This window comes from Pleurodeles waltl, chromosome 4_2, assembly GCF_031143425.1.
Source record: "Pleurodeles waltl isolate 20211129_DDA chromosome 4_2, aPleWal1.hap1.20221129, whole genome shotgun sequence".
Taxonomy (NCBI): Eukaryota; Metazoa; Chordata; class Amphibia; order Caudata; family Salamandridae; genus Pleurodeles; species Pleurodeles waltl.
Window position 1 is genome coordinate 522,025,020 of NC_090443.1, and position 1,153,433 is coordinate 523,178,452.

General features: G+C 45.8%; 2 protein-coding genes and 2 long non-coding RNA genes across 4 annotated transcripts; 2 read left to right on the forward strand and 2 right to left on the reverse strand.

Annotated features, from left to right (window-relative positions):
• The first annotated feature begins 47,044 nt into the window (after positions 1-47,044).
• Positions 47,045-47,973, forward strand: LOC138293908 (putative nuclease HARBI1). Its single transcript, XM_069233195.1, has 2 exons — positions 47,045-47,492; positions 47,591-47,973. Exons 1-2 carry the CDS (start codon positions 47,045-47,047, stop codon positions 47,971-47,973), a joined length of 831 nt encoding a protein of 276 aa, XP_069089296.1.
• A 171,667-nt stretch (positions 47,974-219,640) lies between these two features.
• LOC138293043 (dimethylaniline monooxygenase [N-oxide-forming] 2-like) lies at positions 219,641-744,763 on the forward strand. Its single transcript, XM_069232032.1, has 6 exons — positions 219,641-219,839; positions 529,567-529,755; positions 664,488-664,684; positions 680,133-680,485; positions 710,121-710,193; positions 744,208-744,763. Exons 2-6 carry the CDS (start codon positions 529,630-529,632, stop codon positions 744,560-744,562), a joined length of 1,104 nt encoding a protein of 367 aa, XP_069088133.1. The 5' UTR covers positions 219,641-219,839; positions 529,567-529,629; the 3' UTR covers positions 744,563-744,763.
• On the reverse strand, positions 614,750-616,145 carry LOC138293044 (uncharacterized). The gene is made up of 3 exons (XR_011202885.1): positions 616,049-616,145; positions 615,616-615,737; positions 614,750-615,175 (listed from the first exon to the last, which is right to left on the reverse strand). It is a non-coding gene; the product is annotated as an uncharacterized lncRNA (long non-coding RNA).
• Positions 744,764-1,005,299: 260,536 nt separating the features above from the next.
• Positions 1,005,300-1,006,451, reverse strand: LOC138294174 (uncharacterized). Its single transcript, XR_011203242.1, has 2 exons — positions 1,006,172-1,006,451; positions 1,005,300-1,005,440 (listed from the first exon to the last, which is right to left on the reverse strand). It is a non-coding gene; the product is annotated as an uncharacterized lncRNA (long non-coding RNA).
• Between the last annotated feature and the right edge of the window lie 146,982 nt (positions 1,006,452-1,153,433).

Genomic DNA, 1,153,433 nt, shown 5'->3' on the forward strand with positions numbered 1-1,153,433 from the left:
ATGCCACTTTGAGAAAGTGAGCATTTCTCTGTGCTTATTGCTCGTGTTTTGCAGCTTGACTCCAACCCACGTCTGGGGCAGAGTGACAACTGGGCTTTGTGCATAATTTTCACACAGCCTGTACACAGGGAGGGTGGAAGTGTCACAGAGGTGCATCTACATATTGAGTGGTCTTCCTGGGCTGAGAGAAGTGAAGTCAGGGCACACCTGCATTTGTAAAGGCAGTGTCCTGGCATCACACAAAGGGCTTGTTTACCCCAAACTGATGTCTGGATCCTGTGCGGGAGGAGAGAGGGGACCCTCCTGGAACAAGTTGTAACTGGTTGGAACCTCCTCGCCCTCTTTTTGTTAACATTGTGCAAAACTGAGTATAAGTACAGGGGATTTTCCCCATGTAAGGGAGACACTTTTAACACACTTGGAACTGGACTCAGAATGCTCCTGGAGGGACTCACCAGGAACCGCCTTGATGTTCCTGTTATGGGCATTTATGTTCACTAGCGCAAGTGCATTGTTATTAACGCGTTTTCTGTGACGTTATGCCTTTCTGAAGACATGTGTTTTTAACATAATATGTGCATTATTTTAGTAATCTTTTCCTGACTACTGCTTATGTTGCGGAATAATCAGTAACCTATGTGTTTTATGTGACTACGGCTGGTTTTCACAGAGTAATAGCACTGTGTAATGTTCTGACAACTGCTTGGGTAGCAGGGTATTACTGACATGTGGTGTTTGGTCTAATGATGTTGTGTACAATACAGTTTATTTTTATATAACTTGGTGTTGTGTTTCCTTTGAGGTGGGGATAGTGCGTCACGTGTGTTGTGCGAACACTTTACACATTACCTCCGTGTTAGGCCTGACTGCTCGAGCCTAGCTACCAAGGGGTTGAGCAGGGGTTATCTTGGCTGACTAGAGTGGGTGGGTTCTGCCTGGCTTAGGTGCATACCCTAGCCAACCAGAAACACAATTTCTAACAGATTACTACACACATATCCATTCAGTGGACACATACCCTTGTCCTGGGTGACACCAGTCTTACCTATAAAGTCAAATCTTGCCCACCACAGCAAATGGATCAGCAATCAGGGTGAAACACACACAACTGTAGGTATGCAACACAAATTACTCAGGAATAACAAAGAGGTTGAGAAAGAATGCGAGAACAAATATGTACTGTTTGACTTTTTCCCTTATGCAAGGTCATCCCCAATCTTTTTGCCTCCTGCCTCCTATTTTTTTCTGACCTGTGTTGTTGGCTTTGAGCTCTGAGCACTTTACTACTGCTAACCAGTGCTAAAGTGCAAATGCTCTCTGTGTAAATTATATTGTTGATTGGTTTATCCATGACTGGCATATTTTATTTACTGGGTAGTCCCTAGTACAATGCACTAGAGGTGCACAGGGCCTGTAAATCAAATACTACTAGTGGGCCTTCTGCACTAGTTGTGCCACCCACATTAGTAGCTCTGTAATCATGTCTCAGACCTGCCACTGCAGTGTCTGTGTGTGCAGTGTTAACCTGCCAATTCGACTTCGCAAGTGTACCCACATGCCAAGCCTAAAACCTTCCCTTTTCTTACATGAAAGACAACCCTAAGGTAGGCCCAGGTAGCCCCATGGGCAGGGCGCAGTGTATGTTTAAGGTAGGACATATACCAATGTCTTTTATATGTCCTAACTGTGAAATACTTCCAAATTCGGTTTTCAATGTTGCAAGGCCTATCCCTCTCATAGGTTAACATGGGTACTGCCTTTAAATATGATTAAAACATAGATTCCCTTTGGGAGTGGATAGAAATGTGGAGTTTGGGATTCCCTGTCTGGGTCAGTTTGACAGTTGGGCTGTTTGCACCTCTCTCTAGACAGTAACGCAAAGGGAGCTCAATCAAACAATCAAGGATTTGTAAAGCACACTATTCACCAGTGAGGGTCTCAAGGCGCTGAGGAGGGGAGGGGAAAAAGGTGGGGGGAGGTGCTGCTACTACTCGAACAACCAGGTCTTGAGAAGTTTCCTGAAGGGAGGGAGGTCTTTGGTCTGGCACAGGTGGGTGGGAAGAGTGTTCCACGTATTGGCGGCGAGGTGTGAAAATGATCTACCGCCGGTTGTGGTTCTGCGGACGCGTGGGACAGTTGCGAGGACGAGGTCAGCGGAGCGGAGATGTCAGGTCAGGGTGTAGAAGGAGAGTTGTTTGTTGAAGTATTCTGGTCCGGTGTTGTGCAGTGCTTTGTGAGTGTGGGGTGTAGCCTGCATATCCTGATGAGCCATCTGTTCTAGGAGGGAGGGGAGGAGTGGTCACTTACACCTGAAAGGCTGTGCCTGCCCTTACACAATGCAGTCTCCAACCCCCTGGTGTGTGTCTGGGGCCTGGCCTGAGCAAGGCAAGATTTCACAAACAAGAGAGACTTTCCTTTGAAGTAGGCCTACTTCAAAGGCCAAAATGGGTATCAGAAGAGCACCCAAAACCACAGACTTTAGATCACTTCTGGACATCAAGAGGGACCTCTGCCTCGAGAAGGGCTGAAGAGCTGAGGAGAAGTGCTGCCCTGCCTGTGACTGTGCTTTGCAGAGCTATCCTGCAGTTGCTGCTTCTGCCTGTGCATGTGGACAGAGACTGGACTTTATTGTGCATTCCTGCTTGTGAATAAATCTCCAAGGGCTTGTCCTGTGCTTGCCTCCTGTTGCTGAAGTCTCAGGGTTATCAAAGACTTCCCCTGCCAGCACCTGGACTCTCTGCTGAGACTCCTGCCCTGCCAAGTGGTGCCCTGTCCAGTTCCTGGGCTCTTGAAAGGCGAAGCTGTCAGACCAAGACTGAAAATCCACGCATAGACCGCCGTACGGGGGAAATATCGACGCACCTTCCGAGACGCGGCTGAAAAACAACGCGCCGTTGGCTTTGCTGCAGAAATCAACACTCCACCAGCATCACTGCTGGAAAATCAACGCACATAGCTGGAAAAACAAAGCGCAACACCCGCTGACGGAGGCTGATAACGTTGCAACCCACATTGCACGGTTTTGCTGATACCATGTAGCAGGATTTTTGACGCAAACCTTGCTGGGCACGAGAAAATGACGCAATGCCTGTTTGGACCCGAGTGCTGCCCAGATCATTGCATTGCTCTCCTGCTGGGAGGAAAACTGACACACGCCGACCCGACCAGAGAAGGAGAAATGACGCACAATCTTGCTTGCGGATAAGAAATCGGCGCACCATTAACTTTTTTCAATGCAAACTTGCCCGTTCGTGTTATTTTGACGGTACCCAGATACTTTTCAACGCTAACAGTGTTTTACCTATTTACAAAAGGGTTTAAGACTCTTTTGCTTTCATAATTAATAACTTGACTTGTGTATGTTGGATTTTTGTCGTTTTTATCTTGTTTTGTTTATATAAATATTTCCCTTTTTCATGTCATTTTTTATAATTTTCATTAAGTTACTGTGTGTGTTGGTACAAATACTTTACACACCTAGAACTCTGAAGTTAAGCCTGCCTGCTCGTGCCAAGCTACCAAAGGGGTTAGCGGGGGTTAGCTGAGGGTGATTCTCCTTTACCCTGACTAGAGTGAGGGTCCTTGCTTGGGCAGGGGGTAACCTGACTGCCAAACAAAGCCCCCATTTCTAACACATACCCAAAAAACAACACCTTGGGTTTATTGTGATCAAACAGTGAAGATCAAAGGGCATTGGCCAGTTCATGTGTCAGTCCATGCATGGCATTGTGTACCAGTTTGCCTTTGATCATTGCCAGAGAACCTCCACAGGAAGGGGCATCAAGTGGGTATGCAGGCACATCATGGATTATTTTTTGGTGGGGTGGGTCAGATTTGGGATGGGTGGGTTTGGGTTTGGAAGGGGTAGGGTTTTTCTTAGGAGGGATGGGCTTCTTCTTTGGGGTGAGATTGGTATAAGTGCATGCAGTGAGGCAGGTTTGACAGGGAAGGACTAGGATCTGGAAGAGATGGGTTGGAATGTGGGTTTTGGGAGGGGGTGGAGGTCACAGGGGAAAGGGCAAGTTCAAAAAGGAAACTTTCCTTGGGGAAAATGGGTAGTGACTTCAGAGGGGATTGGGGTTTGGGAGGTTGAGGGAATGGTTGTCTTGCCTGTGGGTGTTGATGCTGCTGATGTGTGCGTGTCTGCGGTGTGCTTGGGTGGAAACTGTTGCATGTGTGAATGTTGGCATTTGCGTGTCTTGGGGTCTGGGAGGTGGAGGTGCTGGATGATGTGGGAATGATGGATGTGTGTGTGTGTGTGTTGGGGTGGTGTCCTGGGCTATGGTGGATTTTGTGGCTGTGTTTGTGGGTGTTGTGGTGGTGTCTGGGGTGGATGAGGTAGCTGTGTCTGTGTGTGTTGGGGTATATGGGGCTATGGTGTCTGAGGTGTGTGGGTTGTGAGATATTGTCTGGGTGTATAGTGGGTGTGGTGGATGTGTCACTGAGTGTTGTGGTGATGTCTGTGGTTATTGTGGTTGTACTGTATGGGTCGATGTGGGTGTTGGGGTGTATGTTGGAATGGTCGGTGTTTTGGTGTCTGTGAGTGACTCTTGAGTGTTTACATGCCAGTGTGTTTTGTAGTGCTTGTCTTTATGCATGCTGTTTGTGTGTTTTGAGGTGGGTGGGTGTGTGCAGAGCTTCCTGTGGCCTGTGTGCTTGGGACAGGGGGAATAGGGATTTTGGATTGGGAAGAGGTAGGCAGTGGGGGGAGGATTGTGGGAGGGTGGACAGCTGGCATAAGTGAGGAGACCAGAGCCTAGAAAGATCTCTGTGGGACAGATATGGCATTATGAATGCCTTCCAGGTACACAAACACCTGCTGGAGCAGGCTGCTCTGCACCTGGATGGCATTCAGAATGGCAGTCTGACCCACAGGATTACTGCTCAGAAGGTCAATAACCTCTTTACTCAACGCAGCAGGGGTAACCGGGACAGAGGGTGAGATGCTTGGGGCGAAAGAGACACTCACCCTCTTGGGGAAGAAGGCACGGCCTTCTACATTGGGGACAGCAGGGAGGGGGGGATGGAACTGGAGGTGGAAGACAAGGGTGGAACAGCAGCAGGTCCTGATGGGTCTGCCACCACTAGGGAGTGGCCACTGGAGGTAGATTCAGAAGATGATGAGGTCAATCCTGTGTCCTCTGTGGCATTGTCCTCACCCTCCGCACCACTGGGTCCCCCATGTCGGTCGTCTCATGACTGGATGTACCATAGCCAGCTACTTCCCCACTTGGTTCCACTCTTTCTCCTCTGCTTGCCTGGGATTATGCTGAAATTACAAAAATAAGTAGGGTCACTACATTTTCCTGATCACACTTGAACAACAGCTGTGATTAGCAAAAATTACCATGATGTACAGTGGCCCCCAGCAACAAGCGCCACCAAAGAACATTTGCCACACCATATGCATGCATGCTACATGAACTGTCAACAGATGGCCTAAGGAATTTCAGAATCACAAACAACTCCAATTGCATTGGTGAAGTTGTGCAATCACAGTACCCATTGAACAAGTAAGCGACCTTATCACCTTCAATGGTTTGCCTCATGTAGCATTCCTCAGTTACCTGTTGTTATGCAATAGTAGGGCAATGGCAAGTTCATTTACACAGATCCCACACAAGGTCATGCATCCGGCTAAGCTTCATATACCCAGTACCACATCACGAAGAAATGATGGTAAAAAATCCAGCCATGTTTCTGACAGAAGTACAGTAACCTGAAGAAGGTGACATGGACATACCTATGTCACACTGAAAACAAATCAACAGTGCTCACTTTACTTTGTGTAAATTGTCCTAATGGAGTCATGGAGGTTGTACTAATGTTGCTCAGATAGATAACACAGCTTGCACAGAACTGTACACTGGAGACTAATTGCGCAAAATGTCAGGGAGATGTGCATACAAAATCCACACCACAATAAATCAGCTAGGCCCAGGGATTACTCATCGCTTGAGTTGGTACTCCTGACAATAACATACTCCGATTGCATCAGTAGAAGACAATAGTCCTTTGAATATTGGAGAAGTCAAAGGGATTCTCAGGTTCTTGTAGAAAGCCCTCAACATGTTGCCCAATGGGAAGCCATATCGCTGCCTCTTTTTGTCATGCAAACACAGATTCCCTTGGATGAATGGTTGTACAATTAGCATATGATTCCAACATAACTGCAAGTTACTCCATGATGCATGTCAACACTTAGGGCCAGTTGTAGCAAAGTAAAATTTTGCGAGTTGCAAATTGCGAATCATACCGACTTGCAATTTGCAACTCGCAAAATTTTATGCAGAAAGGTGTCTCAGACACCTTCTACGACTCGCTATGGGGTCGCAAAGACCCACCTCATGAATATTAATGAGGTGGGTCGCATTTTGCGACCCCATAGCGAGTCCATGCACTCACAGGGATGGTGGCCTGCTGGAGACAGCAGACCTCCATGTCTGTGACAGCTTTTTTAATAAAGCAGTTTTTTTTTTCCTTTTTGCAGCCCGTTTTCCTTAAAGGAAACGAGTTGCAAAAAGAAAAACTTCCGAAACCATTTGGTTTCAGTTTTTTCGGCATTCACAAAGGGGAAGGGGTCCCATGGGGACCCCTTCCCTTTTGCGAATGAGTTACCACCCACTTCAAGTGGGTGGTAACTGCGAGTTGGTTTGCGACCGCATTCGCGGTCACAAAGCAACTCAGCATGGCGATGCGGTCACAAATAGGAAGGGAACACCCCTTCCTATCTGCGAGTCGCATCCCCAAATTGCGAGTCGGTACCGACTCGCAATTTGGAGATGTGCATCGCGTTAGGCTGTTTGCATGGCGCAAACTGCGTTTTTCGCAGTTTGCGACATGCAAACAGCTACCTGCATCTGGCCCTTAGGTAACAAACCTTCCCCATTTCACATGTGCAAACCACTTTGCTACATGATTCTACTACATGATTCTACATCGATGACATCAAAATTCACACTGTGGATAAAACTGTAGTCCTTTCTGTCACGTCCTTCATTGCTACTGCAGCTGTACCTTCCAAATTACATGCAATGATGGCTAAGGGTATGTGTGAGCCACCAGTCAGTGGTGAAACACTCCTGTCTGTGGCCCCACAAGAACTGTAGCCCCATCACATGTCCAATTCTGAAAACATGTTGGCATGCATACATATGTGAGGGAATTCAGACATCATCCCATTAAGACAGGTATACCATGCATGAAACAGCAGTTAAAATGAGTTGGCAAAATTGAAAGGAACACATGCAAACATTAAGGGACAAGGAATGATGGCAACAGTGATGTCACAAAAATCATGTCAATGGACATTCACCACTTACCAAGGGAAAGTACTACTCTGTGACTGCACACAAAGAGCAATGCATGCTCTGTCACATGTCCTCCTTCACATGGCAGACAGTAGTGAGGCATCAACACTCTTGACACACTGAAGACAAGTGGTCTCTGGGGGACAGATGCCAATATACTCACTTGAGTAGACACATGACTCAGGACAGTGATCAATAATTTCATGTTGTTTGGGCTGTCACCCTGAAGAGTAGTAGACTGTGAGTACAAATTAAGGCCAGGGCAACAAACAACATTACCTGATTGATCGCTGTACTCAGCCATGTGTTAGCCCTGGAGAGTTAATCGGTTGTGGACTGTCTTTGGTTGTGTCCTACGTCACTGGGCTAAGGGCAAGGCATATCAGCATGCACCAACTTCCAAATCTAAACAAACAGTTACTCATCTTGTGTGTCACACATCGACCATCCCCAAATTTCAGGGGGAGATGGCAGAATGTAACACATCAACTTGGAAATGTTACAGGCAGGAAAATGCTCTGGACTTACCCCCTTGTAGCTGCTGTGCTGCCTTCAAACGCCCGTCAAGCTCAGGGTAGGCCACCACCAGTATGTGGGCTATTACGGGCATAAGGCCCTGATGTGCGCCCCGCCCACAATGAGAGGGGAGCCCCAGCTGGACCTCTGCGATCTTCCAGGTCCAGTGTCACAGGTCCTCCCACCTCTTCCGACAATGAGTGCTCCGCCGGCTATGGACCCCCAGGGTCCACAACTTCATGGTGATGGCTCTCCAAATTCCCTTCTTCTGATGGGCATTTGCCTGTATGGATGCAAAAGACGAATCAAAAGGTTAAAAACACTATTTTTTGCCCAAATGGTTGTGCCACACACATATCTGAAAAACAAGCACAACATTTTAAACTTGTCAACATACCACAAGTGCAAAGCACAAAAGTGCAGGGACATGACTACACACTTTTAGAGTCCGATGCAGACTAACCCACTATCCTGCTCATGGCTTACAATGACTAAGCAAGCCTTCTGACATCAGGTAGCCCAGGCTCAAGAAAAGTACTGTGATGTGAGCCATAATGAAACACAACACACAATTGTGGCTTTCTGAAAGGGAAACTCCTTGGGTCTAACAGGCAGACATCTTTGCACTCTGTAACATTGACTTAATGCATACAGGGCCAGATGTATGACTATTTCATTTTGCGAATCTCTAATTGCAATTCATTGCGAATCACAATTAGAGACTCACAAAATGAAATGTACAAATGTGTCTCAGACCCATTTAGTGATTTCCAATGGGGTCATGTTTGTCACTTATGCAATATGCCTGTACTGGACAAATATGACTTATGAACAGGTAACAACAGAGGTGTGGGAGTAAAGACCTGTCATACATCAATGACACACATTAACAATGATGCAAAATGCACATAAGTAGTAGGTCAGGGATTCACCTCAGTACTCATTCCTAATCTAGTCAATGGACTAAGGCATTCCGGACAAGGTCTGACACTAGAGCCTCATTTTGGCCACATGCCAGAATCTGCACGTCTACAGGGAGTGGGCACTGTGCCATAGTTGCATGGCCACAATAACTGTACCCCAGCATGGACTATGTCCCATAGTGGGAGATACATTTGACAGGCCATGGTTTCTGCAGGCTGAGCATACAGAACCTACGTGGCACTCACATTTCCATCACTTCCATGCATGACAGTACATCATGTGGTCATCATCAATGTGGTTTGTGGCTTGTGTGGCACTCTGAAGGGCACAGTGAGTCATTATATGCTTCTAATACAAACGTTTGGCAATGCCAAATGTCGGCAGAATGATCTGTAGGACTACACACATTGCTCTCAAGATCATCAAATGCCTCAAACAGTACACATACACAGCTCATGGTGTCAAGCACACACATGTTGTTTGACATTTACAACCATCACATCCATTGATGTGTCATTGTATGGCTGGAAATTCTCCTTGCTTAGATATATGAATGCAACACAAGGATGAACACATCACACAACATAATGTTAATTTTGACCCTGTCACCCGGCAGGTCGCTCCCCCCATCTGCCCCGCAGCCCCCTGTGGGTTGAACCTCCGTTGCCGCTTTGCCGCCTGACTACTCGCTCCCTTTTTTTTGTACCCCTGCGCTTGGCTTCTGTGCCACTTCGTTTTTTCATTCTGTGCCCCTGTGTTTTGCTTTCTGTACCCCTGTGCTCTGTTGTCCCTCTCCCGCCGTCTTTTCCCGCCGTTTTTTCCCCGGGTTTTCCCAAGGGTTTTTCCCCAGCATCCAACCCTCCACACCACCAGCCAGAGAACCCAACCACCTCCGCTGCATCCTCCTCAACACCCGCTCCGCTCGCAAGCACGGCATCGAACTTTGGGACCTCCTAGATTCCACCGCCCCGACGTCGCCTTCTTGACGGAGACCTGGCTGAACGCCACCTCAGCACCAGACATCGCCATAGCCATCCCACAGGGATACAAGATCTCCCGCAGAGACCGCACCAACGGAGTGGGAGGAGGAATCGCCGTCATCCACAAAGACTCCATCAAAATCTCAACGAACACCGATGACAACCTCACCACCGCCGAGCACATGCACTTCCAGATCCACACCGACCCCAACACCACCCTCAGAGGAACTCTCATCTACAGACCTCCCGGACCCCGCCCACAGTTCAGTTACACCATCGCCGACCTCATCAGCACCCATGCCCTCGCTTCCACGGACTACATCCTCCTTGGGGACCTGAACTTCCACCTCGAGAACAACAACGACGCCAACTCCACTGCCCTGATCGACAACCTTGCCAACCTCGGACTCAAACAGCTCGCAATGACACCCACTCACGCCGCTGGACACATGCTCGACCCCATCTTCTCCGCAAGCCCCCACGTCTCCTTCAACCACACTACTGAACCACACTGGACCGACCACAGATGCGTCCACTTCACCTTCAGAAAACCCACCACACACCACGGCACCCAACAGCTACCACGCTGCTGCTGGGGCAAGGTCACCGAGGACCAACTGACTATCGCCCTCGCCCTGAGACCACCCACCGACCCAGACACCGCCACGACCAACCTCACACAGTGGATCAACGACTGCGCCAACACCCTCGCCCCTCTCAAGACCTTTACAACCAACCACACCAACAAGAAAGCCGCCTGGTTCACCGAGGACCTCTGGATCTCCAAGCACTCCTGTCGGAAGCTGGAGAAGAAATGGCTCCACGACCGAACACCAGACAACCACACAGCCCTCAAGAGCGCTATCCGCAGACATCACCAACTCATCAGGACCGCCAAGAAGACTGCCTTCAAGGACCACCTAGACAACAACGCACACAACACCAAAGAGCTCTTCAGCATCGTGAAAGAACTCTCCAACCCCAGCTCCATCACCAACGACATCCCGCCATCTCAAGACCTGTGCGACTCCCTGGCCACCTTCTTCCACCGCAAGATCACCGACATCCACGACAGCTTCAACCCCGACCCCCCCGCACCCACCACTGAGTCCACCACCCCTGAGACTACCACTCGCACCAGTCGCCTGACCGTCTGGTCCAGCATCAGTGACGAAGACACCATCAAAACCATGAACTCCACCCACTCCGGATCCCCATCGGACCCCTGCCCTCACCATGTCTTCAACAAAGCCAGCGCAGCCATCGCGCCCCACCTCCGGAAAACAATCAACTGTTCCTTCGAGACAGCAACCTTCCCAGAAAGCTGGAAGCACGCCGAGATCAACGCCCTTCTGAAGAAGCCCAAGGCGGACCCCAAGGACCTCAAGAACTTCCGGCCCATCTCCCTGCTCCCTTTTCCGGCAAAAGTGACCGAGAAGATTGTCAACAAACAGCTGACCCGCTACCTCGAAGTCAACAACATCCTGGACCCTTCCCAATCCGGTTTTCGCATTAACCACAGCACCGAGACCGTCCTCATCGCCGCCACTGACGGCATCCGGACCCTGATGGACAAAGGAGAAACAGCCGCCCTCATCCTCCTGACACGCCTTTGACATGGTCTGCCACCGCACCATATCAGCACGCCTCCATGACGCCGGTATCCAAGAGAAGACCCTGGCCTGGACCACATCCTTCCTCTCCGGCAGAACCCAGGGAATCCGCCTCACACCCTTCCGCTCTAAAACCACTGAGATCATCTGCAGCGTCCCACAGGGATCCTTCCTCAGCCCGACACTGTTCAATATCTACATGGCCCCCCACGCCCATGTCGCACGACAACAAAACCTCAACATCATCTCCTACGCCGACGACACCCAGCTGATCATATCCCTCACCGAAGATCCCCACACCGCCAAAGCTAACCTCCACCGAGGAATGAAGGCCGTAGCGGACTAGATGAAGGACAGCAGACGGAAGCTGAACTCAGACAAGACGGAGGTCCTCATTCTCGGACCCACCCCATCAGCCTGGGATGAATCTTGGTGGCCGACGTCACTAGGCACAGCCCCGGAACCCACGGACCACGCACGCAACCTGGGGGTCATCCTCGACTTCACTCTCTCCATGACCAGGCAAGTCAACGCCGTCTCCGCGTCCTGCTTCAACACCCTCCGTATTTTCAAATGGATATCCCTCGATATGAGAAAAGCCGTTACCCAGGCCCTCATCACCAACAGACTCGACTACGGGAACGCCCTCTACTTAGGAATTAGAAACAAGCTCCTGAGACGACTCCAACGCATCCAGAACGCCTCGGCCCGACTCATCCTCGATGTCCCCCGCCGCAGCCACATCACACTCCACCTGAGAGGCCTGCACTGGCTCCCCGTCAACAAAAGGATCACCTTCAAGCTCCTGATCCACGCACACAAAGCACTGCACAACACCGGACCCACCTACCTCAACAACCGACTCAGCTTCCACACCCCCACCCGAAGCCTCCGCTCAGCCAACCTCGCCCTCGCCACAGTCCCCCGCAACTGAAAAACCACAGCCGGCGGCAGATCCTTCTCCTACCTCGCCGCCAAGACCTGGAACACTCTCCCCACCATCCCACGACAGACCCAGGACCTGCTGGCCTTCAGAAGACTCCTCAAGACCTGGTTCTTCGCCCAGTAGCACCCCCCTCCCCAGCGCCTTGAGACCCTTGCGGGTATGTAGCGCGCTTTACAAATGCAGTGATTGATTGATTGATTGATTAATGTGCAATACATAGAGTACTTTTCTCCACTACCTGAACCACGTACATTCCATTTATGCCACACAAAATGTGACAACAGGCACACAAGGATTCTAACTGGCACACAGGCCCACATTGTATCCTGTGAGGAGGGAAAGGATGGTGTTAAACAGCCAAACGTGCCTATGTTCTTACCTGTTTCTTGGTGAGCCATAGAGCTGACCATACAGGAGAAGGACCTTGTCCACAAGCTTCCCCAGCTACTCTGGAAAGAAGGCAGGGGGCCCTTTCACCTGCTGGCCATGGCATGATTGCTCCCAGAGGCAGCACACAGCAGCTGAAGTGGTGGAGGTGTTGATGGCAGCAGTGTCAGGGTTCAAGTGAGTGAATTTGCAAAACGCAGCGTACATGTACGCCACATTCACGGTCATAACCGCCGGTAGTCACACCATTGGTCCACAACCACCAAAAGCAACAGCGTTTGTCTATGGCTGTGTGCACCGCAGTTGAAACTGGGCGCGGGAAGTTCCTAATGTTCAGTAGAGTATATCAGGCATCCACCATTTTGGTGCAGGCATCCACCATTTTGGTGGTTGGAAATACATTTGTGGGCCCTGAAAAATATGCCACATCACAACTATATCTGTATGATCATCACCTACACCTGCATCCCATAGCAGCCTTGATGTGTTGGTTTCTACTACACAATTAACAGTGTGTGTTGCCGGTCACAGATGGCATAGAACAGCCGTTTGCGGTTAACTGCCGGTGATGGTATTTTTGGTGGTCAGAATGGACCATCACATTTAGAGGGACACATGAGGAGCAGATAGTTGGGTGGTATCCAAATCCATGTAGTAGACACATGTGAAGATAGCCATGGGGTCACATTTGGGCCTTGAGTAGTACACAGTTTGGATGTTTAATGGGTGTAATATTATTCCAGTCATTCCTGCATTGTCACATGTACTTTTGTTGTTTACATCATGTATGTTTGTGTGTACACATTTGCTAATGTTCCAACTCATCTGATGTCACAAATAGGTACCCTGAGAGAGGGAGGAGGCGACAAGGTCCAGTCTACCGTCTACTGCCAGACCTAGTCACCTCCCTCATATGGTGGAAGCCATTGATGGGGCACATATTGCTTTGGTGCCACCTCAAGTCAATGTCAGTGTACAATGTGTCTGCTTGTCAAATCTACATCTCAAAATTGTCTGCCCTGTTACCTGGATCAGCCCATGATTCCTTTGTACTGCAGAACAGCACCTTACCCCAGTTGATGTCACAATTGCAACCATAGAGGACCAGTCCGGTTGGTAAGTCCCATCTGTCCTGATATTGTTTGTGCAACGTCAGGTGCTACAGTCGTGAAGTGAGTGACTAATTGTGGCACCAATGTCTCTTTCCCAAAACAGGAGACTCTGCATACCCAAACCGTCCTTGGTTGTGAACATTGCTGAGGAATACGACTACACCATGGGAAGACTGCTTCAATGAGGCCTATGGAAGAACATGACGGGCTGTGGAGTTGGCTTTTGGGCTCCTGAAGGCAAGATTTTGCTGTCTGGACAAGACTAGGGGGGGCCTCCTCTGCTCACCAGGGAAGGTGTTTCAGATCACCATGGCATGCTGCATGCTCCATTACATGGTCCTGTGGAGGAATACCTTTACATCCCAGAGGAGGGGAAGCCTGATGTGACACTGGGAGAGAATCCTGGAATGCCAAATAAAGATGATAGTGGTGAGGAGGAAGGAACTGCCTTGTGACAAGATCTCATCAACAGCTTCTTCTCATGAGTGTAAGCATTTTTTATGAGACGTCATGACTTTGTACATTGAACTTTAGTTGTGATAACGTTTGGAGCACCTTGTTAGTAATAGTCTTTGGAGCTCATGCTCATGCAAAATATGCAAAAGGATTTTTGATGAGCAAGCTTTTGACCTAATCACATTTTGATGCTGTTGCTTTGTTTGTGTCTGATTTTTCTGAATGACTTTGTTGTCCAGACATTTGCTATGTGACCTGTATTATGTGTATGCTTTCATAACTCCACTCCTTGATTTGTTCTTTGTTCCGGTACCTTCACCATGACATCTTCATTTGGGCATTTCAGAGTTGTGACATTGGCAGGTACATTGTGCTGTTAGGTCATACAAAGTGGACGTTGATTTTCCCTGGGAATGTGCATCACAGATGACCTGTGTCAAGACAGCTAGCACAGTGGTAGGATGGAAGTGCAGAAGACTCCACTGGACTTGTTCATTGCAGTGTGGTGGCCATGATGCATCATGTGTGCCAAGATGTGGTGAGTGAAAATGTTGCGGTAGGACACTTTCATGTTAGTCCCCCTTCACATTGGCTAAACAGTCTTTTGGTATGAACTGTGTGTGTCTGTTGATGTGTTTGATTACTGTTGGCCAAAGTGCCTGTGGCACATTACTGATAATTAATTATGTAATACCAGCAGAAGCACTGGAGTGAAATGACCCAGTATCATGTACTGTCGTACAGTCATCTGTCTGGGTGTTGCATTCCATGAGGTGCGTGTCCTTTTGAGAGACGGGTGATCTGGCTCCAGCTGACGATATCAACTATATCCAACTTTTACCTGTGTTACAGGACACTGTCTGATATGTCCATTGCTACAATGTTCTGAGTGTCTGTACCTTTATATTTTGTGGTCTGCACAGTCTGCTATGGTCATGTCTCACTTTCATAGTTACTGACATCTTGACAGCACATGTGCTGAACAAAATACCAAGATTTCTTCTGCAACAAGACGACTGTACTTATGTGATGGTGTATAATGGTTGTAAACCTGAGGTAGACAAAGTGTGCCAGATTTAATGAAAAATGAGGGTGCGTGGTGCTGCGCCGAATTTGGCAGCGTCATGCACCGTCATTTTCAAAACACAGGCATGCGCCATATTTAAAATAATACAACGCACCCTGTGTTTCCCCCTGCACTGACACTGTGTTTTCTGCCGTGTGCCAATGCAGCAACCCTTGCACAATTATGCAAGGATGGCTGCGTTGAGGGGGAGATTGTTTTTGTGCAGGAAAGAACACATTCCTGCACAAAAACAATCTTAAATGGTGATTTGTTCTTTCTATGCCTGCAGTAGAATGCAACACCCATACAAAGAGCAAAAGAAAAAGAAGAAATGAAAGCATTTCTCCTCGTTGCGCCCTGCTAACGCCACACCTGGGGTGGCAGTAGATTTTGGCGTTGCCTCAGGTTTACGAAAACCTGTAAATCTGGGGTAGTGTCAAAATGCAATGGGGGTTGCTGTACCATGCCCACAGCAACACCCATTGCACACCCTTTCCACACAAAGGCGGTCATTCTGACCGCGGCGGTCGGCGGTCGCCGCCCGCCAAGCGGTTCCAGCCGAAAGACCGCACCGCGGTCAAAAGACCGCGGCGGTCATTCCGGCTTTCCCGCTGGGCCGGCGGGCGACCGCCAGAAGACCGGCGGCCGGCCCAGCGGGACAGCCCCTTCAACGATGAAGCCGGCTCGGAATGGAGCCGGTGGAGTTGAAGGGGTGCGACGGGTGCCGTGGCACCCGTCGCGATTTTCACTGTCTGCTAAGCAGACAGTGAAAATCTTTGTGGGGCCCTGTTAGGGGGCCCCTGCACTGCCCAGTGGCATGGGCAGTGCAGGGGCCCCCAGGGGCCCCACGGCACCCGTTCCCGCCATCCTGGTTCCGGCGGTGGCCACCGCCAGAAACAGGCTGGCGGTAAGGGGGTCGGAATCCCCATGGCGGTGCTGCAAGCAGCGCCGCCATGGCGGGTTCCCTGGGCCAGCGGAAAACCGGCGGGAAACCGCCGGCTCCCCTTTTCCGACCGCGGCTTTACCGCCGTGGTCAGAATCGCCCAGGAAGCACCGCCAGCCTGTTGGCAGTGCTTCCGCCGCACTCCACCATGGCGGTCATGGACCGCCAAGGTCAGAATTACCCCCAAAGTCCTTTGTGTGAAGAGTCCGTATTCACACAGTGTTTTTTGAGCCACAAAAAGTGGCTTAACACCACCTTGTAAATATGGTGTAGTGTATAGCGCCAATGGAACATCACTAAAAGTGACGCTCTGGTGGCTCTATGGGGGACTCTTAAATAAGCTCCTGTGTACCTGCTACATATCTCTGCTTACACAAGTAGCTTGTATCTGCATCATATGGTTCACATGGTCATGCATATCTGCATAGCTAAATGTGAAATTAAAGACAGCAGACAATGAGTTGGTGACAGGCGTATTTATTTCAGTGCACATACATAAAATATAAATTTGCTCATGAATGAAAATAAAAGTGAAGTTAAGGGTCAGTTATGGTGGATGAAATCATTGGAGTAAATGCCACACTATTGAAAATCCAAAGTCCGGATACTCCTCCCATTGGAAATATAAAGTGGTTCAAGATCAGTCAACAGAGTTAATGTGTGGCACACAAAGGAAGACATTATGGAAAAGGTCACTTGCTGGCAGTGGCGGGTTTCTTGCCATCTGCACCTCCTTGAATTTTTGCTGGGCATCCCTGTTTGTGAGGGGAGGGATCAGCTGCTGCAGAGGTAGGGGTGTCTGAGACTGGTTGTGCCTCTGGAAGGTCCTCCCTTCCTGTGGGTGCTGTAGATGTACTTGGCTGTGATGTAGTTGCCACATGGGAAGAAGTAGTTGGTGAAAGGAAAGCCCTGCTCAGGGTGGTGTTGATTTCCCTCAGCACTCCTGTTAGGGTGCCCATGTTGTTGTTGTGGGCATCCATTTTGTATATTATAACCCTCTGCAGCTCCCTAATGTCCCTGAGTTCAGTCAATACCTCACCCATCACGCATAGGGACTCCTGCTAGACCTGCAAGATGTGGTGTGAGACCAAGATCTAAAATAGAATTGTCATGGAAACAGGATTTCAATCAAAATTTTCCTATATCTACATGGAAACAAATATGGTCAAAACTCCATACAACATCCCATTCAGCATCTACAACCCAAACATTATTTTATTGTTATAATCGGTTGTATTATACTCCTATAGATATTTATAAATTTAAAACTATTACAGACAGTAAGTGCTGGTCGTGTTCTAAAGAAAATAGCCATTATATGCACTTGTTTTTTTAATGTCCTTCAGTCCATACTTTTTGGAAACAAGTTTGGGATAAAGTCAATCAAATTTTGTCTATCAATGTACCCTTCAGTATATTACATATCTTTTGGGGTAATACCTCACCTATTTGGCATTCCCAATCCCTGCTTGGCAAATTGGCTGATTAACTCATTGCTAGTGCACTGCAAATTATAACTTCTAATTGGAAAGACGCCACAAAAATATCTGTTGTAGCTTGGTGGAATCTGATTTGCTATAATCACAGAATGGATCGAGCAAATGCTAATACTACTCAACTGTTAATTAAAAGAGACAAGTTATGGCTTCCTCTTACATCTTTTTTTTACAACACAAGACCTTTCATGCTATTGTTAATATTGCTTTTGAACCTCCTTGAATGTCCTTTGTTTTGTTTGTGTTCTTTCTCTTTTTTTCTCTTTTATTTTTTTATTTAGAATTAGTGGTTGCTCTATTGAGAACATGTGATCTCCATTTTGCATTGTTTTCACTTTTCTTTTCTTTTTCTTTTCTCTTTTCTCTTTCTTCTTTACTAAAATATAGCAAAAATACTAATATTTTACGGTACAATATTTTATTCTGATTGTGTATATAAATTGTTTTTATAGGTATAATTATCCTTATGACTTTTTTTGTTCCAATGTAGTTATCTTATTTGAAAAAAAAATAACAGCCCCTGTATAGTTATGTGTATTTAAAATAAAAATGCAATTACAGAAACTAGAGAAATGGTGAAAAATAAGGGGGAGTAATAGGAGCTTTCTGAGGCCGGAAGGGGTGACTCACCTAGAAGACATGCAGCCATGGAGCATGACTCGAAGAGAAGATGGAGTTCATGCTTGAAACTGCCATGGCCGCGCGATGTGAAGGGGAGAGACAAAAGCGAAAGTAGTGCACCCACACTAAAGTATATAGGTGATCATGCAATACGCCATGTAACAGGGTCAGTCTGTAAGGCGGTAATAAACTAGCCTCAAGGCAGGACAAACGCAAGGCATTTACCAACAACATCAAGGGATTTTTGAAAGATAAGCCCAAGAACGAATGAAAGTGATGGGTGTGAGGTGGGCTAGGGGAAAGCCCACAGATAGATAACAACATGTTGGAAAGCAGCACCTGTGCGTCGCCATGCTCAACCTAAAAATGTGGCTCCCCTGCAGCTGACTATGTGCACATTTGTCACTTACCCAGAGCTTTCATGCTTTTGGGCTGCAGTAAGTAGATTATTTCTGAGGTGGATGATCAGAGACTGAAGCTAAGCCCAACTATTGTGTTGTTTGTAATGGATATTGAGATTATGGAGAAAAGTAACTGTAGGAGGCTTGCCTGGTTTGTAGTGGCTACCTTGGGTACTTAAACCTTACACCAGGTCCAGTTATCCCTTGTTAGTGAAAGTAATAGTATTCTAGCAGCTTAGGCCGATAGAGGTAGCTATAGCAGAGCAATTTAGGCTGAACTAGGAGACATGGAAAGCTCATGCAATACCACTTATAGTTACAAAGTACTTATGCACAAGTAAAGACAATACTTAATAAAGGTATTTATCTGGGTGACACAGTACCAAAAATATCTTAGAGACAATACTCCTTCTGGAGGTAAATATTATCCACAATAAATACACTAGACACCAAAATTAGACAAGTAAATAGTCATAGAACAATGCAAACAGTTGGCAATCCTGTAGAATGCAATCGGCGAAAATAGGTCTAGGGGCAACACAAACCATATACTAAAAAAGTGGAATGTGAATTCCACCTAGACAAGTGTAGTGTGTGCAGAATCGCCCGGAGAGTAAGAATACAGTAAAGTTAAGTAAATTACCCCACCCCAGAGCCCAGAAAAGCAGGAGTAAAGTACTGCAAGTTTCCTTAGGACACACTACACCTCGTTTTGGGGGTTTTGTAGCAACCAACCAAGTCTGCAAAGAAAAACTGCTGGATTGTTGGACCTGAAGACCTGAAAAGGAAAGGGACCAAGTCCAGAAGCCGAAAGATTTTCCAGGAAGGACAGGAGCCCCTGCCAACCCAGAAGAGGGTGCAAAAGAAGAGTTCCTGGTAGAAGACTGCAGAAATGCACCCTAGGAAGATGCCAGTGGGTTTCTGCATGATGCAAAAGATGTCCCACGGCGTGAAGATTGTTGCAGATGAGATTTCATGTTGGAAGGCGGCAACAAGCCTCGGCTATGACAAAAGTGCATTTTTCATCAAAATGGTGCTGGATGGACCCAAGAGGGACCTGGGGCCTCAACTCTGTGTTAGGAGGAAGAGGGGGCTCTAAGCACTTTAGGGAGCCCTCAGGATACCAGCCAGAGCCCCCAGAAGCCGCAGGATCCAGGTTCAAAGGAGGTACAAAATGCAGTTGATGCAGCACAACAAAAGAAGGTCCCACTCCGCCGGAGAACAACTCAGCGAGTTGAGTGTTGCAGGGTGGAGTGCTGGGGACCTGGGCCAGGTTGTGCATGAAGGAATTTTGCAAACAGTGCACAGAGGCCTCAGGAGGCAAAGAAGACACAATACACAGGGGTGCCATCGTTCTTGGGGAAGGCAAGGTTTTCACCTCCTCTAAATTGTGTCAGCAGAACCTCAGGACAGTCTATGTCGATGGTGTCCTTAGGAGCATGCTCTTTGCCGTGAGAGGAGTCCCTTAGTACTGTTTGTCGCCTTAGAAGGTGCTGCTTGGAGCAAGGGAGTGACTCTGTCACTCAACAGGAGATTTCTTCCTTTGGTCCTTCTGGCAGAGTGCCCCCACACCTTGCAAAGCAAGATGGCTGAAGTCTGGGACACACTGGAGGAGCTCTGGGCACCACCCCTGGTGTGGTGATGGACAGGGGAGTGGTCACTCCCCTTTCCTTTTTCCAGTTTCCCGCCAAAGCACGAACAAGGGGTCCCTGAACTGGTGTAGACTGGTTAATGCAAGGAGGGCACCATCTGTGCCCTTCAACGCATTTCCAGAGGCTGGGTGAGGCTACCACTCCCCAGCCTGTAACACCTATTTCCAAAGGGAGAGGGTGTAACACCCTGCTCTCAGAGGAAATCCTTTGTTCTGCCCTCCTGGGGTTGGGCTGCCCAGACCCCAGGAGGGCAGAACCCTGTCTGTGAGGTGGCAGCAGCTGTAGCTGCAGTGCAAGCCTCGGAGAGCTGGTGTGGCAGTACTGGGGGTTCATGGTGGAGCCCCCAGGATGCATGGAATTGGCTCCCTAATACCAGATTTGGAATGGGGGACAATTCCATGATCTTAGACATGTTACATGGACATATTCGAAGTTTCCTTTGCGAAGCTTCATATAGGTATTGACCTATATGTAGTGCACACTTGTAATGGAGTCCCCGCACTCACAAAGTCCGGGGAAATGGCCCTGAACTATGTGGGGGCACCTTTGCTAGTGCAAAGGTGCCCTCACACTTAGTAACTTTGCACCTAACCTTCAGCAAGTGAAGGTTAGACATATAGGTGGCTAAGTTACTTAAGTGCAGTGAAAATGGTTGTGAAATAGTGTGTGCCCTATTTCACGCAGGCTGCAATGGCAGTCCTGTATTAAAGTTTGTCTAAGTTCCCTATGGGTGGCAAAAGAAATCCTGCAGCCCATATGGATCTCCTGGAATCCCAATGCCCTGGGCACCTAGGTACCATACACTTGGGACTTATAAGGGGGTCTAGTGTGCCAATTGAAATTGGTAAATGAAGTCACTGGTCTACAGTGACAAATTTAAAAGCAGAGAGAACATAAGCACTGAGGTTCTGATTAGTAGAGCCTCAGTGACACAGTTAGGCACTACACAGGCACCCACATTAGGCCACAAACTATGAGTACCAGGGTCTTGGCTAGCAGTATCCCAGTGAGACAGGCAAAACACACTGACATATAGGTTTTTATCTATGAGCACTGGGGTCCCGGCTAGTAGGATCCCAGTGACACAGTAAAAACACACTGACACACACTCACAAACAGGCCAAAAGTGGGGGTAACCATGCTAGAACGAGGCTACTTTCCTACAGTGAGGACAGGAAGTTGTTGTTTTACTTTATGTTGATCTCCAGACATATATGTAAGAAGCGGGTTGAACAGTCTCTGCCAGCCAGCGAGGACTTGTTGAAGGAGATAAGGAGAGTTAATATCCTGGACCGGGGCTGTTTTCTGACCAGACGAACACAATTATAGCAACAGCTAACGGAACAGGTATAGCGCTAGAAAGCCCCAGTGATTATACCAACATGGCACTCACCAAGATACATACAGTTAATGATCTCCGCCTGTAACTCGGTGCATTGCAGACCATCGAGGCACATCAATCAGGGACCCAAAGAGGCAATATAATGAATATGGCATTAAGGATCGATTGAACTATAGAGATGAGGACATAAAAAAGCATATAAACATCACTCAAGGTGGCACTTACCGCTTATCTTGACTTGTGCGAAAGGGGTTTGCTATAAATTGACATCTTCTTGCTGCAGTACAGCAACACCACTCATTTTTTGTGACCACATTGCTCAAATTATTTGAAAATTTCCTGGGGCAAGGAACACCACACCAAGCTTAATCTGTCAGTAAGGCCATTCTATTTTTATCAGACCACTCTTCTTATGAATATCCAGGATGATTGGGTGGAAAAGGAAATAAAGCAGTGTCAATAAATTGGCACAACTTGATGCTGAAGCTGGTTTATAGGTATTTCCCAGACCATTACGTTTGATAAAAGTAAGCGCATTGATGTCATTTATTGAATTACACGGACATAAATGCGTTACTTGGTTTGCCATGAAGTGTCACTCATAATCATGAATAAGACACTGGAATATCAGACATAAACTCACTGAATATATGAAAATGTCGCACGAGTAAGCTGAACACTTTGCAGCTTTGTTGTGAATGTTAAAAAATGTTTGTTTGGGAATAAGCATTTGTCCATGGAACCCGTGAACACTCTTAAAAAATAAACTTTTCTTTTCAAATGCAGACAGTTTCCTTTAAGGAAACCGACTACATTAAAATAATCCATTTTTATTGATAGGGATTCACAGATATGGCGGTCTTGTGATCACACCAGGCCACCATCCCTGTAATTGCCTCCAAACATAGTGAGTCACTATTTATACCTCAATAATATTAATAATGAAGGTCCATCTGCGACACACAAGCATGCAGAATTTTAAGAACCGACTTATTAGTATATTAGTCAGTCCTTAAACTTCAAATTTCAAGCAGTTTTTTGGGACCGGTAGATAGTACACCTGTCCCTTGTTCATTTTAAGCTAATACTTCAGGTCAGTGGTCATATAATACCTCTCAGTAAAGATCATCTCAACTCCTATCAATTTAATCCACCACATACGAACTGGAGTAAATGTATGGAATGGTTTCCTTGAGAGCACAAGACAGATCACAGTAATCATTTAAAAAAACACTAACCTTGGGTTCCAGAACAGCATGCTCCATGACCTAAAGCACTTCAAGGCCTTATCATAGCAGCAAGCACAATATAAATGCAATTACAATGCAATGTAATATTTACCCCTCCTGGCCAACACTAATACTAGTACCATAAAGTTCTGTGGTCAGATAGTTGATTATAGTTCATATAGGCTATATAATAATTAGGGGAGGAGGAACTTGTGGAGTTTCACTCCACAGAAGTCTGCTGTGTTACAGAACAATTCTGTGAGATTCAGTGGATTCCATCAATGGGCAGAAAATATGCAAGTCATCTTGCTCGCACTGCAATTTAGTGCTGGTAGTGCAAGCAGCACTGCAAATCTGCGTGAACGCCATCATGTGTGACACAATAGCACGTGGATATTCAAGTTGGTTTTGCTGCCTCTCGAGTAGAAAATCTACTTGAACGTCACCCCTCTGACCATGACTGCTCGTGAACGCCGATGACCACCCATGTTAGAAAATTGTGCTCGGGGATGCCAGATCTTGATCGCCTGCTCACACATTCTTGAGCCTCAGAGAAGAAAAATTCCACCATGTGGCGATTGGCAGAATTTGACTAGAACTCGGCATGAAAAAAAAAGTAACACAGAGTGGCCAAAATTTCGCAATTCCGGAGGTGGAACTGAATATTTTCCCACACTTAATAATATATCCCTCATACTGATTGACACTCTTAGATTACCGTAAAATATGAGTCATGTCCATCATCCAGTACCATATCAATTCACGGTACTTAAACCACCCATCACCAACTGAACAGTCATTCAATAACTGAAGATATCTGCCAAATGCTGCTGGCCAATGGAAGACTTAATCCACTACTACAGGTCCCAATAAGCTATATACTGTGACAGCTTCTTGCCATCACACTAACAGTGAGAAATTGGATAATCTAACCCAGCAAAGCTTTCTGCGTTTATACCTCCAGCTTTGCCCGCTTAAGATCATAAACATTAAACATAATATGATGATCAAAAGAACTACAATAAATGGACCTGTGAAGCTGCCGGCTTAATGTCGACCATAAACTGTGTGACTCTTTGACTTCTGCATCCACCACACTGTTAACAGCACCTCATTTGTCATCATATAGAATATGGAATTCCTACCACATAGGATCAAAACAGAAACAACACATGTCAACTATACACCTTAATGCCTTAGCAAAGTTCCCATTGTGGTAAGTGCTTCAGTACCCCAGATAGGGATAGTAGGCACCATGTCAGCTTTGCGCTGCTGGATTTCCTAAAAAGGAAAAAATTAAATGATAATAACATACACTACGTTATTATCATTTAGTTTTTCCTTTTAGTGCGGGGAGAGGTTGGCGTGGAGGGAGGGGCCTGAGGAGGGCTATGTGAACATAAAGTGTGCATGTCTGTTTGGCCGCCCGTGTTGGCCTGGCCAAAAAGACATGCACACTGTGCATGTTCTCTACCCGGCTGTGCTATAAAGTCGGGAAGAGAACATGCCCAGGCTCCCATTCCCAGTCTGAGCGGCGAAGCAGGCCGCTCAGACCAATCATGATGCTGCTGTCAGCAGCGTCGTGATTAGCTGTGAGCCTGTGCAGCCGGGAAGAGAGAGGAGAAACAAATAGGTCTCCCCTCAAAGGTGTTTAAAAAAAATTGTCCCTGTGTGCCCTGGCCCGCCCGCCACCCCTGTTCAGTGTAGCAGGCACTGCACTATATGAATGCTGCGATACAGTTCAATACCATGGAATCTGTGATCTCTTTTCTTTCAGGCACTGGAGCATCATATGCCATTTGTTTCACCACACTGCCTCAGCCCCAGAGCTCCTAAAACATGTTTTAACACTTGCTCTTCCACAAAAGCTAAAAGCTGTCTCCAAGATCCCACAAAGAATAATTATTGACTTTATTTCAGGTGAAACAGTTGCACACTGACAAAAAGCCCAGTGTGTGCCACCTCTGTCCTCACATGAAGTACCTGCATGGAATGAACTTTCAAGCTCAGGTAGCTTTGGCTATGGTTTATGGGTGATTGTCAAGCTAAGTGGTTACATAAGTCCCATTGATACATATGGGAAAATAAATACAGCATTTATTTAACCTGCAGGCTTTAAAGATTTGATTAATCTTCATTATCAGGAAAGGAAACTGGGGCAAGAAAGAAGTACTGCCAGAATGTACAAAGTTGAGCATGAGCTGCACAGTGGGAGGGTCCAGTCAAGCTCTCCGCCCAACCCGCAGTGGATGGCCATCACCCTACAAGCATAAAACTCATATTTTGTTTTTATTTTATTTTAAAAAATGTTGTTTGGTACTGAAGAGCTCTGGCTGTATCGATGTCCAAGATTCACCTCTTAGGTACTGAGGGCCTGATTTATGAAAACTTAGCACCTCCTTTACGTCATTTTTTTAACGCAAAAGCAACGCAAATTTACAAAATATAGTTATATTTTTCATTTTTGCAACAAATTTGCGGTGGAGCCACAATTCCATAGTGAAATTTTAAAAACAAGCTCAGACTCCACGAGCGTCAATCCCCCCTTACACAGGATGGGCCAGAGCCCAGGTGGTCTATACATCGTTAAATTAGGAGAGAGGGGCATGTGCCCCCTCGCCCAAGCTTCTGATAGGCCTGGTGGACCCTATGCCCCAGTGCCAATATCTTAATGAAAGGAAGGGAGACAGTGTGGCCCCCTTTCATTGAGCCTAAAAAGCGCCCAGGGACTCCATCCCAAGGGATTGAATTCCTAAAAAAAGGGGAGGGGAGAAGGCATCCCTCCTGTCAGTGCCTTAAAAGACATAGGGGGTCATTCTGACCCTGGCGGTCCATGACCGCCATGGCGGAGGGCGGCGGAAGCACCGCCAACAGGCTGGCGGTGCTTCCTGGGCGATTCTGACCGCGGCGTTAAAGCCGCGGTCAGAAAAGGGGAGCCGGCGGTTTCCCGCCGGTTTCCCGCCGGTTTCCCGCTGGCCCAGGGTATCCGCCAATGGTGGCGCTGCTTGCAGCACCGCCATGGGGATTCCGACCGCCTTCCCGCCAGCCTGTTTCTGGCGGTGTCCACCGCCAGAACCAGGATGGCGGGAACGGGTGCCACTGGCATGGGCAGTGCAGGGGCCCCCTAACCCGTCGCACCCCTGCAACTCCGCCGGCTCCATTCCGAGCCGGCTTCATTGTTGAAGGGGCTTTCCCGCTGGGCCGGCCGGCGGTCCTCTGGCGGTCGCCCGCCGGCCCCGCGGGAAAGCCAGAATGGCCGCCGCTGTCTTTTGACCGCAGAGCGGTCTTTCGGCGGGAACCGCTTGGCGGGCGGCGACCGCCGACCGCCGCGATCAGAATGACCGCCATAGTGGGCCTCATTCCCTGGGGCAGGGTGTATTTATAAATATAAATAAATGAAGGTCTGGGGGACCCAATCTCATGAGGCCAGGTCAGTTTCTGTGTTCTGGGAAACTAATCACCGGGATACAGTAGTTTCCCTGCCCATATCAGTGCACACAGGGAAACATACCTTTGCTCCCACCTGGCAGGAACAATATTAAATCTCCCGCCAGATTGTAACAAATATGCCTTTCCTGCTATCAGCAGCGCAGGGAGGGAAGGCATATCTGCTCCCACCCTGCAGGATTTTAAACTTTCTCCTGCCAGGTGGGAGTAGACTTCTATTTTCCTGCCCACTCTCCTGGAGGCAGGGAAACAAATACTGCTCCTGCCTGCAAGGAGCAAGCTTAAACAGCTGTTCCCTGTGGGCGGGAGCAATGCTGGCTTCCACACCATGCAGTGAGCCTGCTGAGGCCGCAGGGCCCTGGGACTGTCCCAACATGCTGGTTGGGGGTGCCCTGGGGAACACACCACTAATTAAGAAAGTCCCCAGGTATGAAGTCTCTGGGGCAACAGTAAGCTTGGGGAGGAAGGCCCTGTGGCCTTTCTACCCTTTATAAGGACTTGTGACCCCTGGGGATGGGGTTGCCAGAGCCTAATAAGGCTGTGGGGAGTGGGGATCTGTGCCCCCCACCCCTTTACTATGGTATCCCTGAGGCCGAATAATGCCTGAGGTGGGAAGCCAGATTGCCCTCTGCCCATTAAAATGTCATGTAGCCCTGAGGCTTATTAGCTGTAAAGTTCTCTTTTTAGATATACTTGGGGTCCCAATATTAAAGGTGACAGGCCTGAGTACCCCAAGGCCTTTTTGTTTTGTTCTGGATTCCATCATCTGTCCAATCAAGCATGATATAAGAAATCCCTCCTCATTTCATCTACCAGGAGTTCGAGTCCGCCCTGGTGGCATTGTCCTACCAGGGTGGGTAGCAGTTGCTGAGGATGAAGCATGACACAAGTAGTGTGTGAGGCTTCTTCTCCCAAAAGGAATGGCTTTCTTACGTGATCTGACGGGAAGACTAGGGCTCATATTTATACTTTATTTATACTTTTTGACGCAAACTAGTGCCGGCGCTGGTTTGCATCAAACAATTTACTGCCATTCCTATGCACCAGGTGGGCGCATTATTTAAGGATTGACGTTAGCCAGCGCTGCGGGCAGATCAAAGTAAAAAAAAAAAGACTCAAACCAGGCAGCGCCGGCGAAGGGGAAAATGGGGGTTGTGCGTCAAAAACGGTGCAAGTCAGGCATGAGTCAAAAATCATGGCTCACACCGGATTTGTGCCATTTTTTGACGCACAACCCCCATTGAAATGACTCCTGTCTTAGCAAAGACAGGAGTCATGCCCCCTGCCCAATGGCCATGCCCAGGTGACTTCTGTCCCCTGGGTGTGGCCATTGGGCACAGTGGAATGTAGGGGGGCCCAAGTTATGCCCCCCTATGCCACTTAAAAAAAATAAAAAAATGATACTTACCCCAACTTACCTGTATCTACCTGGGATGGGTCCCCCCATCCATGGGTGTCCTCCCTGGGTGGGCAAGGGTGGCAAGTGGTGTCCCTGGGGGCAGGGAAGGGCACTTCTGGACTGCTTCCATGGTCAGAGACCATTGAAGTGGGCCCACAGCACCTTTAAAAAACGGCGCACATTTTTTAAGGCCCGCCCCCTCCTGTGCATCAATATGACACAGGAGTATAAATAAAGCGCACAGACCTTAAAGTCATTTTTTGGATGGGAACGCCTACCTTGCGTGTCATTAACGCAAGGCGGTTTCCCGCATCCAGAAAATGACACACACGGAGGGATTTTGACGTTCTTGGAGTCGGGCGTCATAGTATAAATATGGGGCAAGGTTTGCGCTGAATGTGCGTCAAAAGGTTTGACGCATATTCGGCGCAAACAGTATAAATATGCCCCTAGGTTATCTAAGTAGGGCTAATACTTATACCTCTAAGTAAGGGATGAAGTCTTTGTAATTTGCCCATCTACCATGCACAGTGTTCTCATAAATTATGTAATTTGAAGTGACATGAGTGTTATTATGAATGCTATGATTTAAAATGCTATAAGTGATGTAATATGATCTGATATAATCAGTGGGTGGAAAAGGCACGAATCATAGTTCATTCAGTCTGCCTAGCGACTTCACGACATTATGGCCCTCATTATGACATTGCCGGTCAACTGACTACCATGCCGGTGATGGCGGTACTGCCGTCGCCAGGCCAGCTGTGAAGACCTCCAAGTTATGACCATGGCGGTGATCCCTCCCATAGACAACAAATGTAGCACTTGAACCGCCAGTGCGGTCCGTCCACTGACCATGGCGGTAGCCATCTTCAGGCAGATGGAAGACAATGACCCGCACACCGTATTATGACATAGCAGACCGCCAGGATTTCCAAGGCATGATCACCGCCACCAAAAGCGTGGTGGAAATACATCATATAAAAGGAGACACTCACCTTCAGGGACACAGAGGAGTTTGCGACTGCCATGGAACCCAAACTGGAAGTCTTCCCGATGTTGTACTGCGTGATGGCAGTCCGGGAGCGCCAACGACAACAGTGAGTTCAGCCACCTAGAACACAAAGGAGGCAGGGGAGAGTGACACACACACACACAACGCACACCATACACACACCACACAGCGAAAACAATCTGCAGAGAAATCCCACACCAACATAATCCAGAAGTAAAGAAAGCCAGGACACCTACCTCTGGCCCAACCACTGTAATCATGTTGGAAAATGTGCTCAAATTGTAGTAAATAAATATTTACAGTTGTACACATGTACAGCAAGGGCCATTGGCCAGTCCAAAGTCATCAAATGGCCACAGGGCAACATCCAAGGCCCCACTTGACTCCTGACAGCCCAGTCACTCCACTGGGCAGGGATATCATGGGGATGGTAGACAGGCAGCTTGTGGGGCGGGGTGAGGGTATAGGGGAGGTTTCTTCTTGGGAGGGGGGGTCCTTGGGTTTGGTAGGTGGTGGGTCCTTGCCCTTCTGTTTAGGGGCGGAGGAGTGGCCTTGGGACGGGGGGCGGAGTGCCACTCTTTTTCCCTTTAGTGGCAGGTGTACTCTTAGGGGGAGGAACAGGGGTCGACTTGGAGCTGGAGGTATTGGGCTGGGAGGTTGGGACTTTTCTCTTACAGGCAGGATGGGGTGGTGGGGGAGGGAAGAAGGTCAAGGTGGGAAAGGAAAAGCTTCTTAGGACCAATAGGGGATGGTGTGGGAGGAGGAATGGGAGTGGAGGTATAGGGAGTGGTTGTAGGAGGAGGAGGTGTGCTGGACTTGGATGCAGGTGCATGTACAGTGTGTGTGTGGTGGATGGCTGTTGGGTGTCTGAGTGGGAGCGTTTTTGTGTCTTTGGAGGGGGCAGACAGGGTGGGGAAGGGCAAACAGGACATGTGTATGTATCTTGTGGTGTGTCTGCAAGTGAGGTGGGTGTGTCTGCATGAGGTGGTGATAGTGTTGGTGGTGACTGCGCATGTGGTGTGTGGGGTGCATGTTTGCGTGTCTGCTGTTGTGGTGACTATGGGCAAGGCTGTACAGGTAGCAGCATCTTTGAGTGATGATGCAGTGCATGTAGGTGTGAGTGCTGATGTGACTGTGAGGGAGGAGGGGGAGGGGGCAGCAGTGGAGGCAGTGGCAGTTGTAGTATATGCATCTGGTTGTTGGCCGTGTGTGTGCTTGTGGAGTGAAGTGTGGTGCCTATGTTTGTCTGTGCAAGTCCTGTCTGTTGTTTTGTGTGCATGCTTGTCAGATTTTGTGTGTGGGATGGGTTGGGGGAAAGGGCTGTGGGACTGGGAACAGGTAGTTGAAGGGGGGACGGAAGAACCAGGGACACTGGCTGCCATCAGAGAGGAGGACAGAATCTGAAATGATCTCTGTAGGGCAGCCAAGCCACCATGAAGGCCCTCCAGGAAGGCATTACATTGTGGGCATTTGAGATGCCAGCCCCTTGATGGCATTCACTATGGTTGACTGCCCTACAGAGATGCATCTCAGAAGGTCAATAGCCTTCTCACTGAGGGCACCATGGCAGACTGGGGCAGGGCCTGAGGTGCCTGGGGCAAAGGAGATACCCAACCTCCAGGTTGAGCGGGCACGGGCAACTGGGTGGGGGGCTACTGGGAGGGTGGTGCTGGTACAGGGAGTGGTGGAAGATCTTGTAGCTGGGCTGGTCCCAGAGGGGTCCGCCCCTACCAGGAAGCTCCCATCAGAGGAGGAATATGAGTCTGTAGTAGTTGCTCCTGTCCCCCCGTGGAGCTCCACTCATCCTCCAACCCACTGGTCCCCTCAGCATCTGTGCTGTCTGCCTCCTGTGTCCCGTGGGCTGCAGCTCCCCCACTCGCCGGTGCCCCTGCTCCTTTGCCAGATGATGCTAATGTACACATGGACATGATGACAAAAGGAGAGAGAGGGAGGAGAGAGAAAGGTAGCACAGGGTCAATCATACATCAACAGCACATATGGCATACACATCACAATCAACAGGACCACACAGGAATAGCTAAACCGGCATATTGGGGCATCCTCTGACTAGAACTTTGCACCCAAACCCCATGGCAGGCAACAAATAAAAACTACCCCATAGTGTGTACTCACCCCCTTGTGGCTGCTGTGCTGCCCTCGAGTGCCCATCCAATTGTGGATTGGCCACCACCAGTATGCGGGCCATTAGGTGGGGTCTGGCTCCGATGGGCACCCCTCCCTCATTGGGAGGTCGTCTCCAGGTGGGCCTCCAAGTTTTTCCGGGCCCAGCGTCTCAGGTCCTCCACCGTTTCCTGCAGTGGGTGCTCCGCTGGCTATGAACCCCCAGGGTCCGCACTTCCTTGGCAATGGCATGCCACAACCCCGTCTTCTGATTGGCACTAACCTGCAGAGGACACACAGACAGAAGGACACCATGAACCATACAATCCAGCCTGTGACACAAATGGCTTACATACTGCATTCACCCTTCATCAAGCACACACATGACCCGTACCTCTGCATTCACATTGCCTGCAGCCATACCCCTCCAAATGTCACACTGCTTTCACACAAATACATCTACATGCAGCCATGTCGCATCCACCGTACCCATGATGTACTCACCTGTTGGTCTGGAGGCCCATACAACTGCCCATAGGGGTAGGACCCCATCCATGAGCTTCTCCAACTTCTCCGACGTGACGGCTGGGGCCCTTCCCCTGTAGCACGGGCCATGGCAGGTTCCAGACACAGGTCACAACAGCATACACAGTGGAGATGTAGTTCAGTGGAAAGTCAGGAATCAAGTAAAGTGGTAGTAAGAAAATTATGGTTATGTCCACGGCAGTGAACTTCGTCAAGGCCGGCATTGATCATCATTGGTTCCTGTACTCCCTAGAGCCCCATGTTAGTCAATGAAGAATTGCATGTCAGTGCAGACCACCTTCTGCCATGACGCCTAAAGCCAGCAGAGTGAGGTCACTTCTACCTGTCCGTGCATACAGGACAGGTGGTTGCCATTTCCTACTGCTAGTTCTCATGTATTGAATTTATATGTGCAACATTGGTGTTGACTGTACACACCTAGACAGTTCTAGTGTCCTACATACATATGTGCTCTTTGTACTATCATATGTGTCCATAGGTCCGGTTGTCACACCCATTTTACTTTTGCCTCACTTAGATACCAACCCCTGTGGAGGAATAGGAGAAGGAGGCAAGCACCCGTGTACTGACCCCTTGTGGACTTGGCTACACTGGAGGACCGGCACATCATACTCACCTATCGTCTGGACAGGGCCACAATCACAGAGCTGTGTGCACATTTGAAGCCTAATCTGATACCTGCTATCCGTAGCACCACAGCAATTCCCCCTCCTGTGCAGGTACTGCCAGTGCTCCATTTTCTGGCAACTGGTTCTTTCCAGGTGACTGTGGGCTTGGCTGCAGGAATGTCACAGCCAATGTTCTCAATTGTGCTTGGAAGGGTTTTGGCTGCCTTGCTCAAACACATGAGCAGCTACATCGCATTCACCCAGGTGTTTGATTTGCCCACTGTGAAGGCTGGATTCTGCACAATGGGACACATACCACATGTGATTGGGGCCATTGACAGGACCCATATTGCCTTAGTCCCTCCCAGGTCAAATGAGCTGGTGTAAAGAAATAGGAAGAGTTTCCAATCTCTCAATGTCCAGATGGTGTGCCTTGCTGATCAGTACATCTCTCATGTCACTGCCAAGTATCCTGGATCTGTGCATGATGCCTATGTCTTGAGGAACAGAAGCGTCCCATAGGTGATGGCATGACTACAGAGGCAAAGAGTGTGGCTCATAGGTGAGCATGAGTCTTCACACAATGTATGTAAGTGTATGGCAACTGGAGATGTACTCCATGACAATGTAAATGGGTATTGTGTGTCCCTCACTACTTCCAGGTGACTCCGGCTACCCAGACCTATCCTGGCTGTTGACCCCTGTTAGGCATCCAAGAACAGGGACTGAAAATCGGTACAATAAGGGACAGCGGCATACCAGAAGGGTTATAGAACGCCTATCTGGCTTACTGAAAGCCAGGTTCAGGTGCCTCCATTTGACAGGTGGGTCCCTATGCTACACCCCAAGGAAGACCTGAAGATTGTGGTGGCATGATGCACAATTTGGCGCTCAGGCGCCATGTGGCCTACCTGCAGAAGGAGGGGGGTGACAATGCACCTGTGGCAGCAGTGGACACTAAGGACAGTGAGGAGGAGGAGAATGTGGACAACAGGACACATATCGTACAGCAGTACTTCCAATGACACAGGTAAGACTGTAGTGCTGTTCATTTTTCCATTTCTGTGGAGTGCTGTGTGCCAGCTGTGTTGAGCCAATCACTGCATGTTTGCTGGGTCATTCTTCTGCTGCAGAGGGAGGGGTGCTAATTGCCTGTGGGTCCTGTGGCAGGTCCTCCTGTACACTAGCTGCAGAAGATGTTGATGGCTGCTGAGTGGAGTGGCCAGTGGTAGTGGGCAGCTGGTGTGCTCTCTTCTCCTTCCTGGTGTTGTCCATGTCACACAGCACCCCTACAATGGAGGCATTCCCCAGGACATGTGTGAGTGCCTCTTGGGCTGCCGGTTCCCTGGGACTGCCCCCCGTGCACAGCTGACCTGCCACTGTCCCTGGTCCCCTGTGCCTGTGTCCCCTGAACAGTGCGAACACTCTCACTCACACCAGGACCTTCTTCATCTTGCTGTATGGTGTTTACTCAGGTCCCTGTACAGGTGGGCACACTATTGATCAACTTGTCCTGGGGGCAAGGGATTGGGGATGCTGGGTGGCTGCTGTGGTGTTTGTGTCAGAGGGGGGGTACCCTGTGGTGGACTGACTGTAGTATGTTGAAGCTGACTGACCTCTGGTCCCTGCTACTATCACCCACAACTCCTCATCTGTGAAACAGGGGCGCTTTTGCCTATTGTGTGTTGTGCAGAGGGCATTCAGTGTTGTGGTGGTGTGTGCGGTGTGTGAGTTGTGACGGATGTATAGGTGGATTTGGTGTGTGTGTGTGCAGTTCTCTAAGGGTTTGGCCTGGCAAGGTGTGGCAGTCTTTTCATGTTCGCAAGGGATTGTGGGTTGTGGGGGGGTGTTTTATAGTGCTGTTGTTGCGTGTGTAGGGTGTGTCTTTATGTGCCAGGTTTGGGGTCTTTGAACTGGCCAATGTTGGCTCGTAGTGGTGATCGGTGCCCAATTCTGCTGCAGAGGTGTGCACCACCAATGGTTAACCGCCATTGAATGTCTGCTGTGGTGATTCGTGGGTCATAATTCGGTGGGTGGTGTTTTGCCGGCGTAGCGGTATGGGTAGTGGATTGGACAGTTTTCCACCCTAGTTGGGTATGGCGGACTTGTGGTTGTGGCAGTTTTCTATCAGTTTTGTGTTTGTGTGTCATAATCTGGTAGGAGGGTTACCGTCTCGGCAGTGCTCTTTTGGCGGCCGTCACCACAGTGGTCTTCTGTATAGACTGCCAATGTCTTAATGAGGGCCGATGTAGGGAGGTGTATGAGTTATTTTAACTTTTGTGTGGTATACAATTTATAACCATAAGTTAGAATTACAGCTGTAGAATTTCTAATGTTTGTGTAGTTTAAGTTGGTTTGGTATACAAATAAATACGTTTTCCGAACCATACCTTATCCTCAACCTTTGTTTTTTTCATTGACTTTCTGTTTGTTTTTAATTTGTTTGTCATCTCATATTGTTGATTATGGCATGTATTCTTTAATATAGACATTATTTTGTTCATTTCATTATTATTGCAGCACTTTTTTGTTGATAATTTACCATAGCGTAAAATACAGTAGAGTTGCACAGCGTACAGTGCTGTGGAGTGGCGTAAAGTGGAGTACAGTAAGCTGGACAAGAGTGGCATACAGTGCAGTGGGGTACATTGGCACACAGTTGAGTAGAGTCGTGTAGAGTACAGTGGCATAGAGTAGAGTAATGTACAGTGCAGTGTTGTACAGTAATGTGGCAGAGAGTAAAGTGGGACAGGTTGAAGTGGGGTAGAGTACAGTGGTGTACAGCAGAGTGGCCTTGTGTGGAATGGAGTGCGGTATAGTGGCATACAGTGGCATTGTGTGGAGTGACAGGGTGTGGCGTAGAGTGGTATGGAGTGACATACAGTACAGTGGAATGGTGTACTGCAGGTTAGAGTGGACTGGCATAGAGTGAGGCATACACTACAGTAACATGGAGTGGAGTAGTGCAGAGTAGAGTCCTGTAGTGTGGAGTTCAGTGGCATAGAGGAGAGTGGTATAGTGTGCAGTGCAGTGGCGTACAGTGCAGTGGCATAGGATAGAGTGGTACAGTGCAGTGACAGGGAGTGCAATAACATGCAGTGCAGTGGCATAGAGTGCAGGGATCCAAAGGAAAAATAGAGTGTCATACAGTGCAGTGGTGTAGAGTGGTGCAAAGTAGAGTTGCATGGAGTGCATTGGCATACAGTATAGTACAATGGGGTAGAGTGCAGAAGCATAGAATAGAGTGGTGCAGAAAGAGTGGTACAGAGTGCAGTGACAATGAGTGCAGTGGTGTACAGTATAGTGGTGCTGAGTAGGGTATAGTACAGTGGAATATAATTCAGTGAGGTACAGTACAGTGGTGCAGATTAGAGTGTAGTGTGTCAGACTCCAGTGGAGCAGAGTGGAGTAGAGTGCACTGGCATAGAGTAGACTGTTGTACAGTAGTGTGGCATAGAGTGTACTGGCATAAAGTAGAGTGGTGCAGAGTAGAGTGACATAAAGTACAAGGGTGTAGAGTGTAGTTGTGCAGAGTAGAGTAGCGTAGAGTGCAGTGTCATGGTTGCAGTGGAGCAGAGAACAGTAGAGTAGCATAGAGTGCAGTGGCATAGAGTAGATTAGTGTACAGTGCAGTAGTACAGAAGGCAGTGGCATAGACTGCAAAGGCTTAGAGAAGAGTGATGCACAGTAGAGTTGTGCAGTGTGCAGTGCCGTAGAATAGAGTGAAATGGCATAGAGTGCAGTGGCGTACAGCAGATCTGTGCAGAGTACAGTGGCGCAGAATATGTTTTGTTTTACAGTGCAGTGGCATAGACCGCTATGGTGAAAAGTACAGTAGAACGGCATAGAATGCAGAGGTGCAAATTTAAGTACAGTGGTGTAGAGTCCAGTAGAGTGGGTTAGCATAGATGCAGTGGTGTAGAGTGCAGTTACATAGTGTGCAGTGGTGTAGAATTCAGTGGTGTAGAGTTGATTAGTGCAAAGTTCAGTGGCATACAGTAGAGTGGTGCAGAGTAGAGTGTCATAGAATGCAATGGCATACACTAGAGCAATGCAGAGGGTATTATAGTGGCGTAGAGTGCAGGGGTGTAGAGCCCAGTGGTGCAGAGCAGAGTAGCATAGAGTGCAGTTGTTTAGAGTGGTGTGCAGTGCAGTGGCATAGCATGCAGTGGCATAGAGTGCAGTGGCATACAGTACAGTGGTGCAAAGCAGAGCAGAGTGGTGTAGAGTGCAATGGTGTATAGTGATATAGCACACAGTAGAGTGGTACAGAGCAGAGTGGCACTGAGTGCAGTCATGTAGAGTGCAGTGATGTAGAATGCAGTGACATAGACTGCAATGGTGAAGAGTACAGCAGAGTAGTGTAGTGTGCAGTGGTGCAAATTAAAGTGCAGTAGCATAGAGTGCAGTGATGTAGAGTGGTGCAGAGTAGAGTACAGTGGCTTAGAGTCCAGCGGTGTACAGTAAAGTGGTGCAGAGTACAGTGCAGTGGAAGAGAGTACAGTGGTGTAGAGTGCAGTGGTGCAGAATATAGTGGAGTGGCATAAAGCTTAGTGGTGCACAGAAGAGTGGTGCAGACAAAAGCAGAGTGGGGCAGAGTGCAATGGCATTTAGTGTAGTGTAGTAGAGTGGAGAGTAGAGTGGAGTGTTGCAGAGTACAGTAGCGTAAAATGCAGTGGCATACAGTAGAGTGGTGGCATAGAATTCAGTGGTACAGAGTAGAGTAGAGTGGCATAGTGTGCAGTTTCATTGAGGTCACTGGTGCAGAGTACAGTAAAGTAGCATAAAGTGCAGTGGCATAGAGTAGAATGCAGTGGCTTGTAGTACAGTACTGCAATGTAGAGTAGAGTGGTGTAGAGTGCAGTGGTGTACTATAGAGTGCAATGGTGTACAGTGCAGTGCCATAGAATAGAGTAGTGCATAGTGCAGTATTGTAGAGTGAACTTACATGGAGTGCAGTGGCACTGAGTGCAGTAGTGCAGATTATAGTAGAGGGGTGTAGATTACAGTGATGCAAAACAGAATGCAGTGGCTTAGAGTTTAATGGCAAATAGTACAGTAGTGCACAGTAGAGGAGAGTATTGTAGGGTGCAATGGCATAGTGTGGTTTAGTGTAGATTGCAGTAGTGTAGAGTGCAATGACATAGAGTGCAATGATGTAGAGTACAGTAGAACAAACAATAATTTAGTGGTGCTCAGTGAAGTGGCATACAGTGAAGTAGAGCAGAGTAGAATAGAGTGGCATAGAGTGCAGTAGTGTACAGTTGAGTGGTGCAGAGGAAAGTGTTGTAGCGGGCATAGAATGCAGTGGTGTACAGTGGTGCATGCTAGAGTATAGTGGAACAGAGTGCAGTGGCATATAGTGCAGTGGTGTAAAGTAGAGTGATGCAGAGTACAGTATAGTGGTGTAAAGTGCAGTAGCATAGAGTGCAGTGGCATACAGTGCAGTGGCACAGAGTAGAGTGGCATAAACTGAAGTACTGTAGAGTGAAGAGGGGTAGCGTATAGTAGCATAGAGTAGAATGGTGTACAGTTCAGAGGTGTAAAGTACAGTGGCCTACAGTACAGTGGCCCTGTGTAAAGTGGAATGGGGTAGAGTGGCATAGAGTGGAAATGCATCGAGAGTAGTGGTCTGGTATACAGTAGAATGGAGTGGCATAGAGTGGAGTGGCATGGAGTGGCATAAAGTAGAGTAGCGTGTAGTAGAGTAAAGTGGACTGGCATAAAGTACAGTGGCATAGAGTGCATTGGTGTACAGTAGAGTGGTACAGAGCAGAATGCAGTTGTCTGGAGTGCAGTGGTGTAGGGTACATTGGTACACAGTAGAGTGGGGCAGTGTACAGTGTAATAACATATATTGCAGTCACATTGAGTGCAGTGGCATTGAGTGGAATGGTGCAAATAGGGGTGTGCAGCCCCTTCCCCGAGCCTTGAAAAGGCCTAGGGGCCCTATCAAATAGGACTAAGTTCTATTTTTTTAGGGAGGTGAGTGTGTGGCTCCCACTCCCCCAGACAAATTAGGCCACAGGGATTCCATCCCCGGGACTTGATACATATCCCCTGCCTGTGGCGGAAGGAAACATTTCTTTCGTTCCCTGCCTGCAAGTGTGGACAGGGGAGAATATTTGGCCCCAATGGGTTATAAACATGCAGGTTTCCCTGGTGGGCTCCTGGTATCCACCCAAAAAAACAAAGAGCTAGATTTACTGAAGGCTTGCATTGCCTTTGCATCATACAAGGCAATATAAGCCCTTTACTGGGATTTACTGAGCAATGCAAAGCCTTTTTCTGTGGCTCCGCATGGTTTAGTAAATCCAAGGTAATGCAAGAGAGCACATTTTACTGTGTGGCAGGGAGGCATTCCATGGGTGAAGTCTGAGTGTTCCACACATCCACCCATGGATTTTGCCACATTCTCAGATTTACAAAGAGTTGTAAACCTTGAAATGCTTCAACATTGTGTGCCTCTTAGACCCACGCATGAGGAAGAGAAATATCGGATTTTGTTTTATTCATGAAGGTAACCCTTCCTGCATAAAACAATCCTTCTCATAACACATGGTGTATGGGTGTCTATGTTGGCGCTAGGCGGCACTCTGTGTGCCAGAGCAAGAAGGCAGCAGAAATGTGACATATCTTTCTAGATATGGAGCTTTTCTGATGTCTCTCTTTCATGCAACTCTCTGCAGTAATTTGCCTTGCTGCACTGAGTTGTGTACGTTTTTGGTAAATCTGGGCCAAAGTGTCTAGCTCCCACCTGTGAAGGTGGCAGAGGCTGTGGGGGCCTTTGGGCTTCCCTGGCAGTCCCCAATGTATTTGCCATATGTGGGTGTCCTGGGTGGGCACTGGGGAACCCACTAAAAAAGTGTCTGGTTCCTGCCATCAACCTCAATTGGTGCTGACCGGGGAGCGGGTAGGAGCTGCAGAGGCCCTAGGGCTCCTTCTGTTGTTCTTCAAAAAAAGCTATGGGTGTCCCAGGTGGGGCCAGGACACCATCAAGTATAATAAAAAATACAAACAGAGAGAGGATAAAGAATAACAAATGAGTGTCTCATTTATCATTTACTGCTCCACAAGCAGTGCCCCAAAATTCCTTTTGTGGGCGACTTTAAAATACATGTTTGTGCATGGTGGTGCCCAAATATGGCCTGGGGTGCCACAAACATTTTTTAAGTGTTGTGGGGGCATGCAGGGAGTACAGCACCCCCCAGAAATACTTAAAAAAATAACCTTATGTTTCCTATAGTCTCTATAACATGATCCTATGAAAAGTTGATTATTTTTTTCAAGCATCCCCATAGCTGGAGCTTTTGTTCTTCAGCTTTGGAAATACAGGGGCCACATGTGGTTGGTCTTATGGTTGTATTGTATGGTTTGAGAAGTGTAGAAGAAAGTTTCTCACAATTGTTTAATGTTGTTTTGACTAACAATACTTCATATAAATGTTTATTCACTGTGCAAAGGGCAAGAGTCAAAGTGCTGCCCCTCGCAGTGCATAAGGGGCAAGTCAGTGCATTGGGTAGCCCAATAAGATGTAACTAGGGAACCTGGGAATGTCTGTGTTGTACATTTCACAAATCTTGACCAAAACATCGTCCAGTTTTGTTGAAGTTTGGGGCAGTGACAGTGCCCAGATGACAGCACTGCCACCAACAACCATCCCCCCCACCTGGCTTCTATCTAATTGTTCGGGCAGCGTATAGTACCAGTAATGCACAATTTTGAGTAAAGTTTGTGGCAAGAAGCACTACAAGCAGATGTGCTTGATGTAGAATATCTGTCCATTCCTTAGGGATGTAGCTGCGATCACACTCTAGTAACCATATGTGCTATGCCAGGTTTTGGCAGGAGCCATCAGGGCATTAAGGAAGGCATATAGATCAGATAGGAGTCTGTGATCCATGTCATGGGTGAGAAGCCACTGTTCAAAAGCAGTGAGTGTGCGGCTTGAGTGAGGTCTTATGGATGGCTGTGTAAGCCAGTGTCTAATTGCGATGTATTTCCAGTGTGCGCTAGAATGAATGATATCCGTGGCCTGAACTTGGCAAAGTCCATATTGCCATTTACAGTTGGTGCCTTGCCAGTTCGGGACAAGTGAAGAGGACCATCACTGAATGCAAGAAGCACTAGCACGATAATAAGTGCCAGACAAAGGAGAAATTGGCCAAGAACCAGAAGGCAGAAATGCAGTCTGGAGGAGCGGGCTCAGCACCCCAGGAGGAGCTGGATGTCTTGGAGGATATGGTGGCAGCTGTCATCCCAGATGAGTTGGTGGCTGGAGTCCCTGGACATGACAGTGCAGCACGCAAACAGCAGCCACAGACAAGGTAGACATCAATAAAGGGCAGTGGGGACAAAAATGTCATGTTGAGCAGTGCAGCAAGCTAAATCTCAGCACCCCACTGCGCTATCGGCAGGGCAAAGAGCAAGAATATTAGTTGGACCGCTCAGTCACGCTTTGTCATATTTATCCATTTCATGTGTATAGGGCAGCACCAGTCCAGGTCAAGCTTTGTATACTGGCACATGTAGTGCAGTGCACAACATGAGTAACCAGAACTACAAGTAACACAATACAAAATGAAAAAAATTGAGTCCTATCACAAGATAAGTGGTGCAGAGCAGCGATGCACTGCCCTGTGCCACATAGAAAGGGGATGATTGGCCTGTACTGACAAGATAAGGTGCATCCCTGTCCTCTCCCCTGCCCTGATGCACGCTGGGCAGCCTAGCACCAAACGCAAGCTCCCTTATCCCATGTTGCAAGGATGCCTGTGTGGCATACATGATTGTCCCTGTGCAGGAAGGTACACCTTCCTGCACAAAAACAATTGTCAGGGTTTGTCCTCTTCCTATGTGTGATGCAGAATACAGCACACATAGAAAACAAGGAGAATAAAAGATATCACTCCTTGATATGGCTCCCTTAGAGAGGTTGCATTCCACGGTTCACTGATCCTTGTAAATCAGGGAATGCAACAAACCCCTTGGGGTTTGCATTTGCAAACCCACTGCAACACCCATGCCCCCCTGACACAGAATAAAGCAACATAGCGGCTTGTGCTGCCTTGCCTCACTCCATATCTACAAGGCCAGGCAAAGCCATGCAAAGTGGCCTTTTGAGTCCTTGTGACAATGGGTCTGCAGCTTGCTCTGTCAATGTGTCATAAAAAAATGACATACCGGGGTTGGAAGCTGCAGGAAAATATGCCCCATAGACTGGAACAACACATCATGCATGGGCACCTGAACCCTATACAACCTGAGGGTAATAATTCCAGCCCCCTTGTACTGTGAGGCCACTGTGTCATGCATGGACCAATAAACATGAATATGCACTGTAACGGAAACCAAGGGCATGTGCTTTTCAAAGGAAAAACAGCTTACCTGAGAGCGTGGTCAGGTGTGGGGAATGTGAAGTATCAACACATAGCAACATACCAACAGCCACATGTACACTAACTGCCATGGCAATACATAGTACACAGCTGCCCTGATGTGTGTGGTAAGACAACACAGCTGTTGTTTGTCATGGTAAGGACTGACATAACTCATGCCATATACCAAATCTGACAGGGTCATAGTTAATGCAAGTGATGCACATCAGGGGGCCATGCATGCTGAATCCAAAGCTGATCTGTTGGACTGGTGAACCCATGGGTAGGCAGTGCATTGTAAGTGCTGGCTGAGTAGTTTGAACTTCCACTGTGTCTGAATGGGGATACATTGCATAGTAAGGAGGTCAGAATGGATACGTGTACTGCAAGGTACCCAGACCAGTACACATGCACTGCTGTGACTGACAGTGTCACACCTGTTTTGCAGCTGGGACGGGATGACAGAGAAGAGCCCATTGGTGTACAACCCCCTACATGTGATCCTGGTGAAAATGTAGCATGTGGCAGGAGGGAGTCTCAAGGGAAATTGTCTCACCATGCCATTTATGTCTCATGTAGACTATGTGAAATAGGGATCTGTCATGAGACATGAAAAACGATTCTAATACCACCCAGGGCAGGAGTCAGCGATGTTTAGAGACTGAGGTGCATGTGCCCAATCATGTAGCAAACCTGGCTAGATACAGGTCACGAATTCCAGAACTACTGCCATGTGGGGAACAGCTTCACTATTAGCCCTCAGTAACAGCCAGACATGTCTTTACATTGAACCTGGCCACATATATTGTTGGTTTTGTAGGCACATAAGAGTTCATCTATGATCTGGATAAAATCACTGTGTGGCAGTAAGTTGGATCCCTGGGCCTAAATAAGCATTGGCAGAGGAGGCATGTACATGTACAAGTGAGTGGGCCTGAGTCAAAGGATGTGTCACACTATGCAGACACCCAAATCTGGGAATTATCAACTGGGGTTAGTGTCAGTGCTTAGCAACCTACATAGTGTGACAGTGCCCATAGCCTCAGATTTGGTACACACTGCCCACTGTTCACAATGATGTTGCGAAAAGTGTATCCATTCAAATCAAATGAGGAGACAGAAATATGAAATACATGGTTAGTACATGCCCTCACACATCCCTACAGTCTATTAAGGATTTTTTTTATGTTTAGAGTTGTGCAGGATAAGTGATACAAAATCAACCCTTGCCCACATGAATGCACAATGTGCATAGTAGACAGCATGTATAGTACCAGTCAGAGTGACATAGTATATAGTGTGAAACACAGATGACAGGATGATTACAAATTGATGATCAAACCACATCACCTACCCCAGGGCAGTGGGCTGAATAGTGGCCAGAGGGAATGCAGGCACCCTAGGGATTCAACGCAATCTGTACAGTAGTGGTGTCAACATGTGAAAACCCAATCACTATGGGCATCATGAAAAATAATGCAAATCTCCTTGGCAGACGTGGACCTAATCTTTTCTCATAAATCCAGGAATGTTAGGCCCAGTGACCTGTGTATTTATGTTGCAAATTGTGCCATGACACAAAAAATGTGCCTTGTCACACAGTGGTCATATTAGGAATGCAGAGATACTGCCATCTGAAAGGCAACTAAAGTACAACTTGGACTTTATACCTCAAAGTAGCATACATCCTATGCATCAATTTTGTTTTGAAAATCAAATATTAGCAAATCAGATTGTCAGATAACTCATGTCAACATCTAACATAGGACACCATTAACATTGTTCTCTCTCTGATTGCAGAGGATGTACCCACACCCCCTGAGCAGCTGCCTGTCTAGAATGACGAACTGGCTGAGAATGACAGCCTGCCAATCCTTGATCAAGACACCCTCTAGAAAATCCTGGCTTCCTTTGAAACACCATCTTCGGGTTTGGGAAGGGCTCACAACATTGCAGGGACTCCACAGGATCTACCCAGCACCCACCAAACACCACTTGGCACCCTAGCCCCACCCCTGGACTCTGAGGACCTACAAGTAGAATTCCAGCATTGTGCAGTAGGAGTCCAGAGGGAGATGCTGGTGTGGTGCGGATGGGATGGAGACCATAGTGGGCACCCTTGAGGCAGCACATAGATGCCTCAATCCAAATAAGGTCACCTCATCTGCTATACGAGGCAGCTACATCCTTCTCTGTGGACTCCAACAGTCTCTGGCTGACATCACTGGTGTCACGAGGCAGAGGCATAAACAACTGCCCTGCTAAAGTGGTAACAGCAAAGTTGCCAAACAGCTGGGGGTGATGTGCACGATCCTGGAGACTATGGAGCGGAAGCAGGACGCATACATCACCACAACAGGTGCCTACCACCACAACCTTGGTGCTGTGCTGGCCAACCAACTTCTTCACTTGTTGGCACAGAGAAATGCTGCTGCGGACTGGGGATCCACACCTTCAGCCCTTGATGTGTGTGTGCCTCTATAGCTTCCAGCACGTACTACACCAACCTCACGTGAAGCACCACAGACATCAGAGGAGGAAGATGTGGACTTCACCTCTTTCCAGCATTTCTCTGTGCCAAATTGCCAGTTTCTCAATTGCCCAGTCCTGAAGACCATGCCAGGAAAATTCACAACTGGTATTGTCCTCAATTTGCTGTTCCACCTGTTGTTCTCACACATTTGAGGACTGTCAATGTGCCCTATTTTCCCTATTGGCAATTTGTTGATTCTCCTCCTCGCTGAAACACGCCTCTCCTCCACATGGCACATGCATTGGATCACCTATGGACTCTGGAAATTCAATGGCAAAAACAATCTGTTAGGGTTGGCCTCTGCAGTCTTCTAGGCCCAGCATCCGAGGTCCTTTCACCTCCTCCGACAGTGGGCGCTCAGCCGGCTGTGGAACCCCAGGGTGTGCACCTTCTTGAAAATGGCTCTCTATATTCCCTTCTTCTGATGAGCATTGACCTGCATGGATGCAAATGACAAGACATCATATTATGTCCAGAAGCCCCATACAAAATGGCTGAGTCACATACATGTTAGTGCACCAAGCTAATAACATCCTGTCTTGACCATCTTCTCCATCTGTGGCACATAACTGTCATTGGACACAGGGACATGACTACAAACAGTCCCCAATAAGGTGGACTACACCCCCACCAGCTCAGGCCCTGCACTGACCAGGTAAGCCAACTGTGATTTTATGGGACATGAGCCAGCCACATGACATGGACCAGGAACACAATGGAACACATCACACAAAGCGGCAAGTGACATGTAAACCACCCAACAAAGAACATGCACAAATATCCACTACCTATGAATGTCACCCACTGCATACAGTCCCCATGGGTCACAGCCAGCCTAAGGACTAACCCATTGTGCTTGGACCACAATGAAAGAAGTGACATGTTGAGCACACAAAGAGTCAAGGCTGTCCATGTGTGGACATTTACAGACACAGATGCAGGCACCCTCTACTTCAGGGGGCAGGGGTCTGTGTGTCACATCAACATAACGAAACCACAGAGTCCGATATCATTGTAAATCAGTTAACATCACACTGTTTGCAGATATGCAATGTCCAAAGTGCAAGGAGCATGCACAGGACACATCAGAGCTGGATGAAAGAGACAACAGGGCTGTGGAATCAAGGGACCTGTCAAGGTTATGTGACACACATTTTCAGAGTAGAAAATAGCACATCATTCACAAATCATAAGCCTGCCCTCAATGCAATTCCCATATTAATCAGTGAACAGAGGCTCAGAAAGCTGCATATTGGCAGTGAGTCATGATTTAGCAACATCACATGCTGTGCAGGGGTACAGGGTGTGGGCACAGTGCCACACTTGCAAATGGGAATTGATACCCGACCAGATTTGGACTTTTGCTGTGAGTAACAATAGGCAGGCCCAGGTTTCTGCAGGCTGAGCAGACAAAACCTACATAAAACAAATCCCATGCATCACAATACATCTTGTAGCCTACAGCCAATTGCCATTGGGTATCTACGTGCAGAGCTGAGGGGCACTGTGAGTCATTACCTGGCTGCAGAAGAACAGTCCAACAAGGCCAGAGGTGGCCAGAGATCACTGTGCAAACACAGAAAGAGCTCAAATACTGATCAAGGGACACATGCAACATGCGTTCACACCTCCTGCTATCATGCAATCACACGTGACCACACATAAAAAACATATTATGGCAAGAGTTGCCTGTGGATGGCTGTCATGACACCTCACCTAGTCATGTGCATCCAAGACAATATGGGTCAGGGAACACCCAGTACACACACACCACATTGTCTCAGGACTCTTAACCTGTCACTTGACATAGATACATGTCAATGGACTCAACAATTATTGCACACTATGAGCCCCTACAGGGCTTTGAGGACACAATCTGACAAGCTGGGCCTAAGCCTAGGTTGGCTAAAGCTAAGATATGTATAGGTAGAGAGAATATTGTGCACATAGGGCGCTTACCTGCTCCTCTGGTGCACCATATAGCTGTCTTTATAGGGGTAGGACCTCATCCACCAGCTTCTCAAGTTCTTCTGGCAAGAAGGTAGGGGCCCTATCACCTTTTGGATGAGGCATGATTGCTCCCAGAGGTGGTACACAGCAGCTCGAGGTAGTGGAGGTCTTGCTGGCAGCAGTGTCAGGAGTCAAGTGAGGGATTCTGCAGATGATGGCGGTCAAGTCCGCCATGTTCTCGATGATGACCACCAGCGGACACTGCCATTGGCCCAAGACCACAACAGGTAGCAATCCAATGGCAAAGTTTGCCGTGGTAGCATCCACCTACCGCCATGATGACTTCTGCCAGCGGTCGCGGGCGGTTCCTAACGTCCAGTGGAGTAGGTCAGGCAGCTGCCATTTTAAAGGCATGCAATGTAATGTAATGCAATTTCAGATGGATCACAATTTTGAGAAGTGGTGTCCTGGCATATCTTGTGTGCTGGCCTTCTCCTGTCTTGTAGGTCAATCTTTTTAGTGTACATATTGGTACGTGGTCCAGCACATTTAACAACGATTGTGGGGAGAGCAACCACCCTTTCCCCACATGCATTCCAGGATTTGGGGCATTGAATCAGAGTCAGAGTTGCAAGTTAGATGGACATATTGTTGCTGTCCAGATAGAGGATGTGTACACATATGTTGAAAAGCAAGGGGGTAACATGTTACATAAATGTAACAATGTTAGTCTTGATAAATGCTGTGTATCATGTTTTCAGTGACTCACATGACATGTCACAGTTCATATCTGACATGTATTATGTAATATTCAAGGTACACAATGAAAGATGACCACAACTTCCTTTTCTCCCACATAGTTACCTAGGATGGTAAGGATCAGACAACCTCCTGTTTACCGTCCACTAGCAGACTTGCAGTCCATGGAGGATAGACATGTCATCCAGATTTACCACCAGGATAGGCAGACAATCGTGAATCTTTATCATCAGTGGAGCTAGATCTTATGCCAGCCATCCGTCATCCAAATAACATGCAACCCATTTCACAAGTCATGTCAGTGTTGCTCTTCCTGGCCACACGGTCCTTTCAAATTACAGTGGCCTTAACTGCTGGGATGCCCCAGCCTATGTTCAGTCTGGTCTTCAAGGATGTTCTCACAGCAATGTTGAAACACCTGAACAGCTACATCTGTTTTCCTCAACGTGAGGATTTTGGCCATGTGAAGACAAAGTTATATGGTTTGGCATACATCATACATGTTGTGGAAGCCATTGATGGTACCCATGTAGCCTTGGTTCCAATGCATGGCAATGAAAAGGTCTATCGTAACAAGAAGAACTACCATTCCATCAAAGTCCAAGTAGTTTGTCTTGAGAACCTCTACATTTCCCAAGTCTGTGCCTGGTACCAGGGTTCAGTCCATGATGCCTTTCTCATGAGGAACAGTGTTATTCCACAGCTGATGACAAAACTGTACCCAGAGAGGGCCTGGCAGGTTGGTAAGTAACATATGTCATGTATGTTTGTTTGCTATGTCTGCTGCTAATGAGACGATGCTTTGAACTCATGGTTGCACACATGTCATATTCTCTTATAGGGGGCTCTGCATACCCAAACCATTCCTGGTTGTTGACACCGGTGAGGAACCCAACTTTGCCAAGGGAAGTCTGCTTCAATGAGGCACATGGAAGAACACAGCATGTCGTGGAGTGGGCTTTTGGGCTTCTGAAGGCAAGATTCAGGCCCATTGACAAGACAAGTGGAGCCCTCCACTACTCACCTGCAAAAATGTTTAAGATCATTGTGGCCTGCTGCATGCTCCACAACCTTGCCCTGAGGAGAAACATCCCATATATCCCTGATGAGGGGGAGCTAGCAGTTCCACCAGGTGAGCCTCCTGAAATGTCAAGTGAGTATGACAGTGATCAGGATGAAGGTAGAGCCATGCAGGCAGATCTCATCAATCAGTACTTCACTTGAGTGTAAGTATGTGATGTTCTGTGATTAGTGTGGCTGCATGGGGTCCTGTAGTGGTCAGTTTTTGTTAAGAAGGTATCTCTGTCACCATGATACAGGGAATCTCATGCTATGCATCATACAGTCCTGGTTTAATGGCAACATCAGGCTTGAAGATGTGACTCTCTTGAGGATCTCCTTTGTTTGTTTGGAGCAGTCATATTGCACTGTTAATGAAACAACTGAAGTTTGAAATGAGGTTTGTGTCTTATATATAGTCCTTTAGCTGTGTAAACTCCTTGTATGTCACGTATTCCTTCCAGGTCTCTCCACCATTTTATTCTCATGTGAGAATTTCAGAGTTGTGTCATTAGCAGGTGGCTGTTACTTGTCTGACATGCGATGTGCACATGGATTGATCCAGGTACTGTTTGTCACAGATTTGTGGTGTATGAGTCCCACGCCCAGGCTGCCTGGACAGCGGGAGGGCAGGAATATGAGCTACACAATCGACCTTTGTGCCGTGATGTATTGGTCCAATGGTCTCAATGGTGTGATCATGTGCCCTTGTAACCTGTGATCCTGTGTAATCCATTCCTTCTTCCTTCACATTGTGATGACATCGATCCTGTATGACCTGTTAGTGGCTGTCAATGTGCTATCTCATTGAAGGCCAGTGTGCCAGTGTTCCTGTGCCACACACAATACTGAAACAGGTTAGTGATATTTCACCAAGTGCTTGCTTATTGTTATGGGAAGGGCCTGGGCTCAGTCTCTGTTGTACCTCCCCCTGTCTGTGCCATGGTGTAAGTTGGTAGGCCTGGTTTTGGTATGTGTTAAGGGTCAAACTGGAGAGAAAATTCCCTACTCTCTTTCCCTGATCTACAGGACAAAGTCTTCCAGGCCCTTTCTAGTGTGGTCTGGTGCATGTTAGGAATAGGATAGCAGGCCTGACTCCATATGGCTGGGACATTCTTGGCTATGACTGTGCAGGCATTCTATACACCTTATGTGCAATACAGTACAATAAAACGTTTGATGTGACATTGTGTTGCAGTCATCCTCAGCATGACACTACCTGAGACACTTCCCTCCATCCATTGTCTCCAAATGTCTTCAGCATGTACATGACATTTGATTAGCATTCAACATTTCAGACAGATAAAAAAGAGAGGTAGTGTTTTAGTGATGGGGTGTTTATTTACATTTCAACAAAAATTAATAGTGCTACGGGATTCAAATTCATTTAATGGCATGGTTAATTAAAAGCATCGCAATTCAGACATACATTCTTGTATAAATACTTAGCATACTCACTGTATTAAATAGAAACTCATAAAACATTTAAATACATGTTTAAACTAAAACTTATCATAGTAATTAATTCTGTGTGGCTAAAATGTTCTCCACTGATTCCTACCTTACTCTTAATCATAAAATTAGGACTTTCTTACTCCCATACAAAAACTGTAATTGTAGCTGAGTGATGCTCATGGAATATCCTAAAGTAATTAACACTAAGGGCCTCATTCTGAGGCTGGCGGGCACCGCCATATGGCCGCTCCGCGGTCGAAAGACCACGGAGGCCATTCTGGCTTTCCCGCTGGGCTGGCGGGCGACCGCCAGAAGGCCGCTCGCCAGCCCAGCGGGAAACCCCTTCCCACGAGGAAGCCGGCTCCGAATGGAAGTGGGAAGGTGCTAAGCAGACACTGAAATTCTTTGTGGGGCCCTCTTACGGGGGCCCCTGCAGTGCCCATGCCACTGGCATGGGCACTGCAGGGGCCCCCAGGGGCCCCACGACACCCCATACCGCCATCCTGTTCCTGGCGGGCGAACCGCCAGGAACAGGATGGCGGTATGGGGTGTCGGAATCCCCATGGCGGCGCAGCAAGCTGCGCCGCCATGGAGGATCCCTGAGGGCAGCGGAAAACCGGCGGGAGACCGCCGGTTTTCCTGTTCTGACCGCTGCCAAACCGCCGCGGTCACAATGCCCTGCGGGGCACCGCCAGCCTGTTGGCGGTGCTCCCGCCGACCCCGGCCCCGGCGGTCCTTGACCGCCGGGGTCGGAATGACCCCCTAAGTTATACCTGAGACTGATTTCTGGCTGCAGCTTACCTATTGGGATCTTTACTAACATAAAATAGTAACCCATGCACACTCGGCTTAGACTTTAATTCTCTAATTCTTTCTGGGCCAGTACCATAAATGCGTTCCCTCAACAAGAAAGCGAATGATGGCCGGCCTGCATGAGCGTGTATTCAATGTTCTAAAAATATTTTCAGATGCAGTGTCCTGTGACCTAGCAAAGCCAGGGCAGACACAAAAAATGTGTTCTCATGGCTCCTGTCTGTACCCACACAGTTGGCAGAAATGTGCCTGTGCCCTTACAGTTTTATATGATGGTATTACAAGTCCAGGCGTGCTGTCTTCTTTCCAATTTTTGTCAGAACTTAAAGACTTAATCTTAGTGACAGCAATTGCCTTCTGATAAAACTCCTTTTTGCCCAGGTTCCACTCCCAGGCTTCTGGCAGACCTAGCACTTTAATACAGTTGTACTTGATTGAAAAAAACTGCCTCCTTCCCCAACATGATTTCAGCGTCATAAGTGACTGTGGGCATTAGCCATGCTGCCATTACAGAAAGCAGGTGAGTATATGACAGGCAGCTCAGTTTTTGATTTAGTACTTTGAAGCCATAGGTCAATGAAAGGGCTTTATCTTGGGCAACAGCAAACTGTGGCTTGAAAGTCAAGAGGCGATCCATCGTAAATCCGAAATATTTGTATGAGGGGGCAACCTCCACCCGTGTTCCATTTATAAGCCATGAAGCAAATTTATACTTCTTATCTAGTAGGCGAACAACCTTAGTTTTACTCAGATTCAATTCCAGACCTTGCATTGTTATATATGTATGAAATGCGTTGATGTTATGCTGTAGTCCAACTGGTGTTTGGCTGAGTAAAACTATGTCGTCTGCGTACTGTAGCCATGCTATCCCTTTCTTGGTCAATACTGGCGGATGGTAATTTACTGGTGCAAGGGCCTCGGCTAGGTCAGCAAGATGTAAATAAACAGTGTAGGAGCTAGCACACACCCTTTTTTTAGTCCTTTTGCCATTAATATTAATATTCTGTTGGTGAGGTGGCCACCTTCTCCGATTTTTACTTGCGCCCAAGTTCCTGTGTATAAGTCCATCATTGCATTGAGAGGACTGCTAGGTAAGCCCCAACTTTTCAGTTGCTCCCATAGGCGGGTTCTAGGTTTGCAATCGAAAGCTGCCTTTAGATCGATAAAGCATGCAAATAGCCTTTTCTTTAGCCTGGCTTTGTTTCCCAGCAGGGCCAAGGTTGTCAGGTTAGTGGAGACTTCCATACCAGCTCTAACGCCTGTCTGGCATTGTGGAATTAGATGTTTATCATAAATCCATTCTGTTAGTTGTTGCAATAGACAGGCTGCATAGAGTTTTGCTTCCACGTCTATCAGTGCTATTAGCCTGTAGTTTGAAGGGCTTTGTATATTGGATGAATGATACTGCCTTTCCATGCATCTGGTAGTTCCGTGGTGCCCTGGAGGTCATTAAAAAGCAGTGCCATATAATGTGCCCAGAACGAAGCGTCTCCTCTAAACAAGGCATTCGGAATTCCGTTCTCACCAGCTGCCCCTTCCAGTTTTAATTTCTTGATAAGGCTTGTCAGCCTTTCAATGTCGATGTTCATTGGTGTGTACTTTTGTTCATTTTTGTTTAGAGGTATGTTCAGCCTGCGTTGTCAATCTGAAGCCAAAGTTAATCTTACTTAAGTCATTAGCTGCTTGAGTGGCCTCCTCCTTCACATAGTGCTCTGGGAGTGGGAACATTTTACGTGGGCTTCCCATGTGGCCGCATCAATACCGGCATTCATATGTTTATATTTTCCCTGATTTAGGCCGTTTAGCAGTTCCCAGAACTTTTTTTTATTTTTCTGTTTATTGGACATGAGAAGCTTAGTCCACAAACCCTCATGATACCCTTGTTTTGCCATCCAGCAATTTTAATTTTTATTTGGCTCTTAGTTCAGAAATCCTTGTGTTATCAGATTGGCTTCCCCAGTGTGTGTCCTTTAGGACTTTTTTAGATTCTCTAGAGACTTGATTTTTCTGATTACGCAATGTTTTTTAAACCATGGTTTTTCTGCTCTGCCACTCTTGTCTTAGTTTTTTGTCTCTATGTCCGAAATTGGAAGATTTTTTCATTAAGGAATCACATAAGTGTATCGTTCTCCTGGAGGATGATCTTATTGTTCCTGCATTCTTAGGCCCATATTTATACATTTTTAGCGCCGCATTTGCATCATCTTTTGACGGAAAAGCGGCGCAAACGTATAAAATACAATTGTATTTTGTAAGTTTGCGCCACTTTTGCGTTAAAAAGCGGCGCAAATGTGGCACTAAAAAAGTATAAATATGGGCCTTAGTGTTTCTTTAAGCTCAGTACTTGTGCTAGCGGTACACTTCTTCCATTACTTTTCTGAGGCCCGGCCCCTTCCATTTCAATTTTTTTGTATCATAAGTCACTGGGGCTGAAATTATGATATTAGCGGAGGGGAGCCGATTCCATTCATTACTGATCTTAATAAGTTGTGGGAAGTGGTCGCTTTCTGTGCGTTGTTGGATCCTATATGCTAGGACCAATGGTAGTGTGATTTCATTTATTAATGTAAAATCAATGTTGGATTTTTGTTGTGCCACTTAAGAAGTTTACTTGTGCAGATGAAGCACCTCGGGGAGAGGCATCAGGCAGCGCAATCCCAGGATTTCAAGCTTTGCGTTCGTGTATGTTCCGTTAAGGGATTCTGTGCTGTCTTTTTTCAACTCAAGGTTGAAATCGCTGGACAAAATGAGGATTGCATCCTTGTTTTGCTTCTGCAGCATTTTAACGATGCTGATCAATGTTTCCACATTTTCACTATTTTGCGTTTTATTAGGGTGAATATATACATTGATCAGTAGTAAGGTTCTGTTGTTACCTGATGGAGCCCGATGTTCTAATTTTATTGATAGCAGCCAGCCAATTCCCAGGTCGTTCTGTTTGATCACCCAGTTGATTCTCGTAGAACAGTACGTTGTGAGGTCCCCCTTGGGGTGTCCATGTCTTTGTGGTTGTTTTACAGAGACGTCTGTCCCAGAATATCCAGAAATTTGTAGGAAACTTAGGACTGCCTTGTCGGTAATAATTTAGACTGGGAGTGTTCCAGGAGCATATATGGATGTTTCTGGGTTTTCGTCAGGACCAATTATGATTGTTGTCATTTAAAGTTTGCCTTCTAACCTGTTGGACTGTCTAGGGTGTGCCAATGAAGATCTGTTGGTGCATGCCGTGATGAAGCAAGCTTTGATGTTTTACTATTGTGAAGTGTTCTCGACTACTTGGGGAGATTTCTACTCCACAGCCCCTTTTAAAATTGAGCTGCACTTCTTTTGTTGTGATATCAGAAGATTGGGATATCTGGGCGGCAAGATGATGCCCCATGCACTAAAAATGTTGTGATATGCTAAAATTTGGTCAATTATGGCAGACGTGGCTCAGGATGTCAACTTTGCCTCTTTCTCTTTATTATTTGGATGTGGAATGAACTCAACAGTCATCAGCTCTGTTGTTGAGATGTAACCCAGAGGCTGAATCGCATTTATTAAGTTCAGTATGGTGTCTCTGTTTAGTATGTCAAAAGCCCCCTTCGAATCATAGCAATGGATAAAAAGTAATTTATTATCCTCTGAAGCCTCTTTATCCTGCGATATCTGATGTCCTGGAATTCTCTTTTATGCTGAACTGTTTGTGCAGTCATCTGACCAAAGATAGTAACCGTGATCTAAAATCTGTTTGTTTTTACCTACAGGTTAGTTTGTTGCGATCATATTATGTGCGGAGCTTGCACATGGAGGGTTATGTTCCCTGAGTTTGGTGGTTTCCAGCCTGTCACTAACCTGCTGAGTTCCCTGTTCTTGGCACTGCCTGATGAGAGTTCTTTTTCCCTGTAATTCTCTTAAGGCCGTCTCACCATGCAAGAGGCTGCTACCCCGTTTGTAGCTGGAAAGAGAGGTTTTTGGAGACTGTTGTTGTGAAGTTAATTGATTACATAAAGCACTTAATTCACACAAGGGATTTTCCTCGCTAGCTGGCTGTTCTTCCCTCATCTGGCTAGATTTAACCAAGCTTGCTGTTTTTTTTACTGTTGTCTATTCTTACTGGTTCCTTACACTGAAAGCCATTAGATTTAGCGAATAATTTCCATATACTGTGTTGCTGGGCCCCCTTAGATTTTTTCTGTGCTTTCCTTTTTTGTTTCTTTTCCCGTTTCATGAGGGAGGATTCCTCCACTACTGAATTGTTGGGAACTAAGTCCTTCGATCCGTCTGTGGAGTATCCTGTTTCTTGTGTGCTGAGGCATGGTCCGCCCTCTGTGTTGCTCTGAGACCTTCTCTGTCCAGATAAGTTATTTTCCCTGAAATTATTGCTTTCCTGTTGGGGTTCCTCCACAGTTTGTGTGGTTTCCTTATTCTCTGGGATTTTGGGGGTTTTCTCGCCACTACTACTAAAGTGCTCGTGAGTTCTGAGGGTCTGGACTCTTTCCTCTTTCAAGATGTCGTTTAGGATTTCCAGGGTTCTTTGTGAGTTGTTGCCTATAGTGGCACACTGACATGCCACCTGCTGGGTGTATGAGTGTGTTTGAGCCCTCTTTATCAGATCATTCAAAGATTGTAGCTTGTTGTAAATGCTCACGATGTGGATGGCCAAGATGTTAAGTAAGTCTACCTGGGTGTCTTGCTTATCTGCTTGAAATTGGATGGCTGCTGACATCGCGTCCATTGCTGATAGCAAGGCCTTCCATGAGTCTCCAGATGTTAATGGTTCTACATTTGAATTGGCCCCCGTTGTGTGGTCCAATGGGTCATCAGATGCCTCTTGTTGCTCCGTTGCCCTGGCAGCTGAAGTTACATGCATGTCAGATCTTGTTGTGGTTGTTATTTTACAAAATGAGCGATCTTTTCTTGGTGAGCTTGCACTGCAGATGGATCTCAATTTTGTTTTGTTATTTGTGAACTGATTTCCTTGAGTTGTGTCTGAGCAAGTATCTGAAAGATCTATCAGCGTAAATTCCTCTATTATAATGCAGTCAGTATCATTCTCTTCTTGCCAGGGTTGTTTGGAAAATTAGGTGCAGCACGGACTCTCCCTCCCAGTTGTTCCAGTTACTGAGATTTAGGTGGAAAAGTATCATTTTGGTAACATCTATGAATTTCTGCATTGATTGTTATGCCGGTTTTATTGGGCTGAGGGATAAGTGTGTTTGTTGTTCCCAGGTCAACACAAATCCTTTCAACATCCTGCACAGTCTTCACTTCATCCGCGCCTGTTCTCAGGGTCACTGGCAGGGTCATTGGCAAGAGCTGTGCCTTTTAGAGCACTGGTGGAGGTCAACTCCTTCTTAGTGAACAAGAAGTCCATGATTTCGTAGCCTGCCTTTCTGCCCTGGCTTGGAGATTTATAAGGCAATTTTGTTGTTTGTGCCGGATTTGGAGATATTTTCCTTTCTGTGGATTCTCTTTTTGGCTCAAACCAACCTTACCCTAGGGAGCCTTGCCTTTGCCTCTTTGCTGCTTTTTTCCTTCCACGTGTTAGTGTTATCCTTGTTACCACCCCTGAGTTGACAGGCTATATCTGAGTATTCGGCTGTTGGTCAATTAAATTCTTGTGTGTTTACAAGTCACGTCGGTCTATTTGCTGGCTGCTCCTGTACTGGAAAAACAGCCTACAGCAGCCTACAGCCAAGTGCTCTGAGTGCTCTGTGTGATTCATGTCCCCTGGCTTGCCACTATTTTGCCAATTTACCACACAGTTTATCACGCAGTCTGTGAGTTTCCCTATGTTTATTCTATGTTCTATGTTCTGTATTCTGTGTTCTTTTCCCCACTGTCTCCGCACTGTGTGGTCTAGAAATACCGGGGAGCCTGGGAGCTGAATATGCACACCTCTGTAAGCCCCTTTATGGCATAAGACTACAACATCAGATGTCCGGGGGCACTCTCTGGGTTCTATCCCTCTCTCCTCTAGCCCCTGGTGCCCTTTTCCGGCACCTGTATACAGTTGCAGCACAGCAGGGGAGCTGGGAGCATGGGTGCGGGGGGCAGAGGGCAGGGGCAGGGTTGCTCAGCAGAGCTGAGTACACAGCGAGGGGATGACACGGAGGGATGAGCAGTGGCTACTGGATAAACAACAATACTTAAGGTGAAGGGATCAGTCATGGTGGATGCAATGAATAGAGAAGAGGCCACAAAATTTGGGGTCCAGAGTCCAGTGTCCTACTAGCATGGAATATGGAAAGGGGTTAAAGAACAGTCAACAGAGTGAGTCTGTGGCACACAAAGGAGTGACATAAAGAAGTGGTCAGTTGCCGGCAGTGGTTGATGTCTTGCCACCTGCAACTTCTGGATGCTTGGCTGGAAGCCCCCGCTTGCAGGGGAGCTCAGTAACTACAGAAGCAGGGGTGTCTGAGGTAGGTGTTTCCCCTGGTAGGGCCTCCCTTCCAGTGGCTGACATTGATGAAAGGTCTGGTGTGGATACGCCAAAGTAAGGGGTGTGATGTTGTTGCCTATCCCTGCTCATAGTACTGCAAATATCCATCAGCACCCCTGTTAAAGAGGCCATGTTGGAATTGCAGGCCTCCTACCATTCCCCATCTCACAATGGAAAATTCCCCTGTAGCTCATTGATTTCCCTGAGTTTGTTCAGCAGCGGGCCCATCACTTCTTTTAAATTGGTAGGCACCCAAGACCTGGCTGAAGGTATCATGGCCAAGGTCATCTCCAGCAGCCTCTTGGCTCTGGGCCACACCATACCTCCCACACACCCTACCTCATGTGCCTGAGCCCTTCCACTGGTCCCAGATCCAGCATTGTCAGGGTTGGCAGGTTGTGACTCAACAACCTGGACTGGGGGGCACAAGATGTTGGAGATTGTTGTGGGGACGCAGATCTGGGGGTGACTTGTACCTGCGATGTTGATGGCACAGGGCTGGGAGGAGTCGATCTGGTCAGGCTGAGGCTGACCGGTGTCATCTCCCCAGGTTTGCCGGATGGTCCAGAACTGTCCTCCACGCCCAGCGGTCCAGGAGTGTTTGTTTTACTGAGAACTTTATCCATAGGGGTAGTGGCAGTCTCCTCTGTGGTGGCAGTAATAGCATTCCTAATTATAGTGACAGCACAACCTGTTGATGTGGAGAGATAATGTTAGTGGTTGTATTGTGACATCTACTTCCAATAGTTGACAGTGACAATGGGCTAGGGCCATGTTCACATTGTATTTGCTGATTTCCCTCATGTGACAGGTACACATATTGTGATTTGTACTGAGCTGACATTGTGGCAACATACCAATTCCTGTTCAGTAACCTAGCCTCAGACTGTCGGAAATTCTTAGCTGTTGGAGGGATGATAATAGACTCATGTCTTGCCAGCAGTGCAGGCATGACATTGGCTGGGCAGGATGTTGTTTGAGTCATCTTGAAAGCTATTTTTTGGCATGCAGGCATTGTCAGGACCTTGGATGATGTGTGGCCATTGTCATCCTATGGTCAGTGCATTGTGGAGGTGACTGCTGCCAATACCATAGCAGGGTGCACCATGACCTGTATCCTTGTCCCTCCCAGGTGCATCACATTCATTGTGGGTTCAAGGACTGTGACACAATAGCATCTGGACAGTGGTCCGGTGTTTGGGGTTGCATGTCCTGGTCCTCCTTAAATTCATTCAGACATTACTCCTGACACAACTCACAGTTCAACTTGTCTATCCTCTGAGGTGAGTGGACTTTCATGTCAAGTATACTAACAGGGATAATCTGTCATATGCAGAGTGCACTAGGTAAATGTTGTATATGGTAGACAGAGCATCCTGGCCTCAGCAGTCACGTGGCTCCCTGTACTACATGCAGTTTTTCAATTAGACTCTCCCAGGAATATATACGTCATGAGTGGGTTTTCAGGTAAAGGAGTATTTTGCAGGTGTACTGTGGCTCAGAGTGCGAATAAGGGATCCTCCTATGAGTAATAACAATTTCAATCCCTGTATTTCACACACTATAGAGTTGTTTTCCTGTCAGGTGAGTACTGTTGTGTGGCTGATTAAATGGAGAAAGGTCATAGTAGCACAGCAAACAGTTGTGGCTGAGTGTAGTGAGGGTCCTAGTGCCTCCTGGCCTTAGCATTCCTGTCATTGCCTGTCCTACCCACACACTATACAGCTGTGATCCCCTCAGGTGAGTACAGTTGTATGGCTGATTAGCTGGAGAATGGTCATAGTAGCAGAGCACACTGTTGTGGCTGAGTGCAGTGACGGTCCCAGTGCCTCCTGACGTATCATTCCTGTAATTGCCTGTCCTACCCACACAATATACAGTTGTGATCCCCTCAGGTGAGTATAGTTGTGTTGCTGATTAGATGGGGAATGGTCATAGTATCAGAGTACAGAGTTGTGGAGCAGGTTGAATAGTGTCAGACTCCTCTGTGCCTGCTTCTACAATGACTGGCTTTTTGCTCTCATCCTCATCATCATCCCCTTCCATGATTCTACAGCTTGCAGGAACTTTTCTTTTCCCTTGCCTCTCCTGGTGTCTCCCCGACTCTGTCGGGGTCCAGTCCATGTCCCTATCATTTTCATCAGAAGTGATGCTTTGAGAAGATGGTGAAGTAGAACCCTTTCTTTTTCTTACTGGAGATCTGGAAGCCTTTGATTCTAAAAGAGGAGTTTCTTGCTTTAAGGAAGTTCAAACTCCTGTTCTGCTCCAACTTCAGGAAAATTTACTATTGCTGGCTGCGGCTGCTGTCTACTTTTTCCTGAAATGATCGAGTACTACTTTGCAAAAGGGACAAATCCAACTTAACGTCACTGCTTGCTGGCGTCGCCATGATTGCAGTGGCTGGTTCACTGACAGACATGGTCTTGGGCTTCAGTTGGGTAGTGCTGTTGATCCAGGAGTGCTGCTCCCAGGTTCCTTCCTGGAGGCCTGCGTGGCAGGCACAAGTCTCCTGAAAAAGGATGCATTTGGCACACCACTAGTGGAAAGCTGCCTCTTCTCACTGACCACTTTCTTCGGGGTAACATTCTTTGGGGCCATCTTCAAGCTCTAGTACTTGCGGTGATGTCTCCTCTTCTCTTATGCACCAAAAAGCAGCCAAGCAAGAAAAACATGTTGTTAGTGAAAAGTGGCATTGTTGCAGGTTGTAATATTACAGACAGATGCAATATTAGTGCAGTTAGTTACTTATGTAATAAATACCAATTTATTCAAACATTGTAAAGTCAGACCTCACCACCATACCATAAAATGTAATTTCAAATCAGGCAACACACCATGCAGATATCGCTCTTCGCTTTATCTCCATCTGTTTTAAATGAGACACCTGTGGTAGTTAGAGAGAGGTGCATGGGTAAATGGAATAATCCTTAAAAAACATATGGAGGCAAGGTGATCTAAGGGAAATGGAATAATCATTATGCTGCTGATGTGTCTGCACTGCTTTGCAGACAGGATGTACAGGAAAAAATTAATTATACACCTAAAGAAACTGAATGCTGTAGTATGGCTGTGCGCCTATGGTGGATGGATGTATGGATGGAGGAATAAACGAATGGAAGGATGGATCAAGGCAAAATGCAGAAATAAATACATTGAAAGAATTTTAAAAAAACATACAGAAATATTAAAATATTGAATAAAAAATAAAAAAGTAAAAAACAAGAAATTAAATAAAAAAAACTAAAAATGTAAATATAAAATTGAAATAAAAGCTTAAAATAGAAACTTAAATTAAACAAATGATCAATAATTGCCGATGTTGTATGGGGAGACAAGAAGAAAGAAACCTATTGTGAGGAAAGACCGAAGGGGGTGCAAAAAAAATGCAAAAAAAGGAAGGAAATTATGTAAGCACTGTTCATCAGAATCGTATTCTTTTAGTATGAATATACTACAATGATCTCCAAGCACATCAGTATTAAACTGGTATCTCAATAATCCAGGCATGCCTATGCCAAAGGGACACTAGCTGGATGCACAAAATGGCCACCAACCACACGGTCAAACAACAACAACAAGGAGCAAGGAGGCATGGGGAACAAAGAAAACATGTAAACCTATGGCAAAAACACACAGGCTGGATGCATAAAATGGCCGCCAGCCACATGGTCAAACAGCAAGGAGCAAGTGGGCATGGGGAACAAAGAACACATGGAGGCTTGTGGCAGAGGGACACTGGCTGCATGCACAAAATGTCTGCCAGCCACATGGTCAAACAAAAGCAAGGAGGTATGACTGGGCTATTCAAATTTCACAGCAACACATATTCTCCTAATCCATCATATATTTCTCAATAACATATACACTTTTTGCATAAAAAATGAAATGCAACCAATAGCCAACATTTGTAATCATCCAATGTCACCCCTGCCCTAAATTAAGTTTTAAAAACATATATCAGAAAAACATTTATTTCATTCACTGATGACTACTAATACTAGGCCTACTGGCTAGATGGCCCTTTGAAATCCTAGACTACATAGTAAAGTAAATGACTATTGCAAATGTAACAAACATAGAAAAGGCACTGAGCTCTGCAACAATTTTCCTTTACAAAAAATGGAAATTCAAGAAATGCAAAATAAATAACTAGGCCCATACTTAAACTCCAGGCCACCCACCACTATAAAATTTAGAAATCAAATTAAAGTTCAAAGAAATACTGGTGCATGCCCAAGCAAACCAACAACACCCTTATACAATAGGCTTTGAACTTACTTTTGTGATATCACAAAAACAAAATCTTTAAATCGAAAGGTATATCTAGGAGACAAAGAAAGTGATCCTTTTACCTCGAAATACAAGTCATAAGTGAGGAGATGGATGAAGCACTGGGAGGAGCCTGCTGGACATGAACAGGAAGTTAGAGTTTCTGGTGTGCTTCCGTCCTCTTTGAAAAAAAGGCATCTCCCACTAAAAAAACAACTGGAAGGGCACATTAGAGAAGAAAATCCAATTAATAACCTCTTTTTGACTAGATTTAGATGCATCTAGAGAAGAAAATGTACTCGAGGTGCATTCACACTCGCAAGCAGCACTGTTTTGGCTGCAGCTGTGGCTGGAAGCCACGTGAGTGGGTGCAAAGTCTCATGCGCACGCGCTAGCAGCCCACAAATTGCCCAAAACAAATCTTGCACTTGTAACCAGAAAAAAAACTCCACTTCGCACCAGATATCGTGGAATTCGGACATTCAAGCCTATTCCACCTACCACAAAGTGCCCGAATTCCAAAAACTCCACGAGCGGAGCAGAGGTTTCCTCCTGGGCCAAATAAACATGTCAGTACAGAGAATGCCTAGGAACAATGCTGTTGTGCACACATGGTATAGTACACATATCCCTGTTACTGATCATTTGTGTCCCTTGTGCAGCCTGCAATGGGCTTGAGTCCATGGCCATTATTGAGGTAAGTCGAGCAATGTCAGGATAGTACATGCATGGTGTTTCAACATTGTGTACCTGATATAGCAAGGACACATATCTGGTTACATTGCTACATGGAATTACCATGTCCCTGGTATTGGAAATATGAATGGAGGCTGGATAGCTAACTCACATCAAACAGATATGTCAAAAGCATCTCCTATATAGACTAATGTAAATCCATGGTGTCCCATGCCATTCCTCATCACATGCAGGCAAAGTAATAGCATGTGTCCCTCTACACAGCCTGGTGTCTGCCCCTACATGTCAGCTGTTAATGTCATCTAATGCATATTATCACTCATAATATCCATGTGATGGGTATGTGGATACATGCTGTACATCTCATCTGCCCAGGTATCCTGTGACATAAGTAGCAAGTGTTAGCCAAAGTGTAAGCCTGGGTGATAATAATTTGGAACGCTATCATGGGTAACACCACCAGAAGGTGAACTGTGTAATGGACAGTCGGATGACTTTGCTGTACAGACATCCCTCTGGTGAAACATACCTTGGCATTTCTTTTCAGAAGACAGCACAAAGGTATGTCTATGTATCAAATGTTGAATATGAGGCCTTCAACTGCATTAGCACGTGTGGAATGCTGACATCTGGGCCTGCAGCACTTCCCTTTTCCGTATTCACTGAGGTGTGAAATCCTCACATCCTGTGTGGTCTAGCCAGACAAAATTGACATAGAATACAATGTAGGTGACTACAGTAGCAATGTGCATCTTACTTGCATTGAAAGGTTAACCATCCGCAGCCATGTTCGCCTATGAACCCGCTACCACATATGTGAACAGACTATGCTATTTTTGGTCATGGCTACTCTGTCGGCCCATCTATCAAGTGGTCCTGCAGGGATTGGCACTATATGCAACTTGACATTTGTCAGATGTTAATGCACATGCAACTTTGACAACTTTGATTTATGAAGTACCATGCCTGGAACTTATAATTACTTTGGCATTGGGATGCCCATTGAACATGCCATTGCAAACATTATTCAACTTCACACACAATCCTTGCACAACACATTAACCATTCATGATGACACTCACTGGTAGCATCTGGATCCCTGAAGCTCTCCACCTCACCCGTTGTGTATGCTGCTGGTCCATCTACAAGACATAACATGGTACATTGCACTGTGAATGTAGAACACAAACACTGTGGACATGAGAAGCACAGTACATATCATTAGCAATTGGCTACCTTAGTCTGCATGTTGATTATAAAGCAAACAGTACAGTTACTGTCTTCATGATACACATAGGTAAGGCAGGATGAAGTGTACACAGTTATGATGTGCCTAATCATGCATCTGGTGGCCAGATTGCGGAACAAGTTCAAGTACATCACTACTTACAAAATGGCACAAGGGAACCAATCTTTCATGGGTCTGTGAATCTAATGATTTGACTTACTACGCTCTGCAACGTATTACATCAGCCGTGCCTTTCTCATATCTTTACATGTTCATGACAATGTGTTAGCCCTAGCAGATCTTGCTGTGGTTTCCCTGTACTTTTTGCTTCTGACCTCCTGTTTTAGACACTGTGCAGCAATTAGTTTTGGCTGGTTTTGATATTCTGTGCACTTTACCACTGCTAACCAGTGCTAAAGTGCAAGTTCTGTCTCTATAAATTGTATTGGTGATTGGTTATCCATGATTGGCATATTTGATTTACTAGTAAGTCCCTAGTAAAGTGCACTAGAGGTGCCCAGGGCCAGTTATTCAAAAGCCACCAGTGGGCCTGCAGCACTGAGTGTGCCATCCACATGAGTAGCCCTGTATATCTCAGACTTGGCACTGCAGTGTCTGTGTGTGCGGTTTTAAACTACCAATTCAACCTGGCAAATGCACCCACTTGCTAGGGCCAAACCTTCCCTTTTACTACATGCAAGTCACTCTTAAGCTAGGCCCTAGGTAGACCCATGAGCAGGGTGCAGTACATTTAAAATGTAGGACATGTACTGATGTGTTTTACATGTTCTGATAGGGAAATTAGCCACATTTGTTTTTCACTATTGCAAGGCCTATCCCTCTCATAGGTTAACATGGGGACTTCCTTGAAATATCTTTTAAGTATAGTTTCCCATTGGGAGCAGATAGAAATTTGGAGTTTGGGGTCTCTGAACTCACAATTTAAAAATACATCTTTTGGTAGAGTTGGTTTTTAGATTGTCTGTTTGAATATGCCTTTTTTAGAAAGTGGGCATTTTCTTGCTTAACCATTCTGTGCCTCTGCCTGCTTGTGTATTCCATGTCTGGGTCAAACTGAAAGTTGGGCTGTTGTGAATTCCCTCTAGACAGTGAAACAAACGGAGCTGGGGTGTAGCCTGCATATCCTGATGAGTCTCCTGGGCTAGAGTGGGGAGGGAGAAGCCAACACTTACACCTTAAAGGGCTGTGCCTGTCCTCACAAAATGCAATCTCCAACCCCCTTGTGTGTGTCTGGAGCCAGGCCTGGGCAAGGCAGAGTCTTGTTGTAGGAGGCTGGCCTGGTTTGCAGTGGGTACCAAAGGTACCTAAACCTTATACCAGGTCCAGTTATCCCTTATTAGTGAAATGTAAGCAGTGTCTAGAAGCCAGGCTGTCTAGGGGTGCCTGTAGCTGAGCAGCCAAGGCTTATCTAGGAGACATGCAAAGCTCATGCAATACCACTAGTCACACAGTACTTACACACATGAAAGAAAATACCCAGTGTTACTTTATTTTGGTGACACAAAGGCCAAATACACCTTAGAGACTATACTCCCTTAGGAGGTAAGTAATATACACACTATATACACTAGAATTAAGAAATATCTGTAAAACAGTTAAAAAACAGTGCAAATAGGAAAATCACAATAGATAGCAATGAGCCTAGGGGAACACAAACCATATACTAAAATAGTGGAATGCGAAAGTCGGTTTCCCACCTAGGCAAGTGTAGTGTGTTGAGAGACACTGGGAGTGTAAGAAAACACCAAAGGTAAGTAATAGAACCCACCCCAGAGCCCAGGAAAGCAGGAGTAAATCACAGCAAGTTTCCTAGAACACACAAGACCACGTGATAGAAGATAATGCAAGAACAAGAAGAGACTGGAAGACACCAACAATGGATTCCTGGACCTGAAGACCTGTGGAAGAAGGGGACCAAGTCCAAGAACCACTGAAGAGTCCAGGGAAAACATGAGCCCCTGCTTACCCGGATGAAGGTGCAAAAGAAGAACCACCGGTGAAGAAGAACAGTCAGTACTGTACCCAGGAAAACAGATGCGGGTTCCTGGTTGGTGCAGATTATGTCCCATGCCGGATAGATGGTTGCAATCTGGTTTGCGTTGCTGGATTCCACCAACAAGCCTTGGCACATGCAAAGCCCTCGGTTGGAGGAAAATGGCGCTGCCATGGACAAGGAGGTACCTGGTGGACTCTACCCAGGATGGGGTGTCAGAGAGGGCTCTCAGCAACTCAAAGAGCCCTAAGAAGACCAGGCAGCACCCACAGGAGTCCCACAGCATGGGGACAAAGCGGGTGCTAAGGGAGGACCACGCAGCACTACACAAAGGACTCCCACGTCGCCTGAGAACCACGCAGGAAGCAGTGTGTCACAGGGAGGAGTGCTGGGGGCCGGAGCTGCACGGTGCACAAAGAACTTTGTGGAAGGATGGCAACAAGCCTTGGCAACTGCAAAACATACAGTGCAGGTGGGGTACTGTCTTGCGTGGGGAACCAAGCTTTTACCTCCACAAAGTTGGACAGCTGGACCTTAGGACCATCTGGACCACCTCAGTTGACCACCTGAGTTGCTGGATCCGTGCACTTCATCAGGAGAGGGGACCCACGCCTCCAGTCGTCACCACAGAGAGGTGCCTACTGAAGCAGGGAAGTGACTCCTTCACTTTAATGGAGATTCCTTCATTCTTCTGGTGCGGGCTGAAGACACGCAGTCCTTGGATGATGTACAATCTGGAAACAGTTGCAGTTGGTTGCAGGAGCTGAAGCTACAATGTTACAGAAGTCTTCTTTGCTTCTTTGTTGCAGTTTATAGAGTTCCAGGCAGTTTTGTTGGTAGAAGGTGAAGTAAAGGATGCAGAGGATTCCTGCTGGAGTCTTGCAATCCGAATCAGAGGAAACACCCAGGAGAGAGACCCTAAAAAGCCCTGAAAGTGGGATTGGTCAGCTACAGAGGTGAGCACCTATGAGGGGAGGGCTCTGACGTCACCTGCTGGCACTGGCCACTCAGATGCTCCCAGAATGCCCCAACACCTTTGGAATCCAAGATGGTAAAACCTAGGGACACACTGGAGGAGCTGGGGTTGTGATGGACAGGGGAGTGGTCACTCCCCTTTCCTTTGACCAGTTTTGCGCCAGAGCAGGGACTGTGGGTCCCTGAACCAGTGTAGACTGGATTATGCAAGGAGGGCACCATCTGTGCCCTTCAAAGAATTTCCAGAGACTCTGGGAGGCTGCCCCTTCCATGCCTGTAACACCTATTTCCAAAGGGAGAGGGTGTAACACCCCTCTCCCAAAGGAAATGCTTTGTTCTGTCTTCCTGGGCTCAAGCTGCTTGAGCAACAGGAGGTCAGACACCTGTATGTGAGGTGGCAGCAACTGGAGCTGCCTGAAAAACCTCAGAAGGCTGGTATGGCAGTACTGGGGGTCCCCTGTGGAGCCCCTAGAGTGCATGGAATTGTACAACCGATATTAGAATCAGTACTGGGGTACGATTCCGAGATGTTAGACAGCCTACATGGCCATATTCGGAGTTACCATTGTGTAGCTGGACATAAGTATTGACCTCTTTCCAGTGCACGGGTAAAATGGCATCCCTGCACTCACGAAGTCTGGGAAAATGGTCCTGGATTAAGTGGGGCACCTATCCCAGTGCAGGGGTGCCCTCACACACAGGTACTTTACACCTAGCCTTCAGGGTTGTAAGGCCTGACATATAGGTGACTTATAGGTGACCTGGTGGAGTGAAAATGGCTGTGAAAGCGTGCATGCACCATTTCACGCAGGCTGCAATGGCAGTCCTGCAGAAGCCTTTGAATGGGCTCCCTATGGGTGGCAAAAGAAATGCTGTAGCCCATAGTGATCCCCTGGAACCCCAATGCCCTGGGCACCTAGGTACCATATACTAGAGACTTATAAGGGGGCACCAGTATGCCAATTATGAGTGGAATACTGTGTTAACAGTATTCCAACAACCAATTTTAAGGGGAAAGAGCATAAGCACTGGGGTCTTGGTTAGCAGGATTCCCAAAGACACAGTCAAACACACTGACAAACAGGCCAAAAATGGGAGTAAACATGTTAGAAAGAGGCTACTTTCTCACACTTGTGAACAACAGAGACTTTCCTTTAAAGTTTGCCTACTTTATAGGCAGAACTGGGTGTCAGTATGGACCCAAAACACCACATTTTCAGATTACTTCTGGATCAAGAAGAACCTCTCCAAGGGAAAAGAGTTTAATGCTTGAGGAGGACCTGCCACTCTTCCTGTTGCTTTACTGTGCTGGCCTGCTGCTGTCACATCTGCCAAAAGAGGGAGAGAAATGGACTTTGCTTTCTGAAATCCTGCTTGTGAAGGTTATCCAAGGGCTTGGATTTAGCTTGCTCCCTGTTCTGAAGTCTCAGGGTCGTCAAAGACGTAGGGGGTCATTTTGACCTCGGCGGTCTTTTTACAAGATCGCCGAGGGACCGCCGTGTGGAAGACCACCAGTGGTGGCGGTTTGCCGCTTGGCCTATTATGACCGTTGGCAGCTCTCCGTCCTTTTACGGACGGAGAGCCGCCAACAGCCATACTGGCGGGAGGCGGGGAAGTGGAGGTTGCTCCACCTCCACCGCCACGCCAACATAACACCGCCCAGCGAACCACGTCCTGTGATTCGCCGTGGCGGCGTTCTGTTGACGGTGTGGTGTCGGCGGAGCAGCCCCCATGGCTCCCGTCCCCTCCAGGAGGATCGTCGGACCAGGTAAGTCGATCGTCCGTGAGGGAAGGGGGTGGGGGGGTGTTGTGTGCGTGCATGGGGGTGTGAAAGTGTGTATGTAGAGGGGGTGTGTGAGTGCGTGTATGCTTGCGGGGTGTTGTGTGTTTGGGAATGAGTGCATGTATGTCTGTGGGTATGTCTGTATGGATGTGTGGTTGTATGTTTGAATGTGGGTGTGCGTGTCTGACTGTGTGTGTGGATGTTGGCATGTATGTCGGTGTGTGTGCGTGTATGTGTGTTGGTGGTGCCTGTGTGCATCTCGTGTGTGTATGAGTGATGTTATGTTGGGGGTCGGGGTGGGGAGGGGGTCCTGCCACCTTTGGGGGGTGGCAGGGGTGGTGTGGGCGTAGGGGAGGGAGTCGGGGTGGGGGGCGGGGGTTGGGTATAGACCCCTATCAGTGGCAGGGAAGGAATTCCCTGGCACTGATAGTGCTCACCGCCATGGATTTCATGGCGGTTTCAAACCGTATGCAATCCATGGTGGTCAGCCTGGTCCAAATACCGCCGGTGGTATAGTGGTATAATACCAGCGGGCGGAACGGAGAAGCGGCGGATGACCATGGCGGTAGCCGCCATGGTCATAATACAAAAAAAAAGACCGCCAGCCTGTTGGCGGTCTTACCGCCGCTTCTCCGCCTTCCGCCAGGGACATAATGACCCCCTTAATCTGTGGTGCCTGGACTCTTCTGCTAGGCGTCCTGACTCGCGAAGTGGTGCCAAATCAAGTTCCTGGACCCTTAGCAGTGGAAGCTGGTAACCTGCTGTAGGAGGCTGGCCTGGTTTGTAGTGGGTACCTAAGGTACTTACACCTTATACCAGGTCCAGTAATCCCTTATGAGCAAAATGTAGGAAGTATCTAGAAGCCAGGCTGTCTGGAGGAAGCTGTAGGCAGAGCAGCCAAGGCTGAACTAGGAGACATGCAAAGCTCTTGCAATACCACTGTAGTCACACAGTACTCACACATAAGAAAGACAATACTCAGTGTTACCAAAAATAAAGGTACTTTATTTTAGTGATACAAGGACAAAAATATCTTAGAGTCTATCCCCCCGTGGGAGGTAAGAATTATACACAAAATATATAATAGTAACAAAAATCAGGTAAGTACGCAGTCATAAAATAGTGCAAACAGTGAAAATCACCATAGGTTAGAATGGGCTTAGGGGCAACACAAATCATATACAAAAATAGTGGAATGCGAAAGTCAGTACCCCACCCCAGAGCCCAGGAAAACAGGAGCAAAGTACAGCAAGTTTCCTCAGAACACATTTGGAGTCGTGGTAAAGGATTATGCAAAAACCAAGCAATTCCTCACGGATACCCAGCATGGATGCATGGGCCCTAAGCTCTACTTCAGCCCAACCTGAGGTCTCTAGGTCATTAACTAAGAGACATTCTACAGGTAAGCTAGGTGATACCACCACCTGCTTTGGGCCAGTAACTCCACCCCAACTAAGTTGCACTACAGCTAAGGGGAGAGAATGAGTGGAGTTATTGACATCATTAACCTAGTACTTCTCTCCAAGGAGGTGTTGTGCAGGTGACACCAGGTTTTCAGTCACCAAAGTGATACTGGCACCTGTGTCCCTGAAGGCCTGGGCCTCAACACCATTTATTACAATTTTACTGCTTCTACTTGTCCATGTATAGGGGACAAGCAGACAAGGTGGCAAGGCCAATGCCACCACGTGTGACAGAAACTGTCTTGGGAGTTTCCATACCAACCCCAGTTTGTATAATGGACCCAAAAGTGAACCCAACTGCACCTTTTGTTTGACTATTGCCAGTAGTCCCACCACGATTACTACTACTGCTAGGGGCACTAGAGTTTGAAGTGGATGTATTAGTGGTGGTAGGCTCAGGGGCTTTACCTGGGCAGGACTTATCCCCTGGCCTATGGCCTTTACCTCTGCACACATAGCACCAGGGCTTTTTATTGTTTGTGGAGTGTGAAGAAGAGGAAGTTAATTTATCCCCACCCGAGAGGAGTGTTTTGGACCTGAGGAAGGATATTTCTGTTTATTTTATCCCCATGCTTATCCTAAGATTTTTCACCATCTTTTTCTTTTCTTTGTCACCCCCTGTATGAGCTTTTCTGCTAACCCTTATTCTGACCCATTTGTCTGCCTTCTTTCCCAATTCTTGGGGAGAGGTCAGATCTGTGTCCACATAATACTGGTGTAACAAATCAGACACACAACAATTCAGTATACTCTCTCTCAAAATCAGATTATACAGACCCTGGTAATCAGATACTTTACTGCCATGTAACCACCCTTCTAGGGCTTTGAAGGAACAGTCCACAAAGTCAACCCAATCTTGTAAAGATTCTTTCTTGGTTTCCCTGAACTTAATTCTGTACTGCTCTGTGGTGAGCCCAAACCATCAATGAGTGCATTTTTGAGAATGTTGTAATCATCTGAGTCCTCCTCCCTAAAAGTGAGGAGTCTGTCCCTCCCTTTATCAGAGAAGATCAACCAAAGAATAGCAGCTCGCTGCTTTTGAGGGACCCTTTGAACCTTAAAGGCCCTCTCAAGTGCAGCAAACCACTTTTGAATATCATCCTCCACCTTGTATGGGGGAACAATGTTATGTAAGCTTCTGGAGTCAAATGTGTTTTCTCTGACATTGTAACTTCTAAAACTGCTATTGCATGCTGCCACCATGGGGAACTCACCCCAAACCCTGCCTTTCCCTTTCCACAGCTAGGGATTCCCTATCTAAGGCCAACTGCTGCTGTTGCAGCCTCAGTCTGTCCTCCTCCAAATGCAGCTTTCTGAGTTCCCTATCTAGGGTGTTGTCCTCAGGGTTGGATGTGTGGGACACCTCTGAGACAGAAGTGATATGGGAGTGGGCAGAGGTTGACCTCTCTCTAACTTGTGTAACTCTAGTGACCTGGCCACTACCAGCTGCACTAGGAGGTTTGTTAAGGGAAAGATCAGTGGAATGACTCTCCCCTGTATTTTTAGGACCCTCTCCTGAATCTACCTGGTTGCAATCACCCTCAATCTCCCCGTCTGGTTCAACATGACTATCAGAATGCTCCTGATCATCCTGCAAGAGGAGATTTAAGAGGAAATCCTTATTGGGGTTCTTCCCAATCCCTAAACTTCTTTCTAAACACAATCCCCTCAGACTTTTAAAGTTAAGGTTCTCAGAGGTTGTCTTGATAACCCTAGGGGTGGCCTCAATAGAAGACATAGGTGGTCATTACAACCGTGGCGGACAGTGATAAATTGGCGGTAAGACCGCCAACAGGCCGGCGGAAATAAATGTGCAATTACGACCGTGGCGGAAACCGCCAGCAAAGACAGCCACTTTAACACTCTGACCGCCACGGCGGTACAAACAAACAGCATGGCGGTCACCGCCAACAGACAGGCAGAGGACAATGTACTGCCCACACTATTATGACAGGCCAATCCGCCACCTTTTCCGGGGCGGATTCACTGCGGATAAAAACACGTCGGAAACAGGAATTCCGAAGGAAAAACACTCATTTCTACAGACCCCACGAGGATCTAGGACACCATGGACCCGGAACTCCAAATTCTACCTGCAATAGTCTTCTTGCTCCTCTACCAGGAGCACGAACGCCGGTGGCGAAGACCACGGTGAGTACTGCACCTACGACACAGGGGAGGGGGGAGGGAAAAGAGACTGACACTCACATGCAGCACGCAACAACCCCATCACCACCCACTATAACACACACACTAATGCATATCAATACATCACAGTTACACCCCCCAAACCACCCGGAAGAATGCAAAGACAATAGAAAATGAGTGTAACCATTTTAATATATAAAAAGCAAGTAGGCAGAAATATATATATATACACCATGTACAAAATATATACCAAGCATAGTAGTCTAGATAGTGCTCTAATTAAGTCCGTGGAACACTGGAACCACACGGTATGGGCGAGGCCCACACAAGATACCCGACCATGAGGGAGAGAACACTGCAGGGGCATCAGAGAGCAACTTAACAGGCACCTCAGGGGGAAGGAGAGGGGGGGCACCTCAGCCGATTGAGTGCATGACGCCAAGTCCACGATGGGGCCACATGCCCACTGTTCCATCCTGGGGGGTGCAAAGCCACAGTCTCTCAAGTCACTACAGTGGGTGGCTTGCCCACTGTTACATCCTGGGGAGTGCAAAGCCACAGTCTCTCAAGTCTATATAGTGGGTGGTTTGCCCACTGTTCCATCCTGGGGAGTGCAAAGCCACAGTCTCTCAAGTCTATACAGTGGCTGGTTTGCCCACTGTTCCATCCTGGGGAGTGCAAAGCCACAGTCTCTAGAGGTAGTGGATGGATCTCTCCACTGGTTCTGGAGGGGGCATGGTACCCAGAGTGCTTCATCCTGCTAAGGACAGAGGTAGTGGATGGATCTCTCCACTGGTTCTGGAGGGGGCATGGTGCCCAGAGTGCTTCATCCTGCAAAGGACAGAGGTAGTGGATGGATCTCTCCACTGGTTCTGGAGTGGGCATGGTGCCCAGAGTGCTTCATCCTGCTTAGGACAGAGGTAGTGGATGGATCTCTCCACTGGTTCTGGAGGGGGCATTGTGCCCAGAGGGCTTCATCCTGCTAAGGATAGAGGTAGTGGATGGATCTCTCCACTGGTTCTGGAGGGGGCTTTGTGCCCAGAGTGCGTCATCCTGCTAAGGACAGAGGTAGAGGGGGCTTTGTGCCCAAAGTGCTTCATCCTGCTAAGGACAGAGGTAGTGGATGTATCTCTCCACTGGTTCTGGAGGGGGCTTTGTGCCCAGAGTGCTTCATTCTGCCCGTGACGGACTCAGTAGCGTCAGTGCCCTTGGCGCTCATGGGCCAGCGGTGCTTGAGGCGGCGGTGCCCTGTTCAGCGGTGCTTGAGGTGGCGGTGCCCTGTTTAGCGATGCTTGAGGCGGTGGAGCCCTGTTCAGCGGTGCTTGAGACGGCGGTGCCTTGTTCAGCGGTGCTTGACACGGCAGTGCCCTGTTCAGCGGTGCTTGAGACGGCGGTGCCCTGTTCAACGGTGCTTGAGACGGCGGTGCTTGTTCAGCGGTTCTTGAGACGGCAGTCTCCATTGCAGGGACTCAGCTGCTGGCGGTCCTCCATGGCCCAGCGGGGCTTGTGCTGGTGGTCCTTCATGGCCCAGCGGGGCTTTTGCTGGCAGTCCTTCATGGCCCAGCGGGGCTTTTGCTGGCGGTCCTTCATGGCCCAGCGGGGCTTTTGCTGCCTGTGGCCTCCTGGGCAGCTGGGCTTGTGCTGGCGGTGGCCTCCTGGGCAGCTGGGCTTGTGCTGGCGGTCCTGTGCTGGGCAGCTGGGCTTGTGCTGGCGGTCCTGTCCTGGGCAGCTGGGCTGGTGCTGGTGGTCCTATCCTGGGCAGCTGGGCTGGTGCTGGCGGTGGCCTCCTGGGCAGCAGGGATGATGGCGGTCTTCTCCGCCGTGCTGCTCTTCCCAGACTTGCCGGGTTTCTTGTGGCCCTTCCCCACCTTGGAAGGTGTCACAGCTGACTCCACACTCCCACCGGGACCCCTTGGAGCGGCTTTGGTGACTGGAGTCTTCTCCCTCTCCTGCCGGGCACTGGCCAACTTCTGATGCTTCACAGGTGGGGAACTGTCTGTGCTGTTGCTCCGTGCCACACTGGCTGTCCTGGTGGCCGGTGCACTCCAGATTCCGGTGACTACAGGCACCACCTGTCACGGAGATGTTGTGGCTGAGGTGCTAGTTCGGGACCTATGAGACGGACGGGGTGGGGGAGGTGTGGGAAAGAGGTCAAGGTTGGACAGGAAAAGTTTTTTTGACACACTGGGATGGGTAGCTGGAGGGGGTTTGGGAGTGGAGGAAGAGGTTGTGGTTGTGGGAGGTGTTTGTTTGCTGACTTTGGGTGAAGGTGCATGCGCTAGAGGCTGTCTTGAGGTGGATGGCTGTTGGGTGGGTGTGTGCCTGCATTTGTGTATCTTCAGAGGGGGTGTCAGAGGAAGTGTGAATGGTAGTGGGGGTGGTGACTGCACGTGAGCGGGGTGTGGTGGTGGGTGTGCTGGAGAGGGACGTAGTGGCTGTAGAGGTAGTGCATGCAGGTGTGAGTGTAGACGAGACAGGGAGGGAGGAGGGAGACGAGGAGGAGGGAGACACAGTGGAGGAAGTGGATGTTGGTGTGTCTGCATGTGTGTGATGCTTGCGTGAGTGCCTGTGGGATGTGTGGTGCTTATGTTTGCCTGAGCTTCCCTTGTGTGTTGACGTGTGTGCATGCTGGTCTGTAGGTGTGCTTGGGATAGGCTGAGGTACAGGGGATTGGGTCGGGGTGGAGGAAGTTGGTGGGGGAAGGCTAGACACAGGGACAATGGCTGCCATCAGTGCTGAGGCCAGAGTCTGAAAAGCTCGCTGAAGGGCCGCCTGACCAGAATGAATGCCCTCCAGGAATGCATTTGTTTGTTGCAACTGCCTTTCTACACCCTGGATAGCATTCAAAATGGTAGACTGCCCAACAGTGAGGGACCTGAGGAGGTCAATGGCCTCCTCACTGAGGGCAGCAGGGGTGACTAGGCAGGGCCTGAGGTGCCTGGGGCGAAGGTGATGCCCACCCTCCCGGGTGAGCGGGCACAGGGCGGTGCTGGAAGGGGGGATGGCGGCTGTACCTGTAGATGGGTGTGGCACAGATGTTGCCGCCACCACAAGGGAGCTCCCATCAGAGGACGAGTCCATGTCACTGGTCTCAGCTCCTGTCCCCGCCGTAGAGCTCCCCTCACCCTCCGTCCCACTGGTGAACTCCGAGTCTGTGGTGTGGCCCTCCATGACCATGTGCGATGCAGATCCTTCCTGCTCCGGTGCCACTGCTCCTCCGCCTGATGATGCTAATGCACACAAGAACAAGGAGACCACAAAAAGGGGGGGACACGCAAGAAGAAAGACTTGTGCATGCATTACTGCTAGCGTTGGCGCACACGACAGACTCAGAAGCCCTCTGCACTATGCCGCGCTCTTGGGCTCCACTGTTCAATTCCTGGGAAATGGCCTACAAGGCTATGGACGACATCTGCACACAAAGATGACGCAGGGGCATGACTAGGTGTAGTTGTCACTCTACAGAGGTGGGGTGCCACATGGCCTGCCTTACGGAGGGACCTTGTCTACGGAACTCGCCCTGGCCTAGGGAAACCCACAGCCCACCTCCCCCACCCAGACCCCTCCACTGCGCGCAGTCAGCAGAATGCGAGTGTACTCACCCCCTTGTGGCTGCTGTGATGCCCTCAAGCGCCCATCCAACGCCGGGTACGCCACCGCCAGGATCCTGAACATCAGGGGGGTCATGGTGCGACGGGCACCCCCCCACATTGGGAGGCCATCCCCAGCTGAGCCTCCACCGTCTTCTTGCTCCAGCGGCGAATGTCCTCCCATCTTTTCCGTCAGTGGGTGCTCCGTCTCTGGTAGACCCCCAGGGTCCAGACGTCCTTGGCGATGGCACGCCAAATATGTTTTTTTCTGGTGGGCGCTGACCTACATGATTTGTACAGGGGGAAGAGAAAGTTATTACCAACTGCACTGTCAAAGTGATTGGCCCCCATCCCTACCCTTGCCATGTGGCACATGCAATCACCGTTGTTTCATGCACGCCGCACTCTCCCCCCTTCCTTCTTACATCCACCCCTCTCCACACAGGCATAGCCCATACATCATGCTCCCAGTGTACTTACCTGTTTGTCTGGAGGACCGTAGAGTAGCGTGTACTGGGGGAGGACCCCATCCACGAGTTTCTCCAACTCCTCCGATGTGAAGGCAGGGGCCCTTTCCCCAGACACTCGAGCCATTGTCTCTTCCAGACCGAGGTCACAGCAGCACTTGCAGTGTAGGTCCTCTCCTGTCGATGATGAGGTATCGAGTGATTTAACAGATAGAAAATGGCGGTCACGTACGTGGCGGTGCGTATCGTCACCGCCGGCGTACATCGTCATTGGCTCCTGGGACCCATAGGGTCCAATGTTAACCAATGCAGCTTTGCGCCGCGGTCTTCGACCGCCTACTGCGACGGTATAAAACGCCAGCGCAGTTACCTCACATCCCATTGTCCCACTTTACTGGTCAGGCAGCCGCCATTTCAGAGGCCCACATGGCTTCATTTTCAACTGCGTCACACATACCTAGGCCTAGACTCAACACACATACAGGCCACTTTTTGAGTATGAATGGTGTTCTGTGTGAGCTGTGGGTACGTACCTCTGAGTTGTTTGACTCTGTGCTCGCTGTTGTCCTTCATAGGCACCGTCCGCTGGGACATGTGAGGAGATGGCGGCATCCTCCGGTGTACCGACCGCTGGTGGACCTGTTAACAATGGAGGAGCGACATTTAATCATCACCTACAGGTTTGACCGTGCCACAATCCATGAACTGTGTACCCAGTTGGAGCCAGACCTGATCTCACCAATCCGGCATCCCACAGAAATACCCCCTAAAGTGCAGGTGCTATCAGTGCTCCATTTCCTTGCAAGTGGATCATTTCAAACAACTGTGGCCATGGCATCAGGGATGTCCCAGCCTATGTTTTCCAACGTGTTGTCCAGAGTGTTGTCTGCCCTGCTGAAACACGTAAGGAGATACATCGTTTTCCCTCAGTTGGAGGATTTGGCTACAGTGAAAGGTGACTTCTATGCCCTTGGACATATCCCCAACATCATAGGTGCTATTGATGGCAGCCATGTAGCTCTGTTCCCCCCCCACAGGAGTGAACAGGTGTACAGGAAACGGAAGAGTTATCATTCCATGAATGTACAGATGGTATGTTTGGCAGACCAGTACATCTCCCGGGTGAATGCTATGTTCCCTGGCTCAGTGCATGACGCCTACATCCTGCGGAATAGCAGCATCCCTTATATGATGGGTCAACTCCAGAGGCACCGGGTGTGGCTATTAGGGGACTCTGGTTACCCCAACCTGTCATGGCTATTGACCCCAGTGAGGAATCCCAGGACCAGGGCAGAGGAACGCTACAATGAGGCCCATGGGCGGACTAGGAGGGTGATCAAACGCACCTTCGGCCTCATGAAGGTCAGGTTCAGGTGCCTCCATATGACAGGTGGTTCCCTATTCTACTCACCAAGGAAGGTGTGCCAGATCATCATCGCCTGCTCGATGCTTCACAATCTTGCTTTGCAACGCCAAGTGCCTTTTCTGCAGGAGGATGGTCCAGATGACGTAGTTGTGGCAGCTGTGGAGCCTGTGGAGCCTGTGGACAGTGATGAGGAGGAAGCTGAGGAAGAAGACATAGACAACAGGGAGTCAGTCATACAGCAATATTTCCAGTGACACACAGATGAGAACATTTTTTTTACTATTACATTCACTTTCACACTTCTACCTCTATCATGTCTGTCAATTAGTAGCAGTATTTGGTAATTGAGTTGTACCTTTCCATTACGGTTTCACAGGTGTGGTTACCAACGTGTGTCATCTGCTTGCATCCTTCATGGACTTGTGATGTGTGACATAGGTATGTTGGCATTACAATTGGAAACACATTTTGACACTGTCATTGCTAATATACATTTTCTAAATCACAGACTGACTCCAGATTGTTTTGTTGTTCAAGGGTTTTTATTGAAGTGCTAATTATTGGAGGGGGTGGCAAAATGGTGATGGGTGATGGTGGAGGAATGTCCATGGCAGAGTCCAGTCTATTAGTCACACAGGTACACTGCCCATATGGGCATAGGAAGTGGAGCTGGGGCAGTTCCAATCTGGACAGGGTAACAAAGTGGGACAGTGGTAGGACAATCGGGGTGGTCTCATTCCTGGCGGGGGTCTTGCCATCGTGCTCTGTCCTGTTCCTGGATCTCAGGGACCGCTTGCGAGGTGGTTGTCCGTCTGCAGGGGGTGGGGTGCTGGTGTGGTGTTCCTGTGGCGGGGCGTCCTGTCCACTAGCGCCGGCGGAGGTGGGGGGCAGTTCATCGTCCATGCTAGTGTTAGGGGCCCCTTGGAGTGCCAAGGTGTCCCTCATGGTCTTTTGTATGTTCTTCAGCACCCCTACGATGGAGCCCAGGGCAGAGCTGATGGTTCTGAGCTCCTCCCTGAACCCCAAATACTGTTCCTCCTGCAGGCGCTGGGTCTCCTGAAACTTGGCCAGGACCGTAGCCATCGTCTCCTGGGAGTGGTGGTATGCTCCCATGATGGAGGAGAGGGCCTTGTGGAGGGTGGGTTCCCTTGGCCTATCCGCCCCCTGTCGCAGAGCAGCCCTCCCAGGTCCCCTGTGTTCCTGGGCCTCCGACCCCTGGACCGTGTGCCCACTACCACTGCCCCCAGGTCCCTGTTGTTGTGGTGGTGGGTTAGCCTGGGTTCCCTGTAGTGGTGGACACACCGCTGATTGACGTGTCCTGGGGACGGAAGTATGGGCCCACTGGGTGGGTGCTGTGCTGGTGTTACCAGAGGGTGGAAGGTCAGTGTTGGGCTGTCCCTGTGCGAGGGGAACCGACTGTCCCGAGGCCCACGATGGTCCGGGCTGGTCATCTGGATCCAGTTGGTCAGAGCTGCTGTCGTCACTGTGGGCCTCTTCTGTGGGTGGAGTGGAGATGTCTGGACCCTCCTGTGTGGTGACGTTCCGTAGTGGTCCTGCAGGGGTATAAGAGCATGATTATTGCATGTGTGTGTGTCATGATGTGCAATGGGTGGGTGTGCGTGTACCCCATTGCAAGCATTCCTGTGGGTGGGTTTGTATGATGATGGTTAGGAGTTGTTATGGGTAAGTGCAGTGAGCATGCTTTAGTGACGGCCATGCTTAGTTGTTGCATGCAGGGCTTGGTGCTGGGATGTGTGGTTTGTGTTATTAGTACATTAGTGAGGTGTTGGAGTGATAGGGAAGGGGGTGAGGGTGGGGGTGTGTGATAGCATGCAGGTAGGGTGGGGGATATGATAGTTAAGATTTGACTTACCAGTGTCCATTCCTCCACCGACTCCTCCGAGGCCCTCTGGATGCATGATGGTCAAGACTTGCTCCTCCCATGTTGTTAGTTGTGGGGGAGGAGGTGGGGGTCCACCGCCAGTCGGCTGAATCGCGATGTTGTGCCTGGAGACCACAGAACGCATCTTCCCCCGTAGGTCGTTCCACCTCTTCCTGATGTCCTCCCGATTTCTTGGATGCTGTCCCACAGCGTTGACCCTGTCCACGATTCTGCGCCATAGCTCCATCTTCCTGACTATGGAGGTGTGCTGCACCTGTGAGCCAAATAGCTGTGGCTCTACCCGGATGATTTCCTCCACCATAACCCTGAGCTCCTCCTCGGAAAACCTGGGGTGTCTTTGCCGTGACATGGGGTGGTGGGGGTGATGTGTGGGGTGGTGTATGTGTTGATGAGTGTGGTGATGTGTAGTGGTGTGTGGTGTTTTGTGCTTGGAATGTTGTATGGGTGATAGTGTTCTGTGCCTCTGTGTGGTGGGGCTCTCAATTGCTGTGCTCTCTGTCTCTCGGCTTCCTCAAAATTTCTGGTCGTAGGGGTTTGTGGGTGATGTGGGTGTGTGTTTTATATTGTGTTGGGTGTGTGGGAGTGGTGTTTGTATGTGTATCAGGTGTGTGTATTTCGAATTGTCCAATGGGGCGGTGTTTTGGAGATGTGTGTGTATTTTGAGCGCGGCGGTGTGTACCGCGAACGGAATACCGCGGTTGAAAGACCGCCGCGTGGATTCGTGGGTCGTGATAGCATGGGCGTGTTTCTGTTGGGGTGACGGTGGAGATTTTGTTTTCGACAGTTTAACACTGACCTTTGGTGTGGCGGACTTGTGTGGGTGTCTGAATTTCGGCGGTTTACGGTATGTGTGTCATAATAGCTGTGGCGGAATTCTGCGGCCGCTGCGGTGTATTGGCGGTCTTCTGCACAGCGGTAAGCGCCTTTTACTGCCAATGTTGTAATGACCCCCACAGTGCTAATGCGTCTTGTTTTTTGACACAATGGCCCAAATGTGTATTTGACTGTGCAGTGTGTGGTGCAATACATGTACACAATTACAGGGATCAGCGTATTACATATAAATATTACAGGGGACATGCTTGATGTATTTGAATGTGTTGCATGTACATGTTCAGAGTGCACATATGTGTGACTTCTTGAATTACTGGTGCCCTACAACTTATGGTGGGCACTTTCTCTGTTTGCGTAATGGCACTCCTAACAAGAGGTACATCCTTCACAAACTGTGAAAATACACACTATTTGCACACTATTTAATTCAATGCACTTTCCCCTTTCCCAGGTTTGGGGAAACCTGAATTGTCCGTGTGCCTACACATTTAAGTGTAAAACGGAGCCACAGTGAATGCCCAGTCTGCAATTTGAAGGGGGATCACAAAACCTCACCAGGTGAGTTTAGTGAGTAACTGCACTCACCTGCAAGGGATTGTCTGGGTGGGCCCATATGACCTAATTTCACACCCTCCAGAGGGCAGGCATCAGGGGGCACACTGACAGTGCACTTAATGACATCTTCTTTGCCTTTGCGCCCGCATTTTTGATAAAGCACAGACACAAAGGCTGCAGCCCCGTCTGGCATTTACAAGTGCACCGGGGAGGGGAATGGGACAAAGAAGGGACAAACAACAAAGGCCTGTCGTGCCACCGCTGCACTTCTCTGGTACAGCCCCTGGTGTGAATAATGAGGCACATAAAGTATAATTTTTCTATTTGCTGGCATGTGAAAAGGCCTGTTGACTAATCATTGAAACATTGCAGTGCAGTAAGGCATGTTGATGCATTGCATTGCTTGGAAGGGAGAGGGCAGAAATGCCCCATAAATATGAAGATATTGTGCTTTTCTTTTGTCTCCTTACGCTGATGCAGTGCAGGCAGCCTAGCACAAACACAGACACCCTTGAGCAATGGTGCATGGGTGTTTGTGTTGTTGGCACAATTATTTATGTGTAGGAAGGGACTCCTTCCTGCACAGAAGCAATAAATGGAGGTGTTTTTCTTTTTCCTGACGGGCTGAAGCATGCAGCACATATAGAAAGAGGCAATGACAATGTCACAGACATATTTCTCTCATGGTTAAACCATCCTCCATGATGCTTGAAGAAATCATGCAATCCCTGGGGTACAAACCTTCTCTAATTTGGTACTGCATGAATTCCGTGGGTAGGTGCATATGAATGGCCATGTTCCTCCCATTGAACACCTTACAGAATTAAATGTTATTCATTGCAGCACTTTGCGCTGACTTGCAGTAACTTTATTTCAAGCCTACACAAGGCATGGCAGATTGCCCCTTCCTTGGCTTTAGGGTTCTCTACTGGCATTTTGTGTCATGGATGTGAAACAACAGTGGGGCAATGATGACACAAAATGGTAGGTAATCTAGCAATGAGTGTTCTTCAGTTGTTGATATTACGGGGCTCATATACAAGGATCCTGCCCCCACAGGAGACTCCCTTTTTTTAAACATTAGGATGCGCAGGACTCTCACTCATACTGATGTTGCAGTGCAAAGCCATCATGCATGCCCATGTGTGACCTTGTAATCATTGCGCAAGGCAAGGGAGTGTGAAGCACTGCATTGTTTGACTATCCATCTAGAAGGTGTTGCATGTGTGTTGCAGTGGGTGTTCATATTCAGCACCCATGGAGTTTGACATTAACACTGGTTATTAGACTCACATGAACCTAGTTCAGGGGCAAAAATGTACATATCCCCTGAAGAGGCTTAACAAGGTGATTTTTAAAAAAAAATCCTTGGCTTTACAATTCTGCCTCACACATGGAACATGCTGAACAAGTTCATGTATGGTTTATGGTCAGGAAGATGCAGAGAGAACTATGATGAAATTTGATGTCACATTGGGTGAAGCCGTAAGCCTTTTCTACAATACCATGTTTACATCCATAAATGTACAGCAGTCATCCAGAATATCCATGTGTGTTGGCTGGAAAACCCCATCCGCAAGTCCCATACAACACACCCATGACACAGAGTAGATCAAGGCAGCCTATTGAGGTGCTTTGATTTACTCCATAGCTATGAGGCCAGGATGAGCCACACAGGGTGACTTGGCTTGGCCTTATGGATATGCTTGAGATGCTTATGCCACCTGAGATCCATAGTAGTGGTGGGACACCAGTGGAACCTGACTGTGGTACATTCAACCCTATCTGTATTCATTGCTCTACTAGTTTGTGTTGCGGATGCATTACCCACTCAGGAAGTGACTAGTTCAGCTAGTCTACGGTATATGTGGCATCTAGGGGACAGATTGACTGTGTAGATTTGCAATGGATGTGTCTAAGCATATATGACACTTGTTGATAAGTGCATACAAACAGGAAACAGAGAGTCATATCCAACAGCCATCATATCCTGTTGTGGTACACACATATTTGCTGTATGAGCTTGGGTCTGGAAGGATATGTGTTGCATGAGCACAGTGCCAATACACATTTGTTTTTGCCTCATTCCTTTCTCTACATTTTGGTTATCATGAAGCCAGTTTGGCTAGTCAAAAAATGTTTGATACATTCCAAGGAGGTATCTGTTTACTATTGGCATGCATCACAAATGGTTGCTATATTGAGGGGTTACTTGCACTTAGGATGTGGGTAAGCTTTCACACAAGATGTTCACTTGTGCATTTATTGCCACATTCTTCCACTCTGACTTGTAATGCATTAGTGTATGGTACCTTGGCTGGATTCACCTTGCATTTAGTCACCACTGCTGTGCAAAAGTTTCGTAATCAGACTCTTATTGTTGTGTTTTTACATTCACACATAAAAGTAGCTGTATGAGTGAGTCCACTGTTTGTATCTGAGTGCAACACACAAACATGGTAGGAGACATCCCTGTCTGGTACATTTTGCATATTAACCTAGTAGTGCAAGTGTACCAGCACTGGTACTTGGTAGTCAATCTTGTACAAACATGCTTGAGTATTTTGCATTTGTATATGTGTTATGATATGTCACAATGTATTTTATATGTGCCTGTACACAGTGATGTAGCATATATAGACTGTATGGGCTGGACTGGGTTCCCATGCACATACTATGGGGCATATTTATACTCTGTTTGCGCCGAATGTGCATCAAACATTTTGACGCAAATTCGGGGCAAACTGTGCACCATATTTAAACTTTGACGCCCGAGCCAGCGGACGTCAAAATTCCTTTGTGTGCGTCATTTTTTGGATGGGGAATGACGTTAATGACATGCAAGGTAGGAGTTCCCACCCAAAAATGTACTCTAAGGCCTGTGCGCCTTATTTATACTCCTGTGTCATTTTGACGCACAGGAGGGGGTGGGCCTTAAAAAACGGTGCACAGCCTGATGTGCGCCGTTTTTTAACGCCTGGGTGAGGGCAGGAGTTAAGGGACCTGTGGGCTCACTTCCATGGTCTCTGACCATGGAAGGAGTCCAGAGGTGCCCTTCCCTGCCTCCAGAGATACCTCCTGCCACCCTCACCCACCCCTGAGGACACCCATGAATGGGGGGACCCATCCCAGGTAAGTACAGGTAAGTTGAGGTAAGTATTTTTTTTTTTTTTCTTTTTTAAGTAGCACAGGGGGGCCTAATTTGGGCCCCCCTACGTGCCACTGTGCCCAATGACCATGCCCAAGGGTCAGGAGTCCCCTGGGCATGCCCATTGGGCAAGGGGGCATGACTCCTGTCTTTGCTAAGACAGGAGTCATTTCAATGGGGGTTGTGCGTCAAAAAATGGCCCAAGTCCGGTTTGAGGCATGATTTTTGCCTCAAACCTCACTTGCACCATTTTTTGACGCACAACCCCTATTTTCCCCTACGCCAGCGCTGCCTGGTTTGAGTAATTTTTTTTTTACTCTGACCAGTCTGTAGCGCCGGCTAACGTCATTCCTTAAATAAGGCTCCCGTATGGCACGTAGGAATGGCGTTAGCCAGCGGTAAAATTTTTGACGCAAACCAGCGCCGGCGCTGGTTTGCGTCAAAAAGTATAAATATGGGGCTATGGCCCTCATTCCTACATTGGCGGGCGGCGGTTGCCGCCCGCCATGCGGGAACCTCCAATCTGCCGCCATGCGGTCAAAAGACCGCTGGTGGCATTCCGACCTTCCCGCTGGGCCAGCGGGCGCTAACAATGTTAGCGCCCGCCGGCCCAGCGGGAAGGGGGCCTGCAACATTGAAGCCGGCTCCGAATGGAGCCGGCGGTGTTGCAGGTGTGCGACGGGTGCAGTTGCACCCGTCGCGCCTTTCACTGTCTGCTAGGCAGACAGTGAAAAGCAGGCTGGGGCCCTGTTAGGGGGCCCCTGCACTGCCCATGCCAGTGGCATGGGCAGTGCAGGGGCCCCCAGGGGCCCCAGGACACCCGTTCCCGCCAGCCTCTTCCTGGCGGTGTAAACCGCCAGAAACAGGCTGGCGGGAAGGGGGTCAGAATCCCCTGGGCAGCGCTGCTTGCAGCGCTGCCCTGGCGGATTTGCCCAGCTAGGGGAAATCCGGCGGGAAACCGCCGGACCCGGTTTTCTGACCGCGGCTTTAGCGCCGCGGTCAGAATTCGCAGGGAAGCACCGCCAGCCTGTTGGCGGTGCTTCCTCCATTCACGGCCCAGGCGGTCTTTGACCGCCAGGGTCGGAATGACCCCCTATGTGTTTTAGCCGACAGTTAACTCTACTATCCTCCACAAGTATGGGGCTGTACAAATGGGTAGCTGTACAACACACACATTCATTGGACAATATTTACCTTATCACATATTTTTTTATGTGTTTTGATGTCTGACGGTCATTACACTGCATCAGAATACATTATCATGAGCTGTCCAAACTTTGCCACATTGTAATCTCTGTTTAGTGTCTGTATTCCCAATGGAACGGCATTTGGCACAGGTCATTGCCATGCACACATTTTTTGGATTAAAAAATGTTGTCCAGCCCTGTTTGTTGCACATTGCTGCATATCTCTGTTGTGTGCCAATTACTAGCATGTGTAATGTGAGTTTTTTTGCGGTTTACAGTAACTTGGAAGCAAGATTGCTTACACATTGGTAGTTGTTAGAAATGGTGTCTCTGGTTGGCAATCAGTTTTCACTCTTTCCAAGCAGGGACCCTCACTCTAGTCAGAGCAAGAGAGATACTCACTTAAGACAACCCCTCACCCCCTTCATAGCTTGTCACAAGCAGTCAGGTTTATCTCAAAAGCAATGTGCAAAGTATTTGTGCCAACACACACAGTAATACAGTGATACCACTACAAAATGGACATCACACCAGTTTAGAAAAATTGTCAATATTTATCTAAATCAAACGAGACCAAAGCGACAAAAATCCAGCATACACAAGTAAAGTTATGGATTTTTAAAATAATAGATTCTTACCCCATAGTAAACAACAGAAACGTTGCTACACAAAGTGACAGGTTTGTGTAAAAAAATGAAGCCGCACAGGCGATCATGTGTCGAAAAAGTCAGCGATACATCATTTTTCTCTCCCTCAAGGGAGCCATGTATCGATTTCTGGACGGGGCACCTCGGGTCCGTGCAAGTTCACGTTGATGTTGATGCCCAGTGAGGATGCATGCTAAATCCGACCACACAGTGATGGAAAACCGTGCTGCGTGGATTTGCATAATTTTCACCAGCTGCAGCTGGGTGTTCCATCGTTTCTCCAACTGCGATGCAGGTCATGCATTGACTTCCCAGCCGCGATGCAGGTGGTGCGTTGAGAATAGCCACGAGGCAGGTGAGGTATCATTTTTAAAGCTGTGTTGCAGGTGAGGCATCTAAACTTTCCCTGCTTTACTTCCTGTGCATGGATTTCGGTTTTGTTTCTACCAGCTTCACCTTTCAAAGGTGCAGGGACTGGATAGGGCACCACTTGGTAGGGCAGGAGTCTCAGAAGAGAGTCTAGGTGCTGACAGAGGAAGTCTTTGATGGCCTTGAGACTTCAAAACAGGTGGCAAGCTCAGTCCAAGCCCTTGGAGACACTTCACAAGCAGGAATATCCCACAAGGTCCAGTCTTTGTCCTCTTTCAGGCAGAAGCAGCAACTGCAGGCCAACCCAGCAAAGCACAGTCAGAGACAAAGGGGCAGTACTCTTCCTCCAGCTCTTTAGGTCTTCTCCTTGGCAGAGGTTCCTCTTAAATCCAGAAGTAATCTAAAAATCTGGGGTTTGGCTCCATTACTTCTACCCCTTTCTGCCTTTGAAATAGGAAAACTTCAAAGGAAAGTCTCTGTTGTTCACAAGTTCCTGACTTTCCCAGGCCTGGCCCCAGACACACACCAGGGGGTTGGAGACTGTATTGTGTGAGGGCAGGCACAGCCCTTTCAGGTGAAAGTGACCACTCCTCCCTCCACTCTAGCCCAGATGTCCCATCAGGATAAGCAGGCTACACCCAGTTCCCTTTGAGTCATTGCATAATGGAGATTCAAAAACATCCCAACTGTCAGTCTGACCTAGACAGGGAATACACAAGCAGGCACAGTATGGTTTAACCCTTTCCCTGCCAGGCCTATTCCCCTCCTGTGTCGAGCCTTTGTTTGGCTATTTGGGGTAGTTCGCGCTTAGGCACTCATAACCTTTTCTCCACATAAGCTACCCATGCCAAAATTGCGTCCTTTTTTCCAACATCCTAGGGATTCTAGAGGTACCCAGACTTTGTGGGTTCCCCTGAAGGAGACCAAGATATTAGCCAAAATACAGCAAAAGTGTCATTTTTTCCCAAAAATGGGAAAAAAGGGCTGCAGAAGAAGGCTTGTGGGTTTTTCCCTCACAATGGCATCAACAAAGGGTTTGCGGTGGTAAAATCACCATCTTCCCAGCTTTCAGGAACAGGCAGACTTGAATTAGAAAACCCAATTTTTCAACACAATTTTGACATTTTACTGGGACATACCCCATTTTTACTATTTTTTGTGCTTTCAGCCTCCTTCCAGTTAGTGACAGAAATGGGTGAGAAACCAATGCTGGACACCATAAAGATAAACATTTCTGAAAAGTAGACAAAAGTCTGAATTCAGAAAGGGGTCATTTATATACATCCCACAAGTGTTTCATGATGAAAATAACAGCTGAAATAAGAGAATATTGAAATTGAGGAGAAAAAACAGCCATTTTTCTCCACGTTTTACTCTGTAACTTTTTCCTGCGATGTCAGATTTTTGAAAGCAATATACTGTTATGTCTGCTGGACTCTTCTGGTTGCAGAGATATATAGGGCTTGTAGGTTCATCAAGAACCCTAGGTACCCAGAGCCAATAAATGAGCTGCACCTTGCAATGGGATTTCATTCTACACCGGGTACACAGCAATTAATTTGCTGAAATTTAAAAAGTGAAAAATAGGTATCAAGAAAACCTTTGTATTTCCAAAATCGCCACAAGAAGGTGTTGAGAAGCAGTGGTTATTTGCACATCTCTGAATTCCGGGGTGCCCATACAAGCATGTGAATTACAGGGCATTTCCCAAACAGACGTCTTTTTTACAAACTGTCTTACATTTGGAAGAAGAAAATGTAGAGAAAGACAAGGGGCAATAACACTTGTTTTGCTAGTATGTGTTCCCCCAACCCTACCGATAAAAATAATACCGCATTTGCATGGGTAGGCCTAGCGCCTGCGACAGGAAATGCCCCAAAATACAATGTGGACACATCATATTTTCACAAAGAAAACAGAGCTGTTTTTTGCAAAGGGCCTAGCTGTGGATTTTGGCCTCCAGCTCGGCCGGTGCCTAGGGAAACCTAGCAAACCTGCCCAGTTTTAAAAACTAGACACCTAGGGGAATCCAAGATAGGGTGACTTGTGCGGCTCTGACCAGGTTCTGTTACCCAGAATCCATTGCAAACCTAAAAATTTGGCCCAAAAACACTTTTTCCTCTCATTTCGGTGACAGGAAGTTCTGGAATCTGAGAAGAGCCACAAATTTCCTTCCACTCAGCGTTCCCCAAAGTCTCCCGATAAAAATGGTACCGCACTTGTGGCGTTAGGCCTAGCGTCCACGACAGGAAATGCCCCAAAACACAACATGGACTCATCACATTTTCACAAAGAAAACAGTGCTTTTTTTTGCAAAGTGCCTAGCTGTGGATTTTGGCCTCTAGCTCAGCCGGCACCCAGGGAAACGTAGCAAACGTGTGCAGTTCTGAAAACTAGACACATAGGGGAATACAGGATGGGGTGACTTGTGGGGCTCTGACCAGGTTCTGCTACCCAGAATCCTTTGCAAACCTCAACATTTGGCCAAAAAACACTTTTTCCTCTCATTTCGGTGACAGAAAGTTCTGGAATCAGAGAGGAGCCACAAATTTCCTTCCACCCAGCCTTCCCCCAAGTCTCCAGATAAAAATGGTACCTTGCTTGTGTGGGAAGGCCGAGCGCCTGCGACAGGAAATGCCCCAAAACACAACGTGGACACATCACATTTTCCCAAAGAAAACAGTGCTGTTTTTTTGCAAAGTGCCTAGCTGTGGATTTTGGCCTGTAGCTCAGCAGACACCTAGGGAAACCTAGCAAACCTGCACAGTTTTGAAAACTAGACACCTAGGGGAATCCAAGATAGGGTGACTTGTGGAGCTGGGACCAGGTTCTGTTACCCAGAATCCTTTGCAAACCTCAAAATTCGGCCAAAAAAACACTTTTTCCTCTCATTTCAGTGACAGAAAGTTCTGGAATCAGAGAGGAGCCGCAAATTTCCTTCCACCCAGTGTTCCCCCAAGTCTCCCAATAAAAATGGTACCTCACTTTTGTGGGTAGGCCTAATGCCCCCGAAAGGAAAAGCCCCAAAACACTATCTGGACACATCAAAATGATCAAATACAAAACTACCTGTTTTTTGGGGGCGGCACCTGCGTTTTGGTCCTGGGCTCAGCAGCCATCTAGGGAAACCTACCAAACCCAGACATTTCTGAACACTAGACACCAGAGGGAGTCCAGGGAAGTGTGACATGCGTGGATCCCCCAATGTTTTCTTACCCAGAATCCTCAGCAACCCTCAAAGTTAGCTAAAAAATCAAGTTTTTCCCACATTTCTGTATGGGATCACCGCACTGGATAAATTTCATACCACCCAACGTTCCCCTCAGTCTCCCGGTAAAATTGATACCTCATTTGTGTAGGTTGGCCAAGTGCTTGTGACAGGGAAGAGCCAAAAACTTGTCGAAATTGAGGGGAAACCAAAGCGGCTCCAAAAGGGCAGTGTGAAAAAAAATAATTTTTAGGTTGACACGTGCAGCAGAATTTTTATCGGTATAGATGAGTTAATGTTGGGTGGTAGGAATTTTGTGGATTCCTGCAGATTCCAGAAGGTTTCATCACAAAAATGAGTGAAAAATGTGTGATTTCCAGCAAAGTTGGAGGTTTGAAGGGCATTGTGGGTAAGAAAATGGTGCGGTGCATGTGAAACACACCACCCTGGAATCACCCAGATGTTTAGTTTTCAGATGTGTCTAGGTCTTGTCGATGTTTCTACATGGCAGCGTCCCTAAGTCCATAAAGTGCAGCCCTCACCATTCCAAGTGGGACGATTTTGAGAGTTAGCCAAGCTCTCATGGCCCAAATGTAAAACCAAAACTCAAAATAATTAAATGTCTTCTTGCTTGCTGTGGGATAAGATGTTTTAGTGTGCGGAGGAGAGCTGAAAGACTGTTACCCCATTAGGTTGGGGTGGGGCATTACCAGGCCCATACTGGTTGGTAGCCCCCACCCCACTATTTTTTTTAAAATTCCCTGGCATCTAGTAGACTTTCTGCCCCCCTGGGTGTGGATCAGGGGTAATTGCCCCATCTGCTCACTGGTGGGCAGAACAAATTTGGCCACATTTATTTGGGGTGGGGGAATGGCCATATCCCCGCCCTCTTATTTTGGAAAAAAAAATTCCCTGGTCTTTGGTGGGCTTTCTGCCCCTCTTTGGGGCCAGATGGGCCTTCCAAAAATAGGCCGATCTGCCCCCAAGCGGGGCAGATATGGCCAACAGTAATGTGCCCCCACGAGGAGCGACCCTTACCCAAGGGGCTGCCCACCTAAAGAAAACACACACATACACCAATCCCTGGTGCCTAAGTGTTTTCTGCCCCCCTCCTGAGGGCAGATCGGCCTAATAGAAATACGCCAATCTGCCCCCAAGTGGAGCAGAAATGGCCTAAAATAAATTTGCCTGCCAGGGGAGTGACCCTTGCCTAAGGGGTCGCTCCCCTTGCGTGAAATTGGCATTAAAAAAAATCCCCGGTGCCTAGTGGTTTCTGCCTCCTTTGGGGGCAGATCGGCCTAATAGAAATATGCCGATCTGCCCCCAAGGGGAGCAGAAATGGCCTAAAATAAATTTGTCCCCCCAGGGGAGCGACCCTTCCCTAAGGGGTTGCTCCTGTGCGTGAAATTGTTGCAAAAAAAAAATCCCTGGTGCCTAGTGGTTTCTGCCCCCCTTGGGGGCAGATTGGCCTAACAAAAATCGGCCAGTCTGCCCTTAAGGGGAGCAGAAATGGTCTAAATACAATTTGCCCCCTATGGGAGAGACACTTGCCTAAGGGGTCGCTCCCCACCTCTAAAAAAAAAAGAAAAAAAAAAGATCCCTGGCGCCTAGAGATTTCTGCCCCTCCGGGGGCAGATCGGCCTAATAACAATAAGCTGATCTGCCCCCAGGGGGTGCAGAAATGGCCTAAAATACATTTGCCCCCCCCGGGGAGCAACCTTTGCCTAAGGGGTCACTCTCCATGCATGAAATTGGCACAAACAAAAAAAAATCCCTCGTGCCTAGTGGTTTCTGCCCCCCTTGGGGCAGATTGGTCCAGCAAAAATCGGCCCCCAAGGGGGGCAGAAATGGTCTAAATACAATTTGCCCCACAGGAGAGCGACCCTTGCCTAAGTGGTTGCTCCCCACCTCTAAAAAAAATAAACATGATCGTTGGCTCCAAGAGGTTTCTGCTCCCCTGGGTGCAGATCGACCTAATAACAATAGGCCGATCTGCCACAAGGTGGGGCAGAAATGGCCTAAAATAAATTTGCCCCCCGGGGAGCGACCCTTGTCTAAGGGGTCGCTCCCCTTCCGTGAATTCACCGTCCAGGGCGATGGGGAAGTGGCCTCTGGTGGCATCAGACATCACTGGGGGGTCGGGAGTGGAAGGGGAAGGGTTTCCCCTTCCATCCCTGCCTTTGTCCCTCTGAGCTCCAGGCTGAGGACGTAATCATTACGTCCTCGGCACAGGAGCACTGTGACGGTGGACATAACAATTACGTCCCCGGCACAGAAGGGGTTAAGCAAGAAAATGCCCAGTTTCTAAAAGTGGTATTTTCAAACAGACAATCTAAAAACCAACTCTACCTAAAGATTATTTTTTAATTGTGTGTTCAGAGCCACCAAACTCCAAATCTCCATCTGCTCCCAAAGGGAAACTGCACTTAAAATGTATTCAAAGGCAGTCCCCATGTTAACCTATGAGACTGATAGGCCTTGCAATAGTGAAAACCGAATTTGGCAGTATGTCACTGTTAGGACATGTAAAACACATCAGTACATGTCCCACCTTTAACATACACTGCACCCTGCCCATGGGGCTACCTAGGGCCTACCTCAGGGGTGGCTTACATGTAAAAAAAGGGAAGGGTTGGGCCTGGCAAGTGGGTACACTTCCCAGGTCAATTTGGAAGGTTAAAACTACACACACAGACATGGCAGTGGCAGGTCTGAGTCCTGTTTACAGTGCTACTCATGTGGGTGGCACACTCAGTGTTGCAGGCCCACTAGTAGCATTTGATTTATAGGCCCTGAGTCCGCTAGTGCACTTTACTAGGAACTTACTAGTAAATCAAATATGCCAATCATGGAAAAGCCAATTAAACATGCACTTTACACAGGGAGCACTTGCACTTTAGCACTTGTCAGCCATGGTAAAGTGCTCAGAGTACCAAAACAAGAAAAAACTAAGTCCACACACAGTCAAAACATAGGAAGCAGAGGCAAAAAAGACAGGGGATATTACGCAAAGGATGCCAGATCTAACAGTAGTGTTCAAACATTATTTGTCATTTTATTACCCTTTTGCATGTGGTCCACACATTTGTGATGCATTGATGCGTCTCATGCATCTGAAAAGAAATTGTGTACAATCTGGTTCCTCCACTGTGTCCCAGCAATTTTTGCTACATTTTGTTGTTGGTTCTCATCTTCCTCTTCATCCTCAGCCATGCCTTCATGGTCCACATTTTCCTTATCCCATAGGACATTGGGTCACACACACGTTGTGCAAAATTCAGCACACAAGTATTATCTTACATACCATGGAGGAGGAGTAGAGTAATCTCCCGGACATATCAAAATAGCGAAAGTGTGACTTGAGTACTCCAAAATTCTGTTCCACTTTGGCCTGGTTCTGCTGAGGACATGGCTGTTGCTGCGCTGTGCCTTCAGTCTGGGAATAATATGGAGTCATGAATCCTGGCTGCAGACCATATCCTTGGTCAGCTGGAAAGACAGGAGGGGAACGGTCAGACAATGGTCATGATGGTTGATGTGCTCAAATTCATGTTCATTCAGTTTTATGTAATGAATGACTTAATCACTTTTCAAACAGTATGGTAGGTGTACTGACATTAATTGGCATACAAACACATTAATTTTTATATGACTGGCACTGTACTACACATACAAGTGTACTGCCCTGTGTGTTACCCTTACTATTTGTAAAACTTGTGAGGGCCAATGCCACGACTGTGGTGACTCATTAACAGTATTGAGAGTCAGTTAGCCATTGAGGAAACCCTTCTCTCACACTCCTAAATAATATTTGTTTGGGACTAGTGTTGGCTTTTCTGAAGTAACACATGTTAGATTTTGCATATTTTAGCCTGGCCGGTGATGATGTCACATTCATTCACACATATTTGTATGTGACAATAGTAGTCACTGTTGTTCATTAGCTACTGCCATAGAGAATTAATGAGTGTATGCCATTGTGGGACATGAAAGTACGCACCTGCCAGTGCACTGTGTCCACTATGTTGACAGTACAAAAGGGAGGAATATGTTGGAGTCTTCCGCTGTACAGTGCAACTGTTAAACTCTCAGAGCAGCACTGCATCACTGATTGAGGACACTGTAGGACCTGACTTTTCTACTTGAGGCAGATAACTGCACTGGCAGACAATGTGCATCATAGTACCAAGACATCCACAATATGGGAATGGTGAATGTGTGGCTGCCTGTCCTATGAGCTGTACTTTGTGCATGCGGGTGTATGCGCACAGTCGGAACCCTTGAATGACTGATTGAGTAGGTTTGTGTGGCACAAAATGGAGCAGACACAGAATGGCAGATGTATTATTATGACAACTAAGGTAATTTCCAAAGGTACACAAGACCTGGGTCGGGTCAAATATTTGGTACTTTTTTCAGTTTCGGATACATGATATGACTCATGGCCATGGGAGTTACCTGGGGGCACACAGACAACAGAAATGGAGGCCCATCCTTCTACACGAGTATTGTGATGCAGCATTTTACATGGTGTTGCATTTCTGATGATCTTCCCTCCTTTTTGAAACACACAGGGCCTCATTTCCAGGTTGTTGCCAAAGGGCAGCACAGAAATTCACTTAGCTCACTGCCCTGCGTCAAATGAAAAGGGCATGAATGTGTCATATTGATGAAATACAACACATTTGTGATCCTTCTGCATGTACAAGATAACAGATTGGTGAATAGGGACAACGCATGCCCCCTTGCACCCTGGTGCGAGAGTGTCTGCGTTGTGGTCTCAATTGCTTTTATGCAGTAGGGGACACCTTTCTGCACATAAACAAAGAACCAAGGCTTTTGCCTCTTTGTATGTTTGCTGCAGACTGCTGCACACATAGGAAGAGTAACTGACAAAAGACAAATTAAGTCATTTCTCCTTGTTACACCTCCCATGGGGAGGCACACATTTTTACACATTTTCAGGTTCCCATGTCTTGGACATCTGGAAATGTTCCAAATGCATTTGGAACTGCAGGGATAAACTCACCGTAAAGCCCATGGAACGCATCCTTGATGTAGACTAAGGCAATTCAGCACTTTGCATTTCCTTGCCTTTGTCTATGTAAAGGCATGCAGGGTGACATTGCATTGCCTCATAGATATGATTGAGATACCTGATCCACCAGAGCATCATGGAAATAGACACCACAGCAGTGCAGGGCTCTTGTACCTGAGACGCACAATGGTCTAACAGGTCTTGACATGCATGACTTTGTGGGTTATATTGCACATTTGCCATGTGTTATTTTGGAAGTATGAGGTGCACACCAGTTACACATACACTGTCTCACTCAGGGAGTGCAGCTATGCCTATTCCTACTGCTGTGGAAGTTGCTGTGAAATAGGGTAATCTAATGAAATAATTAATTGTGGTATAGGTTTGGTGGGCTACTGAGAAAAATGTTCAGATACCACACATCCACCAGTACAATGTCCTTTAAGCACTGAACGCTTGCAGTCTGCCCAGAACTCTGTGGTGACGTATCCATATTGACATCTGGTCCAAATTAAAGTCTCTCTGCAATAATGTGTCTGCGTCGGAGGTTGTCATCACCCAGCCATAGCATCCAGGAGGAAAGCCTCTTGGTGATCATTTAGGGCATAGATGTTAGCTATTGTGAATGTGTAGATGCTGAGTGTGATGCAAAGTGCTAGTAACCTCCCGGTATCTTTGCCTGTGTTTGAATGACCCGGCCCGTTTTCCCTCACCTGGAGAACAGTACTGCCCATCAAACCATCGGGATTCTAGGTTCTTCCAATCGGCTTTAAGGAGATGGGGTTCCTGAATAAGGCAGACATTGCATTTAACATCTTTATGCAAAGAAAAGCACCAGATGTTTGATTGGAGAGTTAAGGCCTAGAGAACAATCAAGCTAATTATTTTGATCCTAAACAGAGGGGATAACTAAGGCACCAAGTTGGAGACCAGGTGCACTACTGTACCATCTCCTAGACGCAACTGTGTAAATTATAATGTCCGCCATGTGTGTAGCTATGTGTAAGGTGTCTGGCATGATGGAGTGAGAAAAGGTGGAAGGAAACACAACTGGGACTTTCTCTCCAATGGCAGCATAATAATGTTAATTGGGTCCATGTCGCTGGCGGTGGATCCTCTCTATGGCAGGAGGGCGAGACTCCGTCGCTATAGCTGGAAATACCAACTAGGATGCAACAATGCAACTGGAGCACTAAAACTGTATTGGGGAGCCAACATTGGTTCAAAAGTCCAGAGAGTGCTATGTAAGCAATGTGTTTATTACTGTTAGTTGCCAGAGTCTGAACCGCTGCTTCAACGCTGTAGTTGGTGAAGTAATGCTGTTTTTTCCGTGTGGCTTTACAGGATGGTTGGCTTTGGAAGATGTCTTTTCTCTGCTTGTGATTATCTTTGCAGTTTAGCGGAGGAGTGCGGTGGACTGCATGATTGAGGCTGCCGGTTCTCGTCACCTTGAGACTCTTCAAGGCCCCAAACAGAGTGTCCCTCTTTCATGATGTGGACAACATGGTTTTCTTTGTTCCAAAAAAAGATGAGTTGGAAGGGGTGTCCCTGCTTATACTGATCCTGTTTCTCCTATAGGAATGTTGTACCCCGACAGAGTGCCCTACCGCAGTGCAGCTTGATGGGGAACAAGTCGTGGAGCAGCCACAATTTTGAGCCCTAGAAGGTGATGGCATTTTGGTCTCACACAGCTGCCATGATGATGTATTTTTGTCCATAATAGTGTAGACAGGTCAGGATATCTTGCAGCATGCCCAGCGATTTAGCGGGTCTACCCGCCCTATGGATGTGATCCAGCACAATGTCCTTGTTTGCCAGTTCCGGTGCCACATATCCAACCAAACAAAGAACATACTCTTCTAGGTTCCCAGGGTATGCTTGCAAAGGAACTCCCTTAATTCAGACGTTGGATCGACACAATTGATTTTCAAGGTTGTCCAGCCAGTACCACAGCTCCTCATTGTCATCCTGCAGTTCCCGTTGATGTTTGTCCTTGTGTGAGTCATTGGTTTGTTCCAGGGTGACTATCCTTTGGCCCAGATACCCCAACTCTCTCCTAATGGCTTTGATGTTCATTGCCATGTCCTGTTTAAGGGCCAGGATGTCATCCCTCAAGGTAGGAAATAATGTCTCTAGGAAGACGTGGGTAACCGGTGGCCCTTCATTGTATAAGACCTTGGTATTTACAGATGGATGCGCACTGGCCACAGGTGAGCCCTCCCAAGACCATTCATGTTTTTTTTACTGAGCACATATTTGATGGTGGTGTCTTTTTTGTTGCAGTTGCTGGCTATTACTACGTTCGAGAGAACTTCCAAGAAGTGGAAATTGGCGACTAGTTGCAACACCACTGGGAGTGCCCATGCAGGGTCTTTTGTTGCCCCAGTCTCTCTCAGATAGCAAATGGCCAGGTTCAGAGTTACCATTCTGTAGCTGGACACATGCTTCCCCTCACATACAAAGCCCAGTGAAAAGGAACATTAGTTCCTAGGGGCACCTCTGCTCATGCAGGGGTGCCCTCACTCACAGGGACCTGCATCCTGTCCTCTGGGCTAGGAGGGCCTACCACAGCGATGACTTGCTGTGACCTGACGCAGTAACCTGTGATGAAAGGGTGAATGCACCTTTTCAGGCAGGCTGCAACAGCAGACCTGCAGACACATTTTGAATGGGCTCCCATGGGTGGCACAATACATGCTGCAGTCCATGGAGAACCCCTGGTGCCCCAATGCCCTGGGTACCTAAGTACCATATACTAGGGATTTATAAGGGGGCACCAGTATGCCAATTGTGGAGTTCACAAAAGTCCTAGGCAACCAAATTTAGAGGGAGAGAGCACATTCACTGGGGTACTGGTTAGCAGGATCCCAGTGAAAACAGTCTAAGCACCAGATAGCAGGCAAAAGGTTGGGGGTAACCATGTCAAAAAGATTGACATTCCTACACATAGGTCATGTAAAGTCTTCCATAAACTGTCAATTTTTGAATGTAATATACCACTATAGTTCTATGGACAAACATGAGAATCCTACGTTTTTCCCAAACATACCACGCACACCCCTGTGTCAGTTTGTACCATCCCCCCACCCACCTGGAAGTCATTAGCCAATCACAGCCTGGCTGCAGACATAAAAGCTGAGCTGCCACACACAAACTCTTTTAGACTTTTAAACATGTCCCTGAATGTTTTTGTTGGTTTGTCCCTGCTCATGCAACAGAATAATGTGATGAGAAGGCGGAGGATTTGGAGAGCAGAGAGGATCTTATAGAAAAGGATTAACCTCTTTGGGATGTCCAGCCAAGATGTCAGCTTCAGATTCAGTTTTTCGCCTTGTGTCATCTTGAAGATGGTTTTTGAGTGGGAGCAGGATCTTGATTCTTTGATCTACCGCTCCCACTCCATCCCAGTCTATGTCGAGATCCTAGCAGTTCTCCATTTCTTTGCACTGGCTCATTCCAGAGGGTGACCAGTGACATTCTGGCCATATTACAGGTAAGGCAGTCCCGATGCTTGCATCAGGTACTGCCCTGCATAAATTGGAGAGTGCATCAGTACATACGTATGCCTCACACACTGGCAAGAAGGAAAAGAGCTGCCAACGATTTTTACATCTTATCTGGCTTCCCACTTGTGGATGTTTCAAGCGATAGCACTCATGTAGCACTTCAGCCACCTTGCCACTATGCCTACATGCAACAGACACTGCTGGCACTCTATCAATATGCAGGGCGTGTGTGATGCCAGTGGGTGCTTTATGAATGTGCATGCAGTGTTTCCTGGTGGTACACATGACAGGTACATATTCTGCAGGTCACCTCTGGCCCAGCATCTGGCAGCTGTAGAATGTGGCAAAATGTCGCTTCTGGGTGTGTACACAAATTACAAAGATGTTTGCAGATGTGTGAAGTTTTTTCATACACATCCATTGCAATGTAATTATTCCTTGCTACACATACATAATGCCAACTAACACTGCATGTACCATTTCATATCTAAGTAACGTAGGAAATGCAACAGGGACATTCACCAAAATCTGTACTGTTCCTTTCACAGGTGACGCTGCATATGTACTCTCCCCTCATCTACTCACACCATACTGATGCGCAATCAATGTACCTCAGCAGATGTACAATAGGACACACATACGGATACAGGCCATATTCGAGCATACTTTTGGACTCCTAAAGTCATGTTTCAGATGCTTTGACTATAGAAGAGGTGTGCTGCTGTACCCCCCTAAAGTTGTGTGCAAGATTATAGTAGCTTGTTGTGTCTTACACAAAATTGCAGTATGTCAGGGCTTACACATATCTCTGAACCCTCACCTAGGTTTGAATCCAGGGAATAGGAGCAGGGTATACAGGTGCGTGACCAGCTGGTTGACAGCAGCTGCAGCACACATCAAAAGAGGAAAAGCCTTCCAGGATTGCTTTTGTGCAGGAAGGTGCCCCTTAGTACCCAAAACAATCCTGCATGCAACACAGATACTCTTGTACCATGGTGCATGGGTTCCTGCATTGGCACTAGGCAATGTGCCGTATGCTATAGATACAGCACATTCCTGACATTTCACCATGATTCAGGACAGTGCTGCCAGGTAACTAGCTGTGCAGCCCTGTGACAAATCCCCAAAAGTATGCCCCCAAGTGTCACAATGAACAATGCCTATGCATGGAGTTTTGCCGCTGTGTACAAGAAGGAAAATTACACTTAGAATTGAAACTGAAAATTGTACAAGCAAATGTCAAGTTTAGATTTTTGAAGTGTCTAGACACCAAACAAGCACACCTTCCCCATTGTTTAGGGGAGCTTTGCTGTGTGGCAGACTGTAAGGTGGAAAATGGCCATAATACACATATGACATAGCGGTGTCAGGCAGTGTTATGAGCATGGGGGCATATTTACTAAAAAGTGGTGCAGTGCTGCTTAGCAAGTCACCTTGCTGCACTGCACTGAGTGATTGAGAAATGTCAGGAAGGCACCATATCTAAGGGATATGGCAAAGTCCTGTCCTCTACCTCTGCATTGGTGCAAAATGGAGAGTCTAGTGCCAATGCAGGCACCTGTGCATCATGTGTTGCATGCAAAACTGCATTTGTGTTGAAGGAGGCACCTTCCTGCACATAAATAAACCTTGTGGCTTTCACCTCTTTCTATGTGTGTTGCAAGGAAGAAATAATGATTTGGCTCCTCACTGTGCCTCGCTTGGTTAAGCATATGTTTTTTGCGATTATCCAGGGTAACATGGCCTTCTAAATCTGGGAATGTGTTGAAATCCATGGGTGATTCATGGTAATAACCACTGCAAGTCAGGGCAAAGTAGTGTAATGCAGCAACTTGCACTGCGTACCGCTACTTCTGATTTATGAGGCCACTCAAAGCCACTTAAATTGCCATGGTGTGGCATCATAGATCTGACATTGAGTCTTGCATGTACCACTTTGCTTGGTACTAATATGATGCAATGCTCTCATACACATGTTTCTTATCACTTGTCCTGCCTATTTCAAGTGCAGGAGTGTAGGGATCCTTTGTCGATGGTGAGGATGGCTCATAAAAAAATTAATATGGCTGCATGTAATGTTAGGTACTGTATTTTTTGCTTTTTTATTGCATGAGTATCTTTGTCTTCAGTAAATCATTATTTTGCAAACTGTCCATGGAGTGTCCGCCCCGAGTGCAGAGTCTCTTTTCTGAGCGCATACTCTACACACACGGAGCAGAGACTCCGCACACAGAGCAGAGACTCGGAAGTTGGGCTGGAACCCAACAATATCATTCAGGGTATGAGAAGCAGGAAATAAACAACAGGAAGTTCATAACTGGAAGATGCTGACAACAGCCACTTTACAGTCATTGTGAGCCATCCTCACCTGAAAACAAGATCCTCTGCCATCCTGCTGCTCTGTGCACCAAATCTGTCCCCAACAGGGACTTGGTGACAAGGCACTCTCTTTCAGCGAGGCAGAATCAAACAGATGGCAGGGTGCTTGATAAGCATTCTCAGCTTTATAGGGACCCTGAACAACAGATGAGTATTTATTGCAACATGCACAAGATTCTGGGAAGACATCACAGCGAGCTGCAGTACAGTGGGTGATCGCAAGTCAAAATGTGTAAGAAGTGATGGGAGGACCTGCGACATTGGGCCAGGATTATGCCTAAGAACTATTGGGCCTGTCCACCCAGTCACATGTACATAGGCCCCACCTCAGCCCACAGTACCAAAGAGCCCTGAAAACAGCCTGGCCGACTCTCCATGCTCAGTTAGATGTGCATGAGCAGCAGAGACCTGATAAGCGCCTGAACTGCTTTATGTGTCTGGTAGTATGATGTGAGTTGTGAAAGAGATGTTACGTCATGTTTATTTGTCAGCCTTTACCCTACGTATGTAATGGTTGCAGTATTTATGAGGTCTACGGTGGTCATTTTGAACACATTGGGATTTCCCGCCGTGTTCGGGCTGGCGGTCTTTCCATCGACCGCCAGCCTCCTGGAAAACCCGCCGGCCGTGTAATGATATCCCCGCCGGCCTGGCGGGGAACACTGCCGCAACATTGAGGGCGGCTCCATGAGGACAGTGACATGCGCAACGGGGGCCTGCACAGGGGCCCCTGCACTGCCCATGGAAAGTGCATGGGCAGTGCAGGGGCACCCCCTCCGCCAGCCTTTTCCTGGCGGGACATCCTGCTAGGAAAAGGCTGGCGGCATTTGAAACATCCGCAGGGTAGCGCAGCTACCCTGGCGGATGGTGTTTCATCCCGCCGCCAGGCTGCCTGGCGTCGGGAGCATGGCGGTGGGTGATGGCTGCCGCTGGCGGCCGTCAACCTATTCATTATGTGGCGGTTCGGCCCGCCATGCCGGCTGGAGCCTTTCGCCGCCACTGCCTGCATGGCGGGCCGAACTGCCAAGTTCATAATGACCGCCTATGTCTCCTTAGAGTAAGTGTAAGGCTGCTTTATGAGGGCATTCTGAAACTTATAGTGTGGTAAACATAATTGGGAACAGTTTCATTTTTAGTTGCATTTTAATGAATAAATGCACTTATAAAATCATTACTAGTCTACAAAGGACCTCAGAACTGTTGATTCCAATGAGGAAGGAAGGGCTTGCACACTGTCTAGTGTTGGTGTGTGAGGTGTTTGGGTGTTGGATGCTGCTTGTTGCATGCTTGTTGCGTGTGAGTTTTGTCAACATTCATCCTATGTGTGAAATGGCTACAGTACTCATGAGGGCATTCTGGGACTTGTAGTGTAGTAAACACAACTGGGGAAAATTTCACATATAGTTGCATTTTAATGAATAAATGCACTTACTCAATCATGACTAGTATACAAAGGACCGTATAACTGTTGTATAAAATAAGGAAGGAATGGCTTGCACAGTGTTTGGGTTTAGATGCTTTCCCATGCATGTGTTTTTGTGTTTATATGTTAAGTAACAGATTTTGGCATAATGAAGTAAAGGCTGACTTTGTGATACTTGTCTTACTCAAAATCATACAAACATATCAAAGAGGACATACACATATCTTCAAAGCAGTGGCACATATGCAATTTAGAATGTCTAGGTCAAAGTCCTAACTATGCACATGTGGTCACCAGTATACAGCACAGACAAAGCTGTCTTGACATGCTACATGAGGCACATGCCTCGTACATTGACTGCTATTCCCTAGGGATTTTCCACTTTTTTAAATCACATCTTTGACTAGGTCATATCCAAGGCCTTATTTGTATCTGTAAACCCTATTTTGTACCACTGTAGTGCTTTCACATGCTACCCAGCACATGACATTTGATAGTAAGTGTATGTCTGTTGAAATTGCACATTACACGATAATCCTGCATCCACCTTTAGTGGTGGATTAATCCATTCTGACTGTGCTCTATCCCCACTTGTAAGATTTTACATTGAAAGATAACTATCTTTCAATGTCCAGAAACTCACTTCACACCAATGCAGAAAGTGAGGGTTAGTAAATACTGAAGATGATACAGAGAGTACTTGAGACAGATTACAAATTTTTTGGGGGTTCCAAATTCATTACATTGTCTCGTGAGATCAAGAGATTACAAAAACAGCACTTGCTTAATGTTGTTGTGAGCGTCTTTATGATTTGTATACCAACTACATAATTATTTGCCTTATGTTTAAGTGGACCCAGCTGGCCAACAGACATCCATCCATGACTAGGGGCAATAGAATGGAACCTCAGCTAGTAGGCAGGTAGGACCTCTCGATGGAACCAGCAAGGAGGAGGAACAAGTAGAAAATCAAGGTAGTGGAAGTGCACCCACCAGTAATGAAGCTACAATAACAATACCATCCTAAAGTGGGGGGTGCATCGAGAGGGACACAACCAGCCAGGGGTGGGAAGAATATGGGTCTCCCCCTAGCACCTAAGAACTGGATCGTGATGTGATGTCCCCAGGGCAGGATGCATCGCCATCTGTGTCTACCACTGACCCCTACTTAACTCCTGATGCCCCATCCCATCAGGGCCTGCAGCGGCACCCCCTGTCACTAACCCCACTCCATGTGCCTGCCCTGAAGAGCTGAGGGAGGCACCTTCCCCCAACACCCCACATCCCTGTTGTTCAACCCAGACCTCTCGATGTATGGTGATTCCTTGGGCTACATCTGAGGAACTGGAGCTAGTATCTGACGTTGAGAAGAATGTGTCCTCTCGGATCATACAGGAGATCAGGGATGAGCTCTGTATGTTCTGAGAGCACATTTCCAAAACAAGAGGTGCCTCAGTGCCTCCATCACTTCCCTGGGGGCAACACTATTGTCTGTGTTGGCCCAACACTACCTCCACCACTGCAGTTGTGTCTCAGAGTGCATCTACCCTCTCTGTTTTCCCTGAGACCCCTGGTACCCCTCATGTTGCCCGCTCCCCTGGGGTGTCTGGTCCTGCACCGGCAGACCAAGAGGAGTCCAGGGTGCAGGGGATTTGCACATTGTTATCAAGGACAATGAGAATGGCCAGTGACTGAACATTGTTCAGACTTGTGACTTTTCTTTTCAACTCCTTGTACATAGACTGGTTCCCCTGATGCGCCCTTCCATGTTTTATTTATTTAACCCAACCCTTCCAAGTCCCCATTTCCGCATTCGACTTATAATCTTATTTGATTTCCCTTCTTCCTTTCCTATGGACAGGTTTTTTTCAATAATTTCTCTGATAAAATTTAAAAAAATGTACATCTCCTTGCTGTGCTGTGTGTTTCCTTATATTTGCTGTGTTACAATTATTGAAGTTGCATTGGTAGGTGTTTAGCTATGCTTTCAATATAATATATTGTACACAGATGGATCTACTAATATACGTCTTACACACATGTATCAACACATATACAGACTATAGCCAGATTAACCAACTGACCTACATTAACTATTACTCATCTCAATTGAATTATGGAAGATATCTTTGATTCACAAAGTGTATGGGGGATCTCTATTGTGCCTTTGCAAGTGTGGTGGTGAAGATCTCTGTGAGTAAGTGTGTTTAACGTGTTGGCGCTCAAGTGTGGGTTGGTGTAGTGTCTCTGCCTGTACAGGTGGTAGAGGATCCTGTGCAGGGCTTGAGGTTGGCTGCACATGTGGTGGATGTGCCTATACAGGGGCTTAGGGTGGCTGTACAGGTGGGAGGTACCTGGACATGGGTGCCTATACAGTTGAGAGATGTAACTGGGCAGGGTAGACAAGACTGTTCAGTGGGGGGGGGATGTGCAAGGGTGGTGGTGCCTGTGAAGGTTGGGGGTGTGCCTGTGGAAGTTGTGGTACCAGTGGCTAGGTGTAATGTGGTGCAGATAAATGTATTGGGTTCCCCTCCTTGTGTTGACTGTGAAAGGTGAGTTTGAATCAGTTTGAGCATGCCCTCTATCATCTTCCTGGCCAAGTCATTGTGTCTTGCACTACTCTCTTCCCTATGGATGAATATGATCTCATTTATCTTCTTTGACATGTCTTGTGAATATTTGTCCATCTTGCCCAAGACCTGGGTCAGTCTCTCAACCATCTGAGGGAATTGGTGTATGTCCTGTAGTGAGTCAGAAATATCAGACAGAGTAGCCCCTATGGCACACATGTCCTGCCTCACATCAGTCTGCTGGTGGAAAAAATACCCTTCCCACTGGCAACCATGAACATCCGACAGCCCCCTCCACATGGGACAGCCTCGGATACCACTGTCAGGTCCAACAAGGGTGGTGGGGGCAAATAGGAAGCTATGGGCCAGAGATTGGTGCCTGGGGGATACCTGCTCCCTGCTCCCCACCAGGGGTGGTAGGTCCCTCAGATGGTGGAGAGAAGGCCTGGGATGCATTATCATGGGAAGAGTGTTGAATGCTGGGAATGAGCACTCCTCAGGGATGGTGTGGGAGGCACTATGCTGACCGGAGCAGGTGTGGGCTTAGATCTTTTGTCCAGTGGGCCAACAATGATGGGCAGGGGACCAGCCTCATCATCCTCTGCAAACAGAACCAGATCTTCTTCAACCTCCTCTACTTCCTCCTCCTCCTCCTCCTCCTCTACTTCCTCCTCCTCCTGTGCATTACTGTCAGCTAATAAGGCTGCTTGGAGGAGGAGTGGGTTCTCCCCTTGGACTGGAAGTCGCCTGCCACTGGTAGATGGTCTTTCCTCTAGAAGCTACTCATCGTCCTCAGCACCAAAAAAACAGAGGTTACAACAGGATAAGTATTTTCCTTAGAATATCATGTGATGCAACACAAGGGTTGAGTAAAATGATCTTTGCATCAATGGATGTTCCACATGTGATCTGGTTTGTGTACACCTACACATGACAGCTCACACCTTAACATTAAGGTTTTCACATTCAGAGGTGCAATGCAAAAGCACACTCACCAGCTCCAAACACAGCTCTGTGTGGTATTGAGATCCCCCCTTGATGTCAGCTGCTGAATCTGGCTCATCGAGTGTGTACCAGAAGATGTGGTACTCGATCCAGCAGCTTGAGAAGGAAGTGACACCATGATTAATGTTCTGCATGAATCATATGTGAAAATCCACACTTGGTGCACACATCATGCACTATGTTGGAAACATTTTACACAACAACTTCCGATGCTATGTAAAAGTGGCTATATCTGCTAATGTACTTTCACAAAGACTTGGCTATTGTGAATGATTTGGGAGTCAATAGCTTACAACACTATATGCATGCTTACCAGATGAACTGATGTTAGTGGGTTTGACTGCTGCATCCAGGATGTCTCCCAAACCCCTGGATGGTGTCTTCAGGATCATTTAGGAGGTCCTGAAAGTAGCTGTGATGTGACATACATGTCCATATTTAAGTGTAAGGAATGATAGTAATTATTTTACATGTATATGTCATGCTATAGACCAGTGATATATAATTTACGGGGGATGCATAAGGCCCTCCTCAACTTTGCATGTGGCCCCATGGTCAACAGCAGCACTAGGCAGCTGCTTACTCAACATGGCACCATCATCAAGCAGATATCACAATAAAAGGCAAACATGTATGTAAAGTTTACTGATAGTTAAAGGCAGGGAGTAACTAGGGTGTCCTGCACTGCCTACCTTTGGATACACCTTCATTTTTAGCGGCATCATGCGTCATAAGTATGAAGTGGCCTATTTTCTAAAGGAATGTTCCTCAACATGCAGAACTGTTTCACCTTTGCACATCAGATCTTGTCAGTGATTTGCAAATCAATATGGATATGTATAATTGTCTGCAACGATTTGGGATTCATTCATAACTGCCCCCTCAGCCCTGGGATATCAATACCCATTGTGGACTGGAAGGTCAGATATTTGGCTGTGCCCGTTTTGTGTGGCCTGTATTCCCCTTATACATGAGCAACATCATAGTCTATTTCACCTGACACTGGATAAGGTTTTGTACAGCACAAATCCTAAAGTCATGTATATCAACGTTTGCTAATATGTCATTATGTAGGTAGAGGGTACAAAGTGAAAATCAACAATTAGCTAGGATCACACATTTTGGTCAAGTGGTGATGATGGGATGATCCCCACCTTTACTGTTTCACATTGTGCAGTTCCACCACCATATGTATATGTTTCACTTCCTCTATAAACACATTACCAGCCCCAGCTCCAGCCCCCCTCCCCAAATGCAACCCTGCTGGCATCACCGCAGCCTTCAGACACAACATTTACCATACATTTTGGGTCCTTAGATGTTATTAGCAAGCATCCATGTCATGGTCTTTCAAATCAATTGTTTCTCCTCATCTTCATAAGAGACAATATGACCAATTAGGTAAGCACTATACTCACTTACCACACATTTTCAATCATCCTTTCATTAGGCAACATGTTATGGAGTGGTATATTGTTATGAGCCATATGTGAGCATATGGAGATGAGAGACAACGGTGACATTAGACACACACCACATACAGCTGACATTTAGTCCACTTTTTAGAAGCATGACACTTTGTTAAAGTCATTAGTATGTATACTTAACAGGATCCTGCATCCACCCAGTGTGTAGTGCCGGACCAGGTGTCACATCCGTACGTGTAGTAGAGATAGCTGTATGCTGTGGTTTTCAGGACAATTAAATATGTGTTTCCAGTTTACATTCATGTTGACACATGTGATTCACAGAATTACCTAGTTCAGTTCAAAGGTTTGGGACTAGTACCAGTTTGTGCTGATGGTATGGGTTGATGTGCCCCATGATGTTGCCTCAATGGTGGAGTAGGGACCTCTGCTGCAGTGGGTAGGTGACTGTACTCTGGCTCTATTTGGCAATAAAAGGGGAAAGTCACCAGACCTAACTGAAACATGCTGAATATGTGCAACTTGTCATATATTAACACAATTGCATTTACATGCCAACAGTAATGGTAAGTGAATGAGGCACATTATCTATTGTCATTTACCAATGTTATGTGAATACTCCAGCAGTGATGATCCAATGATTTTGACTGAATTTGAAGTTGCCATTTCTATCACAAAGGATTCTCTGACTTATAGTGCAATTGACTAAATAAAACCCATAAGGGTCTGACTCACCATGCCATTTACACTCTCCTGGAACAACACCCATAGTCACATTTCTAGTGTATTGCAGACAATCATCATGTAATGTCACTATTAGATTCATCACATATCACCTGGTACCACATTGAGGTGATCACTCACAGGCAGCCTGGGAGTGAATGGTGTTGAGGACACCCCTCAAATAGGGTGAGATGGAGGCGGGATCAAGTGGGCACCTTTATCCTGCTGTACTTCTCCTTTACCTGCTTCTTCTTTTTCTGCTACTTCTTCTTGATGTCTGTGACTGTACGGGCATCCTTTCTCAATGCAGTGACTGCAGTAGCCAAATGGTGCCATAAAGATGCCGTCTGTGTGGCACTGCTGCTGTAGGGGGAGACCATGTAGTAATTTGTAGTGCTTCACTATGGAATTGAGTATCATGGTGGCCTTTTCCTCAGTAAAAATGTTCCTCCTCCTCAAAGATAGCATGCTGTCAGTTTTTCCAGGCACAGGGCTGGCAGGCGCAGTTTCAGTGTGGAAAGACCAGCTCCTTGAATGTGCGTTGCTTCTATGTGGTTTGTAGTGAGGGGTTGCAAGTAGTATTAATTGCAAGCAGGAGCATGAAATTTCAATTACTCTATCCCGAGTGAGGATTTTCCACCCTGAGTGTAGAGAATCTGCCAGAGTGCGGAGAATCCTCCACGAGTGCGGATGTAAAGATACTACTCATAAATGCCCTCAGTGAATTACCAAAGTTGGAAAGTTAAACCTATGGTCTACGCTTAGACCAAAAGTCTAAGCTTATCTTTGTGAATCAGGCCCCAAAGTATTTCTACCACACTGAACAGTAGAAACTCAATTTATGTGAGCAAAGCTTTGTTTGTCTTTGCATTCTTGATTTAAATGCCTTAGGGATTTTTGTTTACAGAGTATATTGTGTTTATACTAATGCAAGGCATTTCCTTTCTCAGGATTATGCTGTGGATGAGGTTGATAAATCTTTTCACCCAGCATAAGGGTGTGGACAGAAGGGCATCAAATTTCAAAACAGTCAGTTTAGAATAACAGCATACAAATAATATGCCAAGCTGAAATAAAGCCCAGGGATTTTTATCACATATTAAGGCTCGGAGTAACATCGATAATTCCCTAGACAAGACTTTAAAGGTATGGAATCATAATAGGCTGCCCAAACCTCCTAATGAAGTTCAAACAAACTAACATTAAAAAGACAAAGCATTCAATCAATGCTACACATAACAGCTGTATGAAAATTTGAAAAGGAGAAAACAACCACTGTCTTATTCTGTTAATTTTTTTGCAATTTCAGGCCCATATTAATACTTTTTTGACGCAAACCAGCGCCGGTGCTGGTTTACGTCAAAAAGTTTACTGCCGGCTAACGCCATTCCTAGGCGTCTTGCGGGCGCCTTATTTAAGGAATGACGTTAGCCGGCGCTGCGGACTGGTCTAAGTGAAAAAAAATTACTCAAACCAGGCAGCACCTGTGTAGGGAAAAATGGGGGTTGTGCGTCAAAAAATGGTGCAAGTCAGGTTTGAGGCAAAAATCATGCCTCAAACTGCACTTGCACCATTTTTTGACGCACAACCCCCATTGAAATGACTCCTGTCTTAGCAAAGACAGGAGTCATGCCCCCTTGAGAAATGGCCATGCCCAGGGAACTTCTGTCCCCTGGGCATGGTCATTGGGCACAGTGGCATGTAGGGGGGGGCAAATTAGGCCTCCCTATGCCAATAAAAAAAAAAAAAATACTTACCTCAACTTACCTGTACTTACCTGGGATGGGTCCCCCCATCCATGGGTGTCCTCCGGGGGTAGGCGAGGGTGGCAAGGGGTGTCCCTGGGGGCAGGGAAGGGCACCTCTGGACTCCTTCCATGGTCAGAGACCATGGAAGTGAGCCCACAGGTCCCTTAACGCCTGCCCTGGGCCAGGTGTTAAAAAACAGCACACATCAGGCTGTGTGCCATTTTTTAAGGCCCGCCCTCTCCTGTGCGTCAAAATGACGCAGGAGTATAAATAAGGCGCACAAGCCTTAAAGTCATTTTTTGGGCGGGAACGCCTACCTTGCATGTCATTAACACAAGGCAGTTTCCTGCATCCAAAAAATGACTCACACTGAGGAATTTTGATGTCCCCGGGTGTCAAAGTTTAAATATGGTGCGCAGTTTGCGCTGAATGTGCATCAAAATTTTTGATGCACATTCCGCGCAAACAGAGTATAAATATGCCCCTAAGTTTCACAATTTAGTGACTTAGGCAAGGGGTAACCATACAAATTAGCAAGGGCAAATTAATATGTGTTGGGTTAAACAAATGCAGGCAAAAGAACAAAAAGCACACAAAGGGCAAAAAGAGTTTGGAAAAATAAATATGGGGAGCAGGTGAGTAACTAAGGCTGGCAAAAAGTAGATTAAATGGGAAGGCATCAGCATTTCAGAAGCTCGATTAACAGCCTTCTTGTGTCAATGGAAAATCAAAGCATTTCAAACAGGCAAGAGTAGAGAGGATGGGAAACATTACTTACAATGCGGCAAATGCAACAAGATGCATCTACCATGATGCCTTTACAAGGCATATGTGTTTACCAAGCATGGCTTTAACACAAATATACCCTTACCACACATGCCTTTACAACAAATTTTGTTGTAAAGGCATGAATGGTAAAGGTGTATGCGTGGTAAAGGTTTAAAGGTAAGTACAAGTAAGTATTAAATTGATTGAGTGTTTTATATATATATATATATATATATATATATATATATATATATATATATATATATATATACACATATATACACACATATATATATATGCATATATATATATATATATATATATATATATATATATATATACATATCTATATATGCATATAAATGGTGTTTAGGGTGGGTAACGGTTATTAGTGGTAAAGGCATTTTTAAGTTTTAGGATGGGTATGGGATTTGGAGTGGTAAGGGCATTTTTCGGTTTTAGGGTTAGCTTTTTGGATTGTAAGGGCATTTTTCGGTTTTAGGGTGGATATGGCTTTTTGGGTGGTAAGGGAATTTTTAGGTTTCAGTGCCGGTATGGGTTTTGGGGTGGTAAGGGCATTTTTAGGTTTTAGGGTGGGTATGGCTTTTTGGGTGGTAAGGGGATTTTTAGGTTTTAGGCTGGGTATGGGTCATTCAGTGGTAAGGGCATTTTTAGGTTTTAGGGTGACTATGGGGTTTGGGGTGGTAAGGATATTTTTTAGGTTTAAGGGTGGGTATGGGTTTTGGGGTGGTAAGGGCATTTTTAGGTTTTACTGTGAATATGGATTTTGGATGGTAAAGGCATTTTTAGGTTTTAGGGTGGGTATGGGTTTCGGAGTGGTAAGAGCATTTTTAGGTTTTAGGGTGGGTATGGGTTTTTGTGTGGAATAGGCATTTTTAGGTTTTAGGATGGGTATGAGATTTGGGATGTTAAGGGGTGTTTAGGGTTTAGGGTTGGTATGGGATTTGGGGTGGTAAGGGGTGTTCAGGTTTTGGGGTGGGTATGGGTTTTAGGGTGGTGAGGTCTTTTTTAGGGTCTAGGGTTGGTAGGATTTTTGGGTGGAAAGGTGTGTTTGTGTATGTGCATATATATATATATATATATATATATATATATATTTATATATCTGCACACACGCACATATATATATATATATTTATGTCATGTATATATATATATATATATATATATATATATATATATATATATACATATATATATATATGATATGTCTGTTGTACTTACCTCTACTGTTTACCATGCATATGCCTTTACCAAGTATGCCTTTACTTGAAAATGTTCATGGTAAAAACATGTGTGGTAAAAGCATATGTGTGGTAAAAACATTTTGTGGTAAGTGCATACATGGTAATTCCCATGCATTGTACTTACTGCATTGTAAAGGCATGCGTGGTAAGTGCATGCATTGTTCCATCATACATCCAGAGAGGACCCTACCTCTCAGAGCCCAAGGGCTTCAGTTCCTAAAAGGAAGACTAGAAGACTCACTAAAATCAAACTGGAGAACAATATATTAAAGTTCATAGTGCAAAATAATTCGTCCATCCATCACTCCACATCATGCAAAGAGGTAATTGCCCAATGAAAGTCAGGCAAGCCACATTGACTGCAACATCAGAGAAAGTTCTCAGGTTCACCATGAGAAAGGACACCCACCTCAGCTCATCCGTGTGGGTTGAAACAATTGCATACATAGGTCATTCCACAGTTTCTGAATGTACTGTGTTAGTTTCTCAGACTCACTATGTGTAAAACAAAAGAACATCTATTTCCAGGCTAACATTCTCATAAGAACTAAGGCCCATATTTATACTTTTATAGCGCAGCATTTGCGTAATTATTTGATGCAAAAGCGGCGCACACTTACAAAATACAATTGTATTTTGTACGTGTGCCCCGCTTTTGCATCTAAAAGCGGCGCAAAAGTGGCGCTAACATTTTTTAAATATGGGCCCAAGTCTGAAAGAAAAGTTAATGTTAGCAAGAATGACTAAACATTTTCTGCACAGTCAGGATATAGAGCCTTGCAGATCTAATTAGGTTAAGTAAAATTAATTAAAACAGCACATTCATTAACCCAATTAATACACAAAAACATTAAAAACTATGATTTCGACATTAAAGAGCTTTGCCAGTGTTCATATTACAGTAGATTCAAAATGAAATCACTCTGCTCATACATTGGTTTGAGTATGATTCAGACCTTTTTTATATGTAACATTTTAAACATTTCTCTTCATAAATCTCTCATCACTTTAGTGAATGCTATTAATTAACATTATGAACTACAACATAGAATTGGATTAATTGATTTAACACGAAGTTTAAAGGCTAAACCACAACACTTTGTCTAGTGACCTACAGTGAATATGCATTAATATGGCTTTTCACTGTACCACTTTACAACCTAACTATTAGCACTTTTCTAGCAAAATACATAGATTGTCATGTAGAGATGATTACTGTGATGTCAGGGACAGTACTCAGATTTCTGCTACATCACTAGCATTGTTGCAATATTGTTATTAATTATATTGACATTTTCTCTGAAACACAGACACCTTGCAGGAACTTGGAAGTGTTCTCTGATAAATTTTGGTGCATCTCAAAACACCACCTAATGTAGTTTTTGCATGCAAGCAGAAATGTGAAATATATAAATCGTCATAGCATTTATACAGCATAAAACATAAAGTTCATATGTAGCGCTTCCTATCACAGGTAGTGTTTCGATGTGGTCTCAATAACAAGTGTTGATATTGCACAATTTAATGGTACTGAAATGTCTGACCTTGGAAGGGTGGAAGATTGAGTCATTCCTCCAGAAGTTTCCTTTATACACTAGGCTACATTTAAAAGCAGTATTTGACCAATTATGCAAGGTAGAACATTTCTTTAGGGCAGGGTTTATAAAATGAATGCACTTATAATGTTAGACTAGATGCAAACTGGCATTGGCCCCGCCCATCATAGCTTCTTTACCTCACAACTCCAACCCTTTCTGTCATCCCTCCTACCCTCAATCAGGTTCTGGGCTCAAACTGTTTATTTTTCCCTTATTAAACATATTCTGCACCGCATGAACACAAATTACACAACACATTTACTTTACATAGTCAAGGCAGTTTGACTTCAACGGTGCTTGTTTTGCATTGGTAGTGGGCTCACATTTTACAACAATATAGTTTTACAAAAATCATGATAAAACAAAAGAAGCATTAACAAAGTCAAAAGGCTGGTAGCCAATGTTAGACTTATTTGCTTTGTTGATGCTTGTTATTTTTGGAGGGAAGACAATTTCGTTTTTTTGGTTGCCTTCATGCCTGGACGGGGTAAAGTACACCTGGCATAGTCACTTCGTAAATGTGTCCGTCTACTAAGACAGCTTCAACATAGACATTTTTAATTCAAAAGAAGGTCAGTTTGGGATTCTCTAATTAGGTGTGTTGTGCAGAATGCAGATTTAAGAGAGGCAAAGAGGCAAAACAAGCATTGGCAAAGCCAACAATTCCTGTGTTGGCTGCCAGCCTCTTGGCTTTGCCATTTTTTTTACTGATATGGTAAAGCTTTAAAACAAAAACATGAACACAAAAGTCTGGTGGTGCATGCACATGCATGCACATGTAGAGCAAATCATCTTTGGATGTTTTTGTAATACGGTTTTGCAAAAATGTTTAAAATTGGCCATGCATGCATATACAAGCTGACATCTTTGAATATTTTGTGATAAAGATGAACAAAAGCACTGAAAGACATCAACCCTTGCATGGGCATGCTCATGCATGGGTTGCCATTTTGTAATTGGTTGAATGCCCATTGAGAGCTTACTTTCTCTGCATGAATGCACATCCATGTGCAAAGGTGACCATTTAGCAGTTGTCTGAAGAGCATTTCAAAACATTGTGGCTGCAAGCAGTGAGGGTTGTGCACGACTCTGTGTCATTGGCCGTGAGGGCCTGATTGCAGTGACAGGGTAGCTCCTGAGCCAAGCTGCAAAAAAGTTTAAAAAAAAATAAATACACTAAAAAGAAGCCCACACAAGTCTATAAGTTCCTTATACCGAGAAGGACTTCTTTCTATGTGAGTAATGACATTGTTCTTGGACAGAATATCTGCACTCACAGAGTATGGAATCAGTGGTACAAGTCGGTAAACTTATTTCCCAATTTGTTGGTGTGGAAAACAGAAGCAAAATGTTAATAACAAGTGAACAAACAAATGTATGAAGAGGGCTAGCTGAAAGATCCTCTAAGTAAGTATGTTATACATATAAATGTGTTTCAAAAGTTTTTCTTCAAATGCACAGCGATGTGCATTATGAGAGAATAGTTTTTTGAGAAGGATAGAGAGGAAGCCACTTGTAGGTCAGCGGGCGCCATCACAAATCTCAAGGTGAGGGGCGGGTGGACGGAGATGGAGTGAAAATAATTAAAACAAAAAAAAACTAACTTCCACCGCAATGCAACTGTCTCCTGCCACCTCCTGCCTGGATGTGGTGTCCCAGCATTCACTGGGGCACCAGCACAGGCTCCCCTGAAATCCTGGCGCTGCTTTCATGCTAAAACTAGCATGAAAGCAGCACCAGGATTGGTCTGAGTGGCTTGGCCAGCCACTCAGCCCTGGGGGTCTGTGCAGTTTCTCCAGCCCGACTGGTAAACACAGCCGAGCTTTGGAAAACTTAAGGGGGACGGCCAAACACACATGCGCACTTAGGTGTACTCTCTCCTCTTCCACCTCCCACCTCCTGTGGCCCAGCCCCACCCCTCCCTGCACTGCTGGCAGAGCCAGCAGCAGAAAAATATAACAATAGTAAACTATTGTTTTATTTTTTTGCTGCTGGCTCAGCCAGGGGGACGATGCTCCTTCACCATAGCGAAGGAGCCGCCCCTGTTGTAGGTTAGCATGCTGTAGGCCTGAAAAAAGAGTTCTATTATCTTTATTGTGAGCATGTGGGAAGTATGTCCTACTACAGAAAAAAAGCTAATAAACCATTGGCTAAATCAAATAGATTTTGAGGTTTATATGAATAAAAACATGGAGTCTCAGCAATACAAGTTATATTAACCATTTTGTTACTAGGCAGAACTGTGTTCTCTGAAGCTGTGTTAATTTCTTTCAATTATGGTTGAATGAAGACCTGGTAAACGTGTAGGCTTTGAGGATGTTTTGAAAAAATGATAAAGTTTTCATCATGTTTTTATTAATTGTCAACTTGTGTACCATAAACTAAAAGGGAATTCTAATACAACAAAATGTTTTCAATTGTGTGACTGAATAGTTGACAAGCTATGTTTCTAATGTACTCTTCAACTTCTTGTTTATAGATAGTGAGTCTGATTTTTCTTTAAAAAGTGGGAGCTGACCCTTCAGATCTAGCTATGGGCACCCTTCTTTATTTCCTTTTTTGGCCATATTGTTAGAAAAAATACTTAATCATCAACTCGGATAATACGTGGAAGAGAACAAACTATCAAACATAGTGCAGCCCGGATTTAGTTGGAATAAGTAAAGATCTCGTGATTACCATGTGAACACTGACTTTTTACTAATAAATATTCAAGTATTCTGAATTATGACTCTGCATAGAATGTGACTTAATATAGAAAATAATGTTTGACTTGGAAAATGTGCCCACTTGAGTGATCGCCACTAATCACGAAGTGTCCTTATTAAATGCTTATTAATAAAAATGTAAGTGCTCATGTTTAGATGAATGTAGTTGTGTGTTATATTAATGATTACATATTATATATTTGGATTATTAATTGTACACCTTAAGTTAGCAAGCTCTTGGGCCTAGTTGTACAGCCTCATGTTAAGCTGCACTGTTAAGATAACGCTTTTCTCATGAGAACTGCTTGCTAGAATGCCTTATATTAGTTACTGTTACATTGTATAGTTTAGTGTGTGAGAAAACGATGTTCCCATGAGCTAACAATGGATGCACTGACAGGAGGACTGAGGGGTTCAAAATTCTTACCTGACAAGCCTGACGATGGGAACAGGAGAAGAAAAGCCAATCATCGACATGTGAACACACAGTTTAGTTATATCTTAGATTTGAAGTTCTAATTCTATTGAACTAAATGTAAACGCATGATTCTTTGACCAATGGCAAAGTGTTTTAGATGATTTTATATTAGCCGAACTGCACAGAGAGAGAAGCACCCAGTACCCTTTTTCTGTTTCCCTGCTGAAGCGGCGTGCTTATTCCTATTTTGATTCTCCTACTTAGAGAATTCTACCTTTAACTTTATTGCTTAAACGTCTGATGCTGAATGTTGATCTCTTAGACTTTGCTTTCCATAAGAATCAGATAACTTAGAGCCCCTGGTTCTGAACCGTTCCCTTTCATGGTCCAATGATGATGCTGACCGAACAGATTTCCAGTTGACGAAGATAATCGCAGCTTGCTGATCCGTATTGAGGAGAGGTATAACAAAATGCTATTGTTCTTGCTGCAATTTGTATTTTGTTTCTAGGTAGCAACCGCTATTTTGATAGGGCCCTAGCTAGACGTTTTTTCCAAATTTATGTTGGCTAAATTGTTTTGCATGAAGTCCAAACATGCTATTCTAATCAGAAGGTTAGTAAAGGAAATCCTAAAATGCTAATAGTTTGCTATTAAGAAATAATTGATGTTACTCAGTTGCTGAATCTAAATGTATGCTATTTCTATTGCGCAGTTGTTCTTGCTATTGATCTGTACTGTAACTCTTGAGTGCGTAGTAATCCATGGTTTAGTTAAATTGAGTTTCTTTAGAAGGGTTGGCCAACCAGTGTTTATTTTGTATGTATGCCATTTGACTTTGAGACTAGGTTATGTTATATTAGCATTGTTAATATAGGGAAATAAACATTCTAACTTTGCATAAAAGGGTGGATATTCATGGCCAAAGGGGTCATGATGCGTAAGATTACTGTCTCCAAAGATTATTGATATTGCTGATTGATATTGTTAATGATTTGTATCGAAATAGAGTTGTATGGTGGGACTTGCTTTAAACGGAGTCACAAGGTCCATCGAACCTCTGACACGTCCCCTAAGATAAGAACCCAAATAAGGTCAGACGCGTTAACAGAAATGGTTGCAGAGTAGGATGGTTTGTCTCCCTAAGAGCCCATCATAGGGCCAGGTACATGGTTTGTCTCCTTAAGAGCCCATCATAAGGCCTGGTACATGGTTAGAGTCCTTAAGAACCCATCATAAAAAGTAGAGAGAAAATGTGTCCCTAAGAACTTAGAATGACTTTTCCAGAACCTTGGAGCTTGCCAATGCAATGTTCTCTGCGTTCTAGGAACAGTGTGGACGAAATAGGTTTTGCGCTTGCACAGCTTAAGCAAATCGCAGGTGAATTGTGATGGTTTGTGAGGGTTTAAGGAGTTTGCGTACTCCGAATGAAGTTGTTGATAGAGTTTGCGTACTCAAACTTGTGAGAGTGGTGAAGTCATAAACTTTACATGTGTGTGGCACTTTGTTCTAAAAAATTGTCCATGTGGTTGTTGGTATACAGACCCTCCGTGGTCTAAGACTCCGGAGTATATTGAAAAGTGTATGAGACACTTGGGGCCAGATGTATCAAAGGTTTTTGCGAATGGCCATTTGCGAATGCAAAAATACCTTTCAGGATGTATGAAAGGCATTCGCTATGAAATTTTAAGGAATCGCTAAAATAGAGATTTCTTAAATTTGCGAGCCCGTTTAGAGAATCGCAAATTGCGATTCTCTAAATAAGGAATCGCAAATAAGGAATCCTTATTTGCGATTTCTTAAGCACATGTATCAAGCTTTTCCTTAATGTGAATTGGGCATTAAGGAACAGCAATTACCACCAAGTAAAACTTGGTGGTAACCATGTGCAAAATTTAAAAGTGCATTAAAAATGAATTTTTAAAATTGACATGTAACGCACACATGCCCCTTTGGCATGTGTGTGCCTTACATGTCAAAAAACGTTTTGGGGTGCAGCAGGGGGGGCCTTAGGCCCCCACCACCCTGGGGTTTTGCCTTTCCAAAATTGCAAATTCCAGTTAGGAATTTGCAATTTGGGAAATGCAAAAAATTTGCAAATATGGGCCCATAGGCGCAAATGGGGCCGGTATCGCAATTTGCGATTCGGTAATAGCATTTGCGATTTTTAAGAAATCACTATTACCGAATCCCAAATATGATACATACCATTTTGCGACTCAGAAATATCGATTTCTTAAAAATCACTATTACCGAATCGCAAAAAGGTTTTTTGATACATCTGGCCCTTGGTTTATTGTTATAATTTGCCTAGTTTAATAGGTCAATCGGCCATGGTTGACAAACTCGAGAGTACGTATTAAAGTGAGTGAAAGGTTTTCGACTGATACTTGACAGGTCCTATGTGCACCAGGACAGACCCACTGATCGGTTGAGAGTAAAATTTGCGGGTTGAATTTTGCTTGTGAGTCAGGGAAACTGAAAAAGAAAGAGTAGCTGCAAGAGCAAAAGGCATTCAGTGAAAAATTTGAAGCAATTGTGTTACCCTACCTGTTGTAAACAGACAAATTGGGCTTTCATTTTATTTAGTGCTCGCAATAAATTTTTCGTGAGTTGGAATTGAGGAGGACCACATTAGAGCCACGCTGGGATAGGTCGATTAGTTAGAAGGGTCGCACACGGATTGACGGACAACCATGAAGCCCAATTGGTTGAGAAGGTCAGCAAAAAGGATTTTGGGATTGAAGGTCACTTCCTGATTGGGTTGAAAGTAGCGTAAAATTACAGAGATTACATTTTTCAAGGCCTCAAAGAGTGCCCTAAGGGGAGATACGTACATTCAAATGAGAATAGGAGAAATTACACCGCCACATGGTACACCCGCCTATACTGCATTCGAAGATCAGGGTGCTGTGCCATGCCTTTGGCTGAAACAATGGTGCAAAGTGACAGAGAAAGATGGGAGCTTAGTGTTTCCTGCCCATGGAACTTTTAATCTGAGGAGCTTGAAGAATTTGAGGAGAGTACTGTATAATTTGAAAACCCTTCTGAGACCAGCACAGTTCGAAGCATTAGCAATTTGGGAACTAGTGGCTAGACAGCAGCAGCAATTGACATTCGAGAGAAGAATGAGAAAAGCTGACAAGACACTAGCAGAGTGATCAGAAATTCTGGAGAACTGAGATTTTACAGGGAATTAGGCTGTTTCCTGCAATTACACTAGAAAATGAGAATAAAGCTAGAAAGAGCACTATAAAGAGGGATTTGTGTCCTTTTAATGATAAGAGCAGAAATCCACAGAATCTAGGAAGTCCTTGACACACGATGAAGAATCAGATGATGATAAATTCAGTTTACGGTTATCGAGAAATCGTCCCCTGCCATATGCAGCACATGAGAGAAGTTCAAGCACCAGTGTCAATCCTAGAGATTTTATATCACTTGAATCGACACAGAGCCAGATAGAGGTTAGTCAACTTGTTCCAGTTACTTCGGTAATTCAAAGGCCTGTGCCGCAAATACATGTTCCTTGAATTTACCCCAACGTACCTATTGTAGATACTGCAACAAAGTTGATAGTGCCACCGGGACAAGTTCACCAGAAATCAACCTTGGTTCAGATAGAGTCAACCCCAAATTTGATGTCCCTGATACAGACACAGACTATCCCAAGATACACCTACTCAACAGGATCACAGACAGAAATGTCCACTTTGACAAGTCGAAATACAGGAATAGTGCACCCACGAAACCCAAATGTCAGATCAAGTCCAGATGCAGTGTCAGTACCAGTTACCATGGGTCCGGAAATACCATTGTTTGTCCAGGGAAATAACAAGAACAGTGAGCAGAAAACTCTGATCCCAAATGTAGAAAGGGAGAGATATAACAGAAATGCAAGAATGATAACTCCCATGATACCAACATTTGATGCAACAGGTCCGTTAATTGATTTAAGTCCTTTTAAGACCTCTCCAAATAATAAGATGAGATCAAACATAGGTCCAAATCCAAGCATGGTGACATCAGAAACCCCAAACCTGACATTACAGCAAGTGCCAGGAGTAAGTTACAACAAAGTTACATTACAAAGTTTGACAGCTCAGCAATTAACTGAATGGTTAGAGAGGTTGAGTAGCGCCCAAGGAGATCCTAGCAGAGGAAGTGCCCTGGATTTTACCAGGCTTAGACTAGAGGAAGAAGACCTAATTGAGGGAACAATGTAATTAGACAGGATTGACATATTCAGAGAAGATGAGTTGCGTTGCTTGTGCAGGCTGATTACTCATAAAGCAGGAATATTGCATTGGAAATTAGCAGACCTAGCCGAGACGTATGACATAGATGTTGAGAAAACAAAGCACTTGAAGAGGCGTTACAGATTAGATTTTGATTCAAAGGAATTGGAAAACATGAGCATCTCAGGAATGAAAATTCACTTTAGGAAATTAATCCTGAGCATTGAAACATGGGAAGAATTAGACAAAGGGGAAAGAAGAAGGGTGAAGAAAAGAGACAAGAAGAAAAGGGATTCTGCTAATCTTACTGCAAATGTGCATCAGTTTGAGGACCCAGTGAAAACAGTCAATACATGCCTACCACAAGAGTTTGTTACAGTCATTCAAGCATTACAGTGGTGCAAAGTCATGATTCATTTTGTGTTCCGAGTTGTTAAAGGATTGAGACCCGAAATTAGCCAGTTGATTAGGAATCATTTGATTTGCTAGCAAGCAAAGCCAATTGGTGAAGTATTGCAGTATGCCAAGTACTGTAGTGATGAGATTGAGCTAAAGCATAGAAAGTTGAAAGAAAAGGCAATGATGTTGCAGATTAAAATGGCACAAACAGGAATGCAGGGACGTTTTCTGCAACAGCAGCAACAGGGAAACATGGTGTTTCAGAATCAAGCAAGAGGTAGAGGTCGGGCTGGGAACGGAAAAGTGAACAATAGTCCTGATTTGAATACTGTGGTGATTCAGAATGATGTGCAAGGAATTAAGAGATTGTTGCCATGTCGTGTTTGCGGATGCCTCGGACATTGGAAACGGGAGTGTCCAATGTTAGTACAGGAAGGTGTTGTTCAGCAAACGAGCAATATCAATTCTTTCAAAACATAAGGGGACCGAGAATGAGAGGTCAAAATCCAAATTTTCAAAGCAATGTGAATCAGATGCAAAGTTTTCAGCACATGCAACAGATGCAAATGCCACATTTGCAGATGTCCCAGTCCCAGCAAATACAACAGCAAGTTCAAATGGTAAATTCAAATACCTCAAGCCCCGATGGAGCAGCAGCATGTGATGCTTCCTTTGCAGGTCACAAGTCAAAGGTTTAATCAGAGTAATAACACTGTGCACAAATTCCTTTTACACAGTGAGGATGGACTAAACGATGATTGGATGAGTGAGAGTTCGGATGAAGAGTAATGTTTGTTAGCAGCTTCACTAGAAGTACATCAGTAAGGTCCATACTTAGAAGGAAAGGTAGTGGGTCACAAGGTTTCATTCTTGGTTGACACAGAAGCTACACACTCTACAGTAAAAACTGCAGACATTCCAAACTTGCCCCTTTTAGGGAAACAGTCCAGATTTTTGGAGTCACGAATCAGTATTTGAAAAATCCAATTACAGAACCAGTTCAGGTTAGGATTGGCAACTTTAAAGGATTACACAAATTTATAGTTTGTGACTTGAGTCTGGTATCCTTACTCAGAAGGGACTTTCTATGTAAGACCAGATGCACTTGCTCAAATGATGGAATAGAGATTCAGACAAACAGTGATGATGAAGATGACCCGACCCCAGAAACAGATTGTGACACAGTAAATGAGGAGTACTCTTTAGTTTCTTTCCAATTTTCACAGTGAGAGATCTTCTTTCTGACTTGCAGGGAACAGTTAAAATGAAAGTGTGGGATTTTACAGAAAAAGACAATGGCCTAATAAAAGGAGTTGAACCGGTTAAGGTCCCAGTCAAGCCAACTGCAATTTCCCCCCAAATTCCTCAATACCATGTGACACAAGACACAATTGAAGGGATTGTACCCATAATTGCAGAATTTGTAAACCAAGGAGTTTTGAAAGAAGTGTTGAGCAGTCCATGTACTTCACTGATAATGGGATTGTGAAAGCCCTGTGGGAAATTTCGAACTGTTCAGGATTTGAGGAAAGTAAATTATATTGTAATTAAATGTTGTCTCGTAGTGCCAAATCCAAGAGTGATTTTGTTTCAGATTCCATGTGATGCTGAATGGTTCACCATAATAGACCTGTCACAAGCATTCTTTTCTGTACCTCTTCATGAGGATAGTGAATTTCTTTTCTGTTTCAAACTTTTGGATCGAGTCTACTGTTGGTGTAGAATTCCTCAAGGGTTTTCAGAGTCACCTCCTATTTTCAACCAGATCTCGAAAAAGAAAATAGAGTCATTGGAAATGCCTTTACAATCAACATTGATACAGTACATTGATGATTTGTTGTTCGCATCAAAGACAAGAGAAGCATGCAAGTATGATACTATTGCCCTACTGAATCATCTAGGGAAGAATGGACATAAAGTGTCCCCAGCGAAATTACAGTACTGTCCGAAAGAAGTGAAATATTTAGGTCACCTAATTGAGAAAGGAACAAGAAAAATCTCCAGAGAAAGGGTCACAGCCATATTGCAGATAAATCCCCCAGCAACCCAGAGAGATGTCAGGATGTTTTTGGGAATGGTAAGCCATTGTTGCCATTGGATTCCCAACTTTTCAGTCATTTCAAAGCCATTGCATAAGCTGACTCACAAAGAAGTCACTGATCCCTTAGTGTTAGATCAGGCCTGTATGAAAGCATTTTCAGAGTTGAGAGAAAGTCTGTGCAACGCCCCAGCTTTGGGAATGCCTGACTACACAAAACCCTTCATGTTGTTTTCTCATGAGCATGATGCATGTTCTTTGTCTGTCTTGACTCAAGTCCATAGTGGTGTACACCGCCCAGTAGCATATTTTTTAGCTACTTTGGACTCAGTCGCAGCAGCTTTACCAGGCTGTCTGCATTCAGTAGCAGCGGTTGGACTGAGCCTTACTCAGAGTGAGAACATTGTGATGGGACATCCTTTAACTGTCATGGTCCCTCACTCCATTGAGGTTTTGCTTACCCGAACCAAAGCGCAGTACCTCACAGGTGCCAGGCTGACTTGTTATGAAACTATCATCCTGGGGTCCCCAAATGTGTCACTGAAAAAGTGAACAATGCTTAACCCAGCAACATTACTCCCAAAAGAGAATGTTGAAATTGACAAATTGAAAGAAGTTGAACATGACTATCTCAAAGTAACTGATTTGTGTATGAAAACAAGACCTGATATTAGAGATACCCGATTGGAGGAAAATGGCCAAATTATTTTTGTTGATGGTTTCTGTTTACGAGACAACATGGGAACACTGAGAGCAGGATATGCTGTGTGCACAATTCCTGGTATACTTGAAGCGTCCCAGCTTCGAGGAGTATATTCTGCACTGGTGGCAGAACTGGTAGCCCTTACTAGAGCATGCTATTTTTCTGCACCGCTTAAAGTAACCATTTATATGGACAGCCAATATGGATTTGGAATAGTCCATGATTGTGGCCAACTGTGGTCACAGAGAGGTTTCTTGACCTCTTCTGGTTCACCAGGCAGAAATGGTGAGAGAATTTATGAGTTGTTTCAAGCTATTCAAATGCCTGAGAAGACTGCCATGGTGAAATGCAGTGCACTCCTGAAATCACAAGATTTTGTGTCAATGGGAAATGGATATGTGGATCAAGTCACAAGGTTTTGCGCATTGAACTGTATATCGTTCAAAGATAAATGGGAACTGTTATCTGATAACGACGAAATGTGCCCAAGTTATACATGTCATGTTATAGATACCTTGGAAGAATTGAAAGAATTGCACGATATTGTTGACAAAGATGAGCACAAGGGTTGGGTGAAATTAAAATGTGTTCAACATGAAGATGATGTTTGGATTTCAGGGGAGGGACAAGTGGTCCTGCCAAATAGTTTGTTGCCTCAAATGGCTAAATATTATCATGATCAAACACATGTTGGGAGGGATGCTATGATTCGAACTTTCGAGCAGTACTGGTTCAATCCAAAGTTTAGACAGGTTGCTGAAGCAGTTTTCCATTGTTGCATCATCTGCCAACAAATGAATGTGGGTAAAGGAACAGTGGTCAATTTGAGCCACATTGGGAGAGCTAGAGGTCCATTTAGCAGAATGCAGATGGATTTCATTGAGATGCCTGTGTGTGGAGGATTGAGATATGTGTTGGTGATTGTTTCATTGTTTGCATCTTTAGTCATTGAATTGAAGCTTACCCTACACGAAGAAATGACAGCCTTACAGTAGCAAAGTTACTGCTTAGGAAGCTGATACCATGTTTTAGGTTTCCGGTTTCTTTAGAATCAGATAAAGGAAGTCACCTCAACAATGAAATAATTAAATTACTATGTTCAGCTTTAAACACTAAGCAGATGTTGCATTGTAGTTACCACCCTGAAAGATCTGGACTTGTGGAGCAGATGAATGGTACCTTGAAATCAAGAATGACGAAAATGTGTGCCTCTACGAATCTGAAATGGCCCGATGCACTGCTGTTAGTTCTGATGACAATGAGAAACACACCCAACAGGAAAACAGGATTGTCACCGCACAAGATCTTCATGTGCAGTGTGATGTGGTTCCTGCCAATACTCTTGTGAACATGACAGATGATATGGTGTTGGACTACTGCAAAGGTCTGGCTGATGTGGTGCGCTCTTTCTCTCATAAGGTGGAAGCTACCACACTGCAACCGTCTCAAGACCAAGGACACAACCTGAGAACAGGTGATTGGGTTGTGGTCAGAAAGCATGTGAGGAATATGTGTTTTGAGCCCCAATAGATGGGTCCTTACCAAGTAGTGCTGATCACTATGACAACTGTGAAGTGCGCTGGAGTTCCAAACCTGATCCACGCAAACCATATGAGGAGAGTACCGTGCCCGTTGGACAATGAAGAAGACTTGTTTGGAGTACCAATAACATCCAGACCAACTTCAGAATTGGAGAGAGGAGAAGGAGAATCAGAGACTGAATCTGAGTAGACCGCATCCAGTAGAAACACTCTTGTGAGAGACAAAGGAGAAGGCCTACAGGAGAGTGAAAGTTAACCGACCTCAACTCAAGTAGCAGGAGAGTCTAGTCAGAGGAGGGCTCTCCCAGAAGCAGACGGTCTTGAAAGACAAACAGAGCAAATGACAGATCACGAAGGGAAAGGAGATGAGGCAGATCAAAGCCAAAACGACCTGACTCCTCCTGAACCAGTCGCAGGTACGTCAAGAGAAAATCCTGCAGGACAAAGAGAAATTACAAGTCCGACACTGAAAAGAGCATTATCGAAAAGTCCACTGACAGGAGATAAGTGGCCGAAGTCACAAGCAAAGAGAAACAATGCAATCACAGTAACGACAATTGAGGAAGAAGTAGACATGACAAGGAAAGAAGATTTGAGGGATAAAGAATTAAATGGAGATCGAAGATTGAAAAGAAAGAGAATTGCAAGTTGAAGATACGCTGGTCCTGACTGGGCATATGCAGCAACATGTGAATGGCAGACATTCGACGTCAATGTTTTTTTACACTTGAAGGAAATAAATTAACTGAACTGTTGAAAACGGTAAACTGAGAAAGGTGCAAGAGAGACTATTAAAAGTGAGTGGGAAAAGTCTCTTGATAGCCTCATTTGACAAGCTGCTAAACTGATTTTGACAAACTACCTATTTTTGACAAAAGGGTCCTGGGAGAAAGACTGAATAGACTTGCTCCATAGTTATAAATGTTTCTCTTCTACTTTCTGATTCTTTACAGATTACGAGTAACCTTAGTCAACAGGGTAGGAAGAATAGGTGCTGTAGATGCTGTAGATACATGAGTATTGGTTTGGCGATTGTATGCATGACATTGTGTCTGGTGTTGATTGTGAGTATGACTCTTCTTGGAAAGAGTGTAGCCAGCCATACCTCAGCTTTAGAGACAACTACAGCACTCACAGAAGTGGATAGGTTTAGGTTAGATGAGAAATATTTACACGTAGATAATGCCCAAGTAGAAGTTTCTTCTAATGTTTTCTATCGCTTATTTCATGAGTATGTTGAGACGATGGATGCGAAAGATTGTTTGCACGCAGAGTCCTTCATCAGTCGAGGAAGGAGTTACTTACCATAGTTTGCTCCTTACTTGTGGAATAAGGGCCAGATGTAGGAAGAAACCAAATTGCGACTTGCAATTTGCGAGTCCGTGTGACTCGCAAATTGCAACTCGCAATTTGGTATGCAGAAAGGTGTCTCAGACACCTTCTGCAACTCGCAATGGGGTCGCAAAGACCCACTTCATTAATATTAATGAGGAGGGTCGCATTGTGCGACCCCATTGCGAGTATGGGCACTCACAGGGATGGTGGCCTGCTGGAGACAGCAGACCACCATGTCCGTGACTGCTTTTTAATAAAGCAGTTTGTTTTTTTCCATCTGCAGCCCGTTTTCCTTAAAGGAAAACGAGCTGCACTTGGAAAAAAAAAACGAAACCTTTAGTTTAGTTTTTTTTTCAGGGCAGGTAGTGGTCCATTGGACAACTGCCTGCTCTGAAAAAATATTTATTTTTCCAGTCACAAAGGGGAAGAGGTCCCATGGAGACCCCTTCCCGTTTGCGACTGGGTTACCATCCACTTCAAGTGGATGGTAACTGCGATTCCATTTGCGACCGCTTTCGCGGTCGCAAATGGAATTGAATTGCATTAGGAGTCGCAAATAGGAAGGGAACACCCCTTCCTATTTGCGAGTCGGAAGTGCATTTTGCGAGTCGGATCCGACTCACAAAATGCATTTCTGCACAGCAAAGAGGCTTTTGCGCCTCGCAAATGGCGTTTTTCGCTGTTTGCGAGGCGCAAACACTTTGCTACATCTGGCCCTAAGTTGTAGTCTAATACTAACAAGATTCTATAACCAGGAGTATATTCTGCATTTCTATTCCAATTACGATGTTTTATTTTCGTTCCCTATAGTTAAGTACCTGATTAGATTCGCTAAGGAAAACGCCACAAAATCGTTGAGAGGATTCTTTTAACCTACATTGACATTTGGCACAGCTTATGCACATAGAAACAACCTGACATACTTGCTTACACCTATGGAAAAGAGCTTCTTAGATCAGACAGATGACAGAAGAAAGGCATTAAAGGAAAAATTAGAAAACAGCTTAGAGAAAAGGACATTTAGAAATGATTATGCATTTAGTGACATAAAGACACAAGAAAGATTAGCTTTAGATGCACAACACGTAGAAAACCTTTGTGTAATTAGGGCTAAATCTAGAACTGACACGTTGTTTGTGGGAACGGTTGAATGTAGACATGTGTTCTTGTTTCAGAGTAAATGGACGTTCATTTTGAATGTACAGGATCCGGCAATACCAGGAGTTTATTAGATCTGTGGATCAAATGCATATTACCGTCTTCCAAAAGGATGGTATGGCACATGTTACTTGGGGATAGTTTTCCCAAAGATTTTTCAACTTGAGAATCTGAGTAAATTAGCTAAAATTACTGAATTGCATCATGTTAGACAAAAGCAAAAATAATATTCTGGCATAGTTGGAGACATATTTGGAGCAATAATTCATTCAGTAAGAGTTATTTTGAATTCATTAAAAATTCAAAAGTTGTCTATTATTGTGGAAACATGCTGACACATTTTTTGGGAGCCATGATCCTGATCGATACAGAAATGGCTGCGGTACGATCTATGGCTCTTCAGAACCGCCTTGGATTAGACATTCTTTTAGCAAAGCAGGGCAGAGTTTGTAAAATGCTGAACTTGCAACATTGTTACTCATATATTCCTAACATTAGTGAAGAAATTAGAAGCCTTATTGACAATCTGACTAATGATAGTGCTGATTTAAAAGAGCTAAAAGAACAGGAGTTTGGGAAAAAGGTTGGGAAAGGTTTTGCTTCCGTGGAAAATTAGCTTGTCAACCTAGGAAAGGGTATAATATTAAACATAATACAAGTGATATTGATTATTGTGATTTGCAGAATTGGAGCATGGGGAATATGTAAATTGTATCATGTGATTAAATTAAAGAAATTGAATAATGATCAGAGGAGGGAAGAAATTAAAATGGAGAAAGTGTTCAGGGAAAAATCGAAAAGGTAAAGAAGAAATAAAAGCTATACGGAGGACAAATTTTAGGGGAGCAAAAATTTGTGTGAGAAGATGTGAGTGTGATGACATATTTAGTCATCGGAGGAGGGATTGTGAACAGTGACTTTTTACTAATACATATTAATCTATTCTGAATTATGAATCTGCATAGAATTTGACTTAATATAGAAAATAATGTGCGACTTGGAAAATCTACCCAGTTGAGTGAGTAATCACAGTGTCCTTATTAAATGCTTATTAACATAAATTAATGTGCTCATGTTTAGATGAATGTAAATGTGTCTTGTAATATGTTTACTTATTATGTATTTGCTTTATTAATTGTAGGCCTTAAGTTAGCGAGGTCTTGGGCCTAGTTGCACAGCCTCATGTTAAGCTGCACTGTTAAAATAACGCTGTAAGAAATGTTTGCTTGAAGAAATTAATACGTGAACTGTTTTTCACTGAGTTGACCAAACGCTAGCAGATGTTTTTCTTTTCTCATAAGAACTGCTTGCTAGAATGCCTTATACTAGTTACTGTTACATTGTATAGTTAAGTGTGTGAGAAAGCGATGTTCCCAGGAGCTAACAATGGATGCACTGACAGGAGGCCAGAGGGATAAACATTTTTTACCTGACAAGCCTGACAATGGGCACAGGAGAAGAAGAGCCAATCATGGACATGTGAAAGACAGTTTAGTTATATCTAAGATTTGAAGTTCAAATTCTATTGAACTAAATGTAAACGCATGTTTCATTGACCAATGGCAAAGTGTTTTAGATGATTCTATCTTAGCCCGACTGCACACAGAGAGAGGCGCTCTGTCCCATTTTTTTCTGTTTCCCAGCCGAAGAGGCGTGCTTATTCCTATTTTGATTATCCTACTTAGAGAATTCTATCTTTAACTTTATTGCTTAAACGTCTGATGCCAAACGCTGATCTCTTAGCCTTTGCTTTCCATATGGATCAGATAGCTTAGAGCCCCTGGTTCCGAACCATTCCCTTTCATGGTCAGATGCTGATGCTGACCGAACAGATTTCCAATTGACGAAAATAATCGCAGCTTGCTGATCCATATTGAGGAGAGGTATAACAAAATGCTATTGTTCTTGCTGCAATTTGTAATTTGTTTCTAGGTACCAACTGCTATTTTGATAGGGCCCTAGCTAGACATTTTTTCCAACTTTATGTTGGCTAAATTGTTTTGCAGGAAGTCCATATCATGCTATTCTAATCAAAAGGTTAGTAAAGGAAATCCTAAAATGCTACTAGGTTGCTATTAATAAATAATTGATGTTCTCAGTTGCTGAATCTAGATGTATGCTATTTCTATTGAGCATTTGTCTTTGCTATTTATTTATACTGTAACCCTTGAGTGTGTAGTAATCCATGCTTTACTTAAACTGAGATTCTTTAGAAGGGTTTGTCACCCAGGGTTGTTTTTGTATATATACCATTTGAATTTGAGACTAAGTTATGTGATATTAGCATTGTTAATAAAGGGAAATAAACATTCTAATTTTAAATAAGGCGTGGTTATTCATGGCCAAAAGGGTCATGGTGCATGAGATTACTGAATCCAAACATTTTTGATATTGCTGATTGACTTTGCTAATTATTTGTATCGAAATAGAGTCGTATGGTGGGACTTACTCTAAGCGTAGTCAAAAGGTCAGGCCCATTGAACCTTACAAATTAAAAATAAGAACCTAAATAAGGTCAGACGCGCTAACAACTACATCAGTGAATGGCCTGTAATATATAATGGATGACAGGGGTGAGGAGATTTTAATTTTGTGGGAACTATGTGCTGTCTTTGACACTATAGATAATGGTATCTTGCTACAGAAATTAAATAATATTTGAGTCTGAGGTAGTGTCATAAATATTTAACGTCTTTTTATTGGCAAGAACACAGATAATATCACTTGATTAGTTTAACTCAGTAGAGACAGCATAATTTTGGGGAGTACCACAGGGCTTCATATTCTCCTCCCTTCTTTTTAACCACGCACTACCTCCCTGTTGCGGGTCACGACCAGTGGCAGACACCAGTGAGGGGGTTAAAAAAAAAACTGAAGACACAGAAGATCTTCCGGGCCTCCCCCACACTGCCCCTTTGTGACATCAGTATGCCGCAAGGCAGCACAGCTGTGATCAATGGGCAGGAAACCCCCTCTAGACAACAGGGATTTCACTTGGGGAGTTTGGCCTCCCTCAGATAAAGGACAGCATCCTACTGGGGCATTTGAAAAAAAAAGGTAGATTTTCCCCAGGGGGGGGGGGGGGTAGGGGGGGGAGCACGATCACGCGTGATCATGCCCCCCAGGGGTTACCATTTAAAAATAGATAATAATAATGAAAAAATGAAATTGAGAGGGGGTCGTCCGTGAGCATTAATCTTTTTAACAGCTGTATGGTTTCCCTGGGGACCATTATGGCCCCCAAGGAAACCATACAGATATTTAAAAAAATACAGATTTATATACAGAGAGATCTATATATAGACATATCTATGTAGAGATACCTATCTATATAAATCTATAGACCTACAGTTTTCAATGTAAAAATTTGATGTGTCTATGTTGTGTTTTGGGGTGTTTCCTGTTGCGGCACTAGGCCTACTCACACAAGGGAGGTACCATTTTTATCAGGAGACTTGGGGGAATGCTGGGTGGAAGGATATTTGTTGCTCCTCCCAGATTCCATAACTTTCCATTACCGAAATGTGTTTGCCAAATGTTGAGGTTTGCAAAGGATTCTGGGTAACAGAAGCTGGTGAGAGACCCACAAGTCACCCCATTCTGAACTCCCCTAGGTGTCTAGTTTCCAAATGTATAGGTTTGCTAGGTTTTCCTAGGTGCCAGCTGAGCTAGAGGCCAAAGACCACAGCTAGGCACTTTGCAAAAAACAGGTTAATTTTCTTTGGGAAACTGTAACAGGCTCATGTTGTGTTTTGGGGCATTTCCTGTCGTGGGGACTAGGCCTACCCACTCAGGTGAGGTATCATTTTTATCGGGAGACTTAGGGAAATGCTGGATGGAAGGAAGTTTGTGGCTCCTCTCAGATTTCAGAATTGTGCAGCACTTAAATCTGAGGGAAAAGTATTATTTATTTTGCCAAATGTTGAAGTTTGCAAAAGATTCTGGATAACAGAACCTAGCGAGAGCCCCACAAGTCACACCATTCTGAATTCCCCTGGTTGTTTAGTTTCAAAAATATATAGGTTTGGTAGGTTTCCCCAGGTATAGGCTGAGCTAGAGGCCAAATTCCACAGCTAGGCACTTTCCAAAAAACGTGTCAGATTTCAATGCAAAAATGTGATGTGTTCATGTTGCGTTTCGTGTCACGGGCATTAGGCCTACGCACGCAAGTGAGGTACCATCTTTACCCGGAGACTTGGGGGGAACACAGAATAGCAGAACAAGTGCTATTGCCCCTTGTCTTTCTCTACATTTTTTCTTCCAAATGTAAGACAGTGTCTATTTGAGAAATGCCCTGTAATTCACATGCTAGTGTGGGCACCCCGGACTTTAGAGATGTGCAAATAACCACTGCTTCTCAACACCTTATCTTGTGCCCATTTTTTAAATACAAAGGTTTCCTTGATACCTATTTTTCACTCTTTATATTTCACCAAATAAATTGCTGTACACCTGTCATACAATGAAAACCCATTGCAAGGTGCAGCTCAGTTATTGGCTCTGGGTACTTAGGGTTATTGATGAACCTACAAGCCCCATATATCCCCGCAACCAGAGGAGTCCAGCAGATGTAATGGTATATTACTTTAGAAAATATGACATAGCAGGAAAAAGTTGTAGAGTAAAACATGGAGAAAAATGGTTGTTTTTTCCACCTCAATTTCAATATTTTTTATTTCAGCTATTATTTTCTGTAGGAAAACCTTGTAGGATCTACACAATGACCCCTTGTTGAATTCAGAATGTTGTCTACTTTTCAGAAATGTTCAGCTGTCTGGGATCCAGCACTGGTTTCACACCTATTTCTGTCATTAACTGGAAGGAGGGTAAAAGCACAAAAAATAGTGAAAATGGGGTATGTCCCAGTAAAATGCCAAAATTGTGTTGAAAATGTGGTTTTCTGATTCAAGACTGCCTGTTCCTGAAAGCTGGGACGATGGTGATTGTAACACTCTAAACCCTTTGTTGATGCTATTTTCAGGGAAAAAAACACATGCTTTCTTCTGCAGCCCTTCTTCCCATTTTTCTGAAAAACAAAATTGTTGCTATATTTTGGCTAATTTCTTGGTCTCCTCCAGAGGAACAAACAAACTCTGGGTACCTTTGGCATCCCTTGGATGTTGGGAAAAATGGCCGCAAATTTGGCATGGATAGCTTATGTGGACAAAAAGTTATGAAAGCCTAAGCGCGAACTACCCCAAATAACCAAAAAAGGGCTCAGCACTCGGGGTTGGTGGAGGGGAGGCCCAGCAGCTAAGGGGTTAATATGTGGTTACGCCCTTCGGTTTTGTTCCCGAAATACCTTGATGTTCAGGTGTACTCTTAGGCCAACAACATCTAGTTTATTTTTTATTTAAAATGTAATCAACCTGATTACAGGATTCCAGTTGTAAAACAAATCTCTCAGCAGAATCCTTTGTCTTTCTTTCGCTAAGGTATGAAGAACTGTGAAGCTCTGAAACAAGAATTGTGGCACTATATCAAAAAGTAGAATTAAAATAACTAGAACAAGCATGCAATGCAATGGGTCTCGCATTTGCTTGAGTTAGAGCTATTAGGGGGTGATTCTAACCCTGGCGGTCGGTGTTAAAGTGGCGGCCAACCCGCCAACAGGCTGGCGGTCCAAAAAATGGAATTCTGACCCTGGCAGGAACCGCCAACACAGCCCGCCAACTTAACACTCCGACCGCCGCGGCGGTACAGACAAACAGCGCGGCAGTCACCGCCAACAGGCAGGCGGCAGACAATGTACCGCCCACACTATCATAACTCACCAATCCGCCACCTTTTCCGGGGCGGGAGCACCGCCGATAAAAACACGGCGGAAACAGACTACGAACGGGAAAACGCTCACCAAAACACACTCCACGAGTACGGAGGACAGCATGGAACCCGAATTAAACATCCTACCTGCTCTCGTCTACCTTCTCATCTACCACGAGTACGAAGTCCGGCGCAGACGACAACGGTGAGTACTGCACCTACGACACACGGGAGGGGGAGGACGAAAGGTTACGGGCACACACATATGCGACCCCCCCCCAATCATGTACTCACCAATGCAGAGCACCAAGTCACAGTGACACCACCCAAACACCCCTGAAAAATGCTAGGACATAATCATATTTGGAATAAATATTTATGTACCAAAAAGCTCCAGAAAATTAGCGTACAACCATGAAAGATATCCACAACAAAACAAATGACATACACATCAGTGTATAACTGAAGTACCAAGTCCTGCACATCCTATGAATTCAGCATGTCCGTGGGCCAAAGTCTTGAGAAACAAGGGCAAAGCCCACACAGGAGACCTGAGTCCTTTGAAGAGAACACTGCAGGGGCATCAGATGTAAAAACTACAGGCACCTCAGGGGGAAGGGAAGGGGGGGGCACCACAGCCACATGAGTCCACGACGCCAGATCCACGAGGAGCCACCATGCCCACGGGACCATCCTGGGGAGTGCAAAGCCACAGTCTCTCAAGTCTCTGCAGTGGGTGGATTGCCCACTGGACCATCCTGGGGAGTGCAAAGCCACAGTCTCTCAATGTCTCTACAGTGGGTGGGCTGCCCACTGGGCCATCCTGGGGAGTGCAAAGCCACAGTCTCTCAATGTCTCTGCAGTGGGTGGGCTGCCCACTGGGCCATCCTGGGGAGTGCAAAGCCACAGTCTCTCAAGTCTCTGCAGTGGGTGGATTGGCCACTGGACCATCCTGGGGAGTGCAAAGCCACAGTCCATCAGGTGGATGACAGTCTCCACTGGTCAAGGAGGAGGCATGGTGGGCACAATGAACCATCAACGGTGCTTGAGACGGCGGTGCCCTGTTCAGCGGTGCTTGAGACGGCGGGGCCCAGCGGAGCGGTGCTTGAGAGGAAGGGCCCAGCGGAGCGGTGCTTGAGAGGAAGGGCCCAGCGGAGCGGTGCTTGAGACGGCGGGGCCCAGCGGAGCGGTGCTTGAGAGGAAGGGCCCAGCGGAGCGGTGCTTGAGAGGAAGGGCCCAGCGGAGCGGTGCTTGAGACGGCGGGGCCCAGCGGAGCGGTGCTTGACAGGAAGGGCCCAGCGGAGCGGTGCTTGAGAGGAAGGGCCCAGCGGAGCGGTGCTTGAGAGGAAGGGCCCAGCGGAGCGGTGCTTGAGACGGCGGGGCCCAGCGGAGCGGTGCTTGAGAGGAAGGGCCCAGCGGAGCGGTGCTTGAGACGGCGGGGCCCAGCGGAGCGGTGCTTGAGACGGCGGGGCCCAGCGGAGCGGTGCTTGACAGGAAGGGCCCAGCGGAGTGGTGCTTGAGAGGAAGGGCCCAGCGGAGCGGTGCTTGAGAGGAAGGGCCCAGCGGAGCGGTGCTTGAGACGGCGGGGCCCAGCGGAGCGGTGCTTGACAGGAAGGGCCCAGCGGAGCGGTGCTTGAGACGGCGGGGCCCAGCAGAGCGGTGCTTGACAGGAAGGGCCCAGCGGAGCGGTGCTTGAGAGGAAGGGCCCAGCGGAGCGGTGCTTGAGAGGAAGGGCCCAGCGGAGCGGTGCTTGAGACGGCGGGGCCCAGCGGAGCGGTGCTTGAGAGGAAGGGCCCAGCGGAGCGGTGCTTGAGACGGCGGGGCCCAGCGGAGCGGTGCTTGACAGGAAGGGCCCAGCGGAGCGGTGCTTGAGACGGCGGGGCCCAGCGGAGCGGTGCTTGACAGGAAGGGCCCAGCGGAGCGGTGCTTGAGACGGCGGGGCCCTGTTCAGCGGTACTCTTCTGCACCGCGGGCCCTGTTCAGCGGTGCCTATCTCCACGGCGGGGCCCTGTTCAGCGGTACTCTTCTGCACCGCGGGCCCTGTTCAGCGGTGCCTATCTCCACGGCGGGGCCCTGTTCAGCGGTACTCTTCTGCACCGCGGGCCCTGTTCAGCGGTGCCTATCTCCACGGGGGGGCCCTGTTCAGCGGTGCTCTTCTGCACCGCGGGCCCTGTTCAGCGGTGCCTATCTCCACGGCGGGGCCCTGTTCAGCGGTGCTCTTCTGCACCGCGGGCCCTGTTCAGCGGTGCCTATCTCCACGGCGGGGCCCTGTTCAGTGGTGCTCTTCTGCACCGCGGGCCCTGTTCAGCGGTGCCCATCCAGCAGGTCAAGGGAGCCAGACCTGGCCTGGACTCCCTGTTCAGTCGCCCTCGGACCGTGACGTTTCTGGACCCTTCGGGGACGGACTCCTGGCCTCCTTAGTGTCCTCCTTCCCAGCTGGGATGTGGCATGTGGGGTCCACCTTCTCCGCGCTCCTGCTGCCCTTCCGCTCCTTTGATGGGGCTCTCGGGCCCTTGCCTCCCCCAGATGGTGTGGGTGGTGAAGTGGCCGCACATTGCTCCTTGGGGGCAGCCCTGTCGGTCCTCGCACGGCGGTCCTTGGTTTTGCGGGTCCTCTTGCCGGGGGGGGGCTGGACGTGTCCTTGCTGCTGATCGATGTGTCACTGCTGGCAAAGGGTGGGCTCCAGAACCCAGGCACAACAGGGACACCCGAAGCTGGGCTGGTGGTGGCTGCGGTGCTCTTGGGACTCTTTGAAGATGGATGGGGGAGGTCATCGGGGGAAAGAGGTTAAGGTTAGCCAGGAAAAGTTTTTTAGGGCCAAGGTAAAGGGTAGGAGAAGTGGAGATGGAAGTGGAGGTAGAGGAGGTGGTTGTAGGAGAGTCAGGTGTGCTGTCATTGGGTGAAGGTGCTGGTGCTGTAGGCTGTCGTGAGGTGGATGGCTGTTGGGTGGGTGGCTGCCTGCGTTTGTGTGTCTTGGAAGAGGGGGTGACAGACACAGTGGGAGAGGACACAGGGGACGTGTACATGGCAGTGGGGGTGGTGACTGCACGAGTGTGGACTGTACTGGAGGGTGAGGTGGTGATGGAAGCACTGGCTGATGTTGGGGTGCATGCAGGTGTGAGTGTAGACGTCACAGGGAGGGAGGAGGGAGACGAGGAGGAGGGGGACACAGGGGTGGCAGTGGCTGTTGGCATGTCTGCATCTGGGTGTTGCTCGGGTGAGTGTTTGCGGGATCTGTGGTGCTTGTGTTTGGATGAGCTGCTCTTGGGTGTTGAGGTGTGTGCAGGCTGGTCTGATGGTGTGGATGGGATAGGCTGAGGAACAGGAGACAGAGACAGGCTGGAGGCAGTCAGAAGAGGGAGGCTGGAAACAGGGACAATGGCTGCCGTCAGTGCTGAGGCCAGAGCAGTGAACGCTCGTTGATGGGCAGCCTGACCCGAATGAATGCCCTCCAGGTACGCATTGCTCTGTTGCACCTCCCTTTGCACACCCTGGATGGCATTCAGAAGGGTCGTCTGCCCAACAATGAGCGTCCTTACCAGGTCAATGAGCTCCGCACTGAGGGCAGCAGGGGCAACAGGGGCAGGGGCTGAGGTGCCTGGGGCGAAGGAGACGCGCGCCTTCCTGGGCGAACCGACACAGAGCGAAGACTGAGGGGCTGCTGGGAGGGCGGGGCTGGTGCGCTGGGTGGCGGCTGTACCTGTAGAGGCGGGGCACGGATGTTGCCGCCACCCCTAGGGAGCTCCCATCCGAGGACGTGTCGCTTTCGCTGCTCTCACCAGCGGTCCCCGTCGTGGTGCTCCCCTCGCCCTCCGGATCACTGGTGCCCTCGGTGTCTGTTCCTGGGCCCACCGGGGCCTTGTGTCCTGCAGCTCCCTCGTGCTCCGATGCCATATCTCCTCCGCCTGATGATGCTAATGCACACATGCACAAGAAGATGAAGAGAAAGGGTGGGGGGAGAAAAAAGAAGACCAGGTTGAGTGCATGCAATGTCAACACCGTTGGCGGAGAGGACAGACACAGGTGCCTAATGCACTAAGCCGCGCATTCGGGGTACACTACTCAGTACTACTGACTAAGACAACAGGCCAAGAGACGTCAAACGCGCACATGGGAGATGCTGGACCTTCAATGGCTGTACTTGTCACCCTACAGAGGTGGGGGCCGGGGGCACAGGGCCATGCCTAAGGGAGAGGACTACACTACAGAAAGCGCCCTGGCCTAATGTCACCCACAGCCCTCCTCCCCCACCCAGACGCCTCCACTGCGCAGAATGATAGGAGAATGTGCTGATACTCACCCCCTTGTGTCTGCTGTGATGTCTTAAAGCGCCCATCCAATTCAGGGTAGGCCACCGCCAGGATCCGGGACATCAGGGGGGGTCATGGTGCGACTGGCACCCCTCCTAGGTTGGGAGGCCATCCCCAGCAGTGTTTCTGCGGTCTTCCTTGTTCCACGGCGGATGTCCTCCCACCTCTTGCGGCAGTGGGTGCCCTGTCTGTTGTGGACCCCCAAGGTCCGGACTTCCTTGGCGATGGCACGCCAAATCTCGATCTTCTGATGGGCGCTGACCTATTAGACATGTACAGGGTGGAAAGGAGGAAATCATCAATGGCCTGCATGTTAGATGTAATTGCCCCCCCCCCACCCACTTTGCCATATGGCACATGCTCTCATCTGTCGGGCGTTGCACTCCTCATTCGCCCCCCACCCCACCAACTTACATCCACCCCAATCCACACAGGCATAGCCCATTCCATTAGCACCCGGGGTACTCACTTGTTGGTCTGGAGGACCGTAGAGTAGGGCATACTGGGGGAGGACCCCATCCACGAGCTTGTCCAATTCTTCAGACGTGAAGGCAGGGGCCCTTTCCCCAGTCACAGCAGCCATTGTATCTTCCAGACCGAGGTCACAGCAGCACTTGCAGTATAGGTCCTCTCCTGTGGATGATCAGGTCTCGAGTGATTAAGCAGATAGAAAATGGCGGTCACGTCCGCGGCGGTGCGTACCGCGGCGGTGCGTACCGCGACCGCCGGCGCACTTCGTTATTGGCTCCTGAAACCCATAGGCTTCAATGTTAACCAATGCGGCTTTGCGCCGCGGTCTTCGACCGCCTACCGCCACGGTGTGCCCCGCCAGCGCAGTGACCTCACATCCCATTGTCCCACTTCACAGGTCAGGCAGCCGCCATTTCAAGGGCCCACATGGCTTAATTTTGACTGCGACACACAGGCCTAGGCCTTGCATTGCCACACATACACGCCTTTCAACCCATTGCCATTCTTTAACTGTGCAAGCTGTCTGTACGTACCTGTGGTTTGGCTGACTCTGTGCTCCATGTTGTCCTTCCTAGGCACCGTCCGCTGGGAATTGGGATGAGAAGGAGGAATCCTCGCGTGTACCGACCGCTGGTGGACCTGTCGACAACGGAAGAACGCCATATAATCCTTCGATACCGACTTGACCGTGCCACTATCTATGAACTGTGTGCCCAGCTGGAGCCAGCCCTGATGTCCCCCATCCGCCAACCCACAGGGATTCCCCCTCTGGTGCAGGTTTTGTCAGTCCTCCATTTTTTGGCCAGTGGGTCATTCCAGACCACAGTGGCCATGTCATCTGGAATGTCTCAGCCTATGTTTTCAAAGATTTTGAGCAGAGTGTTGTCTGCCCTGATGAAACTCATGCGGAGCTACATCATTTTCCCCGAGGAGGGTGACTTGCCCACAGTGAAGGGTGATTTCTATGCCCTTGGACATATCCCCAACATCATTGGTGCCATTGATGGGACCCATGTGGCTTTGGTACCCCCAAAAGACGATGAGCAGGTGTACCGAAACAGAAAGAATTATCATTCGATGAATGTCAGGTGGTCTGTTTGGCTGACCAGTACATCTCCCATGTAAATGCCAAGTTCCCAGGGTCAGTGCATGACGCGTATGTGATGCGAAATAGCAGCATCCCCTATGTGATGGAGCAGCTACAGAGACAACGTGTGTGGCTAATAGGTGACTCTGGTTACCCCAACCTGCCGTGGCTACTGACCCCAGTAAGGAATCCCCGGACAAGGGCAGAGGAACGCTACAATGAGGCCCATGGGCGTACAAGGAGGGTGATTGAGCGAACCTTTGGCCTCCTGAAGGCCAGGTTTAGGTGCCTGCATATGACTGGTGGATCCCTAATGTACTCACCAAAGAAGGTGTGCCATATCATCGTGGCGTGCTGTATGCTTCACAACCTGGCTTTGCGACGCCAGGTGCCTTTCCTGCAGGAGGATGGTCCAGATGGTGGTGTTGTAGAAGCCGTGGAGCCTGTGGAGAGTGAAGAGGAGGAAGACTCTGAGGACGACACAGACAATAGGGACAGAGTGATACAACAGTATTTCCAGTAACACCCAGGTAAGAATCACCCACGCCATTTCACAATTGCTTCTAGCCTCCTGCATCTGTACATTCTGTAGTTCCCCACAGATGTTTTTTATTAATTTATGCCTTTCCCTTCCCTTCTCAGTGCTGTCTGACTCAGTACCTGACTTCTGCTTGGTTCGCCCATGAAATACAGCGTATTGACATTGGTATGTTGTCATGACTAATTGACAGAACAGAAATTGAACAGTGATATGTTATCCCTTTGTTAATAATACAGCATGACTCAAAACAGGTTTGTGTGCAAAATGTGATTTATTTACAGTGCTAGATACCGGTACATGTGATTCTAAGGGTGATGGGTGGGGGTGGAGGAATATCCATGGCAGAGTCCAGTTCTCAGTCTCACAGGTGCATTGTTCTTTTGCCTGTGGAAGGATGGAGCATAGGCAGTTCATGGTTGGACAGGGTGGCAATGTGGGACAGTGGGAAGGCTTGAGGGGGTATGTCCTGCTGGCGGGGGTCTTGACATCCTACTCTGTCTTTTTCTTTGGTCTCAGGCTCCTCTTACGGGGTGGTTGTTCTTCAGCAGGAGGTGGGGTTCTGGGGGGCTGTCGAGGTGTTGGGACCTCCTGTCCACTAGCGCCGGCGGAGGTGGTAGGCTGTTCCTGGTCCGGCCTAGTGACAGGGGCCCTGTGTGGTGCACCATGGTCCCGCAACGCGTCCTCTATCCTGTGGAGGGCCAGGACGATGGTCCCCATTGCGGTCCCGATGATTCTCAGCTCCTCCCTGAACCCCATGTAGCGTTCCTCCTGCTGTGCCTGGATCTCAGTGAACCTGGCCAGTACCGTCGCCATCGTTTCTTGGGAGTGGTGGTAGGCCCCCATGAGGGTGGTGAGGGCCTCTTGGAGAGTGGGTTCCCTGGGCCTCTCCCCCCCCCCCTGTCGCACAGCAGCCCTCCGAGCTGCCCGGTTTCCCCCGGCCTCTGTCCCCTGGCCGGTGTGCCCGCTCCCACTGCCCCCAGGTCCCTGTTGTTGTTGGGGTGTCGGGTTAGCCTGGGTGCCCTGTAGTGGCAGACACACCGCTGATTGAGCTGTCCTAGAGACAGAGGCATGGGCCCGCTGGGTGGGAGCTGTGCTGGTGTCGGCAGAGGGGGTCGGGTCTGGTGTGGCCTGTGTCTGGGTGAGGGGAACCGACTGCCCAGAGGTCCCCGATGGTCCGGGCTGGTCATCAGGTTCACTGTCGACAGAGCTGCTATCCTCAGTGTGGGCCTGTTCCGGTGGTGGGATGGACACTTCTGGACCCTCCTGGCTGGTGTGTTGTCGTTCGGGTCCTGCATGGGGTAAGAGAGTTTGGTTATTGTTTCTGTGTGTGCAATAGCATGCGTGTTGTGGGTGCCCTTGTCCCCCAGTGCAGGCATTCCCTGGAGGGAGGTGTTGTGAGGGTATTTAGTGGGGGGGAGGGGTTAGTGCAGTGGTCATGCTTAGGTGATGGGTGCCCATGGTTTGTGTTGGCATGCAGGAGTTGGTGTTGGGATGGGTGGGTTGTGCTGGTGAGACATTGTCAGGAAGGATGTGTGCTGGGGGGTTGGGGGTGAGGGTGGGGGTGTGGGTTGGCATGCTGGTGGGGTGTGGGGGATATAGTAGTTGAGATGGGACTTACCAGAGTCCATTCCTCCGGCTACTCCTGCGAGGCCCTGAGGATGCAGGATGGTCAAGACCTCTTGCTCCCACGATGTAAATTCGGGAGGGGTGGGTGGGGGTCCGCCGCCAGTCTTCTGGACCGCGATGTTGTGCCTGGAGACCATCGACCGGACCTTCCCCCGTAGGTCGTTCCATCTTTTGCGGATGTCCTCCCTATTCCTGGGATGCTGTCCCACCGCGTTGACCCTGTCCACGATCCGCTGCCATAGCTCCGCCTTCCTGGCTATACTGGTGTGCTGCACCTGCGAGCCGAAGAGCTGGGGTTCCACTCTTAGGATTTCCTCCACCATGACCCGGAGTTCTTGGTCCGAAAATCGTGGATGCCTTTGGGGTGCCATGGGGTGGTGTGGGTGAGGTGTGGGGTGGTGTATGTGATGAGGAGTGCGTTGGTGAGTGGTGCTTTGTGCTACTATGTGGTGTGTGTGATGGTGTAGTGTGCCTCAGTGTGTCTTGCTTTGGATTGTCTGCTGTGTCTCTCTCTCCTTCTCTCAGTAATTGGGGTCGCAGGGGTTTGTGGGTGATGTGGGTGTGTGTTTTATAGTTGGTTGATTGTGTGGGAGTGGTGTGTGTATGTGTATCAGGTGTGTGTTTTTCAAATTGTCCAATGTGGCTGTGTTTTGGTGATGTGTGTGTATTCTGACCGCGGCGGTGTGTAGCGCCAATGGAATACCGCGTTTGAATGACCGCCTTGTGGATTCGTGGGTCGTAATGGCATGGGCGTATTTCTGTTGGCGTGACGGTGGAGGTTTGGTCATCTCCAGTTTATCGCTGCCCGCCGATGTGGCGGGCTGCAGTGGAGGACGGATTTTTGGAGGTTTGGCCGTTGTGGGTCAGAATGACCGTGGTGGTTGACCGCGGCCGCGGCGGTGTTATGGCGGTCTTCTGACCGGCGGTAAGGGCATTTTACCGCCGAGGTCAGAATCACCCCCTTAGTGTTGTAAATTTTTAACTGGACTTTTTTTGCTACATAATTTGGTCAACCCTGCCCCATAATTTGATGTTTTCCTGTCACACAATTAAATTGGCCCTGCAAATAACTAAGGGCCAGATGTATGAAGAAACCACTGCGATTCTCTAATAGTGATTTTTTAAGAAATCGCTAGTTCTGATTCGCAAAATGGCATCTATCATATTTGAGATTCGGTAATAACGATTTCTCAAAATTCGCAAATGCTATTACCGAATCGCAAATAGCGAATTTGCAATTTATGAAATGTAAAACCCCAGGGTGCTGGGGGCCTAAGGCCCCCTCTGCTGTACCCCAAAAAATATTTCAGGGCATGTAAGGCGCACACATGCCAAAGGGGCATGTGTGACTTACATGTCAATTTTAAAAATGCATTTTTAAAATTTGCACATGGTTACCACCAAGTTTTACTTGGTGGTAATTGCGATTCCTTATGTCCAATTTGCATTAAGGTAAGCTTGATACATGTGCTTAAGAAATCGCAAATAAGGATTCCTTATTTGCAATTTTCTTATTTAGAGAATCGCAATTTGCGATTCTCTAAACAGGCTCGCAATTTTAAGGAATCGCTATTTTAGCGATTCCTTAAAATTGCATAGCGAATACCTTTCATACATAATGAAAGGCATTATTGCATTCGCAAACTGCCATTCGCACCGTTTGCGAATGCAAAACGCTTGATACATGTGGCCCCAAAGCACTTCAATTAACCTTCTTCTTCTACCTGCAGCCAAAAATTAAAATGTTGCCATTTAGTATCAAACCGGAAAGTGTCCAGTTTCTCGCCCATCTGGCACTAGAAGGGGACTGGGAGAATGGAAGATGAAGGCATTAGGATGGGGAAATATGTTGTTTTGCAGAGTAGACAGTTCAACAAGTATCACGAAATTCCATCTGACTTTGGGGCACTTATCAATGTTTCAAGAGGGACTCAGTATCCCATGATCAGTGCTAATTGTATGTTAGCAATCCAGTGTTAGTGCTTCCATAATGCAAGTTGTTATACCTGACAGCCTTAGGGTGGTCACCCGTAACTTTTTGCCTGCCTCCCTCCACTTTTTGGACACTGTTTTTGCTGATTTTAGGACTCTGCACACTTTACCACTGCTAACCAGTGCTAACGTGCATATGCTCTCTACCTTGAAACATGGTAACATTGGTTAATACCCAATTGGCTTATTTAACTTACTTATAAGTAGTAACCTAGTAAAGTGCACTATATGTGCCCAGGGCCTGTAGATTAAATGCTACTAGTGGGCCTACAGCACTGATTGTGCCACCCATGTAAGTAGCCCCTTAACCTTGTCTCAGGGCTGCAATTGCAAGGCCTGTGTGTGCAGTTTCACTGCCAATTCTACTTGGAATTTAAAATTACTTGCGATACCTAAAACCCCTTTTTCTACATATAAGTCACCCCTAAGGTGGTCCCTAGGTAACCCATACGGCAGGGTCCGGTGTAGACAAAAGGCAGGAAATGTACCTGTGTAGTTTACATGTCCTGGTAGTATAAAACTCCTAAATTCATTTTACACTGCTGTGAGGCCTGCTCCTTTTATAGGCTAACATTAGGGCTTCCCTCATATACTGTTTGGGTGGTAGCTCCTGATTTGAAAGGAGTAACAAGGTCGTATTTAGTAGGGCCAGAATGGTAATACAAAATCCTGCTGACTGGTGAAGTTGGATTTAATATTACTATTTTAGAAATGCCACTTTTAGAAAGTGAGCATTTTTCTGCACTTAAATCATTCTGTGCCTTACAATCCACATCCGGCTGGGTTAGTTGACAGCTCCCTTGTGCATTCACTCAGACAAACCCCAAACACAGGATGCTCAGCCACACTTGCATACACCTGCATATTGAATTGGTCTTCCTAGGCTGGGAGGATGGAGGGCCTGAAACTTATATGTCAAAGGACAGTAGCCTGGCCTCACACAAAGGACTGTTACACCCTCTACTGGACCCTAGCAGACAGGATAGTACTGAAAGGGGACCGTGTGTACTTCTAAGCCACTCTTTGAAGTCTCCCTCACTTCAAAGGCACAATTGGGTATTTAAGCAGGGTCACTGACCCTACCAACTCAGACACTTCTGGACAAGATACCACTGGAGAAGAAACCCTGAAGCAGAACCTGCACCCTGCCAAGAAGAACTTGCTGGCTGCCTAAAGGACTGTCTGCTTTTCTGAGAAGGACTGGTGCCTTGCTGTTGCCCTGCTGCCTTGCTGCTCTCTGGCTGTGCTGAGAAGTGTTCTCCAAGGGCTTGGATAGAGCTATCCTCCTGTTCCCTGAAGTCTCAGGACCAAAAAGATTTCATTCCTGCAAAAGAACTCCGTGTGCGGTGAAAAATCAATGCACAGCCTGCAAGAAACAACTCACAGCCTGCATTGCGGTGAGAAAATCACTGCACGCCAAACCGGAACGACGCAGCCCGATTTTGCAAGGAGAAGATCAACCCAGTGCCAGCATAGCGACTGGAAATTCGATGCACGGCCAACTGGATCAACGCAAAGCCGGGCCAGAACCACGCAGCTCGACTTGCTGAGAGGAATTGACGCAGCACCTCCGTGCAGTAGAAATTTCCATGCAACGCCCATCGGATCGTCGTAGCCCTTGTGACTTCGTCCTGCAAGTGCTGGATTTCAACGCCTCGTCCCCGGGGCATCCGAAAACCCCACACCCCGAAGAGGATCCCAGTCTACGCACCGGAAATCGACGCAAAGCTTGCCCAGCGTGAAAACTCGATGACGCATCACCTGTGTGCGCCAGAAAAATCCATGTGCACCTCCCCGTTTTCCACTCATCTCTGCGGTCCCTTGTGGAGAATTTGAACTCAAACCAGGTACTTTGTGCTTGCAAGAGATATTTGTTGCTTTCAAGAGACTAAAGACACTTTGGCCCTCATTACAACATCGGTGGTAAAAGCCGCTTACCGCCGTGCAAAAGACCGCCAACACACCGCCGCAGAAATCCGCCACAGCAATTATGACCCACATCTTGGAATCTGCCAAAAGTCAGACACCCACACAAGTCCGCCACACCAAAGGTCAGTGATAAACTGGCAAAAACAAAACCTCCACCATAACGCATCAGAAATACGCCCACACTATCACAACACGCGAATCCGCGGAATTCCATTGGCGGTACACACCGCCGCGCTCAAAATACACCCACTCTTACAAAACACAGCCACATTGGACAATTCCAAATACACACACTTGATACACACACCACTCCCACACACCCAATACAATATAAAACACACACCCACATCACCCACAAACCCCCACGACCAAAAATTCAGAAAGAAGGCCAGAGAGAGACACCATCAGCAAGAACACCAGCATCCACAGGCACACAACACCATCACCCACACAACTTCCACGCACCTCAGACAACACACCACTTCATATCACCACACTTATCTCCACACACTCCACCCCACACATCACCTACACCACCCCATGGCACGGCAAAGACACCCCAGGTTCTCGGAGGAGGAGCTCAGGGTCATGGTGGAGGAAATTGTCCGAGAAGAGTCACAGCTATTCGGATCACAGGTGCAGCACACCTCCATAGCCAGGAAGATGGAGCTATGGTGAAGAATAGTGGACAGGGTGAACGCAGTGGGACAGCACCCAAGAAATCGGGAGGACATCAGGAAGAGGTGAAATGACCTACCGGGGAAGGTGCGTTCCGTGGTCTCAAGACACCACCTGGCGGTTCAGCGGACTGGCGGCGGACCCCCACCTCCTCCCCCACAACTAACAACATGGGAGGAGCAGGTCTTGACGATTCTGCATCCTGAGGGCCTCGCAGGAGTAGGTGGAGAAATGGACTCTGGTAAGTCAAAGCTTTACTATTACATCCCCCACCCTACCTGCATGCTATCACAAACCCCCACCCTCACCCTCACCCCCAGCACCCCAACTCCTCACATATGTCCCAACATCACAAGCCACACATCCCAACACCAAGCCCTGCATGCAACAACAAAGCATGGACGCCCATCACCAGAGCATGCCCACTGCACATACCCATACACCCCCCCTAAACCATCATCACACAAGCTCCCACACAGGAATGCTAGCACTGGGGTACACGGTCACCCACCCATTGCACACCATGACACACAAAGATTTAATAAACATCCTTTTATACCCCTGCAGGACCCCTACCCAACGTCACCGGACAGGAGGGTCCACACCAACAGAAGAGGCCCACAGTGATGACAGCAGCTCTGTCCAACTGGATCTAGATGACCAGCCTGGACCATCGGGGACCTCTGGACAGTCGGTTCCCCTCACACAGGCACAGGCCACCACAGACCTTCCCCCCTCTGGAAACACCAGCACAGCACACACCCAGCGGGCCCATACCTCCGTCCCAAGGACACGTCAATCAGCAGTGTGTCCACCACTACAGAGAACCCAGGATAACCCACCACCCCAACAACAACAGGGACCTGGGAGCAGTGGTAGTGGGCACACGGTCCAGGGGATGGAGCCCCAGGAACACAGGGGAACTGGGAGGGCTGCTGTGTGACAGGGGGCGAACAGGCCCAGGGAACCCACTCTCCACGAGGCCCTCTCCTCCATCATGGGAGCCTACCACCACTCCCAAGAGACGATGGCAACAGTACTGGCCAAGTTTCAGGAGACCCAGCGCATGCAGGAGGAACAGTATATGGGCTTCAGGGAAGAACTCAGAACCATCAGCTCCACCCTGGGCACCATTGTAGGGGTGCTGAAGGAAGTACTCAACACCAGGAGGGACACTGTGGCACTACAAGGGGCCCCTGACACTAGCATGGACAATGAACTGCCCACCACCTCTGCCGGCGCTAGTGGACAGGATGCCCCGCCACAGTACCACCATACCAGCACCCCACCCCCTGCAGAGGGAGAACCACCCCGCAAACGGTCCCTGAGATCCAGGACAAAGACAGAGCACGATGCCAAGACCCCCGCCAAGAAATGAGACCACCCTGATTGTCATCCTACTGTCCCACTTTGTCACCCTGTCCATAATTAAACTGCCCCAGCTCCACTTCCTATGCCCATATGGGCAATGCACCTGTGAGACTAATAGACTGGATTCTGCCATGGACACTCCTCCGCCATCACCCCTCACCATTTCACTACCCCCTCCAATATTGAGCATTTAAATAAACACACCTAAAGCACAAAACGATCTGGAGTCTGTCTGTGATTTCGAAATAGTGTATTAGCAATTACAGTGCTAAAATGTTTTTTAAATAGTAATGTCAACATACCTATGTCACACAGCTCTAGTCCATGAGGAATCTAAGCAAATGTCACACAGTGGGACCCACATCTGTGAAATCGTAAGGGAAAGTGACAACTCAGTGACCATACACTGGGTGAAAACGACAGACAGGAGAGAGGTAGTAGTGTCAAAGTACATGTAGTAGGCAGGTTTGGATTCCTACCTGTGTCTCACTGGAAATATTGCAGGATCACTGAGCCCTTGTTGTGCATGTCTTCTTCCTCTGCTTCCTCCTCATCACTGTCTACAGGCTCCACAGCTGCCACAACACCGCCATCTGGACCATCCTCCTGCAGAAAAGGCACCTGGCGTCGCAAATCCAAGTTGTGAAGCATACAGCAGGCCACGATGATCTGGCACACCTTCTTTGATGAGTAGAATAGGGATCCACCTGTCATATGGAGGCACCCGAACCTGGCCTTCAGGAGTCCGAAGGTCCACTCGATCACCCTCCTAGTTCACCCATGGGCCTCATTGTAGCGTTCCTCTGCCCTTGTCCTGGGATTCCTCACTGGGGTCAGTAGCCATGACAGGTTGGGGTAACCAGAGTCACCTGCAAATGGCGAGGGACAACTGTTAGACACACACTAACCTGTAGGGATAACCCCAGACCCAGACAACCATTCCCAATGACTTGCTTCCAGGTGCTCACCTAATAGCCACACACGGTGCCTCTGGAGCTGACCCATCACATAAGGGATGCTGCTATTCCGTAGGATGTAGGCGTCATGCACTGTGCCAGGGAACATGGCATTCACATGGGAGATGTACTGGTCTGCCAAACATACCATCTGTACATAAATAGAATGATAACTCTTCCGGTTTCTGTACACCTGTTCATTCCTGAGGGGGGGGACCAAAGCCACATGGGTCCCATCAATGGCACCTATGATGTTGGGGATAAGTCCCTGCGCATAGAAATCACCTTTCACTGTAGGCAAATCCTCCACCTGAGGGAAAACGATGTAGCTCTGCATGTGTTTCAGAAGGGCAGACAACACTCTGGACAATACGTTGGAAAACATAGGCTGAGACATCCCTGATGCCATGGCCACAGTTGTTTGAAAAGAGCCACTTGCAAGGAAATGGAGCACTGACAGCACCTGCACTTGAGGGGGGATTCCTGTGGGATGGCGGATTGCTGACATCAGGTCTGGCTCCAGCTGGGTACACAGTTCCTGGATTGTGGCACGGTCCAGCCTGTAGGTGATAATCAAATGTCGCTCCTCCATTGTCGCCAGGTCCACCAATGGTCGGTACACCGGAGGATGCCGCCATCTCCTCACATGTCCCAGCGGATAGTGCCTATGAAGGATAAAAGCGAGCACAGAGTCAACCAACTCAGAGGAACGTACACACAGTTTACACAGAACACCATCCATACACAAAAGGTGGCCTGTATGTGTGTTGAGTCTGGGCCTAGGTATATGTGACGCAGTTGAAAATGAAGCCATGAGGGCCCCTGAAATGGCGGCTGCCTGACCTGTAAAGTGGGACAATGGGATGTGAGGTAACTGCGCTGGCGTTGTACACCGTCGCAGTAGGCGGTCGAAGACTGCGGCGCAATGCTGCATTGGTTAACATTGGACCCTATGGGTCCCAGGAGCCAATAACGATGTACGCCGGCGGTGACGGTACGCACCGCTGTGGACGTGACTGCCATTTTCTATCTGTTCAATCACTCGATACCTGATCTTCGACAGAAGAGGACCTACACTGCAAGTGCTGCTGTGACCTCGACCTGGAAGAGACAATGGCTCGTGCGTCTGGGGAAAGGGCCCCTGCCTTCACATAGGAGGAGTTGGAGAAACTCGTGGACGGGGTCCTTCCCCAGTACACGCTACTCTACGGTCCTCCAGACAAACAGGTAAGTACACTGGGAGCATGTTGTATGGGCTATGCCTGTGTGCAGAGGGCTGGATGTAAGAAGGAAGGGGGCAGAGTGCTGCATGCATGAAAGACGGTGAATGCATGTGCCACATGGCAAGGGTAGGGATGGGGGCCAATCAATTTGACGATGCAGTTGGTAATGACTTGTCTTTTTCCCCTGTACATTTCATGTAGGTCAGCGCCAACCAGAAGAAAGATATTTGGCATGCCATCGCCAAGGACTTCCGGACCATGGGGTTCTACCACAGACGGAGCACCCACTGCCAGAAAAGATGGGAGGACATTCGCCGCTGGATCAAGAAGACGGCGGAGGCTCATCTGGGGATGGCCTCCCAATGTGGGGGGGGGGCCCGTCACACCCTGACCCCCCTGATGTTCAGGATCCTGGCGGTGGCCTACCCGGAGTTGGATGGGCGCTTGAGGGCATCACAGCAAGCACAAGGGGGTGAGTACACTCTCATTCTGCTGACTTTGCACGCAGTGGAGGTATCTGGGTGGGGGAGGAGGGCTTTGGGTTTCCCTAGGCCAGGAAGAGTTCCGTAGGCAAGGCCCCTCCGTAAGGCAGGCCATGTGGCACCCAACCCCACCTCTGTAGAGTGCTAAGTACAGCTATTCATGCCCTTTGTCATCTATTTGTGCAGATGTCGTCCATAGCCTTGTAGGCCATTTCCCAGGCATTGAACAGTGGAGCCCAAGAGCGCGGCATAGTGCAGGGGGCTTCTGTGTCTGTCGTGTCCGCCAACGGTAGCAGTAATCCATGCACTCAACATGTCTTTCTTCTGTTGTTCCCCCCACTTTTTGTGGTCTCCCTGTTCTTGTGTGCATTAGCATCATCAGGCGGAGGAGCTGTGGCTCCGAAGCACGAAGAGCTGCATCCCACATAGCCCTGGAGGGCGAGACTACGGACCCGGAATACACCAGTGTGACGGAGGGCGAGAGGAGCTCCACGGCGGGGATAGGAGCTGAGACCAGCGACATAGACTCGTCCTCTGATGGGAGCTCCCTTGTGGTGGCGGCAACATCTGTGCACCCCGCATCTACAGGTACAGCCGCCACCCCCCTACCAGCACCGCCCTCCCAGCAGCCCCTTACCCTTCACCCTGTGCCCGCTCACCCAGGAGGGTAGGCATCACCTTCGCCCCAAGCACCTCAGGACCTGCCCCAGTCACCCCTGCTGCCCTCAGTGAGGAAGCCATTGACCTCCTCAGGTCCCTCACTGTTGGGCTGTCTACCATTTTGAATGCTATCCAGGGTGTAGAAAGGCAGTTGCAACAAACCAACGCGTTCCTGGAGGGCATTCATTCTGGTCAGGGGGCCCTTCACCGAGCTTTTCAGACTCTGGCCTCAGCACTGATGGCAGCCATTGTCCCCATCTCTATCCTTCCCCCTATAACTTCCTCCACCCAGACCCAATCCCCTGTACCTCTGCCTATCCCAAGCACACCATCAGACCAGCCTGCACACACCTCAACACACAAGGGAAGCTCAGGCAAACATAAGCACAACACATCCCACAGGCACTCACGCAAGCAACACACACATACAGACACACCAACATCCACTGCCTCCACTGTGTCCCCCTCCTCTTCATCTCCCTCCTCTCTCCCAGTCTCGTCTCCACTCACACCTGCATGCACTACCTCTACAGCCACTACGTCCCTCACCAGCACACCCACTAGCACACCCGACTCCCGTGCAGTCACCACCCCCACTACCATTCACACGTCCCCTGTGTCCTCTCCCAGTGTGTCTGTGACGCCCCCTCCCAAGATACACAAACGCAGGCACACACCCACCCAACATCCATCCACATCACGACAGCCTCCAGCGCATGCACCTTCACCCAAAGTCACCAAACGTACACCTCCTACTACCACCACCTCTTCCTCCACTCCCAGATCCCCTCCAGCTACCCGTCCCAGTGTGTCCAAAAAACATTTCCTGTCCACCCTTGACCTTTTTCCCACACCTCCCCCACCCCGTCCATCTCATAGGTCGCGAAGTTGCACCTCAGCCACAACATCTCCGGGACCAGTGGTGCCTGTAGTCACCGGTATGTGGAGTGCACCGGCCACCGGGACAGCCAGTGTGGCACGGAGCCACAGCACAGACAGTCCCCCACCTGTGAAGCATCAGAAGTTGGCCAGTGCCCAGCGGGAGAGGGGGAAGACTCCAGCCACCAAAGCCGCTCCCAGGAGTCCCGTTGGGAGTGTGGAGTCAGCTGTGACACCTTCCAAGGTGGGGAAGGGCTACAAGAAACTAACTCGGCAAGTCTGGGAAGAGCAGCACAGCGGAGAAGACCGCCATCATCTCCGCTGCCCAGGAGTCCACCGCAAGCCCCATCCCAGCTGCCCAGGAAGCCACCGCCAGCCCCAGCCCAGCTGCCCAGGAGGCCACCGCCAGCCCAGCTGTGCCAGGAGGCCACCGCCAGCCCCAGCCCAGCTGCCCAGGAGGCCACCGCCAGCCCCAGCCCAGCTGCCCAGGAGGCCACCGCCAGCACCAGCCCCGCTGGGCCATGAAGGACCGCCAGCACAAGCCCCGCTGGGCAATGGAGGACCACCAGCACAAGCCCCGCTGGGCCATGAAGGACCGCCAGCACAAGCCCCGCTGGGCCATGAAGGACCGCCAGCTGCTGAGACCCTGCAATGTAGACCACCATCTGAAGCACCGCTGAACAGGGCACCGCCATCACAAGCACTGCTGAACAGGGCACCGCCATCTGAAGCACCGCTGAACAGGGCACTGCCATCACAAGCACCGCTGAACAGGGCACCGCCATCACAAGCACCGCTAAACAGGCAGAGCACCGCCATCTGAAGCACCGCTGAACAGGGCACCGCCATCACAAGCACCGCTATACACAAGCACCGCTGAACAGGGCACAGCCATCTGAAGCAGCGCTGAACAGGGCACCGCCATCACAAGCACTGCTGAACAGGGCACCGCCATCTGAAGCAGCGCTGAACAGGGCACCGCCATCAAAAACACCGCTGAACAGGTCACCGCCATCTGAAGCACCGCTAGCCCATGAGCAGCAGGGGCACTGACGCAACTGGGTCCGTCACGGGGTGAGTGATGCACTCTGGGCACCAGTCCCCCTCCAGAACCAGTGGAGAGATCCATCCACTACCTCTGTCCTTTACAGAATGAAGCACTCTGGGCACCAGTCCCCCTCCAGAACCAGTGGAGAGATCCATCCACTACCTCTGTCCTTCACAGAATGAAGCACTCTGGGCACCAGTCCCCCTCCAGAACCAGTGGAGACTGTCATCCACTACCTCTGTCCTTCACAGGATGAAGCACTCTGGGCACCAGTCCCCCTCCAGAACAAGTGGAGAGATCCAGCCACTACCTCTGTCCTTCACAGGATGAAGCACTCTGGGCACCAGTCCCCCTCCAGAACCAGTGGAAAGATCCATCCAATACCTCTGTCCTTCACAGGATGAAGCACTCTGGGCACCAGTCCCCCTCCAGAACCAGTGGAGACTGTCATCCACTTCAGAGACTGTGGCTTTGCACTCCCCAGGATTGAACAGTGGGCAAGCCACCCACTGTAGAGGCTTGAGAGACTGTGGCTTTGCACTCCCCAGGACTGAACAGTGGGCAAGCCACCCACTGTAGAGACTTGAGAGACTGTGGCTTTGCACTCCCCAGGATTGAACATTGGGAAACCCACCCACTGTATAGACTTCAGAGACTGTCGCTTTGCACTCCCCAGGATGGAACAGTGGGCAAGCCAACCACTGTAGAGACTTGAGATACTGTGGCTTTACACTCCCCAGGATTGAACAGTGGACAACCAACCCACTGTAGAGACTTGAGAGTCTGTGGCTTTGCACTCCCTAGGATGGAACAGTGGGCAAGCCACCCACTGTAGAGACTTGAGAGACTGTGGCTTTGCACTCCCCAGGATTGAACAGTGGACAACCCACCCACTGTATAGACTTGACAGACTGTGGCTTTGCACTCCCCAGGATGGAACAGTGGGCAAGCCACCCACTGTAGAGACTTGAGAGACTGTGGCTTTGCACTCCCCAGGATTGAACAGTGGGCAACCCACCCACTGTATAGACTTGAGAGACTGTGGCTTTGCACTCCCAGGATGGAACAGTGGGCATGTGGCCCCTCGTGGATTTGGCGTCGTGCACTCAAGCGGCTGAGGTGCCCCCCCTTTCCCTCCCCCTGAGGTGCCTGTTTTCTTGCTGTCTGATGCCCCTGCAGTGTTCTCTCTGTCATGGTCGGGGATCTTGTGTGGGCCTCGCCCATACCATGTGGTCCCAGTGTTCCACGGACTTTCTTTGTGCAGTACCTGGACTACTATGCCTGGTATTTATTTTGTACATTGTGTATATATATATTTCTACCTACTTGTTTTTAATATATTCTGATGGTTACACTCATTTTCTTTGGTCTTTGCATTCTTCCAGGGGGTTGGGGGGTGTAACTGTGATGTATTGATATGCATTAGTGTGTGTGTTGTGATGGGTGAGGGTGGGGGTGTTGCGTGTGTGTGTCCCTGTTTTTTCCCTCCCCCCTCCCCTGTGTCGTAGAAGCAGTACTCACAGTGGTCTTCGCCGCAGGCGTTCGTGCTCCTGGTAGAGGAGCAGGAAGACTATCGCAGGGAGAATTTGGAGTTCCGGTTCCATGGTGTCCTCGTTCCTCGTGGAGTGTGTAGAGGTGAGAGTTTTCCCTTTGAAATTCCTGTTTCCGCCATGTTTTTATCCGCAGTGAATCCACCCCGGAAAAGGTGGCGGATTGGCCTGTCATAATAGTGTGGGCGGTACATTGTCTCCCGCCTGTCTGTTGGCGGTGACCGCCGCACTGTTTGTTTGTACCGCCGTGGCGGTCTGTGTGTTAAAGTGGCTGTCTTTGTTGGCGGTTTCCGCCACAGTCGTAATTGCAATTTTTTACCGCCGGCCTGTTGGCGGTCTTACCGCCGCTTTAACACCGACCACCAGGGTTGTAATGACCACCTTTATATCTTTTTTACAGTGATATTTCAACATATCCTTATAAAGTCCTTTTAACCTGCATCTTATCAGATAAATATTATGGTGGTCATTACAACCCTGGCGGACGGTGTTAAAGCTGCGGAAATACCGCAAACAGGCCGGCAGACAAAAAAAGGGAATTATGACCCTGGCGGAAACCGCCAACAAAGACAGCCACTTTAACACACCGCCCGCCACGGCGGTGCAAACAAGCAGCGCGGCGGTCACCGCAAACAGACAGGCGGAAGGAAGACAACGTACCGCCCACAGTATTACAACCCGCCAATCCGCCACCTTTTCCGGGGCGGAATCTCCGTGGATAAAAACACGGCGGAAACAGCTTTTGCTATGGGAAAATGCTCACCTGAACACATCCCACGAGGAACGACGACTCCATGGAGCCGGAACTCCAAATACTCCCTGCCCTTGTGTTTCTGCTCCTCTACGACCAACAGCTACGTAGGCGCCGAAGACAACAGTGAGTACTGCACCTACGACACAGGGGAGGGGGAAGGCAAAAGTTAGGGGGACAACCACCAAACACCCCCACCCTCGCATATTACAACATACACACCAATGCATTCACAAAAATCACAGTAACAACCCACAATCCCCCCGGAAGAATGAAAAGACAATGCGAAATTCGGTCAAACATTGTAATGTGGCAATATACATGTCATACAAAAATATACAGATATATATTTGAAAATCAGTCATAATTATATACAATACGAGAAGTAGTGCAGATATGTAAATAACAATGTCCGTGCACCAACAGTCCAAAAATGCATGGGCGAGGCCCACAAAGGATACCTGACCACAATCGGAGAGAACACTGCCGGGGCATCAGATAGAAATACTACAGGCACCTCAGGAGGAAGGGAAGGGGGGGCACCTCAGCCGGATGACTGCAAAGCCAGATCCACGACGGGGCTCCATGCCCATTGATGTATCCTGGGGAGTGCAAAGCCACAGTCTCTCAAGTCTCTACAGTGGGTGGCTTGCCCACTGTTCAATCCTGGGGAGTGCAAAGCCACAGTCTCTCAAGTCTCTACAGTGGGTGGCTTGCCCACTGTTCAATCCTGGGGAGTGCAAAGCCACAGTCTCTCAAGTCTCTACAGTGGGTGGGTTGCCACTGTTCAATCCTGGGGAGTGCAAAGCCACAGTCTCTCAAGTAGATGCAGGTCTCTACTGGTACTGGGGGGGACTGGTGCCCAGACTGGACGAGTCTCCCCGTGAAAGTTCCTATCCTGTCACTGTCCCAGCTGCACATGGGATAAGGATGCCTGATTTGGCGGGCCATTCATTCCTACCCGGTGCTTGCCCTGTTCAGCGGTGCTTTGCCATGGCGGTCTTTGCCCTGTTCAGCGGTGCTTTGCCAAGGCGGTCTTTGCCCTGCTCAGTGGTGCTTTGCCATGGCGGTCTTTGCCCTGTTCAGCGGTGCTTTGCCATGGCGGTCTTTGCCCTGTTCAGCGGAGCTTTGCCATGGCAGTCTTTGCCCTGTTCAGCGGTGTTTTGCCATGGTGGTCTTTGCCCTGTTCAGCGGTGCTTTGCCATGGCGGTCTTTGCCCTGTTCAGCGGTGCTTTGCCATGGCGGTCTTTGCCCTGTTCAGCGGTGCTTTGACATGGCGGTTCTGATACGGACCTTGGTGTGTGGCATGACGTTCTCTACACTGGGCATTGGTGTGTGGCATGACGTTCTCTACACTGGGCATTGGTGTGTGGCATGACGTTCCATCATTGCCCAGCGGGGCTGTGGCAGCCGGGGCCCTCCAGGGCACTGACTCCGGCGGTGGTCTCTGGACCAGTGATGATACTTGTGCCCTCCTTGGCTGTGACTCTGGCGGTGGTCTCTGACCAGTGACGATACTTGGGCCCTCCTGGGCTGTGACTCCGGCGGTGGTCTCCTGACCAGTGACGATACTTGGGCCCTCCTGGGCTGTGACTCCGGCGGTGGTCTCCTGACCAGTGACGATACTTAAGCCCTCCTGGGCTGTGACTTCGGCGGTGGTCTCCTGACCAGTGACGATACTTGGGCCCTCCTGGGCTGTGACTCCGGCGGTGGTCTCTGGACCAGTGACGATACTTGGGCCCTCCTGGGCTGTGACTCTGGCGGTGGTCTCCGGACCAGTGACGATACTTGGGCCCTTCTGGGCTGTGACTCTGGCGGTGGTCTCCGGACCAGTGACGATACTTGGGTCCTCCTGGGCTGTGACTCTGGTGGTGGTCTCTGGACCAGTGACGATACTTGTGCCCTCCTAGGCTGTGACTCTGGCGGTGGTCTCTGGACCAGTGACGACGGTGCTGGCGGTTGTGTGTCGACCGCCGGAAATGATGGCGCACTTCTCCGCCGTGACACTCACAACAGGCTGGGCAGACTTCCTCTGGCCCTTCCCCACCTTTGGTGGAGTCACAGTTGACTCTCCAATCCCCTTGGAACCCATGTCAGTTGTTTTCCCACCAGGAGTCTTAACACGGTCCTGTCGTCCACTCTCCAATTTTAGAGCCTTTACACTGGGTGGGCTGCCAGTGCCTTGGCTCCGGGTCCTACTGCCTGCCCTGGTGGCCGGTGCACTCCACAAACTTTGAACAGGCACCACTGGTATTGGAGGCTTTTTGGCTGAGGCGCTACGACGGGACTAATGAATTGGATGGGGTGGGGGCAAAAAGGTCAACTTTACAGAGGGACAGTTTCTGACGAACACTGGGATGGGTAGCTGGAGGGGGTCTGGGAGTGGAGGAAGAGGAGGTGGTTGTCGGAGGTGTCACTTTAGGAGTTTTGGGTGCAGGTACTGGAGGCTGTCGTGAGGTGGATGTCTGTTGGGTGAGTGACTGCCGGCGTTTGTGTACTTTGGGAGGGGGTGTCACAGACACACTGGGAGAGGACACAGGGGACGTGTAAATGGCAGTGGAGGTGGTGAGTGCAGGTGAGCAGCTTGTGGGGCTGGGTGTCCTTGTGCGATTCATGGTGTCTGAAGATGTGGTGCATGCAGGTGTGTGTGTAGATGAGACTGGGAGGGAGGAGGGAGAAGAGGAGGAGGGGGACATAGTGGAGGCAGTGGATGTTGCTGTGTCTGTACATGGGTGAGGCTTGCGTGAGTGCCTGTGGTGTGTGTGGTGCCTATGTTTGCTTGAGCTACTTGTGTGTGTTGACTTGTGTGCATGCTGGTCTGTAGGTGTGCTTGGGATGGGCTGGGGTACATGAAAGTGGGTCTGGGTGGAGGAAGTTGGAGGGGGGAGGCTAGACACAGGGACAATGGCTGCCATCAGTGCTGAGGCCAGAGATTGCAGGGTTCGCTGAAGGACAGCCTGACCAGAATGAATGCCCTCCAGGAATGCATTACCGTGTTGCAACTCTCGTTCTACACCCTGGATGGCATTCACAATAGTAGACTGCCCAACAGGAGTGACCTGAGGAGGTCAATGGCCTCCTCACTGAGGGCAGCAGGGGTGACTGGGGCAGGGCCTGAGGTGCCTGGGGCGAAGGTGATGCCTACCCTCCTGGGTGAGTGGGCACGGGGCGAACGCTGAGGGGCTGCTGGGAGGGTGGGGCTGGTAGGGGAGGTGGCGGCTGTACCTGTAGAGGTGGGGGGCACAGATGGTGCCGCCACCACAAGGGAGCCCCCATTGGTGAACGAGTCCGTGTCGCTGCTTTGTGATCCGGTGGCCGACATGAAGCTCCCCTCGCCCTCCGTCCCACTGGTGCATTCAGAGTCCGTGGTGTGGCCCTCCATGGCCATGTGGGATGCAGCTCCCTCGTGCTCCGGTGCCACTGTACCTCCGCCTGTTGATGCTGATGTACAAAAGGACAGGGAGAGCAGAAAAAGGGGGGGAGACAGAAGAAAGAGAGTTTTAGTGCATGGATTACTGCTACCGTTGGCGGACAAGACAGACGCAGCAGCCCCCTGCATTACGTCATGCTCCTGCCCTCTGCACATGCAATTTCTGGGATATGGCCTACATTACAATGGTGGACATCTGCGCACATGTATGCCACAGGGACAACTGTACCTCGACTTGGCACTCTGCTGAGATGGGGTAGAGTGCCACATGGCCTACATTACAGAGGGGCCTTGCCTACCTAACTCGCCCTGGCCTAGGGACACCCACAGCCCACCTCCCCCACCCAGACACCTCCACTGCACACGAAGTCAGCAGAATGAGGTTGTACTCACCCCCTTGTGTCTGCTGTGATGCCCTCAAGCACCCATCCAACTCCGGGTAGGCCACGGCAAGGATCCGGAACATCAGGGGGGTCATGGTGCGACGGGCACCTCTCCCACATTGGGAGGCCATCCCCAGCTGAGCCTCCGCCGTCTTCTTGCTGCAGCGGCGAATGCCCTCCCATCTCTTACGGCAGTGGGTGCCCCGTCTCTGGTGAGCCCCCAGGGTCCGGACCTCCTTGGCGATGGCACGCCATATGTCCCTCTTCTGGTGGGCGCTGACATGCACAAGGGAAGAGGAACAGTCATTACCAACTGCACCGTCGTTGTGAGTGGCCCCCTCCCTACTCTGGCCATGTGACCCATTCATTCCCATGCATTGTTGTTCCATGAACTCTGCCCCCTTCCCTCTTCCAACCAGCCCTCTCCACCCAGGCCTAGCCCATACAACGTGCTCCCTGTGTACTAACCTGTTGGTCTGGAGGACCGTAGAGTAGCGTGTACTGGGGGAGGACCCCGTCTACCAGTTTCTCCAACTCCTGTAGAGTGAAGGCAGGGGCCCTTTCCCCAGACGTAGCAGCCATCGTTGCTTCCAGACCGAGGTCACAGCAGCACTTGCAGTGTAGGTCCTCTCCTGTCGAAGGTCAGGTATCTAGTGATTAAACAGTTATAAAATGGTGGTCACGTCCGCGGCGGTGATGTCTGCGGCAGTGCGCATCATCACCGCCGGCGCACCTGTTCATTGGCTTCTGGGACCCATAGGGTCCAATGTTAACCAATGCTGCATTGCGCCGCGGTCTACGACCGCCTACCGCGACGGTGTGCAATGCCAGCGCAGTTACCCCACAATCACATTGTCCCAGTTTAGAGGTCAGGCAGCCGCCATTTCAGGGGCCCACATGGCTTCATTTACTACTGCGTCACTGTATTGCTACATACACTACGTGCATGCGGCAGCACTACGTGCAAGGTAAACAGTGGTGCAGAGTGTGGACCATTGGCCTCTGCTTTCATTGGCCTTCGCTTCCATTTTGGTTCACGACTCCATTTTGTCGAGTCTGATTCGGTGCGTAAGGCACTGTTCTGTGTTTTTCCACAAGCTTCGGCAAGCTGAAGGGTGGGGTGTTTTTCTGCTCAACTTCGCTCCATCTGCCTGGTACGAAGGGCGCTATTTACATTCCACGAGCTATCAGTTAGAACAACAGGGGGATGCGCCTGTACACAAGGAGGAATGCAAGCTTCACCTTGGAGTCCTCTCCTGGGAACTTGGCCCGTTCTGAGGAGACGTCTCGAAGGGTGAACAAGGTACCGCCGATTGCACAATTTGTAAAGGAGGGGGTCTTTTTCTAGAAAAGACTCCTGGGCGTTAGTAGATACTATAAAAGTTGGGGGGCTGGATGGGCTGGTTTAGGAACTCTCTTCTGGGTTGGACGCAACGCCAGGAGGACTGATTGTCCCGAACAGAGGCTCCCTGTGCCAGCTGATTTGGGTTCCCCAGCTTTGTGTACGGCGGAGGGATGCAGACGCTCTTTTCGGTGAAGCTTTTCAATTTATTAAGTGTATTGTGTGTGTGCGCGTAATATGTACTTATTCTTGCAGTCATTTTCATGCTATTGAGCATTGAAGTATATTGTGTGTGCGCGCGTAATATGCACTTATTCTTGCAGTCATTTTCATGCTATTGAGCATTGAGGTATATTGTGTGTGCTTGTATTATATGCACTTACTCTTGCAATTATTCACAGAGTGCTTATATCTTTATCATTATTCTCATGTTATTCTCCTGATGTATATATATATATATTAGTGTGGTTTAGTTTTGCTAGCTGAGAACTTGCCCCTTAAATAAACTTGATTATTCTACTTACGAAGGTGTTTGAGAGTGATTGCTTTACATTGTGCCTTAAAATATCCTGAAGTGCATAGTTTTGATATTCTGAAGAGTAAAGCAGCACAAATTGGCGTAGTCGTTTGCAGGATTCGAAAAAAAAAAAAAAGGGAAAATGCTTAATAAGATCAAAGCGAGCTCAAAAGCAGGTTCTCATGTAGCAAATCCAGACATAGAAATACCGGGATGAGAAACCGCCCCGTATAAACTTTTAGCTCAGGAATGGTCACGTTGTGCTGGTTTGTGTGAAAATTGGAATGCGTGTATGTTGAATGTGGAACCTGAAGATCTTCTTATATGTTTACGGAAAGTTTCAATTGACAAGGGAAGGGAGATTTGTGCGTTGGGGAGGCGAGGCTGGATCTTGCTTTCTGCGTACCGAAAGTTGTATGAAAAATGTTTACAGTTACAAAAAGACCACGAGCAGCTGGAGAAGGAGTTAGTAGAAGCCCGAAATTCCTCTACCATGCTAGCTTGTCAAAATAAATTATTAAGTGATAAGTTGGAAATGTACCAACTGGTTGCGGAGAGAACGGCCGTTAGCGTAGCTAAATATAAACACAAGAAACGAAGAGGGAAAGTCAATAAAAAGAAGGTGCATTTAGCTATCTCTCAGGCAGGATTAGCCTTTGACCCTGAATTTTGGGATGGAAACATCTGGGATACATCTGATTTTTCAGATGGGTCCGGGGGCGATGACTGCCAAGATGTTAGACAGGAGAAGACAGAGCGCAGGAATGTTGTCCGTGCGCAGCCCATATATCGGCGAAAGTTACAGCATAGCCCAGCTAATCCTGGAGGGGTGATGTTGGATGCCCTGGAGGATTATACACAGCAAGAACTAAGTGATGTGATAGACAGATTTCGACAGAGGTCTGGGGAAACATTGCTTACGTGGTTGGTGCGGGTGCACGATATGGGGGGCCAGGGGGTCCAATTGGATCACGGCGACGCCCCGAGGCTTTGTATGTTAAGTACAGACCTGGTTATTCAAAATGAGTTTAGAACCTATCCAGGGAATGGTCCCATGACCAATTTGTCAGAGCTAGCTGCGCAAGGGTGTGCTCAGAAGTATCCGACAGAGTCAGACTGGCCGCCTAATGATAAACCTTGGTATACTTTGAGAGATGCAGTACAGAGATTGAAGGAAGAAGGGATGAAAACAGCTATCTTTATGGGTAATGCCCATGATTTGATGAATGGAATTTTAAGTGTGTCTGTGCGAAACCGGCTGATTAGGGCCGCTCCTCCTGCATATAAGCATGTCATCATGACTTTGTTAATTAATCAGACGGGTAACCCATTGTCTCAGGTGGTAGAAGCGGTGCGTGAGTTAAGTGATTTAGGAGAATGGGCTAAGCCAGAGAGGAATTCACGGTCTGAGAATCGTACTGATGACAACAGGGTGACAAGGCGAGACATGTTTCAGGCCTTGCTGCGAGATGCGGTGACCAGGAATGAAATTGATGGGATAAGCACCAAGGACCTGTGGGAAATGTACCGCAAACGCGGTTTGGATAAAAAGGAGGGGAGCAGGAAAGGGAACAAGAAGGATAACAAAGTGGTGAATCAGAGAAAGGTAGGAGGGGAGGAGCGTGAGGGTGAAAAGGGAGAGAGAGGGAGAGAACCCCACAGTAGAGAGAGATCCCCAGAGGACGGAAATTGGGAGGAAGAGCACCGAAGCGCAGAGGGAACCCGGAGCAGGGAGAGAGACCGGGAACTGACAGGTTCTGGGAAAACTCGAGGAAGATAGCGGGAGAGGGAGCTGGTTGCGAAGCAGAGACAGGGAGGAGGAGTTCCCTGAGAATTACCGCAAACTGTATCCAGATTTGACTTGGGCAGACTCTGATGTACGCAGAGTGAAAATAGATTAGGAAACAGGCCAAACTCCGGTGCAGGGATGGGCTCGCAAAGATAACAGACCTCATGTCAAAGTAGAAATTTATTGGAAACGTGGAAATGTTCAAAAAGTTCGAGCCCTCGTTGACACCGGAGCGGAGGCCACTTTGATTCATGGTAATCCAAGAAAATTCAGGGGACAGTACTTTACCATTACGGGATTGGGCGGAAAAGAAACCCCGGCAGTGCAGATAGTGGTTCCCATGAAAATAGGGGCACTTCCAAAGAGAGAATACACTGTCCTGATTGTGCCCATTCCCGAATACATTATTGGAATTGACATTTTGAAAGGGATGACCCTATATTTGGAAGATGGATGTTATCAATTTGGTTCCAAAAGATTTATATCAATAGCCGCCGCAAGGGTGGGGCTGTTGAAGATTCCTCCGGTAACACTTCCCCAAGCTACTAAGGTGATTCAAATGAAACAGTACAGAATACCGGGAGGACATGAGGAGATTAGCCAGACTATACATGATTTACTAGAGGCCGGGGTAATAGTTCCCATCACCACTGCGTGGAATAATGCCCTCTGGCCTGTTCGTAAAAGTGATAACAGTTGGAGGATTTGCATTGATTATCGCCAATTGAATAAACATACACCTCCTCTGACTGCAGCGGTCCCAGACACCATTACCTTGATTGAGAACATACAGAAACACAGTGGGACTTGGTATGCAACCATTGACATTGCCAATGCCTTCTTTACGATACCAATAGCTACGGAGAGCCAGCCTCAGCTGGCATTCCAGTGGGCGGGGCGTCAGTACACCTTCTGTAGATTACCCATGGGGTATTTACATAGCCCCACTATCTGCCACCGGCTGGTGGCAGAGCATTTGGATGAAGTACCAGTGGTTCCTGGAGTGCAAATTTCTCACTATATAGATGACGTGATGATGCAGGGAGAGACGCAAGAACAGGTGCGAATTCAGCTAGACAGGGTGGTGGAACATTTGCAGAATCAAGGGTGGGAGATTAACCCCGAGAAAGTGCAGGGACCGTCTCAGAGCGTGAAATTTTTGGGCATTCAGTGGAATCAGGGACACAGAGAAGTGTTGCCAAAAGTGAAACAAAAGATTAAGGAATTCGCAGTACCGCGAAATCGGAAGGAAGCCCAGAGTTTTATTGGACTATTCGAGTATTGGAGACAACATATACCCCATTTGTCTCAGATTTTGGCCCCATTGTACAAAGTTACACGAAAGAAAAATGCGTTTGAATGGGGAGAGCAGGAGCAGCGCGCGTTTGAATTGGCGAAAGACGCCATTCAGCATGCTTTGGATTTGTGGCCGATTCGAGAGGGAGACATTGAGTTGAATGTGACAGTCCAGGGGCAGTATGCCAATTGGAGTTTATGGCAAAAACAAGGAAGAAAGAGGGTGCCCCTGGGATTTTAGACAAAGAAGTTACCTGAGGCAGGAGAGCGGTATACTCCCTTTGAGAAGCAGCTGCTGGCCTGCTATTGGGCCCTGGTTGATACTGAGCAAATTACACTGGGACACAATGTGATTTTAAGGCCTGAAATTCCCATCATGCAGTGGGTGATGAGTTCCCCAAAAACTCATAGAATTGGACATGCGCAAGAAGCCAGCATTATAAAATGGAAATGGTATGTCCAGGACAGGGCACGAGCGGGTCCAAAAGGGACCGCCGTTTTGCATGAGCAGGTAGCGCAGGCTCCAGTGGAGAATTCCGAAATGTTGCATGATGTACCTTCAGTGTGTGAATCCCCAGTAGGGTGGGGCCAGCCGTTCGCAGACTTGTCTGCAGATGACAAAAAACATGTGTGGTTCACAGATGGTTCAGCAAAATATGTTGGAGCGAAAAGGCACTGGAAGGCAGTGTCCTATAATCCTGTTACCAAGAAGCTTTTGACAACTACAGGACAGGGAAAAAGTAGCCAGTATGCAGAGCTTTATGCCGTGTATTAGGCTTTAAAACAGGAGCTACCCGGAAAATGTCACATTTATACAGATTCCTGGTCTACCGCCAATGGGTTAGCTACTTGGCTTCCCACGTGGCATGCACATCAGTACAAAATCCATAACAAAGAGGTATGGGGGAAGGAGTTATGGCAGGAGATCTGGGAAATGTTACCTCAAAGCACCGTGACTGTCTATCATGTGGACGCTCACTGTCCAACTGATTCATTAGACCGATGGTTCAATTGTCTTGCAGACGATCGAGCCAAGATTCAAGAGGCTGAAGTGGAGGCGCAGAGTTCTGATTTGGTGGGAATGGCTAAATGGGCACACCAGAAATGCGGACATCTTGGAGAAAAGGCTACTCACAGGTGGGCTGAGATTAGAGGGATGCATCTTCCCCTAGATTTGATTAAAACAGCGATCATTGAATGTCCCATTTGTCAGCATGTACAGCACAGACCGGTCCCACAGGTGGTGAGAGGCCAGCTAGGTAGAGGTAAATTGCCAGGACAGATTTGGCAGATTGATTACATTGGACCAATGCCAGTGAGCAGAGGGTGTCAGTATGCCTGCACCGTGGTAGACACTTACTCTGGTTATCTCATAGCCTTTCCCTGCAGGCGCGCAACTCAGCAGAGCACCCTGAAAACACTAGATCTGTTGATTCTGTACTATGGGGTGCCACTCCAGATTCAAAGTGATAACGCCAGCCACTTCAAGGGCAGACTAGTGCAGGACTATTGTGCACAACGCAATATTGAGTGGATTTTTCACATACCTTACTACCCACAAGCAGCGGGACTGATTGAGAGAATGAATGGGTTGCTGAAAGAACAATTGCGTAAACTGAATGATGGGACACTGAAGGGGTGGAGGGATAATTTGTATGATGCTTTGCAAATTTTGAACAACCGACCCCTAACAAATGCCGAGACACCTCTCATGAGAATGCTGACACCTGCTTTACAGATTAATCCGTTTACAACGAGCAATACCATTGTGTATTGGGAAACAGCTCTAGGAGCTTTGGCCCCATATCGAGCTACACCAGAATCTGCAGGACTTGACTTACATGCTTTACACATGCATCGATTGAAACCTAGAGACATCACTCTGATTGAAACTGGGGTGGGAATTCAGATTCCCCCTGAGCATTACGGTCTGATCGCCCCTCGATCTGGGCTTGCCTTGAGGGGCATCCAAGTTTTAGGAGGCGTGATAGATGCAGACTACCAAGGCGAGTTGAAAGTCATTCTCTTGAACAGTGGTGACACAGACCTAGTGGTGCAACCTGGTGATCGCGTTGCCCAAATTGTCATTATGCCGGTTTATGGAGGTGTTGTTCAGAAGGGGAGCGCCCCAGCTCTTCTCACTGTGAGAGGCAAAGGAGGGTTCGGATCTACTGACAAGAACCCAGGGGCCAAGGTGTGGATTGAATCCCCAAATAACCCTCCTCAACCCGCTGATGTCATCGCCACTGGACCAGACAATGTCCTGGTAGTTATGCGACCTGGTCAAGACAAATGGGAACATGTTCCCGCCGACAAATGCTATCTGCGAGAATGATAATACGTGTTTTGTCCTTTGTTCTTTTCAGATCATCCTGTGGAGTGCCTGTGCCATGAGTGTGGTGTATGGAGCCCGTTCGGGAGACTCCACCGGGGAGCGGGAGGGGCTCATAGCCCAAAGATTCAACCGTCAGCCGCAGATGCCAACGCTGCTGCATCAACCGAACAATGTTTGGATTCATCTAGCGCAGGAAGTGCTGAATATATCTCACTTCTGTATGAGTAACATGCAAAGCGTTCAAGATTTGATTACCACTTGTCTAGTGGCAGTGCCCACTCCTGCTGCTGTATTATTACACATCTTTAACAATACAAACCAGGATGGAATGGTGGATGTGAGTGACGTTCGCTCCCATCTGTCACTCTATGAGTACTGCCGTCATTGCCCGGAGGTGGGCAGGAGGTTGTGGAGGAACATGACATCTATACTCACGTTTAACATCTCAAATGGGGATGTGTGCTATTCATTGACCTGTGATCCTATGAAAATAGGTAAATGTGCTCAGCTCAAATTGGAGAAAAGAGACAAAAACTTAACTGCTGCACAACGGACGTTGTGCCACTCACGGACTGACCTAACCTGTTTGAATGTAAATAATTCGATGTTTTGCCAACATGTGGTGCCTGCTGCCAGCCACATTCAAAATGTTAAGTTGCCTAAAGGTTGGCTCTTTTCTTGTGGTAATCTTTCTTTTACTTATATTCCAGCCAATCTAACCGGAGGGCCTTGTGCCTGGTCACGCTTAGGCTTTCTCATGTTTCCTATGGATACTGCTCTACACCCTCGCTATACCAGAGACACTATTCAATTACCTACGGACTGTGATTCTGAAATTTCATTGCTGTCCAAAACAGAATATGTTAGTTTAGCTGGTTCTATCGTAGGGGTGCCAGGACTTGCAGTATATAATACCAGAGTTATTAATAAACTTGCATGTTTAGTAGTCAAGAATATTAACTATACATCAGCTGCCTTAGCTGAGCTGTTATTAGATGTACAGGGAATTAGAAGAGCTGCTTTGCAGAATCGCGCTGCTATTGATTATTTACTGCTTAAACACAACCATGGCTGCAGTGATTTTGAAGGATTATGTTGCTTCAATTTATCCGACCACTCCATATCAATCAACTCCCACATAGAGGCCCTGCATAAGTTGGTGAAGGGGGTGCAGCAGGATGTTGACAAGGGGTGGTGGGATTGGGCTTTTGGATGGCTGCCTAATTTAGGCCAACTGCGTTATATCTTTGGTGTAATCATTATCATAACAGTTATTTTAATTTCAGTATGTTGTTGTATTCAGTGTGTGCCTAACCTTCTATCTCAGTTTCGCCCAAGAGCATTGCCATTTCAGCTTATAGGATATACTTAGTTGTAAGTTGGCCAAATGGTCCAAGGGTGGAAATGTATTGCTACATACACTACGTGCATGCGGCAGCACTACGTGCAAGGTAAACAGTGGTGCAGAGTGTGGACCATTGGCCTCTGCTTTCATTGGCCTTCGCTTCCATTTTGGTTCACGACTCCATTTTGTCGAGTCTGATTCGGTGCGTAAGGCACTGTTCTGTGTTTTTCCACAAGCTTCGGCAAGCTGAAGGGTGGGGTGTTTTTCTGCTCAACTTCGCTCCATCTGCCTGGTACGAAGGGCGCTATTTACATTCCACGAGCTATCAGTTAGAACAACAGGGGGATGCGCCTGTACACAAGGAGGAATGCAAGCTTCACCTTGGAGTCCTCTCCTGGGAACTTGGCCCGTTCTGAGGAGACGTCTCGAAGGGTGAACAAGGTACCGCCGATTGCACAATTTGTAAAGGAGGGGGTCTTTTTCTAGAAAAGACTCCTGGGCGTTAGTAGATACTATAAAAGTTGGGGGCCTGGATGGGCTGGTTTAGGAACTCTCTTCTGGGTTGGACGCAACACCAGGAGGACTGATTGTCCCGAACAGAGGCTCCCTGTGCCAGCTGATTTGGGTTCCCCAGCTTTGTGTACGGCGGAGGGATGCAGACGCTCTTTTCGGTGAAGCTTTTCAATTTATTAAGTGTATTGTGTGTGCGCGCGTAATATGTACTTATTCTTGCAGTCATTTTCATGCTATTGAGCATTGAAGTATATTGTGTGTGCGCGCGTAATATGCACTTATTCTTGCAGTCATTTTCATGCTATTGAGCATTGAGGTATATTGTGTGTGCTTGTATTATATGCACTTACTCTTGCAATTATTCACAGAGTGCTTATATCTTTATCATTATTCTCATGTTATTCTCCTGATGTATATATATATATATTAGTGTGGTTTAGTTTTGCTAGCTGAGAACTTGCCCCTTAAATAAACTTGATTATTCTACTTACGAAGGTGTTTGAGAGTGATTGCTTTACATTGTGCCTTAAAATATCCTGAAGTGCATAGTTTTGATATTCTGAAGAGTAAAGCAGCACAGTCACACATAGCTAGGCCTACACTCAACACACATACAGGAAGGGTTTTGTGAGTGGTGTAGTCTTGTGTGTAACTGTGGGTACATACCTGGAGGAATAATGACTGGTTCTTCGCTGTTGTCCTTCGTAGGCACCGTCAGCTTGGACATATGATAAGATGGCGGAATCCTCCGGTGTACCCACCGCTGGTGGACCTGTTGACATTGGAAGAGAGACATGTGATCGTCACCTACCGGTTTGACCGTGCCACAATCCAGGAACTATGGGCCAGATGTAGCAAAGGATTTGCACCTCGCAAACGGCGAAAATCGCCGTTTGCGAGGCGCAAATGCCTCTTTGCTATGCAGAAATGCATATTGCGAGTCAGGACATACTCGCAATATGCATTTCTGAATCGCAAATAGGAAGGGGTGTTCCCTTCCTATTTGCGATTCTGAGTGGTATGCAATACCATTTGCGACCGCCTACGCGGTCGCAAATGGTGTCGCAGTTACCATCCACTTCAAGTGGATGGTAACCCACTCGCAAATTGGAAGGGGTCCCCATAGGACCCCTTCCACTTTGTGAATGGACCCAAAACAATTTTTTCAGGGTAGGTAGTGGTCCAAGGGACCACTACCTGCCCTGAAAAAAAACCGAAACTAAAGGTTTCGTTTTTTTTTTTTAAGTGCAGCTCGTTTTCCTTTAAGGAAAACTGGCTACACTTAAAAAAAAAAAAAATGCTTTATTGAAAGCAGTCACGAACATGGAGGTCTGCTGACTACAGCAGGACTCCATGTTTGCGAGTGCCTATACTCGCTATGGGGCCACAATTTGCGACCCACCTCATGAATATTGATGAGGTGGGTCATTGCGACCCCATAGCGAGTCGCAGTCGGTGTCTGAGACACCGTACTGCATACCAATTTGCGAGTTGCAAATTGCGAGTCGCATGGACTCGCACTTTGCAACTCGCAAATTTTTTATTTGCTACATCTGGCTCTATGTACCCAGTTGGAGCCAGACCTGATGTCACCAATCCGCCATCCGACTGGAATCCCCCCTGACGTGCAGGTGCTGTCAGTGGTCCATTTCCTTGCAAGTGGGTCTTTTCAGACAACTGTGGCTGTGGCCATGGCATCAGGGATGTCCCAGCCTATGTTTTCCAACGTGTTGTCCAGAGTGTTGTCTGCCCTGCTGAAACACGTAAGGAGATACATCATTTTACCTCAGGTGGAGGATTTGCCTACAGTGAAAGGAGACTTCTATGCCTTTGGACATATCCCCAACGTCATTGGTGCCATTGATGGGACCCATGTAGCTCTGGTCCCCCCCCACAGGAGTGAACAGGTGTACAGGAACAGGAAGAGTTATCATTCAATGAATGTCCAGATGGTCTGTTTGGCAGACCAGTACATCTTGCAGGTAAATGCTATGTTCCCTGGCTCAGTGCATGACGCCTACATCCTGCGGAATAGCAGCATCCCTGATATGATGGGTCATCTCCACAGGCACCGTGTATGGCTATTGGGGGACTCTGGTTACCACAACCTTTCCTGGCTATTAACCCCAGTGAGGAATCCCAGGGCAGAGGAACGGTACAATGAGGCCCATGGGCGGACTAGAAGGGTGATCGAACGCACCTTCGGCCTCCTGAAGTCCAGGTTCAGGTGCCTCCATATGACAGGTGGATCCCTATTCTACTCACCGAAGAAGGTGTGCAACATCATCATCGCCTGCTCCATAATTTGGCTTTGCGACGCCAGGTGCCTTTTCTGCAGGAGGATGATCCAGATGACGGTGTTGTAGCAGTTGCGGAGTCTGTGGAGCCTGTGGACAGTGATGAGTATGAAGCTGAGGAAGAAGACAACGACAACAGGGAGTCAGTCATACAGCAATATTTCCAGTGAGACACAGGTGAGAACATTTTCATTTTAGCATTACATTAACTTTCACACGTCTACCTCTATCCTGTTTCTCAATTTAAATCACTATTTGAAAACTGAGTTGTACCCCTCCATTACGGTTTCACAGGTGTGGTTACCTACGTGTCAACTGCTTGCATCCTTCAAGGACTTGTGATGTGTGACATAGGTATGTTAGCCTTACAATGGTAAACCCATTATGACACTGTCATTGATAATACATATTTACTAAATCACAGACTGACTCCAGATTGTTTTGTGTTTCAAGGGTGTTTATTGAAGTGCTCTGAAATGTGAGGGGTTTGTAAAATGAGTATGGGTGATGGCAGAGGAATGTCCATGGCAGATCCAGTCTATTAGTCTCACAGGTGCACTGCCCATCTGGGCATAGGAAGTGGAGCTGCTGCAGTTTAAGTATGGACAGGGTAACAAAGTGGGACAGTGGGAGGACAATCAGGGTGGTCTCATTTCCTGGCGGGGGTCTTGCCATCTTGGTCTGTCCTGTTCCTGGATCTCAGGGACCGCTTGCGTGGTGGTTGTCCGTCTGCAGGAGGTGGGGTGCTGGTGTGGTGGTCCTGTGGCGGGGCGTCCTGTCCACTAGCGCCGGCGGAGGTGGTGGGCATTTCATCGTCCTGGCTAGTGTCAGGGGCCCCTTGGAGTGCCACGGAGTCCCTCAAGGTCCGCTGTATGTCCTTCAGCACCCCTACGATGGTGCCCAGGGCGGAGCTGATGGTCGTGAGCTCCTCCCTGAACCCCAAATACAGTTTGTCCTGCAGGCGCAGGGTCTCCTGCAACTTGTCCAGGACCGTCGCCATTGTCTCCTGGGAGTGGTGGTATGCTCCCATGTTGGAGGATAGGGCCTCGTGGAGAGTGGGTTCCCTTGGCCTGTCAGCCCCCTGTCGCACAGCAGCCCTCCCAGTTCCCCTGTGTTCCTGGGCCTCCGTCCCCTGGACCGTGTGCCCACTACCACTGCCCCCAGGTCCCTGTTGTTGTTGGGGTGGCGGGTTATCCCGGGTTCCCTGTAGTGGTGGACACACTGCTGATTGACCTGTCCTGGGTAGGGAGGTTTGGGCCCGCTGGGTGGGTGCTGTGCTGGTGTTACCAGAGGGTGGAAGGTCGGTGTTGGGCTGTGCCTGTGCAAGGGGAACCGACTGTCCCGAGGCCCACGATGGTCCGGGCTGGTCATCAGCATCCAGTAGGGCAGACCTGCTCTCGTCACTGTGGGCCTCTTCTGGGGGTGGAGTGGTGTTGTCTGGACCCTCTGGTGTGGTGACGGTCCTGCAGGGGCATAAGATCATGATTATTGCATGTGTGTGTGTAATGGTGTGCAATGGGTGGGTGTTTGTGTACCCCAGTACAAGCATTCCTGTGTGTGGGTTTGTGTGATGATGGTTGGGGGGGTTCTGGGTATGTGCAGTGGGCATGCTTTAGTGAGGGGTGTCCATGCTTAGTTGTGTCATGCAGGGCTTGGGGTTATGATGGGTGGTTTGTGTTATGGGTAGATTAGTGAGGATTTGGAGTAATAGGGGAGGGTGTGAGGGTGGGGGTGTGTGATAGCATGCAGGTAGGGTGGGGGATATAATAGTTAAGATTTGACTTACCAGTGTCCCATCCTCCACCGACTCCTCCGAGGCCCTCAGGATGCAAGATGGTCAAGACTTGCTCCTCCCATGTTGTTAGTTGTGGGGGAGGAGGTGGGGGTCCGCCGCGAGTCCGCTGTACTGCGATGTTGTGCCTGGAGACCGTTGAACGCACCTTCCCCCGTAGGTCGTTCCACCTCTTCCTGATGTCCTCCCTATTTCTTGGGTGCTGTCCCACCGCGTTCACCCTGTCCACTATTCTGCGCCATAACTCCATCTTCCTGACTATTGATGTGTGCTGTACCTGTGAACCAAATAGCTGTGGCTCTACCCGGACGATTTCCTCCACCATGACCCTCAGCTCCTCCTCGGAGAAGCGGGGGTGTCTTTGGCGTGACATGGGGTGGTGTGGGTGATGTGTGGGGTGGTGTATGTGGTGATGAGTGTGATGAGTGTAGTGGTGTGTGGTGTTTTGTGCGTGGATGTTGTGTGGGTGATGGTGTTGTGTGCCTCTGTGTGATGAGGTTGTCTATTCTGTGCTCTCTCTCTGGCCTTCGTTCGTGATTTTTTGCTCGTAGGGGTTTGTGGGTGCTGTGGGTGTGTGTTTTATGTAGTATTGATTGTGTGCGAGTGGTATTTGTATGTGTATCAGGTGTGTGTATTTGTAATTGTCCAATGTGGCGGTGTTTTGGAGATGTGTGTGTATTTTGAGCGCGGCGGTGTGTACCGCCAATGGAATACCGCGGTTGAAAGACCGTCACGTGGATTCGTGGGTCGTAATAGCATGGGCGTGATTCTGGTGGCGTGGAGGTGGAGGATTTGTTTCCGCCAGTTTATCACTAACCTTTGGTGTGGCGGTGTTGTGTGGGTGTCTGAACTTCGGCAGATTCCAAGATGTGTGTCATAATAGCTGTGGCAGAATACCGCTGCCGCCGCGGTGTATTGGCGGTCTTCTGCACAGCGGTAAGCGCCTTTTACCGCCAATGTTGTAATGACCCCCTATATATTTTCCTAAACACAGTGTGGTGTATTTTTGCAGTGCTAAACTGTGTGAATGCATGATTTATTGCACAAATACTTTACAAATTGCCTTCTAAGTTAAGCCTGACTGCTCAGTGCCAAGCTATCAGAGGATGGGCACAGGATAATTTGGATTGTGTGTGACTTGCCCTGACTAGAGTGAGGGTCCTTGCTTGAACAGGGGGTAACTTGACTGCCAGCCAAAGACCCCATTTCTAACACAAGTTAAACCTTGTTGTGGTACCAAATTACCGAAAAAGGCTGAAAATTGCCTTTTGCTGTTTTTGAGGAGTGCTCCAGGATGCAAAATTATATTTTGCTACATCCTCTCTGTTACTTTGCACTATTGTTTCAGCCAAAGACATGGTTCAGCACCTTGTTCTTCAAATACAATATAGGCGGGTGTACCTTCTGGCTGTGTAATTTCTCCTATTCTAGTTGGAATCTCCCTTTAGGGCCCTCTTTAACGTAATTTACTCTACTTTCAATCAAATTAGGAAGTGAATTTCAATCCCAAAATCCTTTTGGCTTACCTTCTCAACCAATTACGCTTCAGGGTTGTCCACCAATCCATTCGCGGCTTTTTACACTAACCGACCTATCCCAGTGCGGCTCCAGTGACATCACACTCACACGTACAGCGGCTGACAAAGCCTTTCGGCTAGCCCTGCTAAACTCAGATCAGCGCAAAACTAAATGCAAATATTGCACGCACTAAATATATCAACACACAACCTGTCTGATTTTTCACTGTAGCATTTCCCTCTGACAGATACTCCTTCTATCTCAGTTTCCCTGACTCACAAGCAAAATTAGACTAGCAAATTTTACTCTCAACTGATCATTGAATCCTCCTGGTGCACATCGGACTCACAATATCTCCGTCAAAAAACTATCAATCTCTTTAACACGCACCCTCAAGTTTGTCAACCATGCCCAATTGACCTACGAAACAGACAAATAACAACATAAACCAAGTGTCTCATACACTTACTCAATACTCCAGAGTCTCAGAACATGCAGGGTCCTTGTACCAACAACCATGTGGACAATGTTTGAGCACAAAGCGCCACACACATGTGAAATTCAACAACTTTCCTACTCTCACACTTTGGAGTTCGCAAACTCGCTAACCAACTTTATATGGTGTACGTACACTCCCTAAACAACTTCATCTGGAGTATGCAACTGCCTAAACGCTGTCAAACATCACAATTCACCTGCAACTTGCTTAATCTGTGCAAGTGCAAAACCTATTTCATTCACCCTGTCACTAGAAACGCTGAGAACATCCTCAAACAAACTCCAAGGTTTTGGGAAAGTCACGGTAGGTTCTTAGGTAGACAGAGGCCCTTATTTTGACCCTGGAGGCCAACAGGCTGGCGGAGTATGCCGCCATATTATGAGTGTGGCGGGTTGGCCTCTGCCAACCTGCCACATCTCCACTCATACCGCCATGGCGGTATGAACCACCAGGCTGGAGATGTGCATCTTTGACTCCGCGGTTTACACAAGACCTCCGGTGGTATAATGAGCCGGCCTACCGCCATGGTTTCCGTGGTGGTAGCACTACCACAAAAACCATGGCGGTAGGGCTACCGGAGACAGGGAATTCCTTCCCTGTCACCAGTAGACTGCTCCCCCACGCCCCCTGCAATCACCAGATCCACCAAACCCCCCCTAGAGTAACAGCGCCCCCACCCCCTCTGGAGTAACAGTGTCCCCAACCCCCCCAGAATAACAGTGCTCCCTAGAGTAACAGCACCCCCACCCCAAAACGCTCACCGCATTCACACACCCACACGCATATACCCATTCACCACCACTTCCATACATGCATTCACTCACACATACTCACATGCATTCACACTGACATATTGAAGCGCATTCACACTGACACACTCACACGCATTCACACTCACATACTCACACACATTCACACATGCAGACACCACACACACATACACGTGCACACAACCCCCCCACCCTCCCAGCCCCTCCCCTGTTGGACGCCCAACTTACCTTGTCCGGCGAGGAGGTCATCCGGCTGGGAACAGGAAGGGGTGCTGCTACTGCCAGGAGCACCCGCCCAGCAGGACACTGCCAGGCCATCTGTTTGGTCAAAATACAGCTGGCAGCATCTTTTGCACGCTCCGTAGTAGCACTGCCCAAGCACCTCAACCTCCAGCATGGTTATTGCCGGATTTCCGCCCTAGGTGGCAGAAATCTGGCAGTAACCATATTATGGCAGAAGAGCACCAGCACTGGATGTTTTCTGGCACCCGTGGCTTTTCTCGGTCTTGCTTTGAGACCGCCAAAGTCAAAATGAGGGCCATAATCTTTCGTTTGCACTACTAAAATCCAAAAAATTATAGCCTTTACAACTGGGGGATTATAGTGGTCTCTTAACACACCATCCCATTCTGTAAGCAAGGTCTGAGGAGAAAAAGGACCTTATGGTGGCCTCTTAAGGAGACTAGCCATTCAACTTTTCTACCAGATCTGTGAATTATAGTGGTTTCTTAAGGAGACCATCCATCTAACTCTAGTGGGCTCACAAGAAGACAAACCATCCTCTGCTACCAAGAACTGTGAGCGGATCTGACCTTATTTAGTCTGTTATAATTTAATTTATAAGGGGATGCGTTAGAGGTTCGATGGACCTTTTGACTATGATTGTAGTGATTCCACTATGAGTTTCACCTCTAAACAACAATCCTTTCAACATAATCAATAAACTATCATTTCATCTGGAGTCAGTAATCTTTACGCACCATGACCCATTTGGCCACGAATAACCACACCTTTAAGTAAAAGTTAGAAAGTTTATTCCCCTTTAATAACAATGCTAATGTCACGTAAATTAGTCTCAATACCAAATGATAAACATACATGAATAAAACCGGCTGACCGAATCTTCTAAAGAATCTTAATTTAACCAAAGCATTTGCAAATGAGCATTCAAGAGTCACAGTACAAATTAACATCAAGAATAACTGCGAAAATAGAAGTGATATACATCTAGTCTCAACAGGTAAACAACATCAATTCTTTGTTAATTGCTATGTGTTAACATTTCTAGTGCTCCCTAACTAACCTTCTGATTAGTATAGCATGTTTGGGCTTCATGCAAAACAATTTAGTCAAAGTTAATTAGGAAAAGCATTTAAACTATGGCTCAATAAGATAGCGGTTGGTACCTAGAAGCAACAAACAATCTACAACAAGGACAATAGCATTTTGTTATACCTCTCCTCAAATGGATTAGCAAGCTTTGATTTCTCTTTGTCAGCTGGACATCAGTCTGGTCAGCTTCAGCAACGGGGTAGTGAAAGGGAATGGCTCAGACACGAGGGACTCTAAGCTATCTGAACCATTTAAGAAACAATATTTAAGGGATCAGCATCCAGCATTAGAAACTTAATAAAGTCAGCAGGAACGGTTCAGCTCCTCAAACACAACCACTAAGGGGAAAAATCAGAATAGAAAGCGCTCCCTCCTCCCTGTGGGAAAAATAAACTTCACACCTTGTCATTGATCAGAAAATCGTATGTTTACAGTTAGTCTAATGGAAATAAAAACCCAAATCTAAGATATAACTAAGCTGTCTTTCACACATCGATCATTGACTCCTCTTCTCATCGCCAGACTCATCAGGTACCCATTTTGGTGCAATTCATTCTCCTGTCAGTGCATCAATTGTTGGTTCCTGGGAACAGCGCTGTTTCACAGATCAAACCTTACAAAATTGCATTTTCAAATACAAGACATTTTAGCAGGCAATTCTCATGAGAAAGTTGAAGACATATACAATTTTTTTGGTCAGCACAGTGTGAACAATAAAAACAATAATTCTCTGGTCATACATTCCGACTATTGTATTAGACATTGCAGCTTAATATAAGGATGTGCAGACTAGGCCCAAGCTCTCTAATTTAAGGCCTATAGTAAAATAAGCAAATACATAGTATGAAATCATTAGTATGATACACTGCTACAATTTTCTCTACACCTGCACTTCAAGTAATAATAATATGCATTTACTAAAAGCACTACGGATTTAATGGCGGTCACTCAAGTAGACACATTTTCCAAGTCACACATTATTTTTTATGTTAGCTTAACTCTATGCAAATTCTTAACCCATAAAAAATGAAAATCATTAGTAATTAATTCAGCTTTCCCAATAAGAATGCCTAAAAGGCTTGCATCTTTCCTGGAGTTGTGCTATCAGTACACAAAATAGGGATTAAATGGACGAATAAACAATACCTTGTTGTTGAAACATCTTCTTATTGATGAGAATGTATTTGTAAATCTTGTCTCAGTGTGTGCCATGCTGTTCTATGCAAGAAGCCAAAACACTCTGTTCAGTGTGCAAACGCACTGTATTTTACTATAGTTCACAGCCATTCATCAAGCCTTATACGCTCGAGGGAAGGTGTGGCAAAGACGTGGAATGGAAGAGGTTGTTCTGCTTACACTGCAATTATAGTTTAAACATGACATGAAATTACCTGGTAACAAGCAATGACATGGAAGGGGTGTTTGGGATTGGCAGACACTAACAGGAAAGTGAGCGACAGAAGGGAGGTGCTGGGTGAAGGCAGTGCGAGCCAATTAGAAGCGCCATGCCATGAGAAGAGGATACAGAAAAAAAACAAGCATTTTCAATGCAATAGTTCTTGCATTCGCAAAATGTTGAGCTATTGGTAATACAAATGATTAATGCGTTTATGTTTGCACTAAATAAGGCTTATTTGTGAATATTTTATTTTTTTGCTATATAATTCCAGTGATTGTGTATATAATTTAATCATTTTGTTATCTGAAACAAAATATAATTATGGTGTTATTTTGTATTTTAATTTAAAATGGTATGCAAATGAAAATAGAATTCCACTTTAACTACTGGATACTTCTATTTAACAGTTGGGCAATAATGTAATGAGGATGTTATGTTTGTTTACTTAATGTCGAAATAGTTATACTTTTATAATTTTGTTATATATTTAATTTATATATATGTTGTTTATAATTGCTTATTTGAAAAACAATTGCTAATATATTGTAATGGTTAAAAATGTTTTTTTTTTTTTGCAAGAAATATAGTTCCGTATTTTTTTTGGTGGATGAGGGTATTATTAACCTTTTCGCTGTCAGGCCTTTTCCCTTCCTGTGCCTTGGCTATTTGGGGCAGTTCGCGCTTAGGCCCTCATACCTTTTTGTTCACATAAGCCTCCCATGCCAAATTTGCGTCCTTTTTTTCCAACATCGTAGGGATTCTAGAGGTACCCAGACTTTGTGGGTTCCCCTGAAGGAGACCAATAAATTAGCCAAAATACAGCAAAAATTTCGTTTTTTTGAAAAAAATGGGAAAAAAGTGCTGCAGAAGAAGGCTTGTGGTTTTTTCCCTGAAAATGGCATCAACAAAGGGTTTGCGGTGGTACAATCCCCATCTTCCCAGCTTTCAGGAACAGGCAGACTTGAATAAGAAAACCCAATTTTCAACACAATTTTGACATTTTATTGGCATACATACCATTTTTACTATTTTTTGTGCTTTCAGCCTCCTTCCAGTTAATGACCGAAATGGGTGAGAAACCAATGCTGGATACCAGACAACTAAACATTTCTGAAAAGTAAACAAAATTCTGAATTAAAAAAGGGGTCACTTGTGTAGATCCTACAAGTGTTTCCTACAGAAAACAACAGCTGAAATAAAAGAATATTGAAATTGAGGCGAAAAAAACTGCCATTTTTCTCCACGTTTTACTCTGTAACTTTTTCCTGCAATGTCAGATCTTTGAAAGCAATATACCATTACGTCAGCTGGACTCTTATGGTTGTAGTGATATATAGGGCTTGTAGGTTCATCAAGTACCCAGAGCCAATAAATGAGCTGCACCTTGAAATGGGTTTTCATTCTATTCCAGGTATACAGCAATTCCTTTGCTGAAATAAAAAAAATGAAAAATAGGTATCAAGAAAACCTTTGTATTTCCAAAATGGCCACAAAATAAGGTTTTTAGAAGCAGAGGTTATTTGCACATCTCTGAATTCCGGGATGCCCATACTAGCATGTGAATTACAGGGCATTTCTCAAATAGATGTCTTATTTACACATTGTCTTACATTTGGAAGGAAAAAATGTAGAGAAAGCCAAGGGGCAATAACATTTGTTTTGCTACTCTGTGTTCCCCTATGTCTCCCGATAAAAACTGTACCTCACTTGCGTGGGTAGGCCTAGCACCCGCAACATGAACTGCACCAAAACACAACGTGGACACATCACATTTTCATAAAGAAAACAAAGCTGTTTTTTTAAAAGTGGCTAGCTGTGGATTTTGGCCTCTAGCTCAGCCGGCACCTAGCAAGCCTCCGCAATTCTGAAAACTAGACACCTAGGGGAATCGAAGATGGGGTGACTTGTCGGGCTCTGACCAGGTTCTGTTACCCAGAATCCTTTGCAAGCCTCACAATTTGGCCAAAAAACAAATTTTCCTCTAATTTCGGTGACAGAAAAATCTGGAATCAGAGAGGAGCCACAATTTTTCTTCACCCAGCATTCCCCCAGGTCTCCCAATAAAAATGGTACCTCACTTGTGGGGGTAGGCCTAGTGCCCACGACAGGAAAAGCCCCAAAACACAACGTGGACACATCACATTTTCACAAAGAAAACAGAGCTGTTTTTTGCAAAGTGGCTAGCTGTGGAATTTGGCCTCAAGCCCAGCTGGCACCTAGGGGAACCTAGCAAACCTGCGCAGTTTTGGAAACTAGACACCTAGGGGGGGAATCCAAGATGGGGTGACTTGTGGGGCTCTGATCAGGTTCTGTTACCCAGAACCCTTTGCAAACCTCAAAATCTGGCCCAAAAAAAACTTTTTCCTCTCATTTCGGTGACAGAAAGTTCTGGAATCAGAGAGGAGCCACAAATTTCCTTCCACCCAGCGTTCCCCACATCTCCCGATAAAAATGGTACCTCACGTTTGTGGGTGGGCCTACTGCCCGCAAAATGAAATGCCCCAAAACACTATCTTGACACACCAAAATTATCAAATATAAAACTACCTGTTTTTGCGGGGGGCACCTGCGTTTTTGGTCCTGGGCTCAGCAGCCTTCTAGGGAAACCTACCAAACCCAGACATTTCTGAAAACTTGACACCCGAGGGAGTCCAGTGACGTGTGACTTGCATGGATCCCCAGAACCCAGAATCCTCAGCAAATCTTAAATTCAGCTAAAAAATCAAAATTTTCCCACATTTCTGTGTGGGATCACCGCACCGGGACAAATTTCAGACCACCCAACGTTCCCCTCAGTCTCTCGGCAAAAATGATACCTCATTTGTGTAGGTGGGCCAAGGGCTTGTGAAAGGGAAGAACCAAAAACATGTCTATATTGAGGAGGAACCAAAGGGAGTCCAAAAGGGCAGTTTTACGATCCGGCTTTTGAAATGCTCTGAGACTTCAAAGGGAAGGAAACTCCTTTCCTTTGAAGCCTCTCAGAGCCCCCATCACATGATCGGAAGAGAAATAAAGCATTTCTCTTTCGATGGGGAAGTGGCCACTGATGAGGTCAGCACACAAATGCGTGCTGACATCACCAGACGTCACTGGGGGGGTCAGGGGGGTCGGGATGGAAGGGGAAGGGCTTCCCCTTCCATCCCTGCCTTGGGGGGGTGAGAGGGAAGCCCACAGAGGGAGCGCTAGTGCTCCCTCTGAGCTCAGTGCCGAGGACGTAATGGTTACGTCCTCTGCACATGAGCACTGTGCCGGTGGATGCAACTATTACGTCCCCGACACAGAAGGGGTTAAATGAAAAGATAATGGCATTAAGTCACATAGAGTAAATATATTTAAAAAAAAGATAAATACATTTTTGATTTTATGTTTTGTGGATGAATGAAATAATAGTTCAAATAAGGCATTTAATTGGAAAGTTTCTTTTATTAGTGAAATAAAAGTTTTAATTATGATATATTTGTAAAAGTGATGTAATATTGGGAAAGATTTGTTTTTAGGTTATTTATTAACCTAGTTTGTTAGTGTAGAGATGAGTTAGATATAAATAGTATGTTGTGTTGACTGTTTTGGTGGTGGTTTTATTGTAATCCGTCTCATAGAAGGTGATTTGTGAATATAATTTTTTGTAAAAAGAATGTTTTGGAAAGTATTATGGTACACTTTGTTTTGAGCATAGTGACTATTGTATTGGCAGCAGTGTGTTGTTAATTTTAAGTATGCTACTAGAATGTTTTTTTTAAACTCTTTAGATTGTTTTTTATTTACATATTATTAGTATTTTTTTTACAAATAGCCTGTAGTGGGGATAACTATATGAAATTTGAATGGCAGACAGGAATGCAATTTCATTGTATATTTTGCTAGAATGGTATAGTGTCTCCTATGTTTTTTTGTGATACTGTAATATTATTTTAAATAAGGACCGGATATTGTTTGTAGTTGTGTAAGTAATTCTTTCTAAAGTATTATGCTGTTCTTATTTAAGTGTAGAGTATAGTGTAGTGGCTGTAGTTTTTTGAAAACAGCTTGTAGAGTGTGTGTGTAAAATGAAAATACTATGTTTGTGAAATATAGACATGTATTTATATAGTGAAATTTAAGTAAGGGTAATTCTATGAAAATTATTAGTATAAAGATATTTGTATAAGTATATGCAATATTTTCGGACAATAATGTAAATAAAGTTTAATTTTTTTATATTTTTATTTTGCAGTATGTGAATCTTATAACATTACTTTTTTTAATTAAACTTTACACCATAGATATAATAACATTTGCATAAATGTTTAAATTGTTCCAGTTTCTTTTACAATGTCTTTAATACATCCATTGCAGAAAATTATTTCTAGAGTGGTTGGTAGATGTTCTATTAATTCATCATCAACGTTTTTTGATTGTGGATTGATAAAGAACCGATCTATTAATAGTTCATTTTTAATGTCCGTAGATTGGAAGGTTTCATTATTTTGTATTTGCATAGTTAATGTTCTTATTTCTTCTGTAGTTTTTTCAATTCCATATATGTGGATTGATAAAGTTTCTTCTAGTGGTTGCATTTTCTGTGAATGAAATATAAGAAAATATTTAGATTTATGTTGCAATATATTTTAAATCGTAAACTAGCAGCTTTTGTGATGTTAGTAGTAGGTTTATATTATATGTGTATATCTTAAATATGTAAAAACCTTTTGTAGGTTCAGATGGATGATAGATGGGTGATAGATAAATTTGTAGATATAGATAGATAGATATATAGTTAGATGGTAGCTTGCTGGATAATGGTAGTAGATATTTTGATGACAGATGTTTGTAGAATAGATAATTATTTGGTAGATGTTAATATGTATAAGGTAATAGATAGTAATAGATATGTTATGTTGATATATTATTTTTGGGTGCTAGTATTTTATAGTAATAGATATATTGATACTTTTTAGATGGTTAATAAATATGTTACTGGTATGTTTATAATGCATAATTGATAGATAGATAATTGATAGCATTGTAATAGAAACTGTGTTTGTACCGGGTGAGGTGGTGGGAAATTTGTGATGGCCCCGGTGAATTTATGAAATTGTTAGCTAATAGTTTGTTTAATAATTCATATTAAATAATCTGTTGTTAAAATGGTGTTGAATAATAATATGTTTAATAGTTTGATGAGGAACAGGAATGTAATAAAAAGAAATTGTATTGTGAAAAGCTTTTTCAATTGATAAGAGATTTATTAAACTTTTTTACCTGCAGTATGCTGTGTTTAGTTGTGTTTGAACATTTTTCTTCATTGAATTGATGTACAGTAACATGACTTATTTTAATATAATCTCCAATTTTGAATTGGAATTGTGTAGCTTCTCTCTATAAAGTTATTTTGGCATTGTCGGTGGTGTCCTTTATTGTCATTGATTTTATTTCTGTTTCTTGTCCTCCAATAAAGACTTTTTTATATTGTCCTCCTGTAAAAATTGGAATAGTAAAGATACATTTATTTCAAAAGAAGTGGAGAAAGGTATAGAAAGAAAGAGATAAATTGAGAAACATGAGAATGTGAGAGAAATTTTAATAGAAAGAAGGTAGACAGAGAGTGAAATAAATAAATTGTGAGAGATTGGGAGGGAGTGAGAGATATATAGAACAATAGTTAAATATTGTGAGATAAAGAAAGAGAAAATATAAGTGATAGAGAAAAGAGTGAATTTGTGAAATAAAAATGTTTGTGAAAGTGAGTTAGAGAAAGTAAAATATTGTGAAAGAGATAGAGGAGGAAGAGAGGTTTTTGAAAGTTAGTGGTAAAGAGAGGAGAAGGCTAGAGTTAGAGTGAGTGTAAGCAAATTGATTGAATGAGAGATATTAAGATATAGCTAAAAAGCTGAAGATAGTTAGAGAATGAATGATTTAAAGTAATAATGAGTGTGATAAAGAGTGCAATAGAATAATGAATGGAAGTGTGTGAAGGTGATAGAGGAAGAATAGAATGAGAAAGGGAGAGTAGAAAGAGATATATTTAATAAAAGAAAATAAAGCAAGTGTGGATGAAAGAATGAGTGACGTGAATAGAATTTTAAAGTTTAGTATGTTAACTTTGTGACTGTGCCACAAACTGTCATTAGTGTCTTCATTTGAGCTTGTTTGATGTCTTTAATTCGTGATGTTGGTGGAGCTGGTGGTTGTAATAACATTTTTGCTTCTTATGTAATTGAATCTGGAATTGTTAATGGTGGTACTCTTGTTATTTTAGTTTGCTTTGTTAATAATAGGGTTTTGTTTTTAACAAAATAATTGCAAATTAGGATTCCATTTATTTCTTTAGTTAAACTGTAATAGTCTTCATTATAGCAAGTTTCTTTAATACTTCCAGTTGTCTCTGCTAATGCTAAAAGATATAGAACTTTGTTTTCTTGTTTTGCCATTTTGTAATACATTTTAACTGTACAATTGATGATGCTTGTTTTTATTGGTTTTTTATATGTTTTGTTGTCATCTGTTGTTTTTTCATGAATTTCTTGAATTGACAGCATCTGAAATCAGAACGAAAAATGTTAGAACATTACTTTTTAATTTAAATTGCTACCCATAAAGCTTTGTGGTCACTGTAATGCGATTCTAAAGTTCCATAGTCTTGTATAAGGTCATTAGTGTAAATGTGATCTAATATTGTTTGGTAATTTGTGGTGTAGGTATTGATTATTTGTTAACATTGAAAGTGTGTGTACATAAAATTTTGTAGTAAGGAACTTTGTTGGCATTTGTTATTTAAATCTATATTAAAATCCCCCATAATGATATATGTATAATTGGGGTAGAAATTAATTATAATTATTATTGAGTCTAATAATTTTTCTATTTGTATATGTGGTGGTTTGTATAATATGATAATTAAGTAGTTCTTGTTATTATTATATAGTGTGAAATGTAAGATATCAATATTTTGTTGTTCTTCGTAAATAGGTAGTATGAAAAGTTATTTTTTGTAGTAAATTGCTATGCCATGATTTGTTTGTTCATTGTTGAATCTATCAAATAATATATGATGATATTGCTGTATTGAGAAAGTATCATAACTTGCTTTTCTAGTAGTGTTTATTTCTGTTAGGCAAATAATGTCTTCATTCATGATGTTTTGATCAGATGTTACTGAATTGAAATGCATTTGAAGTGAACGTATATTTTGCACAATACTATTTAATGTGTTGCTGTATGCAGCTATTTGTGGTAGTGATATATGCAATGGCATTTCTGTTCGTAATCTTTTCATTTCATCCTTCACTTTTTGATGTACAATTATTTTATTTTCATCAAAAAAATTTATGTATATATTTGTTATTGATTTTGCTCTGCTTATAGCTGCATAATGCAAGTGATGTATTTTGTTATTGTTAATGTGTATATAAAGTGGTTCTATAGTTTCACCTTAGGTTCTATGTATTGTTCTTGCTGATGCTTGGTGTAATGGAAATTGTTTACGTAATATAATCATGCTTTTTTTGTGTATTGAAATTATCTTGTAATGGAATGTATGGGTGTCCAATTAGTTGAAATAGCTATGTGATATAAGTGTTTGTTATCTCTTCATATTTTTTTGCCAATTTCTTCATTATCAAAGTTTATCCAAACTATAAATGGTATATTGATTATAACTTCTATTAATTCTACAACACCAGAAGCGCCATGTGTTAATCCATTATTAACAGTGATATTACATTTAATATCATAGCGTAATTTTAAATCTATATGTAAGGTGTACAAGTCCCATAGTTTTTGTAGGATCTGTGCGTAACTGTTTTAATATTGTTTGCTTTACTTTTTCTGTAAGATCAGAACTGTGTCATTTGCTATTGTTGTGAAAACTGGATATTGTTGCACGTGTTGTTGCAAAACTTTATTGTTAATGTCATTTACCTCTTTGTTTGTTGACATGATATATGGTATATTTTTGATAATAGTTTCATCTGGAGTTATTTCTCGTTGTTTAATTTTTGAAATATCTGTTTTTGTATGTTTTCCTTCTCTTAGTCTGTTAAGCAACTCTGCAAATGGTAAGTCATTTGATTGTCTCATTATTTTTGTAAGTTCATATATTTTAAAATGGTTTTTAAGTTATTGCTTATTGGTTCATATGAATGTTTTGAATTTTCAAATATATATGTGTCAAAAACTGGTTTTAAATTATAAAAGTCTCCTATTGCTAAAATGGAGATGCCTCCAAATGGTTGATGGGATGCTTTTATTTATTGTAATCTGTTATGTATGAAATTGAACATATTTGTACCAACCATAGAAATGCCATCAATTGTTAGTACTTTAAGATGCATTAGTTCATTTTAAAGAACAGTTCTGTGTTCATGACTTAGTGGTTTCTAAACTAAGGTTTGTGATACTGTTATTTTGAATGTACTATGTAGTGTTTTCCCATTAATATTATGTGCTGCTTTAACTGTTGGTGCTGTAAGCAATATGTAAATGTTATCTGGATTTTCCCCTCCTTTAGTATTGTAGTAACTTAATAAAGATTGATAAAGTGCTGTAACAAGAAAGCTTTTTCTAACTCCTGCTCCACCAGTACAGAATGTATAGCATGGTGTTTTTTGGTTTTGATCCAATGTAAATGATGGTAAACAAATTTTAGCTGTTCTTCAGTTAAATTATGCATAATGTTATAATATGCGTTACTTGGTAATAAGAAATTAGTTCGAGTTTCATTGTCATTACTGCCTCTGATACCTAAATCTAATGACAGGTCATATAAAAAGTTGGTTTCAGTATTTTCTTGATCACTTGATGTGGATTATATGGTATAGTTTTGAGTGTTATATTAGTTACTGGAAAAAGCAGATGTGTTAATGTTTTATCGTTGCTGTTAATATTTAAGTCTGAAATAATTTTATTGTTTTTATTATATTTGTTATGAAGTTCATCAACTATGTGTTTTACTTCAAGATATCTTTGTAAGTATGTTCTGTTGTTTGAAATTTTATTTTTCTTCTCTCCGTGGATAGTATAGCATTAATAATTCTCTATAATAATTGTCTAAGTCATTGGTTTTATTAAATCTGCAGTAACGTATATTTTTTTTTTTGGGGGCACATAATTAAGCTTCCAGTTGTTTCTATGTGTACATTTTCTTTATCATGGTTTACATCTTTGATTTCAATTTCTTCCTCATCTGAACTGTAGAACTGTGTTTCAGTGAGTAAATTCTCATTGTTATTTCAAAATTTTGTTTGTTTACTTGTGTTTTTATGATTAAACATAGAAGCATAATCTGCTAAAGTACATTGTTCTAATGCTTGTGTCCGTTTGTTATATTTTAATATAATATTATCAAAATGTATATTAGTTGATGAATCAGGTAATGAATGTATAGTTTCTTGGTCTTTCATTAAATAGGTTCTTTTTTCTGGAGGGTTTGTATTTATAAATGCAAATGACCATGAACTTTTACGTAATGGTATTTGAAGAATAAGGTAAGCAGCTTCTTGAGCACTTATTTCTGTGCAGTTTAGGAATTTGTTGCTTATATGCTTAAGTTGTTCTTTTATATTACTATTGTAGTAGACTTCTTTTGCTGCTTGTGCAATAATTTTACTCATGCCTCTTTGTGATTTACTGATATATGAAATAATGTAAACTGCACAAGCATAAGCATCTAATATAAACTGTTAATCTACGTTTGCATTCCAAGATTGTAAAAGGATTGAAATATAGTTATTAATAAAGCATTCTGCTGGAGTTCTCCATTAAAAATTGTTGTTTTGTCTAATAGTGATCTTATACACATATTATATTCTTGTGTATTTAAATGTATAATTTGTCAAAACTTTTTAAAACTTAAATGTTGAAAATTTGGTGTACTCATAGTTTCATGAATGTTTTGAATTTGTTGTTGCCAAAGTTTGTCTTTTGTGTGTAGTTCTAAAGGTTCAAGGATTATAGTTTGTGGCATTGGATATTTAGGATATTAATATTTACATGTTCTTTTATCTGCAATTTTTGGTGTGTGCATGTTTTTGTAGTGGTATTAAATTTTGTATTTGTGGGTCTTCAGATTTTGCACTGGTGATATATTTATTTATTAATCCAATTACTTCTTCTATGTTACTTTCTTATAAATATCTAATAAGTGTCATGCAGTTTTCAGATATCCTTCCCCGCGTGACACTGTGCCCAATGTAACAGATTCAGGGGGTCATTCTGACCCTGGCGGTAAAAACCGCCAGGGCCGACGACCGCGGGAGCACCGCCAACAGGCTGGCGGTGCTCCCATGGGCATTCTGACCGCGGCGGTACAGCCGCGGTCAGAAACGGAAAACCGGCGGTGCACCGCCGGTTTCCCGCTGCCCTGGGGAATCCTCTGCGCCGCCATGGGGATTCCGAGCCCCATACCGCCATCCTGTTCCCGGCGGTTTTGGCCGCCAGGAAGAGAATGGCGGTATGGGGTGTCGTGGGGCACCTGGGGGCCCCTGCATTGCCCATGCCAATACACCGTAACAGGGCGCCACAAAGATTTGCGGGAAACCCAGAATAACCGCGGTGGTCTTTTGACCGCGCAGCGGTATTCTGCCGGCGGGACAAGGTCAGAATGATGGCCTCAGTCTCTAAGGTGCAAATGATGAATCAGGGATATGCACATTATCCCCACTACATTAATGATTAAGGTAGTTCTCCAGGGTTACAACCACACATCCATCCGCTCGCCTTCAATTATCTAGGAATCTGCGTCGCTGACAGTGCTACTTCTTCCACCTGCCATTCTGTGTTTCACGAATTGATCCAATTTCTTGTGGCCCGTGAAAAAAGTTGAGCTGCTATCCACGTCAACTCTTAATTTCACCGGGTACAGCATTCTGTAGTCAAGGTGCATATTCCGTAGTTGTTTCTTCCCCGCGATGAACTGTCTACGTACTTCCTGCACTTGTAGGGTCAAGTCCGGGTACAGCGAGATTGTCATTCCCTCATATTGCAATGCACTCAATTCCCTGGCATGGCGCAGGGCGGTGTATCGATCTCTATAGTTCAGCAGATTCGCTATAATGGGGCGAGGAGGGGCCCCCGGAGGCGGACGAGCCATCAGGGATCGATGTGCTTGCTCCAAGACAAACAGGTCAGAAAAAGGAGCGTGCCCCAGTAGTTGCACCAACAACTGTTCAACAAAGCTTTCCACATTGTCAACCGCGGTGGACTCTGCGATTCCCACTATTTGCAAGTTATTCCTCCGGGAGCGTGATTCTAAGTCGTCTACCTTTAGTCTGAGAGTGCTTCCTACTTTGTTTAGTTTTACTTGGCTGGTAGCCAGTTCTGTTTGACCGTCTTTCAATACAGACACCCGCCTCTCTGACTGATCCAGGCGCTCCGCGTGTTGATCCAGGCGTTCTGACATTCTATCCATGCAGTACGAGAGTGAATCCAGCTTGCCATCTATCTGCGTTAGGCTATGTTGCATTGCCCCCAAAATTTGACATAAGTCTTGGTTCTCACCTGAGGTTGTAAAATGACTCCTCTCGGGCCCCACCTCTGCTCCTTCTCCTGCTGGACTGATCGTTTTGTGCCGCTCAAACTGCAACCTGGCCTGGGTCTTATCCGTCTTGCCCATTGTGTAGTTAATTTACTCCCGTCCAGCGTCGCTGGAGTACAACAGGTATATTCTACTGTGTCAGCCCAACTCTAGGGATAAACCTGTACCAGTAAATATGAGTGTACCTCTGCTGCTCAGTGTCCCACAAGCCAGTCTTGGCCTATCGCGCTGTTCAGGCATCAAGGATCGTGACGTGCCCAACAACCCCTCCGAGTCTTTCTCCTACTCGCACGGCCACTGTCACCGGCCAGTCTCCCCTTGGTCTCAGAGACTGGTATTAGCGTGTGGGCTCAGGGTTCCAAAGCCTGAAGAGTCTCTGCAACGAAAGGCCAAACTCCCAATACAAGTTGCATCATGCACCGCCCCGGGGCCTCCAATGCTCGTTTTCGCTGCCAACTTTGTACCTTGCCACTGCTCCCTGATGGGCCGCTCCACTCTCCACGAGACGGCGCATCCTGCGGCTCCCGGCCAAAACAGGGCTCATCTTGCACATCTCATATCTTCCTACCGTCAGTAGTGTTATAATATTTAGTCAGGAAGGGTTTGGATTGCAGGATTATTTACGGATTTTCAGGCTGCCGGCGGAGCTTTGTGACAACGAAGCCATCTTCCGGCTGGTCAAGCTCCGCCCCCCTATATTCTTCATATTGGGATGCATTTTCTATCCATAATAAAGCATGTATATGTGGAGACCCACTTTGCTGAAATTCTATTCCATAAAAGTAGTCAATTATTTTGCCTATGGGTTTAATTTTATGCATTAAAATGGTATTGAAAAGTTTTCGAACTTGAAAGTGAAAATGTCTTGCACATGTAATAGGATCTTGTTGTATTAATTTACACTTAGTTTCCCAGGGCATTTTCTCAAACTCATCTTTTGAGTATTCATTTACTTTTTGTATTCTTAGAAGTATATTTATTAACTGCTGTCAGTTTCAGCTACAGATAAAGTTAGGAAAAATGTTGGTATTCCAAGCAGTCTTATCATAGCAAAAATATCTTTTTTGCACTGTTCCCAATATGGTGGGGAACTGCGAATAGTTTTTAGTATTTTATATCCTTCATTGTATTGAAAAATGTCTTCTAAATTACATTTTATGTCTTTAGCAGTTATACATGTCCCATTGTTAAAATGTTTCCTAAGTGATATGTTTATTTTACCTTGTATTTGTTTTATTTACAATTTCTTTAGCTTAAAGAAAATATTGGTAATAGATTTTGCCACTCTTCTGTCCCAGCTCCTTAATTCCCATTGACATATTGTACTGTAATGTACAGGTATGAGTCTACCTTTATTATCAGGTTTTCTTTCTCCTCCAAATATTGTTGGAAAAGCTAAAAATTCGGAATCTTTGTCTTTGTATAATCCTTTTGGTGTGTTATGTTCAGCAGGTGCTGAACTTAAGATATTAACACTGTCAGTGGTAATAGTTTCATTTGTTAACATGGTATCTAAATTTCCTGCTGCTATGTTGTCAGATTATCAGATGAATTGTTTGTTTCTGAATTCTCATCACAAGACTGTATTTATTGTGGTATATACTTCTAATGAGGATTTACAGTGACTCCATATTTCTTGTACATGGTACTATTAATTGCTAAACATAGTGCAGCTGCTTTTACTTCCTCTGGTCTAACATTTCTGAAATGTGTATAAGATTTATAAGCAAATTTTCTTTTTAATTCAATAGGGATTGTCATGTCATCATTAATTTGCCTTGGTAATATTGTAACTGTTGTCATCACATCTGCTGGTACATTAACAACTGCTCCTGATTATGATTTTTGTGAGCCTCGTGGCAGTGTTTTAACTTGAAGGAAGGGAATCCTTGGGGATACTATTCTTTCTTCTAAATTATGCAAATGTAATTGTATTGGGACATTTATAAACTTAATTCCATTAATGAAAGAACATGGTGGTATTTTATCATTGATAATGTGTGTAAAGCAAGTGTTGCATATATAGTTTGTTATTCTTTGGCTTATGTTACATTGTATAAATCTTGAATGTGTACTAATTCTGTGGGTATTCTTTAATGAATGGTTATGCCATTATTGATTGCAAATAGTACAAATGTACTCAGGACCATATAATATTTTGTTGTGAAATTTGTTAATTATAGCATTTGTTGTTTGTATGTGTAAATCACTGTTAACTCTATTGTGAATGTTTTTTTGTACACTATGTCGTTTGTTGCCACCTAGCTGTTCTGATAAGTACATTTTGCATCTTCTTTTTTGAGTTTTGGGTAATGTTTTTTCTAAATGAGTAAATTGGTTGGTATTTTGATTTGCTTGTGATGTACATACTGGTGTTGATGTTTGCCCTGAATTTTCTGTAATATTTTTGTTAATATTTTTATTGGCTTTTTAGTTTTTTATTTCTGTAGTAGGGATTCCTGTATTGCTAACTATATCAGCAGATGTGTTAGTTTTATGTACATATTTTTTTTTCATTGTTTGGAATCCTGCTGTATTTCGTTTTTTTCTGTAGTGATTTTTGCAGGGGTATTTTTTGTATCGTACTTATATTTATAGGCGTTAATTAAAAAGCAAAATAATTTTCATTTGGTACTTTTATACTGTTTGCAAGTTCTAAAATATATTTTATTAGTGCATCAAAAGTTATTATTTGAATTGTTATACATGTACCATCAGTATGAGGCATTCCTTTGTTTTCTCGGCTACAGGATTCAAATACAAAGTATGTATTCATATTTTTGAAAATCAAAATAACATATACATTCATGTAAAGTAGTATGCCTGAATATAAACTTAGTGATGAATTTAATGTTGTTTTAATATCTGGATACAAAGGATCAATACATAGTAATACATTACCATAAGAAGGTTTACATAGCTGAACTGAATATATGTTGTTATTGTGTTCTATATAATTAGGTAGGTAATCTGGATGCATAAGTATTTGTTTAAAATGGGCTTCATTTCTGTATATAAAGTATCTCCTAGATCCATAATGCAATGTAAATCATGTAAATTCCATGTATTAGCTGGTTTATAGTAGTTGTGTATAATTTAAAAAGTACTATTTGGTAGGCATTGTTTGCCTCTAGAATTACTATGCAATTTGTTATGCCCTTAATGATAACTTGCTTGTACTATTTTATTCATAATATATGTATGTATGTGTGTATATATGTAGGTATTATAGTAGCTAGTAGTTTTTTTATGATTGTATGTGTTCGTTTGTGATGTGTTTTATTATATAGGATTATTTTTTTATAGATAACTATATGTATGGTTGTGTATTGGATTATAAAAGTGAATGTATTAGTACATATGTTGATTAATGTGTATTTTATTTGTATTTGAAAAGTTTGCTTACATTTGCAACTTTTGCTAAAAGAAGTGGTCTGTTGAATTAAAAATAAGATGTATTATTACAATTTTGTTGTATTTGTTATATAGATGTTAGAATTTGTTTAAATATACTTTAAAATAGTGTATGAATTTAATTGTAGACAGGTAAAGACAGAGAGAAAAAGAAAGAGAGAGCGAGCTGGCCCTGTAAAAGCCCCCCTCTGCTGTTTTATGTTTACAGAGTGACTTGGTGGGGAAGAGGGACTGAACACACCCACAGTGTAAGACGAACAGGCAAATGCTGGAAAAAAAAAGTCCACTACAAAAGAGATAAACAGGACATAGCGTAATTATACAGTAATTGGTGCTGCTCCCAAAGAGAAAAAGGCAGGACAAAGAGGCAGAACTGACCACTAGCAAGCAAGGATTTTTGAAGAACATTGCAACTAACAAATCAAATAGCTCTGAACCACAGTATAAGTATACTAAAAGTATACAACACGTCGAACGCTAACGCTCGACCTAAAATGTAGTTCGATCGCAGTAATGCAGTAATCTATGTTGCAGGGTTAGTCTTCCCCAAGGTTGGACAAACGTAAAGCATTTACCACTAACATCAAGTGATTTTTGAAAGGCAAGCCCACGAACGAGTGGTTAAAAGTCCACAATACTTACAGCTTGAGCGCTCGACGTAAAAAAGGATGCAACTCTTCGATTTTCATTAGCTTTAGTGTGTAATTATACAGTGGAATGTTCGCTTTTCTGGTAAATACTTAACTTTAACAGAAACACGATGGCTGACGACTTGTTATTGTACTTCTTGTTCACCATTTTGAGGAAGGAGATTCTGATAAATTGTAAACACAAAAGCCTGTGCTCTTCTAGATTGCTCATTGGCTCTGGAACAGCTAATCATTTCAGACATTTGTCTGCAGTGAGTTGTGCGCTAATACGCTTTCAGATGTTCCTTTCATAAAGTTGTTTTATTGTCACTACCACCATCAAAACGATTACTTTGAATCTGAAAAATACATATTTGTAAATACAATGAGAGAATGACATTTAATTAGTTATTTGCATACATTTCCACGTTAGGTGTTCTTGAATATTATAATGTTTTACAGACTGAATAAAGCAAACTGAATTAATGTGAGACAGTGCTACACAAAGGACCACTCCATGTAAGTGTGGCAAAGGCTGCTTTAAGGAAACAAGTGTATATCACAAAACAGTTTCATACAAATGTTTTCCAGACCAACTACCAACCTAACTATATATCAAGGTCATCCTAACTATGAATCCCACCCTTAATAACTCTCTGGGTGAACAATATACTTCTCACCAGGTGAGCAACCAAGACATCTGGACAACCCCTAACTTGAAACAAACTTGCTAACTACAGCAACAGCTGTCCTCAATGCAATCCATCCACCATGAAACCTGTGCCCTGCAGTCATCAAAACCAAGCTGACAGCCATGTTTCCTGTTCTCTGCTTCTCTCGATGCCCATTTAATAAAAGAAAGGCCGCATATCGAAATCAACATTGCCACCAAAACTGAGCCAGCTATTCAACATAAAGAAGAACAAAAATATTAGAAACCTGCAGAAAACATTACCTCAGCAGCCAGTCTGGTCTTGCATACCCCTTATGATTTCTAGATTTCCACCTGAATTTTCTTTTATAGCCTCTTCAGAGCAACTTTTGATACCTGCTTCTGCGGCTGTATCACTCTGAAAAAGAATCAGTACATCTGCAACAACCAAAAACTGGTCATTTGTTATGGTTTTTACCTACAAAATACCACTTCTACATTGTGTGAACCCTGCTGCATGCTCCCTGCCACAAAGCCACATTACAAACCTGGACCCTTGCAGACTTGTGCAAACAGAACCAGATTACCCACCGGCCTCTGATCAATTTTACCCCTCCTCAACCAAATTTGTACCCCCCTCCCTGAAGTATTTCCATCATGTTTGATCCCAATAGCCCCACAATCCCATTCAACCCCTATAACTCTGCCCTGAAAAACCACCAAGACATGAGCAATGAAAACAATGCCACTTCCTGAAGATTAAAATAAACCTCCAGCAAAATTCCTACTAAACACTTTTAAAACTGATCTGCTGTTGGCCTCTACACTTTCCTTGCTCCAATTCCCTTCCTTGCCAAAGCTTCTATAGTCCTCCCCCATCTCCCCCGGCAGACGGTACATCACCCTAAATTTTTTTAGAATTGTATGCAGCTAGAGCAAATACTCTCAATGCTGTAAAACTGCTAAACCCTAAAATCCTTTGCAGACTGCGTGCTTACTATGTGAGCTCCTAGAACGTTAACATTGAACAAAACTTTCCTGTCCTCGAAGTACCCGCCCCACAACACTAATGCATCACCGAGGGAAAAACTAAAGAAATGCAATGCTTCACCCTTCTGCTTTCAAACCTACTGATCTCTTCTCCACACATGATTTTCCTTGGCAATACAATTTTAATCCTCTCCCTCTTGCTGCATCAGAAAGAATGTGCATATTCCATTCCGCATCACTCCCAAATTCTTCGAATGCATGCTGTTGAAATGCCTCAAAAATGTCACCCACATCCTTAAATCTGCCCTCAGTCCTGCAGGCAACCTTACTCTGTGATTTGGTGAACAATGGCCCTACAGTGCCAATCCCAACTGGCCTTAAAGTGCCATTCCTGATTGCCTGCCTGTGCTCACTGCACGAAATGCACAATTCAAGTATCCCAACAGCACCTGTACAAAGCACACCTGCACCATTCTCCTTTCCACTATTTGTTCCAACAAAGCAATCATCACTACTTTCTTGCCCGTTTGGTAACCATACCTCTACAATGACAGTCCATCTTTATTCCCATATCTCTAAATTAGACAAGGAGTGTCAGCATGTGGCAAACTGTCATAAGTGCTGGTGCTGACATTTAAGTGCTGTGTCAAGCACCAGAACCCACAGCCTAAAAATAAGCACTGCAGCCATAAATCCTGATCAAATTTCTCCCATTTCCCTTTTTGCATCTTCTGCTAACCTTTGCTCTAAGTTGCTCATCATAACTCACATCTATCCCTTACATACATGTCCATATTTTAAAAAATGGGCATCACACCTCCCAAAATATTTCTCACAATAACCATTGGCATAAATGAGAAAGGTGGCAATACAATTCTCAATCATGGCTGGAACTTTAGAGCATCTCAACCTCTTCCATTCCTTCTCTTTTCAACCCTCTTTGGCTCTCACCTTCCAATACAATTGTTTGGAAAACTCTGCATATTCGCCCTTCCCAATTTTTCCCTTTGTGGTAGACATCAAGTGTCCCCTCAAGGACCACTCCATTTTAAGGTATCTTTTTGTGTTTAATTTCTTTACTCATTTTTTTCGTCACCTGTTTGTTCTCCACAACTTCCTCAACCCCTAACACGTGGAACTTAACATCCTTTTTATTCTACACCTCATCTCATCCTCTTCGGCATAAATGGCTTTTCCAATCACTTATTTTCCTTTCCACAACTTTGTTTTTACCAGCAATACACCTCAATACACCCCTCTCCAACACCATTAGAGGATATTCCTTAAACATCTTTTTTTGCCTCTAAACATGCATGGTTTCAAAACCCAAACCCACACTGATACCTGCACCACAGTCCTATGCTCCTTTTGATTCTACTTTGAGGCCTGCGCAGCTCCCAGGTCCTGTAACATACAAACATCACCCACCTTGTTATTTGCCTCCAGCCTACAGTTCCCTTTGAAGTCTTCCACCTACCAGTGCCACTCTTCCTGCTGAGTCCACACAGCATCATTACATGGACTCCCAGCAATTTCACATTTCTCCCATTCAGCTTTCTCCTCATCGTAACCCAAGTCAATATCCTCTGCTTCTCTCTCTCACACTATGAAACCCTCATAATGGGGATCCCACCATCTCCTACAGCCTTACTTCCAAAGCTACACAACTTAATAGGTATTCCTGTAGCATCCCTACGGGCAGCAGTAAACCCTCCCCAGTTTCATCCAGCACCGTCATATTCCATCACCAGGCCAGACTCACTTGACCATACACATTCTTCTGACTGGTCTTGCAGGCTACACAACTCCCCCCCCCCCCAGTTTCTTGTAACTTGATGCACGTTTTCGCCATCTCAAGCACAACTCATTAGGCACCCCGCTCAAGATTGCTTGCTAGAGAGATGCGTCCAATCCAAATTTCATTGCCCACCAACTCACTGTCGTCCTCTGCTCCAACCCACACCCATCTAGCTGCAGGACCAGTCTGTCCATAAGTTGCTTGCTCCTAACCTGACCCTGCACCTCTCTTGGTAAAAATCCTGTCCCAACTCCAACCTCCCTTGCCTCATTCTTATTGCCTTCAATTGAAACCTGTGAACGCAAACCCTATGGCAGCAGTTTCCTCTGTAGCTCACCCTTACAACATGGTGCCTAACTCTCCAGAGCTATAAATTCAACTTTGCTATGTGTCCTCCTCCTGCAATTATTGTCTACTTCTTCTTGCTACACACTGTGCCCCCATAACCTGTTTGTTCCCCATCATTAACCAAATTGTCCAGTAGATTGTCTATCAGTTGCTGATTGCAGCTGAGGCCGCTTTTTCTATTCTGCACCTTTTCTGCATCCTAATTCTCCACCCTTCCTTATATAACATTCACATTATGGCCGCAGGGCCTGGCTTTGCTATGTGCACTTCCTGCTACTCCTGCGCTGCCACAGCACCTTGCTCTTTTAGGTCTCCTGGGTCACGTCTCTCTCTCTCTCTATCATCTCTCCTTCTGCACCCACCCCTGCACTGATGGGTCCAACCATACCTTTCTTTGAATGAGGAGGTCCACACAGCTGCTGTCACCTTTCCAGCCATCCACCCCAGTGGAATCCCACCTGTCAGCACTCAGGCCTGTTTTAACACCCCTGGAATTAGAAAGGTCTTGCCTTCCAGTATCCCACAAAACCACAAGTACTTCTTCTACTGCCTTAACCTTTTCACCTTCCATAATTCCAAAACAATATCAACCCACATTTTAAGGCAAAGAGACAAAAAACGTGGGGCAATCTTTACCTGCAAGTAACCTTTCCAATACCTGCCCAGAAGAAGATACTTGCACTTAATCTCGTGCTCTGTCACTAAAACTCAGAAACTAGAGGCCCACAACAGTCACCCTGCTCCTGATTCTTCAGCCACAACATCTGTCAGAAAAGCCCAGGAAAGAGCTCTAAACATTACCTCCCCCCAAACCCCATTCACAGAAGTGACAAAAAGGTATGAGTAGCTGCTTGACAATGTCTTTACAACACACATATATTTCTGAAGGAATCAATTAAATAGAAAATTAGACAAATAGTTTATGAATGAGTCAAAGGGAATGTGTACAGTGTAACTTTCTTCATAAGATATATTTTATAGGTAAAATGCTTAAGCAACTAATTGACTGAATGAGTGAGAGCGTACTCTATCTCTCATGAAAACATTTCAATGGGCCTCTGTGGAGCAGCATGGAGCATTAGATAGCAACCACGACCCCGGCAAAGACCTGGTATGGAGCTTCAGAAAACGCTTTATACTGTCACAAGTGAGTTACATGGATCAGTCAGTGTATGAGCATGTGGAAGGGCTTCAGGAAAAAAAAAATGCTTTGTGTCTAATGGCCTCCTTACGAGACTGGCGGTTCTAGGACCTATGCCACGTGATGGTGGTTGGACCACCCCATTCAAGGTGGTCTGACTGCCAAATTATGACCTGACTATAGACCACCGTCCCCGCCACAAACATAATTCCTGACGTGGTGACAACAGTCGAGGTTGTACTCAACCAGGGTGGCGCTGAACTCAGACATCTGGCTGATTACAACCCCCCTGTCCGTCAGCCTTTTCATGGTGGAAAGTGAGTGCCGGGGACCACCTGCCCAGCACCGTTGGAATGAGCACTGTCTTCTTTTGCAGACAGTGCACATTCCGAGGGTGTTGATCGGGCCCCCTCTGTGCTGGGGTATAAGACTCAGCTCCCTTAAGGCAGCTGAGTCCTATATATTAACACTCTTCCAGCCAGACTGAATGGTGGGAATCCGTTTTGCAATATTCCCACCGGCCAGCTCGTCAGGAACATTGTAATACTCAAAGGGGTAGGGGACATCACCACGATGGTGGTGGCATCCTCCCCATGAGTTTGGTTGCCCCGCGATTGGACCGCCAAACTCCTAATGAGACCCTAAGTCTTGATCCTAGTGCAACAAAGTGTTGAAAGAGTACAACACTTAGGCCCATATTTATACATGAGGACCGTCGGGACCACTTCAGTCCACCACCCGTTATGTGGGATCCACGCAGCTCAGCAGGAGAGGGGAGCCACGCAGCCAGTCGTTGTTGCAGTAGGTGCCTGCAGAAGCAGGGGAGTGACTCCTTCACCCCAAAGGAGATTTCTTCGCTCTTCTGATGCAGGCTAAAGACGGGCTGTCCTCAGAAGGTGCACGACCGGGAAACAGTTGCAGTTGCTACCCCTCCCAAGCCAGTAACACCTATTTCCAAAGGGAGAGGGTATAACACCCCTCTCCCAAGGAAAATCCTTTGTTCTGCCTTCCTCGGCTCGTGCTTTTCAAGCAACAGGAGAGCAGAAACTGGTCTGTGAGGTGGCTGCAGCTGGGGCTGCCTGGAAAACCTCAGAAGGCTGTAATGGCAGTACTGGGGGTCCTCTGAGGAGCCCCCAGAGTGGACGGGATCATACAACCAATACTTGCAAAAGCATGGGGGTATGATTCCTACATGTTTGAAACCAAACGTGCCTATGTTCGGAGTTACCATTATGTAGCTGGGCGTAGGTAGTGACCTAGTCTAATACACTCGTAAAATGGCGTCCCGCACTCACGAAGTCCGGGTATATGGTCCTGAAGGTCGTGGGGGCACCTCTGCTAGTGTAGGGGTTACCTTCACACACAGATACTTTGTACACTGCCCCCACAGCTGGAGGGCCTGCTATAGGGGTGACTTTTAAGTTACCTGGTGCAGTGTAAATGGCAGTAAGAGGGGGCTTGCACCTTTTCACACAGTCTGCAATGGAAGTCCTGCAGAAGCCTTTGCATGGGCTCCCTATGGGTGGCAAAATATATGCTGCAGCCCATAGGGATTCCCTGGAACCCCAATGCTCTGGGTACCTAGTTACCATATTCTAGGGACTTATAAGGGGGCACCAGTATGCCAATTATGGGTGAAATACTGTGTTAACAGTATCCTACAACCGATTGAGAAGGAGAGAGCATAACTACTGGGGTCCTGGTTAGCAGGGTCCCAGTAGACACAGTCAAGCACAGTGACATCAGGCAGAAAATGGGGGTAACCATGCCAAGAAAGAGGGCACTTTCCTACACCTGCTTCCTGTTGTATAGCACTATACATTTTGAAAACTCTGCCTGCCTTCACTCTTCAAAGTGGGATTAGGTTTATCTTCTAAGCTGATGTGAAAAAGACAGCCTCTCTTGCAATATTCTAATAAATTGAACTGCAACCTTTGTAAGAGCTACTATCAGAGCTTTACCACTTGCAAAGCACTCCTGGCAATCACTATCTGTTATTTAGTCAAAGATACAAGCCACGTAACATACTATCATCATATGATTATGTCCTATTTTATGCGTGTGTGTCCCTACCAGCAAAGGAATTCTGGAACATATGGAAGTTTTTGCAATGGAGTTTATCTATTTCTGGCAATCTTATTACTGCCCAAGCACTGATGTTGCTACCTTTGTGCTTTTACAGACTTTTAACATTGTAAAAGCATGAGCACTTTATCAATATTCCAGTGATCATTCATGCAAAGAATGTCTATAGCTGAGTACATACTTCATTATTCAGGGCTCTTGGTGATATTGTTTACGAAACTGGTAGGAAGAGGTTCATATTATTCACTTTCACATGATCAACACTCATGTGCAACATTATAGTCCCTAACTGTGTCAGCTTCCTTCATCTGAATGTAAGCAGCACAATGGTATACTTTACCACAACTATGATGGTGCTGTATGTGTTTGTTGCAAACACCCTATTTTCATACTATGAAAATCTATATAGAGAGAAAAGGAAGGAGAGTTGAAAAACAAAAAGAGGACTTTAAATGTAACTTTCCAAGCTTTCAAAATAGGGCAATGATTTTAAAGCACTCCTACAGTTCTGAATGCCCCATAAAACATCTTGGCCGGCACAGAGTTTCCAATTCCTATTTCGTATGGCTTACCGACTTACTAGACGTTTATTTATACATTAATTGCGCATGAGCCCTTCATTAAAGTACTTTGTAGTTTTTGCACTGTCGCATAGTCCAATTCGAGATTGGCTCAGCTATATTGTTAACTTAACCATAAACTGCGTTAGTAGTTCTATGTATGCCCATTAAGAGCGGGAATAGTTTTATCCTAAATTGGTTGCAACCTTTATCCATATGTTGCTTGTTATAACTGAGGATGACGGAGCATTCGAAATGTTTCTAGTTGAGGGATAAAGACAAAAAGGGGTTAATATCCAGCCACACAAGTATTTGCTGACATTGCCGGAAATCTAATCTAAATTCACTTATGCATTTGACAACCTTCCCAGAAAGGCATGCCTGAACTCCTCCTGGCAGAACAATATTTGGAAATGAGGGATAACTGCTCTAATAAGTCAGACTTTCAGTAACAAAGAACTGCTGCAGGACAATCCTTTGGTGACCAAGGAAAAGTGATTGAAATAATCTGCAAGCAGCCCCCTTGGAGGTACTAGAAAAAAACATATTGAATGCATCGCCTTTGTCATTATCTGAACCACTTTGTTAAATTGGATTAAAAACACTGGGCTTGATGCACAAAAGCTTTTTTTGTGGTTACAAAGACAGCTTCCTATTTGCTTCCCACAATGCTGGCTTCCTCAGGGGAGTACTGTGAGACAAGAGCCACCCTCAAACATATGGGAAACTAACTTCAAATTCACAGTGGGTCTTATTCAAATCATTTAGACCTTTGTCAGCTAAATTAGCTGAATGCACTTAACGTAAACAAGAAATTAATATCATGACCACCAGACATTGTTATATGCAATAGTTGGACGTTTCTATAAACTTTGCATATTCCAATTGCTCATAAAAGTGCGATGTGCCGGGTGAAAAAAGCAAAACCACAACCAAGTGCATCAAAACAGGTGAAAACACATTATAATCATAATTCCATTTTGTGTGTTTCTCCAAACAAACAACAAGGTAAACTAATAACTATCCAGACCAATAGCTATGTTCTACCTGTCAGTACATGACTTAATTATCATCAGATACAGTGCACACTGCACTGCTTTCTTCAGAGTATTCATAAAACACTCAACAAGTCCATTGGTCTGTGGCCATAGGGGTGTGATCTTATAAAGCATAATAAGGGCGTGATGTTTTATATTCAGATTCTCCTGAGATTCTTTAAATTCTTTGCTATAGAAGTTTGGACCAATGTCAGAATTCACAATGGCTTTTAATCCCCATGCTGCAAAGATGCCATGACGTTTTTGATTCCTCACTCATGTGTCATGTGTGAGAGATCTTCAGCCAAATGTAAACGTGAATATTAATCTAAAATCACCATCAAATTGTGTCCATTTTTATGTGGACCAAAGAAATTGATGGCTATTTTCTCTCATGCATGTTTAGGGAGTTCTGACATTTTCATAGTATGTTGAGTGACTATGCTTGACAGGCAGTTGCACATGACAGGCTATGAGTATGTTTTCAACTCTTTAATCTAGGTATGGGAATCACATTCGGCCTCTCTTTGTAGAACAAATGTCCTTTGTGAGCTACTTCAATCATATTTTGTTGCAGACTCTCCAGAATCAGGATCCTCGATCCTCAAAGTATAACTCCTTCCTGAGATATGAACGATTCGTCTTTGACATTCTTGTACTTTTGATATTCACCATCATTACTGAGATGTCGAACATGATTGTTCTATGGCAGATGTGTAATTATGTCTTTTAACTTTAGCAGGTCATTATCATGACTCGAAGCAGTGACAATCAGGGCTAACAATACAGCAGCTGGTGTACTTGACCTGACAATTAAATTGATGAATGTAATAAAAAAGAGGTTCACCCAACAAACCCTACCTGACCTGGGTAATGGAACAATTTGATTTTGACCTAGCGTCTGAGCATTTTCACTTCCATAATCTGTTAAGCTTGTTTGAGGGGACCGTGAGCACGGTTGACACATGAGTTGTTTCAGCCATCATTCCTGCGATTACTTTAGATCCTGCTAAGCACCCCGTCCACAGCATGGCTATGCAGACTTACAGATTGGGGATCTATGGATTTAGTTTGGCACATAATTTGCACCGGGTGGCCAATTGTTTTGCATTTTTAAGTCTTTCCTAGTGCTTTGAGCTTATTGTGTATATTTTGGTTTATCATTAGGCAAAATTGTCCCTCTCTAGTCCTGATGAGGCCCAGAATTGAAGGGGGCGAAATGCATCGACATGTTTTGGATTGTGGCGAGGTTGGGTAAAAAGCGCATTGGACCCTCCAGAATTACATCACACAGTGCAAGGAACCCCAAGAAGAAAATCAGGGTCTAGCACTTGTGGGCAGAGCTATCCACAACCATCGCTTTTGAGTGGATTACAACTTTAACGGTGGTCATTTCGACTTTCCCGCTGGGCCGGCGGGCGACCGCCAAAAGATCGCCCGCCGGCCCAGCGGGAAAGGCCCTGCAACAATGAAGCCGGCTCCGAATGGAGCCGGCGGAGTTGCAGGGGTGCGACGGGTGCAGTTGCACCCGTCGCGATTTTCACTGTCTGCAATGCAGACAGTGAAAATCCTTGTGGGGCCCTGTTAGGGGGGCCCTGCACAGCCCATGCCAGTGGCATGGGCAGTGCAGGGGCCCCCAGGGGCCCCACGACACCCGTTCCCGCCATCCTGTTTCTGGTGGTGAAAACCGCCAGAAACAGGCTGGCGGGAAGGGGGTCGGAATCCCCATGGCGGCGCTGCAAGCAGCGCCGCCATGGAGGATTCCCCCAGCCGGGGGAAATCCGGCGGAAAACCGCCGGACCCGGCTGGGCGACCGCGGCTCGGAATACTGATTGAAGCACCGCCAGCCTGTTGGCGGTGCTTCAGCCGGCCTCCACCCTGGCGGTTATAGACCGCCAGGTTCGGAATGAGGCCCTAAGTGTCTTTTATACCACTACCTCCAGGAAATTCAGTTGGGACAATTTCCAGACAATGTATTTTTGTTATGTTTTATGACTGATTTGTATTTAAGCATATGTTTCGTAATTGTTGATATCGTGTAAATACATCCTTGACGCTATGTTCCAGCTGTGTTGGGACATTCCGTCTCCTTGAATTTTTCTCTCTCTACATCCTGCTTGAATTAATGTGAATACGTTTGTAAAGAAATTACTTCCCGAAGAGAGTATTTATCACTTCTCTTTGCAGAAAAAAGAGTTATTAATCCTGGCCTTTCGACCAATTTTGTGTTATAAAATAAAATTGATGTAGGCAGCAGCCATTTGACCTTGAACAGGCACTCTCAAAAAGTATTTAGCAGGATTTTGATCCTTTACTGGTTGATGCACAATTGTATAATCATAGTCTTGCAATCGTAGTCCTCATGATTCAATTAAAGGCAATCATATTGCTCATCATTCAGTTCAAGGATGCTTTTTGGCTTTTGGATTGCCAAAGATGGACAGCAAAGCTTTATGATCAGTCACCAGCATAAAAGGCTTTCTGTATAGGAATACATGGAAATGTTCACAATCCCGTGCTACAGCCAAACTTTCCTTTTCAGGCTGTGAGTAAGCACGTTCTGTTTGAGACAAACGTCTACTAGCATAGGCCACAATATGTCATCTTGCATTTGGGCATCCACTATGATGCGCAATTATAGTGCCTAACCCAACTGGACTAGCGTCAACTAGAATCTCGGTGTGGAGCTCTGGACTGAAGTACACCATTTCTGTAGCATTTTTGATGGCGTGTTTGACTGACTCAAAACTCTTCACATTCTGATGACCATTTAAATGAAACATTTTTCTTTGTCAACTCTCTTAATGGAGCACTGAAAGTGGCAAAGTCTTTTATCTGTTGTGAACAGTAGCTGGACATTCCAAGAAAATAACATACCATTGAAACATCTTTTGGGGGTTGAGCATTTGTTAAGGCTTGTACTTTTGCAGGATTAGTCATCATGCCCCCACCAGAAACGATATAGTCAAAGAATTTAAATTTTATCTTATTGAACTCACACTTGTCTGTGTTCAAAGCCAAACCTGCATCACTGACTAATTGACATAATTATGAGAGGGCTCTATTGTGCTCCTTCTGTGTAGCTCCAAAAACCAGCATGTCATTGTTATAGTAAAATACATTCACAACAGGTTGTATGACTCGTCGCAAGTTTTGCAGTCAATGACACACCAAAACTAAGGCCCTCATTACAACCCTGGCGGTCGGTACTAAAGCGGCGGTAATACCGCCAACAGGCCGGCAGAAAAAAAATGGAATCACGACCATGGCGGAAACCGCCAACATAGACAGACACTTTAACACTCCGACCACCACAGCGGTAGAAACAAACACTGAGGCAGTAACCGCCAACAGACAGGCGGAAGACAAAGTACCGCCCACTGAATTACAAGAGGCCTATCCGCCACCTTTTCCGGGGCGTAACCAACGCTATCAAATGCATGGTGGAAACAGGAGTTGGAACGGAAACCACTCACCTCTTGACACCCAACGAGGAACCAGGACGCCATGAAGCCCGAGTTACAGGTGTTACCAATGCTGGTGTATCTTCTCATCTACCAGGAGTACGAATGACAGCGGCGATGACCACGGTGAGTACTGTACCTACAACACAGGGGAGGTGGGGGAAGAGAGTAACACGACACACACACGCAATACCCCCACCCCCACCATCACTCACAACAACATACACACAAATACATGCAGCAACAGTACATATACACCCCCCCCCCCATCCCCTGGAAGGACGCAAGGACCACAGGAAATGATTGTAACAAGTGTAATCATTGAAATATCAGATAGTCAAAAATCACAATTCAGTATATACAACTATGTACACCAACTACACAAGTCCGGATAGTGTACCAAGTATTGTCCGTGGACCACTGGTTCCAAAATGCATGGGCGAAGCCAACAATAGATACCTGACTGGAAACTGAGAGAACACTGCTGGGGCATCAGATTGAAAGGAAACAGGCACCTCAGGGGGAGGGAGAATGGGGGCACCTCAGCCAGATGAACGCACAATGCCACTGCTGCACAAGGGGACTCCATTCCCATTGCTGTATCCTGGGGAGTGCAAAGCCACAGTCTCTCAAGTCTCTCCAGTGGGTGGTTTGCCCACTTCATTATCCGGGGAGTGCAAAGCCACAGTCTCTCAAGTCTCTCCAGTGGGTGGTTTGCCCACTGATTTATCCTGGGGAGTGCAACGCCACAGCCTCTCAAGTCTCTCCAGTGGATGGGTTGCCCACTGCATTATCCTGGGGAGTGCAAAGCCACAGTCTCTCAAGTCTCTCCAGTGGGTGGGTTGCCCACTGCATTATCCTGGGGAGTGCAAAGCCACAGTCTCTCAAGTCTCTCCAGTGGGTTGTTTGCCCACTGATTTATCCTGGGGAGTGCAAAGCCACAGTCTCTCAAGAGGATGTGAATCTCCTCTGGTTCAGGAGGGGGCATGGTGCCCAGAGTGCTTCATCCTGCCAAGGACTGAGGTAGTGGATGTATCTCTCCACTGGTTCTGGAGGGGGTTTTGTGCCCAGAGTGCTTCATCCTGCCAAGGACAGAGTTAGTGGATGTATCTCTCCACTGGTTCTGGAGGGGGCTTTGTGCCCAGAGTGCTTCATCCTGCCAAGGACTGAGGTAGTGGATGTGATACTCCACTGGTTCTGGAGGGGGCTTTGTGCCCAGAGTGCTTCATCCTGCCAAGGACTGAGGTAGTGGATGTATCTCTCCACTGGTTCTGGAGGGGGCCTTGTGCCCAGAGTGCTTAATCCTGCCAAGACAGAGGTAGTGGATGTATCTCTCCACTGGTTCTGGAGGTGGCTTTGTGCCCAGAGTGCTTCATCCTGCCAAGGACTGAGATAGTGGATGTATCTCTCCACTGGTTCTGGAGGAGGCTTTGTGCCCAGAGTGCTTCATCCTGCCAAGGACTGAGATAGTGGATGTATCTCTCCACTGGTTCTGGAGGGGGCCTGGTGCCCATAATGCTCCACATGCAGTGTGGCCGGTACAATTCCCTCACCTGGGTGTGTGTGCCACGAGATTGCCGAGATACAGGTAGCATGATACGCCATGGAGGCAGAAACATGCCCCACACTGATGCGGCTTCTCCTTCCACCTGCAGGTGCAAACATTGATGAAAGTCATGCCTCATGGAAGCTGCCCAGAGTCCCGGAACTCTCCTCCAGCCTCAGATGACTGACCACTGGGGATGGTAGCCATGTCAGCGGTGGTGCCACTGTCCGAGCACGTCGCGGGGCTTGTGGCGGTGCTTGCGGCGGTGTCTGTGGCGGCGGTGATGGGGGTGGTGCATGGGTCAGCACCTGCTGAGGGACACAGCTGGACGTCTCCCGCTGCCTCGGACGGCTGCCCACTGGGGAAGAGGCTGGGGACTGTCACTGAGGCTGTAGACGTGCCGGTGGCTGTGCAGGTGGCTGCGCAGGTGGCGGTGCAGGTGGCGGTGCAGGTGGTGGTGCAGGTGGCAGGGCAGGTGGTGGTTGTGGTGGAGGTGCAGGTGGCGGTGTTCGCCGCCATACAGGTTGGTGTGGTCGTGGACAGAAGGTGTGACACTGGTCCCTCAGTCGTTGCGACCGTGCCCTCTCCTGACCTGCTCTTGTGGTTTTGTCCCTTCCCCACCTTTGATGGTGCCGCAGTTGTCTTGCGACTATCCCCTTTTGTTTTTGCTGAGCCCTTGGTGGCTGGTATTTTCAGCTTCTGTCTCCAGGATGTGGGCACCTTTTTCACAGCTGGCAGGTGGTAGAATGTCTTTGCCCTCGCTACGTGGCACACTGACAGCCCTGATGGGTGGCACACTCGATGACCCCGCAGTTGCTGGCACCACTGTGCCTGGGGATTTGGTGGCTGAGGTGCTGGGCTGGGACCTGGATAGCCTGGCCCTAGGGGAAGGACGGGGGAGGAGGTGTGGGGAAGAGGTCAATGTTAGCCAGGAAGAGTTTTTTAGACACACTGGGACGGAAAGATGGAGGGGGTTTGGGAGTGGAGGAAGAGGTAGTGGTTGTAGGAGGTGTACATCTGCTGAATTTGGGTGAAGGTGCATGGGCCGGAGGCTGTTGTGAGGTGGATGGCTGTTAGGTGGGTGTTTGCCTGCATTTGTGTACTTTGGGAGGAGGGCTCACAGACACACTGGGAGAGGGCACAGGTGATGTGTGAGTGGTAGTGGGGGTGGTGATCGCACATGAGCGGTGTGTGGTGATGGGCGTGCTGGTAAGGGAGGTAGTGGCTGAGGATGTAGTGCATGCAGGTGTGAGTGCATACGAGACAGGGAGGGAGGAGGATGACGTGGAGGAGGGGGACACAGTGGAGGCAGTGGATGTTGCTGTGTCTGCATGGGGATGGTGCTTGTGTGAGATGTGTGGTGCTTATGTTTGCCATGTCCACTCTTGTGTGTTGATGAGTGTGCATGCTGGTCTGATGGTGTGCTTGGGATAGGCTGAGGTACAGGGGATTGGGTCTGGGTGGGGGAAGTTGGAGGGGGGAGGCTGGACACAGGGACAATGGCTGCCATCATGGCGGAGGCCAGAGCCTGAAATGCTCTCTGTTGGGCCGCCTGCCCAGAATGAATGCCCTCCAGGTATGCCTTTGTTTATTGCAAATGCCTCTCGACACCCTGGATGGCATTCAAAATGGTAGATTGCCCAACAGTGAGGGATCTCAGGAGGTCAATAGCCTTCTTACTGAGGGCAGCAGGGCTCACTCAGGCAGGGCCTGAGGGGCCTGGGGCGAAGGAGATGCCCACCCTGCTCGGTATGCGGGCACGGGACACACGCTGAGGGGCTGCTGGGAGAGCGGTGCTGGTAGGGGGGGTGGCAGCTGTACCTGTTGATGTGGTGGGCTCAGAGGTGCCCACCATCGCAAGGGAGATGGCGGGCACCCCAATCAGAGGAGGAGTCGCTGCCCTGGTGTATGCTCCAGTCCCTGTTGTGGAGCTCCCCTCGCCTTCCGTCCCACTGATGGCTTCAGACTCCGTTGCTTCACCCACCAGGGCCAAGTGGGTTGCAGTTCCCTCCTGCTCCGGTGCCAATGCTCCTCCGCCTGATGATGCTATTGCACACAAGAACAGGGAGACCACAAAAAGGGGGGGGGGAGACAGAAGAAAAACATGTTCAGTGCATGCAACACCACTACCGTTGGCAGACACAACACACAGGGAGCAGCCCTCAGCACTACACTATGCACTAACAGTTCCTAGATAATTCACCTGACCATGGGGCACGAGGCCTAAGCACAATTGCTGCACACCTGGAAGTCACAGGAGCCTGACTAGGTGTTGATGGCTCTTACCACTAGTGGGGTTGGGGTGCCACATAGCCTGCCTCACAAGGGACCTTGCCTACCTAGTTCGCCCTGGCCTAGAGGAACCCACTGCCCACCTCCCCCATCCAGACGCCTCGTAATGCGCGCAGAGTCAGCTGAATGAGAGTGTACTCAACCCCTTGTGCTGCTGTGATGCCCTCAAGTGCCCATCCAACTCCGGATATGCCACCGCCAGGATCCTGAACACCAGGGGGGTCATGGTGCGACGGGCACCCCTTCCACGTTGGGAGGCCATCCCCAGCTGGGCCTCCGCCGTCTTCTTGCTCCAGCGGCGCAGGTCCTCCCATCTTTTCCAGCAGTGGGTGCTCCGTCTATGGTAGACCCACAGGGTCCGCACTTCCTTGGTGATGGCATGCCAAATACCCTTCTTCTGCTGGGCGCTGACCTAGAGGAATGGTACAGGGGGAAATAACTCACCCGTCCGGACCGCCATACTCATTGCCCATCAGTTCCCACCCATGCCCTGAAGCACATACACTCACCATCCGCACATGTAGGCCTCTTCCCCCCCATGTATCTTCCATCCACACCACTCAAAGCAGGCATTGCCCATGCAGCATGCTCACAGTGTACTCACCTGTTTGTCTGGAGGACCGTACAGTTGCGTGTACTGGGGGAGGACCCCATCCACTAGTTTCTCCAACTCCTTCAAAGTGAAGGCAGGGGCCCTTTCCCCAGCCACTGTAGCCATTGTTGCTTCCAGACTCAGGGCACAGCAGCACTTACAGTGTAGGTCCTCTCCTGTTGAAGGTCAGGTATCAAGTGAGTGAACAGTAAGAAAATGTCGGTCACGTCTGCGGCGGTGTGTACCGTCATCACCGGTGTACATCGTCATTGGCTCCTGGGACCCATATGGCCCAATGTTAGCCAATGCAGAATTGTGCCACGATCTTCGACCGCCCACCGCGACGGTGTACAACGCCAGCGCAGTTACCTCATATCCTCTTGTCCCACCTTACAGGTCAGGCAGCCGCCATTTCAGGGGGGCACATGGCAGGCCAAGTAACTGCATCACACCTATCTAGGCCGGGAATACAGACAGATACCGGCACATTGCGGATTCATAACGTTTCTGCAAATAACACATTGTGATACCTCAGTGTTGGATGACTCTGTGCTCGCTCTTCTCCTCTATAGGGCACGTCTGCTGGGGCAGGTGATGAGATAGCGGCATCCTCCGGTGTACAGACCCCTGGTGGACCTGTCGACAATGGAAGAGAGACACATCATAATCACATACAGACTTGATTGTGCAACAATCTATGAACTGTGTGCCCAGTTGGAGCCAGACCTGATGTCAGCTATCCGCCATCCCACAGGGATACCCCCTCTAGTGCAGGTCCTGTCTGCACTCCATTTTCTGGCCAGTGGGTCTTTTCAAACAACAGTGGCCACGGCATCAGGGATGTCCCAGCCAATGTTCTCTAACGTGTTGTCCAGAGTGTTGTCTGCCCTGCTGAAACACATGTGCAGCTACATCGTTTTCCCCCAGGTGGAGGATTTGCACACAGTGAAAGGTGAATTCTATGCCCTTCGACATGTCCCCAACATCATTGGTGCCATTGATGGTACACATGTGCCATTTGTCCCCCCGCAGGATTGAACAGGTTTACAGAAACTGGAAGAGCTACCATTTGATGAATGTGCAGATGGTGTGTTTGGCAGACCTGTACATCTCCCATGTCAATGCCAAGTATCCTGGCTCAGTGCATGACGCTTACATTTTGAGAAATAGCAGCATCCCTTATGTGATGGGGCAACTCCTGAGGCACTGTGTGTGGTTAATAGGTGAGGCCAAGGTCCCAATACAGTTGACATAGTTGTCTGGGTATGGGGTTGTCCCTAAGGGTTAGTGTGTGTCTAACAGTTGTCCCTCGACATTTGCAGGTGACTCTGGTCACCCCAACCTGTCGTGGCTACTGACCCCAGTGAGGAATCCCAGGACAAGGGCAGAGGAATGCTACAATGAGGCACATGGGCGAACTAGGAGGATTATAGAGCGCACCTTCGGCCTCCTGAAGGCCAGAGTCCGGTGCCTCCATCTGACAGGTGGTTCCCTATACTACTCACGAAGAAGGTGTGCCAGATAATCGTGGCCTGCAGTATGCTGCATAACCTGGCTTTGCGATACCAGGTGCCTTTTCTGCAGGAGGATGGGCCAGATGGTGGTCTTGTGGCAGCTGTGGAGCCTGTGGACAGTGAAGAAGAGGAGGCAGAAGGAGAGGATATCGACAACAGAAACAACATCATCATGCAATACTTCCAGTGAGACACAGGTAAGAAGATGTCACTGCTTCCCACATCTCATACTATTGTTGGAGCTAGCATAAGTCTGTCATTTTCACTCAGTGTATGGACCCTGACTTGTCACTTTGATTTTCCATTTCACAGATCTGGGTCCCACTTTGTGCACTCTGCTATGTTTGCTCCTGGCCTACAGCTGTGTTACATTGGTATGTGAACCAGTACATTGACATTGCTATATTCCATTGATATTGCAATTACACATTTGTGAAAGCACAGACTGACTCCAGATTGTTTTGTGATTGAAGTGTGTTTATTTCTGTGCAAATAAGTGGAGGGGGTTGTAAAATGGGCTGGGGTGATGCTGGAGGTTTGTCCATGGTAGAGTCCAGTCTATTTGTTTCACAGGTGCATTGTCCAAAGGGGCATAGGAAGTGGAGCAATGGCAGTTTAAGCATGGACAGGGTGACATAGTGGGACAGAAGGGTGACATTCAGGGGGGTCTTATTTCCTGGCGGGGGTCTTGGCAATGTTCTCTGTCTTGTTCCTGGATCTCAGGGACCATTTGCGGGGTGGTTCTCCATCTGCAGGGGGTGGGGTACTGGTGTCCTGTTGTTCCTATGGCGGTGCCTCCTGTCCACTAGCGCCGGCGGAGGTGGAGGGCTGTTCATTGTCCAGGCTAGTGTCAGGGGCCCATTGGTGTGCCACTGTGTCCCTCCTGGTGTTGACAAGGTCTGCCAGGACCCCTGCAATGGTGACCAGGGTGTTGTTAATCGACTTCAAGTCCTCCCTGATCCCCAGGTAGTGTTACTCCTGCAGCCACTGGGTCTCCTGAAACTTGGCCAGTACTGTGCCCATGGTCTCCTGGGAATGGTGGTAAGCTCCCATGATTTTGGCGAGTGCCTCATAGAGAGTGGGTTCCCTGGGCCTGTCCTCCCCCTTTTGCACAGCAGTCCTCCCAGCTTCTCTGTTATCCTGTGCCTCTGTCCCCTGAACTGTGTGCGCACTGCCCCCAGGTCCCCGATCGTCCTGTGTTAGTGGGGTTGCCTGGGTTCCCTGTAGTGGTGGACACACTGCTGATTGACGTGTCCTGGGGAAAGAGGGATGGGCCCGCTGGGTGGGTGCTGTGGTGGTGTTTCCTGACAGGGGAGGCTCTGTGGTGGTTTGGCACTGTGGCAGGTGAACCGACTGTCCAGAAGTCCCTGATGGGCCGGGCTGGTCATCTTCATCCAGGTGTGCAGAGCTGCTGTCGTCACTGTAGGCCTCTTCTGTGGGGGGACTGGATATGGCTGGCACCTTCTGTCCGGTGACGTTGGGTAGGGGTCCTGTTGGGGTGTAAATGCATAGTTATTGTATCTGTGTGTTCCATCTTGTGCAATGGATGAGTGACCCTCTACTCCTGTGCTTGCATTATTGGCTTGGCTCTTGTGTGAATGGTGATTTTGGGGCATGAGTGAGTCTCTGTACTGGACATGCTTTGGTGATGGGTTTTCATGCATTGGTGTACATGCAGGGCTTGGTTTTGGGATGTGTGTGTTGTGTTAGTGGGGTATCTGTGGGTTGTTGGGGTGATGGGTGTTAGGGTAAGGGTGTCCGTATGTGATGGCATGCAGGTGGGGCGTGGTGGATAAAGTAGTAAAGGTATGTCTTACCAGAGTCCAGTCCTCCTGCTGCTCCTGCGAGGCCCTCAGGATGCATTATTGCCAAGACTTGCTCCTCCCATGTTGTTAGTTGTGGGGGAGGAGGTGGGGGTCCACCTCCAGTCCTCCGTACAGCAATCTGGTGTCTTGGATCCACGGAACACACCTTCCGCCATAGGTCGTTCCACCTCTTCCTGATGTCATCCCGTGTTCTTTGATGCTGTCCCACTGCGTTGACCCTGTCGACAATTCTGCGCCATAGCTCCATCTTCCTTGCAATGGATGTCTGCTGCACCTGTGATCCGAATAGCTGTGGCTCTACCCGGACGATTTCCTCCACCATGACCCTGAGCTCCTCCTCAGAGAACCTGGGGTGTCTTTGAGGTGCCATGATGTGGTGTGGGTGATGTGTGAGGTGGTGTCTGTTGTGATGTGTGATGGGATCTGTTGGTGTGTATTGTTTGAGGTGCGTGGATGTTGTGTCAGTGATGGTGTTGTGTGTCTGTGGATGCTGGTGTTGTTTTAGGTAGTCTCTCTCTTTGGCCTTCTTTCAAAATTTTGGTACTAAGGGTTTGTGGATGATGTGGGTGTGTGGTTTATATTGGGTTGGGTGTGTGGGTGTGGTGTGTGTATGTGTATCAGGTGTGTTTATTTCGAATTGTCCAATTTGGTTGTGTTTTCTAAATGTGTGTGTATTTTAAGCGCAGCAGTACAATGGATTACCGCGGTTGAAAGACCGCTGCGTTGATTCGTGGGTCATGATACTGTGGGCGTATTCTTGTTGGCGTGACGGTGTTGGTTTTGTTATCGCCAGCTTATCACTGACCTTTGGTGTGGCGGACTTGTGTGGGTGTCTGTATTGTGGCAGATTCCGAGCTGTGGGTCGTAATACCTGTATCGGAATTCCGTGGCCGCAGGGATATGTTGGTGGTCTTCTGCACGGCAGAAAGCTGGATTTACCGCCAGGGTTGTAATGAGGGCCTAAGTCTCTTGTATCTAAAGAATCCAACATGTGTAGCAAAGGTTGTAATATATTGGCAGATGTCTTCTAGTTCTAACTGATGGCAACCTTTATTCAAATCAAGTCAAGAGAAGAGTTTGGCACCATTCAATTGCATGATCATGTCAGCAATGTGCGGCCCTGGATAACGCTCTTGTTCACTTGGTGCATGTCAACATATGTGCACAGCTCCTTCATGGTCCTTTTTATGCACTACTATTCTGGGAGAAACCGATGGAGTTGGACCAGTGGAATGTTCAATAATGTCATGCTTAAGTTATGATTCAAGTTACTTTTTCATCAGTATCTTGTAAATGAAAAGCATCTCATCTATGTTTCTGAGCAACAGGACGGACATCCTCATTAATATGCAGTCTTTCTTTCATATTCTTCAATTTTCCTAAACCATGAAACAATGGAGGGAATTGTCTTACTATCTCATGATGAACATTCTTGTTGTAATTCACTGATGTCAGTCCCATGTCAGCAGCCATGTTGAAAGTGGACAAGCAGGTATGTGACGCTGTAGCTTGACGAACATGGATCGGTGCTTGTACCTTTGTAATCTTATGTTTCACTGTCGCCATAAACAAACCTTTACTCTTCAAGAGTGTTGATGCAACCCAATTATACACGCTGGTCTTTGCGTAAGCCACAGTAATGGGGACAGCTCATTGTACTTTTCTTCAGGCATCATATTTATTGAAGCACCACTATCAATAATGAAAGGTATTGAACATCCATGAATTTTCAATGCAATCTTTGGACAGTGTTTGTAGACATGTCGACTTTTCTTTGACAGACTTTTTTCCTCACAGGGCACCAGTCCAACATATGGACTTTTCTGCTGCATGGCCTTGTGGGTGTACATTGAACATTGCCTCTGAAACTTTCTTGTGGCCATTTTATCTTTGTGTCATGATGCATTTACTTCTTTCTTCTCTCTTCACATTGTTACAAAATTGTTCTCTTTACCACGGCCCTTGCATATCTGACCTATTGTGGGACATTTTCCTTTGTGTGGAAACGCAAATCCACACCGGAAGCACAACTTATTTTTACATGAAGACATCACTTTATAACCTTCAATCTTTTTTTTAAATTACTTTTCACACTGACTCGCTCTGTCATCTCCAGCCTTCATGTCGGTAGCTTGTCTCTCAGCACGTTCCTTAACTCCAGCAGCCATCAATACTCAGTGCAGACTAAGAGTTTCTCGCAGTATTTGTCATCTGAATAAATCTGACAAGCATCCATTGATCACTCTAAGCCTCGTGGCTTCATCATTGAATTAATTGAACTTACAGTGTTTGGCGAGTGTGTTAAATCTTTCAGCTAATTCATTGATTGTTTAGCCAACTCTTTGACGTTCTTGACTGAAATCATATCATCATAATTGATGTATGGTACTGGATTGCAATTGAGAACCAACACATTTTTAATCTGGTTTTATGTGACTTCGTCAGTTCTTGGCATTTTCTTTATGACTTATTTCACACTTTCGCCAGCAAAATGTTTGTGATATTTGATATTCTTCCTATTATTGGTCTCCTCAAGTTTGTCTATGAAATCTTCAAATGTCTCTATCCATGCAGTCCATCAATCCCCAATATTTTGCTTTTTGGCTTTGTCAAATGGTGGTGGTGGTTGGAGGCAGGCAACTGTGTTGTAACTTAATGGAAGTGGATGACGTTGAGGGTGGAGCTTGGTGAAATGCTGTTGACTGTCCCTGGGAAGCTGTATCATCACTGAGGCTCGATGGTGTTTTGGCCTCTTGGTCATCCAGGACAGTCCTTCGAGTTTTGATCTTCCTTTTGGTCTCCATCAAAACCCTTTCACTCATGAAGACCTCTGAAGTTGTTCTGAGTCACCACCCAGCAGCTTTGATGGTATGCTACTTCAGGCATTAAATAACTCAGTAAGCACAACCCCAGTGCTTTTCTTGGGTCTCCCGCTGGGTATGGAGGTTACAATTGTTCCACTTCTCAAGACTCAGATCTGAGTAATAACAGCATGTTTCTTTTTACTTGTTCTGTCATCCAGCATTATTTCTAATAACTATTTTTGATTGCACTTTTGAAACCTGGGTGACTAGGCCTTCAGCATTAATGCTCAGTTTATTTTGTGTGGTAACGTGGTTCCTTTTTGTAAGATCTTGGTCACAGTTTCTTGACTAACGATGTGTAGAATTTTACGTGAAGCTCTCTTTTCATTCACTTGCTTCACATCGGCTGGAGTTGCTCTTTGACTCCACATATGCCAACAGTCAACTCGGCACTTCAACAAAGGCAACGTGGCACACATGAGCAGTGTGCTTGGATAAAGGCAAACTCTCAAGGAGAGCTCTTTCTTCTTTAGGTTCCCATTCTTGTCTCTGATTGTAGCATCTTCCCCAGCCTGGTATCCCCTGAATAGCTAGGCCACACACCGAGCTGTAAAATATATGTCTTTATTCCTGTATGTATACCTGTGAACCCTAACATTCTAAATCATGCTCTCATAAGTTCTGTTCTAGCGATTATGTCACAATGATACAGATCCTTCCAGGACCCAGAAAGGTTCCGTTTTAAATCATGCAAGACATTACTTCCTGTATCACGTTGAAGGGTTGAAACAACGTTGACATGTGGCAAACAAACAAAAAAGAAATTGGACATTGGTCTAATAGTTATTGATTTACCTTGCTGTTTTGTTTTTTTTTCAAAAAGGAACACACAATATGGATTTGTGATCATAATTTGTTTTCACTTGTTTTGATGCACTTGGTTGTGGTTTTCCTTTTGTGACTGGGATACATCACACTTTTATGAGCAATTGGAATATGCAAAGTTTATAAAAATGTCAAAGTATTACGTATAATATATGGTGGACATGACGTTCATTTCTTTTTTTTTTTTTTAAGTTCATATAGCCAATTTGGCTGGCAAATGTCTAAATAATTTGAATGAGACCATCAGCGGTTCAAGGGATGACTGCTGGTTCTCCGAATATGTTCCCCAATGCAAACAGCAGCATCTGTCTTATTAATGGACAATAATTAGGCCCCATATTCCTAATAAAAAGAGGATTCTAAATATAGGGCAAAAGCTGTGCTCTAAGCTTTTCGTGGCCTTTAAGAAAGGGGAAAAACTGTGGTGCCACTTGTTCTACACCAGATCAATGGAACAGAGGCTAGACAAAGGTCAATTTACACGGTTGACCTCTCATTACTATGGGACATTTCACTTGCGGGCTCTGAGTAACATTTAACCATAAAAGAAATGCAAAAAAGGACTCAAAATCCTACATACTTTCTTAACATACCTGTGTAACAAATTTTACAAACTACATCTCTGAGCATGAATGCAGGAAACAGGATGGCTAGGAGACATGTACACACAATGCATCCTGAAAGAGAGAGACATATTCAGTACATCATACATGCAACGACACAGGCAGAGACATCACTGGTTATTTAAATGTAAGCCACTGGTAGGTGGCATTCATGTTCAATGGTGGCAAATAAATGATTTACTTCTCTTGTGATAAAGTGTCACTTAAACTGTCACACATAATGTACTGAAATATCACACATAAGCTCATTAACACACTGAATACATTAAAATGTCACACATGAGCATGGTGAAAATTTGGCAGTTTAATTGTGACTGTTAAGATGTTTATTAGAGAGTAGGCATTTGTCACCCAGACTACTGCTCACTCTCAAAAATACAAAAAGCTTGTCTTTTAAACTGCAGCTTTTTTCCTTTAAGGAAACCAGGCTGCATTAAGAAAAAAGCTTACTTTATTGAAAGGCAGTCATAGGCCTGGTGACCACCATCCTTATGTTTGTCTTCAATGCATAGTTAGTCACAATTTGTGACCTACCTCAAACTTATTCATTATGTAAGGCTAATTGTGATGCACAAGAATGCAACATTTTAAGAACTGACCGATAAGTACATTGGTTGGTTCTTAAAATTGAAATTGCGAACAGTATTTTCTGACCAGTAGATAGTACACCTGTCCCTAATCATTTTAAACTAGCCAATAAATTCACATTCCCCGTCCCTATAAAGATCACCCCCTAACGCCCATTATTATAATCCACCCTATACATACTGAAGTAAATGCATGGAATGATTTCCTTAATACCACAAGAATAATCCCAGAAAAAGCGGATTTATTTTTCCGGAACAGCACACTGCTCGACTTAAAGCACTAGGCTAGCAAGTACTATATTAAAGCAATTACACTGCAATACAATATATAACCCTGCAGGCCAACACGAATACTGGTACCAGAACTTTCTATGGTCGGATCAGTTAATTATAGAATTCATAGGCAACACGAATACTGGTACCAGAACTTTCTATGGTCGGGTCAGTTAATTATAGTACACACAGGTTGCACAATTCTTCCCTTATACTGATTGATAGTCTTCAACTACCATAAGATAAGACTGATATAGGTCATGTCCATCACCCAGTACTGTACTAACCAAAGAAATGTAACCACCCACACCAACTGAACAGGCATTTTATAACTGAAGGCATCATCCACATGCAGCTGGCCAATGGAAGGCTTTAATTTAGTCCACCATTGGAGGTCCCCATAAACTACTTACTATGACCACTTCTTGCAATTACAGTAACAGTGAAATATGGAACAATTAAAAAAAAAAGTCAAACACATCAGATCTCTCCACCATTTAAACCTCCAACCTTGCAAGGAATTCACCAACCCACCAGCTGCAACCCAAACCATCACCCCTACACAGGAACTCTGAAACACTCTCTCCAACGTCTTCCGCAAAACAATCACCAAGATCTACAAGAACTTCGAAACCCAGCCATCCCCATCGACCTTCCCAGCCTGCTAACTTTATCAACCAAAGACTACCAACTAACAGCATAAAACCCTCTATCCATCGAGGACACTGCCGCAATAATGAAGACAATCCACTCAAGGGCTTCCATAGATCCCTGTTCCCACCATACATACAACCTGGGAAGAGGCATGATCAGCGATGCACTTACTTCCATCATCAACATCTGCCACAAAACTGCCACCTTCCCAGATAGCTTGAAACACGCCATAATTACCGCCCTCTTCAAAAAACGTTAGCCAGTCCTGAAGCAACTACCAACGGATCTTGCTGTTCCCCTTCCCAACCAAAGTCATTGAAAAGACCATAAACAGACAGCTTTCGGACCACCTAGAATGCCCCAAACTCCTGGAAGACTCGAATTCCGAAACAGCAAAAGCACCCAATCAGCCCTCCTGGCAGCCAGGGACAACATACTCACCTTCCTCGAACCATGGACCGACTGCAGCCTTCATCTTCCTTGTACTCTCCTCCACTTTTAACACCATCTCCCACAATGCACTCATCACCAAACAACACACAGTGGGAATACAAGGACCAGCACCCAAATGAATAGCTTTGTTCCTCTCTGGAAGAACACGAGTCAGGCTCTCGCTGTTCACATCAGAACCCAAGGAACTCATCTCAGGACTCCCATAGGGATCATCACTCAACCCCACACTTTTTGACATATACATGACACCTCTGGCAAACATCATTAGATCCCACAGAATCAACATCATCTCCTACACCAATGACAATCAGTTTATTTTTTTCCTCTCTGATGACACTGTCACCACTGAGACAAGCTTCAAACAATGCATGGCCAGTGTGACAAATTGGATGAAGGAAAACTGCCTCAAGATTACCACCAACAAAACTGAAGTGCTGATCTTTGGGAATAAGTTGGTCTTGGACACACACCCACCCTAACTGACCACAATAGGATCCTAGGCCTGTTTCTGGACACCAACCTCACCATGAAGTCCCAAATCAAAGCTGTCACCTCTCATGCTTCCACATTCTCTGCATGTTATGTAAACTCTTCAAGTAACTCACACGTACCATCACACAGGCCCAATCACAAGCAAATTGGACAACAGCAACGCACTACATGCTGGCATCCTGACCCATCTACTTCACAGACTTCAAACCATCCAAACCGCCACCGCCGAACTGGTTCTTGACCTCCTGCGCCAAACCTGCACCATACCCATTCCTTGGAGAGCTCCATTGGCTCTCCATCCAGAATTGCTGCTTGTTCAAACTTCTCACACATGCATTCAAGTCATCACAGAACATGGGACCTGCATTGCTCAATCACCATCTTCACTTCCAACAACCCACTAGACAACTTCACTCAGCATCACTGTCACTCGCACACACACCCAGCATCCAAAGAAGCAGAATGGGAGGCAGATCATTCTTTTACCAAGCTGCCTATTCCTGGAATGACCTGCAAGAAGCTGAGTACCTGGCTTTTCAACTACGCTTCTTGCAGGACAATCAACACTGCCTGTATTTATGCCCAGCCTCACCATACGCCTGTACTCACCTACTCAGCACCAGGATACCCTAAGGGGTCACAAGCATTGCTTCACAAATCCACCTCACATTACAACCTTTGCCTGCTTAAGATCTTAATCTTCAAACAAAATATTTCAGAATAGAAAAACAAGTGCAATAAACTGCTAAGTGGACTTTGAGGAAAAAAAAACAAAAAAAACATAAAGACCTGCAGAACTGTTCAAAGCTGCCAGCTTACTAAAAACATAAACTGTTTACCTCACATTTTTTCAGCTACCATACTGATAACTGCACCTCAGTTGTTGTCACGCATAACATGGAAACACTTCCCATATAGAATAAAAACAAAGAAAACACATTTCCAACTATTCACCCACACACAGCGTAGCAAAGCATCCATGTAGGCATTCGCTTCAGAACACCAGATATGACTAAAACGCCATTTATAAATGCTGCAATACAGTACTATGAAAACCATGTTCTATCTTTTTTTCAGGCACTGAACCACCTTATCATATTTGTTGCATGCCACCACTTGCCTCCAAGATCCTACAAAGAATGATTGTCGACCTCGTTTTAGACGAAACTTTAAAAAATGCTGACAAAGGCCAGTGTTGCCAGCTCTGATCAAATGACACGCCTCCACTCAACGAACTTTCAAGCTCGGGAAGGTTTGGCTATGGTTTATGGTTGATTGCCAAACTAAGTTGTTATGTAAATCCTGCTAATGCAAACACTATTGGGAAAGTTTGTTCAACATTTCTTGAGCCTGCAACCTCCAGAGTGCTGAGGAAACGGCATTATCAGGACAGAAAAGGAAACTAGGTCAAGAAAGAAGTGTTATCAGAAGGCGAAGAGTTGTGTCCAAACCAGTGAGTATAAGTCGCACCTCTCTGTGCTTCGGGTCATCTCTTCTCTGCTGTTTGGTGTCAGCTCTATTTAAAGTTAACTTTTGAACCAACCATTTGAGCTTTTATGAACGTTTCTAGGACTTTAGTAAAGAATATGAGATTTGGTACTAACTGTTATACGTAAGTTTTTCGTTGATTGTTACTTACCAGTCCAGACCTATAAAATCTATCCAGTGCTTAATTTATAAATAAAAAGGTGCTGGTGCTAAAAGCTCTCCTCCTAAACACGCGGCTGCTGCAATTAAAAGCGCGAGCACATAATACTGAGGCAGAGTAATCCTGAAGTCATCTCGGGCCTCTTCAATCCATTAACAGCCACTCCCTGCTCCTTCAGCTTACCCTTGCAGCTGCCTGCTTTTACCCTTTCTGACTCTTCTTCTGTTTTTCTCTTCCTCGTCTTTCCCACGTGTCTTTTGCTCACAGTAAATGCCTGAGACACAAAACTAAGCGCCGGCCCTCAGAAATAAGTGCCGGTGCTCAGCACCAGAAACAACAAGCACAAATTAAGCACTGAATATATCTATAACATACTGTAAAGTTCGAGCGGAAAACAATGAAAGGGTTATAATAACTGTTTGCCATCCAGTCATATCTTTTAATTGTAATTTTCTTAATGTGAAATGTTAGATAAGTAGACCAGGTTGCTAAACTGTTTATATGACCCTTGCAAGAAAGTTAAAATAAAGGTTTAAAAACTATTGCCGCTGATATACTTTATACAAAATTTCACAACTTATAGGTCATCCAGTTATTAGGAGATGTCTTAACACAACTTTCACAGACACTAGCAAGGTATTCCCCCTATCTTTAGTTGCAGGTTCAAATCTTGGAAACTTTTGAAGCAGATTTTTTTTTTCACAAGAGGGGGATTTTGCCTTATCACAGATTGGTCGGCGGGAGCACCGCCAACAGGCTGGCGGTGCTCCGCAGGGCATTCTGACCGCGGCGGTACAGCCGCGGCCAGAAACGGAAAGTCGGCGGTGTACCGCCGACTTTCCGCTGCCCATGGGAATCCTCCATGGCGGCGCAGCTTGCTGCGCCGCCATGGGGATTCCGACCCCCTCACCGCCATCCTGTTCCTGGCGGTTTCGACCGCCAGGAACAGGATGGCGGTGAGGGGTGTTGTGGGGCCCCTGGGGGCCCCCGCAGTGCCCATGCCAACGGCATGGGCACTGCAGGGGCCCCCGTAAGAGGGCCCCACTTTGAATTTCAGTGTCTGCTCAGCAGACACTGAAATTTGCGACGGGTGCTACTGCACCTGTCGCACACCTTCCACTCCGCCGGCTCCATTCGGAGCCGGCTTCATCGTGGAAGGGTGTTTCCCACTGGGCTGGCTGGTGGCCTTTTGGCGGTCGCCCGCCAGCCCAGTGGGAAACCCAGAATGACCGCCGCGGTCTTTTGACCGCGGTACGGTCTTCTGGCGGTCCCAGCCAGGCCGGCGGCTACCGCTGCCGGCCAGGGTCAGAATGACCCCCTTTGTCTTATCACAGACCCCAAACTTGTACGATTGCCACAGCTAAAATTAGCCGCTGATCCATTTATTGACTGTTTAGTAGTTCTTGCACAGTAAATGTTAATACATCATCAATAGATCATAATAAATCATTGTTATTCACATTAATGCACATTAATGCATAACCTTGGGGAAGTCGTCAAGTTTTCACTGGTACGGTTGACGGTTAAATTGATGCTATAGTTAGGTGAAACTCAAAGTTTTAAACTCTGCAAACCAGTGAAGTGCACTAGTTATTGTTAACTGAAGAAACTATTGCACCCCTTCCATTCACAGTGTTGCCATAAATGTAATTTCAGATGTCATTGGTGATGTTATTAATGTCGTCATAGGGCAAGTCATGGTTGGTGTTAAATGTGAGCGCATAAGCAGTGTATGGGGAGGGCATGAGCTCCTATTTACTCTCTGATTTGAATATCTAATATACTTACTTCCCTGTCAGGGAAAAAGCTTTGCAAACAAAACATGGATAGATTCTCCAACCTAAATCTCTTGTACAATTGCAAATGATAGTCATGAAATCAGAGAACAAATTTATGAGAGCTTCCATGAGCTAGAAAGTCTTGTTTCCTGTGTGCCAGTAGGCAAGCCTTCTTTATTCATATGTGCTAATTCAGTGTGGATGATAAATTCCGCTCCGCCAACAGAGTTGGCATAATTTCACCCATTCCAAGTTACCCTTGTTTGCAGAGTCCTGGCTAAATTCCACCAACTTCCGTGTGGAGGAGTTTTTTCTCATACATGACTCGCCAATGTAAAGTTGATGAGCATGAGTGAGAAGTGGTATACCCTAGTGCGATGGAGGGCACCTGGCAAGATTTTCTAATGCGAAACGGTTGCAGACGGTCACAACCATTTGTGGTGAGCAATCTGCCACTCACGCAGAAAATCTATTAGAACGGCATCAAAATCAACTTGAGCAGCAGTGACCTCTGGAGCACCCCATGGTGGTATTTCTGCTGATTGTTCAGCACAGAACGAGCTCCTGGCACGAAAAATCAGTGAGAGCTGTGTGACATGACAATTTCTGCTTTGCCAAGGCTTGTTTGTAGGAAATTGAGTTAAAACTTGGTGGGGGGTCGGTACCTACCTCAGATAATAACCACAGTCCTTGTTATTGTGAATCATTAAAGTCACTAAATTAACCTGAGCTCAACCTACTGGTATCTACAGCACAGAGCAGACAGGTTTAACTTGGAGTTAATTAGCAAGGTATTTTTACAGTACTACAGCAGTAATAAAGTTAAAATGCAAAAGAACAAAACGTCCCAACATTAATTGGAAAAATAGAGTCAAATTTAATAAACAAAATGAGAAAAAACCAATAATGGAAACTGGATATATCAATTTTTAAAGTTTTATGTAGGAATATCACCAAGAAGCAAAAAGTGGCAATAGTAGTCAATGGAAGTGGTAGAACAAGGCCTCTGTGCAATTTGACACTGACAACTTTGAAGTGAATGCAGGTGTTGTCTCGCTGTTTGATAGAGAAGCAACCATTAAATCTACTCGCAACAGTGGTGCTCCAGGCCCTAATGGCATTCCAGCTTCCTTTTTTAAATCTATGGTGGATCAACAGATGACAAGTTTATGGCCTCTTTACCACTCATGCTTCACTAACAATATCTTGCCAGATAGCAGCAGAGACTCGCTTCTGGGCCCTATACATGAAAAGGGGTCAAACAGATAACCTCAAACGTTTGCCTCATTGCTTTGTTGGTTGTCAATGGCAAAGTATATGCAAAGTTGTTTTTAAAAGAGCTGGACAAGTGGGCCATGGAGAAAAGACTAATTCCTTTTTTCCAAACTGGATTTGTCAAAAGCTGTAGCACTGAAGACAATTTACTCATGCTCTCAATCCTCGCGGAGAACACCCTGGGCAGTAAACAGAACCTGCTACATGCATGTTTATAAATTTTACCACAGCCTTTGACAATGTCAATACGGGTAAACTTTGGGCAAAACTGAAAGAATTTGGCATTCTGCAATGCCTATTGAAGGCTATCACTGGTCTATACTCAAATATGTGGTCCAAACTACCTTCCAAACGTGTCACATCAGAGAAAATATTTACAAACATAGGGCTGAAGCAAGATTGCTTATTTTTCTCCCCTCCTATTAACTTATACCTTGCAGACTTGTGAAAAGCCCCTCCTCCAAAAAAAGCTTACCCCCTAAAATTTGCAAAAGTAAAGATCAACATTCTACTGTATTCTGTTGGTTTTAACCAGAGTGGGCCTCTAAAAGCAATTAGATCAACTTATAATATATTGCACGGGCAAATACCTCAGAATCAACAAGTCCAAAACAAAGATGATCATTTTTGAAAGAAAGAAAAAAAAAAAGAATGGTCTCTAGCTGTTTGGTATCAAATCCATTGAGATGTTGTCATTCTACAAATATTTAGAGGTTTGGTTTGAGGAGAGCGGGCGTGCAGTACTGCAGAAAACATTATTAGGAATGCAGCTATCTTTCTACGCACATTTTGCCATCTCCTTAAGAATGTTTCATGCCATGATATAAGTCAACTGTGTAAAGGGATGGAGCGTGAATTTATTCCACTACCTTTACATGTGTTTAAAAAGTAGACTGAGTGACTGGCTTGAGATAACACAGTGTGAGTGTAATCGACATGCAATTGAGACTCCCTCATGCCTCCTACCAAGCACAGGTAAGACTAGAGATGAACATGACTAGATGTAAAGCAGTCATTCAGGCCAGATTTCTTTCTTATTGTTATAAGTTAAAAAGAACGGACCTGACCATTTTGAAGGTTTATCGTTGGTCAACGATAAACAAAAGGCCCCAGTTGGTTACTTTATTTTGAAAGCCCTATAAAACAATCTGAAGTCAGGGACCTCTGAATGAAGGAACTACTTGATGAACTGTTTTCCAAAATACTAAACAAACAGGCTAAACAGCTATCAGTTAACCAGGATGTTGAAGATCTAAGCAAACAATTGCATATTTTGTTGTTTGCCATGTTATACGATCTTCGGAGGGTTCCACGCTATCTTAAGCAGCCTTGGTCACTTGAATGAAAAATAACATTTATGAGATATTGTTTTGCAATGATTCCATAGAGAGCATTTTATATGCCAAGGTTCAGATTGTTCTTGTTGTTTGTGTGGAGCAAAATCAGAGTTACTGAGCCATGTCAACTGTATCTGCCCTAGCCTTGGTGTCGGAAATGGCCCTCTCTATAAGGTAACCTCCAAAACTGTTGCCTTCCTCCTCTAACTTTTTGCCGGCTTTTTGCTTGTTAACCTCAGGACTCTGTGTACTTTCCCACTACTAACCAGGGCTAAAGTGCTTGAGCTCTCTCCGTAAAACATGATTTTATTGGCATACAACTGATTGTCATATTTCATTTACATGTAAGACCCTTATAGAGTGGTATACCGTGTACCCAGGGCCTGTAAAATAAACGCTACCAGTGGGCCTGCAGCACTTATTGTGCCACCCGATTAAGTAGCACTTTACAACATGACCCAGACCTGCCATTGCAGCCTGAAGGCAGAGTCCCACTGCCATATCAATGTGGCATTTAAAACCCTTTGCCAAGACTTAAACTACCCTTTTACTACATATAACTCATCAAAAATGTAGGCCCAGGTAGCCCAAATGGCAGGGTGCTGTGTAGTTAAAAGATATGACATATACTTTTAAGCTCTACATGTCAGAGTAGTGAAAAACTCCCAAATACGTTTTTCACTACTGTGAGGCCTATCCCTCGCATAGGATAACGTAGGGGATTCCTTATTATATTTAATTTGTTGTAATTTCTAAACCAGATGAGATAGCTTTGTCATGTTTGGTACCTATGAACTTGTAATGATTAACCCTCTTTAATGGCAAAGTGAATTTATCATTACAAGTTTGAAAATGCCACTTTTAGAAACTTGGCATTTTCCTCCGCTTAGCTCTCTGTCTCTGCAGCCTGCTGTAGGTCACATGATTGGGTGTGACTAACAGTTAGAACTTTGTGAATTCCTCTTAGAAAGTCACAAAATAGTGGGATTAGTTGAGCCTGAATGGGCCATTAGCTGACTTCATGGGGTGATGGAACTAAGCACAACCTCACTTACACCTGAATAGGCTAGACATTGAGACCACAAAATAGGCCTACCTACTGACTGTATTGTCAGTAGAACCAGCTAGAAGCCAGGAAATGGGAAGCAGGAACCTCCTGGAACTTCAAATAACCCCTATGGAACCTTCTTTCAACTTCTAGGAGCAGGGCACCAGGGTATAAACATTAGAGTCGTAGACCCACTCTTCATTTTATTACTGGACCTGTGGAAGGACTCTAAGAAGACTGTCTGCTGCTCTGACCTGCTGTGCACTCTGCCAGATTGCTGCTATACATGGAAGGACTGCTTTGCTGCATGGAAACTGCCTTGAACCTTCAGACGCCAGCCTTGTTGTGGAGCCCAGCATCTTCCGCTGCACCCAGGACTCCAAGGGCTAGTTTTGCTGACCTCCTGTTAGAGCCACAGGCTCCAACATCTTGAACCCACACCTGGACCCAGCCTGTGTGAGGCCTGAACTTCCAAGTGGACTCCACCCACTTCTGGACCCTTGGATGTGGTGCTATAGGTGCCTACATGGCCATTTTGGAAACTGAGGACTTGATATTTTGTACCTTAAACTTAAAAAATAACTCAAGTTCTACTAGTTGGATTTTGTGATTTTGGTGTCAGATAATTTATTAATATGTACTCTATTTACCTAAAATTGGTTTTGGTTGCAAATAATTTATTAATATGTACTCAATTTTCCTAAATTGGTTTAGGATTTTTATTGTGTTGTGCATGCACTGTATTGCTTTTTGTGTGCTGTATAAATACTTAGCACATTTCCTCTAAGTTTAGCCTGACTGCTTTTTGTGCCAAGCTACCCATGGTTAAACACATGTTAATTTAGTGACTTTTTGTGTTTCAACCAGCAAGTGATTGTGGCTGTTGCTTGACCAGGACTCACATCCCAGTCAACCAGCGACCCATTTTCTCCCACACGTTACACCTTGAAAATACTGGCTTCAACCAATGTTTAGATAACTATCCATTAGAGCTTGTCAGGTAGCAATGGAGAACTGCCACACAGGTAAATCCAGCCAGTTTCCCTCCCGCTTCTTTAAAATTATTACTTTTTTTTCAGAAAACTGAACAATTGTGAGTAGCCTCTTTCCCAATTTTTAATTAGAATCTTAATTTTATTTTGCACATGACCTTTTTCATGTTCATTAAGTATGTGATTGCACAGTGCCACTTTTGGTCCTTCTTTCATATTCAGGTGATATAGTGAATTTCAGCATCAAGTGTCTGTAATATTTATTTCAGTTTTTTTTTTTACTAATCAGCGATTTGATTTTTAATTTACTTTCTGCCTATGCTATCAATCATATGAATATTTCAATTCTGATGAACTCTGCTTGTGACTCCTGCTGATCCATGCTATATAAATGTTTTGCAACAATTCTAATTAATGCTTGCAGTAAAATATTACTTACTGACACAGACTGTGGTGCACCACAGGTCATATACACTATCCAGGTGTGTCCTGGTCAAGGATTTTACCTTCTAACTTTAGTCCTTGCAATCTCCAACCACCGGAGGAGTGCACTTCTAAAGCCCCCAGGACCTCGGGGAGATCCTTAGAGACTCACAGGGTGGCAGGCAGAGTCCACTCCAGATCCAGTTATCACAGATCAGCTGGTCACTTGCAAGAAAGGCCTATTGGGCCTAGTGGTATCCCTGTAGCTTGAATTGGAGATCAGCCCTATGATCCTTGGAGTCCACTTCTTTGTCCTGGCTACAAGAAAGAAAGCAGGTCCAGTATTCCAGGGCTTCCCTCAAGTTGCAGACAGCAGGGTTAGTTCTCTTCTGATATTCCTCAGGTCACAGAATGTTCTGAGATGGGTGCCTAGAGATGCCACATTTATGTTTGGCACAAACTAGTATGTGGGAATGACCCATTTGGACTCCCTTACCTATGGGATAAAGGTACCCTGAGCTAACTCTAACCACTTTAGGCATTTTCAAGATGGCCAAAGTCTTCATTCACACTAAATTTGGGTTCTGGGGACTTAGGGTGTGTGCAGGGAGTGTACTGTGGTAATCATTGTGTCCTTCCACATCAAACACTTGAATCCAGTTTTGGACAGGCCCTATACCCCCAACAAACCCAGAGACAGAATAAAGGTGGGCTTTCAGTAACCACACCATATTTCACACTTGTCCCTCTTTTGAGGTATACTCCACATATTATATGCAAATCCAGCTGAACTGACAAATAAACTGTTACATTGTAATGTCAAAAATAGGCCCACTGGGATTGGGGCCTGATGGCTTGGGAAAAAAAGAAGGACCCTGCCCACGGGTCAGTGAACATTTACCTGTGACAGCGGAGGCCTCTTTGAAGTGCACCCCAAGTATCATATGAAATACCCAAGCAACCAGCTAAGCAGGTCTTGACATTCCAGCAGGAGCTAGCTCTGTGATGATATGAAGATGCCCACTGTGATGGAGGCCGTCTATCTGGTGGGGGATGGGCGGGGACAAAAGAGGGGTGCAGGCCTTAAGCCTTAGTTGCATCTGCATGTGATAGGATAAGCCTATTTGAAAGTTCACAAAGTCCTCAGGCCCAGTCCACAAACCATCCTGTCAAGGACACAACAAAACCTTCTGACACCCAAGGCCTTTTGTCCCTGTCTTAGGGTAAGTCCTGATTCATGCCTATTGAGATGATAATTACTGGCTTGTAGAAGTGGGAGAACAAAATGTAGATTTACCTTCCAGGAATTTCAAGCAGTTTGAAACTTTTCTTTACCAAATATATATTACAAATTCACCTTCCTCAGTGAATGGGGCTTGTAATGTATATTTCCAGAGGTCCAAAAATGTTATTTGTAGCTGTTTCCTACACAGAGATGATGTTTATTAAACTTAATATTGGATCCCAGTGCATTCCTTTGGAATGGCCAACCCTGCTACACTGAAAATAGTTTTAAAACATTTTCGCTGTAAGGGTATGTTTACCATCGCACTTTACATGTCCTACTTTTAAATACAATGCAACATGACCTATGGGAAATATGGCCTAATTAGAGGTGGCTTGTTATATTTTTAAAGGAAGATTTAGACCCGTAAAAAGGATTTATTTTGACAGGTCAAATGTGCAGTTTTCAAACATTACAGCCAGGCTGCAATGCTAGATCTTCAGCATCCCAGAGAGGGATAGCAAGTACTAAATAAATGCTGCAACTCAATACAATACCATGGACATATATGATTTCTCTTTCTTTTAGGCGATGGATCACCTCATGTCATTTGTTTCACAACACTGCATCAGCCCCACGTTTACTAAATCATGTTTAACACTTGCTCTACCTCGAAAGCTAAAAGCTACCTTCAAGATTCCATAAAGAATGATTGTCCACTTTGTTTAAGGTGAAACAAGAAAACCCTGCAAAAAAACACTGCAGTGCGTGGCAGCTATGTTCACATGATGTGTCTGCATGGAATGAACTTTCAAGCTCAGGCAGATTTGGTTATTATTTATGGGCGGTTGGCCAAGCTAAGATATTGTGTAAATTCTTCTGATGCAGATACTGTTGGGAAAGTGAATCCAAGCTTTATTGAACCTCCAGGCTCCAGAGAGTTAAGGAAACTGCACTGTCAAGACAGGAAAGGAAGCTACGTCAAGCAAGAAGTGCTATAAGAAGACTAAGGCCCTCATTACAACCCTGGCGGTCGGTGTTAAAGCAGCGGTAACACCGCCAACAGGCCGGCGGTAAAAAAAATGAGATCACTACCACGCCGGAAACCGCCAACATAGACAGCCACTTTAACACTCCGACCGACACGGCGGTAGCAACAAACACTGTGGCAGTCACCATCAACAGACAGGCGGAAGACAATGTACCGCCCACACTATTATGAGAGGCCAATTCGCCAGCTTTTCCAGGGTGGTACCAACACCATCAAAAGCACAGCGGAAACAGTACATCGAAGGGGAACCACTCACCTTTCAACACTCCACGAAGAACCAGGACTCCAGGGAGCCTGAATTGCAGATCCTCCCCATGTTGGTGTATCTTCTCATACACCACGAAGTAGAAAGAAGGAGGTGGCGGTGACACCGGTGAGTAGTGCACCTAGCACACAGGGGAGGGGAGGAGGAAAAAGAGAGTGACACACACACGCTGCACGTAACACCGCCACCCCCCACCCTCACCCACAACATACACACAGACATCCAACAACAATACTGATACACCCCGTCACACCCTGGAAGAATGCAAGGACAAAAGGAAATGAGTCTAACCAGTGTTATATTGGAACATTCAGATATAGCAGTAGAATTTAAATAAACATTACATACACATTTTACATTGTATACACAAGGCCATACACTGTCCCTTGTAAATGTCCATGGACCAGTGGTCCAGAAAAGCATGGGCGAAGCCAACACATGACATCTGCCTCAAAACAGAGAGAACACTGCAGGGGCATCAGGCCCAAAAAAACACAGGCACCACAGAGGGAAGGGGAGGGGGGCACCATAGCCAGAACATGGTACGACGCCACTACCCCTCGAGGGGCCTCCATGCCCACTGCTTGGTCCTGGGGAGTGCAAGGCCACAGTCTCTCAAGTGGGTGGTTTGCCCACTGTTTGGTCCTGGGGTCTGCAAAACCACAGTCTCTCTAGTGGGTGGGTTGCCCACTGCTTGGTCCTGAAGAGTGCAAAGCCACAGTCTCTCAAGTGGGTGGGTCGCCCACTGTTGGTCCTGGGGAGTGCAAAGCCACAGTCTCTCTAGTGGGTGGTTTGCCCACTGCTTGGCCCTGGGGAGTGCAAAGCCACAGTCTCTCGAATGGATGCCTTCCTCCACTGGTTCTGGAGGGGGCTATGTGCCCAGAGTTCTTGATCCTGCCAAGGTTTGGGGGAGTGGATGCATCTATCCACTGGTTCTTGAGGGGGCTTTGTGCCCAGAGTACTTGATCCTGCCAAGGAGGGGGTCAGTGGATGCATCTATCCACTGGTTCTGGAGGGGGCATTGTGCCCAGTGATGCTGCAGCTTGGGTGTGGCAGTTACCCTCCTGTCACCTGGGTGTCTCAGCCACGAGATGTACATGGAGCAGGTAGCATGATACTCCATTAAAGCAGAGCCACACTCCATCCTGCGCCGACTTAGGCTGCCAACAGCTGCCTGTGCCAGTGCTGGTGGTGGTGCCTCAAGTGGCGTGTCCAGGGTCCAGGATGCCACCTGCATCCTCGGACAGCTGCCCACTGGTAATGCTGTTGACGTCCGATAGAGTGGTACCGGCTGGGCACGTGGCGGTGCAGATGGTGGTGCAGGTGGCGGTGGGTGCAGCGGTGGGTGCGGCGGACATGCTGCCGGTGCTGACCGTGGTGCAGGTGTCTGTTGTGGTGAAGGGAGACACCATACTGTCTCCGGCAGGATGGCAGTTCCTTGGGGAGGATGCTGCAGACTGACGTTGTGGCAGCAGCGGTGCAGGTGGCGGTGCAAGTGCCGGTCGTTGCGGCGGTGGTGACTGTTGTACAGGTTGCTGCCATTCCTGAGGAAATGATGGTCACCAGCCCCTCACCAGGAGGCATCGTGCCCTGAGGTAACTTGCTCTTTGTCTTGTGTCCCTTCCCCACCTTGGCAGTCACTGCTGGGACCTTGGCACTGTCCTCTCTGTGTTTTGCTGCGGCCTTGCTGGGTGGGTGGTGCGACTTTCCCCTGCTGGAAGCTGGCCCCTTTTTGACCTTGGTAGGTGGCGGAATCGGGTGCTCCTTCACATCTTTAGGTAGCACACTGGCAGCTCTGACGGGTGCCCCCTTCAATCTGCACGGATCACAGCAGACACTTATGTGGTGGCTGAGATGATGGGCTAGGATCTCGACATCCTGGCTCTGGGGATGGGCGGGGGGAGGTGTAGGGAAGAGGTTAAAGTTAGCTAGGAAACGTTTTTGAGACACACTGGGATGGGAAGATGGAGGGGTTGTTAGAGTGGAGGAAGAGGTAGTGGTTGTAAGAGGTGTACGTCTGCTGAGTTTGGGTGAAGGTGCATGGGCTGGAGGCTGTTGTGAGGTGGATGGCTGCTGAGTGGATGTGTGCCTGCGTTTGTGTACTTTGGGAGGAGGGCTCACAGACACACTGGGAGAGGACACAGGGGACGTGTGAATGGTAGTGGGGGTTGTGATTTCATGTGAGAAGTGTGTTGTGATGGGCATGCTGGTGACGGAGGCAGTGGCTGATGATGTAGTGCATGCAGGTGAGAATAGAGATGAGACTGGGAGGGAGGTGGAGGACGTGGAGGAGGGGGACACAGTGGAGGAAGTGGATGTTGGTATGTGTGCATGGGTATGGTGCTTGTGTGAGTGCCTGTGTGATCTGTGGTGCTTATGTTTTCCAGAGCCACTTTTGTCTGTTGATGTGTGTGCATGCTGGTCTGAAGGTGTGCTTGGGATAGGCTGAGTTAGAAGTGATTGGGTCTGGGTAGTGGAAGTTGGAGGGGGAGGCTAGACACAGGGACAATGGCTGCCATCAGTGCTGAGGCCAGAGCCTGAAATGCTCTCTGTTGGGCCGCCATGCCAGAACGAATGCCCTCCAGGTATGCATCTGTTTCCTGCAAATGCCTCTTGACACCCTGGATGGCATTCAGAATGGTTGACTGCCCAACATTGAGGGACCTCAGGAGGTCAATAGCCTCCTCACTGAGGGCCGCAGGGCTGACTGGGGCAGGGCCTGAGGTGCCTGGGGCGAAGGAGATGCCCACCCTCCTGGGTGAGCGGGCACGGGAAACACACTGAGGGGCTGCTTGGAGGGCGGTACTGGGAGCTTCCATCAGAGGAGGAGTCGCTGGTGCTGTTATCCCCTCCTGTCCCGTTTGTGGAGCTCCCCTCGCCCTCCGTCCCAGTGGTGCCTTCACATTTCGTGGATTCACCCTCATGAGCCATGTGGGATGCAGCTCCCTCTGTCACCGGTGCCTCTGCTCCTCCACCAGATGATGCTAATGCACACATGGACAGGGTGACAAAAAAATGGGGGGGAGAGACAGAGGATACACTTGGTCAATGCCAGCAACACCACTACCGTTGGCGGATACAACACAAAGGAAGCAGCCCTATGCACTAGGACATGCACTACCAGTTACTAAGATAGTCACCAGCCCATGGGGTGCAATGCCTAACACCATTAGCTGCACACCTGAAACCCACAAGACCCTGCCCATTAGAATATGCCTACTAACATTATTGGGGATTGAGTGCTTCGGAGCCTGGCCAACAATGGAACTACCCTGCCATGTTTGCCCTGGCCTAGGGGCACCCACAGCCCTCATCCCCCACCCAGGTACCTCCTAACGCACGCAAAGTCAGCTTTCTGATTCTGTACTCACCCCCTCGTGCCTGCTGTGATGCCTTCAAGCTCCCATCCAACTCCATGATAGGCCACCGCTAGGATGCGGGACATCAGGGGGGTCATGGTGCGACAGGCACCCCTTCCACGTTGGGAGGCCATCCCCAGCTGGGCCTCTGCCGTCTTCTTGGTCCAGCGGTGCAGGTCCTCCCATCTCTTGCGGCAGTGGGTGCTCCGTCTGTGATAGACCCCCAGGGTCCGCACTTCCTTGGCGACGGCACGCCAAAACACCTTTTTTCTGGTGGGCGCTGACCTAGAGAGAAGGTACAGGAGGAAAGGAAATTACTTACCCGTTATACCATTGCCCACCAGTTCCCACCCATGCCCTGACGCACATATACTGACTATCCTCACATGCAGCACTCAGCCCACCCCCCAACATGTGGCTTACATCCACACCACTCCAAACAGGCACTGCCCATGCATCATGCTCACAGAGTGTACTTACCTCTTTGTCTGGAGGACCGTAGAGTAGCGTGTACTGGGGGAGGACCTTATCCACCAGTTTGTCCAACTCCTCCGCAGTGAGGGCAGGGGCCCTTTCCCCAGACACTGTAGCCATTGTCGCTTCCAGACTCAGGTCACAGCAGCACTTGCCGTGTAGGCCCTCTCCTGTTGATGGTCAGGTATCAAGTGAGTGAACAGATAGAAAATGGCGGTCATGTCAACGGCAGTGCATACCGCCACCGCCGGCGTACATCGCCATTGGCTCCTGGAACCCACAGGGCCCAATGATAACCAATGCGGAGTTGCATGGCGGTCTTCAACTGCCTACTGCGACGCTGCACAACGCCAGCGCAGTTACCTAATTTCCCATTGTCCCTCCTCACAAGTCAGGCAGCCGCCATTTCAGGGGTGCACATTGCATGGCACATAACTGCGTCACAGCACATATTGGCACTTATAGGGACTCACGATTTCACACATGGATTGTTTAACATGACCTCAGACACAGTTCTGCTAACTCTGTGGTAAATGACTCTCTGCTCACCGTTCTCCTCCATAGGCTACAACCACTGGGGCAGATGATGAGATGGCGGCATCCTCCGGTGTACAGACCCCTGGTGGACCTGTCGACAATGGAAGACAGACACATCATAATCACATACAGACTTGATCGTTCCACAATCCAAGAACTGTGTGCCCAATTGGAGCCCGACCTGATGCCATCTATCCGCCAAACCACAGGTATCCCCCTCTAGTGCAGGTCCTGTCAGTGCTCCATTTCCTGGCAAGTGGCTCCTTCAAAACTACAGTGGCCATGGCATCTGAGATGTCTCAGCCAGTGTTTTCTAACGTGTTGAGCAGGGTGTTGTCTGCCCTGCTGAAACACATGCACAGCTACATTGTGTTCCCCCAGGTGGATGATTTGGCCACAGTGAAAGCTGACTTCTATGCCCTAGGATATATCCCCAACATCATTGGTGCCATTGATGGTACACATGCAGCATTTGCCCCCCCACAGAAATGAACAAATATACAGAAATAGAAAGAGCTACCATTCGATGAATGTGCAAATGGTATGTTTGGTGGACCAGTACATCTCCCATGTGAATGCCAAGTATCCTGGCTCTGTTCATGATGCCTATATCTTGCGGAATAGCAGTATCCCTTATGTGATGGGCCAACTCCAGAGGCACCAGGTGTGGCTAATAGGTGAGCCCAAGGTCCCCACACAGTATGAGTAGGTGTCTAGGTATGGGGTAGTCCCTAAAGGTTAGTGTGTGTCTAACAGGTATCCCTCGAAATTTGCAGGTGACTCTGGTTACCCCAACTTCTCATGGCTACTGACCCCAGTGAGGAATGCCAGAACATGGGCAGAGGAAAGCTACAATGAGGCACATGGGTGAATTGAGAGGATGTTCGGCCTCATGAAGGCCAGATTCTGGTGCCTCCATCTAACAGGTGGCTCCCTGTACTACTCACCAAAGAAGGTGTGCCAGATCACCGTGGTATGCTGTATGTTGCACAACCTGGCATTGAGACGTCAGGTGCCTTTTCTGCTAGAGGATGAGCTTGGTGATGATTTTGTGGCAGCGGTGGAGCCTGTGGACAGTGAGGAAGAGGAGGCAGACGAAGAAGATATTGACAACAGAATGAACATCATCATGCAGTACTTCCAGTGACACACAGGTAAGAGACTGTAACTCCTCTTCACATTTCAGTATACTTTAGGACATTGTACATCGCAGCCTCTTAACCTCTGTCTATGGACACTGACTGTTCCCTTTGGATTTCCTTTTTTCAGATCTGTGTACCCCATTCTCCCTTCTGCTATGTGTACTGCTGCCCAACAATGTCATACATTGGTATGAGTAAATGTATACTTACAATACAAATTTTTGCTAATGTTGTGATAATACATTTGTGAAAAATCAGACTGACTCCAGATTGGTTTTTGATTAAAGGGTGTTTATTTAGGTGCTAATGGGTATAGGGGTATGTGCAAGGGGCTGGGGTGATGGTGGAGGAAGGTCCATGGTGGAGTCCAGTCTCTTGGTATCACAGGTGCATTGTCCAAAGGGGCATAGGAAGGGGAGCAATGGCAGTTCAAGGTGGACAGGGTAACAGAGTGAGACAGAAGGGTGACAATCAGGAGAGTCCTATTTTCTGGCAGGGTCTTGGCAATGTTCTCTGTCTTCTGCCTGGATCGCAGGGACCGTTTGCGGGGTGGTTCTCCTTCTGCAGGGGTTGGGGTGCTGGTGGCCTGTTGTTCCTGTGGCAGAGCCTCCTGTTCACTAGCGCCGGTGGAGATGAAAGGCTGTTCCTCGGTTTGGCTAGTGTCAGGGGCCCTTTGTTGGCCCACTGCCTTCCACATGGTCTTGCCCATATCAGCCAGCACCCCTGCTATGGTGACCAGGATGGTGTATATTTTGGTGATGTCCTCCCTGATCCCCATGTATTGTTCCTCCTGCAGCCGCTGGGTCTTCTGAAACTTGGCCAGTACTGTGCCCCTGGTCTCCTTGGAATGGTAATATGCTCCAATGATGTTGGAGAGTGGCTGCTGGAGAGTGGGTTCCCTGGTCCTGTCCTCCCCCTGTCGCACAGCAGTCCTCCCAGCTTCCCTGTTATCCTGTGCCTCTGTCCCCTGAACCGTGTGCCCACTGCCACTGACCCCAGGTCCCTGATCATCCTGGGTTAGTGGGGTTGTCTGGGGTCTCTGTAGTGGTAGACACACTACTGATTGACGTGTCCTGGGGACAGTGGCATGGGCCCACTGGGTGGGTGCTGTGGTCGTGTTTCCTGAGGGGGGAGGCTCTGTGGTTGTTTGGCACTGTGGCAGGGGTACCGACTGTCCAGAGGTCCCAGGTGTGCCAGGCTGGTCATCCTGATCCAGGCGTGCATAGCTGCTGTCATCACTGTAAGCCTCATCTGTGGGGAGAGTGGATATAGCTGGCACCTTCTGTCCGGTTACGTTGGGTAGGGGTCCTGTTGGGATGCAAATGCATTGTTATTGTATCTGTGTGTGCCATCTTGTGCAATGGGTGTGTTTCCCTGTATAAATGTGCTTGCACTGTCGTCTTGGCCTCGTGTGATTGCTGATTAGGTGGGCTGGGTGAGTCTATCTAGTATGCATGCTGTGGTGATGGGTGTCCATGCAGGTCTGTGATGGGTGTCCATGCATTGTTGTTGCATGCAGGGCTTGGTATTGGGATGGGTGGGTTGTGCTAGTGGGGGTATATGTGAGGTGTTGAAGTGAGGGGGTGAGGGTAGGGGTAGCAGTTTGTGATGGCATGCAGGTAGGGTGTGAGGGATAAAGTAGTAAAGATTTGATTTACCAGAGTCCAGTCTTCCTGCTACTCCTGCGAGGCCCTCAGGATGCAGTATTGTCGAGACTTGCTCCTCCCATGTTGTTAGTTGTGGGGGAGGAGGTGGGGGTCCACCGCCAGTCTCTGTACAGCAATCTGGTGTCTTGAAACCACAGAACGTACCTTCCCCCGTAGGTTGTTCCACCTCTTCCTGATGTCATCTCTGGTTCTGGGATGCTGTCCCACTCCATTGACCCTGTCAACTATTCTCTGCCATAGCTCCATCTTCCTTGCAATGGATGTCTGCTGCACCTTGATCCGAATAGCTGTGGCTGTGGATGATTTCCTCCACCATGACCCTGAGCTCCTCAGAAAACCTGGGGTGTCTTCGAGGTGCCATGATGTGGTGTGGGTGATGTGTGAGGTGATGTGTGGGGTGCTGTGTTGTGATGTATTATGTGATGTGCGTGGATGGTGTATATGTGATGGTATTCTGTGCCTCTGGATGATGGTGTGGTCTTTGCTTTTCTCTCTCTCTCTGCTTGTTCAAATGTTTTCGTTGTAAGGGGTTGTGGGTAATGTGGGTGTGTGTTTTATAGTGTTGTGAGTTTGTGGGTGTGGTGTGTGTATGTGTGTCCGGTGTGTGTATTTTGAATTTGTCCAATGTGGTGCAGTTTTGTAAGTGTGTGTGTATTTTGAGCGCTGCAGTGTGTACTGCCAATGGTCATGATACTGTGGGCGTCTTCCTGTTGGCGTGACCTTTGGTGTGGCGGACTTGTGGCGGTGTCTGTATTGTGGCGGATTTCTCTGTGTGGGTCTTAATACCCGTAGCTTAATACCGCCGCGGTCACGGTATGTTGGTGGCTGTCGGCACGGCGGAAAGTGGGATTTTCCGCCAGGGTTGTAATGAGGGCCTAAGACCTCTGTCTAAGAGAATGAGTATAAGTCACATCGCTCGCTTTGATCTCATCTCTTCTCCACTGTTGTGTGGTTTTGGATCTATTTACACCTAACTTTTAAACAACCTACTTTCTAGGACTTAGATAAAGAAGATGAGATTTGTTGTTAATTTTAATAAGTACATTTTTCGTAAGATGTTACAGATCAGTAAAGACCTCTAAAATATATTTGGGACAGTTTTAAAAATTAGATCGGAAAACAATTAAAGGGTTATAATAATAGTTTACCAGCCAATCATATCTTTTAATTCTTGTGTTTGTAATTGGGAAGTTTAAATAGGTTGATATGGCTGGTAACCTATTTTCTATGACCCTTCTAAGAAATGTATAATTGATGTTTGGAAGCTATAACTGGATTTGATATAAATTATAGAGAACTGTAGAGCTTGTAAAAAAGTTTGAACTGCTATTTATAAAAGTTAAACAATGCCAAACCTAAAAAAGCTCCTAAATACTGTCCATGATTATATTATCCCATTAATGCAAGGTGTCTTACTGCAAATTTCACAGAAATTGGCAAGGTTTTCATCGCCATCTTTAGTTGCAGGGTAAGTTTTAGAAACTTTTGAAGCAGACGTTTTTTACAAGAATTTCAGAGAGGGGACTTTTTCTTTCTCGCCTACCCTTAAATTGTACAATTGCTACAGCTAAAATTAGCCATTGATCCATTTATTGACAGATTACCAATTCTTACAGAGTAAATGATAATCAAACATCAATATCAATAGATCATCAATAAATCATTACGTATTATTTACATTAATGCATAGGCTTGTGGAAGTCGTCAAGGTAGTTTCCTCTTGAGTGTCCACAGATGCACAGATGAGATCTATAAACACAGAATTCATTTGTGTAAAATGGGTCAGTTGAATATGTGAAACAAAGGTTCCTTCAGAGTGGACATAGATAGATCCATGTATCTTTGTAATGGTAAACTAAATGTATATTCACTGGAAAAAAACAAAGAATATAGGTACATTATAGTTAGGTTCTGAATCTACCCGCACAAAACCATAGACGTTCAGCAGTGATAGTTATTGTTAACTCAAGTAACTATAACTCAAGCCCCTGCCATGTACAGTTTTCTCAGCAATAATTTCATTGTAAATGGTGCAATAATAATATCAATGATGCCATAGAAGGTGTCATCACTGATGTAATATGTGGAGTAATAAGCTGTGCATGTTAAATATGTGAGTAATAGTTACCTGAGGCCATGAGTTGTAGTTACTTGTGTTAACCATAACTATAACTCTGAATTTCTATGGTGTTGTGCACCTACATTCAGAACATAACTATAATGTCCCTATAACCTTAGTTTTTTCAGTGAATTTCCATAGATTTTTTAGCACACACACATGTAAATATAAACAGCTCCACATATAACCTTTGGCAGTGCACAGTAGCCAACCCTACTTCATGTACCCAAACTGTGCATGGCCTTTGGCATGAGGTTGAATGCAATGGGTGTTTTTTTCAGTTTTTCTCTGGATCTGTGTACCTATAGCGTGGTTCTGATTGGATTAAAAAATAAATTGGGAAAATTCTTGCCCATAAGAGCACCTAAAGTACTCCTCTATGTGTCCTATGGGGCCAGGATACATGTATCCTGACCCCTTATGTGTTTTTGCACTCTTCTTTTTCCACCCCCAGCCGATGCAACAAACAAAATGACTGCTGCAACTTTTCTGTCAGGTTGTGGCCAGCCAATCAGGGCCTGCATTTTTCCCCGGATCTATGGATCCAACGCCAGATCCACGGATCCGGATCTGCAGATCCTCTGCGTCCCTGTATATCTATAATTTTAACCTTACATAGCTCTGAATCTACTGAATAGATTTACACCAAAAAGCACAATCTGCGTACCAAGATGTAGCTTCCTACCAAATTTGGTATAATTCCATTCAGCAGTTCAGGCTGTAGGTGTGTCTAAAGATCCTATGGGAAAATGAAAAGGGAAAACATGTTTTGGGACCCCATTTTCAGACAGAATCTGAACCGACTGCAGAATACGTTTTGAAAATTTCACAAAGAGTTGTTAAGTGGCGCCAAAGTTATTGGCAAAACAAAAAAATGCTCTCCAGTAGGTAGTTGGAGTTAGGACCATGTTTTAATGGAAAAAGCGTTTTTTTGACTTGTCTATATCTTTGTCACCGTTTGATGAATCTTCGCGAAATTTTCCAAAAAAGTGTCCCAGTGATTCTAGGTGCAAATTCTGGGGTGATCTGTCAAGCAGGGGCTGAGAAAAAGGGGGCTCAAAAAACATTGCGTTTCCCAAGTTAATTCCTATAGGATCTGTTATCACAAAAACAGCCCAAACCACTAGACAGAATTACACCAAATTTGGCAGAAAGCTAGCTGTGGGCATGCAGATTGTGTTTTTTGTTAATTGGTGTAAATCCATTCAGTGGTTTTTGAGCAATTTAGAGAAATTCAAATTTGTATATCTCTGGCCGCGAAGTATTCGCAAACAAAAAGGAAATGCACAGCTCTGATTGGCTGCCAACACTTCAAACCAGGAGCTGGAAATGTTGGCTGAACCGAGTCCCAGAAAAAAAGGTTAAATTAAAATAAAAAGGGCACGGCTAGAGATAACCTGACCTCTTAGAACTTGTGTGGGGGTCCCAGAGCAAAAAAAATAATTTTTATTATTTTTTTGCGGCTCGTTCGCAAGATTCACAAATTTGCTGCAAATTTTAAAAAAAACAAGTACAGGCTCCCAAGCATGTTTGTTTTATTGTCCCCCTGGTGGGCCAGGTCCTAGGGGCATTTTGTGTGGGGGAGCCTCCCTGCCCCCCCACAGTTCTGGGGATCACCACCTCACCAGGGCTTCAATTTTTATCTATGAGGTGGCCCACAATCCCCATCCTACGGGGACCATCACCCCGAGGTTTTGTAAAAAATGCATGCAGGGGCCCTCAGCCTCCCCATGCCCTGGCGAACACCACCCCCAGGGCTTCCATTGCATCACATGCCCCCCGCTGCCCTGGAGGCCGCCACTTCTACAGGTCTTATAGCTGAATATATGCAGGGGCCCATGCCCCAGGGACCACCCCAAGGCTTTGCTTAAAATAAATGTTGGGGGAACCGCAGTCCAGTGCACCCCGGGGACCACCACCCCCTGAGGCAAAGTGAAAATATAGCGAAGGGGGTACGGGGACCACCACTCCCTGGGGCTATGCCTACATTGGAGGGGGCCGAGCGCCCCCCCTCGAGGAGCCTCTGATTGCCCTAGGGACAACCACCTCCAAGGGCCAGCGCCTGCTATGTCTTGAGGATACCAACACCCGGGAAAAAGCTGTTTGCTATGGCTTGGCTGCAGCACTGCAGCCAAGCCACAGCAAACATTCTGCTGTTTGACACAGGACCTGTAAAGTAGGTCCCATTGTAAACAGCAGAGCTTTCATCTCTGTCCTCTGCACACGTGAAGTGCTTCAGCAAGCAGGAAGCTGCTGTCAAAGCAGCTCTCTGCTTGCTGAAATAATAGCACTGTGGGTGAAGCCTTAAGGTTTCCCCCACAGTTCCAGGTAGCCTGTCAGGGCTTTTTAATAAAAACAACAAAATACATTTAAAAAGTAGAGATCGCAGGGGGGCCCTTGAGGACTCCCTCGTGGTCCCACTGTCGCGTAGGCTCTCATTATTCTAATGAGACTACTGGATTTGAGCGACGGAATCACTTGCACTATGAGGGACTGAGTCTAACCCACTCCAGGTGACACCTGTCGGCCTAATCTGGGTTTTGCTCCGGCTAACTAGCAGTGCCTCATCTCCACCCAAGAGTAGGGATGATTGGGCAGCTGAACGCATGACACAATTGATTCCTCAAGGAAATCATGGTCACTCAGGTCGCATCCGTTTCTCTCATTTCCATTAGTCTCTCATATACAAGGACAATCAGGGGCAGTTTATGTTTCAATAAGGTTTTTATGAAGCAACTGCATCTTAGATAATAAAGCATGTGCTGCAATAACCAGGACAATAAAGCATGAAAGGATTAGAATTGTGACAAGGAGAGTGAAGCATCATCAAGAAATTCATAAAAATAATTCCTACCTAGGCTATGTTAGAGCACAGCATGTTGAGCTCTAGTTCTGTCCTTCAGGTTTCCCTGGGAAGACATCATCCCTCATACCTGAGCAAGAGGCATGTAGTCTACATAAGCAACTGTAGCGAAACGTTCAATAATCAGCATACAGTTATGGTCATCTGGCTGGAATCTCCCTCTAATGTGTATGGGATTGAGAAGTGTTTTTATAATTAAACAGCTGATGTCCTGAGAAAATGTCCCTACGTAAGAATGTGTATGTTTCTATGAACACGAGAGACAAAGCGTTACCACATTTACCGGCAACCTATCTTACTGCAGCCTTGAGAAAAGCACAGAGTGAAAGAAATGTCTTGTTTAAAAACACAGTGTTGGCCTAGGCGAAGAACAGTTACATAGAGAGAAATAAAACAAGACCACAAATGCGGCTATTGGTAAAATAATAAAAGGAGATGAATAAAATATATCTAGGTTAAAGTGCAAAGCGGCAGGCCTAGTTTGGTAAAATAATATATATATGAAGCTATAACTAAAATGGCTACACAACACCACACAGCCCGTAGAAAGCTTTTTATTAAAAAAGAAATATATTTATAAATAAATAAAAAAGTAGAGACCGCGGGGGAGCAGTTGAGGGCTCCCTTGCAGTCCTACCATAGCCCTTAAAAGGCTGGGACCTTCACACTGAGCTATGGGGGTTTGAGTCTATCTTGACTCATTTCCATTTTTTTTAATATATATATATATATATATATTTTTTTTTTTTAAATATTAAATACATTTTCTTAGTAAATCCAACAAAAATATCTCATTATACATATATGAGATAATAAAGCCTAACAAAACTATTTCTCTTTCTGTCTCTCTTTCAAACCATTTCTCCCACTCACACACCCACTTGGACACTTATGCACCCACTCACAGAGCCACTCAGACACTCACGCACCCTCTCACAGACCTATTTAGACACTCACGCACCCACTCACAGACCCACTGACACTCTCATGCACCCACTCACAGACCTGCACACACACTGCTGCACCCGCTAAAACACTGATGTACGCACTCTCACACCCAGACAGACAATCTGACAGCCACTCTAGCCCTCAGATATACCCACTCACACCTATTCTCACACCCAGGGAAGCTGCATCTAACTCACTGCGCATGGCAAAAGTGCTGTGCACAGCGTGGGGGTGTTGGCTGCAGGCCTGGTCTTGCAGGCAACCTCTCCTGCGCATGGGTGAAGGACGTGCACGGTTGGGTGCTTAGAGGGGGTTGGCCATGCACAGTTTTCTCATCAATAATGTAATTGCAAATGTTGCAGTGATAATATCAATGAGTTAATAGAAGATGTAATGAGGAATGTGATGTGTGGGGTAATAAGCAATGCATGGCAAGAGCGCTAGTTATAGTTATCTTAGGGCACAAGTTATAGTTACCTGAAATAACTGTAACTATAATTTATATGGCTTTCAGAGTTTCAAGTATTACATTTTTACTGAACATTTCACCTAACTATATTGTTACTTTATCCTTTGATTTTTTCAGTGAATTTATAAGGTAAATATTCCAGACATAGGGGGTCATTACAACATTGGCGGTAAAAGCCGCTTAACGCCGTGCAGAAGACCGCCAATACACTGCCGCGGAAATCCGCCACAGCTATTATGACCCACATCTCGGAATCCGCCGAAATTCAGACACCCACACAAGTCCGCCACACCAAAGGTCAGTGATAAACTGGCGAAAAAAAGACCTCCACCGTCATGCCAACAGAAACACGCCCATGCTATCACAACCCACGAATCTACGCGGCGGTCTTTCAACCGCGGTATTCCATTGGCGGTACACACCGCCGCACTCAAAATACACACACATCTCCAAAACACCGCCACATTGGCCAATTCGAAATACACACACCAGATACACATACAAACGCCACTCCCACACACCCAATACAATATAAAACACACACCCACATCACCCACAAACCCCTACGACCACAAATTATTGATGAAGGCCAGAGAGACTGCACAGCATAGACAACCCCACCACACAGAGGCACACAAAACCATCACACACACAACATCCACGCACAAAACACCACACACCACTACACATCACCACACTCATCACCACATACACCACCCCACACATCATCTACACCACCCCATGGCACGGCAAAGACACCCCAGGTTCTCCGAGGAGGAGCTCAGGGTCATGGTGGAGGAAATCGTACAGGTAGAGCCACAGCTATTTAGATTACAGGTGCAGCACACCTCCATAGCTAGGAAGATGGAGCTATGGCGAAGAATAGTCGACAGGGTGAACGCAGTGGGACAGCACCCAAGAAATCGGGAGGACATCAGGAAGAAGTGGAACAACCTACGGGGGACGGTGCGTTCCGTGGTCTCAAGACAAAACATCGTGGTACAGCGGACTGGCGGCAGACCCCTACCTCCTCCCCCACAACTAACAACATGGAAGGAGCAGGTCTTGACCATTATGAATCCTGAGGGCCTCGGAGGAGTCGGTGGAGGAATGGACTCTGGTAAGTCAAATCTTAACTATCATATCCCCCACCCTACCTGCATGCTATCACAGACCCCCACCCTCACCCCCTCCCCTATCACTCCAACTCCTCACTAATGTACTAATAACACAAACCACACATCCCAACACCAAGCCCTGCATGACACAACAAAGCATGGACACCCCTCACTAAAGCATGCCCACTGCACATACCCATAACAACCCCCCAACCATCATCACACAAGCCCCCACACTGGAATGCAAGCACTGGGGTACACGTTTACCCACCCATTGCACACCATGACACACACAGATGCAATAATCATGCTTTTACACCCCTCCAGGACCACTACCCAACATCACCAGACAGGAGGGTCCAGACATCTCTACCCCACCTACAGAAGAGGCCCAAGGTGATGACAGCAGCTCTGGCCAATTGGATCCAGATGACCAGCCCGGACCATCGTGGGCCTCGGGACAGTCAGTTCCCCTCACACAGGCACAGCCCAACACAGACCTTCCACCCTCTGGAAACACCAGCACAGCACCCACCCAGCGGGCCCATACCTCTGTACCCAGGACACGTCAATCAGCTGTGTGTCCACCACTACAGGGAACCCAGGATAACCCACCACCCCAACAACAACAGGGACCTGGGGGCAGTGGTAGCGGGCACACGGTCCAGGGGACGGAGGCCCAGGAACACAGGGGAATTCCTACCCTGCCCCCTTATGTCTACTTTTTAAAAAAATTAGGACTCAGGACTAAGGGCCTGATTTTGAGTTTGGCAGAGGGGTTTCTCAGTCTCAATGGCTGTGCACATACTGTCCACTAAAATATAAATCCCATTGGATTTAATAGGATTTATATTTCGGTGGACTGGATATCCTTCACTGTTGTGACCAAGTAACCCCACTTCCAAACTCTAAATCAGGCCCTAAGTCCCTAATCCTAGGATGGCTGCCACCACTTCCTGATTTTGGTTGTGGCCGCCAATCTTAATTTTAGATTTGCCAGCTTTGCAGATTCTCCATGGAGTGGTATATGCAATTATTTTTAACTTCTCCAACATTACTGAGCAGATTTACACAAAACCACAAAACACACTCTTTCTGGACTGAGATCTAGCTTTCTGACAAATTTGGTATAAATTCCAAGAGAAAAGTAAATGGGGAAAACACGTTTTGTACCTCCCCTTTTTCTTGGCCCCCGCTAAACAAATCACCCTAAAACTTCCCAGGTGCAAACTTGTCAAAAGGTAGCACTTTTGAGGGAAGTTTCATGGATATTCATCAAACAGGGTCAAAGATGTCAGCAAAGCACAAAATGGATTTCCTAGGGAATCATGATCCTCACTTAGAAATGGGATCTCTAGTTGGCAGAGGTATGCACCCTCGTCCAAATAGGGACCAAAATCCTAGTCAGGGTAAGTCACAACACAATCCAAATTATCCTGTGCCCACCCTCGGGTAGCTTGGCACTGAACAGTCAGGCTTAACTTAGAAGGCAATGGGTAAAGTATTTGTGCAATAAATCATACAATACCATAGTGAAAACACCACAAAAAACACCACACAGGGTTAGACAAATAGATAATATTTATCTGAATAAAATAAGGTCAACACGACAAAGATCCAGTAAGTACACATTTGTTGGAAAATGGGTTATTGGTAGGGCAGGTAGGTACCTACACCTAGCAACAAGCCACTAACCTCCACAAAAGTACAGTTAGGTCTCAGTAAATTAATCCCAGCTCTACCCTTGGTAGCTTGGCAACGAGCGTCAAGGCTTAACTTAGGAGACAAAGTGTAAAGCATTCAAATATCACAAAACAGTAATTAAATAAAACACAGGAAACAGTTTAAAAATCCAAAACCAATTTATAAAAATAGCTTATATTTTTATCTTTAAAATGACACAAAAACGATTAAAATCGGTTCAGGGGAACCGGAGATATGAATTTTTAAAGTATTATTATTTTCTAGCGCATAGAAACAAAAAGCGCCAATCGGGTCATCTGGTTGCACCAGGACCGGGACAAAGTCAAACTTTCAGGCCGACTGCGATGGAGCCCTGCTCGGCTACAGGTCGCGGGAGGCCTCGGTTAAAAAGTTACCTTCTGACTTAGTCTTTATTTTGAAGTTTTTCTTCACCGGGACGAACCTGCAGTTGGATCCGACCTCCTGGAGCCCTTGTCCGGATACGCGAAGTCGGTTTCCTCGGTGGTGATTTCTACCTTCGGACTTAGTCGTTTTTTCGAGATGAAAATCCTTCGACCGGGGTAAACCTGGATCTTGATCCGACGTCCGTGGAGCCCTTCTCGGATACGATGGCTGGAAGGTCCCGGTCAACTTTTTACGTTCGGACTTAGTCTCTTTTTCGGATGTTTTTCTTGACCGGGACGAACCACGAAGTCAGGCCGGGTCGCGGTTGAGGCAAGCCGGCTAGAATTTCCGCGTCGAGTCGGTCACTTTATGGAGCTTTTTTCTAAAATTTCTCCAATCTTTTCCAAACTTCTGGGGCTTCACCCAGATGTTCTTTTAAGGTTCTTTTGGGGTCCACAGCTCACCCCAAGGGTCCAGAAGTTTTGTGATGGTCCTTGGGGGTGCGGACTTCAACTCCCAGAATGCACCTGGAGCAAACTCCTTTTTGGCCACTGGGCAGTGGTCAGCTGGTCGCTTCTTTCAGGAGTTGGTGCAGGGGACTCTGGTTAGCAATTTTTCACCTGTAGCAAACAGGGAGTCCCTCCTTGAACCAGTTGAAGCCAGGCAAAGTCCTTCTTGTGGTGAAGCCCAAGTGTGCAGCTGGTGCAGTCCTTCTGAGTGCAGGGTCCAGGTGCAGGCCAGGGGTCCAGCAGGGCAGTCCTTCTTCTCCTTGTAGTTCTTTCTTCTTGAAATTTGGTGGGGATCTGAGGCGTGGGTGCAGGTCTGCCAGTTTTATCCTTGCTCCTGGGTGAAAAGCAGGGGGGCCCTGGTCCTCCAATCAGGGACAGGGTCGTCCCCCTGTGATGACCACTTCCTGGGAAGTGTGGCAAAAATCCATCCCAGAAGGCAACAGTCTCTAAAAATCCAAAATGGATGAATCTGATTTTTAGAGGAGAGATCTGGCTGAGCCCACCCACTGGTGTGGCTAAAAATCATAAACACACCCCTCTCCTGCCCTCTCCTAATCTAATCAAGGGGGCACCTAGCTGTCTGGGGTTGCAGGATGTGGGGGTGTTGCTGGGTGCTCCAGATGTCCTTCTCTGCCTTTGAAGACCAGTTTGGCAGCCCTCCCCCTTCCTGCTTCCCCATCTGTTGAGGGGAGATTCTCTCCCCCAAGCACATTCCTTTGTGTGAAGTCAGGCCACTTCACACCTCATTAAAGTAGCCTGGCAGAAGCTGCTGCAGGCTGGCCAATCAGAGCACAGGAGCAAAAACAATGCAGAGCTGAAATTGGCAACTTTTTAGGTAAAGTCTAAACTTTTTACCTGCACTAGTTATATTAAATCCAACAACTGGAAGTTGTGGGATTTATTATAACAATCAATTTGATACCAAATTCTTGGTATGTAACATTTAAGGAGACTTTAAAATTTAAAATAAAGTCTGCCCATTCTAGCCTATGAAGGCCATTTACTTCAATGAGGGAAAAACGAATTTGGCTGTTTTTACCTCACCAGGGCTTATAAATCTATTTTTATAAAGTCCCTGCTTATAGTTACATGGCACCCAGCCCTAGGGGCACATAGGGCACACCTTAGGGGTGACTTATATGTAAAAATAAGGTAGTTTAAGACTTTGGAAGTACCTTTAATTCCAAAGTCGAATTTGCATATAACTTTAATTTAAAAGCAGCCAGCAAGGCAGGCTTGCTTTTAAAATGACACTGGGCACCTCAGCAATGCACCTAGGTGTGCACCACCTATGCTGTGGTCCCTAAACCTACATGCCCTACCATATACTAGGGACTTATAGGTAGGTTAACTTAGCCAATTATAATTAGCCTAATTTGCATATCCATTTTACACAGAGCACAGGCCCTGGGACTGGTTAGCAGTACCCAGGGCACCATCAGAGTCAGGAAAACACCAGCATAAAGTGGAAAATGGGGGCAAAAAGTTATGGGGCCCTTGCAATCAGCCCCAGTTTCTCACACAACCCCCCCCCAGCCCACACGCCCAGGAGACTCAGCCCAACCCTGGGAGAGTCTTCCTGGCTTGTTAGGCGAGGAAGACAGTGAAGAAAACTGGCTGTCCCTTTGCAGGGCCTACTCTGCCTTATATCCTCCTGTCAGGGTCACTCCCTCTGGGTAGTGAACCCACCCCAACAATGAAAGGACCCATTTCAAACTGAAACTTCCCTCTAGGGGGGTCTTCCTCCTCTCTCTCTGCCAACTTGGGTAGTGAGGTGCCCACCTCCCCTACTCCTAACTTTGCTAGGGCAACACCTAGCTTACCCAAAGAGGTCACCCAACACTTGAGCAACCCCACCATGACCAATAGGGTCAGGGGGCCTACTTTGCTATTGGCCCTGGGGTCTGCCTCCCAGGCCAAGTACAGTGCTGCCAGGAAGGCTAGCACCCAGAAGAGGCTACTGACAGCTGTCAGTACCCAGAACCACACCCTAAGCTCTCCACTGACAGGTGGCTGAGCTGCTTTAGGGGCATCTTTGGGGTCCTGGTACCCCTCTTGCTGTCTAGAGTGGGGGGCTACCACCTCCTGTGGCAGACACCCTCCTTCCACTCTCCCTTCTGTCAGTGCAGGGGCAACACCTTGCATCTGGACAGCTGCCTGACTACTCAGGACTTCCTTGGGGTCAGGTGAGGCCTCACCAGTGCCAACTCTGGGCTCCCCCCCTACTGGGGCAGAAGGCCTTTGGCTCCTTGGAACTCTCTTTAAGAGTGGCCTACCCTTCCTTTTCTTCTTTCCTTTTCTTGGGGACCCCTGTCTCCTAACTGTAGGGACTGACTCCCCAGGACTTTGGGTAGGGGGGGCGCCCTGGGCGACCACCCCATCTGTGACCAGACTCACCTCTGGGAGGTCATTGCCCAGGATACAATCTAGGGGAAGGTCAGCACTGACTACCACCCTAATCCAGTCAAGGATACCCTCCCTCTCTAGGGGCACTATGGCTACAGGTTTGGAGGTCACCTCCCCTGTGGCTATCCTGACTTTCTTTGTCTTTCCTGGGACATACATGTCTGGGGTCACTAACCGGTCACTCACTACAGTGTGACTGGCACAGGTGTCTCTCAGGCCAGTGGTAGGGATCCCATTCACTTGAATGTGGTGGAAGTGCCTACTCCCACCCTCAGGGATCACCAGCTTACCATCTGGTCCTGTCTCCCAGCACAATGCTAGGAGGACTTCATCATCTGAGGAATCCTCCTCTATGGCTACACTGGACAGCCCAGTGCTAACCACCTTCTTTGGACAGGCTGCATCTCCTCTGAAGTGACCTGTCTGCTGACAGTCAAAGCAAGCCCTACTGTCCAAGAGCTTTTTTAACCCTGGGTCTCCCTGTCTCTGCATGTCAGAGTGGGAGTGGGATTTACTCTCCTCCTTCTTAGGGTTCTGGGGTACAGAGGGAGTCTCTGTGGTGGGCTTACCACCTCCCTCCTTAGGTTTTTGGGGACCTGTCCCCCCCTTCTTGGAGTCTCCCCCCTGGGACTTGACAACCACCCTGGTTCTCAACCACTCATCAGCTGCCTCCCCTAGCTCTCTAGGGTTGGTCAGCTTAGAGTCCACTAGATGCTGGCGTAACCTTTCTTGGATACAATTGGTCAAGATGTGCTCTCTCATGATCAGATTGTATAACCCCTCATAAGTATTTACTTTGTTGCCAATAATCCAGCCCTCTAGTGCCTTTAGTGAGGTGTCCACAAAGTCAACCCAAGACTGGGTACTGACCTTCTGGGTGTCCCTGAACTTCATTCTATATTGCTCTGGGGTCAGACCAAACTTCTTGACTAAGCACCTCTTCATACTAGGGTATGAATCTGCCTCCTCCCCCCTTAAGGTCAGAAGCCTATCCCTCCCTGAGTTGGATACCAACTCCCACAAAAGGGAACCCCAGTATTGAGGCTTAACCCTTCTCATTTGGAGTGCCCTCTCAAAGGCCCCTAGCCACTTATCTATGTCATCCCCCTCTATATAAGCAGGAACTACCCCCTTGGGTAATCTGGGGCAAACTCCCCCACCCATGGACACCTCAGCTTCTTTATCGCTGCTTCCATCTCTTTTTTCTTTGTATGCCCACTTTTTCTTCTCTAGGGCCAGCTTCTCTGCTTCCAAAGCTATGTAGGCTAGCTGGGCTTCCAGCTCTCTTTCCCTGATGGATGGGTTCTCTCCTCCTGAAAGGACCCTCTTCCTACCACTAGCTTTGGGTCTGCCCCTAGTGACTGTGTCCAGTGAGGACCGTTCCTCCTCTTCCTCACTTGGGGTCTGATGCCTTTCCTCCCCTGAGTGGTTAGAGTTAGCATCATCCTCTTTTGGTTCCTCCTCTGGAGCTTCCTCTGTCTCTACCTCTTGGGCCTCAGCCCATGCTGTCAGGGATTTAATCAGGATTTCCTTCCTGAGATTAGTGGTTGCAGGCAACCCCCTCTCAATACACAACCCCCTAAGCTGGACTACTATCAGTGTGGGTAGGCTAGCCAGATCAAGCTCCATGGTTCCCTAGTTTTGTGTCAACAAAAACTTTTTGCAAAAATTGGAAACAAGAATTTAGAAAAATTACAAAAATTCAATAATTGAAATTAATCCAAATTAATTACAAAAAAAAAAAAAATTAAAATTAAAAATTAAAAACAATTTTTGCACTAGGACAATTTAAAGGATTTTTAATTTGTTTTATCCAAAACTGTAACGTGATATTGAACACAAGTACAGGATCCCGTCGCTGCTTCCAATTATGTTGGAAAATGGGTTATTGGTAGGGCAGGTAGGTACCTACACCTAGCAACAAGCCACTAACCTCCACAAAAGTACAGTTAGGTCTCAGTAAATTAATCCCAGCTCTACCCTTGGTAGCTTGGCAACGAGCGTCAAGGCTTAACTTAGGAGACAAAGTGTAAAGCATTCAAATATCACAAAACAGTAATTAAATAAAACACAGGAAACAGTTTAAAAATCCAAAACCAATTTATAAAAATAGCTTATATTTTTATCTTTAAAATGACACAAAAACGATTAAAATCGGTTCAGGGGAACCGGAGATATGAATTTTTAAAGTATTATTATTTTCTAGCGCATAGAAACAAAAAGCGCCAATCGGGTCATCTGGTTGCACCAGGACCGGGACAAAGTCAAACTTTCAGGCCGACCGCGATGGAGCCCTGCTCGGCTACAGGTCGCGGGAGGCCTCGGTTAAAAAGTTACCTTCTGACTTAGTCTTTATTTTGAAGTTTTTCTTCACCGGGACGAACCTGCCAGTTGGATCCGACCTCCTGGAGCCCTTGTCCGGATACGCGAAGTCGGTTTCCTCGGTGGTGATTTCTACCTTCGGACTTAGTCGTTTTTTCGAGATGAAAATCCTTCGACCGGGGTAAACCTGGATCTTGATCCGACGTCCGTGGAGCCCTTCTCGGATACGATGGCTGGAAGGTCCCGGTCAACTTTTTACGTTCGGACTTAGTCTCTTTTTCGGATGTTTTTCTTGACCGGGACGAACCACGAAGTCAGGCCGGGTCGCGGTTGAGGCAAGCCGGCTAGAATTTCCGCGTCGAGTCGGTCACTTTATGGAGCTTTTTTCTAAAATTTCTCCAATCTTTTCCAAACTTCTGGGGCTTCACCCAGATGTTCTTTTAAGGTTCTTTTGGGGTCCACAGCTCACCCCAAGGGTCCAGAAGTTCTGTGATGGTCCTTGGGGGTGCGGACTTCAACTCCCAGAATGCACCTGGCGCAAACTCCTTTTTGGCCACTGGGCAGTGGTCAGCTGGTCGCTTCTTTCAGGAGTTGGTGCAGGGGACTCTGGTTAGCAATTTTTCACCTGTAGCAAACAGGGAGTCCCTCCTTGAACCAGTTGAAGCCAGGCAAAGTCCTTCTTGTGGTGAAGCCCAAGTGTGCAGCTGGTGCAGTCCTTCTGAGTGCAGGGTCCAGGTGCAGGCCAGGGGTCCAGCAGGGCAGTCCTTCTTCTCCTTGTAGTTCTTTCTTCTTGAAATTTGGTGGGGATCTGAGGCGTGGGTGCAGGTCTGCCAGTTTTATCCTTGCTCCTGGGTGAAAAGCAGGGGGGCCCTGGTCCTCCAATCAGGGACAGGGTCGTCCCCCTGTGATGACCACTTCCTGGGAAGTGTGGCAAAAATCCATCCCAGAAGGCAACAGTCTCTAAAAATCCAAAATGGATGAATCTGATTTTTAGAGGAGAGATCTGGCTGAGCCCACCCACTGGTGTGGCTAAAAATAATAAACACACCCCTCTCCTGCCCTCTCCTAATCTAATCAAGGGGGCACCTAGCTGTCTGGGGTTGCAGGATGTGGGGGTGTTGCTGGGTGCTCCAGATGTCCTTCTCTGCCTTTGAAGACCAGTTTGGCAGCCCTCCCCCTTCCTGCTTCCCCATCTGTTGAGGGGAGATTCTCTCCCCCAAGCACATTCCTTTGTGTGAAGTCAGGCCACTTCACACCTCATTAAAGTAGCCTGGCAGAAGCTGCTGCAGGCTGGCCAATCAGAGCACAGGAGCAAAAACAATGCAGAGCTGAAATTGGCAACTTTTTAGGTAAAGTCTAAACTTTTTACCTGCACTAGTTATATTAAATCCAACAACTGGAAGTTGTGGGATTTATTATAACAATCAATTTGATACCAAATTCTTGGTATGTAACATTTAAGGAGACTTTACAATTTAAAATAAAGTCTGCCCATTCTAGCCTATGAAGGCCATTTACTTCAATGAGGGAAAAACGAATTTGGCTGTTTTTACCTCACCAGGGCTTATAAATCTATTTTTATAAAGTCCCTGCTTATAGTTACATGGCACCCAGCCCTAGGGGCACATAGGGCACACCTTAGGGGTGACTTATATGTAAAAATAAGGTAGTTTAAGACTTTGGAAGTACCTTTAATTCCAAAGTCGAATTTGCATATAACTTTAATTTAAAAGCAGCCAGCAAGGCAGGCTTGCTTTTAAAATGACACTGGGCACCTCAGCAATGCACCTAGGTGTGCACCACCTATGCTGTGGTCCCTAAACCTACATGCCCTACCATATACTAGGGACTTATAGGTAGGTTAACTTAGCCAATTATAATTAGCCTAATTTGCATATCCATTTTACACAGAGCACAGGCCCTGGGACTGGTTAGCAGTACCCAGGGCACCATCAGAGTCAGGAAAACACCAGCATAAAGTGGAAAATGGGGGCAAAAAGTTATGGGGCCCTTGCAATCAGCCCCAGTTTCTCACAACATTGAAATACCACTTTTATGGTTTAAGATCTCTTTTATTGCTTTGTGAAACATTACAACAGCTCCCACCTACATCCAAAGGCCGGTGGGGAGGAAACATAGGGGAGAGAGAGAAAGGGGGCAATACGTCGGGGGGGGCATCTTGTCGCACTGATGTGCTATCGTCAATCCGTGGGACTAAACTTAAGTCTACATATCTGTCCATTGGGTGTGGAGGGGCAAATCCTCTTCTACTCCTGAGCATCTTCCGCTCTTGTCAGTCGTAGGATACGGAGGTATGAGGGACAGGTCAGTTCCCTAAACTCTACTGACAAGTACTGAAGAGCTGGCCCCCAGGTTTTGTCAAAGAGGGGAAGGGTTCCAGTCGCTGCAGCCGTCAACCTCTCCATGCCCATGAGTGCCCATAAGTTTTGTAACCAATCTGTGTGGGTGCGAATGGACTCCGAGCCCCAGCGGGCCAGTAAGAATTGCTTTGCGGCTCCCAGAGCCAGAGTAATAGCCCGGCCCCTTGGGGAGCAAAGTGGATACGTCAGGGGTTAGGGAGGCCCAATAGAATATAGCTAGGAAACTGGGGTATACTAGTGTCATAGATATCATACACAGCCTGTAGGATCGGGCCCCAGAAGGGAGCCACCCTCGGGCAGTGCCACAGCAAGTGAGTGAGGGTGCCCTCTCCCCCGCATCCCCGTCAGCATCGGTCATCACCACGCATTCCCCACATGGCCATCCTGGCAGGTGTGTAGTACATATAGTGGGTTATTTTCAGATACATTTCTTTAGCGTTCGTGGCGCGGGCCGTCACACGCGCCCTGTGTAGGATATCCCTCCACTCATGGTCTGTAAAGGTACGTCCACACTCGCTTTCCCATCTGCGTCTAGCCAAAGTGCCAAAAAGCTGAGGCGTGGTAACTAGGAAAGCATAGATATCGGACAGGAGTCACTTGTCTGTGTCCCTGGTGAAAAGCCATTGTTCAAAGCGGGTCGGGAGTCTGCTCGCATGAGGGCGTATTGCAGGGGAGGTCACCCAATGGTGAACAGTGCAATACTGACGGCGCTCACTATAAGAGAGGCCATACACCGCCTGTAGTTTAGGAAAGGTCAGCACCCCCGTCTCATCAAAAAGGTCACCAATTCTTTTGTATTGTACGTCTTGCCATTCACTATATGCCTGCTCCTCCTCTGCTGGAGGGAAGTCGGGGTTGCTGATAAGCGGCTTCTGGGGAGAAATGGGGGTGGACAACCTCTTTGCCACCTGCACCTTGTCCCATGCCCCCAAAGTGGCCCACAGGACTGGGGAAACATACACTACGGGAGGACGGTGTTTCTTAGGAAGCCATGGCACTTTCCAAATATGCATTCCAGCTATTGCCTGGTCAATAAAGCACCAGTATTATTCCGTCTGCGGATGGGCCCATTCCACCATGTAACGCAGTTGAGCGGCGTAGTAGTAGCTAAGCAAGTGTTCCGCCTGGGGCAGGTAGGCTTGGCTCCTCGACATTCTAGCCCTCTCACCATTCCAAATAAACTCCCATATAAGCTTTTGCAGCTTGTTTAAGAGAGGGGGCGGCAGCCACAGCGGCAGTGTCTGCATAAGATAGAGTATTCTAGGCAGAAGGGTCATCTTGATTGCTGCTATACGGCCTAGCCTAGAAAGACCATATGCCCTCCACCTGGATAGCTCCGCACGGGGCAGAATCCAAAGCGCTCGCATAGTTACCTGCTGCCATAGCCTCGGGCATGGGGTGTCTTTCCAAGCCTAAATATGTAATGTCTTGTGCGGCCCAGGAAAAGGGGAGCCCTGCCTCCAGGGTGCACCTCTCAGCCTCTGGGACGGTCAAGTTTAGGACTGATGATTTGGCAAGATTAGTTATAAAGCCTGATACTGCACCAAATGATGCCAATTCTGCCATGATTCCCACCAGGGAAGACTGAGGCCGGGAGAGCTAAAGTAGCACATCATCTGCGTAAAGCGCCAGTTTATGTGACCTGCCACCCATTGGGAGACCAGTTATGTCAGGATTATTGCGCACACATTCAGCAAAAGTCTCCATATATAGGGCAAATAGTAGGGGCGAGAGAGGGCAACCCTGCCTCATGCCTCTAGAAATGGGAAACTGTGGAGACAATCTCCCATTCACAGACACCATGCCCCTGGGCTTGTCATAGGAACAGCGCACCCAGTCACGAAATCTAGGGCCCTGTCAAGGAGACCAGATCCTCAGGGCTTGCGCATGTTCACAACATGTCCACCTCTTGGCAGCTCCAAACTCCACTAGTTATATAGCACAGAGTTAAAGAATGGCCAAGTGGGGGAATGGGTTTTGGGTTGGGAACAGCGGGGAAGGAGACCTGTGGAAGCAAGAGTTAAACAACACAATTGCAAGATTAATCACTATGGGCCTGATTACAACTTTGGAGGAGGTGTTAATCCTTCCCAAAAGTGACGGTAAAGTGACGGATATACCACCAGCCGTATTACGAGTTCCATAGGATGTAATGGACTCGTAATAAGGCTGGTGGTATATCCGTCACTTTACCGTCACTTTTGGGATGGATTAACACCTCCTCCAAAGTTGTAATCAGGCCCTTTGACTTTCAATAAGTTTTGTTTCAAATAAACACTTATGCTGAAAACATGACTGTCCTAAGGTTTCACTATAACTAGGCCTCAAGAATCTAGGTACCTGGAAATCAACAAAGGTTATGCAAAGTTTTCTTATGAACATTCCAGAATTAACATATTATGGGGGTCATTATGACCCTGGCGGAAGGCGGAGAACCGGCGGTAAGACCGCCAACAGGCTGCCGGTCTTACTTTGTGGAATTATGACCATGGCGGTTACCGCCATGGTCAGCCGCCGGTTCTCCGTTCCGCCCGCCAGGGCAGAGACGACCGCTGGGCTAGAGACCTGGGTCTCCAGCCCGGCGGCCGTCACTAGACTGCCGACGGTATTTGGATCCGGCTTACCGCCGTGGATTTCCAGCGGTTTGAACCACCATTAAATCCATGGCGATAAGCACTATCAGTGCCAGGGAATTCCTTCCCTGGCACTGATAGGGGTCTCCCCCACCCCCGCCTCGACTCCCTCCCCTACCACCCCTGCCACCCCCCAAAGGTGGCAGGGCCACCTCCCCACCCCGACCTCCAACATCACATCACCCATACCCCCACGACACGCACGCAGGCACCACCTACACACTTACACCCACACACGCTGACATACATGCCTACATCCACACACACATTCAGACACGCACACCCACATTCAAACATACACGCACACATCCATACAGACATAACCACAGACATACACGCACTCATTTCCATACACACAACACCCCTGCAAGCATACACGCACTCACACACCCCCTCTACATACACACACGCACACCCCCATGCACCCACACAAAACACAACACCCCCCACCCCCTCCCCTCACAGACGATCAACTTACCTGGTCGGACAATCCTCCGGGAGAGGACGGGAGCCATGGGGGCAGCTCTGCCTACACCACACTGCCAACAGAACACAGCCACGGCGAATCACAGGACGTGATTCGCTGGGCGGTGTTCTGTTGGCGTGGCGGTGGAGGTGGAGCAACCTCCACTTCCCCGCCTCCCGCCAGTATGACTGTTGGTGGCTCTCCGTCCGTAAAAGGATGGAGAGCTGCCAACGGTCATAATAGGCCGAGCGGCCAACCACCACCACTGGCGGTCTTCCGCACGGCAGTCCTTCGGCGGTCTTCAAAAAAGACCGCTGAGGTCAAAATGACCCCCTATATTTTGAACAATAAACTCTCTCCAAATACTTCTTAGAATAATCTCTGCATTGTAGCAAAAATCAAAGAACACATGTTTTTTTCTCTGCATGAATGAACTGTACTAGAATCATAAATAACACTGCTACGTCACTCTGTGATTAAGAGTTTCAAGACTCAAATGCTCAGGGAATATTATGCACTGTAATCAAACTGCACATCTACATGTCAATGTCTAGAAAAGATCGCGCACTCTGCCGATCTGTATTTCAAAAGTTAAACACTAGGAATGAATTGCGCACCCTGTTGCCGATTCGAGCATCGAGATTCACTTGCAATGAAACGATGGCACACACTGCCGCTTTGTGATTCAAGAGTTTAATGCCGAGAAAGAATCGCGCACACTGTTGCCAATTCTATTATCAAGAACCAAATGCCATGATTCGGAATTCACAATACTAATGCCATGAAATGATCACGCACACTGCCGATCTGAATGCCACGAAGTAAATGCCTGGAATGAATCACGCACACTGTTGCCGATTCGGAATTCACAATCCAAATGCCACGAAATGTTCACGAACACTGCCAATCTGAATGCCAAGAAGTAAATGCCTGGAATGATTCAAGCACACTGTTGCCAATTTGGAATTCATGATACAAATGCCATGAAATGATCGCGCACACTGCCGATCTGAATGCTAGAAGTAAATGCCTGGAATGAATCGCGCCCACTGTTGCAGATTCGGAATTCACGGTACAAATGCCATGAAATTATCTCGCACATTGCCGATCCGAATACCAAGAAGTAAATGCCATGAAAACAATCGCACACACTATTTTAAGTTTAGGCCCAAAACTCGAATGTCACTGGCAAACGGAGTCGGGGGCCTAACCCGACCTCTGCCTTACCGCCCTGCTTGAAGATCACCAAATAGACGAGGGCAGGCCTGGAAATGACTAGATAGGCCTCTGGGACAGGAGCTCTGGAAAATGCTGCTGCTCTGCACAGGACCTCTGAATAGTGAGCACGTAGAGCTGGGCTGGCTCCCTTATATAGAGCCAAGCACCGCTCACGAGCCACACCCAACCATGCTGCAAGAAAGGCTTCTAGAAAGTCTTAGAATAAAGGACCACACCCTGTAGTCCTGCAAACAAGCCTTGCAAATGAACAATGAATTACAAACAACATTAATGACTTTTCAAGGTAAAAGCTCTGCAATGCAAAAGGTTAACATACTGCATAGAAACACAATGCATGAAATATGTCTTTGCATAAGGACTGGGTTATTGCATTTACGTCGCCCGTAGAGCATGCACTGTCCTGATGTTGACAGTACTCCCCCCTCCTAAACGTGCTCTAGGGCCTGGTTTGTCTTGCTGTAGGCGATGAAAACACCTCACTAGTCCTGGAGCATGAATGTCAGATGCGGAAACCCATGAATTGCTCTCAGGACCGTAACCTTTCCAAGATATTAAATACCAGAGATTATGACCTCTAAATTTTGAATCCAGCGCCTGTTTAACTTCCTATTCCAATTCTCCTTGTACTAGAACTGGAGCTGGTTGAGAGCGGACTTTTTGGACAGCTCTTTTCAGGAGTGAAGTACGAAATACTGGATGAATATGTAGTGACATTGATAACTTCAGTTTATAGGTCACTGGATTGATTTGTTGAAGAACTGTGTAAGGACCAATGAATTTGGGATTAAACATATGCTTTTTCTTGAAGTCAATATGTCATGTGGAAAGCCACACTCTCTCACCTGGCTTATATTGGGCTCCTTCACAATGTTTCTTCTCATAGTGCTTTTTATACTTTTGTTTAGCTTTATCTAGGTGTTGCTGAATTTGTTTCTGGGTTTGATGGAGTTGTTGAATCATCTCTGACATGGCTGGTGTAAGTGTACTTTCTTCTGAAATCGTGATTGGCAGGGTAGTAGGATGATAGCCAAACAGACCAAAAAAGGGGGTGACACCAATGGAAGTATGATACGAGTTATTATAGGCTAGTTCAGCTAACCAAAGCATCAATGTCCAAGAATGAAGTGCTTCCTCAGCATAAGCACGTAGGTACTGTTTCAATGTCTAATTTAATCGCTCCATTTGGCCATGAGGATGATGACTGGTAGACAGTAGAGAAGTGATTTGAAGTGTTTTACAACACGTTTTCCAGAAGTTAGAGGCAAATTGTGATCAGAGAGAGTCACTTTTGGTAATCCGTGATATCGGACCACTCGATTTAAAAGGATTGTTGCCAGTTCACCGGAGGTGGGCAATTTCTTGCAAGCAATGAAATGCGCATATTTCATGAGACTATCTACCACCACAAGGATTACTGAGTGATGTTGAACATTGGGCAGACCAGTAATAAAGTCTAATGAGATGTGCTCCCAAGGTCGAAGTGGAGTTGGTAGAGGATGTAACAAACCTTTTGCCTTTGAATGACCTGACTTGATGCGAGCACAAACTTCACAGTTAGCTACCATCTGTTTGACGTCTTATATCAAAGAAGGCCACCAAAAGTAGCGTTGAACTAATTCAAGAGTTTTAGGAATACCTGGATGACCTGCTGTAGGTATCACATGCAAACAATGAAATACCAACTTGCGCAACTTGGTAGTAGGGACAAATAAACGGGCATCATGGAAAGGTAGTCCTTGTTTGATTGACCTTTTGGGATCTGCTTAAGCCCATTATTGCCATTTCTCAATGGTGAAGGAATTACGGATTTCTTCAAAAAAGTCTTCGGTCTTTATTATGCAAAGAACCTTGTCTGGAGCAATGATAGACCTAGGAGACTGAATTGCGGGTAACATAGTAGAATCTTGACGGGACAAAGCATCTGCTTTGCGATTATCCTTTCTGGGATGGAAGGTTACCACAAAATCAAACTCTGCAATAAACAGCATCCATCGGAGTTGCTGAGGAGTTAAAAGTCTAGCTGAACTCATGAACTGGAGATTGCGGTGATCTGTATATACTGTGATAGTGTATTTGGCGCCTAATAAATGGTGTCTCCATTCTTTGAAGGCATCACGGATTGCCAGAAGCTCTTTCTCAGCAAAAACATAATTTGGTTCTGCTTCATTCAGCTTTCGAGACATGTAGGCTACAGGATGTGGTTGACCAGTATCTTTACTGCGCTGTGATAACACTGCACCAATAGCCACATCTGAAGCATTCACTTCCACTATGAATGAACGCTCAACATCCAGGTGAGTAAAGACTGGGGCAGTGGAGAAAGATTCCTTTAAGGTTGAAAAGGCTCTGTCAGCTTCAGGGGACCATACAAATGGTTCTTTCTTTCTCAACTACTTGGTGATTGGCGCCACTGTCTGTGGAAATGATCTATGAACCTACGATAGACGTTTGCAAAACCTAGGAAGCACTGAACATCTCAGTACTGCTTGTACTTTTCTTTCTGCCATGACCATACCTTGAGGGGTAAGGATGACTCCTAAGAACTCGACGGTGGTAACATGGAATTCACATTTGGTTAATTTGCAATACAGATTATGCTTTCGAAGGGCTGTGAGAATCTTTTTGGCATGTTGTACATGTTCGACTTCATTGTCTGAATAGATTAAGACATCGTTGATGTAAACTATTGCAAATAGATCTAGATACTCTCTAAAGACGTCATTCAGGAAGAATTGAAATGCTGCTGGAGTGTTACAAAGTCCAAAGAGCATGACTGTGTATTCAAACAGACCATATCATGTTTTAAAGGCAGTTTTCCATTGATCGCCTTCTCTCATTCTGACTAAATGGTAAGCACCTTTTAAGTCTCACTTAGTGTAGATTTTTGCTTTTTTAACTTGATCCAACAAGACAGGAATCAGAGGTAATAGGTATTTGTTCTTGACTGTGATTTTGTTCAAACCTCTATAGTCTATGCAAGCACGAAGATCCCCTTTAGCCTTGGCGAAAAAAAAAAGAGGAGACGCTGCAGGAGACTTGGGAGGACAAATAAAGACATTAGCTAGAATTTGATCTAAGTATTTTCTTAGGTGTTGATTTTTGTGTTCTGACAAGTGTACACATGACAGCTAGGGAGTATAGCACCAGGAGTTCGATCAATTTGGCAGTCATATGGTCTGTGAGGTGGCAAGGTTTCTGTTTCTCTTTCATCAAAAACGTCTAGATAGGATGAGTACTGCCAGGGCAGCATTACATCTTTTTCAGCAGCTGTTGCTACGTGAGCTTTGCAAGGTTTTGTGACTCTTGATGTCTGGAGACATTTTTCATTACACAAGATCGAGGAGAATACGATTTTCCATTCTGACCAGTTGATTTCAGGATTATGATAACTTAACCATAGCAGTCCAAGAATGATTCCATACTGAGGAGCATGGATGACATCAAAGATGATTTTCTCTTCATGTTTGATATTCTGATCTCCTCCATTATAGGTCATCGACAAGGGGACAGTCTGCAGAGTCACTGGGCCTCCAGTTAAAAGTTTTCCATCTACTGCTTGTATGATTTCTGGGGTTTTCTTCTTGATGCATGGGATCCCCCATGTTCAGACCAATTGTGCATCCACAAAGTTACCAGTAGCCCCAGAATCCACTAAGGCTTTCTTAAGATATTTCTTCTTCTTTACTTGTACTTCGATGTCTAACTTAAGATGTCCTGAATGTGAAGGGTCCATGGTTACACCCAAGAGCAACCCTTCTTTACATCTTGGGTGATCTAGTTTTCCTGCTCGGTTTGAGCATTTGTTGCAATTATTTTCTTGACTGGACCTTGTTTGCTCTTTGGTTTTATCGGACACTCTTTGGCGAAGTGGCCCATGCGCCCACAGTAAAGATATTGGTGGTCATTACAACCCTGGCGGATGGTGTTAAAGCGGCGGTAAAACCACCAACAGGCCGGCGGTAAAAAAATTCCAATTATGACCGTGGCAGGAACCGCCAACAAAGACAGCCACTTTAACAGTCAGACCGCCACGGCGGTACAGACAAACAGCGCAGCGGTCACAGGATTCAGCGGTCAGCGGATTCAGCACGGATAAAAACACAGCTGAAACAGCCATTTCAAAGGGAAAACGCTCACCTCTACACACCCCACGAGGAAGGGGGTCACCATAGAGCCGGAGTTCCATATTCTGCCAGCGATAGGCTTCCTGCTCCTATACGAGGATCATCAAAGCCGGAGGCGAAGAGCACGGTGAGTACTGTACCTACGACATAGGGGAGGGGGGAGGCAAAAAAACAGGAACACACACAACCAACATCCCAACCCCCACCCTGACCCTCACCCACCACAACACACACACCAATGCATATCCATACATTACAGAAACCCCCCTCCAATCCCCCCCGGAAGAATGCAAACACAAAAGGAAATGAGTTCAACCATTGCAATATATCAAAATACAGGAAGCAAATATATACATATATACACTATCACCAAAATATACACCACGATTAGTAGTGCAGGTAATGCACCATTCATTGTCCATGGACCACTGGGCCCAAAATGCATGGGCGTGGCCCACACAAGATACCTGATCAAAACAGAGAGAACACTGCTGGGGCATCAGATAGGAATACAACAGGCACCTCAGGGGGAAGGGAAGGGGGGCACCTCAGCCGGATGAGTGCACCACGCCAGATCCACGAGGGGCCTCCATGCCCATTGATGTATCCTGGGGAGTGTAAAGCCACAGTCTCTCAAGTCTCTACAGTGGGTGGTTTGCCCACTGCTTTATCCTGGAGAGTGCAAAGCCACAGTCTCTCAAGTCTCTACAGTGGGTGGTTTGCCCAGTGTTCAATCCTGGGCAGTGCAAAGCCACAGTCTCTCAAGTCTCTACAGTGGGTGGGTTGCCCACTGTTCAATCCTGTGGAGTACAAAGCCACAGTCTCTCAAATCTCACAAGTGGGTGGGTTGCCCACTGTTCAATCCTGGGGAGTGCAAAGCCACAGTCTCTCAAGCCTCTACAGTGGGTGGTTTGCCCACTGTACCATCCTGGGGAGTGCAAAGCCACAGTCTCTCAAGTCTCTCCAGTGGGTGGTTTGCTCACTGTTCAATCCTGGGGAGTGCAAAGCCACAGTCTCTCAAGTCTCTACAGTGGGTGGTTTGCCCACTGTACCACCCTGGGGAGTGCAAAGCCACAGTCTCTCAAGTCTCTCCAGTGGGTGGGTTGCCCACTGTACCACCCTGGGGAGTGCTAAGCCCAAGTCTCTCAAGTCTCTACAGTGGGTGGTTTGCCCACTGTACCATCCTGGAGAGTGCAAAGCCACAGTCTTTCAAGTCTCTACAGTGGGTAGTTTGCCCACTGTTCAATCCTGGGGAATGCAAAGCCACAGTCTCTCAAGTGGATAACAGTCTCCACTGGTTCTGTAGGGGGACTGGTGCCCAGAGTACAGCACACACCCTGTGATGGTCCCAGTTGCGTCACTGCCCCTGCCGCAAATGGGCTAGCGGTGCATTCCATGGCGGTCTTTGCCCTGTTCAGCGGTCCCTGGCCTGTTCAGCGGTGCTTGCATTGCCAGTGTCAGACCTGTTCAGCGGTGCATTCCATGGCGGTCTTTGCCCTGTTCAGCGGTCCCTGGCCTGTTCAGCGGTGATTGCGTTGCCAGTGTCAGATCTGTTCAGCTGTGCATTCCATGGCGGTCTTTGCCCTGTTCAGTGGCCCTGGCCTGTTCAGAGGTGCTTGCCAAGGCAGTCCTTCATTGCCCAGCAGGGCTGTGGCTGGCGGTCCTTCATGGGTCAGCTGGGCTGTGGCTTGCGGGGCCCTCCTGGCCAGCTGGGCTGTGGCTGGCGTTGGCTTCCTGGCCAGTGACTCTGGCGGTGGCCTCCTGGCCAGTGACGATGGGGCTGGCCTCCTGGGCACTGACTCTGGCGGTGGCCTCCTGGCCAGTGACGATGGGGCTGGCCTCCTTGCCAGTGACTCTGGCGGTGGCCTCCTGGCCAGTGACGATGGGGCTGGCCTCCTGGCCAGTGACTCTTCCGGTGGCCTCCTGGGCAGCGGGGATGATGGCGGTCCTCTCCGCCGTGCTGCACCTGCCAGACTTTGGAGATTTCTTCTGCCCCTTCCCCACCTTGGGAGGAGTCACAGCTGAGTCGACACTCCCCCCGGGACCCTTGTGAGCGGCTTTGCTGACTGGAGTCTTCCCCCTCTCCCGCCGGGCACTGTCCAACTTCTGGTGCTTCACGGGGGGACTGGCTGTGCTGTGGCTCCGTGCTATACTGGCTGCCCTGGTGGCCGGTGCACTCCACATACCTGTAAACAACAGGCACCACTGGTCCCGGATTTTTTTTGGCTGAGGTGCTAGTACGGGACCTATGAGTTGGACGGGGGGGTGGTGGGAAATAGGCTACGGGGGGCCAGGAAAAGTCTTTGGGAGACACTGGGACGGGTAGATGGAGGGGGTTTGGGAGTGGAGGAAGAGGTGGTGGTTGTAGGAGGTGAACGTTTTGTGGATTTGGGTGCAGGTGCATGGGCTGGAGGCTGTCGTGAGGTGGATGGCTGTTGGGTGGGTGTGTGCCTGCGTTTGTGTATCTTCGGAGGGGGCGTCACAGACACACTGGGAGAGGACACAGGGGACGTGTAAATGGGAGTGGGGGTGGTGAGGGCACGCAAGTGGGGTGTGGTGGTGGGTGTGCTGGTGCGGGATGTAGTGGCTGTAGTGGTAGTTCATGCAGGTGTGAGTGTAGACGAGACTGGGAGGGAGGAGGGAGACGACGAGGAGGGGGACACAGTGGAGGCAGTGGATGTTGGTGTGTCTGTATGTGTGTGATGCTTGCTTGAGCGCCTGTGGGATGTGTGGTGCTTATGTTTGCCTGAGCTTCCCTTTTGTGTTGACGTGTGTGCATGCTGGTCTGTAGGTGTGCTTGGGATAGGCTGAGGTACAGGGGATTGGGTCGGGGTGGAGGAAGTTGGAGGGGGGAGGCTAGACACAGGGACAATGGCTGCCATCAGTGCTGAGGCCAGAGTTTGCAGGGTTCGATGAAGGGCAGCCTGACCAGAATGAATGCCCTCCAGGAATGCATTTGTGTGTTGCAATTCCCTTTCTGCACCCTGGATGGCATTCAAAATGGTAGACTGCCCAACAGTGAGGGACCTGAGGAGGTCAATGGCCTCCTCACTGAGGACAGCAGAGGTGACAGGGGCTGAGGTGCCTGGGGCGAAGGTGATGCCCACCCTCCTGGGTGAGCGGGCACAGGGCGAAGGCTGAGGGGCTGCTGGGTGGGCGGTGCTGGTAGGGGGGGTGGCGGCTGTACCTGTAGAAGTGGGGGGCACAGATTTTGCCGCCACCACAAGGGAGCTCCCATCGGATGACGAGTCTGTGTCGCTCGTTGCAGATCCTGTGACCGCCGTGGTGCTCCCCTCACCCTCCGTCCCACTGGTGTATTCTGAGTCCATGGTGTGGGCCTCCATGGCCATGTGGGATGCAGCTCCCTCGTGCTCCGTTGCCACTGTACCTCTGCCTGATGATGCTGATGCACTCAAGAACACGGAGACCACAAAAAGGGGGGGGGACAGAAGAAAGACAGGTTGAGTGCATGGCTTACCACTACTGTTGGCGGATAATACAGACACAGCAGCCCCCTGCAGTAAGTCGCGCTGTTGGGCTCTACAGATGCAATTCCTGGGATATGGCCTACATGGCTATGGACGACATCTGCACACATAGATGACACAGGGGCATGAATACCTGTACTTGGCACTCTACAGAGGTGGCCTGGGGTGCCACATGGCCTGCATTAAGGAGGGGCCTAGCCTACAGAACTCGCCCTGGCCTAGGAAAACCCACAGCCCTGCTCCCCCACCCAGACACCTTCACTGCACGCAAAGTCCGCTGAATTATAGTGTACTCACCCCCTTGTGTCTGCTGTGATGCCCTCAGACGCCCATCCAACTCAGGGTAGGCCACCCATCTTTTCTGGCAGTGGGTGCTCCGTCCGTGGTGGACCCCCAGGGTCCGGACGTCCTTGGCGATGGCACGCAAAATATCCTTCTTCTGGTGGGCGCTGACCTACATGACATGTAAAGGGGAAGAAGAGAAGTCATTAACAACTGCACCGTCTAAGTGATTGGCCCCCATCCCTACCCTTGCCATGTGGCACATGCATTCAGAGTCCTTCATGCACGCAGAACTGTGCCCCCTTCATTCTTACAACCAGCCCTCTCCACACAGGCATAGCCCATACAACATGCTCCCTGTGTACTTACCTGTTGGTCTGGAGGACTGTAGAGTAGCGTGTACTGGGGGAGGACCCCGTCCAAGAGCTTCTCCAATTCCTCTGCAGTGAAGGCAGGGGCCCTTTCCCCAGACGCACGAGCCATTGTCTCTTCCAGACCGAGGTCACAGCAGCACTTGCAGTGTAGGTCCTCTCCTGTCGAAGATCAGGTATCGAGTATTGAACAGATAGAAAATGGCGGTCACGTCCGCGGCGGTCAATTCATGGCGGTGCGTACCATCACCGCCGGCGTACATCGTCATTGGCTCCTGGGACCCATGGGGTCCAATTTTAACCAATGCAGCATTGCGCCGCGGTCTTCGACTGCCTACCGAGACGGTGTACAACGCCAGCGCAATTACCTCACATCCCATTGTCCCACTTTAGAGGTCAGGCAGCCGCCATTTCAGGGGCCCACATGCCCTAATTACCAACTGCGTCATACAGACCTTGGCCTTGTCTCACAACACAAATACAGGCCACATTTTGTGTATGAATGGTGTTCTGTGTAGACTGTGGGTACATACCTCTGAGTTGTTTGACTCTGTGGTCACTGTTGTCATTCCTAGGCACCGTCTGCTGGGACATGTGAGGAGATGGCGGAATCCTCCGGTGTACCGACCGCTGGTGGACCTGTCGACAATGGAGGAAAGACATTTGATCATCACCTACAGGTTTGACCGTGCCACAATCCAGGAAGTGTATACCCTGTTGGAGCCTGACCTGATGTCAACAATCCGCCATCCCACAGGGATCCCCCCTCAAGTGCAGGTGCTATCAGTGCTCCATTTCCTAGCAAGTGGGTCATTTCAAACAACAGTGGCCATGGCATCAGGGGTGTGCCAGTCTATGTTTTCCAACGTGTTGTCCAGAGTGTTGTCTGCCCTGCTGAAACACATGCGGAGCGACATAGTTTTCCCTCAGGTGGAGGATTTGCCTACAGTTAAAGGTGACTTCTATGCCCTTGGACATATCCCTAACATCATAGGTGCCATTGATGGGACCCATGTAGCTCTGCCCCCCCCCTCACAGGAGTGAACAGGTGTACAGGAACCGGAAGAGTTATCATTCGATGAATGTACAGGTGGTATGTTTGGCAGACCAGTACATCTCCCAGGTAAATGTTATGTTCCCTGGCTCTGTGCATGACGCCTACATCCTGTGGAATAGCAGCATACCTTATGTGATGGGTCAACTCCAGAGGCACCGTGTGTGGTTATTAGGAGACTCTGGTGACCCCAACCTGTCATGGCTACTGACCCCAGTGAGGAATCCCAGGACCAGGGCAGAGGAACGCTACAATGAGGCCCATGGGCGGACTAGGAGGGTGATCGAACGCACCTTCGGCCTCCTGAAGACCAGGTTCAGGTGCCTCCATATGACAGGTGGTTCCCTATTCTACTCATCAAGGAAGGTGTGCCAGATCATCGTGGCCTGCTGTATGCTGCACAATCTGGCTTTGCAATGACAGGTGCCTTTTCTGCAGGAGGATGGTCCAGATGACGGTGTTGTGGCAGCTCTGGAGCCTGTGGACAGTGATGAGGAGGAAGCATTAGGTCAGGCTCCAACTGGGTACACAGTACCTGGATTGTGGCACGGTCAAGCCTGTAGGTGATGATTAAATGTCGCTCCTCCATTGTCAACAGGTCCACCAGCGGTCGGTACACCGGAGGATTCTGCCATCTCCTCACATGTCCCAGCGGACAGTGCCTAGGAAGGACAACAGCGACCACAGAACACAAAACATAATCCAAAAAGTTGCCTGTATGTGTGTTGAGTCGAGGCCTAGGTATGTGTGACGCAGTTGAAAATGAAGCCATGTGGGCCGCTGAAATGGCGGCTGCCTGACCTCTAAAGTGGGACAATGGGATGTGAGGTAACTACGCTGGCGTTGTACACCGTCGTGGTAGGCGGACGAAGACCGCAGCGCAATGCTGGATTGGTTAACATTGGACCCTATGGTTCCCAGGAGCCAATGACGAAGTGCGCCGGCGGTGATGATACGCACCGCTGCGGAGTCACCGCCGTGGACGTGACCGCCATTTTCTATCTGTTGAATCACTCAATACCTGTTCTTCGACAGGAGAGGACCTACACTGCAAGTGCTGCTGTGACCTCGGTCTGGAAGAGACAATGGCTCGTGCGTCTGGGGAAAGGGCCCCTGCCTTCACTGCAGAGGAGTTGGAGAAGCTCGTGGACGGGGTCCTCCCCCAGTACACGCTACGCTACGGTCCTCCAGACCAACAGGTAAGTACACAGGGAGCACGTTGTATGGGCTATGCCTGAGTGTAGAGGGCTGGTTGTAAGAAGGAAGGGGCCACAGTTCTGCGTGCATGAAGGACTGTGAATGCATGTGGCGCATGGTAAGGCTAGGGATGTGGGCCACTCACTTCGACTGTGCAGTTGCTAATGACTTCTCTTCTTCCCCTGTACATTTCATGTAGGTCAGCGCCCACCAGAAGAAGGATATTTGGCGTGCCATCGCCAAGTACGTCCGGAACCTGGGGTTCCACCACAGACGGAGCACCCACTGCCGGAAAAGATGGGAGGACATTCGCCGCTGGAGCAAGAAGACGACGGAGGCTCAGCTAGGGATGGCCTCCCAACGTGGGAGGGGTGCCCGTCGTACCATGACCCCCCTGATGTTCCGATCCTGGCGGTGGCCTACCCTGAGTTGGATGGGCGCTTGAGGGCATCACAGCAGACACAAGGGGGTGAGTACAACATCATTCTGCAGACTTTGGGCACAGTGAAGATGTCTGGGTGGGGGAGGAGGGCTGTGGGTTCCCCTAGGCCAGGATGAGTTCCGTGGGCTAGGACCCTCCGTAATGCAGGCCATGTGCCACTCCACCCCACCTCTGTAGAGTGCCAAGTACAGGTATACATGCCCCTGTGTCATCTATGTGTGCAGATGTCCACCATAGCCATGTAGGCCATATCCCAGGTAGTGCATCTGTAGAGCCCAACAGCGCGGCGTAGTGCAGGGGGCTGCTGTGTCTGTATTGTCCGCCAACGGTAGCGGTAAGCCATGCACTCAACCTGTCTTTCTTCTGTCGTCCCCCCTCCTTTTTTTGGTCTCCCTGTTCTTGTGTGCATCAGCATCATCAGGCGGAGGTACAGTGGCACCGGAGCACAAGGGAGCTGCATCCCACATGGCCATGGAGGGCCACACCACGGACTCTGAATACACCGTGGGACGGAGGGCGAGGGGAGCTTCACGACAGTCACAGGATCTGCAACCAGCGACACAGACTCATCCTCCGATGGAAGCTTCCTTGTGGTGGCGGCACCATCTGTGCCCCCCACTTCTACAGGTACAGCCGCCACCCCCCCTACCAGCACCACCCTCCCAGCAGCCCCTCAGCCTTCCCCCCGTGCCCGCTCACCCAGGAGGGTGGGCATCACCTTCGCCCCAGGCACCTCAGCCCCTGCCCCTGTCACCTCTGCTGCCCTAAGTAAGGAGGCCATTGACCTCCTCAGGTCCCTCACTGTTGGGCAGTCTACCATTTTGAATGCCATCCAGGGTGTAGAAAGGGAGTTGCAACACACAAATGCATTCCTGGAGGGCACTCATTCTGGTAAGGCTGCCCTTCATCGAACCCTGCAAACTCTGGCCTCAGCACTGATGGCAGCCATTGTCCCTGTCTCTAGCCTCCCCCCTCCAACTTCCTCCACCCAGACCCAATCCCCTGTACCCCAGCCTCTCCCAAGCACACCATCAGACCAGCATGCACACACGTCAACACACAAGGGAAGCTCAGGCAAACATAAGCACCACACATCCCACAGGCAGTCACGCAAGCATCACACACATACAGACACACCAACATCCACTGCCTCCACTGTGTCCCCCTCGTCGTCGTTTCCCTCCTCCCTCCCAGTCTCGTCTACACTCTCACCTGCATGCACTACCACTACAGCCATTAGGTTCCGCACCAGCACACCCACCACCACACCCCGCTCACCTGCACTCACCACCCCCACTACCATTTACACGTCCCCTGTGTCCTCTCCCAGTGTGTCTGTGACGCCCCCTCCCAAAGCACAGAAACGCAGGCACACACCCACCCAACATACATCCACCTCACGTCAGCCTCCAGCGCATGCACCTGCACCCAAAGCCACAAAAGTTACACCTCCTACAACTACTTCCTCTTCCTCCACTCCCAGACCCCCTCCAGCTACCCGTCCCAGTGTTCCTAAGAAACTTTTCCGGACCAAGCTTGACCTCTTTCCCACCCCCACCCCCTCCAATTCATAGGTCCCGTACTAGCACCTCAGCCAAAAAATCTCTGGGACCAGTGGTGCCTGTTCTTAGAGGTATGTGGAGTGCACCGGGCACCAGGGCAGCCAGTGTGACACGGAGCCACAACACAGCCAGTCCCCCCCCCCTGTGAAGCACCAGAAGTTGGACAGTGCCCGGCGGGAGTGGGGGAAGACTCCAGCCAGCAAAGCCGCTCACAAGGGTCCCGGGGGGAGTGTCCACTCAGCTGTGACTCCTCCCAAGGTGTGGAAGGGGCAGAAGAAATCGCGAAAGTCTGGGAGGAGCAGCACGGCGGAGAAGACCGCCATCATCCCCGCTGCCCAGGAGGCCACCGCCAGCCCCATCATCACTGGCCAGGAGGCCACCACCAGAGTCAGTGCCCAGGAGGGCAGCCCCATCGTCACTGGCCAGGAGGCCACCGCCAGAGTCAGTGCCCAGGAGGGCAGCCCCATCGTCACTGGCCAGGAGGCCACCGCCAGAGTCAGTGCCCAGGAGGGCAGCCCCATCGTCACTGGCCAGGAGGCCACCGCCAGTGTCAGTGCCCAGGAGGGCCGGCCGATCGTCAGTGACCAGGAGGCCACCGACAGGCACAGCCCAGCTGCCCAGGAGGGCCCCGGCAGCCACAGCCCAGCTGCACAATGAAGGACTGCCAGCCCCAGCCCAGCTGGGCAATGAAGGACCGCCATGGCAAGCACCGCTGAACAGGGCAAAGACCACTGAACAGGTCAGAAACTGCAAACTCAAGCACCGCTAAACAGGGCAAAGACGGCCATGGTAAGCACCGCTGAACAGGGCAAGCACCGCTGAACAGGGCAAAGACCGCTGAACAGGTCAGAAACTGCAAACTCAAGCACCGCTGAACTCGGCTAAGACGGCCATGGCAAGCACCGCTGAACAGGGCAAGCACCGCTGAACAGGGCAAAGACCGCTGAACAGGTCATAAACTGCAAACTCAAGTACCACTGAACAGGGCAAAGACCGCCATGGCAAGCACCGCTGAACAGGGCAAGCACCGCTGAACAGGGCAAGGACCGCCAACTCAAGCACCGCTAGCCCATGAGCGGCAGGGGCAGTGACACATTTGGGACCGTCACGGGGAGAGTGATGCACTCTGGGCACCAGTCCCCCTCCAGAACCAGTGGAGACATGCATCCACTCCGTCTGTCCTTAACAGGATGAAGCACTCTGGGCACCAGTCCCCCTCCAGAACCAGTGGAGACATGCATCCACTCTGTCTGTCCTTAACAGGATGAAGCACTCTGGGCACCAGTCCACCTCCAGAACCAATGGAGACATGCATCCACTCTGTCTATCCTTCAAAGGATGAAGCACTCTGGGCACCAGTCCCCCTCCAGAACCAGTGGAGACATGCATCCACTCTGTCTATCCTTCACAGGATGAAGCACTCTGAGCACCAGTCCCCCTCCAGAACCAGAGGAGACTGTTATCCACTTGAGAGACTGTGGCTTTGCACTCCCCAGGATGGTACAGTAGGCAACCCACCCACTGTATAGACTTGAGAGACTGTGGCTTTGCACTGGGCAAACCACCCACTGTAGAGACTTGAGAGACTGTGGCTTTGCACTCCCCAGGATGGTACAGTGGGCAAACCACCCACTGTGGAGACTTGAGAGACTGTGGCTTTGCACTCCCCAGGAGAAAGCAGTGGGCAAACCACCCACTGGAGAGACTTGAGAGACTGTGGCTTTGTACTCCCCAGGAGAAATCAGTGGGCAAACCACCCCCTGGAGAGACTTGAGAGACTGTGGCATTGCACTCCCCAGGATGGTACAGTGGGCAACCCACCCACTGTAGAGACTTGAGAGACTGTGGCTTTGCACTCTCCAGGATACATCAATGGGCATGGAGCCCCCTCGTGGATCTGGCATGGTGCACTCATCCGGCTGAGGTGCCCCCCCTTCCCTTCACCCTGAGGTGCCTGTTGTATTTCTATCTGATGCCCCGGCATTGTTCTCCCCGTTTTGATCAGGTATGTGATGTGGGCCTCGCCCATGCATTTTGGGCCCAGTGGTCCACGGACAATGAATGGTGCATTACCTGCACTACTAATCGTGATGTATATTTTGTTGAATGTGTAATTATATCTGTATATATTTGGTTACTGTATTTTGATATATTACAATGGTTGAACTCATTTCCTTTTGTGTTTGCACTCTTCCGGGGGGGTTGGGGGTTGTTACTGTAATGTTTGGATATGCATTGGTGTGTGTGTTGTAGTGGGTGAGGGTCGGGGTGGGGGTGTTGCGTGTGTGTGTCTCTGACTTTTGCCTCCCCCTCCCCTATGTCGTAGGTGCATTACTCACCGTTGTCTTCGCCGCCGGCGTTGATGATGGTCGTATAGGAGCAGGAAGACTATCGCAGGGAGTATTTGGAGTTCCGGTTCCATGGTGTCATCTTTCCTTGTGGGGTGTATAGAGGTGAGCGTTTCCCTTTAAAATGGCTGTTTCCGCCGTGTTTTTATCCGCAGGGAATCCGCCCCAGAAAAGGTGGCGGATTGGTAGGTTGTGATGCTGTGGGCGGTACATTGGCTTCTGCCTGTCTGTTGGCGTTGACTGCCAAGCTGTTTGTCTGTACCGCCGTGGCAGACGGAGTGTTAAAGTGGCTGTCTTTGTTGGCGGTTTCCGCTACTGTCGTAATTGCAAATTGTTTACCTCAGGCCTGTTGGCGGTCTTACCGCCGCTTTAACACCGTCCGCCAGGGTTGTAATGAGGGCCTTAGTGATGGGTGTCCATGCTTTGTTGTGTCATGCAGGGCTTGGTGTTGGGATGTGTGGTTTGTGTTATTAGTACATTAGTGAGGAGTTGGAGTGATAGGGGAGGGGGCGAGGGTGGGGGTCTGTGATAGTATGCAGGTGGGGTGGGGGATATGGTAGTTAAAGGTTTGACTTACCAGAGTCCATTCCTCCACCTACTCCTGCGAGGCCCTCAGGATGCAGAATCTCCAAGACCTGCTCCTCCCATGTTGTTAGTTGTGGGGGAGGAGGTGGGGGTCTGCCGCCAGTCCGCTGTACCGCGATGTGGTGTCTTGAGACCACGGAACGCACCTTCCCCCGTAGGTCGTTCCACCTCTTCCTGATGTCGTCCCGATTTCTTGGGTGCTGTCGCACTGCGTTGACCCTGTTGACTATTCTTCTCCATAGCTCCATCTTCCTTGCAATTGAGGTGTGCTGCACCTGTGCTCCAAATAGCTGTGGCTCTACCTGTATGATTTCCACCACCATGACCCTGAGCTCCTCCTCCGAGAACCTGGGGTGTCTTTGCCGTGCCATGGGGTGGTGTAGGTGATGTGTGGGGTGGTGTATGTGGTGATAAGTGTGGTGATATGTAGTGGTGTGTGGTGTTTTGTGTGTGGGAGTAGTGTGGGTGATGGTGTTGTGTGCCTGTGGATGCTTGGTAGTGGTTTGTAGTGTCTCTCTCTGGCCTTCTCTCTGTAATTGTGGTCATAGGGGTTTGTGGGTGATGTGGGTATGTGTTTTATATTGTATAGGGTGTGTGGGAGTGGTGTGTGTATGTGTATCAGGTGTGTGTATTTCGAATTGTCCAATGTGGCGGTGTTTTGTATGTGTGTGTGTATTTTGAGCGCGGCGGTGTGTACCGCCAATGGGATACCGTGGTTGAAAGACCGCCACGTGGATTCGTGGGTCGTGATAGGTTGGGCGTATTTCTGTTGGCATGACAGTGGATGATTTGTTTTCGCCAGTTTATCACTGACCTTTGGTGTGGCGGACTTGTGTGGGTGTCTGGATTTTGTCGGATTTCGAGATGTGGGTCGTAATAGCTGTGGCGGAATTCTGCGGCCGCGGCAGTGTGTTGGCGGTCTTCTGCACGGCGGTAAGCGGCTTTTACCGCCAATGTTGTAATGACCCCCATTGTCCGTTCTTTTTCCGTAGGTCTTTTTTGTCTTTTGTCAAAGGCTGCCTGATTACTCTCTTTTGGAGTTCTTGTTCGTGAACACGCCAGGAATATTTCTCAGTCTTTTTGCATGTTCCTTGTCGTTCTGCGAGACGATGGTCTATTCTCAAAACAAGGTTATCAGATCATGACAATTTGTAGGTTATGGATCAATCTGGGCTAGAATGTCTTTTAGCTCTTCTCTGATTCCTTGGTAGAACAGGGCTGTTTGCTTTTCTTCAGGCCAGGATGTCTCTGCTATCAGCCGATTAAAACTAGCCAAGTAGGAAACTAAGGGCCTGATTACAACTTTGGAGGAGGTGTTAATCCGTCCCAAAAGTGACGGTAAAGTGACGGATATACCACCAGCCGTATTACGAGTTCCATAGGATATAATGGACTCGTGATCCTCCAAAGTTGTAATCAGGCCCTAAATCTTTATTGCCTTGTCGCAATTCTAACAGTTCTCGGTCTGCTGATCGAGTCACTGTTCCTCGATCAAACACTTTTTCTAATTCACGGACAAAGGTGGTCATTACAACCTCGGAGGTCTTTTACCAAGACCGCCGAGGGACCGCCGTGCGGAAGACCGCCAGTGGTGGCGGTTTGCGCGCTCGCCCTATTATGACCATTGGCAGCTCTCCGTCCTTTTACGGATGGAGAGCTGCCAACAGCCATACTGGCGGGAGGCGGGGAAGTGGAGGTTGCTCCACCTCCACCGCCACGCCAACAGAACACCGTCCAGCGAATCACGTCCTGTGATTCGCTGTGGCGGTGTTCTGTTGGTGGTGTGGTGTCGGCGGAGCTGCCCCCATGGGGCCCATCTCCTCCCGGAGGATCAACGGAACAGGTAAGTCGATCGTCCGTTAGGGGAGGGGGGCGGGGGTGTTGTGTATTGTGTGGGTGCATGGGGGTCTGCGTCTGTGTATGTAGAGGGGGTGTGTGAGTGCGTGTATGCTTGCGGGGGTGTTGCGTGTTTTGGGAATGAGTGCGTGTATGTCTGTGGGTATATCTGTATGGATGTGTGCGTGTATGTTTGTATGTGGGTGCGCGTGTTTGACTGTGTGTGTGGATGTAGGCATGTATGTCGGCGTGTGTGCGTGTAAGTGTGTAGGTGGTGCCTGCGTGCGTGTCGTGTGGGTATGAGTTATGTGATGTTGGGGGTCAGGGTGGGGAGGGGGGCCCTGCCACCTTTGGGGGGTGGCAGGGGTGGTGGTTGGGTAGGGGAGGGAGTCAGGGTGGGGGAGACCCCTATCAGTGCCAAGGAAGGAATTCCCTGGCACTGATAGTGCTTACCGCCATGGATTTCATGGCGGTTCAAACCGCAGGAAATCCACGGCGGTAAGCCGGGTCAAAATACCGCTGGCGTTATAGTGACGGCCACCGGGCTGGAGACCCAGGTCTCCAGCCTGGCGGTCGTCTACACCCTGGCGGGCGGAACGGAGAACCGGCAGATGACCATGGCGGTAACCGCCATAGTCATAATTCCACAAAGTAAGACCGCCGGTTCTCCGCCTTCCGCCAGGGTCATAATGACCCCCAAAGGTTCTCCAATTGTAAAGCAGGGGGCTGTCTTTACGCACAAGAAGTATTGCCCAGGTGGCCGAGTCTCCAGTCAGGTAAGATAACAGGAAGGCTACCCTGGATTGGGCGTCAGGGAAAGTGTGTGGTCGACAGGTAAAGTACAATTCTACTTGAGTCAAAAAGGATTGCGTTTTCAGAGGATCACCTGAAAACCGTTCTGGAGTAGCCGGAGGAATGGCGGCGGGAACGTTCAGGGAAATGTTAGTTGGAGGATTACCTCCTGAACCTTGAGGAGGAGTACCAAACCAACCGGCACGCAGAAGACCTTGTTCCTTCTTTTCTACTCGGTCTTGTAACTGACTCACTCTCTCAGCTAAACTGGTTGCTCTGTCTTTGGATGCTACCACATCCGATTGGAGCTGCGTGATAACTTTAACTAACTCATCCAATGTGGCCATATTGAGAACCTAGCGCAAACCAGGAGGATGAAAAATTTGTGGGCTCACTATTCTGTCAAGGAGACCAGATCCTCGGGGCTTGCACATGTTCCTAACATGTCCTCCTCTTGGCAGCTCCAAACTCCATTGGTTATATAGCACAGAGTTAAAGAATGGCCAAGTGGGGGAATGGGTTTTGGGTTGGGAACAGTGGGGAAGGAGACCTGTGGAAGCAAGAGTTAAACAACACAATTGCAAGATTAATCACAATGACTTTCAATAAGTTTTGTTTCAAATAAACACTTATGCTGAAAACATGACTGGCCTAAGGCTCCACTATAACTAGGCCTCAAGAATCTAGGTACCTGGAAATCAAGAAAGGTTATGCAAGGTTTACTTATGAACATTCCAGAATTAACATATTATATTTTTAACAATAAACTCTCTCCAAATACTTCTTAGAATAATCTCTGCATTGTAGCAAAAATCAAAGAACACATGCTTTTTTGTCTGCATGAATGAACTTTACTAGAATCATGAATAACACTGCTATGTCACTCTCTGATTAAGAGTTTCAAGACTCAAATGCTCAGGGATTATTATGCACTGTAATCAAACTGCACATTTAGATTTCCATGTCTTGAAATGATCGGGCACTCTGCCGATCTGTATTTCAAAAGTTAAACACCAGGAATGAATTGTGCACCCTGTTGCCGATTCGAGCATCGAGATTCACTTTCACTGAATCGATGGCGCACACTGCCGCTTTGTGATTCAAGAGTTTAATGCCAAGAAAGAATCGCACATACTTTTGCCACCTCTATTATCAAGAACTAAATGCCATGAAAGGAGCGTGCGCACTGCCGATCCGAATGCCATGAAGTAAATGTCTGGAATGAATCGTGCACACTCTTGCCGATTCGGAATTCACAATACAAATGCCATGAAATGATCGCACACACTGCCGATCTGAATGCCAAGAAGTAAATGCCTGGAATGAATTGTGCACACTGTTGCGGATTTGGAATTCACTATACAAATGCCATGAAATGATCGCGCACACTGCCAATCGGAATGCCAAGAAGTAAATTCCTGGAATGAATCGCGCACACTGTTGCCGATTCGGAATTCATGATACAAATGTCATGAAATGATTGCGCACACTACCGATCTGAATGCCAAGAAGTAAATGCCTGGAATGAATCGCGCACACTGTTGCCGATTCGGAATTCACGATACAAATGCCATGAAATAATCGTGCACACTGCCGATCTGAATGCCAAGAAGTAAATGCCTGGAATGAATCGCGCACACTGTTGCCAATTCGGAATTCCCGATACAAATGCCATGAAATGATCGTGGACACTGCCGATCTGAATACCAAGAAGTAAATGCCATGAAAACAATCACACACGCGATTTTAAGTTTAGGCCCAAAACCCGAATGTCACTGAAAAATGGAGTCGGGGGCCTAACCTGACCTCCGCCTTACCGCCCTGCTTGAAGATCACCAAATAGACTAGGGCAGGCCTGGAAATGACTGGATAGGCCTCCGAGACAGGAGCTCTGGAAAATGCTGCTTCTCTGCCCAGGGACCTCTTAATAGTCAGCACGTGCAGCTGGGCTGGCTCCCTTATATAGAGCCAAGCCCCGCACACGAGCCACAGCCAATCATGCTGCAAGAAAGGCTTCTAGAAAGTCTTAGAATAAAGGACCACACCCTGTAGTCCTGCAAACAAGCCATGCAAATGAACAATGAATTGCAAACAGCATTAATGACTTTTCAAGGTAATAGCTCTGCAATGCAAAAGGTTAACATACGGCGTAGAAACACAATGCATGAAATATGACTTTGCATAAGGACTGGGTTTTTGCATTTACGTCGCCCGTAGAGCGCGCACTGTCCTGATGTTGACAGGCCCAGCCCAATGTACCACAGAACCTCGTAGAGGTAATGCCAGTGGACCCTGTTGAAGGCCTGTTCTGCATCGATAGACGAAAGGATGGCCGGAATTTGAGCTTGTTGCACTTTTCCGAGGAGGTGGCATGATCTTTTAGTGTTATCGCTACAGGAGCGTTCGGGAATAAACCCGGTTTGGTCCTGGTCGATCAGGCTCTGCATATATGGTTTCAGTCTATGGGTGAGCATTCCTGTAAAGATCTTGGCTTCCACATTCAATAACGTGATGGAGCGATATGAGGAGCAGAGGCACGGCTCTTTCCCCGGCTTAGGTATAACTGTCACCACTCCTAGCTGCATCGTGGAAGGAAGGGAAGCAGCCCCCCCCAACTCGTTATACAATCGTGTCAGGACCTGTGCCAGTAGGGGACCAAAGGCTTTATAATACTCCGCGCCGAAACCATTGGTGCCAGGAGCCTTAACCTTTGGCAGCCTCTGTATAGCTGCGAGGACCTCTGCTGTAGTGATATCTCCGTCCAGTGCATCACTGGCAGCTGAGGAGAATCGGGCCAGGGGGGCAAGATATCTCTCCACCCCTCCACGTCGAGCCCCTGTGCCGTGTATAGGCCCAGAAGCGTTCAAACTGGGCTACAATTTGCTCATCCCCACTGGTCTGCGTGCGATCAGGGAGCTGGAGCTCTGCTACGTGTCGTCTCGCCACCTGCACCCGAAGCCGATGGGCCAATAGACGTCCCGTCCGATCACCCCGCATAGTATTTTTGTTTGGTCCACAGCAGAGAATACTCCGCGCCGTCGCTATATAGGGCTCGCAGATGTTTACGGAGAGTGGTAATCTGCCTCCGCATCGCCAACGACCCAGACCAGCCATGGGTGGCTTCCAGTAACCTTATCTCATCCTCTAGTTGTTGTTGTTTTGTCCACCGTGCTTTATGAAATCTTGCCGCTATCCCTATGAAATGCCCCCTAATGACTGCTTTCAGAGTTTTCCATAAAGTGGCAACCCTAACCTCAGGGGTATCATTTACTTCCAGTATTGGGTTATCACAACATCAATTTCTGCTAGTATGTCCTTATAAGTTAACCTTTTTGATGCGGGCCGACGCCCACACACCCTCCCTGGTGCGGGTCACGACCAGTGGCCGACACCAGGAAGGGGGGCCACGAAACACTTTCAAAACACTTTCAAAAGGCCGCGTAAGAAAGGGGAGCCTTCTGAAAGTGTTTCCTGGCCCCCGATCGCAGCACAGGCCAGGAAACACCACTAGACGCCAGTGATTTCACTTTGGGGGGGCGGCCCCCTCGGAAAACGGGCCGCGCCCCTGGGCATATTTTTTATACAAAAAATAGGTAGGTGCACCCTGGGGGGGTGGGGGAGGGGGCGATCCCACCCCCAAAACCTCCCCCCCAGGGGATATATTTTTTTCCCCCAAAAATCAAAAAAATCAACAAAAAAAAAAAAAATGACAGGGGGTCGCCCGTGGGCAGGGTGACCCCCTGTGGGGGCAATATTTTTATTTTTAGATGTTGTAGGGTTTCCCTGGGGGACATTTTGGCCCCCAAGGAAACCATACAACAACTAAAAAAAATAGATGTATATAGATCTATATATATATATCTATGTAGATAGATATATCTATGTACATTGATATATATCTATAGATATATCTATGTAGATAGATATATATATATATATATAGAGGTAGATCTATATATATCAATCAAAGATTTATAAAGCGCGCTACTCACCCGTGAGGGTCTCAAGGCACTGGAGGGGGGGATGGGGGAGGGAAAGGGGCTGGGAGGTTCACTGTTCGAAAAGCCAGGTTTTGAGGCCCTTCCTGAAAAGAAGTAGGTTTTGGGTCTTGTGAAGGTGGGTTGTGAGGGCGTTCCAGGTTTTGGGTGCAAGGTAGGAGAAGGATCTGCCCCCGGTGGTGGTGTGTTTGATGCGGGGGACAGAGGCGAGAGAGAGGTCAGCTGAACGGACGTTTCGTGTGGGGGTGTGGAAGGTGACTCTCGTTGAGTTAGGCAGGGCCTGTGTTGTGGAGTGATTTGTGTGCGAGGATGAGGATCTTGAAGGTGATCCTTTTGTCAGTGGGGAGCCAGTGGAGGGATTTGAGGTGTGGAGAGATGTGTTCGTGTCGGGGGAGGTCGAGGATGAGTCGTGGTGCTGAGTTCTGGATGCGCGTAGTTTGCGCTTGAGTTTTAGAGTGGTGCCGGCATAGAGGGCGTTTCCGTAATCAAGCCTGCTGCTGATGAGTGCGTGACTGACAGTTTTTCTGGTCTCTGTGGGGATCCATTTGAATGTTTTTCAGTATACGGAGTGTGTTGAAGCATGAGGAGGTGAGAGCGTTGATTTGTTGGGTCATCGAGAGGGAGGAGTCTAGGATGATGCTGAGGTTGCGTGGGTGGTTGGCGGGGTGGGTGCAGGGCCTAGCGTGGTGGGCCACCATGAGGGGTCCTAGGTGTTTTTGTGTAGGCCAAAGAGGATTATTTCGGTTTTGCTTGAGTTGAGTTTCAGGTGGTTGGCTGTCATATATATATATATCACTTTTGTCAATATGTGTGTGGTTTCCCTGGGGAGAAAAGGGTCCAACTTGTCTAGTGGCAGTTTTAGTGCCATAAAGAAGCGCAGAAGGTTTATATGCCTACTGCAAAGAGCAAATCTGTATTTTATGTAAATAGCTGAGTACATTAGTAAAGTCAGCCATTACCTGCGCTATAATACCAATGAAATGTATGTGCGGGTGGAAGGGCGGCTATGGAGAGATGAAGGGCACTTTTGCTGGGTGGTAATGAGGGAATCCGAGGAGGAGGGAGTGGGAGCACCAATAATGATTGTTGGACTGGGCGCAGGAGGTGCTAAAGACTGTGACGAATGGTATGTGACAAGGTGTTTTTTGAGTGTCTTGAAAGTACGTGCTGATTGAGGGAAGAAGCGCAGGTAAGGTGGCCTCTACTGTTGCACGTATCTCACACACACCATCGATTTTGTGACTGTCTACGTAGGCTATTGTTTTAGAGCAACAGTTTAGCCAATAGCAGAGATGGCATCTTGATGGATGACTGTTGCCTGCACTCAGGTTATAGAGGACCGCTCTGACATAGGATCAGAGACTGAGACATCAGATACTGAGACAGCATCTGAGGGATAGGACAATGGCGCAGACTCTGGGAGTGATTTTTCAGTCAGAGGAGTCCCAATTCGATAACTCCTCTTCCAGTCCATTATGAGGGAGGTGATGAGGACAGTCCTGCTGTCCCTTCCCAAGCTGTTCGTGCAACTGGGTAATAGTGGGTTAGGCCAACCCAGAGAGCAGGTGAATGCGGCGGCAAGCAGAGAGAGAGAGAGAGAGAGAGTGCTCTCTTGGGAGCTCCCCAATTTAGTTCAGCCCCAAATTCCACCACCCAAATCATATTGTGGAGACATCAAAATTATCTATGGCAAAACAAACTGGTTTTGTAAGGCAGGCACCTGTGTTTTTGGTCCTGGATTCGGCGGCCATATAGAGAAACACACTAAACCCAAACATTTCTGGAAACTAGACATTCGGGGGAGTCCACAGAGGTGTGACTTGTGTGGATTCCCCAAAGTTTTCTTACCCAGAATACCCTGCAAAGCTGAAATGTTGGAAAAAAAACTCAATTTTTCTTGCATTTCTGTCACACAAACTACAGGAATATGCTGGGATCCACAACATTCCTACCACCCAGTGACTCCTCACCTGTCCTGATAAAAAAACTACCCCACTTGAGTGCCTACACCTAGTGCCTGTGTCAGGAATGGATCACCCCAGGGTCAACAGCTGCCTCACGTAAGGACCAACATTGACCGTTGTGTGATCTATTCCTGTCGCGGGCACCAGGCCTAACCACACAAGTGAGGTATCATATTTATCGGGAGACTTGGGGGAACGCTGGGTGGAAGGAAATTTGTGTCTCCTCTCAGATTTCAGAACTTTCTGTCACGAAATGTGAGGAAAACGTGTTATTTTAGCCACATTTTGAGGTTTGCAAAGGATTCTGGCTAGAGCTAGAGGCCAAAATCTACAGGTAGGCACTTTGCAAAAAATAGCTCTGTATTTTGTCAAAAAATGGGATGTGTCCACGTTGTGTTTTGGGGCATTTCCTGTCGCGGGCGCTAGGCCTACCCACACAAGTGAGGTATCATTTTTATCGGGAGACTTAGGGGAACGCTGAGTGTAAGGAAATGTGTGGCTCCTCTCAGATTCCAGAACTTTCTGTCACCGAAATGTGAGGAAAACTTGTTTTTTTAGCCACTTTTTGAGGTTTGCAAAGGATTCTGGGTAACAGAACCTGGTCAGAGCCCCACGAGTCACCCCATCTCGGATTCCCCTAGGTCTCTAGTTTTCAAAAATGCACAGGTTTGGTAGGTTTCCCTATGTGCCGGCTGAGCTAGAGGCCAAAATCCACAGGTAGGCACTTTGCAAAAAACAGCTCTGTATTTTGTCAAAAAATGGGATGTGTCCACGTTGTGTTTTGGGGCATTTCCTGTTGCGGGCGCTAGGCCTACCCACACAAGTGAGGTATCATTTTTATCGGGAGACTTGGGGGAACGCTGGGTGGAAGGAAATTTGTGGCTCCTCTCAGATTCCAGAACTTTCTGTCACTGAAATGTGAAGAAAACTTGTTTTTTTAGCCACTTTTTGAGGTTTGCAAAGGATTCTGGGTAACAGAACCTGGTCAGAGCCCCACAAGTCACCCCATTTTGGATTCCCCTAGGTCTCTAGTTTTCAAAAATGCACAGGTTTGGTAGGTTTCCCTATGTGCCGGCTGAGCTAGAGGCCAAAATCTACAGGTAGGCACTTTGCAAAAAACAGCTCTTTATTTTGTCAAAAAATGGGATGTGTCCACGTTGTGTTTTGGGGCATTTCCTGTGGCGGGCGCTAGGCCTACCCACACAAGTGAGGTATCATTTTTATCGGGAGACTTGGGGGAACGCTGGGTGGAAGGAAATTTGTGGCTCCTCTCAGATTCCAGAACTTTCTGTCACTGAAATGTGAAGAAAACTTGTTTTTTTAGCCACTTTTTGAGGTTTGCAAAGGATTCTGGGTAACAGAACCTGGTCAGAGCCCCACAAGTCACCCCATCTTGGATTCCCCTAGGTCTCTAGTTTTAAAAAATGCACAGGTTTGGTAGGTTTCCCTATGTGCCGGCTGAGCTAGAGGCCAAAATCTACAGGTAGGCACTTTGCAAAAAACAGCTCTGTATTTTGTCAAAAAATGGGATGTGTCCACGTTGTGTTTTGGGGCATTTTCTGTGGCGGGCGCTAGGCCTACCCACACAAGTGAGGTATCATTTTTATCGGGAGACTTGGGGGAACGCTGGGTGGAAGGATATTTGTGGCTCCTTTCAGATTCCAGAATTTTCTGTCACCGAAATGTGAGGAAAACTTGTTTTTTTAGCCACTTTTTGAGGTTTGCAAAGGATTCTGGGTAACAGAACCTGGTCAGAGCCCCACGAGTCACCCCATCTTGGATTCCCCTAGGTCTCTAGTTTTCAAAAATGCACAGGTTTGGTAGGTTTCCCTATGTGCCAGCTGAGCTAGAGGCCAAAATCTACAGGTAGGCACTTTGCAAAAAACAGCTCTGTATTTTGTCCAAAAATTGGATGTGTCCACGTTGTGATTTGGGGGATTTCCTGTGGTGGGCGCTAGGCCTACCCACACAAGTGAGGTATCATTTTTATCGGGAGACTTGGGGGAACGCTGGGTGGAAGGAAATTTGTGGCTACTCTCAGATTCCAGAGCTTTCTGTCACCGAAATGTGAGGAAAACTTGTTTTTTTAGCCACTTTTTGAGGTTTGCAAAGGATTCTGGGTAACAGAACCTGGTGAGAGCCCCACGAGTCACCCCATCTTGGATTCCCCTAGGTCTCTAGTTTTCAAAAATGCACAGGTTTGGTGGGTTTCCCTATGTGCCGGCTGAGCTAGAGGCCAAAATCTACAGGTAGGCACTTTGCAAAAAATAGCTCTGTATTTTGTCAAAAAATGGGATGTGTCCACGTTGTGTTTTGGGGCATTTCCTGTCGCGGGCGCTAGGCCTACCCACACAAGTGAGGTATCATTTTTATCGGGAGACTTAGGGGAACGCTGAGTGTAAGGAAATGTGTGGCTCCTCTCAGATTCCAGAACTTTCTGTCACCGAAGTGTGAGGAAAACTTGTTTTTTTAGCCACTTTTTGAGGTTTGCAAAGGATTCTGGGTAACAGAACCTGGTCAGAGCCCCACGAGTCACCCCATCTTGGATTCCCCTAGGTCTCTAGTTTTAAAAAATGCACAGGTTTGGTAGGTTTCCCTATGTGCCGGCTGGGCTAGAGGCCAAAATCCACAGGTAGGCACTTTGCAAAAAACAGCTCTGTATTTTGTCAAAAAATGGGATGTGTCCACGTTGTGTTGTGGGGCATTTCCTGTCGCGGGCGCTAGGCCTACCCACACAAGTGAGGTATCATTTTTATCAGGAGACTTGGGGGAACATAGAATAGCAAAACAAGTGTTATTGCCCCTTATCTTTCTCTACATTTTTTCCTTCCAAATGTAAGAGAGTGTGTAAAAAAGACGTCTATTTGAGAAATGCCCTGCAATTCACATGCTAGTATGGGCTCCTCGGAATTCACAGATGTGCAAATAACCACTGCTCCTCAAAACCTTATCTTGATCCCATTTTGGAAATGCAAAGGTTTTCTTGATACCTCTTTTTCACTCTTCATATTTCAGCAAATGAATTGCTGTATACCCTGTATAGAATGAAAACCAACTGCAGGGTGCAGCTCATTTATTGGCTCTGGGTACCTAGGGTTCTTGATGAACCTACAAGCCCTTTATATCCCCGCAACCAGAAGAGTCCAGCAGACAAAACAGTATATTGCTTTCAGAAATCTGACATCGCAGGAAAAAGTTACAGAGTAAAACATAAAGAAAAATGGCTGTTGTTTTCAGCTCAATTTCAATATTTTTTTATTTCAGCTGTTATTTTCTGTAGGAAAACCTTGTAGGATCTACACAAATGACCCCTTGGTGAATTTAGAATTTTGTCTAGTTTTCAGAAATGTTTAGCGTTCCGGGATCCAGCATTGGTTTCACACCCATTCCTGTCACTAACTGGAAGGAGGCTGAAAGCACCAAAAATAGTAAAAATGGGGTATGTCCCAGTAAAATGCCAAATTTGTGTTGGAAAATGTGGTTTTCTGATTCAAGTCTGCCCGTTCCTGAAAGGTGGGAAGATAGTGATTTCAGCACCAGCACCAGAAACCCTTTGTTGATGGCATTTTCAGGGAAAAAACCACAAGCCTTCTTCGGCAGCCCGAAAAACGAAATTTTCACTGTATTTTGGCTATTTTCTTGGTCTCCTCCAGGGGAAACCACAAACTCTGGGTACCATTAGAATCCCTAGGATGTTGGAAAAAAAGGACGCAAATTTGGCGTAGTTAGCTTATGTGGACAAAAAGTTAGGAAGCCCTAAGCGCGAACTACCCCAAATAGCCAAAAAAGGGCTCAGCACTGGGGGGGAAAAGGCCCAGCAGTTAAGGGGTTAAGAGTTTCGTATTGAGGCGCTAACACTTAGTAAGTGGGACGTGCGAGGGGAAGGCAATTAACAGTCTAAGCGGGTGTGATCCGATAAAGATGCGACTCCTATCATAGTCTTCAACATCTGTAGGAAGGTAGCCTCTTTCTAGCCTTGTTACCCCCACTTTTGGCCTGTTTGTGAGTATATGTCAGGGCGTTTTTACTGTCTCACTGGGATTCTGCTAGCCAGGACCCCAATGCTCATAGTGGAAACCCTATTTGTCAGTGTGTTTGATATGTATCACTGGGATCCTGCTAGCCAGGACCCCAGTGCTCATAGTTTGTGGCCTCTATGTGTTCCCCGTGTGGTGCATTACTGTGTCACTGAGGCTCTGCTAACCAGAACCTCCGTTCTTATGCTCTCTCTGCAGTTAAAATTGTCACTGCAGGCTAGTGACCATTTTCACCAATTCTGATTGGCACACTGGAACACCCTTATGATTCCCTAGCATATGATAGCTAGGTACCCAGGGTATTGGGGTTCCAGGAGATCCCTATGGGCTGCAGCATTTCTTTTGCCACCCATAGGGAGTTCAGACAATTCTTACACAGGACTGCCACTGCAGCCTGAGTGAAATAACATCCATGTTATTTCACAGCCATTTTACACTGCACTTAATTAACTTATAAGTCACCTATATGTCTAACCCTCACTTAGTGAAGGTTAGATACAAAGTTACTAAGTGAGAGGACACACTGGCACTAGCCAAGGTGCCCCCACATTGTTGAGGGCAATTTCCCCGGACTTTGTGAGTACGGGGACCTCCTTACACGCGTGCACTACATATAGGTCACCACCTATATGTAGCTTAACAATGGTAACTCTGAACATGGCCATCTAACATGTCTAAGATCATGGAATTGTCCCCCATGCCAAATCTGGTATTGGGGTGCCGATTCCATGCATCCCCGGGGCTCCAGCATGGACCCTGGTTTCTGCCAAACTAGCTCTCTGGGGTTTACTCTGCAGCTACCGCTGATGGCAACCCACAGACAGGCTTCTGCCCTCCTGGGGTCTGGGCATCCCAGTCCCAGGAAGGCAGAACAAAGAAATTCCTCTTAGAGAGGGTGTTACACCCTGTCCCTTTGGAAATAGGTGTGAAAGGCTGGGGAGGGGTATCCTCTCCCAGCCTCTGGAAATGTTTTGAAGGGCACAGATGGTGCCCTCCTTGCATAAGCCAGTCTACACCAGTTCAGGGATCCCCCAGCCCCTGCTCTGGCGCGAAACTGGACAAAGGAAAGGAGAGCGATCACTCCCCTGTTCATCACTACCCCATGGGGGGTGCCTAGAGCTCCTCCAGTGTGTCCCACACCTCTCCCATCTTGAATGCAGTGGTGTGAGGGCACAATGGAGGCCTCTGAGTGGCCAGTGCCAGCAAGTGACGTCAGAGACCCCTACTGATAGGTGCTTACCTGGTTAGGTGGCCAATCCTCCTCCGAGGGCTATTTAGGGTCTCTCCTGTGGGTTTCTCATCAGAATGCAACAGCTCACCAGAGTTCCTCTGCATCTCCCTCTTCGACTTCTGCCACGGATCGACTGCTGACTGCCCCAGGACGCCTGGAAAACCACAACAAAGTAGCAATACGACTATCAGCAACATTGTAGCGCTTGATCCTGCCGGCTTTCTCGACTGTTTCCTGGTGGTGCATGCTCTGAGGGCTGTCTGCCTTCACCCTGCACTGGAAGCCAAGAAGAAATCTCCTGTGGGTCAACGGAATCTTCCCCCTGCTAACAAAGGCACCAAACGTCTGCATAACCGGTCCTCTGGGTCACCTCTCATCTCGACGAGCGTGGTCCCTGGAACACAGGAGCTGGATCCAAGTGCAAGTCTTTGCCTCCCCACGCCAGACAGTAATCCTGTCTACTGTGTGAACTGCAGCTGCTAGGGCTTCTCTGCACTTTTGCAAGGAATCCTTTGTGCACAGCATAGCCCAGGTCCCCAGCACTCCTTCCTGCATTGCTCAACTCGCTGAGTTGACCACCAACTTTGTGGGACCCTCCTTTGTAGTGCTGAGATGACTGCTGTGCTCAGATTTCTTGAATGCCTGTTTAAGTGCTTCTGCGGGTGCGGCCTGCTTCTGCATGGGCTCTCTGTGCTGCTGAGCACCCCTTCTGTCTCCTCCTCTAAGATGCGACCTCCTGGTCCTTCCTGGGCCCGGGCAGCACCCATTTTCTTCAACCCGCAACTCTTGCAGCTCAGAATACTTGTTTGCAGTCTTTCTGTGTGGAAACAACTCTGCATCCTCCAGCATGCCGTGGGACATCTTCTGTGCAAAGGAAAAGTTCCTGGTAGCTTCTGTTGTTGCAGAATCTTCAGCTTCTTCCACCCAGAGGCAGCCCTTTTGCACCTTTATCCGGGGTTTAGTGGGCTTCTGCCCCCCCTGGACACTTGCATGACTCTTGGACTTGGTCCCCTTCCTTTACAGGTCCTCAGGTCAAGGAATCCATCTTCACTGCTTTGAAGTAGGTTGTTGTCCTTGCAGAATCCCCTATCACAACTTTACTGTGTTTCTGGGGTAGTAGGGTAACTTTACTCCTACTTTTCAGGGTCTTGGGGTGGGGGTATCTTGGACACCCTTAGTGTTTTCGTACACTCCCAGCGACCCTCTACACACTACACTAGGCCTGGGGTCCATTTGTGGTTCGCATTTCACTTTTGGAGTATATGGTTTGTGTTGCCCCAGGCCTATTGTCTCTTATTTCATCCTATTGTATTCTACAGTGTTTGAACTACTTTTCTAACTGTTTACTTACCTGATTTTGGTTTGTGTGTATATTTTGTGTATTTTACTTACCTCCTAATGGAGTATATCCTCTGAGATATTTTTGGCACATTGTCACTAAAATAAAGTACCTTTATTTTTAGTAACTCTGAGTATTGTGTTTCTTATGGTATAGTGCTATATGATATAAGTGGTATAGTAGGAGCTTTGCATGTCTCCTAGTTCAGCCTAAGCTGCTCTGCTATAGCTACCTCTATCAGCCTAAGCTGCTAGAACACTACTAATCTACTAATACGGGATAACTGGACCTGGCACAAGGTGTAAGTACCATCAGGTACCCATTATAAGCCAGGCCAGCCTTCTACAACACCCGGCTGGTAACGCGCGGTGAGGTGAGGAAGAGGTCAATGAATGCATAGGTCTGGTGTGCTGCAGAAAAGAATGAGTATGCCCTCTCCGTTTGGTGTTGTCTACGGCAGATATCTGTGAGGCCGGCCTCCATCACCCATTCCCGGAAATCCCTCAAAAATGCCCCCGTGTGGCCGTAGCGCTGGGCTGATCTCTCAAGCAGGGTGTCCGGTGCGATGTTAACGTCTCCCCCCACTACGATGTCCTCATCTGGGGTAGCCATGATCCTCCCCAGGGCATCCCTAACAAATCTTTCCTGCTGTTCCAACGGGCCGTAAATGTCAGCTATCGTCAGCCTATGTCCCCAGAGATTGACGTGGAGTGAAAGAAGTCTCCCCGGTATCTCTGCCTACACCCCAAGGGCCCGACCCGGGAAGCCGGTAGCCAACAGGATTGCTACTCCCGCCACCTCCCAGGACCTGACGAGTGGAATTGTCTGTCAAACCACCGCAATCGCAAGCCCTTCCAGTCTACACATACTGGGTTTCCTGCAGAAGGCACAGATTCGCACGTGCATCTCTAAGGTGTATCCGTAGTGCCTGACGCTTAACTGCAGCATTAAGGTCCCGCACGTTTAAGCTAAGGACTGTAGTCATAGAGAAGGGAAGGCCCACCGCTACCATATCAGAGGAAGCTCCCACCAAGCCACCTGGGGTCCCTGGTACATATACCCATGACTGGAGATAGGATGAGGTGTAACCCCAACAAGTACAGGACTGAGAAATAGGGAGGAGGTAGAAGGGAAACAAACAGTGAAATCTAAACTGAAGAAGCGTTCGCCGCCTGGGAACAAACCATAGACAAACTAGGGGTGAGTCCGATCTTCATGCCGTGACAAAGTGATCACAACTTCGGAGGGGGTCGGAGCCCCACCTCTCAGCCATCTCAAGCCGATATCTCTTTACCTTCATCAGCCCATGCTCTGCTGCTTGAACAATCTGTAGGACTGTAGGTCTTCATCAGCGAGGGGAGGTGCACAGTGTCCGGCAGGCCTCACTGGTCCGAATCCACGTCTGAGACACTATCTTGGCTGCGTAGACGTCTAAGCAACTCCACTCTCTCCTTTTGGCTCTCCGCCGTTGATGGTTTATGCTGCTTGCTTCTTCTGGCCTGGAACTTCGGGCGGGTCCCAACAGTGCATGATCGCTGTCCTGGGTCTTTGGAATGCAGCACCGTTTCTCTGAGGCTCGGCAGCATACCTTCCAGAGTCTGTGCCTCCTCCACGGTACGGACACTGCAAGTCTCATTCAGCCAAACAGATTGAAGGCGGAAGGGATGGCCCCATTTGTATCTGATATTATTCTCCCTAAAGAAGTCTGTTACGGGTCAGAGAGTTCTACGTCGCTGCAGCATCAGTGTAGATAGATCCTGAAACAGGCCAACCCGGAATCCCTCAAAGTCGATCAGCGGATGGTCGCAGCCATTATGATCTACTGTTGCTTGTTATGGTGTAGACAGGTCAATATGTCTTGGGCCTGGCCTGGTGAGCGATCTGACCGGCCAGCTCAGTGCGTTCTGTCTAGTACCACAGTCTGATCTTTGAGGTCCGGTGCTACATGGCGGAAGAGACACTCTACAAAATCTTCCATCTTGCCAGTTACGGCTTGTGATGGAGCCCCTTTATTTCAGATGTTGGAGCGCCGTGACCTATTCTCCAGGTCCTCGATTTGATATTGCAATTCTTGATTCTTGTCTTGTAGGGTGAGAAGCTCCCTCCTATGGCAGTCTAGCTCTTCTTCCCCGGGGTCCCGGACCTGCTCCAAGGTGTTGATCCGTTGTCCCAGCTCAATGTCCTCCCGTTTCATTTCCTTGACCTCCGCCGCTATTTCTTGCTTCAAGGTAGCAAAGTCTCCACGCAGGGTCCCGAATAAATGTTCCATGAAGGACCTGGTTAGAGGTGCATCTCCATCCCCCTGCACCTCCTGGCTCTTTGCTGCGTCTCCTTCTATCACTAGAGGTTCATCCGGTTTTGCCTTCTTTGCGGGGGTCTTGGCAAAAAGATCCCTAAGAGAGCCCTCTTTCTTGGCGTGTCTCTGGGACGCCATCTCCACCGCACCATGTTCAGGTGCCAATTTCGCCGGCGACATGATCCAATTGCCCAAAGCCCAGCTCTTACGCTTCCTCTACACCACCGCTGAAGCATGGCCCTGTTGGGCAGGGGGCAGCCCCCACAACAAGTCCTCACCAGCTGCCGGCCGTCCCCCACCAGGGATCCAGGGCAGCCCCGATCTGTCCCACGCCGCTACAATCAGGGCAGGCCCAAGAGGCCCCAAGGCAGCACCACTGGCACCTGTCCTGCTTCTGGTGTCCGGTCTCAGAGACTGCACTGTACCTGGGCGCCACCGAGCTCCCACTTGGGCCTGCTCACCTTATGTGTCCTCTCTGCTAGCCCCTCGGGCGCCGCCGCGTCCCATTGGTTCTGTCCAGGGCGCCCCTCGGTCGCGCCAAATCCATGCCTCTGCCTCCGAGGCAATGTATAGGTGGGCAGGCCGCCCGTTGTCCGAAGAGACCGCAGGGCCCGCATCAGGCCATGCATCTGATCCCCAGCAGGCCCCTCCGGCGCAGCACCTCCAGAAACTCCAGTCCGTAGCTCTGCTAGCGGCCCCAAGCTCTGAGGGCAGCCGCCGGTCCGGGGGGGTTCCCACCAGGGCAGTCAAACACCACGGGCCCTTGCCCACCAGAGCTCGCACTCTTCCTCTTCCTAGCCGCCAGGCGCCAAAGCGCCCACGCGCCCGCGTTGCTTTGCTAGTAGTTCACAGTCTGCAGCCCCGCTGAGGGTCTGTCCAAAGCCGCGATCTGACTTCAGGGGGCCCCCACTGGCCAGGGGGCCCCACCCAGGCCCATCAGGGGTGATAGAGAGAACGCATGGGCTGGTTTCTGCATGGCCTGCGTCAGAGCTCTGAAAACAAGCTCCTACGTGGCGGCCATCGTTGAAATATCACTTTTAAAAGGTTAAAAAGAGCCTCAATCCTTAGAAATCAATAGTTGTTTCTTTGTAACACACAGTACCTGGAATGCGTAAAAAAAACGATGCACGGAGTCCGCAGATGAGGAAATGCGTGGAAATATAAGGTGTTGCATCTAATATTTTGGTGCAGCACAGACAACGCGTTGTTTCTTTCCACACTGAAACGGGTTGTGTCGTTTTTTCAGTGATATTTTGACGCCCAGTGACGATGCTTTGAAAATCCTTGACGCGCTTGGAGAAGGAGCAGGTGCTATGTCGATCCAGTAGTCGATGCAGCAAATTTTCCATAACAAGGCAGGAGCTGTGTTGGAATTTCCATTGGGAAGTTGGGGCTGCATCATTCCTGTCGGTGGTGCAGCTATTTCCCATCTGCGATGCAGGCTTTGCGTCAATTTCTGCTGGCGTTGCTTCGATTTTCGACGCACCAGGATTTTCTTGAAGAGGTGAAGTCTTTGTTGGCCCGGAGGCTTCAGAAACAGGAGGCAAGCTTAATCCAAGCCTTTGGAGAGCACTTCAGGAGGAAGGCAGTGTCAAAGGCCAGCAGGGCAACAAGCAGGCTAGCAGTCCTTCCCAGCAAAGAAGTCCTGATGAGTCCTTTGGGCAGCCATGCAGTTCCTTTGACAGAGTTCCGGTGTAGGTCCAGAAGTGTCTGATTTGGTGGGGTCAGAGACCCAGTTTATATACCTAAAAATGCCTTTGAAGTGGGGGAAACTTCAAAGAGTGGTTTTGAAATGCACCAGTTCCCCTTTCAGCTCAGTCCAGTCTGCCAGGATCTCTTTGGGGGTTATCAGTCCTTTGTGTGATGGCAGGACACTGGCCTTTGAAATGTAAGTGTGAGCCCCTCCACCCTTCATGCCCAGGAAGGCCTATGCAGTATGCAGATGAATGCAGATGTGACTGAGTGTCCTGTGTTTTTGGTTGTCTGGGTGGAATGCTAGAGGGGAGCTGTCAACCAGCACAGACCAGGCGTGGATTGGAGACAGGCTAGGAGGCACAAATGGTAGTAGAACAGAGAAATGCCCACTTTCTAAAAGTGTCATTTCTAAAATAGTAATATTAAATCAAACTTCACCAGTAAGCAGGATTTTCTCGTACCATTCTAGCACTTCCAAATATGCTACTCCTTCCAGATCAGAATCTACCACTTAAAAGTATATGAGAGCAGTTCTAATGCTAGTCTATGAGAGTAGCAGGTCTCACATACAAATTTATGAATTTATCCCTACCAGAACATGTAAAACACATAAGTACAAGTTGTGTCTTTTACCTACATAACACCCTGCCCTATGGGTTACCTAGGGCCTTCCTTAGGGGTAACTTATATGTGGAAAAAGACGGGTTTAATGCTTGGCAAGTAGTTTTAAATGCAAAGTCAAAGTATCAGTGACACTGCACACAGTGGCCTTGCAATGGCAGGCCTGAGACATGGTTAAGGGGTGACGTATGTGGGTGGCACAATCAGTGTTGCAGGTCCACTAGCAGCACCTAATTTACAGGCCCTGGGCACATGTAGTGCACTTTATTAGGGACTCACAAGTAAATTAAGTATGCCAATTGGGTAGGAACTAATGTTACCATGTCTAGGGGAGAGAGCATATGCACTTAAGCACTGGTTAGCAGTGGTAAAGTGTGTTGAGTCTTAAAACTAGCAAAAACAGTATCAGAAAAATTTAGGAAGGCAGCCACAAATTTGGGGGATGACCACCCTAAGACTGTCAGGTCTAACAATAATCATAACTGCCCAGTGGCGACCTCCACTCTGTCATATATATATATATATATATATATATATATATATATAAACATTGCCTACTGGTGGTCGCCAGTAAGTAGTTATAGGTAGGACCGTGTATCAATAGAAAAAGCGCTTTTTTGGCTTGCCTATATCTTTGGCGCTGTTTGACGAATCTTCACAAAATTTCCCCCCAAAAAGTGTCCCAGTGATTCTTGTTGTGCATGGAGGAAATTTGGGAGTGATCTGTCAAGCACGGGCCGAGAGAAAAGGAGGGTGTCAAAAAAGCTGCGTTTCTCAAGTTAATCCACATAGGACCTTTGAACACAACTACAGCCCAAACCGCTGGACGGAATTGCACCAAATTTTTCAAAAAGCTAGCTGTTGGTACGCAGATTGTGCTTTTGGTTATTTTATGTCAAGTAGTTTAGGAGAAATTAAATGAAAATCAAATCTATGTGTCTCTGGCCGTAAATAAATCATTAATATTTGCGAATTTTCGTGGATGTCCGTGGAAATATAAGCTTTGTAATTGGCTGGCCACAAACTGGCTAGGAAGTTGTGGCTGTTATTTTATATTATGAGAGATCATTCCCAGAGCTGAAAATAGAAATGATAAGTGGTATGAGGGGTCAGGGTGGAGGTACCCTGACTCCAGGGGTGTGATATAGCGGTGTTTGAGGTTCAAATTATGAGTTTAAAGTGATTTTTCTTCTCCATGTGCGATATTCGCAAATATGCAACAAATGTTTTATAAAAACATTCACAGACTCATTCATACACTAATTCATTCACTCATACATGCACTCAGAGGCTCATGCGCCCACTCATACACCCACTCAGACACTCATGCACCCACTCAGACCCACTCATAGATTCACACACCCACTTTCAGACCCACTCAGACACTCACGCACCCCCTCACAGAGACAGGCCCTGTGCCCAAAGGCTGTGAGCGGCACAGGGTTGGGTGGTTATAAGAGCTTGGATGTAGGGTCTGTCTGCAGACAAGCCCTGCTGCCTACCTCCTCTGCTGCGCACGGTCAAAGCCATGCACAGAGGAGGTTGGATTAACGTATAGCAATTTAAATTACTTTACGCTAAAGAAGCATAGAAATTCACTGAAAAAAACAACTGTTAAAAGGATATCATAGTTAGCTTCCGAATTTACTTGTACAAAACCATAGAAATTCATCAGTTATAGTTACTTCAAGTAACGATAACTAGCGCCCTAAGGTAACTATAACTTGCGCCTTCTCCATGCACAGCTAATTACTCCGCATATTATATCATTGATGACTTCTTCTTTGGCATCTTTGACATCATTACTGCAACATTTGCAATAAAATTATTGATAGGAGAACTATGTATGGCGAGTGCCCAAGATATAGTTACCTTAGGGCCTGAGTTATAGTTACTTGAAATAACTCTAACTATAACTGATGAATTTCTATGGCTTTGTACAGGTAAATTCAAAACCTAACTATAACATCCCTGGAACTTTTGTTTTTTTTAATGACTATATACACAGAAATATATGTACATATTGAGATAGATAGATAGATAGATAGATAGATAGATAGATAGATAGATAGATAGATAGATAGATAGATAGATAGATAGATAGATAGATAGTAGCCACTCTGTGGTTCTATTTAGGGTGACCATTGATTGGGATTATTCAGAGTTTGGTCATTTAATAGGTTTGCACCCACTTAACAAATGTACGAAAACATTTGCAGACCTACTGCCCCAATTCTTTCTTGGAGTCCTGAATGTTTTGCAGCGTTTCATAAATGGGGTGCAGAGAAAGAAGGGGGGGTCAAAAAATGGACATAAAATCCAACACATTTTACATAGACTCTTACATTTCACGTAGTGCAAAAATTATCAGTTAGATTTTGAAAACATTTGGAAAGATTATGGCCCTCATTACAACCTTGGCGGTAAATCCCGCTTACCGCCGTGTTGACGGCCATCAAGATACCGTGGCCGCGGCAGAAATCCGCTACAGGGATTACGACCCACATCTCGTATTCCGACACAATACAGACACCCACACAAGTCCGCCACACCAAAGGTCAGTGATAAACTGGCGATACCAAAACCTACACCGTCACGGCAACAGAAATATGCCCACACTATCACGACCCATGAATCAACGCAGCGGTCTTTGAACTGCGGTAATCCATTGGCGGTACACATTGCTGCGCTCAAAATACACACACATTTACAAAACACAACCACATTGGACAATTCAAAATACACACACTTGATACACATACACATACCACACCCACACACTCACACCACTATAAAGCATACACCCACATTACCCACAACCCCTTACAACTAAATTTTTTGGAAGAAGCAGAGAGAGAGAGAATAGCAAACACAACACCAGCATCCGCAGGCACACAATACCATCACTTATACACCATCCACGCACCTCAAAGAACACACACCAACACAACACATCACACAGCACAACAAACATCACCTCACACATCACCCACACCACATTATGGCACCTCAAAGACACCCCAGGTTTTCTGAGGAGGAGCTCAGGGTCATGGTGGAGGAAATCACCCGGATAGAGCTACAGCGATTCGCATCACAGGTGCAGCAGACCTCCATTGCAAGGAAGATGGAGCTATGGCGGAGAATTGTCGACAGGGTCAACGCAGTGGGACAGCATCCAAGAACACGGGATTACATCAGGAAGAGGTGGAACGACCTACCGGGAAAGGTGCGTTCCATGGTATCCAGACACCAGGTAGCAGTACAGAGGAGTGGCGGTGGACCCCCACCGCCTCGCCTACAACTAAAAACATGGGAGGAGCAAGTCTTGGCGATCAAGCATCCTGAGGGCCTCGCAGGAGTAGCAGGAGGACTGGACTCTGGTAAGTCATATCTTTACTACTATATCCCACCTACCCTACCTGCATGCTATCACAAACTCCTAGCCCAACCCTCACACCCATCACCCAAACACCCCACAGATACCCCACTATCACAATCCACACATCCCAAAACTAAGGCCTGCATGTTACACCAATGCATTGACACCCATCACCAAAGCATGTCCAGTACAGATACTCACCCAGTCCCCAAAATCACAAATCACACAAGGGCAAAGACAATAAGCCAAGCACAGGAGTAGAGGGTAACTCACACATTGGACAAGATGGCACACACAGATACAATAACTTTGCATTTACACCCCAACAGGACCCCTACCCAATGTCACCGGACGGGAGGTGCCAGACATATCCAGTTCACCAACAGAAGAAGCCCACAGTGACGACAGCAGCTCTGCACGCCTGGATCAAGATGACCAGCCTGGCCCATCAGGGACCTCTGGACAGTCGGTTCCCCTGCCACTGTCACAAACCACCACTGAACCTCCCCCCTCAGGAAACACCACCACAGCACCCACCCAGCGGGCCCATCCCTCTGTCCCCAGGACACGTCAATCAGCAGTGTGTCCACCACTACAGGGACCCCAGGCAAACCCACTAACACAGGACAATCAGGCACCTGGAGTCAGTGGGCACACAGTTCAGGGGACAGAGGCACAGGATAACAGGGAATCTGGAAGGACTGCTGTAGGACAGGGGAGGACAGGCGCAGGGAACCTACTCTCCACAAGGCACTCTCCAACATCATGGGAACATACCACCATTCCCAGGAGACCATGGGCATGGTACTGGCCTAGTTTCAGGAGACCCAGCGGCTGCAGGAGGAACAGTACCTGGGGATCAGGGAGGACTTGAAGTCGATTAACACCACCCTGGTCACCATTGCAGGGGTGCTGGCAGACCTGGCCAACACCATGAGGGACACAGTGGCACACCACCGGGCCCCTGATACTAGCCTGAACGATGAACAGCCCTCCTCCTCCACCAGCGCTAGTGGGCAGGAGGTTCCGCCACAGGACCAACAGGCCACCAGCACCCCACCCCCTGCAGAAGGACAACCAGCCTGCAAACGGTCCCTCAGATCCAGGAACAAGACAGAGAACATTGCTAAGGCCCCCTCCAGGAAATAAGACTCTCCTGATTGTCACCCTTCTGTCCCACTATGTCACCCTGACAACCTGAACTGCCATTACTCCACTTCCTATGCCCCTTTGGACAATGCACCTGTGATACCAATAGACTGGACTCCACCATGGACATTCCTCCACCATCACCCCAGCCCATTGCACAGCCCCCTCCACTTATTAACACAGATATAAACACCCTTGAATCACAAATCAATCTGGAGTCAGTCTGTACTTTCATAAATGTGTAATTGCAACCTCTCAGAAAAATAGCAATGTCAATGTTCATTTTCCCATACCAATGTTCGACAGTTGTTGGGCAGCAGTAAACATAGCAGAAGGCAGAAATTGGTACCCAGATCTGTGAAATAGAAAGCCAAAGTGAACTGACAGGGTCCATACACAGAGGTAAAAAGGCAGAATCATGCAATGTCCTACTGTAGTCTGATATGAGAGGAGCAGTGCCAATCTCTTACCTGTGTCTCACTGGAAGTATTGCATGATGATGTTGTTTCGGTTGTCTATATCTTCTTCTTCTGCCTCCTCTTCTTCACAGTCCACAGGCTCCACAGCTGCCACAAGACCATCATCAGGCCCATCCTCCTGCAGAAAAGGTACCTTGTGTCACAAAGCCAGGTTGTGCAACATACAGCATGCCACAATGATCTGGCACACCTTCTTCGGTGAGTAGTATAGGGAGCCGCCTGTCAGATGGAAGCACCGGAACCTGGCCTTTTGGAGGCTGAAAGTCCACTCTAGTATCCTCCTATTTCACCCATTTGCCTCATTGTAGCGTTCCTCTGCCCTTGTCCTGGGATTCCTCACTGGGGTCAGTAGCCATGACAGGTTGGGGTAACCAGAGTCACCTGCAAATATCGAGGGACAACTGTTAGACACACACCAGGCCCTAGGGACTCTCCCATACCCAGACACATATTTAAACTGTGTAGGGAACTTGGGCTAATCTATTAGCCACACACGGTGCCTCTGGAGTTGCCCCATCACATAAGGGATGCTGCTATTCCTCAAAATGTAAGCGTCATGAACAGAGCCAGGATACTTGGCATTCATATGGGAGATGTACTGGTCTGCCAAACACACCATCTGCACATTCATGGAATGGTAGCTTTTGCGGTTCCACCTGAAGGAAAACAATGTAGCTGCGCATGTGTTTCAGCAGGGTAGACAACACTCTGGACAACACGTTAGAGAAAATTGGCTGTGACATCCCTGATGCCATGGCCACTGATGTTTGAAAGGAACCACTGGCTAGGAAATGGAGTACTGACAGGGCCTGCACTAGAGGGGGGATTCCTGTGGGATGGCAGATAGCTGACATCAGGTCTGGCTCCAACTGGCCACACAGTTCATGGATTGTGGCACAATCAAGTCTGTAGGTGATAATGATGTGTCTGTCTTCCATTGTCAACAGGTCCACCAGGGGTCTGTATACCAGAGGATGATGCCATCTCATCATCTGCCCCAGCGGACGTGCCCTATGGAGGAGAAGGGTGAGCAGAGGGTCATACACCACATAGGTTTCACAAGGGTGTTTTGTACAATTGTGATGTAATCGGTGTGTTGCGCTGTCTGTCCGTATTCCTGCACAAAAGTGATGTGACGCAGTTAGTTGCCCTGCCATGTGGCCCCCTGAAATAGCGGCTGCCTGACCTGTAAGGAGGGACGAGGGGAAATGAGGTAACTGCGCTGGCGTTTTGCATCGTCACGGTAGGCGGACGAAGACCACAGCGCAATTCAGCATTGGTTATCATTGGCCCCTATAGGTTCCAGGAGCCCATGACGATGTACGCCGGCGGTGACGGTACGCACCGCCGTGGACGTGACTGCCATTTTATATCTGTTCACTCACTTGATACCTGACCTTCAACAGGAGAGGACCTACACTGCAAGTGCTGCTGTGACCTGAGTCTGGAAGCGATAATGGCTACAGTGTCTGGGGAAAGGGCCCCTGCCTTCACGTCGGAGGAGTTGGACAACCTGGTGGCTGGGGTCCTCCCCCAGTACACGCTACTCTACGGTCCTCCAGACAAACAGGTGAGTACACTGTGAGCATGATGGATGGGACATGAATGTATGGAGTGGCGTGGAGGGAAGATACGGGGGCACAGGCCAGCATGTAAGGATGGTCAGTGTATGTGTTTCTGGGCCAGGGTGGGAAGTTGTGGCCAATGAGTAAGAAGAAGCGGACGGGGGAGTAAAATCTATTCTTACTTCACTTTTCCTCTAGGTCAGCGCCCCCCAGAAGAAGGGTATTTGGCATGCCATCGCCAAGGAAGGGCAGACCCTGGGGGTTTATCATAGAAGGAGCACCCACTGCCGCAAAAGATGGGAGGACCTGCGCCGCTGGAGCAAGAAGACGGCGGAGGCCCAGCTGGGGATGGCCTTCCTACGTGGAAGGGGTGCCCGTCGCACCATGACCCCCCTGATGTACTGGATCCTGGCGGTGGCATATCCCGAGTTGGATGGGTGTATGAGGGCATCACAGCAGCCACAAGGGAGTGAGTACAATCTCATTCAGCGACTCTGCGCGCCTCATGAGGTTTCTGGGTGGTGGAAGTGGGCTGTGGGTTCTCCTAGGCCAGGGCAAACATGCCAGGGTAGATCCATTGTTAGGCAGTCTCAGTGGTACTCAAACCCCAAAAGTGTTAGTGGTCATCTACACCTAGTCAGGCTCCTGTAGGTTCCAGGTGTGCAGCAAATGGGTCTAGGCACAGTCCCCATGGGATTTTCCCCTGAACTGTTAGTGCATGGCCTAGTGCATAGGGCTGCTCCCTGTGTGTAGTGTCCGCCAACGGTGGTGGTGTTGCTGGCATTGACCATGTGTCTCTTCTGTCTTTCCTCCTCTTTTTGTTTTGTCACCCTGTCCTTGTGTGCATTAGCATCATCTGGTGGAGGAGCAATGGCACCGGAGCAGGAGGGAGCTGCCACCCACATGGCCCAGGAGGGTGAATGTACGGAGTCTGAAGCCACCAGTGGGACAGAGGGCAAGGGGAGCACCACGACGGAGACAGGAGGAGACACTAGTGACAGCGACTTCTCATCTGATGGGAGCTCCCTTGCGGTGGCGGGCACCTCATCAACATCAACAGGTCAGCTGCCAACCCCCCTACCAGCACTGCCCTCCCAGCAGCCCTTCAGCGTGTTTCCCATGCCCGCTCTTCTTCGCCCCAGGCACCTCAGGCCCTGCCCCAGTCAGCCCTGCTGCCCTCAGTGAGAATATTATTGACCTCCTGTGAGCCCTCACTGTTTGGCAATCAACCATTCTGAATGTCATCCAGGGTATCGAGAGGCATTTGTAGCAAACAAATGCATACCTGGAGGGTATCCATTCTGGTGTGGCAGCCCAACAGAGTGCATTTCAGGCTCTGGCCTCAGCAGTGATGGCAGCCATTGTCCCTGGGTCCAGCCTCCCACCTCCAACTTCCACTACCCAGACCCAATCCCCTCAACCTCAGCCTATCCCAAGCACACCATCAGACCAGCGTGCACACTCATCAACACACAAGAGTGGACATGGCAAACATAAGCAACACACATCCCACAGGCACTCAAACAAGCACCATCCCCATGCAGACACACAAACTTCCACTGCCTCCACTGTGTCCCCCTCCTCCACGTCCTCCTCCCTCCCAGGCTCTTCTCCACTCACACCTGCATGTACTACATCCTCAGCCACTACCTCCTTCACCAGCACGCCCATCACCACACACCGCTCACGTGCAATTACCACCCCCACTACCACTCACACGTACACTGTGTCCTCTCCTAATGTGTCTGTGAGCCCTCCTCCCAAACTACACAAACGCAGGCACACACCCACTCAACAGCCATCCACCTCAAAACAGCCTCCAGCTCATGCACCCTCACCCAAACTCAGCAGATGTACACCTCCTACAACCACTACCTCTTCCTCCACTCCCAAACCCTCTCCATGTTCCTGTCCCAGTGTGTCTAAAAAACTTTTCCTCGCTAACATTGACCTCTTCCCTACACCTCCCCCCATCCTACCCCTAGGGCCAGGATGTCTAGATCCCAGCCCAGCACCTCAGCCACAAAATCCTCGAGCACTGTGGTCCCTGCAAGTCCAGTAACATCGCAGGCCAGTGTCCCACCTAGTGAGGCCAAGGTTCACCCTATTCCGCCACCTGCCAAGGTGAAGAAGGGGCCCACATGCCGTAGGGAAAAGCCGCACCAACCACCCAGCAAGGCCTTCTCCAAGACAAAAGAGGACAGTGCCATGGTCCCAGCACGACTTCCAAGGTGGGAAAGGGACACAAGGCTAAAGGGAAGTCAGCTCAGGGCACGGAGCCTCCGGGTGAGCGACTGGTCTCACCCCTTCTTCAAGACAGAACAGCAACCTGTACGGTGGTGGCCACCACCACAAACACCGCCACCCGCACCGCCACCTACACGTCTGCTGCCTCTGCTACAGTCCCCAGCATCATCCCAATGCGCAGCCGTCCGAGGCTGCAGGAGACGTCCTGCTGTCTCCCTCCACAGGTGCTGACCAACACCACTGGCAGCATCTCCGCCACAGACACCGCCGCAATCACCGCCACCTGCCCGCAACGTGTTCAGACAGTGCTACCACAGCCAACATGAACATCACCCCCAGTGGACAGTCGTCCAAGGCTGCAGGAGACGTCCTGGACCCTGCACACACTACATGAGGCACCACAACCAGCAATGGCAGTACCAGCAGTTGGCAGGCAAAGTTGCCGCAGGGTGGAGTGTGTCTCTGCCTCCATGGAGTATCATGCTAACTGTTTCCATAAGATCTCGTGGCTCTGACACCCAGGTAAGGGAATGGAAAACTGCCACACACAATGTGCAGCACTCTGGGCACCAACCACCCCCCCCCCAGAACCAGTAGAGAAAAGCATCCACTACCCCAGTCCTTGGCAGGATGAAGCAATCTGGGCACCAAAAAGCATCAACTACCCCAGTCCTTGACAGGATGAAGCACTTCGGTTACCAAGCACCCTCCAGAACCAGTGGAGAAGAGCATCCACTACCCCAGTCCTTGGCAGGATGAAGCACTCTGGGCACCAAGCCCCCTCCAGAACCAGTGGAGAAAAAAACATCCACTACCCCAGTCCTTGGCAGGATGAAGCACTCTGGGCACCAAGCCCCCTCCAGAACCAGTGGAGAAGAGCATCCACTACCCCAGTCCTTGGCAGGATGAAGCACTCTGGGCTAAAGCCCCCTCCAGAACTAGTGGAGAAAAGCATCCACTAGAGAGACTGTGGCCTTGCACTCCCCAGGACCAATCAGTGGGCAAACCACCCACTTGAGAGACTTGAGAGACCGTGGCCTTGCACTCCGCAGGAGCTATCAGTGGGCAAACCACCCACTTGAGAGACTTGAGAGACTGTGGCCTTGCACTCCCCAGGACCAATCAGTGGGCAAGCCACCCACTTGAGAGACTTGAGAGACTGTGGATTTGCACTCCCCAGGTGCAATCAGTGGGCAAACCACCCACTTGAGAGACTTGAGAGACTATGGCATTGCACTCCCCAGGAGCAAGCAGTGGGCATGGAGCCCCCTCGTGGAGCAGTGGTGTTGTCTCATCATCCGGCTCAGGTGCCCCAATCCCCTTTCCCCTGAGGTGCCTATTTTTTTTTTATCTGATGCCCCAGCAGTGTTCTCTCTGTTTTGAGGCAGGTAACATATGTGGGCTTCGCCCATGCATTTTGGGACCACTGGTCCACGGACAATGAATGGAACACTATCCGGACTTGTGTAGTTGCTGTACATATTTTTTATATATTGATCTTTTACAGACCTGTTGCCCTATCTAGATTTTCGATGAACACTTGTTACAATCATTTCATTTGGTCCTTGCGTTCTTCCAGAGGGTTACGGGGTGTATATGTAATGTTGATGCATGTATTTGTGTGTATGGTGTTCTGGGTGAGGGTGGGGGTGGTGGGTGTTGCGTGTTGTGTGTGTGTGTCACTCTCTTTTTCCTCTCCCCTCCCCTGTGTGCTAGGTGCAGTATTCACCGTGGTCGTCGCCGCCGTCTTTGATGTTCCTGGTAGAAGAGGAGGTAAACCAACACTGGTAACACCTGTAGTTCGGGCTCCATGGCGTCCTGGTTACTCATTGGGTGTCGAGAGGTGAGTGGTTTCCGTTCCAAGAACGGTTTCTGCTGTGCTTTTGTTGGCATTGGTACCGCCCCAGAAAAGCTGGCGGATTGGTGGCTTGTAATACAGTGGGCGGTACATTGTCTTCCGCCTGTCCGTTGGCGGTTACCGCTGCGGTGCTAGTTTCTATTGCCGTGGCGGTCGGTGTGTTAAAGTGGCTGTCTGTGTTGGAGGTTTCCGCCATGGTCCTGATTCCATTTTTTTTTCCGCCGGCCTGTTGCCGGTATTACCACAGCTTTAACACCGACCGCCAGGGTTGTAATAAGGGCCTATATATTTTGGTGCATAGATGATTCTTTGGGGTACTGCACATAAGTAGGTTAAGCATTTTGCAAGTTTTAGGTGTTTTTAATTTAACTATAAATATAGTACTGTGGAACTCCTGAGGTATATAACGATGACAAGTCATTAGCTGTTTGGCTAATAACTGCCTTCCCAAAAGTGAAGGACAGCCATCTTGTTTTCAGCTTGAGTTTCCCTGTGGTATGTATTACTCCATTCAATGTAGGCATTAGGTTTGGTATTTATTTTTCTCATACCTATTACCAGGTTAATAAAGGGGTAATGGGTAGGGAAAAATATTTACAGTTTTATATATATATATATATATATATATATATATATATATATATATATATATATATATATATATATAAAAAGAATCAGGAGTGCCTCTGTAGTATTGCAGTACCGTGAATCCAAAAATTAGAAAAATAAATTGGCAATACACTTGAAGACATTATGGGGCACATTATAACATTAGCGGTAAGTGCCGCTTACCGCCGCGGCGACGTACGCCAAAAGACCGTTGCCACAGCTAATATAGGCCAGCCAAAATATGACCACAGCCGGATTTCTGCGACAAGAAGGGTGGAAATCTGGCTGTGGCCATACTGGCGGATGGTGTTAAGGTGGCACTGCTAACACCAGCAGTGCCATGCCAGTAGACCCCCGCCAGCTGTATTATGTCAAATAATACAGCCTGGCGGTGTTCTGCTGCCGGTAGCAGCACCCCGTCCCGTCCCCTGCCAGAAGACCCCCTTGGTGCAGATAACTTGGGTTTTTGACAGGGGAGCAGGGTGGAGGGTGTTGTGTGTGTGTGTACAGGGGTGTGCATGAATGTGTGAGTGTGTGCGTGAATGCGAATGTGTGTAGTGTTGTTTGCGTGTGTGCATGTATGAGAATGCGTGTATGAATGGAAATGTGAATGCGTGTCTGCGTGTCAGTGTGAATGTGTGTACAGATGTGTGTGTGAATGAATGGATGCATGTGTGTATGCCTTTGTGAGTGAGTGTTTGAATGTGTGGTAGGTGCCTGTGAGTGTGCGTGTATGAGGGTGATTGGAAGGGGAGAGCGTGGTTTGAGGGGCGTGTGAGGGCATCTGGGGAGTGTAAGGGGGTGTGTGGGCCTCCTAACAGTGACAGGGAAGGAATTTCCTGTCACTGGTAGGGGCTACTTCCATGGTTTTCATGGTGTTACAAATACCACGAAAACCATGGTGGTAGGCAGGGTTAAAAAACTGCCGGCGGTACAGTAGCTGCCGCCGGGCTGGAGATTGCTATCTCCAGCCCGGCAGCTGATACTGCCATGGCGGTCGGTGGGGTATATTGGTGGGTTGGCTTCAGCCAACCCGCCAATGTCATAATGTGGTGATATTCACCGCCAACCTGTTGGCGGTACTACCACCACATTTACACCAACCGCCGGGGTCATAATGACCTCCTATATCTTATTATTATAGCGTGCTCAAATGTATTTTCAATTTTTTACATATTTAACTGCACATAAAAGTGTATAGAGTAGCATGGTAATTACTAAAAATGACTGCGCTACTTAAAAAAACGCACATAACCGTACAGTGGCATAAATATGTCAAAAAAGTTATAAACAAAAATATTATCCTTGGAAAAAAGTTTTGGGGTACAGCAGTGCTCCCGAGCTACCACATAGTTTATAAAAAATACATATAAAATTATAAGTATTTTGCTCTACCAATCACCACTTTACTAAAGTTGTAATAGTTAGGGCAAGAATACCAAACTTAATCCGTACCTACATCAGAAGACATAACTCACAATACAAGGAAAGTGTACCTCACTACAATATGTCCTTCTCTAACTTTTGGAAAGCCAATGATTACCCAATCAGTCAATGACTTGCCACTACTATATAACATGGGACTACCGCAAAATACACCCAAATTTCGTTAAATTATAAATAATACTAATTTTCAATTCTTTAAAACTTACAAAATAATTACATAACTTACCTGCACTACACAAAATAAATATGAATGCACCACAAAATATAATCCTGCCAAATGTAAACAAAGTAAGACTCCCGCTTTTCACACAACACAAATTTTAATAGGTTATATTAAATATATTCGATTAAGGCACATTTTGGGACACACTCATTTTCTTTACACCCCTTCAGCAAACCCCGCAAAACATTTACTTCTTCCACAATTAAACCAGTAGAAGTAATCTGCTAAAATGTGTGGACATTCCTCACGTGGGTGCAACGTTATTAAGGTATAAAATGTTCAAAAATCCATAAACAAAAACCTCAACATATCACTACTTCATAAAAGTGGTAATAGGTTTTTACTAATAAAACTTAATAATGAATTATATGTAGCACCCTAGCACAGAAGTTAGCAAAACGCTGACCATACAATAATGCAAAATTAGCATGAAGACTACGTGGCTGATTTCTACGTTTGGTAAACAGACATATCACTAGTTCTAACCCTGTATACTGTGATATACTGTGATCTTTGCACATTAAACCATAGCACAATATATAACTATGTTTGATACAATGTATATGTTTACAGTTACTTACATTATTTTTACAGGCAGACAGAAATGTAGCATTTAGATATTAAAATTCACATTTTTCAGATATAACATTCGCATCTTTTCACCTAGTTTTACTGTACCTTTCATTTTAATTATACACTCCACTTTATGTGGCACCAGTTTATAAGAGTTGACTTTACACTACTGCTCTCTACGCTGTTTACAGTATGCCATTACACTTTACAACACTCCAGAATATGCAATTAAATTCTATGCTAATCCACTGTATGTTACTCCACTGTACTCCACCCAACTCCACTGTATGCCACTCTAGACTACACTGCTATACTTTACGCTATTATACTATTCAAAACTGTATTCTGTTACACTTTCATGTATGCCAGTTTACTGTTCAAGCTTTCACTGTATTGCTCACAAGTGCACATTAGTTCACTCTACCTAATTACACTTTATGCTATTCCACTATATGCCATTCAACTAAGACCCACTTTATGGTACAATACTGGAGTGCACGCTCTTCCAGTGTACGCTGCTTCACTCAATGGCACTCAGTTCTACTAAAACGCAGTATACACCACTGCAGTGCACCACATTGTACTGTATGCTATTTCACTTTACAAAAATACATTCTACATTACTCCACTAAATGACATTTTAGTATACATTTTAGGCTCTACATTTCAATTAATTTAAGTGAATTGTACAACACTCTACTGTATGCTACTCCACTATATGCCACTCCATTGTATGTCTCAAGATTAAACACCTGTAAGAACTACTTATTGTATGCTACTCCACTGTATGGAACTACACTTTAGGCTACTCCAGTATACACCATTACACTGTACCCTATTACACCGCACACCACTGTAGTGTACACTGCACTGCACGGCACTCTAATATAGGTCACTTCACTATACACAATTGTACTTTACAACACTACACTGCATGACACTCAACTTTACATAAGCCCACTGTACACCACACAACTGCATGCCACTCTACTATATGTCACTCCACTGTACCCCAATCCAATGTACACTGTTCCAGTTTACGCCACTCCACTGTACCACACTCCACTGTATGCAACTCAAGTGAACCCTGTAGGAAAGGGAAGTATTATGTAGTGCTATTGGTTAGGCTTCACTATGTTGTCGCGTAGGCTCTCATTACTCTAATGAGACTACTGGATTTTGAGCAGCAAGACTGTCCACAGTATGGGAGACTGAGTCTGACCCACAGTGGGTGACACCTGTCGCTCTAAATCCGGGTTTTGCTCCGGGTAACTAGCAGTGGCTCGTCTCTCCCAAAAGGTAGAGATGATTGGGCAGCATAGCACATGACATATCATACTTCTCAGGGAAGTCGTGGTCACTCAGGTCGCATCTGGTTCTCTCATTCACAATTCGGTCTCATATATAAATGACAATGAAAGCAGTATGAGTTATAAAGACTGGTTTAATAAAACGACTGCATTTTAGATAGCAAAGCGTGAGCTGCAATAACCAGAAGGACACAACATGACAATATTAAAATGGTGACGATGAGAGTGAAGCATAAGAATAACGCTATCATATTGCCACTAGAATCTATGACCTATTTTCTATCTGAATCATAATTTGAGCACAGCATGTTCAGCTCTACTCCTGCCTTTCAGGTTCCCGCGAGAGGACATCGACCCTCATACCTGGGCAAAGGCCTGTAGTCTTCGTTACCATCTGCAGCGAAGCATTCAGTAACCAGCATACAGTCGTGGTTCCCTGGCTGGAATCTCCCTCTTGACGTGTAATGGGACTAGGAAGTGTTTTTGTAATAACACAGCTAATGTTCTAAGAAAATGTCCCTACGTAAGGATGTGTATTTTCTACCAATGTTGGAGACTAAACTTCTACCACGTTCACCGGCAATGTACCAAACTGTAGCCTTGACTGAAGCACAAAGTGATCAAGAATGTGTTGTTTGAGAACACAGTGCCGGGCTAAGCAAAACAGTTAGATAGAAGAAATTAAAACAAGACCGTAAAACTGGTTATTGTAAAAATAACTATGCGAAGCCGAATAAAATATATCTAGGTCAAAGTGCACAGCGGCCTAGTGTATTAAACTAACGTTCATGGAGCTATAGCTAAAATGGCTACACAACAATGTATTACTCTCACAATACCCCAAAGATGGTCCTTGGATTCACAATAATAAAGTCCTCAGCTCAGTCCTAGGAGTGTGACAAAGAGCAGTCAGGTTTTACTAAAGGAACATGTGTGAACCATTTCAGAGAACCAACATGGAGGATACATGATTGACACGCCTCAAAAGAAATCTGACACCAATTTATAAAACAAAAGCAGATTTTTATATTAATTTAGACAGCTGAATAAAGTAAGTCTGATACATATAACAGGTGGTATGGAATTTCAAGTGAAAAATAATTCAATTCAGTTCCAGCTGTCAAACTTTTATTATTGGGGTCAATGAAGAAAATCATTAGTGCCACTTGGCCACTTGTGGGATGAGTTTGGGGGAACCCACTTGCAGTTAAGGTTGTGCAGGTCCCAGGACTAAGCTGTGATAGTCAGACCAACTTTACCTGGCTCATGTAGCCTGGGTGCAGAGGTGCCCTAACTGCCCTTGGTGCTGAATGCGAGAGACATGGGTGCTGAAAATTGTATTTGTGACACTCTGTCGAATGTGTGTAGTGTTGTTTGCGTGTGCAGGTTGAGCTCCTTTGGGTCCATGGGGGTTTATGCCTATGTGGGCCCCTGGAACAAGATTCACCAAGTAGAGGTGGGCTTGGCTATCCTTGGTGCTGAATGGGAACGGAGGTTGCTGGTTTTACCACAGTGACGGTGCAGGCGAGGAAAGAGATGCAAAAACTCAACAACAGAGCCTCTGGCGATGTTGGATGCAGGTGTTGTGGTGTGCACCCGGGTTGCAGCGTCAAGTAAAGGTGGTGATTACTGGACTGGTCACCAACAAGCCTTGGCAGTGGTAAGAGAAGCTATCTCCCCTTTCGGAGGTCCTGGGGAATACGGTAGCTGGCTGTAATTTGGTGAAGAGCTGGACTATACTTCCCACAATGCACTAAACCACCTGCTTCTGGTGATCCCTCAAAGGCCCCAATAGCCAGCGCTTCTTCAGTTCCTGTAGATGCTTTTTACCTGTGCTGTGCAGACAACAAGTGCCACTAGTCCAAGTAAGTCTGTCTTGTCTTTGGCTCAAAAAGGATTCTCTCTCGCTGGGAGAGTTGAACTTTGGTCTAGAACGAGTTGCAGTCAAGCACTTCCAGCAGGTTCTTGCCTTTTGTTCACACAGGCTTCTGTTGTCATTGATGCAGGTCTCCTTCTGTTCCTTCTTCACAAGTTGTTGCAGATCTGAGGTTCTTGTGCCATGGGCGCCCCTTAAATCCTGGATTTGGGGGTATTAGGGGTGTGAGTACCAGTAGCCAATGGGCTACTAGTCCCAGCAGCTAATCTGCCCCTAAGGTGACCACCTCAGGTGAGTTCTGGCACCTTTTCTACCCAGAACCGTCTATTTTGTCAGTTTTCACAATGGCCAAATTCTTCCTCAGCTGTTCAACCCATGTAACCCACCCTAGAGGTGTGGCTAGCCTTCTGGGGGGTGCACCTCCCGATTAACTAACTTGCATATCAGAGACGGTGTGCCCTTTAAAGCTCAGCACCTTGATTTGCCACTTCATTAGACCTCTTGTGAGCGCGGCAGGGCAGGTGTGACCTCCATCCCATCCAGGCCTTTTTCCTGATTTCTGGGAGTATTCACACTTCTGCCCAAGGGCTCAGAATCTTATCTTCATACCAGCAGATATGAGCTGATAGCCATAGAACATAAAAGCTGGGGTAACTAGGCGGGCAACCTCTAAGGTTGTTCCCTTGGTGCTTGTCACATCGCCCTCAACACAAGACTCATGCCATGCATATCGTTTGATACCAAACATGACCCATTTCGGCAGTACCATACTTGATCTTGCGACTTACCCCGGTGCCAGCCCATGTTATCCTATGGACCGCCTTTCACTCATAGTAGCCTTTTAATTAAAAGGCCACTGTAGGGACACGTTCGCTTGCACTTGCATTTCCACACATTTAATATAAGGCACCCTGCCTTCTGGGCTTTGGAGGCCTTCCTTCGGGGTGACTTACATATATGAAAGATAGTGCTTTGACTGCACCACACATGGTGTGGGTACAGTGGAGTTTGAGCAGTGTACAGTGCCCTTGCATTCTGCAATGGGAGGCTGTTGTCAATAGTTTTCTTGGGTCACTCAGGGTGGCACAAACAGTGCCTCAGGCCCTGGTGACCTCATTAACACCCATGCCGTGGGTACCAACAGCACCACATACTAGGGAATTATAAGGGAGGTTAAAGTGCTTGCCATTTGGGGATACCAATTTACATATACCAATTTAGGGAGTGAGCACTGGCACTGGCACTGGGGCCTGGTTAGCCGGCTCCAGTGCACTTTCAGAGTCATATTCAACAGCTTCTAGAGCAAAACATGTGGGGGTGAGTATCCAAAAATTGAACTTTCCTACATACGCTATTTTAGTTTACGATATTCCAATATATGCCCCTACACTATACAAAACTCTGTTCTATAGCACTCTACTGTACATCACTACAGACTATGTGAATACACTCTACAACATTTCCAGGATTAAATGTCAGAATCTCACCTTGTTTTCCTTGGGAGCGAGAGGAGGACAGGATGCTGGCTCCCAATTTCACCCTCGACCAAGGTAGCTTAACAATAGTCAAAGCCAACCAAGGTGGATGGGGAAGAGGAGAAAGGAGGGGAAAGGAAACAAGTGTCCTACAGAGACTTTACTGTGGTGCACGTGTCTACCTCGGGCTAGACAAAGGGGGAGTCAGTGATATCATCTTTCTGGTGAGTGATCGTATACATATACTTTTCTAACTATAACAAAAACCTGAACAATTCCCCTCTTCCGTTTAGCAGTAGAAAAAGAAAATGGCAGCTAAATAATGGTTTTTGTGTATCTAAGGGAAAAGAGAGAAAGTACATGTATATATAGTAAGGCGCAACAGGAGAGATTAGAACATGTACTTCCTATGGTAAAGTATACCCCAGGTTTTACTGTTCCTTCTTGTAGGAAGGCTAAAAAATACTGACTAGAAATTTAGACAAAAGAAAAAAATGAAGGAAAGGAAGAGCATATACATTCTTACATGTATTTCATTTCTAGTCAAAAGTCAAACATAGCAAAAATAAAGCACCTTAAAAAGTGTACATGTACGAAAACAATGTGTAACTTATTTTGATGCATAGTAACTATCATATTCATACTGTCTTTGTCCTTTTATGTAAGCCATCAGAGACTAATGTTCAAAATACAGAATCCACAGACAAGATGTGTTAGTCTTTGCATCCTTGGTGGGGTCTCCCCTAACTTTTGCCTCTGTTTCCCAGGTTGTTGATGTGTGTTGGACTCTGTTTTGCTGTTTTTGTTACTCGGGGAACTTTACCACTGCTATCCAATGCTAATGTGTAAGTGCTCCTATGTAAAATGTATGTGTAATTGGATTTCCATGATTGGCATATTTGATTTACTGATAAGTCCCTATTACAGTGCACTAGAGGTACCAAGGGCCTGTAAATCAAAGCTACTAGTGGGCCTGCAGCACTGGTTGTGCCACGAACATTAGTAGCCCTGTAAACATGGCTCAGACCTGCCACTGCTGTGTCTGTGTTTGCAAATTTTAACTGCCATTTTGATGTGGCAAGTGTACCCACTTGCCAGGCCTAAACCTTCCCTTTTCTTACATGTAAGACACCTCTAAGGTGGGCCCTAGGTAGCCCTATGGGCAGGGTGCAGTATATGTTTAAGGTAGGACATATACTAATGTGTTGTATATGTCCTGACAGTGAAATACTGCCAAATTCAGTTTTCACTGTTGCAAGGCCTATCTCTCCCACAGGTTAACAAGGGGGCTACCTTTAAAAATGATTAAAGCATAGATTCCCTTTGGGAGCAGATAGACATTTGGAGTTTGGGGTCTCTGAGCTCACAATCTAAAAATACATTTTAGTAAAGTTGGTTTTAAGATTCTGTGTTTGAAAATTGCACTTTTAGAAAGTGGACATTTTTTTGCTCAAACCAGTCTGTGACTCTGCCTGTTTGTGGATTCTCTGTCTGGGTCAGTTTGACAGTGGATCTGTTTGCACCTCTCTCTAGACAGTGACTCAAAGGGAGCTGGGGTGTAGCCTGCATATCCTGATGCTAGGAGGAAGGGGAGTAGTGGTCACTTACACCTGAAAGGGCTGTGCCTGCCTTCACCCAATGCAGTCTGCAACCCCCTGGTATGTGTCTGGGGCCTGGCCTGGGCAAGGCAGGATTTCAAAAACAAGAGAAACTTTCCTTTGAAGTAAGCCTACTTCAAACGCCAAAATGGGTATAAGAAGAGCACCCAAAACCACAGACTTTAGATCACTTCTGGACATCAAGAGAAACCTCTGCCTAGAGAAGAGCTAAAGAGCTGAGGAGAAGTGCTGCCCTGCCTGAGACGGTGCTCTGTGGAGCTATCCTGCAGTTTCCACTTCTGCCTGTGCCAGGGGACAAAGACTGGACTTTGTGTGCCTTCCTGCTTGTGAAGAAATCTCCAAGGGCTTGTCCTGAGCTTGCCTCCTGTTATTGAAATCAAAGACTTCTCCTGACAGCACCTGGACTCTCTGCTGATACTCCTGCCCTGCCAAGTGGTGCCCTACCCAGTTCCTGGGGCCTTGGAAGGTGAAGCTGGCAGATCAAGACTGAAAATCCACTCACAGACCGCCGTGCTGGGAAAATATCGATGCACCTTCCGAGACGTGGGAGAAAAACAATGTGCTGCCAGCTTCACAGCTGGAAAATCGATGCACATAGCTGGAAGAACGACACGCAACACCCGCTGACGGAAGATGTTAATGTCACAACCCACATTGCACGGTTTTGCTGATACCGTGCGGCAGGATTTTCAATGCAAAGCTGTCTGGGCATGGAAAAACAATGCAACACCTGCCCGGACATGAGTGCTGCGGACATCGATGCATCGCTCCCGGTGGGGAGGAAAAACAACACACACCGACCTGATCGCAGAAGGAAAAACGATGCATGGTCTCGCTTGCGGGTGAGAAATCAATGCACCACCTACTTTTTTTGACACACACTCGCTCATGCATGTTATTTTGATGCTACCTAGGTACTTTTCAACACTAACAGTGTTTTACCTGTTTTCTCAAGGATTTGAGAATCTTTTTGCTTTTTAATTAATAACCTGACTTGTGTATGTTGATTTTTTTTTGTTTTGGTCTTGTTTTGTTTAGATAAATATTTTCTATTTTTTTAAACCTGTGTTGTGTGATTTTGTAGTGTTTTCATTGAGTTACTGTTTGTGTTGGTACAAATACTTTACACCTAAATCTCTGAAGGTAAGCCTGCCGGCTTGTGCCAAGCTACCAAGGGGGTAAGCTGAGGGTGATTTTCCTTTACCCTGACTAGGGTGAGGGTCGTTGCTTGGACAGGGGACAGCCAGATTGCCAACCAAACACTACATTTCTAACAAGATGCAAATTCAGATAAGCATAGTTCCGCTATCACTTTTTAAACATCTGAGGACACAGAGCACGGTATCCCCAGCTTGGAAGTTGCAGAGCATCAGTGCTATTATTTGTTCCTTCTTTTGCTTTTCCAGACATCCAGGGTTGAACTGCAGGAGCAACCAAGACAGGAATCCCACAAAGAGGATGAAAGAATTCACAGCATGAGGGGTACCCAACGAGGAGTCCTTGAGAATGCCGAAGCAGCATGCAGGGAACCCAGAAGCAAGTAAAGTGAAATAGAGAGCAGGAAGCTGCAGGCAGGGAACAACTAGAATGACAAGCCGCTTCCTGTCTGTCTGCGCCCATTTATATTAGACGTGCTCCACCCCTGCTGCATCTGCAAAACGAATCAAAGCAGACATGAGAGTAACTCCAGTTTACCACACTCTAATCTATGCTATCCCACTGTATACCACTGCACTCTATGCCACGGCAATGTATCCCACTCTACTGTATCCAACTTCAGTGTACTCCACTCCACTGTATGCAACCACTCCATGCCATCCCGCTGTATGCCATTCCAGTGTACACCACTCCAGCATACCTAGTTCCACTTTTTGCACTTCAGTAAACAAACTATACTGTACCACAGTACACTTTACAAAACTGTCCTCCACTATATTCCACCACACTTCGCTCAATAACACTCCACTCAATAACACTCCACTCCACACCACCAAACTTTACAAATATTACTCATTTGTTACTAACATTAGAAAAAACATTCAAATTCACAAAAAAAGAAAGGTTAAAGATAAGTTATAGTTAGGAAACCTTTGTTATGTTTAGTATAAAAACCCAACTTAAAATAAACAAACATTACAAATTCTACAGTTGTAGTTATAGCTTTAATTTATCATGTAAGCACCACTTTCAAAGTCATACAAGGCATACTTATTGCGCACATTCATACTTAGACGCCACCTTAAACTCCGGATAACTCATACACCTCTGTACACATTGTACTCACCTCACTTGCTGCACAACATGAACTATAACTCTCCTCTTCTTTATGCACTCCCTACCATCACTGCATTAATAACAACACATAACTTCTCATATTACTTAATTTGCCTGAACACATTCCATGGAACAGTTGCGAGTTATAGTTAATGTAGTGTGGCAAGTGAGGTGAGAAGACTGTGTACAGAGGCACATAAGCTAGTAAAAAAAACAGCCCTTTGATTGGCTGACAGTGATTTTTCTCTTGTCGGCTATTTTGGTCCTGCGTGACCATTAACAGCGCTGTGCGACCGAGCAATCAGATTGGCTGACTTCAACTAAGTGAAAATGTTGCGGATGCCATTACAAGACTCAAGCACTCAGCCCCCTTATCTTACAACTATTTCTGAAAAAGGATATAAGGGAAGAGTGTAGAAACACTTTGACCCCCCCCAGAATTTGTGGGAGAGGAACAAGAGGGCGTACCCAAGGTCCACAAATTAAAATAAATTGTGTTGCTGGAACCGCAGTGCTCCCAGAGGACCTAGTGCTGCGCTCCTATGAGGTACTGCAGTGCTTCTCTTTGGAAGCAATTGCCCAAAATTTACCTCCATGACACCGCATTACCATACAAACTTCACATATGGAAACGTTCATGGTACTCAGTACTATGGAGGTGAAGCTTGGGCATCAGTACTGCAGGAGTACTGTGGTAACAAACAACATTATAAAAAAGTAAATACAAATAAAATGTGAGTTGTGGGGGGGATGGGCATCCACTGGTGGTTCAGCAGAGAGCTTAGCTGCAGCCCAGGTTCTACGAACACCCTCTTTGTGGCTAAGCTCAGGCACAGTGGAGTTCGCTGCCTGCCAGGGAGTTCTCTGCAGGGTTGAAGGCGAAGCCTAGCATCCCAGACCCCCGGTTGTCAACATCCAATAGCTGTGCACAGTAGGGGGTGGGTATGTTGTCTGCATGGGGGTTGGCTGCTGATGTTGATTTTGGGTTTAGGGAATGGACTTTGGCTGTGCAAACTACAGCAAGGAGTTGGCTGCCAATGGTGGATTTGGGTGCAGGGGCCGCACAGAAGCCAAGGACTTACAGCCTACCTCCTGCTGGACATGGGGTTTGGCCACCCCCAAGTTTGGGGGTGCAGGGGAGTTGGCTGATATGACTGAATAAACTTCAGAAATTCACTGAAAGAATCAAAGGTTGAAGTGACTTTATAGTTAGGTATGGTAGTCAGCTCTTTTCTTATGAAAACAAAGTTCACTAAAAAACAAAGGTTAAAGTGGCTTTATAGTCAGGTATAGTAGTCAGCTCTTCTTACTTACAAAAAAACATTAATTATTTGGAAAAGACCAAGGTCAAAGTGACATTATAGTTCGGCAAAGTATGAAGATCTTAGCTTTTTGACAGAAAAAAAACTAAGATTAATTCATAGTTAGGTATTAGAACGAGATAAAAACTAAAGTTTAAAATCCAAATATTTGCTGAAATTCACCAGTTATAAATTCCTGAGAAAACTATGATGTGTGCCCTCCATCGTGCACTGATTATGATGAAAGTTTGCATCAGCCTTGACATGTTAAATTATATCATTGTAGACATCACTGATGGCATTTCAAAAGATATCATTGATGACATGTCTAATCATACAATCATTTTGACAACATCCTGTAGGGTTTGTGGACTTAAAGTAATTCAACACACTACACCTGTGGACAATTTTACATTCACCTTAATGGGATAACCCCTTTAAAGATACCTAGTTCCACTTTTTGTACTCCAGTAAACCAAAATGAACTGAACCACAGTACACTTTACAAAACTGACCTCCACTATATTCCACCTCACTTCGCTCAATAACACTCCACTCCAAACCACTAAACTTTACAAATATTACAAATTTGTTTCTAACATTAGAAAAAAACATTCAAGTTCACAAAAAAACAAAGGTTAAAGATAAGTTATAGTTAGGAAACCTTTGTTATGTTTAGTATACAAACCCAAGTTAAAAGAAACAAACATTACAAATTCTACAGTTGTAGTTATAGCTTTAATTTATCATGTAAGCACCACTTTCAAAGTCATATAAGGCATACGTATTGCGCACAATTATACTTAGACGCCACCTTAAACTCCGGATAACTCATACACCTCTGTACACATTGTACTCACCTCACTTGCTGCACAACATGAACTATAACTCTCCTCTTCTCTATGCACTCCCTACCATCACTGCATTAATAACAACACATAACTTCTCATATTACTTAATTTGCCTGAACACATTCCATGGAACAGTGGCGAGTTATAGTTAATGTAGTGTGGCAAGTGAGGTGAGAAGACTGTGTACAGAGGCACATGAGCTAGTGAAAGAAACAGCCCTTTGATTGGCTGACATTTTCTCTTGTCGGCTATTTTGGTCCTGCGTGACCATTAACAGCGCTGTGCAACCGAGCGATCAGATTGGCTGACTTCAACTGAGTGAATATGTTGTGGATGCCATTACAAGACTCAAGCACTCAGCCACCTTATTCTAGAACTATTTCTGAAAAAGGATATAAGAGAAGAGCGTAGAAACACTTTGACCCCCCCCCCAGCATTTGTGGGAGAGGAACAAGAGGGGCGTACCCAGGGCCCAAAAATGAAAAGAAATTGTGTTGCTGGCACCGCAGTACTCCCAGAGGACCTAGTGCTGCGCTCCTATGAGGTACTGCAGTGGTTCTCTTTGGAAGCGATTGCCCAAACTTTACCTCCATGACACCGCATTACCATACAAACTTCACATGTGGAAACGTTCATGGTATTCAGTATCATGGAGGTGAAGCTTGGGCATCAGTACTGCAGGAGTACTGTGTTACCAAACAACATTATAAAAAAGTAAATGCAAATAAAATGTGAGTTGTAGGGGGGCATGGGCATCCACTGTTGTTTCACAGAGAGCTCAGCTGCAGCCCAGGTTCTACGAGCACCCTCTTTGTGGCTAAGCTCAGGCACAGTGGAGTTCGCTGCCTGCCAGGGAGTTCTCTGCAGGGTTGAAGGCGAAGCTTTGCATCCAAGACCCCCGGTTGTGCACATCCATTAGCTGTGCACAGTAGGGGGTGGGTATGTTGTCTGCATGGGGGTTGGCTGCCGATGTTGGTTTTGGGCTCAGGGAATGGACTTTGGCTGTGCAAACTACAGCAAGGAGTTGGCTGCCCATGGTGGATTTGGGTGCAGGGGCCGCACAGAAGCCAAGGAATTACAGCCTACCTCCTGCTGGACATGGCGTTTGGCCACCCACAAGTTTGGGGGTGCAGGGGAGTTGGCTGATATGACTGAATAAACTTCAGAAATTCACTGAAAGAATCAAAGGTTGAAGTGACTTTATAGTTAGGTATGGTAGTCAGATCTTTTCTTATGAAAACAAAGTTGATTAAAAAACAAAGGTTAAAGTAGCTTTATAGTCAGGTATAGTAGTCAGCTCTTCTTACTTACAAAAAAACATTAATTATTTGAAAAATACCAAGGTCAAAGTGACATTATAGTTTGGCACAGTATAAAGATCTTAGCTTTTTGACAGAAAAAAACAAAGTTTAATTCATAGTTAGGTATTAGAATGAGATAAAAACTAAAGTTTAAAATCCAAATATTTGCTGAAATTCACCAGTTATAAATTCCTGAGAAAACTATGACGTGTGCCCTCCATCATGCACTGATTATGATGAAATTTTGCATCAGCCTTGCCATGTTAAATTATATCATTGTAGACATCACTGATGGTATTTCAAAAGACATCCTTGATGACATGGTTAATCATACAATCATTTTGACAACATCCTGTAGGGTTTGTGGACTTAAAGTAATTCAACACACTATACCTGTGGACAATTTTACATTCACCTTAATGGGATAACCCCTTTAAAGATTTCATATGACCCACAGTTTTAAATCAAAGGACTGCAAAAACATTGGCCACTGAACATGCACCTTCTATGTTCTATGAGAGTGCATCTTAGTTTAGTAAAATATGCAAAACTCAATTCTGAGATGGGAACAATGGCATACAACCTTAAAGCTATACTTACAACACCAGTGTGAGATAAATCACGCCTAAGTAGGACAGCCGTACAGTCTATGTTATTCTAAGGTCTACAAAGGCTCAAAATCTGCAAAGTTCTAGAAATAAACATCTACACTTTATAATCATCCTCACTACATTTAACATGTGTATACCACTATATTTAAAATGGGTATGTGGCCAGATATTAACTGGTGGATAATTATTTAGATTTAGATTTTTTGGAACAGACTTTGACTATGTCACAACTTATTTTCAATCACACTTCTGTAACCTACATCAGATGCTCTAAGCCTTTACCTTGTTGAAAATGGAGCCTTACTTCTACTAGTGATTTGTGAGTGGTGCACCATAAAACTTTCATCATGCACTATTACTCTTGCCTCCAAGGCTTAGGTTATTTCCATGCCATAGACCCACAAGTGTATACTTAGTAACTCTATGCTGTATTTAACTATGGTGTTATCAGTGATGCAATTTGAGATGTCATCAGTGATGTCATCACTGAATTTAATGTGTTATTAATGATGTAATATAAGAGGTCACGTTATAGTTAGCTCAGTACTCTATGACTGGTGAATTTTAGTATTTTGGTTTTTAAACATTAGTTTTGATCTCATGTCAATACCTAACTGCAACAGTATTTTATCCTTTGATTTTTCAAAGACTATCCCGGGTTTATTGATGAAAGATAATATCTTATTGCCATATTTCAGTGAAGATATGTATACATATGTATGTATGTATATATATACATACACACACACATACATATATTCCTATATATACAGATATATTTATATACATATATGTATGTATATACATGTATAGTGAGGCTTACATTTTAAGCTTACAAAACCATCGAAATTCACCAGTGATAGAGTTACCTCAAGTAATTATAACTCGTGCCCTAAGGTAACTATAACTCGCGCCCCCGCCACTACCAGAGCTAAGGGGTCAGGGTTTTAGTATCCTGGCCCCTTTTGTATTTTGTATTATTTTTTTCTAGGGCTCGGCTTCAGTCGAGTCCCAAGATGGCTGACAACACATCTGTTGTTGAAGTGTTATCAGCCAATCAGATCTCAGCACGAGATTGGGGGTGGGGTCACAAATCCTTTGCTTCTGTAAATGTACAAATTTGGATATTCTTACATTTCTCAAAAACTAGTGAACGGATTTACACCAAATAACATAAAGGGCTCTTTCTTGAATAAGAGCTACTTTTCTTCTAAATTTGGTGCAATTTGTTCCAGTGGTTTTGTGCTATCGCTGTTCAATTTGTCTGATGGGAATTAATACTGGAAACACTCTAAATTTCCCCCCCCCCCATCTCAACCCTCTCTTGATGGATCACTCTGAAATTTCCCAGACAGCTGTTCAGATTGATCAAGTGGCGCCAAAGATATAGGCAAGCAAAAAACAGCTTTTTCAATAGAAACTTGCTCCTAACTATAACTACCTACTGGCTACCGCCAGTAAGTAATATATATATTGCCCACTTCACAGAGTTGTACAGTTGTGCGCCTGCCTTTCCCTGTGTCTTTGAGAATGACCCTATTGAGGAACTGCCACCTATATCCAGTCTTACCCCCTTTTACCTTAAGGAAACTGAGATGGCCCTTAGGGCCCAAAAACCAGGTAAAGCCCCTGGACTGGATAGCATACCTGCAGACCTGTTCAAATCTGATCTTGCTTATTGGGGTCCCCATGTTAATAGGGTGTCCAATGCTGTCTTAGCAAGTGGTACTTACCCCAAAACCTGGAAGGGAGCAATCATTGTTCCTCTTTATGAAAAGGCCAAAGGGGGTTACTGGGAAATTACAAACCTATTAGTTTGCTGGACAATTTACAAAAAATATTCTGTCATCAGGTATTGTGCAGACTAAAGGAGTGGATGGATGACAATCAAGTATTGAGCCATTTGCAGGCTGGCGTTAGACAGAAGATTAGTACGGTTGACCAGGCTTTCCGCTTCCTCACTATTAAATGGAAGGTGGTGGACTTGGAGGCCAGGAAATTGTTTGTTGCATTCGTAGATCTTAGGTCTGCTTTTGATTTGGTCCCACGTAGGAAACTTTGGGGAGTTTTGAACAAAGCTGGAGTGCCTGGCCCCTTGTTAAATCTAATTAAAGAGTTGCATCCAGGGAGCTATGCCAGAATTAGATGGGGGCCACAAGGGGAGTTAACAGACGAGATTGCAGTACGTAGAGGAGTCAGACAGGGATGTGTATTGGCTCTTACACCTTTTCTACTGTTTATTAATGTCTGCATCCCCTATTTAATGGATTGTGACAGTGATGTACCCAAGATAGAGGGAGCAAGGGTGCTGTGTCTGCTGTTTGCAGATAATACCCTGTTATTATCCCAAACTGCTTCTGGCCTAATCAAGTTGTTTGAAAAGTTCACATGCTTTTGCAAAGATCACGGTTTGGAAATAAATACCTCCAAAACCAAATATATGGTCTTTGGTGATCTTAAACAAAAAGATAGAAAGAAGATATATTTGGAGAGGGAGGCCTTAGAAAGAGTATTTGATTTCGATTATCTCGGAATAAGGTTGTATGACTCCCATAAGTGGAAGGCCCACTTATCAAAGTCTGCCATGAGTTTAAAATAGAAATCTGGATGCATCTTGAGATATGTCGCCAAATTTCCTAGCTTTGCAATCACTCCTCCAATGGAAATATATAAAGTCCAAGCAAGGGGAGGAGTATTATATGATGCAGAGCTATGGGGCTATTGTAACCTAAATAACCTGGAGAACGTTGAAAATTCCTTCCTGAAAATGTTATTAAAAATACTGACAAGCTCCCCGACTTTGCCCATCCAGCTGGATCTAAATCTTTACTCTATTTCACATATTGCTGCTCTAAGGCCACTGATGTACTGGATCAGGTTATGGTCCTTGGATATCCTTGGCCCATATAGAGCCAGGCTTAGTACTCTGATGAGTGCGCAAGCTCTAAAGAGGGTAAGGTGGTGCAATTATGTGAAAGAAACTTTTTTCGATCTTGGACTGAGTAGTCTCTGGTTGGATCCCATACATCTTCCAAAAAATACTCTGCAGCTTGTGAAAGATGCATATTGGCTGAGAGTACAAGTGAAAAAACGAGCAGTGGTTCCCTCGTTTAGTCTAACTAATAGCTTTTTATCTTTGAAATGTCATTATGAATTTGAGTGTTTTATGGATTTGATTGTATCCCCCTCGGCGTGTGCACTTTTTAAATCAGATTTAGGCTGGGAACATTACCACTTCACTTGTTTACTTGCAAATGGTCTGACTCAGGTGCTGACAATGATTTTTGTCCAATGGGATGTGGAGTCGCTGAACATATAGACCATGTTTTATTCTGCTGCCCGCTTATCATAAGCAGAGAGCACGTTGGCTTATTCCACTCTGCAGATCCATGGGCTTTGGGAATGGGTCAGCAGCTATGAGGATCTTCAAATCAAACGCTCACAGCAATGTGGCATGTTCACTGGCAAAGATTTTAGAGGCAATTTGGCCTATCAGATGTAAACTCTTGAAGTCATGAGTATGCCACTTAACAGTATTATTGCCATGAGCTGGTAATAGTAATTGACTGTTAATTTACTGGTGAGGAGATAAGAATGAGCTTTTATGTGCTGCAGATTGTAGTTATTTATTCTTCATTGCTATTGTATTTGAATATTTTCCTTTAATATAACTTATGGTTTTTTTAAACGTGGGTTGAGAGGTGGCTGAATTGTTGTTTTTATTCTCTGTCATCTTTACCTAGGAGTTTTAATGTCAATTGTTTTATTATGATGTATTATGTCTCCTTTATGTGCTTTGATGGTATTTTGTTGTACCGAAATAAAACTTACTACTCTATATATATATATATATATATATATATATATATATATATATATATATATATATATATATTCTTTATAGATAGGTTCACATTTTAAATGTACACAACCATAGAAATTCCCCTGTTATAGTTAGAGTTATTTCAAGTAATTATAACTCATGCCCTAAGGTAACTATAACTCGTGCCCTGCCATGCACAGTTTTTTAAGAAAAAATTTACAACGAATATTACAGTGATATTATCAATGATGTTATAAAAGATGTCATGAGTTCTGTAATATCTGGGTAATTAGAAGTGCCAGGCGAGAGCGCAACTTATAGTTACCTTGGGGCATGAGTTATACACACTTCTGGATCTTCCATATATAGATCATTTGGAATCCTATATGGGACAGGAGCTCTAGCTGGAATGCATGCAATAATTGCTGCAAGGGTTTCTTTGAGAGAGAATTCTAAAGTATATTGCTCGTTGATACTGGATGTTGTCAATAAGTTTGGATCTTCCTCTTCCCACCACTTCCACAGGCATACAGTTCACCAAAGTGTTTCACCCACTCATGGGGCTGAACAAAAATTCAAGAGCAGCCATTGGACCATTCAAACATATCCCTGCTTTCTTCCAGAAAGACTTAGGCCCTTTTTTATACTTGTTATGCGCTGCATTTGTGTCATTTTTTGATGCAAAGGCAGCACAAACTTACAAAACACAATTATATTTTCTATGCTTGCACCTCTTTTGCGTCAAAAAATTACGCAAATGCTGTGCAAAAAAAGTATAAATAAGGGCCTTATTGTTTTTACCTATCAGGGCTATATGAAGAGAAACCCATAGTAAGTTCTCCCAATCCCCCTTGGCACAATCCAATATTGTCTATACCTAGCCCTGCAGCTCACCAGTACCTGCTGTGAATTGGAGCTGGCTGCCGTTAAAAGCTCACCTTCCGCCTTCTTACAGTCCTGATTATACAATGCAGCTACCTTCGGCGGTTTCCTCCCAGCTTATTTAACTTGTCCCTGATCTGCAAGTACAATGTGTCATGTGTGGTTCTCAGTCTCGCTAGACTTAGTTCATTGGAAAAGGAAGACAGAAAATCTACCTCGTTTGCCACTTTACACTTAACTTTATCTAGGGCCACCAGATTTTTTTTCTCCACCCAACCACATTGTATGGTTCTTACATTATTAGCCTGGGACAGGATGCTCAAATTCCCGAGGCCCCTGGGGACATCTTTCATCCCTACCATATCAAGTATAGTTAGACTTAAGGCATTGTGATCACTATTGATTCTTTTAATCACTTTCATATCGTATACAGATATGACCAGAGCCTGCATTTGACAAAGCAGTAGTCAATACAACTTGAGCATCCATGTCTATTGTACATCACTTTGCCCTTACAATCTGAGGTGGTCCTTCCATTTGTGACCCTCAGCTCATTCTACAGAGTTAGGGCTAACACCTGGGCTGCTTTTTCAGCCAATCTGACAAGTTATCAGAGGTTCTTTTTTCTGTCCCACTCTAATTTCAGGTCTAGGGGAGTGTCTGAAAAAGGCTCAAAGGTGCAATTAAGGTCTCCTGCCACCAATATTGGATTACTGCCCCTATATTCTGCAGTAGCGGAGTCAAGAATCGCCATTGTGCTGTCTTCCACCCCACCCGGTTGTATACATTGTAAGGTCTTATCTTCAAACCTGAGGGGCGGGCCGAATCAATGGCCTTAATAGCCCGAGAATCAACAGGGACAATCTTAATTGTGCACTGTAGTGCAACTTTTACCCATATTGCTAAACACCCCAACAGTCTACCTTTAGTATTCTTGACTCCATGTAACCAGTAAGAAAAGGGTCCATAAACCATGTTTCCTAGAACAAACACACAGTGAGAATCTATAAATTTACCCCAGTCCTCTTCTTGGAGCATCCAAGAGATCTTGGCTATGTTCCAAACCAGATTTTTAACCTAGGTTTGAATTAACGGAGCAGAATGGAACTTGAGGCACTGATTCTGGGTCACACTACAGTGGGTCTCTACAATAGATCCATTACTAGCACAACCCTCGCATCATGATCTGCCACATCCATTTACCTGGGAGCCTACTGGTATAAACCGATTCTTAGATAACTCTATACCTGCCAGACAGTCAACCGGTGGCTGACCAGGGAGCCTAGATGGTTGTTCACTTGTTGAAATCCCAGCAGTCAAGTCCCACTCCCTCATGGCAACCCCCATGCCCTGACCACTGTCAGACCCACTGGTTCATCTGCTCATTTGCTGTGTCTTTTCCACCTGAGCCGGTGGCACTATTATTCAAAGTAGTCTCATCCAAAGTTACACAATACTCGACAGTGATCGATGTATTAACAGTAGGGATTGTACCGGAATCTATGGCCATCAGTCCATAAACCACATCTTTATGGGTTAAACATATTTTCATCATATCACATCTCTTCTCAGGAGTGGTAATCCTCTCAACATAGACAATGTCATCCCTCATAATAAAATACCAATGTCTAGTTTCTCTAAACAAGTGGATAACCTTGTTTTTCAATGAATCATGGAAAACTGCTGCTTCCTTCTTCAGGACTTGGCTTTGAATAAAAAACCCATGCTTGACCACCCCTTTGGACATGAAGAGGATTGGTTTCATGCTATAGGTGTCATCCCCTCATATAATCATCCCCACTTCCTCAATTCCCCTTCCCAAGCCTCCACTCTGAAGAGCCCTTTGAGAGACGTACAAACTATACCTTTCCCTGAATGGGCCTCGTGGGGAACGAGGAGAACAGCGGGGGCAGAACAGGGACAGGAGGAGTCCAAGGAGCGTTGTTGGTGTTTAGCTGGTGAACTTGCTCTCCTAAACTGGGGAGTGGAGCTGCCTGCAGATCATTTTCGTGGGGAGACCCCTCACATCTATTTACTGTCACCTTAACTTGTTGATTTTTACCAACCATGTCCTCCAAACCCTCCACCATTTTTTTTCAAGGATGCTAACTCAGACCTAAGGCCTTCGAGTATGCCCTTCAAGCTTTGGAATACTGATAGAACTTCCCCATTTGGTACATCAGCCTGAGCCACATTATGCACCTCTACGCAATTGTCATCCACAGATAAGGCAGCATACTTATTGAGACATTCCAGTTTTCAGTAATTTGGTATCTAAAGCCTGAGTGGTAGAACAACTAGGGGACTCCTCACCACCGCCTAAGCTACTGATGCCTGCACCTATGCAGGAGCTCCAGCGAGAGTTAATGAACATTTTAGACTACAGTTGGCGATGTTCTCTTTTACAGGGGTGGTGAATGGAGCCTCTAGTGAATTAAAGTTGTAACATTTTGGGCTTTGGAAGTGGTAGGGAGATGGGGGTTAACAATATCATGGCATTCAGTTAACAGTGAATCAATCCAATCTATTCCATTTTTACCCGTTATGCAAAAGAACACCCTTTTGGCATTTGAGTTCCCCCTGCCACCTTCTTGCACTTTTCTTTGACTCACATAGTGTTTTGACACCCCCAATGTGTCCAATATTACTAAAGAGAGGGAACTGGATTAGAGACCTTACAAAAAAGGATGTAATCCCAGCGATACAGAGGTATCAACGGAGGGGGGCATGTTACAAAATGGGCTGGAAACAACCCCTCTCTAATAGAGAAATTAATACAACTGGGAAACAGATAACAAAAGTAACTTTGGGATGAATAAATGTTGTGATTCCTTTCCAGCAAAATACAGTTATACTTTATTGCAGGACCCAGGTGGTGGGCCCTGCTCTACCTCCTCCTGTTGCTGACAGGTGCAGGACAGACCCGCCCTTGGCCCGGGGTTTGCATGGGTGTGGCCCACATGTGGCGAGTGCCGCTGGATTTCTCAAAGCGCTGTATAACACTACAAATTTTTAGTGGGTGGTGGAACCTCCTCCAAGAGTAAAGCAGTCTGGGACAGGTAGTCCACTTGCCTGGTCCACAGCATCGTGCAAAGGAACCCGTACCACAGGAAGTCTCAAAGTGCTATACAGCGAGGCAAAGGTTCAGAAGTTGGTGGCCCTTCCTCCTAGGGAAAAGCAGTCTGGGAAAGGTAGTCCCCTTGCCTGGTTCACAGCGTCGTGCAATGGAAGGGTCGGGCAGTCTCAAAGCGCTATATAGCGTGCAGCAAAGGCTCAGTGATTGGTGACCCCTCCTCTGAGGGCAAAGCAGATTGGGACAGGTAGTCCCCTCACCTGGTCCACAGGATTGTGCAAAGGAACCCATATTACACGAGACAAGCCATCTTTTATGAGATCACTAATAATATCACTGCAGCATTTGTAATAAAATTATAGAAGAGAAAATTAGAAAACTGTGGGTGCCATTTATAGTTACCTTATGGTGCGAGTTATAGTATCTTCAGTTTACCATAACTGCTGAATTTCCCTGGTTTTGTGTGAGTAAATTAGAGCCTAACTAAAACCTCCCAGAAAATGTTTTAAGTGTATATATATATATATATAAATAAATATATATATATATATATTTATATATACATATGCACTTTTAAACATATACAGAATATACAGATATATTTACATAAATAAATATATATATATATATATATATATACACACACACATATATATATATATAGCAGCTGCACCAACATGGAGGAAAAAAAAAATAGTCAGAAATTCGAAAAGCTGTGTGATGTAGACATCTTCATTCAGGCTATTGCCAACATCATGCGAATGTGCACTCAATTTCAATGCGTGATTGATGATAAGATTAAAAAGTGACACTATGACTTCAAGGCCACAGGATAAAAGGGGTGGTTGGTTTTACCATGTGATTATTTTTAAACTTGAGAACCATATACCTATGAATAAGGCTGTTGTTTACAGCCGAAACGCGTCAGGAAAGAACACTGGCTTTCTGAATTTTGAGTGGCGAATCAAGTGCCTCTTTCAGCAGTGAACTAAGGAGTACGGCGCATTTCTCTGAGAGGGGAATTTTGTTGGATGTTTAAGCTAGGGTCTCCGTCCTCGCAGCGCAGAGGCCGCCCTATGTGTGATTAGGCTGCAACGGAGGAAATATGGTGGATATATATATATACATATATATTTATACATACATACGCACTTATACACATATACAGAATATACAGATATATTTACATACATACACATATCTATATATACACACATATATCTATAGCAGCTTGATAGAGCGGTCCGTACTAATAATTTTACCTGTGTTCGGACGCTCTTTAGGCCGATGAATCTTTTGACTAAGTGGGACTCTCTGTACTCTATATCGATCAACTTCCTTAAATCAATAATTAATAACGAACATAAGCAATACCTTGATCAACATAACACTTGACAATTAATCCAGAATACATTTCGGCGAACCCTGACCTTTCAGTCAGGAATAACCACACCAGTTTATTCAAAGTTAGTGAATTTTATTTCCCTATATTAACAAAGCTAGCACAATATAGATGTGTCTCAACACCAAATGATAAACATATATGGACATTAATAGCTGTCCATAACGGCGAAACAGGTGCAATCTATGTAGCATTTGAATCACAAGGCATTCGATAATAGCAATGCAAAACACTAATACGATAATCTGTAACGAACTAATTGCATACATTTAGTCAGCATAACAAGATCTCAAATTGCATCGTGCGACATATGGAATCCTCGTCTAACCTCAAATTAGCATCGGCATGTGGGACTTCATGCAAAAACAATTTAGCAACATTAATTTAGAAAAACTCCCAACTAGGGCTCTTATCAAAATCAGCAGTTGGTTACCTAAAGGAAACACAATGCAATTTTACAATTTCCTTTCATATTTACCAATTACGATCAGCAATCAAGGAAGTCTTCGTCTCACAGGTACCGTTTCTCGATCAGCATGGGACGGGGCAAAAGGGGCAGGGGTGGACGGGGCAATTGCCTCACGGCGGCAAGGTAAAACTACTACTTCATGCAAGGGATCAAAGTTAAAGTCTCTAGGGCAAGAATCATTAAAGTCTCTTTCTCTCGATTAGAGAAAGCATCAAAGTCTCTTTCAAAATGGCGTCGCAGCAAAGTGGGCCATAATAGCTACGGAATGACGCGATGTCGGGCAATAGCTGGTAATGGCTGATAATAGCTACTTTCCTCTCGTGCACCTGGGTTTTATAGACAACAGTTCAAATCCAGTAGGGTCTTCCATTGGAGGGTTCATAGGTTAGCTTCAAATTGTCCAATCAAAAACGACAGTTCTCAAGCCTTTACTTAAGCATACATTATCCTTGGAGATGGGTACGCAAGTTGCAACATTTTATACCAATTAACTCACTTTCAGAGCTTCCATTGTCCGCACCTGCAGATCGACCTTGGAGTAAAGAGAAAATATGCCAGGCTGGCACGAAACCTTAAGATAAGCATGTGAACGGTCTCAGTGGAAAAGTACAGCTTCAAGCAAAAGTACACGTTTAATAGCACATTGGAAAAATACGAGCATCTAAACCGTGAGACCAGGCCACTAGGCCAAAGCCTCCACTAAAGTAATGCTAAGCTAAAACATTTCAAACAAACAAATCATAGCACACGTTTACGATTATGTCGGATTAGTGCAATTCTAATACACCACGTTATATAAAGCACGCTTATAAATGTTGGCAAACTACTCTGAGGGCACATTTTGTCCCCGTACAATCTTTATTAGTTCGGTTAAAGTCACACATGATTATTTCACACTACGTTTACGTGTTAATAAATGTAAAACCTTCATTTTCTGCTTCATCAATCCCTCCTCTGATGACTACTTGTCATCACACCAAATCATGCCCACAAATTTTATTCCATTAAAATTCTGTCAGTTCTCTTTTCCTTTTAGTTCCCCTAGTTTGCGCTCTGTATTCTTCTGCCATTCTTTTCATAATTTTCTCTTCTTTTCTTCTCTTAATTCTTTCCATAATCATTATTATTCCCCTTTTTATTCCCCAAATTCCAAATATGCACATTATCACTATTAAAATTCCCTCTATTATTTTTAACAATATTCCATTCCAAATTCCCCCAATCCAATGTCCCACTGAAACAATACCTTTTCCAACCTTCTCCCACACTCCTGGTTCTTTCAATTCCTTCAAATCTGCACTCTCTTTTGTTAGATTAGCAAGCATAGTTTTAATTTTCACACTATTGTCAGGAATATATGTACAACAGTGTCGTGCACCAAGCATTCTGCAAACGCCACCATCCTTTGCTAAAAGAATGTCTAAAGCAAGCCTATTTTGAAGAGTCATAGCTCTTTCCGCTGCAAGTTCAGCATCTATCAGGATTATAGCACCTGAAAACTTCGTCAACATGTTATCCACTATAGTAGACAACTTTCTTATTTTGATGGAATTCAACACGACTCCCAACGAAGGAATCATGGCTCCAAATATATCTCCTACCACAGCAGCTGCGGTCTCTCTTTTCTGGATACGATGGGATCCAGATGTCTTTTGAATCATCGATAGGTCATCCAGTTGATAAACCTTTGGGAACACTATACCCAAATAACATCTCCCCCACCATCCCTTTGGAAGACGATAATAGGCATTATACCCACAAATGTAATATACACCTGGAATGACAGGGTCAAGTCCGTCCATCATGAATGTCCATTTGGCCATAAAGATAAACGTATGTTTACACTCACTCGCTCCTACAAAAATGTTGTCATAATAAGATTCACCTCGATATATACAAAATTTCCCTACATGCCAAGCATCTAAAGCTATTTTCCCTTGTGTCTTTATTGCAGCAAAATCATAATTATCTACTGAAGTCCTCTTATGTAGCTCCTTTTCTAATTTCGCATTCATTTGTGCCCTTCTATCATCTGTGCGATCTAAAAAGCTTATTTCTATTGCAGAGAGCGAGCAGGTAAGGTTTTCCCTATGAGCGTGAGCCGTTTCAAAAGGTTGCATTGGCTCGAAAAATTCGCTCATTATTTTAGCATCCCAATCTTTAGCAATCTGGCTTAGCTGCGCTATTATAGGAACATATGCAAAGGTAACATCATAATTTGAGTAAAAATACTGTATGTTAGTTTGACCATAAAATCTAGACATTACTATACTACATGTAATCCCGTATGTAAGAGGCATGTGGTGATATGTCACCCCTTCCTTCACTGATGTCGGTATCTGTGTACACACATAACAATCTTTTGCATCCATAGTCTCAACATATTCTGTTAGCAAGCGATAGAAAACGTTATACGAAAGCTCTTTCTTATCGTGCAAGAGTCTCTCATCCAATGCTAGTCTTTTCAATGCGGTTAGTTCGGTGACAGTAACAGGAGCAAGAGTAGAAGCATCAATTCTCTCATTCTCAGTCTTACCATGTATTCCAAGCACAATTGCCATTATTATTAGTACACATGCAATTATCAAGCCTATACACACATATTTACAATATTTCTTTCTATTGTTTTGCGTCATGATCTGTATAGAATCAGAGAGCTAGAAGCACTTGTAAATGAAACTATTTAGCAATTCAGTTACAAAGCTGAACGAGCACAATGTTCACACCGTCTTCTTCAGGAGGCCAGTCACTTATCGGTTAGCAGCATTTGTCTCAATTCGGCAATAACTCAGTCTCTATTCGGCAATAACTCAGTCTTTTATCAGTTCAGCAAGTGTCTCGTCCGGTTTAGCAATGTCTCAGCTGGTTGTTGGTATCACGTTAGATTGTAACAAGCAATGTCATTTATCACCCTTTCAATCGACAGAGTCCATGAAACTTTTCTTTTCTATTGGTATCTCTTCTTCTTCTTCGTTCTCGATGCTTAGAGATACAAACTCGTCAGTCCAATCGTCATTGACTACATATGCCCATTCAGGACCGGAATATCTCCTGTTTGGTATCCTTTTCCTTTTCAATTTTGCTTCTCTTTTTGATTCTGCTTCGCTGGTACTTTCCTCTTTTGTCAAGTCTTTTTCTTCACTTGAGGATTGTTCCACAACAGTCACTTCCTTTCTTTTCTCTTTCACTTTTGGCCTTTCTCCGTCGTTCAAACTTTCTTTAGTCCTTTCTTTTATTGGTGATATACTTAGTCTCCTCTTTGCACCGTGTCCATTTGATGGACCTGCGATCTTTTCTGAGGAAGCTTGAACCTTTTCGTTCTGTTCTGCCTTGTCCCCTCCTTCTGGGGAATCAATCACGTTCTCTTTTTCTTTTTCTATACCGTCTGCTTCTGGGAAAACCCTCCTCTGATCAGGCTCTCCTGCTTTTTCACCTTTTTCGAGCCCTTCGTCACCGTTACTTTCGTCAGGCTCTTTATCACTTTCAGCTGCTTCAGGTTCTTTGTCACCTTCAGCTGCTTCAGGCTCTTTGCTACCCTCAGCTGCTTCAGGCTCTTTGCTACCCTCAGCTGCTTCAGGTTCTTTGTCACCTTCAGCTGCTTCGTCGCTGTCTGAACTTTCTCCTTGGTCTCCCCCAAGCAAATTGGTCTCTTCGTCCTCAGAGAATATCTCCCTCTCTCCCGTTTCTGCCTGTTCGCTTTCAGTTCGGTCTTGCTCTGTCTCAGCACTCAGCACTGTTTTGTCAGGCACTGGCAGTTTTAGCGCTTCAACTTCCTCATCTGTGGGACACAACACCTTCTTTGTGTGACTGGCGTGAATCCAGTTGGGAACCCCTGCACACTTCACAGCGGTAGTTGTCGTCAGGATCACTTGGAAAGGGCCTTTCCAACGGGGTTCCAGACACGACTTTCTCACGTGCTTCTTTACCACGACCCAGTCACCTGCTTTCAGTGCGTGTCCTGGACCTTGGATCGGTGGCAAGGTGGTCGCTTCCACCTGGTGAGAGAAAGAGCGAACCACGTCAGCCAGACCCTTGCAGTAGTCTAACACCATATCATCTGTAATATTCAAAAGCGCGTTTGCGGGAACTGCAGGAAGTCTCATAGCCCTGCCCATGAGAATTTCGTGCGGAGACAATCCAGTCTTTCTATCAGGGGTGTTTCTCATTGACATTAGCACTAAGGGCAATGGGTCAGGCCATTTAAAATTTGTCGATGCACATATTTTCGCCATTCTTGATTTCAGTGTACCATTCATTTGCTCCACCAGTCCTGAGGCTTCAGGGCGATAGCTACAATGTAGTTTTTGCTCAATGTTCAGCGCTTCGCAAAGTAACTTTATCACCTCGTTATTGAAGTGACTTCCCCTATCTGATTCTAAAGAGATCGGGAATCCGAAACGTGGTATTAACTCTCTCAACAATAGCTTTGCAACTGTAAGGCTGTCATTTCTACGTGTGGGGTATGCCTCAATCCAATGACTAAAAATGCACACAATCACCAACACATACTTCAGACCTCCATGCACAGGCATCTCAATTAAGTCCATCTGCATACGACTAAAAGGCCCGCTTGCCCTTCCAATGTTGCTCGCGTTCACAACTGTTCCCTTTCCTGGGTTCATCTGCTGGCAAGTGACACATCGATGGCAAACTGCTTCTGCAGCTTGACGAAATCTGGGGTTAAACCAATCAGTTTTGAACAATCTTATCATGGCATCTCTCCCTAGGTGAGCCTGCCCATGATAGAACCGCGCAAGCTGTGATAAGAGACTGTTTGGCAAAACAAATTTTCCCTCATTTGAAACCCATAACTCGTCTGGTCTCTTTATACATTGTGATTTAATCCAGGAATCTCTTTCATCCTCCCTGACATTATTTTGTAATGCTTTTATTTCATCTATTGTATCTACGACCTTCAAGGCAAATGCTTCAGCTGGTTCTAGTTCTGGCTCACTTATTGAATTCCATTCGTCCCTGAGTAATATACAGTTCAAGGCACAAAATCTCGCGACTTGATCCGCATATGCATTTCCCAGAGAAACATAGTCCTGTCCTTTCGTGTGAGCACTGCACTTTACCACTGCAACTTCGGCTGGCACTTGAATGGCGTGTAACAATTCCCTTATCCTCTTCCCGTTCTTCACTGGGGATCCTGAAGAAGTCAGGAAACCTCTCTGTGACCATAGTTGTCCAAAGTCATGCACAATCCCAAACCCGTATTGACTACCAGTGTGAATGGTGACTTTCATCAATGCAGACAGTTGACATGCTCTGGTAAGGGCTACAAGTTCTGCTACTTGTGCAGAATAGACTCCTTGAAGCCATCCCGCTTCCAAGACCCCTGTTACAGTACATACAGCATATCCTGCTTTCAAAATCCCCATCCCGTCTCTTAGACATGAACCATCAACAAAAAGAATTTGGTCATTTTCATCAAGCTTAGTATCCTTAATGTCCGGTCGAGGTTTTGTGCAAAATTCAGTCACCTGAAGGCAGTCATGCTCGACGTCTTCAGCGTTCTCAATTTCGGCATTTTCTCCAGGGAGCAAGGTTGCTGGATTCAACGTAGTGCACCTTTTCAGCTGCACATTCGGTGAGCCCAGAATTATCATTTCATACCTTGTGAGTCTAGCTCCAGTCATGTGCTGCGTTCGGGAGCGGGTCAAAAGTATCTCAACTGAGTGAGGGACCATGACTGTTACTGGGTGTCCCATCACTATTCCTTCACTCTGAGTGAGGCTGATACCAACTGCTGCTACGGCGCGCAAACACCCTGGGAGTGCTGCTGCGACCGGATCCAAAGTAGCTGAAAAATACGCTACTGGTCTGTTTACGCCACCATGGGCTTGAGTCAAGACAGACAGGGAACATGCATCACGTTCATGACAAAACAATGTGAAAGGCTTTGTGTAGTCAGGCATACCTAAAGCTGGAGCCCTGCACATGCATTCTTTCAGTTCAACAAAAGCATCCATCTCATCTCCTTTCAGCTCAATTTGATCCAAGGCATCCTTCTGGGTCAATTTCAGTAAAGGCTTTGCTAGAGTCGAGAAGTTGGGAATCCACTGGCGACAATAACCCACCATTCCCAAAAACTTCCTCACCTCCCTCCTTGTCTTTGGTGGACTCATTTGAAGTACGCTTGTTATTCTTTCCTTCATTATTCTCCGTGACCCTTTCTCTATCTGGTGACCCAAGTATTTCACTTTCTTCTGACAGAACTGTAATTTGGAAGGAGACACTTTATGTCCATTCCTTCCCAAATGATTCAACAGAGCAATGGTATCGGCTGTGCAGCCACTTTCTGTCTTTGATGCAACCAGTAAGTCATCAATGTACTGTACTAGGGTTGACTCGAATGGCAATTCTAATGCTTCCAAATCTTTCTTTAGAATCTGATTGAAGATTGACGGTGACTCAGAAAACCCTTGAGGAATTCGACACCAACTGTACACTCTGTCTAGGAATTTGAAACAAAAGAGAAATTGGCTGTCCTCATGAAGAGGCACCGAGAAGAATGCTTGTGACAAATCGATGACTGAGAACCACTCAGCATCGCAAGGGACATGGAACATTATCACAGCTGGATTCGGTACTACTGGGCAGCATTTGACTATGATGTCATTTATTTTTCTCAAGTCCTGCACGAGTCGGACCTTTCCACTCGGCTTTATTAGTCCCATTATTGGTGAATTACATGGACTGCTTAACACTTCTTTCAGTACTCCCTGTTTTACAAATTCGTCAATAAGTTGGGCAACTTTCATGAGGGTGTCTTGTGCCATGTGGTATTGTGGGGTCTGGGGAAAGATTGCATTGGGCTTTACAGTCACTTTCACTGGTTCCACTCCTTTCATCAATCCCACCTCTTTCCCTGTCATGTCCCACACTTCCTTTCCGACTGTCTCCCGTAATTCGGCTGGAATATCTTCTTCAGTTATCATCGAGAAAAGACAAATCAGAGGATACTCTTCATCTACAGTTTCCATCTCATCCCCCTCTACACTGTCCTCTTCTTCCCCATCACTGCTCGTCTGTATTGTTATTCCTTCGTTCGAACACATGATCGAACAACCCAATTTGCACAATAGGTCTCTCCCTAATAGTGCTATCGGGCTTAAGTCACATACCACAAACTGATGTACCCCTTGATAGTTACCGATGCTGACTGGTACCGAATCTGTTATTGGGTTCGTCAGATGTCTGTTTGCTACTCCCACCACTTGAACTGTCCTCCCTGAGAGTGGCAAATTTGGTACTTCACTGCTCTTAACAGTTGAACGTGTGGCTCCCGTGTCAACCAAGAACGAGACACGATGACCCATTACTCTTCCCTCTACGTACGGACCCTTTTGATCAACTTCCAAGGATGCTGCAAGCACACAATCTCCTTCTTCTTCTGAGCTTTCACTCTCCCATACATTGTTTATTCCACTCTCACTGTGTAGTGGGAACTGTTGCACGGTGCCATTTGTACTCATTACCTGACCCGAGACCTGTGGAGGAACCATCACTTGCTGCTGACTCATTGGTGCCAAGGGTATTTGCATTTGCTGATTAGGTACCATGGGTAACTGCTGTTGCATTGGCTGCATTTGCGTCATCTGCATACGAGGCATCTGCATCTGCTGCGGCTGCATAGGTTGCAATCCCTGCAATTGATTTATGGTCTGAAAATTTGGGTTTGGACCTCTCATTTTCGGTCCCCTCATTGTCTGAAATGCATTGACATCATTGTTTTGCTGACCAACACCTACACCTGCACCTGCACCTTCCTGCACCACCATCGGGCACTCGCGTTTCCAATGACCTACGATTCCGCACGCGTGACACGGCATCACCTTCTTCATTGCCTGCACACCCGTCACAACAGTGTTCAAATCCGGACCATTATTCGCAAAACCTCCTCTGCCTCTGGCCTGTGGCTGAAACGCCGTGTTCCCCTGTAACTGCGGCTGCGGTTGCAGTATCTGCTGTTGGAACCCTTGCAACCCTTGCAGACCTTGCAAACCTGTCTGAGCTGCCTTAAGCTGCATCATCATCACCTTCTCTTTCAACTTTTTCTGTTTCACTTCAATTTCGTCGCTACAGTATTTCGCATAATTCAAGACTTCGTCAATCGGTTTAGACTGCCAGCAAATCAAATGCGACTTTATCATCTGACTTATCTCTGGCCTCAGCCCTTCCACAAATCTAAACACAAAATGAAGCATGTCCTTCGCCTCTATTGTTTCCGTGCCACTGTAGTTCTTAAACGCCTTCAACAACCTCTCATAGTAACTATGAATCGATTCTTTAGCCTCTTGGGCAGTTCGATCAATCTTCTGCCAATCCACATTTTTGGCGGCAACCTTCGTCTTCAAATGCTCAATCACCTTATAGTACAAGCTCATCACCATAGGTGATGGTGCACCCGTCTCCCTGTCTCTCTCTGGTTCACTTGTCGGCCAACTTACAGCTCTTTTGCAATCCTCCCACAAATCTGCCGGAACCACAATCTCAAAGAGAGTGTTCAGGTCTTCCCAGAGACATTTTGCAAGCTTCACAAACCTATCAGTCTGTTGATACCATTCGATCGGTTTCTCTCTCAGTTTGGGAAAATCGCCCGTAAAAGACTGAATATCGCTTCTGTGCCATGGTACATGTATTAATTTTCCCCCTGCTGTCTCCCTCATTGGTAACATGGTTACTGTCTCGCTGCTTTGTGGTCTTTTCTCATTATGCTCTGTAGCACTGTCCCTCCTCTTTTCCTTTCTCTTTACCCACCTGCTTTCCCACTTGTCTAAGCACCTCCACACTTGTGCACTCTGCAGCAATTCTCTAAGGTGCGCCTTCATGCCTGCTGACCTCATGTGTTCAAAATCTGTGGCCCCAAAATCCAGCCTGTAGCTCCTGCTCAAATGTTTTGTCTTGTCTATGTCAACCCCATTTTTGTCGGCTATTTCCTGCAAGCTTTTATGTACCTTGTTCACTTCCTTCGTAATCTTTGGACATAGATACCTCAACTCTTCTTCCGAGTAGGACTCTAACCTATTCACACCCATAGTCCCTTCCACCAATTCTTGTGCTTCCATGTTTAACCTCATCCTATTCAGATAATCTTCTCCTTTCCCACTGGCTGAGCCCTGTGTGGAATTCAAACTGTTGAACCACTGTGTCAGCTGTTGCGCATTCACCCCCATCAGTGTAGCGTTCTCATCGACTGCCATTGATGGTTGCGGCAACTTTTCAGTGTTCGATGTTAGAGGTATTATCAGGGGGGGGCTCGACCTCACCAGTGTTGACTGAGCACACATGGGACTAAACTCCATCAAGGACCCAGATCCATTTGGCTGAGCCGCTATCGGAGTTATCCCTGGAGTGTTTTCTATGCACCTCCTTTCGGTCCCATTCTGCAGCATTGATCCCTGACCGCTCATACCTAAGTTAGGCTGACTATACAAAGGTACCGGTGGACCTACAGTAATGGGTAGTGATATCGCATCTGGGTTTTGTCCATTTCCCATGTTCTGAGGCATGTTCATTCCCACACCATGGGTCATCATTGCCGGCATGCCCATCTGACTCCCCGTCATTTGAGCATGTGCGTTTCCCCCCTGCATCTGCTTTTGGGGCATCAAAAATTGAGTTGATTCAGCTTGTGCCAATGTCTGGTTGTGACCATTCTGTACTCCCCTTACGGTTTGTTCTAGAATCATTCCTCCACTGTTGTCACTGCTGTAGTACCCTGGCATCTGCGGCTGATAATTTTCTGCTGGTTTCAACATGGGCACATCTGGATATATTCTCCTAACCTGCGGTATCTGCGGGGTGAACAATAAACTCGGGTCCTTAGATCCCGATGACGCTCCTGAACTCTGGGTTTCACTGTTCCGTACCGGTGCCGGAGGGGCAGAACTGGTACTTGGACCTTGTCCATTCTCCGCATAAGGTGGTGGACGGTCGTTCAGCAATTGCATTATTAACTCCTCATCCTCTAACTCCTCTTCTCTTCTCAACTTTTCCTCGTCCTCTCTATCCTTGGAACACTTCCTGTCTGTCTTACAGGTAGCTTTCTTACCTGCCTCCCCTTCTTCCTTAGTAATTGCGGGAAACAATTTTATCCCCTGCAATACATCTGACCTCCACACCTTCTGTGCATTATCCCACCTAGCATCCGCTAGAGTCTTTTCTACCTTTCTCATCCTGGTCTCAAACTTCTTCTGCTGTTGCTGTCTGGCCATTAGTTCCCAAATCGCTAGAGCCTCAAACTGGGCTGGCCTTGGAGGCACCTTCATGTCGTACATCGTGAATCTCAAATTCTCTAGGATCCTTATATTGAATGTCCCATGTATCGGGAACGCTACGCTCCCATGTTTCTCTGTCAGTTTGTGCCATTGCTTTAGCCAAAGACACGGAGCTACCCCCTTCTCTTCCATTACAATGTAAGCTGGTGTGCCCTCGGGCGGCGTCTCCTCTCCTACGCTCGCTTTAATGTAAGACTCCCCCTTCATCGCACTCCTAAATGCTTTAAAGAATTTCATTTTCTCGTCTTTTATTTCACAAAGTTTGTAATCAATAGGTGACTTTAATTCCCGGAATACTCTTCGCTTGCCTTTCCCCTTCCAATCGAGTCCCACGGACTGCGTCCAATCCGTGCGCGACCCTTCTCTGCAACCAACCTATCCCAGCGCGGCTCCTAGTGACGTCACACTCACACACACTGCGGCTGACAAAGCCTCGCGGCTAGTCTTCCTTCACTCAGCTCCTCTCGTAACAACTTCTTGCATGTATCGCGAGCTACCAAAAACTAAAACAGATCTGTCGGTTTACTACAGGAAGGGTAACACAATCGCTTCAGGACCTTAGGGATTTTTCACTAGCCTCGGCAGTTATTCCATCTTTCTCGGTCCCCACGTTCGCAAGCAAATCTGACCCGCAGACCTACTCTCAACTTGTCAATGATCTGTTCTAGTGCACTTAGAATCTTGTCAAAGCCCGAAGTCGAAATTTCTTTCACTCCCTTACACACGTACCGACTCGTTGACCACGCCCGATCAACCTACTAAACCGCCCAGACCACAACATAAAACAACATACTCCGGAGTCTCTTGACCTCGCAGGGCCCGTCTCAACAACAACAACCACGTGGACCTTTTTATGCACAAAGCACCACACGCACATGAAGTTCGACGACTTCCCTACTCTCACACTCGGAGTCGCACCTCCGCTATTTCTATGAAGTTCGACGACTTCTCTACTTCTACACTCGGAGTCGCACCTCCGCTATCTTCTAAAAGAAAAATCCTCGCAACCTTTTCACACACCCTGCGGCAATAAGCTGTGCAAGCGCGAAACCCTAACTTCACTCATACCATCCCTAGTACCGCCAACGCCGAATCCACACCTCCATTCTCTCCATTCGCAAGCTCCGAGATCCCGGGAAAGTCGCGGTGGACCTAGCCCATCATCATTCTGTCAATCTATTTTATCCAAGAAAAAAAATCTAATTCAACTTCTCGAGTGGGGTCTCAAAATGCGTAACCGTTAATTCAACACCATGTACTTTAAGAGTACAGGGTCCCAAAAGACGAAACCGTCCTCTGCTACCATCTACTGATAGAGCGGTCTGTACTAATAATTTTACCTGTGTTCGGACGCTCTTTAGGCCGATGAATCTTTTGACTAAGTGGGACTCTCTGTACTCTATATCGATCAACTTCCTTAAATCAATAATTAATAACGAACATAAGCAATACCTTGATCAACATAACACTTGACAATTAATCCAGAATACATTTCGGCGAACCCTGACCTTTCAGTCAGGAATAACCACACCAGTTTATTCAAAGTTAGTGAATTTTATTTCCCTATATTAACAAAGCTAGCACAATATAGATGTGTCTCAACACCAAATGATAAACATATATGGACATTAATAGCTGTCCATAACGGCGAAACAGGTGCAATCTATGTAGCATTTGAATCACAAGGCATTCGATAATAGCAATGCAAAACACTAATACGATAATCTGTAACGAACTAATTGCATACATTTAGTCAGCATAACAAGATCTCAAATTGCATCGTGCGACATATGGAATCCTCGTCTAACCTCAAATTAGCATCGGCATGTGGGACTTCATGCAAAAACAATTTAGCAACATTAATTTAGAAAAACTCCCAACTAGGGCTCTTATCAAAATCAGCAGTTGGTTACCTAAAGGAAACACAATGCAATTTTACAATTTCCTTTCATATTTACCAATTACGATCAGCAATCAAGGAAGTCTTCGTCTCACAGGTACCGTTTCTCGATCAGCATGGGACGGGGCAAAAGGGGCAGGGGTGGACGGGGCAATTGCCTCACGGCGGCAAGGTAAAACTACTACTTCATGCAAGGGATCAAAGTTAAAGTCTCTAGGGCAAGAATCATTAAAGTCTCTTTCTCTCGATTAGAGAAAGCATCAAAGTCTCTTTCAAAATGGCGTCGCAGCAAAGTGGGCCATAATAGCTACGGAATGACGCGATGTCGGGCAATAGCTGGTAATGGCTGATAATAGCTACTTTCCTCTCGTGCACCTGGGTTTTATAGACAACAGTTCAAATCCAGTAGGGTCTTCCATTGGAGGGTTCATAGGTTAGCTTCAAATTGTCCAATCAAAAACGACAGTTCTCAAGCCTTTACTTAAGCATACATTATCCTTGGAGATGGGTACGCAAGTTGCAACATTTTATACCAATTAACTCACTTTCAGAGCTTCCATTGTCCGCACCTGCAGATCGACCTTGGAGTAAAGAGAAAATATGCCAGGCTGGCACGAAACCTTAAGATAAGCATGTGAACGGTCTCAGTGGAAAAGTACAGCTTCAAGCAAAAGTACACGTTTAATAGCACATTGGAAAAATACGAGCATCTAAACCGTGAGACCAGGCCACTAGGCCAAAGCCTCCACTAAAGTAATGCTAAGCTAAAACATTTCAAACAAGCAAATCATAGCACACGTTTACGATTATGTCGGATTAGTGCTATTCTAATACACCACGTTATATAAAGCACGCTTATAAATGTTGGCAAACTACTCTGAGGGCACATTTTGTCCCCGTACAATCTTTATTAGTTCGGTTAAAGTCACACATGATTATTTCACACTACGTTTACGTGTTAATAAATGTAAAACCTTCATTTTCTGCTTCATCAAGCTGTACCAACATGGAGGAAAATCAAATAGTCAGAAATTCGAAAAGCTGTGTGATGTAGACATCTTCATTCAGGCTATTGCCAACATCATGCGAAAACAAGACGCTGTGTATTAACACAGAGAGCAGACTCGGGGTAAAGCAGTCAATGCGGGATCAGCTCCAATATTTTGTGACATAAGAAAGTTCCCATGTGGAGCTATCACATGTAATTACTATGGAGCATCTTGGAAATGTGTTTGTATAATAATTTTGAAAATATAACTTTTCAATGTCCCTTATAAGTGCACTCAGTGTTTTAAAATGTCCAGATGTTCATCAGAATATTATGCTTTAAACAGTCTCCACATGACGTTCTTTTTTTCCACCCATGTATTATGTCCACTACGGGTGACAGGGTTGAAACACCAAATTTAAATGCTTCCGATTGTGTTATACTCCTTTATAGGGAATTGTGAGTAGCTTCCTCGTGAGTCCCCTCTGGCTCCCACTCAGCATTATATTACCCAGTTGTAGTTGTCACTAAGAAGTTAAAGTTAGGGTTGTGTTTCCATAGGAAATCCCTTATTTGTGTAGCTCATAACTTTGGTAACATTTGACAAATATCCATGATTTATTTTTTTAAAGTGCTACTTTTTGACTACTTTTCGCATGGAAAGTTTTGGGGTGATCCTTCAAACCTACTTGTGGTCGTCAGAGGGTAGTGATAATTACGACCTACCTTTCACAGGAAAAGCATTTTTCGTTTTGCTAATAACTTTGGCCCCATTTAAGGAATCTTCAAGAAATTCACAAAACTCATTTGCTTGTCACTTGAGCTGCTCTCTGGAAAATGTCAGGGTGAGTCGTCAAGCAGGGGCAAGAAAAAGAGAGGGTTCCAAAATGCCATCAAGTTTTGCCATAGGAAACTTAGAAACAGCTACAGCTTGAACCGCTGAACAGATTTCCACTCAATTTGGCATAAAGCTAAATTTTGGTCCAGAAAGATTGCTTTTTTGTGTTTTGGTGTAAATCCATTCACTTGTTTCTGAGAAATGAATGCTCAAAAAAATATATATCTAAAGAGGCAGAACCTCTGTGGATCTGACAGATCTCCTGCTGCAGTCCCAAAACCCATACAGTTACGCCCAAAAAACAACCCCCATCACATTATGACCCACGAATCACCACGGTGGACATTCATCGGCGGTAAACCATTGGCGGTACATACTGCTGTGCTCAGTATGGACACCCACATACAAAACGACACCACATTGGCCACTACTAAAGACACACACCTGACACACATACACACACCATACCCACATCACTATAAAACACACACCCACATTACCCACAACCCCTTACAAACAACAATTGCCGCCGGGAAACTGAGAAGAAGAGCACAGAGACAACTAGACACACACCACTTACACCCATACACCCCTCACGCACTCTGTAGGAGGCTGGACTGGCTTGTAGTGAGTACCAAGGGGTACTTGCACCTTGCACCAGGCCCAGTTATCCCTTATTAGTGTATAGGGTGTCTAGCAGCTTAGGCTGATAGATAATGGTAGCTTAGCAGAGCAGCTTAGGCTGAACTAGGAGACGTGTGAAGCTACTACAGTACCACTTAGTGTCATATGCACAATATCATAAGAAAACACAATACACAGTTATACTAAAAATAAAGGTACTTTATTTTTATGACAATATGCCAAAGTATCTTAGAGTGTACCCTCAGTGAGAGGATAGGAAATATACACAAGATATATATACACAATAGCAAAAATATGCAGTATAGTCTTAGAAAACAGTGCAAACAATGTATAGTTACAATAGGATGCAATGGGGAAACATAGGGATAGGGGCAACACAAACCATATACTCCAAAAGTGGAATGCGAACCACGAATGGACCCCAAACCTATGTGACCTTGTAGAGGGTCGCTGGGACTATTAGAAAATAGTGAGAGTTAGAAGAATAACCCTCCCCAAGACCCTGAAAAGTGAGTGCAAAGTGCACTAAAGTTCCCCTAAGGACAAAGTAGTCGTGTTAGAGGAATAATGCAGGAAAGACACAAACCAGCAATGCAACAACTGTGGATTTCCAATCTAGGGTACCTGTGGAACAAGGGGACCAAGTCCAAAAGTCACAAGCAAGTCGGAGATGGGCAAAAGAAGCTGAGGTTTCTGCAGGAACGAAAAGGGCTAGAGACTTCCCCTTTGGTGGACGGATCCCTCTTGCCGTGGAGAGTTGTGCAGAAGTGTTTTCCCGCCAAAAGAATGCCAACAAGCCTTGCTAGCTGCAAATCGTGCGGTTAGTGTTTTTGGACGCTGCTGAGGCCCAGGAGGGACCAGGAGGTCGCAAATTGGACCAGCAGAGAGAGGGGATGTCGAGCAAGACAAGGAGCCCTCTCTGAAGCCGGTAGCACCCGGAGAAGTGCCAGAAACAGGCACTACAAGGATGCGTGAAACGGTGCTTGCCGAAGTTGCACAAAGGAGTCCCACGTCGCCGGAGACCAACTTAGAAAGTCGTGCAATGCAGGTTAGAGTGCCGTGGACCCAGGCTTGGCTGTGCACAAAGGATTTCCGCCGGAAGTGCACAGGGGCCGGAGTAGCTGCAAAGTTGCGGTTCCCAGCAATGCAGCCCAGCGAGGTGAGGCAAGGACTTACCTCCACCAAACTTGGACTGAAGAGTCACTGGACTGTGGGGGTCACTTGGACAGAGTTGCTGGATTCGAGGGACCTCGCTCGTCGTGCTGAGAGGAGACCCAAGGGACCGGTAATGCAGCGGTAATGCAGCTTTTTGGTGCCTGCGGTTGCAGGGGGAAGATTCCGTCGACCCACAGGAGATTTCTTCGGAGCTTCTGGTGCAGAGAGGAGGCAGACTACCCCCACAGCATGCACAAGCAGGAAAACAGTCGAGAAGGCGGCAGGATCAGCGTTACAGAGTTGCAGTAGTCGTCTTTGCTACTATGTTGCAGGTTTGCAGGCGTCCAGCGCGGTCAGCAGTCGATTCCTTATCAGAAGGTGAAGAGAGAGATGCAGAGGAACTCGGCTGAGCTCATGCATTCGTTATCTGAAGTTTCCCCAGAGACAGAGACCCTAAATAGCCAGAAAAGAGGGTTTGGCTACCTAGGAGAGAGGATAGGCTACTAACACCTGAAGGAGCCTATCAGAAGGAGTCTCTGACGTCACCTGATGGCACTGGCCACTCAGAACAGTCCAGTGTGCCAGCAGCACCTCTGTTTCCAAGATGGCAGAGGTCTGGAGCACACTGGAGGAGCTCTGGACACCTCCCAGGGGAGGTGCAGGTCAGGGGAGTGGTCACTCCCCTTTCCTTTGTCCAGTTTCGCACCAGAGCAGGGGCTAAGGGGTCCCTGAACCGGTGTAGACTGGCTTATGCAGAATTGGGCACATCTGTGCCCAACAAAGCATTTCCAGAGGCTGGGGGAGGCTACTCCTCCCCTGCCTTCACACCATTTTCCAAAGGGAGAGGGTGTCACACCCTCTCTCAGAGGAAGTTCTTTGTTCTGCCATCCTGGGCCAGGCCTGGCTGGACCCCAGGAGGGCAGATGCCTGTCTGAGGGGTTGGCAGCAGCAGCAGCTGCAGTGAAACCCCAGGAAGGGCAGTTTGGCAGTACCAGGGTCTGTGCTACAGACCACTGGGATCATGGAATTGTACCAACAATGCCAGGATGGCATAGAGGGGGCAATTCCATGATCTTAGACATGTTACATGGCCATATTCGGAGTTACCATTGTGAAGCTACATATAGGTAGTGACCTATATGTAGTGCACGCGTGTAATGGTGTCCCCGCACTCACAAAGTTCAGGGAATTGGCTCTGAACAATGTGGGGGCACCTTGGCTAGTGCCAGGGTGTCCTCACACTAAGTAACTTTGCACCTAACCTTTACCAGGTAAAGGTTAGACATATAAGTGACTTATAAGTTACTTAAGTGCAGTGTAAAATGGCTGTGAAGTAACGTGGACGTTATTTCACTCAGGCTGCAGTGGCAGGCCTGTGTAAGAATTGTCAGAGCTCCCTATGGGTGGCAAAAGAAATGCTGCAGCCCATAGGGATCTCCTGAAACCCCAATACCCTGGGTACCTTAGTACCATATACTAGGGAATTATAAGGGTGTTCCAGTAAGCCAATGTAAATTGGTAATAATGGTCACTAGCCTGTTAGTGACAATTTGGAAAGAAATGAGAGAGCATAACCACTGAGGTTCTGATTAGCAGAGCCTCAGTGAGACAGTTAGTCACTACACAGGTAACACATTCAGGCACACTTATGAGCACTGGGGCCCTGGGTTACCAGGGTCCCAGTGACACATACAACTAAAACAACATATATACAGTGAAAAATGGGGGTAACATGCCAGGCAAGATGGTACTTTCCTACACACTCCACATCACACGCATCACCACATTACCCGACACACCATTACAACACACATCACACAACACCCATGGCACCACAAAGGCACCCCTGTTTCACTGAGGAGGAATTGAGGGTCATGGTGGAGGAAGTTGTCAGGGGTAGAGCCACAGCTCTTTGGAGCACAGGTACAGCAGATTTCCATTGCAAGGAAGATGGAGCTATGGCAGATAATCGTGACAGGGTCAGCGCCATGGGACAGCACCCAAGAAAAAGGGACAACATCAGGAAGAGGTGGAACGAACTACGAGGGAGGGTATGTTCTTTCACTTACAGCAAGACACTAGCTTGCCATCCAGAGGACTGGCGGTGGATCCCCACCTCCTCCCCCACAGCTCACAGCATTGGAGGAGAAGGTACTGGCAATACTGCACCCTGAGGGACTGGCTGGAGTTGCCAGAGGACTGGACACTGGTAAGTCAACATTTTCTACTTATCACCCCCAATACCTGCTTGCTATCTCACACCCACAGCCACCCACAGCCTCACTCCCATCACTCCACTCCATCGCATGCACTTCACCCACACATCTCACCAATCCCAATGCTAAGCCCTGCACGCCATATCAAAGCATGGACACCACTCTCAGCCCTGCATGGACACCCATCACTAAAGCATGCACAGCATAGGGAAACTAACAATCACACAATACATCACCATACACAAGTAAAAGCTGGTAGGGTAACACCAACCAGAGAGGGGAAGCTACGAAAGTACAAATGTCACACACTTGAAGCATAATACATCATTTACATCCCCACAGGGACCCCAGCCAATGTCAGTGGAGAGGAGGTGCCACCACTATTCAGTCCCTAAACAGCAGAGTCCCCCCGTGATGACAGTAACTCTGGACTTCAGAATCTGGAGGACCTACCTGGCCCATCAGGGACCACCGGACAGTCGGTCACCCAAGCCCACTCACAGACCACCACAGAGCCTCGCCCATCAGGGACCAACACCACAGCACCCACCCAGCATACCTACACCTCTACCTGTCAGATGGAGGCACCTGAACCTGGCCTTCAGGAGGCCAAAGGATCTCTCAATTATCCTTCTGTTTCGCCCATGTGCCTCATTATAATGTTCTTCAGCCCTGGTTCTGGCATTCCTCAAAAGGGTCAGCAGCCACAATAGGTTTGGGTAACCAGAGTCACCTGCAAATATTGAAGGACAACATTTAGCCACACACTATCCTATTTGACCAACAGCATAGGAATACACCAACATACACTGGGTGGGGACCAAGGCTCACCTATAAGCTACACCCTGTGCCTCTGTAGTTGGGCCATCACATTTGGGATGCTGCTATTCCTCAGGACAAAGGCATCATGCACCGACCCAGGATACTTAGCATTGACGTGGGAGATGTACTGGAACGCCAGGCACACCATCTGCACATTCATGGAGTGGAAACTCTTACGATTCCTGCACACTTGTTGATTTTGCCGGTGGGGGGCAAACGCAATATGTGTACCATCAATCACCCCAGTTATATAGGGGATATGTTCAATTGCATAAAACCCGGCCTTCACAGTGGCCAAATCTTCCACCTGGGGGAAAGCAATGTAGCTGCACATGTGTTTTATCTGTCTATAGGTCTATAGGTGAGTATTATGTGCCTGTCCTCCAGTGTAGCTAAGTCAACCAGGGGTCTGTACACGGGGTTATATCTGCATCTCCTATTCATCCCCAGCTGTAGGAATCTAAAGGACACAAGAGTGAGTGGGCTGTCACAATTTGAACAACTGTACAACAACAGCAGTCCACATCGTGCAATCATGATTTGGGACAGTGGGATTTAAAAGTATGTGCTTTTTATCCTGTGACGCAGCAATTATCGATAGGCCTGTCCCCTCCCTCTGAAATGGCGACCGTCTGTCCTGTGTGGAGGGGCAGGTGGAAGTGAGGTAATTCCGCCGACGTTGTGCGCCATGGCGGTAGGCTGTCATTATCTACTGTGTAATTCTTCATTGATTAACATTGGGCCCTATGAGGTACAGTGGCCAATGGGGATGTACGCCGGCTGTGATGGTATACACCGCTGCGGACGTGACCGCCATTTTATTTCACAATCATCACTTGTTTCCTGACCTTCCACAGGAGAAGACCTAGACTGCATTTGCTGCTGTGACCTGTGTCTGGAACCTACCATGGCCTGTGTGACCGGGTAAAGGGCCCTAGCCTTCACTTCTTAGGAGTTGGAGTGACTGGTGGATGGGGTCCTACCCCAGTACAGACTGCTGTATGGGCCTCCAGACCAACAGGTGAGTACACTATGGGCACGATGCATGTGGTATGAACGCATGGAGTTGTGTGTGAAGGCATTGTGTAAGGGTGGGTAGTGGGTGTGTTGATTTCTTTTTGGCGATGTACATGTTGTGAGCTGACTTATGTGTTTTGCAATGTTGATGGGATCGGCTATGGTGGGCCATGTGTGTGACAGGCTGGACTGTTTGTTTAATGGAATCCTCCTGTATGTTTTACCTCTGCAGGTCAGCGTCCATCAAAAGAAGGGATTATGGCGTGCCATCGCCAAGGAGGTAAGGACCCTGGGGGTCTATGGCAGGCGGAGCACCCACTGTCACAAACACGGGCACGGAAGACCACGGAGGCCCAGCTGGGGATGGCCTCCCAACGAGGAAGGGGTGCCTGTCGGACCCTGACCCCTCTGATGGCCCGCATACTGGTGGTGGCCTACCCAGAGCTAGATGGGCACTTGAGGGCATCACAGCAGTCAGAAGGGGGTGAGTACAGTGGGTATAGTCACAACCTATGGCTGGTGGGGTAGTATCCGGGTGTTGGTTGTGTGTTAGTGGGAGCCCCTAACGCCAGGACAGACATAGCAGCATAGGTCCTCTGAAGGGTGAGGATTGCATGCCAAATACAGGTATCCTAGCTTGTTAGTATCCACTTCTAGGCAGGGCTGCGTGAGTCCTAGGTGTGCTGCAGTTGGCGGTGTGTGCTCCTCCTCATGCCTTGGTGACTAGCAATATCACTGGTAGTAAAATGCATAGTGCGTAGGCCTGTTCCCTGTGTGTGGGAGTGCTGTGAACGCCAATGGTGGTGTTGGTGCAGTCGTTGACCCAGTGTATCATTTGTCTCTCTCCCCCCTTTCTTGATTTGTCATCCTGTCCTTATGTGCATTAGCATCATCTGGCGGAGGAGCAGAGGCACCGGCGACAGAGGAAGCTGTATCCCACAGGACCCTGGAGGCAGAGTCCACCGACACTGAGGGAACCAGTGGGACAGAGGGCAAGGGGAGCACCACGACAGAGACTGGAGGAGACAACACAGACTTTGATACCTCCTCCAATGGGAGCTCCCTGGTGGTGACAGTCACCTCAGTGACTACCCCAGCTGCAGGTACATCTGCCACCCCCCATACCAGCACCGCCCTCCCAGTAGCCCCTCAGCGAGTTGCCCGTGCCCGCTCACCCAGGAGAGTGGGCATCTCCTTTGCCCCAGGCACCTCAGGCCCTGCCCTAGTCAGCCCTGCTGCCCTGAATGAGGACGCTATTGACCTCCTGAGATCCATTTCTGTAAGGCAGTCAACCATTATGAATGCCATCCAGGGGCTGGCATCCCAGATGCAGCAATGTAATGCATTCCTGAAGGGAATTCATGGTGGTTTGGCGGCCCAACAAAGATCGATTCAGGCTCTGCCCTCCTCTCTGATGGCAGCCATTGTCCCTGTTTCAACCGTCCCCCAACCAACTCCCACTTCCCAGTCCCATTCTCATCAACCCCAACCCATCCCAAGCACATAAACAGACAAGCATGCACACAAGGCAACACACAAGAGTGGCACAGGCAAACACAAGCACCACACTTCATCCCACAGGCAATCACATAAACACCATACCGTTGCAGACACAACAACATTCACAGCCTCCACTGTCTCCCTCTCCTCCTCCCCCTCCCTCCCAGTTACATCCACACTCACACCTGCATGTACTACATCAACATCCACTACCAGCATCACCACACCAAGCAGAACACACACCTCACTGGCAGACACCTCAACAAAATCCATGCACGCGTCCCATGTGTACTCTCCCACCGTGTCTGCCCCCCTCCTAAAGGACACAAATGCAAGCACTCAGACACCCAACAGCCATCCACCTCACATCAGCATACAGCCCCTGCACCTGCACCCAAATCTAGCAGACATACACCTCCGACAACCACTCACTCATCCTCTACTCCCATTACTCCTCCCTCCTCCGGCCCTAACATCCCTAAAAGGCTTTTCCTTGCCCAACTTGACCTCTTTCCTACCCCTCCCCCCATCCTACACGTATGGGCAGGGTACCAAGGACACAGCCCAGCACCTCAGCCAAACAGTCCACAGGGACTGTAGTTCCACCACCTACAACACTGAAGGAGAAGGAACCAGCACCAACAGGGATGAAAGGGAAGAGTCCTGCACCAGCTGTGAGGAAGGGGAAGGGACCTGCACCAGCTGTGAGGAAGGGGAAGGAGCCAGCACCAACTGTGAGGAACGGAAGGAGCCTGCACCACCTGGCAAAGAGGGGAAGAGCCCATCCACCCCTGCCTGGAAGGGGAAGGGTTCCCCGACCCATGAACAGGAAGAGCAGAGGCACTCAATGACAGAGGAAGCGGTCAGGCTAACACCGCCACCACCACCAGCTGTCACGGGGCCCCCACCGCCAGATGTAGATATGCAGCCATCAGTGAGTGCAGTCACCCACCTGAGAGACTGTGGCCTTGCACTCCCCAGGACAAAGCAATGGGCGTGTTGCCCCCTCCAGAACCAGTGGGAAAGACACCCACTCCAGAAACTGTGGCCTTGCACTCCCCAGGACAAAGCAATTGGTGTGTTGCCCTCTCCAAACTAGTGGGAAAGACACCCACTCCAGAGACTGTGGCCTTGCACTCCCCTGGACAAAGCAATGGGCATGTTGCCCCCTCCAGAACCAGTGGGAAAGACACTCACTCCAGAGACTGTGGCCTTGCACTCCCAAGGACCAAGCAATGGGCATGTTGCCCCCTCCAGAACCAGTGGGAAAGACACCCACTCCAGAAACTGTTGCCTTGCACTCCCCAGGACAAAGCAATTGGTGTGTTGCCCTCTCCAGAACCAGTTGGAAAGACACCCACTCCAGAGACTGTGGCCTTGAACTCCCCAGGATAAAGCAATGGGCATGTTGCCCCTTACAGAACCAGTGGGAAAGACACCCACTCCAGAGACTGTGACCTTGCACTCTCCAGGATAAAGCAATGGACATGTTGACCCCTCCAGAACCAGTGGGCTTGTTACCGCATCCGGCTGAGGTGCCCCCCCCGAGGTGCTTGCCTATTTGCAAACTGATGCCCCTTCAGTGTTCTATCCGGATTTGTTCAGGGTTCGAGTTGGGCCTTGGACTGTGTCCTGTGCCACGTGGGCGCTTTGAACTTTGGACTGGGCAGTGTCCCTTTTTTGTGCACATGTACATATCTGTTTCATTGTCAAGTCGATTGATTAATTTTGAAGTTCATCTGATTACAATCACTTTCATCCATTCGTGCTGTCCTTGCATTATTCTGCCGTTTTTCGGGGACAAATTGTTTTTCTTGTGCAGCTAGTTGCGTGTATGGCTGTGTGTGTGTGTCGGGTGTGTTTTGTGCATGTGCGTGTCACTCTCGTTTTCCTCCCTCTCTCATTGTGTGCCAGGTGGCTGTACTCACCGCCATCGTCTTCGTCGGCGTTGATGTTCCAGGTGAAGTATAACTTAGAAGATCATCGGGAATTCTTGCAGTTCGGGCTCCATGGTGACGTGGTTCTTCCCTGTGTCTCCAATGGTGAGGCCTTTCTTTTCTGAGCTTGGTTTCCACCAGGATTTTGTGGTGTTGGTACTGCCCCGGAAAAGGTGGTGGTTTCCTCTGTCGAAATATGGTGGGCGGTACTTTGTCTACTGCCTGGCTGTATGCGGCTAACTCCTTGGGGGCTGTTGTTTCTGCTCTGGCGGTTAGTGTGGTACATTGGCTGTCTATAGGAGATATCACCACCATGGTCATAATTTGGCGGTATTTACCGTCGCCAAGGTCGTAATGAGGGCCATTGTTTTTAAAATTTTGCCACCGATTCACAAAAGATCCACCAATCTTTGGCAAATATTTTAAAAGTGTAGGATCTCACAAATTTTCAAATAAATCCCCATGGTGGGCCAGGGTTGGGGGGAAGAAACAGTGCTAATTTAAGGTGGGTGGGAGTGCAAAGACCCCACCCCAAGCTCCACTAGGCCCCAGAGTAACTATCCTCAGGGGCTGGTATTTCACTTAGGGGGAGGGTGGCCAACCAGCCCCCCTCCCTGGGCCTGGAGAGGTCTCTGTGACACTATCCCGAAGGTTTGGTAACTTTGTTAAAGAGACCCCCCTCTCTGAGCCACAGAATTGCCCCTGGGACCCCACCCCCTGAGGCAGCTCAGTGACTGTGTCCCAGGTCCTAAATCAGTGGGGCACTATCTATTCCGCTACTTGCGAGCAGAGGCAGGGAAAATGAAAAGTTCTTCCAGCGGGCAGAAGCACAAAGCTGCTCCTGCCCAGTGGGAGGACAAAGAATTTACATGCCCATGCACCCAGGCAGGGAAGTGTTTTGATTGCTCTCAACCCACAGAAGAAAAGTAAACTGTTTCCACAGGCATGGAGCCATGCTGGCTCTCATTGCACCCGCGATGGATGCAAACAAGGGAGCCAGTGGGTGTGCGGGGGCCGGGTCCTCCCCCCAGCCCCTAATAAGAGATAGACTCTGGGGTACCGCGGGTGGGCACCGGGACACCCCAGTAAAACAAAATAGGCTACCTTAGTAGCATGCAGCAAGTGGTCAGACCACTTTTAAGAAAAGCAATGCTGGTAGGGTCGCAGAGACCCCTGGTGCTCCCCCTGCAGCCCTTTAAAAAAAATAAAACAGTGAGGTGTCCCTGTTGGGACTGGGGCACCCAGAATATATTTTAAAAAATAAAGCATAAAGTGAATAATAAATGAGCGGCCATAGCCTCTCATTTATTATTCACTGCTCCTTTAAGGAAGGCCCCATAATGCCATGGGAGGGCCACACACCTATATTTTGTTTTGGTGATGTCCTTGCACGAGGCAAGGTCATCCCCCCAGCAACACTAGAAAAGAACATACTCCTCCTGGGTCATTGAAACCATGACCCCCAGGAGAACTTACCAATTTTTATTAAAGCTTTTCCCACGCAGGAGCTTTGCTCTACCGCGTGAATGCCACATAGGAGTCTGTTGAATTTTTTGTGTTAAAGATATATGTCATACAAGCCCTTAATGTGATTATGTTTACCACTGCATTTTTTGAGTTGTAAAATGTGAAATGGTAGAACATAGGGCCAGATGTAGCAAAAAAAAAAATTGCGACTCGCATTTTGCGAGTTGATGCGACTCGCAAAATGCGAGTCGCAAATTGGAATGCCAGAAAAAAAAGCAATCCGATTTTGCGACTCGCAGCCGGACTCGCAACGCTGTGTGCGAGTCCGCAGTTTGCGAGGTCGCGGTTTGCGAGTGTGCAAAAAACGAACTCGCAATTAGCGAGTGGGTGTCGCAAATTGCGAATACCTTCAAAATTGCTTGCAGATACAGCAGAACACTCCAGAAAGCATACCAGAACACCCTGGAAACACTTCCTGGCACATTATGATGACATCACAGCCAGGAAGTTAACAAATACACCTGGGAGGAGGGCTCAACAGTGAGCAGTGTCTCTGCCACTCACAGTAGGGTGCTTAGGAGTGGTAGGCACAGCACCATGGACGCAGCAGGGACCAGCCAGGCTGGCAGGAGGGGCAGGAGATCATAGATAACAGCCAGGACAGATTCATGTGGCACATGGCGTTAATGTGCCACATGACTGGTTGGCATTTTCCTGCCCATGGACAATTTCAACTTGTATATAGTTTCTTCATGACATTAATAAAACAGTTATTTTTGTTCCACTTAACAAATGGTTAATAGGTGAGTATGGTGGGAGTTGACACGTACCGTCCAAAATATTGCATTGCAATGTGGTCCCGTCTCAGTCTGCCTTGATTAGCTAGACTCCTATCCCCATGATGGCGATGTGGTTGTTCTCATCAGGATCTGGGTCTGCAGGGGTGAAAGGTAGCCCATGTCGGGTGGCCATGTTGTGGAGGATGGCGCATGCGACCACAATTTTTAAAGCGGTGATGGGGGTGTATTGGAGGGCGCCTCCACTGCGGTGGAGGCATCTGAATCTTGCCTTCAGCAGTCCGAAGGTGCGCTCGATCAGGTTCCTGGTCCTCTTATGCGCACTGTTGTATTACCTCTCTGATTCAGTTCTGGGTGTTAAAAACGGAGTCATGATCCAAGGCCTGAGAGCATGTGCACTGTCACCTGTTGGGCACAAAAGTACACGGTTAGGAAGTCCAGATTGTCGTGCACAGTGACCTGTGTGTATGTCTGCAAGTGTCTGTGGTTCTACCTAGGAGGTAACCGTCTCCAAATTCCCCACGTTCCAGGCGTTGATGTATCCCACTATGCCTAAAAATGTATGAGTCATGGGTACTGCCAGGAAACTTAGCTACGATGTCCGTGATGACATAATGGGCATCACAAACAACCTGTATGTTGAGTGAGTGGGTACACTTCCTGTTGCGGAAAATGTGTTCCAGATTAGCAGGGGGGCATATTTGAATGTGTGTCCCATCTACACACCCTATGACATGAGGAAAGTGGACAATGCGGTAAAAGTCCAGCTTGGTGCTGTTAATTTCTGCCTCATTCCTTGGTAAGTATATGAAGTGAGACATGTGCGTGACTAAGGCATCTAGGAATGCCCTGAGGAACCTTGACACTGCACTTTGGGATACCCCACCTGCCACGGCAATGACCCCCTGATAGCTCCCTGAGGCCAAGAGGTGCAGTGCGCATAGCACTTGCACATGCGTAGGGATGGCGCAGCCACGCAGAGTCTTGTGTTCTAGCTGTGGTTTCACTAAATCTATTAATTCTAGAATGGCTGCGCTGCTAAGGCGGTATTTGTCATAGATCTCCTCTTCAGTTTGCTGAAAAAGAGTCTGCCTGGTTCTATATATCTTCTCCTGTCTGTGGCCCCTCCTCCTCCTCTGCTGGGCTGCATAGACTCTCCTCCTCACTGCTATCAGGTATATCTCCGCCATCTTGAGTAACCCAGATGCCTTCTGGGTCCCCTTTTATACTTTGGTAATGGTTACCACCTGCTCTGAGTTAGTGGTAAATGGGACATGCAAACTGGGCTTTTTGCGACTAGTCGCAATTTGCGAGTTGCAATTGCATAAGGTTTGCGACTCGCAAATTGCGACTTGCAAGTTGCGGGTCGCAAAATGGGGTCGCAACGGATGCGACTCGCAAACTGGTCCCATCGCTTTTTGCGAGTCGGAAATGGGCTTTTTGCATCCCATTTCCGATTTTGCACTGTCGCAAATTGCGAATCGGCCCGTTTGCGAGTCGCAAACGTTTGCTACATCTGGCCCCACGAGACATATTTGATTATTTTTTTTATAAAACTAATATTTCCTGACCAATTATTTTCATATATTTGACCCCAAACAATAATAATAAAAAGTATGTAAAAAGAACGAGACACAACCATGTAGTTCAATAAAAGTTTATTATTTTTTTTAATCATTATTGAAACATTGATTTGATTAAAATTTTTGGAGAAACATGATAGATCTGCTTTATGTATTGAGTGTTATGCATAGGGTGGGTGTTTGGTATGAAGGGGAAGGGGGAGGTTTGGCTGCTTGTGGGGGTTGGCCATTGGGGTTGGCCTCAAGCCCTGTAGCCAATCGCACATGGCTGTGCTCGGTCAGAGGTTGGCTTTACATTATAAAGACCCTAGAAATTCACAGAAAAAAAACAAAGGTTATTGTAATAGGATAGTTAGGTTCATTAACAACATAACGTTTTAAGCTCTAAAAACCACACAGAAATTTACCAGTTATAGTTAACTTAGGTAACTACAACTCGTGCCCTAAGGTAACTAACTTGTGCCCCCACCATGCACTGCTAATTACTGCACATATTATATCACTCATGACATCTACTATGACATCATTGATACTATCACAGGCACAGTTGCACTAAAATTATTGATAAATAAAGTTATTGAAATTATTGACCATGAGCAAGTTATCTTATATATAACCTACTGGTGGTTACTATTAGGTAGTTATAGTTAGGACCATACTACCACAGGAAAACCACTTTTTTACATGCCTAAATCTTTAGTGTCGTATGATGAATCTTCACAAACTTTTCCAAAAATAAGTGTGCTGGTGATTCGTGTTGCACATGGAAAGTTTCGGGATGATCTGTCAAGTGGGGCCGTTTATCATGTTAATTCCCATAGGAGTTTTGAACACAGTACAGCCCAAACCACTGAATGGAATTACACCAAATTTATCAGAAAGCTACATTTTGTTCCGCAGATTGTGCTTTTTGTTATTTGGTGTGAATTTGTTAAGTAGTTTTCGAGATATTAAAGGGAAAAGAAAGTTGTAAATCTGGGTGGAGCCTTAGCACAGATCTCATGGTGAGATCTGATTGACTTCAACCATGAAGACCAATATACATGATAGCACAACATTTGAGGGTCACAAAAGGAGACTGTGTAAAGGGTGATAATACATTGAAGTTACTACTTAAATCATTTGTCGAAGGTACCATACTAATTTTAGGAATTGTGATGTGTTCCAAGGTGATTTTACCTTTCTGGGATTTCATGAACCATGTTTGAGAGATAACTGTTTTCTCATGATTTTCCTATAGAGGGTATGGAAGGTTCTCCAGGAGCTAAAAGTTTTAAATAAGATCATTTGTTCTGTAAATTCACACGATCTTTCTCAGCCATATGAGAATGAAGTCTGATATTCTCAGCAAAATGTACTTTCAACAGGTGCAGCCTGTCAGTTGATTCCCCTGTGTTCTACTGAAGCCTCCCAGAGTGTTCTAAAGAAAAACTAGCGAGCTAACAGTCTTACTTATGACAAAAGTGTTTTCACACCTAAAGCCATCTTGATTGATTAAAAATGGCAAAACCTAAAACATTTGATTTAGAAAGGAACAAAATGAGGCGCTTATTTTGTCATAGAAATCATGGTAAGTGCTGTAGAAAGGAAAATGTGGACACATTTTAAAAGAGTACTAAAATATCCTTCTGTTCTACTTCCAACAGGGGCAGCGTGTCAGATGATTCTCTTGAGTTCTACTGCAGCCTCCCAGAGTGTTCCAAAGAACAACTAGTTCACTGAGGACCTGATTTATACTTTTACATGCAAAACTGAGTTAGCGCAGTTTTGCATGTAAAAGTATAGCGCCGGCTAGCGCCATTCCTGGACGCCGGGCGGGCGCCATATTTAAGGAATGGTCCTAGCCGGTGGTAATTCCCGGTTAGCGTGATTGTAAATGACGCTAACCGGGTGGGGGAGCGTAGGGGGAACCAGAGGTTGTGTGCCGAATAATGGTGCTACACTGTTTAGAGGAAAAGAAATTGCCTCTAGGCAGAGTAACGCCATTTCCTGGCCCACTACCCCAATGGACATGGCTCCTTTCTTAGTAAAGACAGGAGTCATGCCCACCACCCCAATGGCCATGCGTAGGGGACAAATGTCCCCTGAGCATGGCCATTGGGTCCAGTGACATGTAGGCGGCCCCAGGTTAGGACCCCCGAGAGGGAAAACAAAAAAGAAAAATTATACTTACCAGTACCTACCTGGGATGGGTCCCCCATCCTGCGGTGTCCCTCTGGTGATGGTGGGGGTGGGTGGTGATGTCCATGGGGCCAGGGAAGAGCACGTGTGGGCTCTTTCCATGGTCTCTGACCATGGAAACATGCCCATAGGTCCCCTAATGCCTGCCCTGAACCAGGCATTAAATAATGGTTCAAAGCAAGCTTTACACCATTATTCGACCCCTCCTCCCCCCAGTGCGTGATCTTAGCACGGGAGGATAAGTATGGCACTAAGGCCACAGGGTCATTTTTTGCATGGGAACACCTACCATGCATCTCATTGACGCAAGGTAGGTTTCCACATCTAAAAAATTACTTTTACTCCATACCTTTGGCGCTAGATGGGTCTACCGCCAAAGTATAAATATGGAGTTAGTTTTGCACCAAATCTGCGTAAAAAAAATGACGCAAATTTGTCGCAAAACAAGGATAAATATGCCCCTAACAGTCTTATTTATGATAAAAGTGTGGCACACCTGAAACCATCTTGATTGAATCAAACTGGTAAATTTTAAAACATTTAATTTTGAAAAGAACAAAATGAGGGGGTTAATTTCCTCATAGATATTATGACTAGTGCTGTAGAAAGAAAAATTAGCACGTTTTATGTGAGGTTTCAAACATGTTTCTCTTTTATTTAATTAAAACATTCTGACATGCGGACTGACAATGCACTTTCAACACCAGCAGCAGACTGCCAGTGAACTCCCTGGTGGTCAGCAGCTTACAGTATCCTAATGAACAACTATGGTGCTAACATTCTGGATTTATGCCAAATGTGTGGCACATCTAAATGCCATCTTGAGGGAACAGAAGAGGAAAACGGAAAACATTTTCTGTTGCGGCTAATGCAGTAATTAAAATAATTAGAGAAGAAGGCCCGGCGTCTCTTGGAAAGTGGATTAATGGTAAGGGCGGGTAAGTACCTACACTTAGCAATAGGCCACTAACCTCCACCTAGGTCCAGTTAGATCTTAATAAATTAAACCCAGCTCAACTCTTGGTAGCTTGGCATAAATCACAAAACAGTAAATAAGTGAAACACACAAAAAAATGAAAATCCAACGCCAAATTATAAAAACAGATTATGGCCCTCATCACAACCCTGGCGGTCGGTGATAAAGTGGCAGTAATACTGCCAAAAGGCCAGAGGTAAAAAAAATGAAATTATGACCACGGCGGAAACTGCCAGCACAGACAGCCACTTTAACACATGGACCGCCACAGCGGTAGCAACAAGCACTGTGGCGGTAACTGCCAACAGCCAGGTGGAAGACAATGTTCAGCCCACTGAGTTACGAGACACTAATCTGCCTGATTTTCCGGAGCGGTACCAAAGCCATCAAAAGCAAGGCGGAAACAGAGCACAGAAGGGAAACTACTCACCTCTGGACACTCAAGGAAGAACCACAACGCCATGGAGCCCGAGTATCAGGTGTTACCCATGCTGGTTTACCTCTTCCTACACCAGGAATACCAATGGCGGCGAAGATGACCACGGTGAGTACCGCCCCTAGCACACAAGGGAAGGGGGAGGAAAAAGAGAGTGACACACACACGAAACACCCCCACCCCCAACAACATACACACAAACAGATGCAACAACATTACATATCCACCCCGTACCCCTCAGGAATAATGCAAGGACTAAAGGAAGTGATTAAAGTCAGTGTAATAAGAAAAAAAAACTAGAAAGACGTACTCAAAGCACAAAACAGTATCTACAATATATACGAATGGAGGGACACTGCCCAGACAATAATGTCCGTGGGCCACAGGGCCACATCACATAGGCTAAGGTCCCACTTGACTCCTGCCTCAATACGAAGAGAACACTGCTGGGGCATCAAATCGAAAATACACAGGCACCTCAGGGGGAAGGGGAACGGAGGCACCTCAGCCGGAAGATGGTACAACGCCACTGCTCCTGGAGGGGGCCACATGCCCATCACTCTGTCCTGGGGAGTACAATGCCACAGTCTCTCTAGTGGGTGGTTTGCCCACTGCTTGGTCCTGGGGAGTGTAAGGCTACAGTCTTTCAAGTGAATGGCTTCTCCACAGGTTCTGGAGGGGGCTTTGTGCCCAGTGTACTTCATCCTGCCAAGGAGAGGGTGAGTGGATGTTTTGCTTTCACTAATGACTGAGCGGACAACAATCTCTGGAATGCATTTCTTAGTTTAAAGAAGACATTTATTATGACTTCACCACGAGGTTCCTGAGAGAGGAGATTAGTAGTTTGGAGGCACACGTTTAAAAATAGTCACAGCAATGAAAGGAAAATATATCAAAGTGATTCTCATTTGCAATGCACACAGCAAATATATGTGATTATATTATAGCATAACTGTCAAAGCAAAGAATAAAAGTCAAAATTCATCATTGTAGGGCCTATCACTGCTCGTCATCTTTCTCATGCCAGCAAGTTGATGACACTTGTTCAACTGCGAGAAAGAGATTTTCCACCCTTACAGGACAGGTCAGGCAGCTGACGTCCACTCCTAACTGAAGTCTCGGAAAATTACCCTCTCTGCTGCCCAGGGACACCTTTTATAGATTAAATAATGAAAAAGCCTGCTGAAAAGCACTTCCCTCTAATAGTCAAAACATGCTGGCTACTGTAGGTCAGAGTTGGAAGAAACAAGCGTTGAAAGTTGGCCAAGTTTTCAAGGCTGTCTTTCCCAAGGCTGAGTCCTTCCTGGCACTAGAGAAAAACACAAAATATGCGCTTCCTTATCATGCTTGTGTTCGGTGAGAGAAATACGAAAAAAACACAGGCTTGGTTCACCACGTGGAAAAACACAGCTCATCCGCAATGTCTCAACTGCAATGTCTAACGCCACGATAAAGCCAATAGGCATCTAAACTGAATACAAAATGTAATGTCTAATACCATGTTAAAGCCAATAGGCAGCTAAACTGAATACAAAATGTAATGCGCTACTGGTGAACATTGAACAACTAATATGCACAGTGGTGAAACACAAAGTCAGTGGTCAAACATACTTAACTTCAATACAGTGGATGCCTTCTTACACTTGTTCTGGAGGGGGCTTTGTGCCCAGTGTGCTTCATCCTGGCAAGGAGGGGGTGAGTGGATGCCTTCTTCCACTTGTTCTGGAGGGGGCTTTGTTCGCTGTGATACAGATCTCGGGGAGTGCAAGGTCACAGTCTCTCACCTGGGTGTCACACCTACAGGATTTGCAGGGGCCAGGACGCACTACAGCCCATGGAGGCACGACTACACACTGCCCGCCGGCTGTGACGCCTGCTCAGTGGTGGCAATGGCAGAGCTGATGTTGGTGCTGGCAGTGGTGGTTGGAGGCTCCAGCCCTTCCCCTGCAGCCTCGGACAGCTGCCCACTTGGGCTGCTGATGCTGCCAGTGGTGCTGGTGGCGGTGCATGTGGTGGTGCTGGCAGCGGTGCATGTGGCGGTACTGCCAGAGGTGCATGTGGCGGTGCTGGCGGCAGTGCTTCCTGTTGTGGGGGGAGGCTCCAGCCCATCCCCTGCAGCCTTGGATGGCTGAAGTGCCATGGCTAGTGTTGTTTGCTCAGATGCTGCTCCAGCACCAGCCTCCATATCCATCCTGCCTGCGGTGTCTGTGTCTTTGTCCTTGCCCTGGGCAGATGGTGGTCCCTTCTTGCCCTTGGCAGGTTGTGGCCCCTTCTTGCCTTTGCCAGCTGGTGGTGCCTCCTTGCCTTTGCCAGCTCGTGGTGCCTCCTTGCCTTTGCTAGCTGGTGCTCCCTTTTTGGCTTTGCCAGCTGGTGGTCCCTTTGTTCCCTTGTCAGCTGGTGCAGGCACACTGTCTTTGGTGACGGGTGTCTCCTTGGAGCCTCTCACAACTGCAGTGGCTGCAGAAACTACAGTGGGTGTGGACTGGGCGGCTGAGGTGCTAGCCTGGGTCCTGACCACCCTGGCCGGAAGTAAAGGACGGGGGCGGGGAGGGGCAGGGAATAGGTCAAGGGCGTAGAGGAAAAGCTTTTTAGGGACACTGGGGCTGGAAGAGGGTGAAGGTTTGGGAGTTGATTTGGCCTCATGGGCCATGTGCGATGCAGCTCCCTCCATCGCCGGTGCCTCTGCTCCTCCGCCAGATGGCGCTAATGCACACAAGGACAGGGTGACAAAACAAAAAGAGTGGGAAGAGTCAGAGGATACACTTGGTCAATGGCAGCAACAACCCCACCATTGGCGTACACAACACGCAGGGAACAGCACTATACACTAGGCCATGCACTACCAGTTACAATGCTAGCCACCAGGCTATGGAGTACAATGCCTAATGCCAATAGCAGCACACCTGAAACCCACTGACCCTGATCAGTAGTAGATGCCCACTAGCATATTTGGGGCTGGAGTGCATCAGACCCTGCTCAACATGGAACCTACGCTGCTATGTTCGTCCTGGCCTAGGGGCACCCACAGGCCCACATCCCCCACCCAAATAACACCCCACCACGCGCAATTTTCTAATTTTGAAACTGTACTCACCCCCTTGTGGCTGCTGTGATGCCTTCAAGCACCCATCCAACTCCGGATAGGCCACCACCAGTATTCGAAACATCAGGAGGGTCAGGGTTTGACAGGCACACCTTCCTCTTTGGGAGGCCATCCCCAGCTGGGCCTCTGCCGTCTTCCTTGCCTAGCGACGCAGGTCCTCCCACCGTTTGCAACAGTGGGTGCTCCGCCTGTCAAAGACCCCCAGGGTCCGCACGTCCTTGGAGATGGCACGCCAAACACCCTTTTTCTGAGGGGTGCTGACCTGCAGAGAAAGTTACATAGAAAAAGGTATCAGCCATATCGTCCGGCCTGTTACACTCATGGCCTCCCACCCCTATACACACAGACATTGACAACCATACATGCAGCACTCTGCCCAGGACCCCTCACCCACCCTCCCCTTACACAAGGCTTACACACACAGCACTCCATGCATTTATGCCCCATGCATCATGCTCACAGTGTACTCACCTGTTGGTCTGGAGGAGCATAAAATAAACGGTACTGGGGTAGGACCCCATCCACTAGTCTCTCCAACTCCTCTGAGGTGAAAGCTGGGGCCCTTTCCCCAGACACTCGAGCCATGGTCGCTTCCAGACACAGGTCACAGCAGTATGTGCAGTGTAGTTCCTCTCCTGTTGAAGGTCAGGTAGCAAGTGAGTGAACAGATAGAAAATGGTGGTCACATCCACAGCAGTGCGTACTGTTACCGCCGGCGTACATCACCATTGGCTACTGGAACCCATAGGGCCCAATGATCACCAATAAGGAGTTGCACGTCAGTCCTCGACTGCCTCCCGCAACAGTGCACAACGTCAGCGGAATTACCTCATTTCCACTTGTCCTTCCACACAGGTCAGGCGGACGCCATTTCAGAGGGGAGCAGGCCATGGCACCTCACAGCAGACATTTACGGGACTACACGTTAACATACTGTTTCTGGCACAACATGCAAGGCATTTTACTCTGAGGATATGTTTGAATATGACCAGCTGCTCACCGTTTTTCACCTTAGAGTTCAACCGCTAAGGATGAATAGGAGATGGAGACATATCCCCGTGTACAGACCCCTGGTGGACCTGGCAACAATGGAGGAAAGGCACATTATTCTCACCTACAGACTTGATAGGGCCACAATCACAGAGCTATGTGCCCAATTGGAGCCAGACCTGATCTCAGCTATCCGTCAGCCCCACTGGGATCCCGCCCCTCTTTTGCAAGTCCTATCAGTCCTCCATTTCTTGGCAAGTGGCTCCTTCCGAATGACAGTGGCCATGGCAGCAGGGATGTCACAGCCTATGTTCTCTAACGTGCTGACCAGAGTGTTGTCTGCCCTGATGAAACACATGCGCAGCTACTTCGTTTTCCCCCAGGTGCAGGATTTGGCCACAGTGAAGGCTGACTTCCATGCAATGAGCCATATCCCCAACATCATTGGTGCTATTGATGGTACACATATTGCCTTTGTCCTCCCCCGGAGAAATGAACAGGTGTGCAGAAATCGAAAGAGCTTTCACTCTATGAATGCGCAGATAGTGTGCCTGGTGGACCAGTACATCTCCCATGTTAATGCAAAGTATCCTGGGTCTGTGCATGATGCCTATATCCTGAGGAATAGCAGCATCCCATATGTGATGGCTTAACTCCAGAGGTACCAGGTGTGGCTAATAGGTGAGCCCATGTTCTCCACCCAGTGTATGTTGGTATACGGGTGTGGGGTTGGCCCTAAGGGTGAGTGTCTGGCTAACAGGTATCCCTTGGTTTTTGCAGGTGACTCTGGTTACTCCAACCTCTCATGGAACTGACCCCAGTGAGGAATGCCAGGACAAGGGCAGAGGAACATTACAATGAGGCACATTGGTGAACAAGGAGGATCATTGAGCGAACCTTTGGCCTCCTGAAGGCCAGGTTCAGGTGCCTCCATCTGACAGGTGGATCCCTGTGCTACTCACCCAAGAAGGTCTGCCAGATCATTGTTGTATGTTTGCATGTTGCACAGCCTGCCTTGAGACGCCAGGTGCCTTTTCTGCAGGAGGAGGAGGCTGGAGATGACCGTGTGGTAGCGGTGGAGCCTGTGGGCAGTGGTGAAGAGGAGGCATAGGAAGAGGAAGTGGACAACAGAAGAACTATCACACAACAGTACTTCCAGTGACACACAGGTAAGACACTGTAACCTCACCTTCCATTGCTGTTTTGTGAAGTGATTTTTCTCTGGCTGGCTGGTGTTCCCACTACAATGGCCACTTATTGTACCCTTTAACATGTCTATTTGCAGATATTTGTGCCCTCATGTGGCTCCTGGTGTATTGACTGCAACACATTACATGTCATACCTATATATACATAACTGTACAGTCTATTTGCAATGTCTACAGATTGTTAAACAACTACATCCTTAAATCATTTGACATCCTCCATACTTATTATTTCCAAGAGTGTTTATTTCAGTGCTGACAAGTAAATGGGGATGTGCAATGGGCTGGGGTCATGGTGGATGAAAGTCCAGGATGGAGTCCAGTCTATTGGTATCATGGGTGCATTGTCCAATGGGACATGGGAAGTGGAGCAATGGCAGTCTAAGGTGGACAGGGTGACAGAGTGGGACTCAAGGGTGACAATCAGGAGAGTCTTATTTCCTGGCAGGGGTCTTGGCAATGTTCTCTGGCTTCTGCCTGGGTCGCAGGGACCGTTTGCGTGGTGGTTCTCCTTCTGCAGTTCGAGGGGTGCTGGTGGCCTGTTGTTCCTGTGGCAGGGCCTCTCGTCCACTAGCTTCAGCAGAGGTGGAAGGCTGTTCATCAGTGTGGCTAGTGTCAGGGGCCCGTTGCTGTGCCACTGCCTCCCTCATGGTGTTGGCCATGTCTGCCAGCACCCCTGCAATGGTGACCAGGGTGGTGTGGATATCCCTCAGGCCCTCCCTGATCCCCAGGTATTGTCCCTCCTGCAGCCGCCGGGTCTCCTGCAACTTGGCCAGTATCTGGCCCATGGTCTCCTGGGAATGGTGGTATGCTCCCAGGATGTTGGTGAGTACCTTGTGGAGAGTCGGTTCCCTGGGCCTGTCCTCCCCCTGTTGCAGAGCAGTCCTCCCAGCTTCCCTGTTGTCCTGTGCCTCTATCCCCTGAACCGTGTGCCCACTGCCACTGACCCCAGGTCCCTGATCGTCCTGTTTGTGGTGACGCCTGGGGTCCCTGTAGTTGTGGACACACTGCTAATTGACGTGTCCTGGGGAGGGTGCTGTGGTGGTATGGGACTGTGCCTGGGTAACCGACTGTCCAGAGGTCCCTGATGGGCCAGGTTGGCCATCCTGATCCAGGCGTGCAGAGCTGCTGTCATCACTGTCAGCCTCTTCTGTGGGGGGAACTGGATGTTGCTAGCACCTCCTCTCCGGTGGCGTTATGTGGGGGTCCTGTGGGAATGTAAATGCAGTGTTATTGTTTCTGCATGTGCCATCTTGTGCATGGGTATGTTGCCCTCTGTGATTGTTATTACCATGGCAGCTTTGCCTTGTGTGAGTTGTTATTTGGTTGGCTAAGTGATTGTCTCTAGTGTGCATGCAGTGGTGATGGTTGTCCATGCAGGTCTGTGATGGGTGTCTATGCATTGGTGTTGCATGCAAGGCGTGGTATTGGGATGGGTGGGTTGTGATGGTGGGGTATATGGGAGGTGGTGGAGGGATGGGAGTGAGGATGAGTGTGGGAGTATGTGATGGCATGCAGGCTAGGGGGAGAAAGTAGTGAAGAGTTGACTTACCAGAGTCAAGTCCTCCGGCTACTCCTGCCTGGCCCTCAGGATGCAGTATTATCAAGACTTGCTCCTCCCATGTTGTTAGTTGTGGGGGAGGAGGTGGGGGTCCACCGCCAGTCCTTTGCACAGCTATCTGGTGTCTTGCAACCACAGAACCTACCTTCCCCGGTAGGCCATTCCACCTCTTCCTGATGTCATCCCTTGTTTTGAGGTGCTGTGCCACGGCGTTGACCCTGTCCACGATTCTCCGCCATACTTCCATCTTCCTTGCAATGGATGTCTGCTGCACCTGTGATCCAAATAGCTGTGGCTCTACCCGGATGATTTCCTCCACCATGACCCTTAGCTACTCCTCTGAGAACCTGGGGTGTCTTTGTGGTGCCATGGATGTAGTGTGTGTGGTGTGTGTGAGTGTTTGTGGGGGGTGATGTATTGGGGTGTGTGCTGTGAAGTGCGTGGATGGTGTATGGGTAATGGTGTTCTGTGGCTCTGGTTCCGTGGGTTCTCATGGTGTGGCTATCTCTCTGTTAGTAATTTTTTTGTAGTGGTAAAGGGTTGTGGGTAATGTGTGTGTGTGTCTTATAGTGGTGGCTGGATGTGGTGTGTGTATAGGTGTCAGGTGTGTGTAGTTTGAATTGTCCAATGTGGTGTTGCTTTGTTAGTGTGTGTGTATTTTGAACACAGCGGTATGTACCGCCAATGGTTTACCGCAGTTGAATGTTCGCTGCGGTGATTTGTGGGTCATAATGCTGTGGGTGTAATTCTGTTGGCGTAACTGTGGGTTTTGGCACTACCAGTTTATCACTGACCTTTGGGCTTGCGGACTTGTGCGCGTGGCTGTATAGTGGCGGATTTCTATGTGTGGGCCATAATACGGATAGCGGTATACCGCCACGGTCGCAGTATCTTGGCGACAGTCAGCATGGCGGTAAGCGGCACTTACCACCAATGTCATAATGAGGGCCTATATGTTTATCTTTAAAATGACACTAAAACAAATTAAACCGGATAAGGGGAACCAGTGATATGAATTTTTAAAGAATTAGAGTTTTTTAGCACATAGAAATGAATAGCGCCAATCTGGTCATCTGGTGGGACCTCGACCGGGGCAAAGTTAAAGTTTAAGGCCGACCGCGATGGAGCCCTGCTCGACTACAGCAAGTGGGAGGCCTCGGTCAAAAGTTTACCTTTGGACTTAGTCATTTTCTTGAACATTTTCGAATTCACCAGTCGGATCGGACCTCCCTGGAGCCCTTCCTCGGATACGTGTCACGGGAGCCCTCAGAGAAGAATTCTACGTTCAGACTTTGATGTTTTTTCGAGATAAAAATCCTTAGAACGGGGCGAACCTGAATCCAAAATCCCTGGAGCCCTCTTCGGATACACAGCTCGAGAGATCCCGGTCAACTTTCTACATTCAGACTTAGTCACTTTTTCATAGACTTTTTTCAGCGGAACAAATGTGTAAGACAGGCCGGGTTGCGGTTGAGGCAAGTCGGCTAAAGTTGCTGCGATGGGTGGGTCCCTCTATTTTAGCTTTTTCCAAAATCTCCAATCTCCAATCTTCTCCAAACTTCTGGATCTTCTTCCAGAAAATGTATAAAGGTCTTTCAGGAGTCTACAACTCAACCCAAGATACAATAAGCTCTGAGTTGCTCCTTGAGGGGTGCAGACTACAACTCCAAGAATGCACTTGGCTCGAACTCCAAATTGCCCACTGGACAGTGGTCAGCCTGTTAGTTTCTTCAGGATTTGATGCAGGGGACTTTGGTTAGAAAATTGTTAACTGTAGCAAACAGGGAGCCCTTCCTTGGACCAGTTGAAGCCAGGCAAAGTCCTTCTTGTGGTGAAGCTCAAGTGTGCAACTGTTGCAGTCCTTCGGAGTGCAGTGTCCAGGTGCAGGTCAGCGGTCCAGTAGAGCAGTCTTTCTTCTCCTGATATTCTTCCTTGTATGGATCTTGTAGGGATCTGAGGTTTGGGTGCAGCAATGCCATATTTATCCTTGGTCCTGGGTGAAAAACAGGAGGGTCCTGGTTCTCCAATAATATGAGGGCCCTTCCCTCTGTGATGACCACTTCCTGGGAAGTGTGGCAAAAATCAATCCCAGGGAGCAACAGTCTTCACAAATCCATCATGGCTGAAACAGATTTTTGGAGGTTACGTCTGGCTGAGCTCCACCCACTGGTGTGGCTAAAAATCCTAAACACACCCCTCTCCTGCCCTCTCTTAATCTAATCAAGAGGATACCTAATTGGCTGAGGTTGCAGGATCTGAAGGAGGTCCTGAGTTGCTCCAGATGTCCTTCCCTGCCTTTGAAGACCAGTTTGGCAGCCCTCCCCCCTTACTGCTTCCCCATCTGCTAAGGTAGTTCTCCTTTCCCAGGCACATCCTTTGTGTTCAGCCCAGGCCACTTCTTCACACCTCATCAATGCAGCCTGGCCAGGCTGCCAGAGGCTCACCAATCAGAGAAGGGTATTACAGAGCTGACGTTGGCAACTTTTCAGGTAGAGTTTAAAACTCTTTACCTGAACTAGTTATATTAAATCCAAGAATTGTAAGTTGTGGGATTTATTATTACAATTAATTTGATACCAAACTCAAGATATCTGACACTTGAGGGGACTTTGTTAATTAAAATAAAGTCTCCCCATTTTAGCCTATGGAGGCCATTCCCTACAGGGAGGAAAAAAACTAATTTGGATGTTTTACCTCATCAGGTAAATATTTTTATAAGCTCCCTGCTTATAGTTACATGGCACCCAACCCTAGAGGCACATAGGACACACCTTAAGGGTGTCTTATATGTTAAAAAAAAAGTAGTTTAAGACTTTGGAAGTACTTTTAATTCCAAAGTCCAATTTGCATTTAACTTTCATTTAAAAGCAGCCAGCAAGGCAGGCCTGCTTTTAAAATGACCCTGGGCACCCCAGCAGTACACCTATGGGTGCACTACCTATGCTGGGGTCTCTAGACCTCCATGCCCTACCATATATCAGGGACTTATGGATAGGTTGGCAGCCAATTATAATTAGCCTAATTTGCATACTTAATTTATACAGAGCACAGGCCCTTGGACTGGTTAGCAATACCCAGGGTACCATCAGAGTCTGGAAAACACCAGCAAAAAGTGAAAAATGGAGGCACAAAGTCAGATGGCCTCTACAATCAGCCCTATTTTCTGACAGCATTCAACCCCCCCACTGTACATTGGGATGGGCATTACATTTAAAAAAAAACTAGAAATTCACTGAAAAACAAAAAGTTACAGGGACGTTATAGTTAGGAAATAGAGTTAAAGAACCTTAGAAATGTACTAAAAGGACAAAGGTTACAAGGATGCTATAGTTAGTTCCAGATTTTACTTTCACAAAGTGGTAGAAATTCAGCTGTTATAGTTAGAGTTATTTCAAGTAACTATAACCTGCCCTAAACTAACTATAACTTGCGGCCTTGCCATGCTCTGCTAATTACCTGAGATATGACATCACTCAAGACATCTTCTTTGGCATCATTGATAATATCACTGTAACATTTGCAGTAAAGTTATTGATGAGAAAACTTTGAATGGTTGGGTGCGAGTTATAGTTACCTTAGGGCTTGAGTTATAGTTACATGAAATAACTCTCACTATAACAGCAGAATTTCTATGGTTTTGTGCGTGTAAAATCTGAACCTAACTAACGTCCCTATAACCTTTGTTTTTTTAATATATATATTTATTTTTTTGTTCAGTGAAAAAACAAAGGTTAAAGTAACATATATTTTGTTTTCGCTGGGGAAAAAATCATGCAGGCATCTGGAAGGGTTACAGCTTAATTTATTGTAATTCACTCCAGCAACACCTAAGCCAAGGACACGTTTTCATTTAGCAGTCTTGATCACATAAACAGGCAGATATATTCCTCTGCTATTTGTACTGAAGCAAAAGGCTTATTTTTAGTCAGTCTCCAACACAAGATGTGGCCCGGCTGCTGCAGCTCAAATTTTGATTTCCTCAGGCAGTTAACATGATGCCACATCTCGTAGCTTTTCCTGCTGGCTGCACACTAGGAAGAATTAGAGATTCATTTATCATAATTCGTTCCAGCAACACCATTGGCTTTGGTGTTTTTGGAATGAATTATAATAAATGAAGCTGCAGTGGGTGCTTCCTGGGGAGCTGGCAAGGCCTGTGGAGAGCCTGGTGCTCCTCATGTGGCCCCCAACAGAAAACAGCTGTGGGTATCCTGGATGAGACATGGCCACCCACAAAAAATTAAAAACAACATATAGAGAGATGATAAAGAATAATCAATGAGCAGGGGAGTGGCCTATTTATTATTTACTGTTCCTCAAGGAGTGCCCCAATATGCAGTTTGTCGGCTAATTTAAAATATATTTTCATGCATAGAGATGCCCTAATCTGGGCAGATGTACCCCTAACATTGTCTTTAAGTTTTGTGAGGCACACCAGGGAGTACATCAGCCCCCTCCCAAATACTTTAAAATTGACACTGTGGTTCCTAGAGGCTATGTAACATAACCCCTGGAAACGTTGCTTATTTTTTAAGCTTTCCCACAGCTGAAGATTTTTGTTGTTCAGTTTGGGAATGCGGGGACCACTTGCAATTCCTTGCGTTACTACAGATTTACCAAGCACTGCATGGCTACGTAAAGTTTGGTAAATCTCATCTAGGTATTGCATCACCCTTGCGTTAAAACTTTGATAAATATGTCACTGTGTTTATACTAAGAATGTGGCAATTACATTTTAAATTATATTGACATAATCTCTGGAACACTGAGCCTTTCTAAAAACCTGGAAGGGTTGTTGCATAGATTCTTGTTCATTTCAAAACACCACGAAATGCAGTTTTTGCATGTGAGCAGATGCAGAATATACAACTAATCATAGCACAAACAGGATGTTCACAGTTTCCAATGATTTTTATGAGCTTTTGGCTTGCTTCACAACTAAATCACTTATTAACTCACTTGCCAATATATTAAAGTGTTAGATGTTTTATGTTTCATCAATAATTATCATTTATATAGAAAAAATGTAAAGTTCATATACAGCACTTCATATTACAGGTAGTTTCTATGTACTCTCAAAGCAGGTTATTTGAAATTGGGTTGTAGGTTGACTGGGGTGTAAACCTTAGTCAAACAGCAACCACAATCATATTCTGGGGAAGTGTCAGGAAACCCTAAACTGATCTTTGCTCATCCTCTAGTAGCTTGGCATAGAGCAGTCAGACTTAACTTAGAAGCAGTATGTAAAGTATTTGTGCAGCACTTCAAATAGTAAAACAGTGAAAACACCACACAAAATGAATCCACATCTGTTTAGAGAAATAGAACAGGTGTTATTAAATGAAACAAAATAAAAATGACAAAAATCCAATAAGTGTAACTTTAGTTTATGGTTGTTTAAAGATTAGACTGTAAAAAAGTGCTTAGAAGTAATAAGCGCCAATTGGGAAAATCTTGTCGCCCCAGACTGGAACAAAGTCAAAGGTTCAGGCTGACCGCAATGGAGCCCGGCCCAGCTACAGGAACAGAGTTAGGCCTGCTGAACAAAAGTACCTTACATCCTGGTTCTGAGCCATGCAGTAGAGGTGATGTGTTGAGATTCTCCACACAACAGTGTTCTGCATCATTTTCCAAGATGGGGCAAAGTCAAGGTACAAGTTCCTGCTACCTTTGCGTTGGGAATCTAGGCGCCAGTGCTTGCAAAGACCAGGGCCGAAGACGCATTGTGCAGTCAAGGTGCTGCGTCGGTTCCAATGAACGCAGAGGCTGCAATCGGGACTTCCGCATCAAGGCTGCCATCAATGAGGATGTGAGGACTTTGCCCCTAGGAAAAGCATTGCAGTGACAGTTGAGAAGGCAAAGCTCTGGTTCTCATTCACAAAGCAGCGGCAATGCATCGGTTCTGCTCCTGCAACAGAGGATATGTCCAGTCCGCTGGAGCAATCACCTTAGACTCACTTCCAAGGGTCCAAGAATGGTGTGCGACTACTTTGTAGGTCAGACCCACAGAGGCAGGGGTAGGGTGGTTGGAAATCTTTTATGTCCCTGAGACTTTGGATCAAGAGGCCTGTCAGATAGCCCTTGGAGTCTGGGTTCAAGTGATGCAGGTCCAGTCTTTTTTGCCCAGGCAGGGGAACAGCAGGCAGCAGGGCAGCACAGCAAGGCAGGAGTCCAGCAAAGCAGCACTTCAGTAGAGTGGTTTTCCTTCAGCTGCACAGCACTCGTTCTTCCTGACAGAATGTTCACAGGTCAAAAGGTGTGCTGAGTTAGTGGTGTCAGAGATCTAGTAGTTATACCCAGTTGGGCCTTTGCAGTGGGGGAGGCTTCAAACACAGGCTTTTGAAGTGGACAGAGGTTTTGCCCTTTCTACCCTGTTTCCAAACTCACTACAGGAGGCTATGCAGCCCTCTGTGTGCGGACAGTACACAGCCTATGCAGGTGTAAGTGAGGCTGTGCTCAGCTCCTTCCTTGGATCCTCCCAGTATGGCTCATTAAGTCACAACTAAGCTCCTGTTGTGTAGCCATTTTAATTATAGCTTCATGCATGGTATTTTAACATACTAGGCCTGCCGCTGTGCACTTCAACCTAGATATATTTTATTTGGCTTTGCTTTATTATTGTTATAGTAGCCACTTTTACAGTCTTGTTTTATTTTCTCTCTTTCTGACAGTTTTTGCCTAAGCCAGTACTCTGTTCTCAAACAAGACATTCTTGCTCACTCTGTGCTTCTTCCAAGGCTGCAGTAAGATAGGTTGCCGGTGAATGTGGTATAAGTTTAGTCTCTGACATTCATAGAAAATACACATCCTTATGAAGGGACATTTTCTCAGAACATCAGCTGTTTTATTATAAAAACACTTCCCTGTCCCTTATACGTTAGAGGGAGATTCCAGCCGGGGAACCACGACTGTATGCTGATTGCCAAATGCTTCCCTACAGCTGTCTTTACAGACCTCAGGTCACTGCTCAGGTGTGGGGGATGATGTCTTCCCAGGGGAACCTGAAGGGCAGAATTAGAGCTTAACATGCTGTGCTCTATCATAGCCTAGGTAGGAATGAGTCTGTTGACTCTAGTGACAATATGGTAGCATTATTTTTATGTTTCACTCTCCTTGTCACAATTCTAATCATGCTGTATCGTCCTTGTTAATGCAGTGCACGCTTTGCTATCTAAGTTGCAGTCCCTTTAATAAAGCATTGTTGAAATATACACTGCCTCTGGTTGTCATTGTGTATGTGAGACTAATGTAACTGAGAGAAACGGATGAGACCTGAGTGACCACGGCCTCCCTGAGAAATCAGCTATGTCATGCGCTCGGCTGTCCAATCATCCCTGCCCAGGGGTAGAGATGAGGCACTGCTAGTTAGCCGGAGCAGAACCCGGATTGGAGTGACAGGTGTCACCTGTAGTGGGTCAGACTCAGTCTCCCACACTGCAGGCGATTCTGCCACTCAAAATCCAGTAGTCTTATTAGAATGATGAAAGCCTACGCGACATGGCACCGCCAACGTTTGGTCAGGCCCTAATTTTCGGGTCCTCCTGAGTATCTATGTCTCACTATATACAAAGACACCTCAGTACTCTATATAGGGGGACGTCCGTGGTATTGAGGATTTCCTCCTCAGCTAAGTAGGTCATCCTATCTGATGCTGGAGGTTGTTCAAGCTTGAACTCTAAAAAGGAAAATCCCCATTTAGTGTGCTTACCTCTGAACAACTTTTCCATCTGCTATGGCGAATCCGCAACAGGTAGCAATTGCAGTAAATATGAGACAACCCCTGACTGCACACTTATTGGCAAATGGCCTAACGGCCCCGGGGGTCCAGTCACATTTGTTGTTGATGCAGATGCAGCTTATAGAACAGAACTATTTTATTCTTGGGTCACATTTCCAGCAGTTGATGGGAACACTAATACATTTCATAACTATACCCTTGCAAATGTGCCTGGACAATCCAGAGCATATGCATATTGAGAAATGCCTTTATCTTATCAAGAACATAATAATTGGCTTGATGGCTCCCTACCACACACGATTTTACCGGTTAGGGTTAGGTTAGGTCCTCTAAGTAATGAAGGTCGTACCTGGCCTTTACAGCCACCTATACACCTCATCCTGCAGTGACAAATTTAGCAGTAGCTGAGGTTCGTAACTTATATACTGAACTGACAGCGACATACTGGCGATTAGTACAGTTTGTAATGCAAACATTGAATACAAACCCAGCACGTGATGGTCCAGCGCAACCACATGCAGTGACGCCAGGTATTAACCCTGCAATTGTACATTCAATTATGGGTAAAGTACCTGCCAAAAGAGAGGAAACTTTGTTTTGGTTAGCTCAAAAAACAAATGCACTGGAAGCGGTATTTCCCCAGACGGGACCTCAGGATAAACATAGAATTCTAACTATGTGCTTGCTATTTGGGACTGTCCCACAGTAGATAACTGTAATATGTGGAGCACGGTATTTGCCGCGCTCTATACTACCACACACAGTACACCGACACTTGCCAATTTACCGGAAGTGTTGAAGCAAATTCAAGACGAATATGGGGCTGCCCCGGCCCTGGACTTGGGGGTGCAATTAATGGGCAATTTTGCCACAGTATCCTGCATTATTTTAAGTAATCTTAAAGGGGAAGCAGTCGCACTAGTGGTGCGCATGTGGCTCTGTGATGTTCCTCAACAGGATCAGGAACGCGAGCTGCCCAAGATTATCATAGAGACCTATTCTAGTATTGGTCGAAATAGTCTAGGGGCCAGACCAACTAAACCACAATTTCAGGGCAAATCTAATAAAGATTTTTCCAAGGAAGCTCCTGAGAGTAACAAGAAATGCTGGGATAAAAAACAGCAAACTCCTAAAAAAGAAAGGGGAGAATCTCTGCGTAAGGAGACCCCGCAGAATAGATTTAATCTCCGAAATAGAGATAATATAAAAACACCTGATAGATATCAATATACTGATACATGCCAATCTGGTTCCTTTCGGGACTCATCGAAAAAACGCAGTGAGAGAGGAAGGCGAACAGAGCGAAGAACAGAGTACGTGAAACTGAGACAGGAATCACAACTATCATGAGAGGTTTCTGTAAAAAAGGAAGAGAAACCTCCCCAACAAAAAACACAATTTAAAAAGAAAAAGTGGCAGCAGTTGCAACACAACATGCCGCTCAAGAAGAGGGTCCTCTTGAAGAACAGGAAGTGGGCACTAGCGCTGCTAGACAGTGCAGCAGAGGTCACAATAGTTCACTGGAGTCTTCTAGAGCATCTGGAGGTGAAAGCAACTGATGACTTTCTACAAGTAGAAACTGCGGACATGTGAGTCTCCATGCCTGATAGGGTATGTAAAGTAACGCTACAGTTAAAAGGAGATATTGAACGCACAATAGACGCAATCTTTTGGGATTACGTGGTAATGTAGGATGGGATAAAGAATCCCCCTACCCTGTAATACCTATTAAAAATGAACCTCAACCTCAGTATCCAATAAAACATGGTGCGAAAGCACCTGTGAGAGAAATCCTCACACAACTAGAGTACCAGGGCGTAATTGAACCCTGTGTCTCCCCCAATGAATAATCCTTTATTTCCAGTATTTTACCAGACCATTCCTACAGAATAGTCTTAGACTACAGACATTTAATCAGTCATACACGCACATACGCTATACAAAACTCACATAGTACAGCACTAATGAACAACATAGTGCGCAAAAAATATAAAACAACACTGGACATTTCCAATGGTTTCTTCTGCCAGAATATAGCACCTGAGAGTAGAGACTTAACAAGTTTCAGCGCACTAGGCTCTCAGAAAAAATTCTGTTGTTTACGTCAGGGATACAAGTACAGCCCAGGACTGTTTGCAGCTCGTGTGACTGCAATTTTGCACGACATTGACCCTGAAGTATTGTCCTATGTAGATGATATCCATCTTACGGATGATGAACTACTACAACATTTAAGACAGGTAGCGCGCATTGTTGTGGGATTTGCTGAATTTGGCTACAAATTAAACTTCAAAGAAACAAAAATAGCCTTCTTCAGTGTCCTGTTTCTGGGATATGAGCTATCGAGTGAAGGAAAGAGCCTAGCGCCACAATTCTTAGAAAAATGCGCACAATTACAACCTCCAAATACAATTAAAAAACTCCAGTCTCTATTGGGTTTCCTAAGTTTTGGCAGAACTTACATTCCGGATTATGCATCACACATAAAACCCTTATATGGCTTAATAGGTCCTGACTTTTCAAGATCGTTTTGGACAGTCGAACACACACGCATTCTCAGGGACTTGCAGACAGACATGCTTGCAGCACAACATCTACCCACAAGGGACAACAAACCACACTTGGTCATCAGAGTAATTGCTGGTGCCATTGGTTTCACCTATGTAACCTTTAATGAGGGTGAGACCATCACGATAGCACACAAATCACATTTATACTCAGCAGCAGAACAACTATTTGCTCCCACTGAGAAAATTCTCACTGCTGTTCAGATGGCTGTCATTAAAGAAAGACCTCTAGCCCAGGGCAAACACATGATTGTCGTTTCTCCCATCCCAGCTTTAGAGGCTGTCACAAAAGCCAGCGTTCCTAAAGCAAAAGCATTACATCCACATTGGATCCAATGGGCCATGTCTTTGACAGCCACTGATGTAGATTACATTTTTTACCCAAATTTACAAACTCAAGAATTTTTGCAATACAAACTAGAATACCCAGTTCCAGCAAACACACTGCCTATTGAAAAATATCATAGAGTCAGGTACACCGATGGCTCTGCACAACCTGCAATTGGCACAAAGCACCAATACTCCGCTGCTTGTGCAGTCGTAAGTGGCTACATGGAGGATAATACATTTTGTCCCCTACATACATTTATGTAAACCCTAGGGGTTTGCACAGCACAACTAGCAGAGCTAAAATCTCTGGTGATGGCACTGGAACATCCGGATCCTGCACAGCACACCCTGATTGTTTGTGATTCGTTCTATTGTGTCCACTCCTTCAATGAATACCTGCATTATTGGCACCAGAATGGGTTCAGAGATTCTAAAGGCAACACCATTCAACACAGATTACTGTGGGGAAAGTAGCGGGTCTGAAGGAAACACTACCAAATGTACATGTTATACATACTCTTGGACACCACATGGCTGGGAATACACTGGCTGATAAAGCCGCAAAGTCAGCAGTTGCGACGGCCACTGTTGCTGCTGTAACCCGCTGAGGAGCAAAACTAGACGCAGACCTATGGGCTGCCGTGAAAGCTACAACTGATGGTACGCCCTATCCAAAAGCATTTCCTGCTAAATGTTCCTACCGAATGGGAGGCTGCCTAAACGCTGAGGTTAAGATACCAGGCGTAGGGGTTAGAGAAATTCCCAATAAAGATATAAGACCAGAGTTGATTAAAGCAGCGCATGAAGGGGCAGCATCTGCCCATGCTTGTGTGGTGGCTACAATATCATTGTTTCAAGCCCGTTTTTGGTGGCCAGGCCTATAGAAGGAACCCAAGCAGTATGTCCTTTGTTGTGACATCTGCCTACAAATCAAAGTTTCCACTGCTAAACGCCTACCGCAGACACCCCTTCTAATTTATAACAAACTTTTGCAATGTGTGTACTTGGACCATTGCGGTCCCCTAACACCGGATAGTTCATACAAATACATCCTAGTCGCTGTTGACTCCTGCTCCAGATTTCTATGGGTGTGGCCACAACGCTCGGCTTCATAGCGATTCTGCCACTCGAAATCCAGTAGTCTCATTAGAATAAGAGAGGCAATGCAACACTCCCACTGTGCATGGCTGTCTAGAGGGAATAAACGAAGCTCAACAGTCACCCACCTGAAACAATTGATTAGAGACAGGTAGCAGGCATCAAATGGCTAATGTCCGAAAATGTCAGCTTTCTAAAAGTGGCATTTTCAGAATTACAATTTAAAATCCGACTTCATCATAAGTTGTGCTTTTAAATTGTGAATCCAGAGACACCAAACTTGAAACGTTTATCTCTTCCAGATTGCTAACTACACATATAAGATGTGATAAGGTAAGCCCAATGTTATCCTGTAGAAGAGATAAGCTTTACTGTAATCAAAAATGACTTTCGAAGTTTTTCACTGCCAGCACATGAAAAACTAAAAAGTACATGTCCTGCCTTTTGAATACATTGCAACCTGCCTTCTGCATTGCCCAGCGCCTACCTTAGGGATTACATATGTATAAAAAAGAGAAGGCGTGGGCCTAGCAAAAGGGTTATTTTGCCATATTGACATGGCTGTGCAAAACTGCACACAAAAGCTCTGCAACAGCAGGACTGCAACATGGTTAAAGGGCTATTTAAGTGGGTGGCACAATCAGTGCTGCAGGTCCACAAGTAGCATTTAATTTACAGGGCTCGGGCACAATTCGTTCGTTTTACTAGAGTCTTACAAGAAAATTAAATATACCAACTGGGGATAAGCCAATGTTACTGTGTTTAGGGGAGAGAGCGCAAGCACTTTAGCACTGGTTAGCAGTTGTAAAGTGCACAGAGTTCTACAGCCAGCAAAAACAAGGATCAGAAAAATAGAGAAGGAAGGCAATAAGTTGGGGGGAAGACCACCCTAAGGCTGTCAGGTCTAACTCAGGTGTTAGTATTGCCCAATGTAATGGTACTGAATTTTCTGACCTTGGAAGGATGAAAGATTGAGTCATTTCTGCAGAAGTTTCCTTTATCCACTGAACTAGATTAAAATACAGTGTTTGACCAATTATCTAAGGTAGAACATTTCTTTCAGGCAGCGTTTATAAAACGAATGCATATATAATGGGAGACCAGATACAAAATGGTAATGGCCTCGCCCATGCTAGCTTTTCCCTTCACAACTCCAACCCTCTCTGTCACCACTCCCATCCTCAATCAATTTGTGGGTTGCCAAAGTTTTTTTTTCCCACATTTGGCATTTTCACCACTGCTTCTACACAAATCACACAACACATACACTTTACAAAGCCAAGGTATTTTAGCTTCACCAGTGCTTGTATTGTAGTAGTGGTGGCCTCACAGGTCACCAACAATAAATTGTATAAAAAACCGCAGCAAAACAAAAGAAGGAAGGGCTAGTAGACAGTGCCAGGCTTATTGGCTTTGTCAATGCTTCTTATTATTGGAGGGAAGCCAACATCTATTTTTTGGTTGTCCTCATGCCTGGATGGGTTAAAATCCCCCTGGCATAGTAATTTGGAACAGGTGTACTTACACTAAGTCACTGTAATTAGAGACATTTCGGATTCGCAAGAGGGTCATTTTAGTACCCCCTAATGTGCATTGTGGAGGATGCATATTTAACAAAAGGCCAAATATATTCAACAAGCACTGGCAAAGCCAAAATGTCTTGTGTTGGCTACCAGCCTCTTGGGTTTGCCAGACATTTTGTACTGATTTTTTTAAAGCTTTACAACAAAAACATTAAAACAAAAGTTTGCTGGTGTGTGCACATGCAGGCAATGCAGGCATGTGTAAAGGGAGGCATCTTTGGATGTTTTTGTAATGACGTTTTCCAAAAACATTTAAAATTGGCTGTGCTTGGGTACAGAGGTTGAGAGCCTTTGAATATTTTTGGAGTACTCAAAGAAAGCAGCCCTTGCATGGGAATGTTCATGCATGGGTCACCAATTTTTTAGGGACTGAATGTCAGTTGAAAGCTGACTGTTTCTGCATGCATGCACATGCCTATGCAAAGGCATATCACCTAAAGGGCATTTCAAAACATGGTGGCTGCCAGCAGTGTGGGTGGGGCACCAGTGGTGGCTGGTGACATTTCAAAGTCGTGGGGCACGTAAGTGGGGGTGATTTAAACTGAATACTGTTAACCTTAGAAATGCCAACTAACGGATGTTATTTTCAGCAATTCTAAAAATGTGGTATTAGGCTACTCAAATAACACACAATTGTTACTAATAGTGACAATTTTCTACCAATCCCTCTTCAGATTTACAAGCTTGAAATGTGTAGTTGTTGACAGATGTCTGATCATGTTTCTAAAATTAAACTAAAATATGGCGCACCGTGGCGCAGGGTAAGGGGCAATAGTGTCATTTTTTACAACGCCATTGATGTACTCTGCAGGATTAGCACCAAAATATTGGCGCTACTCCTGCAGAATACAAGGGGGCCCATTCGAAAGAATGTAAGCCTCCTTTTAACACCTGCTCTTGAGCAGGCGTTAAAAGTGGCATAATAAATGGTGCCATGAAATCTCATAAATTTCCTTGCACCATTTTACCAGTTCCCCTAACAGGGGAATGCCCCCTTTTCATACTTTATGCCTGGCGCATGCATTGCTCCACTCTGTAAATACGGCGCAGGGATTTTGGCCTCGTTGGGACACATTAATGTCAAAATAAATTATGTTAATGTGGCGCAAGGTGGTGCTAGGGGCCTAGGGGCCTATAAATATGTCCCTTAGAGTGACGGCATAGAGACAAGCAAGTGGAGGGATAAAGTGCAATTTAGGCTGATTTTATTTACTGATACTTTTCTTTTCATGAAATACAAGGCTAAAAATCATCTAGTGAATTCAACTACATACTAGTTTAGACATAAACCTCTAATGAGATCGAAAGTTCAGCACCAGGACCCCCACACTTAACCTGTCAGTCCACCTCAGTGGGTCCCGTTTGTCAAGGTGTCAGGACCTTTTCCCTGGCCCAGGACAAAACTAAATATTGTTTGATTGCCTATCAAGGGCCTGTTAAAGTGAAGCAATTTGGCAAATCCAGCTGCTCTCTGATTAGAAACATTACTTTCTAAGCCTGGGTGCTTTGCCGGTTTCCAAGATGCCAATCCAACATACAAATATACAGAGGGGATAAATATATATGTATGTATCTTCAAAGTAAAAAAATTAATTAATCAATGAAAACAATTACCATCTTTACCTTTCCAAATATTTATTAGTTTTTGTCTCTCTCACATGAATAAATAAAAAACATAACAACACTATATACATGACTACATCACAATCAATACATACAACAGCAATTACCCATGCAAAATTGAAAAACATATAACGCTTCACATACGGAATTCTAAACTAATGTTCAAAAAGAAGAATTTTTCCTCTGAATAAGTTTCAAATTATAAGCTGCTAAACCTTTCCCCGGCAAGCAGTATTGTAAAAATGAGGTAATGAGGTTTATGTATCGTCTTTCCTAGGTCCTTTGTTCCCGGTCTTTATATACAATACAGTCCCATTTACATTGTCTCATTATTCCATAATTCCAAAAACATTCCTGAGAGTATAGTCGATGCGTTTCGGCCTTCCAACTTCTGGCCTCCTCAGGACATCAACAACAGTGCCTATATGTACAATATTTACAATAGTTACTCACTAATCAGAAATCATATACAATTATTGCCACCAGGGTTGCTAACAAACCCTGTTGACCATTTTATCTACACCATGTGTTTGCCATCCTTAGCCATGTGTCCAGCCACAAAAATGTGTGCCCAACAAGCAGAAGCACCCAACGAAATGTGGCATGTCTCTCAAAACATGCTTGTTTAGTTTACATTTTGCTTCAGAACTGTGCGATTTTGAGACATAAGCCACTTCAATACATACACGCATAAAGGCCCAAAACATTTACTTCTGAGTGTTTACCAACACACCTCTTTAGTAAATCAGAATAATCTGAAACTCTTCCTTATTTTGTTATTATTTGGCCCATATAAACAAAAGTGGCTAACCTTATCCTTTAAGTGTAAAGTTCATTCTCCTGGAACATTAAACGATGATAATCGCCGTTTCTTCAGACGATTTCTCTTTTTCTAAAAGCATCATGAAAATATTCAGAAATTCTAGTCTCCATTCATGATATATTTCCAACATCAGTGACACTTATTGTCCACTTACCCTCAATTTGCTCCCCGTGTAATGTATTCATTATCCAACCAGTTTGTATGACTCAATCATGCAGGTAATCGGTGTTTCGCTCAGCCCATGCATTACAGCTACTGCTGCCGGAGCCAATTATATCAAACACGAGGAGATAGAGAAACAAAAGACGGAACACTTCCGTTCATTTTCCGGTCTCACGTGCTGTTCCCATGGCAGCAATCTTAACATTTCTAGAACTATTCCTAAAAGCCAACAGTTTCAAATCTTATCGCTTTACCTCTATTCCAAACATAGGAAATGGGAAAAAATTAATTAATAATGATCTCTATAATCCAGAAAAAAGAAAAATGTCAAAACAAAGTCATCCCAGGCTGAGTCCCAGGGCCAGTGCTATATATGCAAATTAGGCTAATTATAATTGGCAATATTAACCTACCTATAAGTCCCTAGTATATGGTAGGGCATGTAGGTTTAGGGACCCCAGCATAGGTAATGCACTCATAGGTGCACTGCTGAGGTCCCCAGTGTCATTTTAAAGGCAGGCCTGCCTTGCTGGCTGCTTTTAAATTAAAGTTACATGCAAATTCAACTTTGGATTAAAAAGTACTTCCAAAGTCTTTAACTACCTTATTTTTACATATGTCACCCCTAAGGTGTGCCCTATGAGCCATTATGGTTAGGTGCATGTAACTAATAGCACGGACCCTATAAACATAGTTTATAAGACCTGGTGAGGTAAAACAGCCAAATTCGTTTTTCCCTCATTGTAGTAAATGGCCTCCATAGGCTAGAATGGGGAAACTTTATTTTAATTTATTACAGTTAATATAACTTGTTCAGTAAAAGAGTTTTGAACTGTACCTAAAAAGTTGCCCACTTCAGCCCTGTAGTGTTTTGCTGCTTTGCTCTGATTGACCAGAATCTGGCAATCTGGCCAGGCTGCCTTGATGAGGTGTGAAGTAGCCTGGGCTCAACACAAAGGGATGTGCCTGGAGGAGGAGATCTTTCCTCAGCATTTGGAGAAGTAGGAAGGGTGGAGGGCTGCCAAACTGGTCTTCAAAGGCAGGGAAGGACATTTGGAGCAACCCAGCACCTCCCTCACATCCTGCCAACCCAGACAATTAGGAGCCTCCTTGATTAGATTAGGAGAGGGCAGGAGAGGGGTGTCTTCAGGATGATTAGTCACACCAGTGGGTGGGCTCAGCCAGATGTAACCTCCAAAAATAATTTTTAGCCATGATGGATTTTTGTGGAATGTTGCTCCCTCGGATTGATTTTTGCCACACCTCCTAGGAAGTGGTCATCACAAGGGGAAGGACCCTGCATCTGATTGGAGAACCAGGAACCCCCCTGTTTTTCACCCAGGAGCAAGGATAAAACTAACAGACCTGCACCCACACCTCGGATCCCCACAAGGAAGAACTACAGGAGAAGAAGGACTGCCCTGCTGGACCCCTGGCCTGCACCTGGACACTGCACTCTGGAGGACTGCACCAGCTGCACACTTGGGCTTCACCACAAGAAGGACTTTGCCTGGCTTCAACTGGTTCAAGGAGGGACTCCCTGTTTGCTACAGGTGAAAAATTGCTAACCAGAGTCCCCTGCACCAACTCCTGAAGAAACTGAACAGTTGACCACTGTCCAGTGGCCAAATTGGAGCTTGCACCAGGTGCATTCTGGGAGTTGTAGTCCGCACCCTCAAGGAGCATCTCAGAGCTTCTGAAATCTTGGGGTGAGCTGTGGACCTCATAAGAACATTAAAAGAACATCTGGGAGAAGATCCAGAACTTTGGAGAACTTTTAGAAAAAAGCTCCATAAAGGGACCGACCCGTCGAAGCAACTCTAGCCGGCTAGCCTCAACCGTGACCCGGCCTGACTTGCAGGTTCGTCCTGGTGAAGAAAATCTCTGAAAAAAGTGACTAAGTCCAAACGTTAAAAGTTGACCAGGACCTCCCAGACAGTGTATCCGAAGAGGTCTCCAAGGATGTCGGATCAAGATTCAGGTTTGCCCCTGTCAAGGGATTTTCCTCTCTAAAAATCGTCTAAGTCCAAAGTTAAAAATCTCCACAAGGGCTCCCGCGAAGTGTATCCTAGGAAGAGTTCCAGGAGGTCGGATTGGACTGGTGACTTGGTCCCGCTGAAGAAAATCTCCAAAAAACAACTAAGTTCGAAGGTAGACTTTTGAAAGAGGCCTTCCGCGAGCTGTAGCTGAGCAGGGCTCCATTGCGGTCAGCCTTAAACTTTGACTTTGGCCTTGTTGAGGTGCGACCAGATGACCAGATTGGCGATATTTGTTTCTATGCGCTAAAAAGCATTAATTCTTTAAAAATTCATATCTCCGGTTCCCTTTATCCGATTTTATTCATGTTGGTGTCATTTTAAAGCTAAAAATATTTCCTTTGTTATGAATTGGTTTTGGATTTTTAAACTGTTTCCTGTGTTTTATTTATTTACTGTTTTGTGATATTTGAACGCTTTATGCTTTGTCTCCTAAGTTAAGCCTTGTCGCTCATCGCCAAGCTACCAAGGGTTGAGCTAGGTTTAATTTATTGAGACCTAACTGGACATAAGTGGAAGTTAGTGGCCTACTGCTAAGTGTAGGTATTTACCTGGCCTTACCAATAACCCATTTTCCAACAGTAAGCAAAGTCTAAGGATCAATATTCTTCATCAGAAGTTTAAGCACTAAAGGTAAAGATAGAATTTTCTAAGTAAAAGAGTCAAATAAGAATGAGCACACCTCTTCGGCAGGAACAAAAAAATGGAATGAGTATGAAAGATGAGAATAATCGTAATGGCGTGTTTCCCTCTGTGCAGTTGAGCTAAGTTTAAATCATATAAAACACTTCCCACTTTGCCAATGGTCAAAGAATCGTATGTTTACATTTAGTCCAATGAAAGCAGAACTTCAAATCTAAGATATAACTAAACTGTCTTTCACACGTCGATGATTGGCTCCTCTTCTCCTGTTCCCATCGTCGGACTCGTCCGGTAACAATTTTGAATCTCTCTGTCCTTTTGTCAGTGCATCCATTGTTAGCGCCTGGGAACATTGCTTTCTCACACACTAGACTTTACATTGTATCAGTAACTATTACACAACTTTCTAACAAGCAGTTCTCATAGGAAAAGAAAAACATTTGCTAGAGTTTGGTCAACTCAGTGGACAAGAACAAATCACGTATTAATTTCTTCAAGCGAACATTTTCTTACAGCTTTATCTTAACAGTATATTTAAACATGATGCTATGCAACTAGGCCCCAGTCCTCGCTAACTTAAGACCTACAATTAATAAAGCAAATACATAATGCAAAATCATCAATATAACATACTAGTACATTAATCTAAACATGGGCACATCAATTAATTTTATTAAGCAATTAATAAGGACACTTTGTGATTACTAGCGGCCACTCAAGTAGGCACATTTTCCAAGTTGTGTATTTTTTCCTATATTAAGTCAAAATTCTATGCAGATTCAACATTCAGAATACGTGACTATTTATCAGTAAAATTCAGCATTCAAAGCTGTAAAGGACCGCAACGATTTTGTGAGGCCATCTCTTGCATGACAGTGTATGTGTTTGGCATCTGTCTTGAAATAGCAACCTCATTTTGTTATTATTTGCCTGCCATCTGCCTCAGTGCTCTTCTTATCCTGTACTGGCTGGCAGTACATGGGAGTGCACACACTGCACAGCCTCCCAGATGGCAATCCAGAAGCTGGGTTTCGTTTCACACAGACTCTGGGAGTTGGTGCCTATTTTCTACCCAGCTGTGCAACATAGCTCAGGTTGGAGAGATCTCAGTGCACATGTCATTTTGGCCGTCCTAAGACAGATGACCAAACCGACATGCACACTTGCAGTGTGCCCATCTCTCCTCCTCCTGCTGCAGCTGTTGTTAGTCAGGATGGCCTGGCCCTAAGATTGGCTCAGAGGAAGCTCAGTCAGCTTGCCTGACAACCTGCAGGACAAAACATAAAATAATAATAAAATGGTATTATTATCATGTTAGTTTTCAGGTTTCAATGTGCTGACTGTCAGCACTGGGGCAACTCTCCTCTGTCCTAATGCAGGAGCCGCCCTTGTGGGGCACGACTTTTTAGCAGTAGCTGTATGGCTTTGATCTCAGTGTCAGGGTAGCTGCTGAGCCATCCCGCAAAATAAGTTAAAAGAAAATTAAATGCATTAAAAAACAGAAGCCCACAAAAGTCCACAAGTCTCTGACACTGAAAACAACTACTTTAAACGTGAATAACAGCATTGTTCTTTATCAGAATACCATTACTCACAGAGTATGTAACCAGTGGCACAAGTGGGTAGACCTAGTCCTCATGTTGTACAGTGTGGTAAACAAAAGCACAATGAATGCCGTTTGAACAGACCAATTGATGAAGGGGGCTAGCTGAAAGCCCCTCTAACTAAGTATATTGTAGATATATTTTTTATCAGAATCAAAAGGTCCTGGCTAGTGCCAGACCTACAAATTTCCAAAAACAGGTTTCACAACTAGGATTGTGATTCCTAATACATTTGAAAGGGGTAACCTTTAAGATCAGAAAGACGTTTTTCATCGAGCCTACAGAATGTGAGCTGCATTAAGACTGAATATATTACAGGTTTGCATGCTTTAGTCCACACAAAAGAGTTCCTTAGTATTTACTGGGAGAATTTGGGAAATGTCTTATAACAGACATCGAGTATACATAAACATGTTTTGAGATATTTTGGGGCTTATTTGTATAGAAGCGTGGAGGTCTCAGAGATACAAGTTATATTAACCATTTTGCTACTAGACAGTGTTTTATCTGAAGCTGTTATTTTTTCCAATTATGGTTAAATAATTACCTGATGAACGTGTATGCTTTCCTTTTTTTGGGCCATATTGCTAGAAATAATAGTTAATCAGCAACTCCAATAATATGCGAAAGAGATCAAACTTTTAAACTGAGTGCAGGCTGGATTTAAGGTTGGAATAACTACAGAACTCGTAGTCACCGCATCAGTGAATGATCCATATTAAATATTAGATGAGGGAGGTGAGTGTATTTTAATTTTATTGGAAGTACCTACTGTCTTCGACACTACAATCGTGGCATCTTACTACAGAAATTAAGGCCCATATTTATACTTTTTGACGCAAACCAGCGCCGGCGCTGGTTTGCGTAATTTTTTTTACCGCCAGCTAACGCCATTCCTACACGCTATGCCGGCGCCTTATTTAAGGAATGACGTTAGCCGGCATAAGGGATAATGGAGGTTGTGCGTCAAAAAATGGTGCAAGTCAGGTTTGAGGCAAAAACCCCCATTGAAATGACTCCTGTCTTAGCAAAGACAGGAGTCATGCCCCTTGCCCAATGGCCATGCCCAGGGGACTTCTGTCCCCTGGGCATGGCCATTGGGCATAGTGGCATGTAGGGGGGCCTAAATTAGCCCACCCATGCCACTTTAAAAAAATAAAAATAAATACCTCAACTTACCTGTACTTACCTCGGATGGGTCCCCCCCATCCATGGGTGTCCTCCAGCGGTGGGCGAGGGTGGCAGGGGGTGTCCCTGGGACAGGGAAGGGCACCTCTGGACTCACAGATCCCTTAACGCTTGCCCTGTCCCAGTCGTTAAAAATATGGCACACATCAGGCTGTGCGCCGTTTTTTAAGGCCCGCCCTCTCCTGTGCATCAAAATGACGTGGGAGTATAAATAAGGCGCACAGGCCTTAAAGTAAATTTTGGGGCGGGAACGCCTACCTTGCATGTCATTAACGCAAGGCAGTTTCCCGCATCAAAAAAATGACTCACACTGAGGAATTTTGACATCAGCGTGCTCGGGCATCAAAGTTTAAGTATGGGGCAAGGTTTGCGCTGAATGTGCTTCAAAATTTTTGAAGCACATTCGGCGCAAAAAGAGTATAAATATGCCCCTAAATACATTGCAGTCAATGGTTTTGTCCTAAAATAGTTTACCTCTTTCTTAGTGGACAGAACACTGATATCACTCGAATAATTTAACTTACGCAAGACATCATTGTCTTGGGGAGTTCCACAAGAGTACCACAAGACATCATATTCTCCTCACTTCTTTGTGACATTTATTTAAGGCCTTTGGTCTCTATTCCGCAAAACCTTGGTGCCCAGGTGTATCTCATAACATGGATGACCAAGAATTATTTGAAATTGAATCCATCAAAAACAGAAATTAAATTCTCCTTTAAGGACTCAGGATGAGATTCTACTCTTTGGCCATTTGAAGTAGGTGATTGCCCTACTGCTTCTTCAGCAGTGAGAAATCTTGGAATTATTTTACATTCCCATATCACTCTAGACGTCCAAATCTCTCCTACTATAAAATCATGCCTCATTCAGTTGAAAACCTTAAAGAGAATGTTTTCATTTAGTTCATGTGCTCATAAAGTTACTGAGCTAATGTTTTTGTTCAGACCAAACCTTAACACGGAACTGACATTTACCTAGGTATTTCTAAGAAAATTACATCTAGTGTACAGGACATCCAGAATGTTGTGATAAAACCAAATAATAATCTGAAAATGAGTGACTATTTATCTTACTACAGGCGCAAACTTCATTAACTTCCTGTTGCAAAACATTCATTTTAAGGCGGTCTACATGGTACACAAATGCTATTATGGTGTAAATACTCATTTTTTTCAGAAGCTTTCTACGTTATCTCCAGCGTGGCCTTCATTATCCCCAATTGTAAACATGAACTACGGGGTAGAAAAGCTTTCCTAGATACAGGTCCAACATTATGGCAAAATTATGGAATACACTCCCATTACTTCGATGGGCAGAGCCACACCTTCTGAAGTTGAGAAATCCTCTGTCTTTCTTTTGTTAAGGTATGAAGCGCTGTGAGGCTCTGAAACGAGCGTTGGGGCACTATCTAAATAAGTTGAATAAACATAAATAGAAAAAAACGATGTAACTTTTCGATTTTCACTAGATTCAGTGTATAATTATACAGCGGAATGCTCGCTTTTCTGGGAAATACCCAACTTTGAGTGAAACACGAGGCTATTATGCTATTACTGAAACTTGAGCTCACACCTCCAGCTTGTTATTATGCTTTCTATTGAGCACTATGAATAGGGAGATTCTGATATAAAAGCGTTTTCTCTACTAGATTACACATTAGCTTTGAAAAAGATAATCTTGTTTAGTATCCATTGCCCAGGGCCTTCTAAAGCACATTCCACAGATCACACATGATCACACTTGAAAGCCTAGGCAAAGTTCCACACAATTCTTTGAAGCGCATTGTGCACTAATAACCTTCAAATGTTCTCTTAATAAAGACATTTTATTGTGACTACCACCATCAAAATGATTGCTTGGAATCTGGCAAAAACATATGTGTAAATAAAATGAGGGAATGACATTTTGTTAGTAAATTGCATACATTTCAAAGTTGAGTGTTTATGAATAATATGATGTTTCACAGGCTGAAAGAAGAAACCTGAATTCGTGTGAGATAGTGCTACACAGAGGACCACTCCATTTTAAGTATGGCAAAGGCAGCTATAAGGAAACAAGTGTGTAGGAAGTTGGCTCTGTATTTACTATCTCAAAGTGAGAAATAGTGTGCACAGAGTCCAAGGGTTCCCCTTAGAGGCTGATAGTGGCAACATTAGATAATACTAATGCTCTATTTTGTGGTAGTGTAGTCGAACAGTAGGCTTATCAGAGGGTAGTGTTATGCATTTGTTGTACACTCACAGGCAATAAATGAGAACACACTCAGACTTAACTCCAGGCCAATAGGTTTTTATATAGAAAAATATTATTTTCTTAATTTATTGTAGAACCCCAAGATTCAGAATTTAGTTAAGTACATAAATTGTAAGGTACTTCACACAGGTAAGTATGGAACTTTGAATTAAAACGGTAATGTACACAGTTTTGGCAAAAATGGCAATAAGCTATTTTCAAAGTGGACACTGCAAAAATCAACAATTCCTGGGGGAGGAAAGTATGGGTTAGTTTCTCAGGCAAGTAAAGCACTTACAAGTTCAGACTCCTGGGCATTGGCAGCCCACCATTGGGGGTTCAAGTCAACCCCAAACACCCAGCACCAGCAACACAGGGCCAGTCAGGTGCAGAGGTCAAAGTAGGGCCCAAATAACAGAGGCGCCTATGGAGAACAGGGGTGCTCCGGTTTCAGTCTCCTAGCAGGAAAGTACCTGCGTCCTCGGGGAACAGACCGGGTGGGGTTTTGTAGAGCACTGGGGGGTCCCAAACAGGCACACAAACTACACCCTCAGCGGTACAGGGGCGGACGGGTGCAGTGTGCAAACAAGGCGTTGGGTTTTGTATTGAAATCAATAGAGAGACCTGGGGGTCACTCTGGCGATGCAGTCAGGACACATGGTGGCTTCTCGGGCCAGCCACCAACTGGGCTAGGATGAGGGCTGCCTGCTGGTCACTTCTGCACCATTGGTTGGTTCCTCTCAGTCCTGGGGGCTGTGGGTGCAGTGCTTCTTGCAGGTATCGGGTTCCCTTGTTACCGGGCAGTCACGGTCAGGGGGTGCCTCTGTATCTTCTCTGCAGGTGTCACTGTGGGGGTGCAGGGAGGTCTACTCAGGGTGTCCATGTCATTGTAGTCGCCTGGGGGTCCTCTCTTCGGTGTTAGTTCTTCTGGACACGAGCCGGGGGCGTCGGGTGCATAATGTGAAGACTTATGCTTCCGGAGTGAGGCTGGAGTCTCTTTAAAGATGGTTTCCTTGTTACAGTTTTGGACAGAGCTGCTGTCCTTGGAAGTTTGTTGGTGCTCTAGGTACAGGTCAGTTCTCTGAGTCCTCAGAGGTCGCTGATCCAGCTGGATGCGTCGCTGTGCAGGTCCTCTGTGTCTGGAGACAGGCCGGTAGGGCTGGGGCCAAATCAGTTGTCGTCTCCGTCGTCTCTGCAGGGCTTTCAGGTCAGCAGTCCTTCTTCTTTCTTCAAGTTGCAGGAATATGGTTTCCTGGGTTATGGGTCGCCCCTAAATACTCGATTTAGGGGTATGTTCAGGTCTGGGGGGCAGTAGCCCATGGTTACTCTCCTTTGGGTGTGGCTACACCCTCCTCATGTCTCCTCCCTGTGGGGAGGGGGGCACATCGCAATCCTATTGGAGGAATCCTCTAAAACAAGATGGAGGATTTCTTAAGGCAGGGGTCACCTCAGCTCCGGACACCTTAGGGGATGGCTTGACTGGTGGGTAACTCCTCCTTGTTTTCCTCATTATCTCCTCCGGACTTGCCACCAAAAGAGGGGGCTGTGTCCAGAGGGGCGGGCATCTCCACTAGCTGGAGTGCCCTGGGGCACTGTAACACCAGGCTTGAGCATTGAGGCTCACCGCCAGGTGTTACAGTTCCTGCGGGGGGTGAGAAACACCTCCACCTAGTACAGGCTTTGTTCTTGGCCACAGAGTGACAAAGGCACTCACCCCATGTGGCCAGAAACCCGTCTGGATGTGGCAGGCTGTCAGAAACTGGTCAGCCTAACACTAGTAGTTGGATTAGTATACAGGGGGCATCTCTAAGATGCCCTCTGTGTGCATTTTTCAATAAATCCCACACTGGAATCAGTGTGGATTCATTGTGCTGAGAAGTTTGATACCAAACTTCCCAGAATTCAGTGTAGCCATTATGGAACTGTGGAGTTCGTATTTGACAGACTCCCAGACCATATACTCTTTATGGCTACCCTGCAATTACAAAGTCTAAGATTTGGCTTAGAGACTGTAGGGGCATAGTGCTCATGCACCTATGCCCTCACCTGTGGTATAGTGCACCCTGCCTTGAGTGGGTTGTGGGTATAGCACTCTGAGAGGGAGTGCCATGCCGACTTTGTCATTTTCTCCCCACCAACACACACAAGCTGTGAGGCAGTGTGCATGTGTTGAGTGAGGGGTCCCCATGGTGGCATACTACATGCTGCAGCCCTTAGGGACCTTCCCTGGACACAGGGCCCTTGGTACCAGGAGTACCATTTATAAGGAACCTATCTGTGTGCCAGGGATGGTCCAAAGGTACAGTTTAGGGAAAGAACACTGGTGCTGGGGCCTGGTTAGCAGGGTCCCAGCACACTTTCAATCATAACTAGCATCAACAAAAGGCAAAACGTTAGGGGGTAACCATGCCATGAGAGGCATTTTCTTACACACCCGCCCCCCCCAAATGAAAGAGGATGAGACGAACCTTTCCCAAGAGAGTCTTCATTTTCTATGTGGAAGAACCTGGAAAGGCCATCTGCACTGGCATGGGCTGTCCCAGGTCTGTGTTCCACTACAATGTCCATTCCCTGTGGGGATATGGAGCAGCTCAACAGTTTAGGGTTCTCTCCTTTCATTTGCATTAGCCATCTGAGAGGTATGTGGCCAATGTGAACGGTGAAGTGAGTGCCAAACAGGTATGGTCTCAACTTCTTCAGGGACCAAACCACAGCAAAGGCCTGCGTCTCAAAGGCGCTCTGACGCTGCTCCCTGAGGAGTAACCTCCTGCTAATAAAAGTAGCAGGCTGGTCTAGGCCATCATCATTGGATTGGGATAGAACTGCACCTATCCCATGCTCAGAGGCATCAGTCTGCACAATGAACTGCTTAGAAAAGTCTGGAGCTTTTAGAACTGGTGCTGAGCACATAGCTTCTTTCAGGGTGTCAAAGGCCTTTTGACAGTCCAAGGTCCAGTTAACTTTTCTAGGCATTTTCTTGGAGGTAAGTTCTGTGAGGTGTGTCACTATAGATCCATATCCCTTCACAAACCTCCTGTAGTAGCCAGTCAAGCCAAGGAATGCCCTGGCTTGAATCTGGGTTTTTGGAGCTTCCCACTCCAGAATAGTCTGGATCTTGGGTTGGAGTGGCTGAACTTGGCCTCCACCTACAAGGTGCCCCAAGTAAACCACTGTACCCTGCCCTATTTGACATTTAGATGCCTTGATAGAGAGGCCTGCTGCTTGCAGGACCTGTAAAACCTTCTTCATTGGATCATGTGATCCTGCCAGTTGGAGCTAAAAACAGCAATATCATCTAGATATGCTGCACTAAAGGACTCCAAGCCAGCAATGACTTGATTCATCAACCTTTGGAAGGTGGCAGGGGCATTCTTTAAGCCACGGGGCATAACAGTAAACTGATAATGCCATTCAGGTGTAGAGATTGCTGTCTTTTCTTTTGCTCCAGGTGCCATTTTGATTTGCCAGTACCCGGCTGTCAAGTCAAAGGTACTTAAGAATTTGGATGCACCTAATTTATCTATCAATTCATCTGCCCTTGGTATGGGGTGAGCATCTGTCTTGGTGACAGGGTTGAGCCCTCTGTATTCCACACAAAACCTCACCTCTCTCTTTCCATCCTTGGTGTGAGGTTTGGGGACCAAGACCACTGGGTTAGCCCAGGGACTGTCAGAGTGCTCTGTTACTCCCAATTCCAGCATCCTCCAGACTTCCTCTTTGATGTTTTCCTTGACTTGGTCAGACTGTCTGAATATTTTATTCTTGACAGGTAAACTGGCTCCTGTGTCCACATCATAGGTACACAGGTGTGTCTGACCAGGGGTCAAAGAAAAGAGCTCAGCAAACTGCTGGAGGACCTTCCTGCAGTCAGCTTGCTGTTGGCCAGAGAGGGTGTCTGAGTAGACAACTCCATCTACTGAGCCATCTTTAGGGTCAGTGGAGAGGAGGTCAGGGAGAGGTTCACTCTCTGCTTCCTGATCCTCATCAGTAACCATCAGCATGGTTACCATGGTTACATCTGCCCTATCATTATAGAGCTTAAGGTGGTTAACATGGATCACCCTCCTGGGTGTCCTGGTAGTGCCCAGGTCCACTAAGTAAGTGACCTGGCTCTTTTGCTCTAGCACTGGCTAAGGGCCACTCCATCTGTCTTGAAGTGCCCTGGGAGCCACAGGCTCCAGAACCCAGACTTTCTGCTCTGGCTGAAACTCAACCATAGCAGCCTTTTGGTATACCATAACTTCTGGAGTTGTTGGCTTGCCTCAAGGTTTTTGCTTGCCTTTTCCATGTACTCTGCTATCCTTGAGCAGAGGCCTAGTACATAGTCTACTACATCTTGCTTAGGCTCTGGAGGTGTCTCTCCCAGCCTTCTTTCACAAGTGGCAGTGGTCCCCTTACAGGAGGGCAAAACAGAAGCTCAAAGGGGAAAACCCTACTCCTGTATGTGGCACTTCTCTGTAGGTGAAAAGCAGGCATGATAAGAGGACATCCCATCTCCTTTTGAGTTTTTCAGGGAGCCCCATGATAATGCCCTTCAATGTGTTGTTCAAGCTTTCTACAAGAACACTGGTTTGTGGATGGGATGGTGTGGTGAACTTATAAGTCACCCCACACTCATTCCACATATGCTTTAGGTAAGCTGACGTGAAGTTAGTACCTCTGTCAGAAACCACCTCCTTAGGAAATCCCACTCTGGTGAAAATACCTCTGATTGCTTTAGGTAATGCAGGGGCAGTAGTGGACCTTAGGGGAATTGCCTCAGGGTACCTGGTAGAATGATCCACTACTACCAGTAAATATTGGTTCCCTGATGCTGTGGGAGGTTTAAGTGGACCTACTATGTCCACTCCTACTCTCTCAAAGGGGACCCACACCACTGGAATTGGAATGAGGGGGGCCTTTGGATAGCCCCCTGTCTTACCACTGGCTTGACAGGTGACACAGGAGCGGCAAAACTCCTTAACCTTCTGGGACATATTTGGCTAATAGAAATGGTTGACTAATCTTTCCCAAGTCTTGGGTTGTCCCAAATGCCCAGCAAGGGGAATGTCATGGGCTAAGGTCAGAATGAACTCCCTAAACTCCTGAGGCACTACCACTCTTTTAGTGGCACCAGGTTTGGGATCTCTTGCCTCAGTGTAAAGGAGTCCACCTTCCCAAGAGACCCTGTGGGTTCCTCTGACATTACCTTCTTCTTGCTCAGCTGCTTGCAGTATTAGGCCTTCAAGAGTGGGACAAGTCTTTTGTCCCTGACACAGCTGTTCCCTTGAGGGTCTCCCTGGGTCCAAGAGCTCTACCTGATAAGGCTCCAGCTCCATGGACTTAGTTCCCTCAGGGGATAGGACATCTTCCTGAGAAGAGAGGTGCTGATTCTTTTGTTGTGAAGAAGCTGGTCCCCCAGTCTTCTTTCCTTTCCTCTTCGAAGGTTGGGCCATTAGTCCAGACTCCAACACTTCTTGTCCACCCTGTGTTTTGCATTGTGCTATAGTCTTGACACACACCAGTTCAGGGATGCCCAGCATGGCTGCAGGGGTCTTGAGCTCTACCTTAGCCCATGCTGAGGACTCCAGATCATTCCCTAGCAGACACTCTACTGGAATTGCAGAGGAGACTACCACCTGTTTCAGGCCAGTGACCCCTCTCCATTCTAAAGTTACCATTGCCATGGGATGGACTTTAGTTTCATTGTCAGCATTTGTGACTGGATATGTCTGTCCAGCCAGGTACTGTCCTGGGGAAACCAGTTTGTCTGTCCCCATGGTGACACTGGCACCTGTATCCCTCAGGGCTTCTACTCTATTCCCATTTATCAAGAGCTGCTGCCTGTATTTTTGCATGTTAGGTGGCCAGGCAGGAAGCTTGGCTAAATCCATCCCACCCTCTGAGACTAAAGTAGCTTCAGTGTGGACCCTGATTTGCTCTGGGCACACTGTTAATCCCACCTGGAGACTGGCTATTCCAGTACTAACTGGAGTAGTTGTTGTGGGACTTTTCGTGGGACAGGCCTTGTCTCCAGTTTGATTTCTCATGCTGCCTACAGTTGTGACATCAGGCCTTCTTGTGATCAAAGTTTTTACCCTTATACCCATTTTTGGACTGTGAAGAGGCTCGCAGCCCACCCTCCTGAACAGGTTTTGGGGCCCTGTAGAAGACTCTTTGTTTTTGTCCTTGGATGTCTCACCACCCTTCCGCTGGGGAGGCTTTGTGACCCCTTTCTTTTGGTCACCCCCTGTGGAAGTCTTGGTTACCCTAGTCTTGGCCCAGTGGTCTGCCTTCTTTCCCAATTTTTGGGGAGAAAAATGACCTAGGTATACAAGATGTTGATGCAGTTTGTCATTGAAGCAATTACTTAACAGATGTTCTTTCATAAATAAATGATACAGCCCATCATAATCACTTACACCACTGCCAGTTATCCAACCATCTAGTGTTTTGACTGAGAAGTCAACAAACTCAACCCAGGTCTGGCTCAAAGGTTTGTGAGCCCCACTGAACCTAATTGTGTACTCCTCAGTTGAGAATCCAAAGCCCTCAATCAGGGTAGCCTTCATGAGGTCATAAGATTCTGCATCTTTACCAGAGAGTGTGAGGACTCCATCCCTACACTTTCCAGTGAACATTTCCCAAAGGAGAGCTCCCCAATGAGATCTACTTACTTTTCTGGTTGCACAAGCCCTCTCAAAAGCTGTGAACCATTTGGTGATGTCATCCCCTTCTTCATATTTGGTTATAATCCCTTTGGAGATTTTTAGGATGTCAGTATTCTTTCTGACCCTATTTAAGTTGCTGCCACCATTTATGGGAGTTAAACCTATTTCTCTTCTTTCCCTTTCTATGGTTAGGAGGTGCTTCTCCAAAGCCAATCTCTTGGCCATCCTGGCTAACAGGATGTCCTCTTCATTGAGGTTGTCCTCAATGCTAACAGAGGCACTGGACTCCCCTTGTAGAAGAACCAGGCTCTCTGACTATGATTTTTAGGGACAGAGTTCTAGGAGCCCTGTCCTCCCTATTTAGGACAGGAGGGGGGAGTTCATCTTCCTGTTCACTAATTTCCCCATCTGAAGGAGGATTTTCCATATCAGAGGGGTGGTCCCTTGTGAACTCTGCCAAGACCTCCTTAAGCTTTGCCTAGGTAGGTTTGGCCCAGTTTTTATTTTTTTTGTCTTACAGAGAGACCTTAACTCTGACATCCCTAGATGCAGGTAAGCGGTGAGGTTGAGTTCCATCACTGCCTCATCTGTTTGACTCATTATGACTCTAAAAGTTGGGATTATGTTTTAGGGAATCTAAAAACTACTTCCAAAACTTAAATCCTAACTTTTACAAACTTTTAAACTTCAAAAGAAATGCTAACAGGGACTTGCACGAGCCCCTAGCAGGACATTTAAAAATCTAGAAAAATAGACAAAAATTCAAAAATCAGTTTCTAATGACAATTTTGGGAATTTTGTTCTGTGATCAGGTATAGGCTGAGTAGTCTAGCAAATGCAAAGTCTTAGATCCCACCGCTGATCTACCAATGTAGGAAGCTGGCTCTGTATATACTATCTCAAACTGACAACCAGAAAAATAACCCCCTGATGTCCGCAGCCAACGGACCATCTGCTGAAGATGATCACATCAGGTAGAACGTCGTGACATGCAGGAGAGCACGATCACAGCACGAGGCCGCCACTTGCAGTGAGAAAAGTTATGGCGGGGCCGAGTCGCGGCCTCCCATGTGAAGAACACAGAGGAAGCAGATACCTACCCGGTTAGTGGAGGATGGAGGCAGAGACCTGGAGGGACCCGTGTGGACCACAGCTGCAGGAGAAGTGGCCATGGCGGAGGTGCGGGCATGGCGCTGAGCTACTGGGGGAAACACAGAGACAGAGACTACAACCAAGAGGACACACTAGAAACCGTGCCGGGGATCCTGATCGGGGGCCCTGTCCCGGATAGAAGACAGAGGTGAGACCCATGCGCGGGATCGAATGCACACTTTATGTTTGGACCCCCAGGGCAGCAGTGATAGTCTGATGGCCGTGACCCACTGATCCCCACAGACCACGATGGTCGAATCTCCCACCCAGAGAGACCCGGAGCCATGATAATGGGTGCTAACCATTGCAATAAAACCACTGATTGCTCCAAGCGGACCACTGGCAATTAAAAATAAACTACCACCAATATGACATACCGCGCTCCAGAAGCTGTAACACCAGCTTGGATAGTCACAGGACCACAACATACATTTATAGCCCCTCACAAGAAACAAAAGTACAAGAGACATTATCCCTTTGCCCTGTAGACCACTAAAAGGGCATCTGGAAGAAATATCAGAAGGGAGCCTTAACCCACAGAACCAGAGGACTCCACGCACTCACACCAGTTGCAGAGACAGAGCCCGCAGCAGACTCCAGGGCCAGGATAAACCACATTTGAGGACGCCAGGCACCCACAAGAGGCGACGACAGACGCCGAATGGCGTACCTCGGGACAATGGGGCCAGAACTTGTTGCCTAAAAATATTGGATACTGCCACTGCAAGATCTCAGAATTGTGAAACCCAAGGCAGCAAAGCTCTTCCCGGCCTCAGAAGGGACAACACTGTTTACAGTCATGAGGGAAGACATCGCTACAGTCCAGCAAATGAACATTACACTCCAAGCCCACACTACTCAATTTGAGAAGCTACTGCAGGCCATATTGGACACTAAGGGGGTGATTCTAACCCTTGCGGTCGGTGTTAAAGCGGCGGCCAACCCGCCAACAGGCTGGCGGTAAAAAAAATGGGATTCTGAGCCTGGCGGGAACCGCCAACACAGACAGCCACCTTAACACTCCGACCGCCACGGCGGTACAAACAAACAGCGCGGCGGTCACCGCCAACAGACAGGCGGCAGACAATGTACCGCCCACACTATTCCAACTCACCAATAAGCCACCTTTTCCGGGGCGGGAACACCGCCGATAAAAACACGGCGGAAACAGACTACGGACGGGAAAACGCTCACCACTACGCACTCCAGGAGGAAGGAGGACAGCATGGAACCCGAATTAAACATCCTACCTGCTCTCGTCTACCTTCTCATCTACCACGAGTACGAAGTCCGGCGCAGATGACAACGGTGAGTACTGCACCTACGACACACGGGAGGGGGAGGACGAAAGGTTACGGGCACACACATATGCGACCCCCCCCCCCCAACTATGTACTCACCAATGCAGAGCACCAAGTCACAGTGACACCACCCAAACACACCTGAAAAATGCTAGGACATAATCATATTTGGAATAAATATTTATGTACCAAAAAGCTCCAGAAAATTATCGTACAACCATGAAAGATATTCACAACAAAACTAATGACATACACATCAGTGTAAAACTGAAGTAACAAGTCCTGCACATCCTCCGAATTCAGCATGTCCGTGGGCCAAAGTCTTGAGAAATAAGGGCAAAGCCCACACAGGAGACCTGAGTCCTTTGGAGAGAATACTGCAGGGGCATCAGATGTAAAAACTACAGGCACCTCAGGGGGAAGGGAAGGGGGGGGCACCACAGCCACATGAGTCCACGACGCCAGATCCACGAGGAGCCACCATGCCCACTGGACCATCCTGGGGAGTGCAAAGCCACAGTCTCTCAATGTCTCTACAGTGGGTGGGCTGCCCACCGGACCATCCTGGGGAGTGCAAAGCCACAGTCCATCAGGTGGATGACAGTCTCCACTGGTCAAGGAGGAGGCATGGTGGGCACAGTGAACCATAAACGGTGCTTGAGACGGCGGTGCCCAGCGGAGCGGTGCTTGAGATGGCGGTGCCCAGCGGAGCGGTGCTTGAGAGGAAGGGCCCAGCGGAGCGGTGCTTGAGAGGAAGGGCCCAGCGGAGCGGTGCTTGAGACGGCGGTGCCCAGCGGAGCGGTGCTTGACAGGAAGGGCCCAGCGTAGCGGTGCTTGAGAGGAAGGGCCCAGCGGAGCGGTGCTTGAGAGGAAGGGCCCAGCGGAGCGGTGCTTGACAGGAAGGGCCCAGCGGAGCGGTGCTTGAGAGGAAGGGCCCAGCGGTGCTTGAGAGGAAGGGCCCAGCGGAGCGGTGCTTGAGACGGCGGTGCCCAGCGGAGCGGTGCTTGAGACGGCGGTGCCCAGCGGAGCGGTGCTTGAGAGGAAGGGCCCAGCGGAGCGGTGCTTGAGACGGCAGTGCCCAGCGGAGCGGTGCTTGAGAGGAAGGGCCCAGCGGAGCGGTGCTTGAGAGGAAGGGCCCAGCGGAGCGGTGCTTGAGAGGAAGGGCCCAGCGGAGCGGTGCTTGAGACGGCGGTGCTCAGCGTAGCGGTGCTTGAGAGGAAGGGCCCAGCGGAGCGGTGCTTGAGACGGCGGTGCCCAGCGTAGCGGTGCTTGAGAGGAAGGGCCCAGCGGAGCGGTGCTTGAGAGGAAGGGCCCAGCGGAGCGGTGCTTGAGACGGCGGTGCCCAGCGTAGCGGTGCTTGAGAGGAAGGGCCCAGCGGAGCGGTGCTTGAGACGGCGGTGCCCAGCGGAGCGGTGCTTGAGACGGCGGTGCCCAGCGTAGCGGTGCTTGAGAGGAAGGGCCCAGCGGAGCGGTGCTTGAGACGGCGGTGCCCAGCGGAGCGGTGCTTGAGACGGCGGTGCCCAGCGTAGCGGTGCTTGAGATGAAGGGCCCAGCGGAGCGGTGCTTGAGAGGAAGGGCCCAGCGGAGCGGTGCTTGAGATGGCGGGGCCCTGTTCAGCGGTGCTCTTCTCCACGGCGGGGCCCTGTTCAGCGGTGCTCTTCTCCACGGCGGGCCCTGTTCAGCGGTGCTCTTCTGCACCGCGGGCCCTGTTCAGCGGTGCCTATCTCCACGGCGGGCCCTGTTCAGCGGTGCTCTTCTGCACCGCGGGCCCTGTTCAGCGGTGCTCTACTCCACGGCGGGCCCTGTTCAGCGGTGCCTATCTCCACGGCGGGCCCTGTTCAGCGGTGCTCTTCTGCACTGCGGGCCCTGTTCAGCGGTGCTCTACTCCACGGCGGGCCCTGTTCAGCGGTGCCTATCTCCACGGCGGGCCCTGTTCAGCGGTGCTCTTCTGCACCGCGGGCCCTGTTCAGCGGTGCTCTTCTGCACGGCGGGCCCTGTTCAGCGGTGCCTATCTCCACGGCGGGCCCTGTTCAGCGGTGCTCTTCTGCACCGCGGGCCCTGTTCAGCGGTGCTCTACTCCACGGCGGGCCCTGTTCAGCGGTGCCTATCTCCACGGCAGGCCCTGTTCAGCGGTGCTCTTCTGCACCGCGGGCCCTGTTCAGCGGTGCTCTTCTCCACGGCGGGGCCCTGTTCAGCGGTGCCTATCTCCACGGCGGGCCCTGTACAGCGGTGCTCTTCTGCACCGCGGGCCCTGTTCAGCGGTGCTCTACTCCACGACGGGCCCTGTTCAGCGGTGCTCTACTCCACGGCGGGCCCTGTTCAGCGGTGCTCTTCTGCACCGCGGGCCCTGTTCAGCGGTGCTCTACTCCACGGCGGGCCCTGTTCAGCGGTGCTCTACTCCACGGCGGGCCCTGTTCAGCGGTGCTCTTCTGCACCGCAGGCCCTGTTCAGCGGTGCTCTACTCCACGGCGGGCCCTGTTCAGCGGTGCTCTACTCCACGGCGGGCCCTGTTCAGCGGTGCTCTTCAGCACCGCGGGCCCTGTTCAGCGGTGCTCATCCAGCAGGTCAAGGGAGCCAGACCTGGCCTGGACTCCCTGCTCAGTCGCCCTCGGACTGTGACGTTTCTGGACCCTTCGGGGACGGACTCCTGGCCTCCTTAGTGTCCTCCTTCCCAGCTGGGATGTGGCATGTGGGGTCCACCTTCTCCGCGCTCCTGCTGCCCTTCCGCTCCTTTGATGGGGCTCTCGGGCCCTTGCCTCCCCTAGATGGTGTGGGTGGTGAAGTGGCCGCACATTGCTCCTTGGGGGCAGCCCTGTCGGTCCTCGCACGGCGGCCCTTGTTTTTGCGGGTCCTCTTGCCGGGGGGGGGGGGGCTGGACGTGTCCTTGCTGCTGATCGATGTGTCACTGCTGGCAAAGGGTGGGCTCCAGAACCCAGGCACAACAGTGACACCCGAAGCTGGGCTGGTGGTGGCTGCGGTGCTCTTGGGACTCTTTGAAGATGGATGGGGGAGCTCATCGGGGGGAAAGAGGTTAAGGTTAGCCAGGAAAAGTTTTTTAGGGCCAAGGTAAAGGGTAGGAGAAGTGGAGATGGAAGTGGAGGTAGAGGAGGTGGTTGTAGGAGAGTCAGGTGTGCTGTCATTGGGTGAAGGTGCTGGTGCTGTAGGCTGTCGTGAGGTGGATGGCTGTTGGGTGGGTGTCTGCCTGCGTTTGTGTGTCTTGGAAGAGGGGGTGACAGACACAGTGGGAGAGGACACACGGGACGTGTAAATGGCAGTGGGGGTGGTGACTGCACGAGTGTGGACTGTCCTGGAGGGTGAGGTGGTGATGGAAGCACTGGCTGATGTTGGGGTGCATGCAGGTGTGAGTGTAGACGTCACAGGGAGGGAGGAGGGAGACGAGGAGGAGGGGGACACAGGGATGGCAGTGGCTGTTGGCATGTCTGCATCTGGGTGTTGCTTGGGTGAGTGTTTGTGGGATCTGTGGTGCTTGTGTTTGGATGAGCTGCTCTTGGGTGTTGAGGTGTTTGCAGGCTGGTCTGATGGTGTGGATGGGATAGGCTGAGGAACAGGAGACAGAGAAAGGCTGGAGGCAGTAAGAAGAGGGAGGCTGGAAACAGGGACAATGGCTGCCGTCAGTGCTGAGGCCAGAGCAGTGAACGCTCGTTGATGGGCAGCCTGACCCGAATGAATGCCCTCTAGGTACGCATTGCTCTGTTGCACCTCCCTTTGCACACCCTGGATGGCATTCAAAAGGGTCGTCTGCCCAACAATGAGCGTCCTTACCAGTTCAATGAGCTCCGCACTGAGGGCAGCAGGGGCAACAGGGGCAGGGGCTGAGGTGCCTGGGGCGAAGGAGACGCGCGCCTTCCTGGGCGAACCGGCACGGAGCGAAGACTGAGGGGCTGCTGGGAGGGCGGGGCTGGTGCGCTGGGTGGCGGCTGTACCTGTAGAGGCGGGGGCACGGATGTTACCCCCACCCCTAGGGAGCTCCCATCCGAGGACGTGACGCTTTCGCTGCTCTCACCAGCGGTCCCCGTCGTGGTGCTCCCCTCGCCCTCCGGATCACTGGTGCCCTCGGTGTCTGTTCCTGGGCCCACCGGGGCCTTGTGTCCTGCAGCTCCCTCGTGCTCCGATGCCAAATCTCCTCCGCCTGATGATGCTAATGCACACATGCACAAGAAGATGAAGAGAAAGGGTGGGGGGAGAAAAAAGAAGACCAAGTTGAGTGCATGCAATGTCAACACCGTTGGCCGAGAGGACAGACACAGGTGCCTAATGCACTAAGCCGCGCATTCGGGGTACACTACTCAGTACTACTGACTAAGACAACAGGCCAAGAGACGTCAAACGCGCACATGGGAGATGCTGGACCTTCAATGGCTGTACTTGTCACCCTACCGAGGTGGGGGCCGGGGGCACAGGGCCATGCCTAAGGGAGAGGACTACACTACAGAAAGCGCCCTGGCCTAATGTCACCCACAGCCCTCCTCCCCCACCCAGACGCCTCCACTGCGCAGAAAGATAGGAGAATGTGCTGATACTCACCCCCTTGTGTCTGCTGTGATGTCTTAAAGCGCCCATCCAATTCAGGGTAGGCCACTGCCAGGATCTGGGACATCAGGGGGGTCATGGTGCGACTGGCACCCCTCCTAGGTTGGGAGGCCATCCCCAGCAGTGTTTCTGCGGTCTTCCTTGTTCCGCGGCGGATGTCCTCCCACCTCTTGCAGCAGTGGGTGCCCCGTCTGTTGTGGACCCCCAAGTTCCGGACTTCCATGTACAGGGTGGAAAGGAGGAAATCATGAATGACCTGCATGTTAGATGTGATTGGCCCCCCCCACCAACTTTGCCATATGGCACATGCTCTCATCTGTCGGGCGTTGCACTCCTCATTCGCCCCCCACCCCACCAACTTACATCCACCCCAATCCACACAGGCATAGCCCATTCCATGTGCACCCGGTGTACTCACTTGTTGGTCTGGAGGACCGTAGAGTAGCGCATACTGGGGGAGGACCCCATCCACGAGCTTCTCCAACTCTTCAGACGTGAAGGCAGGGGCCCTTTCCCCAGTCGCAGCAGCCATTGTATCTTCCAGACCGAGGTCACAGCAGCACTTGCAGTATAGGTCCTCTCCTGTGGATGATCAGGTCTCGAGTGATTAAGCAGATAGAAAATGGCGGTCACGCCCGCGGCGGTGCGTACCGCGGCGGTGCGTACCGCGACCACCGGCGCACTTCGTCATTGGCTCCTGAAACCCATAGGCTTCAATGTTAACCAATGCGGCTTTGCGCCGCGGTCTTCGACCGCCTACCGCCACGGTGTGCCCCGCCAGCGCATTGACCTCACATCCCATTGTCCCACTTCACAGGTCAGGCAGCCGCCATTTCAAGGGCCTACATGGCTTAATTTTGACTGCGACACACAGGCCTAGGCCTTGCATTGCCACACATACACGCCTTTCAACCCATTGCCATTCTTTAACTGTGCAGTCTGTCTGTACGTACCTGTGGTTTGGCTGACTCTGTGCTCCATGTTGTCCTTCCTAGGCACCGTCCGCTGGGACTTGCGATGAGAAGGAGGAATCCTCGCGTGTACCGACCGCTGGTGGACCTGTCGACAATGGAAGAACACCATATAATACTTCGATACAGACTTGACCGTGCCACTATCCATGAACTGTGTGCCCAGCTGGAGCCAGCCCTGATGTCCCCCATCCGCCAACCCACAAGGATTCCCCCTCTGGTGCAGGTTTTGTCAGTCCTCCATTTTTTGGCCAGTGGGTCATTCCAGACCACAGTGGCCATGTCATCTGGAATGTCTCAGCCTATGTTTTCTAAGATTTTGAGCAGAGTGTTGTCTGCCCTGATGAAACTCATGCGGAGCTACATCATTTTCCCAGAGGAGGGTGACTTGCCTACAGTGAAGGGTGATTTCTATGCCCTTGGACATATCCCCAACATCATTGGTGCCATTGATGGGACCCATGTGGCTTTGGTACCCCCAAAAGACGATGAGCAGGTGTACCGAAACAGAAAAAATTATCATTCGATGAATGTCCAGGTGGTCTGTTTGGCTGACCAGTACATCTCCCATGTAAATGCCAAGTTCCCAGGGTCAGTGCATGACGCGTATGTGATGCGAAATAGCAGCATCCCCTATGTGATGGAGCAGCTACAGAGACAACGTGTGTGGCTAATAGGTGACTCTGGTTACCCCAACCTGCCGTGGCTACTGACCCCAGTGAGGAATCCCCGGACAAGGGCAGAGGAACGCTACAATGAGGCCCATGGGCGTACTAGGAGGGTGATTGAGCGAACCTTTGGCCTCCTGAAGGCCAGGTTTAGGTGCCTGCATATGACAGGTGGATCCCTAATGTACTCACCAAAGAAGGTGTCCCATATCATCGTGGCGTGCTGTATGCTTCACAACCTGGCTTTGCGACGCCAGGTGCCTTTCCTGCAGGAGGATGGTCCAGATGGTGGTGTTGTAGAAGCCGTGGAGCCTGTGGAGAGTGAAGAGGAGGAAGACTCAGAGGACGACACAGACAATAGGGACAGAGTGATACAACAGTATTTCCAGTAACACCCAGGTAAGAATCACCCACGCCATTTCACAATTGCTTCTAGCCTCCTGCATCTGTACTTTCTGTAGTTCCCACCAGATCTTTTTGGGTAATTTTTGATTTTCCCTTCCCTTCTCAGTGCTGTATGACGCAGTGCCTGACTTCTGCTTGGTTTGCCCATGAACTACAGCGTATTGACATTGGTATGTTGTCATCACTAATTGACAGAACAGATATTGAACAGTAATATGTAATACATTTGCTAATAATCCAGCATGACTCCAAACTGATTTGTGTGCAATATGTGATTTATTTACAGGGCTAGATATTGGTACATGTGATTATAAGGGTGATGGGTGGGGGTGGAGTAATGTCCATGGCAGAGTCCAGTTCTCAGTCTCACAGGTGCATTGTCCTTTTGCCTGTGGAAGGATGGAGCAGAGGCAGTTCATGGTTGGACAGGGTGGCAATGTGGGACAGTGGGAAGAGTTCAGGGGGTATGTCCTGCTGGCGGGGGTCTTGACATCCTACTCTGTCTTTTTTTTGGATCTCAGGCTCCTCTTACGGGGTGGTTGTTCTTCAGCAGGAGGTGGGGTTCTGGTGGCCTGCCGTGGTGTTGGGGCCTCCTGTCCACTAGCGCCGGCGGAGGTGGTAGGCTGTTCCTGGTCCGGGCTAGTGACAGGGGCCCTGTGTGGTGCCACATGGTCCCGCAACGCGTCTTCTATCCTGTTGAGGGCCAGGACGATGGTCCCCATTGCGGTCCCGATGATTCTCAGCTCCTCCCTGAACCCCATGTAGCGTTCCTCCTGCTGTGCCTGGATCTCCGTGAACCTGGCCAGTACCGTCGCCATCGTCTCTTGGGAGTGGTGGTAGGCCCCCATGATGGTGGTGAGGGCCTCTTGGAGAGTGGGTTCCCTGGGCCTCTCCTCCCCCCCCTGTCGCACAGCAGCCCTCCGAGCTGCCCGGTTTCCCCCGGCCTCTGTCTCCTGGACGGTGTGCCCGCTCCCACTGCCCCCAGGTCCCTGTTGTTGTTGGGGTGTTGGGTTAGCCTGGGTGCCCTGTAGTGGCAGACACACCGCTGATTGACGTGTCCTAGAGACAGAGGCATGGGCCCGCTGGGTGGGAGCTGTGCTGGTGTTGGCAGAGGGGGTCGGGTCTGGTGTGGCCTGTGTCTGGGTGAGGGGAACCGACTGCCCAGAGGTCCCCGATGGTCCGGGCTGGTCATCAGGTTCAGTGTCGACAGAGCTGCTGTCCTCACTGTGGGCCTGTTCCGGGGGTGGGATGGACATTTCTGGACCCTCCTGGCTGGTGTTTTGGCGTTCGGGTCCTGCATGGGGTAAGAGAGTTTGGTTATTGTTTCTGTGTGTGCAATAGCGTGCGTGTTATGGGTGCCCTCGTCCCCCAGTGCAGGCATTCCCTTGAGGGAGGTGTTGTGAGGGTAGTTAGTGGGGGGGGGGGTAAGTGCGGTGGTCATGCTTGGGTGATGGGTGTCCATGGATTGTGTTGGCATGCAGGAGTTGGTGTTGGGATGGGTGGGTTGTGCTGGTGAGACATTGTCAGGGAGGATGTGTGCTGGGGGGTTGGGGGTGAGGGTGGGGGTGTGGGTTGGCATGCTGGTGGGGTGGGGGGGATCTAGTAGTTGAGATTGGACTTACCAGAGTCCATTCCTCCGGCTACTCCTGCGAGGCCCTGAGGATGCAGGATGTTGAAGACCTCTTGCTCCCATGATGTAAATTCGGGAGGGGTGGGTGGGGGTCCGCCGCCAGTCTTCTGGACCGCGATGTTGTGCCTGGAGACCATCGATCGGACCTTCCCCCGTAGGTCGTTCCATCGTTTGCGGATGTCCTCCCTATTCCTGGGATGCTGTCCCACCGCGTTGACCCTGTCCACGATCCGCTGCCATAGCTCCGCCTTCCTAGCTATACTGGTGTGCTGCACCTGTGAGCCGAAGAGCTGGGGTTCCACTCTTAGGATTTCCTCCACCATGACCCGGAGTTCTTGGTCCGAAAAGCGTGGGTGCCTTTGGGGTGCCATGGGGTGGTGTGGGTGAGGTGTGGGGTGGTGTATGTGATGATGAGTATGTTGGTGTGTGGTGCTTTGTGCTACTATGTGGTGTGTGTGATGGTGTAGTGTGCCTCAGTGTGTATTGCTATGGATTGTCTGCTGTGTCTCTATCTCCTTCTCTCAGTAATTGTGGTCGTAGGGGTTTGTGGGTGATGTGGGGGTGTGTTTTATAGTTGATTGATTGTGTGGGAGTGGGTTGTGTATGTGTATCAGGTGTGTGTATTTGTAATTGTCCAATGTGCCTGTGTTTTGGTGCTGTGTGTGTATTTTGACCGCGGCGGTGTGTACCGCCAATGGAATACCGCGTTGGAAAGCCCGCCGCGTTGATTCGTGGGTCGTAATGGCATGGGCGTTTTTCTGTTGGCGTGACGGTGGAGGTTTGGTCATCTCCAGTTTATCGCTGCCCGCTGATGTGGCGGCCTGCAGTGGAGTTCGGATTTTTGGAGGTTTGGCCGTTGTGGGTCAGAATGACCGTGGCGGCTTTCCGCGGCTGCGGCGGTGTTATGGCGGTCTTCTGACCGGCGGTAAGCGCCTTTTACCGCCGAGGTCAGAATGACCCCCTAAGATCGCTCTAGTGATCAAATTTGATACTGTGTCACAAGAAGTCAATCTACTCCATGGAGATCAGCAAAAACTGATGGAAAGAGTGGACAACACTTAGTCAATCTTGGTGTCCATGCACCCAATGGTACAGGAACTATGCATGCAGGTAAAACAACTGCAGTAGGAACTTACATCCCTGCATCTCAGGGCCAAAGATGCAGAGTGGAGGTCGCGCAGGAACAATGTCCACTTTCTAGGGTTACCTGATCACGCAGAAGAACCTAAGGCCAAACTTTTCCTAGAGAAATGGCTGAAGATCGTTGTACTGGAAAACAAAATACCAGCCCTTTTCTCCATTGAACGAGCACACCGAATCCCGGGCAGACCACCGCCACCTGGTGCCACGCCCAGGCCATTAATAGCCCAGCTTCTCAACTTTTGGGACAGAGATCTCATCGTCCACCACCATTACAGTCTACCCTGATTACACAATAGAGAAACTAATTTATCAGGGATAAACAACATCTATGTGATCACAACGTTCAGTATGCGCTGTTTCCTGCTAGACTGAGAGCAGTGGACGGACAGAAAACTCACATCTTCTCAACCCTGGAAGATGCTTTGAAATGGCTGCATGCTAAGGGCCTTGCGAAGCTGACTCGAGAGAGACCGCTGTCTGAGGAATGGCTGACCCCACAGTCCCGCCGTAAAAGAAAATCGAAGACCAAGATGCGCCAAATGAAAGCCAAAGTGGTGGAATGCCACGCTCAAGCACTACTTCACTCCACGCAGCATGTGTCCAATATGCAAGATGCTCGATGTAAGACTCATGTTTCAGATACCGACTCCTTGGACTACCATTCCAACAGCACGATAACTGCCTCCTAACAGGGTCCGGATGTTACCCAATTCATAGCAGAAGATCTGTGACATTGCCTCCATGGTTGGAAACAGCGGGAGACTATATGGGGACAACTTCTAGCGCAGTGGGAAGGCAATCCAGTACAGGACTCAAGACCTAGAAGACAATCAATCTAGAGAGAGAGGTCCGTCTGAAACTGGTCACAGTATCTAAACAACCACACATGTACACTCAGAACACTAGAGGTACCTCAAAATCATGAAAATTGAAATCAATGGCATAGCTGCAAAAGAGGATCCTGACAATTGCTAAACGCCCGTAAGCCCCAAAGAAGACGAGGAACGCTTGGCGGGGGAACCTGTCAGCTTGTGAAAATGGGGCAGAAAGACTCAAGGTACAGCTACGGATTACGCACGCCCCCAGTATGACTTTCCGAATGGATGATGCTCAACCCACTAACAGGTTTGACCTTTGTTATATTCAGGGGGGGGGGGGGAGTTGGCTGTCGGCCCGTTGGCCACACACCTACATTGGTAGATGTTGAAATAGTTTTATATGTTATCAATGGGTCCTGGATGCAACACGGGATGTCGCGGGCAGGGGGAGACACTGGGATGAAGTAATCGTCATATTTAAGGCATTCTGTTATGATGTTGCAATAGACACAGGACAGAGCATTGAGCGCACAACGAACAACACACGATCACAGTTACATGGGAGCCACACAATATAATATCTTAACATGGAATGTGAGGGGCATAGCAACACCGATTGAGAGCCAACGGGTACACTCCTACCTGAAATGCCATAATGTGCAAATAGCAATAATCCAGGAAATACACCTCATCTCAGGGGACTGACAAAAACTCAAAACTGAATGGAGGGTACAGGTTTAAAGCACACTATTGTCGACAGTCGCCAGGGGGGTATTGATCTGGGTGGCATCAGCAGTCTCCTACACCGTAGAGAATGTTACAGTGGACACCGAGGGCAGATACATGCTAACAGAAGGTACACTAGATGGAGAGCCTCTAGCATTAGTCAGTATTTACACTCCCAATTCAAAACACAGAGAATTTCTGTCATTCGTTACACCCACACTCTTTCATGACCCCTCTGTTTATTCATATACGGAGGCGACTTCAATTACGTTCCAGACGTAGACACAGATATACCCCACCCTCCCCTACTAAGGGCACCCAGCAGAATTACCACATAAGGACTTTGCTCATGGATGTCTGACAGAGGGCTACATAATATATGGTGCTTACAATATCCCCAAAAATGAGAGTATTCTTTCTACTCCCTGTACACAGATTGCACTGTAGTATAGATTTGATATTCGGACCAACAAGCCTGGTGCGAAATGTCTTACAGGCGGAATACATGGCTAGGACATTGTCGGACCACTGCCCGATCATGATTGGTTTTCAGTGGGGCAGGTCGCACATAAGCATACCAACGTGGCACTTTAAACCAACAGTGCTCACTGACCCATCCGTTACATCAGGAGTTGGCCAAACACATTGCCAGTTATTTCAAGCACAACAAGCACACGGCCTCCACACGAGCCGTATCATGAGATGCTCACAAAGTGGTCGTGCAGGGTCACTGCCTCTCGGCCGCAGGGGGAGTCAAGTGTGTTATATGCAGAAGGGCCAATACCCACCTAACAACTATTAGGAGACTTCTTTGCTAACCTTCTACTGACCAAGCTCAACCCTCTTCAAAAAACAGAGCTCGAGGAGCGCATCGACATAGAAGAGATCCATACCGCATTGTGACAATTAGCCCATAATAAGGTGCCCAGATTGGATTGGCTACCACCCGAGTACTATCCCACTTTCTCGACTCACCTGGAGCAAAACAATGGGGCAGTCTCACAAAATCCCAATGAGAAGTGCTTATAGTGGTCCTACCTAAACCAGGCCGTGATCCACAGGACATGTGCTCATGTAGACCCGCCTCGCTACTTAACTTACATTTGAAAATACTGGGCAAAGTGCTTGCCAACAGGCTACCCCCACTGATTGGCCACTTAATCCACAAAGACCAGTCGGACTTTATTCCGGAACGTAACACCTCCCAGAACATCAGAAGGTTCTTTAGCCTACTACCGGTTACCCCCAAAGGAAAGCACGAGAGAGTAGCAATGTTACTGGACATTGAAAAGGTTTTGGATCCCTTCGGATGGCCCTTTTTACAGGCAACACTGAGACACATAGGCTTTGGTCCCAGCTTTTGGGAGTGGATTAACACACTGTACTGTAACCCTACCGCCTGTGTGAAAACGGGCTGTGTTATTTCTGTGAACTTCCCAATCCAGGGGGCACCAGACAGGGATGCCCACTATCACCCATATTGTCAGTGATAGCAATGAAGCCCCTGGCAGCACACCTTTGTCTGTGAGCCCGACAATGGTGGATCATGGAGCTAGAGACCCTTTACAATATCTCCTTTTATGCAGATGATGCATTAATATATCTACGTAAGAGTGACTCCACTCTGCCGGAGGTCATGCAACTTCTTGAAATGTTTGGGGACTTGTCCGGCCTACTGGTGAACTGGGTGAAATCATGCCTTTTCCCATTGACACCCATCGCAGAACATTTACGACCTGCACTCCTGGTGCATTGACTGTCCTGGAATCATGTCACCTTTAAATATGTAGGCATCCAAATTTATCACAATACAGAAAATCTCAGGGAAGGTAACCTAGAAATGGTGGTACAGTCAATTTGCGGATCACTACCATTCTGGGGATCGCTACCGTTATCACCCCTGGGATGTGTGGCATTAACATAATTGATAGTGCTCCCCAGGCTGTTATATTACTTCACGGTGCTCCCACTGATTTTGCCCCGCTGATTTTTCCAACTACTCAATGGAATGATGTTAGAATTGATTTGGGGGAATAACCAACATAGGGTCCCCTTAGCTACTATGCACCACCAGCTAGAGGAGGGCAGTCTAGGCATGCCTAATTTTCAATTATACTATGCAGCAATGCAACTCCAATGGCTACTAACCTGGCTCCGGACACCTCCACGGCAGAGAGGACAATGGTGCAGGGCAGATTGGATCAAACAAACATGCTGACATGGCTGTCAGATCACACATACCCTCCATCTCACAGCAACACCCTGATGGACACAACCCAAATATGCTGGTGCAGATTTGTACAAACAGGGGGCCCAGCACCGCCTTACTCTCCCAGGATCCCACTGCTGGGTATGCAGGGCTCAGAGGAAATATACATGCGCCACGCAATGGGACCCTGGCTAGTGGCTGGACTAACCACGATAGGAGATTTGTTTTAAAGAGGGCACGCTCCTGACATATGCAGACATCGATAACACTCACAACATAGGCCCAGGCCGCTTCCTGTCCTACTGTGCCATGAAACAGCTCATACACAACACATGTCGGAATGGAGACACTGAGCCTCCAACATCACCCTCGCTCCATCTATTACTGTCAGATGCTGGGCACACTAGAGTGGTATCCATGCTGTACAGCGCTCTCCTGGGAAGTACAGGAACAGGCCAGGCAAGAGCTAGAGCCAGTTGGGAAGCAGATCCACCCAGCCCGATGTCTCTGTCAGCTTGGACCGGGGCACTTCAACACGTGAAGTGAGTGTCCCGCAATCCTAGATTTCACTTCACTCAATTTAATTACTTACATGTTCACACACTTGGCCCACAAATGCCCTAGATGTGGAGACCAGGAAGCCACCTTCTATCACGTGGTGTGGACCTGCCCACTCATGCAACGTGCGTGGCATGTGTTTTCTGCATCAACGGGGGAAGTGACGAACCACCCACTGCTCCCCACTCCTGAGTCCTGCATTCTAGGCAAACGCATTAGAGCCAAGGAGGATAAGCATTACATAGGTTTATAGAACTTGCCTTTGCTCTATTCAAACCACTCATAGCTATGCAATGGAAGGTGCCAACTACCCCAGATGTAAATAACTGGCTAAAAGGGATACTGCAATGGGCTGGGGCTGAAGCACAAATACTTTGTTCGGTTAATGATAGGGGTGTGGTGGTGGCAGGACATGGAAACTGGGACACTTAAATTTCACGGGTCGAGGCTAAAAATGACTTACAACCCCCCTGAATTGTGAAAGCCACTGATTACGCTGGTGACAACTAGCACTTCCAGAACACCTCACGAGAGGACACCTCAGTGTAGGTGATACACAAGCTCACACGGCTCACATATACCACCTACCCAGAGAAAAACATAGCACACAGTGAGGCGTGATACGCTAAATCACACAACAAAGCTTGGAGCCCAAACAACGACTCAGCACCACTAACGGGATCACACACAGGTGCATGAGTAAAAGCCTGGGTGACACTACATCATCTTAATTCTTCTCAGGACTGTTAGATATAAAAGGTAAATGTTAAAATAACACTGCCTTGATTACCACTACTCACCGTAATTAACCCACTGACAATACGAGAATACTCACTTATGCATGCTGAATATAATGTTTGTTGACAAATGATACTTGTTTAAGTAAGAACCTGTATCATATTTGACTCCCTCTCCATTATCCTTCCCTTCCCGCAGCCCCCACTATGAATACCTGATGTCATGTATGTGCATGTATAATGAACTCCCAGTGTTCTGCATCGTTTCATTTGATTTGATTACGCTGTAACAATCAAAATAAAAACAGAATTGAAAAAAAAAACAGTCCCAGGTTAACTGCCTCCGTTGGTTCAGATTTACCCCTCCTCAACCAAATTCCTACCATAGAGCTGTTTCAGTTTCTCTCCTCTTTGATCGCAGTAGCCCCAGAATTCCTTGAACCCTGATAACTCGGACTCTCAAAATCAAAATGCCCTTAAAAAACACCACAATATGAGCAATGAAATCAAAACCACTTCCTTAAGACTAAAACAAAGCTTCAGCAAAATTCTGACTAAACAACTTTCTATAATCCTCCTTACACCCCCGCAGATGGTAATTAGGCCCAACGTATGTATGTATCATAGCATGTCACTCCTGTCATCTCACGTGATATTTTGTAACAGCTGACAAACCTTTCTCATTCAAACACATAAAAAAAATTCACCACATCCTCCTACTGCTGCAGAACAAACCTCTCTCAAGCAACACTGCCCACTTGATGCCACAAGCTCCAGCCCAGCTTGACAATATGCATTTATAGTGAAAGGATCCAAAGACTAGATTGATCCTAGATTGATCCTAACTGCCTACAAAAAGTCCTGCCTGTGCTCACTGCACAACATGCAAAATTCAAGTATCCCAGCATCACCTCGATAGACCAAATCTGCATCTTTTTCCTTTCCAATATTTTTTCCAAAAATAAAAGAATCAGTAACTTACTCAAAATTACTAAGCTACCTATTGTAACTCACACATGTACCCAAAAATGATTCTCTACTTTATGTACATGTCCATAATATTTAAAAAGGACAGTACACCCCTCAGGATATTTCTCACAATAGTTATTGGCATACATGAGAAAGGTAGCTGTACAACTCTCAATCCTGGCTGGAACTTTGGGGCATCTCAATCACTCTCATTCTTCCTCTTTTTAACCCTCTATAGCTTTTACCTACATGTGCAATTATTTAGAAACCTCCACATATTCAGTCTTCCAAATCTTTTGTCATTCCGTTGTAAAGTTTCTTTCGTGTTTAATTTCTTTTGTCCTACTATTTGTTCTCTGCAGTCTCCACAACCCCTAGCACATGTAACTTATTGTACTTTATTCTCCACATTCACAGCACTCTCTTCAACACCCATGTCCTTTTCAAACACGTTTTGCTCTAAGCAACTTTCGTTTCACCAGCACCTCAATAATCCTTCTCCAACATCAGTGGAGATTACTTTTAAAGCTCTTTTTAATCTCTGAACATACCTGGTTTCAAAACCAGTACCTGCACTGAAGTCTGTCTGTCACCATCCTCCTAGGCTTCTTTTGCTTCCAGTCCAATGCCTGTGCACCTCTTTGGTCCTATAACATACCATATTCACCCACTTTGCTATTTACCTCTAGCCTACTCTGGCCCTCTAAACCTTCTACCCACCAGTGCCACTCTTTTTGCTGAGTCTGTAAACCACCAACATATGGACCCCCAGCAATCTCAACTACCTCCAATTTAAGGTCCTCCTCATCATAATCAGTGTGTCCCCTGCATCTCTCACTTGCTCGATGCAACTCCTTGTACTGGTGATCCCACATCTCTCTCACCACCCTTTCAATAATGAAACAACTTAATTTGCATTCCTGTGGCATCCCAAGAGGTGGCCCTAATCCCTCCCTGGCTTCTTCCTGCACCACCAATTGGCGTCACCAGGCCAGATTCACCAGACTGAACCCTTTCTTCTGACCAGTGTTGTAAGCAACACAAGACCCAATTGTTTTTTTGTAACTTGAATCACCTTTTGTCATCTCAAGCTTGACCCATTTGGTCCTATGCTCAATCTTACCTGTAGGATCAGCCTGCCCACTACTTTGCTTGCTTCTAACATGATCCTGCACCTCTCTTGGTATAAATCTTTTTCCGACTCCATCCTCTCTTGCCTCATTTTTACTGCCTTCAGTCAAAAGCATGGGAACGCAAACTCTCCGGGCTGCACCTTCCTCTATAACTCACCCTTACTACCTGGCACCTGACTCCTCAGGGGTATAACTTCTCCTTTCCTTTATGTCACTGTTGAAAATTAGATCACTGGTTGAGGGGGGGCAAGTTCCTCAAGCAGTAACCACAATTGTTCTCAGGGTGAAACACAAGCAAACCCCAAATTAACCTGTTCTCAACCCCCTCGTAGTGTGGCACAAAAGCAGTCAGTCTTAACTTAGAGACAACGTGTAAACTATTTGCACAGCACACTAACAATAATAAAGTGAAAACAAAACACAAGAAAAATCCCTCACGAATTTACTAAAATAGAAGAAGATTTTATTGTTTAGTTACTTAAAACCATAACACAAAAAATAAAACATCAAAAGAAACACAATATAAAATATTTTTTTTTTAAATAGGACATTTCTAGTATTACTAAGTTTCCATCGAATAATTATATACATTGTTCAGTCATTTGGATACGCACTCCGTAGGAGCTGGTTTTAAAAGATGGTTGAGTATTGATACTTAAGATTTTGCATTGCTCCAGTGTGAGTAGAGCAGCGCTTGATGCCATTGTATTCCATCGTCAGGCATTGAGCCTGACCAACTCCTGTAGATCAACAGGGGGGCAGTTCTGCTTGTTTTAAATCCTGTTTTTGTGACACCTGCAATAGAAACTTTACCAACGCACAATTCAACTGTAGGTCACCAGGTGCAAAGCACGCCATTACTGTTTATCTCTGTGTCCGTATGCCTTTTTTATTAAATTTGCTCTTCAGTAGGGCTTTTCGTTCCAGTGGAAGATGATTGCATGAACAGAGGCCATGGAGGAGATCTTCTTTGTCCTCAACGCACAGGCGGCAGATAGAGTTGGTTATGTCCCTCAACAAGGGGGCCGCATTTAAAGCGAGTGGAAGGAGACCAAGTCGGTACTTTAAGAAGCCATCCTTTGCTCGTTTCGAGAAGCCATGGCCTAAGTATGGCTGTGGTGTCGAAGACGTGTAGCTGTGCAGGGTCATCCAGGCGTGAGCCCTCTGTGAGAAGGCTGCTTTGTCCTACAGTAGTGACTGGAGCCTGAGTGATTTCCCATCTGCTTTTTTAAAGGCATTGTGAGGGATTGGGGTCCTCCACAAGTTCATTAGTCCAGTCTTCTTATGTGAGTCCTCTAAGTGGATTCTGAATGGGGAAGTGTTCTTACATTCGAGCTCTTGCCACAAATGGTAGTTGAGAGTGCCCAGGGAGGCACCGCGGGCTTTGCTCCAGAAGTTTATATAGGCAACGGGTCGAGCCAGGGATTGGTTCAGCAGACAAAACTCCAGTCTCAGTTGGGCAGGGGAGGTAAATCTGGGGATGTTGAAGATCATCCGGTAAGCTTTGATCACTGCACGATTTAAGATATCAGAGTCCCTGCCTCTTTGTGCTTCACTCCTGTATGTTATTGTGGGGAGGAGCTTGGTTTTTAGCACTTTTAAGAGAGGGGTGTATGACGGCCCATTCTGAAGGGTTTTTAGTCTTTTTAGAGAGAGTGCTATGGCTAGACTTTTTCCCATTAGGCTTTACCTTTGATGCACGAAGGTCCCGGATTTGTCGACAGTGACTCCAAGATATTTGTATTTATATGTTTGGACCAGTCGTGTCTCACCCCAAAACCAGGCTCTTGTGGGTGTCTTTGACTTAATTGACAGTACGCGTGTTTTGCCAAAGTTTGCTGTCAAGGCATTCATAGCTGCATACTGCTGAGTGGCGTTGAGTAGTCTCTGAAGGCCTATTTCCGTGTGGCTGAGTAGTACGAGATCGTCGGTGTACATGAGGTATGGTAGCTCGAGGTCCCCAATTTTTGGAGGGTGCGAGTTTGTGAGGGCGAGTGCGCCCACTAAGTCTGCTAGATAGAGATTGAACAGTGTGGGGGCCAGAACGCAGTCTTGTTTTAGGCCTTTGGTAGTCGGGATCTGCCTTGAGAGATGAGTGCCTGTGCCTAATTTTATCTGGACCCATGTGCCGATGTGGAGGGCTATTATTAGGCTAGAAGTGGATGGGGAAGCCCCCAGGTTGCACGCTTCTTCCACAGCCGGTTCCTGTCCACATGGTTGAATGTAGCCTTCAAGTCAACAAAGCATAGGTGGAGCTGACGTTTCAATGTTTTTTGCTTTGTCAATTAGGAGGGCAATGGTCATGATGTTTGTAATTGTGCTGGTATGTTTAGAGAATCCTGTTTGAATCGTAGGGATTATTCCCTTTATCAGACGATAGTTATGGGGAGCGACCTGTCCCCTGTTTTGAAGATGGGGGAGACTATGGACCCCTTCCAGGACTGCGGTATCGTTCCTGTCAGACCTATATCCAGGTAGAGGGGTTCAAGAATCTTTTCCCAGAAGGGTCTATTGTGCTTGAAGACTGCGGGCGGTAGGCCATTTGGTCCCAGGGCACCATCTTTCCGGCCCTTGGCTAACTGGTTATGTATAGTGACCGAATTGGTGAGTAATAAGTGCATAGTCTTTGGTGAGGGCCTGTGTAGAGGAGGAGTTCCTGGTGAGGTCATGCTTTGTGTGACCATGCTAACTGATATTGGTCAGTTGAAATGAAGTTCAAGATATTTGGCCCAGACAGCTTCTGGTATATGCGATGTATTGGCACCGTGGTGTGAGGTTGCATATTGTGCACTAGAAGCGTGCACTGTTATTACACCATGCATCCGAATGTAGCCTGGCCCACAGGCCTTCGTTGCAGCGACTACTAATTGCCCATTTTAGCTTCTTCAGTACCTGTTTGTGGTGCCTTAGGTTTGTCAGAAGTTCTGGATTACCCGGGCTGCCACGGAGTCGCCTTATGCTGGTGTTGATTTTTCTCTTTGCATCTCGTAGTGCTGTCCTATGGGCTTGCGCCAGGTGAGTTGCTGCTGCAGGAGGTGGCGGTCGCCTGTTTATGATTGGCACCGCAAACATTCTGCTAAGCCTGGTTGTGAGTGGTTTCCATTTCTGCCCTTCGCTATTGTTAGTTGTTTCTAGTTCGAGTGCAAGATCCGTTGCTACTTTGATGAGTTGATCAATGTTTGATTTCCCATATTTGACACGCTTGCAATTTGTGGTAAAAGGGGTGATGTGTGCAATGTTCGTTTTCTCCACTTTGGTTATCCCCAGATTGATGAATATTTCCTGTGGGCAGTGATCGCTTTCGCACCTGTTGCCTAGCTGAAAAGAGGCCACTTGCTTGAATAGTGGACGAGTAACAAATGTGTAGTCAATTGTGGTGGATGCTGTTGTTGAAAAGTATGATGCTGCTGGAGGCAAGTCCTCAGTAAATCTGCCATTCAGAGCTCTAGCTGTAACAGTTCTAAGCCACTGAGCAGAGTCCTGCTGGTCTTTGTTGGATGGCCATGTTTGTTGGCCCCTTGAGCTGGAAGGTCCCAAGCGCTTGAAAGAGCAGCTGTGGTTTCATCTGTTGAGGATCCTAGTAAGTGATTGAAGTCGCCTGAGACAATGATGTCGGCCGCCTCAGCTATGACAGCACTGCTTATGTAGTTCTCAATCAGAGCCACTAAGTTATTGACATCACTGAGTTTGAGTTTGGGGTGAAGGTAAATGTTTACAAGAAATATCTCTACCGCGGACGCACTCCTTGTGGCGGCAATTGACACAGTATTGATGGAGGAGCAGGTGGAATGTAAAGGGGTGACTAGCTGATAGTGCTAAAGGAAACGTAGGTGGCTAGGCTACCTTGCGGATGTCCATACTTCGCTATCCTGGTTGCTGGGGTAATGAAACACATATAGCCCTGCAGGTGAAATGGTTCCTCCAGCCAGGTTTCCTACATTAATATGATGTCAAAGGTGCTGATGTAATGGATGAAATCAGAGTCCTGAACTTTTGAGAGGAGACCTTTAACGTTCCATGAGCACATATGGAGGGTCTCCTTCATCAATGTAGAGCCCATCTTTTTCTCACCCTTGCCTGTTGCAGTTGTTGTTTGTTGTTTAAAACCACCTTAAGTCATCATTGTTTGAGAAGAGGTTGACAGAGGTGGTAGATTTTTGGGGCCGAGATTCCCCTCTAGCAGTCCTGGAGGAACTTGAGTTTGCCGGAGAGCAGCCCCAAGCGCTCCCAAGTTCGGAGCATGTTTCCCAGCACTGGGGGCCTGGTACTAAAGCGAGATCCAGTGATAGCAAGGGAGTTGGGTAGCCAACCTCACAGTACGTGGTAATACTGATACCCCAGCGTTTGAAGGTGGTTCTTTCTCCTAGGATTTTTTGGGCAATCAGGCTTGTCTTTCATGTGGCTTTAGTGGGTTCAGGAGCAGTGGTGTCAGTTGGGAGGAGAAATTGAACCGCTAGAAGATCAGTTGAGTTGAGGCCGCTTGTTGAAGGGATATGTGAGAGTAGCAGAAGAATGTTCCCCCTGTTCAGAATGTCACCAGATCCCTTGAATTTATAATGAGGGTGAAATATTAGTAAGTTGGTGGTTGCCGAATCTGGTGGAGTCTTGAATTTCTGCAGAGGAAGCCGAAGGGACCCTGGGGAAGAGTCTTCACTCTGGTTCCAGCAATTGTTAGGCCTGCTGGTTGTGGAGTTTTCCTCTTGTGTGTGATATGTGGGGCTAGGAGGTGTAATAGTTGCTCTCAGGGCCTGAGGAGGAGGAGCCGTTAGCTGGGCCAGGGAGTAGTTGGGGGACGTTACTTGTGTGGATTGACCATGACATCCAGAAGGTGCAGTTCGGAGTTCCCCGATGTTGCCCGTCCCTTCTGCAGACCAAGGGTGGTTGCTTTTGGCAGCGTTCTTCTGCTTTGTGGCCAAATTCAGCAATGGAACTGCCAATATTGTTGTTAGGGCAGATGACCCGGGGGACATAACTTCTTTGGAGGCCCAGATGTCAAGTATTGTTAGTTTGGGTGCTGCATCTGGGATTACTCCGTTCCCTGCGATTCGCTTCTTGCGGCCTTTCCTCCGCTTAGTGCGTTTCTGCTTGGAGTTGAGTTTCACCATGGCGTTGCTGTCCCCAGGGCTGCCAGATAGGAGTATTTCCTTTGAAGGTGACGGTACGGTTACTGTTGGAGTCGGGTTGCAAGAGTTTGCAATTACTGGAGTCTCCTGAAAAGGGTATTTTGCTCTGTCATCGCTTTTTGTTCCCAGGCCAATGGTTGTGGTATCGAGTGAGTCCAAGTGAGTCGGTCCCAGAAGTTGTGTGGAAAGGCCAAGAGAGGGATGCAAGTGTGGGTGCTGGCTGGCGGGTCCCGTCTTTGGAGAGGCACAGAGCTTGTTCAGCATCAAAGGTAGCGTGGCTAGTTTGTCAATTATGGGGCCACACAGGCAGCATGTAGGAAAGTTCATGGAGTTTTCTTGTGGTTTTATAAAGAGGGATTTTAGGATGCCTAATTTCTCGTCAATGCCTGCTACGAAAACTGCCAAGGTGTTGAGTAGGGTTACCTGAACGTCCATTTTGTCTGATTGGTAGTGAAGTGCTTTGAATAGGAGTCGCATGGTGTTGAGCAGGGAGGCCCAGGTGCCATCCGTTTGCGGATCGAGACGTTTTGAGCCAGGGTCCTGTCCAGTTGTTGATGTGGCGCTGGTGTTCATGCTTGCTCTAGTCCTTGTACTGTCATTGGGAGACGGTTGGCTTAGAAATGGAATGGCCACGTTGTTTCTTGGTTTTTCATCTGGAGGTTGCTGGCTAGGCTCTAAGGTGAGACTAGTGGCAGAAGGGGAGTCTTGAGAATATGCAACAAGCACATCTTCCCACTCTTGTGTGTTTAGGTAAGATAAGGTTTCTGCGTCCGCTCCTGTTTGGAGGCCCTCTGATATCATTTTTACTGAGGGAGGTGAGGGGGCATTTAATTGCGTTGTGCATAGCCATTCCAATGAAGCTTTGTGGCATGGCTTTGCACTGCTTTGTGTTGAGTTTCTTTGGTTCTGATGGGCTGGCAGCTGGGAGGCAAGGCTTTGCATCACTTGGCATTGATTCCATTGAGGCTGGCAGCTGTGCGGGGAGCCTCAGCAGTGAGGCTCTGCGAGGATCCGTGTCACTCGGCATTGGATCTGATGATGCATGTGGCTGTGCAGCGAAGCTTTGTGTGCTTTGCATCACTTTGCGTCTGATTTGGTGAAGACCATAGCTGGGTTAGCAAGGCACTTATAGCCCCACTTCCAGGGGTCCAGGACTGGGGGAGCAACACTTGGGAGTTAGGGCTCACAGAAGGCAGAGTCCAGATGCAACATTCATGAGAGTTGGAGCCTCTCCTGTCCCTGAGACTCTGATCAGGAGGCCAGCCAACGAGGCTTTGGAATTACTCTGTTGGTCTTGGGTTTAAGATGCAGCTCCAGTCCTTCTCACTCAGGTAGAAAGGCAGAAGAGTAGCATTGCATGAGAGTAGAAGTCCTTCTTGCAACAGAACAGCACAGCAGTCCTTCTGCTTCTTCCACAGGTCCAGAGGTGTACTGAAGAGTTGGGTCTGAAGGTCCAATATTAATATCTGGTACCAGCTTTGAAGTAGGAGGGGTTTCCACCTCCAAAGTTATTTGGAAGTTTCTGCCTTCCTGCCCTGGCCCCAGCTTGTCTGAGGGCACAAAGGACTAGTGGCAAACCAACTGTGAATGTGCTCAGTCAGAGTCTTTGTTATGTGCAAGTGTGGCAGGTGACAGCTCTGCCCCTATCAAATCAGAGATGGCCCACCCTGCCAGCACCCGTTCCCCCATTGTATCACTGTCTGGGAGTAGTACACAAAGACCAATGGCCAATTGAAGTAGGAGAAGGTTCTGGAGGTTTCCAACCCCAGAGATGTCTGGAATGTCCTATCTTGCTGCCCTCGTCCCAGCTTGTCTGGGGGAACGAAGATTAGTGTTAAACCTTTTGTGAGTCTGCTCATGCAGAGTCTTTGTGATGTACATGTGTGGTAGGTGACAGCTCCGCACCTTACCAAGTCAGTGAGGCCAATCCTGCCAACATCTATTCTCTTTTTGTCTCACAGTCTGGGAGTAATACACAAAGACCACTGGCCAGATACATGTAGTAATGTGACCCAGGACACAGGCTGAAGGCACTAAATGGTTAGGGCAAGAAATGTTTTACTTTCTAAATGCGGCATTTTCAGAATTGAGACTTAAAAATCTGGCTTTACCATTAAAAAGGGTTTTAAATTGCAATTCCTTAGACACCACACTTGACATTCGTACTTGCTCCCAATTAAAAGTTAAACTCAATTACCAACCAGACTGGGTTTTAAAAACAATGGAGACTTCAACAGACATCATGTCCTTCTCATTACTGTTTGACTCCTCAAATGCTGCTAAACTCGTATTTATCTCCTATACTTTGACTATAATGCTGTGTTCGTTGTGTAAACCGAAACAGGAGGAAATTGAAAAGTTGGATTATACCCCCGGTGCTCCTAAGAGCCATTGAAAATCTATACTCTAATAACTGGGTCAAAATCAAGTTGGGAAGTGAGCCAACCTATCCAGGGCCATCCCAAGATCTTGTGGTCTTAAACAGGGGTGTGTCCTGGCCCCTACTCATTTAAATCTATTTCTGGAAGACCTTCCCACATTTTTACCTCTGTCAAATCCAGCACCCTACATTTTTACTCCATACTCCTCTCAAATCTCCACTACGTTGATGGCTTGCTGTTCATCATTAGGATGAAGGTTGGTCTACAGCACCTTCTGAACGCCACTCAAGTATACTTCACCATGAACAGCCTGACAATAAACACCAAAAAGACAAAAATCATGAACTGCTTCTGAAGAATAAATGGAAAGGCTAGCTGGTTTCTTGACACCATCCAGTATGATGAAACAAGTTAATATAAATACTTCAGCCTTATTTGATAGCAACAGAACTTTCAAACCACAGAATGGGGAACTCAATAGAGAAGGGATCGTCCTGGCAGCAGGGCTAAGGGCCCTGTTCAGAAATCTAAACAGTATGTCATATAGCCCAATTTTCGAAATTTCAATAGTAAAGGTGATGCCTGCCCTGGCTTACAGAAGTGAAGGCTTACGAGGCATAGATTTAAAAATCTTGTAAACCACCATTGAAAGAATATACAGGCATAACTTCCAACTCCTCAGCTACACATCACCCACCCAGATCAGGCTGGAGTTTGGTTTTGTTAAACAGTTATTTGTCAGGCGAGCATCATTTGCCACCATCTGCTAAAGACCTAAATCTGCTGAAGAGAAACCTTAAATCACAACACACGGTTGGAAATAACCAACAGATCGTACTCACTTGCTACAGACTATCTTAATCTAACAACTGATTTGTTTGGTCTAGAAGAACTATGGTCTGCAGCATCAAGTTCCAAAACCTTTAAAAGAGCCATCAGCAAAATGTCCAAAATATAATCTTTAGGTGACAAAGCAACCCTAGAGAAACTGTCACACGCATGGATGGTACTAAATAATCATACATTCCTGAAACCACAGCAATATCAGGGAGAAGTCTTCAATAGTAGAATAAACTATTTCAAATACAAGCTAGAGATCCTGTGTTCAAATTCACAAGCAGAAGGGAAGGTGACCTGCAGGCTGTGCGGTCACCGAAAAGAGGGCGCATTTTATATTATATACTTTTGCAAGTTTACCCTTAGCCTCCATCAACGTTGGCTGCATCCTGTCAGGAATCAGGCAGGGGTGTCCTCCTGCACACAAGCCATACTGGTCTGCCTCAGTTCAGTTGAGCCACAATTAATCTCCTGAACAGTGAAATACCTCCCGGGGGTAGAAAAAGCCCTAAAGAAGACACCCAATGAGATTGAAAAAATCTATCTACTCTTAAACTTCACCTTATCAAGAAAAGGGAGAGACATACGTGCCCTCAAATCAAGCCTGTTACACTAGCCTTGGCACAATGTCTTTGGTTCTCAAGGGTAGAACAGAACCAAATTTGCCATTTAAAACTGTGCCTCATCAAGGAAAGAGGGAGAGACTTTCGCCTCTAGATCAAACTAGTCTCATCAGCCACCAACTTACTGGTTCTCCGGGGTTGCACAATCACATCATAGCCTACCTCCTTTGCACACCCTTTCCATCACGGTCCAAACGGAGCGCAACAATAGACAAGGTACCAAATATACTTAAGACCAAAATCACAAGAACAAGCATTCCAGACAAATTGCACAGTTTTTATTTGAAATCAACGCTGGGACTGTATTTGTAGAGGTTTTAGCAATATTTGCACAGCAAGTCATTACTTACCCACCTGCCAAAGGGCACACCTAAATGGCAAGAAGATTTTGATAGTAGGTTCTGCGGGGACCTTTTTGAACAAGCACTTTTGTGCCAGATTAGATCAATGCTCCTAGCTGGAGTGTGCATGTCAGTCACACGTTTAAGAGCCTTTTACTGCTTATACTCCTCTACTGCTTTTTAGATCAAAAAACAAGTTAAGCACCCCAGATAAATTCAATTTCCCATCCTTGCACTGAAATGAGACAGCCATCTCTTGTGTTGTTTTGAAGTGTGTTTATTGAATTTAATTCTGGGACTACATGTGGAAAGTTTTTAGCAATTCTGCACAGTAAATTATTACTACTCTACTTGGCCAAAGGTTACATCTAAATGGCAAGAAGACCAGGGCACTAGACATGACTGACACCTTTTTGCACAAACATATTGTCCTGGCTCAGACCGCTGCTGCCAGCTGGAATGCATGCTATTTAGTAACTTAAAAGCTTTTTTTTATCATAGATTCTCTTTTACTATTTTTTGTATTTATTGTATTCTGCATATTGTAATGATTTTAACTAATCGAACAATAAAGAACATTCATTCATTTAAATTGAACGTTATTACTATTTAAATGTAATAAGGTAATCCAATGTTATACTATGGGAGAGGTGGGCCTTGTAATGAAAAGTGAATTTATGAGTTTTTCATTACCTGGACATGTAAATATTCAAAGTACATGTCCCATATACACTTCACCCTGTTGTGTGGGCTTTATATTGCCTACTTTAGGGATGACAAATGAATTAAAAAATGTGGTTTATGTCTGGCAAAAGGTTCATTTTGCCAGGTCTAAATGGCAGTTTACATCTGTGCACATGATGCAAACGGAGGACTGAAATATGTTTAAAAGCCTAATTAAGTGGTAGCACAATGAGTTCTGCAGACACACTAGTAGCATTTAATTTACAGGCCCTATGCACAGGTAGTACCACTTCAGAAGGGATTTGCAAGTAATTTAAATATGCTAATTGGGTAAAAGCCAATTCTATCATGTTTATGGGATAGAGCATTGGTTAGCAGTGGTAAAGTGTGCTGAGTCCTAAAGCCAGCAAAAACTAAGTCAGCAAAAACTGGAGGTTTGAAGGCAAAAAGTTGGGGGAAAACCATGCCATTGATGTCAGGTCCAAGACTCCCCTCCCAAGTTCTCCTTGCAACACGCTCTGCCTCCCCATAATCTCTTTGCTCCCCTATCCTCCAACAAATTGTGCAGTGGTTGCTTACTGGTTGTCAATTCCTGCTGAGGCAGTTTTTTAATTTTCTGCTCCTTTTAAGAGGGGAAAGGCCTCCAAGTATCCTTATTCCCAACCCTTCCTTACATAATTCCACTATGGCGGCGGGGCCCAGCTTCACTATGTGCACAACCTGCTCCTGCACTACCACAGCACTTTGATCTTCTAGGACTCTTGCGCGATGTCGCTAACTCCAGCATCTGTCCTCCTTGCACCCAAACCCCTCACCCCTCCCCCACCCCTGGACTGATAGGCCCAAATTACATCCCTTTGAATGAGGAGGCCAGAACAGCTGCTGTCAACCTTCCAGCCATCCGCCTCTGTGGACTCCCACTCCTCGAGACCTAGGTCTGTCTTATCACCCCTGTAATTAAAAGGTCTTACCGTCCAGTGTCCCAAAAAGAACAAGCTCTTCTACCACTGCCTTAGCCTTTTTAAGCTAAAGAGACAAAAAGCTTGGGGCAATCGTTACCTGCAAGTCACCTTCCCTAAACTTATCCAGGAAGAGGGTCCCTTCAGCTAATTAAGTGCCCTAACTGTCGCTCAGATCCCGCACCTAGAGGACCACAGCAATCACTCTACTGATTCTTCAGTCACACCACCTGCCGAAAAGCCCAGGAAAGAGCTCTAAACATTTCCTCCCCTTGAGCGCATTAAGACAAGTGACAAAACGGAATGAGTACCTGCTTGACAATGTCTTTAAAACACACAGATGCCTCAGAAGGAATCATTAAACAGAACATTAGACCAATAGTTTAGGGATGAGTCAAAAGGAACGTGGCCAGTGTAACCTGCCATGTAAAATATATATTATAGGTAAAAGCCTTAAGCAACCACACAATTGAATGGGTGATAGTATACTTTGTCTCTAAGGAAGGAATTGCAGTGAGCCTCTGTGGAGCAGTATGAAACATGAGGCTGCAACCTAGACCCCTGCAAAGACCTAGTATGGAGCATTAGAAAGCACCTGTCTGTCACGAGTGAGTTGCAAGGATCTGACAATGTATGAGCATAGGCAAGGGCATCAGGAAAAACGAACACCTTGTGTCTGTCTTGAGCCTAGTACAACGAAGAGTCGAAAGACTTAAGTTGTAGCTTAGAGACAAACTGGAGAATACCATTACTCCCTATAACAGCAACAGTTGCAAGCACATTTACCTCAGGAAACTAAGAGCAACGTGTTTCTTTTGCAGGAACAGACAGGAAAGCAAAATCACCTCGGGCAAAAACATTCACACCAGCCCCACATTGCAGGAGGCAAATAGAAAAAGGCTATAGGGACTTTTCTTGGTTGGATCATTGCGGCCCATCCTTTCCTTGAACGCAACCCACAATCCTGCAGCTCACAGAACAATGCCAGAGTGATAGAATGGCCAGTCCGGCTCTATTCCTCTGGCTCAAGCATGAACCACAGTGAGCATCTTGAGATTTAATTTAAAAAGTTTTAAGAGATTCCATTCAAGAATCACTAAGGGCCAGATGTAGGAAAGGAATTGCAACTCGCAAACGGCAAAAACTGCCGTTTGCGAGTTGCAAATCACATTTTCCTATGCAGAAATGCATTCTGCGAGTCGGGACCGACTCGCAAAATGCATTTCCGAATCGCAAATAGGAAGGGGTGTTCCCTTCCTATTTGCGATTCCTAGTGGTATGCAATACCATTTGCGACCGCATATGCGGTCGCAAATGGTGTCGCAGTTACCATCCACTTCAAGTGGATGGTAACCCACTCGCAAATTGGAAGGGGTCCCCATTGGACCCCTTCCAGTTTGTGACTGGACCCAAAAACATTTTTTCAGGGCAGGGAGTGGTCCAAGGGACCACTCCCTGCCCTGAAAAAATACCGAAACTAAAGGTTTCGTTTTTTTTTTTAAGTGCAGCTCGTTTTCCTTTAAGGAAAACGGGCTACACTTAAAAAAAAAAAACTGCTTTATTTAAAGCAGTCACGAACACGGAGGTCTGCTGACGTCATCAGGCCTCCATGTTAGCGAGTGCCCATAGTCGGTATGGGGCCGCAATTTGCGACCCACCTCATGAATATTCAAGAGGTGGGTCATTGCGACCCCATACCGACTCGCAGACGGTGTCTGAGACACCGTTCTGCATAACATTTTGCGACTTGCAAACAGCGAGTCGCAATGACTCGCTATTTGCAAGTCGCAAAATGTTATTTTGCTACATCTGGCCCTAAATTCCTTGAGTAGCCTAATGACTAAAATTAAGCTAATCAATCATCTTTAGCCGTGCGCTGGACTGTGGTTTCATTGTAATGTAGGAAAGGGGTTTATGTGGACAATATCAGGTTCCTGAGGGAATACAGGATTGAGTGCGATGTGCGTTGCGTGAACTAATTACCTATCTCTTCTAACGTGATCGTGGCTTTTAAACAGGCATTCAGTCTCTGCACTAGGTCCAAGAACTAGACTGAAGGCTCCATTAAGAAGCTTTGGTTGACTGAAAGCGCAAAGAAACAAGCTACTGTTCGATTCAGGAATCTCTTGACTACGCAAACCTCCTTGGATGGGTGCATCTTAAACTTCTCTAGCAGTTGTCTATGGCCATGAAATTACTGTAATACTCTGTAGTGTGGGCCACTGCCAGAGCACATCACTCACTAGCAAAATCTAGACTCATTGACTGTCAGCAGTGCTATCCTGACTGCTCCGCAGAAGACCTCACAATAGGTTAGTTGCTAAACTAAACAACAGGAGTGGAGACCAGGGCCAATATTTAAAGTTTAGCAGACAGGATAGGGCATCACAAATGTGGCAAATATCCCATTTGTCTTGTTCCAAGAGCATTATAGCCTATGGTATTTGTAATATATATGACGGTATACCCCTTTCATTTTGATGGAGTATCCCATATTTCAAACTGTAAATAAAGCCCAAAATGTTGAGATGTGTATAGTTCAAGCCACTACATATAAACATATTCACTGAATATACTGATTTTGCAAGGTTAGCCAAGGCTAAAATTAATTTGAAATAAGTTAATGTTATTAAATGTTAAAATATGCAGATTTAGTATGATCTTTGCTAAAAGCTGCTGTAGCTGTCATGGGACTTAAATGGATCTGGGCTGCTAAGATTCTGATTTAGACAGTCCTTGGATGGGAGTTGTTAATTGATCCATGTTATGTTGAGCCAATCAGTGAGTTTGAACACAATTGTCTACTTGAATATGCTATTATGTGCTAGGGCCCTTGAAGATGCATTGCAGCTGTTCTCTCCAATTGAGCTATTCACCAACTACAACCGCCCTTGACTTGGTACAAACATAAAAATAGCATCAATGCTTCCTGTTGTATAGCACTTTAAGTTTTGAAAATTCTGGCCCCCTTCACTCTTCAAGGTGGGATTCTGTTTAATTTCTAAGTCAATGTGAAAAATACAATTTCCCTTACATCATTATGGTAAATTAAGCTTGGTAACACCTACTTTCAGAGCTTTATCATTTTCAGATAGCTGCCCTCAATCCCTGTCTGCTATTTAATCAAAGATGCGAGCCACCTAACTTACTTTTACTATTATCAAGTTGTTATGTCCTATTTTATGTGTGTGTCTCTAACAGCAAAGGGTTTCTGGAACATATGGAAGTTATTGCACTGGAGGACGCGCTAAGCATCAGGAGAGGGACTACATATCCCAGACTGCTCCTGGCCCCAGTAGGCGGCCATTTCCAAGCTCAGCTGCTCACACTTGCCACACCAATGAGCGCTATAAAGCATCAAGAAATCTACTGCAGCGTGGGACGTGCGCGAGATGGACCGGGCAAAGCCCGGTACAAGGGTTGGCCCTTCCACGCCCATCAGATGCCTTCCTTTTGCCCATCAATAAAACGATATCCAATAGCTGGGCTGGGCCACCCTCCTAACATTTATTATCAAGTAGGCTTTTATTGGCTCCACTGTACTGTCCTATCCTCTTTTGGGTTGTTTTATTGACCCATTTGACCACTAATGGCCCATCCATATATTGGATTTTGTTTTATTGATGGGCAAAAGGAAGGCGACCGATGGCAGGGCTGGGTGGTACACAAGAGAAAACCCAAAAGGCAAAAGTATGCAGCAATCAATTATGTAATGGAAAGGATTGATAATCTCTTGGATGAATGCAAGGAAATATTAACTTCTTTGCCGGATAACGCCTCTAAAGGCACCCAGAGCATGTGCACCCTAGCTAGGCTGGGGGCGTGTCATAAGACAATCCCAGACATCTTTAAAAAATGTGGGGCACAGGTTTTAGCTCCTACAGGGCAGGGGGAAGGGAGAAATGTTATTACCCACATTCCCTTAGTATCAGCAAATGAGCTATCACTTGTTGATAGTGATGCCCTTCCATGCAGCAACCGTTTCAGCCCTCTAAACAACACTTCAGACCTACATGACAATCTTGACCTAACTACTATAGTGGGTGCAACAGAAGACACAAAGGTAAAACCAGATTTGCCTAAAGCTCTGTACATCTCATGCATACAAGATATAAAGTGCGAGGTGTTTGAGCGTACGTCCATGGTTAATACTTTCATTTCAATGGTTAAACAGTTTATGCCTTTAGATGCAACAACCACTATGGATTGTGCTCACAGCTCCACACTCAATCCTCTAGGCCCCCGGTGATGTTGCCTAAACTGCCCTTGACAACTTGTAATAAGAATCAAATTTGTGCTCCCTGCCGTGTTGCCGTCGGTTTGGTCCCTTGTGCTTGGAGTACCATATGAAACCCTTGTAAACTTAGTATTCTGGGCTCCCTCCTCACGTGACACATCTAGCTCTGGTACTCGCTCTCCTCTTTTGGATAGACTTCACCAGTAAACTCAGGACCAGTTGGTCAATTGTGGCAATATTGTACCCTCTCCCCCTCACCAATGTTATCTGTCATCTCAGTATCCCGTAGTTAATTGTGCAAACAATACATTTATGGTCAGGGCAGCTCCTCAAAGTGTTAGATTGAGATGTTTCCTGGAATGTGGAAGGTTCAAGAACTGTTCTCCCCCTTCCAGCTTTTACTTCTTTTATAGAGGAACACGACCTGTGTCTCCTCCAGGAAACATGGCCAATTAATTCACTTTTTCTGTCTGGCTTTTTCAATTTTTACATTCCAGCCCTCTCCAGTAGTAGGGGTAGACCTTCTGACGGCTTAACTATATGGGCCAGAACATCATTAAACTGTTATATATCTCAGCTAACTATTAATTCCCCTGACATATTAGGTATCTGGCTATCATTTGGGGTAAATGTGGGTGTGATTATCCTTAACATCTATGCAAGAGGGGTTGGGGGGGGCCGGGTTTCTGAAACCCTTTGTGTTTTGGAGACATTCCAGTGGCAATGTTCCTGGCATTTTAAAATCATTGTGGCAGGGGACTTCAAAGGCACATTTGAACCTCTTGACTGGGATGATCTTGGGTTAACTCGTGAGGAGGATTGGGCATGGGCTGACCCCTCCTTGGACATTCCACCCATTAAAAAGTGGTTGCACGTTGCCGTTAAGGCAAAAACCTTGACTATTGAATTTGGGTTCAGAGCACTCAATGGCAGGACAAAATCTGATACAAAAGGTTGTCATACTTACAACAAAGTCAATCACACAAGCAGAATCGATTATTGTTTAGTTGATATAAGACTGTGGCCTTTCGTTATTGATATAACGGTTATCGACAGAACTGAGAGCAATCATAATACACTCTCAGTCCATATGCTTGCCCTGTGTAACCAAATGTTCACAATCAATACCCCTGCTATATCATCTTTGAGAATCAGAATGGCCAATGATAAACACCACTTAAAGTGGAACAAGGTATTGGCCCGGCCAGATATTATTAGTGTTGCAAATGGTGTTTTGAAGAACTCATTGATGCATTTGGAAGCGGGTTCCGCAACTTCTAGTGAACAAATAAGTACATCTCATGCTTTATCTTTCAAGAGTATTGCGGCCCATTTTACAGCAGGTATTGACTCTGGTGTTGGAAGGCCTAAGGGAAAACATCGCTCGTTAAATAAGGAATGTCGAACATTAAACAAACTTCTAATCCAAGCTATTAAATCCAAGGATGTAGTTGCTATTTGTACAGCTTGGAAGTCTTATAAATTAGCAGTTTGTAAAGCTAAACGTGGGCAAGAAGACAAGTGGTTGGCTGCACTTTATGAGGCTTTGTGTGAGAAGAATTGTATAAAATTTTGGTTGACCACTTTAGTCGAATGTACTCTGCTGATCACCTTAGTATGGCATGTGAACATGATATGGACCTTTGTACCATTATCAACTCAACTCCTAGCACTTCACCAATGCAATTGTTTGCTCTTTTAGATGTAGTGCACTCATTAGGAGGGCGTCTGGTCCAGACGGAGTTCCGGAGGATCTGTTCCTAACTGCTATTGAAGCATGGTCTAGATACATTGCTATTGTATCAAATGCAAAAGTGGCAGGGGCACCAATCCCTGAGTCGTGGAAGGGTGCCATTGTAGTTCCGATGTTCAAAAAGGACGCTAGAGCCCTTCCTTGTAATTATAGGCTGATTAATCTATTGGATTGTGTGCAGATAAGTCTTCTGCCACTGTCTTTTGGGGAAGATTCATGATTGGTTTTCTGAGTGTGACATACTTAGTCCACTGCAGGCTGGTTTTCGCAAGAAAACTTACACTATTGAACCAGCCTTCAGGTTCCTGCTTTTATATTGGTAGACAGTTTTTATTGGTAAGGGGAATTTGTATATTGCCTTTGTTGATTTGAAATCTGCTTTTGACCTAGTGCCTCGTAATAAGCTGTGGGAAGTCCTGTCTGGGATGGCAATCCCTGCGCACGTTCTTGCTCTAATAATACAACTTCATGAGGGCAACTATGCACGTGTTAGATGGGGCAACCTGGGGCAGACCACTGACAAAATTCCATTGTCAAAGGGAGTACGCCAAGGGTGGCTCCTTGCTCCAACTTTGTTTTCTTTATATATTAATTATATTGTTTCTTCTTTACTCAGGCTAGAGGCAGGCACACCATCACGAGGTAAACATAAAATTCCGGTCTTGCTATTTGCGGACGATACCCTTTTGATATCTAAGACCCCGGGCGGTCTACGGAAACTCCTTACGTGTTATGAGGAATTCTGCTGCACACAGGTTCTGGAAATAAATACTTCCAAAACTAAATTGATGATGTTCAATCCTCATAGATCCTTCAAAGGGAAGTTTGTGCTTGGAGGTACTTTACTTGAGAAGGTGAACACATTTAGCTATCTTAGTTTAACATTAACAGAGAATATGTTCTGGAAGCCACACATTGCGAAGCAGGTATTGAAACTGAAGCAAATCACAGGGGTTTCAATCAAGGAGTTTAATTGTTCATACACTAAGCTGATATGTTCAGCACTCCAGATCTATGAAGCTAAGGCTGTGAGCTCTGCCATTTATGGTGCTGAAGTATGGGGTCATGCCAAAGCTCAAGAACTACCAACTCTTGAAAATAATGTCTTAAGAAAGCTTGTTTCTCTTCTATCGAGCACTCCATTGTTTGCTTTCTTTAAGGACCTGGGCATGAAGAGCATAGGCTACAAGGCACCCCAACGTCCTCTCTTATGTTGGCAGTGGCTTTGGACTACACCATAGCTTGCCTCCTATACTGCAGCCCTGCAGGTTATTTTAGAAACTGATCGCTCTCTTAGCATCCCTTGGCTCAGATACATCAAAGAGTCATTTTATATGCTTGGGCTCAATGTGCTTTGGGACTCTCCAACCACTGCCTCCATTCCGTTGAAAGTCGACCTTAAAAACAGCACTGGAGGGTGGTAGACTCTGAGGAACTGGGGGTAGCACTCCACTCCACATTGTCAGGGAACTTTGTTGATTTGATAGATTTGTGCAAGTACAAGACTTATTGGGATGTAATTCTGGTCCCCAGAGACAGGAAGTTGTACTTCCAATTTCTTGTAGGAACTTCACCATTAAGAACATTTACCAGTCGTTGGTCATCTAAGGGGACAACCACTTGTCCAGCTTGTAATGCCACTATCGAAAATCTGCCTCATGTTTTATTTTTTTGCCCTGCCTATGTAACCCCTGGCAGGAAATGGCTCTTTCCCGCCTGCAGATTGCTGGGAGTCTACAGGTCTTGTGGTTCTAAAAATTCTGGACCCATGTAATTTACTTTGCCACAGCAGTACGATTTTAGTATCAAAAGACCGATAATGACTAGTACACTAAGCATGAGCATTTTCGCTCAATTCCAGCAGCGTTTTCACCTCGAAATCGCCATTTTCGTCCTGCACTCGTGGCTCCCATTTTATACACAGCAGCCATTTTTAAAAGTTGCCCTCACATAGGCTTATAATACAGTCAGATTTGATTCCAAGGACACGTACACCTTGATTGACTTCTCTCTGGCCTGGGCAAGCTGGAACCATTGCCTCAGGCCAAACCTGTTTGGTCAGTCCCTCTCCCAGTGGCCGAATCAGATAGCATCAAGGCACACCATGCCATAAAACCCTTATTATCGCTCACACACCCTGCCTAATCTTGCTCACACCTGCACCTGCTCTTTTCTTCTTCTTACTTTACGAGGGGGAGGTGCCCGTTTTTATTGGGGGTCCACACTTATCTGATGTAAAATACTAGGCCTTGCCGGGTAATTTATTATGGGTTGGATGACATGAAATATAAGGTTTCATCATGACACTGTTTTTTCCTTTGTAGTGAAAACATGTGAATGACCAACCAAAATGTCAAGAATGTTTGCCTGAAGCTTAAAAAACTGTATATAAGGAAACCTGACTTTGCATTGAAACACAGTCTCCTGAGAACATACAAACCGTGCTGTTGTACTTCTAGGACGCTTGTCACTTGGTTGCAGCCAATAAATTCGATCTTTGACTTCACCTAGAAGACTCTGAGTTTCTGTGATCTGAATCAGGAAAATACCCGAGGTCTTTGGGTGTACCCTGGCACCGCTGGGTTACCGGATCAGTACCGGTTCTGAAAAACCCAGTACCTCAGTTGGCGCTCAATGTGGGGCGATACCAGCGGTACCGGTCCAAGCCTGAGGTCCGTGGGGAGCTTCGTGTGAAAATTCTGGAGGAAGGCCGCCACTTCATCGACCCCTGCATGTCGACGTGGTCCGAAAGTCTTTGCTGCGAGGTTCCCCGCTTCCCGACGGCTATGAAGGACTGCTGCCCTGGCTATCGCCCTGATTTGGACCCTTGATGTTTGGTAGAGCGAAACGATAAGACGAGTCTTCTGGTGACGTCATCGATATTTTCAGTTAAGTATAAGTGGAGCGTCTCCCAGTCCTTAGTTGGACACTTGGTTTGGTCCTTAGTTGGACATTTGGTTTGGTATCCCTTTGGGATCACTTTGATTTGGAACTTGCAAGTACCAAAGCCGAAGGACTCGTGTATTCACGAGACTATCGTAAACGATAATCCTTTGAAGTTTGAAGCTAGACTAGTGAGCGAAGATGCCTGGTCTTAGCAGACTTGGAAATTTGTTTTGTCTTGGTTGTAAAAGGGACTCCCGGTTGGAGGACTCATGTCCGGTTCCTCCGATTGGAACTCCAACCTATGAACTATATGTGAAGCACGGAGTAGGCCCCATCACGTTTAATAAAGTATGGGTCCGCTATTCTTGGAAATAATTGAGAAAAGTTTTTTTTTTTTTCTTGTAAATATGACTTACAACTAGGATCTGCAAACGGTTCTGTAAGTAAATTGCGACGGCGCTATTTATGAAAAATGGCTAAAGCGCGCTGTATTGTGTGTACTGAGTGTTTTCTGTTTATATCTGAAATGAGCTCAATGTGTGTTTGTGGGTCTTCTTGATGTTTACAGTTTGTTAAGTAAAATGTTGGTTAATTAATATTAAGTAGAAACTTAGAAAAAATCCAGAAATGAACCATGTGATGTGCTAACATAGCTATATGTTGCTCTTTAATTTATAGAATGAGCAATTGTGCACATATACAAAACTGCCGTTAAATGCTTAATAAATTAGAAAACACATTCAATAGATATAAATAGGGCCCCCCCCAAAAAAAAAACGAAATTATCTATTCTCAATTCAGCCAGCACTTTCCCAGTTAAACATGGGTGGAATTTTGCATAACCTTCCTTTTAAATGAAAGTGGCGAAAAAATGTGACGCATTTCAAGTTAGGCTTATGCGCTTAGGCTTGTGAGTTAATGTATCCCAAATAATAGGCAAGGTATGCAGCTTGCTTTTATATGTGGAATTATCACAAAAAAAAGAATAATTGGGTTTTTATTTTTTTTTCAAGAAAATTATTAATTATGGAAAAATTATTTAAAAAAATAAGTGCCTTTCAAAATCGTTTTTTAATATTTATAAAGCTTAATACCTATACTATGACCTCCTAACATTAAAATTTAATTTAAGTTATGTTGCACCGCTAAAATGACATTTGTATGTGCAATTTTCCCTTGGCGCAGGAGCAAACAAGCTCATTTCTATAAAGTATAAGTTAATATTTTCAATGGCTGACTCATGGATTGTGTAATAGACATTATGGTAATGCATATTATGCAAGAAAATTGTAGGATATTGATTTTTTAATGCCTAAAATATCAAAGTCGATTTTGGGCAAAAGCACTGTTTAAACTGCATTTTCTTTCATTCAGTGTACTTTTTAAAGTGTCTCAGGCTTCAGTAAATGCATACATTTAGGTTTGATATATATTTGCAGGTTGTGCCTTCTAATGATTCAATGAGTCAATGTGCCAGTACAAAGGCTTGTTTTAATATCAAGGTTGAAGGTTCTAACTTCAGCTGGGCCTACTGAGACGTTCATTCATTCGAGGTTGATGAAATATGTACCATTGCATGGGATTGCAACAAGCATTTATTCTAACAACTGGTATGTGTGTTATTAAGGTTTGTGAATTATTCACAGTAAATGTAGTTTAATAATCTGGAAATAGAGATAATTTTTTTTAGCGCCTAAAAAGGAAAAACATTTTTTTTTAAATAGAGTGAATTATTGCAGGTTAGAAGGAAAATAGAAAGGCCTACTGTCTTTGACAGATTCAGAGTGGCAGAAGCTAGGAGAGCTACAGAGGCTGGCTCAAGTCATGCTGCTGAGATGCTATCTTTAGTTTTCCCATAAACAATGGAGGAGGCTGTCGTGTTGACACTTGTGACCTTTTAAATTAGGGCCTTGTCTCTGTAAAATGCAGAATGACCCTACGGGCCTCTAAAAGTGGGATTTCTGGTTTCTCCAGAAGAACATCAATACAATTAAAGAACTTAATTCCAAAGGGAAAATATAAAAAAAAGGGGTTTCTTCGAAAGTCCCAACATCATGTTAAATGCTCTGCAGAACTGATACATTTGTGTCTCCGCTCTAAAAAAATAAAATGATGCCTGCTAGTTGCTTTTATTTGACAGAAAACGAAGTGTTGCATTAAGTCTTAGACAGAAAATAAGATGCAGCCCTTTTCTCAAATTTTGAAGGCTACATGCCTTAATGAGAACGATTTGCTAATTAAGACTTATTTTTCACAGTGGAAATTGTAGGTGCCAAATTAATATGGAGTGTCAGTGTAACAATTTTTACTTTTAGAAAGGTAATACTAAGGTGGCTTGATGTTGCGAAGTAACTGACAAGAGGGTAACAGTTAAGTAATGGAAATTTATTTTCATGTATTTGGTCCTATCATGAATTGTTCTTGCTGGTCCTGTATGTTAGAAGAGAAACAGTAAAGTTATATTTGACAGCAGATTTCCATTGCCTGGTGATCTACTGTCAAAAGGAGGGTAAGGATTTTAAACCTGACAAATTAAACAGGCCCAAATATTGGGTTTTGGGCTGCAGGTTTACAGTGCATAAAGTACATGACATGGTGTTGTGTGTCACCGCTTATTCACACATGCTATTGTTTTGTCTATGCTTTTTGTGCTTGATACACAGCAAGTATATCTGATGGCTTGACGTTTTGTGCGTTTTTATTATTTTTTATTTGTTTTTTGCATGTTTGTTGCTGCTTTTGATACTATTACAAGCTCCCCTGTGTTGTGAGGGGATGGTCATGACGATGCCCATCGCTACGCAACAGTTGGTTGAACTTGTTCTGGTTACTAAATTCCACAGATAATGATATTTCATGCTGTGAACATAAAAGACAACACTTCACCAGTGAATGTCTATTTGGCTATAATGGTATTGAAGGAAAATAAAAAGAGATATACAGGATCAAAGTGTGTCACCTGCAGTTAGTCACGTTACTGCCCCTTCCCTTAAAGGAACAGGCAGCCCTACATTTATGTATCCTTGATTGGACCTAAGGATGAAATTATAGATCTGTGACTCAAGGTGGCCTAATTTCTATATTACATTAGTTAATGATGTTCTGTTTCCTAAGTAGCATATGGCTTTCGTTCCTTAAAAGAAAACCAGGTTTTCATTTTTTCCTGAAGAAGGAACTGAAACATTAGCTAGGAGTACCGTATATGTTGTAGTCGCCAACGGTAGAGTTAAAATTTGTGTAACTTTGGCCTTTGTGTATCACCCGTTCTCTCGGTGTTGTGTCACATGCCTGACTATCACCCAAATAATTTTTTTGTTCTTCCTATAGATTTTTTCTTTTGTTACTTCCCCTGATCAATGTCGCATCATGCTTAGTTATTGAGATTTTAGCTATGTCCTAGTCCCATTTCTCTTTTTCGAATTCCTTTCACCAGTCAGCCCTTTTATTATTATTGATGTATTGTTCAGGTTCACATTTCCAGACTGCAGTGATGTACCAGGGACCCCCATGTTATGTATAATTCCCTTTGGTATGACCAGACTGGTTTTCAAGAATTTGCCTTAGGCCTGCTTCAATGTTTTCCAGCCTGACTGTCAGGGTAGCGATAGACTGGTTAACTGACTCAATATTATAGTAAGACAAGTTTTCCATCTCAATAGGAGATATCTTATGTTTACCTTTTTGAACATGACGAATTTTCAATGTCTATTTTAATTTGGTTTTCGGTTCCCTTCTGTTCCTGCTACTTTAATTTTTGGTGGGATCAGATGTGTCCTAATCATGCAAATATCAGGACCCTCTAGTTCTTGTCTTTTTGTTTGCACATTTGACTATTAGCCTGTGTATTGCATAGTGCACCTGATGCACAGTTTTTAAAGGAAGGTTTCTACATGTCCCTGATAATCGGTATCATGTGATTTCTCTATTGAGATGTTCTAAGGTAAGGAGGAACACCTAGACTTAATCATTGAGGCAAATATGTGTTTACCCCATTAGACAATGCCACTGTGTGAGGAAATCCATTCAGATAGAATTCTCATGTAGCTATAGATGGCAGAGAATAATGGAGAGAACCCAATTAAAGATGCTAGAGACCCTGTTTTGCCCTTCTGCCTTTGTCTTTGTATTTTATGCCCATGGTGTATGGCTACTCCTTTGAAGATTGCAGACCACCTGCTTGCAGTCCCCTTGTTAAAAACCATGAACTGTTTTTTTTACTAAATTGAAGGAAACTAACAACTGTGGCACATTTCCTACGTCACTAGATTCTGCGGGTATCAAGTCATAATAACCTGCAGGACATTGATTTAAGCCTAATTCCCATCAGTGACAGCTACAGATGAAAGACGGACGTCTTGGCCCTACAGTCTCAGCACCCAGAAAGTAGCAAAGCTGGACAGCGATCGCCAGCGCATGGTATCGTACTTGCTCCATCAGACGGCGTTGGACATCACAAAACCAAAGTTTCAGTGTAAAAGAGCTAAAGAGAAGGATTCCTGTTGTTGATGGCAGAGCTGTTTTGAGGTTTCATTTCTCTACCTGTCATGTGCTGGTAACCTCTGACAGTGTGCAATCCCTTGAGCCCCTTGGCCTGAGTTTTGGCCACACACCCCCTTTTCTTTGCTCCAACGGAAGAAGGGCAGTGCACCGGAGATTTCAAGTTTGGAAAAAGGCACTATATTGTGGTGCCCATGAAAGAGCAGCTTGAGCGTCCTCTGACACTAAATAATGAGTGTTGGAGTCTGAAAGTGCTGCTGAGCTTGAGCTATTTCCCAATTAATGGTGCTTGCGTCTGCACGAGATGATTTGTGCCCTTGATCAATGAAGAGCACATTGTTTGTAGTGTCTGCCACAGAGGAGAGACACTGGTGCATTGCTTTAAGACATTGAGACTTTCGAGTGAGCTGTGGGTGTTTGCCAGGAGGGCACTCCAACTAAGCAGTATTTTCTCACGAAGAGGCCTGAATTGAGAGGCCCATGCGAAAGAAAACAACAAAAGAAAATTTGATGGACAATAGAAGCCTGCCAGAGAGGCTTTTTGAACGGACCCTGGGCATAGTTGGTTTCACAAGAGGTTTCCGTGTGATTGTATAGACTAGGTGTTAGGAGACTGATTGTTTTGCTGGCATTGTTTTAAAGTACTATTCTGTTTAGTAAAAGCAGAATAAAGTCCATTTTCTGTGGAAAGAGTACCCCCTTTTCACCTTAGAGCATTGATGAGAGTCACCACTGTTCCACCTGAACATACAAAAATTACTGAAATGCAGAGGAGCCCTAAAAATGTTACTAGATAATTTTAGGATTTGCTTTTTGGTTAGGGTTGTGAAAAATTATTATTTCATAGTGGTCACTACTTTCTCCCGTTGTCTATATGTTCTTAATAACGTGTTTTCTAGTGTCTTTTAAACATGACATTGTCATTTATGGGTAGGATTGTTTTTCTCTACTCAATTGACTTCTGCACCCACTTCCCAACCTATGTCTTTTCCTACTATTGTTTCTTTGCACTCTTTTCACCCTTTTCCTGAACATGAGCAGGTTAGAAGATCAGAATTCGTAAGCAATTCTTTTGTACAGCTTCTGCATCAACACTAGTTAGTAGTGAACATCACTAATTGTTGGGTGTGTGATCTTATGCCACCTACTGCAGATAGAGGTATTCCTTATTTTGTCCTGCCATATGTGGCCTTTTTGTGCTACTTCATGTTCGAGGAGACCTGTCCAGAGAGAGTTACCAAGTACTAGAATTTTGCTCCAGCAACATCTCCATGGCCTTATAAACATAGAACTGGACTCAGATTAGCATGAGAATAGGTTTATTGCCTATGTAAGGGCAAAAGGAGGGTTTGTGGTTCTAAAAATTCTGGACCCATGTAATTTACTTTGCCACAGCAGTACGATTTTAGTATCAAAAGACCGATAATGACTAGTACACTAAGCATGAGCATTTTCGCTCAATTCCAGCAGCGTTTTCACCTCGAAATCGCCATTTTCGTCCTGCACTCGTGGCTCCCATTTTATACACAGCAGCCATTTTTAAAAGTTTCCCTCACATAGGCTTATAATACAGTCAGATTTGATTCCAAGGACACGTACACCTTGATTGACTTCTCTCTGGCCTGGGCAAGCTGGAACCATTGCCTCAGGCCAAACCTGTTTGGTCAGTCCCACTCCCAGTGGCCGAATCAGATACCATCAAGGCACACCATGCCATAAAACCCTTATTATCGCTCACACACCCTGCCTAATCTTGCTCACACCTGCACCTGCTCTTTTCTTCTTCTTACTTTACGAGGGGGAGGTGCCCGTTTTTATTGGGGGTCCACACTTATCTGATGTAAAATACTAGGCCTTGCCGGGTAATTTATTATGGGTTGGATGACATGAAATATAAGGTTTCATCATGACACTGTTTTTTCCTTTGTAGTGAAAACATGTGAATGACCAACCAAAATGTCAAGAATGTTTGCCTGAAGCTTAAAAAACTGTATATAAGGAAACCTGACTTTGCATTGAAACACAGTCTCCTGAGAACATACAAACCGTGCTGTTGTACTTCTAGGACGCTTGTCACTTGGTTGCAGCCAATAAATTCGATCTTTGACTTCACCTAGAAGACTCTGAGTTTCTGTGATCTGAATCAGGAAAGTACCCGAGGTCTTTGGGTGTACCCTGGCACCGCTGGGTTACCGGATCAGTACCGGTTCTGAAAAACCCAGTACCTCAGTCTCTTGTTTCTCTTTGAATACTAAGATCAGACACTTGTTTGGCAGTGGTTACTGCTGTCAACAAGTTTCTCGGAGCAAGTTGGGTTCTTAACAGCAAAAGTTTATCTGCACCTATATGACGGTTTTCAGTAATTATGTATTGATAATGCTTAGGAAGAAGCATTTATGTTTTTTTCTTTTAAAAAATGTGCTGTGACTATTGCATTTTTATGTATTTATGTATGTATTTATTGTATTCATTGCTATGTGCTTTTATGGCCCTTGTGGCCGAAATAAAGTTTTGATGATTGCACTGGAGTTTCTCTATTTCTGGCAAAATTATTTTTGCCCAACCGCTTACGTCCCTACCTTTGTGCTTGTACATACCTCCTATATAGTAAGAGGATGACCACTTTATCAATACTTCAGTGATCTTTCATACAAAAAATATCTATAGGTGAGTATATGATCCATTATTCATGGACCCTAGTGAAAATGGTTAGGAAACAAATAGAGAGGGATTGAAATTATCCACTTTCAGGTGATCAACATTTATGCACGGCATTGTAGGTCCTCTTTGTGTTGACTGCATCCATGTGACTCTAAGTCACACAATGCTATACTTGTGTGTGTGTGTGTGTGTGTGTGTGTGTGTGTATTGCAAGCACCCGATTTTCATTTTATGTAAATGAGTATGAAGAGAGGACTTTAAATGTAATTCTCAATCAATCAATCAATCAAACTTTAATAACAAGTCAACGTTTTAAAACACTTACAGGGTTCTGTATCCCCATAAAACATATTGTTCTGCAAAGAGCTCGAAATCCCAAATTTATGTAACTTACGGTCTAATTGGTCTGATATTTATACATCCATTATCCCAGAGGCCCTCATTAAAATATTTTATAATGTTCACACTGTACCCTAACCCAATTTGAGACAGGCTCAGCCATTCTGTTGATTTAACCCTAAACGTTGTGAGTAATTCTATGTATCCCGATTAAAAGCCTGAATGGTTTTATTTTAATTTGGTTGCAACCTCTTTCTCCATATGCTTATTCTTATAACCGAGGAGAACAGAGTGTTCTAAATGTTTCTAGTTGTCAGATACAGATGAAAATCCAGCCACACAACGACTTGCTTACATTGCAAGAATTCTCAGCTAATTGCTATTATGTATTTTAACAACTTTCTCAAAGGCATGCCTGAAAACCTCCTAGTGGGACAATATTTGAAAACGAGACGTGACTGCTCTCAGGGGTCAGAGTTTCAGTAACAAGGAACTACCTAACACAAGTCAACTCTGGGGAGAGCAAGGTAAAGTGACAGAAATAATCTGTGACATGCCATTCGGAGATAATAAGAAAAAAAAAACATCTTGACTGCTTCACCTTTGTCACTATCTAGACCACTTTGCTGAATAGGATTAAAAAGACTGGGTCTGATGTACAAAGCCCTTTCGCAATCCCAAAGACAGTTTCACCTTTGGAAATCAAGCTGGCTTGCTCGGGGAAAGCAGCAGTAGCTCAAGGGTTGACTGCGCGTTCCCCAGAAAGCAGCACCAATCTTACTAATGGACAACTAGCCAGGGCCAATGTTGCTAATCAGACTTTCTTGGCCTTTGAGAAAGGGAAAAATGTGGGACCAATTGATCTACAACAGATCCGAATAAGAGATGCTAGACAGAGACCAATATACTGTGGATCTCACTTTACATTGGGACATATTAGTTGCAGGCTCTGGGTAGCGTTTAATCACAGAAAAAATGCATAAGAGATTTGTCTTGAGTCAGGCCACAGTGAGCGCAAAAGAATCATACTAATTCTGTCTAAAATTCTACATATATTTTTTAACATGCCTGCGTAACAAATTTTAGATAATAGAGGGCACATTTATGACTTCCTTGCACCGCCATTGCTTCACGTTTTGTGACAAAATGGCAGCACATTCCTGTCAACCATGTCTATGAGGCCACACAAGGCCGCTTTGCATGGCATTGACTGGCCTCATAGATATGGAGTAAGGCAAGGCAGCGCAAATCTTGCATTGCCTTACTCTGCACAAGAGAAGGATTCCATGAGTGTTGTGGTGGGTGCAAACGTCTCACTCATGTCTTTGAGGCCACACAAAGCCACTTTGTATGGCTTTGAATGGCCCTATAGATATGGAGTAAGACAAACCAGAGCAAGTCGCTGCGTTGCCCTTCCCTGCACCAACGTGGGCAGTTTTCTCACACAACACCCATGGGTTTTGACGCTGCCCCAGATTTACTCAATCATGTAAATCTGGTAAGTGCCAAAACCTTATGCATCCCCTGGTGAGGTGTAATGAGGAGAAATATTGGTATTTTTTCCTCTTTCCATGTGTGCTGTGTTATGCAGCACACATGGAAAGAGGAAAACGCCTCTCAGGATTGCTTTTATGTGCATAAAAACAATCCTGGATAAAAACAATCCTGCATGCATCACAGACACCTTTGCACCATGGTGCCAGGGGTGCCTGCGTTGGCGTTAGGCAGATAATTACACCCCTGTGCAGAGGGAAAGGACAGGAATGGACCATATTGCATAAATACAGTGCATTCCTGCCCTTTCACATTGGCATAGGACAACGCAGCAAAAAGGCTTGTGGCGCTGCCCTATACCAATTCCCCATAAATTCTTTCCAGAGTGTCTGGGAGGCATGTGCACACACAATGCATTGTGAAAGAGAGAACTATATATTTAGTGCATCAGCCACACAGGGACACAGGCAGAGGCATCACGGGGGATTTAAATGTGAGCCACTGGTGGTTGACATTCATGCGCAATGATGGCACACAGATCCTCCAATGCTAGCACCAGCTGCATTCTTCCTGTGCTTAACAACAACCCAAACCTCACTTCAAAATAGTCACACTGTTGTTGAAGTGTAGAATATTTTTATCATGTGAGTTCCATTCAGTCTGTTTTACAGAGCAGCCCAAGAACTCTTAGCGGCAGCATTTATGACATAAGGAAAAGGTAGACAGTCTAGACTTGGTTTAGTATAAAACATTACAAAGCGTGGGAAGTAAAAATACTAGGAAGATTCAATATGAGTAACAGATTAATATGGGCGTACTAAATTTCATAGAAACGGGGAATCACTGACAGATAACCAAGATGACATTGATAAGAAGGATGCTAACAAAAGGACCAAAAGGACTGAGGGAATAGAAAAGGGTGAAAACAACAAAGAGTGAGAGGCGTGAAAAAGTTCTGTACCATAGCTAGGATCAGAAAAGCCAATGCAACCAGGCAGCTCGTTGCCAGGCACTAAGGTAAAGTCTCAAGGAGTCTAAATCGGGCTCTCTCCCTCCCGATCTACAAGTGACCTTCACCCCGCCCTAGCTTCCACTACCCGCCCTCCAGCCCTTTCAGCCCCTGAGAGCCTGTCACCTTACCTGATTCCTGAGCAGGGTCGGCTTTAGCTATTATGGCAACCGTGGCAACAATCTTTTTTGGCACCCCCACTCCCCTCCCCTTCTCATGACCTCCTCATAAGATTCCCACCAGGAAAAATGACCCTTATCTCTCCACAGCCCCTCTGTAACACAAATTTCATTCATTTTAAATTGCCTTTAAAGGCTGGCTTTACTACTCCACTCAGCTATCCACATAAAATACAGATCTATTTATTGAAGCAGGCATATTACCCAGGGCACTACTTTATGGAAAGTCAAAACTGCCACTAGAAAAACTCTTGATTCCTCTTTCTAGAATGAATATTAATCACAAGAGTTATCTTGGCATTTTTATTGGTGCCTGCAGGCTAGAGGCACAAGGAACTCTACAGCAGGTGCATTTAGATTGTAAATTATTGCTAAACACAGTGCCACAACCCTGAGGTCAGTGCCCCACTCCCTGAAGGTCAGCGCCCCGTACAGCAGCATCGGTTGCACCGACCTAAAGGCGGCCATGTTCCTCACAGGAGGTGTCGTCATGTTTATCCTATTTGCATAAGTTCTTTAGGCGAGATCATCATTTCTCTATTGTTCATGGATTTTGGAACCCAGGTTCAACGATATACATTCCTACTCTCTGCACAACATATTTTCTGTTAGGTTTCTATCTGTAAAGTTAGTTCGATTAAGGCAGTAGATGTAACTGGTCGGTTTACTACCAGAGAAAGGGCATCTTTCAACCCCTCTAAAAGGCGCTGTTACTGATTCATCGGTCTGCTTCACTAGCCTACTGTTGGCACTGACTGAAGTAACTAACAAGGTCCTGATTTCCTTGCTGTAATATTAATAATCCTGAATGAGAAAACTTGGGTTTTTCAAAATTGCCTTAAATTAATCCAGCAATTGTGCCCAATTAGTTAACCAGGGACTTTGATTTAGAGTGAGGGTTGTGGCCCATACCAATGCGCCCTTGTTTAAGTATGAAAAAACAAAGATGATTTTGAAGTAACAGTGATAAAAGCAGTCGTTTTTCTAAAAATGCAATTGGGATTGACCTGTGAAGCAGTGAAAATTGTGCGGTTCACAATTTTTCCAGAGGAACTAAGGGCCATATTTATACTCCGTTTGCGCCGAAATTGCGTCGTTTTTTTTTACGCAATTTCGACGCAAAACTAACGCCAACTAACGCCATATTTATACTATGGCGTTAGAGGCGAATAGCGCCAAAGTTCCTGGAATGTGCGTCATTTTTTAGCGTGAACCCCTTCCTTGCGTTAATGATATGCAAGGGAGGCGTTCCCGTCTAAAAAATGACTCCCAGGCCTTTACGTGGTATTTATACTCCCGGGCAAAAGAGACGCCCGGGAGTTGGCGTGGCAAAAAACGGCGCATTTGCTCCACTTTTTAACGCCTGCTCAGGGCAGGCGTTAAGGGGCCTGTGGGCTCAAAATGAGCCCACAGGTGCCCTCCCATGCCCCCAGGGACCCCCCCTGCCACCCTTGCCCACCCCAGGAGGACCCCCAAGGATGGAGGGACCCACCCCAGGGACATTCAGGTAAGTTCACGTAAGTATAATTTTTTATTTTTTATATTTGTTTTTGGTGGCATAGGGGGGCCTTATTTGTGCCCCCCTACATGCCACTATGCCCAATGACCATGCCCAGGGGACACAAGTCCCCTGGGCATGGCCATTGGGCAAGGGGGCATGACTCCTATCTTTACAATGATAGGAGTCATGTTGATGGGGGATGGGCGTCGTAAAAAAATGGCGCAAGTCGGGTTAAGACGATTTTTTCGACGTAACCTGACTTGCCCCATTTTAAGACGCACATGCGCCATTTTCCCCCTACGCCGGCGCTGTCTGGTCTACGTGGTTTTTTCCCACGCAAACCAGGCAGCGCCGGTCTGATTGCGCCGTCTAACGCCATTCCATAAATACGGCGCCCGCATGGCGCTTCAGAATGGCGTTAGACGGCGCAAAACTTTTTGACGCTAAACTGCGTTAGCGCAGTTTAGCGTCAAAAAGTATAAATATGGGCCTAAGACTACATAATTTCTAATGCAAAGATTATGCTCCACAACTTTGCTGCCAAGTGTATTAGTCTCTGGCGTGTTAGTACTCGCTGCAATGCTTTTAATGAGCTACAAAGTGGAATTGCACTAGCGGGTCCAGGCCCGAGTGAATTTAGCTGGCTTAACAAGAATACTTGTTCCAGAAGAGCTGCCTCCTATTCTTTGTGAAATGTAGTTATGACTTGGGCCATGATCTGAAGGGGATTTTTGGCCTGCCAAACTGTCAGTATCAGAGGATGCAGACACACTGAAAAACCTGCTGCCCCTGAATATCTAAGCGGAGGTAGGGGTAGTTGTCTTGTTGAGCCTGGGGTCACTCGGGAATCCAGCAATAGGCCCCAGACCGCTGCCACATATACCGGTAATATAGAACTAGAAGAGGAAAACACATCAATAAGAGGTAGCAACGCAAAGAGGAGCAGACCAAGAAGGGAAAGGACCAATCAAATCAAAACTGAAAGTAAAACAAATGTGTGGGACAGATATCATTGAGAACTGGTATGTAAACTGAGCACGCCAATGCAATCCATGCCCGGTGAAGACTCTGGCAACACAAAAGGAAGATGGTGGTGTGTTGAAATTTTTCAAACACTCACCCCTAGTCACAGATCTGGGTTTAATCCATTGTTCTTGTGCTCTCCATGGCACCCCAGTTTGGACCCAGCCATATGCAAATCAGTCTCAACCCTTTTCCCCATAGGAACAGTCCAGACCGAACTGCCAGGCCAGGTCCTCCCTGGACCGGAAACAAGCATCCTGGGACCGGTTTCGGAGTATCACCCTTCATCAGCCAGGCTAGCTTGAATCCAGTGGCACAGTGAGCAAGGGACCCACGTCTGGGCATACCCTTCTGTAGGAGGCTGGACTGGCTTGTAGTGAGTACCAAGGGGTACTTACACCTTGCACCAGGCCCAGTTATCCCTTATTAGTGTATAGGGTGTCTAGCAGCTTAGGCTGATAGATAATGGTAGCTTAGCAGAGCAGCTTAGGCTGAACTAGGAGACGAGTAAAGCTCCTGCAGTACCACTAGTGTCATATGCACAATATCATAAGAAAACACAATACACAGATATACTAAAAATAAAGGTACTTTATTTTTATGACAATATGCCAAAAGTATCTCAATGAGTACCCTCAGTATGAGGATAGCAAATATACACAAGATATATGTACACAATACCAAAATATGCAGTAATAGTATTAGAAAACAGTGCAAACAATGTATAGTTACAATAGGATGCAATGGGGACACATAGGGATAGGGGCAACACAAACCATATACTCCAAAAGTGGAATGCGAACCACAAATGGACCCCAAACCTATGTGACCTTGTAGAGGGTCGCTGGGACTGTAAGAAAACAGTTAGAGTTAGAAAAATAGCCCACCCCAAGACCCTGAAAAGTGAGTGCAAAGTGCACTAAAGTTCCCCAAAGGACATAGAACTCGTGATAGGGGAATTCTGCAGAAAAAACACAAATCAGCAATGCAACAACGATGGATTTCCAAACGAGGGTACCTGTGGAACAAGGGGACCAAGTCCAAAAGTCACAAGCAAGTCGGAGATGGGCAGATGCCCAGGAAATGCCAGCTGTGGGTGCAAAGAAGCTGCTACTGGACAGTAGAAGCTGAAGATTCTGCAGGAACGACAAAGGCTAGGAACTTCCCCTTTGGAGGATGGATCCATCACGCCGTGGAGAGTTGTGCAGAAGTGTTTTCCTGAAGAAAGACCGCCAACAAGCCTTGCTAGCTGCAAATCATGCAGTTAGGGTTTTTGGATGCTGCTGTAGCCCAGGAGGGACCAGGATGTCGCTAATTGCGTCTGGGGACAGAGGGGGCATCGAGCAAGACAAGGAGCCCTCTCAAAAGCAGGCAGCATCCGTAGACATGCCGGAACAGGCACTACGAAGTGGAGTGAAACGGTGCTCACCCGAAGTTGCACAAAGGAGTCCCACGCCGCCGGAGGACAACTTAGGAGGTCGTGCAATGCAGGTTAGAGTGCCGTGGACCCAGGCTGGACTGTGCACAAAGGATTTCCGCCGGAAGTGCACGGAGGCCGGAGTAGCTGCAAAAGTCGCGGTTCCCAGCAATGCAGTCTGGCGTGGGGAGGAAAGGACTTACTTCCACCAAACTTGGACTGAAGAGTCACTGGACTGTGGGAGTCACTTGGACAGAGTTTCTGGATTCAAGGGACCTCGCTCGTCGTGCTGAGAGGAGACCCAGGGTACCGGTGATGCAGTCCTTTGGTGCCTGCGGTTGCAGGGGGACGATTCCGTCGACCCACAGGAGATTTCTTCGGAGCTTCTAGTGCAGAGAGGAGGCAGACTACCCCCACAGCATGCACCAGCAGGAAAGCAGTCGAGAAGGCGGCTGGATCAGCGTTACAGAGTTGCAGTAGTCGTCTTTGCTACTTTGTTGCAGTTTTGCAGGCTTCCAGCGCGGTCAGCAGTCGATTCCTTGGCAGAAGGTGAAGAGAGAGATGCAGAGGAACTCGGATGAGCTCTTGCATTCGTTATCTAAGGAATCCCCAAAGACAGAGACCCTAAATAGCCAGAAAAGAGGGTTTGGCTACTTAGGAGAGAGGATAGGCTAGCAACACCTGAAGGAGCCTATCACAAGGAGTCTCTGACGTCACCTGCTGGCACTGGCCACTCAGAGCAGTCCAGTGTGCCAGCAGCACCTCTGTTTCCAAGATGGCAGAGGTCTGGAGCACACTGGAGGAGCTCTGGGCACCTCCCAGGGGAGGTGCAGGTCAGGGGAGTGGTCACTCCCCTTTCCTTTTTCCAGTTTCGCGCCAGAGCAGGGCTGAGGGGTCCCTGAACCGGTGTAGACTGGCTTATGCAGAAATGGGCACCATCTGTGCCCATGAAAGCATTTCCAGAGGCTGGGGGAGGCTACTCCTCCCCAGCCCTAACACCATTTTCCAAAGGGAGAGGGTGTAACACCCTCTCTCTGAGGAAGTCCTTTGTTCTGCCTTCCTGGGCCAAGCCTGGCTGGACCCCAGGAGGGCAGAAACCTGTCTGAGGGGTTGGCAGCAGCAGCAGCTGCAGTGAAACCCCGGGAAAGGCAGTTTGGCAGTACCCAGGTCTGCGCTACAGACCTGTGGGATCATGGGATTGTGCCAGCTATGCCAGGATGGCATAGAGGGGGCAATTCCATGATCATAGACATGTTACATGGCCATATTCGGAGTTACCATTGTGAAGCTACATATAGGTAGTGATCTATATGTAGTGCACGCGTGTAATGGTGTCCCCGCACTCACAAAGTCCGGGGAATTGGCCCTGAACAATGTGGGGGCACCTTGGCTAGTGCTAGTAACTTAGCACCCAACCTTTACCAGGTAAAGGTTAGACATATAGGTGACTTATAAGTTACTTATGTGCAGTGTAAAATGGCTGTGAAATAACGTGGACGTTATTTCACTCAGGCTGCAGTGGCAGGCCTGTGTAAGAATTGTTAGAGCTCCCTATGGGTGGCAAAAGAAATGCTGCAGCCCATAGGGATCTCCTGGAACCCCAATACCCTGGGTACCTCAGTACCATATACTAAGGAATTATAAGGGTGTTCCAGTATGCCAATGTAAATTGGTAAAATTGGTCACTAGCCTGTTAGTGACAATTTGAAAGAAATGAAAGAGCATAACCACTGAGGTTCTGGTTAGCAGAGCCTCAGTGAGACAGTTAGTCATAATACAGGTAACACATTCAGGCACACTTATGAGCACTGGGGCCCTGGCTGGTAGGGTCCCAGTGACACATACAACTAAAACAACATATATACAGTGAAAAATGGGGGTAACATGCCAGGCAAGATGGTACTTTCCTAAACCTTCCGACCTAGGGCAAATTTAGCAACACAAAAGGATGATGGAAGGAGTGTTGAACTTTTTCAAACACTCACCCCCAGTCACAGATCTGGGTTTAATCCATTGTTCTTTCTGTTCAGTATGCCACCTCAGTTTAGACCCAGCCATATGCAAATCAGTCTCAACCCTGTTCCCCGTAGGAACAGTCCAGACCAAACTGCCAGGTCCTCCCTGGACCGGAAATGAGCATCTTGGAGCCAGTTTCAGGGTATCACCCTTCTTCAGCCAGGCTAGGTTGAATCCAGTGGCACAGTGAGCAAGGGTGAAGACTCTGAGCACTTAATGATGGTAAATAAGAATCTACCAGTGTTGACCCAGCCGTTTTTTCATGCATTTAGTAGTAGAGTGTCTCAGCTCTCATGAGTTTCCAACGACCTTCCTTCCACCTTTTACAGCCCCCAAGCATGCCATTCTGCCTGTTCTTAACATGCCAGAATAATGATGTATTTGGGATGTGGTTATACATTTTCAATGGTGTTGTATCTGTTTGTTTTTATTGTGAATGGTATTGTTACTGATGCAGGCGCGTCACTATATGATAAACAGATTTAAAACTGAATGTATGAAATGTGGATGGCAGCTATTTTGGTAAATAATTATGGGTTTCACGGTTGTACCCTCTCTAGGTGACCATGGTGAAGAGTGTTGCTGTCATTGGTGCTGGTTGCACGGGTCTTGGCGCTGTGAAGTGTTGCCTTGAGGAGGGGCTGGAGCCCACCTGCTTTGAGAAGAGTGATGACATTGGAGGCATTTGGAAGTACAAAGTATGTGTTTGCAACTATACTTGATTGGGCTGCTTTTTCTGACTTATTAAATACCACTCTCAGTTAATAAAACATTCCATGAGTTTAATTCCATTACTACAGTAGAAGTCTTGTAAGAGAGGAGTAGGTAATTACCATTATGTATGGAGTCGAATGTCTTTGCAAAAAGCCTGAGAAGCTTGGAAGAGTCAGGGGCAAGTGGGCTGGGGGAGATGATTGCTCAGAAGGGAGAGAGCTTGCAGAAAGAACACCAACAAAGTAGATGTTAGCAGTGGTAATTTTCTGGTGCTGGCTTTAACTAATTCTGAAAATAAGGCTAAGGTATCCATTGTAGTGGATGTTCCAGTGTAAGTATTAGAAGGGATGAGGAATACAGGAGTGACATTCCCTGCTGCTCCGTATAATATCCTGTCATCGACCGTGACAGAGGATACCCTGCTATGCATGGTTTTCATATTTGAATATATCTCCTACTGGCCTGAAAAGCATGAATGTCTTTCTTTTGTTTAGTTATGTCTATAAATGACTATGGCCCTCATTACAACCCTGGCAGTCAGTGTTAAAGCAGCGGTAATACCGCCAACAGGCCGGCGGTAAAAAAAATGCAATCACGATTGTGGTGGAAATTGCCAACATAGACAGACACTTTAACACTCCGACTGCCACGGCGGTACAAACAAACAACACGGCGGACACCGGTAACAGACAGGCGGGAGACAATGTACCGCCCACCCTATCACAACAGGCCTATCGCCACCTTTTCCGAGGCGGAACCAACGTGAATAAAAACACGGCAGAAACAGTACACAGAAGGGAAAACACTCACCTCTCCACACCCCACGAGGAACCAGGACGCCATGGAGCCCGAATTGCAGATATTTTGCAGGAGCTCCAACGACAGCGGCAACAACCACGGTGAGTGTTGCACCTACAACACAGGGGAGGGGGGAGGGGGAGGAGGGAGGGAAAAGAGAGTGACACACACACACAACACCCCTAACCCCACCTTCACCCACAACACCATACACAGAAATACATGTTGCAACATGACATATACACCCCCCCACCCCTCTGGTAGAACGCAAGGACAAAAGGAAATTATTTGAACGAATGTAATCATGTGAAATATCATTATCAAAATGCAAACTCCAGCATATACAATTATGTACACCAACTACACAAGTCCGGATGGTGCACCAATCATTGTCCGTGGACCACTGGGCCCAAAATGCATGGGCGAGGCCCACACTTGATACCTGACTCCAAACGGAGAGAATACTGGAGGGGCATCAGATAGAAAATATACAGGCACCTCAGGGGGAGGGGAGGCACCTCAGCCTGATGAACGCACAACGCCACTGCTCCACGAAGGTGCTCCATGCCCATTGCTGTATCCTGGGGAGTGCAAAGCCACAGTCTCTCAAGTCTCTCCAGTGGGTGGTTTACCCACTGCTTTATCCTGGGGAGTGCAAAGCCACAGTCTCTCAAGTCTCTCCAGTGGGTGGTTTGCCCACTGCTTTATCCTTGGGAGTGCAAAGCCACAGTCTCTCAAGTCTCTCTGTGAGTGGTTTGCCCACTGCTTTATCCTGGGGAGTGCAAAGCCACAGTCTCCCAAGTCTCTCCAGTGGGTGGTTTGCCCACTGCTTTATCCTGGGAAGTGCAAAGCCACAGTCTCTCAAGTCTTTCCAGTGGGTGGTTTGCCCACTGCTGCATCCTGGAGAGTGCAAAGCCACAGTCTCTCAAGTGGATAACAGTCTCCACTGGTTCTGGAGGGGGCTTTGTGCCCAGAGTGCTTCATCCTGCCAAAGACTGAGGTAGTGGATGTGATAATCCACTGGTTCTGGAGGGAGCTTTGTGCCCAGAGTGCTTCATCCTGCCAAGGACTGAGGTAGTGGATGTGATACTCCACTGGTTCTGGAGGGGGCTTTGTGCCCAGAGTGCTCCACGTTCAGTGTGGCCGGAACAATACACTCGCCTGGGTGTGTGTGCCACGAGATTGCTGAGGTACAGGTAGCATGATACGCCATGGAGGAAGAGACATACCCCACATTGCTGCGGCTTTGCATTCCATGTGCAGGTGGCAACTGTGATGACAGTGCTGCTTCATGGAAGCAGCCCAGGGTCCTGGAACTCACCACCAGCCTCGGACGAATAACCACTGGGGATGGTAGCAATGTCTGCGGTGGTGCCACTGTCTGAGGACGTCATGGGGCCACCGGCGGTGCTTGCGGCGGTGTCAGTCATGGCGGTGCTTGCGGCGATGTCAGTCGCGGCGGTGCTTGCGGCAGGGTCTGTGGTGGCGGTGCTGGCTGCGGGGTCTGTGGAGGTGGTGCTGGCTGCGGGGTCTGTGGTGGTGGTGCTGGCTGCGGGGTCTGTAGCGGCAGTGCTGGCTGCGGGGTCTGTGGCGGCAGTGCTGGCGGCGGGGTCTGTGGCAGTGGAGGTGGCGGTGTTCTCCGCCGTACAGGTTGGCGTGGACGTGGACAGAAGGTGTGACACTGGTCCCTCAGTCAGTGCCACCATGCCCTCTCCTGACCTGCCCTTCAGTTTTTGGCCCTTTCCCACCTTTGATGGTGGCGCAGCTGTCTTGCCATTATCCCCTTTCGTTTTCCCTGACCCCTTGGTGGCAGGTGTTTACGGCTTTTCCGTCCGGGATGTGGGCACCTTTTTCACCTTGGCAGGTGGCGGAACGTCCTTGCCCTCGCTCCGTGGCACACTGGCAGCCCTGATGGGTGGTGCACTCCATGACCCTGCAGTTGCTGGGACCACTGTGCCTGGGGATGTGGTGGCTGAGGTGCTGGGCTGGGACCTGGAAAGCCTGGCCCTAGGGGAAGGACGGGGGGGAGGTGTAGGGAAGAGGTCAATATTAGCCAGGAAAAGTTTTTTAGACACACTGGGACGGGTACATGGAGGGGGTTTGGGAGTGGAGGAAGAGGTAGTGGTTGTAGGAGGTGTACGTCTGCTGAATTTGGGTGAATGTGCATGGGCTGGAGGCTGGAGGCTGTTGTGAGGTGGGTGGCTATTGGGTGGGTGTGTGCCTGCGTTTGTGTACTTTGGGAGGAGGGCTCACAGACACACTGGTAGAGGACAGTGGGGATGTGTGAATGATAGTGGGGTGGTGAGTGCACGTGAGCGGTGTGTAGTGATGGGCGTGCTGGTGATGGAGGTAGTGGCTGAGGATGTAGTGCATGCAGGTGTGAGTGGAGACGAGACTGGGAGGGAGGAGGGAGACGTGGAGGAGGGGGACAAAGTGATCTTGGATATTGGTATGTGTGCATGGGTATGATGCTTGTGTGAGTGCCTGTGAGGTGTGTGGTGCTTATGTTTGCCTGAGCCACTCTTGTGTGTTGATGTGTGTGCATGCAGGTCTGATGGTGTGCTTGGGATAGGCTGAGGTACAGGGGATTGGGTCTGGGTGGAGGAGGTTGGAGGGGGGAGGTTGGACACAGGGACAATGGCTGCCATCAGTGCTGAGGCCAGAGCCTGAAATGCTCTCTGTTGGGCTGCCTGGCCAGAATTAATGCCCTCCAGGTATGCATTTGTTTGTTGCAAATGCCTCTCAACACCCTGGATGGCATTCAGAATGGTAGACTGCCCAACAGTGAGGGATCTCAGGAGGTCAATAGCCTTCTCACTGAGGGCAGCAGGGCCTGAGGTGCCTGGGGCGAAGGAGATGCCCACCCTTCTGGGTGAGCGGGCACTGGACACACGCTAAGGGGCTGCTGGGAGGGCGGTGCTGTAGGGGGGGTGGCAGCAGTTACCTCATATCCCCTTGTCCCACCTTACAGGTCAGGCAGCCGCCATTTCAGGGGGCCACATGGCATTTATATTATCTGTGTCACACCAATGTAGGCCTTGAATACACACAGTTACAGGCACATTGTGGATTAATAAATATGTGCAAATTACATTTTTTGATCCCTCAGTGTTGGCTGACTCTCTGCTCGCTGTTTTCCTCCATAGGGCACGTCTGCTGGGGCAGGTGATGAGATGGCAGCATCCTCCGGTGTACAGACCGTTGGTGGACCTGTCGACAATGGAAGAGAGACACATAATAGTCACCTACAGCCTTGATCGTGCAACAATCCATGAACTGTGTGCCCAGTTGGAGCCAGACCTGATGTCAGCTATCCGCCATCCCACAGGGATACCCCCTCTACTGCAGGTCCTGTCAGTACTCCATTTCCTGGCAAGTGGTTTCTTTCACACAACAGTGGCCATTGCATCAGGGATGTTCCAGCCAATGTTCTCTAAAGTGTTGTCCAGAGTGTTGTCTGCCCTGCTGAAACACATGCGCAGCTACATCGTTTTCCCTCAGGTGGAGGATTTGCCCACAGTGAAAGGTGACTTCTATGCCCTGGGACATATCCCCAACATCATTGGTGCCATTGATGGGACACATGTGGCCTTGGTACCCTCCACAGGAGTGAACAGGTGTAGAGAAACTGGAAGAGATACCATTTTATGAATGTGCAGATGGTGTGTTTGGCAGACCAGTACATCTCCCATGTGAATGCCAAATTTCCTGGCTCAGTGCATGACGCTTGCATTTTGAGGAATGGCAGCATCCCTTATGTGATGGGGCAACTCCAGAGGCACCGTGTGTGGATAATAGGTGAGGACAAGGACCTTATACATTGTGAATAGGTGTCTGGGTATAGGGTTGGCCCTACGGGTTAGTGTGTGTCTAACAGTTGTCCCTCGATATTTGCAGGTGACTCTGGTTACCTCAACCTGTCATGGCTACTGACCCCAGTGAGAAATCCCAGGACAAGGGCAGAGGAACGCAACAATGAGGCACATGGGCGAACTAGGAGAGTGATTGAATGCACCTTCGGCCTCCTGAAGGTCAGATTCCGGTGCCTCAATATGACAGGTGGTTCTCTCTACTACTCACCAAAGAAGGTGTGCCAGATCATCGTGGCCTGCTGTATGCTGCACAACCTGGCTTTGCGACGCCAGGTGCCTTTTCTGTAGGAGGATGGGCCAGATGGTGGTCTTGTGGCAGCTGTGGAGCCTGTGGACAGTGAAGAAGAGGAGGCAGAAGAAGAGGATATCGACAACAGAAACAACATAATCATGCAATACTTCCAGTGAGACAAAAGTAAGAAGATGTCACTGCCTCCCATATCTCATACTATTATTGTAGCTAGCATAAGTCTGTCATTTTCACTCAGTGTATGGACCCTGACTTGTCACTTTGCCTTTCCATTTCACAGATGTGGGTCCCACTTTGTGCCCTCTGCTATATTTGCTCCAGGCCTACAGCTGTGTTACATCGGTATGTGCACAAGTAAATTGACATTGCTATATTCCATGGTTATTGCAATTACACGTTTGTGAAAGCACAGACTGACTCCAGATTGTTTTTGATTAAAGTGTGTTTATTTCTGTGCAAATAAGTGGAGGGGGTTCTAAAATGGGCAGGGGGGATGGTGGAGGAATGTCCATGGCAGAGTCCAGTCTATTTGTTTCACAGGTGCATTGTCCAAAGGGGGATAGGAAGTGGAGGAATGGCAGTTGAAGGATGGACAGGGTGACCAAGTGGGACAGAAGGGTGACATTCAGGGGGGTCTCATTTCCTGGCGGGGGTCTTGGCAATGTTCTCTGCCTTGTTCCTGGATCTCAGGGACTGTTTGCGGGGTGGTTCTCCATCTGCAAGGGGTGGGGTACTGGTGTTGTGTTCCTGTGGCGGTGCCTCCTGTCCACTAGCGGAGGTGGAGGGCTCTTCATCGTCGAGGCTAGTGTCAGGGGCCCCTTGTTGTGCCACAGTGTCCATCCTGGTGTTTACAAGGTCTTGCAGCACCCCTGCAATGGTGACCAAGGTGTTGTTTATGGACTTCAGGTCCTCCCTGATCCCCAGATAGTGTTCCTCCTGCAGCTGCTGGGTCTCCTGAAACGTGGCCAGTACCTTTGCCATCGCCTCCTGGGAATGATGGTAAGCTCCCATTATGTTGGAGAGGGCCTCGTGGAGAGTGGGTTCCCTGGGCCTGTCCTTCCCCTGTTGCACAGCAGTCCTCCCAGCTTCCCTGTTTTCCTGAGCTTCTGTCCCCTGAACCGTGTGCCCACTGCCACTGCCCCCAAGTCCCTGATTTTCTTGGGTTGGTGGGTTTGCCTGGGTTTCCTGTAGTGGTGGACACACTGCTGATTGACGTGTCCTGGGGACAGAGGGATGGGCCCGCTGGGTGGGTGCTGTGGTGGTGTTTCCTGAGGGGGAAGGCTCTGTGGTGGCTTGTGCCAGTGTCAGGGGAACCGACTGTCCCGAGGTCCCTGATGGGCCCGGCTGGTCATCTTGATCCAGTTGTGCAGAGCTGCTGTCATCACTGTGGGACTCTTATGTGGGGGGACTGGATATGTCTGGTACCTCCTGTCCGGTGACATTGGGTTGGGGTCCTGCAGGGGTGTAAATGCATGATTATTGCATCTGTGTGTGCCATTGTGTGCAATGGGTGAGTGACCCAGTACTCTAGTGCTTGCATTCTTGTCTTGGTGCTTGTCTGATATTTGGTTTGGAGTCTGTGTGGGTATCTGTAGTGGACATGCTTTGGAGATAGGTGTCCATGTTTTGGTGTTGCATGCAGGGCTTGGTATTGGGATGGGTGGGTTGTGATAGTGGGGCATATGTGAGGTGTTGGAGTGATGTTGGTGAGGGTGAGGGTGGGAGTATGTGATGGCATGCAGGTAGGGTGGGGGGATGAGGTAGTAAAGAGTTGACTTACCAGAGTCCAGTCCTCCTGCTACTCCTGCGTGGCCCTCAGGATGCATTATTGCCAAGACCTCCTCCTTCCATGTTGTTAGTTGTTTGGGAGGAAAAATGGGTCCACCGCCAGTCCTCTGTACAGCAATCTGGTGTCTGGAGACCAGGGAACGCACCTTCCCCCGTAGGTCGTTCCACCTCTTCCTGATGTCATCCTGTGTTCTTGGATGCTGTCCCACTGTGTTGACCCTGTCGACAATTCTGCACCATAGCTCCATCTTCCTTGCAATGGAGGTGTGCTGCACCTGGGATCCGAATAGCTGTGGCTCTACCCGGACGATTTCCTCCACAATGACCCTGAGCTCCTCCTCAGAGATTCTGGGGTGCCGTTGAGGTGCCATGATGTTGTGTGGGTGATATGTAAGGGGATGTGTTGTTGTGGGTTATTTGAGGTGTGTGGATATTGCGTAAGTGATGGTGTTGTGTGTCTGTGGATGCTGGTGTTGTGTTAGGTAGTCTCTCTCACTGGCCTTTTTCAAAATTTTGGTTGTAAGGGTCTGTGGGTGATGTGGGTGTGTGCTTTATGTTGGATTGCCTGTGTGGGTATGGTGTGTGTATGTGTGTCAGGTGTGTGTATTACGAATTGTCCAATGTGGTTGTGTTTTGTAAATGTGTGTGTATTTTGAGCGCAGCGGTGTGGACCGCCAATGGACCACCATGGTTGTAATGGGTGCCTATAAGTTTCAGAAAGTACTGATATAGTTTTGTTTGTGTACGTTCAGTCTCCCAGGGGTGCTTTTTTGTGCAATTACATCTGAAGTACTCTTACAGTGGGTTGCTGCTGGCGGTGGGATGGCATAACGTAATACTTGGTTTGATACATATTCATGGATATCAAAGCTGTAATTCCTTATGTAGAATGTTTGCAGATTAGGATGACGAGCGAACCCACAGCATGTACTGAAATGCACTATGGGATCACCAATACTCAAAGTTTGGTTTAAAATAAGCAGTGGGCAGTTGTCTATCCTGCTAAGATTTTGACCACAATTTTTGCCAATATGGTAATAAACGCTATCACTAAACCGTAGAAAGAAGTAAAGCCCTTTGGGCCATTCCATGGAGCCTCATCGTGTTGATTGCTGAGCATGTGTGTGTGTGTTATTGTGAGAATGGGTACATGCAAGAAAGAGGTGAAAAATGGGTGTGTTCATCCATGCAGCCAGTCACCTCTAATCCAGGCACTTGGTCATTCATCCATGCACGCATGCTTCCTTTCATCGACCCACAATGTCAAACAGAAGATCACCAATGAATGAAAAGGCATTTTGATTTAGAATCTAAATGTTTTCTCCAATGAAGGGAATTACATGGATTTTTCGCCTACCATGCATTATTTAGCTTACTGCTTGAAGAGGGTGTTGCAAATGAGTCAAGAGGTGACAGAGTCATCAATGGCTTGACTGTTTTACTTCAAAACAAAGGGCCAGATTTACAAAGAGTGCACAGCAGGGCAAAGTTATGCAAAGTGATGCAAAGCAGTGGAAATTCTTGTAAGTGTATTATATATTTTGCACTGGAACGGTGCCCTTTTCTCAACTCAAATAGTGCAACTTTGCAACACTTTGTGTCAAGGGGGCGTCACTATGGTGTAACTTGGGTGGATCAGGGCAAGTAGCTATAGATTTTGAACAAATTTTGATCTACAACGATGGCAAGGCAGAGCATTTAATAAAATAACACCTCCTTGAAACCGGTGCAGCATTATGTTATGATATCTATGCTTGTGAAGCACATATCAGTCCCAGAGAAGTATCTTAGCGCTCGTACAGGAGTCTCAAGGAAAGACAGCAGATGTTACTTAAAAGAGCCAGGTTTTCAGCACATTTTTAAACCTTTCGAAATTCAGGCAGGAAAACTTGAAGAGGTAATCTGTTTCAATGCAAGGGGGCTAAATATGAAAACAGACGACTTGTGTATTGGGTTGTACATATGCACCATGGGTGGTCAGTACTGCTTTGTCTGCAGACCTCAGATTTCTACCCTGAAGGTGCCATGAGATCTGCATGCGAAGGTGTGCAAGGCCGTTCCCAAATAATGCTCTGTGTGACACATAAGCTTGGACAGATGGCGCTTCCTTGGGCATAGCCAATGCAGGGCTTTCAGAAGGAGAGCCAGGAGGAAGTTTACAGGCCAAGCGGGCTGTGCCGTTCACCACAAGAAGAAATGCGATGTCATAGCCCAGGCAACTCTTATGAGTGTCTGAACCATCATTTTCTGGGCCCTAATTGAGAGCCAGGGGAGAATTCTAAGGAGGAGTCGTAAGATGCTGATGCAGATACCACAAGTGAAAGCTACGTCTTCCATCATTGTGAGCTTATTGTCAATGAAAACTCCCAATTGTTTTGACAGCCCCTTTGGACAAGGGACAGCACCAAACTCTTTGGTCCACCAGTCCTCTTCCCACAATTCCTGCACCTTCCCAAACAGGAGGCTTTCAGTAGTCCCTCTGTTAAGTTGTAAACAGTTCAAATTCATACAATAAGCCACTTTCCTCAATAGATAATGAAAATGCCCACTAATTGGGTATTAGCCACATAGCATATTACAATGAAGCAAAGTGTTTTAATTTCTTCTAACATTCCACAATGTGCATGTGTGTGGCACTGTGTATAAGACACAGACAATATGTGTTTTGGTTAAGAATGTGTCGAAGCTTAGAATTTTCTAATGTATACAAATGTATCCAGTACAAATCCTACACCATAAAGTACGCACATTTCTGCAGACTTCCACACCGTGGTGTAAAGGTTGGGTGTGGCTATAGGATGCCTGTCTGTGTGCCAGGACAGGGGATCAGCCAAAAAGCAGGTCATTTTGTATTAGTGTTGCTATGTGTTGCGTTCTCCTTCTTGCACACTGGCAGCAGTAACTTTGATTGCTGCAGTGTTGCGCTAAAAAAAAAATCTGCCCCAAAGGTTTAATGGCATACCTCGTGTAGGATGCTGGCTCTGTGTATACTATATAAAAGTGAGATATAGGCCCGCATTACAACCCTGGCGGTAAATCCTGCTTACCAGCATGCAGAAGACCGCCAACATACCGCTGTGGCCACAGAATTCCGCTACAGGTATTACAACCCACAGCTCGGAATCCGCCACAATACAGACACCCACACAAGTCCACCACACCATATACAAAACACAACCACATTGGACAATTAAGAATACACCCACCTGATACACATACACACACCACACCCACACACTCACACCACTATAAAACACACACCCACATTACCCACAAACCCTACTACCAGAAATTTGAAAGCAGGCCAGAGAGAGACACTACCAAAACCAACACCAGCATCCACAGACACACAACACCATCACTTACACAACAGCCACGCACCTCAAACAACACACACCAACACATCCCCTCACACATCACAACAGACACCACCTCACACATCACCCACACCACATCATGGCACCTCAAAGACACCCCAGGTTCTCCGAGAAGGAGCTCAGGCTCATGGTGGAGGAAATCGTCTGGGTAGAGCACAGCTATTCAGATCACAGGTGCAGTAGACATCCATTGCAAGGAAGATGGAGCTATGGCGAAGAATTGTCGACAGGGTAAACGCAGTGGGACAGCATCCAACAACACAGGATGACATCAGGAAGAGCTGGAACAACCTACGAGGGAAGGTGCATTCCGTGGTATCCAGACACCAGATTGCTGTACAGAGGACTGGCAGTGGACCCCCTCCTCTTCCCCACAACTAACAACATGGGAGGAGCAGGTATTGGCAATACTGCATCCTGAGGGCCTTGCAGGAGTAGCAGGAGGACTGGACTCTGGTAAGGCAAATCTTTACTACCTTCTCCCCCACCCCACCTGCATGCCATCACATACTCCCACCCTTACCCTCTCACCCATCACCCCAACAACCCCCAGATACCCCATCAACACAACCCACACATCCCAAAACCAAGCCCTGCATGTAACACCAATGCATGGACACCCATCACCCAAGCATGTCCAGTACAGAGACTCACTCATACCCCAAAATCACCAATCATACAAGGTCCAAGCCAATAATGCAAGCACTGGAGTAGAGGTCACTCACCCATTGCACACAATGGCACACACAGATACAATAACTATGCATTTACTCTCCAACAGGACCCCTACCTAACATCACCGAACAGGAGGTACCAGACATATCCAGTCCCCCCACAGAAGAGTCCCACAGTGATGACAGCAGCTCTGCACGCCTGAATCAAGATGACCAGCCTGGCCCATCTGGGACCTCAGGACATTCGGTTCCCCTGCCACTATCACAAGCCACCACAGAGCCTCCCCCCTCAGGAAACACCGGCACAGCACCCACCCAGCGGGCCCATACCTCTGTCCCAGGACACGTCAATCAGCAGTGTGTCCACCACTACAGAGAACCCAGGCAAACCCACTAACACAGGATGATCAGGGACCTGGGGTCAGTGGCAGTGGGCACACGGTTCAGGGTACAGAGGCACAGGATAACAGGGAAACTGGGAGGACTGCTGTGCGACAGGGGGGGACAGGCCCAGGGAACCAACACTCCACGAGGCACTCTCCAACATCATGGGAGCTTACCATCATTCCCAGGAGACCATGGCAACGGTACTGGCCAAGTTTCAGGAGACCCAGCAGCTGCAGGAGGAACACTACCTGGGGATCAGGGAGGACTTGAAGAACATTAACACCACCCTGGTCACCATTGCAGGGGTCCTGGCAGACCTTCTCAACACCAGGAGGGACACAGTGGCACAACAAGGGGCCCTTGACACTAGCCTGGACGTTGAACAGCCCTCCACCTCCGCCGGCGCTAGTGGACAGGAGGCACCGCCACCGGAACAACAGGACACCAGCACCCCACCACCTGCAGATGGAGAACCACCCTGCAAATGGTCCCTGAGATCCAGGAACAAGACAGAGAACATTGCCAAGACCCCCGCCAGGAAATGAGACCCTCCCTGAATGTTGCCCTTCAGTCCCACTATGTCACCCTGTCCATCTTTAAACTGCCATTGCTCCACTTCCTATGCCCCTTTGGACAATGCACCTGTGAAACAATAGACTGGACTCTGCCATGGACATTCCTCCACCATCACCCCAGTCCATTTTACAACCCCCTCCACTTATTTGCACAGGAATAAACACACTTCAATCACAAAACAAGCTGGAGTCAGTCTGTGCTTTCACAAATGTGTAATTGCAATAACTATGGAATATAGCAATGTCAATTTACTTGTTCACATACCAATGTAACACAGCTGTAGGCCAGGAGTAAACAGAGCAGAGGGCACAAAGTGGGAGCCAGATCTGTGAAATGGAAAGTCAAAGTGACAAGTCAGGGTCCATACACTGAGTGAAAATGACAGACTTATGCTAGCTCAAACTACAGTATGAGATGTGGGAAGCAGTTACATCTTCTTACCTGTGTCTCATTGCATGATGATGTTGTTTTGGTTGTCGATATCCTCTTTTTCTGCCTCCTCTTCTTCACTTTCCACAGGCTCCACAGCTGCCACAAGACCACCATCTGGCCCATCCTCCTGCAGAAAAGGCACCTGCCGTTGCAAAGCCAGGTTATGCAGCATACAGCAGGCCACGATTATCTGGCACACCTTCTTCGGTGAGTAGTATAGGGAGCCACCTGTCAGATGGAGGCACCTAAATCTGGCCTTCAGGAGGCCAAAGGTGCGTTCGATCACCCTCCTAGTTCGCCCATGTGCCTCATTGTAGCGTTCCTCTGCCCTTGTCCTGGGATTCCTCACTGGGGTCAGTAGCCATGACAGGTTGGGGGTAACCAGAGTCACCTGCAAATGTCGATGGATATCTGTTAGACACACACTAACCCTTATGGACAGCCCCATACCAAGACACCTATGTCAACTGTATTGGGACCTTGCCCTCACCTATTAGCCACACACAGTGCCTCTGGAGTTGCCCCATCACATAAGGGATGCTGCTATTTCTCAAAAGGTAAGCGTCATGCACAGAGCCAGGATACTTGGCACTACCTGGGAGATGTACTGGTCTGCCAAACACACCATCTGTACATTTATCGAATGGTAGCTCTTCCGGTTTCTATACACCTGTTCATACCTGCGGGGGGTACAAATGCCACATGTGTCCCATTAATGGCACCAATGATGTTGCTGCTATGTCCCAGGGCATAGAAGTCACCTTTCACTGTGGGCAAATCCTCCAACTGAGGGAAAACGATGTAGCTGTGCATGTGTTTCAGCAGGGCAGACAACACTCTGGACAACACGTTAGAGAACATTGGCTGGGACATCCTTGATGCCATGGCCACTGTTGTTTGAAAAGACCCACTGGCCAGGAAATGGAGTACAGACATGACCTGCACTAGAGGGGGGATTCCTGTGGGATGGCAGATAGATGAAATCAGGTCTGGCTCCAACTGGGCACACAGTTCCTGGATTGTTGCATGATCAAGTCTGTATGTGACTAGGATGTGTATCTCTTCCATTGTCGACAGGTCCACCAGGGGTCGGTACACCGGAGCATGCCGCCATCTCATCACCTGCCCCAGCAGACGTGCCCTATGGAGGATAACAGCGAGCAGAGAGTCAGCCAACACTGAGGTATCACAATTTGTTATTTGCAGAAACTTTATTAATCCGCAATGTGCCGGTATCTGTCTATATTCCCGGCCCAGATAGGTATGACGCAGTTAACATTCATCCCATGTGGCCTCCTGAAATGGCGGCTGCCTGACCTGTAAGGTGGGACAAAGGGATATGAGGTAACTGCGCTGGCGTTGTACACTGTTGCGGTGGGCGGTCGAAGACCGCGGTGCAATTCTGCGTTAGTTAACATTGGGCCCTATGGGTCTCAGGAGCCAATGATGATGTACGCCGGCGGTGAAGGTACGCACCGCCACGGACGTGACCGCTATTTTCTGTCTGTTCCCTCACTTGATACCTGACCTTCAACAGGAGAAGACCTACACTGCAAGTGCCTCTGTGACCTGTGTCTGGAAGCGACGATGGATACAGTGTCTGAGGAAAGGGCCCCTGCCTTTACTTTGGAGCAGTTGGAGAAATTAGTGGATGGGGTCCTCCCCCAGTACACGCAACTGTACGGTTCTCCAGACAAACAGGTGAGTACACTGTTAGCATGCTGCATGGGCAATGCCTGTTTTGAGTGGTGTGGATGGAAGATACATGGGGGGGCTGAGGCCTGCATGTGCGCATGGTGAGTGTATGTGCGTCAGGGCATGGGTGGGAATTGGTGGGCAATGAGTAAGTAATTTCCTTTCCCCCTGTACCATTCCTCTAGGTCAGCGCCCACCAGAAGAAGGGTATTTGGTGTGCCATCTCCAGGGACGTCCAGACCCTGGGGGTCTACCACAGATGGAGCACCCACTGCCGTAAAAGATGAGAGGACCTGCGCCGCTGGAGCAAGAAGACAGCGGAGGCCCAGCTGGGGATGGCCTCCCAACGTGGGAGGGGTGCCCATCGCACCATGACCCCCCTGATGTTCCAGATCCTGGTGGTGGCCTATCCGGAGTTGGATGGCCGCTTGAGGGCATCACAGCAGCCACAAGGGGGTGAGTACACTCTCATTCAGCTGACTCTGCGCGCTTACAAGGTGTCTGGGTGGGGGAGGTGGCCAGTGGGTTCCCCTAGGCCAGGTCAAACTTGGTAAGCAAGGTCCCTTGTGAGGCAGGCTATGTGGCACCCCAACCCCACCAGTGGAGAGAGCCATCTACACGTAGTCAGGCTCCTGTGACTTCCAGGTGTGCAGCAATTTGTCTTAGGCCTCGTAACCCATGGTCAGCTGAAATCTCTAGGAACTGTCAGTGCATGGTGTAGTGCAGAGGGCTGCTGTATGTGTGTTGCTGAGCATGTGTGTGTGTGTTATTGTGAGAATGGGTACATGCAAGAAAGAGGTGAAAAATGGGTGTGTTCATCCATGCAGCCAGTCACCTCTAATCCAGGCACTTGGTCATTCATCCATGCACGCATGCTTCCTTTCATCGACCCACAATGTCAAACAGAAGATCACCAATGAATGAAAAGGCATTTTGATTTAGAATCTAAATGTTTTCTCCAATGAAGGGAATTACATGGATTTTTCGCCTACCATGCATTATTTAGCTTACTGCTTGAAGAGGGTGTTGCAAATGAGTCAAGAGGTGACAGAGTCATCAATGGCTTGACTGTTTTACTTCAAAACAAAGGGCCAGATTTACAAAGAGTGCACAGCAGGGCAAAGTTATGCAAAGTGATGCAAAGCAGTGGAAATTCTTGTAAGTGTATTATATATTTTGCACTGGAACGGTGCCCTTTTCTCAACTCAAATAGTGCAACTTTGCAACACTTTGTGTCAAGGGGGCGTCACTATGGTGTAACTTGGGTGGATCAGGGCAAGTAGCTATAGATTTTGAACAAATTTTGATCTACAACGATGGCAAGGCAGAGCATTTAATAAAATAACACCTCCTTGAAACCGGTGCAGCATTATGTTATGATATCTATGCTTGTGAAGCACATATCAGTCCCAGAGAAGTATCTTAGCGCTCGTACAGGAGTCTCAAGGAAAGACAGCAGATGTTACTTAAAAGAGCCAGGTTTTCAGCACATTTTTAAACCTTTCGAAATTCAGGCAGGAAAACTTGAAGAGGTAATCTGTTTCAATGCAAGGGGGCTAAATATGAAAACAGACGACTTGTGTATTGGGTTGTACATATGCACCATGGGTGGTCAGTACTGCTTTGTCTGCAGACCTCAGATTTCTACCCTGAAGGTGCCATGAGATCTGCATGCGAAGGTGTGCAAGGCCGTTCCCAAATAATGCTCTGTGTGACACATAAGCTTGGACAGATGGCGCTTCCTTGGGCATAGCCAATGCAGGGCTTTCAGAAGGAGAGCCAGGAGGAAGTTTACAGGCCAAGCGGGCTGTGCCGTTCACCACAAGAAGAAATGCGATGTCATAGCCCAGGCAACTCTTATGAGTGTCTGAACCATCATTTTCTGGGCCCTAATTGAGAGCCAGGGGAGAATTCTAAGGAGGAGTCGTAAGATGCTGATGCAGATACCACAAGTGAAAGCTACGTCTTCCATCATTGTGAGCTTATTGTCAATGAAAACTCCCAATTGTTTTGACAGCCCCTTTGGACAAGGGACAGCACCAAACTCTTTGGTCCACCAGTCCTCTTCCCACAATTCCTGCACCTTCCCAAACAGGAGGCTTTCAGTAGTCCCTCTGTTAAGTTGTAAACAGTTCAAATTCATACAATAAGCCACTTTCCTCAATAGATAATGAAAATGCCCACTAATTGGGTATTAGCCACATAGCATATTACAATGAAGCAAAGTGTTTTAATTTCTTCTAACATTCCACAATGTGCATGTGTGTGGCACTGTGTATAAGACACAGACAATATGTGTTTTGGTTAAGAATGTGTCGAAGCTTAGAATTTTCTAATGTATACAAATGTATCCAGTACAAATCCTACACCATAAAGTACGCACATTTCTGCAGACTTCCACACCGTGGTGTAAAGGTTGGGTGTGGCTATAGGATGCCTGTCTGTGTGCCAGGACAGGGGATCAGCCAAAAAGCAGGTCATTTTGTATTAGTGTTGCTATGTGTTGCGTTCTCCTTCTTGCACACTGGCAGCAGTAACTTTGATTGCTGCAGTGTTGCGCTAAAAAAAAAATCTGCCCCAAAGGTTTAATGGCATACCTCGTGTAGGATGCTGGCTCTGTGTATACTATATAAAAATGAGATATAGGCCCGCATTACAACCCTGGCGGTAAATCCTGCTTACCAGCATGCAGAAGACCGCCAACATACCGCTGTGGCCACAGAATTCCGCTACAGGTATTACAACCCACAGCTCGGAATCCGCCACAATACAGACACCCACACAAGTCCACCACACCATATACAAAACACAACCACATTGGACAATTAAGAATACACCCACCTGATACACATACACACACCACACCCACACACTCACACCACTATAAAACACACACCCACATTACCCACAAACCCTACTACCAGAAATTTGAAAGCAGGCCAGAGAGAGACACTACCAAAACCAACACCAGCATCCACAGACACACAACACCATCACTTACACAACAGCCACGCACCTCAAACAACACACACCAACACATCCCCTCACACATCACAACAGACACCACCTCACACATCACCCACACCACATCATGGCACCTCAAAGACACCCCAGGTTCTCCGAGAAGGAGCTCAGGCTCATGGTGGAGGAAATCGTCTGGGTAGAGCACAGCTATTCAGATCACAGGTGCAGTAGACATCCATTGCAAGGAAGATGGAGCTATGGCGAAGAATTGTCGACAGGGTAAACGCAGTGGGACAGCATCCAACAACACAGGATGACATCAGGAAGAGCTGGAACAACCTACGAGGGAAGGTGCATTCCGTGGTATCCAGACACCAGATTGCTGTACAGAGGACTGGCAGTGGACCCCCTCCTCTTCCCCACAACTAACAACATGGGAGGAGCAGGTATTGGCAATACTGCATCCTGAGGGCCTTGCAGGAGTAGCAGGAGGACTGGACTCTGGTAAGGCAAATCTTTACTACCTTCTCCCCCACCCCACCTGCATGCCATCACATACTCCCACCCTTACCCTCTCACCCATCACCCCAACAACCCCCAGATACCCCATCAACACAACCCACACATCCCAAAACCAAGCCCTGCATGTAACACCAATGCATGGACACCCATCACCCAAGCATGTCCAGTACAGAGACTCACTCATACCCCAAAATCACCAATCATACAAGGTCCAAGCCAATAATGCAAGCACTGGAGTAGAGGTCACTCACCCATTGCACACAATGGCACACACAGATACAATAACTATGCATTTACTCTCCAACAGGACCCCTACCTAACATCACCGAACAGGAGGTACCAGACATATCCAGTCCCCCCACAGAAGAGTCCCACAGTGATGACAGCAGCTCTGCACGCCTGAATCAAGATGACCAGCCTGGCCCATCTGGGACCTCAGGACATTCGGTTCCCCTGCCACTATCACAAGCCACCACAGAGCCTCCCCCCTCAGGAAACACCGGCACAGCACCCACCCAGCGGGCCCATACCTCTGTCCCAGGACACGTCAATCAGCAGTGTGTCCACCACTACAGAGAACCCAGGCAAACCCACTAACACAGGATGATCAGGGACCTGGGGTCAGTGGCAGTGGGCACACGGTTCAGGGTACAGAGGCACAGGATAACAGGGAAACTGGGAGGACTGCTGTGCGACAGGGGGGGACAGGCCCAGGGAACCAACACTCCACGAGGCACTCTCCAACATCATGGGAGCTTACCATCATTCCCAGGAGACCATGGCAACGGTACTGGCCAAGTTTCAGGAGACCCAGCAGCTGCAGGAGGAACACTACCTGGGGATCAGGGAGGACTTGAAGAACATTAACACCACCCTGGTCACCATTGCAGGGGTCCTGGCAGACCTTCTCAACACCAGGAGGGACACAGTGGCACAACAAGGGGCCCTTGACACTAGCCTGGACGTTGAACAGCCCTCCACCTCCGCCGGCGCTAGTGGACAGGAGGCACCGCCACCGGAACAACAGGACACCAGCACCCCACCACCTGCAGATGGAGAACCACCCTGCAAATGGTCCCTGAGATCCAGGAACAAGACAGAGAACATTGCCAAGACCCCCGCCAGGAAATGAGACCCTCCCTGAATGTTACCCTTCAGTCCCACTATGTCACCCTGTCCATCTTTAAACTGCCATTGCTCCACTTCCTATGCCCCTTTGGACAATGCACCTGTGAAACAATAGACTGGACTCTGCCATGGACATTCCTCCACCATCACCCCAGTCCATTTTACAACCCCCTCCACTTATTTGCACAGGAATAAACACACTTCAATCACAAAACAAGCTGGAGTCAGTCTGTGCTTTCACAAATGTGTAATTGCAATAACTATGGAATATAGCAATGTCAATTTACTTGTTCACATACCAATGTAACACAGCTGTAGGCCAGGAGTAAACAGAGCAGAGGGCACAAAGTGGGAGCCAGATCTGTGAAATGGAAAGTCAAAGTGACAAGTCAGGGTCCATACACTGAGTGAAAATGACAGACTTATGCTAGCTCAAACTACAGTATGAGATGTGGGAAGCAGTTACATCTTCTTACCTGTGTCTCATTGCATGATGATGTTGTTTTGGTTGTCGATATCCTCTTTTTCTGCCTCCTCTTCTTCACTGTCCACAGGCTCCACAGCTGCCACAAGACCACCATCTGGCCCATCCTCCTGCAGAAAAGGCACCTGCCGTTGCAAAGCCAGGTTATGCAGCATACAGCAGGCCACGATTATCTGGCACACCTTCTTCGGTGAGTAGTATAGGGAGCCACCTGTCAGATGGAGGCACCTAAATCTGGCCTTCAGGAGGCCAAAGGTGCGTTCGATCACCCTCCTAGTTCGCCCATGTGCCTCATTGTAGCGTTCCTCTGCCCTTGTCCTGGGATTCCTCACTGGGGTCAGTAGCCATGACAGGTTGGGGGTAACCAGAGTCACCTGCAAATGTCGATGGATATCTGTTAGACACACACTAACCCTTATGGACAGCCCCATACCAAGACACCTATGTCAACTGTATTGGGACCTTGCCCTCACCTATTAGCCACACACAGTGCCTCTGGAGTTGCCCCATCACATAAGGGATGCTGCTATTTCTCAAAAGGTAAGCGTCATGCACAGAGCCAGGATACTTGGCACTACCTGGGAGATGTACTGGTCTGCCAAACACACCATCTGTACATTTATCGAATGGTAGCTCTTCCGGTTTCTATACACCTGTTCATACCTGCGGGGGGTACAAATGCCACATGTGTCCCATTAATGGCACCAATGATGTTGCTGCTATGTCCCAGGGCATAGAAGTCACCTTTCACTGTGGGCAAATCCTCCAACTGAGGGAAAACGATGTAGCTGTGCATGTGTTTCAGCAGGGCAGACAACACTCTGGACAACACGTTAGAGAACATTGGCTGGGACATCCTTGATGCCATGGCCACTGTTGTTTGAAAAGACCCACTGGCCAGGAAATGGAGTACAGACATGACCTGCACTAGAGGGGGGATTCCTGTGGGATGGCGGATAGATGAAATCAGGTCTGGCTCCAACTGGGCACACAGTTCCTGGATTGTTGCATGATCAAGTCTGTATGTGACTAGGATGTGTATCTCTTCCATTGTCGACAGGTCCACCAGGGGTCGGTACACCGGAGCATGCCGCCATCTCATCACCTGCCCCAGCAGACGTGCCCTATGGAGGAGAACAGCGAGCAGAGAGTCAGCCAACACTGAGGTATCACAATTTGTTATTTGCAGAAACTTTATTAATCCGCAATGTGCCAGTATCTGTCTATATTCCCGGCCCAGATAGGTATGACGCAGTTAACATTCATCCCATGTGGCCTCCTGAAATGGCGGCTGCCTGACCTGTAAGGTGGGACAAAGGGATATGAGGTAACTGCGCTGGCGTTGTACACTGTTGCGGTGGGCGGTTGAAGACCGCGGTGCAATTCTGCGTTAGTTAACATTGGGCCCTATGGGTCTCAGGAGCCAATGATGATGTACGCCGGCGGTGAAGGTACGCACCGCCACGGACGTGACCGCTATTTTCTGTCTGTTCCCTCACTTGATACCTGACCTTCAACAGGAGAAGACCTACACTGCAAGTGCCTCTGTGACCTGTGTCTGGAAGCGACGATGGATACAGTGTCTGAGGAAAGGGCCCCTGCCTTTACTTTGGAGCAGTTGGAGAAATTAGTGGATGGGGTCCTCCCCCAGTACACGCAACTGTACGGTTCTCCAGACAAACAGGTGAGTACACTGTTAGCATGCTGCATGGGCAATGCCTGTTTTGAGTGGTGTGGATGGAAGATACATGGGGGGGCTGAGGCCTGCATGTGCGCATGGTGAGTGTATGTGAGTCAGGGCATGGGTGGGAATTGGTGGGCAATGAGTAAGTAATTTCCTTTCCCCCTGTACCATTCCTCTAGGTCAGCGCCCACCAGAAGAAGGGTATTTGGTGTGCCATCTCCAGGGACGTCCAGACCCTGGGGGTCTACCACAGATGGAGCACCCACTGCCGTAAAAGATGAGAGGACCTGCGCCGCTGGAGCAAGAAGACAGCGGAGGCCCAGCTGGGGATGGCCTCCCAACGTGGGAGGGGTGCCCATCGCACCATGACCCCCCTGATGTTCCAGATCCTGGTGGTGGCCTATCCGGAGTTGGATGGCCGCTTGAGGGCATCACAGCAGCCACAAGGGGGTGAGTACACTCTCATTCAGCTGACTCTGCGCGCTTACAAGGTGTCTGGGTGGGGGAGGTGGCCAGTGGGTTCCCCTAGGCCAGGTCAAACTTGGTAAGCAAGGTCCCTTGTGAGGCAGGCTATGTGGCACCCCAACCCCACCAGTGGAGAGAGCCATCTACACGTAGTCAGGCTCCTGTGACTTCCAGGTGTGCAGCAATTTGTCTTAGGCCTCGTAACCCATGGTCAGCTGAAATCTCTAGGAACTGTCAGTGCATGGTGTAGTGCAGAGGGCTGCTGTATGTGTGTTGCGTCCGCCAACGGTAGTGGTGTTGCATGCACGGAACATGTCTTTCTTCTGTCTTCCCCCCCTTTTTGTGGTCTCCATGTTCTTGTGTGCAATAGCATCATCAGGCGGAGGAGCATTGGCACTGGAGCTGGAGGGAGCTGCAACCCACTTGGCCCTGGAGGGTGAAGCAACGGAGTCTGAAGCCACCAGTGGGGCTGAGGGCGAGGGGAGCTCCACGGCGGGGACAGGAACAGACAGCAGTGACAGCGACTCCTCCTCTGATGGGAGCTCCCTTGCAGTGGCGGGCAACTCTGTGCCCACTGCATCAACAGGTACAGCTGTCACCCCCTACCAGCACCGCCCTCCCAGCAGCCCCTCAGTGTGTGTCTCGTGCCCGCTCACCCAGGAGGGTGGGCATCTCCTTCGCCCCAGGCACCTCAGGCCCTGGCCCACTCAGCCCTGCTGCCCTCAGTGAGGAGGCTATTGACCTCCTGAGATCCCTCACTGTTGGGCAATCTACCATTGTGAATGCCATCCAGGGTGTAGAGAGGTATTTGCAACAAACAAATGCATACCTGGAGGGCATTCATTCTGGGCAGGCAGCCCAACAGAGAGCATTTCAGGCTCTGGCTTCAGCACTGATGGCAGCCATTGTCCCTGTGTCCAGCCTCCTCCGTCCAACTTCCTCCACCCAGACCCAATCCCCTGTACCTCAGCCTATCCCAAGCACACCATCAGACCAGCATGCACACACATCAACACACAAGAGTGGCTCAGGCAAACATAAGCACCACACATCCCACAGGCACTCACACAAGCACCATCCCGATGCAGACACACCAACATCCACTGCCTCCACTGTGTCCTCCTCCTCCACGTCCTCATCCTCCCTCCCTGTCTCGTCTCCACTCACACCTGCATGCACTACATCCTCAGCCACTACCTCCATCACCAGCATGCCCATCTCCACACACCGCTCACATGCCCCCACTACCATTCACACATCCCCAGTGTCCTCTCCCAGTGTGTCAGTGCGCCCTCCTCCCAAAGTACACAAACACAGGCACAAACCCACCCAACAGCCATCCATCTCACAACAGCCTCCGACCCATGCACCTTCACCCAAATTCAGCAGACGTACACCTCCTACAACCACTACCTCTACCCCCACTCCCAAACCCCCTCCATCTTCCTGTCCCAGTGTGTCTAAAAAACTCTTCCTGGCTAACATTGACCTCTTCCCTACACCTCCCCCCCGTCCGTCACCTAGGGCCAGGCTTTCCAGGTCCCAGCCCAGCACCTCAGCCACCACATCCCCAGGCACAGTGGTGCCAGCAACTGCGGGGTCATTGAGTGTGTTACCAATCAGGGCTGCCAGTGTGCCACGTAGCGAGGGCAAGGACATTCCACCACCTGCCAAGGTGAAAAAGGTGCCCACATCGCGGAGGGAGAAGCCGAAACTACCAGCCACCAAGGGCTCAGCAAAAACAAAAGGGGATAGTGGCAAGACAACTGCGGCACCATCAAAGGTGGGGAAGGGCCAAAAGCAGAAGAGCAGGTCAGGAGAGGGCATTGTGGCACCGACTAAGGGACCAGTGTCACACCTTCTGTCCACGACCACGCCAACCTGTACGGCGGCTAACACCGCTAGCTGCCCGCCACCACAACCGCCACCTGCACCGCCAACTGCACCGCCACCTGCATCGCCCCCGTCACATCTACAGCCTCAGAGACAGTCCCCAGCCTCTTCCCCAGTGGCCAGCCGTCTGAGGCTGCAGGAGACGTCCTGCTTTGTCCCTCAGCAGGTGCTGGCCCATGCACCGCCGCCAGCACCGCCACCACAGACACCGCCGCAAGCACCGCCACCGGCCCCGCGGCGTCCTCGGTCACTGGCACCACTGCTGACATGGCTACCATCCCCAGTGGTCAGTCATCTGAGGCTGGAGGGGAGTTCCTGGACCCTGGGCAGCTTCCATGAGGCATGACTTCCATCACTGTTTGCACCTGCAGGTGGAATGCGAAGCCGCAGCAGTGTGGGGTATGTCGCTGCCTACATGCCGTATCATGCTACCTGAACCTTGCCAATCTCGTGGCACTCACACCCAGGTGAGGGAATTGTACCGGCCACACTGCACGTAGAGCACTCTGGGCACCATGCCCCCTCCAGAACCAGTGGAGTATCACATCCACTACCTCAGTCCTTGGCAGGATGAAGCACTCTGGGCACCATGCCCCGTCCAGGACCAGTGGAGTATCACATCCACTACCTCAGTCCTTTCCAGGATGAAGCACTCTGGGCACCAGGCCCCCTCCAGAACCAGTGGAGTATCACATCCACTACCTCAGTCCTTGGCAGGATGAAGCACTCTGGGCACCAGGCCACCTCCAGAACCAGTGGAGACTGTTATCCACTTGAGAGACTGTGGCTTTGCACTCCGCAGGATAAACCAGTGGGCAAACCACCCACTGGAGAGACTTGAGAGACTGTGGCTTTGCATTCCCCAGGATAGAGCAGTGGGCAAACCACCCACTGGAGAGACTTGAGAGACTGTGGCTTTGCACTCCCCAGGATAGAGCAGTGGGCATAGACCCCCCTCTTGCAGCAGTGGTGTTGTGCGTTCATCAGGCTGAGGTGCCCCCCTCCTCCTCCCCCTGAGGTGCCTGCGTATTTTCGATCTGATTCCCCAGCAGTGTTCTCTCCGTTTCCAGTCAGGTATCATGTGTGGGCTTTGCCCATGCATTTTGGGCCCAGTGGTCAACTGACAATGATTGGTACACTATCCGGACTTGTGTAGTTGGTGTACATATTTGTATTTACAGAATTTTGACTTTTGACTAATGGATTTTTCATGATTACAATTGTTACAATCATTTCCTTTTGTCCTTGCGTTCTTCCAGGGGGTGGGCGGGTGTATATGTAATATTGATGCATGTATTTGTGTGTATGTTGTTGTGTATGAAGGGTGAGGGTGGGGGTGTTGCGTGTTGCGTGTGTGTGTCACTCTCTTTGCTGCACCCCTCACCTGTGTTGTAGGTGCAGTACTCACCGTAGTCGCTGCCGTTCGTACTCCTGGTAGAAGAGGAGGTAAACCAACATAGGTAACACCTGAAGTTCGGGCTCCATGGCCTCATTGGGTGTTGAGAGGTGAGTGGTTTCCCTTCTGTGTACTGTTCCACTGTGCTTTTGATAACGTTGATTCCGCCCCGGAAAAGATGGCGGATAGGCGTCTTGAAATACGGTGGGCGGTACTTTGTCTTCCGCCTGTCTGTTGGTGGTTAATGTCGCGGTGTTTGTTTCTACTGCCGTGGCGGTCGGAGTGTTAAAGTGGCTGTCTATGTTGGTGGTTTCCACCACAGTCGTAATCCCATTTTTTTTCCGCCGGCCTGTTTGCGGCATTACCGCCGCTTTAACACCGACCGCCAGGGTTGTAATGAGGGCCATAGTGTGCACAGAGTCCAGGGGTTCCAGAGGATTGACAGAGGCAATACTAGATAATACTAATGCTCTATTTGTGGTAGTGTGATCGAGCAGTTAGGCTTATCAGAGGGTATTGTTAAGCATTTGTTGTACACACACAAACAATAAGTGAAAACACACACTCAGTGATTTAACTCCAGACCAATAGGTTTTTATATAGAAAAATATTCTTTCTTAATTTATTCTAGAACCACAAGATTCATTTAGCAGGTAAGTACATTAAATGAAAGATACTTTGCATAGTAATACTTAGAACTTTGAATGGACTCAACAATGTATACAGTTTTCCTTAAAATGGCAAAAAGCTATTTTAAAAGTGGACACTGCAATTTTCAAAAGTTCCTTGGGGAGGTAAGTAAAGTACAGTTTTTGAGGTAAGTAACAAACTTACGGGTTCAGTCTCCGGGACATGGGTAGCCCACTATTGGGGGTTCAAGAAAACCCCGGGTTAGGTGCAGAGGTCAAACAGGAACCAAAATAACATGGGCCCTATGGAGACAGGGGGTACTACGGTTCCGGTCTGTTTGCAGGTAAGTACCCGTGCTGTCAGAAGACAAACCATGGGGGTTTAGAGGAGCACTGGCGGGGCCCCAAGTAGGCACCGAACACACACCCTCAGCGGCACTGGGACGGCCGGATGCAGGGTGCAAACAGGGCATCGGTTCCCAATGGAACTCAATGCGCGGACCCGAGGGTCACTTAGGCACTGCAGGCAAGCCACTGACTGTGCAGGGAGGAGAGCCACCTGCTGGTCACTTCTGCATCAGTGGTCGGTTTCTCTCAAGTGTTTCTCTCAAGTCTGGGTGCTGCTGGTGCAGTGCTTCTCCAGGTGTTCGATATCTTCGTCCATGGCAGTCGCGGTCAGGGGACTCCCTCTGCAGGCGTCGCTGTGGAGGAGTGGAGAGGTGAGCCCAGGGTGGACACTTAGTCGGAATCGCCTGGGGGTCCTCTCTGGCTGGTTGGTTCCTCTGAACACGGGCCATGGGCGTCGGTGCAGAGTAGTTTGGACTCACGCTTCTGGAGTGAGGTGGGAGTCCCTTTAAAGATGGTTTCTTTATATTCTTGTTGGACAGGTCCGCTGTCCACTGGAGTTTCTTGGTCCTCGGTGAGTCTGGCAGTCCTCTGGAGGCTTTTCAGGGGTTGTTGGTCCTGCAGGACATGTTGCTTGTTCTTGTGCGGCTTTTTGAAGCAGGAGACGGGCCGGTAGGGCTGGGGCCGAGTCAGTTGTTGTCTCCTTCTCTTCTCTGTGGGGTTTTCAACTCAGCAGTCCTTCTTCTTTCTTGAGGTCATTAGGAATCTGAAGAGCTGGGTTCAGGGTCGCTCCTAAATACTAAATTTAGGGGGGTGTTTGGGGTCAGGGGGCAGTAGCCAATGGCTACTGCCCCTGAGGGTGGCCACACCCTCCTTGTACCCACTCCCTCTGGGAGGGGGGCACATCCCTATCCCTATTGGTCCTAGTCCTCCAATGCAAGAAGGAAGATTTATCAAGGAGGGGGTCACTTCAGCTCTGGACACCTTCGGGGTGGTCCTGGCTGAGGGGGTGACTCCTCCTTGTTTTTCTCATTAGCCCTTTGGACTTTTCGCCAAAAGTGTGTGCTCGTCCGGGGGTGGGCATCTCCATTGGCTGGAGTGCCGTGTGGCACTGTAACACCAGGTCTGAGCCTTTGAGGCTCACCGCCAGGTGTTACAGTTCCTGCAGGGGAAGGTGTGAAGCACCTCCACCCAGGAAAGGCTTTATTTCTGTCCACAGCAGTGCACAAAGGCACTCCCACCATGTGGTCATCTGGAAATGGCAGGCTGGCATAGACCAGTCAGCCTTACACTAGCAGTTGGGATAACATACAAGGGGCATCTCTAAGATGCTCTCTGTGTGCATTTTTCAATAAATCCCACACTGCCATCAGTGTGGGTTTATTGTGCTGAGATGTTTGATACCAAACTTCCCAGTATTCAGTGTAGCCATTATGGTGCTGTGGAGTTCGTAATGACAAACTCCCAGACCATATACTTAGTATGACTACCCTGCACTTACAATGTCTAAGAATTGACTTAGAAACTGTAGGGGCATAGTGCTCATGCAGCTATGCCCTCACCTGTGGTATAGTGCGCCCTTCCTAAGGGCTGAAAGGCAGTGGTTTGTGGGCATTGCATTCCGAGGGGAGTCCCATGTCGACTTTGTCTTTTCTCCCCACTAGCACAGACAAGCTGCAAGGCAGTGTGCATATACTAAGTGAGGGGTCCCCTAGGGTGGCATTATACATGCTGCAGCCCTCTAGGGACCTTCCCTTGCCACAGGGCCCTTGGTACCAGGGCTACCTTTTACAAGGGACTTAACGTTGTGCCATGGCTGTGCCAATTGTGGAAACAAAGGTACAGTTTAAGGAAAGAACACTGGTGGTGGGGCCTGGTTAGCAGGGTCTCAGCACACTTCCAATCAAAGCTGGCATCAACACTAGGCAAAAAGTGGGGGTAACCATGCCAAAAGTGGCATTTTCCTACACCTAGTGTGAGAGTGAATGAGCTGCCTGAGAATTTCTATATTTAGGCTAGTGAGGTGCCAACATGGATGTCATTTAATGGTCGCCAGGGGTCGGAGCTGTGACCCCTGGCTTGCCCTCTGCTACCCCTGGCACTGCCTTTCGATCCCTGGCTTCAGAGGTGACAGATTCAGTACCAGGAACTCAGTGGCAACTTGTCCTTATGGATGGCAGTTGGGGCTCCGCTCTCTTTGTTTTCTGTCATTTTTTATTACACTAAAATAAGAGACAATCGAAGTATTATATTATAAGATAAAAGCAGTGTGCATTAGCCAGGTGTGGCATAGTCATCAAACTAGCCAAATATCTATATCTGGAACACAATCAAACCAAGCACGTCATTAATGGAAGCAAAGTAAATAGAGTACTACTAGAAGAGTAGAAATGACCAGCAAATATTTTAAATAGGCTTATATATTTGCATTTTCCCCTTTATCAGTTTAAGGCAAGGACCAACTTCATCACAGTCCTTTATCTCTTGATAGGTTAGCCTCCACGAAAGTCCCTCACATAAATTTCAAACATCAATCTTGACACCTGTTTAAAATTAAACATTAACTTAAGCTTAAAGATTTATCTTATGAGAAGTTGCATGGTCTGAGGTTCAGATTGTCTCTTTGAATGCAGATGACCGCCAACTATTCTATTCTATTCTTGGAGCCCTATATAGCACATGGCTACCCAAAGGCTTCTCAGCACTGCCAAAGACACTGAGGTGGCCAGTAGAGGATACAGGAAATCCACATGTCAAAAAGCCAAGTCTTCAAGGCTTTACGGAAGGTTGACTAGTTCTCCATAAGGCGCAATTCCGGTGGCAACATGTTCCAGATTCTGGGGGCTAATAAGAAATAGACATGCCACCCCAATGAGATCTAAGGAACCAGGAGCCTTCAATAAGAGGGCAGACGAGCAGTGCAGAGTTCTCCCTTGTAGATACGGACAGGCTAGAGATCTTAACAGAAGCAGACCTTTGTTATTAGCAGCCCTCTGCAGAATACAGAGGGCCTTGAACTGAACGCAACGCTCCACCGAGAGCCAGCGCAATTCTGTCAAAACTTTGGAGGCTGAGACATGTTTAGGGATGTTCGTCATCCATGTACATACTGTACACACGGTACATTTACAGTGTACAGTACACACTGTACATGTACATACTTTATATAACGGATGAATTGAGCTCTCTCTGACAAAGCTTGGTAAGATCCGTAGAATAGCAAACCTGTGCATCAATAGGGACAAGTCTTCTTGTTTCAAATAGCACCTTTGTAAAACACATTTTTATTGAGTTCCATGTTTATGCTTACAGAGACAGTGCACGTATAACATATTGTGCAAATTCTATCCCATCATTATCAGTGCACCATTTCAGCTCAAAAGGGAGAGGGTAAGGTTCAGGCAAGCCCCAGCACAAAAGAAACCATTAAGTCAAACAGTTCACGCATATGTGGTCCAGCAGCTCAGCATTGTTCTACATGTGGAGTATATTCCCATGTTAGTAACAACAACCTTTGCGAATGCATCGATCTGCTGGAATTAGAATAAGTCACTAGGCTGGAGAATGCAGGGACTAGGGAATGGGTACGACGCAGTATCCATATTTCCAGGTGTGCATCGGAGGTGGAAGGGTGAGGAAGTAGAACGCCTCAAACAGGCAGAGGAGGAATCTTGGTGCGGAGGGCATGGGTGGGATTTCAGAGGGGATCACATTGTTATTCAGTCATCTGTCATCCTCTTTCAAATAGCCTTTGCTATATTCATTGAGAACTGATTTTGAAGCCGTGGATTACTGGCTAAATAGTTTACAGTTGACTATAGAACCTATTTTATATAATGATATGGTACCTCCAAACAATATGAATGAATGAATGAATGAATGTCAGTTTTACCATCACAATGCTTTCTATGTCAATATTTTCAGTACAAGAAATTACACTGTTCGTTCTTTTATACGCCTGTGATACTAGATCCCACCCCATCCATCGGACACCAGCCCTAGCTATATCACGATACAGTACATTAGGCTGTCACAAGACGTTCCATGGGCAATCACAGTTAAAACTAACACCTGTGCCCCCTCATTAAATAGCTGTGCATTCTTTCACAAAGGTGTAGAACTACAATCTGTTACTGGACTTTCCTCAAGACTCAGACATAAATCCCTGCTTCCTTCGCCTATCTGCAGTACTTTACACCTCTGAGAGTCTGGAACACTTACTGGTCCATGACTGTTTATAAAATTATATCAAATTAGCAGATCACTAAAGTAAGCATACATAAAAAGCAAAAGTACAATGCAGTATTTTGAAATGCTCTGTAAATAAGAAGGAATCTGAAACTGGAGGGTAGGATTAAGTTGGTATCCTTTACTTGAGTCCTTGGAGCAGGAGAAGTACAACACACATAATTTAGCATGGACAATGGGTGGTCTCAATTGAAGCACTGGTATGCTGAACTTTTAAAAAACTCCATTCTTCCCATTACAATTAAAAAGTTAGGTTTTGCATATTTATGTTTGTGAACTATACATTTTTTCTTAATTTGGGTATTGCTTGATGTATTCTTGTTTCTGTACTTTTCTGTATTATGATTTTGAGATTCAAATCATACAGAGGGGATTCATTCTTATAGAAGAAATTCATTGGGGGTCAACGGTTTACCACCCCAGTTTAACTTAACACTCCGACCCCTCATTCTCAGAATACCACAAGCTAAGCTGACCCCTTCACCTTCTCCTGTTTTTGAAAGTGAAATGGTACAACGAACAAATGCTGGCTATGCTTTTGAACACATCACAACAGACACAGGGCATGGATTCAACACACAGATTTTCATATTCATTTTTGCAATAATGAGGATTTCTGCATTATATTTATGGGATAAATAAATATGCCAATACTGGGTTATGGTGGTGACGATTACCATTGAGTCTCTGACTGTGTCTCTTTTAGGCTCCGGAACACGCAGAAGGCGCCTTAATATTCATAGGCATTACTAATACATGTAACCGAAAAATGTCCTTTATTCTGTGCTGTGAGCACCTCTTTTTACATGTTATTTAGAGTTTTTTGTGCCTTATGTTAGTACATGTAATTTGTCAAATTGTTATTTGCGGGAAATAATGAATCACAACTATTGATTTGGTAAATCATATGTTCGGAACGACAGTATACTCAAATAGCGATTTCTTAGGATTCACAATTCCAAATGCTAGTCCTATATTTCTGAGTCAGAAGTCACAAATAGAGAATCACAATTTCAATTTCTGGATGTCGCACACGCTGCATTTGATGCCCTCATAACCAGAAAGTGAGTTACCTGTCTCACATTGCTTGCATAGCACTTTCAAGACGCACAGCTCTGTGGAGCAGAAGAGTATTGGAGATTAGGTACAAGGTCCAGCCAGGATAAAGACAAGGTTGACGGAGGGCGCACACAAAAATAGAAGTTTTCTGATGTTGAATTGGAGATTGTGGTAGATGAAAGTGTTTCCAACAATGCCAAAAAATTTGAGAAAATGTCTTCGACTGTGCCAGAGTCAACCAAAAAGAAAATCTGGGTGTCAGTCCAAGAAATAATAAATGTTGTTGGTATCACCAAGTGCACCATGGATAAAACCCATAAGTTCTCGTACGATTTATGGTCTTGCACAAAAGAGAAGCTTCTGCAAAGAATGTCCGACTGTTGGCTACTGGAGGTGGTTCTTTATCAGTCCTCCCTGCAAATCTGATTGAGGAAAAGATAGAAAGTTATTTTGAACCAGAAGCAGTGTAAGGCGTAACAGACATTGACACGCCAAATTTTCCGGCATCAAACACAGGTTAAAAAGTCACGTAGGTAAACAAAAAATGAAACACTTAATTGCATGATCATTAACAATAATAAATGTAAATTTAGTTTGTGAGATATACATTTTTTTAATATAAATGTAGATGTAATTTATCTTTTCAAATAGTCATTAACACTATTCACAAAAAGAGAAACACAAATCTCACAAGGCAAGCATTTGAAACAAACATACATAATTTTACATTTTCTACTAAATCTAACTTAAAAATGTAAAAAAATAAAATCTCTCAAATTTAATCTGTCTATTTTTAGCTATAACAATGCATTATGGGTCATGCAGTTTTACTGTATAGCAATCAAACAGTAGCATATACTTTTCACCACACTTAAAACATAGGTGGTCATTCCAACCCTGGCGGTCGGTGTTAAACCTGCGGCTAAACCGCCAATAGGCTGCCGGTAAAAAAAATGGAATTCCGACCATGGCGGAAACCGCCAACAGAGACCGCCACATCAACACACCGGCCGCCACGGCGGGACAAACAAACAGCGCGGCGGTCACCGCCAACAGACAGGCGGGAGTCAATGTACCACCCACCCTATCACAACACACCAATCCGCCACCTTTTCCGGGGCGGTAGCCCCGCCGATAAAAACATGGCAGAAACAGCCATTTCAAACGGAAAACGCTCACCTCCATACACCCCACGAGGAATCTGGAAAGCATGGAACCCGAACTCCACATCCTCCCAGCGATTGTCTTCCTGCTCCTCTACCAGGAGCACGAACGCCGGCGCAGAAGACAACGGTGAGTACTGCACCTACGACACAGGGGAGGGGGGAGGAGAAAATATTACGGGGACACACATACGCGACACACCCACCCCCACCCACACCCACTACAACACACACATCAATGCACAGTAATACATCACAGTTACCCCCCCCAAACACCCTGGAAGAATGCAAAGACAAAAGGAAATGATTCTAAACATTGGAATATATTGTATTACTGGCTGAATTATATATATATATATATCTACACATCAAAAACACTTATATACATATATGTACAAGTCCGAGCATTGTAGCAGGCATTGTCCGTGGACCACTGGGCCCAAATCACATGAGCAAAGCCCACACAGGATACCTGACTCCAACGGAGAGAACACTGCAGGGGCATCAGATAGGAAAACTACAGGCACCTCAGGGGGAATGGAAGGGGGGGCACCTCAGCCAGATGAGTGCACAACGCCAGATCCACGAGGGGTCTCCATGGCCACTGTTCAATCCTGGGGAGTGCAAAGCCACAGTCTCTCAAGTCTCTGCAGTGGGTGGGTTGCCCACTGTGCCATCCTGGGGAATGCAAAGCCACAGTCTCTCAAGTCCTGCAGTGGGTGGGTTGCCCACTGTTCAATCCTGGGGAGTGCAAAGCCACAGTCTCTCAAGTCTCTGCAGTGGGTGGCTTGCCCACTGTGCCATCCTGGGGAGTGCAAAGCCACAGTCTCTCAAGTCTCTGCAGTGGGTGGGTTGCCCACTGTGCCATCCTGGGGAGAGCAAAGCCACAGTCTCTCAAGTGGATGACAGTCTCCACTGGTTCTGGAGGGGGACTGGTGCCCAGAGTGCTTCGTGCAGCCCTGCCTGACACAGATGCGGGCCTGCCCCTGCCGCTAATGGGCCAGCAGTGCTTGTGACGGCGGTGCCCAGTGCAGCTGTGCTTGAGACGGCGGTGCCCAGTTCAGCGGTGCTTGAGATGAAGGGCCCAGTTCAGCGGTGCTTGAGACGGCGGTGCCCAGTGCAGCGGTGCTTGAGACGGCGGTGCCCAGTGCAGCGGTGCTTGAGACGAAGGGCCCAGTGCAGCGGTGCTTGAGATGAAGGGCCCAGTGCAGCGGTGCTTGAGATGAAGGGCCCAGTTCAGCGGTGCTTGAGACGGCGGTGCCCAGTTCAGCGGTGCTTGAGATGGCGGTGCCCAGTGCAGCGGTGCTTGAGATGAAGGGCCCAGTTCAGCGGTGCTTGAGACGGCGGGGCCCAGTGCAGCGGTGCTTGAGACGGCAGTGCCCAGTGCAGCGGTGCTTGAGATGAAGGGCCCAGTGCAGCGGTGCTTGAGATGAAGGGCCCAGTGCAGCGGTGCTTGAGATGAAGGGCCCAGTTCAGCGGTGCTTGAGATGAAGGGCCCAGTTCAGCGGTGCTTGAGATGAAGGGCCCAGTTCAGCGGTGCTTGAGATGGAGGGCCCAGTTCAGCGGTGCTTGAGATGAAGGGCCCAGTTCAGCGGTGCTTGAGACGGCGGTGCCCAGTTCAGCGGTGCTTGAGATGAAGGGCCCAGTTCAGCGGTGCTTGAGATGAAGGGCCCAGTTCAGCGGTGCTTGAGATGAAGGGCCCAGTTCAGCGGTGCTTGAGACGGCGGTGTCCAGTGCAGCGGTGCTTGAGACGGTGGTGCCCAGTTCAGCAGTGCTTGAGATGAAGGGCCCAGTGCATCGGTGCTTGAGACTGCGATACCCAGTTCAGCGGTGCTTGAGATGAAGGGCCCAGTTCAGCGGTGCTTGAGATGAAGGGCCCAGTTCAGCGGTGCTTGAGATGAAGGGCCCAGTTCAGCGGATCCGGCCATGGCGTGCAGGTCATTTGCCACCTGTCCTATGGCTGGCGGGGCCTTCCTGCCCATCTGTCGGGTGGCTGGTGGGGCCTTCCTGGTCTGCAGTACCGGGCCTGTTGGTGTCCTCCTGCCCACCTGGGATGGGTCTGGCGGGGCCTTCCTGGCCAGCTGGGCTGATGGCGCTCTCCTCGGGCGTGCTGACCTTCCCAGCCTTCCCTGTTCGCCTGTGGCCCTTCCCCACCTTGGGCGGTGTGCCACCTGTCTCCACACTTCGTGCCTGAGCCATGGTAGGGATTTTAGTGCCTGGTGTTTTCACCATCTCGCGCCGGCCGCTGACTATCTTCGGGTGTTTCTCCGGGGGTGGGCTGCCCGTGCCTTGGCTCCGTACTGAACTGGCTGCCCTTGAGGGTGGGGAACTCCACAGTCCATGGCAGACTGTCATCATAGGGCCCGGTTTTGTGGTGGCTGAGGTGCTGACTGGAGTCCTATGAGATGGACGGGGTGGGGGAGTTGTAGGAAAGAGGTTAAGTTTGGACAGGAATAGCATTTTAGGACCAGTGGGACGGGTAGGTGTAGTGGGTATGGGAGTGGAGGAAGAGGTTGTGGTTGTAGGAGTCTTAAGTCTGGTGTCTTTGGGTGCAGGTGCTGGGGCTGGAGGCTGTCGTGAGGTGGATGGCTGTTGGGTGGGTGGCTGCCTGCGTTTGTGTATCTTGGAAGAGGGGGTGACAGACACACTGGGAGAGGACACAGGGGACGTGTAAATGGTAGTGGTGACTGCACGTGTGCGGGGGGTTCTGGTGTGTGTGCTGGTGATGGACGTAGTGACTGAAGATGCTGTGCATGCAAGTGTGGTTGGAGACGTGACAGGGAGGGAGGAGGAAGACGAGGAGGAGGGGGACACAGTGGAGGCAGTGGGTGTTGGTATGTCTGTATGTGGATGTTGCTTGTGTGAATGCTTGTGTGATGTGTGGTGCTTATGTCTGGATGAGCTTCCCTTGGGTGTTGAGGTGTGTGCAGGCTGGTCTGATGGTGTGTCTGGGATAGGCAGAGGTACAGGTGATAGGGTATGGGTGGAGGAAGTTGGAGGGGGGAGGCTAGAGACAGGGACAATTGCTGCCATCAGTGCTGAGGCCAGAGTGTTGAACGATCGCTGAAGGGCAGCCTGACCAGAATTAATGCCCTGCAGGTATGCATTACTCTGGTGGACCTCTCTTTCGACACCCTGGATGGCATTCAAAATGGTAGACTGCCCAACAGTGAGCGTCCTCAGGAGGTCAATGATCTCCTCACTGAGGGCAGCAGGGGTGACTGGGGCAGGGCCTCAGGTGCCTGGGGCGAAGGAGATGCCCACCTTCCTGGGTGAGTGGGCACGGGGCAAACGCTGAGGGGCTGCTGGGAGGGCAGTGCTGGTGCGCTGGGTGGTGGCTGTACCTGTTGTTGCAGGAGCACGGATGTTGCCGCCACCACAAGGGAGCTCCCTTCAGAGGACGAGTCTGTGTCACTTATGTCTGCCCGAGTCCCCGCTGTGGAGCTCCCCTCGCCCTCCGTCCCACTGGTGTATTCGGAATCCGTTGCATGGCCCTCCAGGGCCATGTGGGATGCAGCTCCCTCGGGCTCCGATGCCACTTCTCCTCCGCCTGATGATGCTAATGCACACATGAACAGGAAGACCACAAAAAAGGGGGGGGGGAGAAAATAAAGACATTTTGAGTGCATGCATTGGCGACACCGTTGGCGGATAGGACAGACACAGAAGCCCCCTGCACTACGCCGCGCACTTGGGGTCCACTACTCAATCCGTGTGACATGGCCTACAAGCCTATGGACGACATCTGCACACATAGATGACACAGGGCCATGAATAGCTGTACTTGGCACCCTACAGAGGTGGGGGGCGGGGGCACAGGGCCATGCCTTACGGAGGGGCCTAGCCTACAGAAATCGCCCTGGCCTAGGGATACCCACAGCCCTCCTCCCCCACCCAGACACCTCCACTGCGCGCAAAGTCACCAGAATGAGAGTGTACTCACCCCCTTGTTTCTGCTGTGATGTCCTCACGCGCCCATCCAAATCGGGGTAGGCCACCGCCAGGATCCGGGACATCAGGGGGGTCAAAGTCCGACTGGCACCCCTCCCACGTTGGGAGGCCATCCCCAGCTGAGCCTGCGCCGTCTTCCTGCTCCAGCGTCGGATGTCCTCCCATCTCTTCCGGCAGTGGGTGCCCCGTCTGTGGTGGACCCCCAGGGCCCGGACGTCCTTGGCGATGGCACGCCAAATTTCTATCTTCTGGTGGGCGCTGACCTACGTGAAATGTACACGGGGAAAAAAAGAATCATCACCTTCTGCACCCTCAATGTGAGTGGCCCCCCATCACTACCCTTGCCATGTGGCACATCCTGTCATCCGTCGTTTGATGCATGCCTCATTCGCTCCCCTCCCCACCATCTTTCATCCACCCGACTCAACACAGGCATTGGCCACAAAGCATGGTCCCAGTGTACTTACCTGTTGGTCTGGAGGACCGTATAGTAGCGCATACTGGGGGAGGACCCCATCCACGAGTTTCTCCAATTCCTGAGCAGTGAAGGCAGGGGCCCTTTCCCCAGTCGCATGAGCCATTGTCTCTTCCAGACCGAGGTCACAGCAGCACTTGCAGTGTAGGTCTTCTCCTGTCGAAGATCAGGTATCAAGTGATTAAGCAGAAAGAAAATGGCGGTCACGCCCGCGGCGGTGCGTACCGCGGCGGTGCGTACCGCGGCGGTGCGTAACGCGACAGCCGGCACACATCGTCATTGGCTCCTGAGACCCATAGGGTTCAATGTTAACTAATGCTGCTTTGCGCCGCGGTCTTCGACCGCCTACCGCCACGGTGTGCCACGCCAGCGCATTTACCTCATATCCCATTGACACACTTCACAGGTCAGGCAGCCGCCATTTCAAGGGCCCACATGGCTTAGTTTTAACTGCGTCACACATACCTAGGCCTTGCATCAACACTCATACAAACCATTCAATGCATTGGGAATCGTGTTTTGTGCAAACTGTGGTTACGTACCTGTGGGTTGATTGACTCTGTGCTCGCTGTTGTCCTTCATAGGCACCGTCCGCTGGGACATGCGAGGAGATGGAGGAATCTTCCTGTGTACAGACCGCTGGTAGACCTGTCGACAATGGAGGAAAGACATGTCATACTGACATACAGGCTTGACCGAGCCACTATTCATGAACTGTGTGCCCAGCTGGAGCCAGACCTGATGCACCCATCCGCCAACCCACAGGGATCCCACCTCTAGTGCAGGTGCTGTCAGTACTCCATTTCTTTGCAAGTGGGTCATTTCAAACAACAGTGGCCATATCATCAGGGATGTCCCAGCCTATGTTTTCCAAGGTGTTGTCCAGAGTGTTGTCTGCCCTTCTGAAACACATGCGGAGCTACATTGTTTTCCCTGAGGTGGGGGATTTGCCTACAGTGAAAGGTGATTTCTATGCCCTTGGACATATCCCCAACATCATAGGTGCCATTGATGGGATCCATGTGGCTTTAGTACCCCCCAGCAGGAGTGAACAAGTGTACAGAAACAGAAAGAGTTATCATTCGATGAATGTACAGATGGTGTGTTTTGCAGACCAGTACATCTCCCATGTTAATGCCAAGTTCCCTGGCTCAGTGCATGACGCGTACATCATGCGGAATAGCAGCATCCCTTACGTGATGGGTCAACTCCAGAGGCACCGTGTGTGGCTAATTGGTGACTCTGGTTACCCCAACCTGTCATGGCTACTGACCCCAGTGAGGAATCCCAGGACAAGGGCAGAGGAACGGTACAATGAGGCCCATGGGAGAACTAGGAGGGTGATCGAGCGGACCTTCGGCCTCCTGAAGGCCAGGTTCAGGTGCCTCCATATGACAGGTGGATCCCTATTGTACTCACCAAAGAAGGTGTGCCAGATCATCGTGGCCTGCTGTATGCTTCACAACCTGGTTTTGCGACGCCAGGTGCCTTTTCTGCAGGAGGATGGTCCAGATGGTGGTGTTGCAGCAGCTGTGGAGCCTGTGGAGAGTGAAGACGAGGAAGCCGAAGAGGACGACATAGACAACAGGAACACAGTAATACAGCAGTATTTTCAATGACACACAGGTAAGATTCCAACCCGGCATATTACATATACTTAACCCCTACTACCTCTCTACTGTCTGACCTTTTCCCCCAGTGTATGGTAACTGAGTTGTGACTTTCCCTTCCAATTTCAGAGATGTGGGCCATACTGCGTGACATCTGCTTTGTTTCCCCATGGACTACAGGTGTGTGACAGTGGTATGTTGGCATCACAATGTATATATGCATTTTGGGACGGTAATGTCTAATACATTAGTACAAAATCACAGCCAGACTCCTGATTGTTTTGTGCAATAACTGTGCTTATTTCAGTGCTCTATATTGGTGGGTGATTGCAAATCGGTGAGGGGTGATGGTGGAGGATTGTCCATGGCAGAGTCCAGACTATTAGTATCACAGGTGCATTGTCCAAATGCCTGTGGAAAGTGGAGCATGGGCAGTATAAGAATGGACAGGGTGTCGATGTGGGACAGTGGGATGACAATCAGGGAGGTATCCTTTCCTGGCGGGGGTCTTGGCATCTTACTCTGTCTTCTTCCTGGATCTCAGGGCCCGCTTGCGGGGTGGTTCTCCTTCTGCAGGGGGTGGGGTGCTGGTGGCCTGTTGGTCCTGTGGCGGGGCCTCCTGTCCACTAGCGCCGGCAGAGGTGGTAGGCAGTTCTTGGTCCATGCTAGTGTCAGGGGCCCTTTGTCCTGCCACAGTGCCCCGCAATGTGGTGACTACCTGATTCAGAGCCCCTACAATGGTGGCCAGGGCGGAACTGATGTTTCGTAGTTCCTCCCTGAACCGCAAATACTGTTTCTCCTGCAGAAGCTGGATCTCCTGAAACCTGGCCAGGACCGTCGCCATCGTCTCCTGGAAGTGGTGGTAGGCTCCCATGATGGAGGAGAGGGCCTCGTGGAGAGTGGGTTCCCTGGGCCTGTCCCCCCCCCTGTCGCACAACAGCCCTCCCAGTTCCCCTGTTTCCCTGGGCCTCTGTCCCCTGGACTGTGTGCCCACTACCACTGCCCCAGGTCCCTGTTGTTGTTGGGGTGGTGGGTTAACCTGGGTGCCCTGTAGTGGTGGACACACCGCTGATTGACGTGTCCTGGGGACAGAGGGATGGGCCCGCTGGGTGGGTGCTGTGCTGGTGTTCCCAGAGGGGGGAAGGTCTGCTGTGGCCTGTGGCTGTCTGAGGGGAACCGACTGTCCCGAGGTCCCCGATGGGCCGGGCTGGTCATCTAGATCCAGGTCGACAGAGGTGCTGTCCTCACTGTGGGCCTCTTCTGGGGGTGGAGTGGACATTTGTGGACCCTCCTGCGCGGTGACGTGGCGTTCGGGTCCTGCAGGGGTATAAAAGTATGGTTATTGCATTTGTGTGTGCCATAGCGTGTAATGGGTGGGTGCCCTTGTACCCCAGTGCTGGCATTCCCGTGTGGGGGCTTTTGTGATGGTGATTTGGTGGGGGATGGGTATGTGCAGTGGGCATGCTTTGGTGATGGGTGTCCATGCTTTGTGGTCGCATGCAGGGATTGGTGTTGGGATGGGTGGGCTGTGATGGTGAGACATTTGCAAGGAGCAGGATGTGATGGGGTGAGGGTGAGGGTGGGGGTATGAGTTGGTATGCTGGTGGGGTGGGGGGGATGAAGTAGTGATGATTTGACTTACCAGAGTCCATTCCTCCAGATACTCCTGCGAGGCCCTCAGGATGCAGGATCGCCAAGACTTTCTCCTCCCATGTTGTAAATTCTGGGGGAGGAGGTGGGGGTCCGCCGCCAGTATGCTGCACTGCGATGTTGTGCCTGGATACCATTGAATGCACCTTCCCCCGTAGGTCGTTCCACCGCTTCCTGATGTCGTCCCTATTTCTTGGGTGCTGTCCCACAGCGTTGACCCTATCGACTATTCTGCTCCATAGCTCCATCTTCCTGGCAATGGTGGTGTGCTGCACCTGTGTCCCGAAGAGCTGTGGCTCTACCCGTACAATTTCCTCCACCATGACCCTGAGTTCATCCTCGGAGAACCTGGGGTGTCTTTGCGGTGCCATGGGGTGGCGTGGATGATGTGTGGGGTGGATTGTGTGGTGATGTGTATTGGTGTGTTGTGTGAAGTGCGTGGACATATTGCTGGGTGAAAGTAAAATGCACGTCTGGGTGCTCAGTTCTCTTTTTCTCAGTGCGTGGTCCCGATTCTGTAGGAGTGGGGGTTTGTGGGTGATGTGGGTGTGTGTTTTATATTGTGTTGGGTGTGTGGGAGTGGTGTTTGTATGTGTATCAGGTGCGTGTATTTTGAATTGTCCAATGTGGTTGTGTTTTGTAAGTGTGTGTGTATTTTGAGCGCGGCGGTGTGTACCGCCAATGGATTACCGCTTTTGAGAGACCGCCGCGTGGATTCGTGTGTCGTGATAGTGTGGGCGTATTTCCGTTGGCGTGACGGTGGAGGTTTGGTCATCGCCAGTTTCTCGCTGGCCTTTGGTGTGGCGGACTTTTGTGGATGTCTGTATTTTGGCAGTTTGCCTGTTGTGGGTCAGAATGACCGTGGCGGTTTACCGCGGCCGCGGCGGTTTGTTGGCAGTCTTCTGACAGCGGTAAGCGGCTTTTACCGCCAAGGTTGGAATGACCCCCATATACATTATTTCCCACTAGAAAACACTGCTGCACCAGACAGTGCTGGAAATAAAGATGGCAATGTCGAAAATATTGTTGGGAAGGAGATGGATGAAACATCTGCTGTCCAACATCTCAGCAGAAATTTACAAGCAGAAAAACCATCTGAAAAACAAGAACTTCATGATCATATATTGTTCTCCAACACATCCAACTATACAGATAATATGAAATATTACTCCTTCATCAAGATGTATTACGTGAAGCAGCTTGCTGTAAAATCACAGAGCTAATGTAAGGCAGCAATGTCTCCTAATTTAGAAGCAGAATTATCATTTACTCAAGCATTTCACAACATTGAGAAATGTGTTCATCTGGGACAAAATTAAGTGCCTGTTCAAAATCGAGTTCCTGGTTGGCAAGGGTAAGTACCTCAGCCAGGCAGGGACCACCACTCTAGTCAGGGTAAGGAAGCTACACACCATTGGCGGCTGGTGACATTTGAAAGTGCTGGGGCGTAATAGCCTGGGTACGACTTTTATGTAGCGAGCAAGTTCAGTGGACAAACGTGGGATCCGGGGTGGGTCCTCCACCCAAGAAAAAATAAAAAAAAAAGATTGACAAGTGGTCCATTTGAAAGGAAATACATTTAGTGAGAAAGCAAGGTTTATAAAGCAGTGGGAATGTATAGTCTTGAAATATTAAACACATATCTTACTGCATTAATACGTTCAACCTTTACTTTAGTGTGCAAATTGTACACTGCAACAACTTCAGGCCCTTTAAAGTGTGTGTTTACCCACTGTCTTGCACTCCATGCGGCATCAACTTTGGAAGAATATGTTCTAACCAGGCATCAGGAAGCACACACAACTGCTGGCTGCAACCAGTCATACAGAAATAAGCGCAGACAGGTCTTTAAGTGGGATGAAAAAAGTGGGGGCTCTCTAAAAGGGAAAATGCAAAATGAGATGTTATTGCATCCAGAAATATAACACAACAATTGACATCACGTAAAGCCTGTCAGTACAGTTGGCTTTGTCAATGGTTGTTAGCTGTGGAAGATAAATGAGTAACAACAATGATTAGTTATAAATAATTAACATTGAAAATGTTTAAATTCGGAAATTGTGAGACTATGAATTAAATATTGTTGAGGCCTGCGGAAGGAGTAGGGCCTTCAGTTATTTGTTCTTTAATATTAGATATGTTTGCCCTATTTCTCTTCACATCTCATCCATCTGCACATTTTCAACCTCCTCTCTCCTCTTCAGCACCCTCTTTTCACTCTCCCCTGAATGCACTCCCTGCATCTCCCTCATTTTACCACCCCAAACATACATTGCACTCATTCACATATAAGCACTTTATTTCCTTTTGCTTTTGCCTTCTAAATAGTATGACCTCTGTGCATCCTCTTCACACACATTTACACTAAGGGCCAGATGTATCAAGGTTTTTTGCATTCGCAAACGGTGCAAATGCCCGTTTGCGAATGCAAAAAGCCAGTTCAGAATGTAAGAAAGACATTCTGAACGCAATTTTAAGGAATCGCTAAAGTAGCGATTCCTTAAAATTGCGACCCTACTGTATTTAGAGAGTCGCAAATTGCGACTCTCTAAATAAGAAATCGCAATTAAGGATTACTTATTTGCGATTTCTCAGCACATGTATGAAGCCATTCCTAAATGCGATTTGGGCATTTAGGAATCGCTATTTCATGTGTGCACCTTACATGTCCCAAGAAATAATTTTGGGGTGCAGCAGAGGGGGCCTAAGGCCCCAGCACCCTGGAGTTTTGCATTTCCAAAATTGAGATTTCTGGTTAAGAAATCGCAATTTTGGAAATGTAAAAAATTTGCAGATATGGGTCAACAGACCCATAGGTGCGAATGGGGCCGGTTTCGCAATTTGCGGTTGGGTAATAGCATTTGCGATTTTTAAGAAATTGCTATTACCGATTCGCAAATGTGATACATGGCATTTTGCGAGTCGGAAATAGCGATTTCTTAAAAATCGCTATTTCCGAATCGCAAAAGGCCTTCATGATACATCTGGCCCTAAATGTCAAATGTAACTGGAAAACGTGACCATTGTTCTGTGTGCTTTGTGAAGACGCCAACACAGTGTCAGGCACTTTGCTTTACCTTCAGCCTCAGCACCAGCACTCTCAATGAAAGCCCCTCATAAACACCTGGCACGAATCAAAGTGTGCACTAGGCAAGACAGAAACAGATCATGATAAAACAGCTAACTCTCTTGGTGAAAGCAACATTAATTAAAACATGTGAAATAAAAGTACTAAATCACTTTTTAATATTCATTGTTTGCATATCAATTCATGTTTTTGGCATTAATGCTAAGGGCATGATGATGGGGACAGTTTTAAGGCCATACAGCAGATAAATGCCTTTATTGTAAGCACATATTTCTCCCTTTGTGCTTGAATCTAATATTTGGATCAATTTTGCAAGGGAACAAGAACCATGCTCGTCTTTTGGATCAATTTCATGAGGGAACAAATTCAGCACCTCCACTTCTAAAGGAGCCAGTGATTTGCAGCCAGGGCCTGGGGCATCACAGTGGGGAGGTTAGTGTGGCATGGGGTCTCAGTACCATAAAGATAACATAAGATCAGCATTGTAACACTTACCATTACCCAAGACAAGACACCAAGTTACTCATGCTTGCATCCACTTCTATTGGGTGAGGAATGGGGGAAAGAGTGGGCTCTATGTCAGTGAATGTTAGACGGCTGGGATGAAGAAGTTTCAGTGATAAAAGGTACACGTTTATTTGAGCTGCGGATTACATGTTTAATATGACATATCACGTCATTAGTCTGCAGAAGAAATAAAACGAGCATAACTAGCCATGATAAATTACTGGAACCATTACTGCCTTTGAGAGGCAAAATCACCTACAGGGGCAGTGAAAGGAGAGGAGAGCTGAGAGAACAGATTTTTTTTTTATTGTCTGTAAAAAAGATAGAGCTCCAACTTACTTGTGTGCAGGGTTGTCTTTGGCATATTTATGACTTTTGGTCTTCAGGTCACACTCCTGTCTCGCAGAGAGCCCTGGATGGAGTTATTTATTGTATTTATTCAATTTCTCTGCCAGAGACTGCTTGTAATGCAGGAAAAAGGGATTTTCTTTGCGCAATGCCACATTCTTTTAATATAGTGTGACCTCTGGTACGTAGACCCTTCTGATCACACCCCACCATTTGAGTAAATAGGAAAGGGTGGATAATAATATTGGAGTGGCATGAAGTTTTCAGAAACCCGGGCTGAACAAAAAACGCTCCAGGCTGTTTACTATCAGGGCTTCTGGTGAAGGAGGAGATAAGCCAGGTACATCACTGCGTTCTGAGAAAACGTAAGGGCTTTGTGTGGGCAAGCCCTGTCAGCCCTACTGTGCAGCTTTCAGCCACATACTGACGCAGGCGCAGTGGGGCTTTTCAAAGTGCACAACTTTCACTCTGAAAATGTTGTGCAGAAAATGTTTTACTTTCATCATGTAATTAAATATATGCTTCACTAGAGAGGCCAGAAAAGGCTAGGGGTGCAGCCCCTTAGCCCTTGAACACCATCCGCCCCTGCTACACACCTAAGATAACCCCTGCTCACTCTCTTGGTAGCTCGGCACAACACACATGACACAGTAAATACAACACAAAGAAAATCCACAAGTTATATACAAATAAACTGTATTGTATAAAACATCATTAGCCAAAACACAATGTATCAGTAATACCCTGCCACGCAAGCACTTGTCAGAACATCTCCAAAAGCAAGCAGTAGTCAGGTAAACACATAGGTTACTACTATTCTGCAACAGAAGCAGTAGTCGGGTCATCATTGTCACCAAAAATGCACGTCATAATAAACACATTATCATGAATGCCAAGACATCATCATGAATGTCCAACAAGAAAACTTTCCATAGGTCTACATCATAAGCACACCCTCCCACTGCACGCTAGGAACCTCCTGAAAACCTATATATATATGTATATATGTCAAGCACAACATAATACATAAATCCGGTCATAACCCCAAGGTACAGAACTACATCATCACAAAAGTAAATGCACAACATGTGAGCCCCGGGAACGTACGTGGTCCCCCCCAAACTGGTTAGCATGACATCTAGCTATCATCAGGAAGCGAGAAACAACAGTATAGAACAGTGGGTAGGAATCACCATTAAACTCCTCTAATAGAAAGGTTACAGTGCCTCAGCGCTTCCTTTATAATATTTGCGGTAGTTTCCAGGAAGGCTGGGCAGGCACGGGACCTCCATCGAGAGGCTTAACCCAGCAAGCAAGGCCCCGACGCGTGACCTCTGGCGTTTTGCATGGACAGGGGACAATCAGGCAAGGAATGCAGCTCACCTCAGTGGGGGGCGACCCCACTCCTCACATGAGGGGTGCCTCCACCGAACAAACCTCAGCCGGGTGGGAGCCTTTGTCGAGGCTTCCCTCTCGGCAGGTGAGGCACCAAGGGATACACTGCTCCTTGGCATCCCTGGAGACCACGTGTCTCCGTTAGCAACTGGGTGTCGGTGGTTTAGCTGGGAAAGGTGCTTGCTGTGCCTCAGTGGCACTTGAGTGTGTAACTTATTCACACTCAAGGAGTTATGCAATGGTAACAAAAACTCACCTACACCAGGAAGCAGCATTTCTCACTACCGTTCCATCCATACCAAACATGCCTATGCCATCCCTCATAGATCAGACAGTGCCACTTAGCCATATGAAAGGGCATTTCCAATACAATCCTATGAGAGGGGCAGCCCACACACCAGTGAGAAACCAAATAGGCTGTTTGTCACTACTAGGACATGCCACACAACAAGGCACATGTTCTACCTCTTACCTACACCGCACCCATAGGGCTAGCTAGGACCTACCTTAGTGGTGACTTATATGTAATAAAAGGGGAGTTCCAGTCCTGGCACCTAAATTAAGATGCCAGGTCCCTGTGGCAGTAAACTGCGCATGCAGGTCCTGTGGTGGCAGGCCTGAGACAGGTTTGAAAGACTACTTCTGTGGGTGGGGCAAACTGCGCTGTAAGCCCACTAGTAGCAGTTAATTTGCATACCCTGGGTATATGGGATATCACTGTACAAGGGACTCACAGGTAAAATAAATAAGCCAATCAGGTATAATCCAATCATGCCAAATTTAGAAGGAAGAGCACATGCACTTTAGCAGTGATCAACAGTGATAAAATGCCCAGAGTCCTAGAGCCAACAAAAAGAGGCTAGAAAAATAGGAGGAGAATACAAAAAGTTTTAAGATGACCGAGCAAAAAGGGCCAGGTCCAACAGTGCCTTTTGAGGAAACCATGACATCTGGTATCGTATACAGTCGTGGGTCACATGAGGTTATATGTTCAAAAATCAGTGGAAAAACAGAGGCCATATTCTCAATACATGGAATAATGAATCCTGATAGATGTGATAGCCAACGTCAGCAATAACATTTAACTAATAGACTGCAAGGCTTAGGTAGATTTGTAGATCGCCTTGCTACAGCTACAAGTCTTCTATCATGAATGTCCCTGGATTTAAAAGTAGAGCTAAGGCATTTTAGTGGACATGCTGCTAAAGGTATAAAAAAAGTTTGTAGACTTCTAGATGAAATGGAAAACAGACATACAAGAAGTGCTGTGGAAGGTGTACTTGAAGAAAGCGAAGAGCCATCAAGCCATAGCAGTATGTTTGAGCAAAAACAGCATACTCTAAGACACCGTTCTAGAGAATGCCCAGATGTACATGCAAATAATACACCAGTATCTAGTGACAGTTTTACAGGAATTAAAGGAAGAAAGAGCAAGACAGTAAAGCTCTAACTGTTGCATTACCACTTTGTTTATTTTGTTTATACAATTTAAACTGAAAATAAATATTTTATAAAATATGTTTATAGTTACATTTTCATTTGCCAAACTTTACTTAAAAGGAAAACATAACTTTGTTCTTTAATGGACAGTGAAAAAACAGAAATAAATATTGTTCAAAATGTAAAATAATATAGACTTACTTTAGAGGGCAGTTGTTGGTTATTTGTTTTCCAACATTCCTTCCATCAGTGGCTCTTTTGGCATCCCCCTCTTGATGTTGTGCACGGAGTGGAGTTATTTCTTCACCATCACTATTGTCCTCTAACATCTCAATAGAAAGGCCTCTTTGTGTTGCTACATTATGCAACATAGCACAACATGTCACAATTTTACAAGAAATGTCTGATGCATATTGCAGTGCTCTCCCACTGATGTGTAGGCATCTGAAACATCCAATCAGGACCCTAAGGCCCATATTTATACTTTCTTAGCGCCGCATTTGCGCCATTTTTTGATGTAAAAGTGGCCCAAATTTACAAAATATAATTGTATTTTGTAAGTTTGCACCGCTTTCGCGTCAAAAAATTACGCAAATGCAGCGCAAAAAAAGTATAAATATGGGCCTAAGGGCCTTATTTATACTTTTTGGTGCAAAACTGCACTAAGGCAGTTTTGCCCCAAAAAGTTTTGCACCGGCTTGCACCATTCCATAAATATGGTGCCCGGCTGGTGCACAGAAATGGTGCAAGCCGGTGCTAAACTTTTTGGTGCAAAACTGAGTTAGTGCAGTTTTGCAGCAAAAAGTATAAATAAGGGCCAATATTTTGTAAGTTTGCGCCACTTTTGCGTCATAAAATGATGTTAATTCGGTGCAAAAAAAGTTTAAATCAGGGCCTTGGTGCTAGATGGGTCTAGCGCCAAAGTATAAATATGGAGTTAGTTTTGCACCGAATTAGAGTAAAAACAAATGACACTAATTCGGTGCAAACAGAGTATAAATATGCCCCTAAGTGTCTTCTTTATCACGGACATGGTCTGTCGGTGTGCTATATTATATCGCCACTGCAGGAGTGAATGTGGAAGTAGGAAGGGAGTCACAATACATGGCCGAAGAGCATATGCACTGTCACCTATAAATACATTAAGCATTACATGAAACCCTTCACACATAGAAAAATAATACAATTATATACATATTTTATAAATATATATATATATGCTGCATACCGAAAAGAAAATAATTATCTAAGCTGTCCTGACGGGTGTATAGACCACAGTGGTGGAACATATACAGTAAGTATCATGGGCACCACTTTGATAACATGCTACAATGTCACCATTTTGGCTGAGGCAGGAGCCATTTCACAGAGTGCACTATTTTGGGTTTTTAGACATTTTCTTGAAGCCGCTGGTAAAAAATCACTACTTACAATGTCTTTCCCCATACACTAGTTAACCCACTAGACACCAAGGTTGCAATGGCTTCAAGAAAATGTCTAAAAACCCGAAATAGTGCAGTCTGTGAAGTGGCTCCTGCCTCAGCCAAAATGGAGTGGTAACTCCTTGGTGCCAAAATATGAAAAGAGCAAAGCATTCGAATGTAGGACGGAATGGCCTGGGATCTCTGTGCGTCTCGTTCTAATAAAAAAAGGGTGCATTTCTTTTGTTAAATTTAATATAACATTTTTAGAAAATAGTAGATAAAGTCTACAGCGTGGCAGAGGTGAAGAGGACTGTCACTGATTGTAAGAAGTGCTGGCGCTACTGCAAGCGCAGAACCAAAGAGAAACTGACCAGGAACCAAAAGGCAGCACTTCAGACTGGAGGTGGAAGTCCCACTCCCAGGAGTACGTGGATGAGATGGAGGAGATGATGGCAACCATCATCCTGGAGAAGCTGGTCACTGGAATCTTAGGACTGGACAGCACAGACTACCAAGACCTACCACAAATGCACTCTAAGTTGCAGTGGGACTATCTGGAAATTTACAAATGGCAGAAGGGGAGGCACATAGGACACACTAATGCATGCCAAAAGGCCACATGGGGACATATAGTGCCGGAATCAAAAGGCCCTATTGCGCCCAGAGTCTCACTTTTAGTGACGCTATGTACTTCGCCATATTCACAATGTGATGTTAAGCCACTTTTGTGGCTTAACACCACCTTGTAAATATGGCCCTTCACATGCAGCACTTTGCCTGGAAGGTGCAGGCAATCAGTGTGGCTGTGCCACAACAACACCCATTGCACATTGTTGTTGCCCCAGATTTAAGACTGCATGTAAACCTGAGGCTGGGCCTAAATCCAATTCCCCCCGAGCAGGTGGCCTTTGAATGGCATAAGAAGGACACATGCTTTTCTTTCCTCCTTGTGTTACTGCTCTTCCTATATGTGCTGCATCCTGCAGCACACATGGGAAGTGTAAATGGCCCAGAACAGAATGTATATTCTGCAGTAAGGAGTCCCTACCTGCCCAAACACTAACTCCACCGCAGCGCAGCCACTCTTGCTCCAAGGTGCAAGGTCGTGTGTGTTGCTGCTCAGCTGCTAATATTGCGTGGTGCAGGGGCCAACACAGGGCTGCACCATATGCGCTTAAAAATGGTGTATCCAAGCATATTGAAAATGACAGAGTGTGGCACTGCCAAATGTGGAGCAATGTTGCACTCCATAATTTTTCCTGAAACCTGGGCAAAAATGGCCCAACACTTCAGATGTACCCACACCTTCCCCCCTATATGGACCAAACATTTCTCAACATCTCAGCACTCGATTCACTGTTGCCACTGATACACCTGCACATGTGTAACATTCAATGGCAGATTTTAGAAAAGTGGCCCTGCACCCAGTGCCCTTTAGGGCTCCTCTAACGCCACCATGTGTGCACCGGATCTAAGACGCTAACCCTGCAAAGCCCATTTAGGCCTATTATAAACAATGGTGTGCCTCCGTTTAAAGCTTGTTTGAGCAGGCGTTAAAAGTGTTGGAAAAAATGAGGCAAAGAAATCTCTGTTTGTTCCATTTGTTTGCCCCCCCCTAGCGGGGGGATGCCCCTTTTGCATACATTATGCCTGGCACAGGCATAATGTAGCCTAAAGGGTTACAAAGTGGTGCAATGCATGTATAGTATCTTTTTAGTTCTGTGCTTAAGATCATGCCAGTGTTGTGACACCTGACAATGTGCCCTCTTCACTTTACCACTGTTGACTAAACTTCTATGGATTGTCATTGTCTCAATTCCTACCTATTGTCAATTTGGACAACTCCTCAATAATGCACACTCCTCCTACACGTCTCATGACATGTCCCACTCCCTTAAACTCTGAATGTACATCAAATGACTCAGGATCTCTCATGGGGTCACTGAACCGGACATTGTACTGCATTGGAAACTAAGCTTGCACATGTAAATAAATCACCATAATCCTGGTTGTTCTATGAACACATCTGTGTCTGCATTGTGTGGAGCTATGTCAATGAGAACAGAAACAAATTATGTATTTGGCTTACTGTCAGCTACAAAGGCACACACTAGGAGTCAAACATGATAAAGGTGGCCAATAGTATTGTGGACTACAAACAACTTACTGAGCCTCCCAAGCATGCATTGAACAGATAGCAATGCAAGTTGACATTTGGCATGAATGGTTCAGAACTCAAGTGTCAGGAAATTTCCCTGATGATTGCACCAGTACAACAAATATCTGAGGAGCTTTAGATGCATATTTAAGACTTTGACAGGCAGGTGTCAGTGTGCCAGTATCCATACCCTAAATAAGGTGGCGTTTAATATGTTAAACTTTTCTAAAATGATTTTGCCAGACCTTATCAATGACAATTGATGTTGCTGCATTACCTGTCAAATATAATGTATCCAAACACAACTAAGTGTGAGGAACTGCACTGAAAACTGTTTTGAGTAGCTGATGTCATAGCGCTGCCAATGAGACAGCTCGTTGGTCATTGGGGATTCACATAGTCATACATGTAAATCAATACTGAATGCATACGTTAAGGCATTTCCCTAACTTGGGCAGTGCAGACTTGAGAACACCTAGACAGTCAACCATCATGGACACTTAATTGTCAAAAACCTACAGGATTTAATGGTACCTAAAAACACAACCTATTAAAAACCTAAACTACTCACTAACCTACACTAAGCTAACCTATGCTAAAGTATTTTAACTTATACACATAACACCACTCAATAAGCAATATCCCCCCCACCCTCCTTATGAGACAAAAGACTTGTAGGACAACATGAACTAAAGTTACACACATACTAACTAATCCTATGTCCTAAACATATATTATATTTTAATGTTTTATATTTTGGGGTATTTTTTTTAATATAAACCCTTTTACATAACCCCCCCCATCCAACCACCCCCCCCAAAAAAAAGCCTAAATCCCATCCTCCAAACTACACTAACTATATCCTACAACTAACCTACTCTATCCTACCTAACCTATGTCTACCCCTTAAAATCCACTAAAACTTTAAAGAATACATACCTGGGAAGGGAAGGTCCAGGGAAGCGGTGAGTGGCTACACCTATAGCTTCTTCAGCTTCTTCAGTTTCCTCTTTTTTTAATTTTTTTATTTGCTGATTGTCATTTTCAAAATCATTATGGGGGTCATTACAACCCTGGCGGTCGGTGTTAAACCGGCGGTAAGACCGCCAACAGGCTGGCGGTCTTACCTTGGGGAATTATGACCATGGCGGTTACCGCCATGGTCATCCCCTGGTTCTCCGTTCCGCCCGCCAGGGCGGAGACGACCGCTGGGCTGGAGACCTGGGTCTCCAGCCTGGCGGCCGTCACTAGACCGCCAGTGGTATTTGGACTCGGCCTACCGCCGTGGATTTCCAGTGGTGTGAACCACCATGAAAACCATGGCGGTAAGCACTATCAGTGCCAGGGAATTCCTTCCATGGCACTGATAGGGGTCTCCCCTACCCCCCACCCCCAACCCGACTCCCGCCCCTACACCCCCCACCACCCTTGCCACCCCCCAAAGGTGGCAGGGCCCCCCTCCCCGCCCCAACCCCCAACATCACATCACCCATACCCACACGACCCGCACGCAGGCACCACCTACACACTTACACGCACACACGCTGACATACATGCCTATATCCACACACAGAGTCAGACACGCACACCCACATTCAAACATACACGCACACATCCATACAGACATACCCACAGACATACACGCACTCATTCCCATACACTTCACACCCCTGCAAGCATACACGCACTCACACACCCCCTCTAAATACACACACGCACACCCCCACCCACACAGTCCCTTCGCTATCCTGTGAGTCCCTGCTCCTGGTAACGGAGGTGTAGAGCGATCCATATCGTATCTAGCACACAATTAAAATCCCCACCCAGCAGCAGGGGTCCCCCTGTCGTGTGAGCCAACCTTCCCAAGAGAGTATGCAAAAACAGGATCTGATCTTGATTTGGTGTATAGATAAATCCAAGGGTCATGTGCCTTCCATGCAGTCTCACCCTCCACCAGTACATTTTGGCCCTCCTGGTCTACATCTGTGTTAATAACTTCGAAAGGGACCCCTGCCCTCACCCATATCAGTGTGCCCCGAGCAAATGCAGAGTATGTAGTGGTGTGTATTTGGCCCTTCCACCTATGCCTGAGCCGGTCAGCCTCGTTTGCAGTAATGTATGTTTCTTGGAGGAAGGCTACGTGGACCCCTCTTTGTTTAAGATATGGTAGGATCTTATTGCGTCTAGCCATGGTCTCCATTCCTCTGATATTCCACGTCATTATTTTGTAATCAGCCATGTGGGTAAGCCGCGGACAATGTGGGGTATATGCCCCCATTGCACAAGCCCTCCAATACACACCATATCCTCCCACCACCCATCTGTGACTCCTTCAATTCAATGACATTCGACCCCACAGGCACAATCTGAAAAGTTAACACCAGTTCCCAGGTCCCATACCCCAGGGCAAACCCACAATTGCTAGATGCCAAAACCATGGAGGCCAAACTAAACAATTGAAACAGTTCATAAAGTAATCTTGTCATCAACTAGGTGTTTGGAAAGAATTGAGGGGCAGGCTTAGCCGTCTTGGCCCGTAGAATTAAGTGAAGCTCCCCAGTCAGGGCCAGTTACAAAGCCGTTGGATGTTGAGGAAGATCACACTAATTCATCCGCGGTTTGGGGAGTCACCATCTGTGTGATTGCGAGTCAGATTCAGAAGAGTGGTCACGCTGATCAGACTCGTCCCCACTAGTTTTGCCTGCCGTTTTAGTACTCTGCAGTGTTGCTGAGGCTTTCAGGGCTGCCTTTCTATCTGTCTGATTCTGCACCTGTGTCGGCCGCAGACCCCTCTGTGGGTGGTCCCGCAGTCCTCGGTTTCTCTTGCGCCCCTGCCAGGAGTCCCTCTCCCGTCGGCGGCTACCATACATTCTAGAGCTGTATGACTCCAGCCAGTCCCACGCCTCGTCCGGAGTCTGATAGAAGTGTGTGCTGTCATCGCCCATTACCCGCAGCCTGCCAGGAAAACAGGAGTGAGTATCGAATACCTTCTTCTTGGAGTACTCGTTTCACCTCTGTGAATGAGGCCTGTCGGGCTTGGACCTCCGCTGTGAAGTCCGGGAACAGGGTCACCATACCATTGTTCACTTTGTAAGGCCCAGCTTCTGACGTCCATTGCAGCAGTACATCTCTTTCCCTGTAGTGCAGCAACTTAGCCATGACAGGGCGGGTGACCCGGTGCCAGAGGCCTAGCCGGCACCCAATGCACTCTTTCCAGCGCAAAATTGGGGTAAGCTGCGTTGGTGCCACCCCTGCCCTCATCCACTGTTCTAGATAGGACACCATGTCTGACCCCTCGATGCCCTCTAGCAGACCAATGATAATGCACATTATTCCTGCAGTTACGGCCCTCCGCATCTTCTGCTCTGCGTTCCAACCGGAGGACGTGATTAGTTAACTGCTCCGTCTGAGCTGTCATGTTTTGGCATGCTGGGTTCAATTCCCCTATTACTGTTTCGTTATTCCAGACACTATTGTAGTGAATCCTAGTTTGTTTTAATTTGATAACAGGAGTTAGCTTATCCTTTGGCTTGCAGACTCGTGCCCCCATCACCTAGTGACTTTTAACCTACTTAGCTTGCTCTGCCTTAGCCCATTTAATTATTTAATTCATCTAAGATGGCTGCCTTGTTTATAGTTAGGCCACTTGTTATGCTTTGCATTATCAGTGCCACCACGCTAAGGCGTCAAGATCAAGCGACAAAGACAAATAAACAGTAGGTGGTCACACTTAAGGACTTTCCCTCTCTATACTTTTGAGGGATTTGTTTATAATAATTGTCGTCCCAAACATGTCTGTTATCTATTGTTTGGGAACACACCTACGTCAGGGGTCCTGGTAGATCTGTATAAATACATCGCACTTTAGACAGATAATCAAAGGGATTCAGCCCAGAGGGCATCGCCACCATCGCTGATATCGATGCTGCACGTCGTCTTGACGCTGACCCAGTCTTCGTGTCCCTGCGGAGTCTGAGATAGAGACCTCATTCCAAGGTAACAAGGGTTGGAGGCTCCTCTCATGGACATGGCATAGGCAGATTAGGTTTAACAAACCCAGCTCTCCTTTAGGTATGAGGTTAGGCCTAACATGTTAGGGTGTTAGGGCATATCACACCTCTACTGTCTTTTATATGCTATTGCAAGATGGTGGGGGTCTTTGTAATAATGACTCTCGTCTTCACAATTGTGTTTCTTGCACTGTTCATTATCTTAATCATTGCAGCCCATGTAACATATCGCAAATTGCAGTTGTGTTAAATAAAAACTATTGAAACTTCACTGCATCTTCGTTGTTGCCTGTGTTTGGTTGAGACATAATGTATCTGTGAGAAAGGGGTAATCTCCGTTTAACCACGACACTCCCTGTGATGTCTTGTTCTCGTGTCCATGCGTAAAAGCTGCCACAAATCACCTTTTACTATTGTTCTTGGTGAGGTGCTGCTAGTGAGCCGAAAGGGTTGGGATGACAGTTGCGACTTCTTGTAGGATAGGCATAGTCGCCTACAAACATAAGTACTGTCATCCTTAAACCAGCAGTCTTGCCCAGAGCAAGAGTCCAAACTACAACACTATCAACAAATTTCAGGTGGTCCGCTCTCATCAGGCCCAGTTCAACAGTTACCCAGCCAATCTTGTGCTGGAGAGTTGTCTTAGTGTCCTCAATGGACCTCAAGATCTTATCCAGGGTAGCTTGCAGTGTGGTAGGGACAGGGTCCCTATAGTCTGGTTGCCGCTGGCCTTGTGATTTAGCCCTCAGTCTGCTTTTTGGAAGGCATCCGCAGTGTGTCCAGGTGTTCCCACTGGAGGCCCCTCCACTGCGGCCCTCAGCGGGTCTTCCTCTTGCTTGCCCCCTGGTCCTCCGGCCCCCAGACAGCCAGATTGGGCACCTCAAGGTTGCCCGGCCGAGCCCCAGGCCCCATCGGGTCTTTGACTCCCCACCGGCACTGTCTCAATTGAAGTTGGTCAGGCCTCGCCGACAGTATCCCGGGCACGGCCGCGTGGGGGCAGATGCAGTCCCGGCACGGGCCCCCTCCGCAGCCAGCCACTGTGACCCCTGATCAAGGAGGAGGGAGGGGGGTCGCCGCTTGCCACCTATGTTGGCCACCCCACTTGTCCTCGTCTCCCCACTCTGCCAGAAGTGCGATGGGGGGTGGATAGTTGACCGCCACCTCGATTGGCACTCTGCTGTCCCTGGGTCTTCAGATGCTGGGTTGCGCTCTCCCGTGTAGTGGGCCCGCCGAAGGTGCCTACCTCCGGTCACCTCCTCACCGCCAGGTCAGCCTTCGCCTCCCCCCATGGGGCCTGCATCGTTCTCCCCTCGTGCGGCCTCCTCTTCGTCACCTGCCGCTGCCCCTCCTCACCGCCACTCACCTCATGTCTTCTCCTGGCCCGGGGTCAGAGAATCTAGTTCACAAGTCAGAGTCTGCACCACTCCGCCAGGTCATTCAGGACTGCAGGGACTCCCCACCGCCCAGCAGGCGCCTTCACAGCCAGGCCTCCTCCTCAGCCCAGCTGCGGCCACGTAAGCTCCATGTGTGTCTCCTCTCCCTCACGTCTCTCCTCATGGGGTCTGCGGGCGACAGCTCACCCCCGGCTTCTCGCTAGTTGCGAAGACTCATCTGCTTCTGTGCCCCCCTCCATCCCATCTTGGGGCAGGATTAGGGCCCTGCTGGGGTCTTCCATACAGGATTAATGTCGGGTCGGTGCGGAGCTAGACCATCATGCATCTGGCCTGTTGGTCAGCCAGGCCATGCTCCCCTTCTTCAGCTTCCTCTTAATGTACTTTAGAATTTCTTAATTCCTGGCATTGTCTGCCTCAAGCCTGGCCAACCTAGCCTTGACATCAGCCAGGTCTTTACTCATTTCTGCCTCAAAGCTGGTCCCAGTAGCCGGTGGTGGTGGCTGTTGTAGTTCTGCTGGCATCAGATATCCCTCTTGTCTGTCCCAATGCACATCTGGAGGAAGGAACACATCCTGCTAAGTCTCCTAACAGGAGTGCCGTCTGCCACTTTCAATGTTTAGCGATGATTGCAACACACATGGTCCACCATGTGGGAAAGCCTTTGACAACCCCAGTGACTTTTCTGTGCGGTACCGTCGAAACATCTTCCAGTAAGCAGCCTGGACCTTGCATATGTGTCGGAAACATTCATCACGTTTTGCGAATTTTTGTTTCTGGGCTGGAGTCATTGTGGCAGCTAAAACATGAACAGAACATGTCATCAGTAACTGTGTTGGGTGGAGGAAGAACAAACATGCATTGTAAACAGCATTTTCTGATGACATTTGTAAGCAAACAACAAGGGCAAGACCCAAGTCTATACAAATCTGCCTAGGAAACATCTATGGTATTTTGTACATGTCATGGAGATCATGGCTCTCCAAAGTTGCACACTAGAGCCAAGATGTGAGCGGGTCTATGGCCTCCTTCCACCACATTAGTGTCATAATCAATATGACGCTAAAAAGGCACAACAAGGCCAAATGGTCAGCAGAATATCAACAAAGTGGTGCAATACCTACATTGTGCCACTTTGTCACCCCTTACCCCACATCAGGCGTTACCTCAGTAATGTGTGTGCCGTATCTAAGATAAGGTGCACAATGGGTTGGGGGGCAATGGTGTCATCGTTTTGACACTATTAATGTACTGTTTAGGTTTAGTGCCAAAATTGTGTCCCAAACCTGAACAGTACATAGGGGCCCATCATAATTAATGGTGTGGCCCCTTTTAATGCCTAGTATGAGCAGACGTCCAAAATGGCAGAATGATTTACACAAAGAATTTTCTTAGTTTTCTTTGTGCCTTTTATTCCCCCTACCCCAAAGGGGGAATGGCCCCCTTGCATCCATCATGCATGGTGTAGGCATAATGTTGTCCATAGGCTCACAAAGTGGTGCAATGCAACTTTAACACCCTTTCCACTAAATTATGCCTGCGCCAGCCATAATGTATGCAAAGTGGGCATTTGCCTTAGGGGAGCTGAAGAAGTGGCACATTGAAACCTAGTGGAACATTTTGCGCCATTTTGTCCTGCACATTTTAACACCTACTCAGAGCATGTATTAAAAGAGGGTACACCATTATAACTTGATGGCCCACAATGTACTGGTCAGGGTTTTCGGCAAATTTATGATAATAATGCTGAACAATACATCAATAGCGTCAAAAAGTAGGGGGGTGCAAGGAAAGTGACTCTGCAGTGGGTGCAGCGCCACTTTCCTTAAATCTGCCCATTGAGGTCCTCAACTTTCTTATGACATGCTAAAGTTATTCTTATGCACTACTGTCATGCACATGCAAAGGAGGATGTTGCTATGTTACAGGTTTACTTACCATCAGGTCCGCCAACCCGAACCACCAGGTGATCCAGGAGATCCCCTTCCCTGGCAGAGATCTTCACACCGGTGCTTGATATGGTGGTCTGTGTGCTCCACCTTGAAGATCCTGCACTTCTGGAAAAGCACCTTCCATCAGTGCATCTCCCTGGCCTCCGTAGGATAGCCCATGACTACACGGCTGCCCATTTTCACCATATTGGGGAGGTAGTGGCACATTAACCGTATAAACCCCCCAGTTCATCTGGACTCATGCTCTGGGCCCTTCCCTTGCCAGACATTCTGCTGTCTCCCTCCACAGCAACCAATAACCCACAAAATAAATGTATATAATAACCCCACCTAACCCCAAAATACCCCAACAAACTATACTACCCCAAGACAAACCCAACAATATAAATACAATGACAAGACAATAACACTACACAAAACTTACAAATACAACAAATTGGCCTGAACAGCAACAGGACACAGTACAAAACTCTCAGCAACCACCACTCCTCAACCAGCACCAGCCCGACACACCTCTCCCTCTCTCAACCACAGACAAAACAGATTGTAAAGTAAAAGTGAAAGTAAATTCACTTCAGCGTGTGTGCAGCAAGGAAGTCCTGTTACATCACTTCCTAGGCATGTGCATCACATTTTCTGATATGTGTCATTTTTTGATGCACGACAGCCATGAGTGGATTTTTTCCATGAAGGCTGACAAGGCATGCCATCTTGCAATTGACGGGCAGGGTCCAGACATCATTTTTGGCATGTACGATGTTTGTTGGACAAAGATATCCATCAACCATTTTGACGCATACCGGGCATACGTGGATTTTTGAAGGAAGGTTGGGACAGCAAGACAGTTCAGACGCGCATGGTGCCAGGCATCATTTCAGTTATTTGCTCTGTGTGGAGATGTAACATATTTCACGCATAACAGCCATGTGTGGATTTTGAAGGAAAGGCTGACGGAGCCCCCACATTCACATTCCTTGTTATAGGGGCTATGCATCTATGTAGTTTGTATGGTACGGCTACATGTGCATTTAATTGTGTACCAGTAACATAGGAATGTGTGACATATGTATGTATGTGTGTGATGCATGTGAGGACCGATACTGTTTGCAAATGTGCCTGTGTGTGAAGACTCCTTGCCACATACATGGTTACACATGTGCACTTAGTGTACATATGTGATGCTACTCATGTTGTGGGTCTACCACATTGGTATGTCAGAATTCCGACTGTATGTTACTAAACACAACATAAGATAGGAAGGGACATGCGCAATAAATGTTGAAGCATATCATACCCTTAACAAATCTTTAGCAAAGGATGACGTTGACTAAGGCTGGCATAAGATCCTGTAAGCCATTTAAATGTGAGTGCATGTAGGTGCACACTCTGGTGTGTTGTAAGGAACAGACCTAACAATGTAGTGCAACACATATAACATATGGTGCCCCATGCATGCAAAATGTTGGAGATGGAGTGCTGATATGTGTCATTGTTGGTATGTATGTTACATGTTTTTTCTGTGAAAATAAATGTATCGTGTCTGAAAAGTGCTGCATGATACAGGGGTGTGTTTAGGGATTGGACTCATACCAAATCTCTGTTCCAGCTATCTTATATATAGGCCATATTTCCAAAGCTGTGTACTCATATCTGTGTAAAACATGTTTCACAATGGGGGGACATTTGTACTGGTCATGATAAAATGTAAGTTATCATATGACATGTACACATGTTATAATGTTAATTGTACTTATTTGTCCATCCACAAATTGACGGCACCAAGCCTGGTCAACCTAGCTGGGACATTTGTGGATACATTTAGGTATGTTTTGTTAACAATATGCATTTTCGAAGTTCAATTACCAAAACATAGATTATATTGGCAGATTGATGACATTGAATACAATCTGTATTGTAGGGGTGCTCTCATGCAGTGATGGCACCCTAGTCATCAGTGCTCCTGTGGCAATTTGAATGGCCATAAAGAGCCATTGTTGCATGTATGAATACCAGATGACTGTTGTCACCTCAGCTCGGTTCACTGTGCACAATCAGCAGGCCCTTGACTGTGTCAAGGGACAATGTAGCCTACTCGGGGGTTCGAGAGGGGCGTTGGGGGGTCATCTGCCATCCTCATGATGGATTATCAGCACTGCGATGCACAGTCCCCTGCAGACATACACCTTCACATTTGTGATCCCATGGCCAAGTATGTGTTGTTACCTTTGAGGTGCTTGATGTCAGGCTTGCCCTATCATATACTGGGGACTGGCAGCTTGTTTGTGTAAGACATCTCATCGAATTCCCATGGTTTTACATGATTTGCCATGAATCGGTGTGATTATTCCTAGGATGCCCGGTTAGGGCATTGATAGTTTGCAGAACTAGATCTTGTCTGTAGACTCAGGCTACAGATACTGTCCTCCCTGTGTTTCCTTCCTTTGTGGATGACCTCTATGGAAGCCTGGCCCTGGTCTAACAGGAGTAATCATCCCTTCTGGCTCTTCTCATACATCTGCTTCAGATGTGAGGCAAGCTAAGTGTCTGTCAACTTATAGGGTTCCATTCTTACCCCGTTGTGCCCTGGTGCTTTGCCGAGCTTCACATCCCTGAGTGCTCTTACAATTTCCTCCAGGGAAAGGGAGTCTTCTAAGGCTTCCTTATCCTCTGTAGCGAGGCTTGGTTAGGGATGTCACCCAGAAGCTCGCCTGCTTTGCTTTTTGTGGCGAAATACCTTGCATACTTGTTTTTCCTAAAGTAGTGGGCACATATTTGGGCTATGGTTTGTCCAATACTAGCAAGTTCCCCTGACTCCTTCTGGATCCCAAGAACGTAACTATCCACTGCCTCAGACATGTCCATCCAGGCCAATATTTTTTCCATTAAATTGATGTGGTGCTGTGTTGCCCTGTGATGCATATTCACAGCTTCCCGGGCCACGTCTCAGTATTAATTTTGCTACAGGGCTAAGATGAGGGCTCCTTCTGATCCTTCCTCATCAGGTAAGGTGACAGCAGGGGACAAAAACTAACATTCAAGAGCCTTCAATTTGGCCCTTGTTAGTGTTTTCCCTTGCACTATCATGGTCAGACCCTCCCCCTTGACTGCTGTCACATAGGCCACCTACAACATGAGTGGAGACTTGACTGAAGTGCCTGTTTCCCTGAAAATAATGGTCTTTTGTGGCTAACATCAATTCTCTAATTTTTGGCTCTTTCAGGTACGAAGGGCTCAATACAATGCAGGTAGTGTTTGGCCTCTTGGCCCAACCATACATCAGCCACAAGGGAGAATAGTCAGTAATACCCCTGGTTAAGTTAGTGGGTTCACTGACTTTTAACAGCTGGGGAGTTGGCATGAGAAAGTGATCAATTCAGGAGAGACTATCATGCACCCTCAAGTAAAAGGATAAAGTGCTGGCTTGCTGTGATAAGGGTACACCATACATCTTCCAGTCCCTGGGCAGTGAGGAAGTCTGCTAATGGTCGTCTGTCTGAGTCCAGGAGCCTGGGGGGATGTCGGTGAATGCTATCACTCAGTGTTGCATTGAGGTCCCCTCACATGATCACTTCCACATCTGGAAGACTGTGTAGCAGAGTGGTTAGTGCTGGTAGTACCGAGTTGTGAAGTCATGTTCTGATTTCTACTGAAGGTATGCTAAAGATGCCCCCCTTCCAGGTCCCAGAGAGCACCACATAGGGACCCAGTGGATTGGGCCATATTTGCCAAATGACCAGGGGCAGCGTTCTCCTCACAAACATTACTACTTCTCTAGAGGAGGTGGTATGGCCACATTAGCAGCCTTTTTATTTCTCCAGTGGTCAAGGGCATTATGGGGGTCATTCCGTCCCCGGTGGGCGGCGGGCGGAAACCTCCAAAAGACCGCACCGCGGTCAAATGACCACGGGGGTCATTCCAACTTTCCCGCTGGCCCGGCGGGCGATCTCCAAAAGATCGCCCGCCGGCCCAGCGGGAAAGCCCCTGCAAAGAGGAAGCCGGCTCCGAATGGAGCCGGCGGATTTGCAGGGGTGCGACGGGTGCAGTGGCAAAGCAGACACTGAAAATCTTTGTGGGGCCCTGTCCGGGGGCCCCTGCACTGCCCATGCCAGTGGCATGGGCAGTGCAGGGGCCCACAGGGGCCCCACGACACCCGTTCCTGCCAGCCTCTTCCTGGCGGTGTAAACCGCCAGGAACAGGCTGGCGGGAAGGGGGTCGAATCCCCATGGCGGCACTGCAAGCAACGCCGCCATGGAGGATTCCCTGGGCCAGGGGAAAACCGGCGGGAAACCGCTGGTTCCCCTTTTCTGACCGCGGCTTTACCGCCGCGGTCAGAATGGCCCGGGAAGCACCGCCAGCCTGTTGGCGGTGCTTCCTCTGCCCTTCACCCTGGCGGTTTGAAACCGCCAGGGTCCGAATGAGGGCCTATATCTATTACCTAGGAGGTGAGTCTCTTGGAGTAGCACCATCTCAGCGAAGTCTGGTTTGATGCACTAGAGCACCACTCCCCATTTGATGTTGTCACCTAGGCCATTGACATTCCAGGATACTATCATTAGGGTTGGCAAACTAACTTCGGACATCCCTCTGTATGGTTAATGGACCACACACGAATGGTGCCGGCCCAAAGCTGGTTGGGGGTTTAGGCTGTGAGAATGAATATCCTGTGTGCCTCAGCTATGTTGACTGGCCGTATGTATCTTGCCTGAACATTAACTACTGAAGCTTTCCAATTACCCCTCTTCAATCATCACTCCCCCTCTCTGCTACACTGCCCTGCAGATTCAAACTGCCCACCTCCCCAACTGCGCATACCACCTGTTGCCCCAACTAAACATACTGCTAACTAGGAAGCGTCACTACCTCCTTCTGACCCCAACCCAGCCTCTTACTGGAATGTCTTTAACAAGTTGGTGTCTCATATCTGCTGTCTCAACTGTGCCCCCAAACTGCGATTTAGGACCATTGCGGCCTGCTCCCAGCCCACCCACAAGATGCTCTGGGTGCATCACTAGTGTCACATTTATGGTCCCAAGAGCCCCTCTTGTCTTCCCATGGGTTCCAAGATCCGTTTGCGTGATCAGGACGATGTCCCAGGCTTGGTGTAATATGTTCTGACCCGCACCTTCACTTCAAGTGTTTCACTATTCTCCTTTGCCATGCCACCACCCGGGCGCCTCTTAGGGCGGTTGCAATATCTTGACCGTGCAGCCAATCACAACAGGCTTCTGGTCTTGATAAAAAGTGAGTTTTGCATTCTGTGACTAATCAACGATGTGCTGGATAAGTCATTGTTTACTTGTGGTCCTATTCCCTCAGAGCCTTCTTCACCTAGAGGAAACTGCGGGCAGCCTCTGGACCCAAAGATAGAAATTGGGGAAGAAGGTAACCCGAGCTTTATCTATATGCAATGGAGGGGCACTGCGAGCTGCCTGGAGACTCACGTCCCAGTATCGGACATTTATGAGACTTGGTATGATGGGACAAGGGTGTGCTCCAGGCTTTCATGGGGAACCTGGGATGCGGTGGGCTCACTCCACCTAAAAGATTTTTGAAAGTTCATGTGTTTGCAGCTGTTTCAGTATGAGATAGTCCACAAACAGGTCCATGGCTGCACCCTTGGCATTTAGAGCACCACTAGTATCCATCATTTCAGCAGGACCAGCCCTCCAAGTCTTTCAACTTCTCTCACAACTGTTCTACTGTGGCTTCACATCATTTGTCATACATGGCCACATGCTCACATTTGCTTTCCACAACCTATGTAACATTCCCAATGAGTGTATTTTGGTTCTGTGATTACTCATGCCAACTATGAATAGAGAAAATGACACAAACAAGCTTTCTATATCCTTCTTCACTCATACAGTTTGCCAAGGGTCTGTGACTTGTTAATACATTGCAGATGTAGGCACCTGAACCTTGATTTAAGGAGGCCAAATGTCAACTCCATGACATTTCTGGTCCTTATGTGGGCTTCATTGTATGCCTGCTCTGCATCCGTTGTAGAATTTCCAAAAGGTGTCATGACCCATGGCTGGATGCCGTAACCTTGGTCACCTCCAAAGGAATGTGAGAACATGTGTCAATCATGTACATTAGTTAATTGCTAGGTGCCATGGCCCTATACTTGTTTTGAGTTGATCGGTTTATCAGACTTACAACTGGTAGTGTGTGTTCCTGTTTGGATGTATGGTTGCATTGGTCTGTGGTCGAGCACTTCCTGATCATTGGCTGTGGCTTAGGTACATGGTGATTGTAATGGGAATTTTTGTCTGACAGCTCACCCATGCCAAATGTGTGCAGTTTTCTCTATATTTGAGCCAGGGGACCAAATTTACAAGGCCCTAGAACCTCCTTGCACCACATTAGCCTCCTTTATGTAGACACTATTGTGGGCAAACAAGGCTAATATTCACAGCACCATGTTTACAAAGTGCCACTACCCCTGCACTGCAATATTTAGTGTACCTTTGCGACACATTATTCCTGTGCAAAGCATCATGTATGCCTGGGTGTGCTCCCTCATTGGGCAAAAGCTAAAATGGTGCAGAGGAATATAAGAGGTTCCCAAGCATAATTTTTAGCTGGTACTTTTGGCGCCTGCACAAATCATGTATGAGTATGGGGCACACCATTGCTTTAAATGTTGGTCTATGTACTATGTAGGATTTGCACCATACATTTGTCATTTATCCTACACAGTCCATCGATATCATCCATCATGTTGACACTACTGCACCTACTCTGCGCCATGGTACACCATATATTGACTAAGGCACATGGGTGAATGGGGGCGCTAAGGTGCCCAAGTGAAGTAGCACTGCTTTAGATGCTGCCCAACTTTTCTGACATGTATCCCTTAGTGCCTTCACTTTAGACCTGTAGAAGAGTGATGTAGTAGATATGTGTACCTATTTTGTGTGTTATGTACCATGTGACAGGTATAGGGCCCTGTATGTTTTTTGTGAATCCCACACCTTTGCCCTGTAAATATCTCCCTTACACAAAGGTCTGTTGTTTGCAATTGCTGGCTGGCATACTTATGTGCATGAGGTTCATATGCCCAGTGTGGGACAGTTATATGTTGTGTATTGTGATGCATGCATGATTTTTCAGACGGCTGTGGGACAGAACAGGTCATGCTGCGCTTTTCAGCACTGCCCTGCATCAGGAGTCCAGCCATGCTAAATTCCATGTATCCTCATTCATGTGCATTTCTGGCCTCTCCCTGTACATGGTCAGTAGTACATTTGCCATAGTCCATCGTTGATACCTTTGTATCATGGCATGGAGATGTGGGATTTACAGGCATGTTGGTGTGCTTTGAGGTGTCCATTCCTGCACATGATCTTTCATTGATGATGATGTTGTATTTCAATGTGTGCTGCACTATGCACGACACAAGGTAAAGTTGTACACAATGAGTATATCTATTCGATTCTGCTGATGGTGTAGGAGGCTGGCCTGGTTTTTAGTGGGTACCTAAGGTACTTACACCTTATACTAGGTCCAGTTATCCCTTATTGGTGAAATGTAGGCAGTGTTCTAGCACCTTAGGCTGTGTAGAGGTAGCTGTAGCAGAGCAGCTTAGGCTCAACTAGGAGACATGCCAAGCTCCTGCAATACCACTATAGTTGCACAGTACTTATTCACTATAAAAGACAATGCTCCGTGTTGGACTTTTGCTTATGCAGGGTCATCCTGAATCTTTTTCCCTCCTGCCTCCTATTTTTTTCTGACCTGTCGCTGTTGGCTTTTGAACTCTGAGCACTTTCCCACTGCTAACCAGTGCTAAAGTGCAGATGCTCTCCGTGTAAATTGTATATAATTGGTTTATCCATGATTGGCATATTTGATTTACTAGTAACTCCCTAGTAAGGTGCACTAGAGGTGCCAGGGCCTGTAAATCAAATGCTACTAGTGGGCCTGCAGCACTGGTTGTGCCACCCACATAAGTAGCTCTGTAATCATGTCTCAGACCTGCCACTGCAGTGTCTGTGTGTGTATTTTTACACTGTAAATTCGACTTGGCAAGTGTACCCACTTGCCAGGCCTAAACCTTCCCTTTTCTTACATGTAAGGCACCCCTAAGGTAGGCCCTAGGAAGCCCCAAGGGCAGGGTGCAGTGTATGGATAAGGTAGGACATATAGTAATGTGGTTTAAATGTCCTGACAGTGAAATACTGCCAATTTAGTTTTTCACTGTTGCAAGGCCTGTCTCTCTCATAGGATAATATGGGGGCTACCTTTAAATATGATTAAAGTGTAGATTCCCCTAGAGAGTAGATGGACATGTGGAGTTTGGGGTCCCTGACCTCACAATTAAAAAATGCATCTTTTAGTAAAGTTGATTTTAAGATTGTGCGTTTGAAAATGCCACTTTTAGAAAGTGAGCATTTTCTTGCTTAAACCATTCTGTGACTCTGCCTTGTTTGTTGATTCCCTGTCTGGGCCAGTTTGACAGTTGGGTTGTTTTTCACCTCGCACTAGACAGTGACACAAAGGGGGCTGGGGTGTAACCTGCATTTCCTGATTAGCCATCTCTGGTAGGAGGGAGGGGTGGAGTGGTCACTCTCATCTGAAAGGACTGTGCCGGCCTCTGACAATGCCGGCTCCAACCCCCTGGTGTGTGTCTGAGGCCTTGCCTGGGCAAGGTAGGATTTCACAAGTAGGTGTGAGTTCCCTTTGAAGAAAGGTGACTTCAAAGACTAAAATGGGTATAAGAAGGGCACCCAAATCTACAGACTTTAGAAACACTTCTGGAACCAAGAGTAACCTCTGGCTGGAGAAGAGCTGATAGCTGAGGAAGAAGTGCTGCCCTGCCTGTGACTGTGCTTTGTGGAGCTTTCCTGCAGTGCTGCTTCTGCCAGAGAAAGAGGGCAAGACTGGACTTTGTGTGCCTTCCATCTTGTGAAGAAATCTCCAAGGGCTTGAGTTAGAGCTTGCCTCCTGTTGTTTGAAGTCTCAGGGACAGCAAAGACTTCTCTCTGCCAGCACCTGGAGTCTCTGGAGAGACTCCTGCTCTGACAAGTGGTGCCCTATCCAGTCCCTGGGCGCTTGAAAGGAAAGCTGGTGGAATCCAAGGAAATCGACTTGAGACGACTTTGGACCGACGGCGCTGCTGAATCCGGTAACGCCGCCTGCACCTGAAGCCGTGACCTGCGCTGGAATGCGACGCTCTTCGCAGGCCGGGAGCCGCAGCAGCCCCGCTGAAGTCCACGACTCCGTGGAAGTCGCCGCACCACGTCGTGACCGACACCGCTCGAAGTGCACGTATTCAACATTTCTCACAGACGCCGCGATTCCCGACTTCGCGCATCGGCTTGTTTTCACTCTTCACCAAAGGCACTGTACTTGGGGGTCTACAGGACTCCGTGTCCAGTGCCGCTGGTGTTGGCTTGTTGGGAATGACTCCGTCACGACGCCGTGTTAACATCTCATCGAAGCATTTTTGTTTCTAAGCACTATTTTTGAGTTTAATCTTTAAAAATTCATAACTTGACTTGTGTATGTCGGATGTTTGTTGTTTTGGTCTTGTTTTGTTTAGATAAATATTTCCTATTCTTCTAAACCAGTGTTGTGTCATTTTGTAGTGTTTTCATTAGGTTACTGTGTGTGTTGGTACAAATACTTTACACCTAGCGCTCTGAAGTTAAGCATACTTCTCTGCCAAGCTGCCAAGGGGGTAAGCAGGGGTTAGCTGAGGGTGATTCTCTTTTACCCTGACTAGAGTGAGGGTCCTTGCTTGAACAGGGGGTAACCTGACTGTCAACCAAAGACCCCATTTCTAACACTCCGTCTTACCAAAAATAAAGGTACATTATTTTAGTGACACAAGGCCAAAAATATCTTAGAGACAATACTCCTTCTGAAGGTGGGTATTGTACCAAATCAGGTAGGTAAATAGTCATAGAATAGTGCAAACAGTAGAAAATACATTTTTGGGCCTAGGGGCAACACAAACCATATACTAAGAAAGTGGAATGTGAATCAAGAATTCCCCCCTTGGCAAGTGTAGTGTGTAGAGGGGTGCTGGGAGTATAAGAAAACACCAAAGGAAAGTAATGCACCCCACCGCAGAGCCCAGAAAAGTAGAGGTAAAGTACTGCAAGTTTCCTCAGGACACACTACAAGTCGTGATAAGAGATTTTGCAAGATCCAAACAAGACTGCAATCAACAAATGGTAGATTCCTGGACCTGAAGACCTGTGAATAGAGGAGACCAAGTCCAGAAGTCTCAGAAGATTCCAGGAAGGACAGGAGCCCCTGCCAACCTAGAAGATGGTGCAAAAGTAGATTCTCCGGTAAGAAGAAGAGTACAGAAGAGCACCAAAGAAGAAGGCTGTGTGTTCCTGCATGGTGCAGGAGATGTCCCACATCGAGTTGTTGGATGCAGGCAGTTTGCGTCACTGGATTCCGCCAACAAGCCTTGGTTCATGCAAGTGTGCAGTTTGCATCAATATGGAGCTGCCTTGACCCAGGAGGGACCTGGGGGTCTCAACTCAGACTGAGGAGAAAGAGGCGGCTCTCTGCACTTTAGAGAGCCCACGGAAGGCCAAGCAGTACCCACAGGAGTCCCAGGACACAGGGACAAAGAAGATGCAAAGTGTGGTCATCGCAGCACAACAAAGGAAGGTCCCACGCCGCTCGAGAACAACTCAGCCAGTTGTGCATGGCAAGATGGAGTGCTGGGGCCCTGGGCTACTCTGTGCACAAAGGATTCTCGGGAGAAGTGCACAGAAGCCTCAGGAGCTGGAGAAGATGCAGTGCTCAGGGGTATTGTCGCAGCACGGGAAGGCAATCTCTTACCTCCACCAAATTTGGACAGCTGGACCTTAGGACAGCCTGGGTCATGTCGGTCTACCACTTGTGTTCCAGGGAGCACGCTTGTCATCAGGGGAGGAGTCCCCGGAGTACAGGTCGTCGTCACAGAAGGTGCCTTCTAAAGCAGGGAAGTGACTCCTTCACTCCATGGGAGATTCCTTCAGTTCTTCTAGTGCAGGATGAAGACATGGAGTCCTCAGAGTGTGCACACCTTGGAAACTGTTGCAGGTACTGGCTTGAGCTGAAGGTGTAGGTCAAAGCAGCCTTCCTGGATACTTTGTTGCAGTTACAGTGGTTCATGGAGCAAACTGCAGTTGATCCGCCGGTCATTTGCATTGCTATTGCAAGGGTGCCCTCACACTTAGTAACTTTGCACCTAGTCTTCAGTAACTGAAGGTTAGACATATAGGTGACTTATAAGTTACTTAAGTGCAGTGAAAATGGCTGTGAAACAGTGTGTGCACTATTTCACTCAGGCTGCAGTGGCAGTCCTGAAGGCAGGTTTGTCTGAGCTCTTCATGCATGGCAAATGAAATGCTGCAGCCCATAAGGATCTCCTGGAACCCTAATGCCCTGGGTACCTATGTACCATATACTAGGGACTTATAAGGGGGGGGTCCAGTGTGCCAATTTGAATTGGAATATGATGTCACTAAACTAAAGTGACAAATCATCTTCCGTCTTGTACACTGCGTTTGTGGCTACTGTGGTGGTGTTTGTGGTTGCTCCGCTGGTGCTGGTAGCACTTGGCGTCATCGCTGTCATCTTCTATAGGGGTCGAGCTGTAGGAGTAACACTTCCATAATGTCCAGTTGCTTTCCAATGCTCCTTCTGTGTGTTTCCCTTATGTTGTAGTGTGTGGGCCTCATTTTAATGCCTGGTCTGACAAGGCATTAAAATGTTGACACTAATCGGACTTAGCTTCATTTTTAGGAGCCCGTCCTTTATGTGTGTCGTTTTTCCGCTAAGTTCTAAATTTGGCACTAGCGGGCTAGCGTAATTTTTTTAGAAGGCAACGCCTACCATGCATATCATTGTCGTTAAACGACGCAAGGTGAGGTCTGCTCCCAAAAACTGAAGCTAAGTCGAAAATTTTGACCCTAAACTACTTTAACATCAAAATCCAAATATGGCGTTAAGTTAGAGCTGGTTTTGCGTAAAATAAATGGCACAAACATGGCACAGAATTTTCTTAAATCTGGGCCAACATTTTTCAAAAGCCTTGGCCTTGTGCCATATTCGAAAACCGATTTCCATTTTTTGGGAACATTTCAGAGTAGAGTTGCATTACAGATTTAGGCCCTCATTACAACCCTGGCGGTCGGTGATAAAGTGGCAGTAAAACCACCAACAGGCTGGTGGTAAATACCACCAAATTATGACCATGGTGGAAAGAGCTCAGACAGACAGCCACTTTACCACACCGACCGCTAGGGCAGAATCAACAGGCACCACAGCGGTAGCCACCTACAGGCAGACGGAAGCCAATATTCCGCCCACTGTATTATGACAGGCCAATCCACCACTTTTTCCCTGGCGATACCAATGACATCAAAAGCTTGCCAGAAGGGAAACAACTCACCTGTGGAGACTCAGGGAAGAACCACACTACCATGGAGCCTGAACTGCATATATTCCCAATTTTTTTCTATGTCCTGCTCCAACACGAACACCAACGACGGCGAAAACAACCACGGTGAGTACAGCCGCCTAGCACACAGGGGAGGGTGGGGAGGAAAAAGAGAGTGACACACACGCAAGATGCAACACACCCACCCCCAACACCATACACACAAGCAGATGTAACATAACATATTTACCCCTTACCCCTCAGGAATATTACATGGACAACACGAAAAGATGAAAGTGAGTGTAATAAGATAAATACAGTAGAAATGCATACATCCAATCTAAAAGTATATACATATTCACAAATCAAGGGACACTGCCAAGACCTCAATGTTCGTGGGCCAAAGGGCCACATTACAAAGTCCAAGGCCCCACTTGTCTCCTGCAACAACATGGAGAGAACACTGCAGGGGCATTAGTCCGAAAATAGCAGGTACCTCAGGGGGACAGGGAACAGGGGGCACCTAAGCCGGCAGATTGAACAACACCACTGGTCCTGGAGGGGGCAACAAGCCCTGTGCACTGTCCTGGGGAGTGCAAGGCCACAGTCTCTCAAGTGGGTGACTTGCCCACATTCTCTGGAGGGGGCATCATGCCCTGTGATCTTCATCCTGGGGAGGATGGGGTGAGTGGGTGCCATCCCCACTGGTTCTGGAGGGGGCATTGTGCCCTGTGATCTTCATCCTGTAGATGATGGGGTGAGGGGGTGTGTTCCCCACTGGTTCTGGAGGGGGCATTGTGCTGTGTGAACTTCATCCTGGAGAGGATGGGGTGAATGGGTGCCATACCCACTGGTTCTGGAGGGGGCATCATGCCCTGTGATCTTCATCCTGGAGAGGATGGGGTGAGTTGGGTGTGTTCCCCTCTGGTTCTGGAGGCGGCCTCGTGCTCTGTGATCTTTATCCTGGAGAGGATGGGGTGAGTAGGTGTGTTCTCCACTGGTTCTGGAGGGGGCATTGTGTCCTGTGATCTTCATCCTGGAGAGGATAGGGTGAGTGGGTGTGTTCCCCACTGGTTCTGGAGGGGGCATCGTTCCCTGTGATGCAGATCTTGTGGAGTGCAAGGTCACAGTCTCTCAGGTGGGTGACATACCCACAGGATTTGCAGGGGGCAGGCCGCACAACAGCCCATGGACGCAGGACTACACACTGTCTGCTGGCGGTGACAGCTGCTCAGTGGCTCCAGCCCATCCCCTGCAGCCTCGGACAACTGCCAACTGGTGCTGCTGCTGCTGGTGGTGGTGCTGCTGGTGGTGGCAGTGGTGGGGGAGGCTCCAGCCCATCTTCTGCAGTCTCAGATGACTGCACCACCATGGTTGGTGGTGTGGGCTCTGACTGAGTCCCAGCACCAGGCCCCTTGCTCTTCCTGGCAGCAGCTGGGGATGGCTCCTTGACTTCCTTGCAGCTGCTGGGGCTGGCTCCTTGACCTTCATGGTAGCAGCTGGGGGTGGCACCTCTACCTTCCTGGCAGCACTCGGGGCAGGCACCCTTTCCATTTGGCTGCCTGGTGCCCATGATGCTTTCACAGAATGAGTTGCTGTGGACACTACTGGGCCTGTGAACTGAGTGTCTGAGATGCTTGCCTGGGTTTTACACACCCTGGCCAGATGTGAAGGATGGGGGGACGGGGAGGGAAGAGGTAAATGGCAGAGAGGAAAAGCTTCTTAGGGATACTGGGGCAGGAAGAGGGAGAAGGTCTAGGAGTGGAGGAAGAGGGAGTGGTTGTAGGAGGTGTCTGTCTGCTGTGTTTGTGTGCAGTTGCATGGGCTGGATGCTGTTGTGAGGTGGATGGCTGTTGGGTGTCTGAGTGCTTACGTTTGTGTACTTTGGAAAGAGGGGGCACAGACACAGTGGGAGAGGACACAGGGGACGTGTGCATGGCTGTTGGGGTGGTGACTGCCAGTGAGATGTGTGTTGTGATAGGTCTGCTGGTGATGGAGGTAGTGGATGAGGATGTAGTGCATGCAGATGTGAGTGTGGATGCAACTGGGAGGGAGGTGGAGGACAAGGAGGAGGGGGCCACAGTAGAGGCAGTGGATGTTGGTATGTCTGCTTCTGGATGGTGTTTGTGTGAGTGCCTGTGGAATGAAGTGTGGTGCCTGTGTTTTCTTGTGCCACTCTTGTATGTTGTCCTGTGTGCATGCTCGTCTGCCTGGGTGCTCGGGATAGGTTGGGATTCAGGGGAATGGGATTGGATAGAGGAAGTTGGAGGGGGGAGAGTGGAAACACGGACAATGGCTGCCATCAGAGAGGAGGCCAGAGCCTGGATTGATCTCTTTTGGGCCGCCAAGCCAGTGTGAATGCCCTCCAGAAATGCATTGGTCTGTTGCATTTGGGCGGCCAGTCCCTGGATGGCATTCACAATGGTTGACTGCCCAACAGAGATGGATCTCAGGAGGTCAATAGTCTCCTCACTCAGGGCAGCAGGGCTAACTGGTGTGTTTGGTGGACCACTATATCTCCCATGTGAATGCTAAGAATCCAGGCTCGGTGCATGATGCTTTTATCCTGAGGAATAGCAGCATCCCAAATGTGATGGCCCAACTACAAAGGCACAGGGTGTGGCTAATAGTTGAGCCCTGGTTCCCCCCTGGTAGATGTTGGTGTATGGGTATGGTGTGGGCCATAAGGGTTAGTGTGTGGATAACAGGTGTCCCTCGATATTTGCAGGTGACAGGTTACCCCAGCCTCTCATGGCTGCTGACCCCTGTGAGGAATCCCAGGACAAGGGCAGAGGAACGTTACAATGAGGCACATGGGCGAACAAGAAGGATCATTGAACGTACATTTGGCCTCCTGAAGGCCAGGTTTCGGTGCCTCTATCTAACTGGTGGATCCCTGTGCTACTCACCCAAGAAGGTCTGCCAGAGAATTGAGGCATGCTGCATGTTGCATAACCTTGCTTTAGGACGCCATGTGCCTTTTCTGCAGGAGGAGGAAGCTGGAGATGGCCGTGCGGCAGCAGTGGACCCTGTGGACAGTGAAGATGAGGAGGGCGAGGATGAGGATGAGGACAACAGAACTGCATTGATTAGACAATACTTCCAATGACACACAAGTAAGACAGTGTAACTTCACATTTCATTGACAGTTTTTTGTTTCATATTGACACTGGCAGGCTGTGAATTCACACTTCCTTGCCTACTAACTATACCCTTTGGCAACTCTTTTTGCAGATGTTGGTGCCCCACTATCACTCCTGGTGTGTTCACTGCAGCCAACTACAGGTCGTCCCTATGTATACATTATTGTACAGTTGATTTGTAATGTTTAAACCTTGTTAAATGAATACATACTTAAATCATTTGAGATACCCCATACCTGTAATTTTTCAAAGTGTGTTTATTGCAGTGCTCTGACGAAAAGGGGGAATGGCAATGGGTTTGGGGGGATGATGGAGGAAAGTCCAGGGTGGAGTCCAGTCTATTTGTAGCCCAGCTGCATTGTCCAAGGGGGCATAGGAAGGGGAGCAATGGCAGTTCAAGGTGAACAGGGTGACAGAGTGGGACACAAGGGTGACAATCAGGAGAGTCTCATTTCCTGGCGGGGTCTTGGCAATAGTCTCTGGCTTCTGCCTGGATCGCAGGGAATGTTTGCAGGGTGGTCCACCTTCAGCAGGGGAAGGGGTGCTGGTGGCCTGTTGGTCCTATGGCGAGGCCTCCTGTACACTAGCGGCAGCGGAGGTGGAGGGCTGTTCAGTAGTCTGGCTAGTGGCAGGGGCCCGCTGGTGTGACACTATCACCCTCAAAATGATGGCCATGTCTGCCAGCACCCCTGCAATGGAGGCCAGGGTGGTGTTAATGGACTTCAAGTCCTCCCTGATCCCCTGGTACTGTCCCTCCTGCAGCCGCATGGCCTTCTGCAAGTTGTCCAGGATCTGGCCCAGCGTGTCCTGGGGATGTGGGTATGCTCCCAGGATCTCGGTGAGTGCCTCCTGGAGAGTCAGTTCCCTGGACCTGTCCTCCCCCTGGCACACACCAGTCCTCCAGCTTCCCTGTTGTCCTGTGCCTCCGTCCCCTGAACCGTGTGCCCGCTGCCACTGACCCCAGATCCCTGATTGTCTTGGGTTTGTGGTGTGATCTGGGGTCCCTGTAGTGGTGGACGCACTGCTGATTGACGTGTCCAGCGGACAGAGGTATGGGCACGCTGGGTGGGTGCTTTGGTGGTGTTTCCTGAGGGGGGAGGCTTTGTGGTGGTGTGGGTCTGTGCCTGGGTAACCAACTGTCTGGAGGTCCCTGATGGACCAGGTTGGACATCCAGATCCAGGAGAGCTGAGTCGCTGTTATCACTGTGGGCCTCTTCTATAGGGGGACTGGATGTTGCTGGCATTGGCTGGGATACCTGTGGGGATATAAATGCAGTGTTATTATTTCTGTGTGTGACATATTGTGCATGGGTGGGTTGCCCTCTATGGTTGTTATTACCCTGGCAGCTTTACCTTGTGTGAGTTGTTATGTGGTGGGCTAGCTGATTCTCTCTAGTTATGCTTTAGTGATAGGTGTCCATGCAGGGCTGTGAGTGGTGTCCATGCATTGGTGGTGCATTCTGGGCTTGGCATTGGGATGAGTATGTTATGATGGTGGGGTGTGTGGGAGGTGGTGAAGTGATGGGAGTGAGGGTGGGGATATGTGATGGTATGCAGGTAGGGGGTGATAATAGTATAGAGTTGACTTACCAGAGTCCAGTCCTCCTCCTACTCCTGCCAGGCCCTCAGGATGCATGATTGTCAAGACTTGCTCCTCCCATGTTGTTAGTTGTGGGGGAGGAGGTGAGGGTCCACCGCCAGTCCTCTGTACAGCGTTGTCCTTGCTGCAATGGAACATACCTTTCCCTCGTAGGTCTCTCTACCTCTTCCTGATGTCATCCCTTGTTCTGGGGTGCTGTCCCACAGCGTTGACCCTGTCCACTATTCTCCACCATAGCTCCATCTTCCTAGCAATGGATATCTGCTGCACCTGTGATCCAAATAGCTGTGGCTCTACCCGGATGATTTCCTCCACCATGACCCTTAGCTCCTCCTCAGAGAATCTGGGGTGTTGTTGTGGTGCCATGGATGTTGTGCGAATATTGTGGGTGAGGGTGTGTAGGGTGATGTGTTAGGGTGTGTGATGTAAGGTGCATGGGTAGTGTATAGGTGATGGTGGTATGTGGCTCTGGTTGTGTGAGTGCTCTTGCTGTCTCGCTCTGTTGCCAATTATTTGTAGTCGTAAAGGGTTGTGGGTACTGTGGGTGCGTGTTTTATAGTGATGTGTGTGTGTGGTGTGTGTATGGGTGTCAGGTGGTGTAATTTTTATTGACCAATGCGGTGTTGTTTTGTATGTGTGTGTGTATTTTGAGCGCAGCAGTATATACCGCCAATGGGTTACTGCCATTAAATGTCTGCCGTGGTGATTTGTGGGTCATAATGTTGTGGCCGTTGTTCTGTTGGCGTAATGGTGTGGGTTTTGATACCACCAGTTTATCACTGACCTTTGGGGTGGCAGACGTGTGTGTGGCTGAATAGTGACGGATCGGTATGTGTGTGTCATAATATGGTGAACCGATATCCGTCAGCATGCGGTAAGTGGGATTTACCGCCAATGTCATAATGAGAGCCTTATTCTGGGTTTTGTAGCAACTTCTATGGTTTTCTTGCCAATTACCTACTTGCTGAAGAAGGATAGATGGTTGACTTAGCTCACATCTGCATGGCTGGTTCATACTTGAAAACACCTGGCATATGTGCGCATCATTGAGCTCTTTTAAAGCCTTGGTTGCTCCAGTCCAGTCTTTTCAACGATGAAGTTAGCCTGTTTCACTGACCTCTATTTTCAGTGGTCAGGTTCTTGTGGTAGATTAACCCCTAATTTGACTGTTTAGCCATGGATCTCGGGATCCTGAACGGCATTGTTCAGCAGTGTAATCTTGTTTTCTGAACCGTTAGCAGTGTACCTTTGTTTCCTGAACCCGGAATGTTTATGAACATATGTCTCCTTGTTTATAAACACAATAGTGTTTAGCAGAGTTTTAAGAAACTTTACTGTTTAGCATAGTATCCTTGTCACCCGAAGCTGCACTCTTCGCAATATATCCTTGCTTCGTTAGCTAGCAATGTTTAGCAATATTTCACTTCATAGACTCTGCCTTCCTATTCTGCCATTTTTCTCAGTTGTCCCGTGTGATATCTTTCTTCTCTGCTTTCTTAGTTCACAGTTTCCCAGTAGGCCGCATTACCATTCCTGATGCCTAGCTCTTTAGTTACTCAGTTTCATATCGTTTCAAGCTTTCTGCTAATAATGATTACCTTTGTTACCTTTCATAATATCATCAAAACTGTTGGCATGGTACCTGTCCTGTCCTCCTACCACAGGGACATCATTAAATCCAAATGGTAGTTCAGCCCAGTTACGAGATCCTTCGGCCCAGTATCCTTCTGAAACATGGCTTGCAGGGATGTGACTAGGGATAAGGCGAAATGGAAAAAACACTAATGCTGTCTTCTGCTTCTATATACCTCAGCTAACTATGAAACTCTTAGCATATGTATAGCGAGTGGAACATGAGAACATTCATTAAGAACAAAGCATCCTAACAGTGCACTATCCACTCTGAACCTTACAGTAACCCCGAACCCCCTCCCTAATGCAACACAATCACCTCTTTTGTATCTGTCTGAACTTCATGTACTCAGAGTTGTGTATCTGGGTTGTATTATATTTGTTATGTTCATAAGCCTTTTAAAAGCTATGAAAACTTTGAGATGTCTGACTTCTGAAGAACTCGCCTTTGTGCAGTGTCTCTAGTTTATTTGCACTTCATCAGCTGCTCCTGGATTGGTTACTTCACATACCACACAGAATGTAAAATTGTACATACAGAATTAGTCACAGTTATTCTGTCTGAATGGTGCATCAATAATGAGAGCTCAACAGTAATTGTCATTAATGCTGCAGTTATCAATGGAATGAAGAGCCAGCAAAGAATTGTATGTTTTCTCACAATCTCAGTTCAAAATAATCTATTACTGCAATGTTTCAGGATAAAAGACCCAGCAACATGATTCAGTGGAAAGTGTGTATGCGTGCATATCCAAGCCGGCTATTGGGCTAAGAAACGGTCATTAACATGTTCTCTTTCCTTTTCTGGTTGACACAGGAGGAAGTGGAAGCGGGAAGGAGCAGCATCTACAAGTCACTTGTAGCAAACAGCTCCAAGGAGATGATGTGCTACAGTGACTTCCTGGTACCTGATGACTTCCCTAACTACCTGCACAATTCCAAAGTCCTAGAGTATTATAAGCTGTATGCAGTGCACTTTGGCCTCATGAAGCACATCAAACTCAAGGTAAGGACAGGTGGTTTCTGTGTGGGATGAGGAAGATGGCTTTTACCAGGCACCTTAAGCATGGCTTGAAAAGTTAAACGTTATTCTTCTGGTATTTATTGAGTACATCATATAATACTTTATAAAATGCATATTTCATTTTCTCAGACAAACTAATGGCTCAATGTTGCCCTCCTCATAACCTCAATGATGTCCTTTTCAACAACCAAATTAGGTATCTCATATCTATTCATTCTTCCTTTACAAATGTACAATATCAATCTAGAGTTTGGGCCATATTTATTGCCTTGTTTGCATCACTCCAGCCCCACCTAATGTGGTGCAAGAATGACGCAAACCTTAAATGAGATTTATGAAGCCTTGCAAGGCCACCTTGGGTTGTCCTGCGTGGCTTCATAAATCTCGAGCAATGTAACGCAGCTCAAATTGCTATGCTACATTACTCTGCACTAAGAAGGCATTTCCATGCATGTTCCCACGCAACATCCATGGATTTTGAAGCATTCCCAGATTTACAAGAACTCGTAAACCTGGGAATGCTCCAAAAAGATATGTCTGCCCAGGAGAGGTGTAAAGAGGAAAAATATATTTCTCCTCGTTTCTTCCTCTTTCTATGGTGCTGCATTCTGCAGCACACATTGAAAAAGGAAAAAGCCTCTCAGGATTGGTTTTGTACAGGCACAATAGAAATCCTGCATGCAATAAAGGCACCCTTACAACAAGGTGCCGGGTGACTACGTTGGTGCTAGGCTGCCAAAAGGGCATTAGCGCAGGGGGAAAGGACAGGAATGTGACATATTTGATAAATACAGCACATTCCTGCCCATAAATATGGACCTTTGTTTTGATATAATACGTAACGGTGTGCTTAGCGCAAAGAATTTACATAAATCAAGTAATGCTAGGCAAATCTATGTGTGAATTAATCTATCTGTGGATTACTCGTCGAGATCTACTTGTCTAACTCCTACCACATAACTCGTTTTTGGCCTGCTCAAGAAGACTGTATCTCATTCAAAGTCTAATGGCTAACCTTCAGAGTTATCCAGTTAGATTGACATTTCTATAAGCAACATACTCATAACAAAACTGGGGGAAGAATTCTGTTTTCACCTAGATAATTTGGAGCAATGTTCACAAATTAATATACAGTATAGTTGCTTTTTTTGGTAGATCACTAAGATTTAGCCTTTTTTTGGACACTATTTTAGCTGGTAGTAGGCAGGGACACTGGAATTATGTAATTGTGTGGGTGCGGCAATTGTCGAATAGAGATTTGCTGCATTTGCCACTTAATCCATCATCTGCGCATAATCTACAGATTTTAACAAAAAAAATTTTTTGGGATCAAACGGTTCAAAAGTTACTAAAAATGCAGTGACGTTGGTGGAAGGCCCCTTGCATAACTGGACTGGTCACCTTTCTGTTGCTTATTGTTATATTTTGGTGTTAAATTGTTACTTATGAGGAGCAACCAAGGCCAGACAGTGTTACCAACCAAGTTTTAAAATAACCAAATAATATTGTAATACCATACCAAAATGTGCTGGATTATACCACACAATTTGCTTTTTCTTCGCATAATTTACTCAACTCAGCCGCATATTTTGATCCACTTCTGTCACATAATTAGAGTGGCCCTGGAAATAGGGCTCTGTGTACTCTGGCACTGCCATCCAGTGCCACAACGTAAATAATACTGTAACCACCCAGTATGACCACTGTAACTTGATTCAGAAATTGCACCAGTAGTGTGGAATTTAAATGTCATATGTTGACTTCAGTCTGCATTTTCATCATCCACATACATGACAACAGCATATGACTGCAGATAGCACTAATTTGTTTTGACCCAGTGCAGTTTAATACAAGCATTCCATTCATCACTTTTTTTTATACTTTAGTGTGCTGCCCTAAGTGGACTGGTGTTGATACTTAATGTCATGTCTTCTACTGATATGTTACTAATTTAAAGGACGAATACATTTTCAACATGCTGCTTAATGGGGTCTTCTGTGAGAAGAGAAAATCATGTCTTCTTACTAAATATTATATCATAAGCAATGTCCAAACATAAGGATCCTAAAATCTTCCTTTGTTTTTATTGATTCTGGAATTATTCACATATGCTACAAAACAATATCTGTTATCAATAAATTCTTAAGGGCTGTTACCATTTTGCAGACATTCTGTGGGGTCAAGGTCTGTGCCTGTTGCTCAAATGAAGGTGAAACCCACCACACCCACCGATCTTCTGCAGCACAATGATGACTGATTTGTGATATGGCAAGTATGATAGGAAGGAGATGGTGGATCTGCCATACCTTGACTAAATCAGGGGCGGTGGAGCTAAAGGTGTGGGAGATGCTGCACCCATGTTTTCAGTGTCTTGAAAAACGTTATGACTGACCTGGCAGCTCTGATGTGCAAGGGAAGGTTGTTCCAGGCTTTAGGATTTAGATTTGAGAAAGAGTATGTGTTGGCTCTGGCTCTTCATATGCGGGGGATGTGGACGGCCAAGCAGAGCTTTCTGTTCAGGGTGTGGAAGCAGATGCAGCTGTGAGGCCTAGACTGTGTGTTTGTAGTGCCTGAAGAGTGCATGTTTATGTAGGGTGTGTCAGTGGAGGACTCTGAAATGTGGGAAGATGTACTTGTGGGTTGGGAGTTTGAGCGCAAGTCTGGCTGCTGAGCTTGACTGACCTTAAGCCTCTTAGTGAGCTAAGTAGTGATGCCGACTGTCAGAACTTCTTTCAAAGGGCTATGGAGCAGGCAGGGGTTACTGGGCCCAGCCATACAGATTGAGACCTTTTAGGCTTGATGTCCCGGGGACTCATTTACTATGGATCCTGACTATCCCTTCTGCACTTGACTCTCAGGGATTTGTGGTTCCAGCAGTCCCAAGGCTCCTTCAGAGGGAAGGTATGGATACAGGACGGTGAAAAAGTCCTCACAACTCAAAATGTGTGCAGCACTAATAAATCCTTGTCTAGCCAAATACTTGCTTTTATGAAAAAAGAGAGAAGTACTTTATTTGTATTGCAGACCACACAAAGGAAAAATGTGTCATTCACAAACAATAATACAGTCCCCCATGAGGGTTGGGCTCTAATGTTCCCTGTCCCAACTCACTCCTTGGGTTACTGATAGTGGTTATTCCACATCCACTATTGGTAACATCCAGGGTAAGCCCCACTAACAGTCTGAGTATCAAGAGTCCACTTGACTCTGGATTAAAGTCAATAGTGTTCCAGCTCTACAGCACTAATTTAGCAACATGTTCTTCTGGGGAGACAGGCCCAAAAACAGTCTTACACTCACCAGCAGGCATGAAGTGTCTGGAGTTCCTGAGTGTGCCCCATCCACGAGTGCTCACAGAGGTAGCAGCTGATATCTGGTGAGTCATATGCACTCGGCCCAGGTGACTATACTCAGCAGGTGCAGAGTCTTTCACTAGTGGTCATGCTACTGAAGCAACTATAAGCTTTTTGTGACTCCTCCTGCATGGTAAGTATCCAGTTACACTTGGAGGGGTGGGAGGGATTCTGTCTCGGTATTGGGTCCTTCACCTAGGTAATGGTATGCAGGTGCTTTCACTGCATTCACACTTATCTTGCGGGAGGTCTTGTGGGAGGTCTTGCGGGAGGTGGTAGATCAGGTTGCTGTTCTTGATGCTTCTGGTGAACCACTGAAGTATACAGGGTCACTGTATCTCACAGCACACAGGTGAAATCTGGGCATATGGGGACATTGGCTATTACTGCACAATGCTATGGCCCTTAATGCATGGTAGTCTTTTCTTAGCAGATGACATTTTTTGGGGTCTCAGACTCCACTCCATATAGCTAATTTCCAGACACCAAAAGTGATTTCGGCTCTGACTCTTTGAAGTTCTAGATTAGGTTTATGCTTCTTTTGAAGTGACACCTTGCCTGCTCTCTCTTGGTCTTGAAAAGCAGTCTGTCACTGCAGGAGCGTCTCCAAAGCTGATAGTCCCACAACACAGACCATGGAGTTCACACCTGGATGTCAGCCACAGTGATATGTGCATCAAAAGATTTTCCCAATCTCCTCATCCTTGGTCTTTATGATTCTCTAATCAAGCCTATCTCCTTTCTGAGATCTTCCTAGGCTCATTCCTTGTGACCTGTCACTGAATCAAAGAGGACTATTTGAAGTTTATAGAGGAAGCCTAGTTCTCTCCTCCCCAGTGTGTGTCCAACCCCGCTTATAGGAATGCAGCAATACAAACAACTGTCTTGTAGATTTCTCTGCCTCCTCTCCATGTTTCACCATAAAGGCCTGGGTCTCCCAAAATATAACCCAGGGCCTTTCATATCATACCATACATAGGCACACATACACCCAGTGCATGTATTCCACATAAAAGCTCTGCACATCACTGCATGCTCCAGGTACTCTACCACTCATAGACACACATACATCTAGCACCTGCATTTAACATGTACACACTACCTACCACTATATCCTTGCAGTACTGTACCACTCATAGACACATATGCATCATGCACATTCATTTATCCTGCACACACTGCACAGCACTGAATCCTTCTTGTACTGTATCGATCATAGACACATACATTCAGCACATGCATTTAACATGCATGCACTGCACATTACTACATTACCCCTGTATTGTTACCTTTCCCAGCACACATGCACCAGGTGCAGATACACCACTCCTGCACTATACAACACTTCACACTATACAGATGTAGGCCAAGGGTAAGTTAAGCAAACAGAAGCATAACTTCAAAATGAGTGTGCTTGTAGGCCTCTCTACAGCGACAGGCTAAAAAAGGACCTGTTCACTCATACTGATCACTACACTGTATGCTGCCATCACCACGCTCATGCTACTTAACTCCTGGTGAAGTCAGTTGCTTCCACAACTATTTGGGCAGGGTGTTGGGCTCCCCTCTCAGTCCAACAGGACTGCAATCCGTGAGACAGGCCTATGCGTGTTTGACTATTACAACAAAAATCAACATTAGGAATCCAGACAACAGTACAATTGGGCACTCAGGGCAAGGGTGCACATCCATTACCATACAGAAGAATTTTCTGTCCCTGCACTGACATAGAGTATGTTGCCCTAGTCCAGTTTCCTAGTGATGAGAGTCTGAGTGATGGTTCTATGGGAGTTGGGCAGGAGCAATATGCAGATTTTTCTAAAGCTCGTGAGACTATGGAAGCAGAAAGTGGTGCCCATGTTGACTTGGTTGGTCATCAATAGGTGGTTGTCCACCACTATCCTTTATTTTCTAGCTGGATTAGAATGGGTACTGATCTGAGTTGGGTTGGCCCCCAGACTAGACTGACTACCAGGCATTTCGTTATAAATAAAAAATGCAAAAACAAAGGGTTTAAGAGTATACTTGAAGCATTCTTCAAAGTTATTTGTTTTGGCAGTGCTCATTTAGAAGCATGCAAGTAGGCTCATGGTCTGCATGTCCACAATGAGGTGTTAAGAGTACCACCTCTGTCTTGTCTAAATGGAGCTTCAGACAGTTGATCTTCATCCAGCTGACAACTTCAGACATCCAGGTGGTGAACTTGTTCTGGGTATTGGGAGTGTAATTGGAAAGGGGGAGGATGACCCTATGTGTCGTTGCCCATAAGATGATGCTGACTCAGAAAATGTTGGTGTGAGGTGCTATGTAGGAGTTGAACAGTGGTGGCGCTGAGTGAGGATCCTTGTGGGACTCCGCTGATCAGGTCGGTGGCAGCAGAGGTGTACAGTGGGTAGCTGACTGACGGGGAGTGTCCGAGGGTTGTCCTAGAGTACATAATTGCTTATATTGACCTAAAATCTGAATATGTCGTTTTCTTCAGGGATGTGGTTCCCTATTGCACCACTCTGTTTTGCATTCATTTTTTCACCTTATTCTCAGGATCCACAGCACTCTCATGGAGGATCATCACAAACCCCCATGGGACTATGCAGCTTTACATGGTTCATTCACATAGGTCATTTTAGGGCGGTCATTCTCATTGCACAATATTTAAGGTTCAAAAACCAACAATTGTGCAGTATTTACCCCATCTGCCCACATTATTCTGTGTTCACCTAATATATAATACAGTGCAGAACTGACCCTATCAACTAGTACAGTTTAGAGTTCACCCATTAGACGGTGATGTGCAGTAATAACACCTCGTGGTGTGCAATATTCATTTCATCTGTGATAGAGTAGAATGTTTAACTGATAGATGACTGCAGCGTGCCCTCTACCAGAAGGCGTTATGTAGTATTTAGTTAATCAGATAGTGCTGAGAAGCATTAATCCACTCGTTTGGTGAGGTGCAGTATTCTCCCCTCCATAGACTGTACATTCCCTGAACTTCCCATCAGCTAATGTTGTGAACTTGGTAGCCCTTCAGCTATTATTAAGCCTGGGCAAAAGTTTGTTTATATCACAATAATTGGAGTAATTTTAGTAATTGCGTATTTTGAAGCGAAATTATCCAAATTCCACAATTACAACAGCTTGAGTAATTAAGAGTAACTTGGGACAGAAATCCTACTGCAGGAGCACAGGAAGAACAAACTGAGAGCGCGATTGGCTGCTGGCTTCTGTTTTTCTTGTCCTAAGCATTTAGTACTATTTCCTTATTCTGAAATGCATCCTCTGGCAAATTTGGATGCAAAGGTGCATTTTGCAGTAAGAAAAAAAATTGCTAAATGCTAAGTAATTAAGCTAGAGAGCTATAGAGGATAATGCCTGTTACGCCCATCCCTGGTAAATTAAATGCAGCCTTCACCCAATTATCTATTGTTGCGCATTATTTTCCTATCAGCTGGAAGAGCGCAAAATGTACCCGACTGCCAAATATATGAATGATGTGCTCATTTATAATGGTGTTTTGTAATATTCAGACTTGGGATGGAGTTGTTAGCAGTCACCCATCAGCCGGTGCTATGCAATATGTGCCATAGTCACTCTATCAAACGGTGAATTGGAGTACTAATCATACCCTGGACCCTGTAGTATTTATTTATCAGCTGGTGAGTGGCATAGTATTCACTCCACTGGATAGTCGTAATTCACTTTGTTAGATGGTGCTGAATAGTGTTTAAATTAGATAGTGCTACACAGGATTAATTTTCCAACCAGATGCATCAGAAACGGCTGGGGGCCTTGGAGCGGATGGGGGTGTTATTAAAATAGTTTTAATCGTTTTACTACTGATGTCCCAGAATCTGTCCTATGTGGAACACTAAACACCAACTATACCCCTTTAGAAGTTGAGCTTCAGTACTGAGGCGATAAATTAAAAGCTCACTCAGGGTGGTGGTATGGGGTTAGAGAATCAGAATTCGACAAGTCACATGAAATAGGCAATAACATATTGTCCAGCCAGTGCCTTTACAAGAACGTGTACTGTAATCTACTGTTACATAATATTACACAAGTAGAGAGTGTGGGGTGCAACACTTCAAAAGCTACTGTAATTCTATTAATTACAGAAATATTCTAAAAGGTACTGATGCTCTGGACAGGTGGTAATTCACTGAGGCTTAGTGGGCCGCATCCTTTCTGATAAGTCACCTGGAGGTCAGTTTAACGGGTGTTTCCACAGTTTGTACCGGCCCCTGAAATAATATAGTTCAAGAGTTGTGACTCTCCAATCCAGTGCTAGTGCAGTTTTAGTCTGGGTGTTTTACAACCAGACTATCAGTTCTTGTGCCACTGCTATCAAATGTTGTCACAGCGCTGCGTCACCCAATTCCTCCTTCTACCAGTGGCTGACGACTGGTGCAAAAGGGGCACTGTCAGGCTGGTGAGCAGTCACTGTTGTTGGACTCATCAATTGCAGGCCGGCCAAAACAACCCACCACCCAGTCAAGGAGCATTGGTCATCTACAGATGACTGGAAAAAGGTGAGGCAGAAATATATAGGGGAAATACAGATGTTTCTAAATGCTTCATTGTAGTATACCCAGGGACAAAACGACGGAGGTGAAAGGTCACTCTGGTTAGTGCTGGGGGCACATTTCAAATCATAGCTGAAATCTCAGTGGTGGTTTAGTTCTTCTTTCGTGCATTGCATTTTGGGGGCATAGCAGGACCTGGAGATAGCTTAAGGGAGTCCTTGCAAATGGGCCCCTTTGCAGTTCACACTGGCAACCACATCAATGATCCTTGGGAAGGACAGATGGCAAAGGAAACCTAAAGGCCCAACGAGGGGTAACTGGGGACACAATCCAAACAGCAGGAGAGCACCACAATCCCCTTCCAATGCTGCTCTTCTTCTTCGCTCATGATGCTTTAATTGCTCTGATCAGATTCTCTGTGCAACTCCTCTACCAAGCAGCTAGGCTGGCTTCTCCTCTGAGTAGACTCCTCCTACAGAAATACATCTTTCAGAAGGCAAGGGAAACATACAGCACTTCCAATAGATTATTGCAAACTTCTTCAGATGTCACCTAATTGGGAAGCTGGCTACTCGACAACAGTGCTATTAGTCAGATGATTTTATGGCAAGATCAAAGGTGAGCATTATGCCAAAACAATATCCTAGTAACCACTAATCTTAGAATAACTTATCTGTTGATATAATACATTGTCAACCAATCTTCCCCATTGTAACCTCTTCACCGTTAAGGCTCCCCCTCCCCGTGTTATGCCTTTTTTGGCTATTTGGGGTAGTTCATGCCTAGGCAACCATAACCTTTTGTCCACATAAGCTATCCATGCCAAATTTTTGTAGTTATTTTCCAACATTCTGGGGATTCTGAAGGGACTCAGGTTTGTGGATTGCCCTGGAAGGGACTGAAAAACGTAGCCAGAATACAGCTAAAAAAACTTTTTGGGGGGGAAAGATGGGAAAAAAGTGCTGCAGAAAGAAAGCGTCTGTTTTTCCCCCTGCAAATTACATCACTGAAGCGTTTGCAGTGTTAAAATACACCACATTCCCAGATTTCAGGAACAGGCAGACTTGAATCAGAAAACTATTTTTTTTCTACATAGTTTTGGCATTTTACTGGGACGTACCACATTTTCCTCTTTTTGGTGCTTTCCAGTTAGTGGTAGAAATCGGTGTGAAACCAATGGCGGATCCCAGAAAGTTATATGTTTATCAGAAGTAGATAACATTCTAAATTCAGCAAGGGGCCATTAGTGTGGATCCTACAATGTGTTCCCATAGAAAGTAACACTTAGAATAAAAAATATATTGAAATTGAGTTATATGACAGAACAACATTACGTCTGCTGGACGCTTCTGGTTGTGGGGTTATATATTGCGTGTAGGTTCACCAAGAACCCAAGGTACCCAGAGCCAATAACTGAGCTGCACCTTGCAATGGTTATTCATTGTGTACTGGGTATACAGCAATTCATTTGGTAAAATATAAAGGGGCATATTTATACTCTGTTTGCGCCAAATGTGCGTCAAAAATTTTGACGCAAGTTTGGCGCAAACCGTGCACCATATTTAATCTTTGGCGCCCAAGGCCGCGATCCCGCCGTGTGCGTCATTTTCTGGATGCGGGAAACCGCCTTGCGTTAATGACATGCTAGGTAGGCGTTCCCATCCCAAAAATGACTTAAAACACCCGTGCGCCTTATTTATGCTACCGTGCAAAAATTCCGCATGGGTGGGAGGCGGAGGTGGAAAATGACGCACAACCCAATTAGCGTAAAAAAATAACGCCTGGGTCAGGGCAGGCGTTAAAATGGGGCAAACACACCTGCATTAAATGAAACCACACAGATGCAACAGCAGCGCTCCAAAAGGAAGACATGGAGGTGCTTTTCATCCAGCACGCACGCAGACGCAGAGCACAGGAACAACAACAGCAGCTTCCACAACACGAGCAGGGACCCCAAAGGCAACGCAGAAGAGGGTATTCTGCACCAGGACAACCCTTATGGGACTCCGCCAACAAGACATTATTCAAAGGTACAGGCTGAACTGGCAAGCCATTCAGCAGCTGCTGCGCAACATTGAGCCACAGTTGGAACCCAGCTTGCAGACACCCCGCAGCATTCCACCAGAAACCAAGTTGCTAGCTGTACTACACATGTTGGCAAATGGCTCCTTTCAAACCACTGGCGCCCTGGTTGCTGGGATCTCACAGCCATCATTCTCCGCCTTCCTCCCCAAGGTACTGGATGCCATCATCTGACTCACACCCCGCCACTTCTGCTTCCCCAACACACAGCAAAAGCAGCAGGAGACAAAACAGGGGTTTTACCTCATTAAGTGCTTCCCACACGTCCTTGGTGCCATTGACTGCACACATGTACGCATTGTGTCACCTGCTGCAGCCGAACATCTATACCGCAACAGGAAGCACACACACTCCATCAATGTGCAGGCCATTGTCGATCACCAAGGATTGATCACCAACATTGTGGCAAAGTATCCTGGGAGTGTACATGATTCATTCATCTTCCGTCACTGCACCATCAATCAGCACTTCCAGGATGGACAATATGGAAATGGACTACTTGTTGGTAAGTACAGAAACCTACTTATATACATACTGCACAGCAACCCTCTAGGAAACACAACACACCACGACATCGACACGTGGACAGGAACACACTGAGGTTGTGACACAACTAGGCATGTTTGATATCCTCACCCAATGGGAGGCACACCTAGGGACAAATGACCGTTCCAAATAACAACTGATACCTCTCCACAGACACAAGGGAACAATTAAAAAACAACACAATGACAAACACATGGCCCCAACTGGCAGTACATCTGGGAAGAAGAAACTTTCAATATCACATCAATAACACTCAATCCAACACCCTTCAAATCAATAAGTACTGTGTAAGGGGTGTGTAATGTTTTTAGCTGCAGGTCAAACACCATGACACACATAGCATGACGAGGAGCACAATGAAGGTCACGTGCAATCATTGAGGCCGTTCCAATATCTCACATCGCTCCTGCTCTCACATTGCCCACTACCAAGAAGCAAGTGGACTGTGCGAAGAACACATCTTGATGGGACAATATTGAAAGTGCACATTCCTACACATACGCATTGCGACAAATTAACACACACACAACAGATGTACTGCCATACGGACCTTCTGAAACTCTGAATGACAACCTCACAACCAAGTTAGCCATCGGAATCTGCACGTGTTCAGTAGTATAGGAACATGTAACATCCTGAGTCGACTTGGCAAGAGCAGAGAAATAGGTCTTGTGTGAACTTGTCACACATGTGAAACCAGTGTATAGTCAATTGTTAACACGTCAGTGCTCACAACGTATGGAGATGTTTTGCACAATGTCACCTTGCCAAATCAAAGGGTCTCACAGATGCTTAAATTAATCTATTGCATATGTCAAATTGTATGGGATGTCCAGGGTACATAGATGCAACTGTGTTACCACCACTGTCAAATTGATTCTGTGTATGCAACAATCATCTCACCCCCAGTTAAGACACAGGGACACCTGTATCACAAGTCACAATGCAAGGGAGTACACACTGTACTGCAACTCTCCAAAAATACTGCTGACATCCGGTCAACAGCCAAACACCCATTCAGATAAGGAGACAACCCAATGCTGATGGTACATCCTAGAAGCCTAGCAAACGAACCAATAACACAAACAACAATGAGTCATAGACAACACAAGAGACCTACTGCCATGCAAGGTGATATTTATGAGGCACGCTACATCAACATGTTCTCACTCATTTTCTCTTTCAGCTGATCAGGGGTATGGGATCCAGCCATGGATTATGACACCATTTGGTAACCCAAGCACTGCATCAGAGCGTGCCTATAATGAGGCACATAGGAGGACACGCACCATAGTCAAGAGGACCTTTGGCATCCTGAAGTCAAGATTGCCTCGACATCACCGGAGGCAGCCTCCTATACTCACCAGAAATGGTGTGCAAAATAATTTTGACCTGTGCCATCCTGCACAACATATGTGTAAGAAGGAACATTCCCCTATATGAACCTGACCCACAAATGCCTGAAGAGAAGGAAGAGGAGGATGCTGGCCATCAACATGAGGGGGACCATCCAAACACAGCAGCAGGATTGCGTCGGAGACGACAGATTGCACAAAATCTCTTTTGACCCTACTCACCCATCACCACTGTCTAACCATATGTAAATAATCACCTATACTAATCACCATATCATGGTCTGGAAAATCATGTTTGCATAACATTATCTCTAACTATCAGCTTCAGAGTGTAGCCTCATGGAGCATTGCTGAAATACCGATTAGGACACAGAACTTTGCTAAACTAGTTAGATGCGTATGAATGTACAGCCACATTCATTCACACTGTAAATGACATATATCCTGTACATGTCACATTTGAAGGGCGATAGCAGAGGACCACACCTATTTCACACATACATGTTGGCAACAAGGTTCATTTCAGCATATGGCACACAACTAAGACACCATCAGTCAATAATGGAAAAAAATAATCATACATGAGACAGTGGATGTGCTATTGTATTAGTAACAGGAATGTATGACCAGACCCTTGACAGCAGTAACTATTACATCACCTATCTTTGCAAGGACAATGTGTGACTAGCATTCTATATAAGCAGCAAAGTCATAGCACAAGTGCCCCAGGTATGACTAGCATTGCTCACATGACATCCCCCGCACATGTCAGCCCATGTCCTACGTCCTGACACACCCATGTTCCCGGTCTCACCCGACCCGTCTTCAGAGGTCCCTGGAATGGTAATATATGTACCCAGATAATACCTCCTCTTCACACTCCCAGACTCACAATCTAAATCCAGTGTGCTTCACCCTTTAGTATGATAAGGTATAGTCATTGTACTTCTGTCTGCATGGACGTCACGCTAAATAATGCACTGGCTTGTAGTTTCTAAGACCTGTTATCACTTTTACAGTGATTCCCATGTGAAAGGTACTGTTGGCCCTTTGAACCTGAATCTCACATACAGGACTTGTGAGAGACTGATGCTGCACACACCTGTGATCAAATCCATGGAGACCAGGCATTTGAACATGCACTGCCCTTGCTGATGCTTGGAACAGCATGGAAGCTGCCATTTTATTTATAACACTGTTATGCCTTGCCGTATAAGTCAGCTGTGTAACACAGCCCTTGGGTTAATGTCTTACCTACAAAACACACGACAAACACAGTTTTCCATTTCAACTGTCTTGTTCCTCCTTTGACCAGTCTCAGTCTGACCACTGTGTATTTACCTTGTGAACTGCCTGGATCCTGATTGCCCCTGCATCCTGTTAGCCTGACTGGCTCCAGTCTTTGCGTTACCCTAAAGGTTCCTTGTGGCTACATTTGTATCATAGTTGCTTTCCCAAACCTCATATTCCTCCTGGGGTATTGTGTCAGGTGGGTCTACAATGCATACTCAAAAAAATGTATAGCATAATCAGTTTATTTATCGTACCATGGGTGGGAACTTGTCTCCAAATACCCGACTCACGAACTATCCCTTGCCTGGGTCTCATGTATGCATGAGTGATAAATTGTGACAGTGTACTATGGCTGTATGCAGGAATTGGGTATCGTGCCTCCAGCACAACAAACAACGTCAGATAATGTGCATGAAATGTCTACACATGTTAGGACCCTGACAGTCCACACGCTGATTCACATTGCTCTCAACATATTGATGGGGCGTGCGTGGTGAATGGCTGTGAGATTAATCAGCACAGAGGCAATGATGTTCCCAGATGCCGTGGGAATTTTAGAGGCCAACCTGTGTACAAATGTTGTGATGACACCTGCTGGTACAATGATCCTGAGATATTAACTGTATCAGCACACCAAGGTTGCCCTGTTGACAGTCTCATAACATGTCTGCAGTGACAGGGTTGGACCATCCACATGTGTGTTCTCAAATTCTCATTGGCTTTACTTCTATAGATTTGCGAAGGATACTTCGTAGATACAGGAAATGGCACCACAGACTCATGACTAGACCTGCACGTAACTGTGACAACATAGATCCCAATCATTATACAGGCGAAACATTGGCCCACACACATGAACCAGACACCTCTGTGCATTTAACCACTGGAAATATGCGAACACGTGCTGCTTGGTCTGCTGGTCCTCCACTGCCACAGGAGAGACATGGCTCAGTTATATGTCACAAACACGGTACCCACATAGTATGTACCCGTGCCTGACTCATGGTGGCTCAACAAACAAGTGCCTAGGAAGTAGTATCCAACATTCCAGGACATGTGATGGCCAAGTTTTGGACCATTGACAAGAACAACCGTCTGCTATCTATCCATTGCATGCTTTGTCATTTGTGGTGTTTATGTTACAAAAAAAACTATAAAGTGCACACAGGAGTTGTTGCTACATGTATGACTAACACATGTCCTCTCTCATTTCCACACTGACTTGCATCTGAGGGTTGGACACTATGGCTCCACATGCATACAAGCCTATTTGCTACAATGCATCTTGTGATGGTCACACATTGGGTCAACAACAATAGTAATAGCCAAATCACACACATTGGCCCATAGGCATTGACTTATTGTACTTATGTGCGTCGCCTTGCTATCCTCTCTTGACGCCAAACATACCTAAACTGGGTAATACTTATTTGTAGGCCACAAGTTTGCCCATCTATTGCGTCAGTGAAGAGTGAAAATCCTGTACACCAAGTAGCGGGTCATGGTCCACAGTAGTATGATCTGTCACATGTGCCCATACACTGTAATGCCCAAAGTGGGTGCAATCAGCCTATCTCTGTATTGTCACAAATGTCATGTACCAGTTAAATGGGAAAATGACCCAAACACATTTTATGTCAGAAATGTTGATGCATACGCATCAAAAAATGACGCACATGAGTCTAAAAATGACACTTATGCTCAGAAATATGACGCACAATGCCCTGAAACATCCATTGGCCCTGAGCGGTATTTCCCACACTGTACCCACTGAAATAGGTTAAGTTGGAAACATGTTTTGAACCATATGGATGCGGGGTTAAATTTACTCATGTACATAAAGAAAAATGATGCGCAGACTGTAAGCGTCATAATATTTTGACGCATAACAATAAAAACGCACCGCATTTGAGGCAGGAAGTGATGTAATAGGATATCCTGTTTACAGAATTGGTACAGTGGGAGTACTTTCACTTTGCAGTCTGTGATATTTCCTGACTGTGTGGCTGTGTCTAGAATTGTCTCTCTGTGCATTGTATGATTTTGTCTCCAGTGTGGTCTTTAAATTGTCTTTTTGTGTTTCATAACTGTCTATGGTATCCTGTCTGAGTGTTTTTGTGGTAATTTGTGTTGTCAACATTTGTCTTTGTTGTGTTAGGAGTCTGTTGTGGGTAGTGGTAGTTTGGGTATAGTTGGGCTGTGTTAGTTGTTTTTTTTCCATTTTTCCTGTCCTACTTTCTCTCTATTCTCCTTTTTTCCCAATTATCCCCTCTTTATTTTTCTCACATAATGTTGGGTAGGCCTCGTCTGGGCAGGATGGGAGAGGAGGAGCTGGGTGGGTTAATTTGGCTGGTGTGTCATTTCCTACCCCTGACGATTGAGGCAGGTGGTCGTGTGATCCAAGGTCATCACACAGAGGCACGGAGGCTCCGGTGGGCAAAGGTGTTACACCATCTGCAGAGGATATTTAACACACCACGAAATGACCACCAGCTGAAGCACCGCTGGGCAGACCTTGTATCCAGGGAGCAAGATCTGCTGGACCACCTGGGCATTGTGATTGGTGGCCCTGTTGGTGAGTACAAATCAGGGTAATGTGCACGTTTGAATGCTCTGTAGTGACAGTAGCTGATTTTTTCATAATCTGCCAGCAATGTTTTTGAACATGTGGAATGCTAGTGAAACATACAGGGCCATATTTCTACTTTGTTAGCACCGCAATTGCGAGCTGTTTTGAAGCAAGAGCGGCGCAAACTTAAAAAATACAATTGTATGTAGTAAGTTTGCGCCGCATTTGTGTCAAACAGCAACACAAATGTGGTGCAAAATATGTTTAGATATGGGCCACAGGTGCCTGTGAGGTATATAATTTTCTGACACATTACCGTCATTTGTTGACGCAACAGCTACACTAACTTTATAAACACAACAGTAGCCAGACTATTAGTGCAGCCTTCACGTCAATTGATGATGGCAATGTGGCACAAACATATGTTTCATGTGTGTTCGGTGAGTGTGTCAGGAAAAAGATCATGGAAATCCCAAAAATTATCATAAATATTGTGTCCCTCCATTTATTTCGGATACATGTCTGAACTGGATTTGGAGACATACGTAACAAGTTATAGCTGCGCTCAGCTAACATCTTAGACTGATATTTGGAGTTTGTAGTGCCACATTTCAATTAGGGTGGCTGGCAAAAGGTATGCACATGGGTTCATATCTCTATGGTTGGTGCAACTCACCATAGCTGTGGCACATCAATTGAAGAAAATGATATAAATTGAGGGGTAACAACTGTCCCTGGCCTTATGTACATTGTACCTGTGTGTCTAAATTTGGTCTTACTCACAATGTCTGGGTGACTGGTATTGCAGTCCTCACAGAAAGTGGCTTTGGATGTCTCTCATGTATACACATGATGAGAGGAATGTACTCCATGATTTTGTCTGCTCACTAATGAAGGAGCATGTTTGCCACGACATGAGTGTTAGGGCCACTGCATTTGTGCAGTTATGTGTGTATCACTCACTGGAGTCCCCGGATCCGTACATGTTTGCAGTAGTATGTAGGATGCAGTATCATCATGTCTGAGAGGCTTTACTTTATGAGTTCACATTACACATAGTATTTGTTTTTTGAATTGTTTTACAGTGCACAGACATTGAGCACATTTCTCCCTTCCATGCCTTACAGGTGGACCGGCACCCTACACTATTGGAGAGATGACTCGATTTGAGGACCCAGACATCTCCTGTAAGTGTTGATATTTATGTTCTGTGTTATGCTAGCTGATGATGTGTGATTGATTCCTGAGTGTTGGACCCATAGCAAGGTGCGATGCGTTGGTCAATCATTTGTTTTGTTCCATGAGTGGAAGATCATTTTATCACCAGGTTTGAGTTGGCCGATCCTTATCGTATTGTCATAATTTGGGATTCTAGATCAGTCCTGTAGGCACAGCAATGTGAATAGGGATGAGTCATGTGGATAAAACTTGAATCTGAAAAAGTGGCAGTGGATCATATTAGTGAATTAATCAGCCAGTCAGACCCTGATTCTCCCAGAATAGGGATGCCAAAGTGTTAACCACAGACTTCAGCTTCCCTATTCACTAATGGACATGTTTGACTGTATGTTAAACTTCCTAGCTACATGTAGCTCCACATGTAGTGCTACGAGTATGAGGCACTTGAGTACGATGGCTTAGGTGTGCATGCAGCTCATGGCCAGAGGTGTGCTTGCATCTATCTGTTTGTTGTAAGTCATGGCTTAATGGTAGTAACTGATGTGGACAAAGGTATGTATTTCCAAAGATAAGTGTTGATGGGATTGTCCAAGGTTTGGGTGTATCCTATTTGGAGTTCCTCCTTACCTGTGGTGCGCTGGCCAAACCCATGTACAGCTTTCCAAAGCTTCCTGGGTGTCCTTGTTGTTAGAAATTATTAGTTGATTGTCCACCCGCCCCCCCTCAGACACAGGCGTAGGGTTGGGAATAGTGTACCTAGGACTGATGATCCAAGTTTGGAACACAGACATGTAAATCAGTAAATCACTTGTCCAAACCTAGGGTACCCACTCATGATTAGCACATGCTTTCTATACTGCCAAGTCCAGTTACAACTCACAGATCTTGTGGCCCTAGATTGCCATCCCGTACATAGAAATTTGTTGGCCTGGCAGTGGTGGAGGATATGCAGCATGATTTTTACCTGACAACTGGCAGAACTATGATGCCAAATTAATTCCAGTTGTTACCCATCTTGTAGGGTTTGGATGTGCTATTTGATGATAGGACATCTGTAGACTGGCTTGCCCTGTACTTCCTCAGGGACTGTCAGTGATCTGTATGATGATATGGACTGTTACAGATACATTAGATGTAATGTCTGATTTACTTCTTGAGCCATTTCACACAATGCAGTACCTAATGTTTGGTTTTCTATTTGTCCTAACAGCTGCAAATATGACTCCCATCCAGATTTGGGAGTTTCAATGCCGGGCAATGCGATACCACCACATTCTTGATGTTGAGTTTGGGTACCGCAACATGGCAAGAAGATATCGCCATTAAAGAGCGTGGAGGGCATTTGAACAAGGGGGACCCTCCATGTCTAACACAGCCACCAGCACCACCACTACCAGCCAGGTGGCACCAGCAGTATCTGGGACCTTTGCGGGACCATCAACTGCAATAGCTCCAGGAGCAGTCACAGCACCACCTGTTCCGCAGCCTATAGACATTGCACCAACAAGGGCCCATACTTCCTCGGCTGGCACCCAGACCACCCCTGCTGCATCCATAGACCCTGCAGCTTTTGCAGAGATGCAAAGGAAATTGGACCGTGTCCTACGAAAGATGACCAGACTGCAGCAGGAGGTGGCACAGGTCAACCGGCAGGTGCGTGCCACTAAAAAGACCCTGAAGATGGCCAACCTGTAGGCATGAACGTGAACATCGAGTCCCTCCCCTCCCTCCTCTTTCCTGGTTCTCAAACTTAGTGGGTTTAGGGGGCTTAGGCCCTCATTCTGACCTTGGCGGGCGGCGGAGGCCGCCCGCCAAAGTCCCGCCGTCAGGTTACCGTTCCGCGGTCGAAAGACCGCGGCGGTAATTCTGACTTTCCCGCTGGGCTGGCGGGCGGTCGCCTTCAGGCCGCCCGCCAGCCCAGCGGGAAAGAGGCTTCCACGATGAAGCCGGCTCGGAATCGAGCCGGCGGAGTGGAAGCTGTGCGACGGGTGCAGTTGCACCCGTCGCGTATTTCACTGTCTGCACAGCAGACTGTGAAATACATTTAGGGGCCCTCTTACGGGGGCCCCTGCAATGCCCATGCCAGTGGCATGGGCACTGCAGGGGCCCCCAGGGGCCCCGCGACCCCCCCTACCGCCATCCGGATCCCGGCGGTCGGACCGCCGGGATCTGGATGGCGGTAGGGGGGGTCGGAATCCCCTCGGCGGCGCAGCAAGCTGCGCCGCCTTGGAGGATTCTATGGGGCGGCGGTACACTGGCGGGAGCCCGCCAGTGGTGCCGGTCCAACCGCGGCTTTACCACCGCGGTCGGAATCCCCATTGGAGCACCGCCGGCCTGTCGGCGGTGCTCCCGCGGTCCTCCGCTCTGGCGGTCTTTGACCGCCAGGGTCAGAATGACCGCCTTAGTGTTAGGTTAGTATAGGCTGTTAGTTTAGTTAGTAGTAGTGGGTGGGGGGAGGGGGTTTTGGAATATTTCTACAGTTTTTTATTATGTGTGTGTGGCAGTGTTGGGGTTTTGGTGTTTAAAAAAAAGAAAAAAATAACAACAAAAAAACAATTAACAAAAAAAATAAAAAAATATATATATTTGTTTAGTATAGGATAGTATGTGTTTAGGTTAGTATCTGTTGTCCTCCATGTGTCCCGTCTTATAAGGGGGGTAGGGGGATGATGCTTAGATCGTTTCGTTAAATGTGATAAGTAAGTTTAGCTTAGGTTAGTTAGAGACAGTTGTGGGTAATGTGTAGTTAGAGTAGATTAGGTTAGGTAAGGTGTTTTCCCTAGTTTTAACTTCAGTTTTTACTCTTTAATAAGTATGTAGGTAACCCATTACAGTATGTGTCAAATGCTTGTAGATCAGGGCCTTCCCGTGACTGAACCGTGTCTCATTTGTATTAGCTTTTCTGTCCCATGCTGCAACCATATCCCACCTGAGCTGATACATTGGCAGCTGCCTCAAAGCTACTTAGCTAAGATTCAGCCATTCATTGCACTCACGGTTACTATGGATCCCAAAGTGTGGTTATTTTGTTATGTATGTTTTCAATGTCACATACTATGCTACCAGAATTGGTATTGGGGACACTGTGTTAAATCTGCCTGCAGCCTGATGTCCAAGCAATTCCTTATAAGGTGAGTGGTAGTATGCTCTCTTGTAGTGTAGTGTACATAGCTCACACATATCAATTGTTACAATGTGCAGCATGGTTACATATTTGTATGGAAACACATACACATCCCTTCATGCAGTTTGTTGTGTGTTAGGATTAAATTAGGGCAAATGTCAAATACAAACGTTTTCACTTTCAGCAACAATTGAAGGCAGTATTTTCTGACTTAGACATCCCATGAGGAAGCGTTATTCTGACAAACACAGCATTATACTGTATAGTTTCTATTTCCCTCAGAATTAACCCTCAGGAAGGGCAGATGATGGTACAATCCAGGCCACTGTGTATAGTTATCAGTCCACATTATTTCAGGGCAGTTGTATTGACAATCTATAATCATTGACAGGAGGGAAACATCACTGATCTACCACACGGTTGATGTGTCACATTACACAGAGACAAAGTGGTTGTGTAAGTTCTATTTATTTTAAAAGTGTTGTAGTGCTATATGTACATTGTCCATGATTGTGAGTCCATTATTGCGACATCTTCCATTGTAATCAGACACATGTGCAAAAGGACATGTCATTGGACATGCTGGGATGAAGTGTCAGACAGTGCAGAGGGACAGGATTTGCCAAAGAGTTAGTGAGAGACAATCACCAGGCAGAGTGACAAGATAAACAGTGGGTTGCAGAACAGTGCTTGAGTACAGTTGTTGCAAGACTGGCATGTTACAAAACACAGGATCTTGGTAATATGTGGCCATGTGGCAGGGACTAGTGCTACTGGGTACTCTTACGTGTGAAGGTGATCTGTTCCATGTCTTCATCTTCTGATGTGTGTGTAGTCTCATCTGCCCTTGGTGGTGGTGGTTGTGAAGGGGCAACACACACCTCAGCGTTTGAAGACGTGGAGTCAGACATCCTGGTAGCTGCTACCTGTGGGGGTCTTAAGGGCAGTACTGCAGCAAGGAGGATCTGCTGGTTCTTAAGAATAGCAGCCACATCACGGTGGTAGGCAGCCAGGTCGGCCCTGAGGGGTTCAATGTTGCATTCGTGCACACGTTGACAGGATTGCTGTTGTAAGTGTTGGGTCAACCGTATTACGGCTGTGCTGATTTCCTTCAACCTTTTTTCTACTTCCTACAAGATAGTTGTTCGCCCTTGCATAGCTGCTGCCTGTTCTTCAGTTGACATCATTCACGAATGCACCCCCTCTAGGCTGGCTGCCATATTTTGCATCCCCACCCGCACCTCCTTGGCCAGCTCCCGCTGTACTCCAACTACAGTTCGCTCAAAGCTGGTGCCAGTGTCGTCAGAGTCCGCAGCTGTGTTGGAGCTGGCAGGTCGTACAATTGGTGTTGTGGGTGGGTCCTCTGTGATGGCTGCTAGTTCTGTGCTCCTCCTTGTGACTGAAGGTGATGTCTGGAGGGTTCCAAGGACCTTTTAGAGGGTCTGCTGGCTGATGTTTGTCAGCTCGTCATCCATGTCATCAGGGTAGTCCTGGACAGGCATATCCGCAGGAGATCCATCGTCCTCTGCAATGAGATATGGTACAATTAGTGTGTCTGTGTTGTGGGCTTTGTAATGTGACATGCCTCCCTTCCGATTATTTTCACATTGTGATCTTGGCTCCTGTTTATTGTTCCTGTCTTTCAGATTGGCATTCTCCCATGCCTATGCCCCACCTGCATGTCACATGTATTGTGGTCAGTTAGTGGACTTGTCAGCATCATATCCTCTAGGTGTTGGTTCTGGCCAAATAGTGAATTGCCACCTTCTTGTCCTACTCAACCCTCCGTCTACTTCCATTCTCATGGTGAGGCCTTTCACTGGCTGTGGGTGCTCTGATGGCACTAGCACCACACGTAACAATCTGGACCTGCCCCAGTCTCTGATCTTTCACATCCACCTATATGTAGTTGAGATGTAGCATATACTATGTATAGCATTGTTATGGCATGATATTGATGTCTGCATTGGTAATGTGTACTGCTGATGTTGGGGAATGTGTGGTACAATGGATTGCACTAATAGTCGTAGCAGTGTCCTATTTCCTCCTCTGACTGTGCTGGTGTATTTCTGTGAACAGTTACATGTGTCCTCCCCCTCAATGCTGTTGTCTGAGCAGTATGACATTTGGGATGGTGCATGGTGTCATTGGAGCTATAGTGACCCAGGCACAGGGTGGACCCTGACATATGCAGCATGGGTATGACATTAGTGCTGTGTACCTTCTAATGCTCATGACAATGGCTGATGTTTGTAGCAACTTTTGGCAATCACATTTGACAGGATTGGAACATTTATCTTGATTTCAGGGAATTGATAGCGTTGTCTTCCTGAACCCTCTAATTTGGGTGTGTTTGATCCATGGGGACGTTAATGCTATTAGCTACTTGACCTGCACACACAACAGAGGTGGTAGTTGCAACTGTTGTCAATGTTACATTCCACTTGCAGGTATGGCCAGAGGTTGTTAATTGGGCCCTAGTTAATGTAGGGAGTATACTGACTGACATGTGACGGGCTGCCAGTTTTATGTTGTACCCTGCCCTCCTGGTCTGGCTTAACCTTTGCAACATCCTTGGCATGGCAGCATACCCCCATGCAAAGGTTGTTGGTGTTGTGTAGTGGTGTGCCCCAGGTTTCCTCAGTACGGGCCATGCCCCCGTGCCGTGCCACTTTACCCATTCCACTCCCTGAATATCATGGCTGACATGCATTGTGTAGTAGGTATGTCCACCCCCCTGGTTGCAGTTAACATTAGTGCATTTTAATTCCCCATGCAACTTACCCTGCATGTGCGTTGTCTCCTGGTAGTCTGTGCTGTCCTGTCCTTGAATCCCTGTGACGATCTCCTCAGGGATGACGGCTGCGACCATCTCCTCCATGTGGTCCAGGGTCTCCTGTGGTGGTGGGCTCCCACCTCCAGTCTGCAGTACTGCCTTCCTGTTCCTGCCCATCTTTTCCTTGGTCCTGCGCTTGCAGTCATGCCATTGTTGCTTGCACTCGATGACTGTTCTGTGTACGTCTGCCACACTGTTAATCTTGTCAACAATTTGTTGCCATATTGCCTCTCTCCTACTGTTGGCAACTTTGAGGTGACAAACAGTTGGTGCTGGTGTTCTGTCACCTCTTTCACCAGAATTTCCTGTTCCTCTGCACGGAAGCAACACTTTCTTTTCTTCTTCTCCCTGTCCTGGGTCTTGTGTGGGTCCTCCTGGCAGGTTCCAGGTCTGCTGTTGCCATCTTCGTGGGGTCTGGGATCCATTTTGGCTCTCCTCTGCACAAATTGCTGTGTTTGCGGCGAATTTTGACGGTATTGCGTCAAAAAATGCTGCATATCCGGTTTGCAGTGTCGTAAACTGGCTCACAGTCATTTCCGCCGTGTTAACGTCATTTTCTTTTGCCACGTTGTGCAGCGCTTTGAGTAAAAAAAATGACTCACACCTGTGGTTTACGCTGCCGTGCATAAAAGTATAAATTTAATGCCCGCAAAGAAATGGCGTTAGCCGGCGGTAATATTTTTGACACAAAACTGCGTCTGCGCAGTTTTGCGTCAAAAAATATAAATATGGGCCAAAGAGTGAAAAATAGGTATCAAGGAAACCTAAGTATTTCAGAAATAGGCACATAATATGGAGTTTAGAAGCAGTATTTATTTGCACATCTGTGAATTTGGGGATACCCGTACTAGCATGTAAACTATGGGGCATTTCTCAAAATGACTTCTTTCTTACACACCATCTCACATTTGGAATGCACAAATGCAGAGAAAGACAAATGGTAATAACACTTGTTCTGCTATTTGTGTTCCCCCAAGTCTCCTGATAAAAAAGGTACCCTACTTGTGTGGTTAGGTCTAGTAACCCCACCATTAAACGGCCCAAATTGCATGGACACATTACATTTTTTCACTGAAAACAGAAGCGTTTTTTGCAATGTGCCTAGCTGTGTATTTTGGTCTCTAGCTCATCTGGCACCCAAGGAAAATCTAGCAAAACGTAAATTGTCGAAAACTAGACACCTAGGGAAATCCAGGATGGGGTGACTTGTATGGCTCACCACATTTGTTTACCTAGAATTCCTATCAAAACTCAAAATGTGTCTATGTGCCTAGCTGTGTATTTTGGGCTCTAGCTCAGCTGGCACCCAGGGGAAATCTAGCAAAATATACATTTTTGAAAACTAGACACCTAGGGAAATCCAGGATGGGGTGACTTGTGTGGCTCTCACCACATTTGTTTACCCAGAATCCCTATCAAAACTCAATCTCACAAACACATTTTTCTCACATTTCTGTGATAGAAAGTTCTGGAATCTGAGGGGAGCCACAAAACCCTTCCACCTAGCATTCCCCCAGATCTCCTGATAAAAATGGCACCTCACCTGTGTGGATAGGCCTAGTGCATGTGAAAGGAATCGTCCCAAAGTGCAACATGGAAACATCACATTTTTCAACTGAAAACTGACTTGTTTTTTGCAATGTGTCTAGCTGTGAATTTTGGGCCCTAGCTCAGACGGCATCTAGGAAAACCTAGCAAACCTATATATTTTTAAAAACGAGACACCTAGGTGAAGCAAGGATGGAGTGACTTTTGTGGCTCTCACCAGGTTCTGTCATCCAGAATCTCTTGCAAACCTCAAAATGTGTCTAAAAAACATATTTCAGTGATGGAAAGTTAAGGAATCTGAGGGCAGCCACAAACTTCCTTACACCCAACATTCCCTCAATTATCTAAATACAAATTATACCTTACTTGTGTGTGTGTGTAGGCTTAGTGCCTACGTCAGGAAATGCCCCAAAACGCAACATGGATACATCACATTATTCCACAGAAAACTGACTCGGTTTTTGCTGTGTGCCTAGCTGTGGATTTTGGGCCCTAGCACAGCGAGAACCTAGGGAAACCTAGAATATTTGTACATTTTAAAAAATAGACACCTAGGGGAATCTGTGGTGGGGTGACTTGTGTGGCGCTTACCAGGTTCTGATACCCAGAATCCCTTTGCAATCCTCAAAATGTGTCTAAAGAAACACAATTTCCTCACATTTCTGAGATAGACAGTTCTGGAATCTGAGAGGAGCCACAAACTTCCTTCTACTCGCTATTCCCTCAAGTCTCCTGATAAAAATGATACCTCACTTGTACGGGTAGACCTAGTACTAGCGACAAGAAATGCCCCAAAACACAGTGAGGATACATCAAATTTTCTACTGAAAACTGACCCTTTTTTGCAACATGCCTAGCTGTGGAATTTGTGCCCTAGCTTACCCAACACCTAGGGAAACCTAGCAAACCTGTACAATTGTGAAAACTAGACATCTAAGGGGATCTTGGATGAGCTGACTTGAGTGGCTCTCACCAGGTTCCGACACCCAGAATCCCCTGCAAACTGCAAAATTTGCCTAAAAAACACAATTTCCTCACATCTCTGCGGTGGAAAATTCTGGAATCTGAGGGAGCCACAAATTTCCTACCACTCAGCATTCCTCTTGGTCTCCCGATAAAAATGATACCTCACTTGTTTGGGTGGGCTAAGTACCTGCCACAGGGAAAGGTCCAAACTTGTGTAGAGATTGAGGATACATCAAAGTGTGTTCATAAGCACAGATTTTTTTAATATGTTTTTATTCTGACTCTGCTTTTGGTATCCACACAAGTGAGGTATCACTTTTATCTAGAGACCGAGGGGAATGCTGGGTATTAGAAAATGTATAGTTTATTTCTATTTCTGGAAGAATATGGCACAGAAATGGAAGGAAAATGTGTGATTTTAGTCACATTTTGAGGTTTGCAGGGCATTGTGGGTAAGAAAACCTGTTGGGCTCCACGAGAGACACACCACCCTGTAATTCCCTGGGTGTCTAGTTTTTGAACTTATCTAGAGTTGGTAGATTTTCCCTAGACAAGAAACAAGCATGCTACCAAGTCTTTTATTTCTGTGATGTCCCAAACACTCAAATTGTGAAAAAATGCCCTTAGGTTTTGTTAAAAACAACCCTCACCCATCAACCTAGTTGGCAGCATGCTTCATCATTGGAGTCCCACTTGAGACACCTAGCGTGTCAGGGGTGTGCTTCGATGCCTGATTACAGCGGAGCGAAAATCTTTTCATAAGCTGAATTCCCAACTGAGAAGTGCAATAAAATTGACTTGTGGCTACCCACTGTTCTTATTACACATACATACTGGTTGGGTTTGGCACAAGTGTGAGTAATAGTTCAATATATAACATTTTATTGACAAGAGATTTCGCAAAAATGAAATGTAATGTTAATAATTGAAAGGTCAAAAAACTGAACTAATGACTTACAGCTAGTGAGCTGTACAGCCGTGTCAAGGCACCAACCATTTTACAGTCCATTCACACACTTTTCATTCGTGACACACACATGACCATTCACACCACCAGCCACAGGTCCAGCACATTTCAATACTCACATCAACAGACAGGGCCATTCAAGGGCCCATCACTTTCATACATCCACATGCCTGACACAGAAATCACACTGGCTGACAGGGTGTGTGGGCTTGTATTTAGCTTGCAGCATGTGTAGTGACCAACAGCAAGTCATTACTGGCACACTGCCAGCCAAGCGCCCACTCACACACACCACCAGTCAAGCTCCTGCTCACACACACTGCCATCCAAGAGCCAGCCCACACACAGCCAACCAAGCACCAGCCCACACACAGCGCAAGCCAAGTGCCAGTCCACTCACACTTCCATCACGTTTTTTTAACCAAAAAAGAAAACACCAACCAGTTGAAAGTAAATACAAAACTACAAACACAACAGCTCTAACTTAATACATCACACTAATGCAAGCCATGAAACTGAACAAAAAATATAAAACAATACACACCAGGCAATTCTTAGTGGGTGGAACAATGGGTGCTTCAGGCCCACTACTAAGATTTAATTTACAGGCCCCAGGTACATGTAGTACCATTTACTAGGGACATGGAAGTACATTAAGTAGGCACATTAGGTGTAGGCCAATTTTGCCATGTTTGAAGGGACAAGCACACACACTTTAGCAGTGGTTAAGTGCTCATAGTCCTAAAGACAACAACAATGAACTTAGCAAAACAGAAGGAGTGAATTGAAAATGTTTAATGGAATACCACAGCAAAGATGTCACGTCTATCAGTTATTTCCAATTCAATAGATTCTGCTTTTAATTTATGGATGCAGAAGTTGGTATTTTGGGCAGTTTTTAATTTGCAGTGTTATTTGTTTAGATTCTTGATTAGATTCCATGGGTTATTTCTTCAACATAACACTGGGAAGTTGTATTTTTTATGTATTCTTCACTTCATGTCAGGTCACGTATAGGCATCTGTAAGGTGGTTCAGTCAGTGAAAGCATGTTTTTTGGAAACAAACCACTAAAGCCTACATGGCCTCCCATTAGGTATTGCCATACGAGTGGCAGTTGTACAGTTCTTTTAGGAATCCATAGAATCACCATATCTCACAGATGACACATCAGCAAACAAAGGTACAAGAGGAGCTTTCTATTGATGCATTAGCCAATTTTCATATGTATGAGTGTGAGCAGCTCTCAAATTGATTGTAGGCCATTTTCACTTAGAGAAATCCCTTTGCGTTTAATGAGGGCACATTGCTTTAATTTAGACTAAATATCCATGTCGCCACATATTCAGATTTAATATTGGTTTATGTCTCCCCTTTCCTCTTCCCCTTTCTTTCACCCTCTCTCACATATTATACTTTGTTCTGCCTTGTAACATTGCCACTAAACATTCCAAGACAGCTGCTGTAACAACATTCCAGCACCAAATGTGACATCCATACTTAAATAAAAGTAGCTCTTCTTTTCAGGCATCATTGTTTCTTTAATTTGTGACAGACACATTTTGGTGATGAGGGACGGGATGTGGTATGTTGTGCCAATGTTCCTGATGTCAGAATGCACCAATTAGCATCTCCCGGTGTCCTGTGGTAAGGTCTGCTGCTGCACTGTGCTAGATGGGTGACGAACATTTCTTCAAAACTGTTTCAGCTCATTATTTCCTTCCAGCAGACAGCACTGCCCAATTGTTTTTACTCTTTTTATATATCATCTTTGGTGCCACATAACCTGCCCCACCTACTGGGAACATTGAAGCGCCTTAAGCAGTTTATAGAACAGTTCACAGCGGTACAAGCCTTGGCTTGATATCCTGGTGGCCATTTTTTGTCCCTTTATTTTCAATGAATATAATGCATTCCACTGACAGATGCTATCTTGAGGAGGACAATTTACCATTATAGCTTATGTACTGTGGTACTTTGAACGCTGTTCCAATAGGGGGTTCAATGTTTGATTTATTGACACTCCAGCCACATTTCTTCATATTTCCAGTGTCTCCATTGCTACTGTTACACTGAACATTTATTGAGCGGGAACATCATCAACCCCAGGCATGCCATTTGATCTACCACAGAAATTCCTGCAGAATAAGGGAGACCCACCTTTAGAATGAACAAAATGGGAGAAGTTTCTACTTCATTCAACAGCCATAGATTCTGTAAAGATGCTAATAGAGATGAAAAAGTATATCTGGTAGATTTATTAGGCTCAGAGTGACAAGAATTCTTTAGATCTCTTGTTAAAGTGGAAGCTCCAGAGAATAATCATGAGTGTGATACATTTAAAGAAGCCCCATTAAGGTTGAAATTATGTTGTGAATATCAGCATAACTTTAGAGAGGTACCACTTCCATTCTCAATGACAAGTAGAGACTGAACGCATAAATGATTTCCTTGCAGCACTCAGGAGCCTTTCAGTTACTTTTTGCTTTGAAAATACAACTGAGGAAATGATGAGTAACCAAATTAAGGTCATGGTCATCAGCAAGCCCATTAAGGAGCATCTCTGGGTCATGGGAAACCCCTCCTTAGATGAAAGTATGGGTAAAAAATATTGTTGCTCAACAGAGAAAACCATACCTGCATTGCTTACTTGAAGCACTCTATGATACTTGGTGCAAGGAAGGGTAGCCAAGAAGATGGTGCTACAGCTTGATCTGTGGGGGATACCCAGACTATCAAGTGCCTTCGAATAACCATACTTCAAGGTCCCAAAACCAGTTTCAGCCTAGTCAAACACACAAGTGGTGGGAGATATGGTTGTCCAATCAGGTTGAAACCGGCCTCTGGTTGATTGTCTTCCGGTTCAGAGAGGACTTGGCTTGGCAGTTCAAGTTAGACTGCTCCCATTGGAGCATGACTAAGGCTGATTTGCATATTATTGAGTCTAATCTGAGCTGCCATGGTGGGAAAAAGATCAGTGGTTTGGAGTGTTAACCTAAGTAATTGCCAGTGGTTAGACAAATTGCAAGCATTCTGAACATCACCTTTTGTGTGTTTTATGTAAAGTTCTAAATAGCTAAGGGTATGCTAAGACGTGGGTCGTCTGCTCACTGTATCACTTTTACATCCTCAACAGACACCATATGATTAATTTACAGTTAAAAAATGGGATTCCTCAGCAATAACATTGTGTTTAGCATTAGTCCATCATGCATTGACTTGTACTACATGAATTGGTTAAAAAAATGGGGCAAACTTTGATAGCAAACATGGCACTGACACATTTAATAATATTTGGTGCAATGTTACATTTTATGGTATGGACGAGAGAAGATGATTTCAATCTCCACTAAGCCCATATGATGTTTTGTTTTGGATCACAAACAATTTCTGAGAAGCTCTGTTATGTTAAACCACAAACACCCCTAGTTCATTAAATTCATATGATTTACGGTCTCTGTCTTGCTCTCATCCATTTTCCTATCTGCACAACTGCTCATGTTTGCAAAGTGTTTCTTCCATGCTTTCACTTCCTTTCACTTTCTCTTTTCCTCTGCCCTTTCTGATTGCAACACCATACTTTGCTTTGTTCAAAGTTCAACCTTATAGCTTTTTTCTCAACACTACCATTATGCTAGCCTTCCTACAGCCACCAGATCTACTTTTAATGTCCTAATCCAGCCCAGACAGCACCAAGTAATTACTGTCCTCTCCTCTCCCTGTCCAATATATCTATCTATAGCTGTTTCTCAAGCATGCCTCAACTCAGCCCTTCAACTTCCTAATAAGAGAGAATCCTCTTGTAAGTTAAACTGCACACTGAGAACTATAGGTTTTCTTAGCTTCCAGGACCACTCATTCTCTGTGAATTCAATCTGTCTTTGCCCCTGGAATCTTGAAACCCATTCTGTCTTCTTTCACACAAATCGTGAGCTGGATAACCCTGCTGTTATTCCCACTTATCCAGACCAGTGTCATCTCACTGATTTAAATCTAAGTCCTAACTACAAGAGACCTTATGAGTATCTAAACATGGCTATTACTTCATTAGCACCTGAAGAGTGCCTCTCAGACCCTGCTTAAGGGTGGGTGCTGCAGCAGCCAATACCATACAGATCAAGATTGTTCTAGAACTTTCTTTTGGACTGTGGACTGTGCTGCTCAGTAATGATCCATAACTATAATTTGTATAGTGCAGCTCAAATGACCATTTGCTCTGTGCAAAATGTAACAATCAATGAAGCGTTTCTAAAGTGTGGCAAATCACCTATAAGGGTCTCAAAGTGCTGGAGTTGCTAACTGCTTTGTGGTGATCTGTTCATTCAAACAGCCCATTCTTGAGTCCTTTCCTGAATTGCTGGAGCAATGAGGCATTCTGGAGGTGCAGGGGAAGGTCATTCCAAGCTTTGACCATCAGGTGTGAGAATGAGCATCCTATGCTATTTCCTCGGCTGATCTGGGGGGGTGTCTGCAAGGAGGAGGGAGGCAGACCATAGGTGTCTGGTAGGTTGGTGGAAGGTCATGCGTTTGTTGATGTCTGCTGGTCCTTTGTTGTGCAGGGCTTTAGATGTGGGGATCATCATCTTGAATTGGCATCTGTTCTGGATTGAACAAGGGAAGTTCTAAATTTATTTAACAATGTCTAGGGAAAACTATGGTTCTCCAGGGTGTTTTCTGTCATATTTACGAAAACTAGGGTTGGAGGAGCACCAAGCAGGGATACCTCCTCCTTGGTCTTGAAAGACTCAAAGGGACTTACTTCAATGCTAATGGGTTGTGTTTTGGAAGCTGAGATGCAATTTTGGGCTACAGCACGGTGTGGGGAACTTCTGCCAGGTGAAAGGTCTGCTGAAGATGAGTAGAAACTGCAGTTGAGAAGTCTGGACAGTGAAACAATTGAAAAAATTATGAATCATGACATGGGTAGAAGCCATTTCATATGCTGGAGTGGAAGAGTCTTTAAGCAGTAACACCATTTACTTAGCTAAAGGAGAAATGGCAGAGGCCCACCAACAGCAGTTGACCATTTGAGGTAATTTTACATATTGGTTGCAGCTGCCTTTCCACACCACCACTGAGCGGTATGTATACATCCCCAAACCCTATGCCAGCCTCTTGGGCCCAAATAGATTTCAATGGTCCAGTGATGGAATGCTCGGGAATGCGATGGACTTGGAAGTTGAAGATGAAGAGACACACAGAAAAGTGACACAGCAGACACACAGTACCAAGACATGTGAAGCTGGTATCATCTTGACAATCACCTTCAAGTGAAGTGTTGCTACTCTGACCAGCCCTCCAAAGACAGCAGCACTGCACAAAGAGTCTGTGTCTGCAGTTCTCTTCACTTCTTAGTGGGTGGGAACCTAGGTTTGTGCTGTTGCTCTGAAGGATGCTTGACCATTAAGGAAAGAGCTAAAAAAAAACATCCAGGTGAAATACTGCTGTTATGATTTGTTGAAAGTGCTCTGCCCTCTTTGGCTTCTGTCCTGCTCTCTACAATGTTCTCAGACATATCCATACCATCCTCATCAAGGCCCACTTGAGACACAAAGACTCCCAGAGTCAAGGCCCCCTTTCCAGCCCCTCTGATGGGAAAGCTTTCTTTTAAAGATCCCCCTCTTTAACAAGCTATTGAGAGTCAGTATCACTGTGGTTTGGATGGTGGTTGCTTTTGTTAAGTTCCCCACAATTTTGCATGCACACCAGCATCGATCTAAGTTGGAATCTTCATAGAGATTAAGCATTGGATGGTCTTCAACACTGTCATTCTTAATTCCAATAAAAAACAAACCACAAACACAGTACTTTATGGGAGCAAAATGCTGACCATAGCAGCATCTATTACAAAACGAAATAGGTCTGTGTTCATAGACACCACCGAATATTTAATTCCCATCTAGTTTTTGGAATGTAGACATTTAATATATTTGAGGAAGTTTCCATATAATGAATTCTAATGATGATTAGTTTCATATTGTCTTTGACTTTGAAATCTTTATTGGATTGCCAGCACTTAAAGAGTTATAATAAAATCACTCGCCCTCAAACTTCACGCTTTTTGTGGGTGACAGATCTGCTCTCTTGAATTTGAATTAATGAAACTTGTGGAGTCGGGAGTTGTAATCTTTCATCTTTTACCAGGTTACATGACTCAATTTCACACCCCACTGTCTCCGGCAACACTACTAAATGCCAGGCTGTATGCAACCTTCTAACAAGATTTGCAGACTGGGGCAAGGCCAAGACAGATCATTCTGACACTTTGGCAATTTCCCAGTAGGCTGGAAGCTAGGAGGCCACTTTCAGAGCTGGATGGGCTACCATGCCCCAACAATGAAAACACATATACTCCCAATCCAGTACTCCTGGAGAGGGAGGCTGGATGAACATCTTTTCAGGAGCTAATTATGGTTCCAACTCCATCAGTGGTCAATTTCCCAGTCGGCTTGATTCCCACACCTTGATTACAATTAGTGCACCCAGCTATGCCAACTGTTGAACTGATGCTGTCCATCTGCTGGGCAGTAAAGGTTCGTGCTGCAAGCTCAGTGGGCTCTCCTTGGCACCAGACTGAAACATGTGATTGAGGAAGTCTATGGCGATCCTAACAGTCTGTTTCTGACTTACATGTAGGTGAGCTGCCCAGTCCAGGTGCCTCCCATGTACGGTACAGCTTCTTACATTCAGTGCATGTGACACCTAGTAAAAACAACACAATCTAGCATGAAGAGTCTGCTCATAACAATTATTAACATGAACATTTTCTTCAACAGACTCACCGTCTGGAGGATATGACCCTGACTGATAATTACCTTCTTTATTGAGACTTCCATGCTGATTAGATGAAAGGGCGTGGCACGTTGAGTCCACAGCACTTCAGGGCTAGTCATTCTTTATTAATGTGCAAAACTAACAGACCACACTGCACCCTCGAGGTCCTAACTGCCCTTAAAGAATGGGGCAATGCAGTAGCTCCGACTCATACTAGTATGCTCAATATATGAGATACGTCATGCTACATCCAAGTATTCTTGCCTGGTGCTACACAGATCTGGAGGGACCTCAGTAGACTTGCATTCAACCACAGAGCTTTTTACACAACTCTAACATCAGTCTCTTCCTCAAGTCCCAACAAGGCATGATATGGTTAAAATGGACTGCACAACTTATCCAAAAGGGAATACCATGTCATGTGAAGCAGTTAAGTCCTCTATCACGAAAGAAAACGTTCACTGCTAGTTCCTAGCTAAAAACATAGGAATCACATCTGGCAAGAGCTGACTATCAAGATAGGTTCACTATGCACTCAGCTATTAACAATGGAAAACGGAATACACAACCTGTAGACATTTATAGGAGATTGTGCATGCAGAAATGTTGCTTCATGTTTAGGCATTGGAGGCATGTCATAGCTTCTTGTCTTATAAGTTGAGGGACGATTAGGACGGATCCTGACATGTTTAGGGAGGTTAGGGGGCTCATTTTCACCATGTGATGTAACACGGTACAATGGTTAACCCCTTCGCTGCCAGGCCTTTTCCCCCTCCTTTGCCGAGCCTTTTTTTTGGCTATTTGGGGCAGTTTGCGCTTAGGCCCTCATAACTTTTTGTTCACATAAGCTACACATGCCAAATTTGCGTCCTTTTTTTCCAACATCCTAGGGATTCTAGAGGTACCCAGACTTTGTGGGTTCCCGTGAAGGAGACCAAGTAATTAGCCAAAATACAGTGAAAATCTTTCAAAATGGGAAAAAAGGGCTGCAGAAGGCAGCTCGTGTTTTTTTCCCTGAAAATGGCATCAACAAAGGGTTTGCGGTGGCAAGATCACCATCTTCCCAGCCTTCAGGAACAGGCAGACTTGAATTGGAAAATCCAATTTTTCAATACAATTTTGACATTTTACTGGGACATACCCCATTTTTACTATTTTTGTGCTTTCAGCCTCCTTCCAGTTAGTGACCAAAATGGGTGAGAAACCAATGCTGGATCCCAGAAAGCTAAACATTTCGGAAAAGTAGACAAAATTCTGAATTCAGCAAAGGGTCATTTGTGTAGATCCTACAAGTGTTTCCTACAGAAAATAACAGCTGAAATAAAAAAATATTGAAATTAAGGTAAAAAAAACAACAATTTTTCTCCACGTTTTACTCTGTAACTTTTTCCTGCGATGTCAGATTATTTAAAGCAATATACCGTTACGTCAGCTGGACTCTTCTGGTTGCGGGTATATATAGGGCTTGTATGTTCATCAAGAACTCTAGGTACCCAGAGCCAATAAATGAGCTGCACCTTGCAATGGGTTTTTATTCTATACCGGGTATACAGCAATTCATTTGCTGAAATATAAAAAGTGAAAAATAGGTATCAAGAAAACCTTTGTATTTCCAAAATGGCCACAAGATAAGGTGTTGTGAAGCAGTGGTTATTTGCACATCTCTGAATTCTGGGGTGCCCATACTAGCATGTGAATTACAGGGCATTTCTCAAATAGATGTCTTTTTTACACACTGCCTTACATTAGGAAGGACAAAATGTAGAGAAAGACAAGAGGCAATAACACTTGTTTTGCTATTCTGTGCTCCCACAAGTCTCCCAATAAAAATGGTACCTCACTTGTGTGGGTAGGCCTAGCGCCCACAAAAGGAAATGGCTCAAAACACAACGTGGACACCTCACATTTTTTCACAGAAAACAGAGGTGTTTTTTGCAAAGTGCCTACCTGTGGATTTTGGCCTCTAGCTCAGTCAGCACCTGGGGAAACCAAGCAAACCAGCGCATTTTGTAAAACTAGACACCTAGGGGAATCCAAGATGGGGTGACTTGTGGGGCTCTGACCAGGTTCTTTTACCCAGAATCCTTTGCAAACCTCAAAATTTGACCAAAAAAACACGTTTTCCTCTCATTTCGGAGACAGAAAGTTCTGGAATCTGAGAGGAGCCACACATTTCTTTCCACCCAGCTTTCCCCCAAGTCTCCTGATAAAAATGGTATCTCACTTGTGTGGGCAGGCCTAGCGCCCACGAAAGGAAATGGCCCAAAACACAATGTGGACACATCACATTTTTTCACAGAAAACAGAGGTGTTTTTTACAAAGTGCCTACCTGTGGATTTTGGCCTCTAGCTCAGCCGGCACCTGGGGAAACCTAGCAAACCAGCACATTTTTTAAAACTAGACACCTAGGGGAATCAAAGATGAGGTGACTTGTGGGGCTCTTACCATGTTCTGTTACCCAGAATCCTTTGCAAACCTCAAAATTTGGCCAAAAAAACACTTTTCCCTCTCATTTCGGTGACAGAAATTTCTGGAATCTGAGAGGAGCCATAAATTTCCTTCCATCAAGCGTTCCCCAAAGTCTCCCAATTAAAATGGTACCTCACTTGTGTGGGTAGGCCTAGCGCTCACGAAAGGAAATGGCCCAAAACACAATGTGGACACATCACATTTTTTCACAGAAAACAGACGTGTTTCTTACAAAGTGCCTACCTGTGGATTTTGGCCTCTAGCTCAGCCGGCACATCGGGAAACCTAGCAAACCAAAGCATTTTTTAAAACTAGGCACCTAGAGGAATCCAAGATGGGGTGACTTGTGGGGTTCTGACCAGGTTCTGTTACCCAGAATCCTTTGCAAACCTCAAAATTCAACCAAAAAAACACTTTTTCATCTCATTTCGGTGACAGAAAGTTCTGGAATCTGAGAGGAGCCACAAATTTCCTTCCACCCAGCGTTCCCTCAAGTCTCCCGATAAAAATGGTACCTCACTTGTGTGAGTAGGCCTAGCGCCCACGAAAGGAAATGCCCCAAAACACTATCTGGACACATCAAAATTATCAAACACAAAACTACCTGTTTTTGCAGGGGGGCACCTGCGTTTTTGGTCCTGGGCTCAGCAGCCTTCTAGGGAAACCTAACAAACCCAGACATTTCCAGTGAGGTGTGACTTGCGTGGATCCCCCAATGTTTTCTTACCCAGAATCCTCAGCAAACCTCAAATTTAGCTAAAAAATCTAATTTTTCCCACATTTCTGTGTGGGATGACCGCTCTGGGACACATTTCATACCACCCAAGGTTCCCCTCAGTCTCCCGGTAAAAATTATACCTCATTTGTGTAGGTGGGCCAAGTGCTTGTGAAAGGGAAGAGCCAAAAACAGTTTTGTAGAAGTTATAAAATAGAGAAGGGGCAATAGCATACTTAATTCTTTAAGGAGCTTGTCTCTCTGCTAGCATTTGTGCATTTTGAGAAACTGCAGATATCACTGTGATTAATTGTGCGATGGGGAATATGCCACACACTGCTGTGGAAAATCAACTAATATTATGACAGTTATCAACATTTTAGCGTTCAAAAGATATTGGGGATTAAAACACACAAAATGTTTTGTTTCTGTCAAGCACCGTATGCTGAAGTAAAATGACATCAGAGATATCTGTGGAAATCTGTTGGAGATGTGGTATTACTGTCATACTTTCTGTTGTTTCCTGGTATGTTTGTAATACTGTAGAGGAAACAGTCATATTATGCATCATTTCACTCTCTGAACGATTACAGAGACGTTTAACTTGGTAATTTCCGGGTTTTTTTTTTGGTCCATAGTGCCAGTGAGCTAACCTACAGTTCAGGGAACTACTGGTCTGTTGCTCAAATGGTAATGCCACCATTTTTGCATCTTTACTGTTTATGAAAGTTGGAGACTGGCACTGTCTGACATTGACTCATATGAATAATTTACCTAGGTTGCCCGGTCATTTAAGTGGTGTGAGCAGGACACTGGGCCTGTTGGCAGGCTGACTCTTAACAGTTTCTGCTAACCAGTCACTCCTTCCTTCCACCCGCTCATAAAATGTAGATTTGTGGCTCTGCTCTGTCTTGTCATTTCTAATGATGGTGTCTCTGCTGAGCTGGTGGAAAGGTGTATTGAGCATGTGATTATCTGATTTGTGCACGCTTGGGGCCATATGTACGAAAGCTTTTTCCCATAGACACAGAATGGGTAAAATCCTTTGGTACATCTGGCCCTTGGTCATTTGCAGCCATGTAAGTGTCAGTTTCTTAGTTGTTGCAAATTGTGTTGCCATGATGTCCAGTATGTTTTACTAGCACAGGTGTCAACCCTACTGGAGGGTAATGCAATGTCAGATAGTGTTGATGTCATGATTATGCAATGCCTGGATCAGGAGGGAAGAGGAAACTATCACATTAAAGAACACACTTTAAAATGTCATCTGCAGCTGCCTTAATGATTTCTAAGTGATTGTTGAAGTAAACAAAAATGGAAAGGTCCTGGTAAAATTAATATAGATGATTTCATATGAATATATATTTAAGAATTGTGTCCCAGCCTTGCAGATTGTAAATATAGAACAAAGGGTAGGTTGACCGTCTTTTGTTAGTGGAATAAGCTAGTAGGGCTTGATTTGGTAGGAAGTTGGTTTTATTTGGGCTAGTTTTGACAGAGTGTTCTTGGTATTAACATTGTGAACAGGAACTGGTTGCTATTGGGTGTGCTTAGGTATGACCTTCTTTAGTTACTGTAATCATGGTGGGGGTCCTTACCCTGTAGTCCTAGTCCTCTTTAGTTTCAACTACCTTGGAGAGAGAAAGTTGTAGTCCTTTTGTTTAGAGTGGCATTTACGTCCTTCTTTTGTTTCTGTCTAGGGCCCACTCAGGAGTTTATTTTGCTCCAAAGGGGAGAGGTGAGGCATGAATAGACATAGCTACTGGTGGCTTCAGAGCTGCAAAATGTTGTGGTGCATTATATCTGAATCTGAAGTAGCTCAATAAGAAGGAAGTTGTGCTGGCTCATACAAATCAATGAGGCAAAGCATCATTTATTGGTACGCCTTCCGTCTGCATTCCATTATACTGGAATGAAGTGGGTTGTAACAAGCTTAGCCAGAGTGTGAGGGTTTGCAGCTCAATCCAAGATGTCCTCCTCAAATGAAGATCGCAGTCTCCTTTCTCTGTCACTTGGGTTAAGACCAGTGCACACATTTAACGGTAATGAGAATTTAGGATGACAACAAAAACATACCTGAAGTACCGGCAAAATTCTTCTTACAAATTGATGCGTCAGAAGCCAACAAATCCCTCCTGAATGTGCTTATCGTGCATCTGTCAAATTAAACTCAAATGATACATTCCATATGGAAACCTACAAAACACATCCTTTTCAGCACTACTACAATCAGTGTTTCACAGACATTTCACCTCTCCTCTGTGCCATAATGCTTTTGTCTCTCTGATCCAGGAGCTGTCGCCATCCATGTGTGCGAGAAAGTGACAGACACTCTCTCCCCACTCAAGTGTTTTGACAGTTTATGAGGAGGCACTCAAGAGGTGTTCATGATCCCAAAACATCGAGAGAGCTCCCATAATAGTGATCCAGAAGCCAGGCCAACCAGCAAATAAGCGCAGCTAATAACATCCTCTATTATTAATCAATGTTGATGCTAAGCTACTAACTAAAGTACAACTAGATTAACTAAATTAATACATATGCGGGTAGACAGATCAATATGACTTTATATGTAATTGGGGTAGCCAACATTGCCTCTGTTGCCTGCAGGCCAAACATGCATGCTTAGGCGAGCTGAGGGGCATAGCTGAGATCATTAAATCAGAGCTCTCAACAATGTACACTTACCAGTCAGTACCAGAGAAAAATCAGTTTGAATACTTGCTTAGAACATATTACTGCGATGTTCTCAGCAAATGATTCCAAGAACGGAGTCATTTGCTATGGGAACAGAATCTGGAACATGGGAAACATGGATTGTAAGAGGGCTCGGTGAGCAGTTGAAATCTCAAGACGTTGCTTATGGATGAGGCGTTTATGGATTAAAACCTACTTGAAGCATACTTACGGGTGTTTTTTCATTTCTCAAACACCAACTTTACATTGGCGACAAGCGGTGCGTGTCATAAAGCCTCAACATGGCACAAACACACGGTTATACAAGGAGGATCCAACCGTTGCGGTGTTCCTCAACAGCGATTGTTCTGATTATGTGGAGTGTATCCGACTAAGTGTTTGACGTGCAGTACTGACACTCGCATCATTGCTGTGTTCCTGTGATCTCTGTCCTGCGATTTCTTCCAGTGTTACTGACAGATTTCACAGGCGTCGAGTAGTACGTGTTTTGAGGATCGTATTGAAGGCCGCCCCTCTGTTGATGTGAGAAGTCTTAAGGGGGCAGGCGGCAATATAGGGGCAGGCGCGTGAGACGTGTTCACAGGAAGAAACAAGTAGTGAGCCTGCTTTACGCATAAGGAGGAGCCTTAAAGGGGCGGTAAGACTAAATTCTGTGAGAAGCATAGAGTCAATTTGTCGCAGATTGTGTACTGGTGTCATGGCAATGTGTTAAATGTTGAAGTAGCGTTGCAAAAGAATATGCAGAGGCCGCACAAACTAAAGAAGAAGCGGGGATGATTTCTGAGAATGGTATGGTGAGATTTTGGCCTACAAAGTGCGAATAATAAGAGGCTAAAGATTATATAAAAAAAAGAGGAGTAATTAATTCAATTAAGAACCATTTTGTTGTTCTACAGAGTTTTCAAGTATTCTTTTGAATCCAGAACAATTTAAACTGGAATGAAAGTTTGAAGAACTCATGGGAGTACACAGTGACAGGCACACCACTGTCTGTCATTTTGGGAGAACTGCGGAAATTTAAGATACACAGTGACAAGTTCATCATCTACACATTTTTATTTAGGTTATTACATTTCTACGAGCATTAAGTGTAGTTTGTATTTATATACACAGTATTGTTGTTTAGAAGATTAGCCAAAATGCAGAATGTGACTCCACCTCCATTTTTCCTAAGTAATCCTGGAGAACCAGTTTATCCTTTGGCAAAATGGGAAAAAAATTATTCACTATGCAAGAGCGTGTAGTCCAACTGAAAGGAAGCATGCATTATTAATGCATTGTCTTGGTGGGGAAGGACAGGAAGTGTTAGAGAATTTAGCAGAGTTGTATAGTGAAGATGTGATCAATTTAAATGAATTTGAAATGTGTGTATTGAAGTTAGATAAACACTAATTGCCAAGGGTAAGCACGATTAAGGAAAGATATTATTTTGGGAAAATAGAGCAAGGGAAGGATGAGTCTGTGGAGAAGTACATAACAAGTTTGAGGAAGTTAGCAGCCTCATGCAAATTTGGGACTTTAGTGGATGAAAGGATTCGTGATCAGTTTGTGTTGAAGTGTAGTAGTGACAAGATTAGAGAAGAGTTGTGGTTGAATGACGAGCCACCATTGGAGGAGGTTATCATGGGGGCAAAAAGGGTTGAACACATGTTGAAATGTGTCATGGAATTGAGTGCGGTAAAGAATAAAGAGTCAGGAGAAGCTGGAAAAATTGAAGAGGTAGTATGTGAGATGAAAAGCAGGGAAGTTGTGAGTGGAAAAAAAGGAGGAGCAGGTCAAATTTAAGGGTGAATATTTTAGATGTGGTGATAGTTGACATAATGCGAATGCAAGTAATTGTCCAATGTTAAGTGTGATTTGCAATGGGTGTGGGAAAAAAGGACATTTTTACAAGTGTTGCCATAGTAGAAAAAAAAGAACAAATAATAATTTGATGAGAGAAGTTAAGGAGGTGTCACAAGAAAATGTTTTTCAGGTTGTCATGCACACAGATAGGAGTGAACATCCAAGTCAAGTTGTTCTTGTAGAAGGGGTCAGGTTATTGATGCGTTTTGATTTGTGTTCACAGTTGACTATTATTTCGAAACAGAGTTTTGAAACTGTATGTGCAAATGGCTACAAATTAAAAGAGATGGATGTGTGCCCTGGAGGTTATGGAGGTCAACCTATTAAGATGTTGGGCCTCTTTGAAAGACATTTGGAATTAAAATGAAGACATATTGTAGGGAAAATTGATATTTCAGATAAAGGTGATGATCTTCTAAGTTGGACACATCAGAAGCTGTTAGGTGTTGTACTTAACCCAAATGCACAACCACAGGTACAAGTCCAGGATGTAGGTGATAATGAGGGGAAATTTGTACAAAAGTTTCCTGAGGTATTCTCAGATAGAATGGGTTGTCTCAAACGGTGCAAGCATAAAATCAGATTGAGGAAAGATGCAATACCTGTAGTGGCAAGAGTGAGGAGGATTCCATTGGCATTACAAGAGTCAGTGGTGACAGAACTTAAGAGGCTAGAAATGTCAGGTGTGATTGAAGAGGTAGAAGCTACAGAATGGTTGGCTCCCATGGTAGTCTCAAAGAAGAGTGATGGTGACATTATATACTGTAGAGTGTGTGGGTCTTGGGGCTTTGAATTAGGAGATAGTGGTTGACACATTTCTCCTTCCAAACATAGAAGAAATAGTTTCCATGATAGGTGGGGTGAAATATTTCTCCACTCTGGATTTAGCATCTGCGTACCACCAGGTGGAGTTGTGGAGGAATGTTCACAAGAACTTACTGCTTTTATAACGCCTTTTGGCACATTTAAGTTTAGAAGGATGCCTTTTGGTCTTGTTTCAGCTGCATCAGTATTTCAACGAGTTATGAGCAAAGTACTGAAAGATTTGAAGGGAGTAAAATGTTATCAAGACAATGTTTTGATATTTGGTGACACAGCAGAAGAACATTTTGATTGAGTTAATCGTCTATTGGAATGTTTACGTAGGGCGGACTCACTCTCAAGAGAAATGTCGATTTGGTGTGGCTGAGGTTGAATACTTGGGACATCTGATCTCAGGTGATGGTGTAAGACCCAAACCAGACTTAGTCAACACCATTAAGAATTTGTTAACTCCTCAGACCAAGGAAGAGGTGAGTTCATTTCTTGGGATGGTTGAGTATTATTGCAGGTATAAAAAGAATTTGGCAGAAAAATTGGTGAACATGAGAAGTCTGTTAAAAAAAGGAGAGAATTCAAGTGGGACATGCAGTGTGAAGAAGAATTTGGGGGAATAAAAGAGGAGTTAGAAGGTGCACCATGTCTGCAAGCATTTAAGCCTGGCCGGCAAATGTGTGTTGTCACTGATGCAAGTGAAAAAGGTTTGGGGGCAGTGCTCATGCAAAAAGATAAAGGGAAGAAAATGTTGATGGCGTGTGCGTCAAAAACATTGTGAGGCTCAGAGAAAAACTACTCAGTAATTGAAAGAAAGTCTTTGGCTATTTTCTGGGCTCTAAGAAAATGTAAACATTTTATTTGGGGAACAGACTTTGTGGCATAGTCTGATCATAAACCTCTACTTGAAGTTTTTGATAGAAAAGGTTGGATTGCATTTCTGCCAGAGTAAGAAGATGGATAATTAGACTGCAAGAGTTCAAGTTCAAGGTTGTATATATATCTAGTGCATTGAATGTGAGTGCGGATTGTCTTTCAAGATTAGTTGATGTTAAGGAAACTGGAGAAGGTGGTGATGAACTAGTGGTGGAAGAAGAGGTGTGTGAAATTAACAGTAATATGAGTAAAATTACTTCTGTGCTATAATGGAGCAAGAGTGGAGAGATGCTCTGAAGGATGATGCAGAATTGGGAAAAGTTATTGAAGCAATGAAAAATGGGAGCTTCATTGATCTAGGAAAAGTCTGGAACTTGATAAACGAAGAATTGGCAATGAATAGGTCTGTGTTATTGAGAAGAACTAGGTTAATTCCGCTGTTTACTTTGAGAAAGAAAATTATAAATCCAGCTCATGATGGTCATCTTGGGATTGTGAAAACGGAAGAAAATTTGAGAGCAAGTTTTTGGTTGCCAGCCATGGATCTGGAGATTGAACGTGTAGTTCGAGGATGTTTTCAGTGTTCATGTAGTGATAAGGTATTGAAAACTTGTAATGTACCCATGATTGGTAGGAAGTTACCAGACAAACCATGGAATGAAGTGACAATTGATATTGTGGGTCCATTGCAAAACGGACATTCTACTCCGTATCTAATTGTATTGATGGATTTGTATTCAAGATGGGTCGAGGTAAAAATGTGAGAGATATTTCCTCTTCCAGTGTGAAAACATTTTTGGAAGACATTTTTAGGAAAGAAGGTTTTCCAAAATTTATTTTATCTGATAATGGATCTCAATTTCGGTCAAAAGACATTGAAAACTATCTGAAAAGTTGTGGCATTATTCACAAAAAATCTGCTGTTTAGCATCCTGAAACAAATGGTGCTGTGGAAAGATTCAATAGATATATAAAAGAGAGAATACAACTGGCAAGGATACATTTTACTGATTGGAAAAAGGAGCTTCTAAGAAGAATAACAGCCTATTGTTTTTTTCCACACATGACAACTGGGAAATCACTGTTTGAACTTTTTAGAAAAAGGGTGCCCAATACCAAGTTGTGTCCAGGATGGATGGATTGGGTAAATAATTGTTTTAATCTGGATGAAATGAACTGGAGGAGAAGAGAGGAAAACATAGGGGGTCATTCTGACCCTGGCAGTCATGGACCGCCAGGGCCAACGACCGCGGGAGCACCGCCAACAGGCTGGCGGTGCTCCCATGGGCATTCTGACCGCGGCCCAAGGGAATCCTCCATGGCGGCGCTGCAGGCAGCGCCGCCATGGGGATTCCGACCCCCTTACCGCCAGCCTGGCTCTGGTGGTTTTGACCGCCAGAACCTGGCTGGCGGTAACGGGTGTCGTGGGGCCCCTGGGGGCCCCTGCAGTGCCCATGCCAATGGCATGGGCACTGCAGGGGCCCCCTAACAGGGCCCCACCAAGATTTTCAGTGTCTGCCAAGCAGACACTGAAAATCGCAACAGGTGCAACTGCACCCGTCGCACCTCTTCCACTCCGCTGGCTCCATTCGGAGCCGGCATCCTCATGGAAGGGGGTTTCCCGCTGGGCTGGCGGGCGGCCTTCTGGCGGTCGCCCGCCAGCCCAGCGGGAAACTCAGAATTACCGCGGCGGTCTTTTGACCGCGCAGCGGTGTTCTGACGGCGGGACTTTGGCGGGCGGCCTGAGGTACTGGGTTTTTCAGAACCGGTACTGATCCGGTAACCCAGCGGTGCCAGGGTACACCCAAAGACCTCGGGTACTTTCCTGATTCAGACTACAGAAACTCAGAGTCTTCTAGGTGAAGTCAAAGATCGAATTTATTGGCTGCAACCAATTGACAAGTGTCCTAGAAGTACAACAGCACGATTTGTATGTTCTCAGGAGACTGTGTGTCAATGCAAAATCAGGTTTCCTTATATACAGTTTTTTAAGCTTCAGGCAAACATTCTTGACATTTTGGTTGGTCATTCACATGTTTTCACTACAAAGGAAAAACCAGTGTCATGATAAAACCTCATATTTCATGTCATCCAGCCCATAATAAATTACCCGGCAAGGCCTAGAATTTCACATCAGATAAGTGTGGACCCCCAATAAAAACGGGCACCTCCCCCTCGTAAAGTAAGAAGAAGAAAAGAGCAGGTGCAGGTGTGAGCAAGTTAGGCAGGGTGTGTGAGCGATAATAAGGGTTTTATGGCCTGGTGTGCCTTGATGCTATCTGATTCGGCCACTGGGAGAAGGACTGACCAAACAGGTTTGGCCTGAGGCAATGGTTCCAGCTTGCCCAGGTCAGAGAAAAGTCAATCAAGGTGTACGTGTCCTTGGAATCAAATCTGACTGTATTATAAGCCTATGTGAGGGCAACTTTTAAAAATGGCTGCCGTGTATAAAATGGGAGCCACGAGTGCAGGACGAAAATGGCGATTTCGAGGTGAAAACGCTGCTGGAATTGAGCGAAAATGCTCATGCTTAGTGTACTAGTCATTATCGGTCTTTTGATACTAAAATCGTACTGCTGTGGCAAAGTAAATTACATGGGTCCAGAATTTTTAGAACCACAAACCCTCCTTTTGCCCTTACATAGGCAATAAACCTATTCTCATGCTAATCTGAGTCCAGGTCTATGTTTATAAGGCCATGGAGATGTTGCTGGAGCAAAATTCTAGTACTTGGTAACTCTCTCTGGACAGGTCTCCTTGAACATGAAGTAGCACAAAAGGCCACATATGGCAGGACAAAATAAGGAATACCTCTATCTGCAGTAGGTGGCATAAGATCACATACCCAACAATTAGTGATGTTCACTACTAACTAGTGTTGATGCAGAAGCTGTACAAAAGAATTGCTTACGAATTCTGATCTTCTAACCTGCTCATGTTCAGGAAAAGGTTGAAAAGAGTGCAAAGAAACAATAGTAGGAAAAGACATAGGTTGGGAAGTGGGTGCAGAAGTCAATTGAGTAGAGAAAAACAATCCTACCCATAAATGACAACGTCATGTTTAAAAGACACTAGAAAACACGTTATTAAGAACATATAGACAACGGGAGAAAGTAGTGACCACTATGAAATAATAATTTTTCACAACCCTAACCAAAAAGCAAATCCTAAAATTATCTAGTAACATTTTTAGGGCTCCTCTGCATTTCAGTAATTTTTGTATGTTCAGGTGGAACAGTGGTGACTCTCATCAATGCTCTAAGGTGAAAAGGGGGTACTCTTTCCACAGAAAATGGACTTTATTCTGCTTTTACTAAACAGAATAGTACTTTAAAACAATGCCAGCAAAACAATCATTCTCCTAACACCTAGTCTATACAATCACACGGAAACCTCTTGTGAAACCAACTATGCCCAGAGTCCGTTCAAAAAGCCTCTCTGGCAGGCTTCTATTGTCCATCAAATTCTCTTTTGTTGTTTTCTTTCGCATGGGCCTCTCAATTCAGGCCTCTTCGTGAGAAAAGTACTGCTTAGTTGGAGTGCCCTCCTGGCAAACACCCACAGCTCACTCGAAAGTCTCAATGTCTTAAAGCAATGCACCAGTGTCTCTCCTCTGTGGCAGATACTACAAACAATGTGCTCTTCATTGATCAAGGGCACAAATCATCTCGTGCAGACCCAAGCACCATTAATTGGGAAATAGCTCAAGCTCAGCAGCACTTTCAGACTCCAACACTCATAATTTAGTGTCAGAGGACGCTCAAGCTGCTCTTTCATGGGCACCAAAATATAGTGCCTTTTTCCAAACTTGAAATCTCCGGTGCACTGCCCTTCTTCCGTTGGAGCAAAGAAAAGGGGGTGTGTGGCCAAAACTCAGGCCAAGGGGCTCAAGGGATTGCACACTGTCAGAGGTTACCAGCACATGACAGGTAGAGAAATGAAACCTCAAAACAGCTCTGCCATCAACAACAGGAATCCTTCTCTTTAGCTCTTTTACACTGAAACTTTGGTTTTGTGATGTCCAACGCCGTCTGATGGAGCAAGTACGATACCATGCGCTGGCGATCGCTGTCCAGCTTTGCTACTTTCTGGGTGCTGAGACTGTAGGGCCAAGACGTCCGTCTTTCATCTGTAGCTGTCACTGATGGGAATTAGGCTTAAATCAATGTCCTGCAGGTTATTATGACTTGATACCTGCAGAATCTAGTGACGTAGGAAGTGTGCCACAGCTGTTAGTTTCCTTCAATTTAGTACAAAAACAGTTCATGGTTTTTAACAAGGGGACTGCAAGCAGGTGGTCTGCAATCTTCAAAGGAGTAGCCATACACCATGGGCATAAAATACAAAGACAAAGGCAGAAGGGCAAAACAGGGTCTCTAGCATCTTTAATTGGGTTCTCTCCATTATTCTCTGCCATCTATAGCTACATGAGAATTCTATCTGAATGGATTTCCTCACACAGTGGCATTGTCTAATGGGGTAAACACATATTTGCCTCAATGATTAAGTCTAGGTGTTCCTCCTTACCTTAGAACATCTCAATAGAGAAATCACATGATACCGATTATCAGGGACATGTAGAAACCTTCCTTTAAAAACTGTGCATCAGGTGCACTATGCAATACACAGGCTAATAGTCAAATGTGCAAACAAAAAGACAAGAACTAGAGGGTCCTGATATTTGCATGATTAGGACACATCTGATCCCACCAAAAATTAAAGTAGCAGGAACAGAAGGGAACCGAAAACCAAATTAAAATAGACATTGAAAATTCGTCATGTTCAAAAAGGTAAACATAAGATATCTCCTATTGAGATGGAAAACTTGTCTTACTATAATATTGAGTCAGTTAACCAGTCTATCGCTACCCTGACAGTCAGGCTGGAAAACATTGAAGCAGGCCTAAGGCAAATTCTTGAAAACCAGTCTGGTCATACCAAAGGGAATTATACATAACATGGGGGTCCCTGGTATATCACTGCAGTCTGGAAATGTGAACCTGAACAATACATCAATAATAATAAAAGGGCTGACTGGTGAAAGGAATTCGAAAAAGAGAAATGGGACTAGGACATAGCTAAAATCTCAATAACTAAGCATGATGCGACATTGGTCAGGGGAAGTAACAAAAGAAAAAATCTATAGGAAGAACAAAAAAAAATTATTTGGGTGATAGTCAGGCATGTGACACAACACCGAGAGTACGGGTGATACACAAAGGCCAAAGTTACACAAATTTTAACTCTACCGTTGGCGACTACAACATATACGGTACTCCTAGCTAATGTTTCAGTTCCTTCTTCAGGAAAAAATGAAAACCTGGTTTTCTTTTAAGGAACGAAAGCCATATGCTACTTAGGAAACACTAATCGTTAACTAATGTAATATAGAAATTAGGCCACCTTGAGTCACAGATCTATAATTTCATCCTTAGGTCCAATCAAGGATACATAAATGTAGGGCTGCCTGTTCCTTTAAGGGAAGGGGCAGTAACGTGACTAACTGCAGGTGACACACTTTGATCCTGTATATCTCTTTTTATTTTCCTTCAATACCATTATAGCCAAATAGACATTCACTGGTGAAGTGTTGTCTTTTATGTTCACAGCATGAAATATCATTATCTGTGGAATTTAGTAACCAGAACAAGTTCAACCAACTGTTGCGTAGCGATGGGCATCGTCATGACCATCCCCTCACAACACAGGGGAGCTTGTAATAGTATCAAAAGCAGCAACAAACATGCAAAAAACAAATAAAAAATAATAAAAACGCACAAAACGTCAAGCCATCAGATATACTTGCTGTGTATCAAGCACAAAAAGCATAGACAAAACAATAGCATGTGTGAATAAGCGGTGGCACACAATACCATGTCATGTACTTTATGCACTGTAAACCTGCAGCCCAAAACCCAATATTTGGGCCTGTTTAATTTGTCAGGTTTAAAATCCTTACCCTCCTTTTGACAGTAGATCACCAGGCAATGGAAATCTGCTGTCAAATATAACTTTACTGTTTCTCGTCTAACATACAGGACCAGCAAGAACAATTCATGATAGGACCAAATATATGAAAATAAATTTCCATTACTTAACTGTTACCCTCTTGTCAGTTACTTCGCAACATCAAGCCACCTTAGTTTTACCTTTCTAAAAGTAAAAATTGTTACACTGACACTCCATATTAATTTGGCACCTACAATTTCCAATGTAAAAAAAAAAAAATCTCTATTTCCAGATTATTAAACTACATTTATTGTGAATAATTCACACACCTTAATAACACACATACCAGTTGTTAGAATAAATGCTTGTTGCAATCCCATGCAATGGTACATATTTCATCAACCTCGAATGAATGAACGTCTCAGTAGGCCCAGCTGAAGTTAGAACCTTCAACCTTGATATTAAAACAAGCCTTTGTACTGGCACATTGACTCATTGAATCATAAGAAGGCACAACCTGCAAATATATATCAAACCTAAATGTATGCATTTACTGAAGCCTGAGACACTTTAAAAAGTACTCTGAATGAAAGAAAATGCAGTTTAAACAGTGCTTTTGCCCAAAATCGACTTTGATATTTTAGGCATTAAAAAATCAATATCCTACAATTTTCTTGCATAATATGCATTACCAGAATGTCTATTACACAATCCATGAGTCAGCCATTGAAAATATTAACTTATACTTTATAGAAATGAGCTTGTTTGCTCCTGCGCCAAGGGAAAATTGCACATACAAATGTCATTTTAGTGGTGCAACATAACTTGAATTAAATTTTAATGTTAGGAGGTCATAGTAAAGGTATTAAGCTTTATAAATATTAAAAAACGATTTTGAAAGGCACTTATTTTTTTTAATAATTTTTCCATAATTAATAATTTTCTTTTAAAAAAAATAAAAACCCAATTATTTTTTTTTGTTGTGATAATTCCACATATAAAAGCAAGCTGCATCCCTTGCCTATTATTTGGGATATATTAACTCACAAGCCTAAGCGCATAAGCCTAACTTGAAATGCGTCACATTTTTGCGCCACTTTCATTTAAAAGGAAGGTTATGCAAAATTCCACCCATGTTTAACTGGGAAAGTGCTGGCTGAATTGAAAATAGATAATTTCGTTTTTTTTGGGGGGGGGCCCTATTTATATCTATTGAATGTGTTTTCTAATTTATTAAGCATTTAACGGCAGTTTTGTATATGTGCACAATTGCTCATTCTATAAATTAAAGAGCAACATATAGCTATGTTAGCACATCACATGGTTCATTTCTGGATTTTTTCTAAGTTTCTACTTAATATTAATTAACCAACATTTTACTTAACAAACTGTAAACATCAAGAAGACCCACAAACACACATTGAGCTCATTTCAGATATAAACAGAAAACATTCAGTACACATAATACCGCGCGCTTTAGCCATTTTTCATAAATAGCGCCGTCGCAATTTACTTACAGAACCGTTTGCAGATCCTAGTTGTAAGTCATATTTACAAGAAAAAAAAAAAGAAAACTTTTCTCAATTATTTCCAAGAATAGCGGACCCATACTTTATTAAACGTGATGGGGCCCACTCCGTGCTTCACATATAGTTCATAGGTTGGAGTTCCAATCGGAGGAACCGGACATGAGTCCTCCAACCGGGAGTCCCTTTTACAACCAAGACAAAACAAATTTCCAAGTCTGCTAAGACCAGGCATCTTCGCTCACTAGTCTAGCTTCAAACTTCAAAGGATTATCGTTTACGATAGTCTCGTGAATACACGAGTCCTTCGGCTTTGGTACTTGCAAGTTCCAAATCAAAGTGATCCCAAAGGGATACCAAACCAAATGTCCAACTAAGGACCAAACCAAGTGTCCAACTAAGGACCAAACCAAGTGTCCAACTAAGGACCAAACCAAGTATCCAACTAAGGACTGGGAGACGCTCCACTTATACTTAACTGAAAATATCAATGACGTCACCAGAAGACTCGTCTTTCCTTTCGCTCTACCAAAAATCAAGGGTCCAAATCAGGGCGATAGCCAGGGCAGCAGTCCTTCATAGCCGTCGGGAAGCGGGGAACCTCGCAACAAAGACTTTCGGACCACGTCGACATGCAGGGGTCGATGAAGTGGCAGCCTTCCTCCAGAATTTTCACACGAAGCTCCCCACGGACCTCAGGCTTGGACCGGTACCGCTGGTATCGCCCCACGTTTGGGCGCAAACTGAGGTACTGGGTTTTTCAGAACCGGTACTGATCCGGTAACCCAGCGGTGCCAGGGTACACCCAAAGACCTCGGGTACTTTCCTGATTCAGACTACAGAAACTCAGAGTCTTCTAGGTGAAGTCAAAGATCGAATTTATTGGCTGCAACCAATTGACAAGTGTCCTAGAAGTACAACAGCACGATTTGTATGTTCTCAGGAGACTGTGTGTCAATGCAAAATCAGGTTTCCTTATATACAGTTTTTTAAGCTTCAGGCAAACATTCTTGACATTTTGGTTGGTCATTCACATGTTTTCACTACAAAGGAAAAACCAGTGTCATGATGAAACCTCATATTTCATGTCATCCAGCCCATAATAAATTACCCGGCAAGGCCTAGAATTTCACATCAGATAAGTGTGGACCCCCAATAAAAACGGGCACCTCCCCCTCGTAAAGTAAGAAGAAGAAAAGATCAGGTGCAGGTGTGAGCAAGTTAGGCAGGGTGTGTGAGCGATAATAAGGGTTTTATGGCCTGGTGTGCCTTGATGCTATCTGATTCGGCCACTGGGAGAGGGACTGACCAAACAGGTTTGGCCTGAGGCAATGGTTCCAGCTTGCCCAGGTCAGAGAAAAGTCAATCAAGGTGTACGTGTCCTTGGAATCAAATCTGACTGTATTATAAGCCTATGTGAGGGCAACTTTTAAAAATGGCTGCTGTGTATAAAATGGGAGCCACGAGTGCAGGACGAAAATGGCGATTTCGAGGTGAAAACGCTGCTGGAATTGAGCGAAAATGCTCATGCTTAGTGTACTAGTCATTATCGGTCTTTTGATACTAAAATCGTACTGCTGTGGCAAAGTAAATTACATGGGTCCAGAATTTTTAGAACCACAGGCCTCCGCCACCCGCCAAATTCGAAAGACCGCCATAGTGCTTAAAAGAAAACAGGATTTTGACACAAGTAAGAAGGTTTTCAAAATGGAGCTAAGAGTGGGTGATGTAGTAAAAATCAAAGCTCCAGTTGGTTGTGTGAATTGGTCAAAATATACTAGACCTCTGAAGATGATCAAACCTTTTAGGAATGCAGTAAAAACGTCAGATGGAAAAATATGGAATTTGAACAGAGTGGTTCATGTGAAAGGGATGTTTGAGGAAAACTTGATCTCTTCAGAGGAAAGTGAAAACATGGAGAATAAACGATCAATAGGGTCTAATAGTAGGTTTATGAGAGAAGCTTTGCATGAAGAAAGGAAAAGTATTAGGAAGAAATTTACTCCTGAATATTTGAAGGATTATGTCTTGGATTGATAGGCATAAAATTGAATTTTACTGTGTAGTCGGCATGAAGCGGAGAAGTGCTGTATTATTCTATTGCTAATTGAAATTTAGTTTCTCATTTCTCAAACATGTTAATTTTTGCATTTGTTTAAATGTGGAAGGGAGACACGGGGAACGTGGATTGTAAGAGGGCTCGGTGTGGCAGTTAAAATCTCAAGACGTTGCTTATAGATGAGGCGTTTATGGATTAAAACCTACTTGAAGCATACTTACGGGTGTTTTTTCATTTCTCAAACACCAACTTTACAATTACCATCCTTACAGGCTATGGCAGATGGACACGGCACTTACTTCAAGCTGCTTAAGATACAGGGGAAACCAGGGGACCTACTTACACATCATATGGGGTGCCCTACGATCACACCATATTGAAAACATTTACATTAAAGCCAAAGCAAAGTGGTGGGGAGTGAGCTGGTGTCTGACCTCAAACTGAAAATACCAGGAATAATAGCCAATTGAGAGGGACACACAAAGTGAGTGAGCAATAGCAACACCCCACTCCACTGATACCCAAAGTACATAGGAACTTATATGATAACTGCTGTAACTGCCTTTTTATTATACAGTATATTCATTATGGCAGCAGTAAAAGGCGGCACATCAAATGGAATGGAATGTGTGAAGGTGCATACTGTGTTTCCACATGTACTATAATCAATGACAGTTAGGGAAGTACCTTGTATCCATAACTTATCCTTTGCTACCCTTGGCACTGCCCTGGACAACTCCTAAATGCAAGAGTGATGAAGACAACATAGTACAAACATATACTGAGTTTATTACAGACCTATTTACTTTTTCTATTTTTCACTTTTTCCCCCTCCCAAAATCTCTCAGCAGCAAGTAGGAAGCTGCTGAACTACTAAGGTTCTCATTCCCAGCGGCCTGTGCAGATATTGTAATCACGAGTTTTGTGATAAATTTAGGCAACTCAAACCTGCTAATATTAATAATGTGAATGATGCCCAGTATTTACAGGAGCATGCAGATTTCTGTGACGTAAGCTTGTAAGTGAGTGATAAATATCATACCTCATATTTTCTGACTCAACGGAATTGTATTTTGTCAGATGCAATAATCATCACACATGTAACAGAACTACTCGCAATGAGGGCCTAAGGATGGGGCAAACAGTCAAATCAGTGATGTCACCAGAGGCCAAAGAGTCAGTCGTCTCACATCTGCTACTCCTACCTGCACCTTATTGATTGTGAACAACTGTTGAAGCACACACCGGTTGCATCTCTGTGTGGTGATCTGACCAGTGCACCAGACTGGCTTTCTTAAAAGGAATACCATATTTGAGCAAACCTGGAGGATTTCTGACTAATAGGGCCATTAAGACACTCACTGACAGTCTAACGGTTTCCCAACAGAGTAGTTTGATACTGACCTCTGCTACCTGGGTGGAGAACTCTTCAGCCCTATTTAGAAATAGAGCCTGCCTGACCATGGATCTCTGTCCTTTGGAAGGAGCCGCAGTAGCAGTGGTTTCTTTCAAAGCACATCAGGTTTGCCACGTAGGTGCCAGGTTTAAAGTGACCATGTGACATATTTTTTTACTTAAGGAAAACAAGTTTGTCTATGAGGAGAGTGTTTTCCCTAAGCAAAAAATGTCTCAAATGGGCAGAAAAAAATTGTTAAGGTCACTTTGTCCTCAATTGGGTGGGGAAACCGCCATTCTAGCCTAGTACAATAGTTCCATGACAGTGTGGTGTCAGGTCAGGGAATATGCCAATACAATGATATCCCCAACTTTAAACTAGGACTGGGTGTAATTTTAATGACATCGCAGTAATCGGAGTAATTTCAGTAATTCCACATTACCTTTGGTTCAAAATTACAAAAAACTACACGACTGAACTCATTCTTGTAATTATGAATCATTGGTGCAAAAATCCTCTGACTAGGATCACAAAAACGTATCGAGCTCAAGCAGCTTCTGGCTGCTACTTTTCTGTTGTAAAGAGCACTATTTTCATAGCTCAAAATGCATCCTTGTGTCCATGTGAGACCTAAGGGTGCATTTTGCACTAAGAACATGGCAACAAATTCTGGATTATGCTCCTCACATAATTCTCTGTAATTTTGCGTATTTTTTCAACAGCAAGTTACCTGAGTTAAGCCCACCCGTGCTTTGATCAGGGCATGAAAACTGCATGGCTGGTAGGATGAGAAGACAATTACGTTACGTAAGTCCTCCACCCACACAAAATGAGGTTCTAAGTCAAGCGCTACTGATGGAAAAGAGGCAGTAAAAGAATTTTTGCGAATATTTAAACTATACTTTATTTTAACTAACATTAGCAAGCTTAACATTGTAGCATTACTAACTGTGGATCTGATCACTACTGCAAATTATTGATTCTCAGTAGGCTTATGGGCCCAAGCAGCAAACAAACATACCTAATTACAGTAATACCATATGACATTTTTCCTTGAAGATCAATGAATGTACCAGCATTTGATTGCCATCTGAGGAACCTACTATCCACTATAAACTTTTAACGAATGAGCTAATTAGCGTTACTGATAAGGTCATTACAATATTTCATATATGTTTGTGTTTGCCTAACTTTAGACCACGGTGTGTAGTGTGACGAAACGGGCAGACTTTTGTACCACCGGACAGTGGGAGGTGGTGACAGAAACAGGCGGTAAGCTAGAGACAGCCATCTTTGATGCAGTTCTGGTCTGCAGCGGCGCTACATGGACACTTGTCTCCCTCTGGAAAACTTTCATGGTAAGTTTTACAATTTCCTGGCCTGTTCTCCGGTATCTGAGAGTGACAAATATGGTATTTTTTGTAATTAACTTAAGAATATTCTAAACAAATATCTTGTTTACCCTTTTACAGGTCTGATTCAGGCTTACAATGTAATTAGAAATTAAGGCCCATATTTATACTTTTTGACGCAAACCAGCGCCGGCGCTGGTTTGCGTCAAAAATTTTACCGCCGGCTAACGCCATTCCTACACACCAGGCGGGCACCTTATTTAAGGATTGACGTTAGCCGGCGTAGGCTGGTCAGTGTTTAAAAAAAAAGACTCAAACCAGGCAGCGCCGGCGTAGGGGAAAATGGGGGGTTGTGCGTCAAAAAATGGTGCAAGTCAGATTTGAGTAAAAAATCATGACTCAAACCGGACTTGCGCCATTTTTTTATGCACAAACCCCATTGAAATTACTTCTGCCTTAGCAAAGACAGGAGTCATGCCCCCATGCCCCCTTGCACAATGGCCATGCCCAGGGGACTTCTGTCCCCTGGGCATGTCCATTGGGCACAGTGGCATGTAGGGGGGCTCAAATTAGGCCCCCCTATGCCACTTTGAAAAAAAAAAAAAAATAGTTACCTCAACTTACCTGTACTTACCAGGGATGGGTCCCCCCATCCATGGGTGTCCTCATGTGGTGGACGAGGGTCGCAGGGGGTGTCCCTGGGGGCAGGGGAGGGCACCTCTGGACTGCTTCCATGGTCTGAGACCATGGAAGTGAGCCCACAGGACCCTTAACACCTGCCCTGACCCAGGCATTAAAAAACAGTGCACATCAGGCTGTGCTCTGTTGTTTAAGGCCCGCCCAATCCTGTGCATCAAAATGACGCAGGATTATAAATAAGGCGCACAGGCCTTAAAGTAATTTTTGGGATGGGAACGCCTACCTTGCATATCATTAATGCAATATGGTTTCCCGCATCCAAAAAATGACGCATGCAGAGGTTTTTTGACATCTGCGGGGTCGGGTGTCATAGTTTAAATATGGGGCAAGGTTTGCGCCGAATGTGCATCAAAAACTTTTATGCATATTCAGCGCAAACAGAGTATAAATATGCACCTATGATTGTTGAAAAAGTACAACTTACGAATTGATTTAAAGTCCCTATCTCTAAAACACTTGCTTTTCTCTTCAATACTGTCCACTATGCCAGCACTGAATCTGGTGTAATACCAGAATATGGTCAGAATAAATATCGTCTACAAATGTATTTCCACATAGGATTTAGTATTAGAAAATCTAAATTCTATATGACTTTATTTTTGTAAACAATTTTAGGACACAATATTTAAGTCAGAAAGGAATTCTGTATTCCGTCAACTCAAGAACTTGAGATTGGCAGTGATGTAGACCCCTCTTTCAATCCTCACACTGCAAGTACCACCATGACAGGATTGTTACTTAGATTAAACTCAAGACTTATTTGTTGACAAAGTAGAGGCCTCACAAGGTTTAGTCACCTTTTCTATACAGACATTATTGAACAGTTTTGACATATAAACTTGTTCTCTAGTACAGTAAGACCACATCAACCACAAACGCTGTCATTTAATCAGAGGTGCACGCCTGTTGTCAGTCAAAATAATTTCAGGCACACAGTCACTTGCAAAAACAATTCCAAAAACTCAGTCACTGTTATTAGATGCGTTGCAGAGAGAAAATGATTGTTTTTAGTTTGCTTTTACATCGCAACAAGCTTTTGTGAAATCCAATAGGTCTGGCTTGCGATTTGAGTTCTGGCTGTGATATTTTAAAAAGCCGAAGTACAACAAAAGTAAATCAATGATTGCTTCCTATGTACATTGCATCTGTGAGATAAAAAATAGAAGTGGGCCTAGTCACAAACTGCACTTGGTAGTATGTTTAATAATACTACAATAGTACCACTAATGTTCTACAAAATGTTGTTCTGTGACCTCCGCAACTATCTTTTTTGTGTGAAGAGTTCTGACCTGACTATGGAATCTCTCAACAAGTAAGTATACATTTCAGTATTAAATATGGGAATACAAAGGAAAGTGGCTGGAGAACTGCAAAACATACTACAAAATGGGAGGTGTCAAGGGTGAAGTAAGGAGGATTTTAGGGAGCGAATACACTCATCCATAAAAGAACAAGTCCATTGCTATTAGAAGACTGCACTTCTAAAGTCATTACAGCCAAAAAGGACCCAGAATAGTCCTAAATGTACTCAAGTTCAGACCTTGTGCGAGTCCATCGCCATACATGCCAAATATATTTCTGTTTTAATTTTACATTAGACTATATATTTTTTATTTTTTTAAAGTTCAATCAACTTTTACATATTTCCCCATTGTGGTTAGTGAGGTGAGAAGACTGTGTACAGAGGTTTGAGCATGATGTGAATTTTAAGGTGGTGTGTGAGTGAAAATGTATAAGTGTTATAAGTATGACATATAAGTGTGCAAGTGGACCTAAATGGTGAAATTAAGATGTAGCTCTAACTGTGTAATATATAGCTATATCTATACCTATCTCTACCTATATATATACCTATGTAAAAATATTTTGAAAAAACTGCACAATGCACTCACAGGGTAGAAAAAGCAGTGTCTATTCCAGCAGCAGTTGAGTTTCGGCAAAGTGCCTTCATCTGTTCATACAGAAATAAAATGTAGTCAACACTGTGATTTAAAAGTCATATCAACTCTTCCAATTGGAGGATTCCATGTGGTTAGCAAAAGAGGGCTGCTGCAATCCCGGTTCTGATACCATATATCTCGCCGCCATTTTAACATCACATTTTAGTGTTTTACTCCTATTGGCAGTGACAACACTTGATACATTCCTTTCACAGAGATCCAATATTGCCATAAACTGTAATCATGGAATAGATTTCCTAAAAAATTCAAGCATTCGTTGTCCATACATTAAATGGCCTTAGTTTTTAGTCCTCTCATTTCATTCCACCTTGAATGGGCTGCCATAATTCCCATCATGTACTGTGTCTCTCCATTCACCGCACCCCTTTCCATAGCCAAAATATGCTAATTATCACATACTAATAGGGATCAGTCCAGTGACCGGTGTCCTCAAATTCAATAATTTACGACAAAGGTTGAAGGGGTTGTTTCACTGTGCTGGTTCAGGCACTGTACCAATTGCAATTTTTCAAACACTTCCACTCAAAACTGCTAAACTCAAGACGGGTGCTTTATCCATCATCTTGAGAGAGGAACTCACTTTATATATATTTACAAAAAACAAAAAAACAAAGGTTGAACATAAGTTACAGTTGGAGCTCCCAGTTTTATGGTATTCTTTTTTACATTTCTGTCTGTATTTATCCATATTTATTTTTTGTCTTTTTTATTGGCAGTTATCCATGTTTATTTTATGTTTTGAGTATGAATGGAGTCGTAAAATGGTATATTTCCACATTTATTTAATTGATAAACCTGCATTCATACTTTGATGCCTGTCACATCTCAGCAAACTAAGGATCAGAATATAACAAAACACTATACTGACAGGTAACTATTAGTTTTAAATGCAAATGTATGTTAACATATGCCTGTATTTAAGGGTATCTCATTTTGTTCTTGAATCTCCATGGTGTTAATCTGCTCAGCGGTTGGTCTGAAATTCATGCAGGACAACAAGGAGTGTCACTCATATAATCTCAATTTTCTGTTTTTTTACTGCTTTTAAAAATAAATATATATAGGACATAGATTGTTTACTGCCTTTATTTATCTGTACAAATCAGTATCAATGGAAAATTGGAATCACTAGTTATAGTTAGACAAACTTTATCTATGTTTACTATGCAAACCCAATTTAAACTACATAAACATTAGAAATTTTACAGCTAGAGCTACATCTTAAATTTATCATTTAAGTCCCACTTTCACACTAACATGTCATACTTATAACTCATCTTTTCACTTACACCCCACCTTAAAATTCACAAACTGTGGGCACCTCTACACACAGTCTTCTCACCTCACTCGCCACACTAGGGAAAAAATTACTTTCAACCTTTTTTTTTGTTATATATGTATATATATATGTACATATAATCTACTGGCGGTCAGTAGTACGTACTAATAGTTAGGACCATATTTCCACAGAAAAAGCATATTTTGACTTGCCTACATATTTGGCATTGTTTGACGGATCTTCACAAAGTTTTCCAAAAAAGTGTGCCAGTGATTCTTGTTGCACATGGAAAGTTTTATGGTGATCTGTCAAGGGGTAACCGAGAAAATGGGGTGGTCACAAAAACTGTGTTGTGTTTCACGTTGATTCCCATAGGAATTTTGAACACAAATACAGCCCAAACTGTTAGATGGAATTACACCAAATTTGGCAGAAAACCAGCTGTGGTTCCACAGATTGTGCTTTTTGTTATTTGCTGTAAATCCGTTCAGTAGTTGTTGAGAAATTTAAGGATCCAAATTTGTATATCTAGGGCCGTAGATCCTCCCTGTGAAGAATAAAGATTTAGTGCAGTGAAATGCATAGCTCTGGTTGGCTGCCAACACTTCAATCAGGAAGTGTTGGCAGCCAATTGGCAACACAGCTTCAGCCGAGTCCCACATGAAAATGTAAAAACAAAAGAAGAGGTGGGAGAGTAGGAACACCCTGTCCCCCAAGCCTTGTTCTTGGGATCTCAGGGGGACCCCAGCAGGGCAAAAAACAAGGTTTTATTTTGTTATTTTTTCTGCATATTTGTGAAATTCATGAATTTGTGGCAAAAATAAAAAAACAAGTGAGGTCTCCTACGCTTGTTTTTAATTAATCTCCCAGGTCGGCCAGGTCCCAGGGCATGCTGTGCTTTTTAAAAAAATGGTGAGGTGCGTGGGGCCCCCCTCCAATTGCTTATTTATGCCCCGGGGACTGCAACCTCCCCAGGGCTTAATGTAGATATGAGGGAGGACCGCGCTCCATGGACCACCACCTCCACTAGGGCAGAAAACATAAATGGTATTGGGGGGTCCTGCAAACCCCCATGCCCTGGGGACCGGCACCTCCCGGGGCTTAATGTAAATATTATGCGGGGGCAGTGTGACCCCATTGGGGTCCTGGGACCAACACCCCCCCAGGGCAAAGAATGTTAATGGGAATTGGGGGGGTCCACCACCTCTCCAGGGTGTTAAGATAATAGTATGAGGGGGGCACATGGCCCCCATGCCCCAGAGTCTGCCACCTCCCTGGAACAAAATGGTATAACTATAAAAGGGGGGTTCTCCAGACCCCCTGTGGGCCCCGGGGACTGCCACCTACCATGGTCTACTAAATAAAATAATTAAGGCAATACATCACGGACCCTGTCCCTGGGGACCATCGTCTCCCAGGGACTAAATTGAAAAGTTGGAGGGGGGCCATGCAACCCCCTTAGTAGAGCCAATAGTGGCCCTGGGGACCACCACCCCCTAGGGCAAGGTTCCTGTTATGCCCCTGGGTTGCCACCCCAGGGGGATAGCTGTTTGCTCTGACATGGGGAGAGCTTTGACTGCTCCTGCCAAGTCAGAGCAAACACTTTGCTTCCAATGGGTGAGAGCTGTCAAAGTGCTTCCACCTGCTGGAAGCAGAGGTTTCCTCTCTTTGCCTGCCAACAGAGATTCAAACAGGCAAAAAAATGAAACAATCGCTCTTGCACACAGGGAGCTGCATGTTTAGCAGCTGCCTGTGTGCATGAACAATGCCAACTCCCGCAGGAGGCAGGGAGCCAGCTGGGATCGCGGGGCCTTAAGGCACCCCCCATGGTTCCATTGCACACTGGGTGCCCTGGGGAGCAGCAGAACATATGGCCTGGCCCCCGGGAATGGGGTCCCCAGGGCCAAAAGCGGCCCAGGGAGGGGTATTGTGCACCCCCTCCTCCATTGAATTGCAGTTGGCCACGGGGGATAGGGTTCCTTGGCCCTAAATCAGTCCAGGAGGTGTGCCGCTCAGCTGTTGGGTAGATATATTGTGCAAAACTATGGACTCTTGTTAGATAAATGAGCAGGTGTGCCCACAGACACTCACACACCCATTCACAGACGTACTCAGACACTCACTCAGACACTGATAGACTCACTTAGACACTTATGCACCCACCTACAGACTGACTCAGACATCCATGCACCCATTCATAGACCCACCCATGCCCACGCTTCCACTCACAGACCCACTCAGAGACTCATGGAATCACTCAGCGATCTACTCAAAAACTCATGCACTCACTCACAGATGCACTCAGACTCATGTACCCACTCACAGACCTACTCAGATACTCACACACTTACTCACAGATCCACTTAGACACTCACGCACCCACTGACAGACCCACCCAGAGACAGGCGCACCCACTGACATACCTACTCAGACATCACACACCCACTGACAGACTCACTCAGACACTCTCACATCCACTCACAGACCTAGTGAGACACTGATGCACTCATTCAAACAGTCACTGTCAAACATTAGAGGTTACAGTTAGGAAATAACACTTTTTTTAAAATCTCAGAAATTCATTTAAAAAACAAAGGGGGTCATTCTGACCTCGGCGGTAAAAGGCCCTTACCGCCGGTCAGAAGTCCGCCATGCTACCGCCGCCGCGGCGGGAAACCGCCACGGTCATTCTGACCACCAACTGCGAAACCGCCAAAATCCCGACATCCAAGGAAGGCCGCCTCATCAGCGGGCCGCGGAAAACTGGAGATGACCAAACCTCCACCGTCACACCAACACAAACACGCCCATGCCATTCTGACCCACGAATCCACGCGGCGGTCTTTCAACCGTGGTATTCCATTGGCGGTACACACCACCGCGGTAAAAATACACACACAGCTCCAAAACACAGCCACATTGGACAATTTGAAATACACACACCTGAGACACATACAAACAACACTCCCACACATCCAATCAACTATAAAACACACACCCACATCACCCACAAACCCCCACTAGTTGGAAATCGGAGAGAAGGCGATAGAGATAGAGATAGAGAGAGCGAGCACAGCAATCGAAAACCCCAACACACACAGGAACCCAACTTCATCACCCACACCACATCTACGCACACATCACCACACATCACCACGCACATCACCACAAACACCACCCCACACCTCATCCACACCACCCCATGGCACCCCAAAGACACCCAGGTTCTCGGACCAAGAACTCAGGGTCATGGTGGAGGAAATTATAAGGGTTGAGCCCCAGCTCTTCGGCACACAGGTGCAGCACACCATTATAGCAAGGAAGGCTGAGCTATGGCAAAGGATCGTAGACAGGGTCAACGCTGTGGGACAGCATCCCAGAAATCGGGAAGATATCCGAAAGCGATGGAACGACCTACGGGGGAAGGTGCGCTCGATGGTGTCGCGACACAACATCGCTGTGCAGAAGACTGGCGGCGGACCCCCACCAACTCCACCCCAATTCACAGCATGGGAGCAAGAGGTAGTAAACATCTGGCATCCTGATGGCCTCGCTGGAGTACACGGAGGAATGGACTCTGGTAAGTCGAATCTCAATTACTTCACCCCCCCCAACCACCAGCATGCCAACCCCCCCCTCACCCCCAATCTCAACCCCCCAGCACACAACCTCCCTGCCAATGTCTCACCAGCACAACCCACCCTAAACAACACCAACCCCTGAATGCCAACACAAACCATAGACAGCCACCACCAAAGCATGACCATTGCACATACCCATACACCCCCCCCCCACCACCCTCACAACAACTCCCACAAGGGAATGCCAGCACTGGGGGACAAGGGCACTCAAAATGCACGCCATGGCACACACAGAAACAATAACCATACTCTTTTACCCCTGCAGGGCCGAACGCCAACACACCGCCACGGAGAGTCCAGATTTGTCCATCCCACCCCCAGAACAGGCCCCCAGTGAGGACAGCAGCTCTGTCGACCTAGAACCTGATGACCAGGCCGGACCATCGGGGACCTCGGGACAGTCGGTTCCCCACACACAGACACAGGCCACAGCAGACCCAACCCCCTCTGGGACCACCAGCACAGCTCCCACCCAGCGGGCCCATGCCTCTGTCTCCAGGACGCGTCAAGCAGCGGTGTGTCCGCCACTACAGGGCACCCAGGCTGACCCAACACCCCAACAACAACAGGGACCTGGGGGCAGTGTTTGACAATGTTCAGCATTCCGTCCATCACTTGTTGTTTTGGCAGTGGTAGTGGGCACACCGTCCAGGGGACAGAGGCCCGGGGAAACAGGGCAACTGGGAGGGCTGCTGTGCGAGAGGGGGGGGAGGACAGGCCCAGGGAACCGACTCTCCAAGAGGCCCTCACCACCATCATGGGAGCATACCATCACTCCCAGGAGACGATGGCGACGGTACTGGCCAGGTTCACCGAGATCCAGGCACAGCAGGAGGAACGGTACATGGGGTTCAGCAATGAACTCAGGAACATCGCTACCGCTATGGGGACCATAGTCCAGGCCCTCAACCGGATAGAAACCACATTGCGGGACCATGTGGCACCACAAAGGGCCCCTGTCACTAGCCAGGACCAGGAACAGCCTACCACCTCCGCCGGCGCTAGTGGTCAGGAGGCCCCCACAGAACGACGGGCCACCAGAACCCCACCTCCTGCTGAAGAGCAACCACCCCGCAAGAGGAACCTGAGATCACAAAGGAAGACAGAGTAGGATGCCAAGACCCCCGCCAGCCTAAGATCCCCCCGCATGTCATTCCACTGTCCCACATCGTCACCCTGTCCAACCTTGAACTGCCACTGCTCCATCCTTCCACAGGCATATGGAAAATGCACCTGTGAAACTGAAAACTGGACTCTGCCATGGACATAACTCCACCCTCACCCATCACCGTTTTAATATCATGTACCAATATCTAGCACTAAAAATAAATCACTCATTGCACTGAAATCATTCAGGAGCCTGTATTATTTACAAATGTATAACACATTACTGATCAATAATGTTCAGTTAATTTTGTGATGACAACATACCGATGTCAATAAGCATTAGTCCATGGGCTAACCAAGCAGAAGTCACGCAGTGGGTCATACAGCACTGAAAAGGGAAGGGAAAATCAAACATCAGTTTAAAAGAACTGGGGGGAAATACACAAAGTAAAGATGCAGGGGGCTTTCAGTAAATGTGAAATGGCATGGGTGATTCTTACCTGTGTGCTACTGAAAATACTGTTGGATAACTCTGTCCCTGTTGTCTGTGTCTTCCTCTTCGTCTTCCTCCTCTTCACTCTCCGCAGGCTCCACAGCTGCCACAACACCACCATCTGGACCATCCTCCTGCAGGAAAGGCACCTGACGTCGCAGTGCCAGATTGTGAAGCATACAGCAGGCCACGATGATCTGGCACACCTTCTTAGGTGAGTACATCAGGGATCCCCCTGTCATATGCAGGCACCTAAACCTGGCCTTCAGGAGGCCAAAGGTTCTTTCTATGATCCTCCTAGTTCGCCCATGGGCCTCATTGTACCGTTCCTCTGCCCTGGTCCGGGGATTCCTCACTGGGGTCAATAGCCAAGGCAGGTTGGGGTAACCAGAGTCACCAATTAGCCACACACGTTGTCTCTGTAGCTGTTCCATCACATAAGGGATGCTGCTATTTCGCATCACATACGCGTCATGCACTGACCCAGGGAACTTGGCATTTACATGGGAGATGTACTGGTCAGCCAAACAGACCACCTGGACGTTCATAGAATGGTAACTTTTCCTGTTTCTGTACACCTGCTCATCGTCTTTTGGGGGTACTAAAGCCACATGGGTCCCATCAATGGCACCAATTATGTTGGGGATATGTCCAAGGGCATAGAAATCACCCTTCACAGTGGCCAAATCAACCTCCTCAGGGAATACAATGTAGCTCCGCATGTGTTTCGTCAGGGCAGACAACACTCTAGACAGAATTTTTGAAAACATAGGCTGAGACATTCCAGATGACATGGCCACTGTTGTCTGGAATGAGCCACTTGCCAAAAAATGGAGGACTGACAGAACCTGCACTAGAGGGGGAATTCCTGTGGGTTGGCGGATGGGGGACATCAGGGCTGGCTCCAGCTGGGCACACAGTTCATGTATAGTGGCTCGGTCAAGTCGGTATCGTAGTATGATATGGCGTTCTTCCATTGTCGACAGGTCCACCAGCGGTCGGTACACGTGAGGATTCATCCTTGTCCTCGCAAGTCCCAGCGGACGGTGCCTAGGAAGGACAACATGGAGCACAGTCAAGCAAATCACAGGTACGTTCACCACAACATGCATAGCACACGATTATCTATGTATTGAAAGGCGTGTATGTGTGGCAATGCAAGGCCTAGGCCTGTGTGACGCAGTACAAATTATGCCATGTGGGCCCTTGAAATGGCGGCTGCCTGACCTGTGAAGTGGGACAATGGGATGTGAGGTCAATGCGCTGGCGTGGCACACCGTGGCGGTAGGCGGTCGAAGACCGCTATACGAAGCCGCATTGGTTAACATTGAAGCCTATGGGTTTCTGGAGCCAATGACGAGGTGCGCCGGCGGTCGCGGTACGCATCGCCGCGGTACGCACCGCCGCGGGCGTGACCGCCATTTTCTATCTGCTTAATCACTTGAGACCTGATCATCCACAGGAGAGGACCTATACTGCAAGTGCTGCTGTGACCTCGGTCTGGAAGATACAATGGCTGCTGTGACTGGGGAAAGGGCCCCTGCCTTCACGTCTGAAGAGTTGGAGAAACTAGTGGATGGGGTCCTCCCCCAGTATGCGTTACTCTACGGTCCTCCAGACCAACAGGTAAGTACACTGGGTGCACATGGAATGGGCTATGCCTGTGTTGAGTGGGGTGGATGTATGATGGTGGGTTGGGGAGCGAATGAGGAGTGCAACGCACGACAGATGAGAGCATGTGCCACATGGCAAATTTGGGGACGGGGGGGCAATCACATCTAACATGCAGATAAATGATGAATTTTCCTTTCCCACCCTGTACATGTCAAATAGGTCAGCACCCATCAGAAAGTCGACATTTGGCATGCCATCGCCAAGGAAGTCCGGGCCCTGGGGGTCCACGTCAGACGGGGCACCCACTGCCGCAAGAGGTGGGAGGACATCCGCCGCGGGACCAGGAAGACCGCCGAGTCACTGCTGGGGATGGCCTCCAAACCTAGGAGGGGTGCCAGTCGTACCCTGACCCCCCTGATGTCCCAGATCCTGGCGGTGGCCTACCCTGATTTGGATGGGTGCTTGAGGACATCACAGCAGACACAAGGGGGTGAGTATCAGCACATTCTGCTATCTTTCTGCGCAGTGGAGGCATTTGGGTGGGGGAGGAGGGTTGTGGGTGACATTAGGCCAGGGCGTTTTCTGTAGTGTAGTCCTCTCCTTTAGGCATGGCCCTGTGCCCCCGCCCCCCACCTCTGTAGGGTGCCAAGTACAGCTATCCATGGTCCTGCATCATCCATGTGTGTATTTATTGTCCATAGACCTGTAGGCCTGGTCACAAGTACTGAGTAGTATACCCCGATTGCGCAGCGTAGTGCATGAGGCCCCTGTGTCTGTCCTCTCCGCCAACGGTGTTGACATTGCATGCACTCAACCTGTTTTATTATTTCTCCCCCCACCCTTTTTCTTGATCATCTTGTGCATGTGTGCATTAGCATCATCAGGCGGAGGAGATTTGGCATCGGAGCACGAGGGAGCTGCAAGTCACAAGGCCCCGGTGGGCCGTGGTACAGACACCGAGGGCACCAGTGATCCAGAGAGCGAGGGGAGCACCACAACGGGGACCGGTGGTGACACCAGCGACACCGACACGTCCTCGGATGGGAGCTCCCTAGCGGTGGCGGCAATATCCGTGCCCCCCGCCTCTACAGGTACAGCCGCCACCCAGCGCACCAGCCCCGCCCTCCCAGCAGCCCCTCAGCCTACGCTCCGTGCCCGCTCGCCCAAGAAGGCGGGCATCTCCTTCGCCCCAGGCACCTCAGGCCCTGCCCCTGTCACCCCTGCTGCCCTCAGTGAGGAGGTCATTGACCGCCTTCAGACCATCATTGTTGGGCAGACTACCCTTTTGAATGCCATCCAGGGGGTAGAAAGGGAGGTGCATCGGAGCAATGCCTACCTGGAGGGCATTCATTCGGGTCAGGCTGCCCATCAACGATCGTTCAATGCTCTGGCCTCAGCACTGATTAAACTCCGAATTGAAAGTGGCATAAGGGGTCAGGGTGAAGGTCCCCAGGGGTTTGATATAGGTGTTTCAGGGGTAAATTATGGATTTCAAATAATTGTTGGCCGCCATGTGCGGTATTAGCAAAAATTTGTGAATTTTTGTGAATTTTGTACTTAATTCGCAAAATATTTGCAAATGTGAAACAAATTGATAGAAAAACCACAGATTCATTCATATACTAATTCATTCACTCATACATGCACTCAGAGACTCAGGCGCCCATTCTCAAACACCCACTCAGACACTCATGCACCCACCTAGACCCAGTCATAGACTGACACACCCACTTTCAAATCCACTCAGACACTCCCGCACACACTCACAGATCCACTGAAAGAGACAGGCACTGTGACCAACCTGCACTGTGCACTGCAAAAGTTTGTACATGGCGAGGGGTTTGGTGGTTATAGGGGCTTGGCTGCAAGGTCTGGCTGCAGGGTTTGGAATAATGTATAATAATTAAAATTACTTTATGTTAAAAAAAACATAGATATTCACTGAAAAATCTTAAGGTTGCAGGGAGGTTATAGTTAGACTCTGAATGTACTCATACAGAACCACAGAAATTCAGCAGTAAGAGATATTTCAAGGAACTGTAAGTCACCCCCTAAGGTAACTATAACTCGCACCTTCGAATTGCACAGCTAAATACTCCACATATTATATCATTGATGAGATCTTGTATGGCATCTTTGATATTATCATTGCAACAATTGTAATAAAATTATTGATATAACATGGCAAGGGTGCAAGTTATAGTTACCTTAGGGGGGCAAGTTATAGTTACTTTAAAGAACTCTACCTATAACTGCTGAATGTCTATGGTTTTGCATGAGTAAATTCAGAACCTAAATATAACATCCCTGTAACCTATGGTTCTTCCAGTGATAAATATATATATATATATATATATATATATATATATATATATATATATATGTATATATATATTTATTTAATACACAGCAGTAGTCCCCACTCTGTACTTGTACACTTGTACATTAGGTCACAGATTCCACAGGAAGAGCATTTTTTTGTTTTGTTAATCATTTTGGCACCATCTGACAAATCTTCATGAAATTTTCCAAGAAAAAATATTCATCCACCTCAGCTCCTTACTGGAAAGTTTGTCAGTGGAATGTGGATGAGGAAAAGTGGAGGTTCCAAAATATTTTTTCCCAATCAAATTCCATAGAAATTTTGGAAAGTGATACAGAAAAAAGAACTTAACAGAATAACACCAAATTTGCCAGGAAACCAGACCTTTACTTTAACACTGTGCTTTTTGTTAGTGGATATAAACTTATGCTGCAAGTTTTGAGAAATTAAAGTTCAAATTATAATGATATCTGGACTGTTGTTCAAGTATCCGGTTGTACTGAAAAAATTAAAAATAAAGCATTCTGATTGTCTGAGTGGTCTTTTTATTCTCGGCTCCTGCTTTGGTCTTGCAGGATTATAACTGGTCCCACAGGAGTCGAGTAATGTAATGGGCTGGGTGCAACATGACACACATATTGCTGCCCCCATTTTAGAACACAAGGACTCCATTCTTGTGTCCTGTAGTTTATAAAAAAAATGCAAAACAAGGGGACAGGGTAGGGTACCCTGATTCTTTTGGACCACATTTTTTAAAATATTTTTTTTGTTCCTTGTCTAGAATGTTCCTGTCTTTGTAACTTTCAAGATCCTTTACTCAAGCCTGTCCTAGGGACTATTTATTAGTTAAACTGTCTATTGCATTTCTGTATTATGTAATGTCAGGTCATTTCCCTCATTTCCCATACACACCTCATTTATTAATATGCAGTAGAAGTAAATGTTTCTAGATGTATCTTATTGTATCTTATTTATTAGGCTGCTTATTGGGTTACTAGAATGAGACACTGTTAGTTCAACCCTTATATGTCACATTTCACCACTAAATGTGTGTTGCTTTTCTGTCTAAAACCGTCTAACAAAATGATGTTTTTTAGATACATACTTTACCGCTCTAACTGTGCAGATTTTTTGCTGGTCTATTATTTGATTCATACTTACTATACTTATGGCTTACTTCTTTGGGAGCAGACTTTAATTCACTCCGTTTTCTGCTTTACGCTTGGTTTTGGTTATTGACTTACCTAGGAGACTGCCCTTATGTTAGACCTCTCACCCGTTATGACTTTGACTATTGTATTTGAGCTCAGTCATAGTTGACTAACTCATTACTTTTTGCCATCTGTAATGATTTTAATTTCAAATAAACCTATAAGGTGTAACTTGGATCTCTATTTTGCTTATGTTTATTTGATTGGCTTAGTCTTACGGAGACTCAGATAGTCCTAATCCTATGCATCGACCCTCTTAATTTCTTTAATTAGGGTGTCTACACCAACAACATTCTTCTTACCAAAGTTTGACAAGAGCACTACCAATTCAACAGGTTGGCTTGTTGTCTTGAGCATAGGCTCATTTTCTGAAAAAAATATCCAAGTACATTTATATTTTTTCGGTACCAAAGGTGAAAAAGCAAAATATGTATTTTTGTCATACTAATGATACCTTACATAATCTAAGGATTATCCCTTGAGATGCAGATTATTCACTAATCGCAATGTACTGTATATCACTGTATACATGTAAGGCTAGTGTGTAGGGATATGGATTTTGACTATAATGATGTCTTGAGACGTTCACATGCCATTGCAAAAAATGAGGAAACCACTCCAATGGCAAGACACTACCCCAAATAACATACTGGGAACTTGAATTGCGCTTTATTCAGGGGGATTGATGTGTTGGAAAACCAATATGCGGTGGTGATAGGGTAAAAATGCTGAGGCAACTAGAGTTAATGTACATTAATAAAATGAAGATAACAAGCTCATTTGGGCATGAAAAGACGACAAACTTTATATGGTTCTTTGAAATCAATATGATGCTTTTCACATTAATCTAGTAACTGACATGTACTTCCTATCCAAAACTAAGATTGGACTCTGGAGTCTATATATATTTATATTAGTTATAGCACATATCAAAATTAAGCAGGCCATTTGTAATGAGGCTTCACCAGTGTTGCACCACAGCAAAAGTTAAAAATACGGATTCGGTAAAAGTGAGAATATTGGTAATACACATTTCTGCATGTCTGTTGATACTATCTTCTGTTGAAAGACTCTGTATGATTTCCATAGTCAATAAATTGCAATATTGTGGAACAATATTTTGAGTTAGTCCAATCAACAGGAATATCAGTATAAGGTAATAATTCATATATACATGTTGCTCAGTCTCCCTTGTGGTCTTTTAAATGGAACTCTTGTTTGTCATGATAGAGATCGAGAGATTTAAGGGCAAATACTTTCACAGTCGAGAATACAAGCACCCAGACGGATTCCAGAGGAAAAGGGTGCTCGTGGTGGGGGTCGGCAACAGTGGAGTGGACATTGCTACGGAGCTCAGTCGCGTGGCTGCAAAGGTAACAGAAGGATTGGATGGGGAACTTATGTCACTGCCCATGTTTCTCTTAAAAAATGTAAAACAGAATTGTTGTAGCATTTTTATCCATCGCAGGAATCAATGCTATTTTAGGTTGATGAATCTTCGGAACTGACTCAGTAAGTAGTGTGGTAGAACCACTAACACAGTTTCAATACAAACCCACTTAATTTTGACACCATAACCAATGTGACCACGGAAGGAAAACTCCAGTTGGAAATAAGGTTAAGGGATTTCTTACAAGCACAAGCTCAAAGTCATGTAGACTATTTGCAATACCAGATTATAAAGTTCCATAATCACCAAGGGTTGCCCAAGGCGAGAAATAAGTTCAGGGGAACTAACATTAACAAAATGAAGTATTCAAGAAGAACAATGCATACTATTAAAAGAAACATCTGAGATACAGAAATTAAAGGTTGTTCAGTGTTAGCACTCATCAGTCATTTCACATTTTCAGAGCTGTAATTTCAGGCCTGTGGTGTGAAACCCTACAACTAACCAAATCAGAGAAATACATGTGTAGGGGGAAACACATGTGGGAAAAATACAAAAAGCATAAAAAAGGCAAAACTAATTTGGAAAAAATATAATTGTAGGCTGTAAGCTATTAATTAAGGTGGACAAAAGATAGGTAAAAAGGGAAAGCATCAGCATATCAGAAGCTCAATTAAGAGTCTTCTGATGGGGATTGGGTAAAGCTTTCTAAATCTCAAAGGAACAACTCAGGAGGATAACGCAGAGTGGAAGATACCTCTCCAAGGGATACAGCATACGAGGACTCTTCTTCAGCAGATCATCTGCATCAGGAATCCGAGCAGCATCTTATCAAAGTCTAATTGGGCACAGCCATATCAAAAGTCATGAAGAATTTTATTCACCAAAGATATTTGCCCATGCCATGTTGAAAGGGCACCATCAGGTAATAATCGATACATGGCTCCAAGCTGAAAGATACACTTTCTTTCCCAAGCGTTCCATGAGAACATCTTCAATCTGTGTGGTTCCATGCAAGTTTGAGACAATTGTATACAATGTCAGTCCAGGTTCAACAGTGCCCTACTTTCAAGGGAACTACACTACAATCTCTCTATCTCTAAAAAATAGGGTCTATTACCAACATCTAGTCTTCCCGTGTGAAAACAATCTGGAAAAAAAAATCACGTTATGAAACTAATTCAGTATTTTCTGCACAGTCCTGAAATACAAGCTTCAACAGGCCTCACTCACGCTAACACAAGAGAATTATACCATTACATTTATTTGATACATTGTAATAAAACACAAATAACAGGTAAACTTATGAATTCAGCATTAATAATAATTCATTAATATGAACAATATAATTTATTTTAAGTGGAAAGGCTTTGTTAACGCATTTCATTAGATGTGGCAGGGAAGTACATTTTCCTCATTTTCTAATTAATCATCAGAAATTCAATACTGTTTCAATATGCACTGTTAATCTAAAGTCTAAATGACATTATAACATCAGTTTCATCACTTTAACATGTGATTTAATCCAAATACCACCTAAGTCAAATTCTGCAGTACAAACAAATGCATATTTAAATTGTTTCAGTGCAGCGTCTAGGTTTGGCTATAATACGTTGCTTAATCATTAAACATAAACTGTCACATTTTGATGACCTTTGTGATACAAGTGACTCTACTACAGTTTAGGCTACAATGGTATCATAGGGCAGGAATCATGTATACAAATGACATACCAAAAAACTTCTACTTTATGAATATATTTATTTTTATGATTTTACTACAAAGGATGAGATCACTATGATATCAAAGTGCACCAAAGGAAGAAATAAAAATACAATTTTAAACATTTGTACTGTTTATGTTGCTGCATATTTCCAGCATTTACACATAAGGCAGAATGTACATTTTTTTTAAAAACAGCTTAAAACGTGTATTTGGGACGGACCGGTTTTGTTTCACAACGACCATTTATACAGATCTCAACTATAATTGCCAGGTACAGGTTCTTTGTTCTACTCCAAAGAATGAGACATATCACATATATGTACCAATAGTTTTTTTAATCCAAGAAATACAGTGCCAAAATGTTTTTCTTCCTCTAACGTTGTTGAGAGAAGTGGTGCAGAGCTGTGAAAGGGGAGGGCAACGCATTACTGGACAGAAGAGTCAATATGTTGGTTCATCAGTAGAGCTGCTGCCACCTTTGTAGCCAGAGGAGTAGCCTGGTACATTAGACAGTAGTTATTTTATACCCATTGTGATTCAGTTTAATGATGGGCTGGTCCAAGTGATAGGGGAATATTGTTACAAATTTTAGGAGGTTTCCCTCAGAAGGTTTTTTATTCTTAAACAGGGGGTTTCAAGCAGTAGCCATTTCAGATATCTATGTTGAGATGTAGTCTGTTGTAGCTTTTGTAATTAATCTCACTAATAGGTTCAGGGCTGCTTTTAGAGAAACCAATCTTGGCATAAAAATGGCTTGTGGGGTATAACGTAACAGCTACCAGTTTTATGGTATTTTTTTACATGTCCATCTGTATCAAACTATATTTTATTACTATTTTTGTATATGTTTTTCATATTTCTTATAGGTGTTTGTGCAAAAAGTCATTGTAAACTAGTATATTCCCCTTTGTTTTTTTAACCTGGGATGTTTCAATGATAGAAATATCCATACATGTCATGTGCAGGTGTTTAAGCCTCATTGTGAAACTTTCTCTCTTTTTAAGTCCCTTGCTTGTCAGTCCGCACAACTATTGACTTGGCAGTCATGACTTCCCGTACTTATTATCACTTAAAAAAAACATTGTTATTTTTATCCATCAATAAAAAATAATACAGGCAGGCAAATAGATGATTCTCTGTCAGCATTTACCTGTTTATCTGTAAAGGTTAGTAGAATGCAAAAATAAGAGCCTTAACCATTGAACCTAAAGAGAACTAGGTTGTCTGTCATTTTGGTTCTTGGTTCAGAAAACAGACATTTGAAATTAGAAATGACATATAGTTGGCAATTGGCACCTTTTGTGATATTCTTAAACATTTGCTTGCTATTCTTTTTTGGCCAAAGAATTGTAAGCCTTGTTTCACACTTGAGGTAGCTCTAAGAGCATGCATATAAATATTGCAGTGGCACCTTCAGCTTATCCCCTTTGCTGCTAGGCCTCCCCCGTGCTAATCCTTCTTTGGCTATTTGGGGTAGTTCATGCTTAGGCTCCCATAACATTTTGTCCACATAAGCTATCCACGCCAAATGTATGTCCTTTTTGTACAACATCCTGGGGATTCTAAAGGTACCCAGGCTTTGTGGATTCCTTCGAGGGGCATGAGAAAATGGGCTAAATACACCTACATTTTGAATTTTTGGGGAAATATTGCTGCAGCAGAAAGCTTCTGTGTTTTTCTCTGCAAATGGCATGAACAAAGTGTTTACGGTGTTATAATGACCATCTTCCCAGATGTTAGGAACAGGCACACTTGAATCACATTTTTTAAACACACTTTTGGCATTTTACTGGGACAGAGCCCATTTTTCTATTGTGCTTTCAGCCTCCTTCCAGTTAGTGGTAGAAATGGATGTGGAACCACTGGTGGATTCCAGAAAGTTATACATTTCTGAAGTGTAGACAAAATGCTGAAGTAAGCAAGGGGTCATTTGTGTGGATCCCTCACAGTTTCCCTAAAGAAAGTAACAAGTGAAATAAAAAATAATGAAATTGAGTTGAAGAGACAGTCATTTGTATCTATGTTTTAATCTGTAACTTCTAACCATGGCATATTTCCAAGCTTATGCTTGGGAGGGGGTCCTTTGCAATTGGGCTTGGAAGGGGGGTTAGGTCTAGGCTTAGGGGAGGGTTGGGTTCTTTTGGGAGGGATAGACATTTTGGCAGCGAGGGGCATTGGTACTTGTAGGAGGGTAGAGGAGGCCTAGGAGGTAGAAGGGGCGGCCTGGGGAGGGAAACAGAGCATTTAGGGCTCTCACGGGGGAAAGAGGAGTAGGGAAAAGGTCAAACCATGAAAGGAACACTTTTTTAGACACACAGGGACAGTCATCAGGGGGTTTGGGAGTGGAGGGTGAGGTAGTAGTTGTCTGACATGCTGGTGTGGTTGTCGTGGGTGCATGTGGGTAGTGGGTGTCTGTTGGGTGGATGAGTGAGGGTGTTTATGTGTGTAGGACTGAGGGGGGTGGAGGTGCTGGGGGATGCCGTGGTGGGTGATTGAGTGTCTGCATGTAGGAGTGTCAATGGTTGTGATGTCCGCATGTGTGGTTACTGGGGTAGATGTCTCAGGGTCTGCTGTATAGCTGTCTGTGGGTATGATTGGTGTGGTGGCTGGATCTGTGAATTTTGGTGTGGTGTCTGCAGGTGTGTCAGGTGTAGTGTCAGTGATGCTGGGGGTGACGGGGGTGTCAGGGAAAGTAGTAACTGTTGCAGTGTGTACAGGTGTATGTCACTTGTTTGCATGCTGGTGGTGTGTCTTGTGGTGCTTGTGTTTGTCTGAGCTACCCTTGGATGTTGAGGTGGATGCATGCCTGTCTGTCTTTGCCTGGGTCAGGGAAGGGAAGAAGGGTTTGGGTTTGGGAAGAGGAAAGTGGAGGGGGGACAGGAGACAAAGCGGTGACTGGCTGCTGTCAGTATGGAGGCCAGAGCCTGAGAGGATCTCTGTATGCTAACCTGTGCACTGTGAATGCCCTCCAGGAATGCATTACTCTGTTGTACCTGAGTTGCAAGTCCCTGGATGGCATTCACAATGGGCAACTGACCCAGAGAGATCGAACTCAGGAGGTCAATAGCCTCCTCACTGAGGGCATCAAAGGAGAAGCCCACCTTCTTGGGTAAGTGGGCACAGCCAACTGGGTTGGGAGCTACAGGGAAGGCGGTGGTAGTAAGGGGGGTGGTAGGCTTAGATAGTGCTGGGGTGGTCTCAGATGGGTCCACCACCACCAGGGAGTATCCACTAGAGGAGGAGGATTCTGATGATGTGGATCCTGTCTCCCCTGTGACACTCCCCTCACCCTCCGGGCCACTGGGTCACTCGGTGTCGGTGGTCTCAGCAGTCCAGGTCCCATGGCCATCTATGTCAAATAAAGCCCCAGGTAGAAACCATTCAGAGCCTACATCAAGTCACACCTAGATACTTCTAACATATCCATATGACAACAGTCTCACCCACAACATAAGACAACTATCTGATGACTACATCACCATCCCATCAATTCACCAGTGACTCAAAAACATCATGCTCAAGATGACTTGGCTACATCTAAAATATCTCCCCATACAGATCATCACTGTATATCAACAAATCATGTTAAATAAATGCAGATCTTACAACACAATATCATGCCTCTCCTACTCCACTCTTGCCAGTCCATCACCAGTAGTCATGGTCCATGAAAGTAAACTCATCTCACTTCAAATACAACAGAGTATGTTGCTTTCCAAACACATGCTTTGCATCATTCTGTACACAACTTACGCAATATCAAACACCTCAGAGGAAGACACTACATATGGCATACCCAAACTGTGTGCCTGTGATGCCACGATCGGATCGGCGGTCTGCATTTCGGGCGGCATGTCCTGTCGCGGGCTGTTCTTTGTGCCGCAACCTGTTTTCTTGACCATGGCGTGGCCCAGGTATCTTTTCTTGGGCTCTAGGTGGCAACGTGTTCACTTGCGGCCCCTGTAGTTTTTTCTCATCTGCTTCCTGGAATCCTTTTTCTTTTTTCTTTCTTCTTTTTCCTTTTTCTTCTTGTAGCCATATTTTCCTTTTCCCCGGTGTCTGTGGCTCCTTTCCTGCATGAATTGCTTACTTCCTTTTCTGCAATTACATTTTCTCTATTCATCTGTATGGGGCTTTCCCAATCCAAGATGGTATCTTTAATTCTTCCTGCATGTCACTTACTGTTTGCGAGTACAAAAGCACAGAAGGTCTTCTTTTCCTTCAGTTGCAAACACTTATGTCCTGGTAGTGATCATCACTCCTGGACCTCTATCCTGTTTTATGCCTGCAGTTTTGTTGTTCCGGATTCTGAGTTTTTTTCTGCTTATCTTTTTGCCTTTTCTCAGGAGTTCCTGGGGTCTGAGGTTTTTTCCCATATTTTTGGTTTTCCTCTGGGACTCCTTCTGGAGGGTACGGCCTACTAGGCGTAGTATTGTCAGCAGCACTGTGGCTACTGGAAGGGGTCTCCCTTATCTAGGATAATCCAGAACAAGCAAGAAACCAGGTAGTGCCCCGAGACTTGCAGACTACAGCAGTAAGAAGCATGCAAACCGTGCCTCACGAAATAACATAGCATGTCATTGAAACATCTATCTGAATGCAAAGAAAAGATTAATAAAGTGTATCTGAACCCACTTATCTAACTAATTGACACATAGACAGCTATTCTATGTACTGCAGTAGGGGCCTACTTAGCACACAGGATACATTCACAGACAACCACAGAGAGTATAGTAACACTACCACTACAATGGACACCAAACAATGTTTATGAAGGGCTCATAGCATACCACCATACATGCTGATTAGAAACCCCTACACGACTACATCTAAACACCCTAATCACTAACAACTGTCCAGACGTGATTCCTATTACCTTAGTCCAGAACTAACACTTAAACAACTAATTACTAAGGTAACCCTGAATGGCACATACATCTAGAGTCAAGCAAAATGAATGACACCATACCCCATAACACCAACGTGTGTATGTCTAATGGAACACCTGCTACACCAGTAAGTCAGGAGGAAATTAGCAGATCCTTTACTAAAACTGTTGAAACAGCCTTAGATTCCCGAAGGTAAGACTGGCAAAGACGAGGTTTCAACATTACAGTAGCCAAGAAGTATTAATTGACACATGATGTAGGCAGGAAATAGTTTTTGTTGCAGGCATCTAGTTATAGTATTGCCCTATGTAGCATGGAAAATATACATGGGCTAAGGGTTCAGCAAACTAGCCAATTACCTTCTCATAGTCATAAACATGAGACTAAAAGGTATTAGTACACATGTTGCATGTCCCACAAATATGTTTGTGTTGTCCTACCAAATTGTTCACAGGTGATTCTGGGTATCCAAACCGTCCTTGATTTTTGACACCGGTGAGGTACCCAAACATGCCAGGAGAAGTCCGCTATAATGAGGCCCACAGGAGGACAAGGTGTGCCGTTGAGCAGCCGTTTGGACTCCTGAAGGCAAGATTTAGGTGCATAGACATGTCAGGATGAGCACTCCTATACTCACCCAACAAAGTAACAAATAATAGTTGCCTGCTGCATGCTCCACAATCTTGCCATGAGAAGACAGATGCCATTTATACCAGATGAGGGGGAGTCAGCAGAACCTGTGGCCAAGTGATTAAGAGCCAGACGAAGATGAAGCAGGAGACTCTTGGGCAGAGCCCATAAATCAGTACTTCAACTGACTAACAGGTATGTTAAATTGACGTAATGTTGTGATGTAATTTTGTAACCCAAAGTATATGGGTAGCATGTCACCTCCTTTCTTGCATCATCTATGGGGTTGTAGATAGCTCCAATGCTTATGATTGAGTTGTGCATGCAGACTGAAAGTCTGTATTGGGTGTAGGACAGAGTGTTCTACAGTATCGTACTGTTGTTGCAGATGCAAAGTCACAATTATGGACGTGACTTCTCTGATTTGAGGAGCTTATTATGCTATGTCCTATCCCTTTTCTCTTTCAGTCACAGATTTGCCTAGAATCGTGTTTGGCTCATCATCCTTGGCAAACGACTGACAGTGTCAGAAGCAGATGGTAATTGCAGAGAAGTGAAAATGTCTGAAACCGGGTGCTATTGGTCTTGATTATGTGGAGTGTAATGAACATTGTTAGACTCTCAGGACACTGGGGTGGTAATGTGCTTTCCCGTCAAGTTCACCTGTAGGGTATAGGAGGTTGTCAAATGGTGTCATTTGTATCTGGATATGTGTCCCGCACGTGTGTATATGTAGGACCATAGCCTCTACCATCACAATGCTTTCTGTTGCATGTAACCTACCTTGTACCTAGCTGTCAGTGTGTTCCTACTTTGCAGACCAATGTGCATGTCACTGTGGGCTGCTATAGGTAAATGACAAGCCCACAGGTATGTGGCCAATGTAAGTGAAAGGTTCTAGGACTGGGGACATCAGTACCTATGACTTTCTGTACAATGGGATATGAATCGTTGGAAGCTCTGGTATAGGTATGTGATAAGGCTTTACCAGGTCATACAAAGGACCAATCTGTGTGCCCCTGCCTTGTTTGTAGACTAACTTCTGTATCCTGTAGTTTAGCATTGTGTGACACCTTAGCAAACATCCTGAGGCTATCCATGTACTGTTAGCATATCTATCAATGATTGTGTGTGGTTATAATTTACAAAATTTTTGGAATCTGTCCTGTTCCTATCCTAGTGTGATGAGTCTCCTGCTGATGGAGTCCACATTTGATGTCCATAACAATGGATGTACAACATAGAGGGACATATTCAGAATACAGTTGGCATGCATAACTATTGTATATGGATTATAAATGACACAAACACAAGACCTGTGGTAAAATGTGATTTATTGTGTAATTAAAACAACATATGTGACTATGGGGGTCATTATGACCCTGGCGGTAGACGGAGAACCGGTAGTAAGACCGCCAACAGGCTGGCGGTCTTACTTTGTGGAATTATGACCATGGCGGTTACCGCCATGGTCATCCGCTGGTTCTCCGTTCCGCCCGCCAGGGCGGAGACGACCGCCGGGCTGGAGACCTGGGTCTCCAGCCCTGCGGCCATCACTTACCGGCGGCGGTATTTGGACCCGGCTTACCGCCGTGGATTTCCAGCGGTTTGAACCACCATGAAATCCATGGCGGTAAGCACTATCAGTGCCAGGGAATTCCTTCCCTGGCACTGATAGGGGTCTCTCCCACCCCCCACCCCCACCCCCACCCTGACTCCCTCCCCTACCCCCCACCACCCCTGCCACCCCCCAAAAGTGGCAGGGCCCCCCTCCCCACCCCGACCCCCAACATCACTTCACCCATACCCACACGACACGCACACAGGTACCACCTACATACTTACACGCACACACGCCGACATACATGCCTACATCCACACACACAGTCATACACGCACACCCACATTCAAACATACACGCACACATCCATACAGACATATCCACAGACATACACGCACTCATTCCCATACACACAACACCCCCGCAGGCACACACGCACTCACGCACCCCCTCTACATACACACACGCACACCCCCATGCACCCACACAACACACCCCCTCCCCTCATGGAAGATCGACTTACCTGGTCCGCCGATCCTCCAGGAGGGGACGGGAGCCATGGGGGCAGCTCCGCCGACACCACACCGCCAACAGAACACCGCCACAGCGAATCACAGGACGTGATTCACTGGGCGGTGTTCTGTTGGCGTGGTGGTGGAGGTGGAGCAACCTCCACTTCCCCGCCTCCCGCCAGTATGGCTGTTGGCGGCTCTCCGTCTGTAAAAGGACTGAGAGCTGCCAACGGTCATAATAGGCCGAGCGGCAAACCGCCACCACTGGCGGTCTTCCGCACGGCGGTCCCTCAGCGGTCTTTAAAAAAGACCGCCGAGGTCAAAATGACCCCCTATGTACGTAAAAACCACACAAAATAAACAGTGATGGGATCAGTCAGTCTTGGCTGGAATTATGAGGGTAACTGCTACACCATCAGAATACACAAGTTTAGTGTCCTTGCACCATAGGAAAATTGAGATTGGTTACAGCACAGTTAACACAATGTATCTGTGGCACACAAGAGGTACAAGTCAGCAGAGGGTTACTTCCTAGCAGTGGGTTTGGTCTTGGCATCAGCTCCTGCTGGTTGTCTGAGTGGACGTCCATGTGTGCAGGGGGTTCTTAAGCTACTGAGGCATGTCCTTCCCATGGCAGGGCCTCCACTATACAAGCAGCCACCGATGGAGAAGAGCTTGATGTTTCATTGCTAGTGGAAGGGGAAGGATGTTGGGTACAAAACCTACTCAGTGTGTTATTCATGTCTCTCAGCACCACTGCAATAGAAGCAAAGTGGGCATTTGGGGCCTGCCACTGCTACTTGACTTCCTAGTGGTTGTCCTTCGGCAGCTTTTGGATTTCCCCCAACATGGTGACAACTCCACCCGTCATGCCTTGGGAACTTTGGTAGGCTCCGAAGACTTAAGAGATGGTTTTCTGGTCAGTATTGTCCCCTTGAGATTCCATTCTCCGGCCCACAGCATCCCTCCCACACACCCTACCCCAACGTGCCTGTGCCCATGCCTAGTGATGGCAGGTCCATCATTGTCAGGGGCAAGGTGAAGAGACTCAGGTACCTGTACTGTGGGGCACACAATGGATAAAAAAAGTCCTTGGAACACAGGTTTAGGGGTGAATGGCTGCCTGTGATGTAGATGCAACAGGGCAGGGAGGAGTTGATCTGGGCAGAGTGAGGCTGACAGCTGTTGACTGACCAGGAGTCCCAGATTGGCCAGGTTCTTCATCAGTATCCAGACATGCAGGAGTGTTTTCCTCACTGCAGCCTCATCTAGAGGGGTAGTGACAGTCTCTGGTATACTCTCCATGATGAAAATGGGAAGGTTGTCTGTGGAGGGAGTGAAAGACAGAGTTCAGGTTACATTGGGGGTATTATGGCAGTTGTGCAGATGCACTCCCTGTATTGAGTTGTTAGGCTAGGTTGGTACTATTTGTACTGCTGATGACATCTGATATTGTCTCATCATTGATATGGCTGTATAACTCTGTCACCTAGTTAACTGTCTGGCATGATAGATAGCACAAATAAGAGCTGTTCAATGAACGTTGATGACCTCGTAGGAACACAGTATGTTAGTAAGCAGTGGACATTGACATTTATCAGGATGTACTGCAAGTGCATCCACTCAGCCATCTGAATTTCCAAACCAGGGGAGTATTTCACTAGCTTGGGATCTTTCATCTGTGGATATTTTCACTGGTCACTCAGCTGTAGCTGTGTTTTGCTTGGGATGCTAGTGTGAGTGTTCCATTGCATTGCAGTCAGTGTCATGTACTGTACCACACTCGAACAATCAAGATGATGTACATAGAAAATTAGTTTAACATGCATGATGTGTAATATTAGTTGCAGAATCCAGGTTTTGAAAATGTTGGAATATTACATTATGGGACTTGTAGTGCTATGATTAGCCAATACTTCACATGCCATTTATTAGGGCTTTGGGGCAAGATGAATTTAGTGGACATGTGGCATACCAGAGAGAGGTGGTAGGTGATTAGGACAGAGTTGTAGTAGGTGATGTGTTAATTGGGGTCAGCTTAGGTGGTGAGGGAGCATGCAGGACTAGACAATTGGGTGACATCAATGTTGTGGGTACTTACCAGACTCCACTATCCCGGGTATTCCTGTCAGGTCCTCAGGATACAGGATGTCCAAGACCCTCTTCTACCAAGATCTGAAAGTAGGCGGAGGAGGTGGAGGCCCACCATCAGTCTTCAGTACCACAAGTTGGTACCTGGATGCCATGGAACGGACCTTCTCCCTGAGGTTGTTCCACCTCTTCCTGATGTCCTCCCTTGTGCGTGGATAGCTGCCTACAGAATTCACCCTGTCGACTATGCTTTGCCACAACTCAATTTTCCTGGCAATAGATGTTTGTTGGAACTGTGCTCCCAACAGGTGTGGCTCCACCCTGACAATTCCATCCACCATGACCCTCAACTTCTCATCTGTGAAACGTGGGTGTTTTTGAGGGGACTTGATAGTGGTTGTGAATACAGTGTGGTTGTGTCCAAAGTGAAAGGGTGTAGGCTTAGGTAAATGGTGAGGTGTTGGTGATGTGATGTGAGTGGGCGACTGGTGTGGATTGTGTGGTACTAATATATGTGGTTTGTATGTTGTGCAGGTATGTGATGTGTGTCTAGGTAAGTGTGAATGTGTGCCTATTCTTACTAATCTGAACTCTCTGGGATGTTGGTTGTCTGTGGCTGTGTGTGGCATTTTGATTGCAAAGGATTGTGGGTTGTGTTATATAGTGCAGTGAGGAGGTATGTCAGTTGTGTGAATGTGTGTCAGGTGTGGGGTATTCACACTATCCAATGTGGTGTTGTGTTCAGTGTGATGTGAGTTGAGACCGCTGTGGTTCACATCGCCAATGGTTTTCCGCCATGGAAGAACCAATGTTGTGATTTGTTGATTGTAATCTGATGGGAGGATTGTTGTCCTGCTGGAGGTGCTGTGGTCGGACCACCTCTTTGCTGTCCTCCAATGTCCTGGTGGTTTCTGAAATGTGGCTGTTTTTTGGCAGATTTCACAGTGTAACTCTTAATATGGGGGTCGGATTACTGCCAACATGGTGGTTTTTCGGTGTCCACCAACGTAATGGTCTTCCCAAAAGAACGCCAAACTCGTAATGAGGCCCAAAGTCTTGTTTGAGTCTCATAGCAAAAGGACCTCTTGGACCTGACCTAGTAGGAGACCAAAATTATGTTTAATGAATAAGTCCTTTTCCTTTCTTGTCCACCAGGTCTCCAGGTAGGGCTGAGGTTTAAGGATGTTATACTCATTTGCAACCATCCAGCTGAAAAGGACCCCTTATCAGTTATTAAAGAGATTTTCTTCATTTTGCGGCTAATCGCTTTTTTACAATTATCATAAAGGAGGCTACTTTCCCAGAGTAGTCAACTACCCAAGTTGTCCAGTACCTGATGGAGATGTTGCTTGCATGATATAGTTGCACTTGTGCTAACTTCTTCTCAAAGTGCTTGACAAAGCCTGTTTCCAGTGGTTAACTGCAAATTCTTCCATTCTTTAATATAACTCCCTTTCTTTGCAATATTTTGATTTAACTGCCCAAACTCAAGCCTTATCCGTGATTTGGAGGAATTACCTGGGAGATGGAAAAGGGACCTGAACATTTTCCCATCCCATTCAAGATTTTCACATCTCTTTGCATCTCTTCCTCATAGTACTTCACTTCCATAACTTATACTCTGCGCTAACTTGGTTTCATTTACTTGTAACAAAAGTCAATAGCTTGGACAATCTAGTAGTCTCTGCACTGAGTGGAAGGCAAGTATCAGCACATTTCCTTTCCTTTATAAGTCTTGCTTTTGGTCCCGAAAAGTGCCCCTTCCATCAAGTAGGACTCCCAGCTACCTGTAGGTTTTAACCAGTTCTAGTCATTTCCATTTCAGGTACCATTTGAATGATTTCTCTACTTTTTCCTTATTTACATAACTTTTGTATTTTTCTCATTTGTCGCCATTCCGTTAACCACGTTACACAGACTGACTGTCGATAAGCTGTTGCCAACCTATTTTTGTTTGACTTAAAAGAATCAAGACATCTGAATATAGGAGGTTCAAGATGAACATAGTTCCCAGATTTTAATCAAAACAGAGTGCAGTAAGCCCAGAGAAAAGACGCATCAATCCCTAACAATTACCAATTGATCACAATGTACATGAACAATAATATATATAGAAAAATCAAGTGTGCACTTCCAACAGAGTTCCTACTGCACAAAGAACCAACAAGGTGAAACACCAATACAAAAAAGAGGGTTGTGCACCACAATTAATAATCAATAACAGAGTCACAAATAATAATTGTACATAGTTCCATATTGTAGAGCATATAGTGACGCAAATTTTCACAGATTTCTTCCAAAAGGTTTATTTGGTCCAAGACACTGGATGCCAAAATAGATTTGGGAAAATCAATGACCCAACAGCCAACAGCCAACGCGTTTCGCCCAATACAATTGGGCTTCTTCAGGGCGAAAAAAATTCCGAAGGGAAATCAAAAGTCAATTATGTGCGAAAATATAGCCATAGACGGGGATTCAATATGCTGAGATGTGCGTGTATCCACACGCTGCAAAGTATAACAGGCCGGATTTATCGAGGAGAGGAAGAGTGACGGGCCCGGTCACGTAGCCACCCGTCAAGGAGAAGGTAATGTGTCCGAGTTACTAAGCTTAGTAACTCGGACTAAGCTTAGTAACTCGGACACATTACCTTCTCCTTGACGGGTGGCTACGTGACCGGGCCCGTCACTCTTCCTCTCCTCGATAAATCCGGCCTGTTATACTTTGCAGCGTGTGGATACACGCACATCTCAGCATATTGAATCCCCGTCTATGGCTATATTTTCGCACATAATTGACTTTTGATTTCCCTTCGGAATTTTTTTCGCCCTGAAGAAGCCCAATTGTATTGGGCGAAACGCGTTGGCTGTTGGCTGTTGGGTCATTGATTTTCCCAAATCTATTTTGGCATCCAGTGTCTTGGACCAAATAAACCTTTTGGAAGAAATCTGTGAAAATTTGCGTCACTATATGCTCTACAATATGGAACTATGTACAATTATTATTTGTGACTCTGTTATAGTTCCCAGATTTATAAAAACATCCTGTGGATCACTCAAAACAAAAACATTTTAAACGTTAAGTGTCTCAATACAATAAGTTCATGTAAGTACTTAATTGGTTTGATCCATGAACAAATCAAAATCATGCTATATTCAATGAGTTAAATGTGGCAAGGTCATATATAAAATATTTAATACATACGTGAAAAATAATACATAAACAGGAAAAATTACAACAAAAAAAAAAATATATATATTCAAAGTCTATAATGATATAGTTCACATTAGAACAACTCAGTCCATCCAAAATATGTCATTTATCTGCTTGTAGATCAGAGGTTTCATCTCCTAATATAGTCCATTGAAGGAAGATGCTGTTTGTAATCATAGGAATCAACTTAAATAGAATCTCCAGACCAGCCGGCACGTGTTTCGTCCAAAATGCGGACTTTATCAAGGCTGATTAAAATAATAATATATATAACAATCAAAATATAATTCACAAATAACCAATATATTGATAAACGTGATCAATTAATCACCCATCAAGCTGTGCAGAAAACATAGACCAAGCCGCATAACCCAGTGTATACCACCAGTGTGAAGTCCAACCAAAGTGCAAATATTTGCAATTAGTCAAAATTAGTAATTTAAAATTCATGAACAATAACTTAGTAATCCAACACCCATCTGTGTATGTACACATACAAAATAATAAATTACCAAAGTTCCAAACCAATCAGAATTTTGAAAGATATAATGAATACCTTTAGTATATGGGCTCTGTCCCAAAATGTTCCTAAAAGTGTCCCACATATATAAAAGAAAGTTAGAATCTAACTCAAATCCATAAAGAATAAGAATAAAAGCCGTAACTCAAGCAACCTGAAGCCACTGACCTGTACGTATAAATCAATCAATCTCAGTAACACCTGAACTTCATATGGCTACCAGTTCACTAAGAAACTTCAAGGAATCAGTCATCATCGGGGCATGTTGATGGACCCTGTGTCAATTTATTCTAGGAAAATGTCGAAGAAAACGCAGGGATTAGTACACCACTATCCTTAATCAAAAAGTCTCCATATAGTAGGCACAAATGGCCAATTCAAACCAAATACTGTCATTACGGAATATCCAATTAAAATGTAAAATGGTATCCAAAACAGAACTGCAAAGAAAAATCTATTTCAATATGTTCATGGTATAAATAAAACCGCATATTATTATTATATATATGTAGCGGTGAAACATGTCATTATTTCAGCCAATTCAGGTATGTCTACACTCAATCACCAAGTCGACATACTGATATATTATGCTATCCATTACCTGGTAAAGTTCGAACCGGTCCCTAACAAACCGTCGTCATGTTCAGTGAGGAGACAAGCAGCAGTTTGTTGATCCTCGTATGCACCCCTTATAAGCAGCGGAGGGGAAAGAAAAACAAACAAAGGACACCGCGTTTAAAAAGAAAGAAATTGAAAAAGGACATCGTAAGTCCGCTAATGAAAAATAAGGGCGCCATCTTGGGAGAGAACAAAACTCTGCAATCAATATTAGTGCTGAAGAGGGATCCTTACATTTAAGCGGGGCAAATGACAAAAGTTTCACAATAGTTCTCTGATAGTGGAAAATGGGTCTTCCTCATCTATTGGTAAATATTCCGCGCATCGTAAGATAAAATAGAAGGATTCTCTTTTTCCCGATGTATCCCATATTACATATGATGCTATCTAATACGATCCATCCAAGAGATGTGAGAATCTCTGCCTCCAGGCAACTCCAACTCAGATACCTTTATGGCACTGAGGCTTGGAGGGGCCAGGCGTGGGAAGTTAAAAACAGGGAGAGAACAGCCAGTGAGGAGATCTGGAAAGGAAAACGGTTAATACAAACAACAACAACTATTATCACATACCAATCACGTTGTGCAAAAAGCTCTAATATGGTATTCATTAAATGCAGCAGAAGTTTCTAATGCAGTCTGCCCTCAAATTAATGCAATCTAAACCAAAGCCGAAGTGCAACAAAGTCTCTAATGCAATCTGCCCTCAAATGAATGCAATCTAAACCAAAACCGATGTGTCTTAACAATATTACAGCCCTATACATGAGCGTATGCCAGGAGCTCAAAGAATGCCAGTTCAAAACCTTCTGCGGAGTATTTTTGCAGATCGGAAACATATAACGTAATCAACATTAAAGATCGTCTTTAGACAAGTCACGACCTTCACAACTCTTTTGCAAATGAAATGTAATACTCAGAAGTAAGTCACCACACAGAAATTCATAATACAGAATAAAACATTTACATTGCAGGTTTTGTTTGTCTACTCGCATCGCACTTCACTCACAAAGAATGATTCATGAAGGGCATAGGCACTGGAAAAACCCAGCGACGACTGCAACAGTAACCAAAAACAGCCGCTCAACCTCCCGAGAGCAAAGGGAGGAGCGGCTTCAATGTTGCAGCTTTAGCGAGAGAATAAAATGCCGGCGGGAAAAAACCCAGTCGGAACGAACTTACTGTAAGCGAGTCCGTCCACTCGCTCAAACAAAGGAAAGCTTCTGGTGAGATAGACCTGAAATGATGAGCAGGGCAAGAGGGGTCTGAACCAGGCGGATTCCAGAATAGTAAGCGCTGGAACCTGGGTGTGGCTGGCATTTATAGACCAGCCACACCCTTAAAATGGCCACCTCCTGAGGTTGCTGGGAATTGAAGTCCCAGTCACAAGGTGCACCCAAATGAGGCATAATGGGGGCATTTCAACCACCATCGAGGGCTACCTCCAGGGAGATGAGTCTTGCCACAAGGATGAAGAGCAGAGTGTGGCCTGGTGCAGGAAAGGGCGCAGCAGGTGCGCACAGTAGCAGGAAGACCATCATGGGGGGCATGTTTGAGACGGCGCTGTCCTCAACTCTTGACACCGTGCCCATATCAGAAAGATATATTCAGTTTCAAGGAAGTTGAGTGCACTAACTCCACTATCACTCTGACAACATCGACCTGCCCCCCGAAGATACAGGGTGCCTGGCTGGACCAGCAAGACGTGGCAGTGTTTTGCCTCTTTCTCTTCCACTACCCCTTTGCTTTTGGAACACCTGCTGGGGTTTCTTTGTCTACCAGGAAGTGCTGAGAGGTGTTCCATAAGGTCAGGAGGCATACCATCACCCCTGCAGACATCCTGCTTTTCAGGTGAGTGGCCCCGACTCGACATAAAGCCAAGCCACAACATACAGGGCTGCCTGGGCGATGGATTCCTCAATGGGTACTTCCAAAGGTTTAGCACAGGCTTTAACAGCTGATCAGGATGCTCCATCTTTATTAGATTTAAGTAGGGCCCTATCGGGATTACAGAAGGAAGTCCTTTCCTTAAATCAAGGGAACCTGGAGTTGCACACTGAACTACAGCTGTATAAACCACAAGACACCTCCTGGGGAGGAGTCAAACTAAAACAAAGATCTCCAGTACTACAGGCTCCTCGATTTGACCCATCTAATCACATTCCTAGACCCGATTCAGGCCCAACGACTTCCACCACACAACCCATGCAGGTAATGTTCACAACACCAACCCCTGTGCCCTTAGCTCCTCCAGAAAGGTTTTTTGGAGATAGTGCCAAGTTCAACATTTTTCTTAACCAGTGCCAGCTACAGTATTTGTGTCGGGCAGCTGCATTCCCCAACGGTCATGCAAAGGTATCTTTTATTATCTCTTATTTGAGAGGCAATGCAGCTAATTGGTCTATTCCGCTGGTGGAGCGCAATGACCGTATACTGTATGATTTCAACCGGTTCAAGGAAGCCTTGCGGAAAATGTTCACCAAACACCTCTTCGTGCAAGCCAGTGACAATGAGTTGCTGAATTTGCGCCAGGAAACAAGGATCTACTGTCCTATATCACCTCTTTCAATCGGTTGGTGGCAGAGACTGAATTGCCCGAGGAGAAGAGGACCTCCCTTGGGACAATCTCAAGGATGTTCTAGCCCAAATTGTGGACCCTCCTACGGAGTGTTCTGAGTTCATTGACCTGGTGATACGACTGGATCACCGCTTGAGTGAACGTAAGGGAGAAAAATTCCAGGGTGACACACGCTTAGTGGTGCTCAAAACTGAGAAAAAGGAGACCACCATTCCCACTCATGATACACCTGAGCTCATGCAAATTGGCAGTGTGCAGGGTCCACTATCTAAGGAAGAGAAAGAACATAGGAACATTTTTAAACTGTGATCTGTGTTTATACTGCAGTAAGGCAGGGCATTTTGCTTGGGAATGTCATAACAAGCCTGCTGCTCCAAAGAAAGCCATAGGAGCAGTAAAAGGGCCTGAATTCTCTCTTCTTGACCAGGTGGGAAATGAACTGGCTCAATAACTTCAGAGACCATTTTATTGAGCGCTTCTTTCAATATGGTCTCACATCTTCTGGCTAATACCACCAGTCCAGTACCTCAACATCTAACCCTTATTGTGACATTAGTGTTGTGCCCTCAGGTTCATAAGGTCATTCCCATGTTGCTTGACTCTGGGGCTACCGGAAACTTTTTAGACTTGGGTTTGGCTAAAACCCTAAATATTACGACTGTCAGAAAAGACGTCCCTGAACCAGTCAGAGCCGTGGATGGCTCAGAATTGTCCTCTGGGCATATTGTTTATCAAACAACACCCTTGTCCATGCTTTGTGCAAAAAAACATACAGAACAAATTCAGTTTGACCTCATAGATACCCAAGTATTTGGAGCCATTTTGGGGATACCCTGCTTCAGTTACACAATCCCAAAATTGACTGGGCAGCAAGGACAGTGACATTAGACTCTAAACATTGCTGGCACTCCTGTTACCAAGACAAACCATTACTAGTGACACCCTTGCATTGTGGATCCACCCATAGTATGCCTATCAAGCCGGACAACACTCTGGCCATTCCTGCACCATATAAAGACTTCCATGATGTCTTTAGTGAACAGAAGGCCACCCAGCTTCCGCCAGATAAGTCATACGATTGTCGAATAGACTTGATTCCAGGGACAACGCTACCATGTAGTAGGGTGTATGTTCTTTCTGAGCCTGAGAATCAATACGTGCGAGACTACCTGGATGATCTATTGGCTAAGGGTTTCATTCATCATTCAATGTCACCAGTATCGTCGTCTTTGTTCTTCGTGCCCAAGAATAATCGCGAGCTGCGCGCCTGTATAGATTATCGTGCAGTGAATAAAGTGACCATAAAAAATCGGTATCCACTTCTGTTCATCCGGTACTTTTGGATCAGGTACGTCAGTCGACCATTTCTACTAAACTCGACCTCCAGTGCGCCTACCACTTGATCCGAGTGATGAAGGAGGATGAGTGGAAGACGGCGTTCCGAACTAAATTCAGACTCTTCAAGTACACAGTGATGCCCTTCGGGTTGTGTAACGCTCCTGCAGCGTTTCAATTTTTCATCAATGAAGTGCTGCAGGAGCTTATGGATATCTGTGTAGTGGTATACATAGACGACATTTTGATCTATTCAGGTTCCACTGAGGAACATATAGGGCATGTAAGAGCGGTTTTACAATAGCTTTGTGAGCATCATCTGTTCGCCAAGCTGGAAAAATGTGTTTTTCATGCCACAACTGTAGAATTCATGGGATATGTGATCACTCCCAATGGAATTTCCATGGATAGGTCCAAGGTACAGGCCATCCTGGATTGGGTAGCCCCGCAATCCATCAAGGAAGTGCAACAGTTTTTGGGCTTCACAAATTTTTATCGGAGATCTGTACCCCACTTTTCTACCATGGTATCTCACATAACTCGTCTCCTATGAAAGGGGGTTAAGTTCCTATGGGATGCAGAAGCTGAGAAAGCCTTCCAACATCATAAAAACACATTCACTGAAGCACCCATTCTCCATCATCCCGACCCGGCTCAGCCATTTTTCATGGAATCAGACGCTTCCCAAATGGCAGTGGGTGGTGTCTTGTCCCAACGAGATCCTGAGTCTGGGCATTTCCAACCAGTAGCTTACTTCTCAAAGAAATTGTTACCCGCAGAGCAAAATTACACAGTGGCGGAGCAGGAACTTCTGGCCAGCAAGCTTGCCTTCCAGGAATGGCGTCACCACCTACTAGGAGCTAGACCCACCATAACTATGTATACAGATCACCGTACTTTACAGTTTTTTCAAACGACCAAGGCCCTGACACCTCGTCAATTACGCTGGCTTCTATTCTTTAATGATTTTGACTTAGTAATCACCTATAGGCCTGGTACTACACAACAAAAGGCAGACACGTTGTCTAGGATGGGTTTTTCCTCTGAAGTTGCGCTGGAACAGGTCAGAAGCATTATACCCCAGAAACAATTGTGGCTGTGTGCACTTCCCAAGAGTTCCTTGAGAAAATACAGGTAGCCCAACACAAGGTTCCCTGTTCAACTGATGTGTATGAAAAAGAGGGTTTACTATACCATGCTGATCAGTTGTACGTTCATACCAAAGAATTACAGGATACAGTGTTACATTGGGGACATGATTCTGTCCTCGCAGGTCACCCGGATGAGAAAAAGATGTTAGATCTCTGTCAAAGATGGTTTTGGTGGCCCACACTTGTGCAGAATGTCAGAAGCTACATCAAGATTTGTCTACCTGTGTACAGGCTAAAACCCCACATACTCCAGCCACAGGATTGTTACTTCCCATGCCAATTCCGGCGGCCCCATGGCATACCATAAGTATGGATTTTATTTCTGATCTCCCAGCTTCCAATGGACACACTGTCATATGGGTGGTTGTAGATTACCTAACTAAAATGTCTCATTTTGTTCCATTAAACTGCCTCTCCACAGCTTCCAAGCTCTCTGATTTGTTTGTCCAACACATTGTACGGCTTCATTGGTTGCCCACCACAATTGTTTCCGATCATGACCCCCAATTTATATCACGGTTTTGGCATAGCTTCTGTTCCTCTGTCGGTATGGACGTCCGCTTATCCTCTGCATATCACCCTCAAGCGGATGGGCAGACGGAACGTGCCAACCAATCGCTGGAGCAAATCCTGAGATGTTATATTGACACATGGTCTACTGAGTGGGATAAGGCTTTACCTCTTGTTGAATTTGTATATAACAACAGTGTCCACATGGCTACAGGAGTATCCCCATTTTACTGTTTGTTTGGTCTGCACCCAAGAATGCTACCTATTACTGAGTCCCAAACATCCACAAGAGTCCCATCAGTACAGAAACACCATAAAGAGTTACAGGAGATTCAAAAACAAGTACAACACCATTTAAGACTCTACCAAGCTCGAGTAAAAAAACAAGCAGACAAAAGAAGGAGACCTGCTCCCTCTTAACACATAGGAGATCAGGTGTGGGTCTCATTAAAAAATCTCCATCTTGCAGGATCCAGAAAATTAAACCCCCGATTTCTAGGCCCCTTTCCTATTGCCAAAATCATCAGTCCTGTGGTAGTAAAATTTACATTGCCAGATGATTTCAAGGTACACCCCATGTTTCATGTGTCGTTAGTCCGTCCCTATTCCCCTGATACCCGTGATGCCCCACACCTCCCCTGGTAAAAGTACACGGGCAATGGGAATTAGAAGTGGCCAAAATTCTTGACTCCAGGCGCTTCCATGGTGTTCTACTCTATTTATTGGCTTGGAAAGGATATGGGCCTGAGGACAATTCCTGGGAACCTGCATCCACAGTTCATGCTCCACGTCTTACTAAAAAATTCCATCTCCTGCACCTTTCCAAGCCCCGCCCTTTGAGAGGGTCCTTGGTGGGGGGGGACAGTCAGGAATCCCCAAGGTGCCTCCTGCTTTATCTGTGGGCATCCTCAGTGATTAGGGTTAAATCATATCTCTGTTCTTGGTTAAACCTTCATGTTTCTAAGTAACCATAATGTGCTGTGTCACTCAATTGGTTTTTATCAATGGTTGTTTTACCAATGCTTGTTTGCTAATGTGAGCAGGTGTAGACATGTGCTTCTAATTGGGTGTGGTGACTCATCCACATGTGGAAACTCAACTGCTTTCCTGATTGGCTATAAATAGCAGAGTGAAGCATGCCTTCCTGTTTGGCTTTGTTTTGCTTCCTGATCTCAGCATATGATTTGGCAGTCCAGCCCCAGCTGTCATCCTCGTATTCAGGACTTTTGAGGCAATTCTTTTCTTCGTTCCTGTACCAGCTGACACCAGGCATTCCTCCAGCTATCCGGAAAAGACTGCGGCTAAGTGACTAGTATTCTCCAGGAAGTTTGTTCTTTGATCGCTGCACTTTCCTAGAACAGCTGGTGTATTTCAGACCTCATATTTTGCCAGAGTGCTTATCTTGAAGAGATGAATGCATTTCTGAACATTCTACATTATTATTGTAGTTACTTGCCTAAATGTGCTTTAGGAAATTTGCTTGAGCTCAAGTACTACAAAAAGTGACAGTGCAATTTTAAAAGAGCAATTACCTGACTTTTCTTTCTCTAATAGCATAACTCTTGGATTTAAATTGTGTCATTCATGCCTGTGTTTCAGGTTTGAGGAATCTGCTTTTGAAGGGTTTTTCACACACACAGTGAAACCAAACCAAACTGTGCCACCCTAACTGTTTAAACCCAGAGTGGACATTTGTATTTCTTGGATTGTTTTTGTTCCTTTTAGTTTAACCCTATGGATGCAGGAAATGTATACTTGATATAATTAATACCCTTGTTTGTCTTTCTTGTGCATGATAAGTGCAACCACAGTTCTAATTGTAGTGTGCAACAGTGAATCTCTTTGAAGCCAGCCCTAGGGTTGCAGTACTTATTGTTATGGTACTCAGTTTGGGTTTTTGGTAATGCAGTATTAGTAATTGTGCCAATAGTTATTATTATCCAAGAAAAGTAGTGGAGCATCCCGGTGTTCTTCTACCGCTCAAGTGCCCATATCAGAAAGAGAGATTCAGTTTCAAGGAAGTTGAGTGCACTAACTCTACTATCACCCTGTCAACAAGGACCTGCCCCCCGAAGGTACAGGGTGCCTGGCTGGACCGGCAAGACGTGGCAATGTTTTGTCTCTTTCTCTTCCACTCACCCTTTCCTTTTGGAGCACCTGCCAGGGTGTAGGAGGCTGGACTGGCTTGTAGTGAGTACCAAGGGGTACTTGCACCTTGCACCAGGCCCAGTTATCCCTTATTAGTGTATAGGGTGTCTAGCAGCTTAGGCTGATAGATAATGGTAGCTTAGAAGAGCAGCTTAGGCTGAACTAGGAGACGTGTGAAGCTACTACAGTACCACTTAGTGTCATATGCACAATATCATAAGAAAACACAATACACAGTTATACTAAAAATAAAGGTACTTTATTTTTATGACAATATGCCAAAGTATCTTAGAGTGTACCCTCAGTGAGAGGATAGGAAATATACACAAGATATATATACACAATAGCAAAAATATGCAGTATAGTCTTAGAAAACAGTGCAAACAATGTATAGTTACAATAGGATGCAATGGGGAAACATAGGGATAGGGGCAACACAAACCATATACTCCAAAAGTGGAATGCGAACCACGAATGGACCCCAAACCTATGTGACCTTGTAGAGGGTCGCTGGGACTATTAGAAAATAGTGAGAGTTAGAAAAATAACCCTCCCCAAGACCCTGAAAAGTGAGTGCAAAGTGCACTAAAGTTCCCCTAAGGACAAAATAGTTGTGTTAGAGGAATAATGCAGGAAAGACACAAACCAGCAATGCAACAACTGTGGATTTCCAATCTAGGGTACCTGTGGAACAAGGGGACCAAGTCCAAAAGTCACAAGCAAGTCGGAGATGGGCAGATGCCCAGGAAATGCCAGCTGCGGGTGCAAAGAAGCTTCGACCGGACAGAAGAAGCTGAAGTTTCTGCAAGAACGAAAAGGGCTAGAGACTTTCCCTTTGGTGGACGGATCCCTCTCGCCTTGGAGAGTCGTGCAGAAGTGTTTTCCCGCCGGAAGGACGCCAACAAGCCTTGCTACACGCAAATCGTGCGTTTGACGTTTTTGGACGCTGCTGGGGCCCAGGAGGGACCAGGAGGTCGCAAATTGGACCTGCCGAGAGAGGGGACATCGAGCAAGACAAAGAGCCCTCACTGAAGCAGGTAGCACCCGGAGAAGTGCCAGAAACAGGCACTACGAGGATGCGTGAAATGGTGCTCGCCGAAGTTGCACAAAGGAGTCCCACGTCGCCGGAGACCAACTTAGAAAGTCGTGCAATGCAGGTTAGAGTGCCGTGGACCCAGGCTTGGCGGTGCATGAAGGATTTCTGCCGGAAGTGCACAGGGGCCGGAGTAGCTGCAAAGTCACGGTTCCCAGCAATGCAGCCCAGCGAGGTGAGGCAAGGACTTACCTCCACCAAACTTGGGCTGAAGAGTCACTGGACTGTGGGGGTCACTTGGACAGAGTTGCTGGATTCGAGGGACCTCGCTCGTCGTGCTGAGAGGAGACCCAAGGGACCGGTGATGCAGCTTTTTGGTGCCTGCGGTTGCAGAGGGAAGATTCTGTCGACCCACGGGAGATTTCTTCGGAGCTTCTGGTGCAGAGAGGAGGCAGGCTACCCCCACAGCATGCACAAGCAGGAAAACAGTCGAGAAGGCGGCAGGATCAGCGTTACAGAGTTGCAGTAGTCGTCTTTGCAACTATGTTGCAGGTTTGCAGGCTTCCAGCGCGGTCAGCGGTCGTTTCCTTCTCAGAAGGTGAAGAGAGAGGTGCAGAGGAACTCGGCTGAGCTCATGCATTCGTTATCTAAAGTTTCCCCAGAGACAGAGACCCTAAATAGCCAGAAAAGAGGGTTTGGCTACCTAGGAGAGAGGAAAGGCTACTAACACCTGAAGGAGCCTATCAGCAGGAGTCTCTGACGTCACCTGGTGGCACTGGCCACTCAGAGCAGTCCAGTGTGCTAGCAGCACCTCTGTTTCCAAGATGGCAGAGGTCTGGAGCACACTGGAGGAGCTCTGGACACCTCCCAGGGGAGGTGCAGGTCAGGGGAGTGGTCACTCCCCTTTCCTATGTCCAGTTTCGCGCCAGAGCAGGGGCTAAGGGGTCCCTGAACCGGTGTAGACTGGCTTATGCAGAATTGGGCACATCTGTGCCCAACAAAGCATTTCCAGAGGCTGGGGGAGGCTACTCCTCCCCTGCCTTCACACCATTTTCCAAAGGGAGAGGGTGTCACACCCTCTCTCAGAGGAAGTTCTTTGTTCTGCCATCCTGGGCCAGGCCTGGCTGGACCCCAGGAGGGCAGCTGCCTGTCTGAGGGGTTGGCAGCAGCAGCAGCTGCAGAGAAACCCCAGGAAGGGCAGTCTGGCAGTACCAGGGTCTGTGCTACAGACCACTGGGATCATGGAATTGTACCAACAATGCCAGGATGGCATAGAGGGGGCAATTCCATGATCATAGACATGTTACATGGCCATATTCGGAGTTACCATGGTGAAGCTACATATAGGTAGTGAACTATATGTAGTGCACGCGTGTAATGGTGTCCCCGCACTCACAAAGTTCAGTGAATTGGCTCTGAACAATGTGGGGGCACCTTGGCTAGTGCCAGGGTGCCCTCACACTAAGTAACTTTGCACCTAACCTTTACCAGGTAAAGGTTAGACATATAGGTGACTTATAAGTTACTTAAGTGCAGTGTAAAATGGCTGTGAAATAACGTGGACGTTATTTCACTCAGGCTGCAGTGGCAGGCCTGTGTAAGAATTGTCAGAGCTCCCTATGGGTGGCAAAAGAAATGCTGCAGCCCATAGGGATCTCCTGGAACCCCAATACCCTGGGTACCTCAGTACCATATACTAGGGAATTATAAGGGTGTTCCAGTAAGCCAATGTAAATTGGTAAAAAATGGTCACTAGCCTGTCAGTGACAATTTGGAAAGAAATGAGAGAGCATAACCACTGAGGTTCTGATTAGCAGAGCCTCAGTGAGACAGTTAGTCACTACACAGGTAACACATTCAGGCACACTTATGAGCACTGGGGCCCTGGGTTACCAGGGTCCCAGTGACACATACAACTAAAACAACATATATACAGTGAAAAATGGGGGTAACATGCCAGGCAAGATGGTACTTTCCTACACAACCCCCCCCCAAACGAAGGACAATAAGACTAGCCATTACCTGATGAGTCTTCATTGTCTAAGTGGAAATATCTGGAGAGTCCATCTGCATTGGAGTGGCTACTCCCAGGTCTATGTTCCACTGTATAGTCCATTCCCTGTAGGGATATGGACCACCTCAACAATTTAGGATTTTCACCTTTCATTTGTTTTAGCCAAAGTAGAGGTTTGTGGTCTGTCTGAACAATGAAGTGAGTGCCAAACAGGTATGGCCTCAACTTCTTCAGAGCCCAGACCACAGCAAAGGCCTCCCTCTCAATGGCAGACCAACACTTTTCTCTAGGGGTCAACCTCCTACTAATAAAAGCAACAGGTTGATCCTGGCCCTCAGAATTAAGTTGTGATAGGACTGCCCCTACTCCTAATTCAGATGCATCAGTTTGGACATAGAATTTTTTAGAGTAACAAGGGCTTTTCAGGACAGGTGCAGAGCACATGGCCTGCTTCAGCTCCTCAAAAGCTTTCTGACAGCTTGCTGTCCATAATACCTTTTTAGGCATTTTCTTGGATGTGAGGTCATTAAGAGGGGCTGCAATGGAGCCATAGTTCTTAATGAACCTCCTGTAATACCCAGTGAGGCCTAGGAAGGCTCTCACCTGAGTCTGAGTGGTAGGGGGAACCCAATCAATAATAGTTTGGATTTTCCCCTGAAGTGGTGCAATCTGTTCCCCACCAACAAGGTGTCCCAGATAAACCACCTTACCCTGCCCTATCTGTCACTTTGAAGCCTTGATAGTGAGGCCTGCCTTTTGCAGAGCCTCCAAAACTTTCCATAGGTGGACCAGGTGATCATCCCAGCTGGAGCTAAAGACAGCTATATCGTCCAAATATGCTGCACTGAAAGCTTCCAGCCCTTGCAGGACTGTGTTCACCAACCTCTGAAAAGTGGCAGGTGCATTTTTCAAACCAAAAGGCATTACAGTAAACTGGTAATGTCCTCCAATGGTAGAAAATGCAGTTTTAGGTTTAGCATCTTCTGACAATTTGATCTGCCAATACCCTGCAGTCAAATCAAAAGTGCTTAGATACTTGGCAGATGCCAGTGTATCTATGAGCTCATCTGCCCTGGGTATAGGGTGAGCATCAGTTTTGGTTACCAAGTTGAGACCTCTATAGTCTACACAAAACCTCATTTCCTTCTTTCCATCTTTAGAATTGGGTTTTGGTACCAGTACCACAGGAGAAGCCCATGGACTGTCAGAGTGCTCAACCACTTCTAGTTCCAACATTTTCTGAACTTCTTGCTTTATGCAGTCCCTGACATGGTCAGGCTGCCTATAGATCTTACTTTTGACAGGTAAACTGTCTCCAGTATCTATAGTGTGCTCACACCAAGAAGTGGTGCCTGGCACAGTAGAGAAGAGTTCTGAAAATTGTCCTAGGAGATTTATGCAATTATCTTTCTGCTCAGCAGTAAGACAATCAGCCAAAACTACACCTTCCACAAGAGCATCTTGTTCTGTGGAAGAGAAGAGATCAGGTAGAGGATCACTGTCTTCTTCCTGTCCCTCATCAGTTGCCATGAGCAGGGTGAGATCAGCCCTGTCATAGTAGGGTTTCAGGCGGTTGACATGGAGCACCCTAAGGGGACTCCTGGCAATGCCTAAGTCAACCAAGTAGGTGACTTCACCCTTCTTTTCAACAATTGTGTGGGGTCCACTCCATTTATCTTGGAGTGCTCTTGGGGCCACAGGCTCCAAGACCCACACTTTCTGCCCTGGTTGGTACTGAACCAAAACAGCCTTCTGATCATGCCATTGCTTCTGGAGCTCTTGGCTGGCCTGAAGGTTTTTACTGGCCTTTTTCATGTACTCAGCCATCCTTGATCTGAGGCCAAGTACATAGTCCACAATATCCTGCTTAGGAGCTTTTAAAGGTTGTTCCCAACCCTCCTTTACAAGTGTGAGTGGACCCCTAACAGGGTGTCCAAAAAGAAGTTCAAAGGGGCTGAAGCCCACACCTTTCTGGGGTACCTCCCTGTAGGCAAAAAGGAGGCATGGTAGAAGGATATCCCATCTCCTGCGGAGTTTTTCAGGGAGTCCCATAATCATGCCTTTGAGAGTTTTATTAAATCTCTCCACCAGTCCATTTGTTTGTGGATGATAGGGTGTTGTGAACTTGTAAGTTACACCACACTCCTTCCACATGGCCTTTAAGTATGCAGACATGAAATTGCTTCCTCTGTCTGATACTACTTCCTTTGGGAAGCCCACCCTGGAAAATATTCCCAGGAGGGCCTTTGCCACTGCAGGAGCTGTAGTGGTTCTTAAAGGAATAGCTTCAGGATATCTTGTGGCATGGTCCACTACCACTAAGATAAACCTATTGCCTGAAGCAGTAGGAGGGTCAAGGGGGCCAACTATGACAACCCCTACCCTTTCAAAGGGAACCCCAACCACAGGCAGTGGGATAAGGGGTGCCTTTGGAGTGCCACCTGTCTTGCCACTGGCTTGACAGGTTTCACAGGACTTACAAAATTATTTTGTGTCCTCAGACATCCTAGGCCAATGAAACAGGGGAACAAGCCTGTCCCAAGTTTTCATTTGTCCTAGATGCCCAGCTAAGGGAATGTCATGTGCCAGTGTTAGGAGGAACTTTCTGTACTCCTGAGGAATCACTAATCTCCTGGCAGCTCCAGGTTTAGGATCCCTATGCTCAGTGTACAAGAGGTTGTCCTCCCAGTAAACTCTGTGAGAGTCACTGACATCCCCATTAGCCTGTTTGACAGCTTGCTGTCTGAGACCCTCTAATGTGGGACAGGTTTGCTGTGCCACACTCAGCTCCTCTCTGGCAGGCCCCCCTTCACCCAAAAGCTCAGCAGTGTCTGCTTCCAGCTCCTCTGGTGTAGGTTCTGCACAGGGAGGGAATTCTTCTTCCTCAGAATTAGAATCCACTGTAGAGGGAGGGATAGTAGGAAGTGGTTTGCTTCTACTAGCCCTAGCTTTAGGGAGCACTTGGTCCATTGTTCCAGGATCCAAGCTTCCCTGTCCTTTTTGCTTTTTGGCCTGAGCCCTTGTCAAAGCAAAAATATGCCCTGGGATGCCCAGCATTGCTGCATGGGCCTCCAACTCCACATCTGACCAAGCTGATGTCTCCAAATCATTCCCTAATAGACAGTCTACAGGTAAATCTGAAGCTACCACAACTTTCTTTGGACCAGTTACCCCCCCCCAGTTGAGATTTACAACAGCCATGGGGTGGCTTTGTGTTATGTTGTGAGCATCGGTTACTTGGTACTGGTGTCCAAGTATGTGTTGTTCAGGGTGCACCAGTTTCTCAATCACCATTGTGACACTGGCACCTGTGTCCCTGTAGGCCTGGACCTCAACACCATTTATTAGGGTTAGTTGCTTGTACTTCTCCAAGTTATGGGGGCAAGCAACCAAAGTGGCTAAATCAATAGCCCCTTCAGAGACTAAAGTAGCCTCTGTGGTCTCCCTAATCAGACCAACCCCAACTAAATTACCAAAAGTGAGCCCAGCTACTCCCTTGGATTGGCTATTAGTAGGTTTGCTCCCACCACCACTGCTATTAGTAGGGACACTAGGTGTAGCAGTAGGGGTTGTAGTGGTAGGAGCTGTGGTGCCTTTCTTTGGACAACTGGGATCTGTTGTCCAATGGCCTTTTATTTTACATAAATAGCACCATGGTTTCTTTTCCTTGTTCTGATTAAAGGAGGATTTGGGCCCACCACCCCCACCAGAGTGTTTTTGTGGGCCTGATGAAGACTCATTTTTAGATTTGTCCCCACCCTTGTCTGAAGACTTACCATCCTTCTTTTTGTTGCCATCTTTGTCACCCCCTGTATGAACTTTTCTGTTCACTCTTATTCTGACCCATTTGTCTGCCTTCTTTCCCAATTCTTGGGGAGAGGTCAGATCAGAGTCCACCAAGTACTGGTGCAACAAATCAGACACACAATTATTAAGAATATGCTCTCTCAGGATTAAGTTATACAGGCTGTCATAATCAGTAACTTTACTGCCATGTAACCACCCCTCCAAGGCCTTCACTGCCTGGTCAATGAAATCAACCCAGTCCTGTGAAGACTCCTTTTTGGTCTCTCTGAACTTTATCCTGTACTGTTCAGTGGTTAAGCCATAACCATCCAGGAGTGCATTCTTAAGAACTTGGAAATTATTAGCATCATTTTCTTTTACAGTAAGGAGCCTATCCCTACCTTTTCCACTAAATGATAGCCATAGGATAGCAGCCCACTGCTTTTGAGGGACATCCTGTACAGCACAGGCCCTCTCAAGTGCAGCAAACCACTTGTTAATGTCATCCCCCTCCTTATAAGGGGGAACTATCTTGTGCAGATTCCTGGAATCATGCTCTTTTGCAGGATGACTATGGGGAATACTGCTGCTGCCACCATGGGTATCTAAACCCAACTTCTGTCTTTCCTTCTCTAATTCTAAAGACTGTCTATCCAAATCCAGCTGTTGCTTCTTGAGCTTCAGTCTGGTTTGTTCCACTCTCAATCTATTGAGCTCCCTTTCTAACAATCTGTCATCAGGGTGGGTGGGAGGGACATTTCTAGATACAGAGGTATGATGGGAATGAACAGAAGGAGACCTGTCCCTTACAGAGGGCACCCTAACAGCTTGGCTAACAGTATAATGTGAGAGCACACCATCAGTATGGTGTGATTCAACCTCTGTACCAACTATGCTAGACTGTCTAGTAATGGGCAGGCTGAGAAGTTTCTTTCCTGAATCTTTTCCTGGGGGAGTCCCTGGATCAGATTGAGAACCATTAGCTACTTTTTCACCAGATTGGGCACTTATGGCCTTATCCTGTACTCTAAGCATATTAATTAACAGTTCTAAGGAAGGATTCTTCCCTACACTCAAACCTCTCTCTATGCAGAGACTCCTTGCTCCTTTCCAGCTAAGGTGATCATATGCAAGTTTGGACAGTTCAACATTTTTGCCTGTGCCAGACATTTTTTTTGAGAGAGTTAAAGTGATAGAAAAAGAGAAAAAAGTTTTCAGAACTTTTTGGAAAGACAGAAAAAAACTTTTTAAACTTTTAAGAACTTTTTGAAAGTTTTAGAAGTACTTTTCAGCACTTAGAAAAGAGTGAAAAGAGGAAATGCAAAACTTGTTGGCTATGTGTATATACACTGACCTTGTTTTGTATATTTTTCTCTTATGAAAAGTACAATGACAAGAGTGGTAAGTAGTCTCAAGCACTTATCCCACCACTGCACAACCAATGTAGGAGGCTGGACTGGCTAGTAGTGAGTACCAAGGGTTACTTGCACCTTGCACCAGGCCCAGTTATCCCTTATTAGTGTATAGGGTGTCTAGCAGCTTAGGCTGATAGATAATGGTAGCTTAGCAGAGCAGCTTAGGCTGAACTAGGAGACGTGTGAAGCTACTACAGTACCACTTAGTGTCATATGCACAATATCATAAGAAAACACAATACACAGTTATACTAAAAATAAAGGTACTTTATTTTTATGACAATATGCCAAAGTATCTTAGAGTGTACCCTCAGTGAGAGGATAGGAAATATACACAAGATATATATACACAATAGCAAAAATATGCAGTATAGTCTTAGAAAACAGTGCAAACAATGTATAGTTACAATAGGATGCAATGGGGAAACATAGGGATAGGGGCAACACAAACCATATACTCCAAAAGTGGAATGCGAACCACGAATGGACCCCAAACCTATGTGACCTTGTAGAGGGTCGCTGGGACTATTAGAAAATAGTGAGAGTTAGAAAAATAACCCTCCCCAAGACCCTGAAAAGTGAGTGCAAAGTGCACTAAAGTTCCCCTAAGGACAAAATAGTCGTGTTAGAGGAATAATGCAGGAAAGACACAAACCAGCAATGCAACAACTGTGGATTTCCAATCTAGGGTACCTGTGGAACAAGGGGACCAAGTCCAAAAGTCACAAGAAAGTCGGAGATGGGCAGATGCCCAGGAAATGCCAGCTGCGGGTGCAAAGAAGCTTCGACTGGACAGAAGAAGCTGAGGTTTCTGCAGGAACGAAAAGGGCTAGAGACTTCCCCTTTGGTGGACGGATCTCTCTCGCCTTGGAGAGTCGTGCAAAAGTGTTTTCCCGCCGGAAGGACGCCAACAAGCCTTGCTACACGCAAATCGTGCGTTTGGCGTTTTTGGACGCTGCTGGGGCCCAGGAGGGACCAGGAGGTCGCAAATTGGACCTGCAGAGAGAGGGGATGTCGAGCAAGACAAAGAGCCCTCACTGAAGCAGGTAGCACCCGGAGAAGTGCCAGAAACAGGCACTACGAAGATGCGTGAAACGGTGCTCGCCGAAGTTGCACAAAGGAGTCCCACGTCGCCGGAGACCAACTTAGAAAGTCGTGCAATGCAGGTTAGAGTGCCATGGACCCAGGCTTGGCTGTGCACGAAGGATTTCCACCGGAAGTGCACAGGGGCCGGAGTAGCTGCAAAGTCGCGGTTCCCAGCAATGCAGCCCAGCGAGGTGAGGCAAGGACTTACCTCCACCAAACTTGGGCTGAAGAGTCACTGGACTGTGGGGGTCACTTGGACAGAGTCGCTGGATTCGAGGGACCTCGCTCGTCGTGCTGAGAGGAGACCCAAGGGACCGGTGATGCAGCTTTTTGGTGCCTGCGGTTGCAGGGGGAAGATTCCGTCGACCCACGGGAGATTTCTTCGGAGCTTCTGGTGCAGAGAGGAGGCAGGCTACCCCCACAGCATGCACAAGCAGGAAAACAGTCGAGAAGGCGGCAGGATCAGCGTTACAGAGTTGCAGTAGTCGTCTTTGCTACTATGTTGCAGGTTTGCAGGCTTCCAGCGCGGTCATCGGTCGTTTCCTTATCAGAAGGTGAAGAGAGAGGTGCAGAGGAACTCGGCTGAGCTCATGCATTCGTTATCTAAAGTTTCCCCAGAGACAGAGACCCTAAATAGCCAGAAAAGAGGGTTTGGCTACCTAGGAGAGAGGAAAGGCTACTAACACCTGAAGGAGCCTATCAGCAGGAGTCTCTGACGTCACCTGGTGGCACTGGCCACTCAGAGCAGTCCAGTGTGCTAGCAGCACCTCTGTTTCCAAGATGGCAGAGGTCTGGAGCACACTGGAGGAGCTCTGGACACCTCCCAGGGGAGGTGCAGGTCAGGGGAGTGGTCACTCCCCTTTCCTTTGTCCAGTTTCGCGCCAGAGCAGGGGCTAAGGGGTCCCTGAACCGGTGTAGACTGGCTTATGCAGAATGGGGCACATCTGTGCCCAACAAAGCATTTCCAGAGGCTGGGGGAGGCTACTCCTCCCCTGCCTTCACACCATTTTCCAAAGGGAGAGGGTGTCACACCCTCTCTCAGAGGAAGTTCTTTGTTCTGCCATCCTGGGCCAGGCCTGGCTGGACCCCAGGAGGGCAGCTGCCTGTCTGAGGGGTTGGCAGCAGCAGCAGCTGCAGAGAAACCCCAGGAAGGGCAGTCTGGCAGTACCAGGGTCTGTGCTACAGACCACTGGGATCATGGAATTGTACCAACAATGCCAGGATGGCATAGAGGGGGCAATTCCATGATCATAGACATGTTACATGGCCATATTCGGAGTTACCATGGTGAAGCTACATATAGGTAGTGACCTATATGTAGTGCACGCGTGTAATGGTGTCCCCGCACTCACAAAGTTCAGTGAATTGGCTCTGAACAATGTGGGGGCACCTTGGCTAGTGCCAGGGTGCCCTCACACTAAGTAACTTTGCACCTAACCTTTACCAGGTAAAGGTTAGACATATAGGTGACTTATAAGTTACTTAAGTGCAGTGTAAAATGGCTGTGAAATAACGTGGACGTTATTTCACTCAGGCTGCAGTGGCAGGCCTGTGTAAGAATTGTCAGAGCTCCCTATGGGTGGCAAAAGAAATGCTGCAGCCCATAGGGATCTCCTGGAACCCCAATACCCTGGGTACCTCAGCACCATATACTAGGGAATTATAAGGGTGTTCCAGTAAGCCAATGTAAATTGGTAAAAAAATGGTCACTAGCCTGTCAGTGACAATTTGGAAAGAAATGAGAGAGCATAACCACTGAGGTTCTGATTAGCAGAGCCTCAGTGAGACAGTTAGTCACTACACAGGTAACACATTCAGGCACACTTATGAGCACTGGGGCCCTGGGTTACCAGGGTCCCAGTGACACATACAACTAAAACAACATATATACAGTGAAAAATGGGGGTAACATGCCAGGCAAGATGGTACTTTCCTACACAGGGTTTCTGTGTCTACCAGGAAGTGCCAAGAGGTGTTCCAGGAGGTCAGCATACCATCGCCCCTGAAGACATCCTGCTTTTCAGGTGAGTGGCCCCGTCTCGACAGTCCATATGTGCATTTTGCATCATTGTCAATTTGTTCCTTTGTCTCATGACATGTCCCTTACTCCCACAGCTTTGTTGTCACCTTCACTGAATTAATTTTTGCCCAGTACAGGCTTATTGCACAAATGACAGATCCATAGTGCAGATAGAGTGTAGATTTCTAGAAGGCCATGACATGTGACTCAGTAGCTTGGTTACATAGCAGACATTCTACAATGCATACCTTTGTATATTGGATGCCATCTCTGTAGTTTAGACACATATGTCCAAAAGAGTGTTCTGTGGCACTGGTACATACCACAGAACTCCACCCTGAAGTGGCGTGAGTCTGCATTTGGTAGGCCACATGTCCACACATGCACAGGGAAGACACTTTCTGTAACCACAATGCCAGCCTTTTCATTGTCACTCAAGTGTAAGGGTGAAGTCTGTACTGTGGAAGTTGCCTGTAGGGACTGTATGCAGTGAGCCAAACTTGCAGAACGTAAATGTTTCGGGCTGGTTAGGCCTAAGGAGTTTACACTTCAGAAGCCACTTTGGTGGGTAGGGTTTCATTGTGGTACACGTCACAGTACATGTTGCTGGAGCATAAGCAACCTGATGTGAGTAGGCTTGCTTAGTCATTGTAGGCCATGAACAGGTAGTGAGTTAGTCTGCAGAAGGATACAAAAGTATGTAGTCATGTCCCTGTACTTATTGGCATGTGTGCTTTGTACTTGTGGTGTGTTGACAAATAGATTTTTTTTTGCTTGGTGTTTCTGACATGTGTGTGACACGACCATTTGAGCAAAAACTTGTGCTTGTAATGGCTTGATTTGTCTCTTGCATCCATACAGGTAAATGCCCATCAGAAGAAGGCAATTTGGAGAGCCATTGCCTGGAAGGTGCTGACCCGGTGGGTCCACAGCCGGCAGAGCACCCACTATCAGAAGAGGTGGGAGGACCTGAGACGCTGGGCCTGGAAGATCGCAGAGGTCCAGCTGGGGCTGTTCTCCCAACATGGGTGAGGGCACGCCAGACCATGACCCCCCTAGAGCCCTGCATCCTAGCGGTGGCGTATTCGAACCTTGATGGGCGTTTGAGGGGAGTACAGCATCTACTAGGGGGTGAGTACAGGACATATTCCTGCTTGTCACATTACCAAGTTGATGTGTTAGGGTCTGACATCTTCTCCTGACGATTAATGATGGGCTAAGATGTGACACAGCTAACTGTTTGTGTAGATATGTAATGTGGTGCATACTGATGTGCCTTGCCTATTGGCCCTGGGATGTAGGACACAACTGGGTACAATCCACAAACGATTTGCCCTTCTGGGACAACACATAGCTGTGTACAATGCGGGATATGACAGATAGGACTAGAGTTTTCAAACACAATGTGCATTTCCATGCCATTGATGTGCAACATGTGGAAAAGTGCACTGCACATGTGTAATGGGGAAGGATCGTTACCTGACTGTTGACGTGCATCATGGAGTGACTTGCAGTTATTTTGGAATCAGATGTGGTGTGCTACTACTATTCATCCATTGACATCTGGGTTTGGTGGACCAAAATGGAGACAGTGATGTAGCTTCCCATTGGGCAGCATGTTGAGGGCCTTCTACAAGTACTTGCAAATTTCTGGGCCTCCCCAGCATACCAAAGACTAATGACATCTACTGATGCAATCAGAGTATGTCAATTTAAGGGGTGTCAGACATTAGTGGTGATTTCCCTAGGGCATGCTGATGTATTGTGTTGTGGATTTTAGAGACCAGGGGCCAGATGTAGCAAAGGTTTTTACCTATTCTGTGTCTATGGGAAAAAGTGTTCGTACATATGGCCCATAGTTCCATGACAATTTGCACATTTTGTCTAGAGTGTACATTTTCAGGCCAAATGTGTAGCATATCTGAGCAACATTATTATTACATTCATGTTAAATATGGTGAAGTGTACATTGTTGATATCTTTCCATTGTAACATAAGTATTTCCATGTCGCCTTCTTCAGACTACTGTACTGCTGTCAGCAACATGTCAGGTTTTTGGAGCATCATTTCTTATTGTTGTGTTATTGTGTATGTTACAAATAGATGTCTACATGACCTTGTGTGGGATCTGTGGGAAAGAACTTCACATTGGCCTACTGTTGTATGACAACAGGTAACTGAATTAAGTTCCATGAGGCAAAGCTATGAACGTGATGTAGTATCCTACTTGTTCAATATTTGCTGTGATTGCACAACTTCAGCCATGCAATTGCAGTTGTCTGAGATCCTGATTTTCATGTGGGCAACTGTTGGCAGATCAGATGGCATGCATGCATATAGTATGGTACATGTAAGAGGCACTTTGATGTAGTGTGTTACTGGAGTCTACTTGACGTCATGGTAATGTTTGCTAATCACAACTATTGTTCAAGTGTGATCAGGAACATGTGGTGACCCTTTTCCCTCCTTGTATTTGTAGCATTAGCCCAGGCAAGTAAGGGAGATAGGGCACTGCCAAATGGAGAAGCATCTGTCCACAGTACCTCCAGTCATGACACCACTGACATAGAGGAACCCAGTGGCCTGGAGGGTGAGGGAAGTGCCACAGAGAAGACAGGATAAACATCATCAACATCGGATTCTACCTCCAGTGGCCACTCCCTAGTGGTGGCTGACCTATCAGTACCTGCTCCTGTACCATCTGTGTCCGCCACCCCTAGTTATATCGCCCCATTCCCTGTTGCACCTCACCCAGCCGGCCGTGCCGCTCACCCAAGATGGTGGGAGTCTCCTTTGCCACAGGCACATCAGCCCCAGTCCCTGTTACCCCTGCTGCCCTGAGTGAGGAAGCTATTGACCTGTTGAGGAGTATCTCTGTCATGCAGACTGCCCTTCTGAATGCCATCCAGGGGTTGGCCAGTCAACTTCAGCAGACCAATGCTTTCCTGGAAGGCATTCATAGTGCCATGACTGGCCTACAGAGATCTTTTCAGGCTCTAGCCTCCTCACTGATGGCAGCGAGTCACCCTCCTTAATCCTCCCCCTCCACCTTGCTCTTCCCAATCCAAATACCCTATTCCCCTACCTGTCCCAAGCACACAGACACATCCGCACCCACCCACCGCAACACACACAAGCAGCACACATCAACACAAATACCACAAGACACAACATTCATACAGGTACTCAACATTCACCCACAATCACCACATCAGCCACCATTTCACAATTTCACTAGATACGCCCACCACCCTCACTGACCCACACATCACATCCAGCATAGCCACAGACACCAATAGCCAGTGACACTTCTACCACACCCTTCATAGACCCAGGCAACAGCTCACAACCTATGGACCCCCACACCTCAGACACCCTATGTAGGAAGGTAGCCACTTTCTAGCATTGTTACCCCCACTTTTGGCCTGTTTGTGAGTATGTGGCAGGGTATTTTTATTGTCTCACTGGGATCCTGCTAGCCAGGACCCCAGTGCTCTTAGTGAAAACCCTATTTGTCAGTGTGTTTTGCCTGTCTCACTGGGATCCTGCTAGCGAGGACCCCAGTGCTCATAGTTTGTGGCCAAAATGTGTATGCCTGTGTAGTGCCTAACTGTGTCACTGAGGCTCTGCTAATTAGAACCTCAGTGCACATGCTCTTTCTGCCTTTAAATTTGTCACTATAGGCTAGTGACCACTTTTACCAATTTCAATTGGCATACTGGAAGACCCTTATAGTTCCCTAGTATATGGTACCAAGGTACCCAGGGTATTGGAGTTCCAGGAGATCCATATGGGCTGCAATATTTCTTTTGCCACCAATAGGGAGCTCAGACAAACCTTTACACAGGACTGCCATTGCAGGCTGAGTGAAATAACGCACACATTATTTCACAGCCATTTTCACTGCACTTAAGTAACTTATAATTCACCTATATGTCTAACCTTCACTTGCTGAAGGTTAGGTGCAAAGTTACTAAGTGTGAGGTAAAGCTGCCCCCACATACTTCAGAGCCATTTCCCCAGACTTTGTGAGTGCGGGGCCTCATTACATGCGAGCACTACATATAGGTCAATACCTATATGTAGCTTCACAATGGTAAATCTGAATATGGCCATGTAACATGTCTAAGATCATGGACTTTTCCCCCCCATTCCAAATCTGGTATTGGGGAGCCAATTCCACGCACCCTGGGGGCTCCACTATGGACCCCCTGTACTGCCAAACCTGCTTTCTGGGGTTTTCTCTGCAGCTACAGCTGCTGCCACCCCACAGACAGGGTTCTGCCCTCCTGGGGTCTGGGCAGCCCAGTCCCAGGAAGGCAGAACAAAGAATTTCCTCTGAGAGATGGTGTCACACCTTCTCCCTTTGGCTATAGATGTTAAAGGCGGGGAGGGAGTAGCCTCTCCCAGCATCTGGAAATGCTTTGAAGGGCACAGATGGTGCCCTCCTAGCATAAGCCAGTCTACACTGGTTTCGGTAACCCCCAGTACCTGCTCTGGTGTGAAACTGGACAAAGGAAAGGGGAGTGACCACTCCCCTGTCCATCACCATACCAGGGTTTTTTTTGCCCAGAGCTCCTCCAGTGTGTCTCAGACCTCTGCCATCTTGGATCCAGAGGTGTGGGGGCACTCTGGAGGCCTCTGAGTGGCCAGTGCCAGCAGGCGACGTCAGAGACCCCTCCTGATAGGTGCATACCTGACTAGGTGGCCAATCCTCCTTTAAGGGCTATTTAGGGTCTCTACAGTGGGCTTTTCCTCAGATTACGATTTGCGAGAATTCATCAGAGTTCCTCTGCACTTCTCTCTTTGACTTATGCCAATGATCGACTGCTGACTGCTCCAGGACGCCTGCAAAACTGCAAAAAAGTAGCCATAAGACTACCAGCAACATTGTAGTGCCTAATCCTGCCAGCTTTCTTGACTGTTTCCTGGTGATGCATGTTCTTGGGGCTGCCTGCCTTCACCCTGCACTGGAAGCCACGAATAAATCGCCAGTGGGTCGACGAAATCTTCCCCCTGCTTCAGCAGGCACCAAACTTCAGCTTCACTGGTACTCTGGGTCCCCTCTCATCCTGACGAGCATGGTCCCTGGAACACAGGTGGTGGACCCAAGTGACCCAAACTATACAGTGGTCCAACTGTCTGAATTTGGAGGAGGTAAGTCCTTGCCTCCCCTCCCCAGACAGTAATCCTGTGCACTGCATGTTCTGCAGCTACAAGGGCTTCTGTGCACATTTCCAAGAGATCCTAGGTTTCTAGCACTCTGTCCTGCGATGCTCAGCTCCCTGTGTTGATCTCCGGTGGCGTGACACCCATCTTTGCAGTGTTGAGATAACTGCCATGTTCAGACTTCTTGAACCTGTGTTCAAGGACTTCTGCTGGTGCTTCCTTCCTGTGCATGGGCTCTCTATGTTGCTAAGGGCCCCCTCTGTCTCCTCTCCCAAGTGGCAACATCCTGGTCCTTCCTGGGCCCGGGCAGCACCCTTTTTCTTCAACCACGACTCTTGAAGCTAGCAAGGCTTGTTTGTGGTATTTTGCCAAGGAAACAACTCTGTATCCTCCAGCACACCGTGGGACATTTTCTGCATGAAGAAGAACTTCTTCCTTCCTTCCGTTGTTGCAAATCTTGCAGCTTCTTCCAACCGGAGGCAGCCATTTTGCACCTTCATCCGGGATTTAGTGGGCTCCTGCCCCCCCTGGACACTTTAGCGACTCTTGGACTTGGTCTCCCTCCTTTGCAGGTCTTCAGGTCCAGGAATCCGTCTTCAGTGCTTTGCAGTCTGTTGTGGTCCTTGCAAAATCCTTTATCACAACTTTAGTGTGTTTCTGGGGAAATAGTAGTCCTTTACTCCTACTTTCCAGGGTCTTGGGGTGGGGTCTTCTTTACACCCTTAGCGTTTTCTTACACTCCCAGTGACCCTCTACACACTACACTAGCCTAGGGGTCCATTTGTGGTTCGCATTCCATTTTCTTAGTATATGGTTTGTGTTGCCCCTAGGCCTATTGCATCCTATTGTGTTTCACAGTGTTTGCACTACTTTCTGACAGTTTTACTTACCTAATTAGGTTAGTTGTGTATATTTGGTGTATGTTACTTACGTCCTAAGGGAGTATATCCTCTGAGATATTTTTGGCACATTGTCACTAAAATAAAGTACCTTTATGTTTAGTAACTGAGTATTGTCTTTCTTATGATGTAGTACCTATATGATACAAGTTGTATTGCATGAGCTTTGCATGTCTAGTTCAGTTTTGGCTGCTCTGCTATAGCTACCTCTATCAGCCTAAGCTGCTAGTACACTACTATACTCTACTAATAAGGAATAACTGGACCTGGCACAAGGTGTAAGTACCATTTGTACCAACTATGAGCCAGGCCAGCCTCCTACACCCTACCCCCAGACACCAGCACAATACTCACAGACACATCTATTACATCAGCCATACCTGCAGACACCACCCCAACACACACAGACATATCCACCACATCCACCATACTCACAGAAATCACCCAACAGACACACACACATCCACCACTCCCAAATCAGCCAGCACCTCAGCCTCCCAGCTCTCAAGACACAAATGCCCACACTCACACATGCAACAGACACCACCCAAACAGAAGCATACCTCACACACGAACATACCTAAGGCATCTACACCCACACATAAACAACCACTCCCTCAACCTCCAAATCCCCAACCCTTCCTGGTGACTCCATCCATTTTCCCAAGGAGAGTTTGCTTTTCAAACTCTCCCTTTCCCCTGTTCCCTCTAAACCCCCTCCCAAACCCAAGAGGCCCCCCCACATCCCAACCCATTCCTTCTAAATTCAAGTCATCCCCTGTCACACCTGCCCTTCCTGCAAGCACCCATGCACATCCCCCAAGAAGAAACCCACACCTCCAATGAAAAAGACCCCTTACCCCAAACCCGAACCTACCCATCCCAAATCCGACCCCACCCCACCCAAGGAGGATCCCTTAGGTGCCTGCCTGTCCACCTGATGCCCCTTCCTGTGGAGGTTCTCTGGCAATGATTTGAGTCAAGTGTGTAATGTGCATGGACACTATGGACTATAGAAACTTTGTTCTAAATCATTTGGATAGAATAAACCTAAGTTGCTTTTTGGGTACACATTTGCCCTGCAATTATTTTTCTACCTTTATGTGGTTCCTGAGTAACTTGTGTGTCGTATGCCTACAGTTGTGTTTGTTTCACTCTGATCCATTTGCTGTTGTTTGCAACATCTGACTTTGTGGGAAGTGCTGGTGTCACCCATGACAAAGGTAGATGTTGACTGTATGGATATGTGGTTGTTAATCCAATTGGGGTGTCATTGTATCGTGTTATGTTTGTTATGATAATTATTTCATCTTATGTCGTCCAATATCAGCACGTATGCTGTTAGACTTGACCCCCTAATATGGATTGTACATTTGTCTGATGTGTAGAAGCTCAAGTTTTGTTGGTCCACACATGGAGGGTATTATATTGTGGTAGCTTCCTTTGCATTTGACTGAGCTTGTATCCATTTTGATGTGTTTACCTTGCAGCTGCTTCATCTGGATATATTGCCCATGCTGTTGCTGCTGTATGTGCTTTCTTGATTTGCACTTCTACATTATGCAGATTGGCATGTCACTTGGCTCTACTATTGTTTGTACTTGAGATACATGAAAGGCCAGTTCCTGTGCAAAGGTTGTTTTAGGGGCATGTGCAAAGTGTAATATATCCCAGGGCATCATACTTCCATGAGTGCTCCTTATGGCCCCCATCCCTATTTTGCAGGTACTGTTTACATTGTGAGCTTTGGATATGTGTCTCTAACTATTGGTTATGCCATTGACCTTCCATTGTGTTTCAATGTGGGTGATGTGTGGGTCCATTACAGGGCTGTTTCATGGGAAGGGTGTTTGGGTTAAATGACACATCCATACATATGTGTCTTCAGTCTGACAACAGTCCATGGCATGTGATCAATGTGTGGGTGTCATTTGAAATATGTGTGATGTTTCTGTGGTGTTGCTGTTGTGTGACACAATATTCTGTACACTTCACTGCCCCTGTCCCTGAGATGGGCAGACACGTTTTTGTGAAGTGTGGCTGTGGAGTGTCAGTTACCTGCCCAAAAGGGGTGCCCAATGGCTGTGAATGTGTCCTTCCTTGTGAATGACTCCGACTGTGGACTTGGTGCCCGTAGCGTTAACCCCATATCCAGTGAATGACAGCGCAATGATCTGTTGTTGAGCTTTATGACACAGGTAGGTGTGTGTTCTTACTGGTGGTTCCGGCCACAGTGGCATAGATTTTGGGCACCTTCCATAAGCAGCAGCAGCAGCAGGACGTGTGTGATGGGCTCCATGGCAGCACAGGACATAGAACGCTGCCTGCAGGTGAGTTGCTCTCTTTATACTCTCTGTTTCTGCCTGCTGGAATGTGATGGTTGGACCGCCAGGGTCACATTGAAGGTGTGCAACTTCATATTGTTCCGGTGGAAAAACTGTCTCTGTCGGCCTGTTTGTCCTGCCTCATAACCATGAGGGTAGGAGGTGCATTGTGGTGCCGGCAAGACCACAGCGGTCTTTGCTCTATGGGACAGCCAACATCGTAAAACAGTGGTCCGACGGCCAAGTGGATGGTGGCCAGACAGCCACCGCTGCCATGGCTGTGCACCGATGGTCAAGCTCGTAATCAGGCCCTTACTATTGTTTACTAAGGGGACTGGGTAGCCTACTTGTCAAGGTGTACTGATCACAGGTCCCCACTTAAGGAAAATATCTTCCTCATTTATAACTTTTCGAGCTAGCTGAGGTACTCCCACGTAACCAGGTTTGATTCTTTATTGTTGTTTTCACTTTTTTTCATGAGGGGCAAGAATTTAATGGATTCAATATCTGTAGTTGATATTCTTTCAAGAGCTGGTACCACATGTAAAAGTTTTAAAGTATTCCCACAATTAACTATGTCATGCATCCCCCTAGACTGGTATTCCGGTGGGAGTGCAATTTGATTACCACCATATGGTGGGTAAAGGGGGCTATCCCTATGTATAACACCCAGATTTTTTTTCTGAGACTGGCTGATTATTTGTATCTTTGCTTATAATTTACAATATGGAGATCTTCACTCCAGCATTGAGTTTCACTATGTGAAGTATAGGGAAAAGTAACATTGTTTGTTTCACTTGAAGAAAATTATTGAACATATTTTTTATTCAATTTAATGTAAATATTTTAACTATTTATTTTAAAATTAGAACAAAAGAAAGAAACAAAACATGCTACAGCACTTTTACCTATATTTTGAATTGCTTCCCTAATTAATTTACATACATTAGAATAAATTAAAATAATTTTTTTGAAGTTTAAAGTAACATGAAGGAAAAAATATATTTTTAATATGCATTAATAACAATGAAAAGTGATGTATAGAAATATTTATAAGTAATGTAAATATATTGAAGACGTGGACAAGCACTGGTAAAGCAATACCCACTTGTAGAAATTGATGAAGGTAGGGAATTAAAATAAACTTTCATAGGAAATAATGTTAAAAATAAATACCATCTTTTAAAATTGCTACAAATAGAAATGCACATAATTTAATGTTAAAAATTTAAAAATAGTACAGATGTATTATTTAGTTAAAACAATTGCAATACTATATTCTGAATTTACAAATTAATGTATCAATAATTCCATCATTATATCATTAATCCATTATATTTCATCATAATAAATTGATAATTTTTACTGATTATAAATGCAAATACGACTTTGGATATTTTGAATGTAATTTATATATTTCCATTAATTAAACTTTTATTTAAAAATTAAGTGAATAAGTCTGTAGCATTTTTTATTCTACATTAAAATATGTAATATGAATGTGCATTATTATTTATTTAAAACTTATTTTTAATAGTTACATTCAGGTTGAATACCTTTTTTAATTTTACCTACCCATCAACATAGACAGACTAATGCATTTTTATATACGTGTTGGTGGAAATTAATTTTAAGTATTTATTTTAAATGTAGAACACAATAACAAAAATGCTGCAGCACTATTAACTTGATTTTGAAATTATTTTTTATATGAAAATATATTAAATTAACTTAAAAAAGTGATGTATTAATTAAAAAATAACTTCTCACCTAAAGAAAAAAAAATTTTATTACCCATAAATGAAAATGATTATTAAAAATATGCGCATCAATAATTAAAAGTCATTTAGCTATATTTAAATAGAAAGATTGTTGCTTTATTTTTTAAATTCAAAATAGAGTAGCAAAATATTTTATAACTGTAGTGTCATGTGAGTATGAAGGACGAATCCCTTTTGGCTCCTCAAGAGCTCCGTAGAGCTGTGAAGTAAGTGTTAAGACGTGGTGAAGTGAATGAAGGTTAAGAATGTTAAGTTTGTGTTTACATGCAGACGAGTAATGATGTGTAATACATAGCTCCATGTCTGGCATATTCATTGGCAGGTACCCAAGCTGTGGAAGACGCTACAATCATTAAATCATAAATATGTACTATTATTATTTGTTTAACACTAAAGCATATGTATATGTATTTTTCACTATTTAAATTATTTTAATTTAAATGAACATATTTCCTGTCTGCTTTTATTCCGTCTCTACCTTCATTGTTTTCTCTTGGATGGTTGTACCAGTACCTATTTGCTGGCCATGTGTAATACTGGACTTACTGCTTTTTTTAGTAGTAAATTACACAAAAAATGTATGAATAACCAAAAGTACTAAATTTAAAGGGGATTGTGGGAAAGTCATCCTTTTGCCCTGATCACCCCCACATTTTGATTGATGCTGGTGGTTGCAGACTCTGAAAGTGTCCTGGACTAATCAGGCCCAGGTCCAGTGCTCTGCCCTCTTAGCAAAGACAAAAAGCCTGTCATTTTAGAGACACCAGTAGACCTAATGCACTTACGTGTGCAATGCTGTGATGTCTGGTGTCATTTTAAAACCAGGCCTGCATTGCAGGCTGGTTTTAAAGTAAAACTGTGTCCATAATAGAATTTGGAATTAAAAATACTTCCAAAGTCCAAAACTACTTTTTTATAACTTATGTCACCCCTAAGGTCTGCCCTAGGCGCCTTTAAGGTTAGGGTGCTTTGTTTTAATAAGCAGGTACAATATAAAATATGCTTTATATGGTCTGGTAGGGAAAATAAAATGTAAGTAATTTTTCCCTATTGTAATGCGGCTTGTCCCATAAGCTAACATGAGAAGAGTTTATTAAACTCAATAAAGTCTAACTTTTGATTGAAGCTAGCTAGCAACATTATTTAAAGGATCCAAAACAATGGTTACAATAAACCCAACAACTTGTCAAGGTTGGATTTATTATAGCTATTATGGGACAGTAGTTTTAGAAGTTACTATCCTGAAGTTACCTAAAGCAGCCCTTTAGGAGCCTCCTCTGATTGGTCAGCCTTTTTACAGCCTGAGCCAAGCTACTAACTGACTAGGTGTGAAGAGGCCTGAGGCTGAAACAATACAGTCATTTGGTGGGAAAAGATTTGCCTCCTGGAAGAGCTATGGAGAAGCAGTGGGCTGAGGAGATAAGATTGACTTCAAAGGCATGAGAACAGATGACAGAGGACCCGGAGCAGCCTCCACTTCTTTGATCCTCAGTCAAATGGGAGCCCCCCTAATTAGATTAGGAAGGAGCTAGAAGGAGAGTATAGTCAGATGTTAGCCACATCTCTGGGTTGGTTTGCACAGACACACACTCCAAGGAGAGAATTGGTCTATTTTGATTTTGTTGAAACAGTGCAATCTGGGTCTAAAATATGCCACACTTTCAAGAATGTGATCATGGGAGAGGGAGGTAAGTTTTCCCTCTTTGGTTAGGGTGTCCACCCCTTTTGCCAGCTCAAAATGGAGAGTAAATATGGGAAAGCTGCAGGAGCTCCTCAGAACACTACCTGGAACAAAAGAAGAAGGACTGCCCTGCTCAACCCTTGGATTCCACCACAGAAGGCTTGCACTGAGAAGGACTGCACCTGCTGCACTTGCAAGGCTCCACAAAGAAAGGACTTTGCCTGACTAAAGGGAAAAGGATAGACTCCCTGAGCAGCAACAAGTGCAGAAGTGCTGAAAGACGTCACCTGCAGCAGACAAAGAGAGGACTATCCCAGCTGACCAGCTACAACTGAATTTTCCTGGTCTTCACATATGCATTGTGGGGGATTGAGTCCTAGCTCCTAAGAGGCAACCTAGAGTCTCTGAACCCTTGGCTGGTGCATATGTACACTTCTCTTCCCAAAGGAACGAACAAGGAACAAGAGGTGGAACTTTGGAAAATTTCTAAAAATTTTCTAAAAAGCTTCAGGAGGAAACCAGCGGACATCGAGAGTAAAGCTGCCACCATCAAACCACAAATCGGCCTGACTGCCCTAGTTTCTCCAGCTGAAACCTCCAGAGCTCCTCACCATTGACACCGAGGTCAAAGACTTATGGGGGTTCACCGAGGCATCGCACTGCAGCAGGCTGCAGTCTTTGATTCGAATTCTGGATCTGAGAAACCCTTGGACTTGACGTCGAGAGAAAAGCTCCAAGACAAATATTAAGGGCCTGTTTTAGATATTGGCGGATAGGTTAAACTTTCACAATGGTGATGGATCGCACGTCTGTCGAAATCTAAATTCCATTACATCCTATGAGATTTAGATTTCGGCAGGCGGGATAGCTGGCACCGTTGTGACGGAGTAACCTGTCCGCCAATATCTAAATCAGACCCTAGGTCCGAAAGTAAACTTTTGCCCAGGACCTAATGCTCAATTAATCTGTCTAGTGCTCCATCATGGTCAGCCTAAAACACTAGGGGCCTGATTCCGACCCCGGCGGTCAAGGACCGCCGGGGCCGGGGTCGGCGGGAGCACCGCCAACAGGCTGGCGGTGCTCCCCAGGGTATTCTGACCGCGGCGGTTCAGCCACGGCCAGAAAGGGAAAACCGGCGGTCTCCCGCCGGTTTTCCGCTGCCCTGTAGAATCCTCCATGGCGGCGCAGCTTGCTGTGCCGCCATGGGGATTCTGACCCCCATACCGCCATCCTGTTCCTGGCGGCTTCGGCCGCCAGGAACAGGATGGCGGTATGGGGTGTCGTGGGGCCCCTGGGGGCCCCTGCAGTGCCCATGCCAATGGCATGGGCACTGCAGGGGCCCCCATAAGAGGGCCCCACCCTGAATTTCAGTGTCTGCTTAGCAGACACTGAAATTCGCGACGGGTGCTACTGCACCCGTCGCACATCCTCCACTCCGCCGGCTCCATTCGGAGCCGGCATCCTCATGGAGGGGTGTTTCCCACTGGGCTGGCGGGCGGCCTTTTGGCGGTCGCCCGCCAGCCCAGTGGGAAACCCAGAATACCCGCAGCGGTCTTTTGAACGCGCAGCGGTATTCTGGCGGTTCCCTCCAGGCGGGCAGCTCCCGCCGCCCGCCGGGGTCAGAATGACCCCCTAGGTCTGATTACGAGTTTGGTGGTTGGACCACCAGACAGCTATGTTGGCAGTCTCAAAAAGACTGCCACACCAACGTTCCCAAGACACTATAAGACATACTCCTTCACAGACCACAATCTTTTGCATTTCCACTGCAGCACAGCAAGACAGACCACACATCATTTTGTCCATTTTGTGTCATAAGGCAGCCCTTTTTTCCCCATCCCATTTTACATCTATTTTTTCTTCCACATATCCACTTGTCTTGTTTAGTTAGTCACTGTCAATCAATCAATCAATCAAAATAAATTGTAGAGCGCGCTTCTCACCCGTGAGGGTCTCAAGGCGCTGGGTGCGGGAGGGAAATTGGGGGGGGCAGGGAGGGTCACTGATCGAACAACCATGTCTTGAGGTTCTTTCTGAAGACCAGGAGGTCTTTGGTTTTGCAAAGGTCGGTGGGGAGGGAGTTCCAGGTTTTGGGGGCGAGGTAGGAGAAAGACCTGCCTCCTGTGGTGGTGCGTTGGATGCGGGGAACTGTGGCCAAGGCGAGATCGGCTGATCGGAGGTTGCGTGTGGGAGTGTGGAGGTTAACTCTTTCGTTGAGGTAGGTTGGGCCGGTGTCATCCCCTTTAATTTACAGACATGTCATGGGACAAAAACCCACGATTTTCAGAGGCTGAGTTGAGAGTCATGGTGGATGAATGAAACCATTAGAGTAGAGCTGCAATTGTTTGGAGTCCAAGTCTAGCACACTCCTCTCAGTGGGAAAATGGAAATGTGGGACAGGATAGTCAACAGAGTGAATGCTGTAGGCACCATCCTGTGCACAAAGGAGGACATTAGGAAAAAGTGGAACAACCTCAGAGGCAAGGTTATTTCCCTGGTCTCCAGGCAGCAGCTGGAGGCCAAGAAATCTAGTGAAGGCCCTCTCAGTACCCCATTAAGACTCTTTCCCTGGGAGGAGAAGGTCTCGGCCATCCTGCATCGTGAGGACTTGACAGGAATACCTGGGGAAGTGGAGTTAGGTAAGTTGTAACACAAAAACCATCACAAACATTCAATGTTATGCATGCTTACAGCTCAACTTTTGCCATTGTCTTTTTCATGTACCTCACCAAAATTCAGTACCTGAGATTTAACATTGTCAATCTGTATAATTGGATCTAACATCACAGCTACCAAGACCCAACACATGCCATATGTCCAAATCTCACAATACCAAAAACACATTCCAGGATTCATGGTATGTCCCAAAATTTTAATTTATGCTCTAACTTAAGTGCAGCCTTCATACAGATATGTAATATCAAACATTTGTGAACTGGTGGGGAGTAGAGAGAGTGACCTTACTGCAACTGCCAGGAGGCCCTGTTTCTGTAACTCAAACCACGAGCCCATTGGTCACTTGTCCAAATACCCTTGTTTGTGAACTCTCAATGGAATTGTGCTCACCTTGGAGAATACCATTTGTATAGTGTGCATAGTGTAGAGAGCAATATGACTGCAAAGCACAATAGGCTCTATTCCAGTAACTCCAAACATCAGTTCAGTGGTCACTTTTCCAAATGGCCTTGTTTCTGAGCTCTCAATTGAAGTGTACTCACCAGGGAGGATACCATTTGTCAATTGTGTATAGTAGCGATAATGACCTGACTGTAGCTCCCAGGAGGAAGTATTTCTGTAACTCCAAACACCAGCCCAGTGGTCACCTGTCGAAATTACCTTGTTTGTGAACTCTCAATTGAAGTTTATGCACCTAGGAGTGATCAAAATACAGATCATGATCAAATCTACCTAGCTCCATCTTGACTTGCTAACCAAAGATGAAACTATTGACAACAGGAATGACACCTTAAGCAGTGTGTAGAACAAGTATTCCTAAGTGCACACTATGACATATACAACCAAGTCCTAGGTTTGCCTGCATCCTACTCAACTAGGCCTCCAAATGGTCACAACCATATCTTGCTTCTCCACTGTGTTGGCTGCACTGGTTGTTAGATGTCATTTTAAAGCCATCTTCCAAAGTGCAACTGGTCTGCACATCTCATCAGCTGCTTGAGTCAAAATGGATTTGCATGCTTCACACATCTCATGCTAAATCACACAACACCATGGTTGCTTGGCACAATTGGATTAACTACATCTTAACTTTGTCCAAGGTCTCTATTTAGTGTAATACAAAACTTCGGGAGGTAGATTTCACAGTTCAACCAGTATCAATTAATAGTTTTCATCAACAGGTGGATCTGCCACTGGGCACACAGAGGCCACAGAACAGACTACCACTACCCACTGGATGAAGCCCTCAGTGATAACAACACTCCTGGACTTGTGGACGTGGAGGACAGGTCTGGCCCATCTGGGCAACCTGGTCAGATGGTAACAGTGAGTCTCACTGTGCCCACAGCATCACCTCCCAGCCCTGATCCTTTAACGTCACAGGAAACCATTCACCCCCAATCTGTGTTCCTAGCACAGTTTCCACTAGCTTGTACCCCTCCTCCCAATCCTGGATCCTGAGTTGCAGCACAACACTTCAGACAATGAGGCTCCAGGAACAAGTTGGAGAGGGCATCCTGTGGCAAGGGCACAGGCCCGTTGGGGTAGGGTGCGTGGGAGGGATACTGTGGGCCACTGAGGTGAGGCCACTGAGGCTGCTCTTGGCCAGGACACCATCAGCCATATCTTGGGGGTCTATCCGCAGTCCCAAGGGGTGATGGGTTAGGGGTTGACTGAACTCCGGGAAATCAAGCAGCTACAGAGGGCCATGCATAGGGGCATGCATGAACAGATGGAGGCCCACAATTCCAACGTGGCCTCCCTAACAGGGGTGTTGAGGGAAATACACACAACCCTGAGCAGGGCTTTTCAAAACCAATCTACCCCTTTCTTTGGCATATCAACTGCAGGCCCATCAACATCGGTGGCAGCCACAGGAATGGAGGCCCTGCCAAAAGAACAACCAGACGCAGACACCCCTACCTCTGTAGCAGCTGCCTCCCCCCCACAAGCAGGGATGTTGAGCAAAGAATCCAGGAGATGTGGATGGCAAGACACCCAAAACTACCTGCAATAACCCTCTTCCTCAAGGCCCCCCTTCGTGTGTTACACATTCACGTTGTGAACTGATCCCAAACCACCTTCTTTTCCCAATGGGAGGAGTACTCTGGACTTTGGACTTCCAGCGAAGTGGCATCTACTCCAATGATTTCACTCACAGTGACTGACCCCTTCACATCTATTTTTTTTGGTTGATTCATGTCACATATATATTTTCTATTAGTTGTAGCTTCATAAGAAAATCACCTCTCACTGACTCATTGTTTGCTGATTTTGATTTCATATTTAGCTGTGGAGATTTGTCGGACCATGTGAACCATACGATGATGATCCAAGGTACTTGTTCCAGATGGGATGTGTTACATGTACACAGTTCCGAGCTCAGCATTACAACCATCCCACACAAACACATACATACAAGTGTCTGGTCAAGCTAAAAAAATAATTACAGTTTCAGCAAATAGGCTGTCAATATGTCTGGACTATAGGAAATCATAAATGATTGACTCATACTGAGTAAATGAACATATTTACTGGTAAAGACATCCAGACCACAGAAGAAAGGGATTTGTCAGACATTGTCCTGTAGAATAGGCAAACATTGAAGTGGTTGATGTCAGCAGCTTGAGCCTTATCACATACCACACTAAAATAATCCAACATCACATAATCCAAGATTCACACAGATGGCAGTACAACAGTTCCTGATCACAGGGCCCTTATAATCCAATGCTCATGTATTTGGTGGTATGAAACAAACATATGTCAGTGTTTTGGCACAGGCACTGTCGCCTACAATGATGAACTATATCTACGGGTAAATACGGGTCATACAAAAAATGTGTTTAGCCAATGTGAATGGAAACTAACTTGGTCTGGGGCTAGGACTACATCTTGAATCACAATATGATGACAGGCATGATACACCAGGCCCACCACAGGACACAAAACAAGTCCAATTGGAATTTCTGAACTTCCATCCAAACACAGTGCAAGCTGTCTTGGCAGAGGTCTCATACACCCAAACTATGTGACCTACATTACCTGGAACAATCCATGTCCACTTTGTATGTCAGAACAGCATCACATACCTGCCAATGTCACAACTCTGAAATGCCCACATGAATGTCATGGTGAAGGCACCTGTAAAAAGAGCAAAACAAGGAGTATAGGCTTGAAACCATACATATGACAAAAGTCACATGGCAAGCACCTGGAAAACAAAGTACATTACAATAATTCTGAAACCAATGAAGCAACATAATCAAGGTGGGGATGTGCCAAACGCTATCTTATCCATCAGCCTTTGGCTGATTTTTGCACAGTATCAGCTCCCTACTGTTTCAAAAACACTAAACTCCACACATCCTCACAACTACAGTTCATTGTGCAGTCACAGTCATGACATCACATGACATACACTCATGAGAAGTAGCTGTGGATCAGATCTTCTTGCAAGTCAGCTCCTTCCTCTTCACCACTGCCATCTTCATTTGGCATTTCAGGATTCTTACCCGGTGGCACTGCAGGCTTTCCCTCCTCTGGGATATATGGAATATTCCTATGCAGGGCGATATTGTATAGCATGCAGCATGCCACAGTGATCTGGCACATTTTCCCGAGTGAGTAGAGGAGGGCTCCATCTGTCCTGTCCTGACAGTGAAATCTGGCCTTCAGGAGCCCAAAAACCTGTTCCACTGCCCGCCATGTTCTTCCATGCACCTTATTGAGGCAGACTGCCCCTGGCATAGTTTGCTTCCTCAGCGGCATCAGTAACCAAAGACGGTTTGGATATGCTGAGTCTCCTGTTAAGCAATGGGGCATAAGTGCAGCAATGAGTCACTCACTTCATGAGTGTAGCACCTGACATTGCTCACACACAATCAGCACAGATTTGACTTACCAACCAACTACGCCCTCTTTGGTTGCAGTTGTGACATCAGCTGGGGTACGGCGCTGTTCCTCATAATAAAGAAATCATGGGCTGAGCCAGGAAAATGGGCACACACATTTGGGATGTAGAGATCTGCCAAACAGAATTGCACGTTGATGGTATTGAAGTTTTCTTCTGGTGTTATAGGCTTTTTTAGTGATCTGTGGTGGCACCAAGCCAATATGTGTACCATCAATGGCCGCATAGAAGTCAGCCTTCACTTTGGCTAAATCCTCACATGGGGGGAATCTGACATAGCTGTCAATGTGTTTCACCATTGCTGATAGGAGATCTTTCAACACCAGACTGAACATAGGTTGGGACATACCAATAGATAGAGCAACTGGATGTTGGGAGGACCCTGTGGCCAGGAAGTGCAGTACTGACATGACTTGTGCAATAGGTGGTATACAGTATGGATTAGTGTTAGCTAGCAGCAGATCTGGCTCCTACTGGTGGCATACATTAATTGTTGTTTGCCTATTCAGAAGGTAGAGCTGGATGATGTGGCATTCCTCCAGGGTCTGAAGGTCTGGCAGTGGACGGAAGACAGGAGGTTGTCACATCTTCCATCTCCCAGGGTGTGACAAGACATGATTTGTACCATTAGTCAGTGTGTCCAGAGCAACATACATGATACATACCAACAATATCATCTGACAAAGCATTTCTGACTGGATTTACATGCCACCCAGTACACATCACAGCTGTCAACTACACAAGGGTCAAATGTAACCCCCATGGTTGTAAACACATGTGTCCACAGCATGGTTTCAGGCGACACCCAACTATCTGCTACACAATTTCCCCTCAAATTGTGACTGTATTTTTTGACCGCCAGAAATACCGTCAGCGGTGGTGGCCCATGCACTGCTGTCATATGCCAGCTGTGCCCTGCAACACAGTACACTGGTAGTTGTGTAGTCACACCTACACAACAAGGCAGATTAAGGATTTTTGTGATGATATTAAACCTATATTGCTTTTGTGACACATGTAACAGGGCCACATACAGTCTTTCATGCCGCCAAAATGGCAGATGTCTGACCTACTCCACTGGACATCAGGAACCGCCAGGGGCCGATGGTGAAAGTCATCAGTGTGGTAGGCAGTTCCAACCACAGCAGACACAGCCGTAAGCTAACGCTACTGCTTGTGGCAGTGGCAGCCTAATGGCTGGGTCTATCAGAAGTGTGACCGCATATGTTGCGTATGTGTATGCTGTGTTGTGCAAAATCAGTCACTTGACTTCTGGCACTGCTGCCAGCAACACCTTCACCACTTGAGCTGCTTGTGTCACCTCTGGGAGTACTCATGCTGCATCCAGCAAGTGAAAGGGCCCCTGCCTTCTCTCCAGAGGAGGTGGAGAGGCTTGTGAGCGAGGTCCTTCCCCTGTAAGGTCAGCTGTATGGCTCAGCAGAGAATCAGGTAGCTACCTCATAGGCACAATTAACTCTATTCAACACCATCCTTTCCCTCCTCACAGACTACAAAGCGCCCCTTGAGCTAGTTACACATCTTGTGTGTCTGTTGTTGCAGTCTGTGTGGCATCAATGGAATGTACATGGTGCAGGTATTGCAGACCAGTAGTATGTGTTGTGTTCATTCACATTATGTTGTGTGATTTTATTTGGGCCCTAGATACTCCTTGTGTTGGATGCACATAACTAGGCAAGGATACTTTACTGCCATCCAATGACATTTCTTTGTTTATGATGGTTGTAAATGTTAGACAACATATATGTGCATGAGAGCAGGAGCTGTGCAGGCACCTTGTCTGAGTCATTGAAGGATCTTGTAAGCAATGTGTATTGTGCCACAGATCTTTCACCACACATCTGACCTTGCCAGACTGTTGTCTGGAAGGCATATCATGACTCACTGTGCCCTTTATGTTTCCACACAAGTCACAAGCCACATTGCTGATGGCCACATGATGTACTATTATGGATGGAAGTGATGGAAATGTGAGTGTCATGTAGGTTCTGTCTGCTCAGCCTACAGAGACCAGGGCCTGTCAAATGTATCTCCCAGTATGGAACATAGTCCAGGCTGTGGGAGAGTCACTGTGGCTATGCAACTGTGGCACTGTGCCTACTTCCTATAGTCCTACATGTCCTGTCAGGTGGCCAGTATGAGGCTCTCGTAGCAAAACTTGCTCTGAATGTCTCAGTCCATTGACTAGATAAGGAATGGTTACGCAGGTAAATCCCAGAACTAGTCCATATGTGCATTTTTCATCACTGCCAAAGTGTATCTTTGACTCATGACCGTTCCCTTCCTCCCACAACTCTGTTGACACCTTCTCCGAAGTCATATTTGTCCTGTACAGTCTTATTGCACAAATGACAGACCCACAGTGCAGACAGTGTGTAGATTCATGGGAGACACTGACATGTGACTCAGTGGTGTGGTTACTTAGCAGAGATTGAACAATCCATTCCTTTGTATGTTGGATGCCATCTCTGTAGGTTTGAAACATATGTTCAAAGGAGTGTTCTGTGGTACAGGTACACGCCACAGAAACCCACCCTGAAGTGGCATGAGCCTGCATTTGGTAGGCCACATGTTCACCCATGCACAGGTATGACACTTTCCGTAGCCACCATGCCAGCCCTTTTAGTGTCACTCAAGTGTAAGGGTGAAGTCTGTACTATGGTAGTTGCCTGTTGGGGTGTATGCATTGAGTCAATTTTGCAGAGTGTAAATGTGTTTGTCCAGTCAGGCCTAAGGAGTTTATCCTTCAGAAGCCACATTGGTGTGTTGTGTTTCGTTGTGGCTCATATCACAGTACATGTTGCTGGAGCATGGGCTACCTGATGCGAGTAGGCTTGCTTAGTCATTGTAGGCCATGAGCAGGGTAGTGTTTGTAATTGCTTGATTTGTCGCTTGCATCAATACATTTGGAGAGTCATTGCTCTGAAGGTACGGGCCCTGGTTCGGAGCACCTACTGTCGCAAGAGGTGGGAGGACCTGAAATTCTGGGCCTGTAAGATTGTGAAGGTGCAGCTAGGGCTGTCCTCCCAACGTGGGAGGGGCACACGTCAGAGCTTGACCGCCATCCCCCACCCTCCATTGCTCGCATTCTGGCAGTGGCGTACCCAGACCTTGATGGGCATTTGAGGGGAGCACAGCAGCCACAAAGGGGTGAGTACAGGGCATATTCCTGCCTGTCACATAGCCAAGTAGATGTGCTAGGTTCTGACATCTCCCCCTGAAGATTGGGGATGGGCCATGTGTGACACACAAGATGAGTAACTGTTCGTATAGCTATGTAATTTGATGCATACCGATGTGCCTTGCCTATTAGCCCAGGCACCTAGGACACAACTGAGTTCAATCCACCAAACAAATTGCTCTCCAGAGAAAACACATGGCTGTCTACATTGATCAATCAAGTAATGTTTGTTGTTGTAGTGGGTCTAAATTCTACACAACAGACCACTACTCCTCAGTGTTACAGCCCAAAGAAAAAGAAGTGATGGATCATTTCCTCAGCCATGTGCCTGCTCAAGTGAGTAAATTGGCATCTGCCCCCTAGAGGCCAAATATCTTCATTGTGTGACGAGTGTGTGTGCCCCACTATGTCTGTCATGTGAAAAAGGCCATCATACATGTGACAGATCATACATTGTTTGTTGGGTGCAGCTACAGATAAGAACTTTCCTTTGGTAAGTGGGGAATGTCCGTTGACATGATTTATGCCCCATCACTCTTGCCAACAGTCCTTGTGCCATAGCATGTGTGCCGTTTTCTTTTGACAAAATGTGTACACTGCTGTTTCATGCATGGTCTACCTGTGTTCATGGGATGATTTATGTATTCCCTCACATATATGTGCATGCAAACTTGTGTTTAGAATTAGAAATATGCAATGCAATGGGGCTACATTTCATGTGGTGCACAGGAAAGGAGTGTGTCACCATTGATTGGTGGCTCACACATACCCTCGCCCATCATTGCATGTTATTTGGCATGTACAACTGCAGTAGTAATGAGGGACATAACATGTAGGACTAGAGTTTTTACACACAATGTAAATTCCCATGCCATTGATGTGGCATCATGTGTCAAAGTGCACTGCACATGTGAAATGTGGAAGGTTTGTTACCTGACTGTTGGCATGCATAATGGAGTGACATGCAGTTCTTTTGAATCACATTTGGTTGGGTACAACCATTCATCCACGGACATCTGGGTTTGGAGGACCAAAATGTAAACTGTGACATAGCTTCCCATTGGGCAAAGTGTTTCAGGCCTTCTAAAAGTACTTGCAAATCCCTGGGCCTCTGCAACATACAAAGGACTAATGGTGTCCACTGATGCAATCAGAGTATGTCATTGTAAGGGGTGTCTGATTTTCCTGGGCCTATCTTATTCATTGTGTTGTAGAGAGACATATCTTTCTGACAATTTGCACATTTTGTCTACAGTGTACATTGCCATGTAAAATGTGTAGTATATCCGAGCAACATTAGTACTACCTCCATGACTCTGTTAGGACAATTTACACATGGTGAAGTGTGCATTGTTGATATGTTTCCAGTGTGACCACGGTACCTCCAGCCATGACAACACCGAAACGGAGGGATCCAAAGTCCCAGAGGGTGAGGGGAGTGCCACGGAGGACACAGGATCAACCTTGTCATCTTCGGATTCTACCTCCAGTGGCCACTACCTAGTGGAGGCGGACCCATCAGGACCTGCTCCTGTACCATCCTTGTGCGCCACCCCTAGTTCTATCACCACCCTCCCTGTTGCTCCCCATCTGGTCAGCCGTGGCCCCTCACCTACGAAGGTGGGCATCACCTTTGCCCCAGGCACCTCAGACCCAGCCCCTGTTGCCACTGCTGCCCTGAGTGAGTAGGCTATTGACCTATTGAAGTGAAGAGTATCTCTGTGGGACAGACTGCCATTGAATTCCATCCAGGGGTTGGCAAGCCAACTTCAGGAGACAAATGCTTTGCTGGAAGGTATTCATTGTGACATGTGGGGCCTACAGAGTTCTTTTCAGGCTCTGGCTTCCTCACTGATAGTAGAATCCTACCCCCAACCACCTCCCTCTTCCCAATCCAACGTCCCTATTCTCCTACCTGTCCCAAGCACACAGACACATCTGCACACACACACACACCTTAACTCACACAAGCAGCACACATTGACACAAACACCACAAGACACACTGGCATGCAGGCACTCAGCATTCCCCCACAGACACCACATCAGCCACCATTTCAAAAGACAACCCCGCCACCCCCACCGACCCACACACCGCATCCACCACACCCACAGACACCACCACAACACCTAGTGACACATCCACCACACTGACCATACACCCAGACAACGGCTTACAACCCACTGACCCACACACCTCAAACACCATTCCCCCAGACACCACCACAACACCTACATCCACCACATGAACCATACCTGCGGACACCACCCTAACACACAGACACATCCACCATACCCACAGACACCACCCCAACACACACACATCCACCACTCCCACATCACCCAACATCTCCACCTCACAACCCCCTAAGACACGCAAACACCCACACTCACACACCAAGAGACAACACCCAAATACAAACATACCTCACACATGCACAAATGTAAGGCACTTACAGCCACAGACAGGCCCACCATTCCCTCAACATCCAAATCCCCAACTCCTTCTGATGACCCTACCTAATTTCCCAAGTAGAGTTTTCTTTTCAACCTTTCCCTTTCCCCTGTTATCTCCAAACCCAAGAGCCCCCCACCCACATCCCAACTCATCACTTCCATATCCAAGTCCTCCCTGTCACACCTGTCCTCCTTCAAGCATCCATACCCCTTCCCCAAGATGAAGCCCACCCCTCGACAAAAAGTCACCCTCTCAAAATCTGACCCCACCCAAGGATGATCCCTGAGGTGCCTACCTGCCCACTTGATGCCCCTTCCTTTGGAGGTTCCTTGGCAGTGATTAGAGTCAAGGATGGACATAGTAATGTGCATTGACTCATGAGGTCTGGCCAATGGCCTTTGCTCTTCAGCATTTGAATTGAATAAACCCAAGTTGTTGTTTTGTTGGATACACATTTGTCCTGCCATTACTTTTCTACCTTCATGTTGTTCCTAAATAACGTGTTGTATGCCTACAGCTGTGTGTTTTTCACCCTGGTTGCTGATCCATTTGCTGTTTGCAATATCTGACTTTGTGGCAGTGCTGGTGTCACCCAAGACAAGGGTAGATGTGCACTGTATGGATATGTGGGTGTTAATCCAATTGGGGTGTCATTGCATTGTGTTATGTTTGCTAGGGTAAGTATTCATCTTGTGTTGGCCAATGTCAGCATGTATGGTGTAAATTTGTCCCCCTGATGTGGATTGTACATTTGTCTCATGTGTGGGAGCTAGAGTTTTGTTTTTCCACACATGGAGAATGTTCAATTGTGCTAGCTTCCTTTGCCTTTGGCTGACCATGTGTCCATTTTGATGTGTGTAGCTTGCAGATATTTCATACAGATGTATGGCCCATGCTGTTGCTGTTGTATGTGCTTTCTTGACTTGCACTTTCACATTTAGCAGATAGGCATGTCACTTGGCTCAAATATTGTTTGTCCCTGAGATACAGGAAGGGCCAGCTCATGTGCAAATGGTGTTTTAGGGATATGTGGAAAGAAGAAGAATGTGTCCCAGGGCAGCATCCTTCCATGAATGCTCCAAGTGCTGCCTTCTCTATTGTGAAGGTATTGTTTGCATTGTGAGCTTTGGATATTTGCTTCACAAACTAATGTGCATTCCTGTGTCGGTCCATTACAGAGATGTTCATGGAAGGGGTATTTGTGTACCATATCACATCCATACATATGTATTTTCAATCTGACCACAGTCCAAAGCAAGAGAGAAATGTGATGGTGTCAGTTGAATTGGTAGATGTGATGTTGCTGTGGTGCTGCTGTTGTGTGACACGATGTTCTGTACACCTTACTGTCCCTGCGCCCGAGATAGGCAGATGTGTGTTTTTGTGGAGTGTGGCAGTGCAGTGCCAGTGACCTATCCAAAGGGGGCGTTTGATAGCTATGAATGTGTCATTTTTTGTGAATGACTCCAACTGTGGCAAGTGTACTTTGTGCCCGTAGCATGAGCCCCATACCATGTGCATGACGGTGCGATGATCTGTTGTTGAGCTTAATGACACACGTAAGTGTATGTTCTTACCAACGGTTGCATCCACGGCGGCATGAATTTTGAGTTTCATCGATGAGCAGCAGCAGCGTCAGGAAGTGTGTGATGGGCTCCATGGCGGCACAGTACGTGTAATGCTGCCTGCAGGTGAGTTGTTTCCTATATGCTCTCCATTTCCGCCTGCTGGGACGTGGTGGTTGAACCTCCACAGTCACATTGGCAGTGTGCAACATCATAATGTGTCCAGTGACAACCCTGAATCTGTCAGCCTGTTTGTCCTGCCTCGCCATTGTGGCGGTCTGCGCTGCTTGGTAGTTCCAGTGGGTCAGGGGCTGCCTTTCCTCTGTCAGACCACCAGCATTGCAATACGGTTGTCCGACCACCAAGCCGATGTCGGACAGACCACTGCCACTGTCATGAGGATGCATGGACAGCCAAACTCGTAATGAGGCCCTTTGACTTTGTCCCAATCCAGCGTGACCAGATAGCCATGATTGGCGTTTTATGCTTTTTGGTGGTAAAATGCACTTTTTTGTTTTAATCCTGAGCAATTTTCTTGTTCTCTACCTTAGGTTTCCCATGCCTTCCTTTCCCAGCAACCAAGTCAAGCAATGTCAAATGGCTCTATTGTGTGGGGAGTGCTTGGATCTTTCTGCCAGCCAGCAGAGTAATTAACATAGTACCACAGGCAAGACCCCTGTTGAACTGCTCAAGGGTGGATTAGTAATCATGCAACATGTTATTAAAGTTGAAAAATGGGAAAGCAAGAATTCCAAAGATCAGAATGCCAAAATGCAAAACTTAGCCTTCTAGTGACAAAGACATATGAGTAGTAATTATGATGTCAGAAATGTTGTGAAAAGAATGTCTGTTTGTGTTGGTAACAAGGTTAGTGGGGAGTACCCAAGTAAACTAATGAATCTGAGCAAAATACAGTGAGCACAGATGTGTGGTTATAACTGCGGTTTTATTTTATTAGACAATGGGCAGTGGTGGAATAGGTCTAATGTTGTCATTAGAAACACCCAAGAGTCTCCAAGCAGTTGTAAATCTGTTCAGGTTAGAGTGCTGAAGATAGATGACAAAATCAAAAGAGGTGTGCAAATGAGGTTGAGTCTGCAAGAGCGGAAAATGAATGCTCCAAGAATGCTTCATCATCTCAAGATAACACCAATCTTACTGTCAATGTTGAGCCAGGAGACTTACTACTCCACTGATTTGATTTAAAGACTATGGGCCTGATTTATAACTGGGTGGAGGGAAATACTCTGTTACAGACATGACAGATCTCCCGTCCACTGTACTGCAATCCCAGTATATCCTATGGGGATCGTAATACGGCAACGGGATACCCTTCACGTTAGTGATGGAGTATTCCCTCTGCCCAGATCTAAATCAGCCCCTATGTATTGAATTAATTGTTGATGAAAAGGGAGATGTAATATGCTGTATTGCCTCATACAGTGTTATACACTGCATAGCATATGTTTGTCTTATTCTTTTTCCTCCTGCCTTCCTTTTGCATTCCCCTTGTCCTTCCTCCCTTTCATGTCTGTGCGCATGGCATTGCTACCCGCTGAGGTTTTGGAATGTTGACATGATATAAGTGCAGGGGGAACGTTAACAGATCTTCAGTGTTGACTGAATTGGCATCAATAAAGAATATTAGAATTACCATGTCTCCACATTCCTCCCATCTTAGCCTGCTTCCTGTCTGCTCCCTTCTTTTCTGTATATCAGATAATTGATTAGCCTATGCACTCACCAAACACTGGCAGCCTTAAAGCACCAGGAGCACCAGGAACAAAGACAGAGTTAGAGAGACAGAAATCATTACGAGTGCCCTGGATCTGCTCTAGGCAAGTTTGTGCCCCTGCAGATAATGCTTCCTATGATTTATTTAATTCTGGGATGCAGAGTTAGCAGGTTTTTCCCATGAAAATCCTAGGGTTCCACAGAGATATACGGAATTTTGGATTGAACCAGTAATCCAGGGTCCATTTCAAATGTCCCTTTCAACCCCGGGGTGTCCTCCGAAGTATTCAGCTGTTTCAAGCAGGTGGAAACAAGACAGGTACATGGTGTTTCTGCAAAGCTCGTAATTTCCATAGGCCAGGTAACTCTTATTATCATGTCCACTGGAATAACAATCTACCCTTGAGTAGGGTTTTTGATGTTGCAGAAGGCAAGGAGATGGAGATATATGGTTTGATCTATCCAACCACATTGTGCCTTGAATATCTATTTAGCAATGCCACTACACATACTGTAGGTTATTGGTAACATGAGTCTTGATGATGATCCTTCTAGCTGTCTAAAGGATCGAAACGTTATCAACTAGTTGTACGGCCTCAATTTGATTGTACAAAAATGGGCTGTGTTGTTCTTACGTGAAACAAACTTTTGATCACATATTGTCAAGTGTCTCACTTGTATGACAGCACCAAGCACGTTTCTCGCCACACACTCACTGCATGTCACATTGTTTTTTTTAATGTTCTTATATACCATCGAATAAATTGATCATTTGATGCATTTGTACTATATGTACTGTAATCATAGTGCCAAAGCAAAAACTGAGCTTCCGACTGCAGATAGTAAGTCAGATGGCAACAAAATAGGCAGTATTGGTGTCTACATGCACGTCTCTATAAGAGGTGTAAATATAGTGTCAGGTCAAGGTCGTGGGGACGACACCGTAGTTGAATCTCTGAGGTTTTAGCAATATCTCAGGAGTGAATATTGTTCTGGTCGTATTGAGGGCCTAAATAGGTAGTTTGAGAAGGTCGTCATTGTTCTTCTTCCACTAAATATACAGGATTAACCATTGTTATTGTCCTCTTCTGTGCCTCCAAAAGTCATTTCTAATAATACACATCACTACATAAATGCAAGTGCTCTCAAATGCAATATGTCTACTTTTTTATACCACTTTAAACCGCAGAGTAGAAAGTGGCAGAATGTATTTCGGGAGTTTTAATGTTTTTAAATTGTAAATTGCTATATTTATTTTGCCATTGTCTCCTGGTGACTCCATAACTCATACCATGAGTTAGTCTTCTGGAGGATAAAGCTTTTCAGGTGTCTATGAACAAATGTAAAGAACCTTGCCAATGGCAGCTAAGTACATAGAAACAGCCCTGTGCATACCCACAGATACAGATTATTTATTTGTTGCATTTTTTATAAAGTGATAACCAACCCCATATGGATGTCAGAGTGCTTTACGCAATTTATATAAGTATATATGATATACCTTGGGAACGGGTTGTAAAGATGTATAATGATATCTTCCATGACAACTCCCTTGATTCCTCGACTTCAGTGTGCGACAAACAGGGAGTATTTGAATTCAATATCCTCATGACTGGATGAAGCAACGAAAGAGAAAAATATTTCATTTATTTTTTGAAGAACGCATGTCATAGCTCTGGATGAAAAAAACCACTTGCAGGTTGTCGGCGGCGGCAGATCATTGTTTGTGGGAAGCATTGTGCACATCTCACCAGCTAAGTATTCCCACTTCTTTTACTCGCCATCACCTACAAAACGTGCCCCAAAATTTGAAAGTGAATACAAATTAAATGAAACTGGAGCCCACGTGATATCTTAATGTATGTTTTGCTGAGATCTTTGACTGGGGCAGGAGGGACAATTCAAAAGAGACACAAAGGCGGATGATGATTAATTGGTTTGTTTTCCAGGTGTTCCTTAGCAGCAAAAGAGGAGCCTGGGTTTTCAGCCGTATCGTTAATGGAGGCTACCCTTTCGACATGTGGTTCTTGACCCGCTTTAAGACATGGATTCGGCTGTTATTGCCCAACCCAGTGGTGTGGTGGCTGATGGTTAGACATCTGAATCAGCACTTTGACCACTCAAACTACGGCCTACAACGAGACAGGTGTGTTTTTCTTTTTTCAAAAGTCTTTAGTGAGGTTTCAGTATAAAAAACACAAAATACTGTCTGACTTCACAGGCAACTTAACAGAGAAACAAGCACGAGCTCCTATTCAAATCATAGCATTAGCAGAAACTCGCCAGGTAGGACTGTATAGGGTACCAACTGGCGTGATGTCACAACATCCTAGTGTGAATATCGTCCTAAATGTCATTTACAAAAATAATGCCCCCTTGGAGCTAATAATAGAAGATCTACACCGGATGGGATGGTATAGAAAATCGACATCCAAAGGGATGATATATACGATACGACGTTTAGGTCAGACAATATTTCTGACTACGATATTCTAACACAACCCACCAAATAAGAGGAAGGGGAACGAAAGGCATGTGCCAACGGATCTACACAGGAGCACAGCAACCAATAGTGATGCAGCAGGTACAGCAGCACCGGGCCCAAGGGTGTGAGAGTTCCAATGAATCCCAAATATCTGTAGAGAATCTACCACACTGAATGACTGAATTGAAATTGCTTGGTTCTGTCCATCATAACATACAAAGCAGGTAAGCTCAGGTGGAGATGGATCTATGATATATTTTCAGAATAACCAGATATCATGACTCCACAAAGTTTTGAACCCTATTTTAGGTGTCCATAAATTCTACCTGAAGTTTTTAAAACATGTTTCTATAACAGCACATCTTAATTTGATGTGGGGCCGGATAGATGCTCAAAACAAATATCCTCAAAAAAACAATTGCCGCGTAACCCCATCTGCCTTTTAATCGGCCAGTACTTCCGCTCAATGGCTGTTATTGAGACGATCGGAAATTATTATTTTTGAATTTTGCATTCGCCGTTGCACATTTAGGAAACAGTTGGTGAGAGGGATTTGTAGTGCAGTCAGTATTCATAGGCATGTGAGTTCTTGACAGTCTTTTCCAAAATATGCCAAAAGTAAGGACCAACTTTCGGAAATGTTTTGCCTTTGTTGTTGAGGAAATACGTGGATGTCATCATGGCTAGTATATGCCAGAGCCGATGATACCACTTTGATATGTTTGGAGGCTTTTTGGAGCCCAATTTTGCAAGAAATAAAAAGAACCTTGTTTTAAAGAGGTGTTCCACTAAATTACGTCACCATCAATTAGTTGGCATGACTACAGTCTCTAAGTTTTCACAACACATTCAGCAACCGCCATCTGATTGGAATATGTGAGTAGACAAACTCAACTAAGAGAAATGTAATATCAGGTTTGCTACAGCCATTATGCATTTCGCTGTCACCGACCTAAATTTATCAACCTTAGAACTGCTGTCTCAGGTGAATCGAATTTGTGTTCATTTAGTCTGAACGGTACCATGCTCAGTTAGTTTCCAGATCTTCGTGGATTGACATCCAGATTTTAATGTCCCGCTCTATAAGGAATCATTACAGCTCTTGCCTAATAGTTCAACCCCAGTGAAACCCACCCAACATTGCCTTGTGTGCGCTTATTTCAGACTCTTTCATTTTCAGTTATTGATTTGCTTGTTTACATTCAAAATGGTCAAATACACTAGTATGCACTGTTACGTATCAAGCATGTTTACTAAAGCTGATAACCTTATTGTTGCAACCCAATGTCACAACATTTGCCTGTATGAGTAGGATGTATTTGATCATCTGCCAAACCTGTACAAAAGTAATACCCATAAATCATATGCTCTAAGGTGAGACTGCCAGATTTTATAGGAAAGAGTGTCCGTCGAGATTTAAATAATTTACTTTAGAACCATTTGGGCACTACCGAAGGCAAGAACATTTGGTTCTGCTGTTGATTTTGGTTCATTAGGTTTCATTTCAACCAGCCATATTTTGTTCCAACTCATGAAGTCACCAGCTACTCATTTAACTTGGTATGTAATGTTGTTAGAACTGTAAAAGTGGTATCTGAAAGCTGCATGTATTCCTTAATTTCCAAATGACTTTCTTGTTTGACATGCATTTTCTGTTTTGTCAAGAAGTCTGAGCTAATCAATTATAATTACCCTTTCCCAATGGTGTCGAGGTGTGTAGTGAAACATTCCCATCTCACACCATGCTGGATCAAATGAATGTTGGTGACACACTGGCATAAAATGTATACTTGCCTAACTCCAAATTTCCTGAATCATGGGAATCCATCTTCTCCAGTATTTTCAAACACTGCACTGACTTCCCAACATGAACCAGGGTTTGTTTAGTGGCACCCTGATGGAAATATTGAGCGTGTCATCCTTAGCCCACAATGCCCCTCTCATGTTTTTAAAAATAAGGTACTGTCTTCTTCGACTTGCGCTTCTCATACAAGACACTCAGGACATAAGATGTCCTAGAGATCCAAAGCAAAGGAGAGATGAAGGAAAGGAAGCTATCAATTTAGATGTTAGGGCCTGAAAAAGATCAAAACCAGAACCCTGTTGTGCGATCATGCTCTTCTGAGACTCCAACAAGTGAACCATGCCCACACTGCAGTTTACCATCTCAATCATTGTATACTTCCCCACACACTGCAATGATGCACACAACGAGGTTCAGGCCAAAAACCCAAAAACATTATCAGCGTTACACACACCAAATCACAGACTCAAAAGACTGCAAGCATTGCACGTTATTCATACTGCAGCAGACGTCATCATCATACACAACCTGAAGATCTTCTTTAATGCAGAAACATTGCTCTGAGTCAGCTCCACACCCAGACTTGATGCCCCAGTTATACAAGACCATCACAATTAACATACTGGTCTACCTGTAGGACAGAGGGAATTACCATGATCATCAAGTGAGCCTGGTTGACATGTAGTTTCAAGCAGAAAATGGTATTTAGTTCCTTTGAGCTCTTCCCCTGTTGTTTTCCTCAGCAGCTGCAATACCATCTACTATCTGATGCACTGACCATCTACGATTCTACCTACACCTTTAAGTTTGAACTTGATCACAGCAGCTTCAACATGCTTCTAAAATACATGGGCCCGAGCTTAAGAAAAGTGGCTCTGCATCCAATGTAGCACCACTTTTCTTGTGCACCTTGGCGCCCCCCTACTGCCACCATGTGTGCACCGTATTTAATATACGGCGCACCATGGCACAGGGTAGGGGCAATAATGTCAACATTTTTGACACATTAATGTACTGTGCAGGACTAGCGCCAATATTTTGGCACTAATCCTGCAGATTATATAGGGGCCCATTGAAAACAATGGCATGCCCCCATTTAAAGCCTGCTCTGTACAGCCATTAAAAATAGCCGCTAAAAATGGCGCAGGCATAATGTGGCGCAAGGGGTTACAAAGTGGTGCAATGCACGCATTGCGCAACTTTGTAAATACGTTGCGACTAATTTGGCCTTGTTGGGCCACATTAGCATCATAAAAGATAATCCTAATGTGGCGGAAGGAGGCACTAGGCCCTCTTGAATCTAGGTCATTTTTCCCTGAGATTTTCATCTTTTAGGTGACTGTAGAAAAGTGGGTTAGGCCCATTTCATCTTCCTGGATTTTAGCTTTTTGACTTCGGACTGTTACTGAGAGTGAGTCTCACTCACAGCAAATTCAGAGGAAACAGACTGAGACTGCTTTCCCTCAGTGCTCACCTTTTCCCTGGCTTGGCCATAGTCAAATTCCAGGCCTTTGGACCCCCTGCTTTTGACACGCCCTAGTGGGCCAACTCTGCTGGCCAATTTGAGGCTCAAAGGCCTCTCAACACAATTATGCCTTTTGAAAGTGCTTGGCCCAGTTCCTGGGAAAGAAAGGGGTGGCAGGAAATCTGCATGGGCTAATTAACCTTTCAATTTCCACTTGGACTGGGCAAGCCTATAGAAACAAACATAAGGTTCATTGTTTCGCAGCTACTGTAAGAGGTTTTGAACTGATTACATGTGAACTCGGGAGCACAAGCATGAGCACACATGTGCAGGTGGAGCATGTGAAACTACTGTCTAATTGAGCCAAGTAGCTGCACACAGGTAGCCTGTCACAGGACAAACTGTTCAGGGATTGGTACTGAGCTGGTGTAGGCCATTTAATGTTAATGGACATTCATAGTGCGCATCTGTAGTGCTTAATGAAAGGCTGTGTGCTCTCTGCATTATGCCTTATGGCAAAGTCTACACCACCACACAGATTTGCCATACTTAGGCACAGGGATTCAAGTCAGGTATCTTAGGATATACTTGTACACCAAGTTCAGATCCACTGTCACTTTTGTGATAACTGTACTCCTTATGGCACTTTCAGAGTTATCTTCTTTTCCTGGCTCAGCCATAATAGATTCTAGCTTTTGTCCCATTCCCGGCCCAAGTTAATCACTTCGCTGGACAGCAGGATGCTCAAATACCTCCCAATACAATAGAGCCATTTGACAGTGTTTGGCCTAGTTACAGGGAAAGGAAGGAGTGGGGAGGAAATCTGTGTCTACTAATTATCTCTTCACATTGGACCTGGACTGGGTATATTCGAGCCCACAGAAACAAAAGAGAAAGCCAAATCTCCGGCACCAAACACAATAGGGGCTTTCATTTAAAGGGTCAGTGGTGAGGGATCAGGCAACTGTGTCAGTTTGGGGCAGGGTTGACACTCTTAAGGAAGGTCTTTTCATAGGCGATTTGAAGTTGTCACATTTAAATGCCCTAAAATACTGTGCAGGAGGGTTAGGGCATGGGTAAAGCGAAGATGTGGAATACCAGGATTGTGATATGTGCCTTCCTTTCAGAAGAGAGCATTTGGAGGCTAGGCAGAGAACAGGTCTGGCAAGGGAAACAGCAAAATAATGCCCCCAGCAAAAAGTACATTGTAAAGGCCAGGAAGCCTGAAAAAAATGTCCCTTGTGTATAGAGCTGGTCACCAAGAGCTAAACGAGATTGAAATTAAGAAAATCAGCCCTTCTCAGCCTGAGAAACCTGGTCCCCCAAGGGACTAGGCAGAGAACAAAGCATGTAGTGATCCACTGCACCCACTGATAAGGCTGGATATTTTCTAGAGAGGGTCAAGCCTCCAGAGGTTGGCTCAACCTCCTTTCATAAATTGTTATGCAGATGTGGTATACGTAGAGCCACTTCAACTGGGGCCCGACGCATAGACAACTCCAGCCACCCAGCAATTAAATATCAAGCCAGGAGGCTCTTAGGGCAGACCAGTCCTTAGAGCACAGCCAGTGCTCCCTCTTCCCCCTTTGCCTGTGTCTGGAGGGAGACAGGTGCACCCATCAGTTGTTTCGTACCTACACTCAACATGGGCTGGAAAAAGGACATAGCTGCCTCCCTTTCCGGCACTCCCCACAGCCCCGAATCATGGCAGTGCTGACAACTGTTTCTGTAGTAGTAAAAGCTGTGATGTGACATTGCATAATTGAAAAACTCTGCACAAGTTCAGTCATTGCTATTCACTGTATCAGGTCTAGGAGTGCCCCATTAGCCCCTTAGACAGAGCCTACAACTCTGTATATTGGCACAGGTACCACCAATTTTTTTTATAGTGTTTTATAGTATGTGGGGGCTGCAGGAAGTGAAATGTTGCCTTATGACTCCCATGGGATTTAATCCTCTGACCCCGGGAGATGCTTTTTCTGTTTCTAAGCAGTCCTAGAGCCGGTATTATTGTACATGCACTTTGAAGGGCTGGATTCTGCATTGGTTGGCCCAAAGGTGAAATGACAGTGATGTAAAGTTCGAAATAAGACTCTAGGACACATGTCATTCAATACAACGCTTTACTGACAATGGTGATGTTTGACAAAGCAAGGTTTTATATTATTGTATATTATTGTATGTTGGTATAACAGTCATTTAGTTCAGTGATGTTGCAATCAAGGATTATAGCATGCTTTCTGCTCTAAGTAATGTGGGGGCACAATGAAAAAGCTGGCAGGCCTGCCTTATCAACACCGATACTCTCTGACACTGTAATACTGTATCTAGTATAGCTGGGGCCATTCTGGTTATAGGATTCATGATCCAATAGGGTCATAATGTGTCATGAGGGTGTCACCTGAGGTATTTTCATCCACCTGAATGTATATATTTGTGATTAATGTGTAATATCTAGTAGTGTGCATGTAATAAAAGTGCTGGATAATTGGTCTGCCTAGGATTGGTTAAGTGTTGTTATTGTGTACCAGAGATCTGGGGGTACCAGCCCCCACTACTTCTCTTGGGTAGGCCTTGGACAGTTTTGCTGTGCTACCCTGAGAGGCAAGTGCTACAAAGGGATACTTTGTTCCCAGTAAAGAGCATGCTGCAAACAGATCACTTGTGAAGGTCTCACTTTCTTTGAAACCAATAGCCCAATTTCTTACAACACAAAACCAAAACTATGAAGGAATTCATTATTGAAGTGCTGGAAATCATCAATATCAAATAATATGTTACATTGTTGGCACACATCCATGGCAACTGTTTGGATTTTTTAATGCTTCTCCTTGACCAGCCTCACCTACCACATGCTACATCTGGTATGGACCTTCAACAAAAATTGCTTTCAGATTGTTCCCTCCCAGACTCCTCTACTGAGGACTATAGTAGTTAGGCAAACTAAACATTTGTTCTCCATAAACCAACCCATCAGCACACGTCACAAAAATGTGTACTCTACAGTAACTTCTGTAGACCCTGATACAAAATGCTGACACCCTGCTTACTGACCTCAATCGTACCTTCTAAACTACAGTAAGGATACTTACCCTACTTAAATCCATCCCACTCCTCTCTCTCTCTCGCTTACATACTCTCACACTCACACACAGTAACAGAGCAAGCAATACAAGAAAGCAAATGACGTGGCCAGCGTTGGCAGCATCATAACCCTTTTTTCTGTTGGGAGAGGGTGAGTAAACAACAATGGGACCGGGATGAAGGAGCAAGCATTGATGGTGGAGGTGGGTTACGAGGCAAGCAAAAACAACAGGGCATGCAGTACAAAAAACATCCATGATGTGGCCCTGGCTGTGTTAGAGCACTTTTATTTCTGGCGGGAGGGGCTGGGAGACAAACAAGCTGGGGCAAGATACAAAAAACGATGAAAGCAACAGACAATGAGGCAAACAAAATACACTGTTGCAAGGAACAGACAAAAGGACAAGCAACAGAGGATGGGGCAAACAACAAACAACAAGGCAAGCAACAGACAACTGGGCAAGCAAACAACAGTGGGGCAAGTAACAGACAAGGGGGAAGCAATAGACAACGAGGCTAGCAACAAACAACAGGGCTCTGGTTCCCGGGGGGCGTGGCAGGACGCCGTAGACGAGCGGCGGTGCGAGTCGGAGGTCGTAGAGGCATACGGATGTGCGCGGATGTGCGCGCCGCACTCCACAACATATAGCGGCAGTGCCAGCGGCAATATCAGAGCGGCCGGAGCCGTGTTTGAGAAGCGGCGGCTGGGTGAGCGGCTGAGTGAACAGCCTAAAGAGATCTCGGAGTTTGACGCAAGAAGGAAGACGGTGAGGCAGAGTGGGGAGGGGGGCGTTTTTCCTGCTCCCCCACCCCCTTTTACAACAGTGGAGGGGACGGCTCAGTTGTCCCAGGACAGCACGGTTCCCATTATAGAGGAGAAGGGCGGATTAGTTTAAAAAAAAACCTTGAGACTTAAACCGGGGGAAGGAGGTAGGAGTGCGGGGAGGAAAGCGGGAGAGGGTAAACTCAAGGGTAGAGATAGGCTGACACCCTCTCTAAGGTCCTTCTTTAAAGTGAGACCGGAGGTAGTTACGCTTATTCCTGGGCAGGTAAGAGCTGTAATGGAAGATACCACCAGGCAGGCGGAAAGCATTCTGGTTGAGGGCAGGGAGGGGGCAAGATCCTCCCCGCCAGGGTTAGAAGAACGGATGGCCACAGTGTTAGTTCAAACCCCAAACAATAGCCTGGCGGAAGTTCAAGATCACGTATCTAGGGAAGTAGTGTCGGAGATGGCACTGGCCAACTCAGGGACCCCCCCTTTATTGAGTACTTCACTGGAGGCTTTAATCTTGTCTATCTCTGAGGATGTTAAAAAGGGCTTTGCGAACTCAGAGGTAAATCAAGGGGAGATAAGAGAGGTGTGTGCTAACTTGGAGAAAAACAATCGATGGCGTAATGGTAAGAACACAGGCCCTGGAGGAAGCAATGGGGGGTTTGAAGGAGGACCTGGTACAGCATAAGCTCGAGATCGAGACTTTGAGGAGGAGTGAATTGGTTCTAAAAAACAGGATGGAGCAGATGGAAAACTATTCAAGAAGGAATAATCTAAAACTGTTGAAGGTTCCGGAAGGTGCGGAAGGGGGCGATCTTAAATCTTTTGTAGTGTCATTAATTAAATCAGCAGTGGATCTAGAGGAAACCGAGGATGATATTGGGAAGGATATTCAAAGAATTCACCGTGACCCTTTTAAGCCACGCACAAAAAGCACTAAACCTCGGAAAATTTTGATTAATTTTTTGTCTTACCAGATGAAAGAAAAGATTTTATCCAGAGCATTGAAATTGAAGTCTCTGAGAGCAAAGGATATTGTGTTCGAAATAAGGTCTGACCTATCCATGGCAACTATGGATAGGCAGTGGGAGCTGGGGAAGCGTTTGGAGATTTTTAGATCCTTGGGGGTTTCGGCTCAGTTGAAATTTCCAGCTTTTCTTAGAGTTATGTATAATAACAAAATGTACAACATTAGGGACTTGAGTGAAGCGGATGAATTATTGGCTATGGTTAAAAGTGAGCAAGCTATTGAATAAGGCTGCGTGTATTGCACAAAGGCGAAACTCTCCTGGGAACCCGGGAGCGCTCTAAAATTGGATCAGTATGATCCTTAGTTGGGGGGGGTTCTCCATGGGTGGGGGTAGGCAAGAGGGTGGTAGCGAGGAGGGGGACCGGGGGGGTTGGAGGGGGAAGGTGGGGAGAAAGTAAAAAGTAGTGCCTCGTTCAGCCCAACTATTTGTTACTATTTAAGATTGATAGATGGCTAGTAGGGGGGGAGGTCAGAGGGTGACGAATATGCCACTACAAATTTTGTCATGGAATGTCAATGGCTTAAGGGTGCGACGAAGAAGGGAACGGATACTACAGTATTTGAAGGACTCTACGGCACAAATTTTAGTTTTGCAAGAAACACATCTTACTAAGGCGGAGTGTATTAATATAATACAAAAATTAAGATGGGTGCGAGCATTTGCATGTACAGAATACAGCTATCATAATAAAGGAGTGTTGATTTTAGTTAAACATGTACAGCAGGGGGGTGTAGCAATTTTGGAGTCTAAATCAGATTTAGCAGGGCGATGGGTAATAGTAAAAATACAATTTGGAGCTCGGAATTTGATATTAGCAGGATACTATGGGCCCAATTACGATGATATAGAACCCTTAAAGCAGCTTTTTTCTCAGCTTTTGGAATTTTCGGATCCGGTTATTTTGATGGGTGATTTTAATATAGTTCTGGATAATGAGTTAGATAGGCTTAACTCCAAATCACGAGATACTCCTAAATCGCAACAGTATCTGAGGAGGATGATGAAGGAATTGGGTTTATGTGATATTTGGAGGGACAGGGCGGGGAATAGTAGGGACTTTTCTTTCTTTAATAAGAAATATAGACACGCCTCACGAATTGATTATTTTTTATTGGACATGCGGTTGAGAGAGGAGGTTGAGAATATTACGTACTTGCCCTCGCATTTATCAGATCATTCTGCGGTGCAGTTAAAATTGTGCTTTTGTCAGATTAGTTCCAGTGGTCGGTGGACGATTGATCGAACTCTGTTATTAGATCAAGAGGTGTTGTCAAACTTGCGTAACGAAGCTGAATTCTTTTTTAGTGTAAATATGGGCTCTGCTCCTCTATCGGTAGTATGGGACACGTTTAAAGCAGTCATTCGCGGGGGATTAAGGAGTTATTCCATTCAGAAACATAAACGGTATAAGGAAGAGATTTTTGTATTGGAGCAGGAAATGCGAAAATGTAAAGCTAAAATAATTGAGGTAGGGGAAACGGCAACGGTGAGGTCCAGCTGGGAGAGGCTGAGAAGTCAGATGGAAAAGGTACTACAGGGAAGAATTCAAAGCAAATGGGAAGCAAGCAATTTGGCTCATTTCGAGTATGGGGAAAATGCCGGGAAGTTGCTAGCCTGGAAAGGTAAAGCGGACCGTGTCAGGAACTACATTAAGGAGGTCGAAGTGGGGCATTTAGGTGAAAAAACAATAGAAGGGGCAGTAATAGAATCGGCTTTCCGGGATTTCTTCTCGCAACTGTATTCTGAGAAGTTGGAGGTGGATGAAGGTATGATATCAGATTGGTTAGGGGTTGATGCATTCCCTGGATTATGGCAGCAGGAGAAGGAAGTATTGAACGCCCCGATAACAGCTGAGGAAGTTAGGAAAATCCTGACTAGTAGTAAATCGGGAAAAGCGCCAGGCCCGGATGGTATTCCAGTGGAAGTTTATAAGGTACTAGAGGATTTAGTTATCCCAGTGCTGACAGAATTGTTTGGAGGGATCCTGGAGTTTGGCAACGATATTCCTCTTTCATGGAATGAAGCTGTGATTTCCCTAATCTTGAAACCGGGCAAAAACCCAGCGAAGTGCGCCTCATACAGGCCTATATCTTTGTTGAACAGCGATTATAAATTGTTAGCTAAGATTTTAGCGGATAGGCTTAGTAAGACAGTGAATGCTTTAGTACACCCCGATCAAAAAGGGTTTTCAAAAGGTAGATATTTGCACGAATTAACCTTCGAACTGATCGGGGCAATAGACATGGCCACAACGTTTGGCGCACCTTTGGCGGTTATGATGTTGGATGCAATGAAGGCTTTTGACCAAGTTAATTGGAAGTTCTTGAAATCAGTTTTAAGGCGGGCCAATTTAGGTCCATAGTTCTGTGGTATAATCAATCAGATTTACACTTCCCCTTACGCTAAGATTTTGGTGAATGGTAAACTTACGGGCCCTATCTCCATTTCAAGAGGTACAAGGCAGGGTTGTCCCTTGTCTCCGGTATTGTTTAATTTATATATTGAGTCATTTGCTAGAAAAATCAGACAAAACCCTCATATCCCACCCTTTCGCTGCAATGGTTGGGAAAAGAAAATCTCGTTATATGCAGACGATGTATTAATATATACTAATAACCTAACCCTTGCTTTTAATACAGTTAAAGATTTGGCTGAACAATTTGGAAGGATATCAGGGTACCGGATCAATGCGGAGAAAACAGAAATTATGAAGTGGAATATGGTAGGAGGGCTATCGACAAATAGACAGGGAATACGGTACCTGGGTATTTCAGTGACTGAAAATTTGAAGGATCTAGTAGAGAAGAATACTCGTAGGCTATTAGTCGAATGTAAAAGTATGTTACAAAAATGGGCTTGTCTTCCTTTGACGATTATTGGGAGGACAAATTTAATTAAGATGTTTATTCTGCCCAAATGGAATTTTGTGTTTTCAGCTATCCCTTTGGCAATGCAATAAGTAGTTTCATTTGGAACTCAAAGGGGCCGAGGATATCATGGAAAAAGCTCCGTAGAAGAAGGGAAAAGGGAGGACTGGCTCTTCCTGATTTGACATATTATGCGTGGGCTTTTTTGTTTAAGAATTCAAGTATGCTGTTTAGATCCCCAGACGACTCTACAGTGGGTAGAATGTATAAAGCTATGGTGTCGTCTGAAAAAGGGGGCTCACAGTCATTTCTATTTAAATTTGGTGACCCGAAATTTTTCAAAAAAGTTAAACTAAAAGTGCTGCAAGGGATAGCAAGGAGCTGGTACCAGTTGAGGCAGCAGTTGGGTGTACACTATTATAGTTATCAGGCCCCTATTTGGGATTCCCCGGGTACTCCAGTATGCTTCCAGGATATTCTTGTACTACCACTTAAAAAGGCTGGTGTGGAAAGGTGGGGGGAGATTGCGCGAGAAGGTACTCTACTTTCTTGGGATGAATTGGTAAGAATAACGGATGGTTCTCTGTCCAGGTTAAAATATCTACAGATAAGACAGTGGGAAAAAGTAACTAAGGTGGGATTAGGGGCGGTAAATGTTTTGGAGGACTCTTTTTTAGACTTGACAGTCTCGGCTGGGGGGAAAAAGGTGGCAGCTTGGTACTGGGAAATCTTAGAAACTTTGGACGAGAATTTTGACTTACCAAGCAAGTTATGGGGCAAGGTGATGTCAGGGGACAAGATTGGGTTGTGGTGGAGGAAGTCGTGTATGACTTTATATGAAGTAATAAAGCCGGCTCCACTAAGAAAAAATCATCTTCATACTCTACATAGAGCATACATATCTCCAGCAAAACTCTCTAAATTTAAGAAGGGGGAAGAGATTAAGTGCCCGAAATGTGGTGGGTTAGGAGCAACGGATATACATATGTTCTGGGACTGCCCTTTGGTACGGTTGTTTTGGGAGGAGGTCTTTAGGGCCTTGTCGACTATGTTGGGTTGGAAAATCAATATATCACTCCCACTAATTATTTTTGGGCAGCCCCAGGAGGAGGAGATATGGAAAACAGTGAATAAAAACAGTCGTGCACTTTTGTTTTTTGTAACGGTGTTGGGACGGAATGAAATCTGCAAAAAATGGCTGAAGGAGCACCCGCCGAGCTTTACAGACTGGTTGAATGCTGCTCTTCGGGTGGCGAATTTGGACCTTAATGTGCAGGGCCCAAAGAAAAGTGTAGAAATGTGGGCACCTTTATTAAAATGGGTAGAGCGTTGTCAAATTTTGTCTTCTTGAAAAATTGTTTTTGTTAAAATTTTCACGGAGGGGGATTTAGGGGGATTTATGCGGAATTGTAGTTTGGAGTTTTCCTTTGCCCCAGTCCAATGATTAAGCACCGAGTGAAGCCTTGGCAGGTCGGTCTAGGCGGACCAAGAGAAACAAAGGTGCACCCCTGACTTGACTATCTTTTCTTAGGTAAAAGGGTGAAGAGGTTACAGGAATGAAGAGAGATTTCAAGCGGGGCTGAATGAGGACAAAAAAACAAAAAAAACCCAAAAAAAACCAAACAACAGGGCTACCGAGGGGAAAACCGCATGAAGGGGAAGTGAAGCTGGCACCCACTGACCAAGGAGAAGCAAGGAAATGAGAATTACAATGATGCCAATCAATAGTAAGCAATGGGCTGGCTTTAAGCCACCTATAAGTAAAGAGAATATCATCGAAGCCACAGCACATGCGCTGTCTCTGACAAGAAATAAAAACTGGCCTGTAAAGACAGTTCATCCACAATAGTTCCATTCTGGGCCCAGGAACTCATAATAGTGCCTGGCTGAGCAAGAAATACTAGCCGAAATCAGTGATTGCAGCCCATGTAAGGTTGCCCAACCTTACACCACACTGCTTGTAATTGGTCCCTAAAATAGGTTTCACTGTCCATCTATTCCACTCACACTGATAAACCAACAGCAGTAAAATGCTGACTGTTAGCACTCAGTAGGAGTTACCCTGCGTACTAATATCCACAGATAATGCAGCATGATGCACCCTCTCAATAGCAGCAGAGCTGGGCCAGGACAAATGAACGCCAGATGCTGAGAAACTCAAGCTGTAGATTGCCCCTATCATGTAATCCAACAGAATCTGGAACAAATTTCTGCTGTATGAAACCATCACCCATATAACACATGTTCCTCTTTGTTGTGTACCACTCTGGATGGTTGATACTCCACATAGGGAGCCAAGTGTGGTTTGTTGTGTTAAGACATACAGACTCTAGGATGGATCTTGAAAAATGTAGGTGAATCAAAGGCTGCTAGTGATGCAACTTTTTTCTCTCGTTTTTCAGAAAGGCAGGCCTGTTATTTTTTGTCTCTTGCATATGCATCCGTTTTCTGAAGTTATAGTCTAGCCCTATAGAGTATACAATGCAACAAAGTTCAGGAGACTCAGCTAACCACTGGAAGCAGATAAAAGGCTCATTAGGAGATGAACTGAACAAGGAAGATTATTGCTCCTGGGGGGTGTGTTGCATGACATCTAGTGAAGATATAGGCCCTCATTCTGACCCTGGCGGATACAATCCGCCAGGGCCAACGGGCGCGGGAGCACCGCCGACAGGCCGGCGGTGCCCCTAAGGGCATTCTGACCGCGGCGCTAACGCCGCGGTCAGACAGGGAAAACTGGCGGTCTCCCGCCAGTTTCCCGCTGCCCTGGGGAATCCTCCATGGCGGCGCAGCATGCTGCGCCGCCATGGGGATTCCGACCCCCTTCCCGCTGGCCTGGCTCTGGCGGTTCTTACTGCCAGAACCTGGCCGGCGGGAACGGGCGTCTTGGGGCCCCTGGGGGCCCCTGCAGTGCCCATGCCCATGGCATGGGCACTGCAGGGGCCCCCTAACAGGGCCCAACTAGGCTTTTCAGTGTCTGCGATGCAGACACTGACAAGCGCGACGGGTGCTGCTGCACCCGTCACACGCCTTCCACTCCGCCGGCTCGATTCCGAGCCGGCTTCCTTGTGGAAGGCGCTTTCCCGCTGGGCCGGCGGGCGATCTGAATCAGATCGCCCGCCGGCCCAGCGGGAAAGTCAGAATACCCCTCGCGGTCTATTGACCGCGGGGCGGTATTCAGGCGGCTTCCGACGGGCGGGCGGCAATCGCCGCCCGCCTAGGTCGGAATGACCACCATAATGTACTTGTAAATATTTATAAAAGAAGATTCATTCTTTCTTCATTCACCTGCTCTCTCAGCAAAGGTCAAGATACACAATGTGCAGATGTAATGTGTTCTGGGGTAATACAACTGCCCAGGAGCTCCTCACTTACTGCAGGACTGTATATGTCTTACCTGTTATCCTTGCAGCAAGACAAGAGGATTGGTTGAAATAACCTGCATCGTTCAGCCATTGACTTAAAAAAGTATATACACATATATATATATATAAAAGTAATTCAATAACAAAATACAAAATACAACACTAAAAGGTATAGCCACAAGCACATTACTTATTAAATAAAAGAGTCAATTGCAGAAATGTACAACATAACACTTCATTCATGCCAACCAGCACAAGGCATTTTGGCCAAAATATGGCAAAACAGTAGTGACCTGGCACCTTGGGGAGAATTATCAGAGGGGACCAGCTGCAGGGTAACACATTATGAAGTTATACAAAGCAAGCAATTGGCCCATTCCAGCCAGCAGGAGAGGCTCCACCAAGATGTAACAGCTTGGAGCCATCCAATCGCAAAGGAAGTGAGGTCAGCAGGAGACTGACCAGACAAACATTAGCAAGATGGGAAACCTAATAGAGGCAAAAGCCACTTCTCCCGAACACCCCTTCTTCATTGGTCAGAAAATACTATCACACGTTCCATTCCCATTTTTATATATATTTATATATATCCCACAACAAAGGGTCTTCAGAGCAGGGCACTCTAGCTGCTGGTCCAAGCGTAAGGGTGAAGACCACCACCCCTGGTAAATATGTTCAACAAAAAAATATATATATATGCGTTCTGTTTTCTGTTCCACAGATACTCATGGAAGGAACCCCTGATAAACGAAGACTTGCCACATTGTATAATCCGTGGCTCTGTGGTGGTGAAGCCAAGTGTGGTGAAGTTCACTGATTCCTCTGTCATATTTGATGATGGTACCTCTGAAGACATTGAAGTCATCATCTTTGCTACTGGGTTTGACTTCACTTTCCCATTCCTGGATGAATCAGTTATGAAACCCAGTAACAGCAAGGTTTTACTCTACAAGCATGTCTTCCCACCAGACCTAGAGAAACCAACACTAGCTTTCATTGGTATCATCCAGCCAATTGGTGCTGTCATAATTGCTTCAGAGATGCAGGCACGCTGGGCCACAAGAGTCTTCAAAGGTAAGTCATCAGTAGGACAGTGAGTCCTAGAAGCATTAATTGATAGGATTGCATATTTCCAGTCTGTCTCTCTTTCTTATGTGATTTCTTTGCTGTTCACATGTGGAGAATCTTCAATTTATGGGCAATTTAGTTATGTATGAATGTGACATGCAACCATATGTTTGCTTCTGTAAAATAATAATGTAAACTAGGTGATGAGTTTCAATCTGTTTTAACCAGTATCCACAAATATGTGAGTGTAAATGAAATCACGTTGTACTAGTCAATCAGAACAAGTCTGGCCTTCAGAGGAATCAGAAATGTAACTGATGTCCGGATGCTTCAGGTAGTGAAAGGGGTGTGGGAAAAGGCCTAGTGCTAATATAATGTAATTATGAAAAAGAAGCACATCAACAGGAATAATCCTAAACTACAAAGTGCCCAGTGTAGCAACCTGATGATGCTGAACACAGCAGCCAAACCTGCTCCTCAAATTCTGCATAAGGAACAAAGAGAGTAGAACACACACTGGGACACTGGTCGGAGGTTACATGAGGTAATGACATAATGGAACTGGAAGGCAGGCACAAAGCAAAAAGGGGAAGAGACAAGTAGTAACTGGAAACAACTTGCGAGCAAAATAGTTAAAACTGCAACAAATGTCACTTTTCTCCAACAGAAATATTATCCCAGCCCATAAATTGAGTAGTTGCAAAAGATCGAAGGTGACAGTGGCTTAACCAAAGTCTTTCTAATGCTCAGTGTGATCTAAGCCCACAACTTGAGCAGTTGCAAAACATTGCGGAAATAAAATGCGTAATCAGCGTGTTGCAGATGTTCAGGTCTTTTAACACAAATTGAAATAGAATGCAATTTTTCTAAACAAATCAACAGATCAACATCATTCCTTTCCATTGAAGTATTCTCATTATGAGGTTTTACAATTTTGTTCAGGTTCACCGACCTTCTATCTTCTAGATTAACAGAGGATCCAACTTTGAACATCACATTTTGGGGATTCAAAAATGTGGATTTACATTTGATTACAAAACCCTTTAATCTTCATCCAATCAGCAAACACTTACTTAACATTTCTAACCCCATTTATTTTAAGTCGTATCACTTGTTTAACATCGCTTGACTGAGTCAAACATTATCCTATGACTTCTGAATAATGTATCTGGATAATCAACTTGGATTGAAATAGAAATTACATAAAGAAGAGGTCAAACAAGAAAATCTGATGTAGTGGGTAGTGTGTGTTGGTAGGCCCAGATCTTATCTTGAATAAAGTCCTTGACATTAATATGTTAATCATGATGATTGTATGCCCTGCCCTAACACTTTGCTGACTCTTTCTGCTAACCTACTGTTTTTGGGGCATACAAGACAGTGTATGTCTGATCAATAACATTTCAAGACAAGAATTCCCTCATTTTAAATAACACAAATTGTACTCCATTGTCTGTGGTGACAGATGTTGGAAAACCATCCCCGAACAACACTCTTCAAAAAATATTAAGACAACTTTGATTGTCGGTTCCCTAATAAATTTCCTTTTAACCCTTTTCAAATAGAACTCCACAAAATATGACATAATGCCTTTTGTTACTCAGTGATTGGTAAGTGTGTGCTGAGCCCCTGGTAGCTATGGCACATAGCAGACAGACTTACCTTAAGGAAATGTGTGTAAATCGTATTAGCAGTAACAAAACAATTAAAATGTGAAAACATAACACAATCAAAACCCCACAGCAAAAATATGTAATAAGACAAATGATACCAGAACAACTAAAATCCAATAAGGGAAATTAAAGATATGAATTTTTAAAGGGTTAGGGCAAAAAAAAAGAAAAGCAGTAATCAGAAGTAACTGTTCACGGTTTTGCGCAAGGGCCTAGGCACAATATCTGGCTGACCAAGATAAAGCGCAGGTCAGTTACACCAAGCGGTTCAGCCTGGACAAGATTTCTACTTGATTTTGAGTTTGAAGGGTGTAGGAAAGTACCCTCTTTTTGGCATGTTACCCCCAATTTCTGCCTGATGTCAGTGTGTTTTTGACTGTGTTACTGGGATCCTTCTAGTCAGGACAGCACCCCCCTGCACAGCATGACTTGCAGTTGCCAAGGCTTGTGTGCATCCTTTCAAGAAGTTCTTCATGCACAGCACAGCTTAGGCCCCCAGCACTCCACCCTGCAACGCACAGCTTCCTGAGTGGTTCTCTAGCGGCATGGAAATCTTTTGCGTCGTGCTGTTTGGGCCTCCATTTGCACCTCCTTTGTCCCCATGTTGTGGGACTCCTGTACATGCTGCCTGGTCTTCTGAGGGCTCTCTGAGTTGCTGAGAGCCCCATCTGTCTTCCCCTCCTGGGTAGAGGCCACCAGGTCCCTCCTGGTCCCAGGCAGCGCCATTTTTTGCCAACCACGTGTTTTGCATTAGCAAAGGCTTGTTGGCAGAATCCAGCAATGCAAACCAGACTGCATTTATCCATCTGGCGTGAGACATCTTCTGCACCAACCAGGAACCCGCATCTGTCTTCTTTGGTGCAATACTGTCTTTGTCTTCTCACAGGTGGTTCTTCTTTTGCACCTTCATCCGGGTTAGCAGGGGCCCCTGTTATCCCTGGACTCTTCAGTGCTTCTCGGACTTGGTCCCCTTCTTCCACAGGTCTTCCGGTCCAGGAATCCATTTTTGGTATCTTGCATTATCTTCTATCACGACTTTTATTGTGCTTTAGGAAACTTGCTGTGTTTTACTCCTGCTTTCCTGGCCTCCTGGGTGGGGTATTTTACTTACCTTTGATGTTTTCTTAAACTCCCAGCACCCCTCCCCTCTACACATTACACTTGCTATGTGGGAAACCAACTTTCGTATTCCACTCTTTTAGTATATCGTTTGTGTTGCCCCTAGGCCCATTGCAACCTATTGTGATTTTCACTGTTTGCACTATTTTCTGACTGTTTACTTACCTGTTTTTGGTTACTAGTGTATATATTGTGTAATTTGCTTACCTCCTAAGGGAGTATAGTCTCCAAAGTATTTTTGGCATTGTGTGACTAAATGAAATAGCTTTATTTTTTTAACACTGAATTTTGTCTTTCATGTGTGTGAGTACTGTGTGACTACAGTGGTATTGCAAGAGCTTTGCATGTGTCTTAGTTCAGCCTTGGCTGCTCTGCACACAGCTACCTCTGGACAGCCTGGCTTCTAGACACTGACTACATTTCACTTATAAGGGATAACTGGACCTGGTATAAGGTGTAAGTACCTTTGGTACCAACTACAAACCAGGCCAGCCTCCTACAAAGGGTAGCGTACTCCATCACAAACGTGATGGATATCCTGTCCACTTTATTACAAGTGCATTATATCCTATCACATTTTAATACAGTGTACAGGATATCCTCAACAACTGTGACAGAGTATCCCATCTGCCAAGCTCTAAATCAGCCCCTAAGCCTCTTTATGTTAGAGTACAAAATCCTTCAGTAGTGCAAGCCTGAATCTGTATCTAACAAAGTCCTCTTGAAATTGGACATCTTTTCTGCAAAGTTCTGCTTAAGCTCCGAAGGTCTTGAAAGTGCAAATATTTTCTAAGTCCAAACTTTTCTGACTTTCTGGAGCAGCTCCTCTTGGCCACTTCTAAGGCTCCTTGGACCTCAGAGACTGCAGGACTGCACTTAGGGGCCAGGACTCACTCCAGTAGGGGAAAAAGCCCTCTGCACATTGTTATGTCCTTGCAGCCACACACAAGGTCAGCCAACTGATCCTTGGAGTCGACTTCTTAGGTCTGGGAACAGTTCCAGCCCTTGAAATTTCCACACAGGACACAGACAGCAGGTCCAGTCCTCTTCTATTCTTTCGCATGCCCAGATATGTTCCTAAAATGTTCTCACTTGTACAGGGTTTTTATAAGTGGGGATGGAAATTTCCACAATGTTGGCACCTCTGTTGAAGCCTAAGGCAGGGGGTTCCAAACCTGTGGTCTAGAGACCTCTGGGGGTCCACAAAGCCTCCTCAGGGGGTCCAGGTGTGTTTGATGAATGCGTGTTTCTGTATTGTTTGTGTATTATTTTGTGGTTCAAATGTCGAGGAGGGGTCCCTGCCTTCTAATAATTACTGTGCGTCCCGGATTCCAATAATGATTCATTGGGGGTCCCCGGGCTCCAGTTATGATAAAGTAGCAGTCCACAGAAGTCAAAAAGTTGAGAACCAGTGACTTGGGGTGACACTTCATTATTCTATTACCCTCCCGCACAGTATTTTGGGAATTTCCAAGATGGCACTGGCAAGTGGTCTGTTGAAAGCTCTTATATGAGAGCATAAGCCCTAACCCTAAACTGCTACAGCTGCCTGGTCTCTTCTCTCCCAAACCTCAAAAGGCAGTCCCCCCTGTGACTGGCACAATAGGACTGACTCCCTCCTTTGATTCTCCGGGGCTGAGTCTTCACAAACCAAGAACAGTCTGAAAATTAAATAGCACATGCAGATTCCACCCTTTCCTCTTTCAGTAACAGGCCTAATCACTGGCAAATGGCCCTAGTGCATGGTCAGAACTTCGATCCTCCCACTGTCCAACAGAATAGTTAACTTAGCCCAGCAGGGTTATTCAAAGGACAGAATCTAATTAGAAGTTGATAAATGATACATCTTGAAGTGCCCTAAAGTGTGCATATGTGAAAAATAATGTCAGATGTGCATTTGGCATCTTGGTTTAACATGGGATCAGTGTGTCAACTTCATCACTAGGTCTAACTATAGCAAAATTGTATTTTGTATTTCACTTATGGAGTCCACTACAGTAAAGCACCCTACATACGTCAATGAAGCACTGCTGACATGCACACGCTAATAATGCCAACTCATATTATTAGGCCTGCACATGAAGGGTTACTCTGCGACAGGTTACAAAGGCCAACTGATAAACCTAACTTTTTTTAGGACTGAAAATTGTGTTTATTTGCATACCATTCACCCAATAAATGGTACATACTTCTTCCACAATCAACCTCACATCATACAAAACTGAGGCAGCAACACATTCCTCCAGCACACAATCTGTATCACAATCAACCGTGCTACCCTGTGATCTGAAAAGATAGTCTGCCCTACAATTTGGTTTTCCCGCTTTGGATTTGTTAGGCTTTTCATCCTTGGCGTGGTCTCCCTTAACTTTTTGCCTCTGTTTCCCAGGTTGTTGATGTGTGCTGGACTGTGTTTTTGCTACTCTGGGCACTTTACCGCTGCTAACCAGTGCTTAAGTGCAAGTGCTCCTTTACTAAATGTGTATGTAATTGGCTTATCCATGATTGGCATATTTGATTTACTATAAGTCCCTAGTAAAGTGCACTAGAGGTGCCCAGGGCCTGTAACTCAAATGCTACTAGTGGGCCTGCAGCACTGGTTGTGCCACCCACATAAGTAGCTCTGTAATCATGTCTCAGACCTGCCACTGCAGTGTCTGTGTGTGCAGTTTTAACTGTAAATTCAACTTGGCAAGTGTACCCACTTGTCAGGCCTAAACCTTCCCTTTTCTTACATATAAGACAACCCTACGGTAGGCCCTAGGTAGCCCCCAGGGCAGGGTGCAGTGTATGGTTAAGGTAGGACATACAGTAATGTGTTTTATATGTCCTGACAGTGCAATATTGCTAAATTCGTTTTTCACTGTTGCAAGGCCTGTCCCCCTCATAGGTTAACATGGGGGCTACCTTTAAATCTGATTAAAGTGCATATTCCCTTTGGGAGTGGATAGACATGTGGAGTTTGGGGTCTCTGAGCTCACAAATCAAAAATACATAAAAATACAAAAATCCAAGGGGTAAGAAGGGGTTAGCTGAGGGTGGTTCTCTTTTACCCTGACTTGAGTGAGGATCCTTGCTTGGACAGGGGGTAACCTGACTGCCAACCAAAGACCCCATTTCTAACATTCACCAAATAAGCCAATACTTTCTTAGAAAAATTAAACCTTTGAGTAAAATCTATGCCTTTCCATAATGTAGGGTTTAGCGGTAAAATACAGCCTCAACTAATTAATCATACTCTTCGACAGCAGCGCTATACGGCATTATAAACCTACACAGCAGTTAACAGTTATTTTGTGCCTCTTTCACAAGAGGATTAAGTAATAAAGCTTGACGCCTTTCGTTACCAATCATTTTTCTACCCAGAGCTATCATATGATCGGTATAAAAATAAAACCATGCTTCCCACTTCATAGTTGGTTTTCCTGAGGAGTCTAAAAATCAGTAAAGGTGGGATGCACTGCATGCCTCAGAAAGGTGTAGACGAAATACTGAAAAATAGAGCGCTTATATGAAGTAGCTAACGTAAAGACTGTGGAGAGGACCTCACTTTAGTAGCCTAATCACTTCTGAGAGTATATAAGTACTTAGCGTGGAAAACACTGGAAACATTGCCACCAACGCCAAGCTATCCTCAGGCAAAAAGAAGGATAGGAAATCGGCATGAAGAAATATTCAGTGCCTGGCAATGTACAGACAATGCAGAACAGCGTTGGGAGACTCAACTCTGACAGAAAGGGTCAGATTTACAAGGCCCTAGCTTCTCTTACAGCTACACTAGCGTCATTGTTTTGTACGCTAATGTGGCATTAAGGAGGCCATTCTCCTTCGCTATATTTACAAAGTGGCACAGTGCTAGAATTGCGCCACTTTGTAACCCCTTGCACCACATTATACCTGAGCCAAGTATAATGTATGCAAGAGGGGGCGTTCCCACGTAAGGAGGCCGCAGAAAATGGTACAGTGAAATCTACAAGATTTCACTGTGACAATTTGCCCGTCATTTTTAACGCCTGCTCGGGGAAGGCCTTTGAGTGACAGGCCCATAGTAGCCTATGGGGCTCCCTTGTGATTTGCTGCACTAGCACCATAATTTATAGAGCTAATCCAGCAAGGCTCCACAATAGCATAATAAATTATGATGCAGTTGTTGAAACGAGTGCCATGGTGTGCATTATTTTAAATATGGCACAACCAGGGTGGTGTTAGGTGGGGCAGGGGAGGTGCTAGAAAAGTGGAATATCAGGATTGATGCACCACTTTCTTGTAGATCTGGCCCAAAGTGTCTTGAGGAGGATGGAAAGCAGCTGGTTGGATCACTGCAGCCGCATGGCAGAGAGCAGTTGCAGCTAGGATGACCTGAAGACCATGCACCGCAGTCAAGAGGCATTGCAGAACAGATCCACCAGGAGCACTGAAGCGCTGCGCTGCCTAGACCACAAGCCAGAAGCTCAGCCTGACAGGCTCACAGCAGCGCAGACGTCAGCACCACACCACTGAGACAGTGATGCGGAAATGACGAAGAGGTTCCAAGTCTTGACAAAAAATGCGGGTGGCACTGGGAGCAACAAGTAAGGCCAAGCATTACCAAAATGTAGCTATGAAAATGAGGCACAACGAGAAGAAGAGTCCTTTACTGTAAAGCCCCCAGCAATGCAAACTTCCTGCATTGAATTCAGCAATCAAATCTGCAATTGGAATCCTGCATAGGTAACATAGGGTAGAACATGCAAGCAAAGACAGTGGCAGAAATCTGTGTGCGAAAGGGTGCCTGGAAAGGATTCATTGCGACAAAGGAAGGAAGAGAAAATACAAGGTAAGGTAAGTGAAAAGAACAAAACAGTATAATCCTCATCAGTGAGGTATAGTGAGTCTTGCCATATCAAACTAGTATTGTAAGGCTTCCCTGAAACATATATGTTTTAGCATCTTCCCTAAGAGATTATTCAATGGAGCAGAAGTTCCTTTCTAGTATATGAATGGGAGTGTAACAGGGTTGTCAGAACCCTGGATGCTCCTGCGATGTTAAGGTGCCCCGGGGGCACTTCCGAGAGCATCGCACTGCTACGGCGCAACCCAGAAAAGAAACAGGAAGTGGATGAGCAAGGGCCCAAAGAAGCGTGGGGCGGAGAGAGAGGACGCGGACGAGCAGAAAAGGAAAGACCACTACGTCGAAATCTGTGTGCGAAAGGGTGCCTGGAAAGGATTCATTGCGACAAAGGAAGAAAGAGAAAATACAAGGTAAGGTAAGTGAAAAGAACAAAACAGTAAAATCCTCACCAGTGAGGTATAGTGAGTCTTGGCATATCAAACTAGTATTGCAAGGCTTCCCTGAAACATATATGTTTTAGCATCTTCCCAAAGAGATTATTCAATGGAGCAGAAGTTCCTTTCTAGTATATGAATGGGAGTGTAACAGGGTTGTCAGAACCCTGGATGCTCCTGCGATGTTAAGGTGCCCCAGGGGCACTTCGGAGAGCATCGCGCTGCTACGGTGCAACCCAGAAAAGAAACAGGAAGTGAATGCGCAAGGGCCCAAAGAAGCGTGGAGCAGAGAGAGATGATGCGGACGAGCAGAAAAGCAAAGACCACTACGCAGAGACGACAAGAAGGACGTAGACAGGAAACGGAGAGGAGACCAAGGAAAGCCGCACACCAACGGAATCGAGGGAGGACAGCAGTGACCAATCGCCCCTGTGGAATCTAACAGCCTACCACGTCCCTGGAGGGATGTGGCTCGAGCAGGTACGTGCCCGTATACGGGCTGCAAGCGGTTTCTGGGTCAATCCGTGTGGTACGGGAGAAGAGACAAACAAAGGCAAGAGGGCGGCAGAAAATACAATATTTACCTTAGTGAAATGCAGAGGAAGTATCTTTAATACCTTGCTTGAGGATCAGAGCGTCCATGTTTAAACATTATTTTTTCAAATCTTGTTTTTTTTGGTTAGATACACATGTACCAATGCACTGGGGAAGAACCACCCATAGAGAGAACGTATATCTCACCAAGGGTGCACAGTTGTTTCACTTCCCCCTCACGCACCCTACCCCTATTAAATGTAGATGAGTCCTAACAACCCTGGACTTACCTCCTGTTTTATATCCTGTATTTTTCCCTCACGCTTTGGAGTGACATCTCAAGGCTCCCGAAGAATTCCTGGAAGAAAACCAATTAGAGACTGTCAAAAATGAAAGACACGGAGAGGGAGAGAGTACACAAGAGAAGAAAGAGTAAAAGAACTGAGAAGAAGAAGAAAACTGAGAAAAACTGAGGAGAGAGAGTAGTAAAGCAGAGATACAAAGAAGACATTTTGAGCTCCTTAACCCAGTACCAGCAAGACTTAAAACTAATAAAGAAAAGTGTCATAAGATATACTGTAATCCACATACTTTATCATATAAACCTTGCGATTGGACTGAATCAGAGAAAAGGGAGGTTTTTATTAGACTCACCCACTACATCTTGGTGTCAGAAGTGGGATAAGTTCCTAAGCGGAAAAGGAATGATGGAGGAGAAACTCTCCCTTGAAGACACGATTAATCAACTGGCGGAGGGACAAAGGGCCAGATGTAGCAAAGGGTTTTTCCCATTCTGTGTCAATGGGAAAATGTGTTCGTACATATGGCCCAAAGACACTTACAAATAGTGTGGGAGGAACAATTACGAGAAGGTAGAAGTGACAGAGAGACATCACAAAACGCCCTTAAGAGCCAAGCTACAATCATATCCAACAATCAGTTGGTTCATGAGACGGCCATTCAAAAGTTGACAGACACTATAGCCTCTACGAGGGTTCATCCGAACGTACCTAGTTCAATATTGCAAAAATGTCAAGAAGGTGAAGACCCCCAATGCCTTCTTTACGAATTTTGAAAGGGTGGCCGCTTCAGCCAACTGCCCACAAGATAGATGGGGACAATACATAGCCCCTCTGTTGACAGGGACTCTACAAGCCATCTACCAAGCTGTAAACCCTGGGGGAACCACCCCGATGGAGATGTTAAGAAGGCTAGCTTGGAATGAGTAGGATATGATACCGAGTATTACCGAATCAAGTTCAGAAAAACCAAATGGATTCCCATGGAGAACCCGGGAGCACAATATTATAGAATACAAGATTTAGGATTAAAGTGGCTGAGCCCCATTAGCACCAATAGGGAAGAAGTGATACAGGTCATTTTATTAGAACAGTTCTTAGAGGCATTGCCCATTCAGACACGTAATTGGATCAATCAGCACCCAAAAGTCACAACAACAACCGCCATTGAACTAGCCTGTGCTTTCCACCGGGCCCCTGAATTTACGGTAAACCTCTATAAAGTACTAGCGATAGCGGGAAAAACAGTTAGTGCCAATCCAAGACCCCGGTTGCCAAAAAGTCCTGAGGAGAGTCCCACCTCCTGTGTCACTGATAAAGAACCGAATCAAACTCCCCAATGTTATCATTGCACGGAGTGGGGCCATATTGCACATAATTGCCCACATAGACTTCCAAAACCGGAACCCATGGAAATAGGAATAACCAGGGGCAGGTACTCTGTACCAGCTGTGCAACTACTCGATATTCCCTAGAAATGTTAGTAAAAAAGAAGCCTACCAGGCTTTTGATTGACTACGGATCCAGTCAGTCGGTAATGAAGGCTGAGTTACTAGGAAAAGAATTATGGCGGCAGGATGAAACCGTATCCATTTGCTGTATTCACGGGGATAGGAAACATTATCCCATAGCGGAGATTACCATAAATTGGAGAGGATGGGACAAATCTATAGCAGAAGGAGTAATACCCCACCTAGTTGAGGATATGATCCTAGGTACTGATTATTGCGCTTTCTCTAAAATATTAGGTAACATCAACGAAGACCATATAGTCAACTCTTGGCTCAATGATGCTCCTTTTTCCCACAGCGCCCTTACCCCAGGTAAGACAAAAATAAAGCTGAGTAGACAAGAGAAAAGAGAGCAGAGGAAAATATATCAAAGAATTAGTCAAACCAACTCTGTTCCTGTATTTCCTACAGAAAGTTCCATCCTGGCGAGTCCACCGCCCTTCCGAGTCAGTCAAAGAGAGGACCCTGTGCTGAAACACGCATGGGCTACGACGGTTACAGAAACAACAGGTCAGGTATGTCCTTACTTCCTCGTCCAAAACGGTTTACTATAAAGAATAGTCCAACAGGACATTGAGCAAAAGACCCAATTGGTAGTACCCACTCCTTATTGCATCCAGGTACTCCACATAGCCCATAGTCAGGTTGGGGGTGGCCATTACAGGCGGAAGAAAACCGAGGAGTATCTTCTCCGGTGATTGTATTGGCCAGGGTTTTTTTCTGACATACGGAAATTCTGTGCACAATGTCCTAGTTGTCAGCTTATTAACCCCAGAAAGGCCCGGAAAGCACCCCTTTACCTTTTACCCATTATTGATATTCCTTTCCTAGGGTGGGGATGGATTTAGTGGGACCTCTGACACCCTCCTCTTGAGGTTACATGTACCTTTTAGTTCTTTTGGATTATGCTTCCCGGTATCCGGGAGCTATTCCGTTAACAAACATGACTACCAAAAGTGAGGCCCACCCTATGGTTGGTTATTTTTCCTGAGTTGGGTTTCCTAAAGAGATATTAACAGACCAAGGTACACCTTTTATGTCTCGTCTTATGTCCCAGATATGTCAGATCCTTGGAGTGAAACACAATCGCACCTCCGTCTATCATCCTCAAACAGACGGACTAGTAGAGAGATATAACCGTACTATAAAAACCCTTCTAAAAATAAAAAATGATATCCGACTCAGGGAGGAACTGAGATAAGAAGCTACCCTTGGCTACGTTTGCAATATGAACACACGTGCAGGGATCAACCGGGCATAGTCCATTTGAGCTAGTCTTTGATAGACATCCTAGAACCCTTTTGGATATGGCTGTAGAGAAATGGGAAGAAAAGGAAACGGAAAGTAGAGACATCCTAGAGTATACTCAACAATTGAAGGACAATATACAAACCATATGGGAAGATGTCAGTTTGCTTCTAGAAGAGACACAAGAAAAACAAAGGAAACATTACAGTACAGGCACAAGTTTAAGAGAACTAACTAGTGGTGAAAAAGTCTTGGTCCTCTTACCTAGCTCTGAAAACAAATTATTAGCAAAATGGCAAGGTCCCTATGAAATAATAGAGAAAGTAAGCCCTGTTACCTATTGTTTGCAATGATCAAAGTCACCGCAGAAATCCAAGATTTATCACATCAATCTGTTAAAGAAGTGGGAAGAAGGAGACATACCAAATATACCTATAGACTCTGTCTTATTGGTAAGCCACCTAAAACCTTTAAATATAGTCTAATTTCCTCAACAGGAGGATCTACATGAATCACTATCTGACATTAACCCGGATCTACTGAATGAGAGGAAGACCCAACTCCTAAAAGTTGTCCAAAAATATAGTAAACTCTTTTCCACTAGTCCACGAAAGACCCCTTCATACAAGACAACATTGTTACCAAAGAAGGGAGAATAGCCCGTCTAAAACCATATCGAATACCGGAGGCCAGTAGAAGACTTGTGGATCAAGAAGTGCAAAGTCTGTTAAAAACCAGTATCATAGAGCCTTCCACTAGTCCTGGGTGCTCTCCAGTTGTGTTGGTTCCGAAACCAAACGGAACAATTTGTTTCTATGTTGACTTCCGACAACTAATTGCCATCTCAAATTTTGATACTTATCCCATACCTAGAGTAGATGAGCTAATCGAACAACTAGGGAAAGCACGATATCTGTCTACATTAGCCCTCAAAAAAGGGTACTGGCAAATACCCCTAAACCCACAGGTGAAAGAAAAATAGGCCTTTTCCACTCCTTCACGATTTTATCATTTTACAGTACTACCCTTTGGTTTACATGGAGCTCTAGCAACATTTCAGCGTTTAATGGACAGAATATTAAGACCCCACATGGAGTATGCCGCTGCATACTTAGACGACAATGTTATATATAGTGAAACATGGGATCAGCGTATAGTCCATTTATCAAAAATATTTCATAATTTAGAAGCAGGACTAACAGCCAATCCAGAAAAATGTAAATTAGCAAGAGATTCTATTTCCTATCTCGGATATAATATAGAAAATGGCAATATCCGACCCCAAATTGACAGTTGAGGCCATCAGGAACTTCCCAACCCCGAAAACAAAGAAGAGGTGGGGTCCTTTTTAGGACTGGTTGGCTATTATCGCCATTTTATTCAAAACTATTCCACCCTGGCAGCTCCTTTGTCTAATCTCTTAAAGAAAGGACAGCCCAACGAGATTGGTGAATTAACCGCTTCCCAAAGTGAGAGTTATAAAATGCTCAGAACCTTTCTAATGCGTAAATCCATGCTCCACTGTCCTGATTTCCAGAAACCTTTTTTTTTCACAAACTGATGCCTCAGATGTTGGTCTAGGAGCCGTACTATCCCAGAAAGGCAAAGAGGGAATGGCACATCCAATAGTGTTTAGTAGCAGAACATTGTTACCAAGAGAAAGTCACGATCCCACCATAGAAAAAGAATGCTTAGCTATCAAATGGGCTATAGAAAGCCTACAATACTACTTATTGGGACATCTGTTTACATTGATTACAGACCATGCCCCTCTAACGTGGTTAGCAGGTCATAAGGATACCAATTCTAGGATATTGCGTAGGTTTATGGCACTTCATCCATTTGTATTCCAGGTGCAACATTTCCCTGGTTCCCAAATGATTCCGGCGGACTACCTTTCAAGACATCCCTTAGACCAGGGACTCGACCAGCCCTGTTCGGGGGGGGGGGCAGTAAATGCAACAGGGTTGACAGAACCCTGGATGCTCCTGCTCAAGTGGGGCCGATGGTAAGGTGCCCCAGGGGCACTTTGGAGAGCATTGCGCTGCTACGGCGCAACGCAGAAAAGAAACAAGAAGTGGAAGCGCAAGGGCCCAAGGAAGCACGCGCGTAGAGAGAGGACGCGGACGAGCAGAAGAGGGAAGACACTACACGGAGGCCACAGGAAGGACAGAGACAGGAAATGGAGAGGAGACAGGGGAAAGCCGCACACCAACAGAATCGAGGGAGGACTGCAGCGACCAAGCGCCCCTGTGGAATCCAACAACCTTCCACGTCCCTAGACGGACGTGGCTCGAGCGGGTACGTGCCCGTATACGGGCTGCGAATGGTTTCTGGGTCAATCCAGTTGGGACTGGAGAAGTCACTAACAAAGGCAAGAGGGCAGGGAGAAAATATAATATTTACCTTGGTGAAAAGAAAGTGAAGTATCTATAATACCTTGCTTGAGGATTGGAGTGTGCATGCTTAAACATTATTTTTTCAAACCTTGTTTTTTTTCCTTCTTTTGGTTATACACACATGCACCAATGCACTGGGCTAGAACCACCCATAGACAGAATGGATATCTCACCGAGGGTGCACAGTTGTTTCACTTCCCCCTCACACACCCTACTCCTACTAGATGTAGATGAGTCCTAACAGCCCCGGACTTACCTCCTGTTTTATATCCTGTATTTTTCCCTCATGCTTCGGAGTGACATCTCAAGGTTTCCGAAGAATTCCTGGAAGAAAATCAATTAGAGACTGTCAAAAATGAAAGACAAGGAGAGAGAGAGAGAGTACACAAGAGAAGAAAGAACAAAATAAGTGAGAAGAAGAGGAAAACTGAGAAAAACAGAGGAGAGAGAGTAGTAAAGCAGAGATACAAAGAAGAAATTTTGAACTCCTGAACCCAGTACCAGCAAGACAGTAATCTAAAACTTAAAACTGATAAAGAAAAGTGGCATAAGATATACTGTAATCCACATTCTTTATCATATAAACCTTGCTATTGGACTGTATCAGAGAAAAGGGAGGTTTTTAGTAGACTCACCCACTAGAGAGAGACATTATGTATAATTAATTTAGACTCAATTTCCAAAATACTTTGTACAAAGTGCAGATAACCTTAAACCGGACTATTGCACCACTATGTGCAAGTGGACTGTCTTTTGCTTTGGGACAATATTCTTTTTTGAAGTTAGCCACATTGTCACTGATTTTCTTTATGACATTTCAACCATCTGTACTTGAGATTTTAGGAGACCTGTGTGCACTCTGTTACTATCAGTATCCAGCAGAAAAGGGTAGTCGGGAGCTGGAGATTACACTACATGGAGAAATTTAAGGCAGCTCGGAAACAGTGGAGTAGTTGGAAGAGCTGAAAGGTTAGGAATACCCGTCTATGGCAGCTGCGGCTGAGCCAGAGGAGGGACTTACAGGGCAGACTCAGAGCCAGACCTATCAGAGTTTCAGGTTCACGAAACCCAAAGCTTCAGTAGGTGGTGTATGAAGCATTAGTAATAGAATCATCTTGTTTTTTCCTTCCCTCTTTGGGATTTCGCTCTCCTTTCCAGTTCCGTGACTCAACTATTTCTGCAGCTGTATGTCCTCCTGCTGTACTTCTGTGAAGATCTCTATTGCTGTGAAACGTGTAGGTATACTTCTGCAATCTCCTCACTGTTCCTACTTTGGTGTTATGGTGCTTCTAAGCTTGGGGTGGTCTTCTTTTACAGCCTAATTGCTGTGATCATGGAAGCAATAGGTAAGCTTTGGAAAAACAAAGAGGTAGGCTCTGCCAATATTCAAAATAGATCAAATACCTTTTTTCATTTTTCTTGTTGTTTCTATATACGCTATCAGACTATCTTCTTATCGAAGAATCATAGAGAGTGAGGTCCACATTAATCTCCGAATGAGGCTTATGCCTTTAGAGATGAGTTGTGTAGCCAGTCTATTGGCCTCTTTCCCTTCTCCAAGCCTTCATCTCTCCTGCGGAGATTGTGTTGGTGGTGAGAATTTTTAGTGCCCAGCTCATTTCTCTTCTTAAAGAGAAGCATTGGAAGATTATCATAAAAGCTTCTGTCATCACTCTCCTCCACTGGTTGTAAGATGTGATACTACAACAGAAATGTTTAGACATACTTATAGATCTTGTGAGTCCATTATGATGGTGGGAGTTTGGCCTTTGGATGAATTAACATAGGGCATCATTTAGAAGAAACTAGCACATCAGAATCAATGCACCAGTTTTCTTGCACCAGCCCTAGACCCCCTAATGATGTCATGATAGCACTGTATTTATGATACAGAGCTCCATGGCGCATGTTTCCACAGATGCGTCGGAAATTCGGACACATCAGTGGTGCTAAACCGAGACATTACTGGACTAGCATCAAAAAAGATGATGCTACTCTGGCAATGCGAGGGGGTCCAATGTAAAAGTGTCACTTTAATGCCTGCTCTGAGCAGGCATTATAAAATTGATGCTGTGAAGGTGCAGGATGGCGCAGTGAAATCTTGTTTTGATTTTACTGCGCTAGTTCTGCATGGGTTTTCATTGGGGAACGCCTACCTTCCATACATTATACATGGTGCTGGTAGAATGCGGCACAAGGCTTTACAAACTGGCGCAATGGTCTCATTGTACCAGCTTCTAAATGTGACGCACTGTAGGGGACTGCATGCAAGTGTTTAACCTTATTGAAGCAAATACTCTAATCAATTGAATTTGATAAACAAAACAAATCATGGGTAACAAAATTAATGAAACAAACAATGAAAAACATGCCTCCAAAATAGAGCTATTGCATTCACTTTATTGAGTATTACACAATAACATACATTAATAGGGGTACAGAGGAAATTAATTTAACACACATATGTCCAGTGCGCAGTTTGTCCATATTGTCATAATAACCTAGTGTGAGACAAATATATATCAACTCCTTTCTCAAAGAGCAATTAGCAGAAGATATCCATGAGCTTAGAATTCGCTCTAATGGTAAGTAAATTACAGAACTGTATGGACATTTCGGTCTTGAGTGTTCAGTACCTGAGACCATCATTAGGTCTAATTGCAGTCCCCTTAAGATGTCTCATTCCCTGTAGGTTGAGAGAAGTAGACCAGATTTGAAGAACTACTTAACATTGGTAAAGTATGCCCAACAATGGCCTAAGTTGTATTTTAGCCAGGCATCAGCACTCGCACAAGTATCTAGCCATTAATTAAATCCACCAGCTCTCATTCCTCAAAGTTGGATTTAGTGATAGCTACTGGTGTAGAGAGGGAGTGTTTGAGGTCCAGCGGAGATCCTGCCTGGTGGATAATGGTGAGCGAAAAGTAAGATGGGTGGTCCAGTCAGGACCACTGAAAAGAGGGCAGAAAGCCTACTCATTCTTGGAAAGTCGGTGACCCTGTGTGTCATTTGGGGGCTACCATAAAACTAGGGCTGTCACCCTTCTGCAGCATATTCAGCAACCCCTGTGTGCTAGTATGGGGTCACCATGAAACTATGGCTGTTGCTCTTGTGTAAGTGAAATCTGCAACCACCATTTTGATGGAGTGGGCCACCGTAAAGACACGGCTTTCGTCCTAGCTTGTCGTACCAAAGCTGCTGTGAAGAATACTTACTTAGAGAACATCCGACATTGATGCGAGTTGTCCAAAATCGGGGGAGGTCTCGTGCAAGGCCGTGAGCATAGTGGGGGCACTCGACGGCCAGGCCAGCCCATATTACAATTTGCCCACCCCCAGTGATGAAGGTATCTGGCCCAGTATTTACTGAAAACTGAGTGTAAACTCAGTATTTACCGAAAACTGAGTATAAACTCAGTTTATCTAAATAAAAATACATTCAAATGTCAATGCATGAAGACTCATAAAAACACATGCTCGAGTTCAAAGGCTGAATGAGCAATAAAAATGTATTTTTTCATCTCCAGGATCGCTTCAAAATACAGGGGTTTGCAAAGAAAATCTAGTCACTACCCTTGACTGAAATTAACATCTAAGGAAACATGATTGGCTCAGACCTTACCAAATGTAGTTGCCTTTCAAATCAGGTTCACGCACAGTAACTGCATGTTTCCTCAAATATATCTTTACCTCTCTGACCAATAGACTTGTTAAAATCAGGCTCTGATCACAAGCCCAGCAGTGGCATCACTAACCCCGCATTTTAGCAGCTACAGTCGGGGTTGCCACTACTAAAACGTTCATTAGTTTTTTAAAGGTTTGTTCTGTCTGCATGTCTGCAGCTAACAGCTCATAAATGAACTGCATCAAATAAGGGGCTTTTCGAAGGAAACACTGCCTCATGATCCAGGTACAGTGAAAGAGGGGTAGACGGAAAGCAGTGAAGAAGGGAAGAGGGAAGAAATGTTGGAAGTGTGGAAGTAAAAGCAGGGGGTTGGTTTTCAGGGGAGTGTTTGGAGAGTTTAGAGTGTTATACGCCTCCGATAAATATATTTTCTGATAAATAACAGGTTGCAGGGGCTTTCTGTCGGGTATTGTGAGGTGTTGGATTTCACCAGGCATTTTTACACACGCAGACAAAAACGCACACTCTCTCTCTCACTCTCTCTGTTCTGAAAGTCCTAAAAATGTTAGCAGTTTTACAAAATATTATGTTTTCTCCTACTTAGTACTCTTATCAATTTACAATGCTCCCCTTTTTCACTGCCCCTTAGGGCCCTCTCATGCACTCTGCTTGTCGCATAAAGTATTTTAACACTATGGCCCTCATTCTGACCCTGGCGGTCCTAAACCGCCAGGGTCACGGGCAACGGAAGCACCACCAACAGCCTGGCGGTGCTTCAGTGCCCATTCTGACCGCAGCGGTAAAGCCGCGGTCAGAAAAGGGGATCCAGCGGTTTCCCGCCGGATTTCCCCTGGGCCAGAGAATCCTCCATGCGCCGCCATGGGGATTCCGACCCCCTTCCCGCCATCCTTTTCCTGGCGGTAAAACCCGCCAGGAACAGGATGGCGGAAACGGGTGTCGTGGGGCCCCTGGGGGGCCCTGCACTGCCCATGCCACTGGCATGGGCAGTGCAGGGGCCCCCTAACAGGGCCCCACAAAGATTTTCACTGTCTGCTATGCATTCGGAGCCGGCTTCCTTGTTGCAGGAGCTTTCCCGCTGGGCCGGCGGGCGATCTTCTGGCGATCGCCCGCCGGCCCAGCGGGAAAGTCAAAATGATCCCCGCGGTCTATTGACCGCAGTGCGGTCTTTCGGCGGTTTCCGCCTGGCGAGCGGTGCCCGCCGCCCGCCGGGCTCAGAATGAGCCCCTATATGTCAGTGTGATTGTTGGAAAAATTGAAGCTCACACCCTGCAAACCTTCCTGACCAACCTACGCCCCTGCGTAAACGGTTGGATGAATGGGTGGATCTATTTGTCTCTTCTTGGGGGTGGGGGGCGTGTAATTTCTTGTTTGCTCGCTAGGTGCCTGTAAGGGTACGGTTCAAAGTTGGGGGTATTTTAATTATCTGGCTATTCACTTGTGAGAAGGTTCAAACTAGTAAGGGTGAACCATCTTTACCTCTCATATTACAGTCAACTGTGCAACAATTACTTTTTTCACCTGAATGTCCCAATCAGCTTGAATACATTCAGAATCATGCGAAGCCTTTCGCTGTAAAATCTCTTCATTCTGTGCATGTCTCTGAATCAAAACCATTGGCTTAAGGCCGAGGCTCCACTGTCTCAGTGAACAGCATTAACAGTGTGTTAGCATAGCTGGTTTATGTACACACAACACATAAGCACTAGAGTTAAAGGGATGCATGCAAATAAACATAACATTGAATGATAATGTTGTAATAACAGCGTCATGCTAATTAAAATAAAGAACTTACAACATCATCATGTCAGGTATGGCCACAATTTACTAAAAATTGCCTCCTTTGAGCGAGGTATGGGTTCCATTCTGCCTGAAATTTTAATAATGAAACAAAAATTGCAATCTTTGTAGACCGCCTACTATTCATGGGAGCTGAAATGACTCATGCCTGGAAAACATGAGCATCAGATGATGTGAGCACTAAACCAGTGACAAAGGCACACTTCCATGCATTATTTAAATACATACAATCACATGTACAGAGGCACAAGCACACCAAAACACATTCTCACAAGCATGCACAAACACACACACACTCATAGACTCTCTTTTCTGCCTGGAAATTTACTCTCTCTGTCACACCTCTTCTGGAGCACAGCATATCTGCAACCATGCGCCTTTCTTGCCTACCAGCACTTATACTAATACAAGTGGGAGAGGGCAAGGGACCTACCAAACATCTTCCAGGTAGCCATGTTTTGATTGGTCATATATTGTTAAGTCCTAAGATCGTTGTGGCCTGCACTTGCAGCATAATTTCCTGCAGAGTTATAGTTAAGGTAACTCTATCTGGCAGAAGAGGGTCTCTGTGCAGATTTCTGGCAAAGCTCTGAACTCACCTTCGTTCCGTCAAGCCTGCACAATGTTCATGTGGCTGACCCCTCGCCTAAACAACTGAGATGTTATATACTTTATTTGCTGGCGATGATTCAATGCAGGCCAGTCAGTGAGTTGAAACCGAGGAACAGTCAAGAAAGCCAAGGCTCTCATTACGAGCAGCCCAGTTAATTTCAATCTGTATAGTAGCTAGTGTTACTGCATGTTGGGACGAAAAGTCTCCTGCATGGTGACAGATGTGTATCCTTGCCCTGAGTGACCCAGCTGCATTGACATCTGGGTCCCTAATACTGATTTTTGGAAATGGGAAAGACCGATCATGCATGTGCTCATTGTTATAAGCCTGTCTGTGGTGATAAAAATGAGAATGAACACTGAAGATCAGTTCAATGAAGTTAGATCTTTATTGGCTACAGTCATCGACCACGCCGATTGCTCTCTACAACTGTCCCCACTGGAAATCCCCCGAAGATTTCTCATTCCACATTCCATGTATAGCATGGAATGTAGAATGTATGAGATCACCACAACATCATCCTTCTGTATACAAAATGATAACAACTGAATATAAATGCCTTTCAAAATACATAAGTAAAAGCTTAATCACAATATCTAGCAGGTTTTTTAATAATCCTCTTCTGTGTTTTAATAGTTCTTCATTGTTTGCTTTCATCCAGATTTGTTCTTTGATTTTTGTTCACCGTGATTTTTAATCCTACTCAGTGACATCTTGAGATCTCCCCCTAGTGTCACCACCGTAATCTCCCTTAATTTTCACTATTCCGCTTTTATTCCACCATTCGTGACCTTTGAGGCATACTGCGTTCTTGGAAGCAGTGTCTACTCTCTCTGGACTTCTGAATTTGGACAAACCCTTAGCCACATGAGTGGGATATTTTACTTGTAACCAATCATGTGTATTAATTTTGGGTCTTTCTACCCATGCATTGTGTTTTGTATCATAGTCATCTTTCATTTTATTCTGAAACTTCTGAGCACGAGGTCTAATGATCTCATCTAAAGACTTAGCTTTATCGGCTTTGGTCTTAACTTTTCTGAACCAGGCAGGACACAGCTGAGAGGCCGAAACACGACCTCTCATCACTGTAAACGGACTTACACTAGCAACCGCATTTGGAGAGGAACAATATGACCACTACATGTCCTCCACTGCTTCATTCACTTCTATTTTATTTTGAATCACCCATTGTATACATTCAACCAATGTGTGATTCATTTTTTCAATGAGACCATTTCCTTGAGGATGATAAAGAGCTACCCGCTTGTGTTGGATGGCATATTTTCCCAAGCATTCTTTCATTTCTCTAGAGGTAAACTGTGCAGCAGTGTCTGACACTAATTCTTTAGGGACTCCTTTCCTGGCAAATAATCTGTTCAAACTTCTAATAACCACATTTGTATTGGGTTCCTCCATAAACTCTACTTCCCATCATGTGCTTTGATAGTTTACCACCACAAGCGTAAATCTAGATATTCTTGCTAGAGTGCCACTGGGACCAATAAATTCAATGGCCAACTGGAATCCCCCCGAGGATCTCTCACTCCACATTCCATGTATAGCCTGGAATGCAGAATATATGAGATCACCACACTGTCCCATGGTAATGTGGTCTTGTTAGACAGGAAGGGATGCACCAAACACTATCATCATAGTAGTAATGAGCTACTATCCTTGCCAAGAATTAAGTGATACAAGAGAAAGTGGTGGCAGCCTACCCATTTTGTGATTAGTAAGAATCAGTAGTTTGAATAGGACGTTTTACCTGGACCACTGGAGTAGTACCTACTGGCCCACTCATGTAAACTCCCACTAGTGTGTACATGTTAGAAATGGGGTATTTGGTTGGCAGTCAGGTTACCCCCTGTCCAAGCAAGGTCCCTCACTCTAGTCAGGGTAAAAGAGTATCACCCTCAGCTAACCCCCAGCTTACCCCCTTGGTAGCTTGGCACGAGCAGGCAGGCTGAACTTCAGAGTGCTAGGTGTAAAGTATTTGTACCAACACACACAGTAAGTTAATGAAACACAGGTTTAGAAAATTTAAAATATTTATCTAAACAAAAGGAGACTAAAACAACAAAAATCCAATATACACAAGTCAAGTTATTAATTAAAAAGCAAAAAGAGTCTTAAATCCTTGAGAAAACAATGCTAACACTGTTGGCATTGAAAAGTACCTGGGTAGCGTCAAAATAACATGCACGGGTGAGTGTGCTTTGAAAAAGGTTAACGGTGCATCGATTTCTCACCCGCAAGCGTGATCATGCATTGTTTCTCCTTCTCCGGTCTGATCAGCATGCGTTGTTTCTTTCCCGCCGGGGAGAGATGCATAGATCCGGACAAAACACCTCGGGTCCGGGCAGGCTTGCGTTGTTTTTCTGCGCCCAGCGATGTTGCGTCGTTGCAGCCTCCGCCAGCAATGCTGCGCGTCATTTCTCCAGCCGCGTGCATCGATTTCCCAGCCGCGCTGAATGCAGAGCCTCCATTTCAGCCACGAAGCTGGCGGCGTGTCGTTTTTCAGCGCGCTCAGGAGGTTACTTCGAAAATGTCCCGCACAGCGCTCTGTACGTGGATTTCCAACATGGGTCTGCCAGCTTCACCTGTCAGGTCCCAGGAACTGGATAGGGCACCACTTGGCAGGGCAGTAGTCTCAGCAGAGAGTCCAGGTGCTGGCAGGGAGAGACTTTGATGGCCCTGAGACTTCAACAACAGGAGGCAAGCTCAGTTTCAAGCCCTTGGAGAGTTCTTCACAGGCAGGAATCCACAACAAAGTCCAGTTTTTGTCCCCTTGCACAGGCAGAGACAGCAACTGCAGGATAGCTCCACAAAGCACAGTCACAGGAAGGGCAGCTCTTCTTCCTCAGCTCTTCAGCTCTTCTCCAGGCAGAGGTTCCTCTTGATTTCCAGAAGTTATCTAAAGTCTGTGGTTTTTTAGGTGCCCTTCTTATACCCATTTTGCCCTTTGAAGTAGGCTTACTTCAAAGAAAAGTCTCTCTTGTTTGTGAAAACCTGCCTTGCCCAGGCCAGACCCAGACACACACCAGGTTGGAGACTGTATTGTGTGACGGAAGGCACAGCCGTTTCAGGTGTGAGTGACCACTCCTCCCCTCCCTCCTAGAACAGGTGGCTCATCAGGATATGAAGGCTACACCCCAGCTCCCTTTGTGTCACTGTCTAGAGAGAGGTGCAAACAGCCCAACTGTCAAACTGACCCAGACAGGGAATCCACAAACAGGCTGAGTCACAGAATGGTTTAAGCAAGAAAATGCTCACTTTCTAAAAGTGGCATTTTCAAACACACAATCTTAAAATCAACTTTACTAAAAGATGTATTTTTATATTGTGAGCTCAGAGACCCCAAACTCCACATGTCTATCCGCTCCCAAAGGGAATCCACGCTTTAATCATATTTAAAGGCAGCCCCCATGTTAACCTATGAGAGGGCTAGGCCTTGCAACAGTGAAAAACAAATTTAGCAATATTTCACTGTTAGGACATATGAAACACATTATTATATGTCCTACCTTAAACATACACTGCACCCTGCCCGTGGGGCTACCTAGGGCCTACCTTGGGGTGTCTTATGTGTAAGAAAAGGGAAGGTTTAGGCCTGGCAAGTGGGTACACTTGCCAAGTCGAAATAGCAGTTGAAAACTGCACACACAGACGCTGCAGTGGCAGGTCTGAGCCATGTTTACCCAGCTACTAATGTGGGTGGCACAACCAGTGCTGCAGGCCCACTGGTAGCATTTGATTTACAGGCCCTGGACACCTCTAGTGCACTGTACTAGGGACTTACTAGTAAATCAAATATGCCATTCATGGATGAACCAAATTCATACACATTTTGTATAGGAGCACTTGCACTTTAGCACTGGATAGCAGTGGTAAAGTGCCCAGAGTAACAAAAACAGCAAAAACAGAGTCCAGCACACATCAACATCCTGGGAAACAGAGGCAAAAAGTTAGGGGACCACGGCAAGGATGCCAAGTCTAATAGTGAATAACTCTCTCTTGGTCTACATGGTGATGATTTATTTCACCGTTACAAGGAAGGGCAACCAAATGACCCCTGGCAAGCTTGGGAAACAGAATCAACTGAAGCTAATGGGCAACAAGGAGGTCATTCACTAACAGAGTGTACTTAGGCCAGATATATTGGCACCTGTGATACATAACTCATTGAGCAGAATCATAGGAATTAAAAGCAATCAAGTATTTAACCATATTATATCAAATACTTAAATCAATTGAATTGGATAGACAAAATAAATCATGAGTAACAAAATGAAGTTAAAACAGTTGAACCAAAATAGAGATATTGTATACACTTTAAGTATATTAATGTAGAGCAAGCCAATCCGACACATATGTCCAGTGTGTAATTAGTCCATATTGTTACAATAACCACCTATGAGACAAATGTGTGTCAACTTCACTCTTAAAGAACAATCAGAAGAACATATCCATGAGCTGTACAATTTGTTCTAATTGTAAGTAAACTGTGTTGACATTTTGATCTCTATAGTGTTAAGTGCGTGAGACCATTCTCAGGACTAATTGCAATATGTGGAATTTCAAGTCTCCTAAGATGTCTCATTCCCCATGGGGTGAGATAACTGGACCATATTTTCTAATTAACACTGGTTAAGTATGCCCAACAATAGCAGACTTATAAATTGTATCTTAGACATGCATCAGCTCGTGTGTGGTGTGCTAGCATTTAATCAAACAGGACTGCTTTCCTTCCTCAAACTTGGATTCACGCCTAGGTACTTGTGCGGAAAGGGCAGGATTAAGGCCCTTCAGAGATCCTGCTGGGTGGATCCTGATGACCGAATGGTAAGACGCCTGGTCCAATCAGGACCACTGCAAGAGTGTGAATAGCCCACCCATTATAGGACAATCAGCAATCCCCATGTGCGAGTATGGTGCCACAATGAAACTAGGCCTGCTGCCCTAGTGTAAGGGAAGTCCCCCATGTGCCAGGAAGGGGCTACCGTGAAACCGGAGCCCTTATCCCTGTGCAAGTGAAATCTGCAATCCCTGTGTGCCAGGAGAGGTCCACTGTAAAGGCATGGCCTTTGCCTTAGATTGTTATACCAAGGCTGCTAAGAAGAACACTAACTGAAGGAGCCACATATAGGAAGTCTGACACTGATGCAGGCTGTTCAAAGGCTGAGAAGGCTTGATGCATCATTGGGGAAAGATTGCGAGACCCTCAGTGACAGGAGGCCCAAATCCCAAGAAGAGGCGCCTCAGTCCTCCTGCACTTTCTGGCTGGCATCAGGTGGGTAAGAGTGTTCAAGACCATCAGGGATGCCAGGAACTTGCATGACTTTAGAACATAAGGCTGTTGAAGTTGACTCTGAAGGCCAAACATAGACTCAAACTTAGACTAAATCTTACACTCATATGGGGACTTGCGTGGGCCTCATCTGAAAGTTGCCTCATTATCAAATGGGGAATAACCTGACCCACTAGAAAATACAGCAGAAGTCATGGATGCCACTCAGGACAATGTTAGCTCACCAACCTTAAGAGACTGTGGATATTATTTAGTCTATTGCTTCTATGCTATGCTTTTAGTCTATTCCTTCTGTGTTTTGTCTGCTTATAGTAAAATACTAAAATTGCCTCTATGTGTTCTTATATTAAAGTACTATTTGTGCTTGCCCTGTGCTTGCAAAGCCTTTTGTTACTAAAAAATTACTTGTTGCTTGCACTTACTTGCTTTTTATTGGCTAGCAAGCCACTTCCTGTTCTTCTACTCTACTGTACTGCTTTTTGCCATAGTGTGGAGGGTGGCTGACTTACGCCTTCCTATTTTTGGTGATTGGTTACTTGTTGGTGTTTGTATACGAAAAGATTAACTGAATGCAAGTCAATGTGTGTAAACATGTTGCCCATCTTGCAATGGAGTATTGAGTGCAGATGTAAAGCAAGTAACTAGTTGGTTGTCCCCCCCCAACCACCTCCCTCCCTCTCTTAGCCTGTATTTTGCCTTATTTCATTCCTTTTTCTTGATTTTTCCTGCTGCAGCTTCAGACTCCTGCCACATCATAGCTCAGTACGACCCCTCACAAAATATTATGAGCACTGCACTGAACACTACAGCACATCACACTTTTCAGCACACCATATGAAATCACATCATATCTCAACACATAACATTGCAGTGTACAGCGTACAACAGGAGCACAGCACATTAAAACACACAGTACAACACCACACAACAGCATTGCACCAGATGTCACATGACACTGGAGCACACACCAGAGCAGAATATCTCCTCTGCGGTGGCACATCACACCAGGTGAGTGCGCATCACGTACAGCAGGTCACACCAGAGCAGGTAAGCCCACAGCAAAGCACAGAACCAAACCGCGCACTCCAGTGAACCACGAAACATCCCATGATGTTAGAGCACGTCACAACTCATATCAAGAAAGTCCGTCAGAGCTCATCACATCAGGGCACGCTATGTGACATCAAAGGACGTCATAGGACATCGTATCACATCGAAATAATGCACAGCATACCACGACAACACACACAAGCATCAAAACAAATTACAACTCTATACCACATGACACTGCACCACAGAATATAAAGTGACAGCAAAACATATCACAGCACATCACAATATGGCACATTACGAAACGGCATAGATTATCACAGCACATCATCATCATCATCTTATCACAGTATACTCTAACAGCTCACTAACCAATACAACAAATAACACAATAGAGCACACAATATCACATTACATGAGAACGGTGGAAGCCACAGCACGGCGAATCACATCAACCCCAAAAGCAGAGCAACAAATCACAAAATACCACAAAACTATATAGCACAATAAAAAACCTAACATAACAGCAACACACCTGGCTGCTCCTAGACATACTAGATGTCATTGTTATTAATATTATACTCTATGCTTTTTTAGACATGCTACCCAGCAGCTCAAACACAAATGTTTGCGCTACAGTGTAACATGTCTAAATAAACATCGACAAAACCAATGAATTTCACGGAGGCAAATTGGCTTTGTTTCATAAAAGCATCTATTTGAATGGACAATCAGCTTGTTGTGGTTTCTGTTTTTGCTTTGAGTCCAGCGCCTCTGTATTCTTCACACTTAACTCCCAATCGAAGAGCCTTCCACTGCTCAACCCGTGCTAACACCGAGCTTCACCTGCTGACAGGGACATTTAGTATGTCAGACCCCAGGACAGCTTGAATAAAAAGCCACCACCCCCTAAGTTGGGTTCAGTAACCCATGCTGCCACGTGGCCCTCTGATGGGGATTTTGACAATTGGTAGCAAGCTGTGAGATGACGAACAATTAGGAGTTTAGGCTTTAAGTACTGAGGCCATTTCCAGTTTACACGAGTAGCACAATAAATCCACTTTTTGCACAAACTCTGCACACATAAATAATAGAAAAACAGGGTTGGGGATAGACTTTTGCACTATCTCTTTAGATCTACTGAAGGATTTACGTAGGTATGGAGGGTGAAGAGCTCCCTGGAGCAGTGACAGTTGATTTTATTATAGACCACTTTGGTAGACTGGGTTGAAGGGAGTAGACTGTGGTAGAGTCTGGGGACGGAACCATGTGAAGAAAGCAGAAGGGGCTGTTGAGTCAGTCTCTTGTGTCCTTTTAGCACAGAGCTATCAAAGACACATGCCGTGTATGTTCCCTGTTGCACTTTCCAGAATTTCACCACAACCTCTAATTACTATGGCACCACTGTCAATTCCTGGAGTAAATCCCTTGAGTGGGCTGCGTATAGTAAAGGCAATGAACATGATGTGCCATTGGATCTCCAGAAAGCTAAAGAATAGACAGCTGGAGAGAGAAAAGATTGCTCTTGAGAAGACCAAGCTTAGGATGGTAGAAGGAACAGTTCCATCATTGCAACTACACCTCCAGTTCAGGCCAAGAGAGCTTGTATACATGCATGTGGAAGGGCAGAAAATCTTGGAATGGTTTGTGAGCTGTGAGGTTGTTTGTAAAGTGCAGGCCTTAAATGAGGTGTCTAAGGTGGAAAGGACAGCTGTAATTGCAAGGATGCCTGTGGCAGACTAGGAGGTCTATGAGGGAATGAAGGAAGATCTGACCTGGAGGTTTGGGGTGAAGCCAGCTCAGTATCTTCAAAGATTCAAGGAATGCAAGAGAACAGATGGTGTTCAGTCTGAGACATGTATTCACTGTGTATTGTGTGACTGGAAGGAGTGGGTGAGAGGGACGGAGATCAAGGAGTTTCATTCTCTTAACCAGATGGTGCTGATGGAGTGCTCTATCTAATTTCGGGAATACCTTTCAGATCTGGCAGAGAGGGATCAAGAGAAACTTGCAGTGTTGGCTGACAAGTGGTTCGTTAACAGGGTTCACAAGGGTGCTAAACTAGCATAGTTCTGTGCCGAAAAGGTGAGAGGAAGTCTCCAGAGAATGGTTCCAAACCAGAGGGTAAGGACCAGGGCAATCCCCAAGGGACCCAAGGAGGGACCATGTGAAATGTTAATAATAATGGTGTGTCCAGTGAAGAGCATCCTTGAGGAGATAGCTATTGTGTGAAGGTACCCTAGAGGCCCTAAGAGTCAACTTCAGGAGCACTGCTTGGAGATACCACACAGAGACTGTTGATATAATTTAGTGTATTGCTTCTATGCTTTGTTCTTGCTTCTCAGTGCCTGTAGTTTTAGCACTGCATATAACAAGGAAAGTATAATGTTCTCCCAGTAATTGCGGGAATCTATTTTAGGGGTGATATTCATGTACCTCATAATTAATAATCCCATGGGTATGTTAGTTATCAGGTGTGAAAAATATTGAATGTTACAAGTTTCCCCCTAAAATAGGGTACAATTTATTGATTTTGGTACTTACCATACTAAATTTACATGTTACCGTAGTTACCAGACATTTTCCCTGACAAATATGAGCAGGTTTTTCCTGCCGAAATTTATCCAGGAATGTGTGTTTTATCGCACCCAGCATTTGCCAGGTGCGATAAAATAAGCCATACTCTACATTATATACTCTAACATATGTGTTAACAGGTGTCAACACACACATGCTAATTTATCTGCGTGCGTGAAATGAGTTCCTAATAATTTGAGTGTTGTTAATTTAAAGAAAAAATAATAACATTCTAGAAATATTATCTGAATTTATTATTTTCTGAGGTTCAGACCCATTTATAGTTGATGATAATAATAATCACAATAGCAACAGCAACAATGATACTAGCAATAATAATGATAATGAGGACCGGCGTTGGACCTAATAGCCTTGCCAGTGCGTGCTCTGTCTGTGAAGAAGACAGCCATGAGGGCAGCTATGGTTGCTGCCCTCCGTGAAGGTCAGCAGCTCGCATTCATGGTCATTGCATGAACATTAAAGGCAGTTCAGGCGCTCCCACGCATGGATAATAGAAACGTCCGATCACGAAAAGATATACAGAAACTGAACAGGGCCCTGTCATTCATTTCGAACTGAACAGTTGTTTCTCTCTTCTAGGGCTAAACGAGCTGCCTTCACTGGAGAAACAAGGAGAAGAACTTGCCGAAAGGACCAAACTGGTGAAAAAACGGTATGAGATTTCAAATGGAGAACACCTCCAATCTCTATAACGACCTTCTGTTTCAAGTAATGTTCCCCACTTATGTTTGTAAGTGTGCAAGACCAAAGTGCTCCCAATCATAAATATTCGGATTATAAAAATAGAAAATGTGAAAACGTCAACTGGCATGTCTTTTGTAAAGTAATTGAGAAGTGCTTTTAATTAATGTACATTTTTTGTGATGGATTACTCGAATATCAAATATCAACTTTTCACATCGATACTCTACAAGCTGTACAAACATATGAGTATATACTCTATGCATGTGCTTATATGAATCAGAGCCAGCCTTTGCTAAGATAGCTTCTGGGCACAGGCGGGGAGAAATTTGGCACCCTTGCCGATGTAAGTGAATTAAATGAGGCAGCAGGGAGTCCCTTTCGTGTTCACCAGGCAGTACCTGGAGGAGAAGTGACTAACCCCTGAACATAAACATCCCCCGACCACCCCCAGCTGACCCAAATCACCAGTAGCTTAGCTGCCTCACACAGATGATGGTTTTGTGGATGTGAGTTAGCAGGTACCAGACGATGAAGAGAGGGCAAGGAAGGGGGCGTTGAAGTTGGTGTTAAAAACATCTCCTGCGGTATGATAAAGAAGGGACTAAAATCACTTTAATCTGGCAAATCAGATAGAAATGAACAGGCAGGGACAAGGCTGTAGCAAGCTGAGAAGGGCCCTGCTGTTTGCATAACCTTAATGCACACAGCTCCATGCACCCTTCATAATATTGGCGCCCTGGGCCTAGACCCAGCTCCCCCATGCTAAAGCTTTGCCCTGATATGAATATAAACCCCCAGTTGGGATGATAGCAACTCACTTTTGATGATGTTAGAGTGTCTGATTTTAATAAGTAAACTTACAAAAGGATGGGAATATGTCAATGAACCTTTTGACTCACAATTAAGATGATCCCATCATAACTCCAGTACAGGCAGATCAATAATCAATAATCAATGATAATCAATGACATTAATAATAATTGGAGTCAGTAATTGTTACACACCATTACCTTTCAGTCATGAATAACCACACCTTTTAGTAAAAGTTAGAATATTTATTTCCCTATATTAACAATGCTAATATCACATAAAATAATCTCAAAATCAAATGATAAGCATACAGAAACAACACTGGCCTTCCAAGTCTGCTGAAGAAATGCAATCTAATCAAAGCTTGAACTAATACTCATTGTAAGGTTACAGCGCAAATTAATAACAAGAACAATTGCGCAAACAATATCACATACATCTAGATTCAGCAGAGAAATTCATCAAACATTATTCCGTATTGGCAGATCAGATTAGCATCAGCATGTTGGGCTTCATGCAAAACAGTTTAGTAAAACAAATTTGGAAAACATCCAACTATGGCTCTATCAAAACAGTGCGGTTGGTACCTAGAAAGAAAAAGCTAATAGCCATAAGAAATACATGGGAACCATCATACCTCTCCTCAATTGGATCAGCAAGCTAAAATAGTCTTCAGGACATCAGTTCGGTCAGCAAGGATTCAGGATTCAGCCTCAAAGTTCAGAAACACAAAGTCTGTAAGCATTAAAGTAAAGCATGTCTCTTGTCAAGACGGATATTGGGCAAGAATGAGCTGCATGGCAAATGCTCGAAAATGCTCAAATGCTGGAATCTTCTCTGTGCAGTCCCGTTAAGTTGAATTTCCTAAAACTATTTCCAAGCCCCTATTGGTCAAGGAATTACATGTTCACACTTTGTCCAATAAAACTAAAACTTCAAATCTATGAATTCTACCACTACTCCGGTCACATGTCGCTGATTGGTTTCTCCTGTAATATCCTCATCACCCGGCTCGTCAGGTAACAATATTGTTGCACCTTATACTCCAGTCAGTGTCTCCATTGTACTCCTCCTGAGAAAGCCAGTCTCACACAGCATCATCTAGTAGTCGGTTCTCATGAGAAAGAATTTTAGCCATGTGCACATTTAGACAGTACAGTGAAAAATCACAGTTTAACTCTCTAGGACAGCCATTTTATTAAACATTAAGAAATACAGCTTGACATGAGGCCAGGCAACTAGGCCAAGACCTCCGTTAAGTTGAAGCCCACACTTAATAAAGCTAATACATGATGCATAACCCTTTATATGACACATTACTATATTAGTCAAACATATACTCAACATTTCATATCAATGAACTATTAATAGGCACACTTCGTGAACATTGGTGGCCACTCATCGTGATCACATATTCAAATGCGTGCATTATTTTTCTGTGTTATTACATTTTCTATGCAAATCCATTAGTCAGAATACATGAACACTTATTAATAATTTTTATTAAAATTCCTGTGCTAGCAATCACTTCTCTGATGACTAAATGTGTCATCACACTAAACTATCACCTACAAATTTTTGCATCAGCTAAAAGTCTGTAATTTCAATCCCTTCATACTTTTGTTCCCTTTTTTATTTTTCCCTGAACAATTTTTCCCTCTTCCTTAATTCCCCCCTCTGATCATTCTTTGACTTCTTCAATTTAATCCTTTTGTACAATGTAACCATTCCCCATATTCCAATTAGGCAAACCATAATAATTAATATCCCCTGCATAATTTTCAATAGAATCCCATTTCAAATGTTGCTGAGCCAATTTCCCACTGAACCAAACCCTTTGCCAGCCTTTTTCCAAACACCTGGTCCTTTCAATTCCTTCAAATCAGCACTTTCATTTTGTGAGATTAGTAATTAAGTCTCTAATTTTTTTACTATTATTAGGAATATATGAGCAGCAATGCCTAGAATTAATCATTCTAAAAACTCTGCCTTCGCTAAAAGAATGTCTAAAGCAAGGCGATTCTGAAGAGTCATAGCTCTTTCAGCAGCTAATTCAGTATCTATCAGGAGTATGGCTCCTGAAAAATTTGTCAGCATGTTATCCACAATAGTAGACAACTTTGGAATCTTTATTGAATTCAGAACAACTCCTACTGAAGGAATCACTGCTCCAAATATATCTCCAACTATGCCAGAAGGAGACTCCCTCTTCTGTCTCATGTGATTTAATTCAGTCACTTTTGGAAACGTCTCTTAGTCATCCATTTGAAAATCTTTGGGGAAACTATTCCCAAGTGACATGTCCCGCAACATCCTCTGGAAGACGGTAATAAGCATTAGGACCACAGTTGTAATATATCCCAGGAATTGCCGGGTCCTGTCCATTCAACATAAACGTCCATTTACTCTTAAATAAAAACACATGTCTACATTCACTCGTGAACATTGGTGGCCACTCATCATGATCACATTTTCAAATGCATGCATTATTTTTCTATGTTATTACATTTTCTACACAAATCCATTACTCAGACTACATGAACACTTATTATAAAAAAATACCTGCGCTAGCAATGATTAGGTCAGTTTCCATTGAGAAGGCAATTTTGGATTGCTTAATAACTTTGGAGCCAAACAAATCTGCACAAAACTTTCAAAAATAAAGTATACCCACTTTGAGATCTTCATGGCAAGTATCGGGCAGATCTGTCAGGTGCAGACTTAAAAATAGGTGATGCCCAAAAACTGACTTTCCCCATTTTAACTCCCACAGGATGAATGCTCTTCGATACTGAAATAAATGGCTTTACAGAATTACGCCATATGTGACATGTAAATTGAACTTTATTCAAGAAAATACTTTTGCTTGGTTTGGTGTAAATCTTTTCTTTAGTTTACAAGAATTACAAGAAATTAGCTTTTATCACAAAACGGTTACATTTCAGAGATATCTAGACCATTAGTTGGTGGTTTCTCCACAGATTGGTTCATGGAGGCTTCATTAACCCAATGTTCTTTGGCGCTTCACATATTTCGTTACAATCGCACAAATCCACTGCACTAGCCTAGCAATATTTATCCAAATAAGTAACAACATCTACAAGTGCAGTGTAATAAAGCGCACACTCAAAGCAATAAATGGACGGTATTTAAATTTTACCTGCATAACTCACGTAATTATGGAAAATTGCATCATGGTTGGTATGTGAAATTCCTGAAATCACACTATTCCACCACATTGCGTAATAATGACCATTGATGGCAACATTTTGCCATGAGTGCTCGAGAATAATATGACTATCCAGAACATGAGCTGCTAATGCTCGCATTACCTTTTTTTTGTATTTTGCACTATTGGTATGACAAAACGTGATGTAAAAATTCAACGCAAGGATGCATTTCACGTTAAGATATAGCACTAAATGAAGCATTTGCATTTTGTGTAATTATGTGCAATTTCATGTAATTTTCTAGAAATGTAATGTATTACGCAAAAGCATATTACAAAAAGTTATGGCTTTTAAGCTCCAGCCCGAACGTCACTTTAACCATGGTTTTCGCAGTGAATTTTGTAAAGATTTTTAAACATATGTTAATGTGTTTTAACAAAAGCTAACTTTAACTTCATAACTACATATACATATATATATATATATATATATATATATATATATATATATATATCTATATATATATATATATATTACTCAGTGGCGGTCTCCACTGGGCAGTTACAGTTAGGAAGTCATTTCTGGTTTTCTGAATAATTTTGGTGGTGTTTGACGAATCGTCATGAAACTTTCCAAAGAAATGTTCTTCGACCTCAGCTCCTTCCTGGAAAGTTTCAGGGTGACCCGTCAGGCAGGGACCAAGAAAAAGAGAGGGGGTCCCAAAACACATTTTCCCCACCCATTTTTCCACAGGAAATTTAGACACAGTTGCAACTCAAATCACTGAACGGATTTACACCAAATTTGAAAAAAAAAAGCTAGATATTGGTTTAGAAAGTATGCTTTTTGTGAATTAGCGTAAATCTGTTTACCATCTTTTAAGCAATTAAGGCAAAAAATATTTGTATATTTAACACCTTGGAGGAACTTAAGATGAGATTGATTGGCTTTTACCACATCAACAGCAATGTGACATCATCCCTCTTCGGATTTGGGACTCAGTCCAAAGTCGTAGAAGAAAGAATAAAAAAACATAACGGAGTAGGACTGGGGCCAGTCCCTGTGCTCAACTCCATGCTGCCCATAGCCAAAGGCCACTCACAATGAGATGTAAAGCACCCAATCCACGCAGCCAACGGATGAAGGCCATGGGGGCATGGAGTTGCCTATTGCGAGTGGCTGGATGAAGGGACTGGCCGCTCATGGTGTTCGCTGCCCGCAAAGGGTTGGACGAAGGGCCTGGCCTGTGGCAAACCCCACAGCACGCACTGGCTTCATTGTCACATATGATAATAAAATATTACCTTAAGTTGAAAAATATTCCTAGAAATTCATTGAAAAGAACAAAGGTTAAAGTGATGTTATAGTTAGGTATGGTAATAATATCTTGCTTGCCATTAGCCACAAGCCTCAGAAATGTACTGAAAAAATCAAAGGCTAAAGTGTCAGTATAGTGTCAGTTAAAACTTAATGTTTTAAATAAATAAAACCACTGATATTCATCTGTTGTAGTTGTCTCATGAAACTATAACTTGTGCCCTAACCTAACTTTAACTTGCGCCCCCGCTATGCACTGCTATTTATCCCACATATTACATTACTTATTACATGATCTATAGCATCTTTGACAACATGCTTGCAACATTTGAAATGACATTATTGATGACAAGACTTTGTTTGGTGCGAGCAAGGAAGATGGGTCGGATAAGGAAACGAATGGGGAAAAAGGATGCTGTACTTATGCAGAAGTTTCTGCCTTTAACTGTTTTTAGGCCCTTTTAAAAATACAATATACCTCAAATTACAACAAACCACACCTATCCTCAATTTTTAACCCTCTGGCTTCATGCCTGCATTAAACTCCCAGTGCTTATTTACTTCAGCCTACCCTTCAGGAAATGTTTGAAAATCATCAGCTCCTATTCCAACAAAATAGCATTCAGAAGGGCCTCACTATGGGCCAGATGTAGCAAAGTGTTTGCGCCTCGCAAACGGCGAAAATCGCCGTTTGCGAGGCGCAAAAGCCACTTTGCTATTCAGAAATGCATTTTGCGAGTCGGCTCCGACTCGCAAAATGCATTTCCGACTCGAAAATAGGAAGGGGTGTTCCCTTCCTATTTGCGACTCGCAGTGGGATGCAATTCCATTCGCGGTCGCAAATGGAGTCGCAGTTACCATCCACTTCAAGTGGATGGTAACCCACTCGCAAATTGGAAGGGGTCCCCATGGGACCCCTTCCACTTTGTGAATGGACCCAAAAACATTTTTTCAGGGCAGGGAGTGGTCCAAGGGACCACTCCCTGCCCTGAAAAAATACCGAAACTAAAGGTTTCGTTTTTTTTTTAAGTGCAGCTCGTTTTCCTTTAAGGAAAATGGGCTACACTTAAAAAAAAAAAACTGCTTTATTTAAAAAGCAGTCACGAACATGGAGGTCTGCTGACGTCAGCAGGCCTCCATGTTAGCGAGTGCCTATACTCGCAATGGGGCCGCAATTTGCGACCCACCTCATGAATATTGATGAGGTGGGTCATTGCGACCCCATTGCGAGTCGCAGTCGGTGTCTGAGACACCGTACTGCATAGCAATTTGCGACTTGCAAATTTCGAGTCGCAGGGACTCGCAATTTGCAAGTCGCAAATTGCCAAGTTGCTACATCTGGCCCTATTATCTTGAATGCAAAACGTTAGTGTTCTACTGCTTCATTAGAACTTCCTGGTGTTGGGAGTACATGATTGACTTTGCATGGATGAGGAAGATATATGAGAATTCCTAGAAAATACCAATGTGCATGTTTCGTTCTTGTACATGGTTCCAAGCTTTACACTTGCTTTCTCAGTAGTTGTGCTATGCTATTTCTATCAGAAATTCCTAAACTGGTTATCTTTTTAGTCTGTTCATTCCTGCAGAGAGACTGTTCGTTAAGTATTCGGTAAAACATGTTTGCTCACTTGGGGGGTCATTCTGACCATGGCGGTAATTACCGCCATGGCGGAGGTCGGAGGTAGCACCGCCAACAGGCTGGCGGTGCACCGCTGGGCATTCTGACCGCGGCGGTTCAGCCGCGGCCAGAAACGGAAAGTCGGCGGTGTACCGCCGACTTTCCGCTGCCCGTCTGAATCCTCCATGGCGGCGGAGCGCGCTCCACCGCCATGGGGATTCTGACACCCCCTACCGCCATCCTGTTCATGGCGGCTCTCCCGCCATGAACAGGATGGCGGTAGGGGGTGCCGCGGGGCCCCTGGGGGCCCCTGCCGTGCCCATGCCAATGGCATGGGCACGGCAGGGGTCCCAGTAAGAGGGCCCCAAAAAGTATTTCAGTGTCTGCCCAGCAGACACTGAAATACGCGACGGGTGCAACTGCACCCGTCGCACCTTCCCACTCTGCCGGCTCAATTCTGAGTCGGCATCCTAGTGGGAAGGTTGATTTGCCCTGGGCTGGCGGGCGGTCTTTTGGCGGCCGCCCGCCAGCACAGGGCAAATGTCAGAATCACCGCCGCGGTCTTTCGACCGCGGTGCGGTGTTCTGACGGCGGTACCTTGGCGGACGGCCTCCGCCGTCCGCCAAGGTCAGAATGACCCCCTTGGTCTCCTCTCCTCCTGTCTTATAACATACGCTTGATTTCTAAAAGACATTTTCTACTGAAACCTGCTTGATTCTTTCCGGCACTAATTTTTCTCTTTCATAATCCAAATACCATATCACTTCTTTCATACCTTCACATAAGCGTGTGCATATTTGCATTATTGTTTTGTGCCTTATGCTTCTAGACAACTGGAGACAATAATCCAGATATAACATTACGAGTGAAGCTAACAGCATTATTACAATCTCAGTTTTTTGCCTCTTATCTTACTGCCCAATATTCCTTTTGCTCTAACCCACCCTTTTCACATGTTTGCCTACAATGAAATCAACCATTAGAAAAATCTCACAAAGTCGCCATTTGTTTAACGATTTTAAGACCTGATCACCTGCTTCTTAGGAGCTGTAAGTCTTAAGATCTAATGCTAATACAGACAGTCCTGCCTGCCCCTACCTGAAGTACCGTCATTAGTAGCAATATTGGTTTCACCCTGTGATGTCCTACTCTGACTTGAGTAATGCTACCACCTTGTTTGTATTGCCTCCCACCATGACAATGCAGTCATACTGCTCATCTACTTGCTCAATTAAAATAAGGCATGACACTCCTTTAATGGCTCACATTTACCATGTCATTCAACTGTCTGTCATTGTTCACCATGGTTCTCATCTGACTTAGGTCAGGGGAACATTCCATTTTACTTTTCTCGTTGTGACTTCCCCATGTATGTTCATTTCTTAGGTCTGTGTTGATAGTATAGCAGTCAAACTGAAATTTAGTTTTCAGTTTACTTAGAGTAGGTTTGGGATCCATCACTGGCTTTTACTTGCCTGCTTTTGACTGCAGACTTTATCAATCACAGCTTTTTTTAGCCAGAGGAACATTTCTCTCATTCCTGATGGCATTGACTATTAGACTGTATCTTTCTTCCTCCAGTGCTGTGTTTACTATGAACTGCTTGACAGCTTTGGGCCCCTCTGTGCACACCTGCTGGTTCCCTCCTATGTGTTTTATTTGTTTACTTTTCATGCTCCCCCATGCCCCTAGCATCCCACACTCACTCTCTTTTATTGCTCCTGCCCTTCCATACTTCACTGTGTGTTCCTTAACCCCTTGCCCACCACCCCACTCTTTCCTTTCTCATGCCCCTTGCTCCTTCCTCTGTGTGCTCCTTGTTTCCCATGCCCGCTACACTTCTGTATCTCTGTCAGGTCCTTCCCTCCTTCATCTATTTGCACCTTGTTCCTCACCTGTCACCTTCCCGTACTTCCCTCCACCTATTATTCATTTCCCTTTCCACTCCTAATTCCCCTGCTTTCCATCCTTCTTGATGCTGCAACCAATCTTTCTCTTCAGGTAGCTTCTAAGTGCCTTTGGTATTTGGTAATTGTTTTTTTTGGCTCCTCTCTCCTTCATCTGTTCACTCCTTGTTCCCTCACATACCACCTTTTCATGCTTCCATTCACTTATTATGCATTTCCCTGTGCACTCTTGTTCCCCCGCTGCCCAGCCTTCTTGTTTCTCCAACCAACCTTTTTCAACAGGTAACTTCTAATTGCAGCCGGGACTGGGTAATTTTTTTTTTGTTTCATGTAAACCAAAGTGGGCTATACAGAATGCTCACTTGACTTCAATACGATCTTCTTTTTGTGTCTGTGTCAATAGACGGTTAGGTGGCAGGGAATCCTTGAGTATAGGGTCTTGAGTATAGGTCTTCCTTTATTTCTATGTCATAGCAATTAAATAAAGACTACAAAGCAGGCTCCCTTGCTACCTTACCATTCTTTGATATAAAAACAAAAACAAAACAACATTTAAGGTATGGAAGACTTCAGTACAGTCCACGTTTGTTTCTATGTCTGACTTTAATGTAATTACGATGCTTGCGCTAGTGCATTAAAACCAGACTTGTTTGCTTTGCTAGTGCTTGTTTAGAAACATGCTCTATTCTGAGCAATTTTTACGTTCACATTTGGTACACACATGATTGATTCAAGTATACATGCTATTTATACTCATGAACTTCTTCACTCTTACACTTAGGTGTCATGCCACCAATACTTCAGTATTGAGTAACGGCTGCTCTTGTCCTGCCTCTCATGCTATTCATCTTATATTTGAATTTTATGTAATCCTGATTTGAATGCCTTTGCTGAACATGAACATTTTTGTGATACACTGGATTCTATTACCCATGAGTCTTGAGGGGTTTTCTCTTTCTTTTGCTGGTATCTGAAGGATGGATAGAGACCACTTCTTGTTTCTCAGGGTGGAAGTGGCCAGTATGAAATGATTCTCCATTCCAGGAGACTTTGCCCTTTCAACATTTCATTATGGTGATTGGCCCAGGCCCAGATTGGTTAATCACCTATATGAGCATGGTTGCCATTCAACCTGCACCTTTCCTGTTAGTTGTGTCACACATATATGAGCAGCTCTCCAGTTGGAGCTCATTGTTTGGCATTTCATCCAAAATGTTCGTCTGAGTTGTCAGGTTGTTTGACCCAGGGCCTTTCTTTAGATTCAATTTCCTATTTAGTTGAGGTCCAAGCATTCCATGGACCCAGTTCTTCAAAGGTTTGCTGGCACACTGAATACATGTTTTTTATTTAGCATCACCTTCGATTGGGCATACTTCTCTACATTTTTTTTATTGAATTCCACTTTTGATGAGGCCTCTTTCTCTACCTCATGTAACTTTGAAGATAGATAAAGCTTTGTGGAATAGTCAATATTACATCAAGAAGGCCAAGAATTAAACCCCATACTGATACTTGTCTAAGTTCAATCAGAGACCTTGTATATAGAAAATAAAGGAATTGTTTAAACTATTTTTCATCAAAATTATACTATTTCCCTTCAGGCTCATAATGCCCTTTGCATTACAAACCTAAACTCTAGGATTTGCTTCTCTCATTAATTTGGCTACATGCTCTCCGGATTGCTGTTGATAGCAGTGGTTGCTGGTGAAAAGCACATCTTTTGGGTGTGTGACTATGATGGTGGAGTGACCAAATGTGCCCTCCTACAGCTCTTTGACCTGCTGTAACTAAATTCCAGATATTTGAGGGCAGATTGCTCCTGTACAGCGTGGGCAGTTACTGTTGCATCGCATGCCCTAGTGGCAATGGCAGAAAGAGAGGGCAGCAGTGTTTTAACCAGGGAGGAAGATTATGATATATGATAGCCTGGTGACAGAGGCACAGTGGATCAAGAAGGGCACTGAATCACTGGAGTTTTGGTTAACATACTTATACTGGAGGGTGACTCTTAGTTTCTTGTGCTTCTTTCTCTCCCTTCTTCTCCTTTTTCTTGGCTCTCAGTTAAGAATGGGATCAGGGACATGGGAGTGGGAATGACATGGGGAGACAACGGATCCCAGAAGCTATTGAAAAAATATGTGCTGTCTTGGTCGGGGCAGGAGCAGGGAGTGATCCAACTTACTCCTTTAAGCAAAGATACTCGAACTAGTGCAGGAGTGTCCTTTCTTGGAGATTGAGTCGGCTAAAGGAGGGGGGTCCATTGATTCAGATTCTGGATGACTATGGAGCCTTTTTAGCTTGGTTTTACCTTTGGATGAGTAAGAATTACATTCTTCCTAGTTTGTTCTATCAGTTTAGTTTGGGCATTTAAAAGGGTAGTCGGTGGCCCACATGCCTAGAAGGGATGGCAAGAGAACTCATGTTATCTTAGATACATTTACATACAAGCACTCATCCCATACAATGCAAATCAATGACAACTATCAGTACTCTGAATGGTAAAGGCCTGACTAGCCCAATAAAGAGGTGCACCCTGAAAAAGCCTCAAAAACAGCCGCCCCATACGTCTTCTGTTTGGAGGAGACTCGCTTATTGAAGAAAGTGGAAGCTAAGGCACAGAGCGTATTCAGCTGATTATTTTTTCTCAGCCTCTGCTAAACAACAAGGAGTAGCCATTCTCATTAAGCCCAATTTTCTCTCGAGGATTTCAGATGGTCGCTATCTATTCTTAGTGGCCACTTTGCATGCCCGTCAGATTACTTTGGCAACAGTCCATGCTACAAATACAGTTCAAGATGATTGTAGTTACAATTCCTCCATGTACCAGCTCGGATGAGAGAGGTAACCTTGGGGTATCCTCACAGCAGATATTCATGAAGTCTGGGACATGAAAAGGGACAGAAAAGTTGAGAGGCTAGGTCACTCAGGAGCACATTGAATAGCTGAGTAAGTCCTAAATGACCTAGGCTTAAAAGAAGCATGGCATAAAATACATAAAATAGACAGAGAATACACATACTTTTCACATGATCACTGTCCCACTCCTGCATAGGCTACATTGTGGTTAGCAGTAGTGCTATTGCACTGCCCTACCATGCTTTGGTTATGACAGGATTAGCCTTGGGTGCCAGGGTATAGGGAAGGTAGCGGCTTCTTCACCACTCATTGTTCAGTGATCCCATTTCCCATGAAGATATTATTGAAAAGCTAGATGACTATTTTGGCTTGAAAAATGGTGGGTGATGTCCCACTGGGAGGAGTCGGGTCACCTTTGCACCAGCGGCCAAATATCAACACCTCTGTAGTTTGCAGGCATAAAAACTGAAGAAGGAAGTACAAGAAAAAGAATGTTAAAGGACATGCAATCTCACCTTACATATGTTAAAGCTTTTTCTCAAATGCACAATTTGGAATGTTGGATTATCATGTTATGCTAATAAGGTTTCTGGTGACGACAGTAAAAGCTGATGAATTAATAATGATATACTTAAAACAACTTTGTTTGAAGGTTTAGCATTGCGTGTAATAATATAGTTTAGTTATGTCACATTTTCGTCGAGACACCATTTTATTAAAATGGGTGCTGTTTCTGGTGTTCTGTTCATCTTGCTGCTGCTCATCACCTCTCCCAATCAATCTCCCCCTGCATGTCTTCTCTCTTCACAGTTTTTGTGGGTCACTGAATGCTGTGACGTAATTGGGTATTTTCCTTAGAGAGCATGTATTGAGCTGGAACATTTTCATCCTTCGCAGAAATCAATGCCCTTCGAGGTGGATGAATCTTTGGACTCCGCAACACAATTTCAATACAAGCCCAATTAATTTACACACCAGGACCAATGTGGCAGTGGAAGCAAATATCAGTCAAAAATAGAGTTAAGAGATTTATAACAAACTCAAGCTCAAAGTCATGTAGACAATTTGCAAAACCAGATTATAAAGATACATAATCACAAAGGGTTGCCCAAGGCGATAAAGTAAGTTCAGACGAACTAACATTAACAAAACTAAATATTCAAGAAGGACAATACATATCATCAAAATAAACATCTGTGATATAGAAATTGAGCATTGTTCAGGATTAGCAATCATCAGTCAATTCAATTTAGCAGAGTGATGATTTAGCTGGGCACTGGGAAAACCCTACAGTTGGCTAAATCAGGGAAATACATGTGTGAGGAAAAACACATGCAGGCAAAAGACAAATAGCACAAAAAGGTCAAAAATAATTTGGAAGAAGATAATGTCGGACTACAAGCTACTAGCTAAGGTGAGCAGAAGATAAGTTAAAAGGGAAAGGGTCAGCACGTCAGAAACTCGATCAATAGTCTTCTGAAAGGGGACAGAAGAAAGGTTTCATCTTTTTAAGTATCAAAGGGGTATAGGCAAAGAGGAAAATAACTTTCCAAGGGACACAGCATACGGGTTGTTCATCAGCAAAGCATCTGAGCTGAAAAAACTGGAAAGAATTATCTGAAAGTCCTACCAGTCATGGATATATCCAAGTTCGTAAAGTGTTCTGATTTACTAAAGGCATCAGTCCAGTTTACTTTGAAGGGGCATCATCAATAGAAATCGATTACAAGACTCCAATCTGAAACTTTCACGATTCTTCCCAGGTTTGTCATGGGAACCTCTTCCATCCATGTAGCTCCACACAGGGTTGAAACATTTGGACAATTTGTTAGTCCATGGCTCAGGATGTTCCAGTCTCAAGGACACTGTTACACTTTCTCTTTATGTTTAAACAATAGGGACCGATAACCAAAGGCTAGAATCAACACTTCCTGCACAATCACGAAATGCAGCTTAGCAAGCCTCACTTAGGGAAACGCAAAAGACTTACAGCAATACATTTAATTGATATGGTTTAATAAAACACATTTAAAATTAAAACTCATGAACTCAACATTAATAATACTTAATTTATATGTATATTACATTAACGTGAAATGGAAAAGTCATTATTCATGCATTTCATTTGATATAATGGGGAAGTACATTTCTTTCATTTTTAAAAGCATTTTTAATTAATTAATCATTAGAAATTCAATATTGTTTCAACACATTCTATTAGTCTAGAATCTAAATTACATTATAATATCAACTAAATTCATATATCCTTTGATTTAATTCAAATACTACCTAAGTCGAACTCTACAGTGGAAACAAATGTACATTAATAAAGACGTGCCTGTGCAATTTCTATATTTAAACCATTAGTGCTTTCATTAACATAAGGCCTAAACTACCATCTACTCAACGACCTTTGTGACACAAGGGACACTACTAAAGTTTAAACTACATAATTTGTGAATGGAACTTCTTCGCGTTCCATTCCTAAGGTATCATTTTGAAGGTCAGTTCCTCTGGAAGTTGCAATGCAGGCTTGCTAGCACGTTAATATATGAGTCTCTGAAAATATTTCATATTGCATTGTACATCTCTGGACTGCGTTGTTGCTGTGGAAGGTAATGGAAGATTTCCTGTGCCCGTAAAAGTGGATTAGTGCTAAAATATTTTTGTGATGATCATAATTATGATTTGCACACTGTGAGTGATCACTAGTCATGCCATGCTGAATCTGCAGTTTTTGCTTTTTATCCATACATAAATTGTATATAAAAAGTCCTGGTTTTGGGGGTGGGCCTGAGACTTTTCATTGTCGGAACAGGACTCTGTCCAATTATTTGGAGATATTTCCTTTTTTCCCCCACAGATGCTGTGAGGGTTCTTTGTGAATCTGACAGTTAGGACTTACAGACTTTTTGTTTTCCTTAGAATCCTGTATTTATGGCTTTTTACTGTTAATTGGGGTTTGGGATGATTTCCATTGTATCCTGTGAGATTTATATTTCAGTGGATGGGAAATCCGTCACCATTGTGATGGAGTAACCTTTCTACCAAGAAGTAACTCAGGCCCTAAGTATTCTCTGTCTGAGCCTTTAAGGCACTGCCTTCTTATTTTTTGTATTGCCTATTTTAGGAGTTTGTAATAAATCTTTAGACTTTCATTGAACTAGAATTCAGTTACTAAGTGGACCCTGTCATATATTATTTACTCTGCTATTTGTTGAGCTTGATGTTAGGAAGGGTGGTGACTCTTATCACTAGATCAAGGGTGCCGGAGCTGAACAACTGAAGGAACATTTTTGGGGTGATCTAAATATTAGGGTTTGGCTCCCACACAGATTATTCGCAATGTGGCTACAAGCCAGAGGTTTGCTATGCATCCACCACATAATAAAGCCAATTGGCATTTCTCTAGATGAAGAGGTGGGTGCATGTAATGAAGACAGGATGAACACACAATTAGTCACAATCCTAAGGGGTAAACAGGAGCAAGAAAAATATAAAAGAAATCCAAACTTTAAAGGGGGAAGTATTCATTGACGATCCTCAGAAGCTTCACAACTACAAGCAATTTTATTGTAAGTTGTATATTAGAGAACTTTGTCACAAAATATTTGCCTCCCCTATTTGACCTATGTGCAATGAGTCTGAACCAACCAATACATTGGGGGTCATTCAGACCTTGGCGGACGGCGGAGGCCGTCCGCCAAGGTACCGCCGACAAATGACCGCGGCGGCCATTCAAACATTTCCGCTGGGCCGGCGGGCGCTCTCCAAAAGAGCGCCCGCCGGCCCAGCGGAAATGCCCCTGCAACGAGGACGCCGGCTCAGAATTGAGCCGGCGTAGTTGCAGGGGTGCGACGGGTGCAGTTGCACCCGTCGCGTATTTCAGTGTCTGCAAAGCAGACACTGAAATACTTTGTGGGGCCCTCTTACGGGGGCCCCTGCGGCACCCCCTACCGCCATCCTGTTCATGGCGGGTTTCCCGCCATGAACAGGATGGCGGTAGGGGGTGTCTGAATCCCCATGGCGGCGGAGCGCGCTCCGCCGCCATGGAGGATTCAATGGGGCAGCGGTAAACCGGCGGGAGACCGCCGGTTTACCCTTTCTGACCGCGGCTGAACCGCCGCGGTCAGAATGCCCTTGGGAGCACCGCCAGCCTGTTGGCGGTGCTCCCGTGGTCGGTGACGTCAGAATGACCCCCATAATCAGGAAGTTAAAGTTGCAATTAAAACATTGGGGGCCTCATTTACAAGAAACTGACGCTTTGTCATCGATGGGTGGGATTTCTTGCGCTTGCCAAACATCCCCTAACTATACCATGGATGCGTTGTATTTACAGTGCAGAGCTCCATGGTGCACACTTTCACAGATACATCAGAAATTCTGACGCATCTGTTGGCGCGAAGGTGAAGCATTGCTGGAGTTGCACATTAAACAACTCCAGCAATGCGAGGAGAGTCCTATTAGAAAAAGTCCTGTGTCAATTTCACGCCTGGTATGAGCAGGCAGTAAACATTTGATGCAATAAGGTCGTAGAGTGGTGCATTGAAAAGTTGTAAATTTGAGTGCATCAGTTTTATTTGTTTTTTTCCGTGGGAATGCCTACTCTGCAAACATTATAACTAGTGCAGGTATAATGTGACACAAGGCTTTACAAACTGACGCATTTGGCCTAATGCATCAGTTTGTAAATATAGAGCAGTGTAGTGCACTGTTGGCTCCACTGCTGTGGGACAAGGGTCTTGTAAATTAGGCCAATAATCTTCATAAGGCTCAAGGCCCAGATGGGTTTAGAGGCCTTGTTTTACAAAATGTTTGCGCAAAAATTAGTGTCGAAATTGGTGGACATTTTTGATCTTTTTAAATACTGTTCAATTAAGGGGGCCATAATGCTTCCGATGAGTGAGGCCACCATTACAGTTATTGCTAAACCTGGTAAAACACTTGACAGTGCACTTCTTACTGCCCCATAGTGCTTCCTGATATAGATACCATGCTTTATACTAAAATCTTGGTATCCCGCCTTAGCAAAGTTTTGTCCTCTCTGGTCCGATCAGAGTGGATTCATACCAGGACAACAGGCTCATGACAACTTCATTTGGACTTTTATGTGTCTGATTCTTCAGCAAATTATGCTGGATCACATTTTTAATATGTGTTTTTCCTGATTTTTCTAGCCTAATGGCAAGAATTGCTCTGAATGACCGCATTTCAGACACATTTTGGTGCCAGTGGGGCTCCAGACAGACAGGGGTGTATCCCTCAACATTTTTTCCCCCTTTTTTTATAGATCCCTTGTCTCCAAAATGTGGCAATCCAAAGCAATCATAGGCATTAAATTTGTTTTTTGCAAATACAAAATCACCTTATACGCAGATCGCATACTTCGACATTGTGGGCTGCGCATGCATCCACATAGCAGTTATCTCAAAGCTTTTGGATCAGTCTCAGCAGTGTCTAACTTGTAAAAGAAGCAGTGCAGGTGGTCAGTGCTAAGCTTCAGTGCACCTAATTCCAAGGCTGCGTAATCCTAAATTTTCCTCTGTACTCATTTAATCCACTACCAGACACTTCTGGCCCTTTCTCTCACCTTTGCACATATCTGCCTTCTGAATTTTGTGATGGTTCTTCTGTCTTTTTCTCGATCAGCCTTTCCTCTTTGAATGCTTTGTCCCTCTTTTCCTCTGAGGAAATTTTCCAAAAAAGTGTGCCAGTATTATTATTACAAAACTTTATTCGACTTTCAACAAGTCATAAAAGTAATACAAGTCATAAAAAATACATTTCAAACTAATAAAAAATAAATAGTAAGAGACTAAAAAGCACACAACAATAAACTGTCTGATAAATCGATAAAAGACTCTGTCACAGTAAATTACAATTACATTACCGTCCCCATAGATTTCCTTATCTTTAATACAGTACATAAAAAGTTAGCCAAAGTTCCACAGATCTCTAAAGAAGATAGTGACTGAAGACAGGTGTAGGCTGTACGACATTGGGGGAGATTGATTGACCTTAAAAGTGGAACTACTAGGCGCTTCCTCTGATGGACATAGAAATTGCAGAATAAAATCACATGAATTGTGGATTGGGGTGTCTTTGCATCACAGGGGGATGGTTTTAACGAGGTAGACCAGTCATTCATAATTGGAAATGAAACTAGACGATGAAACGTATCTAGTCTGAATCTAGTAAGACCGTAACGATGGCGAAGGTGTACCACGTTTGCCAAGTACGGTTGCATGCCCTCAGCCGTCAAGATTATTTGGTTATGAATGACGGAGTTTTTTTTTTATTCAGCCCCCCAACGTATGTCTTCTAGGTACTTTAATGCCAAAATACTCAGGTCCTTCCCAGATATCTTCCCCAGCCAAAGTGGGTTTGTGTAATAGTCTTTATTACCCATTTTTCCGAAAAAAGGTCATGATGTATTTTAACCATGGTACCCTTGATGTATATAATGACTTCGTACACTCGGTCAAGATGACCTTATTAAAACCGGTATGTTCCGAGGTCCAAACTTTATGCCTTAATAACAGTGGCTGGATCTTTATCAAGTCTACAATAAAGGGAAGCCCAAGTTCCGAATGAATAACATACGATGAAGTGCCATTTGGTACCATCAGCAGTTGTCTTAAAAAATCGTTTTCCACTGTCTGCATTAAATCACAATTTGTATGTCCCCAAATTCCTGCCCCATACATAGCTGCCGGAATACACTTGGCTTTATAGATCTTTATCATGTTTAACAGTGTAATCCCCCCAAGCCTTTTGGAGAAGAGTCGTAGTGCCATCGTTGTTTTGATCAGGTGCACTCTCTTCGTCTTCCTACAGTTGGCCCAGGAGCCCAGCTTATCGAACATTATGCCCAAGTACGAAAAGGTTTGCGCGGTTTCAACCTTGATTTCTGCAATAGTGATGTTATAAGTCTTACCGCGCCTCCCTCCACAGTTCATGATAAAAGTTTTGGAGCGATTGACAGTAAGACCCAGCTGTGACATATATGTGATGCAGGTTGTTAGGAGTTTCTGGAGTGCTATTGGGGTCCTGGTCATTAATACTGCGTTGTCTGCATAGAGTAATGCCGGAACGGGTCGGTTGTCTATTTGGGGTAGATCTTTACACTTAGTGGCCAATTCTTTGTCTAGATTATTTCTATACATTGAAAACAGGAGCGGAGCGAGAACGCAGCCTTGGCGCACTCCTCTGTATAGACCAAAGGGGCGAGTGCACTCCCCTTTTAAGCCATACCTCACTCTTGCTCTGCACCCTGTATACATTTCGCGGATAAATTGAATTAAGGCCAGTTCTACCCCCATGCTATTTAAAATGCCCCATAATTTATCATGAATTACACAGTCGAAAGCTGATGATAAATCTATAAAGGCCAGGTGGAGATTGGCTGCTCTGATCTTAGTATACTTTCCAATAATGAGACTTAAATTTAAACTTTGCTCCACTGTTCTGATTCCTTTCCTGAATCCATACTGGACCGGGGATAAAACATTCTTTTCTTCCGCCCATGTTTGCAGCCTATTCAGTATTACTCTCCCTGCTATTTTAGCTGTTGTGTCCAGCAGGGAGATTGGCCTGTCACAGGCTGTATTAAGGCGGTCACCCTTTTTGTATATTGGGATAATGTTGGAATCTCTCCAAGATGGTAGGGGTCCGCATATGCAGATAGCCCTCAATGTCTGCGTCAATAGAGGCCCCCACAGCTCTATATTGGCCTTGAATATGTCAATCGGAACACCATCAGGGCCCGGGCTTTCCCTGATTTGCTTATTATTATAGCTTCCTCTACCTCTTGAAGGGTAAATTGGGGGGTTATAACCAGGCGCGGACCTTCCTGTGAATCATGATCGTGTGTACAGTCTGTTGTCTCACTCGTCAATGAGTATATTTTAGAGAAGTGTGCAACCCAGTCTTCTTCAGAGATGGCGATTTCCATTCTAGGAATGTCTTTCTCCCCTAACACGGGGGAATTTATTGTCAGCCAAAAAAGTATGTTATCTTTCTTATGACTTGCTATATGGAGAGTTTCCCACAAGGTTGTTTTCATAGTCCGTTTCCTTTCCTTTATTGCTGTCTTAAATTCCTGTCTGCGTTTACGGATATCACTTAAGCACCTTTCCTGGGCATTTAAATCCTGTTTCAATCTCTTGTGTGCTTGGGTGCAGCACGTCCTTTTTTTCCCTATCTTACCACTTCTGATAGTAAGGGCTTCTTTTATGGTTTGAGTAATCATCGTAAACGCACCTAGGCATTGCCCTGGTTGTGGGTTCTCTCTTAAACAGTCTGCGAAAGCATGTTTACATTGGCATATTAACTGTTTCAACAGAGACTTGGGGTCTGTCTGTGACCACTTCATAGTGTATCCGTTGCGCGGCACCAGTTCAATATCACCTACCAGTGTAATACTATCTTCCCTAGCTGCTAAAAGGGGGGATAGTAGGAGATTCATACTCTGTGGGTAGTGATCACTAACTGCGATGTCATGCAAGGTATAGTTTGTAAGATAATGTGCGAAGTGAATTGACATTAGGACATAATCGATCACAGTATTTACGCCCCTTCCGTTATACGTTGGTTTAAACTGTGGTTCATCCAAAAATAATTTGTTTGCAAAGGATAGGTTATAGGTTTGAGGCAATAGATTCATTTCATCTCCTTGAGTGTTGTGAGAGAAATGGAGGCTGGCATCTGCACCTTCCGAGACCCAACCACATATCTTATCAGAAGTTTCTTTACACGGATGGATGTTAAAATCACCACCCCAAACCAATAGTATCTCGCGGTTGTTTTTTCCGCATATTTGTTTTAGGTCATTTCCCATTTCCTCGAGAATGTTGGAGAATTCTCCTGGAGCCACATTATTATAAAAATTGATAATGACTAAGTGGGTCTTGTGGTCTAAATTGCTCTCTATCATTTGGTAGTATGGACTCATAAATTGCATCTCTAAATTCTGTAAGGATAACTTATTAGAGATATATGTACACAATCCCCCTTTAGGTCTACCATACCTGGACTGCTTGGCAGGAGTATGAAATGTTTTGTAGCCGTTTAGATGGACGGGGGTTAAAAGCCATGTCTCTTGTAGGCAAACACAAGAATAGTCTTCTAAAAAGTTAGCCCAGATCTCATTGTCTAACTTATTTGCTAGACCTGCAATATTCCAAAATAGTAAGACTATTTCAGATTTCTGATTAAGGTTCTGTTTAAAGTTACAGTGTGCCAGTAGGATTATTGTTGGCCATGGGAAGTTTCGTGGTGATCCATCAAGCGGGGCTGGGAAAAAGGGGGGATCAAAACATTCGCATTTCCTATGTTAATTCCCATAGGAATTTTGAACACGAGTACAGTCCAAACTGCTCAAATTTGGCAGAAAGATAGATTTTGTTCCACAGATTGTGCTTTTTTGTTATTTGGTGTAAATCCGTTCAGCATTTTTTGAGATATTATAGGGAAAATACATTTGTATATCTAGGGCTGCAGATCCTCCCCGACAACTTCACAAGTAATACCAAGCTTGTGCACTGAGCTGCAGAGCTCAGACTGGCTGCAACACTTCAACCAAGAGGTGTTGGCATCCATCTTGGGACTCGTCTTCAGCCAAGTCCCACAAAAAAAGTAAAACAATAAGACAAAGAGCCTGGGAAGGGTCACCCTCACCCGTTAGTCACGTGCTGGGGTCCCAGATGGACCCCACCAGGGCTAAAAATCACTTTTTAAAAACAATTTGGTTCGATTTTGTGACAATGTCCCAAATTTGCAGACTTTTTATTTTTTTTAAAACAAGGGTGGGCTGCTGCGCTTGTTTTTGAGAAGCCCCCGGGGGCATTGTCATTTTGAATGCAGGAGACCACAGCCCCGGGCCTGCCATCTCCACAGTGCAAGAGTTTTACTCCAATACTGGGGGGGCATCCAGCTCCCTCTGTAACTCCGGAGTCTGCCACCTCCCCAGGGCAGATTTTGTAAATAAATGGGGGGCACAACCTGGCTCCCCCCAGAGACCTAGGGACTGCCACCTCCGCGGGGCTTTAAACAAATTGAATGCAGAGGGGGATGGCAGCCCCCCCGCAGCCCCAGGGACCACCACCTCCCCAGAACTTTACACTAAACACATGCAGCATGCAGGGGGCCGCCTGGCCCCCCACAGCCCCGGCGTCCACCACCTCCCCGGGGCATAACTTCTACTGTTATGCAGTGGGGGTCCTGTGCCCTTCCCCAGCCCAGGGACTGCCACTTCCCTATGGAGCACATCTTCTAAATCTAATGCAGGAGGGCCCGGCCACCGCAGACCCAGGGACCGCCCCTTCCCTAATTTTGAACAAGATAAGGCATCTGTTTTGGACCCCTGAGGACCACCACTTCCAGAGGGATATTTTCATTAAAGGGGGGCCACCTGGCCTCCCTCGAGGAGCCACTGATGGTCCTTGGGACCCAGGGGCGGCTCTTGCTGTGCCAACCCCCAGGAGATAGCTATTTGCTCTGACTTGGCGGGAGCTTTGACAGCTCCTGCTTAGCCAAATCAAACACTTCACTTTCTCCAAGTGAGAGCTGTCATACAGCTCTCACTTGCAGAAAGTAAAGTTTTCATCTGTTTCCCTGCCCACAAATATGCATAAAGATGAAAATTGCTCCCACAAGCAGGGAGTTTCTATTTAAATCAACTCCCTGCTTTGGGAAGCAATGCGGGCTCTCACAGGAGGCGAGGGAGCCAGTTAGAACCGTGAAGACTTTGAAGCTCTCCCCGCGATCGTGTTACTCTCTCTTTCACAGAGATTGTCATTGCAATTGTCTCTCCATACAATGACTTCAAAAAGTCAGACTAGCAAGATGTGTACTACCAATGTAATGGTTATGTTTGGATGCAGAGTAGAACAGAGTCATTTCTGGCCTAATGCGCAAGGTCTTGTACTGTCATTCAGTAGGATGAAGGTTCTAATTCTAGTATCCCTTTTCAGTGTGTGTGTTTATTTTCTAGTGTTTTCGCTGGTACAAAATACTAGTGATGAAACATTCAAGTCTGTCTACCGTCAAAATCTGTGGGTTGAATGTCATAGCTTAGTCTGGACACTGCACAGTGAGGAGTGGTTAAGATCTAGACATGCACACTGAAGATTAAAGGTTCAAGTCTAGGTGAGACTATGATCATTTCCTCTTTTAGTTATTTTTAACTACAAATATTTAAGTTCCATACTGAAAGGTAATCTCACTTTTTTTTAAAGAAATTGACAAAAACATTTTTCTTTTCAATTTGTCCGGAAAAAAAATATTCTAAGTATATCATTCATCAAAGCCTAAATTGCTCTCTCTCAATCTCTCACTATTACTCACTCTCTCTCTCAGGGTTGGATGGTTATGGGGTTTGGCCGCAGGGGCCCTGTGGCTCACCCCACCACACACAGCTGAAAGCATGTGCATGGTGGGGGTGCGAGTTATAGTTACGTCAGGGCACAAGTTCAAGTTATTTGAGATAACTCTAACTATAACAAGTGAATTTCTATGGTTTTGTACATTTAAAATGTGAGGCTAAATATAGCCCCCTTGTAACCTCTGTTTTTTAAAGTGAATTTCTATGTTTTTTTAAACTCTGTTTCCTAACTATAACGACCCTGGAACCTCTGGGTTTTTTATCTGAAAAAAACAAAGGTTACAGGGACGTTATAGTTAGGTCCTGATTTGTCTTCCAAATAAACAGAGAACTTCAACAGTTATTGTTACCTGAGCAAACTGTAACTTGTGCTCCTGTAATGCACCTGCTTATGGCATCACATATTACATCACTGTGAGTGGGTGCATGAGGGTCTGAGAGGATTTGTGAGTGGGTGCGGTGAGGGTCTGAATGGGACTGTGAGTAGATGCATGAGGGACTGTGTAAGTCAGTGAGTGGATGTGTGAGGGTCTGAGTGGGTCAGTTAGTGGATGCATCAGTGTCTGAGTGGGTCTGTGAGTGGGTCCATGAGGCACTGAGTGGTCTGTGAGTGGGTATAGCAGTGTCTCAGTGGGTCTGTGTGTGGGTGTATCAGTATCTCACTGTGTCTGTGAGTGGGTGCATCAGTGTCTGAGTGGGTGCATGAGTCTCTGAGCACATGAATAAATTAATGAATTAGTGTATCAATGAGTCTGTGGGTTCTCTCCCAAAAGTCACGAATATCATGCATGGCAAGCAAAATTATCTTAAACCCTAAATTTGCCCCTAAAACCTATATCACATCCCTGGGTCAGGTACCTCCACCCTGACCCCTTATGCCACTTTCAATTTGGACTTCCACCCCTGGGGACCATGTCCTTTGAAGTAAAATGGTAGTCACAACTTTCTAGTCAGGTTGCGATCAGCCAATCACAGTACTTTTTTTCACACAGACGTTCACAAAAATCTGTAAATGTTCGCAAATTATTCGCGAGCCCAGATAGAGAAATTTGGATTTCCTTTAATATCTCAAAAACTACTGAACTGATTTTCTCGAAATAAGCCAAAGCGTAATCTGCACAATAAAAGCTGGCTTTCTGCCAAACTTGGTGTAATTCCACCCAGTGGTTCGGGATGTAATTATGTCTAAGTGTCCTCTGAGAATTAGCATGGGAAACACAACTTTTTTGACCCTCCCCCTTTTTCTCTGTCCCCACTTGATTAATAATTCCCAAACATCCCATGCACAACAAGAGTCACCAGGGCACTTTTGTTGGAAAATGTCGTGAATATTCGTCAAACAGTGCCAAAGATATAGGCAAGTCAAAAAACACTTTTTCCATTAAAAAAATAGGTCCTAACTATAACTACCTACTGGCGACAGCCAGTAGGAGATATATGTATATATATATATATATATATATATTAGCCAAAGGTAATCCTGTGTTCCTTCCAGGGCTCGCCTGTCGAGGTTGGTGCTCAGTTAATGGGCACAGGACCCATTTTAAATTTCTCCAAAAACACAATATATAAAAATCAAAGTCTGGCACTCCTTACAAAAATATGATGGTCTTCATTTATTCAAAATCATTTATTCAAAAAATTCCATAAAGCAGAAACATAGGGCAACGCGTTTCAACCTTCGCGGTCTTCTTCCTTGGCCCTTCTTACAATACATGTCTAACAAAGTAAAAAATAATATATATATATATATAGCAGGTATTAGTTGTGCATGATGCTTCACTGTCTTGGAGACACAATAAGGAATCGGACCAGAGCAGATACCTGATAAGCAGATCTCACACAGTGGAACAGACTTAGAAGAGATATACTTTCCTCATCCATACGTGCAGTAGGCAAATATATCCATTACAAGTTTTGGTACAGGTGGTATTACACTACCCTCTGGCTTTCCTGGATGTTCCCTAATGTATAACCTTGATGTTCTATGTGACTCTCTGCACTTCTGGTGGTAATGTCTAGGGCTGGGCGGTGATCTCCTCTCCACTGGTAGAGCCAACTGTGTTTTTGGCACTCCACGCTCTGCTTGGAGTGTGTCATTTGGCCAAAAACTCCGCTAGCCTGGGAGCAGCATGGAGCTCACTGCACTAGTGTTATGGGCCAAACAGTGCAAGCGCAGATTGACTGCGCTTGCACTGTGTGGCCCATCACGACTCTGCAGCCCAGTGATGGGCCACACCGCGCAAGCACAAACAATCTGCGCTTGCTCTGTATGGCCCATAACTGGCTGCACGTTATTCTTCTGTGGCAGCGTGGAGCTGCTGCTTCTCAGGGGTTGCACCAGCTTCAGATCCAGGCATCCCTCCTTTCATTGTCCTCAGCAGCCTGGGGGCAGAGGGAGGAAAAGAGCCAGGCCACTGGCAACGGGGACCCTGGACTAAGACAGCATTTTTGAGGCAGGCAAGACCTGCCTTGTTTCGCTTTCTCTTCTGTGTGCACATGGGGGTCGGCATTGGGCATGGACAGTATGCGCATATGTGGGGGTGGGGATTGTGGTTTAAAAAGGAAACATGCAATCAGAGCTGCGCTTGAAAAGAACCTGCCTCCCCAGAGCTGGGGACCAGGGGGAGCATCAGCTGCTGAGTGGTAGTCTGGTAGCCCCCGCCAGATGTGTGTGACCTGAAAGAGTGCCTTAGAGCCCAGTGGCAAACAAGGCTAGGCACTTTGTGAACATACCAGGCTGCTGGTGGTGAGTTGGTTTGCTGCGGAATAGTGCTGTCTAGGCCCTAAAGACAGGGTGGTCTGACGCTGTGCGTGCAGAGGAAGCAATTGAAAGGCTGGTGCAAGAGAGGGATTGTGCTTGGCGTTCCGTAGCAAGTTTGTGAAGGAGGGTAGTTGGTGAAAGGAAGCGTGCAGGACATGTGGAAAATTGCACCTGTTCTCGGAAGCGCTAAGCAGGGTTGGGCTGCCCGATCGAGCACATAATAACTTAAAAGCCATGGTAGTACTGGTAGCCAGGCGGCACTATGCCACATGCGGAACACCATAAAATTCCACAGAGTTTTTAACCAACTCAGTGGAATTCCTCATAGTAGAACTCCATGAGCTTTGCCCGGGCCTAATAATGTCCAGGGATCGGGCTCTTCTCGGAGAGGGTGTCCACTACAGTGAGGGAGATCCTGAGATATCTGATTCCATTGTCTCCAGAGATTATGGGCCCAATGTACTAAGCAGTTTGCACGTCGTAAACAGCAAATTTCGCTGTTTGCGACATGCAAAATGCACTTTGCAATGCACAGACCTCATTTTGCGATTCGGTAACCTGGTTACCGAATCGCAAAACGGGTTTGCGAGTCGCAATTAGGAAGGGGTGTTCCCTTCCTAATTGTGAGTCACAGTGCAATGCAGGATTGCTTTGTGACCGCGAATGCGGTCGCAAACCAATCGCAGTTTGCACCCTTTTGTAATGGCTGGTAACCCATTCGCAAAAGGGAAAGGGTCCCCATGAGACCCCTTACCCATTGAGAATGGCACTGCAAACATTTTTTCAGAGCAGGCAGTGGTCCAATGGACCACTGCCTGCTAAAAAATGAATTTTTTTTTTTCATTTTTCGTTTTTGTAATGCATCTCGTTTTCCTTTAAGGAAAACGGGCTGCATTACAAAAAAAAAAAAAACTGCTATATTAAAAAGCAGTCACAGACATGGTGGTCTGCTGTCCGCAGCAGGCCACCATCCCTGTGAGGGCCGCCATTCGCAAGGGGGTCACAACTTGCGACCGACCTCATGAATATTCATGAGGTGGGCATTTGCGATCCCCCTGCTAATCGCAGATGGTGTCAGGGACACCATCCAACATTCTGAATTGCACTTGCAAATTGTGAGTCGGTCTGACTCGCAATTTGCGGGTCGCAATTCAGAATGTTCCTACATCTGGCCCTATGTTCTTAGGCTTGAAAATGAACATGCTTAAGGTAATGGCTAAACATGAGTAACACATGGCTCTGTGCTGACAGGGGCGGCAGCATCCAATTGAAAGAAACTGACAAGTCTCCTGTTATTTCAATTGTACCACAAAATCTGGGGCATGCTAGCACTAGAAAGTCTTAACAGTAACATGAACGTAACACTTTTATATTTTGAAAGGGGCATGCTTAGGGCATCCCTTTAAACTTGTGATTTCTTATGGCATGTACCAATGGTGTTGCAAATCATTGTTAGGTCACGAACACCTCAAAGGAGGTGGTAACCAGCTTGGAAATGGGCAGGGGTCTCTTTCTCAATATTGCAAAAGCAAAAAAAAATGTTTTGGCAGTAGACAGTGGTCACTGGGACCGCTGCTTATTGGTAAAAAAAAGTTTTAGAAACTTTAAAAAAAAAAAAAAAAAGCTTCCCATTTTCGTTTAGCAAAACAGGCTGTCTTTTCAAAATATGCTTTATTTAAAAGAAATCACAGGCACGGTGGTCTGGTGAGCCCAGCAGGCAGGCCACCATCCCTGTGATGGCAGGAATTCATAGTGGGTTGGAATTTACAATCTACCACATGCATATTAAAAAAATAAAGTAAATCAACATGTGTCAACGTGTGTCGGTTCGCAAAAAAGCAATGCATTTGGTAAAAGTCGATGCGCAACTTGCGACCAATTTACGGTCCCGGTTGCCTAGCCTCTCACAGTAAATATCTCAAAATTGAAAAAGCAGTAAAGGACGTCTATAAAAATCTCAAATAGCTGATTAGAAAATGAGCAATGTGGTATGATTCCTGCCTAAAAGAAGCCCTTGATTGGTCCGCACCCCCTCAAGACTTAAATATGGAAACAGAAAAAAAGAGTGCCCCCGGATTTATTTTCAAATTATTTAATTATTTGGACTAGAAGTGACTTTGTGAACGCTGGGAAGTGTAATTCCTACGCCAAACTCTTTCGGCGAGGACCTGCGTCAGAATGTCATTTACAGAATTTCACTTGATATGTCATGTATACAAATATCGTCCCATTAGGTGTAGGTTTTCTATTATTTACTCCAGCGAGGCGATTAGGTTTCAGACCCTATTTAGCACACAATATTTATGCCAACAATATTCTGGTAGACTGGTTCTCTCCTTTGACGATTTAGGAATAAGAAACTACTGCAGTTTCAAATAGGATTGCGACTTTTATGATTGGCAGAATTTTCGGCATTATGATTTCCAAATAAATTGTAACTTCTGCACAGCATTCTTCAAACAGAATTTTGGGTTTTCATTGATGAGAAAGAAATTGTCTTGATGGTATATATGAATGCATTTATCTAACTGTGTTGACAAGCCATTGCTTTTAGAGATGCTCCCTCGGTTCATCAGAGCCGATTGCAAACATTTTGTTTTGTATGGACCCAATTATCTTCAAACATTAACATAGTTAAAAATTGTATTAGCCCAGGAGAATTAAAGTATTAAAACCTTTTTTATTATAAATGTCAAGATGTAGTTATTGAAATGAAAACCCAGGAACTGATACACCTGTACTGAACATGTGGCACTTTGGTAACCCTTGATATGACATATGTTAGTCCAAGAGTGAACCACAAATTGAACATGCTAGATATATGATCATAGCAAGTAGGCCAAGGACTGAATGGGAATGGATTTTGGGCAAAGACTAAATAGTAACGAAAACTGAAATTTTCCATCATCCAGTATGAGTCTCCTCCAAGAAGAGGTCAAAAATTGAATGAGTGTTAAGGGCGTGCTAGCTTCTACATCTTAAATGTGATTCGTCTGTCACGTTTCCAAATATTATGTAAACATGAAGACTGCATCTCCCCAGCACCACTAAACATCCATTCATCTCTCTGACAGCATCTCTATTTTCACATTTCTCTTTATGCAGTTGTCACTGTTAAATCTACAACGCGTGGTAAGGCGTGTAGGACTGAACCTAAAATATGGACTGTGACTGCAGATAAAGACATCAAGGGGGTTATTCTAACTTTGGAGGAGGTGTTAATCCGTCCCAAAAGTGACGGAAAAGTGACGGATTTACCACCAGCCGTATTACGAGTCCATTATATCCTATGGAACTCGTAATACGGCTGGTGGTATATCCGTCACTTTACTGTCACTTTTGGGACGGATTAACACTCCTCCAAAGTTAGAATAACCCCCCAAGTTTCATCTGCTGTTCCCATTCCTTGATTGTTGTCGAGACACTGCCCTACATAGCCTCGAGCTTCGTCTTCACTTTCTGAGAACTGGCATTCTGATACGTCTTTATTGTCTGAAATAGATCGATGAACTCCTGCCAATTCGGTGAGAAATCATCAAAGCATGCTTAGATTAGACACTCATCACTTAAGTACTCATGTTGCATTGGCTGTCATTGGATACGATAATTATCACACTCGATAAAAACCAACACCACGGTGTTTCGAATTTATTGGGTGTGATATTTGTAGCCTATCACAAGTGTTTGCGGAATAACAAGTGCATTTTTGGTGCTTTTTGCATCACAATCAGCATGTACTTGTAATTACCGGTCATCTTTCCCCCTGTAAATTGCAGCACGTTTTACTTGCTGAAATTCACAAGCTTAATATTTAGGGGGTGCGGAACTGGCCACAAAAACTCATACTTCTAGAAAGTACAGCAACAGGAGTAACCACATGCTGAATTTAACAGGCTCATTGTAATGATGGTCTTAGTAGCTCTCCTGGCATGCTTATATTTATCCCCAATTACTAAGTGATGCTGACTTTTGCTTTACATCTGTGCTTTTCCCTCCACTCTCTCTCACTCTCGCTCTCCCCCCTCACTCTCTACCCTGCCGCTGCTGCCCCTGCGGCCCGCTCCCTCCTCTCTCTCGTGCTGCACTCCCGCTGCTGATGCCCCAGCAGCCCCGCCCCCCTTTTCCACGCTGTTTTAGTCCTGCTCCCGCCACCCAGCTGTCCTCTCCTCCCCTCCTCCTTACTTAATGGCGGCCGCTGTGCGGCTGCGCCGCTGGCGCGCCAAAGGCAATCCCATCTGTGCCCGTCTGCGCCTGGACAGCACCCGGCACTGGAACCCCTGGTTCTCGACCCCCACACGCCTCTACACTGGTCTTTGCTACGACGCCACCACCCTCCACTCCCTCACCACCGGCCGCTCACCCACCTGCCATCAAGCCACCCCACAGCTCACCTGCGGACCCTTCTCTTGCCGGATCTGCCCCTTCACCAGCCTCCTCGCCAACAACCCACCCACCAAGGCAGGATGTAACCATCTCAGAAGCATCCTACTCAACACCCGCTCCATCCACAAACACTCCATCGAACTTTGGAATCCACTCGACTCAACCTCCCCAGATGTCGCCTTCCTGACCGAGACCTGGATGAACCCCTCCTCAGCACCCGACATCGCCATAGCCATCCTGGACGGCTACAAAATCACCCCCAGCAACCACCCCAACATACCAGGAGGAGGCATTGCCATCGTCCACAAGAACACCCTCAGGATCACGACCAGCACCGAAGACACGCTCTGCACCGCTGAACACCTGCACTTCCAGATCCACACCAACCCACGCACCACCCTCAGAGGGACCCTCGTTTACAGACCCCCCCAAGCCCTGACAGCAGTTCAGCGACTCCATCACCGACGTCATCAGCACGTACGCTCTCGCATCCACAGACTACATACTCCTTGGGGACTTGAACTTCCACCTCAAGAACACCAATGATAACAACTCTGCCACCCTGCTCGACAACCTCTCCAACCTCGGCCTCAAACAGCTCGTTACAACACCCACCCATTCCACAGGACACGTGCTCGACCCCATTTTCTCCGCCAGCAAACACGTCTCCTTCAGCCACACCACCGAACCCCACTGGACCAACCAACGCTGCATCCACTACTCCTCTGAGAAACACACAATCACCTGCAAACGGATTCCCCATCGCAGATGGAACAAGGTCACTGAAGACCAACTGATCACTACCCTCTCCCAGAACCCACCCATCGACACCACCGACACTGACACAGGAGCCCACAACCTCAGGCAATGGATCAAAGACTGTGCCAACACTCTTGCCTGATCAAAAATCCTTCCAACAGACGCACCGTCAGAAAGGCGTTCGGGTTCGCCACCGACCTCCAAGAATCCAAGCAAACATGCTGAAGACTCAAAAAGAAGTGGTGCCAAGATCAGACACTGGACAACCACATAGCCTTCAAGAACTCCATCTGCAGACACCACCAACTCATCTGACCCGCCAAGAGAACCGTCCTCAAAGAACGCATCGATAACTGTGCACACTGCCACAAGGAGCTCTTCAACATAGTGAAGGAGCTTTCCAACCACGGCTCCAAAGTCAACGACATCCCGCCATCACAAGACCTCTGTGACTCCCTAGCCACCTTCTTCCACCGCAAGATCACAGACATCCATGACAACTTTAGGACTCAGACCCCCCATCACCCACCGACACCACAGACTCACCACCACCAGCCTCCTGCTCTCCTGGACCCACAACAATGACACCATCGAAATCATGAACACCATCCACTCCGACTCACCTTCCGACCCCTGCCCCCACCACATCCGCAACAGAGCAAGCTCCGTCATTGCACCCCAACTCAGGAAGATCATGAACAGTTCCTTTGAGTCCACCACCTTCCCAGAGAGCTGGAAACACGGGGAGATCAACGCCCTCCTCAAGAAACCCAAGGCAGACCCAAACTACCTCAAGAACTTCCAGCCCATCTCCCTGCTCCCCTTCCCGGCAAAAGTCAAAGAGAAAATTGTCAACAAACAACACCCGTTTTCTCGAGGAGAACAACACTCTGGACCCATCCCAATCCGGATTCGGCAGCAACCACAGCACCAAAACTGCTCTCATTGCCACCACCGATGACATCAGAACCATACTGGACAGCTGCAAAACCACGGCCCTCATCCTCCTGGACCTCTCAGCCGCGTTCGACATCATCTGCCACCATACCCTACGCACATGCCTCAGTGACGCAGGAATCCGCGACAGAGCTCTGGACTGGATCACCTCCTTTCTCACCTGCAGAACTCAGAGAGTCCGTCTCCCTCCATTCAGCTCTGAGGCCACCAATATCATCTGCGGCGTACCCCAGGGTTTGTCCCTCAGCCCGACCCTCTTCAACATCTACATGGCTACGCTCGCTAACATCGCCCGATCTCACAACCTCAGCATCATCTCATATGCCGATGACACCCAGCTGATCCTCTCCCTCACCAAGGACACCGCCAAGACCAACCTCCACAAAGGAATAAAGGCCATCGCCGAATGGATGAAGAACAGCTGCCTGAAACGGAATTCCAACAAGACTGAGGTTCTCATCTTCGGCTCCACCCCCTCTGCATGGGACGATTCCTGGTGGCCTGCCACACTGGGAACCGCACCGACACCCACAAACCACACACACAACCTGGGATTCATCCTGGACTCTTCACTATCTATGACCCAGAAGGTCAATGCCATCTCCTCCTCCTGTTTCAACACCCTCCATATGCTTCGGAAGATCTACAAATGGATCCCCACTGAAACCAGAAGAACAGTCACCCAAGCCCCCGTAAGCAGCAAACTGGACTACGGCAATGCCCTTTACGCAGGAACCACGGCCAAACTCCAGAAAAGACTGCAACACATCCAGAACTCGTCCACACACCTCATCCTGAACATCCTTCACCACTGCCACATCACAGCCCATCTGAGAGACCTGCATTGGCTCCCTGTCAACAAGAGAATCACCTTCAAACTCCTCACCCATGCTCACCAAGCACTGCACAACACAGGATCAGAATACCTCATCAGGCGGCTCTCCTTCTACACCCCGACCTGACAGCTTCGCTCCGCCGACCTTGTCCTCGCCACCGTCCCACACATCCACAGAACAACCACTGGGAGCAGATAATTCTCGCACCTCATCTCCAAGATGTGGAACACTCTTCCCACCCACCTGCGCCAGACCAAGGACCTCCTTACCTTCAGGAGACATCTCGAGACATGGCTGTTTGAGCAGTAGCAGCCCTCCCACCCAGCGCCTTGAGACCCTCACGGGTGATTAGTGCGCTTTACATATTCCTTGATTGATTGATTGATTGAGGGCATGCTCAAATTTGCTTATCAGTACTTGGTAGTCCTTATGAGCAAGAGAAAATGCCTTGCGATTAAGAACTGACTGTTAACATGTGACAGGCACAGGACACAGTAACTCTGAGGCAACCCCTACCAGTGCAATATCCCCCATGTTTTCTTTTCTTTACACAAAGTTCCACTATTCATTGTTCCACTCTGTTATCTAACTTGAAGTGCATTTCCTTTGCAGATTGGTTAAAGTTTATGTGTACATCAAGCTTGCATCAATTTGTACCTCTGTCTGTTCGGCTCCAACTTTGTTCATCTATGTAAAACTTCTTGTTTGTGTATGTCTGCAAATCTGCTGTATGTGAATGCATCCGAGTTTGTATGTGTATTCTTAGCGTGTATCATTTTGTACACTTGAACTCTGTGTATCTTTTTGTATCTGTGCATAGGGGATTGTCTGTTCTTGTGGATGTTGCTTGTCAATCTGACTTAAAGTTGCAACATAGCGTGTTTTGAACAATAGCTCCACGAGCCTGCCTGCTGTCTGTTTCAATTTCACCCAATGTGACAAGTGGCACCACGACTTATCCTTCTGCAATGCATCCAATTGAGACCTTGCACCATGTTCCGCCAGTGAAATGTAAAATGGACCAGCAGGCAGGATCATGCAAGTATGTAAGGGAAAAAGTGGCCTTTCAGAGCTTGCCAGATGTATCATAACCATGATGCAAACTGCGAGTGAAGGGACCTCCCTGATAAAATCCCTATACTGTAGTCATTATATCTTCACTAGCATTGATTTAATTGTGACATGTTACCAAATATCAATGCATTATTCTTTGATTAAGGTTTGGAAGGCTCCAGGGCAATACCTTGCAGATTGAGCTCATCGAATATGTTGATGCCATTGCCTCAGAGATCGGTGTCAAGCCAAACTTCTTCCGTATCTTTCTGACTGACCCCAGGCTGGCAATGGAAGTCGTTTTCAGAACTTGCACATCATCACAGTACCGCCTAATTGGGCCAGGAAAATGGGATGGAGCCCGGAATGCTATCCTAACCAAGAAGGACAGAGTATTAAAACCCATGAAGACAAGAGTGGTGAAGAACAAATTCAGAAAGTCTTTACTGTCCACTATGCTAGGACTCCTCTGCCTCTTTGCTTTGTTTGCTTCTGTTTTAATGCGTGTGTATTTTGGCTAAGTGTGTGAAATTGAAATACCATGTGCACACACACACACATACATACTGTCTAATTTAATTGACTTTCGATTCTATTTTCAGGTTTATGATAGATCTACAGCGCTTATTATTTACACTTCAAGTCAACAAACCAACTCAGTAATTAATAGGTTGAAAAACAAATCTAATATTGAGTAATAAAATTGGGAACCAAGCAAACTATTCCAATGAGCCATTGTTTTATTAGAGATAAAATGATACTTTACCAGTGCATGGCAGGGTGAGATAGAATTATTTGTGTGCCAGGGAGGCAGTGAAGGGCAGAAAGAGGAATCTAATGGGGAAACACGCATGACAGGACTATGCATTCCCCCAGTCCTAGTCTTATGTCTGTGGGCATACTGCACTCGTCACCTTACCAGTAGCACGTGGACTCTATTATTGTAGTATTCCCGACCTGCCATTCCCTGCCTGTGTAATGGAAAATGATGCCCCCCACACATAATGTAATGCGTGGAACCAAGTATCAATAGCCATTCATTTGGCCTGTGGCTGAGTCAATACCCCATGAAAGGTTGGGGTCCATGAGGGGTTTGGGGCCCCCTGCTCAACCCAAGATGCAGGAGCCTGTGTTACATCCATCTCTCCCCTTCTGCACTTGATCGTGATACATTATGCTCCTCCTTTTGTCCATATTTAATGCTTCTGCCTCCAGTTTTGCCCACTTTGTTAGTTCAGCTCACCATTTGTGAACTATCATGGCATCCAGATATCCTTCTGCTATTAATGCCTCCATGTTTAGGTATCTAGAGGTCCTTTTAGCTTTATTTCTCTCTGGCATTAATCACAGCAGCTCATATTTGGGGTTGATTATGTTGAATCTGCATGTGGTTTCTACTAGTCTGCTCATTATTTTTCTCCCGTATTCTTTCCTTCTTTGGCAACTCTGTGACAATCTCATGAGGGCAGATCACATATTTTCAATAAGTCACCACAGGTTGGATAGGTCCTGTGGAGGTCATGAATTTTAATCTGAAGTTTCTAGATTCTGTAGGGGCTTAAGAGAGAATACGGGTCCACTCAGTGTCCTCAAAGTCTCTGCCAAGGTCTTGCGACCATTTTTTCCTATGATGTTCAGGTCTGCTCTCCTCCCTGTGACTAAAGCCCTATATAGGTAGTTGTCAGTTCCCTGCCTTCTCCCATTGTTAATAGATGCACCAGCATTGATAATGTCTTAGGTGTCTCTTCTACACTGTAATTTAAAAGTCTGAGTGTGTCCATAAGGTTAGCATAGGTTAACAACTGCCCCCTGGAAATATCATCATTCTCGGTCAAATCAATAAAATCTTTGAACTTTCAATTGGCACACAATCCTCCCTCTTTCTCAATCCCTGCCTCCTCTCATAATTTGTGCGTGGCAACCAATTTTGCACCTTTCAGTCCTGGAAGGCCGACTATTGGGATCACATAGGTGTAAGAGATTTTCACCTGTGCCTTCCTGATGCATCATCCCCACCTTTTCTGAACCTCATTAAGAAGTCAGTCCTAGTCTCCCAAATTCATCCCAGTATAATGCAATTTTCTTTCTCATTCTCCTCCATGGAGTTTAGTCAGGACTATCTTGTCTATGGTGCCTTAGGCAAGGCACACCACCCAGAAAACTACTGTGGTTGAACAGCCCAACAAAAGAGCTTAAATTATCTCAGGCCTCCTCCCACAATTACATTTCTTAGCTTTTGTAACACAATCAGGTACTGAGTTACTGAACTCGGAGGCATGTTGCACTGTGTGCCCAGTAGATGCAGCATTGAGTGTGGGGGTTGGCTAACAGACTGGCCTCTAATAACCCTTGGCAGCAGTAAGCACAACAAAATGCTCTGGGAACTCACAGGGTCTGGGGGAGTGATTTAGTAGACGGAAACTTTAGGGTAGGTGAGGCTACAACTGCCAGAAGACACTGGACCACCTGGATTTGGGTGATCATACAGAGAGCCCGATGACGGATGAATCTTCGGATCCTGCAAGTGTTTTCACCTGCAGTTTGCAGGAGACTAGTGCTACTAATTCAGGGGAGACTGAGCGTGTTTCTGCAATCCACAGAGGTCCCTGTGGTCAGGAGTGCCAGGTTTGAGCCAATGACGAGGGTCATTCACACAGTTCCAAGTCTGTTGTCGCAGGGACAGAGTATCCCTCTTTTGCTTTGTTGCAGTGAGCAAAGTCCTGCTGTCGGGGACAACTGTCTCCTCTTGGTCCTTCCTTGAAGTCAGTTGTTCAGATGTGAGGTTCTTGTGTTGGGGGGCCTTTAAAACCTAGATTTAGAGTAATTAAGGGTGCAGAGGCTACTGACCAATAGGCAGCTAGCTTCTGCAGCTAATCCACCCCTGAGGTGACCTCATCCAATGGAGTGGGTAACCTTTCACTACCCAGAACCATCTATTCTGCCACTCCTAATATGGCAAAAGACTAAATTTAGTGCACAGACTGGGCTGCTCACCCTGGAGGTGTAGTCAGCCTTCTGGGGGTGTACAATACCTTGCATAAATAATTTCCTACTTGTCCACGAGGTGATGTGCCTGGGGCAGGGGAAGGGCTGTGTCCTCCTCTAGCACAGATGTCTATCAGGGTGGTGAAGCCTTGGAAGCTCACTGCCCAAAAGTGCTAATTTACTAGCCCGGCTGGGGGGGGAGGAAGGTGTGGCCTCCTTCCTGCCTCAACCTTTGTCTCTGACTCCTGGGTGTGTTCCCACTACCTTCCAGGATGTCAGAACCCTGTCTTGATGGCAGCAGGCATGGGAAAGCATGGGCTGACCAGCTAGAGCACAAAGAAGTTGGGGAAACAAGGTGGGTAACATCTAATGTGCCACCTGGGTACATGCCAGCCATTCCTCAACACCAGATCCATGTCAGGGTAGAGGAGGCACGTTGTTTGACAATAAACTCAACAAATCTAGGCAGTACCGTAATGAAGCTAGCGACCCGGGTTTGCCTTGGTTCAAGTCCCATGATATCCTATTGACCGGCTATCACTTATTGTGTACTTTAATGGTAAAGACACTATAGACGCATATAAGCTTGTACTTACATGGTTACACCTTAAATATAACGCACCCTGCCTCTTGGAATGAAGATGCTTTCCTTATGGGTGCCTGACATATGTGAAAGGCAGTGTATGCGTCTGTGCCACACATGGTGAGGGCACAGTCTAGTTTGAGCAGTTTGTACTGCTCCTGCAGTCTACAATGGCAGACCTGCCATCAGTAGTTTGCTTGGGTCACTCAGCGTGGCACAAACTTGAGCTGGAGCCCTGGGGAGCCCTCTACCACCTATCCCCTGGGTACCCCAGGTACGCTATACTAGGGACATATAAGTGGGTAAAGTCTTTGCTAATTTGAGAATCACTAAGTCGAACAAATCAATTTTGGGAGAAAGCACGAGCACTGGGGCCTAGACAGCAGGCTCCAGTGTACTAACAGAGTCCTACAAAGACAGATACTTTTTTGTGTTCTTCCGTCTCTGCCACTAGTAGCTCTAGTCAAGACTTGATTACTTAGGAATATTAGTAAATTGTCTGCACACAGCAAAATGCTAATTTGCATTTCCATTGTATTTATTCCTATCACAGTTTCCCTCTCCCACATCCTCGATCCAAGCAGTATGATCACTAAAATGATTATGAAAAGCAACTAATGGCACGCCTGTTTCCTATCTCTGCTAATTCTGCACATATCTGATGTTTCTTGCCATGTGCGTAGCCCCATGACGTGTTCACCAGCAATATGTACCGAATTGTGAACCTGCCAAATCCCTTGGCCAGTTGAGTAGCTTAGTCAGTGAGATTGGATGGTGAGATTCGAAGATTTACTAACTCAAAAAGCAGTGTGCTGCAGGGTGGAGGAGTGAGAAGACCAAGGCTTGTGATGGACAGAATACATGAGAAACACAGTGGGGGTTATTCTAACTTTGGAGGAGTGTTAATCCGTCCCAAAAGTGACGGTAAAGTGACGGATATACCACCAGCCGTATTACGAGTTCCATAGGATATAATGGACTCGTAATACGGCTGGTGGTAAATCCGTCACTTTTCCGTCACTTTTGGGACGGATTAACACCTCCTCCAAAGTTAGAATAACCCCCAGTATGTACTGACTTGCATTATGTGGGCCTCTGTCTAAAGTTACACCAAAGGCAAAAAACAGTATTTTGGAATGCGACCTCGACTAATTGCCACTGGTTAGACGATTTGCAAGCATTCATCTCATCACCTTTTGGTTATTTGAGTGCCAATAGTATGCTTCGATACAAAAAGGTTCCAAACTCTTAGGCCCTCATTACGACCCAGGCGGTTTGTAACCGCCAGGGCCGCGGGACGCGGTGGCACCGCCGACAGGCCGGCGGTGCCCCGTGGGGTATTCTGACCGCGGCGGCTTAGCCGCGGTCAGAGAAGGGAAACCGGCGGTCTCCCGCCGGTTTCCCGCTGCCCCCAAGGAATCCTCCAAGCCGGCGCAGCTTGCTGCGCCGGCTTGGGGATTCCGACTCCCCCTCCCGCCATCCAGTTCCTGGCGGTTCTCCCGCCGGGAACCGGATGGCGGGAGGGGGAGTCGCGGGGCCCCTGGGGGCCCCTGCAGTGCCCATGCCAATGGCATGGGCACTGCAGGGGCCCCGTAAGAGGGCCCCGCTTGTATTTCACTGTCTGCATAGCAGACAGTGAAATACGCGACGGGTGCAGTAGCACCCGTCGCACCTTCCCACTCCGCCGGCTCGATTACGAGCCGGCTTCATGGTGGGAAGGTCGTTTTCCCCTGGGCTGGCGGGTGGCCTTTCGGCGGCCGCCTGCCAGCCCAGGGGAAAACTTGGAATGCCGGCCGCGGTCAGAGAAGGGAAACCGGCGGTCTCCCGCCGGTTTCCCGCTGCCCCCAAGGAATCCTCCAAGCCGGCGCAGCTTGCTGCGCCGGCTTGGGGATTCCGACTCCCCCTCCCGCCATCCAGTTCCTGGCGGTTCTCCCGCCGGGAACCGGATGGCGGGAGGGGGAGTCGCGGGGCCCCTGGGGGCCCCTGCAGTGCCCATGCCAATGGCATGGGCACTGCAGGGGCCCCCGTAAGAGGGCCCCGCTTGTATTTCACTGTCTGCATAGCAGACAGTGAAATACGCGACGGGTGCAGTAGCACCCGTCGCACCTTCCCACTCCGCCGGCTCGATTACGAGCCGGCTTCAAGTGGGAAGGTCGTTTTCCCCTGGGCTGGCGGGCGGCCTTTCGGCGGCCGCCCGCCAGCCCAGGGGAAAACTTGGAATGCCGGCCGCGGTCTTCAGACCGCGGTGCGGTATTCCTGCGGCGCAACTTTGGCGGGCGGCCTCCGCCGCCCGTCAAAGTTGTAATGAGGGCCTTAGTGAAATGAGAACAACGACAAAAGCCGACAGACATAGCAGACTCAACTCAGGTACCTCAAACCTAACTACCAAACTAAGAATGCATTTGAGGGCCGTCACAACCCAACAACCCTCTGAAGCTACAACTCTGCCTGCCCACCTGAGCCTGTAGTTCTCTCTGTGAATTCATGACTGCAGTCATGTACAACACAATGGCCTGGAGTCCCTGACCCATGATGCCTTATTTTTAATGTATTTCCACTGCACACACTCTTCTTTGTCTCTGGAACAAGAAACCTTGATGATAGAGTTGTCAAATTGCTGCATGTAGATAGGTCGCCATGTTTCTAGTCCACGCTTTAAAAAAAACATTTTATCAAGTGACTGATGCCCCCATTTACGAAGCCCACTTGCAAATAGTCTGGGATCTGGCTTGGCTCTCAGAGTTCATGAACTAGACAAGCCATGAAAACGTTTGCCATATATATCGAGCAACAAACATAATTTGAAAATATGATAGAATCAATTCAAAATTCCAAGTTGTTTTCTTTAACATTTGAAAGTGTTTTATCTTAGTATATCAGATTATGGGCCTGATTTCGATCCTGGCAGACCGGTTACTCCGTCACAATGGTGAAGGTTAACCCATCAACTGAAATATAAATCCCCAGAATATAAACCCCCCCATACCATAGGATAGAATGGGATTTATATTTCGGCCGACTGGTTATCCATCACTGTTGTGACTGAGTAACCCATCCATCTAGTTCTAAATCAGGCCCCTATATCCGGTACTGATTCCAGGTTATCTGGTTTCTTGTCTCCTTGCCCGAAAAAATGACACAGAGATAGCAGGGCCTCTCCACTCAACTACCACACCAATAATGCTTTTATTTGAGGGATGTCACACCCCAACCCTCCCAAAGCTATGCCTCTGCCCTTGGCTCCAAGTGTCGCCTTCATATGTGGACAGAGTCAAAGGCTTTTTACAAAACAATAGCGACCACAGATGGGCCGGGTGCTTCACCAGGTGTTAGTTCTAATTAAATCATTTCCTGAAATTAGCTGAGGTGTTCCTCACAGGAGCCAACCCATTCTGAGTAATGGCACCAATATGTCATGGGGCTGAGTGCAAGAAACGAAATAGGCCCCTTGACTGCTGTTTGAATTAGAAAATACAGCAATAATCAGAGTTTAGTAGGTCCCTCAGGTCGCTGGGCTCCGGTGCCACTGGACCTGATGTACTAACAAAAACTACAGCACTGATTCTGATCTAGGTGTACCAATTGTGACGTATGGACCAATATTACTATTGATCCTAGCTAATCTGTAGACCCGATTTAAGGGGCAAAAAGAGAAGCAGCAGAACGCCCTCCCTGAAACCCTGCCCTTCAACGCCTACATCCTCACATCTTATTTTGCGTGCAGGGCCTGAAGGGTCTTCTCAATGATAAAGTCACTGACTGTGGAATACTAATATAGAAGATGTGACACTGCCACAAATTCCACTGGACTGACCGTCCAATTTTTAATGTGGCTGACACACCACTGTTTCCAGGCTGCATCTCTTGTACGTAACGCCTCATGTAAACTATGACAGTCTAGCAAGGAAAAGCCATAACAAGTTTAGCATATAAGGAGAAAACTCCCAGGAAATCGGGCCATTTTAAGTTTGAGTCCAATTTACACATGTATGTCAGCCATTTCCTCTTTAAAGATATTTGCCTAGCCAGTAACAGTCAGGCAAAAAAGTCCCATACCTGCAGGAGGAATGTCAAAATGCAATGGATAGTCCACCACGTAAATGCCTGAGGTATATCATCTGGTGGACTAGAATATTGGGGACTACCTGCCAAGTGCTTAATATTTCTGACTTTCTGGTGAAGTTCTCCTACCCTTTTGGCAACACGCTATAAACATACAATTATAAACAGTATTCATATTGAAATCAGAAGAGATGTTTTGTGCCACAGTTGTTCATGCCTGATCTATCATCCTTTGAAAGCTTTTCAGGATCTTCCAAACATGCTCTGAAGTACGGTAGCCTGCATGCATCACTTCATCATAAATTCCACAATCCAATACCTCCCTTAGTAAGTCAAAAGGGAACTGGTTTTGTTTTGCTATCCTATCCTCCCTATCTCTTCAACACTTAAGCTCTAGTTTCTCCTTCTCTTTCCACATCTCTCTCTCTATCTCTTTATCTCTTCTCCCTCTTTCTTAAACTCTCTTTTTCTCTCCCTTCTTCCATCCTCCCCCCACCACCACTGAAGGGGCAAAGCTAAATAGGATAACACCTTGATCAGTTATCATAGAACTACTGAGACAGTCCTGGAGTTTCACCATATGTCCCATCAAAATACTCTGAATTCAGCACCCATTCTGATTTTTACATACAGAAGCAGTATTTTTCCATTCATTTCATGGCAAAATTGTTTTCCAGCTTCTAGCAGGATTGATGGTTTTTATTATTAAATTGCATTAAAAGAACAACAATACATAGACATGCAAATGTTATTAACTATGTTTATTCATGTTTAGATTTTCAATAGCTAAGGGTCTGATTTAGACAATGGCAGATGGGATACTCTGTAACAAACGTGACAGATTTCATATCCCGTCCACTGTACGACAAGTGCCATGAGATAGAATGCACTCATAATACTGTGGACAAGATATCCATCATGTTTTTGAAAGAGTATTCTATCCGCCAAAGTCTAAATTAGGCCCTATATGTAGGGTTAAGGTTGGTTGACATCTTGATTTGTGACACATGAACATTTTATTTGTAGGTGAAACTGGAGTCCTAATTTAAAAATGTATTATTCCTTTGCTTTCTTTCATATGTGAAGAAAAGTTTTCTTTTCCTTTTGCTAATCATGCAATGATTTAATGAGTAGCTCAACCACGAAGACACTTGCAGCATATCTGCTGTTCCCTCTGTCTCATCCTGTCACCGATAGTGTACATTTGAAGGATGCTGATAGAATCTCATATTGTGAGAAGCATTGAGAAGATAACAAGCATATAATTGTATCATTTCGTTAACCCTATTGGACCTTCTCATGAGAACTTTGTGTAGGTGTATTGAATGTTAGAATTTTGAGATTTAAGTTAATGCAGAGTAGCTAAGTTGTCTGTTTCTTGATGCAGCTCAGAGTAGGGCAGAGTAGGAGATTTAGAGTACTCTCCCAAGGAAGAGAACTGACTTTCCTTTGTCCTTTCCTATCGAGGCGACCTTACACTGATTCATCCTCTAATTTATTTATAATATGTTGACTTGATGTGAACTTCATATCATTGCATGCATTCATCAGTACTAATTTGATGTTGCCTTCTGTAAAGTATTACCCCCTACTAAACCTTTATGGTTTCAATCGTAATCAGCCTCAGCTGTGAAATTCAATTAATCAAATAGCGCTATATCTGCCTTGAAATTTACACAAAGAAAAGTGCAATCAGCAGAAAGTAAATGATTTAACTCAGATGATACTGTGTGCAAAAGCTGCTCTTAATTCTCCTTAGTGCCACATTTTCGGGGTTTGCTAGGTTCAGTTGCGCTGGCATTTGTGGCCCTTAGATGATGCAATATTGGAGTCTTAGGGCCATATGTACGAACACTTTTTCCCATAGACACAGAATGGGTAAAAACCTTTGCTACATCTGGCCCTTACTTCTGTATTTGTGAAATGTCCCATCATTAGGTTTTCATCTCTCTCTTCTAAGAAAAACTGAAAACCTCACCTCGTCTCAAAACTTCCCTGCCATTAGAATCTAGAACCCACTCACTCAGGAATTCTCATTTAAATACCTCTGAAAATCTAACATCTTCCTGCAATCATGTTTTTTCTCCACTGTTAAATATCCCTCAGACTTATGCACTTTTACCCCTATTATCAGGTCATTTTATAGTTATTACAGAATTTAAATCATCACTGTGACATGCTCTGTCACATTCTAGTGATTATAACTGCTTTATAAAATGCTGAAATAGATACATGTTTCTCAACAAACACAAAGTTATTGTTGGCACATCCATCACAATTCATATATAGCAAAAATCATTACACAGCAGCATAATGAAGAAATCAAAATCAAAAACTACATACAAAAACTAGGAAAGCAGAATTCAAAGGAGGAAAGAGAGATTGAAGGAAAAAGAATGCAGGACGGAAAAGTACGTAAGATCGAAAGAATAATGGAAAGAATTAAAATATCATTGAAAGGATAAAAGGTAAGGAAACCAAGAAACTTTATATGTGGGGACAAATGTTGGGAACCTTCCTTGAAAGAGTCGGGATTGCACTCTCCAAAAGCAGTTTTACCCCTCTCTATTGTTCCTGTATGCTAGCTCGGTAAGCGTCCTTGAAACTGACCACCTCATCATGGTTCACTTAATCCTCAATAAAACACTTTCCTGTGTTTCCTAATGTAATATTGTGCCCAGAAAAGCCGCTACCTGTGATAGCTATAATTGTCTGAAATATATCTTTAAAAATGTATCAGTTTTACTGCCAGGCTCTGCAAACTCCTCTACTTTCTCGTCGGGAAACCTAGAGGATCCGCCCTCATCCAGCCTTGCTTCTGATGCGTTGGAGCAATAGTGTTCAGTTGATATCATGCTTATGCTCTGATCTTTTGTTACACAAACACACAATCGTGTAGGCATATGTCGACTATTACAGATGACTGGTTTTAGGGTGTGCTGATTTGGTTAAACTGTTGAGGACCTTACTAGAAAAGATGATATATGGATTCCAATTGTCCAAATAGGCAAAGCAAACTTTTATTAATTGGTTACTATTTGTCTTCTACCCTAGCATTTGTACTGCCAGACTTCTTGAAATCTTTCAGACTGCTGAAATGAGAAAATGTGGATGTGATTCAAAAGCAGAATGATGAGAAATGCCCATTGTCCATTATTGATCTGCCCTGGTTTCTGCTGCAGTGGGGCTGCCCTCATCCTTGTTTGAACTGTTAGCGAACAATTGTTTTTAGTTTACCTATCACTGTGACTGAGTACCTACAAAGCTAATAAATAGCCCAAAAGACACCATGATACAGTCGTGAGATGGAGTGGTCAAAGAACCAAACAGATACAGAGAAAAAGAAGGATGATGAAACTTACAGAGCAAATGTAAATGAGAGCTAAATAGAGTTAGAGAGTGAAAGAAGGGTAGACAGGCAGAAAGAAGTATGTAAGGAATAAAGAAAAATGAAAAATAGGAAAGAAATATGATGTGGAGAAAAGAAAGAGGAAAGCTTTCTTTGTGGGAACAATTGCAACAAACTTCCTTAAATGAGTTCGGATTGCATGCTTTGCTCTCATTAAGCGGCATATATATATATAAATATATATATATATATACATATATATATGTGTGTGTGAGGCTAGCCATAGCATCCCTGTAACCTTTGTTTTTTTCTGTATACATATATGTGTGTGTGTATATATATATATATATATATTTATATATATGTTTGTGTGTGTGTGTATATATATATGTATATTAAAAAAAACAAAGGTTACAGGGACGTTATAGCTAGGCTCACATTTCATGTATACAAAACCAGTGAAATTCAGCAGTTATAGTTACCTCAACAAACTATAACTTGCACCCCCATAATGCACTGCTTATGACCTCACATGTTACATCACTCATGGGGAGCTGCAGCCCTTGGAGGCAGTTGTAAGGGCCTGTGCCACTACCTCTGTCATGCGCTTCAGCTCCCTGGGTTTACTGTAGCAAGCAGAAGAGGGTGAGGGAGGAATAAGTGAGAGTGTGAGTTTGATAATTTTTCCAGGGCTTCTTTTGGTTATCAATCTAATCTGTCCTTAAGAAGATGCTGCCTTTCCTATTCTTACACTGACCATATGCTCAGTTCACTCACTTTGATATACCTCTGAGACCACAGTTGGTTTGGCACAAAGAATCACAAAGAATTGCAAAGAATTGGTGCCAGTACCCCAAAAATGGTGGCCCACATTCGTGGATAACAATGTTTAACAAAACATTGCTGGGTTAATATCAGGGAGGCTCATTTTTGAAAATATGTGTGGTAAATTAAGCATTTAAAGCTTATAGGGGGAGGTAACATTGATCTAGACAAGAAACACTGCATGTTTTAAAGCTGAATACATATCTGCAATCTCAATGCCATGTATAACGAAGTGAGACACCATGTCTTAACCAACTATGTCCTCGTCTGACTATCATAGAAATCTACCCCAGAGCCAAGACTGAAGGATTTAGATCAGCCTGCATTGGTCAATCCTCTGAGGACAGGAGTGGGGTTGAAAGGTGCCCTGTGGTCCTCTTGGCGTGGCAGAGTTACAGAAGCAAAAGGGGTAGGTGAACCTGAGTAGTTTTAGATGAGTGAGTTGTGGCCTGCCTTCTGCTTGGCCCTCAGGAACTGGAGTGGACTACTAAAGGTCTTGGTTCAGACCAGGATTCCTTTCTCATATACAGGGGATGATGGGACATAAGGAGTTGAAGTGGTCTGAAACAAAGTCTGTTGAAGCAGGTTCTCCTGTTGACCAGTAGGTCTAGTTAGCTCTTTTCTTAGCCCTCCTGCTGCAATCTTTCAATTACATCCTGCTAGTAGTGGAAACTGTTGTATCCAGATGTTTTTATCTCTCTTGTCTGGCTAAAACAGGTATGGAAATCAGGAGGCAGGAAGGAAATATTTAATTATCCCTCTCCTGCACTACAGAAACCGCACTTTGCTGGCTGGATGTAAAAGGACTGAGGGGAGAACCTGGAGGCACACACACCCCAGTGGTCTCTTATTTTCAGTGCCATCTTCAGGGTTTCTGGGGGCCCAGGCAGGGCCTATTTTGGGCAACTGTTCAGAAAAGCTGTTTTTTTTGTCCATTTTCAGTTAATGTAATTTCACCTCATGTCATACAGCTCTAAATTATACATTACACTTTCAGAAATGGGAGCACACAAAAACAGCCAAACGCTGGAGCTGCCCACATCTTCCAGCCAAATAGTACCAAAATAAAGCTTGAACGAGCATTGAAATGACCGTTTCTTTTTCTAGTTCGGTCTAAATATTTTGTCATGCAGAAACAGTATTTTATGCACAAATCAGTGTCTAATCAATCAGTTCCTCCCATTATAGGAAATAGCTTGTAAGGGTGACTTGGTGGCATGTTAACAATACATATACACATAGGGGGTCATTCTGACCTCGGCGGTAAAAGCCGCTTACCGCCGGACAGAAGGCCGCCACAATACCGCCGCGGCCGCGGTCAGCCGCCACGGACATTCTGACCCACAACTGCAAAACCTCCGAAAATCCGCCCTCCACTGCAGTCCGCCACATCAGCGGCCAGCGGTAAACTGGAGAAGACCAAACCTCCACCGCCACGCCAACAGAAATACGCCCATCCCATTATGACCCGCAAATCGACGCGGCGGTCATTCAACCGCGGTATTCCATTGGCGGTACACACCGCCGCGGTCAAAATACACACACCTTTACAAACCCCTACCACATTGGACAATTTGAAAGGCACACACCTGAAACACATACACACACCACTCCCACACATCCAATACCATATAAAACACACACCCACATCACCCACAAACCCCTACCAACAAAAACCAGAGACGAAGGAGAGAGAGAGACACATCAGAGAATAGAGAGCCAGACACACAGAGGCACACCGCAACATCACACACACCACATAGAAGCACAAAGCACCACACACCAACACACACATCATCACATACACCACCCCACACCTCATACACACCACCCCATGGCACCACAAGGGCACCCACGCTTTTCGGACCAAGAATTCCGGGTCATGGTGGAGGAGATCATAAGAGTGGAACCCCAGCTCTTCGGCTCACAGGTCCAGCACACCACCATAGCAAGGAAGGCAGAGCTCTGGCAGCGGATCGTGGACAGGGTCAACGCGGTGGGACAGCATCCCAGAAATCGAGAGGACATCCGCAAACGATGGAACGACCTACGGGGGAATGTGCGCTCGATGGTCTTGCGACACAACATCGCAGTGCAGAAGACTGGGAGGGACCCCCACCCACTCCACCCGAATTCACAACATGGGAGCAAGAGGTACTTAACATCCTGCATCCTGATGGCCTCGCTGGAGTACACGGAGGAATGGACTCTGGTAAGTACAAGGCCAACCACTTCACCCCCCCCCCCAGCATGCTAACCCCCACCCTCACCCCCAACCCCCCAGCACACATCCTCCCTGAGAATGTCTCCCCAGCACAACCCACCCAACACCAACCCCTGCATGCCACCCCCAAACTATGGACACCCATCACCTAAGCATGACCACTGCACATACCCATCACCCCCCCCCACAAAACACCCTCACAACACCTCCCCCAAGGGAATGCCAGCACTGGGGGACAAGGGCACCCATAAAACGCAAGCTAATGCACACACAGAAACAATAACCATACCCTCTTACCCCATGCAGGACCCGAACGACAACACACCGGTCAGGAGGGACCAGAAATGTCCATCCCACCCCCGGAACAGGCCCCTAGTGATGACAGCAGCTCTGTCGACCTGGAACCTGATGACCAGCCCGGACCATCGGGGACCTCTGGGCAGTCGGTTCCCCTCACCCAGACACAGGCCACTGCAGACCCAACCCCCTCTGGGAACAACAGCACAGCTCCCACCCAGCGGGCCCATGCCTCTGTCTCTAGGACAGGTCAAGCAGCGGTGTGTCTACCACTACAGGGTCCCCAGGGTAACCCACCAACCCAACAACAACAGGGACCTGGGGGCAGTGGGAGTGGGCACACCGTCCAGGGGACAGAGGCCCAGGGAAACAGGGCAACTCGGAGGGCTGCTGTGCGACAGGGGGGGGAGGAGAGGCCCAGGGAACCCACTCTCCAAGAGGCCCTCACCACCATCATGGCAGCCTACCACCAATCACAAGAGACGATGGCGACGGTACTGGCCAGGTTCCAGGAGATCCAGGCACAGCAGGAGCAACGCTACATGGGGTTCAGCGACCAACTCAGCAACATCTCAACCGCTATGGGGAGCATAGTCCAGGCCCTGAACCGTGTAGAGGACACGTTTCGGGACCATGTGGCCTCACACAGGGCCCCTGTCACTAGCCAGGAACAGGAACAGCCTACCACCTCCGCCGGCGCTAGTGGACAGGAGGCCCCACCACAACGACAGCCCACCAGAACCCCACCTCCTGCTGAACAACAACCGCCCCGCAAAAGGAGCCTGAGATAAAAAAAAACGACAGAGTAGGATGTCAAGTCCCCCGCCAGCATCACATACCCCCTGAAGTCCTCCCACTGTTCCACATTGCCACCCTGTCAAACCTTGAACTGCCCCTGCTCCATCCTGCCACAGGCATATGGACAATGCACCTGTGAGACTGAGAACTGGACTCCGCCATGGACATTACTCCACCCCCACCCATCACTGTTTCACTATCATGTACCAATATCTATGCACTAATAATAAATCACACATTGCACTGAAATCAATCAGGACTCAGCCTGTCTTATTTACAAATGTATGACACATTACATATCAATTACGTATTATTAACATTGTGAATTACACATACCGAGGTAACTTAGCATTAGTCCATGGGCCTACCAAGCCGAGGTCACGCAGTGGCTCATACAGCACAGAAAAGGGAAGGGAAAATCAAACATCATGTTTATAGGTCTGGGGGGAAATCGACAAAGTTGAGATGCAGGAGGCTTTCATGAAATGTAAAATGGCATGGGTGATTATTAGCTGTGTGCTACTGGAAATACTGTTCTATTACTCTGTCCCTGTTGTCTGTGTCGTCCTCTGAGTCTTCCTCCTCTTCACTCTCCGCAGGCTCCACAGCTGCTTCAACACCACCATCTGCACCATCCTCCTGCAGGAAAGGAACCTGACGTCGCAATGCCAGATTGTGAAGCATACAGCAGGCCACGATGATGTGGCACACCTTCTTTGGTGAGTACATCAGGGATCCCCCAGTCATATGCAGGCACCTAAACCTGGCCTTCAGGAGGCCAAAGGTCCTTTCGATGATCCTCCTAGTTCGCCCATGGGCCTCATTGTACCATTCCTCTGCCCTGGTCCGGGGATTCCTCACTGGGGTCAGTAGCCAAGGCAGGTTGGGGTAACCAGAGTAAGCTATTAGCCACACACGTTGTCTCTGTAGCTGCTCCATCACATAGGGGATGCTGCTATTTCGCATCACATACGCGTCATGCACTGACCCTGGGAACTTGGCATTTACATGGGAGATGTACTGGTCAGCCAAACAGACCACCTGGACATTCATCGAATGATAACTTTTTCTGTTTCTGTACACCTGCTCATCGTCTTTTGGGGGTACCAAAGCCACATGGGTCCCATCAATGGCACCAATGATGTTGGGGATATGTCCAAGGGCATAGAAATCACCCTTCACTGTAGGCAAGTCACCCTCCTCTGGGAAAATGATGTAGCTCCGCATGAGTTTCATCAGGGCAGACAACACTCTGCTCAAAATCTTTGAAAACATAGGCTGAGACATTCCAGATGACATGGCCACTGTGGTCTGGAATGACCCAGTTGCCAAAAAATGGAGGACTGACAAAACCTGCACCAGAGGGGGAATCCCTGTGGGTTGGCGGATGGGGGACATCAGGGCTGGCTCCAGCTGGGCACACAGTTCATGGATAGTGGCACGGTCAAGTCTGTATCGAAGTATTATATGGCGTTCTTCCATTGTCGACAGGTCCACCAGCGGTCGGTACACGCGAGGATTCCTCCTTCTCATCGCAAGTCCCAGCGGACGGTGCCTAGGAAGGACAACATGGAGCACAGAGTCAGGCAAACCACAGGTACGTACAGACAGCTTGCACAGTTAAAGAATGGCAATGGGTTGAAAGGCGTGTATGTGTGGCAATGCAAGGCCTAGGCCTGTGTGTCGCAGTCAAAATTAAGCCATGTAGGCCCTTGAAATGGCGGCTGCCTGACCTGTGAAGTGGGACAATGGGATGTGAGGTCAATGCGCTGGCGGGGCACACCGTGGCGGTAGGCGGTCGAAGACCGCGGCGCAAAGCCGCATTGGTTAACATTGAAGCCTATGGGTTTCAGGAGCCAATGACGATGTGCGCCGGCGGTCGCGGTACGCACCGCCGCGGTACGCACCGCCGCGGGCGTGACCGCCATTTTCTATCTGCTTAATCACTCGAGACCTGATCATCCACAGGAGAGGACCTATACTGCAAGTGCTGCTGTGACCTCGGTCTGGAAGATACAATGGCTGCTGCGACTGGGGAAAGGGCCCCTGCCTTCACGTCTGAAGAGTTGGAAAAGCTCGTGGATGGGGTCCTCCCCCAGTATGCGCTACTCTACGGTCCTCCAGACCAACAAGTGAGTACACCGGGTGCACATGGAATGGGCTATGCCTGTGTGGATTGGGGTGGATGTAAGTTGGTGGGGTGGGGGGCGAATGAGGAGTGCAACGCCCGACAGATGAGAGCATGTGCCATATGGCAAAGTTGGTGGGGGGGGCCAATCACATCTAACATGCAGGTCATTGATGATTTCCTCCTTTCCACCCTGTACATGTCAAATAGGTCAGCGCCCATCAGAAGATCGAGATTTGGCGTGCCATCGCCAAGGAAGTCCGGAACTTGGGGGTCCACAACAGACGGGGCACCCACTGCCGCAAGAGGTGGGAGGACATCCGCCGCGGAACAAGGAAGACCGCAGAAACACTGCTGGGGATGGCCTCCCAACCTAGGAGGGGTGCCAGTCGCACCATGACCCCCCTGATGTCCCGGATCCTGGCGGTGGCCTACCCTGAATTGGATGGGCGCTTTAAGACATCACAGCAGACACAAGGGGGTGAGTATCAGCACATTCTCCTATCTTTCTGCGCAGTGGAGGCGTCTGGGTGGGGGAGGAGGGCTGTGGGTGACATTAGGCCAGGGCGCTTTCTGTAGTGTAGTCGTCTCCCTTAGGCATGGCCCTGTGCCCCCGGCCCCCACCTCTGTAGGGTGACAAGTACAGCCATTGAAGGTCCAGCATCTCCCATGTGCGCGTTTGACGTCTCTTGGCCTGTTGTCCTAGTCAGTAGTACTGAGTAGTGTACCCCGAATGCGCGACTTAGTGCATTAGGCTCCTGTGTCTGTCCTCTCCGCCAACGGTGTTGACATTGCATGCACTCAACCTGGTCTTCTTTTTTCTCCCCCCACCCTTTCTCTTCATCTTCTTGTGCATGTGTGCATTAGCATCATCAGGCGGAGGAGATTTGGCATCGGAGCATGAGGGAGCTGCAGGACACAAGGCCCCGGTGGGCCCAGGAACAGACACCGAGGGCACCAGTGATCCGGAGGGCGAGGGGAGCACCACGACGGGGACCGCTGGTGAGAGCAGCGACAGCGACACGTCCTCGAATGGGAGCTCCCTAGCGGTGGCGGCAACATCCGTGCCCCCCGCCTCTACAGGTACAGCCGCCACCCAGCGCACCAGCCCCGCCCTCCCAGCAGCCCCTCAGTCTTCGCTCCGTGCCCGTTCGCCCAGGAAGGCGCGCGTCTCCTTCGCCCCGGCACCTCAGCCCCTGCCCCTGTTGCCCCTGCTGCCCTCAGTGCGGAGCTCATTGACCTGGTAAGGACGCTCATTGTTGGGCAGACGACCCTTTTGAATGCCATCCAGGGTGTGCAAAGGGAGGTGCAACAGAGCAATGCGTACCTGGAGGGCATTCATTCGGGTCAGGCTGCCCATCAACGAGCGTTCACTGCTCTGGCCTCAGCACTGACGGCAGCCATTGTCCCTGTTTCCAGCCTCCCTCTTCTTACTGCCTCCAGCCTTTCTCTGTCTCCTGTTCCTCAGCCTATCCCATCCACACCATCAGACCAGCCTGCACACACCTCAACACCCAAGAGCAGCTCATCCAAACACAAGCACCACAGATCCCACAAACACTCACCCAAGCAACACCCAGATGCAGACATTCCAACAGTCACAACCACCTCAGTGTCCCCCTCCTCCTCGTCTCCCTCCTCCCTCCCTGTGACGTCTACACTCACACCTGCATGCACACCAACATCAGCCAGTGGTTCCATCACCACCTCACCCTCCAGTACAGTCCACACTCGTGCAGTCACCACCCCCACTGCCATTTACACGTCCCCTGTGTCCTCTCCCACTGTGTCTGTCACCCCCTCTTCCAAGACACACAAACGCAGGCAGCCACCCACCCAACAGCCATCCACCTCACGACAGCCTACAGCACCAGCACCTTCACCCAATGACAGCACACCTGACTCTCCTACAACCACCTCCTCTTCCTCCACTTCCATCTCCACTTCTCCTACCCTTTACCTTGGCCCTAAAAAACTTTTCATGGCTAATCTTGACCTCTTTCCCTCCGATGAGCTCCCCCCTCCATCTTCAAAGAGTCCCAAGAGCACCGCAGCCACCACCAGCCCAGCTTCGGGTGTCACTGTTGTGCATGGGTTCTGGAGCCCACCCTTTGCCAGCAGTGACACATCGATCAGCAGCAAGGACACGTCCAGCACCCCCCCCGGCAAGAGGACCCGCAAAAACAAGGGCCGCCGTGCGAGGACCGACAGGGCTGCCCCCAAGGAGCAATGTGCGGCCACTTCACCACCCACACCATCTAGGGGAGGCAAGGGCCCGAGAGCCCCATCAAAGGAGCGGAAGAGCGGGAGGAGCGCGGAGAAGGTGGACCCCACATGTCACATCCCAGCTGGGAAGGAGGACACTAAGGAGGCCAGGAGTCCGTCCCCGAAGGGTCCAGAAACGTCACGGTCCGAAGGCGACTGAGCAGGGAGTCCAGGCCAGGTCTGGCTCCCTTGACCTGCTGGATGAGCACCGCTGAACAGGGCCCGCGGTGCAGAAGAGCACCGCTGAACAGGGCCCGCCGTGGAGAAGAGCACCGCTGAACAGGGCCCCGCCGTGAAGAGAGGCACCGCTGAACAGGGCCCGCGGTGCAGAAGAGCACCGCTGAACAGGGCCCACCATGCAGAAGAGCACCGCTGAACAGGGCCCACCATGCAGAAGAGCACCGCTGAACAGGGCCCGCCGTGGAGAAGAGCACCGCTGAACAGGGCCCGCCGTGCAGAAGAGCACCGCTGAACAGGGCCCGCCGTGGAGAAGAGCACCGCTGAACAGGGCCCGCCGTGAAGATAGGCACCGCTGAACAGGGCCCGCGGTGCAGAAGAGCACCGCTGAACAGGGCCCCGCCGTGAAGATAGGCACCGCTGAACAGGGCCCGCGGTGCAGAAGAGCACCGCTGAACAGGGCCCCGCCGTGCAGAAGAGCACCGCTGAACAGGGCCCGCGGTGCAGAAGAGCACCGCTGAACAGGGCCCACCGTGGAGAAGAGCACCGCTGAACAGGGCCCCGCCGTCTCAAGCACCGCTCCGCTGGGCCCCGCCGTCTCAAGCACCGCTCCGCTGGGCCCTTCATCTCAAGCACCGCTCCGCTGGGCCCTTCATCTCAAGCACCGCTCCGCTGGGCCCCGCCGTCTCAGGCACCGCTCCGCTGGGCCCTTCTTCTCAAGCACCGCTCCGCTGGGCCCTTCTTCTCAAGCACCGCTCCGCTGGGCCCTTCCTGTCAAGCACCGCTCCGCTGGGCCCTTCTTCTCAAGCACCGCTCCGCTGGGCCCCGCCGTCTCAAGCACCGCTCCGCTGGGCCCTTCATCTCAAGCACCGCTCCGCTGGGCCCTTCATCTCAAGCTCCGCTCCGCTGGGCCCCGCCGTCTCAGGCACCGCTCCGCTGGGCCCTTCTTCTCAAGCACCGCTCCGCTGGGCCCTTCCTGTCAAGCACAGCTCCGCTGGGCCCTTCTTCTCAAGCACCGCTCCGCTGGGCCCCGCCGTCTCAAGCACCGCTCCGCTGGGCCCTTCCTGTCAAGCACCGCTCCGCTGGGCCCTTCATCTCAAGCACCGCTCCGCTGGGCTCCGCCGTCTCAGGCACCGCTCCGCTGGGCCCTTCCTGTCAAGCACCGCTCCGCTGGGCCCCGCCGTCTCAAGCACCGCTCCGCTGGGCCCTTCCTGTCAAGCACCGCTCCGCTGGGCCCCGCCGTCTCAAGCACCGCTCCGCTGGGCCCTTCCTGTCAAGCACCGCTCCGCTGGGCCCTTCATCTCAAGCACCGCTCCGCTGGGCCCCGCCGTCTCAGGCACCGCTCCGCTGGGCCCTTCCTGTCAAGCACCGCTCCGCTGGGCCCCGCCGTCTCAAGCACCGCTCCGCTGGGCCCTTCCTGTCAAGCACCGCTCCGCTGGGCCCCGCCGTCTCAAGCACCGCTCTGCTGGGCCCTTCATCTCAAGCACCGCTCCGCTGGGCCCTTCATCTCAAGCACCACTCCGCTGGGCCCCGCCGTCTCAGGCACCGCTCCGCTGGGCCCTTCTTCTCAAGCACCGCTCCGCTGGGCCCTTCTTCTCAAGCACCGCTCCGCTGGGCCCTTCCTGTCAAGCACCGCTCCGCTGGGCCCTTCTTCTCAAGCACCCCTCTGCTGGGCCCCGCCGTCTCAAGCACCGCTCCGCTGGGCCCTTCCTGTCAAGCACCGCTCCGCTGGGCCCTTCTTCTCAAGCACCGCTCCGCTGGGCCCTTCATCTCAAGCACCGCTCCGCTGGGCACCGCCGTCTCAATCACTGTTTATGGTTCACTGTGCCCACCATGCCTCCTCCTTGACCAGTGGAGACTGTCATCCACCTGATGGACTGTGGCTTTGCACTCCCCAGGATGGTACAGTGGGCAGCCCACCCACTGTAGAGACATTGAGAGACTGTGGCTTTGCACTCCCCAGGATGGTACAGTGGGCAGCCCACCCACTGTAGAGACATTGAGAGACTGTGGCTTTGCATTCCCCAGGATGGTACAGTGGGCATGGTGGCTCCTCGTGGATCTGGCGTCGTGGACTCATGTGGCTGTGGTGCCCCCCCCTTCCCTTCCCCCTGAGGTGCCTGTAGTTTTTACATCTGATGCCCCTGCAGTGTTCTCTCCAAAGGACTCAGGTCTCCTGTGTGAGCTTTGCCCTTGTTTCTCAAAACTTTGGCCCACGGACATGATGAATTCGTAGGATGTGCAGGACTTGTTACTTCAGTTATACACTGATGTGTACGTCATTTGTTTTCTTGTGAATATCTTTCATGGTTGTACGATAATTTTCAGGAGCTTTTTGGTACATAAATATTTATTCCAAATTTGATTATGTCCTAGCATTTTTCAGGGGTGTTTGGGTGGTGTCACTGTGACTTGTTGCTCTGCATTGGTGTGTACATAGTTGGGGGGGGGGGTTGCATATGTGTGTGCCCGTAACCTTTCGTCCTCCCCCCTCCCGTGTGTCGTAGGTGCAGTACTCACCGTTGTCGTCTGCGCCGGACTTCGTACTCGTGGTAGATGAGAAGGTAGACGAGAGCAGGTAGGATGTTTAATTCGGGTTCATGCTGTCCTCCTTCCTCCTGGAGTGCGTAGTGGTGAGCGTTTTCCCGTCCGTAGTCTGTTTCCGCCGTGTTTTTATCGGCGGTGCTCCCGCCCCGGAAAAGGTGGCGGATTGGTGAGTTGTGATAGTGTGGGCGGTACATTGTCTGCCGCCTGGCTGTTGGCGGTGACCGCCGCGCTGTTTGTTTGTACCGCCGTGGCGGGCGGAGTGTTAAAGTGGCTGTCTGTGTTGGCGGTTCCCGCCAGGGTCAGAATTCCATATTTTTTACCGCCAGCCTGTTGGCGGGTTGGCCGCCGCTTTAACACCGACCGCCAGGGTTAGAATCACCCCCATAGTGCTTCAGATTGTATCTTTGATTGATATATAGCTATAACTTACAATAAATATATCTTCCCCACTGGCTCTCTTGCTGCAGTCATGAAAATCAAGACACTACTTTCTGCTTAATTCTCTTCCCCTGCCTTGTCCCTTCTTTCTTTCTCTAGCTTAATAGTGAGCTTCTTCTCTTCTGAGTAAACAAGATGGAAAGGCCAGAGAGGTAATGAGAATGTCACTGTAAGATGTAGCAGGAGAAGGGAAGTGGAGATAGAGATTATATAAATAGATGTGTAAGATAAGGACACACAGGTGGAAAGGGAATGATAAGGAAGCCACAAAAAAATATGTAGAGGGAGGAAGAGGTAAATAGGAGTAAAGATGTAGAGTGATAGATAAGATTTTGGAGTGAGGTAGACACATTAACAGAGAGCTTAGAATGATGAAATGTAAATAAGACGGTGGGGTACACAGAGGGGTGAAGTAGAGGGAAAGGTAATGTAAGAAGATGGTTGTACAGGCAAAAAGTTGCGGTAGAAATATATGAAAATGCAAGATAGAGATAGCTGTGAGGTAGCGAGAGGGGCAGAACGATAATTATGGTAAAGAAAGATTGGTTAGATAAAGTGGATCGTGAGGTAGAAAGGAAGGTATATTGAGAAGAGTAAACATTAGAAAATAGATTATTTGTAACAAAAAGAGGTGAAGTAGAGACGGAGGTGAGGTGGAGAAAAAGACTGGAAATGGCGACAGAGAAATAGTGAAATTGTAAAGAAGAGCCTAAAGAGCCCAGGGGGCTGAAGTAGATGGATGTAAGAAGAAATAAGCAATGATGTGAAACAGAAAAGGTGTGTTTTGCTGGAGCATTTTCATCCTACGTAGGAAGAAATGCTCTTTGAGGTCAACAGATTGTTGAACCCTGCATTAGATGTGGTAGAACCATGCAATCAAATTTCAATATGAACAAATTTAATTGCAGAGTACGACCAAAGTGGCAATATAAGGAAAACTCTAGTGTGTATTAAAGTTAAGGATGTATTATAGATGTATAGCCTGACGCAGCGGGCTATACTTGCCATTAAAGGCCCGTTCCAGGGTTAAAGGCCTGAGCTTGAGCCGAGGGCCTTTAACAAGGGTGTGGAATGGTTATGCTGGTATAGCCCAGATACAGAGGGCAATAAGGATAGTACAACATTCCACCACTAGCAGGCAGAATATTCTAATAAATAAAACAAAGGATTCACAGAAACAGCTGTGAACCAAAATATTGGAATGGAGGCCACCAGAACCCCAGAGCACTCCACTGTTTTCAATAGAGCTCCCGTTCTAGGCCAAACGTAAGCTCAGAGTCATGTAGACAATTTGCAAGACAAAGTTAATAAGATACAAAATCACTAAGGGTTGACCAAGATGACAAATTAAATTTAAACAAACTAACATTAGGAGAACTAGACTCTAAAAAAAAAATGCAAAAGATCAATAGGATAATTTGATGGACTGAAAACAAACCTTGCTCAGATTTACTAAGCATTAAGACGGTTGAAATCATCAAAGTTCAATTTTTCTTGGCACAAGGAAACCCTACAGCTTAAACAAATCAGGGGAACATATGTGTGGGGTGCAGCACATGCAGACAAAAGACAAAAAGGACAAAAGAAATTTGGAAAAAGGTAATCTCGGGCAGCAAGTTACTAACTAAGGTGGGCAAATAGTAGGTTAAAAGGGGGAGCATCAGCACGTCAGAAGTTTGATCAAGAGTCCTCTGTAAGGGTTAGGAAGAAAAATCTCGAAGTCTCACCAAGGCATTTCAAAGGGGCAAAGGTAGAGATGAAGATACTTTTCAAGGGGGCTCAGCTTGCAGAATTCTTAGTTTGCAGTCTTTCTGGATTCTGATAGAAATCTAACCAAAGTCCTGCTGGATATTAACATAATACAATTCCTACAATAATCTGATTTATCAAGACAGCAGTTTATTTGAAGTTGAAGGGGCATCATCCAATAAAAATCAATCATACAACTCCAAGTTTAAACATATTCAGGTTTACCCAAGTCTGTCATGAGAACATCATCTATCTGTATAGTTCCACATAGGACGGAAACAAATGTTTAAATTGCTAGTCCACAATGCAGGATGTTCCACATCCAAGGTCCAATTCTTACAACTCTATGTGTAAAACAATAGACATCTGTTGCCAAACTAGTCTGAAAGAAGAGTTCACGTTAGCAATATGACTTGCCATTTTCTGCAAAGTCTTGAAATACAGGGCCTAGCAGGCCTCACTTAGACTAATGCAGGTGAATTAAAACAGAACATTAATACATCCAATTAAAACATAATTTAATACACAACTAATAATTCTGCATTACTAACTCTTCATTAATTTTCATGTCACAATAACTTGAAACAAAATGACTCTGTTAATGCATTTCAGGCAGTGTAACGCAGAACTGCATTTCTCTATTTTTGCACACTTATTTAAAGCATCAATTCTTAGAAATTCAATATTATTTTAATATGTACTAATGGTTTAGAGCATAAATTATGACATAATGTCAGTTTAATCCTTCAAGCATTTAATTAAACTTTAATACCACCTATGTATCTAACATTAGTCTAAACAAATGCACTTTTGAAAATGACTTCTGAGTGAATCACTCTAAAGTCATACTGTTAGTACTTTGTTTAACATAATGCATAGATTGTCATGTATAGATGATCACTGTGGCATAAGGGACAAGGCTAAAGTTTCTGCTACATCAGTTCCCCCTCTGATGGTGAATGAAGCTATCACAAAATACTCCAACTCTCCTTTTCAATGAGACAGCTCACAATTTCAGAGGGTTATTCAGGTAAGGTCTTCTGAAGTCTTCTGATTGCTTGAGGTTACTATAACATATGTCCCTCCTAGTCTCTATTTCAATCTGCTCAAATGTTTCATACGGGGGACATTTGAAAACACTATCTCATAATTTGTATACAAATATTGATAATACTATTGCTGATACAAAAGCGTTAGTAACTGGCTACGGGAAATTCCATAGGCTAGGGGTAAACTATGGTAAGTGATTCCCTCACTTACTGATGAAGGTAACTGTGTGCAATTCTCTAGCTTCCATAGTGTCTACCTACTCATATAGCAACTTGTAATACACATTTGTGGTTAAATCACCTCTGGAACCATCGGTGTGTAAGTATTTCTCATTATTATAAAGTTGATTTTGATCTGCACTAGGATTTGCTACATTTGGGGCATTTGTGAATATAACCTTCTCTGAAACACTTCCTATACGCAGACTCAAACCAATGAGCAATGATATGATAACTATCACTAAACCTATACATTTGTGTTTACTACCACTTACTACCTCCATTTCTATTTGAGTCCATGAGTTCTCTAATTTCAGACCAAAAGTTTGAATTCACAAATCAAAGATTAAAAATCAAAAAATGCAAAGCGGCTTAAATGTATCACTGTCTCTTTTCAGTCATTTTTATATGTGAGCAAAGCAAAATCAAATACATTATCTTTTCAAAAATTCAGTCATTTACAAAAGTTCCTTGATCTACTCAAAAGATCATCAATAGTTTTCTTTACTTACAAATGTTCAAAAGCTATTAAAGGTACTAAATGTTCAATATCTCCAATAAAGGCAGAACAAGTAATCGCTAACAATCACTTCTAAAACATAATGTGCCATGGCAATGAGATTCCAAAGTTCAGCTCCACCGCATTGTTAAACTCAAGAACATTGAACTGGATTTCAATTGTTAGAGCAAAATGTTACAAATTCCTCCTCCCAGTCATTACCAACAAAATATGTCCAATCAGGTGCTGTGTATTTTTGGCTTGGTACTCTTTTTTCGCTTTGATCTTCTGTTTACTCAACCCTCCGCATCACGGTCACTTTGGCTTGACTCTTCAGTCTCCTCAGCAAGTGCCAGAGACATGTGTACAGCTGGTACTGAGTGCTCTTTAGGCCAATTGTCTTCTGGTATAGCTTTTTTAAATACAGTAACTGATCCTTCATCAGCATCCAAGCTCGCATGAGTCAGCTGCTTCTGTATCAACTCTACTGTACCATACTCTGTTGTTTACTCGCTCAGACCACACTTGTGCTGTAGCAGCCACTTGTGCAGCACCAACAATTTGACTAACCTGATCATTGTAACCGACCCTTCTGGAATAGGTGCTGCATCATCTAGGGGACCTCGAACTTTGAGAGTGTGGCTAGTGTGGACTCAGTTTGGGAGACCAGCACAGTTCACAGCTGAAGTGGATACCAAAACCACTTGATGAGGGCCTCTCCAAAGTGGTTCCAAACTTGTTTTCCTTAAGTGCTTTCTCATCATGACTCAATCGTGTGGACATAGGTGATGGCAAAGCTCCTGCTGTAGCTATGCTGTAGCTTCTCCACCTGATGAGACAAAGAACTAACGACATCAGCCAGGCCTTTGCAATAATCCAGCACCAAGTCATCTGTAATGTTCATAAGCGCGTTTGCAGGCACTGCTGGCAATCTCATGGCTGATAATTTCATGAGGGGACAATCCAGTATTTCTATGAGGTATACTGCACATGTTCCTCAAGACAAGATGCAACACATCTGGCCATTTCAAAGTGGTGGATACACATACTTTAGCCAATCTGGACTTCAGTGTGCCATGAATCTTTTCAATAAGACCAGAAGGCTCAGATCGGTAGCTGAAATATAATCTTTGCTGAACTTGCAGTGCCTCATACTATAATTTCAGAACCACACTGTTGAAAAGGGTTCCTCGGTCTGACTCTAGAGAAGTTGGGAATCTAAACCATGGAATCAGTTCTATAATTAACAGCTTTGCTAGTGTGAGACTATGATTTCTCCTGGTCGGGTAGGCTTTAACCAAAATCTGTACAATGACTAAGATTTATCTCAGTCAATTCCACACAGGCAGCTCCATGAAATCCAGCTGCATCTTGTTGAACAGTCCTCCTCATCTACCTATATGACTGAGGGTGACAATTTAGCGTTTTCCTACATTCATCTGCTGTCAAGTAACGCATCTTGGGCGCATGACTTCTGCAATCAATCTGAATCTGGGGTTAAACCATGTTTGTCTAAAGATTCTGCTCATTGCATCCCTACCTACATGTGCCTGTCCATGATAGTATCTAGCCATAGGTGACAACAAGCTATTTGGCAACACTGCTCATCAATCACTTGAAGCCCAAATATCATTCCCATTTCTCTTTACATATCCTGCTCTAACTCAACTTTGCTGCCCTACTTCTGTCACTTCTTCCTGCAATCTCTTAACTGCCTCCCATGTAATAGTAGTTCCCAGGAAATTTTGACTTGTCTCATCATTTGTCTCATTATTCTGCTCTCCACTAAAGAAAATAAAACTTAAGGCACAATATCTTGCCACTTCATCAGCATATGTGTTACCCAAGGTTACATAGTCAATAGGTTTCTTGTGTGCAGCACACTTGACAACAGCAATTTTTGCAGGCAGTTGTGATGCAATCAACAACTTGCAAATCTTATTACCATTGCAGATAGGGGATCCAGAGGAGGTCATTAACCCTCCCTGGGGCCAGAATTGTCCAATATCATGAACAACACAAAATTGGTACTGACTATTAGTGAAGATTGTCACTTTAAGCTGTTCAGAAACACAACATGCTCTGGTAAGAGCAGCCAATTTTGCTATATGGGTAGAAAAGACTCCTTGAAGCCAGGAGGCTTCATTCACACCTGGGACAGTGCAAACTGCATAACCAGCTTTCAGGGTACCATCTTTATCTCTTAAACAGGAGCCATCAACAAACATGACGTAGTCATTGTCAGCTACGGGGACATCTTGAATGCCAGGTCGTTGTTTGGTGCACAATTCAGTCACATCGAGACAGTCATGCTCAACCTCATCCACACAGTCATTGGTATTTTTGACAGGATTAGACAATAACATAGCAAAATTCACAAATGTAATCTCTTGTTGTTAATATTTGGAAAAGCAAAGATGACTTGGTCATAGTGGGTCGAACACGCACTGGTCAAATACTGCGTTTTGGTTCGGATAAACAATATTTTCAGAGAATGGGGAATTAAAATATTTAGGGGATGGACCATGGCAATTCTTTTGCTCTATTCAATGCTGACACTCAAAGCAGTGACTGCCTTTCAACAACTAGGCATCACTGAAGCCACAGAATGAAGTGTGGTAGAAAAATAACCCACTGGCTTCTGCACATTTCCATGCAGCTTTGTCAAAACTGACAGAGCACATCCATCCCTCTCACAACAAAACAAAGAAAAACATTTGATATAATCAAGCATTCCGAGAGCTGGGGCTTGGCATAGGCTTTCTTTCAGCTCTATGAAGTCATGTATGCAATTGTCATCCAATGCTACCAGATCAGAAATATCTTTGTGAATTAGCCTCTGTAAAAGATTGGCCAGAAGGAAACTTTTTGAATCCACTGGTGACAGTAGCCAACCAATCCCAGAAACATTTGGACTTCATCATGTGTTGCATGAAGATTTATATTCATGATTGCTGAGAGTCTTTCTTGTGACAGCTTCAGCACACCTTTCTCAATGTGGTGACCTAAGTACACAGCTTCTTTTTTGCAATACTGTATTTTTGCTGGGGACACATTATGTCAATTTTCTCCTAAATGATTCAAGAGAGCAATTGTGTCTCTCCTGCATGCACCTCAAGTGTTTGATGCAACACGGCATCTATGTATTGCACTATGACTGAGTGATAGGGCATTTTAAGGGATTCCAGATTATTTTTCAAGATCTGGTTGAAAATCAGAGGGCTCTCAGTATACCCTTGTGGAACTCAGCACCGTGCCAAAGCAAGACTGGTGATTTTGAACACAAAGAGAAATTGACTTTCCTCAAGCAATGGTATGGAGGAAAAAGATAAAAAAGCTTGACATAAGTTATTCACAGTAAACAAGTCTGCTTCACATGGAATTTAAAATAAAATCACTGCAGGCCTCAGAACCTTGGCACAGCATGGTACAACAATCTAATTTACCTTTCTCAGGTTCTGGACTATGTGGAACTTTCCATTGGGCTTCCACAGTCCAAGAATGGGAGAGTTACATGGACATTCCATTATCTCTTTCAGCATGCCCTTTTCAATTAAACAATTGATCAGGAGAGTGATTCTATACAATAGTCTTGTGTGTCATATTATACCAGGGTGTTTTTTGATACACTGCATTTGGCTTCACTGTTATTTTAATAGGCTCAATTCCTTTGGTGAGTTCTATTTCCTTTCCTGAAAAATCCCAAACCTCAGGTGTTACTGTGCCTTTTAAATCTTCGGACAAATCAGTACATGTCAACATTGAGAACAATGTGATCCTCGGGTACTGCTTCACAATTTTACAGGACACATCTTCCTCATTTATTTGTATTTCAATTTGTGACCAATTAGGCTTACAGGACTTGAATCACAGACCACAAATTGGTGCTCATCTTCAAATCAACCTATTTGTACAGGGAAATATTTTGTTACAGGGGTGATCAATTGTGTATTTGCAACTCCTACAGCCTGGATTATCTTTCCTAAAAAAAGGCAAATTTGGTTCCTCTGCTGTTCTTATAATGGAATGTGTAGCTCCCTTGTCAACTAGGAATGACACATCATGACCCATTGCATGAGCATTTACATATGAGCCATGTTGATCTACTTCTAAAGATGTACCCAGCATTCAATTATTATCATCTAAACTATCAGCTTGAAGAATGTCTGAAAATTCCCCCTCAATCAAGTCCATTAGGGAAAACTGTGCTGCTATCTGATTGACATTTGCATTTGCAATGTGATTTAAATGTAAATTCTGTTGGGGGGAACCATTTGCTGTTGTGTCATTGTGGCTTGTGGTAGCTGGATCTGCTGACCTGAGGATACATTTTGCACTTGGGAGCTTTGTGCTCTTTGAATTTGAACCTGATTATTGCCCTGTACTTGAGCAACTTCATTATTCTGCACTTGATTATTCTTATTACTAAAGGGACACTCTCTTCACCAATGATCCAAATTTCTGCACACATGAAATGGATTACTTCTCTTCAAATCCTGGACATCAACCACACCTCCATTTTGATCTACCTGAACACCATGTTCTCTGCCTTTAAATTGGGCAACATTGGTTACCTTCTGTGGCACTCCTTGCATACCACCAGTGTTCACCATCATCTGCAGGCTCTGACTAACTTTCTGTGCAGCTTCCAACTGCATGACGATAACCTTCTCTTTCAAATTTTTCAAATTCAAATTTGTTGCAACAATACTTTGCATACCACAGAATCTCATTAATTTGTTTATTCTGCCAACAAATCGGGTGCTGCTGAATCATCTCACTTATGTTTGGTTTCAATCCCTGCAGAAATCTGAACACAAAATGACCTATGTCTTTGACTTCTATTGCCTCTGTACTACTAGGATGCTTGAAAGCCTGCATCAATTTTCTCAATAAGCATGAATTGACTTCTCTTACTCCTGTGCCATCTTGTCAATCTTCTGCCAATCAATAACTTTCGGATACACCTTTTTTTCCAAAAACTCAATGACCTTATAATACTTTTTCATCACTTCTTAAGATGGTGCACCCGTTACTGGATCTCTTTGAGGTTCACAATCAGGCCAATCAGTATTCACCTTGCATTCAGTCCACAAATCACTCCGGATTACAATGTCAAACAACGTATTCAAATCCACCCATAGGCATTTCACAAATCTTTCTGTCTTCTTGCACCATTCCAGTGGTTTCTCTCTCAATCTCCGATAATCATTTATGAATGATAAAATATCACTCTTACTCCAGGGCACATGAACATAACCTCCACCTAGTATCTCTCTCATGGGCAGCATTTTTACAATGTCCTTGGCTTCCTTTGCTGCTGCCGGAGCCACACTTTGCTTTCTTCCAAGCTCTTTTCTTTGCTCCTCTACCTTCCTATTTATCTATAACTTCCCATTTTGAATGTACTTAATCAATTTTTTAATCTTCAACCCATAACCTCATTCAAGGTTTTGATTTCTCCAAATCCACATCATATTTCTCAACTACTTCAGGTAATCTTTCATAAGCCTGTCCTGCACACTAAGTAATGTCTTTGCACATAAACCGTAGTTCATCTTCTGTGTAAGTTTCCAATTGGGCTGTGACTAACATTCCTGATATAAGTTCATTCAGTTCTAATTTCGATCTGGGTACATTCATTGATCCATCGCTCTCTGGGGTCTCTTCTATCCTCGTATTGCAGTTTGTTACATCTGTCACACCTTTAGGACTCAAAATGTTTAACCAATCATTTCGCTGTTGGGCAGTGAAACCTCGTAGAGTCACGTTGTTATTCAACAACCTTTCTGCTCTTAACAGTTCTACATGCTGCTGGCTCAGAGTACTAAAGTCTGACAAGTTCTATGGTGTGTTAGAAGGTACTCCTCTTTGTGGAGTGTTGCAATTTATACTCAGGATCTGATCAGGTCTGTGCACAAAATAAGGTGGGCTTCCCTGAGGAAACTGATCTCTGCATATCAACTGGTGATATCCCAGTGGATGTAACTGGTGTATCTGGAACTGTCAGGGCATTTGTCGAATGTAACTTGCTTCCAGATGTCCCTGGAGAATGCAAAGGAACAACAGGAACTATAGCCACAGGAAATTTTAATGCCTCTGGACCCATATGATTTGTCTGATTCTGAGGAATTTTCATTCCTACAGTCTGTCCAGTTAGGACAGTACTGAAACGTTGTCCTGTTTGACTAGGGGTAACATTTGGTATTGACTGACCTCGACTAAATATCTGCACAGGTTGATTATGGATAAAACTTTGCATAGGCGGATTCACATAAGGTGACTGCGCCGTCTGATTCACATTAGAATTTGGCACAACCTGATGCACAATGGGATTCGGTACAGGCTGAACTGTACTAAAACTCTGAACTGGTTGTGTACGCCCGGAATTTGCATAGCTGAACTTGCAGCTGTACGTGGTACTATCTGATTCAGGGTCTGTGTAACGGGAGCAGTTGGCATATTTTGTGCCACTCCACTTCTTGTCCCTACCTCAACTGAATGGTACTGAGGCAGATGATTCATCAGGATCTGATTTATAAGCTCATCATCTGAATCACTCTCATATGTTGCTGTCTTTTTTCGCAGTATCTGTTGTCTGCTCTGCTTTCCTGTATTTTTCCTAATCTTGGGTTTAGTACTTTTACTATCACCATTTGAAATAGCTGGATACATTCTGACTCCCTCAATTATGTCTGCTCTCCACATTTTTTGTTCTGCATCCCATCTAGCCTTGGCAAGTGTCTTTAGTGCTTTCTGCATTCTGTTCTCATATTGGTCCCAAATATTAAGGGATTCAAATTGTACGGATCTTGGAGGCAGTTTCATTTTGTAAAGTACTCACCTCAAATTGTCTAGAATTCTCAAATTAAAAGTTCCATAACAAGGAAACTCTAAGGCATCTTCCTTCTCAGTAATTTTTCACCATTGTTCAAGCCACAAACATGCATGAAATCATTTTACAGAGGATAAATAATGATCTGGAATACCTTTGGGTGGGGTCTCTATATCTTCTTTAATTGGAATAAACATATCTCCTCTTAACGCACTCTTTAAAGATTTAAGACATTTTATTTTGAATCAAACTCAGTTAGTCACAATAAATTTCAATCAAATCAGGAAGTAACTTCAACCCCACAATCTGTTTCTCTCGATGTTCTCAGCCAATAGGAATGTGACACTGTCCACCAATATCAGAGCACCTTCACACTAACCGACCTATACCAGTGCGACACACGATGACATCGCACTCTCACCTCTTTCAGCACTGCAGTCACTTTGCAATTGTCTCTCACACAATCGCTCACACACACCTAATGCAAAATATTGCAAGCAAAAACCACACTACAGGTTAGGTACTCAAACACTTCAAAGCAGTACGGAGATACACTTTCCAGCTGTAGCTTTCACAATCGCACGACGAGTGGAACTTGACCAGCAGTTTACACTCTGGTTGATACAGATCCTCCATGTGCACTCAGAATTTACTAAATACCAACCACAACTCTCACTCACTCAAGGGAAATTACTGGCACTGTCACTGACATTTCATGACAAGTACTTCACTACAGACAATAAATTAACCGTGTCTTCTACACTTCTGCGTTATCCCAGGATCTTAGGACACGAGGAACCCATCAACAACAACAACCTCTGACAACTTTTAGCAACAAGTGGGCAAAAGTCAAAAAGAACAAAAAGGAATAAAAAGAATTTGAAAAAAGGTAATCTTGGGGAGCAAGTTACTATGGTGGGCAAAAAGTGGGTAAAAGGGAAAGCTTCAGCATGTCAGAAGCTCGATCAAGAGTCTTCTGTAGGAGTGAGGGAGAAAAATATGTACGCCTCACCAAGGCATTTCAAGAGGGATAAGGCAGAGAGGAAGATACCTTTCCTAGGAACTTAGCATGCAGGGTTCTTGATCTGCATGGCATCTATCTGTATTCTGATGGGAATCTGACCAAAGTCCTGCTGGATATTGACATATTAAAGTCCATATGGCAATCTGATTCATCAGGACAATAGTTCATTTGACGCTGAAGGGGCATCATCCAATAAAAATCAATCATATGACTCCAAGTTTAAACATCCTCAGGTTATCCCAAGTCTGTCATGAGAACAGCATCTATCCGTGTAGTTCCACAAGAGATTGAAACAAATGTTAAAATTGCTGGTCCACATTCCAGGATGTTCCACATACAAGGTCGAATTTTAAAAAATCTCTATGTGTAAAACAATAGACATCTATTACCAAACTAGTCTTCTCATGGAAATGAAGTCTGAAAGAAGAGTTCATGTTAGCAAGATGACTTGACATTTCCTGTATTCCTGCTGGAATACAGGGCCTAGCAGGCCTCACTTAAGCTAATGCAAGTGAATTAAAAAAGCACCTTAATACATTCAAATAAAACACAACTTAATGCACAACTGCAAATTCTGCATTAATAACTCTTCATTATTATTCATGTTACAATAACTTTAAACAAAATTACTCTATACCTTTCAGGCAGTATAATGCAAAACTGCATTTCGCTATTTTTTGCACACATATTTAAATCATTCATAATTAGACAGTGCTAAAGTTTCTGCTATATCAGTTTAAAGGTGGTCCAGAGAGAAGAGATGGAAGACACAGAGGAAAGCAATGAAATTCTAAAAAGAGGGCTAGAGATAAAAATTTGTGATAAACGGGTAGGGTAGTGAGAGAAGTGACATAGCAGGAATAGAGCTAGAAATAACTGGAGAGGTGAGGGAGTAGTCAAACGGTGAGGGATATTGAAAGGTTGTGTAGTGTGAGAGAGATGTGTAGGGAGAAAGATGGGGTAGTGTATGAGATGTAAAGTAGAGAGAGAGAGATGAAGGAGAGAGAAAGGTAAGAAAGCTAGAGAGAGGTGAGGCATAGAGAGAGCGGCGAAGTAAAGAAATAAATGAAATAGATGAGGTTGAAAGAGAGAGAGATGGGTAAAGTAGGTGGAGGAGAAAGGCAGTGTAGTAACATGGAAAGGACTGCCAGGTGCTGAGAAAGGATGAGGTAGAGCCAGGGTAAAGAGGCAGAGATGTAGAGGTAGACACAGAGTAGTGGACATAGAGGTGGAAACAGATGGGATTCAGAAAGGTGTATTTGGAACAGAAAGGTATGGAGGACAGAAATGTGGTAGAAGGGGCTGAAATAGAGATTAGGGGTAAGGAAATTAAGGGCCTGATTACGACCTTGGCGTAGGGGATTACTCCATCTCAGACGTGACGGATATCCTGTCCGCCATATTACAAGTTCCATTATATCCTATGGAAATTGTAATATGACGGGCAGGATATCTGTCACATTTGGGACGGAGTAATCCCCTCTCCCAAGGTTGTTATCAGGCCTAAAGTCTAGATATCAGTGGAGAGAGAGGAAAATAAAATGGTTGAAGTAGAAGAGTAAGGGAAGAGATCTGAAACAGAAAGATAGGTGAAGCAAATAAAGAGAGATAGAGGGTAAGAAAAAGGTGACAGGGATAGCCAGAAAGAGTGGTAGACTTTTAGCAGGGTTTTAGTGAAAGGTGGGGTAAAAATAAATGAAGCACAAAAAGATAGAAAGAGGGGAAGTAGCAAAAGGTGAAGTACAAAGAGAAGGGGCGGTAGAGGGAGGTGAGGTAAAAAAGGGAGGTGAGATGAAGGTTTAGAGGGAGGTAGAGAAAAAAAGCAGAGAGCTTGTCAAAGAAGGATTGTGGCAGATGGTGAGAGATGCTAGAACACATGATTGGTGAGAATAGAAAGAGAGGCAGAGTGAAAGGTAGCAAGTGGTGAGACATGTATAGGAATAGAGACATGGTTAGAGACAGGCATAGGGAGAAAGAGGTTTTTATAACAATCAAAGGTGGGAAAAAGAGATAATTTTATCAGAACAGCCTTGGGAGATGTACGTCTTTGCAATTGTCACAATACAGATTTCTCAAAACCCCTCTAGTTGTTTTCTTGCTCTGGCAGGCTGCAGTGTGAGGAAGGTGCCCACCATAGGGAGGTGAGGCAGGAAGCTTGAATGTCCCTTACTGCTGGAGAGGGCAAGAACATCACCCAACATTTTTAAGAACCTTATTAAAAATCCAGGTATTACCTCATTGAAGTATTACCAATGTGTTTAGGAGTGCTGTTGCTGCATATTGTAAACCTTTTTAAAGTGGCAGCCAGTGGCACCTGCTTAAATATGGCAGTACTCAATGAATGTACTGAGCATATTATAAATGTCCTAGTACATCCCTACAGATAGGGAGTAACTATACTTAGCTTGGCTCACTGCTGAGCTATAGGACATAAACAGCAGTGAGTGTAGAGACCTTGTGAACTGCTCCAATAAAGTGCCAAGGTTAATGTGGCTGTTGTCACTAGTAATGTACTCCAGCCATGGGGCTCAAGGAGTTGCAACTGCTGTTGACATCTGCTATGATGGGCAGGTCAAGTGTTCTAATAAAGCAAAAGCAAACTCAATCCTCCTAAGGTAGGACTATTGAGTAATTTTAAATTGGGTAAAAGTGACACTTGTCCAGATAGTGCTTAGAAAAATGCAAAGTGAGGCACTGTATGAAAGCACTCGCACACCCTCTACAAACACACACTACAGATAGACTGGTAGGCTCACCATGTCTAGACCCCGCTGCAGTGCTTACATCACAGAAAATGAATGCACAATACTTGCACACCCTAATAAGTGCACACCAGTGAGGCACATGGCCTGCCTCATCTTTCTCTGATCTCTCACTCTCCCTTTTTTACACACATGCAAACATAATTCTCTACCTCTCACACATCCTTTATCTCTCTACTTCTCATCCTTCTCTTTCACTGTCTCTAATCTTTTGATCTCTCTTCTAATCACTTCTGTCTCTTTCTTTTCTGTAACTGTCTCTCTCCTTCCTGTGTCACAGCTGTACTATCTCTCCACACAGCACATCCTATTTCTAGTCTTTGCTCTTCCTGCCTTTCATGCCTCTCTTACTCTTTGTGTAGCTCTGTCACTTCTCCATTTTTTCCATAGCTTACGTCCTCTTCCTATCTCTTCTACTTCAGCTTCCTATACCCTTTCTTCACCCTATCACTCATAAACGTCTCCCTCCTTCTGCCTTCCTCCAGGGAGCTCCAATGTTCATGCGCTTCCAGAGACCAACAGCTCTGCTGGGCCCCTGTGCAAGTACATAGAACCTAGTCGGGCAGGGATCAGGGGAGTAGAAAGCCAAGGTCTCATTTAAAAGCCTTTTTGATGTGCTGCCCTGTGTCAAAACAAAAGGGCAGGAATGTGCTGTACCGACAAGATACTGCATATTTCTGTCCTTGCCCCCTGTGCTAGTGCACAAATTGCTGCTATGCACCAATGCAGGCACCCTTTCACCATGGTGCAAGGATGCCTGCGTTGTGTGTATGATTGTTTTTGTGCAGGGAGGGACACCTTCCGACACAAAAACAATCACAAGAGGTGTTTTCTTCCTTCTATGTGTTCTGCAGAAAACAGGGAGAAATAATGTTATTTCTCCCCTTTGTGCCACCACTACCCCACCCGTGGGGTGGCACAGGAAACTGACACATTCCCAGGTTTATAAAACCTTGTAAATCTGGGAATGAGCCAGAGTTCATGGATATTGAGTGGGAATACCCACAGCAACACCCAAGGAACACCCCTTTCACGCAGAGTAATGCATGAATGGGAGCCATATCCACACAGCCATGTAAAACCAATGAAAGTGGCTTTGCGTGGCCTTATAGATATGGCCGTGCAGCCGGCATCACTGGTGTGTCACAAAAAGTGATGCACCGGCAGCATGGATCGCTTGTAAATGAGACCCCCCTCTCATAAGGGAAGATGGAGGTGAGAAATGGCCCACCTCACCCAGGCTCCAGCAAGGCTGCTCAAGAGCACCAGCCCCTCCACCCCATTGCCCTTCATATGGAGCTAGGCAGGAGAGAGGTCAGAAATAGGACACTGTTGATTCCTACAGAAAGGTAAGGGGTGATATAATGGCTCTTCTCACAAGTACTCGAGGGAAGTACCTCTTCCTCTTTGCCCTTTTCTTACACCAATCAATCTGCACTCATTGTGTGGCCGTAGCTGGCCCATGGCCCCACACACTAAATGACAGGCCCAGCAAAAGATGGATATGGAAAATGCCAACATCCCTCGATACCCACCAGCCTCCCTCAGGGGATGAGGAGGAGTCCCTCTGTCCCTCCTGCAGGCTTTCCGAGAGGGCACTTAGCCCCCCTGGAACCACTGCCACAGCAATACCAGACAACTCATTACATCCCAAAACCCTTCAAAACAGGCATCATTGTACCAAAAATCAATCATCCCACAAGTGGGCCTCAGGCACTGGCCCACAGGTGGCTGCCCAAAAGCCCAGTTTACCAATCTGATCCTGTCTGAAACTGTGTAGAATTGTTGCCCCCATATACCTTATACTCTCATAACCTTTAACTTATTTCGGCTATCATTCTGGGCCTGTGCTTCTTTCTGAACCTATCATCCTCTGTAATCACATCATCTTCCTCACAGCATCAGGCACCACTGTACTTTGTCTTCTTTAGGTTCAAGATCACTTTCACTTCTACCATCACTTTCAAATAGGCTCACTTTCAAATAGGCCCACTTTCAAATAGGCCCTAGCTAGGTTACAGGCCTGGATTGATGGAGTCTCAATCCTGTGACCTCTAAAAACTGGGTTCCGGGTGAAGGTGAGGACAATAGATCAAATCTTTTGGTTTGATCTCATGGTGGCAAAGTATCTTAGGCTGTCTAGAGACCACTGGCTTTTGTGGACCTCAGGGTGGCCTTTCATTTGGATCCAAGGCAGCACCTGTGGACCACGCTAGCAACACTGGGTAAGGATTGCAACCTGCTGGACACACTCATAGGACTACATAATTACACAACTGCACAAGCAGCTGACACCCTTCTGCTTTCCCAAACTCCAACTGGGTTTTATAACTCCTCAATAAATTCACTGAGTTTTGTGACACCTGTGATTGAGAGGTGTATATCTCTAAAATTAAAATCTTGTTTTTTAACCTGCACAGAGCTTATAGAGGTAATTTTAAAATTAAAGGGGATCATGTGCAAATAGTAGAAAAGTCTGGTTACCTGGGGATCAGAATTGATAAGAGCAGATATTGGAAATCTCACGTCGAGAAAAGTAAATTGGTGTTACATTCTGCCTCTGCAATCACAAAGAGGTTTAAGGCAACCACTCTTAAATCCATATCCCCAAGTATAGAGGTTTATAGGGAAAAAGTCCAGGCTGCAGCACTCCATGGGACAGACGTTTGGGGGATTGTAAATGCCAAAGGTCTGATAATCAAAGAAAATATTTTTTTTAGATCCTTATTTAACCTGCCACAGAGTACCCCCTACTTTACCCTTATTTTTTGACACAGGGCTTAAAAGGGTGGGGGATTTGGCAAAGCTGAGACCCCTTCAAATTGGGTTAGACTGTGGTCCACTGAAGAGCTTCATCACAAGTGACTGGCAGTGGAAGAGGTCCGGAGCCTGAGTAAAGCGCAACTACCTCCCACGTTCAAGTTCCTCAAATTCCCTCTTAACGACCTAGGTATGGGAGTGTGGCCGGGTGATGCAAGGAGGACACGAAGGCAGCGTTTAACAGTTCAGGTGAGGTTTATTGTTGTTGTGCAAAAATAAGTATTCTGTACTGTTTTGTGTCCTATTCTTGTGACAGCTGCGGTTCAGGTTCTCCTTTTCTTGTTTCTCTTCTTCCAGGGCTCCTGGGAGGCACATGTGAGGAAACACAAGATAAAAGTACCGGTAAATAGGATATCCTAAATACAGGTTTTATCTTTTCCCCTTCATCTTTCCTGTCTTCCTTTTCCCTTTTCTGTCTATGTTTTCCGTGCCCTTCTTTATCCTTTGGTCTTTATTACGTGGTGGGAGTTTTCCCTCTCTCTCTCTTGTTCCCTTTTTCCTAACGCTTGTATCCTGTTTGTTTCTTGGGGTTTTTTTTTTCTCTTTCTCTCTCTCTTACTGTTTTTCCTGGGTTTGTTGGAGATTCCTTCCTTCATTTTTGTTCTGTCTTATTATTGCTGGCTGCCTTTATTGGACCGTTCTTTGTCTGTTCCTGTTTCTGGGTCCTTTCCGATCAAACTCTTCCCTTGCTGTCTTTCTTGTATAAGTATTGCCCTTCTTTTGTCACCCCTCCCCTTATTATGGTGTCTCCTCCCTCCACCACACACTTTCCTTTGCACCAAAAAAAAAAACAATAAAGAAAACAAAACAACAAAGTCTCAAAGCCCAAAATTCACCTCCTACTACTGTCAGGGCTGGGTATTTTCTCCCAACCACCCCCTCTTCCCACGCTTCCCAAGAGTGCCACGCACCGGGAGAGGCCACGCTTCTCCTGAATCATGGCTGGAATTTGCGCTGGGCGCCTCACTCGCCGCTGGCGTTGCTCTGGGCTCTCCTGTGCTGGGCCCGGCATCCTCCTCCAAATCGGCAGCTCCTTGGCTTTGTTGTAGGTTCCTGGTCGTCGTCTCCGCGGCGGTCTCAGGATCCTCCAGCTCCCCGACGTCTGACCACTTCTTTGTGGCAGTGTTTGCTTTTATTCTTGAAAGGGTGCAAAGTTGCTGCCCCTGCCCTTTGGAACCTGGGAGTCGAAGGGGGTTGGTCGGCGGACCTTCCCCTTCCGGGTCTGTGCCGCAACCTCTGTTGGGGCTGTCGTGTGTCACAGCCCGTCACAGGGAGTGTGTTGGATTAATCCTACCACAATTGAAGCTGATGCTAAGAGTATAGCCAAAACCGCCATTTGGAATAGAAATACCATTGAATCACCACAATTCCAAATCTGGGAGTTTGGTGGAGGAATTTCTATTTTACAAACCCACTCCTGCAAAAGAACTATACTGAGATCAGATCCAACCTTCTGTAGCTCGTACATTATATATCACATTTAGTTTGGGAACAGTATTAGCTAATAAATTCATGCATAATTGGAATTCCCACCAACCAACTTCAGCAGCATGTGGGTTTTGTAATCATATAAGCAATGACATTGAACCTGTGTTATTTTTCTGCCTTAAAAATGACAGGCGCAGGCGGATTTGGCTTAAATCCTTGTGTTGCTCCTTTAGGATGAGACATTATCGGGAGACTTATCGGATCCTGCGTACAGAAACAAGCCAAGTTTTAGTCTATAGAATTAGTTGAATTTATATACAGTATGGTTACTTAGAAAAAAGGTGGAAGCGTTGTTGTAAACGTTCTATGTACCATTTTAGAGCTCCATTTAGGTTGTCTATCATTATTGTAATCTTAAGACATTGATGGGTGCTATGTTACGAAAACAATATATAATTACTTTTATGAAGTAATATTACTGCTGTACCTATAGTTTCAACTTAATTCCCAGAACAAATGTTGAACTACTATACATTTTTATGTTTTGTTTTCCAAAGAGCATTTTTAATTCATATAATGTATTATATTATGTTATAGTTGATGTGTTTTATGGGCAAGAGCCCGAAATTAACATGAATGATTATGAGTGTAGTAGAAACTTTAGTACTGTCCCTCACATCATCTATATGTGAGTGTTTGTGTATTCTGTTAATGAAAACACTAATAGTTTGAATGTAGAATGATGCACTGAAAAGCTACATTAGTGTGCATTTGTATTAGACTTCTTATTGAAACCTATGTGGTACCAAGATTAAATTACATGTTTGACGAATTAAACTGTCACTATGTTATATTTTAGAGTCTAAACTAATAGTCTGAATTGAAACAATATTGAGTTTATCATAATAACCGTTTAAAAAATGTGTGCAAAATAGAGAAATGCACTTCTGTGCCACACTGACTGAAATTTATTAACAAATTAACAGAGTAATTTTGTTTAGAAGTTATTGTGCCTGCTATTCCCTGTGTTCATGATTGTGCACAAAATGTCAAGTCACTTTGCTAACGTGTAACTTCCTTTCAGATTTCGTTCCCATAAGAAGACTAGTCTGGTAATAGATGTCTATTGTTTTACACATAGAGGGTTGTGAGAAACTGACCTTAAATGAAGAACATCCTCGACTATGGACTGACAATTTAAACATTTGTTTCAATCTTGTGTGAAAGTACGCAGATGAAGGCTGTTCTCATGACAAGCCTGAGAATGCATGTGGATGTTTTAAGTTGTAGTCGTATGATTGATTTCTATTGAATGTTGACCCTTCAATGTCAAATGAACTGTTACACTGATGAATCAGCTTCCCTTAAGAACTTTAAAATATTGGTTCCCAGCTGGACTTATATCAGATTTGTCAGAATCCCCAACGATAAGCAGCAGAACCCTTTCCTCCTGTAACCTGAATGCTGAGCCCCTTGTATAGGTATCCTCCTCTCTGTCCTTGGTCCTTTGGAATGCCTTGCTGAGACTTTGAGATTTCTCCCTAGCCCAAAGAACAAGACTCTTGAACAAACTGCTGATATGCTGACACTTTCCCTTTTTACCCACATTGTGCCTCTCTTATTAACCTGATGTCTGAGATTACCTTTTTCCAAATTCCTTTTGTCATTTTTATTTGTTTTTGTCTTTTCCCACATGTGTTCCAGCCCCCACATGTTGTTCCCTGACTGGCAAGCCTGCAGGGATTTTCCCTTGCCCAGCTAAATTGAGTTTTGATGATTTGAACTGCCTTAATGCTTATTAAAACTGAAAATCATTTGTTCTCCATTCATCAGGAAATTGTTATTGATGTTATTGATGTTTTTGTTGTCTTTGTTGAATGCCTAGTTCTCTTAATTCTAGGCCATCTGAATTTATTTAGTCACCGTGGCCAGCCCTCGGTGATTCTGTATCTTTATAAATTTGTTTTGAGAATTGTCTGCTTAACTTTGAGAATACGTTTGTAATAAAACCCCCTCTTAACTTTATTCCAGACAGGTGTTTTCCTTGCATGGACATATTTGTCATACTGTGTAATTTAATTGGTTTGTATTGAAGATTTGTTGTTTGGTTCTACCACATCCTATGCAGTATCCAAAGATCCGTTGACCTTGTTGAGCATTGATTCCTGCGAAGGCTCAAAATGCTCCAGCAATGATGATGAAACAAAAAGTTAACACTCCTCAGAGTCCATGTCCAACACTCCACGCTTTTATAGGAGTTTACATTTCAGAAAATGATTTTTTGCTCCTTAATTCATTAGGAAGTGAAAGAATGAACACTACATATGTGCTCAAACTATGTATGATTAACATGAGGCATATTTTACATGCATGGGTTTACATGAGCAGGGTCAAGATGCGTGTGCAAAATCACCATCATATGTTTTACAGTTTGTGCATATTTGAAAGGGTAACAGAGATGAATGAAAGAGTGGAGCAGGACAATGACGCATTGGAACAGGCAATCACGGGCTAGAACAATAAAATTAAGAGGATAAACCAGTAATGTAAGAGATGAAACGAGTGAACAATGGAATGGAAAAGATAAATAGAATTCGGACACATAAAGCAGTACAAAGGTGAATGGAGAAATCAAAAAGGTAAATGGAGTGGTTTAACAGGTAAAGGAAAGCGAGCAATAAGGGAATGGTCTAATTTGCATATGAAAAATACAAATAATGAAGGAACGGTAAGACAAATAAGTGAAACTCCCGGAAAGGAAGCCACGCCCATTGAAAAGCACTTGATACACAAACGAGTTGCAAACGATTTTGTAGAGTACAGGGTGATCATGTGGGCAGGCACATTTAAATAGGTTTGTTATACCTGTACGAGGTCCAATTTGTTCAGTCAGTCATCATTTCATACATGCCAATGGACCAGATTCAGGCTGGAAAATCCCAATTTTTGAAGTAAAAAATGGCTTTATTTTGGCTGTCTCGAGCCTGAAATTGATTCTCCTTCAATAGAAGTCAATGGGAGAAATACGCTCTCCCGATTATTTTAAAAAGATCTCCTACTTTCCTCTTCTACAATGTTGGCATGCATGTCATTTTATCTAAGTGAGGAGCTAGAATATTCCTCTTAGCTTGTCACATTTCTTGATGAGTGCTTTTCCTGGGTCCTGGCAGAACCCACACTCATTCAGATCACTCTTTCAGCACACATTCCACTGCCCTGCCAAAAGGCTCATAGACATTCAGCAATTACAGCACACCCAGATACCACACACATGTCTTCTCATAACATGAACACACAAAATACCAAACTGAGATACCACACCTCTCCCTTTCGACAGAATGAACACACACTGCATGCACAGTACAACAACATACCGCACATCTCCCTTCTCACAGGAAGAGCACACACAACACACTACACCAAACTACTGCACACCTCAACTTCCATATAAAAGTCACTCACTCATCAGCAAAACACTTTAATCATGTATTCCTTCACGCAGAGATGTTCATACATATACAATATGCACATCGTTCACAGCACATCCAAATCCCATAGTTTTTCACCATTTTTACATCATGAATTGCTTATGAATTGCAGAGGAGAAAAGCAGAACTGATAGGAACATTGCCCCTGTGTGTCAGAGGACTTTGAACGGATGCCAAACTTAATTGTCACATGTATTTTGATCTCGCCTCTCTCATCCCCTCACTTTCATTATTCCCACACCGCTCTTCTTTTGCGAAAGGGTTCTGTGCCTAATGCAGTGCAACAGGCCGATCCCCACATGCGGCCTAGCCATATATTTTCCATGTGTCTGGTCAAGAACTACTTACCATAGTCTATTTGATATTCTTGTTGTCCTTTAAGGGCATGCTGAACATTTGCTAACATCATTCTCCTTACTTTGAGCCTCTTTAAAAATACATATTGGGCTAATGGCGTTGTGAATTACCCTCGTTAGCTGCTACAGCGGGGGTGGGGTTCTTTATGGGCCTCCTCTGTCTGCAACTCGGCAGACAAACGTTCACCAATAACGCAAGCAGGAGCGAGGAAGAACAAAAGATGAGAATATACTAAAGGGAAGGCAGGAATATTTAAAGAAGGAAGGGTAAAATAAATGAGGAATGATGGATGGATGAATGAATGGGTGGGTGGATACATTGATGAATAGATGGAAGAATGAGTGGGTGAATGGGTGCTTGAATGGGTAGATGGATGGACAGGTGAAAGAATGGCAGAATAAAGGGAGGGATGGATGGATGGCAGAGTAAAGGGATGGAGGGTAGGTGGATGGACAGGTGAAAGGGTGACAGAATAAAGGGATGAATTGGTGAATGGACAAGTGAAAGGATGGCAGAGCAGGGGGATAGATGAGTTGGTGAAAGGATGAGTGACTGGATAGCAGAGTTAATAGATGGATGGATGGATGGTAGAGTAGATGGATGGAAGATTGGGTAGATGGGTGGATGGAAGAATCAATGGGTGTATGTATTGATGGATGACAGAGTGGATGGATAGATGGAATGAGGAAATATTAAATGATGGAACAAAGAATGAATGGAAGACAGAATGGAAAGGTGAAATAATTGATGGGAGGGTGACAGGATGAATGGAGAGATGCTTTGATGGAAGAGACAAGGGATCTCTTCAATGAAGGGTTGGGCTCACTTGCTGCCATCAGAGCTTTAATTCACTAAAACCCATATCAACCATCACATTTTAACCCTCTGGTTTCATGCCTGCATTACCATCTCGATGTTTATTAAAAATACATGCCAACATGTTAGAAAAGAAAAGCGGGAGATTAAGAAAATTAATGTATTCTTCCTATTGACTTCTATTGAAGGAGAGGGATTTTCAGGCCGGAGACAGCCAAAATAAAGCAATTTTTGGCATAAAAAAATAAAATCGAGAATCTTCCACCTGAATTGGGTCTATTGGCATGTATGATTTACTTAGGCATACTCTTAGGAAAAGGCTTTAGATTCATTAACTCCCATTGCTGCAAAATGGCATTCAGAGGTGCCTCACTTTTGTTTGCATCCAAAATGTCACTGCTCAAGTTGTTCGTTGGAAATCTGGTTATGTTGCAGTTTAGGGAGTTAAAAAAATCTTGCATTCGCAATCATCATTTTTAATTCTATTAAGGACACAGAGATGAGGATTATGCTCATCTTTCTTTACTCTATTATTTAACAGCCAATCAGAACTTACAACTGAAAATACCACATCTCCCATGAACACCCAGAGTCACATACACCAGTCATAGAGCCCACATCCCTGTATAACCCCAAAACACCATTGTGTGTCCTCTTTCTTTGTCCAGATTTGGAATAACTGTTCATCTCTCTGGAATCCTATAACAAACGTACCCTCAATGAACTCAAAGAATGCAACAAGAGTCAGACTTAAAGACTTAAAGACCCTTGCTCCAGGGCGTCGACAACCTCTAACGAAAATGAAAAAATAATAAGCCAAGGCCAAGAGCCATAGAAGGAGGACCTCCAATGCTTGTCAACTTCAACCAAAGAAGTGGTTACTTCACATAGTTCCCTGTGACGAAAAGAAAAAAACTAAAGCCTTAATCACTGGTCATCATAAAAAAAATTCCATAACCAAATAATAACAGGATGGGCATTAATAACATTAGTAATTAACATATCCAAACAGTATAAATGCATATACATATTTAGCCTAAGGTGGGATAAGCTTTACCTCTGTGTCCTTAAAAGAATTGAAAATTCTTCTTGCAAATGCTACAAAATGATTTATTCTATGTCAGGACCGGAGGCTTCGATTAAGATTGTTCAAAGATTGGCCATTACCACTGAAGCAATGGGCTGATGGTAATAAGACTTAAAAGTGGATTCGGAAGACCAGTCCGCAGCTCTCAGTATTTAATCCAGTTTAGATCCCAATGAAAAAGACTTTGAGGTAATTGCCCCTCTAGCTGAAAGTGCCCCAAAATTGGAAGTTTCAATACCAGCCTCTGACAACAGCAAACACATCTACCTGGCTAAGCTGGCAACCGTTTCAGGCCTGAAGGGCTTCTGCAATGCAATCAACAATTGACCTCCCATATCTGAATGAAACAGACTATTACTTACCTCATAAGCCATCAAACATTGTACCACACAAAGCACACTATTACTGGGGAATGGCGGGTAAGAAACAGCCTTGCAGCTTAGTTTTCGTTCTCCTTGTGATGGTGGAAGAAACCCCTTCAGGAGAGAACACTCTTCCGTAGAGATCTAACACTTGTAAATCTGGCACTCTTTTGCAGGAAATTAAACACAAACGCATTGTCATTTTGCCTGCCAATTTTTTGTGTGATAAATACTTAGGCCCATATTTATACTTTTTGCCTCAAACCAGCGCTGGCGCTGGTTTGCATAAAATTATTTACCGCCGGCTAACGCCATTCCTACACACCAGGCGGGCGCCTTATTTAAAGATTGACGTTACCTGATGCTGCGGGCTGGTCAGAGTAAAAAAAATTACTTTAACCAGGCAGCGCCGGCGTAGGGAAAAATGGTGGAGGTTGTGCGTGAAAAAATGGTGCAAGTCAGGTTAGAATAAAAAATCATGGCTCTAACCGGACTTGCGCCATTTTTTGACGCACAACCCCACTGAAATGACTCCTGTCTTAGCAAAGACAGGAGTCATGCCCCCTTGCCCAATGGCCATGCCCAGGGGACTTCTGTCCCCTGGGCATGGCCATTAGCCACATGTGGCATGTGGGGGGGCCCAAGTTAGGCCCCCATGGCACTTTAAAAAATAAAAAAGTATGCTTACCACAACTTACCTCTACTTACCTGGGATGGGTTCCCCCATGGTGTCCTCCAGGGGTGGGAGAGGGTGGCAAGGGGTGTCCCTGGGGGCAGGAAAGGGCACCTCTGGACTGCTTCCATGGTCAGAGACCATGGAAGTGTGCCCACAGGCCCCTTAATGCCTGCCCTCACCCAGGAATTAAAAAATGGCACACATCAGTCTGTGCGCCGTTTTTTTAGGCCTGCCCCCTCCTGTGCGTCAAAATGATGCAGGAGTATAAATAAGACACACAGGCCTTATAGTAATTTTTGGACGGGAACGCCTACCTTGCATGTCATTAACGCAAGGCGATTTCCCGCATACAGAAAATGACGCACACTGCTGAAGTTTGACGATCGCGGGGTCAGGCGTCATAGTATAAATATGGTGCATGGTTTGCCCCGAATGTGCGTCAAAATTTTTGACGCATATTTGGTGCAGACAGAGTATAAATATGCCCCTTATTGTCTAGCTAATTCTCCAAAAATCATAAGGATTTTATTGATGTCCCACACAACAGAATGTTTTTGTTGAGGGGGTTTGGACGTTTGAATACATTGTAAAAGCTTACACTCCACTGGATGCTCCCCAATGGATTTACCATCAAATGGCAGATGACCTGCAGAAATAGAGAATCTAAAATTGTTAACTGATCCGTGAGCCATACCAGCAGACACCAAACAGGATAAAAAATCACAACTAATCAGAAATCTGCTCCAACGGTATCTGCACTCCATTCACAGCCCCAACCACACCAGTGCCACCATGCTGAGGTGTAGCATTTATGTGTACCAGCAGACCATGCCAGTCCGATGAAGGTTGCGGCGCCTTGCGAAATGCATGGGAGACATCTCTCCTGGAAACTTTCCTTGCCAAAAGCAAGAGGTGTACCAAGAGGATCCGAAGATGAGGCTGCCCCAGTGGAATGGAATCAAGACTAGAGGAGCACAGGTCAATTTGAGGATTACCAGAAACCACGCTTGGGCTTTCCAAAACGGAGTCACAGGAATCATCTCCACTCTCTTCTGCCTCACCTGGGAAAGAGCCCTTTGAATCATCATAATGGGGTAAACCCATAAGTCAGGCAGGGAGACCAGTCCTGTAGGAAAGCATCTGGGTCCTGCACTTCGGGATCTGGGCATCAACTGGAAAATGCTGGGAGTTGCTGGTTGAGGCGAGAGTAGAATAGGTCTACCAAGCATGGGCCCCACTGATGGTAAATCGTGTGGAAGATCTTTGTGTGAAGTCTCAAAGCTCTGAAATACAGTAGGTGACAGGAGTGCCAATCTGCAAACGCACTGCATTGGCTCGAGACATACTCCGCCACCACAGATATTTGATGTTGAAGGAAAAAATGCCAAAAGCCCTTGGCTATCTCCACGACAAGACAAGATTTGGTCCTGCTCAATTAGTTCACATATTGAACTGCGGAAATGTTGTCCATCCTCAGAAGGATGCACCAATCCGTCTTTACCAGGGAGAGATGCCGAATTGCAAAAGAACCCACAAGGAGCTCTAGACAGTTGATATGGAGGGGCAGCTTCGACTTGGACCAACAGACCTCAGTGAAGATCGTGCTGCATCTCGCACTCCAGCCCCACCTGCTGGGGTCCGATTCTATTACCATCTCTGGAGTCACATCAGAGATTGCTCTGCCATTTTTAGGCTTCCATGTGACCCAACCTCCATGACATTTCTGTCCTGGCCTCCTCCAACAAACTGACTTGTTCCACATAACTGAGAGCCTTGGGTAGGTGTTGAATCTTGAGCCGGTGAAGGGCCCAGTAGTAGCGATGACTGGGAAAATGGCTTGGATCGAAGAAGCTAGGAGTCCTACAAGCAGTTCTATTGACAGCAAGAAATTGTCTTTTTGCACAAAGCAGACCTTCCTTTCTTCTTGATATTTTGGACATTCTGAGGGGGAAGGACCAGCTGCACCAAGAATGAGTCCACCTCAAACCTTAGAAATGTCAAGCATTGAACTGGGACAAGAACCATCTTCTAGACATTGATAATGAAACTTAGATATTGAAGGAGTAGAAACGTCCATTCCAAGTGAGATGAAACTGTTGAAGGACTTTAGGCCATATTAATGATGTTGTCTAGGTAGATGATCAACCATACACCCTTCGATCGAAGGAACTCTACCACCGGCCTCACAATCTTGTGAAACACCACAGTGCATAGGAGAAACCAAATGGAAGGGCCTTGAATTTGTAGCAACGCTCTAGCCACAGAAACTGCAGAAAACGATGATGAGGGGAATAAATCGGGATGGTCAAGAATGCGTCTTTTCAACTGGCATGTACCATCCAATCTCTCTTCTGAAGAATGTCTCTTTGAAGATGGTTGCCTTCCATCTTGAAATGAAACTAAACAAGTATTAAAGTCTTTCAGGTTGAGCACCAGATGAGACTGTCTCCCTTCCTTTTCATCAGAAATATAGGGCTAAAACAACTTTCCGGTGAGGAGTGGTCACTCCTATAGCCCTTTCTCTAGGAGAGTCAGTATTTCTGATGTGATTAAATTTCGCTCTTCTTGGGAAAAAGACATCATATTGGGCCGGGAACCATGGCTGGGGTTGTCATAAAACTCCAACCTGTACCCTTGTACAGACTTGAGGACCCATGAGTCTTGGGTTATCATTTGTGAATTGTGCAGGAATAAACTGGATCTGCCCTCCAAAGAGACCTATAATAGAGGAATAAACCTCACCTGTAGCTCGAGATTCCTTCGTAATACCCTCTCCTGAAGCGGTTCCTGCCACCCCGGCAAGGGTGGAAGGTACAGTTATATGAGAACTCTTGTAAAACCACCTTTACCCCGCTGGTAGTAATCCTGTTGCAGGCCTTGGTAGTAACCCTGGCTGATCTCATACCCCCTGAAAAGTCTGGCCCTGCCGAAAAGGGATTGGTGAAACAGCTTCATGAGGAACCCTAGGGCCTTGTCAAGAGAACTATATGTGGTGACAAATTTGAACAGTTCCTTAAGAAACTGAGTCCCATAGAGGAGACCTTGTGCCACTGGACCCGCATTTGAAGATGCCAGCTCATTAAGTTTGGGATTCATTTTTATGAGTATGGAGCGTCCACGCTCAGTGGAAATAGCCCAGTTTGTTTTGCCAAGCTGACATGGCCTTTTGGGCTCATCCCACCAAGACATCGGGATCAATGGGGGGTCACAGAATGTTTGGCCTGGAAAGCCAACTCCAGGATTTTGGTGAGAAGGTCAGTGATGTACAGTAACTTATCCTGGCAGTTGCACCTGGCACGGTCCAGAATCTCCTTGGGATCTCTTGAGTATTTCTTAAGGAAAGTGACCATGGTGGGGTCCACATCAGGGGTTTCAGTCACCTAGCCGAGAAGAGCCGATCTTGGGCATTCCAACCGTATTCGTGCCCTGAGGTCTTTATCAAACTCCTGGCAAATATGGGACTGAACTTAGTCAGCCACTTCTGGTGGAGAGAGCCAGGTGGTGGAGTGAGGGTGAATGATATCCCCTGTTCAAAATCCATCACTTTTGGATGTCTCAGGGACTCTGTTGCACATCTTGTGCATATGCTTGCTGGGGACAGGCTTACCATCATACTCAGAGCTATTGGAGTTAGAAGAGTCTGAATCCCCAAGTTTTTGTGAAGGGGATGAGGTCTTATCAGGTGGAACATTATACTCATGATCCCTCAACAGGGAGTCTGCAAGCTTCTCAAATGCAGGAGTGAAGTCCCTTTGCAGATTTCCCTAAGGCCTTGCCCTGTCTGGGAAGAAGGCCAGCACCACCAGTGAAAGAGGGAGGAGGCAGGGATCCAACCCTGTTGAATAGTGTAGCCACACAGAGGATGAATAATAGGGCACAAAGCCCTAACAAAAGTCTTATTTACTGACTGTTGGACTGCAGCCTCTAGTGCTTCCACCAAGTCCTGCTCCATAGACCTCTCCAAGATGTCGAAATACTGATCTATCTCCCCTTCAAAAGGATCATGCACTGTTACAACTGCAAAGCAGTCAACATGCACCTCAGGAGAGGATAACAAAGGAAATGCAAGGGGTAGTGTCACTCAAAAATATATCAGCACCCCAAACAAGCATAGAATAATATAATTAGAATGCAGAGAGAGCAGCCTGCAGCACTCTAGGTGGAAATGTATACAACAATTATCACAACTCTGTAGATAACTTCAAACAGGAAGTTGCCACGGAGAGCACAAGGCCAGAGGCACAGGTGAAGTCTAACGCACTGCCTATGCATCATAGAAAGCCCCTACTAAGCTGGCATGCATGCACAAAGGCTCTTGAAGCTAGACAAAGGACAGCGCGGGCGAAGTGGCCAGCGCGGGTGAAGTGGCCAGCGCGGGTGAAGTGGCCAGCGCGTCCCCGCTTCCCCCTCCCACCTTCTACCTGGACTCGTGTGGCAGTCAGAACCACTCCCAAAAGGAGGAACAAATGGGCAATACAGTCTCCAATAAACTATAAAGTAATTTAAAAACAATTCAATTCACCAAAGCAGGCATGCAAACGTGATCGGCGATAACGGCGTGCTGCGCTCAAACCTAAATGGCATAAGAAAGCACAATAAGCAATCAACAATGCACCATATTATACCAACACATTACAGTCATAAAAGAAGGGATAAGACACTTAACTGGCTGTAAAGCAAGAGAGAAAGAGGACACAAGATGGCGTTTTGGGATTACATAGGGCTGTGGGCTCAATGATTGGTGCATGTGACTGTGGGTGTTTATGGGAGATGTAGTATTTTCAGTTTTAAGTTCTGATTGGCTGATGAACAATAAAGATGGAAAAGCCTAATTTGAGCCTCCGGTCCTGACATAGAATTAACTGACACAATGTTGCTGAAGTATGAAGTGTGTGTCAGAATGTTTTTAGTGATTTGGATGAGAAAGATGTTTGAGAATTCACAGAAAATGTGTCTTCATTTTAACTTTCTAGGGCCTGAACTATAAGTTCTATGATAAAAATAACCACCTCATTTTGTTAATTTCTAAAGGAAATGCATTTAGTTTTACAACTTTGATTTCATCAATATGGCTTTGGGTGTCCTACACTTTTGTCATAAATACAGAATGTCAGGGCTGCAGTTGTTCATTAGAACACTCTTGGAAGCTGCAGTAGAACACTGGGGAGTTAACTGACAGACTGCTGCTGGTATTGAAAGTACATTTTTCACGCTGCATATCAGAATGTTTTACTGATATGAATGAGAAAGATATTTGAGAACTCATAGAAATGTGTCCTCTATTTAGTGTTGTTAAGCACTAACCATAATTTGTATGACAAAAATAATTCCTCATTTTGGTCACTTCTAAAGGAACTGCTCTAAGTTTTGCAGCAGTGATTCCATCAAGTAGGCATAAGGATTGCCAATGTTTTGTCTTAATTGCAAACTGTTAGTGTTCTCATTGTTCATTGAAACACTGGGGGAAGCTGCAGTTGAACACAGGGGATCAATGGACAGGCTGCTGCTGCTGTAATGTTTAACTCAGAAAATCATGCATGTAAACACATGTAAAGCAGAAAGAGGTAGATTTTAAAAATATAATCGGGTTTCCCTATCAGCTTGTATTGAAGTGAGAACAAATATAGGAACAATAAAGCTAAATTAAAGCCATCTTGGACTCTAATAATCGGGGGTCTACAGCCTGGATCGGGTCTGTTGGCAAATATGGAAGATCAGAGTTTACTTTCACATGTGCTCTTATTTCAAATTCCAGCAGACGATCAGCATTTTTCAGATGGTAAAATCACCTGAGAACTATCCGGATTACCTGAATTCTGTGATTTCTACAAGAACAGAAGATGGACCCAGTGGCCCTCTGCCAGTACCCAAGATGCAAACACAATGTAATTTCCAGGTTGAAGCAGCAGCAAGGGGAAAAGAGAAGTGGTTAGAAAAATAAGAGAGACTGCCTTTGTAGCAGAAGGTGTTGCTTCCACTTCTTCTCCTCTGCTAAAATCTTCACAGCTATGGATGTAAACTGTATCCAGCACCCTCAGTTTGGGTGTAAGAATATTACTTTTACATGAGAAATATACAGCAATCTCATACTATTTAAGACTCATATAAATATAAAATTAATCCTACACTTTGCCAATGTTTTAAAGGCTTGAGCTACTCTCTCTTGTATTCAAACTGTCTCTACGTTAATCTCATGGTTTCTACATAAGATACACAGGACTGCTTTTTCACAGGCTTGGTAGAATTGCCTTTGAGTGCAGTTGCCAATTCTTTAATTTACTTTTTAATATTGTCCAAGTCTTGTTAAATGTCAAAAACCAATTCTTTAGAATGTCGCTCTCTCTCTCTATATATATATATATATATATTTTTTTTTTTCACTGATAAAAACAAAGGTTACAGGGACGTTATAGTTAGGAAATAGAATTAAAGAAAAACACAGAAACGCACTTTAAAAACCAAAGGTTACAGGGGCGTTATAGTTAGGTTCTGAATTTACTCGCACAAAACCATAGAAATTCAACAGTTATAGTTTTAGTTATTTCAAGTAACTATAACTTGCGCCCTATGGTAACTATAACTCGTGCCCCCAACATGCATAGTTTTTTCTTCAATTAATTGCCAGCTAATGTTTAATGGATATTTTTATTGATGTTATGAAAGTTGTCAAGAGGTCTGTAATATCTGAAGTAATTAGCAGTGCACTAAGGTTTTGTGTGAGTAAATTCAGAAACTAATTATGACGTCCCTGTAACCTTTGTTTTTTTAAGTGAATTTCCATGTTTTTTTATTTTATTCCCTACAGAAATGTTCCTGTAACCTATGGTTCTTTTAACATAAACTAATTTTAATTACTATACCTTAATCCAATCACTGCCCCACACGGTCTTTGACTTGCCTCTCTGGGTGTGAGAATAGGTGTTAGAGGGCATCTCTGGGTGTGCGAGTGGGTGTGAAAGTGTCTGGGTTTGAGAATGGGTGTGAGAGGGTCTTTGTGGGTGTGAGTGTCAGCCTGGGTGTGAGAGAAGGTGTGAGAGGGGGTCTCTGGGTATGAGAGTGGGTGTGAAAGTGTCTCTGTGAGTAGGTGTTTGAGCATCTGTGTGGGTCTATAAGTGGGTGTGTGAGAGTCTAAGGGGGTCATTCCGAGTCAATCTATCAATCAATCAGGCTATTTATAAAGCGCACTACATACCCGTGAGGGTCTCAAGGCGCTGGGGAGAGAAAGGGGGGGTGCTGATACTGTTTGAAGCGTCAGGTCTTGAGGTGTCTTCTGAAGGTGAGCAGGTCCTGGATCTGTCTAAGGTCAGACGGGAGGGTATTCCAGGTCCTGGCGGCGAGGTAGGAAAAAGATCTGCCGCTGGAGGACTTGCGTCGGATGCGGGGGATGCAGGCGAGGGCGAGGTTGGAAGAGCGGAGTTGCTTGGTGGGAGTGTAGAAGCTGAGTCTGTTGTTAGGGTAGGCCGGTCTGGTGTTGTGGAGTGCCTTGTGTGCATGGGTGAGGAGCTTGAAGGTGATCCTCTTGTCGATGGGGAGCCTGTGCTGGTCTCTCAGGTGGGGGGTGATGTGGCTGCGGCGGGGGATGTTGAGGATGAGTCGGGCGGAGGCGTTTTGGATGCGTTGTAGGTGTTTTGACGGGATGCCTGCATAGAGTACGTTGCTGTAGTCGAGCCTGCTGCTGACGAGGGTCTGAGTTACAGTTTTTCTTGTTTCGGTTGGGATCCATTTGTATATTCTACGAAGCATGCAGAGGGTGTTGTAGCAGGAGGAGGAGATGGCGTTGACCTGTTTTGACATGGAGAGGGATGAGTCGAGGATAAAGCCAAGGTTGCGTGTGTGGTCAGTTGGAGTTGGAGGGGTACCCAGCGAGACTGGCCACCACGAGTCGTCCCAGACGGAGGGGGTGGGCGCAAGGATGAGAACCTCCGTTTTGTCCGAGTTCAGTTTCAGTCGGCTGCTTCTCATCCAGTCGGCGACGGCCTTCATGCCCTTGTGGAGGTTGGTTTTGGTGGCGTGTGGGTCTTTTGTGAGGGATAGGATGAGTTGGGTATCGTCGGCGTAGGAGATGATGTTGAGGTTGTGTTGGCGGGCCACTTGTGCGAGGGGGGCCATGTAGATGTTGAACAGCGTCGGGCTGAGGGAAGAGCCGGGGGGTATGCCGCAGATGATGTTGGTGGCTTTGGATTGGAAAGGGGGGAGGCGGACTCTCTGGGTTCTTCCGGAGAGCAAGCATGTGGTCCAGTCGAGGGCTTTCTCTCGCATCCCTGCTTCGTGGAGGCGGATTTTCAGAGTGTGGTGGCAGACTGTGTCGAAGGCGGCTGACAGGTCTAGGAGGATGAGGGCTGATGTTTCTCCATTATCGAGCTGGCTTCTGATGTCGTCTGTGGCGGTGAGGAGAGCGCCTCGGTGCTGTGGTTTCGTCTGAATCCAGACTGGGAGGAGTCGAGGATGTTGTTGTCTTCGAGGTATCGGGTGAGTTGTGTGTTGACTATTTTCTCAATGACTTTCGCCGAGAATGGGAGCAAGGAGATGGGCCGGAAGTTCTTCAGGTCTTTGGGGTCCGTCTTAGTTTTTTTGAGTAGGGCGTTGATTTCGGCGCGTTTCCAGCTCTCCGGGAATCTTGCCGTTTCGAAGGAGAGGTTGATGACCTTCCGTAGGTGTGGTGCGATGGCTTGAGACTGCCAGATTCGGAGTGGTTGTCGGACTGCCATGGTAGTCGGGTCTGATCTGCCCCATTCTGACCAAAGCTAAGCTCTCGCGGTCCAACCGCCGACACCGCCAGCCTGCGTTCAGCCTGCAGCCAGGCAGTCCCAGCGGTTGTAATCCACCAGGGCAGCGCTGCAAGCAGTGCTGCCCTCTGGATTACAAGTCCCTATTTGCCAGCCTTTCCATGGCAGTTTACACCGCTGTGGAAAAGCTGGCAGAATGGGGGTGCCTGGGCTCCCTTCGGGCCCCTGCACAGCCCCATCGCGCATTTCACTGCCCGAATTACTGCCATATTGGCGCCGGCTCTTTACCGTAGGGCCGGTGGGCGGAAACACTGTTTCCACCCACCGATCCTGCGGTGAACTTGGAAAAGGGCCGGCAGTGTCCTGGTGGAACTAGCGGTCAGGTGGCGGGTTGAGTTTGGCGTGCAGCCTCCCCACCCGCCAAACTCAAAATGACCACCTAAGTGAGTCTGTGAGTGGGTGCCTGATTGTCTAAATGGGTCTGTGAGTGGGTGCATGCGTCTCTGAGTGGGTGTGTGAGTGGGTGTATGAGTGTCTAAGAGGGTCTGTGAGTGGGTGCGTGAGTGTCTGAGTAGGTCTGTGAGTTGGTGCATGAGTCTCTGACTGTATCTGTGAGTGAGTGCATGAGTTTCTGAGTGGGTCTGTGAGGTAGTGCTTGAGCCTGAGTGGATCAGTGAGTGGTGCATGACATTGGAGAGGGTCTATGAGTGGGTGCGTGAATGTCTGAGTGGGTCTGTGAGTGGGTCCAAGGGTGTCTAAGTGGTTCTGTGAGTAGATGTGTGAGTCTTTGAATGGGTCTGCGAGTGAGTACATAAGTCTCTAAGTGAGTGTCTGAGTGTGTATGTGTGTGGGTGTGTGAGTGTCCGTGTGGTTGTGTCAGTAGTTGTGTGAGTAACTCAGCTGTTAAGGGATCTCACCTGCCTTTTTATCCAACAAGAGCCACAGCTGTGCACAAAATACCTACTTAAGTGCAGTTCTTTCTGCCTCCTTGGGTAAATGGCCAGTGTGTATTCTACACTACAGTTGTGGAATGGACCACGAGGAAATGTCACCAATGACCTTATGTGCATTTGGCAATGTGAATGTTCCTTATGCGTCTTTCTCTAGAATTCTGTGATAACATGAATCCTTCTATTGAGTGGCCAACAAGACTACAAAGACGTAAATCTACACAAAACCCGGGTCCCTCCTGTTACCTTTATGACATAAGTGCTTCTTTGTTTCACCAACGTGTCACCAAAATCTACGGGAAATGTACTTGGGGGACTTTTGGTGAGCTGTTCATTAACCTGGCAAAATTCCTGAAAACCTTTGCATACTACTAAGGTGGACAGTGCAGTGCCAAGCAGACGCAGTTTCCAGATGATTTGCACATTTGCATACTCATAGCATTTTAAAGGGAGAACCATAGACTTTGTTCTCATCAGGAGAGGACAAGAAAGAGCCCACTCGTCACAGTCACATACAGATTGCACTCCAATAGATCCATGATGCATTCACCTCCATGAAGGATTTCAGAGCATTATAGAGGAGGGGGGCCATGCAGCCTGGCCTTATTATATATTTTACTTTTTGGGGGAGGGGGCTGTGTGGCCTCCCTCCCCAGACTATTTTTGCCCCAGGTTCCCCATCCCCCAGGGCTCAGCCTTAAAAGACAGTGTCCGGCCTTTACGTATATTATTTTGGGAGGAGGGGTGCTGCGCGGGCCCCCTCCCCAGGCCGATCTCAGCCCCAAGGACCCAGGCACCCAGTCACCACTATTGGGGACCACACGGGGAGGTGAATACCCTCAAGGTCCCAGCTATCACAGACAGGAAGCTGCTAACCATGCAGATTCCTGTCTTTGAGAGCAATCCTTTCATCTGTTTCCCTGCCTGCATGTCTGCGAGCAGGGCATTTTTTTTTTTATAAAAAGTGTTCTTTTGCCCTAGCAGGGTCCCTATTCTGGCCTCTTTTCTTTTATTATGTTTTTTCTGGGGCTGAAGCTGAGTCCCAAGCTGGCTGCCAAAACTTCCTGCTTGATGTGTTAGCAGCCAATCTCAGCTCTGCAGATCTCTGCACATGCTTGTCATTATTCGGGAAGTCGTTGCAGCCATAGATATACAAATTTGGATTTCCTTACATTTCTTAATAACTACTCAATAAAGCTACACCAAATAACAAACAGCATAGTCTGTGGAACAAAATCGAATTTTCTGCCAAATTTGGTGTAATTCCATCTAGCGGTTCGGGCTGTAGTCGTGTTAAAAACTCCTATGGGAATTAATATCGGAAACACACATTTTTTGCCACCCCTTGTTCTCTGCCTCGCTTGACGGTTCACCCCAAATCTTTCCATGTGCACCAAGAATCAGAAGTACAAGACACTTTCGATAGATTCCATTTTTGTCAGACGAATGGTCCTGGAAAGAGGGCAAAGCCGAGACACTACCTATGTCTCTGAATTCCAGTTGAAGTGCTCACTCTATTCCTGAGCATGAGTGTTGGGTGCTTCGAACACTAGTGCCAGTTCAGAAGCAAGACCATTACCTATGGTCTACTTCCTGACGGGCGACATATTGGATTCTTTTTCCAGTCATGTTTGAGAAGGATTTTCCAGTGGGGATATCTTTGTGCTCTGACTAACTTAGAACTCTTATTTGACCTTAATTTCATGGAACTGGTACTTGCTACTACATTCCTGACAAGGACGCACAAGAATTTTCTAAAATTAGTATAACACCAGTAACAAATAATTAATATTCTGAATAAAATCCATTATAATTTTTGATATGTGTTCCTTTTTTGTGTTCCTTAAAACCTGGCGTTCTCCACAATGCATTTCAATAGGGGTCTTGACCCCTAGTCATATAATGACTGCCATAACCTGTGCCCTAATGTAGTTTTTAATTCATTTTCAGGGTCCTGGTGACCATGTCCCTAAGGCCTGTAATGCCTGCTACATTTTTTTAAAAGTTTCAGGAACATTTTTTCAAATGGTGCCAAAGTTATTTGCAAAACAATAAATGCTCTTCCTGTGAAAACTCTGGAAACCCTGACTGAGCTATAACTGCACAATATCGACTAAAACTTTATAAGATCTATCTATCTATCTATTTATCTATCTATCAGTTGATCTATCTTTTCAAATCGTAGCATTTTCTTGGAAAGTTTTGTGGAGATTTGTCAAATGGCGATAAAGTTATTAGCTACGCAAGAAATGGATTTCCTATGGAAACACAATCCTAACTAAAACTACCCAGTGGCTGCCTTAAAATTCAGATAACTCGTACACCTCCATGCACAGTCTTCTCATATCACTCTCCACACTACATTAACTATAACTAGCCACTGTACCATGCAGTGTTTTCTCAAATTAAGTAATTTGAGATGATATGTGTTGTTATTAATACAGTAATTTAACATGCTCTAAGTTCTGTAATATGCAAGAGTATAGTTTGTGCAAGGAGGTGAGAAGACTGTGTACGGAGGTGCGCAAGTTATCTGAATTTTAAGGTGGTGCGTAAGTGTAAATGTGAGTTATAAGTGTGACGTATTACTTTCAGAATGGTGCTTAAATGATAAATTAAAGATATAACTAACTGTAGAATTTCTAATGTTTGTGTCATTTAAGTTAAGTTTGTGTACAAAATATAAAGAAAGTTTTCTTAACCATAAAACCTTTGTTTTTTTTGTGAATGGGTATGCATATATATATATATATATATGTATATATATATATATATATATATATATATGACACCTCATCAGCAATAATAAGCGCTATACACATACAATTCATAGCAATTTATATCACCTATGTGCAGTCGCCAGTGGGTAGTTATAGTTAGGACCTAGTTTCCAAAGGAAAAGCCTTTTTTTGTTTTGTTAATAACTTTGGTGTTATTTCAAGAATCTTCATTAAATTCTCAAAACTGTTTTGCCAGTCACTTGAGCTGCTGTTTGGAAAGTTTAGGGGTGATTTCTTCAAGGAGGAGCTAAGCAAAAGGGGATTCCCAAATCGTGTTTTCCCCATGCAATTTCCCGTAGGGATTTTAGACATGCCTTCAGCCTGAACTGATGAACAGAATTACACCAAATTTGGCAGAAAGCTAGATCTTGGTCCAGAAAGAGTGCTTTTTGTAAATTGGTGTATATATGTAGAGACGTGGAGGGTTCGCGGACCCGACATACCTCAAACTGAGATCTGATCTGCTGCCAGCACTTCAACCAGGAAGTGATGGCAGCCAGCTTAGAACGCGGGACTTGGCCAGAGGCCTAAAAAAAAAAAACACAACAAAGACACAAGGGGGCAGGGTGGAAATACCCTGACCCCCTAGGCCTTGGGCTAAAAACATTTTTTTAATTTTCCAGCAATTTTTTTTTTAAAACAAGCCCAGTCTTCCCTGCTTGTTTTTTAAAGAGCCCCCCTGGGTGGGCCAGATCCCAGGGGGGTAATAAACATTTATATTGAGCCTAGCAACCAACTATTGTTTATTATAATGAGAAACAGCTGAAACAAAGCAAATACCTTGGTTTCACTTTTAGTTGTGAGGAATTCTGCTCAGGAGGCACACCTACGGACAAAGTGCGCATAGTAGATACGTTAAGGTGAAATGCTGATTTTAAGAAAATATTTTTGATATGTTAACTTATAAAGATGTGGAACCTTAAAAGGTGAGAGGGGACCAAGAGGCATACTTTTAGGGTGAGGGTTCTAAACCCTTGGGTGCCCTGGACGAGCTGGCCTCACCCTCGGCTACAGCGCTGCTGTGCCGAGGGCGAGACCAGCTCGTCCTGCACCCAACCCACAGGGGGAGCCCTAGGCCTTGGGCAAGGGTCGCTCCCCTGGGGGGGATTTTTTTTAAGACCTTTTCTGCACCCATTTGGGGCAAATCGGTCTATTTTGATTAGGCCAATCTGCCCCCAAAGGGGGCAGAAACCACTAGACACCAGGGATTATTTTTTTTTGCGCCAATTTTAGGCAAGGGTCGCTCCCCTGTGGCGGAAATTATAGTTTAGGCAATTTCTGCCCCTCTTGGGGGCAGATTGGGCAACTTTTATTAGGCCAATCTGCCCCCAAGGGTGGCAGAAACCACTAGACACCCGTTTTCTTTTTTCTTTACTATTTTACGTAAGGGGAGTGGCCCCTTTGGCATGGGCCGGTCCCTATGGAGGCAAATTATTTTAGGCTATTTCTACCCTACTTGGGGGCAGATCGGCCTATTTCTATTAGGCCCAGGGGCAGAAACCATTTAGGCAACAGGGATTGGCGTGTGTGTGTTTTGTTTGGGGGGCAGCCCCTGGGCAAGGGTCGCTCCCTATCGGAGCACATTACTGCTGGCAATTTCTGCCCCTTTGGGGGCAGATCGGCCTATTTTTGTAAGAAAGGCCACTAGACACCAGGGAAGAATTTTTTTTCCAAAAAAGAGGGTTGTGGTATGGCCATAAACCCCCCCAAATAAATGGGGACAAAGTTGTTCTGCCACTGCTGGGCAGTTGGGGCAAAAAACCCAAATCCACTCCCCAGGGGGGCAGTAAGCCTATTAGATGCCAGGGAATAAAAAAAAAAATAGTGGGCGGGTGGCTACCAACCAGTAAGAGCATGTTTATGTCCCCCCTCCCAACTGAAGGGAGTAACAGTCTTTCATCTCTCCCCTCCGCACACTAAAAGATTTTATCGCAATGGCAAGCAAGAGGAAATTTGATTATTTCGGGTTTTGCTTTTACATTTGGACCATGAGAGCTCGCCTAACTCTCAAAATCGTCCCACTTGAAATGGTGAGGGCTGCACTTTTTGGACTTTGGGATCCTGCTATCTAGAAAAATCTACAAGTCCTAGACACATCTGAAAACTAGGATGAGTCCAGGGTGGTATGCTTCATATGCACCCCGCACCATTTTCTTACCCACAACGCACTGCAAACCTCCAACTTTTCTTGAAATCACACATTTTCCCCAGATTTTTGTGATTGAACCTTCCGGAATCTGCAGGAATCCACAAAATTCCAACAGCCAGGCATTGGTGCATCTATACCAATAAAAATTCTGCCCCATTTGTCACCCTAAAAAACTTTTTTTTTCAAACTGCCCTTTTGGACCCGCTTTGGTTCCCTTCAATTTCAACATGTTCTTGGCTCTTCCCTGTCACAGGCACTTGGCCCACCAACACAAGTGAGGTATCATTTTTATTGGGACACTGAGGGGAACGTTGGGTGGTAGGAAATTTGCGCCAGTGAAGTGACCCCACACAGAAATGTGGGGAAAATGTGATTTTTTTTAGTTAAATTTGAGGTTTGCTGAGGATTCTGGGTAAGAAAACACTGGTGGTCTACGCAAATCACACCTCCCTCGACTCCCTAGGGTGTTCAGTTTTCAGAAATGTCTGGGTTTGGTAGGTTTCCCTAGATGGCTGCTGAGCCCAGGACCAAAAACTCAGCCCCCTGTGCAAAAACAGGTAGTTTTTTAATTTTGATGTGTCCAAGCAGTGTTTTGGGGCATTTTCTGTTGCAGGCACTAGGGCTACCCACACAAGTGAGATACCATTTTTATTGGGAGATATAGGGGAATGCTGGGTAGAAGGAATTGTGTGGCTCCCCTCAGATTCCAGAACTTTGCAGCACCGAAATGTGAGGAAAAAGTTTTTTTTTTTTTTTGCTAAGTTGTGAGGTTTGCTATGGATTCTGGATAACAGAACTTGGTGAGAGCACCACAAGTTACCCCATTCTGGGTTCCCCTAGTTGACTAGTTTTCAGAAATGCCCAGGTTTCCTAGGTTTCCTTAGGTGCCGGAGGAGCTAGATGCCAAAATCCACAGGTAGGCACTGTGGCAACAGGTCAGTCTTCATAAGAAAAATGTGATGTGTACATGTTGTGTTTTGGACCCTTCCCTGTCGCGGGCACTAGGCCCACCCACACAAGTGAGGTACCATTCTTATCGGAAGACTTGGGAAAATGGTGGGTGGAAGGAAACTTGTGGCTCCTCTCAGATTCCAGAATTTTCTATCATCCAAATGTGAGGAAAAAGTTTTTTTTTGCCAAATTGCGAGGCTTGCAAAGGATTCTGGGTAACACAATCTGGTGAGAGCGCCACAAGTTACCCCATCCTGGGTTCACCTAGGGGTCTAGTTTAAAAAAATGCATAGGTTTGGTAGCTTTTCCTAGGTGCCGGCTGAGCTAGAGACCAAAATCCACAAATAGGCACTTTCCAAACAACACGTCAGTTTTCAATGTAAAAATGTGATGTGTCCATGTTGCATTTTGGGGCGTTTCCTGTCACGGACACCAGGCCTACCAACACAAGTGAGGTACCATTTGTATCGGGAAACTTGGGAGAATGCTGGGTGAAAGGAAATTTGAGGCTCCTCTCAGATTTCAGAACTTTCTATCACCGAAATGTGAGGAAAAAAGTGTTTTGTTTGCCAAATCTTGAGGTTTGCAACGGATTCTGGGTAACAGAACCTGGTAAGAGCCCCACAAGTCACCCCATTCTGAATTTCACTAGATGTCTAGTTTTAAAAATGTACAGGTTTACTAGGTTTCCCTAGGTTCCGGCTGAGCTAGAGGCCAAAATGCACAGGTAGGCACTTTGCAAAAAACAGGTCTGTTTTCTTTAGGAAAATGTGATGTGTCCATTTTGTGTTTTGGGGCAATTCCTGTCGCGGGCGCTAGGCCTACCCAGACAAGTGAGGTACCATTTTTATCGGGAGACATGGGGGAACGCTGGGTGGAAGGAAATTCATGGCTCCTTTCAGATTCCGAACTTTCCAACACCGAAATTTGAGGAAAAAGTTTTTTTTGGGCCAAAGTTTGAGGTTTGCAAAGGATTAAAACCTGGTGAGAGCCCCACGAGTCACCCCATCTTGGATTCCCCTAGGTGTCTAGTTTTAAAAAATGTGCAGGTTTGGTAGGTTTCCCTAGGTCCCGTCTGAGTTAGAGGCCAAAATCTACAGCTAGGCACTTTGCACGAAACAGTTCAGATTTCATTGTAAAAATGTGATGTGTCCATGTTGCATTTCCTGTCACGAGCATTAGGCCTACCCACGCAAGTGAGGTGCAATTTTTATAGGGAGACTAGGGGGAACACATAATAGTAAAACAAGTGTTGTTGCCCCTTGTCTTTCTCTACATTTTTTCCTTCTAAATGTAAGACAGTGTGTATGACAGTGTGTAAAAAAGACGTCTATTTGAGAAATGCCCTGTAATTCACATGCTAGTATGGGCACCCCGGAATTCAGAGATGCACAAATACCCACTGCTTCTCAACACCTTATCTTGTGCCCATTTTGGAAATACAAATGTTTTCTTGATACCTATTTTTCACTCTTTATATTTCAGGAAATGAATTGCTGTTTACCTGGTATAGAATGAAAACTCATTGCAAGGTGCAGCTCATTTATTGGCTCTGGGTACCTAGGGTTCTTGATTAACCTACAAGCCCTATATAGCCCCGCAACCATAAGAGTGCAGCAGACGTAACGGTATATTGCTTTCAAAAATTGGCATAGCAGGAAAAAGTTACAGAGTAAAATGTGGAGAAAAATTACTGTTTTTTTTCACCTCAATTTCAATATTTTTTTATTTCACCTGTTATTTTCTGTAGGAAACCCTTGTATGATCTACACAAATTACCCCTTGCTGAATAAAGTAGTTTTTAACAGCAGATAACCCCATCCCGACATCTTCTGAAGAGCCGCAGAGTCTCGCTCCGGTGATATTTGTCTTAAAAAGAGAGCTATAAAATAAGTAAGATAATTTATACCTAGCTCTTCATGAACTATATAGGAAGGTGTGCTCATGGGGACACAGAGGAGGCATTTCAAAAAAAAAATTCAACCACCTGAAGGGAATTATGCTTAACATAACCCCAGATACTGCTCACATATGATACTTTAGAGACACTTTTAGCACTGTAAACTTTTAATAAGGTGCTTATTGTCTTCCTGCCCAATCTGCAGGCAAACCTCCAGACTGCAGCATTAGTCCTACTAAAATTGGACATCTTCCCAATTAACAAAGGGCTCCAGCATAGGTCAGCATTGCAAATAACACCCCAGTAAGGGAAAGCCTTAGCCCTCATAAGAATCTGTGATCCTATCTTGTGGGTTTGCGTCTTCCTGTTTCTTGGACCAATTAACATCACCTGGGATTTTCTAATGTTAATACTCAGGGCCAGCTCTTCCATAAAACCTGCAAATGTGTTTATAAGGACATGCAACCCCCTAGCATTTCTATCCATAAGTACGGCATTGTCTGAATGCAGCAGGACTGGCAGGGGCCAACCTTCTGCTTGTGGGCAATTTGTTCCTTCATTATCAAGGACTTGTTCTAATTTATTTATATATGAGGTTAACAGAAAGGGGGTCAAAATGCACCACACCTGGTTTTATAACTACATGTACAGTGGGAATCAGAAGTATATCTAACCGATGCCACGTTATGGGCATGGAGATCCCTCATCTATGTTCTTGCCAACTCTCATGTCAAAAATGATCCTCCAAAGTTTATCATCATCTACACAGTCAAAGGACAAGGTGAAATCAATGAAGGTCAACTGAATGGATCCCTTGCGAGCGACTGTGTATTTATTCAGAATCAAATATGAACTCAAACACTGGTCAATAGTTGACCTTCCAGGCTTGAAACCATATTGGATGTCTGACAGTATATTGTGATCCATAGCCCAGGTTGATAATCTGTCCAATAGGACCCCACCCAGGACCTTAACAACAGAGTAAATCAGGGAGATGGACCTTTAACACTGTGGGTTATCCTTGTCTCCTTTTTTGAATACTGAGACTATAACTGAAGAAGCTCAAGGTGCATCCAAAACATTTGTTAGGACTGGAGCCCACCTGTCAGAAACATCAGAAGGGATCCCATCAGGTACTGGAGTCTTATTTTAGACAAACCAAAAAATCCCTTCTTTACCTCATCCATGGTGCATACGAGATGAGAGGACCCTACAAGCGGCTACAAATCTGCCAGGATAGCTACATCTGACTCCACATCATAACCCCCCTCAAAGTGAGAAACCCAGCCATCCATGCCAATATGATGAACTAAAGAAGGATCATCAGTTTGTACAAAACATGGCTGGTTGATGATATCCCAGAACTTGGCACGGAGATCAAGCAAACGATCCCATACAGCATCTCTTATCACATTTTTACGCCTTCTCACTTCAGCTTTATATTTGCAATGGCAATGTACCACCAAAATGATATTCTTGAGAATGAACTTAGAGGTATTTCTTACGTCTCTCAAGGCTTGTGAACACCCTTCATCAAACCGTCTCGGGCCAATAGGGGCTCTGTGGCCCACAGGACAACTAAGAGACTCAGAAACTACACTTGCAATATGGGAAAAGGCTCCCAACACCATTCGAGAGCAGGAAGCACCATCTAGACAAATTGCGATCTCCTCCACACATTTAATAGAGAGGATAGATCTAAGGTGCTCTGGGAATACCTGAGACCACCAAAGCCTTGTACCTTGACTGATGGGCTTTAAAACACCCCTTGGTCCCCCATGGTTCAGCTTGATTGTCTACCCCCAACAGAGGGAGATACAATGAGAATTATGATCACTGTAGGGACTGCACTCAATTATAACATCTCTAATCTGGGAAAAATAAGTGGAGAGACAAAAATAAAATCTATAACTGAGGCGAACCCTCTACCAGTAAAGGCCTGGGTCAACTCTTCCACGATGGAGAGGACAAGTTTACCCAATGAAAAAACTAAGTCGTACTTGTTTAGGATGGAATTCAGTAGATTCACTTGAGTAGAAGGGTCCAAATGCAAACCCTCCAGCATTAAGCAACTATGAGACTTATAAGACAAGACAGAATGGTTCCCACACAACTGACAGGTAAAATCCCCCACTAATAAAATGTTCTGGACCTCCCACTTGGTCCCCTCCAGTTGACTAGGAAAGAATCCAGGATATTTAAGGTATTAATATCTTGCAGGGAATTTTTAACATTATAAAAATGTAGAATCAAAGTTTTGGGTGCCCCTACAAAGGATAATAGAAACGCTTGTAATGTAGGTAGGGGCCCATGTGTCAAAAACCTCTACATTCCATAGAACTGCAAGAAATACAAAAATGGTCAGCCACCTTAGCCTGGCCCTTTCGAGATATACATGTGGCATGCTGGGATAGAATAAGACTTATACCCCTCCATGTAGCAACTATCTACAGCCCAGGTCTGTTGCACACATTTCACCCCATTGTTTCACATAGTTTGTCCATACTGAATCACTAAGTTTGACCCCACGTCCTGCTATGTTCTGACTAATTAATTCAATACCTACATATTGTTTTAATGAAAACTGGGGGTGATACACAGACACCATGATGGAGGCTGTTAGAGGAGACAAACTGACACACTCAATGACATGTGCCCAAGGAGCTGAGCATCAGGAATCTATTAGAGGTTTCTATCATAAATGATTCTGCTGGCAGTGTGATTTGACTAGGGAGAGGCTGAGAAGAGAAATGGCTTTGATGGAGAATCTCTTTATCCGGTTTGTAAAAGAATCCTAATGGCAGTGCTAAGATAGCTGTTCCTGTTTCCAATATAATAGAAACAAGAACATGCCCCGTCATATATTCACTAAAAATGCACAAGTTACAGTTAGTAGTAAAAAAAACATAGAAATTCAATGAAAAAAACAAAGGTTACAAAGACTTTGTAGTTAGAAAATAGAATTTTTTTTAAACGTAGAAGTTCACTGAAAAAACAAAGTTTATAGGGCCATTGAAAGGAATACAGCAGTTATGGATACCTGAACTAACAATAACTTACGCCTCCACAATTTACTGCTTATGACCTCAATATTCTATCATTCATGAGATGGTCAGTGACATCACTGATGACATCACTGATGACATCTCAAATGACATCACATAACTGATGACCCTGCCACCAGCATGCAGCCAACCTCACACTGTGGATCTGTAAATGGTGTATGTGCGCCTTATTGGGTGTGTGACTGGGTGTGTTTGGCTTTGTGGGTCTGTAAGTGAGTGTGTGAGTGTATGAGTGTTGTGTGTGTGTGAGAGTGTCTGCATGGGTCTGTGGGTGGCTGTGTGAGTGGTTTTGTGGGTCTCTTGGTGGGTGTGTGAATGGCTGTATGGCTGTGTGAGTGGGTAAGTGAGTGATTGTGTTGGTAGATAAGTGGATGTGTGAGTGGGTGTATGAGTGTCTGTGTGGGTCTGTGACTGGGCGTGTGAGTTGTTTTGTGGGTCTGTGACTAGGAATGGGATGTATATATATATATATATATATATATATATATATATATATATATATATATATTGTCTTTACCCAGGGAGCCTGCTTCATTCTGTAATTTGTTCTTTGAGCAATCCCAGGACATGGCACAAATTCGGTACGACTTATTGCTCTTTTTATAAAGAATTTATTATTTCATAGCAATGAAAGATATATTTATTCACTTCAAAAACAAAGGTTACAGGGATGTTATAGTTAGGAAATAGAATTTAAAAATCCTTAGACATTCACTTTAAAAACCAAAGGTTAAAGGGACGTTATAGTTAGGCACACATTTTAAAAGTACAAAACCATAGCAATTCATCAGTTATAGTTAGAGTTACCTCAAGTAACTATGACTCGCAACTTAAGCCAGATATAACTTGAGTCCTCCCCATTCACTGCTAATTACCCCACAAATTACGGCACTCATGACATCTTTGATAACATCATTGATAATATCAATGTAATGTCAAAATAAAAATGTAATATAAAATATCAAGTTAAAAAAGCCTTTTTTTCTCTGCTCATGTTATATTATTTGCTCTGGGGCGTTGGTGGTAACCGGGGCTGTGGGGAAGGCCATCGGGCCTCCCCGATGCTTAAAAAGCATTTTTGCCACGGGGGTGGTTCATGCACCCTGTTGGAAAATGGGTTATTGGTAGGGCAGGTAGGTACCTACACCTAGCAACAAGCCACAAACCTCCACATAAGTACAGTTAGGTCTCAGTAAATTAATCCCAGCTCTACCCTTGGTAGCTTGGCATCGAGCGTCAAGGCTTAACTTAGGAGACAAAGAGGGTCATTCTGACCCTGGCGGCCGGTGGCCGCCAGGGCCACCGACCACGGGAGCACCGCCGACAGGCTGGCGGTGCTCCAATGAGCATTCTGACCGCGGCGGTTCAGCCGCGGTCAGAAGCGGAAAGTCAGCGGTCTCCCGCTGACTTTCCGCTGCTCATTGGAATCCTCCATGGCTGCGGAGCGCGCTCCGCAGCCATGAGGATTCTGACCCCCCCTACCGCCATCCAGTTCATGGCGGGAAAGCCGCCATGAACAGGATGGCGGTAGGGGGGGTCGCGGGGCCCCTGGGGGCCCCTGCCGTGCCCATGCCAATGGCATGGGCACGGCAGGGGCCCCCGTAAGAGGGCCCCAAAATGTATTTCACTGTCTGCCTTGCAGACAGTGAAATACGCGACTGGTGCAGTAGCACCCGTCGCACCTTCCCACTCCGCCGGCTCGATTACGAGCCGGCATCCTCGTGGGAAGGTCGTTTTCCCCTGGGCTGGCGGGCGGTTTAACTGGAACCGCCCGCCAGCCCAGGGGAAAACTCGTAATACCCGCCGCGGTCTTTTGACCGCGGCGCGGTAATTTGGAGGGCGGGATCCTGGCGGGCGGCCTCCGCCGCCCGCCAGGGTCATAATGAGGCCCAAAGTGTAAAGCATTCAAATATCACAAAACAGTAATTAAATAAAACACAGGAAACAGTTTAAAAATCCAAAACCAATTTATAAAAATAGCTTATATTTTTATCTTTAAAATGACACAAAAACGATTAAAATCGGTTCAGGGGAACCGGAGATATGAATTTTTAAAGTATTATTATTTTCTAGTGCTTAGAAACAAAAAGCGCCAATCGGGTCATCTGGTTGCACCAGGACCGGGGCAAAGTCAAACTTTCAGGCCGACCGCGATGGAGCCCTGCTCGGCTACAAGTCGCGGGAGGCCTCGGTTAAAAAGTTACCTTCTGACTTAGTCTCTTTTTTGATGTTTTTCTTCCCCGGGACGAACCTGCCAGTTGGATCCGACCTCCTGGAGCCCTTGTCCGGATACGCGAAGTCGGTTTCCTCGGTGGTGATTTTTACCTTCGGACTTAGTCGTTTTTTCGAGATGAAAATCCTTCGACCGGGGTTAACCTGGATCTTGATCCGACGTCCGTGGAGCCCTTCTCGGATACGATGGCTGGAAGGTCCCGGTCAACTTTTTACGTTCGGACTTAGTCTCTTTTTTGGATGTTTTTTTTTACCGGGACGAACCACGAAGTCAGGCCGGGTCGCGGTTGAGGCAAGCCGGCTAGAATTTCCGCGTCGGGTCGGTCACTTTATGGAGCTGTTTTTAAAAAATTCTCCAATCTTTTCCAAACTTCTGGGGCTTCACTCAGATGTCCTTTTAAGGTTCTTTTGGGGTCCACAGCTCACCCCAAGGGTCCAGAAGTTCTGTGATGGTCCTTGGGAAGTGCGGACTTCAACTCCCAGAATACACCTGGCGCAAACTCCTTTTTGGCCACTGGACAGTGGTCAGCTGGTCACTTTTTCAGGAGTTGGTGCAGGGGACTCTGGATAGCAATTTTTCACCTGTAGCAAACAGGGAGTCCCTCCTTGAACCAGTGGAAGCCAGGCAAAGTCCTTCTTGTGGTGAAGCCCAAGTGTGCAGCTGGTGCAGTCTTTCTGAGTGCAGGGTCCAGGTGCAGGCCAGGGGTCCAGCAGGGCAGTCCTTCTTCTCCTTGTAGTTCCTTCTTCTTGAAATTTGGTGGGGATCTGAGGCGTGGGTGCAGGTCTGCCAGTTTTATCCTTGCTCCTGGGTGAAAAGCAGGGGGGCCCTGGTTCTCCAATCAGGGACAGGGTCGTCCCCCTGTGATGACCACTTCCTGGGAAGTGTGGCAAAAATCCATCCCAGAAGGCAACAGTCTCTAAAAATCCAAAATGGATGAATCTGATTTTTGGAGGAGAGATCTGGCTGAGCCCACCCACTGGTGTGGCTAAAAATCATAAACACACCCCTCTCCTGCCCTCTCCTAATCTAATCAAGGGGGCACCTAGCTGTCTGGGGTTGCAGGATGTGGGGGTGTCGCTGGGTGCTCCAGATGTCCTTCTCTGCCTTTGAAGACCAGTTTGGCAGCCCTCCCCCTTCCTGCCTCACCATCTGCTGAGGGGAGATTCTCTCCCCCAAGCACATTCCTTTGTGTGAAGCCAGGCCACTTCACACCTCATAAAAGTAGCCTGGCAGAAGCTGCTGCAGGCTGACCAATCAGAGCACAGCAGCAAAAACAATGCAGAGCTGAAATTGGCAACTTTTTAGGTAAAGTCTAAACTTTTTACCTGTACTAGTTATATTAAATCCCACAACTGGAAGTTGTGGGATTTATTACAACAATCAATTTGATACCAAATTCTTGGTATGTAACATTTAAGGAGACTTTAAAATTTAAAATAAAGTCTGCCCACTCTAGCCTATGAAGGCCATTTACTTCAATGAGGGAAAAACGAATTTGGCTGTTTTTACCTCACCAGGGCTTATAAATCTATTTTTATAAAATCCCTGCTTATAGTTACATGGCACCCAGCCCTAGGGGCACATAGGGCACACCTTAGGGGTGACTTATATGTAACAATAAGGTAGTTTAAGACTTTGGAAGTACCTTTAATTCCAAAGTCGAATTTGCATATAACTTTAATTTAAAAGCAGCCAGCAAGGCAGGCTTGCTTTTAAAATGACACTGGGCACCTCAGCAATGCACCTAGGTGTGCACCACCTATGCTGTGGTCCCTAAACCTACATGCCCTACCATATACTAGGGACTTATAGGTAGGTTAACTTAGCCAATTATAATTAGCCTAATTTGCATATCCATTTTACACAGAGCACTGGCCCTGGGACTGGTAAGCAGTACCCAGGGCACAGCCAAGAGTCAGTAACCACCAGTACCTATCCAGAAAGAGTGGGGGTGATCAGGCAAAAAAAAAGGACTTTCCTACACTGCCCCCCCCCAGATGAAAGGTGATGGGTACTAACCTACACCCTGGTAGTCCTCATCAGCTAAGTGGAAAAACCTGGAAAGGCCATCTGCATTGGCATGAGCAGTCCCAGGTCTGTGCTCCACTGTGAAGTCCATCCCCTGTAGGGAAATTGACCACCTTAACAGTTTTGGGTTCTCCCCCCTCATCTGCATCAACCATCTGAGAGGTCTGTGGTCAGTTTGTACACGGAAGTGAGTGCCAAACAAGTAAGGCCTCAACTTCTTCAGGGACCAAACCACAGCAAAGGCCTCCCTCTCAATGGCACTCCATTTTTTCTCTCTGGGGAGTAGTCGCCTGCTGATGAAGGCAACTGGGTGATCATGGCCCTCTTCATTAACTTATGCTAACACTGCCCCAATCCCTTCCTCTGAAGCATCTGTTTGCACTACAAATTCCTTGCTATAGTCAGGGGCCAGTAACACTGGTGCTGAACACATAGCCTGTTTTAGGGTGTCAAAAGCTTTCTGACACTCTGGGGTCCAAATTACCTTCTTGAGTTGTTTCTTGGAGGTAAGCTCAGTCAGAGGGGCCACTATGGTCCCAAAATTCTGAACAAACCTCCTGTAATACCCAGTCAGGCCAAGAAAGGCCCTGACCTGAGTCTGGGTTTTTGGAGCCTCCCAATCCAGGATAGTCTGGATCTTGGGCTGGAGAGGTTGTACATGGCCTCCACCAACAAGGTGGCCCAGGTACACAACAGAACTTCGCCCTATCTGGCACTTGCTTGCCTTGATAGTCAGGCCTGCTTGAAGCAGGGCCTGAAGCACTTCCTTCAGGTGGACCAGGTGGTCCCTCCAGGTGGAATTAAATACAGCTATATCATCCAGATAAGCTGCACTAAAAGATTCCAACCCAGATAGGACTCTATTCACCAACCGTTGGAAGGTGGCAGGAGCATTTTTCATCCCGAAGGGCATCACCTTGAACTGAAAGTGGCCCTCTGGTGTGGAAAATGCTGACCTCTCCTTAGCTCTTAGACTTAAGGCAATCTGCCAATATCCTGAGGTCAGATCAAATGTGCTCAGGAATTTGGCAGCCCCCAACCTGTCAATGAGCTCATCAGCTCTAGGTATGGGGTGAGCATCAGTCCTAGTGACTGCATTTAGACCTCTGTAGTCCACACAGAATCTTAATTCTTTCTTCCCACCTTGGGGATTAGCTTTGGGCACCAGTACCACTGGACTGGACCAAGGACTATCAGAGGGCTCAATTACCTTCAGGTCCAACATCTTAGCCACTTCAGCTTTGATGTTGGCCTTGACCTGGTCAGACAGCCTGTACAGCTTGTTCTTGACAGGCAAGCTGTCACCAGTGTCAACATCATGGACACACCAATTGGTGAGTCCAGGGGTCAGGGAGAACAGACTAGCAAACTGTCCCAAGACTTGCTTACAGTCTTGTTGTTGCTGATCTGTCAATTTGGGAGAGAGTACCACTCCCTCCACTGACCCATCTTTTTCCTTTGAGGACAGGAGGTCTGGCAGAGGTTCACCCTCCTCCTCCTTCCCTTCATCAGTGACCATCAGCATGGTCATGTCTGCCCTGTCCTGGTGGGGTTTCATCCTGTTTACATGTAGAATCCTGTGAGGATTCCTGGGGGTGCGAAGGTCCACCAAGTAGGTGACCTCACCTTTTTTCTCTAGGATTGGATAGGGCCCAGTCCATTTGGCCTGTAGTGCCCTAGGAGCCATGGGCTCCAAAACCCACACCAGCTGTCCCGGGTGATACTCAGGCATGGTAGCCTTTTGATCATGCCAGAGCTTCATGAGCTCCTGACTGGCCTCCAGGTTTCTGCTTGCCTTCTTCATATACTCAGCCATGCGAGACCGCAGGCCTAGTACATAATCCAGCACATTCTCCTTGGATTCCTTGAGAGGCTTTTCCCAAGACTCTCTCACCAAGCACAATGGGCCTCTTACAGGGTGCCCAAACAGTAACTAAAAGGGGCTGAATCCAACCCCCTTCTGTGGCACCTCCCTGTAGGCAAACAGCAGGCATGGGAGGAGGACATCCCATCTCCTCCTGAGTTTGTCAGACAAACCCATGATCATGCCCTTCAGGGTCTTATTGAATCTTTCCACCAGACCATTGGTCTGTGGATGGTAGGGTGTGCTGAACTTATAAGTAACACCACACTCCTCCCACATGGCTTTCAGATAGGCTGACATAAAGTTTGTGCCCCTATCTGAGATCACCTCCTTTGGGAATCCCACTCTGGTGAACACACCAAGTAGGGCCCTAGCCACTGTGGGAGCAGTGACTGTCCGGAGGGGTATTGCCTCAGGGTACCTGGTGGCATGGTCCACTACCACCACAATGTACCTGTTACCTGAAGCAGTTGGTGGGTCTAGGGGACCAACAATGTCAATCCCCACCCTCTCAAAGGGAGTCCCAACCACTGGCAGTGGAATTAAGGGAGCCTTTGGCTTGCCCCCTGTCTTGCCACTGGCTTGACAGGTGACACAGGAGCTGCAAAACTCCCTGTCTTTTTCTGACATTTCGGGCCAAAAAAAATGGTTGACCAGCCTGTTCCAGGTCTTGGTCTGTCCCAAATGACCAGCTAAGGGGATATCATGGCTTAAGGTAAGGAGGAATTCTCTATACTTTTGGGGGACCACTACTCTCCTAGTAGCCCCTTCTTTGAGGGTCCTTGCCTCAGTGTAGAGAACTCCATCCTCCCAGTAAACCTTGTGGGTACCACTGATATCCCCTTGTTCTTGCCTGGCAGCAGTCTGCCTCAGGCCCTCAAGAGTGGGACACTCTCTTTGTCCCTGGCACAAATCTTCTCTGGTGGGCCCACCTGCCCCTTGCAGTTCTGCCAAGTCAGGCAGAGTTTGCAGGGAAGGTGTCCCTCCCTCAGAGTTCAGATCCTCCCCCTCAGGGTTGGATTCTTCCTGACCCTCTGTACTTGTTGGGGCTGGCAAGCCAGACCCAGTGCTCTTTCTCTTTTTCTTGGAGGCTTGTCCCATTGTTCCAGGGTCCAAGTGTCCAGCATTTCCCTGTTGTGCTGCCTGTGACCTGGTCACAGCACACACCCATTCAGGGAGGTCCAGCATCTGTGCATGGACCCTTCTCTCCACTTCTGACCATTCAGATGCTTCAAGATTATTTCCCAGCAGACACTCTACTGGGAGGGCAGGAGCTACAGCTACTTTTTTAGGGCCAGTCACACCTCCCCATTCCAGACTCACCATAGCCATGGGATGGAGTTTGGTTCTGGTATCTGCATAAGTCACCTGGTGGAAGACACCAGGTAAGACCTGCTCTGGAGAAACCAGCTTTTCTGCAACCATTGTCACACTGGCTCCTGTATCTCTCAGAGCTTCCACTTCAGTCCCATTGACTTTAGGCCTCTGCCTATACCTCTGCATGATGGGAGGTAAGGTGGCCATAGTTGCAATGTCCACCCCACCCACGGATACTAAGGTGACTTCAGTGTACCCTGATTCCACCCCTGGGCCAACTTCCACCCCCAACCCTACACTAGGAATCCCCTGGGATTGCCCACCAGCGGGGGGCTTCTTGGTGCAGATAGCATCTCCTCTTTTATGTCCTGGCTGATAACAGTCAAAACACTTGCCGGCCTTAGCAAGCTCCTGAAACTTTCCTGCTTTAGCAGGATCAAAATTCTTTCCCTGATACCCTTTCCCTTTAAAAGTGAATTGGCTCGGGGTTCCCCCTCCCTGAGAAGTTTTTGGGGACTCTTGTGAGGACTCTTTGGGTTTTTTGTCATCTTTCCCCTGGTTCTTCCCCTGAGAAGAACCATGTCCTCCCTTTTTCTGATCACCCCCTGGGGGTCTCTGGTTAACCCTAGTTCTTAACCAGTCATCTGCTGCCTCCCCCAGCTCTCTGGGGTTGGTCAACCTAGAGTCTACTAGATACTGGCGGAGCCTCTCTTGGACACAATTAGTTAGAAGGTGCTCCCTCATAATCAAATTGTACAGCCCCTCAAAGGTACTTACCCTGTTGCCCTGTATCCAGCCCTCCAGTGCTTTTACTGAAATGTCCACAAAGTCCACCCAGGACTGGGTGCTTGTCTTTTGGGTGTCCCTAAACTTAAGCCTATACTGCTCTGGGGTTAGACCAAACTTTTTAGTCAAGCAACTCTTCATACTGGGGTATGAGTCTGCATCCTCCCCACTCATGGTTAGGAGCCTATCCCTCCCAGAGTTGGGAACTAACTCCCAAAGGAGTGAACCCCAGTACTGAGGCTTGACTTTCCTCATCTGGAGGGCCCTCTCAAAGGCCCCCAGCCACTTATCTATGTCATCCCCCTCTACATAGGCAGGAACCACCCCTTTGGGTAATCTGGGGGCAAAACCCCCACCCAGGGACACCTCAGTTTCTTTCTCGCTGCCTCCATCTTTTTTTTCTTTGCTTGCCCACTTTTTCTTTTCTAGGGCAAGCTTATCTGCTTCCAAAGCTATGTAGGCTAGCTGGGCTTCCAGCTCTCTTTCCCTGATGGATGGGTTCTCTCCTCCTGAAAGGACCCCCTTCCTACCACTAGCTTTGGGTCTGCCCCTAGTGACTGTATCCACTGAGGACCGTTCTTCCTCTTCCTCACTTAGGCTCGGATGCCTTCCCTCCCCTGAGTGGTTAGAGTTAGCATCTTCCCCTTTTTCTTCCCCCTCTGGAGCTTCCTCTGTCTCTACCTCTTGGGCCTCAGCCCATGCTGTCAGGGATTTAATCAGGATTTGCTTCCTGAGATCAGGGGTTGCAGGCAACCCTCTCTCAATACACAACCCCCTAAGCTGGACTACTGTCAGTGTGGGTAGGCTAGCCAGATCAAGCTCCATGGTTCCCTAGTTTTGTGTCAACAAAAACTTTTTGCAAAAATTGGAAACAAGAATTTAGAAAAATTACAAAAATTCAATAATTGAAATTAATCCAAATTAATAAAAAAAATTAAAATTAAAAATTAAAAACAATTTTTGCACTAGGACAATTTAAAGGATTTTTAATTTGTTTTACCTAAAACTGTAACGTGATATTGAACACAAGTACAGGATCCCGTCGCTGCTTCCAATTATGTTGGAAAATGGGTTATTGGTAGGGCAGGTAGGTACCTACACCTAGCAACAAGCCACAAACCTCCACATAAGTACAGTTAGGTCTCAGTAAATTAATCCCAGCTCTACCCTTGGTAGCTTGGCATCGAGCGTCAAGGCTTAACTTAGGAGACAAAGTGTAAAGCATTCAAATATCACAAAACAGTAATTAAATAAAACACAGGAAACAGTTTAAAAATCCAAAACCAATTTATAAAAATAGCTTATATTTTTATCTTTAAAATGACACAAAAACGATTAAAATCGGTTCAGGGGAACCGGAGATATGAATTTTTAAAGTATTATTATTTTCTAGTGCTTAGAAACAAAAAGCGCCAATCGGGTCATCTGGTTGCACCAGGACCGGGGCAAAGTCAAACTTTCAGGCCGACCGCGATGGAGCCCTGCTCGGCTACAAGTCGCGGGAGGCCTCGGTTAAAAAGTTACCTTCTGACTTAGTCTCTTTTTTGATGTTTTTCTTCCCCGGGACGAACCTGCCAGTTGGATCCGACCTCCTGGAGCCCTTGTCCGGATACGCGAAGTCGGTTTCCTCGGTGGTGATTTTTACCTTCGGACTTAGTCGTTTTTTCGAGATGAAAATCCTTCGACCGGGGTAAACCTGGATCTTGATCCGACGTCCGTGGAGCCCTTCTCGGATACGATGGCTGGAAGGTCCCGGTCAACTTTTTACGTTCGGACTTAGTCTCTTTTTTGGATGTTTTTTTTTACCGGGACGAACCACGAAGTCAGGCCGGGTCGCGGTTGAGGCAAGCCGGCTAGAATTTCCGCGTCGGGTCGGTCACTTTATGGAGCTTTTTTTCAAAAATTCTCCAATCTTTTCCAAACTTCTGGGGCTTCACCCAGATGTCCTTTTAAGGTTCTTTTGGGGTCCACAGCTCACCCCAAGGGTCCAGAAGTTCTGTGATGGTCCTTGGGAAGTGCGGACTTCAACTCCCAGAATACACCTGGCGCAAACTCCTTTTTGGCCACTGGACAGTGGTCAGCTGGTCACTTTTTCAGAAGTTGGTGCAGGGGACTCTGGATAGCAATTTTTCACCTGTAGCAAACAGGGAGTCCCTCCTTGAACCAGTGGAAGCCAGGCAAAGTCCTTCTTGTGGTGAAGCCCAAGTGTGCAGCTGGTGCAGTCTTTCTGAGTGCAGGGTCCAGGTGCAGGCCAGGGGTCCAGCAGGGCAGTCCTTCTTCTCCTTGTAGTTCCTTCTTCTTGAAATTTGGTGGGGATCTGAGGCGTGAGTGCAGGTCTGCCAGTTTTATCCTTGCTCCTGGGTGAAAAGCAGGGGGGCCCTGGTTCTCCAATCAGGGACAGGGTCGTCCCCCTGTGATGACCACTTCCTGGGAAGTGTGGCAAAAATCCATCCCAGAAGGCAACAGTCTCTAAAAATCCAAAATGGATGAATCTGATTTTTGGAGGAGAGATCTGGCTGAGCCCACCCACTGGTGTGGCTAAAAATCATAAACACACCCCTCTCCTGCCCTCTCCTAATCTAATCAAGGGGGCACCTAGCTGTCTGGGGTTGCAGGATGTGGGGGTGTTGCTGGGTGCTCCAGATGTCCTTCTCTGCCTTTGAAGACCAGTTTGGCAGCCCTCCCCCTTCCTGCCTCACCATCTGCTGAGGGGAGATTCTCTCCCCCAAGCACATTCCTTTGTGTGAAGCCAGGCCACTTCACACCTCATAAAAGTAGCCTGGCAGAAGCTGCTGCAGGCTGACCAATCAGAGCACAGCAGCAAAAACAATGCAGAGCTGAAATTGGCAACTTTTTAGGTAAAGTCTAAACTTTTTACCTGTACTAGTTATATTAAATCCCACAACTGGAAGTTGTGGGATTTATTACAACAATCAATTTGATACCAAATTCTTGGTATGTAACATTTAAGGAGACTTTAAAATTTAAAATAAAGTCTGCCCACTCTAGCCTATGAAGGCCATTTACTTCAATGAGGGAAAAACGAATTTGGCTGTTTTTACCTCACCAGGGCTTATAAATCTATTTTTATAAAATCCCTGCTTATAGTTACATGGCACCCAGCCCTAGGGGCACATAGGGCACACCTTAGGGGTGACTTATATGTAAAAATAAGGTAGTTTAAGACTTTGGAAGTACCTTTAATTCCAAAGTCGAATTTGCATATAACTTTAATTTAAAAGCAGCCAGCAAGGCAGGCTTGCTTTTAAAATGACACTGGGCACCTCAGCAATGCACCTAGGTGTGCACCACCTATGCTGTGGTCCCTAAACCTACATGCCCTACCATATACTAGGGACTTATAGGTAGGTTAACTTAGCCAATTATAATTAGCCTAATTTGCATATCCATTTTACACAGAGCACTGGCCCTGGGACTGGTAAGCAGTACCCAGGGCACAGCCAAGAGTCAGTAACCACCAGTACCTATCCAGAAAGAGTGGGGGTGATCAGGCAAAAAAAAAGGACTTTCCTACACACCCCCACTCATTTCACACTGTTCACCCCGGGGAGGTGGTGGTCCCCAGGGCTGTGGGGGGGGCCAAGAGGCCCCCCCTACTTAAAACAAAGAAATGCCCTGGGACCTGGCCCACCTGGGGGCTTATTTAAAAGGAAGTGCAGGAGCCCGCAGATTTACCGCAGATTCATGACCCCATCACAAATTTGCAGTACAAATTGAAAAAAAATGTTTTCTAGCCCTGGGAGCTGGGGGGTCTCTTTGGGGTACTGGAGCTAAGGGGTCAGGATGTTAGTACTCTGGCACTTTTTGTATATTTTTTTTCTTTCTTTCAGGGACTCAGCTTCAGCCAAGTCCCAGGATGGAAGCAAACACTTCAACGGTTTCCTTGTTAAATTGTAGGCAGCCAATCAGATCTCAGCACAAGATAGGGAGAGGTTGAGAATCCTTTGCATCTCTAGACATACACATTTGGATTTTCTTTATTTTCTCTAAAACTACTAAACGGATGTACACCAAAACAAAAAAAGGTCGCTTTCTGGACCAGGACCTAACTTTCTGCTAAATTTGGTGTAATTCCGTCCAGTAGTTTCGGCGCTATCGCTGTTCAAAATCGTTATGGAAAAATGAACGGGGAAACCCTGTTTTGGGAGCCCCCCTTTTTCTCGGCTTCCCTGGACAGATCACCCAAAACTTTCCAGATAGCATTTGACCTGACTGGAAATTTTTCTGGGAAGTTTTGTAAAGACTGGTCATGCAGCGCCAAAGATATAGGCACTTAAAAAGACATAAAAAGCATTTTGCTTCAGGGAGGTGGAGGTCCCTGGGTAATGGTGGGCCGTGTGCCCCCCACACATATGTCAAAAATCACCTCGGGAAGGTTGTGGTTCCTGAGGTGGTCGCAAAACGGACCCCTTTATTCTTTTTTTATAGAGAAGTAAAAAAAAAAACTTTTTCTATAGAAACATGGTCCTAACTATAACTAACTATATATATATAAAACCTACTGCCTACTGGCACTCGCTAGCAGGTAGTTATAGTTAGGACCTAGTTTCCATAGGAAAAGCGTTTTCTGACTTGGCTATATCTTTGGCACTGTTTGACGAATCTTCATGAAATTTTTCAAAAAAAGTGTCAAGTTGGGTTTTGTTGTACATAGAAAGTTTGGTGTAATCGGTCAAGTGGGGTCTAAGTAAAAGGGTGGGTCAAAAATGTGCGTTTCCCATGTTAATTCCCATAGACATTTTAGACATGACTACAGCCCATAGCGTTGGATGGAATTGCATCAGATTTAGCAGAAGAGTAGCTCTTGGTCCAAAAAGCACCCTTTTTGTTATTTGGTATAAATCTGTTCAGTAGTTTTTGAGTTATTTAAAGAAAACCAAATTTGTACATCTAGGTGGAGCCTAAGCACAGATCTCATGGTGAGATCTGATTGCCAGTACTTCAACCAGGAAGCGTTAGCAGCCATCTTGGGACCAATATACGTTATAGCACCCCATTGAAATGCATTGTAGTGAATGGTAGGTTTTGAGGGTTACAAAAAGGAGAACAGATAAAGGGTGATAGCAGATTTTAATTACAATATAAATCATTTGTTGATGGCGCCATACTCATTTCAGGGATTGTGGTGTGTTCTAAGGTGATTTTACCCTGTGAAAAAGCCTTCTGCTGGGATTTGATGAATCTTGTTTGGGAGAAAATCTCATGATTCCCCATAGAGGTGATGGAAGGTGCTCCAAAAGCTAAAATACAAGCATATTTTCTGTAAATTGACACTATCTTTCTCAACCATATGAGAATGAAGTCTGACATTCTCAATTAAAACATGCACTTCCAACACCAGCAGCTGATACCCTTGTGTTCTACTGCAGCCTCTTAGAGTGTTCTAAATAACAACTAGATCGCTAACAGTCTTCCTTAAGCCAAGTGTGTGGCATACCTGAAGTCATCTTGATTGAATCAAACTGGTCAAACTTAAAACATTTCATTTAGTAAGGAATAAAGGAGGGGGTTCTTTTTGTCACCGAAGTGTAAAATAAAAAAGAAAATTCACTGAAAAAAACAAAGGTTACAGGTTGGTTATAGTTAGGAAATAGAATTTAGAAAAAACATAGAAATTCACTTATAAAACCAAACGTTACATGGACATTATAGTTAAGCTCACATTTTAAACGTACAAAACCATAGAAATTCAGCTGTTATAATTAGAGTTATTTCTAGTAACTACAACTCATGCCTTAAGGTAAATATAACTCATGCCCTCGCCATGCACTGCTAATTACCCCACATATTACAGCACTCATGACATCTATGATAACACCATTGATAATATCAATGTAATGTTTTTTAGTAAACCTTTTGAGGAAAAAACTGTGCATGGCGGGATGTGAGTTATAGTTACCTTAGGGCACGAGCTTTAGTAACTTGAAATAACTGTAACCATAACAGATGAATTTCTATGCATTTGTTTGTTTAAAATGTGAGCCTAACTATAAAGTCCCTGAAACCTTTGTTTTTTTAAGTGAATAAATAAATACATAGCTATTAAGCCATGGTTTAGTCTGTAAGAAATTAAGTCAGGGATTTGTCACAATTGTGATGTCTCATTAAGTAGGGGGCATTGCTCCTACTGTGCCTATTGGTTAGTGCCACCTCACATGAAGAGAACAATGTAACCATAGAAGCTTTTGAAATTCCTCATCCAGCACTTTAAATTCACATAGTGGGTTGAAAAATCACTGGAGACTCTCCCTGATGGGCTAACATGCTGGCAATAGAAAATAAGTGTAGTCTGCATGTGCACCCAATATTCATGATCCCCAAGTAGGCAGGTTTTAAGCTGAGGCACACATTATATGGTAATGAGTAAAAAGCTAAACAAGATGCAGGTACAAGAAGCATGCACATTGAGAAAGGGAATGAATTGGCAAGAGAAAGGAGGTAACAAGTAAAAGAATCAGTAGAGCAGGATAATGCTTGTAATCCATAAAAATTGAGCAAATTATTCTTGTAAATGTTACTGTGCACATGTAGGCAGGCAGACCTCAACACCATTATTATGTATGTACAAGTAGAGCTAATATCCTCAGTCAGTGACCCTCTTACCCCCTTGGAGCTATGGTCTTTTGGGGTTAGAATTTCTCATCCAATCACACTTTCCTTTTTTTAAACTATGGGCCTAATTTAGCATTTGGCAGAGGGGTTACTCGGTGACGGATATCCTGTCTGCCACTATGTGAATCCCATTATATCCTGTGGGATATATATTTTGGTGGATGGGATATCCATCACCATTGTGAGGGGGTAACCCCTCCACCAAACTCAAAATCAGGCCATAGATCTTTATTTTTTTGCAATAAGGAAATAAAACTGAACATCAAAATGGAAATGCAGGAGGATCGGAATAACTTACAAACTGGTACAACCTAAAAATGTAATCCGTCTGTCACAGATCCTCTCCATTGCCCATTCCATTTTAGTCCTAAGATCCAACCAGATGACACTCACAGTTCTCCCAGCTGAATCCCCATGTGTGCTACGCCTCTCTGTCATAGGAAGGAAGCTCAAGAGAATGCCATAATTAGAGTCCAATAAGAGTCCAATTAGAAGCAGGTACTATACAGCAGTGACATTCAGATCTAAAGGGGCATGATGGATGACCAGAAGAAGGTGGTGGCGGAAGGAAAGGCACCACCAGAAGGTCAGTGCCTATTAATAATGAAAAGCAGGTAGGATGAACAGGATACAACCCCATCAGTAACATCAAATCGGGACATTGTAAAGCTTTAGGAGAGTCATGGCCTGGTTTGCAGGGCCACATTTCAAGTGGTCTGTCTTACAGGATCATCCAAACCAGAGATGAAGAATCACAAGCCATGTCATATAGCACATTGTAAACCATCTCATGTTCCATTTTACACATTCCAAAGATCACTTGGTTGAGCGTCAATGCCCATCAATGAATCCTGTGAATGCAAAGAAGTCTTATGTCAACACAGGTGTCAGGTGCCACCCCCTATGAATATTATTATTAAAAAGAGCTTATAAAGCGGAAGCAGCTACCCACAATGTGGTTTCCCGGTGCCTAAAGACAAACAGAGAGTGATCATATCTCACTACAGAAACAACTAGCTCTTCAGTGATTTCTGAAAGCAGGACAAAGAAGTGTAGCTTCTCAAAGTTAGTGGAAGACTGTTCCAAAGCTTGGGTCCCATGCAGGCAAAGGACCATCCTCCAAAGCAAGTCCATTTTACTCTTGGAACTACCCATAAAGAAAGATCACTAGAGCGTGGTGAACAAGTCGGAAGATAAGGTTTCACTAGTCTGGGGAGATAGCAAGGACCAACTCTTAGTCTAGCATGGTGCACAAAACAAAGAGTTTTAAATTGAATGCTCTTCTCTACCTTGAGCCAGTGTAATTCCTTCAGTAGAGAAGAAGCAGACGCATTTTGGGGGAGTCTGTAAAGTAGCCTGGCTGCCGAGTTTTGCACCACCTGCAAAATGTTTTAGAGATGCTCTATCTGCTTCCAAATAAAGGATGTTGCTGTATTTCAATCTGGATAGAATAAGGGCCTGAATGACTGTCCTTTGATCAGAGAAAGGAAGAATCCAAAGGAGTCTTTGCAGCCATTTCAGAACACCAATCAACGTGGCAGCCACATTTGCAACCTGAGGCTTCATGGACAAGTTGCTGTCCAGTAAGAAGCTAAGGTTTTCAACCTTTTGAGCCAGTACAGGAAGTGCACCTAAATTTTAAGGTCAATTATGCAGGCCACATAAGGCCGAGTCCTTTTCCAGCACCAGAACCTTCGTCTTTTCCCCATTCAGCTTCAAGGCGTTTGAGTTCATCCGCAAAGTAACCCCGGACAGGCACGAATACAAGGCCACCGAAGAGTAATCCTGAGCGGAAACAGAGAAAAGATAATTTCTGTGTCATCTGCATAGGAAAAGATGGCCAGGCCAAAGCTGTCCACAAGTTCCTCATAAGGTTGAACATAGATATTGAACAGGGCTGGACTTTGAGCAGAACGCTGAGGAGTCCCCTAAGTCAGAGCAAGTCATGTGGAGGAAACATTATCTGAGAAGCCCTGGAAGGTACTGTCTCTCAAGAAAGATTTCATCCAAGATAAACCCATACCTGGCAGCCGTATATAAGCCAGTTTCTCCAATAGGAAAGCATGAGACACAGTATCAAAAGCAGGGCTGAGATCTAATAAAATCTTGCCCTCATCCAGGAGCCACCTGAGAATAGATTACCATAATTTTTTGCATCCTCTGGATCCCCCCAAAAATAGCACTTACTGTATTGCTCACTACTGGCATTATGACCTTAAGGGATGGTCTCTTGCCATCAGAAAGTGCCTTCCTATTGTCTCAGAGTCTCTTCTTTGCTTCTCAGTTGTTAAGGAGATGTCTAGGGGGAACCTTATTGGGATGTTCAAAAGGAGTGTTTTGCCTTTCAGTCTCTTTGCACTAATGACCCTGTCCTTCAAAATTTCAGCTCTCAGGATTAAGACAAATGTGAGGCCCACTGATGCCCTTTCTTGGAATGCTTCCATGTTTGTATTTAAAAACTGCTCAGAACGTTCTCTTCTACAATCTCTGCAGCAATAGCTAGAACGTCTCCCAACCAGATCGTCATGAAGGACCGCATGTTGTCTCTTCCATTATCCCCTCAGATACCAATTTTAAGAATAAATACAATAAACGTCTTGCCCAGCAAGATAAAAACTTATAACGGACATAGTGCATTATATTAATACATTGTGACAAAAATAAAAGCCAATGCTATAAAATATTACTGTGCCTAAAGGAAATGATGGAATGTATTGCACAAGACCCAGCCTGAGACACGTAAACAAATGACGGTCCCAGGTATCAAGAACATAAGAAAGAAAGGCTGCCATTTTGTGGGTTGTCTTAACTATAATATGTGCCTTGGTGGGTAATAAAACCTCAAATTGTGTAGGTCTAGTTAGGGGTTTCATTTCATACATTCTTTTCCAGTCGCAGCTCGCTCCTTTTTAAAGGGGTGGGGCTGGTGCGGTGTGTGGGAAAGGGGGGGACAGGGGCGGACAGTTAATAAAAAATAAATAAAGAAAACAAACGTACCCCCTCTGTTGCGCCGCTCATGTCCCTTGTCGCTCCAGCTGCAGGCACAGGATCCCAGCCTGCCCTACGTCCAATCCTGATGCTGCTCAGAGCAGCGTCAGGATTGGCTGGGAGCACCTAGCTATGGTGCTCTCAGGCAGACTGGGAGCCTGTGGAGGCTCTCTCCAGCCCTGCAACTGCATTGCCGGCTGGAGAGAGCCTCCTGTGCATGTGTGTGTGGCCAGACTGAGACGGCCAGCCACACACACATGCGCTCTGAGGGGAGAGCTCTGTGCCCTCCCCTCCGTGGTTGTCATCCCTAATGCCCCACCCTTTTCAACACAAAGGGATAATAAACATGGTTTATTATCCCTTTGTGTTGAAAGAGTTGCAGCTTTTGCTGCTGGCGGGGGACGACGCTCATCTTCCCTAATGGAGGAGCCGCCCCTGCTCTTTTCCTCAGACCCTCAAGCCTCTTTATATAAAAGGTGCTGTGTAAAGGGACATTTATATTCCTGTCTTTCTAAGTGTACTTGAGTTATTTTTTGAGCCTTGTGCACCTATATACCCCTTGGCCAACTCTCTGGGGGGTGAACTTTTGGGTGGCAATTTTTCTTTCTTACAAATGCCCTTCACAGGTTTCTTAGAGCTATACCACATGTTTTGTTGCACATGAACTTATCCCAGCATGAAAACTGATGATGCAACAGCACAGTTAAATTAATTACTATTGTCTATTTCAGTGCTTCAATTATATTTGGAACCAGACAGCAACTGTAAAGGAGCATGAGAGAATTATTCACATTAACACTTAGTTAGAAGCGCAGTGTATAAGTGGTAAAAGATCTGGTGTGAAGATATGATGGATGCAGTAGGTGTTTACCCGGCCATTGTGAGTGAGTCTTCAGGACAATAGAAATCCCCTACCAGGAAAAAGCAGGAGCATGAATCAGAATCAACACTTTATTTGGTTGCGAATTAAAGGGTGGAAGTACATAGAAAACTGGCATGCATATCAAACTTTACTTTCACATTTTCATGAATATGCCATACATTTTCAAAAGTGTGATAAAAAAAGAAAAAACAAGCGTGCAAATATATCTTCACCATAGCGCCATCCTTAAACGAACAACATGCAAATAAAATGCACACAAATTGTCAGATTAAAAATATTTAAAATAATGCAGACACATAAAAATAAGTTTAGTCAAAGTGCATTGTGCCTTGAGATCGTACTGCTGCATAGAGAAAATAACTTACATAAAAACAAGTCTCATCATCGGGTAACTGTTGGAGATAATGATAAGCTTGGATACAATACCGAAAGTTTCTAGATTTCATAAAAGTTACAAAAAACCTTTTGGTAAATATTTTGTAAAAACCATAAAAAGGATAAAATGTAACATTGGTTGACTAGAGACATCATTACATGGGCACAAACTAGAATCAAGATGACTCATCCAAGTTGGAAGCAGAGCAAGTATTTAATTGTGTCTGCTCTGAAGCAGAACAGTTAACTGGTATGAGAATTCTCAGGGGTTAAATGCAGGTAGGCCGAGACAATTGGCTTTAATATTGCTACGCTTCACCTATTTGTTGCACCTGAGCTAGTAATAAACCGTGGATTTGCTTTCAACAAGGGAAAACAGGATGTGCTGCGTTAAAGGCGAGTTGAGTTACACCAATCCCTTCAAATGATTTATTCATATAAGTCAACCATGGAATAGAGAGGCCACTGCCGCAAACCAAACAATCATTAATTATGTCCCTTGTGAGGGAGGCCTCCTCTGTTTTTCAAACAGCTACCCACAGCAGAGGGGGGTGAATGCAGTCGCTCAGATAGGTTAAGCCCAACTCCTTATGGTACTTCCAAACTCAGCATGTCTTACATCTGGACGCAGGACGATGCAGGACGCACGCAAGGAGGAGACGCGAAGACGCAGAGGACATACCGCGGCTGCCGGCTGCCATTGCAATGAAACCGGGGAAACCCGGTGCTCCCCGTGCTGCCCATTTGCTAATCACAGCTGCTGCTGCCACCACTACACCCCCACCCCCCTGAGGGTTGGAGAGGGGGTTTGTGGCTCAGCCACCAGCAGCACCCACTGGTACCAGTACCAGCACCGGCACTCAGCAACGACGTACTGTTCCAAGGTAACACGAACCTAACAGCCGTAGTCGGCTATTGCTAAGCGTGTGCCTCTGAAGGGACCCGCGGAGAGATAGACGCAGTCTAGTCTCTCCGCGGGGGGATTCGGGACGGGGAAGTGGCGCACTAGGCGCCTGATTGGATAGGGGTAAGTGGGGGTGGGGGTTAGAGTAGGTTTATAAGGGGGGTGGAGGGTGGGGTCGGGCCTCTGCGCGCCGACTTAGGAGGGGGCAGGATTTATTTAAGTGAGGTGAGGAAAAGAGTTAGGTTAGGCCTTATCGGCAGAGGGAGGTTTTTACCCGGCTGTTAGCACACCGGGACGCGGGCAGTAGAGCGCGGCAGGCAGAGGAGGAAAGGGAGGGCGGCCCCGTGGGCAAGTCTACGCCAGTGAAGGCGTGCGGAGCAGGGAGGCCGGGGAAGCCCATAAGGGCAGCGCCGCGCCAGTGGGAGCCGGCCCCGCGGGCATTTGAAATATTTTACAACGCGAGGAGCGCGCGCTCACGGCGAATTAAGGCGGCCCCCTAGATCGCGGGCAGCAAGGAGCGCCGGGTTTCTTCAGGACAGATACGGCGGGCCCAGGGGCGGGCGACGAGCACATTTCCCCGCGGGGGGGCGCACAGAACAAGCGGTGAACCGCACGGGGCGGCGAGGGCCCCCCGGTTATAAAAAAAAAAGAAGAATTTTAATTACAACTTTGGCTTTGCATTTTAGATCGAGGTAATCTTTGGCAGCGGTTCCCCCCACCCCATTTATATATATTCATAAGGCAAATAGCCATTAGCTAGCAGGTTACAGTGCACACCCAGGCCACAGATACAGACAGATATATAGACATACAGAGTTAGGCCAAGTGTTTCATTGGACCAGGCAACTGATAGTGCAGGCCGGCGGTATGGCCACAGGCCATGACGCTGAGGCGGTGAGGGCCGCACTGCGCGTTTTGGGTGAAGCGGGCAGGGCAGATCTGCTCAGATCGGGGGTCTTAGACCAGGCATGGGTCGGGATGACGCGCCCCACCAGGGTGGCGTCTGGCCGGGTCGCAGCTGCAGTAGCGGCCTGCGAGTCGCAGGAGTCTGACGGGGAGAAGGATGAAGGGCCCATTCCCCCTGGGCAAGGCACTGCGGCTCAATTAAGGTACGGGGCGCAGAGCCCTCTGATGTTCGGAGAGGAGACACAAGCCTGTCAAAGCGGGGGCACAGATAGCGCACAGGCGGGTCCCGACCCCACAGGCCCGGGCGGCCAGGCGGCGGGGGAGGCCGGGGTGGAAGGGCTAGGCAAGGAAGCAGAGCAACACGCATCGGGGACTAGCGGGGTTTGCGCCCCCCTAGATCTGTCATATCACAGAGGGGAGGCACCCAACCCAAGTTGGTTTGGGGCGCCACTGAAGAAAAGAGGCAAGTACGCTGGGAAGAACAGGGGGGGGACGGGGAGGGCCAAGACGGCGCCCTGCCAGGCCAGGGGGGGGAAAGTCAAGACACCGCAAGAAGCAAGGGCTGGGACGAGCCAGGTTTCGCACACACAAGGGAACTGGGAACAGGCAGATACATGGGATTTGGAGGCTAGAATCAAGGAACAGCGCAGGGTGGTATTAGAGACGGAGGCCAGGTGGGCACAGCTGTGCAAAGACAGGGAAGAGGCGAGCGCACACAACGAGGCAACGCCTAAAATCAGAGAGGCCAGAGGGCAACCAGGGACACAACAGTCAGGTCAAGAGAGCGGATCCTGGGTATGGGTACCACGGGTAAGAGGAGAGCAGGGACAAGAGGCTAGAGCGGCCGAGGGGTCAGTCGGAGCAGGGAGACCCAGTGACGCAGACGGTCATGGGGACAACAGGGTAACAATGTCAACAACAGAGGTTGGCAAGAAGCGGTACACGCCGACTGGGCTCAAGACGGCCCAAACACGTTGGCACGAAGCACTGGAGGGGTCTATGGCGGCCCTCTCCACACCGAGGGACCAAGGACGCTGTCACGAGGACCTGCCTTATGCGGGCAGGGATGTAAACGAGGGTACATCAACCAATGTGAGAGATGTGGGCCAACGCAAGGGCCAGTGGGAAGGAGATGATGTCTTAGAATTGGATTATGATGAGGAAGGGGATGAATGGGAGGATGGCGAAGTACGCGATTGGGAGGTGAGCACTGTGAGAAAGGGTGGGGGACGAGGGCGCAAGAGCGGCGCAACCTCTTCTTCGTGCTCTGTGTTACAGGTTACAGCACCTTTGAAAGGCCCCACAGGGAGTAGGCAAAGCATGCAGCGTGGCAGGAGCTGGAAAGGAGTACCAAGGAACCTGGGGGACACCGCTGGAGGTAAGAAATGGTGGTCAGTGTGGGGCGAGGGTGGGGGGACAATACAGGAGGCTACCACGAGTAGGTCCATCGGAGTAGGTGAAGGGTCAGTGCTGGAGATAGCAGGCAATAACATTACGCAAAAGGTGAGCGAGAACAAAGAGAAGGAGGGTACCGCCACGATAGATACGGCAACGGCAGGAAAGGAGGATAAAGGGGAAAAGGCGGTAGAAGACAAGGAGGGGGGAAGTCACAAGAAAAGGCTGCCGTACATGGGTTTGGCCATGCCGCTGGGTTCACATGTGGCCGAGAAGACAAAGAGTAAGATATGGAAGCATGAATACGTGGATGTGTTTAAACTATTACATAGAGACATACAGGCGAAGGAAGGGTCTAAGGAGGAAGAATGGGAGTTGGCACGCAGGCCCCGGGTACCCATAACAATGGATAACTGGACGTCGGCCTTTTTGATATTCGCAAGCATATACTGCGAAAAATACCCAGACAGGGCTATCGCCCTTTTTAAATACATGGATATAATTAGAAAGGCTCAAATGCATTTTGGGGGTTTTGCGTGGTTAAGTTACGATGAGGAATTCAGGTCCCGGGTAAGTGTTAACCCGGAAAAACCATGGGGCGATGTAGACTCAGAACTGTGGATGCAATGGATGGCATCGGCACAGACAGCGGCGTCCACTCATACGGCGAGCGGATTGCCGGTGACCTACAGGCCCTTTCAAGCGCGCCCCGCCCATGGAGGGGCGGGCACTGCAACTAAAACAGCAGGGGCAACCGCGGGGGCTTGCTGGAACTTTAACAAAGGTTTTTGTTCCAGAGCGCAATGTAGGTTCAAGCATGACTGCTCCAAGTGCGGGGGCCGTCATCCAGTCACACAATGTTTCTCATTATCCAGCCCAGCGGAACAGTGGAGGGCTTCTAGAGGGAGAGGGGCTCATGGCGCGTCTGCGCCAAAAGGGGCCTACACCAGTTAAACTGGAATTTCTGCGGCCATGGTTGCGCTTATACCCGGATAGGGATAAGGCATGGCTTTTGGAATTGGGCTTTAGAGAAGGTTTTAGATTAGGCTACCAAGGCCCACGACAAAGGAGATGGGCTGACAATTTGCGGTCAGCCAAGGAGCACCTGCAGATTGTGCGCGATAAAATAGCAAAGGAGGTAGCTTTAGGCAGAATAGCAGGCCCATTTTGCGAGTGGCCAAGTGATGCGCTAATGATATCACCATTGGGAGTAGTGCCCAAGAAAGCGCAGGGAGAATTTTGTTTGATTCACCATCTGTCATGGCCGGAAGGGACGTCAGTAAATGATTTTATTGCCCAAGAGGACTCTAAAGTAGTTTACGCGTCAGTAGATGATGCAATAAGGCTGGTTTTAAAGTGCGGTACGATGGCGGAAATGGCGAAATGTGATATTCAATCAGCTTTTAGATTGCTTCCTATCCACCCATCAGATTTCGACCTTTTGTGCATGCAGGTAGATGGCAACATCTACGTGGATAGAGTTCTGCCCATGGGTTGCTCGATATCATGCGCCCTGTTTGAGACATTCAGCACCTTTTTGCAGTGGGTTTTTGTGAAGACAAGCGGGCATAGATGGGTGACACATTACTTGGACGACTTTTTATTCATAGGAACGGCGGCAACGGGGGTCTGTGGGCGGGCCCTGGACACGTTTCAGAAGCTTGCACAGCAGGCAGGTGTGCCTCTGGCCCCAGAAAAAACAGAGGGCCCCGCGCGGATCCTAACATTCTTAGGCATCGAACTAGACACAAGGATGCTGGTCGCCAGGTTGCCAGCGGCAAAAGTGAGGGAGATACTGGAGTTCTTAGCAGTGGTGCGCACTCTGCGCAAGATGGAGTTGCGGACAGCTCAAAAGCTGTTAGGTTACCTCAATTTTGCTTGCAGGGTAGTTAGGGGAGGTAGGACTTTTTGCAGACGTTTAGGACTTTCCATGTCAGGTGCCGTACTTCCGCACCACAAGATACGAGTGTCAGTGGCATTACGAGAAGACATTAGAATATGGGAGATTTTTCTGACACAGTTCAACGGAGTACCGATGTCTTTTGGTGAGTCGGACACAATATGGCAAGTACAAATTTTCTCAGATGTGGCAGGAGCGTCAGGGTTTGGTTTATACTGGGATGGGAGTTGGTGTGCAGAATCCTGGCCAACATCCTGGAGACAGCAAGGGAGAAGCATAGCGTTCTTGGAGTTTTTTCCCCTTTTAGTGGAACTAGCAGTGTGGGGACAGGAATTAGCCAACAGGACAGTGATTTTTCAAATAGACAACATGGCAGTGGTAGAGTTGGTGAATAGACAGAGAGCTAAGGACATCAGAGTTTTGCGCTTGTTGCTGCAGTTTATGCTTCTATGCTTATCTTTGAATGTCATATTTAAAGCTACACATATACCAGGGATTTACAACGAGATTGCAGACTCCCTATCTCGTTCACAGTGGCAGCGTTTCTGCGAATTGGCCCCAGGAGCAGATCAGAACAAGACTGTGGTCCCGGCAGACATCTGGGATTGGGGGGCATGACGATCACAGGGCTGGTGGAGATGTCATTAGCGGTATCCACGCAGCGTAATTACAGACTGGCATGGTTGGAGTTTGAAGCTTTTGAACAGTTTGGGGGCAATTTTTGGGAGCAAAGCTTGCCGATATTGGAGGCACGGACCAGACGCTTCGTGCTGTTTCTGATCAGGGAGGGTTTATCTCCGGCGACAATTGGCGGAAAGCTGGCTGGAGTGTCTTTTTACGGAAAACTGTTTGTCGGTTATGACCCAGCACATAGTGATCTATTGGGTAAAATGCTGAAGGGATGGAGCAGGGTTAGAATGAGTGGGGACAGACCAGCAAGAGAGCCCATTACTTTCGAAATGTTAGTTGAGATGACACGGGCGTTACCAAGTTGTTGTAGGGATCAAGAGGAGGCGGGGCTATTTCGTTTATGCATGTGGATGTTTTTTGGGGCGTTCAGAGTATCAGAGCTGTTGGGAGTGGGTAAGGATGTTGGGGTAAGGAGAAAAGAGGTGTGCATACACAAAGAAAGGTTGGAAATATGGCTAAGACGGTCCAAAACGGATCAGCTGGGTAAGGGAAAGTGGATATGGCTAGAGAAAGGGGGAGTGGAGGAGGCTTGCCCGGTAAAGGAATGGGTCAGTTTCAAAACGAGGTGGCCAGGAGCAGGCGAATCAGGGGTTTTTATGCATGCGTCGGGGAAAAAGTTGACTAGTTACCAATTGCTACAAGTGATGAGGATGACTCTTATAAGGATAGGGCGGCGCGCAGGGGATTATGGAACACACTCATTCAGAATTGGCGCAGCGACGGAGGCGGCACATATTGGTTGGGATTGGGCTAAAATCAAATCCATAGGGAGATGGAAGTCTAGATGCTGTGAGCGTTATGTTAGGCCTTGATAAGGGCAGAACAAATGGGGGGGGGGTGCGTTTGGCGGTTAGTTTATCAAGACAGTGGTTACAATGTTTTTTCTTTGCAGGCTGTGTGGCCGGGCCAGAGAAGGAAAAGATGACGACGTGGTTGGTCGGCCATTCGTTCGTACATTGGGCGGCGAAATTTGCAGAGAAGCAAATTTACGGCAGATCATTGGGACTGCCCAGCAGAAGCCATGAAGTGCGTTGGTGGGGCAAGAGTGGTATGAGGTGGGGGAGCCTGCTCCCCTTTATCACGGGTAACTTGCCGCAGTGGGGATGCCCAGATCTTTTATTGATTCACTTGGGAGAGAATGATTTAGTGAAGCTATCGGGGCTCTCTCTGACACTATTGATGCAGAGGGATCTGGAGCTCCTGAAACGGAAGCTATGCGGGACAAGTTTGGTTTGGACAGAATTTGTGCCAAGAAGGGCATGGAGAGGGGCGATCAACCATGGAGCCATTGAGCGGGCTAGAAAGAAACTGAACAGAGCCATGAGAGTTTTTTGTGGGGCTCAAGGGATCAAGGTTTTAAGACACGGGGACATAAAAGAGCAGGAGCAAGCTCTATTCCGTGATGACGGGGTGCATCTGTCACAGATAGGGAACGTTTTCTATATCACAGAACTGAGATTAATGCTGGAAAGCATATGGGGTACGAACTTGTGTACCCGAAAATGAAAGTGGTGGGGCAGCGAAACGCCTCACGGGTTTCCCTGGGTGGCAGGAGATGGGGGAGGGTGGAGAGCCAGGTGCGGGTTTGTCCACCCTTCCAGGGGGAAAACAAGGAGGTGAAGCATCAGAGCAGGGAGGGGTAGGCTACAGGCAAGGAAGGCATGGGCGGAATAGGGGAGCATATACGGCAGGAAAATTGAAGGGAGACATTTGTGGAGAAAATGAAGGAGAGGGAGTTCTAAAAGTTAAAGTTTTGCTTTAAGAGATATACAGTTAATGTTTTGAAGTATTGTTGTGTTAAATCCTGTTCTAATAAATGACCTTTTACACCAACAAGAGTGTCACGTATGTATGTCCCGAAGCCCCCTGTGGAAGCAGTCTGGCTAGGTTTATGCATGGTTTGCGGGGCGGCTGGCGTGCCCCGCTCGCTCTCTCTTCTCTTCCACTTAATAACGTGACTGCCAATAACTCTGAGCACAACATAAGTATAAGTACAAGCATAAGTCCAGAAGGAACAGCATCGGATTACACTGCCCACCCTGCATCGTTTACCTTGAATCCTTTGCCTTGCCCTGCCCATAAAAACACGTGAAAGCAGGACTGAGATTGGCACTGTGAGTTTTTTCAGATTTCATTAAGATTTGGATTGATTTGAATCTGATTCAAGCCTGAAGCTACTGGGACTTTCCACTCATTGAGCACTCAGCTAAGAAGAAGGAGAATGAGATCGGGTAAAGCAAGAGGCAATGTTCCCCACTTAAAAGGGAGAAAAAGGTAAAGAGAGCCGGCCTCAGATGAAGTGGCCATAAAAAAAGAGGGTGAATAGTGCTTTATAGACCCCCAGCCCACGTAGGGTATTGAGCACGACCAACACAACTAGTAGGTGCCCAGTAATGCACAACAACAGTTTGGAAATGGTGAATGTAAGAGGGATGCATCAATTTTTCAATCGACAAAATCCATGAGGAGGAGGGAAAATGCTCACTTCAATCTGATTCCGACAAGATAATTGACTATTACGCTGTTTTAAGTAACTGTGGAATTAAGAGGGACTCACTAGGTCTCTACCAAAAAACTCCGGAGGTCGGCCCACCACCTAAACTACTTAAACCTAAAAGGCCCAGAGAGGAGATTGACGTCAGGGGATACTCGCTACTATCAACCCCCTTATCAGCGACAATAGTCATTGTGGAAAACCAGCCCTCAAACGGTGATCTAATGGATGCTGCCCCCATGGATGTTATTATTGCAACACCAAGCGGGGGTTCAAGGGAACAGCAACCAGTGAGAATGAAATGAGGGCCGCAATTCTGAATTAGATGCAGGCAACAGTAATGGCGCTTCAGTTTCATTCCAATAAAATGGATATCCAGGTAGACTTGTTATACACGCTGGCGGTGTTTGTCTCTGGAATAGATGGCAAGTTAGAAGAACTAAATGCCCTGATAACAAGGGCTCAAACCAAACAGCTTAATGACTTCACTATCTGCTCATGTAAAGAGAGGGTGGACAGATTGTCTCAACTGTCAACAATCCTGGAGGGAATATTAAAAGAGGTCTGCTCCTCCCAAGTCAAGGATCGCACATATGTCAAATCATGATCTAATATGCTGACACTGGCTCCCCCTGCAGAGAGTAGGGAGGATAATCAGCATAGTCAACATATACTCCAAGCAGACCCTCCTGTGGATTCACCCGAAATAATAGACCCTCTAGAAAACAGCTTCAACTGCCACATGGCTCAACTTTTCACAGAACTTCCTGTAGACTAGGCTCATTCAATACATACAAGGAACATCGGAAATCTTGGAAAGCCCTCATCTTTGCAATTGACAAGGACATAGCAAAAATACTCAAGAAACAGCAGGAAGTGTGCCTGGCCCATTCACACAAATATCATAAAGACCACAGTGGTCACCCCAAAAGAACCAAGTAAGGAAGGCAAAACCTGAAGGGGAAGGCAAAAATCAGACAGCACTTCTTGGTTCGACTTAAACGCAGTGGCAAAGAATGCTCTCAAAATAGAAAGCACTCCCACACGCCTCTGATTCAGTTAGAACACATACTACCTCTTCTAGTAAAAGGCCCTTTGAAGGGAAGCGGAAACTCCACTGGTGATCAGCAAGACCTAGCTCCGGAGAACTGTACGGCAGGAGGGGTTAGTCCACTAACCCTAAACCACGGAACGACCACAAAATGTGAGACCTCTGCCTTGCAGCAGCTAAATCTGGCAAACTGTCAAAATTTGAACACTCAGGAGCAAATTCTTCAGTTACTTTGGATCCCGGAATTCATCTCAAGAACCCCATCAGATGTGCTCATTTGCTCCACCATGTTAAGACTCATAAAATCACTTCCAGATCTCAAGCATGTGTCCACAGAAGATATTGCTGCTATAAAATTTGTTAAAGCAAGAGGGAGACAGCACACAGATCCATGATGGTCATCTTTTCAGCCCCTGATCTCCCAAGCAAATCCTTGATGAAAGGAGGGGCTATTTGAGAGCTTGGGATATTGAGGTGACCACCTACCAAGGAGATAAATATTCAAACTCACTATTGGAGTACCAAACGCCTAACAAGGACACAGGACCATGGTCAGTTTTATGTGGGGCAAGCGGAACATCTAATTCTAGTGAAATCATCGAAGGAAAAAATAGTGAAAGATCTGCAGTTCAGTCTCCCCTTAGAGTCCAAATATGGAAAGAGGAGGGGGCGAAGGAAGATACTACCCATAAAAGCTGAATAACAACTTAGCAGTTACCACCCTCACGTGGTGAATTGGGCATTTGCTTGTGGAATATATGAGGCCTGCAGGCAAAATTGGAAGATCTGGCAGTAATACAATTTTCAGGCTCTTGTGACATTATAATGATACAGGAATCCTGGGCCCAAGCGTCCATCCCTCTTATTGGATATAAAGCACCAATATTCTGGCAAAGACATCAGAATTCAATGTGCCAGAACTACCATTCCTGCTGGTTCGATTACATGGTTGGGGAAAAAACATTCATGAACCACTGATATTAATCAAAATTTACATCAACCCAAAAAAATAAACCGTCCAAAGCTAAAAATTTGATAAAACATCTGCTTTATATAAAAAGTATAATATATTTGGCATATTGGTTGATTTCAGGTGATTTCAACCTCAATCTATCCCATAATCCAAGTGAGGAACTCATACAACCAGTAGCAGCAGTGCCAAAACAATCTATCCCACTGAACATAAAGAAAGATAAGATTGGAGAGAAATAATAACGATATGTGAGACTGTCGGCCTATTCACGCTAAACGATCATAATCCGACCGATATTCCCCCTATATATACAAGATCTTCCTGAAAGGTGGTATCACATCTAGATTACACTCTGGTTAATCCTTCACTGTATAACCATGTGAGCGAATTTAGAACCTTGGACAGTGCAGAAAGTAACTATAAATCACAGATAATTAAGTTCTGATCCACAGTGTGTAAGTAGGAGAAAGTGGTATGCCTTCAGGGAGCAATTGTCACTGAAAATCTTAAGCGATTAAAATGGTCATCCAATTCTATCAAAAGACAAGCAGGAGAGGGACTGCCCAGATTGGAGGCCATGGCCACGGGATCCACAAACTTGATAACGGTCTGGGAGGCCTTCACTAAGGATCTTACAAGCCAAGGCACCTCGAAAAAAACAAAAAAGGAAGCCCAACTGGGACATCATAATGGTGCACATATGCCACATGCAGTTCACACAAGGAAAGCGGCTATTTGTAGGCTGTTGAGGCAGTTGCGCAAATCACCCGAGGATGGAACATTAATAAGTACCCTCCGGGAGCAAAGGAAGCTCCTAAAAAAGGAAATATGGTCCTTCAAAAATCTCCAGCTGGAAACACTATGGGCCAAACTGCACTATGTGTCAGGACTAGCAGACTCAAAACGTTTTTGGAAATTGATTAACTCTATTGAAAAAGGCCCAAAAGCAGCCCACAACGCTAACATAACCGAGGAAGCCTGGGTCAATCACTTGAAGTCACATTTTAGAGAAATCCCTACTAGAAGAGTTGAGCCAGCTCAGTGGGAGAAGGGTATCCAGGAATCTGACGACTTGAACACCTTGGTAATTACTGCATCAGAGATAACAAAGATTATTGGGAATCGCAATCTGACTGTGCACCTGGCCCCAATGGACTACCACAAGCGCTGCCTAAACAGTCAACAAAAAAGATGTGTTGATTTCCTGGCTGCAATGTTTAACCACGTCTTGTCAACCGTAATCATCCCGGCAAGTCAGAAGGGCTCAATAATTCACCCCATATATAAGCCCTCCTAGATGTGGACCTTAAATACTTCCCTGTGTGTTTGTTGCAGCATTTAGAGTCATGGGCAGTAGATAATGGCACACTTTCCATAAATCAAATTGGCTTTATTAAGAACCAAGGTAAAATAACGAATCACATGGTGCTGTGTCTGATCATCATTAGAGCAAAGGCAACAGGGACCCCATTATATATGTGCTTCATTCACTTTAAAGCAGCTTTTGACTGTGTACCTCACTGCAAACTGTGGGCAAAATTACAGCAATGGGGAATGCCCTCAACCATTTTAAATGCCATTAGATTACTTTACTCTGATACATGGGTGAAGGTTAAACTTGGGGATGGCTCATACCTATCCAGGGCAGTCAGAATAACAGTTGGTTTAAAACAAGGCTGCGTTTTAGCACCAATTCTCTTCAATCTTTATATCGCAGATCTTTCCACAATGCTAGATAGCCAGTCTGCCCATCCACCCACCCCTGGTGGTCAGAAATTATCCAACCTGCTATATGCAGATGATCTGATGTTGCTTAGCAACACCAGAATAGGTATGCAAAAATTGATGAATAAACTAAGAGGGTGTACAAAAACACATGAATTGGAAATAAAGCAGAGTAAAACAGTAATTATTGACCTCAACCGTAGACCCTCTAACCAATGTCCGTGGTATTTAAGTGATAAGATAATAGAGTGGCAACCTGCAGAAATTTAGGGGTTGCAATAGACTCAAGAGGCAATTATGCGTGTCATAGGGAGGTGATAAAAAACAATGCACACACACTCATTCATGCCTGTGGAATCCTAACAAAGACCATCTGCGGGCATGCCCTTAAACCGCTAACAGAAGTAACGAGAGCAGAATTACTACCAACGCTCACTTATGGAGCTGAAATGATGAGGGGGATGGAGGAAGCTCTCCTGGATAAACTCTTGGTAAAATCCTACAAGTGTGTTTTCCAGTTACCTAGGTCGGCATCACCGGCCCAGGCTACACTGGAATTCTCACTAGTGAAGCAGTTATTAGCTAGACCTGCGGCGTTTAATAAATGCTGTCATAAAATGCGGCACGCCCCAAAAGGGATGTTGGCTAACTTAATATGGCAAGAAATCAATCTTGAAAGAGGCAATAGTAATTATAGGAGTATCTGAGAAGAAGCTTAAAGCATTTGGATGTGGCTGATTTATGGGACCAGACGCTGTCTAGTCCCGCATTTAACAAAATAGTGAATACATCAAGTAAAATACATAGCTGGCTAGAAGACATGGAGGAACTGGCTAAAAGGTTTCATGTTTGGTTGGTTCTTAAGTCATATAAAACTTATAAAGAATCACCATTGATGGCCGCTCCTCATTCTTTGAAAATTAAACAACACTTTCTAAGGCTAAAGCTAGACGATATGCCAACACTAGACCTCATGCCAAAATGGAAGAATGAGTTACAAAGAGCCAATCTGGAATGCCGCTTATGTCATCTCACAGTGGAAACTCTAGGGCACATGGTCTGCTTTTGCCCAGCTCTGGCCATTCAAAGAAGAAAAATGTTGAAAAAATAATTTAATGACTTGGGGATTAGAACATGCAGACAAGCCCTAATCGAAGCATTCTATCCAAGAAATTAAATACTGAACATTAGGTTGGTCCAATTTCTGGAAACATTTACTTCCCTTGCTGCCCCTCCATGAACTTAGGGACTCTGGCAAAAACATATTCTAAGGTCTGGTGCCCCCATAATCATAGCAGAAATGAATAATGCTGGGGGAATGAATCCCATGTTCTACGGTGATTTTAACTACCTTATATGCTCAAAAACAGCCTTATGGTTGGATAATAGATATGAAGGATGTAGGGGGTATCACGACTTTAACCAAGTTTTAGATTTGTAAATGGACTCAAGAGGTGTTAATGTGTTTATTGCACTGACATGTCCTTTGTTATTTATTGTATTAATCATGTTTCGTGAGATTTGATAGAGATGGAACGTTTTATGGTTTTTATTAACTAATAAAATAAACTTTTGAAAGGTGGGAGGGAGATAAGGGGGCAGACTAGATTTTTCTGCAAAAGCAGTCTTCTTCCATCTGTAGGGCCATACAATCTGCAATACCCCAATTTTCTGTCCCAATAGTTGCTACCAGGACACATTAGGCAGTGCAGCAGGGAGCCAAGTACCCTGTCTTCCTGTGGGGCTGGAAAACTAAGGAGTGAGCCAGCTGCCCTTGATAACTTTACTCTGCGCTGTGATTTGTTTTGAGCCCAAGAACCAATTGTATTCCAAACCCAAATATATTTGGCAGCCATTACAGGACTATGGCCCTCATTCCAATTCTGGCGGGCGGCGGAGGCCGCCCGCCAGAATTCCCCCCTCCAAAATACCGCGCCGCGGTCAAAAGACCGCAGCGGGTATTCTGAGTTTTCCCCTGGGCTGGCGGGCCGCCGCCAAAAGGCCGCTCGCCAGTCCAGGGGAAAATGACCTTTCCACGAGGATGCCGGCTCGTAATCGAGCCGGCGGAGTGGGAAGGTGCGACGGGTGCAGTTGCACCCGTCGCGTATTTCACTGTCTGCCAAGCAGACAGTGAAATACTTTTAGGGGCCCTCTTACGGGGGCCCCTGCAGTGCCCATGCCATCGGCATGGGCACTGCAGGGGCCCCCAGGGGCCCCACGACAATCCCTACCGCCATCCTGTTCCTGGCGGGCGAGCCGCCAGGAACAGGATGGCGGTAGGGATTGTCAGAATCCCCTCAGCGGCGCAGCGAGCTGCGCCACCTTGGAGGATTCTAAGTGGCAGTGGAAAACCGGCGGGAGACCGCCGGTTTTCCCTTTCTGACCGCGGCCAAAGCGCCGCGGTCAGAATGCCCCGCGGGGCACCGCCAGGCTGTCGGCGGTGCTCCCGCCTACAGCGGCCCTGGCGGTGTTACACCGCCAGGGTCGTAATGAGGGCCTATGTCTTGACACTGGACTGTTATAACGACTATGAAACAGCAGGCTGATTTTTGCTAAACACTGAATGCTGCGGGAGACAAACTCCTAATTTGACTTTGATGTCCTGATGTACTGTGTCTAGCTGTTAATATCATCTTTCCCTAATGCGTTCCTGGCTCTCTACATTGTTTTTATCTTTTTCTCTCCCTAGATGGTGCCACACTTGGTACTACTGTTTTATGTCTGACGTTGGCTTCATTGATTGTATTTTGGTGAATAAAAAGATAAATAAAGTCTTAAAACGTATTAAACACACTGAAGGTATTTTTATAGACAAACTCAGTGAAAGATTAAGGAAAGAGAGGGAAGCACATGTGGAAGAATAAAGTGTAAGTCAAAGCAAGGGAAGCAAAAGGATGAAGAGATTCAAATTCTTCAGAGGTTGAATATGGATGTGACAAAGTGAGGGAAATTATGCATCATTTGTGTTGTTTAATTTTTAAGCCTTCATTTAGTTTCTTAATGGGTTAACAACTGGCTATCTGGCAGCCAGAAGTCTGTGTTTACATCAAACTCAGTTATGAAGGTATCATAGGGCCAGATGTCTGAAACTTATTTGTATTTGCAAACGGTGTGAATTGCAAAATTTGGCCGTTTGTGAATGCAAAAACGTGGTCTGTGAACCTTGAAAGGCATTCGAAGACCAAAAAAAAGAAATCACAAAAATTGCGATTTTTTGCATTGCGACCTGGTTTTGCGAGTCACATTTTTCGATTCGGTATTTCCAGTAGGAAATTGCGAGGCGCAAAATGCGATTTGCAAAATACAAGTCACAAATAGATGCATCAAAAAATCGCAAATTGTGATTTTTCGCAGAATGGCATTTTGCACATGCAAAATACCACTAAGTGAAACCAGGTGGTAACCAGGTGCAACCCTTTATGAAGAGGCCCAGAATGCCTCAGACACTTTCCCACAATGGCTGCACTCTACGTCGTGGCGAGGAGGATGAGGATCTTGGCTGGATTGAGGAGAGGGAGGAGGAGACAGGAGTACATTTTCAGAGTGCGCATTAAACTTTTTAACCAGACAGAGGTGGAAATATTTGAAAGGCATAGGTTGAACTCAGCCATGATAGCTGAGCTACAACCCATACTGCAGCGCAGAACACAAAGGACTCACAGCATACCCACCCATGTGCAGGTATTATGCTCCCTCCACCTACTCGCCTTAGGGAGCTATCAAGGGGTCATAGCAGCAGCTGGAGGGGTCTCACAGAGTGCCGTCTCTAGATTTTTCAATGCATTTATTAACGCCATGCTGAGCAGGATACACCAGTACATCAGATTCCCCCACACCCCACAGGAAATACAGCAGACAAAAATAGATTTTTACCAGATAGCACAGTTCCCCCACGTCCTAGGTGCCATAGATGGGACACATGTTGCAATCTGTCCACCATCAGCCACAGAGTATGTGTACCGCAATCATAAATACCAACATTCAGTGAATATACAGGTGATTTGCAATGCCTCCTACATCATTACTGATCTCGTGGCCAGGTACCCAGGGAGCACACATGATTCGTACATCTTTCGCCATAGCGGCATTCACACAAGACTGCTAGCTGGGGAGTTTGGAGAAGGATATCTACTAGCTAGTGTCCCTCTATACAATGGTGCATTGATGGCGTGCTGATGTCAGATGGCTCAGTTACTCAATATATCCTCTGTCCCTTCCAGGAGACAGTGCCTACACAGTGCGCACTTAAATGATGACGCCCTACCTCAATCCTGCAACACCTGCTGAACGGAGATACAATGCAGCACACAGGGCTACCTGCAACGTGGTGGAGCGCAGCTTTGGACTGCTGAAGAGTCGCTTCCGGTGCCTCCACAAAAGTGGAGGGGCACTACAGTACAGCCCAGAGACCACATGTAGAATAGTGGCTACTTGTGCAATCTTGCACAATATAGCTACCACCAGGGGCATACCTGTAGAAATATGTGATACTGAATCTGATGACGATGATGATCCCATACCACCCCTACAGCCAGCAGACAGGACCAGTGCAGCAGAGGGAAGGCAAAGGCATGCTGACATCACACACAACCATTTCAGATGTAAGTAGGAATAAGACAAATGCACTGACAGATTTACCTGTAGTGAAGTAAATTTATTACCTTAATGTCAGGTAATGTTATTCCAACGAATAGCAACAAAAGTGTGTTAAAAAATATAAACAATAGAAGTTCAGAGTAATGCACTATTACTTCATAGTGTACTCATTACCCCTCTGGCCACTACAGTTACTTCTTGCGGCCACGCACACCACTCGAGTGCCCAGTTGCCTCACTGGCACCTCGATTGTCCGCTTCAGTGGCAGTGCTGTGCCTGTCACTGCGCCGTCTGGTGTCCATTGCAGGTACAGCTAGGCTGCTGAGGCTGGAAGTGTCCTCCGTGTCCCCAGTCCAAGCTCACTAGGTGTGGCTGACCTCTGTCGCATGATATTGTCAATCACATTTGTGATTTGGACTAGTCCGTTAGCCACATCCCTGCTGCTGTTTGCAGCCTCCACCTGTGCAGCCACTGCACAACGTGCAATCAGTGAGGTTGAAGTAGCTAGCCTGTTGACAGAGCAACAGAATCCCCCGAACATGTTCATGAATCTTTGCTCTTGTCTGCGGTGGTTCACCCTGTCATGGCGCAGCTCCTGGCATAGTTCCCGCACAGCAGAAGTGAGCTCCCTTGTGTCCTGCGATGCCTGCACCTGTCCCTCATGCAGCTGTTCTATATTCGCATTCAGGCACTCCAGCTGGCGATGGAGGCCCCCCATGTTGGCATTATGTTGCTGCATTTGTTTCTGTAAACCAGTGATTTTTTTGTTCTGTAGGCGCTGCTGCTGCAACATAGCTGCTTCCAGCCCACCTAAGAAGGAGGGACCCTCACCTGCCTCATTCGCCTGTGCACCGGCATTTGTCTCCATCCTGGGGGGTGCTGTGGTCTGCTGAAAACTGGCCTTCTGCATTTGGGTGCGCCTGACAGTTGGGGATGGTGTATGTGGCCCTTCCTGCTGCTCATCCACGTCCTGACTGAGCTCTGGCAGTGGCAGTGCCCTGGGCCTGTGTCGGAGTGGCGCAATGGTGTTAGACCCACTCGTGTTTGAGTCTGAGGCTGGATGGGTGTCAGTCTCCCTTACGCTGGCACATGCTGTGGCTGCTAGGCCTGGCCCACCTGCAACGACAATATGCAGCATGTCAGTTATGTTTGTTGCAAGTAAGGGCACACAATGGTAATAAAGGTACAGGTACTTCTATTCACTGTGTTGTGGGTGTAGTGTTCCTCTGGGTGTCGCTCTACTTAATTAAATTGTATGTGCTATTTTCAGCTCTGGGTTGTGGACTGCCACTCCCATAATGCATTGTTGTGCTGCTTCTAAGATGTGGAATGGACTACTTCTCACAATGTTTTACATTACTTGCTAATTCCTAAGGGTCTTTTGTGCATACACATATGGGGTTACAAATCAATATTGCACTTACCTTTGCTGGTACTTGGTGTGCCGGAGGTGTCTATCTCTGTGACCCCACTAACTGCTTCAGGGAGGAGTGTGGACTCCACTAGGTCCTCTAATAGGGGGGATGGTGCCTCTGTGGGTGGACCGCCTCCTGTGTTCCTGGCCTCCTGCAGTCTTCTTGGCACCCTTTCCTTCGCACGGGACATGGGTCATACCATCACTTCTTAATTTCGTCGACTGAGCACTGTGCCACTCCAATAGCGCAGATCTTAGTTTGTATATCTGCCCAGAGTCTCCTTTTCTCACTCTCCAGCACCAGGAATGAGCTTTTACCAAAAAGGCTGTGATGGCTCCTGACCACCTCCTCTGTCAGCACCTCCAGCTCTTGCTCGCTAAATTTGAGCTTCCGCTTTCTTTCTCCCTTCTCCTTTCCTTGGACTGAGGTGTCCATCGTTGTTCAGGGGTGCTGCCTCCTTCAGAGTGTTTCTCAGTGTGGCTGGGCTGCTCTCTCTGGATGCTGGTTTGGGTGTGGACCTGAAACTGCCTGGAATGACTCACTTCCTGCTTGTGATGTCATCAGGCTCCTCCAGGTGTGCTTTCTCAAAATTTCTCGCAATTTGTGATTTTCAATTACCGAATCGCAATTAGCGAAAATGCAAATTGCAATTCGGTAATTGGGCCTCGCAAACCACAAATACCTTTTTTTAAGAAATCGCTAATTCCGAATCGCAATTATGGTACATGGCCTATTGCGACTTGGAAATAGTGATTTCTTAAAAATCGCTATTTGCGATTCGCAAGGCCATTTCTTCATACATCTGGCCCATAATGATTCAATACAGCAGTCTGATTAACAATAGCAACCATCAGTTCTTGGAACCATTGGAGTAGGGGGAAGGGTACCACAGTCTCTCATAGATGTTCACCCCTCAGTGTCAGTGAAGGTTGACTCATCCTATTGGACCATTTGTAGGATCAAGATGTGGCTTGTTGGGCTAGGAGATATTGACACAGCTAACCCTAAATGTCTTTAGGTCTGCAAGCCTGTGGCAGAAGGGTTCCATAAACTTCCATCAGTCATTGTGCATATTGATGGGGTGAGGACCTACTCCAGTTCATTCCCACCCTTCATTTCCCTACCAGTAAGACAATCGCCACAAGGCGCCTATATGTGATGGGAATGTATTTAACATACCTTATTTGTGGAATCAATGGGGTAAGTGTCAGGGTAAGGAAGATCATACTGTTGATCTCTTGGCTCAGCTTGATTCAATAGGCCTTGATCAGTGGACATTCCTGTGCAATGAGTAGAAGTCTACGTTTGGGGATCTACATCTTCAGCAGTTGATGACTCTGGTTACGCCTTGTCTGGCTAGAGACTTATGGGTGTAGTATGCTCTGTGTATGAATTAAGGGAGAGGAGGTGAAATCTAGCACTGGATGAGACCTGTTGGGTCTGTTTGCAGTAGTATGTCCAAGTCTTAGTCAGAATCTCAATCTCCAAATCAGCTGTTTAAAGTGTGGGAATGTGTAGGGGGTTTACAGAAGTGATTTTGTTAAAGATTCCGGTGATGAGTTAGATGGGCCTGGGTTGTCGTTATCATGGTCAGGAATGGTCACTCCTTGGGCTCATTCAGGAAGAATGGGTAGATAGTAGGAATCATGATACGGGGTCTGTTATACAGTAAAATCAGCATTGAGCGGGTTGACTTTCATCCACAAACTCCTCCATGGAGAAGAACTTAGAGATGATGTACAGGTACCCCATCTTCTGTAACCTCTTAACCTGTACTTGCTGAATCACTCTGGTCTTAGATGTCATTGTTGCTGTAGGATTTTTGATGAGGGGGCATGAGTGGGGAGAATACATGTCTGTACAGCCTGTGTGTGTGTCTCACCTGGACCGTATGCAGGCTGTGTGGTTCACTATGTGAATTTCTGTTCAGGGTTGTGCAGTGTGCAGCCTTACTGCTGACGTAAGTAGAGCTGGGATGGGCAGGTCCACCTCTAAGTTGCAATGGGAGATTGTTGTCCAGTATATGGCATTATCTGCTTGTGGTTCACTGTGTGGTTTACTATGTGAATTTCTGTTCAAGGTTGTATAGCTTGCAGCATTATTAGTGACTTGAGTAGAGCTGGGATAAGCAGGTCAACCTCTAAGTTGCAGTGGGTGATTGTCATCCAATATATTGCATTATTGGGTTAGACCAGGCAATTATAGGTGGACCCCCACCCCAGGTCAGTCTAGACATGAGAAATGTTCGGTGTGTAAAAAAACTCTTGTCAGTGGGATGCTGAGATTTTGGAAGAGGTATAACAAGCTGGAAAGAACACAACATTTTCACTATCACCTCTCTACCAGCTAGTGTTAGAGGGAGTTGAATCTATCCCTCCACTTGTCACTCCAACCTGAAGACACACTTCCCATAATTTTAGGGAACCTGTGTCTCTGTATCAGGATGGAACCAGATACCAAAGTATGGTATAGTCTCTGTTTGCCACTGGAGAAGAAAGTCCAGCCTAGGACAAGCAGTTGTCTCTGTCAGAGGTCAGATGGCAGACATGTCCCAATGTAGCTGTAAGGCTGATCTGGCCACAAAGGCAATATTCTGCTGAATACCTTAGTTATTTTCTGGATCACTCAGCATAATATTAGATATTAAATAAAATTAATCTCTGTGTGTGGAACTGTACTAGTCTCTGAGAGTGGTGCTCTCATATCATGCATGCCAGGGGTTCCATTGCCACTGCGACCAGGATTGAAGACACAGGGCGCTCCAGTCAGTTTCATCATGTGATTGGGAATAGAGAGGATAGCAGATTGGAAATGCAAATTCGTGCTTGAGGTGCAGTGCACAGTAGCAAACCCATTGTATCATTTGGTGGCCATTCCCACCCTCTCCAGCACCGCCAGGAGGTCCGGCCATTCTACTGAATCAAAGGCATTTGCAGCATGTAGGAAAACTGCTGCCATGACCAATGCCATGTCGATTTGGCAGGCAAGGGTAAATAGCATTCTCAAGTTACCTGATGTGGATCTGTTTGGTACAAATCCTGCCTGGTTATGAAGTAAGGGATTATGAGGAACAATCGTTTAGCAACTAGTTTTGGCCAGAATCTTTGAGTCTGCATTTATCAGTGAGAGCAGGCAATGGGACTCAACGAGGTGTTCCAGGCTTGAGGAGCATAATAACTAAAGCCTTGCGGAGATCAGGAGGAATTTTGCCAAAATCGAACACTTCCGTGTATATGTCCAGCAATATAGGGGCCGGCTCTTCAGTGTATGTTTTATAGAACTCAGCTGACAGCCCTTCCCACTGGATTCTGACCCATTATGCAGCTCAGTGATGCATGCTTTAATCTTTTGTATCATGATAGGAGAGCACAGGGGCTCCTTTTGGTGCTGGTCTAACTAGGCCAGCATGGAGTTTTTGGCTGTGTAGATGTCTGTTTAATATGCAATTGATTTCTGTAGGATTTCTGCTGATTTATAGTGTACAGTTCCATCCATTGATTTAATCACTGCTATTCCTGATGCTGCCCAAGGGAGGCAGAGTATGCCAGCTAAGCACCTCCACTTCTCTATAACACCTAGCTGCTTTAAATCTACCTAGGAATTTCACCTGATGCCCGCAGCACCAAGAAATTCCATTCATTTGGCACCCAACTGCACTAATGTGTGTCGGTCAGGGCCTTCTTTTATCTTATTTTCCAGTTTGGAGATTTTGGATTCTAGTCTAGTTAAGTCCCCTTGAAGAGATTGTTGTAGGCCTTGCCCCTTAAAAATATATTTGCCCCTAATAACTACCATAAATGCCTCCAAGAGTGTCCCTATTGTGTTAACAGAGCCAGTGTTTAGCGCTAAGTAAGAGGATATGGTAAGTCAAATTTTAGCTGTGAGAACCTCATCTAGTAGTTCTTACAGCTACAATCGTTAGAGTCTGCTGCCATGGGTCATCTCAGGGATATTCATCATGATGATCACTGGTGCATGATCTAATAGTGTCTGTGGCATGTGCTCATTCCTATCCAAACAACCCTACACATCCTGGTACTGAGCCAGTAGTTTAATTTTGAGTGAGAATTGAGTATCACAGTATGGACTTTGTAAGTCTTAGCTTCTGGATAGCAAGATCGACACAGGTCTTTAAGCTGCCATTAAAACATTATGGGGATCATTATGAACCCGGCAGTCTGCGGTAATATGGAGGAAAGTACTGCCAACAGGCTGGCAGTACTTTCCTCCATATTATGACAACCGCCAATGTACCAAACCGACCACCACAGTGGTAACGTCCACAAAGCAGGAGACTTCAATCTCCAGCCCGGCGGCCGTCACTTGCCCACCTGTTGGATTATGACCCCGCCTACCGCCTATGACCCCGCCTACCGCCATGGATTTCGTGGACCATTCGAAAACCATGGCAGTAGGCACTATCAGTGACAGGGAATCACTTCCTTGTCACTGATAGGGGTCCTCACCGCCCCCCACCTCCTCCCCATGTTTCCTCCCACCACCCCGTTCATCTCCAGACCCCCCCTTCATACACGCCCCTCCCTTCACATATGCACACATGCATACACTGACCCATTCCAACATTCATCCACGCATGCATTCATCCATTCACACACACATCCACACACACTTACAGAAACGCATTCACACAATTCAACATACACCCACTCACACCCCAAACATTCACACACATACAACACCCACACACACCCCCACACACACACAACACCCCCCTCCGCTGTCGGAGCACCAACTTACCTGGATCCAGGGGGTCCTCTGGCAGGAGACGGGAAGAGGCGCTGCTGCCAGCAGCAGCGTCTGCCAGCAGAACACCGCCAGGCGGTATTCATTCTCATGATATGGCCATTGGCGGTCTACTGGTGTGGCGCTTCTGCTGGCAGCACCGCCACCTTACTGCCATCTGCCGGCATGGTCACAGCCGGATTTCCACCATCCTTCTGGCAGAAATCCGTCTGTGGTCATGATACGGCTGACGGCTGGTAGCCGCGGCGACGGGCTTTTGGCAAACGTCATCTCGGCGGTAGGTGGTACATACCGCCATGGTCCTAATGAGGGCCTATATTCCTTAGTGCCACATAGGGTTGTGTGTGTCACATCACTTCTCACCCCACAGTGTCAACTCCGGACTTCATGGAGAAGTTAAAGTCCCCACAGCACAGTATTATGTGGTGATTATGTATCATTAGGTGGCCCCCAAGGCTCTCATAGAAGTTCGGGGTCATCAACATTTGGCCAATACACATTGACTATTGTGACACTGGTATCTGTTATCTGTGTTTGCAGTATTATGTCACTACCCTGCTCATCTGCAGTGCCCACAGGTGTCTTATGAGCACCCCTTCGCGAATGAGGATGGTGACCCCCCTCACATATGTGGAATATGAGGAAAAAATCTATGTTAGCTCCATTTTGCAGCAAATGTGGATTATGAAGATGTTGGCAAGTGGGACTCTTGGATGAAAGCCACATTGATCTATTGTGTGTCAGGATAGTATAGGATCAAGTGGGCTTTCTGTGGATCATTTACCTCTCTCACATTACATGGCAGGAACCTGAATGTGTTATTGGAATTGAGCATTATCCCTATATGGTTAGAAGTGAAACTAAGTCCTCCTTACTGAGTGATGGAACTGTGCTGCATCTGTGATAGATGTGTAACTGTGATTTACTGTGTACTGCAGTGTTCCAGAATCATCCCCCACCGACACTGAGGCCTAACTTATCGATGAAGTGCCCAATTAGAGACTGTTTCACATTACCTAGAAAATAACAGACTTATTACCTACTCAGATTCCTCATAATGTCGTATTGTGCTGGATTGTCCATTTTACATCACAGGTGGGTTGAAGACATCATTCAACCTGAGTCACTAGTCTCATGCACATTCACACACTGCGCCCCATGGCCCAGTGTCCTTGTTAGCAAGATTGCATTACTGGGCCCATTCATATAGCATGCTAAAGTCAGGGCAGCCCTTGAGGCATCGTACGTCTCCAACTAGTCCACGTCATCCCTTGGTGGGCTTGCAGAGTAAACAGATGGCTAGACTGCTCTGCTGCTCACAAATGTATGCCCCTTTTCCGGGGGTGTAAATATACAGAGCTTACCTCTGTATGTGTTGTAGGAAAGTACCATCTTGCCTGGCATGTTACCCCCATATTTCACTGTATATATGTTGTTTTAGTTGTATGTGTCACTGGGACTCTGCCAGCCAGGGCCCCAGTGCTCATACGTGTGCCCTGTATGTGTTACCTGTGTTATGACTAACTGTCTCACTGAGGCTCTGCTAATCAGAACCTCAGTGGTTATGCTCTCTCATTTCTTTCCAAATTGTCACTAACAGGCTAGTGACCAATTTTACCAATTTACATTGGCATACTGGAACACCCTTATAATGCCCTAGTACATGGTACTGAGATACCCAGGGTATTGGGGTTCCAGGAGATCCCTATGGGCGGCAGCATTTCTTTTGCCACCCATAGGGAGCTCTGACAATTCTTACACAGGCCTGCCACTGCAGCCTGAGTGAAATAACGTCCACGTTATTTCCCAGCCATTTTACACTGCACTTAAGTAACTTATAAGTCACCTATATGTCTAACCCTTACCTGGTAAAGGTTGGGTGCTAAGTTACTTAGGCGGTCATTCTGACCGCGGCGGTCGGCGGTCGCGCGCGCGCCAAGCGGTTCCCGACGAAAGACCGCTCCGCGGTCAAAAGACCGCGGCGGCCATTCCAGCTTTCCCGCTGGGCCGGCGGGCGACCGCCAGAAGACCGCCGGCTGGGCCAGCGGGACAGCCCCTTCAACAATGAAGCCGGCTCGGAATGGAGCTGGCGGAGTTGAAGGGGTGCGACGGGTGCAGTTGCACCCGTCGCGATTTTCACTGTCTGCTAAGCAGACAGTGAAAATCTTTGTGGGGCCCTGTTAGGGGGCCCCTGCACTGCCCATGCCAGTGGGATGGGCAGTGCAGGGGCCCCCAGGGGCCCCACGGCACCCGTTCCCGCCATCCTGGTTCCGGCGGTGGACACCGCCAGAAACAGGCTGGCGGGAAGGCGGTCGGAATCCCCATGGCGGTGCTGCAAGCAGCGCCGCCATGGCGGATTCCCTGGGCCAGCGGGAAACCGGCGGGAAACCGCCGGCTCCCCTTTTCCGACCGCGGCTTTACCGCTGCGGTCAGAATCGGCAAGGAAGCACCGCCAGCCTGTTGGCGGTGCTTCCGCCGCCCTCCGCCATGGCGGTCATGGACCGCCAAGGTCAGAATGACCCCCTTAGTGTGTGGGCACCCTGGCACTAGCCAAGGTGCCCCCACATTGTTCAGGGCCAATTTCCCGGACTTTGTGAGTGCGGGGACACCATTATACGCGTGCACTATACATAGGTCACTACCTATGTATAGCTTCACAATGGTAACTCCGAATATGGCCATGTAACATGTCTAAGATCATGGAATTGCCCCCCCAATGCCATCCTGGTATTGGGGAGACAATCCCATGATTCCCCGGGTCTCTAGCACAGACCCGGGTACTGCCAAACTACCTTTCCCGGGGTTTCACTGCAGCTGCTGCTGCTGCCAACCCCTCAGACAGGTTTCTGCCCTCCTGGGGTCCAGCCAGGCTTGGCCCAGGAAGGCAGAAAAAAGGACTTCCTCAGAGAGAGGGTGTTACACCCTCTCCCTTTGGAATAAGGTGTCAGGGCTGGGGAGGCGTAGCCTCCCCCAGCCTCTAGAAATGCTTTGATGGGCACAGATGGTGCCCATCTCTGCATAAGCCAGTCTACACCGGTTCAGGGATCCCTCAGCCCTGCTCTGGCGCGAAACTGGACAAAGGAAAGGGGAGTGACCACTCCCCTGACCTGCACCTCCCCTGGGAGGTGTCCAGAGCTCCTCCAGTGTGCTCCAGACCTCTGCCATCTTGGAAAACAGAGGTGCTGCTGGCACACTGGACTGCTCTGAGTGGTCAGGGCCAGCAGGTAACGTCAGAGACTCCTTCTGATAGGCTCCTTCAGGTGTTGCTAGCCTATCCTCTCTCCTAGGTAGCCAAACCTCCTTCTCTGGCTATTTAGGGTCTCTGCTTTGGGGAATTCCTTAGATAACGAATGCAAGAGCTCATCCGAGTTCCTCTGCATCTCTCTCTTCACCTTCTGCCAAGGAATCGACTGCTGACCGCGCTGGAAGCCTGCAAAACTGCAACAAAGTAGCAAAGACGACTACTGTGACGTTTTAACGCTGATCCTGCCGCCTTCTCGACTGTTTTCCTGGTGGTGCATGCTGTGGGGGTAGTCTGCCTCCTCTCTGCACTAGAAGCTCGGAATCTTTCCCCTGCAACCGCAGGCACAAAAGAACTGCATCACCAGTCCTCTGGATCTCCTCTCAGCACGACGAGCGAGGTCCCTTGAACTTAGCAACTCTGTCCAAGTGACTCCCACAGTCCAGTGACTCTTCAGTCCAAGTTTGGTGGAGGAAAGTCCTTGCCTCCCCACGCTAGACTGCATTGCTGGGAACTGCGTGTTTTGCAGCTACTCCGGCTCCTGTGCACTCACCGAGGATTTCCTTCGGGCACTCTAACCTGCATTGCACGACCTCCTGAGTTGTCCTCCGGCGGCGTGGGACTCTCTTGTGCAACTTCGGGTGAGCACCGATTCACTCCACTTTGTAGTGCCTGTTCTGGCACTTCTGCGGGTGCTGCTTGCTTCTGAGTGGGCTCCTTCTCTTGCTGGGTGCCCCCTCTGTCTCCTCACGCAATTGGCGACAACCTGGTCCCTCCTGAGCCACAGCAGCATCCAAAAACCCTAGCCGCAACCCTTGCAGCTAGCAAGGCTTGTTTGCGGTCTTTCTGCGGGAAAACACTTCTGTACGACTCTTCACGACGTGGGACATCCATCCTCCAAAGGGGAAGTTTCTAGCCCTTGTCGTTCATGCAGAATCCTCAGCTTCTACCATCCAGTGGCAGCTTCTTTGCATCCACAGCTGGCATTTCCCGGGCATCTGCCCACTCCCGACTTGATCGTGACTTTTGGACTTGGTCCCCTTGTTCCACAGGTACTCTTGTCTGGAAATCCATCGTTGTTGCATTGCTGGTGTTGGTCTTTCCTGCAGAATTCCCCTATCACGACTTCTGTGCTCTTTGGGGAACTTAGGTGCACTTTGCACCCACTTTTCAGGGTCTTGGGGTGGGCTATTTTTCTAACCCTCACTGTTTTCTTACAGTCCCAGCGACCCTCTACAAGGTCACATAGGTTTTGGGTCCATTTGTGGTTCGCATTCCACTTCTAGAGTATATGGTTTGTGTTGCCCCTATCCCTATATGCCCCCATTGCATTCTGTTGTGACTATACATTGTTTGCACTGTTTTCTATTGCTATTACTGCATATTTTGGTATTGTGTACATATATCTTGTGTATATTTGCTATCCTCATACTGAGGGTACTCACTGAGATACTTTTGGCATATTGTCATAAAAATAAAGTACCTTTATTTTTAGTATATCTGTGTATTGTGTTTTCTTATGATATTGTGCATATGACACTGGTGGTACTGTAGGAGCTTCACTCGTCTCCTAGTTGATCCTAAGCTGCTCTGCTAAGCTACCTTTTCTATCAGCCTAAGCTGCTAGACACCCCTATACACTAATAAGGGATACCTGGGCCTGGTGCAAGGTGTAAGTACCCCTTGGTACTCACTACAAGCCAGACCAGCCTCCTACAGTGATGCACAGCCTGGCAGGATAGAGCATGGCATATTGTACATCATGATTGCAGAGTATTTTTTTGACCATGATGAACTTGTGCCAGGCATCTTTGACCACTTGCATGAAGTCTGGATAGAAGGACAAAGTAGAACCCACATGCTGAACTGTGACCCTCTCACAGGTCAGTCTGAGGATAGTGTCTCCGTACTGATATTTGAGAAGCTAGACTATGAGTAGGTGTTGTGGGGCTTCCAGAACCAGCTTTGACGTGAGTGTACGGTGCCCTCTCTCCACCACAAATACTTGGGAAAGGTGTTATCATCCAAAAAAGTTGTTCGTCATACTCTTCCATCTTTGGCATGTTTCTGGATTCAGATATGCCCACAATCCGCAATTTAGTTTTCGGTGACCTAGCCTCTAAATCGTCTTTTTTAGCTTTAATGTGGTTGAGTTCAGCTCTCAGTTCACTTTACAGTTTTACCTGATGTGTGACATCATCCTGTATGTTGGATGTCCTTCTTTTAGGTATATCCATTTGTATATCCTGGGGGTCCAGTTGCTCTTTCATGTTATCCAGATGTGTGTCAGTGACTCAATTTTCCTGTTTAGTGTATCCAGACTGCCCTGCATTTCCAGCAGCACAGTCTTTACATCAATATCCTTCTAGGTGACCAGTTTCCTAATCTGCTCACACCTTCAGGAGCTGTGGCAGCCTGTGCATGTTCTTTAGTCACCCTTTTATTATCTTCAAAGTAAAGATGTGTGTGCTGCCAATCTGGCTTGTTGATTAAAAGGCATCATTTAATGATCAGGTTTATATGCGAAAGTGCACAATTGTCCTGCCCAATCTCGCTTTGTATAGGCATGCCGATGTATTGTGCCTCGGTCATTGGGAACAGCCGGTGATCATGCAATGGAGCCACTAGCCTGGATTACTGGTTTTCAGTGTTGTCACATTCTTTTTCTGGCAGGGTATGTCATTGGGGATTACGTCAACTCTATCTGGCCAGCACCCACCTCATTGCCTTATAGTCTTTGGTCCAAGTGGAACCAGAAATCAGTGCTGCCCCATCTGGCTAGTGTTAATCTTGCCTGTGGAGATTTAGGGCTGCCACATGAGTCTGCTGTAGCTAACTCAGAGATATGTAGCTGCTGCAGGAGTTTATTACGGCCAGCTCAGAGATTTCAGGACACTGAAAGAGTCTGATGCAGCTGCCTTGTGCGGTCACATTCACCTCAGCTGCGCCCGTATGCAGGACCAAGGGCCCGATGGGGGTAGAACTGCTGATTCACAGGCTGTGGTGGAATCTCCAGTGCAGCTGATCTCTGGTCATGATAGAAAACATTGGGCCACAGCAGCCGCCCTGCACATTGTGTGGCCCCCACAAAGTGGTGTCACTTGCAAGCATGTCACCAGGTCACTTGCTTCCTACAGCTTCGCTCTCTGTGATCCTGGCCTGCTAATATTGTTGTGGGTTCATTTTAGGGCCTTGCTTCGGCACACAAATTTTAGGTTAGGCCTGTGCCCCTTCACCTAGCAGCATGCTGTATTTTTCATATATTCATTTTTATTCATCTTAGCATAACTGACTTATAGAGGGGATGTTTTATTCTTCTAATCAACTGCTGTATTGCAAACGCGCTGTTATTGCCTTCAGTGCACAATATTTTCACAGCGTGCCTTTGCACAAGGTTGCCCATTGCGGTACATGATAATCTATCTCCTATTGCTACCACAGGAGTGAGCACTGTTAGCGTGTCTGACCTTATTTCTGACTTATAAGAGGACACGTTAGAGGTTCGATGGACCTTTTGACTGTGCTTAGAAAAAATCCCACCATAAGACTCAAATTCAATACCAATCAATAACCATATCAGTCAATAGAATCAATATTCTTTGGGAGTCAGTAATTTCCATGCACCCTGACCCCTTTGGCCATGAATAACCACACCTTTATGTAAAAGTTAAAATGTTTATTTCTCTATATTAACAATGCTGATAGCACGTAACTTTATCTCAAAATCAGATGATGAACACACAGAACACCGGTTGACGAAATCTCCTAAAGAATCTCAGTTTAATCAAAGCATGTATGGTTACGCATTCTAGGATTACTGTACAACTCAATGGCAAGAATAACTGCGCAGTAGAAATAGCATACATTTAGATTCAACAATGAAATGGCATCAACTGTTGTTAATAATTAGCAAACATCTTCTGCAAGTCTCCTAGCGGACCTTCTGATTAGAAGAGCATGTTTGGGCTTCATGCAAAACAATTTAGTCAACATAAATTTGGAAAACATCTAGCTATGGCTCTATCAAAATTGCGGCTGGTACTTAGAAACAGAAGACAAATTACAACAAGAACAAGAACATTTCATTATACCTCTCCTCAGTATGGATCTGCAGGCTGCGACTGTCTTCGTCAACTGGACATCGGCCTAGTCAGCATCAGCATCAGACCATGAAAGGAAATGTTTCAGAACAGGGGACTCTAAGCTATCTGAACCAATTGTAAGTCATAGTCTAGTGATCAGCATTGAGCATCAAAGTCTAAGCAATAGAGTTAAAGATAGAAATTAAAATCCCCAGGAACTGTTCAGGAACTGTTCAGCTCCTCAGACAGAATAAACAAGCTCCTCTCAGGAGGATATCAAAGTGGGAAAAAGCCTCTCTCTTCTCAGTGCAGTCGGATGAAGATAAAACCATCCAGAACACTTTCCACGTTGCCATTGGTTAAAGAATCATACTTGTACATTTAGTCCAATTAAAGTCGAACTTCAAATCTAAGATATAACTAGACTGTTTTTCACAGATCGATGATTGGCTCCTCTTCTCCTGTTCCCATCGTCGGAATCGTCAGGTAACAATTTTGTATCTCTGTCCTTCAGCCAGTGCATCCACTGGGAACATTGCTTTCACACACACAAAGCTTTACATTGTAGTGATAGCTAATACAGCGTATTCTAGCAACTAGTTCTCATTGGAAAGAAAACATTTACTAGCATTTGGTCAATGCAGTGGAATAATACAGGTATTCGTTTCTCTAAACAGCCATTTTATGTGAATCATCTAAACAGGGCTACCTAACATGAGGCTGTGCAACTAGTCCCAAGACCTCGCTAACTGAAGGCCTACAATCACTAAAGCAAGATACACAATGTTTAATCATTAATCTAACATACTACTACATTAATCTAAACATGAGCATGTCATTCCATATTAATAAGCAATTAATAAGGACACTTCATGTTGACTGACGGCCTCTCAAGTAGGCACATTTCCAAAGTTGTGTATTATTTTCTATATTAATTAATTTTCTATGCAAATTCAACATTCAGAATACATGAATATTTATTAGTAAAAATTCAGCATTCACAATGATGACTAAATATGTCATCACACTTACATCTTCCCACACAAATGTTTGCTCCACTAAAGTTTGTTTTCCCTATCCCTTTTAATTCTTCATTCTCTTTTCGAATTTTCCCTGGACAACTTTTCCATTTCAATTTCTTCCCTCCTCTGATCATTCTTCATTTTCTTTGATTTAATCACATATACAATTTACATATTGCCTATGCTCCAATTATACAAATCACAATAATCAATATCCCTTGTATTATTTTCAATATTATCCCTTTTCCTTGCTAGCCAAACCAATTTCCCACAGAAGCAAACCCTTTCACAACTTTTTCCCAAACTCCTTGTTCTTTCAGCTCTTTCAAATCAGCACTATCATTAGTCAAATTGCTAAGTAAGCTTCTAGTTTCTTTGCTATTATCAGAAATATTTGAGCAACAATGCTTTGAGTACAAAATTTTGCAAACTCTGCCATCCTTTGCTAAAAGAATGTCTAACGCAAGGGGGTTCTGAAGAGTCATAGATCTTACCGCAGCCATTTCTGTATCCATTGGGATCATGGCTCCTTAAAAAAATGTCTGCATTTTATCCACAATAGTAAACAACTTTCGAATTTCAATAAATTCAGAACAACTCGTACTGAAGGAATTCTTGCTCCAAATATGTCTCCAGCTATGTCAGAATATGATTCTCGCCTTTGTCTTTTATGATGTCACTCAGTCATTTTAGTTAATTTACTCAAGTCCTCTATCTGAAATACCTTTGGGAAAACGAGCCCCAAGTAACATGTGCCATACCATCCTCTTTGAAGACGGTAATATGCATTTGATCCACAGATGTAATAAACTCGAGGAATTGCCGGATCCTGTCCATTCAACATGAACGTCCATTTACTCTGAAACAAAAACACATGTCTGCATTCGCTCGTTCCCACAAACAATATATCAGTGCTAGAGTTAGGCCTATATACACAAAGCTTTACCATGTGTTGTGCATCTAAAGCTAACCTTCCTTGTGTCTTTATTTCACTGAATGCACTCCACACCCTTTTCTAATTTCTCCTTTAATACTTTTCTCCCATCATCTGTTTGATCTAGGAAGCTCTTTTCTATGGGTGTAAGCAAGCATGTCAAATTGTTGTGGTATGCATATGTGGTGCCAAAGGTCAACGTAGGCTCAAAGAGTTCTTTCACTAATTCTATATCATTCTCCTTAAGCTACTCTACTCAGGTACTTAATTATAGGAACAAATGAAAATACAATGTCATAATTGGACTAGAAATATTGAATGTACTTCTGGTTATCAAATCTTGTTAGTAACAGACTGCAATTTATTCCATAAGTGAGGGGCAAACTATGATAAGTTACTCCTTCCTCGACTGATGAAGGAATCTGCGTGCAAACATAACAATCTCTCGCATTCATCATCTCAACAAACTCACTCAATAAGCGATAGAAAATGTTAGAAAAAAGTTCTCCTTATGTGCCATCTAAGTGCAGATCTTTCTAATCTAATCTAAACTTCTCTATTTCTGTGAGTGTAGTAGTTGTCCCTAAAGCTAAGGTACGGTTGGCTTTTCTCTTGTCAAGAACAGTCATTCCCACAATCAATACCAGGCACAATATCATGCATACAATCGCCAAACCAATACTCATTTATTTACAGCACCTATTCTTTCTACCCTGCTGCCTAAGGTTACTCATGATCTGTAAAGAATCAGAAAGTAGAAGAGAAAAATTATAACTATACAGCAAAAATCAACAACAAATCTTCAATCTTCTCTAGCAATTATTTACAGCTTTCAGTCTTTCTTCCAGGAACTTTTTGTCAAAAATCGGTAAGTTGTCAAAATTGGTTTAGCAGCTTGTCAAATCAGGTTTTCAAAGAGTCTTTTGTGGCTGCTTTCAATAGTCTCTTTCTCGCACTTTCTCAGCATACAGTTTTCAACAGTTCAGTGCATTGATTTTCTTCAAGTGCCAAAATATTGACCTGGAATGTCTCGATCAAAACAAATGGACAAAAATGATCGTTTCCATTCACTTGTTTCTGCAAATGACCATTCAGGACCAGCGTACCTTCAATTTCAATTCTCTTTCTTTTCAACCTTCAATCTCCATTTAGTTCTCCATCACTCAAATCTTCTCTCCTTGCAGTGTCTACTTCCTCCTTGATTTTTGTTACAGAAATTGCTTCTCTACTTTTCGCTTGTGACTTCGGCCCCTTATCTCCTTTCACTGGACCTGTCGTCAATGCTCTTTTCAGTGTCTGACTTGTAATTTCTCTTTGCTCTGCAGGATTTTCTCTTGACGGACCTGCAACTGGTTCAGGGGGAGTCAGACCACATTGGCTTTGATCCGCCTCAACTCCTTCCCCCTCGGGGTCTTTCATTTGCTCTGTTTGTTTCTCAAGACCATCTACTTCTAGGAGAGCCCTCCTCTGACTAGACTCTCCTGTTACCTCAGTTAAGGTTGGTCCACTTTCACTTTCCTGTGGGTCCTCTCCTTCATCTATCACAGGAGTGGCTGAACCACTTTCCGTTTGCTCAGATTCAGTCTCCGTTTCTCCTTCTCCCCTCTCCAGTTCTGGAGTTGGTCTGGACGTTGTTGGTACTCTCAACAACTCCTCTTAATTGTCCAACGGACATGCCACTTTCCTCACATGGCTTGCATGGATCTAGTTCAGAACTCCAGCGCACTTCACAGCTGTGGTAGTGATCAGCACTACCCGGTAAGGGCCTTTCCACTGAGGCTCCAAACTCGTCTTCCTCACGTACTTTCTGATCACAACCCAGTCACCTGCTCTCAGGTTGTGTCCTTCGTCTTGAGACGGTTGCAGTGTGGTAGCTTCCACCTGGTCAGAGAAAGAGTGAACCACATCAGCCAGACTTTTGCAGTAGTCCAACACCATATCATCTGTTATGTTCACAAGAGCATTTGCAGGAACCGTTGGCAACCTCATTGCTCTGCCCATGAGGATCTCATGTGGTGACAGTCCTGTCTTCCTGTCGGGTGTAGTCTTCATTGTCATCAGAACTAACGGCAGTGCGTTGGGCCATTTTAGATTTGTGCTCTTCCAATGTGGCTCAAATTGACCACTGTCCCTTTGCCCACGTTCATTTGTTGACAAATGACACAACAATGGCAAACTGCTTCGGCAGCCTGTCTAAACTTTGGATTGAACCAATTTTATCTAAACACTTGAATCATAGCATCCCTCCCAACATGTACTTGACCATGATAAAATCTCGCCATTTGAGTCAACAAGCTATTTGGCGAAACCAATTGACCTTCTTCTGAAACCCATAGTTTGCCTTCACGCTGGACACATTTCAATTTGACCCATGAGTTTTTCTCTTCCCTTTCAACGTTATCCTGCAATGTTTTCAGTTCTTCCAAACTATCCGTTACATGTAATGCATAACCTGGGCACATCTAGACTTCCACAGGTAACAATTCCCATTTATCTTTGAACGATCTACAGCTCAATGCGCAAAACCTTGCGACTTGATCTGCATATCCATTTCCCATTGACACAAAATCTTGTGATTTCAGGTGTGCACTGCATTTCACCACAGCAATCTTCTCAGGCATTTGAATGACTTGCAAAAATTCATGAATTCTCCCACCATTTCTGACTGGTGAGTCAGAAGAAGTAGGAAACCTCTCTGTGACCACAACTGGTCAAAATCATAGACTATTCCAAATCCATACTGGCTATCCGTATAGATGGTAACTTTAAGCTGTGCAGAAACATGGTATGCTCCAGTAAGGGCTACCAGTTCCGCCACTTGTGCAAAATATATTCCCCGAAGCCAGCACACTTAAAGTATACCAGAAACTGTGCACACAGAATATCCGGCTTTCAGTGTTCCCATGTTGTCTCTTAAACAGGAACTATCGACAAAAATAATTTGGTCATTTTCCTCCATTCGGGTATCTCTAATATCAGGTCTCAGTTTTGTGAGCAAATCAGTTACCTCGAGACAATCATGTTCAAAACTTTCCAATTTGTTAATTTCAACATTTTCCTTCGGCAGTAAGGTTGCTGGGTTAAGCCCTGTACTCCTTTTCAATGACACATTTGGGAACCCCAGGATGCTCATCTCATAGCGAGTCAGCCTGGCACCTGTAAGGTATTGCATTTTGGTTTGTGTAAGTAAAACTTCAATGGAGTAAGGGACCATAACTGTCAGGGGTTGTCCTATCACAATGCTCTCACTTTGAGTGAGGCTCAGTCCAACCGCAGCGACTGAATGCAGAAAAGCCTGGTAGAGCTGCTGCAACTGGTTCCACAGTAGCTGAAAAATATGCTACTAGGTGGTTTACACCACCATGGACTTGAATCAAGACTCTCATGACAAAACAACATGAAGGGTTTTGTGTAATTGGGTATTCCCAAAGTAGGGGCTTTGCACAAACTTTCTCTCAACTCTAGGAATGCTTTCATACAGGCTTGATCTAACGCTAGAGGGTCAGGAACGTCTTTGTGAGTCAGCTTCTGTAATGGCTTTGAAATGACTGAAAAGTTGGGAATCCACAGGCAACAATAGCTTACCATTCCCAAAACCATCCTGACATCTCTCTGTGTGGTTGGGAGATTCATCTGCAATATAGCTGTGACCCTTTCTCTGGATATTTTCCGTATTCCTTTCTTAATTAGGAGCCCCAAATATTTCACTTCTTTCTGACAGTACTGTAATTTTGCAGGGGACACTTTATGACCATTCTTCCCTAAATGATTCAATAAGGCAATCGTATCATACTTGCATTCTTCTTTTCGTTTTGGATGCAATCAACAAATCATCAATGTACTGTACCAATGTTGATTGGAAAGGCATTTCCAATGACTCCAGGTTCTTTTTTCGAGATCTAGTTGAAAATAGAAAGTGACTCTGAAAATCCTTAAGGAATTCTATGCCAACAGCAGGCTTGATCCAAAAATTGGAAACAGAAGAGAAATTGACTATCCTCATGAAGAGGTCCAGAAAAGAATGCTTGTGAAAGTTCTATTACGGTGAATCATTCAGGGTCGCATGGGATCTGAAACAAAATCACTCCTGGATTTGGGGGCAACATTTAATGTCATTTACTTTTCTCAAATCCTGAACAATTTGAAATTTCCCACAGGGCTTTTGCAAACCCATTATCAGTGAATTACATGGACTGCTTAACACTTCTTTCAAAACGCCTTGGTTTGCAAATTCTGCAATTTTGGGTGCAATCCCTTCAATATTATCCTGTGTCATGTGGTTTTGAGGAACCTGGGGAAAAATCGCATTTGGCTTGACTGGAAGTTTAACTGGCTCAACTCCTTTTATTAGACCAATGTCTTTTCCTGTCAAGTCCCATACTGTCATTTTAAAAGTTACCTGTAAATCAGAAAGAAGATCTTTCACTGTGAAAACTGGAAAAAAGCTAATTAAAGAATACTCTTAATTTATAATCTCACAATCTGTCTCGGGAGCCGGGTCATCCTCTTCATCACTGTTTGTCTGAACTTCAATTCCGTCATTTGAGCAAGTAATCAAGCATCTCATTTTATACAAGTCCCTTCCCAGTAAGGATACTGGACTCGAGTCACAAACTACGAATTTGTGTAATCCTATAAAGTTGCCAATTTTAACCTGAACTGGTTCTGTAATTGGGATGGTCAAATACTGATGTGCTCCTACAATCTGGACTGTTTTACCTGAAAGGAGCAAGTTTGGAACTTCTGCAGTTCTTACTGTAGAGTGTGTAGCTACTGTGTCAACCAAGAATGAAACTTTGTGAGTCATTATTTTTCCCTTTACATATGGACCCTTCTGACCCCCCTCTATAGAAGCTGCTAACACACATTTCTCTTCATCTGAGCTCTCACTCACCCAATCATCATTTATTCCATTCTCACTGTGTAACGGGAATTGGTGCACCGTGTTGTTAATCTGATTAAACCTTTGACCTGTGACCTGCTAAGGAAGTATCACATGCTGCTGCTCCATTGGGGCTTGAGGTATTTGAATTTGCTGTCTAGGTGCCATTTGACATTGTGATTGCAATTGCTGCGACTGGGGCATCTGCAAACGTGGCATTTGCACCTGTTGCATGGGCTGAAAACCTTGCATCTGATTCACATTGTTTTGAAAATTTGGATTATGACCTCTCATTCTCGGTCCTCTGATGTTTTGGAAAGAATTGATAATGTTTGTTTGCTGAACAACACCTTCCTGTACTAACATCGGACACTCCCTCTTCCAAAGTCCGAGCCCTTCACAATCGTGACATGGCAACAATCTCTTCATTCTCTGCACATCATTCTGAACCACCACAGTATTCAAATCAGGACTAAGGTTCACATTTTCAATTCCTCCAGGGCCTCTACCTCTTGCATGATTTTGAAACACCACATTTCCCTGCTGCTGCAGAAAGTTTCCTTGCATTCCAGTTTGTGCCACTTTAATCTGCATCACCACCGCCTTTTCCTTCAACTTTCTCTACCTCAATTCAATTTCGTTACTACAGTAATTAGCATACTGCAAATCCTCATCAATTGGCATTGCTTGCCAGCAAATCAAATGACTCTTAATCATCTGGCTAATTTCAGGTCTAAATTCTTCAACAAATCTGAACACAAAATTAATCATTTCTTTCTGCTCAATAGTTTCTGTATCACTGTAATGTTTAAACGCCTGCAGCAATATTTCGTTATAGGCATGTATTGACTCTTTCACTTCCTGTGCTGTCCTGTCTATTCTCCGTCAGTCAATGTTCTTGGGCAAAATTCTCGTTTGCAAAAATTCAATCACCTTATAATAATATTTAATTACGTCAGGGGATGGTGTACCTGTTGCTGGATCTCTCTGAGGTTCTCTTGTCGGCCAATCTATGCTCCTCTTGCATTCAATCCATAAGTCTACTGGGACTACTAACTCTAACAGGGTGTTCAAATCCTCCTACAGGCCTTTTGAGAGTTTCACAAACCTGTCTGTCTGTAGGTACCATTCAACCGGCTTATCTCCCAACCTGGGATAATCATTTGTAAATGACAAAATGTCACTTCTGCTCCAAGGGACATGGACAAAATTCCCTCCTGGAATCTCTCTCATAGGTACAATTTTCACTGGGTCCTCAACCTGCTGCACATTTGCAGTAAGATGTGCAGAATCCCTTTTCATATTATCCCTTTTCTTCACTCATCTGCCTTCCCATTTGTCTAATGCTCCCCATGTTTAAATGTTCTGTATTAATTCTCTAAGGTGAATTTCCATTCCTTGTATCCTCATGTTCTCAAAATCTTTTGAATCAAAATCTAATCTGTAACTCCTCTTCAAGTGCTTCGTTTCCTAAACCTCTATGTCGTATTTCTCTGTTAGCTCTACTAGTTTCTGATGCACTATTCCTGCTTTGTTAGTAATCAGCTTGCATAAGCATTGCAACTCATTTTCCTTGAATGTGTCAATCCTGTCTAAACCCATGATTCCCTCAATTAGATCTTCTGCCTCTAGTCTAAGACTGGTTAAATTCAGGTCACCTCCTCCGCTAGAACGTCCTTGAGTAGTACTCAATCTCTCCAACCATTTGGTTATCTGCTGAGGTGTCAAAAGCTGTAACGTAATGTTATTGTGACCCACCCCGGGCACTTGCTGTATTGTTACATTTGGGGTTTCATGTGTCACCACGCTTGGATTTGGACCTATGTATGATCTCACCTCATTATTTGGAGGAGTCCTGAAAGGACTTAAATCAATTAACGGACCTTTTCCATCAAACGTCGGTCTCATAGGAGTTGTCATTCAAGCATTAACGTTGTATCTTTCCCTTTCCACACTCGGGTTGGGAGATTTCTTCTCACTGTTCTCATTATTTCCCTGGGCAAACAATGGCATGACTGGACCTATGGTAACTGGAACTGATACTGCACCTAGCTTGGTCTGATATTTGACTCTCGTGAGTGCACTATCCCTGTATTCTGATTTGTCAATGTGAGCATTTTTTGTCTGTGATTGTGTTATGGGTGTATCTCAGAGCTGTCTGTGACTGTATCGGGCACATCAGATTTGGGGTGGACTCTATCTGGACTAATGTTGGCTTCTGGTAGACTTGTCCTGTTGGTACTATCACGTTTGGTGCAGTAACCTACAATAGGTATATCAGGGTAAATTCTTGGAATATCCATTTGCAACATAGGCCTCTTAACTGCCAAAGTAACTGGAGAATTATGGCTGACTTGTACCTGGTTCTGGGTTGATTCAACTGATATTGGAGCTGTAGGATCTACACTGGTGTTTGAACTTCTCTAATGCACTGCAAATGGCGGGGGACGATTTCTCAATAACTATAAAATTAATTCATCAGAATCTGATTCTTCCTCATGTGTCAGAGACTTCCTAGATCTTATGGACTTTTGCTATTTGTCATCGGAAGGATACAAATCCCTCTTTCTAGTGCTCTTTCTAGCTTCATTCTCATTCTCTTGTGGAATTGCAGGAAACAACTTAATTCCCTATAAAGTCTTGGTTCTCCAAAATCTCTGACCACTGTCCCATCTAACCCCTGCTAGTGTCTTCTCAGCCTTTCTCATTCTTCTTGCTGTTGCAGTCTAGCCACTAGTACCCAAATTTCTAATGCCTCGAACTGTGCTGGTCTCAGAGGAGGTTTCAAATCATACAGTACTCTCCTCAAATTCTCTAAGCTTCTCAAATTAAATGTTTCATGGGCAGGAAATGCTAAACTCCCATTTTTCTTTGTCACTTTGCACCAATGTTTCAGCCAAAGACATGGCACAACACCCTTCTCTCAAATACAATAAAGGCGGGTATACCTTCTGGTGATGTAAGTTCTTCTATACTTGTTGAAATATCTGTATCTCCCATTAGGGCACTCTTTAAAGCTTTGAAAAATGTAACCTATCCGACTTTGATGCTACTTTCAATCAGATCAGGAAGTGACTTTCAATCCCAAGATTCTTTTCGCTGACCTTTTCAACCAATGACACTTCACAGTTGTCACCCAATCCGTGGGCGACCATTCTCACTAATCAACCTATCCCAGCACGGCTCTTATGACGTCACACTCACACATACAATGGCCGACAAAGTCTTTCGGCTTGTCCTCCTAAACTCGGATTCCCACTAAACCAATGCAAAATTATTGCGAGCAGTAAACAAAATCAAAACCTAATTTGTCAGTTTACTACAGGTAAAGTAACTTCAGAAACCTTGTGGATTTTTCACTGACGGCCTTTCGGCCTAGCAGCTACTCTTTCTTTCTCAGTTACCCTGATTCGCAAGCAAAATTCGACCCACAAAATTTACCCTCAACTGATCAGTGGGTCTGTCCTGGTGCACATAAGACTTGCCAGATCTCAGTGAAAAAACCTTTCACTCACTTTAGGACGCAGTCTTGAGTTTGTCAACCACGCCCGATTGACCTACTAAACAAGACAAATTACAACAAAAACCAAGTGTCCCATACACTTTTCAATATACTTCGGAGTCTAAGGCCTCGCAGGGCCTGTGTATCAACAACCATGTGGACAATTTGTGAGCACAAATTTCCACACAAATTTGAAGTTTGCAGACTTTCCTACTCTTGCACTTCGGAGTATCCAAACTCCTTCAACAGCTTCATTTGGAGTACGCAAACTCCTTCAACAACTTCATTTGGAGTTCGCAGACTCCCTAAACATTCACAAACATCACAATTCACCTGTAATTTGCATAAGCTGTGCAAGCGCAAAGCCTATTCCATTCACACTGTCACTAGAATGCCGAAAACATGCTCAAACAAACATTGGCGAGCTCCAAGGTCCTGGGAAAGTCACTCTAAGTTCTTAGGGGCACATTATCTTTCCACTTTGTATCATTGAATCTGAAAATTCTAACTTTCACCAATTTCTCTTACCCAATCTGGGAATGACTTTCTCTCTTTTAGGAGACTAACCATTACTAACCATTAATCTCTGAATATCAGCTATTTTCAAGGGGAAACTTTTGTTGGTGGCCTCTTAAGGAGATGTAACCATGCTACCCTCTATCCTTCTCTAGAGGACAAAATGCAATTTGACTGACCTTATGATGATGGGCTCTTAAGGAGACAAACCATGTACCAGGCTTTTATAATGGGCTCTTAAGGAGACTAACCATCCTCTGCTACCATCTCTGTTAGCACGATTTACCTTATTTGGCTTTCTTTTCTTTGATTTATAAGGGAATGCACTAGAGGTTCGATGTACCTTTTGACTGCGCCTAGAGAAAATCCCACCATAAGACCCAGATTCCATACCAATCAATAACCATATCAGTCAATAGAATCAATAATCTTTGGGAGTCAGTAATTTCCACGCACCATAACCCCTTTGGCCATGAATAGGCACACCTTTATCCAAAATAAAATTTTATTTCCCTAAATTAACAATGCTAATATCACGTAACTTAATCTCAAAATCAGATGATAAACATATAGAAAAAACACCAGTTGACCAAATCTCCTAAAGAATCTCAGTTTAATCAAAGCATGTATAGTTACGCATTCTAGCATTATAGTACAGCTCAATAGCAAGAATAACTGCGCAATAAAAATAGGATACATTTAGATTCAGCAACAAAATGGCCTCAACAGTTGTTAATAATTAGCAAACATCTTCTGTGAGTCTCCTAGCTAACCTTCTGATTAGAATAGCATGTTTAGGCTTCAAGCAAAACAATTTAGTCAACATAAATTTAGAAAAACATATAGCTATGGCTCTACCAAATTGAGGATGGTACCTAGAAACTAAAGATAAATTACAACAAGAACAAGAACATTTCATTATACCTCTTCTCAGTATGGATCAGTAAGCTGCGACTGTCTTCGTCAACTGGACATCGGTTCAGTCAGCATCAGCATCAGCATCGGACCATGAAAGGAAATGGTTCAGAACAGGGGACTCTAAGCTATCCAAACCATTTGTAAGGCATAGTCTAAGGATCAGCATTGAGCATCAAAATCTAAGCAATAGAGTTAAAGATAGAAATTAAAGTCCTGAGGAACTGTTCAGATCCTCAGATAGAATTGTTGCGTAGGCTCTCATTATTCTAATGAGACTACAGGATTTTGAGCAGCAAGATTGCCCACGGTGGTGGAGACTAAGGGGGTCATTCTGACCCTGGCGGTCATTGACCGCCAGGGTCAACGACCGCGGGAGCACCGCCAACAGGCTGGCGGTGCTCCCAAGGGCATTCTGACCGCGGCGGTATGGCCGTGGTCAGAAAGGCAAAACCGGCGGTCTCCCGCCGGTTTTCCGCTGCCCTGAGGAATCCTCCAAGCTGCGCCGCCATGGGGATTCCGACCCCCTCACCGCCATCCTGTTCCTGGCGGTTGTGACCGCCAGGAACAGGATGGCGGTGAGGGGAGTCGTGGGGCCCCTGGGGGCCCCTGCAGTGCCCATGCCAATGGCATGGGCACTGCAGGGGCCCCCGTAAGAGGGCCCCTAATGGATTTTCAGTGTCTGCCATGCAGACACTGAAAATCGCGACGGGTGCTACTGCACCCGTCGCACCCTTCCCACTCCGCCGGCTCCATTCGGAGCCGGCTTCCTCGTGGGAAGGGGTTTCCCGCTGGGCTGGCGGGCGGCCTTCTGGCGGTCGCCCGCCAGCCCAGCGGGAAACACAGAATAACCGCGGCGGTCTTCTGACCGCGTAGCGGTATTCTGTTGGGGGAACTTTGGCGGGCGGCCTCCGCCGCCCGCCAAAGTTAGAATCACCCCCTAAGTCTGACCCACTGCGGGTGACACCTGTCGCTATAAATCCGGGTTTTGCTCCGGCTAACTAGCAGTGCCTCATCTCTACCAAGAGATAGGGATGATTGGGCAGCCAAGCGTATGACATATTATACTTCTCAGGGAAGTTGTGGTCACTCAGGTCACATCCAGTTCTCTTATCACAATTCTGTCTCATATTATGAGTTTTAAAGACTGGTTTAATAAAACGACTGCATTTTAGATAGCAAAGCGTGAGCTGCAATAACCAGGACGACACAACATGACAATATTAGAATGGTGACGAGGAGAGTGAAGCACAAGAATAACGCTATCATATTGTCATTAGGATTTATGGACTATTTCCTATGTAAATCATAATCTCAGCACAGCATGTTAAACTCTAATTCTGCCTTTCATCCCTGAGCAAAGGCCTGTAGTCTGCGTTAGCATCTGCAGTGAAGCATTCAGTCGTGGTTCCCTGGCTGGAATCTCCCTCTTAACGTGTAATGGGACTAGGAAGTGTTTTTATAATAACACAGCTGATGTTCTAAGAAAATGTCCCTACGTAAGGATGTGTATTTTCTACAAATGTTGGAGACTAAACTTCTACCACGTTCACCAGCAATGTACCAAACTGTAGCCTTGACTGAAGCACAGAGTGATCAAGAATGTCTTATTTGAGAACACAGGGCTGGGATAAGCGAAAGCAGTTAGATAAATGAAAATAAAACAAGACCGTATAACTGGTTATTGTAAAAATAATAATGCGTAGCCGAATAAAATATATCTGGTCAAAGTGCACAGTGGCCTAGTGTGTTAAACTAACGTGCATGGAGCTATAACTAAAATGGCTACACAACAGAATAAACAAGCTCCTCTCAGGAGGTTATCAAAGTGGGAAAAAGCCCCTCTCTTCTCAGTGCAGTCGGGCTAAGATAAAACCATCCAGAACACTTTCACATTGCCATTGGTCAAATAATCATACGTGTACATTTAGTCCAATGAAAGTAGAACTTCAAATCTAAGATATAACTAAACTTCTTTTCACATGTCGATGATTGGCTCCTCTTCTCCTGTTCGCATCGTTGGACTCGTCCGGTAACAATTTTGTATCTTTCTGTCCTTCCATCAATGCATTCATTGTTAGCTCCTAGGAAAATCGTTTTCACACCCAAAACTTTACATTGTAACAATAGCTAATACAGCATTGCCTAGCAAGCAATTCTCATGCAAAGAAAACATTTATTAGCATTTGATCAATTCAGTGGAATAATACAGGTATTCATTTCTCTAATCTGCCGTTTTATGAATTATCTAAACAGTGCAACTTAACATGAGACTGTGCAACTAGGCCCAAGACCTCACTAACTTAAGGCCTACTCTTATAGCAAGATTAACAGGCCCTCATTATGACACTGGTGGGCGGTGGAGGCCGCCCGCCAATTCCATCCTGCCATCAGGCCTGAATCTCACTGGCCCTATTATGGCTTACCCGCTGGCGGGGATTTGGGCCTTAACATTGCAGCCGGCTCCTAATGGAGGTGGCGGTAATGTGGCAGTGCAGCAGGTGCAGCAGCACCCGTCGTGCATTCCACGGCCCGTAACTTGGATCTGAAAAGATCTGATCCATCACGATTTCCCTGAGAAGATACAGGGGGTCATTCCGACCCCGGCGGTCAAGGACCGCCGGGGCCGGGGATGCGGGAGCACCGCCAACAGGCTGGCGGTGCCCCGCAGGGCATTCTGACCGCGGCGGTTTGGCCGCGGTCAGACAAGGAAAACCGGTGGTCTCTCGCTGGTTTTCCGCTGCCCTGGGAATCCGACCGCCAGGAACAGGATGGCAGTGAGGGGTGTCGTGGGGCCCCTGGGGGCCCCTGCAGTGCCCATGCCAATGGCATGGGCACTGCAGGGGCCCCCGTAAGAGGGCCCCACTTTGTATTTCAGTGTCTGCTTTGCAGACACTGAAATACGCGACGGGTGCCACTGCACCCGTCGCACATACCCACTCCGCCGGCTCCATTCGGAGCCGGCTTCCTCGTGGGGAGGGGTTTCCCGCTGGGCTGGCGGGCGGCCTTCTGGCGGTCGCCCGCCAGCCCAGCAGGAAAGCCAGAATGGCCTCCGCGGTCTTTCGACCGCGGAGCGGCCATTTGGCGGCTCCCTCCAGGCGGGCGGCTCCCGCCGCCCGCGGGGGTCAGAATGACCCCCACAATGTCATGCGCCCGGCTGCCACAAATCACCTCTGCTCTTGGGCATAGGTGAGACTCTGCTAGCTGGATTAGGCCGACGGTTGTCACATGGAGTGGGATCGATCTCAGTTCCCAGCAGTTCAGGTGATGCTGCTCCTAAATCCAGCAGCCTCATTCTTACAATGAGAGCCAACATGACAAGAGAGATCATTCCGGCCCGGAGATCCATCTATGCTATATGCCATTTCACTGCTACTTTGCTGACCTAAGCCCTGTCTCCAAAACCAACTGAAGATACGGAGGGCAGACCCCTGTTTTTAGGTAATGGGGTGGTGTTCTTTCCATGGACTAAGTATGGTCAGATTTGGTCTATCACTGCCATGCTCTCGCTTACAAGCTAGCCGTTTGGGCGGATTTCCTATGTACGTTTATTCCAACATGCTGGAGTTCATTTTCTTTTCACTTATGGTAACAATCCTGATTGTGCTCTGTCTCATCTTCCTAATAATTGCAGCCCATATATTGTATTGTAGACAGCAGTGTTTTCAACAGATGCATTGAAAACTGTCCTGCATGTCTCCTGTTTGTCTATGTGTATGTGAGTCTTGTGCTAATGAGAGAAAGGGGTAAGATCTGCCCATCACGACTTCCCTGAGGAGTCGCGGAGTGTCATGAATCAGGCTACCACAAATCACCTTTACTTTTTCTAGGTTTGGGTGAGGTGCTGCTAGCTAGCTGAAAGGGTTAGGCCAACAGCTACAAAATGGTGTGGGCTTGACTCAGTCACCCACAAGCGATGGTGATGCCGTCGAAACCAGCAGATGAGAGTCCTACAACAATACTGGGTCATGCCAATGCTCAGTATTTCCCGCACATATTCATTAGGTTTGCAGGTGCCGGTGCAACCTTGAGGAAAATATTTTAAGCAGATTGTAGATCTAGCCTCAGGAGCTCTGACGTTATTCGGCCATCTTGCAATACACCCAGCAGCTCTCCTCAACTATGTATCACTTGTGAGAGCGAAGGGAATGAGACTGCAGAAATGGGGTGCTTGAGTGACTGTGATCAGAATAATTTGGTGAGGGATAAAGAATTTACAGGACAGAAAGTTTATGTAAGAAGAATACATTGTTTGTTGCAAATCTGCATGTTTTCAGTTACCATGTTATTGGGTAAGGGGCTGTTAAGTAGCATTAGTTTTTACAAGGATATACTGTACAGATTATTTGAATAGAGGGAATGCTAAAACTTGCCTTCTGCTGGAGTAGCTTTAAAAGGTGTGAAGATTAGAAAAGTGTCTACTTCAGTGGATAAGCTTGCTACTAAAACTATGGAAACACTAACAGTCATTAATACAGACTTAGTTGCTATGAGAGCCACGATAATGCAAAAACACCATGTATTAGATATGTTACTCACAAAACAGGGTGCATGCTTCGCTTACACCAAATATTGTGCCTTCATCCCGAAAGCTGATTACCAGATTAACAATTTTGTGATTATTATGGCTAATATCACCCATGAAGTGAAGGAGTTAGAGGAGCCTGGAGCATGGAGCATGGGAGGGAACTGCTTCTTTGCCTATCTCCTTTAGAAGAGAGCTTGCAAAGGTAGGCAAAGGTTTTGGAAATGTAGGAGGAATTCTCAAGCTAATACTAAAGACCATACTGATAGTCCTAATTTTGGTAGTGTGTGCCCTTTTCTTTATTAATGGTTTTGGATATATTTCATCAAGAGGTGAGACAATTTGTCAGACAAATATGCTGTTAGCAACAAGTAGAATAAAAAGGAAAAAAAATTAAGCCAAATTAAAGAAGTGCAAAGCCAAGTCTATAACAAGATCAATGAATTGGAAGAATCCAGATATAAAAATCCCAAATTGTTGACTTCTGTTTTGTGAAATGTATAATAGGGCAAGATGTGACGATTCTAGTGAATCATCAGGGGAGATGTTGTTAGATTTGTTTTTTGCAAAATAAATGCATTGCACTAATACAACTTGAACTCTGCCTAACAAAGCAATTGTAGACCTCATACTCCATGTTGTTTGTGACTTTTGCTGCCACGGTTCTGTATCAAAGGGACAGGTTCATATTTTCATGTCCCAGTAGGATAATGTTTGAATGTATTTTCACAGGCAAGATTGCACATGTTCGAGAGTTTACCTGGCTGTCTTAGCAGAATCACACAAACCGTAATAATATTTGTCCTAGTACAGGTGGCGTCCTTGAGAAGATCTATGTTGTAGAATTGTGAGAGATTTTTGAAATGTATATACTTACAACTGTTTCATTCTGTTTAACTCAGATTGGTCTATTTTGTGGATACCATGTACAACTATTTTGAATGCATGAAATCCACTGTTCTTATAACAGTGTGCTCTTTACCGATTAATTTTGTGCCTTGCTCAAGCTTTGCACTCTAATTTATTGATGTATTGATTGGGGCTACATTACTCGATTTCTGGATGACTTTTATTCTGAAAATAAACCTTTAATGTTTGAACCTTCTATGTCTGCAGTTCTTGTAGGATCAAATGTGTTCTAAGTGTCTAAACTGTAATTGCCATTTACAGTGCTTAAAAGAGACACAGGTCCAGCAAGGAGCACCAATATCCACTAATGCATTGGTTCTTAACCTCATGACTTCTGTGCAACTCCACCTAATCATTAACCTGGTGAGGACCATAGAACTAATATTGAAATCCGAGGACCCCCACTGAGTCATTACTGGAAACCGGGGACCCCAGTATAAACATTTTCGAAGACTAGAAACACAAAACAATATGCATAAAATACAGAAACAATCAGTCATCAACAAATATGTAGATGATGAAATATTTTATTTAATAAATAAATATATATTCAAAAAATGAGAATTTTCATTTTAATGGGAAGAATGCAGCTTTTCTAAATTCAATTTAGGCCACACATCATCTACACCGTACTCTCTTTGATGCACTTGCACTGCTCCCACAAATAAATCTGAGGATAGTAACATTTTTTAGCGTCCAGTTTCAAATTCTTTCACATTTAAAGAGTGTTCTAAATTTTTCAACTTTAAATTTTGTTTCTTCATTTTTAGAAACTTGATTTTCTGTTTATACCATTTCATTTTCCATGCAGTCACACACCCCTGAGAAGGCTTTGCGGACCCCACACCACATGTTAAGAACCACCATGAGAAGGGATTAACACCGCTCCTGGATCATCAGTCATGCAAGAGAACAGAGTGGAGTACAACATCATCAAGTAGTTCTTATGATATTCTATTTGATGCTTTTGTTGTCCCCAAAGGGGAAGCTGTACTTATGCTGACTTCATTCTCTCTCTAATTACCTTTTGCCCTTTAAAAAATATATTGTTTCAAATTACTTAAACCAATGCTGCCCCTCACATTTTAACCCTCTGGTTTCATGTCTGCGTTATGAGTGTTGGTGAATAAACCTGTGTCTCTTTTGCTTGCCCAATGGGATGGACCAGGAGCGGTGTAGTCCCTAGGGGCTGGGGCTCCCCAGTGGACCTGAGGTGGCTGCCGGGAGGAGAAAGCAGTGAGAGAAGCTCCTTGGGTGTGCAGACAGAACCCATAGCAGACTCATGGGTATCGGCCGATGGACCCAAGATGGCAGCTGCTGGATCATGGAGAGCGCGGTATGCTGACGGATCATGCTCTCCTGTTGGCGGCAACGGCTGTGCCAGAAAACGAGAACCTGGTGACCTAGATGGGATGAAATAGGGGACCCCTACCTGAACATACTTTAGAATACTTGAGGTGAGCCCTGGCAGTGCAGGGGGGGCCTTGGAGCACTTGCAGAGACTGTGCTGGTGGCGAGCCTGCGGGCCTTAGTACAGGTTGGAGCCCGAGTGAAGAAGAGCACAAGAGCGACAGGAACAGCCCTTAGGAACTGTGATAGAGCCGGGGACTCCGGCGATAGGAAGCACTGCAAGGCCTATTAGTGGAGAAAAGTGAGGTGTTAGGGCCTTCTGCGGGCAGTGAGCAAAGCGGGAGGGCCTGCCCCTCCCCTCTGCTTGAAGCTGCAAGTAAGGAACAGCCACGAGGAGTGGGAGATGCCCCCGTTGTGCAAGGCGACAGGCCCAGGAAGTAGATGGGCCCTGAAGTGGACAGAATACTGAGGGAGGAAAGATAGTGACACATCCTCATCAGCTCTGGTGACCAGGGACCTGTTGCAAGGAGGAGAAAACCAATGTGGCGTGCTGAGGATGGCGAGAACCAGCCTGGCCACCGCAAGGACACTGGGCATAGCTGGGCCTGCATCTCCGTGGCTGCGATCTGATACAAGGAGCTGAGGACTACAGCCCTGAGAAGGGGCACAGAAAAGTGAAGGGAATTGTGCTGGGACCCACTGACATAAGCATGCAGACACAATGAGCCTGCAGTAACAAGAGATGGTGAAGGTGTGTGAAGGTGCATACTGCTCCTCCAACACTGGTCAGTGGATTGACAGATGCCTGCCCATCTCTGCCTGGAAAGTGAACAATTACGCCCGTGCAACCATGGGGAGGGCAATCAGGAAAAGAGATCCTGAGATGGGCCTACAAACTCCGAAACCATTGGCCCAAGATGTGGTGCCTGAAAGAGACACACCCTCGGGACCTACACCACAAGCCATATTTCAGGCTGTTTTAACTACTAGAGAAGTCCTGGAACCAAAAATCGACACGTTTGGTGTGGACTTAGGTCTTCTACGAGATGACCACAGGCAACTGGCCGAACATGTGACAACAATGGAACGATATTGTCAGGTCTGCACCTAGATGTGGCCGAGATGCAAGCTAAAATGCAGTGCTGGAGGCTAAGGTGAAAGTGCTGGAGGCCTGAGCAGAAGATGGAGAGAGCAGATTGCGTGGGGCACCACTGCGGCCAATGGTGTCAAGGCTGCTGCATTACAAGGACCCTATCCTAACCTTTGCTTGAGCAAAGGGGGACATCTGCGTCGATGATCAGAATATCATGATTTTCCCAATCTTCACCAAGGCTATCCAAAAACAAAATGCATCGTTTACAGAGGCCAAGAGTCACCTTCAACAAGTAGGACTCAAATTTGCATGTGGTCTCGGAGGAGGAAATGCAATTCTTCCACACCCCTCAGGAGGTCTGGGGCTGGCTAGATGCACATGCCCATGCTGGCCCCAGTGGCGAACCACAGAAGAAGAGGAGGAAATTAGGGCCTCCTTCTGGAGGACTTGCCCCATCAGGCGAGGTGGCTCAGAGGGCCCAGCAACGAACTGTGAAAGAGGTGGCAGCGATGAGTGGGAACGGTTGGCTCTCACCCTCCCTTCTGACAAAAGAGGACTTCCGGCACTCCAGCAACTCCAGCGTGGACAGCATACCTGAACTACTGGATCTTCCCAGCAGACGACCTCTTCTAGTTCTGGTTTTAGGTACAACACAAGGCCGCTGGGAAGAAGGGTCTTGTGAGAGGGGGATGAGGCCTGTAATCCATTGCCATCCTGAAACACAGACTGTGTCGTGCAAAGAGGAGGAGAATTCTCAAGAATTGGTGCAGGACCTCTCAATGACCCAAGTCAAACCTGATGGTAACAACTTAGGTGTAAAATATGAACCATCTGCTTGGTACGATGCTAGGGGTGAGCGATGTAATCCTTTAAAGTGGTGGGGGGAGGACCAGGCAAGACCAGCATGAGAGATTGGTGGTTTGCTATGTTTGGTGCGGCGCAAACGCTCCTATTACTGCCTAACGTTGTTTACTATTTACTTGTCCTGGGGAGGGGGAGTTGTTGGGGATCTTATTGGTTGTTGTTGGGAAAGGCATATTGTGGTGCATCCTTAACCGACATATGTCCAATCATGTGGCTAAAGGGTCAGGCAGCGGCAGAGAGTGGCCGTAAGTGGCACTCAAATAAACATAATTTCCATTACATGACACCATGACACCCCCTGTAACTTGCAAAGTCATAACTTGGCATATGAGAGGGCTGTGCTCTATGACTAAAAGATATAGGGCCGTATTTATACTCCGTTTGCGCCGAATTTGCGTCGTTTTTTTCGACGCAAATTCGACGCTAAACTAACGCCAACTAACGCCATATTTATACTATGGCGTTAGAGGCGAATAGCGCCAAAGTTCCCGGAATGTGCGTCATTTTTTTGCGTGAACCCCTTCCTTGCGTTAATGATATGCAAGGGAGGCGTTCCCGTCTAAAAAATGACTCCCAGGCCTTTACGTGGTATTTATACTCCCGGGCAAAAGAGACGCCCGGGAGTGGGCGTGGCTAAAAACGGTGCATTTGCGCCGCTTTTTAACGCCTGGGTCAGGCATGGCGTTAAGGGACAAGTGGGCTCAAAATGAGCCCAGAGTGCCCTCCCCTGCCCCCAGGGACCCCCCCTGCCACCCTTGCCCACCCCAGGAGGACACCCAAGGCTGGAGGGACCCACCCCAGGGACATTCAGGTAAGTTCAGGTAAGTATTTTTTTATTTATTTTTAATAATTTTTTTTGGCATAGGGGGGCCTGATTTGTGCCCCCCTACATGCCACTATGCCCAATGACCATGCCCAGGGGACAGAAGTCCCCTGGGCATGGCCATTGGGCAAGGGGGCATGACTCCTATCTTTACAATGATAGGAGTCATGTTGATGGGGGATGGGCGTCGTTAAAAAATGGCGCAAGTCGGGTTAAGACGATTTTTTCGACGTAACCTGACTTGCCCCATTTTAAGACGCCCATACGCCATTTTCCCCCTACGCCGGCGCTGTCTGGTCTACGTGGTTTTTTCCCACGCAAACCAGGCAGCGCCGGTCTGATTGCGCCGTCTAACGCCATTCCATAAATACGGCGCCCGCATGGCGCTTCAGAATGGCGTTAGACGGCGCAAAACTTTTTGACGCTAAACTGCGTTAGCGCAGTTTAGCGTCAAAAAGTATAAATATGGGCCATAAGGTCCATTCATACTGGCAGTGCAGGAGAGAGCACATAGTCCTCCTCCAAGAAACAAACTTAACCACTGCAGTGGGGCTAGCATTATAGCGCAGGTGGAGGGGAGGGCTCTTTAGTACGACATACTCAGCATACGAGTGAGATGTCCTTATATGGGTCAGAGCAGGAGTTCCCTTTCAGCATATCAGGCCGGTTGTGGATCCCAATGGCTGATTTGTTGTGGTGTTGGGATGACTGGATAGGTGCAGCATTGCACTGGGCCGCATTTATGGCCCTAATGTTGGCCAGCAGAAGTTTTTTGGTGAACTCTCACATAAGCTGGCCCCATATTCAATGGGCACGGTCCTTTTGGGTGGAGATTACAACTGCATTTCGGATATAGAAATGGACCGCTCTTATACCCCTTTACAGGATGCGCCTGCCACATGCATATCCCAGGAGTTTGTGAGATGGCAGCCGGACTGGGAACTGCTTGACTCCTGGATATTGCAGCACCCACAGGAGAGAGACTACTCATTTTTCACCAACCTTCACGATTTGCATGTCCGCTTGGATGTCCTCCTTTGCGCTTCTGATGTGCATACATTAGTGGCGGATATGGAGTACCTGTCCTGCATAATATCTGATCATAACCTCTTATTGATGGGGTTACAATGGGAGAGGTGCCGATCGGCAATCCCGATGTGGAAATTGCATTCAGCCTCCGTGGATGATCAGGTCTTTAGAGACCGTATTGGGACAAGCATACAGCAATACTTTCAGGAAAATGCAGGAACAGCGGAATCACCTCTGCTAGAGTAGGAGGCTTTCAAGGTGGTACTCAGGGGGTGCTGTATCTCGGAAACAGTTGGAACCAGGCAAATGCTGCTGAGAGAGACCTTGGAAGCAAAGGAGGCCCTCAGATCACCTGCAAAACGGTACCTGGCACACCTGGATGATCCAAACAGAGCTCCTTGAGGTACAAGAGACAGTGGCAACGGCAGTCAAGAGGATCCGCTGCCTCAACTACTGCAACTATACAGGCCCATGCAGAACATGACCACACGGGTACACTCCTTACATGGTTGGCCAACCCAGTTAAATGGGGTTTGCTTATAGTGGAGCTGACCACTGATGATGGTAGTCAGCTATACCTGCAAGATGACATTAACAAGGAATTTCATGATTACTATGCTACATTATATACCGAGGTTGTGGACTCTGCTGCTGTTAGAGTGACCAGATTCTTAGAGCCGCTGCACCTCCTAACTGTTTTGAAAGAAGTTGCAATTTCCCTACAGGAAGCAAAGGTGGCCATAAAAACTATGACTAAGAGCAAAGAACCTGAGTCGAATTGGCTGCTGATAGAGCTCTATGCTGCGTATTCAGAAACATTGGCTTCTAAACGAATAACCATGTTTAACGCAGCCAAAGGTGAAGGGCTCCTGCCACAGTCCACCTGGGAGGTCCTTATAGTCCAGCCGCTGAAGCCAGGAAAAGACTTCCACAACAAAAGAGCCTATAGACCGCTTTCCATGTTGAACCCTAATTATAAAATAGAATTTTAGCCACACGTCTCTTGCCCCATAGGCCAAACCTGGTGCATTGGGATCAGGCAGGATTCATCCGGGGCGTAATACAGCCCATATCATCAGACGACTGTGCATTGTCCTAGGAGCCTTGAAGAGAGCAGCGGGGAGGCGTCGATCCTAGCAATCAACATTGAAAAAGCCTTTGATAGTCTGGAGATGCTCTTTCTATATCGTGTCCCGGAGAGGATGGGCTTGGAGGGGGCTTCTAGGCTTGGACATGCCAAATGTATACAGGCCAGACGGCTAGAGTTTGCACAGGGTGCTCAATATCAGAAGGGTGGGTGGTGGAGAGGGGGACAAGGCAGTGCTGCCCCCTCTCCCCACTGCTCTTTGCATTACCAATGGAACCCTTAGCTAACTGGGCACCCACTGGCAATAACTACCAAGGCCTGAAAGTGGGAGACTGAGTACACCATATAGCGCTATACATGGATGACCTTCTTCGGTTCCTATGGGACAACGAGGAGGCCCTAGGAGGAGCTTGTGTGATGCTGGATCACTATGGAACCCTATTAGGGCTCAGAGTAAAGTGGAGCAAATATTGTCTGTTCCTAAGATATGATTTGGAGCGGCCACCAGAGAACATGGGTCCCCAGCTCTATTTAGGAGTCTGCAAATGTCATAGCCCTGAGGAATTGGTGGAAAGGAATATAGGCAGATGCATTGGATCCCTCAGAGCCAGCGTAACTTTTTAAAAGACACTGCCAATGTCGGTTGCGGGCCAGGTGGCCTTATTAAAGATAGTATCACTACCCCGGATGCTCTACCTCCTCACAACACTCCTGATATGGTTGCCCGCCTCCTACTTTTAGGATATTAGTACGATCATTACCAGTTTTCTATGTGGGCAGAGCAGATGCAGAGTCACATTAACTACCATGCACCCTCCAGTGGCAGAGGGAGGACTAGCAGTTCCAGATTATGAGGCCTATTACCTGGTAGCACAGTTGCAGTGTCTGAAGCAGTGGGTAGCCAGCAGACAAAGACCGGATAGAGAAGTTTTGCGGCTCAGCCCAGAGGTGCCTCGATTGACTCGAATTCTGCTGGGTCTGCCGAACCCCAAAAATATTATGGAGTTCAGAGTAATACAACGGTGCTGGACCTCCAGCCTCAAAAAGACATGGATTCGGGTTCCCTACTCACCGGACATACTTCTCTAATACCTGGAGGAATTGCCTCATTGGGGGATGTGGCTGGGACTTGTAGCCTGGCATGAAGCTAGGATAACTACAGTAGGTGCCCACTTTGAGGAGGGAGCGGTCCTTACCTTTGACCAATTACGCCTAAGATACAACCTATCCCAGGGACACTTCCTGTTACACAGTGCAGTAATTTCAGGTGTTCATGAGCACTGGGGATCTGGGGCGACTGAACCACCGAAAGCTGCTCACCTTCAATATATACTCACAGCAGCAGGCCCATACAGGGCAATCACCTGTCTTTATAGGCAATACCAAGAGGAACTCCAGCTGCAGCTATTAGTCCTGAGGATAAATGAGAGGAGGAATTGGGGGTGGCTATAAATGAGAGGGGGTGGGGGACTATTCTGTATAACACAGCCAAGGTGACTAGTAACACCAGATTTTAGCTCATACATATTTATGTATTACATAGGTAATACCTTACCCCCAGGAGAATCAACAGGTGTTTTCCACAAACAGAACACATGTGCCTGTGCTGTGGTAGGGTGAGGGCAGAATTCCACCATATGTTCTGGAGCAGTCCTACACTTGCTACTTACTTGGGGCATCACAGAGACACTAGCTGATAGCATAGAGTGCGAGGTCCCTTGCGAGGCCTGACACTGCTTATTGGGATGGTTCCCCCACACGGCAAAGACGAAGGTCACTTTCCTCTCTCAGGATCTGGTGTTCGTCCTCGCCAAGAGGGAGATTACGAGACACTGGAAAAATCCAAGAGGCCCCAGTTTACACACATGGAAATGGAACTTAAGAAATGGGCAGACCTAGAGGCAGAAGGGAGACTCCAAGAAGCGAAAAGAGGGAAAGGACCCATAGAAGTGGCGCAAGCCTGGGGAGTATTAGTAGAATGCCTGACAGACCTAGAGGGACACCTACAAGATAAGAACTGAGGGCTCCCATCGATGATTTTCTGGACAGCATAGATGGACAAAGACCCCGGATGGGAGCGGTTCCTTGGGGCCGTGTGCATTGACCTTTAGCGCCTGTGATAAGGGACACAGGGATGAATCACCTTAAAGGATGTCAGGATGCAAATCGGAGAGGGAGGGAACAGGGTGTTGAGGGATAGTTAAATGCGACTTCAGGACGGACTCACAAGGCAAGTTCGAACTGCTAACTAAGGCACTCCTGAACTAGGTGATGATGGACTCCACTATGGACATTGAAAGGCAACTAAAGCAAACTAGAAGCAAACATGGATTATCATAACGATATACATGAGAAGACATGGAAATGTACATAAATGTACCTGCAATGCTATTGAAATTCTGTAATATCAGTCCTGAAAAAGCATTAAAAATGTTGTTGAAAAAAAAGTACCAGAAGAAAGTTCTGAGTTCTGGAAATACAGCATAGCTTCACCTCCTAAGAAAAGGAAAAGGTGTGGCCCATAACATAGAGAAATCACATCCTTTTATAGGACATTAGTCAAAGGATTTCATACATTTACTACACAAGTACACAGTTCACAAGGTATGCATCAATGAGGAACAAGCGAAAAGAAACATTTGCTAAAGAATACAATTCAGGATTCTCTCACAATTTTAATATACAACCCCCTCTGATGATTTCTAAATCATGTTTTTATTACAACACAGTTGTCATCATTCTAGGATTGTTCCTTCATGGTATCATAAAGTTCGTCTGCATATCTTCGGCCTCTGCAACAGTTCTTTCTCTTTCTTTTGCATATTGTTGACAGCTTATTTATGCCACATTTGACAAATTCCTTTACAAAGTCTTGGGAAAAAAAGCGCACATGTAACAACAGTTGGTATGAGCAAAAGAGGGGTCAGAAGCAATTCCTCCACCTATACTTCCTAACCATCACCTATCTTGGTAAATCCTTTCACAGTAGATGCAAATACAGAATGTATTCCTTGCAAATCCCCTGTTTTCTACTAATTCATTTAGTTCATAAGTAATATTAGAATATTGGCAATATTGCTAATAAGGTGTTTAGTTTGGGAATGTAAGTGCAGCATTTTCTAGCATTAACTACTTTGTAGACCCTGCCTTCCACTGCGAGAATCATGTGTAAAGCGAGTAAAGCGAGGCGATTTTGGATTATCACACCTCTCATTGCAAATAATTCTTAGTTATTAACTGTTAAGGTACCTGTCATGCTAGTAACAAGACTATCCAATAAGGTTGACAAATCTTAACACTGTCCTGTGCTATTCCCACTGAGAGTATTGAAGCTTCAAAAATATTGCTAAGTATCTGCTTAAGGCTGCTCCTGATTGATTTTATGTCACAAGCTGACGATCTACATCACTAGTGTGATAGATTCTTAGGAAAACTAAAGCTGCATGGCAACTACCTACCCAAATGTGTTGCAACTGGAGATAAGCTGACTTGCAACATACATAATCTATACATTTAATACTTACCTCTATTTCAGTAAAAACTCTTGCTCCAACTAAATAACTATGCTCATGATTGCTCCAACCTACTACCTCAACAGTCTCATTCCCCTTTGTATTGTTATCATACCCTGTAGTGCTTTCCTCTTAGCTGGTTTCTAAGCACTAACATAACACAACAGAAATGCACTTCTGAGGTCAAAGAAGGCTTTTATTGTTGTTTATTCTTCCCCAACCCCAATATTTATGTATGGCGAATTAGTAGCTTTCAAGTCCGCGTTAATCAAACAAAATATATCAGTTTGCAATATACACAGCAGGTTATATTTATAAGATATTGAATGCAAAGCAAAACAAATACTCCACCGTGTGGGAACTATTCACAGCTTCATCTTTCTAAGGTCTGCAAGCTGATGACCCCTGTCAGCCGCGAGAAAGAGATTCATCTACCCACACGGGATTGCTGGCAGCTCGCGCCAAGCTCCAGCACGAGGTCCGGCAGATTCGAATCTGACCCTCTGCAGCCTGTTACATTAGTTACAAAGGTGTGCCCCCTCCTCTCAGACCTGGGAAACTGAGCAAGCCTTTTGGAGACTGGCCAGGTCTCCAAGACTACTCCTGTTCCCAAGCTCAAGCGAAGAAAACAACACCCATGTACTCTCTCTTATCATGTCTAGTCTACTGTGAGAAAAACATCTTGGTTCTCTTGTGCAAAAACACAGCTTGGAAAAATACAGCTTGGATTCTCAACTGCAATGTCTAACTCCACGTTAAAGGCAATAGGCAGCTAACCTAAATATCAACTGCAATGTCATGTTAAAGGCAATAGGCAGCTAACCTAAATATCAAATGCAATGTCTAGTGTCATGTCAAAGCCAATAAGCATCTAAGCTGAATACAAAATGCAATGTCTTATATCATGTCAAAGCCCATAGGCAGCTGAGCTGAATACAAAATGCAATGTATAATATCATGTCAAAGCCAATAGGCAGCTGAGCTGAATATAAAATGCAATGTATAATATCATGTCAAAGCCAATAGGCAGTTAAGCTGAATACAAAATGCAATATATAATATCATGTCAAAGCCAATAGGCAGCGGAGCTGAATACAAAATGTAATGTATAATATCATGTCAAAGCCAATAGGCAGAATATCTAATAGCATGTCAAAGTCAATAGGCAGCTAAACTGAATACATCATGTCAAAGCCAATAGGAATGCAATGTCAAAGCCAATAGGCGGCTAGACTGGATACAGCATGTCAAAGCCAATAGGCAGAATACAGAATGTAATGGCTAATGCAATGTCAAAGCCCATAGGCGGCTCAACTGAATACAGAAAGTAATGGCTAATGCCATGTCAAAGCCAATAGGCAGAATACAGAATGTAATGACTAATGCAATGTCAAAGCCCATAGGCGGCTAAACTGAATACAGAAAGTAATGGCTAATGCCATGTCAAAGCCCATAGGCGGCTCAACTGAACAAAACATACCATGTGCTACTGGTGAACATTGAGCAACTAATATGCGCAGTGGTGAAACACAAAGTCATTGGTCAAAACAAAATTTAACAAATGGCAGTACATACCCAAAGTTCCTCTTTTGGTGACGTCAACACTCAAACTTGGAGGCAGATCCTCCATATTCACCTTACTCCTTTCACTAGCTGGTTCCATTGTAAACCCTTTGCTTCCCATCTCTTCATCTTGCCTTATTCTTTCATATAATTTGTCTATGAAAATTCTCTTGTCTTCACTAATTTTGCAAGTTAGGCCATGCATGCTTTGATTAGTAGTACTCACAATAGGCACAGGGGTAAAGAATTTCAATGTATACTCACGCTGATTCCTTTGTTTAAAAGCCTTAGAAAAATGATAAGCATGTTTAGTAGACCACAAACACATATTCAATCCTTTTACAAATGACATGTTTTCTAAAGCGTTTCCATAAGTAGTATAAAACAATTTAATAGAGTACTGCTGATAGAACAAGTTTAGAAAAGCACAACAGGAGAAGGGAGAGGACGGGCAAGTGAAAATATGAGAAACCTTCGGCTGCAGACGCTTGGAGACAGGAGCAGATGAAGAAGTCCACTATCTCCATGACTCTAAAGTAATTGTCTAACTTTTAAAAATAGACATTATAAATGTAAACACCTCTGGAGTGAGGGGTATGCAAAATTCAACTATCATGCATTTTGTTAGTAATAAAATGATTATTAGTTTGATTTGTTGACACATAAGAAACATCTCCCTCTAGCAGAAAGACGTCTAACATCCACCCAACTATGGAAACAGAAATGGCAATTACTTGCATAATTTTGCAGCATTGCTGTGCATTGTTAACTCAGATCAGATCAAGTGAATCAACTGTATCTTTGATTGAAGAGGTGAGTCTTTTTTATAGCTTCTCTCTCATCACTACCCTATCTCAAAATCTATATTGATTTTCATCCCTGCATTGATTGGATGCCTAAGGCTTTGTAATCCTCCGACTGTTACCCTGACTAGGTTTCTGTACTTTTTGACTTTGTCAACAGTTGCGTAGACTGAGCCCTTAGTTGTCTTTGACTCATGGAGGCTTGTCAATGTTAGACGGACATTGGTCAGATTCAATGTCAGTCCTGGCAAAGTACGTCCAATCAGGACTGGAAAATTTGTGATTTATCTTTCTCGCCCTTCTGGATCTTTTAGGGGCTGTCAAGTCAAGACACTCACCCCCAGCATCTTGTCGTTCTGGATATCCTTGTTCTTCTAACTCATTAACTTCTTATATCATCTCTGGTCTCCTAGTAGTTGTCAACAGTCTCTTTTACCTAGACCTAGTCTTTAGCTATCCTTCCAGTGGTGGTTTAATTCATGATGTACTTGTGATTTCTGTCTCAGTTGAAGCTGATTCACTTTCAGATGCTGAGCTTCCTCCATCAACAGCACTCTGATTCAGGAGCAATTTACATCAGCAAATTTGATTCAGTTCTCCACAAATTCTCACTGTCACTGCGATTTGCATATAGCTGGGTCCACATTGGAGTGGCATGGTGAGCAAAATAATTGATGGATTAAACCCAGATCTGTGACTTGTGGTGTATGTTTGATTGGTTCTGCATTCCGTCCACCATTTGTGTTTGTTTACTTTTACAAAGATGGCATTTTCCTGCCCTCAGCTCCTTGTTTCTGCATCCTGTCTTAGGTCACATGACTGGGTGGAACTAACAGTTAGACTTTGTGAATTCCTCCCAGAAAGTCACACAACAGTTGGAATAGCAGAGCCTTAATGGGTCATCTACTGGCAGGATGGGCGGAGCTGAGCACAGCCCCACTTGCACCTGAATAGGCTGCGTGCGGTCTCCTCGCAATACGCCTTTCAACCATTCCTTTTCACTGCAGCCAGCCTGAAGCCGGTTGAGTAGCGCGCTCCACAAATTTTTTTGATTGATTGATGGATTGATTGATTGAAGCCAGCAAAAGGGGAGTCAGGAAACTTTAAAAGCATCAAATCACCTTTACAGAAACACATCCTCCTTCCAGGAACAGGGCACCAAGGTATAAAAATAGAACCTTTAGACCCACTCTTCAGTTCACTACTGAACCTGGGTAAGGACTCTAAGAGAACTGCCTGCTGCTGTGGCCTGCTGTGCACTCTTTCAGACTGCTGCTATACCTGGAAAGACTGCTTTTCTGCCTGGAGCCTGCCTTTAAACCTTCAGAGGCCAGGCCTGCTGTTGAAGCCTCCTTCTACACCTGCACCAGGACTACCAGAAGTGCCTTCAAGGGCTAGTTTGCTGGCTTCCTGTTCAAAACCGCAGGGACATAACAGCATTTGACCATCATGAACTTGCACCTGGACCCAGCTTGAGTGAGCCCTGATCCCCCAAGAGGTCTCCACACACTCCTGGACCCTTGACAGTTGTGCTAAAGTTGACCAGATGTCTGTGTGGCACTTTTATCTTCTAGGCCCAATTAAGAACCTTGAACTTTAAAAATGAATAACCACAGTTCTACTGATTATAATAATTTATTACAATTTACTTTTTCTAAATTGGTTTGGGATTTTCTTGTGTTATGTTTGTACTGTATTACTGTGTGCTTCATAAATACTTTACACATTGCCTCTAAGTTAAGCCTGATTGCTTTTTGTGCCGAGCTACCCAGAGTTAAGCACAGGTTAGTTTAGTTGCTTTTTGTGGTTCACCATGCAAAGGATTGTGGCTGTTGCTTGATCAGGGCGCACACACTAGTCAACCAACCACCCAATTTTTCCAATGTCGGTACTGTTTTAATGTCGTCACTATACCATCTCATCCCACATGTGTGGACCCATGCTTGTGTCTCACCATAGCTGGTAACACCTAAGTTGGAAGAACAGGCTTTCCCTCTATTGAGACCCAGAAGTCACTACCATCCTTCATACATTCCATTCTTTCCCATCTGGCCTTTTCAATCTCGATAGCTGTATGCTGCACTTCCCTCAATTCATTTAAAGTTTGTACAGTGTTCAATAGCATGTTTGAAATTGGTTCTACGTCAGCACTGCATTGCTTGTTCATTTAAAAGGTGCTGGACTCAAAAGCTCATTATCAAGCAATCTCATCTGCATAGCAGTTGCCTCTGGTGAAAAGTCATGGCCACTCTTGTGTGAGATACACTTTACCATAGCAAACTCCTTCTACAAGTGAAGGGATTCCACTCAATTTGAGACATACAACCCATTTTTAATTGGGGACACAGCTGAGGACATGAACCCTCTTTTCGAACATAGTTAAATGAAATTGAGCAGAACACCAAATCTGTACAAAGTGTAAATAGTACCTTGAGAGCCTTCTGAAGCACAGCAGTCTCTGGTAAGGGCACTCAGTTCAGCTACTTGTGCAGAGGTTACATGCGCAGGTAGGATGCATCCACAACCCCACTCAGGGTGCATACAGCATGTGCAGCTCTCAAAATACTGCGTCTGCCTCTCACGCAAGAATCACCAATGTATTTGGTGTAATCTGATTCAATAATGGGGACATCTAGTACATCTGGCCTCAGCTTACCCCATAACTCGGTGATACTTATGCAATCATAGTCAAACTCCCTTTCCTCATCTTCGTCTGGATGAGCAACAAGGAAGCAGTATTTAGGGTTTTACACCTTCTCAGAGATACATTATCTGCCTCCAAAATACTTTCCCCACTGCGGGTTAAGTGGCTGTTGACAAAATGCTGAGTGTAAATGTGAGTCATGAGAATTTCAATGGAATAAGGCACCATCACAATGAGTGGGTGACAAATTACAATTCCTTTTGCTTGCTGAATGCTTAGGTTGACCGCTTTGATACAGCTAGGTAATGTTGCTGCTACTGGATCAAGAGTTGCCCAAAAATAGGCCACTGGTCATTTGGCCTCTCCATGGATCTGCATCAGGCAAGGCATACTCATTGTATTCATGGTAAAAGAGCATGAACTCCTTGGTGTAGACTGGCATTCCAAGAGCAGGTGTACTGAAAAGTATATTTTTGAGCTCCTGCAAGGCTTCCATGCCATTCCTTGGTACCACATCATTTACAACGGTGCGCGTCAGGCTCAATAAAGGCTTTGCCAAGAAAAAAAGGTTTGCGAGCTATTTTCAGCAATAGAAAGCCGTTCCCAAAAACATTCATATTCTCTCTATGTGGTTGAGAATTTCTTTTTAAGAATAGCCTTTATGTGATCGTGGAACACCCTTCTGACACTTCTGAATTTGATGTCCCAGATACTTAACTTCTTTTTGACAATACTGCAACTTTTATGGGGAAATCTTATGCCCGTTCTCACCATGACGGTTGAGGAGGGTGATGGGGTCTTGCCTATAAAGTTTTTTGATATAGATGCAATGAGTAGGCTATTGATGTACTGCACCAGGGTTGAACTGCATGTTATCTGCAAGGTCTCTAAATTCTTCTTGAGTATCTGATTGAAATATGGAGGTGCTGTCTGTGTACCTCTGAGGAGCACAACACCCCACAAGAGTTCTTTCTTGAAATATAAAAGTAAAGCAAATCAGACTCTCTTCATAGAAGGGAACACAAAAGAATGTCTGGCATAGGTTAATGACCATGAACCATTCTGTTTCTGGAAGAATTTTGAATAGGATTACAGCAAGATTCGCTACCGCGGGATAGCATGGAACAACTCTTTGGTTCATTTTTCCTAATCCTGAATTATCCTCCATTTTTTTTTTTTTTTTTGCTAGGCCAGAATTGGAGAGTTACATGGATGCCCAGTGACCTCCTTTAGAATACCATCTTCCTAACATGGATTCAACAACAGCTGTTATTTCTGCAATGGCTCCAGGGATCAATTTTTAAAAACACGTTTGACCTAAGGGTTATCTTTAGGGGTTTAGCACCCTTAATCAACCCAATCTCTTTTCTTGTCAAAACCCACGTCTTCTCTGACTGATTCCTTTAGATCGGCTTGTAAATCTTCTTTAGTAAGAATCGGAAGGTGTCTGAAATTTGAACTCTGTGACTGCTGCTTGTGTATCCAACCCTACTCAATCTGGGGTACCATATATGACATAACTAAGCTTACAGAGTAGATCCCTCACCAGCAAATTTACTGGACTTGAATCACACACGACAAACTGATCATGCTCTTTGATGGCCCCAGTTTTCACTGGGACCTGGGCTGTACCCTGATTTGTATACAGATTTGTGATGCAAACAACTTGGACTTCCTTTCTTGAGAGGGTAGATTCAGGGCCTCAACCATTTTAACAGTTGAGCGAGTGGCTCTTGTGTCTATCAGAAAGGAATCAGGATGCCCATTAACCTCTCCTTCTACATAGGGGCCATTCCGATCCACTTACAGTACTGCACCAATCATGTGCTCCTATCCCCTCTCAGGCCCATCATTGGGCCTGTTCAAACTCAGTGGAGTTCCCAAACATTATGGGAATCCGGGCAGTCTGGGTGTGAATGGATTGTGTGGAGCTCTGTTGCTGGTTGGAAATGGGATTTCCTCCGTGCATCTGGACGGGCAGATGGGGATTTTGGGATTGTTATAGGGGGTCTGAGTAAAGAGAGAAGTTCTCCCTGCATTACAAACTTAGGCCCATATTTATACTTTTTTTGCGCTGCATTTGCGTCATTTTTTGACACAAAAGCGGCCCAAATGTACAAATATAATTGTATTATGTAAGTTTGCACCGCTTCCGTGTCAAAAAAAGACGCAAATGCAGCGCAAAAAAGTATAAATATGGGCCTTAGAGGCTTGAGCATCAATCACCACTCGATCAGGATTGTAGCTGCATTTCTGGTTACAGTAACCAACCTTGCTGCAAATGTGACGGGCTCATCTCTTTTAAAGCACTTATGCTGGTTCTGGACATACCTCCACCTCCCATTTCTTGGGTATTTCCTCCATAAGGCATGGAGACTCCCTGCATGTTTAACCCTACACTGGGATCAAGGTTTAGCCCTGGCCTAAGCAACTTTATTCCCCTGGCACCTCTGTTTTGCGATGGTATATGCCACCATAAATTCTTCTTTCAGTCCACTTCATTTTGCATCCAGCATGTCACTGTAATATTTTCATACTGAAGATTTTCATGTAGGGGCTCACTTTGCCCGCATTAATCTCTCAGAGACGAGAACCCCTCACATATTGTCCTTTAAGGGGTCATTCAAACTACAATATGACCTGTACAACTGTATTAATCTCTCAAAATACACATGTACAGACTCTTTGAACTCTTGAGATGTTCAAGAAATGATGGGCCAATTAATTTCTTTTTGTGGAACTTTAGTCTTAAGGTGAGCAATGACCACATCATACGTGCAAGCGGCTTGTGCTGCCGGTGAGTAATTTTTTTGATGCACTGACGGTACAGGCTGCCAGACCATATCTACAGGACCACACAAAGGCACTATGCGTAGATTTTCATGGCCTTGTAGATATGGAGTAAGGCAACGCAGTGCAAGTCATTGCGTTGCCTTACTCTGTGTCAAAGAGGCGTTCCATGAGTGTTGCAGTGATTGTTCCCCCACAACACCCATGGATTTTGACACATTCTTAGATTTACAAGGATTTGTAAACCTGGGAATGTGCCTCCCTTATGAGGGTGGTGCAACAAAGAGAAAAAGCTTTATTTGTGCTCATTTTTCCTTTTTCTATGTGTGTTGCATTCTGCAGCACACATACAAAAAGAAAAACGCCTCTTGTGATTGTTTTTGTGCAGGAAGGTGTGCCTTCCTGCACAAATACAATCATCCCCACAGCCCATTGTGTATCAGCGCAGGGGAAAATAACTGGAATGTGCTGTATCTTGTAGATATCGCGCATTCCTCATCCTTTTCTTTTGATACAGGACTGCGCAGCAAGCTGGCTTGCGATGCTGCCCTGCGTCAAAAGATTGTAAATATGCCCCTTATTTGTGACCAGTGGTGATGAAGCATTTGTGATTGCCACTCTAGAGGGTTTTTGTGTTGGCCAATCCACAGCTCTCTTACAATCTGCCCACAGATCCTTTGGGACTGCCGCTTCAAAAAGCACACCAAAATCCTCTCACAGGATCTGGTCAATATTTTCTCTATCTAAGTGTACCATTTGTTGGGATTCTCCCTCAATCTGGGGACAGAATTCATGAAATGGAAAAGATCTGTCCAAGAGCAGGACGAAAGGTACATAAGCTCCACTCTGGACCTTCCTCAGAGGGTATTAGTTTACCACTCCCTCAATGACTTCTCCCTAATCTACCCCGTAAAATTATTTCTTCCGTTTCATTTTTTACCTTTCTTTCTTGGACCACAGCTCCCTAAATTTCTCTACATTACTCCACCCTCAATCATTTCCCTCACATGAGACTTCAATCCCCTCAGTTTTAACCGTGTCAGTTCCTTGCCCCCATCATCATCCTCATGTTCTTTCACAATTTCTTTCTATGCATGAATACAACTCCAAATTCATCTGACACTTTCTCCATTTTTGCATATGCCTCTCACGCCACCCTCACAACTTCCTTAATCACAACTCATTCTCATTATATTGTCCTAAAAACTCAAATCTTACATTGCCCTTTACAATCTCTTAAGCATGAATTTTAGTTGGGCTATATTGAGTCTCTGAGGGGGTATGTTCTTTGGGGGTGATGTCGTTTTTGGAGTTGAGATGGTTACAGTAACTCATGAGCAGAGTTTCTAAGGTTTCACCCTGTGTGGTGCTGGAATCTGATATACTTGACATGTTGACCAATTTCAGAGGAATACTTGGAAGGATGAGCCTCTGGGTCATGCTAGTGATCGTTGTAATAGGAAAGATGTTTGGGCTGAAGAATGTGACTTAACCAAAGCCTTAAGTGTTGAGGTATTGACAGAGGGAGAGACAGTAGCCTCTTTGTAACTCAGAGGTGTGCTAACTTCCAGAGGAGTCAAAGTGGCATCTTCGTTCTTGATGAATTCCTAAGCTAGTGCCTTTGCTGTACTACATGTGGGTAGTTTCATTCCAAGGAATTCATCTATGATTGCGCCCTCCTCCTCACTTTCCACCTCTGGCTCATCCCTGGATTTCTTTTTATTGCTAGGCTCTTCTTTCTCTGTGAATTTGCTCCCTACCAGCAGGTTAGCTCCTATCGTCTCAATCACTTCCACACTCCATTTCTTCTGCCTCTCATCGTACTGTGCACTTACCCTCGAATAAACACTATCACAGACCTTTAAGACCAATGTCTTTTTTTTTTTTTTTTGCAACCTACTCCCATGGGATTCAGTGCCTCAAATTGTAGGGGTCTAGGTTGGGGTCCTAAGCCATGCATACGCTTTCTAAGGTTTCTTATTCTTGATATGTGGAAGGTGCCACTAAGTGGGAACCGTAATTCCCCATCTTTTGAGGTGGGTTCATGAAATTGGTTGAGCCACCTGCATGCATGTAACCTTCTCTTTGCCTCCATTTTCCTAGCTGGTGTACCTTCAGTGGGGAATTTCTCTTCCTTGGTTTGGTTGAATCTCTCTGTGCTTTTGAAAAGAGATTTCCCATTTCGTCAGTATTGAACAGTCAGTCTTTGTTCTTGTCATGCACTATACTCTGCTTAGTTTATGATTTGTCCACCAATACCAGTGCATCTTAGTCGAAAGCTAACCAGTCGCCGGCTGTTTCAGCATTCATCAGCCAGTCCCAGCTTGACACCTAGTAACATTAGCAGCTGTATACTGCTGTCTTCTCCTGAACTATTCCCACCTTTCTAACTGTTAAGGCATGTCTACTTCTTCTAAACAGAAGTTTTTACTATGCAGGGAATACTATTCACTACATACAGTAGTGAACTTTCGACCTGTAAGTCTACCATACACAGCACACTCACTCCCTTGCACGTAAGAATGAACAACCACCAAGGTTGTTTAGTACCTTTGCACAACAGATATGTTCCTTCCCTAACCTGATGTGACTGATATCGCCTCACAGTGCACCTCACCTGGGCAGACAATTTTGACAACTTGACAAATCTAACTGGGTTACCACTCCACAACTTTATGCCGTACACGTCTTTTAGCTAAAAATAGTCACACACTGGCACCTTCAAAAGTAAAAAAAAAAAAGTTAAGAACTCAATAATTGCTGTAGCCCAAGTCCAAGATTTAATGCCACATAATAGTTGAATTAAACATCCGTCCGCTGCATTTCACCACATCATTTCAAACTACAAGTTCCAACTTACACTGCTTTGTACCATACTACTCCTGTGGCCACAGCACACACACAAATCCCTATTGGTACTCAAGTAGTTTATACATTGTATGTCAATAGCCTGAAACAGTTTGGATGTCTTTGGTTAGGTGCACTGCAGTAGAGTCTCTGGGAACACTCTGGAGGTCATTCTGACCTCGGCGGTAAAAGGCGCCTACCGCCGGTCAGAAATCCTCCATAATCCCGCCGCGGTCGCGGAAACCCGCCACGGTCATTCTGACCCGCAGAAGGCAAACCTCCGAAAATCCGACCGCCACAACAGACCGCCAGACCAGCGGTCGGCGGAAAGGTGGAGGTGACAAAACCTCTACCGTCACGCCAACAGAAATACGCCCATGCCATTACGACCCACGAATCCACGCGGCGGTCATTCAAACGCGGTATTCCATTGGCGGGACACACCGCCGCGGTCAGAATACACACAAACGAACAAAACTCAGCCACATTGGACGATTTGAATCCCACACACCTGATACACATACACACACCACTCCCACACACACAATACAATATAAAACACCCACCCACATCACCCACAAACCCCTACGCTAAAAAATTCGTAAAGAAGGCAAGAGCGAGACACCAGCATCCAAAAAATAACAGCCACAGCCACTCAACACCATCACCCACACACTATCCACACACAAAACAACACACACCACCACACTCAACTCACTTAAATACACATACTCCACCCCACACATCATACACACCACCCCATGGCACCCCAAAGACAACCCCGCTTCACAGACGAAGAACTCAGGGTCATGGTGGAGGAAATCGTTCGGGTAGAGCCCCAGCTGTTCGGCACACCGATACAATACACCAGCATTGCCCGGAGGACGGAGCTATGGCAGAGGATTGTCGACAGGGTGAACGCAGTGGGACAGCACCCCAGAAATCGGGAAGACATCAGGAAGCGATGGAACGACCTACGGGGGAAGGTGCGTTCCATGGTATCCAGGCACAACATCGCCGTGCAGAAGACTGGCGGAGGACCCCCACCTCAACCCCCACAATTCACATCATGGGAGGAGGAAGTCTTGAACATCCTGCATCCTGACGGCCTCGCAGGAGTCGGCGGAGGAATGGATACTGGTAAGTTGAAGCTTCAATACTGCTTCCCCCCCACCTGCATGCCAAATCAGACCCCAACCTTCACCCCCATCCTCGAACCCCACCCTCACCCCCACCCCCATCCTCACCCCCACCCTCACCCCCACCACCATCCTCACCCCCACCACCATCCTCACCCCCACCACCATCCTCACCCCCACCCCCAGCACACCTATTCCCCGCCAATGTCTCACCATCACAACCCACACATCCCAAAACCTAGGCCTGCATGCGTCCACTAAGCATGGACACCCATCACCAAAGCATGCCCAATGCATATACACATCCCCCCCACAAGCCACCCTCACCAAAGCCCCCACACACGAATGCCAGCACTTGGGGACACGAGAACCCACAGATACACCCATATGCCACACATTGAAACTATAACCATACCTCTATACCCCTGCAGGACCCGACCGTCAACACACCGCGGCGGAGGGGCCAGAATTCTCCACACCCCCCACCCAAGAGGCCGTCAGCGATGACAGCAGCTCTGTCGACCTGGACACCGATGACCAGCCCGGACCATCGGGGACCTCTGGACAGTCGGTTCCCCTCACACAGGCCCAGGCCACTACAGACCCAAACCCCTCTGGGAACACCAGCACAGCTCCCACCCAGCGGGCCCATGCCTCTGTCTCCAGGGCGCGTCAATCTGCGGTGTGTCTACCACTACAGGGCACCCAGGATAACCCACCACCCCAACAACAACAGGGACCTGGGGGCAGTGGTAGTGGGCACACCGGCCAGGGGGCAGAGGCCCAGGGAAACAGGGGAACTCGGAGGGCAGCTGTGCGACAGGGGGGGGAGGAGAGGCCCAGGGAACCCACTCTCCACGAGGTCCTCACCACCATCATGGGAGCATACAACCGCTCCCAGGAGACGATGGCGACGGTACTGGCCCGGTTCCAGGAGATCCAGGTACTGCAGGAGGAACACTATCGGGGGTACAGGGAGGACATCAGAGCCATCAACACCACCCTGGTTACCATGGTAGGGCTGCTGCAGGACCTCGTCAACAACAGGGCGGACACTCAACAACACCCAAGGGCCCCTGCCACTAGCCTGGACCAAGAACAGCCAACCACCTCCGCCGGCGCTAGTGGACAGGAGGCCCCCGCACAGCAGCAGCCCACCAGACCCCCACCTCCTGCAGGAGAAGAACCACCCCGCAAGAGGGCCCTGAGATCTCGCAAGAAGACAGAGTAGGATGTCAAGACCCCCGCCAGCAATGGATACCACCTGATGTCATCCCACTGTCCCACATTGTCACCCTGTCCATCCTTGAACTGCCCATGCTCCATCTCTCCACAGGCCTCTGGACAATGCACCTGTGTGACTGTTACTCTGGACTCTGCCATGGACATTCCTTCACCATAGCCCCCACCCACTTGAAACCACCCATCCCATTTTGAGCACTTAAATAAACACCTATTTTGCACCAAAAAATCTGGAGTCTGGCTGTGATTTCAATAGATTGTAATTGACATGACAGTGCAAATATGTCCTTGTACATGGTGAAGTCAACAAACAGCTGCCACAAAGCTGTAGTCCATGGGGAAACGAAGCACAGGACTCGTAGTGGGGACCCCAGATCTGAAATAGGGAGGGAAAAGCCAAAACTCAGTCATCATACACTGGGGCAAATAGACAGGCAGCAGAGATGCAGGAGAGTAGTTCACATTTACTAAATTATCTTTGAAATGTTACCTGTGTCCTATTGGAAGTACTGTGCAATGATTCTGTCCCTGTTGTCTGTTTCAGCCCCGTCGTCTTCCTCCTCGTCACTCTCCTCAGGTTCCACCGCTGCCACAACACCACCGTCTCGACCATCCTCCTGCAGGAAAGGCACCTGGCGACGCAAAGCCAGGTTGTGAAGCATGCAGCAGGCCACGATGATGTGACACACCTTCTTAGGTGAGTACATTAGGGATCCACCTGTCATATGCAGGCACCGAAACCTGGCCTTTAGGAGGCCAAAGGTGCGTTCGATCACCCTCCTAGTACGCCCATGGGCCTCATTGTACCGTTCCTCTGCCCTGGTCCGGGGATTCCTTACTGGGGTCAGTAGCCACGACAGGTTGGGGTACCCAGAGTCCCCCAATAGCCATACACGGTGTCTCTGTAGCTGTTCCATCACGTAAGGGATGCTGCTATTCCTGAGGATGTAGGCGTCATGCACTGACCCTGGGAATTTGGCATTTACATGCGAGATGTACTGGTCAGCCAAACACACCACCTGGATGTTCATTGAATGGTAATTTTTTCTGTTCCTGTACACCTGCTCCCTGTCTCTTGGGGGAACCAACGCCACATGGGTCCCATCAATGGCACCAATTACGTTGGGAATATGTCCAAGGGCGTAGAAATCACCCTTCACTGTAGCCAATTCGCCCACCTCAGGGAAAATGATGTAGCTCCTCACGGATTTCATCAGGGCAGACAACACTCTGGATAACACCTTCGAAAACATGGGCTGAGACATCCCAGAAGCAATTCCCACGGTTGTCTGAAATGACCCACTTGCCAAGAAATGGAGTACTGACATGACCTGCACCAGAGGGGGAATCCCTGTGGGTTGGCGGATGGGGGACATCAGGTCGGGCTCCAGCTGGGCACACAGTTCATGGATAGTGGCACGGTTAAGACGGTAGGTCAGGATAATGTGGCGTTCTTCCATTGTCGACAGGTCCACCAGCGGTCGGTACACGGGAGGATTCATCCGTCTCCTCGCCCAACCCAGCGGACGGTGCCTAGGAAGGACAACATGGAGCACACAGTCAAGCAACCCACAGGTATGTACTCACAGCTAGCACAGTAAACTATTCTCTATGCAGTGAATGGCGTGTCTGAGTGGCTATGCAAGGCCTAGGCCTGTGTGACGCAGTTGAAATTGAGCCATGTGGGCCCTGGAAATGGCGGCTGCCTGACCTGTGAAGTGTGACAATGGGATGTGAGGTCAATGCGCTGGCGTGGCACACCGCGGCGGGCGGCGGGCCAAGACCGCGGCGCCAAGCCGCATTGGTTAACATTGAAGCCTATGGGTTTCAGGAGCCAATGGCGAAGGGCGCCGGCGGTGGCGGGACGCACCGCCGCGGTATGCACCGCCGCGGACGTGACCGCCATTTTCTATCTACTTATCCACTTGCGACTTGAACTTTCACAGGAGAGGACCTATACTGCAAGTGTTGCTGTGACCTCGGTCTGGAAGGGACAATGGCTGCTGCACCTGGGGAAAGGGCCCCTGCCTTCACTGGAGAGGAGTTGGAGAAACTTGTGGATGGGGTCCTCCCCCAGTATGCGCTACTCTACGGTCCTCCAGACCAACAAGTGAGTTTAATTCTATCTGGATTTGGGGCCACTGGCTGGCTTGGGGGCATGGCGGGGGGCCTGGCGGGGATGGGGGGCATGTTGGGCCTGGCGGGGGGCATGGCAGGGGGCCTGGCGGGGGGCCTGGCGGGGATGGGGGGCATGTTGGGCCTGGCGGGGGGCATGGCGGGGGCCTGGCGGGGATGGGGGGCATGTTGGGCCTGGCGGGGGGCATGGCGGGGGGCCTGGCGGGGATGGGGGGCATGTTGGGCCTGGCGGGGGCATGGCGGGGGGCCTGGCGGGGATGGGGGGCATGTTGGGCCTGGCAGGGGGCATGGCGGGGGGCCTGGCGGGGATGGGGGGCATGTTGGGCCTGGCGGGGGGCCTGGCGGGGATGGGGGGCATGTTGGGCCACTGGCAAGGAAAATGCTGACAAACTTGAACGTGGTATTTCTCCCTCCCTGTACGTGTCACATAGGTCCGCGGCCATGAGAAGATCGGGATTTGGCGTGCCATCGCCAAGGAAGTCCGGACCCTGGGGGTCCACCATCGACGGGGCACCCACTGCCGCAAGAGGTGGGAGGACATCCGCCGCGGGACCAAGAAGACCGCCGAGTCTCTGCTGGGGATGGCCTCCCAACGTAGGCGGGGTGCCTGCCGTCAACTGAGCCCCCTGATGTTCCGGATCCTGGCGGTGGCCTACCCTGATTTGGATGGGCGCGTGAGGGCAGCACAGCAGACACAAGGGGGTGAGTATAAGCATTATCTACTCTGTTGTCGCGCAGTGGAGGTGTCTGGTTGGGGGAGGAGGGCTGGGGGTCCCCCTAGGCCAGGGCGATATCTGTAGGCTGGGCCCCCCCGTAAGCCCCTGTGTCCCCAGCCACCACCCTCAGTAGTTTGTCAGTACAGCCATCCCTGGGCCGTGTCATCCATGGGTGCAGTTGTCAACTCTAGGCGTGTAGGGCATGTTCCACGGAATGCGTAGCGGACCCCAAGTGCGCAACTTAGTGCAGGGGGCATCTGTGTCTGTCATGTCCGCTAACTGTACCGGAGATCCATGTAATCAATATCCCTTTATTTCTCTCTCCCCCCCCCCTTTTTGTTTGTCTTTCTGTGCTTGTGTGCATCAGCATCATCAGGCGGAGGAGAAGTGGCATCGGGGCAGGAGGGAGCTGCATCTCACATGGCCCAGGAGGGCCATGCCACAGAGTCAGACTGGACCAGTGAGACGGAGGGCGAGGGGAGCTCCACGACGGGGACGACTGGACCCTGCAGCGACACGGACACGTCCTCGGAAGGGGGCTCCCTTGCGGGGGTGGCACTATCCGTGCCCCCCGCCATTACAGGTACAGCCGCCACCCAGCGCACCATCACCGCCCTCCCAGCAGCCCCTCAGCGTTCGCCCCGTGCCCGCTCTGCCAGGAAGCCGGGCATCTCCTTCGCCCCAGGCACCTCAGGCCCTGCCCCTGTTACCCCCGCTGCCCTCAGTGAGGAGGTCATTGACCTCCTCCGAACGCTCATTGTTGGGCAGACTACCCTTTTGAATGCCATCCAGGGGGTGGAGAGGGAGGTTCATCGCAGCAATGCGTACCTGGAGGGCTTTCATTCGGGTCAGGCTGCCCATCAGCGATCGTTCCAGGCTCTGGCCTCAGCACTGACGGCAGCCATTGTCCCTGTCTCCTGCCTGCCTCTACTAACTCCCTCCTCCCAGTCTCCTGTTCCTCTGCCTGTCCCACCCACACCATCAGACCAGCCTGCACACACCTCAACACCCAAGAGAAGCTCATCCAAACATAAGCACCACAGATCACGCAGACATTCACACACGCAACATTCCGATGCAGACATGCCAACAGTCACTACCACCTCTGTGACCCCCACCTCCTCGTCTCCCTCCTCCCTCCCTGTGACGTCTACACTCACACCTCCATTCACCTCACCATCAGCCAGTGTTTCCATCACCAGCACACCCTCCAGTCCAGTCCGCACACGTGCAGTCACCACCCCCACTGCCATTTACACGTCCCCTGTCTCCTCTCCCACTGTGTCTGTCACCCCCTCTTCCACACCACACAAACGCAGCCACCCACCCACCCAACAGCCATCCACCTCACGACAGCCTATCCCTCCTGCACCTGCACCCAAAGACAGCAAACGTGACTCACCTACAACCACATCCTCTCCCTCCACTCCCATTCCCACTGTACCTACCACTCTCCATTGTCCCAAGAAGCTCTTCCTCGCCACTACTAACTTCTTTCCTGACCCTGAGCCCCCCCCTCCTTCTCGTCGAGGTAAGAAGAGCACCTCAGCCACCACCAGCCCTGCAGCCCCCTTGACAAGGGTGCAGGGGTATTGGAGCCCGCCAGCCCGCATGTCTGGATCTTCGCCCAGCAGCAAGGGGACAGCCAGCCCACCCCCTGGGAAGAGGAGCAGAAGGCGGAAGGGGCGCCGCAGGAGCCCGCCTTCTACATCCCCCCCGGACACCACCCAGAGACAGTCACCAGCCACAGCTCCAAAGGGAGGCAAGGGCCACAGGCCCACGACTAAGGAGGGCAAGGGCAGCAAGTCGGAGAGGTCAGGCAGCAGGCCTGCTGCCCAGGAGGAGCCCACAACCCCCATAGCCGCTGCCCCGGGAGGAACCGGCACAGCTGCCCCGGGAGAGCCCACCACCCCCATAGCCGCTGCCCAGGGAGGACCCAGCCCAGCTGGCCAGGAGGGCCCCACCACCCACAGCCCAGGTGGGCAGTGAAGGAGCACCATCCCCGCTGCCCAGGAGGGCACCACCAGGCAATTAGCAGTTGGCCATAGACCGTCCGCCGTCTCAAGAACCGCTGAACTGGTCCCCGCCGTCTCAAGCACCGCTCCGCTGGGCCCCGCCGTCTCAAGCACCGCTGAACTGGGCCCTTCAAGGCAAGGAGCGCTGAACTGGGCCCCGCCGTCTCAAGAACCGCTGAACTGGGCCCCGCCGTCTCAAGCACCGCTGAACTGGGCCCTTCAAGGCAAGGAGCGCTGAACTGGGCCCCGCCGTCTCAAGCACCGCTCCGCTGGGCCCCGCCGTCTCAAGCACCGCTGAACTGGGCCCTTCAAGGCAAGGAGCGCTGAACTGGGCCCCGCCGTCTCAAGAACCGCTGAACTGGGCCCCGCCGTCTCAAGCACCGCTGAACTGGGCCCTTCAAGGCAAGGAGCGCTGAACTGGGCCCCGCCGTCTCAAGAACCGCTCCGCTGGGCCCCGCCGTCTCAAGCACCGCTCCGCTGGGCCCTTCAAGGCAAGGAGCGCTGAACTGGGCCCCGCCGTCTCAAGAACCGCTGAACTGGGCCCCGCCGTCTCAAGCACCGCTGAACTGGGCCCTTCAAGGCAAGGAGCGCTGAACTGGGCCCCGCCGTCTCAAGAACCGCTGAACTGGGCCCCGCCGTCTCAAGCACCGCTCCGCTGGGCCCCGCCGTCTCAAGAACCGCTGAACTGGGCCCTTCAGGGCAAGGACCGCTGGCCCTTTGGCAGACGTGGCAGGGCAGGATCTATCTCGGGCAGGGCTGCAGGATGTCCTCTGGCCAACTTGCCTCCTCCAGTGGCAGTGGGGTCTGTTATGGACTGTTTGGACTGTGGCTTTGCTCTCCCCAGGATGGCCCAGTGGGCAGGCCACCCACTGTATGGACTGTATGGACTGTGGCTTTGCTCTCCCCAGGATGGCCCAGTGGGCAGGCCACCCACTGTATGGACTGTATGGACTGTGGCTTTGCTCTCCCCAGGATGGCCCAGTGGGCAGGCCACCCACTGTATGGACTGTATGGACTGTATGGACTGTGGCTTTGCTCTCCCCAGGATGGCCCAGTGGGCAGGCCACCCACTGTATGGACTGTTTGGACTGTGGCTTTGCTCTCCCCAGGATGGGCCAGTGGGCAGGCCACCCACTGTATGGACTGTTTGGACTGTGGCTTTGCTCTCCCCAGGATGGGCCAGTGGGCAGGCCACCCACTGTATGGACTGTTTGGACTGTGGCTTTGCTCTCCCCAGGATGGGCCAGTGGTCATGGAGTCCCCTCGTGGATCTGGCGTCGTGTACTCAAGTGGCTGAGGTGCCCCCCCTTCCCTTCCCCCTGAGGTGCCTGTCCTATTTTCTTTCTGATGCCCCTGCAGTGTTCTCTCCGTGGAGTTCTTGTCGTGGGACTGGGCCTTGCCCCTTTGCACAGGACCCCTGTGATCCACGGACAGTGGTTGGACTACATTTAGTAGCTGTATATATTTTGTACATAGTTTATTTATTTATTGGGATTACTGGTGTCCATATTTCAATATATCTGGCCGTTTATGATCTCTTCTTTTGGTCTTTGCATTATTTCGGAGGGGGGTGGTTTGTGGGTTGTGACAGTGATCTGTGGGAATGCATTGATGTGTGTGTTGTAGTGGGTGTGGGTGGGTGGGTGTGTGCCGGTAATCTTTTCCCTCCCCTGTGTCGTAGGTGCAGTACTCACCGATGTCTTCCGCGCCGCCGGGCGTGCTCCTGGTATATGAGCAGGAATAGGAGTGCGGGGATGACCTGCAACTCTGGTTCCATACTGCCGGAATCTCGCGTGGAGTGCGTAGAGGTGAGCGTTTTCCCGTTCGTAGTCTGTTTCCGCCGTGTTCTTATCGGCGGTGCTCCCGCCCCGGAAAAGGTGGCAGATTGGTGGGTCGTAATAGGGTGGGCGGTACATTGTCTGCCGCCTGGCTGTTGGCGGGAACCGCCGCGCTGTTTGTTTGTACCGCTGTGGCGGTCGGAGTGTTAAGTTGGCGGGCTGTGTTGGCGGTTCCCGCCAGGGTCAGAATTGCATATTTTAGACCGCCGGCCTGTTGGCGGCTTGGCCGCCGCTTTATCACCGACCGCCAGGGTCAGAATGAGGGCCTCTATGTCAATTAGTGTAAACTCAAAATCCTTTATTAAGAACAAGAAACAACAGTAGTCAAGTGATGTATTATGACATTAGTGCAATATGGACGACAGTGTAAACACAGTTTAGGTTAGTGTAAGCTCAGTCCATAATGCATTTAAAATGGGAAAGAAAAAAAACAGCGCCCACAACCCCTCTCTGATGATTTCTAAATCATGCCTTAATTTCTTTATTAAAACACACCATTCATTAACTTCAGGTTCTTCTCCTTAGATTCTCCTAACTTTTTCAAGGTGTCATAGAGTTCACTTTGCATTTATTCGACCCTCATGTCAAGTTTCTTTCTCTTTCTTCCTCTCATGGATGACAGCCTCTTATACTCACAATCCATACCTATCCATAATGAATATTTGTTCCAAGATTTTAGGAAAATATGCACACGTGCAATGCCAAATAGTGTAACCAACAGAGGGGTTAAAAGCAATTGTAGAATTCCTCTACCCACACTACTAAGCTGTGGGAAAGTCGAATATTATGCAGTGAGGCTGGATAGGCTTCACTGTGCACTACGTTCACTTTACCCCCAATATGTCCTTTGGACTTGCACCAATAAATCCCTAGCTCAGTCCTGGTAGTGTGGCACACAGCAGTCAAGCTTTTTTAGAGGAACATGTGTTAACTATTTCAGAGTCCCAACATGGACGACAAGTAATTGACACAACTTGAAAGAAATCCGACACCAATGAAAGAAAATAATCCGATTTTTCTAAAATTTTAGAAACCAAAATGAAGACAATCAGATGAGTATAACCGGAGTTATAGATTTTTAAAGAAAACATAAATCAGTCATTTAACTTTTGAAAAACAGGATTGCGATCAATGGGAAATTACACTAGTGACTGTGGTAATCACACGTGGATGGTAATGCAGATGATGTTTATTTCTCAGCTCCTCACAATCAACTGACACTTCAAAATCTCAACATTCCATGGCAAGCTTCAGGTTGGTCCAAGGACCTAACATTCTAAGGTAAGTGGAACGTACCATGTTAAATACATAAAGAACATTAAATGTGTACACAATTAAGTTAACTCTACTTATCTACATCTGAATCCATAATACATCTACAATACATATTTACAAAATCACATGCTCTGTGCTTACAACATATCTCCCTCCCTTACGAAAGGAGTACAAAGTCTTTATGCCACTGTGGAATCTTTCGGGTACGGGAACTCTCTCTTCTCTTGAATGTATTCGAACCATGTCCAGAATTGTCCACAATCTCTGCCCCCGTTTCCTGCCTGTCTTCTCTTCCACCGTAGGGTACGATGCGGTCCATGCTCCAAATTTTACCATCCTGTACTCTGACTACATTACGATGCACTTCTTTAATCTTGATGGGATCAGAAAATTTACTCTAGCTACTTTGAGTACATCTAGGAAGTCGAACTTTGACCCATTGACCCACATACCATGACCTGTTTTTGGTTCCAAATTTGTTATTGTACCACTCCACATACTTATTTTGTTTTCGCCTGAAGCACTCTGCAGATACATCTCTTTGTTCACAAACATGTTCACCACCTCTTAACCAATTCAGATTCAATTTGGTACCAGGCTGCCTTCCCTTTAATTATTGGAAAGGTGACAAACCCGTGACTGAGTTGGGAGTAGTATGATATGACCACAGCATCTCATTCAATGCTACTTCGCCCTGTATCCCTGATACTTTGGCCCTTTGAATGCACTCTTTCATTACTCTATTCATCCTTTCAACCAAACCGTTAGCTTTCGGATTGTACAACGCTGTTCTAAAATGATGCACAACCCATTTCTTAAGGAATTCTTTCATGTTGTCAGAGGTGAACTGCACACCATTATCTGTCACCAAAGTGCTTGGGATACCTTCTCTCATAAACGCTTCTGTTAGAAACTTAATGACCTCGGCTGTGGTTATTTGACTAACTATCTTAAACATGGTCCAGTGTGAGTGATAATCAACCAGGACAAACATGTACTGACCCTTGTTCCCTCGATGACTTATGGGTCCCAAAATGTCAAGTCCAAGCTTATCCCATGGCTTCACCGGAATGTTCACAGGAGACAGTGGAGCTTTACGCGTTGAGTGAGATTTATCACTCACAGCACATGCCCAGCAATCCCGCAATACCTTCTCTACCTCACCATCTATCTGGGGGAACCAGTACGTGGCACGCAGCTTGTTTTTCATGAGGCTTCGGCCTAAATGTCCTTCATGTGCCAGTTCCACCAGTTTGCTCCACAATTTGCAAGGAGGTACAATTCTTTCACCTCTCATTACCAAATCATTTGAAACATGAAGTTCAAATCTAACATTCCAATAACTCCTTAAAGTTTCCTCCACATCTTTTGCCTTATCAGGCCACCCATTGACAATTCTATTCTTGATCAGTTGTAATGTTTGGTCCTTTTCTGTTTCCTCCACCCATTCCCTTTTTGTGAGGCTAGCAGGGTCTACCCACATTATGGATTCAACCACTTGCAGATCCTCTTTTTGATCCTCAACCTTCTCAATTACTTTGTTACCTCCCGTGGATCTGGACAAGAAGTCAGCAATGTTGTTTTTGTCACCAGGAACATACTCCACGTTAAAATTATAACCTTCCAACCCTAATAACCATTTGGCTATCCGTGGAGTAGCATGTTCCCTGCCTTGTGTAGTGAATACATTGATCAAAGTTTTATGGTCTGTTTTGATCACAAACGGTAAACCCCATAAGAATTTTTTTTAATGAGTTATGGCCCAGAAACAGGCTAAAGTTTCCCTCTCTATGGCTGAGTACCTTCCTTCTGCTTCACTTAATGCTCTTGAAGCGAAGGCTACAATTCTTTCCTGACCACTAGTTTGCTGACATAACATTGCTCCCAACCCTTGGCCGCTGGCATCTGTGGACACATAAGTTTTTAATTTAGGATCGAATTTCCCTAAGTGTGGTGAATGAATGATAGCCTCTTTAATGTCACAGAATGCTTGTTGGCATTCACTACTCCATACAAATGGAGTATCCTTCTTCAAAAGTGTCCTTAAAGGAGCTGTGACCATGGCAAAAGTTTGTACGAATTTCGCCATGTATTCGGCTAGGCCCAAAAGGAATCTAAGTTCTTGTTTGTTTGAGGGAGCCAAAGCCTCTTTTACCGCTCTTACTAGATCATTTTTAGGTTTGACACCCTCCTCCGTAATTTTGTGACCCAGATACTCTACTGATGACACTCCAAATTGACATTTTTCTTTCCTAATTGTCATTCCTGCTTTGCATAGGGCTCGAAGAACACGCCTTAGTGTGTCATCATGCTCAGGCCTACTGTTTACATAAATCAACACATCATCTTGGAAACATAACACATGTTCCACATCTCTCAATATATTCTGCATAATGCGTTGGAACACAGCTTCAGCAGATGCCAACCCAAAGGGCATCCTGCGGTACCTGGAAGCTCCAAAAGGCGTAATAAACGAGGAGAGGGAGCGTGAGGAGGGATGAAGTTCCACTTGATGATATGCTGACGAGAGGTCTAGTACACTAAAAATATTTGCTGGTCCCATAGTACTTAACATTTCATAGATTTTTGGTAAAGGGAACCTCTCTACCCAAATGTTAGTGTTCAAATCCCTCAAACCTACACACACACGTATTCCATGACCCCCTGATTTCTTGGTGATCACAACCGGAGCTAACCGTAAGGCACTATCAATTGGTTCAATAACCCCCAACTGCTCTAAACAACTCAATTCTTGCTTGAGAGGTTCCTGCATCAAGAGCGGTACAGGCCTAGCTCTATGTGCAATAGGAACCGCACCTTCTTTAACAACGATCTTGTGCTGATAATCTACTAACCGGCCTAGTTTATCATCAAAAAGGCTTGGAAACTCACTGCACACTGTATAATCATTATCCTGAATCCCCACCAGTAACACTGGTTCCTCCCTGCTAGGATCTAGGCGTGTACCTAAATCACGTTGGTGCTCCCATCCTAACAGGTTTGAAGCCTTGCTAGTGAAGTACACTGTACCTGTAGTCGATCTGCCTTTGAAAGATATGTGCATGGACATCATTCCCTTCAAAGGTATAAGATCACTATTATAACCACCTGGACAGATATCCGCTGGTTGTAATTCGTATCCCTTCCTCTTGAATTTACTCTCAAAAGTGTAAAAATTTATAAAAGTGAATGGAGAGCATGAGTCAGCATATACCCTTACCCGTTCACCGTTAAGAATTATTTCACACGACGGATAAGTGGTGTTCAGGCCTGTGTTCTCATTACTCTCTTTCACCTGCAGCACAAATTTACTGTGTATGTCTTGAGTATCCTCCACTTTGTGTACAACCTTCCTGCCATAATTCTCATTTTTCTCTCCTTTACACACCCTCGCATAATGTCCCTTGGCCCCACATTTCCTACATATGCAATTTCTGGCCGGACATTCCGGGCTGTTAGCCAGATGTCTGGCATTCCCACACCTGTAGCACCTGCTTCTAGAGTTTCCAGTTGCACTTTTCCTATGAGTGATTTCTTGAATTTTGAGTTCCTCCTCCCCTTTCAGTTCCTTGGCTTCTTGGTTAGAAATAGTTCTAACTTCTTTTACTTCATCAACAATGGTGGAACTTTGAAACACTCTTATACATTCTGCCGTACGCTCAATGCTTTTAGCTACCTCAACAGCTTCTTTTAATGAAGGGCTCCTAATTAACAGTTTCTCCTGTACTTTGCTATTATTGGTACATCTCACCAATTGATCTCTGAGAAGAGAATCTTCAAGGCCACCAAAATCACAGGTTGCAGCCAGACCCCTAAGACTGGCCATGTAACTAGAAACTTTCTCATCTCTCCCTTGAACTCTACTGAAAAATGTATGTCTCTCAAGAACCACATTTACCTTTACACCAAAATGTCCTTCCAACTTTTTAAGAGTCTCTTCATAAACGTCCAGTCCTTCATCCTCATCCTCCTCCTCAAAATCTGTCCAATTGTCATAGACCTTACGCCCATGTACTCCTAAATTGTGCAATAAAATATGTTGTTTCCTTAGAGGAGAAAATATCTCTCCTCCAATCGCGATAAGGTATGAGTCAAACAAACGTCTCCAGTCCTTCCACATTAAACTGGGTTCACCTGCATCATTTAGGAAAGGAGGAGGTTGGGACATACTAGCTGCAGCCATGTCCTGCTGCTTTTGATTATTCCTATTACTCAAAATTTACTTACAGCGCCTATATATATACAGTATATATTATCCTTAAAGTAACAATAAAATAATCTCAATAACACAACTTGAATTGCTTCAATACATTCACACCGTATTTTACATTTGTTATCAATATAGAAATCTTTCGTCTATGTCCCTTCACTTCAAAGTATTACGTCTATCTATTACTCAAAATTACTTACACACTTGTATTTATTCCCTTTAGGGTACAATAATATAATACTCAATAACAAATAACTTGAATTGCTTCACCATATTTACATTGTTATCAATATATGAATCTTTTGTCTGTGTCCCTTCACTTCAAAACAGTAGGTCTGTCCACGATCCCTTGGTAAAAAGGAAAGAAAGAAAAACGAAGAAAAAAATATATATATATTGCCTTACGGAGAATTTTACAAAGGTTCCACTCCTAAAGGTCTTCACCTTCCCTTCTCTGCAGCTCAGGAAATGCTGGGAAAGCAGGGGTTAATCGCTCGATGACGCTCCGTGAGGAACGCCTATTCAGCACGTCAAAGGAAAGCGCCGCTGTGTTGTCTGCCACTTGAAGAGATTCAACGATGTCAGAACCTAAATACAGGCTTGCCTATTGAGCCGCTTCTGACGTGGTGCCTCCGATGCCACGTTCCTCTACCACCCCTACCGGTGCTGCTTCTACCTCAGGGGAAGCTTCTGCAGCCGTCAGGAATACACCGGGGTTCACTCCTTCACGTAGGAGCCTCGGAGACGCAACGGTTGTCTTCCGGTACCTGCAGCCGGCAGGGATACACCGGGTCCACTCCTTCACGTAGGAGCCTCGGAGACGCGCAGGCTGTCTTCCACACTTGCAAATCTTCGCCAGTGATGTAGAAACCGGAGAAAAGACTTATATTCCTCCGTTACCTTCACTGACACCACTTATACAAAGGAGCGCCACAGTCACGTAGACTTATATTCCCTAAATAACAGGATGCCTTCACGTTGTCCTTCAGGGAGAAATCTAATAGTCTCCTATACAGCACCAGAAATCGCCAGGTACAGGGGTGAGGAGTCACACTGCCCCTGTGCAGTTCTTCAACAGATCAATCCCATCCTCGTCACCAAAAAGGAGGTATCTGTGGTAATCACACGTGGATGGTAATGCAGAAGATGTTTATTTCTCAACTCCTCACAATCAACTGACACTTCAAAATCTCAACATTCCATGGCAAGCTTCAGGTTGGTCCAAGGACCTAACATTCTAAGGTAAGTGGAACGTACCATGTTAAATACATAAAGAACATTAAATGTGTACACAATTGAGTTAACCCTACTTATCTACATCTGAATCCATAATACATCTACAATACATATTTACAAATCAATAGAGGATATATATATATATATATATATATATTATTTTTTTTGATAATTACTCCATCACATGCTCTGTGCTTACAACAGTGACACTCTGTCGCGTACAGGTCGAATTCAGTAAAAAACGCTGGGTGGTAAGGTGAGGCAGGTCCCAGGACAGAATTTTACCTGGCTCACAGGGCCCAGCGCAGAGTTGTCCTGGATATCCCTGGTGCTGAACGTGGGTACTGTGGATGCTTGTTTTGCTGCTTGAATGGTGTTTGTGAGGAAGGGTATTCACAATCTCGACCACGGACCACCAGGAAAACCATTATGCACACTCTTGTTACAAGCAAGCTGGACTTCAGGAGCACCCTGTATGCCGGGATCAACAAAAACCTCAACAAAAGGCTGCAAACCATTAAAAACTCAGTGGCCAGACTCACTCAACCTCCCACACCACACATCACATCACACCTGAAGGAACTCCACTTTCTCCATATTCACAAAAGACCACAATTCAAACTTCTCACCCACACACATTTTCAAAGCACTATAAAAAAAACAGACCCAGCCATACCTCAACAACTGCATATGCTTTCACAAACCTTTCACATACACTTGCTCGTCTGGGCTCCTACTTGCACGAATCCAACGCATATGGAAAACCAGATCCAGCAAACAAGCTTTCTCCTATATCGCTCCTAAAGTGTGGGATAACTTATCACTACATAAGAGCCTCCTCCTCACTGCTTGAATTCCACAAAAAGCTGAAGACTGCAGACTCACATCTGCTCAGTGCCAAAATATCCTCCCAGGTGATAACGCATTCTAGATATCTGCATAGCATAACAAAACATAACACAACATAACATAACCCAGAGCACCCTTTTAAATGTATATTTCTCGAAAACAGCTGAGTAGAATACACCAAATAACAAAAAGCACATTTTCTGAGTGAAATTTTATCTTTCTTCCAAATTTGGTGTAATTCCGTTCAGCCATTTTTTTCTGTATCGCTTTTCAAAATGTGGATGTGTAAAATACAAGTGAAGAAGGAAAAACAAGACAACTGAGTGAAACCCCCAAAATGTAAGTCTCACCCACGGAAATGCACAAGTTTGTAAATTTTACTGTTGATATATAAGTAGGCACACTTCAACATGAATATTATGTTTGTAAAGTAGAGCTAATATCTTCAGTCAGTCATCATCTTAACCCTTAGGAGCTATAATAGTATCTCAAAATCAGACTTATTTCTACTAAACCTTATAACTGTCTCCTGGGGGAATCCTCACTTGTTCAGATCACACATTCCTTTCCTTTGAAATTGGCTATTGCAATCCTAATATTGTCCTGCTTAGACCATGCAAACTCCCTGTATTCGGGTCTTCCACCAACTTCTTTATACGAATTACAAATCATTCAAAATACAGCAGTGAGGATAATGTGCAAATTGCATAGACATGTGCATATCTCTCCTGCCTTAATGATGCTTCACTTGCTCCCCCTCAGAGATCTCTTTTTAGCATGACTTGTATCATTGACAAATTCATTCATGACAAGCCTCCAGACTGTGTAGCAAGTGGTATTAGGAGATATGTTTCTCCTAAAGCTCTCTGATTCTCTTCTGCCAACCAGTTGAGGATCCTTTGGGAGAGGAGCTTCTCCGTCCTGTCCCGAAACTTATGGAACTCTCTTCATTCCTCGCTCATGCTGGAACCTAACGTCCTGAAGTTCAGGAAGCTTTTGAAGGCCTGGCTGTATAAGCAAGCTTTTGATCAGCCTGAGTCCTCTCTCCAGTTGTTCATGGTTATCACAGCACCAATTACGTGTGCTCTATAAGTTTTGCTAAAATAATGAAACATGTCTTTATTCTTTTTGTATTAATTTAGTACAACTGCAAATCAAAGGAGAAATGCAGGAGGATTGCAACAATCTTCAAAACAAATACACTCTCACAATATAATCCATCCGTCACAAACACTGCCCATTGCAATTGAGTCCTCAAGTCCAACTAGTAGACACTTTTGGTTCTTCCAACGGGGTCCTCATTTCTATACTACTTCTCTCTGCAATAGAAAGAAAGTTCAAGAGCTTGCCATAATCAGAGCACAATTGGAAGCCAGTTCTTTAGGAGAATGAAAATCAAATCTAAGGAGACATAATGGATGATATGGGGAAGTTTTCGGTGGAAGGAGAGGCACAACCAAGAATGAAGACCTAGGGATAATGAAATGAAGGTGGGATCAACAGGATACAGCCCGTTCAGTAACATCAGAGACATTGCAAAGCTTTAGGAGGGGTGTAGCCTGGTCCTGGTTAGCAGCACAACACTTTGAGCGGCATGTCTTACATGGACCACCCCATCCAGTGTCCAAGAATCACACACCATGTCAGATGTCCTATAACACATAGTTTATCCCTTCATATTCCATCTTACACACTTCAAAGTCCACTTAGTTGAGTGTCAGCGCCTATCAATGAATCAAGAGGATGCATAGAATGTCTTATGTTGACATGAATACCAGGAGCCACCCCTCTTAAGTAGGTGAAAATGTTTTTTACATCCTCTAGGGCCCAAAATAAGTAGTGATTACTATTAGTCACCTTAGGCATTCTGGCTGAGGAAGATCCTTGTCTGGGCTCCTGCCTTCACAAATGCCCTTTTAACTGTCTCAAAATCCCTTCTTTGCTTCTTGGTTGCCCAGGAGGTGTCTAGAAAGAACATTATTTGGATGTTGAGGAGTAGTTTTTATTTCAGTCTCCTTGAATAAATAACCCTGTCCTTCAACCTTTATCTCTCAGGTTTAAGACAAACATGGGCCCCTTTCTGGGTGGGGTTTCCATGTTTATATTTGAAACCTGCAGAGAATCCTCTCTTCTACAATCTCTGTGGCAATAGTTGGAATGTTTCCTAACCAGGTCGTCATGAAGAACCACATGTTCCCTCTCCCAGTGTCCTCATGCATACCAAATGTCCTGAATTCTCTTGCTCTCTGGGTATTTTCCATTTGTTCAAGTTTTCTAGGAATGAGTCTCGGACAGCATGAAACCACTCCAACCTCTTTCTTCACCGTAGACACATCCACTTGTAGTTCTTGAACCATCATGATGTAATTCACTGCGTCTTACAATCGCATCACCCTGTTGTCCGGGGCTCCAACTGTCTATTGCAACATGCTAAATTTTGTATTCAGCTGTGAAGTGTTTGTCTATTTTTTATGACTTTACTACCTTTGCACACAAAAACACTGAATGTACTGATTTCATTTGATTTCACATGGTGAACTGCTCTTATCCCTATAAGAATTCTAGATAAGCTGTTTCTGCATGTTAGATTTTATGTCACTAAGAATCATCCTGTCAAATGTAGTCCCAACTCCACTATGCCCTTGCTTTCATAATTCTTATAACATTCCTCTTTTTCTTAGGGCCCTGTTGAGTGCAATAGTACCGGTTCTGTCCCCTCCTGGTGCCTAGTCATATGTTTTGATCTGCCTGGTCAGGAACTACTGTACCAATTTCTATTTGAGGTATTTGTCAATTTCCTGTTTTCTAACAGTCAACATGTCCAAAGATGATTGTGGGTTCTGCTCTTGGCTCTGCACCTGTAGAAAAAAGAAGCAAAGTACTGAGAATCCAAGATGCTCCATGTTCCATACAATACAATTAAGTGAGGAAGGGCATTACAAGTAATATAAAAGCCTTAGCAGTAGAAAGAATGGGCAATCTATATGTGGACAAGGAGCACATGATTCAGGAACACACATATATTGGATTGATATATATTATGAATAAACACACAAACTCTGCAGCTTGTGCATGTTAAAAAAAACACCAATTGCTATTGGTTCCACTGTGGATGGAATAAGTAAATGAATGAATCATTAAAGTGAAGGGCTGGAGCTTAAATATGCAGTGGGAAGATATCTCAATAAAGCGATGGAGGAGGCAATCAAAAAAGGCTGAACGGATATACACCAAATTAAAAAAATGCATGTTTTCTGAATAAACTTCTAAAATGTCGTCAGTGGGTGTAATTCAATTCAGGTATTTTTTCTGTATTGACAGCAGACGTTTTAAATCTAAATTAACATAAGAAAACAAGGTGTGGTGGTTCCCCTTTTACTTGGCATCTGCTTGATGGATCAATGCAAAACATTCCTTCCAGGAGCAGTGGTGGATGAAAGTTTGTTTAGAAAGTTTTCTGCAGACTTGTCAAACAGTGCCAAACTTATTAGCAAAACAAAACATGCTCTTCTCATGGAAACTAATAGGCATTTCCCTTTTGGACATGGGCCCATTGGAACTGGTTGTTAGGCCCAGAGCTACTGTGCAAAATTGGGTTGTAGCTTGACCTGAGCGTGAGCCCTGGACAAGCAGCAACCACAGGCCTTGTCAGGGTGAGCCACAAGCCATTTCTAAATTAACCTTTTCTCAACACTATGGCAGCTTGGCACTGAGCAGTCTGGCTTAACTTAGAGGCAATGTGTAAAGTATTTGTGCAACAATTCAAACAGTAATAAAACAACACAGAAAAGGATACCACACCAGGTTAGATAAATAGAACTCATTTTATTAACTAAAACGGGACCCAAATAACAAAAATCCAATCAGTAGGACTGGAGATATTCAATTTTGAAGATTTTACTGAAAATAGCGGCAAATAGCACAAAACACCAACTGTCGCTATCTGGTTGCTCCGGACCAGGACAAAGTCACAAGTTCAGGCCAACCGGGATGGAGCATGGGCTGGCTTCAGGGACCCAATTTGGCCCACCGAACAAGGAACATGAAAATCTGGTTTAAGGAATGATGCAAGGATCTGCATTGAAGATGGATTGTGCAGCCTTAGCGATAAGTCTGTTCTGAGAAACAGAAAGGCTGTGATCTGAGAGCCTGCATCATTGCTGTGGATCCCATTGTTGGGGCCTGCAAAGTCCAGCGTCGAGGATGTAGTGTTCAGTCTGAGTGATACTTGGGTTCAGAGTAGCTGCAAGGCTTCCATGCAGAGTCCGGCGTCGAGGCTGCCTCAACAAGAGATGCATGTGCCTGTGCTGAGAATGTGTTACACAGCAGCAGTTCTGATGGTGATGCAGGCTCCAAAGGTGATGGGGATCTTTGTGAGGGGTCCAATTCAAGCAGTAGCAAAGATGAGTCTGTCCTGCTCAGTGATGCATCGTGCAGCAGAGGAGATGAGTCAGTTCCGCTGGATCCACAGAGGCTGGCAGTACACCTTAAGTCCACTACCAGGGGTCCAGGACTTGGGTGGCATCACTTGGCAGTGTAGACTCATAGATCGCAGAGTCCAGGTACAAATACAAGGTTGTTGGAAGCCTGAGGCTTCAGATCAGGAGACCAACCAAGTAGCCCTTGGAGTGACTCTGGGTTCTGGTATCATAAGATGCAGGTTCAGTCCTTCCCACCCATGCAAGAGGGCAGCAGGTCAGTACAGCAGGGCAACAGGTCCTTCAAAGAAGAAGTCCAGCAGAGTGGCACTCCTTGCAGCAGCACAGCAATATTCCCTCCTGGCAGGGTATCCACAGGCCCAGAAGTTTACTGAAGTGCTGGTGTCTGAGATCCAGTATATATACTCAGTTGTGCTTCTGAAGTGGGAAGAAGCTTCTAAAGGCATGCCTTTGAAGTGCAGAGGTGCACTACCTTCCTGAACCTGGGTCCAGACGAACTAAAAGGGGTATGCAGCCCCTTTGTGTGAAGACAGGACACTGCCCATTCAAGTGTAAGTTGGGGTGGGCCCAGTTTCTCCCTCCCATCCTGCCATTCTTTTGCACGTTGCTTTCTCTTAACTGATAGTTGGGTTGGACTGTTTCATGGTGTTGTCTGTGTCGACTATTTCTGAAACACTTCGCCCGCACCTGCATTGCAATAAGAAGCAATGCACAGAGGCTGCTTAGGGGTTTATGTCCTTCACTCTGCACTTACACTGGGAATCCTATGTAGACAAATGCGTTTTTTTGCTTTGTATTGGATTTGCAATAGGAGGAAACCGGAATCGACATACACACATAATATGCATAATTTACTAAAAGCCGGATATGGCATTTATACATTTGTTACACGTGCAAGACCTAAATGTTCAAAGTGGCACATGCATAAAAAGTCTGTTTTACACTCACGGTAACTCAAATGGTGGAACATGCAACTGCAAGGGAGGAACAGACACATGAAGTGGTAGGAAGGGTAAAAAATGTAGTGGAATAAGCAAATGTACAGTTGTAAAATATACATAAAAAGGCAGAACATGTGCAAACAGAAGAGGAGCAGATAAATTACTCTCTTACCATTTTTCAGATACAGTTGGTGAAAATAGGTCAAGCAAATATATGAAGCACTGACAAAGTAAACCACATCCGCAGAAGTAAACTCAGTTCACAAAAGTAAAACAACGAATTTGCTCAGAAGTCACACCATAAAATTGACTTTATTTGAGCAGCAGAAAGATTGAACGGTTCCCAGCAAATTGTCCTGTGTATTAATGCTGTTGAGCTGATTGAATTCAGAAAAATCATACTTAATGCAGTCGCAAAGCCACCATGCCCTAGCATTCTTTTCTCACGCACTTTTTCTCTATTGGTTATGTGCTTAGCGCGCTCTCACCCCAATCCTGCCTCTTGTATTCTCCAATGCACCTCATGTTTCCTTCTAGCCTTTCCTATTCACATGTGCACCATATTCGAATAGCCTTTATCTTGGTTAATGCAGTGTATAGACATATACATTTTGAGTCTATCTAGTCAGGTTCTACTATACCTCACATGCTTTAGTGTTATCCTGAGTCAGGGTATCCAGAAAGAAAACTGCTTGGCGGTATTGTCTTTATCCTGTAGGTTTAGATGAGTTTGGCAATTGCAAGCCTAGAGCTGCAATGGAAGAAACAAATAGTTTACACTCATCAGCGTTCAGGTGCAGCACTCTACACTCAAACAAGTGTTTACATTTCGTAAAATATGTTTTTGCTCTCTAATTCACTTGTAAGTGGAGGAATGCACACCCTTGCATATATGGGCAGGCATATTTAAACTGGTTTGTTCAACCTGATCCTGTCAATTTCTTCAGTCAGTCATCATTTTACCTACATGAGGAGATAGGACCTTCTCTCGAGCCCTACTCATCTCCTGATGAGTCCTCTAACTGGCTCCTTGCAGAGGCTATAGTCATTCAGATCACACTTTCATCACACATTCCATTACACCACAAGAAGGTTCATAGACATACAGCATTAACAGTACACCCAGATACCACACACCTGTCTTCTCACAGAAGGAACAGAAACAGCACCAAACTAAATTCCACACCTCTCCCTTGCGAGAGAAGGAACACACATTGCATGCACTACCCACCCAGATACCACACATGTCATTTCCCACAGAAAGCGGACACACAACACCACAGCAAATATACCATACACCACACTTTACATATACATATAGCAGAAATCTCACTCATTAGGAAAAAACTGAAATCATGCATTCCTTCCCTCAGAGATGTTCATATACATACAGTACGCACTGCATTTTCACAGCACTTCACAGTACTTCACCTCCATTACATTACTCCCTCTGTGCTTCATGCAGTTCAACTAGCCCAGTCCCCTCATGCTGCCTACTCACATGCCTTTCATCTGTCTGGTCAGTTTCAGACGTGCTTATGCAACCTCAGTCTTCAGGAAAACTCTTAAATCATAATCCTTCAATCAGAGAAAATATTCATATATATATATATATATATACATATATATATAGAGAGAGAGAGAGAGAGAGAGAGAGAGAGAGAGAGCATGTGTGGTGATGTTGCTAGGAGCTGCATGGAACGTCGTGATGTTAATGTTTATGATGTGATGGTGTTCCATGCCTTCAGTGTGTCAGTTACTCTCTGTGCCCCTGTTACATGGATGTATCATCTTCTTTATGCGACCAATAAACTATTCCTATGATCCAGGAGTGAAGGAATTCATTACAGCATGCCATTCACAACATCTTACCAAATACCAATGAGTTTCTCAACTTTTATATCATGGGATTTCTTTTGAACTGCACAGGAAAAAGAAAATACTGAGAATTGAAATGAAAATTAGTCCTGCGTGTCTGAGGTAATTAAACTGATGGGAAATTAAGTGATCATACCTGATTCTGTCTCCTCCTTCTAACTCCTCACTTTCAATACAGCCACAGCACCCTCACCTTTGAATAGGGCTATGTACTTCATACATTTCCGCTGGACCGGTACCCCCATGGTGCCTACTTATGTGTATTTCATCTGTTTCGTCAAATACTACTTAACCCACTCCCTTTGAAGCTCTTGTAGCCATTGTGATGTCTGGAGTAGTCTCCTTTCTGGCACTCAACATGTCCAAAGAAGTTGATGAGGTGTGGCCTGGACTCTGCAGCTGCAGAAAAGTGGAATTACCATACTAAGATTCCAAGAGAGTCGTTATTGAATACATCACAATGATGTGCAGGACTTAAAAATCACACAAATTATTGTTTTGCTCCATAATGAATTTGCTGTACAAGAATGCACAATCTGCCTGTGCACAAAATGTGCCATGATTCATGAGCAAGATATCGTGCAACCTGTGGTTCACAAAAAAGCGCTTGTTTTTCAGTCGGTTGATAACTGTCGGTGAAACAGTAAAGCAAATGAGTAAAACAGGCAAATGATAAACAGGAACATACATATGCACTCAAAAGGGTGTAGCAGGTAACATAACATGTGGACAGGCAAATGATTTGGTTAAGCAGGCAAAGTGGTGGAACAGATAGAAGAACGTGTGAAACTAGGCTGCTTGCTGCCAGTGCTGTGTTCAGTAAGAATGAAAACTTTGCTGAGGACATCAAAACTGCAAAGAGAGAAACATTAAACTACTGACGCTTATCGAGGTAACATTCAATGTTCTACATTCAGTGGGAATAAACATTTGCATAAGAGTTTTTGCTTTATAATGGATTTGTAGAGAGGAACAGAAATGCAATCTTAGCATATGATGTAGGTGCCTTCAGAATTCTGAAATGTTGGTGTTTGCTTAATGTTTGGCCTGCTAGCCCAATATGATCAATATGTTGGTTCATTGTTATACTGGGTGCTATAACCTGACTTTGCTCCATAGCTTTCTTAAGGTTTTAAGCCCAAACAATACTCATGGTGGATTGTTAGTAAAAGGGATCTGTTAGAAATGGGATCTCTGGTTGGTAGTCAGTTCGCACTCTGTCAAAGCAGGGACCCTCACTCTAGTCAAGGAGTTACACTCCGCAGACAACTCCTGCTCACCCCGTTGGTAGTTTGGCACAAGCAGTCTGGCTTATCTCAGAGGCAATGTGTAAAGAATTTGTACCAACACACACAGTAATACAGCAATAACACTACAAAAGCGTATCAACACCAGTTTATAAAACATAGCCAATATTTATCTGAATAAAACAAAAACAAAATGATAAAAACCCAACATACACAAGCAAAGTTATTAATTTTTAAACCAAAAAGAGTCTTAATCTTTAGGAATCAATGGATGCATTGTTTTTTCACACAGTACCCGGTAAGCTGCATGGACGAGCGCCCGTCGTAAAAGTAAGAGATGCATTGATTCCTGACTCGCAGGTGAGGCTTTGTGTCGATTCCTCTCTGGTCAGGTAGGCGGTGTCGTCTTTCTCTCCCGCAGAAGAGTGATGCATCGATTTATGGACAGGCAACCTTATATCCGTGCAGGTTCACTGTGGTTTTGACACCCAGCGACGATGCTTGTGAAATCCTAGTGCATGGTGGTGAAGAGTTGCACGGTGCGGATGATCCGTCGATTTTCCAGCTGCAATGCATGTGGTGTGCTGATTTTTCAGCCGCAATGCGGATGCTGTGTCAATTATTCTCTCGGTAGGCTCCAGTGTGTGGATTTCAGCCTTGGTTCCACCAGCTTCTCCTTCATGGGCCCAGGGACTGGAGAGAGCACCATTTGGCAGGGTATGAGTCTCAGCAAAAGAGTCCAGGTGCTGGCAGAGGATCTCTTTGATGGCCCGAGGCTTCAGAACAGGGGGCAAGGTCAGACCAAGCCCTTCTAGACACTCGACAAGCAGGAAAACACCACAAATTCCAGTCTTTCTCCTCTCTCAAGTAGAAGCAGCAACCGCAGGCCAACCCAGCAAAGCACACTCACAGGCAAAGGGGCAGTACTCCTTCTCCAGCTCTTCAGCTTTTCTCCTTGGCAGCGGTTCCTCTTTATACAGAACTAATCTAAAAGTCTGGGGTTTTGGGTCCACTACTTATAATCATTTTTGCCTTTAAAGTAGGCAAACTTCAAAGGAAAGTCCCTGTTGTTCACAAGATCCTGCCTTTCCCAGGTCTGCCCCCAGACACACACCACAGGATGGAGACTGCTTTATGTGAGGACAGGCACAGCCCTTTCAGGAATAAGTGTCAGCTCCACACTCCCCACTTTAGCCCAGGAGATTCATCAAGATATGCAGGACACTCCTCAGCTCCCTTTGTGTCACTGTCTAGAGGCAATTCGCAAACAACCCAACTGTCAGTCTGGCCTAGATGAGGATTCTAGAGGCAGGCAGAGGGACAGAATGGTTAAGGAAGAAAATGCCCACTTTCTAAAGGTGGCATTTTCAAACTGACAATCTACAAAACCCCTTTACCCAAAGATGTATGTTTAAATTGTGAGTCCAGAGACCCCAAACTCCACATCTCTATCTGCACTAAAAAGATATTTAAAGGCAGTCCCCATGTTAACTTATGGAAGAGATAGGCCTTGCAATAGTGAAAACCGAATTCTGCAGTATTTCACTATTAGGACATGTAAAACACACCAGTACATGTCCTACCATTAACATGCACTGCACCCTGCCCCTGTGGCTACTTAGGGCCTACCTTAGGGGTGACTTACATGTAGAATAATGAAAGGTTTGGGCCTGGCAAGTGGGTACACTTGCCTGGTCGAATTGGCAGTTTAAAACTGTACACACAGACACTACAATGGCAGATCTGAGCCATGTTTACAGGCCTACTCACGTGGGTGGCACAATCAGTGCTGTAAGCCCAATAGTAGCATTTGATTAACAGGCCCCGGGCGCCTCTAGTGCACTTTACTAGGGACTTACTAGTAAATCAAATATGCAAACATGGAAAAACCAATTACAAATACAGCTTACATAGAGAGCACTTGCACTTTAGCACTCGTCAGCAGTGGTAAAGCACCCAGAGTACCAAAACCAGAAACAAAGAAGTCTAGCATACAGAAAGCAAAGGCAAAACGACAGGCGAAACCACGCCAAGCATGCCAGGTCTAACAGGATCCAATATTAGCAAGTGCACAAAATATGCACGAGTCCCGAACAAACATGTGCTCTCCTTAATACCACAAACTCTGCAATATGCCCTAAAACAAGCATTTCCTTATATGGGAGATTAATTGACAGGATGGCATAGGTGAATGGCTAAAGCAGGGAAATAATTGATTGAACTGGGAAATGAAAAGGCCAAAATAGGTAAATTAGGAGGTCAAACCAGTAGTAGAAAAGGTGAAATGCATAAATGAGGACTGAAACAGGAGGTAAATTAGAGGCTGAAAGTGTAAATAAAGGCATGGAACCTGTAAATGATTGTAAAGTAACCAAAGGGATGGAACAAGTAAATTAATTGGAATATATAAACTAAGATGGATGTCTAGTTGTTGAAATGTACATGAAGAATCAGAACAGGAAATAAAATAGTGAGAGTTGCAGTGGCGGCTCCTTTGTCTGGACGGAGGAGCGTCGTCCCCGTCACCTTTTTCTGTGAAAGGGGAGGGGCCACAGGGTGACGTGCACTAAGGGGGAGTGCTCAGAACCCCCCCTTCACAGCGCATGTGTGTTTGGCCTGACGTCTCAGGCCGGGCAAACACACATGTGCTGTAGGCTGTCTCCAGCCCAGCAACAGAGTTGCTGGGAGCACCCTGGCTGGGAGCCTGGGCCTGCAGCAAGGAGCATCGCGGGACAGAGGAGCGGCGGAGAATGTAAGTGATTTTTTAAAATTAAATAAAATGTTTATTCTCTCTCTCCCCCCCGCCTGCGCCTCCCCGCCCCGGCCCTTCCGCGAGCCGCTACTGGAGAGTTGATATGGAAGGGATAGCACAGACATAAGGATCGGGCGGAAGTGATAAATCACCTTTTTGTTGTGTGGACGCATTTTTCAACCTTTGCAGGAAAGAAATGCACATCAAGGTTGGGGGACAATTTGACCCAGTAAAATGTGTGGTGAACCATAAACAATTACTTCAACACCACACCATTAATTTAGACACAATAACCAAAGTGGCCACAGAAGGATAACTCCACTCAAGAATATAGTTCAAAGCTTTATTACAAACACAAGCTCAAATTCATGTAGACAATGCACTACATCAAGTAATAAAGATACATAATCACAAAGGGTTGCCCAAGGGGACAAAATAAGTTCTGGCATACTAACATCAATAAAACCAAGACTTCAAGATGAATAACACGGAAAATTAATAGAAATATCTGAGGCACAGAAATCACGAGGCACTCAGATTTCACAGTCATTTATCAATTCAAATTCAATCAACTCAATAATAATTGGCTGTGCATGGGTCAACCCTGTGGAAACCAAATTAGGGACATACATGTGTGGTAAGAAATACATGCGGGCAAAATACAAGAATTCAAAAGGGACAACATTAATTTGGAAAAATAATAACTCGGGCTACAGGTTACTAGCTCAAAAGAAAAGGAAAATAAGCATCAGCATGGTGGAGATTCTAATCTGAAAGGGCATTTCAAGAGGCAATGGCAAATGGCAGAAAGGAAGATAGCTCTCCAAGGGATACAGCATTCAGGAAATCTTCATCAGCAAAGCATCTGATCAGCAAGGTATCTGCAAGCATCAGGAAAGTGTCTGTATCTGACCAAGACAGGACTGCTCTGAGCAAAGTTTGATCAGCTAACAATATATTGATCTACATGAAATGTTTCATTTGATCTCTAGGGTCTGTTCATGTGATGAGGAAGTGGCATCAGCCAATCATAAGTTATCGTCCGACTATAGCTTCAACTGTTTCCCAGGTCTGTCATGAGAACATCATTTCCATGTGACTCCAATGAACTGCAACCACTATTTACGATTTCAGTCCATGTTCCCCCATTATATACATTTCAAGAGCAACTGAATACAGTTCTTCTGTAGTTAAATAATAGACTTTTTACAAGTGGAGCTTTTTTTTCTCATGGGAAAGAAATCTGAAGGAAGTCTTTACTTTATGATGAAAACAATTCAGCACGTTTACATGACAGTGAAATGCAAACTCTGTAGGTCTTAGTTACGCTAAATCAAAGAAAATATAAATTGTATTTGAAAAGTAATTGTTAATAAAACATATAATATGCAAACATTATAAATGCATCACCAATAATATTTCATCAGTATAAGTAATGCATTTCATTATAGATAGTAAAATCTTTGCTATTGCATTACATTAAGTATAACAGAGAAGTGCATTTTTCTCATATGCACATGATTTCAGTCATTAATCAGTCACTAAACATTAGAAAGTCAAATGTGTTAATTGAAAGGGCACCAATGTCAAATTGTGAAATACAAGCAAATTGCACGTTTAAAATGTCTATCAGTGCAGCTTTCTACATTAGTTTTTCACTCATAAGCGTTCATAAACTTAAACTGGTCACAGTCTGTGACTTTAGTGACACGAGGCACAGATCTAAAATTTACGATCTATCAGTCCCTCCTTTGATGGCGAAATACATCATCACAAAAAAGCTAAATTCTCATTTCAATGTGACAATTCAGAATTTCTATGCCTTATTTCAACAAAGTCTGCTGTAATTCTCATTTTCTATCTCTTCTTTCATCTGCCTATTCTTAGCTCTTTTCTCATTCAGTATCTGGTACAGTTTGTAAAATCCAAGCCACAATCAACAGGGTCCCAAGATGGTTCCTACTATACCCTTTCCCATGGCTCCAGAGCATTTTCGAATGGCTAAAAAAGCATTTCCAATTGCTTTCCATGCACTGGTGGCTATCAGACTTTTCAGACCTCTCTTCAGATCAGTCATGTTTGCAATGTACTTTCTAACCTCCTTACTAATGTCAGATATATATGTACAACAATGTTGCGCATGTAACGTCTTACAGACTCTGCTCTCTTTTGCAAGTAAGATATCAAACACAAGACAATTTTGCAAAACTATTGATCTCACAGCAAGCATCTCCATGTCCGTTAATTGCACAGCTCCTGCAGTGTCAGTAGATAGCTTATCTACTATTGTTGACATTTTCCTAATTTTGAGAGCATTCAAGATAACTCCCACTGTTGGAATTATAGCTCCAAATATATCTCCCACTAGGGCACTCTTTTAATTCTGGAGTTTGATTTCTCATCCATCCCAAACTTGTTCATTGATGCTGTCCACATGATACATTTTCAGAAACACTACCCTCAGGTAACAAGTTCCATGCCTTTTGGCAGCTTGTAATAAGGTTTCTTCCCACATTCACACATAAACACATGGCATCACTGATTCCTCTTAATTTAACATAAACGTCCATGTAGTTTTGAAAACGAAAACATGTCAACATTCACTAGTTTCTACTAAATGTGTGTCTGTCTTTGACTTTGGTCTACATACACATAATGCCCCTACATGTTGCTAAACTAAAGATAAGAATCATTGATTTTCAGACACTGAGGCCCTCATTACAATCCCAGTGGTTCAAGAACCGCCACAGTGGAGGTGGCGGTCTCACTGCCTTGGGTGTGGCGGTGCAGACTGCCGTATCAGGAGCAAGGTAATGTGACAGACGGCAAACAGACACATCTCCACCAGGCCCACTAGTGCGGGCAAACTACTGCGGCCAGCGGGGGCCTCCTCTGGGCCAGCGGCATGCCGCACACCGCTGTCTGTATTACAAGGGTGCTTACCATCAGGATTTTCATGGTGGTTGCCAGTCACAAAAACCCTGGTGGTAACGCACCCGGCGATAGGAATAATCATTCTTGTCGCCCCTATATGCACCCCCACACCTACACACACCGATACAGACATGCACACATGCAAGCACACACACATGCACACCCCACACACATGCATGTCATGCACATACCTACCCTACCATCACCACCAGCGATGATCGGCATGGGCCCCTGTCCCTCATTGACAGCAATGCGTTCCCATTGGATGATGCACCTCCAAGGGTTCACTGCCGTGCAGTGACCGCTGTGCTGAAATGTGGCTCGTAATATGGTGGGTGGAGTCTTCACGTCATGGCGGTGCAGGTGGTGGGACCGCCGCTGGTCGGCCTGGCAGAGGCTGCAATGTGGCCATATTTCGAGGGTCTCCTGTGTGTGCCTCATAATACGACAGCCAGGAGACTGACATCACTGGCGGCATTTCGGGGGCAGCCAGCGCGGCGGTCTTGCCAAAATACCACCAATGTCGTAATAAGGGCTTGAATGTGTTGCATCTTTTTCCCAATTTTGTAAATCTGCTCCCTTTTCTATTTTGGCTTTCAATGCCCTCCTTCTGTCTCCAACTCGTGCAATAAACTCTTTTTGCACTGAACTAAGTATACAGGTCAAATTATTTCCAAATGTCAGGGTTGGTTCAAAGAATCTTCCCACAATGTCAATGTTTTTCGCTTTAGCAATACTACTCAGGTGCTTCACGAGAGGCATGAAAGAAAACAGTAGATCAAAGTTTGAATAGATGTATTGGTAATACTCCTGATCATACAGCCGTGTTAGTAACAGACTACAAGAAATTCCATATGCCAGTGATAAGCTGTGACAAGTGGTTCCTTCCTGTACTGATGAAGGAATTTGAATGCACTTATAGCAGTTCTGCACCACCATGATTTCAATGTACTCATGTAATAATTTTTAATATACATTTGATGTTGAATCTCCATCAGCACTATCTGTGTGTAAATGTTTTTCAAACTCACATAGGGGACCTTGACTTGTGAGTGAACCTTCTAAATTCGGGGCATTTGTGACTGGAGTATTCTCACTCTCATCCTTAACATGCAACCTCAATTCAATAATCATCAATATGATCACAATCACACATGCTACTGTTAATCCTACGAACACATACTTATATTTACTCTTTTTACTTCAATCAGAATTCATGGCTTGCATAGACTCAGAACAAAATATTTCAAATTAAAAAATAAATTCAAAATTCAAAAATGTAAAATTATTTCACTGTCCCTTACAGTCTTTCTTTGTTCGAGCAAAGCAAATTCGAAAAGTTCATCAAGAGTCTGTCTTATTTACAAAAGTTCAAAAGTTCTAATTAAAAGTTCAAATGTCTCTAATAATAAACCATATTGTGTGACGTTTATAAGTCCTCACTCCACGACCTGCTTATGTGCCCCAATTCAACTTCTATTCCCTGGGTCAAACATGTATCCAGTTGGTTTAACAAACTCGGCCTAAGCCACTTTTGGGAGGAACCCCATAAATTAGAAAAGGCTCATTCTATTGCGCTAAAACGCATATATTGGTCCCATGTATATAACGATCATATTACTCATAGAACTCATGGCACTTTAACAAATCATTTCACAGATTTTAAATGGTATCCTCAATTTGAACCCTATCTAGACAATATACCTGACATTCTTGGCAAAAGCTTATATGCCAGATTCCGTTTCGGGTCGCTGCCATTGAAGACATTGATGTGCAGATGGGGTACAAAAACAGATACAAGTACATGCCCAGCCTGTGACGCAAAACCAGAAACGATTGAGCATTTCATGTTTTTTTGCCCTGCTTATTCTCTTCCCAGGTCTAAGTGGATCTGTCATATCTGCCGCGATATGGGGATAAGAGATTGTGCCTCTGCCTTGAGGATTTTAAAAAGTCATCATTCCACGGTTTTAATACTTGCTGTCAGTAAATATTTATTAGTAGCATGGCGAATACGAAATTCCATTGCAAAGACTGTGTCTTAATTAGAGCCTTACTTTTATTCTTTATTCTCTTACTCTTACAAGGATTATAGGAAAGGGGCTGAAATCGTATTATGTGTATTATGTGTCCTGAGAATTCTTTTAATTATAGTATGCTCAGTAACCTATGTTCCACAATTTCTATTTATGTTTTATAATATAATATTTTTATTATTACTGGTTTTATCCTTATTTATTATTATTGTATTTTCGCTTTGATGATTGACTGATCGAATAAAGCATGTGTCAAACAAACAAACCATATTGTAATCACTGATTAGCACTTCCAGCACATAGTTTCTCTGTTCATCAAGTTGCAATGAGATTTCAAATTCCAGTTCCAACTCCTTCTCCCAGTCCTCAATTGTGAAATAAGTCCATTCGGGAGCTGAGTAGCTGCAACCTAGCACTCTTTTTCTTCTTTAACTCCTTGTCAAACGACCTTCTGTTTCACTGTCATTTTGATCTGATTCTTCAGTTACTTCAGCAATGGTTAGAGGCACTTTTATCACTGGCTGTGGGTTTTTCTCAGGCCAATGATCTCTGGTAACAACTCTCTTGCACTACTGGGATTTCAATGTTATCTGAGCTAGCAAGAGCCGCCTGACTCTCTCCCGACCCTTCTGTACCTTCAATAGCTTGTGACGCGAACAGATTTTCACCAGACCGTGTATGCTCTGCTTTAGCTACTTGTCCAGTCCCTACTGCTTGGCTAACCTGGACCCTTTCTCTCACTGTAATTGACCCTCTGGGAACAGGTGCTGTTTCATAGAGAGGACTTGCAACTTTGCATGTGTAGCTTACATCAATCCAGTTCAGAAGACCAGCACACCTCACAGCTGTCGTAATAACCAGAACAATCTTATACGGTCCTTACCAACCCAGCTTCAAGCATGACTTTCTTACATGCTTCTTCACCAGCACCCAAGTGTCAGGAGTCAGGTTGTGATAAGGTTCTTGTTGCGGTTGCACTGTTGCTTCTTCAACCTGGCAAGACAAAGAACAAACCCCATTAGCTAGCCCTTTGCCCTCATCCAGAACCAAGTCATCTGTAATGTTCACAAGAGCATTCAAAGGCACTGCTGGGAATCTCATAGCTCGTCCCATAATGATCTTGTGCGGAGACAAGCCTGTCTTTCTGTCAGGTGTGCTGTGCAAATTCATCAGGACAAGAAGCAATGCATCTGGTCATTTCAGTGTTGTAGATGCATATACTTTTGCCATTTGAGACTTCAGTGTTCTATTGATCTGCTTGACCAGACCTGACATGAGACTTCTGGTCTGTAACTGCAATGTAATCTTCACTCCACTTGTAATGCCGAACATAATAATTTAAGGATCTCACTATTGAAATTAGTTCCTCGGTCTGATTCAAGAGACTGCGGAAAACCAAATAGAATGATTAACTACCTCAATAGCAGTTTTGCCACTGTGAGGCTACAATTTCTTCTAGTTGGGTAAAACTCGACCCAATGGGAGAAAAAACACACCACCATATCCCAGCCCATTGCACACTGGCAGTTCAATTATATCAAGTTGTATTCGGTAGAATGTTCCTCCCAATCTGCCTATATGACTCAGTGTACCAACTGTGCTTTTCCATACAATCGTCTGTTGACACTTTACACATCTGTGACACACTGCTTCTGCAACCAATCTGAATCTAGGGTTGTATCATGTTTGTATGAATGTTCTAATCATCACATCTCTACCAATGTAAGCCTGTCCATGGTAATATCTTGCCATCAAATACATTTAGCTATTTGGCAACACTGCTTTACCATCACTCGAAACCCAAACTTCATCATCATACCTCAGGACACATCCTGCTCTAATCCAACCCTGCTTCTCTTTTTCTGTTACCTCATCCTCCAATTTTTTTACTTCTTCTCAAGTATCAATAACTGTCATTGAGAAATTTTGACTTATCTCATCATAACTTCCATAACCCAATTGTTCATTAAAGGAAGTGCAATGCAAGGCACAATACCTCACAACTTTGTCAGCATAGGTATTTCCCACGGAAATGTAATCATTAGACTTCTGGTAGGCTGCACATTTTACAACTGCAATTATTACAGGTAATTGGAATGCTTTCAGCACTTGATAGACTTTGTCACCATTTCAGATATGTGATCTGGAAGAGGCCATGAAGCCTCTCTGGAGCCACAACTGTCCAAAGTCATGAACAACACCAATACCGTTTTGACTATCAGGGAAATGGTAACTTTGAGCTGTTCAGTAATACAGCATGTTGTAGTAAGAGCAATCAATTTGGGTACTTGGGCAGAAAAGACTCATTAAAGTCAGGAAGCTTCTATTACACCTGTGGCTGTGCAAACTGCATAACCAGCTCTCCGGGCACCTTCAGAATCTTTTACACAGGAGCCATCAACAAAAAAGGACATAGTCATTTTTGTCCAATGGGGCATCCTGAATATCAGGTCTTGGATTGGTGCACAGTTCAGCTACATCAAGACAGTCATGCTCAACCTCATCCTTCATTTTCATCAGGATCTGGCATAAGGGTTACAACATTTAAAATGTTACATTGCTTAAGGTTTACATTAGGAGAACCAAGGATCACTTGCTGGTAGAGCATCAGATGAGCACATGTTAAATGTTGGGCTTAGGTACAGTCAGAAAAATATTCACTGAATTGGGAATGCAAATGTTCAGTGGGTGGCCCATACCAATGCCTTTGCACTTCTCATTGCTGACTCATAGCATGGTGATGGCTCTTAAACAGCCGGGCAATGCAGCAGCTACAGGTTCAGGTGTGGCTGAAAAATATGCCACAGGCTTGATGGCACTTTCATGTTACTATATCATGACTGATAGAGCACATCCATCTCTCTCACAGCAAAACAAAGAAATACATTTGTTGTAATAGGGCATTCCCAGAGCTGGGGGTCGGCACAAGCTTCCTATTAGCTCAGTGAAGACTTTCATGCATATGTCATCAAATGGTACCAGATCAGACACATCCTTCTGTGTCAATCTGTATAGGGGTTTGGCCAACAGGGAAAAATTCAGAATATATTGGTGGCAGCAGCCAACCATTCTCAGGAACATTCTGACCTCCCTCTGAATAAAAGGTGAATTCATCTGCATGATTACTGAAGCTCTCTCTTGGGACACTTTTCTTGCACCTTTCTCTATTTGGTGACCTAAGTATCAGACTTCCTTTTTACAGTACTGTAACTTTGGTGGGGAAACTTTCTGTCCATTTTTTCCTAAATGATTCAAGAGAGCTATAGTATCTCTTCTGCATTCTTCTCATGTATTTGATGTAGCCAACAGGTCATCATTCTATTGCACCAAGACTAAATGGTAGAACATTTTAACAGACTCCAAGTTCTTTTTAAAACAATTATTAAAGATTGGTGTTGAATTTGTTTACTCCTGAGGAGTACAACGCCATGTTAAAATACAACTGCCAAATTTAAATGCAAAAAGGAAGTGGCTGTCCTCATGGTTGGGAATGGAAAAGAAGGTCTGACACAAGTCAAAGACCTTCAACTAGTAAACCACTCTGCTTCACAAGGAATCTGAAATAAGATCACTGCTAAATTCAATACCACACGACAACATGAAATGACAATCTTGTTCACTTTGCTCAAATCCTGAAGTTTGCAGTATTTTCCATTGGATATCCTCAATCCTAAAATAGGGGAACTACAAGGGCTTTCCAAAATTTCCTTAAGAACACCCTGCTCAATCAGACTCTCAATTAAGGGTGTAATTCCTGCAACTATCTCGGTGTCATGTTGTATGGTGGTATTCTCAGATATACTGCATTTGACTTCACAGTGATTTTGACTGGCTCAATTCCTTTTATGAGCCCTATATCTATTCCTGAAAAATCCCAAACCTCAGAAATGACGGTTTCTCGCAAATCATTATGTCATCACTGAAAACTGAGTGACAAGTGGGTACTGGTCTACAGTTTTACATGGAACATCTTCTTCCTCATCTGTTTGTATTTCTATTCCTTTGGCTCTACAGCTAATGGAACAATTTAACTTACACAACAGGTCACACACAACTGATTTAATGGACTTGAATCACAAACCACAAATTGGTGCTGGTTATAAAATGAACCTATTTTTACTGGGACATGTTCCATCACAGGATTTGTCAACTGCTTATTTGCTACCTCTACAACCCAAATTCTTCTTCCTGACAGGGGCAAGTCTGGCACTTCTGCTGTTCTGACAGTGGAACGTGTAGCTCTAGTGTGGAACACAAATGGCATATTGTATCCCATAACAATGACATTTACATAGAGACCACACTGATCTACCGCTAAGAATGCAGCTAACATGCTATCTTCATTATCAGAACTATCACTGTGAAATGTTTTTAGAAGTTCCTCATCACTAAGGGAAACTGTGAAGCTATCTGATTCACGTTTGCATTTGCCATTTGATTTGTGTTTACTTTTGCCATCTGATTCATGTTTTGCTGAGGGATAATCACCTGCTGCTGTGTCATCAGGGCATGGCAAACCTGCATCTACTGTACTGGGGACATTTGTACATTCGGAATACGGAGTCTTTAGACTCTCTGAATTTGAACCTGATTGTTACCTTGAGTCTGAGCAGTTCCAGCATTCTGTACCAAATTATTCACATTATTATAGGGGCAGTCCCTCCACCAATGACCATAAATTCCACCAGCATTCTATGGACTTGTTTTCTTCAAATGACTGAACATCGACCAAATTTCTATTCTGACCTACATGAACACCACGTCCCCTACCTGTAAGCTGAACCATATTGCTAACCTGCTGTTGCACTCCATGAATTCCACTTGTATTCACCATCAGCAGTGGATTCTGATTTCCTCTACTTGCAGCCTTCAATTGCATAACCATCAAATTCTCTCTTAACCCCTTCGCTGCCAGGCCTTTTCCCCCCTCCTGTGCCGAGCCTTTTTTTGGCTATTTGGAGCAGTTCACGCTTAGGCCCTTATAACTTTTTGTTCACATAAGCTACCCATGCCAAATTTGCGTCCTTTTTTTCCAACATCCTAGGGTTTCTAGAGGTACCCAGACTTTGTGGGTTCCCTAGAAGGAGGCCAAGAAATTAGCCAAAATACAGTGAAAATTTGTTTTTTTTCAAAAAAATGGGAAAAAGGGGCTGCAGAAGAAGGCTTGTGGTTTTTTCCCTGAAAAGGGCATCAACAAAGGGTTTGCGGTGCTAACATCACCAGTTTCCCAGCTTTCAGGAACAGGCAGACATGAATCAGAAAACCCAATTTTTCATCACAATTTTGGCATTTTACTGGGACATACCCCATTTTAAAAAAAAATTGTGCTTTCAGCCTCCTTCCAGTCAGTGACAGAAATGGGCATGAAACCAACCCTGGATCCCAGAAACCGCAACATTTCTGAAAAGTAGACAAAATTCTGAATTCAGCAAGGGGTAATTTGTGTAGATCCTACAAGGGTTTCCTACAGAAAATAACAACTGAAAAAGAAAACAATTGAAATTGAGGTGAAAAAAAATCAATTTTTCTCTACGTTTTACTCTGTAACTTTTTCCTGCAATGGCAGATTTTCGAAAGCAATATACCGTTACATCTGCTGGACTCTTCTGGTTGCGGGGATATATAGGGCTTGTAGGTTCATCAAGAACTCTAGGTACCCAGAGCCAATAAATGACCTGCACCCTGCAGTGGGTTTTCATTCTATGCCGGGTATACAGCAATTCATTTGCTGAAATATAAAGAGTAAAAAATAGCTATCAAGAAAACCTTTGTATTTCCAAAATGGGCACAAGATAAGGTGTTGAGAAGCAGTGGTTATTTGCACATCTCTGAATTCCGGGGTGCCCATACTAGCATGTGAATTACAGGGCATTTCTCAAATAGACGTCTTTTTTACACACTGTCTTACATTTGGAAGGGAAAAATGTAGAGAAAGACAAGGGACGATAACACTTGTTTTGCTATTCTATGTTCCCCCAAGTCTCCCGATAAAAATGATACCTCACTTGTGTGGGTAGGCCTAGCGCCCGCGACAGGATATGCCCCAAAACACAACGTAGACACATCACAGAAAACAGAGCTGTTTTTTGCAAAGTGCCTACCTGTAGATTTTGGCCTCTAGCTCAGCCAGCACCTAGGGAAACCTACCAAACCTGTGCATTTCTGAAAACTAGAGACCTAGGGGAATCCAAGATGGGGTGACTTGTGTGGCTCGGACCAGGTTCTGTTACCCAGAATCCTTTGCAAACCTCAAAATTTGGCTAAAAAAACACATGTTCCTCACATTTCTGTGGCAGAAAGTTCTGGAATCTGAGAGGAGCCACAAATTTCTTTCCACCCAGCGTTCCCCCAAGTCTCCCGATAAAAATGATACCTCACTTGTGTGGGTAGGCCTAGCGCCCGCAACAGGAAACGCCCCAAAGCGCAACGTGGACACATCCAAATTTTTGAAAGAAAACAGAGGTGTTTTTTGCAAAGTGCCTACCTGAAGATTTTGGCCTCTAGCTCAGCAGGCACCTAGGGAAACCTACCAAACCTGTGCATTTCTGAAAACTAGAGACCTAGGGGAATCCAAGATGGGGTGACTTGTGTGGCTCGGACCAGGTTCTGTTACCCAGAATCCTTTGCAAACCTCAAAATTTGGCTAAAAAAACACATGTTCCTCACATTTCTGTGGCAGAAAGTTCTGGAATCTGAGAGGAGCCACAAATGTCCTTCCACCCAGCGTTCCCCCAAGTCTCCCGATAAAAATGATACCTCACTTGTGTGGGTAGGCCTAGGGCCCGCAACAGGAAACGCCCCAAAGCGCAACGTGGAAACATCCACATTTTTGAAAGAAAACAGAGGTGTTTTTTGCAAAGTGCCTACCTGTAGATTTTGGCCTCTAGCTCAGCCGGCACCTAGGGAAACCTACCAAACCTGTGCATTTCCGTAAACTAGAGACCTGGGGGAATCCAAGATGGGGTGACTTGTGTGGCTCGGACCAGGTTCTGTTACCCAGAATCCTTTGCAAACCTCAAAATTTGGCTAAAAAAACACATGTTCCTCACATTTCTGTGGCAGAAAGTTCTGGAATCCGAGAGGAGACACAAATTTCCTTCCACCCAGCGTTCCCCCAAGTCTACCGATAAAAATGATACCTCACTTGTGTGGGTAGGCCTAGCGCCCGCGACAGGAAACGCCCCAAAGCGCAACGTGGACACATCCAATTTTTTTAAAGAAAACAGAGGTGTTTTTTGCAAAGTGCCTACCTGTAGATTTTGGCCTCTAGCTCAGCCGCCACCTAGGGAAACCTACCAAACCTGCGCATTTCTGAAAACTAGTCACCTAGGGGAATCCAAGATGGGGTGACTTGTGTGGCTCGGACCAGGTTCTGTTACCCAGAATCCTTTGCAAACCTCAAAATTTGGCTAAAAAACACATGTTCCTCACATTTCTGTGGCAGAAAGTTCTGGAATCTGAGTGGAGCCACAAATTTCCTTCCACACAGCGTTCCCTTAAGTCTCCCGATAAAAATGATACCTCACTTGTGTGGGTAGACCTAGCGCCCGCGACAGGAAACGCCCCAAAGCGCAACGTGGACACATCCAATTTTTTGAAAGAAAACAGAGGTGTTTTTTGCAAAGTGCCTACCTGTAGATTTTGGCGTCTAGCTCAGCCGGCACCCAGGGAAACCTACCAAACCTGTGCATTTCTGTAAACTAGAGACCTAGGGGAATCCAAGATGGGGTGACTTGTGTGGCTCGGACCAGGTTCTGTTACCCAGAATCCTTTGCAAACCTCAAAATTTGGCTAAAAAAACACATGTTCCTCACATTTCTGTGGCAGAAAGTTCTGGAATCTGAGAGGAGCCACAAATTTCCTTCCACCCACCGTTCCCCCAAGTCTCCCGATAAAAATGATACCTCACTTGTATGGGTAGGCCTAGCGCCCGCGACAGGAAACGCCCCAAAGTGCAACGTGGACACATCCAATTTTTTTAAAGAAAACAGAGGTGTTTTTTGCACAGTGCCTACCTGTAGAGTTTGGCCTCTAGCTCAGCCGGCACCTAGGGAAACCTACCAAACCTGTGCATTTCTGAAAACTAGAGACCTAGGGGAATCCAAGATGGGGTGACTTGTGTGGCTCGGACCAGGTTCTGTTACCCAGAATCCTTTGCAAACCTCAAAATTTGGCTAAAAAAACACATGTTCCTCACATTTCTGAAGCAGAAAGTTCTGGAATCTGAGAGGAGCCACAAATTTCCTTCCACCCAGCGTTCCCCCAAGTCTCCCGATAAAAATGATACCTCACTTGTGTGGGTAGGCCTAGCGCCCGCAAAAGGAAACACGCCAAAGCGCAACGTGGACACATCCAATTTTTTGAAAGAAAACAGAGGTGTTTTTTGCAAAGTGCCTACCTGTAGATTTTGGCCTCTAGCTCAGCCGGCAGCTAGGGAAACCTACCAAACCTGTGCATTTCTGAAAACTAGAGACCTAGGGGAATCCAAGATGGGGTGACTTGTGTTGCTCGGACCAGGTTCTGTTACCCAGAATCCTTTGCAAACCTCAAAAGTTTGCTAAAAAAACACATGTTCCTCACATTTCTGTGGCAGAAAGTTCTGGAATCTGAGAGGAGCCACAAATTTCCTTCCACCCAGCGTTCCCCCAAGTCTCCCGATAAAAATGATACCTCACTTGTGTGGGTAGGCCTAGCGCCCGTGACAGGAAACGCCCCAAAGCGCAACGTGGACACATCCAATTTTTTTAAAGAAAACAGAGGTGTTTTTTGCAAAGTGCCTACCTGTAGATTTTGGCCTCTAGCTCAGCCGGCACCTAGGGAAACCTACCAAACCTGTGCATTTCTGAAAACTAGAGACCTAGGGGAATCCAAGATGGGGTGACTTGTGTGGCTCGGACCAGGTTCTGTTACCCTGTTACCTTGCCTACATGGTCGCTCCCCTTGCGTGACAGCGCAAAAATAAGAACCCTGGTGCCTAGTGGTTTCTGCCCCCAAGGGGGGCAGAAATGGTCTAAATACAATTTTCCCCCCAGGGGAGTGACCCTTGCCTGATGGGTCGCTCCCCATCTCTAAAAAAACAAACAAAAAAAAAAAAACACAAAAAAACTATTTGCCCTGGCGCCTAGAGGTTTCTGCCCCCCCTGGGGGCAGATCGGCCTAATACCAATAGGCCGATCTGCCCCCAGGGGGGGCAGAAATGGCCTAAAATAAATTTGCCCCCCCACCCCCCCAGGGGAGCGATCCTTGCCTACAAGGTCGCTCCCCTTGCGTGACGGCGCAAAAAAAAGATCCCTGGTGCCTAGTGGTTTCTGCCCCCCTTGGGGACAGATTGACCTACAATCGGCCAATCTGCCCCCAAGGGGGGCAGAAATGGTCTAAATACAATTTGCCCCCCAGGGGAGCTACCCTTGCCTGATGGGTCGCTCCCCATCTCTAAAAAAACAAACAAACAAAAAAAAAAAACACAAAAAAACTATTTGCCCTAGCGCCTAGAAGTTTCTGCCCCCCCTGGGGGCAGATCGGCCTAATACCAATAGGCTGATCTGCCCCCAGGGGGGGCAGAAATAGCCTAAAATAAATTTGCCCCCCCCACCACCCCCCGGGGAGCGACCCTTGCCTACAAGGTCGCTCCCCTTGTGTAACGGCGCAAAAAAAAGTTCCCTGGTGCCTAGTGTTTTCTGCCCCCCTTGGGGGCAGATTGACCTACAATCGGCCAATCTGCCCCTAAGGGGGGCAGAAATGGTCTAAATACAATATGTCCCCTAGGGGTGCGACCCTTGCCTGATGGGTCGCTCCCCATCTCTAAAAAAACAAAGAAACAAAAAAAAGAACACAAAAAAACTATTTGCCCTGGCGCCTAGAGGTTTCTGCCCCTCCTGGGGGCTGATCGGCCTAATACCAATAGGCCGATCTGCCCCCAGGGGGGGCAGAAATGGCCTAAAATAAATTTGCCCCCCCATCCCCCCTGGGGAGCGACCCTTGCCTACATGGTTGCTCCCCTTGCGTGACTGCGCAAAAAAAAGATCCCTGGTGCCTAGTGGTTTCTGCCCCCCTTGGGGGCAGATTGACCTAAAATCGGCCGATCTGCCCCCAAAGCGGGCAGAAATGGCCTAAATACAACTTGCCCCTCCAGGGGAGCGACCCTTGTTAAAGGGGTCGCTCCCCATCTGTAAAACAAAAACAAAAAAAATCCCTGGTGCCTAGTGGTTTCTGCCCCCCTTGGGGGCAGATCAGCCTAATCAAAATAGGTTGATCTACCCCCCATGGGGCAGAAATGGCCTAAAATAATTCCCCCCCCAGGGAGCGACCCTTGCCTAAGGGGTCGCTCCCCACCTAAAAAAACAAAAGAAAACATAACAAAAAGAAAAGAAAAAAAATGATCTCTGGTGCCTAGAGGTTTCTGCCCCCCCCTGGGGGAAGATCGGCCTAATAATAGGCCCATCTGCCCCCAGGGGGGGGGGCAGAAAAGGCCTTCCCCAAAAAATGCCCCCCCTGGGAGCGACCCTTGCCCAAGGGGTCGCTCCCCTTGCGTGAAATTCACGCCAAAAAAAAAACTCCCTGGTGTCTAATGATTTCTGACCCCTTTGGGGGCAGACTGGCCTCATCAAAATAGGCCAATCTGCCCCCAAGGGGGGCAGAAATGGCCTAAATATAATTTGCCCCCTAGGGGAGCGACCTTTGCCTAAGGGGTCGCTCCCCACCTAAAAAGAAAAGAAAACATTACTAAAAGAAAAGAAAAAAAAAAAATCCCTGGTGCCTAGAGGTTTCTGCAGATCGGCCTACTAATAGGCTGATCTGCCCCCAGGGGGGGCAGGAAAGGCCTTCCCCAAAAAATGCCCCCCCTGGGAGCGACCCTTGCCCAAGGGGTCGCTCCCTTTTGACAATTTCAGTAAAAAGAAAAAAATCCCTGGTGTCTAGTGGGGTTTCAAAAGCCGGATTGCAAGCAATCCGGCTTTTGAAACCCTGTGAGAGAAATACATTTCCTTCCCTTTGAAGCCCCTCCGGGCCTCCCCCATGGGATTGAAAGAGAAATGCTTTGCATTTCTCTTTCAATCGCACTGGAAGCAGAGCTTTCAGCGCGATGGGGGAGACCCTGTGACTAATCGGCGCGCGCTCGCGCGCTGACGTCACGGGGGGGTTGGGTGGACAGGGATGGAAGGGGAAGGGCTTCCCCTTCCATCCCTGACTTGGGGGGGTGGGGGGGAACCCCCAGAGGGAGCGAGAGCGCTCCCTCTGGGCTGTGTGCCGAGGACGTAGTGGTTACGTCCTCAGCACAGCAGCACGGTGCCGAAAGACGTAACCACTACGTCCTCGGCACAGAAGGGGTTAACCTTTTTCTGCTTCAATTCAACTTCATTGCTACAGTACCTTGCATACAGCGCAATCTTATTAATGGGCTTTTTCTGCCAACAAATGCTGCTGAATCCTTGCACTAACGTATGGCTTAAATCCATACACAACTCTAAACACAAAATGACCCATATCTTTCAGCTCCTTGTTTTCACTACCACTTAGCTGTTTGAAAGCTTGCAACAATCTCTCATAATAAGCATGAATCGACTCTTTGGTTTCCTGTAATGTCCTATCAAATTTCTGCCAATCAATGTCTTTTGGGGAAACTTTGTTCTTCAGGAATTCAATTACCTTGTAATACTTTTTCATCACCTCTTTAGACAGCACACCTGTTAATGGACCTCTTGGGGTTCACTCTGGCCAATCAACACTTGTTATACACCTAGTCCACAAGTCAACTGCAACCACAATGTCAAACAATGTATTCAAATCTTCCCAAAGGCATTTTGAAAGTTTCACAAATCTCTCTGTCTGCTTGTACCACTCTACTGGCTTCTCTCTCAATCTCGGGTAACCATTTCGGAAGGACAGTACATCACTCCTACTCCAAGGTACAGGTACATAACCTCCACCAGGTATTTCTCTCATAGACATAATTTTCACCATTTTCAATGTATAGCCTGATTTCCAAATTCTGCTTTGCATTCTTCTGATCTCTTTTCTTAGCCCATCTGCCTTCCCATGTATCTAATGCTTCCCATGTATGAAAATATGTGATTAATTCCTTAATGTGCATTCTCATTCCAGGTGATCTCATATTATGAATATCTTTATTACTGAACTCCAATCTGTTGCTTCAATTTACACACTATGGGTAGGAACTCAAACACCTTGAAAACTGTACAGGCTACACTTCAGACTGTGGCTTTAACAATTGCATAACGAGTGAAACTTGACCAGCAATTCTCACCCCTGGTTGATATAGAGCCTCCATGTGACTCAGGATTCACTAACTACCCACCACAACTCACAGTCACTCAAGGAAAATTATTGGCACCGTCAATTACATCCCATGAAAAGTAACTCACTGCAGACAATAAATTAACTAAGGCCCTCCTTACAATAATGGCAGTAAATGCCTCCTACCGCCGCGGTGACAGCCGCCAAAAGACCGTCACCATGGCTACCATTCATTCGTCAAATTATGACCACAGCCGAATGTCTGCCACAAGGGTGGAAATCCGGCTTTGGCCATACTGGCGGATGGTGGTAAGGTGGCACTGCTACCACCAGCAGAGCCACGCCAGTAGACCTCCGCCAGCCGTATTGTGAAAAATAATATGGCCTTGCGGTTTTCTGCTAGTGGACACTGCTGACAGTAGCAGTGCCCCGTCCCGTCCCCTGCCGGAAGACCCCGTGGATGCAGGTAAGTCGGGTTTCCAACAGGGGAGGGGGGTAGGGGGTGTTGTGTGTTTGTGTGGGGGGGTGTGCATGTATGTGTGAGTGTGTGCGTGAATATGAGTGTGTGTGTAGGGTTGTTTGAGTGCGTGTATGCATGTGTGTGAGTTCGTGTATGAATGGAAATGTGAATGCATGTCTGCATATCATTGTGAATGCATGTATGGATGTGTGCGTGAATGAATGGATGCATGAGTGTATGTATGCATGTATGTCTGTGTGAATGAGTGTGTGTTTGCATGTGTGTGTATGGGGGAGGTTGGAAGGGAAGGGTAGGATGAATGAAGGGGTAGGGGGCCTCCTATCAGTGACAGGGAAGGAATTCCCTGTCACTGATAGGGTCTACCGCCATGGTTTTCGTGGCATTACGAACGTCACAGAAACCATGGCGGTAGGCAGTGTCATGATACCGCCGGCGGTACAATAGCAGCTGCTGGGCTGGAGATTCTTATCTCCAGCCTGGCGGCTGCTACCGCCATGGCGGTCAGAGTGGTACATTGGTGGGTTGGCTTCAGCCAACCCCCCCAATGTCATAATGTGGTGGTAAGTACTGCCAGCCTGTTGGCTGTACTACCGCCACATTATCTCCGTCCGCCGGGGTCATAATGACCCCCTCAGTGTCTTCTTCACTTGTGCTTTATCCTGCGATCTTTGTCCTTGACAGACCTGTCAATAACAACAACAACTGAGGACATTTTTAAGCATAAAGCGCCTCAAACACTTCGAGTACGACGATTCCGCAAAACACTTTATAACATCACACTTCACAGAAAACTTCAAGCAAAAAGCATCACAGCGTAAATACCTATCACGTGTATTCACAATGCTGGAACTTTAGCAATCTGTGGAATAGACCATGGGAAGAAATACAGGGTGAGCAAATCTTGGACTGGGCAGTGACATGGGATCAATCTCTCCCCTAACACTGACCAAAAATATGGTTCCCCCACTTCTGGGACAAAACCATCTTCTGCTACCAGAACTATGGATGCATTTTTCATCCTTCACAGGAATCAAATGCACATTGAGATCAACGGACCTTTTGACCCAGTAAGATGTGTGGTAACCAAATACAATTACTTCAATGCCACCCCAATAATTTAGACACCATGATCAATGTGGCCACAAAAGTAAAACTCCAACCAGGAATATAGTTCAGAGCTTTACTACAAACACAAGCTCATAGTCATGTAGACTAAGTGCAAAACCAAGTTAGAAAGATACATAATTACCAAGGGTCGCCCAAGGCGACAAAATAAGTTCAGTCGCACTAACATCAATAAAACTAAGAGTTCAAGAAGAATAATCCAGAAGGTTAATAGAAATATCTGAGACACAGAAATCACATGGTTCACAGATTTCACAATCATTTAGTCAATTCAAATTCAAACAAGCCAGTAATCATTGGCTAGGCATCAGTCAACCCTATGGCTAACCAAATTGGAGACATTCTTGTGTGGGTAGAAACACATGTGGGCAAAATACAAGAACACTAAACTGGGCGAAATGAATTTGGAAATATAGAATAACTCGGGCTACAGGGCACTAACTAATAATAAAAATAAAACCAGCATGGTGGAGATTATAACCTAAAAGGGCATTTCAAGGGGCAATGGTAAATGCCAGAGAGGAAGATACCTCTCCTAGAGATACAGCATTCAGGGAATCTTCATCAGCATAGCATCTGGTCAGCAAGGCATCTGCAAGCATCAGGAAAGTGTCTGTCTCTGACCAAGACAGGACTACTCTGAGCAAAGGTCAGTCAGCTAACGACATTAATCTACATGAAATATTCCAATTGATCTCTAGGGTCAGTTCATGTTATGAGGAAGGGGTATCATCCAATCAGGGAATATCATCCGACTTCAGATTGCAACAGTTCAATGGTTTCACAGGTCTGTCAAGAGAACATCTCCTTTTCTGTGTGACTCCAATGAATTGTAACTACTGAGTACGATTTCGGTCCATGTTCCTGCATTACATCAGTTTCAAGAGCAACTGAATACAGTTTTGGTAAAGTTAAACAATGGACTTTTTACAAGTGGAGTTTTGCTTCTCATGGGAAAGAAATCTGAAGGAAGACTTCACGTTATGAAAAAAACAATTCAGCATGTTAACATGACTGTGAAATGCAAGCGCTGTAGGCCTTAGTTATGCTAACACAATGAAAATATAAAAATGCATTTGAAAAGTACTTGTTAATAAAACATATAAAATGCAAACGTTATAAATTGAAGACTAATGATAATTCATCAGTATAAGTAATGCATTTCATTATAAAACCTTGCTATTGCATTACATTAAGTACAACAGAGAAGTGCATTTTTCTCATTTTAGCATGATTTCAAAGTCATTAATCTTCCACTAAACATTAGTGTTAGAAATGGGGTCATTGGTTGGCAGTCAGGTTACTCCCTGTCCAAGCAAGGACCCTCACTCTAGTCAGGGTAAGTCACACACAATCCAAATGATCATGTGCCCACCCTCTGGTAGCTTGGCACTGAGCAGTCAGGCTTAACTTAGAAGGCAATGTGTAAAGTATTTGTGCAATAAATCATACAATAACATCATATAGCACCACACAAAATACACCACATAGTGTTTAGAAAATTAAATAATATTTATCTGGATAAATGCAGGTCAAAATGATTCAAATGCAATAAATAAATGTTGAGATATCACTGAAAAGTGAAATAAAGTGTCTCAAGTCTTTTAGAAGCAAACAAAGTCTCTTTCAAGCACATAGTACCTGGTTCGCGTGAAAAATGTCTGCAAGGAACTGCAGAGGAGGAGATGCGTGGAAACAAAGGAGCTGCGTCCATTTGGTGGCTGTTGCGCCAAATTTTCTCCCACACGACAGGCGCTGCGTCGATTTCTCTCTGGAAATTGGGCTGCATAGTTCCTGTTCGGCTGTGCACCGTTCCAGTGGGCCGTGCATCGAATTTCCAGTCGCTACGCTGACGCTTTGCCGATCTTCTTGTTGCGAAGTTGGGCAGCATCATTCTGGATCAGCGTGCAGTGAAATTTTCACTGTGGTGCAGGCTGTGCATCGTTTCTGGCAGGCTGTGCGTCGAATTTCGCCGCACAAGGAGTCCTTCTTGTAGAGATGAAGTCTTTTTGGTCCTGAGACTTCAGGGAACAGGAGGCAAGTTCTATCCAAGCCCTTGGAGAGCACTTCTTCACCACAGCCAGAGAGCAGCAAGGCAGCAGGGCAACAGCAAAGCAGCAGTCCTACACAGAAAGCAGACAGGTGAGTCGTTTGGGCAGCCAGGCAGTTCTTCTTGGCAGGATGCAGGTTCTGATTCCATTTTTTTCTCCAGGAAGTGTCTGAGTTGGTAGGGACAGAGGCCCTGTTTATATACCCAAATGTGCCTTTGAAGTGGGAGAGACTTCAAAGAGTGACACAAGTGTACCCTTTCAGTTCAATCCTGTCTTCCAGGGTCTCAGTAGGGGGTGTGACAGTCCTTTGTGTGGGGGCAGGCTACTGTCCTTTGACCTGCAAGTATCAGGCCCTCCACCCTCTCAGCCCAGGAAGACCCATTCAACATACTGTGTTTGGGGTATGTCTGAGTGAGTGCACAAGGAGCTGTCAACTAAACCCGCCAGTCGTGGATTGTAAGGCACAGAAAGATTTAAGTGCAGAGAAATGCTCACTTTCTAAAAGTAGCATTTCTAAAATAGTAATATTAAATCCACCTTCACCAGTCAGCAGGATTTTGTATCACCATTCTGGCCATACTAAATATGGCCTTCCTACTCCTTTCAGATCAGCAGCTACCACTGAAACAATGTATGAGGGCAGCCCCAATGTTAGCTTACGAAGGGAGCAGGCATCACAGCAGAGTAAAAACGTATTTAGGAGTTTTACACTACCAGGACATGTAAACTACACAGGTACATGTCCTGCCTTTTGCCTACACAGCACCCTGCCTTATGGGTTACCTAGGGCATACCTTAGGGGTGTCTTATATGTAGAAAAAGGGGAGTTTTAGGCTTGGCAAGTACTTTTAAATGCCAAATCAAATTGGCAGTGAAACTGCACACACAGGCCTGGCAACAGCAGGCCTGAGACAAGGTTAAGTGGCTACTTAAGTGGGTGGCACAATCAGTGCTACAGGCCCACTAGTAGCATTTAATCTACAGGCCTTGGGCACATATAATGCAATTTTCTATGGACTTATAATTAAATTAAATAGTCCAGTTGGATATGATCCAATGTTACCATGTTTAAAGGGAGAGAGCATATGCACTTTAGCACTGCTTAGCAGTGGTAAAGTGTGCAGAGTCTTAAAACCAGCAAACAGTATCTAAAAAGTGGAGGGAGGCAGGAAAAACGTTAGGGGTGACTACCCAAAGGCTGTCACGTCTAACAATTAGAAAATCGAATTAATTTCCACATAAATTGTTCGTTTAGATTGTAAATGACATGTTAACATAAATTTTAACCTTCTAGCATGTGATTTAATTGAAAAGGCACCTATGACAAACTGTAAAATACAAGAAAATTGCACATTTAAAATGTAATGTGTGTTACTGCAGCCTTCTTCATTAGTTTTTCACTCATGAGCGCTCATAAACTTCTATCTTGTCGCAGTATGCTGACTTTAGTGACACAAGGGACACAGCTAACATTTGCACTCTATCAATGTACATATGTGAAATACAAGAGGTGGAAAAAGCATAAGCTAAACACCCTCCTATATATCCACACCAACATAAATTATCCAGTTCACAAAGGATTTGTTCCAAAGTCACATCATAAACTACTGCATTACCAAACGGTAAAAACAATGGAAACATTCCAGGAAATCACTCCTGCATGGGGATGTCATAGAACCAATGTCAAGTCAGAAAAATATGCAATATACGTCTGTAATATCACTATGCTCTTTTCGTACCTACCAGTTATATTAGTATACATAGTTTAATAAACAACACACAACACCACTTTTGTTAAGCCACTGCTGCATTACATGTTTCCTAGATGCCAAAGGAACAGAAAAATTTTTCCTCTACAGGATCAGTGTTGATAACAACACTCTTAAAGAGCTTATCAGTTCTTTCCCTCCTATATAAAGCAGATCATAGACCACAGACAATGATTAATCAAAACATTCCAGCTTATGTTGCTCCCCTGTCTAACACTGCGTTCTCACATGACTCTTTTCATGAGACTTCATCTGTATTTAAAAAGACCCTGCCGCTTCTATTCTTTCACATACTGCATGTGCATTGCAATCACCTTGATGGACCTCTCAGTATGTGTCTCGCCATTTCTGTCCCAACACATTCCATACTATATCAGATGCCTAACAACGTTTGATTCCATAAAATGGCAATTCACATTTGGGGTCTTGCAGAGGAGTGCCTGAGAGCAGACTTAATATCCTGAGTTTCACTGATATACCATAATTTGACTGCTGTAATTAGAGATAATGGGAAGGAGACTATTGGGGAAATTAGTCTTGAGTGGAGGAACCAGGGAAGGTTGTCCTGATTCTTCACTCCTGCTTGCACTGGAAGTGGAGACTTTGGTATGTTGGGTGATGAGCGATTCACACCTACAAGGTTTCCAATAACAGGATGATGTACATAACCATATACCTCTACATGTGAAGGATATTTTGCTCTTCTGAGCCAACACAATTCACTTAATTCCTCAAATATTGGAAATATTTACAGAATTCCAAATGTGCTCTGGTTACACTGTTAATCCAGATAAGTTGTTAATTATGAAAAGATCGATGTTGATGTACACAATGATACAGTCAGATATAAGAACTAAATCTCAACATTATTAAGCAAATTCCCCCCACATGAACTTTCCATTGGCTCTGACTCCAAGATACATGGTCAGGCAGGCTCTGAGACCTAGGCCTGAGATTGATGACTCACAGGTCACAGGTGAGGCAGCATGTAGCCGGAAGAAAAATGCACAAACAGGAAACCCAGACCACAGATAGGCGCAGCAACACCACAATGGTCCCAGGAGATTGGCCCCAATAAAACACATATGGCCACAGGCGTGCTCCATTCCCAAACACCATAAAGTCAGATGCCACATGAAGTTAGGAACACATAGCCAATCAGAACAGAGCATGCAGAGCGATCACGCGCCCCTCAGGCTGGACATGTGGATACATATTGGCTGTCCCACATTGTGTACACACAAGGACGAGGCCCACCTGCATTTGTTAGCAGATCCTTATTTATGACTCCAAGTCAACTGCTCACATTTTTCACCTTAAAGGAATGTTGAAATTGTTTTATGGTACCCAGTGAAATATATAACATACCGCTTGATCGAACCATTGCTGTTTTGCCTAATGCCTCTTCTCATTTGTGTTTTTCAAGGTGAATTCACCTTCGAGCAACAAAGTCAATCTCTTTTCCAGTACAACAATGGACTTGGGACCAAACATCAAGGTGCAAGTTAGTGATTTCCACTACTTAGGGGATGACTTTACTGTAGACGACGAAGACTAGCCGGACTGTAATTTAGTGCCACAGTGCATCTTCCTGCACAAAAAGTGTAAAGCAAAATACTGCTGAGTATTGAATTCTGATGTCTAATTCAGTGGTGTAACTAGGTTCCCATGAACCATAGTGCAAGACAAGTATCTGCTGCCCCTTACTAACATAACCTCTGAGTCTGTCAGCTGCCCCCAACATGTCTCAATCTCCTCCAACAGAGTCTTCATCAGTCACTTCAAAACTCACTGCCATTCTCATACACACACTAATGAATTTCCACTCCTTGAACCTCATTTCTGCAGGTCAAATCCATAACCCTAAAAAGTATTACCAAAGCCAAGAGGCTTATGCACACAAAGACATTCCATGTGGGGATCCCAAACTCACCCTGCTGCCATCAACTAGACACACTCCTCATGCTGCACTCTCACATACATGCCTCCCTCTGCACTCACAGTGGCCCAACTTTCAACCTGTAGATCACACATTATGCACTCACAAATAACAGTGTAACCATGTTAATCCTGCATTCACACTTGCACACCCTTTAACAGATACTCAAAAAACATAGTGGCTATCCTGCACTCACACAAGAACACTTCTCAAACACAGATACACACCTCACTAGGAAAGAGCAGAGTTTGGCAGACTGTGGAATAGGCAACACAGTTTGAATATGTGGTGTATTAGTCCACTAGTGTAATTGAAAACTCTAGAAGTAAGCTACACTGAAATCTCAATGTACACTGAGGTTATCTAACCTTCCCAAAAGCCACACTTGGACAGCAATGCAGAATTTATGAGTCTGATTTTTGTGGACTGGTGCAGGGAACAGTCTTGGCATCAAAAAGATCACATGGTGATGGTTTTCTCTGTAGTGCAAGCATAAAATAAAAGAGAGAAAGAAAGAGAGAAAGAAAGGAAAGAAAGAAAGAAAGAAAGAAAGAAAGAAAGAAAGAAAGAAAGAAAGAAAGAAAGAAAGAAAGAACACAGCAGGTTAAGGGAGAGGCACGGGAAAACAAGGTGGTTGCCTTCCACAAACTAAGAATAATAATGCAAGGCTCTTCCCCTAATGGCAGCGCAGCCATTGCTCATACCCCATCCTCCACCAGGCTGCAGCTTTTGGGACACAGCAGTGGTGGGGACATGCAGTTCTGCTCACAGGGAGCCCATCCTGAAGGTCTGAGCCCCCTGCCCCGACCACAGCTGTGATTTCTGGACCCAGTGACACCCATAGGGGAGACATAACATCCTGAGCCTCAGGCCGTCTACTTGGAGGGTGAGGCCTGGACAACAAACGCTCAGCACTGAGCCCCCAACAATTCTTCCTGAGGAACGCTCGACAGGTCCCGGATGGGCACTACGAGGCCCCTTCCCCCACCTACAGCAGCGCCATTGTGGTGGCCTGTTTGGGCGCTGCACTTACTCCTTGAGGCTCGGCATCAGTGGTGGAGTGGGCCTGTTGGGCCGGACGGGTTGTGTCTCCCAGGCTACCTGGGAGGGGTCTTTTTCGCGGGTGTGGCTGTTGTGCCTGACACCACCCACTTCAGACTTGCAGTACATCGGCACTCCTGTGGCCCACTCCATGGTCAGGGCCCTGCGGTGATGAAACTGCTGCAGGACACCCATAAAATTGACAAAGATGGCCCTTCAGGAAAGGACGTTTTGACACTCTACGGACGCAGGTCCATACATACGCGGGGTACCCAGGTAAGACACAGAGGGGGCTGACATTCTTTGATACCATAATAAATAACGAACAATTGACCCTCCTCTACCCCCGCCCCTCTGCATGCCCTCAAGATGACTACCTCGGCGGAGGGGGCCCGCTTGCATGCAATACCACCTGAAATAGCGAACGGGTCTCACCAGGAGAAGCGAACAAGACCCTTGCTTGAGAGGGGTGTCCTTAAGGGGATCAGACTTGGGTGTAAGCAGCAAACACTGCCCTACTACAATGAAGACTCACATTGAAGACATGCTGGATGCCTGGGGAGCTGAGTTGAATCTTGATCCAGGCATCTAACTCAAAGGGACTCTTGAGACCTCAGTGGAACTTGCTCTGCGGACACACAGGGCAATGAGGTGGCCTCTTCGCTCAGCTCGTCAAGTGTTCACAGAGGTCATCAACTGCAATACGTGCCATCTGATGCGAAAGAGAGGCTTCCCCCCTTTTTTGTGGACAGGCACACAGTTCTTATTTGGGGACAATCTGACCACTACCCCTAAACCAAGTGCCAGAGCAAGCTGCTGGTAGACATAGGACATGGCCCTATAGACACACTCAGACTCCACGTGCATTGCACCTCCGGACGATGGAACTCCAGAGACCCTTGGGAGCCCTCATAATTCCAACCAAGCCTAATACAGTCAGAAGATATATTTGGATACTCACCGGAGCAAGACCCTAGAGTCCTGTCTTGATCTACAGGGTCCCCATGTGGCAGTTGTATTACTAGTGGTCATCCTGGACCTTGGCATAAGACCTAAGTTCTCAAGAGATCCTGCAGGACCCAGTTCACTGGAGGATTTCTGTTCCCTCAACATAAGCTCCAAAAAAACAATAAGCAGTTATCCACACCTCTCTGGTCAGATCACTACTCCAGATAACCAACAGTGAAGAGATTTCATAATATGGTGCTACTGTTGACACTCAGTAGAGTCACAAGGCACCAGATTCAAGATGTGGCATACATACATACTAGAGTGCCATAGCGCTACTCAAAATAGGCAGGGAAAAAACAACCAAAAATCATTCAGGCCCTTCCACCACCGACGACTCATTCACCCATTCAGGGCGAGGAGAGGGGCTCTTCATCAGCGCAGGCACAAGACTCTACTGATAAAGTAGATGCCTTACTGCAGATCATTGAAATGTCCCACACATCAGTTGAGTCCCGAATAGAAGAGAGCTAGGTGGATTTTGTTCTCCTGCGTCATGACCAGAGGAAACTGGCCTCCAGAGTCATGTATGAGCCCTCAAGAGTATGAAGCCACAACTGACGGATCAATCATGGACACTCCAGGATCTCTCTGCAAGGTTAAAACACCTTGAACATCGAGCAAAGGATGCTGAAGTAAGGGCAAGAAGTACTAATATTCGAATGGTTGGCTTATCTTAGGGCTCAGGGGGCACTAATTTGATGATTGATGATTGATTTCCTGAAGTAGTGGATCAAATCATTTATCCCAATCTAATCACTTTCACCCCATTTTTCAATGGAGAAGTCACACTACGTACCAGCTCACCATTACCCTACCCGGGTCACCCCCCCACCGGCTGGTGGTTGCAAGGCCCCTCCATTATAAGGATTGAGATGCTATTCTGCAGGCGGCTCGGAGGGCAGCCTCTCTTGAATACGAAAATTCCCCAATCTCAATTTTTCCAGATTATACCCTGACTCATAGCCATCACTTCTCCTTTCTAGCAGTGAAACACCGCCTCAGAGACCGCTACATTTAGTACTATTTGTGGTTCTCCTAGAAATTCACAATAGTCCATGACAATCAGTCACTCTTCATGGAACCAGACTATGCGTGAGACTTAGTTGAAACACATTTCAAGGGAAATCATTGTCCGCAGTCATCCCAAACTACCGCACCTTATCCCGGTAGAAACAAGATCAAAAGAGACCGGAAGGGGTCCAAGGCCAAAGGGACCCTCAGAGGTCATTCCTCACAGGAACTGCAACAGAATTTACTATCAGCTTTTGAAGAGGCGTTCGCACTCAGACAATCCTCACCCCTCTGTGATCAAACTCCAGGTCAGCCGCCAGTGACAAGGATACAGCCTTGAGGGACTCAGAGGACTCCTGTCACATAGGCCTACTGATCAATCAATCAATCAATCATTGGCATTTATAAAGCGCGCTACTCACCCGGAAGGGTCTCAAGGTGCTGGGGGGGGGGAAGGGGTTATTGCTCGTACAGCCAGGTCTTGAGCTGCCTTCTGAAGGAGAGGTGGTCCTGTGTTGAGCGGAGATGGCTGGGGAGAGAGTTCCAGGTCTTCGCTGCGAGGTAAGAAAAAGATTGGGCCAGAAGTGGCGCCACAATCTGAGGAACACCTCCTCTAATCTCATATACTGGGGTAACAGTGCACAACCCTTGCAGGACTGTTCCCGGCCAGAATTTATCCTCCATATAGAGCCCAAGACCACTAACCATGTTCCTCACACTCTGTGTCACCCCAACACTTCTTCACACTTTAAAAGACCAGCCAGTCCCATATGCTCTGCTGTGGTCCTTGAGGATTGCCTGAGGGCCGTTTGCCCGATTGGGACATGTTTATGATTGTGAATCCTCCATCTGATAGTATACTGCCTCTGCCTCCAACTAGTAATCCACTACAACCCCCTTACATATTTTGGTTCAATGAGCAGATGTTTGGGCGTTCAGCTTCTAACCACAGGCTCTGGTTTATGTTTGATGTTAGAGGGATGCCAGTACTCAGTATATGTTTACGTCAAGAGACAGTAAGCACACAACAACTTCTTACAATAGACACATCTCACTAACACTGAGCTCCAAAGGCTCAGCAATTATGGCGAGGTAGCATTTATGACACGTTATACTCAGAATATGCCAGAGGAGCACTACTCTGGATCAAGCCGGGCACCCATTTTCCGGTCCTTGATACGGTAATAGACAAGGAAAGCCAATCAATATTGATAGAGGGCCGACTAGACGGTGACTGAGTTATACTGGAAAACGTATGCATCCCCAACTTAGACCACGCATCATTCTGGGCTACACTCTCAAGAATACTGTCCAGATGGGTAGGAATCCCTTGAATATTAGTGGTGACTGCAATAATGTACTTGATACTTCCCTTGACTGCTCTTATCCTCCCTTACCTCAATACACCCTGCCAACATTTAAAGCACTTCTTTCAATGGGTCCGACTGTGGCCTCTCTCAGACACTTGGAAATCACACAATCCACATCACATCCTATACTCCCATTAATTGGCACCTCGCAACTTGTATGTCATCCTGAACCGATTCTTCTGTTCTCCTGAACTGATTCCACATTTAGTACACAAGGACTATCTATGTCGTGTCTTATCAGTCCTCGCTGCCCACACACTAGACATCAAGTGGAGTGCACCACACCCTCCAGTTCCTACCCAGCGGCTGTCAAAGGATGTGCTGGATGACCAGGTCCTTTGCGATACACAACTAACTCACCTATAAACAATATTATGAAACTAACCACGATACAGCCAGTTCCTGAGCAATATAATGGGACTCCTTCAAGGTAGTCACACAGGGCTTCTGCATTCAGCATATCACTAGGGTGCACAGGGAACTGACAAATGCTCATCAAGAGGCTAAGGCCAAGGTGAACAAGGCTTGATAATCACCCCCCACCAGACGACACAGCACGGCATGCACTTATGAAGGCAAAAGCTCATCATGCCACTCCTCTTAGAGCACTTACATTGTTTTAATTATGCAGAATACACAGCAAGACTCCACACTAAAAGGGATGAACCTGGACAACTACTTGCATAGCTAGCCCGCCAAGTGGATTGCTACTAACAGGTTCTTCCCGCACTAGTTCACCCTGATCAAAATGGCTTTGTTCCAGGTCAATTACCTCAAATATCATTAGGCGTCTCTTTCACATCATGGAATGATGGGGATAGGCCCGAGACTACTGGCATATACAAAACTCTTTTACACTGACCCAACTCCTAGGGTGCGAATGAGGTGCCTCATATTAGCCCCATTCTGGATCAGTCATGGCATGCAACAGGGCTACCAACTCTCCCCAATCCTCTTTGCGATCGCCATGAAGCCAATGGCTCATCAGCTCCACCTAGTGGTACAGCAGTGGGGCATCTCCCTAGAAGGAACGACGCATGCAATCTCACTCTATGCCGATGATGTCCTTTCTCTGTATACGAAATGTATTAATGGAGTTAACCTCCATCTCAGAGACCTTTTTCAACCTCAAGCAGGTCGCCCGGCTTTGGGTGAACTGGGGGCAATCCTGCGTCTTTCTGCACCACTGAGACATGCTCCAACGGAATATATAACTAGGTGGTTTTACACTACCATGGAAGGAGGCTGTGGTCTGTAATCTGGGGATCATCTCAATCACACAACAGGACCCTTTTGACGGTAACCTGCAAAGGGCAATCTCATCGATTAAGGCTCAAATGAGCTTTTGGCATTGACTACCATTAGCTCTAACACACCGAACAGTCATCTCCAAAATGATAGTCCTCCCCAGACTATTACACTATTTTACCAATGTCCCGGTTTTTCCCAATTGACAATTTTTCCAAGACCTAGACCGTTTGTTGGGGGACCTGCTGTGGAGTGGGCGCAGGAAAAGAGTGGCCCTAACAAAACTTCAGCTGCTGATGGGCCAACGGAGGCCTTGGGGGCCTTCTTATGAGGCCTATTATCTGGCAGCACTATCACAATGGGTCTCAGACTGGTTAGCAGGATGAAATCTCTAGGAGACAAGTATGGGGATGGTCCTCTCCTCCAGCACACATTTCATCAACTCCTACCTCCAAAATTAAATAGCACCATTCCTGGTCTCTCCATGAATGGATTGCCAGGAAATGCTTGTCCAGAATCGCCCAACTGACAAATCACACCCCCTCTTATTCCTCCATGATCCCCCTCCAGGGTCTCCCCAGACACCTAGGTCCATTTACAACTGACTATTCATCAATCTGGCATGACCACTCCCTTGACATAGTAGGAGACCTTTTAAAAAATGCCTAACTCCTAAAGTTTTATCATTTACAGCAAGATTACGATGTTGTCCCAGGACAATTCTTACTGTATGGTCAACTTATAGTAACATTTCGATCACTAGGGGTCTGAAAGAAGACAGACTGCTTAGCCATGAGGTAGTACACACACTATACATAATGATGGAGTGTTGGAAAATGGGTTATTGGTAAGGGCAGGTAAGTACCTACACTTAGCAATAGGCCACTAACCTCCCTTAGGTCCAGTTAGGTCTCAGTAAATCAAACCCAGCTCAACCCTTGGTGGCTTGGCAACGAGCGAGAAGGTTTAACTTAGGAGACAGAGTGTAAAGCATTAAATTATTACAAAACAGTAATTAAATATAACACAGGAAACAGTTTAAAAATCCAAAATCAATTTATAAAAATAGGAAATATTTTTAGCTTTAAAATGACACAAAAACTAATAGAATCGGATAAGGGGAACCGGAGATATGAATTTTTAATGAATTATTGCTTTCTAGAGCATAGAAACAAAAAGCGCCAATTTGGTCATCTGGTCGCACCTCAACCGGGGCACAGTCAAAGTTTTAAGGCCGACCGCAATGGAGCCCAGCTTGGCTACAGCCCACGGGAGGCCTCAGTCAAAAGTTTACCTTAGGACTTAGTCGTTTTTATGAAGATTTTCTTCAGCGGTACGAACCTGCCAGTCCAATCCGACCTCCTTGAAGTCTTCCTCGGATACGCGTCGCGGGAGCCCTCGGTGGAGATTTTTACCTTTGGACTTAGTTGTTTTTTCGAGGTAAAAATCCTTCGACCGGGGCAAACCTGGATCTTGATCCGACATCCTTGGAGCCCTCCTCGGATATGCTGGGTGGGAGGTCCCAGACAACATCCTACGTTCGGACTTACTCTCTTTTTTGGAGATTTTCTTCACCGGGACGAACCTGCAAGTCAGGCCGGGTCGCGGTTAAGGCAAGCTGGCTAGAGTTGCCACGACAGGTCGGTCCCTCTATGGAGCTTTTTTCCAAAAGTTCTCCAAAGTTCTCAAAACTTCTGGATCTTCTTCCAGATGTTCTTTTAAGGCTCTTTTGGGTTCCACAGCTCACCCCAAGGTTCCAGAAGCTCTGAGATGCTCCCTGGGGGTGTGGACTACAACTCCCAGAATGCACCTGCCGCAAACTCCCTTTTGGCCACTAGACAGTGGTCAGCTGGTTGGTTTCTTCAGGAGTTGGTGCAGGGGACTCTGGTTAGCAAGTTTTCACCTGTAGCAAACAGGGAATCCCTCCTTGAACCAGTTGAAGCTAGGTAAAGTCCTTCTTGTGATGAAGCCCAAGTGTGCAGCTGGTGCAGTCCTTCAGAGTGCAGGGTCCAGGTGCAGGCCAGGGGTCCAGCAGGGAAGTCCTTCTTCTCCTGTAGTTCTTCCTTGTTGGAATCTGATGGGGATCTGGTAGGGAACTGAGGTGTGGGTGCAGGTCTGCCAGTTTTATCCCTGCTCCTGGGTGAAAAACAGGGGTGTCCTGGTTCTCCAATCAGGTGCAGGGTCCTTCCCCCTTTGATGACCACTTCCTTGGAAGTGTGGCAAAAATCCATCCCAGGGAGCAACAGTCCTCAAAAATCCATCATGGCTGAAAGTGATGTTTTGAGGTTACATCTGGCTGAGCCCACTCACTGGTGTGGCTAAAAATCCTAAACACACCCCTCTCCTGCCCTCTCCTAATCTAATCAGGGGACACCTAATTGTCTGGGTTTGCAGGATGTGAGGGCGTTGCTGGGTTGCTCCAAATGTCCTTCTCTGCCTTTGAAGACCAGTTTGGCAGCCCTCCCCCTTCCTGCTTCATCATCTGCTGAGGGGAGACCTCATCCCCCAGGCACATCTCTTTGTGTGAAGCCAGGCCACTTCACACCTCATCAAGGCTGGCCAATCAGAGCACAGCAGCAAAAACACTGCAGGGCTGAAGTTGGCAACTTTTCAGGTAAAGTTTAAAACTCTTTACCTGAACAAGTTATATTAAATCGCTGTGGTATTTATTATAACAATTAATTTGATACCAAACTTCTGGTATCTGTTACTTAAGGGGACTTTTAAAATTAAAACAAAGTCTCCCCATTCTAGCCTATGGAGGCCATTCACTACAATGAGGGAAAAATGAATTTGGCTGTTGTACCTCACCAGGGCTTATAAAACTATTTTTATAAGGTCCCTGCTTCTAGTTACATGGCACCCAGCTCTAGGGGCACAAAGGGCACACCTTAGGGGTGACTTATATGTAAAACAAAAGGTAGTTTAAGACTTTGGAACTACTTTTAATTTCAAAGTCGAATTTGCATGTAACTGTAATTTAAAAGCAGCCAGCAAGGCAGACCTGCCTTTAAAATGACACTGGGCACCTCAGCAGTGCACCTATGGTTGCACTACCTATGCCAGGGTCCCTAAACCTACATGCCCTACCATATACTAGGGACTTATAGGTAGATTGACTTAGCCAATTATAATTAGCCTAATTTGCATACTGATTTTACACAGAGCACAGGCCCTGGGAATGGTTAGCAGTACCCAGGGCACCATCAGAGTCAGGAAAACACCAGCAAGAAGTGAAAAATGGGGACAAAAAGTTAGGGGGCCTCTGCAATCAGTCCTGTTCTCTCACATGGAGGGACAACATTCAGGCCCTCATTACAACCCTGGTGGTAAATCCCGCCTACCGCCGTGCTGACGGCCGCAAACATACCGTGGCCGCAGTGGAAATCTGCTACAGGTATTATGACCCACATCTAGAAATCCGCCACAATACAGACTCCCACACAAGTCTGCCACACCAAAGGTCAGTGATAAACTGGCGATAGCAAAACCCACACCGTCACACCAACAGGAATACGCCCACACTATCACGACCCATGAATCAATGCGGCGGTCTTTCAACCGCGGTAAACCATTGGCGGTACACACCACTACCCTCAAAATACACACACATTTACAAAACACAACCACATTGGATAATTCAAAATACTCACACCTGACAAACATACACACACTATATCCACACACCCACACTACTTTAAAACACCCACCCACATTACCCACAACCCCTTAGAACGAAAATTTTGGAAGAAGCAGAGAGCGAGAGAATAGCAAAGACAACACCAGCATCCAGAGGCACACAACACCATCACTCATACAACATCCACTCACCTCAAAGAACACACCCCAACACATCACAGCACACATCACAGCACACATCACAACAAACATCACCTCACACATCACCCACACCACATCATGGCACCTCAAAGACAGGAGCTCAGGATCATGGTGGAGGAAATCATCCGGGTAGAGCCACAGCTATTCGGATCAAAGGTGCAGCAGACATCCATAGCAAGGAATATGGAACTATGGCGGAAAATTGTCGACAGGGTCAACGCAGTGGGACAGCACCCAAGAACACGGGATGACATCAGGAAGCGGTGGAACAACCTACGGGGGAGGGTACGTTCCGTGGTATCCAGACACCAGGTAGCTGTACAGAGGACTGCTGGTGGACCCCCACCTCTTCCCCCACAACTAACAACATGGGAGGAGCAATTGTTGGCGGTCATGCATCCTGAGGGCCTCGCAGGAGTAGCTGGAGGACTGGACTCTGGTAAGTCAAATCTTTACTATTATATCCTCCACCCTACCTGCATGCCATCACAATCACCTACCCCTACCCTCACACCCATCACCCCAACACCTCACAGATACCTTACTATCACAACCCACACATCCCAATACCAAGCCCTGCATGTGACAACAATGCATGGACACCCATCACAGACCTGCATGGACACCCATCACCAAAGCATGTCTAGTAGAGAGACTCAGCCAGGGCACACAATCACCACTCACACAAGGGCCAAGGCAATAATGCAAGCACAGGAGTAGAGGGAAACTCACCCATTGCATACGATGGCACACACAGATACAATAACTATGCATTTACACCCCAACAGGACCCCTACCCAACGTCACCGGACAGGAGGTGCCAGCCATATCCAGGCCCCCCACAGAATAGGCCAACAGTGACGACAGCAGCTCTGCACGCCTAGATCAAGATGACCAGCCCGGCCCATCAGGGACCTCTGGACAGTCGGTTCCCCTGCCACAGTCTCAAACCACCACTGAACCTCCCCCCTCAGGAAACACCATCCACAGCACCCACCCAGCAGGCACATGTCACTGTCCCCAGAACATGTCAATCAGCAGGGTGTCCACCACTACAGGGACCCCAGGCAACCCCACTCACCCAGGACGATCAGGGACCTGGGGTCAGTGGCAGTGGGCACACGGTTCAGGGGACAGAGGCACGGGACAACAGGGAAGCTGGGAGGACTGCTGTGCGACGGGGAGGACAGGCCCAGGGAACCCATTCTTTATGAGGCACTGTCCAACATCATGGGAACATACCACCATTCCCAGGAGACCATGGGCATGGTACTGGCCAAGTTTCAGGAGACCCAGCGGCTGCAGGAGGAAGAGTACCTGGGGATCAGGGAGGACTTGAAGTCCATTAACACCACCCTGTTCACCATTGCAGGGGTGCTGGCAGACATGGCCAACACCATGAGGGAGACAGTGGCACACCAATGGGCCCCTGACACTAGCCCGAGCTATGAACAGCTCTCCACCTCCACCGGCGCTAGTGGACAGGAGGTCCCGCCACAGGCCTAACAGGCCACCAGCACCTCACCCCCTGCAGAAGGAAAACCACCCCGCAAACGGTTCCTGCGATCCAGGCACAAGACAGAGAACATTGCCAAGACCCCCGCCAGGAAATAAGACTCTCCTGATTGTCACCCTTCTGTCCCACTATGTCACCCTGACCACCTTGAACTGCCATTGCTCCACTTCCTATGCCCCTTTGGACAATGCACAAAGAGACTGGACTCTACCATGGATATTCTTCCACTATCATCCCATCCCATTGCACATCCCCCTCCTCTTATTAGCACTGAAATAAACACCCTTGAATCACAAAACAGTCTGGAGTCAGTCTGTACTTTCACAAATGTGTTATTACAACCTCTCTGACAAATATCAATGTTAATGTTCATTTGCACATACCAAAGTATGACAGTTGTTGGGCAGCAGTGAACATAGCAGTAGGCAGAATGTGGTACCCAGATCTGTGAAAAGTAAAGGCAAAGTGAACTGTCAGGGTCCATACACAGAGGTAAAAAGGCAGACTAATACAAAGTCCTACAGTAGTCTGATATGAGAGGAGCAGTGCCAGTCTTACCTGTGTCTCACTGGAAGTATTGCATGATGATGTTATTTCGGTTGTCAATATCTTCTTCTTCTGCCTCCTCTTCTTCACTGACCACAGGTTCAAAAGCTGCCACAAGACCAACATCAGGCCCATCCTCCTGCAGAAAAGGCACCTGGCGTCGCAAAGCCAGGTTGTGCAACAGACAGCATGCCACGATTATCTGGCACACCTTCTTCGGTGAGTAGTATAGGGAGCCACCTGTGAGATGGAAGCACCGGAATCTGGCCTTCAGGAGGCCGAAAGTCCACTCTATAATCCTCCTAGTTCACCCATGTGCCTCATTGTAGCGTTCCTCTGCCCTTGTCCTGGGTTTCCTTACTGGGGTCAGTAGCCATGACAGGTTGGGGTAGCCAGAGTCACCTGCAAATATCGAGGGGTATCTGTTAGACATACACCAACCATTAGGGACTCTCCCATACCCAGACACCTATTCATACTGTGTGGGGACCTTGGGCTCACCTATTAGCCACCCACAGTGCCTCTGGAGTTGGCCCATCACATAAGGGATGCTGCTATTCCTCAAAATGTAAGCTTCATGCACAGAGCCAGGATACTTGGCATTCACATGAGAGATGTACTGGTCTGCCAAACACACCATCTGCACATTCATTGAATGGTAGCTTTTACGATTTCTGTACACCTGTTCATTCCTGTGGGGGGACAAATGCCACATTTGTACCATCAATGGCACCAATGATGTTGGGGATATGTCCCAGGGCATAGAAGTCACCTTTCACTGTGGGCAAATCCTCCATCTGGGGGAAAAAGATGTAACTGCGCATGTGTTTCAGCAGGGCAGACAACACTCTGGTCAACACGTTAGAGAACATTGACTGTGATATCCCTGATGCCATGGCCACTGTTGTTTGAAAGGAACCACTGGCCAGGAAATGGAGCACTGACAGGACCTGCACTAGAGGGGGGATACTTGTGGGATGGCGGATAGCTGACATCAGGTCAGGCTCCAATTGGGCACACAGTTCTTGGACTGTGGCACGATCAAGTATGTAGGTGATAATGATGTGTCTGTCTTCCATTGTCGACAGGTCCACCAGGGGTCTATACACTGGAGGATAATGCCATCTCATCATCTGCCCCAGCGGATGTGCCCTGTGGAGGAGAGGGTCATATACCACATAGGTTGCACAAGGGTGTTTTGCACTATTGTGATTTAATTGGTGTGTGGCGCTGTCTGTCTGTATTCCTGCTCAAATGTGCTGTGGCGCAGTTAGGTGCCCTGCCATGTGCCTCCCTGAAATGGCGGCTGCCTGACCTGTAAGGAGGGAGAAGGGGAAATGTGTAACTGCGCTGGCGTTGTGCAGCGTCGGGGTAGGCGGCCAAAGAGTGCCGTGCAATTCAGCATTGATTAGCATTGGGCCCTATGGGTTCCAGGAGCCAATGACGATGTGCGCCGGTGGTGACAGTACGCACCGACGTGGACGTGACCGCCATTTTCTATCTGTGCACTCACTTGATACCAGACTTCAATAGGAGAGGACCTACACTGCAAGTGCTGCTGTGACCTGAGTCTGGAAGCGACAATGGCTACAGTGTCTGGGGAAAGGTCCCCTGCCTTCACCGCAGAGGAGTTGGACAAACTGATGGATGGGGTCCTCCCCCAGTACACGCTACTCTATGGTCCTCCAGACAAACAGGTGAGTACACTGTGAGCATGATGGATGGGACTTGAATGTATGGAGTGGTCTGGATTGAAGATACATGTGGGGGGAGCTGTGGCCTGCATGTGAGGATGGTCAGTGTATGTATTTCAGGGCGTGGGTGGGAAGTTGTGGCCAATGAGTAAGAAGAACCGGAGTAAGTTCCATTCTTACTTTACCTTTCCTGTAGGTCAGCGCCCACCAGAAGAAGGGTATTTGGCATGCCATTCCCAAGGAAGTGCAGACCCTGGGGGTCTATCATAGATGGAGCACCCACTGCTGCAAGAAATGGGAGGACCTGCAAAGCTGGAGCAAGAAGACGGCGGAGGCCCAGCTGGGGATGGCATCCCAATGTGGAAGGGGTGCCGGTCGCACCATGACCCCCCTGATGTTCCGAATCCTGGCGGTGGCATATCCAGAGTTGGATGGGCACTTGAGGGCATCACAGCAGCCACAAGGGGGTGAGCACAGTCTCATTCAGGTGACTCTGCACGCTTTACAAGGTGTCTGGGTGGGGGATGTGGGCTGTGTGTTCCCCTAGGACAGGGCGAACTTGCCAGGGTAGGTCCCTTGTTAGGCAGGCTCTTTGGCACTCCAACCCCCATAGTGGTAGTGGCCATCTACAACTAGTCAGGATCCTGTGGGTTCCAGGTGTGCAGCAAATGGGGTTAGGCATAGTCCCCCATGGGCAGGTGAATTTCCTAAGAACTGTTAGTGCAGGGGCTAGTGCATAGGGCTGCTCCCTGTGTGTTGTGTCCGCCAACTGTAGTGGTGTTGCTGGCATTGACCATATGTGTCCTCTGTCTTCCCCCCCTTTTTGTTTTGTCACCCTGTCCTTGTGTGCATTAGCATCATCGGTGGAGGAGCAGTGGCACTGGAGCTGGAGGGAGTTGCAACCCACATGGTCCAAGAGAGTGAATGTACAGATTCTGAAGGCACCAGTGGGACGGAGGGAGAGGGGAGCTCCACGACGGGGACAGGAGGGGACACCAGCGACAGTGACTCCTCCTCTGATGGGAGCTCCCTTGCGGTGGTGGGCACATCTATGCCCCCCACAACAACAGGTACAGCCGCCACCACCTCTACTAGCACCGCCCTCCCAGCAGCCCCTCAGCGTGTTTCCTGTGCCCGCTCACCCAGGAGGGTGGGCATCTCCTCCGCCCCAGGCACCTCAGGCCCTGCCCCGGTCAGCCCTGCTGCCCTCAGTGAGGAGGCTATTGACCTCCTGTGATCCCTCACTGTTGGGCAGTCAACCATTTTGAATGCCATCCAGGGTGTCGAGAGGCATTTGCAGCAAGCATACTGGAGGTTTCCGACCACCCTTTCTTTAACCTAGCTCATATATCCAAACAAGATCCTTAAACCTCCTACAATAGAGTGGGGCATTGGTTCATGCACATTAGGTTAGCAAAGTGTTTATAATATTCTTGATTTGACAAAATTCTGAATTTAAAGTACTGTATCAAGGTCTATTTTACATACATATTTTATTTTTTCACTGCATGTATACTTTCATTGGCCAATTACTGTGAACCATACTACTGCACAAAGGTTGAAGAAGACAGTTCCTTTTTCTGTGTTTAAAGCCTTTTCCCGTAATGGATGTAAAATACACAACCCGAATAAAACTTTTTTACTTTAGGGCCTTTGCAAGCTTCCTTCAAAGTCATCGAACAAGTTTGGCACTGGGCAGGCCCATTTAACGTCTCCCTTAAATACAACAAAGAAGCAGCATTTTAGCTTTGGTACAGTGTAATGAACACAGGGGTGTATGAGTGCAAGCTTGACTCACACACACATAGCAAGATTTCTCCGCACACAAAACAGGTATAGCACCAGGCAGGAACACACACTTGCCTCAGACCCAAAGAATACATACTGATCTGGTCAGAAACAATGCAAGCTTCCCTCACATGCACAGAACATGGATAACAACTGCAGCATCAGTTCAGGCCTATGTGTAAACACACACATACAATGTGCAGCACTTGCCTGCAGAGTAGGTTCCCCTCAAACACCCACAGTACCGGTGCAAGCTTCCCACCAGCAGTGAAAGATAAAATATTCTCACATACAACAAAGGTATCAAACTGGCAGCAGCATCTAAGGTTATTTCAGGCACAGAATACCCACAGCATAGTATTGAGGTAGGTGAGCCATCCGAGTCTTGAACCCGAAGCTAGGCTCTGATTCAACTTGAGGCCTTCTTGAGCCCTCGAGCCCAAAATTTGCTGAGCTTTCTTGTGGCTTCTGCCTGCTACCATACTCTAACCTCAAGCATAAAAAATGCAAATAGGACCAAGAAAGAGATATCAATCTTGTTCCTTCATATAGGGCGTTTCCGTAGTCCAGTCGGCTGCTGACCAGAGCGTGGGTGACAGTTTTCCTGGTTTCGACGGGAATCCACTTGAAGATTTTGCGGAGCAGGTGGAGGGTGTTGTAGAGGAAGAGGAGATGGTGTTGACCTGCTGAGTCATGTTGAGTGTGGAATCCAAGATGAATCCCTGGTTACGTGCGTGGGTGGTGGTGCGGATCCTAGGGAGGTGGGCCACCAGTAGTTGTTCCATGCTGAGGGGTTGGCTCCGAAGATGAGGATCTCTGTCTTGTCTGTGTTTAATTTAAGGCGGCATGCTTCCATCCAGCTGGCGATGGCTTGGAGTCCATTGTGGAGGTTGTTTTTTGCAGCTGTAGGGTCTTTCGTGAGGGAGAGGATTAGCTGAGTGTCGTCTGCGTAGGAAATTATGTTGATGTGGTGTGTTCGTGCGATGTTGGCGAGTGGGGCCATGTACACGTTGAAGAGCGTGGGGCTGAGTGACGAGCCTTGGGGGACGCCACAGATGATTCTGGAGGCTTCTGATAGGAACGGTGGAAGGCGGACTCTCTGGGTTCTGCCTGAAAGAAATTATGAGATCCAATCTAGTGCTTTATCGCGGATTCCGGCGTTATGGAGGCGTGTGCGGAGAGTGTGATGACATACCGTGTCGAAGGCTGCAGAGAGGTCCAGGAGGATGAGTGCTGCTGTTTCTCCTTTGTCGAGCATTGTCCTGATGTCGTCTGTGGCAGTGATGAGTGCGGTCTCAGTGCTGTGGTGTTTGCGGAATCCGGATTGGGAGGTGTCGAGTGCCTTGCTGTCTTCCAGGAATCGGGATAGTTGGTTGTTCACGATTTTTCGATTACTTTGGCTGGGAATGGGAGGAGGGAGATTGGTCGGTAGTTCTTGGGTCTGGCCTTGGGTTTTTTCAGCAGGGCGTTGACTTCTGCGTGCTTCCAGCTTTCTGGGAAGGTGGCTGAATTGAAGGAGCTGTTGATGGTGTTGCAGAGGTGGGGAGCGATGATATTTGCTTTATTGAAGATATGGTGTGGGCAGGGGTCCGATGGTGATCCGGAGTGGATGGAGGCCATGGTGTTGGCGGTGTCTTCTTTGTTGATGGGGGTCCAGGTGTGGAGGAGGCGGGTGTTGCTTGGGGGGTTGGGTTTGTGGGTATTTGTAGTCAGCTGTTGGGTCTGGGGATTAAAGTTGTTGTGGATTTCTTCTATCTTTCGATGGAAGTGGGTTGCGAGTGAGTTGTATAACTCCTGTGATGGCGGGGGTTCATTGGAGCAAGTCTTGGGAGTGGAGAGCTCTTTGATGATGCCGAAGAGCTCTTTACTGTTGTGAGTGTTGGTGTCAATGCGGTTTTTGAAGTGGGTCCTTTTGGTGGTGCGGATCAGTTGGTGATGTTTGCGTATGGCATCCTTGAACGCAATGTGGTTGGAGTTGGTAGGTTCGCAGTGCCAGGTTTTTTCCATTCTGCGGCATAGCGTTTGGATTCCTGTAGGTCTGGGGTGAACCAACTGGCCTTGATTCTGTGGACGGTGTTTGTTTGTTTTTTTTGAGCGGTGCGAGGGTGTTGGCGCAGTCCTCTATCCAGCGATTCAAGTTGGTGGCGGCTGTGTTGGGGTCCGTGGTCTCGGGGGGTGGGTCGTGGGCGAGTGTGGAAATCAGTTGCTCTGTTGATATTTTGCTCCAGTTGCGTCAGGGGGGTTGAGTGTGGTGGTGGTGGGTGACTGGCTTCTGGTAGGAGAAGTGGATGCAGCAATGGTCTGTCCAGCTCAGTTTGGTGGTGTGGCTGACATAGACGTGGTTGCTGGCTGAGAAGACAGGATCGAGTGTGTGGCCTGCGGAGTGGGTGGGTGAACTAACAAGTTGTCTGAGGCCGAGGTTGGCGAGGTTGTCTAGCAGGTTGGTGGTCTTGGCGTTCTACGTGAAAGTTCAGATCGCTGAGGAGGATGTACTCTGTGGAGTCGAGGGCGTGGGTGCTGACAATGTCGGCGAAGGCTTTGCAGAATTGAGAGCGGGGGCCTGGGGGTCTATAGATCAGAGTTCCTTTGAGGCTGGTGTTGGCGTTGATGTGGATTCTGAAGTGGAGGTGCTCGGCAAGGTTGAGGGTGTCATGGGTGCTACTTGAGACTCTGATGGTGCTTTTGTGGACTATGGCGATTCCTCCTCCTGGCTTGTTGGTGCGGTCTCTTCTAGTGATTTTGTAGCCTTCAGGGATGGCTGTGGCTATGTCGGGTTCTGAGGGCGAGTGTGTCCAGGTTTCGGTTAGGAAGGCGACGTCCGGTGAGGTTGAGGTCAGTAGGTCCCAGAGTTCAATTGCATGTTTGTGGATGGAGCGGGTGTTGGGTAGGATGCAGCTGAGGTGGTTGTCGGCAGGTCTGTCATGGTGCTTTAGGGTGCAGGTGAAGCGTCAGACTTGACAGGAGAACGGTCCCTTGGTGTTCTTTGTGGAGGACAGGAAGCAGGTGGTGGAGGGGTGTCCTGGATTGAGGGCGTGGAGATCGCTGGCAGTGTAGTGGCGTGGGGAGGTGTGGGGGCCTTGGAGGCCAGAGGGAGTGGCGCTGGGTATGGTCCAGGTGCGGACGGGCGCAGACGGGCTTGCCTCTGGCACGCCTTCTGCGTGCCAGCGGCACGTCTGCGCCGCGGCTGCCATAAGAGGGGAGGTGGGAGGGTGTGGCAGCTGGGAGGAGGGAGGGCTGGGCGATTACGAAGGCTGGGGGGTGGGGCTGCAGGGTTCAGCGGCAGGAAAGGCGAAGGAGAGGCGGTGGGGGAGGGGGGCAGGATGGTTTTTGGAGAGAAAAAAACGGAATGAAGCCCGAGAGGCTAAAAACAATAAACCAGCAGAGTGGAGGCAACACAGGGCGGCGGCGAGAGGAGCGACCTGCCTGCTGGGTGTATTATGCAATACCATTGTAGTCACACAGCACTTACACATATGAAAGAAAATACTCAGTGTTACAAAAATAAACATACTTAATTTTGGTGACACAAATGCCAAAATACCTTAGAGACTATACACCCTTAGGAGGTAAGTAATATACACAGTACATACCCTAGAATGCAGAATTATCTGCAAAAACAGTAAGAAAACAGTGCAAATAGTGAAAATCAAAATAGTTAGAAATGGGCCTAGGGGGAACACAAACCATATACTAAAAAAGTGGAATGCGAAAGTCGGTTTCCCACCTAGGCAAGTGTAGTGTGTAGAGGGGCGCTGGGAGTGTAAGAAACCACCAAAGCTAAGTAATAGAACCCAACCCAGAGCCCAGGAAAGCAGGAGTAAATCACAGTGAGTTCCATAGAACACACAAGAACACGTGATAGAAGATTACGCACGAACAAGAGACTGCAAGACACTAACAATAGATTCCCGGACCTGAAGACCTGTAGAAGAAGGGGACCAAGAAGCAATGAAGAGTCCAGGGAGAACAGGAGCCCTTGCTAACCCGGATGAAGGTGCAAAAGAAGACCCACTGGTGAAAAAGAACAGTCAGTACTTCACCCAAGATAATGGATGCGGGTTCCTGATTAGTGCAGATGATGTCCCACACCGGATGGATGATTGCAGTTTGATTTGCGTCGCTGGATTCTGCCAACAAGCCTTGGCATGCTCAAAGAATGTGGTTAGTGGAAAATGGCTCTGATCGGGGCCAGGAGGAACCTGGTGGCCTCTGCCCAGGAGGGGGATACAGAGGGGGCTGTCAGAAACTCAGAGAGCACTTACAAGACCAGGCAGCATGCACAGGAGTCCCACAGCACGGGGACAAAGAAGGTACAAATGGAGGCCCACGCAGCACTACACAAAGGGATCCCACACCGGCGGAGAAGAACACATGAAGCTGAGCATCGCAAGAAGTAGTGCTGCAGGCCGGAACTGTGCTGTGCATGAAGAACTTTGTGGAAGGTCGCACACAAGCCTTGGCAACTGCAAAACATGCATGGGGAGGCAAGCTCTTACCTCCACCAAAGTTGGACAACTGACCCTTAGGACCGTCGGGACCACTTCAGTCCACCACCTGTGTTGATGGATCCACGCACTTCATCAGGTTAGGGGACCCACGCCATCAGTCATTCCTGCAGAGGGGTGCCTGCTGAAGCAGGGAAGTGACTCCTTCACTTCAAGAGAGATTCCTACATTCTTCTGGTGCAGGCTGAAGACTGGCTGCCCTTTGAGGATGCACGACCTGGAAACAGTTGCAGTTGCTGGCAGGAGCTGAAGATACATAGTTGCAGAAGTCGTCTTGGCTTCTTTGTTGCAGTTTGTAGAGTTCCTGGAAGGTCCCGATGCAGTTTCGTTGGTAGAAGGTGAAGTAAAGGATGCAGAGGCTTCCTGCTGGAGTCTTGCAATCTGAATCTGAGGAAACACCCAGAGGAGAGACCCTAAATAGCCCTGAAAGGAGGATTGGTCAGCTAAACAGGTAAGCACCTAACAGGAGAGGGTTCTGATGTCACCTGGTGGCATTGGCCAATAAGATGCTCCCAGAGTGCCCCACCACCTTTCAAGATGGCAAAACCCAGGGACATTCTGGAAAAGCTCTGGGCACCACCCCTGGGGTGGTGATGGACAGGGGAGTGGTCAGTGCCCTTTCCTTTGTCCAGTTTTGTGCCAGAGCAGGCACTGGGGGTCCCTGAACAGGTGTAGACTGGATTATGCAGGGAGGGCACCATCTGTGCCCTTCAAAGCATTTCCAGAGGCTCTGGGATGCTACCCCTCTCATGCCTGTAACACCTATTTATAAAGGGAGAGGTGTGTAACACTCCTCTCCCAAAGGAAAAGCTTTGTTCTGCCTTCCTGGGCTCGAGCTGCTTGAGTCAAAGGAGGGCAGAAACCTATCTGTCAGGTAAAAGCAGCTGGGGTTGCCTGGAAAACCTCAGAAGGCTGGTATGGCAATACTTGGGGTCCACTGTGGAGCCCCCAGAGTGCATGGAATTATGCAACTAATACTAGAATCAACATTTGGGTATAATTCCAAGATGTTAGACACCTTACACGGCCATATTCGGAGTTATCATTGTAAAGCTGGACATAGGTGTTGACCTATGTCCAGTGCACAGGTAAAATGGCGTCCCTGCACTCCGAAGTCCAGGAAAGTGGTCCTGGATGACGTGGGGGCTCCTCTGCTAGTGCAGAGGTGTCCTCACACACAGGTACTTTGCACCCAGCCTTCAGGGTTAGAAGGCCTGACATAAAGGTGACTTATAAGTGACCTGGTGCAGTGTAAATGTCAGTGAAAGGGTGCATGCACCATTTCACGCAGGCTGCAATGGCAGTCCTGCAGAAGCCTTTGCATGGGCTCTCTATGGGTGTCAAAAGTAGTGCTGTAGTTCACAAGGATTCCCTGGAACCCCAATGCCCTGGGTACCTAAGTACCATTTACTAGGGACTTATAAGGGGTGACCAGTATGCCAATTTGGGATGAAATACTGGTTACCAGTATGCAGTGACAAAATTGAGAGGAGATAAGCACTTGGTATCATGGTTAGCAGGATTCCAGTGGCACAGTCAAAAACACTGACAAACAGGCCAAAAATGGGGGTAATCATGCTAGAAAGAGGCTACTTTCTCAATCTAGGGAGCAAGATTTTTTTTTGAAGATTCGGGACGGTTTCCAAGGGTATTCCTATTTCTGACTTTAACAAAGAAGAATTGTCCATTAGCAACGCCAAGAAGTTGTTTAAAGTTACATTTCCATTAGAATAAAATGCCACAAACGATGTTAAAACCATTCATTTATCCATTTACAGCACTCTGTCCTCGGTAAATCTACATTATTTTATTAACTGTCATCCCCTGCCTTCCATCCGTCAGGTTGAATGCAGTGATTACTGAGACTGTCTTGTCTTCAGAAGCCACCTAGCGGCATGGGCATACATTTTTCTTTGACCTCTGCTGGCATCAGGCTCCTAGGGCCAAATGACGCACTCTGAATTTACAAAAACTAGCATAAGCACTGCTCGGCTATTCAGTGCACGCACATTGAGGCATTTCAGTAGATTCTGCTGCTCAGGGTCTGACTCTGGCAGCTGAGATAATTGGGCAAAGATAATAGCAAGCCTCCAGTGCTGTAGGAGCTTCTGTGGCCCTAGAAGGCAGTGGTGCTGGAACAATTTTCAGACTGGTGGTGTTGGCATCATTGTTACATCACTGAAAAATCCAAGCATCACACAAAGAACGTGTCTCAAGTGATCCACCGCCATTTAGCACCAGAGTGGTAAATAAGGGTATAGCATGTAGTTGTTGAAGCATTTAAGGAGCACTGTCACAAATATATTATTAAAGCATGGTGTGGTAGCCACCGTCACAGACAGGCCACTTTCCACTGAAATTACCACTCCACTAAATTTGCACAGACATGCAATTTTATTGATAAAAACCTATAGCGCACAAATAACAAAATGTGTAGCAATTAGGCTTCAGTAAGTATTTCTAATTTGCGCATTTTTGTTTTGATTCTTTTAAAATCTTTGTTTCCATCACACTTTAGAATTAGAAAAAAGTGCTTTATTTGTGCTTTCCTGTTAATTTATTTTGAAATATTCGTGCAGTGCTTTCATAGGTATTTAAATGATTATGTATGTTACAAGAAAACGACATCCAATGGCCTTTCCTTTATCACCAACAAGGTTTTCACATAGTTCACTTTACAAGATCCTCACACTATAAAGTAAGGCAAAGAAAAGTAAACACCAGTCTCAATGTTAAAAGAATAAGCAACAATTTGCCTGAAGACCAGACTGACATTTGACCTCTGTCTTTGAACGCACAGCAAAAGTAACAAGCTTAAATATAAATATAAAGTCATCTGCTATGCTCGTTCACCTTTGGAACTTCAGCATGGTTATTTAGGTGTCCTCTCAGGGCTCCAAGGGCTGTTGTTGCTGGACCCTCTCCCACCTCTGGGCCCCTTTGCAATGCGCTGTCTGTGCCACTGGTCCCTAACTCCATGGTCTAATTTTAAAAACTTAAGCAGTATATTATTGGCAAAGGTCGCTTTGTGCCTAGCGTAATCCCGGTGGTCGAATCCCCTCACAATTCATAGTTATATGTTTTGGTCTATCTAGTCAATAGCTGCTGTTCCCCATTATCTTTGCTCATCTTTTTCTCTTTACTGATTTTTTGGCTGTTTTTTTTCAGGACGATGTCTGTGTTAAATATTTTTAGAACACTCTTCACAGTGCCTAACACCTGCAGCACAAAAATAAGCAATGTGCTCTGTGTTCTATGTCCAACATTCCTCAAGCAAACGAAATGTAATATTCACAAAATGTTTTTTCCTCCATTATGGATTTCCAACTGAAAGAACACCGAATATACATGTGCACAAAATATGAATGATTCACATACAAGTAAAACCTGCATGTACACATTGGTTACATATGAAAGAGCTAATGGCTTTGAAACAAGTTCTCCTCCTATGTGAGGCCAACTTCAATATCGTGGCTGGGGTGCAAAACTCAACAAATTGTGAGACGGAGGGAATTCTGTCCCCCTTCTGACAGTCTGGTCATGTTTTCAGTCTATTGAGTAAAGTACTACTATATCCTCAGTCGCCTTGGTGTCATCATCTGTCATGATATCCAGAGAAGACTACTTCATTGTGTCCAGTAGATTTGTAAGACTTTCACCAATGCCTGACTCTAACTGAAACAGAAAATACTTTCTTTTTGCTCCCTAATAGAGTTGGAATAGGGATAATACACAGGCCCTCATCCCGAGTTTGGCGGGTGGCATACCGTCATCTGACCGCCAGTGCGGCCTGAACACCACCAACCCTATTACAAGTTTCCCACTGGGCCGGCGGGTGGAAACAACATTTCCACCCGCCAGCCCAGCGAAAAACAGGGCCTTAACATTGACGCCAGCTCGTAATCGAGCCGGCTGCAATGTGGCGATGCACGAGGTGCAGCAGCACCCACCGCGCTTTTCACAGTGGAAAGCGAGAAGGGGCTGTCCATTGGGGTGCCTGCACTGCCCACGCTCAGTGCATCGGCAGTGCAGGTGCCCCTAGGGGCACCCGACACACCCATTCTGCCAGTCTTTTCAAGGCGGTCCAACCGTCATGAGAAGGCTGGTGGTTTGGGGAGTCGTAATCCGGGTGGATTACAACCGCCGAGACCGCCAAGCTGTCAATGGGCGGGGTCAGCGGTTGGACCATGGTGACCGACCGCCACAATGAGTCTGGCGGTCTCGTAATGAGGGCCACAGTCTGTAAATGAACAAAATATGCATGATTCATAAAACTGATCTCAGATTTACTATGAGTTCCATGTACCGAGTAAAATATTCATTTAATAATATGTGCATGTCTAAAAGGCACGTACTGCAGCTGGTGGGAAACTGAACACGAGGAGGCAATTGAAATGGTGGAGCAGGCGCTGAACGACTGGAGCAGTAAATGAAGGGATGGAACAGGTAAATTAAATCTTGCAGAAAGATAAAGTGAAGTAATCTGGCTGACTTTGCGATGTGATTGACGTGGGATGTTATACATAGGGTGTGGTCAATCAAAATGAGTAATGATTTTACTTTGGTTAAGAGACATGAACTGACGTAGTAGGCACCAAGGTGGTCATTACAACCCTGGCGGTCGGTGTTAAAACGGCAGTAAGACCGCCAACAGGCCGGCAGTAAAAAAATTGCAATTACGACTGTGGTGGAAACCGCCAACAAAGACAGCCACTTTAACACTCTGACCGCCACGGCAGTACAAACAAACAGCGCGGCGGTCACCGCCAACAGACAGGCGGGAGACAATGTACCACCCACACTATTATGACAGGCCAATCCGCCACCTTTTCCGGGGCGGATTCAACGCGGATAAAAACACTGCGGAAACAGGAATGTCGAAGGGAAAACGCTCACCTCTACACACCCCACGAGGAACAAGGACACCATGGACCCGGAACTCCAAATTCTACCTGCGATAGTCTTCCTGCTCCTCTACCGAACGCCGGCGGCGAAGACCACAGTGAGTACTGCACCTACGACACAGGAGAGGGGGAGGCAAAAAACAGGGACATACACACGCAACACCCCCACCCTCACCCACTACAACACACACACTAATGCATATCAATACATCACAGTTACACCCCCAAACTCCCCGGAAGAATGCAAAGACAATAGAAAATTAGTGTAACCATTGTAATATATTTAAAAAAAGTAGGCAGAAATATATATATATACACCATGTACATAATATATACCAAGCATAGTAGTCCAGGTAGTGCACTAAGAAAGTCCGTGGAACACTGGGACCACACGGTATGGGCGAGGCCCACACAAGATCCTCGACCATGACGGAGTGAACACTGCAGGGGCATCAGATACCAATAAAACAGGCACCTCAGGGAGAGGGAAAGGGGAGGCACCTCAGCCGCTTGAGTGCACTACGCCAAATCCACGAGGGGGCCACATTCCCACTGTTCCATCCTGGGGACTGCAAAGCCACAGTCTCTCAAGTCTCTACAGTGGGCGGGTTGCCCACTGTTCCATCCTGGGGAGTGCAAAGCCACAGTCTCACAAGTCTATAGAGTGGGTGGGTTGCCCACTGTTCCATCCTGGGGAGTGCAAAGCCACATTCTCACAAGTCTATACAGTGGGTGGGTCGCCTACTGCTTTATCCTGGGGAGTGCAAAGCCACAATCTCTCAAATCTATACAGTGGGTGGGTTGCCCACTGTTACATCCGGGGGAGTGCAAAGCCACAGTCTCACAAGTCTATACAGTGGGTGGGTTGCCCACTGTTCCATCCTGGGGAGAGCAAAGCCACAGTCTCACAAGTCTATACAGTGGGTGGGTTGCCCACTGCTTTATCCTGGGGAGTGCAAAGCCACAGTCTCTCAAGTCTACACTGTGGGTGGGTTGCCCACTGTTACATCCTGGGGAGTGCAAAGCCACAGTCTCACAAGTCTATTAAGTGGGTGGGTTGCCCACTGTTCCATCCTGGGGAGTGCAAAGCCACAGTCTCACAAGTGGATGACAGTCTCCACTGGTTCTGGAGGGGGCATGGTGCCCAGAGTGCTTCATCCTGTTAAGGACAGAGGTAGTTGATGACAGTCTCCACTGGTTCCGGAGGGGGCATGGTGCCCAGAGCGCTTCATCCTTTTAAGGACAGAGGTAGTGGATGAAAGTCTCCACTGGTTCTGGAGGGGGCATGGTGCCCAGAGTGCATCATCCTGTTCAGGACAGACAGAGGTAGTGGATGACAGTCTCCACTGGTTCTGGAGGGGGCATGGTGCCCAGAGTGCATCATTCACCCCGTGACGGACTCAGTTGCGTCAGTGCCCTGACGCTCATGGGCTAGCTGTGCTTGAGATGGCGGTGCCCTGTTCAGCGGTGCTTGAGATGGCGGTGCCCTGTTCAGCGGTACTTGAGATGGCAGTGCCCTGTTCAGCGGTGTTTGAGATGGTGGTGCCCTGTTCAGCGGTACTTGAGATGGTGGTGCCCTGTTCAGTGGTGTTTGAGATGGTGGTGGCTTGAGATGGCGGTGCCCTGTTCAGCGGTGCTTGAGATGGCGGTTCCCTGTTCAGCGGTGCTTGAGATGGCGGTGCCCTGTTCAGCGGTGCTTGAGATGGCAGTCTCCATTGCAGGGTCTCAGCTGCTGGCGGTCCTTCATGGCCCAGCGGGGCTGGTGCTGGCGGTCCTTCATGGAACAGCAGGGCTGGTGCTGGCGGTGGCCTCCTGGGCAGCTGGGCTGGTGCTGGCGGTGGCCTCCTGGGCAGCTGGGCTGGTGCTGGCGGTGGCCTCCTGGGCAGCTGGGCTGATGGCGGTCTTCTCTGCAGTGCTGCCCTTCCCAGACTTGCCGGGTTTCTTGTTGCCCTTCCCCACCTTGGAAGGTGTCACAGCTGACTCCACACTCCCACCTGTACCCGTGGGAGCAGCTTTGGTGGCTGGAGTCTTCCCCCTCTCCTGCCAGGCACTGGCCAACTTCTGATGCTTCACAGGTGGGGGACTGTCTGTGCTGTGGCTCCTTGCCACACTGGCTGCACTGGTGGCCGGTGCACTCCAGATTCCGGTGAGTACAGGCACCACTGGTCCCGGAGATGTTGTGGCTGAGGTGCTAGTTCAGGACCTATGAGACGGACGGGGTGGGGGAGGTGTGGGAAAGAGGTCAAGGTTGGACAGGAAAAGTTTTTGGGACACACTGGGATGGGTAGCTGGAGGGGGTTTGGGAGTGGAGGAAGAGGTGGTGGTTGTAGGAGGTGTACGTTTGGTGACTTTGGGAGAAGGTGCATGCGCTGGAGGCTGTCATGAGGTGGATGACTGTTGGGTGGGTGTGTGCTTGCGTTTGTGAATCTCGGGAGGGGGTGTCACAGACACATTGGGAGAGGACACAGGGGATGTGTGAATGGTAGTGGGGGTGGTGTGCACGTGAGCGGGGTGTGGTGGTGGGTGTGCTGGAGAGGGATGTAGTGGCTGTAGAGGTAGTGCATGCAGGTGTGAGTGTAGACGAGACTGGGACGGTGGAGGGAGACGAGGAGGAGGGGGACACAGTGGACCCAGTGGATGTTGCTGTGTCTGCATGTGTGTGATGCTTGAGTGAGTGCCTGTGGGATGTGTGGTGCTTATGTTTGCCTGAGCTTCCCTTGGGTGTTGAGGTGTGTGCATGTTGGTCTGTAGGTGTGCTTGGGATAGGCTGAGGTACAGGGGATTGGGTCGGGGGAGGAAGTTGGAGGGCGGGGGCTAGAGACGGGGACAATGGCTGCAATCAGTGCTGAGGCCAGAGACTGAAAAGCTCGCTGAAGGGCCGCCTGACCAAAGTGAATGCCCTCCAGGAATGCATTGGTTTGTTGCAACTGCCTCTCTACACCCTGGATGGCATTCAAAACGGTAGTCTGCCCAACAGTGAGGGACCTGAGGAGGTCAATGGCCTCCTCACTGAGGGCAGCAGGGGTGACTGGGACAGGGCCTGAAGTGCCTGGGGCGAAGGTGATGCCCACCCTCCTGGGTGAGCGGGCACAGGGCAAAGGCTGAGGGGCTGCTGGGACGGCAGTGCTGGTAGGGGGGTGGCACCTGTACCTGTAGATGCGGGGGCACAGATGTTGCCGCCACCACAAGGGAGCTCACATCAGAGGACGAGTCCGTGTCACTGGTGTCAGCTCATGTCCCCGCCGTGGAGCTCCCCTCGCCCTCCGTCCCACTGGTGAATTCAGACTCTGTAGCGTCGCCCTCCAGGGCCATGTGGGATGCAGCTCCCTCGTGCTCCGGTGCCACTGCTCCTCCGCCTGATGATGCTAATGCATACAAGAACAGGGAGACCACACAAAGGGGGGGGAAGACAGAAGAAAGACATGTTGAGTGCATGCATTACCGCTACCGTTGGCGGACACGACAGACACAGAAGCCCCCTGCACTATGCCGCGCTCTTGGGCTCCACTGTTCAATTTCTGGGAAATGGCCTACAAGGCTATGAACAACATTTGCACACATAGATGACACAGGCCTTGCCTACGGAACTCGCCCTGGACTAGGGAAACCCACAGCCCACCTCCCCCACCCAGACACCTCCACTGCGCGCAAAGTCGGCAGAATGAAAGTGTACTCACCCCCTTGTGGCTGCTGTGATGCCCTCAAGCGCCCATCCAACTCCGGGTAGGCCACCGCCAGGATCCTGAACATCAGGAGGGCCATGGTGTGATGGGCACCCCTCCCACGTTGGGAAGCCATCCCCAGCTGAGCCTCCGCCGTCTTCTTGCTCCAGCGGCAAATGTCCTCCCATCTTTTCCGGCAGTGGGTGCTCCATCTGTGGTAGACCCCCAGGGTCCGGACGTCCTTGGCGATGGCACGCCAAATATCTTTCTTCTGGTGGGCGACGACCTACATGAAATGTACAGGGGGAAAAAAAGAAGTTATTACCAACTGCACTGTCAAAGTGATTGGCCCCCATCCCTACCCTTGCCATGTGGCACATGCATTCACCGTCTTTCATGCACGCAGCGCTCTCCCCCCTTCCTTCTTATATCCAGCCCTCTCCACACAAGCATAGCCCATACAACATGCTCCCTGTGTACTTACCTGTTTGTCTGGAGGACCGTAGAGTAGCGTGTACTGGGGGAGGACCCCATCCACGAGCTTCTCCAACTCCTCAGATGTGAAGGCAGGGGCCCTTTCCCCAGACACTCGAGTCATTGTCTCTTCCAGACCAAGGTCACAGCTGCACTTGCAGTGTAGGTCCTCTCTTGTCGAAGATCAGGTATCGAGAGATTGAACAGATAGAAAATGGCGGTCACGTCCGCAGCGGTGCGTACAGTCACCGCCGGCGTACATTGCCATTGGCTCCTGGGACCCATAGGGTCCAATGTTAACCAATGCAGCATTGCGCCGCGGTCTTTGACCGCCTACCGCGATGGTGTACAACGCCAGCGCAGTTACCTCACATCCCATTATCCCACTTTATAGGTCAGGCAGTCGCCATTTCAGGGGCCCATTTCCAACTGCGTCACACATACCTAGGCCTAGACTCAACACACATATGGTTCTGTGTAAACTGTGGGTACGTACCTCTGAATTGTTTGACTCTGTGCTCGCTGTTGTCCTTCATAGGCACCATCCGCTGGGACATGTGAGGAGATAGCGGCATCCTCCGGTGTACCGACCGTTGGTGGACCTGTCGACAATGGAGGAGCGACATTTGATTATCACATACAGGCTTGACCGTGCCACAATCCAGGAACTGTGTACCCAGTTGGAGCCAGACCTGATGTCAGCAATCCGCCATCCCACAGGAATCTCCCCTCAAGTGCAGGTGCTGTCAGTGCTCCATTTCCTTGCAAGTGGGTCATTTCAAACAACAGTGGCCATAGCATCAGGGATGTCCCAGCCTATGTTTTCCAACGTATTGTCCAGAGTGTTGTCTGCCCTTCTGAATCACATGCAGAGCTACATCGTTTTCCCTCAGGTGGAGGATTTGCCTACAGTGAAAGGGGATTTCTATGGCCTGGGACACATCCCCAACATCATAGGTGCCATTGATGGGACCCATGTGGCTTTGGTACCCCCCCACAGGAGTGAACAGGTGTGCAGAAACCGGAAGAGTTATCATTCTATGAATGTACAGATGGTATGTTTGGCAGACCAGTACATCTCCCATGTGAATGCCAAGTTCCCTGGCCCAGTGCATGACGCCTACATTCTGCGGAATAGCAGAATCCCTTATGTGATGGGTCAACTCCAGAGGCACCGTGTGTGGCTATTAGGTAAGCACCTGGAAGCAAGTCAGTGGGAATGGTTGTCTGGGTCTGGGGATATCCCTTCCGGTTAGTGCGTGTCTAACAGTTGTCCCTCCCCATTTGCAGGTGACTCTGGTTACCCCAACCTGTCATGGCTCCTGACCCCAGTGAGGAATCCCAGGACAAGGGCAGAGGAACACTACAATGAGGCCCATGGGCGAACTAGGAGGATGATCGAGCGGCCCTTCGGCCTCCTGAAGGCCAGGTTCAGGAGCCTCCATATGACAGGTGGATCCCTATTTTACTCACCAAAGAAGGTGTGCCAGATCATCGTGGCCTGCTGTATGCTTCATAACTTGGCTTCGCGACTACAGGTGCCTTTTCTGCAGGAGGATGGTCCAGATGGCAGTGTTGTTGCAGCTGTGGAGCCTGTGGACAGTGAAGTCGAGAAACCAGAGGAAGAAGACATGCACAACAGGGACTCAGTGATCCAGCAATATTTCCAGTGAGACACAGGTAAGAGTACAGACCTGCCTACTACATTTACTTTAACACTACTACCTCTCTACTGTCTGTCGTTTTCACCTAGTGTATGGTCACTGAGTTGTCACTTTCCCTTACGATTTTCACAGATGTGGGTCCCACTGTGTGGCATCTGCTTAGATTCCTCATGGACTAGAGCTGTGTGACATAGGTATGTTGTCATTAAACTTGAAAGAGCATTTTGTCACTGTAATTGCTAATATACTATTTTGAAATCACAGACAGACTCCAGATTGTTTTGTGCTTTAAGGGTGTTTATTTAAGTGCTCAATATTGGAGGGGGTAGTGAAATGGTGAGGGGTGATGGCAGAGGAATGTCCATGGCAGAGTCCAGTCTATTAGTCTCACAGGTGCATTGCCCAAATGGGCATAGGAAGTAGAGCTGGGGCAGTTTAAGTATGGACAGGGTGACAAAGTGGGACAGTAGGATGACAATCAGGGTGGTCTCATTTCTTGGCTGGGGTCTTGGCATCGTGCTCTGGCTTTGTCCTGGATCTCAGGGACCGTTTGCGGGGTGGTTCTCCCTCTGCTGGGGGTGGGGTGCTGGTGTGGTGGTCCTGTGGCGGTTCCTCCCTGAAGCCCATATACTGTTCCCCCTGCAGCCGCTGGGTCTCCTGAAACTTGGCCAGTACTGTTGCCATTGTCTCCTGGGAGTGGTGGTATGCTCCCATGATGGAGGAGAGGGCCTCGTGGAGAGTGGGTTCCCTTGGCCTGTCCGCCCCCTGTCGCACAGCAGCCCTCCCAGTTCCCCTGTGTTCCTGGGCCTCCATCCCATGGACTGTGTGTCCACTACCACTGCCCCCAGGTCCCTGTTGTTGTTGGGGTGGTGGGTTATCCTGGGTTCCCTGTAGTGGTGGACAAACTGCTGATTGACTTGTCCTGGGGACTGAAGTTTGGCCCGCTGGGTGGGTGCTGTGCTGGTGTTTCCAGAGGGTGGAAGCTCCGTGGTGGCCTGTGACTGTGTGATGGGAACCCACTGTTCCGAGGTCCCCGATGGGCCGGGCTGGTCATCTAGATCCAGTTGGACAGAGGTGCTGTCATCACTGTGGGCCTCTTCTGTTGGTGGTGTAGACATGTGTGGACCCTCCTGTCCGGTGACGTTGGGTAGGGGTCCTGCAGGCATATAAAAGGATGGTTATTACATCTGTGTGTGTCATGGTGTGCAATGGGTGGGTGACCGTCTACCCCAGTGTTTGCATTCCTGTGTGGGACCTTGTGTGAGGATGGTTTAGGGGGTTGTATGGGTATGTGCAGTGGGCATTCTTTAGTGATGGGTGCCCATGCTTTGTTGTTGCATGCAGGGCTCGGTGTTGGGATGGGTGGTTTGTGATGTTGGGACATATGTGAGGAGTTGGGGTGCTGGGGGTGAGGGTGAGGGTGGGGGTATGTGATAGCATGCAGGTAGGGTGGGGGTTGTAATAGTTAAGATTTGTCTTACCAGAGTCCATTCCTCCACCTACTTCTGCGAGGCCCTCAGGATGCAGAATCGCCAAGACCTGCTCCTCCCATGTTGTTAGTTGTGGGTGAGGAGGTGGGGGTCCACTGCCAGTCCCCTGAACCGCCAGGTGGTGTCTTGAGACCACGCAACGCACCTTCCCTGTAGGTCGTTCCACCGCTTCCTGATGTCCTCCCGATTTCTTGGGTGCTGTCCCACTGCGTTGACCCTGTCCACTATTCTTCGCCATAGCTCCATCTTCTTTGCAATTGAGGTGTGCTGCACCTGTGCTCCGAAAAGCTGTGGCTCTACCCGGATGATTTCCTCCACCATGACCTTGAGCTCCTCCTCCGAGAACCTGGGGTGTCTTTGTGGTGCCATGGGGTGGTGTAGGTGATGTGTGGGGTGGAGTGAGTGGTGATAATTGGGGTGATATGTAGTAGTGTGTTGTGTGAGGTGCGTGGAAGTTTTGTGGGTGATGGTGTTGATCTTGCTGGTGCTCTCTCTCTGGCCTTCTTTCGGAATTTTTTGTCGTGGGGTTTGTGGGTGATGTGGGTGTGTGTTTTATATTGTATTGGGTGTGTGGGAGTGGTGTGTGTATGTGTATCAAGTGTGTGTATTTCGAATTGTCCAATGTGGCTGTGTTTTGTAAGAGTGTGTGTATTTTGAGCGTGGCGGTGTGAACCGCCAATGGAATATCGCGGTTGAAAGACCGCCGCGTGGATTCGTGTGTCATGATAGTGTGGGCGTATTTCTGTTGGCGTGGTGGTGGAGGATTTGTTTTCGCCAGTTTATCACTGACCTTTGGTGTGGCTGACTTGTGTGGGTGTCTGAATTTTGGTGGATTTCGACATGTGGGTCATGATAGCTGTGGTGGAATTCCGCGGCCGCGGCGGTGTGTTGGAGTCTTCTGCACGGCGGTAAGTGGCTTTTACCGCCAATGTTGTAATGAGGGCCCAAGTTCCTTGAGCGATTCACAGTTGAGTTTGAGGTGGTTTTGTAAGTGCACATTAGGATGAATTTAGTTTTGTCTAGATTTGAATTAAAGATGGTTATCATCATCATCATCACTCAGAACTGCGTTTCAGATAGTGGTAGAGTAATAATTAATAAGTTAACACTCGTCTTGGAGATGAATGGATAACAAATGTGAACTACATGTATCCTTCAGCAACTTTCAAATAAACTTGTTTCTCATAGGTTCCTCATGCACAGTTTTGTCACGGGCACCACAGCCCTGAAATATTTGTGGCACATCATGTTGCACACCTTTCTCATTCTAAGCTAGCTTAAATTTGCCAATTGAGCACTGATGGTGTTCTTCTCTTGCTGCCACATGTGAAAGGAATGAGTATTGTGGACTACTGGATCATGCACAATACAGATTTGTGAGCCAAGAAATTTATAATGACAGTCACACACTGTTTTTCTGTGGCAATGAGGAAAATATAAGTACATCACATCAGACGTCAAGAAGAGACTTCACAAGAGCAAAACAGATCACTGTTGCCCAGCAGGTGTTTATCACTGATGGCGAATGGCCATGGGAGAAGACCAATCACTCTGTTACTGCTTAAGAAGACCTATCAGCATGTGGGGCGCTGCCGCAGCAAGGACAAGGGTGCCCAGCATGAACATACTATACCAGATATATGGTCAATTGCAAGCAATAGACATGCAGGACCAACACACAAAGACACACAAAAAGTTATGTGACATGGAAATGACCTTGGTGGTTTGAAGAACCACTAAATTTAGGTGCGCTCCACTCACTTTGACACTGTGGGCCACTATTTGAAGAGGTAATTGTCATCACTAAAAAAGCTTATTTTGTCCTAACATAATCCATGAAAGTATACAGTCTACGTGTTACATTAAGTCATAGTATAAAATCATAAACAGACAAGAAATTGTAAATTTACCTTTGTGAATCAGGCCCTTAGACTTTAGGTCTAAAGTTAGATTTGAGGTCTACACTTAAACTTGAGGTCTACACTTTCACGTCAGATCTAAACTTAGAATTAAGGTCTAAATTTACCTTTGTAAATCAGGCTCTCATTGCTGAATATTGAACCTCAGGGAAACACCAGTAGTTTGATGCTTCTCACAGCAATCTTGTAGCCCTGAGCACAGTATCCATGATTTGCTGGACTTTGTGAATAGCGAACAATCATAAACTTACACAGGTCTAAAGTTAGACTTCAAATCTAAACTTAGATTTCAGGTCTAAAGCTAGACTTCAAGTCTAAACTTGAGCTTCACGTCTAAGATTTACCTTTGTGAGTCAGTCCTTTAAAGCACCTTTCTCTCTGTTTAAGGAGATCCAGCCTCTCCTATTCTCTCACACACCGTATGCTCATTGCACTCACTTTGATGGACCTTTCTGTCTGTGAAGCAGTTTTGTTCTTCTGTCTCCAGGTGTCATACACTCATATCTTTTGTCTTGCTCACCTCACTGGTGTAAGGAAATCTGAGTCCCCCCCACCCACAAAGTATCTCTCTGGATTCATTCAGGAGCTCTCAGGCCAGGGTACTGCACCGAGGGGGCCCCCTGGAGCTCAGTGCCCCCCTCCACCGCGTGGGCTGTGGGAGCCTTTGTTACACCACTGGCTCGCCTACCAGTGTTCCAGGGCCTATCTCCCTTTCTGAACCCAGCACCTTCTGTATTCATACTATCTGTGTCGGGCCTCATTGTACTTTGCCATCCTTTACTTCCAGGATCACCTTTGCCTCTACCAATAATGTTAAATAGGCCCTCAGTCACGTCAGTGCTGGGCATAGTGGCATAGTGGAAACATTGTTTTTAACATTATCTGACTTCTGTAAAAAAGGATAATGCAAAATACTTCTGAGTACTGAATTGTAATGTATGATTTTAAAACATTAAGTAGTCTTTCTTTGGTCAAGACCCCTCTGTGATTAGCTCAGTCCTGGCAGTCAAACCCCCTCAAAGTACACAAACATATGTTCTAGTCTGTCTAGTCAATAACTACTCTTTTCCATTCATTTCTTTTTGCTCATCTCTTTCTCTTTACTGATGTCTGAGCTGAATTGTTCCAGGATGATATCTGTGTCGAATACTTTTTTTAAAACTCTTCCAGGGCCCAACACCTGTAGCACAAAAAGAAGCAATGAGCTCTGTGTTCCATGTCCAACATTCCTCAAGCACACATTAAATTTAATATTTACAAAAGGGGTTTTGCTCCATAATGGTTTGCAACTGAGAGGACACAAAATCGACGTGTGCACAAAATATGCACGATTCAAAAAAAAGTAGATCTTTCATTTATACATCGGTTATATACGAAAGAGCTATGGGCTTGATTTAGAGTTTAGTGGACAGATACTTATAGGTGTCAATCCACCAAAATGACAGGGCTAGCAGAAGTGACATCACACACCATGTCACCATTTGACCTTTACTTTGGTTCACACATACATTCTTACATATACACAAACATTCACACTTTCTCTCTCTCTCACACATCATACATTTAAAAGCAGAAAAACCAGAAAGGGAGCATCCCGCCTCACACACCAGCATGCAGTCAGCCCCAGTGCATCATGGTAAATGCAGTACAAGTTTGCTTTTTATCCATGAAGTAAACTAAAGTTTTTCACCTTAGGCTGGGTGCTCCCTTTTTGTTTATACATTTAATAGCATTTCTATTACCTTAACTAACAGATAGGGCCAGATGTACAAAGCTTTTTGCATGGCGCAAACAGCGAAATTCGCTGTTTGCGCCATCCAAAAAACACATTGCGATGCACATTTCCATTTTGCGAGTCGGTAACCTGGAAACCCAGGGAAAATGGGAATGCGAGTCGCAAATAGGAAGGGGTGTTCCCCTTCCTATTTGCGATTCGCATTGCGATGCAGAATTGCTTTGTGACCGCGAACGCGGTCGCAAAGCAATTCACAGTTATCACCAATGTCACATTGGTGGTAACCCATTCTCAAAAGGGAAGGGGTCCCCATGAGACCCCTTCCCCTTTGTGAATGGCCCTGAAAACATTTTTCAGAGCAGGCAGGCACTGCCTGCTCTGAAAAAATGAAACAAAAACGTTTCATTTTTTCGTTTGTATTGCAACTTGTTTTCCTTTAAGGAAAACGGGCTGCAATACAAAAAAAAAACTGCTTTATTTAAAAGCAGTTACAGACATGTGGTCTGCTGTCTCAAGCAGGCCACCATCCCTGTGAATGCTGTGAATTGCAAGGGGGTCGCTCCTCATTAATATTACTGAGATGGGTCTTTGCGACCCCCTTGCGATTCACAGATGGTGTCAGGGACACCATCCTGCATCCGGGTTTGCGAGTCGCAAATTGTGAGTAGCTCAGACTCGCAATTTGCGAGTCGCAAACTACATCTGGCCCATAGTGTCCTATTCCAGCTAACTGTGCTCTATATTTATGATACTAATAATGAATAATTTTATTCACTATTTGTGTAATAAAAAATGACAGAAACCCAGGAAAATGGAGTCCCTACTGACTTCCACGCACAGAGTGTGCCACTTCAGCAGTCAGGGGTCGCAAAGGCAGTGCCAGGGGTTGCAAGGGGCAAGCCAGTGGTCACTGCTGCAACCCTTGTCAACCCCTAAATGACTTCTAGGCAAGTACTTCATCTCAAATGAGACAGAAATCCTGCCTGTCATATTACAAGTTCATTAAGGTATGATGCACTTACAATATGGTGAACAGTATATCTTTCACATTTGTAACAAGGTATTTGTTCACCAGGCTCTTAAACAGGCCCTAAATGCTCAAAGTGCCACATTCGTAAACAAGGTGTGTTTTGTATGAAGAGGTGGAACAGACAAAAGAAGGAAACCAATAGGTACATGAAGAAGTGGAAAGGCTAACTGAAGAGGTGGAAATAGTAAATACACAGTGGAGTAGTGAACTGTAGGTGTTCAAAATACAAGAAGTGTTTGAACATGTACATGAAGGAGGGCATGTAATTTGTCCTTTAGAATGTTTATCATACAATTTGTGAAGAAGAGGTGACCCAAATGAAGGAAACCCCGACAAAAGAAGCAATGTCCCAGACATAGACCTAATTGGCTCAGATTTCACATAATGAATTTCTTTCTAAGTAGCAAAATGGTAGTTGTCTAGCAATATACTTTGTGCATTTGATGCTGTTGAGCTCATGTTAGACAGAACAATTGTACATAATGCAGTCTAATCTAAACTAGTCATGAATCTGTTTTACTGACATAATGTGTGCTTTGTATACTCTCACCCTATCCTGCCTTTCCTCTTTTCTGACACAGCTCATGCTCATTGCTCTCATTTTCCATGAATATCTTATCTGAGCTGTGGTTTCACTCCTTCTTTTTTCATGCCACTCATACTTGTGCAGCCTTTGACTTGGTTAAGCCCATAGTGTTCCTGGGCCTGTTCCTCCTTGTTTATCTAGTGAACTTCTATACATTTTCTTCCTTCAGAGAATCACCCAGCTTTGTACTTTGGCCTAATTTCGACATTACCCCTGATTGCGACCTCGGTGTAGGTGATTACTCAGTCCCAAATGTGACGGATATCCTGCACGTCGAATTACAAGTTCCATTATATCCTATGGAACTTGTAATACAGCAGAAGGGATATCTGTCATATTTGGGACGGGGTAATCCCCTCTGCCAAGGTCGTAACCAGACCCTAAATCTGCTTCACAGGCCCCATTAGTCTTAAAAAGTCTGTCAACTATCTCTGCGATCAGGGCTGGCATTAGCACTCAAGGAGCTTGGTGCGACAAGCATTTTTAGTGCCCCCTCCCGACATTCCTCCTTAACAGATCCTCTCACTAACACCCTCAAACAATGCCCCATATCCCTTCATAGCCACTATCGCACAGATTTATTTGTTTTATAGTGCTGCTCATGCTAGTGTAGAGTGTCAGAACACTTTATATCACACACATATTGTACAGAGAGCATGAATCATACTGTGTGTAAATCAGTCTATAGGTAATGTTACATGAGACAATGATGAGTGGTGTAGAAACCACCTCTTATCCATACCAGTAGGCGGAATGTTTGTGTTTGATCTGGGGAAGCACAGTGGTTGGTTTTGGCTTTACTAATAAGATTTTATTTCTCCCCAAACACTCCCATTTTAGAAACTCTAGGATGATGGAAGACTGGGGAAAAACACAATGTTCTAAGCTATACAAAGCAGATAGCATGCAGTTCTTTCACGCCAGTGAATAGCTCACTGTCCGCATTAGGCTTCTAACTTATGAATTGCAAGTAACAAAAGCTTTTTGTGACAAAAGCGGTAACCCACTGAGCTATCCACATAAAATGCAGTTCTGTGATCTGCATGGTACACTTTACTTGCAGCAGGCATATTAGCCCTTTACGCTACTTTATAATGAGTCAAAACTGCCACTAGAAAAAACTCGAAGGTGCTCGGTACATTCCACCTGTATCATCACCCCTTAGTGAGTAGTCTTTTCAGGGATGTTAGAAGCTATTGCTGGGCATGAGTCAACAATCTAAAGTGAGGCCACATTGACGAAGGAATAACATGCGTGGAAATATACAACATAGTGAAGCCAACTCTTGATGCTACTTATTGGTATTAGACATGCACTGACTCGTCATTAGAGCAGGCAATCTTTAAATCAAAAGATGTTGCAGCACAAGTGTGTGGGTACGCCAGTCAGAATAGGGGAGCACGGGGGTGACCACAGACACCACATTTTGTTTGTGAGGCTCTGCAATCCTGCTGCAATGTATTTAATTATCCATTTTAAAAATAAAACTGCTTTCTTTATTAACATCGAGGCAACTACCTTTACTTGATGGCATTAGGGGCTGATCTGCAGTGTTTTATCTTTTCCTACAGGGCATATTTGTAAACTTTGAAACAATCCTCCACCTAAGAAAGGCCCACCTCAAGATGATGGTTGGGGTGGGGAACCTAAAAAGTGTGAGGCCTGGGAAATGATGGCTTCCCTGTCCTCCTTCCGACTAGCCTGGTAATGTTTTCAATCCATCGAGTAAGGTACTACTATACCTCAGGAGCCTTGGTGTTATCACCTGTTGTGATATCCAGAAAATACTGCTTCCTGGTATCCTCTGTCTCCGGTAGATTTGGAAGACTTTTGACGCGCCCTGATTCCAGCCGTAAGAGAAGAAGTAGATAATAGAGGCTGCTCGAGGTCCTCGTCCAATACTCAATCCTCACCTTAGGGACTGACATTTCAGATTTTTTTTTCTTTTGCTCCCTATTGGACCCACACATTATGTACTCAAACAAAATGTGCAGGATTCACAAAGCTGCCCTCAGATTTAACACAAGTTCCATGTACAAGGTAAAAGGTTTATTTATTAATAAGTGAATGTGCTAAAAGCATGTATTGCACATATTGCAGCTAATGAGAAACTGAACACAAAGAGGCAAATGAAAGGTGGAATAGAAGTTGACTGCATGGAGGGCTAAAAGAAGGCATGAAACAGGTAACTGAAATGATGTAGAAAGATTTAGGTGGTCATTACGACCCTGGCGGATTACTTCCGCCAGGGCCGCGGGACGCGGCGGCACCGCCGACAGGCCGGCGGTGCCCCGCGGGGCATTCTGACCACGGCGGCTTAGCTGCGGTCAGAGAAGGGAAACCGGCGGTCTCCCGCCGGTTTCCCGCCGGTTTCCCGCTGCCCCCAAGGAATCCTGCAAGCCGGCGCAGCTTGCTGCGCCGGCTTGGGGATTCCGACTCCCCCTTCCGCCATCCAGTTCCTGGCGGTTCTCCCGCCGGGAACCGGATGGCGGGAGGGGGAGTCGCGGGGCCCCTGGGGGCCCCTGCAGTGCCCATGCCAACGGCATGGGCACTGCAGGGGCCCCCGTAAGAGGGCCCCAAAATGTATTTCACTGTCTGCCTTGCAGACAGTGAAATACGCGACGGGTGCAACAGCACCCGTCGCACCTTCCCACTCCGCCGGCTCTATTACGAGCCGGCATCCTCGTGGGAAGGGAGTTTTTCCCTGGGCTGGCGGGCGGTCTTTTGGAGACCGCCCGCCAGCCCAGGGAAAAACTCATAATACCATCCGCGGTCTTCTGACTGCGGAGCGGTATTATGGAGGGCGGAATTCTGGCGGGCGGCCTCCGCCGCCCGCCGGAATCATAATCAGGCCCTTAGTCCGGCAGATTTGGTAATGTACTTGATGTGGGATGCCATAGATAGGGACTGAACAATGAAAATCAGTAATGAGTTTAATTTGGTTGAGAATGTGGACAGAAGTGGAATTTGAGGTAGTGTTTGTTACAACTTAGAATAAATAGTGTTATAGTGTACACATATATATTACAGAGTGGCAGTAACCTCTCTAGTTATAGTTATGGTGACCACGGATAGTGGTTTTGGGGATTTTTGTCCCTTAATAACTTTGCACCTGTTTGATGTGTGCGGCCCATTTGATTTTACCGAAATTTGGCAGCATTCGATATTAGGGTGCATAGATGGTTCTTCTGGCCACTGCAGGTAAATAGAGTAAGTATTTCTTAAGTTATAAAGTTTTGTATTAAGGAAGCCCAAAAAATAAACTAGACTGCAGATGTAAAGTTTCAGATTTACTACTTAAGCAACTGAAAGACCCATTTATGCTCACAACATTATATAAATAAACAAATACATAACAAATACATTAGATAAAAATAAAAAATCACAATAAATGTGATTGCTACTTTGTAGTTTTAGTTCATATTCCTAAAGATAGGAATTCCCCAGATGTTAGTTCCCTATTAACATTTCACCTGTTTGACGAATCACCACTAAAAACGTTCCAGACCTATCGCATTTTCTACATTTTGAGATGATTTAAATGTTTGTGGTGAATCCTTAAGGGAGTGCAAAGATACAAAGGGGTCCCAAAATGCATATTTCCACCAATGCATTTCCATAGACTATTGTATTTGATGTAGTGTGAAAATGGCTGAATAGATTTATGTGTAATTTGGCAGGGTTATATATTATGGTGCAGAGATGATGCTTTTTGGGAACTGCAGTTAGGTAGGGTAAGTATTCTTAAAGTTATAAGGCATTTAACCTTAGTGATATCTTTCATCCCTGTACTTTTACGAAATTTCACTAACTTTTGTGAAACTACCACAAATCAAGGCCATAAACTTATTTAAAAATGTATAATAACATAGAAATAAAGTTCCCTACCTATTACCACTTAAATAAATTGACAATAGTTGAGAATCTACTGCTTACCTATATCTAGGGCCCTAACACTAAACATAGCCAAAGTGTGGTGAAACAATATGGATGCCTTTTCAGTCTCTAAAAACAGCCATTACCTAATTATATACTGGCTTGTCATCGCCATGTACCACAATACACTGCAAAATTATCACGGTATACCAAGGGCCAAAATATAACTAAGGCCCAGCTGTATTGTCGAATTGTGGTACCCTTGTGTCACTCGTGATGTCAATTGGTCAATGTAATACTTACGTCAGATTTACAAAGTAAGGCAGGGCCACCATGCATGGCCCTGCATTCATTGGTAAATCTGGAGAAATCCAAGGCAGAGCAATTCACTGTTTCATTACACCGAAATCTATATTGATGCTAAATTTCACATACATCCATATGCCACGCCACTGTAGCCACTCCACAATACGGTTTTCCACTCTTGCTTTTGCACTATTACACTGTATGCAACACCACTGTTCGCCACTCCAGTCTACGTCACTCCACTGTACGCCAATCCACTGGTTTCTATTCCACTTCTCACCATTCTACTGTCCCCAGTCTACTCTGCTATATTCCACAATTTTCCACTCCACTCTAAAACACTCCACTGTATGCTACTCCACTCTACACCACTACAGTGTATGGCACTCCACTCTATGCTACTTCATTCTACACTATTCAATCGGACCCTACCTCAACGTACACTACTCCAATGTATCCTAATACACTCTACCCCATGCCACTGTACACCACTCTAGTCTATACCTCTCTATTATATGCTACTCCTCTGTGTGCTACTCCACTATACACTATAACACTCTACACCACTCCACTGTACAACACTCCTCTCTACACCACCTCACTCTATGCTATTACACTGTACACAACTCCACTCTACACCAGTCCACTCTACACTATTACAATTTATACAACTTCACTTTTAGCCTCCAGTGTATGCCACTCCACTGTATGCCACGCCGCTATACGCTATTGCAATTTAACCTATTCCACTCTATTCCAATCCACTCCATGCTATGCCACTGTATGCCATTCCACTGTACGCCACTCCAGTCTACACCACTCAATTATAAGCCACTTCACTGTTGTCTACTCCACCATACACTATTACATTCTACGCCACTCCACTGTACAACACATTCCATTCTATGCCACTGCACTCTTTGCTAATACACTGTAAACAATTCTAGTCCACTCTACGCTATTATACTATATGCAACTCCATTCAATGCCTCTTCATTGTACTCCGCTTTGCTGTATGCCACTCTGCTATACAATACTCTAGTATATGCTACTCCACCCCACTCAACTCAGTTACATTGGATGCCACTGCGTTGTACGCTACTCCACTGTATGCTTTTCTACTGCACCCCATTTCAGTGGATGCCGCTCCAGTCTACAACACTTCACTGTATGCCACTGCACTGTCAGCTGCTCCACTATATGCTATACCAGTCTACACCACTCTCCCATAAACCACTCCACTCTATGCTATTCTCCTGTATACCACTCCACTAAATGCTACTCCACTCTAAGCCACGCCAGTGTACACTGCTCCACTCTACACAACTCAATTCTAAGCTAGTCCATTGGATGCCACTCCACTCTACACCACTCCACTCTATGCCACTCCACTATATGCCTCTTCACTCTATCCCACTATACCCCACCCCACTGTACATTGCTCTAGTCTACACCACTCCACTGTACGCCACTCCACCGTATGGCAATCTACTGTACGCTATTACACTCTATGCTATCCTACTCTAACCACTCCTCTATACTCCACCTTACACTATTTCACTATACGCCTCTCCATTCTACTCTAGTGCACTGTACACAACTTCAATCTTTGCAACTCTACTATATGGCATTCCACTTTACTCCACTCTACTGTACCGCACACCACTGTAAGCAATTACACGTTACCCCACCCCACCACACAATACACCACTCCAGTCTAGACCACTTCACCGTATATCATTCCAATGTTTGCTACTACCGTATATACTATTGCACTTTATACTACTCCCTTGTATGCTATTTCACTCTAGGCCGCTCCACTGTACACTCCTTTAGTCTACACTACTCCACTCAATGCTATTCCACTTTATGCCACTCCACTGTACTCCACTGCACTATACACCACTCCAGTGTGGTCTCCTCCACACTATATGACTCCACTCTGCAAAACTCTACTACACTATATGCCATTCTATTAGTCTATACTCCACTTTATCCCCGTACGCTCCATTGCGGAAAACTGTAGTCAATTCTAAGCCTGTACATTCGATTGTACAACGCTCTACTCTACTCTACGACATATTCCAACTCTATATGACATAGCACTCCACTCTACTGTATGACACGCAACTCCAATTTATAACAGTTTCCTCCACTCTACGGTATGCACTTCAATGTATGCCATACCTCTCTGTGCTAATCTGCTGCACCCTAACCATTCTATGCCACTCACTGTACACTACTCCATGCTATTCCACTCTATACCTCTCCACATTTCTACACTCCGCTGTACAGTATTCCACTGCCACTATTCCACTATATGCTACCGGGCATATGCTACTCGATGCCCGGAGCTGGGGAAACAACGTGCAGCATCGCTGACGGAGGCTGGTGAGATCGCAAACCCGCGCTACGTGGCTTTCGGATCATTGTGTGGCTGAATTTCTGACACAAACGCCGCTGGGCATGTAAAAACAACCAAAGGCTTACCCGGACCTGAGTGTGCTGACCGGATCAATCCATCGATCTCCTGTGTAGAGAAGACATGACGCACGCTGACCTGACTAAAGGAGAAATGATGCAACGTCTCGTTCGTGAGAGAAATCGACGCATCACAAGCCCTTTTTGATGCACACTCACCCGTGCGGGGCTATTTTTGACGTGCCCAAGGTACATTTTCACGTTAGTGTGTGTTTAAAATTACATAAATATTCTTTTTTCATTTTTAGTGATAACTTAGCTTGTGTATTGTGGATTTTTGTCGTTTTGGTCTTGTTTTGTTTAGATAAATATTTTCTATTTTTCTAAACCTGTGTTGTGTCATTTTGTAGTGTTTTCATTAAGGTACTGTGTGTGTTGGTACAAATACTTTACACCTAGCACTCTGAAGTTAAGTCTACTGCTCGTGCCAGCTTTCAAGGGGGTAAGCAGGGGTTAGCTGAGGGTGATTCTCTTTTACCCTGACTAGAGTGAGGGTCCTTGCTTGGACAGGGCGTAACCTGACTGCCAACCAAAGACCTCATTTCTAACATTGGTGATCAGCGGATGGTATTGGGCTTGTATTTGTACTTGACATACAGTAATTAAGTGTACACTACTATGTGACCACATACTACTTGTCTTGTGATTTTAGTTTTTCTCTTTGGGACTTATTTTTGTTCTATTTCACGCTGACCCCTTGGCTGACGTTTTTGAAACTTCATTGGGAACTTGTTTTTCTGCCATGGAACTTGGCATTTGTTTTTGACTCTTCATCATGTCTCAATCTGGAGATGCATCAGCTAGAGCTGCTTGTGACATAGATAAATGGGAGAGCTACACGGTATCTCAGTTGAAGCAGCTCTGTAAGGATTTGTCCTGCCCCATTAAGAGCTCATCCAAGAAGGAGGAGCTGCAAAAGGTGCTGAGGGCCTGGGCGGCACCCAAAGAAGCTGAGGGGCATACAGAGGAGGAAGAAGCTGATGAGGAGGAGGAGGAGGTGCAATCCTAATAGTATAGTGGTTAGGCCTGTTATGTCCAAGGAGGGAGTCTCCAGGGCAGGGAGCAGTGTGTCATCCAAGGGTCTGACTCCTGAAGAGTTACAGGACAGACAGGCAGAGAGAGAGTACCAATTGGAGCTGGAGAAGCTGAAGTTCGGGATGGAGGGGGAAAAGGAGAACAGGAGGAAAGGAAGATACTACTAGCTCATGGACTTAGCTTAAAGGAGTTAGATAAGTGGAGCCAGTCTAGTAGAGATGGTGGCAGCAACAGCACAGTGCAGCCTGAAAGAAGAGTACACATCCCAAAAGGCCTAGTAAAGGATTACAAGACGGAGGATGACAAATACTTGTGGTTCAAGGGATATGAGTCTGCTCTCCACATGAATCTGGTCCCTGCAGCTCATTGGGGGGCAGGTCTGTGGAAACACTTTGAGGTTGAGGGGAGGGATACACTGACAGCCCTAGGGGATGCTCAGAATCTCACCTACACTATCATGAAGTATGCCCTACTCACAAGATATGGTCTCACCCCTGAGCAGTATAAGGATAAGTTTAGGTCCTATAAGAAGAAGGAATCCCAAACATGTTTGGAATGTGTTGATTTTTATTGCAGGCCATTGGATGGTTGAGTGAAGGGCAGTAAGGGGCTACGTATGAGGGGCTTTACAATCTGATTGCTTGGGAGCACGTGTACAGTTGATGTTTCTCAGAGCTGCACCAACACCTGATTGACAGCAAGTTGCCTGATCCCAGGAAGCTTGCACAGGAAGCGGACCGCTTGGAGAGCACCAGGGTCCAGAAGAGGTATATGGGAGACCACATCAAGGGTGGGCAGGGTCTCACTCAGAAGAAAGGGAGGGGTAAGGGTAAACAGGGGGAGTTCTCTAAAGGGCCGCAAACTGATTCCCAGGGTAAGGATTCCCAACCCCTCAGTGAGAAGAAGCCATGGTTCTCCAAAGGGAAGCCAGTGGCAGGAGGACCCCAACATAAGTGTTATGCATGTGACTAGGTGGGTCATGTGAGGGGGGACCCCAAATGCCCCAAGAGTACACCGCGACCCACTGGTACGCCGTCCCAAGGTTTGGCTAGTGTAGCGCTTGGGGAGGAGTTGGTTCCAGGTGGGTGGGAGCCATATGAGATGACCCTTGTCTCACTATGGGACAGTGAGATGGTCCAGAGAACCCTCGTGCCTGAGAACACTAAGACGTACAGGTAGTGGGTGACCATCAATGGACAGAGGGTGGAGGTTCTGAGAGACACAGGAGCCAATGTGACTACAGTGAGGAGTCAGCTGGTCTCTGCAGAGCTGATTGATCCCAGGGTACTTCACCAAGTAGTTGCAGTGGACAACTCAGAGCGCATGTGCAGAGTGCCGCAGGTCCCCTTTTAATGGGGGGGTCTCAGGTTCCTTGAAGGTATCTGTGAGTCCAACCATGCCTGTTGATTGTTTGCTAGGCAATGACCTGGAGGATTCCCCTTGGAAGGAAGTGGAACACAGGTCTCACTTGGAGATGTTTTTTCTGCCTGGGTGGGTTTGCGTATCCATCCAGTCAATGACAGCCTGTCAGGGTGGTCAAGAGCCCCTGGAGCCTGAAACAGTGGCCCAGAGGACTGCCAAGAAGAGGAGGGGCAGGGGGCACAGAAAACCGGCCCCAGAAGTTCACACAGTCCAGGAGGATGCAGAGTCTGAGGATGACGCCCCAGAGCCTACAGGGGAACAAGTGGCTGAACTGGGTGAGGTCCCTGAGCTGTCGCAGTAGCAGCAGGAAGAGGGGCCCACCAGGGAATCATCCTGTGCAGCACAGAGGACATGCCCTACTCTGGAGGGTTTGCGGCACCAGGCTGCAGACCAGGCAGCTGGCAAGGAGCCAAGATCACACCTGATCTATTGGGAGGATGACCTCCTGTATAGTGAGCCTAAGGTTCCTGAGCCTGGGTCAGCCCGTGTGCTGTGGTACCCCCGTGCTTCAGGGCCTTCCTACTGGGGTTGGCTCATGATGTGCCTTTAGCTGGACATTTGGGGCAGGACAAGACCTTTGAGAGGCTTGCCACACACTTTTACTGGCCCCCAATGTGCAGGCACTCAGATGCACACTGCAGGTAATGCCAGACTTGTCAGTCAAGTGGCAAGAGTGGGGGTAAATGTAAGGCACCCCTCTAACCTTTACCTGTTGTCAGTACTCCCTTTGAGAGGGTGTGGATTGAAATTGTGCGGCCTCTGGATCCCAAGGCAGCCATGGGCAACAGGTTCATCCTGGTCTTGGTGGACCATGCCACCCGGTACCCAGAAGTCATTCCTTTGAGATCAATCTCTTCCCCTGTGTTGGGTCGTGCTTTGACTGGCTTTTTACCCGCATGGGGTTCCCCAAGGAAGTGGTATCTGATAGGGGTACAAACTTCATATCCATGTATATGAAGTCTCTGTGGAAGGAGAGTAGGGTAACCTACAAGTTCACCACCCCTTACCATCCCCAAAGTACTGGTCTGGTTGAGAGATTCAACCGCACCTTGAAAGGCATGGACCTGTCAGAGCCCTTGAGACGGAAGTGGGACGTCCTCTTGCCATGCCTTCTGTTCGCCTACAAGGAGGTGCCTCAAAAGGGACTTGGGTTTAGTCCCTTTGAGCTCATCTATGGCCACCCTGTGTGGGGACCTTCAAGTCTGGTCAAGGAGTCTGTGGAAAAAGCTCCTAGTAAACCCCCCAGGATATATTCAGTTACATGCTGGCTTTGAGAAACCAGACTGCCCGCTTCAGGAATCTCTCACGGGAGAACCTGGAAGCAAGCCAGGAGGACATGAAACGCTGGTATGACCAGAATGCCACTCTGGTTGAGTTTCAACCTGGACCAAAAGTGTGGGTGATGGCACCAGTGGAGCCTAGGGCGCTCCAGGATAAGTGGACAGGGCCATTTGAGGTGGTGGAGCGTAAGAGTGAAGTTACCTACCTGGTGGACTTGCAGTCTCCAAGGAACCCTTTGAGGGTCCTGCATGTTAACCGCCTCAAGCCACACTTTGAGCGGACTGAACTGTCCATGCTCCTTGCAACAAATGATGGGTGGATGAGGAGAGCGAGCCTCTTCCTGACCTCCTGTCTGCAGGAGAGAAAGATGTGTCTGTGGAGGGAGTGATCCCCTCCCCCTCCCTGACTGAAGAGCAGCAGAGGGACTGTCGCCAGGTGTTGGGACAGTTTGCCTCACTGTTTTCCCTGATCCCAGGGGTCACACACTTGTGCACACATGATGTGGACACTGGGGACAGCCCACCCATTACACAGGAGGTTTACAGGGTGACTGACAGGTTCAGGGCTTGCATTAAGGATGAAGTATCCAAAACGTTAACCCTAGGGGTTATTGAGCATTCCAGCAGTCTTGAGCCAACCCAGTGGTATTGGTCCCAAAGGCTGCTACACCTGGTGCCACTCCAGAACTCAGGTTCTGTGTAGACTACCGGGGTCTCAATGCGGTCAGCAAGACTGACGCACACCCCTCCAATGAGCTGATGAGCTCATTGACCAGTTGGGAGCTGCCAAGTATCTCAGAACGTTTGACTTAACATCTGGGTAGTGGCAGGTTGCCTTATCTGAGGGGCCCAAGGAGAGGTCAGCATTCTCTACCCCAGATGGACACTTTCAATTTAAAGTGATGCTATTTGGGATGAAGAGTGCCCCTGCCACCATTCAGAGGTTCGTCAACCAGGTATTGGCTGGGCTGGATGAATTCAGTGCCGCCTACCTGGATGACATTGCTGTGTTTAGTTCCACATGGGAGGAACACATGCAACACGTCTGGAGAGTGTTAGAGGCCCTGCAGAAAGCAGGCCTCACTATTAAGGCAAGCAAGTGCCAAAAAGGGCAAGGTTCTGTGGTGTACTTGGGACACCAGGTGGGGAGTGGCCAGGTGGCACCCCTACAGCCTAAGATTGATACGATTCTGGCTTGGGAGCCTACCAAGACCCAGGCTGAAGTGAGAGCCTTCTTAGGTCTCACAGGATACTACAGGAGGTTTGTTAAGGGGTATGGTACCATTGTTACCCCCTTGACTGAGTTGCCTTCTAAGAAGCAACCCAGGAAAGTGATCTGGACAGAGGCTTGCCAGAATGCTTTTGATGCCCTGAAGGCTGCCATGTGCACAGCACCTGTGATGAAGGCACCTAACTACTCCAAGGAGTTTGTTGTGCAAACAGATGCCTCAGGTATTTGAGTAGTACTCTCACAACTTAATGAAGAGGTCCTAGATCAACCCGTAGCCTTCATTAGCAGGAGGTTACTTCCCAGGGATCGTAGGTGGAGTTCCATAGAACTTAAAGCTTTGCTGTGGTCTGGGTGCTGAAAAAGCTAAGACCCCACTTGTTTGGGACTCACTTCCGGGTTCAGACCAACCACAGGCCCCTTAGATGGTTAATGTAGATGAGGGATGAAAATCCCAAACTGTTGAGGTGGTCCATTTTCCTATAGGGGATTGACTTTATGGTGGAACACCGTCCTGGTACCGACCACGTCAATGCTACTGGTCGGTTCATCAGCCTTAGTGATGAGAACTCCCATGAGGTTGGGTAGTTTCTCCCCACTTTCAGCTGGGGGGGGACACGTGTTACACTTTTTATCCTTGGCGTGGTCTCCCTTAACTTTTTGCCTCTGTTTCCCAGGTTGTTGATGTGTGCTGGACTCTGTTGTTGCTGTTTTTGTTACTCTGGGCACTTTACCATTGCTAACCAGTGCTAAAATGCAAGTGCTCCTATACCAAATGTGTATGTAATTGGTTTATACATGATTGCCATATTTGATTTATTAGTAAGTCCCTAGTACAGTGCACTAGAGGTACCCAGGGCCTGTAAATCAAATGCTACTAGTGGGCCTGCAGCACTGGTTGTGCCACCCACATAAGTAGCCCTGTAATCATGTCTCAGACCTGCCACTGCAGTGTCTGTGTGTGCAGTTTTAACTGTAAATTCGACTTGGCAAGTGTGCGCACTTGCCAGGCCTAAACCTTCCCTTTTCTTACATGTAAGACACCCCTAAGGTAGGCCTTAGGTAACCCCAAGGACAGGGTGCAGTGTATGGTTAAGGTAGGACATATAATAATGTGTTTTATATGTCTTGACATTGAAATATTGTTAAATTTGTTTTTCACTGTTGCAAGGCATGTCTCTCTCATAGGTTAACATAGGGGCTACCTTTAAATCTGATTAAGTGTAGATTCCTTTTGAGAGCGGATAGACATGTAGAGTTTGGGGTCTCTGAGCTCACAATGTAAAAATAAATCTTTTAGCAAAGTTGATTTTAAGATTGTGTGTTTGAAAATGCCACTTTTAGAAAGTTAGCTTTTTCTTGCTTAAACCATTTTTGTGACTCTGCCTGATTGTGGATTCCCTGCCTGGGTCAGTTTGACAGTTGGGCTGATTGCACCTCTCAATAGACAGTGACACAAAGGGAGCTGGGGTGTAGTCTGCATTTCCTGATAAGTCATCTGTGCTAGAAGGGAGGAGAGGAGTGGTCACTCCCACCTGAAAGGGCTGTGCCTGCCCTCACACGATGCAGTCTCCAACCCCCTGGTGAGTGTCTGGGGCCTGGCATGGGCAAGGCAGGATTTCACAATCAAGAGAGACTTTCCTTTGAAGTAGGCCTTAGGTATAAGAAGGGCACCCAAAACCACAGACTTTAGAACACTTCTGCAAACCAAGAGGAACCTCTGCCTAGAGAACAGCCGAAGAGCTGAGGAAGAAGAGCTGCTCTGCCTGTGCTTTGTGGAGCCCTCCTGCAGCTGATGCTTCTGCCTGTGCTGGAGGACAAAGACTGGAGTATGTGTTGCCTTCCTTCTTGTAAAGAACTCTCCAAGGGCTTGATTTAGAGGTTGCCTCCTTTTGTTTGAAGTCTCAGGGACAGCAAAGACTTCTCTCTGCCAGCACCTGGAGTCTCTGGAGAGACTCTACCAAGTGGTGCCCATCCAGTTCCTGGGACCCTGAAAGGAGAAGCTGGCAGCCCAAGAGTGAGAAATCCACGCACCGACTGCCGTGCGGGGAAAAGATTGACGAAACTCCGATCTGCGGCTGAAAAATCAACGCTCTGACGGCTTTGTGGCTGAAAATCGACACTCGCCTTAAACACGACTGGAAGATACATGCTCAGAGCTGGGAAAATGACACGCAGCATCACTGAGGGAGGCTGGTGTGATTGCAGCGCACACTGCGTGGCTTTCGGATCCTCGTGTGGCTGAATTTCTGACGCAAACACCGCTGGGCGTGTAAAAACAACACAAGGCCTGCCCAGACCCGAGAGTGCTGACCGGATCGACGCATCGCTCTCCTGTGGAGAGAAGAAACGATGCACGCCGACCTGACTAAAGGAGAAACGACGCAAGGTATTGCTCGTGAGTGAAATTGACGCATCGCAAGCCCTTATTGACGCACACTCACCTGTGTGGGGTTATTTTAGACGCACCCAAGGGACATTTTCACGCCAACAGCGTTAGTTTGTGTTTAAAATTACATGAAGACTCTTTTTGCATTTTTAGTGATAACTTGACTTGTGTATTGTGGATATTTGTCATTTTGGTCTTGTTTTGTTTAGATAAATATTTTCTATTTGCCTAAACCTGTGTTGTGTCATTTTGTAGTGTTTTCATTAAGTTACTGTGTGTGTTGGTACAAATACTTTACACCTAGCACTCTGAAATTAAGCCTAATGCTCGTGCCCAGCTACTAAGGGGGTAAGCAGGGGTTTGCTGAGGGTGATTCTCTTTTACCCTGACTAGAGTTAGGGTCCTTTGCTTGGACAGGAGGTAACATGACTGCCAACTAAAGACCCCATTTCTAACATCCACTATACACAGCAGTCCACTCTACTGAAGGAGACCCCACTTTAGTTTATAAAGGTGTACTACCTATGCTGCACCAGAATACTCCACTCCTTGCTACTCTACTCTAAGACACACCAATACACTCTATTGTACTTTCCTCCACACTATGTTGCACCACTCGATGCAACTCTACTCCACTGTGTGAGACCTCACTCCTTGCTACTATACAATAATCCAGTCTATGCAGCTCCACTGTTTCACACACAACTGTACTCTACGCAACTCCACTCTACAGCACTTTACTGTACTGTATGCCTCTCTCCAACAATTTACTCCTGTCTTTATTCCTTCACTCCACAATACTGTACTATACTGCATGCCACTGTACAACACTCTACTCCACTCTACTTTGCAATATTTAGTCCACTGTACAGCACTGTAAGCAACTCTTTGTATGCCACTGCATCCCACTTCACTCTACCCAACTCTGACACAGTACTCCACTGTGCTCCACTTCACTCTATGTCATTCAATGCTGTTGTACGCTATAACAATGCATCCCAATCCACTCTACCACACCCTATAATACTGTACTGTACCACTCTACTTTACAAAAATCAACTAGACCGTATGCCACTCTACTCTACTGTAGTCTACATCACTTTCCAATACTGCACAACACTCCACCTACACTCTACTGTTCAACACAATACTCCAATTTATGACACTTTACTCAAATCTATGCTATGCCACTCCACTCTACTGCACTCCACGCCACTATAGTGTTTACATGCAATCAACACTATGACACTTTCCTCCACTCTACACTAGCCCAATCCAGTACATTTCACGCCACAGTATTCCACTCAACTACAATTTATCCCACTCTATGCCACCCGACTATACTTTACTCCAAATCGCTCCACTATCCAACACTTTACCCTCCTGGATGCAACCCCAGTAACAGTAACAACACTGTACTACACTGTATAATACTCTATAATACTCTACTCCAATCTATGCCCATCCACTCTACACCACTGTACTACACTGTATGACACATCACTCAGCTTCTCTCCATGATACACCACTCCACTATATGACACAGTACTCCACTCTACAGCACTCTCCTCCACAGCACATTACAAAACTCCACTCAATTATACTCCACTCTATGGCACTCTACTTCACCCTAATGCACTCTACACACCCCATTCCACTGTACAACACACTGCTTCAGTATACAATAGTTGACTTCACTATATGAGATACCATGCCAGTACAATATATAACACTTTACTACACTGTACAATATGCTACTACACTCTACTCCACTCAATTTCAATCTATAATGCTGGAGTCCATGACTATAGACTTTACATAACACTCTCCTCCACTGTACTGTACGGCACTCCAATAACAACTCTCCACTTGTGACACTGGGCTCTACAAATAGAAACACAATTTTATTGAAACAGTTTTTTAAAACTTTGAAAGTCGATGAAAAGACCAAAGTCTAAAGGTTAATTATTGTTAGGAAAACATATTTTCCCCAAACAAACCAAGTTTAAACTACACAAACTGTAAACATTCTATAGTTATAGTTATAACTGTAATTTACAATGTATCTACCACCTTCAAATTATTATAAGTAGTGGCCCTCATTACACACTCTTTTCAACTCACTAACCAGATAACACTAACTATAACTCGCCACTCTAAAATGCATTGTGTTCTCACAAACAACAATACTCCACTATACAACACTACACTAAACAATTCTGAGCTATACAACACTCTACTGAACTCCAGTCTGTGACACTACACATCCTCTTATGTCACTCCCCAACACTCTACTGAATGACACTCCACTCCACCACACTCCATTCTAAGACACTCTAGTCGACAATACTCAACTGTAAGACAAATTAGTGAGATGTATTAATAATCCCCATATCCAAGGAAAACTATTATCTAGAAATCAATCTGTAGAACATATAGCCAACTGTAACAGGGGATACCGTAAGGACGATTCGCAGCCAGCGGTTTACTGTGAATTTTGTTTTTATTAGTCAGTACTAACAGTGCATAGTTTATAAGTTTGTTTGCTTCTTTGTTCTGTCGTTGGATTTCATGAGGTGTTCATCTTCTTCTGTTTCTTCCTTCCAGATGGGGTCTCAGGAGGCGCTTGGGGAAAAGAAGAAGAGAAAACAACTGTTGGTGGATTGGTAAGATTCTTTCGGTTTTCTTTTTTTTTCTAAACTGTTTTATCTTTTCCCTGTCCTCTTTTCTTGTCTACTGTTCTTTCTCTTCGAATCCTGTTATCCTTCTCTGGGTCCTATCTTTTCTGAAGTTCGTCTTGGCTATCTTCTACTTTTCTGTGGTTTCTTCTTTTCTTGTTTTTTTTCTCTCTGGATCTATCATTTCTTGTTTTCTTCTCGGCTCACTTCTAATCTTCTGAGGGTTTTTTATATCTCTCTTTCTTTCTCTGTCCCTGTCTCTGACGTATTGCTCCCCTTCTAGTTGATGTTATTCTCAGGGTTACTAATAATATATAACAAAAAACCAACTCAGCTGTCTTGGCCTTTCTCTGTTATCTTTAGGGCAACGGAAATAATAATAAAAAAAATAATAAACTAAAGTTCAGACATCCTTCTGTCTTGTCTCTTTCATTTTTTCTTGTTTGTTTGTTTTGATAAGAGACAGTTTTGTGAGGTCACTTCTGTAGCAAGCCGAAACCTCTTTTGTACATTTAAATAAAATATAAAGATGAACAAGAACAACAAACCCTAAACAACAAATGACAAAACAAATTCCCAATACCATTCATACGATTAGCGTTCAGTGTGCCACCGGCCTGTCTGCCTTCCGCCTCCCACTCACACTGCTTATTAGATCCGTCCTCTGCTGGACCGTACCTGCCAAGGCCAAGTTCTCCCCAGAGCGTTGCCGGATTTCTGGTGTTGCCGCCTCCTGGTCCTCCGGCCCCTGGCTCGAGGAAAACACTGCCGTTGTCGTGTGCCGCTTGCGGGACCAGTAGTCTGCTGTGCTGGTGTTGATTTGGATGGTTCGTCCGACTTCTCCAGGTGTTCCTCTCGGTCCTCCTCCTGCCGCTTCCTTTGGTGGTCTTCCTGGTGCTGCCACTGCCGCAGAGGACACGCTGAGGAGGGATTTACGAATCCCTTCGTTACCCGGAAGTTGCTCCTGATTGGATGGTGTCGGCAGTGCCTCCGGGTCAAGCAGGCCAGAGGCAATGGTGCACCTGGGGCACTGCGGGGTTGACGCCATGTCGATCGGCCCGTGTCACCAACTGTATCATGAAAATAAAAGCACCAGGAAAATTAGTTGCTTATTTTAATCTGGAAAAACAAGAAAATTTGATTTGTAAGATTCAAGGCAAAAACAAGAATAAAAACATGGCTAATGAGACGTTTAAACTTAAGTGTTTTCAGTGTGGCAGAAGCAGCCACTTGGCCAATAATTTACAATGTCAGGCCCTGCATCATTCCACCCACTTACCACATTTTTTTACATAATCCAGAACAACATCCTCTTTTTCAGCTTCTGATCATTCCTTCCAATCAAAACTTTGTTGCAAGACATCTAGTTGTGAAATGTTAACCAGAGAGTACTCATTCCATGGGTACTTCTCAACCTCTGTCAGTGGTAATGCCATTCTGCTGAGAAAATCCACAGTGAAATTCTTTGCCCTTGGACATACTGAACTTTGTACTCAAATTGTGTAACTTCCTAGAGAATCAAGGTATCCTAGCTTCCACTCTGAACAAAGCTTCAGTAGTCAACAACTTTGTTAGAGGTTTGTAATCAGACCTTAACTTCCTGAAATGTTCAAAGGTCCAGGCACATGCTAAGGTTTCCCAATAAACTGCAGAGTATTTTTCCTCTGTCGGGGTTAATGACCTGGACACAAAGGTAATAACTACCTCATTTTTGATCTCCTCAATCTGGGAGAGAACACTACCCAGACTTTTGCCACTAGCATTGGTGGTGACAATTGTACAGACTTCAGGGTTGAATCCTTGCAGGTTGGGTGCTTTGCAAATGGAATCCCTAATGGTCTCAAAAACTTGTTGACACTCGTCAAACTAGACAAAACTAGCCTTATTCTTCAATATTGCTCTCAACGCATGCATCTTGTTCAAAAACCTGTCAACAAACTTTGAATAAAATTCAGCCAAACCCAAGGAAGACCATAGATCATCCCGAAATTTGGGTGAAGGAGTATTGACAATTGCATTCACCAACTTTTCCTTAGGTTTTATCCCATGACCCCTAACTTCATGTCCAAAGTAAGTAACCTTTTTTTCTGCAAACTTGCACTTAGACAATTCAGCCATCAGACCTTTTTGACTCAAAACTCTTAGAACCTTTCTTATTTTATCATCATCTTCTGTTTTGTTGTGCCCCACAATGAGAATATCATCTTGGAAAAACACAATCCCCGGCATATCAACAAATAGTAGAGACATCAGTCTCTGGAATATCCCAGTTGCAGAGGTTAAGCCAAAGGGCATATGGTGAAATACAGGAGTACAGAATGCCGTAAGACCCCCTACTAGAGGGATACAACAATATTTGGTGATATACAGAGGAAAGGTCTATTGTGGAGAACCATTTAGCACCCCTGGTCAGCGAAAGCATCTCATTGATCATAGAAAGTGGGAATTGGTCCACCACTATATTGTCACTGAGGACCCAAAGGTCCACATATAGCCAAATCTTTCCATTGGCTCGTCTAGCCACAACCATGGTCAAAATCCACTTGGATGACTCAATGGCCCTAATAATACCAGCCTTTTGTAGCTTAATCAGTTCCATTTTGACTTCCTCTCTATGATAGGAGCATTGTGTAAATTGTGAATTTTTGTAATGACAGAGGATCTCACTCTACTTCTGTGTGTAAATCCCTTACGTTAACCAATTTTCCCTTTAAAACATCCTGGAATTGATTAAGAACTAATTTCTTCACAATCGCAAGCTTCTTAAATGTGTTCCGAACTGTTGGGGACAAGTATTATATGTAATGCTCTTTTGTCGTTCCAACCCAAAACTGAAGGACCATCAGCTGTGACATACAGCTTGCATGTGACTCTTCGATTTTTAAACTGAAATACAAGTAGCCTGCATCTTAACATGTTAATCTTTTCAACAGTAAAGTGTTCTGGATTAACATCTGTAGGCTTTAAGTGTGGACCAATGACATTTACAAAATTGCTCTCTCACACACTACGATCAATGTTGGTGAAGGCGGAACCGAAGCAAACTGCCACTTATAAGGGATTACCTCCAAAATTAATAATACATAACAGCTTGCTCCTATAATTACATTTGGTAGTCAAAACAACACTCTTCTTTTTGCACACTTTATTGATATACAACACTTCAGAATCTTCCTCAGCATCATTCTCCAATGAATCCGAATCACTTTCTGTTAAACAAGTGACTCGTTTTTCATTTTTCATGCATAATCCAGGTAAATGCCCTACAGTGCAGCACTCTAGACATTTTGCTGATTTTGCTGGACACCCTTCTGACCTAGAGCTGTGTGCACTGCTGCAGCAACACTAAATAAATGTTGAGGTCTTTCCTTGGTTGGTGTTCCTGCCTTTGTTTGGGCCTTTATTAAAACTGGCCCTGTCATACGTGTTCTTTGAGTTCTTTCCTTGGTTTCCTTCTGAGATCTTATAGGCCTGCTACCTTGAGGAGATACTGCCTTATCTCATCATGCAAACTACCAAACTTGCATGTTGAAGCAAGTTTTTAAATTGGAAACATACTCCTCAATAGAATTTTTTTCCTTTGTTGATTTTTTTTTTAAGTGTACATCTGGTAACCGCAACGCACACAGTGGGAGAGTAACGTTCATCCAAATCTAAAAGAGCACAGTGGGAGAGTAATGTTCATCCAAATCTAAAAGAGCGCATTTAAATATACCTACATCACCAGCTTTCTCCATTTTATGCATTTCTTTATATACTCTGAGTCCTTCGGTACCCAGGCAGTGCATCAAAATAATTTTCTTTCTTTCTGGTGACAGCACATTCCCGTACTCTTTGAGTGTGACAATATCATTTAAAACATACTCCGTGTACTCTGCCTACTTGACAATAGGTTCACCAGGACTGGTTAAGAATAAAAACAATTCTAGCTTCGCGTTAAGAATTTTTCAATTCTATTAAGGACACGGAGGCGAGGATTATGCTTCTCTTTCCATGCTTTATTATAACAGCAGCCAATGAAAACCATGGAAAACAAAAAACTACATATCCCAACACTTGATATGACACGTGATATCCATAGAGGAGGAAGCCTATAAAGTGTTGCTTCACACCCAGCCACTCCTCTTTCTTTGTCCAATATTCGCAACAGAAAAAGTCATAGTCTTAAACATGAATCTTGCACATGCAATTCTGAAAAAGGAAGAACTGTAGTCCAACTTGACTGGAAACTTGAACGGTACCAGAACGGACCAAAAATTACTTCTCGTCATTTCCTAAGAAAAAAAGAAAATTCAGGCCATAAAAACTTAACATCGTAAAATGATACTTATATCTACTACCAAATAGGGTGGGTTAGCACTGAAATACATTAAATTTGTAAATGAACTACATATTAATATTATGTACCACAAGATAACATATACGACAGTGCGGTGGGATAATCCTCGCCTCCGTGTCCTTAATAGAATTGAAAAATTCTTAACCCGAATGCTAGAATTTTTTTTATTCTATGTCAGGACCGGAGGCTCCGATTATGCTTGTTCAAAGCTGATTCACAACCACCGATGCAATATCTACAATAGGTTTACAATAGAAACTTTTAAAAATCGAAGGAGAAGACCAGTCTGCTGCCCTTAGAATGTCCTCTAAACGAGAACCCAAAGCAAAAGACTTTGAAGCCATAGCCCCTCTGGAAGAGAGAGCACCAAATCTAGATACATCAATGCCTGCTTCATTCAGTAACCATCGCATTAATCTAGCGAGGGTGGCCGATGAAACAGGATGATAAGGCTTAACCAAGGAAATGAGCAATTGACCCCCCATATCAGAACGAAACTCTTCTGTACTCACCTCGTAAGCTCTAAGGCACTGCACAACACATAGTTTGCGGTTGTCCACAAAACAGGGATAAGAAACGGACTTCAGATTGCATTTAGTTCTACGTGAAATAGAAAAAGTAACCCCATCAGGGGAAAATACTCTCCCAGCCAAATCCAGAGCTCTAACATCTGAAACTATCTTACATGAAATTAAACATAACAACATCGTGAGTTTAGCTGAAAGTTGTTTTCTAGACAAAAATCTATTGGAAGGCCATGATTCCAGAAAACGAAGAACAATGTTCACATCCCAAAGGAAAGAATAGCGAGGGCGAGGAGGATTAGCCAACCTGATACCTCTCATTGATTTACATACAATGGGAAACTCCCCAATGGGTTTGCCCTCCACTGGTAAATGCCCTGCAGAAATAGAAGACCGATAATTATTAATAGAACAATAAGCTAGACCTGATGCCGCTAAAGAAGATAGAAAATGTAGGACCAGACAGCAATCTGCTGAAGAAGGATCTGCACCCCTAGAACTACACTAAGAACTCCAGCGCTTCCAAGCCGAAGCGTATCTCTTGTGAGTACTGGAGGACCAGGAACCTGCAATGAACTCGGAAGACTCTTGCGAAAGTCCTGAAATGCACCATCTTCCCCTGAAAGACGCCAAGCCACCAGAAATAGCTGACCCGACAGGATCAATGGATGTAAAAGACCCTGAGGGTCCTGGAGAAGATTCTCCCGGAAGGGAAGTAGGATCGGATGATCGCAACTCAACTCCATTGCCAACGGAAACCATGCCTGAGATCTCCAAAGAGGAGTTACCAGAACCAACTCCGCTTGCTGACGCCTGATCTGAGCCAATACCCTGGGTATCATCAGGAAAGGGGGAAAAGAGCAACTCTGTTCTTGAGACCAGTCCTGAGGAAAGGCATCCGTGTTCGTTGCTTCCGGATGTGGCCTCCAACTGAAAACACATTTGATCTGCCGATTGAGGTGAAACGCAAACAGGTCTATCGAGAAGGGACCCCACCGAGCAGAAAGTGCCCGGAAAACTCTGGGGTGTAACCTCCAATCGCTGTAGTCTCTCAGGTGATGCGAATTCCAGTCCGCCACCATGTTGCTGGCCCCTGGAAGATACTCCGCGACCACTGAAATTCTGTGCTGAAGGCAAAAGTGCAGAAACTCCTTGGCTATCTCTGCCAAAATGCGGGAACGAGTTCCCCCCAACTTGTTGACATATCTCACCGCCGAGATATTGTCCATGCGAAGGAGAACACAACAGTTCGCCCTGAGAGGAGAGAGACTATTGATCGCAAATGAGCCGGCTAGGAGCTCCAAACAATTGATGTGACGGTTCAGCTCCGTGTTGGACCATCTGCCTACCGTGGACACTGATCCGCAATGGGCTCCCCAACCCCAACGACTGGCATCGGACTCTATCACTACATCCAGGTAAGAACTGAAAATAGCTCTGCCGCTCCAGGCTTCCATATGTTCCAACCACCAATTCATCTCTGCACGAGATTCCTCTGAAAGGAGAACCTGATCCGCATAACTGAGACCTCTCTGAAGATGGGAGATCTTTAAACGTTGAAGGGCTCGGTAGTGTAGAGGACCCGGAAAAATTGCTTGAATCGAAGAAGAAAGCAGGCCCACTATGCGGACAATCGCCCTCAATGATACAGTCTGTTTGGATAATAGAGACCTCAACTCTCTCTTGATCGAATGAACCTTCCCGGTGGGAAGAACCAATTGAGATTGTCCCGAATCTATCCAGAAACCCAGAAAATCCATCTGTTGAGAGGGAATCAGAATTGACTTTTGGGCATTGATTATAAAACCGAGACTCTGAAGCAGAGATACTGTGCATTCCAGATGAGAAAGCAGCAGGTCTTGATTCTGGGCCATGATCAGAATATCGTCTAGATAAATTATTAGAGGTACCCCTTGGGAACGAAGGAATTCCACAACTGGACGCATTACCTTTGTGAAACACCAGGGGGCAGAAGACAGACCAAAGGGGAGAACCTTGTACTCGTAATACTCGGTCTCCCATTGGAACTGGAGAAATCTCCGATGTGGAGGAAAAATAGAAATGGTCAGGTAAGCGTCCTTTAAATCTAAACGGACCATCCAGTCTCCCTCTTGGAGAACGTCTCTCAATAAATGAATGCCCTCCATTTTGAAATGCCAATACAGTAAAAAAACGTTGAAAACCGTTGAAGTCTTTTAAGTTTAGAACCAGCCGAGACCCGCCCCCTTTCTTGTCTACTAGAAACACTGGGCTGACAAATCCTGAAGGGTACTTTGACGACAGCCCCCTTCTTTACCAGGGCCGATATTTCTGCGGAAATGAGGCCGCGTTCTTGAAGGGAAAAATATGTTGGCCGTGGAGGACACAGTTGAAACGGGGACTCGTAAAACTCTAGTTTGAACCCCTGCACAGTCTGTAAGACCCAAGCGTCTGAAGAAATCAGACGGCATGCTTGCAGAAAACTCTGAGTTCTGCCCCACAACATTACATCTGAACTTACAATCAATCTCACCTGTGACTCCCAACTCCTGGGAGAAAGATTGATGGCCTTTGGATCTCCCCCTGCGGAAGCTGCCCCGACCAGATCGTGGTCTCGATAGATAGAAGGTAGCAGAGGAGGAGTCGTACTCCTGAAAACCACCTCTTCCTTGATGGTAGTAGCCACGTTGAGGGCCTTGTTGGTTGAAGCGGTCGAAGGCACGCCCTCTGTATCATCCGGCCCCTCTAAAAAGTGGACGTAGCACCCTTCTGATAGAGCCTTGTGTCTTGTCCAAACTGGCGTAAGTAGAAACAAATTTTGAAAGTTCTTTCATGAAAGGGGAACCAAACAGCAAACCTTGGGCCACAGGCCTGATTCAGAGGTAGCGAGGTCTGCTAATTTGGGGTCTAACTTCATCAACACTGATCTGCGGCGTTCAGAAGGAATGGCGCAGTTGGCATTGCCCAGGAAACAGAGTGCTCTTTGAGCCCAACCCACTAGAATGTTAGGGTTGATGGGCTCACCAGACTCCTTGGCCTGAAAGGCCAGCTCCAAAATCTTTGTTAATGGACCGGAGACGTCCAGCAGCTTATCCTGGCATCCATGCCAGGCGCGATCTATACCCTTCTTAGGGTCCTTTGCCGATTTTTTGAGAAAAGTGACGAGAGTAGGGTCTAATTCGGGGGTCTCAGTCACTTTGGAAGGAAAATCCAGTCTGGGGCATTCAGACCTCAGCCTAGAGCGATCCTCCTTATCAAAACTGTGTCTAATGTGGGATTCCACATAATCTGCCACTTCAGGAGGTGGTAACCAAAGCGAAGACCTAGGATGAACAATATCCTCCGGTTCGAAGGTCAGGACCTTAGGGGTAGGTGCTTCTTGATGATGAACCTTCTTCTTGCGCTTGCGCGGGGGATCACCTCCCTGCTCGGAGGATTGACCAGAAGAAGAAGAAACTGGGTCACTAACAGCTTTCTTTTGTGATCCCAAATTATAATCATGCTCCCTTGCCATATTTCTGAGAAGGGATTCAAAGTCCGCAGAATGCGGATTAGTACTCTGCTTAGAAGCTTGGGTGTTTGCCGGACGGGGAGGTTCCCCAATGGGTTGGATGCCCGACGGGGCTACCCAGCCTTGTTGTTCTACAAAACCCAATAGATGGTGCTTAATGGGCTGAATAGCTTGAGCTAAAGCCTGATTAACTGTATGGCGCACTCCTGCATCAAGAGCATATACCAAGTCTTGATCAAAGGAACCAGCCGGTTCATCCAGATAGTACAAATCTTTGGCTTGGTCATCATAGCCAGCCATACTGTAAAACAGCAGATGAACTCCAAAGGAGTAGTATCAATAATAGTAACAGGGCAAGAAAACAAAAACCTTTGCTGATTAGGACGTGGAGGGAGCTGCCCTGTGATGAAAAAACACCCTTAGTGCAGGCCCAGCCTGAATAATTAATTTATTGCAACCCCAGAGTACAGGCACTGGGGTGTAGGTGGGGAGCTAAGCCGGTGTAAATCTTTTACATTTGAGTCAATAAACGCTCCAGCTGCAAGCGTGTAACCAGGAACTTCTCTATTCCCAAAGATAAAAAGCTCCTGAGAACGAGCGTGTAATTATGACTGTTGATGCCCAAATACAAAAAGGACGCTCCGACACAAGCACTTTTAATTAGGCCCCCCTGGGGCAGAGTAAACGAAAGCTCGGCCTGGTTCAAACAGACACTCGGGACACGAGCGCTAAGCACTTAAGCCCCCTGGGGCTAAATAAACACTGTTAGCTCCGCTTGGTAAGCAGTGAATAATCCTGCCTTCAGGGCAAAAATTACACTCTCTGGAGCCGGCACAGAGATGCGCTCGAATAAACTGCTGCGTGGACTCTGGAGACCGAGGCTCATGCAGAGAGCTCGTTAAAACTAATAAAACACCGGCAATAAAAAGAGGACTGCACGGAGACGCGCGAGTCCTCGTTCCCCTGCTCCCGACTCCAAAACGTGAAAGCGAGCCGAGCGGCCGCTTTTAGGGAGGGAAAACACCGCTCCCAAACACAATTACCATAACACATGAAGTAATACAAATAATCACTTAACTGGCTGTGAAGCAGCAAAGAAAGAGGAGTGGCTGGGTGTGAAGCAACAGTTTATAGGCTTCCTCCTCTATGGTTATCACGTGTCATATCAAGTGTTGGAATATGTAGTTTTTTGTTTTTCATGGTTTTCATTGGCTGCTGTTAAAATAAAGTATGGAAAGAGAAGCATAATCTGAGCCTCTTGTCCTGACATAGAATTATTTTGACGTGTATAGCGTAATACCGGCATTTCTGGTGCTGGAGATGGTTGCATTGGAATCCATGGTAATTGCTCCCAAGAGTGATAGATGGAAACAGTTGAATACAAAATAGACACAAGGTCAACCATTGTGTGTCTAACAATGCAGTAACCAAACTGCCCTTTATGAAGGCAAGTAAAACAAATAAACAACAGAAAATGTAAGAAAAACTGGCATACATTTTTTTCTCTCTGATTACCGTGTAAGCACCGTACTGTGCAGGAGCTGGGTGATGCATCAAAGGTTCAGTGCGAGGCGACTAACAACACGGACGTTGCTGCCAATTAACTCAGCGTAGTTCATGACCCGTGTCTGATCTGCTGAACGAATCAGAATAAACACAGCGGCATGAAATTTCAGGTACTGTGACCTGATGATGACAGCATAGCCCAGAATCCTGTGTGCAGTGTGCACGCAGATTAGAATCCATTGCACATAAGAAATGGAGGCAAGCTGTAAACTATGAAGAATGCTCTCGGACCGAATGCCGTGAATGAGGTACAGACAAACAGAGGCTTTGTAGGCATGCGTTTGTAGGGATCACTTTAAAAGTATTCAATGGCTATGAGAGAGCGTAGCTTATATAATCTATATTAACATGAAATGATTATGAATTAAGGTGTGATACTGCCGCATAGAAAACTATAATAATAGCAATTTTGCTTAAACGTACACTTGAATTGTGACCACGAAGAGTGCCCACCAATGTATATGCAAACTAATAATGATGATCAAAATGTTTATGTTACGTTCAAATGACCTTATACTAACATTTGCGTTATTATATCTGTATTGAAAAACCTCATAGGCCTTAAGTTAGCATGAGCTGCAGCTTAGCTGTTTGGCTCTCATATTAAATGCATTTTTCTATTTTTCAGTGTGCTGACTCACAAGGGGCCATGACCCTGCTTGTTCTTCTCCTTCGAAAGAAGATGAATGTAACCATGTAGATTCGTTTTCCACTGCTTCTCATCGTCTTGAAAACTAAGGGGGTTATTCTAACTTTGGAGGAGTGTTAATCCGTCCCAAAAGTGACGGTAAAGTGACGGATATACCACCAGCCGTATTACGAGTTCCATAGGATATAATGGACTCGTAATACGGCTGGTGGTAAATCCGTCACTTTTCCGTCACTTTTGGGACGGATTAACACCTCCTTCAAAGTTAGAATAACCCCCATTATGTTATAAATGAATAGAAACAGTGTAGATTAATGTAATGTACAAGGTCATTCAAACCGGTGAAGACAATGGAACTGCTGACCAAAAGATGTGCAAAGAATTACCAAGGGATGAAGTCACACGGACGTGTCACCTCTGAAGACGTCAATTACGAAGACCAATCAAAAACTTGTAAAACAATATGGGGTGAAGATTAGGATTACCTAATGTGTTATACGATATGTTAAAGATAGTGGGGTATAGCAAATATCCAATAGAATTTTGGGCGACTGTACGACGAAAAAGGGATAAAAACCCATGTCACGGGAAGTCAGGCGAATTAGGTAGGGAATGCTATTGATTTTATCCAGAAACTCTGTCACTCTGTGTGGTGACTTGAGATTTTATTAAAAACCATCCTCACCCTTAGACTGCCCATTTACACTTTACCTCCTCATGAGGGAAGTGCCCTTTTGTCCCAGAGCTGAGTTCTGACTGATGGCGATTTGACTGATGTCCTGAAGATGAAGACTGAATCTGTGCGCTGACCTAATTTATGACAATGCATTTGTAATTTGTCTGTTGCTTTTCCTTTCTAGGTACCAACTGCTTACTTTTGACAGAGACCTTCGCTAAATGTTTTCCAAATTGGTGTTCTAAATTGTTTTGCATGAAGCCCAACATGCTAATGCTAATCAGTGGTTAGGACAGGTGTTCACCTAAACTGACGCAAATAGACAAACGACCAAAACTATGCTTTGTTGAACTAGCGCAATATTGACACTCTGCCAATCTTGATCTATGTTCACGCCGTGTTATTTTCTAATGTTTGTGATTCTTGCTTTAATGAAATCTTATCAAAGTTGCCATATTGTGACTATGCTATTATGTTTCTTGGTTTTGAGGTTAACGCATCTGCTCTTAGATTGTAACTAATAGGAAATAAAACTCATAAAATTCTACTAAACTGGTGTGGTTATTTATGGCTGCAAGGTCATAGTAGAGTTTTGAATTGATTAATGACTTTGACTAAAGTGAAATGCATTGTGTGATAAAAATTGATGACATTATTGATGTATTGATTGACATATTGATTAGCTATCTCGTCCTAAGGTGTCTCTCAACTGGGTCAAAAGATTCATTGGCCTAAAACGAGTCCTGATGTGTAATAAAATATCATAAAGGGACGCGTTAGCAGTTCCATGACGGAGACTATCAATGGCTGACTGCACAAGCGTGCAAACAACAATAAAGGCTCATAGAGGCCCAAACCAAAAAATATTCTTTAGACCTGCACTGACGTCATTAGCCAAAGCCAATGTTGAATGAATTTTAGTAAAATGAAAGAATTCACAAGATTCTTCTTACTTGGTGTGTGCTGCACATACATGACCAAGTCAATCCTCGAACAATTTCTAAATGCTCTGGGTCCAGGTTTTAAAAACCATCTCATCGCAAAAAATTGTACTTCAATGCCCTTGACAAATCCACATACAGGAATTCTAAATCCTTGTGCAAAATATTGTTTTATTATAATTCCCTAGTACCCAATCTTCATCATAAACTCTCGTTACAAGAATGAAGTCTACATTATATCCACCCAAATATATATATAAAGATCTTGGAATGCAAAACAATGACCTTATTCGTTCCAAAAGGTAGAGAGCTATGCGTGCATGCATATATTAACAATACTACACACCTCCACCTTTGGAACACTGTGGACAGGGAATGATTGTCCCATGGACTCTATCATGCACTTTTCACAACTGTGGACATTTTGAGAAGGGTTGGAACCAACTTCTCCGTTGTTTCCTGTCTCCCCAGGCTGAGAGCACTAAGGTTCGGATTTTGAACTCGGCAGAGGGATAACTCCATCACAATGATGATGGCTATCCCGTCTGCCAAAATCTAAATCCATTAGAAAATAATGGGATTTAGATTTCAGTGGACGGGATATCCATCACCGTGGTTTCTTATTAAAGGGCACTAATATGTTTGGAAGTGTAGGTTTACTAAGAAATATAGGCATTGCATAACAGTTCTTCCCACCACAGTCAGCAGAGAGGCGGAGGAAGGAAACGTATCTCTCCTTTTGTGAGCAGGAAACCAAGAAGATGACTTTAGCTCTAATTATATAAGCATACATGTTGGGAGGAGAATAGAGCAAAATAGGTTTTCTTTTTCTTAACAAGATATCATTGACAGTTGTGGAGCTCCTTGTAGGAAAGTTCCCTCTTTTTGGCATGGTTACCCCCATTTTCTGCCTGATGTCAGTGTGCTTGACTGTGTTCACAGGGATCCTGCTAACCAGGACCACAGTAATTATGTTCTCTCTCCTCTGAATGTTGCTTTGCATACTGGTTGCATACTGGTAACCCAGTATTTCAACCACAATTGGCATACTGGTGCCCCCTTATAAGTCCCTAGTATATGGTACTGAGATACCCAGGGCATTGGGGTTCCAGGGAATTCCTGTGGGCTGCAGCATATATTTTGCCACCCATAGGAAGCCCATGCAAAGGCTTCTGCAGGACTGCCATTGCAGCCTGCGTGAAAAGCTGCATGCACCCTTTCACTGCCATTTACTCTGCACCATGTCATTTATAAGGCACCCCTATAGCAGGCCCTACAGCCCTGAGGACAGGGTACAGAGTACCTGTGTGTGAGGGCACCCTTGCACTAGCTGAGGTGCTCCCATGACCTCCAGGACGATTTTCCTAGACTCTGTGAGTGCGGGGACGACATTGTACACGTGTACTGGACATAGGTCACTACCTATGTCCAGCTACATAATGGTAACTCTGAACATAGGCATGTTTGGTATCAAGCATGTAGGAATCATACCCCCATGCTTTTGCAAGCATTGGTTGTATGATCCCATGCACTCTGGGGGCTCCTTAGAGGACCCCCCAGAACTGCCATTCCAGCCTTCTGAGGTTTTCCAGCCAGCCCCATCTGCTGCCACCTTTCAGACAGGTTTCTACCCTCCTGTTGCTTGAGAAGCTCAAACCCAGGAAAGAAGAACAAAGAATTTCCTTTGGGAGAGAGGTGTTACACCCCCTCCCTTTGTTAATAGGTGTTACAGGCTTCGGAGGGGTAGCCTCCCAAGTCACTAGAAATACTTTGAAGGGCACATTTGCTGCCCTCTTTGCATAATCCAGTCTACACCACTTTAGGAAGCCCCAGTCCCTGCTCTGGTGTGAAACTGGACAAACGAAAGGGGAGTGACCACTCTCCTGTCCATCACCACCCCAGAGGTGGTGTCAGAGCTCCTCCAGAGGGTCAGTGGGTTTTGCCATCTTGGATTCCAATTTGGCAGGGAACTCTGGGACCATCTGGGTGGCTAGTGCCAAAAGGTGACATCAGAGCCCTCCCCTGATAGGTGCTTACCGGTTTAGCTGACCAATCCCCCTTTCAGTGCTATTTAGGGTGTCTCCTTTGGGTGGTTCTTCAGATTCGGATTGCAAGACTCCAGCAGGAATTATCTGCATCCTTTACTTCACCTTCTCACTGAAGAAAATGCATCTGGACCCTCCAGGAACTCTACAAACTGCAACAAAGAAGCAAAGATGACTCCTACAACATTATACCTTCAGCTCTTGCAAGCAACTGTAACTGTTTCCTTTTTGTGTATCCTCACATGACATTCTGTCTTCAGACTGCACCAGAAGAGCGAAGGAATCTCCCTTGGAGTGAAGGAGTCACTTCCCTGCTTTAGCAGGCACCTCACTGCATTGACGACTGGCTGTGTGGGTACCCTCGTCTGAAGAGGTGCGTGGATCCTGCATTAGGGATGGTGGACTGAAGTGCTCCCACCGGTCCTGATGCTCCACTGTCCAAGTTTGGTGGAGGTAAGAGCTTGTCTTCCCATGCAAGACAGTACCCCTGTGCACTGTGTGTTTTACCATTGCTAAGGTTTGTTGGCATTTTTCCACAAAGTTCTTCATGCACCGTGCAGTGGTTCTTCGGCAGTGTGGGAGCCTTTGTCATAGTGCTGCATGGGCTTCCTTTTGCACCTCCTTTGTCCCTGTGCTGTGGGACTCCTGTGCACGCTGCCTGGTATTCTGTGGGCTCTCTGAGTTGCTGAGAGCCCCCTCTGGCTCTCCTTCCTGGGTAGAGTCCACCTGGTCCTTCCTGGTCCCAGGAAGCGCCATTTTCAGCTAACCACAAGCTTTGCATGTGCGAAGGATTGCTGGCAGACTCCAGCAATGTAAACCAGACTGCAATCCTCCATCCAGTGGGGAACATTACTTGCACCAACCAGGAACCTAAATCCCTCTTCTTGGGTGCAGTACTGACTATTCTTCTTCACCTGTGGTTCTTCTTTTGCACCTTCATCCGGGTTTGCAGGGGCTCCAGTTCTCCCTGGACTCTTCTGTGCTTCTTGGACTTGGCCCCGTTCTTCCACTGGTCTTCAGGTCCAGGAATCCACTGTTGGTGTCTTGTAGTCTCTTCTGGTTCTTGCATAATCTTCTTTCTTGTGTTTCTGTGTATTCTGGGAAAGTTACTGTGTTGTATTCCTGCTTTCCTGGGCTCTGGAGTGGGTTCTATTACTAACCTTTGGTATTTTACAATACTCTCAGCGCCCCTCTACACACTACACATGCCTAGGTGGGAAGCCGGCATTCGCATTCCACTTTCTTAGTATATGGTTTGTGTTACCCCTAGGCCCATTTCTAATTATTATGATTTTCACTAATTGCACTGTTTTCTAACTGTTTTTACACCTGTTTTTGATATTAGTGTATATAATTTGTGTATTACTCACCTCCTAAGGGAGTATAGTCTCTACGGTATTTTTGGCATTTGTGTCACTAAAATAAAGTCCCTTTATTTTTGTAACACTGAGTATTTTCTTTCATGTGTGTGAGTACTGTGTGACTACGGTGGTATTGCATGAGCTTTGCATCTCTTCTAGATCAGCCTTGGCTGCTCAACTACAGCTACCCCTAAAGAGCTTGGCTTCTAGACACTGCCTACATTTCACTAATAAGGGACAAGTGGACCTGGTATAAGATGTAAGTACCATAGGTACCCACTACAAACCCGGCCAGCCTCCTACACATCTGCACACCCACTTGGATCCTTTGCAAATGTGTTGTTAGTTACATTTTGGAAAATCAATAATATTAGTGAGTTAAAAAAATAAGATGCTCGCCTGATCCAACTGAATATTGATCATTTGATATGTGTTTCATTGCTTGACGAATCCATACAGCAGCCCGTCTAAGGGCTAAAGCAGGAGATGTACAAGGTTGTAGATGAGTGCAGCCCAGAGTCAACTCTTCCGTTTTCACAATTATGAAAGCATAGTGAAGTTCCAGACATAACATGATTTTCTTCGTTGAATGTTTCAATTTCAGTCTTTCACTCTTCTTTCTGCTGTGCCACAAGCAAAACCTGGCATATGCGTCACAGGATGACCCAAAGAAACAAAGACATATTTATACTGTGGTGGGTCTTAATGCCCCAATATGCTTCAGACATTCACTCAAAATCACTTTTAGAGGTCTTTAAGTATGGTTGTGTTTCCTGGAATTAAAATGTACATACTGTGAACAGCCTAAGGATGATCTGTAACTGGATAAAGTCCAGCTTTCCATGGAAGCGTAAGATGCAGATTATACTGAGTGTGGAAGATGGCATTCTCTGGCCTCTCCAGCGTAAGATTGTGCAGCTGCATTGTCCCATAAAAATCCCAGGAAGTTCTTGTCAGTGTACGCATCACTTGATTGATTCCACAAAAGTCGAATAAATGTGACTGTATAAAAAGCTCTACACACTTTCCTCCCCGAAGATAAAATCAACTGTGAAACTAAGCCACAGGGAAGATAAAGGCCAATTATGTCCATATTAGGGAGTTCACTCCCACTGATTGGAATTTTCCTGAGAATTCCAATGACTCTCAGTGAGACCAGTGAGAACCTAGCATCTCCCAGATGACAGTCTAAAATAGTGGTTCAAGTTAACCTAGGGAGCTACACTGGTAGACAAATGTATATCCTGTTCTGGTCATAGTGACCAAAGCTGTGCGGGAGCTACGATTTTTGCCTCTCTGTTTTCATGAGCAGTTCTCTGGGTCCCTCCCAAACTTATTCCTGCTTACTAGATCAGTTGCTGCCTCCTAACCAACACAGGAAGCAGGGGCAAGCCAGATAGTGGTTGCCTGGTGGAAGGGGTGCAAAATTATTGTGTAGTAGGATACAGAGTTTCCACATAGATGTTGTTTTCTTCATGGTACCCCAAGAAGCCATTCAAAAATGAGACTCCCTTATGTAATTGAAGAGCAGTGAGGTGCTCTGAAACTGTAATTCTGTGGCTGTCGTAAAAGAAGATCGTAAGTCCAAAGTATTTTCTGATAAAGCAGAACATTAATCAATGTAATTTAGGCATTTAAAAAGAGACTAGATTGTCCCTAGTCTCTCGGCCTTTACCTCCAGCCATACTGACCTCTTCTCTTTCATCCTGCCTTCCTCCCCACTATTCGGTAAATGTGTCTGTCTAGAGGAGATTCACCCAAGTACTGTCTCCTTTGTTGCCTTATTGACTAGTATTATATTTTGATTCAGTTAAAATTAATTGTGGCCTAGAGGTTAAGGTCTTAACCTCTCAGGATGAAGGATTAAATCCTAGTGTCTATGTTTATCTGCATGTTCAAAGGTGTGTTCCATTACAATTAGTTCAATGATTAAATTATATGTGCTTGTCTTTTAGTCCATGGACAAATCATCTTTTTTTGGAGGGGGAGAGCTGAGATCAGGTTTTTATTTTACAAGCTCTATTGAACTATTGAAGCACTGTGACATTTTGGAATACAGGGACACTGACAAGTCAACGTTTGTGCTTAAGCAAGATCAAATCTAAGGGTAGATACTTCTGACTTGCAAGATACAGAGTCAAAGTAGAAAAAGGGAAAGTAGGATCCTACAAGAAAATCTCATTTACATGCCTACACCCACAGACCACAGGTTTACTGGACTCTCGTAAAACTGAACTATCTGTGGTAAAGTTGCTGCAATTAAAGGGATTTTTTAGTTTTTTTTATTCATTTTATTTATTAAGCAGTTTCAACACAACTTACAGAGTTTGTTATGAATCCTATACTTTCTGGTACATAGCTGAGTAATATCATAATTGCCCATCTTGTTGTATAGGTCAAACAGCTCTCAATGCAATCAATTAAACCATAAAATAACCTAGAACACCCTTCATGTGACCCCTTACCTATCCCTTCTTAACCCTCCCTGTCCAGTCTAATACTCTCAATAGGTCAGTATTAAACCATTGTGCCTGCACTCATGGTTCATTCTGTTGTGGTTATGTAGTGGGTTGCAGACAGACCCCTGTTCATTTCCCCTGTTTTTGTACACTCATATTGATCAATTAGTGTCCCATTCTTGCGACAGGTGCCTCAGGGCCCCCCCAGCATATAAGAGCAGGGCTCAAGTCATCTCTGCCCAGGCCATCAGGGCATCCTGGTCCTTATTGTCCCTCTTAGTCCTCTGCAAGTGTATCTCTTATGCCCCTGCCCACTCTGCCATATCTGTCTCCCAGCTGAGTCTTGTGGGAGGAGTGGTGCTACATCAGTGTATAGCGATATGGCATTTTGCGACCTTGAGGCCCAACATAGTATAGTGCCTACTTAGTTTTTTGGCAGGGTTCTGTGTAAGTAGACTTAATATACATTTTTCAATTTCCAAAGGAACCTCCCACTCTGTGGTGACTTTCAGCTCTGGAAGTATTTCTTTCCAGAAATTTTGGATAATGGGGCAGCTACAGGCCAGATGGAGGAAATTGTCTTTTTCTCTCCCGCATTTGGGACGTGTATGGTCGCGGGTGGGGTAGATAGTGTATAGTCGCCTCCATGTCCTGAGAATAAGGTGCTCTCTTAAGGACTGTCCTGACCACTCTCTCCCATACTCAGAAGGGGGAGTGTGTTAGGTCTTCTATTGCCTTGCATTAGGAGTTCTTCCAGTTGGTGAGTCCCGTGGGTACCCTCAATTAGGCGCCTTTCTTAATTAGGTTCCCCATCTAGCCAGTGCACCGCGTGTTGTAAAAGTGTGCCCAAGTAGTACAGTTTGAGGTCAGGTACCTCTAGACCCCCCCTTTTCCCATTCTCTTCAAAGTGTAGCTAAAGTGACCCTACAACGTTTGCCCTGCAAGAGCAGGTCTAGCACCAGCATGTCCCATTCCTGAAAGACTAACTGTGGGATCTCGTAATAAGAACCTTGCATAGTGTAAAGGTATCGTGGCAACACCACCATTTTAAATAGTGCTATTTTGCCCAGGAGCGATAAATGTAGTGTGCTCGAAAATTGTATGGAGGGCTTTAGTTTTGCTAAACCCGCCCTGAGATTGAGCTTATATAATTGTTGCTCTGCATGGGTAACATGTATGCCCAGGTATTTTATTTCATCAGTTTACCGAGGGAGGCCTTCCGGAGTGGTGCCCTATAAATGTTGGCCCACCAGTTCGCCCAAGGGGTATAAGACTGATCTTTGTATGTTAACCCTCAGTCCTGAGAATCCCCAGTATTCCCGCATCACATTTAGAAGTACAGAGATGCCTGGGCGCCTAAGACAGACCAAGGCATTATTCACATATAGAGATATTATGTGCTTCCTGGTTCCCACCCTGATGCCTCACCCCACCAGGGCATGTCTGCGCCGGTGTGCCAATGGTTCAATGGCAGTAGCAAACAGTAGCAGGGAGAGTTGTCATCCCTGCTGGGTTCCTCAGTGGAGATCGAATTTTTCTGATACATAGTGGCCCATTTGCACTCTCACACTTGGGCAAGTATAACAGTTTGACCCAGGCAATATATGTAGTACCTAATCCCATCTTCTCCAACACCCTTGATACACATGCCCAGTGTATCGCATTGAACGCCTGTTCTATGTTAATAAAGACTAAGGCATAGCTCCCCTCCTGTACATGTGGATCATGAATCACGTGGGCTAACTGCCACAGGTTTTTTTAGGGTGTTAGACCAGACGAGGCAGATAAGGGAGAGGTCGGGCAGGCAATGCGTGACTAAGAAGTTAAAGGTCCACGTTTGGCATTGAAATGGGGCAATAGGATCTAGTCTCCTGCCGATCTTTTCCCGGTTTTGGTATGAGGGGTATCAATGCTTCATTCATGGAATCTGGTAGTTCCCCCCTACTGTATGCTTCCCAAGCCTATCTAGCAGTATTGTGGGTAAGTTCTTATAAAATTCAGAGGATAGTCCATCACCCCCAGGCGCCATCGCCATTTTTAGGGTTTTTAATGCCTCTGCCAGGTCTTGCTTGGTAATTGGGACCCCTATTATCTCCATGTCCTCTGGGGTCAGGTTTGGCAGAGAGAGTTGATTTAGATAATCCACTAGGTCTTAGTCCTTACCTGGGAGCTGTGTGGGGCATACACTGCCTGTGGGTGAGCGGTAAAGATGGCATTAATTGTGTGTTGTGTGTAGTATATCTTACTGGCATTATCTTGTATTGAAATTATAGGTGAGGGAATCGTTTCCAGTCTGATCACTTGAGACAATAAACTACCTGCCTTAGTCCCTTCACAATACCAACGGCGTTTATTGTATTTATTCAGTTGATCCAATAATTCAGTTATGTTTTTGCCTGTCCCATGAGGGCGCTAGGGTAGCATCTGAGGTGAGCTGTTGTTCCAGCCGCTCCCTTTCAGTTTCCTTTTTTAGATAGATCCCTTTCTAAAGTGTGTTCCACCCCCACTGTGGTGGCAATACAGTGCCCTCTGGTGTCCCATTCATTAGCCCTGGTCTTTCTCGTATTCCAGTTAGTCTCAAAATAATGGGTCTGTACGAGGATGGTTGTTATAGAGACCAGACTACGCAGGTTTTCCTTATATTAAAAGGTTTGATTTATTTGGTTGAAGAGAAATCAGTCTTATATGAAACGTTTTTATGGCTGATAGATCGTTGCGTCTTCTCCCTCTTGATGTTAGCTTGCGTCTTCTTCCTCTTCTCTCTCCTTCTCTCAGGACCTCGCGGGAAGCGTGTGGGAAAAAAAAGAATATAGTACGGGTAAGTATGGGATAGGGGTATTGCTGGTTTTCTTCCCTCTTTTTCCTTCCCTAAGTATCTTGCTCTTGTCTTTTCTTTTCTTTCTTTCCCTTATTCTTCTCTGGTTCTTTTGTTCTGTTCCTGTCCTTGTTGTTCTTTCTTCCTTTCTTATTGTTTTCTTCTTTTCCCTTTTCTCTGTTCTCTGACTTCATATATATATCAGTATATCTCTCTTTGCTGTCTTTTCTCTTCCTCACTCTCCCGTCTGTCTTCCTTTCGTCTCAGTGTGCCCGTTTCATGCCCACCCTTTCGTTTTTTCCCTTCCTCCCAGTGTTCCCGTGTCATTCCCTTTTGTTGCCCCTTTCCTCCCTCCTTTCCGTGCTTCCCGCCTCCCGCCCGGTTTCCCTTGTCCCTCGCCCCATACCTGGAGAGGCCACGCTTCTCCTGAAGCGTGGTGGCTTTTCCGTTCGGCTTCCCGGGGTCAGCGGTCGTCTTCCAGGGTTCCTAGCGGTCCTGATCCCGGCAGCGTTTCGTTCTTCCACGAGGCAGCATCTTCGTTGGTTGTCTCGGCGTCTTCTCTCTCCACAAGCTCCGGTGTCTCCCAGCTCCTATTCCCGGTGTGAGTCCTCTGAAGGGAAGGAAGCTGTCTTTTAAAATCCTTCAACTCTGTGGTTGTGAGAGGCAGCCAATGTCAGCGCTGTGATCCTGGGCTAGCTCCGGTGCAACCAAGGCAGAGTCAGCACAAGTCGGGAAAGTGTGTGGGTCAGAGTGTACAGACCCATCACAAACACTCCCCCTAGAGAGCGTCTGCCGATGACGCTCAGGCACGGGATGACAGGAGAGAAAATCCGCATTGGCCAGGGTCCGACCAGGGGAGTGAAGCACCTGGAAAGAGAAAGGTTGCAGAGAAAGGAACCATCGCAGGACTCTAGAGCTGGTATCTTTATGACGAGCGAGCCAGGTGAGAGGAGCATGATCGGTCACGAGAGTAAAGGAGCGGCCGCTGAGATAATAACGGAGGGACTCAATGGCCCACTTAATAGCCAGACACTCTTTCTCAATAGTCGGATAGTGTAGTTCTTGGGGAAGTAGCTTTCTACTGATGTAGAGGACGGGACGGATAGAACCATCAGGCTGTGGTTGTGATAATACAGCCCCTAACCCCACTCCGGAAGCGTCAGAAGGGTTTAGTGAAGTCAGGACAACATAAAACGGGGTCCGTAGAAAGGGCATGTTTGAGTTGGAGAAAGCTACGCATACAGGCCCCTGACAAAGTAGTAAAGGTTTTTGGGGAGGTGTTTTTCAGGAGGTTAGTAAGAGGTTCAGCAGTGGTAGAAAACCCGGGTATAAATCGTCGGTAGTACCCGACAAGGCCTAAAAAAGCGCGAACGTCTTTTTTGGATGAAGGAACCGGTATATGTTGTATAGCCTCCACTTTCTCCATCTGGGGACGGACCTGCCCCTGTTCTAAGATGTATCCCAGATATCGTATAGTCGTGTATCCCAGTTTGCACTTCTCTGGATTAGCGGTCAGGTGGGCTTCTCGTAATGCCTGTAAGACCTTGGCTAGGTGTTGGAGGTGGTCAGACCATGTTTCACTAAATATGACAATGTCATCTAAGTATGCAGCTGCATACTGGAAATGGGGCCGTAAGACCACATCCATCAATCTCTGAAAGGTGGCGGGAGCTCCATGTAACCCAAAGGGTAGTACGGTAAATTGATATAACCCGGAAGGTGCTGCAAAGGCGTTTTTTTCTGGGTCTTTTTTGGCCAAAGGAATCTGCCGATACCCCTTGGTTAGATCTAGGGTTGACATAAATTTGGCATGACCTATCCTCTCTAATAACTCGTCTATCCGTGGCATAAGATATGCATCAAAATAAGTGAGCTCGTTGACTCTTCGGTAGTCTACACAAAACCTGGTAGTTCCATCCGGCTTGGGTACCAATACCACCAGAGAGCACCAGGGACTATTGGAAGGTTCAATAATACCTGTTCGGAACATGTTTTGCACTTCTTGTTCCATAATTGCTTTCTTAGCCTCGGGGATTCTGTATGGCCTTTGTCTTGCAATTGCCTCACGTTTTGTGCGGATGTTATGTTCTGTTAAAGTAGTGTGGCCAGGTTGTTGGGAAAAAACGTTGGTATAGGATTGAACCAACTGAGCGAGGGTCTTTTTATACGGGTTTAATAGGTTGGCGTTGATCTGGGGTGAGTCTACCTCTGGGTTTCGGGAGGGACCAAAAGAGGGAAATGGAATGTCGTCCCTATGATCGGTTGTGATATACAGGAGTTTCTGTGTATCTTCTGTCTCTTGCCATTTTTTTAACAGATTGATGTGATAAATCTGATCTCGATGGGGTCTTTGTGGAAGGGCTAATCTATATGTTGTGGGGTTGATTCGTTCGAGTACTTCATAGGGTCCTTGCCATCGGGCCAGCAATTTATTTTCGCTGCTGAGGAGGAGGACCAGTGCCTTATCCCCAACTTCAAGAGTACGAAGTATGCTTCTAGAATCATGGTATTTCTTTAGTCTTCCCTGAGCTTCTCACAGGTTATCATGTGCCCTGACCCAAACTGACTGTAAATGTTCTTTTAATTCTTTCGTGTATGTCAGAAGTTCCTTAGTTTCCTCCTCTGTCTCTTCCCACTGTTCTACTAACATGTCCTGGAGAGTACGAGGGGTTCATCCAAACAATAGCTCATAGGGACTATGTCCAAGGGAGGATTGTGTGTGTGTACGAATGGCGTATAGCACAAGGGGCAACTTTTTTCCCAATCCTTTCCATCCTCCCCAACACTTTTCGTAAGCAATGACTTAATAGTTTGATTATAACGTTCCACCAGACCATTGGTTTCGGGATGGTATACGGAGGTTCTAATTTGCTTTATTCCCAATACTTTGCATACCTCACCCATAAGTCGGGACATGAATGGAGTACCTTGAACCTTCAAGATCTCTTTAGGGAACCCGACCCGTGAAAAGAACTCACTCATAGCCTGAGCAACTACCTTAGTGTGCATACTCGGGAGGGGTATCGCCTCAGGGTATCGAGTGGCATAGTCAACTAGTACTAGAATATATTGTCTACCCCGAGTGGAAGGAATGAGGGGACCAACAATGTCCATTCCTACCCGAGAAAATGGGGTTTCTATAATAGGGAGGGGTTGTAACGGGGCTGTGGGGTGGGAGACTGGATTATACAGTTGGCATTTTTGACAACTTTGACAGAAATTGCGTATTTCCCCACATATACCGGGCCAGTAAAACCGTTTAAGGATCGCCTCCTCAGTCTTATCTCGTCCGAGATGTCCTTCTCCTGCTCCCCCATGTGCTACCTGCAGTACTTGTATTCGATGGCTGTGCGGGACTACCAATTGTCGTAGTGAGTTGTCACCTGCCTGGGGTTTCCTATGCAACAGATCGTTATGAATGAGAAATGAGGGTCCTGCTCCTGTACTCTCGTTACTAAGTGCTTTTTCCCATGCATTTTTCAGCGTAGGGTCCTCTCTCTTTCTTCGTCTATAGTCGCTCGCTACGGTATATACCTTTCGCGTGACTTCTGCTTCTTCTTTGTTCCCACAGTTCTCTTCCCAGTGTAAATGTCTCTGATTTCTTTTTTGTCTTCTACTCAGGTAAAGTTTGAGGGAACGAGTGTCGGCCATCACCGTATCTTGCGGTATTTCGTCCCACCATTTCCTCATGGTGTGTTCCTCCCCAGCTTTGTTCAATAGTTGTGTAAAGGCCGTGTAATCAGTCCCAATGATAATGTCTTCTTCGAGATGTGGTAACACCCCGACCCTGAGGGGTTCTTCCTCACCCCTAAACTGGAATGTAATCATAGCGACGGGGTAATATGATTGGTCTCCATGGACACAGGCGATTAACACGTGAGCCTGGGACATGGTTTGTTTTGGGCTCACCAGATCTTGTCTTATCACACTCTGACTGCAGCCCGAATCCACCAGATCCACTCTCTCCTGCCCGTTCAAAAGGATAGGTAAAGTATATGTGGGTTTGGCCTCCCCAGCACAAAATACCCTTCCTTTAGTAACTCCGATTTCCATTGGTTCCTCTACATCTTTCTTTTGTGGACAGTACCGTGCAATATGCCCCCATTCTGAACAATTATAACATTGCGGTCCATTTGTGGAATATGAGGCCGGATTTGGATGGGGTATGCGGCTTCGTTCTGGTTCGTGAGAAACCGGAGGACGAGGCGGTAGTCCCTTCCCCTGTCCTGGGCACATAGCAACTGGTATGGGGTTCCTGCTGGTAGTGGCTTTAAAATCGGGAATCCTGTGAAAAGCACATGCCAATTCAATGGCTGTTTCATTGTTTAGCCCGGGATGTTGGCGAACCCAGTTTCTTGTGGCAGAAGGCAGGGCATCCAGGAATTGTTCCAGTACTACGACCTCGAACATCTCTTCCCTGGTTCTCTCTGTGGGTTGTAGCCATCGCCCTGCAGCGTGTTGAACCCGATAATACAAAGTATGAGGGTTTTCCTGTACCAGCCATTTCATGTGTCTGAACTTAGGTCGGTAACTTTCACTATCCAGGCCCACTCTTTCCAGCATAGTCTTTTTTATATCTTTATACGGTAAGTTACCTGTAGGGTTTATTGCCTGATAAGTCGCCTGTAATTGTCCGGTTAATAGAGGAGCGATATATTGACCCCATTTATCTTCGGGCCAATTGGCGGAGCTAGCTACCCTCTCAAAATTTAGGAAGAAGGAGTCAGGATCCTCCTGTTCCTGATATTTTTGGAGTACACTGCTGGGCACGTTAGGGTGTATCTTCGTGTGGGCAATGGTTTCTGTTAACTTACTTATGGCAGTTTCGTGGACAAGTTGATTGTTAGCCATAATTGTGGCCTGACTCTTAAGCGCGTTTTGTAGTGCATCTCTCTCTCCTCCTTGGCCTCCTTCATTTGTTGCTCCCACATCAACTGTAGATGCCGTTGCCGTTCTGCAAGTTGAGTGATGACATCAGCCATGGTTGGTTTGTCCTCCATATCCCACTTCTGACACCACTTTGTACGAGGATGGTTGTTATAGAGACCAGACTACGCAGGTTTTCCTTATATTAAAAGGTTTGATTTATTTGGTTGAAGAGAAATCAGTCTTATATGAAACATTTTTATGGCTGATAGATCGTTGCGTCTTCTCCCTCTTGATGTTAGCTCGCGTCTTCTTTCTCTTTCTCTTCTCTCTCCCTCTCTCAGGACCTCGCGGGAAGCGTGTGGGGAAAAAAATAACATAGTACGGGTAAGTGTGTGCTAGGGGTTTTGCTGGTTTTCTTCCCTCTCTTTCCTTCCCTAAGTATCTTGCTCTTGTCTTTTCTTTTCTTTCTTTCCCTTATTCTTCTCTGGTTCTTTTGTTCTGTTCCTGTCCTTGTTGTTCTTTCTTCCTTTCTTATCGTTTTCTTCTTTTCCCTTTTCTCTGTTCTCTGACTTCATATATATATTAGTATATCTCTCTTTGCTGTCTTTTCTCTTCCTCGCTCTCCCGACTGTCTTCCATTCGTCTCAGTGTGCCAGTTTCGTGCCCACCCTTTCGTTTTTTCCCTTCCTCCCAGTGTTCCCGTGTCATTCCCTTTTGTTGCCCCTTTCCTCCCTCCTTTCTGTGCTTCCCGCCCGGTTTCCCTTGTCCCTCACCCAGTACCTGGAGAGGCCACGCTTCTCCTGAAGCGTGGTGGCTTTTCCGTTCGGCTTCCCGGGGTCGTCTTCCAGGGTTCCAGCCAGTCCCGATCCCGGCAGCGTTTCGTTCTTCCACGAGGCAGCATCTTCGTTGGTTGTCTCGGCGTCTTCTCTCTCCACAAGCTCCGGTGTCTCCCAGCTCCTATTCCCGGTGTGAGTCCTCTGAAGGGAAGGAAGCTGTCTTTTAAAACCCTTCAACTCCCGCGGTTGTGAGAGGCAGCCAATGTCAGCGCAAGTCGGGAAAGTGTGTAGGTCGGAGTGTACAGACCCATCACAGGGTCACTGACTCCTCTATCATTGTTCAGAACGTGGAGTCCATTAGGGACTCAGGCCCTCGTTCCGACTTCGGCAGAATTTGAACTGCGAAATAATCAGTGTGGTGGTTTGGTGTCAGGAATAGAACCATGCGCGGTCCAGGTCCCGCCCGAAACTCCGCTGCGCGGCTCTGCGGCGCTTTCTGCGCACCACTTGTCATCCCCTCTGGCTCCAAAGGTGGCCATCAACGTCGTCTGCCCTGTGGCAAAGCTCATAAAGCTGCAGGTTCAGGTCATTGGTGGACAAGATGCACTTATCAGTGCTATTCCATGAAGGGACTACAATTCCCATGTTTTTAGAGGCAGCATCCATCTTGGAGTGTGGCAGGCCTATAAAGCCCAGCCACAGCCAAGCACGTTGCTCACTATTTTGAAGACTTTGAGGCAGCCAAACCATGTGTGGGTTTCTCTGGAGAAGAACAGAGTTCCTGAATGGCAGAGTGTCATCCAACCGAAGTATTTTTGTTTCCATGATGCATTAAAAAAGGAGAAGGTCGTACTCGTAGCGGTAAGGCCCTGCTGAATCCAAGTTTTAAGGAAGTTGTTACTTCCAAAAGGTAAAGCGCCCCTTAGCATAACGAGCAAAGCGTTTCAGGCCACACTGGTAAAGCGCCCTGGGCACGACATTTAAAGCGCTTCAGTTCACAGGAGTAAAGCGCACTCGACATGGTGTTCAAAGTGCTTTAGTTCACAGGAAGTAAACCGCCCTTCGCACAGCATTCAAAGCGCTTCAGTTCACAGGAAGTAAACCGCCCTTCGCACAGCAATCAAAGCGCTTCGGTTCACAGGAGTAAAGCACACTTGGCATGGTATTCAAAGCTCTTCAGTTCACAGGAGTAAAGCGCACTTGGCATGGTATTCAAAGTGCTTCAGTTCACAGGAGTAAAGCACACTTGGCACAACATTCAAAGCGATTCAGTTCACAGGAGTAAAGCGCCCTTCACACAGCAATCAAAGCGCTTCAATTCATAGGAGTAAAGCGCTCTTGGCATGGTATTGAAAACGCTTCAGTTTACAGGAGTAAAGCGCACTTGGCACGGCATTCAAAGCGCTTCAGTTCACAGGAGTAAAGCGCCCTTGGCACAGCATTCCAAGCGCTTCAGTTCACAGGAGTGAAGCGCCCTTGGCACAGCAATCGAAGCGATTCAGTTCACTTAAGTAAAGCTCCCTTGGTCCAATAATCAAGGCGCTTCAGTTTACATAAGTAAAACTTTCAGGCCTAGGAGGCAAATGTGAAAACATTTCAAAGATAAGCAAATCATAGTTTCATTGTTTTTGGAAGCATAATATGTGAGGTACATATTTAAGTCTTTGATGATATGTGTGACACATATTTAAGTCTTTGCAAATTTCTAGACTGAGATCAAACGTTTTATGTTTACGAATTTACAGTAGTTGCATGATTGATGTTCAGAGTATGCCCATGGTCCAAGCTCTTACCTTCTCAAGGTTCAGAGGTCTCAGTTCGTTCTTGTTCCATGATTCACAGAAGGGCCATGCCCAGTATTGTCTAAAGTTCCTGATATTCTGAAGTATCATGATTTTACTAATAGTTCTTGTTCCATGATTCAGAGAAGGGCCACGCCCAGTTTTGTTTAATGCTCATGACATCCTGAAGTATCATGATTTTACTAATTGTTCTTATTCCATGATTCAGAGAAGGGCCACGCCCAGTTTTGGTTAATGCTCATGACATCCTGAAGTATCATGATTCTACCAATTGTTCTTGTTCCATGATTCAGAGAAGGGCCATGCCCAGTTTTGTCTAATGCTCATGACATCCTGAAGTATCATGATTCTACCAACATTTACGGAGACGCCTTTGTCTATTCCATAAGGGTCTCAACTCTTACACCCATGGAGACGCCGTTGTCTATTACATAAGGGTCTCAACTCTTGCATTCATGGAGACGCCTTTGTTTATTCCATAAGGGTCTCAACACTTGCATCCACTGAGACGCCTTTGCTTATTCCATAAGGGTCTCAACACTTGCATCCACGGAGACGCCTTTATTTATTCCATGAGGGTCTCAACTCTTGCATCCACGGAGACGCCTTTATTTATTCCATAAGGGTCTCAACTCTTGCATCCACGGAGACGCCTTTATTTATTCCATAAGGGTCTCAACTCTTGCATCCATGGAGACGCCTTTGTCTATTCCATAAGGGTCTCAACTCTTGCATCCACGGAGATGCCTTTGTCTATTCCATAAGGGTCTCAACTATTGCATCCATGGAGACGCCTTTGTTTATTCCGTAAGGGTCTCAACACTGGCATCCATGGAGACGCCTTTGTCTATTCCATAAGGGTCTCAACACTTGCACCCACAGAGACACCTTTGTCTATTCCATAAGGGTCTCAACACTTGCACCCACGGAGACGCCTTTGTCTGTTCCATAAGGGTTTCAACTCTTGCATCCACTGAGCCGCCTTTGTCTATTCCATAAGGGTCTCAACACTTGCATCCACTAAGACGCCTTTGTTTATTCCATAAGGATCTCAACACTTGCATTCACGAAGACGCCTTTGTCTAAATGTATAATTAAATGTTAATGCTTTTATGAACAAGTATATTCATACATGCTTAACCATCTTTCCTTTTCAGATCCCTCTCCCTGCTGTTTCCTACTCTAACTCCCTTGCCCCCGATGGGCTTCGCCATTACTCTGTGCAATAATAGCTTTCTGAGTTGGTGATTGCGGAAGGTGGGCCTGTTGTTCGGTGGCGTGCAGATCCTGAGGAAAGGACACTGTGACATTTGGCCTGTGCCAAACCGCCATATTCCCATTGCTACCACCAGGGTGGCTGGACCCACCGGGCCTGAGACGAGCATCTGCGACCCGGCAGGCCACCCAATACCACCAGTGGTATTCTGAGTCCCCGTCCTGCAAGGGATTCCGTGGCAGGAGCACTGCCGCAAAATCCCTGGCGTAAAGGCTACCGGCAACAGGAATTTGCATTCCTGTTGTTGGTAGATGACTCCCCCCCACTCCCAGTAGTGACCTTCCCAGTCCCCACCCTCCCAGTAGCGACCCTCCCACTCCCCAGTAGAAAGAGATCCCCATACTGCACCCTGCCCCCCAAATACACACACGCACACCTGACACACACACGCACTCACAGCACCTTTACACACGCGCACACACATACATCACCACAATTACACACAGACACGCGCACACACAAACACTCCCCTCCTACCCCGATGCATTACATGCATACACACACTCACACACACCCATTCACACACTCTACCCTCCCCTCCCCTTTTGGAGGACACTTACCTCATCCAACGAGGTGCTCCTTCCTGAGGGGACAGGACCCAGCTCTCCAACCGCCAGCCGTGGCCCACCATCACGACACCGCCAGGCCATGTTACAGGTCGTAATAAAGTGGGCGGAGTCCTTTTGGCGGGGCCCGGGCTGGCGGTGGGCCCGTCTCTGCACCGCCAATCACTAGCACAAATACTGGAGGATTTCTGCCCAAATTGAGGCGGAAGTCCTTCAGTACTCGGAATATGGCGGTCGGAGGACCGCCAGCGCTGGCGGTCCTCTGGCAGCCGCGACCAGAAGACCAGCAAAGTCAGAATGAGGGCCTCAGTGTTTAAGCACCATAGCTGAATTTTGGGTGGTTGCTTACAGGGGGGGTATGTTAATAGAAGAGTTGAGGGGTCGGATATGTATCTCTCCAGATATTGGACCATAAGGGCCCAGTGGGCAGTGGAGGCCTGAAGGAAAAAATAATCCAGGTGGCTATGGGTGTTAGTGACCAGGGTATGGCACGAGTACATGCGTAGTAGGTCGTGACGGATACGATATATATCTATTAGGTTGAGGCTCAGAAGAATCTGTTGAAGCACAGTCCTCACCAACTTATCTTTCACTATTTCTGCACCTGTGGGCATGCGTACCCGCAGCTCTCAATTGTTATGTTGTAAAGGTAGTAGCTACATGTCACTCACCTCCAATCCTCTAGCAGCACACTGTCCGGTGGCATGCCTGTCCTCTCAGGCCACCACTGATAGGGCGAGTTTCTCCACATGTCTGAAATGTTGCCAGTGGACCGGCACTAGATTTGGGGCTGCTGTCCTGGAGGCAACCAAGTTTTAGCAGGGGGACCTCGAAATGTCTGCACTCCTGGTGCATGGTATTTCCCTAGATTGGGGGGCGGAGAAACCAAGGTATGTCCACAGGTAATGTCAGCTCTGGAGATTTTCCCCCTGCCTCTAGGTCTCTGTATCAGTACCTATCGGAGGCCTCCACGCCATGGGGTCACCTCGTACTGGCGTAGGATGGGGCCCCAGCATTTTCTCCAGCAGGCGGCCCCACCCAGCCTCCAACAGCCACATTCCGTCCCCCCCGGGGGGCCCATGTCGTCTGGTTGCTGCGTTGCAAATGACGCCACTGCGAGCTGCCAGGAGAAGGTCATGTCCTCCCAGGCCCCCTTGGTCAGCCTGATCCACTGGGCCGCAGCCGTGCCTCATTCATCGTTACTCTGTTGCGGCCTAATGGCCGATGGCACCTCCATCTTCTGGCCCATCGAAGCGTGGCAGCAGTGTTGTGTGCTCCTCTCCGTGACTTCGGGCCATGTCGCCGTCCACCGAAGTGCCTCAAACTCCTCTGCATGATCTGAGCAGCTTCTCTTATTGCCTCACTGCCGATTGAGGCCAGATTTTCATTAAGGTGTACAGGATAATTGTAGGATTATTGCATTGGGGCACAGAGCATCAGCAAGACGTGTCTATTTGCCCATCTTGCCTGTCCACGCCCCATGGGCAAATAATCTTATTCTTGTCACTGCTTGAAAATCTTTGTCCTTACGTATACCATGTCCAAAGATCAAAAAAAGAACACTTTGGTCCTGATTTATACTTTTTGGTGCAAAACTGCACTAACACAGTTTTGCACCAAAAAGGTTTAGCACTGGCTTGCACCATTTCTGTGCACCAGCCGGGCACCTTATTTCTGGAATGATGCAAGCCGGTGCAAAGGGTAGGCTAGTGTCATAAAAAATGACATTAGTCAGGTGGGGCTGGCGGTTTGGAAGAAAAGAGTTTTGCACCAAAAAATGACATTAGTCAGGTTACAGTAAACAAAATGACTCTAACCTGCCTAGAGTCATTTTCAGACGCAAAATCATCTATACCACATTACTCCTGTCTTAGAAAAGACAGGAGTTATGGCCACCACCCCAATGGCCAGCACGTGGGACCACTTTAAAAAATAAAATAAAATACTTACCTGTACTTACCTGGGATGGGGTCCCCCATCCTCTGCTGTCCCTCTGGTGTGTGTGGGGGTTTCCCTGGGGCCTGGGAAGGGCACCTGTGGGCTTATTCCGTGGTGTTCCACCATAGAAATAATCCCACAGGTCCCATAAGGCCTGCCCTGACCCAGGTATTAAAAAATGGGCAAAGCAAGCTTTGCACCATTTTTTGACCCCTCCTCCCTCCTGTGCACCGTTTTTGCACAGGAGTATAAATATGGCGTTAAGGCCACAGAGTCATTTTTTGCACGGAAATGCCTACCTTGCATCTCATTAAGGTAAGGTAGTTTTCCACATCCAAAAATGACTTTAACTCCATAGATTTGGCTCTAGACGAGTCTAGCCCCAAAGTACAAATATGGAGTTAGTTTTGCACTGAATTAGAGTTAAAAAAAATGGTGCAGAGTATAAATATGCCCCTTTGGGTGTTCTCTCCCTCTTCCTACCTGACTCCCCACTTTGTGTTGCTGCCTCCCTCCATACTATTCTGTAAATGATGCGTCTAGCCATGTACACTCACCTTTGGTACTGTATTGACTTATATTTGTTGATCAAATTTCATAGTTATGTTTTGATTCCGCATAGGAAAGAGTCACTGGTTCCTAATTATTCAGGACATAGGGCCAGATGTAGAAAGCGTTTTGCATGGCGCAAACTGCGAAATTCGCGGTTTGTGCCATGCAAAACGCGCATTGCGATGCACATTCCCATTTTGCGAGTCGGTACTGACTCGCAAAATGGGAATGCGACTCGCAAATACGAAGGGGTGTTGCCTTCTGATTTGCGATTCGCACCGCGTTGCAGAATTGCTTTGTGACTGCGAACGCGGTCACAAAGCAATTCGCAGTTAGCACCAGTGTCAAGTGGGTGCTAACTCATTCGCAAAATGGAAGGGATTCCTGTGGGACCCCTTCCCCTTTGTGAATGTCGCCATAAATATTTTTTCAGAGCAGGCAGTGGTCCAATGGACCACTGCTTACTCTGAAAAAAGGAAACCAAATGGTTTCATTTTTTCTTTTCTATTGTAACTCGTTTTCCTCTCAGGAAAACAGGCTGCAATACAAAAAAAAAAAACTGCTTTATTAAAAAAGCAGTCACAGACATGGAGGTGTGCTGTCTCCAGCAGGCCACCATCCCTGTGAGTGCAGGAAATCGCAAGGGGGTCGCAAATTGCGACCCACCTCATTAATATTAATGAGGTTGGTCTTTGCGACCCCGTTGCGATTCGCAGAAGGTGTCATGGACACCATTCTGCATATGATTTTGCGACTCGGAAATTGCGAGTCACACCAACTCGCAATTTCCAAGTCGCAAAATCTATTCTTCCTACATCTGGCCCTTAGAGTCTTTCTATGAAGGCTGAGGGATCAATACTGATTTCTATATGGTTATGTGCATGTTCTTAAGTTTTACCCATTGCAATCAATGATTAAACTGAAGGGGACTGATTTTATTTTTATCACCAGGCAAATAATTAAATGTTTCCCACTCTGTCTGAAAATATCTGCTTTTAAGTACACCCTTGGCCAAAGATTAAAACACCTGCCTCTCTCCCTCAACCTCCAACAATACATGCCTTCTTTCTCTCCCTCCATACCTCCCTCCATACTATTTAATAAATGACATCTCTAGACAAGTACACTCACCTATGGCAGCTGGTTGACTTGTATTTTTGTGCTTAATGTCATAATTATTTTTTGATGCAGCATAGCAAAGAGTCAATTGTGGCCTAGTGGTTAAGGTCTTAGATTCTCGTTCTGAAGATTAAAGGTTTGAATCCTGGCATCTGTATGCTTATGTGCATGTTCCAAGGTTTGGTATATTACAGTAAGTTCTATGAATACATTTTAGATGATTGTCTTTATTTATTCAGAAGCAAATAATGTTATTCTTGTGACTCTCTCTGTTCTTTTTATGTGTACCAGGTGCCAAAGATTAAAATAAAGCATTTTACTCTCTCTCTGACTCCAAGCATACCTACCACCTCCCTATCCCTCTCTGCCTCACTCCATACTATTGTGTAAATGGTGTATGTAGCCAAGCACACACACCTATGGCAGCTTATTATTGTTTTTGGGCCGAATGTCATTGTTACATTTTGATTGTACCAAGCAAGGACTCATTTGTGGTCTAGTAGTTAAGGTATTAATGTGTTGTTCTGGAGGTTAGGGGTCTGAATCCTAGTGTCTGTACGATCATATGTGTGTTCTAATGTTTGGTTCAATTATTAAATTGAATGTAATTGTCCTTTTTTACACATGGACACATCGTTTTATTCTTCTCTCTCAAATTATTGTTTTATTGTGGTCCATGTACCAAGGACTTTTAATGAAACTTGCACTCTCTCTTGTTTCTCTCCAAGTACTTCTGATACTACATGCTACCCCAACATTCCTCCTTCCTAATGTTCTTTTAAAGATATGTTTGGCCAAGTACACTCATGTATGTCACCATATGGAGTTGTATTTTTGTGCCAAATGCCATAGTTAGGTTTTGCTATAAAGTCAGCAAGAGTTGATTATGACTTTATGGGTAGGGGTTTAGAATCTAACTATAATGGTTAAGAGTTTGAATCCTGATGTCTGTATGGTCATGTGTATGTTCTAAGGTTTGGTCCATTGCAATGCAATAACATTGCTAAATAAATTATAGATGGTTGGCTTTTTTTATCCATGTTCAAATAATTTTATTTTTTATTACTCCATCAATACTAGACTAGTCACTATACCTCCCTTCCTCTCTAAATGCTATTCTATAAATGATGTGTCTAACCAAGTAGAAAGGTCTATGGCACTTTGACCCTTTAACCCAGTAAGAGCCTCACAAGTCACTGTCCCCCAGACACCCCTGTGTGTCTAGTTTTCAGAAATGTGTTGGTAGGTTTCTGTAGGTGTTAGTTATGAGTGGAAACCTTTGATCTGTCTATATTGTGTTTTGGGACCTTGCTTGTCGTGGGCACTGGACTCTTTCACACAAGTGGGATTCCACTTTTATCAAGAGACATGGGTGAACACAGACTAGTTGAATGTTTGTTATTACCCATTGAATTTCTCTGCATTTGTGGCTTCCATCTGTAAGCCACTGTGAAAAAAAGAAGACATTTTCCAAAATGTTCTCTAATTCATGTGATAGTATGGCTAACCCCAGAGGTGTACAAATAACTACTGCTCCAAAATTCACAAATACATAGGTTTTTTTCATACCTATTTTTCACTCTTTATATTTTACTATATGTATTTCTCTGTACCCAATACACAATGAAAAAACATTGTAAGGTGCAATTCAGTTGTTAGCTCTGGGTATCTGACATTCTTGGATAACCTAAAAAACCTATATACCCTGTAACCAGAAGTGTCTAGTGGAAATAGTGGTATATTGTTATTTTACAAATTAAAATGTTGTCACAAATGGCTGTTTTTTCTACTCATTTTCAATGATATCCACTGGCAAATGATTTTAAATTTGCCACTTTGTCTGGAATATCTGTTTTCAACTATACCAATCTACCAAAGATTAAAACAAATTCCTCTCTCTCTCTCATTCCTTTCCATCTACCTCTGAAGCCTACATAGCTACTCACACTCCCTCCCTTCCTCCCAACTTCCTAATATTCAGTAAACTGTATGCCTAGCTAAATACTCTCAATGATGGCACTACATTCACTTGCTTTGTTGGGCCAAATACCTTAATGTGATGATTTAGATTGTTGATTCAATGTAAATTTACCTTAAGAACAAAAGACAAGAGGTGTTTGGCAAAACAGGAACAGTTTGTTTAATTAAACATGACGGCTGGGAGAGCAGTTACAGAACTGGGGTCTGAGGACCGTCTCTCAATGTACATCAGTTTGGAGTAGGCTTTTATACATTTCTCTGAGTACCACAAAGTAATAAAGAGCATTGCTTTCTTGGTTAAGAATGCAAACATTTGTAATGGAGTTGTAACTAAGGTCCAGATAATAAATGTAGGTGGGCCTCAACATTGCGTGGACACAAAGTGGGCCAGCGAGTATATGTCCAGAAGTCTGGCCTGAGGGGCCCGCGGTCACTGCAAATGCTGTGTGTGCTATGTTCTGGTTGACTAAGTGTTCCCAACTTTATGTAGCACCTACCTTTATGGTGTTTTTGAGAATGCACACACTCCTCTGGCCATGTGTGTTTTATTGGGGCCAATTTCCTGTGACCAGTGTGATGTCCCTGCACCTATTTGTGGGATACGATCTACGTTTTACCCCACCTGTGACCTGTCAGTCAGTAACCTCAGAGCCTGCCTGACCACGTATCTACGTGCTGGGATTGACTGAGAGTTCACAACGGGAGAATCTAATAATGGTGATGCGACTTCATCCGTGTATATGAATGTATCGTTATTTGCATCAACATTGATTACTGCAACATTAACAAGGTTATTAAAGAATCATTTGTGGCCTAGTGGTCAAAGTCTTAGAAATAGACTTTTAAAGGTAACAGTTTGAATCCTTGTGTGTGTGTGCATGGTTGGTCCATAACAACATGTTGAAATGATTAATTAAAATATAATGGTCTTTCATATCTATCTGCAAATAATTTCAGCCTCATCACTATGTCTGAAAATATCTGTTTTATGGACTAAAACAAGCACTCTCTTTCTCTTGTTTCTCTTTCTCTAAATTCAAGTATACATCCTTGCCTCATTACATGCTATTGTGTAAATGGTGTGTCTAGCCAAGCATTTTTTTTTTTTATGAGTCCTCATTTATAAAAAAGAAAAGACAGACAGGAGGAGCCACATCATAACACGGTATTGGTCAGGACCCTGGCCTATTAACCAACATTAGAAGAGAGAACGCTCTCTTTCAGCTTTAGGGGGTGGGGGCCAGAACCAGTTCACCCCCACCCTCCTTGCTGTTTCGTCTTAGTGTTTAATCATTGGACTCACACCAAATTGAATCTCAGATATAAGAATCAAATTAAATCAAATTAAAACAGATTACATCTCACTGCACTATTGCCAGGAGGAAATGTTTCTGAAGAAGGCCACAAAAGGTTCCCACATTCTAAGGCACTTATCCAAGCCTCCACCACAATCTAAGTCAGAAATTCTTTTGACTGACAGTAGCCAGTCCATGTGGGTCGGGGGTGAGCTCGAGATCCACTTAATGCAGATTTCCCGCCTTGCCATCAGGACCAGATGGAAAAAGAGATGTGCCAAGGGTTTCTCCAAACTATCGATTTTGGCACCCTCATATAACCCAAATATGAGCATTGGTAGAGTTAACTTATCACACCTATTTATGATGGATAAGATCGTCTTTCCTACATGTTCCCAGAATATATGAATCCCCGGACATAGCCACTATAAAAATGGATATCATCTGCTCCTTCTGGATCACACTTCGGGCAGTTGCTCTTCCTTGGAAATTCTATTCTATCGAGCCTGCTGGGGGTCCAGTAAGCCCGATATACAGTAAACAGGGTGGTTCCTCCTCAAAGGAGCAGGTTTTACCACTGACCAGAGTATATTCATAGAGGCCTGCCATAGATGCAGTAGATCTAGAGCCGGAAAGACAGGATCCCACATCTATGTGGGTATTGGGGAAGAGACATCTTCAGCTTGTATTAAAGCTCAATACCACTTTGAAACTTCTTTTTTTAACCTCTGTGAACTGGTTATTTCCCTTTCCCAACCCGTAGAGCACCCGGCCACAGATTCTTATTGTGCCCAACTTTTAATCTGCATGTACTTAAACCTAGACAATTTAGCATTAGTTACTTTAGACATGAATTCCCAGGAGCTTGCTGAGCCACCCCCCCCCCCCCAACTATCTGTCCCCAATACAGGACTCCTCCCTCTACCAGAGGCATGCATCCTAAAGACATAGTGGAGTGCCCGAAGAATTCCAAATTGGGGCCAGCTCACTGTAATACGGGGTGCCCAATCTTGATCTTACTGCATACCAAACCCTGCAGGCGCTGTTGAGAACTTTTAGTCTAACTTTTTGGTAGAATTTAGGGTGGCCAAATTTACAAAGAAACTGGGTGCCCTGGTCCCGAAACTCCCTGTCAATGCCTGAAATCGAACAGGTGGAGGTTCCTTAAAGAGGAGTACTCTAATATTTTTAAGCTGGAATGCCCAGTAGTAAAGCTGGAAATTTGGGAGTGCAGTTCCACCTTCCAGCTTCTTCTTTCTTAATTTTTTCCATGCCATCCTGGGATTTTTATAGGACCAGATAAAGCTAACTAATTCCCCATGCAGCTTCCTTAACCAATCAGATTCCAAGAGTAAGGGGATGGCATTAACAATAAAAGTAAATTTGGTCAGTAACACCATTTTCATTAAATATGTTTTGCCTAATATAGAGAGCTGTAAGTGTGACCATTGAGAGAGTAGCTTTTTTGTTTCTCTAAAAAAGGTGCGCAAAATTCACCTGGGCCATCTCTTCCAGGTTCTTAACCACTTTTACCCCTAAGTAACGAATCTCATTTTTCTCTAATGGACTATCCTGTGGGCAATTCCATGTCATTACTTCAGATTTATCCATATTAACTAGGTACCCTAAAAATTTCCCCAAAGCTAGCAATAATTTCGGGGAGTGCCGGAAAAGTACTATGGGGGTTCTGTGTATAAATCAAGAGATCATCTGCATAAAGAGCTTCCTTCAGGACCCAGTCGTGGTACTGGACGGGGATAATTCTCTGATCTAATCTAATTCTCCTGTCCAAGGGTTCAATATACAAGTTAAAGAGAAGAGGAGAGAGGGGACAGCCCTATTCTGTCCCCCTTTCAATTCTGAAATGTGAGGATAAAATACCATTAACCAGAACCCGAGTAGATGGTGCCTAATGAATAGCTTTAATTACTTTGAGAAAATTATCTCCCAGATTATTACGTTCCATCACTGCCTGCAGAAAGAGCCAGCTTACCCTATCAAAAGCCTTTGCAGCGTAGATTGTTGATATAGTGAGCGACATATTCATGGTTGTTGCAATGTCAATTGCAGAGACTAAATCCTGAGTCAGGTCCCCTAGGTGATGATTTCTCATAAAACCTTTGTGGTTATTGTGCACTAAGTCGCTGATCACATTTTCCAACCTCATAGCGAGTATCTGTGCACAGATTTTATAATCGTTACTAAGCAAAGAAATGGGTCTATAAGACTCACATTTCCTAGGGTCTTTCTGCGGTTTTAATGTTAGGGTTATAATAGCTTCCTTCCAGGAGGTCGGAACCGGGGAAGACTCGTTAAAAATCGAGTTAATCAATTGAGTCAAAACTGGCACAAGCTCTTCCATCAGACGTTTATATACTGCAGCTGGTAATCCATCTGGACCCGGAGCCTTTCTGTTTTTCAAACCAGCAATAACCTTATCTACTTCACTAAAATGGAAACATTGATTGAGAGTCTGGTCCTTCTCTGGTTCTAGCCTGGGAAGAGTATCTCCCTTCAGACAGTTTTCAATTGCCTCTATTGTGGCCACGAAGTCGTCTCTATATAGCTCCGTGAAAAACTTAACAATTTCTCCAGCAATGTCTTGATCCTCTGAAGAGATTCTGCCCATTTCGCCTATCATTATGCCTTTAATCCTATTTCTAACATTGTCAGACCTAGTCTTCCAGGCTAATAACTTGCCGCAGCCTTCACCATACTCGAAATGCAGCAGTTTACTAGCCTCTCATTTGCTCTTCACAATTGTTTCCAGGAATACCTCAAGAGAATTTTTAGCTTCCTGAATTTGGTGCTATAGAAGTACATGCGTTGTTGCACCACAGGAAGTAATCCTCTGTGCTTGTAAGATACGAAGTTTATCCTCAAGAGTCTCTATTGTGGCCTTAGTTCTTTTGGCCCTACAGGCAGCATAACTAATCAGTTTTCCACGAATAAAAGCCTTATACGTTTCCCAGACCGTGACAATCGAAGCAGAACCTGAATTATTCTCAAAGTCCTTAAAGTCTCTTTTCAACTGTAAAACTATCTCTTCTTCCACCAGGAGAGATCGATCCAAAGTCCATCGGAGACATGCACGAGAGTCAGAAAGAGTTATGACCAGCTGAACAGCTGAATGATACGAGAGATGTCATGGCTGGTAAGAGATTTCCACTAAGTTATTTCAAAGTCTCACATCCACCAAAAAAAAAGTCAATTCTAGAAGCGTGGCCATGTTTTTTATTCCAGAAGGTAAACTCCTTGGACTGTCCCATTCTGCTTCACCAGGGATCGATCAGAACAACATTTTCCATTATATCATGCAAGCAAGATCTCTTATTGGTTATACTAACAACCGGTTTAGTGTTAGACCTATCTAAGGTAGGGTTAGGGAAAACATTAAAATCTCCACCAGCTATTATCAAATTCTGCCCTCTTCCCGCAAGTTGCTCATATAGGTCCCTGATTGGGCCCGGGTCATCCATGTTAGGACCGTAATAGGACATCAGAGTATATTTGGCCTCTTCTAGCTAAATATTTGCCTGGACTTACCTTCCCCCAGGATCAGCACTGACATCTGTCAAACAACTACGGGCCTTATTCTTCACACTAATTGCAAGGTTTCACATTGCAAGATTGATTAGCACAAGCAAAGCAAAGTGGAGGAGTATCCTCAAATGTCTTGAGGATACTCCTCCACTCCTTACATTTTAGATGGGTCTCCTGCAGGAGGATGATTTGACTATCAGATAGCCTTAAAAACTCAAGAATTCTCCATCTTCAGCTACTTACTCTAAGACTATTCACATTCCAGGAAAGAATTTTAAGTTTAGAAATGGCGCTGGGCCCTTCACCGTACTTTTATCCAGGTAGCTATCTCCTATCTAACCTCAAAAGTTGTGCAACTGTGTGAGAACCAATTTTTTTCATTTTTCCCCCATCTGCTCCCCACCCCGTGTGACATTAACCAAATCATTATAGAACGTGACACACTACCCTTTCCCAAACCCTCCCTGGGGAACCCTCCTCAAAACCAAATTGTGTGGTTCATGCTACCCTTAGGCCCCAGCCCTCTGCCGCCCCCTAGCTCTGCCCTTTTATCTGTTCAATCAAAATCTTAGCTTCTTGGGGATCTCGAAAATTATGCATTTTTTTCTTTCACATCACCATCAGGGTGGCAGGGAACCTCAGCTGCGGAGTGGCGCCAAGCAACCTAAATTCCTGCATATGCTTCCCCAGCTCCCAACGTCAATCAAGCGTTGCCCTAGACATATCAGATCCTATTAAGAAAGTCCAACCCTCATGCCGGTAGCCCTGGACTTTAAGTGCTTCTGTAAGGATCAGTTCTTTCATCCAATATGAGGCAAAATTAACCAGTACCTTCCAAGGTTTTTCCTTTTTAGGATTTCTCGTAAAGGGGTCTCGATGAACTCTCTGGATTTCCGAGTCCAGGTCAAATGAAGTCACAGTTGGGATATTTTCTTTAATCAAGGATATGATGAAGCCTTTAATAATGTTCCCTTCCACGCCTTCTTGATGTTCAACAATCTAAGTTTATTCTGCCTACATTGATTTTCTAGGGATACTAATTTCTTTCTCAGGTCTTTCTCACTTCGTTTCAGAGTTTGGACCTCTTGAGTATTCAATTCTACTTCCGCCTGTAATGTGCAGATAGAGGACTCCATAGCTCCCAATCTTTCTGTTTAAGTAGTAATTTTTGCGTCAAGGCCATCGCAAAGCCCCTGGATTTTAGCTTGATTAGACTCAGAGACAGTGAACTTGCCTCTCATCTCTTGCAATAGTGCCTGGAGGAGAGAATCCATGAAAGTTGCACCAATTCGGTTAGACTCCCTCTCGTGCAGTAATGATGGAGCCCCCGACTGCACCATGTCCTACTTCCTGTGTGTCAGGACTGCAGGATAAAATGAGCGGAATAGGCGTAAGTGTATCGTCCGCCATATTGGCCATATTCGCTGCCGTATTCACTGCCGTAGGCACAGTCTGTGAAACACAGGACTGGTCTAATACCTTGAAAAAAGACCTGAGAGAGGGGGTAATTTTGACTCTCCTAGCACCAAGACATGTAGTAGTTTTAGACAATGTGACATAATTATTTTGAGGGAAAGCCCCCCCTTCGCATGCTGAGAGTGGTGGCAACAATTTTTCTATGGGTTTATCTTTAGTGGGGCGCATGTTCCTTTCCCCTGAACCCAGTGGTGGTAATGATGGAGAGGCTGATAAAGAACCCGGGTAGTCCAAACGGGGCTTAAACAAAGGCAACTTTTGCCCCTGCAAGCATGCCCTGGCCTCCAGCCCAATAGAACGCCTGGGGGTCATGCAGGAAAGCTGGTGGTGAAAGGCCTGGGGTGAGGAAAAATACTGACAAAAGAGTTTGTCAAAGTTTCAGGCACACAGGTTAACTTCCCTCTCAGATCCTGCTGCAGCCAAGGCAGAGCCGGGGACCAGCCTGTGCTGACTCTGCCTCTGCTGTCCTAGAACCGCAGTCTGGCTGCCACCCCTCTATGCCGGCAAAGCGACCAGGCTGCCTGGAAGCAACATGGAGGAAGCAATGGGGCAGGAGACGCGGAGAAGCAGCCTGCAAGAGCGTCTGCCTGCTCAAGGGGAGCCCCTTGACTCGGGGCGCCCCTCCGGCGTGGGCGGCAGATAAGGGATAAAGGGTGCCCAGCAGAAAGTCATCCCCCCAGGTCGGGAGCCGGCAGGAAGCAAAGTGGAGGGAGGAGGCCGCGGACTATGCCTCTAGCGGCCCGCCATGTTCCCTGTCATGTGTGTGTCTATCCAAGCATGCTGACCTATGGCTCCATATTGAATTGTATTTCTGGGTTGACTATTATACTTATGTTCTGAGCCACTGGAGTAAAAGAGTCACTTGTGGCCTGCTGTTTAAGATTTTAGACTCTCACTTTGAAGATTAAGGCCCATATTTATACTTTTTTAGCGCCACATTTGCATCATTTTGTTACGCAAAAGCGGCACACACTTGCAAAATACAATTGTATTTTGTAAGTTTGCATCGTTTTTGCATCAAAAACCGGCGCAAATGCGGCACTAAAAACGTATAAATATGGGCATAAGAGTTCAAATGCTAGCATCTGAATGCCCTGTTGCATATTCTAAAGTCTGGTCCATTACAAAGAGTTCAATAAATGTGATTGTCTTTTCTATCCATTATCAAATAATTTTACTCTTCTCACTTTTTCTGAAGTCATCTGTTTTAAGTACACAAGGGGCCAAAGATTGAAAAATGTTTGCAGTGTCTCTTTCTCCTTACCTCCAAACATGACAACCCCACCATTCTCCAACTATTCTGTAAACAGTGTTTCTAGTCAAGTACACTTATTTATAGTACCTTGTCGACTTGTATTTTCAGGTTTTGTGTCATAGTTATGTTTTGAAGCAGCATAGTAAAGGGTCAGGTGTAATCTAGTGTAATTTGTAATTATATGGAGTATTGTAGTTATTTGCTTTGATGGTTTTTTATGACCGAAGGAAGCTTGTGTTTATATATATATATATCTGTCTCTATATAAATATATATGAGTTTCAATGTTGGGGTCTGTGTTGTCATGTGCATGTTCTAACGTCTAGTTCATTACAATTAGTTCAATGATTAAATTAGAGGTTATTGTATTTCTTATTATTTGACAAATCAGTTTTAATGCACTCCATCTGAAAATATCTGTTTTTAAGTATAATGGGGCCAATGATTTAAAAAACCTTTGTACTCTAATTTCCCTTCATTTATCTCCACCTCTGTCTCCTCCACTCCCCCCCTTCCTCTTTTTGTACTACTCTGTAAACATTTTGCCTGCCCACATTCACTCACCTGCGCCACCATATTGACATGTATTCCTTGGCTGAATGTCATAGTTATGTTTTGCGGCCCTACAGTAAAGAGTTGCTTGTGGCATATTTGCCAAGATTTTAGACACTGATTTTGAAAGCTAGGTGGTTGTATCTTGGTGCCTAAATGGTCCCGTGCATGGCCTAATTTCTGGTCCATTACAACAAGTTCAATGAGTAAATTAAGGGTGATTGTACTTTTTAATCCACTGGCAAACCATTTTATATTTGCCACTCTGTTTTAAAGTATCTGTTTTTAAGTATACCAGGGACCAAAAACAAAACAAAAAAAAACTCTGATCACCCGCTGTCTCATCTAACTGTACCTGCTTCCTCATACTCTCTCTTTTTGCCTAACCAAGTACACTCACATAAAGTATGTATTTTTGGGTCGAATAGCATAGTTATTTTTGAGTCAGCTTAGTAAAAAGTCATTTGTGGCTTACTGGTGAAGAGCACCTACGCCTTGAATGGTCATGTGTGTTCTAAGCTCTAGTCTTTCAGAATGAGTTTAATGATTACATTAAAGGTAACTGAATGTTGTATTCATGGGCATATCATTTTATATTTACAACTCTGTCTGAAAGCATCTGTTTTTACACATTCTTTCTCTCTTCTCACTCCGTCTACCTTCAGCCCCTTGGGCCACATTATGACTGTGCCATGCATAATGTATACAAGGGGGGCGTTCAAAGGGGGCACACCATTGGTCACAATGGGCCCATATGTACTGTTCAGGGTAAGTGCCACACACATGGTGGTGGAAGGGGCCACTAAGAGGTGCAAGGAAAGTGGCGCTGCACTGGGCGCAGCGCCGTTTTTCTTAAGTCCACCCCTTTGTGTGGAATATCACCACATATGAATTTGCCACAGTTGAATGCAGGGGCAAATTGGCAAGGGCAGACCTAGAATTCCAGAACTTCATGAGGAAATCTGGTGCTAACATCTATTTTCCCCTGTAATTCCCAATTCCACAGAATGCATATTTGTGACTACTTGTAACCACACATTAATTCTGCATCCTAGAATTACTTATACCCCTGTACTTGAAGAATTAAAACACAGTGGGATACATTTCTCACAGTATTGTAGGACTTGTTATAACAAGCTCAAACATGTCTAGAAGTTATTAAATAAAGTTCCCTGTTTTCTACCATCTAGCTCTGGCGAGGAATGGAAAGCTTTGTCATATGAATGACTGTCTTTGGGTCTGTCTTCATGACCTTCCCTCCTGTGTTGCTGGTGTCCTTCTTAATGAACTGCAAAAGAATAAAACCAGCATGCACCGGATCTCTGTCAAAAACCCCTTGAAATAAGCAGTGTACTCTGGTTCATCTCAAAATACTCCAGCTGCATTGCAGAGAATAGAGATGTAATGGAATATAGATTTACAGCCATCAGACATCTAATTATATATGGACTGTAACAGATCTCCTCACCATAATACCATGGTCAAAATACTTTGGCTACAGAAATACTGAAGGTAAGTAAAACATTTTCTTTTTTTACTTTTACTAATGTATCATTTTTATTAAGTTGTGGTATTGTATTGTTTCATGTTTTGATTTAATTATTTATGTTATTGTAAAATGTATTTTTAAACATTTTTATCAAATATTTTGAGAATGTGTCATTTTTGTGGGTTTTGAGATTATTGGAGGATTAGTAGGTAGTGTTTTAAATTAAATGTAAATACATTCATATTACTTGATTAATGTACACATTTGGAAATTTTTCATTGGAAATTCTTTTTATATAGATGATTAATTTCCAATTCTAAAATGTTTTGAAGGGCTGTGGAGCGTATTGAAGTTTAAGTTGGTAGTATTATTAATGTATATACCCATTATGGATAACAGTTCCATTTTTAATTGTTATTTACTCCCTTTGTTTTATACATTTCCAAATACCTATTTTTTTATTTATGGGATGTGTATTTAATGAATTTTAAATACAATTTTAATTAACATGTTTAATTTAACACATTTTGAATTATATGATTATAAGTGTATGTGATATGAATATGTTTTACATTGTTATCACTGGGTGCTGGGTGTACTGGAGAAATGAGTGGGTAAAATGTTTTAAAAACCTATTAAATTATGAATAATTAATAACAGCTATATGTAAATTGTAAATAAATATAATTATTTTGTTGGAAAATAAATGTTCATTATCGTAATATGTGAAATATGATTTTATTATTTTTCTTTTAGGTATGTTTTATTGAAGTTTGAGTGATACAGTTTACTTTAAAAATGGATTGATATTTTAAAAAATTGTTTTACAATTCTGCTATGTTCTCAAAATCATTTTAATGAATTTTTCAAATGTTAAGATATTTAATTGAAATGCATTTATTTATTAAAATACTTTTTCAAAGTGTTCAAATGTTGCCATGCTGGCCTCATGGGAGCATTGTTAGAGTAGGAAGTATGGGAGAGAGGAGAATGTCAGGGATGAAAGGGATGAAAGGAAAGGGGTTTATTCAATATAATTATGCTATGTTGAAACATATGAAACAAGGAAGAAGCAAACATCTTCCCACTTCTTTGAACAAGATGGTTTTCAGGTCTTTCAGTTTTTTTTAAAGTTTGCTAAAAATCCAGAATAGTATTATGGGCACTCATACTATTGGGTGTAATGAATCTGACCCTGCTAACTCCACCTCCTAAAGTATGCACTTTCCCCAGTGTTTGTTGGATTGGAATTAGAATAGTCAAATAAATCCCTTCTCACCCTCAATTTATGCACATTCACAATGTTATTTAAACTGGAGTTAAAATAGTAACCCGCCCTCCGAATCTATACTTACCCCAATGCTTCTTAGACTGGAGAAGGAATAATACGTCTGACCACCCAATGTATGCACTTTAACCTATACTTTTCGGACTGGAGTTACATTCGGAAATGTGACTCCTCACCACATAGGCACTTACCTTATTTGGGTATAGTGAATCTGGGTCCCCCAGTTTACACTTTCCCTAAAATGTGTTCAAATTGTGTGGGAATTATAAATCTAAGCCCCAAAATATTACCTTCCCCAATGTTCATCAGCCTGGATGTGAATAGTAAATCTGACCCACTTCCCCAATGTATCCACTTTCTACAATCTTAGATAGACTCAAGTTAAATTAGTAAGTTAAAATAGTAATTGTACACCCCACAATGTATGCACTGTCCTCAATATTTACCGGACTAGATTCAGAAGACTACATCTGAGTCTGCTTTATACCACTTATTTCCCCAACAGTTGTCAAGCTGTTGCAAGGGACTGTGCCTGTTGCTTGACCAGGGCTCACACCCCAGTCATCCAACAACCCAATTTCTCACAACCAGTATTTGTCAGACTGAAGTTAAAATAGTACATCTCACTCCTGTTTAATGTATTCATTTTCCCCAATAGTTGCTAGACTGGGATTAGACTGTGAACCCCTCTCAATATATGCACTTTCCCTAATATTTTCTAGACTGGAGCTATAATAACAAATCTGACCCGCTTCCTCCAAACTCCCCCGATTGTATCTACTTTTCCCATTGATTTTTAGGCTCAACATAGAATAGAGACTCTGACCCCCTCTTCATATATACTTTCTCTAGTGTTGGTGAGACTAGAGGTTCAGTAGTAAATCTTCAAATGAGTGAACTTTCCCCAGTGTTTGTCAGACTGGATTTATAATACTGTACTCCACTCCCTTCAATCTGTGCATTTTCCTCAATCTTTGTCACATTGGAATTAGACTAATAAATCTGCCACCCCAGTGAATCTGCAAACCTCTGCCCTATCTCACAATATAACTACTTTGGGAATCATTACGAGGATGGTGGGCCAACTGTCAGCCCGCCAGCCTCGTGGAGAGAAGACCAACGTGGAGTTGGTGGTCCCCCCTCAACCCTTTTACAAAGTTTCCACTGGGCTGACAGGTGGAAACCCCAGAAAACTGAGGATTCCACTTGTCAGCCCAGTGGAAACCTTGCGGCGGCATTGACCTTAGTTCATAATAGAGCCGAAGCAAATGCCAATGCACAGAGGCCCCTGGAATACACACTGTTTGCTATAGCAGACAGTGTGCATTTTGAGAGTGCTGGGCAGGGGGGCGCCCTTTCCCAAGTATTTGATAGACTGGGCTTAAACAAGTAAATGTACCCCATTTCGCTCATTGTATGCACTTCCCCTGATGTTTGTAGAATTGTAGGTAGAATACTATATTTTAAATTTGTTTCTGTTTATTTTTTTTTAAATGATTTTGGTAAATGATTTTGGATTGGATTTGGTTACTAAGTGTTAGTTTATCAGATTTTATTTCTGCTACTACATTAGCCATAAAAGTGCACACAGCTGATAAAGAGCACTTAGCGATATAAAAAAAAACACATTAAAAAACAGTGCAGAATTGAATTAATTATGCTAAAATTGCAAAAATAAGTTGTTAATCTGGGAGTGAATATGCAGTAATTTGGCCTCTTTCGTATGATAGTTGTCTGATGTGTCCAAAACAAGGCATTTTGTGCCCTTAATCACATGTGAGGCAATCCTCAATAATGTCCCTATTAAGGCCAGCATATTTTGTTGACCTAAACGGACAGTCATATTGAATTAAAATGTATATTGTTTTTAATGATTGCATTTATTTTAATAATTTTCATATAGTGTATTGTTGTTTATCATTATATACAATTTTTTGTTTCTAGTATATTTATATATATTAATTTTGTTACATGTTTTCAAATATTACTGATTTAATAAATGTAAAATATGTATTTATCATTTTACAATTCTTAATGCTAATACATTTTGATATTGAATTGTATTAGATGTGTTTGTTTAATAATTCTTTTTATTTCTATAATAAATTTCTTGTGATTTATATTTTACTATGTGTATTCATTGAGATATATTTGATTATAATTAAAAATGTAATAAATGCAAATATATGTAGTAGTGTATTATGTATATTTATATCTGTAATAATAAATGTTTAGAATTAATTTAACTTTTATTTAAATTCACATAATGTTAAATACAATGAACTACATATAATTACCAGTAAAATATTGATAGTTTGGTTGTTTATATGTTTATACTTCAGATTATATGCATGTAGATAAATTCAATCTGTTTGTAATTGGTATTTTGACAACAATAAAGGTAGAGGGTTCTGTCCAGTCCACTCACAAGACATCTACAATAACATAACTAGCTTTTTTCATGAAAAGTAAAAACAAATAGGGCAAATATATAAGCCATGTGTATATCAACAATTTTCTGAGAATAGTTGACTTTGCCAAGACTTAGCCACCATCATTCCCCTTCTGAAATATTTTACTAGTCCAGAAAAATGTATTTGAGAACTGATAAAGAATGAGAGCTGACTAACAATGAGGATACTGAAGTGCCAGCATGTAACCTGGGAGAATTTGTTGATCCACTTGGCACACCAAATCTCAGATATTAAAATTACCCTTTTGCAGATAGGAACATTCATAGTGCACTGAAGAAAGCTGTCACTTCCTCTCCTTACTTGAAGACGTGACCTGGAGCTAAAGGAAAAAGGAGCTCTTACCAGACTTGCCCAAACCATCACATGGTGCCAAGTGCTCTACAGTGAAAGTACTGAGATCACATGGTCTGTGAAAATAGAACAACAGGGCCCACATTTTCATAGGGTATGGATTTGAGACCTTGACCCAGACTTCCAAGTTCACTGTAGTGGTACCTGGGAAAACAAAAGTAGAGGACTCACAAACTTGCACATTCTTGTGTAATCCAATGAGCTAAATATCAAGACCTATCTGAAAGAGTCAAAAGGATAAGGTTGGCAGAAATTAATCACAAAGTGAAATGCCATAGGGATCTCTGGGCAATAATTGATTGGATAGGGACATGAAAAACTGTGCTCTGAAATACATTGACTAACACAAAACGTGGACAGAAATTCCCAAACAATCTCATTTGCTTCCACAGAGAAAAGACCTGTGGGGGTGCTGAGATAACCTTGGATCATTCAAGTCAAGAAGTAAAGGGAAAAACATGTGTGGCTTGTGCTATATTTTCTGGATAGTAATTCCAATAATGCCTAGTGATTCAAACAATAAATACTGGATCGCAATGGTCGACTCATTTAGAGGACCTATTCTACAACAGTGGCACAATGTGAGGGAGAGGTCCCCGTACCTGAACAGACATCAGCTGTGTCAGCGATGTAGGTAAATGAATTAAGCATGCAGACAAGGGAGCAAACTTTACATAAAAACTCTGTCCAGAAGAAAACACTTCCAGGATAAAGACCAGGTAACACAAAAAATTATTGAATAAACCCCTTCAAAACATGGCAGGTGCTATCCTGAGTGATGTGAAAAACAATCCAGATGAAGATGTGGAAGATTCAAATATTTCACATCCAACAACTGAGAAGCCAGCTCCCAACAAAAAGAAATGTCAGGTCATGTCTGTAGTACTTTCAAAACGAATGACCAAGATCTGAACCAAGATCTGGATTACACCAATTCACACATCAGGGGATGCCAAAAGTCTTTATAAACATGTCCCAGGCAACAAAGAACACTGAGGTCAGAGCTGCTAATGATCTCATAATTCAGGATCAATCATCAAGGGTGAGAATGGGAATTTATTACTTAAAACTGCAGAGGCTCAACAATTATATGTGCTAATGCATCCTGCATATTCACACTTTAAAGGTGATCCAAACTACTTAAACAACATGAGTATTCACTCTTTACTTATGAGATTACTAAGATTTCTTGTTTTGATGATTGTTATAGAAGTAAGAGGCATTTCCAACCAGTGTTATGTTACCTCAGGCATAGATGAAGACGGCCTTGCCCAGGTCAAAACAGCTGGCAAAACAAAGCACGTCTCTTACCTGCATTTATCTCTGGTTTGTTGCAGTGCTTAGAGACATTTGTGTTTGGTGAGCTATATAAAGGTTAGTATCAGTATCATGCTTTCAGAGAGGGTGTTTCAACCAGTGTGAATTGCGTTGACAATTCACCAGTTTCTCAGCAATTCTGATTAAATTTTGGTTAATTAAGGCAAAGGTCAATGATTCATTTTGGTGTGCTCTGGGTTGCCAGCCTAATATAGTAATCTGAAAGGTAGGAAGGTCCAATTTGAAGTGGTACATTGCCAAGATGTGTGATGCTTTGAATGGATGTTTTGGTTCTGCAGGAAGCCAGTAAAGAGTTTTGAAGGTTTATGTATTTTGATTATATCATGAAATTTGTGGAACCAATTTCAATTTTAGATGCACTTTTGATCATATTGATTATTAAATATTGCAAGAATTCAGTTGAGCTATGCCACTCGTTTTATCTGAGAGCCTTAAAGAATGGGCCGAATACTTTCCATCCATCTTTATTTTAATATTTTACAATTTTTCTCTTTTCAATTTTGTTGATTTAACACACTACATTGGTGACTTTTTGAACAGGAACATATGAGACCTGGGCTATTCAGATGAATGGGTCTAGGTGCAGTTTACTAATTTCCATGAGCGTTACATTTTTTAGACTAAGGTGTAGCCAAGTTTAAGGTGACTTGATAGAATCATCTCAAACATAGTTATGCATTTGATTAGTTTTGAGTTCAATGTTTTTGGAAGTGGAAACATGGCTGTGGTTTGCCAGCAAACAATCAAAGCTGAGTTCTGCAGGTGCGGTACAGTGAAAGAGAAGGCTCTAAGTGGGACACAAAATGGGTCTAGACACCAGAAGAAAAGTGTTTGTGATTAGTGACACAGGTAAAAGAGTGATCATTTGCTATTTAGGCCAGTTGGAGTTTGTAAAGACATGCTGTATGAGTATTTTGCAAGGTATGAGAGACTTCATGCATTTGTGTTGGCTGTAAGCAAAGTTAATATCAGGGGAAAAACAAATAAGAACCAGCCCACCTCACCATAAAACAGGCCCACAAACCGATTGTTGTATAGGCCAATTCAACCCCGGAGAAAAGGCAATTTGGTTTGAAATACATAGAAAAACAAAATGGGAAATGAGTACAATAGTCAATGATAGTGCAAGGCAAAATAAAGGTAAAGAAAGAAAGAGAAAAAACTGGGAAATGGAAAATAAGATAACTTAACATCCTATATCAAAATATCAATATTTTGACATTTCGTACAGAAAATTGCTCACATGTTTTATAGATGGAATACCTCATGGTCAGATCCATATCCAGTATGCCATCTGCAAGAGAAAATTCATTTTTCAAGAGCCTAACAAATCTGCCACATATGCTTGACTTTTCTTTTGGACCAGGGCTTTTTCTTTGCCATGTTTGTTAACATAATTGACACCCAAAAGAATGTTGAGTACTGAGTTTATAGCATAAGGACTGCTTTAGAGGTGGGCAGTAAAGTAACAGCTGCCAAAAACCGATGGCTGGACCATCGACCTATCTTTTGCATCCCCATCCCAAAAAGAACAAATAACCACCTCCCCAAACAAAATTCACTCCTACTTTTTGGCACATAAAGTACAGCTTTTTGTCCTAAGTAGAAATGGTCCTTTAAGCTAAAAGTTAGAAATGACTTTACTTCTTCTCTGGTAAAGTATTCACCAAAAGAAAACTATCATATCAGTCCCTAGTCATATTCATGGTGCTCCATATAAAACAACCAGTTTATCGGATGTCTGATCTCCAATTCAAAATAGGGCACTCTCTCTTGGATCATCCAAAAAAAGTTAAATAATTCAGTTTTATCTAAAATCATTAAAGCCAACTTTCTAATTTTGATGTGTTGTGGCTTACCTTGATCAAACCTTTCATAACTCAATGAATATTTCTTGATTCTTTAAAGACTAGTCAAATAAAGCAGATTGTAAAAGAAACCCTACCAGAACCCTACCCTACCTAACGATTGCCCTGTATATAACCTATCTTTATGTAGAAAAAATAATTGAACAATGCATCACCGATCCTCTTAATGACAATACAGGCATGGAGCAACTAATATCAGCCGCCTAATCTGGATTTTGGCCAGACAGTAGCATGAAGCAGCAAATCTGATCAAATATGGATGATGTGTATCCCATGCTTGATGAACAAGACTCTTATCTGCATAAGTAACTAGAGATGGATAGAATCCTGCATGGATTACATATCAATATTTTCAACTATCTGTGGAAGATTTAAATGAGACCCATGCTAAAGAATTGGAAAGAAGTTTAAAAGATGCAGCAAAACTATTAAGAGAACAATTGATCACATGAGCTGAATAACTCGAGATTGAAATAGATGAGGGTAAAGAACAAATTTCTCAGCTACAACTAGCGAAAGGTACAAGAATCCCAACATACCTAATACAGACGTTTGCACATTGCCCATAATAAATATATTTTCTCTCTCTCTCACCTCGATTTTTCTATTGATGGTATTATATTTATAACACCTACATGAATTTGGTTGTTTAACTGAGGCTTTTGGAAAAAATATAGACTCATTACGTGTTTTAATCATAGTTTGCAGAACTTTGTTTGTTGAAGTTTTGTGAATAAAAAATTATCTATTTTAGTTTATATAAATTACCTGTAAAATCAAATTAAATTTATATTTAGAAAATTAACTAAATGAATGATTGTTTGTTATGAATAATCATTAACTACCTGTGCGATAATTAAGATGTATTTTGTTTTGTCATTGCAGCCTTGAAAAAGTAACAGGAGTGATGAAACACATGTCATCTGTATCATGAAAAGATAATGTTGTGTTAGTAATGATCAATTGTGTTATTCAGCTTATGATCATGTTACACATTGCATAAATAATTTATTTTTTGATTTTTCTTTTCAATTTTGCTGTTTCAAATGATTTTCAAAATAAGGATGAACTTCTGAGCTTTCCTTGAGCTACACTTATTGGTATGAAGATATTTTTCCCATTTCGAGCTTAAAAGCAATTACTTGTTCATCGTTCTTTTTAAGGTGCCTTCTACAATTGTTTTATAAATTTCAAACTTTGGTGGCAGTCAGCAGTGACAACTTTGGGAAGCAAGTTAGCACTGGACAGTATTATGCCCAAACTGTTGCTACAATCTTTTCTCTGAAGAAGCTGCCCCTATCTCACGACAGCCACACTTTCTGTTGAAAAGAAGCAGTTTACCTGACATCCCCATCCTTCTCCATCTTTGTTTTTCAGATGTTGTGGCGGTAGCTTTATGAGATGATGAGAGTGAGGAGAGGTCCTGGTGTGGAGGTTTGTCATGCAGCATCGGTACCTGGAAGTTGCAAGGCTGCGATGTGGAATCCTGCACCATCGTTAAGTATGCAGTCGATGAGGGGCTTGGGATGCAAAGAACTGCATTGAGGATGGTGCTGCAGCGCCAAGAAATCCTAGCTATTACTTCAGATTAAATAGTGGATTTTGCGCTAGAGGCCAATGGATCAATACAACTTAGATTTGAGGGGATGTCAATAATGAATGATATAATCATTAACAAATAGTCATCATATCCAAAGATCTGAATGTTAAACAATAACCACACCAGTTTATTAAGAAGATTTGTGAATGTATTTCTCTATATTAACAATGCTAATGCCACGAAAATAACTCTCAAACATAAATGATAAGCATATAGAATCAATAATGGCTGATTACAACGTCTTATATATCTGAGTTTAATCAAAACAATCAAACAAATAATCTCCAGTATCATAACACTGATTAATAACACTAAGATTGGCAACAAAGGGAAAGTATACATAAGGGCAAAAGATCAAAATATGTCAATATGATTCATGAGCATGTGAAGGTAAATTCCCTCACTAACCACAAATTAGCATTAACATGTTGGGCTTCATGTAAAAAGAATTTAGAAACACAAATTTAGAAAAATCACACTAACTCGGATTATTATAAAAAACATGATTATTATGCAGCAATTAAACAATAAGTTGCAGATGGTACCTGCAAAGCAAAAGAAACACATTTATCAATGCAATTTCATACATTACCCATAGAACAACATCATGCAGTCTACTTCAGCAAGAAGATACCATCAGGTAAGTCTTCAGAGAATCTGGCCTATCAACAGCTAAACCCACATCACTAATATGACTTGAACCACCATTTCGATGAGTTAAACAAGAACAATAAAGAATGACCTCAAGAGAGTCCTACCCAGATTGTTACACTAAACTAAAAATTTATGATTGGTCAGTACATGGGGTGGTTTACGATTCAACCAATAGTTTTTTCAATTGATAACCTAAAATACAGTGACGACAACATTAACCAGGGCACGATCATAACAGTAACGTATCCTCTCCGTCTCATCTGTAACTCCATTGTTCCATCTCGACTAAACTTCTCTTCTCAGGAAGAAACGTTTCAGCTTGCAACATGTGCTTCCATCCTCAAGGAGGAAACCACGTATTAGTGACAATTTCAAACAATAGAACATTCAAACTTGTGTAATGACTTAATAAATCTGACCTTGTAAGATATAACGCAGCAACCCGCTAGGGGTAGCTGTTTACACATTTGTAAGCTAATAATCACACTCTTTTATGTAAGCATTTAGCAACGGAAAATAACTACAATTATAACTAAAGCTTTGCTAAAACAGAGGAGAAAAATTAATTATGGTGACCATTTACAAAAGTCACCCGTTTTCACATGTTAATTCGCCAACGATCAGTACATTAGAAACCATTAGAAAATATTAGAAATGTTTGAACCCTTGCAATCCCTCTTCTGATGACTATTTATGTCTTCACACAATCTACAATAAATGTATTTATTTTCATTTCAAAATTAAAAACCTTGTCTCTTTTACTTTTGTATTATTTTTCTTTTTTCCTTTATTTTCCCCATAAAATGTAGTCATTTGTGTATCAAACCTTTGTCGATTCTTCTCAAATCTCCTCCTTTTCAACCATTTCACTAATTTATACATTCCCCAAATTCCAATTAGACAAAACCCAATTATAAACACCCATTTTATTATTTTCTAAATAATTCCTTTTCCCATGTTACCAAACCATTTTCCCATTGCTGCAATTCCATTGCCAGCTTTCTCCCAAATTGTAGTTTCAGTTAGCTCTTTTAAATCTTCTCTGTTATTTGTTACATTCTTAATCAAACTTCTAACTTCTCCTAAATTGCCAGGAATGTAAGTACAACAATGACTCAAACCAAGTAATTTACAAACTCCGCCCTCTTTTGCCAAGAGAATGTCTAACGGAAGGCGGTTCTGAAGTGCCATGGCTCTTGTAGCAGCTAACTCAGTATTTAGAAGAAGAACAGCTCTGGAATAACTTATCAACATGTTATCTACTATTGTAGACAACTTCTGTATCTTAATCGAATTCAGAACTACTCCCACTGAAGGAATTAGAGCTCCAAAAATGTCTCCCACAATGCAAGAAATTGATTCTCGCTTGTGTCTCGTTTGAATTTTCGTTGTTTTAGGAAATTTACTTAACGGTAATATGCATTTCTTCTACAAATATAGTACATACCAGGCACTGGTGGATCCTGTCCATTCATCATAAAATCCCATTTACTCCAAAACATAAACACATGTCTGTATTCACTCGTTCCCACAAATACTCTATCATTATACTCTGTAGCCTATATACACAAAGTTTTCTCACATGATCAGCATCAAATGTTAATTTTCCTTGTTTAGTAATGTCAGTATAAGCATAATCAATTCCGGGCTTATGACTAATCACTCCCTTATTTATCCTTGCCTTTATTTCTCTCCTTCTATCTTCTGTATTGTCTAAAAAAATGATCTCTACAGGTGTAAATAAACATTTTAAATTGTTACGATGCGCAAAAGCAGTGCCAAAGGTCAAAGTAGGCTCAAAGAAATCCCTCATAATAACTACATTATTATACTTGGCTATTTTATTCAAATAACCTATGACAGGTATAAATGAAAATACCACATCATAGATTGAATAAAAATATTGGATATATTCTTGGTTATAGAAGCGCGTTAGCAAAAGACTGCAACTTGTAGCGTAAGTCATAGGCAGACTATGATAAGTAGTTCCTTCTTCCACTGAAGTCAGAATCTGTGTACAAACATAACAATCTTTTGCATCTATCACCTCAACATACTCATGCAACAAGCGATACTAAACATTAGAGGAAAGCTCTTTGTAAGTATTTGACATATATTCTAAACTTATCTTTCGTTAGTGATATTGTAGTAGTATCCAAAGAATTACCACTTTCTGCAGCATGGTTGGCTCTATTCGTCTCATAAACAATCACACCTACTACTAACAATAAGCACATTAACACACTCACTACCACCAAACCAATCCCTAAAACTTTGCAACAGTTAATTCTACTATTTTGGTTACTAAAGTTTGTAATGGCCTCCAAAGAATTAGGAAAAGCAAAAAAAAAAAAAATTTACATCAAAAATGTCAAAACAAAGCAAACAAAAATCAAAAACAAAACCCCTCCTAATTTTTTGTTCAATAATTCATTCACTCAGGACAGTCTCTCTTTGTCAATTTTGGTATAGCAGCTTGTCAAGTTCTGATATATTTGTCAATTTCAGTTATTAATGTCTCTTTAAAGCATGACTTTCAGTTTCAACTTCTTCCCAAATATATTCTGTTGTTCTTCACATACCAGAATAAAAATTTTCAGTGTCTCTGTCAAAACAATAACTCAATAATTCTTCTTGCAATTCATTTGTAGTTACATATGCACATTCTGGACCAGAATATCGCTTGCTCACAACTCTTTTCCTTTTTGGTCTTTTACTACTTTCACCTTCTTCTCCACTACTGTTTTCTCCTTTGTTCAATTCTTTTTCATTCTGAATTGGTGGTACTACATTTAATCTTCCACCTTTTTAACTTTTCTCTTGCCAATTGTCTCCTTTGCCTTTCAACGTCTTCTTTGTCAACAACTTTCTCAAAATTGGATTTGCACTTGAACTTGAACCTTTCTCTGCTGATGGTCCCGCAACTGGTTCAGGAAGAGTATAATTCACTTGGGCCGGATTTTCCTCAATTCCTTTCCCAATGAGGACAGCCTCTTATTCAGTTTGGTGTGTCAAACCACCTGCTGCTGAGGACACCCTCCTCTGAGCATATTTTCTCTCAGTCGGTTGTCTCTGATCATTCACTTCTGAGGACACCCTCCTCTGATCAGAATTTCTCTCAACCGATGATTCTCTTTCCTCTTGTACTGATTTTTCTTCTACTCCATTCGTAAACTGTTCAATTTCTTCTGAACTTTGTTCTTTGTCGTCTGTCATAGGAATAGTTACATCTTGAACATTCCCAGGATCCAGCTCTTCTCTTTCTTGCTCTTTACCTGGAATGTTGTTAGCTGTTGGTAGCCTCAATAGCTCCTGTTCTTGTTTTGTTGGGTTATTCACTTTCCTCGTGTGGCTGCATGCACCCAATTCAGAAAACCTGCACACTTCACAGCTGTCGTTGTCACAAGGATGACTTGGTAGGACTCCTTCCACCGTGGCTCCAAACACGACTTTCTTACATGCTTCCGTATGATAAACCAGTCACCAGCTCTCAAGTTGTGGCCTTGACCTTCGGTTTGTTGCACCGTTGTAGCTTCCACCTTATGAGAAAAAGATTGAAAAGCATCAGCTGGGCTTTTGCAGTAATCTAGCACCATATCATCTGTAGTATTCACAAGCGCCTTTGTAGGTATCGCTGGTAATCTCATTGCTCTTCCCATTGGAATCGCATGAGGAGACAAGCCAGTCTTCTTGTCAGGAATACTTCTCATTGACATTGGGACTAAAGGTAAAGCATCTGGCCACTTTAAATTCATCGACGCACACACCTTTGCCAACTGAGACTTTAAAGTTCCTTTCTTCTGCTCTACAAGTCCTGAGGCTTCCGGGCAGTAACTACAATGTAGTTTCTGCTGAATGTTTAAAGCTGAAAAAATAAATGTTATCACTTTGTTGTTGAAGTGACTCCCTCTATCTGATTCCAAAGAGACCGGGAAACCAAAACATAGAATTAACTCTCTCAAAAGTAACTTGGCTACAGTCAGGCTATCATTTCTTTCTTGTGGGATATGCTTCAATCCAGTGACTACAAATGCACACAGTTACCAACACATACTTTAAACCAGCACACACAGGCATCTCAATAAAATCCATCTGCATTCTGCTGAATGGACCTCCCGCTGTGCCTATGTGTCCCATGTTGACAACTGTTCCTTTACCAACATTCATCTGCAGGCAAACAATGCATCTATGGCAAAACAGTTCAGCAACTTGTCTAAATTGTACCAGAATTGTTTAAAATACTTGATCATTGCGTCTCTCCCTATGTGTGCTTGACCATGGTAGTATCTAGCAATCTCTGTCAACAAACTGTTTGGCAAAACCACTTTCCCTTCTGTTGTCACCCAAATGTCATCCTCTCTCTGTATGCAATTGTGTGTTACCCAATCTCTCTGCTTTTCTTCTGGAACATTATTCTGTGTAGCTTTCAGCTGATCCAAAGTCTCGACAATCTGCGTTGTAAGAATTGGTATAGACTTCATCATTTTCAGACATCAATTCCCATTGACCTTTGAATGAGATACTATTCAAGGCACAAAATTTTGCAACTTGATCTGCATAAGCATTTCCCAAAGTCACAAAATCTTGTCCTCTCTGATTTGCACTGCATTTAACCACGGCAATTCTCTCAGGTTTCTGTATGGCCTGTAGTAATTCATGTATTCTTTCACCATTTCTCACAGGTGAACCTGATGACGTTAGGAAACCTCTCTGTGACCAAATTTGTCCAAAATCATGCACAATGCCGAATCCATGTTGACTATCAGCATCAATCGTTATTTTCATCTGATCTGATATTTGGCATGCTCTAGTAAGAGCCACCAATTCTGCGACTTGAGCCGAAAACACTCCTTTAAGCCATGAAGCTTCTAGTATGCCAATAATTGTGTACACTGCATAGCCTGCTCTCAATGTACCTCTGTTATCCCTCAAACAGGAACCATCAACATATAATTTGATCATTCTCTTCTAGACAAGAATCTCAAATATCGGCTTTGGTTTTTGTGCATAATTCTGTTACTTCTAAACAATCATGTTCAGTATCATCTATTTTGTCTGAATCATTTGTTTCATCTGGTAACAACGTTGCCGGGTTAAACACTGTACACCTCTTTATTGTCAGGTTTGGAGCTCCGAGAATCACTGTCTCATAATGTGTCAATCTTGTCAAAGGTATTGTGTCTTTGATCGTGTCAACAGAATTTCTATTGAATGAGGTACCATTACTGACAGAGGATAACCCATCACAATATTTTCACTTTGAGTTACACTCTGCTAAGCTGCTGCAACTGCTCGTAAGCATCCTGGTAAGGCTGCTGCAACATGATCCAAAGTAGCTGAAGAATATGCTACTGGTTGATTGACACCACCATGTGTCTGTGTCAGGACAGACAAAGAACATCGATCACGTTCATGACAAAACAACCAGAAGGTTTTTGTGTAATCAGGCATACCTAAGGCTGGAGCTTGACACAAACTCTCTCTCAGTTCAGTAGATGCTCTCATAAATTCGTCATCCATCTTTATGGGGTCTGAAACATCCTTATGTGTCAGCCTTTGCAAAGGTTTAGAAATAGCTGGAAAATTTGGAATCCACTGAAGACAATATCCTAACGTTCCCAAAAACAATCTCATCTATTTTACCAAATTTGTTATTTTCATTCTCTTAATTGTCGCTACCCTTTCCTTCGAGATCCTCCTGGAACCCTTCTCAAGCAAATGACCCAAATATTTCAACTCTCGCTGACAATATTGCAATTTTGTAGGAGATACCTTACGACCATTATGACAATCTGCAATTGTATCTTCCTTACAGCCTTCTTTTGTCTTTGATGCAATCAACAGATCATCAATATATTGCACCAATATCGATTGGTAACGCATTACCAATGACTCCAGGTTATTTTCAAAATCTTATAGAAAATTTATGGTGACTCTAAAAAAAAACCTTGAGATATTCTGCAACAGCAATAGACTCTGGTCAGGAACTTAAAACAAAACAGATATCTACTGTCCTCACGAAGAGGCACAGAGTAAAATGCTTAGCACAAATCAATCACTGTAACCCACTCAGCATCATATGGAATCTAAAACATTACTACAGCTGGATTTGGCACAACTGGACAACATTTCGCTACAACATCATTTATTTTTCTCATGTCCTGGACAAGACACTTTTTCAAACCCATTATTGGTGAATTACACGGGCTGCTCATCACTTCCTTCAAAACTCCCTTGTCCAGAAATTGCTCTTTAAAAGGTCTTATTCCTTCAATTGCCTCCTTTGTCATCAGGTATTGTGCAGTTTGTGGAAATACCACATTCTCTTTCACTGCCACTCTGACTCCTTCAACTCCCTTGATCAAACCAATGCCCTTTCCTGATAAGTCCCAAACTTTTGACTTGACCCTCTCCTGTAAGATCTTTTATTTCAAAAACTGGAAAAAAATCAATTAGATCAATTGAATTACTGTCTTCATTTGTTTGTTCATTTTCTTTTGTCTGATCATCAAAATTAATCAGAGGAAACTCCCTGAACACCCTTTCCTTTTCAACTGCAATCGTTGAATCCTCTCCATCACTATTTGTCTCAATTTTAATTCCTTTAATTGAACATCACATTGAACAATTTATTTTGCACAGCAGATCTCTTCCCAGTAATGACACTGGACTAGAATTGCAAACAACAAAACTGTGAAAATCTCTAAAATTGCCAACCTTCACAAGCATTGGTTCTATAAGAGTATTAGTCAGATGCTTGTTCTCAACTCCTACAATCTCAACTGTTCTCTTTGAAATCGGTATGTCTGGAACTTCTACAGTTCTTACTGTTGAGCATATTGCTCCTGTGTTGACCAGAAAATTAACTTCATGACCATGTACTTCACCTTTCACATAAGGACCGCTCTGATCCACCTCTAATGATGCTGCCAACACACACTCCTCCTCATCTGAACTATCCAACAGCCATTCATCTTTTATTTCATCCTCACTTTGTAAAGGAAACTGATCAACTGTTTTTTCACTTTTGATCTTTTTCCTATTTGTGACCACTTGGGAAGCATTACCTGTTGTTCATCCATGGGACCCTGTATCATTTGAACCTGTCTCGGCATGTGCATTTGCTGTACAGGCACCATCTGCACCTGTGGCTGCATTTGTTGCATCTGTGGCATTTGTACTTGATGTACTTGTGGTTGTACATTCTGTTTCTGCTGCATAGGCTGTAAAGGCTGAAAACCTTGCATGGTATTTACATTATTCTGAAAATTCTGAGTTTGACCTCCCATTCTAGGTCCTCTGATGCTCTGATGCGTATTAACACCGTTAGTCTGTTGCACAACACCACCTTGATTCAACATCAGACACTGTCATTTCCAATGTCCAATGCCCCGCGATTATGATTATGACAAGGTAACACCTTTCTCCTTTGCTTCTCATCCTGCATTACCACTAAATTAAAATCCACATTTCTATTGACCACTGGAAGCATCATTCCACCTCGATCGCTGCCTCTACCTTGATTTTAAAACATACCATTCCCTTGCAGTAGTTGTTGAAAATATCCCTGCAATCATGTCTGTGCAGCCTTAATCTGTATCACCATTGCTTTCTCTTTCAACTTTTTCTGCTTCACCTCGATCTCATCACTACAGTATTTCGCATACTTCAACACCTCATCAATCGGTTTAGCTTGTCAACAGATTAAATGATTCTTAATCATCTGATTAATTTCTGGTTTTAATCCTTCAACAAACCTAGACACCAAATGATTCATTCTCTCTTTCCCGATTTTTTCCACACTACTGAATTGCTTGAACGCTTTTAGCAACCTTTCATAGTATGCATGGACTTACTCCTTCTCTTCCTGCCATGTTCTATCTATACGTTGCCAATCAACGTTTTCTGGCGAAACTATCGTTTTCAGGAACTCAATAACTTTATCGTAATATTTAATTACTTCTGGAGATGGTGCACCTGTTTTAAAATCCCTTTGCGGCTCACTTGCCAGGCAATCCACACTCCTTTTGCATTCAGTCCACAAATCTGCCGGAACAAAAATGTAAAAAAATGTATTCAGGTCTTCCCACAGATATTTTGCAAGCTTCACAGACCTATCTGTCAGTTGATACCATTTTACTGTCTTTTCTCTCAACCTTGGGTAATCATTCGTAAAACTTAAGATATCACCCCTATTTCAAGGTACATGTACACAATGTCCTCCTGGCGTTTCCCTCATCTGCAACATTTTCACTGAGTCTTCTGCCTGTGTCACGTCTTCTTTCTTTGGTCTTTCTCTTTTCTCGACCCATCTGCCTTCCCATTTGTCTAATGCGCTCCAAATATGCACTCTCTCAAGCAATTCCATAAGATGTGTTCTCATCCCTGCAGACCTCATGTGTACAAAGTAGTCCTCATCCATGTTTAATCTCTAACTTCTTTTCAGGCTTTCCATTTTTGTTACATCAATGTCATACTCGTCTGCTATCTCCTGTAACTGCTGGTGTACTTTCTCTGCTCCCTTTGTAATTATTTTACATAGATATCTCAACTGAGCTTCAGTATATGACTCAAGTCTATTCACACCCATGGTCCCTTCAAGAAGTGAATTTCCTTCCATTGATAACCTCACTCGGTTTACCATATCTTCCTCTCTGTTTTCCTCTCTAAGATCTTTGGATTGCTTAAATCTTCTAACCACTTTGTTATCTCTTGTGCAGATAGACCTTTAAAAGAAACCTCATTAGACTGTGCACCAAAATCTTGTTCTTGTGCTGTGCTCACAAATTGTTGTGGACACATCAGTCTTCCCTCTGATTACTGTGTGATCTGATCTGAGAATTCTCAACAGGAGACAAATCTATTAAAGAATTAGTTTCATTCAGGGTCTGCCTTGTCTAGGAGTTGATTTGTCCAAAACCCCATTCTGAACCTAAACCAAAGAATTCACTCCACTATTATTAGCCTGTGAATATAGTGGGGTTAGTGGACCCATCGAAATAGGTACAGAAATTGCATCTGGGCCGACAAAAGATCCAATTTTCTGTGTTTGCACTGTTCTCATGCTCTGCATTTGTGGAATCTGTATTTGAACAGGCTCCCTTTGAATCATACTCAGCCCCTGTTGACCTGGAGACAACACTAAATTAGTCATTGTCATTATAATCTGAGTCTCTGGATGTATTTCAGGAATGTTTATCTCTAGCTGTTGTCTGTTGTTCAATGAATCAATCAAACTACTCTGCTTCTGAAATCATTCATTGTTCAGTGTTTTCTGTGATACCTCTGATGCCGATGGTACAGTAGGAGTCATATTACTAATCTCACTTCTACTCAATCCACTCTTGCTAATTCTTTGATCTTGTTGACCTGTATTTGGTGATGGATAAGTATCTAAAATTTCTGAAACTATTTCGTCTTCACCTAGCTCATTGTCATCATTAAACATGACTCTTAAATCTTTTCGTTTTTGTTCTTTAGTTACTGAAGAACTGTTTTTCTTTTTCTTTCCATCTTTTGACTCATTCTCATCATCTTTTGTCTTTACAGGAAATAATCTAATTCCCTGTAGAGTTGCCACTCTCCACCTCTTCTGCTCTTCATCCCATCTAGCTTCTGCTAGTGTCTTTTCTACTCTTCTCATTCTCTTCTCAAATTTTACTGCTTGTTGCTGCCTAGCTACAAGCTCCCAAATCGCTAAGGCTTCAAACCTCCGGAGGAGGTTTTGGACTGCACATTTTCTGCCTCAAATTCTCCAAAATTATCAAGTTAAATGCTCCATTCTCTGGAAAAGCTAAACAACCTTCTGTCCTTGTAATCTTGACCCAATGTCTCAACCAAAGGCACGCTCCCGCACCGTTCTCCTCAAACACAATGTATGCCGGAGTATTTTCAGGTGGACAAATGTCTCCTTCGAGCACCAGAGTATATTCATCATCTCTCATCGCCCTCCTCAAAGCTTTGAAAAACTTCATTTTCAAATTGAATTTTCTTCAGAACCGATGTCGACAACAAAAAGCTATTATTCACAAACAAAATTAAACTAAGTAAACCAAATAACAAAATCTGTTTGAAAACAACCAATCAGGAAAAGGTCACTACAATCCCACAATTCTCTTCAACCCTCTCACCTTCCATTCATGTTACATTATTATCGGACTGATTGACGAATCCGTGCGCGACCCTTCTCATCAATCAACCAATCCCAGCGTGGCACCATTTACGTCACACTAACACACACACACACCCCTTCTTAGCGCAATCGCTGAGACGCTGACAAAACCTTTAGGCCTGACTTCTTCACAACTCACACATTAAATTAATGCATTATTAATTTGCAAGCAAAACTTCAAATAAAATAAGAAAACACATTTGCCCCTTTACTACAGGTAGGGTATTACAATTGCTTCAGGAATCTTCCAAAGTAACCTTCGGCTTTCGCTTACTCTTTTTCACAGTTGAACCATTTGAATCACATGGAGTATCCATGGCATGCAGTGAACATTGGATCAATAAACAACATCCATAATCAAAAAACATCTTATACGAAAACGGCTCAAATCATCTACTCATGAATTACCACAACTCAGAAAGGAGTTAACAATTATATTTCCCTATCGCTTACAATTCTAAATCATCTGTTAGTTCAATCTTTATTCAATTTTTTAATTCATTAATAGAAACATCATCACTTGAAGAAAACATATGCGAAAATGCAATTCCATAAGCTAAGAATATCCGCACTATTAGTAAAGTTCAGCAATTAAGTTTGTCATTCATTGTCACTGTCAACGTCACCCTTAACAGCGTACCTAACCAAGATTAGCATCAGCATGTGGGTCTTCATGCGAAAACAATTTGGAGAAAACATCAATTTGGAAAAATCTATCTAAGTGAGAATTTCTATAATCAGCGCAGTTGGCACCTAGAAGAAAAGGCACAAAATTGTCAGTCACATTTTCATAGCTACCTATCCAGGATGGATCAGCAACAAGTCAGTCTTCGTCTTCAGGTCATCAATTGGTCAGCTACGGATCAGGCTCACAGATTATGAGCCCAATATCAGCACCTCGGACAGCATCTCCTGACGTCGTCAATTCTCCTCCAACAACTCTGAGTTTTTACCCCTTGTCATGACTTTTTATTCGGGTCTCCCAGTCCATCCCCCTAATTGCTAATTGGTCAGTCAGTCGGCAGATATGACTTTAACCTATAGTTTTGTTTACCAAATCTACTAATTTTACATTCACAAGATGTGGATTGGTTCTTCACTCAATGCCCTCATCAGCCGGCTCATCAGGTATCGCAATTGTTGCATATTCCTCTTCAGTCAGTGTCTCTATTGTTCAACTCCTGGGAAAGAACATTTAGCCTACTCTACACATAATTGTATCAAATTGTCTTCATCATTTCCTCTCCGCCGGTACATTGCAGAAAATTCCAGTTAAGTGACTTCAGCATCGAGCGGGTCAAGGCTGGGTCATAGCAGCTTCAGAGCAAATGCGGATATTGTTTTCTGCTCTCAGAGTGCGAGGCCTAGGGAGACTAGGCCTTTAGTTCAGCTAACTTAACACTACAAATTAATGGAAAACATAGGTTATACATCTCATTATGACATATTATTACATTTTTCTCATACATTTTCATTATTTCAAAATGACGCGGGAGTATAAATAAGGCGCACATGCCTTAAAGTCGTTTTTGGGACGGGAACGCCTACCTTGCATGTCATTAACGCAAGGCGGTTTCACGCATTCAGAAAATGGCGCACACTGCTGAATTTTGACGTTCGCGGGGTCGGGCGTCAAAGTATAAATATGGTGTTAGGGTTGCGCAGAATTTGCGTCAAAAATTTTGACACAGTTGCGGCACAGAGTATAAATATGCCCCTAAATGTGCCAATTGGATATAAGCCAATTCTACCATGATTGGGGGAAAGAGCACAAGCAATTGCGCACTGCTTAGCAGTGATAAAGTGCACAAAGTACTAATGCCAACAATAACAAGATGAACATTGAGGTGTGAAAGTAAAAGGTGTGGTGAAAGACCACCCTAGATCTGACAGATCTAACAAGTATTTATCCAACTTTCAGTGTCTTCTACGTCCCTGACTAGAAGTCGAGCGAAAGGTAGGGAAGGAGTTGGGTCATTGTTTACTGCAAAACTATTTTCAAGTGAAAATGGGAAAAAATCAACTGCAGAATCAGTATTTACTGCACCGATTTCCGAATTTGTCACACTTATATTAAATATCCCCTCTCCCCCCCAAAAAAATGTCTGCAGAGTTTTTGCCAATTAAATCTGTCAGGAGAAAACAGCAAGTGTAATAATTATTGCACAACTCAGAATTCTTCTGCTCCTGCTGAAAACTCCCATTTGTCACGGATGGATGTTCACCCCTTCGTTCCAAATTGGGCATAAGTAGATAGACTGTAAGTCGATTGGGTATGTTTGGCTAAACTAAAAGGGTCTGCATGCCATGGAAAATAAATTCCACCATGCCAAGGAAAATTAAATTCCACTATTTGCATAACAATTATTCATGTGTACATAACCGTGCTTCTCCACCTCTCTAGTTATTGATATGTAATTAAATGTATACTCAAAATATGAAAGAGTCATACCTGTTTTCTAAGATCCATCGATGAACAGGATATGGGTGATGCAGACCCTCGAAGTTGATCTCTAAGATGTTAATAAATCCAAAAAATCAAGTTGCAAGATATTTAGCATAAAGCTGCAAGCCTTCCAGTTCCCACTCAGAATATAAACAGATTTAAAACATCTCACAAAGGACCCTGTGTTTCTAATCACACAGAAAAAAGCAATCTAAATATAACAAGCACCTAATAGAATGTATACGCCTCGGTTACAAGTAACGCAGATGTTTATGTGGGGATACCGGCTGAATGAAAATAATAATTCTGGCTAGTATCCCTGCACAAAAAAATCCAGCTATTGCAAGTTTATCCCCATGAAATGTGGAATAACTTTGCTGCCAATGTGTTTCCAGACAAAATATGTCACAGAATTCCTAAATGCATAGGGATTATAAATTCGTATTTACCACCTGACGAGCACATCTGTGGTGTAGTAGGAGATGAGACAGGGTCCAGGGCACCAAGCCAGGCTGCACTTGGGGTTCAAATCTAAAGCAATTTTACTGGTTAGATTTTTGTAACAGTAATATGAGACCCGGTTTTCCTCAATTAGGAAACCTGGGTGCAGGAACACCGGGATACCACCATGTCCAACTTGTAACTTGCCCCATTCTGGCTTTCAGAAATACCAAACAAAAACAAAAGCTAGTTAGATGGTAGATGGGGAAAAGAGAAAAAAGATGGCTTCGACCCACTTCTAAAATGATCCAGGTGCATTTGCTCCACCTTTGACCCACCATTATTTGTTGACACTCTTGACATATTATTAAGCATACCGGCATCTACCTGACAGGCCACACCCAATGTACTCTTCATCTGCACCCCAGTCACCCATCACTGAAATCAATTAATATAACCCCTTATGCCCATATCAATGCCTCCTAGGTTGTACCATCTCAAGTCATACTTGCCTACCGCTGACTGCTCCTTATACACTCACACACCCTACTAGAACATCACTCAAGGTACAGTATTCAAAACAATGTCAAAAACAACTTCCAACCTGCTGCTTACATGATATCCACTCTCACATATACTGTTACCATCGCTAATGTGCCCTGGAAACGAGAGAGGTGTTTAACCCCTCCACACTAACACCACCAGAGCATATGCAAGATTTAGAGTTGAAAACCTATAAGCTGACATACATTATTCACCCTGACAAAAAAAATGACATCACAGGTTCAAGTGGAAGTCCCTATAGGGACTTATACACCATGGATGGATCTACTTAAAAAGAATATTTCTCCATAGAGTAGAAGACCTTTAAAGAAACCCAGTTCCCAAAGCTTCAAAGGAAATCAATCAATCACTGGATTGTGTACCATGATTGAAATGTAATCCGATTTGACATGTACATATTCTACATATTTATAGATGTCTGGACTGCTGGTCAGCTTCTGATACTTTACGCGGTCAATCCTTGCTTCATGTTTGGTAAACAGAAAAGGTATGAAGTGGAATACTGAGAAAGGCCAAACTAAGGGCCTCCTCTATAGGAGGTATTCTTGGTTAGCTGTTTAGCACTGGTACCAAACTGCCACATGTAGTAACAGGGGGTTCTGTATGATATTTTCTTGTACAAGTTTTGCAGATTTTTATCATTGTGTTGGTTTCAGAAGATTTAGGCTCCATGGTTGTGGCTGGTTTTGTGGAATGTAAGGGCGTAGAAACTACAGTGCTGAGTTTGCTGGGGGATGTGAAGCCTGAAAGGCGTGGGTTTTGCAGGAGAATTTTCTACAAAACCGATGTATATAAAGCACATCGAAATGTATGCACTTTGAACATAGTTAATTTAATAATTAAGGGCCTCATTACCAGTGCCCAGGGACAGGGGTGTTAATTTTACACCCCTGGAATTAACATCTGGTGTCTTGTTGAAACCAAACCAGAGGTGCGTAATTAAAACGGGTTATGGGTTTAACCCTCAGATGCTGAAAACTTGAGAGTCTCAATTTAACTTTCTGGAACTCATAACTGCTGATGGGGCCAGTAGCACCATTACCAGCTTCCTGGAAAATATGAAGTTTTCAGTTAGGAGGACATATGTGTCAGAGTGCTTACGCCCTTGAAACAACATTGAAAAAGAGTAAAAAATGTTTTTTTATGGAACAAATTAGAATTTGTTTTTTATTACCTATTTCAAACCCACATGATCCCATACAATACACATTTATGTTACATTTTAACACAGTCACACAAAAAACAGTTGAAATGTGTCTTGCCTGGATTGTCAAAAAATCCTTAAAATTACACTGGTATTGAGAAACCGACTTAGAGGTAACGGTAGGTAGAGAGAGAGAGAGGGGTTCAGATAGAGAAATAAAATAGGTAGAGGTAAAAAAAGAGAGAAAGTTCAGTTTCACAGAGGGCCAAACTTGGAAGGGAGGGCACTGGACAATTATCCACGTTTCCCATGTCTTAAAATGACCCTGTGTTCGTTAAGTGCTGTCTCAGGGTAGAGGCAGGTATGCCTCTGTGTCTTTTGAGAGTTAACATCAGCAACTAGAATCCACCCCCAATGTATGTTAAGAGAAAGAGTTCAAGCTTGCTGCTTCTAGGTCAATAGCTTTGAGGCACCAATGTATAAGCACAGATTGTGGCTCCTTTGATCTATTGGCAGTTGTAAACTGTAAACTTTGCACTTGTATAGCGCACTACTCACCCGTTAGGGTCTCAAGGTGCTGTACTCATACCACTATGGAACCCCTCCTGGCTTTTCCCTGTCAGGTGCCCACTCCTGGGCACCCCCAGGGTGAAGCCAGGCATCCAAGCACTGTTGGGGCCGGTGTGGAGATTAAGCAAGCTATTGCCCAGAGTTGCAGAGTGGTACTCATTAGATAGATTAGGCACCGAGGCAAGAATTATCTGGTCCAAGGGAATTGAGCCCAAGACCTGCCGAAGCGGGACTTGAACCCTGGTCTTGAGCCAGAACTCTACTTCAGGGTCTGCCGCTCTAACCATTGTGCCACACAGATACGGATATGGCTCCCCATTACTTTTCTTTTTTTGACCGGGTAGGGAGATGTAAACACAGCCCCAGGATTACTTCAATTTTTCTCCTTGAAGATAATTAGAATGAAGATGATGAAGGTGTAATAATTATAGATGTAACAAAATAAAAATGTAACTATTGACAATAAAAAACAGTTGAAAGATGGAAACACGCATGCTGGAACCATGCATGCCTTAACAATGTGATTCGAACAACGATCGCGTTGTTTCCAGGCATGCCTTTACCACGCATGCCTTTACAACAAGTTTTTGTTGTAAAAGCATACCTAGTAAAGGCATGTGTGGAAATGGCATGCAAAATGGCATGCATGGCTCTATCATATCACTCCCACCTGCCCTGAGGCCCAAAACTAACCCCACCCCTAAAAAATACCCTGACCCCACCCGCCCTAAAAGAAAACTATCCCAACACTCCCACGCTCACCCCTATAAAATAAAGTACCCGACCCCTCCACCCGCCCTAAACCTAAAAAAAAAACAATTCCGAACCCACACCCCATAAAAGTAAACTATCCCGACACCCCCCACTCGCCTTGACTCCTAAAAAAAAAAAGTATCCTGACTCCCCCACCCCTAAAAATAAACTATCCCATCCCCCATCCACCCTGAGCCCAAAAAAAACTATCCCGACTCCCCACCCCTAAAAATAAACTACCCTGACCCCCCACCCGCCCTGAGCCTTAAAAAAACCTATCCCCACCCCTAAAAACGAAACTACCACAACATCCCCCACCCACCCTGAGCCCTAAATCCTTGCCCCTTAATAAGTAAACTAACCAAGCTCCCACCCACCCTAAGCCCTAAAAAAATAAACTAATAAACTATCCCAGCCTCCCACCCCCTGACAAATAAATTACCCCGAACAACCCACCCACCCTGAGCTGTAAAAAAAGAAATACCCTAACCTCCCTAAGCCCTAAATCCGCCCCAATGCTAAAAACTGCCCACCAACCCTGCCCCAACCCCATTTACTTCACAGCGTTCTCTCCCTATCCTTCCTCCGCTTCTCTCCCTTCCTTAAACCTTCCCACCCCTTTAAAAATAAACTACTCTGCCCCCACCCTAAATTTAAAAAATACTCAAACCTCGCTCCTTAAAAACAATAGCCCATCCCCAGCCTCCCACCCACCCCAATCTCTCAATCCACCCCCCACCCCTGCCCCACTCACCTCACTGCATCACTCCCGCCACTAGCCCAACCCCCACCATCATTGTTTAAAAAAATACACACATCCCCTAGCCCCACCCCTTAAAAAAAATGGCCTCCCCCTAGCACCCACCCACCCCAATACATTAATCAACCACCATCCCGGCCCCAGCCACACTCACCTCACCCCGTCACTCCCGTCCCTAAGCCAGCCCCCCACATTAATTCCTTAAAAAGATTCCCAAACGCCCCACTCCCGCCCCTTAAAAAAAAATAGCCCACCCCTAGTCCCTCACCCACCCCAATCCCTTAATCCACCTCCCCCCCCCTACCCCAGCCCCACTTACCTCACTGTGTCCTCTCCCGAACAAAGCATGGCTGTTTCTGTGCCTTAACCCCGCATATGCATAGTTCAGCACATGCGTGGTTAAGCACAGAAACAGCTATGCATTGTTTAGGCAAGCGTGGTTGTGCTTGCATGGGAGGGGCTCACTCCTGGGAACCAAGTGGAGGGGAAGATGGGCATTTGTTGCAAATATGCATTAATACACCAATGCATGCCAGCAGGAGCAGAGCGTGAGTAGTAAAATTATCAATTAATTCATCACGCAGTTTAATGCAAGCACTAAAGAGGACATGGATAGATACATCCAAAAATTCAATGGATGAATACTTCTCTGGGCAGAGCCAAGACATGACATCTTTTTGCAATGCCTCACATTCACTAAAGATCCTAAACTAGCACTATGTAAGTATTGATTCAATGATATCCTGTAAGAAAAAGTTCAAACTCCATAATTTTCAGCAGAAACGTGTTAGGTAAAGGTGCCCATAATGTGTGTTGTGCTACTGTGCAGAACTCCACTGAGACAACAAGCACATGACCTACATTTCCGGTAGGGCCCTTTATGGACAACCTGCATGCAGGAGGTGGAAGCTCAATGTCAGCAGACATAATGGACCAATAAATAGAATCTGCAAAGTTACCGAGATACATATGGGTTAGAAATAACCAAGTCAATGTACAAATGCCAGCATGTGTTACAGATGCTGGGGGGATGGGGGAATCATTGGTTCCTGGAAAAGGTAACAACATCTGACTCCTTTGGGCCGATAGTTCAATTTGGACACAGGTCACTATTCATCAAAATCAGCCAGAAGTGGTTCAGTACTCAGTGGTCTGTGGGTAGTAGTTTGTATTTCTCACACTGTTGGTCACAATGCACAAAAGCAACATTGGTAGAACTTGGCACTTCAGAAGAGAGTGCAAGAGATCGAACAAGAGAGCATTTGCTTCTCAAAAAGCTATCAACTTTAAGGAAAGCAATTTTAAATAGCTACATAAAACACACCAAAGGTCACATAATTGCAGACAGCCCACTCAGAGAGAACTGTAGCTTTAGCCCTGACGCTGCTAAATTTCACACCAAATTTGTTTTGGACAGCATCCTTCTGTCCACTACAGGGTTCCAGTGTTAAGCAGTTAGCAGGGAGGTTTCCGCAATTTATCTCCCCAAATCTCCCTCAATGTGCACGGCTGCAAATTAAAAACACTGATACAGTCTCTGGTGGAAATGACTTTATTCTGATGTTAAGATACAATCACCTTAATTGAGGCTTGTTGCAGTAGGTGTATCACACCCCGAATCTGTGACATACATTCTTTAGACATGTGCTGGAATCCCCCTTCCATCTACACCCCAAGCATCCAAATGCCCCCCTTTGGCCCACGAGGCCTGCATGCAGCCTTTAGTGACTCAATAGGCTCAGCAGGGTACAGCTCTTCATTGACACCAGACAGAGACACTTTCATTCAGGCAGCAGCAGTTTGGTGTGCAGCAGAAGTCAAAATGACTAATAAAAAACACCAGCCGTAATCTTTGCATGTGAGGGGTGCAACCGTTCTTTCTATTGGTGCCTACTCAAGCCAGATGGTTTAAATTTGTGAGACAAAAAACATAACATATTTTGCCATAAAACCCACTTTACAAATGTGCTGCAGCGTATGCTTCAGAGGTCAAACAGTCTTTCACTCTGGTGCATTCATTGGCATCTCAGCGCCACCAGGCTGGTGGAAAATTTAGTTTGAGCTTAAAGTTTACCTAAGAACTTGATTTATCAGTGCATTATTATTACTTGCAGCTTCTGTTTGCTGCAACTCTGGCTAGTTTAGAGGGCGCATCAGGATGCCACAACGCACTGATTGGGAACTGCTGGTCTACGCCTTCTATAGAACACCGCCTTTCTCAATACACTTTTGCTAGCCATGTCATTTTACAGGCATCCACTTGGTAAACATTGTCTACTCACGGTCTGCGGTAATGGCTCTATGGAACACATTCTTTTGTAGCTAAAAGCATGGAGGTTAGTTATGGGTAGCCAAAGGTTGCAGCTCCTACCCCTGTTTGCCTCTGGGTCCTTGGCAGTACACATGCGTGTGAGACTTTGAGAAAAGATGTAATGTCTTGGCTCTGCACAGTGGAGTATTCAACCATTGGATTTTTGGATGTATCTATCAATGTCCACTTGAGAGTTTTTATTGAACTGCATGATGAATTAATTGATAACTATAGTACTCAGCGTTCACTTTACTCATGCTGGCATGCATTGGCACAATAAAGAATGCTCGCAAAAGGTGCCCATCTTCCCCTCCACTTGGTTCCCAGGAGTGAATCCCTCTAGAGGGAATTTTTTAAAAACACAATTTAGTTTAAAAAAAAATCCATATGTAGACCCTAGTGTTGAAGAGTATTATTTCTGACTTAACCAACTAAAGTATTTTTATTAACAATAGTTATATTTTGTTACATCTATAATTATTATGCTTTCATCCGCTTCATCCCAATTATCTTCATGGAGGAAAATGGAAGTAATCCTGAGGCCGAGCTTACATCTTCTCACCTGCCAAAAGAAGTAACATAAAGTTTGGGAACCACTGGCCTAGACTATCAGGGAATCTATGCTATTAGGTAGAACCTACGAAGTCTCCTTGAGCCCCATGTGATCGTGGCAGGACATTTTGCCCTTTAAGTGTTGCTCTTCATCTGTCAACAATTAGCGAGGCTCCTCCAAAACAGAAATTTGCGAATTCACAGCCAGCTCTTGGATTCCCAATAAATACATTTGCAAGTGGTAAAATTAGAGAGTTGCAGTTGAAACCAGTTGTTTTGTGGCAAACATTTAGGGAAACTGTTGCCCCTCAACATCAAGGTAACTCCAGAGATTTGATTTTGCAGAAATGGATGTGGCTGGGGTGACAGAAACGAGAGAGAGAGAGAGAGAGAGAGAGAGAGAGAGAGAGAGAGAGAGAGAGAGAGAGAGAGAGAGAGAGAGAGAGAGAGAGAGAGAGAGAGAGAGAGAGAGAGAGAGAGAGAGAGAGAGAGAGAGAGAGAGAGAGAGAGAGAGAGAGAGAGAGAGAGAGAGAGAGAGTAAAGGAGCCTCTGTCACAATAGAATGAGAGACGGTGGCCTCTGCTGAGGGTAGCGGCTGTCACCTATGTACAGGTGAAGGTACTTTCTAGACTTCCAGCATGCTGCAGGCTGCCAATTCTGAAATTCAATACATCTAAATAATGCATTTGATTACAAGCTCATGGTCTGTTCTAAATGAGTACAACGTAGGTGCAACTAAAGCCCAGATTTTTTTGATGACTGCCTATCTAAGTTATATTTATGCAGAATCACTCTGAATGGAACTTATTTGCAGAGTGAGTGGTTGCCCTCCCTATCGGGCACGGCCCAGGTCTCCCCTGACAAACAGCGGACACCCTGGTATATGTTCAAGTTACTTTTCCCAGAACAGAGTAAATGTAGTCAACAACTCTAGAAGCCTAGTACATCATCACCTCTGTGATGCTTCCTATTGGTATCCTGTTGCGTCACTGCACTGTTTTATTTTTTCCGACTGTTCTAACACCTTTCTCTTTCTGGCGCCTCGCTTCGTTGAGAGACAAGCAGACAGAGCTGGTGTTTTTTAATCGCATTTGCTGTTTTAGATACAATATTCGGGAACCTGCAGTGCAGACCCTGTAGTGTTTTAAGAGCAAGTGGATCGTCAGTGTCCTATAATGGAGAATGAGGACATTAGGCTTGGACGGGGTTCAATATCTAACAGGTGACAGCTTATCTGATCTGATGACTTGTACAGACAAACCAGTTGTCCTTGTTCAGGAGTGAAGTATTGTATTCAGGGTCAGAGTTCTTTTCTTAAGAAATGCTATCAATTTTATTATATTTTTATGTCTCAGAAATGAGTTATCAGATTTGTGAATCTGATGAACAAGGCAGTAAAGTAATGCTTCTTAATGGTTTTCCGTACTTAAAAACACACATAATGAGCAGGCCATTGCGATGTGAGGCCATAGCTTTGATGTCTGAAAATTAATTCACTTGTGTAAAGAGAATTTGGGCTTTTTTTGTGGCCTCGGAATTCGATGAACTTGGCACCCCAACTTAGTAAGAATAAGAATGCACATGAGAAAATCAAGAATATCTGTGTATATTTATTGTCTCTAATGCTTCAGACTGATGTAATATGTACGTCTAATTGTGAATACTAGCCTCGTGTGCCTCTTTTCATGTTCCTAGTGGGTTCAAGGTAGTTCACAATTCATTTTATGAACGCAAAATGGTTACGGTTCACTGGACTGATTTTTTTTGTACTGAAATATGCAATTTAATGTTTCTTAAAAGTTGTCTTCTTTTTGAAGTTTGAGTTGAAGCTGTAGTAGTTTGATATGAACCACTCGTTTTTCTGTAAGGATTAAGTGCTCTATTCTCTAAATTGTGAAAGTAAAATGCATATGTGTTTATCTATCTATCTATCTATCTATCTATCTATCTATCTATCTATCTATCTATCTATCTTTCTGTCTATCTATCTATCACTACTCTAAATTACCTTTAACAATTGTTTTTTTGTGTGATTTTCAATGGTTTTTCCAATGTTCATAACCAATATGCAATATTGGTACAGTTTAGTGGTATGGAGTGATGTGTTAATAAGTGGAGTGTGGTAGAATAAAGTGGAGGATAGTCTTGTAAGGTGTACTGTGGTACAGTATATTTTGGTAAAGTGGAGTGGAATAAAGTGGAATTAGGTATACTGGTGTGGCAAACAGTACATTGGCATACAGGAGAGTGAGGTAGAGTGGAGTCGCATACAAAGGAGTGATGTACACAAGTCAGATACAGTACAGTGGCATAAATTGCAGTGGTATAGAGTTTTGTGGCGTGCAGGGCAGTGCTATTCACTGGGATACCATGTAGTAGAGTGTGGTAAAGTGGAGTTACATCCTGTAAATATTGTAGAGTGTATTCATGTAGAGTGTAATGGCGTACGGTGGAGAACTATAGAATGTAGTGTTGTATAGTGTAGGGTCATTGTTCAGAATGGGGTCTCTAATTGGCAACCAGTTTACACCCTGCCCAAGTAGGGACCCTCACCCTAGTAAAGGTAAAGGAGATACACAGCTGAGATCAGGACATGTAAAACACATTAGTACATGTCCTACTTTTTAAATCATCTGCACCCTGCCATGGGGCCACCTAGGGCCTACCTTAGGGTTAACTTACATGTAGTAAAAGGGAAGGCATGGGCCTGGCAAGTGGGTACACTTGTCAGGTTGAATTGGCAGTGCAAAACTGCACACACAGACACTGCAGTGGCAGGTCTGAGAAATGTTTACAGGGCTATTCATATGGGTGGCACAATCAGTGCTGCAGGCCCACTAGTAGCATTTGATTTACAGGCCCTGGGCACCTCTAGTGCACTTTACTAGGGACTTACTAATAAATCAAATATGCCAGTCAGGGATAATCAATCATAATCACACTTTACACAGGGATCACTTTCACGTTAGCACTGGACAGCAGTGGTTACGTGTCCACAGTACCAAAAACCAACAAAAACAAAACCCAGCACACAGTCAAAAATACAGGAAGCAGAGGCAAAAAAGACAGGAGAAACCAAGCCAAGGATGCCAGATCTAACAGGCATAAATTGGAATATCGTATACAAAAACAACATACAGTAGAGCGGTGTACAGTGGAGTATCATAAACTGGAATAGCTTACACTGGAGGTGGGGCACTGTGGAGTGCCATAGAGTGGAGTGATGTATAGTTGAGTGGTGTACAGTGGCCCTACATAAAGTTGAGTGTCATGTAGTGTAGTGTTTGAATGTACAAATGCTTAAAGTGAAGTGGCGTGTATTAGAGTGCCGTACAGAGCAGTGGTGCAGAGTGGAATATAGTGCACTACAGTGGTGTACAGTATAAAAGGGTGCAGTGCAGTGGCATATACTGAAGTAGCCTACATTGTAGTGCCAAACAGTGGAGTAGCAAATAGTTAAGTAGTATTTACTGCAATAATGTAGAGGTTACAGGTGCTGAGTTTTAAGACGTACATTGGAGTGGCATATAGTGGAGTAGCCTATAGCAGACTGTCGTATAATTCAATAGGGTTAAATATTGAAGCGTGGAGTTTAGTGGTGTACACTGAAGTGTTGTTTAGTGGAGTGGTGCAGAATGTAGTTTTGTGAATTGAAATAGTATACAGTACATTTTGGAACACTGCAGTGGAGTATACTACATTTTAGTAGATGTGAGTGCCATAGAGTAGAGTAGCATACACTGGAATAGTATATACTCCAGTAATGTACTATAAAGTAGGGCACAGTGGAATAACATATAATTGAATAGCATAAGGTGGAGTTGCATACTGTGAAATACTGTACAGTTATGAGCAGTAGGGTGTAAGGTTGACCAGTAAACTGACATACACAAAAGTGCAAACGAATACAGTGGTGAACAGTACGACAGCGTTGTAATATAGTGGTGTAGAATAGAGTGGCATGCAGTGGAGTTGGATGAAGTAGAGTGGAGTAACGTACAGTGGATTGGCATAGAATTTAATAGCGTATAATGGAGTGTTGTAAAGTGGAGTGACTTACTTTGAATAGCGTGGAGTGCAGTGGCATAAAATCAAATTTTATACATTGCTGTACTGTAATATGGAGTGTGTAAATAAAATGAAAGTTACAGTAAAATTATGTGAAATTATGTCAATGATATATATGTGTAAAATATGAATTGTAATATTTAATTGTTACATTTCCAGCTGTATATATAAAGAGTGTAAGTAAGATTTATATGTTATATATTTATGTCATATATTATATAATAGTAATATGTCAATCATATAATATTTAATAATAAGTTATAGCAATATATATTCATTTTTAATATATAATATATATAATGGATTATATGACATTATATTATTATATAATATATATACTATCTATTAAATGTATTATTATATTATACTATATTACATTGTATATTATAGTATTATATATAAAAATATGAACTACATTATATAACAATATACATTATATACTAATACTACACAATTATATAACATATAATAGTAATACAATATAACATATTATTATAAAAAAAAATATATATATGTTTATACATATATATATATATATGTATAAACATACCCATATATATACATATATAATGTATGTATATATGTATATGTATACATATATATATCATATATTTATATGTTTATATGTTATATAGTGTAAGTAAGATTTATATGTTGTATGAAACATAGTTACATACTGTGCTATGGTATACTGTGCAAAGGTGTATCACAGTATATGGGCCTTAGAACTGGTGATGTGAATGGGAGATGGCTGTGTTTAAAATCAGCCATGTAGTTTTAATGACAATTTTGCATTATTTTACGGTCATCATTTCACAGATGTCTGGGTTAGGGTGTTACATATAATTAATTATTCCGTTTTATTATTGTTAAAAGGCTTTTATGAAGTAGTAATAGGTTAAGATTTTTGTTTTGAAAATTCTGTATACTATCGATCTATGGATTTTTAAATTCTTTAAACCTTAATGATGTTGCACCGTTTTGAGGAATGCCCGCACATTTTAGCAGGCTTCTTCCACTGGTTTAATTGTGGAAGGAGTAAATGTTTTGCAGGGTTGGCTGACAGTAGTGTAAAGAAAACATGCTTAAATGGAACATATTTAATTCACTTTTTAATTTGTGTTGTGCGAAAAGCTGGAGTCATATTTTGTTTACATATTATTGTGCACACATGTTTAGCACGAGTAGCGCAGGAGCCCAATTTTTGTTTCCAAGGTTAATATTTTTGCTTATAAACGTTTCTGCATTTTTATACCACTATACACTTAAGTGTGTTTTTTTAAAGCAGTACAATACATTTTAGTAATTACTGCCGTACTCCATACGCTATTATTTGCATATTTAATTATGTACAAATACGTTAGGATACTATACTAATAAAATATAGGGCCATATTTACAAGCATCCTGCGCCGCATGGCCATACCTACAAAGCCACACAAAGCCGTTTTGCGTGGCTTTGCATGTCCTTGTAGATATGGGGAATGGCAACGCAGCGCAAGTGGTTGAGTTGCCTTGTTTTGCGTCATAGAGGAGTTCCATGGGTATTGCAGTGGGTGTTCCCATGCAACACCAATGGATTTTTACGCATTTACAGATTTACAAGGTTTTGTAAAACTGGAAATGATCAAAAGCCTACGCCTCCACAGGGGAGTCGTAAGGGAGGCGCAACGAGAAGAAATACCTTTATTTCTCCACAGCTTTTCCTTTTTTTGTGTGCTTCTTTCGGCAGCACAAATAGAAAGAGAAAATGCTTCTTGTGATTATTTTGTGCCGGAAGGAATTGTTGACGCAGAGAAACCCTAGCTATATTTTAGTCACCAAGGACTGAATAGTGGGTTTCACACATTAGATCGATGAACCAAACCAAATCTGTTTTGAATAAATGTCAAAGGCATTACATATCACAGATGATAATCAATTCAACCTCAATGACTACACTATTGTATTAAGAAGTTAATAATTTTTATAATTTATTTCCCTATGTTAACAATGCTAAGGTCACGAAAATAATCCTCAAACACAAATCATACATATAGAGAAACAACAAAGGCTGGTTCGAACGCCGAATATATCTAAGTTTAATCAACGCAAAAAGACAAATTATCTCAATGGTTATAACACAAAACCATAGCAAAAGAATCTGAGCAAGAGAAATTGAATACATCTGAATAATGATAAGACAAGAAAATATTAACAACAAATCATGAGCATCTGAGTAACACCTCACTAACCACTAATTAGCATTGACATCTTGGGCTTCATGTAAATGTTTTAGTAACACAAATTTAGAAACCATATAACTATGGCACTATCAAAAATAGGCAGCAGTAAATAAACTTTTGCAGCTGGTACCTGAAAAACAAAAGAAAAATAACAATTCACATTTCATACAATTACCAATTCACATTTCATACAATTAACAAATCTCTATGAAAATCAGCAACAACGTCTACTTCATCTGTGGGACAGCAACATCAGGCACCAACATCAGGACAGGAACAGGAATAAGGATAAGGGTAATGATTTAGATTTTGGACTATAAGATATGCTTGTCATGGTTTGCACATCGCTTCCCACCGTTGACTGAAGAACTTGAACCTGAATGAGCACCCGGTCTTCTGCTGGTTCTGGACTGACCAAGATAAGGGCAACCCTTTCCAGTATCCACAATGCTGCTTGACAGGAAACGCCTGAAGGAGTCCCAGAGGAAAAAAAAACAAAATTTGGGACAAATCTCTAAACAGGAACTCCTGAAAAAGAGGAAAAAAGAAAAAGGGAATAAATGGAATAATCCTTTGCCAAGAGCAACAGGAACTGGAGAAAAACACTAAGAAACAGGAGCGAGGATCACCACCAAGCGGAAGTGTTTGCAACGCAAAGAAGACTAGAACTGAAAGGCTTATATACCGGGAGGCAGGAAGTGACAAACAGGAAGAAAGAGCGACACCATCTTGGATTGGGACGCCAACATAGGAAAGAATAGGAAAAAAGTAGCAGTATAACAGGAAAAAGAAAAAAAGGCATGCTGGGAAAAAGAACACCAAGAAGAAGGCAACATGGACACCAGAACAAGGAAAGAAGTAAAAGTGGAAGACAAGAAGACGACAAAAGGAAGAAAGAAGAGGATTTCCCCCAGGTAAGGAAGGAAAGGCAGATCAGATAGGCAGGCTGGAAAAGCGGTGTGACCGTGAGCACGAAATGTGCTTGCCGGGCCACGCCACGAGAGAAGACATGCAGAAACGGCTTGCAGAAGGGACCCCATGGTAGAGCGTGGCGCCACAATGATCAACCATTTAAGCATAGATTCAGTTTTGAACAGACATAAACTAATACAAATACCAGAAATGTCAATAGACTATCTGGAAAACATGAAATGTCAAAGCAATAGAACCTCTAGGACTCAGAACAATGACCCACACACAATGGTGCCTGAACATTAAATGATTGGATAAAGTATGAGGTTAGAAAGTAATGACCAATTAGAACATTAACAGATGTCAGAATTATACAATTAGTTTACTCTAAGCTCTTCTATTTGCTGTTTTTCCATTTACTAAATTTAAACTAATACATTTGTATCCTATACTTCCTCTTCTTCAGCTTCATCTGTGGATCCATTGTTTCCACTCCACCGAAATATGAAGTCACAGGAAACACGATTACAAAATATGTTACCACACCATTTCTTTTCTCTCAAGGATAGACATACAAGTTAGAAACATATCTACAAACAATGAAGTCAGTCAAACTACGGAACACACTATAAGCATTTTATACAGCTTGCATTGCACAGCAACCTTACATCTGCTTTTACTTTAGTCCAGCAGAGGCCACTAAATACACATTTAATTCTACCATTTATTTTAGTTAAGAAACATACTTTCTTGTAAAGACAAAGGGGGTCATTACAACCCTGGCGGACGGTGTTAAAGCGGCGGTAAGACCGCCAACAGGCCGGCGGTAAAAAAATTGTTAAAAAAATGGGAATTATGACCGTGGTGGAAACCGCCAACAAAGACAGCCCCTTTAACACTCCGACCACCACTGCGGTACAGACAAACAGCACAGCGGTCACCGCCAACAGACAGGCGGAGGACAATGTACCACCCACAGTATCACAACCTACCAATCCGCCACCTTTTCCGGGGCGGATTCACCGCGGATAAAAACACGGCAGAAACAGCCATTTCAAAGGAAAAACGCTCACCTCTACACACCCCACGAGGAACGACGCCACCATGGAACCGGAACTCCAAATTCTCCCTGCCATAGTCTTCCTGCTCCTATACGACCATCATCAACGCCGGCGGCGAAGACAACGGTGTGTACTGCACCTACGACATAGGGGAGGGGGAGGCAAAAGTCAGGGACACACACACACAACACCCCCACCCCCACCCACTACAACACACACACCAATGCATATCCAAACATTACAGTAACAGCCATCAACCCCCCCCCGGAAGAATGCAAAGACAAAAGGAAATGAGTTCAACCATTGTAATATATCAAAATACAGTAACCAAATATATACAGATATATATATACACATTCATCAAAATATACATCACGATTAGTAGTGCAGGTAATGCACCATTCATTGCCCAAAATGCATGGGCAAGGACCAAATCAGATACCTGATCAAAACGGAGAGAACACTGCCGGGGCATCAGATAGAAATACAACAGGCACCTCAGGGGGAATGGAATGGGGGGCACCTCAGCCGGATGAGTGCACCACGCCAGATCCACGAGGGGGCTCCATGCCCATTGATGTATCCTGGGGAGTGCAAAGCCACAGTCTCTCAAGTCTCTACAGTGGGTGGGTTGCCCACTGTACCATCCTGGGGAGTGCAAAGCCACAGTCTCTCATGTCTCTACAGTGGGTGGGTTGCCCACTGTACCATCCTGGGGAGTGCAAAGCCACAGTTTCACAAGTCTCTACAGTGGGAGGGTTGCCCACTGTACCATCCTGGGGAGTGCAAAGCCACAGTCTCTCAAGTCTCTACAGTGGGTGGGTTGGCCACTGTACCATCCTGGGGAGTGCAAAGCCACAGTCTCTCAAGTGGATAACAGTCTCCACTGGTTCTGGAGGGGGACTGGTGCCCAGAGTGCTTCATCCTGCCAAGGTCAGAGGTAGTGGATGCATGTCTCCACTGCTTCTGGAGGGGGACTGGTGCCCAGAGTGCTTCATCCTGCCAAGGACTCAGGCAGTGGATGCATGTCTCCACTGCTTCTGGAGGGGGACTGGTGCCCAGAGTGCATCACTCTCCCCGTGACAGTCCCAGTTGCGTCACTGCCCCTGCCGCTCATGGGCTAGCGGTTCTTGACTTGGCGGTCCTAGCCCTGTTCAGCGGTGCTTGCCCTGTTCAGCGGTGCTTGCCATGGTGGTCTTTGCCCTGTTCAGCGGTGCTTGAGTTTGCACTTTCTGACATGTTTAGCAGTGCTTGCCATGGCAGTCTTTGCCCTGTTCAGCGGTGCTTGCCCTGTTCAGCAGTGCTTGCCATGGCGGTCGTTCATTGCCCAGCTGGGCTGGGGCTGGCGGTCCTTCATTGGGCAGCTGGGCTGTGGCTGGCGGTGGCCTCCTGGCCACTGACGATGGGGCTGCCCTCCTGGGCACTGACTCTGGCGGTGGCCTCCTGGCCAGTGATGATTGGGCTGGCCTCCTGGGCAGTGACTCTGGCGGTGTTCTCCTGGCCTGTGATGATTGGGCTGGCCTCCTGGGCAGTGACTCTGGCGGTGGCCTCCTGGCTAGTGACGATGGGGCTGCCCTCCTGGGCACTGACTCTGGCGGTGGCCTCCTGGCCAGTGACGATCGGGCTGCCCTCCTGGGCACTGACTCTGGCGGTGGCCTCCTGGCCAGTGACGATGGGGCTGGCGGTGGCTTCCTGGGCAGCGGGGATGATGGCGGTCTTCTCCGCCGTGCTGCTCCTCCCAGACTTTGCCGATTTCTTCTGCCCCTTCCCCACCTTGGGAGGAGTCACAGCTGAGCGGACACTCCCCCCGGGACCCTTGTGAGCGGCTTTGCTGGCTGGAGTCTTCCCCCACTCCCGCCAGTCACTGTCCAACTTCTGGTGCTTCACAGGGGGGGACTGGCTGTGCTGTGGCTCCGTGTCACACTGGCTGCCCTGGTGCCCGGTGCACTCCACATACCTCTAACAACAGGCACCACTGGTCCCGGAGATTTTTTAGCTGAGGTGCTAGTACGGGACCTATCAATTGGAGGGGGTGGGGCGATGGGCAAGAGGTCAAGCTTGGTCAGGAAAAGTTTCTTAGGAACACTCGGACGGGTAGCTGGAGGGGGTCTGGGAGTGGAGGAAGACTAGGTGGTTGTAGGAGGTGTAACTTTTGTGGCTTTGGGTGCAGATGCATGCACTGGAGGCTGTTGTGAGGTGGATGTATGTTGGGTGGGTGTGTGCCTGCGTTTGTGTACTTTGGGAGGGGGCGTCACAGACACACTGGGAGAGGACACAGGGGACGTGTAAATGGTAGTGGGGGTGGTGAGTGCAGGGGAGCGGGGTGTGCTGGTGGGTGTGCTGGTGCGGGACCTAGTGGATGTAGTGGTAGTGCATGCAGGTGAGAGTGTAGAGGAGACTGGGAGGGAGGAGTGAGACGACGAGGAGGGGGACACAGTGGAGGCAGTGGATGTTGCTGTGTCTGTATGTGTGTGATGCTTGCGTGAGTGCCTGTGGGATGTGTGGTGCTTATGTTTGCCTGAGCTTCCCTTGGGTGTTGACGTGTGTGCATGCTGGTCTGATGGTGTGCTTGGGATAGGCTGGGTTACAGGGGATTGGGTCTGGGTGGAGGAAGTTAGAGACAGGGACAATGGGTGCCATCAGTGCTGAGGCCAGAGTTTGCAGGGTTCGATGAAGGGCAGCCTGACCAGAATGAATGCCCTCCAGGAATGCATTTGTGTGTTGCAATTCCCTTTCTACACCCTGGATGGCATTCAAAATGGTAGACTGCCCAACAGTGAGGGACCTGAGGAGGTCAATGGCCTCCTTACTGAGGGCAGCAGAGGTGACAGGGGCAGGGTCTGAGGTGCCTGGGGGGAAGGTGATGCCCACCCTCCTGGGTGAGCGGGCACGGGGCGAAGGCTGAGGGGCTGCTGGGAGGGCGGTGCTGGTAGGAGGGGTGGCGGCTGTACCTGTAGAAGTGGGGGGCACAGATTTTGCCGCCACCACAAGGGAGCTCCCATCGGAGGACGAGTCTGTGTCGCTCGTTGCAGATCCTGTGACCGCCGTGGTGCTCCCCTCGCCCTCCGTCCCACTGGTGTATTCCGAGTCTGTGGTGTGGCCCTCCATGGCCATGTGGGATGCAGCTCCCTCGTGCTCTGGTGCCACTGTACCTCCGCCTGATGATGCTGATGCACGCAAGAACAGGGAGACCACAAAAAGGGGGGGGACGAAAGAAGAAAGACAGGTTGAGTGCATGGTTTAACGCTACAGTTGGCGGACAATACAGACCCAGCAGCCACCTGCACAACGCCGCGCTGTTGGCCTCTACAGATGCAGTTCCCGGGATATGGCCTACATGGCTGTGGTGGACATCTGCACACATAGATGACACAGGGGCATGTATACCTGTACTTGGCACTCTACAGAGGTGGGGTGGAGTGCCACATGGCCTGCATTATGGAGGGGCCTAGCCTCCGGAACTCGCCCTGGCCTAGGGAAACCCACAGTCCTCCTCCCCCACCCAGACACCTTCACTGCGCGCAAAGTCCGCAGAATGATGTTGTACTCACCGCCTTGTGTCTGCTGTGATGCCCTCAAGCGCCCATCCAACTCAGGGTAGGCCACCGCCAGGATCCGGAACATCAAGGGGGTCATAGTTCGACGGGCACCCCTCCCATGTTGGGAGGCCATCCCCAGCTGAGCCTCCGCCGTCTTCTTGCTCCAGCGGCGAATGTCCTCCCATCTCTTCCAGCAGTGGGTGCTCCATCTGTGGTGGACCCCCAGGGTCCGAACTTCCTTGGCGATGGCACGCCAAATATCCTTCTTCTGGTGGGCGCTGACCTAGATGAAATGTACAGGGGAAGAAGAGAAGTCATTAGCAACTGCACCGTCGAAGTGAGTGGCCCACATCCCTAGCCTTGCCATGTAGCACATGCATTCACAGTCCTTCATGCACGCAGAACTGTGGCCCCTTCCTTCTTACAACCAGCCCCCTACACTCAGGCATAGTCCATACAATGTGCTCCCTGTGTACTTACCTGTTTGTCTGGAGGACCGTAGAGTAGCGTCTACTGGGGGAGGACCCCGTCCACGAGCTTCCCAACTCCTGTGCAGTGAAGGCAGGGGCCCTTTCCCCAGACGCACGAGCCATTGTCTCTTCCAGACCGAGGTCACAGCAGCACTTGCAGTGTAGGTCCTCTCCTGTCGAAGATCAGGTATCGAGTGATTGAACAGATAGAAAATGGCGGTCACGTCCGCTGCGGTGATGGCCGCGGCGGTGCGTATCATCACCCCCGGCCCACTTCGTCATTGGCTCCTGGGACCCATAGGGTCCAATGTTAACCAATGCAGCATTGCGCCGCGGTCTTCGACCGCCTACCGCGACAGTGTACAATGCCAGCGCAGTTACCTCACATCCCATTGTCCCAGTTTAGAGGTCAGGCAGCCGCCATTTCAGGGGCCCACATGGCTTCAATTTCAACTGCGTCACACATACCTAGGCCTAGACTGAACACACATACAGGCAACTTTTTGGATTATGTTTCGTGTTCTGTGTAGACTATGGGTACATACCTCTGAGTTGTTTGACTCTGTGGTCGCTGCTGTCCTTCCTAGGCACCGTCAGCTGGGACATGTGAGGAGATGGCGGAATCCTCCGGTGTACCGACCACTGGTGGACCTGTTGACAATGGATGAGCGACATTTAATCATCACCTACAGGTTTGACCGTGCCACAATCCAGGAACTGTGTACCCAGTTGGAGCCTGACCTGATGTCAGCAATCCGCCATCCCACAGGGATCCCCCCTCAAGTGCAGGTGCTATCATTGCTCCATTTCCTTGCAAGTGGGTAATTTCAAACAACAGTGGCCATAGCATCAGGGATGCCCCAGCCTATGTTTTCCAATGTGTTGTCCAGAGTGTTGTCTGCCCTGCTGAAACACATGCAGAGCTACATCGTTTTCCCTCAGGTGGAGGATTTGGCTACAGTTAAAGGGGACTTCTATGCCCTTGGACATATCCCTAACATCATAGGTGCCATTAATGGGACCCATGTAGCTCTGGTCCCCCCCCACAGGAGTGAACAGGTGTACAGGAACCGGAAGAGTTATCATTCGATGAATGCACAGATGGTATGTTTGGCAGACCAGTACATCTCCCAGGTAAATGCTATGTTCCCTGGCTCTGTGCATGATGCCTACATCCTACGGAATAGCAGCATCCCTTATGTGATGGGTCAACTCCAGAGGCACCGGGTGTGGCTATTAGGGACTATGGTTACCCCAACCTGTCATGGCTACTGACCCCAATGAGGAATCCCAGGACCAGGGCAGAGGAACGCTACAATGAGGCCCATGGGCGGACTAGGAGGGTGATCGAACGCACCTTCGGCCTCCTGAAGGCCAGGATCAGATGCCTCCATATGACAGGTGGTTCCCTATTCTACTCACCAAGGAAGGTGTGCCAGATCATCGTGGCCTGCTGTATGCTTCACAACTTGGCTTTGCGAAGACAGGTGCCTTTTCTGCAGGAGGATGGTCCAGATGACGGTGTTGTAGCAGCTGTGGAGCCTGTGGACAGTGATGAGGAGGAAGCAGAGGAAGAAGACATTGACAACAGGGACTCAGTTATCCAGCAATATTTCCAGTGACACACAGGCGAGTACACATTCCTGCCTACTACAAGTACTTTCACACTTCTACCTCTATCCTGTCTGTTGATTTCAACCAGTATATGGTAACTGAGTTGTACATTTCCATTACGGTTTCACAGGTGTGGTTACCAACGTGTGTCATCTGCTTAGATTCCTCATGGACTTGAGATGTGTGACATAGGTATGTTGACATTACATATGAGATCAGATTTTGTCACTGTCATTGCTAATACACATTTTCAAAATCACAGACTGACTCCAGATTGTGTTGTGCTTCAAGGGTGTTTATTGAAGTGCTAAATATTTGAGGTGGGTGGTAAAATTGTGATGGGTGATGGTGGAGGAATGTCCATGGCAGAGTCCAGTCTATTAGTCTCACAGGTGCACTGCCTATATGGGTATAGGAAGTGGAGCTGGGGCAGTTCCAATATGGACAGGGTTACAAAGTGGGACAGTGGGATGACAATCAGGGTGGTCTCATTTCTTGGCAGGGGTCTTGGCATCGTGCTCTGTCCTGTTCCTGGATCTCAGGGACCGCTTGCGGGGTGGTTCTCCGTCTGCAGGGGGTGGGGTGCTGGTGTGGTGGTCCTGTGGTGGTGCCTCCTGTCCACTAGCGCCGGCGGAGGTGGTGGGAAGTTCATCGTCCATGCTAGTGTCAGGGGCCCCTTGGAGTGCCACAGTGTCCCTCCTGGTGTTAAGTATGTCCTTCAGCACCCCTACGATGGTGCCCAGGGCGGAGCTGATGGCTCTGAGATCCTCCCTGAAGCCCAAATACTGTTCCTCCTGCATGCGCTGGGTCACCTGAAACTTGGCCAGTACCGTTGCCATCGTCTCCTGGGAGTGGTGGTAGGCTCCCATGATGGAGGAGAGGGCCTCGTGGAGAGTGGGTTCCCTAGGGCTGTCCGCCCCCTGTCGCACAGCAGCCCTCCCAGTTCCCTGTGTTCCTGGGCCTCCGTCCCCTGGACTGTGTGCCCACTACCACTGCCCCCAGGTCCCTGTTGTTGTTGGGGTGGTGGGTTATCCTGGGTTCCCTGTAGTGGTGGACACACAGCTGATTGACGTGTCCTGGGTACGGAGGTATGGGCCCGCTGGGTGGGTGCTGTGCTGGGTTTACCAGAGGGTGGAAGGTCTGTGGTGGCTTATGACTGGGTGTGGGGAACCGACTGTCCCGAGGCCCACGATGGTCCGGGCTGGTCATCTGGATCCAGTAGGACAGAGCTGCTGTCATCACTGTGGGCCTCTTCTGGGGGTGGGGTAGAGATGTCTGGACCCTCCTGTCTGGTGACATTGGGAAGTGGTCCTACAGGGGTATAAAAGCATGATTATTGCATCTGTGTGTGTCATGGTGTGCAAGGGGTGACTGTGTACCCCAGTGCTAGCACTCCTGTGTGGGGGCTTGTGTGATGATGGTTGAGGGGGGTGTTATGGGTATGTGCAATGGGCATGCTTTAGTGAGGGGTGTCCATGCTTTGTTGTGTCATGCAGGGCTTGGGGTTTGGATGTGTGGTTTGTGTTAGTAGTACATTAGTGAGGAGTTGGAGTGATAGGGGAGGGGGTGAGGGTGGGGGTCTGTGATAGCATGCAGGTAGGGTGGGGGATATGATAGTTATGATTTGACTTACCAGAGTCCATTCCTCCACCGACTCCTCCAAGGCCCTCTGGATGCATAATGGTCAAGACCTGCTCCTCCTATGTTGTTAGTTGTGGGGGAGGAGGTGGGGGTCCGCCACCAGTCCGCTGTACCGCGATGTTGTGCCTGGAGACCACAGAACGCACCTTCCCCCTTAGGTCGTTCCACCTCTTCCTGATGTCATCCCGATTTCTTAGGTGCTGTCCCAATGCGTTGACCCTGTCGACTATTCTTCGCCATAGCTCCATCTTCCTAGCTATGGAGGTGTGCTGTACCTGGGATCCAAATAGCTGTGGCTCTACCCATACGATTTCCTCCACCATGACCCTGAACTCCTCCTCCGAGAACCGGGGGTGTCTTTGCCGTGCCATGGGGTGGTGTAGGTGATGTGTGGGGTGGTGTATGTGGTGATAAGTGTGATGATATGTATTGGTGTGTGGTGTTTTGTGCATGGAAGTAGTGTGAGTGATGGTGTTGTGTGCCTCTGAATGGTGGGGTTGTCTATGCTGTGCTGTCTCTCTGGCCTTCATCTAAATTTTTGGTCATAGGGGTTTGTGGGTAATGTGGGTGTGTGTTTTATATAGTATTGATTGTGTGACAGTGGTGTGTGTATGTGCATCAGGTGTGTGTATTTCGAACTGTTCAACGTGGCGGTGTTTTGGAGATGTGTGTGTATTTTGAGCACGGCGGTGTGTACCAGCAATGGAATACCGCAGTTGAAAGACCGCCGCATGGATTCGTGGGTCGTGATAGCATGGGCGTGTTTTTGTTGGCGTGACGGTGGAGGATTTGTTTTCGCCAGTTTATCACTGACCTTTGGTGTGGCGGACTTGTGTGGGTGTCTGAATTTTGACGGATTCCGAAATGTGTGTCCTAATAGCTGTGGCGGAATACCGCGGCCGCGGCGGTGTGTTGGCAGTCTTCTGCACGGCGGTAAGTGGCTTTTATCGCCAATGTTGTAATGACCCCCAAAATAATTTCATCAGCTTAAGTTAGCATGGACAAAATATAGGCCTTACATTTGATGGTGGCCATTCAGTTAGTCACAAACCATGTAAATTTAATTTTATCATTAAAATAATTCACACATTAATCTGTAAGTATAATTATGTAAAGACTAAACATTTATCAAGAAAATCTCAGCTCTCACAGATTCCCTTCCTGCATATAAACAATCATCCCCTCAACGCAGATAACCTTGCTCCATGGTGCAAGGGTGCCTGCATTGGTGCTAGGCAGCAATTTGTGCACCAGCGCAGGGGACAAGGACAAGAATGCGCCATGTCTTGTAGATATGGCACATTCCTGGCCTTTTCTTTTGAAGCAGGGCAGAGAAACAAGAAGGTTTGTGGTGCTGCTCTGCATCAAAAGTTTGTTAATATGGCCCATAGTGTATCACAGTTTATTTCTAATTTTTTAATAAAAAAAAAATGTTTGGATTCATACTGGTGTGGTACTCCCGTGGTGCTGCTGATTGTTTTTAAAAAAAATATCTAAACTTGTAAATATTTTCCCTACCTGTTACCTTTTTACTAAAGTGGTAATAGGTATGGGAAAAATACCAAACATAATACCTACCTACACTGAACGGCATAACTACAACACAAGAAAACGTGAGCTGAAACAAGATTGCTGGCTTTCACTTTTGTTAAGGCAGTTATTAGACAATCAACTAATGACTTGTCAGAGCTATATACTACCGCTGCCACAGATGTATCTGAATTAAGAACTCTTAAAATGTATGAAATACTTACGCTACTTACATGCAATAAAGAAAAGAATCATCTGTGCACCATAAAAAATATTATCCTTCTAAATTTCATAAAAATCCGACTGACGTTTTTCATGCTATGCAAAATACAAGAGTCCATGGAATTTTACACCTGTTTTGGGACATCCCTTTTATTTTCCACCCCCTTGACCAAATGTCGCAAAACTTTCAGGACTCCAAGAATAAAATGTGAGCAGCAGGTCTGCAAAGTTTCGGCAGAAAGTTATTAAGGTACAAAAGTCAAAACAACACAACCTCTGGTCACCCTAACTGTAACCAAGGGTGACTACGCCAGTATGTAATATATATATATATATATATATATATGTATATATATATATATATATATATATATATGTGTGTGTGTGTAGATTTTTGCTTATATATGTGTACATATATATATAACACATACACAATAATACATATATATATACGTATATAGAGATCTTCACCATGCTGTCCCAGATATGTGATATCCAAGTGGGTTACCCACTCTGGGGGTTGCACACAGTATTCCAAATCTGTCTTGGTTCCATTGGCACATACTGAAGCTAATTCCCAAAAAGATTTATTATCCTTAGCTATCAATATGTCATGCTAATTTCCCCACAAAGAACTTTCCCAATCATTCTTGGCTTTGGCACCAAGCTGATTGTCAGTACATCTGGCATGTTGAGAGAGATGCAACTGATTGTGAATTTGAGCAAAATTGTAACCCAAATTGCTAACCCCCCCCAGAGGTCTTCCCCTACCTGGTTGTACCGCATTTATGCAAAAAGATGTGAACCCATTCCTACATATGGGAGCGGAGCACCAAGTCTCCTGGAAGAGACATGTGTCATGGGCTTCTATACCATGTCCCCAATCTGATTCTGACAGCAATTTACTAACCCCTGCTACATTCCAGGACAATATTTCAATCTGGTTTGGCGGGCCTTTAGTATACCTACAAAAATCATATATACTGGGGGCTCCATCTAGGTTGTTACTATCAGCAGCCTCTGCTTTGTGCACCCAATTGCATTCCCATCCTTTGCTCTTGAAAGCGAGGATAATTTACGATCATTTACGTGGGGCCATAGGAGTATTCGGAACCCCAGACTAATGATCCAACAATTCCCCTTCACAATTTTGCCTACCCAAGTTAGTTCTGGGTAGACTCTTTATTATCAGTCAGTTTGTTCCACTGATTTTCCTTGGTCCAGGATTGCCTTGGTCATCACAGGTAGCACAATTTACTAATTTATTAATTTAGATTGGGCTTCATATTTGTTTTGAGGTCTGTACTTGATCAAAAATATTAAACACTTAACTGTGGCCTCAACAAATTTTTAAAAACTGCATGGCGTTACAAGCCTTCAAAGCCAACACAAAACAGTGACCCTACCCTTCCCACTAAATCAACAACAGTGAAAATACAGGGAAGATCACAGTAAAATAATGAAGAGCCCCTCGAGGTCACCAGAAGGGGCATATTTTAGAGTAGTAAATCAGTGAAGCTTTTGCCACCAAAGAGACAGAAGCCAACCAGTACCTTGAAATAAACATTAGGGGGTAGCCCAACCCAGCCTCCTCCGGGGTCTGATGGGCTTGGGTAGGCCTGCTGTTGGCCTGGGCTTTTCCAGGGCTTGGCCTTGTTGCTGCGGGAGTAGCATGCATGCTTTCAGCTGCTGGGGCAGTGGGTGTCGGTGCCTCCTTTGAGCAAGGGTTGTTGGTCAAGGTTGTCCCACGATAGTCAGCAGCCCCCACTGGGTAGAGATGTCCTGTACTGCAGGAGAAGCAGGCCCACTTTTAGGTGCTGGGACCGTGGGCATGGCCTTGGATACTCCTCTGGTGAAAGTGTTGTTGCATTGTGTAACTTGCTCTCCCGTCACTCACAGTTTTCTCATCAATAATTTTATTGCCAATGTTGCATTAATAATATCAATTATGCCATAGAAGGTGTAATCAGTAATGAAATATGTGGAGGAATTAGCTATGTATGGTGAAGGTGCAACTTATAGTTACATTAGAGCGTGAGTTATAGTTATTTGAGCTAACTGTAACTATAACTGTTAACTTTCTATGGTTTTGTGCAAGGAAATTCAGAACATAACTGTAACATACCTGCATCCTTTAGTTTTTTTCAGTGAATTTCTATGGGTTTTTAGGTACCCAGGTACATATTACCAGCACCATGCCAAGCCTTCAGCTGGGCACTGTGAGGAGAGCCAGCTTTCTGCCAAATTTGGTGCAATTCCGTTCAGTGTTTCGGACTTTAATTGTGTTAAAAAATGTGGAAAATCCTGTTGAAGTAGAATGAGGAAAAAGTGTTCTAGGACCCCCCCTTTTTCTCAGCCTCTGCTTGACTGATCACCCCAAAACTTTCAATACAGCAGCTGAACTGACCAAACTATACGTTTTGAAAATTTAGTGAAGGCGACAAAGTTATTAGTGGAACTAGGTAATATGCATATATATATATATATATATATATATATATATATAGTTCTTTATAGATCTATATCTATATCTATATATCTATATATATATATATATATATATATATATATAGTTCTTTATAGATCTATATCTATATCTATATATCTATATATATATATATATAAATATATATATATATATATATATATATATATATATAGATCTAGATAGATATATATTACCTGGTGGTGGTCCTCACTAGGTAGGTATAGTTAGGACCTAGTTTCTGCAGAAAAAGCTGTTTTTTGCGTGCCTATATTTTTGGTACTGCTTGACGAATCTTCATGAAAGTTTCCTAAACAATTTGACAGTCACATGAGCGGCTGCCTGGAAAGTTTTGGGTTGATCTGTTTAGCAGGGGCCAAGATAAAGGGGAGGTCAAAAGTAGGGTGTTTCCAATGTTAACTCCCATAGGAAATTTTGAACAGCAATAGTGCCAAAACGACTGGATGGAATTACACCAAATTGGGCAGAAAGATAGTTCTTGGTGCAGAAAGAGCCCTTTTTGCTGTTTGGTGTAAATCCGTTCAGTAGTTTTTGAGATATTAAAGAAAATCCAAATTTGTATATACAGGGACGCGAAGGATTTACATCCCCTCCTGACCTCATGCAGAGATCTGATTGGCTGCCAACACTTCAACAAGGAAGTGTTGGCAGCCATGTTGAGACTTGGATTCAGCCGAGTCCCAAAAAAATAAAAAAAATAAGAAAAGTGGGCAGAGTACAGATACCCTGACCCCTTGGCTCTGGTGGTGGGGTCCCAGAGGGACCCTCCCAGGCAAAAAAATCATTTTTTTAAAACAAATTTCAGTCGATATCACAGTGTATCCGTGAATCCTCTGAATATTGTTTTAAAAAACCAAGCATGGGCTCCTGCGCTTGTTTCTTAATAAACCCCAGTGGTGGGCCAGGTCCCGGGGTCATTGTTATTTTAATGTGGGGCACCTGCCCTCTACCTCCCCAGGGCATTCCTGCAATGATGAGCAGGGGGGCTGCGTGACCCCCTGCAGCCCTGGGGCCCTTGGGACCACCACTTCCCCGGGGCAAAGTGTGAAAAATAGAACGGGGGTCCATAGTTAACCCCTGCAGCCCCAAGGATCACCACCTCCCCAGGACTATTCTATGTTGGAGGGGGTGATGTAGCCCCCCTCATGGAGCCACTGATGGCCCTGGGGACCTCCACCCCCAGGACCAGCTCCTGCTATGTCCTGGGGTGCCCACCCCCAGGACATAGCTGTTTGCTATGACCTGGCGGCAGCTTTGATGCTACTGTCAAATCATACCAAACACTCTATTACATTACATTAGGGCTCAAGTCACAGTTACTTGAGATAACTCCAACTATAGCTGATAAATTTCTATGGTTTGGTACGTTTAAAATGTAAGCCTAACTATAACATTCCTGTAACCTTTGTTTTTAAGAATATATATATATATATGTATGTATAAATTTGCAAAAATACATTTTGCGAGTATAGAGGTAATCACCATTACGATTATGTTATGAGTTATGTTAAGATGAACTACTTTTTATTTAATTGGACTATCAGTCCCAACATGCATTATTTTTGTCAGAAGGTGATTAGCTATAAAAAGATGAAAATGGATTGTAGGATTTTAGAACTCGACAAAGACCGTGCTGGTCGAAATGCGTTGTTCTTTTTTGCTCACAGTCATTCAATAAATAATTCATACACAATCCCTGGTGGAGTGCTCTACCCAACGTTTCTTTTTTCAAATACATATATTTATATATATATATATATACATGCACAAAACCATAGATTGTGAGAATGTATAGAAAATATGCTTTCAAAGTAGCTTCTGAAGCACTTACCATAACCTCCATGGGAAAATCATGTGAAAACAGTTTTCTCTCAAATATGATTCATGAAAACCCAGGAGGGTAAAATCACCTTATAACACACCACAATTCCTAATATTAATTTGGTTCCATCAACAATGATTTATATTGTAACTAAAATTCTCCTTTTTGTGACCCCCAAAACCTGCTTTTCGCTACAATACATTTCAATGGAGTCCTATAATGTATATTGCTCCCAAGATGGCTGCCATCACTTTCTGGTTGAAGTGCTGACAGCCAATCAGATCTCACCATGAGATTTGTGCTTGGACTCCACCCAGATATAAATATTTATTTTTCCTTTTATTTCTCAAAAACATCCAACTGGATTTACACTAAATAACAAAAAGCACTGTTTCTGGACCAAGAGCTACGTTCTTGCCAAATGTGGCGCAACTCCATCCAGCAGTTCAGGCTGTGGTCGTGTCTAAAATCTCTATGGGAATTCAAATGGGAAACACACTTTTTTTGATGCCCCTTTTTTCTCGGCCCATGCTTGACAGATCACCCCAAAACTTTCCATGCACAAGATTCTTGGGCACACTCTGTAATATATATACACACACACATATACACAATGCAGAGAGGAGATGAGTGTAAGACTCAAAAAGCATGAGAAACCCATAAAGCCTGAAAAGCACAGACGTTTTGAAGTGACAAACAATACTATGAGCGTGGCCAGATTTTCTAATTTGCTCAAAGATTTGATACCATGAAACAACAAAGATTACCAGAGGATAACAGGTAACTACAGGAGAAAAAAGTATCAGAAATAGACTCTGAGTTCAGCTCAGGATTTTCACTAGTTTGAGATATTATGGATTTGCCTGTTTAAAGAAAGATGAGAGGGAGCTGGGGATAGAGAACCGAAGTTATGTAGATTGGAATACCGCTTCATCATCAGATTGCATACGATGCCTGCATGGACTGAACAATGATGAAGAATCACATGTACACCTGTGATGATCCACATATGAGCATAATGGACAAAAGAACATGACATATATTAATTGTTGTGTTTAACATAATTGGTTGATGCCCCTCAAGTTATGGCAAACAGCATTTTGCCAATGTACAAAGAAAGCACAGACCATATAGTCACCATACCACTATAAACAAAGTAGGATGTTTAGATGAGCGATCCAAGGTTGGGAAGGGACTGGCCCCAGAGCAAAGAGCTTTTCAGGACTTAAACTATACTTGCTGGGAGAACTGGTGCAGGCTGAGTGATAGGAATTAAGCACTAAGTGGCAGTGCCCCTGAGACATAACCAGGCCACTAAGTGCAGTTTAATTTTATACTCAGTATGAGTATACTAGTGTAACTCATTTAACCAGATAGACGTGAACTCATGCATGGAGTAATATGACATAATAAAGCATATGCAGGGATCACAGCCAGTGATCATACTACAACCTTGTTATAAAAAGCCCCACAGATGAACATTATGAGACATAGACGATGACACATGATAATTCTTTTGCAAATTCACATGCAATTGTGTGATGCATCATGAACTGTAACATATAGTACTTGTTAGAAATAGAGTCTCTGTTGGCAGTCAGTTTGCAGTCTGTCCAAGCTGGGGCCCTCACTCTAGTAAGGGAAATGGAGATACACACTCAAGATAACCCCTGATCATCCCCTTGGTAGCTTGGCATAAGCAGTCAGGCTTATCTTAGAAGCAATGTGTAAAGTATTTGTACCAACACATTCACATACAGTGAAACACTACAAAATGGACACCACACCAGTTTAGAAAAATAGGTAATATTTATCTAAATCAAACAAGACCAAAACAACAAAAATATAACATACACATAGTCAAGATATGAATTTTCAAAAAACATAAGGGTCTTACTCAATGGAAAACAATGGAAACGTTGATTGTACACAAAGTACCCAGTTTGCATCAAAAATAAAGCCGTACGGGCGAGTGTGCATTGGAAAAGTCAGCAATGCGACAATTCCTTATTCACCAGTGGGGTCATGCGACGTTTCTTCTCCGGTTGGGTCGGCGATGCGTAATTTTTCTCACCTGCAAGAGAGCAATGCGTCGATTTCCAGACTGGCACCTCAGAGCCGCGCAGGCTTGCAATGATTTTTGACGCCCAGCAACAATGCTTGAGAAATCTGGTCGCACAATGTAAGAAAACCTGGCTGTGTGGGGTTTGCGTTGTTATCAGCAACTGTAAGCGGGTGTTGCATTGTTCCTCCAGCCACGATGCGTCGATCTCCCAGCCGCGATGCAGGTGGAGCATCAATTTTGGCCACGAAGTGGGTGGTGCGTAGTTTGTCAGCCACGTTGCAGGTGATACAAAAATGTCCCCGCACTGTGTTTTATGCGTGGATTTCAGTCCTTGTTCTGCCAACCTCACCTTTAAAGGGCACAGTGACTGGATGAGGTACCACTTGGCAGGGCAGGAGTCTCAGCGGAGAGTCCATGTACTGACAGAGGAAGTCTTTGATGGCCCTGAGACTTCAAAACAGGAGGCACGCTCAGTTCAAGCCCTTGGAGATTCCTCTCAAGCAGGAATGCACAGCAAAGTCCAGTCTTCACCCCCTTTCACAGGCAAAAGCAGCAACTGCTGGATAGCCCATCAAAGCACAGGCAGGGGGAGCACTTCTTCTCAGCTCTTCAGCTCTTGTCTTTGGCAGAGGTTTTCTCTTGAATCCAGAAGTGATCTAATGTCTGGGGTTTTGAGTCCAATACCTATACCCCTTTCTGCCTTTGAAGTAGGCAAACTTCAAAGGAAAGTCTCTGCTGTTCACAAGATCCTGCCTTGCCCAGTCCAGGCCCCAGACTTACACCAGGGGGTTGGAGATTTCATTGCGTGAGGGCAGGCACAGCCCATTCAGGTGTAAGTGACCACTCCTCCCTCTGCTCAAGCTCAGATGGCTCATCAGGATATGCAGGCTACACCCCAGCTCCATTTGTGTTACTTTCTAGAGGAGATTCACAAACAGCCCAACTGTCAGTCTGACCCAGACAGGGAATCCACAAACAGGTAGAGTCACAGAATGGTTTAAGCAAGAAAATGCCTACTTTCTAAAAGTGGCATTTTCAAACTAACAATCTAAAAACTCAACTAAAAGATGTATTTTCAAATTGTTCAGAGACCCCAAACACCAAATTTCCATCAGCTCTCAAAGGGAAACTGCACTTTAAGAATATTTAAATACCACCCCCATATTAACCTATGAGAGAGATAGGCCTTGCTACAGTGAAAACCTAACTTGGCAGTATTTCACTGTTAGGACATGTAAAACACAGCAGTACATGTCCCACCTTTCACATACACTGCCCCCTGCTCATGGGGCTACATAGGGCCTACCTTAGGGGTGCCTTACATGTAGAAAAGGGAAGGTTTAGGCCTGGCAAGTGGGTACACTTGCCAAATTGAATTGTCAGTTTAAAACTACACACACTGCAGTCGTAGTTCTGTGCCATGTTTACATGGCTAGTCATGTCACAATCAGTGCTGCAGGCCCACTAGTAGCATTTGATGTACCAGCCCTGAGCACCTCTAGTGCGTTTTACTAGTGACTTACTAGTAAATCAAATATGCCAATCATAGAAAAGACAATTACATATATAATCTACACAGAAGCACTTGTGCACTGGTCAGAAGTCGTAAAGTGACCAGAGTATCAAAAACAGAAAAAACAGAGTCCAGCACACAGTCAAAACATGGGAAGCAAAGGCAAAAAAGACAGGGGAGACCACGCCAAGGATGCCAGGCCTAACAGTACTGTACCATTATATACAGGTCACACTAACTATACCATCACTATAAACCTAGTAGAATGTTTAGATGAGTGGTCTCATGTTGTATTTGGAACAGTCTGTTTGTGGGTGAGGATTGGCCCCGTAGTAAAGAGTTTCCCAGCAATGAGCGTTTTCTTATTGAGAGAACTAGTCATATTGTGCAATAAGCTCATGAGCACCAAGTGGGTGCCCCTGGAAAAAGATACAAGCCACTAAGTACTTTTAATTTTAGGAAACCCATTAGGACAATCACGTCAATACAGGCTTCACTCACATGACCTGATATATGCAAAATTATGATCAGTGTCAAACACTAAACAACTATTATTAAACACAATTGCAATATAAAATCCATGGGGGTCTTAGTAAGTGACAAAAGGTGTACAATGAAATGTTAAGATTTAGAATTACCATCATTGAAAAGTCTGCCTTCATGTTTGTAAATATGTTTTTTTTTTAAACTACTAATCCCATATTGCCTCATCATACGTATATTGGGCCAACATATATGTGAGAAAACCGGGCTGATTGCGGATGCCCCCTAACTGTTTGCCCCCATTTTTTACTATTTGCTGGTGTTTTCCTGACTCTGATGGTGCCCTGAGTACTGCTAATCAGTCCCAGGGCCTGTGCTCTATGTAAAATGAGTATGCAAATTAGGCTAATTATAATTGGTTATGTCAACCTACCTATTAGTCCCTATTCTATGGTAGGGCATATAGATTTAGGGACCTCGGCAAAGGTGGTGCAGCCATAGGTGCACTGCTGATGTTCCCAGTGTAATTTTAAAGGCAGGCTTGCCTTGCTGGCTGCCTTTAAAGTAAAGTTATATGCAAATTCAGTTTTGGAATTAAAAGTACTTCCAAAGTCTTAAACTACCTTATTTTCACATATAAGTCAACCCTAAGGTGTGTCCTAGGTGACCCCAGGATTGAGTGCAACGTAACTATAAGCAGGTACTTTCTAAAATATGTTTTATAAGCCCTGGTGAGGAAAAATAGCCACATTTGTTTTCCCTCATTGTAGTGAATAGGCTCCATAGACTAAAATGGGGAGACTTTATTTTAATTCATAAAGTCTCCAAAGCAGCTGCATATGTCAAGTTTGGTCTCAAACCGATTGTTATAATAAATTCAACAACTTGCCATTGTTGGATTTAATATAACTAGTTCAGGGAAAGAGTTTAGGAACTCTTCCTAAAAGTTACCAGTTTCAGCTCTCTAGTGCCCTTTTGTGATTGGGCACCCTCTGGCAGCTTGGCCACGCTGCCTTGATGAGATGTGAAGTGGCCTGGGATGAACACATAGGAAGTGCCTGGGGGAGGAGATCTGCCTCAGCAGATGGTGAAACAGGACTAGGGGAGAGCAGCCAAACTGGTGTTCAAAGGAGTGAAGGACATTTGGAGCAGCTAAGGACCTCCCCTATTTCCTGCAAACCCAGACAACCAGGTGCCCTCTTGATTAGGCTAGGAGATGGCAGTAGAGAGGTGTGTTAAAGATTTTTAGCCACACCAGTGGGTGGGCTCAGCCGGACCTAACCTCCAAAATGCAATTTCTGCCATTTTGGATTTTTAAGGAATGTTGCTTTCTGGGATTGATTTTTGCCACTCTTACCGGGAAGTGGTCACCGAAGAGGGTAGAGGCCTGCCTGTGATTGGACAGTTGCCCACCCCTGCTTTTCAAACCTCTGATCCTTACGAGGAACAACATCAGAAGAAGAAGGACTGCCCTGCTGGACCCCTGACCTGCCCTAGGATACTGCACGCTGAAGGACTGCACCAGCTGCATACTTGGGCTTCACCACAAAAAAGGACTTTGCCTGTCTTCAACTGGTTCAAGAAGGGACTCCTTGCTTGCTACTGGTGAAAAATAGCTAACCAGAGTCCCCTGCATCAAAAGCTGAAGGAACTGACCAGCTGACCAGTGACTAGTAGTCATTTTTAGATTTGAACCAGGTGCATTCTAGGAGTTGGAGTCCTACCTATCAAGGAGCAACTCAGAGCTTCTGGAACCTTGAGGTGAGGTGTGGACTCCTCAAGGACCTTCTAAGACCTTCTGGAAGAAGATCCAGAGGTTTGGAGTGGTTTGGAGAACATTTTGGAAAAAAAGCTCTATAAAGGGGCCAACCCAGCTTGGTGAAACAAGCTGGCTTCCCTCAACTGTGACCCGGCCTGATTTGCAGGTTCACACAGCTGAAAAGCTCCAGAGCCCCAGACTTCCAGGATTTCATCAGGGGCTGCTGGAAAGGTGATCCAATGCCCTTGCATTGAAATTGGATTGCTGTGGAGGGTCGGAAGGAAAAAGCTACAAAAAAGTGACAAAGTCGGAAAGTAAAAAGTTGGCCGGGACCTCCTGTGCAGGGTATCCGAGGAGGGCTCCAGGGACATCAAATGAAGATTCAGCTTTGACCCAGATGAAGATTTCTGTCCTGAAAAATCATCTAACTTTGAAGGTAGAATTTTTCACTGAGGTCTCCTGCAGCGCGCATCTGAAGAGGGCTCTAGGGAGGTCGGATGAGATTGGTAACTTCGTCCCACTGAAGAAAATCTTCAAGAAAAAGACTAAGGTGGTTATTATGACCCTGGCGGTATTATAACCGCAGGGCCAAAATGACGGGAGCACCGCCAACTGGCTGGCGGTGCCTCCCGGCGTATTTTGACCGCTGCGGTAGTGCCGCGGTCGCACCGCCGGGGCTGGCGGTTTACCGCCACAATGGCCCCGGCAGATGTAATCCGCCAGGGCAGCGCTGCTTGCAGCGCTGCCCTGGGGATTACGACCCCCCTACCGCCAGCCTGTTTCTGGCGGTTTGCACCACCAGGAAGAGGCTGGCGGTAAGGGGTGTCCTGGGGCCCCCTAACAGGACCCCGGCCAGCTTTTCACTGTCTGCATAGCAGACAGTGAAAAGCGCGACGGGTGCAACTGCACCCGTCGCATGGCGCAACACCGCCGGCTCCATTAGGAGCCGGCTCCTATGTTGCGGCCTCATTCCCGCCAGCCCAGCGGGAATGTCATAATGGGGGCCTCGTGAGTGCGGCCGCATTGGCGGCCGCACGGCGGTTACCGCTACCGCCGCCCGCCAAGTTTGTAATGACCCCCTAAGTCCGAAGGTAAACTTTTGACTGAGGCCTCCCGCTTGCTGTAGCCAAGTAGGGCTCCACTGCAATTGGCCTCATACTTTGACTTTGCCCCGGTCTAGTGCAACCAGATGACCAGATTGGGGCTTTTAGTTTCTATGCACTACAAAACATTAATTTTGTTTAAATTCATATCTCTGGGTCCCCTTATCCGATTTTAATCATTTTAGAGTCATTTTAAAGATAAAAATATGCGCTATTTTCATAAGTTGATGTTGGATTTTTATTGTGTTTTGTCGTTTACTTCTCAACTGTTTTGTGATTTTTAGATGCTTTAAACACCTGTCTCCCAAGTTAAGCCTTGTCACTCATTGCCAAGCTACCAAGGGTTGAGCGGGGATTAATTTAATGAGACCTGACTGGACCTAGTGGGGGTTAGTGGCCCATTGCTACGTGTAGGTACCTGCCCTTACCAATCATCCAGTTTTCAACAGTATATAAATGGAAAGCAAAAAGGAACTTGCATACCCTGTACAAGACTGTTGAGAGGAAACAAAATGGTGTGTGTATTATGGTGATGCCAACTGAATAAAACAGTTTTGGTGAAGAGTTCCCTGGAGCACCATGTCTCCTTGCTATGACTACATTGTAAAGGAAAAAGGGTTAGTCTCTGATGTCAGCACCTTGGCATGCTGCATCGTGAAGTATTTGGGATGTATATATATATATATATATATATATATATATATATATATATAATGGTTCACATTTTACATGCACAAAACCATATAAATTTAGCTGTTATACTTAGAGGTATTTCAAGTAACTATAACTCGTGCCCTAAAGTAACTATAACTCGCGCCCTAAAGTAACATGCACAGTTTTCTCATAAATAATTTTACTGCAAATGTTACAGTGATATTATCAATGATGTCATAGAAGATGTCATGAGTCTTGTAATATGTGGGGTAATTAGCAGCACATGGCAAAGGTGCAAGTTATAGTTACCTTACGGCACGAGTTATAGTTACTTTAGATAACTATAACTATAAGTTACCTAAGGGTGTGATTTATAGTTAGTTGAGTTAGCCATAACTGTAACTGCTTAATTTCTACGGTTTTGTACAAGTAAATTCAGAACCATACTCTCCCTGCAACCATTGGATTTTTCAGTGAATACATATAGGTAGTTATAGTTAGGACCAAGCTTCTATAGAAAAAGCATTTTCTGACGTGCCTATATCTTTGTCACCCATTAATGAATCTTGAGAAAATGCTCACTCCAGCTGCTGTCTCGAAAGTTTCAGGGTGATCCGCCAAGAGGAGGCCGAGAAAAAGTGGGCGGAGTCCCAAAACACGTTTTCCCCATTGTTAATTCCCATAGGTTTTTCAAACACAACTACAGCCTTAATCACTCGACAGAATTACACCAAATTTGGCAGAAAGGTAGCTATTGGTCCAGGAAGTACCCTTTTTGTTACTTGGTGTTAATCAGTTCAGACGTTTTTTAGATATTAGAGAAAAATCACATTTGTATATATAGGAACGCGAAGGCTCTGCAATTCCTCCAGATCTTGTGCTGAGATCTGATTGGCTGCCAAAACTTTAACCAGGAAGTGAGTAAAAAGTATTTTTTTTAAATTTTCACTGAAAGTTAAAGCAATTCTGCGACTCCAGTGAAAATAAAAAAAAACAAGTGTGGCCTCCCACACCTGTTTTGAAAAAAGCCTCCAGGTGGGTCAGGGCCCAGGGGCATTGTTTAAAAAAAGGAAAGGGGCGCATGGGCCCCCCCTCCTGAGACTGCTGGAGTCCCGGGGATCACCACCCCCCTAGGGCTTTATTTAAAAAAAAGGATGTGGGCACATCCTGAGGTTCCATAAGCTCCGGGGACCACCACCACCCAGAGGGCTATATCAGCAGTAATGGGTGGGCTGCACAGACCCCCTGAGCCCTGGGGACCACCACCTTCCCATGAATAAGTAACATGTAAAGGGGGCCACGTGAAATCCCCTGGACCTCTAGGACCACCACCTCCCTGGGGCTAAATGTTTTTAAAACAATCGGAGAGGGGCCGCCCAGCAACCTCCTGGGCCACATTTGGCCCAGGTGACCACCACCTCCCCAGGTCCAGCCCTGAATAGTAAAGGAGAGACCGTGTCTCCCCCCTCATGGAGCCAATAATGCTTCTGGGGACCGCTACCCCCCAGGCCCGGCTCCTTCAATGTCCGGGAGGCCTACCCCCAAGGCATAGCTGTTTGCTTTTGCTTGGAGCTAACAGCTCCCACAAACCAAAAGCAAACACTCTGGTTCCAGCAGGCAGGAGCTGTCAAAGTGCTCTCACCTGCTGTAATCGAATGGTTCCATCTCTTTCCCTGCTGGAAAGAGATGAAATTATTGCTCTTGAACACAGGGAGCAGGATATTTAGCAGTTCCCTGTGTACAATAGCAATGCCACTTCTTGCAGGTGGCAGGGAGCCGGCTGGGACTGCAGGGGCTTTGGGGCTTGGATATGTTACTACCCCTGAGGCTTTTGCACTGCTTTGATAACCTCCTGGGAGCTGGTTGAAACTCATGGGCCTGGTGTGCTGTCTGTCTGTCTACCTCCAACGCATTAGTGATCACTTGAGACGAGCCCGTGGCATTCAAAGGGCCTCACACCTGAGCTACCATGTTGCCCTAGATGATCATAGCACTGTAGCACTCACCTAATCACGTTCATTGTGATGCCACAGCCATTTGCCCCGCGTCATGAGTGGAGACAGAGGCATCAGTTGTCTACTACACCAGACACTGGGATGCCTACGTCAAAGAATAGACCATGGTCTGCATAATAGCTACTGTAAGGGCACATATGGTGGGAGATGTTTCCCTTGCAGTGCTCATATTCCGGAGCCAAAATGTCATGGTGGTGGCTAACCTAACAGTGTACACTGTGCTTCCTTCCTAATTGTTGCCAGCACTCTCAGCTGCATACTGCCCTGGAGCATACTGGTTCAACCCTAACCTGCGCACACTGGACAAAGACCTGAGTGCATGACCCAGCTTACACTTTTATCACTGCCTCACATTACAGGCCAGTGAGGGTGGCCCAGTGCCTCCTGTGGGCCATCTCTCCAAGCCTCCTGGTGTCCCACATTGGATATATGTAGACACCAATCCTGGGACTACTACCTAGACACTGACCATTCTGAAAGGCAACACTTCCATAGTCCAATCTCACCCTCTGGTGCTGATACATGCTACTTCCATGTTAAGTCTGTGAATCAGTCTCCATCATCGTCTTGCTGTCTGGGGCTACACATGCTCTACGGCATTAGGGGGCATATTTATATTTGTATTGCCCCGAATTTGTGTCATTTTTTTAAACGCAAATTTGGTGCAAAACTAACTCCATATTTATACCCGTCTAGCACCAAATTTATGGAGTTAAAGTCATTTTTTGGACAAGGAACCTACTTTGCATCAATAAGATGCAAAGAAGGCATTCCCGTGCAAAAAATGACTCTATGGGGGTCATTACAACATTGGCGGCCGGCTAACGCCGCCCGCCAAGCTGTAACCGCTGTGCGGCCGCCAATGCGGCCACACTCCCGCGGTCCCCATTACAACATTCCCGCTGGGCGGGCGGGCGCAAACCTAGTTTACACCCGCCCGCCCAGCGGGGATGCGGCCGCAACATAGGAGCCGGCTCCTAATGGAGCCGGCGGTGTTGCGGCCGTGCGACGGGTGCAGTAGCACCCGTCGCGCTTTTCACTGTCTGCTATGCAGACAGTGAAAAGCTTCACGGGGCCCCCAGGGGCCCCAGGACTCCCCTTACCGCCAGCCTCTTCCTGGCGGGGCAAACCGCCAGAAACAGGCTGGCGGTAGGGAAGTCATAATCCCCAGGGCAGTGCTGCTTGCAGCGCTGCCCTGGCAGATTATCACCGCCGGGGCAAAAATGGCAGGAAACCGCCGGCCCCGGCGGTGCGACCGCAGCGCTACCGCCGCAGTCGAAATATGGGTCTCCGTACCGCCAGCCTGTTGGCGGTACGGACGCCACTTTAGCCCTGGCGGTCCAGGGTCGTAATGACCACCTATGTCCTTAGCGCCATATTTATCCCCTGTGCTAAAATCACGCACTGGGGTAGGAGGAGTCAAATAATGGTGCAAAGCATTATTTAATGCCTGGGTCAGGGCAAACGTTAGGGGACCTGTGGCCCTATTTCCATGGTGGAACACCTTGGAATAAGCCCAGAGGTGCCCTTCCCAGGCCCCATGGACACGCCCACCCACACCAGAGGGACAGCGGAGGATGGGGGAACCCCATGCCAGGTAAGTATAGGTAAGTTCAAGTAATTTTTTTTTTTTAAGTGCCATTGGGGGCACTGAAGTGGGCCCCCCTCAATGGCACTGGGTGTAATTTCCATGCCCAGGGGACCCTGGTCCCCTGTGCTGGCCATTGGGGGTGGTGGGCATGACCCCTGTCTTTTCTAAGAAAGGAGTTATGTGGTATGGATGGTTTTGCATCAGAAAATGACGCTAGGCTGGTTAGTCTTTTTTTTTTTACTCTAACCTGCCTAACGTCATTTTTGGTGCAAAACCCCCTTCTTCCATACCACCAGCCCCACCCGGCTAATGTCTTTTTTGTTACGCTACCCTACCCTTTGCACCAGCTTCCACGGTTCCATAAATATGGTGCCTGGCTGGTGTTCAGAAATGGTGCAAGCCAGTGCTAAACCTTTTGGCGTAAAACTGCGTTGGTGCAGTTTTGCACCAAACAGTATATATCAGGGCCTTGGTGTGCAAGCGGGCCCGAGTCATCCTTTTTGTTTTTCCTGCAGAAGCCAACAACTAACGTCAACCTCTTCCGTTTAGGGTCACGCTACCCTTGTGCCCCATCATCGCTTCACAGCTGCTGGAACAGAGACCCCTGAACATACTACTCTGCCATTGGACGCATAGTTGAGCTGCTTGTGCTGCTGTGTTCTGCCACTCCAATTGGCATACGTAAGCGGGTTTATCCCAGCTGCCTGTAGAAATCCCAGCATCATAGACCTGAGCGGCCAATTCAAGAGTCACCTACAATCAGGGGCGGCATGCACACCCCGCAAATGTCTTGTCTGTGGATCAAGATCTGCCATTTGGACCCTCCTGGTTGTTCCGACGGCACTTGAGGACAAATTGAACATAGCACTGGTGGCTATCTTGAAAATAAGACTCCCACTTGAAAACAATAATGCCACAGTTTCAGGTGACCTTATCGTCCTCCATGCTGATCACCGGAAGCTGGCGGAGAGAGTGCATGTAACAGAGTAGTCACTGGCCGCCTTGCAGCCTCCAGCAAATGCCACAGAATCCCAAATCAACTACCTCACATACCGCATACGTCTCGTCAAGGAAAGAGCTGACGATGCAGAGGGCCATTCCAGACGAAATAACATCCAAGTTGTGGGCCTTCCGGAAAACACTGATGGTCCGGACTCCATCAATTACATCAAACAATGGATCAGTGGATTTATCTCCTCATCAGCTATCTCACCGTTCTTCTCAGTCACAAGGGCCCACTGCATACCTGTCAGTAGCCGCCGCTGGGAGCCAAACCTAGACCACTGTTCTTCAGGGTGCTGTATTACCAGTACTGTGACCTCATCCTGAGAGAGGATCGCAAGATGGCGGACCTTATTGTGGACAAGCCCAACTAACACTTTTCCCAGATACTCTTTGGCACTGCAATGGCAAAGAGACTTTTTTTTTGGAGGCGGGAAACTGTCTTGCGTTAAAAAATGACTTTAAGGCCTGTGCGCCTTATTTAACTCCAGCGTCATTTTGACACACAGGAGGGGGTTGGCCTCAAAAAACGGCGCACAGCCTGATGTGCACCGTTTTTTAACGCCTGGGTCAGGGCAGGCGTTAAGGGACCTGTGGGCTAGAAAAGAGTTCAGAGGTGCCTTTCCCTGCCCCCAGGGACACTCCCTGCCACCCTCGCCCACCCCTGGAGGACACCCATGGATGGGGGACCCATCCCAGATCAGTACAGGTAAGTTGAGATAAGTATTTTTTAAATGTATTTAAAGTGGCACAGGGGGGCCTAATTTGGTCCCCCCTACATGCCACTGTGCCCAATGACAGAAGTCCCCAGGGCATGGCCATTGGGCAAGGGGGCATGACTCCTGTTTTTGCTAAGACAGGAGTCATTTCAATGGGGGTTGTGTGTCAAAAAATGGCGCAAGTCCGGTTTGAGGCATGATTTTTGCCTCAGACCTGACTTGCACCATTTGTTGACGCACAACCCCCAATTTCCCCTGCACAGGCACTGCCTGGTTTGAGTCATTTTCTTTTTTTACTCAGACCAGTCCGCAGCGCCGGCTAAAGTCATTCCTTAAATAAGGCGCCTGCATGGCGCGTAGGAATGGCGTTAGCCGGTGGTAACAAAAATTACGCAAACCAGCGCCGGCGCTGGTTTGCATCAAAAAGTATAAATATGGGCCCAACTTTTTAAAAGTGTCATTTTCAAACATGTGATGATAAATCTGACTTTACCATTAAAGAGGGTTTATCATTACGAGGTCATAGGTACCATACATGATATATCTACCACCTCTGTTTTAGAAATGACAACATATTCATTTTAATAAGGAATCCATAATGTTACCCTGTGGTGGACCTCTCGGTAGTGAGAAAACAAATTTGGGAGTTTTTCTTTACTAGGACAAGTAAAACTAGAATGTACATGTCCTACCTTTCAATTACACAGCAGCCTGCCCTATGAGCTACTTAGGGCCTGCTTTAGGGATGACTTATATGTAACAAAAAGGGAGTTTAAAGGCTTGGCAAGAGGTTTTAAATGCCAAGTCGACATGGCGGTAGGACACTGCCTTCAGGCTACAATGGCAGGCCTGCAACAAGTTTTAAGGTGTCACTTAAGTGGGTGGTAGAATAAGTGTTGCAGGCCCACTGGTAGAAATTAATTTACAGGCCCTGGGTATATGGTATACCACTCTACAAGGGACTTACATGTAAATTAAATATGCCAATCAAGTATATGCGAATCAAACCATGTTTAGGGGAGTGCACTTTAACACAGGTTAGAAGTGCTAAAGTGCACAGAGTACTAAGGGCAACAGAACAAATATCCAGACAAAATGTAGACAAGCAAGCAAGTTTGGAAGAAGACCACACTAAGGCTGATAGGTCTAACACAGATGCTGCGGGAAGTGCCGCAGGGAGGACCATCCACCCAGTGTCAAGTCCACTCCCAATCTGGAGCAGGTGATACAGGAGCAGGGACACACTGCAGATGGCTGTTGACATCCTGGAACAGACATCCACCTCTGATGCTGACAGAATCGATTGGGTCCTCTAATGAAGACGGATCCTCCACCATTTGACCCCCTCATCCCGACACACTGGTGCTGCTAGAAGTCATGCCACAAACTGCTGATGAACTAATTTGAGTAGATACATCACTGGTCACATACCTATTGATTCTCATTCACCGGACATGACACGATAGAAGCTCACACACACATTATTTGAGGGAGCGGCTCACAATATGATGCCTTAGCTCATAGATACCACATCTAATTCTGCATAGTGCTAACTATACTGCGGTTCAACAGAGAGTCTCCTCTACCTGCACCCCACACACTGCTCTAACCCTGCTGGTTGGTTTATTTCTTTAAATACACTATGTTACACAGTTTGGACAGACACATATTGCAGTTCTGCCCTCCCGGTATTATGTGTTTAATTCTTATTGTTGTTTTTTTTGGTTTATTGGTTGGTTTTCTAGTCTGCTCCCAATCGACACGCATAACGCTTTGGATCTGATCCTCGCCCCACTAGACAAGTCCAGGCACCGACATATGTCCACTCAGTATCATGGCAGGCACCAATGTGACTACATGGAACGTTTGAGGTATGCATACCCCATTGCATAGGTATGCTGTGTACTCCTACCTCTGCCGTTACAATACTCATATTGCTTATTGGCAGGAGTCACACTGAATCTAACAAGCTGCAAAGGCACTGGCAAGGGCAGGTATATTCCACTAATACCTCACAAATGAAAGGGGTGTGTTGGTGTGGATCAAGGCAGGAGTTTTTTTTTAGATGGAAGACACCAGAGGTGACCCATAGGGACGATATGTCTTGATCAAGGGCAACAAGTTGTAATCTGAATCTGAAGCATGTGCACTCCTAACACAAACTAGGAAGCCGTCCTAATTAATTTATCTGAAGTGCTGTCGGTCTAGAGGGCCCTGCCCTGTTTGTTGGGCGGAGTCTTCAATAGTGTCCTGAGACTAGACCTGGATGGCTCGTCTCCCTCCTTTCCAACATGAACGCCACGATGAATGATCTTACATAATGGGTCAGAAATTGGCACTTAATTTAGCAAGAGTGTAATGCAGTCAGAACATACTCCTTCTATTCCTGCCCACATGGTCTCCATGTCCACATTGACCATAATGGTGGCTCCCCAGACCTTCTCTCCCAAGTCACACACATTGGTTACTTGGGGCGCACATACTCTGACCATAACCCTGAACTCGTGCATTTTACTGTGATAGGAACACCCCCACACATACCTACTTGGCGTTTGCAACTGACGGTGCTAGAAGATCCCCCTTTCACACTTTCCTAAAAACTGCCATAACTGACCATTTTGAGGCAAACCCAAGTACTCGAACTTTTCATCTAATTGAATGGGATGCCATGAAGGTAAAAATGAGGGGACAATGTATTGGCACTACGTGGAATATCTGTTATCATCTCAATAAAGACAACACGAAAATCGAACATGATATGCTGAAACGCAAAAGTCAAGCCTTACAGACCCTTACTCAACGGGATCGCCTGACACGTGCTCGACAGGAACACACAGCCCTACTGGAAAGACATTGTTGCCTCAATTATGCAGCCTACTCAGCCGAGACGCTTGCCAGTGCTGACGAGTCTGGAACACTACTGGCCTGACTAATCCAACAAGAGCAGCCCTATCACACAATAATGGAACTACATGCGACTCGAGGGGAATCTACTTCACACTCAGTGTGACATGCATGACAAACTGACCACCCACTACTCCACATTGTACTGATCAGTTTCCATATTCACTACATCTGACCTAGATACATTTCTCTCTGGTATCATGATACCACAAATCACACTAAATTAGAAGGCTGAACTCAACAACTCCCTTACCATCTTTGAAATTCGGGAGGCTAACCGATCCTTATCCACTGACAGAGCGCCAGACCCCTATGATCTGCCCACCAAATTCTACAAGACATATGCATCGCTATTGGCCGTCCATCTACTGACAATCTATGAAGAAGCACTCCAGGCTTCTTGCTTGCTGGTTTCGCTAAACAACCATTACTTATATCTGTCCCTAAACCAGACAGAGACACTGCAGTGCTAGGCTCCTACTGGTTTAGCTCTCTTAAACACTGACTACAAGATCTGGGCCAAGATACTCACCAACCGTTTGCGGCCGCTGGTGCCGACGCTGGTGCACCCGGCCCAAAACAGGTTTTTCCGTGCAGCAGCACCTCACTCAATTTGCGCAGATTCGGCTGGGTCTTGGAATAGGCCACAACTTTTGGCCACACTCTAGCTTCATGGTGCTAGATTTACAGCGCTGTGGCTTTGGGGGCCATTTCATTCATCTGGTTAGGCTTGTCTACAAACTCCCAGTGAAATGGGTAAAAAACAGTGCCTTCATCTCTGCACCCATTTCTTTCACCTCTCCATTCCACATTAGCCATTGAGCCACTGGCCCTAGAACTCCAAGCCAATAACCAGACCTGGCGAATCCCACTCCTATTATATCTCAAGGATGTCACAGTGTTACCGGAAGGTGTGGCCTCTGTATTTAACCCATTTGCTGCTCTGTTAGGGCTGAAGGCCAACTAGACCAAATCCTGGTCATATCCATTCAATCCCACAATAGCTGACCCAGCATCCACGCTAAATGCTCCCTGATCACCTTGGTAACCTCTCATGTTCCGATATTTAGGCATTCACAGCTATCACTCGCCCCCAGACCTATATGACAGCAACCACCCTAGAGCACTAACATTTGTGCATGCACAGGTGGAGTTTTGGCAGTCCCTCCTTTATCGATGGCAGGCCGCATTGCCCTCATCAAAATGAGTACGCTTCCATGAATTCTTTATTACTTTACTAATCTTTCTCTTTACCTACTGAAGCTCTTTTTCACCATACCTGAGGATTTGATGTGATCAATAATCTAGCATAACACACTTTGCCTAATATTGCTACAAAAGCTCTATCTGTCCGCAGGCAAGGGGGGTTGGCAATCCTCAATTTCGAGCAATACTATTTAGCCTCCCAACTTCAATGGGTAACTCAATAGATGGCAGGTTCATACCTGGCAGACACCACCACCACTTCCCCATCCTGGGACTGGTCTACACTGTAGGAGGCTGGCCTGGTTTGTGGTCTACACCACGGCATTTCCATGCACAACCACTTTGATCATCATTTTACACTATTAGTGACAGTCAAACACTTCTTGAACACACAGATTGAGTACGGATTACTTTAGTGTTCATAGGTTTATCAAGTTATCAAGCTAACATTTAGAATGTATTCCAGACTCTGTATTGTGGAAACAACCAGATGAGACTATCCATGGAGAGATAGCCCATTCATCACCTGTTTAGCAACCGCTCAGGGCCTCAAATGTCACATTACTCATAGATATTAATTTAATAATCTGTATTTTACATCTTATAGTTCTTATAAATATATATCAAAAACTGCTTAGTGACACTACAATTCTTTTCACTGCCATGTAAGCAATCAGTACCACAAAAAATACAAAATGTTAATAAACAGATTTCAACAAAAAATGAAGTGTAATTGGGGCTAGGTACATCCCCTCCCCAGTGATCCTGTCAGGATGGCCCATCCTGTCCACACCTAACCTTTGTGTTACCGTCACGGAGTAATACACAAACCTCAGCAACAGAGCCAACAGAGTAATGTGACGTAGAGCACTGGCAGAATGCATAAATGGCTGGGACAGCAAGAAATTGCCAACCTGCTAAAAGTGCCATTTTCAGAATTGTAACTCAAGAAACAAATTTACCATTAAAGAATATTTTAAATTACAATTCATTTGAGGGTAAACAGCATATCTCTAGCTGTCTTATCTGTGACAGATAGGCCTTACAGCGGTGAAAAACAACTTTACGAGTTTTTTATTGCCAGGGCATGTAAAACATGCATACACCTGCCCTATGAGCTATAAGGGCCTACATTAGAGGTTATCTATAAGTATTAGAAAAGAAGGATCAGGCCTGGTAAAAGGTTTACTTTGCCAGGTTGAAATTGCAGTTCAGAACTGCACTACAGGCTGCAGTAGCAGCCCTGAGACTTGTTTTAATTAAAGTGCTACTTTTGTGAGTGGCACAAATTGTGCTGCATGCCCGATTTCAATTACAGACCCTGGGTGCATGTAGTGCCACGTACTAGGAACTTACAACTAAATTAAATGTGTCAGTTATGTGCAGGCCAATTTTATCTTGTTTGAAGGAAAGAGCACCAGCACTTTAGCAATGGTTAGCTGTGGTAAAGTGCACAGAGTTCTAAATCCAACAAAACAAATTCAGATAACAGGAGACGTGAAGGTAAACTGTTTGGGGGATTACCACATGAAGGATGTCAGGTCTAACAACTTTCCTATTAAAATTCTGACCTAAGTATAACTATATAGTGGCAATACATAATAGATATTCATAGAAAAATCCAAAGGTTAAAGTGAAGTTATATTTAGGTAGTGAAAAACCGCGCTAATTGCCTGGAAACGGCTGGGGGCGGGAGCCAGGCCCCCATATAGTTTTGGACCGCAGGAGGAGGGCGGGGAGCGGCCCCTTTAAAAAACTTTCACGTGCCCGCTACCACGGGACGCGCCCGGGTGAAGCCCGGGCCAAGGGGGGGCCCGTCTTGCGCCCATCATCGCCCTTTAGAGGCTGGGCTGGGCCACCCCTCTTTCGTTTCCTGTGGAGGGTGACTATATATATTTATTAATACTTGGTGTATATTTGGAGTTTTACTGTGGATTTTTAATAGTTTTTAATTTTTTAGATAGCTTCGTTTGTTGCTTTGTTGTATGAAACTTTTTCATTGAAAAATGGGCAGGAAAAGGGGTCCGTTAACTGGTACATTGGGGGTGGTGGTGGTAGACAGGGAAATGGCACCACTACATTGGATTCCTTCCTCGCAAGAGCAGTCGGGTTGTAACAAAGGAAATCGATTTGGCAGAGAGGAGGTTATCAATGGAATTGGAGGAATGGTGTCAGGCCACAATTGATAGTAGTCCTCGGGAGGGCATGGGTGTGGAGGTGGCTTATCCAGGGGGGGGGGACCAAGGTGCGGTTATGGCGGCTGCTGAGTCTGTCCGGGGTGAGCCAACAGAGACAATAGAGGGTTCTGGTGGCCAAGGCCCCTCCAGAAGAAGTAAAAGACTTTTATTATCTTCTCCCTTGGCCTGCCCCGTGGACAAATGTAGCCCCCCGAGGAAAAAAAAGGTCTTAAAGAAAACGATGCACAAGTTGAAAACACCTCTCTTGGAGCTCCCTAAGGGTACGAGCAGTGACCCTGCACCTTGCCAGCATCTGGGTTGTGATGTAACTATTTTATTGTCAAAATTCCAGGAAATGATCCAGGAGATTTTGTCCCCTGTTGTGGCGAAATTATCAGCCATAGAAAAAGCAGTTTCTCTGATATGTGTGCAAGGAAGCCAAGGGAGGCACTGTGCTGGTGGTTGTGTGGCCCCGACTAGGCAATCTCATTCTAGTGAGAAGTTGTTCCTGCCAGAGGAAGCTGCGGGGTCCTTGGGGCCTCTGGGAAAACATCTCAGCTATTGGCTAATCCTGTAAATTCTGGGGATCAGGGGGCTCGCGCTGAGATTGCCCCAGCTGCACCGACTTCTCTACTGAGGGCTGATAGGACTGTCAATAGGCTTAGTTGTAGTAGGCAGCCTAATCCTGAATCTGTGGGAGATGGGGGGGTCGGCCAACAGCTGGTTGGGAATGATAATCCGAATCCGCTGACGATCAGGCCTTCATTGGCTTGTTTGGATCTCCCCCCAGCTTGTGCCCCCTATGTGGTGGTGTTGACGAATGTACCTGCTCTTGCTCCTGGGGTAACTGAGTCTATGGCCCAACTCACAAATAAGGTTGGATACTGGTTGAGTAAGAACTGTGATTTTTCATGTAAGGATTTTAAGGATATTCTGTTTTCAAGAAGAATTGTTTGGGTTGGGCCCAAAAATAAGGTGGGGAATGAAGATTGTATTATTATAAATGTTAGATATCCTGCCCTGACTCAAAGGCTCCTCTCTACTTATCGTCCTGCTGTTCTAAGAGCAGGTACAATAGGTATGGTCCCTCTGGGTTATTTTTATGACCACATGCGATTGAGTGTTGGGGCTTCTCTTGGCATTGGTAGGAATCCCCCTCTAGGTCAGAATAGCTTGCAGGCAACTAGCAGAAGAACTGTCATCAACAGTAACTCATGTTTGGAAGGGGTGGATTGACAACGCGCCGAGACCCTGACTACGTGGGTAGAGGTGCCTCCACAGTGCAATATTATTTCATGGAATATTGCAGGGTATGATGCCAAGTTATCTGATCAGGCGTGGGTCAGGTGTGTGGTTAACTATGATGTTATTATGCTTCAGGAAACCTGGTCGGAGGGGATGTCTGTGTGGGATGGGTATGACAGATTTGCAATTCCAGCTGTGCAGTCTCTTGGTGGCCGCTCGAAAGGTGGCATGGTTACCCTTATACGCCTCTCTAAGATAGTGGGTGCTTTTCAAATTAACTTCAACCACCAGGGTATATTGCTGGTATGGGTAATTTTTTCCAACAACTTTAATATTTTGCTGGTAAACTTTTATAATGCTGTGTGGGATGTGGGGTGCCAAATTGGGGCCCTGTTCTCCGTTCTTCAGGTTCTGAAATATAGAATGGAGGAGGTGGGGCTGGAATTCTGTGCTATTGTCTCTGGAGATTTTAATGCTAAGTTGGGAAGGCTCAGTACTGTGGTTAATCCCCTTATGTGTGACTGCGAGGATTATTTAGTGGATGGTCTGCAGGACTCCAGAGGCAGGGTTCTTATTAAGGAACTTAGGAAGATGGGCCTTTTGAATTTTTGTGATATAGAAGCAGTAGGCACTCACCAACTTCCAACCTTTGTGGGAAGAGTGTCTGGAACCACTATTGATTATATTTTTGTGTCTCCACCTATGAAAGATCTGGTGATCGGGGGTGAGGTGCTAGGGGAGTGTTTTAGTGATCATAATCCCCTTATAGTGTCCTTTAAACTCGCTGGGGCCCTACGTAAATTAGGACGAGGTGGGCCTGTATCTGTGGAGATAAGGGACCAGGGTAGGCGGCTTGGGTGGAAACAAGTAGATTCCCAAAAAGTTGAAGGAAGGGTGGTGGGGAAAAATCTACATCTAATTATGGAAACACTCTTGGCAGAGGCTCCCAATCCTAAGACTGTTATGGATGCAATAACAGTAGTAAATGCAGCAGTGCGAGACTGTCAATTATCAGTAGGCAGCCACCCCAGTAAACGCAAATGTGGCTGGTTTGACAAGGCCTGCTATGATGCAAGGGCAAACCTGAAGCTGGCCACTAAGAAAAATCCTAGAGATTGGGTCCTCGTAAAAGAAGCTAGAATTAAGTATAAAAGGGCTCTGAGGGATAGCAAGTTAAAACATAAAGATAAAGCCTGGGAAGAGTTAGAGCATGCCATAGCTCTGAAGGACCCTGGCTTGTTTTGGAAGGTGGTAAATAGAGGTTCCTTTGGAACAGAAACATCTGAGGGTCTTGGCTGTAACATCGCCCCAGAGGCCTGGGTAATTCACTTTTGTAGAATTTTTGAGGGTACTCCCCTAAGAAATAATTGGGATAACGAGTATGATATGGCCCCTAACTTAGCAATTAGGTTTTCGCTCCAGGAGGTTATTGATGCGTTGCAGAGTAGCTCTAGTAATAAAGCTCCGGGCCCGGATTCGATCCCTATGGATTTGTATAAATCTAACCCCCAGTTATGGGCACCTATTCTTTTAAATGTTCTCAATGCAGCAGTTACTGTGGGCATTCCTGCCTCTTGGAGATTAGCCTGTATTGTCCCAGTATTTAAAAAGGGCAATCGAAATTATCCTAAATTCTATCGCCCTATTACTCTCCTGGACTCTTCTGCGAAGATCCTGGGACGGATTATTTTAAGGCGTCTAGAGGCCTGGATGATAAGAAATTATATTTAAAGCCGGGACCAGTATGGCTTTAGGGAAGGCCTCGGTACGCGAGAACAATGTCTTAACCTACTGATGATGATCGGTAAGTACACGCAGGCCAGGAAAGGTACCCTCCATCTTACTTTTATGGACCTTAGCTGTGCCTTTGACAAGGTGAACCGGTCTATATTGTGGGAGAGGTTAAATCAGCTAGGGTTGGATCCTAATATTGTAGAGCTGCTCCAGTACCTTCACTCTGGAACGGTTGCAAATGTGAGGGTGGGGCCTAATGGGGAATGCTCAGAGGCCTTTAAGCTTTCTAGGGGTGTGCGCCAGGGGTGTGTTCTGGCTCCTACTTTGTTCCTTCTATATACAAATGGACTGTCTGATTTTTTGATGGAACGTTGTAGGGATGTCCCAAAGTTGAATGGTATTGATATCCCTGTGCTGACGTACGCGGATGACGCGGTCCTCATGGCCCGCACTATGAATGGTCTCCGGGAAATAGTTAGAGCTTATGTCTCCTTTATGTCAGCTTTGGGTTTGGAGATCAATTTTAAGAAATCACATTTTATGGTTTGCGGAAGACCCTTGAGCAGGGTGGGGGTGCTAAGGATGGAGGATCAAATTATTAGCAGGGTCCATGAGTTCCCATATTTAGGGGTTATTTTTGATGAGAAAGGATCTTGGAAACCCTGTATTGCCAGAAGGGGTGTGCTTTTTCATGCAACAGTTGGTGCGACTTTTGACTTTGCTGTAAGGGTAGGTAGCAAACCTATCAAGCCTCTGCTTGAAATTTATAGGCGGAAATGCCTCCCTGTCCTGCTGTATGGTGCGGCACTTTGGGGGTATAGGGATACCCGAGCCCTTACGGTAGAAGAAAATTGGTTCTGCCGAAGGTTATTAGGAGTTGGACAAAATATCCCTGTTTTTTGCCTTCATCTGGAACTGGAGCTTGAGTTTGTGCAGGACACTATCCAGTTGGCTCCCTTTCTGTTATGGATCTCAATCTTGAGTAACGAACATGCCACTCTTAATAGGGATATCTTAAGGGATTGTTTAGCTTGCGACAATACAAAGAATATTCCCTGGCTGACGCATATAAGGAAGATGGCCCATGATCTGGGGCGGCCGGATTTGTTTGATTATCCTGAGGGCCTGACTAGTTGTGATAAGAAATGGGTTAAGGATAATTTTTTGAGAATACAGGAGACCAAGAGGGAGGGGGAGGCTTTAGGGAAAAAATCAATCAGGGATTTTATCATGCTAAAGATGTGGGTGGGTCCTGAGCGCTATCTCTTAGAGATAAAGGATGTGAGGGAAAGGTCTCTTATAACTCGATTCCGTCTGGGGATTATTAGAAGCAATCTGTGTTTCCCGTTAGGTCAGTACGGGGAAAAATCTATCAGACCCTGCCCCTGTTATGGAGTATCCCAAAAGACCCTGCCCCATTTTACATTGTTTTGTGTTTTTTATGCACCGTTTAGAACTCGATTTTTATTACCTCTCCTAAGGCCTAAGGGTTTCGTGCAATATCGTCCTGCTTTTATGTGGTTGCAAATGGCCTCAGATGTATTGGTGTGGAAGGGCCTGGGATCATTCCTGAAGGGAGCTATTACTTGGCGTAATAATGTAGAGTTTTTAGAATGAATTCTTTTAGTTTATTGTTTTTTATGAATGAGGTCTTATATGTTTATATTTTTGATGGGTGGTTTTTATTGAATATGGTTTTAATGTTATATTAACAAATGTATTGGTGATTATTTGTTTTAATGGATGAATTTTTTCATACCGAATAAAGTCTTCTTCTTCTTCTAATGAAAAACCTATAACTCACAATAAAAAATACATAGAAATTCACTGTAAAAAGCAAAGGTTAAAGGGAGGTTATAGTTAGGTGACAAATATCAGTATTGATGTGGCATTTAAACTCGAAAAAACACAGAAATTCAACAGTTATAGTTCAGTGAACTAACTATAACTTGTACCCCACCATGCACTGCTTATGATGTCATATATTATCACTCATGACACATTCAATGATATCATTAACATGATATAATGGTATATGATATATTATCACTGATGACATCTCAAATTACATCACTGATGACATAATTGAATGAGTGTTTCAGTTTGCAATACGCTTATCACACTGAAAGCTATTTAGTAAGTTGCAGTGTGAGGATCAAGATGTATTATGTGGTATGGCTGTGCGGCCTTACCATCTTCTACACTCAGAAAAACTGTCTTGGGCCGAGCCAGGCTCATTAATAAAACCTTAACCTCAAACCGGTGTGGCTCCGGCTTTAAGCAGCAAGGCTTATACAAAGGAACTCCAGAAAAGCAATTAACAGTACCAAATAACAAAATAAGAAAGCCATACAACATGAAAGAAACTTACATTTCAGGTTAACCACAAACAAGCATTGGTAACTGTAAAGTTTGTAAGTTTGTGAAAAGTTTGTGAAAGTTGAATTTGAGTACTCCGGCTTAGCTTGAGGGACCAAAACCAACAGGGAGAAGGACTGGGGGGGCAATAATGAGTATTTGGACAGTTACCTGGCCTTCAAAGTGTTTTAATTTCAGTTCCAAACTTTACAACACAACAGCTGTAGACTTTAATGGAGCGGTCCTGATGCTGCGAATGCAGGAGATGGAAGATGTTCATGGAAGCTCTGTGTGCCTTGGGGTCAACGGGGCTGCCTTTGTGGTTACTCCTTTCTTCACGAGTTAGGGGGGCGACTTTGGCTACAGAGGTCGGGCTTCCACAAGACATTGAAAGGCCAGATGGGACTGGACTACGAGTCTCCGTACACAGCGGTTGCAGCAATATTCTGTTGTGGAGCATGGGATCCCTCTTGTTTGACCAATCTGGGCTCAGATGACACTCCCTGCTCTGGATGACTTGGGTGCAACTTTCAGCTGTTGAGGATCAGTCTCATAGGGCACCCAGCGGCAGTGAGTTGGAATTCTTCTGAAGTGGCTACTTACTTGCCGAGTTGGGAAACGTCAGCTTTGATGGCCCTGGTGTTTATTTCAGAGAGCCAGCCGACTGACCCTTGGAGTCACTTCTTTGGCCCGGGGATGACTTTCCCCGAGCCAGGAGCCACAGGCACATTCCTCTCTTCACTAGCCCAAGGTGCTGCAGGTGCAGTCCACCAGACAGGTGCAGCCACTCTTTGTCAAATCCAGAGATCAGCAGGGCAGTTCCAGTTTTGATGTGATCTACGGTTCAGAGTGCAAGGGGTGACATATTTATTCCCAGTAAGTGTCCTGTAGGGATGATGTGGTGGCTAGCCAATGGATTATCAGGTCCCCTTCTTCTTGGTTCAGACTTCCGGATATGTGTAGCATCTGGCAATCCCACAGTGCACCAGTCTGCTCACTCTCACGATGTCCTGACCCTTTCTCAGATATTAGGAGCTTGGTAGACCACTTGTGAGGTGTGGCTATCTATGGGTTGCATGCCCGTGGGACAACCAGTTTGGGCAGTGGTCTCTCTTCTCTGTCCCAACAGCCAACCCGTCTACCTAAAAAAAAAACAGGAGTGTGATCACCTCTTGTTCACCAAAGGTGGCTTACTGTTTGAAGCTCGCACTTTGAGTTAACATCCTGAGTGCCTTCCTGCGGAGGTGAAGTGGCACCTCCTTCTATAGCAGGCTGCTATTGTTCCTAAGCCCGGGAATCATTGACTCTGTTTCCTAGGAGGGCAGAAAGCTGTGTGGTGGCCAGTAACCGTGTGAGAGCACTGGAAAAACTGGGTTACAAAATGGCAGTTTTCTAAAAGTTGCATTTCCTTAATAGTGACATTACATTTGACTTGTGCATCAAGTCATGTTTTGCGCCATAGTTAAGTTGATAACTTATAGTATCCATCTGTGTAGTCCCATTTGGATGTTAGCCAGGTTGAGGGGTCAGCCAGTAACCCTGTGTTAGCCAATGGAGCTACAAACCTTCCCACAGCAAACCAACAATTTAGAAGTTTTGTTGTTAAGACATATATAAAAATACATCTCCTACTTAATAGTATACAGCTACCTGCCTTAGGGCTCAATAGGCCTTCCCTAGAGGAGCCTTACATACATCGTTTAGGGAAGTGGGGGGCCTTTGCCATTAGTTTGAATGGCAAAGTCGAACTAGCGGTGTTACCACTGCCCTTACAGTCTGCAGTGGCAGTGTGGGAACCATGCTGTACCTTATCACACACGGGGTGGCACAATCAGTGCTGCAGCCCTGGATGGATGCTCGGCCTTACATGCCCTGGGTACCCTTTGTACCATAAGCTTAGGACTTTTAAGTAAGTCAGTTTCTGCCCATTAGGGTAGCCAATTCGACATACACTTTGTAAGGGGTTAGGAAAATGGCACTGAGGTCTAGTTAGCCTGCCTCAGTACACTGTCAGAATCAATAAACCAGCAGCATCAATCTAAAAATGTGGGGGTGAACATGCAAAACGTGGCATTTCCTTATAGACATTTACAGCACATTTTCTACTGCCATTGGCTTGGTCACCTAAAGAGGCTTTCGATGTCTTAAGAGTCTAAGGGCCAGATGTAGCAAGCCGTTTGCATGTCGCAAACTGTGAAAATCGCAGTTTGCGCCATGCAAACGGCCTCACGCGATGTACATTCATAAATTGCGTGTCGGTACCGACTCACAATTTGTGAATGCGACTCGCAAATAGGAAGGGGTGTTCCCTTCCTATTTGCGACTCGCATCGCAATTCAGAATTGCTTTGTGACCTCGAATGCGGTCGCAAAGCAACTTGCAGTTACCACCAGTGTCACACTGGTGGTAACTCATTCGCAAAAGGGAAGGGGTCCCCATGGGACCTTTCCCCTTTGTGAATGTCGACAATAATATTTTTTCAGAGCAGGCAGTGGTCCAAATGGTTTCGGTATTTTTTTTCATTTTGCAACTCGTTTTCCTTTAAGAAAAACGGGCTGCAAAATGAAAAAAATAAACTGCTTTATTTAAAAAGCAGTCACAGACATGGAGGTATGCTGACTTCAGCAGGCCACCATCCCTGTGAGTGCAGGGACTCGCTATGGAGTCGCAAAATGCGACCCACCTCATGAATATTGATGAGGTGGGTCTTTGCGACCCCATAGCGAGTCGCAGACGGTGTCTGAGACACTGTTCTGCATCCGAGATTGCGACTCGGAAATTGCGAGTCGGACTGACTCGCAATTTCCGAGTCGCAATCTCGGACTTTCCTACATGTGGCCCTAGGTTCTCCATGCAGAGTTGTGTACAGGGGCAAAGCTGTATGTAGTAAGGGCTTAGCCACCTAATGGGGCTTGGGTGTCTGGAGAGAGTGGGCTTTTCATAAAGACGTGTCCACAGGGCAAAGGCTGTGTGTAGTAGAGGCTTAGACACCTAATGAGGATAGGCTGTCTGGAGAGAGTGGGCTCTTTGTAAAGAGTTGTATGTGGGGTGAAGGCTGTGCATGCTGGGAGCTTAAATTTCTGGAAAGAGGAGCCTCATCTTGAAGAGTTGTGCACAGGGCAAAGGATGTGCTTAATATGGGCTTGGTGACCTAATAGAGTTTGAGTGTCTGCAGGGAGCGGGCTGTCCATGAAGAGTTGTGCACAGGGCGATGACTGTTAGTAGTAGCTTGGCCAAATAATGGTCCCAGAATGGCCTCGGGTGTATGGAAGAAGTGGCCTCACCAAGCAAAAGCAACACCAATCCAATGTGAACTTAAATTGCCTCCACTTCCCTCCAGTTCATACTCTAACCATTGTATTTCCAACCAAGTAATATCAATAAAGGCTTAGTTTCTGGTTCCACATAGCCCTGGTGCATTTTCAGTTCCTACCGCTGCGTCTCCTTAGATTGGTTGTGTTGAGCACTTTCTAAACAGTTTGCACCTTGAACTCATGAGTCTGTACCTTCAGAATATATTAAATCAAAAAGTTGATGATGACAATAGTCAAATGTCTTGTCCTGACTCTATAAATGAATTTAGGGTTGTTACTGACATAAAGTTGGACTAAAGATCAGATGATATATAGGCAGTAACTGTGAATTGCAACTCACAGTATTCAGAAGACAGATGTATGAAAATAACTGTTGTTTTATCTGTATATAGTTTCTTCTTGCATCTTGTTCACACACTGTGTCATCTGCTCTACTGTCACTGACACATGTTATTGCTATGCACCTACTTGGTGGTAAATAATGAGAATCTGAATACAGACAATCAACTTTCTACAAAGTATTAATTATGTTACCTAAATGATTTGATTGATTCAAGGTTCTGCTGATACACACATAACTGTCTCCACATAAAATAGTCCCAAGGGACCAGTGTTCCAGAAATATGCTCACACTATGAGGCTTAAGATTCTGAAGGGAATGTGTTGAGCATGAATTCCTCTGCGCAAGGCATAGGATGTGCGCAGTAGGGGTTTTGCCACCCAAGGGGCATGGGTATCTGGACAGAGTGTGCTCTTCATGAAGACTTCTGTACAAAGCATAGAGTGCATAAAATAGGGGTTTTGCCACAGAATTGAATATGGGTGTCTGGCAGGAGTGGCTTCTCTGGAAGGTCTTCTATACAAGGTATAAGGTGTGTGTAGTAGGGGCTTGACTACCTAACGGGGTGTGAGTGTCTCAAGGGAGTGGGCTGCATGACATCTTCTGTACAAAATACTGAGTGTGCGTAGTAGAGGCTTGGCCACCCAAGGGGGAGTGGGGGTCTATAGCTAATCGGCTCTGCATAAAGACTTCTTTACTAGGCATAGTGTGAGCATTGCCTGTCCGTGAGGTGTTCTGTACAAGACACATGGTACGCATATTAGGAGCTTGGCCAACCACATCTCGTTGATTGAGTATAAGAGGTCACCTACCCGCAAGGGGTCTAGTACAGGATAAAAGGTGTGCGTAGTGAGGGCTTGAACATCTAACTGGGTGTCGGTGCCTGAAGTGAGTGAGCTGTGGATGGGCTCTTCTTTACAAGATGCCCACTTTTGTGTAAAGTCTGAGTTGGTTTTGTTCCTGACCCTCAAAAACAAAAATGTGTTTTGTTTGGAAGAATCCTTTTTGCTTATGTTTGAGCCTAGAGATTTTCCAAATGGGTGAATTTATGAGGATCCCTTTACTTTTTTTGGTTAAAATTCTTTTTACTTTTCGCGGTCGCGCAGGTGTACAGCAGGACTACCGTAAGATCTTTGACACAGACATGAACAACATTTGATTGGTTGAAATCACTGCCTGCCTTCATTTACAGGAAGCTCCCACCCTTTGAAATTGATTTGGGAGTTGCTCTTTGGTATGTTAATTTTTTGTGCAGAGCCCTGCTTCTTTTCTTGGATTGGTTTGAATTCTGGGGGGCATTTCAAATTAGAGAAGTAATGGCATCTAATCAGGGCAGGCTCAAAACAGGGAGGAAGAGGAGGAGAAACCAAAGACACCAAAGAAGTCAGTGGTATGGAAATTATTCACCGTAGCACCTGGAAAGAAGATGGTATCAACAAAGCTGTGCCACAGGCATTTTAGCAGGGGTGGACTCTCGCTCCTAAATGAGACTGCTAGTTTAGGGATGACAGCACTCTTGTTTGTAGCCTACTGAGTCACTCCCACAACAAGTCACAACTGTCTGCCCAACCGTCTCATCTCACAAACAGTACCTCACCAAAACTCAGAAAGCAAAGGTGATTTCTGGCAGTTTAACGCATAGACTGTAGATTGAAACTTGTCAGGGGTGTCGTGGTGGAACGGAAGTTATGCTTTTCTCTTGTTAGCAACAAGTCTCAGTCACACACAGATGTAGGAACATTTTCAATACATTTATTGAAAAGACTGCAATCTATGATAAAATGCATGAGCTGCAATGATTAGGATAATGAACAATAAAAGAAGCAAAACTGTGAAGATGAGAGTTGTAAATATAAAACCCCCAACATCTTACAATAAACATAAGATATACAATTCCTAGCAAAGAGAACCTAATCTCTATCCTAGTGAGAGCTAGGCATGATAAACCTAATCTATCAGTACAATGTCTCCCAAACCTTGTTACTTTGTTATGAGGTCTCTAGGTCAGACTCCTTGGTAACACAAAGGCTGAGTTCTGCAGCAAGGTGATACACAGCATAGATGGTATCTGGAAGGAACCCTTCTAATGACCTTGTGTGTGTAAGATGTATTTATAAAGATCATGTATGATCCCTGACATGTGTATGTTCCTAAACAAATGATAATGAAGCAGACTTGTGGTGACAAATTCGTGAACAATCCCCAACAAGTGCACATTATGTTCCTATCACACGTGAGTGAGAAAGGGACATGATGACAATGCTTACGTACATCATGACACTGATAATTATGCCTTCTCAGAGTGGCACTGGTAATGCAAATCAAAACATTTGTATAAAATATAAACAATGGTAGCCACCTTAAAAGACATAATAAAATAAATGGAATAAAACAGAGCAGGCTAAATAAGTTAAAAGTTACTAAGTGACGGGGCACAGGCCTGCAAGCCAAACACTCATCTAAACTCCTGTGTCCCACTAAGAAGTAAAATGGATTCACCAGACCCTCCCCTTTGCCCAAAACAAGAATGCTAACTCACTAGCGAGGGTCCGTGAGGCCAAAACTAAAATGCTCTGAGTCAAAATGTCTAAAACCTAATTAAAAACTAAGCTAAAAACAAACAAAAGATAAAGGCTCTCATTATGATCATGGCGGTGTGGGCCGCCATGCCGGCGTTGGTGGGAAATCCCACCATTTGGCATGGCAGCCCACACCGCCACATAATGATGACAGGGTGGGCCGCCTCCACTGCCAGGCTGCCCCGACAGGCAGCCTGGTGGTGGACGGCATCATTATCCGACAGGGCAGCGCTGCTGCCCCGCGGATAATGATCCCATTTCCATGAGTCTTTCCCTGGCGGGGATCCGCCAGGGAAAGGCTGGCTGAAGGGGTGCTCCGGGGCCCCAGTGGGGGGCCCTGCACAGCCCATTCACTTGGCATGGCAGTGCAGGGGCCCCTGTGCAGTGCCCCATCGCGCAGGTCACTGCCCGATTTATGGGCAGTGATCTGGGCGAAGGGTGCAGCTGCAACCGCCGCACAGAGGCATTGACGGCAGCTGCATGTGGTGCCGCTGGCAAAGTCCCGGCCAGGCATTCGGCCCACCGGCCCAGCAGAATGTTTATAATACTGCCGGTGGGGTTCCAGGGAGACTGGTGGTCACTAGAAAGACCGCCGGCACGGACAGGGCTGTGAAAACCGTAGTGTTCATAATGAGGGCCAAAATGTCAACAATTACAAGCACAGCAGGCCAAATGTGACCCGAATTAGAATGTAATTTGGTGCTAAAATTAAAAATGTTAAATAAGGCCAATGATTGAATCATTCAACAATAATCCTGGGATGAAGAATGTCTCCTAAGTCATCAAATCGGAGTGCGTCCAGGGAGGACTTCACATCATCAGATGTTAGATCGATCACAGGATTGGCAGACGGATCCATAGAGCAGAAATGCGCAGATGCTGTAGATGCAGGATCACCCGCGTAGGCAGCACCATCCATAGTGCCAGACGTCGTTGGAGCCTAGTAGTTCACAAGTGGTGGCTCGTAAGTGGCCTCATGAATCAACCACAGTCTCATGGGGTACGACCGTGAAGTAACCCTCATCGGGAACTTCAGCAGTTCCTTGTCTACAGAAGGCACTGGCTGAGCAGCAAGACACACCAATGGAAGACACTCGAAGAGGCACCAGGTGCAATAAAAAACAGGTTGCACACACCACAAGAGTGATCGGAATGACAATGACCAATCATTCTCCAATTCTTCCAGCAACAGAGCACAGAAGAACTGTACCATGTGATCACAACACAGCTGGGCTGGTGGTAGCTCCATCACTTAGCTGACAAAGCGCAACCACCGCGTTATTAGAAACAACTCCAGACCCAACATCCTTAAAGAAATGTACAAACCCTGCAGTGCTCAAAGCATTGACAATTCTGCAGATCAGCTCTCCAAAGTGCTTGGGGAAGTTGGTATTTAGTCAAAATTGTATCTCATCTGATGATCTCACTATCTGGAGAACATACGTCTGCTTAGCTGATGTCAACGCCACTTGTTTTTGGAACAGTAGCGCCTTTAGTCTGTTCAGCTTGTCAAAATGTACATCAATGTGAGGCCACATTTCTCCTACTCATTCCACTTGTGTGGGGGGAATAAAACATGTCCACAACAAGTTACAATTTGAGAGACTGAAATTGGGTAGGCAATTCCTGGTCTCGTTCCGCAGCAACTCTGAATACTCAGGACCACATAACTTCAAGTCAAATGTATATGATATGCTATACGAATCAAAGGGACAAGAGTACCTTTCAGAAAGCATGCCAAATTCACAACCTCCGCATTGCAAAAGCCGTGAAGTGACACCTGCTTGCAGATCATTCAATGACTAACAGTAGTCTCACATTCGCTTCTGCTTGGAAAGACCTCTGTTTCATGGCTCAGACATTTGACCTTGAAAGGCAACTTACACTCTTCTTTTTATACCTAACTCCTAGCTGCTCATATTTGCCCACAGCAAAATGTTTCAAACATTTTGTGAAATGAAAAGTGAAAATTGGCAGATTTATATCCCCATGTACTAGCCATACTGTTGATGGTGTCTCTGCTACGGTGAAAGGTAGCTCTTCTAACTTCTCAGTCTTAAGCATGGTGTAACTCGCTTCCTTTTTAGACATTATCTGTTCCTCCCTTGACAAATTAAAAGCAGCAAACAAGTGACTACTGTTGATTTGTTCTGGGCCATTTTTCAGACTCTGCAATGTCCAACCCAAGTGTATGATGGAACGCAGTTGACTTTGCCCATATTGTAAAATGGACATGTCATTCTGGATTACATCAATATCAGATGACTCACTACTATTAAATGTGTATATTATCTTGGGCAGACTGTTCATGCCATTATCAACAACAGCTAAAACCTTTTCTATATTTTCCCTATTTATGTGTGTTAATCATACAGCCGCTTCCTTTTGAGAAAGCTTCCAGATCTCATTGTATATGGCATACAGGAATCGAATGGAGCAGTGTTTTCTTGGACCTTGCAAGAAATCTTGCAAGTCTACTTCCTCTGATAGGAGACTAAGATGTTCCTTAACTGCTGCTAAGGTGTTAGACTGTAACCATTGTTGGTACAGTTTTATCATACTGTGTGCAGTAACTATACCAGAGTTTTGACTCAAGACATAGCAACGGACCTGCAGGCTATCCTTGACACTCTCTGAGGAAATAACAAAACGTACCTGGCACAAATTTGTGTCTATTGGCCACAATAACCACCCTCCGGGTCTTGAATGTGTGGAATTAAAGGTGTCATTCTGAACCCAAGCATTTAATTCTTCCTCCGTGACATTTAGGAATGTTTGTCAATTGGCGAATTTGGCTGGTGTGGGTATATTGAGCGCATACATTTCTTTAATTTTTGCCAACCCTGTAGGAGGACGGCCTGGTTTGAAGTGGGTACCTAAGGTACTCACACCTTATACCAGGTCCAGTTATCCCTTATTAGTGAAATGTAGTCAGTGTCTAGAAGCCAGGCTCTCTAGGAGTAGTGTGGATGAGCAGCCAAGGCCTAACTGGGAGACAAGCAAAGCTCACGCAATACCACTGTAGTCACACAGTACTCACACACATGAAAGAAAATACTCAGTGTTACAAAAATAAAGGTACTTTATTTTGGTGACACAAATGACAAAAATACCATAGAGACTAAACTTCCTTAGGATGTAAGTAATACACAAAATATAAACACTAGTATGCAGAAATAGCTGTAAAAACAGAAAACTGTGCAAATAGTGAAAATCAAAATAGTTTTAAATGGGCATAGGGGGAACAAAAACCATATACTAAGAAAGTGGAATGCGAAAGTCGGTTTCCCACATAGGCAAGTGTAGCGTGTAGAGGGGCGCTGGGAGTATTATAAAATACCAAAGGTAAGTAATAGAACCCAACCCAGAGCCCAGGAAAGCAGTAGTAAATCACAGTAACTTTCCTAGAACACACAAGAACATGAGAAAGAAGATATTGCGAGAACCAGAAGAGACTGCAAGACACCAACAATGGATTCCTGGACCCAAAGACCTATGGAAGAAGGGGACTAAGTCCAAGAAGCACTGAAGAGTCGAGGGAGAACAGGAGCCCCTGGTAACCCGGATGAAGATGCAAAAGTGGAACCACCGGTGAGAAGACAAAGTCAGTGTTGCACCAAAGAAGACAGAGGCGGGTTCCTAGTTGGTGCAGAAGATGTCCCACCCCGGATGGATGAATGCAGTCTGGTTTGCATCGCTGTTTTCTGCCAACAATCCTTGGTACTCGCAAAGCTTACTATTAATGGAAAATGGTGCTGCCCGAAACCAGGAAGGACCTAGTGGCCTCTACCCAGGAGGGGGAGGCAAAGGGGGCTTTCAGCAACTCAGAGAGCCCTCAGAATACCAGGCAGTGCACACAGGAGTCCCACAGCACGGGAACAAAGGAGGTGCAAATGAGGCCCACAAGCATGACACAAAGGATTTCCATGTCGTTGGAGAACCACTCAGGGAGCTGTGCATCGCAGGATGGAGTGCTGGTGGCCTAAGCGGTGCTGTGCACGAAGAACTTCTTGGAAGGTTGCACACAAGCCTTAGCAACTGTAAGTAACGCAGTGCTCAGGGGTACTGTCTTGCGTGGGCAGGCAAGCTCTTACCTCCACCAAAGTTGGACAGCTTTACAGTGGGACTGCCGGAGTCACTGTAGTCCACCACCCATGTTCTTGGATCCATGTCTGTCATCTTCAGAGGGGGTCCAAGCCACCAGTTGTCATTGCAGAGAGGTGCCTGTTGAAGCAGGGCAGTGAATCCACGGGAGATTCCTTTGGTTCTTCTGGTGCAGGCTAAAGACAGGCAGTCCTCAACAATGCACAACCTGGAAACTGTTGCAGTTGCTGGCAGGAGCTGAAGTTACAATTTTGTAGAAGTCATTCATGCTTCTTTGTTGCAGTTTTGTAGAGTTCCTGTAGCAGTCAGCAGTTGAGCCGTCGGTAGAAGATGAAGTAAAGGATGCAGAGGATTCCTGCTGGAGTCTTGCAATCCGAATCTGAAGAAACACCCAGAGGGGAGACCCTAAATAGACCTGAGAGGGGGATTGGTCACCTAACCAGGTAAGCACCTATCAGGAGGGGTCTCTGACATCACCTGCGGGCACTGGCCACTTAGATGCTCCCAGATTTCCCTGACCATCCTGAGAAGAAGATGGCAGAACCCAGAGACACTCTGGAGGAACTCTGGGCACCACCGCTGGGGTGATGATGGACAAGGGAGTGGTACCTCCCCTTTCCTTTGTCCAGTTTTGTTCCAGAGCAGAGACTGGGGGTCCCTGAACTGGTTTAGACTGGATTATGCAAGGAGGGCACCATCTATGCCCTTCAAAGCACTCCCAGAGGCTCTGAGAGGATACCCCTTGCCTGCTTGTAACACCTATTTACAAAGGGAGAGGGTGTAACACCCCTCTCCTGGGATTGAGCTGCTTAAGGACCAGGAGGGCAGAAGCCTGCCTATGAGGTGCAGCAGCTGGGGCTTCAGTGAAAACCTCAGAAGAGTCGTATGGCAGTACTGGGGGGCAATAGTGGAGCTCCCAGAGTGCATGGGATTGTGCAACCAATACTGGAATCAGTATTGGGGTACAATTGTTAGTTGATAAACACCTTACATGGCCATATTTGGAGTTACCATTGTGAAGCTACATATATGTATTGACTAATATGTAGTGCACACTTATAATGGAGTCCCCGCACTCATGAAGTCTGGGAAAATGGGCCTGGATGATGTGGGGGGACCTCTGCTAGTACAGGGGTGCCCTCACACACAGGTACTATGCACCTACCCTTCAGGGCCTGAAGGTTAGACATATAGATGACTTATTAGTGACCTGGTGCAGAGAAAATGGCTGTGAAATAGTGCTTACACTATTTCACTCAGGCTGCAATGGCAGTCCTGAAGACGTGTTTGTATGAGCTCCTTATGGGTGGCAAAAGAGATGCTGCAGCCCATAAGGATCTCCTGGAACCCCCATGCCATGGGTACCTAGGTACCATAAACTAGGGTCTTATAAGGGGGTTCCAGTACACCCTTTTGGAGTGAAATACTGGCTTACCAGTATGGTGGTACACATTTGTAACCAGAGAGAGTAAAAGCACTGGAGTTCTGATTAGCAGGACTCCAGTGACACAGTGAAGCATACCGACGAAAACAGTGAAACAGACTGACATGTAGCGCACAAACTATGAGCACTGGGGTACTTACTAGCAGGATCCCAATGACACAGTAAAAACACACTGACAAACAGGCCAAAAATTGGGGTAACCATGCTAGAAAGAGGCTACTTTCTCACAACAGCCTAATAAGGTGCTCCCTATTCAGTTGAGGATGATTACCCCTAAGACCACTGACATTTCCGTGCAATGGTACTTAGGGTACCTTCTGTGTGTGAGATAGAGATACTATTGTTGGTGGTGTCATGTCGTAGTTGGACTCTCGCTCGTAAGTGAGACTGCTAGTTTAGGGATGACAGCACTCTCGTTTGTAGGCGACTGAGTCACTCCTACAACAAGTCATCACTGTCAGCCCAACCCTTGAAGCTCACAAGCAGTACCGCACCAAAACTCAGAAAGCAAAGGTGATTTCTGGCAGTCTTACACATGGAATCTAGATTGCAACATCTCAAGGGAGTCATGGTGGAACGGAATTTACCTTTTTCTCTTGTTAGCAATAAGTCTCAGTCACACACAGGCAATGAAGGAGATGCAGAAAAGTTTTCAATTTATTTATTGAAAAGACTTTAATCTATGATAAAATGCATGAGCTGCAATGATTAGGATAATGAACAATAAAATAAGCAAAATTGTTGTGAGTATAAAAACCCCCCCATCTTACAATAAACATGAGATTTACAATTCCTAGCAAGAAGAACCTAATCTCTACCCTAGTGAGAGCTAGGTATGATAAACCTAATCTGCCAGTACTATGTCCATGAGAAGCGCACCCAACCGTCGTAACCTTGGAATGCGGTCTCTAGGTCAGACTCCGTGGTGACACAAAGGCTGAGTTCTGCAGCAATGTGACGTGCACCATATATGGCTTCTGGAAGGAACCCCTCAAATGACCTTGTCCATGTGGGATGTATTTATACAGATCACATAGGATCCCTGACGCAGGTATGTTCCTAAACAACTGCTAAAGAGACAGATTTCTGTCAGCAATTACATAAACAATCCCTAAATCTCCATATATTTTCCTATCACATGTGAGTGAGAAAGGGGCATGATGACAATACCTACGTACATCACTGATCATGATGCTGATAATGACACCTTCTCAGAATGGCACTGATAATGCAAATCAAAACATTTGTATAAAATATAAACAATTGCAGCTATCTTAAAAGAAATAATAAAATACATGGAATAAAACATAGCAGGGTAAGTAGGTTAGAAGTCACTAGGTGACGGGGGCACAGGCTTGCAATCCAAAGGCTAAGCTAAACTCCTGAGCCCCAATAAGAACTAAAATGGATTCACCACAAGGGGACAACTAAACAGTATTCATATGGAACATCAAGGATGCTTAAATATATGAGAGCGATGTATCCCAGATAACTCACTACGTACAGCTCAAATGCCATAAGCAGGAGGAGGAAGACAAGGAATCCACATCTGGCAGTGGACCATCTGTTGGGCCTGGAGATTGTGTCCCCTCTGAAGTGCTGCAAAAACTAAAGGACATTGGCCCTCATTACAACCCTGGCTGTCGGTGTTAAAGCGGCGGTAAGAACGCCAATAGGCCGGCAGTAAAAAAAATGTAATCACGACCGTGGTGGAAACCGCCAACATAGACAGCCACTTTAACACTCCGACCGCCACGGCGGTACAAACAAACAGCATGGCGGTCACCGCCAACAGACAGGCGGAGGACAATGTACCGCCCACAGTTTCACAACTACAAATCTGCCACCTTTTCTGGGGCAGATTCACCGCGAACAAAAACACGGTGGAAACATGACTTCGAAGGGAAAACGCTCACCTCTACACACCCCACGAGGAATCTGGACGCCATGGAACCTGAGCTCCAGATCCTGCCAGCCCTTATCTTCTTGCTCCTCTACCAGAAGCACGAACGCCGGCGGCGAAGACCACAGTGAGTACTGCACCTACGACACAGGGGAGGGGGGAGGGAAAAAACTGGGACACACAAACGCAACACCCCCACCGTCACCCACTACAACACACACACTAATACAGCATGATACATTACAGTTACACCCCCCCAAACTCCCCGGAAGAATGCAAAGACAAAAGGAAATGAGTGTAACCACTGTAATATATTAAAATCCAGTAAGCAAAAATATATATACACTATTAACAAATATATACACCAAGAATAGTAGTCCAGGTAGTGCTCCATTGAAGTCCGTGGAACACTGGGCCCACTCGGCATGGGCGAGGCCCACACTCAATCCCCGAACATGATGGAGAGAACACTGCAGGGGCATCAGATAGCAATAAAACAGGCACCTCAGGGGGAAGGGAAAGGGGGGGCACCTCAGCCGGTTGAGTGCACAACGCTTAATCCACGAGGGGGCCACATCCCCACTGTTCAATCCTGTGGAGTGCAAAGCCACAGTCTCTCAAGTCTCTACAGTGGGTGGGTTGCTCACTGTTCCATCCTGGGGAGTGCAAAGCCATAGTCTCTCAAGTCTCTACATTGGGTGAATTGCCCACTGTTCCATCCTGGGAAGTGCAAAGCCACACTCTCTCAAGTCGCTACAGGGGTGGGTTGGCCACTGTTCCATCCTGGGGAGTGCAACGCCACAGTCTCTCAAGTGGATAACAGTCTCCACTGGTTCTGGAGGGGGCCTTGTGCCCAGAGTGCTTCATCCTGCCAAGGACTGAGGTAGTGGATGTATCTCTCCACCTGTTCTGAAGGGGGCCTTGTGCCCAGAGTGCTTCATCCTGCTCGTGACAGACTCAGTAGCGTCAGTGCCCTTGGCGCTCATGGGCCAGCGGTGCTTGTTGAGGCGGTGTCCTTGGCAGCTGTGCTTGTGGCGGCAGTGTCCTGTTCAGTGGTGCTTGTGGCACCTGTGTCCTGTTCAGCGGTGCTTGTGGCGGTGGGGTCCTTGGCAGTGACTCAGCTGCTGGCGGTCCTGTCTGGCCCACCGGGGCTGGTGCTGGCGGTCCTTTATGGCCCAGCGGGGCTGGTGCTGGCGGTCCTTTATGGCCCAGCGGGGGTGGTGCTGGCGGTCCTTTATGGCCCAGCTGGGCTGGTGCAGGCGGTCCTGGGCAGCTGGGCTGGTGCTGGCGGTCCTGTCCTGGGCAGGTGGGCTGGTGCTGGCAATCCTGTCCTGGGCAGCAGGGCTGGTGCTGGCTGTGGCCTCCTGGGCAACTGGGTGCTGGCCTCCTGGGCAGCAGGGCTGGTGCTGGCGGTGGCCTCCTGGGCAGCAGGGCTGGTGCTGACGGTGGCCTCCTGGGCAGCGGGGATGATGGCGGTGGCCTCCTGGGCAGCGTGGATGATGGCGGTGGCCTCCTGGGTAGCGGGGATCATGGCGGTCTTCTCTGCTGTGCTGCTCTTCCCAGACTTGCTGAGTTTCTTGTGCCCCTTCCCCACCTTGGAAGGTGTCGCAGCTGACTCCACACTCCCACCTGTACCCCTGGGAGCGGCTTTGGTGGCTGGAGTCTTTCCCCCTCTCCCGCCGGGCACTGGCCAACTTTTGATGTTTGACAGGTGGGGGACTGTCCGTACTGTGGCTCCGTGCCACACTGGCTGCCCTGCTGCCCGGTGCACTCCAGATTCCGGTGACTACAGGCACCACTGGTCCCGGAGATGTTGTGGCTGAGGTGCTAGGTTGGGACCTGGAGAGTCGGGACCTAGAAGACTGACTGGGTGGGGGAGGTGAGGGAAAGAGGCCAAGGGTGGACAGGAAAGGTTTCTTGGGAACACTGGGACGGGTAGCTGGAGGGGCTTTGGGAGTGGAGGAAGAGGTTGTGGTTGTAGGAGGTGTTCGTTTGGTGACTTTGGGTGAAGGTGCATGCGCTGTAGGCTGTCGTGAGGTGGATGGATGTTGGGTGGGTGTGTGGCTGCGTTTGTGGATCTTGGGAGGTGGCGTGACAGACACACTGGGAGAGGACACAGGGGACGTGTGAATGGTAGTGGAGGTGGTGAGTGCACGTGAGCGGGTGTGGTGGTATGTGTGCTGGTGATGGAAGTAGTGGCTGTAGATGTAGTGCATGCAGGTGTGAGTGGAGACAAGACTGGGAGGGAGGAGGGAGACGAGGAGGAGGGGGGCACAGTGGAGGCAGTGGATATTGGTGTGTCTGCATGTGTGTGATGCTTGCGTGAGTGCCTGTGGGATGTGTGATGCTTATGTTTGCCTGAGCTTCCCTTGTGTGTTGATGTGTGTGCATGCTGGTCTGAAGGTGTGCTTGGGATAGGTTGAGGTAGAGGGGATTGGGTCTGGGTGGAGGAAGTTGAAGCGGGGATGCTAGAGACAGGGACAATGGCTACCATCAGTGCTGAGGCCAGAGTCTGAAAAGCTCGCTGAAGGGCTGTCTGACCAGAATGAATGCCCTCCAGGAATGCATTTGTTTGTTGCAACTGCCTCTCTACACCCTGGATGTCATTCAAAATGGTAGACTGCCCAACAGTGAGGGACCTGAGGAGGTCAATGGCCTCCTCACTAAGGGCAGCAGGGGTGACTGGGGCAGGGCCTGAGGTGCCTGGGGCGAAGGTGATGCCCACCCTCCTGGGTGAGCGGGCACGGCGCAAAGGCTGAGGGGCTGCTGGGAGGGCGGTGCTGGTAGGGGGGGTGGCGGCTCTACCTGTAGATGCGGGGGGGCACAGATGTGGCCACCACCACAAGGGAGCTCCCATTAGAGGACGAGTCCGTATCAATGGTGTCAGCTGCTGTCCCCGCCGTGGAGCTCCCTTCGCCCTCCGCCCCACTGGTGAATTCCGAGTCCGTAGTCTCGCCCTCCAGGGCCATGTGGGATGCAGCTCCCTCCTGCTCCGGTGCCACTGCTCCTCCGCCTGATGATGCTAATGCACACAAGAACAGGGAGACCACAAAAAGGGGGGGAATGACAGAAGAATGACATGTTGAGTGCATGCATTACCGCTACAGTTGGCGGACACGACAGACACAGAAGCCCCCTGCACTACGCCGCACACTTGGGGTCCACTGTTCAATCCCTGGGACATGGCCTACAAGGCTATGGCCGACATCTGCACACATGGATGTCACAGGAGCCTGACTAGGTGTACTTGACACTGTATACAGGTGGGGTGGGGTGCCACAGGGTCTGCCAGAACAAGTGGACCTAACTAGCACGCTCGCCCTGGCCTAGGGAAACCCACAGCCCACCTCCCCCACCCAGACACCTCCACTGCGTGCAAAATCAGCAGAATGAGAGTGTACTCACCCCCTTGTGGCTGTTGTGATGCCCTCAAGCGCCCATCCAACTCTGGGTACGCCACCGCCAGGATCCTGAAAATCAGGGGGGTCATGGTGCGACGGGCACCCCTCACACGTTGGGAGGCCATCCCCAGCTGGGCCTCCGCAGTCTTCTTGCTCCAGCGGTGAATGTCCTCCCATCTCTTACGGCAGTGGGTGCTCTGTCTGTGATAGACCCCTAGGGTCCAGACGTCCTTGGCGACAGCACGCCAAATATCCTTCTTCTGGTGGGCGCTGACCTACATGAATTGTACAGGGGAAAAAGGAAAGTTATTACCAACTGCACCGTCACAGTCATTGGCCCCCATCCCTACCCTTGCCATGTGGCACATGCATTCACCGTTGTTTCATGCACGCCTCAATCTCCCCCCCACCTCTCATCAACCCCACTCCACACAGGCATAGCCCATACAGCATGCTCCCAGTGTACCTACCTGTATGTCTGGAGGACCGTAGAGTAGCGTGTACTGGGGGAGGACCCCATCCACGAGTTTCTCCAACTCCTCCGATGTGAAGGCAGGGGCCCTTTCCCCAGACGCACGAGCCATTGTCTCTTCCAGACTGAGGTCACAGCAGCACTTGCAGTGTAGGTCCTCTCCTGTCGAAGATCAGGTATCGAGTGATTGAACAGATAGAAATTGGCGGTCACGTCCGCGGCGGTGCGTACTGTCACCACCGGCGTACATCGTCATTGGCTTTTGGGACCCATAGGGTCCAATGTTAGCCAATGCTGAATTGCGCCGCGGTCTTCGACCGCCTACAACGACGGTGTACAACGCCAGCACAGTTACCTCACATCCCATTGTCCCACTTTACAGGTCAGGCAGACTCCATTTCAGGGGCCCACATGGCTTAATTTTTAACTGTGTCACACATACCTAGGCCTTGCCTCAACACTCATACAGGCCAAATTTCTGATTATGATTCTTGTTCGGTGTAAGCTGTGGGTACGTACCTCTGAGTTGGTTGACTCTGTGCTCGCTGTTGTCCTTCATAGGCACCGTCCGCTGGGACATGTGAGGAGATGTTGGCATCCTCCGGTGTACAGACCGCTGGTGGTCCTGTCGACAATGGAGGAAAGACATGTGATCATCACCTACAGGCTTGATCGTGCCACAATCCTGGAACTGTGTGCCCAGCTGGAGCCAGACCTGATGTCAGCTATCCGCCATCCCACAGGAATCCCCCCTCTAGTGCAGGTGCTGTCAGTACTCCATTTCCTTTCAAGTGGGTCTTTTCAAACAACAGTGGCCATAGCATCAGGGATGTCCCAGCCTATGTTTTCCAACGTGTTGTCCAGAGTGATGGCTGCTCTGCTGAAACACATGCAGAGATACATCGTTTTCCCTCAGGTAGTGGATTTGCCTACAGTGAAAGGTGACTTCTATGACCTGGGACATATCCCCAACATCATAGGTGCCATTGATGGAACACATGTGGCTTTGGTACCCTCCCGCAGGAGTGAACAGGTGTACAGAAACCGGAAGAGTTATCATTCCATAAATGTGCAGATGGTGTGTTTGGAAGACCAGTACATCTCCCATGTGAATGCCAAATTCCCTGGCTCAGTGCACGACGCTTACATCCTGCGGAATAGCAGCATCCCTTATGTGGTGGGTCAACTCCAGAGGCACCGTGTGTGGCTATTAGGTGAGCACCTGGAAGCAAGTCAGTGGGAATGGTTGTCTGGGTCTGGGGATATCCCTACAGGTTAGTGTGCATCTAACAGTTGCCCTCGCCATTTGCAGGTGACTCTGGTTACCCCAACCTGTCATGGCTACTGACCCCAGTGTGGAATCCCAGGACAAGGGCAGAGGAACGCTACAATGAGTCCCATGGGCGGACTCAGAGGATTATAGAGCGGACCTTCGGCCTCCTGATGGCCAGGTTCAGGTGCCTCCATTTGACAGGTGGGTCCCTATTCTACTCACCAAAGAAGGTGTGCCAGATCATTGTGGCCTGCTGTGTGCTTCACAACTTATCTTTGTGACGACAGGTGCCTTTTCTGCAGGAGGATGGTCCAGATGGCAGTGTTGTGGCAGCTGTGGAGCCTGTGGAGCCTGTGGACAGTGGAGACGAGGAAGCAGAAGAAGAGGACATCGACAACAGGAACTCTGTGATCCTGCAATACTTCCAGTGAGACACAAGTAAGAATACAAACCTGCCTACTATGATGTCTGTCGTTTTCACCCAGTGTATGGCCACTGAGTTGTCACTTTCCCTTACGATTTCACAGATGTGGGTCCCACTGTGTGACATCTGCTTTGTTTCCTCATGGACTAGAACTGTGTGACATAGGTATGTTGACATTACAATTGAAAGAGCATTTTGTCACTGTAATTGCTAATACACTATTTCAAAATCACTGACAGACTCCAGATTGTTTTGTGCTTTAAGGGTGTTTATTTCAGTGCTCAATATTGGAGGGGGTTGTAAAATGGTGAGGGGTGATGGTGGAGGAATGTCTATGGCAGAGTGCAGTCTATTAGTCTCACAGATGCATTGCCCAAATGGGCATAGGAAGTGGAGCTGGGGCAGTTTGAGGATGGACAGGGTGACAAGGTGGGACAGAAGGATGACATTCAGGGTGGTCTCATTTCTTGGCGGGGGTCTTGGCATCGTTCTCTGTCTTTGTCCTGAATATCAGGCACCGTTTTGGGGTGGTTCTCCCTCTGCAGGGGGTGGGGTGCTGGTGTGGTGGTCCTCTGCCGGTGCCTCCTTGTCCACTAGCGCCGGTGGAGGTGGTGGGCAGTTCATCGTCCAGGCTAGTGTCAGGGGCACCTTGTTGTGCCACAGTGTCCCTCCTGGTGTTGAGGACTTCCTTCAGCACCCCTATGATGGTGTCCAGGGTGGAATTGATGGATCTGAGTTCCTCCCAGAAGCCCTAATACTGTTCCTCCTGCAGGTGCTGGGTCTCCTGAAACTTGGCCAGTACCGTTGCCATCGTCTCCTGGGAATGGTGGTAGGCTTTCATGATGTTGGAGAGGGCCTCGTGGAGAGTGGGTTCCTTTGGCCTGTCCTAACCCTGTCGCACAGCAGCCCTCCAGGTTCCCCTGTGTTCCTGGGCCTCCGTCCCCTGGACTGTGTGCCCACTGCCCCCAGGTCCCTGTTGTTGTTGGGGTGGTGGGTTAGCCTGGGTTAGTGGTGGACACACTGCTGATTGACGTGTCCTGGGGACAGAGGTATGGGCCCGCTGGGTGGGTGCTGTGATGGTGTTTCCAGATGGGGGAAGCTCTGTGGTGGCCTGTGACTGTGTCAGGGGAACCGACTGTCCTGAGGTCCCAGATGGCCTGGGCTGGTCATCTAGATCCAGTTGGACAGAGCTGCTTTCATCACTGTGGGCCTCTTCTGTTGGTGGTGTGGACATGTGTCGACCCTCCTATCCGGTGATGTTGGGTGGGGTCCTGCAGGGGTATAAAAGGATGTTTATTACATCTGTGTGTGCCATGGTGTGCAATGGATGGTTGACCGTGTACCCCAGTGCTTGCATTCCTGTGTGGGTCCTTGTGTGATGGTGGTTTAGGGGGGTGTATGTGTATGTCCAGTGGCCATGCTTTGGTAATGGGTGTCCATGCTTTGTTGTTGCATGCAGGGCTTGGTGTTAGGATGTGTGGTTTGTGATGTTGGGACATTTGTGAGGAGTTGGAGTGATGGGGGTGAGGGTGAGGGTGGGGGTATGTGATAGCATGCAAGTAGGGTGGGGGATGTAATAGTTAAGATTTGACTTACCAGAGTCCATTCCTCCATCTACTCCTGCAAGGCCCTCAGGATGCAAAATCGCCAAGACTTGCTCCTCCCATGTTATTAGTTGTGGGGGAGGAGGTTGGGGTCCGCCACCAGTCCTCTGTACCGCAAGGTGGTGTCTGGAGACCACGGAACGCACCTTCCCCCGTAGGTCGTTCCACCTCTTCCTGATGTCATCCCTATTTCTTGGGTGCTGTCCCACTGCGTTGACCCTGTCCACTATTCTGAGCCATAGCTCCATCTTCCTAGCTATGGAGGTGTGCTGCACCTGTGAACCAAATAGCTGTGGCTCCACCCGGACGATTTCCTCCACCATGACCCTGAGCTCCTCCTCCGAGAACCTGGGGTGTCTTTGCCGTGCCATGGGGTGGTGTGGGTGATGTGTGGGGTAGTGTGTGAAGTGATAAGTCGGGTGATATTTAGTGGTGTGTTGTGTGAGGTCCGTGGAAGTTATGTGGGTGATGGTATTGTTTTCCTGTGGATGCTTGGTAGTTGTTTGTAGTTTATGCTTGGTAGTTTATCTGGCCTTCTCTCGGTAATTTTGTCATAGGGGTTTGTGGGTGATGTGGGTGTGTGTTTTATATTGTATTGGATGTGTGGGAGTGGTGTGTGTATGTGTATCAAGTGTGTGTAATTGGAAAAGCGTGGATTCGTGTGTCGTGATAGTGTGGGCGTATTTCTGTTGGCGTAACGGTGGAGGTTTTGTTTTCGCCAGTTCATCACTGACCTTTGGTGTGGTGGACTTGTGTGGGTGTCTGAATTTTGGTGGATTCCGAGCAGTGGGTCATAATGACCGTGGCGGAATTCTGCTGCTGCGGCGGTGTTTTGGCGGTCTTCTGCACAGCGGTAAACGGCTTTTGCCGCCAATGTTGTAATGAGGGCCATAGTGTTGAAGTACTAGGACATAATAAAGTACTGCAGGATATGTTTCAGGGCTGCTGAGGAAGGAGAGCAGTATTTTTGCATGGAAAAAACTGGTGGTGGCGAACAAATTCCAGCAATAAAAGTAGTTTGTTTTTCGTTCACTTCTTGAGTTTAGAGGCCCTTGTTTTGTTTGAGTTGAACCCCAAAACATTTAAGAAAATCAAAAAAAACTCATGAATCTGTTATAAAAGCACTAAAAAACAAATGGTTCGCTTCAGAACCACCTTTACTGATTTAAAAATTAAAATAATTCATGATGTTTGTCACATATGTATCTTTATATGTCTTTTCTTATTCTGCTACAGTAGTCTATTTTTAATAACGAAATGTACGTTAATCATCACATGCTGAAATAAAACTCAAACACTTAGAACAATAGATAATTTCATAATTAGAAACATTTTGTATCAGGATTATGTCACTTCCTCAAAGGATACCAGATATAAAAATATGTTTCTATTTATAATCTAACAGAAATTACTTTTTCTGTTGGTTTCCTATCAACAGAGGGTGTTCCATGTGTCTTCTGTTGGCATTCCCATGCATGCAGCCATGGAATTTGATTCAAGTCCTTATCTACATTCATTTGTAGACATGGATTTGTGACAAAATAATGCACCTTTCTGAGACTGGCAAAACAAGAAGAAATATTTGTATTTCTCTTGGTTTTTCCATCTGGCTTGACAGCACAGATGTCACCAGACATTATGCTATCAATCTAAAAAAGGGCTCTAGGAAGCACTGCCAGGAGAGGGAGTTTTGCTCCGCCCACATGTTTGTAGCCAGGAGTACATGTTTTGATTGGGTAGAAGTTGTGTACTTCCACAAAAAAATGCTTGCCCTCCACTCAACAGAGATAATTTTGTTTATGTATCCAGCTGCCTGAGCCAACAAGAGTAAGACTGCCTGAACTTCAACTTTCCGGGTCACACATTTAGCACTGTGATGCTATCAAAGTGCCTTAGCTAATTAGATAATTCACAGTGTCTGCTTTTTCTCTGGCAGCTGCACGGATGGGAGGAGTGCAGTCATTACCTTTAGAGTGCAGCCTTATGTTTGAGAGCCCAGGGCTACATTGATCTACATGGATTTTTAGGTCTGGCTTGATTGTGCAACTGTTGCCAGTACCTTGTGAGATAGCCAAAAGACCAGCTTTCCAAGCCTTACTGAAAAAGGGGCTTAGGCTCTACCCACATGTTAGTTCCCCTGAGTATATACAAATTGACTGGCCCGACTTTGTTTGCTTCCACAAAAAAAAAACACTTGTATTGCACTTTTTGGCTTATGGCCAGGTTTACAATAGATACAGCAGGGCTGAGTTGGTTATGTTGGCAACTCAATGATCATGTCTATATGCCCAATCTATTTATTAAGAAATGTTTTGATAAAGGCACTAGACCTGACATATTTATTGAGGAATGCACATGTTAAAGTCAATGACCATTTAAGTGTGGATTGTGCATACCTTTCTAATTATATGACTGTGTTTCTGATTGTTACTGTAGTCCTGAGTTTGTTATGTCAACAAGGTAAGCATGCCTGTTTGGTGTGCTAGAAGCATTATGTCTGATGACATAGTTCTGGCCTGTTTTTTTATGAAACATTATGACAAAGGCAGTTGGTTTAGCTCAAGGGTTCTCCAACCTTTTCTGTAGTGAGAGCTACTTCTGATCAGTGAAGATCAGCCACTGAAAGCTAAACAACTTGTGCATTGTTACCAGACACCTCTACGGCCAGCTTCATTCATTTTAAGCCAAATGTCTATAGCGCCAGATCCTATGGTTTGAACAAAATACTTTGACTAGTGGCACTATGACAGGGATGCCTTTTGTGACAGTGAGAGCATAGGCTTTGGGGGACATAAGAAAATGTTTGCAAATGATTTCGATATGTGTATGGGTAACTAAGAGCCTGTGTTATATGTACTTGTGGCACAGGAGGTAACTTTCACCAAAGGTGGCACCGATACATATATAACACAAATTTACAACATTTTTTATATTTTTATTTTTTTAATGAGCAGCGATGAGCAGACATAATACACATCATACCTTATCAGCAAATTGTACCCTCCCAAAACCCACATTAAACTTTCTCAATACAGTACTCTGACGATCAAAAAATATAGAGGTCAGGGCTGGACAAATGACCCGATTTCTGAGTTTCAATACCCCAAAATATATGGGTCCTAGACTGAGCTCCAAATTACAACATCCTCAAATAAATAGAAAGTGAACATGTGCTAGAACCTTTTTTTTAAATGGGAGGAATTTAAAGTGCAGAAGAATGTTCTGCAAAAAAATGTATAATATGGAACTTTCTTTGCACTTCTAATTTCATCTATATATTTTTTTTAAATACTGTATTATTCAGTTACACTTATGGCACAGTGTCCACTGGTTACTGGGATCAAGAGGCCTACTGTTTGTAAATGTGACATTTTGACATGGGAGAAAATTAAAATGAAAAGTTAACTTAATCATTAAGGTAACTTTCATTTTAATTTTCTCTCTTTGAAAGCATTCAGAAACATCATTTTGTTCTCACACTCCAATATTAAGTTGGCAAGGGCTTTTATTAAAATGTTAAGTACATCAGGTCTTCAGTTTTTCACCTCTGTTTTCCAGCCCCATCCTGGATCATAAATATTGCAGAGCACTGCTCATTATCAGGCCATGCTGTCTGCAACCTGATAATAATAATGTAAAAATAATTAAATATAAACACAGCCTTCCCTTAACTTTAAAATGAAAATGTGACCTTGTGCTTATTTAAAGATGAACACAAGGCTGTGAGCTATTCTGAAGGTGTCTGGGAGCTACTGGTGGCTCACGATTGTCTTGTTGGAGAGCTTAATAAATGTGAAAGGCATATTTTAAAGCCAGTAATCTTTTGACAGTTGGTTGGTATCACATTCTGTTACAGGCCATAGACTGCTATTTTGTTACATGTAGTATCACATATTACACAGCAGTAAAGGATTTTGGCGTTGGCCACCCACTATGATAAACCTGGTGGGTTTTCACTGTGATGATTCTTGTTAGACCCTGTCGAGAGGGGTTGTATATTGTTTTGCCAACTGTATTTTTCTACAATTATGTAATTGTATAACTGTAGGCATGACGGTTGCCAGTTTATTGTGCAGTTAAACAGGCTGGTGTTGGGTAAAGTGTAAAGGCAATGCTAAAGGGTAAAAGCTTCATTGGTTCATTGGGAAAAGTCATGACAGATTTTCTAAATTTGGTTTGTTTATTATGAAGCATTATGACAAAGCCAGTAAGCCCGACCTACTTACATTGAAAAGCATGCATTACAGACAATAGGATTTTAAGAATGGATTGTTGTTACAATGTGCTAAAGCCTGTAGGCAGGTATTCTGTTACATGGAATTTCACAGATTATCATAGCACGCAAGGGTTTTGGTGTTGTTAATTCACATGAACAACCTGTGTGGAAAGAAGATTTGCACTACAATAATCCTTGTTAAGCTCTCTTAGTAGAGGTAGTATTTTATGCTGGCAACTTTGATTTTGTACACATTTGTACTTTTGTGACTGCATGCTGGATGGTTGCCTTGTGGAAAGGTGACGCTCAGACACAGTGAGCTTGACTTGGTTATGATGACAAGCCAATGATACTGATAAAAGCTATTTGCATGATTATTTATTATGAAAATGTTATGAAAAGGGCAGTAGGCCTGACATTGATGTGAGAAGTATATATTAAAGTCAATAGGCATTTAATGGTGCACAGTTATTACTTTGAATTCAAACCTACAGATAGGTTTCTTGCTACATGGAATCTCACAGAATACCTTCGTATGCAAGGGATATTTGGTTTTGGTTACTCTCTCTGACAAAACATGAGTATAGAAGATTTGTAGTGCAAGAATCCTTGTTACGCCGTGTTAGAATAGACAGTACTTTGCTTTGTCAACTGTAATTGTGTATACATTTGCAATTTTATGACTGTATGTCTGATGTTGGCCATGTGGAAAAGCTTACACTCACTACAGTAGGCCTGAGGTGTTTATGGTGACAAACAAGCTAATGATAACAGATATTGGCTTGATTGGTGTGCAGGGAAATGTTATTCCTGATGCCATAAGTCAGGCCTACCTACTATCAAAAGTTATTACAAAGACAGTAGGTCTGGCTTATTTCTTGTGAAAAACATATGATTAAGTCAATAGTCCTCTAAAAGTGAATTGTTATTGCATTATGTTACAGGTTGTGGGAAGGTATTTGGTCACATGTAATCTCACAGGTTACCATAATGGACAAGGGTTTTGGTGTTGGTCAGTCGCTCTCACAAACCGTGAGAGTAGACCTTCATTGTGATGATCCTTATTAGGCCTATTGAAAGGGGTTGTATATTTTGTTGACATCTATAATTGTTTACGTATTTGTAATTTTGTAAATATATTCCTGTTTGTTGCCAGTTTATGCTCACTTCAGTAGGCCTTGGTAGTATATACTGTCAAAGCACTAGTGAAGGTTAGAGATTGCTAAATGTCTGCTGATCTCATTATGATTAAGGTACTACTTTTATTTTTTCTTCTTCTCTGTCGTCCTTGTTCAACCTCTTGCCGTTTGTAGCAATATTTTACTGTGCCATACGCACTTCAAAGAAGCCCTTTGTCATTTGAAATTGATGTTTACTGTGACAACAGATTTTTACTGCGTTTATTAGGAGAACAGATGTTATCTGCTTTCAGATGTATCTTCACTAAGGCATGGGCACAATTGATTTCTTTATGTGATACGATTTTTTTGCCAAATGTCATTTTTTCTCTTTTTCACTCATGAGGAGGGTAACTGATTTGCTCAGAATTACAGGGTTCTTGTGCTGAGATCTAACACGAATTTGCAAATCAAATTGGTCTCGTCTTCAAGGCTATTGGTTCTGCAATTGTCTTTTATTCATGCCATACAGGATGGATATTGCCAACTTTGCCAATGGCCGGTAGCCATGCTATACTGAAGCGTAACTGCTGTACAGCATCAGTAAAAATAATAATGAAAAAAGATTATGATGCATCCAGTATTAATGTACTTCTTTTTTTTGTTTTTACAAAAAAGCATATTAGCCCTGGCTGTGCCATAGCATTTTCTTAAATTTTTTTACCATCTTCAAACTGAAGCTATACAGTACAGCTGTGTTGGTTAAATATGCTGCAATTTCGTCTCAAATGTCTCTTCAGACTTTGCTGTGTGTTAAGTGATGTATTGAGCAACAGCAATGGAATTTTTTGCCACAAAATGAATGTCCATATTTGCATTCCATGTAGTCAAAATAACAGGGCTGTAGTCAATATTTAGTTTAGAAGCCTTAGTTTTCTTAATATTGTTTGTTTTCTCAGGAGATTTGCCAGTG

Bases quoted from the DNA above. Each gene is read 5' to 3' on its own strand.
- LOC138293043 (XM_069232032.1), top strand. From the start codon at position 529,630: ATGATGTGCTACAGTGACTTCCTGGTACCTGATGACTTCCCTAACTAC. The intron at 664,685-680,132 runs GTGTGTTTTTCT...TCTGTTCCACAG, and splicing joins TACGGCCTACAACGAGACAG to ATACTCATGGAAGGAACCCC. The intron at 710,194-744,207 runs GTATGAGATTTC...TCTTTGATTAAG, and splicing joins ACCAAACTGGTGAAAAAACG to GTTTGGAAGGCTCCAGGGCA.
- LOC138293908 (XM_069233195.1), top strand. From the start codon at position 47,045: ATGTCAGTGTTGCTCTTCCTGGCCACACGGTCCTTTCAAATTACAGTG. The intron at 47,493-47,590 runs GTAAGTAACATA...ATTCTCTTATAG, and splicing joins AGAGAGGGCCTGGCAGGTTG to GGGGCTCTGCATACCCAAAC.